This window comes from Ambystoma mexicanum, chromosome 6q, assembly GCF_040938575.1.
Source record: "Ambystoma mexicanum isolate Mex_15411 chromosome 6q, UKY_AmexF1_1, whole genome shotgun sequence".
In the NCBI taxonomy this organism is placed as follows: domain Eukaryota; kingdom Metazoa; phylum Chordata; class Amphibia; order Caudata; family Ambystomatidae; genus Ambystoma; species Ambystoma mexicanum.
The window spans coordinates 620,476,892-621,630,324 of NC_090937.1; the positions used below are offsets into that span (position 1 = coordinate 620,476,892).

Sequence of the window (1,153,433 nt, forward strand, 5' to 3'; positions counted from 1 at the left end):
TACATGTTGGCATATTCTAACTGTGCATAGTTTTGAAGTTGAAGTTGTGCTTATGTTCATACATAGATTACGTATAAAATTTTGGTTTTAAGAATATTAAGTAAGGATTTACAAGATTTGCTGGTAATCTCTGCTTTAGAGTAATGGTACTATCATTACATTCGAACCATCCACAATTCTTTTTTATATATGCAGTGTAGTGACCTGCATTGGTTGTGGCTCCTGCGTGGTAGATTATACCTATTGTTGTGAAAGTTTTCTTACCAAGTGATACTTGACCATGTGTGAATCCAGTCAGCTTACAGATGTTTTTGGTACCATCTGCATTGTAACGTAAAAACATTACTATTAGGTATTTACTATGTTTCTGTATTTGCAAGGTGGAGCGATTATCTGAATTGCAGGTAGTACATAGTCTGCCATGGTTTGCATTTTGTACAAGTTGCTGAAATGGAATGGATTCACAGTTAGGTATGGATACATATGCAAAGCGTTCATTAGGGACTTGCCCCTGTGCCACATGGCTGCAGAGAGTTCATGTATGTTTCCACATGTATGAAATCTGGAAGATTTCATTTATAGGTATGTTTTTGTTTTCCAGTACATGTAGTAAGTACATTAGAAATTCTTATGGATCTTCTTGTAATTTTATAGTGAATGTGACCATTCCAGCACAGTAGTCCAATTCTTATCTTATTCCATGAACACTGTAAGTGTTGTCAGGATTGTTGGTTGCATTTCTATGAAGGACTAACATTTGCAAACACAATTAGTCTGTACTCTGTAAGTAAATGTTGTCAATAATTGGTGGCAATTGGAATAGAATATGTATTGCTACATTTGCGTAGCAATTCACACCAGTTGTATTTGAACATTTGAATGGACCTGACAGTTCTATGTTGAAGTCATTTGTTCAGAGTGTGTGTTGCTTCTTTGAAGAAGTAGTTGAGTTACTTTGAGCAGTAGATTCTTCTTTGGTTGTGGTACTTGATGAAGTATTAGCTTCTTTTACTTTCTTTGGAGGAATTGCAGTGAGATCCTGTATCGTTTCAGTTTGAAGTAGTTTTCTTTTACAATGTTTTGCTTTTTGCAGAACAGGATGGGGTGTAGAGTGAACGCAGTCTATTGTATTCTAGAATGCAAGGAATATCAACATTTACTTTACTTGCATCAAAGTTGATTAGAAATAGCCCGTCAAGTGTACCTAAGCGTGATAGTGCTACATAACTCATGCCTTCTTTAACCCTTTAAGTGCCATGGGTATTTCTCCCCAGTGCCAGAGCCTTTTTTGGTGATTTTGGTATGTGGCCATTCAATGGCTTGTAACTTTTTTGTTACATGAGATATCTCGGCCAAATTTGGCTCCTTTTCTTCCCACATGTAGGCGGTCGTAACGCCACCCAGGAATCCCAGGTTGCTGTAGGGGGGTGAGAGAAAATAAGGAAAATGTGCGAAAATTTTGGGTTTTTTCAAAAAATGCCAATAAAATGATGCACAAAGAAGCCTGTGGTTTTTTCCTTGTAAGAGCTAGGAACAAATGGTTTGCTGTGCTGAGTTCCCCAATGTGTTGGCTTTCAGGAACAGGTTGAGTGGAAATGGAAAAAAATTATTTTGATGGGGATATCAACCGTTTTGTGAGAGGTAGGCGATTTTTGCCATTTTTGCCAATTGGACATGCATGGACGGAATGGAAGAAAAGGGCAGGAAAGCCAAATTGGAGGACAGAAAGGCATATATTTCTGAAAAGTAGACAAAATTCCAAGTTTAGGAAGGGGTGATTTGTATAGGTCAGGCAACAACTAGGTAGGGGAAACTGCCATCGAATGGGGGAAAAGCGGGAAAATGACTGAAAAAAAAGGTATGTGTTGGACATGGTTGGCTTGGTACGGCAATGGCTTCTATGAATTTTGAGAAAAGCAATGCTCCGCTACATTCCCCCGACTCTTGCAGTTAGGAGAGCATACCATTTTTGTAGTGTTTGTACAAAACAAGCAATACCACAAGCCAAACACTGAGCCATGGTACACAGGAGTTTTACGCTCACGGCCTGACCAGACGCACTTAGCATGTGTAAATTGGGAAAACCAATGTGGTGAGGAACGGCAGCCATACATTTTTTGAAAGAGCACAGGCAGACCTTTTCAAGGGTAGGTGACTTGTGCAGGTTACAAAAGTGTATGGTGGCTAAAGCAGCGACTAAATGTAGGTCACATTTGGGAAAAGAAAGGGTTGTGAGACAAAGGGCTCCAGCAAATGGGTCAAAACGTTATGAAAACCACACAAACACAACACATGGCCTACCGTCCCGCGTTCCCACAGGTGTCCCGATGAAAACGGTACCTCACATGTGTGGGTGCACCTACCTGGCCGCCAAGGGGAAAGCCCAAAACACAAGTAACCCCAAGTCTGTTTTCACACCGGAAATGTCACACTCTCCCATCATACAGATATGGGCCTCGGGTGTCCAAGCCACCGAGGAAAACAGGGAACCCCATGCATTTCTGAAAAGAGGACACCCGTGGGAATCCGCAGAGGTATGATATGCCCAAATTGCCCCAGAATTTATTACCCAGACACCCCTGCAAAGTCCGAAATGTGGGGAAAAAAACGCTTTTTCCGCACATTTCGCTCGACGCACCCATCGAAACACGCCCCCAACAACACATGGCCTACTGTCACGCGTTCCCACAGGTGTCCCGATGAAAACGGTACCTCACATGTGTGGGTGCACCTACCTGGCCGCCAAGGGGAAAGCATAAAACACAAGTAACCCCAAGTCTGTTTTCACACCGGAAATGTCACACTCTCACATCATACAGATATGGGCCTCGGGTGTCCAAGCCACCAAGGAAAACAGGGAACCCCATGCATTTCCGGAAAGAGGACACCCGTGGGAATCCGCAGAGGTATGATATGCCCAAATCGCCCCAGAATTTATTACCCAGACACCCCCGCAAAGTCCGAAATGTGGGAAAAAATACGCATTTTCCTCACATTTCGCTCGACTCACCCATCGAAACACGCCCCCAACAACACATGGCCTACCGTCCCGCGTTCCCACAGGTGTCCCGATGAAAACGGTACCTCACATGTGTGGGTGCACCTACCTGGCCGCCAAGGGGAAAGCCTAAAACACAAGTAACCCCAAGTCTGTTTTCAGAGGGAAAACTCAGACATTCTGCCGACCGGCACAATGTACAGATATGGGCCTCGGGTGTCCAAGCCACCGAGGAAAACAGGGAACCCCATGCATTTCCGAAAAGAGGACACCCGTGGGAATCCGCAGAGGTATGATATGCCCAAATTGCCCCAGAATTTATTACCCAGACACCCCTGCAAAGTCCGAAATGTGGGGAAAAAAACGCTTTTTCCGCACATTTCGCTCGACGCACCCATCGAAACACGCCCCCAACAACACATGGCCTACGGTCACGCGTTCCCACAGGTGTCCCGATGAAAACGGTACCTCACATGTGTGGGTGCACCTACCTGGCCGCCAAGGGGAAAGCCTAAAACACAAGTAACCCCAAGTCTGTTTTCACACCGGAAATGTCACACTCTCACATCATACAGATATGGGCCTCGGGTGTCCAAGCCACCAAGGAAAACAGGGAACCCCATGCATTTCCGGAAAGAGGACACCCGTGGGAATCCGCAGAGGTATGATATGCCCAAATCGCCCCAGAATTTATTACCCAGACACCCCCGCAAAGTCCGAAATGTGGGAAAAAATACGCATTTTCCTCACATTTCGCTCGACTCACCCATCGAAACACGCCCCCAACAACACATGGCCTACCGTCCCGCATTCCCACAGGTGTCCCGATGAAAACGGTACCTCACATGTGTGGGTGCACCTACCTGGCCGCCAAGGGGAAAGCCTAAAACACAAGTAACCCCAAGTCTGTTTTCAGAGGGAAAACTCAGACATTCTGCCGACCGGCACAATGTACAGATATGGGCCTCGGGTGTCCAAGCCACCGAGGAAAACAGGGAACCCCATGCATTTCCGAAAAAAGGACACCCGTGGGAATCCGCAGAGGTATGATATGCCCAAATTGCCCCAGAATTTATTACCCAGACACCCCTGCAAAATCCGAAATGTGGGGAAAAAAACGCTTTTTCCGCACATTTCGCTCGACGCACCCATCGAAACACGCCCCCCACAACACATGGCCTACCGTCACGCGTTCCCACAGGTGTCCCGATGAAAACGGTACCTCACATGTGTGGGTGCACCTACCTGGCCGCCAAGGGGAAAGCCTAAAACACAAGTAACCCCAAGTCTGTTTTCACACCGGAAATGTCACACTCTCACATCATACAGATATGGGCCTCGGGTGTCCAAGCCACCAAGGAAAACAGGGAACCCCATGCATTTCCGGAAAGAGGACACCCGTGGGAATCCGCAGAGGTATGATATGCCCAAATCGCCCCAGAATTTATTACCCAGACACCCCCGCAAAGTCCGAAATGTGGGAAAAAATACGCATTTTCCTCACATTTCGCTCGACTCACCCATCGAAACACGCCCCCAACAACACATGGCCTACCGTCCCGCGTTCCCACAGGTGTCCCGATGAAAACGGTACCTCACATGTGTGGGTGCACCTACCTGGCTGCCAAGGGGAAAGCCTAAAACACAAGTAACCCCAAGTCTGTTTTCAGAGGGAAAACTCAGACATTCTGCCGACCGGCACAATGTACAGATATGGGCCTCGGGTGTCCAAGCCACCGAGGAAAACAGGGAACCCCATGCATTTCCGAAAAGAGGACACCCGTGGGAATCCGCAGAGGTATGATATGCCCAAATTGCCCCAGAATTTATTACCCAGACACCCCTGCAAAGTCCGAAATGTGGGGAAAAAAATGCTTTTTCCGCACATTTCGCTCGACGCACCCATTGAAACACGCCCCCAACAACACATGGCCTACCGTCACGCGTTCCCACAGGTGTCCCGATGAAAACGGTACCTCACATGTGTGGGTGCACCTACCTGGCCGCCAAGGGGAAAGCCTAAAACACAAGTAACCCCAAGTCTGTTTTCACACCGGAAATGTCACACTCTCACATCATACAGATATGGGCCTCGGGTGTCCAAGCCACCAAGGAAAACAGGGAACCCCATGCATTTCCGGAAAGGTGACACCCGTGGGAATCCGCAGAGGTATGATATGCCCAAATCGCCCCAGAATTTATTACCCAGACACCCCCGCAAAGTCCGAAATGTGGGAAAAAATACGCATTTTCCTCACATTTCGCTCGACTCACCCATCGAAACACGCCCCCAACAACACATGGCCTACCGTCCCGCGTTCCCACAGGTGTCTCGATGAAAACGGTACCTCACATGTGTGGGTGCACCTACCTGGCCGCCAAGGGGAAAGCCTAAAACACAAGTAACCCCAAGTCTGTTTTCAGAGGGAAAACTCAGACATTCTGCCGACCGGCACAATGTACAGATATGGGCCTCGGGTGTCCAAGCCACCGAGGAAAACAGGGAACCCCATGCATTTCCGAAAAGAGGACACCCGTGGGAATCCGCAGAGGTATGATATGCCCAAATTGCCCCAGAATTTATTACCCAGACAACCCTGCAAAGTCCGAAATGTGGGGAAAAAAACGCTTTTTCCGCACATTTCACTCGACGCACCCATCGAAACACGCCCCCAACAACACATGGCCTACCGTCACGCGTTCCCACAGGTGTCCCGATGAAAACGGTACCTCACATGTGTGGGTGCACCTACCTGGCCGCCAAGGGGAAAGCCTAAAACACAAGTAACCCCAAGTCTGTTTTCACACCGGAAATGTCACACTCTCACATCATACAGATATGGGCCTCGGGTGTCCAAGCCACCAAGGAAAACAGGGAACCCCATGCATTTCCGGAAAGAGGACACCCGTGGGAATCCGCAGAGGTATGATATGCCCAAATCGCCCCAGAATTTATTACCCAGACACCCCCGCAAAGTCCGAAATGTGGGAAAAAATACGCATTTTCCTCACATTTCGCTCGACTCACCCATCGAAACACGCCCCCAACAACACATGGCCTACCGTCCCGCGTTCCCACAGGTGTCCCGATGAAAACGGTACCTCACATGTGTGGGTGCACCTACCTGGCCGCCAAGGGGAAAGCCTAAAACACAAGTAACCCCAAGTCTGTTTTCAGAGGGAAAACTCAGACATTCTGCTGACCGGCACAATGTATAGATATGGGCCTCGGGTGTCCAAGCCACCGAGGAAAACAGGGAACCCCATGCATTTCCGAAAAGAGGACACCCGTGGGAATCCGCAGAGGTATGATATGCCCAAATTGCCCCAGAATTTATTACCCAGACACCCCTGCAAAGTCCGAAATGTGGGGAAAAAAACGCTTTTTCCGCACATTTCGCTCGACGCACCCATCGAAACACGCCCCCAACAACACATGGCCTACCGTCACGCGTTCCCACAGGTGTCCCGATGAAAACGGTACCTCACATGTGTGGGTGCACCTACCTGGCCGCCAAGGGGAAAGCCTAAAACACAAGTAACCCCAAGTCTGTTTTCACACCGGAAATGTCACACTCTCACATCATACAGATATGGGCCTCGGGTGTCCAAGCCACCAAGGAAAACAGGGAACCCCATGCATTTCCGGAAAGAGGACACCCGTGGGAATCCGCAGAGGTATGATATGCCCAAATCGCCCCAGAATTTATTACCCAGACACCCCCGCAAAGTCCGAAATGTGGGAAAAAATATGCATTTTCCTCACATTTCGCTCGACTCACCCATCGAAACACGCCCCCAACAACACATGGCCTACCGTCCCGCGTTCCCACAGGTGTCCCGATGAAAACGGTACCTCACATGTGTGGGTGCACCTACCTGGCCGCCAAGGGGAAAGCCTAAAACACAAGTAACCCCAAGTCTGTTTTCTGAGGGAAAACTCAGACATTCTGCCGACCGGCACAATGTACAGATATGGGCCTCGGGTGTCCAAGCCACCGAGGAAAACAGGGAACCCCATGCATTTCCGAAAAGAGGACACCCGTGGGAATCCGCAGAGGTATGATATGCCCAAATTGCCCCAGAATTTATTACCCAGACACCCCTGCAAAGTCCGAAATGTGGGGAAAAAAACGCTTTTTCCGCACATTTCGCTCGACGCACCCATCGAAACACGCCCCCAACAACACATGGCCTACCGTCACGCGTTCCCACAGGTGTCCCGATGAAAACGGTACCTCACATGTGTGGGTGCACCTACCTGGCCGCCAAGGGGAAAGCCTAAAACACAAGTAACCCCAAGTCTGTTTTCACACCGGAAATGTCACACTCTCACATCATACAGATATGGGCCTCGGGTGTCCAAGCCACCAAGGAAAACAGGGAACCCCATGCATTTCCGGAAAGAGGACACCCGTGGGAATCCGCAGAGGTATGATATGCCCAAATCGCCCCAGAATTTATTACCCAGACACCCCCGCAAAGTCCGAAATGTGGGAAAAAATACGCATTTTCCTCACATTTCGCTCGACTCACCCATCGAAACACGCCCCCAACAACACATGGCCTACCGTCCCGCGTTCCCACAGGTGTCCCGATGAAAACGGTACCTCACATGTGTGGGTGCACCTACCTGGCCGCCAAGGGGAAAGCCTAAAACACAAGTAACCCCAAGTCTGTTTTCAGAGGGAAAACTCAGACATTCTGCCGACCGGCACAATGTACAGATATGGGCCTCGGGTGTCCAAGCCACCGAGGAAAACAGGGAACCCCATGCATTTCCGAAAAGAGGACACCCGTGGGAATCCGCAGAGGTATGATATGCCCAAATTGCCCCAGAATTTATTACCCAGACACCCCTGCAAAGTCCGAAATGTGGGGAAAAAAACGCTTTTTCCGCACATTTCGCTCGACGCACCCATCGAAACACGCCCCCAACAACACATGGCCTACCGTCACGCGTTCCAACAGGTGTCCCGATGAAAACGGTACCTCACATGTGTGGGTGCACCTACCTGGCCGCCAAGGGGAAAGCCTAAAACACAAGTAATCCCAAGTCTGTTTTCACACCCGAAATGTCACACTCTCACATCATACAGATATGGGCCTCGGGTGTCCAAGCCACCAAGGAAAACAGGGAACCCCATGCATTTCCGGAAAGAGGACACCCGTGGGAATCCGCAGAGGTATGATATGCCCAAATTGCCCCAGAATTTATTACCCAGACACCCCCGCAAAGTCCGAAATGTGGGAAAAACTACGCATTTTCCTCACATTTCGCTCGACTCACCCATCGAAACACGCCCCCAACAACACATGGCCTACCGTCCCGCGTTCCCACAGGTGTCCCGATGAAAATGGTACCTCACATGTGTGGGTGCACCTACCTGGCCGCCAAGGGGAAAGCCTAAAACACAAGTAACCCCAAGTCTGTTTTCAGAGGGAAAACTCAGACATTCTGCCGACCGGCACAATGTACAGATATGGGCCTCGGGTGTCCAAGCCACCGAGGAAAACAGGGAACCCCATGCATTTCCGGAAAGAGGACACCCGTGGGAATCCGCAGAGGTATGATATGCCCAAATCGCCCCAGAATTTATTACCCAGACACCCCTGCAAAGTCCGAAATGTGGGAAAAAATACGCATTTTCCTCACATTTCGCTCGACTCACCCATCGAAACACGCCCCCAACAACACATGGCCTACCGTCCCGCGTTCCCACAGGTGTCCCGATGAAAACGGTACCTCACATGTGTGGGTGCACCTACCTGGCCGCCAAGGGGAAAGCCTAAAACACAAGTAACCCCAAGTCTGTTTTCAGAGGGAAAACTCAGACATTCTGCCGACCGGCACAATGTACAGATATGGGCGTCGGGTGTCCAATCCACCGAGGAAAACAGGGAACCCCATGCATTTCCGAAAAGAGGACACCCGTGGGAATCCGCAGAGGTATGATATGCCCAAATTGCCCCAGAAATTATTACCCAGACACCCCTGCAAAGTCTGAAATGTGGGGAAAAAAACGCTTTTTCCGCACATTTCGCTCGACGCACCCATCGAAACACGCCCCCAACAACACATGGCCTACCGTCACGCGTTCCCACAGGTGTCCTGATGAAAACGGTACCTCACATGTGTGGGTGCACCTACCTGGCCGCCAAGGGGAAAGCCTAAAACACAAGTAACCCCAAGTCTGTTTTCACACCGGAAATGTCACACTCTCACATCATACAGATATGGGCCTCGGGTGTCCAAGCCACCAAGGAAAACAGGGAACCCCATGCATTTCCGGAAAGAGGACACCCGTGGGAATCCGCAGAGGTATAATATGCCCAAATCGCCCCAGAATTTATTACCCAGACACCCCCGCAAAGTCCGAAATGTGGGAAAAAATACGCATTTTCCTCACATTTCGCTCGACTCACCCATCGAAACACGCCCCCAACAACACATGGCCTACCGTCCCGCGTTCCCACAGGTGTCCCGATGAAAATGGTACCTCACATGTGTGGGTGCACCTACCTGGCCGCCAAGGGGAAAGCCTAAAACACAAGTAACCCCAAGTCTGTTTTCAGAGGGAAAACTCAGACATTCTGCCGACCGGCGCAACTTACAGATATGGGCCTCGGGTGTCCAAGCCACCGAGGAAAACAGGGAACCCCATGCATTTTCGAAAAGAGGACACCCGTGGGAATCCGCAGAGGTGTGATTTGCGCCCATCGCCCCAGATTTTTTTACCCAGACAGCCCTGCAAAGTCGGAAATGTGGGGAAAAAAACGCTTTTTCCGCACATTTCGCTCGCCGCACCCATCGAAACGCGCCCCCCACAACACATGGCCTACCGTCCCGCGTTCCCACAGGTGTCCCGATGAAAACGGTACCTCACATGTGTGGGTGCACCTACGTGGCCGCCAAGGGGAAAGCCTAAAACACAAGTAACCCCAAGTCTGTTGTCAGAGGGAAATCTCCGACATTCTGCCGACCGGCGCAACTTACAGATATGGGCCTCGGGTGTCCAAGCCACCGAGGAAAACAGGGAACCCCATGCATTTTCGAAAAGAGGACACCCGTGGGAATCCGCAGAGGTGTGATTTGCGCCCATCGCCCCAGATTTTTTTACCCAGACAGCCCTGCAAAGTCGGAAATGTGGGGAAAAAAACGCTTTTTCCGCACATTTCGCTCGCTGCACCCATCGAAACACGCCCCCCACAACACATGGCCTACCGTCCCGCGTTCCCACAGGTGTCCCGATGAAAACGGTACCTCACATGTGTGGGTGCACCTACCTGGCCGCCAAGGGGAAAGCCTAAAACACAAGTAACCCCAAGTCTGTTGTCCATTCTGCCGACCGGCGCAACTTACAGATATGGGCCTCGGGTGTCCAAGCCACCGAGGAAAACAGGGAACCCCATGCATTTTCGAAAAGAGGACACCCGTGGGAATCCGCAGAGGTGTGATTTGCGCCCATCGCCCCAGATTTTTTTACCCAGACAGCCCTGCAAAGTCGGAAATGTGGGGAAAAAAACGCTTTTTCCGCACATTTCGCTCGCCGCACCCATCGAAACGCGCCCCCCACAACACATGGCCTACCGTCCCGCGTTCCCACAGGTGTCCCGATGAAAACAGTACCTCACATGTGTGGGTGCACCTACCTGGCCGCCAAGGGGAAAGCCTAAAACACAAGTAACCCCAAGTCTGTTGTCAGAGGGAAATCTCCGACATTCTGCCGACCGGCGCAACTTACAGATATGGGCCTCGGGTGTCCAAGCCACCGAGGAAAACAGGGAACCCCATGCATTTTCGAAAAGAGGACACCCGTGGGAATCCGCAGAGGTGTGATTTGCGCCCATCGCCCCAGATTTTTTTACCCAGACAGCCCTGCAAAGTCGGAAATGCGGGGAAAAAAACGCTTTTTCCGCACATTTCGCTCGCCGCACCCATCGAAACACGCCCCCCACAACACATGGCCTACCGTCCCGCGTTCCCACAGGTGTCCCGATGAAAACGGTACCTCACATGTGTGGGTGCACCTACCTGGCCGCCAAGGGGAAAGCCTAAAACACAAGTAACCCCAAGTCTGTTGTCAGAGGGAAATCTCAGACATTCTGCCGACCGGCGCAACTTACAGATATGGGCCTCGGGTGTCCAAGCCACCGAGGAAAACAGGGAACCCCATGCATTTTCGAAAAGAGGACACCCGTGGGAATCCGCAGAGGTGTGATTTGCGCCCATCGCCCCAGATTTTTTTACCCAGACAGCCCTGCAAAGTCGGAAATGTGGGGAAAAAAACGCTTTTTCCGCACATTTCGCTCGCCGCACCCATCGAAACACGCCCCCCACAACACATGGCCTACCGTCCCGCGTTCCCACAGGTGTCCCGATGAAAATGGTACCTCACATGTGTGGGTACACCTACCTGGCCGCCAAGGGGAAAGCCTAAAACACAAGTAACCCCAAGTCTGTTGTCCATTCTGCCGACCGGCGCAACTTACAGATATGGGCCTCGGGTGTCCAAGCCACCGAGGAAAACAGGGAACCCCATGCATTTTCGAAAAGAGGACACCCGTGGGAATCCGCAGAGGTGTGATTTGCGCCCATCGCCCCAGATTTTTTTACCCAGACAGCCCTGCAAAGTCGGAAATGTGGGGAAAAAAACGCTTTTTCCGCACATTTCGCTCGCCGCACCCATCGAAACGCGCCCCCCACAACACATGGCCTACCGTCCCGCGTTCCCACAGGTGTCCCGATGAAAACGGTACCTCACATGTGTGGGTGCACCTACCTGGCCGCCAAGGGGAAAGCCTAAAACACAAGTAACCCCAAGTCTGTTGTCCATTCTGCCGACCGGCGCAACTTACAGATATGGGCCTCGGGTGTCCAAGCCACCGAGGAAAACAGGGAACCCCATGCATTTTCGAAAAGAGGACACCCGTGGGAATCCGCAGAGGTGTGATTTGCGCCCATCGCCCCAGATTTTTTTACCCAGACAGCCCTGCAAAGTCGGAAATGTGGGGAAAAAAACGCTTTTTCCGCACATTTCGCTCGCCGCACCCATCGAAACGCGCCCCCCACAACACATGGCCTACCGTCCCGCGTTCCCACAGGTGTCCCGATGAAAACGGTACCTCACATGTGTGGGTGCACCTACCTGGCCGCCAAGGGGAAAGCCTAAAACACAAGTAACCCCAAGTCTGTTGTCGGAGGGAAATCTCCGACATTCTGCCGACCGGCGCAACTTACAGATATGGGCCTCGGGTGTCCAAGCCACCGAGGAAAACAGGGAACCCCATGCATTTTCGAAAAGAGGACACCCGTGGGAATCCGCAGAGGTGTGATTTGCGCCCATCGCCCCAGATTTTTTTACCCAGACAGCCCTGCAAAGTCGGAAATGTGGGGAAAAAAATGCTTTTTCCGCACATTTCGCTCGCCGCACCCATCGAAACGCGCCCCCCACAACACATGGCCTACCGTCCCGCGTTCCCACAGGTGTCCCGATGAAAACGGTACCTCACATGTGTGGGTGCACCTACCTGGCCGCCAAGGGGAAAGCCTAAAACACAAGTAACCCCAAGTCTGTTGTCAGAGGGAAATCTCCGACATTCTGCCGACCGGCGCAACTTACAGATATGGGCCTCGGGTGTCCAAGCCACCGAGGAAAACAGGGAACCCCATGCATTTTCGAAAAGAGGACACCCGTGGGAATCCGCAGAGGTGTGATTTGCGCCCATCGCCCCAGATTTTTTTACCCAGACAGCCCTGCAAAGTCGGAAATGTGGGGGAAAAAACGCTTTTTCCGCACATTTCACTCGCCGCACCCATCGAAACACGCCCCCCACAACACATGGCCTACTGTCCCGCGTTCCCACAGGTGTCCCGATGAAAACGGTACCTCACATGTGTGGGTGCACCTACCTGGCCGCCAAGGGGAAAGCCTAAAACATAAGTAACCCCAAGTCTGTTGTCAGAGGGAAATCTCCGACATTCTGCCGACCGGCGCAACTTACAGATATGGGCCTCGGGTGTCCAAGCCAGCGAGGAAAACAGGGAACCCCATGCATTTTCGAAAAGAGGACACCCGTGGGAATCCGCAGAGGTGTGATTTGCGCCCATCGCCCCAGATTTTTTTACCCAGACAGCCCTGCAAAGTCGGAAATGTGGGGAAAAAACCGCTTTTTCCGCACATTTCGCTCGCCGCACCCATCGAAACACGCCCCCCACAACACATGGCCTACCGTCCCGCGTTCCCACAGGTGTCGCGATGAAAACGGTACCTCACATGTGTGGGTGCACCTACCTGGCCGCCAAGGGGAAAGCTTAAAACACAAGTAACCCCAAGTCTGTTGTCCATTCTGCCGACCGGCGCAACTTACAGATATGGGCCTCGGGTGTCCAAGCCACCGAGGAAAACAGGGAACCCCATGCATTTTCGAAAAGAGGACACCCGTGGGAATCCGCAGAGGTGTGATTTGCGCCCATCGCCCCAGATTTTTTTACCCAGACAGCCCTGCAAAGTCGGAAATGTGGGGAAAAAAACGCTTTTTCCGCACATTTCGCTCGCCGCACCCATCGAAACGCGCCCCCCACAACACATGGCCTACCGTCCCGCGTTCCCACAGGTGTCCCGATGAAAACGGTACCTCACATGTGTGGGTGCACCTACCTGGCCGCCAAGGGGAAAGCCTAAAACACAAGTAACCCCAAGTCTGTTGTCAGAGGGAAATCTCCAACATTCTGCCGACCGGCGCAACTTACAGATATGGGCCTCGGGTGTCCAAGCCACCGAGGAAAACAGGGAACCCCATGCATTTTCGAAAAGAGGACACCCGTGGGAATCCGCAGAGGTGTGATTTGCGCCCATCGCCCCAGATTTTTTTACCCAGACAGCCCTGCAAAGTCGGAAATGTGGGGGGAAAAACGCTTTTTCCGCACATTTCACTCGCCGCACCCATCGAAACACGCCCCCCACAACACATGGCCTACCGTCCCGCGTTCCCACAGGTGTCCCGATGAAAACGGTACCTCACATGTGTGGGTGCACCTACCTGGCCGCCAAGGGGAAAGCCTAAAACACAAGTAACCCCAAGTCTGTTGTCCATTCTGCCGACCGGCGCAACTTACAGATATGGGCCTCGGGTGTCCAAGCCACCGAGGAAAACAGGGAACCCCATGCATTTTCGAAAAGAGGACACCCGTGGGAATCCGCAGAGGTGTGATTTGCGCCCATCGCCCCAGATTTTTTTACCCAGACAGCCCTGCAGTCGGAAATGTGGGGAAAAAAACGCTTTTTCCGCACATTTCGCTCGCCGCACCCATCTAAACGCGCCCCCCACAACACATGGCCTACCGTCCCGCGTTCCCACAGGTGTCCCGATGAAAACGGTACCTCACATGTGTGGGTGCATCTACCTGGCCGCCAAGGGGAAAGCCTAAAACACAAGTAACCCCAAGTCTGTTGTCAGAGGGAAATCTCCGACATTCTGCCGACCGGCGCAACTTACAGATATGGGCCTCGGGTGTCCAAGCCACCGAGGAAAACAGGGAACCCCATGTATTTTCGAAAAGAGGACACCCGTGGGAATCCGCAGAGGTGTGATTTGCGCCCATCGCCCCAGATTTTTTTACCCAGACAGCCCTGCAAAGTCGGAAATGTGGGGGAAAAAACACTTTTTCCGCACATTTCACTCGCCGCACCCATCGAAACACGCCCCCCACAACACATGGCCTACCGTCCCGCGTTCCCACAGGTGTCCCGATGAAAACGGTACCTCACATGTGTGGGTGCACCTACCTGGCCGCCAAGGGGAAAGCCTAAAACACAAGTAACCCCAAGTCTGTTGTCCATTCTGCCGACCGGCGCAACTTACAGATATGGGCCTCGGGTGTCCAAGCCACCGAGGAAAACAGGGAACCCCATGCATTTTCGAAAAGAGGACACCCGTGGGAATCCGCAGAGGTGTGATTTGCGCCCATCGCCCCAGATTTTTTTACCCAGACAGCCCTGCAAAGTCGGAATTGTGGGGAAAAAAACGCTTTTTCCGCACATTTCGCTCGCCGCACCCATCGAAACACGCCCCCCACAACACATGGCCTACCATCCCGCGTTCCCACAGGTGTCCCGATGAAAACGGTACCTCACATGTGTGGGTGCACCTACCTGGCCGCCAAGGGGAAAGCCTAAAACACAAGTAACCCCAAGTCTGTTGTCAGAGGGAAATCTCCGACATTCTGCCGACCGGCGCAACTTACAGATATGGGCCTCGGGTGTCCAAGCCAGCGAGGAAAACAGGGAACCCCATGCATTTTCGAAAAGAGGACACCCGTGGGAATCCACAGAGGTGTGATTTGCGCCCATCGCCCCAGATTTTTTTACCCAGACAGCCCTGCAAAGTCGGAAATGTGGGGAAAAAACCGCTTTTTCCGCACATTTCGCTCGCCGCACCCATCGAAACACGCCCCCCACAACACATGGCCTACCGTCCCGCGTTCCCACAGGTGTCGCGATGAAAACGGTACCTCACATGTGTGGGTGCACCTACCTGGCCGCCAAGGGGAAAGCCTAAAACACAAGTAACCCCAAGTCTGTTGTCCATTCTGCCGACCGGCGCAACTTACAGATATGGGCCTCGGGTGTCCAAGCCACCGAGGAAAACAGGGAACCCCATGCATTTTCGAAAAGAGGACACCCGTGGGAATCCGCAGAGGTGTGATTTGCGCCCATCGCCCCAGATTTTTTTACCCAGACAGCCCTGCAAAGTCGGAAATGTGGGGAAAAAAACGCTTTTTCCGCACATTTTGCTCGCCGCACCCATCGAAACGCGCCCCCCACAACACATGGCCTACCGTCCCGCGTTCCCACAGGTGTCCCGATGAAAACGGTACCTCACATGTGTGGGTGCACCTACCTGGCCGCCAAGGGGAAAGCCTAAAACACAAGTAACCCCAAGTCTGTTGTCAGAGGGAAATCTCCGACATTCTGCCGACCGGCGCAACTTACAGATATGGGCCTCGGGTGTCCAAGCCACCGAGGAAAACAGGGAACCCCATGCATTTTCGAAAAGAGGACACCCGTGGGAATCCGCAGAGGTGTGATTTGCGCCCATCGCCCCAGATTTTTTTACCCAGACAGCCCTGCAAAGTCGGAAATGTGGGGAAAAAACACTTTTTCCGCACATTTCGCTCGCCGCACCCATCGAAACGCGTCCCCCACAACACATGGCCTACCGTCCCGCGTTCCCACAGGTGTCCCGATGAAAACGGTACCTCACATGTGTGGGTGCACCTACCTGGCCGCCAAGGGGAAAGCCTAAAACACAAGTAACCCCAAGTCTGTTGTCAGAGGGAAATCTCCGACATTCTGCCGACCGGCGCAACTTACAGATATGGGCCTCGGGTGTCCAAGCCACCGAGGAAAACAGGGAACCCCATGCATTTTCGAAAAGAGGACACCCGTGGGAATCCGCAGAGGTGTGATTTGCGCCCATCGCCCCAGATTTTTTTACCCAGACAGCCCTGCAAAGTCGGAAATGTGGGGAAAAAAACGCTTTTTCCGCACATTTCGCTCGCCGCACCCATCGAAACACGCCCCCCACAACACATGGCCTACCGTCCCGCGTTCCCACAGGTGTCCCCATAAAAACGGTACCTCACATGTGTGGGTGCACCTACCTGGCCGCCAAGGGGAAAGCCTAAAACACAAGTAACCCCAAGTCTGTTGTCAGATGGAAATCTCCGACATTCTGCCGACCGGCGCAACTTACAGATATGGGCCTCGGGTGTCCAAGCCACCGAGGAAAACAGGGAACCCCATGCATTTTCGAAAAGAGGACACCCGTGGGAATCCGCAGAGGTGTGATTTGCGCCCATCGCCCCAGATTTTTTTACCCAGACAGCCCTGCAAAGTCGGAAATGTGGGGAAAAAAACGCTTTTTCCGCACATTTCGCTCGCCGCACCCATCGAAACACGCCCCCCACAACACATGGCCTACCGTCCCGCGTTCCCACAGGTGTCCCGATGAAAACGGTACCTCACATGTGTGGGTGCACCTACCTGGCCGCCAAGGGGAAAGCCTAAAACACAAGTAACCCCAAGTCTGTTGTCCATTCTGCCGACCGGCGCAACTTACAGATATGGGCCTCGGGTGTCCAAGCCACCGAGGAAAACAGGGAACCCCATGCATTTTCGAAAAGAGGACACCCGTGGGAATCCGCAGAGGTGTGATTTGCGCCCATCGCCCCAGATTTTTTTACCCAGACAGCCCTGCAAAGTCGGAAATGTGGGGAAAAAAACGCTTTTTCCGCACATTTTGCTCGCCGCACCCATCGAAACGCGCCCCCCACAACACATGGCCTACCGTCCCGCGTTCCCACAGGTGTCCCGATGAAAACGGTACCTCACATGTGTGGGTGCACCTACCTGGCCGCCAAGGGGAAAGCCTAAAACACAAGTAACCCCAAGTCTGTTGTCAGAGGGAAATCTCCGACATTCTGCCGACCGGCGCAACTTACAGATATGGGCCTCGGGTGTCCAAGCCAACGAGGAAAACAGGGAACCCCATGCATTTTCGAAAAGAGGACACCCGTGGGAATCCGCAGAGGTGTGATTTGCGCCCATCGCCCCAGATTTTTTTACCCAGACAGCCCTGCAAAGTCGGAAATGTGGGGAAAAAACCGCTTTTTCCGCACATTTCGCTCGCTGCACCCATCGAAACACGCCCCCCACAACACATGGCCTACCGTCCCGCGTTCCCACAGGTGTCCCGATGAAAACGGTACCTCACATGTGTGGGTGCACCTACCTGGCCGCCAAGGGGAAAGCCTAAAACACAAGTAACCCCAAGTCTGTTGTCCATTCTGCCGACCGGCGCAACTTACAGATATGGGCCTCGGGTGTCCAAGCCACCGAGGAAAACAGGGAACCCCATGCATTTTCGAAAAGAGGACACCCGTGGGAATCCGCAGAGGTGTGATTTGCGCCCATCGCCCCAGATTTTTTTACCCAGACAGCCCTGCAAAGTCGGAAATGTGGGGAAAAAAACGCTTTTTCCGCACATTTCGCTCGCCGCACCCATCGAAACGCGCCCCCCACAACACATGGCCTACCGTCCCGCGTTCCCACAGGTGTCCCGATGAAAACGGTACCTCACATGTGTGGGTGCACCTACCTAGCCGCCAAGGGGAAAGCCTAAAACACAAGTAACCCCAAGTCTGTTGTCAGAGGGAAATCTCCGACATTCTGCCGACCGGCGCAACTTACAGATATGGGCCTCGGGTGTCCAAGCCACCGAGGAAAACAGGGAACCCCATGCATTTTCGAAAAGAGGACACCCGTGGGAATCCGCAGAGGTGTGATTTGCGCCCATCGCCCCAGATTTTTTTACCCAGACAGCCCTGCAAAGTCGGAAATGTGGGGAAAAAAACGCTTTTTCCGCACATTTCGCTCGCCGCACCCATCGAAACACGCCCCCCACAACACATGGCCTACCGTCCCGCGTTCCCACAGGTGTCCCGATGAAAACGGTACCTCATATGTGTGGGTGCACCTACCTGGCCGCCAAGGGGAAAGCCTAAAACACAAGTAACCCCAAGTCTGTTGTCAGAGGGAAATCTCAGACATTCTGCCGACCGGCGCAACTTACAGATATGGGCCTCGGGTGTCCAAGCCACCGAGGAAAACAGGGAACCCCATGCATTTTCGAAAAGAGGACACCCGTGGGAATCCGCAGAGGTGTGATTTGCGCCCATCGCCCCAGATTTTTTTACCCAGACAGCCCTGCAGTCGGAAATGTGGGGAAAAAAACGCTTTTTCCGCACATTTCGCTCGCCGCACCCATCTAAACGCGCCCCCCACAACACATGGCCTACCGTCCTGCGTTCCCACAGGTGTCCCGATGAAAACGGTACCTCACATGTGTGGGTGCACCTACCTGGCCGCCAAGGGGAAAGCCTAAAACACAAGTAACCCCAAGTCTGTTGTCAGAGGGAAATCTCAGACATTCTGCCGACCGGCGCAACTTACAGATATGGGCCTCGGGTGTCCAAGCCACCGAGGAAAACAGGGAACCCCATGCATTTTCGAAAAGAGGACACCCGTGGGAATCCGCAGAGGTGTGATTTGCGCCCATCGCCCCAGATTTTTTTACCCAGACAGCCCTGCAAAGTCGGAAATGTGGGGGAAAAAACGCTTTTTCCGCACATTTCACTCGCCGCACCCATCGAAACACGCCCCCCACAACACATGGCCTACCGTCCCGCGTTCCCACAGGTGTCCCGATGAAAACGGTACCTCACATGTGTGGGTGCACCTACCTGGCCGCCAAGGGGAAAGCCTAAAACACAAGTAACCTCAAGTCTGTTGTCCATTCTGCCGACCGGCGCAACTTACAGATATGGGCCTCGGGTGTCCAAGCCACCGAGGAAAACAGGGAACCCCATGCGTTTTCGAAAAGAGGACACCCGTGGGAATCCGCAGAGGTGTGATTTGCGCCCATCGCCCCAGATTTTTTTACCCAGACAGCCCTGCAAAGTCGGAAATGTGGGGAAAAAAATGCTTTTTCCGCACATTTCGCTCGCCGCACCCATCGAAACACGCCCCCCACAACACATGGCCTACCGTCCCGCGTTCCCACAGGTGTCCCGATGAAAACGGTACCTCACATGTGTGGGTGCACCTACCTGGCCGCCAAGGGGAAAGCCTAAAACACAAGTAACCCCAAGTCTGTTGTCAGAGGGAAATCTCCGACATTCTGCCGACCGGCGCAACTTACAGATATGGGCCTCGGGTGTCCAAGCCAGCGAGGAAAACAGGGAACCCCATGCATTTTCGAAAAGAGGACACCCGTGGGAATCCGCAGAGGTGTGATTTGCGCCCATCGCCCCAGATTTTTTTACCCAGACAGCCCTGCAAAGTCGGAAATGTGGGGAAAAAACCGCTTTTTCCGCACATTTCGCTCGCCGCACCCATCGAAACACGCCCCCCACAACACATGGCCTACCGTCCCGCGTTCCCACAGGTGTCGCGATGAAAACGGTACCTCACATGTGTGGGTGCACCTACCTGGCCGCCAAGGGGAAAGCCTAAAACACAAGTAACCCCAAGTCTGTTGTCCATTCTGCCGACCGGCGCAACTTACAGATATGGGCCTCGGGTGTCCAAGCCACCGAGGAAAACAGGGAACCCCATGCATTTTCGAAAAGAGGACACCCGTGGGAATCCGCAGAGGTGTGATTTGCGCCCATCGCCCCAGATTTTTTTACCCAGACAGCCCTGCAAAGTCGGAAATGTGGGGAAAAAAACGCTTTTTCCGCACATTTCGCTCGCCGCACCCATCGAAACGCGCCCCCCACAACACATGGCCTACCGTCCCGCGTTCCCACAGGTGTCCCGATGAAAACGGTACCTCACATGTGTGGGTGCACCTACCTGGCCGCCAAGGGGAAAGCCTAAAACACAAGTAACCCCAAGTCTGTTGTCAGAGGGAAATCTCCGACATTCTGCCGACCGGCGCAACTTACAGATATGGGCCTCGGGTGTCCAAGCCACCGAGGAAAACAGGGAACCCCATGCATTTTCGAAAAGAGGACACCCGTGGGAATCCGCAGAGGTGTGATTTGCGCCCATCGCCCCAGATTTTTTTACCCAGACAGCCCTGCAAAGTCGGAAATGTGGGGAAAAAAACGCTTTTTCCGCACATTTCGCTCGCCGCACCCATCGAAACACGCCCCCCACAACACATGGCCTACCGTCCCGCGTTCCCACAGGTGTCCCGATGAAAACGGTACCTCACATGTGTGGGTGCACCTACCTGGCCGCCAAGGGGAAAGCCTAAAACACAAGTAACCCCAAGTCTGTTGTCAGAGGGAAATCTCCGACATTCTGCCGACCGGCGCAACTTACAGATATGGGCCTCGGGTGTCCAAGCCACCGAGGAAAACAGGGAACCCCATGCATTTTCGAAAAGAGGACACCCGTGGGAATCCGCAGAGGTGTGATTTGCGCCCATCGCCCCAGATTTTTTTACCCAGACAGCCCTGCAAAGTCGGAAATGTGGGGAAAAAAACGCTTTTTCCACACATTTCGCTCGCCGCACCCATCGAAACACACCCCCCACAACACATGGCCTACCGTCCCGCGTTCCCACAGGTGTCCCGATGAAAACGGTACCTCACATGTGTGGGTGCACCTACCTGGCCGCCAAGGGGAAAGCCTAAAACACAAGTAACCCCAAGTCTGTTGTCCATTCTGCCGACCGGCGCAACTTACAGATATGGGCCTCGGGTGTCCAAGCCACCGAGGAAAACAGGGAACCCCATGCATTTTCGAAAAGAGGACACCGGTGGGAATCCGCAGAGGTGTGATTTGCGCCCATCGCCCCAGATTTTTTTACCCAGACAGCCCTGCAAAGTCGGAAATGTGGGGAAAAAAACGCTTTTGCCGCACATTTCGCTCGCCTCACCCATCGAAACGCGCCCCCCACAACACATGGCCTACCGTCCCGCGTTCCCACAGGTGTCCCGATGAAAACGGTACCTCACATGTGTGGGTGCACCTACCTGGCCGCCAAGGGGAAAGCCTAAAACACAAGTAACCCCAAGTCTGTTGTCAGAGGGAAATCTCCGACATTCTGCCGACCGGCGCAACTTACAGATATGGGCCTCGGGTGTCCAAGCCACCGAGGAAAACAGGGAACCCCATGCATTTTCGAAAAGAGGACACCCGTGGGAATCCGCAGAGGTGTGATTTGCGCCCATCGCCCCAGATTTTTTTACCCAGACAGCCCTGCAAAGTCGGAAATGTGGGGGAAAAAACGCTTTTTCCGCACATTTCACTCGCCGCACCCATCGAAACACGCCCCCCACAACACATGGCCTACCGTCCCGCGTTCCCACAGGTGTCCCGATGAAAACGGTACCTCACATGTGTGGGTGCACCTACCTGGCCGCCAAGGGGAAAGCCTAAAACACAAGTAACCCTAAGTCTGTTGTCCATTCTGCCGACCGGCGCAACTTACAGATATGGGCCTCGGGTGTCCAAGCCACCGAGGAAAACAGGGAACCCCATGCATTTTCGAAAAGAGGACACCCGTGGGAATCCGCAGAGGTGTGATTTGCGCCCATCGCCCCAGATTTTTTTACCCAGACAGCCCTGCAAAGTCGGAAATGTGGGGAAAAAAACGCTTTTTCCGCACATTTCGCTCGCCGCACCCATCGAAACACGCCCCCCACAACACATGGCCTACGGTCCCGCGTTCCCACAGCTGTCCCGATGAAAACGGTACCTCACATGTGTGGGTGCACCTACCTGGCCGCCAAGGGGAAAGCCTAAAACACAAGTAACCCCAAGTCTGTTGTCAGAGGGAAATCTCCGACATTCTGCCGACCGGCGCAACTTACAGATATGGGCCTCGGGTGTCCAAGCCAGCGAGGAAAACAGGGAACCCCATGCATTTTCGAAAAGAGGACACCCGTGGGAATCCGCTGAGGTGTGATTTGCGCCCATCGCCCCAGATTTTTTTACCCAGACAGCCCTGCAAAGTCGGAAATGTGGGGAAAAAAACGCTTTTTCCGCACATTTCGCTCGCCGCACCCATCGAAACGCGCCCCCCACAACACATGGCCTACCGTCCCGCGTTCCCACAGGTGTCCCGATGAAAACGGTACCTCACATGTGTGGGTGCACCTACCTGGCCGCCAAGGGGAAAGCCTAAAACACAAGTAACCCCAAGTCTGTTGTCAGAGGGAAATCTCCGACATTCTGCCGACCGGCGCAACTTACAGATATGGGCCTCGGGTGTCCAAGCCACCGAGGAAAACAGGGAACCCCATGCATTTTCGAAAAGAGGACACCCGTGGGAATCCGCAGAGGTGTGATTTGCGCCCATCGCCCCAGATTTTTTTACCCAGACAGCCCTGCAAAGTCGGAAATATGGGGGAAAAAACGCTTTTTCCGCACATTTCACTCACCGCACCCATCGAAAAACGCCCCCCACAACACATGGCCTACCGTCCCGCGTTCCCACAGGTGTCCCGATGAAAACGGTACCTCACATGTGTGGGTGCACCTACATGGCCGCCAAGGGGAAAGCCTAAAACACAAGTAACCCCAAGTCTGTTGTCCATTCTGCCGACCGGCGCAACTTACAGATATGGGCCTCGGGTGTCCAAGCCACCGAGGAAAACAGGGAACCCCATGCATTTTCGAAAAGAGGACACCCGTGGGAATCCGCAGAGGTGTGATTTGCGCCCATCGCCCCAGATTTTTTTACCCAGACAGCCCTGCAAAGTCGGAAATGTGGGGAAAAAAACGCTTTTTCCGCACATTTCGCTCGCCGCACCCATCGAAACACACCCCCCACAACACATGGCCTACCGTTCCGCGTTCCCACAGGTGTCCCGATGAAAACGGTACCTCACATGTGTGGGTGCACCTACCTGGCCGCCAAGGGGAAAGCCTAAAACACAAGTAACCCCAAGTCTGTTGTCAGAGGGAAATCTCCGACATTCTGCCGACCGGCGCAACTTACAGATATGGGCCTCGGGTGTCCAAGCCAGCGAGGAAAACAGGGAACCCCATGCATTTTCGAAAAGAGGACACACGTGGGAATCCGCAGAGGTGTGATTTGCGCCCATCGCCCCAGATTTTTTTACCCAGACAGCCCTGCAAAGTCGGAAATGTGGGGAAAAAAACGCTTTTTCCGCACATTTCGCTCGCCGCACCCATCGAAACACGCCCCCCACAACACATGGCCTACCGTCCCGTGTTTCCACAGGTGTTCCGATGAAAACGGTACCTCACATGTGTGGGTGCACCTACCTGGCCGCCAAGGGGAAAGCCTAAAACACAAGTAACCCCAAGTCTGTTGTCCATTCTGCCGACCGGCGCAACTTACAGATATGGGCCTCGGGTGTCCAAGCCACCGAGGAAAACAGGGAACCCCATGCATTTTCGAAAAGAGGACACCCGTGGGAATCCGCAGAGGTGTGATTTGCGCCCATCGCCCCAGATTTTTTTACCCAGACAGCCCTGCAAAGTCGGAAATGTGGGGAAAAAAACGCTTTTTCCGCACATTTTGCTCGCCGCACCCATCGAAACGCGCCCCCCACAACACATGGCCTACCGTCCCGTGTTCCCACAGGTGTTCCGATGAAAACGGTACCTCACATGTGTGGGTGCACCTACCTGGCAGCCAAGGGGAAAGCCTAAAACACAAGTAACCCCAAGTCTGTTGTCAGAGGGAAATCTCCGACATTCTGCCGACCGGCGCAACTTACAGATATGGGCCTCGGGTGTCCAAGCCACCGAGGAAAACAGGGAACCCCATGCATTTTCGAAAAGAGGACACCCGTGGGAATCCGCAGAGGTGTGATTTGCGCCCATCGCCCCAGATTTTTTTACCCAGACAGCCCTGCAAAGTCGGAAATGTGGGGGAAAAAACGCTTTTTCCGCACATTTCACTCGCCGCACCCATCGAAACACGCCCCCCACAACACATGGCCTACCGTCCCGCGTTCCCACAGGTGTCCCGATGAAAACGGTACCTCACATGTGTGGGTGCACCTACCTGGCCGCCAAGGGGAAAGCCTAAAACACAAGTAACCCCAAGTCTGTTGTCCATTCTGCCGACCGGCGCAACTTACAGATATGGGCCTCGGGTGTCCAAGCCACCGAGGAAAACAGGGAACCCCATGCATTTTCGAAAAGAGGACACCCGTGGGAATCCGCAGAGGTGTGATTTGCGCCCATCGCCCCAGATTTTTTTACCCAGACAGCCCTGCAAAGTCGGAAATGTGGGGAAAAAAACGCTTTTTCCGCACATTTCGCTCGCCGCACCCATCGAAACACGCCCCCCACAACACATGGCCTACCGTCCCGCGTTCCCACAGGTGTCCCGATGAAAACGGTACCTCACATGTGTGGGTGCACCTACCTGGCCGCCAAGGGGAAAGCCTAAAACACAAGTAACCCCAAGTCTGTTGTCAGAGGGAAATCTCCGACATTCTGCCGACCGGCGCAACTTACAGATATGGGCCTCGGGTGTCCAAGCCACCGAGGAAAACAGGGAACCCCATGCATTTTCGAAAAGAGGACACCCGTGGGAATCCGCAGAGGTGTGATTTGCGCCCATCGCCCCAGATTATTTTACCCAGACAGCCCTGCAAAGTCGGAAATGTGGGGAAAAAAACGCTTTTTCCGCACATTTCGCTCGCCGCACCCATCGAAACACGCCCCCCCACAACACATCGCCTACCGTCCCGCGTTCCCACAGGTGTCCCGATGAAAACGGTACCTCACATGTGTGGGTGCACCTACCTGGCCGCCAAGGGGAAAGCCTAAAACACAAGTAACCCCAAGTCTGTTGTCAGAGGGAAATCTCAGACATTCTGCCGACCGGCGCAACTTACAGATATGGGCCTCGGGTGTCCAAGCCAGCGAGGAAAACAGGGAACCCCATGCATTTTCGAAAAGAGGACACCCGTGGGAATCCGCAGAGGTGTGATTTGCGCCCATCGCCCCAGATTTTTTTACCCAGACAGCCCTGCAAAGTCGGAAATGTGGGGAAAAAAACGCTTTTTCCGCACATTTCGCTCGCCGCACCCATCGAAACGCGCCCCCCACAACACATGGCCTACCGTCCCGCGTTCCCACAGGTGTCCCGATGAAAACGGTACCTCACATGTGTGGGTGCACCTACCTGGCCGCCAAGGGGAAAGCCTAAAACACAAGTAACCCCAAGTCTGTTGTCAGAGGGAAATCTCAGACATTCTGCCGACCGGCGCAACTTACAGATATGGGCCTCGGGTGTCCAAGCCACCGAGGAAAACAGGGAACCCCATGCATTTTCGAAAAGAGGACACCCGTGGGAATCCGCAGAGGTGTGATTTGCGCCCATCGCCCCAGATTTTTTTACCCAGACAGCCCTGCAAAGTCGGAAATGTGGGGAAAAAAACGCTTTTTCCGCACATTTCGCTCGCCGCACCCATCGAAACACGCCCCCCACAACACATGGCCTACCGTCCCGCGTTCCCACAGGTGTCCCGATGAAAACGGTACCTCACATGTGTGGGTGCACCTACCTGGCCGCCAAGGGGAAAGCCTAAAACACAAGTAACCCCAAGTCTGTTGTCAGAGGGAAATCTCCGACATTCTGCTGACCGGCGCAACTTACAGATATGGGCCTCGGGTGTCCAAGCCACCGAGGAAAACAGGGAACCCCATGCATTTTCGAAAAGAGGACACCCGTGGGAATCCGCAGAGGTGTGATTTGCGCCCATCGCCCCAGATTTTTTTACCCAGACAGCCCTGCAAAGTCGGAAATGTGGGGAAAAAAACGCTTTTTCCGCACATTTCGCTCGCCGCACCCATCGAAACGCGCCCCCCACAACACATGGCCTACCGTCCCGCGTTCCCACAGGTGTCCCGATGAAAACGGTACCTCACATGTGTGGGTGCACCTACCTGGCCGCCAAGGGGAAAGCCTAAAACACAAGTAACCCCAAGTCTGTTGTCCATTCTGCCGACCGGCGCAACTTACAGATATGGGCCTCGGGTGTCCAAGCCACCGAGGAAAACAGGGAACCCCATGCATTTTCGAAAAGAGGACACCCGTGGGAATCCGCAGAGGTGTGATTTGCGCCCATCGCCCCAGATTTTTTTACCCAGACAGCCCTGCAAAGTCGGAAATGTGGGGAAAAAAACGCTTTTTCCGCACATTTCGCTCGCCGCACCCATCGAAACGCGCCCCCCACAACACATGGCCTACCGTCCCGTGTTCCCACAGGTGTTCCGATGAAAACGGTACCTCACATGTGTGGGTGCACCTACCTGGCAGCCAAGGGGAAAGCCTAAAACACAAGTAACCCCAAGTCTGTTGTCAGAGGGAAATCTCCGACATTCTGCCGACCGGCGCAACTTACAGATATGGGCCTCGGGTGTCCAAGCCACCGAGGAAAACAGGGAACCCCATGCATTTTCGAAAAGAGGACACCCGTGGGAATCCGCAGAGGTGTGATTTGCGCCCATCGCCCCAGATTTTTTTACCCAGACAGCCCTGCAAAGTCGGAAATGTGGGGGAAAAAACGCTTTTTCCGCACATTTCACTCGCCGCACCCATCGAAACACGCCCCCCACAACACATGGCCTACCGTCCCGCGTTCCCACAGGTGTCCCGATGAAAACGGTACCTCACATGTGTGGGTGCACCTACCTGGCCGCCAAGGGGAAAGCCTAAAACACAAGTAACCCCAAGTCTGTTGTCCATTCTGCCGACCGGCGCAACTTACAGATATGGGCCTCGGGTGTCCAAGCCACCGAGGAAAACAGGGAACCCCATGCATTTTCGAAAAGAGGACACCCGTGGGAATCCGCAGAGGTGTGATTTGCGCCCATCGCCCCAGATTTTTTTACCCAGACAGCCCTGCAAAGTCGGAAATGTGGGGAAAAAAACGCTTTTTCCGCACATTTCGCTCGCCGCACCCATCGAAACACGCCCCCCACAACACATGGCCTACCGTCCCGCGTTCCCACAGGTGTCCCGATGAAAACGGTACCTCACATGTGTGGGTGCACCTACCTGGCCGCCAAGGGGAAAGCCTAAAACACAAGTAACCCCAAGTCTGTTGTCAGAGGGAAATCTCCGACATTCTGCCGACCGGCGCAACTTACAGATATGGGCCTCGGGTGTCCAAGCCACCGAGGAAAACAGGGAACCCCATGCATTTTCGAAAAGAGGACACCCGTGGGAATCCGCAGAGGTGTGATTTGCGCCCATCGCCCCAGATTATTTTACCCAGACAGCCCTGCAAAGTCGGAAATGTGGGGAAAAAAACGCTTTTTCCGCACATTTCGCTCGCCGCACCCATCGAAACACGCCCCCCCACAACACATCGCCTACCGTTCCGCGTTCCCACAGGTGTCCCGATGAAAACGGTACCTCACATGTGTGGGTGCACCTACCTGGCCGCCAAGGGGAAAGCCTAAAACACAAGTAACCCCAAGTCTGTTGTCAGAGGGAAATCTCAGACATTCTGCCGACCGGCGCAACTTACAGATATGGGCCTCGGGTGTCCAAGCCAGCGAGGAAAACAGGGAACCCCATGCATTTTCGAAAAGAGGACACCCGTGGGAATCCGCAGAGGTGTGATTTGCGCCCATCGCCCCAGATTTTTTTACCCAGACAGCCCTGCAAAGTCGGAAATGTGGGGAAAAAAACGCTTTTTCCGCACATTTCGCTCGCCGCACCCATCGAAACGCGCCCCCCACAACACATGGCCTACCGTCCCGCGTTCCCACAGGTGTCCCGATGAAAACGGTACCTCACATGTGTGGGTGCACCTACCTGGCCGCCAAGGGGAAAGCCTAAAACACAAGTAACCCCAAGTCTGTTGTCAGAGGGAAATCTCAGACATTCTGCCGACCGGCGCAACTTACAGATATGGGCCTCGGGTGTCCAAGCCACCGAGGAAAACAGGGAACCCCATGCATTTTCGAAAAGAGGACACCCGTGGGAATCCGCAGAGGTGTGATTTGCGCCCATCGCCCCAGATTTTTTTACCCAGACAGCCCTGCAAAGTCGGAAATGTGGGGAAAAAAACGCTTTTTCCGCACATTTCGCTCGCCGCACCCATCGAAACACGCCCCCCACAACACATGGCCTACCGTCCCGCGTTCCCACAGGTGTCCCGATGAAAACGGTACCTCACATGTGTGGGTGCACCTACCTGGCCGCCAAGGGGAAAGCCTAAAACACAAGTAACCCCAAGTCTGTTGTCCATTCTGCCGACCGGCGCAACTTACAGATATGGGCCTCGGGTGTCCAAGCCACCGAGGAAAACAGGGAACCCCATGCATTTTCGAAAAGAGGACACCCGTGGGAATCCGCAGAGGTGTGATTTGCGCCCATCGCCCCAGATTTTTTTACCCAGACAGCCCTGCAAAGTCGGAAATGTGGGGAAAAAAACGCTTTTTCCGCACATTTCGCTCGCCGCACCCATCGAAACACGCCCCCCACAACACATGGCCTACCGTCCCGCGTTCCCACAGGTGTCGCGATGAAAACGGTACCTCACATGTGTGGGTGCACCTACCTGGCCGCCAAGGGGAAAGCCTAAAACACAAGTAACCCCAAGTCTGTTGTCCATTCTGCCGACCGGCGCAACTTACAGATATGGGCCTCGGGTGTCCAAGCCACCGAGGAAAACAGGGAACCCCATGCATTTTCGAAAAGAGGACACCCGTGGGAATCCGCAGAGGTGTGATTTGCGCCCATCGCCCCAGATTTTTTTACCCAGACAGCCCTGCAAAGTCGGAAATGTGGTGAAAAAAACGCTTTTTCCGCACATTTCGCTCGCCGCACCCATCGAAACACGCCCCCCACAACACATGGCCTACCGTCCCGCGTTCCCACAGGTGTCCCGATGAAAACGGTACCTCACATGTGTGGGTGCACCTACCTGGCCGCCAAGGGGAAAGCCTAAAACACAAGTAACCCCAAGTCTGTTGTCAGAGGGAAATCTCCGACATTCTGCCGACCGGCGCAACTTACAGATATGGGCCTCGGGTGTCCAAGCCACCGAGGAAAACAGGGAACCCCATGCATTTTCGAAAAGAGGACCCCCGTGGGAATCCGCAGAGGTGTGATTTGCGCCCATCGCCCCAGATTTTTTTACCCAGACAGCCCTGCAAAGTCGGAAATGTGGGGAAAAAAACGCTTTTTCCGCACATTTCGCTCGCCGCACCCATCGAAACACGCCCCCCACAACACATGGCCTACCGTCCCGCGTTCCCACAGGTGTCCCGATGAAAACGGTACCTCACATGTGTGGGTGCACCTACCTGGCCGCCAAGGGGAAAGCCTAAAACACAAGTAACCCCAAGTCTGTTGTCCATTCTGCCGACCGGCGCAACTTACAGATATGGGCCTCGGGTGTCCAAGCCACCGAGGAAAACAGGGAACCCCATGCATTTTCGAAAAGAGGACACCCGTGGGAATCCGCAGAGGTGTGATTTGCGCCCATCGCCCCAGATTTTTTTACCCAGACAGCCCTGCAAAGTCGGAAATGTGGGGAAAAAAACGCTTTTTCCGCACATTTCGCTCGCCGCACCCATCGAAACGCGCCCCCCACAACACATGGCCTACCGTCCCGCGTTCCCACAGGTGTCCCGATGAAAACGGTACCTCACATGTGTGGGTGCACCTACCTGGCCGCCAAGGGGAAAGCCTAAAACACAAGTAACCCCAAGTCTGTTGTCAGAGGGAAATCTCAGACATTCTGCCGACCGGCGCAACTTACAGATATGGGCCTCGGGTGTCCAAGCCACCGAGGAAAACAGGGAACCCCATGCATTTTCGAAAAGAGGACACCCGTGGGAATCCGCAGAGGTGTGATTTGCGCCCATCGCCCCAGATTTTTTTACCCAGACAGCCCTGCAAATTCGGAAATGTGGGGGAAAAAACGCTTTTTCCGCACATTTCACTCGCCGCACCCATCGAAACACGCCCCCCACAACACATGGCCTACCGTCCCGCGTTCCCACAGGTGTACCGATGAAAACGGTACCTCACATGTGTGGGTGCACCTACCTGGCCGCCAAGGGAAAAGCCTAAAACACAAGTAACCCCAAGTCTGTTGTCCATTCTGCCGACCGGCGCAACTTACAGATATGGGCCTCGGGTGTCCAAGCCACCGAGGAAAACAGGGAACCCCATGCATTTTCGAAAAGAGGACACCCGTGGGAATCCGCAGAGGTGTGATTTGCGCCCATCGCCCCAAATTTTTTTACCCAGACAGCCCTGCAAAGTCGGAAATGTGGGGGGAAAAACGCTTTTTCCGCACATTTCACTCGCCGCACCCATCGAAACACGCCCCCCACAACACATGGCCTACCGTCCCGCGTTCCCACAGGTGTCCCGATGAAAACGGTACCTCACATGTGTGGGTGCACCTACCTGGCCGCCAAGGGGAAAGCCTAAAACACAAGTAACCCCAAGTCTGTTGTCAGAGGGAAATCTCAGACATTCTGCCGACCGGCGCAACTTACAGATATGGGCCTCGGGTGTCCAAGCAACCGAGGAAAACAGGGAACCCCATGCATTTTCGAAAAGAGGACACCCGTGGGAATCCGCAGAGGTGTGATTTGCGCCCATCGCCCCAGATTTTTTTACCCAGACAGCCCTGCAAAGTCGGAAATGTGGGGAAAAAAACGCTTTTTCCGCACATTTCGCTCGCCGCACCCATCGAAACACGCCCCCCACAACACGTGGCCTACCTTCCCGTGTCCCCACACGTGTCCCGATGAAAACGGTACCTCACATGTGTGGGTGCACCTACCGGGGGCGCAAAAGGAAAAGGGTAACCGACTGGGAACCCCAAGCCATTCGCCACTGCCCATTTTGTTCATGTGGGCAACCTACAGATTTGGGCCTAGGGTGTCGCAGCCAGCAAGGGAAACAGGGAACCCCATGCATTTCCCAAAAGAGGACACCCGTGGGAATCCACAGAGGTCTGACTTACGCAAATCGGCCCAGAATGTAATACCCAGAACCACCAGCAAAGACCCACATGGGAGAAGGGTGCCCAAGGCCAGGGATATTACCGCCGACTTTGCTGGAGCCCTGGCTGCCCTGCGTTACAGCTTCTCCCCACCAAGGAGTCTCGGCAGTGTGCCAATACCTCCCCGAAGGGAAAAGCTGTAATGCAGCCAAGCCGCAACTCCAGGACAGTTGGAGGTGATCTGCCCAGACGGGCCATTCCCACCCACACCACCAACAATCCAGCCCCAGTCTCACCCACCCCACTGACAGTGGGCCCTAACCATAGAATAATAAAAAACAGTACTCACATAACGTTGCAGCTGCTCGGGTAGAAAAAGCTGTAAACAAAACAAAGAACATGTGTTACCTATGGTCACACCAGCAAAATGTAGCCCTCCCCGGGGGCAGATAGGGGGGGGGTTGTCCTGCACTCCTCCCTGGGCTGAGGCGTCCGTTCCTAGGAGCAGATATCTGGTCCCAGGAAGGGCTGCATGACTTGGCACCCACTCCATTGCGGGTGGGGGGGGGGGGTCAACGCCCCATCCCATTAGAAAATTCCCTGACCCATTGGGGTGCCCCACCGCCCCCCATAAAAAGCGTTCCACCATTTTCATTTTTTTCCTTTGGTAACCCAACTCCCCTTGGTGCAGAGGGTCACATTGGTGTGCCAATCTGGCGCCGGGGTGCCCAAACCTTACTGCCCCACCCACTGGGGGGGCCTGACCCACCATTTTTGGGGGCCCTCTCCCCCCTCACCCCAAATGGCTGGGGGACACACCTCATGCAGGCCTCCCTGGGCCTCCTCCAAACGGCTGCGTGAGGTACACCCCACCTCCATTTGGGGTGAGGGGGGAGAGGGCCACCCCAAAAGGTGGGGCAGGACCCCCAATAGATGGGGCAGTAGGGTTTGGGCACCCTGGGGGCAGATAGCCACACTAATGTGGCCATCTGCACCAAGCAAAGTTGGGTAAACAAAAAAAAATATACAAAACCACAGGCTGCTTTTTAGGGGGGGCTGAGGGCCACCCTAAATTGGCAGCGCATGATGTACCGCAACGGGGGGTGGCCCTCAACCCCCCCCCACCCCAAATGGAGGGCCCCACCTCATGCAACCCTCCCTGGGGGCAGATATCTGCTCCTAGGAAGGGGCATCTGACCCCAGGGAGGGATGCATGAGGTGAGGCCCCCCCTATCTGCGCCCAGGGAGGGTTGCATGAGGTGGGGCCCTCCATTTGGGGTGGGGGGGGTTGAGGGCCACCCCCCGTTGCGGTACATCATGCGCTGCCAATTCAGGGTGGCCCTCAGCCCCCCCTAAAAAGCAGCCTGTGATTTTGTATATTTTTTTTTGTTTACCCAACTTGGCTTGGTGCAGATGGGCCCATTAGTGTGGCTATCTGCCCCCAGGGTGCCCAAACCCTACTGCCCCATCTATTGGGGGTCCTGCCCCACCTTTTGGGGTGCCCCCCCCCACCCCCAATGGCTGGGGGACACACCTCATGCAGGCCTCCCTGGGCCTCCTCCAAACGGCTGCGTGAGGTACACCCCACCTCCATTTGGGGTGAGGGGGGAGAGGGCCACCCCAAAAGGTGGGGCAGGACCCCCAATAGATGGGGCAGTAGGGTTTGGGCACCCTGGGGGCAGATAGCCACACTAATGTGGCCATCTGCACCAAGCAAAGTTGGGTAAACAAAAAAAAATATACAAAACCACAGGCTGCTTTTTAGGGGGGGCTGAGGGCCACCCTAAATTGGCAGCGCATGATGTATCGCAACGGGGGGTGGCCCTCAACCCCCCCCACCCCAAATGGAGGGCCCCACCTCATGCAACCCTCCCTGGGGGCAGATATCTGCTCCTAGGAAGGGGCATCTGACCCCAGGGAGGGATGCATGAGGTGAGGCCCCCCTATCTGCGCCCAGGGAGGGTTGCATGAGGTGGGGCCCTCCATTTGGGGTGGGGGGGGGTTGAGGGCCACCCCCCGTTGCGGTACATCATGCGCTGCCAATTCAGGGTGGCCCTCAGCCCCCCCTAAAAAGCAGCCTGTGATTTTGTATATTTTTTTTTGTTTACCCAACTTGGCTTGGTGCAGATGGGCCCATTAGTGTGGCTATCTGCCCCCAGGGTGCCCAAACCCTACTGCCCCATCTATTGGGGGTCCTGCCCCACCTTTTGGGGTGCCCCCCCCCCACCCCACCCCCAATGGCTGGGGGACACACCTCATGCAGGCCTCCCTGGGCCTCCTCCAAACGGCTGCGTGAGGTACACCCCACCTCCATTTGGGGTGAGGGGGGAGAGGGCCACCCCAAAAGGTGGGGCAGGACCCCCAATAGATGGGGCAGTAGGGTTTGGGCACCCTGGGGGCAGATAGCCACACTAATGTGGCCATCTGCACCAAGCAAAGTTGGGTAAACAAAAAAAAATATACAAAACCACAGGCTGCTTTTTAGGGGGGGCTGAGGGCCACCCTAAATTGGCAGCGCATGATGTACCACAACGGGGGGTGGCCCTCAACCCCCCCCCCACCCCAAATGGAGGGCCCTACCTCATGCAACCCTCCCTGGGGGCAGATATCTGCTCCTAGGAAGGGGCATCTGACCCCAGGGAGGGATGCATGAGGTGAGGCCCCCCCTATCTGCGCCCAGGGAGGGTTGCATGAGGTGGGGCCCTCCATTTGGGGTGGGGGGGGTTGAGGGCCACCCCCCGTTGTGGTACATCATGCGCTGCCAATTCAGGGTGGCCCTCAGCCCCCCCTAAAAAGCAGCCTGTGATTTTGTATATTTTTTTTTGTTTACCCAACTTGGCTTGGTGCAGATGGGCCCATTAGTGTGGCTATCTGCCCCCAGGGTGCCCAAACCCTACTGCCCCATCTATTGGGGGTCCTGCCCCACCTTTTGGGGTGCCCCCCCCCACCCCACCCCCAATGGCTGGGGGACACACCTCATGCAGGCCTCCCTGGGCCTCCTCCAAACGGCTGCGTGAGGTACACCCCACCTCCATTTGGGGTGAGGGGGGAGAGGGCCACCCCAAAAGGTGGGGCAGGACCCCCAATAGATGGGGCAGTAGGGTTTGGGCACCCTGGGGGCAGATAGCCACACTAATGTGGCCATCTGCACCAAGCAAAGTTGGGTAAACAAAAAAAAATATACAAAACCACAGGCTGCTTTTTAGGGGGGGCTGAGGGCCACCCTAAATTGGCAGCGCATGATGTACCGCAACGGGGGGTGGCCCTCAACCCCCCCCCCCACCCCAAATGGAGGGCCCCACCTCATGCAACCCTCCCTGGGGGCAGATATCTGCTCCTAGGAAGGGGCATCTGACCCCAGGGAGGGATGCATGAGGTGAGGCCCCCCCTATCTGCGCCCAGGGAGGGTTGCATGAGGTGGGGCCCTCCATTTGGGGTGGGGGGGGGGTTGAGGGCCACCCCCCGTTACGGTACATCATGCGCTGCCAATTCAGGGTGGCCCTCAGCCCCCCCTAAAAAGCAGCCTGTGATTTTGTATATTTTTTTTTGTTTACCCAACTTGGCTTGGTGCAGATGGGCCCATTAGTGTGGCTATCTGCCCCCAGGGTGCCCAAACCCTACTGCCCCATCTATTGGGGGTCCTGCCCCACCTTTTGGGGTGCCCCCCCCACCCCACCCCCAATGGCTGGGGGACACACCTCATGCAGGCCTCCCTGGGCCTCCTCCAAACGGCTGCGTGAGGTACACCCCACCTCCATTTGGGGTGAGGGGGGAGAGGGCCACCCCAAAAGGTGGGGCAGGACCCCCAATAGATGGGGCAGTAGGGTTTGGGCACCCTGGGGGCAGATAGCCACACTAATGTGGCCATCTGCACCAAGCAAAGTTGGGTAAACAAAAAAAAATATACAAAACCACAGGCTGCTTTTTAGGGGGGGCTGAGGGCCACCCTAAATTGGCAGCGCATGATGTACCGCAACGGGGGGTGGCCCTCAACCCCCCCCCACCCCAAATGGAGGGCCCCACCTCATGCAACCCTCCCTGGGGGCAGATATCTGCTCCTAGGAAGGGGCATCTGACCCCAGGGAGGGATGCATGAGGTGAGGCCCCCCCTATCTGCGCCCAGGGAGGGTTGCATGAGGTGGGGCCCTCCATTTGGGGTGGGGGGGGTTGAGGGCCACCCCCCGTTGCGGTACATCATGCGCTGCCAATTCAGGGTGGCCCTCAGCCCCCCCTAAAAAGCAGCCTGTGATTTTGTATATTTTTTTTTGTTTACCCAACTTGGCTTGGTGCAGATGGGCCCATTAGTGTGGCTATCTGCCCCCAGGGTGCCCAAACCCTACTGCCCCATCTATTGGGGGTCCTGCCCCACCTTTTGGGGTGCCCCCCCCCACCCCCAATGGCTGGGGGACACACCTCATGCAGGCCTCCCTGGGCCTCCTCCAAACGGCTGCGTGAGGTACACCCCACCTCCATTTGGGGTGAGGGGGGAGAGGGCCACCCCAAAAGGTGGGGCAGGACCCCCAATAGATGGGGCAGTAGGGTTTGGGCACCCTGGGGGCAGATAGCCACACTAATGTGGCCATCTGCACCAAGCCAAGTTGGGTAAACAAAAAAAAATATACAAAACCACAGGCTGCTTTTTAGGGGGGGCTGAGGGCCACCCTAAATTGGCAGCGCATGATGTACCGCAACGGGGGGTGGCCCTCAACCCCCCCACCCCAAATGGAGGGCCCCACCTCATGCAACCCTCCCTGGGGCAGATATCTGCTCCTAGGAAGGGGCATCTGACCCCAGGGAGGGATGCATGAGGTGAGGCCCCCACTATCTGCGCCCAGGGAGGGTTGCATGAGGTGGGGCCCTCCATTTGGGGTGGGGGGGGGTTGAGGGCCACCCCCCGTTGCGGTACATCATGCGCTGCCAATTCAGGGTGGCCCTCAGCCCCCCCTAAAAAGCAGCCTGTGATTTTGTATATTTTTTTTTGTTTACCCAACTTGGCTTGGTGCAGATGGGCCCATTAATGTGGCTATCTGCCCCCAGGGTGCCCAAACCCTACTGCCCCATCTATTGGGGGTCCTGCCCCACCTTTTGGGGTGCCCCCCCCCACCCCACCCCCAATGGCTGGGGGACACACCTCATGCAGGCCTCCCTGGGCCTCCTCCAAACGGCTGCGTGAGGTACACCCCACCTCCATTTGGGGTGAGGGGGGAGAGGGCCACCCCAAAAGGTGGGTCTGGACCCCCAATAGATGGGGCAGTAGGGTTTGGGCACCCTGGGGGCAGATAGCCACACTAATGTGGCCATCTGCACCAAGCAAAGTTGGGTAAACAAAAAAAAATATACAAAACCACAGGCTGCTTTTTAGGGGGGGCTGAGGGCCACCCTAAATTGGCAGCGCATGATGTACCACAACGGGGGGTGGCCCTCAACCCCCCCCACCCCGAATGGAGGGCCCCACCTCATGCAACCCTCCCTGGGGGCAGATAGGGGGGGGCCCACCTCATGCATCCCTCCCTGGGGTCAGATGCCCCTTCCTAGGAGCAGATATCTGCCCCCAGGGAGGGTTGCATGAGGTGGGGCCCTCCATTTGGGGTGGGGGGGGGTTGAGGGCCACCCCCCGTTGCGGTACATCATGCGCTGCCAATTTAGGGTGCCCCTCAGCCCCCCCTAAAAAGCAGCCTGTTTTTTTGTATATTTTTTTTTGTTTACCCAACTTGGCTTGGTGCAGATGGGCCCATTAGTGTGGCTATCTGCCCCCAGGGTGCCCAAACCTTACTGCCTCATCTATTGGGGGTCCTGCCCCAGCTTTTGGGGTGCCCCCCCCCACCCCACCCCCAATGGCTGGGGGACACACCTCATGCAGGCCTCCCTGGGCCTCCTCCAAACGGCTGCGTGAGGTACACCCCACCTCCATTTGGGGTGAGGGGGGAGAGGGCCACCCCAAAAGGTGGGGCTGGACCCCCAATAGATGGGGCAGTAGGGTTTGGGCACCCTGGGGGCAGATAGCCACACTAATGTGGCCATCTGCACCAAGCTAAGTTGGGTAAACAAAAAAAAAATTACAAAACCACAGGCTGCTTTTTAGGGGGGGCTGAGGGCCACCCTAAATTGGCAGCGCCTGATGTACCGCAACGGGGGGTGGCCCTCAACCCCCCCCCACCCCAAATGGAGGGCCCCACCTCATGCAACCCTCCCTGGGGGCAGATAGGGGGGGCCCCACCTCATGCATCCCTCCCTGGGGTCAGATGGCCCTTCCTAGGAACAGATATCTGCCCCCAGGGAGGGTTACAAGGGGTGCCCCCTTTCTACTTTGGTTGGGGGGGCACCCGCCCCTATGGGGGGACACCCCCTCCCTTTCATTCAGTAAAAAATCCATGGTGGCTAGTGGCCCCCACCCCTTCCCCCAACCCTGTTTCCCATCATTTCATTTTTATTTTTTATTTTACATTCCCTTGGGGCAGATGGTCAGCCATCTGCCCCAGGGTTCACATACACGTGCCCCCATGCTTTGGGGTCGGGAGGGGGGAGAGGGCTGCTTACTTGAAGCAGCCCCCTTCCCACCCCCACCTCACAAAGAGATCCATGGTGGTCTAGTGGGTTGCTGGTCACGGATCGAGCGCTCTGCGCCGATCCGTGACCAGCAATGCCTCATATGTGGTGTCCTTGGAAAGGGGAGAAAGTCCCCTTTCCAGGGACACCACTTTCTGCTCAATCCCTGGTGGCCTAGTGGGCCCCAGGACCCCAAACCCCCTCCCACCTCCCCCCATCCCTCGGATTATTTTCACGTTTTCTTTTATACATTTCCCTGGGGGCAGATGGTCAGCCATCTGCCCCCAGGGTTCATTTTCATGTGTCCCCATGCTTTGGGGACCGGGGGGGGGAGAGGGCTGCTTACCTGAAGCAGCCCCCCTCCCCCCAACTCGCAAACAGATCCATGGTGGTTCAGTGGGTTGCTGGTCACGGATCGGCGCTCTGCGCTGATCCGTGACCAGCAATGCGGCATATGAGTGGTGTCCCTGGAAAGGGGAGAAAGTCCCCTTTCCAGGGACACCACTTTTAGGTCAATCGCTGGTGGCCCAGTGGGCCCCAGGGCCCAAAACCCCCTCCCACCTCCCTCCTTCCCTCGATTTTTTTTTTTTTTTTTTTTTCCCCCACCCCCGGGGGCAGTGATCATCTGCCCCCAGGGGTCCCTGGCGCTGTGGCCCCATGCTTTGGGGCCACGGGGGAAGGGGGCCGCTTACCTAGTAAGCAGCCCCCCCTCCCCCACGCGTCACAAAAGGATCTTCGTTTGATCCGTGACGTTGCTGCCCGCGGATCGAGGCGCCCTGCGCCCGATCCGCGGGCAGCAAAGTCACACAATGGGTACCGTTGGAAAGGGGAGAATCTCCCCTTTCCAACGATACCCGCCTCGATCTCCGGCTTGAAATACAGCCGGAGATCGAGGCGGAACAAGAAGGGCACTCACCTTCTCTCTCCAACGCAGCAGCCGAAAATGGCTGCTGCGGTGGAATTGCTTTCCGTTTCACGCCGACGTGCGTCACGCACGTCGGCGTGAAACTGAAGGAAATCCAACCCCCGGGCAGTGAGGGGGGACCTCCCCCTCACATAGCCCGGGGGTTGGATTACAGTTTTGAGCGATCCCTGCTTTGCAGGGATCGCTCAAAACAAGGTGCCGAAAAGGACGAGCTATCTCGTCCTTGGCACTGCGTGTGCACTTCCAAGGACGAGATACCTCGTCCTTGGCACTTAAAGGGTTAAAGACTGTGCTACCAATATCTATCAATGCTTTATCTGGGGTAAGACATTGTGATTGATTTGTGAATGGTAACTGTGTATGCTAGAGTTAGTGAAAATTGTTCTCTGCGTACATACATGTCTTTGAAAAGAAGGAAGCGGCCTGTTGATCATCCTATCCTTTTAACTTCTGATAGTTTGTCAAAGAGAATATTGACAAATTGAATGTTGTTGTCAAGTGGGTATGTTTGAAAGCCAACAACTGTACCAAGTGCTCCATTAACTGCTCCTTGCTCCACGTCAAGGTTACGTTTGAGCATTACTCTACAGTTTAAAGATAATTTTGATATTTTCTCCAAACCAGCTTTGTTGGAGATAGAGTTTTCTAAGGTATATAGTCTTGTTGTGGCTTGTTGACACATGGGTAGTGTCATACCATAAACGCCGAGTTTATCTGTGGAGCAAATTTCAATTATTGGTTGCATTTCTTTTTTCAACATTGTTTCATTAAATTATGAACAGCTTGCAAGAGCTGGCATCAAGGACATACAATTGACATTTTTGTGTGCTAATTTTTCCATGACATCAATAGCACATGATTTATGGCCATAGAGTGCATGGATGTGCCTGTTTTTTAATATTGATTGTGCTTCTTGAGATAGTACACCAACTCTAATACTTTTTAAAATGTTGGCGTATGCGAGGTCTGCAGCATGTTTTCTGTTAATTCTCTGTATTGGAAATGTTGCCAAAGGTTGACATTTCCTATGCTGTAAAGTGTTTTATGGCACAGTGTGTGCCCTAAGGTTTTAAAAATAGGTTCACATTTCACTGGTGTCAATTGAAGTAGATCTCCAAAAACAATAATGTGTTTTCCTCCAAAGAGCTCTTCGTAGTCTGTTTTGGGTCCCTCTTGTATTCTGAGGTGAATCAAAGCCAACATTAGGTTGGGGACCATGCTCACCACATCTATTAGTAGCATTTTCATTTGTTTCAAAACTCTGTGTAGTTCCATTGCAGCATCTGTAGAAAGTTTGTAATAGTCTAATTTTTTTTGGTGTTCTACTGGAAGGAGTAGTAATCAGTGTAAAGTGCCACCGCCTATGTTGCAGGCAGCTAAACCTGTGGGGGCAGTTACACTAGCTGACAGTTTGTTGTTTGTCAATTGTTGGAGGAACTTGCTGATGATTTTGATTAAGAATGTTTTTCCTGAACCAGCTTGACCACTCACATATAGCAGTATAGGTTTGTAGTCTTGGCAGGTTCAGTTTTTATTTTCATGTTGCACACCATGTTTAATTTGTTTTGTTAATTCTTGGAAAATGATAAGCTGTTCATTGTTCAGTTGTGATTTCGGTACAGCAAATCTTCTGTAGCTTATTCATACTGACACATGGTGTTTTCTACTTTTGTCATGGCTAATTCTGCCTCATTTGCTATTATTTGCCACCCAAGTGGTTCTTGGCTTCCCGTTAAAGAAGGTTGACTACTATTGGGAGTGTCCATTTCTAGTTGGGCCTGGAGTTCTTCTTAGTGTTGCTGTTCATTGGGCAACATTGTTTGGTACTGTGTAAAGTCCACGTCTGTTATAGTGCTTTCATTTTCTTTGAAAGCATCTTCATAGGAGGCATATGTATCCAGTAACTCTTCTTTTCTCCATGGTTTAAAAAGTTGTAGCAGGGACATGTAATACAGTTCTTTAAGCTGAGGAGTTTTTAATGACAATTTGATATGATTAATTAAGCTGCATTTGGTAAGTTTCACTAAGCTGCCTTCACAATGTACAACTCTGTATCTACCTTTCTATTCATCTGGTTTAATATTATTTTGTATGTGAAGTTTTGGGGTATGTGGTAGAGACACATGGTTTCCAGAGTGGTACTCCTGTTTGGGTAGTTTGTGTCTAGTAAATTGTTTTTCAAAATGTCTTGGCTGTTGGGATCATTTTTGGCTATTGTTTCCATGTCCTTATATAATTCGAGAACTCTTTTTCTAGATTTAGCAGGACCAAGACTAAGCCATAATTTGGTGTCAGATTTTCCATACAAGGCAGTACCAGTTAAATGGTCTGCAGCTTCATAGGAGCCACATTCTCTATGAGAAAGCATTTTTATGCCTAAGCTGTACAATTTCTGTGATAGTGTTTTGTCAGATGATATGTCATCCCAGAGTTCCTGAAGCTCTGTTTTCTCTGCTTTGGTTAAGTAGGCTGTGACATTTCGGGCAACTGCAGGGGAATTGACTGCAATGTACTGCAAATCTATGTTTGCATTCCATAGGAGGCGAATGATTGCATTGTAATCATTGATTTAGTTTGATTCTTCTGTTCTTTTTATGTAATATGTGTTCTTAGGTGATTTACCTTTGACACTATGTCTGACTGAAGACATAAAGTTGTTTACTTGACCCGTTGCTGAAACTGGTCTAGGGAAATCAAAGCAGCATTTGGTGTAGTATTTCCCTTTTTTTTTATATTTGTGACGACAATATTTCCCACATTTGTGTCTTTGAAATTGTAAAACTTGTGCATGAACGTCACTATGTGTTGTTTGTGAAGGGATTTCACAAGTGACATATTTTTGGATGAACTGCAAAACAGTGGCATCACTGTCCTGACCAAATTTAGGAGCATCTTTAATCCATAATAGCATGTGGATGTGTGGTGGCTCCTCTGGCTTGGTAATATTTTCTCCAAAAGAAGTGTTGAACTTCTCCGAGGGGAGGAACAGTCTTATTACAAATAAAGTGAAGCATAGCAATGAAGCGATGATGGAAATATCTTGATACATTTACAGGATCTAGAGAACAGAGTTCTCCTGGTGCTTTTATATCTATGTTTGTTTTATTTTTGTTTGCTATGCGTAGGAACTCATGTAAATCTTCCAATGTATATTCTGCACAACTTAATGTAACAAACCAAGTGGGTGTGCCAAGGTTTCCTATCATACAGCGTACAACTCTGTGACGCTGGAACCAGTATTCTTTTGTACACGCATGTTTGCTAAAAGATTTGTAATACTTGACTGTAAAACCTCATATTTTTCTTGCACTTTTTGTAATAATTGAGTAGCTGACATATTTTGGGTACCTGATTTTAATGTGTGTGGAACTCTGTAGCATAGAGTTGCTAGTTCGCTTTCAAAGAGAAGGTGGAATATGTATTCCTCGTTTTGTCTGAATCTGGGGTCATCAGAATACATTCGTAAAGAGCGATATTCTGATGCTGTTATCTGTGTGGGTCTATCATCGTACCTTCCTTCTTTTGCAGTAGTAAAGAGTAGAGGAAAGGCCTGTGCTTTTATACTTTTTTCCCATATGCCGATTGAAGATCCTTTGGCTTGTCACATTTGGTACGTTTCCAGCGCATCATCTATAGTGTCTTTAGAGTGTAAAGGATGAATTATATAATGGTCTACAATATTGGTTTCTGTAGCAGGATTTAGAAGTTGAAATTGACCAGTTTCTGGTGACTCTTGAATTATTTCAATGGTTTCTCTCAGGTTTTCTTTAATATTAATTTCTTTGTAGTATTCATTGTTGTCTTTTAGATATTGCAGGGCTTGTCTAACTTTATGTAAGTCCACGAGTTGTTGCCAATTTATTTTGTCTTTTGTAGGTATGCCATTTACTAAGACAATTAAAGATTGATCTATTGGCCGTTGCACTAATAGAGTGTGTACGTTTTCTTTGAGATCTAATGGTAAATAAACTACTTTGTCATGAATGCCTTTCACTAAATCAGAGGGAGGTAATTTTGCTGCTTTTGGTTTAAGGTGTATTATTGCTTGAAATGGGTGCACTGTATGATGTTCTCATATAAATTTAGTTGTTGCAGGGGTTTTGGTAGTGGGAATAATTCCAAGTTATTTGTGATAGCACGTGAAGGTGTTTGGTTGTTGTCAAGTTTTGCTTTTTGCAGAACAGGATGGGGTGTAGAGTGAACGCAGTCTATTGTATTCTAGAATGCAAGGAATATCAACATTTACTTTACTTGCATCAAAGTTGATTAGAAATAGCCCGTCAAGTGTACCTAAGCGTGATAGTGCTACATAGCTCATACCTTCTTTAAAGGCTGTGCTACCAATATCTATCAATGCTTTATCTGGGGTAAGACATTGTGATTGATTTGTGAATGGTAACTGTGTATGCTAGAGTTAGTGAAAATTGTTCTCTGTGTACATACATGTCTTTGAAAAGAAGGAAGCGGGCTGTTGATCATCCTATCCTTTTAACTTCTGATAGTTTGTCAAAGAGAATATTGACAAATTGAATGTTGTTGTCAAGTGGGTATGTTTGAAAGCCAACAACTGTACCAAGTGCTCCATTAACTGGTCCTTGCTCCACGTCAAGGTTACGTTTGAGCATTACTCTACAGTTTAAAGATAATTTTGATATTTTCTCCAAACCAGCTTTGTTGGAGATAGAGTTTTCTAAGGTATTTATTCTTGTTGTGGCTTGTTGACACATGGGTAGTGTCATACCATAAACGCCGAGTTTATCTGTGGAGCAAATTTCAAAAAAAAGAAAGTTTGGGCTGGGCTGTTGTGCAGTGTATGCATGCTTTGTGCACGAGTGTCTGAGTATGATGGTAAGGATGTTTGTGGAGGTGTGTGATTGTGCAATGGGCAGCTACAGCTTGGGAAAGCTATTCTTGTATTTGTGTGTTACTATACTGGGCTTCAGATGACAATATAAAGTATGCAGCTGGTAAGGGGAAGCACTAATACTACATCTAATAGTAGAGGGTTAATACACTTTTTTGTTCTACAATACTAAAATGTTAGTGTGTTTGAGTAACAGTTACAATATTATTTTAGTATTGAACTTACTTTTTTGTATGGAAAGAGTAGGTTTCTTCTAAATTCTTGTTCGTACTTCAGACGCTGCTGTTTTTCAGGAGAGTCGTCTTCACTGCAATTGGAAAAAAGAAAGAAGTTAGCGAATATGTGTCTTTATAGCACTTTTGTTAATGTAGACATTGATTTTTTTTTTTGTAGTAGTAGTGTTTTCTTATAACTGAGCATAGTATGCACATGCACTTTCCTTTGCCTATGTGCATCCTGTATACTGTACTTAGAATCTGTTAGTTAAATATGTTTTACATATGAGTATAATAGTAAATGTATAGAGCACACTTGTTTTTTTAAGGCTTTGTTATTGGATGTTAAGAGATAGAAGAAATATTCATATACATTTTTTGCTATTTTTACAGGGTAAATGGCAGAGATTGTACAGAAAAGCATCCAATGTATGCATTTTTGAAGGTGTGGGTAATAAAGCAGAAGGATTTGATATAGAAGCAGTGGTGTTGTTTCAGCTCGGAGCGTTTCTAATGATATTGTCTGTATGTGTGCATGAATGAAGATGCATGTACTCATCCTGGCTGCGTGTAATTTTATAACACACTAGACAGCCTTTTTCATAATTATACTTTTATTTCACCCATCTTTTAATGTGAAATAACTTTTCTTTAGATAGCTGTGTGTGTAAACAACAATTTGGAGAGCAGACAGGTTTGCAAGTGACACTTCATCATAGCAGATGGGAGAAATTACAGTAAGTTCATTTTACAGTTTATACAGGGTAAGTGGCAGTTACTCTGTTTATATTTATTCCTAGAAGAGCTGTACATGTGCTGGGTAGAAAATATTCATACCTGTAGTTTGTGTTCATGTGCATGAATCTGCAAGTAGAAAATCTTGGGGAGTTTTATAGAAGTTGTTGCTGTAGGTCCTTTGCAGTTATAGCCCAATTGTACTGAGAGTGATCAATGGTACATCTAAAGTGCTGATCAGTGATGATGGAGTTAGACGTAGAGTTCTTGGATGTGATTGGTGGATGATTGTGTGACTGCTCAACAGTAGCCAATGAGGAAATGGTGCAGAGAGTGAATTGGAATGGGTAGAAGGGCTGACCCAGTGTTAAGCATTCTGCGGATACCAGGGTTTCTCAGCAAATCCAGCATGGAAAGGGGACTGTAGGGATCAGCCAATCAGATGTTGGGGTTGTGGTTTGTGTTGAAAGAGGGTGTGTGTAGTGAAGATGGCAGAGGGGGAGAAAGTCAGGGTACTGGTGGTTGGAAATATGTTTGTGCATGGTTTTGAGCAGTATGCTAAATGCAGGAATGTGCAGACAATGTTGATGTCAAAGGAGTGGAGGTGGTGTGGAGCACTGCGCCTGGTTTCAATGTATAGGGAATTGTACAGGTTTGTGGAGATATGGGCTGTGTTTTAGAAAGCAGATTGGTTGGATTTTGGGAGATTTGTGGATACATTTTTTGGAGGTGCATGCAGATCGCTGTGGAGAGGCTGCACAGCTTGGATTCTCTCATGTGGATGTGAGTGGAATGAAGTGGCTGGATTTGGTACATCTCTGTGCTACTTTGGTGACAAAGCGTCATTCAGACATTATTATTATTCATTGTGGAGGGAACAGTTTAGGACATGTGTCCGGAATCTCTTTGCAATTTGCAATGAAAGAAGGACTTGGGAAAGTCATGGACTTGTATCCAAACTCCAGAGTAATTTTTTCCCGTATTGCGCAGAGACAAATGTGGCTGCGTTCTTTTTCATTTGTTCCACAAATGGAGAAAGCAAGGCGCAATGTTAACAAGGCTGTTTGTGCCTTTTTGAGAGATGTTGGCATGTCCTTTTTTCAGAATGAAAACATTATATTTTGTAGTACACACATTTTACGCAGAGTACATCTTACTTATGCCTGCAATCAGATTTTTCTGTGAAATATACAATATGCATTGCAACCTTTTTTGGAATTACAGCAATCAATTTTGCAGTAGATGTTGACCATTTGAAGTTTTTGAAACACAAAAAAAACACCACAAAAAGGCTCTTTTCAGAGCCACCACTTCCTCCCATAGAAAAGTGCAATGGTTCTGATACGGCAATACCCCAAAAAAATTAAATGTCGGTGGACTGTCCGCGGACTTCTAAAAAATGCACATGGCCCTGCACTATTTAATTGTCACTTCTATTTTTAAACTGTGAATGGCGGCTATAAAAAGAGCCTTTTTTTGGTTTTTGTTTTATATATTTTTAGTTTTTTTAAACACGACACACAAGGAAAGGAGCGGGAACGAGGGTAAGGAAGGGACACCAACCACGGGGATAACAAAGGGCAGGTGGAGAGAGGAAGATGTAGGGAGGGCCTTATTCGGGTAAGTAGCAGTCCTTCTCATTCTCCATGACCGCAGTCTCGAAAGCCCTCCAAAGGTTCTCCGCCCTGCAGAGTACTGCGTCGCATAAATGCACAATATTGTGACCCTCGAAAGGTAAGGGTCAACAGCATGGGTCTGCGAGGCAGCTGGAGGGATGCGCTGTCCCACAGGAGTGTCTCTTGTGGTGGCAGGAGCGGAAACGGAGGATGCTGCAGGGGAACTCAACCTACTATGTTTATCGCAAGGTACAACCTTATAAATAGCCCCACCGTGGAACGATCTTGGGTGTCGCTTCATTGATGTAGTGCCATAGCTATATGAACCAGGCTTGCCATGACTCAGCACCATGCGGCACTGAGTGCAGATCACCTTGTTCACACAAGCATTTGGCTTTGCATCAAGAGTGGTAAATAACCGCCACACCCAAGACTCACGATGAGTGCTAGTAGTAGGGACTTCCACTACCTCATCCTCTTCATCCTCTTCATCCTCCTCTGCATCCTCACACCTGTTCCCCTCTGCACGCCCTTGGGGAGGTGGTGGTGGTGGTGGAGGGGGTGGGGGTGGTGCTCAGACAGCAGTAGCACCAGCAGCACCATGGATGCCATCAGATTAGCTAAAGGAAAAACAGCAAGAGCAGCAAAAGCAGAAAAACCAGGCCAATCTTCAGTAGTTGAAATACAGAACGATGATGAGCTCTGGATATGTGGATATGTGAGAGCTGCGCAAACACCCATGCTGTCCGCTGACACATCGAACACCAAGAAAGGGCTCAAAAAGTTCCAAAAAGTATGTAGATCGGCAGGGACACTGTCACAGTTTTCGTGTTTTCTCACCTGTTTATGTTGCCTTGCAGGATCTTTCGCCAGGGTTTTCTTCCGTGCTGTTCGGGTCTTGTATAAGCCCGCTCGGCCGTCGTCGGATTCCAGGATTCGTTCAGCTTCTTCGTCCCGGATCAAGGAAACTCCAGGAAGACCAGGAAGGAAGAGTGCACACGGGGGAGGTGTGCGTGGACCGCAGAAATAACAGGTACATGGAAAGGGAAGGAGAAGGAGAGGGTCCGGGAATTAGAGCAGCAACTCAGTTCCAGGAGCACAACGCGACGCACGTCTAGCCTCAGCTAACGATAGCGTTGAGACACGCGGAGCCGCAGGGGCGTGGTTAATTTATGGAACATGCTGCATGGACGTAAAGGTCGATAGACCGCGTTCTGCGAATACGGCCATGTTGGGTGTACTACAGCGAGTAACCCCCGACGCGCCAGGGACCAGGAGGACCAAAAGGGGCGTGATCGATGGATCATGACAGACACTGTCAGGGACATGTGCAATGGTGAACGTTCACTGCAAAATACCTTGGAGTGCTCAAAAAAGCACTTTTTAAATGTTCGGGGTCCCGAACAGTGTCCACAAATAAGGATACTCGCTCAATGTGGATGCGGTCACATGATGACGTCGTGGACACGTTCGCGAATGGGACGGCTGTCTGCAGGACACCAAATGCGTGGGGACGGATGTGCGCATGCGCACGGGTGTTCTATAGACAGTGTTTGGGTCACCAAACTAATTAAAAGTGTGACAAACGTGCGGCGGACAGTTACAGACAGGCGCAATGTTCGTAGGACCCAAGGGTGTGATGCGTATGTGCTCGGGTGTTCTATGAACAGTGTTGAAATCCGTGAATAAGATAAATGTGCGTCCAAACTTTGCGGACAGGCGGACGTGATATGTGTTCTATGGATATATTCATTCTGGTTGCAGACATTACGAACATGGGGGAAGTTCTTACGACACCCTAATTTGAATAGTTACGGACATGAGGACGGAATTGGTGTCCTGCGGAGAACCTCATTTAACTACAGACAGTGCAAACAGGTATAGTGTTCTAACGACACCTCCATTTTGGTTGATTGCGGACAGGCGGACATCATGTGTGTTCTAAGGACACTGCCATTTTAATTACAAAGAGTACAAACAGGTATATTGTCCTTAGGACACCCCCATTTTGGTTAATTGCGGACAGGTGGACATCTTGTGTGTTCTAAGGACACCTCCATTTTAATTACAAACAGTACAAACAGGTATAGTGTCCTTAGGACACCCCCATTTTGGTTAATTGCAGACTTAACAGACACACACGCTGTCTGCTGACCCCTATCTGCCTTTAAAAAAACAAATAAGACACAGGCATATACTAAGAACACACTTAAAATGTTATTATTGTATAACAGTATAACAATTACGAAAGATAGGGAGAAGCAGAAACTGAAACAAATACAAGGGATTTAGGGGTTTGGACATGATGTATGGTAGGGGAGGAAGGGATGAAGTTTCATCGTAATGTTTTTCTTGCTGGGGGAGGTTTGAGGATAGTTGGCTGGGACATGGAGAGGGGGAACAGGTACATGTGGGACAGTGATATTTAATGTTTTCCTTAATGTGGTCCTCAACAAACTGTTTTAGAAGATTTCAATTTTTCATTAACATATCCATTTTTAGTTCCATTCATTTCAGAGGATCTTCAAATGTCTCTCATGGTATACTATATTTATTGTATGTATGGTCTCTTAAGAAAATGTGTTAAGTACACATAAAGTAATGGTTATTAATTGGCTTGTATAGAGAAATGTTGTGTCTACCATTAGTATCACTGTCTTCACTAATTTCATCGGGTGGGAAATTTTCTTCCAGTATCCAAAGTACTGGACATTTCGGTGTAAAAAATAAAAATAATATTATTTTTAGTGTACCTAATATGGAAAAATTATAAATATATGAAATAAATGTAGTGTACTTACTAGTTTCTTACAAACCTTTGGTGTTACTGCTGTGTAGGTATGCTCTTGCTTTTTGCTGTGCAGTTTCTGTGAGGTAATTCTGTTGGAGGCATATATTTTTTTGTTGGTATATTCTCTTATATTGCAAGCACTATTTCAGTCGATGGTTGGTGTCTTACATATACAGTTTGCACTTTTTATTTGTTATTAAATGCAATGTATTTATGTGGTGCTTTTTGAACATGTTCAGTGTTTTTATTGTATGATACAATAAAGTAAGATACCCCCTGAGTTTTTTCATATTGTTGATGGTGACCACGTCCATCTGCGGACATGCGCACGGTCGGCGGACATCAAAATCACTAGCGGGGGCAGGAGGTTCAGTATTTTCTATGTTATATGTATGTAAGCTAAGGGAATCCTAGTAAACATTTTTCAAATTTATATTATCTATATCTATATTCAGTGAGAAAACTTTGTTAAAGGGGTATTATGGTAAGGTTGAGCTACCAAAAACCTATGAAATTCAGTAAAAAAACTTGTTAAAGGGACGTTATGGTTAAGTTGACCTACTAAAAACCTATGGAATTCAGTGAAAAAATCTTTGTTAAAGGGACATTATGGTTAAGTTGCGCTATTAAAAACCTATTAAATTCAGTGAAAAAAACTTTGTTAAAGGGACGTTATGGTTAAGTTGCGCTACTAAAAACCTATAAAATTCAGTAAAAAAAACCTATTTAAAGGGACGTTATGGTTCCAAGTAAAACCAAAAAACCCTTGAAATTCGCCAGTTATGGTAAGCTAAGCAACCATAACTCGTACCACCACCGTGCACTGCTAAGACTAACACCCAGGACATCAAAGATGACATCACAAATGTGACCATAGCACAGGCGCAACATTTTCCCCTGTCCACCGGCCCCTCCATATTAGTGTTTGGTGCCTCTTCCCTCTTTTCCCTCCCCACCTTTCGTTCTAAGCTCTCTGCCAAAAATAATCCATCTAAAAACAAAATAAATGTTCCTTTAGGAACCACCATTCACAGTTAAAAAATAGAACTAAAAAAGAAAACGCATGGACTCCAACTACTTTATATTTCTCAGTAAAGTACATAGGGCCTCATTACGACCCTGGCGGAAAGTTACCGCCAGGGCCGTGACTTTACCGCCATGGTGCTAACTACGTTAACACCATGGCGGTAAGGGGATTTACCGCCCCATTCCGACCTTGGCGGGGCGGTAAATCCCCAATCCCCATTTACCCTTCCCCATTCCCATTTTTGCCCCATAGGGCATGATGGGAGTGGGGAAGGCGTTAATTACGCCACCGTAAATTACGGTGGCGTAATTAACACCAAGTTCCCTTACCGCCATGGATTTTTACACCCGCTAGAAGCAGGTGTAAAATCCGCCATGGCGGAAAGGGAACTCGTGATTGGCGGTAAGGGGTCGGCGCAGCTAACGATGGCGCTAACCCCTTACCGCCAGGGTCGTAATGAGGCCCATAGACTCAACAAGATTTTCCAACATTTCCTTTTCCATTTTGTGTTATGCTAATGGGGATATTGGGGCGGTCATCCTCCGTTCCACGGACTGGAACGGTGGATACCGGCCCAGCCGCCCAAGTTATCAGCCCAAGCGAAGCGAGGGAGGATAATGATGTTTCTGTACCATTACCCCCCATTCCAGCCCCTGAAATGGGGGATGAAGGCCATTAGCAGCCTAGGTTCCCAAAGCAGTAACCCGTTGTACTAAAAATGAGGATTTTTCGTCCTAGACCAGAACGCTTTTGGCGTCCTAGTATAGGAAAGAAAATCTTTTTCCAAGATGGCCACCAGGGAAAGGGAAGGCGGGGGTTCCATACAGGGCTCCTCTTCGCTTTCCATGGCAGCCTGCAAAAGGCAAAAAGAAAACCGTATGACCATATCACCACGAGCACATTGTTCTTCCCTTTCAAATCTATCCTAATTTCGAATAACTTTACCACAAAGCCAGTCCCAGGTGGACATGGCCACTTTAATCCTATGTTTTGGCCCTTCTGGTCATGGCCTGTAGCCACATTGTCCGGATCATGAGCTTATTCCATGACCCGAACATTCTGGCCACTGCCCACGGCTACAGCCTACACCCTAGTCACTAAAGCTATACCGCTTTTTAAAAAAACTACATTATGCCACTTGTCAAATAAGAAAACACTGCCACATTTGCAAAACCATGCTTTTTGATCCTTGCCAATGCGCCTTACGCAGGTTTGCTGGAAATTCACCCATGTTTTATTTTTTCAAAACTGTCAAATGAATGCACATACAATCGTCATATAACCTCTGCACAAAATCCCACCAAACTTTGTAGACTCATTCAAAATCACATCATAAATATCCCACCCATCATCATCACCCCTCACCTCCCCAAACATTAATTTCATAAGTTTCACAAGTGCAATGCTCAGAAAATATTATTATCCCGAGGGTTCGGCCATGTATTTTTATACATACGGTAATATATCACAAACATTTCCAATTCACCTTACCTCACTTTTCCTCTTTTAAAAACATACTATAGCTGGCAGCAGGGCGCGTCCATCTTGTGCTATTCTTATCCATTGCTGCATCTGCCTAAGGTAAACTGCCCTCATGTCACTATATCATATGCCCCGCCCCTGACCCTCACATCACCAACCCTCGTGATATTATACACCTTTCTCGGTGAAGTTCCTCTTCAGCATATCCAAACGCGCCCATAATTACCTACGTGATGTGATGCAGAACCCAAAAATCAACACACATCGACTAACAACACAGCACGTCACAATTTGGATTATTAAACTGTTCTTTAAAAGACAACAATAACACTGTACAATTTGTAAAGTACTTTTATTTCACAATAAACGCTCTGACAACTTCTGACTATTCCCATATTAAATCAAATTGCAAATTTGTTTCTTTGCTTGTGATCCAAAATGTTAATCGTGAGGCACACGTTGTTCTTTTTCCATACACAAAGTGTTCGTTTTCGATAAAAGAACCGCTTGGGTCGCACAGTGAATTCCTGGGCTTCTGCATCAACTTGGGCCTAGACCACCATAAAGGAAGTTATGTTACTCCTAATCGCTAGTACAGCGTACGGGCACATTGGCCCTAGGCGATCGTCCCAATAAACAGTCACTGTGATCCAGCCGTTGACAACTACGTGCAGCTGCCGATTGAAGAAGCAGTCAGTTGGCATCTGGAATCCATGACAATCACAGAAAGGCAGGATGTAGCTATTTGGAAAACATAACAGAAAATGTGTATCAATACCCAAACTTTATTACAATATATCTATTGACTTTTTAATTCGGCATAGAGTTTAAACTAACGATTAGCACACACATCAAAAAATCTCAACAAAGAGAAAACAATGTGGAAACTGATACACAATTCCATATGATCATACATGACATTTTAATGAAATATTAGTATTGAACCTGGGTGAACCTAGTGATAGTCTACATGCACCTAGATCTTGCACTCCCCATAACCACGTAAAAAAGACAACCACACAGAAAGATAGTACTTGTGTTATATTGCAATAAGAAACACAGAACAAACAAATAGAATATAACCGAAAATTAATCTTCAGATAATAATAAGTTAATGCTTGTTCCAGTATACAGTCGTCGAAATCAAACTTACATTCTATTCACCATTTCCATTCTCTTGGCGTAAATCAGACCGTAGCACTCACTGCGCTCGCACCAAATATTCTTCATGAACTGAATTTACATGTTCCTTACACACTTTTGGAATGCATAAACTTATCAAATGTTCATTATTACAAACCTAATCTCACTGCATTCCTTACGGATATTCCCTTTCTCTCAAGGTCAAAAAACAATTGACCTTATACTTTGTGTCCCATGCGTGGGCTTCCTTAGCTCGCAACCAAAAAATCAAAGCTGGTGACCTTCACTCGGAATCTAAATACATTCTCACTTTACAACAACGTGGCTCAACACATCCATGAGAACTCGATTTCTCATACACGTGCAGGGCCTCTCTTTCCATCAGACACTGCAAGTGGCTGCCTCAAATGCCAGAATCTAGGGGATGGCAGTCTGACTCCATAATTATTTTAAATACATTTGCACAAAGACACATTAGTCGTTCGCCTGTACTTTACGCACATTATATTGTGCAACACCTCCAAATGTGACAAAAAAACACCACTTTTTTTGCTTCTTGCTGCCATATCCCATCCTCATCAACCCTCACCTCCCCAGACAGTATTTGATAAATTTAACAAGTGTAATGTTGTGTTTTTTAATATGTTTTTGCGGCGATGTCTGCAGACACCAAAACACGAATCCAAGATGGTGGGCGCATCGGAACAATCTGACGCACTTCACGCTCCTCACCATCCAATCAGGGAACGCGTCACATGTCCGTGGACATGAAGAGACCGATTAGCCAATCGATATCTTGCCCGCGGAGGGAACAGGGAAGTGTGTCCGCGGAGTGGACATAGATATCAGTAATTTTTTTAGACCTACTTTTTGATTGTTTTAAAAAAAACTACTGGACAGATTTTCAAAAGCACGCTTTTGGGACCAAGCCGCTGCTCCTGCTGCAAATTGGGTTAAAATCCGTCCAGCGGTTTGAGCTTTAGGCATGCGCAAAGTATTTCCCCCATTCAGTCTATGGGAAAAAAATACATTTTGGGACCCCCCTATAACTTTTCCCCCCCTGGACCAAACCTCGCCAAACTCTGCAGTAAAAAACAAAGTGCACCATATGCTCTTTTTGCAAACTTTGGTGTGCATTCATCCAGGGGGAGCAAAGTTATAAGCCGCCCAAAAGTGCTCTTCCTATGGGATTAGCAACAACTTAACCATAACTACACAGCCATATATATATATATATATATATATTCAGTGAAAAAAACTTTGTTAAAGGGATGTTATGGTTAAGTTGCGCTACCATAACTGGTGAATTTCAGGGGTTTTTCAGTTTTACTTGGAACCATAACGTCCCTTTAACAAAGTTTTTTCACTGAATTTCATAGGTTTTTAGTAGCGCAACTTAACCATAACGACCCTTTAACAAAGTTTATTCACTGAATTTGATAGGTTTTTAGTAGCACAACTTAACCATAACGACCCTTTAACAAAGTTTTTTCACTGAATTTGATAGGTTTTTAGTAGCACAACTTAACCATAACGTCCCTTTAACAAAGTTTTTTCACTGAATTTCATAGGTTTTTAGTACCACAATTTAATAATAATAACTCTGACTTTATGTACATGTCAAATTGAACATACTGAACCTCCTCTACTGTGTTTGATGTCTGCAAACTCTTTTAATGTCCGTGGACATGTTCGGACAACAGCACCACTACCCAACAACTCTGGGAGGTATGTTTAATTGTTATATCATAACATATGAACATTTTACAAATTCACAAACCAGCACACATACACTTTATATGTAGTAATAAATAAGAAGTGTACCCCATATATGTAACGCACTAACCATTCATTTAAATACAATATGTTCGAAAATGGAATATGCCAAAAGAAGAAAGATAGGCTTCCAACATAATTACCTCACAGACACTCCACAACCAAGAACAATAGCAGATCTACAGACCACTCAGAACATACCTTACCTCAAATAGTAAGTGTACTGCATTTTACTCATATATTTATAAGCTTTCTGTATTAGATTAAAGAAAAATGATATTATGTTTTTTTTTTTTCTCACAGAAATGTCTAGTACTCTGGAGTGGCTAGAGGAGCATTTCCCACATGAGGGAATGTCAGAAGATAGTGAATCTAATGGTAGACACTTTACAATATAAACCATTTCATTATTATTATTTAAATACATTTAGCATATATATTTTTTTTGTACAGAGCATACCAACATAGAAAGTACTACCGAAAAAGCTGTAATGGATAAGACTCTTCACAGCATACAAGAAAATGGATCTATTGTTGGCTAATTTTTATAATTTAAAAACCTTTGTGGAAGATCATTTTAAACAAAAAAACACGTACCATTGTCCCACATGTGCCTGTCCCCCCTCACCATATCCCAGTCAATTATTCCCTAACCCTCTCCAAGAACCAAAATGTTTTGATGAGACTTGCATCCCTTCTTCACCTCATACAAATCCTGTTCAAACCCCTCATTCTCCTGTTTTTGTTTCAGTTTCTGCCTCACCTTCTCTGTCATAAATTAATCATACATGTTAAATAAAGTTAAATGTTGATATTGTGTTCTAATTCATTTCATGTTTTTTAAAAAAAAAAGCAATTTAGGTGTCCGCGGACAGCGCGGTTGTCCGGAATGTCCGTAAGGAAACGAAAATTGAGGTGTCCTGAAGAACACTATACCTGTCCGTACTGTTCGCTAGCAAGTTGAAACTGTTCTAAGAACACATGCGGTGTCCTGAAATGTTTGTAAATATACAAAATAGGGGTGTCCTGAGAACGGTATGCCTGTCTGTTTTGTCCGTAGGCAGGTTGAAACTGTTCTAAGAACACATCACACATGTGCTCTATAATGTTCGCAAATAAACGACATAGGGGTGTCCTTAGAACACTAAACCTCTCCGTAATGTTTGCATGCAAGTTGAAACTGTTCTAAGAACACACGCGGTGTCCTGAAATGTTTGTAAATAAACAAAATAGGTGTGTCCTTAGAACGGTATGCCTGTCCGTTTTGTTCGTAGGCAGGTTGAAACTGTTCTAAGAACACATCATGTGCCCTATAATGTTCGTTAACAAACGAAATAGGGGTGTCCTTAGAACACTATACCTCTCCGTAATATTTGCATGAAGTTGAAACTGTTCTAAGAACACACGCGGTGTCCTGAAATGTTCGTAAATAAACAAAATAGGGGTGTCCTGAGGATGCTATGGCCGTCCGTATTGTTCGCAACCAAGTTGAAACTGTTCTAAGAACACATGTGGTGTCCTCAAATGTGCGTAAATAAACAAAATGGAGGTGTCATGAGAACGCTATGTCTGTCCGTATTGTTCGCAAGCAAGTTGAAACTGTTCTAAGAACAAACGCCTGTCCGTAACTGTTCGTTTGACATGTGACGCACTTTTAATTACTTCAGGACCCGAACCGTGTCCGTAGAACATCAACGTGCATGCGCAAACGAATGTCCACGCATTTGGTGTCCTGCGGACAGCCGCTCCCTTCGCGGACATGTTCGCGAAGTGATCATGTGACCACGCTCAGGCTGATCGTGTGTTCTGAATGCGGACACTGTTTGTGTCTGTGAACAATTTAAAAGTACATTTTCAAGTAATCGACAATATTTTTCAATAAAAACTCACCATACAACAAGTCCCACAAATTAATCCTGAATTTCTACATACTTATTGAAACTTTGTGAACCTTTTTTTGTGTTCGATCTGTCCGCGGACAGCGCGCATGTCCGTGAACCGCGTACAAGCACCCCTATAAAAGACCACACCTAGAGCTTATTCTCATTGTGTTTCTGGCTATTCTACAGAGCACAGCAAATTTTATTGCCAGCTGCAGATTTCCATCTTGAACCTGATGGCATCCATGGCTGCACTGCTGCCACCTGGTGGTGCATCTGCCTCAGCACCACCCTTACCCCCTCCACCACCACTGCCTCCCCAAGGGCCTGAAGAGGGGAACAGGAGTGAGGATGCAGAGGAGGAAGAAGAGGATGACGAGGATGAGGTAGTTGAACTCCCTACTACCCGCATTCATTGTGAGTCTTGTGTGTGGCGGTTATTTACCATTCATGGGAATGGTCCTAAGGCTCGTGCGAACCAAGTCACCTGCAACGAGTGCAAAATGGTACTCAGTCGCGGGAGGCTTGGTCCGTACAGCTTTGGGAGCACTACCATGAAGCGACACCTAAGGTCATTTCACACTGGGGCCATTCGCAGGGTTGTACCTTGCGAGGAGCGTAGCAGGTTGACTTCCTCTACTTCATCCTCTGTTTCTGATCCTGTCACCACAAGGAACACACCTGTGGGGCAGCGTATTCCTCAAGCTGCCTCACAGGCCATACACAATGCTGATGGCCCTTACATTTCGAGGGTCACAGTTGTGTGCATGTACTGCGACGCAGTACTCTGCAGGGGGAGCGACTTCAAAGTGCTTTTGAGACTATCGTCTCAGAGCACGAGAAGATCTGCTCACTACCCAAATAAAACCCACTCTACATCTTTCTCTCTCAGCATGCCCTTTCTTATCCCCGTGGTTGGTGTCCCCCCTTTACCCTCCTTCCCCCTCCTCTCCTAGTGTGTCTTGTATAAAAAAAACAAAAAAAAATAAAACAACACAAATCAAAAAAATAAGGCTCTTTTCAGAGCCACCTTTCACAGTTAAAGAATAGAAGTGAAAACAAATGAAGCAGGGCCCTTAGTATTTTTTAGAAGTCTGCGGACAGTCCGTGGACATCTAAAATTTTGGGGTGCTGCCCTATTATAACCATTGCAATTTTCTCTGGGAGGATGTGGTGGCTCTGAAAAGAGCATTTTGGTGGTGTTTGTGTTTGAAAAATTATAAATACTCTACACCTACTACAAAATGGATGCTGTAATTCTAAAAAAGTTTGCAATGCATTTTGTATATTTCTCAGAAAAATCTGATTGCCAGCATAAATTAGATGGACTCAATCTGTGCGAAAAATGTATGTACTACGAAACATAATATTTTCATTGTGAAAAGAGGACATGCCAAAATCTCTTAGAAAGGCACAAACAGCCTTATTGACATTGCGCCTTGCTTTCTCCATTTGTGGACCAAATGAAGAAGAACGAAGCCACATTTGTCTCTGCGCAATCCATGAAAAAATTACTTGAGAATTTGGAAACATGCCCATGACCTTCCCAAGTCCTTCTTTCATTGCAAATTGCAAAGAATTCCAGACACATGTCCTAAACTGTTCCCTCCACAATTAATTATAATTATATTTGGATGTTACTCTGTCTCCAAAGTAGCACAGAGAGGTACCAAGTCCAACCACTTCATTCCACGTACTCCATGCCAGTGTACTTCCACATATGGAAATCCAAGATCTACAGCTACTCCACAGCTTTCTGCATGCACCTTCAACCAATGTATCCACGAGTCTCCCAAAATCCAAACAATTGTTTTCTGAAACACACAGCCATAGCTATCTGTTCTTCTCTCAGCAAAAAGAGTATCTGAGAAACTCTCTCCTGGCACAACACACCCACTAAACTTTCCTGACCAATCCCTTTCTATGCTCATTCTAATTTGCATGGCTTCCCAACTCAAAAACCCCCGGATGTAACACCCGATGTCCGTAAACTACCGCCATGTCCGCAGACATATCAGAACATGGACAGCCCTTCTACCATTTCCACTTCACTCTCTGTGCCATTCCCTCATTGGATGTAGCTAAGAAGTCACTTGACCATCTACCAATCACATAGAAGACCTCTACATCTAACTGCATCATCATAGATCAGCACTGCAAATGTACTGTGAATCTCTCTGAGTACAAGTGTCATTTCATTGGAAAGCACCTTTTACAAGAAATGCTGTACAAGTCTCCAAGATTTCTACTTGCAGCTCCATGCATATCCATATGCATGAACACAAACTACATGTATGCATATTTTCTGTAAAGTACATGTACAATTCTTCTAGTTTCATATAAACAGATTAACTGACTTTTAATTTGCATAATCTGTAAAATGAACTTACTGTCTTTTTTCCATCTCCTAAAATCAACTCTCACTTACAAACCTTTATACTATTTAATTTCTTTTTACACACACATATTCAAATCATGTTGATGTAACATTTTTAAATAAAATATATAGACTGCATATAGTCAAACAAAATTGCATGCACACACTATGTTCAAATCTCAAACAACAATACTTGTACAATAACGTAAACATTTTTTATGTATTTATTTACTTACTTATATTTATGTAGCGCAAGCAGCCCATGCAATTGAGGCACTATTACTTGCAAGAGCTTATTTACAGGAATAGTGGTATTCAGTGGTACATTATGAATTTTACAAGGCATAGTAAAGATATTTTGTTTGCTACAGTTAGTAATTGAAATACAGTTTATTCATTAAGAACATATGATATATATTCAACTGGTGCGACGTATCTTATGTGAATAAGATAGTTTTAATGGTTTTGAGGAAGGCGCTGAGGATGTCAATTAAAAAATCAATGTCTAAATTTAAAACAGTGCTATATACAAACAAAATTACTAATTTGTTTCTTTTACAATTGCAGTGAAGACCATTCTCCTGAAAAGAAGCAGCCGAATTTGAAGTACAAAGAATAACTAAGAAGTAACCTGCTCATTTTAGAAAAAAAGTAAGTTGAATACCACCATAATATTTGTATTATTACTCAAACACACTGTAAGGTTAATTCATGCTATTTCTGTGCCTAAAAATAGAGATTGTGCTCCATTCTGTCCAAAAATCCCCATTTCTTAAACAGCGATTTACAGCCAGAATGGCCCACAAATTCCTATTTTTCGACACACAAATTATCCAACTCAGCCGCCAGAATTTTGATGTTATAGAACAAACAACTGTTTTAATTGTATAGCATTAGATTTACTATGTGCACTTCTCCACACCACTAGTTTACTTTTTCTGTCATCTGAACCCCAGTTTAGTAACACATTAATTCAAGAATACACATCCCTACTAGTTGTAGTTGCCCAATGCACAAGCACACACCATTACATACATCTTTATCATCTTACTCAAACACTCATGCACACAGCACACATACACTGCAGAACACCCCAACCCATACCTTCTTTATTTTTTTCAACAGACCCTAAAGAATGCCTACCAAAAATCAAGTCCGTAGAAAACAACACAGAAGTAGAGCAAATGAAAATAAAAGTGTCCAACATAAGCATCCATAACTAGCAGAATTTGTGAAAAAAGTTGAAACAAAACAGCTAATACAGTTATTTAGTGAAACAAAAGAAGTTTCAAGTACAGAAACTTTGCCTCCTCTATCAAAATGTAAAACCAGAAAACAACTAACAAAAAATCAGCTATCACTACAGATAGAACTGCTTCTATAAATCTTGATATAGTGCAAAGTAAGCATACCAAGCCAAAATGTTCCATCACAGAGTCCTTCAAATCTTATAAAAACAGGAGAGAAACCAGGTTCAACCCTTAAAACCTATTGTAGGAAATTAATCTTAGAAGCGTTATTAGACAGTGCAATTCTTCTCAAAGGAAAGTTATTTATTTTAGTGTTAAACAAAATGAAACCACTAACAAAACTAATGACTAAATTACAAAAAAGACTTCTCAATAAACGAAATGTCAACAGAAATAACTTCTTAAATATCTGCGGAGGTGAATGGAGTCACACTACAAGCACAGAACCATACTTTAATGAAGAAGCAGACAAACAAAAGCAAACAAATACAATTGCCATACATAGCAGTGGTCAAGGTTATGAAAAAGTTAATAATACCATAATGGAACAAGAAGTACTGCTTACAGAAATATGCCCTGATAACTTAGAATTACCCCTCCATTCAACTGAATCAGAACGTCTATTGTACAAATGGCCATGCACATCAATGTGTAACATTCCCAAAACATGTTTCAAGTCTTTACGCCAATTCCTCAATCAATATGTGAAAGGCAAAGACAAAATCAAAATTAAACTACTGCAAAATATGGATACCTGTCCAGTGCGCAAGTACGCAGGACTACAAGGACATTCATTGGCCTGCATTACAGGACCTACTTGCAAAACCACCTTCCATGATATCAAAAGGATATCAACACATCATTAAACTAGAATAAATCTAGTCTATAAACTGTACTATGCTAAAAGTCCTGCTTTAGCACTAGCCAATTTAAATAGCATTCTTCTACATAGTACAGCAAAAGACCTACTTGAAGAAATCGACTATAACCAGAAAAAATATTTTGGAAGTGAAAGCCACTTACAGAATGAAATAGCTTTAAACCAAATTAGCAACAATTCTACGCATAACAACCTTTTACTACACACATACAAAAAAGAAATACTAAAATTTATAAGTACATCAGCTGAAGTACCAAACCATGTGTGTGTATGTTGCCGCAGAACTTTTTATAAAAGTAACACAAAAACTGTAGACCTATCATACAAAAAAGAAGACAATGAAGATTCTAAATGGTTTGAATTAGCTCTCTACCTTATAACAGAAAACAAATACGAAATAACTGACCCCTTAATACTTTGCAGTTACTGCACTACAAAACTTGACAACAACCAAACTCCTTCACGTGCTATCACAAATAATTTGGAATTATATCCACTACCAAAACCCCTACAACAACTTCATTTATATGAGAGCATCATAATTCAAACAGTGCTCCAATTTCAAGCAATAATACGCCTTCAACCAAAAACAGCAAAATTACCTCCCTCTGAATTAGTGAAAGGTATTTGTGGAAAAGTAGTGTATTTACCATTAAATCTAAAAGAAAATGTGCACACTCTAGGAGTGCAACGTCCAATGCAGCAATCTTTAATTATCTTAGTAAATGGAGTACCTACAAAAGACAAAAAAATGGCAACAGCTGGTAGATTTACATAAAGTTAGACAAGCCTGGCAAGATCTTAAAGAGAATAATGAATACTACAAATAAATTAATATTGAAGAAAACTTGAAGGACACAACTAAAATAATTCAAGAGACACAAGAAGCTGGTCAATTTGATTTCCTAGATCCTGCTTCAATGTCAAATACTTTAGACCATTATACAATTCATCCATTGCACTCTAATGACACCATAGAAGATGCACTAGAAACGTACCAAATGCGTCAAACAAAAGGATCATCAATCAGCATATGGGAAAAAAGTATACAAGCATGTGCTTTTCCTCTACTCTTTCCTACTGGCAAAGGAGGAAGGTACGATGATAGACCTATTCAAATATCAGCATCAGAATGCCGCTCATTACGGATGTATTCTGAAGATCCCAGATTTAGACAAAATGTGGAATACATATTCCACCTACTCTTTGAAAGTGAACTAGCAACTTTATGTTACAGAGTTGCACACACATTAAAATCAGGATCCCACTTTCAAAATATGTCAGCTACACAATTATTACAAAAAGTGCAACAAAAAGATGAGGTTTTACAATCAAATATTACAAATCTATTAGCAAATATGCGGGGTACTAAAGAGTACTGGTTTCAACGTCATGGAGATGTACGTTGTATGATCAGAAACCGTGGCCCACCCACTTGGTTTGTTACATTAAGTTGTGCAGAATATGCATGGGAAGATTTACATGATTTCCTACGCATATCAAACAAAAACAAAACAAACATAGATAAACTAATATCTGGAGAACTTTGTTCTTTGGATCCTGTTAATGTTTCAAGATATTTTCACCATCGCTTCATTGCTATGCTACACTTTATTTGTAATAAAACTGTTCCTCCCCTTGGAGAACTGCAACACTTCTTTTGGAGAAAAGAATACCAAGCCTGAGGAGCACCACATATCCACATGCTTTTATGGATTAAAGATGCTCCTAAATTTGGTCAAGACAGTGATGCCACTGTTTTACAGTTTATTGGAAAATATTTCACTTGTGAAATTCCATCAGAAGCCACAAACAGTGATCTTCATGCACAAATTTTACAATTTCAAAGACACAAATGTGGCAAATATTGTCGTCGCAAATACAAAAACAAAGGGAAATACTACACTAAATGCCGCTTTGGTTTCCCTAGACCGGTTATAAATACAGGTCAAGTGAACAACCTCATGTCTTCAGTTAGGCATAGTGTTAAAGGTAAGTCACCTAAAAATACATATTACATAAAAAGAACAGAAGAAGAAAAATATATCAATGATTACAATGCAATCATTGCCCACTTATGGAATGCAAACATAGATGTGCAGTACATTGAAGACAATTTCACTGCAGTTGCACGATATGTTACAGCACACTTAACCAAAGCAGAAAAAACAGAGCTCCAAGACCTCTGGAATGACCTGTCATCAGATAAAACAGTGTCTCAGAAATTATACAGCTTGGGCATAAAAATGCTCTCCCATAGAGAATGTGGATCCTATGAAGCAGCAGATTGTTTAACTGGTACTGCATTGTATGGTAAATCTGAAAATATAGTATGGCTAAGTCTTAGTCCTGCTAAATCTAGAAAAAGAGTTCTAAAATCATACAAAGATATAGAAACAATAGCCAAACATGATCCCAACAGCCAAGACATTTTAAAAAACAATTTATTGGACACATACTACCCAAACAGAAGTAATACTTTGGAAACCATGTGTCTATACCACTTAGCCCAAAACTTCACATACAAAAACAATATAAAACCTGATGAAAAAAAGGTAAATACAGAGTGACAAACTGTGAAGGCAGTTTAGTAAAACTCACCAAACCAAATTTAATTAATCACATCAAATTGTCATTAAAGACTCCTCAACATAAAGAACTATATTACATGTCCCTGCTACAACTCTTTCAACCATGGAGAAAAGAAGAAATACTAGATAACTATGACTCATATGAAGGCGCTTTCAAAGCAAATGATAGCACTATAACTGATGTAAACTTTACACAGTACTAAACAATGTTGCACAATGAACAGCAACACGAAGAAGAACTCCAGGCCCAACTAGATAAGGACACTCCTGACAGTAGTGAACCTTCTGTAACAGGAAGCCAAGAACCACTTGGAGAACCACTAATACCAAATGAGGCAAAATTAGCTATGACAGAAGTAGAAAACACCATGTGTCAGTATGAAGATAAAGAAGACTTAACTATACTACAATCAAAACTAAACAATGAGCAGCGTAGCATTTTTCAAGAAGTAACAAAAGAAATTGCACATGGTGTACAACATGAAAACAAAGAATGCACCTGCCAAAATTACAAACCTATACTACTGTACGTCAGTGCTGAAGCTGGTTCTGGCAAAACATTCCTAATCAAAATCATCAGTAAGTTCCTTCAACAATTGGCAAACTACAAACTGTCAGCTATTGTCACTGCCCCCACAGGTTTAGCTGCCTACAACATAGGCGGTGTCACTTTACACCGATTACTAATCCTGCCAGTAGAACACCAAAACAAATTAGAATATTACAAACTTTCTACAGAAGCTGCAAAGGAACTACGCAGAGTATTAAAACAAATGCAAATGCTACTAATAGATGAAGTGAGCATGGTGTTCAACCTAATGTTGGCTTTCATTCACCTCAGATTACAAGAAGTACTCAAAACAAACTACGAAGAGCACTTTGCAGGAAAACACATTATTGTTTTCGGAGATCTTCTTCAATTGACACCAGTAAAAGGTGAGCCTATTTTTAAAACATTAGGACATAAACTCTGCCGTAAAACTGTTGCCAGCATTGGAAATGTCAACCTTTGGCAACATTTCCAATACAGAGAATTAACAGAAAACATGCAGCAATCTGCAGATCTCACTTATGCCAACATCTTAAAAAGTATTAGAGTTGGTGTACTATCTAAAGAAGCACAAGCAATATTGAAAACCCGGCACATTCATGCACTTTATGGCGATAATGCATGTGCTACAGATGTTATGGAACAATTAGCCCATACAAATGTCAATTGAATGGCCTTAATGCCAACTCTTGCAAGCTGTTTCAAATTCAATTAAATAATGTTAAATAAAGAAATGCAACCAATAATGGAAATTAGCGCCACAGACAAACTAGATGTACATGGTATGACACTACCCATGTGTGAGCAAGCCACAACAAGACTAAATAGTTTAGAAAATTCAATCTCCAACACAGCTGGGTTGGAAAAGATATTAAAAGTATCCTTAAATTGCAGAGTAATGCTTAAACGTAACCTTGACGTGGACCAAGGACTAGTTAATGGAGCACTGGGTACAGTTGTTGGCTTTCAAACATACCCACGTGACAACAAAATTCAGTTTGTCAATATTCTCTTTGACAAACTTTCAGAAATAAAAAGGATAGGATGCTCAACAGCTCGATTCCTTCTCTTCAAAGACATGTATGTACGCAGAAAACAATTTTCTCTAACTCTTGCATACAGAGTCACCATTCATAAATCACAAGGTCTTACCCTAGACAAAGCATGATAGACATTACGTACACTTGATGGTCTATTTCTAATCAACTTTGATGCAAGTAAAGTAAATGCTGATATTCCTTGCATTTTAGAATACAATAGACTTCGCTCACTATACACCCCCATCTAAACACATATTCTGTTCCACAAAAAGTAAAACGTTGTAAAAGAAAACTAAATCAAACAGAAATGCAACAGGATGTCACTGCAAATCCTCCAAAGAGAGTAAAAGAAACTAAAACTTCATCAAGTAACAGAAACATAAAAGAACCAATTAGGGAAAGTAAACCAGGTACTTCGTCAAAGAAGGAAGATAAACTAAAAAAATAAATCAATCAGATACAGAACTACCTGGTCCATTTAAACTCTCAAATATAGTTGGAGTAAGTTGTTACGCAAATGTAGCAATGAATATTCTATTTGAATTGCCACCAATTGTTGACAACATTTACTTACACAGTACAGACCAATTGTGTTTGCAAATGTTAGTACTTTATAGAAACGCAACAAATAATCCTGACAACATGCATAGTGTTTATGGAATAAGACAACAATTGACTACTGTGCTATATTCACTATAAACTCACAGGAAGATCCACAAGAATTTCTAATGTACTTACTACAAGTACTGGAAAATAAAAACATACCTATAAATGAAATCTTCCAGATTTCATACATGTGGAAACATACACGCACTCTCTGCAAGAATGTGACACAAGAACAAATCACCAATGAGCGCTTTGTATATATATCAATGCCTAATTGTGAATCAATTCCATTTCAGCAACTTTTACAAAATGCAAACCTTGGTAGACATTGTACTACCTGCAATTCGGATAATCGCTCCACCTTATTAATACAAACACATAGTATATACGTAATACTAATGCTTCTACGTTACAATGCAGATGGTACCAAAAACAACTGCAAGCTGACTGGATACACACATGGTCAAGTATCATTTGGTAAGAAAACCTTCAGAACAATAGGTATAATCTACCATGCAGGAGCCACAACCAATTCAGGTCACTACACTCCATATATAAAAAATAAATGTGGATGGTTTGAATGTAATGATAGTACCATTACTCTAAAGCAGAGATTACCAGCAAATCTTTCAAATGCTTATTTAATGTTCTTGAAACCAAAATTTATTAACTAAACTGTACTTGAACCTTAACTAAACTTGTAGTAAAAAAATATAAACTGTTAGAATATTCCAACAGTTATCTAACTGCCCAAAGATTCTACAACAACTAATCAGATAAATGAATGCCACTAAATCAGAGCAATAAATAGATAGTTAGAATACACCAACTGGTATCTAACTAACCCAAATTTACAATATCCAAACTGATTAATGAATACCACTAAATTATATCAAAAAATAGACAGTTAGAATACGCCAATTGGTATCTAACTGCCCCAAAATTTTACAATATACAAACAGATAAATCAATACCACTAAAATATATCAAAATATAGACAGTTGGAATACGCCAACTGGTATCTAACTGCTACAAAATTTTACAATATCCAAACAAATAAATGATATGTAACTGCTCCAAAAATCTGCAACAAGCCAATATATAGAGCATCAGCCAGAAACAAGTGAACACTGAAAACAAACAAACAAATAGACTGTAGCATAACAAAAAAAGTTTTTTAAAAAAATCCAACATGGATTATTTTTTCTCCCACAGACCCAATGATTTTAGCAATAAACACAGAAACTGAGCAAATTGCACAGTACACTGGTTTGTAATCTACTAAATATGAGGGTAAAAAAAAAATGTTGATTATTCAATGTTATAAGTCGTTACAAAATACCAATACTAACATGATCTTTTCTTTTATTACAGAAATGAACAAGAAATACATGTACTCCAGTTACTAAACCAAACAGTTAGTATATTATTATAAGTGCAACCATTGCAGCATATCACACCCATAGTGGCTTATAATTTTGTTTCTTATAAATTTGTTTTTGGATCCCAAAGTTATAAGCCACTATGAGTGTGATATGCTGCGGTGCTGGTGGCCAGGGCATAGAGTCTTGGGAGCATGGCCATATGGCCATGCTCCCAAGACTCTATGCCCTGGCCACCAGCACCGCAGCATATCACACCCATAAAGTCAAACATTTTAACTATGCCTTATGGGAACTTTTAATGTCCGCGGACATAATGAGTGTTCTTAGAACACTTTCAACTTGGCAGCGAACAATACGGACAGCGTCCTCAGGACACCCCCATTTTGTGTATTTACGAACATTTCAGAACACAGCGAGTGTTCTTAGAACAGTTTCAGCTTGCTTGTGAACAACACGGACAGCGTCCTCAGGACACACCCTTTTAGTTTATTTACGGACATTTCAGGACACCGCAAGTATTCTTAGAACACTTTCAGCTTGCAAGCGAACAATACGGACAGCGTCCTCAGGACACCCCCATTTTGTTTATTTACGAACATTTAACGGACACCACGAGTGTTCTTAAAACACTTTCAACTTGCCAGCGAACAATACGGACAGCGTCCTCAGGACACCCCCATTTTGTTTATTTATGAACATTTCAGGACACCGCGAGTGTTCTTAGAACACTATCAACTTGCCAGCGAACAATACGGACAGCATCCTCAGGACACCCCCATTTTGTTTATTAATGAAAATTTCAGGACACCGCGAGTGTTCTTAGAACACTTTCAACTGGCCAGCGAACAATACGGACAGCATCCTCAGGTCACCCCCATTTTGTTTATTTACAAACATTTCAGAACACCACGAGTGTTCTTAGAACAGTTTCAGCTTGCTTGTGAACAACACAGACAGCGTCCTCAGGACACACCCTTTTGTTTATTTACAGACATTTCAGGACACCGCATTCTCAGGACACCCCCATTTTATTTATTTAACAACATTTCAGGACACTGTGAGTGTTCTTAGAACAATTTCAACTTACCAGCGAACAATAAGGACAGTGACTGTGTATGCAAGAGTTAGAGAAAATTGTTCTCTGCGTACATGCATGTCTTTGAAGAGAAGGAATCTAAGATGGCGGGTGCTACCGAAAATCTGATGCGCTTGACGCTCTATGTCGTCCAATCAGCGAACATGTGGCATGTCCACCGTCATGACGTAAGCCGATTGGCCAATCAGGACACTGTCCGCGGAGTGAACAGGGAAGTGTGTCTGCGGACCGAACACAGATATCACTATTTTTTTTACCTACTTTTTGGTCATTTTAAAAAAAGAAATACTCAACGGATTTTCACCAAATTTGCAAAAGCACGCTTTCGGGACCAAGCTGCTACTCCTGGTCCAAATTTTGTGAAAATCCGTCCAGCGGTTTGGGCTGTAGGCGCCAGCTAAATTTTTCCCCCATTCAGTCTATGGCAAAAAAAAAGTTTTGGGACCCCCCTTATAACTTTTCCCCCCCTGCATGAATCCTCACCAAACTTTGCAAACATATTAAGAGCAGGCCATATACTTATCTTGCAAAGTTTGGTGAGGATTCGTCCAGGGGGAGCGAAGTTATAAGCCGCCCAAAAAGTGCTCTTCCTATGGAAACAGCAACTTAACCATAACTACATGGCCACTACTGTGGCCATGTAATATATACATATATATATATATATGGGAGCACCACCTGCAATCTATTCACTATGTAGCCAGCCTCAAAATGACTTTGTCTACTTGCGTTACTGCGTATTTACATTTATAAAATGGCTTTGTATTTTCTTCAGTGCCTCTCCGCACGTGCAATCTTCATTTTGCTCCGGAAAATGTTGCTTAATTCTCTACTTCGCCATCAGATTCTATAAGGTCTATATACTTTCTTCATTGGCATCTTTTCTAGGTGCATTGTTTCTGCTTCGTATGACGTCACCAGTCTTCTCTTTCATTCATGTTCAAACTTCTTCCGGAACTTCCTTCAGAAGACTGTAATTTCTTTGTGGATACATATAGGGTTTTCTCAATGGATACCATGTTTCAAGGACTCGTCGCGGTATAGGCACTATTATTGGCTTTGCGCATGTCGCAATTTTCGGCTGCCAATGTATAGGCCGGGTGGTGTTGGACTTCCAGTAGAGGCACTTGGCTCCTTGTCTACACGTCCATTGAACTTTTCCTGATGTCATTTTGATCTTGTAAGTGTCAGATCATGAATGCACATTGATGTGTGCAGCTATCAAACCTATTCTACCCCCGTAGTGGCTTACTTTTCTTTTTTTAGAAAACAGAAAACTCTACCGACCCTCAACAGGGCACCTGCGTTCACTGGTTTTCATTGAAGGCAGACACTATTTATAATGTGAGGACATTTCTCTGTTTTTAAGGAAGATGACTCCACTGTGTGGGAAGGATAATTTGAAGCTTGTATTTTTACTGTCTGGGACAGTAGGCAGTACTTGCACCCACGTCTTATGGTGGGCTGTGCAGCCCCATCAGCGTGAAGGATCACTCTCCGACAGCTGGCTGGCACTTCACCAGTGCGCACTGTCACCAACATCTAGGCAAGTGCAGCACCACTCACCTTTCCTTCCCGCTGTACATGACCTCTTTTTACCTCACTCCTCTCATCGGTCCTCACACCCGATTTCCCTCTGCTGTCTTTATGTATTGGACAGACCACTGTTTGTGGGAACAGGAGTGATCCCTGCTCTCCCAATGATCCCTGAACATAATTCCTGGCAAAGCATGTTCCTGTGGCACAAATGCGAATTATTGACTTTACCTTGTGGCGAGGTGATATGACTGTTGAATATTGATTTGACTCTATGGCGACTTGGATCAGTTGCACAATGGACAGGATGGTTTGGCAGTCAAGTAGGTGCAATGTGAATATTTTCTCATCTATAACTGCCCATAGTATTGGCATTTGCCTTGCACACTCAGACATTTCTTTTACTCCCCTCCACTCCTACTTTCTCCATGTTTCTGTCTATCTGTAATTAGCGGGCATGTACCCCTTCACATAGCAGACCATGGAAACAGCACGGTGTTTTGCAGATCGTGGATGGCCATTGTTTTGACTTGTAAACTGTCAGCTAATTAATCTCGTTAACTCAGCCATCTTTTCACTTTCATTAGGAAGGTGGTCATTCTATAATTGCCCCTCCACAGCTCTTGGCATGCAGGCCTAATAATTAGCCCACAATGGCCCGTTTTGTTGAGTTTTTATCGACATTTATTTTGCTCTGTTTCGTTGCTTTTGTAAAAGAAGGCAATATGGGGTACACGTGTAATTTGCCAACAGTAGGAACAACAACAGAAATGCTAGCGTTCTTAAAGTGACACTTTCAGGGTAATTCATAGAATTTCGCTGAAAAGTGTCGCAAGCGGCTGGCGCAGAGTGTCCGCGTGCGATTGACTGCGCCAGGCACGTGCGCTAAAACCGATTTCCGCGCACAGCGTATTCATGGATTTCATGCTCCCAAACCAGCCGTGGCGCAGAGTATCGCAGCGACCCTGCAGCAGCACCAGTAACGCCCCCAAGAACGCCCTCGCGCAAGGAAAAGCCATCAAAATCGCTAAATCATCGCAAAGGGCTGCGCTAACCCTGGACCAGTTTACAGGGCTGCCAAACAAGGAACGCAAAGCGGGTAACGTGCATATCAGGGGTACACGTGAAGTCATACACGCGATTAGCCAGGGTACGTGTATTACAGGGGTACGCGGGAAGTTTAACACGCGATTGGCCAGGGTATGTGTATTACAGGGGTACGCGGGAAGTTTAACACGCGATTAGCCAGGGTAAGTGTATTACAGGGGTACGCGGGAAGTTTAACACGCGATTAGCCAGGATACGTGTATTACAGGGGTACGCGGGAAGTTTAACACGCGATTGGCCAGGGTACGTGTATTACAGGGGTACGCGGGAAGTTTAACACGCGATTGGCCAGGGTACGTGTATTACAGGGGTACGCGTGAAGTTATACACGCGATTAGCCAGGGTACGTGTATTACAGGGGTACGCGGGAAGATTAACACGCGATTGCCCAGGGTACGTGTATTACAGGGGTACGCGGGAAGTTTAACATGCGATTAGGCAGGGTACGTGTATTACAGGGGTACGCGGGAAGTTTAACACGCGATTAGCCAGGGTAAGTGTATTACAGGGGTACGCGGGAAGTTTAACACGCGATTAGCCAGGGTACGTGTATTACAGGGGTACGCGGGAAGTTTAACACGCGATTGCCCAGGGTACGTGTATTACAGGGGTGCGTGGGAAACATCACACGCAATTAGGCTGGGTGGGTCCTCACAGGTGGCCCCTGCAGGCAGCCTACAGAACAGGGGACTACCCTGCACACCTGCTCATGTCCCCCTGCACCCCCACCCCCCAGCAGTGCAGGGGCAGCCTCCACCAGGCCCCCACTCATGTCTCCCACCACCCCCACCCTCCCGCCACCAGGGGCAGCCTCCACCAGGCCCCCACCCATGTCTCCCACCACCCCCACCCCCCCGCCACCAGGGGCACTCTCCACCAAGCCCCCACCCATGTCTCCCACCACCCCCACCAGTGCAGGGGCACCCTCCACCAGGCCCCCACCCATGTCTCCCAACACCCCCACCCACCAGCACTGTGGGGAACGTGGCCAGCAGGCAGTCAGGCAGCAGCAGATGGCAGGTGGGAGCGTGCTCAGGGCTCTGGGGGGCAGTAATTTGGCCTCCTGGCCAGGAGCGTGGTCTCTCGTGTGTGAACGCGTGGACAGCCTGATAGGTAGTGAAATCCCACACGTCAGCAAAGGCCCTTAGCGCGTAAACCCGTCAACAGCATATGCGCGCCTATAGTCACCTGCACGTGCAGGAAATTGTTGCGTGACACGTCCCAGTGTCAAAGCGTGTGATTGGTGAAAATGGATGTACACGTAGAAGTGACAAAGCGTGTGATTGGTGAAAATGGATCTACACGCAGAAGTGACAAAGCGTGTGAATGGTGAAAATGGATCTACACGCAGAAGTGACAAAGCGTGTGATTGGTGAAAATGGATCTACACGCAGGAGTGACAAAGCGTGTGATTGGTGAACGTACACGCCGCGTAAGTGACGCTGTACGTGTGGGCCTGTATATAAGGTACATGTAGAACACCATTTCCTTGTACGTGCTTTTCGTGGAGAGCGAGTGGGTGAATTCTGTACTTCTTGTCGTTTCACACGCGATTTACTTCACGGCGTTTCCAGTTCGTATTCCCTGTTACCTCTGACAGCTTTTTCTCTTTTTTCTCTTTTACTGGTTTACCTGGGCCTGTTCCCTCAAACAGTGTCCCCTTCTACTGTTGTCCTGTCTTCTCAGACAGCGTACACATCTTCTTTTGGCGGGGGTTTAGCCAGCCAAACGCGCTCATTCTTCACGCTCTTTTACCTGGCAGACGGTGAGTCACGCACGTATCCAACTTCTGTGCTTGCCCCGTGTGTAGCCTACCCCTTCAGAGGTCATTCTAGGCTGCGTGTGACACGCATACGTTCATTCTTGTGTTACTGGGTGCCACAGCGTAGTGCAGGTTTTTCTTTCTGCACACGTGGTCTAGGAGGGGTTGCGTGCATGTCATCTCCCTTTTTTGGGCCTCCTGTGCGTTGCGTGACCCGTCATCTTTCCCCAGGGGTTACAATCAGCCGTGCTAGAGCACTAGGGTACAATTACCATCTGGTACCCAACCCCTTTGACCCCCAATTGCCCAGGACAATTGTCTACAGCCACTCCCATACGCACATTAATATCAGTGCCATGGCTGGGAGGCGAGGATTCCGTAAGGGTGGCAAAGGTGGAAGAGCCACAAGTGGTGGCCGTGGTGGATCCGGTAGGGGGCGTGGTCGTAACTTGCAGGGTGAGCCTGTCCCCCCATGTGTGGAGGACCAGTCAAGGGCACCCATCATCCCCCCCCTCCCCCCCCTCCCCCCCTCCCGTTGAGGCTGAAGTGGCTGACACCATCCATGCTCAGCCCTTGTTGGACCAGCCCATTGTGGCACCAGACCTGGCTGACTCCATGGCTGACTTCCAGGTCAGCAGGGCTACGACACGTGCGCTGGTGCACGTTGATGCCATCATGCCACGTGGATCTGGGGCAGCAAGGTCATCTGCTGCACCAAGGAGGCAGGGCGGAGTGGCTGCAGGGGCAGCTGCGGCTCCATCCACCCCAGCCCTCACACACCCAGCCAGGACAGTGTCGGTCCTAGTCCATGCTGCTGACATTCCCCCTGACACCATCACACTAGAGCCAATGCCTGCACCAACTCCCATGCTGAGTGTGCAATCCCACACTCCTGATACAGAGTCCACCAGGGCTCCTGCCCCTAGTGTCCAGAGCGGCGCAGGACACTCAGGATCACCACCACCTTCCAAGCGGAAGAGGAAGAGTGCTCGTCCGGCACAGGCTGATGCCCCAGACACGGCTACACAGTCCGGCCCGTCCAGGAAGCCCAGCTTCACGGATGACGAACTGAATGCACTTGTCGAGTATGTGTCCGGACATGACAACGAGATGGTCATTGTTGCAGGATCCAAGACCACACCTGCACAACGCCAGGCACACTGGCAGACCGTTGCGGACATCGTAAGTGCCCTTGGAATCGTGAGGCGCACAGCCAATGATTGCTATAAGCGCTGGAATGACCTAAAGCGCAGGGCAAAGAGTAAGCTGGCCTCAAGTCATGCCGCAACTCTAGTGACTGGAGGTGGGTCTCCAGTAGTAGACATGGAACTCACTCCACATGAGTCAGTCGCTGGGACCTACGTCACGGAGGAACAGATCCAAGGCGTGGGAGATCTGGCTGATTACGAGGCATTGTCCGGTGAGTGCACATGCATGTGTGTGTCATCCATGTGCATGGTGTGTGTGTGAGGGCTTCTGTTTGGGTGCCAGGTGAGAGTGTGTGCGCCTCAGTTGTATGGGTCAGCCATGTGCTTCATGCAATACTTCCTGCGCAGCTGCATTTGGCCATAGCAGTATCCCTTCTGCCAACAGTAGACATCTAGCACAACTGCACGCCAGTTGCCCTTGAAGTGTCACCTTGACACAACATATTTGCTTATTTTTCACTGTTCATTCAGTCAGTTTGTTTGCATTCCACCACTTTCACTAGGCATGTCGCTGTCCACTAGTCACATGTCTGACATGGGTATGGTAAAGTGGAGTGACTTTGTTACCTGGATATCATTTGTACACACATGTCCCTGTGCAATTTGACCATTTCAGACTGGCAGCTCCAGTTGAAAAATCTGACCTGTTAGAATCAGAAAAGCTATTACATGCGGGAACTGGACTGAATGAATAGGTGCTGCCCTCCTCTCCATCTTCACTCAATAGCAATGGTACATGCCATCTGTGTGATGGCATGTGTGTTTCACCTGCCAATCACAGGCCAATGTGTGATGCCACTGCCAGGCAGCATGCAGAAAATTTGTTCATCTTCCATCTTGGTGTCATCAGTGTGTGCCATTTGCCTGCACTTCATACGCAGTGAGGGTGCATGCATGGGAGGGTTTTAGTCATGTGGGACATGTGTCAATCAAGTACTGGTTCTCTTGCTTCTCAGCCCTCAATGTGTGCCATGGTGCTAATGCCTGTTTCCATTACTTTGTTTTCATGTCTTTGCAGGGGAAGACGCACCTGATACTGCTGGGGTTGTGGAGATGGTGCAGACCCAGGAGGTGTCCCAGGGCCGACCAACCACCAGTGAGGGACGTGGTGTGGTGGTGGGGGAGAACCCACAAGTGCTGCAGGTCGTGCTCTCAAGGGGTGTCTCTGGCTGAACCTCCCCCGAGCTGTACTCAGGTGTTGATTCGGATGAGACCTACGTGCCGTCGCTGGTGAGTCTTCCGGGGAGGGATTCTGTTCTGTCTCACCCACCTGCACCAGGGTCAGTACCCTCCATGGGGATGTCAGTGTTGGCAGCTACGCCTTCGGTGGTTACGGATGCAGGGTCACACTCCGCGACATCTGATCCTGTTCCTGGGCCAGCAGATCAGAGGGGGAATGCAGTCCTGCAGCCTCAGGCAGTGCCGGCACAGCAAGGCGCAGTTCGCCTTGCCCCAGACAGGTGTGGTGCCCGCCGACGTGGTGGCCGTACGCCACCCGGCAATACCGCATGGGAGCAATCCATTTACGGTATGGCTACCCAACAGGCTGCATCATCCGAGATGATGGCTCAGGCCATGGATAGGGTGGCCACTTCCATTGTCCCCCCAGAAAGGCTGATGGAGCGACTAGAGCAGGCAACCGACTCCATCTGCCAGTCACACAGGGAGGACATGTTGGGGTCCAACAGGGACAGGCGGGCGGCACTGGCGACTCTGCAGGAGGCCATCTCCATTGAGTCCCAGGGCCACAGGGAAGCCCTGAGGCAGGAGCTCCTACACCTCAGGACGACTCTTGTTGAGCTTGAGGCTTCAACACACCAAAGGACAGAACAGCAGCTGGAGCGTCTCACCCGTACGCTCTCAGCTGAGATGCAGGCAACGAGGGCGGAGGTCCGGGCATCCCGTGAGTTGTTGCATGGGGACCTCCGCACACTCATCCTCCAGAACCAGACCTACCACACCCGCATGCTTGCAGCCATGGAGGAGCAGACTAGGGCCTTGCGTGGGCTGCCTCCCATAGTGCAACCACCTCCGGATGCAGCTGCACAGGGTGATAATAGCGACAGCAGTGACACTCCCACAATAGGGTAGCCGTGTGGGCCATGAGCCCATGGAGGTGTTTTATCTTCCCAGGATCCACGCAGGTGGGTTCTGGTGTGCATCCTGTCCTCGGACCTCCTGGGTGGCCTCCCCAACCCCCCCGGGCCCATCAATGGCCATTTTTGATTGTTTCTTATTTTTATTTTTATTTTGATTTCTTTTATTCCCAATTTTTTTGGGACGATCTGTTGGCTCCGATCTGTTGGCTCCGATCTGTTGGCTCCGATGTGTTGGCTCCGATCTGTTGGCTCCGATCTGTTGGCTCCGATCTGTTGGCTCGGATCTGTTGGCTCCGATCTGTTGGCTCCGATCTGTTGGCTCCGATCTGTTGGCTCCGATGTGTTGGCTTCCGTGGTTCCTGTGGGCATACGCTGCATTGTGGCTGGGCACATGCAGGCTTGTAATGTATTTGGTTCAGATGCTTGGGTTTGAGTCACACACACCCCTCCTGCTTCCCGTTTCCATGGGCTTGCAAAGGGTGTGCCCAAGTGACAGTGAATTACACAGTGACGTTGGACTCCCATGAGCTGTGTGGCCAGTCTGTAGTCAATACTGTGTATACATTCATAGTGCATATTGCTGTTGTGTTGTACACTGCATGTTGCATTGATGTGTAACTCTTCTTCTGTGTCTACCTCCCAATTTGCAGGTCCCTTCCTCAAGTCCACACAAGGACCTCTAGTCTGGCGATGGGGACCATGTTGGCAGCAGTGCACCTACAACTCTACATGGCGCCAACACTGCACAGTTGGTAGTGGTGGGAGTGCAGGCATTTCCAGGTGGTGAGACTACTAATATGTAACATTTTTGATGTCATGTTAATGGTACTACGTGCTCAAGTATGTTGTTGGTCCGGCATTGCTGTGAGCATTTCAGGTGTTGCAGGTTTCTAATAGTGCCACTGTACATAGTGAGAGTGATGTCATGTTGTGGGGATTACTTTGTTTACCTGCAATTAGCATGACATGGCACGGTGTGTCGTGTGGCAGTGCTGGGGTTGGGTTGGCTGACATGGCACTGTCCTCTTGTTGCATTTTGCAAGTGGGTATTCATTTTAGCTGCTTCAATGTGTAACTTCACAAAACTGCATTGGTGGTGTCTGTGTGGGTAGGGATGCACACATTGTGACACTTCCAGGTGAACAATCTCAGGCTGACATGGAATTCCCGGTTCATTCTCCACACATTCAGGATCAGTGTCAGGTTGAGTCATCATTGATTGTCAGATGGAATGTGCCAGGGCAGTGTGCACTCCACAGGGGTGTGATTTCTATGTGAAGTAATTAGCCACTAGATGTGTACGGGCTGCCTCCCCCCGTGCCCTTTCCCCTCCCATGCGCAGCGGCTGTGCATGTGGTTGGGGATGTGGGGCCACCACCATGTCCACGGCCAGGCCCCGGCATGTTGCAACGTTGTGCAGGACACATGCTGCCACTATGATCCTGCACACTACTGGGGGAGCGTATAACAGCTGCCCGCCAGAACGGTCAAGGGAGCGAAAGCGTGACTTCAGCACTCCGAATGTGCGCTCCACTATGCCCCTGGTTGTAATGTGGGCTGTGTTAAATCTTACCTGGGGTGGCGTGGTGGGGTTCCGAATTGGCGTCATCATGTGGGGGCTGAGAGGGTAGGCACTGTCCCCTGTGGAGGTGGGGATTGGTATCATTGGTGAGGTTGTGACCTTGCTCAGTATCCAACAAGCATGCATGTGCAGTGGCATACATACTCACCAAGCAGCCATGTATCGCCATGCCGCCCAGCTTCTAGGTCCCGGCTTAGGGTGGACATTCGGTAAATGAAGCTGTCGTGGGTGGAGCCGGGATAGTTGGCATATACTGAGGTGATGATTCCCTTGGCATTACATGCTACCTGCACGTTGATGGAATGCCAGTGCTTGCGGTTCCTATAGATGTGCTCAGATGCCCTGGGGGGACGTAGAGCCACATGGGTGCAGTCGATGGCACCTAGCACTTTGGGGAATCGTGCCACTGCGTAAAAATCCAGGGCGGCAGCATGCCTTTCTGCAGGTGTTCTGGGCAGGTATATGTGCCTGTGGACTGATGGGCGTGCAGTCATGATGTTCAAGACCTGGTGTAGGCAGCGTGACTGGGTGGCCTGTGACACCCCACCCACTATGGCACTTGTCCGCTGAAATGATCCAGTGGCTAAGAAGTGCAGTACATTGAGGACCTTCTCCAGGGGGCTGAGTGCTTGGGAGCACAGGGTGGGTGATGTGAGGTCATCCTCCCACTCACTCACCAGGTCCAGTATGATGTGTGGTGGAAACCTGTACCTCCCATACACCTGGTCATCAGGCATCCCGAAAAGGCTGGTTCTGGGTGTGAATATTCTGGCCCTGACTATCCTCCTCCTCCTCCTTTGGTAGCCCACTGCCACTGCTGCTAGGAACGGTATGTTCATCCTGGCGTCTGAGCTTGTTATTGTTAAAGTCCGCAATTTATGCTTAGCGCGTGTTCTAGGCGAGCGTGTGACCCGCGCACCCCTGGAATCCAGTTCCCAGTCCAATAGCGTGTGGAAATTCACACGCACCACGGGATACAGCGTGTGACCCGCGCAGCCCTGGAATCCAGTTCCCAGTCCAATAGCGTGTGGAAATTCACACGCACCACGGGATACAGCGTGTGACCCGCGCAGCCCTGGAATCCAGTTCCCAGTCCAATAGCGTGTGGAAATTCACACGCACCACGGGATACAGCGTGTGACCCGCGCAGCCCTGAAATCCAGTTCCCAGTCCAATAGCGTGTGGAAATTCACACGCACCACGGGATACAGCGTGTGACCCGCGCACCCCTGGAATCCAGTTCCCAGTCCAATAGCGTGCGGAAATTCACACGCTCCACGTGATACGGGTTCGCTGACGTACTTGCGTGTGTAAGTGGCCGCGCACCCATTAAATACACGTACATAGGCCAATCGTGTGTACGCGCACTTTTGTCCAATTACACGCGATGACACTGACGTGCAGTATCTCCACGTGTGCCCCGTCATCACGTGCTGAGTGGGGAACACCCGTGCGGGTCACGTCACAGACGCGCTTACGCGCTGAGGGACTCTGGTCCAATAGAATCGTGTATGCGTGCTGACGCGCTTACGCGCTAAGGGCCTTTCCTCGGATTTCACGCTGACGTGCAGGATTTTCACGTGCCAAATCACTCCGTATCAAGCTGGCCACGCGAAAACACACGGAAGCCCACGCTCCTGCCCAGAAGGCCGAGTTACTGCCCCCCAGTGCCCCGAGCAGCCTCCCACGTGCCATCTGCTGCTGCCTGCCTGCCTGCCTGCTGCCACCGTGTCCTGCCATTTGGTGCCTGCACATCAGCCATCTGCAGGGGTCCAGTTGCTGTGTCCACCCCTGCTGGAACTGAAGACTCCCGACTGGTATTACATCGCTCCACAGCCCAGCCCCAGGACCCAGTTGCCCACCCACACCTGCCTCTGGGGTTGCCATGTCGGGCACTTCCACATCTGGCACCAGTGGCAACCCCAGGCCAGAGGGGCAGAGGGGCACCAGCTTCACTGTCACCGAAGTTGGTGTCCTGGTGGAGCATGTCCTGGGGCAGTATGATGCCCTCTTTGGATCGTCCCGCGCCAGCAAGGAAGGACGGCAGAGGATCTGGGCCGACTGTGTGGTTGCATCAACGCGGAGGGGGTGGCAACCCGCGACGTCCTGAAGATCAAGAAGCGCTGGGAGGACTTGAGGTCCAGGACCCTTGTGAAGGCCCGGCGCCTCGTGGAGGGGGGCCGGGGCCGCATGAGTTCCATCCAGATGAGGGTCCTGGAACGCGTACGCCCAGCGCTCCACGCCCAGATCCTTGAGAGGGAGGCCCGTCTGGAGTTGAGCGGTAAGTGTCCATGCATTACTGTGTGAGACAGGGCATGTTGCGGTGTGCTGGTTCTATGATACTTGCCTGTATGTGTGCCATAGGCCATGTATACATGTATGTGTGCAGGGACATCATGGTAATGCATGTGCGACCAGTGATGTGTGATGCACATGGTTGTTGCATGTGTTGAAATGCCGCATGGGGAGCCCTATTCAGATTTTGAACATGAGAGCATGCCAGTCTCTGTACGTGGACATGGGTGGGGGTGAGGGATGGGTGCTGATGCCAGGTACATATATGGTAGCCATGTCTGTGTGCCTGACCTGCGTGTCTGTGACTTGTGCATGCCATGGATGCATGACACATGTGTGTGACAATGCAGAGATTCAGTAAAGCAGCCAAATTACCCTTGTAACCGCTGTGTTTGGTGTGTTTGGGGCCAGATGGATGTGACTGAGGTGAAGTGTGTGCATGTGATGGGCATGAGGCATGATGCATGTGAGTTACATATCATTGAATGTTTCAAGAGTCCATTGGACATGCATGGAAATGTCCATGGCATGCACCATGCCTGTTACTGTGTGTGTTTTGCCTGGACTGACCCATGTGTTGTGGAGGGACATGATGGAAGTGTACTTTGACAGTGGTGCTCATCTGCTATTGCTTCCTGTCTAGGGGACCATTGTACAGTGCCCTGATGCTTGTGTTCTTTGTCTCCCTCTACGCAGCGGCTAGTGAAGAAGAGGGCGGAGACGGCGCTGTGGAGCAAGGCGGCGGGGATGCCCCCACGGCTGCAGCGGAAGGGGTGGGTGAGCCCCCACAGGGGCCTGCTACGGTGGGAGACGGTGAGGAGCCATCCAGGTTGGTGGTTTGCACAGAGGAGGAGGAGGCCGCCACTGGGGCACACATGGGGCCTGGTGGGGGCATCCCTGCTGGTGCAAGTGGTGCAGTCCAGGGCCAGGGGCAGGAGGCAGCACAGGTCACCGTGGAGGGGCCTGTGCATGTCGCTGTCCCTGACCCTGTGAGTGCACCACCATGCACCAGCAGGGATGCCCCGTCCCAGGCCTGTCCGCAGGTAGAGGGGATGTCCATGTCACCTGACTCCCCTCCACCTGCGGACGTGGGAACCCCTGGCCGTGCGGAGAAGGTCCTGATTGGGGTCGCGATGCGCACGGCTGTGATTCGTGATGCCGTGCGTGCTTCCCGGGAGGAGCACGCACGTCATCACGAAGTGCACCGTGCCGACGTGGCCCAATTGGGATCGGCCATGTTCGGGGGTTTCCTGCATGTGTTGGCCAATGTGGCGGCCCTCTCCTCCTCTGTGCAGGCTATCCACCAGTCGTTCTCCTTGCCGTCTTCCAGCCCAGATGCCACCAGGGCCCCCTGTGGACCTGCCCCGACCAATGCAGCCAGCTCGGTGGGGATCCCATCCCTGCCACAGTCGGGAGTCAGAGATCCAGCAGGGGTGGACACCAGAGCAACTGGACCCCAGCAGATGGAGGATGTGACGGCATCATCGGGCAGGGCACGTGCACGACGGCGTCGGTGGTTTCCATCAGCCTGGATGCCGTCGTGCTGGCACAGGCAGTTGCGTCGGAGGCAGCAGCAGGCTCAACGTGGGAGGCATCATGGCTCGGGGCCATCAACATCAGGGGTGCAGGCATCGGCCGGAGGGCAGGAGAACCCTGGAATGGGAGTGGCTTCCGTGTGGGAGAGGTTGTGCCAGCGGATAGGTGCGGAGCGGCAGCGGGCAGAGGAGGTACGGCTCACGATGGTCAGGGCGGAGGACTCCATGCGGAGGGCGCTGAGGCGGGCTGAGTGCCTCGAGGGTCTTCGCAGGGAGTTTGAGCTGGACACTGCGTTATCCCTGCGGGACCTCGGGGCCAGGGAACATGCCCGCCTCCAAGCCATTGACCAGGAGTTCGATGATGCCCTGGCCCATGACAACAACCAGTGAGCCGTCCGAATAGCCCGCTGCCTTTGTATATAGTTGTATAGTTAGAGTTAGGTTTCCTTTGTTTTTTTGATTTTTTTTTGGTTGCGATTGGACAATGCACCACTTTTTTGTATATAGTTCACTTTTTAGTTAGTAGTCAGTTAGGTTTAATTTGGTAGGGCTCATGGACCCAGGATGATCGTCTTAATTGGCTTATTTTAATTTTTCAGATTTTTTTCTTGGACATTCATCTTGTTTTGTTTGATTTGCTTTGTGTTTTTTCTTATTTGCTGTTCAATACATATTATTTTTTTATTCTTCAATGTGTCGTATCATCTCATTGCTTTCGAGCATGTCATGTTGGGTGTTTTGTCATTCACTTGCAGCCATTGTGTGTGACAGACATGTGTTAAATTGCATTATTTACATTGGGGGTGTAACATGTAATTGCCTTTGATATGTGGGTGGGTGTGATAGTTGGTTGGGCCTTTTGGCAGGGGAGGATGGGCATTACGGACATGATTGGGGAATGTTGGGACCCAGGTGCAGGGGGGCATGGATTGGACATGGGTGGGGGCCTGCTGGCAGGTGCCCCACAGTGCTGGGGGGTGGGGGTGGTGGGAGACATGAGTTGGACATGGGTGGGGGCCTGCTGGCAGGTGCCCCACAGTGCTGGGGGGTGGGGGTGGTGGGAGACATGAGTTGGACATGGGTGGGGGCCTGCTGGCAGGTGCCCCACAGTGCTGGGGGGTGGGGGTGGTGGGTGACATGAGTGGGGGCCTGGTGGAGGGTGACCCTGCACTGCTGGGGTGTGGGGGTGGTGGGTGACATGAGTGGGGGCCTGGTGGAGGGTGACCCTGCACTGCTGGGGTGTGGGGGTGGTGGGTGACATGAGTGGGGGCCTGGTGGAGGGTGACCCTGGTGGCTGGGGGGTGGGGGTGGTGGGAGACATGAGTGGGGGCCTGGTGGAGGGTGACCGTGGTGGCTGGGGGGTGGGGGTGGTGGGAGACATGAGTTGGACATGGGTGGGGGCCTGCTGGCAGGTGCCCCACAGTGCTGGGGGGTGGGGGTGGTGGGAGACATGAGTGGGGGCCTGGTGGAGGGTGACCCTGCACTGCTGGGGGGTGGGGGTGGTGGGTGACATGAGTGGGGGCCTGGTGGAGGGTGCCCCTGGTGGCTGGGGGGTGGGGGTGGTGGTAGACATGAGTGGGGGCCTGGTGGAGGGTGACCCTGCACTGCTGGGGGGTGGGGGTGGTGGGTGACATGAGTGGGGGCCTGGTGGAGGGTGACCCTGCACTGCTGGGGTGTGGGGGAGGTGGGTGACATGAGTGGGGGCCTGGTGGAGGGTGACCCTGCACTGCTGGGGTGTGGGGGTGGTGGGTGACATGAGTGGGGGCCTGGTGGAGGGTGACCCTGGTGGCTGGGGGGTGGGGGTGGTGGGAGACATGAGTGGGGGCCTGGTGGAGGGTGACCCTGGTGGCTGGGGGGTGGGGGTGGTGGGAGACATGAGTTGGACATGGGTGGGGGCCTGCTGGCAGGTGCCCCACAGTGCTGGGGGGTGGGGGTGGTGGGAGACATGAGTTGGACATGGGTGGGGGCCTGCTGGCAGGTGCCCCACAGTGCTGGGGTGTGGGGGGGGTGGGAGACATGAGTTGGACATGGGTGGGGGCCTGCTGGCAGGTGCCCCACAGTGCTGGGGGGTGGGAGGGGGTGGGGGACATGAGTTGGACATGGGTGGGGGCCTGCTGGCAGGTGCCCCACAGTGCTGGGGGGTGGGGGTGCAAGGGGACATGAGTTGATGTTCATTAGCTCAAGGAGACATGTGCCTTTGCTGGGGGGCATGCCCATGGTGGGTGGGCTGCCTGCGGGACATGACCAGGGATGCAGGGTAGTCCCCTGTGGTGTGGGCTGCCTGCAGGGGCCGTGGAGGGTGTACAGGGTACACCTGGGAGGACCCACACTGTGAAATCACATGTGGAACTTCCCGCGCACCCCTGAAATACACGCGCCCAGGCTGTTCGCGTGTGGAACTTCCCGCGCACCCCTGAAATACACGCGGCCAGGCTATTCGCGTGTGGAACTTCCCGCGCACCCCTGGAATACACGCGGCCAGGCTGTTCGCGTGTGGGACTTCCCGCGCACCCCTGAAATACACGCGCCCAGGCTGTTCGCGTGTGGGACTTCCCCCGCACCCCTGAAATACACGCGCCCAGGCTGTTCGCGTGTGGAACTTCCCGCGCACCCCTGAAATACACGCGCCCAGGCTGTTCGCGTGTGGAACTTCCCGCGCACCCCTGAAATACACGCGCCCAGCCTATTCGCGTGTGGAACTTCCCGCGCACCCCTGAAATACACGCGCCCAGGCTGTTCGCGTGTGGAACTTTCCGCGCACCCCTGGAATACACGCGCCCAGGCTGTTCGCGTGTGGAACTTCCCGCGCACCCCTGAAATACACGCGCCCAGGCTGTTCGCGTGTGGAACTTCCCCCGCACCCCTGAAATACACGCGCCCTGGCTGTTCGCGTGTGGAACTTCCCCCGCACCCCTGAAATACACGCGCCCAGGCTGTTCGCGTGTGGAACTTCCCCCGCACCCCTGAAATACACGCGCCCAGCCTGTTCGCGTGTGGAACTTCCCCCGCACCCCTGAAATACACGCGCCCAGGCTGTTCGCGTGTGGAACTTCCCGCGCACCCCTGAAATACACGCGCCCAGGCTGTTCGCGTGTGGAACTTCCCGCGCACCCCTGGAATACACGCGCCCAGGCTGTTCGCGTGTGGAACTTCCCGCGCACCCCTGAAATACACGCGCCCAGGCTGTTCGCGTGTGGAACTTCCCGCGCACCCCTGAAATACACACGCCCAGGCTGTTCGCGTGTGGAACTTCACGCGAACCCCTGATATACACGTAGCCCGCTCCCCCAGACCCGATCGCATGTGAAACTTCACGCGAACCCCTGTGATGCAAGTACCCTGCTGAAATCGCGTGTTAGACTTCCCGCGCACCCCGGTATACACGCACACGTATTTTTTGTCAGCGGGTGTCCGTGTTTGTGGGTACCCCTTTGCACGTCTTTTTTCCTGGAGGGCCACAGTATGGGACATTCATCATGGCAGTATATAGGTGCGATTTGTTGGCGCACCTTTTGGCGCACATTTCTTACAGCCGCAGAGACGCTACCGCCTGCTTTCTTGTGGCGGTCGTGTTTGTGCCTGTGCGCTGGTTTGAGCGTGCGCTTTTTTCCCCTATTCTATTCCATGAATACGTGTTGTAGGCGAGCGTGTGGGCGTTCCGCGCACTTGTGCCCTGTACTTCCCCCGTGACGCCCACGTTTTGGCAAGTTGTTCCCCATTCCGAGTGTTACGCCCGTGTTCCGCCTACTTTTGTTGCGTGCGCCGCGCTATGTGCGATTTTCGCTGTGGCCTGTGCGATTTTCGCAGTGACCTGGCGCACGCTGTTAGATGGCCTGTGCGCCAACGTGCGCCGCGCACTTTTTATCGCACATCCGCTGGTTTTCTCGCGCACGGCCTTCCATGAATCGACGTGCGCTGCTTTTCGTGCGATTTTCGCAATTGCACTGCGATTTTCGCTATTCCACTGCGATTCGCACGTTTTTGACCACTTGCGCCGCGCTATTTATTCCATGAATCGGCCTCTTTGTATCTACGCTGCAATATGTGTATAGTATCTTTTTCAATATGACCAATGATCTATGTGAATTTTATATTATATTGTGTTGCTTCTTTTGCTGTGTAGAAAAAGGCACTATGGGTTCAAAGCCTAATCAAATCCATCTCTCCATTCTAATGATGGGTTTAGGTTTCAGTGGGATGAGGGCATCCTACTGATATGACAATGCCATCCTCTGTCTGAGTGTCCTGTCCTGCTTCTGTCCGTGGTCATACCTTTTCATATGGGTGATATACATCTTCCCAGAATCGAAAACAATAAATCAATAGGCCATGGTTAAGGCACACTCTTTGATGGCTGACCCTAAAATGGTAGTCGATGAAAACGTACACTATAGACTTGTATGTGCCTTGTATACTCCTTGTTCTACTGCTATTTGAAGAAACACATTGTAGAGAAGGCCACACATGTAAATGCTGTGCATTACATCTCTTGAGCTACTTCACCTGCAATGCCTTCTATACCTGAAGTGACTACATGCATGACCCTAGAGAAGAGCATCAAGGCGAAGGAGTTTTACGGAACTGGTCATTCCATTATATAAATCCAGCAATGGCCCCTCACTTTTATATATCAGACCCTTCGGGACCTTCTTGTATGACACACCATGCACTGATACTCTTTTATAAACATGTCCTCAGGGTGGCACTTTGTTTTCATTTCAAACCTCAATGCATGAACTTCTCTGTCATTTCATTATGCAACTTATATGAACACCTCATTTGCTGATAAGCCATTTAAACCTTAATATTCTCCAGACTGGCACCTAAGGATGTCTTCTGCAAATCAATTGTTCTTTATAGTTATAGTTATGGGTTTTATGGGTCAATCCAGCCAAAGACATTTTGCAATGACTGGCAAGTTGATGCCCCCACTCGGAATAACTAGGAAGCATAATCTAACAGGTACCTTTGAACTTTTGATAGTCACTTGGAAGCCTACCATACAATGAGCAGAACAAAGGGCATGATCAGATTGCATCTTTGACATTCATCCACTACACCAAGCACATCCTACTTAGAAGCACTCTAGCCACAAAGTCTTCCACCCACAAACCTCGGTAGTGGTCTACAACATTCACAGATAAGCCCACTGCACTGTGAGAGCACACCATTGGCAGGTGTGTGCTGTGCAAATACCACGTACATCATTATAGCAATGCAATCTCCAGCTGTCATTCCAAACACATGCCTTACTTAAGTCATTTGTTGAGGCCTTTCCGGGGAAATCACGGAAGGGGATTAAATAGAAGACAAACTCTAATTCTATATTTGGTTGCAGGGATTAATTACACTGCAAACTTTAAGTGTATATTTGCCCTGCTGCCCACCTTTCCTTTGAAGGGGCAAGTCCACTGAGGTTCAGCATTCTACGACTGTAAATCGGTTAAGGAATTATCAAGCAGCATCTCCAGTCATACGGCTGCTCACTAGCTGGAGCTGGGACTTGGCCTTTTGCTTCTTGGAGTATTTCTAGTAGGTTATACTTTCTCTGCTTATTATGTCACTAGAACACAGGAGAAGCATGATGTTCCAGCATTCATTTATTCTTGCCTTATATTAGCATACCTTCTGACAGGACCCTATTGTTTATATAAGACTGATAGGATTCTGCCTCTCCATCTGCCCTATCAGAGTAGAGTTGCATTGCTGAGTGCTGTGTCCTCTTGGATTGGCTATTTGTGCAGAAATGGAGTTGTGATTATGTATGCAGGTCTACAAAAAATCTTAAATATGTATATGCTGGGGGACCTCTACTTTGTTGTGTTTCTTAGGTGTGTGTTTGAGGAAAATAATACTTTCAAACCTCTTCCTGGAACATGGATGCGTTATCTTCTTGCATCACTCATCTTCCTCACTGGCCATCTTGATGCTTCCCAACCAGACTTTGGCTGTGTTCTGCTGTCTTTGGGGGTCTGCCATCATAGAAGCAATTGGTTGCATTAAGTCGCTGGCTGGTTCCCATAGCCTTTTTCTTTACTGAAGTTTTGAGCCCTCGTTCCACTCCATTTGTTGCCTGAAGTCCAGCTCCTTATATCAACATGACACAGTACTTCAAACTTTTCTGAGATGAGTATATTTCATCTTCTATGAATCACAGTGTAGAATACGTAGGTTTTCCCGGTATACCATGGTTACATAGACTTTCTTTTTGAAGTCTGCAATTTGTATGTGGGGGTAGAGGAGCAGGGGTCTGGGCATTGTAGGTGGGTGGGCGTACAAAGTCTATGCCACAACACAGAACTGCTTTCCCAAACTCTCAAGAGAAACAAGTAAGGGTGCCAAAAAACAAAACACTATCTCAAGAGCTGGCCACAATTATACTGTACCCCACAGAACGTACGGTGCCTGATTTACAGAAGCATGGACATAATTTGGGGGCGGCAGGGGTAGCAGTTGCTACCACTGCCAATGCTCTGGAGACTGCTGCTATTTTCCTTGCGACCCCTTGTCACAACGGCAGTGCCATGCTACTGCTCACTTGTATATGTCCATCGGCGTCTTTTGCCCGTATGATGGACTCTAAACATACACCTTTAACATCCCATGCAGGCTAGCACCAGACTGGAAGGTAATATATATATTTGTATTCCTTTATTGAACCGCATATTTTCTAAAGTCATTCAGTCCGTCTACAGCATAGCATAAATTGGAAGCATTTTATGCTGGGGTGATTGCACTGTTTTCACTACAAAGCCAGGTACATCTAATGCGCATTTGTGCACATTCACAACACAGTCTTCAGGCAATGTGGCGCGGCCCAGTGCCCCTCCCCTCAGCCTTATCAGAATGAAAGCTCAGCAGAGGAGAAAGCAAGCAAGGTTCCTGCACCTGCAGTCTGGCAACAGCATTGTTCTGTGTGGAGTGGTATTATGTGCATGTGAGAGGAGTGCAAGGAGGGACAAAGTTGCCTGGGGGAGATACAAATGTGCAATGGGAAGGGTAGGAATAGAAAAAGCTGGATGGGGTGAGTGGTTTAGTGGGGTCGAGCGACATGGAGCAAGGTCAAAGAGGTGCATGGGACACAGAAGTTGAGAGAGGTGCCTGGGGAGAGACTGGTCATTGTGCATGTGAGTGGATTACCGGGGGGGGGGGGGGGGGGGGGGGGGGGTTCGTGAGAGAGAGATGAATGGGCAGAGAGTGGTTTATGGCAGAACCCGGGTTAAGAGATGCAGGAGTTCATTGGAGCCATGAGTGAAAGGTGCACAGGGACAGATTGGAGAATTCTGCATGTGAGGCTCGTTCTTAGAGGAAGGACGCATTCAGCATTGGGACAGATGTGGGTTGGGAATGGGTGGTGCACTTGACTGTGCTTGTGAGAGTAATGAGTAGGGGGGATGGATGCAGCCCAGTTGGAGAGAGGTGGATAGTGGAGAGAGTTGCAGCTAGAGTGGTGTAAAAGGAGAGTGAGGTTTAGGGAGAGAAGAGTGTACGACCAGGGAGAGAGGAAGGTATGAGACAGAAGTGCATGTGAAGATAGTGGTGAAGAAAGAGAGAGCTGTAGGGTAAGTGGGTAGAGCAATTCATGTGCACGGCCAGAAAGGGAAGTATGAGTAGTGCGAGAAAGAATGCTGCAGGTGTTTAAAATAAAAAAAACATTGTTTTGCACACATGTTACCTTTTATAAAATCCTCTCATTTTTGTCTGCTGACTTTCAAGTCCACAAGGGTCCCTTCGACGGGCAGTAATAGTTGTATTTATCATTATAAAATGCATAACCTTTGCAATATCATTTGTTTCTAGATGTTCTATTAAACAACAAGCTACAAAAGGATACTAAAGCAGACAAAATGTTATTCGATATAACACCCATACATTAACTAGGAGGCTGAGTAGTAAGCCAAGAGTAACGCCAGTAATATTGCTGCCAAGGAAGAAAGACTTGTGGTCTTGAAAGCTAGCAGATATATATGAGTTAGCCTAGTATGGGTATCATCTTTGAAAGATACTTTTTATTTTGTATTTAAAGCAAAAGGCACAGTCGTGTGCCATGTAGTAAACCGTGACAAAGTGGGAGCCTGGCTAACACGATCATGGTATTTGTCTTAATAACCATTTGTTTTTTTCTCGTTTTACTTTAGGTATGTCTCTTCTTGGTAATGGATGAGGGTGAAAGGTTATGTGCCGTACTGAACATGGTTGGAGTCAAAGGTCATGTGATGTCACTTCCTCTGATGTCATGTGACTTGTGATGTCACTTCCGCTAGACCTGACATTTTGGTGAATTGACGTCCCTGCAACTGGGCTGTTTTGCTCGGTTGTGTGTTCCTTGGTGCTCCCTCACACTGATGGAGGAAATTCTCTGCTGTTGGTTCTCCCAAAAACTGTTTTCCACTCATTAAAATCTGCAGTTCTTAATGAATTATATTTAGCACACAAAAATTCGATTACATTTCCCTCATTTCAAAGTCTTTTTCCTGGATAACCTTTAAACCCATGATTCAATTCAACATTTGTGTATTGCTTTTAAAGCCATGTGTCTTAAGTGAGAGGCGGCACCAAGGGGGGACCAAGGTAGACCACAGCTACCCTTATAAAATCGCCCCCACCGCACTGGTTCAATTGCCTGACTGTTTTGGTGTGCCACCCCAGTGACCTCATCAGGCCACCCCTATGAAAAATGTCTGGGGGCGCCACTGTTCGTACCTGTCTCAGAATTAGGTTATTCCTGGCACATAACACACAACTAGAAGAAAGTTTCATTTCCGGTTTGAAAATCCACATGTTAACTAGGACCTTGATTTAAGTCTTCTCAGCAACCTGTCATCGTACATGGAAAGCTTTGTCGGATTCCCTCACCATGTGCCATGCCTTCTCTGTTCCGTAAAAATGTAAAAAAATGTTTTTGTACTCCTAAGCACCTTTTGAGAAGAAATATGAAAGGTTATTTGTATTATCTTTTTAAAAAGTGCAGTGTTTCAAATGGCTTTGGCAAGATTTGCATTTGATCAAAAATCTGTAATAAATGAAAACACATGAAATAGATGTCAGGCACATGCACGACATGCCACCTCAAATTTTAATTTTCCCCAGTCCTACAAGCTTTTCAATGACGCTGGACTGACAGAATTCCTGAAATACATCCGGGCATTCTGGTGGCTCGTATAAGCAGGGATGTTCTCCCAGGCCGGAAGCTGGAGGAACCGTGCTTCGTTATTCTTAGCTGTCCAAAGGTATTAATTAGCCTGTGTGAAAACGAGTACATGTTTTAGCGATTCTTACTGAATGGCTGAAAGGATTTGTACAGAGTTATTCCTGGCAGATATGATTACCATGACTCTACCTCAGCCATTCTGTCCTTTCCAAAAAATTTCCTGTCGGGAAACTGTCCAATGTCTTCAATGAGCAGATCTCTTTTGCCTCTTCCCACTCTTTTAGCAGGTGTGACAGATAGTCCTGCACGTAAATGCAACATCTATCGAGTTCGTGAGGAAGCTTAAAGTCAGTCCCAGATGTGAGGCCAAAGCGAAAGGAACGAGACATGCATCGGCTGAGCAAAGCGCTCCAGCCGGAATATACGGTTGAAATGTTGCCTGCAGGTATTGGGCTCCAGTGCCATAAAACGCGCGGTAGACCAAACAGGGGGCTTTAAATTGGACGCGCTTGGCAACAGGAAGCCAGTGAAGGTGGCCAATTACCGGGGCAATATGGGTGCACCTAGAATCATAGAACTATCTCTGCTAAAGTGTTGGCATTTTGTACAAGCCAGTGCAACTTTGTAATTTGAGGTCAGAGTTGTTGATTGCTGTTTTTTTTTTTATTTTAATAATTTTTATTAAGGTATGTAGTATACAATCATAAAGTCATAACTTCATAAACATAATGCAGTGAAACCTTTACAATAGTATAGGTTAAACAATGGTAAAAGAAAGTGTTCCGAGAGGGCAGTTAATTGAGTACATTGTGTATAATTAGGAGTTAAGCATTTGAGGAACAAATTGTCAATACAATTGAAAACATACGCGAAACAACCATAGCACAGTGTTGTGCTAAAATTAGTGTAGAACGATTTCTGCATTATGATGTCTTAAGTGGGGGAAGACAAACACAAGACTGACATTTGACAAACACGAGATGTGAGGGGAGGGGGGGAAAAAGAGGGGAGGTAGATATTAATGAAGAGAGGCATATTGGCATATATTACAGTAAATATTCAGTTGAGTGATCGGATCAATATTCACATGAAAAGATCTTGGAAGCATCAAAGGAGTATGAGATATTTGAGGATGTCACATTCCGTGCGTGGTTACATTAAAGTGATTCAGATAGCGAATGAAAAATGACCATTTAGCATTAAACTTGGGTATAGAATTAAGATTGTTTGCCATGCACATTTCCATCTTTTGCGTGAGACATATATTGTTCCACCAGCTTCTTATACACAAGGAACGAGAATCTTTCCAATTTTCTCATGTCCCTATACCCTTAAGTTCTGGCAACAAGTGTGGAAATACCTTAACTCTATTTATTTCACTGACATACCACTTTCATTTATGAATATTGTTTTAGGTAGCCTGGCTATTACCACCCACTTGCCCTCTGGTGCATCCAAGCTCTATGATCTTTGTATTTGTTTGGCTAAGAAGTGTATAACTGCCAGTTGATTGCTGTTTTTAAGACAGTTTTGTTTCCATGCTATTTGATAACTTGTTATTTCACTTTTGTCTTACATTAGCGTGCGGTAAAGGATTATAATAATAAGGATCACAATTCGTAACAATCAGCTACTCCATGATGTCAAAGTGCATTTATTTTAATATTTATTTATATTTATTTTATACATGAGGAACAATGCTCTTTTGATCACAAAAGAATGTACAACAGATAAGAAAACAAATTTGACAGGTAGCAGTGAGCTTCTTACAATGGGATGAGTTGGAGGGGCATTCTGACCAGGTTGTGGAGGGCATTAAAAGGCACAGTCACCACAGACAATACACAAGTGGACACACATAGATTAAGGATTAACCAGCAACACTGGCCATTTTTAAGTGCAGGCAGGCGGTATGGCCAGCTGTGCTCGGGATCTGACAATGATGGGTGAAGTGCTAGAGTGGAGGCAGAGGAAGGGAGGGACAGATGCTGGTTAGAGGTGGGGGAGACATGTTAGCTAGCAGGCAGATGAGAGTTACATTAAGTGGGTAACTCAGAGGTGAGGAGGTAGGCTTTTAGTTTAGTTTTGAACAAATCCATGTGGACTGTTTCTCAGATGTCCATAGGAAAAGAATTCCATGCAAGTGGAGCAAGAAGTGAGAAAAATCAGAAGTGAGAGGAAGCACAGGGAGGGCAAGGAGCCACACAGGTAGTGGAGGAGGCATAGCAGGGATTTTGAGAAGGCTTGTAAAGTTGGATAGAGGAGGATAGATACAGTGGCACCTTAATGTGGATAGAGTTGTGAATGCGACCCTGTTTTTCATCATCCGTTATCCAGCCTAGTGATGGTACGAGGATGTTGGTGTGAAGTGAGGGAGTTCAAAGGGAGTCCTGATAGCGAAGTTAATGATATTGTCGAGAGGACAGAACATAGTTGGGAGACCAAAGATGATGCTGGCACAGTAGACAGGAGTGGTTAAGATATGTTTAGCCGTGTTAAAAAGGAAGGAGGTGCTTGATTTTCCTAATATTTAGTAGGTTGAGGTGAGCTGCTGTTCCAGTTTGAAGATGAAACTAGAGAAGGTGTGAGAAGGGCCATATATGATGCCAAGGTTTATAGATGAAGAAGAGTGGGAGAGAGTGTCAGGTGAGAACTGGATAAGCAGCGGAAGAGATTAGAGAGAGCTTTTGAGCTGAAAGAAGACCACCTCTGTTTGAGTTTCACATCAGAGAGTGCCAAGCCATACAAAGGCAGAGAGACAGACATTTTGATAGAGGGATCAGAGGAGAGTTCATGAAAAATGAAGATTTGAGTGTCATCCACACAGTATTGGTACAAAAACCCAAAGGAGGAGATTAGTGTCCCAAGAGAAGAGGTGTAGTGTGTAAAGAGGAGTGGACCCATGACAGAGCCTTGTGGAAAACCAATGGTGCAGAGTCACTGCAGTGTGTACTAGTGTGGACTTTGCTTTTTTGTGCAGCTCTTTGGGAAAATCAAGTCTCCTTTCCATTTCTACATGGAGGAGGAGGAGGTTCCAGGACTCAAAAGCACCTTGACCCGCGAAACGGAGTCGATGCAGAGTCACTGGAGTGTGGAGTAGTGTGGACTTTGCTTTTTTTGTGCATCTCTTTGGGAAAATCAAGCCTTTTTTCTGTTTCTACGTGGAGGAGGAGGAGGTTCCAGGACTCAAAAGCACCTTGACCGGCAGAGCGGAGCGGAGACGGTGCAGAGTCACTGGAGTCTCTGAAAGCTATGGAGACTGTGGAAGGTGCCGCCAATCTGAGCTGCATTAGAAGTTGAGTATTTGTAGAGAACAGCAAAAAAATAAAAATAAACAACAACCGAGGAGCTAACTCTTCCGTGCTCCTTGGTTACCATGGAAGGAGAGAAGGGGAGTACTGGAAAAAGTAAACCCCTTATAAGAAGCAAGGGGTTAACTATGCAGATGAGGCAGCAGCTCTGTGTTCAATCCAAGCTGTCTCATTGTGAATCCGCACCATCGCGGATTTCAAGGATGCCGTCTCCAAGTTCACAAGTAAGTGAAAATGAAAACAAGCCGATTGAGGTTTTAATGTCCGATGAAGGTGGGGGTGCAGGTGACGTGGTTACGAAAGGAAAGAACTGAACGGGCTGGAAGGCCTGTCAGAAAAACGAAAAAAACACTGTCTTTATGTGCTAGAGAACGGGGCAACTCACGTGTTTCACGTGTAAACTGTTTGAGCCCTGAATGCCTGCCCGCTCTTCTTCCTCGAGATGTGATTGCCCAGGGGAATCTTCCTCTCCCCCCACCCGACTTCCACCCGGCCTACCTACCTTGTCTGTGTCTGGAGATGTGTGTCCTGTGTCGGTATCAGGTTCCTCCATACTGGCGTGTGAGGTCGCTTTGAGTCAACTGCCTTTGTGTGCTGGAGACTCCGTTGATCCCCTCACCCTGGCCACAGGCTTGTTCCAGCCCCAGCTTCAGTCAGTTAATAACACTCAAGATGATGTCCAGAACGAGCAATACTATATTAGCCTGTCGCCGTCTGGTTTTCATCCTGCAGCCACCAATCAGCTGAGTGTTTCAAAAGGCTGTGACTGTGCTGCATTGCAACCAAATTTGCTGTCGAGTTCTGAGACTAACATACAAAAAGTGAACCCTTTATTTGTGCCTATTGGTGCTGAATCTCCATGCACTGTGTCAGGTACCTTGAATGGATTGGAAGAGAAATTTGACAAATATGATGAGATTCAACATGAACCGGTCGCAAAAAAGATCACCTCTAACCAATGAATGCACGTTGAATATACCTAATTTCACAAATAAAATCTGTGTAAGCAACATTGAAATGGGCGAGCTGCTCTTTAACCATCCTGAGCTGGACCCAGACACATGGCAAAAACAAGACCTCTTTAAGGAGAGGAGGAATTCACTGGCTGCTGTCGATCAACTGATCAAAGATTTGATGGAGATGAACGAAAAAGTGAACACACATAATGAAGAGTGGATTGCCTGAAATCAGTCAACGGAAAAAAGCAGCGGGATAGGCAAGTTAGTCCCATCAGAGATGTCCATCAAGCGTAAGCGCAAATGAAATTGGAGTCAATGTGCCTTTGAGAGATGAGGAATGTGAAACACTCTATGTGCCTCCAGAAAGAGCTTGTGTGGCCAAAAGAAGAATATTAGATTCTAATTCCCAGAAAGAATCGGGAAGTTCCCCAAAAAAGGCCTTGGGATGGCTGGCCAATGCCATAAGAGGTCTGCAGGCGCCATACCCTTGAGACAAGGAAAGAACTTGGAGAAACCTAACTCTGAATCATCATCAGATAACTCCTTCTTAGATGATACATCATTTGCTCTGTCTCACAACCAAGTTAAATATAACTCTGCAAGATCATCTTACAACTTAAATCAAAGAACCAACAAAAGAGGCACGATGCACGATGCAAAAGACATTTATACAAGATGTGACTGAAGCTGTAATGAACGAACTATGACCGAATTAGCTGGTTGCTACTGCTATTGCTATAACTCTGTTGGCAAACATTTATGATCAATTCAATGAGAACTATAGAGACCAAAATACACTCATTGCGCTTCTTTATACCGAAATGGTAAACCTTGAGATGATTCTGAACAAATTGAAAGTACATACATAAAGATGAGCTGACAGCTAATGTCCTGAAAGATGCGCTAAAAAGTACAGGAGAAGATAAAAAAATGTTAGCCGAAGTGGCAAAGGAAGCATTATCAATCCTGGAAAAATACTACAATGGAAGTGTAACTAATGTCGATCTTCAAAGGAACATGGTCAAAGCTCATAATCCACAACAGAGGATGGAAGAACTAAAAAAAACTCTTCCACCCTCTAAAGATAATGAAAAACTTGTTGAGAAGAGTCCGGAGAAGAGTCAAGAGCGAGTTAATAAAGTTACAAACAAGATACCACAACCAAGAGTCGCCCCAAAAATCATGGCTGACTCCGCTGTTCCCTCGACATCTAGAGATGCCGACGGAATTTCCTACGAACCTACGAAAGATAAAGACTTATCTGAGGCGGCCCCCAAAAATAATAAGGGCCAGGTGCCTGCCTGCCCCCAGATTGATATGGATCTGGAGTCATCGGACAGGTTATTGATTGAAAAAATTGCAGAATCTAAAGTGAATGAACCACCACAAAAAGCTCTAAAGGAAAGTTAAGCCATCTTTGGAAACGAAAATAAAATGCCTGATTCCACTAACAGTTTTGTGGGTATAAAAAAAAAAGAAGAATCTCTGAAAAATAAGTAAAAAACAAAGAACATGAGCAAACCAAAAAATCCTAATACGAAGAACTCTTGTAAATTCCTAAGAAACCTGAAAGGTCTGAGTGTCACTATCCAAACAACTAATTCTAACCTACCGGAAATAAATCTAAAGGTGGCCAACAGTGTTCCAATAACAGAAATGGCCAAGAAGGTCAGCTCGAATACCCAAGAGAATGTGTCTGTTGAAGACAAATCTGAGCCCACAATAATGGAGGAACTATTAAACATGTCTACATATGAAATAAATGGTGGCGATGATGAAAGCAACAAGGACATCATAAGTGATGGTGAGGCTAGAGCATCTACTTTTGACTCCGATGATGAAGAGGAATCTTCTCCTCAGAAAGAATGTCTATGAGGAGTCGAGAAAGAATGGAAAAGAACTGTTGCTAAATTTTCACCAGAAAGAAGGGAGTTAAAATATAACGATACCAAAGGTGGAAAGTCAAATATTTTTTACAATTTCTTGACTATGGAAGACAAAAGAGAGAGGACTATTGGAATACAGAAGCATGAAGAAATAAGATTAGTGCTTAACAAAGAAGGGGAGCTAAGAAACAAACATACTGAATCTAAAAAACATCAGTATCCGCTGATGGATCCAGCATACAACAGCAAAAGAGAGCAGGCTGCGAACCTGGAGAACGTTGAGTCTTGCAAGCAGGATAAAAGAGTAAATAATATGAATAAGGCTGGGAGCAATAAACCAGAACAACTGGAGACAGGGTTGAGGCTGCTGCTTGAGTGAACCATGCCAAATGAAGACGGTTTGATTTTAAATCGTTGTAATGTGCTGCAGCTTTTGAATCATTTACCTTCAATGAAGTCCAGCTCATCTATCACTATCAAGACCGTTGAATTTATTGCTGATCACATTTTGGATCGAGTAGTCTTACATATCCATTCAAGAATTGTTTATGATCTCATTTTACAGAACACTGAAACACTACTTTTTCTTGGGTTCATAATAAAAGAGATCAAAACGAAAGGCACTGCTGAAAGAAACTTGACAAATAAAGCAGACAAAGATGGCACCTCCCCAATACTGTCCTCCTGCTTCTCTGCATGTTTTGAAGCAGATTTCTGGAAACACAATTCAGCCAAAAGATGATTTAGATGAGTTAGGTTTTGATCACAAAAACATGATGGAGATTTTGATGGAAAAAAAACCTTTCAGAATCACCATTATGACCCAAGAGGGGAAAAAAAACATAACGAAAACCAATGTGAAGATCTTGTACGAAGACCAATGACTGATGACAATTGGGATTGGGTTGCGGGGGCTCTTCATGCAAAAAATGAAAGTTAACTCATTGAAGCGAGCCCCACAACAACTAACTCCTTAGGCTCGTGGAATAAGCAGGGCTTTTCTAATATCATTCTTAAGTCCAAATAAATCTTGCAATCTCTTGATATAATTTGTCTTCAAGACACATGGTTGGGTGAACTCCCCTTTGTAGATGGCTTTGAGATAGCCTTAAATCCAGCCATCTGTCATGCTCACAATGGTGAAAAGAAATAGTGGATGGCGAATAACTGACTTCTTCGATCCATCGGCCTATGTTCAAGTGACGACCATCTCTAAGAATGGGAACACGGAAATTTCAAACAGCTGGATGCATGTGATAAACATATATTGGCATCATAAAGCGGTTGGAGTTTTGGAGTTCGTTAACCTGCTATTTGTACTCGTGGACAGTATATCAGAAAAAGAAGATAATGCAACTATCATACTGTGTGGAGATTTCAATATGGACCTTCTAACGCAAGATAAGCTGCAGCAAAAGACCAAACGAAAGGATAACATAAAGAAAACGATTGAAGAAGAACTAGAAGTGAGAAGCATGGAAATACTTAATGGAAAGACGTTAGGAGACATACCTGCACGAGTGACTTGGGAACAAGGCAATCAAAAGTTCATTTTGGATTATCTAGTCATTTCGAAAAATATGATGTCAAACATCTGCAAAATGAAGGTCACTGAAACAGCTCTAAGTGATCATAATCTACTAACAATAACCTTTAAAAAGGAATCTAAAAAAGAAAGAACAAAATGGAACCAAGTGATTGAAGTGGACCAAGGTGGAAATCGCCTGAGAATAAATAGGACTAAAATAATTAATATGACAGCTTTATTGGCGTGGACAAGATCAGCCAATGATCACATGGTGATCAAATACGATGGACTACTTCAAATATATAAAACTCAAAAACAACAAAGCAAGAAAGATTTCGTGAACAAGCACGTATATGATCTGGAAGTGGTAAAAAAAAGGATCTTACGAAAAGAGCTGAGGACTCTGGAATTTTCTTCTATGATAAGAGTTGAGAAAGACAAGGAAAAAAGAAAAGAAAAATGCAGTATCAAAACTGGCTTAAGTGGTATAGATATATGATGTCATGCCTAGCACAGACAAACTCAAGAGATTTATGGGTGGCAGTTAAATAGCTAGAAAGACCACAGAATATGGGCTTGTGCAGCATAGTAACTGAGGACTTGTGGACTGCACATTATACTATGCTCTTTCAGAAATCTGAGCCCATTGTTGATCTGGTCAAGAAGGAAAACTTTCTGTGGAATATCACGATGGAGAGGTACGACATATACAGTACTGTCAGGAGGTTAAGTGCCTCCCGTTCTCCAGGACCCGATGATCTGACCAATTACATTCTTAAACAAAATCCAGAAGAATGGAGTGATTTCTGCTACAAGATCTTTGGGATGATACTTAAAGAAGGAAGAGTATCAACGACTTGGAAAAGAGCCATAATAGTCCCCATCTTCAAGAAGGGTTTGAGACTAGAACCTAACAACTATAGGCCCATTGCACTACTAGATGTAGTTGGTAAACTGTTCGCCACACAGCTGCTGAAGCAACTGACAGCTTGGATTCAAAATGCTGGTGTGGCGGACTCGAGGCAAATGTGCTTTAAAAAAGGCGAGGGATGTAGCCTTAATCTTTTTATCTTGAACATCTTGAAAATGGAGGCGATTAAGAAAAAAACATCTGTTTATGTGGCATTTATCGATTTGGCTCATGCCTTCAACGGAGTTGACCGGGAGCTGTTTTGGTCTACAATGATCAATAAGGGATGTCCTCCCAGCCTACTGGCAGCGATACAGGCTCTCTATTCCGGGGCATCCGTTCAAGTCTGTTTAGATCAGTGAGGACACACAACACAGTTGATAAGAACTTCACGTGGTGTTAAACAGGGGTGCCCTTTGGGTGCAACACTTTTCCATTTCTTTTTTTCGGACGTTGGTGAAGCTTTGGACAGTATGAATTCATATTCACCAAAAAATAATGGGGAGCCCATAAACATGATCATATATGCAGATGACATTGCAATATTAGATCAAACACCCATTGGCCTGCAGGGGAAGATCAATGCCCTCAAAGATTATATTGAAAAGAAAAAATTGGAGATCGATATAAAAAAACAGAGATCATGATCTTAAAAAACCTGCAGGGAGCCAGCAAGCCAAAAATGTGATTGGAAGCTGGGAAATGATGCTTTGAAAGTGGTTAGAGAGGCAAAATATTTGGGCATTACGATCAGTGCAAGTATTAATGATGAACCTATGACCAAGAAGTTGGTTTCGAAATGCAACCAATTTGCTGCACAAGCTGCCAAATTACATGAAAAATTTGGCAAATTCACAATGATCCCAGTTGTACGTTTTTATAGAAACAAAATCATTCCGGCGAAACTCTATTTGGGTGTAATCACGAATTGTGGTTAAGATGTGAAAATGTAATATGGTGAAGAATACTCCAACTGCCCAAAGACTTTCCAACTGCCTGAATGCAGTATGAAATGAGTCTGTCTTCTATCAATGTGACTGTAACATGGAATTCTCTAAGTCTATATAGAAAAATATCTGGAGCAGATAACATTGCCCAATTTAGCATATTGAAAGAAAAAAAGAGAGACCTTTTAGTGAAGACCTCTTAGCTTGTTGGAGATCTTTAAGCAGCTTAATGTAGACAAGGAAACACTACTACCATACCCAGTATGGGTTAAAAAAAATCTTGAACAGGACTGGATTGATACATTTGAAAGGACAAGACAACATACAAGAATAAAAAACAACCCACCTGAAGCAAGAACATTGAACGTCCTCCCAAAGTACATGTCTCAGTTCCCGTGCAAAAGGAGGGGAATTACTTTCCTTAAATTCAGATTAAACGCATGGGTAACGAAGGAAAGCTTGTACCAGAGAAAGCAGAGCTGCATACTTGACCAACTATGCAGTTTCTGTCAAGGTGCTGAAGAACCTTTGAAACACCTGATTCTGTATTGTCCGGACATGAGAGAAGCAAGAACGAGATGCACGATGGAAGAAATGGACAAATGTACCACCTACACTGCTGAGGAATGAGAAACTGATATTTGCCTTGACAATGTTTATAGAGACAATAGTGGAAAAACTTAAGATGGGACATGACTCTATAAACGAGGAAACTTGGCATCTGAAGTTTGATGCGAGAGATATTGAGGAGATAATCATTAAGTCATCTGCCTCTCAGCAGCAGGCCCTAATGGCCTGACGTATCAAATACTGAAAAAAGTACCATTACTATTGTTACAGCTTCTCTTCTGCTTATTCAATGAAATCCTTAAGAGGCGTCTATTTCAAATTTCTTGGAAAACGGCCATGGTCATCCCATTCTTCAAGGCAGGAGATCACAGAGCAGCAGCTAATTATCGACCTATAGCGCTGCTCGACATAGAGAGTAAAATCTTTATGAAGCTTTTGTTGAATGAGATGACACAGTGGGTAGAAGATCATGGTATACTATCCCGCTTCCAGACGGGTTTCAGGAAGGGCATGTCAACATCACTAAACGGCCTTTTAGGTCATTACCTCTTTTTGTCACCTGGGTAGACCTCTCGAAGGCCTTGACCAAGTGGATTGGGCCCTTCTTTGGAGCAAGTTAAGACAGTGGAGTTTGCCAGAAACACTTCTTGCGATGCTGGTAGAGTTGCATAAAGACACCAACATAAGAGTTCGGTTGGATGAGCTGGGGCATCTGTCAAAAATTATAGAGGTGGAAAGGGGAGTTAGGCAAGGATGCCTGGGGGCCCCACTTTTCTTTAACCTTTTTTGGGGAGATATGGGTATATCTTTGAGTTCATCTGCATTGGCCAGTCCGGTTTTGAATGGGAGAAAGATATTTTGGCTGGCCCATGCAGATGATAGAGTGCTGTTGGATCAGACGCCAATAGGTCTTCAGCGCCTGTTGACAAAATTGAGTATTTATGCAGAAACCAACAAGCTCTTCATAAATCCACCTAAATCAAACATTATGGTTTTTAAACACCCTACAAAGAAAATCAAATTTGCAAGTTGGGAACTAAGTGGTGAAACAATCCAAGGAGTGGAATCGGTTAAGTACTTGGGGTATGTTATTCACGCTTCTCCAGCACCTTATAAAGTTGAAGCAGAATTTGCAGCTAGAACAGTGCATGGAACTGCACAAATGCTAACACTTTACCAGAAATGTTCTAAGTTCTCGATCCTTCCTCTGATTAGGTATTATTTGGCAAAACTAATACCAGTTATCCTTTATGGGTTGGAGGCTAGACCACGATTATGGTCAGTCAACTGAGACACCCTCGAAGGATGGATCTGGAAAAAAGTACTAGGTCTTCCTGTCTGCACACCTAATTGGAGCCTAAGATATGAATTAGGCTTCAAATCCTTAAGATGTATGGCCAGTTGGAAGCTAATCTGCTTATATCGGGATATCGTGCTTGGATAGAATCGTCCCTATACAGTGACATTAGATATCGCATGTTGGAGAACAAGTCTCTTATTCTTCAACTATTGGAGACTAAGGTAGGAGATCTTCCTTCTAGTGCAGATCCCAAAATAGGTACTCCTTTTTCCAATCCATTAAAAGAAAAACAACAACTTGAGCTTATGGATTGGATATCAACCATCGGTAAAGTGTGCATGGGGTCTTCTGTTAATCTGTTTTTGGGTGGTGAAAAGAAACTAGGGTGTCTTGCAAATTATTTGATAAAATATCCAAATAGCACTCTGTGTAACAACTTTTTAAGAATAAGACTGAATTTGGTTCACTGCGGAGAAGTCCTGGCATGGCGACAACAGGGTCATCCCTCCAAACATCTGTGCAAAATTTGTGCAGATCCAGAACAACAATCCCTGAGGCACTTACTCATGGAATGTGAAGGGACATGGAACCTTTGTTTGGCGTATTTTAGGCATAATTCCGTGACGAAGAAAACATGATCTCAGAATTTTTCTGGGACAGAATCATCTCGGGCAGAAATGCCATACTTTCATCTGCTGTGATAGGTGTGCTGAAAAGTTGTGAGATTATGTTATAGAATGATGCGTGGTGTTGAAACCATAAGGAAGGCGAAGTAAAAGGGGGGTCCTCAAAAAATTGTTAATGTGGCCTGGATTTAGATAAACGCAGTTTTATATATTCTTGTCTTTAATTGTCTCCCCACATTAAGAATGTATCGTTTGATGATAGTTTTATGTTGTGTTGTTTAATGTTGTTGTTATCAATTGATGAAATATGTCATTTTATTAATTTTGTAAAGACTCGCGAGTCATAAACAAATAAAAACATAAAAAATAAATAAATAAACAAGGATAGTCTGGCTCTCATTCCACAGACTTTGTATGGAATATAAGCTATGATGTAGTAGTAGTATTATTTTTTAATTTCATGGATGATTTATATGATTTTAGTTTGTGTATTACTTCTGTCAATGGATATGGAAACATTGAAACTTGTTTTAAGATTTTTCAGTTTTTAAAGGTTTCTAATAAACCAAAGAAAAAGAAAATACAACTAACAATAAAAACAAAGAAAACCAACAGTTAGAGGAGTGAGTTGAGAGGTGGTGTTGCTCCAGGAGACAGAAAATTGGTGAGGCGCAAGGTAGGATTCAAACCAGGCAAGGGCTCGATAGTGAATCACAAGAAGAAAGAGAGTATACAAGATCATAGTGATCGACAGTGTCGAAGGCAGTAGACAGGTCAAGGAGAATTATGATAGAGGATAGGTTGGAGTGCTTAGCAGAGGCGGTGAAGTTGGGCACATTCATGAGAGTGCTTTCCGTGGAGTGACAGGAGTGGGCACCTGCTTGTGGGGTGGTCCTGAAGGTTGTGGATGTCTAAGAAATTGGCAAGACGGTTGAACACAACCCTTTCAATCGCTTTAGAGTAGTGCGGAATGAGAGATACAGGGTGAAAGTTAGCAGTAGGTTTCGGTCCACCCCATGCTATTTAGGAGAGCGATGGACATGGATGTTTTGAAAACAGATGTAAAGCAAGCAGAGTCAAACGGCAGGTTGAAGAGTTTGATGAGGTCAGAGGCCAGTAAAGGGGCAATAGGCTTGACTAGCTGAGGAGCAAGAGGGTCTGTTGGGGCAAAAGAGGGGTTGACCTTCATCAGTAGAGGTAGGACTTTGTCAGTATTAGTGTGACTGAAGTGGGAGCTAGAGGCAGAGGATGATGGTAGACTAGGCAGAGTGTAAAATGGAGGAGGGAGTGTGACAAAGTATTTAGCTAGGTGACTGGCTGTGAGAGTGGACTTGAAAGTCATAGACTTGGGAGGAGTGAGGAGTGAGTTTAGAGTGCCCTATTTCTTTTTGACGGTGCATTTTAACTAAAATTGTGTTTTTTATATACATAAGTGCCATCCTGGAATGATAGGATGCCTGACAATGTTCTTGTTTTTGTGTGTTTCAGTTCTGTCAGTTTCGAGTCAGTGTGCCCGTGTCTTGTGTGTATCAACACTGAGCTGCAGCATGTAATGATATGTTATAGTGACTCCAGTCACATCCCCAGAGCGACCCACAACCCCAAAGAGGGACTTGCTGGTAAAACTAAAATGACAATCTAAGTCTCAGTGAGCACAATGACAATGAAACCTATATTGAGTGTCAGGCAGGGTCTGGGAGCACATCAGTAGTAGGGCCCAGCACAAGGACCAGTGATCCTTGCCCACTATGTGGCTAATGCCTACTACAGTCCCTGCATAGATGCCTTTTGCAGCCCCCTGGTCATTTCAGTCCCAGTTCCACGACAAGCTAGACCCATAGCTGTGTTCACTCCAATGAGGGATTTGGAGCCCCAAAAGGAGGAAAGATTATAACAAACGTTCCATTGCCTACATTGCCTACTTTACAAGGGGAGACATTTAAGGGCTGCATACTTCCCTGTTTGCCCCTGTTCATACGTGTATGCACACAGTCCATTATCTTACTTTGCTTTGCTTTCTTTCCTATCCCATTCTGTATGTTACCAGCAACTCGCCCTGGTCATGGCAATTCTTACCCCTTCCTTTACCTTTCACGTTGTTCCTCTCTCTCCTCGCCTCTTCCTACTTCACTGCTCCCTCCCCTCTCTATTCCTCTTGCTCTAATTTCTCTCTCCCCCTGCCCTATTGGAAAAGGTGGAGACACTGGCATTCTATTCCATTCCTCCTGTTTCTTGCGCCCAGCTCTCCTATTGTTCCTGTATTGTCATCCTTTGAATATCAGCTGTGTCCCTTCTCTCATGTCTCCCTTTCCTTCTTTATTATTTTCCAACATCCTGGCCCTCTGCTTCTATCCTTCAATGATGATCTTGAGTTTCTTCTTTCTTCTCTTCTTCCCCTCTCTACCCCACTCTTTTTTCTTTAATCTACGCCTCGTTACTATCCATTGTGCCTCCTCCTTATCATCCCTTGTTGGTTCATTCCACTTACAACATTGTCCTTGCCCACCCTCCCATGCTTCTCTTTCCTCCCTTAATCGTATCTTTTCATTGTACCCCACTGACGCTTCTGTTCTTGCTGACACTATACATTCCTCTGATCACGTCCTTCTCTCTTTCTCTACTAGTCTTCCTACTATTCCTTACTTCTCTTCCTCGTGGATTCCATTAAACGGCATGGTCTACTTTCCTTCAATCGCTCCTCTTTCCTCTCTTCCCTCTCCCTATCTCGGCCCTCTGTTACAACCTTCTCTTTGTACTCCCCTGGTCTTGGTAATTCAACTATTCGCTCTTCTTTGACATCCACTCTTGATTCAATATCCCCTACCCACTCCCTTTCTCCCGGAGGCACACCTCCACAACCCTGGCTAACCCCTTCTCGTAAAACAACGCTGGAAATAATCGCTGACTCTCTCTGACCTCGCTACTCGCGCCGAAAGAACTGAAGGGAATAGGAGAAGGCATCAGCATAGATCTTTTACAAAATATCCAATTTCAGGTTTCACCTTTAGTTCAGAATGTGGTTAGATGGTTACATTAAATAACAGTGTAATTTCAGAAGTGATTACCTAACCTAACTGCTTTATGAATTATAAAAAAACACATAGTCTATATGATAAAGCCATGCAATAATAATTAAATGTTGAAAGATAGAATAAGTTTAAATGCAAGTGATAATTGCTTTTAAAGCCACTTTTCTAATGTTAGTGCTAAAAGTCATGCACCAGGGTTTGTATTATAAATGTCATGCCAGTTCGATTGTAAAATAACATTAATTCAAATTAATATTTTAAAAAGGGTCTGTGACAAGTATATGCGTCACCTTAATCCTGTTTACTTGTTAGCTATTCACACATGTTGTTACATTATCTCCAAACTATATGATTATATTGTCACATGCATAATTAACACCGTGATTGAGGATATATTGAAGATTACACAGTAAAACACATGTCATGGTCAAATACCAACGACTTGTGATAACTGTGATAGTCACTGTGATTGCACAATTTGATTTGATGTAATCCTAAATGAAATTATCAATAGCCACTCTAATTTTAACCTCGCAACCGTACGACAGCTTGTAAGCAAAATTCCTCAATTTCTCAGTTACGGTAGCCGCAATGGCCCTGACTGAAAAAGACATTTCAAAACAGGGGCAAGCTGTGACTGCTGCAGTGCGCCCCATACGTGTATTGCAAACACATAGTGATGCACAAAGAATCCCGTACATGAGCAAATCCCAGAGTGAGAATATGGCACTCACGTCAAAGTGCACTCAAAGTACTATTACGATTCACAAAGAAAGAACTTATCACAGGAAAGGGAAAAGATTTGTTTTTAAAAATCCAATTACAGGTGCAGTGGTACACGTGGTGTCAGACAGTGGCGGGAGTAATACAGTCTCACGAAATGTTGTCTACAAGAAAAGACCCCCACATTTCACCTCCTTTTCAACTCTGACTATATCTGGCAGGGTAAGTGGGACCCGAGAGAGATGATTTTTCCTTCTTTGTGAATCCCAAATTACTTTGTCAGCTTCTAGGTGTCTCCCCCACCTGAAATATGTGTCCATGGTTACTTTAGTGGCTGCTCCAATTTTCCATACCAAAATTGGGGAAAATTGACAGCCCATCCCATTCCTGCCCATCCATGCACCTATCAGTGTCTGTGTAGATTGTGCACATACAGTGGAATCTGCACACTTAAAATTATACTCAATTTGGATGCACTCAAAGTGCACTTTTCTAAGAGTGCACATGCATTTGCACTCACTGAAAGAGTGCCTTGCATCAAGCCTAATATCTTACACAAATGGATTCTTCTATGTTGTTTACATTCCTCTTGTGAGACTAGCTCGTTTATCTAACCATGCTTCCTAATTCTACCCCTCCACCAAAATAAGTCTATGGTGCATATATACACACATGGAAAGTACACTTTTCGGTTTTACCAAAGTAAAGAAATCACAGCATGCCTATATTTCATGAGATTCCCGTGAAATTGGTCACAGCCATTTCCTCTTTCCATTCAAGTGAAATGGGCAAATTAGAAGCATGTGTGACAGATCATCAGTCTGTTGCAAATTATGAGGTCAGATGAAGAGTTTATAGGGTTTCCCAGACTACTTTCGATAGCAGCATGCGTTCACATAGACAATAAAACCCAACTCAACGCGAGGCTGGAGAATTGAGTGATAACTGTTATATTCCTGTCTCTTTCCAGCTGATACAAATCTCTTCTTTTTTTTTATAGAAGCAGTAGTCACTAGGAATGTCTCACGTTCCTTCAACTTGATGTAAACTCTCTGCCACTCCCAAGTTTGCTCCTGTTTTATAATGTTGTCTTTTGTTTAAAATATAGTTTGCAGTCTTAGCATGTTAGTGCACCTATGTCTCATAAAGGTACCGCATTGCCAATCTTGCCATTATAAATGGGAGTCATTGTAATCCCCATTTTGAGGATAGAAAAGTCATAGATTAACTAGTGACTATATCAGTTTCGTTAGGTATTTCAAGTCTGTTATGTAAGCCTTATTTCCTGCAGCTGTGGCCTCTTATAAGGTTAGAAGCCCAACTAATGGGCCTGAGCAAAGCAAAGACGCATATAGAGGGCACAGGGATCATGAGAGGTGGTCATTCCCAGTAGTTCTAGACAGTAAGGCTATTAGAACCCAGGCACAGAGCCAAGTCTTAAGGGCACTCAGCATTGGGGTGAGAAAGGTTGTTGCTCAGCGGCTGGCTTGCATGAGTCAATTTTCAGTGTTGCTGGCCTAGTGCGAATGAAGTATCCTGTGGTTATGTGCTGTTGAGGGCAGACACAGGAACCAGAGAGCAGGGAGCCGGAGGTGGCAGAACTTGTGTCAGCATGCTGGTAGGTAATGGATTCCTGTGGGCCATCAGGATCCCTGCATACATTGGCTGAAATTCCCTCGAAGCCCAGGAGCCTGATTGGCTCCCAGTATTCCAATGTTCATGACATGGTTCTAATTGGGAGAACTGACCTTCTTTAAATTCTTCCTTCTAACTTAACTTCAATGAAATGAAAGCACTCGGTAAAGTGATTTGATTTCACATCAAATGTATTGAACGTAAACATTTCACTTTGATAAAAGATTAACTGAACATTCTTGACTCAAACAAAATGTAGGGTCCATATAATTTGACTGGATTTTACCACTATTGACAATTTAAAGAAAAGCTATTTCCAGTTTCAAAAACCAGCCTCGCTGCACAGACTGCATTGCCTTACATGCAGCTGTCATCTGGGCACCTTTTCTGCTTCTCACTAATATCCTAGAATATATGGTTTCCAAATCAGTGCTGGCAATTGTATTAGAACCCTAAACTTGGACAGCCTTTTGATTGAGTTAAAGGCCAAGGGACCGATATTAGTTGTGCAAAAAATAGGGAACTTGCACGCCAAACTCTGTGGGTATCGCGTACCTCAATTCATGGAATCATCTGTATAGGACTTTGCCGGGATTTCAGTGGAGTTTGCGCAGGCTATGACAGATCTGCGTGCGGCAGAGTGCCTTGCATGAGACTTCACGCAAGGGGTGAGTGTGGCCTGCGGATGGGCCAGAATAGGCGGCGGAACACGCAAAATGAGGAAGAACGGGCATGAAAGTGGGCATTACGGAGGATGGACCACAAGCAGTCCATGGCACGCCCACAAATGAGCATGACAAAGCGTATTCATGGATGTGACCGGTCAAACTCTCGCCTGCGAAATACCCACACAAAGGCCTTGATGTCTACGCCACCCGAAAGCAGACATACAGACTTGTGCGGAGGAATCGCAACTCTGGTTTGCATGTTGAATTTAAGGGTGTGTGCACACAGACAGGGTTCCGATCCTACTTAGGGCTGCACGTACACTGTGGTGGGGCGCAGGGACAGTTTATCAGGGTTTGCACGGAGTTTGACCTGGAAAATAAAGTTTTCTGGGAAACTGTACGCATGTACTCGGTGAACTGGTTAGAGTTACGAGGGACCCGCACAGTGGAGCTGAGGTGCAGGCTTGGTTAGGGGGGGGGCCCACACGGTTCATGGGATGCGTGTGCTTGCACCATGGAAACCCGCAAGTGTAAGTGAATGTGGCTATTTTGGCTTTGCGTGGGGGCATGTCAGGGGCGTTTCGTTTAGACTTGCGAATATGGTTACTTTGTGCTGTATATTCCATAAATACATGGGGTGCAAATTTTTAATTCTGCATGCAGGTTCCTGCATTGTCGTTGTCAGCGCGGTAAATGTGAGAGTAATGCACACTTTTCCATGAATTGGGCCATAAAACTTGAATTGGGAACATACACTTTGAACAAAATATTCCACAAACGTGCATGGAATTGCAATGTCATATTTCCATACACAAGTTTAGGCATGGGGTGCCACTGCTCAATGCCTTCCGGATCCATAACGGGATGGACTGCCACTGCTCAGTGGCTCAGTCTCCCCATTCCGAAGCCTTGGTGGACACGTAGGGTATGGCTACTAGCCTCCGGCTGTGTCTTTATTTTACTTTATTTGGATTTAATTAAGTTTCCCACACTTTTGGTTCCTTTTAGGTACCAGGTTTCTACCCAGGCAGTAGCCGATGACTGGGCGTCTCCTACCTCCATGCATAATAATTTTCATGGTTTTTTTTTGTTTTAATTAATATTTAAATTAAGTATTGGCACCTTTTATATTTTTTTCGTTGTATTGCCAGCCCCCCATGCCCCTCTGGTGGAAGGTGCCTGGCCTCACCGCAATCTGAGGCTCGGCTTGGTCATGGCCGTGCACTTTCATTTCTCACTGCAGTCACATATTCACTGCAGTCTGTCTTTGCTGCTCAGTCCCAGAGCAAGTGTATTGGTTACGGTTATACCATGTGCTTATATGAGGAGCAACCACATCGACAGCGCAGCGGTTGGGTGCAGGGGGGGTGCGCTCAGCGCGCCAATGTCAAGGCAAAGTCAAGCCCGTCTGTGCCCGTCCGGGCCAAGGATGGGCTTGGCCAGGTCCTATGCACAAAACTCTCATGGTGTAACACTTTAGCTTTGGCACCTACTGAAACTCAGTTTCCTGCTAGTTGGCTGGCTATGGCCTCACACTAGTCGTCTGGCACCGGTGAGGGACTCTGATTCCTCCCTTACAGCCATATTAATGAATCTACGATCACTAACTGCTCATGCAGCTTCTGTATATGATATTTTAGAGTGGTATTCCCTCGATCTCATGTGCTTACTGGAGACATGGCTCACTGATACATCTGCGCCTGCACTTGTGCAAGCACTCCCTGATGACTACAAAAGAATCCATCTGGATTGGATATCAATCCACCCAGGAGGTAGTGTGGTTATCATCTCAAAATCCAAATTTCTGATTTCTTCTATTCTACTTACCCATGAGGTAAGCATGGAAGCTCTTCTGGTATGACTGACCATATCTCCTTCCATCTCTCTTCACCTTCTGATTCTATATAGGCCACTAGGGACTCATGCTGGATTTATAAACCCCGTTTTTGAGTTAGTGGCAGAGCTCCAATTAAAATTCTCATTTTTGGTCTTTTTAGGTGACCTCAATATTAAATTCAACCTGCCACATGCCTCTATTCTTACTCAGTGTTTTGACAGCCTATTCGACCTGGGCCTGCACCAGTTTGTATCAGTATCCACTCATGTAGTGGGTAACTTGATCTCATCTTCACCAAGGAATCTCAAATACTTGTCTCCCCTGCTGAGCAAGTCCTGTGGTCATATCACTTCCTAGTACCTTTTGATAAAGCTTCCTGCCTTGCCCCATTCTATTCCCTCTACAGTAGCCATACAGCTGACCTGTCGATCTGTTGACCGTGACTTCCTGCTCTCTACAGTCAGACCAAGCAGACCTTTTTCACTCATAACATTGGAAACGTCCTGAGCCAGCCTAGAGAGCTGTCTTCAGTAGTCAAATTCCTTTCCTCAACCGCTAGTCTTATATCTACTATTGTCCTGACCCAAATGTTCTGCAACTTCTTGTCCAACTATTTTATAACTAAACTTGAAGACATTGGCGCTAGCATCCAGCTGTCAACCAGCATTCTACCAGTGTGGCTGCTGCTAAGGCTGAGCCCTCCAAAAATTGTCCTATTTTCCTATGTTCCCTACAGAAGCCATTAGTAAGGCTGTGACTCAGCTCAAATTAACGGTCCATATGACCCAGTACCTCTGAAGGTACTTAAAGACAATTTACCTGGCTTGACCTCCTGGGATAGTCAGGTAATTAACTTGTCGTGCCAGTCAGGGCACATTTCGACTGAACTTAAACAAGCTGTCATTATTCCCTTGCTAAAAAACCATCACTTGACTGATCTCTCCCTGCTAAATTCTACCTTTTTTCACTTTTACCTTTTCTCGTGAAACTGTTGGAATACCTAGTATCTCCTATTTATCCTCCTTCTTGGAAACATCTGTGTTCTTTAACCCCTTTCTGTCAGGAATTTGCCCAAGGTGGGGCACTGAGATTGTTCTGTTGTCTGTCATGGACGACATGGCCAGGCTGGTTCTCAGTGGCAGAGTGGGAGCCCTGATACTGTTAGATCTTCCTGCAGCATTTGACACTGTGGACCACTTTCTCCTGCTGTCCCGCCTAGCCCTGGCCAGTCTCTTTGGGCCCGTCCTGGCATGGTCCATCTCCTTCTGACTGACAGGGGCCAGTCACTTTCTCTGCCTCCCCTTTCGTCACATCCCTGTTCTTCAGGGCTCTACCTTGTCTCCTATTTTTCAACATCTAAATTCAGCCTCTTGTCAGTCTAGACCACTCCTTTGGCCTCCAGTGCTATTTATATGCTGCCGACATCCAAATACTGGTTTGGCTTGATGTTAGCCCGGCTAAGGGGTCTTTGCGCCTGTGTGAATGCCTGACGGCAGTGAGGGGGGTGGATGAACAGCAATAGGCTCAAACAGAAAGGAGACAAGATGGAGGTTCTGGTAGTTGGCTTTCCTAATGACCCGCTACCCAAGACTACTTCTTTAAGTCACCAGTCCTGCGTGATCTTCCCACACTGGTAACGGTAGTGAATAACCTGGGGGTGCTTTCCTCCTAATCTCCATCGATGGGCCCCCAGGTCAGCACAGTCTGCAAAGTTGGCCATTTCCCCTAAGGATACTGCGTAGGGTCTTACCTTTTCCGCCCGACCATCTACGCCTGCTGGTGGGGGCTTCCTTAGTTCCCAGCAGTATAGACTATTGCAATGACCTGTTTTTGACTCAACCCGTGAGCCTGGTCCACCGGCTGCAGATATTGCAAAATCTTGCTGCACCAGTAGCCACTAACTCCCCCTATGGAGCCCACATCACACTGGTCCTGCGCTCCCTGCACTGTCTTCTGGTGACAAAGCACATTTATTTAAAAGCACTGTGCCTCGTTCACCAGGCTTACTATGGCCAGGAAGCTGACTATCTCCAGAACACATTTGCTCTGTATCTCCCTGCTTGGGCACTCTGTTCTGGTAGTGCCTACCTAGTTCTAGTTCCTAGGTTCTGCGTGTCTAGGGTAGGGGGCAAGCCTTTTTGGTGGCTGCCGGTAAACTATGGAATGCTTTACATCCAGCCCTTAAGCTTACCCAAGACCATCTAAAATTCACATGCATATCTATTCTAGAATTCATTTCTGTTGGTGTGTCGGAGGCGGCCTCAGCTTCAGCGTGACTCTCTCGCATTGTTGCTGGAAATGGGCACGTTGTAGTGGGTCCTTTCCTTGTGCACTGTGAAGCTTTCGTGTGCAGCTCCCATGCGGATTCCAGGAGGCAGCGGCGGAGGCGGCGCCCAGCAGCTCTGTCTGCCTTGGCCCTCATTTTGCTGCATGCCGTGGTCCTGTCTGGGCCGAGGCCTGGGGCCCGTGTTCAACAAATTGTGCAGCTCACCGAGCGGATCCCAGCGGTGAGACTGCCCGATGACTGGGATTGCACAGTGAGTTTTCTGCCCCTGACCTGTCTGCACTGGCCCCCTCCTGGGCCTACTTTTAGATCACGCGCCTGAGGAGCCCACCACTGCCATGTTCTAGCCTCGGGGAGTGGGAGATAGCTTAGAGTTTGCTACGGCCGTACGTTGTTTGGCTTGCAGCCGGGAGACTGTGAGGTGTGTAAGAGACCACAGTTGCTTCCGCTGCTCGCCACTACTTGCTATACTTGATTGGACTAGCCATCTGGTCTCGGCCGAGGGTGCTTTGCTCCATCGTTTTGCTCCTGGCTATTGCCCCTGGCTGTTGCTCATTGCCAGTGGAGTCTCTGGGGAGTTGTTCCACCTGCTTGTGTTGGGCCTTGTCGTGTCCAGTGCCACACCTTTGGGGGTGGGTTGTGGCGGCATACTGTTGATCGGCCACGTGTCAGCCTGTCCGCTGATTGCCCCTCTGTGAGCAACATCAGCATTTTGGGGCAACTAACAAGCAAGCCCTTAACGTCATCACCCTTACCATCAAACCCAATTAAGTGCCTGCCGTTAAGATAATAAAATTAGTGGGCAATTCAGCGTGACTCCCTTGCGTGCATGACACATGCTGCCATCAAAGAAAGGCCAACAATCTGCCTATAACCTGCGAAAGCGCACTAGCAAGGTTGCGGCCAGTTCAAATAGAGACAAAATGACCAAATCTAAATCTAAAAAACAGTTGTCCCTTACCACTGGAGCTATAACTAAATATTTTCCATCCACTGAGCAAGTAGGAAAAGATTCTTCAACTACAGATGAAGCGGAACCAGCTATTGGCAACAATACTATCCACCAGGATGTTTCCAACAATGCCAACATAGACAATAACTCACTTCTTGAGTTGTGTCTTTCTATGCAGAGATCTATGATCCCGGCGTCTATAAATCTACCTGGGACACTTGCCCAAGGCACAAACTTAGAACTTCCACACTCCCCAAGGGAGCAATCAAGCAGATTATCAGCATCTCCTAACTTAGCCATACATCAGGAACCATCTGCTGTTAGTAGCTGCAACGAATCCAATGACGCGTCATTGCCTAATCCTACAGTTTTGGCTGTGTTACAATCATCTATGGCCTCCCTACAATTTGCTTTGAAAATTTGTTTAAAAATGTACGGCCGCATTCTTGAAAACACCTGAAGATCAGGGCCTGTGGCTTAAATAAACACCAAAAGCGAGTTAGCACCAGGCACACCAAAGCGTATCTTGACTTTTTAGTATGGTCTGGTATTATATTCTTGTAATTATTATCTGAGGTCAAGGTGCGGGGGAGAAAAAAAACAACCCTGGCATATGGGTTGTGGAAAACGAAAGAACAAGATAAGTTCCCTGTTAGGGAACTCCCGTCCCCTGCACACTGTCTGGGGCTATGTAGCCTAGTCTTTCAGAATATATAGTTAAACTTTCACTCTAATTCATAAGTAAACTCTTAGACATTGCATTACTTGAGTCAAATTTTAGGCTTAGCGTAGTTTGATCATTAGGTATAATAACAAAGACTTTTTCATTTTTCACTTGTGTACAAAAGACAATTTATAGCTTGATCTTTAGTTTGTTCAGGTTTTATTGGTCCAAACAAAAATTGCCCAACGCATTTCGAGAATGGTTCTCTTCTTCAGGGGCTGTGCTATGTAAATCAAACTTTAAATCTGGTATAGAAAATTAAACAATATTCTAGATTAGATCCAGGGTACAAACTTAATTGTTTTACATCATTTCAATATTTGTTGCTCAAACAAACAAACAATTGTAACTTAATTTTTGACATCATCAAAAGTTCAAATAAATTGTCATCATGTGAGAAGGTAAAGGACCAAGTGTTCAAATTATATACAATATATAATGAAGCAAATTGGTGTCAAAATCCAAGGGGATTGTGATCTTATCTATTTATACCTGATATTTCTTCATATCCATTATTTATGGCTATTTAACAATGGTAAAGGAGCTCAATGGCTAAGTGATGTTACTCCTAGTAGAGAGATGTAACACCTAGAAATGGTGATGATTAAAGAGTGCTTATGCTGTTTCTTATTCTTAAAAAATCGAGTAGAAGGGTGTTCTTCCTTCCATGATATTAGATCGGGAATGGTCATATTCTTTGGTTCTCCAGGAGTCTCTAGGGCATATTAATCTAATCTGTGCAGTTACATTGTAAGCCATTCAGAGTCTATTGTTATAGGATACAACTTGAAGGTCTGGTACGTAGAAATTGGGTGTTTCTCAAATAATCCCCCGAATATTTAATAATAATTCATACGTTTCCTAGTAATAGTGTAAACAAAGCTTACTAGGCAGTGAAAATAGTAATAGAGTCTAATGTTATATAAGCACAATGATGATATAAACGCAGTATTTGTTGGGTAGAGAGATAGTGTTCCCTAAGGATAATAAACCTAAAATTATTAGGTTCATAATGATCAAAAAACAGAGTCTAAAACACTTACTAGACGGTATTGTTCTAAAAAATAGAGGAGATTGTTGTGCCATAAACACAAGAGTAGTTCGCCGATATAGCGTGATGTAGTAAATGCCCCAGTTGTAGTCACAAGGGTGTGGCAGTTCGAGCTCCAACCACCCGGGAATCAAGAAACCCTGGGTTAGAGCGCATGAGTACTATTTAAATAAATAGAACAGAAGTAGGCTCAGAAAGAGAGCCGCTATGGAGTACTCACTGATCTCTTGTAGTGTTCCTTTGCTGGTGTAAGGTGTTGCTTGGCTGCGTGGGCTAGTGCAACCCTGGATAAGTATTAGACAAACAAAATGGCCGTATTTATAGCGTTGTAAATGTGACGTCATCACGGTGCGTACGTGCATGACGTCACAAATGTAAACAAATAAACGGATGACGGATTGCTAAAAGATTTTGATCTCCTAATCAAGCGAAATAAATAAGAGTGGATGACCTTATTTTTAAAGATAGTTCAGAATGAATCATGGGTGTTTAAAGTACTGAGATTGATTGGAATGTTTCTAGAAATGCCAATAATATGATATGTTTTATAAAAAAAACAACAAAATGGATCGTAATATTTGTAAAGAGGTATTCAATTGGAGAGGTCAGATCTTAAGCTTTTCTTTATAATTTAACCTTATTGGTCATATTGTGGGGGTTATTCACATACAACATTGATAAATAGTATCATATATTTGAAGGAATATCCTCCTTAGTCTAAAGGACTTGTGTTTTTCGCAAACTGCAATCATCCACTACAGGACTTTTTAGCATGATGAAAAGAGCGTTAGATAAAAGGCATCAGTCAAGATACATTTGAGGGAATATCCTCCTTAGTCTAAAGGACTTGTGTTTGTCATAAACTGCAATCATCCACTACGGGAATTTTTAGCATGATGAAAAGAGTGTCACATCCTATGCACCAGTCGAGATACACAATTTGAGCATAATTGTGGTAATTTCACTGTCGCATATGGAGTTTACAATCTAGTCAGTTGTGTTACGACTAGTGAATGTTGTCCTCAAAACACTTACTTTCCTTAGTTTGCAATGGTATTAATTCATTTTGTGATTAATTAACACTGTATTGATTTTCACCAATATAATATACACAATCAATTTGCTGAAACTCCTCAACATTAAAAGATCCTCAGTATAACATAATGTAGTTACTCCTATATGGTAAAGGCAAAAATGTAATGAGTATTGGAGTCTGATTTATAACAAAGGACCCAAATATTATTCCTCATTAAGACCATGTGGTGCTAGTGTGTCAAGTTTATGTATCCTGAACAGTTCTCTTCGGGATAATCTTTTGGCTAAATCTCCAACCCTTTTGAGGGGATGGATTACTTCCAGTATTGCCCATCTTAGTTGGGTGATGTTATGTCCAATCTCTTTAAAGTGTCTGTATACCGGTGACTTGTTATTGCATGTTCTGATGTTTGATTTGTGTTCCGTCCAGCGTTCCTTTGCTTTCTGGATTGTCTTGACCACGTAATATTTCCCACAGGGGCATCAGAGTGTGTAGATCACATTTTTACTGTCACAGGTAGCAAAGTCTTTCAGGGGTATTTTTCTTTACCACTGCTGGGGAGTCTTATGTGGTCCCCTTTTATGATGTTGACACAGTGTTGACAGTTCAAAGATGGGTAAGGTCCAACTTTTTGTTTCCTTAGTTTGGTTTGGGTGGGTTTTTAGATCTTTCAGCTCTGATAAGAGTGTCCCTGAAGTTTTTACCTCTCTTATACGCCAGCATTGGTAGTTCAGGAAACAGACAATTTAAATTGGGATCAGATTTGATGAAGTCCCAGTTGTTGGTGATAATTCTTTTTATCTGAAAGCTCTGGCTAGAGAATTTCAGAGTATGAATTAATCTTGTTGTTGTTTTTTTAGATTGTTCCTCCAGATGTTAAGTACAAGATAAGGGTTCTGTACGTTAGACAGCCTTGTCTAGTATTTCATCAGGAAATCCTCTTTTTTTAATCTTTGTTTCATGTCCTCATATTCGTTTTGAAGATTACTTGTATCAGTGGTGATTCTTTTCAGTCGTAGTAGTTGACTGTAAGGAAGGATATCCTATAGGTGTGTCGGATGAAAACACCCAAAATGGAGTGTGTTGTTGGTGTCTGTGGGTTTTCTGTAGATGCTGGTGACTAGATCAGTACCCACTTTCGTGATGTTGACATCTAAGAAATGTATATTTGGTCGACCAATTTCCAAGGTAAAGGTAATTCCTTTCTGGCATTTGTTTCAGTATTCGAAGAATTGTTGGAGTTCTTCTTCAGTCACTTGCCAGATTGCCAGATCCCAAAGATGTCATCAATGTAACGTTTCAAGCAAATAATTTTGTTTTTCCATGGGTCATTGTTCAGTTCATATGTTTGTTCAAAGTGGAACATAAAGATGTTAGCATAGGCTCGGGCTACTGAAATGAAAAGGTCATTGTTATTATACCAAATGATCAAACTACGCTAAGCCTAAAATTTTACTCAAGTAATGCAATGTCTAAGAGTTTACTTATGAATTAGTGAAAGTGTAACTACATATTCTGAAAAACTTGGCTACATAGCCCCAGACAGTGTGCAGTGGACGGTAGTTCCCTAACAGGGAACTTATCTTGAGCAAATAAACACCAACATTAGTGCTGGGGATGTTATAAACCCGACTCCTGTAGATGGTGGCCCCATAAAGCCGGTGCCAGTTCCTGAACCTAATTCTGCAGTGGCTAATAATTCAGACGTATTCTTTTCCCATAAGCAACGTAGGCTTGCAAGAAGGGCGGCAATACACAAGAAGCCCTGTGCAGTTGCCTCCCCCAAGCGCCAACTGTTTCTACATTGACTCTGTCTAAGAAGGCTAAAAAGAAAGCCATGAAGGCCAAAAAAAGCAATGGCAATGGCCAAGGAATGTTAACTAGCTGGCTTATCCCGGACAATAAGAATGTGTTTCCAAGAGATGTTGAGGTGTCTCTTGATCTCGGGTCCTCCAAATTAAAAAACGACTTGGACAAGATCTCGTCGACTCCTCACAAAAACCCTGAAATTGTTCCCCCAACCACAGCCATAATAACTACCTTGGCTACAACAGAGACCAACGCAACTGATCATTCGGGAAACCCAATTTGTATCATTAAGAATCTGTACTAACAAAGCGAACGCAATGGCTTACTAGATCCAAACTCATGACCAGACTATATTCTGTGCCTCAGCTACGTGTTCCTAGATCTTAAGACTTTTAATATGTGGAGCCTTACACTGGAAAAACTCTAATGTGTCCGCTATCCATTGCAAGTTTGTATCCTCCGCCCAAATGATGTGAAGCTATAAGGAGAGCCTACACATGGTGGACGTACAGTTTGATGCTGAGCCCAACATGGAAGATCCGTGCTGGCCTAAGACAGTGTCATGCCTGCTGGACATATCTCTGGACCAGGAACGACCTCTCCATACAAAATGAGTTACGCCCATAGAACCACAAGACCATTCAACTCGAAATGGAGGTTGTTCGATGCATTGCCCAGAAAACGACGTCTGCATTTTTCACGTCGTTAAAATTCACGTGATTTAGTTCCGTCACGTGTATCACAGCAGTGCGTACATAAGCAGCGTGGAAACGCCGATCGCTGCTTCTGATTAAGTCAATTTTGGCGTTTTGTAGCTGAACTCCAGACCTGCGTTCTCGCATTCCCTTCAGCAACTTCTTTGGCCTTTTTTGAGCGTGTTTTCCTCCACACGCTAATTCCTGGAGCCGTGTATCCTGTTTGCGTGCCAAATCTCCACGCGGACGCTGTCTGCAAGCGCGGATGTCCTGAGATGCGTGTATCCTGTTTGCGTGCCAAATCTCCACGCGGACGCTGTCTGCAAGCGCGGCTGTCCTGAGCTGCGTGTATCCTGTTCGTGTGCCAAATCTCCACGCGGACGCTGTCTGCAAGCGCGGCTGTCCTGAGCTGCGTGTATCCTGTTCGCGTGCCAAATCTCCACGTGGACGCTGTCTGCAAGCGTGGCTGTCCTGAGCTGCGTGTATCCTGTTCACGTGCCAAATCTCCACGCGGACGTTGTCTGCAAGCGCGGCTGTCCTGAGCTGCGTGTATCCTGTTCGCGTGCCAAATATCCACGCGAACCCTGTTTGCAAGCGCGGCTGCCTGAGCTGCGTGTATCCTGTTCGCGTACTAAATCTCTACACGCGGACGCTGTTTTCAAGCGTGGCTGTCCTGGGCTGCGTGTATCCTGTTCGCATGCCAAATCTCCACACGCGGACGCTGTTTTCAAGCGCGGCTGTCCTGAGCTGCGTGTATCCTGTTTGCTTGCTAAATCTTCACGCGGAAACGCTGTCTCCAAGCGCAGCTGGCCTGGCTGCGTGTACGCTGTCGCGTGCAATCCTGCACGTGGTTTTCTGAACTTCTTTGAACCTTGGTGCCTGTGACAGTTAACAGGTGAAAATCTAATTTTGTTCTTCGTGGGAATGAAAGTATTTCATGAACTATTGGAAGGTGATTGTGCACAGTACTTTGGACGCTATCCTCCTGTGGTGCACCAACCCGGTATCTAGCGTGAGCCTCGTGCCGTTCGGGATAAGTCTCCCTTACTAATCTTCCCCTCCTTTATCGTTGTTTCAACTCCTGGTTTTCTTCAAGAGACTTTCGTTGAATTCTTCAGTTTGGCCATAAGGTTAGTGTTTCGAATTAATGCTAATACTGTGCTATCATAGTGATTTGAGTTTGGGACAGTTTCTTATGATACTTTATCTATCCTAGGCATATCTTACGATACAATACCCACGCCCTTTCCAGTGATCCATCTCTCTGTCTTTTTTATCAGTCAGAGAGTTGTATCATTTGGAAGGTCTAATTTGACCTACCTACAATCAAGTCGTGTGAAAAAGGATCCGGAAGAGCCCTACCAATTGTATCCTTTTTTGGTTACCGTATCCTTTTTAATTGATACATTGGTGATTTATGACAGAATCAGAAGCCATGGAGGGTACGGATCCTTTAACTGTTTTGACTCAGTTAATCACTGACTTGAGAAATGAAATGATTACGGCACAGGACATGCTACGGCATAGAATGGATGTTATGCAAGATGGCATGCATGCCACTCCTCAGGGAGCACAGGTTCCAGTAGCCACTGCATCTGGATCTGGGACTACGACACCATCATTATCACAGGAAACTCGTAAAGTGGTTATGCCCACACAGTTTCCCTTGGCTCCCCCGGAAAGGTTCACAGGTGATCCTAAAACCTATATAACTTCTGTTAATCAGTGCCGACTTCATTTCCTTTGCCGGCCTAATTCGTTTCCCGATCTAACAACTAAAGCAGCATTCATGCTTTCCCATTTGGGGGGTACAGCTGCTGCTTGGGCAAATCCTTTATTGGAATGAAATAGCCCCTTGTTGTACGATTGCAATGATCTTCTGGCTGCTATAAACAAAGTCTTTGATATGCGCTACTCTACTCAAGCCACAGATCTGGAGTTGCTGAATCTACAACAAGGCACTCAACCTCTGTTGGCTTACATTGCACAATTCAACCAATCAACAGCTGAAACCCAATGGCCGGAAGACAAGAAGACGGCTGTTTTCTACAAGGGTCTTTCAGAAGAACTCAAAGATGCCTTGTCCACGGTCCCAGTGGTTCCTACAGGTTTTTCAGAATTTCTTGATTTGATTTTACAAATTGATGCCCGAAGAAATGCCCGCAAAGGAGAGAGAAAACCTTTCCTTCATGCACCGGTTCGTTCTGATACACCGGCAGCTTCTTCGAATGATCCTGAATCAATGCAAATTGGTGCGGTGAGAGGCTGGTTGTCTAGAGCAGAAAGAGAGAACCGAAGAAAAAATAATTTATGTATGTATTGCGGTTCATCTGAGCATTTACTGGCGGCATGTCCTAAAAACCAGTTAAGCCTTTGGGAAACGCCAAAACTCGACAGTAGCAGGAGTCCCTGTGTCGAGTGTTACATCGGACTCCATTACATTTCCAGCACATGCACCTATAGCTGTTGAGATGACTTTACGTTTTGATGATCAAGAATTGGTTTCCAAGGCTGTGGTTGATTCTGGAGCCATTAATAATTACATCGATATCACATATGCCAAGAAATGTTCTATACCCCTTGTAGACAAGAACAAACCTGAAACTGTTAATACTGTGGATGGATCAGTCTTGATTTCCGGTATGGTAACTCAGGAGACTGTACCTATTCAGATGACTTTATTAAATGGTCATTCGGAGTAAATAGTCTTCAATGTCATTGCGGCTCCTCAGTACAAAATATTACTTGGAATTAATTGGTTGACTCTTCATAATCCCGCCATTGACTGGGTTACGGGATTGATCCAATATCCTTCCGTTTTTTGCAATGAACATTGCTTTACCAGTCAGGTGGTGTCAAATAAATCACATATTTAGGCCTCTATGGAGGGAATTTCCACTATTAGTGTGGTACATCAGGGCGATACACATATACCAAGTGAATATGCAGATTTTGCTGATGTGTTTGACAAAGGTCAGGCAGAACAGCTGCCTCCACATAGGCAGTATGATTGTCCAATTGAACCAATTCCTGGAGCTAAAATCCCTACTGGTCGAGTTTATTCTTTAACTCCCAAAGAAGATGTTGTCTTGAAAGAATACATCGATAAAGCTCTTGATATGGGATTTATACGGCCATCTCAATCGCCTGCTGCCTCTCCTTTATTCTTTGTTCCAAAGAAGGAAGGAGATCTAAGGCCGTGCATTGATTACAGGGCTATTAATGACATCACCATAAAGAATCAGTACCCTTTACCACTGATTAATGTTCTGTTAGATCAATTAGGAACTTCCAAATACTTCTCTAAATTGGACTTACAATCTGGTTCGCATTCGCGAAGGAGACAAATGGAAGACCGCTTTTAAGACGCGGTACGGCCTTTATGAATATTTAGTGATGCCTTTTGGTCTTTGTAACGCTCCCGCCACATTTCAGTTCTTCATGAACAATATCTTCAGAGATATGATGGACCAATTCGTGGTGATTTACTTGGATGACATTTTGATATATTCATTGTCTTTTCCAGAACATGTTAAACACGTGTTAGCTGTCTTACAAAGACTGAGAGAGAACAAACATTTTGTTAAAGCCGAGAAATGTGTCTTTCATACACAAGAAGTGAAATTTCTGGGTTACGACATTACCAATCAAGGTGTTCGAATGAGTCGTTCCAAAGTGAAGGCCATATTGAATTGGCCTGTTCCACACAATGTCAAGTCATTACAGTCATTCCTAGGTTTTGCGAATTTTTATCGCAGATTTATTCGTTCTTTCTCCAAAACAGTGGCCCCATTGACAGCTTTAACTAGTTCCAAAGTTCCATTCTGTTGGAACCAGAATGCCCAAGCTTCTTTTGAGAGGTTAAAGGAAGCATTTACCACTGCAACTGTACTTTAACATCCTGATCCGGATTGTCCGTTTATCGTTGAAGCAGACACTTCCAGTGTCGCTACAGGAGCTGTACTTTCGCAAGTTTGTGCAGAAACCAAGGAGGAGCATCCAGTTGCTTTCTTCTCACGTAAGCTTACCTCATATGAACAAAACTATACTGTCACTGAGCGTGAATTACTTGCTATCAAGGATGCTTTCCAAGAATGGCGACATCATCTTCTTGGGGCCAAACATCAGGTGCTGGTGTATTCGGATCATAGAAATCTTCAGGCATTCAAAACTATGAAATGTCTTACAGCTAGACAGGCCAGATGGCATGTCTTTTTTGCTCAATACGATGTCGGATGCTTTGTCTCACATCGGTGAAGAGGTGAAGGAAGAACTATCGGTGCAAAATAAGTTGTTGGCAGATCACGTGATATGTAGTTGTAAAACGAGTTACAGGAGTGGGTGAAACTAAATCCACAATTGATTCAGGAATTGAATATTGATATATACAATGGTTTGCCTTTCAAACAAGGAGTACTCTATCTACCAACTGGTACCACTCGGAACAAGGCCCTCAGTTGGGGTCATGATTCCTTGATTGCCGCCCATCCTGGACAGAAGAAGACCCTAGAGTTGCTGAAAAGATGGTGTTGGTGGTCGTCTATAACACAAGATGTTATAAATTATGTTTCAACATGTTCTGTATGCAATCAATGCAAGAACACTCCTGGCAAACCAGTGGGTTTACTCCAGTCCCTACCTGTTCCTAAAAAAACATGCAACATGATATCAATGGATTTTGTGGTAGAACTTCCAAGAAATAAAGGCTACGATACCATATGGGTGGTGGTGGACTACTTTACAAAATTGGCGCTTTTTATTCCCTGTATTGGTGTACCAACAGCTGCTGGTCTGGCTGATCTATTCATCCGGCATGTATTCTGGTTTTTTGGCCTACCTTCAGTGATAATCACTGACAGGGGCTCACAATTTGCGTCACGTTTTTGGAGAGCACTAAATTCAGCATTACTAATTGATGACAGATTGTCTAGAGCTTATCACCCTCAAACAGATGGACAGACTGAGAGAGTCAATAGCACTATGGAACAATATCTGCGATGTTTGTGCCTGCAGTTTCAGTCAGATTGGCTCAATGTTCTGCCGGCAGCGGAGTTCGCCTATAATAATTCCTACCATAGTGCCATAGGTACTTCGCCTTTCTATGCTCTGTATGGGCAACACCCACGATCCATTCCTTTGGATTCCAGTTTGTCTTTGGATACTCCTGCAGCAGGACGTAATATTAGAGATCTAAAGAGTCTACAGACGAAAGTTAAGCATGAATTGGAGCAAGCTAAAAAACGAGATAAGACCTATGCAGATGCTCATAGAATCCCTACACTTGTCTACAAAGCAGGTATGAATGTATGGCTATCCACAAAAAACTTGAGGATACCCGGTAAAAAGAAATTGTTGGCTAAATACATCGGGCCATATGAAGTGCTCCACGTTATAAATCCGGCTGCTGTCCGACTGGCATTGCCACAACGGTGGCGAGTGCATCCTGTATTCCACGTGTCACTCATCAAACCGTGCTCGGATGCTACTAGATTGCCTATACGGCCTGTTGCTATTTCTGTGAAAGGGTCAGACGAATATGAAGTACAAGACATACTGGACATGAGGCTACGGTCTGGGAAACCGTATTATCTGGTGGATTGGAAAGGTTATGGTCCCGAGGATAGATCCTGGGAACCTCTATCTAACATTCATGCTCCTGCTTTATTAAGGCGATTCCACTCGAAAAGGGGAGAGGCTGCTCCTTTGGGGGGTGGCACTGTCATGCCTGCTGGACATAGCTCTGGACCAGGAATGACCTCTCCATACAAAATGAGTTATGCCCATAGAACCACTAGACCATTCTACTCGAAATGGAGGTTGTTCGATGCATTGCCCGGAAAACGACGTCTGCATTTTTCACGTCGTTGAAATTCACGTGATTTATTTCCGTCACGTGTATCACGGCAGTGCGTACATAAGCAGCGTGGAAACGCCGATCGCTGCTTCTGATTAAGTCAATTTTGGCGTTTTGTAGCTGAACTCCGGACCTGCGTTCTCGCATTCCCTTCAGCAACTTCTTTGGCCTTTTTTGAGCGTGTTTTCCTCCACACGCTAATTCCTGGAGCCGTGTATCCTGTTCGTGTGCCAAATCTCCACGCCGACGCTGTCTGCAAGCGCGGCTGTCCTGAGCTGCGTGTATCCTGTTCGCGTGCCAAATCTCCACGCGGACGCTGTCTGCAAGTGCGGCTGTCCTGAGCTGCGTGTATCCTGTTTGTGTGCCAAATCTCCACGCAGACGTTGTCTGCAAGCGCGGCTGTCCTGAGCTGCGTGTATCCTGTTTGCGTGCCAAATCTCCACGCGGACGCTGTCTGCAAGCGCGGCTGTCCTGAGCTGCGTGTATCCTGTTCGTGTGCCAAATCTCCATGCGGACGCTGTCTGCAAGCGCGGTTGTCCTGAGCTGCGTGTATCCTGTTTGCGTGCCAAATCTCCACGTGAAGGCTGTCCGTGAGCGCGGCTGTCCTGAGTTACGTGTATCCTGTTCGCGTACTAAATCTCTACACGCGGATGCTGTTTTCAAGCGCGGCTGTCCTGGGCTGCGTGTATCCTGTTCACGTGCCAAATCTCCACACGCGGACGCTGTTTTCAAGCGCGGCTGTCCTGAGCTGCGTGTATCCTGTTTGCTTGCTAAATCTTCACGCGGAAACGCTGTCTCCAAGCGTGGCTGGCCTGGCTGCGTGTACGCTGTCACGTGCAATCCTGCACGTGGTTTTCTGAACTTCTTTGAACCTTGGTGCCTGTGACAGTTAACAGGTGAAATCTAATTTTGTTCTTCATGGGAAAGAAAGTATTTCATGAACTATTGGAAGGTGATTGTGCACAGTACTTTGGACGCTATCCTGTGGTGCACCAACCCGGTATCTAGCGTGAGCCTCGTGCCGTTCGGGATAAGTCCCCCTTACTAATCTTCCCCTCCTTTATCCTTGTTTCAACTCCTGGTTTTCTTCAAGAGACTTTCGTTGAATTCTTCAGTTTGGCCATAAGGTTAGTGTTTCGAATTAATGCTGATACTGTGCTATCATAGTGATTTGAGTTTGGGACAGTTTCTTATGATACTTTATCTATCCTAGGCATATCTTACGATACAATACCCACGCCCTTTCCAGTGATCCATCTCTCTGCCGTTTTTATCAGTCAGCGAGTTGTATCATTTGGAAGGTCTAATTTGACCTACCTACAATCAAGTCGTGTGAAAAAGGATCCGGAAGAGCCCTACCAATTGTATCCTTTTTTGGTTACTGTATCCTTTTCAATTGATACATTGGTGATTTATGACAGACAGAGAGCAAAGGTCCTATCAAAACTTCTGCTGCTTCTTCCTTACCCATGGAAAGATCTGAACATATGCCCAAATACGTGGAGTGATCATAGCTCATTCACATTAACATTAATTGCTGAGGACAAGGCCGTCTTTGTCAGACCCATGGTCGATATGAAAGTTAACCAGGCAGGGACTCAAATCTGCTGGCATGCAAAGAACATTTACAACGCTGCCCATGCCGCGCAATTAGAGTTAACATATGTCACTCATCACTTTACCTCACTGTCTGTTAACGAGATTGAAAGGAGGATCACCTCTTTTGCTTCCTTCCACTCCACCACATCTACCAACATGATAGCCATGGTCAACAAACAGAATAAACCTTTTTGATATATTTATAAGAGATGCAAAACGAGAATTAAGAGCTGCGATTCGCAATGCAAAATCTACCTGCTCATCTCTGGCCTTATATAATTCGACACGCAGATCATTCAACAACAAATATAATGCCCAGATCAAGTAAAAAGCTGGCAGGAAATGGTCAAAGTGATGTGCTCAAAGAACACTCGAAACAACAGGAGCTTGTTGGGAGAAGCCAGGGGCGATGGGGCAATTCCGATGATCAATCCAATCAGCGCCGAACAGTGGACAGCCTTTCTTCTGACCCCTAATATCCTAGTCGGAGCGGAGGAGCAGAGCATCACCTTTACTGTTCCCCCAAAATACCTGTTTACTGTCACAATGGACCAACTAATTATTAAGATCAAACGTCTGAAAACGTTCAAGAGCGCCTGGCCTGAATGGCTTGGCAAATGTGGTTCTTAGGAGTAATACGTAACTCTGGGCACAGCTACAGGTGAAATCTCAGCCTCTTGGTAAACCTTCTTTCTAATTCCGATATTTAAGAGGGGACACAGGATGGCACCTGGAAATTACAGAGTACTTTCCATGCTCAACTGCACAGGTATACTGTTTGTGTCACTTCTACTGGAGAAGCCGGAGCAGTGGGCCGACGAAGCAGGCATACTGAATTGGTTTCAAAGCGGTTTCAGAAAAGGCTATAACACCACCCAAAATTTGACAATCCTAGATCTCCTATGTACTAGGGCCAAGCAGGACAGCAATCCCCCACTTTATGCCCTGTTTATTGACTTCCGAGCCACCTTCGACCTAGTACCCCGCGCCCTAGTATGGCAGAAACTGGAACTACTGGGCTTCCCTGCGGAACTCCACTACTACCTGAGGCTCCTACATCACAACACCACTGCTAGGCTTAAATTGGACTCCAGGGTACAATGACTGTTCTAATCGTCCAGAACAGGGGAGTGAAGCAGGGCTGCGTAATGGCTGCATTTTTGTATAATCTATTTACTCACGATATCCCAGCAGTTGTTTCAGCAGTGCATAACTGCCCCCCTAAAATTGGATCCGAGCACTGCCAGGTACTTGCTTATGCCGACAATCTCATTATAATGGATCACACATTTAGCGGGTTACACTGGTCGGCTAATGCATTGTGGGACTATGCAGAGTCTAATGGCCTTATTATCAATCAAGGAAAGACACAACTGATGGTATTTTCAGGAAGGAGGCTTGCCTGACGCAAATTAATTATTCAAGATCATGAAATAAAATATACTCCAACATATAAATATCTGGGAGTAGAAATTAATGCTACCGGAGATTATATCTTCTGTATTAAATCACGCACAACCAAAGCAGCACAAGTAACAGCCTTGATCCATCGATTCTCAACCAAGAACTGTGGATATACAATAATAGGTGTTTGTCAGATATATGCGCAGGTCCTTGCTCCCACGGTGGTCTATGGTTTGGATGCGCTGCTATCCATTGATTTGAAATGGCTCCAATTGGTGGAGGGAAAATTCTGGAGGAAAATACTGGGCCTCCCACAATGCATACCCATGGCCATTATTAGGCTCGAATTAGGCCTTGCATCTCTAAAGTCAAGATGTACCTTAAGATGTGCAAAAACCCAGTGAATTCTCTTATGGCCTCCATTTATCAAGAACTTTCCAAGGAGTCATGTAATTACCCCTTAAAAGCAAAAATGGAATCCTTCCATAAGGCTATATGTTGGATTCCCAGATGGAGAATGGAATCCGCAACTCTACGCAAATTGCCTTGTCCAAACGGGTCGATCTCTGGGACTGGCTGGAAAACTATGAGCACTTGAATGAACTCAAAAAATACCAGTTTGTACATTATATGCTATATTCATTCAAGAACACCCAGAACTATCTGAATTTGTGCCCTTCCAGTAGACTCAGATGTTTTCTTCTTCTATTGAGAATAGATCATCTAGTGGTCCTTGCCAACAAAGGATGGTATAACCAACTGACCCCAGGAGATAGATTCTGCCGGGTGTGTAAAAACACTCAAATCATTGAAACAGCTAAACATGTATTGTCTGTGTGTCCATTCATGCTAAAAGTATACTATCTGCACTATGGTAATCACGTTCACGATCTGGAATACATCAAGGAACCTATGTTTTGGTATTACTGTATGAATTCAAACAGTCTAAAAGTATAAATGGCAATGTATAATATATGGCTCAGGATTGAAACACTGTTGGGTATATCTATTTAAGATCTAAGTAACTGCCCACAGTAGTTTATCTGTATTCTTGTTTTCATTTTAATAACCTCTTGTCACTTACCATTTCCTAAACAATTGCTTTATACACTTTTGTCGTTACACCATACTAGCCAACTAAATTTATATTGCTTTATTTAACATGAGATCATTTATGGTATTTAGTCTTATGTGTTCCTAATTTTCCTAGAATTATGCTATCTATATATTTTTTTTTCCTTTCCTTCTGTTCTGATTTTATATAATCATGTGAAAAGTTTAAATATAAACTGTAACACATTATTAAATACATTAAATTAAACTATCTATTCTAGGGCTGGATACCATGTAGACTGGCTGTGTGTGACCTAGTACCAAGATGCCCCTGGGTGAAAGTGTGCTTTATACATTTAGTTAATAATAATAATAATATTGTCCTGGCTTGCCATGTGTTGATTAATAGGATTAAAACACAGCTTTATGCTACCTCATGGTCAGTTCACAGTAGGTAGTAGCCCATTTATTTTTAATCCGGTTCTGGGACTTGTCAGTGATTTTTGCAGGTCCTCCAAATCAATTGTCCTTTAAACCTCTTTCCAACATTGCAGGGAGGGTCACGATATTCCATCAAAAACAAGAGATTGCCAAAGGCTTGTGATATGCATTTGGATTGTGATACTTTAAAAGCCACAGAGGCTAATTTTCAAAAGTGTATCTTCAATGGCACACTCCAAAAAGCAATATAATATTCCAGAACCCCTGCATTCCCCAAAAACAAACCTCAAAGAGAGGCGGGCATGCAGAGAACCACAGGAACTGTGCCCATAAGTGAAATGCCCTGATTAGAACTAGCGAGAGAGATAAAGAGAGAGAGACAGAGAGAGAGAGAGAGAGAGAGAGAGAGAGAGAGAGAGAGATTGAAAAAATAAGACAGTAGCAGGCATCAAGGAGGCATAAAATGTACCTTTGTGTGTTTAATAAAGCCTTGATTTCCTTCAAATATTAAGGGGGATCTATGTGTTATGACAACTCACAAAGACTAAAATGATACGACTGTGAACCCTGGCAACAATCAACACATGAACGTGTTTAATTATGGAATCGAGTTACCAATCTAAAAACCTCAGATTTTCCAGCAGACTTCCCCCAACCAGAAATGCCTAAGTAGCCATTGCCACACAAACAAAGGCAATGAGTTGAACATAGATGTATTTTGAGGATGGGCCATTATTTGCTCTTGGATGACTCCTGGGGTAGGCAAGGTTTTGCACTTAAATGTATTTTGGGGTGGTAATTTGTTGTACCTAGAAGGAATTTGGGGGTGGGCAATGTATTGCACTTATTTGTATAGCCTGTTTATTACACTAGAGATTTTATGGGGATAGCCTGTGTATTGCACTTTTAAGATTAATGAGTTACCCAATGTATTGCACATAGAGGATATATGTCAGATAGCCTTGATACTGCACTTAGAGGATTTATGAGGGCAGCTTGTCTATTACACTTAGAAGATTTATTAGGTCAGCTTGTCTATTGCACTTAGCCCTGATATTGCACTTAGAAGATGTATGAGGGTAGCCTGTTTATTGTGTTTAGAAGTTATATTAGGATAGCTTGCCTATTGCATTTAGCCCTGATATTGCACCTAATCTCTACACTGGCTCCCAGTGGCTGCGAGTATTAAGTTCAAAACCCTCTGTATTGTCCACAAGGCCGTCTGGGGCCTGTGGCCTCAATACCTTCAACTTTCTCTTCTTAAATATCTTCCTTCTCAAGCTCGTCTCTCATTCGCCTCCAACTCCCTCAGGGTCAGTCGCTTTTCCAAGCAATGAGTTGGTGGTATATCTCTTTCTTCGGCTGTGGCCTCCCTCTGGAACAGCCTCCCTGCTTCCCTGAAACTTGAGGAGAACCATCTCTGGTTCCGGAAGCACCTCAAAACCTTCCTCTTTTCTTCAGCTTTCTCTCCTCCTCTCCCCTGCTGAACTCCTGGCTGAAACTGAAACTGCACTGGTCACCTGGCTACCCTCTGTTCTCGGGCCCAGGTCCCCTCCCTCGCCAGCTTCCCCCCGGCACTGCCTCACTGGCATCCCCCACACTTGGGGACAGTTTTTCTGTATCCCTACAGCCCCATAACAGCACTTGACACCTGATGTCTGCACTTACCCTTGCACTTTCCACCAGCTGACCTCACTTTACTCATTGCTTTTATTTATTCTATTTATTTTTTACTATCGTTCCCATGTACTCCACTGCCCCCTTCCCCCTAAACTTGTGCGATCTCAATGTCACCTAGCCTAATTAGATTGTTGTCTCTGTCTTCCCTCTGTTCCCCCTTCCTTGCCTTGTTGCGCCTTGAAACATTTGTCTATAGACGCGCTATAAATTTCATATCATGTCATATCATACCATATGAGGGTAGCCTGTCTATTGTGCTTAGAAGATGTATTAGGATAGCCTGTCTACTGAACTTAGCCTTGCACCTAGAAGATTCATGATGTTAGCCTTGCATTTGTGCTTAGAAGCTGTATGAGGATAGCCAATGAATTGCACATAGAAGATACATGCAGGCTGCCTTGAAATTTCACTTAGAATATTTTTTATGGTAACCTCTCTATTGTGCTTAGAGGATCTATGATGGTAGCCTGTTTATTATACAGAAGATCTGATCACATAGCTACATCAAAGAAAAAGCTCCATCTGAGCCTCAAGGTACATATTCACATGCCACTTTGGTGGACATCTGCCGCAGGCACGGCTACCCACCTGCTTGCATCAGAAAGCAGTGACGACCTACAACAACATTCAGTGTAGTTGGACCCATAATTTTTTGCCTCCTTACACCAGACTAAAACATAAAGCACAACACCTCTGCCATTAGAAATCAGTGATGACATATGACAAAAATTAAGTCTAGCTGGACACAGAATGAGTCTCTTGCACTTGCACACTCTCCTGACTACCTCAGCACCCATCCACATGCCTGATATTCATGGGTAGCTTACTGGAGCTCGGCCAGCCCACCTAACTCCCTATCGTGGGCAAATGCACACACACATTCTAATCATTCTGACAGTGTTCCCATAACTTGAACTTTGGTCCCCCAACGTCTTTACCACCACAAGCGCGTTGAGGCCATACTGATTGGATAAAGGCAATATATAAATGACAAACTACTACTATAACTACCTCTTCTGAAGTTGGCCAATGGGGTAGCACTGTATAAGACTTATAGCACCTTTTATTAGTGAGCTGAGGAGCAGGAGAACCCCAGCATAAAACACTGTACAAGAAGACAAAGTCATATTGAATAATACCCAGAATATATTTATACCCATTTGTTAAAACTCTAAGGAACCAATGCATTTTGTATAGTAGAATTATAGCACATGTTTTCTTCTTATATATACATATAACATTTGTAAAGAGGCTATCAGAGAGCAGACATACTGATTGAGTCTTTTTGAGGGGGCCAAAGATGCAAAGAACAAAGGTACTCTTATATTAAGTTGGGAAGCATGTATGATCCTCTTGAGTTCTTGTTAAACGGCATAGATACATTGGGCCTGATTCATGGAAGAGTTTCATAATGGTGCAATCTCATAGGAACACATTCCATGAATCAGGCCCTTTATGTTATACATTTGGACATGAGAATGTTTGTCCATACAACAGAGAATCTGTGAGTGTATCATTAGGTGTTGAAAGAATCAGACTTTAGAACATATCTAGGGGATTACATCAAGAACACTGCCCATATTGTGGCAACCCATTTGGAAGAGTGACACACAGGGTCATTCGCTGGTTTTAACTTATATGGCATCATCAGAATCAATCAAAGTGCACACTATGGGGGCAAAGGAGAGCTTCAACCTAGACAGCCAGAAAGTCGTTGGATGTTCAGACTCCTCAACAAGTGCCCAATAGGCTTTATGTGGATGAAGAATGTGCCTTTGTGACCTAGAATGAACAGACATTTCTGGATTATGGTGTGAATGTTCGTATGTAAAACGAGGCAGATGTACCTGCTATTTAATACTGTTTTAACTGAGCATTGCTTGTGGCCACACAGGAAGGCAATCTACACAACATTGGTTGGAGCCGTTTTAATCACTCTGCATAAGTACAAAGAATGGACCTTGATGCGATTTGCTTTGAAGTATGAGGGTAATTTTCTTATCTGGCTTTGCCCCAGGATGCAGTGTCCTTTTTGTGGAAGTGGACATTGATATACACTTACTGTCACAAAATAAGAAAAGCTTCACAAGCCATAATCATTGTATGAGTTGTCCTTATTGTATGAGCTTTTTGCATAGTATTATTAAAGGGGCATTCATTGGTATTGTCATATACAATGTTGTCAGGGCTGTCATTATTGGTGCCATTTCTGATAGCATGTGTAAGAGCAGCACATTGTGGGGCCAAAAGTTATGGTTATGTTGCCTACGGTCATTGAAAATATCTTAATATCAGAGATTGGTTTCTAAGCGCGAGATCAGGATTTGAACCTGTGTTGTGCTGCGTTGTCTTGCTTCCAAGACATACACGTTGCCCCTGAGCTATCCCCCCCAGATCATACATTGGAAAGCTTGAAGGAACCACTCAGAATACATTCTTTGCAAGGTGAATATATCACAAAATATCAAATTATCAAAAAGCACTGCAGCAGGCACTGTTGAAAATCATGTTCAAAAATAATTAGAGCCTCAATTCCTGCAACTTCCAAACACCAGCTCGTTTGAGTGTCATTCCCATGTCAAACACTAGGCAGTCACTGCGACCCTAAGGTACCGGCACCAATCATACCGGGCCGCCACATTACAAGTTTGCTCGCGGGTGGCGGTATGCATGTCTGGTCTGGTCACCCATGAGCAGACCGGGATGCTAAGAACGGACCCGTCATTAACGGGTCCATTGTTAGCATCCTCCCCATTCCCATGAGGGCTCAAATGGGAATGGGGACGTACCAGGTCCGGGTCCCGAAAATGGGAATTACTGGGCCCGCAAAAGTCAGAATGGCCCGCTAATTGACTTTTTTCGGGACCCGGACACGAGTTTGGAGGTAGCCATGCCGGTAATGACGGCATGGCTACCTCCAAACTCGTAATGAGGCCCACTGAATAGTTAATGCCATGGAGTATATTAATGGAAACATAAGGGATGCAAATATTGACTAGAGATACTTGTTTGGGCTACAGGTGATTTAGCCCCTTTGTAGGGTCTGTCACATGCTTTTGCCGTATGTCCCTTGTTGAGATTTCTGATCATTTTGCCCTTTGGGGCTCATTCTGAGCTTGTTGGGAGAGTAAATAAAGTGGCAGTAATGGAATTACTGTCTTATATAGTAAACCGCCAAATTATGAGTTTGGTAGTGATGTGGACTACAAACATCCAGTAATAGGCTGAAGGTTAGTCCTCCACATTGCCTTCAATAAATGGAGGATTTGAACTTGGCGGAATTACCACCCACGCTAACTGGTCCTAATCCAAATTTGAGTACTATTGGACTCCAAATGTATACTAACAGCATGATCCTGTTTGACACTCATAATTCAGCAGATTTATCCTCATAATGAGCAGCGGGAACAATAGGCAAGTATGGCTGTATTTCATCAGGACGTACCACTATAGTCTTAATGTTCCTAGCCTTAGGTTCCTAGTGGGGTGCGACCCTGGAGCACATATTGAAACGCTATTTAGGATGCTGACATTTCTTTTGCCTTTCACTACATTTTCCACTGAGAGGAAAATGCATCTGGATGCCAATGACTGGAATAGAAATCCAAGGATCAATGCAACAAAGACACCCTTCAAATTGTTAATAAAAGCATTCAATAGGAGGTCAAAATACCACGATATTAATCTTTACAAAGGGAAGTCGGAAGTCATTATTCATATCGCTGGGAGGAGATTGGCCCTTTAAATGAAAACAGATTATCTCTGCTGCTGGGCTGGGGATTTAAGAATGTATGTTTGAATGAACAGTGCATATTATATCAAGGTTGTGATAACATAGCCTTAAGCACAAACACACGTCGAACTAAAGCACTTCCTAAACAATTTTTCCTGCTCAAAGGTCGTTTTTTGTGCAAATTTAAAGTTGATAGTGTATCATTTTTACAGTCAATTATGAAAGCACGCTGAAAAGTAGTACACAAATGTAAAACACAATCAATGAAGCATGCAAGGAGATGTCATTTCACAGACATAGATTCAAGTGAAAAAAATGAATCAAATGTTAACCTGGCTTATAAAAATTAGAACTGTCCCCAAAATTAACAGATCAAAAAGTGACACATAAAAGTAAGTGAATGGGTGTCCCTTCCTGACAGCAGATTGGGGTTTATTTCATAATGGGTGGAGTGCTAACCGAAGGCATACAAGCAATGCGTAAAAAGCATTTAACACTTATTTTACTGCACTGGGCCATTTTCAATCCCTTTGAGGGCGGAGAGTGGGCACAAAATGGAATTCATGTTTCTGTTCGGCTTTCTTCCTCTGTCTTCCCAAGTGCCCTTCATTTTACACCTGCGTGAGGTTTAAAAGTAGGAGTAAAATGAATGGATTCCTACTGAATACACCCCTAATTAGCACCTAGTAAATCAATTGTAAGTGCTGTCTGCAAAGCGTGATTTGCAAGCAGAATTTACGTTGTTTACAAAACAGAGCATAAAAGGAAGGAGTAAAGTCAATTTTGCCTAGTTTAACTGTTGGGGAGTACGAGAATATGGGGGATTACAATAACATTGGAGAGTACCTCCAGCGCACTAAACCTGCACGAAAATACAAGCTGCAAAAGTCTTTCTAAAAATGAACAAAATACATGTAAACGAACAGCCGCACTCGCGCACACACACACACAATACAATGAAGGTCTAAAAGCTTGTAAGAGCAGAGCAATAACTAGTGGAAGATATGTCTGCAAAGACAGAGTGAATAGGGCACAACACTGCCCGCCACAGGATAAAGCACACAAATAAGGCTCCATTTGTTAATAAAGAAGTCATGCAGAATGCCATTACACATGAAGTAGGATTGATTAGGAATAATGTATTTGTTTTGCAGGAGCTCACACATAACCCTAACCACATGTACATAATAGAAATAAAAATACCTTTATGAAGTCACAAATGTTATAGATACACACATCTAAATACCTACACATATCCATGTCATTGTTAGAGAATGAAGATCACAAGCATCTGTGTCCCAGCGTGAGAGGTCAATGATAGGGGTGAGGTTGGCATCATCGAAGGAGACAAAGCCAACAGATTCAAAGTTTAACACCAATGTTTTATTAAGAAAATGTCAGGATGGAGTAATGCCTATATTGCTCTAAACTAAGGTGGGATTTCCCAACCTAAATAAACTAAGAAAAGTCTGTGTCAGAATGTTCAAATGAAAAGTCTCTGTGTCCAGAGCCTATGCTTGCCCTCACGACTAATACAAAACAATGTGTAGGGATGTCAACCATAAACTAAACACTGATTCAAACATAAAGTTCTGAGCTATTTCCAGCTCGCGCTTACTCTTCAGCTTCGTTTCCCCCAAAGTCAATAGGTTCATCACAATGTTCAATTTGCCTTCATTTGAAACTTGAAGAAACACATTTCAACACTTTTGCAAAGGTTATGGTGCCCTTCCCCAAATTCAATGCAATTCAGGGCAATATGTCATAGGGTTTCCTTCCCCAAGATGAATGTTCAGATATACCACAAAAATAAGTATCTTGATGCTTTGTCTGGTGTTTGGTTTTCCACAAAACCTTACAACTCAGGGCTCCCTTCCCCAAGTGTGATATTCACCATTTGTTGTTTTCCTTCTTTCACTACAGCAAACTTCCTTGTCAGCTTGTAGGGGTTCTCTGGTATTTGTGCCATTTCAGACGACACAATCCACCCATTACAGGTCACGCAATCCAGAACCTAGCATTCACTTTCAATACTTCTGGATTCACAATATAGTAGTTCTCTGGTCTTGGCGCAATTTCAGATCACACAGTCCACCCATTACAGGTCACGCAAACAGTAACTTCCATGCTTCCTTGAGAATTTCAATATTCAGCCAAACAAGTAGTTTCTCAAATGCAGCCATTTTAGTGGTTTCTCAATCTTGGTTTCACTTTGTACTCATAGTTGTTCAGTCAACTAAGCTGTTCATTAGTTTTCAGTTCGTTGTTCATGTTTCAATTAAATAAATGCACTTTTCTTTCTTTCTTCCTTTCATTTTTCTTTCTTTCTTTCTTTCTTTTTTTCTTTATTTCTTTCTTTCTTGTTCCTTTTACTCACTTCACTATTGAATAAAGGCAACTTTACATGTTTTACTCAATTCGGTATTCAATAAAGGCATCTTTGCTTGTTTTACTAAGTTCAGTATTCAATAAAGGCAACTTTGATTGTGTTACTCAGTTCAATATTCAATAAGGGCAACTTTGCTTATTTTACTCAGTTCGGTAGTCAATAAAAGCATCTCATTCATTTAGGTATTCAGAACAATGCCACTTCATTGATTTCCATTGACTGCTACTGCATTCACGTTCCTCTGGAGCACCCCGGTGATTAAAGTGTCCCTGACACTTACCTGGACTCAGCAGCTCCTTCACACAGCTTCTCCCTCCTTTCGGAAAGCTTCCTCGTCGGGCGCTTCTCTACGCTCATTCCGTGTGCAGCTTTGCCTTTGCTTTCTGACAGCTTGTGCTGCCCACCTTCCCCTCTGTGGGATCTGTTATCTGCACTTTCACTCCAGCAGGGCTCCAAGGGTTTCATTCATCGTCTTGGCGTTTCAACTTCTCTTCCTCCCATCAGCTCCTTCACCTTCTTCTTTCCTGACTCTCTCTTCCTCCTTCAATGTCCCACTTTTTATGCACCTGTGGTCCGGTAATGGGCTACAGGTGTATTCCATCAATTACTGTTACCTGGCTCTCATTACTAGGACATGCCTGACCTTCATGCATCTTCTTTGTCCCAGTACCAAAGTGGTGAGAGTAATTGGTGTTTATTACTCTCAGTTGCTTCTTACTCGTCTCAGTACTTGAACAGGGAAATGGTGTAATATCAGTAACTCGCAAGTGTTTCTTCCTCATCTTAGTACTGTTAGGTATTCCAATGATCAGCGGAAACTTGACCCTCATTACGAGTCCGGGGTAGCTGTGCCGGTAAATCCATCAGGCTGCTGCCGGACCAGTATACGGTTACCGGTGCCTGACTTGCTGGTAACAACAGGGTTTTACAACCCTGGCTGCCGGTAAGTCAGGCAACTGTAGCTATGTTGTTCCCCAGTCCCATAGAGTCCCATAGGACTCTATTGGAGTGGGGACCACTGAAACAACAGCACTGTCATTGACAGTGCCATTGTTTCGGTGAAAGTCTGCAGGCTCATGCCGTTCCACCCGCCAGGGCAGACCTGGCGGTCGGGACGGCAACCCACCCGCAGAACCCGTATTTTGCCAATCTTGAAACAACAGTGCTCGTAAGCTTACCGGCACCGTTGTTTCCAGACCGGCAAACTTGTAATGAGGGCCATTGTGTTTTATCCCAATTTACTTTACCCCCAATCTTTCTCCTTCTCTGTTTAACTCACTTGGAATGATAATATCTCCTGTCCTTTTCTGCAGCAAGGGAACAAGGTGAACAATTTCCCCATAATCACTTCTGGGATAGGGGTTCCTTTCTGAAAGGAAGTTGCAGAATACTGTGTCTCACCTAAGGAAATCCGATTTGCAATCCCCAAGGACTCTCTATCCAGGAGATCTTCCCTTACTTGTCCACCACCAGGGTTAGGATCCAAAAGTGTTGGCCATCCCTGGACATCTGCATAGAGGTCAGGTTTCTCACACAGGATAGATGAAATCATGAGAAACGGAAGACACGTCAGTAATGTTTCCATCAATGAGTTGCAAAGTGGACCAGAGATAAATGGTTCACAATGATGAGAACAGTAATATGGTGCCAAACAGCTTAGGTCAAAGGGAGAGGTTGTCAGGTAACCATCTCAATGCCACATTATTACACCTCACATAGGGATCGGTTGAAATGTACATAATCATTTACTCCACTCATACTTCTTGATAAGCAACCAATTGCAAGTTGTGTTTAACTGATACATGTTTTAAAGAGAGCCATCCAATTAGAAAGCGTGCAAATGGAGATGAGCTCAATGAAAACGAGTTAACCTTTTTGATCTAATTTAATCATGTGGTTAGATTAAACCAATAGAAACACCTATAGTGCAACACCCATCTTCTCAATCTTCTCAAAGGGCCCAATTGCGCCACTCTGCAGTCGGATATTTCAATAGATGGTACGGCAACCAGGCCGACAAAGATTCCATCAATTTAGAAAACTCGTTGAAAAACATAGACTATGTTGTTACAGTGAATCTACAACGAAAAAAGGACATGAGTTGGACTTGGTAATTACCAACAACACAGAGACACATGACTATCAAACAGAACCCTGTATATGGTCATACCACTTTAGTGTCACTTTTGAGGTCTCTCCACCCTCCCGAAAGGTAAAAAATCCCAACCTTCCTATAAAAATAACCCAAAGAAACTTCAAAAACATCAAAAGTGAACATCTGGAATCCTGTGTAAAGGATCTTACCTCCATTACCAAAGAGGAGGATTCCTGTGACATCTTAATGACCAATCTGTTAGACTATCTAAAAAAGTTAGTAGACCACAACGCTCCCCCCCAGACCAACATTTTTAGAACCAAAAGCAAACTGCAAGCATGGTTCTCCAAGGAACTATCCCAGCTAAAAGTAACAAAGAGAAAACTTGAAAATGCTTGGAAACCCCCACCCACAGCAGAAAATAAAGAAAAATGGAAGACTGCAGAAATCTGTTATAGGAAAGAGATAATTGAGGCCAAAAAGCAGTACTTCAACAACCAAATTACAGCAGCTGGCAATGCATCAAACAAACTATTTAATATCCTGAAGTCAATAGACAAAACAACGGCGATCTCGCCTCCCTTCACACCCTCGCAACAGGAATGTGATAACACCCAGAAAGCATTTTTTGAGAAAATTGAAAAAGACAGAGATACAATTACACAATCCCAATTAAATAAACCCAACAGCATAAAAATGCTTTTATAAAAAGCTCTGGAAAACATACAAACATTCAACTTCTCAAGAATCACCATAGAGGAGATGAAAAAACACTTGCTTCCATGAAACCGACATTGTGCGCTGAAAACATCCTACCAGCCAATTTAATACTTGACCACTCAGACATCTTCGCCCCCATACTGGCGAAAAATCGTCAATACCTCCTTTAGGGACCAGTCAGTTTCACAAGCCATAAAAAAGGTCACTGTAACCCCCCTGATAAAAAACCCAGGCTTGGATCCTAGAGATCCAAGCAACCTTAGACCAATCACAAACTGCAACTTCATATTAAAAATGATGGACAAGTTGCCACAGCGGAATTACAGGCACACACAGTTGCCCCAAATTCACTCAAGCCCACAACAGTCAGGGTTTAGACCAGCACACAGCAATGAATTAGCCATGCTAGATCTTCAGACCAAGATGCTCGGCATCATGGACAAGCGAAAGGCAGGCCTCCTTATCTTGTTGGACCTCAGTGCAGCATTTGATCTGCTAAATCACAATCTGCTTGAAGTAGCGCTAGGTAAAATGGCTAACTGTTCACCAGCAGCAAAGACATGGTTAATGTCCTTCCTAAAGAACGGGACCTTGCGAGTCCACTGGGGAGACAAATTCTCAATGAAAGGAGAGATACTTTGTGGGGTTCCCCAGGGAGCCAGCATGTCACTACTATTATTTAACCTCCACATCAGATTCCTGTGCTATGTGTTTTTCACCAACTACACGGACGATACGCTGCTGGTGTTAGAACTCAGTGGAGACCACAAAAAAGACAACGACAATCTACTCAGAATTTACAATATCATCAAAAAATGGATGGACTCTAACTGGATGTGCCTGAATGGCAAGAAAACTGAGCTGATGGTTTTTGGCTCCGCTCAAACCAGAAATTCTCTCTCCCCAGACTACACCCATTTTAAGATTGAAGACACCAATATCAAAGTCCTTGAGAAAGTGAAAACCTTGGGTATGATGATGGAAGCATCCCTAGGAGCAGACACTCAGACACAATACATACAAAAAAACGTGTAATTACTACTTAAGGCTTCTCAAATCCATCAGACCATACCTCTCAGAGAACAACTGCGCTACCGTGGCCAGGGCAACTATTCTATCCCGCCTAGACTACGGTAATGCATTAATGGTAGGAGCTAACAAAAAAGCTTGCCGGTGTATCAGATCATTCAAAACAATGTGGTCAGGATCATCAAATGCAAAACAAAATCCGACCACATTAGTAATTCTAGGAAGGAGCTACATTGGCTCAAAGTGGAAAGCAGAACCCACTTTAAGGCCCTCACAATAGCCCATAGATGTATTCAGGGGAAGGCCACTGGCTACCTAAAACCAAAATATACACCTACGTACCCAGCCGCAGCCTTAGATCAATGGACCAAAACAAGATTGCAGTAACCACACACAAACATAAGCTAGGGCTAGGTAAATCCTTCCCAGTCATCACAGTAGGTATTTGGAATAACCTACCGCCAAACATAAGGAAAGAACCAAACTACCTACATTTTCGTAAACTAGTGAAAACTCATCTCTTTGACTAAACCCACGCTCCTAGACTCAGCTGACATTTAGACCCCTCACAGTACTGTCCTGTCATTTTTATGTTCGTCTCTTGTGTACTTGTATCTGCGCCCCGAGACTTGCGGGTTACAGGCGCATTAGAAATTAATAAATAAATACAATAAATAAAGTGCAAATGATGCAGGTGAATCGGTAAAGCCTGGAAAATGTAAGATATTTGTAACATTTGTTGTCTTTTCCTTCCTGTAATACACTATAAAACCAGCCATTTTTCAGAATATGAACACATGTCTTTTGCAGATGTTTCCCTGCCCTGGCAGTTATAATACATTTTTGTTCTTCTCATATCTCGTGCATTCATTTCCTGTCTCTTTTGGATTGATTGTTGATATTTGGATCAGGTCTTGCCTTACATAACACTTTACTCTTCCACTCCACTTTGCAAAAGTATAAAATTACATGGAGAGAAGAGAGCTAACATTTGCAGTTTACTGCATACAATACCGTGCAGTATGTTGATGTTGATCAATAAGGGCATGGCTACCCCCAAACTCGGGTCTGGCTCCGGGTCCCGCAAAAGGGGACTTACCGGGCCATACCGACCTTGGAGGGCCCGGTAATTCCCATTCGCGGGACCCGGACCCGGGACGTCCCCATTCCCATTTAAGCCCCCATAGGGCTCAATGGGGAGGATGGTAGCAGCGGTACCATTAATAACTGTACCACTGCTACCATCCTGGTCTGCTCGCGGGTGCCGCTCTGGACGGCTGGTCTGACCAGGCGTCAAGAGCGGCACCCGCAAGCAAACTCAGAATGTTGCGGTGAGGTAACAACGGCGCCAGTAGCACTACCGGCACCGTTGTTGCCTTACCGCAACACTCCTAATGAGGCCGAGTGTCCCTGGGCAGCCTAAACAGTGCCTTGGCTAGAAGGACAAAATATTACCCCAAATGGAGGGATTTTGAGAAGTAGTCATTTATTGTTATGTGGAAAATACATAAATGAGTAGCAAACACTCGGAATGGAGGCAAAACTCATAATGCCATAGAAGAATACTGTCCAGTTAAGGTCTGAAGCAAATTACAACTAGCACTTTAATTGAAGTTGTAAACTAAACTCCTCATTCTGAATATAAGGCAAAGGGGCCAAATTGAAGCAAATATGCTAGTCCACATAAATACTGCATGAGTGGTAAATTATTGCTGGGCTAATGTTCTATGGTATCACCTCAACCATTCAGTATCAGTTCATGCCTACGCTGGAGGGCAAAAGGGGAGGGCAAAAGGTAGCCTTCACTTCTACAATGTCTTTTGCCCTTCCTTTTCGCACTCTGCCATGCAAATGACCAAAATTCTGTGGCGTGGACCCACCAACGTGTAAGTCTACGCTTAACTTGTCCCCACAGTCGATTTACATGGTGCACCCAAATGAGCCCCATAGTGTTTTGCAAATCAATTATATCGAAAACCGAATACAAGGTCAGCCCTTACAATGCAACTATGCAGAATGCATTTTACATTGGTGTAAAATTGAACATGGGACTTGAGAAGTTATAATCTGCTGCAAAACAGCAAACATTCGAACCAGAAAACAAATCTAAGCTTCCCCATTTTACCATATTGGATGTCACTGGTATCATCAGTTTACCTCACTGTGCCTTATTTACAAGATGCTGTAATTGTGTGCACCTAAAAGTAATTTTGTCAAGTGATCTTTATACATAGAGCCACAGATGTGCATGGTGTGATACATGACCGCTTTCAGATGACTCATGACAATTTCAGTTCTGAGCCATTAATCAGTATCCAGTAATAAAGTCGCCAGGGAAAAGGTCACCATGGGGCGACATCTCCCCAAAAGGTGCACTCCCACAAAAATCAACCACTTTTCCCAGATATTCCTGGACTGGAGTTAGAATAGTAAATAATATCCCTCCTAAGATATGGGTGGGAAGGCTTTTAGGTTTGCAGGTAAAGAAATTGCCACACATAAAACACATTTTTCTTCAACAGAAAAAAAACATCTTGTACATTGCTGAATATGGCGGGATTAAGTAGGGGGATTCTCTGGGGCCTAGACCTCCAACAGACAGCAAACAATCTGAAAGATACAGGGCTGATTCATGGAATCTTTTGCACGGTTCAAAGTGACTTTGCACTGCTGACACAAACCCTGATTCATGGAACTGTGCAAATTGTCTTTTTGCCGTGCAAGGTCAGTGCAAAGTCATTTTTGCAGTCCAAAATGACTTTGCACTCATGTTGCCATTAATGTTTTTAGCATATCTGAACATTATAAAACAGATTCAGGTCAGAATGGGATAATATTATGTGCTGGAAAAAATCAAATGTTCAACTTCGGCTGCAAAAGTGCTTGTCAACTGACAATTTTTATTGCAACTCATTATAGTGAGGGAACTGGAAGCAGTCTATAGGGGCCTCATTACACGGAAGGCGGTAATGGTTAACGGCCACCGTTAATGGTAACGGTGACCGTTAACCATTACCGCCTTACTACGAGGTCCCTTAGCGGGTTGGTGCTTTAACGCCTGCTTTTTGCAGGCGTTAAAAACCAACCCGCTAAGGGACCTCGGAGCTAATTACGGCACCGCAAAATTGCGGTGCCGTAATTAGCGCCTTCCCCATTCCCATAGAGCCCTAAGGGGCAGAAATGGGAATGGGGAAGGGCAATGGCGGAAGGGGGATTTACCGCCCCACCAACCTTGGAATGGGGCGGTAAATCCCCTTTCCGCCAAGGCGGTGCCGGTAATTTACCGGCATGGTCCAGGGTGCTAATAGCACCCTGGATCACCGCCTTCCGTGTAATGAGGCCCTAAGAGATTTTGGAGGGGACTTCTCCGACAGATTTTTTAACATAATGGGCCTCATTAGGACCCAGGCGGTAAGGGGTTTACGGCGGCGTAAACAGCGCCGACCCTTACCGCCTGATTCCGAGGTCCCTTAGCACCATGGAGGTTTTAACACCTGCTTTTAGCAGGTGTTAAAATCCATGGCGCTAAGGGACCTTGTTGTTAATTACGCCACCGTAATTTACGGTGACGTAATTAACGCCTTCCCCACTCCCATTATGCCCTATGGGGCAAAAATGGGAATGGGGAAGGGTAAATGGGTTAATGGGGACTTACCGCCCCACTCACCTTGGAATGGGGCGGTAAGTCCGCCAACCACCATGGCGTAAACGTAGTTTACGCCATGGTGGTAAAGGTACGACCCAGGCGGTAACTTACCGCCTGGGTCGTAATGAGGCCCAATGTGTGGTAGCGGCATCATTTACAGCTCTTTTCATTAGAAAAGCTGAGTGAAAAGCCATACCATTTACAATCTTGTTGGTCGGATACGACAGGAAAAACACATATGGATACTAGGTCGACAACACTATACAGGAACATAGTGCAATATTTTCCGAATGGTTTCAACCAACATATATGTAAGCATCCTTTTTTAAAGCTCATATTTATGATGCTTTGTCTACAATATATGCCGGTATACCCTTGTAAAAGCCTTTCACATGCTGGTTGTGCCCAATATATATGGCAGCAAACAAACATGACACTGCAAAGTGTGAACAATTTAGGCCAGCATGGCCCTGTTCAACATTTGTTCATGCTAGTTTTGCCCATAAATATGGCAGCATTCCACTGTAAATTACATGTTCATCATGCCTCTGCCCACAATACATGCCAGCATGACCCTGTAAATCACTTGTTCTTCCTGGCTGGGCAAACATATATGCCAGAATTATACTGTAAAGTTTATCTTCATTAGGCCTCTGTCCATAGTATATGCCAATGTGGTCCTATAAAAGCACTTGCTCATGCCGACTGTGCCCAAATGTATGCTACACGGTCACTCTTAGGTATATGTTCATATTGCCTATGTCCACAATGTATGCCATCATTGTCTTCTAAGACATGTGCTTATGATAGTTGTGCCAACATATATGTCACCATGCCACTGTAAATACAGACAAGCATGTACATGATGGCTCTGTTCACACTATATGCCTTCTTGATCTGAAAAAACCCCTTGGTGATGCTGCCACATCTGGAGCTCTCATCAGGGTTGCACTAATTCTTCATGACATTGCACTGCTTATGCAGGTAGCCTGTCCAACATGTGCAAAGTAGAGTTTTCATGAGTGGCAAGTGAGGTTTTAGGGTTTTGCAGTGGACACTTGTACACCTGACATTGGCACAGGTCACTTTTGCCATGCTAAGCCCTGCTGAAATTGGAAATAGTCTTCTGTGCAACAGCAACCATTTCTTTCACAGGCTGAACATGCTGATAAGGCATGGGACTACAGGGTGAAGGAAATACACACAGCAGGGAATGTGCATTGTTTTGCGAATTAGCAAGGCAGCAAATACATTTGATCCATTGTCTATTACAACAGAACCCAAATGCAAACTGTGAGGCCTTTGACTTCACCTGTTCCACCTTCTCCTAAATAGCTGCTCCCGTGTGGCTGCTGCCCTGAAACCTTTGGATGTACATTGTTGCCTAGTGTCAAACCGAATACTCCCGCTGCCCCCTTGATATATTCTGGGACCCTCTTAGTGGTTCAATAAAGGAAAGTACACCCTGAGTGTTGCAACAGCTATTTAGTCGATGCACTGACCACTGCCACACAGGTCAATGGTTAAGTGCACTCTTGTCTCATGCACTGCTGTAGTACCCACGCCACTATAGAAACAACCCCATTGTACAATTCTGATACTACACTGTGAAAGAAAGAAGAAGACTGGCATGGATCTTTAAAGCTGTGTTCAGCTTTTCCAGTAAGCTTCTCTACTCCAGGTTTTTTTTCCACTTAAGATTAGGGCAAGATGACTTTTGCCAATTGTAGCCAGGGTAGCATTGAGCAGTTGCTGTCTGAAATCAACTTGCACTATTTTTTGATACATTCAAATGCACTGGGCTAACACAGTGGGGAATCAGTGCTCTGTGCCACAGATGTACAGCCGTAGAACATTTTGTCCCACTCCCAAGCACTAACGCAGCTGCAATAATGTTGGGTATTGTTCTGAAGACTGGTGGATGAATGATGCTTACTTGATGTTATATGGAGATATTGAGAAACTTCAGATATTGTGAAACCTTCACATGTCTGTGATGGTACCGCAGAATATGGGCCCACATTGATGTGCTCTCTGACTTTCCTCAGCCCACTACCTTCCTGAGCGGTGTACAAGTGGCCGGAATTGGTTGCTGTTTAATGCACCAGGAAGGCTGTTTCTCAAATATACTGTACAGCGGTGGGGTGAGCTTCTATTAATATGACCACCTCTGCATCTGTGGTGTTATTATTATCATCCTCCCAGTGTAACTGCTCTCTAGCAGCAATGATCATCCCGGTATAGATTATGATGGATCATCATTTTTGTTATGCATATCATGCGTATTCTCATCATCATTACTGTCTGACGTATCCATGGATGGGAGCAGCAGAGATAGAGACATAAGATTTCCAATGTCCTACCATTTTTCAACTAGTTTGTGATTCTTTCGTGATCTTTGATAGATAAGATATGGACACCTCTCCATTCTTCTCATAAGGCACTAATGCATGCACCCCAGTGTGACCTCTGATTGGTGTGTGAAATGTAAGTTGGATAACATCTTCAATTGAGCACATAGAATTCTGGATTTCCCAGTGCACACAGCAAAAACTGCTGCAGAAATGATAAAATCAAATGCAGTGCGGTGTTGTTCCTAATATGTCCAGCACTCACTGACTGCTGTGCCACCCGCCTCCGATAATCACTGCTGCTCGCTCCGAGCAAAATCAGGCAAGTGTATCTCTCCAGTAGGCTGCCCTTAATAGTTCCATGCTCCTCTGCATCCTCCTCCCAGGTGTCGTCTGATGGCACATGTCTCCTCCACTCACTTCAAGCGACAGTCACTGCTGCTCTCTCCCTGCAAATTAAAGTGATCATGTCTCTCCCACAAACTGTTCTCAAGGATTCCTGGCCCCTCCCTCACCTCCTACCAGGTATCACCCAATGGTATGTATCACATCCACTTGCTTCAAAAGGTGGACACTAACTGGTGTGTCAACCATCTTACTGAGCCTCTTGTAAGGTATTTGTCTCGCTTTGCCACTTCATGGCACTAAAAACAACACACCGAAATGTGTATGCAAAACTAACCTTAAATCTAACTCTCTGACTCAGTCGCCAGTCACTCACTGACTCTTGCTGTCCTTCTTCAAACTCAACTACTCTAAATTAACTCAAGTTTATTGCCCAGTCCCAAAATGTCCAATACCTGCCTCCAGCAATGACTTGACCTCGTGGTTGAACTTCAGAAAAACCTTTCAAAAGGTTAGTCAAAGTTTGACAGGGTTGAATCACCTGACATACATATGGTTGATTCAAAGTTTGTAAGGAAAAGTGACACAGCATTTTTCAGTCTGGAAAAAAGAGTTGGTGTGCTTGTCTTCGCGTGGAGAGTCACAAAGACATCCTCCACTGTTCCAAGGAGTGCATTCCGTCTGCTTTTTGCCTGGTCTCATTGCAGATCAGAAACAGAGGTTTTTAAAAAAAATACATATATATATATAGTCATGTCATAAGTCCGTTTTAGCCTGCAAGATATTAAAATGTCCTGGAATGTATAGTATGTATTAAGTATGTAACAGGTTTGTGATATAAGAACTTAATGGAACATTTTCAACTATCATTGCTGGACACATGGATAATTAAGTGTTTCTTTTTATTAGTATGGACTTCTTATTCCTCAACTCAAAACACCTAATCTCGTTGCACATATGCATGTTTCATGTTTCATGCAGCAAGAGCCCTTTTCTGATACCGCTTAAAACGTGCAGGTAGAGAATTAGAAAGTACTAGGTGATGAAATGTGTTGAAAAAATTATTTATGGTACTGACACATTTGACACGCTGCCATTTCTAGCCCTTCCTGTTCTTCCAGTGACTTTTTCCAAAGCTTCAGAAGTGCTCAAAGATAATGCATGTGCACAGAATCATGTGTTATTCACTTGAAACTGACACTGAGTTTAAACATAGAAACACAGCTATGGGTGTGTCTGCAGCAAAATCACCACCGAAATGTGCCCCTACAGCCAACAAAGGGTAGCATTCATAATTTCAGTTTGCCGAGTGTGTAATGGGGTGAGGAGGGAGGATTGTTCCAGGCATAATTTCTTTTATTTTACTTTCTTTATTGTTTTACAATGAACAGGTGACCAACAAGGCCTTCAATATCCCCAACATGTATCTCCCTCCCTCGCTCCCTTCCCTCCAACTCACAAAGTTACAATCAACAATTTGCATACATCTGTTGTTGTTGTAGATATCACCACGAGAGGCGTGCACATGCATAGTATAGTGTTCCGTTAGGACCACAGCTCGTAATCGTGACATCATGCTATTGTCCCCTACATTGACAGCCTGGGGTGGGACCTGGAGATTATGTTACCTGGGCGTTGTATAATAGGTATTGTCTAAAGGGGGGCCAATAGTCAAACGGGCGGCTTGGGTGGAAGTGAGGAAACGTACCTGGTTTCCCTCTGTTCGCTTAGGCTCATATACTCCAACCACTTCGGAAATGTGGGGGTCTTAGATTTCTCCCATGATCTTGCCACCAAGTACCTGGCTAACACACAGGCCATACCTAGCAGTTTCTTTTCAGGTGCGTGCTCCTCCTTTGATTAGAGCCAGGAGCCAGAGTTCCAGTGAGTATACCTTGTTGAGGGCAGCATTTCGGACATCGCCACCTCTATGTTTCTCCAGAACATTTTAATACGAGGGCAGTTCCAACTAACGTGGTAGAAGTCTGCTAATTCTGTGTTGCATCTCTAACAGGTAGAGGGATTCTCAGGGAAGTACCTACTCAGGTTGAGGGGGGAATAATAAACCTGATGTATGAATTTGTAGTGTATCAGTCTCTATCGAGAGTTTAGCGATATAAAGCAGGTCAGCATGCAGATAGACTTCCACTGTTCTTCGTGCAGTGGTTTCCCTAATGATGCCGCCCATGTGGTTTTGAATGTGTGTTTCTTCACCCCCTCTCCCGCTTCTAACAAGTCTGTAAATGGTAGTGACAAGCTTGCTAGGGGTTAGAGGTTTGATCACGTAGCATTGTGCCGGGTGTGGGGATGGGGCTTGTAGGAAATCAGGCTATTTGTTCCTTAGAATGCCCCGTACTCTGTAGTAAAGAAGTAGGGTTACAGCATTATGTTCGCCCATGGGTCTTAGCTCCTCCCAAAGCACAAATCAGCCGTCCTGCACCCGGTCTCCAAGGGAGTGAACTCCCAGGGTCTGAAAGTTCTCTGAAAGTTATTTCATGTTTTCGGGATCCCTATTACATTGTGTATCAGGAGCTTGGGTAAGAAATGGGGCGAAATCTCCAGTAGTTAATTGATATGTTCCCAGGCTCTACAAGTTACAGCTATGGGTTGGACCTCACTCCTAGAGACTGCATCTCTGTTGCCCCAGATCATGCCCATCAGAGCGTCCGGGTTAGGGGACGGCTTTCGCTAATTGGGAGTGGGGGGAGTCAGGGCTAGGGGGATTCCATCTGGCAATATATTGTACTTGGGCTGGCAGGTAGTATAAAAATATATATCCGGGTAGCCCACACCAATCTTGTCATCAGTCTCCTAACGCGGGTCCAGTTGCGGGTAGGGGGCCATATTGGCACACTGTTGAAGATATACAGCAGTTTAGGGAGTATTACCATCTTAGCAAGTGCTACACATGCCGCTTGAGAGATGGGGAGTAGTATCCAGGCTTCTACTTTCTGTTCCAAGATCTCTAGGGGGGCTATATAGTTGTCTCTGTACAGGGCCTCCTGTGTAGTGGAAACTATCATTTCCAAGTAGCATATCCCCTGGGGGCACCAGTGAAGGTTGTCACTCACATCTGCGCATCCTACTACTCTGGTTAAGGGGAGGATCTCGCACTTGTTCCAGTTGATCCAGAGTCCAGAAAATTATTTGAATCTAACCACCTCTTGTGTTAATGTAGTTAGGTTCTGGTGAGGGTGCTTAACATAAAGAAGGATGTCATCGGCATATAAAGATACAATGGAGATATGCATGCAACTCCCGAACATGGCAAGCTAATGGTTCCATCGCGAGAGCGAATACGATCAGGGAGAAAGGACACCCCTGGCGGGTGCCGCACATGCGTTGAGATCATGCCATTCATATATACTGCCACTCTTGGGGCAGTATACAGCAGTTTAACCCATCAGATGTATGTCAGACCGAACCCGGATGGTCGGAGCACTTCAAAAATAAAGGGCTACTCAACAGAGGCGAAGGCCTTTTCGGCATTGAGTGCTGCTATTGCTATTGGTACCTCTAGGTCTACTTTGTGCATAAGGGTGAACAGGCGTCTCAGATTGTCTGAGTGGACCGGCCAGGGATGAATCCAGCCTGATCCGGGATACGATCTCTGAGGATCTTTGTAAGGATTATATTGTTCGTATTTATTAGCGATAGAGTTCTGTATGATGATAGGTGTCGAGATCTTTACCAGGCTTCAGAAGTACCGTCACCAAGGCAGATCTGGTAGATTCCAGAAGGATGCCTCTAGACATTGCACTGTCTTACATACCCATTAAGTAGGGACCACCAGGTCTGCGTATGCCTTATAAAATTCTGCAGTAATTCTATCCAGGCCAGGAGCCTTCCCGTTGGGCAGTGATTTTATTCCATTTTGTACCTCTTCTTCAGAGATAGGGTTTTTGAGAGCGCTCCCTTGGTCCGGATCCACCAACCCAATGCTATTTCGTCTAGTTATCGTATTAGCTTGTCATGTCCAGGGGTAGGGCGCATTGTGTATAGCCGATCATAATACTCCCTGAACTCACCATTGATCCCTTGCAGGTCTTTAATAAGAACCCTGTTCTGGTTTTCGATCTCTGCTATGCTGGTGGTTGGTTGTTCCCTCCTGATCGCCCAGGCTAAAGTCCTACTCGGCTGCCCCCAGCCCCCGTACATCTCGCTGCCAGTATGGGATCCCCTAGAAATCTCTCCTCGCTAGTTGCTAATTTTAGGAGCTCTTCCATGTGTGTCCGTAGCTCTTGGCAGAGTCCGGGTGTGTCTAAGGCCCCTTGTCTATTTTCCCATTCATGGAAGGTGTCTTCCAATACTCGCATGGACCTAAGTATGGCTTTTCGTACCCCACCTTATTTTGAGATACAGTACCCTCTTATAAAAACTTTAAAGGCTTCCCAGATTATGCTGTGGTCGGGGACTGACCCTTCATTGGCTTGGAAGTAGGTCTTAACGTCTTGGACTACCTCAGATCGGAAGGCGAAGTCCTCCAAGGTGGTGGCTCTTAATCACCATCTAAGCAGGCGGGGAGGCATAAGGCAGTACTAAAGCAGACTAATACCAGAGAATGGTCGGACAGGGATTATGGGAGGATGGACATCTTGATGACATTTTGAAGGATGGGAGTGGTGACCATTACATAATCAATCCTGGATGAGCTCACGTGCACCCCGGTGAAGAATGTGTACTCCCTGACATGTGGATGATCACATCACCATGTGTCATGCAGGTCGTGACTTTGGGAGATGGAGGACCATGCCCTGACCGCTTGATGTTGTGGAGTTGTCCAGCTTCAGCGTACGGACCAGATCAAAGTTGCCAGTCCATACTATCTCATAATCCGGGAACTTGCGGATATGTTTGGCACATTGATGGAAGAACTCAGGGTAATCAATATCGGGTGCATATATGTTTATAAGTAGGAGTTTAGTGCCGTACAGCTCTCCACAAGTATTATGTATCACTCGTCTTCGTCTTTAATCTGCTCATTGAGTCTATTTTGTAGAGTTCTGTGGAAATAGGTAGCGACTCCCTTGGAATGTGAGGAATAAGAGTCATATCTGTGAATACCGCTTCCCGCTAATCGAGGAAGAGGTGCCCCCTGGACCGGGTGTGTTTCCTGTAGACATAATATGTTTGCCTGTGGTTTCTACTATAGTTTGCAATCAGTCAAGATTTATTCTGATTAGTGAGCCCTCTTACATTCCAGGTCAAGATGGACAGGATCGCCCAGGTTTCCCGCTTGTTACGGGTGTAGCCATGGCACTGATGAGGTCTTGATAATGGGTGTCGAGGTTTTGTCGGTGTGGGTATGGGTCGTGATATCTATACCAGCTGGGTTTATTACTTAAGACATTAATAACCAATAACATGAAACATAACTGCCAATACTGTGGCTCATCCCCTTCCCAATCCCTCCCATGCCAGAAACAATAATCTACCGGCTTCCATAACCCCCTGTCATGAAATGAACCCATAGAGAAAACAACAGAACTGTCCTACTTTGACTGTGGGTAGTGGTGCACTAGGGGCGGCTAGGGGGCTCCTCTTGGGAGTGACCCTATTATGTCGCCTCTGGGCCCTGCTCAGAGGGCTTCGAAGCCGCCGCCATATCTATGTCAGGAATGTGCGTTATGGGGCATCTTAATATTGTAGTCGTTCAGGGATGGTGCAGCCAGTGTCCCGGAGGGCCCCCAGGGACCGGGAGGTTCAATGCGAAGCGTTGGGCTGCCTCTGGTGAGGTGAAGAAGACAGTTAACCCATTATGCTGCACTCAGATTTTTGCGGGATGTAACATGGCATATATTCCCTTCTTGCGGAGAGTGTTCTTGGCTGATTGAAACATTTACGTTGGTCTTGCACCCCTGGGCTAAAGTCTGGGAACAGACGGATCATGGAAGAGCCCTAGCAAAGCTCCCCTTTTCCTATAGCTGAAGATCCTGGCTATGATTGGGCATTCTGGGGCACCTGGAAGGGGTCTTGCAGTCAATGACCGGTGGGCTCTCTCTACCATGAACATAGGGGCAAACGTGGGGTTGCCCAAGATCTCCACTAGTAGGGTCTCTATACATTTCTCCATGCTGTTGATAGCAGTTAATTTGGGTATCCCTAGAATCCGGACATTATTGCTCCTGGAACGACCTTTCAAGTCTTCATTCTTGGCCACCATCTTCTTTACGGTCTGTTTTAGGTCTGCCATTTCCCGCTGTAGGGTAGTTACTTTATCTTCTTGCCCTATCCGCTGCTCAGCTTCCATCATGCATCTGCACAATTTGTTGATCTGTATAGCAGAGATGTCAACCTTGCAGGTCAAGGCATCTATTTTAGCCCCCAAGTTGTCTGTACTGCTCTTCAGGGCCAGTAGTGTTTGGTTCAGGGCTGCCGTGTCTAATTGAGACAGTGATTGGCCTGGGGAGGATGTCGGAGGTAGTTGAGGTTGGTTGAGGCACGCAAACTGGTGCAGCCTGACCTGTTTTTTGTGGTTCACCATGGTAGCATCGCTCAACGAGTGGCCCGACACAGTAGTGTCGCCATTCAAGTCCCGATGGGGGTGTCTCCGTAGCAGTGATGCAAAGCTGTGGTGTATCAGCAGGTACAATCTGATGTGAATGGCTCCCCCCAAGTAAACGCTCCAGACTGCAGACCAGACAGAACCATCTAGTTTACTCTGGTGGTTAGACCTCAGATTGCAGATTTCCTGTGGTGACTGTATCTGAGCGATGGGTTAAGAGCCGCAGGGCAATGATTATCTGGTTTCGTGCAATGGTATCAATTCTACCTGTCACCAGGGCGGTCCAGGACAGTCTGTACCGTACCTCATGCAGCCGCTCCGCCTCTGTGTCCGGTTCCCCGTATCAGTCATGTGATGCTCCCCAGTGATGAGGACAGGGGTGATGGGGTATATAGCTCCACTAGCAGCAACAGCGCATTTGCTGGGTGTGAGGTGTTTCCGATTGAGTGTTATTCACACCTGTGAGATACTGCCAGTGTCTCCCCGCCGACTTGGAGCTGCCAGATTAGCGGGGTGATGTAGCGGTCCCAGGATAGTTTGGTGCAGTTGAACTCATTAAATGTGAGGGCACTTCACATGTGTGGTGCAGCTCTATCCTGCTAATGTGACCTTCGGTGGGGTTGGTTTCTTTATCCCTCAGAGCGCAGCTGGGAAGGTGTCTTTCATCAGAAGGATCAGGGATATGGTAACCAGGTTCTAGGAATATTCCGCTTAGGAGAGCTTTATGACTTGCGGTTACCCCTGGGCAGTCCCGCTTACGGACAGGTTATGCAGCTGTGTGGGAGTCCACCCCAAGGAGCCTGCCTCTGTGTGCCGTGAGAACAGTGGGTGGGGGCCGACGTTGTTCACCAGACCTCGAGGATCCTTTATTTGAAATGTGTGGTAGCGCAGGGATATATCCTTGAATTGTCCCAGGTTGGGCAGAGGACGACGGTCACAATACCACTTGGTATGTGGAAGCCTGTGCGCAGGCTCACCCCAGGGCCAGTAATGTGGCGGGACACTCAGGATATAGTGGACTGGCCCTCCACAGTGGGGTCCAAGGAGAGGTATGGTGCAGTAGCAAGTCCCTCGCGGCAGAAGGCACTCACCTTCTGATCAGCCGTTCCAGGCTGACGCCGTAACGTTCCGCACTAGGATGACTCCCAGTGCCGTGTAGGGTGACTCGTGTGGTGCCCAGGCTCCTGTACCAGGATGGTCAGAGCCTGTCCAGATGGTTAGTCCGGTCCCCCCTGTGGGGTGCCCCACAGGATCTGGGAGCGGGGTCAGCACCCAGGTAAGGATATACTGAATGTAGCCTGTTATGAGCAGAATATGTCCAACTCTGTGATGGCTCGTCACAGCGGGCTCCCCTCTGCTACCGTCGGATCTGTTGTCGGAGATGGTTGATGGGCTCACTCCCAAAGCTGTGAGCCGAGTGTTCGCCCTGCTCCGGGCCAGGGGTTGGGGGCATAGTGCTTCACTCCTACAGTGGATCTGGGTGCAGGCGTGGCATCTCCAATAGACACCCCAGAGGGTCAGGGGTCATCACAGTGATGCGCCGCACCTGGGACCCGGGTGAGAGGAAGAGCCCCGAGTCACAATGCATCATAGGGGTGTGTGGTGGTGTGAGGGGAGTCTTCGCTGGTGATGGGACTCGTACAGCAGGGTCTCACAGAGGGCGCCAACAGAGCACTGTCGGCTGAGTCTCCATCTGCGGTGCGATACGGCCGCGTGGACCTCGCCAGCAGCTCCCACCCCAAGTTGGAGTATGGGGGGCCTCACCTGTATACTGGATCCTCTGTTGTCGCAGCGCAGGCACTGGTGGGCAAAAGGTGTGTTCGGGGTTGGTCTCGGGGTCCGCCTCGCCAATCTCTCTCTGCCCTGGAATGTCAAGCTCTGCATGCATGGGCCAGCTGCTCACTTGAGTTATAGTCGTCAGGCACCGTACACTGCCCAAAACGGCTAAGCCACCCCTCCCCTACTGCATCTCCAATGTCTGCGTCAGGGCTGTAGATGGCTGGCGTCTCGTACTGCACTTCTGATTTATGGCCAGGGGCGATTATAGGTAAAAACGATGCCCCAGAGTTTAGTGCTTATGCCAGTGAGTCTCCGGAGGGTGAGCAGGACCACAGGGTGTAGGATTTTCAGTAGGATATTGGTGCCGTAGCCTGAGCCTTTGAGGCAGCAGCCATCTTGCTAGCAACGCAACAGCGCTCCCCCACCCACGTTCTAGGCATTATTAAAATGCATATCACTCACTTCGTTTGTATTCAGCATTTTAATGACTGAAAGGCATGTTGGAGCAGATATTGATAGGTAAAAGTGACAATTACTGAAAGGTACAATGAAATGTAATGCTAAGTAGTAAATGCACATACGCTATGTTTTTTCGGCTTCAGATCATGCTGTGGCCTACCAGCAATGTAGGTTGTGTTGCAAACACTGACAGACCATCACAATTGAACAGATGTTATAATTTAGCATCAATTGCCTGTTCCGAGAGAAGAAGCCACAGATCACGAGTTTGCACAGAATCATGTGTTATTCACACTTGAAACTGACACTGGCCCTCATTACGACCCTGGCGGAGATCGTGGTGCAATATGCACCATGGAGCACGGCGGAAAGCTGCCGATACCGCCATGGGGGTTGGCGGATTTACCGCCCCATTCCGACCTTGGCGGGGCGGTAAATCCCCATTCCCCATTTTACCCTTCCCCATTCCCATTTTTGCCCCATAGGGTATAATGGGAGTGGGGAAGGCGTTAATTACGCCACCGTAAAATACGGTGGCGTAATTAACAACAAGGTCCCGTAGCGCCATGGATTTCTCCGCCCGGAAAAACCAGGCGGAAACCGCTCCATGGCGCTACGGGAACTCGTAGTAGGGCGGACGGGTCCGCCGCGAATACCGCTGGCGTAGACCCACTCCGCCAGGGTCGTAATGAGGGCCACTGAGTTTAAACACAGCAACGCTGCCATGGGTGGGTCTCCTGCAAAATCACCCGCAAACTGTGTAGCTATTTCAGCCACCCACAGCCACCAAAGAGTGGCATTCATAATTTCCAGGTTGGCAAGTGTGTAATAGCGTGAGGAGGGAGGATTGTGCCAGGCAGTATTAAAATGCATGTAACTCACTTTGTATTCAGAACTTTCATTTCTGGAAGGCATTTTGGAGGGGATATTGAAAAGTAATCGTGACAATTACTGAACGGTACAATGAAATGTAATACAAAGTAGTAAAGTACATAAGCTATGTTTTCTCGGCTTCAGATCACGCTGTGGACCAGGAGCAATATGTGTTGTGTCCCAAGCACTCACAGAGCATCACCATTGAATAGATGCTATAATTTAGCATATATTCAAAACACATCTACCTGTTCCGAGAAAGCAAGGCACTTGAATATTAACACGATGATTTACATGTTTACACATGCCAATGGCTGTTTGATATCACCATGTCTGCCACTTTCAATGAGAAGCTAAATATCGGATTCATCAAAATGCTGTTGTTAACGTGAGGTCTCTCACTTTGACTGAGATGTATTGGGTGACATTGTGTCTTCCAATGTTTAAGGCAAATATGAAGATCATTTTCCTAAACAATGTGCATTTGACTATCATGTTCCATTACTGAATAGTGCTTGTTTTAGTCAAAGTAGTGTACTAAACATCGGTAGTTTCCCTTGATTCGATTTGCTTTTTCATAGTTATGCCATTTGCAGCACCATTCCACAATCTGCCCACCCACATTACCATACATCTTGAGAAATGCTGTCTGGAGCTGTGCAAAGTAAGATGTTCAAAATACACAAAACACACAAGTACACTAGCATCCACCTACATGTTTCAGAACTAAATCAAGAGACCACTCGGCACAACTGGACTTTCTAATTGAATTAAGTAGGAAGCCCCACTGGGGTGTGTTACACGCCTTTCAAGATGGCACAACACTGTACTTTAAGCAGTCAATGGGCCTCATTACGAGGTTGGAGGTAGCCTTGCGGTTTTATTGGCAAGGCTACCTCCAAACTCGCATCCGGGTCCGGCACTCGGTAATTGCCCTTTTGCAGGTGCCGGACAAGGTACATCCCCATTCCCATTTGAGCCCCATTGGGCTCAATGGGAATCGGGAGGGTGGTAGCACCGGTACTGTTGATAATGGTACCGGTGCTACCATCATGTTCTGCTCGCGGGTGCCGGTATGGCCACCTGGTCAGACCTGGTGGCTGCAAGTGCACCCGCGAGCAGAACTCCTAGTATGGCGGTACGGTAGCAACGGTGCCGGTAGCGATACCGGCGCCGTTGTTGCCTTACCGCCATATTTGTAATGAGGCCCAATGTACTTCTCAAAGGGTTAGACGCTTCAATGACATGCAATAACCTGCCCCTACAGACATGCTGTGTCTTTCTGTTCAAAAGCAGATTTTACTTTTACTTTACTTTAAGCAATTTGTAATGCGCACCTTGGACCCTTGTGCATTAGGGCGTGGACAAGATCACAATAAACACAAACAAGCAACAAAAAAAGAAAGGTGGATCAGCGTCCCACTAAGATCATCATGGCAGATAGAATCAGGAGTCAAAGAGAGCCTAAGATTAAGAGAAAAGCAAGGTTTTTAGCTCTTTCTTAAGTGCTGTCAATGTGGGTTCACTTTGTAAAGTTGACGGTAGCTGATTCCAAAGCGTGGGTGCCACCAGAAAGAACGCCCCGTTCTCAGCTTTTTTTGTTCTGCTGCAAGGAAGAAACAAAAAATTCTGACCGCAGGACCTAAGAGCCCTGCCGTTAACTTTCTCAATAATGTGAGCCTGCAAGTATGACGGCATAAGGCCAAGTCTGCATTTGAATGTGATCACTAATCAACTAAACCTTGCACAAGCCGTTAAAGGGAGCCAGTGCAGGGAGCGTCTGGCCTCTGAAATATGGTTACGGTTGGATAAGCCAACCACCACTCTAACAGCTCAGTTTTGCACAATCTGAAGCCTGCTAGAATCCCCCTTGCAAAGACTGACCACCAAGCTACTTCAGTAGTCGATCTTTGCCCCAATGATGGCTCTAGCTATAGTTTCCACATCTGCTTGTGAGATAAAAGGTCTCAGATGTGACAGAAGTTTGACATGGGCCTCATTACACGGTAGGCGGTGGACCAAAGTGCTAACAGCACCTTGGTTCATGCCGGTAAAATACCGGCACCGCCTTGGTGGAAAGGGGAATTACCGCCCTATTCCAAGGTTGGCGGGGCGGTAATTCCCCCTTCCACCATTGCCCTTCCCCATTCCCATTTTTGCCCCATAGGGCATAATGGGAAAGGGGAAGGTGCTAATTACGGTACCGCAAATTTGCGGTGCCGTAATTAGCAGCAAGGTCCCTTAGCGAGTTGGTTTTTAACGCCCGCTAAAAGCAGGCGTTAAAGTACCAACCCGCTAAGGGACCTCGTAGTAAGGCGGTAAGGGTTAACGGTCACCGGTACCATTACCAGTGACCGTTAACCGTTACCGCCTTCCATGTAATGAGGCCCATAGTAAACAGTAGCAGAAACAACACTTGCCACATGAGACCTCATGGACAATGTCTGGTTGAGCGTAACTCCCAAAATGTTTAGTTTAGGTAAGGGGGTGATAGTATCATCCCCCAACCTGAAGGATATATAGGCGGGGTCCAGCTTGGCTATTGTCACAGGTTTCCCCCCTTCTCACCTGTCTATGTTGCCTGATGTCCTCCTTAGGTGGAGTCTTCTTTCCTATGGTTCGGGCTTAAATAAGCCCGCTCGGCCGTCCTCGGCTTCCAGATTACATTCAGCTTCGATGAAGGGAATCCAGGGGCCAGGGGATCGCAAGTAGCACTAGAGAAGGTTCGGAACACACGTCTGATCACAGCTAGTAGCAGCGTTGAGATGCACAGGGCCGTGGGGTGGGGCTTCTTTATAGAGGACGCTGCGTAGAACGTGAAGACTGGCGAGCAGCGTGCTGAGCTTGCCGGCATGTTGGTAGTATTATGGAGTGTAAGGCCCGACGTGACAGGGACAAGGAAGCCCAGAAGGGGCGAGTTCGATGGTTCATGACAACATGCCTCCTCTGGAAACTCGTTCCACCGGGTTTGCCAGGGTGTATGAGATGGAACCTTCTGAGTAACCTGGGGGTATTTAGATTTGAGATAGGTTCCTAAGTGCGTTCACTGGGGGGATATCCTTTCCACTCCACCAGGTACTGGAGTTTGCCACGTCTATATCTAGAATCGCAAATCCTGGAGACCTCATACTCCAGTTGGTCATTGATGATTACTGGTTTGGGCCGAAGGTTAGTTCAAGAGGTCTGAACATATGGCTTTATTAAGGACGTGTGAAAGACTGGGTGGATTTTCTTCCAGGAGTCTGGAAGCTTGAGTCGGTAGGCCACTGGGTTGATAATTTCCTTTATATTGAATGGCCCATAATATAGAGGAGCCAATTTATTTGGTCGCAAATGCCGTGGTAGCTGTTTCGAGGACAGCCAAACCTTATCCTCTATTGTGTAGGAGGGGCTTGATCTTCGTTTTGAATCCACATACAGTTTGGTCTGGGTCCTGGCCTTTTCTAATTGTTCTTTGGCTTCTCTTTGAACATTAATGAGCATTTCAATCCAGGAATCGACTGTTGGAACTGGTGTAGGATGAGGAAGGATGGAGGGTAGAACCGAAGGGTGGAATCCTTGGCTACAGAAAAAAGGACTGGTCTTAATAGCAGAGTGGTCGAATTATTATAGGCAAATTCTGCCACTGGTATTAAGAGGGGCCAATCGTCCTGGACCTTGGTAGCGAAGCAACACAGGTATTGTTCCAAGGTTTGGTTTACACGCTCTGTGGCTCCGTTGGTTTGAGGATGATATCCTGAGGAAAGAGCGTGTTGGATTCCTAGTATTTGGCAAAGATGTTTCCAGAACTGAGAAATGTATTGGGATTGGGGCCCTCTGTCTGATATGATCTTAGAAGGAAGTCCATGCAGTCGGAATTTGTGTTCCAGGAAAATTCCAGCAAGTTCTGACGAGGATGGCAGTTTAAACAGAGGTGTAAAATGGGCCACATGGGTTAACAAATCAATGGTGACCATGATGGTTGTGTATCCCCTGGAAGGTGGTACTTCCAAAATGAAGTCTGTTGCTATGAATTCCCAAGGCCTTGTTGGAAGTGGAGGTTGCTGCAATAGACCCGCTGGTCTCTTGTTGTCATGTTTGTTTTGATTACAGACAGAGCATGCCTGGATATACCTTTGTACATCAGTTTTCACTCCAGGCCACCAAAATTGCCTTTGTATTAATCGGAGGGTATTGGTAATACCACGATGCCCGGAGTAAAGAGTATTGTGACAGAGATGTATTATCCTTTGCTGTAGTTTTTGTGTTGGGATGACCAAGGCATTGTCTTTGAACAAGTATCCATCTTTGTTCTTCAGTTTCCACTGGTTCCTGTCGGAGATACCTTTCCAGAGTTCCGAGGATTGAGTCTGACAGCGGACTTCATCTAGGAGGCTGGTAGACTGGGCTACAATTATTGTGTGGGGAAACATATTGGGAAATGCTCGGTCATCAGGAGGTTCATAGTCAGGGCGCCGAGACAAGGTGTCAGCAATTACGTTTTGTGTTCCCGGAACATGGTGAATTTGGAACTGGTATTGAGCAAAGAAGAACGCCCAACGGGCCTGACGGCTGTTCCTGCATTCCAGGGCCTGTAACACTTGGATATTTCGATGGTCTGTCCGAACCTGGACAGGATGTTTAGCTCCTAGAAGTAAATGACGCCACTCGGTGAAGGCTTGACGGATGGCTAGAAGTTCCTTTTCTAAGACTGAGTAATGAGTTTCACTGGAGGTCAATGTCTGTGAAAGATAGGCAATAGGATGTTCCAGCCCGTCATCTAGTTCCTGTTTCAGAACTGCTCCGATGGCATGGTCAGAGGCATCTGTTTCCACTAGGAATGGTCGATTTATATCAGGTTGAACCAGGATGGGGGCTTGTGTAAATTCTGTTTTTAGGCGTTGGAAGGCCTTCTCCTGGGCTGGGGTCCAACGATAGGGAGTATCTTTCTTCAACAAGGAGATGATCGGTTGAACAATCTCAGAGAAGGATGGTATAAACTTCCGATAGAAATTGGCCAAGCTCAGGAAAGATTGGATCTGTTTTACGGAGGTCAGAGTTGGCCTCCGTAAAACAGGATAGTATGGCTTTAACCTGGGATTGATCCAAGCCTATACCATCTGGGCTAAGGAAAAATCCTAGATAGTGAACAGTGGAAACATGAAAAAGGCATTTCTCGTGTTTTGCTAGAAGCTTGTGTTTGCGTAGCCGATGTAACACTGATTTAACATGTTCTTCATGCTTGAGAAAATCCTTAGAGAATATCAAAATATCGTCCAAGTAGACGATGACGAAAAGAAATAGCATATCCGAAAATACCCGGTCCATGAAGCGTTGGAAGATTGCCGGAGCATTAGAGAGTCCAAAGGGCATGACCAAGTATTCGTAATGACCAAAGGGTGTTCTGAAGGCTGTCTTCCATTTGTCACCTTCTCTAATACGAATCAAGTGATAAGCACCCCTAAGATCCAATTTGGTGAATATTACGGCTCCTCTTACGGCTTCCAGGATATCCGAGATCAAGGGTAATGGATAACGATCCTTAAGGGTGCACTGATTAAGACCTCGATAATCAAGACAAGGTCTGAGTTCCTTGGTGTCTTTTTTAGGAACAAAAAATAATGAAGCTCCAGCCGGAGACTTGGATGGGCATATGGTGCCATTTTTTAGGTTAGTATCTAGGTATTCACGAAGGGCCTTTTTCTCTGGTTCAGACAGGATGAACATCCTTCCAAAGGGAATCAAGGCTGAAGGTTCAGTTTCAATAGCACAGTCCTCAGGCCTATGGGGTGGCAGGGCTTGGACAATAGCAGAAGAGAACACATCGGCGTATTCCTGGTAGGTTTTAGGAACCTGGATGATGTTGGAGACCATAAGAGGATCTTGCTGAGTTGTTGAATGTTCTTCTGATGTTGTCGGTGAAGTATCCTGGAGCAGACAATGGGACATGCGAAATTCGGAACCTAGGAACAGGGAACCAGCTGTCCAATTGATGTATGGGTTGTGTTTTTGTAGCCAGGGGATTCCCAAAACCATTGGGTAATGGGCAGATTTTATGATGTCAAACTTTATCCTTTCTCGGTGATGGTTTATAGCAAGCTCAATTTCCTTAAACTGAAGGGTTATGGGTCCAGAAGAAAGAGGTCTTCCATCAATTGTTTCTACAGGTTGCTGGACGTTCCGGGATTCGTAAGGAATATGGTGTTTAAGGACCCATTCCTGATCTATGAATATTCCATGGCCCCACAGTCCACTAGTGCCAGAATGGGGTAGGATTCCTTCTTATATGACGATAGAAAAGCCTGTAAGACTACCAGGGAGTTTTGTCCAGGAGAGTTCAAGGATGGTATAGATGTGGAGCCTGCATCTCTCTCCCGAAACTGAGCTCCATCTAGGATCGGGAGCTGGCGTTTCCCGAACGCCCTGGAGGGGCTAAGGGACATTCTCTGACTAAATGCTTGTCCGAGGCACAGTACATGCATGAGCCAGTATGGATCCTTCTCAGCCTTTCTTGGGAGGATATGGGTCCACGGAAGGACCCTGGCTGCATGGGTTCGGGTTCATTTGTAGGAGCAGGAGAATCTTCGGATTTTGAAGGGCTCACAAGAGGATTTTTTTGGATGGTTGACTTGGTCTTCCTTTTCTCTGCCTTTCTTTCCTGGATTCGGAAATCAATTTGTAGAGCAAGATCCATAAGTGCCTGGTAAGAACTAGGACGTGCTAACCTGGCTAATTCATCCTTAACATCTTCATTTAGCCCTCTTCGAAAGAGGGTGAAGCAAGCTTCAGAAGGCCAACCCGCTTCTTTAGCCAATTGCTTGAATCGAGTTACGTAGGTGAGCAGGGGTGGACTGGGAACTAAAAGAGGCCCTGGAAATAATTACTGGGGACCAAAAGAGGCCCTGGAAATAATGTTCAAAGTGGCCCCATATGACACATTTTCAGCAAGCCCAATACTTTTCCTATGAGAAAATAAGGAAATACCACACAAAAGAAGCCCAGGGTGCAGAGGCCCACCGGGAAATCTCCAGAGTTCCCTATAGGCCAGTCCACCCCTGTAGGTGAGCATGTCCTGAGAGCCTTGCTGGAAATCGAGTAAACGTTCTTGAGCACTAAAGACCTGTTCTGGGCGGTCAAACATAGTTTTTAGTGCTTGAATGAATCCATCATAATCATCCAAAAGAAAATCTCCGGTGTTAACTAATGGTGTGGCCCAGGCTAAGGAATTCCCGGAGAGGTGAGAAATAATAAAGCCCACTTTAGCCCTGGGGGTGGAAAAATAATAAGGTTTAAAGGTAAAGTGGACCAAACAAGAATCCAGAAATCCTCGGAGGGTTTTTGCACAGCCGTCATAATTGTCAACAATGCCGCCCAATAGCACGCTGTCCTTTGAGGCAGAGTCGCGTGAGAGTACCAATTGTTTCAGCGCGGCGTTCTCCGCTTTCAAGTTCTGTACTTCGGTGGATAGTTCTTGCATGCCACGCATAAGATCCTGGATGGCCGCCTCCATGTCTGTATCGACTTCGGTCAGGTGGCGTCTCAATCTGTCACAGGTTTCCCCTCTTCTCACCTGTCTATGTTGCCTGATGTCCTCCTTAGGTGGAGTCTTCCTTCGTATGGTTCAGGACTTAAATAAGCCCGCTCGGCCGTCCTCGGCTTCCAGATTACGTTTAGCTTCGATGTTCAGGATCACGGGAAACTCCAGGAGTATTCAAGAAGGTGTTGGGGGCGGGCAGAAGCGGCACAGGGATTCCGGGAAGTAGAAAAGAGGGAAGAAGTCGGAAGAAGGGAATCCAGGGGCCAGGGATAGCAAGTAACACTAGAGAAGGTTCGGAACACACGTCCGATCACAGCTAGTAGCAGCGTCGAGGCACGCAGGGCCGCGGGGGTGTGGCTTCTTTATAGAGGACGCTGCGTAGAACGTGAAGACTGGCGAGCAGCGTGCTGAGCTTGCCGCCATGTTGGTAGTATTATGGAGTGTAAGGCCCAACGTGACAGGGACCAGGAAGCCCAGAAGGGGCGAGTTTGATGGTTCATGACAGCTATAGTGACTTGGTTGCCCACAATCATCAGTTCCATCTTTCCCTTATTCAAGGAAAGATTATTGGAAATCATCCATTTCTCAATGAGTGAAAAGGCTCTTCAATTTCTGACCATCACGCAAGTGAGTACCAGATAGAGGGATGATACACTTGGTGTCGTCTGTATAGTTTGAAAACATGACCCCTTCCTGCTCCAAGAAGGAGAACAAGGGGGCCATGAAGATGTTGTAGAGGCAGGGAAATGTACTATCCCCCTACGGAACCCCATAAAGGACAGGAATTGGAGCGGCCCTGCCGCATCCGAACAAACCCTGCTATGCCTTTTCTCCAAAGATGATGCAATCCAGGACACAGCAGCAGTAGAGAAATTGGCGACCTTGGCCAATCTTGATACCAAGATAGCATGTTCAACCAAGTCGAAAGCCGCCGACTGGTCCAATGATATTAGTAGAGAGAGAGAGCCATCATCGAGCTGCCCCAATAATCTGGCCAAAATGTGAGCATATCATCCTAGCTCCACCTAAGGTTTTCCTGATTACATAAGGAGGCCACCGTAAATACTAAACAATTGCACTAGCTGATATAATTCTTTAGAAAATCTCCCATAGTATGGGACTGCTAGGGTGAACTACAACTCGTTGAATATTGCCCAACACTGCTCTTTTCAAACTCAATTTGCTCCAGCAAGAGTCACAAACTTTAATGACTTGTAAAAAGCCTGCAAACTCAGACAATGATGTGTTTTACTGGGCAAATGGAAATGAACAGACCATGCCGTCTCTGCCAAAAGCGATGTATGTTAAAAAATCGAGTACCAAAAGATCGAATGACAAAATTGTGAACACCACTTGTACGCATTTTGTAACTCAATCTTTTGGTGTTTTTTTTTTGTTTGTCCCCGCCACGCATGTAATGTATTCAGGGGCAACCCTGTGACCCCAAAAGCCCATAATACTGAACTACAGCAGCGGGGATACCCTCAAAACCCCCGCTCCCCTTGTTTGGTATTTTGGGATTCACTCTTTTCAACCAGACTGAATGCACACAGAGGGTCTGATTCATGGAATATTTGCCCGATTCAAAGTGAATTTGCACTGCTGAAAAGTGACTTTGCACTGCTGTCACAAACCCTGATTCATGGAACCATGCAAAGTGTATTTTTACAGTGCAAAGTCCGGGCAAAGTTTGAACTTTGCACGGTTCCATGAATCAGGGTTTGTGTCGGCAGTGCAAAGTCACTTTTCAGCAATGCAAATTCACTTTGAACCGGGCAAATATTCCATGAATCTGGCTCTAAGTGTGCATTCAGTCTTTTTTGTCAGGTCTTTTCATGCAAACCCTGCCAAAAGTTTACCTATATCCATCAACGTATGACTCAAAAGAATAACACTAACAGATTGAATTCTGTAGTATGACCCACAATGGTGTGATACTACCAGGGTGTGTTACAAGTATTTGACACATGCACATCACCCCTTTGGTTACAATGCACTCTTGACTATCTCATCGAACACTAGCTTCATTAGCTTCAACATTAACATTGAACATTAGCTTCAAAGACATTCCAAAATACCCCTAACTCACACCCAATGTCATCTTATCAGATAGTCTACCTGACAAATCGAAAGCTGACCAGGTAAATAAACATAAAACAAATGACTCCCTCATCAGGTGCCTTCCCACATTTCTCCTAAACATGTCCTGAGCTCTATGTATTAAACAGAGTTTGACTCAAAAAGTCCATTGTTACCGAAGAATCTTCTGGGTATACACCAGTAGCCATGCCAGCAATTTCCCATGACAACAGGTACCAAAGGTAAGCTTTTTGTGTACATTATGTATGTGTAAAAGATGGTTCCAATAGACCATGATTCCTTCTATATTGTCTTTCAAGTACATAGAAATACAATATACAATTCAGTGGTGCGTTTTTATGTGGATTCACAATTGTTTGTAATTGCAAATTTGACATTTGCGTGGATGTTTCTGTATGCAAATAGTTTGATATTTGGAGATTTTCTTTTGTTTAATAGCATTCTGTTTTGAAAAATAATTATTATTTTTCATTGCAGGTATTCATCTTGCATCATCCTTGCATGTGCCAACAGTACACATAGCAAGAAGAACAGACTGGTACATCTAATTTTTCCAAAATGTATTCCATTGATATGTCAATGGCTGCTCAACTCTGGTTTACAAAGGATCTAAGTGAGTATCTCGAAAATAAAATACTGAAGTCGAAAATACCAAATTCTTTTTTTCTTTTTTCACATTTCCATGCAAGTATATGCAGGGGGAGACCCCTGAATGCCCCATACATTATTTATTTGATGAAGTCGCCCACCCACCCACATACATAGATGTAGAAATGCAGGTGATTTATGATCTTTGTACATTAAACGGGGCCAGTGAGTATAATATGAATATGTTTTGATATCCTTCATGTGTAACTTTTATGTCTCTATTTCCCCTTTTCCTCTTGGAGCATTGCAGAAATGTAATGCTTTGCTCACACAGAGCAGTTCAGCTTGAAAAGGAACCATACAGGCTTCCCCCACACAACAAGAAAAGGTGAATCAGGGCAACCACAATGCACACTTTCATCATGTAGGAAGGGTGGAGTGAATCAGTTCAAGGTAAAGCAAGAGCAGAAGATTACCACACAGAGAACAGTTTAGGAATGTGTCTCTGCTGTAGCTGCTCCCCTTACATAAAACAGGTGTAACACACTCCACTCCTAATATAGAAAAGGATTGCCATGGATGTCAGAACATGCTTTCCTCACATAGAAGAGGAATGTTGTAAGTCTCAACAATGCAAACACTTAGAACAGATATATTGTGGGTCACAACAGTGTAGGTTCCACTTGCACAGAGAAGGAACTGCAGGGGATGGACCAGTGCAGATACCTCCACGCTGAAGATGTAACCAAAGAGCCTCACCACAGCAGTGCAAGTCACACTCACATATAACTGGAATGAACATCATACCCCCAGCAATCCTTATTCTTGTCACAAAGAACATGGCCAACATGGGCCTCACCGTTCCAGCAGTGCCATAACAGTGGGAGAAACACCCACATAGAACAGGAAAAGTTAATTGCCTCAGCAATTTAAGATCCTCAAAGATAGATCTAATGTAGAATTGATGGAGACTAGTCAAAATACATATGCTAACTCAAATCAGAAAAGCTTTGCATAGTAGGAATTCAGTAAACTATAATTCCAAGGAATTCAACCTTAGAAAACAAATTAATTCTACTCCAATTCTCAGCCACTCTATGGCTGGTTCAATTTAAATGTATTTTTGCAGATCGGGATATTAATATAATACAGGACAATAAGTCACTCAATACTCCTTTCAATATTTCTCTAAGGTCTAGCCATTTGATGTATTCTGAATATGTTTATTTTTCTTCATTTTTAAGACACATAACCCAAGCCTTTCACACAGTAAAGCAAATATGAATTGTATTGTCTGTTTCCAGGTTTGATATAGAATTGTCTTTCAATGTTTAATGAAGGTCCTCAGTTCCCAGAACTTGTACTACCCTCCTAAATGTAATCTGTAGCCATCTAGCACAGAGGCCACCTGGTAAGCCGTCTTGGCTGGTGCTATGTGAGTGCTTTGCTTTGATTCCAGTCAATTTTGTGGCTTGGTTTTGGATGACTTTTGGAGGGATTTGTGTGTATTTTGCAATCGTTTTTTGGGCTAGCTGTTGGTTTACTGAGGGGTTTATCTGGTGTTTTACTTTGACTCCCAATCAATTTTTTGAGCTGGTCTGCTTCTAGAGTGTCCTGCCTTTGTGCTGCAGTCCTTTAGGTTTTTTTATGGCTTTTTTCCTGTCCCCACTCAACCCCTTTGCAATTGGACCAGGTAGTCAAATGGAAATACGTGTAATAAGTCTGCCATAATAAAGGGAACACAAATATATTACACGGGCCACGGTACCGGCCGTGTAGTTATGGTTAATTTGCTAAATTCATAGGAAGAGCACTTTTTCGGTGGCTTATAACTTCGCTCCCCTTGGACGAATCCTCACCAAACCTTGCAAAAAAAAGTCTATTGCTGGCTCTGAATTCTTTCAGCAAGTTGGCTGAGGTTTCATGCAAGGGAGGCAAAGTTATAGGGGATCCCAATTTTGTTTCCCCATAGACTGAATGGGAAAAAATTTTGTGCACGGCTACAGCTCAAACGGCTGGATGGATTTTCACAAAATTTGTGCCAGAAGCAGAGTCTTGGGTGAGAAAGTGTGCTTTTGTGTGTTTGGTGGAAATCTGACCAGTACTTATCTTGCAAATTACTGAAATGTACGTCCCAGAAAATGTGTGATTTTCTGGGTCTGCTCCGTGGACCCATTTCCCGGTTTGCACCGCACACCGAAGTGTCATTGGCCTGCGGTGCGCTGTGATGTCAGCAAACAGTGGACGCAGCCGGTGTTTGGCTGGAGGGAAGCGTGCTCTGCGTTAACGTGTTTGGGTACGCCGCCATGGTGTATCAGAGGACAGTGCAGCAGAGGAAGTGTCTAGAAAATGTACCGAATGCCATGTGTTGGTGGCAAGAAGGGAGGGAACGGGCGGGGGAGTGAGAAGTGACATATGTAGGTAGGTAGATGGAGGAGTGCCTGTAGTTTTCGCGCGTACCGCGTAAAGTCGCAGCTAGCTAGACAGGCAAGTACTTTGTGTGGTGATTGGAGGCAGGTGTCGTAACGGCCAGATAGCTTCTGCCATGACCTGTTTGCAGTAACTTTTCCCATGGCGAGTGGTAGTAGATGGGAGCGCGGGTGGCTGTGCTATACAGATGGAATGCAGTAGTTGGGTACATGGTGGCATACATGAGTGTAGGAAGTTGTGTTGGGTCAGTGGAAGGATTAGACTATCGGGTGCATGGGCGAAGGCCGTACACCATAGGTCATGCACTCAAGAACATAGGGCTTTAGCATAACCACCACAGTAACACAAGTGTGACTGTGCATCCAGTACAGGGTGGTGCTTGCATAGTGCAGTGTGTGCACATTGGTTGCAGTAGGCCACTGTTGAGATCCAAATGTGGGTAGTTTGGCAGTGTTGAAGGCCTAGACTGTTTGGTGCACGGCTGAAGGCCGTAGGCCGTAGGCCATGAACTCAAGAGGCTAGGACTTTAGGACACACACAGCAGTAATGCATTTTGGATTCTGTAGCTGTTAGAGGGTGGTGACCTGTAAATAATGTGTGTGGAAAACATTTGAGAAGCAAGAGAGCAGGAGAAGTGAAATGCCATGTGTGCATGTTTTGTTTCACAGATGAGGACACTATTACAAGATGGTAAAGTTTTTGATGTGTACTTGGCGATGGTGCGGTGAAAAGGTTTGCAGTGGGTGCTGGGTTTACATACTGTCAGTATGGAAGAGGATATGGTAGAAGTGCACCTTAAATGTGCTTGGTTACTATGCTGAGTGCTGATTTGTTGAAGTCGGGCCAATGTTGTGAGGTAGGTAGGTAGTGACACAATACTTTGTGAATGGGTGTGGGTAGGGCTGGTGGAGGCTCTGGTATGTTAGTGGATTCTCCTGATAGCAACCTGTTTTCGTGAATGGATGCAATGCAGAGGTTCAGTATGTGATTGGTGGATGCGTGTGCAGGTTGGATAGGATTGCTGGTGGCACTGGTGTGCATGTGGATTGGCGTAGATGGTGATATGGTCACATGCATGGCGGCATTACGTTGCAGTGCCTGTGTTCAAGGCGTAGCCTATTGGGTGCATGGCCAAAGGCCGTAGGCTGTAGGCTATGCATTGAAGAGCGTAGGACTTGAGGAAACCCACACCACTAATGCAATTTTGACTGTGTATCTGGTAGAGGGTGATGACCTGGAAACAATGTTTGTAGAGTACATTTCAGATGCCATAGAGCAGCAGAAGTGAGCTAGCAGGTGTGTATGTTTGGTTCCGCAGTTGAGGTCACTGGTAGAGCATGGTACAGTTTTGAATGTGTGATTGGATATGGAGCAATACAAAGTCATGCAGTGTGGGTGCTGGGTGCTGTGTGTGCATACTGGCAGTATGGCAGAGGGTATGGTTGAAGTGTAGATTGTATGTGTTCTTTACTATGCTGTGTGAAGTAGGGCTAACATTGTGAAAATGTTGTGGTTAGGTTGGTAGTGACACAATACTTTGTGAATGGCAGTGGATAGGGTGAGGGGGCAGTGGTATGTTTGTGGATACTACTAATTCTGACCTGTTTTCGTGAATGGGTGTTTTATGGTGTGAGGGAGTTGGGTTGGAGTGCTGCTAAGTATGCTACGTTTGTGCACAATGTTAGCTGGTTGTGACACAATACTTTGTGAATGGGTGTGGGTAGGGGAGGTGGAGGCTCTGGTATGTTAGTGGATTCTCCTGATAGTGACCTGTTTTCATGAATGGGTGCAATGCAGAGGTTCAGTCTGTGATTGGTGGATGCATGTGCAGGTTGGGTAGGAGTGCTGGTGGAAATGGTGTGTATGTGGATTGGCGTAGTTGGTGATATGGTCACATGCATGGTGGCATTACACTGCAGTGCCTGTGATCAAGGCGTAGCCTTTTGGGTGCCTGGCCAAAGGCCGTAGGCTGTAGGCTATGTATTGAAGAGCGTAGGACTTGAGGAAACCCACGCCACTAATCCAATTTTGACTGTGTATCTGGTAGAGGGTGGTGACCTGTAAATAATTGTTGTAGAGTACATTTTTGACGCCATAGAGCAGCAGACGTGAGCTCGCAGGTGTGTATGTTTGGTTCTGCAGTTGAGGTCGCTGGTAGAACATGGTAACATTTTGGATGTGTGATTGGAGATGGTGCTATAAAAAGTCACGCAGTGTGGGCACTGGTTGCTGTGTGTGCATACTGGCAGTATGGAAGAGGGTATGGTTGAAGTGTAGCTGGTATGAGTGCTTTACTATGCTGTGTGAAGATTTGTTGAAGTAGGGCCAATATTGTGAAAATGTTATGGTTAGGTGGGTAGTGAAACAATACTTTGTAAATGGCAGTGGGTAGGTGTGATGGAGGCTGAGGTATGTTTGTGGATGCTGCTAATTGCAACCTGTATTCGTGAATGGGTGTTTTATGGTGTGAGGGAGTTGGGGTGGAGTGCTGCTGCGTGTGTTACGTGTGTGCACAATGTTAGCTGCCGACATGGTTGCATGCATGGATTCATAGTGTTGTGCTGGGTGTGGGCAAGGGTGGACTGTTGTGTGCATTGCGAAAAGTGTGCTAGGTGCACTGCAGGATTATTGTGGATGCTGAAATAGGGCATCCTGTAGGAAAAGGTTGTAGTGGAGTGGCTTTGCAAGCAAAGGGAACATGCTCTCAGAGTGTTTAACAGGAAATATGGAGTTGTGTAGAGAAATGATAGTGTGCAATGCCGAGGTTCAGTATGTGATTGGTGAAGGTGTTTTTGAAATGTTATACTTGCCATTAGGCGCCACTTAGGAAGTGTTGGAAAATTTGAGTGCAAAGGGAAGAAGTATTGTGTCTGCTTTACTGGGGCATGGCCCTAGCTGTAGTGGGGAAAGCACACATGCCTCATAATGGCCTTCTGTGTATGGAGCATTTGCAAATGGAACTGTGGGGATTCTCCAATGAAGATTCAAGGGTGGGGTTCACCGGAAGGGGCAGTGACATATTTACCCAAAGTTCGATGCAGTGAGGTTGGCAGAGATGGACAGACGGCGAGTGATTATAGTCAGTGATACCTTTGTGCACGATCTGCACATGTCTGCCGTGGAAAGAGGGTTCGATACTGACTTTCAGATGGAAGGAGTGCAGGCTTTTTTGGGCACAGTTTATGAGTGGGGTTTCGGATGCATGGATCTCCTTTGCAAATGTGCGGCCTCTGTTGGTACTGTGGATCTGGTGGTCGTGCATTTTGGTGGGCTACATTTGGGGCACATGTCATGCTCACGTTTGCTTGCTTACTTAAAGAAGTTGATGCAGATATTTCGTAGTGCAAAGGTGATTTTCTCTTTGATGACACCAAGAGGGCAATGGGAGCATGCGGGTTTAATTTGTCCACAGCAAGAGGTCGGGAGATGTTGCATAAACAGAAGCATGTGCAACTTTATGTGCAGTGCTGGGATGTTCTGCACTGACTAAGAAAACATTAATAACCAGCAAGATTTCCAGTGTTTTCAAGTAAATGGCATTTTTTTTACCTCTATTGGCAATGCCTTTGTGTTTGCCACTATGCATGAAGCGTTGCAGAGAATCTTGTAGAAATGTAAGATAAACGTTCATCTTCAGTCAAGAAAAATCTCAGGAGGAGAAGCAAATAGACAGTGAGCAAGAGAGAGAGAAAAAAAACAATGTATGAATGCACGTACATACATAACAAATACATGAAAAAAAGAAAGAAAATATAAGTGTTTTTAGAGACAATTCTTCTGAGGATTAGATGTGGCACATCCGGGTCTTTTTAGGATGGCAGCAATGGCATTGGCTCTGTGGAGGCTAAGCCATTGGGAGATGAATTTCATAATGTCCATTGAACAAAGTGTTTTGTTATATTCACTAACAAAAAACATTGTTAAAGGGACGTTATGGTTAAGTTGCACTAGCAAAAACCTATGAAATTTAATGGAAAAACGTTCTTATAGGGACGTTATGTTTATAGGGAAAACCAAAACCCACTGAAATTCGACAGTTATGGTAAGCTAAGCAACCACAACCTGCGCCAGCAGTGTGCACTGCAAGGACTTACACCCATGACATCAAAGATGACATGTGTTTTTTCGGTTTTACCTGTAACCATAACATCCCTGTAACAATGTTTTTCCATTGAATTTCCTAGAGTTTTGCTAGTGCAACTTAACCATAATTAACAATGTTTTTTGTTAGTGAATTTCATTGGATTTTAGTAGGGCACTGTAACCAGAATGCTGCTTTAGCATAGTGCTTTCAGTAAAGGTTATAGTTTTTTAGTAGCGTAACTTAACTACAACGTCCCTTTAACAACCCGTTTTCATAGAGTACAGACTGGAAAATACCAAGACCAGAACGTCACTGCAATGAAGTAAGCACACTGAAGTTTGTCTACTAATTGCATGGGTGGTGCAGTAAACAATAGTAGAAAAGCATAATGTCTCATTTATTACAGAGCAATGGCAAGCACCCTAGAGTGGCTGGAAGAAAATTCCCCTCATGACGCAATGATTTACACTACTAACCCCATTGGTATGCACAGTACTGTGAAGCGTACATTATGTAATATATTTTACTGTATGTACGGCAAACTCATTTTCTTTTCTGTGAGAGAATATATTGGAAAGGAAAGCAAGGCAGCACAAGCGGCAACCCTTCCACAACAGCATACAGCCATAGCAAAGGAAAGAAACTCTGTGCATAGCAAAAAGGACAGACTGGAAGCCAAAGTGGAAAAAATTGGTGAACGACTGTGCTGGCTGTAATGTTGCGTACCAGGGTGTATTATGAAACAGCTCTAGCAGACCTGCATGTGTACCCCTTCCCCATGTCAATTGGCACCATCCCCTCAAAATCTTTGTGATGGGAGATGTTAAGGTGATACCTCAATGTCTTCCTTCCATCACAACCAACTTGAGGAAATCCCCAATTCCCCACAATAAGTATCCACTTACGCTACCCCTTCCCTTTGCTAATCGTGTGTATGAATGTGTACAATTAAACGTTAATAAGTGAAAGGTTGTTGCGTGTATATGTAGTATGTTTTCTTTTGTTGCAGTGCAGTTCTCACTGAGCGGCACACAGTCCTCATTGGAATGACTGCAATTAAGGAAAAGGTAAGTGTCCTACTGACACCGCAGTTGCCCAGCCTATCCACAATGACAATGGAGGCATCCGTACGATGCCAGCATGCTCTGTATGTCCGCATGTTGTAATCCACCTACAATGACATGTGGGACGGGACATTTGGTCGTTGGGCAAGTACACGCATGTGTATCTGTTCCTCTGTGTCCTAGTAGCACTGCCACTGTGCAGCATATGCAAACGAACGTTAAATAGGTTGCGGCACACACCCACGACCAACAGGTACCTATTCAGATAAACATCCCACCTGCTATACCCTATAAAGAGCCAGCATCTCCCAAGATGCTCGGCACACGTATGGCGCCCTATTATTCAGTATGGAAGTGGCAACAGTATGCACATGCACACAAAGCATTCCACCCAAAACATGTGTATTTTATGTGTATTATTTCAAGTATATCTGTCATCTCAGCTCCACTGAAGCGACAAGGGTGAGGGGCAGCGCAGAACACAGAAGGAGATGTTACAACAGCCATAGATGCAGAACTTTGCGTTTCCAAACTTTTTCCCGAAATAAGATCATAGACTCACAAACCTTGTTGAAAAGGTGGCACAATTGTTTCAGCAACCCCTTCATAGTGAAAGACATTTTACCGTCAGCAGTCACGGTGTAAGACAGATGTGCTTGGACATTCCTTGATAAATGTAAAGGTCCAGGCTATAGAATGTACAGCACACCCACACCCATCGGAAGCAATCATTGGGGAAGAACCACAGCACGTGCAGGCTAAATCTATGGTGAGGAAGAAGGACGCAGAAGCAGTCAAGTAAAGACAAAGGGCCTCATTACGAGTTTGGAGGTAGCCTTGCCCTTAATAAGGGCATGGCACCCCCAAACTCGTGTCCGGGTCTGTGTTCCCTGAATGGGGAAATACCGGGACATTCTGACCTAGGAGGGCCCAGTATTTCCCCATTCAAAGAACCCGGACCCGTTACATCCCCATTCCCATTTGAGCCCCCATAGGGCTCAATGGGAATTGGGAGCATGCTAACAATGGGCCCGTTAAAGACGGGCCTGTTGTTAGTATGCTGGGCCGCTCGCGGGGCCCGCTAAGGACATCTGGTAAAACTAGGCTTCCTGAGTGGGTCCTGCGAGCGGACTTCGTAATGAGACGTTATGGAGTTTATGGCGCCGGCAGCTCTACCGGCGCCGTTAACCCCATACCTCCAGGGTCGTAATGAGGCTATTGAACTGTGGTTTATTTCGAGACACTCTTTTAGTTACTGAAAATAAGACAGTTAAGGGAAGATATTGGTTCTTGTGCCACAGGAGCTTGTTGACATTGGACTGAGGCACCCTTAAACCTTGAGTAAACAGAAGAGTATGCCAGATTTGGAATTCTTGTTTAACGATTGGAAAAGAGAGCAGCATCCCGATTCCTTTCTTACTGATTTTCTCTTTGGAGTGGGGAGAACTACTAGCATTCCCATTTTCCTGCAAGATCCTAAAAATGTCCAATTGTGAGAAGATTGCTTACAATTATCACTGAGCAAATCCTTCAGCTTCCTGAGTACAGTGGGGGAAACACAGATTCCCCTGTCACCGGATAATGCACATAGACTGGTCAGCCTAGTTTTCTATTACTTAATTGAAGAATGTCCACATCTTGTAGGGAGACAAACTGATGTCAGAAATTTCTTGAGAGACCTGAGAATAATGCAGAGCTCATTTGAATAATGAGAAACAAAATGCACCAAGTGAATGAGTTGTCAGAGAGAACCTTAAGGAATGAATGAGACTTTCGAGGAAGAAGATTTAAAGGTTCACGAATTGAGAAAACCTTTTGTTTCATGCTGAAAGAAAAATCTTCATGTCATCTGGTCTAAAGCAGATTTGTGTGAAAGGTTGGGAATTGGTGTATGTCATTGAAATAATCCTGCCAGCTTAAGTGGATTAAGGACATCCTGAAGGAGACTTTCTGAGGAAGAGATCCAGAGCCTACTTGCTGTAGTCTTCTACTTCTTGTTGGAGAGGCATCCACATTTTGTCTGGTGAAAGGACTACACTTTTCTATACATCAGGAACCCTGTTAATCGTCCTGAGATCAGCCAGCTGCTTGAAGAACTTATTGAGAAGATTAATATGTTAACAGAATATTGCATGATGTTGCCCCATTAAAAATACTTTTTCTTCCTTAAATGTAATATGGGCAGCATCAACAGGAACTTCATCATGACAGATCACGAGAGACGTCCACGTTGTGCACAAAGCTCATGGTGCAAGTTTTTGTATATGTGTTATCTATACCTGCATTATAGTCATAGTGGTATTGCTTTCACTTACAATATGCACTGCAATTTTTGTAGAGATGCATGAAGTAAAGATTCCTCTGTATCCTCCTGTGCACGAGAAGGGTACAAATGTGCTAACTACTAGACAGCCGAGACCTTAGGTTATCATGCCTACCTTAGAGATGCATGCAAAAGTACCTGGTCCTGTGATAATTGAATCAAGGTTAGTTTCTAAAGAGAAATCACACATGGAGATTTTGCGAGACATTTTTAAGCCCAACAATTATGTTGAGAGAATGAAAATCCTAGAACTTTCTCCTACTCAAATAGCACATGTGAACATGCCTAGTTCACTGATTAATGGTTCTATGATAGTCTAGTAAGAAGAAATGATGCTGATGCACTTCTTAAAGGAAGAATGAGATCCAAAAGAAATGCTTGGGAGAATGATCATGAGCTAAATGATTACCCAGAAAGTACAGTACATTTGGGGAATAAACTTTGGTATCAGCAGATGAAAGAAGTGGGTAGGAGGACATCGAAGGAGGAATGCTTTGTATGTGCACTCCTGCCTTATAGCATGGGAAAGTCTAAGATCTTCATAGCTATCGAAATACATGTCCAGACAGTACAGTGTCTATCACACGTAGCACTCTGCAGAACACGAGGCCAGTTCGTGGGTGGAGATGCATATCTCAAATGGGCAACTGAAAAGACAGATCCAGATGAAGATGATTGCATATAAGATATGAAGACAAGAATTAAGGTACAGATGAAGAACCTTGTGATCAGATATGGAAAATCTGGAGTGAAAGGAGCAGAAATCAGATGACAAGCAAACAGAAAACTTGAGGTTTCAGGGGGATCTGCAGAAGAAGGTCATAGATGGAAGAACAGAGGCCAAATGCAGATTTGGGATCAGTGCTATCACCAGATGGATGGGAAGAAGGAGTCGTGATCTTCAGAGCATGGGTGGTCATTGGTTGTTACAAGCCAACCATTGACATAATGCAGAATGGCTGCAAACTTCTATGGCCAAATCTTGCTGAACTATTGACCTGGGTCGAAGACAAAGGAGGACCCTTACAGATAGGGCCTTTGGAAAGTTCAAAGCTGTGTTTCAGGAACAATGGCACCGGAACAGCTGGAGAGAATCAGAAATGTGGGTGAATTTTTGATGTACCAGATATGAAACTTGGAACAGTAGTGATTGTGGATCACTACTGGGCTTGTGGATCCAGAGCATATATGAAGCTGCCCAAAGATTGGGGAGGAATATGGACCATGGTGAATTTTCATGTTCCTGCGTTGGTGATTCCTAGAAGTGACCTGAACGTTGACAGTTTCCAGAAAGCAGATGCTCATCTGATGAAGAGGAGATCTGTGGAGCTGATGCATCGAATAAAGAGAGAGAATAATTTCTCTGCCAAGTAAATAGAAGCTTTCAACTCTATTCTGTATGAACACAGACTGTTCAGCCAGACTTCATCAGTGTTCATGATAATTTTCATGCAGAGTATCCAGGTTGGAGCAAATACTAAATGGTTACAGATAACCAGATGGAAATTACTGCAGACAGTCAATACAATAATTAAGGGATACAATGCTATCAAGGGGAGCTGAGAGAAATAAGACTGATAACTCTTCAGAACAGGTACGTCTTGGACATGATCACATCTATGGAGGGAGGTGTTTGTGCAAAAATCTGAGAATCATTTTGCACATTCATACCTTATCACGATGACGAGAATGGCACCTTGATTGAGGCCATAGGGATGTTAACGAAGCTACACATCCAGATGATAGATGAAAAAGAAGACATTGCTGATGATAATTGGTTTGGATCACTTTTGTCTTGGGTTCCACAATGGATGGCAGATATGTTCAAGTTCCTTGGAGCCCTTATTGTGTTAGTGTTGCTAGGATTCTGTGTGATCAAGATAATAATCACACAGAAGACAGCAAAGAAAGCCATACGGATGAAGATCATGATTGATGTTCAATCACGATGGAAGGCCAGAGACCTAACAGAGGATGAGATCAGGGACTTTGTGAAGGTGGGTATCCATGCACCTGAGGGAAGGAAGTTTCTGTATCCAAAGAAACATAAGAAGTATGTGGGAACATGGATCTATTGGAGTGCAAGTGGACAGTGCACGCTGATGAATTGGAATAAATATGAGCATGTGAAATCTGCTGGATGCCTGAAGGTAGTCATAAAGATATGGGTCCCAAAGAAAGAGTTCTTCAGAAAAGGATGTCTAGACATGAAGACTGAGGGGAGAGTGGTCGATGAATCGGCCAGAGGGGGGAGTGTAGAGAAGGAGCTAAGTACCCCCACCTCAACCATCTAGCCCACAGCACCTGTTTGTCGGATGCCACAGTGTAAGACACGTGCAGTACCAGTGTAAATACCGATACCAAGGAGAATCTGGGAGGCAAGGTTCCCATTGAGGAAACCATACTTGCATACGAGACAATACAATGGTCATCTGAATGAAATCCCAGAAGAAACAGGACGGTTGGATGATGAAGAAGAATGGTGACATCACCGCCACTGTCATACAGAGCAAAGCGATGTATAGAGAAGAGATGCAGACATTTCTATAAGGCATCAAGAAAGTATTGAGATACATGACATCTTGGGATCAAGATGAAGAAATGTATGCTACAGAAGTAATGAAGATATTGAGTTATTTCACACGTGTACAAATGCTAAGAAACGCAAGCAGATGAAAAACTCTTAAAGCCAAGATTTATAGTGAATAGATTGTGGCATGTGCCAACAAGCATATATGTATATTGGAGTCAGTAAAGGATGGATGTTCCCACTATTTATGATAGCAAAGCTAAGCAAAAGAAGGAAGGCTGCTTTTCCCAGTTTTAAAGTGTGGCACAGTTAGAAAACAAGTGAATTATGGGCGAAACTCAGAAAGGCGAGGATGGATGAAGCAAGGCCATATCAGACTGGGGTGAGCTGACATTGGATACAAATCGTGTGAAAGAACAAAGCTCCTGTTCATAAGGCATGGACAAAACAAGAAGACATCAGAGATCTATTAAATAATAGTATTTTAATTCACTGAAAGCTCAATTTTGTGGTCTTTAGTCACGTGGTGTTACGCTCACCTGGCTCCCACAGAGGCGTCGATCTGGACTGGACTGATGCGGTCTCCACCAATGTGACGCGTAGGGCCGAGATGACGGACTGGACTGGCCCACCTAGCTACGTTTGCTTGGCCCGTAGGAATATTCTTCTGCAAATGGAGAAAGGGAATTAACCACCCATGGAGTTGAGCGTAAATCCCCACACCCCGTTGTTCTCCCCACTGATCACCTTGGATGTTCCCTCTTATAGTCTCACCTGATGATTTGAAAAGATGAGCTCTCCATCCTGCATTGAGCACAGGGGTGCGTAGATAACCAGTTGCTTCACTGGCTCGAAGGAATTGGTGAGTTCCAGGACAACATTGACTCCGATATTCCCGGCAAGACGCCGTAAGTATGCAGTTCGTAAGAGTTCAAATGCCTGACTTTCACTCTTGTCCGATTCCTTGCAGGTTGCAGCTTGAACCTACTGAAGAGTTCCTCGTGGCAACCGGTAATATTCTGGTAAGGATTTGTATTATCCAACACAGTTTGATAAATTAATGTCCATATGTAACCTGTTGCTTTCTCCCTTATTCAGGCGCTGAGAGAAAGTATGAAGTCTCGGAGAATAATGCCTCTGGCGGTAAAATCAGGTAAGTCTTTTGTGGTGAGGAGGGTTCCCCTTGTTAGTCCCTTTGTTTCACCTTGCTGTCCTTTTGTTTCCCCTTAGGGGCTGGGGTTCGGCTAGGATGCAGTGGAAGCTGCGCTGACCGGTGAAGAGGAATAGTACACCCAGTGGTAAAATCAGGTAAGTCTATGGGGGGTATTCCTCTGTGTATTCCCTTGGCTCAACTTGCTGTTCTTGTCTTCTCCTTAGGTGCCGGAGTGCGGCGGGAACATGCAGGAGGATGCAGTGAAATGTGAAGATGCTGTGAAGGCCGGTGAGTTCAGCGCGGTGCTGCAGCAGGCGAGGCGACGCGCATAAAATAATTTCTTTCTTCCAGCTCGAAGGCACGATGGATCGTGAATTCAGGAAAGGATCAAAGGTATTGTTCTTGTTCTAACCTTTTCTCCTTCTTTCTCTCTTTTTCTAGGAGCTCCAAACTCGAGGCGGGTGTGGCAGAAGACTGGATGCAGACTTGCAGGCACAGTGAGCATTACGCTGCTGGATGCAGAATAACGCGAAGCGTGTGCTGCTCTTCGGGCATGGTTTAAATAGCCTCCAAAGTAGTTCCAGGTAAGTATTCCTCCTCAGCCCCACCCAAGAAAAAATAGTCCCTAGGTAAAATAGTCCCTTCCAAGCCTCTTTTGGCTAGGAACTCTTGCAGCATGGTCTGCATCAGGTAAGTTTGCTGCATGGTCTGCATCAGGTAAGTTTTAATCTGTGAGCCTGGCACCTATGGCACCAGGACTGACTCTCCATATGAGCCTGGCGCAATAGGTGCCAGGACTGCACCCAAATAGCCCCAAGCAGGGGTTGTTGGGCTTGCTTGGGATAACTTGATGCCTGCTTCTGGGGTTGCTGGACTTGGTCTGGTTCCCCGGGGGTAGGCATCATGACACTTGGGGAGAAGAAGTTGGGCAAACCTGATGGTCACACCTACGCACGAAGGGAAAGCGTGCCTTCACTCCCCTGAATTTCCCAGAGCAGCGAACATGTTCAAGGCCGAGTTCAAATACCTAATTGACACTGGACCACTGAGGTGATGACGGATGGATATGCTAATTGGTGGGAAGCTATGGTTAAGACTAGCTCTTCCGCACTTCGACTTTCAGCCTGCGTGCTGCTAACGTAGGTTGGGCAGGTACTGATGGAGGTTAGAAAGTAACTGATGATAGAGGAATGCATGATCAAGGGTCCTATAGTTGTGTAGCCAATTAGACGTCATATATTTAGTGACGTTCATAGTGACTTATTTTTAGGGAAAAGCTTAATTCCCTGAGAGATGTCTGTTGATGTCCGTTGTACTCCCTGTTTTATATAATTGATATTAAAACAGTATCTTGTGCCAACTACCTGAGTTGTTTCTAGTTTTGATGTCTGAGTAAACTCTGCATTCACCGTCCATCTTTACAGTATTGATAACTCTTCTAAAAGGGCTGAGGGAACCCCCAGTTCAGCATTGTGGTAATTTGATTGGAGCTCATGTCACTGTGTAAACTACCTTTGTGAATACCTCAATGGGCACACAGACTGTGCTGTGCAGCATGTCATTGTACATCGGCAAACCAGACAATGGACTCCTTGATCTCTCATTTCCTTGATATTCACTCTCTGTGACACTCTCTCGCTCCCTCTCTCTGGTGTGGGACACTGTACTCCTGTACAAATCAAAGTCAATGGCCATTCACCCTGTGTCACCCTGTGTTGCTCCTGCACTCTGTGTTGTATGCATATTTTCTTTCTGGTGTCAACTGTGATCATGTATGTGCATGTATTTCATGCTGTTGCTCTGCATTGTATTTCATGTAGGTAGAGCGTCTCCCGATCGTGTGCATCGTATGCAAGGCAGGTGAGTTCCACAGACATGCGTGTGCATGGCATTTGCTGACACTTCAGTGGTGTTTGCTTGGGAACGGGGCACTGTGTGTGTGGCCCTCACCCCCTTTGCCCCCTGTGATGGCTGTGTGGGTGGCCCTCACCCCCTTGTTCCCCATGATGAATGTGTGTGTTGCCCTCACCCCCTTCGCCCCCGTGATGGCTGTGTTTGTGCCCCTTACCCCCCTTGCAGCCCGTGATGGCTGTGTGTGTGGCCCTCACCCCCCTTTGCCCCATGTGATGGCTGTGTGTGTGTGCCCACTCACCCCCTTGCCCCCTTTGATGGCTGTGTGTGTGGCCCTCATCCCCCTTGCACCCTGTGATGGCTGTGTATGTGGCCCTCACCCCCCTTTCCCCCAGTGATGGCTGTGTGTATGGCCTTCACCCCCTTTCCCCTGTGATGGCTGTGTGTGTGGTCCCTTGCCCCTCTTGCCCCCCTTGATTGCTGTGTGTGTGGCCCTCACCCCCATTGCCCCCGTGATGGCTGTGTGTGTGGCCCTCACCCCCCTTACCCCCTGTGATGGTTGTGTGTGTGGCCCTCACCCCCCTTACACCCTGTGATGCCTTTCTGTGGCTCTCCCCACACCCCTCCCTGCCTTCCTTATCATTCCTCACACTTGCACTATCTGAAATCTTGCCAGGCTGACTAATTGTTTCAAGGACTTGTAAGAATATAACTGTATTCTCCCATGTTCACTCCCTCATTAAATGTGCTTTGAAACACGTTGTGTATAGGTGCCATACAAATGAACAATCAATTAAATTAAATTCTCTCCCTCTTCCCTGCTAAGCAATCCCTCCGCAACTCACTCTCTCCATTCCTTTTGTCCTGGCTGCTTGATGACTGTCTATTTGATGTGCCTTAAGGTCTCACACACCCCTGTCAACCCCAGTTGCCTCAGTGACGTGCCTCATCATCACTGCACTTGGGAAATGACCAGGGAGAGTTGCATCTCTCTGCACTTAGCCAAGCATCCACTGACTGGTTGCACTTGAACCACCCCTGAACTTGTTACCACCCCCGAATACCACACCCCTCTGAACATCTGTGCGCTTGCTCCTTCCGATTGAACCATATTGATGCACTTGTGAAAATATGATGAATCACTGTCCGACAGATTCACTGTTACATGCACTGTTGATAGTGTAGTATAGTTCAGTATGCAATGACTGTTCCTGTTCAGAATATTATGGATCTCTAAGAGCGGGTGTTATTTTTGTACTTGTTCCATGTTTCTTTGAGCGCATTGCGACACCTGTATTATGTATTTGCCATTTATCTGTCTCCTTTGACATTAGATACCACAGCACAGCCTGATGAATATTTAACATGACATATGGGACGGTTTATTATTATCATTTTTTTTATTTAAATGATTTAGTTTGTGCACAAACCTTTCATTTATTGTTTACATTCAATCATGCTTTGATTTGAAAGAAGATACATTTGCATGCTCATTAAAATAAACATTTGCATTTTGATATTAATGTATGGAAGTCTTTCCTTAATCTGATGTCATAGATCCATTCATAATTGCTTTCCAAAATATCTGCATGTAATTAGATTATCATTTCCTGTTACAATCTGTGTCCATCGTTCATCCGAAGTAAGCGTTCTCGATGTCCGCTTAAACATATTCGTGTATATACCTCTTTAGTCATATAGTTCCTGGCATTCCATAAATATGTGGAAAAGAGATTCTTTCCGGTTTTGTTGTCTGCAGAATCTACATAATGCTTGTTCTGACGTTATTTGTTTTGTACTTCTAAAATATTCTCTTGTCGGAAGGATGTTTAGTCTTAGTCTCAGGAAGATGTCTCTGATCCGACGGTCAGGAAAGCGATATAAGTAGTGAGGTAGTTCATTCAGTTTTCTTATCTCCATTTCACAATGTATATTCATTTGGTATTTTGATTTCTTTGCCGATGTTTGTATCCAATCATTCATTTGGAGTTTTAGTTTCACTTTGTTTGGGCGATTGATCAAAAGTTCTGAGGTAATCTCTTAATTTCTCATAAATTGTCTGCAAGTATTTCCCCATACAGTTGTTGGAGCTTCATCTGTTGTTTGTGGAGTTATGCGTAATACATCCATTGCAGGGATCCTTTCTGTGATAATTGTCTTTCTATACATGTTTATGTTCTTCCATATTACTATAGATCGAAGTGATTGTAATGCTAACTCATCTCGTATCCTTGCATTTGGATATGTCGCTGGTAGTGAAAGGATTTTCCTCCAAAAGATGGCTTCTAATATTGACCAAGTTTGTACCGGGATGTTCAGGGTGCTTTCACTTCCATATGATATTATTGCTATGACTTTTTGTCGCTAGAAAGTGATCACGGGCTTCAATGAGAATTTCTCGTATTTTCTATGGATTATTAGTCCTTGACATACCAGGGATTACATTTTTATTGTCACATGTTTTACACAATTCGTTTCCATATCAGATTGGTTTATCCATACTCCCAGATATTTAACAGTAGTTATTGGGAGTATTTTTTCTCTTTTTATGAATATTGCTAATGCCTTTTTCCGCGGATTTGTTCTTTTTGTCAATGCCATCAGTTCTGTTTTTTTGTTGTCAATTAGAATATTATTTCTTTCTGTCTATTGGACCAGTGCTGCTAGTCTTTTCTGTAGTCCATTTTCTGTTTTATCTAGCAGCTCAATATCGTCTGCAAAAAGCATGTATGGAATTTTCACATTGTTCAGTTTTGGGGGGTCTCCAGTTATGGCAACATCAGTTGTTCTTAAGTCTGCTATATAGCGAATAAACAAGGTTGCTGCCAATGGGCAGCCTTGTTTTAGCCCCGATTTAGTTTTAATCTCTTTTGATATTGAACCTTGCTGAGATAATCACACTTTTATTGATATTTGCGGTTATAGCGCTATTATGGGCTCTAATGTTTCTTTAGGGCACTTCCATGATTTTAATTTTGGCCATAAATGTTGTCAATTCACAGAATGGAATGCTTGTTGTAGATCCACAAACATTGCATATAAATTTGTCTTTGTTGTATATGCTTCATGTTTTAGCATTTTCAATAATATAAGATGTGTGCTGGTACCAACATTGTTTGTGAATCCTGTCTGTCAGATATCAAGCAGATTGTTCTGAGTGGCCCAGACGGTGAGATTTTTCTGGATGGCTCCCGCATATTATTTCCCTAGTGGATCTAGCAGGGCAATAGGTCAGTAGTTGGCCGGAAGAGTTTTATTGCCCTGCTTGTGTATAGGAATTAGGACAGCAGTTTTCCACGTCAAAGGTATTTCTGCATAGAAGTTTATGATGTTAAATAAGTGATAGCATATATCTGCTCACTGTTCGGCATTCTCCTTCATTATTGAGTTGCTTAGTCCATCAGGCCCTGAAGCTCTTGAGCTGTTCATGTTCTGTATCTGATTTAGGATATCTAAACGATACTTGAGCTACACAGTTCTTTGAGGAGCCTGTGAACTTCCTCCATGTCTGGGTTGCTGACTATTTCCCCCCATAGTTGGTTCTGTAAGACGCTCTTTGCCTTAAACCGTAGTGTGTCTGGGTGGTGGGGGATACACACAATACTAACATAATAACTGTTATATTAATGCTGCAAGCTATCAAAATGTGGAGGAGGGAAGGTGAGTGGAGGGAAAGTAGATTTAGCTGAACACCTTGTGGAATCAGAAAAAATACAATATTAAGGCTGTTACACCAAGCAAAGGAAAATACACCAACACGGGCTTGTAAAGATTCCCAGAATCTTTATTATAAAACTGAACAGTATTGCACAGAGTACACAAATAGCTATTTGGCTGTCAATATATCTCAGAGATCACCAGCAGGGTTCAATGTGAGCAGTGAGCAGAATTTGCTAGCTGGGCATCGGTGTATTTATACAGTTTAATATAATGATGTCCAGCCTCTTACAAGTTAATAATACATTGGTCTAGGGTCGCGTCAGGTTCATTTTCCTAATTTACATATCTCGTGCATGCGGTTTACTTTTTGAATACATTTACTAACACACTCTATTATTCTTTAATTTAACGTTACACTCTTTACGTACCATTTTAATACAGGTCAAACAAATGTCTTGCATATCGTATTTGGATAGCATTATTGTTCTTGTATACTTGTAGTTTAACATTGCTAATTCAAGTAAACCCCTGCTCCCGAGGTCAACAAAGGACAATGTCTACATGACCCTAACATGTAGCCTGAAGGCAGGTTGGACATTAACCCTCCTACAGAGGTTGAAGAGGTTAAGGCAAGAACAAGAGCACACGAGACGGCCATTTTAGACTACTGGGTGACTTTGTACAAAAACTAAAATGGCGGTTCTAACCTAAAATGGAGGCTTGATTCACTTGAGGTCATGACCTTGTAATACGGGTTTCTTCACAAAGCGACTGGGCATAGGCCAACATATACAATGAGGACAAAACAATATTATATCAGTTCTAACAAACCCTCCTTTTGGCCAATGCCAAGCATTAAACTACCTTCAATCACTTTGCAACTAACTCCACATTTCAACATCTATACATCCCGAATCATTGTCTGACATATCTATTGCCATTAGATCTGACACCAGAGTTTCTTTCAACACATACTCTTTGGAAACCTTCTCTGGGGCGTATATTTCATGCCCTAATACACTTGTTGCTTGCGCGCAACATCCCCCTAATACTGAGCATATACCAGGGAGACACTGTATACAACAGCAAAGAAACAGAAAACTTCCCAAGATAATCAGCAGGGCCGAGAACAACTTCCATCCTCATGACCATAGGAGGTCCCAAAACCATGCACTAAGTTCCCAGTTCCCCTCGGGAACATGTACTTTTGAACTAAGAACATGTAGATTTTGGATAGCCCTAAAGATCATCGGAGAGGAATCTGGTACGTAAACGCAGCAAGCGGACCCCACTAATTTACATACTCCTCCACGCTCGGCCAGAATGACATCTAATGCCATCCAGTTCTGAAGAGCCACTAATCTTATTGCTTTCTGTTCTAACGTCATATTATAGAGTATGTCAGTGGTCCGATTGATGGTTGTCTCCAATACTCTCGCTAGTCCTCTGATATCTTCTGAATTTGTAATTTGTCCAAAAAATGGCACAAAGGATTTCATGATATCTCCTAGAGTCTGAGCTGGAGTATCCCCTTTCACACCTCGTTGTGGACTAGATTTCGAAACATCTGTGGTACTGGCAATAAAAACCCCAGGTTATAGAATCCCTAAATAGCAGGTTCCTTAGCAATCCCTGGGCCACCATGGAAATGCCACATTACTGCAAACAAAATAGACAGGTTTGCCTACGTACAGAGGTCTGTTCTCACTAGTCAAATTTTCAACGTTGGCGCACTTTCTAAAATGACCCATTGACCGTGTTCCATTCCTCTGTAAGCAGAAGGATACTGAATCGGGGCTATGGTTAACAGAATAAGATGGAGGCGTGGCATCCTTATTGCCTATAGGAGCCAATTTGAAAGAGATTAAAGACTGAAAAGGACGAGACAATCTATCAGAGGGCCTAACAGAAGCAACGTTTGGCTTACTTCTATTTGCAAAAAGCGAGCATCCCAGGGGCATCAGAACATGTTTTTCAAAGCTATTAAAATGTGTACCATCAAAGTTCCCTGAGATGCTGTCATTCCATCGTCCAGAAAATAGTGCTGTAAGAGAAGCGTAACAGGCAGTTGTCAAAGGTAAAGGATGAATATACCAACCCAGTCCCTTATCCCCATGTTGCGGTAGATGTGAACAGATCCAACAATTGGTCTTATTTAAAATTGCATGAGTGGCATTCATAATTAACAAAAGGGTATTATTCTGATAGTTTCATCTACGCAAAGAATCTCTGGGCGATAAAGTATGCAATTGCACAGAAGGAGTGGGGACAACAGATCAATTTCCAATAGGTAAAAAGTCCTCTAGCGGATATGCTTCCTCCAGATACCATAACACAAAACCAACAGTTACTAAAAATCCAGTAATTATCACAAAAAAGAAACAATAAACTTTGGGGGTCCCTTTACATGTTTGATTATTGTCTCTGCTAGTCACATTTTTATCTAAAAGTTCGGTACGAACGGTAGCGGGTGCAGGCATTGTAGTCTTCAACCGAAAAAACACCAATTGTTCGTTTGCTGGCGACTCCAGTCGCGCGTCTTCTTAATGTCTTTCCCACAACCCTTGGCCAACAGAATCTTCCCGTACAGTCGGGCCAAAAGACAAGCCCTCAAATGATGTTTTCCCAATCGCACAGTGAGACCATGCTGTACGTTTACTTCCTTGGACGCAAATTATGTTTCACAGTTTCTGATGAGGACAAAGTGTCGTCACTTCCTCCTGGAAGGGGCGAATGAACAGAAATGGGAACAGAAAAGGATTGATCCGGAAGTTCCCCTGTTGGGGAGTACGGAGACAAGATGGCTGTTTTGTCTGGCTTTGCGGATTCCGGAGCGGTCTCCGATTCTCCCTTGTTGGTTGTTGCTGTTTCAGGCATGCTAGTTACAGCAGTGGGAAGGGATTCTGTATCTTCTGTATCATATGGCACAGGCTGTGGGATCCGTTTGGTGTGCGTCGCATGGATCCAGTTCTTACGACCCGCTACCCGCACGGCAGTCTGAGTGACTAGCAGGACTTGATCGGGACCCCTCCACCGAGGTGCAAGGCAAGACAACCTCTCAAAAACCTTTGTGAGGATCTAGTCCCCCGGTCATAGACTGTGACCAGGACCCTCGTAGCGTACAGGTAATGCCTCTAGCACCTGGTGATAAATTGAAAACAGATTTTTAGTCAACTGGTTACAGTAATCTGAAAGAAGCACATTTTCTATTTCCCGCAGCGAACTGCTTTTTGGCAAACCCCAAATATTAGCAGGTCTCCCCATTACCACCTCAAAGGGAGGGAGCCCAGTCTTAGTTTATGGGGTTGTTCTCATCGACAATAACACGATCGGTAAGGCGTCCGGCCATTTTAGCTTGGTGCCAGCACACGTCTTAGCGAGTTTGTTTTTTATAATGCCGTTATGCCTTTCCACTTTTTGCCGTGGTTATGGCCATTGCATCTCTAACCGGCAAGGCCTCAACCCACTTACTAAAGGCACAAATGACAACCAATACATATTTAAGATTGTTACAATGTTCCATTTCAATAAAATCAAAGTGAATAACCTCAAACGGGACAGAAGGTGGTGCAAAACTTCCTCTAGGAGTCGAGGTACCTTTTCCTACATTATGCTGCAAGCTGATCATGCACCCTTGGACAAAACGCTCCATGGTTTTGAAAATCTTATCATTGGCCCATACACTGTGTAGCATTTTTGTCAATTTACGCGCACAAACATGTGTCGGACCATGAGCCATAATAACCATCATTGTAATGTAGGCGTCAGGGAGTAACCATTTTCCTTCAATATTATCCACCCAACACCCATCATCATCCAATCTCCCTGCACCCTCGATCCATCTCTTAGTTTCCTCTATGGTAGCATCTGCTTGAATGTCTTTTACTGCATCAATACTTTCACCCAAAGTCTCTCTTACAGCATACATTTCTGAACTAAAATCATTGGCAGTTTGTTTAGCTATCTGATCAGCGAAAGCATTTCCTTTTCCTATATCATCTATAACCTTTTGATGTGCTGAACATTTGATAATAGCTAACTGAACAGGGAGTGTGAGTGGTGAAAGTAATCGCACTATTAAAGTGCCATGCTGGATTTTTGTTCCGTGCGAGGTCAAGAAACCTCGTTCTTTCCAAAGTCTACCGAAATTGTGGACCACCCCAAAAGCATACTGACTATCAGTATATATATTTGCTGTAAGCCCTTCAGAAAGTTCACAAGCTCGAGTTAACGCTATAATTTCTGCGGCCTGCGCAGAATTATGCATAATTCTTCTGGTTTCCACAATCGTGTTTAAAGTAGTGACAGCATAAGCAGCCGTGGATGTACCGTCTGGAAGTTTAAAACAAGAGCCATCACAAAATAGCTCTCCTTGTGGGCTATCCAAAGGCGTGTCTTTCAGATCAATTCTGCCCTTAGTCTCTTGTTCTGTCACAAAAAGCCAATCGTGTGACTTTTCGTCACTATGAACAGTATCTTGCGAGACAGGTAATAGTTCAGCCGGATTTAATACACAACAACTCTGAATTTGAATGTGGGGGCAAACAAGATTAGTTCATGTCTTGTCAATCGTGCAGAAGTGAGGTGTTGCGTTTGAGTTCTATTCAATAAAATATATACAGAGTGAGGTACCATTAGGGTTAACGCATGACCCGGGACCATTCCCTCACTCTGTTTTACAGACGCAGCAGCAGCAGCAACAGCGTGCAAACATCTTGTCAAAGCATATGCTACAGGATCAAGGGCGGAGGAATAGTAGCCGCACGGCCTATTCTTCCCTCCATGCTCCTGCGTTAATACAGCCAAAGCACATCCATCACGTTCATGCACAAGCAATACAAAGGCCTTGTCATAATTCAGAGTTCCTAAAACCGGCACTGAGCACAGCGCTGATTTGAGCAAATCAAATGCTGTCTGGTGTTCCAAAGTCCATGGCAATGGCAAGGAAATGCCCTTCTTTGTCAAAGCCAGCATTGGTTTAATCGTTAACGAAAAGTTAGGGATCCACAATCTACAGTAAGAAGCCATACCTATCAGGGCTTAAACTTCCTTCTGAGTATTTGGCACAGACATGCCAGAAATAGTCTTTATTCGTTCAGGTGTCAACCGTCTTCCCTCCTTTGACAGGAGGTAGCCTAAATAGGCCACCTCCTGACAACAATATTGGAATTTTTTAAGTGAAGCTTTGTGGCCATGTTTCGCTAGATGATAAATCAACAACACGGTGCCTTCTTTACAGGCGCTCTCAGAATCAGCAGCCAAGAGGAGGTCATCTACATACTGTAGAAATGTGCAAGTAGTAGGCAACTCGAGAGTATCGAACTGCTCTTTCAATGCCCTACTATAAATACTTGGAATCTCAGTGTACCCTTGTGGTGCACGAGTGAACGAAAACGAGCGTCCACTTAGGGTAAACGCGAACAAATACCTGCTATCCGTATGTATGGGAATACTGAAAAACGCGTTTTTTAGATCAACAATGCTAAAATGAGTGGCAGAAGCCGGAATCATGGTCAGTATCGTTGTAACATCAGGTACAATAGGTAATTGAGGAGCCACAATTTTGTTAATAGCACGTAAATCAATTATAAAACGAAAGGGAATCGCATTATCACCTTTTTTGTATACTGGCAAAATGGGGCTGTTACATAGGCTACCCGTAATCTCCTCAATGACTCCACGATGTACAAAATCAGAAACTATACATTTCAAAGCCTGTTCGCCTTCAACTGAGATCTTATATTGCGGGATGCGAGGCAATTTTACTCCATGTTTCAAAATAATTTTAACAGGTTTAATTTGAAGAACGCCCACATCATTATCATCAATTGCCCATATGCATTCTAGAACATTACTGAATTCTGATGGTAAAGGTTGAGTCAAAAACTGAGAGGCGAGTGATTGCTGAGGTGTAATCGTCAACCGAACTCCGTCCGGAGAACAATATATTACTGCATGCAATGCCTTCAACAAATTTAGCCCCAGCAAGTTCTCCCCACAGTTTGTAGTAAGTAGAAATGGACACTGTTCCGTGAAGGGACCCAGTGTTATCGGTACCGGCAAAGAGACCGGACAAACTACAGGTGTTCCTGAAAACCCTAGGGAAACGTTGGACTGCCCTGACAGGGGAATATTTGGAACCCGTGAATGATCAATGGAACATTTCTGTGCTCCCGTATCTACTAAAAATAGATGCTTCCTATTTCCCACCGCCATCTCAACGTAAGGGCCTTTCTGATGAACGGGAATAGGCGTAGGTTCCAAATCCTGCTTTGGGCAATCATAGCAAAACAGAATATTATCAAAAGGAAGCTCTTCAGAGAGATACGCGGCAGAAGGGCGATCAAAAATGTTTCTATTATCCACATTCGAAACTTGCTTATCTTGTGAGGAAGGTTGCTGTGGTTCTGGTGCGAACTGACCTCTGCCAGGGCCCCCTGCACCTGGGCAACCTCTGGATCGTCTACCCATGTTCCCAAATGACCTTTGCTGCAAGTTCGGACATTGTGCGCGCCAGTGGCCTTCCTGCCGACAATAGGCACACTGGTTAATGGTTACCGCAGCCAAGGGCGCACTTCCCTGTGGAATGTACTGACCTCTAAATTGGTTACCCCCTCTAGGGCTTTTAACAATCTGTTGCAATAAAACTTTTGTCTTCAGGTCACCCTTTTTTTTCTCAAGTTTTTCCTTTTCAGTATTCACACGATTTTCATAGTATTGAGCCATATGCAGTACTTCTGATTGAGACTTCGCCTGCCAAGCGCTTTCAGAAGACTTAATCTGTAACTGGATGTCGGGCAGCAATCCACATACAAATTTGTCGACAAACAGCCCCTGACTCTGTGCCTAAGTTTTGTTGACTGAAATCTGAAAATACCTGCTCGAACCAATTGAAGAAATCGGTAGCACCCTCAGACTTTCCTTGGACACAGGCCGTAAGCTTGTCCCAAATGATTCTTTTTTCAGGAACTATAGTTTTCAATTTTACAATGATTCTATCAGGCAAAGATAATATCACTTGAGGCGGACGTTCGCCAGCTGGCCTTTCTCTGTCTAGCCTAACCATGTTATCCCATGTATCTCCCAACCCAGGTATGTCATCTATAGTCCTAATCCGTTCCAACAAATCGACTGGCAGGAGTACAGGAAATTATAGGTCAATATCACTTAAGGTGAATACCGACGACTGTAAGACCGACTCTATTTCTTTATAGAACCCGGTCGGATTCTTTCCTATATCGGGAATAGATTGCTTTATGGTGTTCACTTCCTGTCTTGAAAACGGGACGTGAACAAACTGTGACACATAATTTGCAGGAATATCTTGAGCAGCTGCACCCGTTGCAAGATTAGCCGGAATCTCAACCTTTGGGACAAATGTCGGAGGAACCTCTCTCATAGGCAACTGAGATGTAGGCAACTCCGAACGCTTACTAAGCAACAGAGCCAAGTCAAGCGCTAAAGCAGTCGAAGAATTATCAACCGAAAAAGCTCTCTTATAAACACTCAACAATTCTGCGGGACAACAAATCTTCCTATTTACGCACTCATTCTGCGGGTACTCTACCATCACCTGTATCACTTTCTTTTGCATTTCTAACGTATACTGACTATATGTGTCATATACTTCATCTGGAGTTATCGACATATCCGAAATCCATTTTATCGCATCCTTTATACAAATTCGCGCTTCCTCACCTTTTAATTCACGGCGAGGAGAAAACCGTTTCTGTAAGTACATAATACCTAAACAACCACCAACTGCTTCCTCATTCTGTAACCCTTCCAACTCCTTCCTATACTCAAAAATCCTCTCAACATGCTCATATACCTTCTCCGCAGTATCTATGGACAATGCTAAAGCGTTCAAATCCCGTAACTCTTGTGGGAAATCTACATCATTTAATCTATTCCACATTATACTCAAATGAGTCCCTAATCCTTCAATAAAAACATTTTTCTCAGGAATACCTTTTAAATTTTCGAGTGTGGAAAAAACATCAACTTCTTCACCCTTCTCCATACAATGTTTAGCCCAAGCAATCAATTCATTCTTTTTTTCTGGGGGCACAGTATTACGAGTCACAACCCTTGTTCTTGCTCCCTGGTCTGCTACAAGCGATGCAGAATCACTTGGAAGAAGAAGAGTAGGCACATTCTGAATATCAACAGGTGGAGGCAAGGGGGCAGGCAAAGGAGCAACAGCTGGAAGAACAAGAGGAACATCAGGGAGGACCGGAGGAACTATAGGAGGGGGAACAACAACGGGAATGGGCAAAGCGCCAGGAGGAGGGACATACGGGGGTGGCGCGAGGCATTGGGCCTTCGTTCATGCAAAAGTTTATTAATCAATTCATCTGACGTATGAAAATCTTTTGAAGGGTAGATTTTTTGAATGCCTAATTGAAACACCCTGTCCGTGTTCCTAACTGACTCCAATTGTTTATTTTGATCATATAACCGTGCCTTTTCGACACTTGTCATATGTCTATGCATATGTTTCTCTCTACTCTTTTGTTGCTGCAAAGCTTCTGTTTTCCTTCTGTGCAATGCGTCAAATGCTGCAGGTCTAGCCTTTTTCTTTACTAATGCAGACTCTAAATATTCTATACGAGGGATTTCAAAACTACCATTGGTTGGCCATCGAAGATTAGAATTATGTCTGGTCTGTCTGTGACAAATGTCATTAAATGCTATACTACCAAAGCCTTTCTTACAGTACATAGTACATGCCGGTGACCCCTCCTGTGTTGCGGGACGGCTATCTTCCAAAGATTGTCTGTCGCTGCGGAATAATGCCCTAAAGCAGGCAGACAATTTCCCAGGCATATCAAAGTTCTGGTGTTACCTGGTTAAATAATTGTGCTCGCGAGTACAATGCTCCAAATTCAAATTGTCAGGGTTAGATTAAGAATCAGGACACAATTCACCTGACCAAAGGACTGGGAGGCTCGATCGGCTTACTAAGGACAATGCTAAGGACCCACGTGTCTGGTGATTTTCAGCAAACTTACCCACCTCAAATGTATGGTACCTCGTCAAGACGTCGTCTCGGGCTACAGCTCACCGTTCAGGGATCGGATCGTGCAGTTTCGTCGAGGAATTCACTTATCGTCTAGAGTGGCCATTTCTGTTGGCACCGTCCGATCCCGGTCCGATAGCCGAGCCAACCTTCAACAAGACGAAGTCAATCTTGAGGGTCCCTATTCGGGCGTCATCTGTGGAATCAGAATTAATACAATATTAAGGCTGTTACACCAAGCAAAGGAAAATACACGGGACACGGGCTTGCAAAGATTCCCAGAATCTTTATTACAAAACTGAACAGTATTGCACAGAGTACACAAATAGCTATTTGGCTGTTAATATATCACAGAGACCACCACAGGGTTCAATGTGAGCAGTGAGCAGAATTTGCTAGCTCGACATTGGCGTATTTATTCAGTTTGTTATAATGATGTCCAGCCTCTTACAAGTTAATTATACATTGGGCTAGGGTCGCGCCAGGTTCACTTTCTTAATTTACATATCTCGTGCAGGCGGTTTACTTTTTGAATACATTTACTAACACACTCTATTATTCTTTAATTTAACGTTAATCAAACTCATCAAAAAACACGGCCTCACATGCTACAACTACACCGACGATACGCAAATAATCTTCAACATACAAGACACCCGAGAAGAAAGCACCCCACTAGAGAATTGCCTTCGAGACATATTCAACTGGATGAACCTCAACCATCTCAAAATCAACCCAGGTAAAACAGAGATAATGATTGTTTCAAAAAAGGGAGGAGACATCAGCTACAGCCCATGGCCAAGAGAGCTTGGCACCACACCAGAACCTTCATCTACGGTAAAAAACCTGGGGGTCCTGATGGATAACAACCTCACCCTGGAGCCACAAGTAAACTCAGTAATCAAGAAATGTTTCTTCCTCCTGCGAGCAGCAAAAAGGATCCTACCGTTCCTGTCGTTCGCAAACAAAACACTTACCATCATCGCTCTGATCATGTCCAGAGTAGACTATGCCAATAGCTTATACATGGGCATGCCGGAACAACTTCTAAAAAAACTGCAACGCATACAAAATGCAGCAGCCAGACTTCTCCTCAAGCTACCCAGAAGAGAACACATCACACCCGCGCTAAAAATACTACACTGGCTACCGCTGAAACAGCTAATAAAGTTCAAAGCCATGTGCATCACGCACAGAGCAATACACAAACAAGGCGCAGAATTCCTAAGCGCAAAACTGCGCCTACATCAACAGACAAGAACACTAAGATCAAGCACAGACATACGCCTGGAACCAAAACCCTACAACAGGAAAAAATTCGGAGGATCGTCTTTCTCTCACCAGGCACCCAAAACTTGGAACGACCTACCTAAGAATATACGGAATACAACAAACCACCTAGCATTCAGGAAACTCCTCAAATCATGGCTCTTCAAAGCGTAACCACCACGGAGACGCACCGGAATGCCCATACACTAAAACAATGATGAAAATAACCCCAACTTCGGCCACTCTCAAATTGAACAAACACTCAAGCCAAAGAACCAACCACTCGACAGAGCATAAGACATCATGGAAGAGAGCCGCAAAGGAAGGCTACAGAGACTGACCACCTAACTAGACCCAGACGAAACCTAGACTTACACTCTCCCGCTCTTACGCACCGGACGAACACAGCCAGACTGGCAGACGCATCTAGATAGACGTTGGCCTGCGTCGCATGTGGATAGGACTGTTCGAAGGATAACACGACCGCGCCTAGGAAACGTGAATGCCAGCTTATGCCGCAATCAAAGCCGTGAACACCAACCTGCGTAGCGTTCGGATGGAGTTGTGAACGCTAGCTTGCCCACTCCTGGACCGATCTCTAAACACTAGCCTGTGCCGCGACCAGATAAAAGTGTGAATGGTGGCATGATCACACCAGTATGGAGCCCCAATCATTGGCCTGCACCGCACCTAGATGGGAATGCGAGGGCCAACAAGTGCCACTCTCCTCAGAACCGCAAGTACTAGCATTGGTAAAGATCAGGTAACCCACTAACCAATAAGCTCAAACTCTGCATACTTATCTCACTCAAAAACTCACACAACCATCTCTCGCACAACAAACCGCACGCACTTCACAACACTGCAACAACACATAAACCGGAACAACAGCACACGTGGACTGACTCCAATCCGATACCTGCACCAAAGCTCAGCACCCGGTGTATACTGAGTTGAAGCTGCCAACAGCACCCCACTTCTCTCACTATCCTACTCCCTTCTTCAACCTACTAACCCATCCCACCTTTATCGTTTGCAGATCCGCCTGAGCGCCTGGGGACCAATTCCGTTGGTGACGGTGCGCGGTACAAATACCTTTAACATTTAACATTTAACTCTTTACATATCATTTTAATACAGGCCAAACAAATGTTTCGCATATTGTATTTGGATAGCATTACTGTTCTTGTATACTTGTAGTTTAACATTGCTAATTCAAGTAATCCCCTGCTCCCGAGGTCAACAAAGGACAAGGTCTACATGACCCTAACATGTAGCCTGAAGGCAGGTTGGACATTAACCCTCCTACAGAGGTTGAAGAGGTTAGGCCAACAACAAGAGCACACGAGACAGCCATTTTAGACTACAGGGTGACTTTGTACAAAAACTAAAATGGCGGTTCTAACCTAAAATGGAGGCTTGGTTCACTTGAGGTCACGACCTTGTAATACGAGTTTCTTCACAAAGCGACTGGGCATAGGCCAACATATACGATGAGGACGAAACAATATTATATCCGTTCTAACAACCTCTTTGTCACACTGCAGAGAGAGTGGAGAGATGTAGTTACTTTCTCTCTAGGCATATGGGCAACAGGATTAAAAAACAGCAGCCACTCGAGACAACAGATTTTGCAATTTATGACATGAAGACACATACTCTACTTACATTGCTTACATATTTGTTTGAAAGCTATGGTCAAGGTATTTCCATTTTTTGCTTGTGATTCATATGTAAAGCCCAATAAACTCATTTTTACAGAAAACACTGCACTCCTTCTGCTCCTTGATTTATCTGCTGCTTTCGACTTGGTTGATCACAACATTCCCTGCCACCATCTCGTACCTGCTGCCAACTTCTCCCCTAAAGTCTGCGACTGGATTACCTCCTTTCTCCAAGAAAGGGCCACAAAAGTTTTCTTCCACTCAGCCTGTGCCACCCCTAGCCACATCAAATGTGGAGTGCCACAAGGATCATGCATAGCCCCTACGCTATATAACTTCTTCACGAGGCCTCTGTTCAGCATCCTTGACTCCCTGGGCATCTTATATACCAATCATGCGGATGACACACAGGTGCTAATCCCACTCAACAGTGATTACAAGGCAGATGTGTCCAATCTCACCTTCATCTTCTCGACTAGTGGCTATGCCTCAATAGCGAAAAAACTGAACTCCTGCTTATCGGTTCACCCACCACCTTGGGTAACCTTGGTCACGAATACACCTCCTTCGCTATTGATAATACCCCCTTCAAGGTAGCAAACAACGTCAAAACACTTGGGGTCTACTTAGACTCAGATCTCACCATGGACAGACAAGTGAATGCCATTGCCACCTCGTCAGCCTATTACTCTAAAATTATCAAAGCAGCCAGACCCTTCCTATCACGCCAGAACTGCCTTACCATTGCTAGGGCTATAATTGGATCTAGACTTGACTATTGCAATGCCCTCCTAACAGGAACCTCGTGCAAAAACCTGGCCAAACTCCAATTGGCTCAAAACAACACCCTCAGGGCGGCTACTGGAACTTCTAGGAAATATCACATCTCCAAAATTAGAAGGCAGGATCACTGGTGCCCTGTCAAGGAGAGAATCATCTTCAAAACCCTTTCCCTCGCACATAAATGCCTTCATGATCTTTCACCCCCATACCTTGTCCAAAGAATTGTTAAACACACCGCCACAAGACCTCTCAGGAAGGGCTACTCCAACATGATTCTCATGCTGAAGACAAAAAAGAATCAGCGCTGGAGGATCTATCTAGCTTTCCCACAATGGCAGCCTCCCAGTGGAACCAATCAGGAGATCAGGTTAGAGAACGGTTCATAATTTCATGGCCATGAGTGGAGGAGGATCTATCTAGATGCCCTAGTCATCCACACCACCACATAAAACAGAAGTGGACAAATGCCAGAGGTAAAGCGGTCCATGACAACCATTGAAATGACATTGAAAATTGTGGCAGAAGACATGATATGATATGGCATTTATAACGCAGCTGTACACAATTGTTTCTAGGCGTGACAAGACAAGGAGGGGGAAACAAAGGAAGGACAGAACAACAATCTTACTAGGCCTTGTGTCATTCAGATCGCGCAAGTGTGGGGACATGGTATTCAGACTACACTGGTTCGTCAGGGAATATGCAGTGACACCTTATTTGTTCACATAAGGGTCATCTGCCAAAGGCTTAATTAGTGAAAAGTACAGTGTTGTATTCTGCCAAAAATAAATGTCAGATAGGCATGAGCGTCTTTTGAAAATGCTGTATTCTGATTGGCTTGCTTGCCTCTACATGGAGGGACGTGAACCTCCAGGAAACGAATGCACACATGCCTATTACATCAGAAGGTGTTTAAAAATAGGCATGCCTTGAGTTTGCTATCGTCCTGGCACTTTAGACCTGTGGCCTGAACCCGTCTATTGTACTAGGGAATCGCCTATAACAGTTGTTGTTTTATCTCCCAGTGTAGTAGTGCCTTTTGCCAGAAAACAACCAGTTGTGATCAACATGTTCTAATTCATTGAAGCATAAGCGTGCCAAACCTGATAGGGATCGAGAGCTGCCGGTTGCACTATTGGATACACAGCATGTGAGTGATCCTTTCAAGTCTCCCGCAAACAATTAGGGGCCCATTCTCTCGCTGAGAGCAAAAGCATGCGAAATTACAGGCTCCTCCTGCAAGGAATGTCCCTTTCAAATCTGCTCTCTGAACAATAGCTTATTTTCTTGGACCGGTTCTTTATCCCAAATACTGTGGCTTGGCAAAATGCGGGTCTCAGATTTCAACCACATGTATTTCGAAAAAATCAAACGATTCTTCTTTGGCACGTAAGTCACATATCTTTAAATGCAGTGTTTGTGCGTGAGATTCAAAAATAATTCAAACCAGGAGAGCGAGATGACTTCTACTCTCAGGATGTTTCGACTGCATTTGATTCCAAAAACCTTTTCAGTCGAGGGACTGAAAACCAAATAGAGGATAGGGTCTTATAGGGTCTTATATATAAATCATTTTCACGAGGACACATGTATGTCTGGTCACCCAAGGATATGTATTTTTAGTTCACTTACATAAAGTATAAATGTCATTATGCATATGTTGCAAAAGTCTGCAAGAAGTGGTTTCCCGTATACGCCGCTAGGGATGATATTTTAAAATAGCAATATGTAAACAGTAGGGTTAACCCTGCTGGCTATCAAAAGATAAATACATGTTGTCAATGACAGATGCAGAAATGTGTGAAAGAGCGAGATCCGCCCTCAGGCTGACAATCGGGGATTTGTCAGAAGGAATTAGCTTTTTAGACCACGAAGTCATTGGGATGTTGCTGAAACGTTCATGGGATGTTTCTGAAAGTCTCCATGTCAGTTACATACTACATGTATGTTAGTTCACTGTTGCTGTGTGCACAAGAGTATTTGCCACTGAAAATAAGATAAATGTATTTAATCAACCATTGCAGCCTATAATGGTAGAGACCAAGTAACTACCCAGATTATGTATCTGTAATCCTCATTATGCCTAGTCCTAATCTTCCTTGTCACAATAATTGCCTTTGAGGCCACACCTCTACTCATAGTCACCCTTTCCTAACTTTAATTACTCCACCCTTCCAAGGGAATAGAATCGCCTCATTAGCCAATTACCCACCAGTTAACCATTTCCGACCGAGGATCATGCACCCTACCATCCCCCAGAGGGTGGGAGATGGGGTGGTGCACACTATGGCAAAGAAGATTAGGACTGGGAGTAATCAGAATCACTGGCAAGTCATTTAGACATGTCCCTCTTCCCCGTCCCAGTAAGTACTTTGGAGGAATACCAAAGCTGAAGATGATAGGGCATGTGAAACAGATCCCATAACACACATGTGTGCTCCCTTCCGTGTGTTACTGGTGCCAAAACACCAGTCCCAAATGAACAGGCTTCCTGACGGCCACATTTAACCAGTAGTGTCGAATGAATGCGTCGAATGTATCTGTTAGGATCGGCCAAGGTGCCCACCTTACACGTGAGGATAGATCTGCAAAGGCTGCAGTACACATGCCACCTGATAGGCTATGCAAACAAGTGTGTGAATCCAACATCTGATGGACTCAGACTTTCCTTCCTGCCTCTCAAGCCCAATAAGTAACAAACAAATTGTCCACTCTCCGAACACCAGCGACCATTGCAATATATGTGAGCACTGCCCTTTGGACATCCATGGCATGCCATCTCTGTTCCTCTGGTGAAGATAGGTTTGGATGGAATGCCGAAAGCACAATCTCCTGAGACCTGTGATGCTTTTAAGCTACTTTTGGTAAAAACACAGAATCACAGCGCAGTGCTAATACCTCATACCTCAGGGAGCACTCTTAGAAATCGCTACTTTCAAAGCAGAGAGCTAAGCTCCCCCCAATCTACGGGCAGAGGTAATTGCCACTAGAAACACAATCTTGAGAGGTCATAGTCTCAAATCAATTTCCTCCACTGGCTCAAAACAGAAATCCTGAAGAAACCTCAGCACCAGATGTCAATTGAGAGTCCCTGAATAATCTTCAGGCCTGCAAAGGACAAAGTTCTTAAACCCACACCCCACTGGGGCAGGCATGACATTCGAAATGTCCACCCAAGGTTCACAAAATGCCTCCACTACCGGCCATTGCAAGGCCCTTCTCATACCCAGCAGACAAGAATAATAGTATCTCTGTCATGCCACAGGACATGGCCTAAACCACATTCCTCTGACTTGAGTGTTGCAGGCTATTTGCAGAGATTGTGCCAACGACAGAGTAGAACCTAGTTCCTGCCAGCCCCTCTTCTCAGTTTCCATACAGATAATCTTGCCAGAGACAGTTTGTACATGCCCCTCGATGTCCTCAGGTACTGTGGCAGCACCCACACTGGAGCCACTGCCAGAGACATCAGCAGAGGGAACACAAATGACGTGGCCAATATAGCACCACTAGGATCAGTTGCACCTTTTAGTTTTGAAGCCTGCCCACCACCCCAGAAGCACAGGAATGGGAAGAAAAGCATTGGCAGCCCCACAGCCACTGCAAGGACATTGCATCAACTCCCCAAATCCCTTACTTGGAAACCTGGAGGAAAAACAATGTACTCTGTACACTCTTTGGAGAAGCAAATATATCTGGGCTGGCAAACTCAAAACATGCTCCAATCCTCTGGAACAGACTAGCGCAGAGACGTATCCTGGGAGGAGGGGAACACCGACTGAGCTGGTCCACTGTGACATTGTCCACTCCTCTGATATGCACTGCTTTAACGGATTCCAAATGAGTCTCTGCTCACATACCCAGACCTCTGGCACGGTCCCTCATTGCCAGAGACTAAGAGCCCCCCTAATGATTCAATTATGCAACCTTTGATGTGTTTTTCATCTGTACCGACAGTCTCCTGGGAAGTGACATGACCCAGAGTCAACCCCCACCTACTCTACTTGTGTCTCTGGTAAGTGTGATTGGTACTGATCACAAAGAGAAACCCCTCTCCTGAGTGTGTTAACCTCCAATCAACCCAGACAACTGTCCTAAGATAGCAGCAGTGCTTTGAACTCCTGCAGAGCCGGGTGCTAAAGCCGATGGAGATGAACTACCAGAGGCCTGAAGTGCAACCATGCCAATAGAACCACAAACACAAAGGATGCCGTATGAACCAGAACTTTGAGCAACATCCTGGATGATACCACTTCCATCCGGCACTACTTCAGCAGCCACCCATGGAGACAAGTTGCACTATCATGTGGTTCATTCAAAACTGTGCTCCAATAAATGCCCAATCCTGAGAGGGATACGGATTGGATTTCTCTTCATTGATCTAGAAGCCCAGATCATTCAGACAGTAACAAGTGACCTGCACCCCTTTCTCCAACAGTTTCCTCAAGGAAGCCATCCATTCAGGTAGGGAAAGATGGGGATGATCCTTTGTAGAGTCTAAATTTTGAATGGGAGCTTGGACACAAATCTATTGAGCCACCACAAATCCATTATCAATGTGGAACTTCTTGGGACCCTTCAGAACCGTAAAATGAGGGGATAGAATCCTTACCTCCTGCAAGAGCTGGCCACACACTGCATGGCCCTCTTGGCCATCCCCTCCTGAAATGCCAGCCTCTTGTGTGCATGCTAGGCCAGTCAGTCAGCATAGCTTCAGAGTGTGGAGGATGCGATATAAAGTCTATTTCATACCCCAGTCTAATGACGGTCCCAGACAGTCACATACATTGGACAACCACAACTTCCACAAGTTTCAGAAATAATGCAGTCAACTTCCAACAGGTTACTGCTGACTGTCTGGACTACAGCCCTTCTTCCTGGGACAGAACTTGTAATCCTGGTGCTACACCATATCTTTTCTCACCACCACTATTCAGAGTGGATGGAAGGACCCGACTTGCCAGATTTCAGCAATCCAGTCCAAAGAGAATGCAGTTGCTTGGCTAGTGACTAAGTTTATCAGCAAGCTTGTCCGCTTTAATAGCCTTTTGCACTCAGTCCTCCAGCCAGTCCCCAAAAAGCTTGGCCCCCTTAAAAGTCAGTTTTAACACTGTTGCTTTCTGGAAACCCTCAGAGTGCCAGACACATAAATGTAGGTCCTTCCCGATGCCCCACAATCTTACTATGGTATGGCATTTTTACTGGCAATCAATAGTAAGGCAAACATGATACATTTTGTTTTATGGCTAGTTTGGCCTGCTTGGGTGCAGGCAGTATGGCTATATTTTCTTGCTGTAGCTTGCCATTTTTACTTGAAATCAATGGTAAAGAAAACACAGCAAGTGTAATTAATTAGCGAGACTGGCCTAATTTGGTGCAACCACTCTGTCTATATGTTCTTACTGTGGTATAGTTTACTGGACAATAATAATAAATAAGCAAACATGCTAAGTGTTACTGCTTGGCTAGACTAGCCAACTTTGGAGAAGCTCATCTGGCTGTTTTCATTTTTACTGTGCTGTGGTATTTTTTACTGGGCATCAAGAGTAAAGCAAACATAAGTGTTATTATGTGACTACACTGGCCTACTTTGGTGCAGTTAGTCTGGATCTATTTTCTTAATGTGGCATGTCATTGTTTACTAGGCATCAAGAGTAAAGCAAACATGGTAATTGTTTTTACGTGTCTGGACTGTCCTACATCAGTGCAACCAGTCTGGAAATATTTTCTTAATGTGGCATTGAATTCTTTCGTGCCATCAAGAGTAAAGGAGGCTACACCTTTTGATATTAGGCACTGCCCCATCTGCATCCTCTAAATAGCATTTAATTCCTTAAATTAAGGCACCTTTTAAGCGATGCACTTAGAATCTATTGTAGCCCCCCTCTGCTACCTGGAAACAAAAACAAAGTCCACTCCATCTAAATTCAAAAATGGCATTAACACAAGGTGTTTGCTACTCAAAGATGGCCGCCGCCGCTCATTCTGACTGAATCTACATTGCAGCTAAGGCCAGAAGCCCGCCCTGTCCTCTGATAGGCTGCCCGCATCCCCTTAGCATATCGGCGAGCACCGGCAGGCAAAGCCGGCCCCGACGAAGGCAACCGACAAAGGCTGCTACCTGACTGAGCCTGACCGAGCTTGGACGTGCCCGAGTGCTCCAGCCTTCATTATCTTACGGTGAGATCCATGATTTTCAGTTGCTACCGCGCTTTCTGCGCCTTCCTCACACACAACTGCGACTCCGTTTGACAATCCCATGAACACACCGCCTCCTTCTTACCTAAAGCTACCTGTTCGCTGTCCCCTGCCTACAACAATGTTTTTGCTGGAACCCTGTGTACTACTGCAGTTCTGTCCACGGCACTCAAACTGCCCGAACATTAACATTCAACCAATGCACCTTGCATACAAACACGTGCAAAGTTGTCACAGCTTTAAGCCTATCAACTACCGTCTTCGCTTGTTAACGCAATGTTTATGTAGTTGTTAGCGCTGGCTCAACGGTTCTCTGCTCACCACTAACTGTGCGACTTACAAGCAACCTGAGCACGCTAGTCATATGGTCGAATATATTGCATTCTTATCCCAGTTTTAAACGGCTGGCACCGCAATGTCTGTTGATTACTGCTTATTTATGCAATAATGCCCATTATGCTCGCCCGCCTAACCTGCTTCCCACCACTGTATGCCTACTCAGCCCTCCCCCTACCTGTTTAAGAATGCCATTCTCTTATTCCCGTTCGCCCACTCCCGCCTGCATAACCTGTCCCATAGTAACATAGTTAGCACTGCAGCGTATTCATGTCCTGATTGATTGCTCTCCCTGCCTGCCTACTATCTATCACCCACGACCAGCCTAACTGTTGTGAGCTGCCCAGGTCTTGTATTGTCTGCTCTTTACTTTTAATTGACTTCGTAACTTGTAAATTACATGCACTGGCCCGCTGCTCATTGCTTTTTCATTCTATATGTTGTTTACTTCATTTTAGCCTACTGTATCTATTTTGATTTAGCTCTTGTTCATGCATCATAGCCTATTGCTTTACTTCAATTTGATGTTACTCATGATGTTGCCCTATCTTGCCCCCGAGGTTCTCCACTTCTATTAGGCATCTGCTTCTAGCTTGACTGCAGGTGCTGCCCATGTGCATCTTCAATCAACTTGCCTCATCCTGAAACTGATGATATTCTCTCATACCATTACAGCACGGTTAACGTGTGGATAGGACCCTTATGTCAGCCTGCCCTTCCGCTATTGCTCGTGTATGTGGCCCATGCCATTAGGGTATTGAGGTTGAACCCCTACTTCTCTACCTAATTGAATAAGGCTAGTACCCCTATTGCCTGCCTCGCTATTGCCTGGTCCATATTTGCTTGCCACACAATTGCCTGGTGCTATACAGCCAGCACCACTCATTTCTATGTAGCCTGAGCCTTCTGTGCCTCACCCTGACCCATTTTGTCTAGGGGGAGCCCAATTCTGCATTGGCCTAGGCGCAAGCACCTTTCCCAAGCGCTAGGCCTACCATCCAAATATCCTAACACATCTGCTATAACTACTGAGCATGTTTCCCTTGGTCATTAGTCAGCTCGCCTGCCTCCTGCTCCTCATAAATAACATAGCATTGGCTAGCATGTCACCTCACTCACCTATTACTATGTACTCGACTACACCTAACATTAAGTCATCTAGTAGCACACCTCTAGATATACATGACTCACTTCCAACACTACCTACTAGCTTCCCCTGCCCTACCATTGACAGCAAATTAAGACTCAAAACTAGATTAGCTAAAATGGATTAGCCTCTCACCCACTCCATGCCTACTATACAAAGACTAAGAACCTCAACAGTCTGGCCTCGCCCAACTACCCTACAACCTAACTCAGCTCAGAAGTCCGACCCCAAACTTCCACATAGTCCATCCGACCAGAGCAAACCTGAAACAATACAAGACCACCCCCCTACTATAACTACTACAACCACCGCGAGTCCCCAAATCAAAGGAGCCCTAATCAATGCCAGATCGTTAGTAGCTCATGCAAAAGAAATTGCAGACCTGATCCTCAAAGAAGACCTCAACCTCCTTGTTATCACGGAGACATGGCTACATCCGGCAGCAGGCCCTATGCTCATGCTCGCAGTCCCAGATAATTATTCCATCTTGAGACAAGACAGACCCAACTCCAGAGGTGGGGGTGTTGCTATTATCCACAAATGCAGTCTCACCATGAGATTAGGAACCCCTATTAACGTCCTCTCATGCGAACTTCTCTCAGTTAAAGTTCCACTAACTAATGCCCAAACCCTCAACATCCACTTGATTTATCGCCGCCGAGGCCCAATAGGCACATTCGATGAGGACATTAACATCATCCTATCTAGCAACCTTAAAAGCTCCACTCAAGTACTCACCCTTGGAGACTTTAATATGGGTTTCAATGACCCGGAAGACCAGTCTGCCAGTACTACGCTCAATACCCTCTCCGAATTAGGATTTACCCAAAGAAGTATGGAACCCACACATGCCAAAGGCAGAATACTCGACTGGGTGGCTGACTACAACTGTCTAGCTAACATTCCCGACATTTCACCTTTCGCTTGGACTGACCACCATCTGGTATCGTTCATGCTCTCTACTATCCGACCCCCACCCCTGCCGATTAGCAGGGCTCCACTCACACTCACGAGAAATAAAAAGAGTATCACTGTGGAGAGACTGATCCCAAACTTACTCCCCACACTCAACTCACTCCCTGACAACTCGGATCCTGAGACTTGGTTGAAGAATACAACAAAGTCATGTCCACCTCGCTGGACCTAATCGCCCCCCTCAAACTCAGACCAAGTAAGCCCAAAACGCATTTGAACAAATGATATATACCTTTCCTCGAAGACTTAAGGCAGCAAAAAAGAAACTTTGAGGCCACCTGGAAAAAACAACCTTCAGCAGCTAATAAACTCAAATTTACTAAACTCGCTGCCCTGTACAAAAAAGAAATTTGCCTAGAAAAATGAACCTCCTTCGACTCCAGCATAGCCCATGCCAAATCAAACATGAATGGATTATTCTCCATCCTCAAAGAAGTAGAAACCCCTATAGCACCACCAGATACTTGTACCAAAGATAAAAATTGCTGTTATGAAATCCAAAATGCCTTAGCCAACAAGATTGCTACACTACAAAACAAAATCTCTTGCAAAAAAGCCTCCTTGAATGACCCCCGCCCTTCCAAACCATCTGCAAAGCCCACCTTAAGGGAAACCCCCCTCTTTAATTTCTCTAAAGTCACCACACTCGAAGTAGAAAAATTCATTTTGTCACTGAAACCCTGCAACTGTCATGGAGATTTGTGCCCTGTATAGCTCATTAAGGATGCTGCCCGTGACCTTTCCCCTTTCATCACAAAGTTAATCAACGCTTCCTTCTCCACCGGCTCTATCCCTACCAATTTAAAACAATCCTGGGTACTTCCACTACTAAAAAACCCCACACTTAACCCATCCACACCTACAAACTATAGACCTATAACGACCGTACCATTCCTTCTAAAAATTCTGGATAAGGTCGCCTGCATACAAATTCAGAAGTACTTGGAAGAACATCACGTACTAGGAGCCAGACAATCAGGCTTCCGTCCTCAACACGGGACTGAGACTGCTCTCATTGACCTTTAAACACAGATCGATAAGCTTAGAGACAATGGTCAAGCCGCCTTACTCCTCCTCCTAGACCTCTGTCCTGTGCACCCACCTCAACACATCAGCCCACTTCTCCGCTGAGGCCATCACATGGATTAGATCATTCCTTAACGGCAGAACCATGAGGGTCTTTTCACCTACATCAGCAGCAGACCCCATACCTATCACCTGTGGCGTGCCACAGGGCTCATGTGTCTCGCCCACATTGTACAATATATTTACCAAGCCCCTTTTCAATGATCTGGATCATCTCGGTATACCCTACACCTACTATGCTGATGATACCCAGATCCTCCTTCCGCTTTCTGGGGCTTATGGAAAGGATTTGGCCTTGGTGAATAGAGTGTACATCATCATCCAGGCATGGATGGCCACACATGGACTATGCCTGAATGATGATAAAACTGAATTTATCATCCTGGGTACCTCCTCCATTTTAAAGAAACTAGGCCCTGTCCATTCTTCTTTCATAATTGATGGCAATAGCATCAAAGTAGGACATGAGGTTAAAACATTAGGCTTTTATTTGGATTCTAACTTCTCTTTCAACAGACAGGTGAATGCCCTACCTTCTTCCATGGGTTACACGTGTAAAGTGATCCGTGCAGCCACACCGTTTCTGTCCGACACTAGCTGCTTGACCCTCGCTAGAGCCCTCATATTGTCCCGTCTGGACTACTGCCATGCCCTTTATCTTGGATCTTCCAAAGCCACCACTAGCAAATTACAAACTCTTCAGAATAACGCTCTTAGAGCGGCACTGGGCATCTCCAGAAGAGATCATATCACAGCATATAGTCAACAGAATAATTGGCTTTCCATCAAACACAAAATACTTCTAAAAACTGTGTCACTTACTCATAAATCCCTTAATAACGCTGCCCAATTTATTTGATCGACAGATTTCATAGACAGACCTCCCTGAGACCCACAAGAACACTCTACAAAGTCTGCCTTTCTGTCCCCAACTTCAAACGTTCCACCATAGGGGCAACAACTTCCCAGTGAAAGCAGGCAAACTGTGGAACTTCTTACCGCCAACTCTTAGAATGGATTTGCCTTATTAAAACTTCCGCTCTAAGGTTGTTTCATGGTGTTAGTCTCTCATACTCCTGCCATCAGCTCATATCGTACCTGCATGTGCCTATTTGTATTTATGTATATCATTTTGCAATTACTATTACTGCGTGTATGTATATATTATTATTGTTGTAACTAAGCTTTGCATATTCATGTAACTGCTGCGCCCTGTTACCTTAGGGCATGCTGGCGCATTACAAATAATAAAACAAACAAACATAAAGCAAACAAAGCCAACATGAAGAGTGTTCTTAAATTGCTAGACTTGCCCAAATTGGTGCACCCAATCTGAACAGGTTTTGGTAGTGTGGCATGGCATGTTTGGACATCAAGGGTAAAACCCATTTTATGAAAGTTATTGCATGGCCACACTGCCCAACATTGGTGCATCCAGTCTGGATGTTTCTTATTGCATTTTTACTGGCAAAGGCATTGGGAGTATATTCTTATATGGCATATATTGGGAGAGCCAGCATGGACAGGTTTTCTTACAGTATCATTACTGGCATTATGCACAAAGCAAACATGGTAATACTGGCATATATTGGTACAGCCAGGATGGTAATGTATAGACAAAGCCATTATGATTTTTTTTTCTTTTTACACTGGTATATCTTGTAGGAAAAGGAGTTATGAATATGTGTTTGGGAATCCTTCTGTGCACTGTTGGTGACTTGCATCTTTTGGAATTGATCATGAGTTCCATACAAAACTGAATGTAAACTGTGTGGATTTTCACCCAATTGTTCACATAAAGTATGCTGTAAAATCCACAATTTTTACCTATTATTTTGATCATTTTCTCAGACGGTTGGAGAATCCCCCGATCCCACTGTGGTGGTTTCATGCTCCCTCGCTTTTCTGGTCACTCCCACATATTTGTGGGAAACATTTACATCTCTTCAATTCAAAAAATATAAGAGCAGGTGGAATTGTACCCAATTTACTATTTAATCCAGCTTTGGGGCTATGAAGTATAAAACAAGAACTCACAGACTAAAATGGTATAGTTCCATTGATTCTGGTGTGTCAGAATCTGTGCTCTCTGACTGACAATCTGCTATTCCAGGCCTGTTTGCCCTGGGATTGCAAGGCATCCTTTTGAACCGTTAGACCAAGAAAGAGTGCTGATCGATCATAGCTGTGCATGCACCTTCCTACCCGTACATAGACGTGCATGATCTTCATCTTTACCCTTGCTATGTCAGTGCAGTTGCTATTCATTCAATGTACCCATAGTTAATTATTCTTTATTTTTTCGAGTACTCTTATGTTTGTCCAGTAGTATAGGATTTTTAGTGGCTATGCCAGAAACTAGTACTTAGAAAGCTTTGCACTTAGGTGCAAGGGAGATGGTGCGCACTGTACCACAAACATTTGTGGAAGATAAGCCTTTTGGCTTGAGTGACCTGAGAACATTTACAAAGCGTTTTGGCAGAGTGTACACTTGCTTAGACCTCAGTAGGATATAGGGCTTAGCCATCACCATCAAAACTCAAATATCGGGCATCAAGTATAATCACAGATTTCTATATCAGGTGCACAACACAGGGTGCTATATTCAAGGCAAACGACATGTTGCATCCTTTTACTCTGGTGCCAAAATTACTAAGCAATATTTTCTGCCATAGGCGCTAAAGGCTGTCCTATGCCTCCCGTTGTCCGCTCCTAATTCTTGCCTTGGCTGTCCTCCCCATAACACCCCAGAAATAATGTAACTCGTTGGTCCCATTTCTTGTGCAAGACTGATGGAAATAGAAACAAAGTTTAAAATGACAGAAAGGTAAGACAGAACCCGCATGCCCCATTGGGAATTGGGTTATTGTATTGGTCTCTGAAAGTGATGGCAGGAGAATGCCCACCCTCGCATGGTCCTCATTTATTACCCGGATGACTTCAACGTTTTCAGGAAGAATCGTCTGAAATGTTTGCAAAGTATATGGGACTTAAAGCACCCAAAATTCATGTGGTTCATGTTTTGACAGAACTAGTTTGCCCACCATTTCTGAGGTCAAATTACCGAGTGCAATTGCATTTGGTATTATTACCATCTTCCTTTAAAGTCAATACAAAACAGGGGACGAGCTCAGCTAACACTAATAGGGGGAATACATGCACTAACGTGATGCACATTTGATTACATATCTTAGAACGTCTATGCAACCATAATTCTTCAAAATATGTATAACGTGATTTTTGATTTTTTTAAACTATACTATATTCAAATTGTGGTACATGCAATGTTTATAATCACATATTGTGTACAAGAATTAAACTTCATGAAAAGTAAATAATTAAACTTTCCAAATTTACCATAGCCTATTAATTACAAAAACACAAACACCATGCTGTCATCTCACATCTATATCAAAGCCAACATTGATTACTTTGCTAAAGCTTGTTTCCCGAGCCACTGCGTTGGGTAATTCCTCTGTGTGTTTGTTTAAGACAGATGGATTGTTCCTTGGGTTTTTAACACATGGTGATACTGATTTTTGTAATGCAAAATGTGGATTGAGGATCCTGCCCCTTTCTCTATCTCTCCAAACAGGGGCGTTGCTAGGGGGGGGGGGCTAAGGGGGCTATAGCCCCGGATCTTTTGGTTGTAGCCCCGGATAGAATCTCAGGAGCTACAGCCAAAAGACTAGCTAGCCCCCAGTCCCAACAGTTCCAACATCAGTGTAGTCCCGGGTCTTTTCCAGACCTAGCAACTCCCCTGTCTCCAACATTGTCACATCCGCTGTTGCCCACAACTAAGCCTCCTGTATTTTGTGGCAACAATTTGGTGAAAAAGAACAGGTCAAATATCTGCTGGGAAATGTCTTTGGTAAAAAGGCTAAGTAAAATGTTGTCCCACTATTGCAGCATTACGCTTGCCACAAATCAACATAATATTGCAGCGAGTGTAAAAAGAGTCTTTGCAGATTTCTACAATTAAACAAGCTGCTATGGATATGTTTGTCAGACTGACAGCAGAGGAACCCAAACCAAACTGCACAGACACCGATAACTACATATTATTATCCGAGAAATGTGGAGGGGGTGGATCAACCCACCCCCCCTCTCTCTCTCTTTGTATTTCCCTCTAACACATACCATTCAATTTCGGGCACACGGTGTTGTCAAAGTGCTATCTATGACCGAAATCTAAGTACAAGACACAAACACGCACACAAACACGCACACACACAAACACTATGAAAGGCTTGAAACCTCCTATCTGAGATGTAAAAGCAGAATTAGCCGTTTCAGATACAGCAAGTATCGTAACCCACCATACATTTGCTCGTGTTTGCTCAACATGCCTCAATGCTCCGACTTCAAGGATTCGACTATTTCCTCCTTGAGCGTGGTCTGATTTGGGTTGAAAAATGCCACTGTAAAATAACACTGCTCTATAGACAAAACCATTTTCTTCGAGCAAACGCTATTTTGCACACCCACATCGCATTGCCCATCTGGCTGTGAACTGTATTTATTGATTTATATATACAGGAGGGGAAATGTTCTTTTGATCACAAAGGAACGTACAATAGACAAGAAATCAGATGTTACAGGTAGTGATGAGCTTCTTACAATGGGGTGTGTTTTAAGGAACGTTGTGACCAGGTTGTGGAGGGGGGCAAATGGAACAGTCAATGGAGGCAATACGTGAGTGGACCTACATAGATTAAGAACGGAACTGGAGGTGAACTTCCAGTGTTGACTTCTGGGTGGCACTGTGCTCTGTGTAACTTGGCTGGAATATCTAATTCTGCTATTACAACTCAGGTGGAAGGTTTTATCAAAGCAGTATTCTGCACAAAAAAGAAAACTATGTTTCACACTTTGCCTTCTGGCATTTAGATTGACCACCATTTATTTTTCACAGTGTGCCTAGCGTAATAGTGAAAAACAATCTTTTTTTTTCCCAGGACACCCCTGCACTGGGCCTTTGCTTACATCTACTCCATTATATAAGTATTTGTTGAACAAGGGTTTCTCTGCTGAAGGCATTTCAATGTTGAGATAAATTGCTCAAATTGGATGCATTGAATATACATTAAAAAAAACACATTTCTTAATGGCAGATATTCAGACGCAGAGACAAATTCATGAAGACGAAATTAATAGCAGCTGACTCAGGACATCATGAGAATCAGACCTAGTTTTTATAAGGCATACTTGTGTAGAACTTCAATGCAAATTTAAAATTAATCTTTTCCGACTTTGTGCTTTCTGTTCCCAGAATGGTGCTGATTAATCACAAAGATGCCTGGGAGCCAAGCGCACCTTTACAAAATGTGTGTAGCAGCCCTCCGCCCTTTGCCCCATGTGCATACGCTTTCATGACTAGCATCCTGCTTCCTCTCAACCAGTGTATACTTAGCAATTTTCGAATTTAAGTGAAAATATATATATTACATGGACGCGCTGGCGTCCATGTAGTTATGGTTAAGTTGGTGTTTCCATAGGAAGAGCATTTTTTGGGTGGCTTATAACTTCGCTCCCTCTGGACGAATCCTCACCAAACTTTGCAAAAAAGGTATATGGCCCACTCTGAATTGTTTTCCAAAGTTTAGAGGTTTGGTACAGGGGGGGCAAAGTTATAGGGGGGGTCCCAAAACTTTTGTTTTTTCCCATAGACATAATGGGAAAAAACTTTGTGCACACCTACAGCCCAAACCGCTGGACGGACTTACACCAAATTTGCGGCAGAAGTGGGGGCTTGGTCCCGAAAGCGTGCTTTTGCAAATTTGGTGTAAATCCGTCCAGTAGTTTTTTTTAAAATGACCAAAAAGTAAGGCAAAAAAAATAGTGATATCTCGGTTCGCTTGGCGGACGGACTTCCCGGTTTGCTCCGCGGACAGTGTCCTGATTGGCCGAGCGGCTTGCGCGATGTCTGCGGACATCTGACGTGTTCACTGATTGGACGGCGTGGTGCGTGAAGCGCGTCAGATTTTCTGTGGTGCCCGCCATCTTGCATTCGCGGACGACCGCGGACACCGCGATGAAACTTGGATTAAAAATTGTATTTAGTGGAGTGTGTTGGTGTGTAAGAGTGTTTGGGGAGGGTGGGGGAGTATGAGATAGGTTCAATGTTCTGTTTTTTTTATGTGCTAGACACTTTTGTTGTGTTTGATTTTTCTGCGGACAACACGGCTGTTCTGAAATGTTCGTAAATAAACAGAATGGATTCGGTGTCAAGTTGAAAGTGTTCTAAGAAGACTCGTGGGGTCCTGGAATGTTCGCAGGGCGTGTCCTGAAGACGTTGTCTGTATTGTTTGTTGTCAATCTGAAAGTGTTCTAAGAACACTCGCAGTGTCCTGAAATGTTAGTACATAAAGAAAATGGGGGTGTTCTGAGGACGTTGTCCGTATTGTGTGCCTGCTTAGCTGTATCCAATGAGGGAATGGCACAGAGAATGAAGTGGAAATGGTAGAAGGGCTGTCTAAGAGTTATGCAGTCTGCGGACAGGGCGTGCTACATCCGAGGTTTTCCAGCAAATCCAGCATGGAAAGAAGACTGTAGGGATCAGCCAATCAGATGTTGAGGTTGTGGATTTGTGTTCAAAGAGACTGTGTGTAGTGAAGATGGCAGAAGTGGAGAAAGTCAGGGTGTTGGTGCTCGGAGATATGTTTGTCCATGGTTTACAACAGTATGCTCAATGCAGGCATGTTGCAAAGAATTTTGATGTTAAAGGAGTGGAGGTTGTGTGGAGCACTGTGCCTGATTGCAATGTACAGGGAATTGTACAAGTTTGTGAAGATATGGGCAGGATCAACAGTCCCCATGTGGTAGTTTTACACTATGGTGCTTTCCGTTTCGGCTATGTCAGTGCCCCTACTTTGTTGGCAGATTTGGAACACTTGGTTCAAGCAGTAATGAGCATCCTTCCAAATGCCAAAGTAATTTTTTCTGGATTAGTACCTAGGGCAATATGGGACAATAGTTCTGTTTTTTGTCCTCAGCAAAACAATGGCAGGTGTGTAATCAACCGAGGCATGTGTGCCTTCATGCTTAGAGCTGGTATGTTCTTCTGTAATAATGAGAATATTTATTCCAGTAATGCTGTTTATTTTAAAGAAGATGGCATTTCCTTATCTTTCATGGGAAATGTCATTCTGTTTTGGAATGTAAGGGTTGCTTTGGAGAATGTTATGTGAAGATTTTAGGAGTAAAGTAAGAAAACAAAAATACAAAATAACCGGTGTCTGTCAAGCATCTGCAAAAAAAAAAAAAAAAAAGGCTCTTTTCAGAGCCAACCTCAAAGGGGAAATGGGGCACACTATTTAAATTTACATTCACCACGCTCAGATTTCCGATATGTCCGCGGACATGGCGGTAGTCCACGGGCATCAGAATCACTAGCTAGGGGTTCAGTATGTTCTATGTTACATGTATATAAAGTCAGGGATATTATGGTTAAGTTGTGCTACTAAAAACATGAAATTCAGTGAAAAAACTTTGTTAAAAGGGACGTTATGGTTAAGTTGCGCTACTAAAAACCTATGAAATTCAGTGAAAAAACTTTGTTAAAAGGGACGTTACTGTAAAGTTGCGCTACTAAAAACCTATGAAATTCAGTGAAAAAACGTTGTTAGTAGGGACGTTATAGTTAAGTTGCGCTACTAAAAACCTATCAAATTCAGTAAAAAAACTTTGTTAAAGGGACGTTATAGTTAAGTTGCGCTACTAAAAACCTATCAAATTCAGTAAAAAAACTTTGTTAAAGGGACGTTATGGTTCAAAGTAAAACCAGAAAACCCCGGAAAATCGGCAGTTATGGTAAGATAAGCAACCATAACTCGCGCCACTGTGCACTGCTAACACTAACACCCAGGACATCAAAGATGACATCACAAATGTCATTGATGACATCACTGATTACATCACATGTGCATTTACTTTTCATCAAAACTCTGTAGCAGGGATTCTTATAATGTTGACCAAAAAGTGTGAAGGATCATTTGAATAAATATCATGAGCTAATTATACTAAGTTCTATCCAGAATACTAAGCAACTCATGCAGAAACTTAGGCAGTGTGTGCAGTATACATGATGAAGGTGCAATAGTCATAATCTGGCCATGTAGAATAATGAAATGATAACTGCTTTCTTATTAGAGTTTTGCGTACTGTGAAACATGTAATAAGTAGCTAATAAAACCCACTTAATACATAATTACACTTAATACAGACAAAACACAAAGAGACAACAACACATACAAATATGAGTATATACAGAGACAGAGAATTAAGGAAAAACGCAGAAGTAGTAGCAGAAAGAGTTCATAACCTAACTGATTATCTTCATGCACAGAAAGGATTGCTCTCTTTCAAGCCTGTGTCTTCTGCTATATATATGTTTCATATGATATTACTTGACCCTCAGTCTACACATATAGTACCTTTTCAATTTTTACTTCCTGACTGTTACTGAAGAAAACTATGTGGCTTAGATATGTCAGTAAAGAAAAAAAGGGAGAGCCAGCCATGTGATGTCATCAGTGATGTCATCAATGACATTTGTGATGTCATCTTTGATGTCCTGGGTGTTATATATATATATATATATATATATATATATATATTCAGTGAAAAATGTTGTTAAAGGGACGTTATGATTAAGTTGCGCTACTAAAAACCTATGAAATTCAGTGAAAAAACGTTGTTAAAGGGACGTTATAGTTCCAAGAAAAACCCTTGAAATTCTCCAGTTATGGTAAGCTAAGCAACCATAACTCGCACCACCACCGCGCACTGCTAAGACTAACATCCAGGACATCAAAGATGACATCACAACGTCCCTTTAACAATGTTTTTTTACTGCATTTCATAGGTTTTTATTAGTGCAACTTTACCATAACGTCCCTTTAACAAAGTTTTTTCATTGAATTTCATAGGTTTTTATTAGTGCAACTTAACCATAGCGTCCCTTTAACAAAGTGTTTTAATTGAATTTCATAGTTTTTTATTAGTGCAACTTGTCCCTTTAACACATTTTTTTTTACTGAATTTCATAGGTTTTTATTAGTGCATCGTAACCATAACGTCCTTTTCAATGGATGAAGACTACTAGAATCCTAGGTTCTCAAAGTGGGAACCCGGGATGGTAAAAAAAGATTGGTAGGAAGGAAAATCTTTTACCAAGATGGACACCATGGAAAGGGAAGGCGGGGTGTATAAAGAGAACACAACAGGGCATCGGCGGAGGGTGGGGGGGACCAGGAGAGAGACACGGGGCATGAGCATGGGGTGGGGGGAACAGGAGAGAGACACGGGGCATGAGCAGGGTGTGGGGGGCAACAGGAGAGAGACAAGGGGCATGACCGGGGGTGGGGGGAACAGAAGAGAGACACAGGGCATGAGCAGGGGTGGGGGGGAACAGGAGGAAGATACGGGGTATGAGCGGGAGGTGGGGGAACAGGAGAGAGACACGGGGCATGAGCAGGGGGTGGGGGGAACAGGTGTCACGCTCACCTGATTCCCACGGAGGCGCAGGTCTGGCTTCGAGTGCTGATGCTTCTTCAATGGTGAAGCGCAGGACTCTGAAGATGGACTCTCTGGCTCGCAGGAATATTCCCCTGTGCGTGAAAAGGGAGTATTACCTACTGACGGAATAATGCTCACACCTCCCACTCCCTTCCAACCCTCCACGATACCCTTCCTCGATTCCCCGTGAAGTCTCACCTTAGGGTCTGGAAGGATGAGTTCTCCTTCCTGCTTCTGATGCAGGGGCGCGTTGAAACCCAGTTACTTCACTGGATTGAGGTTTGATGGGAGTTCAAATAAGCTTGACTATTCAGGTAAGGCGCTGTAAGAGTTCTGTAGCAAGTTCAAAAGTTCAAGCTTAATAGTAATGTTCATTGTCTTATTGCAGCAAGCGCTAACGCTTATGTCTTTTTCCCCTTAGGGGCCGGGGTTCGGAATGCCAGAGATATGGCGCCGACCTGAAGTGAAACGTGCAGTTCCAGTAAATGACAGGTAAGTTCTGGATGAGCGTTCGGGTAATGTCTTTGCATTCGCTCATTCAATGTCTTTGTCTTTTTTCCCCATAGGGGCCGGGGTCCGGAATGCCAGGAAGCGGCAGGACCCGAAATGAAATGGGAATGACCCAACAGGTAAGTCTTAGAAGGAAACTGAGCTTTTCCTATTCCCTTCCTTCTGTCACCTTGTGTTCTTGTCTTTTTCTCTCTAGGCTCTGGGAAGTGGCTGCAGATCCGGATGATCGCTGCTGAAGATGGAGGTGCCTAGGAAAGGTGAGTGAAATGCAGCGCTGCAGCGATCAAAGCGAAATGCTTTTTAAATGATGTCTTCCCTTTCAGGATTGTCGGTGTGATGTCTCCGTGATGCAGCTTTAGCAGGTAAGGTCTTCTTTCTCTCCAATTCTCTCTTAACAGGTGACCCAGGATGCTGACAGGCATGGCTGAAGTCCAGATGCAGGAGCTGACACGGTGAGCGTCCAGCTGCGAGGAGCAGAACAACGCGAAGCGTGAGTTGCTGATCGGGCGTGGATTAAATAGCTTTGGAAGAAGTTCCAGGTATGTATCCTTCCACCGATCAGGTATGTATCCTTCCCTGACCACACCCAGGGGAAAGTAGTCCCACAGCTAAAGTAGTTCCATTCAGGTCTCAAGAGGGCCTGGATGTAGCAGCATGGTCTGCATCAGGTAAGTGCACATTAAAACACTTGAACACATGTCTAGCTTTATGAACCTGGCGCCTAAGGTGCCAGGACAGGGGTCCAACATGAGCCTGGCGCCTAAGGCGCCAGGACTGTGTCCAAAGGGCCCCAGCTTGGGCCCACTGGCACTTCCCTGGGGGGAATGATGCCTGCCTCTGGGGTTGCTGGGTCGGACCTGGCTCCTTGGAGGTAGGCATCATGACAGTACCCCCCCTCAAGGCCCCTCCCAAGGTTGTTCCTTGCGGGCGATTTGGCTTGTTCGGAAATCTCTGGTGGAACCTTTGTATTAATCGAGGTGCGTGAACATGGTTACTAGGCTCCCACGATCTCTCCTGAGGTCCATATCCCTTCCAGTCAACAAGATAGAAGAGTTTGGACTTTAACACCTTGGAGTCTAAAATGTCTTTAACTTCGAATTCTAATTCCCCTTCAATTTGAACTGGGTCTGGAGGCTTGGACAGTCTGGTCCCTGGTTGTACTGGCTTCAAAAGTGATGCATGAAAAACTGGATGAATATGCATGTTAGACGGTAAATCCAGTTTAAAGGCCACGGGATTGATTATAGCCTTGATGGGATAAGGTCCTATGAATCTGGGATTGAAGGTTCGCGGGCCCTTGAGGGGTAAATGTTTCCTTGCTAGCCATACCTGGTCTCCTACTTTATAAGGAGGAGTTTTACTTCGGTGCAAATCAGCGTTTTCTTTATACTTTTTCTTGGCTTGCTGTAAATGAGTTGCAGCTTCTTTGAAGGCTCGGGTTATTGTGGAATGCAGATGATTTACTGCGGGCATTTCCAGGGTCAGAGGTGGATCTAGATCAGAAGTCCGAGGATGGTGACCATACAAAGTATAAAAAGGAGTTTGTCCGGTTCCAGAATGCACTGAATTGTTGTATGCATATTCTGCGATCCAAAGGATGTCTTTCCAATTTAACTCGGATTGGTGTAACATGCACCGAAGATATTGCTCGAGAGTCTGATTGGTTCTCTCGGTTTGTCTGTCGGTCTGGGGGTGGTGGCTGGTGGATAACCGCACATCTATTTGTGCTAGTTGGCAACACTTCTTCCAAATATGGGAGATAAATTGACTTCCACGATCCGAGACTAATATGGAAGGGAAACCATGTATGCGAACTATATTCTCCAGAAATTCCTTGGCCAAGGTGGAAGCTGAAGGCAAACCTTTTAAAGGGATAAAGTGGGCCATTTTGGAGAATATATCCACAATTACAAGGATAGTGTTGTAACCAGCACAAGGAGGCAGGTCAGTTATAAAGTCCATTGACAAGGTGTGCCATGGTGCCGGTGGAATATCCAAGGGATGAAGTAGGCCAACTGGCCTTTTCTTTTGACCCTTGTTTTGGGCGCAAATTCCGCAAGACAATACAAAAGACTTTATGTCTTTTCTCCAAGAAGGCCACCAGAAGTGGCGTTTGATTTTTTCCTCTGTTTTAGCGCTACCAGGGTGTCCTTCCATTAATGATTCATGATGATGGGCAATAACAAGTTCTTCCATTAATGATTCATGATGATGGGCAATAACAAGTTCTTGCAATTCTTTACTAGGCAGAAACAACCGCTCCTGGAAGTAGGGTAAGTCATCCTTAACGGTGTAATGTGGAACCTTTTGACTCCATTCCAGTAAGGCTGAAGAGTCTAGAAGTTGTTTTACTTGCGTTTGGATGTCCTCAATAGTTTGCAATGAAGTTAGGCCTAAGATTCTTTGTTCAGGTATGATTGGCACAGGTTCTAAACTCGAATTGGGTTCTTCCATGCCAATCCGGGATAAGGCGTCGCTTTACCATTCTTGCAGTCAGGGCGATAGGTAATTACAAAATCAAATTCCGCAAAGAATAGAGCCCATCGGAGTTGTCGTGAAGATTGAGCTTTGGCCGTCTTTAAATATTGTAAATTTCTGTGGTCCGTAATTACGGTGATGGTGTGCCTTGCCCCGAGAAGGTAGTTACGCCAAGCCTTGAAAGCAGATTTAATAGCCAGTAACTCTTTGTCGGTAATTGCGTAGTTGATTTCAGGAGGAGAACATTTCCTGGACCAAAAGGCCACAGGGTGTAGTTGGTTAGTTTCTGGGTCTCTTTGCGACAGGACAGCTCCCATGGCCGAACTGGATGCGTCGGTTTCGACAATGTAAGGGAGATCTGGGTGCGGGTGCTTCAATATAGGTGCAGAGGTGAATTTGGTTTTCAGGTCCTGAAAGGCTTGTTCCGCCTCAAGAGTCCATTCAAAGCGTTTGTTTTTCTTTAGGAGAGCTGTGATGGGTTGGACTGTTTGGCAAAATTCCGGGATGAATCTTCGATAGAAATTGGCAAAGCCGAGCATGCTCTGAACTCCCTTCACCGAGCTAGGAGATGGCCATTTGAGGATGGCGTCCACCTTTCGCGAGTCCATTCGGACTCCTTGAGGTGTCAGGATGAATCCTAGAAACTCCACTTCTGTGGTATGAAAAACGCATTTTCCGAGCTTTGCAGATAGTCTGTGCTGGCGCAATTTCTCAAGAACTGCCCTAACATGTTTTCTGTGATCGGATTCTGAAGAACAGTACACCAGGATGTCATCAATATAAACAATGACACAGACGTCGATAAGTTCCCGAAGAACATCATTCATAAAGTACTGAAAGGCGGCAGGTGCATTGCACAAACCGAAGGGCATCACCTGATATTCGAAGAGCCCAAATTTGGTGCGGAATGCAGTCTTCCATTCGTCGCCTTCTTTTATACGCACCAGGTGATAAGCTCCTCGGAGATCTAATTTGGTGTACACACAAGCGTCTTTCACCTGGTCGATAAGCTCAGGGATCAGGGGCAGAGGATAACGATTCTTAATCGTTATTTGATTTAGGGCGCGATAGTCTATACATGTTCTAAGGTCGCCCTCTTTTTTCGGCACGAAGAACAGAGCTGAGGAGACAGGAGACTTGGACGGGCGAATAAAACCATTGGCTAGGTACTGATCTAAATACTGACGCAAATGTAGCTTCTCAGGTTCCGTAAAAGCATAAATCCTACTACAAGGTAGTTGAGCATTGGGTACCAGATCGATTTGGCAATCATAAGACCGATGGGGAGGTAACGTGTTAGCCTGTTCTTTCTGAAAAACATCTTGGAATTCTTGGTATTCTGACGGTAGCTGTACAGGGGTGGAAGTTGCTGAGGCTAGACCCATAACTGGATTTCTTGGGTAACAAGTTGGTTCACAATCAGGAAAACTTATCTTCTTTGCTCGCCAGTCAATTCTGGGATTATGTGTTTCTAACCAAGGAATTCCAAGAATTACTTGAAATTGTGGGGCCTTGATCACATCAAACACGATTGCTTCCCGATGTCCATCCTGACCCACCAGTGTCATTTCAACAGTGGAATGCGTTACAGGCCCTGAGGCTATTTCGGTTCCATCTACTGTAGTAATGACATCTTGGGTTACTTTCGGGCGGAGAGGGAGCTTAATCCTGGAAGCCAATTCACGGTCTGTGTAATTTCCAATAGCTCCACTGTCAATGTATGCTTTTATAGCATGCAACAGCTGAGGCTGTATTGGGTCCACGAGCACCATTGGCATGACAAAATGCGAGGTCAAAGAGTTTGTTTTCAAGCTCGGCAAGCGGACCCCTACGCTTGTCGGGCTAGGTCGTTTCCTGAATCAGGTGTCAATAAATCGTTATCAGTTGCTCCAACCACCTTCTTAGGTGGTTTAACCGGACAATTTCAAAGAAAGTGACCGGAAGTCCCGCAATACAGACAAAGTTGCATTTGCCGCCTTCTCTCTCGTTCCTTCTGCGTTAATGGTCCTTTAACACCGCCGATTTGCATAGGTTCGGATACGTCGGTACTCTTGGAGTTAGCGTGGGTTTTGATCGGTACTCGGGTTTCGTACTTGAACCGATCTGCTTTTCTATTTTGAAGTCTGTGATCAAGTTGAACCACCAAGTCTATGAAGCCTGTGCAGACCTGGGGTGGATCTACTATCTGAGCTAGAACATCCTTAAGCTCTCCGCGCAGGCCTCGATGAAACAATGTGATCCTTTTGTTTTCTGGCCATCCAGTTTCCACAACCAGTCTATTAAAGGTGGCAACGTAGGACAGGAGATCCTGATTACCTTGTCGTAAGGATAGCAGTTCGTTATCAAGGGCCTGTCCTTGAGAGTGTCGAGCAAACAATATTTCCATGCTGGGCTGGAAACCGTGAAAATTCTGGAGAATGGGATCATCCTGATTTACCAATGGAATAGACCAATCGGCAGCACTGCCACTGAGGTAAGATAGTATAAAGGCTACCTTGGTCTGGTCGTTAGGGAAGGCCCCGGGTCTGCATAGAAAGTGTAAACGACATTGGTTCATAAAGACGGCATATTTCTTGGGATCCCCCGCAAAGCGTTCAGGCGGGGCCAAAGGCATGTGCCCAGGTAGATTGATTTGTACCGGGTTATTCAAACCCATTGATGTGGAAGTACCTCCGGAATTAGGTAAAGGAGTGTGCCCTGTCTGGGCCTGCAATAACCTTTTGGCCAGGTCATCTTTTCTTTCCTTGGATAGGATCAGTTTTCTTTTGAGAGCGTTAGTCTCCTGGTGGGCTGAGTGCACTTCTGCCTGTAATTCCCACAAAAGCTGGGCCAGCTGATCTGTCTCGGAAGTCTCCATAGCGCCCGGGTGGGATATTGTGGGTAGGCTTCGCGTTCTGTCACGCTCACCTGATTCCCACAGAGGCGCAGGTCTGGCTTCGAGTGCTGATGCTTCTTCAATGGTGAAGCACAGGACTCTGAAGATGGACTCTCTGGCTCGCGGGAATATTCCCCTGTGCGTGAAAAGGGAGTATTACCTACTGACGGAATAATGCTCACGCCTCCCACTCCCTTCCAACCCTCCACGATACCCTTCCTCGATTCCCAGTGAAGTCTCACCTTAGGTTCTGGAAGGATGAGTTCTCCTTCCTGCTTCTGATGCAGGGGCGCGTTGAAACCCAGTTACTTCACTGGATTGAGGTTTGATGGGAGTTCAAATAAGCTTGACTATTCAGGTAAGGCGCTGTAAGAGTTCTGTAGCAAGTTCAAAAGTTCAAGCTTAATAGTAATGTTCATTGTCTTATTGCAGCAAGCGCTAACGCTTATGTCTTTTTCCCCTTAGGGGCCGGGGTTCGGAATGCCGGAGATATGGCGCCGACCCGAAGTGAAACGTGCAGTTCCAGTAAATGACAGGTAAGTTCTGGATGAGCGTTCGGGTAATGTCTTTGCATTCGCTTATTCAATGTCTTTGTCTTTTTTCCCCATAGGGGCCGGGGTCCGGAATGCCAGGAAGCGGCAGGACCCGAAATGAAATGGGAATGTCCCAACAGGTAAGTCTTAGAAGGAAACTGAGCTTTTCCTATTCCCTTCCTTCTCTCACCTTGTGTTCTTGTCTTTTTCTCTCTAGGCTCTGGGAAGTGGCTGCGGATCCGGATGATCGCTGCTGAAGATGGAGGTGCCCAGGAAAGGTGAGTGAAATGCAGCGCTGCAGCGATCGAAGCGAAATGCTTTTTAAATGATGTTTTCCCTTTCAGGATTGTCGGTGTGATGTCTCCGTGATGCAGCTTTAGCAGGTAAGGTCTTCTTTCTCTCCAATTCTCTCTTAACAGGTGACCCAGGATGCTGACAGGCGCGGCTGAAGTCCAGATGCAGGAGCTGACACGGTGAGCGTCCAGCTGCGAGGAGCAGAACAACGCGAAGCGTGAGTTGCTGATCGGGCGTGGTTTAAATAGCTTTGGAAGAAGTTCCAGGTATGTATCCTTCCACCGATCAGGTATGTATCCTTCCCCGACCACACCCAGAGGAAAGTAGTCCCACAGGTAAAGTAGTTCCATTCAGGCCTCAAGAGGGCCTGGATGTAGCAGCATGGTCTGCATCAGGTAAGTGCACATTAAAACACTTGAACACATGTCTAGCTTTATGAGCCTGGCGCCTAAGGCGCCAGGACAGGGGTCCAACATGAGCCTCGCGCCTAAGGTGCCAGGACTGTGTCCAAAGGGCCCCAGCTTGGGACCGCTGGCACTTCCCTCGGGGGAATGATGCCTGCCTCTGGGGTTGCTGGGTCGGACCTGGCTCCTTGGAGGTAGGCATCATGACAACAGGAGAGAGACACAGGGCATGATCGGGGAGTGGGGGGAACAGGAGGAAGACATGGGGCATGAGCGAGGGGTGGGGGGAACAGGAGAGAGACACGGGGCATGAGCGGGGGGTGGGGGGAACAGGAGAGGGACACGGGGCATGAGCGGGGGTGGGGGGTACAGGAGGGAGACACTGGGCATGACCTGTGGGGGGGGAACAGGAGAGAGACACGGGCATGAGCGGTGGGTGGAGGGGAACAGAAGAAAGACACGGGCCATGAGCGGGGTTGGGGGAACAGGCGAGAGACACAGGGCATGAGCGGGGGGTGGGGGGAACAGGAGAGAGACGCGGAGCATGAGGAGGGGTGGGGGGAACAGGAGGAAGACACGGCACATGAGCGGGGGGTGGGGGAAAAGGAGGAAGACACTGGGCATGAGCAGGGGGTGGGGGGAACAGGAGAGAGACACGGGGCATGAGCGGAGACACGGGGCATGAGCAGGGGCTGGGGGGAATAGGAGGGAGACACTTACTGTGCAGGCGGCAGATCCCGCTCCTGTTGACAAAGCCTCTCGATGCGATAAACAAAGATGAAGGGCGTCTCTGAAAATACATAGCACTGCATGCTTCACCGCATGCAATGGGAGAGCACGTCACATGTCCGTGTACATCACACAAGCCGCTTGCCCAATCCTTGTCCTGTCCGCGGAGCGAACAAGCAAGTATGTCCGCGAAGCGGACACAGAAAGCACTCATTTTTTCACTTACATTTTTGTCATTTAAAAAAAAACTACTGGACGGATTTACACCAAATAAAGAAAAGCACGCTTTCAGGACCAAGCTGCCACTCCTGCCACAAATTTGGTGGAAATCTGTCCAGCGGTTTGGGCTGTAAGCGTGAGCAAAGTTTTTTCCCATTATGTCTATGTCTACCATGGCCATGTAACATAAATATATATATTCACTGAAAAAACTTTAGTTAAAATGTAGTTAAGTTGAGCAGATTTAACGTAACAAAGCCCTTGAAATTCTTTGGATAAGGGAATTCATGACCAACTTACCTCGGCACGTTCACGTTGATGTCCCCCACAATGCTATGTCCTCAATAATGGCATGTTGTGTGTGATTGTCAATCCCTTTGAACCCGTAGGCCCTATAAGCGAGGTAACACTATATGGGATGGATGGGGATGCAGAAGTTACTCTTCCACCAATAATAAGACCGGCTCGGGATGTTGGCAACACTCAGCTGTTTTATTTGCAATTGTCTAAAACAGGGAGTACAACGGACATCAACTTACATCTCACAGTATTTCTCTCAACGTGTCAAATGAAAAAACACACATTTATAGTAAAATCTCATCATCATTGACATCACACTATGTGACAAAGTAAGAAAACCTATGTTGGATTGTAGTTGGTCTACAGGGAACATCTAGTTATACTTTCTATGTGGGATAGGATTATGATTGTGTCTTTTTAATCAGGTGGTCAACTATGCCCACCCCTAGTGCAAGTCATCTTCAGTGTCATAAAATACACAAAGTTTAATTGGCTTTCAAATTATAGTGCTCTTTGCTACGTGTCCCTCTACAATTGGTTGGAATGCTTGTACCCTTCTGGAATATCCCACTCGCTAGCAGCATGCAAGCTGGTAGCCCAGGTGTTTGTGGGTGGACTTGACCATGCCTCCCCACCCAATTAGCCCATCATCTATCATCACTCCCTCTGTCTGCCATTCAAATTGTCTTTGAACTTGACCTTGCAAAGTATCACTGGGCCTAAGAATAGAAGGAAGTGTTAGCATGGTCTTATCTTCAGTCTTGATGTAGCTTGCACTAAGTCTATTTCTATCTACACCATGTGACAGGGGATCATGTTTTTATCTCCTTCTTCACCTTTAATACTATTAAATGAATAACACGTGGCACTCATAATGTTTTTCAATTGCACCTCAACAGGAGCTCACCTCGCTTCTCACGTTCATTGTATCTTCTTGAATAGATAACTAGTTTCGTGGCAGCCCCAACCTTTGACCCCTTGACACTGGGCCAGACAACCTGTCTCGATTCTTCCTTCATCGTCAGCTGTCTTTCTCTACTGCGCCACACTTTCTGCCATTTTGCAACTGAGCTCCTAGTTTGCTAAAATGTGACATGGAACATCCAGATTATATATATATATATATATATATATACATATATATATATATATATATATATATATATATATATATATATATATATATATATATATATATATATATAAATATATATATATATATATATATATATATATATTAAATGGATGCGGTAGCATCCATGTAGTTATGGTTAAGTTGGTGTTTCCATAGGAAGAACATTTTTTGGGTGGCTTATAACTTCGCTCCCTCTGGAAGAATCCTCACCAAACTTTGCAAAAAAAGTATATGACCCACTCTGAATATTGGTGCAAGGTTTCGTGAGGAATCGTCCAGGGGGGGAAAAGTTATAGGGGGGTCCCAAAACTTGTGTTTTTTCCTATAGACATAATGGGAAAAAACTTTGCGCACGGCCACAGGCCAAACCGCTGGACGGATTTACACCAAATATGCGGTGGGGGCTTGGTCCCGAAAGCGTGCTTTTGCAAATTTGGTGTAAATCCATCCAGTAGTTTTTTTACAAAATTACCAAAACATAAGGCAAAAAAATTAGTGATATCTGTGTTCGCTTTGCGGACGGACTTCCCTGTTCGCTCCGCGGACAGCACCCCGATTGGCCCATGGCCTTGTGTCATGTCCACGGACATGCGATGTGTTCGCTGATTGGACGGCGAGGGGCGTGGAGCGCATCAGATTTTGGCGCCCGCCATCTTGTATTCGCCGTCGACCGCGTACAGCGCAGTGAAACGTGGATAAAAAATTGTATTTAGTGCCGTTTGTTGGTGTGTAAGAGTGTTTGGGGAGGGTGGGGGAGTATGAGATAGGTTCAATGTTTTGTTTTTTTATGTGCTTGACGTTTTTGTTGCGTTCGGTTTGTCTGCGGAGAACACGGCTCTTCTGACATTTTGTAAATAAACTAAATGGTGGGGTGGTTAGAGGACGGAGTATGTGTCATTTTTGTTCGCAAGGAAGGTAAAAATGAGCTATGAACACTTGCGGTGTACTTAATTGTTCGTAAATACACAAACTGGGGGTGTCCTCAGGACGCTGTCCGTATTGTAATCTGTCTAGTTGAATGTGTTCTAAGAACACTCACGGTGTCCTGAAATGGTTGCAATTACACAAAATGGGGGTGTTCTGAGAACGTTGTTTGTATTGTTCGTTGTCAGGGTGAAAGTGTTTTAAGACCACTCCTTTTGTCCGCTAATAGTACAATTTCCTATGGGCGTCAACCGACTTTTTGTCCACTAAAGAAACAATAAATCCGGCTGGTGTGTGCCGACATTATGTGATAATCCTATGACTGGCGCTATTAACCTGGCTGACTTGCTTTTGCGACACTAAATCATATCTCCTGCCCCTAAGCCTGATATTATCAAAGCATTTGTATTCCCCGCCTCTCTGTGACGTTACAGGGTGCGTCATCAAACGCGCCCAGTCCTCTGCAGTCCTAAGTGACTTTACACAGAACCCGGAAGACAACACATATTATGTCACAACACAGCGTGCCACAATTCAGAATATGAAACAGTGATTTAAAAGCAAACAGCAAGATTTAAAATTTTGTAAAGTACATTTATTTGACATATGGGGGCTGATTCATGGAACAAACGTGCGCCAAAAATCTAGGCGCAAGCATGCGCAAGCATGCGCAAGCGGAAAAAAACAGGCGCACACGCACGCGTGCGATTCATGGAAGTCCCTGCGCGTGTTCACCGCGGGATGTGCGCCAAACCCGTGCATGGCGCACAAGTCACTGCAACATCGCGAAAGGCGTGCGCGACGGTGCGCGACGCGCACAGTGAAAGCGCACAACCTCAGCGCACACACCAGAAAGTGGGCGGGACATGGGGCGTAACGCGCGGAATGGGGAACAACACGTGAAAATAAGGGCGTAACTGGGGATGTACTGCACGGAAGCAGAGGGAACGCCCACACGCACTCGAACCACACGTATTCATGGAATGGAATAGGGCAAATCCACGCACAGCCAAAGCCACGCACAAGCTGAAACACGGCCGCCACACGAAAGCAGGCGGTAGAGTCCCAGCGCATCAAAAAAGTTGCGCCGCGGGAAGTAAAATACGCGATTGAGCGGGGTACGTGTATTCCGGGGGTGCGCGGGAAGTTCCACACGCGATTCGGCCGGGTACGTGGATTTCAGGGGTGCGCGGGAAGTTCCACACACGATTTGGCCGGGTACGTGGATTTCAGGGGTGCGCGGGAAGTTCCACACGCGATTGAGCGAGGTACGTGTATTCCGGGGGTGCGCGGGAAGTTACACACGGGATTGAGCGGGGTACGTGTATTTCGGGGGTGCGCGGGAAGTCAAATATGCGATTGAGCGAGGTACGTGTATTCCGGGGGTGCGCGGGAAGTTACACACGCGAATGAGCGGGTACGTGTATTACGGGGGTGCGCGGGAAGTTCCACACGCGATTCGGCCGGGTACGTGGATTTCAGGGGTGCGCGGGAAGTTCCACACGCGATTTGGCCGGGTACGTGGATTTCAGGGGTGCGTGGGAAGTTCCACACGCGATTGAGCGAGGTACGTGTATTCCGGGGGTGCGCGGGAAGTTACACACGGGATTGAGCGGGGTACGTGTATTTCGGGGGTGCGCGGGAAGTCAAATATGCGATTGAGCGAGGTACGTGTATTCCGGGGGTGCACGGGAAGTTACACGCGCGAATGAGCGGGTACGTGTATTACGGGGGTCCGCGGGAAGTTCCACACGCGATTTGGCCGGGTACGTGGATTTCAGGGGTGCGCGGGAAGTTCCACACGCGATTTGGCCGGGTACGTGGATTTCAGGGGTGCGCGGGAAGTTCCACACGCGATTGAGCGAGGTACGTGTATTCCGGGGGTGCGCGGGAAGTTACACACGGGATTGAGCGGGGTACGTGTATTTCGGGGGTGCGCGGGAAGTCAAATATGCGATTGAGCGAGGTACGTGTATTCCGGGGGTGCGCGGGAAGTTACACACGCGAATGAGCGGGTACGTGTATTACGGGGGTGCGCGGGAAGTTCCACACGCGATTCGGCCGGGTACGTGGATTTCAGGGGTGCGCGGGAAGTTCCACACGCGATTTGGCCGGGTACGTGGATTTCAGGGGTGCGCGGGAAGTTCCACACGCGATTGAGCGAGGTACGTGTATTCCGGGGGTGCGCGGGAAGTTACACACGGGATTGAGCGGGGTACGTGTATTTCGGGGGTGCGCGGGAAGTCAAATATGCGATTGAGCGAGGTACGTGTATTCCGGGGGTGCGCGGGAAGTTACACACGCGAATGAGCGGGGTGCGTGTATTTCGGGGGTGCGCGGGAAGTTCCACACGGGTACGTGGATTTCAGGGGTGCGCGGGAAGTTCCACACGCGATTTGGCCGGTACGTGGATTTCAGGGGTGCGCGGGAAGTTCCACACGCGATTGAGTGGGGTACGTGTATTCCGGGGGTGCGCGGGAAGTTCCACACGCGATTGAGCGGGGTATGTGTATTACAGGGGTACGCGGGGAGCAGCACACGTGAATTGCACGTGTGGGTCCTCCCAGGTGTACCCTCTACACCCTCCACGGCCCCTGCAGGTGGCTCACACCACAGGGGCCTACCCAGCACATGTCCTGCAGGCACCCCATCCACCATGCCCATGCCCACCAGCCAACCCACATATCAACTAGCACTACTGCCCACCAACGCATGTCCCCCTGCACCCCCAGCCACCAGGGGCAGCCTCCACCAGGCCCCCACCCATGTCTCCCACCACCCCCACCCACCAGCCACCAGGGGCAGCCTCCACCAGGCCCCCACCCATGTCTCCCACCACCCCCACCCACCAGCCACCAGGGGCAGCCTCCACCAGGCCCCCACCCATGTCTCCCACCACCCCCACCCACCAGCCACCAGGGGCAGCCTCCAGCAGGCCCCCACCCATGTCCGACTCATGTCTCCCACCACCCCCACCCCCCAGCCACCAGGGGCAGCCTCCACCAGGCCCCCACCCATGTCTCCCACCACCCCCACCCACCAGCCACCAGGGGCAGCCTCCACCAGGCCCCCACCCATGTCTCCCACCACCCCCACCCCCCAGCCACCAGGGGCACCCTCCAGCAGGCCCCCACCCATGTCTCCCAGCACCCCCACCCCCCAGCCACCAGGGGCACCCTCCACCAGGCCCCCACCCATGTCTCCCAGCACCCCCACCCCCCAGCCACCAGGGGCACCCTCCACCAGGCCCCCACCCATGTCTCACAGCACCCCCACCCCCCAGCCACCAGGGGCAGCCTCCACCAGGCCCCCACCCATGTCTCCCACCACCCCCACCCACCAGCCACCAGGGGCAGCCTCCAGCAGGCCCCCACCCATGTTTCCCACCACCCCCACCCACCAGCCACCAGGGGCAGCCTCCACCAGGCCCCCACCCATGTCTCCCACCACCCCCACCCACCAGCCACCAGGGGCAGCCTCCACCAGGCCCCCACCCATGTCCGACTCATGTCTCCCACCACCCCCACCCCCCAGCCACCAGGGGCAGCCTCCACCAGGCCCCCACCCATGTCTCCCACCACCCCCACCCACCAGCCACCAGGGGCAGCCTCCACCAGGCCCCCACCCATGTCTCCCACCACCCCCACCTCCCAGCCACCAGGGGCACCCTCCAGCAGGCCCCCACCCATGTCTCCCAGCACCCCCACCCCCCAGCCACCAGGGGCACCCTCCACCAGGCCCCCACCCATGTCTCCCAGCACCCCCACCCCCCAGCCACCAGGGGCACCCTCCACCAGGCCCCCACCCATGTCTCACAGCACCCCCACCCCCCAGCCACCAGGGGCAGCCTCCACCAGGCCCCCACCCATGTCTCCCAGCACCCCCACCCCCCCAGCCACCAGGGGCAGCCTCCACCAGGCCCCCACCCATGTCTCCCACCACCCCCACCCACCAGCCACCAGGGGCAGCCTCCACCAGGCCCCCACCCATGTCTCCCACCACCCCCACCCCCCAGCCACCAGGGGCACCCTCCACCAGGCCCCCACCCATGTCTCCCAGCACCCCCACCCACCAGCCACCAGGGGCAGCCTCCACCAGGCCCCCACCCATGTCTCCCAGCACCCCCACCCCCCAGCCACCAGGGGCAGCCTCCACCAGGCCCCCACCCATGTCTCCCAGCACCCCCACCCACCAGCCACCAGGGGCACCCTCCACCAGGCCCCCACCCATGTCTCTTACCACCCCCACCCCCCAGCCACCAGGGGCAGCCTCCACCAGGCCCCCACCCATGTCTCCCACCACCCCCACCCACCAGCCACCAGAGGCAGCCTCCACCAGGCCCCCACCCATGTCTCCCACCACCCCCACCCACCAGCCACCAGGGGCAGCCTCCACCAGGCCCCCACCCATGTCTCCCACCACCCCCACCCACCAGCCACCAGGGGCAGCCTCCACCAGGCCCCCACCCATGTCCGACTCATGTCTCCCACCACCCCCACCCCCCAGCCACCAGGGGCAGCCTCCACCAGGCCCCCACCCATGTCTCCCACCACCCCCACCCACCAGCCACCAGGGGCAGCCTCCACCAGGCCCCCACCCATGTCTCCCACCACCCCCACCCACCAGCCACCAGGGGCACCCTCCAGCAGGCCCCCACCCATGTCTCCCAGCACCCCCACCCCCCAGCCACCAGGGGCACCCTCCACCAGGCCCCCACCCATGTCTCCCAGCACCCCCACCCCCCAGCCACCAGGGGCAGCCTCCACCAGGCCCCCACCCATGTCTCCGAGCACCCCCACCCCCCAGCAGTGCAGGGGCAGCCTCCACCAGGCCCCCACCCATGTCTCCCAGCACCCCCACCCCCCAGCCACCAGGGGCACCCTCCACCAGGCCCCCACCCATGTCTCCCACCACCCCCACCCACCAGCCACCAGGGGCAGCCTCCACCAGGCCCCCACCCATGTCTCCCACCACCCCCACCCCCCAGCCACCAGGGGCACCCTCCAGCAGGCCCCCACCCATGTCTCCCAGCACCCCCACCCCCCAGCCACCAGGGGCACCCTCCACCAGGCCCCCACCCATGTCTCCCAGCACCCCCACCCCCCAGCCACCAGGGGCACCCTCCACCAGGCCCCCACCCATGTCTCCGAGCACCCCCACCCCCCAGCAGTGCAGGGGCAGCCTCCACCAGGCCCCCACCCATGTCTCCCAGCACCCCCACCCCCCAGCCACCAGGGGCACCCTCCACCAGGCCCCCACCCATGTCTCACAGCACCCCCACCCCCCAGCCACCAGGGGCAGCCTCCAGCAGGCCCCCACCCATGTCTCCCAGCACCCCCACCCCCCAGCAGTGCAGGGGCAGCCTCCACCAGGCCCCCACCCATGTCTCCCACCACCCCCACCCACCAGCCACCAGGGGCAGCCTCCACCAGGCCCCCACCCATGTCCGACTCATGTCTCCCACCACCCCCACCCACCAGCCACCAGGGGCACCCTCCACCAGGCCCCCACCCATGTCCAACTCATGTTCCCCACCACCCCCACCCCCCAGCACTGTGGGGCACCTGCCAGCAGGCCCCCACCCATGTCCAACTCATGTCTCCCACCCCCCAGCACTGTGGGGCACCTGCCAGCAGGCCCCCACCCATGTCCAACTCATGTCTCCCACCCCCCAGCACTGTGGGGCACCTGCCAGCAGGCCCCCACCCATGTCCAACTCATTTTCCCCACCCAACATGTCATCACAGTCCAGATCCCTGGTCTCTATGGTCAGCCCCCAAATGCAAAACACCCACCCGAGTTTTGCATCCACCCACTCATATTTTGCAATTACATCACAGAACACCAATTGCAAGTTCCAAAACAAACACATGTCCCTCACATACAACCAATGGGTGTCAGTGATTCTCAAAACACATAACATGAAATGCATGAAAACAATGAGATACCACACATTGAAGTTCAACAAAAAAATAATGTATTAAAGGAAAGATGAATAGAAACAAAAATGAAGAAACAGAAATGTGAATGGAAAAAAATGAAAAGAAGCATGTCCGTTCAAAAATTAAAAAAATAAAGAATATAGAAATCCAAAGTAATGTAGTATAAAGTCAATGTCCACCAAACAAAATCCAATGTGAAATAAAAATAATAAGCCATTGATCCATGGAGAATGTTAAAAAAGAAAGTATGTACAAGTCCACAACTATGTACAATGCAAGAAGCCAGGGTCCATTATCCCAACAAAATAAAGGAAACCTAACTAACTACACTAACTAATAAAAAATACTATATACAAAAATGTGGCCAATGTCCAAAAGGTCCAAATGAAATGAAAACAAAAATGAAACTTAACACTATCTACATAACTATGTACAAGGGCAGCGGGCTAGTTCCACGGCTCACTTCTGGATGTGCCAGGCCAGGGCATCATCGAACTCCTCCTCAATGTCCCGGAGGTGGTCCTCCTCCATGGCCCCGAGGGTCCGCAGGGCCGTCACGTGTCCACCTCCAAAGCCCTGCGGATTGCCTCGAGGCACTCGACCCGCCTCAGGGCCCTCTGCATGGAGTTCTCCGCCCTGACCATAGAGAGCCGTGCCTCTTCCGCCCGCTGCCGCTCCGCATCTATGGCGTGGCCCAACCGCTGCCACATGGAAGACACTTTTAGTCCTGGGTCCTCCTGCCCTCCGGCCGATGCCTGCCCCTCCGATGTCGAAGGCCCCGAGCCTTCATGGCTCCCACCATGGTGCTGCTGCTGCTGTGCCTCTGCCCCTGCACTGCCTCCTGCTGCCTGCACATCCTCCGGCGGCTGGGGTGCAGTCGTTGACGTGGCCACCCCTGCTGGATGTCCGACTCCCGACTGTGGCAGGGATGCCTCCTCCACCAGCCTGGCCGCACCGTCAGAGGCAGCTCCACAGGGCACCCAGGTGACTGATGGGTGGGAAGATGGCACAGAGTACGACTGGCGCGTAGGGGGTCCAGCTGAGGAGGGGGTCGTGGCAAGCCCCATCAGACGGAGGAATCCGGCCTGGGTGACCTGTCCCAGCAGGCTGACGTGGTCAACGAGCCATTCGAGATGACCTGCAGTCTCTTCATGAAAAGACTGCAGGTCACCTCGCATGGCCCGTTGACGCAACGCCACACCAGCCAGGACAGGCTCAACCCGGGCCTGGATAGCCACGTCCGCAGGCAGAGGAAGGCCAGTTGACGTCAGCTCATCCCCTGCCTGAAAACTGGTCTGGACATAGGCATCCCTGCTGGTGCAAGATGATGCAGGGACAGGATCAGGGACAGGATTGCACACAGGCACCTCCGCGGCGGCCTGTGCTGCCTCCTGTCCCTGGTCCTGCACTGCACCACTAGCACCAGTGGGATCCCCACCCCCAGACCCCGTCTCCGGTGCTTGCACGGCCTCCTCCTCCACCAAACCCCCCACCAACCTGGATGACTCTGTGCCATCTTCCCCCGTTGGGCCCTGTGGGGTCCCAGCTGCCCCTTCTGCTGCCGAGGAGTCCAATTGCAACCTCTGCCTCTTGGACCTCCCCCCGGCAGCTGCGGCCTGGGACGCGGCACCGGACTCCTCACTCCCCGACGAGATGACAACATGGGAGGGGAGCCGGGCCTTGCGTCTCCGGCTGGCGGTGGGATCCCCGCCGCTGTGCTCCACAGCACCTTCTCCGCCCTCTTCATCAGTTGACGCTGCAGACAGGGAGAAACAAAACACACGCATCAGGGCACTGTACAATGGACACATACACACATGACAGTTGTACATGAGTGGCATTGGCAAACCTCAGACATGTCATCACGATCACCAACACACATGTCATTACAACTCGCACACACGAGCCATACCACAGCCATTTCGCAACTGCCAACACCATCCATACACATACAACAGCATGAGCAGGCAAAGGTGAGCCAGACATCACATGCAACACAGGAAGTGCACCACACATGTACACACACCACCACACTTGCATGCATGTGTACACATCTGCCAAGTGTCGCAGTGTTCAGACGGGCATCCATGTCACATCTGCCCATCAGGCTTCCACTTAAAGCTGTCACATGCATCCATGTTGCATCACTGTTGCACCCTTGTCAAATACACACACATGCACATGTACACAGCGCTGATACATGCAGCTGAAAACAACATACATGCGTGACATCACGGACATGTCTACTCACATACACATTCATACAAACTTGTGTGCCCACACAACTGCATATGGCATGCAAGCCCACACACACAGGCACCATCCATGTCTCACACATTACAGCCCTCGCATGTGTCAGCCCCACGGCCCTGTACACCCGCACCCATACTCGACCCCATACAAACAGATGTGCAACCTGCACACTACTGAACAATCACCACACGCACTGCTCACAATCAGGATGCATGTACACTCACCGCTCGACTCCAGACGGGTCTGCCTCTCAAGGACCTGGACGTGGAGCGCTGGGGATATGCGTTCCAGGACCCTCATCTGTTCTTCCGACAAGTGGCCCCGGCGCCCCTTGGCATCCGCTGCCTTCAAGAGGCGCCGGGCCTTGTTCAGGGTCCTGGACCTGAAGTCCTCCCAGCGCTTCTTGACATGTTGGAAGTCGCGGACTGCCACCCCCTCCGCGTTGATGGCAGTCACGATGTCAGTCCAGATCCGAGTCCGTCCTTCCTTGTCGGCGCGGGAACTTCCGAAGAGGGCATCATACTGCCCCAGGACTTGCTCCACCAGGACACCAACTTCGGTGGCACTGAAGCTGGTGCCCCTCTGCCTCTCTGGCCGGGGGTTGTCAGTGGTCACAGATGGAGTTTGCCCCGACATGACAACCCCAGAGGCAGGAGTGGGTGGGCAACTGGGTCCTGGGGCTGGGCTGTGGAGCGATGGAATCCCAGTCGGGAGTCTTTGGTTCCAGCAGGGGTGGTCACACCAACAGCACCCCTGGCTGATGTGCAGGCAGCAAATGGCAGGGCACGTGGGCAGCAGGCAGTCAGGCAGCAGCAGATGGCAGGTGGGAGCGTGCTCGGGGCTCTGGGGGGCAGTAGTTCGGCCTTCTGGGCAGGAGCGTGGTCTTCCGTGTGCTTACGCGTGGCCAGCTTGATACGGAGTGATTTGGCACGTGAAAATTCTGCACGTCAGCGTGTAATTCGAGGAAAGGCCCTTAGCGCGTAAGCGCGTCTGCACGAATACGCATTTTCATTGGACCAAAGGCCCTCAGCGCGTGAGCGCGTCTGTGACGTGACGTGCGAGGGAGTATCCCTCATTGCACGTGATGACAGTACACACGTGGATTCCAACCAATCACGTGTGAAAGTTCACGGGACCCCGGAACACACGTACCCAGGCCAATGGCGTGTGGAAGTACCCGCGCACCCCGAAACACACGTACCCAGGCCAATGGCGTGTGGAAGTACCCGCGCACCCCGAAACACACGTACCCAGGCCAATGGCGTGTGGAAGTACCCGCGCACCCCGAAACACACGTACCCAGGCCAATCGCGTGTGGAACTACCCGCGCACCCCGAAACACACGTACCCAGGCCAATGGCGTGTGGAACTACCCGCGCACCCCGAAACACACGTACCCAGGCCAATGGCGTGTGGAACTACCCGCGCACCCCGAAACACACGTACCCAGGCCAATGGCGTGTGGAACTACCCGCGCACCCCGAAACACACGTACCCAGGCCAGGCCCCTCCGATCACACGCGATGACACCCGAATACGGGAAACCAACGAGTCCGCCCACACGGAGGCATCCCGTGCCCGCGCACAGCATAAAAGTGCGCGCAAACAACAAACGCGTATATACAGCGACGATGAATGCCCCATTTGTTGCTGCACTGATTGTGGGACACCGCAGGAGGAGGAGAATAGCCAGGGCACGCATTTTTGCACCACGGACAAGCCTTTTTGGGATGCCTGACGACCAGGTCTACGGCAGGTATAGGTTTCCACCCCATATCATCCTAGACCTGGTCAGGGAGTGGGAAGATGACCTCACATCCCCCACCCTTTGCTCCCAAGCATTGAGCCCCTTGGAGAAGCTGCTCAATGTCTTGCATTTTTTGGCCACTGGGTCGTTTCAGCGGACCACTGCCATAGTGGGGGGGTCTCACAGGCCACGCAGTCACGCTGCCTACACCAGGTACTGGCAATCATGACAGCGCGCCCCTCAGTCCGCAGGCACATATACATGCCCAGAACACCCGCAGAAAGGCAGGCCGTTGTCCTGGATTTTTTCAGGGTGGCACACTTCCCCAAAGTGCTCGGTGCCATAGATTGCACCCATGTGGCCCTACGTCCACCTAGGGCCACTGAGCACATCTACCGAAACCGCAAGCACTGGCATTCCATCAATGTACAGGTGGTATGCGATGCAAAGGGAATCATCACCTCTGTCTATGCAAACTACCCTGGCTCCACCCATGACAGTTTCATATACAGAATGTCCGCCCTGAGCCGGGCCCTGGAAGCTGGGCAGCATGGCGACACATGGCTCCTAGGTGAGTACAAATGCCCTTGCACATGCATGCAAGTCACACACAGACAAATATACCAACCCTAATAATCTCAACAATTATCACCTCCCCAGGGGACAGTGCCTACCCTCTGAGCAACCACATGATGACGCCAATCCGGAACCCCACCACACCACCCCAGGTAAGATACAACGCTGCCCATATTGCAACCAGGGCCATAGTGGAGCGCACATTCGGAGTGCTCAAGTCACGTTTCCGCTCCCTTGACCGCTCTGGTGGGCAACTACTCTATGCACCACCAGTTGTGTGCAGGATTATTGTGGCAGCATGTGTCCTGCACAATGTTGCAACACGGCAGGGTGTCCCGGTGGACATGGTGGTGCCCCCACATCCCCAACCACAGGCACAGGCGCTGCCCATGGGAAGGGACAGGGCACGTGGCGAGGTAGCCCGGACCCAGCTTGTGGCCACATTTTTCACCTAAACTCCCACCCCTGCGGAGTGCACACAGGCCTGGCACATACCAGGTGACAATCGATGATGACAAAGTGACAGTCAACTGTCACATCCCTACCACCCTGAGATAGTTGCCATGGAAGTGCCACATCGTCTGCATCCCTAGCTACTTAAACACAAGCTATCCTGTGCAACCAAAATGCACACATATGACATGTGACATGACATGAGCCATACACAAGTATTCAAAGGCACAATGAGGCAGTGGGGGGGGAACAAGGGAACACAGATAACGGTACTACTAGGCCAGGTGTCATTGAGATTGTGCAAGTGCAGGGGTAGGGGGAAGGGAAAAGTGCAAGGGGAAGGGTGGGGGGGAGTCCAGTACAGGGGAAGTAGGCCAAAAAAATAATACATAGGTCGCATGGTGGCAACTGCAAAGGTAAGTGCAGACAAGTGCTGTGAAGGGAGGGCTGTAGGGATAGAGAGACAGTCCCGCAGTGCAGGGGTTGCCAGGGTGGCAGTGCAAGTGGACAGTGGCTGGCCCAGGGACCGAGGTTGGTGAGAGTGTCCCAGTTGCAGCTCCTGTGCAGTTCCAGTGAATAATTCTGCAAGGGAGAGGCAGAGAGTAAGCAGAAGCAAAGAGGAAGGTCTTGAGGTGCTTCCAGAACTGGAGATGGTTCCCCTCAAGTTCAAGTCAGGCAGGAAGTCTGTTCGAGGGGGAGGGCCCTGCTGCGGAGAGAAACCTACCCCCAGCTAGTTGCTCTGAGAAGCGGATGACCTGGACATGCAAGGTGTGCATCACACACACCTGCAAAACAGGCCATGGCCATCACTGTCATGTCAGTCAAACCCTCCCAAACATCAACATGACATGGCAAGCAATACCCATACACCGACCCAGTAACGATAAGGTACACATTGCCATGTCCTAAATGTACAGTGGCATCGGACAATGATGCCTGACCCGGAATCCGATGAAATGACAGACCAACAAAAAGTCCCACCCAAAATACGTCGATTCCAAATGCATTACAACAGTCGTAGACGTAACATCACAATGAATGCCTGTCAATATGCACATTATGCATTGCAAAATCAACACTGCAGCTCATGTGTGCAGTGTCCTACTCCTGCATCACACTGCTCAGCGCACAGCACAGTGAACAGCCATTGCGTGTGATGCACACCCTGAGCATCACATCTAAGTGACAGACTAAATCAAACATCAAATTAGGCATGTCCTGGAACCATAACCGGTCACAGAACATGTGCTGCCGGGACACAGTGGGCACCAGAAGGCAAACAGTGTACACGTGGATATGCAAGGGGGGGGAGTACATGGAGTGCATCCGAGTGCAAGTGTGTGGTTCTGCAAGGACATGCACTCCACATATGCATGTGCACTCAAGTAACCATCAGTGTTCCCTACACATCACATGTGAACATCCACCATGTGTACACCCCAGCATGTCAAACCACTACTATCCCCTCGCACCTGAAAGGAAAACACAACACATGAACAGGCATTGATCAGCAGAACACAACATGTACATAGGACAACAACATTACAATGTCAGAGTTCCCATCACACTGCAGGGCAACGCAACTATCAACAACAACCCCCCCCCCCCTCGCAAATGACCATGCCCACTGAACAACTGCACCTGGGTCATGGAGCCTCCAACCCTCATTCCCACCTGGCCACAGGATCACCTTTACCCTTCGTGTCCATCTCCCACCATGTGTGTTAAAAGATGCCTGAACCCTCAGAATCCACACTCATTTCCAAAATCACATAATCCAAGGCATGAAAAGGAACCCAAACACCCTCCAGTAGATGACTTGACGTAGCAGTACGTCTCAAAGGCCAAGTACTACCACAATGATGCAACAACCAAGGTAGCACAGCAAAACAATGTCATGACAGGATGTGAGACATGTGTGGTACATGACATAGGATGATGCACCATGAATGGAAGTGTACTGTCACGGGTCCCCTGTACAGGCGCCGGAGTCTCATGAAACAACCACCCACACCATGTCCCGGGGGCCTGCAAGGTCAAACTCACACAGGCCCCTGAGATCCTGGTGGGGAATGAGGTTCAGGGATATGCAGTCGGGACAGGTGTAGACACACTGGATGACTGGAATGCGTGGCAGGTGAGGGGAGTAGGAATGAAACATGAAACCAGGGAATGCACGAAAATGTACAACCTGCATGAACACATGCACAATCCAAACAAACTTGGACATCATTGTCATGGCCTTCTGAAGTCCAGGCTCAGGAGTGGTACGAACCAACCACCCCCTCTAGGGTTTTGGCGCCTGCAAGTTCGGGGCTTACACAGGCATCCGCAACCCCAGTGGGGAAAGAGGGTCAGGGAACATTGCTTGGATAGGCATGGGAAGCAGGAACACCGGGTAGAGGGTACAGGTTTCAAAATTGCATAGGATCACGGGTGATTAGGGTAAATAACATACCAAATAGGACCACACATACATCCATGCATCAGTACACTCCCCAGCAAGCCTATGCAGGCCAGTTTGTAAGAAAATACAACAAGACACTTAGCTCTGGTTTTGAGTGCTGGCCTCCTGCCTGCGCACTCTCAGGTCCGGTTACAGGAGCACTGCAATGCTGCAAAGAGAGACACAGTCAGCAACCTGTACGGGCCAATTACACAAAAACACAACACAAAACATGCCCCATAACAACATACAACTCTACAAACAGACAATCTGTGCTCCATGCTTCGTACCCATATATAACATCACCCCTGTGACGGGTCATTCACAGTCAATGCAGTAAGTCAGCCGCTGGTGGGTGCGTGGCAAATGGAACACCAATGTGTCACAATTCACACAACATGCAATGTTCCCTGGGTAAGCAGACAGACCCATATGGCAAGCCATGACTACAGAGCAAGTTGCGTACCACCATGACCAAAACAAAGTTGCCAGTGCATTTATCATGAAGTACGTGGAATAGACATGCACTGCACCCGAGTATGTCCCTTGCTGTATGTCCCTGTGAGCTGCCCCTTTCCATGTCTTGGAAGGCTACATGGTTGATACAAGTGCCTCAATGAACCTTGGTGTACCGCAGGGTATGTGCCACTGCCCTCGCATGTGTCCCAGACAACCCTACTATCAACAGCCATCAGTCCACAAACACATCTGAGCTGCATTGTGTGCTTCAACACCAATATTTGTCTAAGCTCACCCTCAGTGCTGTGACTAAGCCTGCACGTGCAACTCGCCTGGTGCAAGCTTTGCTGTCTCGTGGCCCCCCTGTGATGCTCACCTTGCCTGGAGTTCCTTGGAACATGTCAGCAGTTCTAGGATGTGGGTCTGCAATCACTGTGGCTCTGCTTGTGCACACATGTGCATGTGGGCACCAACAAACGGGTCAGGAATTACGTCGTCCAATGGGCCATGTCTGCTGGCAAAGGTGCTCTGGTGCCTCATCCCCCTGCAGAAAGTGCATGAAACACATGATTAATGCATCAAAGTGATCTGTGTGTGTCTCATCAGGCATCTCATTACTTGACCATGTCAGAGAGTCACATCACAAATCACACCATCAGTCCGTCTTTCACCTCCAAAGTGTGGAACACTATCTACAGCATGATTTGCAACAAGCACGTGTACAGGAAAGATATGAAACATAATACACAATGCATAGCAATCAATGTCCACATTAATCATGACACGCCCCATCTAGCAAAAGCTGAACAGTGGACAATTACACCTAAATCATCCCCACTAGGGGTGTCAACACAAGTCAAAAAGCACCAGACATGCCACAGATATGACAGTCCAAAGCCCTTGTGTAAAATTCTGTTACACCGAACCATCCTTGCGAGCCCATGGATAAGGGAGGCAGGAGTGGCATATGTGAGTCAAGGAACCCAAGCAGCAAACACATACACAAGACAACCATGAAGGGCCCAGCTGGAACAGACAGTGGATGCCTTCAAAAACCACAAGGCACCGCACTGTCACATGTAAGCACAATAGACTACAAATTTTAAACTAACTCAACTATTAACTAATTACACTAACTATGGAAAACCTACATTACCTATTTAAACTAACTATCAAACAGAAACTTAACTAACTAAACTAAAAGAAAAATCAAAAATGGCCACATACGACCCGGGGGGGAGGGGAGGCACCCAGGAGGGGGGAGGTACAGGGTGCTGCTCAACATCCACATGCGATGATGCTGAGCCAAAAAAAAATACCTCCATGGGCTCACCGCCTTCACAGCACGACCTATGTGGGAGATAGATGGTCGTCCGAGTCTGGCTCATCCTGGTAAGGAGGACGTGGCACAGTAGCCTGGCCACGCCTAGCCGCAGCTTGCCCTTCGTCGGCAGCAAGTCTGCCGGACAGGTGAGCCTGGTTCTGTGTGGCGATGTTACATAGGTCTGCATGCAGGACCTCACGTGATACACGTGCTTCCTCTTGCAAGGTAGCACGTGTAACACGGAGTTCCTCCTGCAAGGCCTGGCTGGACAACCGCTGCACCTCCCGGCAAGCCTGTAGCTCAGCCGAGATGGTGCGCTCAAGCTGTGCAAACCTCTCCTCTGCCCGCTGCCTCTGGGACATCATAAGGACACCCAGAGTGGATCTGAGGGAGGCATACTCCTCCCTCAGGGCATCCATGTGCGCCTCTGCGTGAGCAGCAATTGCTTGACGCAGAGACGACATTTCAGCCTGGCGTGCCCTGTCTGAGGCCGCCATGCCCAGCCTGAGTGAGCGGGCCGTGGACCGTGCCGCCTGCTGCTGGAGAAGCACCTGCCTAGCAGGGGGGAGCACAGATCGGGCCACACGCTCCATGCTGTCAGCGATGTTCTCCATTGCTGCCCCCTGCCGTTCTGAATTGGCAGTCATGTCTTGCTCCCACTCAGTATACAGCGGTTGCGCGCGGCGACCGCGTTGCCGGGCTTGACCCCTGCGGGACCCAAGGACCGGGGGTCCTCGCTGTGTTGGCACCGCCTGCGGCTGCACGACTACATGCCCCCGTCGACGTGATGTCCCAGGCACATCAGTGACTGGTGTGGAGGGTGACCCTGCGTCCCGATCCACCACGGGCGGAGGAACCAAGACTGTCTGATCCCTCAGTGCAGGGGTCGCAGACAGAGGAGTGTCCACATCAGAATCACTCACCCCTGACACATGGACTTGATGCTCATCCAACTCAACATGGACGTCAGAGTCGTCATCAAGGCTGGACTCATAGGCAGCCAGAGACAGGATGGACTGCAGCACTTGGGGGTTTTCGTGGCCTACCACCCCACGACCCCCACTAGTGCCGGGTTGATGTGGTCTTACCAACCCTGTGTCTGGCATGACAACACCATCCTCTGCATCCATTGCGTCATCACCTGAAAAATAGAGAGGAAAAGGTCAGTACACATGTCAGAAGCACACAACACACACACACACACACCGACAGCAAAGGCATCCGGCAGACATGTGACACACAACATATGACCTTGCATGCATGCTGGGTCTACTTAGAATAGCTTCTGTGATCAGACCTGTTGAAAGGTGGCAGTTTGCATGGAAGTGGGTCTATGCAGTGCAGAAAATGTGTACGCCACTCACTACCTACATGTACAAGCACTCCATGGTGTGTGCCAGGAAATGTGAAGGCAGTGCAATGTCAAAATCAGACATCACGTGCATTGTGTATTCAATGTGTACCATGTCTAGAAGGCAAGCACCCCTCCACCCCAGTACCAAAGCAGGGATGCCTAGCATGGTATCAAAAGGCTGACCATACACCTGTGTATTGACAAGCAGTGTTGACTGGCATCAACAGCTTAATGTGATTGAAATTACAACACTGCAAATGATGCTGGGACAGTGGGCAGGACACATGATGGAAGATCCGGAGGCCGGCCACGTGTGAAGAAGACACGACAAGAGTTGGACAGAGTCATTGGCCATTGAACAGGCTGAGGCCTGTGAGCCACACAGATTGTCAGAGCCTAAACATGTGTGCAACGCAGGACTGAGCCACAGTTGACATGGGGAGGCCGATAATATGGCAGGCAATGTATGTAACCAAGGACTCATATTACAGTGATCATCCAGTCAAGGACACATAGGGGCATGCGTGCAATGCACATGGAGCATGAATGGGCACTCATGTCCCTGCGGGACATCTGACCCATGCACAGTACAAGTGGGATGCCCTGCATCGAGTACTAAGGCTGTACCACACGGCATATGTCTGGCACTTTCTAAGCTGGAAGTTAGCATCTACACAGGACACATGAACATGAAACTACACATTGGCAAGAATGTAGCAGACCAGTGCAAAGGTGGAACTGGGGTGCAGAGTGGCGGAGGAGGGGCAAGGGAGCATGGCCACATGGAGTCCCGCATGCAGGCAGAGGAGACATGCATGACGGTGGCATTGCATTACTTACACATCAGAACCATGTACACGTCACATGTAGCAGCAATCATGCACAACACATCCCACAAGTGAAACACACACGTCCTCAACAACTACGCATCAACACTCACTGGACTGGGCATCAAAGTCCAGCATCTCTCCCACACCTTCGACCAATTCTGGTGGTATGAACTCCGCAACGAGAGCCTCATGCGGAGTGAGTTCTTCCTCCTCTGGTGCAGGCCCACCGCCAGTCACCAGAGTCAAGTTGTAATTTGAGGCACGCTTGGCCTTAGTGCTGCGCTTGATGTCATTCCAGCGCTTTTTGCACTCCTGCGCCGTGCGCACCTCATGGCCGAATGAACTGACATGTTCCGCCACATGGTTCCAGTGGGTGTCACGTTGGGCAGCCGTAGTCTGACTATTGGCACCCACTAGCATGTCACGGCTGTGTTCCCGCACGTAGTCCACGAGGAAGTCCAGTTCCTGCTTACAGAAAGGCTTCTTCCTCGACGTGCAGGAGGTCGTGGCTGTGTGTGGGGTCCCAGCCTGTGCTGCAGATGCAACCTTCCTCCTCTTGGACTGTGGCGCAGACCCTGGCTGGCTAATGCCGCCCTGACCAGTATGGCCAGTGGGTTGGGTGGATTGAGCCGAGGGAGTGGCAGGTGGAGGGATGACCAAAGGCCTGACTTGTGTCAGTGGCAGCTGGGTGCCCACTAATGGACCCTGCGCAGCAACATCAGCTGTGGCAGGGTCATTGACCGCAACGGTCCTGGTTGGCAGACTCACAACCGGGGTGCTGTTCGGTGCATCTGCCCCTGCACTTGCCAACACCCGGCTGTTCGGGGCAGCAGATGACATGACTGCCCCAGGGACACGTGTCTTGGTCTGAGCAGCCCGGCCTGCCCCAATGGTTTCCCCCCTGGCCTGTTGGAGATCTACCAAGGGCTCTTCAAGTGCCAATGCAGCCTGCGCTGGCAGACCCTGAGCCTGGGTGGCGGTGTCCACAGCTGCACCTGCAGCTACCGCTACCCTTGGGCCCGTGGCAGTCGATGAAACGGACTGCCGGGTCATACGGGTGCCAGTGCCAGATGCAGGAGCTGCATCCCCCTGAACCACAGGGGGTGGTGGCATGGCTGCACCAACACATGGCACAACATTGTGCTCAAGTGGCGCACCCCTGCCTCTTCCCCCTCTGTGGCTGCCCTGGACACCCTGGAGTCCCCCTACTCCCTGGTCACCACGGCCACGTCCCCGACCACGCCCGCCACGAGGAGGACGCCCAGCTGAGGCGCCCCTCACCTTTGGTAGCCTCCCTACCATGGCACAGATGTTATAGTGCTGGCACAGATGGAGTGGTGCCAATGGGAGGTGTACAGCACAATTGACCTGGGCAATTGGGGTGAAGGGGGTGGGAAGCAAGATGTTAACAGCCCCCCTGCACCTGCAAGGCTGTATGTGACCCCGGTGATGTGTTGACGGGTCACGCAACGCTCAGGCACCCCAAAACTGCAGTAAAACCGTGCACGCAACCCTGCAGCCTACGTGCGTGGATTAAACCTCCCGCAGTACGCGGTGGCACCCAGTAACACGTATAACGCGTACGCGTGGGACACGCAGGCTACGATGACATCGAAAATGGGTGCGATACACAGGGGCACCCGCAGTGGGAAAAGGAGCGTTTGCGACTCACCGTCTGACTAGCGCGATGCAGAAAAACACGCATAGCCAATACCCCCGCCAAAAGAAGAGATACGTCCTTGAGAGCTGTGAAGTAGATGGCGCGCGAAACAACTGGAAGCAGCAACACACGTCGGTCTCCACGAAAGGCACGTACAGCGAACTGCTGGGCCCGCTCACCTTTAACCCGTGCTGAGGGAAACGCACGCGCGCGTCACGTCACATGCGGACGTGCACTTTTTCACGTTTGATTACGCGCATTACACGCGGACGTGCAGTTTTTCATGCGCGCACGCTTATGCATGGGCCCTTTCCTCCTATTACACGCGGACGTGCAGTTTTTCACGCGCGCTTACGCGCATTACACGCAGCGTGCAGATTTTTAACGTGCCTAATCACTCCGTATGAAGCTGGCCACGCGAAAACACACGGAAGACCACGCTCCTGCCCAGAAGGCCAATTCACTGGCCCCCAGTGCCCCAAGCAGCCTCCCACATGCCATCTGCTGCTGCCTGCCTGCCTGCCTGCCTGCTGCCACCGTGCCCTGCCATTTGGTGCCTGCACATCAGCCATCTGCAGGGGTCCAGTTGCTGTGTCCACCCCTGCTGGTACAGAAGAGTCCCGACTCAAATGACATCGCTCCACAGCGCAGCCCCAGGACCCAGTTGGTCACCCACTCCTGCCCCTGGGGTTGCCATGTCGAGCACATCCACATCTGACACCAGTGGCAACCCCCGGCCAGAGGGGCAGAGGGGCACCAGCTTCACTGCCACCGAAGTTGGTGTCCTGGTGGAGCATGTCCTGGGGCAGTATGATGCCCTCTTCGGATCGTCCCGCGCCAACAGGGAAGGACGGGAGAGGACGCGGAGGGGGTGGCAACCCGCACCATCCAGAAGGTCAAGAAGCGCTGGGAGGACTTGAGGTCCAGGACCCTCATGAAGGCCCGGCGCCTTGTGGAGGGGGGCCGGGGCCGCATGAGTTCCATCCAGTTGAGGGTCCTGGAACGCGCACACCCAGCGCTCCACAGCCAGGTCCTTGAGAGGGAGACCCGTCTGGAGTTGAGCGGTAAGTGGCCAAGCATTGCTGTGTGAGACAGGGCATGTTGCAGTGTGCTGGTTGTCTGATACTTGCCTGCATGTGTGACATAGGCCATGTACGCATGTATGTGTGCAGGGACATCATGGTAATGCATGTGCGACCTGTAATGTGTGAACCGCATGGTTGTTGCATGTGTTTGAATGTGACATGGGGAGCCCTGTGCAGATTGCACACATGACAGCATGGAAGTCTCTGTTCCTGGACATGGGTGGGGGCCTGGTGGAGGCTGCCCCTGGTGGCTGGTGGGTGGGGGTGCTGGGAGACATGGGTGGGGGCCTGGTGGAGGCTGCCCCTGGTGGCTGGGGGGGTGGGGGTGCTGGGAGACATGAGTCGGACATGGGTGGGGGCCTGGTGGAGGGTGCCCCTGGTGGCTGGGGGGTGGGGGTGCTGGGAGACATGGGTGGGGGCCTGGTGGAGGCTGCCCCTGCACTGCTGGGGGGTGGGGGTGCTGGGAGACATGGGTGGGGGCCTGGTTGAGGGTGCCCCTGGTGGCTGGGGGGGTGGTGGGAGACATGGGTGGGGGCCTGGTGGAGGCTGCCCCTGGTGGCTGGGGGGGGTGGTGGTGGGAGACATGGGTGGGGGCCTGGTGGAGGCTGCCCCTGGTGGCTGGGGGGTGGGGGTGCTGGGAGACATGGGTGGGGGCCTGGTGGAGGCTGCCCCTGGTGGCTGGGGGGGTGGGGGTGCTGGGAGACATGAGTCGGACATGGGTGGGGGCCTGGTGGAGGGTGCCCCTGGTGGCTGGGGGGTGGGGGTGCTGGGAGACATGGGTGGGGGCCTGGTGGAGGCTGCCCCTGGTGGCTGGTGGGTGGGGGTGCTGGGAGACATGGGTGGGGGCCTGGTGGAGGCTGCCCCTGGTGGCTGGGGGGTGGGGGTGCTGGGAGACATGAGTCGGACATGGGTGGGGGCCTGGTGGAGGGTGCCCCTGGTGGCTGGGGGGTGGGGGTGCTGGGAGACATGGGTGGGGGCCTGGTGGAGGCTGCCCCTGCACTGCTGGGGGGTGGGGGTGCTGGGAGACATGGGTGGGGGCCTGGTTGAGGCTGCCCCTGGTGGCTGTTGGGTGGGGGTGCTGGGAGACATGGGTGGGGGCCTGGTGGAGGGTGCCCCTGGTGGCTGGGGGGTGGGGGTGGTTGGAGACATGGGTGGGGGCCTGGTGGAGGGTGCCCCTGGTGGCTGGTGGGTGGGGGTGCTGGGAGACATGGGTGGGGGCCTGGTGGAGGCTGCCCCTGGTGGCTGGGGGGGTGGGGGTGCTGGGAGACATGAGTCGGACATGGGTGGGGGCCTGGTGGAGGGTGCCCCTGGTGGCTGGGGGGTGGGGGTGCTGGGAGACATGGGTGGGGGCCTGGTGGAGGCTGCCCCTGCACTGCTGGGGGGTGGGGGTGCTGGGAGACATGGGTGGGGGCCTGGTTGAGGGTGCCCCTGGTGGCTGGGGGGGGTGGTGGGAGACATGGGTGGGGGCCTGGTGGAGGCTGCCCCTGGTGGCTGGGGGGGGGTGGTGGTGGGAGACATGGGTGGGGGCCTGGTGGAGGCTGCCCCTGGTGGCTGGGGGGTGGGGGTGCTGGGAGACATGGGTGGGGGCCTGGTGGAGGCTGCCCCTGGTGGCTGGGGGGGTGGGGGTGCTGGGAGACATGAGTCGGACATGGGTGGGGGCCTGGTGGAGGGTGCCCCTGGTGGCTGGGGGGTGGGGGTGCTGGGAGACATGGGTGGGGGCCTGGTGGAGGCTGCCCCTGGTGGCTGGTGGGTGGGGGTGCTGGGAGACATGGGTGGGGGCCTGGTGGAGGCTGCCCCTGGTGGCTGGGGGGGTGGGGGTGCTGGGAGACATGAGTCGGACATGGGTGGGGGCCTGGTGGAGGGTGCCCCTGGTGGCTGGGGGGTGGGGGTGCTGGGAGACATGGGTGGGGGCCTGGTGGAGGCTGCCCCTGCACTGCTGGGGGGTGGGGGTGCTGGGAGACATGGGTGGGGGCCTGGTTGAGGCTGCCCCTGGTGGCTGGTGGGTGGGGGTGCTGGGAGACATGGGTGGGGGCCTGGTGGAGGGTGCCCCTGGTGGCTGGGGGGTGGGGGTGGTGGGAGACATGGGTGGGGGCCTGGTGGAGGGTGCCCCTGGTGGCTGGGGGGTGGGGGTGCTGGGAGACATGGGTGGGGGCCTGGTGGAGGGTGCCCCACAGTGCTGGGGGGTGGGGGGGTGGGGAACAGGAGTTGGACATGGGTGGGGGCCTGCTGGCAGGTGCCCCACAGTGCTGGGGGGTGGGGGTGCAAGGGGACATGTGGCTTGGCTGGGGGGCATGGCCATGGTGGATGGGCTGCCTGTGGGACATGCCATGGGGTGCAGGGTAGTCCCCTGTGGTGTGGGATGCCTGCAGAGGTCGTGGAGGGGGTAGAGGGGAGACCTGGGAGGACCCACACTGCCAATTCACGTCTTGAACTTCCCGCACACCCACCACCCGCGCACCCCTGAAATCCACGTACCCAGGCCAATCGCGTGTAGACTTTCTCGCGCACCCCTGAAATCCACGTACCCAGGCCAATCGCGTGTAGACTTTCTCGCGCACCCCTGAAATCCACGTACCCAGGCCAATCGTGTGTAGACTTTCTCGCGCACCCCTGAAATCCACGTACCCAGGCCAATCGCGTGTAGACTTTCTCGCGCACCCCTGAAATCCACGTACCCAGGCCAATCGCGTGTAGACTTTCTCGCTCACCCCTGAAATCCACGTACCCAGGCCAATCGCGTGTAGTCTTTCTCGCGCACCCCTGAAATCCACGTACCCAGGCCAATCACGTGTAGACTTTCTCGCGCACCCCTGAAATCCACGTACCCAGGCCAATCGTGTGTAGACTTTCTCGCGCACCCCTGAAATCCACGTACCCAGGCCAATCGCGTGTAGACTTTCTCGCGCACCCCTGAAATCCACGTACCCAGGCCAATCGCGTGTAGTCTTTCTCGCGCACCCCTGAAATCCACGTACCCAGGCCAATCGCGTGTAGACTTTCTCGCGCACCCCTGAAATCCACGTACCCAGGCCAATCGCGTGTAGACTTTCTCGCGCACCCCTGAAATCCACTTACCCAGGCCAATCGCGTGTAGACTTTCTTGCGCACCCCTGAAATCCACGTACCCAGGCCAATCGCGTGTAGTCTTTCTCGCGCACCCCTGAAATCCACGTACCCAGGCCAATCGCGTGTAGACTTTCTCGCGCACCCCTGAAATCCACGTACCCAGGCCAATCGCGTGTAGACTTTCTCGCGCACCCCTGAAATCCACGTACCCAGGCCAATCGCGTGTAGACTTTCTCGCGCACCCCTGAAATCCACGTACCCAGGCCAATCGCGTGTAGTCTTTCTCGCGCACCCCTGAAATACACGTACCCAGCCCAGTCGCGTATGGAAACACCCGCACACCCCTGGAATACACGCTCCCAGCTCTGCGTTTGCTGCTGCCCTTTGCGCTGGGTTGGGGATTTTGATGGCTTTTCCCTGCGCGAGAGGCGTTCTTGGAGGCGTAACTGGCGCTGCTGCAGGGTCGCCGCGCAACTGTGCGCCACGGCTGGTTTTGGTGGCTGGAATCCATGAATACGCTGTGCGTGGAAATGGATTTTAGCGCACGCGGCTGGCGCAGGGATTCGCACGCGCACACTGTGCGCCAGCCGCGTGCGCCACTTGTGCGCTGAATTCTATGAATCGGCCCCCAAACGTTTAGAGAATATTCAGCAATTTGCATTTGTCTTTGTTGTCGATCCGCAAAAGTTCATGTTGAGGCACGCGATGTTCCTTTGCGGTACAGAGGGTGTTAGATCAGCTTACAACTCAGTGCTCCACAATTCGGAATATGAAACTGTGGTTTAAAAGTAAACAGCAGGATTGTACATTTGGTAAAGTACATTTATTTCACATGAAATGTTTAGTGAATATTCAGCGATTTGCTATTGTCTCTGCTGTCGATCAGCAAAAGTTTATTTTGAGCCACGCGTTGTTCCTTTGCGGTAGATAGGCTGTTGGTTTATGATGAAAGCAGTAAATGGTCGCTCTGATAATCGGAAGGTTGCTCCAACAACGAGCCATTAGACCACCCTATTGGTTGGTATGTTGTTTGTAGCCGCTAGTACTGCGTAAGGGCATATTGGTCCTTGACGATTGTCCCATAAAATGGTGAGGGTCATGAAGTTGCATATTTGGACCTGCACATGGCAGTTGAAGACCCCATCCGCTGGAGTCTGTAAATCGTGACATAGGCAAAATGAGGCCACATACCTGTTTTAAAAAACATAAATTAGTCTCACCAGCCGGTCTTCATTATAAATCATCATTTTATTTATTAGGGTGTGAAACTATTTGCTATCGAAGATAGTGCAACGGAGTATGTTAATAATAAAATAATAATATTTTCCCATTCATATAGCGCTAAGAACCGTGAGGTATCTAAGCGGTGCTTATTATTAACGACGGTGTGTGGTGCTCATTTATCGACCACAGAAGGATGAAAGGCTGAGTTTGGCCTTGCCGGGATTCGAACTTGCGTTAGCAAGCTGTGCACGGATGTCAAAGCGAGCGTTGTACTCGCTGTGCCACTTGACAGGCTACAGTGAAGTGGCACAGCGAGTAGAGCGCTTGACCGCCTATAGACCGGTTAAATTATTTCTATTAACCCACCCTGTGTCGTCTGCCTTTTTCAGAACCTTCTAAACGACAGGGAATCAATTCGGCGGTGATAGTGCGCGGTAGAAAACATTATGCCACTTTCAACCAACAAGTTCAACTTGAGCGGTCTTTAATGCTACGCTATTGTAATTATATTTGGTATAAAATAATCTAAAGGGTTACTTACAGTACAATTGCAATTTCCATTGTCTACGAGTAGTGCAGTCCCAAAATACGACTCCGCGTGAGCGAACGATCTTTCGCATAGTGATATAATATATAAAAGTGGTTTTGATTGAGTAATTTCATCCTTATCTTCTCTTACATTTTAGCAACACTCCTTCAAGAGAAGTCTTTCATCACAATCTCTGTCTGTCAAGGTCAAAACACAATACAACCTTATAGTCCGCTTCGTGAGCATCTCCGGGGCCCGAGAAAAAAATGGAAGCAGCTGACCTTCACTGTGAACGAGCATACATTCTTACTTTGCAACATTCTGTGTAAAGCCATCTGTGAGAAGTTGGTTTTTGCACGCCATGTTTGTATATTGTTTGCGTGATATTAAAAAAAGTTTGTTTAAGGGACGTTATGGTTCAGCCGAAAGACCCCTGAAAATCGCAAGTTATGGTAAGCTATGAAAAATAACTCGCGCCACCACCGTGCACTGCTAAGACTAACACCCAGGACATCAAAGATGACATCGCAAATGTCATTGATGAAATCACTGATGATATCACATGTGTATGTACTTTTCATGGAATTTGTGTACTAGGGATTTTTATTATAATGTTGCGAAAAAAGTGTCAAGGATATTGCAATAAATATCATACCGTTATTAGTGCTTTGAACAATGCATTTATATAAATAGCATTGTATTGTGGGATTCTATCTAGTATACTGAGCTACTAATGGAGAAACGTAGCATTGTGTGCAGAGTACAAGATGAAAGTATAATATTTGTAATGTTAATATGTTGAATAATGAAATGATAATTGTCCTGAAATGTTCGAAAATTCACAAAATGGTGGTGTTCTGAGGACGTTATTCGTATTGTGTTATTGCTTAGCTGTATGCAATGAGGGAATGGCACAGAGAGTATAGTGGACGCCGTCCGCGGACACCACGGCTGTTCGTGGACAGGGCGTGCTACATCCGGGTTTTTCCAGGAAATCCAACATGGAAAGAAGACTGTACGGATCAGCCAATCAGATGTCGAGTTTGTGGATTTGTGTTGGAAGAGACTGTGTGTGGTGAAGATGGCAGAAGTAGAGAAAGTCATGGTGTTGGTGCTTGGAGATATGTTTGTGTATAGTTTACAACAGTACGCTCAATGCAGGCATGTTCCAAAGAACTTTGATGTGAAAGGAGTGGAGGTGGTGTGGAGCACTGTGCCTGATTGCAATGTACAGGGAATTGTACGAGTTTGTGAGGATATGGCCACGATGAACAGTCCGCATGTGGTAGTTTTGCACTATGGTGCTTTCCATTTGGGCAACGTCAGTGCCCCTACTTTGTTGGCTGATTTGGAATGCTTGGTTCAAGCCGTAATAAAGATCCTTCCAAATGCGAAAGTCATTTTTTCTGGATTACTACCTAGGGCAATATGGGACAATTTCCTCAGCAAAACATTGCTAGGTGTGTCATCAACCGAGGCATGTGTGCCTTCATGCTTAGAGCTGGTATATTCTTCTGTAATAATGAGAATATTGATGCCAGTAATGCTGTTAATTTTAAAGAAGATGGCATTTCTTTATCTTTTATAGGAAATGCCTTTCTATTTTGGAATGTAAGGGTTGCTTTGGAGAAGGTTATGTGAAGATTTTAGGAGTAAAGTAAGAAAAAAAAACAAGAAAAAAAATACAAAATAACAGGTGTCTGTCAAGCATCTGTAAAAAAAACAAAAAAAAACGGCTCTTTTCAGAGCCAACTTCAAAAGGGAAATGGGGTACACTATTTAAATTTACATTCACCACGCTCAGATTTTCGATATGTCCGCGGACATGGCGGTAGTCCGCGGACATGAAAATCACTACGAGGGGGTTAGTATGTTCTATGTTACATGTATATGAAGTCAGGGATATTATGGTTAAGTTGTGCGACTAAAAACCTACGAAATTCAGTGAAAAAACTTTGTTAAAGGGACGTTATGGTTAAGTTGCACTACTAAAAACCTATGAAATTCAGTAAAAAACTTTGTTAAAGGGACGTTATGGTTAAGTTGCGCTACTAAAAACCTATGAAATTCAGTGAAAAAACTTTGTTAAAGGGACGTTATGGTTCAAAGTAAAACCGAAAAACCCCAGAAATTTGGCAGTTATGGTAACATAAGCAACCATAACTCGCGCCACCGTGCACTGCTAACACTAACACCCAGAACATCAAAGATGATGGTTTTTTAATAAGGGGGATGACCAAGACGTCCTTAGGGTTATCAGGGACCAACCTTGATTTGAAGGAAGCATTAATAAATGAGGTAATGAAGGGAACTAGTTTGTGGGCGGCCTCTTTAATGATAGGTGCTGAGCATGCATCACCTTGGTAGTTGGTGGGTTTAATCTTTCTGATTATGTTTTCAACTTCCCATGTGAAAAGTGGAGAGAAATTGAAAGGTTTGATTGTGTGAGCATGAACGGTGAGATTGTTAGTGAAAGGGTTGGAAGGGTGGTCAGTAGGAAGTCTGCATATTTTGGTGTTGATTTTAGTTTCCAAAGTGGAGATTTTCTCAAGAAGCGCTTTTTGGATGTTGGAACACTATGTGGTATCAGCAATGCAGTTGTTGATTGGGGCTATCCGAGATTCAAGTTCTTTGAGGATCTTGAAGAGCTTTTTAGTGTTGGAATCAGCTTGAGAGAAGCATTTATTGTATATATCTTTTTTTAGCTATGAATATAGCATCTTTATAGTGTCTCACTCTTGCAAGTTGAGTGCTAACATAATACTCAAGAAGTATATCAGTAATGGTCCTTCCTACAGGGCGAATCATAGGAACAGTTATTATAGAAATGGGCAACCTCACACCAGCCACTAGTGTGGGGAAAATCACAAATGGTCGTGATCTTTCAGTAACAGACAATTCTGTGAAAGTCACTGAAGTGGGAAGAATCAAAGGGACTTCTACCTTGCTTGGACCAAGGAAGTAGACAGTATGTATTAGCAAAATCAGGAAAACAATGATAAATGCTGAGCACGCATATATTACACACCATCCATGATTTTCCACACGTCGATGAGTTTGCTCACTTTCCAAAACTGTACCATTCTCGGCAGTCCTCATTGTGCCTGTATTCTACTTTAAGGAAGGTTACACCTTTTTAATCAGGCAACTCTGTTAAACGGTCGGTCACTGTAGGATCTGTTCAACTATTTCCGCAAGTAGCCTCCTGATCACAGGGAAATTGTTAGGATCATGCAGGAAAGTGTAAACAGCAGTACTGCACCCAACAAGAGCAGGATAAGCTTTATGTATAAAAATGAAAACTCAGTGAGCAACAAGTCTGGAAATTGCTCACATTTCCAGTCGTCATTTTCGAACTCCAGGTTTGGCATTTTTAGTACGTCAATACTTTCTAAAGTCCAATTCAAAAGTTTCCTGTCACTCAAGAACTGAGTTTGCACTCCTGCTATAATATCTATAAAGAGTGTCTGGGGTGACCCACAGTCCAAATGCACACTTGCATTTATTTAATCAGCAACCTTAGTGTCCTTCTTCTTCGTAATCGATTGGATCTGCACATGCTGAACTTCTTCTCCTTGTCTTGCTTCCAAATCGATAGTTGGGGATGTGTCTCGGTCTCACCAGCATATGGCTTTATGTCACTCAAATGGATCCAGGCATGTCTCTCTTCGACTTTGGTGCTGAGGGAGTAATGTTTTCTATAATATAGGGACCACTAAAGCGTGGCTTGTGCCACTTCCTGGTGAAATTACGTGCGAGGACTGGATCTCCAATAAAAAGTCTAGGTATAGGTAAATAATTCCACAGCTCTGGTTGCTGAATGGTCTTCATCTGTGCCCTGAGACCGACCCCCCTTGCATTTGAGAACATCTGAAATGATAGAGATACTAGCGTTCATATTTAAAAAAGCACGTAACTAGTATGTGATGTGCATTTTACTATTGCAATGGCTACTGAAAGTTGTACTGCTTTAATAAGCCTGTCCAATAATGCTGCATGTTGCACTGGAGTGCCAGCCGCTCGGAGATAGCCCCTTCTTTTCCAATGTGCTAGCTCTAGCCCTACGTGCACGGTTGACGTCACATAGGCACAGTCACTGTACACCGTTACTTCCTGCCGTGCATAATTTTCGAGTGCAACAATAACCACCACTAATTCTGCTGCTTGCACTGAAAAGTGAGATGGTAGTCTACCACCTCAAAATCACCATTTGCTCTGTGCCTCACCACAGCTGAACCACAATGCCTTTCCCCACTAGTTTGATCAATTATTGAAGAACCATCAGTAAAGAGAATCTCCCCCATTTCTAACACATTTTTCTTTACGCGTGGGATGTCATCATAGAATTCCTCGTAGTTTGCACAATCATGCATATGCTCACCATCTACCACAAGTTTGGCTACAAATGTGGCAGGGTTCACTATTTTACACCAGATTCTTTTGATTGCGGGATTCGATATAACCACCTCATATGCAGAAGCTCTCTGAGATGTCAATGTACCCTCAGGTTTTTCCAAAATGGCAAACAAAGCATGCCCAACAAACAATGTCAGAGAACACACCATCACAATACTGGTAGACTTCTCGATTGCAAACATGGCCGCTGCCAGTGACTGTTCACGAGGAAAGGGCCCTTTCATGACTGGATCCAGAATACCACTATAGTATGCCAGAGGTTTATACCCTAAGATAGTCCTCTGTGTAAGCACTGCTGTCATGACTGTCCCATTTGCATGTGAAAATAAAAATAACGTCTCGCCCTAATTGGGAATTTCTAAAACTGGAGCTGTACAAATTGCTTTCTTCAGTTCTTTAAACCCTCCCTCTATTTCCTCAGTTCATTATATTTTTTCCTTATTCACTTGGGCTTTCTGCAGAGCCTGCAAAAGGGGTCTGGTATATAAACTATGATCAAACACCCACACTCTAACATAGTTGCATTATCCCACAAACTGTTGCATGTGTTTACCGTGTGCAGTTTTGCTGTTTTCATAATCGCCTCAGCTCTTTCAGGTGTGACCCTCTTCCCCTCATGTGAAATCAACTGGCCTATATATAATAACACTTCTTCTTGACAATGTTGCAAAATCTCTTTATATCCCTTATCTGCTAGGATTGTCAATAACTGAATTAAGTCTTGTCTACACTCACCTTCTGTTGTGCTACAACCCAAAATATCATCTACTGTAAAGTATCACAATGCTTTTCAAATCAATATTGCCTAAGTCCATCTGTCGGACCCTATTAAAGATCAATGGAGACTCACAGTATCCTTGGGGTAAACAAGTGCTTTTCAGTCTGGTTTGGCGAAAAGTAAATTACGTAAGGTCTTGGGAGTCCTAATGCAACGGGATTGAGAAAAATGCCTTTTTCAAGTCAATCACTGTAAAATGTTGTGTTTCTGCTGGGATACTACACAATATTGTCACCAGATTCAAAACTAAGGGAAACTCTGCCACTACAATCTGGTTAATCGGTCTCACATCTTGTATGAATCTCCACAACCCTCCGTTCAATTTTTTAATCAGATACACTGCAGTTTTACAAGGTGACTCTGAAGTCACTAAGATACCTTGTTCCATCAGGGCTAAAAATACCCTCATCCACCTCTCGAGACATGGGGTACTGTCTTGCTCTTGGTAAAATTGCTCCTGGCTTCTGCTTAATCTTAACCTCTCTTGCCCCCTTCAATAGGCCTCCATTATAGGGGCCTGTAGTCCATAAAGAGTTTGGTACCTTTTCCAAGTCTTCATTGAAAAATGCTGTACGCTGCTACACTATCACTGTTCGCTATGGGATCGCTCTTTTTTCTATTCTGATCCAATATGTAATACTTATCTCGAATATTACTTCATCATCTGATGGATCATTTCTAAGCATATCTTTGTCAGTAACGTCAGTGAATTTATACCCTTTCCCCAATGGAAATCACTGCCCTCCATGGCCTGCCCTCATCATAAGTTCCTTCTAGCATGGCCATATCCCCTCACACTATGGCTGCATTTAACTGTAGTGGAATAGTCTGTCCCCCCTCTTTGTCTATAGGGATCTGTGGCCTGAACAAAATTTCATCAGGTATTCTCATAATCTTTCCCACTAAACCTGGTAGCCATGTCAACAAAATGTGTACCCCATAAAGAAAAACGTATCGCTCTAGCGGCATTTCTCACAGAGCCATTTGCCCTGTAATTGCCGATATAAATTCACCCACATTCATATAATGTATTCCTGGAGTAGAACACACTATGCCTTCATCAGTTAAGGAAATCGTCATATTAGGCTTCATCATTAAATCTCGTCCTAGGATGTTAACTGGTGTCTGTCTTGAATACAACAATGGAACAGACATGTCACACACTCCTATGGAGACTGGTAATTCATCAATAAAAAGAACTCGACTTGTAGCTCCAGAGAAACCTTGAGCATTCATGGCATTTCCCGAAATTGAGTATTTGACCTCTCGTATACATGAACGAGTAGCCCTAGTGTCTACTAAAAAAGAAAAAGAATTGCCTCCGTTCACATCAACCCTTGGATCCTCCTGGGGGTATGGTGTCACTGATATTACTGAACACACCAAATTGGCCGGCGGGCTGTCCTATTGTGGGTACATGCATATCCCTGTACCTGTAAAAGGATTTACCCCCACCATAGTGACACCCCCTAGTATAGGTGTCAATAACTGTCCCGTGTTTGCATTCTGCTGCATTTGCATGGGTGCTTGTAGCGACTGTCCTTGTGGTGGATTCAATGGTACTTGCTGTGGATGCAATGCATGTTGTATTTGCGGTGCTTGTGCTTGATACACTGTCTCACCTTGGTCAAACCCATCCCTAGCTTGTGAGCTATATACTGGAGGATAAGCTGTGCCCCCTCTTGAGAATTGCCCATTCTGTACATACCCTTGGCTTGCACACATGCAATGTGCCTTGTAATCCCACACGCCCAAAATACATGAGGATCTCTTCTGATTTGTCCCCCTGGTACATTCTGATTATCATTCTGCATATTCTGAAAAGTGCCTTGATTATTCTGAAAACTACCCCTTCCTCTACAGCTCATTTTTCTGCTTCGCAGCATAAACCCATTCCGTCCTTGATCCATTTGGCACAGATCATTCACCTGTGATACACCCACTGCTTGCTGCATTCCCAATCCTTTTCTGCCTGTCAACACCGCCCCTTCTCTGGCATATTTTGGCAATTTCTTCTGAACTAACTTCCTCAAGTATTCTAGCATCTTCCTTCTTCTTATTTTTCTCTTGCAACAACCAACAGTGATGCACTATGGTCAACTATATTTCTGCCCTTGGCTTCCCTTCCATTCCCACTAGTTTCTTGAGCTGTCTCTCTACCTGTTTGGGCAATCCTTGACATAAAATGTGGTAGAATACTACCACTGTCTTCCCCCAAAAGTCCAGTGTCCCTGAATACTTTGAATGTAAGAAAGCAGATCTTCATGTTCTCTCATCCTATGTGCCATAATTGCACCCATATCTGACGTATCAGGATACTGCACCCTAAGTCCTTTCCAGACATCTGCTCTACAATTGTTAAATGGTGCTACATCGTGTGCTGTGTTCTGTGCCATGACAATTGAGTATCCTTCTCTCGTTCAAATGTCATCAGCCCTTTCCCCAAGAATGGCTGCTAGGAGACCCTTAATGTCCCCTATTGCTAAAGAATTTCCCCCTGTCATTTTCTCTAATCATAGATCCATTTTGCTACACCCGCCGTTAAACTGGGAAGTTTACACCTTAAATTATCTTTATCCATTTGTGGCCAAGGAATATACTGCGGTCTGGCCCCTCCTTTCTCCAATAAAGGGAACTGTGTGAACACAAATCCACAATCGGCTCCCATTATCTGCCTAGCCATAGTGGGGAAAATGGTTCCTGATCACCTTCTACCTGGCAATGACCTCAGCCTGCTCACATATGATGGTGACTCTCCCTTTTCACTACGTGATAGTGCTTTATGATGCTCTGGATACGCTATAGGACCTGGCATCCTATCTTTGGCTGCTCTAGATCAGACCATCTCACTTCCTTGTCTGTCTTCAGACATCCCTCGGGCCACATGCACTTCCTCCCTCTTCTCCACAGAAGGTTTCTCTCTCTTCGTATGACATATCTAGCCCCCAGCTTTATTTCAAATCAGCCTGTCTAAAGATAGTGCTCTGTTCTCAAGACTAAATAGGTCTCTCTCCCCACTCTGTGGGTGGAAGACCGTAGATTGATCTCCCTTGCCTTGGCCTCCCAATTTACTGATTTCCCTTAAGTCTTGATAGGCTTTATCGATTCTATCCCTGATACTCTCTATGTCAAAATTCTCTTCAGGGGCTACCCTTGATGGCCCTGACCGTGCTCCCTGTGACGGGAGGAACTCCTCTATTATTGCATCATGACATTAATGCACTCGGTTCCATCAATTCTTTCTGAATGAGATCAATATCGCGCTGCCTCTGTCTGCTTTTTTGCTCCACTTCTTCATCTAATTCTCTATGCTTTCTCACTTCCCATCTAACTCTTTCCTCTTCATGTCTTTCCTCTTATCGTCTTTTGTTTGCTCTAAGCTCCTCTTCTTGCCTTTGTCTCTGTATTCTTTTATCCCTCAATTTTTGTGCTTCCTCCTGTTCTCTCTTCCTTTCTTGCCTATTTTGTTCTTCGATTGCTCTCTGTCTGTTGTCATACTTCCTTTGCTCCTCCACCCGTTCCTCTTTCTTTTGCTGTTCTTCCTGATACATCTGTTCTCGTCTCTGCCTACTCTTTCTCTTAGGCTCATCCTCTTTCAGTCGCTTTTCTCGTTCTTTGTCTTTTCTGTACTGCTCATCTTGATCTTCCCTTTGCCTAACTTCCTCTATATTTTTCCCATCAAGCTTGAGCAATATCTGTCCTCCAATCCATTTGTTCTGTACCAATGTTACCTCATCAGCTTTCTCCTTTTCTCCTTTCCATCTCTTAATCTCTCGCTCTATGTCTGTGGTTACATTTAATCATTTGCTTCTCTCCTCCTTGTTCTCAAAGATCTCCTTCTTTCTTCTAGTCTCTTCTGGACTACCATCACTGCTGTAAGCAGGCGGCTCATATATCGGATTACTATACCCTGTCGCCGTTTTTAGTTCCTTTGCCGGGTACAATCCTATATCTTCTGTACTGCCATCATTCACTTTGTGTGAGGTAAAGGGAGCAGAAGGTTCAACACCTTCCTCCCTACACTGACTAAGCAACCACTGCTCAGGCGGCGGGTCCTCCTGCTCCTCCTGATTTTTCAGAGCTCTAAAATGGCAAAAATGTTGTCCAATTTCTTCCCACTTTACCCACTACGCACTGTACTGTTTGAGCTTAGGCATATGTTTTGGCCGAGTTTTACACAGATGCATCAGTGGAGCAATATCCCCCATTGTGACAAGTCTCAATTGACTGTCAATATTTACCATTGGTTACACAAACATGAGTGTACTCAAAGCCTCTTTTTCTCAATTATCTCAGCCTACTTTTTGAGAGGCGCCAACAATGACCTAAAATAGGGAGTTACATAACACACTACACACAGACAGACAGACTAGTCGACTTTTCACATATATACCATGGTACTCCTTTTCATCTAGCCCCTAAAATACTCCAATTGGCGTTTGAGTCATTCCCTATCATAAACTTGTTTATGTGCTGCCTAGTTATACCGTGATTGGGGTTTGAAATGATTCCTTCTAGACCTGCCTTGAGGTAGGAAACCGGGCTCTCTAAAGGCTCCTAATTTTACTATAATGCTCCTAATTATATTTTAAACAACCCCTGTTACTTTTTTATGTTACCACAATTCCATTCCCTTATTTTGCCAGTCTCTACAGTCTACGCACCATTCTCTCTTCAGCTCAAGGCCTTCGGTATTATCGTCTCCCCGCCTCCAATCGACCACCATTGCCTTCTGTCTGCTAAGCACCTGTGGAAACCAGGAGGGATTTTGTCAAAAAGGGACCCTTCGACCTATATCGCTCTTCTTGCAAGTATTCTATATCGGCTGCTCTCCACAGGAAACCTTGCGATCTTCCGGCTAGATGGAGAAGAGTGTCTGATCGCCCGAAACACTGGAAACCTAATAGTCGACAGATCTTCTCAAACCATCCTCCCTCTGCTACCACGTGAACCCGTTGGCCCTTTAAGTGTGGTAACACTATATGGGATGGATGGGGATGCAGAAGTTACTCATACACCAATAATAAGACCGACTCAGGAAGTTGGCAAAACATAGCTGTTTTATTTGCAATTGTCTAAAACAGAGAGTACAGCGGACATCAGCGGACATCTCACAGTACTTCTCTTAACGTGTTACATGAAAAAACACACATTTATAGTAAATACGTGCCAAAGTAAGAAAACCTAAGAAAACCTAAGTTGGATTGTGGTTAGTCTACAGGGAACATCTAGATATGCTTTCTATGGGGGATAGAATTGTGATTGGGTCATTCTAATCAGGTGGACAACTATACCCACTCCTAGTGCAAGTCATCGTCAGTGTCATCAAATAGACACCATTTTATTGGTTTTCAAACTATAGGGCTCTTTGCTAGGTGGCCCTCGACAATTGATTAGCATGGTTGGACCCTTCTGCTAGCAGCACGCAAGCTGATACCCCAGGTGTTTGTGGGAGGACATGCCTCCCCACCCACATAGCCCATCATCCATCATCACTCCTGCTGTCTGCCATTCAAATTGTCATTGAACTCGACCTTCCAAAGTATCACTGCGCCTGAGAATAGAAGGGAGTGCTAGCATGGTCTAATATTCACTCTTGATGTAGCTTGCCCTAAGTCTATTTCTATCTACCCCATGTGACAGGGGATCATGTTTTTAGCCCCTTCTTCACCCCTTCTTCACCTTTAATACTATTAAATGAGTAAAACGTGGCACTCTTTTGTTTTCAAATTGCACCTCAACAGGAGCTCACCTCACTTCTCACGTTCATTGGATCTTCTCAAATGGATAACCAGTTTCTTGGTTGCCCCAACCCTTGACACTGGGCCAGACAACCTTTCTCGATTCATCCTTCATCGTCAGCTGTCTTTCTCTACTGTGCCACACTTTAGCCTTTTTGCAACTGAGGTCCTAGTTTGCTAAATAAAATATATATATTTTATTTAGTATATATATATATAAATATATATATTATGACGGCACCGCCTCCAGTCTATGCACTACGTATAGCCAGCCTTTATGGTTACTTAGTCTACTTGCGTTTCAGCATCTGTACAATTATAAAATGGCTTGCATTGTCTTCAGTGCTTCTTAGCACTTGCAATCTTCATTCCGCACATGAAATGTTACTCAATTCTTTACTTCGTCATCAGATTCTATAAAGTTTATGTACTTTCTTCCTTGGCATCTCTTCTTGGAGTGTCACCTCTACTTCAAGCAACGTCACCAGTCTCTTGCCTTCACTGCTTCACACTTCTTCAGGAACCTCCTTTAATAGACTGCCATTTCTCCGTGGGTACATCATATAGGGCTTTCTCAATGTATACCTTGTTTCGAGAATTCATCGTGGGATAGGTAACATTATTGGCGTTGTGCATGTCACAACTTCCGGTTTCCAACATATAGGCAAAATAGGGGCAGGACTTTCTGTAGAGGTATTTGGCTCCTCCTCTACACCATCACTCATACTATGTATGTGCTTGTGAGCTTTGCAACAGGACCATGCTGAGTTAAGCTGGTTTCCACATCCACAGAATTTCAAGGGTTTTATTGTGTTAAATCTGCTCAACTTAACTACACTTTAACTAAAGTGTTTTCAGTGAATTTTAAGGGTTTTCTTATACCACAATTTCCTTCGGCGGTGTCCACTGTACATCGTTTCCCAATATGTTTTGGCCACACCACTAGGTTTCCTTTGGGAGTCTAGCCATGGCCTGTTACCATGGCCATTCACCACAACCATTGTCTGTGCCCCCATGACATTTTGCCCACTAGGTCCTGTGCCAACTGTAAATGTTCCCACAATATCTTTCTTCCAGACCCACTAGGTTGTCACAGTCAAATATAGATGGCTTTCGTGCCCCCTAGCTAGGACCTATCTTTTAAAACATTACATTTTCTTCCCCCTCACCAGCCATGGTCTTCACCCATGACCATTGAACCTAGCCTTCAGATTTGGGTCCTTTACATGTTGCCCCAGTAGCTTTCTCATGGTCACACTAGCCATGGGCTTCGACCATGCTCAGTGCTCATGGCACTGACATGTTGCCCATGAACCTTGACATGTTGCTCACTAGGTTTTGTTGGGCCCACTATTCATGGACTTCGCTGTGGCCACTTACCATATTGCACCATTCAGTTCCTTAAAGTAACCCAGTAGCCATAGCCTTTCTCCACACCCATTACCAACCACCTCACTGTAGCTGTAAAATTCCCCCTTTTTTAATCTTAATCTCGTTTTTTTAACTCTCTCATTTTAAAAAAAAAAACATGTTCCCCATAACTGCGGTTATCAATGTACTACAGATAAGCACATTTACCTGTAAACACACACAAATAACTGTGGTTATCTGTCAAAAGTGCTCAAAATCCCAAAATACCAAACTCTTCCCTGCCCTCTGAGGCAGGCGCCAAGTGCCCCCCTCTTCATGCCATGTTCCCTCACTTCCATTATGTTCTTTTTCCCTCCCTAGCCCTCTCTCATCCCCCAAAATGCAACCTTTTGTCTGACTCACTTTCATTCCCGAAATAGTTCAATGCGGAAACGTTTGAGCCCTCAACATGGTCGCCAGCCCCCCACAACTTCTCAATTTCACATGATGTCCTCTTTCCCCTCCCCAACTCTAACCTGGTACCATTTCATCCTTTTCCTCCTCCCATTATAACTATGGTTATCTCTGGCATCGAGCAAAAAAAGACATAATTATAGCCTTTTCATTTCTGGAAAGCCTCGCTGATGCATTGTGAAATACAAATAAACCTATCATTTTGGGAGAAGGGCGCACCCTCTTCTCTGTGAAATATTTGAACAACTACAGGATGGAATAACCCCAGGCCCCACACGGAAATTGTATTAGCCTCTATCAGCCTCTCTGGTGCAAAGCACCAAGAGAGATATAAAGGTTTTGAGGAGCAGGGGCAACTTGTTCTCTGACGAATATTTTAAAACCTACTGGATGAATCTGCCCCAAACTAATCAAGGAAATGAAGTCAATGTTTTGTGCCCAAATTGTTTCTTATTTGACCAAATCTGTCAGGCGTTTTTCATGGTATGGCTGTTCAGAAACTTCACTTTATGTCTATGGGAAAGTAAATGAAAGTTACTGTAAACCGCATTTTTAGTGTTTTCTAAATAACATTTTCATTTTCTAACAAATATTCCCAAAATGTCCAGTTTAGTGGGGCTCTTGACAAACTGTTTGTTTGGAAAATGTCACCATTCCATCCAGCAAGTCAAAATATATTCGCCTTGCTCAGTCTCTTTGCTGTAAAAATCAAGGCAGATACAAAGGTTTTAAGGAGCCTTTGCACTCCCTTGTCTGTCAAATATTAAATATTTAAAAAACTACTGATTGGATTTACTCCAAACCAGTCAAGAAATGTAAGTCAATGTTTTGTGGCCAAGTTGTTTCTAATTTGGTCCGAATCTGTCTTTGGGCCTCATTACGAGCATGGAGGTAATGAAAAAAGGAAGGCGGAATGGTATTACCGGCATCGTTAATGGGTCCAGGACATTACGAGCTGACAACCTGACAATACCGCCACCGCCGGTACCGCGCCCCTTCTTACCGGCATGCGCGCATACACGTGCCCCTTTGCGGCGGAAATACCGGGAACGCCGCTAACAGGAGGACATCACAAGTTACGTGGGCAAGCACTTACCGGCATCCCAAAGGCAGTAAATAGGGCCTGCACGATGGCGGCAATACAGGCATCGTAGACCACCCGTAAATAGCAACCTGCAGTGTAGCCAACTGACACAGGTGCACACAATCACCACAGGTGGAATCAATGGAGCCTGTCCCAGTACAAAAGGAGCACACCCACACACCACACCCCTTCCTACACCAAAATGATCCCACTAGCTGTTGCAATCCTGGGGCTGGAGGACATGCCTGTACTGCTACACCAGCAACAACAACTACAACTACAACAGCAACAGGCAGCACAGAGGAGACGCACGAGGAGAAGGAGGGTGAGACAGGCCAACCAAGTCCCAACAGTGCAGCCAGTGGTACCACGTAGGCAGTCACCAATCCCTCGCATCAGACCCAGTTCATTCAATCTAACCCCTGAGCAGATCCACACCCTGTACCGGTTGGACCGGGACACCATCACCAACATAGTGGACATGATACACGACAACATCGTCAGCCTGATAGAAATCCGCACTGCCATCCCTCCTCTACTGAAGGTGGTGTCTGTGCTCCACTTACTGGCCACAGGCATCTACCAGCACACAGTGGGCCAGCTGCAAGGCATATCAAAACCACTCTTTTCTCGCATGCTGACTCAAGTGCTTGATGCCCTCCTGAAGCATTCAGGCATCAACATATCCCTCCCACGGGCTGGCCAGGAGCTCGCAGACACTAAAGTAGGCTTCCATGCACTGGCAGGCATGCCAAATTGCATTGATGCCCTCGACTGCACCCATGTAGAATTGGTGGTCCATCATGCCAATGAGGTGGTGTACCGCAATCGTAAGCAATTCCACTCCATCAATGTGCAGATGGTATGTGACTCCAGTAAGATCATCACACATTGTTGCACCCGATATCCCGGATCTACTCATGATGCCATGGTGCTGCGTAACTCCACGCTACCCCGCTACATGGAGCGACATGCTGGACGATGTGCCTGGCTGCTAAGTAAGTTGCCTGACTGGGCCATGGCAGTGCACTGAGGTTGTGAGATGGGGGGGATGCATACTCCACCTGGGTGAGATTGGGGGGATGCATACTCCACGTGGGTGTGATTGGGGGGGATGCATACTCCACCTGGGTGAGATTGGGGGGATGCATACTCCACCTGGTGAGATTGGGTGGTGAATGGACAATGTACTTACAGCTAAACACTGTTGCCCTGAACATCCCAACCTGAACATGACACATCAATGGCATACATAAGACCAATGCTGCAGATTAATGACAACATGCCAGATGCACAAGCAGGCCACCATGCATATGTCAAGAGATGGATGACTAAACATGATTACACCTGTGGCAATGCCGCTAGTGGGAATAGGTATAGAGTACCATACACCACAAATATGGGTGCCAAGACATAGTTCTGCATCCACAGTACATCTGCATCAGCATGCAAGTGATCACCCTCCATCATCTGTACAACACAATACACGCCACCAGACCATAGTTCAGTACACAATGCATCAAAAGAACCTGTGTGCATACATCCAGGGACATGTGCATGTCAACACCAAATGGCTGCAGCCATGGCAGTGATTCCTAAAGGTGACAGGTTAGATATTGACTCACGCATACCTCATTGTGCTCCCATGCAGGTGATGGTGGTTATCCCTTGAAGCCGTGGCTACTTTCCCCTGTACAGAACCTGCAGAACAGGAATGAAGAGGAGTACATTCGGGTTTATACCCGTACCCGTGTTGTGATTGAGCAGACCTTTGGCCTGTTGAAGGCACGGTTCTGCTGCTTCAGCTGGTCTGGTGGAGCACTCCTTTATGGGCCTGAGAAGGTGGCAAAGATCACCATGGTCTGTGTCATGCTGCACAACATGTGCATCTGGAGAAACATACCACTGCCACCTGACATTGACCTGCATGCACTGGGTGAGGATGATGAGGATGATGATGGAGGAGAAGCAGCACCCCTGGCAGTTTGTGATGCACAAGATGGCCGTGCTGTGCGCCAATCACTAATTGACGATTACTTCGGAACCACAGGTGCATTGATGGTTATGTGTTAGTACTACACTGAGCACTGGGATTGTGTGGACATGGACACAGGGTGTGTGGGGAGTTGGGCACTTTGCAATGTCATGAATTGTATAAACACACACGAAATGAACAATGTCCAGTCATAAAATGAATTTGAACACAACGGGTGTATTATGAAAATTAACAATATAGTGCTTCATCCCTCCACCTCTCACATGCCCTCCCCCATACCTCCAAAACCCCCAAATGCCCCATACCCCCCACAAACACTCCATACCACCCAAAAAATACCCCATACCCCCCAAACACCCCATACTGCCCAAACACCCCATAGCCCCAATAAACACCCCCAACACCCCCAAACACCACCAATGCCGCCTCCCCCTCACCCATTGTCATCCCACACACGATGTGGTTGGACCGGCTATTTCCAGCCTCTTTTCGGGTCTGAGGGCAGCATTTCCGTGTGCCTTGCGCTGAGCCTCATCATTCGCACAGGGCTTGAGGGAGTCGAGCTTGAAGGTGTGGTCGATGGGGTGGAAGTGGATGGATTTGGCACTGCCGGTGCAGGTTGTTGCTGCTGCATATGTTCCAGCATCCGGCTAAGGACCTGTGTCACCACCCCTAAACTGTCACAAATTACTATGGCACTTGAGTTGATGGCCATTATGGTTGCAGCATTTGCCTCCCCTATTTCACGGCGTGTCTGTTCCTCCTCGGGCACATACTGGCAGACCAGTTCTATCATTGAGTCCTGGCGGCCCTCTACCCTCGACAGGCGGGCCTCCATGTCAGTGGGGGCTGTGGAGGTGGACGGTGCTGTGGCTTGGTGGACCATTGCAGGACTGTCCTCTGACGTGGTGGTCAGACGCGGACTTCCCAGTATAACCTCATGTACCTGCATGGGGCATGCTGGTGTGCCCTGTGTGGTGTGCTGGGGGTTGGACTGGGGGCTTGGAGTATGGGGACCTTCTAAAAGGATGCCATCGTCCATGTCCTGGTGTTCCTCGGCGTGGACATCCATGTCACTGAGGGGGGCTGTGGCTGCTGCCTCACCTACAGAACTGGTGGCAGCGGACTGTGTACCATCAGCCTCTGGCTCTGCAATTGTTGCTGACTCTGTGTTGGCAGTCTGGTCGGCTGCTGTATTATCCTCCTCAGCTGGCCTGGGCTGTACTGGTGCCTTGGGTTGCACTCTGGGCATTGGTGCTGCCCTGGAGGTGGAAGGCCTAGGGCCTTCTGGTTTGTACCTGGATGCCTTGGAGTGTGCCGATGCCCTTGGGGCAATGTCCTGCCCTTCACTTTCTGCGTCAGTGCCTGTGGGGGAACAAGAGATGCAGGGCATAAGTGATGGTGTTACATGCAAGATGCATGATTTGGTGCTGTACAGTATTTCATTTTTCATGCATTGCATTCTTGTTGGTGTGACACACAGGGTACTTTCAAGGGGGGGGGGCATATTGGCATACACTGTGGCATCTCCAATCTGTACTGATGTGTACCAGGTGGCATACCATTGTATTGTGGTTTGCGTGATGTGTCACATGTGAATGATCCCTGTGTGTTGGGTGTCTGTTGGTAATGGGATTGCCACGTAGCATGCATTTTATTGTGCCAGGGTTTGCGCCACCATCAAGACATGGATCTGTATGTGTATGATGGGCCATGCATGGGCTTGGTTCACTTTCACATCTGTTGTACTACATCATGCTTTGGTTTACTGGGGTTTGCGGGGTCACTCACCTCCATCTCCCGATGTCGCTGCACCTGTCTCCAATTCCCCGAAGCCCTCAACCGACTCCATATTTACGGTGGTGCTGCAAGTCTCCTCCCATCGCATCAGTTTGATGGGTGAGTGGGTCCCCCCGCATGTAGCCATGGCTTCCCTGCGATTTGATTATAGGATGTTTCGCACCTGGAGACGTAAGTCATCCCATCTCTTCTTGCAGTCTTTCACAGTGCGGGGGGTGGTGCCTACCACTGTCACTTTCCGCGCAGCCTCCTCCCATATTTGTTTTTTTTGGAGTTGCACTTCCCTTTTCAGGTTGTTCGCGAACACATCATCCGCATGGGCTGCCAGCGTATACGCAAGCATGTTGAGCTCCTCGTCGAAGAAGCGCTTCTTGCGCAAGCGGGGGCTGGTCTTGCGGGTTTCCTTAGACATGATGGATAGTATGTCCCTGCTCTCAACTCTGTAGCACTGCTGTGTTGAGAGGATTGCAATGGATTGTGTTTTTAAAGATGGCCGCCGGTGCATTTCCCATTCCGGCACGATGATGTTACTTCCGGGTCCGGTATTACGGACTCGGTATTTGCATGATGTTATTGCCGGGTTCGTTATTAAGGGGTTGCTCCTAGGCTGAGGCTGTATTGGCTGGTCCCGTGATGGTCCTTTAGAGGCATGGCGGTGCGGCCATTACCAGCATGGTGCTACACACATGCTCGCACTCTTGTAATCATCCGCTATTAGGGAGAATGAATGGGCTGAAAACTGTGATACTTAGTTGTTTTGTTTTTTTTGATAACCTTTTCAGTTTACAATGCTTTCTACCCAAATTTGCATTTTGAGGAGGCCCCTGACAGACTCTTTGGTTTGTAAATGTCATCCAAATTAATCGAGCAATTCAAAAGTTATTAGCAGTAGAATTTTGGGAATACATGGCCACTTATCCATTTCTGAAAAGCCTGACAGCCTCTCTGCTGCAAAACACCATGAGAGGTATAACTATCATCCTGGGAGAAGGGGGCACTGCCTTATCTGTCAAATACTTAGAAAACTACTGGATATAACAACCCCAGATCAACCCGCCACCCCTGAAATGTCCAGTCTGGGGGGGCCTGTGACAACAATTTGATTTGCAAAACGTCAGCCAAATACATAATACGAGTCAAATGTTATTAACAATAAGATTTTTGGGGTTCCTTCGGAACTTGATACACAACTTAACTATAGTGCAGTGACCACCACACTGTAATAAATTACAGCCCTGTAGTTATGGTTAAGTTGGTCAACTCGTAGAAGGAACAGTTTGTGGGTGGCTTATAACTTTGGTGCCGTTCACAAATCCTCACCAAACTTTGCAAAAAACATATGTGGCCACCTCTGAATGATTTTGTGAAGTTCGGTGTGCTTTCGTCATGAGGAGAAAAAGTTATAGGGTGGGTCTAAAAAAAAATTGAAATCAGGATAGACATACATTGAAAAAAATGCTGCTCATGCCTATAGCCCAAACCGTTGGATGGATATGCAAATTTGGTGTAGATACTTGCAGTAGATTATTTTTAAATGGCCAAAAAGTAGGTCCAAAAAAGATATCTGCATCCAGTACATAGACTCATTTCCTGATTCTGTATCTGTGGACACCTTTGGAACAATCAGGTGGCAGCACCAAACGTGCACTCTGATTGGTTATTGTAAAATGTGAGCTGCGTCAAACTTTTTGAAACATTTGCCATATTGGATCTGTGGACCACAGCATTTGTCCACAGACAGCCTGACAGAACAAACCTCTGGAAACTACAATTGGGTTATTTTGTGGATGAAAGAGTGTTTGAGAAGGGCGGGGTAGTTGATAAAAGTTAAGATGGGGCCGTTGTTGTATGTGAAAAATGGTCATGTGGGTGTCACCGAGTCTGTGGTTGTTTCTACTGTTTCTGACATCCACTGATGCAGACAGTGTTCCGCAGCCATATTCCAATCTGTGAACATGCAAATCTGTCTGTGGACATCATTTGAACTGGAAAAATATAATGCAGTCTTGAAGACAGCAAGAGAGCTTAATTTGTGTTAGCTCTAGTTGCAGAAAAAGTTAGCTGCTAATTGGAACTGTTTCCTGAGACTGACCAGGATGTGAAGACTACTTTTAGGGGACGATGAGGTGATTATACAATAATTTCTATTAACTGTGCAGGTCAATTGGAGAATTGAAAAGATTCAAAATGAAGATCATGTTTTAAGGAATGCCTGCAAAATCAAGATAGAACAATGTTGTGGGACTTGTAAATACGTTTTATAAATCAAATGTCACTAAAGAAAAATATACTCACTAGTTTTCAAATGAAGGCCAGTACCAGGGTTAGACCAATATATTCACAAATTAATTTCCCTGTGTCAAAAGACAAGTTATAATAATTTTAGGTGGTCCAGGAAATGCCCTATTTAATTTAAGCAATATAATTATATACTATTGGACATGGTGAGAAATTTTCAATCGTGTGCTTACCTTGAAAGCAAGATGCTGTTTTCAGTATGGAACGCGATGGTACGATTGCCATGTTTTTCGCAGCAATCAACATTATTTATGCGATGCAATGATGTCATCGCGTAAACGTGTGTGATGATGCGATGACGTCATTTGAATACGAGTGGACGCCATTTTGCATAGGGACACAGATCCTTGTTGAAATTATAAACGTTTTTTTTAATTTCTTTTTTGTGATTCAAGTTGTGCCAATAATTAAAAGAATTGTAAATGAGTATGTGTCTCAGAAGATTGCTATGCCTTTAGTTTTTTGTGCAAGCTTGATGTCAGATAAATGCACAATATTCTGCAGTAATGCAATACCGAAGACCCTGATGGTTTTCCTGAAGGTAAACTGAACATCCTTGAACTGCGAGGTATTCTGTTTCTTGTTATGGTTATACAGATTTTATGAAAGTAGAGAGTGTGAGTAATATATTTGTGTTTGGGATAACATTACAAATGTGTAAATGTGTTAGTGAAGTGTGTAAAGTGGTAATATCATGGGTAAAGAGTATCATTGTGGCTATGGCTAGGTTATATCGTGGCTAAAGTCTATATAGTTGTGGCCATAGCTTATGTCAAGATTCTTGGGCTAATGCATACAGTGATTATGTATAGAGTATATAGTTGTGGCCATGGCCAATATCCAGATTATTGGAGGCATGGCTGTAGGCCATGCCCCCAAAAATAAGGAAACTGGCTATCTCCCAGTAACATGTGTAAAGTGTTTATGTAAAGAGCAGTGTCTAGATTCTTTCGGGGTATGGCATACAGCATATCACAAGCAGAAAACACAAGTATCTGTCAGCAGACAACATTTGGACTGGGAGGTGTTCTGTGTCTGGGTATATTTATACATGTTTCAGGAAAGTAGAGGGTGTGAGTAATAAATATGTGTTTGGAATAAAATACATGTGGAAAGGTAAAGTGGTTATACCATGAGTAAAGAGAATAGTTGTGGAGAATCTGGATGCTTGCCATGGGCTCAGTAATATGTGCATAGTGATTATGTAATTAATATGAATATTGTAAATTGAATAATGTGGTCATTGGGATTACAACTTGTAATAAACCTCATATTAGGTATGGACAGTTAGTTGGATAATATGTGTTTGGAAAACAAATGCATATACATATGTCAGTTGTTACTGAAGTGTGTAAAGTGGTTAAACTCTGGACACTGGCCATGGCAGAAATAATATGTGCATAGTGATTATGTAAATAATATGCATATTGTAAATTGAATAATGTGGTTATTGGGATAACAAATTGCAATAAACCTCATATTAGGTATGAACACTTAGTTGGATATAGTGAGAAGGGTATAATTTGCACTACTGTGTCTGTAAAGAAAAGAAAATATAATTAGTTGTCAGACATATGTTACAAAATATAATTAGTTAGAGTTGTACATGTTTATTTAATTTGACCTTTGTAAGTAGTACTTTATATGTACTAAGTTTGGTACAACATTTGTGTGTGGCACACTGTTGTAGTCACATGTAGTAAGAATTGGGTAATAGGGAAAAAATTCAAAGCTGGATTAAAAAAAAAAACATTGGGTACATTTACAGTTTGCACATCCACTTATAACAACTCTCCTAAAATAAAACTTACTCTGTCTATACAGTTTGCACCTCCACTAATGCAAACAATCGTACCCTAATAATATCTATTTCTTTCTCTGTATATGCACTTATAATGTTCTTGAAAGTTAAATCTAACTACTATATATTGTGTGGACAGTGCCAAGGTGATAAGTGGCCTTTTTACCAAAGAAACAACAGTAACGTTTGGTTTTCCCAGAAATAAAATGACTCAATACCAGGTTATTTCTATTGCCGACAGCAGATCTTCCAGGTCATGGAGTGGTGGGTCCTGGGAACGAGGGAAGGCCAGGAGAGATCCTATTTTCAAGCTTGGATAAGATCCAAACAACTGCTTCCTCTCTGCTGGTCTGCCAGAGTGAGAATGTCTAAAATATGTGGGTGGGTCCCTTTGGAGTATTCATGCGCATACTATTATCCTGTCTGCATACTTCGGAGTCTGAAAAATGGCTGAAAAAGTTGTAAACAGTATGGAGATCAACTAAGAATGATCATAGCAGCTGTAGAAGGTCAACGTTTTAACTTGAGAGTCCCTAGAATGGTATACAATTCGATTTTAGTATGTCCCCAGAGTCCGGAAGCCAATAGTTGACATGCCATTTCGCTGCACGGGTGTGGTCACGCAGTGATGTCCGGGATGTCTGTGATGCTGTAATGAGAACGCAGACTTCCAATGCATAGAAAGTGATCATAAAGTTTTAAACAAGTTTATAGAAGCACTAAGAATGGTAGTAGGAGGTGTGGAAGGGCACAGTTTCAACTTGAAAGATTCTACAGTGGCTGAAACTTGGATTTAAACATGTCAGTGAAGGACGAATACTAATCTCAAACACATCATCATGCCACACAGGTACGGTCAAATCACGAAGTCCGGGGACATTCGCGACTGTGTCACGACGTTCACAAACTGCCAGGTGACAATGCATATGATGTAGCGTCCGGGTGCAGGCAACGACGTTTAGCAAACTAATTAAAATAGTATGGTTTGCTCTACAGACTAGGCGGTTGTTCGCAGACAACAAACCATCTGAAATGCAGACCTGGACATAATTATATTCAGCAGACGTCATAATGGCATTTTGGGGAAAAATAATGAATTTTCACATATGTGAACTTGTTTTGTAGACAGACATGATAACACTCCTTTCAATTGTTGACAATCACGGAGCAGACATGGAGGGGAGCTCAGAATTGGTATGCTGCAGCATAATCAGGATTTCTGTGTGCTTTACTCTCCTGATGCCTCACTCTGGTGCGGTGCAGAATGTTGCAGTGCATTGCGGTGCAGATATCTCGGAAACGGTGCCTTTGTGGACTTTCACTTTTTGTTCCTGGGGTTGAGACAGTTAAAATGAGCTTTGTTTGGTTCTTCTATAACCACATTCATCTTTTGGATGTTGCAGTGCAAATATCTTGTAAATCCTCGGGCCTTGAAATGTGTTTTTCAAGGTCTCATAAGGACCTTGATGTTCTGTTCCTCGTGTCCAGATGCTTGAAATTAGCTCTGTCCGGTCCTTCTATGACCATCTTGCAGTTTTGACACTTCCAGGCAACCGTCTCATCTGTGCAGGGACAGAAATCCAGAGAACAGGGTGGAGTGTCCAAATGTGATGTAACCAGTGACATCTGGGAGGTCCTAACAGGTAACTTCTCAAAGTTTGGTGGTGATTGGTGGAACAGTGTGGAATTGCATGAGGAACAAACAAACTGATTTTCTGTTTTATATATATAGATAGATAGATTGATATGAAATATTTCGGAAAAAAATAGATTTGTGGGATTTACATTTGTAGATTACATTTATATTTATTCATTTTAAGAGAGGGATTGCGGACCAGAGTGTGAAACAAAAATAGGGAAATTTGAAGGATCTACAAGTTCATGATTGGCAGAATTGGGGTTCAAAATTTCATCAACACGCTTATAATAATATTCTGAGAAAAATTGGGGTGATTGTTTAGGAAAAAGGGTCACAAGTACATGCAGGGAATGAAAATTAATATTACAGATTACAATTTACTAAATAATTAAATAATCCAGCAACTTGATTGTTTAATTCAGTCATTTGAATACATCATTTATTAATTTTGGTTTGAACACTACATTTGTCCCTCGTCAGTATTTACAATTGGGGTCTTAAAATGCGTGTCCTGAATGTTTTCTTGTTGGACTTTGTGGAGAATAATATATATGAGAAATATGTAATTTAATAAGTGATTGTCAACTTGCATTATTTCAGCGCATTTTAATATATATGTATTTACCATTCATACATTGTTCATTACTCATCTCATATTTGGGGAAGTACTCCTGCAGGCACTCAAATGTGCTTGCCATTTCTATACAAAGATATAATGACTATTTTCAGTTACTGAAAAAATATTGTTAATGGATTAAATTCCTATGGGAAACATTTTGAATAAAAGAGAAGGTAATGATGACATACTAAGTCCAGAGAGGTTGTTTTCCTGTGCTGCCTTGTTGTGCTTCAGTTCAAAAGAGGTGTTGAAGTGCATTGTTTACATACGGTGTACTGTTATGTTCAGTACTTGGTATAATCCATAATATTGTGTAATGTGTAAAACAAATATTTTTTAGATTTGGAAAGATAGAAGTGTTTATAAATGTACATTTGGGTTGTATTAATGGATTATAAGGTTGGTTTCTGTTAATGTTTTCTGTTAAAAGGGTAACATGAAAATTGTGTTGACGCCTGTGTTTTTGGGTTGGGTTCATGCCACCTGCTCCCAGATCGTCTGTGGATGGGCAATACTGTCCATGAAGGTTTGAATGGCTGTATAGTGGGTAGGATGATTTTTTGATGTAAGGTTTGAACAAACATGTGCTAAGTTGGTAGAAATGAGAGTGCACCGGTATAATCCTATGAAGTTCACTGAAAAAAAGTTGTTAAAGGGGCATTATGGTTAAGTTACACTAGTAAAAGCCTACACAATTCACAGAAGAAATGTTATTAAAGGGACGCTACGGTTGAAAGGTAAAATTGAAAAACCAAAGAAATGTACCAGTTATGGTAAACTATGCAACCATAACTTGTGCCACCACCATGCAATGCTAAGACTAACACCCAGGACATCAAAGATGATATCGTATATCAATTCTGATGAACATTCCCAACAAGGGGTTCTGTTTAGAATGTTGCTAGCAACATATCGAGGGTGATCGGGAGACCTCTCATGAACTACTCATGTATCGAAAAATGTTCCTATTTAAACCGAAAAGTTATATTGAAGTGTTGTTGTTAAAACAGCAATCTAATAATACACACACACACATAGGCAATGACTGCAGCATGGACCATTGAAGTGCAGTCTTTTTTATATGGTAATATTGGCCAGTAGAATCATAAATCCAAGCCTGTCAGAATCTTGACGAATGTTAAACTTGGAATTAACAGGTAACAGTACAAGAATTAATACACTCATGTGTTAGAATAAAAATACATATGAAGAGCATCAATGCATACAAATCTGAGGCACATACAGAGAAACTCTAGTAAGGAGGAAAGAAACACCATGACCAGCAAACGACAATACAATTACAGTTAACCTTTGGGGCTTGTTATTGTCCCATGTATGTGCACCATTAGCTCACGCTAAACCCTAAGGAAATTGCCTTAAGAATATATGACAAGGTTAATGTCTAGATATACAGCACCTTTAGAATTTTAACATCCAGCCCAGATTTGTGATGTCATTAGCAATGTCGTCATCAATGATGCCATTTGTGAGGGCATCTTTGATGACTTCAAGGGTGTTAGTCTTAGCAGTGCATTGTGGTGGCATGAGTTATGGTTGCACAGCTTACCATAACTGGCAAATTTCTTTGGTTTTTCGATTTTACCTTGCAACCATAACGTCCCTTTATCAAAGAGTTTTCAGTGAATTTTAAAGGTTTTTATTAGTGCAATATATATTCAGTAAAAACACTTTGTTAAAGGGATGTTATGGTTCAAAGTAAAACCGAAAAACCACTGAAATTCGCTAGTTATGGTAAGCTAAGCAACCATAACTCACGCCACCAACGTGCATTGCTAAGACTAACACCCAGGACATCAAAGATTACATTCACAAATGTCATTGATGACAGGGAACATCCCTGTCATTTCCGTCCAGTAGTTTTTTTTTAAATGACCAAAAAGTAGGTCACAAAAAATTAGTGATATCTATGTCCGCTGCGCGGACACACTTCCCTGTTCGGTCCGCGGACAGGACACCGATTCGTTAATCGGCTTGCGTCATGTCCGCGGAGATGCGACGTGTTTGCTGATTGGATGGTGAAGAGCGTCAAGTGCGTCAGATTTTTGGAAACGCCCACCAACTTGGATTTGCGGACAATGGCCGGTGTCCGCGGACATCGCAGTAAAAACATATTAAAAAAACACAACATTGCACTTATCAAACTTATCAAATAATCTCTGGGGAGGTGAGGGGTGATGAGGATTGGATGGGATATGGCTTCAAGAAGCAAAAAAGCCAAGCCAAGTCCGCAAACAGTTCGGATGTTCGTGAACAGTCCTGAAAAGTTTGCTGACACCTCAGCATTACAGGCTTAGTGAAATGCAGTTCTTGGATGGCTTATAACTTTGGCACCACTTAATGGAACTGCAAATTTTGCATGTATATTCCTGACCTGATTCTGAGTGAGTATACAAAGTTTGGTGGGATTCTGTCGTGAGGGGGCAAAATTAGAGGGGGGTCCCAAAATAATGTAAAGGCTTATAAATGAGTTGCCATTTGACGAATCTACAATTAATTTGGGAAACTGATAATATATTTAGATATGAATGTTTTTGTAAACTTTGGTGGGATTTTGTGAAGAGGGGGCAAAATTAGAGGGGGGTCCCAAAATAATGTATAGGCTTATAAATGAGATGCCATTGACGAATCTACACTTAATTTGGCAAACTGATAATAGATCTAGACATACATGTTTTTGTGAAGTTTGGTGGTATTCTGTCAAGAGGGAGCAAAATTAGAGGGGGGGGTCCCAAAATATTGTAAAGGCTTATAAATGTGGTGCCATTTGACAAATCTACACAGAGGTTTGCAAAAAGATTATAGATCTAGATATAGATGTTTTCGTGAAGTCTGAATGGATTTTGTCAAGTGGGGGATAGGTTATATGATGATTTTATGTGGATACATTTGACACATTTGAAAAAATAAAACATGTATGGATTTCCAGCAAACTTGCGTAAGGAGCATTGTCAAGGATTTTCAAGCATGGTTTTGCAAATGTGCCAGTGTTTTATTATTTGACAAGTGTCAAAATGTAGCTACAAAAATAGAGGTATACCTTTAGTGATTGAGGGGTAGCCTGTGGCCATGGGCAGTGGCAAGATTGTTTGGGTCATGGAATAAGGTCATGGTCCGGACAATCAGGCTACTGGCCATGACCACAAGGGACAAACCATAGGATTAAAGTGGCCATGTCCACCTGGGACTGGCTTTGTGGTAAAGTTATTCCAAATTAGGATAGATCTGAAAGGGAAGAAAAATGTGCTCATGGTAATATGGTCATAGGGTTCTCTTTTTGCCTTCTGCAGGCTGCCATTGAAAGTGAAGAGGGGCCCTGTATATGGAACCCTTGCCTTCCCTTTCCATGGTGGCCCTCTTGGAAAAGGAAAAGGAAAAGGAAAAGGATATTCCTTCCAACACGGGATGCCGCAGGCATCCAGGTGTAGGAAGAAAAATCCTCTTTTTTAGCAACCCGGGTTTCTGCTTTGGGAACCTAGGGTGCCAATGGCCTTCATCCCCCATTTCAGGGGCTGGAATGGGGGGGATAATGCTCCAGAGACCTTGTTATCCACCCTGACTTCGCTTGGGCTGATGGGGCTGCTGGGCCGGTATCCACCGTTCCAGTCCCTGGAGCTAAGGATGAACGCCACAATATTTCCATTAGCATAACACAAAATGCAAATGGAAATTCTGGAAAATCTTATTGAGTCTATGTACTTTACTGAGAAATATAAAGTAGATGGAGTCTATACATTTTTTTTAGTTCTGTTTTTTAACTGTGAAAGGTGGTTCCCAAAGGAATATGTCTTTTGTTGTTTTTTGATGGTTTTTTTTGGCAGGAGAGCTGAGAACGAAAGGTGGGGAGGGAAATGAGGGAAGAGGAACCAAACACTAATATGGAGGGGTAGGTGGACAAGGGAAAATGTTGTACGTGTGTTATTTCTAAGGCAGAGGGTGATATTTCTCATGCTCCTTGATTACAGCAGTGGTGGTGGCTCTTGGGGAGGATGGATGGCATTAGCTGATGCCATTTTAAGATAAATAGCAGTTTTGCTAAAGGTATGTACTGTGTACTAGATTGTTAATCGATAATGAGTAGGATTAGGTGTTGGAGCAGTGCAATGAACATTTTAAAGTTGAAAGTTCCTAGATCAGTATAAAATGCAGTTCTGAACTGTCTGCGAAGCAGAGATCTTATTGTGAAGTACGGACGGGTTCTCAGACATGTCATCATGCCGGGCGCCAGCATATGGTCATGTGGCACTGTCCGGAGGGTTCGCTATGAAGTCAGATGTTCGTAGACATCTACGGATGCAAAACTAGTTGAAATAGTTGTGAAAAAGTGTATGGAAGTGTTATAAATGATTCCAGAGGGTGGATGGGAAATGGCAGAGTTTTAAGGTGACACTTTGTAAATTGGACATAAACATTGCTATATTGGGTAAGTATGATATTAGTACGTTGTAGGAAAATAGCATGCACTTGTAAAAACCTATGGAATTCACTGAGAAAACTTTGTTAAGGAGACGTTATGGTTAAGTTGCACTGATAAACACCTTTGAAATTCACTGAAAAAACTCAGCTAAGGGGACGTTATGGTTATGTTGAACTAATAAAAACCTATGAAATTCAAAGAAAAAACTTTGTTAAAGGGACGTTATGGTTTCAAGTAAAATCAGAAAACCCCAGAAATTCGGCAGTTATGGTAAGCTAAACAACCATAACTCGCGCCACCACCGTGCACTGCTAAGACTAACACCCAGGACATCAAAGATGACATCACAAATGTCAACAGTAGGTTTTTAGTAGAGCATTGATTGTAATTAATATCCCCTATAAGCAGCCCACATACCACAGTCAAAATATTTGGTAGCATAGGTGTGTTTTGCTGTGGTGGTTGTGGCCAGGGCCTAGAGTCTTGGGTGCATGGGTGTTAGTCTTAGCAGTGCCCATTGGTGGCGGGTGTTATGACAGTAAGTTCCTTTTACAGTTTGTACAGGGTAAGTGACAGTTACTCTCTTCATATGGTTCCATGTGTTAAAATCGCAGCAAAAATGGCCATGAACACAAAATATTGCGGCAAAAATGCAGTGGTTTTCATGTCGCAATCCATGTAAAGGATACAGGGGACACCCCCGCAACCCCTGGACCCATTATACCATTTAAGAGGAGCAGGAGACACCACCACAACCCCCACTCCCTTTAAATGGTGTAATGGCGTACACCTTTAACGGGTCAACCACAGCATTCTTGCCGCAATTTATTTTACAGGCGATATTTTTGCCACAATTTTATCACTGCATATCATTTATACATATTCCTAGAAGAGCTGTACATGTACTGTGTAGAAAATATTCATACCTGTAGTCTGAGTTCATGCATGTGGATGTGCATGAATCTGCAAGTAGAAATCTTAGGGAGTTTTATAGTAGTTGTTGCTGTAGGTCCGTTGCAGTTACAGTGCTGATCTGCGATGATAGAGTTAGATGTACAGTTCTTGGATGTGATTGGTGGATGATTGTGTGACTGCTTAACAGAAGCTAATAAGGAAATGGTGCAGAGAGTGAAGTGGAAAGGGTAGAAGGGCTGCCCCAGTGTTACGCGCTCCGCGGACACCGCGGCTGTTCGCGGACAGGGCGTACCACATCTGGGGTTTCTCAGCATATGCAGCATGGAAAGGGGACTGTAGCGATCAGCCAATCAGATGTTGAGGTTGTGGTTTGTGTTGAAAGAGGCTGTGTGTAGTGAAGATGGCAGAGGTGGAGAAAGTCAGCGTGTTGGTGGTTGGAGATATGTTTGTGCTTGGTTTGGAGCAGTGTGCTAAAGGTAGGAATGTGGCAAACGATTTTGATGTTAAAGGAATGGAGGTGGTGTGGAGCACTGTGCCTGGTTTCAATGTGCAGGGAATTGTACAGGTTTGTGGTGATATGGGCAGGGTAAACATTCCACATGTAGTTGTTTTGCACTGTGGTGGTTTGCATTTGGGGTATGTCAGTGTCCCTACTTTGTTGGTAGATTTGGAACACTTGGTTCAGGCAGAAATGAAAATACTTCCAAATGCCAGTTTTTTCTGGTTTAGTACCTAGGCAATATGGGACAATAGTTTTGTTTTTTGCCCTCAGCAGGTGGAGAGAGCAAGATGGAGAGTGGGCTTTATTGAGGTAGGCCACCAAACTTCTCATTCTCTGTTTTACAGTAATGTTGCCATCATTATATTTGACCCATCCACACTTCTTATTTATATATGCTGTGTGGTGACCTGCATTGGTTGTGGCTCCTGCGTGGTAGATTATACCTACTGTTGTGAAGGTTTTCTTACCAAGTGATAGTTTACCATGTGTGAATCCAGTTAGCTTGCAGTTGTTTTTGGTACCATCTGCATTATAACGTACAAGTATTACTATTACATATTTAATATTTGTAAGGTGGGAAGACCCCCACACTGTTCATCTTGCTAGTGACCGAAAGTGGGGTAGTACAAACACAAGTGTGCAAATGATAGGCTTCTAATATATAACTGCAGTCATTGGGGTCAGTGGACCGCAGCCTGGCCGGAGGGGGTTGCAGCAGGGTTTGCTCAGACATTCTCATACGAGCACATTTTGTCAGTGCTCGACACTTGCTCCTTTGAAAAATGTTTACATGATTTGCCATCTGAAGAGGAGATGGGCTGAGCTGACAGGTGGTGTGGCCTGGCTGTGGCAGTCACTGGGAAAGTGCGAAGTTCTCCAGAGGAACAAAATAAATCAGTAGAAATATTGCCCTCATTGGTGAATGGTAGCAAACAATTCATATGTTTTTCAAAAATATTTGAAATGCCACTATGGTCTGAAGGGCTATTGGCTCCCATTCTGAGTGAAGGCCAGCTGCGTAGAATTTTTGTTTCCGAGCTGAGCAAACCCATGCATCATAAACAGTATAAGGTTCAATAGTTTTTTGACCTTGAAACAAAGTGAGGATTCCAAAAGGAATGCATGAAGGGAGGGATGTAACACTTTCAAATATGATAAGGTTTACCATTCCAAAACTGGACAAAGGAACATGTAATTTGATTTATGAAAATTCGTTGACCTGAATGGAGTGTCTGCGTTACGCCGATAGAATGGAAATGCCGAAAAATATGTAAGTTTTACTTTCGACGTTTTTATAGACGAACTAGTCAATTTATCAGTCGCCGACCATTATTGGTGGGTTACATTGTACTCGGTTGTTGTTTGTTGCATATTGCAATGACACACAATTACAACTTGTGTGTGTACTTGGCTTTGTCCTGGGCACATGGGCAGTCCAGCATTGAGATGTGTATAGTCCACTAGCGGTTCCCCCAGCTTCCACAACCGCATAATTCAACACTAATATTTAATAAAAATTCTGTCTATGTGTTTTTCTTGGCCTTAGCTTGCTCCCTGATTGTAGCATCAGTTTCCGCATCCCATTTCGAGTTGACAATACTCTGTAACACTAACTTCTGAAGCAAATTGAAGAGTACTTTCCACAATGTTTTCTCTGTGTTCCCATTGTTTCACGTCTGTGTTTATCAATAGTTGTAACACAAGGCCAAATTAATGGTTAAAATGATAAACTGTAATAAAGATCGTCTACTGAGACACATTTCTGTTATCGTTTTTAAACAGCTACATCCCACCTTTTTGCGATTGTCATCGATTCCATATACCAACCGATGGTTTTTTTAACTGTCAGCTGCAGATACACGTTAATGGGTGGATCACAGTGACTCTTTTTTGGGACGATCCCACGGGTCGATATGCCCTTATGTGGTACCAGCGATAAGGAGCAACCTGACATCATTTACGGTGGCCTAGCGCCAAGCTGATGCCAAAGCCTTGCGATCCATAGTGCGTCCAATGTGCTTCTTATACCCAAAAGGAACACTGCGTGACTCACGATAAACATTTGTGGATCGAGAACGAAGAAAAACATTACCTATTTGCTTGAATATGGCAATCGCCGGATGTTCTCAGATCGTTTATTGTGAAATAAAAGTATTGTACAGTTTTGCTATTTCCTTTAAAAATATGGTTTTATATTCAAAATTGGGACGAGCTGCATTGTGAGATGATGTGTGTTGATATTTCGGGTTCTGCGTCAAGTAACGTTATCACGTAGGTGATGACTGGTGCATTTGGCTACGCTGTCCAGTAATGTCCTGGAGATAGGTGGAGAATATCACTAGGTTTGGTGATGTCAGCCTCAGGGGCGGGGCATATGAATTAGTGCCGCCAGGGCAGTCCACCTTGGGCGATGCGGCAACGGATAAGATTATCACAAGATGGCCGCGCCCTGGTGCCTGATTTTGCGTGTGTAAAAGAGGAAAACTACGGTAAGGTGTATAGGAAATGTTTGTACGATCGATCAACATATGTTTAGAAGCACATGCCCGAGCACTTGGGATAATAATATTTTTTAACGCACTATTCTTTTAATAGATCCATTTTTGCTGCTTTCGCTGCAGATGATTTTATAAGGTCTCTTTTTCTGTATTATTTTTAATGTCTGTATGGTGTGTTTAAAAAAAATTTGGTAAGCACACATAAAGTAATGGGTAATAATGGGTGTATATAGAGAAGTGTAGTGTCTACCATTAGTATCACTGTTTTCACTCATTTCATCACAAGCAACATTTTCTTCCAGGCATTCCAAAGTGCTAGACATTTTTGTGTCTTACATATACAGTTTCCACTTCTTATTTATTATTGAATGTAATGTATTTATGTGCTGCCTTTTGAACATGTTTAGTGGTTTTTATTGGATGATATAACAGTGTAAGATACCCCCTGAGTTTTGGATAGTGTTGATGTTGTACGAGTCCATCCGCGAACAGCCGCATGGTCCGCGGATATCAGACCCACTAGCGCAGGTAGGGGGTTCAGTATGTTCTATGTTATATGTATATAAACTAAGGGCATGCTAGTAAACATTTATCAAATTTAGATTATCTATATATGTATATTCAGTGAAAATAACTTTGTTACAGGAACGTTATGGTTAAGTTGCGCTACTAATAACCTATGAAATTCAGTAAACAAACATTGTTAAAGGAACGTTATGGTTAAGTTGCGCTACTAAAAACCGCTGAAATTCAGTAAAAAAACATTGTTAAAGGAACGTTATGGTTAAGTTGCGCTACTAAAAACCTCTGAAATTCGGTGAAAATGTTTTTGTTACAGGGACGTTATGGTTGCAAGTAAAACCAAAAACCCCAGGAAATTAGCCAGTTATGGTAAGCTAAGCAACCATAACTTGATCCACAACTGTGCACTGCTAAGACTAACACACAGGACATCAAAGATGTCATCACAAATGTCATTGATGACAACACTGATGACATCACATGTGCATTTACTTTTCATGAAAAGTCTGTACAAGGGATTTTTATTGAAAATAACAAGGGGGGTCCTGGTAGACTGTCTGCCAGACATTAGTCCTGGTTACAAGAGCCTTACCCAGAATCTTCAGCTCACTATCTTTCACAGAGAAGAAATATCCCAAACATATCCGTCTTTGTCCTGCCCTGGGGGCAGTATAGCATCGAAATGCTAGGGAATTCTCCTCTGAACAAGAGTACCAACAGCAACCCCAGACATTTGTTTGGGTCTGGTTGAACCTCATCAGTAGGGTGTGGCTGTGCCTCTCTAAGAATAGTGAGCAAGGGGTCCACGTCTGGATTCCCCTACTAACTTAGGGTGAGCCCCAAAGTTACTTGAAATATGCAAATAACAAGGAGGGTTCTGGGAGACTCTCTGCCGGACATTAGTCCTGGTTCCAAGAGCCTTACCCAGAATCTTTAGCTCACTATCTTTCACAGAGAAGAAATATCCCAAACATGGCAGTCTTTGTCCTGCCCTGAATCCAGACGTGGACCTCTTGCTCACTATTCTTAGAGAGGCACAGCTACACCCTACTGATGAGGTTCAACCAGACCGAAACACGTGTCTGGGGTTGCTGTTGGTACTCTTGTTCAGAGGAGAACTGCTTATCATTTCGGTGCTGACTGCCCCAGGGCAGGACAAAGACTGATATGTTTGGGATATTTCTTCTCTGTGAAAGATAGTGAGCTAAAGACTCTGGGTAAGGCTCTTGTAACCAGGACTCATGTCTGGCAGAGAGTCTCCCAGGACCCCCTTTTTATTTGCAAGGGATTTTTATTGTAATGTTGATAAAAAGTGTCAAGGATCATTGGAATATATGTCATGAGGTACGTAGTGCCTTAAGCAATGCATTGATACAAATAGCATTCTAGTATGAAGTTATTTCCAGAATACTAAGCTGCTCATGTAGAAACATAGGCAATGTTTGCAGATTACATGACGGAGGTGCAATATTAATAATCTTGCCATGTTGAATAGTAAAATGATAAATGCTTTCTTATTACAGTTTTGCCTACTGTGAAACATTTAATAAGTAGATAATAAAACCCACTTACTACATAATTGCATTATTGCAAACAAAACCCAGACAACACATACAAATATGAGCATATACAGGGAAAATGAAATAAACAAAAAAACAGCAGTATTACCAGACAATCTTCATAATCTCACTGATTATCTTCATGCACAGAAATGATTGCTCTGCCTCAAAGCTACTACTTCGCTATGTATAACTATCACATAATGTGACTGGACCATAAGGAAAGTAGTGTGAGTACAATGTATACAAATATGAGCATATCCAGGCAAAGTACAGTAATAAAAAAACAACAGAACTATAAGAAAATGTTGATAACCTTACTGATCATCTTCATACATAGAATGCACTGCTGTATTCCAAGTCGGTGTTTTCCCCTATGTATATGTTTCATATGCTGTGAGTGAACCTGAAGTGAATTACTGTAAGAACATATTTGAAGTATAAGTCTAGAAATATAATACTTTTTGAATGTTTAGTTCCTGGCTGACAAATATACTATTTTTTGAATTTTTAATTCCTGACTGTTACTGGCCTAGATATGTCAATAAAGGAAAAAAGAGGGAGCCAGACATGTGATGTCATCAGTGATGTCATCAATGACATTTTTGATGTCATCTTTGATGTCTTGGTTGTTGGTCTTAGCAGTGCACAGTGTTGGCGCGAGTTTTGGTTGCTTAGTTTACCATAACTGGTAAATTTCAGGGATTTTTCAGCTTTACTTGGAACCATAACGTCCCTGTAACAAAGTTCTTTTCACTGAATTTCATATGTTTTTAGTATCTCGCAACTGAACCATAACATCCCTATAACAAAGTTTTTTTACTGAATGTATATATATATATATATATATATATATATATATATATATATATATATATATATATGTTACTAGCTTTTTGCTTCTCTCAGTTTTCCCTCTTTTTAGTAATGTGACTTAAAGGTCATTCACAGTATCCACATCTTGCTAACAGTTTTGAATTGAACTTTATTAAATATCTTAATATATTCTGCAAGTGCAAACTTCCCTACAGGGAAATTACATCATAGTGATATGGGATGATGTATTGGAGGACATAACTAACAGCTGCTTTTTCCTATTGTTATATTTTAACAATACAGAAAACGTTCGTTTATGGTATGTTGCTATGCAGTCAATGGTTCTTTATAAACTTGCCACATTTGTTCTTCATTATAGCATTCTAAAGTGCCAGAAGAACAGTCCATAGTGATAAAACTCTCTTGAATAGTCTTCGTTCCCTTAACCACTTCGGACTGGATTCATAGACATTGACACTGGAGCTACTAAGGAGATTACCTGAGCAGCTCACATTTGCTCCAGCTGCCTCATATCTGATTCACAAAGCCTAAAATCAGCACATCTCTGCAAATCCCATTTGTGCATGCATATCCCAGAAGATACTCCAGGCAATGCCAGATTTGTTCCAGTTTCAGGCTTTGTGAATTAGGTTTGAGGTAGCAGGAACACATCTGGGGGCTTTCCCTGGTTTGCCACAGTGCAACTCTGTGTGAATTGTCCCCTTTGTCCAGAGTCACAAGGGACTTCATTTCAGGTTTCACTTTAGTGTCCAGAATAGGGACACAAGAGAATCAACGCATGGGACCATTAGTTTTAGGGGCACAGTTGGTATATTTGAATGTAGCTGACCTGGCTTCTAACCACATGCTCCCCACATATCTGTGTATCTCTGTCCCTTATCTATGATAAGTGTGAGAGCTTTTAAACAGGTTGAACAGCATTATTATTCAGTGTACGAACATTTAGAGCATACGTTTCATCCTGAAAGTGCCCCAGGGAGATTATGTTTGTGATGTGGCACAGTTACCTCTCCCATACAGTGAACATATGTCTTAATGGGAACCATTGTGTTATCAAAGACCATGAGAAACAGCATGTTTTTCACAGAGGTTAGTAAGTGGCAGAAGAAGCCCCTTGTGATCAAGTTTTTTTTTTCCTGCTGTGATCTCCTCTAAACTGCTGATGCAACTTCAGAATTTGTAATGCATGGTTTCATAAATTGCAATAGTGTGCAGAATGAGCCATCCCATTCTGAATAAGGTGTCACTACTGTTTAATAAATTCATGGAATTAGCACTTTGAAACTACTACTGTTGTGATTTTCATGGTACAAAGGCATAGCAACATAGCATAACATAATAACAGCTGCAATAATGGAATTACTTGATTTAATTTGTTAATTTGAGCGAGGTGACTAGAATGAACCTGCCAGTGGGTGTGCTCAAATTCCCTTATCGAGGTTCAGAGAGATTTGCAGGCACCTTCAGACCATTTGGCTCCTTGAGCTGGAACTGTGACCTTGCCAACCAGATACCTAATACCTCAGAGAGAGAGAGTGGAGGATCTGTTCCAAGTTCTACTGACTCCCTAGCTCTTTGTGGGGTTCACTAGAATGATGAACGTAGGAACAGGGTAAATGCACAATTGAAGAGCGTAAGCAAGAGCGAAATGAAGAGTTGAAGAGACAGAGAGAGAGAGAGAGAGAGAGAGAGAGAGAGAGAGAGAGAGAGAGAGGGATAGAGGGAGGAGAGAGAGATCTGTAACTATCTGGTTGTGATTTTACTTTTGTGTTTTTTTTAGTGTAACCCTTTGACTGCAAGTGTGTTCATGGCAGTGACATATTTTGCACATTTTGTACATTCTAATTAAGTAATGAAAATCATTGTATTCCTGGCAGTGTGGGCCACTAGGATGCCAACAGTTTAATGAGTCGTTTAATCTTTATCCAATATGTATTTGATATCTTTACATTGCCAGACAAATACACCACTCCCTGTTAGGTTTAGGCTCTTGACTGTCTGGTTGGAAGCAAGTGGTTCTCTTAGACCTCCAGAGTTGATATTATCAGATCCTCATGTTACCTGAAGACAGGGAGAAGACTGCATTCATCTGCCCACTAGGATTTTACCAGTTTACTCAAATGCCACAGAGGATATCGGGAGCGCCAGCCACGTTTCAATGCTTGATGAAAAGAACCATGGGGGGCATGAATTTGCTTGATGTACTGATTTACTTAGATGATGTGATCGTGTTTGGGAGGACCCTGGAGGAACACCATCAAAGGTTGCTGAAAGTCTTGGATTGTCTACAACAGCAGGGACTGAATGTATCTTTGGAAAAGTGCCAGTTTTGCCGCACCAGTGTGAAGTATATTGGCCATGTGGTGTCTGTTGAAGGAGTGCATGTGTATCCATCAAAGATGGATGCCCTCGCAACTTGGCCTTGTCCGCAGAATCTGCGAGAGATGAGAAGTTTCCTGGGGTTCCGCAATTATTACCGAAGGTTTGTGCCAGGGTTCGCCAACACAGCCCGACCACTCACTCATTTCACCAAGGGTTATCCAGCCCCACAGAAGACGGCGGCTAGCCACGGGACTCAATTCAAGACACAGTACCATCCCAACAAGAACTTTGATCTTCAATGGAGTGTGAAGTGTGAGCAGGCCTTTGCACATCTAAAAAACACTCTTACAGAAGTGCCTGTCCTGGCAAATGCTGATCCACAACTACCTTATGTCTTAGATGTGGATGCCAGCTTGAATGGGTTGGGCGACATACTCTACCAAGAACAGCAGGGAACCATCAGAGCTGTGGCTTTCGCCAGCTATTGGCTGAGCCCCTCCGAAATGAACTACCCCACCCACAAGCTGGAGTTCTTGGCACTGAAGTGGGCAGTGTCTGACAAACTGCATGTCTATCTATACAGAGCTACATTCACCTTGAGGACAGAAAACAATCCACTGGCATACGTCCTCAAACCAGCCAAATTGGATGCTACCGGCCACAGATGGTTAGCAGCTTTGTCTGTGTACAACTTCCAATTAGAATACCACCCTGGAGTTAATAATATAAATGCAGATGCACTGTCCCGTAGACCCCCCACTGACGACAGCTCCAAGGCTGTGATAAAAAGCCATATGCAGGAAAGGAATCGGTCAGCCAGCGGAACCAGCTCAGTTTATTGACTGCCTAGGGGGGACACAAAAAGGGATCCCTATGAACTATTATGAAACAACCAGTCTAATGGCTCCTCAACTGCCGCACCTGAACCAGGCGGACTTGAAACAAAAACAGTTGCAAGACTTGGAACTACGCAAACTTCTGCGATGCAAATAGAACGGCTCAAGAGGGCCACCAGACAGCTGAAACTTGCCCAATCACCATATCTATCGCATATAATGGAAATCGCTAGTGATGAAGGGATGAGTGCTGTATAAGAAGAGCCAAATCCAAGGGTGACTTATATACTGACTGGTGCTACGACACTCATTACGTCCACTGGCCTTGCATGCCGTTCATGACGAACATGGACACCTGGGGAGTGAACGGACATTAGAGTTAGTACAAAGCTGATTTTACTGGCTGCACCTAGGCCCAGAAGTAGAAGAGTACTGCCACACCTGTGCCTGATGCATCACCAGAAAAACTCTCAGCCATCCAGCCACAGCCCTTCAACACCTTCAGAGCTCTGGACACAAGGACTTAGTTTGTGTGGACTTCCTGAGCTTTGAAAAAGACAACAGTGGGATTCAGAATATCTTGGTAGTAACAGATCACTTTACCCAAAATGCCATATCCCACCAGAGATCAGAAAGTGGCTACTATTTCAAAAGTACTCTGAGACAAATTATTTGTGCACTATGGTTGGCCTGCTCACCTACATTCCATTCAAGGGCAAGACTTTGAATCCAAACTCTTCAAAGAATTAATGCAGTGCCGTTGATCGGGGTAAATAAAACCAGGACATCCCTCTACCACCCACAAGGGGATGCACTAGCTGAAAGTTTCAATGAGACACTCTTGGGTATGCTGGGGACACTGAGTGCCAAAGAGAAACTGAAGTGGTGCCAACATGTGTCTGCTCTAGTACACACCTACAACGGCACAAAGAATGACAGAACTGGGTTCACCCCGTATCAGCTGATGTTTGGGAGGGTGGTCGGTCAAAAAACCGAAAATAAAATATCGAATTACAAAAATCTATGTATTTGTGGGTTCAGGTAAGTATAAAAAAAGGGTAAAATAAAAAGAAAAATGAAAAAAAGGGGGTTGGGGGGGGGTTGGGGTGGGTCCCTCGGGGGGCTCCCTCCCCATTTCGAAATAAAAACGTATTAAAAAAAAATTCGAGATTTTTTTTTTCGAGATTTTCAATTCGATATTTTTTTTTCGAGATTTTTTTATTCCGTTTTTTACTATAAACCGTTTGGGAGAGATGCTAGGCTACACTTAGACCTGAGCTTTGAGGTCTAATCGGATGGAACTGGGGTAGAGAATTACCAGAAGTATGTGAGAGACCTTCAAGAGAAATTGTCCCATGCCTTTCTACTAGCGCAAGCCACTGCCAAACTGAATGTGCAACAAAATAAGAAGAGGTATGATGATAAGGTCAGGTTCCACAGCCTGCAACACAGTGATAGGGTACTCATCAGGAGTTTAGGAAAGAAAGGATGAAACAAGTTGGGAGATGGCTAGGGATCCCAGCCATAACTTATTGAGCGACAGTTGACAGGTTTGCCTGTGTTCACAGTGAGAAGGGAAGGCCCCCTGCGGGATGAGAAAACCCTCCACAGTAATCACCACTTACCTAGAGGGAATGGTGTGGAAATGGACCCAATGGTTGCCGAAGTTCCACTTTACCCCAGTAAGAGGACCACCAGAACTCATCAACAGGAAACCCTCCACAAGGAAGTCCTACACCGGAAGGCCACAGTAGTGTACCGTCTGTAGCCTATAACTCCAGAGAGAAGAATAATGTGGAGTATAGGAAGCCTCCTGCCCCAGAAGTAGCCCAAAGGCCCTCAGACATTCAGGTCTGTCAAGAAGAAGAGGAAAGAGATGACACTACGGAGAGCCTAGGCATAGCATACTGGAATGCAAGTGACAATACAACTCCAGGTCCATCAGGACGGACTGAAAACAGGAGAGAGGCAACGACTTTTGAGTACGCTGACATTTTCTTCCCAATTCAGGAGGAACCCAGAACAAAACCAGACTCTGTGACTATAGACAGGTCTCCTGCAGCAGTAGACCATCAAGAAGCAGCATCTGGAGATCATCCAGAGGTGTATGGGTAGCTCTGGAGATCTCAACGAGAGATCAAACATGTCAGAATGTTGAGCTCCGATGCTCCTGGCTCCCAAACTGAGCCTATCCGAAGGGGAATCCCTGCTCACGCTACGACATGTACAGATTCACCGGCTACCAAGTCAATCTGTTATGATCTACCCTGGTGGAAGGTACTGTCGATGTAGAATGATGATTGTCATGTTGTGTTAACTGTGCCCATTGAATGAACTAAACCCTTAGGGACAAGGGTTTTGCAGGACAGGGGGGTGAGTGTAAACCCATATTTAAATTGAGGGTTTTATTCAGATCTGTTGCAATCAATAAAAGGAGTATGTAGGTAGTGTTGGGCAAGTACGTCTTAATAATAAAAACAGCGAAAATAAACCAAAACCAATACATGTGGTCACATTTCTGGTGAGGTAGAGTGGTGCGTGGCGAGTTTATGTATGTTATGCCCTTTGTATGTTGCAGTAACTGCGTGCGCAAAATAGGCGTTTTGTTTTCCACCTGTTTATTGTTATTTCAGACACCGGTAGGCATCTGTAGCTTTGATGTGGCAATCAAGGCCATACTTTAGACTAGTGGTTTCTCAAGACCCGCAGGGGGAAGCGGGACGTCACTGAGGAGATATGGTAACTCTCTCTGTCTGCGCGCCCCCGTGGAGTCTGACGTGGGAGCGTCCAGGGAATCAGATAAAGGAAAGCTTGGTGCAGAGAGGAAGGAGACGTGGGAGGAACAGGGATCAGGGTAGGCTGACTTGCCTGTCTGTTAGGCCCTTGGTTCCTAGTATCACAGGCCTCTCTGGGCTGTGTGTGTAGAAGGTCTCCCGCCCAGTTGAGCAGCCTGAGGTGGAAGGTGTGAGGTGTTTTGCAGCAGGCTGTGTTTGGGCTCAGACCGGCTCCTGTCATGCCCGTACCGATGGTCGTAAACTTGCCCAGCCCCCATGTTCGGTGGGGGTGAGTTTAATATAGGAGGGTGATACTCCCTTCTCAAAACAAAAGGAGAGTTGGCCCATACACTCTTTGCCTTAATCATACATGAAAGCAATGTTAAGAGGTTACATTCTCTTCCCACTCTGTCTCTCCGGGCGGTACCGCCGGCGAGCATACCATTTGGGGTGTTGGTTCGTGTTTATTTGGCACTGGCGAACATAGCCTCTAAGGGGCACGATTTAGGACTCTATCTCAAGCTGCTGTTGGAGTGGGTGACTGCAGAAAACTAAGAGAAAGAGAGAGAATTGGAAAATTAAAGAAACCCAAAGCTGCCTTGCAGCGGTGCTCCACCTGTGTGTCAGCTCCAGTAGGCCTCCGAGGCCCTGAGGGCTTCAGGGTATGTGGAAGTGGACACATTACATACCTCATTTAACTGGAGGGTAGACATCCAGAGAGTTGGACGGACGGCAAAAGGTTCAGGCCGCAGGTGCCACTTTGGGTAACTGGTCCTATGGGCACCGTCCCGATCAGGCCACGCTGTGTTCGTTTGAGTAAGGCAGGGACGCTGAGGAGGCATGAAGTAAAGTCCTGCGCATATATTGCTGCTTTTTCCGGATGACTTTCGGTCAATGGGTTTCTAGCTGTGTGTGTGTGTAATCGTTGTCCTGTTTTAAGTTAGTTCTGTCCATGGAAAACTGCTGGTATCTTTAGAGCAGGGAAGTGCTAGAGAGAATCAAACCATTCTCAAAAGTAAAGCGACCTAAGGGAAATCACCTAAGCACGCAGCATTGCTAGTTCTGAAATCCCAGAGTTGTGTCCTCCAGTCAGCAAAGGTAAAGGGGGGCTACATTATTTGAGGTCAAGGAACTCAGGTGGCCTAGCCCAGTTATTTATCCAGTTATGAAAATCCACATCCAAACACCCCTCTGTCTGAGTGGCCGTATTGAGGGAATTTATTTATTTATTTACCAAATGTGAATGGACTTGTTACCAGATGCCTCACTTGATGCTATTTAATTATTTGTTTAGCAAATGTGAATGGACTTGTCCCCAGGGTGCCCCAAGTGAAGCTATGGTAATTTTTAATTAACACATGAGAACTTTGTAGCACAGGAGGTAAAGTAAGAACAACCTGTACTTATTCACTTATTATATATACTTATCTAGGGTGCCTCAGTTAGGGGCATACAGGTGTTATATTACTTGTCTAAACTGAGTGTATGGTTTTACATATTCTGTTCATAAAGAAGGCTGTCATGCTTGTCAAATGAAATAAGACTGTGACTGTTCTTTCACTATGTGCACTCTAATTACTTTTAGCCACCAGGGCTGACCTGCTTATAAGAGGAGGCCAAACCTCACCCCGGGCAGCCCACCCAGTATTGAGGTCTGCCATAAGCCCTCTGTGAGGGTCTGTCCATTATCCCCCTTGGTGTTCTCATTCGCACATGTGTGCAGTAAGGTGTAAGTATCCCATGTTCAGGACTCCTATAGGTTGCTACTTACCCCTTCTTTCCGAATTATAGGGAGAAACACCTTACATATACAAGTGTGGATGTAAAAGAAGAACTGTTACTTATGGAAATAAGAAGTCCTGGATGACAAGTAAGCCAGGCAGAAACAAGTACATGAGAAGATGTGGCAGGGGAGTATACTAGGCATTTGCAAATCTACAGGATTGGTTGTTGAACAAAGAAATATCTTTTGAATGAAAGAATTCCACAGCTAAGTAGCGTTGTAACTAACTGGATTGCTGTGCCTCAAGAAAGACACCCAGAATCATTGACATTGCATTGAAGAATCAATCCAGGGGAAGTGTGTCACCCTCTGGAACCAAGGGTTTGTTACATTGGAGAACCTTTATGTTGAATCTGTTTGATTTTTCATTTAAGAACACTTTTTGCAATCACCAGGTTAAAGACATTTCCATTGTTTTACCTTATCATTTGGTATGTAGTGTGAGGGTCAGGAGAGAATGTTTGGAGCTAAGCACAGTTTTGATTTTGACATCCTGACACATACAGATCCTTAGTTTTTGGTTTTAGGTAGGGAAATTCCTCGTAGATCAGGGTCAAAGATGCATTTTCGCAACCCGTTTATGTTAATTAAAGTCTTTAATCAAAACCATGGCAACTTTGTGTCCGACTTTTATTTCTGACTTCCAACATATGTTGTACTGGAAAGGTATAAACCGCGTGCCGATTAAAGGAATGGTTCGCCCAAAAAATGTTATTGCAAAAAAAGATGGGCAATAATAAAAAAAATCGATTGGCACTTTCTTTTTTTTTAAGTCCCTATGTAAAATTGAAGCTCAAAATTTTAAAGAGGAAGCACATGGGGGCATCCATTTTGTGAAATGGATGCCCGCCTGTGCTTACTTTTGCGGCACTAATGTAGGAAAAGCCAGCCAGGCTGGAGTAAACAAAAGCTACCAATGGGTGGCTTTTCTTTCATTGGTGCCGGGACTCGGAGGACACAGACCGGAGACTACAGGCAGAAAAGCTGCAGCTGCATCTCGGTAAGTGCTATTTTTTTTTTTTTAAATAAGCACTAGCTGGGTTTTTTTTCTACGTTTTCCAGGCTGGAGGAGCCCGGAAAACTTAGAAATAAAACCACAGCTTTAAAAACGTTGTATTTATGTTTGCGGTAGCTTTTAAAGCTACCGCAAACATAAATACAACGTTATTGTGTTTGAAAACGCTGCGGTTTTTCTTTCCAAGTTTCTCAGGCTCCTCCGGCTCGGAGGTTTGCCCTGGTCTCTGTACCCCCACTAAGCTGTGCATCAACACCCTACATTATGACTGAACCCACAAATACATCCATGTACCAGTACCCCCACTAATCTGCGTGTCAACACCCTACATTAATGCTGAACCCACAAGTCTGCCCTGGTCCCGGTACTCCCACTAACCTGCTCATCCGCCTCCCACATTAAGGCTGAACTGACAAGTCCACTCTCATCCCAGTACCCCCACTAATCTGTGCATCAGCACTCTACATTAAGGCTGAACCAACAAGTCTGCCCTCGTCCCAGTACCTCCACTTATCTGCGCATCAACATCCCACATTAGAGCTGACCTCATAAGTGTGCCCTTGTCCCAGTACCCCCAGTATTCTGAGCATCAAGACCTACATTAAGGCTGAACCTACAAGTCCTCCCTCATCCCAGTGAGCCCACTAATCTGAGCATCAACACTCATGGCCCATTTCACTGTGGTGCACTTACATTTGTCAACTCCCCTGGCATGTGTCTTCCATGAAGCGCGCCTGACAGACATCCTTCGCCAACGTCATCATTTGGAAGCTGTGAGGAATTTGAGCATTTACACGGTGGGTATGTGCTCCCCTGGCCTTTTTAAAAAATGTATTTAAATGAAATTGAATGATGGAAGAGGAACCGCTGCACAATGTGAGGGGTTAATCTGCACACTTTTTCCTATGCTCATCGCACAACATGCACATATACCTTTGTACTCTGGGTGGACACAGCCTACAGGAGCAGTCCTCCCTGTCATATTTAGTTGGGAACTGACAGGTAAAGAACATGATGCATTTCAGAAGGGGGAGTGCAAAAGCCCTCCTCCTGCCATGGCAAGCTTAATTAATTGTCAAAGCCTCCATGGATCCGCCCTGTCCGTTTGTTTACCCTCTGCAGATGATGGCAGCAATTAACATAATTAACCCACTAATAGAGTATACTTCAAACAGGCCCACATGGGGCATGGCTGCAGAGGTTAACAAAAGACATGAAAACCCCAACAACCTTTGGTATGCACTGTGTTAACCTGAGTCCAGCTCCCGCCTCTCAGTATCAAGGGCAGCGACCTGTCATGTCTGGGACTATGTATTTACAGTAGTCACCCCTGCAGGGGACCCTATTCAGTAAGTACAAGTATGTGGTTTGGGGTGACCAACAGTCTGGTCTGGTCACAGCTTCAAGGGAGACCTGCCGCTTTCTTCAGGAACCACAGAGAGCTCAATAAACCAGACAGACTCTTTCATCCACAACAGACAGAAAGATGGGAGGGACCTAGTATTACATGTTTTGGCCCTTTATCTTTTCTGCTGCAAAACACTCTGGTTATGACCTCATCCATACAGGAGATGGTTGGTGGGAGCCGCAGGATTGGTTCATTTAGGTAGGCCTAGCCTACACCAATCAATGTGGCCCATTTGGCTTTAAAATAGTGCTGGACCCCTCTTTTGGGCAGATCATCTGAAGACTTTGAAAGGAGTAACAAGAAGAAGTAATTTGGACCCTGGTTGAAGGTACAGTCTGCCTTACAGCTTCTGCCAGTGAAGGAAGGACAGTATTTACAAAGAGGGAAGCACACTCCCTCCACTAAACATCTCCCCAGAAACAGAGGAAGATAATCCAGAGGACCCTCCAGCAGCACCAGAACCAGTACCCAGCCTGCACACTACATGCCCTGCTAGGCCCTGCAAGCAAGCTTCCTAGATGGGAAGTCCAAGAGAGTCTCTGAATCAAACCAAGGCCAAGGTTGTTGCCTGCAACACTTTCCTCAGCTTTGGTCTGTCTGCCTTAAAGCGCGACAAAGGCCCAGTGAAAAAGCTAGGAGGAGTCAATCGACAAGCATTTACAGACGTCTGCCTTAAAGGACATTTTCGAGGCAGTGGAGCCCCTCAAGCTGCAACCGACTGCACTGCTGACTGTTGAAGCGCCTTGACCAGTGCTTCAGACCCGCCAGCCAGCACTAATACAGCGATTCCTGAACCCCAGCTGCGATGAGGTCAGCCTGCAGACGCCAGTCCAGCCTCGCTCGCCGAACTCCCTGCCACCTGATACCTGCAGCTGTCTCCCATCTTGAACTCTGTTGAAGGAGCACCCTGAAACTGACTCGACCCTGTCGAGCACCAAGAACTCCTACAAGCACAAGGTACATTGTGGTTCTGTCCGCCTGTTGTTTCTTTGAAGGCCCCTAGTGACATTTTATGACCCATTGCTCCCTTTTGCTGAAACCAAGTATCCTTGAACTATTGTGACTGATTACTTTACCGACTACCCTCCTGTCAACATCCATTTCCTTCTTAAAACTGTTTGTCCTCTGAATTTCTTTACAGTGTGGGTGGTATTTTGTAGTGCGCTAGAACTGTCTGTTGTGATAATAATTAGATATTTGTATGCAACCTCGACTGGACAGTCCCTTTTATCACAGGGTAATAAGTATTTTTGCTGTGTTGCAATTAACCGAGATCCACGACCTTGCAGAGATACCCCCGCCGTTCTGTCCATGTTACCAAAAATGGACAAAGAGATTTATAATTTGCTTGTATCCAATCTGTTTGGCTCCCTTCTGGTGTACTAGAGGTGTTGGGCTGATTGATGGTTTAGAAACTGATATTCATCCCTGGACCACTGATGCCCCGGAAGTAGATTCATCACAGAAGCAGTGCCGGTGTATCCAGGACAGTGTCTTCCAGGGTGTCCCCTTGGATGACAGTCAGCTGCACAACACCAGTCAACCATATTATTGCTAGAGCTACACTTTGGACGTTTGATGTACAGGTGACATAGTCCACATGTGAGGTGTGACAGAGCAGTGAATCAGAGTGAGACCACGTACCTCCTCGGCATCCCCAATGCCAATAAACCACACCTGTCATAGAAGTTTGAGCACATCTACATAGATAAGCACATGAAAAAGGGCCACCTAAACCATGGTGGTAGCATAAAGGAACACTACATAGATGAATTGGCAATCTGGAGAAATGAATGGCCAGAGGTGAATGAGCTGTCTCCAGATTCCTCAAATATCCCTGCACTGGTGAGAATCTGACCAGACACCTAAACAAATGTATACCCATCGACAATAAGAGACTCAAAACATCTTCAGAAGAATACCTCCCCTCAGAAAATGTCTAACCACAGTGCCACCAGTAGAGCATCAATTCAAATCATGCTCTTCCACCACTGATACACTGACAGCAAACATGCAATGGCCATGCACCATAAATGGCATCAGTCAACCATAGTTTGCTACCAACACCCTTGTGATTCTCTCTTCTCAACAGGCAAAACACCTGTCCATATTGGCAAATGGGCAAGTCAGTCACAGTAATGCCACCATGCCTACCTCAAAGAGCCCCCATCATGAATCAACACCCATGAAAACATTTACAAAGGAAGGCCATGCCAACCACAGCATACATGTTTGACGCACCCACGCACACTATATACAGAAATGGCCAACAATACTGTATTGCCAAATACGGAAGTAGCTAAGCAACAGATGTGCATGACAAAGACGTCAAACATGTGCACCACCAAACATGGTATTTTCCCACATATACCATCGTCGACACATGTAAATTGACCTTGAAAGCATCATACTAAACATCACAATCACATGAAGCATGAACACATGTCCCCCAGCAAATAGGCCAGTACAAATATGACCCCAAAAGTGTGCCCTAAACCTACATGGAAGCCATAGGGCATACTCAGTTGGATGATCATGTTTAAACAAAAGGCGCACATGGAAAAAGAAGCACTGAAGCACAAAGAGACAGCAAACAGTGGTAATGAATGTTACAATCTAAATGTATTAATCAACAACTATGTACACAAAGGCCAAAAAAATGACTGCATGGACAATATCAAATAAACAAAAGTAAACCTACAATTAGTGAACTATATACATCAGGCAGTAGGCTTTTCCAAAGAAATGTCTGGCAATGCCTGTGCCACAGGCCGACTGTCCATAAACATCCGCCTTCTGCAGGTCGGCCTCCATTGCTTCTTGGAGGGCTTGCAGGGCCTCCCTCATTCGACACTCAATCACCTCGCTGTCCTCCAAGATGACAATCTGCATCTGTGCCAACCACTCCTCAACATCGGTCCTGGCACTTGCCACCTTGGGTGCCTGCTGCCTCTCCTTCTGCTGCCTCACAAAGCACACCTGGGAGGACACCAGTGCTTGAACATGCTTTTGTGCCTCCTGTCTCACTTGCAACATGCGTGCATCCCCTTGCCTCCACCTGCTTGCAATGCCAGCAAGGATTTGCCTCCTCATCAACAACATATCATTCTGCCTGGCGATGTGTCTGCGGTGCAGGGACTCCTTCCGACTGGATGACAGTATGCATCGGGGGAGTACACCACCTGGACTTCCATCAGGTTTCTGCTGTTCCTCCACAACCTGTTCCCCTGTATGTTCCTGTGCAGGCTCAGGGACCTCCTCATCTGCCATGGAATGGACTTGCAACTCCACCAAGGACACCAGCACATCGAGTCTGGCCAATGGTGGGACAGGGGCACAGGGGGCCATGGTGGTAGCTGGCATGGAGGCCTCAGTTAAGGTTGTCTGGGGCACAGACTCGGAGGAGGTGAAGGGTGCCAGTGCAGTGGTCTGTTCAAAGTAGCCACCGGAAAGCAGTGCGGCTGCCCGTTGGGACAAGAGACAGTCCATCTGTTAGTGATGCTCTATAACCAACTCATGAGATGCTTGCACAGCATCATGCATATATTCTGGCCAACTCAAGCCATACATCAGCAGTGGCAGCACTGCATCCTAGATCGCCACATTGGCTTGAAGTGCAGGCTCTGTCTGTGTGGAGGCATCGCTGAAGGTGGGCGTGCTGCAATAGATGGCCCTGGGAAAGGAGGATGTGCTGACTCTCCACTGTGAACTGCACAGCCTCCTGTCTCAGTGCTAGGTCTGCAGCCTGCACATCCCCCTCAGCTCCCCCACCTTACACCGTGGGCAGGCCTGCAATGGCCTCTTTCACCGTCTCCTCCTCCAATGAGGTATCCATGGCTAGGGGTCCGTGTGTAGCAACATCACCATCACCTTGCCCCACTGCTCAACAGAAATGCAAGATGTATGCGATGCTGAGCCAGGTACATCACACTCAGAAGAGTTGGAAACAACAGTGCCTGCCTGGGGTCTGAATTTACATCTGGAGGCCTTATCCCTGGTTGCAGCGCCACACTGCTAATGCACTCTTCTCTAGCTGCTGCAACTGTGGAAAAGGGAACAGAGAACATAGGAATCAATCATAAGTGCCAATACATGTGTGCTCTCCTCAATAGTATCAGTAGCATGCTGTCAGCATCAGTCAACAAGCAACTGTCTCACACACACAGTCCAAACTTGGAAATCCGACAGATTCCAGTCTTAAAACAGAATGCACAAGGACAAGTCACAATAATGAGACATGCACATGTGAACACTACATATTTATGTCTGGCCGCATACACAGGAAAACAACTAATTTCGCATCACAAACACAATGAAGCAGTGACCTAAGTATACCCTGCAAGAAGGGCCATGGGAAGGTCACCTGGCCATATGTGTACATAGAACCATATGCACATCTCCACCCAACCACATCTACTGACATGCAGCCCCGACAGTCCAATATTAAAGGAAGCAACATGTACATGCACCCATTGATGATGATCAAACAGCAATGCTCTTGCTCCCAACACAAACAAATATCATGATGACATACCATGGATGCCTCCTTATTCAGTGGCCTGACAGTACCGAATGTAGACCTGGATAGTCAAAAGTATTAACTTGCTCATTTCATGCATACCCATGCAGGACATACTAAATCTGTGGAAAGGTTACCCTGTGAGTACTCACTAGCAGCTTGGATGCATTCCTGCAGGACAATGACCTAGGCATGGACCTCTGAATGAATCCTCTCCAGGATCTGGAGGTGAAGGGGTGACACCCGATGGCGGTTTGCACTGTTGACCTCCACGGATGCACCTACCTCAATGGCCTCATTCACCTTCACCTGGTTCCAGATCCTTAGATCATTCCAGATCCTTAGATCATTCCAGTTCATTGAATGGACTGCCACCCCCTCTATGTTGATAGTAGCCATCATGTCCACAGAGATCTGTTGACGCCCATGCGTTCCAAGCTGCTTCTGCAGCACGAAGAGGGCACCATAACTCACCAGGAACTGGTCATCCAATATGCCAACTTCTCCAGCTGAGATGTTGACATCCCTCAGCCTCTCCTTGGGGGTGCTGGTCAATGGTGCAGAGATGGTGCACCTGAGGCTGGTGGGGTGAAGCTGTGCCCTGATTATGTGTACTGTGGAGCTGTGGTGGTGGTATAGGGAGGTGAAAGTCCCTAGATGGCAGATGAGGTGGTGACAGAGGCTGACAGGACTGGTACAAAGGAAGAGGCTGTGGGAGACTAGCAGGCACTCCAAGGCAGTGCTAGTGGCAAGAGGCAAGCATCCAGTGACACACGACCAGGTAGCAGGAGATGTTGAGCTTTGCAGTCAAGGTGAGGTTGGAAGAGGCAAGATATGGGACAAGGCAGAAGCTACAGCAAGATACAGGTGTCTCCACTCCATGCATGAATCAGCATTGACAAAATCAGAGGAAGGGACCCATACATATAAATTATGCACTTTATGCTGTAAAGAGCGTGCCTTTCCTTGCGTGCGCAGAGGCCAGGATATTTTGGGGGTACGACACAGACTTCCCTTGCGTGCATGGAGGCTGTAATATTTTGGGAAGTACAGCACACACCTACCTTGCATGCACGAAGGACACAATATATTGGGGATCATGCACATTGTGCGCCTGAATTTGTGGGTACATTGTCGTGAATGCTGCTTGCCCCATAAGTGTGATGGCACAACAGAGAGGACGTGGACAGAGAAGAGCAGAAGAAGGGTACTTCAGCTGAATGTAGTGTTGAGTCTACAGGTGCCTCTGTACCACCAAATCCCACTAGGGCTGACAGGGGCCAGCCTGCAGAGCAGGAACAAGCAGCACCCCACAAAGAGGCACAGGTGAAGGAGAAAGGGCCACTAAGAATGAAGCGCTTTTTTGGGGCTAACAATCCTCACTGATTACATTGATGAACACCATTGATGAACACCATTGATGAACACCAGGTAGACCAGTACCCTACCCTTCCTGTGACCCAGTGGTAGAGGATGTCACAGAGGTCGCAGACTTGATAAATGCCTGTTGGCCTGAGAGGCACACTGCAGCAGATGTCCACAAGAGAATGGGGGACCTTGTGCAAAGGACCAATGAGAGGATTGGCACCAATGTGGCCTCTGCCCAGTCTATTAGAGGTGGATCCCCACATGCTGAGGAGCTGACTGCATTTGAAGAGGTCACCAGTGAATTCATAAGCAGTGAGCATGTGGTTGGTGTGGGAGGCATGGACACCTATGCAGCCACATCAGCCACACTGGCAGGCCTAGGGTCTCCTGGCTCTCCTCCACAAACTCAGCAGCCTCAAGGAACTCAGGCATCCAGATTACATAGTGGTGTACCCTCCACTATGTCCCTCAGTTTGCATTTCACATTTGATTCGGCAGCATCATTGGAAGAGTCGGCAGACCTGCTGATGATGACTTGCAACAAGAGGGGATACTCACCAAGTACAGTACCCCAGGCTGTTGTAGTTGTAGTACAGTTGGTCGGGGTCTTTCTTACCCATCCATGAGTAGTACAGTAATGCGTCCATGGTCATCTCCATTACATGATGTGCATCCAAGAAGGTGGATGCTTGGACTCTGTTTGCAGGATGGCCTTCACCAATCATAGAGGCAGTAGCAAAGGCTGGTGTCAGTCAAAGGGTTGTAGACGGGCAGCCAATGACAGTTCTCTCACTGCGACATGCCCGGGCCTCAGCATCCAGGCTTAGTAGGCCCTGCACACGTGGGGGAGGTGCGCCTTCCGGACACTCTGACATGCAACAACTGAGGCAGATGATTCGCAATGAGGGTTTGGCTCTGAGACAATCCCTGCATGATGTGTTCTTGGCCTCAAGGGGCTCTTGACAACATGGGATGGGCATCTTGAAGCAAACACTGCATGAGGAGATGTTGACCTTTGAGGAATCCCACCGTACAGACACGGATTGCTTGAAGCCATCACTGCATGAAATGTTTACCACAAGGGTCCTCCACCACCAAGTGATGTCTACCTGACAGAAGAGTCTTGACATGCAGTTGGTGATGTCAAGTGTCATTACAAAAGCTGAGTCTATGGCCACTTGCAACAGCCTTCATCAGGACTTTATATCAATTGGGTCATAATGCATGCACATGGACCAGGCTTTGCCCAATCATAGCTAGTGTGCACCATCCCAGTGTCCACCACAAGATGGGAGTACTAACTGAACCTCACAGTTTATGCCATTGGCCATGTACCCACACAGCCCTAGCCTCTTGCCACCACCACCCCTCTTCATGTGCCCTGTTGTCCATGAGCCTGTGGAGGGAGCATGGTTTTTAATTGTTCTATTCTTTTTTACCCCCATACTGCGCCTCCAGGTTGGTTTATATATATTTATTTTATCCCCATGAAAGGTGAGCTATATTTTCATCATTTAGGGTGGACTATTTTCCTATCTTTCTGTCTTCATCCAGGGTGAATTGTATACATTTTCTTTTTTGTCTGCATGTCAGAGCTGTTGTGCTCTAAAGGGCATTGAATACATTTGAGCTGGGGGACTGGCCGTGTGGTCATGCTCAGTGACATTAACTGATATGCAGTTGTGGACTGCTACAGCCTCCCACGTACAGGTGAACATTCCATTCCACATTGTTGTGTATATGTGGAGGTCTGTCAGACATACTCCTTTAGCTGGTCCAAACAAATGTCCAGTGTAATTTCAGGTATTTTGCCTGATCCAGTGCCCATACACCCTAAGAGGATGGCCATGTACCCTATTTCCACCCAAGTCCCCAATGCCTCTCCTGGAGACTGACCCTTCTTGCAGCAATTAAGTGCCTCCATTTTAGGTGAAGTTGGTGAGGGATTCACAGCACAAAAGCAGTACCAGCAGGGAAGGTTGTGCATTCATTTTCATGGCTGCTGACATATGCATCCTAACAGTGGCGTGATGTGGCGCACAGGGTTGAGCATGTATAACTAATTCTGGTGATGATTGAGTGATGGTCATTGACAGTGAAGATATCGGTTGTCCTACATATTTGTGTGTGTGCATGTCTCCTTGATCAGCAATGCATGTGCTTTGTGTTACTGGTTACACCTCTACAACTTGCCGTTCCTTTTTCCTATTGCAGGAACAAGTACATGGTGCTGTGGTGAGTGGTGGTGAGCAGGCCCAGCAGCTTTAGGTCAGATATACCCAGCATGAAGATGGCAGACAGGTGAGCCAATTTTGTTGGACTCGATGCATGGGCACAGGGGCACACATGTGATTGAGCCATTATGCCAGGAGCTAGCTTTGCAATATCAGGTATTTTTTCCATGATACATGGACAATTTTCTTCCAACTTGACTAGAGTGGTAATGGGTTGTGCACTTTATATGCAGGATATCTATGAGGTTGTTCTGTACTTCGAATGGTATGGCTCACGCACAGTTAGCCAGTCAGATACTTGTATTCTCAGGGTGTTGTTGTGGGCATGCTATATTAGCCTGATTGCATCATTGAAGGCAATCAGAAATGTGGCTTTACTTCATGTATTCCACAGTGGTTGTTATTCATGTACAGTAGGATTGTACTAGCTGGTTGCGTGTATCCTGTCCCTGTACCCTTTGGCCTGCTAAGCGAGTGGGTGGTGCCCGTGGATGAGGGTGGAAGCCCTCCTGCTCTACTGCTATGTCACAATGTGTGGTAATATTATGCAGGACACACCATGCTACAATGAGTTTGCATACTACAGAGGGTGCATACACCAATTATATATATATATATATATATATAAATATATATATATATTTTTATTTTTTTATTTTGTTTCTTTAGGAGAAAACCTAAGAAGCTTTATCAAAATGCTTGGATTCCCTTGGTGCCAAGCCCTTCATGCTGTTAAGTATCCGAAAGTTCCTGGTTGATGATGAGTCATCTATGGAAATAGCAAGATTGCTGACCCATGTATGTCTCTGGGTGTGTCCTTAGGTCGGTTTTCTTCTTTAATTTGTCGAAAGATTGCCTCTAATTGGTTCACCAGCGTTATTGTCCATCTTGTAGTTTCTCCAGATATCAATCGATTCCATAGGTTGTTTTCATCTGTCATCCAGGGCTTTTCGATCAGCGGTAGTAGGTGCACCAATCTGTGTTTCTTAGTTTTTGGGCAGTTTATTATGAGATGTTTCAGGGTTTCCATCACCTCCGTCGATTTGCACAGACGGCATCCTTTATTCTCGGAGAGACCTCTGATGAACAGAATTTCTTGGGTCTGAAGCAGATTTAGTCTAGCTTTCATAAACAAAGTTCTTTTCCTTTTGTCAGGAAATTTGGTGCAATATTTTATCGGCGATTTGACTTTATTGAAAGTTGTCGGGAGATGTGATAGCAGTTTATTTTCTGCAGCAGCCTCAAGTGTATTAATCCAGTCCATAGTAATCATCTTTTGCTTTATTCGAACTGGAATGTCACTCAGTTCTTTTTCTGTACAGGTTATTTCCTCCAATTTCTCCTGTCTCTTATCAACCCATCTTTTTAATGCTTTACATTTGCCGCTTTCTATTTCGACCTTTATGAATTTGAGGGCTGGTAGTGAATCAGGAAGAATGATTTTTATGAAAAAGCTCATGGCGCTTTGCTCTATCATGGATGCCAGGGATACCAAACCTAGCTCTCTTCGAATCGCCGACATCGCCGTAGATTTAGGGAGACCCAGGACTGCCTTCCATATTAGTCCTTCTAATTTGGTCCAGATTGCTGCCGGAATACACAGTGAGACTTCTGTTCCATATGTTAGAACGGGAACTGCTTTTCCTTTATAGAAGTTAATGGCCAGTGTTAGAGAAAACTTGCCATATTTTCTATCAATCGCTTTCATTTGGGATTTTCTTTTTGCATGTTCCCATAGCGCCTTTTGCATAGTTATGTCTGTTTTTGAACTGTCTATGTCGACCCCTAGGTATTTGATGTTTTCAACCGTTTCTATTTTCTCTTTTTCGAGGTACCAAACCAATTTTTTGTTTTTCTTATTCGATGCTTTTGCGATTGTCAAGACTTTAGATTTGTTTTTGTTAATTTCTAGGTTGTTTTCTTTGATGTAATTTGCTAGGTTTGCCAGTTTGCGTTGGAGTCCAACTTTAGTTTGATCTATCAGGATCACATCGTCTGCGTATAGCAATCTGGGTATGACGGTTTTACCCAGTTTTGGCGGGAAGCTCCTTATTTCTTCTTCTGAGGATTGTAGGTCACTCAAGAAGGCTATGAACAAGGCTGGCGCCAGCGGACAACCCTGTTTGACCCCTCTATAAATCTTGATCTCTTCAGATAGAGTTCCATCTTGGCTAAGTTTCACTCTTATGGTGTTACTCGTGTGTAAAGCTTTAATCGGGTCAAGTATCGATTGCGGGCAGTTCCAGAGTTGGAGTTTCTCCCAGAGCCTTTTTCTATCAACTTTGTCAAAGGCTTTGGACAAGTCAACAAAGGCTAGGTGTATCTTTGGCGCCCCTTCTTTCACTTTTGCTTTTAAGATATTGAGAATCATTATGTTTATCGTGGTACTTCCCTCTTTCTGAAAACCTGTTTGTAGGTTATCCTTTTCAGGTCTGTTTTTCTCCCATTTTCTAAGATGGTCCAACAGTAGGGTCGCGTATAGTTTGCCTATAATGTCCATCAGGGCGATAGGTCTATAATTTTCTGGGAGGTCACGCCCTCCTTTTTTGTATATTGGTGCAACCACCACTTTCAGCCATGTCTCGGGGATCTGTTGTTTAGCTTCACATTCTGCAAAGATTCCACTAATGACGCTCGCCCACTCAGTTGGAAATTGCTTAAGTTCCATATTAGTCAGGCCATCGGGTCCGGGTGCTCTAGATGTTTTTAATTTCTTAATTTTATCTGCGATATCTTCGGGGTTGGATAGCTTTACCCAAGGTACGGTCCGGTTTTCCTCCTTTTTGCTCTTTGTTGTTTTCAGGTCTTCAAATTCTTTCGATAGATATTCTATCCAGTTTTCTTCTGCAACTGCGTTGATGACAGGGACGGTCTGGTTTTTTATTAGTGACCAGAATTCGCTAGACTTTTTGGACAATAGTCTCTTCATCATCTCTTCTGCGTCTAGTTGGTATTGTGTTGCTTTTTGTCCTTTTAGCCAGTTGCGGTACCTTTTTGTCTCCTGGTGCCATTTCTCCCAGTCAGCGATGGTGTTTGTTTTTTTGGCTATTCTTTTCAGGCATCGTCCCAGTTTTCTTTGTTCTACCACCTCTTTACTAAAGGCGTGTTTGGGATAGTCTCCAGGAGGATCCGTTCTTTTCCGTGGTTTTTTGAACGGGTCTAAAAGCGGTATGTAATCCGGTCTTTCATTTATTTTGTTTATCTTGTTGCTCTGTATTTTTTGATCCCAATCGTTTTTTAGTTTCAGGATATTCGTTTCCGTTAATCTTAGACGTGTTTGCTGGGTGTTTAACTCCGTAGATGAAGAATACCTAGATTTAGTAGGTTTCCAACCCTGCCACTCGCATGATAACAAATTGTGATCACTGTTCAGGGTTCTCTCGACTTTAAAGCTCTTAATCGCTTGTGTTAAGCTTGTGGAGATGCTTATATAGTCTAAGGTGGCGCTTGAGCTTCCTCGTTCCCATGTCGGTACATTAATTTGGTTGGGGAAAAGTGTGTCTATGTTCTGTATATTTCTTGTCACGATAAAATCGTTCCAGGCCTTCCCACGCTTTCTCGTTTGATCATCTGTTGGCGATCGGTGGTTGCCGACTGAGTTCGCCTGTTTCTGATTACCACAATTTGCGTTCAGGTCTCCACATATTATGATTTCGATGTCTTCGAACTCTTCATAAAGTTGGTCAATCGCGGAGCTCATGTTGTTACAAAAAGTTTCAGTCGACATCCTCTGAGGATTCCAATAGCAGGTAAGTATGGCTAGGATTTTTGAGTTTAGACCTTTTTTCGGAGCCTGTTGGGCCCATGTTGAGACCACTACAAGAAGTTCGTAGGCTTCTTTCCACTTTATTGGCTCTCCTAGACTGCACCCTGTTTTTATCACGATCAGTAGGCCAGATGACGGTCTTCCAAAAAGGCCTTTAACTGCTGGGGAGATTACCACTGTGAAGCCGTCAATTGCGGGTTTAGCTGTCAGCCACGTTTCTTGTAGGCATAGGATGTCGAAAGTGCCCAGGTTAGAGTCTCCTGCTTGTGTTAGGTGCACGTGGACCCGGGTGTTCCAGGATCCTAAGATAAAATGTTTTAGTTTGGGCCGTACCTCACTGAGTTTCGTCGTTGTGTTAGGGTCGGTACCTGGCCCTGGTCGTTATTTGTCGGCTTTTTTATTCCATGTCGATGTCAACCAGTTCCAGGGGCCCTTTATCTGCCTCCGGTCGGATGTCGTCTTCATTTGGTAAGAGTTCTCCACAGGCAGTGCCATATCATATCCTGATTTTTCTTGGTCTGGTCTCCTGAAAAAGGTCTCTTTCTTTGTGGTATCCACTGCTCGATGTCTTTCTGGGACTTCAGGTTTCAATAGTTCTGTCAGGCGCATGTTCATCCGATCCAGCTCATCGAAAGCTGCTTGCTCGATTCCTTCTGTACCCTTTATGCTGATATGGATGTACGCTTTCGCTACATTTCCATCGTGATAAGGTTCCACTAGTTTGAGGTCTTCCGATCTCAAATGTCTCAGATGTTTATCATATTATATTATTATAAGTGTTCTTTTATAACACACTTATTACCAGAGATTGGTTTCTAAGCACAGGGTCAGGATTCGAACCAGCGTTGCGCTGCGTTATTTTGCTTCCAAGACACACGTGTTTCCCCAGAGCTAGCCCCTTCCCCAATGCACAACCTCAGTGGTCAAGGGACCGGAAGCGTGACTTAAGCACTCCTAATGTGCACTCCATTATGCTCCTATTGGCTATGTGTGCTGCATTGTAGGGTGGTTAGATTCCTGATGAGTGTCAACAGGAATGGTGATAGTGGGTAGGCACTGTCCCTTGCAAAGGAGAAAATTATTATTATATGCATGCATTGTAATTTCTTGTGGTTCTGTGTGTCATGTGACTGCTTGTGTGTTTGCATGATAATAGACACTCCCTTATGAGCCAGCTGTTCCCAAAGGTTCTCGATGCCATGGCCCAGTATATGGGTGAATGGTGCAAAATGTAGCTGTCATGCATGCATCCTGGAAAATTGGCATTGACATGCATGATGTATCCCTTGCCATCACAAATCACCTGTGCATTGATGGAGTGCCAAAGTTTCCTGCTGCTATAGATGTGCACCATCTGTCGTTGGAGTGAGGGGGTTTGCAGTGGCCCAGAGAAGGTGTGCAACTGCATAGAATTCCTGGCATACAATGCCGGCAGTGTGCAAGGCATATCAATGTACCTATGCACACATGCTAGGATGCAGCGCAAACCCTGGTGGAGGCACCTTGATTTTGTGGGCTGCTGGAAAGATCCAGTGGGCAGGAATTGTAAAGCTGCTAGCACTTTCACCAGAGGTTTCACTGTCTGTGAGCATATGGTGGGTGATACCAGGTCATTCTCCCACTCTCTGACCATGTCTGGGATGACATGGGGAGGGAAGCAGTATTTTACATGCACCTTCTAATGTGACATCCCAAATTGGTTGTTCATGGTGGGAACATTCTGGCCCTCCTCCTCCTTCTCCTTTCATGTAGTAGGATCAGTGCTAGCAATGCAGGACCCGAAAATCCTAAATTCTTTGGGGTTGCATAGCACTTTTTATACGTGGCCTTTCCTTGCGCTTTGTGCTTTGCGATGGGTGAATGATGATGGTAAGATTGTTTTCCCTTGGAGTTGGAAAGATTGTGAGATGGCTCCTTTGACTAGGGTTTACTTAGCGCTTGATTGGGGTGTGTTGGTTGTGATTATGATGCCTTCCTCTCCATGCCTATGTTCTTCCTCACTTTTCTCCTTGAATGCAGATTTTGCATGTTCTGTCCCCTAATTGGTTCTTTGAACCGGCACTTCCTGTGCGTTGTGCTCTGTTTCGTGCAAAGAAGGGCCAGTGCAGGGTTTGCAAAACTCATTTAGCATGACACAAAGTGTACGTTTGCGCAGCTCGAAACATTTTGTGAATGAAGTTCATTATTTCTATGCATTTGCACATTTGGGGCAACATATGCCCTAGAGTTAATTGCATGTTCACTAGTGCAAAGTTTCTGTAATATGGACCATAACAATAAATAAGTTGTACACCCATTTCCATTTACCTCTCTAATAAGAATGGAAGTATTTACCTGAAAAGATCCTCAGCCAGTATCCATTGGTATAATGCTGAGTACAGCACATTGATGTTCCTCAAATAGAGCAAGTAGTGATTGTAGTCCGAAAAAATTAAATGATCCAAAAAAAAACAATATTCAAAACCTTTAGCACAGATCCTTCTGTATTGATAAAGAACTCTGAGATGACATAGCATAAAATTCATGCATTAAATACATTTTATGCATGAACTTTACTCGATGCTATATTTTCATTTACTTGTTAGGTGGAGATTGTTAGGGAGAATTCTCAATATGTGTTAATTTCCCTTACCTTTTGAGATCCCCAGCAACTTTGCTGGGTTTCTAGGATTTGATTTTAAAGCTGGGAAGAGAGTGAGCCTTTTTTCCCACTCTTTCATGTATTTTGATGTGTGTTTTACTTGTGTGTTATTTGGTTATGGAGTTTTTACACAACTCCAAAGGCATCATCTTTTTCTGTGTGCCACACAGCACCTTCAGTGCAGTGGCACAGGGTTGTCTTTCAGACTTCCCAAGGTTTAAATACCTTCTCTGGGACTGACTATTGTCTCACAGAGCATGTAAAGTTAAATTGACTTTACTAGTCTTTTTAAATTTACTGACCCAGCACACACTATCTTCCCATAAAATGCTGGAGGGGTTGCCTAGCTTCCCCTGAGTCAAAACAATCATGTACCAGTAAAATGTTACCCTTTCCTACTTTAAATGGCTGGTGGCAGTGGTTTAGATCAAACTACCATGGTTTTTCCCGACCGCTAACAACGGTAGCTGAAAATCGGGTCAGCCATGTTTTTCAATATGGCACCCAAGGACCTAGCTGTAAAAACAGAATCCGGTCATCTTTTTTCACCATTTCTTTTAGGAAAGGTCCTTCTTGTCTTTGTCTCTGTCCTCCAAACCAGGTTTGGTCCCTTTGTTCGTTGGCCTTTGGTGGGCTTCAGTGCTGAAGCTCTCCTCTGGTGCCTGAGTGTCTGGAGTGGACAGGATGTGATGGAGGTGCCCGAAGCTCCCTGTGCTTAGCCTCCTGGGAGACCTGAATGCACTATGGCCTGATTGGCTGGCTGGCTGTCCGGCAAGGACAGCCACCCTGCAGTGTGAGTGACAGCCAGGCTGGAATGAATGGGGGGAAAACTGTTTAAAAGCATGTCTCTGGGACTTGGAAAGAAGAGTCGACCAGTGGAAGGAAAGAACCGAAGACGAGCTGAAGGAACAGGACTGCTGCAACTCCTGGACGACCAGTGAAGCCCTGCTGCATGTCCGAATTGCCTGATACTCCATCAACAGAGAAGCCCTTCAAGGTTAACTTCTTCCCTTGAGTTTGGTGGAAACAACCAACAAGCAAGCCACCTGAACACCGTCCCCATCTGGTCGAATTTTCATCAGAGTGCTGTTGAAAACCGGATAGCCAGAGGGAAGGAAACCAGCTTCTGGACTTTAAAGCACTCACACCTGAAACCGACGTCTTGCTATAGATTTTGGCCTCATCCCTGGGCAGTACAGGAACCTCCCGATGTCTACCTTCTTGTCACCACGACTAAAGCTCAGGAACAGTGAGATCTGCTCGAACAGCCAGGAACAAATCTCTCAGCTACAGCTTTCTTCATTAACAAGTTACTGTTCCAACATGGGCCAGAAATCTTTTCAGCCATCGAGAAAGTGTGTGAACCCTTTCTCAACTACGAAGGCTTCCCTTAACATTCGTCAAACTTTTCGATATACCAAATTCTTTTAATCTCCATGGCAAAGACTTAACCATTACGTATCAGAACTGTGCTATCCTATACAAAAGACTCTGAACCATTGACTTTGGCCCAGGCCTATTGAGAAGAATTGCTGGTTGTACTTAACTGAAAGCCTTTGCCCTGCCTATCAACGTATTTGGGCTGTCTATTCTTATATCTTTGTCTTTTTTCCTCTTGATTAAGTATTTGAAATGCCATTTGGCTCCCACTTCATTTGGAGCTACACTTGTTCATTTACTTACCGGTTGTATTTTTGTGGTTTATTAGTGTGTGATATTGAGATGCTTATGCTAGTGTAATGTTTTCTAACTGACTGAGTAAATAAATGTATATTCTTTTACCAAGAAACCTTAAACCTTGAGTGTTTAGTTGAATCACTGTATTAGTTGGTCTTTTGTGTAACTTGTTCTACTACTCACTTAAACTCTTGAGATAAGTCTGGCTGCTCAGCCATCGCAATCACTTTACTGTTTAGTACAGGCTTGTACCAAAGGTGAAATTGTGTTTACATGTGTAGTCCTAATTGCCTGTAGTGTTCCCAAATGATACTGCAGGTGATTCTGTCTAACACTGGTGTACAGCGGTGAGGATAAAGTATACGTGTAACATTTAGAGTGCTACTTTTACTTTTGTTCAAATAATCCTCCCAAGGCAAAGCAACACTAGTAAAGCAATTGTTTTATCATGACTGATATGGAAAGCTACAGACAGGAGACCCTAGTGACTTTAACTGTTGATCAATTGAGAGATATGTGTAAAGCTAGGAATGTCACTGTAAAAGGCAAAAAGGTTGAATTGATAGAAAAGTTGCTAGAATACCAAACAAAATCTAAGGAGTGGGTCTGAAATCCCCACACCTGCAGCAAATGTGGAAAATGTTGATGAGGATGATAATATGTCAGAGCCCAGCTCTAATATTGTGGATGAGTTAGATGAGGCAGAAGAGTCTCAGAATGTAGGCCCGGTCTTACTTCTACCTGCTCATTGGCCTCAACCTTTCACCACAAGGACCCCATCAGGTCCAAATCTATGGGCCTCATTATGACTCAGGTGTTAAGGGGTTTACGGCGCCGTAAACGGCGCCGACCCTTAACGCCTGATTACAAGGTTCCCTTTGCGGGATGGCTGTTTAACGCCTGCTTTTTGCAGGCGTTAAAAGCCATGCCGCAAAGGGACCTTGGCGATAATTACAGCACCGTAATTTACGGTTCCGTAATTATCACCTTTCCCCATTCCCATTATGCCCTATGGGGCAAAAATGGGAATGGGGAAGGGGCCATTGGTGAATGGGGAATTACCGCCCCACTCACCTTGGAATGGGGCGGTAATTCCGCCATCCACCATGGCGGAATTGCAACCTTAGCAGCATGGACCATGGTGCTAATAGCACCATGGTCCTCCGCCAAGGTTGTAATGAGGCCCTATGTCCTGAATTTGTCTCTTTAAAAAATTGAGACTTGAGTTAGAATTTAAAAGAATCCAACCTCAAACTGAAAGCAAGCATCAAGAGCTTAGACTCCGAGAAATTGAATTGAATCATGCACTTGAAATGAAAAAGTTGTCTCTTGAAACTGGTTCTCTCACAGAGTACTCTAGGTCTTCCGGTCCTAAGAGGCCTTGCATGCCCAAAGATACAGAAAGCATGTATGAAGTTAAGCTTGATATTTTAGATTGGTTGGCTGCTTTTGAATATAACCATGGGATTCAAGACATTACAGGGAATCAGTTGATTCCTTCGCTTTTTTCTAGGCTACCCCCTGTTGCACCTGATGTGGTAATGTAATTGGGGGATATAGACAGAAAGGAGTATGAAACTGTGAAGCTAGCTTTGATAGCTAGATTTGGGAAGACCCCTTCTCATTATCTTAAGAGGTTTAGAACCCTCAAAAAGTATGATGGTACCCCTTGGGCTACCTGGGTGACTGAATGTTTGAAAAACTTAGATGGATGGGTTAAGGGTTACAGAGTGAACACTTATAAAGGTATGAGAAATCTGTTTTTGTTGGAATCTATTTGTGATGCCTGCTCCCCTGAGCTGAGACAGCACTTGGCTGACTCTAAGGAAATTGATCCTAAGAAGTTAGCAAGGGCTGCTTTGTTTGTTTGTTTGTTTGTTTGTTTGTTTGTTTGTTTGTTTGTTTGTTTGTTTTATTCACTTTTTATGCGTGCCAGACCCTTGGCCAACAGGGCTACTCACAAGGATTCTGGGGTAACTCGGAAGAAGGATGCGAGGAAGCAGCACAAGAAAGATACCAATGAGAATTCTGATACTTCCACTCCAAAAGAGGGCCCCAAACATAACAAGGGTAAGCCCCAAGGGAAACCGAATCAGGCTAGTGTACCTCCAGGTGACAAACCAGAAGGAGGTCAGAACAAACACCCATTCATAAAGGCAGTTGGTAAATGTTATGCTTGTGGGTCAAATGACCATGTGAAAGGGGATTCCAGATGTAAGGGTAAACCTTCAGGGGTCCACACTGTCTCCTTAGCCTTCTCCCCAGTGGATGAAGTACCAATAGCAAGTGGAAACTTTCACTTACTGGCTGAGGAACCCATGAAAGTCTCAGCTAGTGTTTCTTTAGTATCCCTGGGTCTGTGGGAACATCAGAACTTAGATGTGTATAACTCTATTTGAGACAATACTAAAGAGTATTACAAAGACAGTGTTCTTGTGAATGGGCAGGAGACCCTTGCCATCAGAGACACTGGGGCCAGCATAACTGTAGTTGATGAATAATTTTTCAAGGACGAGGATGTTGCCAAGGCACCCAAATTCTTAACTAAGCTTTCTGGAGGCCCTGTCCAAATGCTTCCACAGTTGCCATCTCTCATCCAGTGCAATGACATGGCTGTCAAGATACCTGTAAGTGTGCAGAGTGAAGTACCTGGGAGAGTTCTTTTGGGGAATGACTTAAAAACTCTTTGAGTTGTATCAAGCACCCCCAGGCCTCCTAGCAAAAGGAAACAGGAACAGACTAGGAAGACCAGAGAGAGAGTACCTTAAGGGGCTCTCCAGAGGAGATTATAGAGAAAACTATAACTCCCAGTCCACAGGACTTACTGACTGCAATTTCTAAGAAGAAGGAGGAAAAGGGGCAACCTAAAACGTCCAGGAACAAACCAGCCAGCACTCCTGTGCTACCAACAAGGTCATCCCTGTGAGGACTGTCCAAAGTCACACCTGTGACCCCTCCAACAGCTGAGGCTGAGTGTGTGGAACAACCTTGTGTGGTTGAATCAGCTGCTGAGGAATCAGAGCTGGAAGAGGACCTTGCTCCTGTTGGAGATCTGGATCCCACAGACTACCTTGAGCTGCATTATTTACTGGCAGAAGGTTGACCCTGTTTGGCAGACTTTAGCAGAGGTCAAAGAGAGTGTCCTACTCGTGAAGGTCTTCGACAACAGGCAGCTTCCCAGCTGGATGGGCAAGAGCCAGGGAAGCAAAGGTTGTACTGGGAATATGGCCTCTTTTACAGTGAACCGACTGAGTCTTTCCCAGGGGACTACAGAAGACTTGTAGTGCCTCTTGAAAGCAGACTCCAGTTCCTTTAGTTAGCCCATGAGATACCTTTGGCTGGTCACTTAAGTTTTAAGAAGACCAAGGAAAGGCTCTCTCTATACGTCTACTGGCCTAAGTTGGGGTCTGATGTAGACAAGTTCTTTAGGAGCTGTCACACTTGCCAAACCTCTGGCAAGAGTGAAGCCAAGAATGTGTCACCCCTGGGGCCTCTCCCCGTGGTGGGAGTTCATTTTGAGAGCGTAGGAATCAACATTGTTGGTCCCTTAGACCCTCCCACATCTTCAAGAAACATGTTTATCCTGGTTGTAGTAGACCATGCTACTAGGTATCCTGAATCAATACCTATGAGAACTGTTACAGCTCAGGCTGTTGCTACAGCCCTACTTGGTATTTTTATTAGGGTAGGTTTTCCTAAGGAGGTTATCTCTGACAGGGGATCCAATTTTATGTCCCACTACATGCAGACCATGTGGAAAAACTGTGGAGTAACTTACAAGTTCTCAACTGCCTACCATCCTCAGACAGATGGATTGGTAGAGAGGTACAACCATACAATGAAGAGTGAAGAGCATGATATGTGCTTTAGAGGAACCCCTTAGAAGAAAATGGGACCTTCTACTTCCATGCCTTCTCTTTGCTTATAGAGAAGTCCCTCAGGAGGGAGTTGGATTTAGTCCCTTCAAACTTCTTTATGGCCATGCCGTTAGAGGCCCCTTGGCCTTAATTAAGGAGGGGTTGGAGAGTGCTCCTTCCCCCAAGCCAGTGAGAGTCACTGACTATTTGATAGGTATCCGGAGGAGAATGTCACACATGGTGGCAGAAGCATCAGACAACTTGAAAGCAAGTCAGGCTCTGGTGAAGCATTGGCATGACCAGAAGGCCAACATGGTTGAGTTTACTCAAGACCAGCTACTTCTAGTTATGATACCTACAAGGCAGAGGACCTTATAGGACAAGTGGATAGGACCCTTCAAGGTTGTGGGTAAACATGGAGAGATCAACTATCTGGTGGATTTAGGCAATCTTAAGGAGGCTCCCAGAGTCTTTCACACCAACCTTTTAAAAGCTTATATCTCAAGACCAGAAGTGGGAGCTTTGCTTCAAGCTTCAGCTCAAGAGGAGGATGAGAGTGAACCTCTACTTAACTTACTCAGAGGCCACCCTTTAGATGAGAAAATAGAAGGAGTTAACCTCTCTTCTAATCTGACACCTGAACACCAGGAGGAGTGCTAGTTTCTGTTATATCAGTTTGCCTCCCTATTTTCACTATCACCAGGCTTTACTCCTTGGAGCCAGCATGATATTCAAACTGGTGACTGTTTACCGGTCAAAAACAGAGGTTACATGATGTCAGATCATGTAAGATCCCACATAAAGGAGGAGATCAACAAGATGCTTGATTTCGGGGTATTAGAGCCCTCTACCAGTCCATGGTCTAGTCCAGTTGTTCTAGTACCAAAGGCAGGATCCAAGGAGTTGATATTCTGTGTGGACTATAGAGCTCTTAATGCAGTCACCAAGACTGATGCCCACCCTTTACCAAGGACAGATGAACTGGTGGATAAACTTAGTTCAGTCAAGTACCTCAGTACATTTGATCTCACTTCAGGCTATTGGCAAATAGCACTGACTGACCATGCCAAGGAGAAAACTGCATTCTCCACCCCAGCAGGCCTATACCAGTTTAAAATAATGCCTTTTGGACTAAAGAATGCACCTGCTACATTTCAAAGGATGGTTAATCAGGTTCTGAATGGGATGGAGGACTTCTGCATGGCATACTTGAATGACATTGCAGTGTTCAGCCCTACTTGGAAAGAACGTGTTGACCACTTAGGATAGGTTTTGCAGGCTCTTGAGCAGGCCCATCTGACTATAAAGGCTAGTAAATGTGAAATTGGTCAGAGTAAAGTGGTCTACCTTGGACATGAGGTAGGAGGAGGTGAAATCAGGCCATTGCCTTGCAAAGTACAAACTGTATGAAACTGGGCGCCCCATAATACTCAAACCTAAGTGAGAGCCTTCCTATGCCCCACTGGGTACTACAGTAACTTCATTGAGAACTATGGGACCATGGCTCCTCCCTTGAATGTGATCTCCTCTCCCAAATTCCCCTGAAAGGTCAGGTGGAATGAGGAGTGCACTCAAGCATTTGAAGGCCTAAAGAAAGCCCATTGTAAAGCTCCAGTCCTAAGAGCTCCTGACTATAACCAAACCTTCATTGTGCAGACAGATGCTTCAAATAAAGGTATAGGTGCAGTCATTAGTCAACTGGATGAGAAAGGTAGGGTGCACCCCATTTGCTTCATCAGCAGGAAGCTGAAGGAACCAGAAACAAGGTGGCCAACCATAGAGCGTGAGAGCTTTGCTATTGTGTGGTCACCGAAGAAGTTTAGGCGATACTTGTATGGATCTACTTTTGTGATTCAAACTGACCACCAACCCTTGAGATGGTTGATGCAAATGAAAGGGGAAAACCCCAAACTACTGAGTTGGTCAATCAGCCTGCAAGGGTTTAATTTTACCATTGAACACAGGTCTGGGTGTCACCACCAAAATGCTGATAGTCTCTCCAGGATGTTTGACCGACAGAAGTAAGGAGATTCATCCAGGAGTGGATTAAACCCTCCTGTCCCTTTGTCTGGGGGGGACGAGTGTTAGGGAGAATTCTCAATATGTGCTAATTTCCCTTACATTTTGAGACACCCAGCAACTTTGCTGGATTTCAAGGATTCGATGTTTTACGTGGGAAGAGCGTGAGCCTTTTTTCCCACTCTTTCATGTATTTTGATGTGTGTTTTACTTTTGGCTATGGAGTTTTTACACAACTCCAAAGGCATCATCTTTTTCTGTGTGTCACACAGCACCTTCAGTGCAGTGGCACATGGTTGTCTTTTAGACTTCCCAAGGTTTAAATACCTTCTCTGGGACTGACTACCATCCCAGAGCATGTAAAGTTAAATTGACTTTACTAGTCTCTTTAAACTTACTGACCCATCACACACTATCTTCCCATAGAGTGCTGGAGGGGTTGCCTAGCTTCCCCTGAGTCAACACACTCATGTAACAGTCAAAGGTTACCCTTTCCTACTTTAAATGACTGGTGGCAGTGGTTTAGATCAAACTACCATGATTTGCCCCGACCGCTAACATAAAAATCGGGTCAGCCATGTTTTTCAATATGGCGCTCAAGACCTATCTGTAAAAACGGACTCCGGTCATCTTTTTTCACCATTTCTTTTGGGAAAGGTCCATCTTGTGTTTGTTTCTGAGAGCCAAACCAGGTTTGGTCCCTTTGTTTGTTGGCCTTTGGTGGGCTTCAGTGTCGTAGCCCTCCTATGGCACCTGAGTGACTGGGGTGGAGAGGATGTGAGGGAGGTGAGGTGCCCGAAACTCCCTATGCTTAGTCTCCTAGGAGACCTGAATGCACTCTGGCGTGATTGGCCGGCTGGCTGTCCGGCAAGGACAGCCACCTGGATACCGTCCCCATCTGGTTGAATTTTCATCAGAGTGCTGTTGAAAACTGGATAGACAGAGTGAAGGAAACCAGCTGTCCGGCAAGGACAGCCACCCTGCTCTGTGAGTGACTGCCAGGCTGGAATGAATGGGGAAAACTGTTTAAAAGCAGGTTTCTGGGACTTAGAAAGCAGAGTCGGCCACTGGAACGAAAGAACCAAAGACGAGCTGAAGGAAGAGGACTGCTACAACTCCTGGATGACCGGTGAAGTCCTGCTGCAGGTCCAAATTGTCTGAAACTCCATCGACAAAGAAGCCCTTCAAGATTAACTTCTTCCCTTGAGTTTGGTGGGATCAACCAACTCGCAAGCCACCTGGACACCGTCCCCATCTGGTTGAATTTTCATCAGAGTGCTGTTGAAAACTGGATAGACAGAGTGAAGGAAACCAGCTTGTGGACTATAAGGCACTCACACCTTAAACCGACATCTTGCTAAAGCTTTTGACCTCATCCCTGGGCAGTGCAGGAACCTCTTGATGTCCTCCTTCTTGTCCCCATGACTGAAGCTCAGGAACGGCAAGATATGCTCGAACTGCCAGGAACAACTGCCTCAGCTACAGCTTTCTTCATTGACAAGGTACTGTGCAAACGTGGTCCGGAAATGTTTTCGAACATCGAGAAAGTGTGTGAAACTTTTCTCAACTATGAAGGCTTGTCCTTCCCTTAACATTCGTGAAACTTTTCATCTAGCCACATTCTTCTAATCTCTGTGGCAAAGAGGTAACTGTTACGTAACAGAAAAAAACGAGAAAAAATAACTGTGCTATCCTATACAAAAGACTCTGAACCATTGACTTTAGCCCAGGCCTATTGAGAAGAATTGCTGGTTGTACTTAACTGAAACCCTTTGCCCTGCCTGTGAACGTATTTGTGCTGTCTATTCTTATAACCTTGTCTTTTTTCCCCTTTATTAGGTATCTGAAGCGCCATTTTGCTCCCACTTCAGTTGGAGTTAAACTTGTTCATTTACTTACTGGTTGTATTTTTGTGGTTTATTAGTGTGTGATATTGAGCTGCTTATGCTAGTGTAATATGTTCTAACTGAAAAAGTAAATAAATGTTTATTCTTTTACCAAGAAACCTTGAGTAAGTGTTTACTTGAATCACTGTATTAGTTGGTCCTTTGTGTAACTTGTTCTACTGCTCACTTAAACTCTTGATATAAATCTGGCTGCTCAGCCATCGCTACCACTTTACTGTGTAGTACAGGCTTGTACCACAGGTGAAATTGTGCTTACACTGGAGTCCTAATTGCCTGTAGTGTTCCCAAATGGTACTGAAGGTGATTCTGACTAACAGAGATGGGGCACAGATTTAACGCTTCTGCATCCCTCTTCCTGTATGCCATAAAAATACTCCAGCCTGTACACCAACATTCCATATTCATGCTGGCATATTTGCAGTGGACCCCTATGTCTTTTTGTTTGTGCTATCCATGTTGATACTACCATATCAAAAACAAGTTTCTAGTAGCAGGATAGTGCCTTAGGACATAAGGAATGTACACATCTCTGCAGCAAATATTTCAAATGTGTTGCAGTGTCATTGGGCCTTATTACGACTTCGGCGGTAGCTGTGCCGGTAAAACCAGCACAACTGCCGCCAGAGTTGTTCATTTACCGGCACACGGGAATGGGCAATTATCAGGTCATTACAGCCCTGCCGGACCCGGTATTTGCCCATTCCCGGGCGCCACTAAAAAATGCTCCCTATTCCCATTCAAACCCCATAGGGCTCAATGGGAATGGGGAGGCCGGATGCACCGGCATCATTTTGAATGGTGCCAGTGCATGCTGCATGGACTGCTCGCTCGCTGGTGCTGGTCCACCCGGCAGGTCAGTCCGGGCGGGCAGGACGGCACACAGGAGCAGAACCCGTAGTTGGCTGGTACCGTTGTTACTGTACTGGCAAACACGTAATGAGTCCCATTGTTTATTCAACAAGATGAACTAGAGCCTAACTCTGGGCAGTGAGCCTGCAATTTAGTATCTGGAAATGCAGTGGCTAGTCTCATACATGTTATCAAAATCGTGACTCAAGGTCAGATACAATTGGAGAGAATGTATTCAGCACCAAGATGTTAACCACAAGCTTCCATAATACATGTAAAAAATGTTTTAAAAAACGTAGACTACCAGCATGCCTACTGGAATTTCTGCTGTATTTGCATATTTACATCTATTTTTCAAGAAATGTGAAGGCAGTTTTCCAAAACATTGAGCTTAAAGAAATGCAAACCACTGGTTATGTGTTCATATTTCTACAATTCTGAAGCTCCATCGAAATAGCAATCATAGCATTTCATGTATATGTCTGGTGAGAGAGAGACATGACTTTGCCCGTCTATTGCAGGTCCAATTTTAAAGGGAGGACAGCTGATCAATCAAGCATGATCCGTGAATCATACTCAAAACTCATTTCCAACAGCAGCTGTTCTTAAAGGGAGCTTTCGAAGTAGGGAAGAGTTTGGGAAAATATGATTTTAATACCATGTGATGTTCCCTGCTCCATTACATTAACCTATCTACCACTTCAGCGCTGCATTATACTTTCCTGTTGTTAAGGTTGCTTCTGTTCCTGTTGTTAAACTACATTACATTAAAAGCAGATTACCCATCCATCGTGGCTGAGTACATTCTGCATTCCTTTCTTCATCTCTATAGCTGGGGTACTTCAGCTTACTGAGACCAACCCACAATTCTCACCAATGGCCAAACACATTCTCCAGTCCCTCCTTCATCTCGAGGCAGCAATGGCCATTTTGAAAAGTTGCTTTAAAGGGATTTTGTTTTGTTTTTATGCTGCCTGGTAATGTATAATTTTATGTTCATGCTGCTATTGTAACTATTTGCATAGGGGATATATTTCAATTTGCTACATGGTGCTTTTAAGTGCATGGTATGTTTCCATGCTCCTTGTACAGTGTATAAGGATGCCCCCTACCTGTTTACAGTTCATACCTAACCTTTTTTTGCTATACCCTCATCAGCGCCTGGAGGGTTGTGGGATCCAGCAGGGGAGCAGGTGGACAGCGACATTCCCTTTGCATAGGGACTGCCATGATGGAACCTCTGCTCTGCATTAGAGCGGGGCACGTCTGTCGGAGCTCCTCACTGGCCCAATGCTCTGAGCAAGTTTGTTTGCCAAGGCAGTCATCAGAGACAAGCCTTGTTGTCATTAGAAGACCTCAGTAAATCGAACAGCCAAGGTCCCCATGTTGTGTCACAATTTCTCCCACCTACCCGATAAGCTGTTGAAATTGGTGCTGTGTCCTGTCTTGTTCCCCTTTCTGTCCCCACCAGTTCCTCAATCTCATTTCTCTCACCTACAGTCCTTCCCCTCTCTCCTGCCTCTTACCTGGAAGTCCTTTGTCCTTCCACAGTCTACCTGTTCTCTGCAATATGATACTTTTCCCAGAACCTTGCCCTCCATTTTAGTTCGTGCCCTTGTAATTTCAGCTCCTGCTAAGTGCCTGCACTGTCGAACCACCACAATAATCGTGGTGGCTGGAGAGCCGCTCCAGCTGGGTGCTGGATTGCTTTGGATGGTCCAGTACAGGGCGAGGTGGGCCTCCTGCACTGCTGGCCCCTCTTACAAGACAGCACCCACACATCGTTGTGGACCTTGCTGGGAATTGCAAACAATGCAAAGCAGATACACAATCACCCTGTGAAACACTGCTTGACAGAGTCCAATGCCACATGTGGTTAGTAGGTGGAGCTGTGAAGTGTGGCAAAAGTCATGAATGGCTAATCACTGACAAATAGTTGTGTGACCACAATACCAATGCAATATCGCCTTCCCTCTAATAAATAATAAAGTAGCCGACTAAGTGGAAGAGTTAGACATGCAATACAAAGAAGATTGAAACTTCCTGAAGAATGATCAACATTTTATCTGTGTACATTGAGTCGGTCATTTTGTAAAAGCCTAAATGATGCCTTCAGGAAACATTGCACAGTGCAATGATATGTGTTCCACCTATTTGCTGCATTTATCTTTATTCTTATTCTTTAATAAAGCAGCAGGATGCTCCATGATGCATAGCTAAACTCTGACAAATATTGGGTGAGGGGGGATTTCTGAGGGACATGGGTATACCACTATTTGAAATCCATGTACTCTGGCATTGCACAATATTGTGGAGCCTGGCACCATCACTTGGTGTACACACGTGTATTGCACACGATTTAAACATTGGATGCACTAGGTTGCCATTCAATAGGACGTGGATGTTGGTGTTGTGCAATCTGTCACTAGCACTTGACCTGTACAGCCCATTGCCACATATGATTAACAGGTGTCACTGTGTAGTCTGACACAAGTAATGTAACTGCAGCAGCGCTACCCTTTTGTCGCGTTTTTCCACATGAAACACAATTCTATGAAACCGTGTGCCATCATTTTTCCAAGGCATTTGCAGTGCATTGATATTGTTTCCATCTATGTGCTGCATTCATATTTAGTCTATGTATTGTTTTGTAAAGAGAGTAGGCCACTGCACAATGCATGGCTTAACACTGAAAAACCTTTGGTGATATTGCCTGGGTAAGATGTGTGACATGGCATTGTGCAGTGTGTGGTACCAGGAATCAGCAATAGGTGTACAGTGGTGCGTTATCCCAGGCTATAATAAGCAGCCTTGTGCAGTTGGGCACCGACATGGGAGGCTGTAGTACTGTAGGTTGCGATATAGTGGTGTTATGAAATCAGGAACTAACTGATTCCTGAAGCAGTTCAGTACCAGCCATGGTGAATAGGTGGCACTGAGGACTCTTGTGCAAATAAGATACTTCCACACAAGTACTAACTTCTAACTAAAACATTTCTCATGTAGCGCACACACACCCAAAAGCCTCAGTGCGCTTACATGACAGACAACAATGAAAAAAGATAGGCTGCAACGGCAGTTTAAAAGTGGGTCCTAGGGTACATCGGAAATAATCAACATTGTTAGTTCGATTTTATATAAAAAAGGAATGTTTTAAGATGCTTCCTAAATTGCTGAGTGGAAGCATAGCCCTTGATATCCAGTGGAAGCGATTTCCAGAGTGATGGGGCCCAGGCATTGAAGCTTGAACCACCAAGTTATTTCAAAGTAACACGTGGTTGTTCCAGTAGCAATTTATTATTCGAACGTAACGTCCAATGAGGAGTGACTTTTTTCACTCTGGCAGAGAGATAGCCTGCGCTTCAACCATCATGTATTTAAATACCAAGACAGCACCTTTGAAGTGTAAGCGCTGTTTGATTGGAAGCCAGTGAAGATTCCTTCGGTGTTCTGACACATGAGTTTGGCATGCAAGATCGCAGACTACTCAGACTGAACCATTTTCAGTACTTGAAGTTTCTTGGTGTTTCCATTTGACGTCCCAATGAGGAGACTGTTACAGTAGTCTAGTTTAGTATTTTCTATAGCCACCACAATCACGGCCCTGTTAGGTTCAGATAGATATGGACGAATCTGCCATAACAGGTGTACATAGTAAGAGCACGTGGACTTCAGATGGGAGACATGCTTTTGGAATGACAGACGGGAATCAATGAAGACACCCAGTGTCTTTACTGAGTCTGACAGGGGAATATAATTCCCATTAATCATAAAGGTTTATAGCATGTGAATCCAGATTCATTAATCTGCGAGGGGTTCCCACAATGAGCAGCTCTGTTTTTTGGCATTTAGCACCAGGGAATGTAGGGTCATCCACTTCTGGATTGCCCTAAAAACCCTGTTAACATTTGCTATGTCCTCGTTGCAGGTCCCAGATAGTTTAAAAGCTATCTGGGTATCATCTGCATAGCTAGCAAATTTAACACCCAAGGATTGCAAAAGGTTGCATAAGCACTTGACGTAAGTGTCGAACAGCAAAGGAGACAAACAAGATCCCTGAAGGACACCCAAGGTTACAGGTATCTTCTGTACAAGCTACCCTTTAATCCAGTTGAAAGATAATACTAATAATCTGTGCTTCTTTCAATTTCAGAAGCCTTTGAACCAGTCACGTTAGTCGATTACTCAAGGTCTCTAATAGGCAACATTGGGTTTATGAGAATGCACTACCACAAGCTCTTAATAAGTGGTAATGTGCAGTATCACATACGTATGGGGAGTGAATCCAAACTAAACTTGTGCCTCATTTTTGTTCAACCTGCTGAAACATTGGTTTGTGAATCTTTGCTTCCTTATTTGTCCCATGACTGTTCACCTGCCAGGTTGCATTTTCTTTTATTGTACCAGTTGCATGTTTTATATTTGCAATGATATATTGGGAGACCACACTCGACATAGGGAGTTCCCCCAGTTAAACAGGACTACAATACACTATTAATTTAGATTGAAATACGCTGGACTTATGACTCATATAGAGCCCCTAGATCCCTCCCCATGTGCCAACAAGGAGCTGAGAACCAGGCTGGTGTACAGAAAGAATTTATATTTATTTAAAGTATAGGTTCAATGAGGTTCTGTTTATGTTATGAGGGCCACCTTCGTTGTGGCTTAAAACAAAGATTCACCCACAATGAAATTCTTTTTCGTAATAAATATGACTTAAGAAGATTTAGATTGCAAAAAAGCACAGGTTTGATTTGAAAAACAAATTACACATTTTACAATGCCATGCTGGAGACACAAGGTTTCCCTTTGCAAAGCACTTCTCTCCCCAACACCAAAAACCCAATCCCTTTGTTTAAAGGCCAGGTCTGGGGACTGGGGACAGTTTGGGAATTTCGTTTGGGGGTCAAGAGTGCCCCTCTGTTTAAATATAATGTTGAAGGAGGGGTAACAATTGGGAATTTTATTTGGTGGCAAACAGCATTTTGTTTAGGTGGCAAGGACACCCCAATTACTTTAGGTGGCTATAACATTATTCCCACTAAGCGAGAGTGTGACATTATTTAACTCTTCCAAGCTCTCCCTCCGTCAATCTATTTGGAGTTGATTAAATTAATATACAGTCAAATATGCTAAGGGTCTACACAATTTCCCCGTCACCCAGCAATTGAAGGGAACCCACTAATGAAAGGGAATAGGTTAATACAATAGACTCCCACACTAAAATGTTGTTGGACAATCTACCTACTTTTGGAAAGCTCTGGGCTTGGCACTCATGGAGACTGAGCAGGGCTTTGCTTTTGGGGAAAAACATGATTCTGGCCAGCACTTCAGTCAATGGTATCCCACAGCAATCATCCCTCTATGCCTCTAGGTAAGTATCACATTCTCTGTTTTCTGGTCTCCCCAGCAATGGGAATCTATAGCCCTTTGGCAATATTTCCACCCAGATGATTTTCCAGCAGATCTCCTTTGTTGATTTTTAGGCAGCTCTTCCCTCTTCCATAGTGCAAAAGCTTTTCACTCTCTAAGCACCTCCCATAGAAAATGTTCATTAGGTGGTGCTAACATATGATCTCACAACCAGGTTTGGAAATGTACATTTCTATCCACCCCTAAGTCCAGCCCCACATTAAGGATTGTTGCAGGAGTCGAGAACAGAAATATTGCAACTCCCCTTTTTCCATGTCCAGTTTTACCCAAAAGTATCTACATGCCAACAATTTGTAATTTACCAATAAATGCAATGATATTTAAATATTAATATGCCCCTCCTCATGATGGATCAGGAGAGGTCACTCTCATTTCGGTAAGTGATTGCACGGGTGCACTATGCATTTCTGCCCTTTATTTGAAAACGAACATAGTTAGGAATGTGAATCTTCATAACCAGATCTCCAATTTAATACGTCATTAGCTCCCCAAATTTCAGATTTCTACAATTATCTTTGCAGCTAGAAACATCTTTTCACTTATAACTTGAATTCCAGAAATTGCATGTGTATGAAATGTGTGTCAACACAGTTGCCTTTAAATTATCTTTAAAATGAAACCAGCCCCAAGTTTACTATTATGATCTCAAATGTATTGAATTAATAGACATGTTCAATGAAAGTCAATGAGCATATATTTTTACATATAAACAACAGTACATGTTTGGTCCTTGGTCTCCTACTCTGAACCTATGTGGTCCAGGCATGTGCATTAAGCTGTTGGTTCAAGCTTGCAATAAAATGATCAATAACTCTCGTGTGGCCCAAAAGCTGTACTAAGGGAGACAACACATATTATATCTTTCTTTATGGCATACCACCCCCACCGTGAAGTCAGGATTTTAGTCCACAAATTCTCTTCAATTTAGGGTATGTTTCATAGTTCAGCTTCACTTGATTGCAACCTCTGTTTATACAGCCCACCAATACATTCCTGTGACGCTCTGGCCACATCCTTCTGCTTCGGCTTTTAAAGTTCAAAGCAATTGTTTATCAACTAGGAAGGACCGAGCAAAGCTTGTTGTTTTGAATCTCTGTGTTGCAGTCAGCCCCACTGTCCACTAGAAATGTCATTTTGGCTACTCCAAACTCCTTCCTTTTCTTTGCAAACAGCAGTCTATTTTAATGTGCCAACTTCAAGTGAAGGGATGCTGTTCATTTTGGTCACTCACAAATATATTTGTATTTACCCCCTGTCTCTTTTGTTTTTGTTGCTGTGAAGTGGATTTTAGTCAAGATATTCAGATGGCTGTGAATTCTGCCTGCAAGGCCCACTTATTTAGGGTGCAGTTTGATGTTTGACAGTTTCAATGAAATCCCTGCATGTGTTTCTCATGCAACACCTTGCTTTTAATTTTCAAATCTTTATGTCATCTGCAGAAGTACATATCTTTGGATTTTGCTAGGCATATTTAGCAGGATTGCAGTATTAAGATTAGATGTTCACTCTGCCCGTGTGCCCTTCCTTCAGGTGCATGCATTTTACATGGGATGCCTAACTTGGCCTTGCCTTTCATGTGCTGGGGCTGTCATTAAACCTGACAATATCCCTTTTGGTTTGATTTTTAAAACATGTTTGGAAAGCACTCAAACATGTGTTCATACATGTGCATATTCTAATCCGCACACACTTCTTATTTTTGTTAATATTTACATAGCTGCCATGGTATTCAAGTGTTTCTCCATATGCAATGGTTACTACACACGTATTTATATCATAGGGGCTTGGAGGATAGCTCAGGGGCAACGTGTTTGTCTTGGAAGCAAGACAGCACAGAGCAATACAGTTTTGAATCCCAGTATCATGCTTAGAGACTGGTCTCTGGTATTAAGCTCATACTAAAAGATGAATACATTGATTAATAGAACATAAAGGTCCACTACTTGAACACTTTGTTAGGGAGAATTCTCCAGAATGGCTAATTTCCCTTACCTACTGAGTCCCTCAGCAGGCTTTGCTGGATTTCTAGGATTTATTTGTTTCACCTGGTAAGAGTGTGAAACTTTTTTCCCACTCTTACATGTGTTCATAGACTGTGGAGCCTCACCTTCTCCATAGGCATCATCTTTTTACTGTATGTTACACAGCACCTTCAGTGCAGTGACACAGGGTTGTCTTTTTGACTTCCCAACCCCAACTCTATTTTCTGGGACTGACTACTGTCTCCCAGAACATGTAAAGTTGCCATTAACTTTAATAGTCTCTTTTAAAAATAACAGACCCAGTACAAACTATCTTAAATAGAGTTATGGAAAGGGTTTATACGTATCCCTTATTGTCTGTTTCTCTTGGAGCATTGTTTCGCTCCCTTTTCATTAAGACTTGGCTGGTGGCAGTGGTAACTACCCTATTTTTTTGACCATGGTTAACTTAAATAGCCTTGGTATTGTTTTAGGCTTGGTAGCCTCGAACCTAAACCTGCTAGACCATATACGTTTTTATACGGTTCTGGCTGGGTTTAGTCGCCATTTCTTTTTGTAAAAGTCTTTCTCGTGTTTTACTCTGTGTGACAAACCAGCTTTGGTTCCTTTGTTTGCCGTCCTTACGTGGGCTTCTGCACAGAAACCCTCCTTAGGCACCTATATGTCTGGGGGGGACAGGATGTGAGGGAGGGGTTTAGGACTCCCTGCACAGGGTCTCCTTGGAGACCCAAGTCACACTCTGATCTGATTGGCTGTGGTGACTGTCCTGACGGGACAGCCAACCTGCTGTGTGATTGACAGCCAGGCTGTGGGAATGGGGGAAAACTGCATAAAAAGCAGGTCCCTGGGGCTGGAAAGGCAGAGTCACCAGTGGAACGAGAGAACCGAAAAGGAGCTGACAGAAGAGGACCCCTACCACGACTGAACCTCCCAGTGAAGCCTTGCTGCAGGTCCAAATCTTCATACTCCAACGACAGGGAAGATCTACAAAGAATCTTCTCCCCTTGAGCTGGTGGGAACAACCAGTTTACCAAACTGCTTGCCAGGCCTCCCTTCTCTGGTCGGATTTGCTGTACAGAGCTACAGTGAACCGGATAGCTAGGAGGAACGGACCCAGCTTGCGTTTTAAGGAGCGCACCTTTTATTCGCTACTTTGCTCTGCTGCTGGTTTCTTCCCTCTGCAATGCAGGACCCTCCAGTCTTCCTACTTTGTGTCAGTCGACAGTCGCTTCAGGAACCGTGAGCCTGCAGGACCTGCCAGGAACGTCCGCCTCAGCTACAGCCTTCTTCTCCATTTAAGGTACTGTTCAAATCCGGTTGTTCGTTTTGTCCAGCCGCTGTGAAAGTGTGTGAAACCTTTTGCCAATCCGAGGGCTTGTCCTTCTCCATTCTTTAAGATAACTTTTCTGCCGACCAACTTCGTTCTGAACTCTTGGCAAAGACGTAACCGCAAACTACCCTGAACTGTGTGATCTTGAGCAACAAACTTTGACCCATTAAAATTGGCCCAGGCCTATTTAATTGATTTCGTCACTGCAGTTCCTTTTTCTAGATTGCCCTGCCTATTACCTGTTGGTACTGCTACATTTTTGATAACTTTGTCTTTCCCTCTCTTTTTGAATTACTTGAGTGCCATTTTGCTCACACTTCATTTTGAGTCTAACTTGTCCAGAATCTATTGGGTGTGGTGTAGTGTATTAAGAATGTGATTTTTCAACTGCTTTACTTTAGTGAAATATTTTACAACTGATGTGTAAATAAATGTATATTCTTTTACTCAGAAGCGCCGAGTCAGTGTTTGTTTGAATCATAGTAATTGCTGTCCTTTGTGCAACTATTGATACTGCTCACTTACTCTTGAGATAAGTCTGGCTGCTCAGCCATCGCTACCACTTTACTGTGTAGCACAGGCTTGTACCAAAGGTGAATTTGTACTGTCACTTGTAGTCCTAATTGTGTGTGGTGTTCCCAAAGGGTACTGCATATAATTCTGCCTAACACACTTCAATTTCCATAAACATTCTTCCAAGGGACTCTAGCAATGATCATCACTAAGCTGGAGCCTAGGAGACACCAACTTTCTGAGTAAATGCCAGCGAGGGGATTTGTAACTGACGCATTCTATCTTAACACAAACCAAATGGTGTGCCTTTCATGCCTATTTCTATGACAACTTTTATTGTAGACAAAATGAAGCATGGAAACATTACAAATGTGTTTACTCTTATTTCCACATTGTGCAGTAAGTAATGACAGTTTTAGACAAAGGTTTGTTGCCAGCTGGTACTTGCGATAGCACAGACCATAATAACACAATATTACCACCCTGTTTACCCAAGCACAAAGTAAGCAGCATCCGGTTCAATGCAGAGAAATATTCTTATATGATATATTTGTTGAATACAAAAACTTAAATAAACATTCTGGGCAGGACAATTTGAAAACTCTAAAGATCCCTCCTTTGTATGCCTCAGTGAACATATGACATCATGGTGGCAATTTGCATTTAAAAGGCTAAAGGAGCGCATTTAATTGTCTGCAGTTTATCCTGGCCTTTTGAAAAGGAGTTTATTTAACCCTGTGAGGCCTTTTCCCTACATCATCTGCTCAGAAAAGTGAAGGGTTAAGTCCTGGTCAACACCCCGCCCCATCTTTAAATTGGGGAATATGTTATTCCAATCCACTCTGATTCCAAAGCCCTACTTCAATGTCATTTGAAAATAGCAGAAAGGAACTATATGAACTTGATATAAATTAATGCTTGGTACAGATAGGATGTATGCTGTAGCCATTTCAAATGTTCTATAGTGTAGTACCATATTAGTTGATCTTGTTACAAACTCCCTTTAACTGAAGGAAGTCCTTGAAGTCATAGCTGTACAATAATGCTGTGCCTATTCTAAAGATATGCATTGGCACAGTCAATATGCAAAGCCAGAACATTTGCTTTTGCCAATATTTGTGGTCATTCTCTTTAATTTTCTTTTTTTATTGGTATAGTCCAGCCAATTAAGGGTTTGTATAGATAAATTAAACCAAAACACAAATTATGAGAATATATAACAAGAAAAAAGATAAACAGTGTTTCATAATCCCACATAGCACACCTGTAAGCACTAGTCAGCTCAACAATCTTTCACCAAATTATCAAGTTTGACGAACATATTTGGGATGTTAAGTTATGTTATTGTGATTTAAACCGTGCAGCGCTGCCATTTTCATGGTCTCCAGGCGCTCATGTTAATCAGTCTGTGCTTTTAACTTTTTTAATACTAAGCCGGTCAGGTGATACATTATTACAAAATCGTTTCCTTGATAATATGTACTCCATAATTGTTCGCGATCAAGAGAAATGGCTGCAAGGCCGATCGGCCTCAGTGTACTCCTACGCATCATGTCCAGACTTCTACATCAGATGGTTGGTGGTTTCCAGGACCCCTTTCCCCCATAGACGACAACCTCGAGTATTAGTTTCAGAGCCCAGTACTTGTAGAGTGTTGACCAAGGTAAAACTTCAGGTCGAGGTATTCAATCACTATCCGATTATTTGGATATGCAGTTAGATACGCAGGGTAGACATACATCCTAGAACTCAGTAGTAGGTATTCGCCACTTTTCTATTTAGTTACAAGGTCGATCACAAGATGTTCCCAGCCTAGGGCCGATATGAGCCTCTTATGTAACTTATGTAGCTGCAAATAGTGTGTGGGAATACATGGACTAATCGAATGTTTGAGGCACCTATATTCTAACTCTATGGTTATGTACCTTAAAACGGTGCTATCTGAGCCTAGCTAAGCTGTTTGACTTGCATGAATTCTCTTTTATGCAGATTCTTGAATCTTCAAGAAGCAGTTATATTTTTCCTCATGAATGTGAAGTAGGGACTTTGTGTGTCGGAAATGATGTCATTGAATCATGATGTACGGAACACAATTTATTTATTTTAACACACGAGAGGTTATACAGGCTTGTGTTTCATACGACACATTTCTGAATGCACATTCATAAAAGCTAATATTGCATGCACATGAAACTAATTGTGCCTCTTTGAAAGGTGTATATTTTGAAATAGCTTCCTCCTTTCTAATTACTTGAAAGTTTACAAATGTATAGAACTATCACCATTCAGTAGAAATGTGATAAACAGATAGCCACCATGATTTGAATATGACATCTTAAGAAGTGTATATAGATAATATTAGCAACAGGAACTTTTTTCCACCAGCTGTAACCAGTGTATCATATACTAATCCAGCACTCTATCTCTCCTTCACGCTCTCGTTGTCTCTTTATATGTGGTTATGGGTCATATTATCAGGTGCACCTTTTCTAGAGCTACCCAGACATTGCTGACAGCTACACAACAGGTGAGGCTTAATTTTTTGTCACAGGCAGCTATTAACATTTTTAAAAACAATTGATTTCATTGCACTCACATTGTAAAAGGTCTCGTTTTAAAATATGTCAGTCACAATAATCCCTGGTTGCTTTCTGGTGTTGGAAGCGATTACCAGTTGTTGGTCTCGTGTAGTGTGACTCGATGCTGCATGGTTCTTTCATCTAGGCTTGAGTTCAATAAGCTTGTGGAAGGTGAAGAAGACATCCAGAAGTCGCACGGAAGCTGAAGCCATTTGAGCCGTTGGAGCCGCAGAAGTTACAGCCGCATAGAGCCACAGCTGCTTTCACTGATGTGGGTGTTTTCTGAAGGCATAGCCAGTGGATGATAAGTTGTACAAAGATGTACGCAGTAACTGCAATGAGGCTGCAGCTCAAAATAAATAAATAGTTGAACTCCGCCTGGTCCACAATTACCGGATAATCCTGGTTCTTCGCCTTAGGACTTTTGGCATCCTGTTTGTTATCTATGTCTTATTGCTCTCCCCTATCTATGTTAATCAATGGAAGATACTAAATGCAGTAAAATGATCAACAGATAGTTGCTCGATACATTGATTGTGTACAAAAATTACAATGTGCTTTTTACCCTTTACACCATTCGTGATTTATTATCTGGTACATTGATAAGAAATTCTTTCATGTGTGTTTGTTTATTTAATATACCAATTAGCCTTTCGGCTTTGTGTATACAATAGGTACAAACACAAAGGGTACACACATTTTCATAATTCATCAACATCAAATCACAAATCATCACAATCACATAAGCACTAAAAATTGAACATCATAATTTTAAATTGGCTCAAACAATTTAAAATCCCAGCCACTCGTAGATAAAATGCATACAATTACAATCAACGCCTTCCATGAACCTTTGCCATAGCATTGAAACATTTCTAACCTCAACCCGGTTATTATATGATTTAAAAAATGTGGTATGCAATGCATATAAACTTTCAAAATCCATCATTAAAAAATAAAGTGACTCAGTGACTTCACAACCACACAAACGGCACAGCCTGCTATAGGGGCTGAGGCCAAGGCGAGCACCTTTAGTTTCCAGTGCCTCCGAGTTATTCAATTTCATCAAGAGATAAAAACGAAATGTCAAGGGACACGGGTACGCCTTGATATATTTGGGAACAGTCTTGCGATTCATATAGTATAGACAATAGTGAACACTATGTACTCGGGTTTCTGACTCCACTAAGTGGGTTTCGTTCCAGAGCACAGCCAATTTCCTTTTAAGCCAACCCTTTACCAAAACTCGAGATATGATAGGTGAGGGTTGCATATACCCATCTAACCTTTTTCCATGTATGCCCTTGATAGTGCCAATCGTACCCATCTCTAAGCATTTTATACATTTTCCGGAAAGCCTGAATATGTGATACAACAATAGTACCAGTCATTAACTTGATCAAATTCTCATGAAACATAACTGATCCATTTATATACTCTGCACTTATGCATTTCATATTGAATTCTAAATACAAATATTCCACTGATGTAGTCATAGGAATACGCATGAGCTTACGAAGTATCATCGCCTCGGGTTTTAAGAAGTGCAATATATATTTATGTCCCCAGATCTCAATTGCATATAAGAGCATAGCTCTAATATTTGCTGTAAGCATCAGTAGAATAGCATGTGTAGAGTACCCAACATTCCTGCCTATAAAGGCACTGATTGCATTGGCTGATATAAGACACCGTGATTTCATATAAAACCATTGGTTTTCCCTGGTTAACTTATTGTCTAATTCGACTCCTAGATAGTTGTAGCTGAAGACCTGTTCTAGTTTAGCACCATTCATAGACAACACATGTTTTTTATTTAAATGGTCTTTACCGGGCCCACCATTATTTTACTCTTGTCAACATTTATTTTTAGCCCATTATCATTAGAATAAACAACCAGTGCATCAAGCAACCTCTGTAGGCCAGCAGGAGTGTAATCAAGCAATATAAGTTTGTCCGCGTGCGTCTAACATCCCACGGATGATGAACCAACTTTTACAGGATATGTAGTGAGATCATCAAAGGCCTGTCCCATATCAGCCAGGTATATGTTAAAAAGGGTTGCTGCCACTATACAACCCTGTTTCACTCCACAACTTGTTGATATACTCGCAGACAATTTCCCATTCGCATCCATGCGTATCTGCACTGATGTATCAGAGTAGAGCAGCATTAACATTTTAAGGAGACCTTTGGGTACATTCCATGAGCTAAGCTTACGCCATAAAAGATTCCTAAAAACTGAATCGAAGGCAGCTGAAAAGTGAACATTCTAAAGTTCCTGGGGTCGTTGCATGCACCCTTTTATACAATGTTAGAATGTGGCTAACACTCCAAGATTTAGGGATACTACCTAGAATGCAAATTTGGACAAACAGTAGACGCAATGCTACAGCCCCAAATCGGGATCAAGTTTTAAAAATGTATTGCAAGACCCATGTGGGCCTGCAGCTCAGGAGTTGTTAAACTGTCAGAACAGATGCTTTGCATATCTATGTTTCTTCAGGAAGGTGATGCGGTTCACTGATGTTTTCTATTTGACCTAACGTTGCTTTGATATGAGCACACCAAGCTTCTTCCGAGAGGCTGTTTATAGTTATATCTTTTTTTGGATATCTCTTTTTTTGGTGGAACGGATTACATCCCATATCATGGTTGAATTATTGGATTGGGCCAGAGAGGCAATTTGTTGCCAGTGCTCTATTACACAGCACTTCTGATGTTGTCTTACAACAGTAATTAGTTTTAATAAATTTCACTCTGGCAGTAACTGATGTGTCATCAATCCCCAACCCATTACAACAGAAAACATGTACAATTTCATTACGCATAGTCTTTTTGGCGGCACTAATAACCTTATCCACATACCTTTCCTTGGGCAAATTTCTATTTGATCTTTCAATAGTGGACTTATAAGCCCGACTATCCAACACACAATGCGGAATTTACCCCATCATATCAGCAAACCTCGTCATTAACATTATGCTAGCAACAGACTCTAGAGAAAGATTTTCCTCAATACATTTTATGAGTAACGGCTTGGCCACTTCATTTGCCAGTTGTAGATCATGACTATGCCAATGAATACGATTGTTTCCTTCATTCACATATATTTGACCATTACGATCATAATCATGTGCGGCACTAGGACTAGTTGATAGTGACAGGAGCATGCAGAGAGGCAAATGATCACTCTCCTCGCTGCAAGTAATTCCCATATCACTAGAATAAGCCATTCCTTTGCAGTTGTAAAACACACAGTCTAAAATTGATGCAGATCTACCATCTACTCTTGTGGCACATATATTTGCATCACTAAGAGTTTTCCCATTTAACATTGTTAAACCGTGGGATGTCAAGGTTGAATACCACTGCTTCCCTTGCTTATTATTACCTTGACTCTTACACTACACTACCGCAATAACATGTAGGTCCCTCAGAGATAAGGGACAGATCATAGCATTAAAATCACCACATATGAATGTCAGATATTTATGGTTGAACTGTTGAAGAATGTTGCTAACCACAATTGCATTATTTTTTGTGCTCACCATATTTGGGGGATCATATTTATTAAGAAGTATTATTGTTTCATGCCAGTACGACAACTTTGCTTCTAAAACATTTAAAGTTGAATCCTTTAACATAAGGACATTCCATGGATGTTTAACTGTTATTAGTAGCCCTCGCTTGGGTCGACCTTTAGGATCTTGAGTAACGGGTTGCTGGAGCGAGATGGAGTATAGGCATCCCGAGAATGGCTGCATTTTGTTTTCTCATGTGAACCCAAAGAGAAGGATTCCAAGACAGAATGGCTCAGCGCTGCTGTGCTGCCAGCTCAAAACTTCCAATTTAAAAAGAAAATGTTCTGTGTTTGAAATGACTTTGCACTGGTACTATTTCCATCTTTCAACACTACACAGTTTGGTTCCAGTAAAACACAGCCACGCCCATCTATGTTCAGGATGAACACCATCAAATGAGAGCCATTGCTCCCTGAAAGGCATTGTTGTGTCAAGTAAATTCTGAGAAGAGCAGAGAAATTAATTTCCGGCCATGCGGCAAGCATTTACTTTTGCAACAAATTAACACAGGCAAAGCTCTTCAAAATAAGCTCTCTCTCTCCCTTTGCTTGGTGTCAGTTTCAAAGAATCCATTTCTTGAACATGTCCCTGTGTACGGAAATTGACCAGAGCTCTGAAAACTTTCAGACAGCAAATTGCAAGGAAAACCACATTTTGTTAAATGGATATAAAAATAAAATGAAGCTGTGTTCTTTGCCTGGCAGCGAAATTAAATGACATGGTGGAAGTAAATGGGAAAGAATACTGTAAAATGCCCAGAAACACAACTGTACATTTGGGGAAGGAAAGCTGCAAATATATAGGTATATTTAACTCTGTGTATTTTATTTTTTTCACAAAATGAACTTAACAGCCTAGTAGAGGCAGGCATTCCTGTTAGACCAGTTTGGCTTAAAGGCCAAATTTCACACCTACCCGTGATTTTGATACTGCCAGGGAAGGGGCCCTGTTCTATGGACTGTTAGGTGTGATAATTACAGGGTGTCCCAGACTGCATGGGAGAGATGCTCCTAAGAACACAGGAGGAAGCCAACCCATGTGTTTGCCTCAGAAGTGTGAAAGACCTTCCATTCAAACTGAAAAACTTCAAAGGAGAATCCAAGGCAACCTCTGTGCAAGGTTGACTAGGGAAAGACATTTGACTGGGGGGTTGCAAAGACTGCCCACTGTTGGGAACAAAGACAGCCCATTTGATTTAACCCTTTAAGTGCCATGGGTATTTACTCCCCAGTGCAAGGGCCTTTTTTGGTGATTTCGGTATGTGGCCATTCAATGTCTTGTAACTTTTTGTTACATAAGATATCTCAGCCAAATGTGGCTCCTTTTTTCCCCACATATAGGCAGTCGTAACGTCACCCAGGAATCCTAGGTTGCTGTAGGGGTGTGAGAGAAAATAAGCAAAAAGGGCAAAAATGTTGGTTTTTTTCAAAAAATGCCAATAGAATGATGTGCAAAGAAGACTTTGTTTTATTTTCCTTGTAAGAGCTAGGAGCAAATGGTTTGCTGTGCGGAGTTCCCCAATTTCCTGGCTTTCAAGAACAGGTTGAGTGGAAACTAAAAGAAATATGTTGATGTGGTTATCAACTGTTTTGGGAGAGGTAGGCGATTTTGGCAATTTTTGCCAATTGGACATGCATGGACGGAATGGAAGAAAAGGGTAGGTAAGCCAAATTGGAGGACAGAAAGGCATATATTTCTGAAAAGTAGACAAACATCCAAGTTTAGGAAGTGGTGATTTGCGTAGGTCAGGCAACAACTACGTAGGGGAAAATATGCCATAGTTTGGGGGAAAAGCGGGAAAATGACCGACAAAAGATGTATGTGTTGGACATGGTTGGCTTGGTACGGCAATGGCTTCTATGAATTTTGAGAAAAGCAATGCTCCGCTACATTCCCCCGACTCTTGCAGTTAGGAAAGCACACATTTTTTGTAGTGTTTTACAAAACAAGCAATACCACAAGCCAAACACTGAGCCATGGTACACAGGAGTTTTATGCTCATGGCCTGAACAGACGCACTTACCATGTGGAAATCGGGAAAACCAATGTGGTGAGGAATGGCAAGCATCCATTTTTTGAAAGAGCTCAGGAAAACCTTTTCAAGGGTAGGTGACTTGTGCAGGTTACAAAAGTGTATGGTGCCTAAAGCAGCGACTAAATGCAGGTCACATTTGGGAAATGAAAGGGTTGTGTGACAAAGGGCACCAGCAAATGGGTCAAAACGTTATGAAAACCACACAAACACAACAAATGTTAGGAAAGCCTAAGACACAAGTAACCCCAAGTCTGTTTTCACACCTGAATTTCACACTTTCTCCAGACAAGCGCAACATACAGATATGGGCCTCGGGTGTCCAAGCCACCAAGGAAAACAGGGCACTCCATGCATTTCCGAAAAGAGGACACCCGTGGGAATCCGCAGAAGTATGATTTGCGCATATCGGCCCAGAATTTATTACCCAGACAAACCTGCAAAGTCCGAAAAGTGGGAAAAAAACACATTTTCCGCACATTTCACTCGGCACACCCATCAAAACACGCCGTCAACAACACACGGCCTACTGTCCCGTGTTCCCACAGGTGTCCCGATGAAAACGGTACCTCACATGTGTGGGTGCACCTACCTGGGCGCCAAGGGGAAAGCCTAAAACATAGGTAACCCCAAGTTTGTTTCGACACCTGAATTGGACACTTTCTCCAGACAAGCACAACATACAGATATGGGCCTCGGGTGTCCAAGCCACCAAGGAAAACAGGGAACCCCATGCATTTTTGAAAAGAGGGCACCCGTGGATATCCGCAGAGGTATGATTTGTGCAAATCGGCCCAGAACTTATTACCCAGACACCCCTGCAACGCAAAGTCAGAAATGTGGGAAAAAAACACATTTTCCGAACATTTCACTCGATGCACCCATCGAAACACGCCGCCACAACACATGGCCTACCATCCCGCGTTCCCACAGGTGTCCCAATGAAAACGGTCATGTGTGGGTGCACCTACATGGGCGCCAAAGGGACAGCCTAAAACACAGGTAACCCCAAGTCTGTTTCGACACCTGAATTTGACACTTTCTCCAGACAAGCACAACATACAGATAGGGGCCTCGGGTGTCGAAGCCACCAAAGAAAACAGGGAACCCCATGCATTTCCGAAAAGAGGACACCTGTGGGAATCCGCAGACGTATGATTTGCGCAAATCGGCCCAGAATGTATTACCCAGACACCCCCGCAAAGTCAGAAATGTAGGAAAAAAAACACAATTTCCGCACATTCCACTCGGCGTACCTATCGAAACATGCCGCCAACAACACATGGCCTACCGTCCCGCATTCCCACAGGTGTCCCAATGAAAACGGTACCTCACATGTGTGGGTGCACCTACCGGGGGTGCAAAAGGAAAAGGGTAACCCACTGGTAACCCCAAGCCTTTCGCCACTGACCATTTTGTTCATGTGGGCAACCTACAGATTTGGGCCTAGGGTGTCGAAGCCAGCAAGGAAAACAGGGAACCCCATGCATTTTCCAAAAGATGACACCTGTGGGAATCCACACATGGCCAAATTGGAGGGGCGGCCCATCTCATGATCTCATGTAGCCCCCCCAGGTGGATATAAGGGGGGGGCTGTCCTGCACTCCTCCCTGGGGTCAGGTGTCCGTTCCTAGGAGCAGATATCTGGTCCCAGGGAGGGCTGCATGACGTGGCACCTACTCCATTGTGGCTGGGGGGGTCAACGCCGCATCCCATTAGAAAATTCCCAGACCCTTTGAGGTGCCCCACAGCCCCCCCTAAAAAGCGTTCCACCATTTTCACTTTTTTCCTTTGGTAACCCAACTCCCTTTGGTGCAGATAGGCACATTGATGTGCCAATCTGGCCCTGGGGTGCCCACATCTTACTGCCCCACCCACTGGGGGGCCTGCCCCACCTTTTGTGGGGGCCCTCGCCCCCCTCACCCCAAATGGGTGACAGGGGCACCTCATGCAGGCCTCCCTGGCCTCCTACAAACAACTGCATGAGGTACACCCACCCTCCATTTGGGGTGGGTGGAAGAGGGACCCCAAAAATGGTGGGACAGGCCTTCCAGTGGGTGGGAAAGTATGGTTTGGGCACCCCAGCACCAGATTGGCACACCAATGTGCCCCTCTGCGCCAAGGCAGGTATAGTAAATAAAAAAAAATAATTCAAAATGGCAGGCTGCCCTTTAGCGGGGGCTGAGGGGTCCCCTACACCGCTGTAGAATTTTCTAATGTGAAGGGGGCTGCATCTCTCCACCCCCACCCCAATTGAAGGGGCGGCGCATCTCATGCAGCCCTCCCCAGGTGCAGATAAGTTGGGGGGCTGTCCTGCACTCCTCCCTGGGCTCAGGCGTCCCTTCCTAGGAGCAGATATCTGGTCCCAGGGAGGGATGCATGACATAGCACCCACTCCATTGCCGGTGGGAGAGACGGGGTCACTACCCCGTCCCATTAGAAAATTCCCAGTCCCTTTGGGGTGCTCCACAGCCCCACCCAAAAATACGTTCCACCATTTTTCATTTTTTTCTTTGTTTACAAAACTTGACTTGGCGCAGAGGGGCACATTGGTGTGCCAATCTGGCTCTGGGATGCCCAAACCTTACTGCCCTACCCACAGAGGGGCCTGTCCCACAATTTTTGGGGCCCTCTCCCCCCTCACCCTAATTGGGTGGCGGGGGCATCTCATGCAGGCCTCCCTGGGCCTCCTACAAACGGCTGCGTGAGGTACACCCCCCCTCCATTTGGTGGGACAGGCCCCCCAGTGGATGGAGCAATAAGGTTTGGGCACCCCGGGGCCAGATTGGCACACCAATGTGCCCCTCTGCGCCAAGGCAAGTTTAGTAAACAAAGAAAATAATTCAAAATGGCTGGCTGCCCTTAAGCGGGGGCAGAGGGGCCCCATACACCGCCAGGTAATTTTCTATTGTGAACGGGGGTGCACCTCTCCACCCCGACCCCAGTTGGAGGGGTGGCACATCTCATTCAGCCCTCCCCGGGGGCAGATACATGGGGGGGCTGTCCTGCACTCCTCCCTGGGCTCGGGCATCCCTTCCTGGGAGCAGATATCTGGTCCAAGGGAGGGCTGCATGACATGACACCTACTCCATTGCGGGTAGGGCAGAGGGGGTCAGCGCCCCATCCAATTTCAAAATTCCCTGACCCTTTGGGGTGCTCCACACCCCCCCTAAAAAGCGTTCCACCATTTTCTCTTTTTTTCCTTTGGTAACCCAACTCCCCTTGGTGCAGAGAGGCACATTGATGTGGAAATCTGGCCCTGGGGTGCCCAAACCTCACTGCCCCACCCACTGGGGGGCCTGTCCCACCATTTTTAGGTGCCCTCGCCCACCTCACCCTAAATGGGTGGCGGGGCACCTCATGCAGGCCTCCCTGGGCCTCTTACAAATGACTGCGTGAGGTACACCCCCCTCCATTTGGGGCAGAGGGGAGACGGTCCCCAAAAATGGTGGAACAGGCCACCCAGTGGGTGGGGCAGTAAAGTTTGGTCACCCCAGCGCCAAATTGGCACACCAATGTGCCCCTCTGCGCCAAGGCAGGTATAGTAAACAAAGACAATTCAAAATGGCAGGCTGCCCTTCAGCGTGGGCAGAGGGGCCCCCTACACCGCTGTGGAATTTTCTAATGTGAAGTAGGGTGCGCCTCTCCACCCCCACCCCAAATGGAGGGGCGGCCCATCTCATGTAGCCCTCCCCAGGGGCAGATAAGGGGGGGCTGTCCTGCACTCCTCCCTGGGCTCAGGCGCCCGTTCCTAGGAGTAGATATCTGGTCCCAGGGAGGCCTGCATGACATGGAACCCACCCCATTGCGGGTGAGGGGGAGGGGGTCAATGCTCCATCCCATTAGAAAATTCCCTGACCCTTTGGGGTGCCCCACAGCCCCCCTAAAAAGCGTTCCACCATTTTCTCTTTTTTCCTTTGGTAACCCAAATCCCCTTGGTGCAGAGAGGCACATTGATGTGCCAATCTGGCCCTGGGGTGCAAAACCTTACTGCCCCACCCACTGGGGGGCCTGTCCCACAATTTTTGGGGGCCCTCTCCACCCTCACCCCAAATGGGTGGTGGGGGCACCTCATGCAGGCCTCCCTGGGCCTCCTACAAACGGCTGCGTGAGTTACACCCCCTCCAATGTGCCCCTCTTCACCAAGGCAAGTTTTGTAAACAAAAAAAAAATGAAAAAGGTACAATACACTTCAGGGCATGCTGAGGGGCACCCTAAACCGCCAGGTAATTTTCTAATGTAATGGGGGGTGACCCTCTACCCCCCCACACACCAAATGCAAGGGGGCATCTCATGCAGCCCTCCCTGGGGTCAGATGCCCCTTCCTAGGAGCAGATATCTGCCCCAAGGAGGGCTACAAGGGGTGACCCCATTTCCCCTTGGGATGAGGGGAGAGGGCCACCCCCCTTTTCTGTAAAATATATCCCTGGTGGCTAGTGGCTCCCCCAATCCCACCCAACATTTCCTTTCGTTATTTTAATTTTATTTTTTTATTTTTTTGCTTTGCTACCTTCCCTGGGGGCAGATTATCAGCCGTCTGCCCCCAGGGGGGCCTAATCTGCAGGCCCCATACTTTGGGAGGCCTGCACACTAATTCCTGGTGGCCCTCCCCCCAGTCCCCAATTGAATGGGGGCCACCTCATGTACTCCTGCCTGGGGGCATAAATCTGCCCCCAGGGAGGGCTACAAGGGGTGGCCTCCCTTTCCACTTGGTGTGGAAGGGGGAGGGTCACCACCATTTCATGGGGGCAAAAAAATCCCAGGCTCCCACCCCCCATGCCCGTTCTATTTTCTTTTTTTTTTTCTTTTTGTCCCCTTCCCTGGGGGCGGATGATCAGCCATCTGCCCCCAGGGTTGTGCACATATGTGCCCCCATGCTTTGGAGACCAGGGGAGGAGAAGTAAGCAGCCCCCCTACCCTCCACGTCACAAATGAATCCATGGTGGTCCAGTGGGCTGCTGGTCGCGGATCGAGCGCTCTGCGCTGATCCGTGACCAGCAATGCGTCATATATGTGGTGTCCTTGGAAAGGGTAGAACCTCCCCTTTCCAAGGATACCACTTTTTCCTATATCCCTGGTGGCCTAGTGGGCCCCAGGGCCCCAAACCCTCTCCCACCTCCCCCATCCCATTTTGTTTACATTTTTTTTTATTATTTTCACCCCTGGGGCAGTGATCATCTGCCCCAGGGGTCTCCAGTGCTGTGGCCCCATGCTTGGAGGCCATGGGGGGAGGGGGGCTGCTTATCTAGTAAGCAGCCCCCCTCACCCCCACGTCACAAACTGATCTCTATTGATCCGGTGACATTGCTGCCAACGTATTGCGCGCCCTGCGCCCGATCCGCGGGAAGCAATGCCACACAATGGGTATCGTTGGAAAGGGGAGAATCGCCCCTTTCCAACGATACCCGCCTCGATCTCCGGCTTGAAATACAGCCGGAGATCGAGGGTGACAAAGAAGGGCACTCACCTTCTTTCTTCACTGCTTTGCTCAAAACAAGGTGCCAAAAAGGACAAGCTATCTCATCCTTGGCACTGCACATGCAATTCCAATGACGAGATATCTTGTCCTTGGCACTTAAGGGGTTAAGAGACTTTTTATATTAAGACATTTATTTCCGCAATCAGAAAATGCAGTAATGGGAAATTATGATGGTTTTTTAATGTAATTTTTGCACAATTAAAATGAGATGATGTGGGTCTGCATATCATGTGGGGGACGTGAATGGCATTAAAGGGGCATTTCTGAAGAAAGCGTACATGGCAGAGTTATGCAAATTGATGCAAATATGCCTGACATTGATAGGCTTCTGTGTATCCATTTTAGAATCTTAGAGGAAATATTTTCTATAGAAATTGCAAAAGATTGCCAGAAGGACAAAACAGCGTCACACAAACCTGGTATTTGCAATGACAATATCTAATTGTCATGATGATCACAATTGTAAATATAAGCGTTTTGTTTCGTAACTGATTTTGGCAAAAGGAAGTGTGGTGTAACAAAGCACATCATAAAACACAAACCCTAAAACTGATGTCACTTCCCTGGGTCCAATCTGTTTACAGGGAGGCAGCGACATCCACAGCCCGACCTATCCTATCTTAGAGGTATGTCCTGGTTATTTCCTCCCACACAGTAAAAATACTCTGCCGTCATCCGGCCTATATGAGGAGGATGCATGGGGAGATGTAGGACATTAAAAAATCCAAGATTCAAAAATCCAACCTTCAACATCCAGAGATCCAGACAAAATCACTTTGCTAACAAAACCGAGTTTGCCTGCGAAATTGTTTCCCTTTTAAAAACCGACTTTCCTTCCTACAAAGAATCCCATACTATCACCCATCAAGAGTCACCCTTTCACTTTAGTATCATACCTGCTATGTGCCTTCGTACCCCATCAGTATAACCGATTTTCGATTCTGTCTGTTTAGCTCATTTTCTAAGCTGTTTTGCTGTTTTAAACCCGTGAAAACTAAGAAATTGCAATTTTGCCACGTGTGATTCTTGCTGCACTATTTTTCCTTCCCAAAGTCGATTTATGTAACCTGTATGCATTTTGGTTAGTTCCTTGCCTTGTATCTTGTAGGTTTTCTTGCTTCTTTAGTACAGCCATACCAATTCTTGTCTTATTCATTCAACCACACATGTAAAATAATTGCTCAGTGAATTCTGAGTGCCATTTTGCTCATTTTTCAAGGGTACAATCTGATTTTGGCCTCCCATTCAGGGGTGGTAGGTCGGATTGTCAATCCGATTCTTGCCTAGTATACCTGACTCCTTGCTTCTCCTCTTCACCCACACAAAACTTGGTGTTTGGGGGAGTGTTGCAGGGGGAACACCTAACTGTTGTGCTATATAAAACTGGTTGAGTACCGCTTACCCGCGCTGTATGCTGTTTGTGCTCCTGTGCTCCTGCTTCTTCCGTGCTGACTTCGCCTTGGTCCCTGTCACTGGACGTCGGACGCTCAACTTGGGAAGTTAACTTTGGCGTTATCGGCGCCGACTTCAGTTCGAGCACTTTGGCTCCTCCCCACACTGTGGCGATTGGCTGCGTGGTGACACAGCCTTTTCAACAAATATCCAGCGCACGCGCACAGCGCGCGCGCACTCGGGCGAGTACCGGATTGAGTACCGCTTACCCGCGCTGTATGCTGTTTGTGCTCCTGTGCTCCTGCTTCTTCCGTGCTGACTTCGCCTTGGTCCCTGTCACTGGACGTCGGACGCTCAACTTGGGAAGGTGAAGCAAAGACTTTCCATCCAAAATAACTTTATTGACACTTTACATACACAGGGGAAGTGACACTGTGTTTGTTTGTTTGTTTTTTAGTTAACTTTGGCGTTATCGGCGCCGACTTCAGTTCGAGCACTTTGGCTCCTCCCCACACTGTGGCGATTGGCTGCGTGGTGACACAGCCTTTTCAACAAATATCCAGCGCACGCGCACAGCGCGCGCGCACTCGGGCGAGTACCGGATTGAGTACCGCTTACCCGCGCTGTATGCTGTTTGTGCTCCTGTGCTCCTGCTTCTTCCGTGCTGACTTCGCCTTGGTCCCTGTCACTGGACGTCGGACGCTCAACTTGGGAAGGTGAAGCAAAGACTTTCCATCCAAAATAACTTTATTGACACTTTACATACACAGGGGAAGTGACACTGTGTTTGTTTGTTTGTTTTTTAGTTAACTTTGGCGTTATCGGCGCCGACTTCAGTTCGAGCACTTTGGCTCCTCCCCACACTGTGGCGATTGGCTGCGTGGTGACACAGCCTTTTCAACAAATATCCAGCGCACGCGCACAGCGCGCGCGCACTCGGGCGAGTACCGGATTGAGTACCGCTTACCCGCGCTGTATGCTGTTTGTGCTCCTGTGCTCCTGCTTCTTCCGTGCTGACTTCGCCTTGGTCCCTGTCACTGGACGTCGGACGCTCAACTTGGGAAGGTGAAGCAAAGACTTTCCATCCAAAATAACTTTATTGACACTTTACATACACAGGGGAAGTGACACTGTGTTTGTTTGTTTGTTTTTTAGTTAACTTTGGCGTTATCGGCGCCGACTTCAGTTCGAGCACTTTGGCTCCTCCCCACACTGTGGCGATTGGCTGCGTGGTGACACAGCCTTTTCAACAAATATCCAGCGCACGCGCACAGCGCGCGCGCACTCGGGCGAGTACCGGATTGAGTACCGCTTACCCGCTTTGCCGCGTTGTCGGTAGACGGTTGGGGTGAGTTAAACTATATCTCGATCCATTAGTAAGTGCCCTTATATAGCTTCCCCTTGGATTTAGCTTATAAATTGCTCTGAGCACTTTGTTCTGTCTTAGCGCCACCCAGTTGTATTATTTGGAATTCTATTTAGCCATATTGCAATGTCGACGCGCGGACGGCTTTATACATTAAAAACCAACATGCCAACAATTGTAAATGTTGGTAATAGTTTTAATGGTCACCAACACAATCCGCAAAAAAAAATGACTTCACATAAGTCTATTGTTTTAACCCCTAGCCCTATGACCCCGAAGGGCTCCAGTACCACCGTGTTTCGCCCTGAGTGCCTGTCAACCCCTAATCAAAGTGCCCAACCATCAATTCAATCCCTATGGGCTCATAAGTCACTCAAGTCTACCAATAACCACGATCTCCCACCGCAGCGACCCGCTATTAAATCTATAGCTGAACTTAAGACCCCATGTGAACTCTCAGACAACACCATGTTAAATTCTCCTTGTCAAGCCCAACCGGTTGTAATAGACCGAACTATTCAATCCTCTACGTCTTTCGAGTCCAGCTCAGATCTAAATGACCTTAACCAGACCCAAGAGGTATCTCTCCATGCGAGCCAGTGCGAATCCCCAATTTCGATTAATAACTCGCAGAATTCTCATCAAAACTCTGTGTCTCGATCAGCGTCCATCCACTCACTGTCTGCAATATCATATGTGCACCCTACACCGCGTCGCCCAAGTACCCTTCCTCAAGGTGACCCTGTTGTGGCTCATCCCCCGCTGTTACAAACCACACTGACAGCTATCAATACTACACTAATGTCTTTGTTTAAACTCTTTGAGGTATTGAACTCAAAAATAACAAACCAAGAATCTAAATTAGATGATCTGTTGCGATGGTCACAGCAAGTGAAATTGGCGCCTACATCCCTCCCATGTTCAACAGAAGGGCTACAAAGCGGCGTTTCCTCTGACATGCAGATGGCAGCTGCCTCAGTCCCTCTAACTCCTAAATCCACGCCTTATTTGGCGTTACCTTGTATACCACAGATTATCACAGTAAGTCCCCCAACAGTGGATGCTCCTGCAGCCATGTTAAATCAGTCCTGGGTGAGTGTACAAGACTCTCCAATTTCTGATCCTAGGTCAGAAAATGTTCTACCTGCTATGAACTCTACAATCCCAGATGAGTGCCACTCTGCAGTCCACCTGATCCCTAGGAAGATTCCTAAAATCACTGCTAAAAAGAAAAAGATTAAGAGCATGCCTGCTGCACGAATGACAAAAGCTTCCATGCATGCCTTTTTCAAAAAAATCTCCATGGATCGACCTGTGACTGCAAAAATAGTTAAACCTCTCTCAGCCTGTCCTATACTTACTAACCTTGATGAACATGCTCCTTCTGTAATACCTGTGGCTCATGACCCATTGGACGCCCTAGTTGAAGCCCTTGACTGTGATGATACTGATAATACTGGCGTTCGGACCCGGACTGATACTCGGCCTAGATCATCTGCTCAACCGTTACCAGTTTCTATCGGTCTAGAACCTGAAACACAACGGACAGCTATTATGAGTGAAATGCGTCACGCCCTGGACGCTTATATAGATGAGCGTTGCTCGCTAGCGAGCCAACTCCGTTCAAATCCGGCAGTGGATTCTCGGACCAAATCAGTTTCTTGGACCTCTCCGGTAGTTCAACCTAAAATCCTCCCACATCGACCACATAATAAAGGTCAGCCAGTATTGAAACAAGTATCATCCTTGCCTCCCGAACATCAACAATATACTGTGGAAAAAAATAACATTCCATACCATAATTTTGAGATGAAAAATGGCAACAATAAGCAATCTCACAAATCTACTACTAATGTGCCTGCTTACCATACACTCATCTTAAAATGCCGTGATGGACCCTATCCTAAATACAATCTAAATAGGCAAAGTGTCTTGAACATTTTTGGTGATATATTTGAACTGGAAGATCTAACTTCACATGATATAGCCCAGGTTGAATACATTTCAGATACCACCACAGCAATTGTAAGACTATGGATCCCTTCAGGACTAGTCTTAAATACTATATGGCTTGCTAAAATGTCTTTATTTGAAATGGGTTTTTTGCTGACACAAGACCCGGAGCGAATCACTAAACATGTAGATGCTCCATTAATCCCTCAACCACAAATTTATTTGAGTTCCCGGGATGATACGCAGACAACTTGGTCATAACCACTAGTGACTTCACAGTCCCATATAATTAAAATAGCTTCCTGGAATACTCGTGGCCATTCACACTTACATATTTCACTAAAAGCACTGACAGATTATGCTATAATCGCTTTACAAGAGACTTGGTTTCTGGAATCCCCAACATGGGACAATTTCGATGTTATTTTACTACCTGCAAAGTTGGGAACACGTGGTCGGCCCTCGTCAGGGCTCTTGGTGGCTGTTAATAAGAAATTGGGTTTTAAAATCAATGCCTGGAAGCATGTTAGCAATTATATGCAGTTGGTGAAAATTGCCTGTCAAAATCATACAATAGCCCTTGTCAACATCTATCGTAACCCGGTAGGGCTATCAGATGTGACTTTCTTTGAGGGCTTGATAGCTTTCATTGATTTAATTTCAGTCACACCTGGCATTACTGACTTCTTTATCATGGGTGATCTAAACATGGATTGTTTATCCCTAGCTAATAGAAATCAGACGAGGGCGATTACCATGTGGTCACGCATTATGTCTAATTGCAACATGTGTATGATGAACGGCTCTATAGAAGGTGACATTCCACCGAACCCGACCTGGCAGCGAGGCACTAGTCAAAGCACAATTGATTATATGTATGTTGAGCGAACCATGCTTACTCACATTCTTTTGTTTGAGATAATAAAGGGAACCGTAAGTGATCATCATCTTCTCTCCCTCCAATTAACCTGGACACCTATGAATTCTCCTAGACAATGGCTTGACCAACATGTCATGGTTAATAATACTAAGAATCGGCTGAGATGGACGCATGGAAATCTTATGAAGTTTACGCAGGCAGTTCATCAGTATTATAAATCACCTAAATTGATTGAATATATTGATTTCCTCGATCCTTTTCGGCAAACAATTGTCCCAAGCCCCAAAGCAAAAACTCACAAGCATACATTTGACTACGTAATTAAAGCTCGCAAGTCTGAATACCGCAAAGAAAAAAGAGCAATTCTTATGTCAAATAATGCTAATACTAGCGCAATGTTAAAAACAGTTAAATGTAAATATTTGAATTGGATTCGAGGACATCGAGCCAAGCTTTACCAACAAGATGGTGAAGCAATGCTATCTGCTATCTGGTCTAAAAACTCAGCAGAAATATGGCGATACCTCAATCAAAAACCAATTGTGGCCCAGGCCTATGCTCAATCAAATCCTGTAACTGAGGCCGTTTGGATATCCCATTTCTCTGAACTTTATAGCGATTCAGAATTTGACGCAAATAGTTATCAGATTCAGTCCTCGAAACCTTGGGACATTCACTGCTCCCCTGACCTCTTAGAAGCAATGATCAAAAATTTAAGCTCATCCCGAGCTGCAGGTCCCGATGGCCTCCACAATGTCACTTTAAAGGACAATCCAAGACTGTGGGCATTAAATCTTCATGCAATCTTTATACAAGTGATGATTAATCGCAGACTCCCAGCCTCTTGGCTAAGTTCTGTGATAGTCCCGATTTACAAGAAGGGTGATCGCTTAGATCCTTGTAATTATCGACCAATTGCCTTGTTAGACGCCCCAGGTAAATTGTTTGCAAAACTAGTTTTGTCAGAATTCAACCAGTGGACAGAAACCTGTGGTAAACGTGATCCTTACCAAACAGGCTTTGTTGCGGGCATGGGTACCTGTATTAATCTTCTTACATTGAACACAATTAAAGCCCTATGTCAGTCCCATAAGCAGTCAGTCTACTTTGCATTTATCGACCTGCATGCTGCATTTGACTCTGTCTCTCGACCATTATTACTGGCGAAATTAATAAGAGACAATTGCCCATCAGATCTTTTTGATATCATACTTGCATTTCATGGCATAACCTCTATTCGTGTAAGACTTACTTTGGAGGGACTGCTATCTGCTCCTATCCAGACCGCACGAGGTTTAAAACAAGGCTGCATATTAGCGGCAGCAATTTTTAATTATTTTATACATGATTTGAGTATTTCATTTTCACAGATATGTTCTGATGCCCCTGTACTAAAAGGAGTCAAAATTACTAATTTGAACTATGCTGACGATATTGTTCTAATTTCTAAGACGCCGAAGGGCTTGCAGAATCTTATAGATGTGTTTGACCAATATATATGTATGAATCAACTGGTGGTCAATACTAAAAAAACCCAGATTGTAGTATATCAAGCTAACAAATTTAGTAGGACTGGGTTGGTATGGTCAATAAATAACACACCACTAGATACTGTACCAACTTACATCTATTTGGGTGTTAAATTTGATGGCCTAACCAACTCATGTAACCAGATCGAGCGCATGGAGGCAAAGTTGACTGCGGCTATTTCGCAGACCAAAATAATACTGCATAAATTTGGAAAATTTACCATTCAACCGGCAATAGTTTTTTGGACTGTCAAAGCAATCCCTTCAATTATATATGGAGCAGAATCCATTTTGAATTGTAATAATCTCAGAAAATTTGTCTTTGATAAATTCGAGGGGAAATATTGGCGAGCAGTGTTATCTTTGCCGAACGGTGTTCCAGGTCCTTGGCTGCGTTATGAATTGGGCCTCATTTCAATGCATGCTACTTATACATGGCGCTGTTGTATGTTGTTGCGTAAATGTATAGTGGCATCTCGAAAAGTAACCATATTGTCGATTATTTCTGATTATATGTTAACATCGGATAAATCATTTGTGAAAGTATGGATTGATTTCTGTCTAGAGGCTCTTGCGGTTGCAAGCATACCGATAACCCTCTTAATCTCTAATCCAACAAAGGCAAAAAATCTTTTATACCAACTGGACTGGATTAGGACCTTAGAGAAATGCCAAAAATACCATCAACCATGTAAATACCGATTCTGGCCTAAAATGGTAAGAAGCCCCGAATCTTATCTATTAAAATTTCCATCAGTTGTACTGAGATCAGGAATAATGAGGGCCCGTTTTGACCTATGGCCTACTCATCAAGTTCAAATGAGACGAAATTTGAGAGCTCGATCACTTTTTTCATGTAGATTTTGTAATGATTCAACTACGATCGAAACTCTTGAACATTTGGTCTGTAACTGCCCTCAACTATCCTTATTAAGAACAAAACATTTTTCAAAGGTGATGAGTATGCTAACATCTATTGCCTATGATATGCGCTGGTCTTTTCTATTATGTTCCAACAAACATTCTGTCCAGGTAGCCTTAGTTAATTTTTTGATGGCTATAAATTGGAATACTTCAATCGGAGAAGATGCCATAAGCTCAAACAGTGATCGGATTGAGGAGGAGTAAATGATTACCATGACACCTACCAGATAATTCGTGTATTATGATTATTCTGGCTGTGATGTAATAATTAGACTGACTGAATTGTTGTTAATTTATCTATATGTCTTCTGTGATGATAAAAAAAAAAATAATAATAGCTCTGGCGCTGTTTGAGTCGGCATAACCAACATGAATTTTAAATGCTTACATGAATATGATTGCTTTTAAAAAAAAAAAAAAAATGTTAATGTTTGTTGTCTAAATTTTGTATATTTTGTATATTGAAAAGTTGTTTTTAACAGCTAAATCAATAAAAAAAAAAAAAAATAAAAAAAATAAAACTGGTACCAAAAACTAATCTTGCTTTCATTCAAGTCTGCATTGATGTGTCTAATGTTACAAAGTAAATTAAGTGCCCTCTATCATTTTGCTGTGTAAATTATCACCACATTGGTGATTGCTGCCCGATATTAAGTCTGTTTGAATTTCATTTGAATCTAAAAATAAATAAATATTCTATTATTACACAATGGCCTGGTTCATGGTCCATTACGACACAGGGTGTACGTTAAGGGGGGTGTGAGACGGGTTGGCTGCCTTGTCAAAGCTGAATCCAAATTCATAAATTTAAAAGCGTGTTTATTGTGTGCCACATCCCTGACCAGTAGAAAGAGTCCTGGTCTGGAGTGTGTCATGTCTTTAAATCCGCAACACATTCCATGATAACATTAAACTATCTCAGACTGTCCCGTCGTGAAATACTGTTTGAAGGCTACGGGGAGCCACTGCCAGTATCCTTGGTCGATACCTCTTTATCTTTAACCTCTTGGCTCGGCAGAGCTGAATTATTACAAGGTGTTCATGAATTATTCAGACACCCAGTACATGTCACATCCCCCAAGGCTGAACGCTTGGATAACTGGCTACAGGGTGTTAAATGTACATTCGATTTCACACCCCCTGTATTCATCAGTTCCCTACCATTGGAACATTTTGACAATTGAACACTGCTCACATGAGGAGTGACTATCAAACTCTCAGCATGAGGGGGTTTCTTCAACATAGCACGTGATTGGGCCACAAGTCGCAGAGGTTTAATCATTGGTATTGAAACAACATTACAGGTATACCCTAGACACAGAAGATCAACGCCATTACTCATTACATAGTTTAAAATTGCATCAGAACTAAAACGTATGTTTGAGATGTAAACGCCCACTTGTTCCACTTGATCTACTAATACAATATCTCTCATTGTTATTGTCCTTAATGGAACAATCGAGTGAAGGATGTTTAAAACAGCAGATCTAGTTAAGGGCAATTGGACGTTCTCCTGACAAACTTGTTTTAACTGTAGAGCTTTCATGAATTTAGATGATATTACAGGTTCTTTGTTGACATCACAGGGGAAGCCCTTGCCTACAATCTCGGTGTTATTATGACCATTGACCTGCCGTAGCTCTGTCAAGGTACATTGTGTCCGAGGATGTGCTACCGGTTGAAAGTGTCTCTCATCAACGTCGACCAGTACTTTAACCAACCAGGGAGTTTCCTGTGTGAATGGCAAAGATGGCACGGCATTTTGCACACCATTACTAGTGACACCTTTGTTTCATTATTTAAAGGCGCTAGTATCTCCTCTTCCACCAAATTATCTAGCTGGGTGGTGGCCCTAGGCACCACTTTGACTGGCTCAGATAAAAAATCAACCTTTTTTTAAACCTTTTTGTATTTTCGCAATATGGGTTTATTACTATACATAAATGCATGATTCACGGAGGTGGACATTTTCTTTTTTACAATACCTGTCTACCTTTCTTGATGGCAGACTTGCCATATATTGGACATGTCTGTTCTAAGGGTTTCAAACTCGCCAATATATCAATGGTGGTCAACAGATCATCATTAGAGAGCAGCACACTAGTTCCACGCTCAAATACAGTTTTGGAACTACCTTTCAGGTTTTTATGCAGAAGCAAAGCTTGGATGTCTAATTTGACTTCTAAACGTTTGCATTTAGCTACTAACACTGTGAGAAGATTCTCAAAAGCACTAAACATTTCGCTTGATGACATGCTATTGTCTTCAATATTTATGCTGTTTTCATTAGGATCACATACTACTTCTGTCTGAATATCTTCACAGTTAGCTTGTTTTTTTCTGATTAGGGGCTATTCCCAGAGACATCACATCATGAGTTAGAGGAGATGGTGGGAACCATAGCCCAAGCTAGGTCATTATTAAGAGAAAAGGGAAACACTCCAACACTGTGTGGTCGATCAGGAGTGGGGGACATTTTAATCATTATTGTTTTTGGCATAGGAACAAGGTTGTCATATTATTGCCTAGAAACTCTACCTTGTAATCTTCTAGGTCTTTACTAGGGAGGTCAATGCATGTCAGTGCTGGCTGACCACTATCAGCTTTGTTATGAAATATTGCTTGAATGTTCAGTGAGTTCAGTGAGTTGCCACCGGGCACAATCACTGTATCAACATATTCCACAACATTACTGCTACCACTATACTTGACGCTTTTAATGGAACCTTCCTGCCCAGGATTCGACAGTGGTAATGCTATTAAATCACCTTCTGTGCTGTTTGTAACATTTACGCCAGACCTTGCACTTGAGCTTGAAAACATTTAGCTTGAAAACAGTTAAGATGAACAATACATTTCAACAAAGCCTTTCAAATTCACTGAAGAAACCTTAGTTAAAGAGATGTTAAGGTTAAAACTTAACCTAGCAAAACCCTTGAATTTAGGCAGACAATTCGGGCAAAGCCAGCTTTGATACTCAGCTCCTGTTGTGCAGCATATGACCACAATGACCACATCACAGATGACATAACAGATTACATAATTGATAGCATCACTGATTACATCAAAAATGGCATAACTGATTACATCACTCGCTACCTGCACTTGCGGAAAATAAATATTCCTACTATGTGTTAGGATACAATAAACCCTAACCAGAGGACCTGCGTGCAAATGTAATATCTCTCACGTTTCAGAGTTTTTTTAACAAAGATAGGTTAAAATGAAAAATAGCAATTATGTAAGCTGTTATGCATGCTGATTGACTCAACCTCTGCTGAGCTCTTTATGTCAAAGGCACACAATCAATCACCTTGTAACTCCAATTACAAATGCTTTTATGGTGTTTATAATATTGCCAATGCTATGAGTACGTGGCCCTCCCATTGCCTTCTTAATAAACACTCCCTCAAATTCATGAGTTGCTACTTCTAGGTATCTTTCACTTCCATCGACTAGTTGCAATGGGAAAGACCTTTTGATGCAATTCTTCCCAATAGCCACTTGTAATCGTGCATAATTTCTTAATTCGACAGATGTGTCTCTAAAGATCATTTGGATTTTGGGCATGTGTGTTCTAGCTGTGTGGTCTACCTTTCAGTGATGTCATTGATGATGTAATATGTGATGCCATCATTGGTGTCATGTGTGATGGAACTCATAATCACTTCACTTGTCCCAAATACTTATTCAACTATCACTAAACACCCATGACTGGAGGAAGATGCAGAAACACCTATGTAAAAATCACCCAAGATTAATTGTTATCAGAGGAAACCACATCCTCCTTCACTTACTGTAACCTTCCAGAGATTGCAATGGCTCTTCAAATCCGAATTGGTAGAGCAAGGCGAATCGTATCACTCCTCTGTGTGACATTCTAGATGATGAGGTAGCACTGAGCACTGCTGCAAAAACATCTTCCGTATTGAAATGTAAAATCAAATGTTCGACAGGGTGCAATTGTAGTCGTAAAGTGGGTCTTGAATATTCACCTCAGTTTCAAAATATGTTAATTCAGTTTCTCAAGCAATTCACACATTTTCTTAATCAGATCTCTGCAAATGTAATTCCTCCTTTCCATGTTAGCACAGACCCTCCATACAATCACCCAACTTTAAAATGAAAAGAAGAATGCGATCTGCATAGATTTGTGCCTGAAAAAGTGATTAATCTTCCATAGGTTACTGTATGTTGGATTATTTTTTATTGAATAGGATAGAAGAGATCAAAACATCGTCTGCTACATGTTTTCTCTTATCAGTGGTCGAAACAATAACTTTGGGAACCTCCCTCAATGAAGTGACACACACATGTTGACAATATTGAGAAGGAATGTTTCTAACCGTCAGATAATGAAATATTCAAAATGTATAGTCCAGCACACAATTGTTGATAATAACGTGTATTTCCCAATAGCAAAGATGACACTCCTTTGGACTTCCAGATCGCACAAGGGTGTACTAGAATTATATCTACCCTTGATACATTACCCTTTATTGTCTCACAATGTGCCTGCATTAACACACCTTTTTACAAGCTGGCTCCCTTCTTTGGAACAGCCTCCTCCTCCCTCTTTGTCCTGAGCAGGACTTTCTTAAATTCCATAACATTCTCAAGACTGTCCTCTTTACCTCCTCCTTCCCTCCCTCTCTCCTGTGATAGTCTCACAGTTGCTTGTTTGGTGTCCTGGGCCCTTATGCATCCTCAGGGCACTGACCTCCCACACCAAATCGCCCCAGCTTCTGTCTATCCTCAGCACTTGTCTCAGCTTGCCCTCCACCCTGAAGGATAGTACTTACCTCATGTTGCACTTCACATGTTGTTCACCTTGGAGCATCCCAGCACCTATCCCATTCCCTCTCCCTTCTGCACTTGAACGTTTTGAATACTCCCAAGGCATAGTAGGTGTGTTCTTCCCCTCCATCACTGTATTTAATTTCTTAATGTATTTTAATGTTTTCTCGTCCCTTGTCCCCTCCCTGTTGCCCTGTGGGCACTTTGAAACAGTATTTACTTCCTGAATAAGCGCAGAACAAGTCAACAAAAAATACAACATACAAATACAAAATAGAAGTTGCTGTGAATTACATTGGCATCATGCATTCAAGACCTTCCAGTAAATACCTAATCGATAACAATGGGTTTTGTCTGAGATTTTGCCAGGGCTCAAGTCGAGGGTACATGCAGGTGGATGGAGTCCCGCCACATTCAATTGGTATGTTAATGAGTCCCCGCACTTTTCATTTTTAGGACTTAACCCCTGGACCTTGCGATAGCAGCTTGATTGTTCAGAGCAGCTGAAAATAGGGGCTGTACCTCTGATGGGTCTAAAATGTGTAAAGAATATAACAATATCCAAGGAGCATTGTACTCTTGAGAATGTCTCATCACATTAACTACTCAAAAGTGCAGCAACTCCAAACCCCAAACAAAAAGGATTTCTACGTGGAGGTGTGGCCCAGAGTAAAAAGACGATAAACTTACTGAGGCTGTATTCATGGTAATGACGTGTGTTTAAAACATATGTTTGGAGCTTGACATTCCATGTAATCACATACTTTTGCATGCTAACTTAGTTTTGAACTGGGGCAGGGTAATAAAACAAATCCACACTTTCTACTTTCTCTTGCAAAATATGAGGGTAATACAGCGAAACAAAATGTAAAAGATTACCTTGTCAATTATTTAAGCTCATTACATAAATATTAATTGCTTTCACATAGTACATGTTATAAAATCGACTATAGGAAATACAGTGGGCAAAAGTGATGCAAGAAAATATCAAAAAAGATTCAATGTGTGCCAATGTCTAAAACAACACAAGCACGGCTCCAAAACACACACCAGGTTACAACACCCTAAGCTCCCAAATCTTAAACAAGGCCAATGGTTTGGATTTGAGATGCAGTGTTTCGTGGTGGGTATTTTAAATAAATGTGGTCTCACGTTCAAACGCTTGATTGCCAACTCACTCATGGTGAAAATAGTATTGTTCCAACTGGATTGGATTGAAACCATTTACATTATGTGTGGCTACATCCGATATAGCTCTCTGTATTTTCCTGACAAACTTTTGGGTTCCCTCCCAAGATATCTAACTAGGTTTCCTAATCATTATTTGCGCGAGCAATTTTTACGATTCAGACTGAACCTCTTGCACATTAATGAGATTTTAGCATCACACACCAAAGAAAAAACAGTTTCTAAAAACGGTAACTTTTGTATGTGGGGAGATGAGTCTCAAACCGTACAGCACCTTATAGTCCAATGTCCATCCTTAAAAGATCTTAGAGTAAGACTGTTGGGGCGTTTTGTTGATCTGGGAGGCAGGTTGAATACGGATGAATTTTGCCACAGAGTGATTTCTGGCAATAAATCTCTGTTGACTTATAAGTCCTTCAATTTTTAAAGCAACTTCATTTGTTAGACACACTAAGAAGATCTTCCTCCTTTGCTATTTATTCTTGCAGTAGGGGTTGATTTATCTTTTTATGGAGAAAGGATTGTAGGTTTTATGTCTGATGTGTGAAATTGTTTGAAGGAATTATCTGAATATATGTATTGCAGTGTATTAAGAACTTTTAACATGTTTTATTCTGTATTCTATATTGTATTTTATACTGATGGTGGTTTGTTTTATATTTTGTATGTGAAAGGTTCATGTATTTAACCATAACACATTGATAAAAAAATAAAAAATAAACAATCTCATGAATGCAAAGCAGTTGATATAATACTTTGTCCCAAGAAAAAGGCTCCTAACAATGCCCCACTAGGTTCTCAATATTTTTTCTTACTGTCCTTTATAAGGGAATCATTAAAACACAGTTAAACAAAATACTCTCGAAAAGATAATACGAATAATAGTGTTACTTGTAAATAATTAGAGGTATTTCTTATAACATGAAACATTACAAGAGGCTCCAAGGCTAAATACTCCACCCTCGATTGTCTCCACCAAAGGATAGGTCTTCCAAGTTCCGTCAAATTTCTTAAGCTTTCAAGTTCACTTTGCAAGTTCCAACATCCTCCAAAATGACTCCAAGGAAGGCCCACTTGATTTATCACTGCGTGACCACATCCCTAGCTGTCAAAGCATTGAGGTTCAATATACCGCAGTTGCCTTAAAACAAATGCATGTTAATCTCATAAGGGTCTTCACATGTGTTTTTCTTCTTGCCCGACTTATCTTACATGTGTCAAACTCATCAGCCAAAAAATCTGTCAAAAGAAATAAAATAAAACAACATGTGTAAGTCTGTGGACACACCACAATCAAAGTTCAACCAAAAAATTAAATGACAAGCACATTATGTGCACCAACCAAAGGAAGAACCAAAGAAGCTGTGAGACTCTGGATGCCTCAAGAAGAGGACTAGAAACACCATGCTATACAAAGGCTGTAGAAGGTATTTTTAGAGTAATTTGAGGGAGCTGTATTGGGGAATGGCATTGTAGTGGTCGGAAAGTGAAAGAGAGAAAGCAGAGAGCAAGTAACCAATGACTTGTCACTGGTTACAGGTGACACCATTAGGGAAGGAAAACAAGTCACACCTATGATTGGAAGAAACACATGTTCCATTTTACATGCACATTATCTCCTTCTTACTCTAGTAAGTTTACAATGGTTATCAGCGTTTCAGGTTTCAGACACATTTCAAGTGTTCCCAATCCTACATATACAAAATGGTTGCAACTGGCACACCATGTGTGTAGACATTGTGAGCAGAGACACTGTGTTAAGCAATGCTGTTCAGCTCTGCACATTCATCAAAGCACACATCAAATGTACCTACAAGTTACACATAATTGCATCTCCCCTCTTGTATGGCATAATGCCCTTCTACAGCTGCATAGAAATACTGCATTGCTGCCACGACAGTGACTGCCCAGCCAGCTGCTCCAAAGTGTGCCAGAAAATTGAGGAAGTATGTTGTCAATCTGTGAGCTGCAGATTATGAGGTCATGAGGTACCAATTCCTCTCTTGTAGTTATATGTCAAAAGCTGACACATAGGGGAGTGAGCAAAAACAAAGAGATGATGAGAAGACCATATGCAAATAAGGTTTGGTCCCACTGCCAAGGGGGCAGTCCAGCCCAAACTGCTAGATCACATCCCTTCTGCAAGAGACCACAAGCATCCCCAGACATGTTTCGGCCTCATTGGGCATCATCAGTGAGCCGTAGCTTGGGTCTCTAGGTCCAGCAGGCAAAGGACCCACATCTGGGCATACCCATCCAACTCGGGGTGACAAAGCAAAAACAAAGAGGTGATGGCTGGAAGGTTAATAATTTATCTTAAATATCTGGAAATTGCTTTGGGCAACCCTCTAGACCATTGTTCTTCACCTGCCAAGCTATTACAGAAAGGCAAAATACCATATGCAAATCAGGCTTGGTCCAGCCAGGACTGCTAGGTCACAGCCCTTCTGCACGAGACCACAAGCATCCCCAGACATGATAGACCTCATTAGGCGTCATCAGTGAGGAGTAGCCTGGGTCTCTAGTGTCAGCAGCCATGCGACCCACGCCTGGGCATACTCATCCTACTTGGGGTGACAAAGCAAAAACAAAGAGATGATGGCTGTAAGGTTTAGAATCCATCTTAAATATCTGGAAATTGCTTTGGGCAACCCTCTAAACCATCGTTCTTCACCTGCCAAGCCATTACAGAAAGGGGAAAGACCATATGCAAATCAGGCTTGGTCCAGCCTGAACTGCTAGGTCAAATCCCTTCTGCACGAGACCACAAGCATCCCCAGACATGATCGGCCTCATTAGGCGTCATCAGTGAGGAGTAGCTTGGGTCTCTAGGGTTAGCAGCCATGCGACCCATGCCTGGGCATACCCATCCCACTTTGGGTGACAAAGCAAAAACAAAGAGGTGACGGCTGTAAGATTTGGGGGAGTGAGGCATGTCTGCACATACCATGCAAGCACATGCCATACAGCTGCTAGAAGAGCTGGTGGAAGCCTTGCATTTCTTTTTCATCAGTTCATTTCAAGGGAACAGTGCAATCATATTGGAGATAGTACATGTCTCACAGTCACCAGCACTGGACAAGGTCATGAGGTTTTATAGCATAGCAGGGTTGTCTGTATTGTGCAGGGCTTTTGATTGCACCCATATAGAATTAGGTCGACTGCTTTTCACAGAACACCTTTACAGATAAACAGTGCTGAAAATCAGTAAACATCCAGATGGTGTGTGATACCAGCAACATCATTGTGTCTGTAAATGCCAACTACCTTGGATCCACACACAACAGTTATTTACATCCCCTGAGCAACTGCATGCCAATTTGAGTATGGCTAAACCTGGATGCTTAGTAAGGGACACATATTTAGCCAATACATTGTGTTACACCTTTGACAAAATACCTTAGTCCACAACAGGTGACAGTGGGTCACCTCCATCTGAGGGGGCATTTGCATATCCCTTTGCTGGGCACAGTAATCAAAGGACAAGACATGTACAACGTAACACAAACACACACCTGTTATCCCATCAAGAAGACATTTGAGATCCTCGAGTCCCATTACAAATTCCTCAACCATTCTGGCTGGGTGTGATCCTTTGCAACCCTGTGACAACGTGTGATATCACAATTTCTTTCAGTGTGTTGCATAACATTGTGCTCTTGAGTGGCCTGCAAATGGAACTGTACCATGATGTGCACACACAGTCACCCATCCCACTTGATGTTACTGATGCACCCAAGCATGTGTGAAGTCATGGAAAAACACATTTGGGAATCATTACAAGTCTGGTGGTAACCCACCGGGAAACCTGGCGGTATACCACCAGACAGAATTATTGTTCCCACACTTGGTCTGCTGGAATTACAGGCAGATTACACGTGGAGGGAAGGGTGGCAATTCCCCATTCCATGCAGCCGATAAGACTCCGTGGGGGGAATGCCAGTATTATCGTCACCAATAATAACGTTGCTGGTAATACGGGCAATTTGTTGATGGTAAGGCAACTAACTTACCTCCAGCTCTTAGCTGGAGGCAAATCAAGCGCCCCACCGGCTAACATGGAATATGCCGGTGCAGAAACGTGCAGAATTCCCAGCACGTTAATTTCACACTGCCATTTTAGTAATGTGGCCCATTTTACAGTCTATACGATTTTTTTTTTTTTAAATGGCCTTAGGACTGGTATTGTGTGATGACATGCCATTGCATTGCAGTGTGCAGTACCTGCATATGACATCATCAAACTCATCTGCATTCCATGTATGAGTGAATTAACATAAATGTTGGACCTCATGGTGTTCAAATATAAATAACATCTTACTAAAAACAACTAAACACAATTTAGTCACAACAATGGCTAGCAATGCCCATACAATATAAACCTCCTTTTTCACAAAAGCCTATACAGTTCATGAGTGCTACTGTCCTCAAGCACATTGCAGCTTTAATTTCCATTTATGTCTCTGGCTTGTCCATACAACAGGCACCAGCATGGCAGCACCTTGTTGGCCCACTACTGTATATGCAGGAGTTGATGGGGGGCTCCAGACTTAATTTTTGATGAACAACCTCCCACTTCAGAGCCCATATTTTTTGTGATGCTGCTGCTTGGCTTTATATACGATCTGAATGATACCTGGCCTAGTAGGATCGTTGTCCCTCCTCCCTTTGTTCCCCCGCCCTGCCTCGTTGCACCTTGAAACACTTGTGTATAGGCGCTTTATAAATGCCATATCATATCATAGCATATCATATCATAGTGACATCCAAATATGCTTTGAGGTTTAAGGCATTCTGATAAGCCATCCCAATGGCCAGCTCATGGTTTTAGATGATCAAGCAGATGTGCATGCAGGACAAAGGCTGATGCTCGAGTCTGTGTTTTGCTATCGCAGCAGCGATAGCCCACTTTGTTTCTGCCATCTCAACAGTGAAGGCTGCCTGTTTTTTGCCATTTCAACAGCAATGGCCTACCTGGATCCCAAATGTTCTGTACTCAAGGACCACCTGGTACAGGCAACATTGTTTCCAAGGCCCAGGAACCCGTCATGAAGTGTGGACTTTTGTGATGCCCACTGAGGTCCCAATGACTCCTGGTGTTGGCAAATTTCACATTCCATGATCGTAACCCATCCAGGCTGAAGTGTGTCTGGTAGTGGTTCCACGGCTTATTGCATGGCATGGTGTATCTCTAACTCCTGTAGTGTCTCACCACCCTTTGTTGCTTCTAAGGTAGCCTTTCTAGAGTGTGTTCCTGCATATCAACCATGTGTTCTTTCAACCAAAATTAAAGGGTTGTGCCACCTCCCACTACCTGAGTCCTCTCTTTCTAAAATGGGGGCCTGTCCGCATAGGTCTCACCTTCAATTTCCTGTGGAGCAGCTTTTGTGAACTAAGAAGGTTTATGAGTGGCACTCATTAATCCACTGATGTTTTGGTCATAGACAGGTGAGAGGTCTACATATCGTCTCAACACCCAAACAATATGGTGATTGTACTTTTAGCGGAAACAGGATACTACTGTCACATAGGAGTTAGTCGCCTTCCACCTACTTCCACCCAAACAGCATCAAATATGTGCTTGATTCCGTGGTACAGAAAGAGCAGGGGAACAGAAAGGTGGTCCACCCTTGTAACTGCCTGATGTCGAGATGAAGTTCGAGGTTGAAAGCAATTGTTTTGTGTGCCTGATTTACAGGTGCAATGTAGAGCTAATACAAATATATCTGTTTACAAATGGACGTTTTCAAAACTGGGAATTTGCTTTGGTTGTATACTTACACATGCTTCTGCAGTGCCCCATTTACAAGAAACAGTGAGTTCCATGCTAATATTCAGTTTTTCTATTCCACATGTCTTTGGCATGGTAACATTTCACCTGCAAACACCGACTAGAGATCGTCATGCCTTGTTAACTGTTGCCTGATCATGTTGCATGTACCAACTTCTGCTAACTGTTCCCACCAGTTAACTGCACAAAACACACACAGCACTACCCAAGCGTGTTTGCACATATTTGTATTTGTATTTATTTTAATTTACAGTGCGCTTTTGCCAAAGCGCCATTACAATACAAAAAGAACAAACAACAGTACAATAAATCAATGAGGGTATGAGATGCAAATAACGATTGATTGATCATGAGGCAGAGGACATGGTTAAAAGATGAGATTTTAAGCGAGTGCGAGAAAGACAGTTGGTAGGGGAAGAACGAATTAAAAGAGGGAGAGAATTCCAGTGGGATGGAGCAAGAAAAGAAAAAGAGAGAAAACGAGAATATGCACAAGGAGGTTTGGGGGCAGCTAGATGATAAGTGGACTGGGAACAGATGGTACATGCTGGGGAATAAAAATAAATAAGATAAGCAAGGTAAGGTGGAGCGAGAACATGGAGACATTTGAAAACAAGAGAAAGAAAATGAAACAAAAGACGGCACTCAAAGGAGAGAATAGCAGCTGTCGAAAGAGCAGATGAAATAGAGGATTGGGGGTCCAAAAAGTAAACGGATGGCAGAATTATAGAAAGAACAGAGGGGGTCAAGATGAGTAGCAGGCAGACCAATCAAGAGATAAATACAGTCATCAATAGGAGAAATGATTAGAGCAAAGATTAGGAGTTTGGTAGTATGAAAGGGAAGAAAAGGAAGAGCACAACGAAGATTAAAGAGGAGAACGCTCATTTACGAGCAGTAAGAGAGAAATGAGGAGAGTAAGAAAGAGAAGAATCAAAGAGCACCCCTCGATTCGGAGCTTTAGGGGAAAAGGGGAGCTGAAAAGGGCAAAACAGAAGAAAAGGAGGAGGGGGCAGAGGAGATGAGCATGAAAATAACTTACGTTTTTGATGGATTTAGATGAAGAAAGTGAGAGGCCATCCATGAATGGACAGAAGAGAGACACACATCAATTTTAGAGTGGAGAGACTCAGAAAACACTGAAAAAGAGAAGAAAATGTGTGAGCTATTTGCATAGAGACGACAGGAGAGATTGAACAAAGAGATCAGAGAGGATAGAGGGATAGTATATAATGAAAATAAGAGGGTGCCTTGTGGAACCCCTTAAAGAAGAGTGTGCAGTGGAGAGAGCTGACTCACTCCAGACACAGAGCAATAGCGACCAGAAAGAAAGGATTTAAACTAAGCAAGAGAAGAAACAGAAATACCCAAGGAGGAAGGAGTAGATATCAAAGTAGGGTGGTTGACAGTATGGAAAGCCGCAGATAAGTCAAGCAAAATTAAGATGGAAGAAAGTTTATTGCGTCGAGCAGAAAGAAGAAAATCAGAAATGTGCAAAAGAGCATTTTTTGTCAAGTGAGTGGGCCTGAAGCTGGATTGAAGTGGAGGAAGGAAAGAATGAAGATGGGGATAAGACGGAATTTGCGAGTAAACAATTTGCTCCAGAAGATTAGAAAGGAAATGAAGCAGTGAAATACGTCTGAAGTTAGCTTGGGCGGATGTATACTGTGAGGATTGTTTTAGGATAGCAATGACAGTTGCATGTTTAAAGAAATCAGGAAAGATAGAAGAAGGAGAAAGTTTAATTAGAATGGTAAGGAAAGCGAGAATCTAAAGATATGCTAGAGGGATTAATGTGGATGGAATAGGGTTAGAAGGAGAAGCAGTAGGGTGAGCACGAGTAAGGAAGTGAGGAATATGAGACTCAAATGGAGACAAAACAGAAAAGGAGGGAGAAGGTGACCTAGAAAGAGAGCAGAGGGAGTGCAAGGAGAAGATGGAGATGGAAAAGAAGCACAAGGATTTGAGACTTTAGTAGAGAAGTAGTCAGCAAGCTCTGAGGCTGAGAGAGAGTAAGAATGTGAAGGGTCCAGCAGACAAGGACAAATAATGTTATTAAGAAACTGATATACATGACAGGAATGGTGGGACAGAGAAAGAGTGAAAGGGCCTCATTACGAATGAGGCAGAACGGGTTAACGGGTCTGCTAAAGGAGGCAGACCCATTAAACCTATTCCACCTCATTACAAGCTCCCCTCGCGGGACCCGGTAAGTAATGCCTGGTCAAACCAGGCGTCCTTACCGGGTCCCGCGAGGGAAAGAGGGAGTAAACAACCGGCCGCTCTTAATCGGCCCATTGTTTGCACCCTCTCCCATTCCTATTGAGCCCTATGGGGGCTCAGATGGGAATGGGGAAGGTCCGGGCCCGGATTCCTGGAGGGAGGAATTACCGGGCCCTCCAAACTCGGAATGGCCAGGTAATTCCCCATTCTGGGAACCCAGACCCGATTTCGGCGGCAGCCATGCTGCCAATAGTGGCATGGCTAACGCCAAAGTCGTAATGAGGCCCAATGACTAGAAATATTGCGTTTTGCTCGCATGAAGAAGGGAGTCATAAGAAGAGTGAGTGGTAGACATACTCAACTGATTGAGGGTCAACTGTGCCATGTCCTTCATTCCCAATGATTGCAAGGTTCTATCACTGACTATTCAGTTTATATGAGGTTTGAAAGTCAGGTGGATCCACGGCCCTTGCCAATGGTCCACCTTCTCCTTTGCACAGCACTTGATATCCACACAGTCCATGTAGATGTGATGCTGTTGCACAGCCAGGGCATTTATATTAGTGGACAAATCGTGCAGTAGGAGAATGTGCACTTTATTGCTTCATATCTGTTCATGAAGGTGAACATCACGTCCTCATGCTCCTGCGTGAATGCGATTTTGACATCTACCTATGTCTCTAAAATTCCTGTCCCAATATTCCCCATTCTTGCCATCTGTATCCTCCATACCTGTCATTGTTGTTGTCAGTGGTACACAGAGGGCCAGGTTCCGGCTCCATTGTTAAGCCCGTGCTGGGGATCTGCACACTTCTTTCAATAATCTGTCAGATGCACATTTTACTGGAGCAAATGTATACATATGACGCCGTTTGAATGAGAAACACGTGCGCCTGCCGGCGACCAGTGCATTTGATCAGACGCATTTTTTCACACATCGCCTCAGATGAGACGTTGCTTTTACGGTTTATTTCAGCATGTTTAGGAGCGAACAGATGAATATTTAAAATGTAATGTGTTCTTTCATAAATCACACATTGTGAGGTGCGATTTTGCAGGAATTTTACCCGCGTAATCACGCATGTGTATTCTTGCGGGCAAGTGCAGCTCACGGCAAGCACAATTATTCAACACATGAGGCATATTTTTGTATCTGTTTTAAAGTGCTCGGTTGAAGACTTCAAAGTACATTCAATGACAGGATTTTGATTTTTGAAAAGAAAATGCTTAACTTCCTGGGTGGACTTCATCCCTAGAACAAAAAACAAGCAATATTCTGTGTCTGCTTATGCGTTATTATATAACGTTTATTGGCACAGCATTTTGAATTGTAGTAACCTCAGATGCCCGGGCAAAATAGTTGGTCCACGTGTGGGGAAGAGAGTTACTCTTCACCCCTTACCTCGCAATCTGGGTCAACAACATACTTCAGTCCACACCTTACAATGAACGTCTAATCAATACAGGCTGCTCCTACCAGTTCTAACTCGTGTTTATATGGTAACCAAAACAACTGGAAGTCTCTCTCCAGAATTCGCGCTGATGTCATTCGCCAGATATCTGCTTGGAAAAGAATGAAAGGTCCCCAAAAGCGAGGAACAGACAGCATGTGGCGTTGGCAGGGCAGACTCCATTAATTGGGCTATCTGAATGTTATAAAAATGTGTACGTTCACTCAGTCAAAGTAAGTGTGCTCCTTACCTGCCAAAGCATTTTCAAGACAAGTGATGCAGTAAGGAGTAATTGGCACTCAATGTCCAAGTGCAGGGCCAACGCAAAGCAAGCAACTCCCCCTAACCGAAAACACACTGTCAACGTTCAGGCCGAGCTGTGATCAGCGTCCTCTCAACCGATACCATTGCTCTAGGCATCAACCAGTGGTCCTTGCAGAGGTGCATTCTTGGGATCATGTTGCTTAAGCCCAATTTCAGGCACTAATATTGAAATAAAATGTATTGTTTTAAATAGAATATTAGGAAATATAATCCATTGGGTAGTGCATAATTCAGACCATGTTGTACTGTGTTACTCGTTAAAATAGCGGATTTAATTCAAAATAAAGGATATTATTAACTAAAGGCCAAATTTAGTTTCGTTTTGATAAGTGAAGGGTTCATGGTGCTACTGTGGGGCACACGCCGAGAGTGGTAGAAAAGATGCACGCATTTACTTTACCAGATATGCGCTGGCTGTTCCTTCATTTATGCAGGCTAATGAGGACCTCCATTGGGAGTCTTTGTAGGAATTAGTAGGATTCTGTGCCATTGTCCCATATCCTCGGATTCAAAATTAACCTTATAGTGGTGTTCTGCATAATTTATAGTAGTGCAATAACTTTGATGGGATGGATAAATGAGCGCACATATTGAGGAAGACTCCCAAAAATTCAATCCACCTATTCAAAATCATGTTCTCACTGTCTTCGAGAAAACGGTGTTGGAAGACTTCAAGAAAATGCCTTTCAATACAACGAGACACAGTTATTTCACCTGCAGAGAAAGACAGACGCCAAAGAATCTGCTTGACAACGCAGATATTATCTTGCCGATAAGCGGGTCCTGATGAATAAGCTTGACTATCCCGAGGAGGTAGAATGACAACTTATGGATGCAGAGACAAACAAGAAAATCCAAATTAACCTGATCGAGAGAGTGAGGGTGTTGATCCAGGAGGTATTGGGTGATGCAGGAAGCAGAAGAGTTATCTCAGACAAAACCCGTAAAGTTCTTGAGAATACACACCCTATCACCCCGCTGTTCTACATCCTCCCCAAGACACATAAGAGATTCATAAAACATCCAGGACGTCCCATCATTGCAGCCACAGATAGTCTACTGGAACACCTGGCCAAATACTTGGACAGGATATTACAGCCATTGATACAAGACACTGCCACATATATTAAGGATACTATGCATTTTTTGAGAAGCCTCAAGGAGACCCAATTTGTGAATGGTAGAGACACGCTGTTCACCATGGACACGATCTCCCTCTACACAAATATCGTGCATGAAGCAGGTCTAGAAGCGGTCAAATGACTACTGTTAAGATCCGACAATTGCCAAGGAAACAGACTGTTTGTGTTGACATTATTGAAGCTTGTCCTGATACACAATATCTTTAAATTCCAAGATAGATATTTCTTCCAACTCTCAGGCACAAGCATGGGTGCGGCCATGGCACCGACGTATGCCAACACATACATGTTCTTCTTGGAGACTGAACATGTACTTACTTCAATGAGATGGATGCATTATCTATCCATCTCTGTACGTTATATTGATGACGTTATTGGCATTTGCACAAGTCCCCAAGAGGAAGTACAGGAATTCTTTGGGATGATGAATGGGATGCACCCGAGAATCAAATTTACGACTCAAACCAGCATATCAGTTATCAATTTCTTGGACGTGGAGATTTACAGTGAGGGCCATAATCTGGTGACCTGGATTTTCATGAAACCCATGGGTAGGAATAGCCTGCTGTTGGCTACTAGCTTTCATCCACAACAGACCATCCACAGTGTGCCTTGAGTCAATTTCTCAGATATAGATGGAATATCTCTGAGACTGAGGAATACAAAATACAATCCATGTCTCTACAAAATAGATTTGGGGAGAGGGGTTACAGCCCCACCCTCATCTCTAACATTGCAGAAAAAGTTGAAGCAATTGACAGGAAAACTCTACTAATGCCCAAGCCTTCCCAGAGGAGTGAACCACTTGTCAACGTGACAACACATTCCACTCAAAGTCACAAAATCAAAAAGATCATACAAGGAAATTGGCCTATGCTCCAAATGGACCCCCAATTACAGCCACAGTTTCAACAGTTAACAACGTTTTCCTATAGGAACAGCAAGGCACTAAGCAACAGTCTATTGAGAGCAAAGATACCCACTGTCCAAACACCTAAGATTCAATACAAGGGCACACAGCCCTGCCACAATTGTCAAAATTGTGGCAATATAATACTGGGCAACTCCATTACACATCCACTTTCAGGGAAGGCCATCTGGCTTAAGCATTCTTGTACATGCGATTCATCAAATGTAGTATATGGACTGTAGTGTCCCTATGGTCTCTACTACATAGGCATGACGATGAGGAAAGCTAATACAAGGTGGAATGAATACAAGTCAAGCATTCATACAAAGAATTTGAAATCTCCTGTAGCCATGCATTTAATCGAGGCAAGACACACAGTAGCACAGTTGAAATGTATGATTTCAGAACAAATTAGGCAACAGAGGTAGAGACGTACATATAAGACTGTTACAAAGGGACATTTTGTGGATCGATCCCTGTAAGATTTATGCAGTGTTGGAATAACAATCTGAAACATTAGACTGTGAGTAGGTGGCTAGCTAAGAGGCTGTGCCATGGAGTAACTCAACGGAAGGCATTAGACCACACGTGAGTGGAATAGATTGTGAGCAGGCTTGTACCTGAGAGATCTTGTGGATCTGTGTACATGATATTGGCAGAATATGGTCATAGGACCCCGTTAGTCAATGACAGCAAACAAATACAGAGGTCCTTTCTTCTACCCTGCTTAAGTCAAATGTCTATCTGTTTATCTGCAGGCTTACACTACCTTATGGCCTTTACCTTTAGTGTCTTCCTTTTATCAAAAGCAGGAATAGGGCACCCAGCAGGATTCACTTTCTGCTTTCCGGCCCTATGTCTTGCTTTTCTTGACCTTTCCCCATGGTTTTGCTGTTTAGTAATTCCAAATCTAATTAATTTTATTTAAAGCAGGAGTAGGGCACCCAGCCACATTTTTTTCTGCTTGCTGGCACTATGCCCTGTTTGCACTATTTTTTTTCCTCGATTTACCTGAAAGTACTGCTATCCACATACCATCTTTTACCATTAGTAGATGAATGGCTCCCAGTCAAATGGTTCTAGACTGCGTTGCCACATCCACAGAGCACCTGATTGGGTATCACTGTATGCGCTCATGGAGCAAGACTCACAGCGAAGCCGGCTGATATGCCCGGCGTCCTTATTTTTATATTCATTTTTACAATGACTTATAAATGATAGATAGATCATTTTTCTATCTACAACTTATACCCTGGTAATCCACTCAAATAAAGGTGCTACATTCATGAATCTTCCTGAATGCCTAATGACAGTTATCTTGAACCACTCCCCCAGGCCCACACCAAGATGGAGACACATGCCGAATGGCACCAACACGCATGCCAGTGACATGGTTACTATATACACAATGGGGGGATCAGGCCACATGTCGTGTAGACAGTCGGCTCTGATCCCTCACAGATTCTCTGCAGGTAAATGCATTGCCTGCTTACACGAGAGTATGCTTCAGAGGAATGTTAGACGTATTAAGGCAATAACCAAGCCGATACACATAGGAATTGGGTATAGATGCCGTATGCTCACGGCACATGCCAGAATTTGTGTACAATCCGTGGGATCATGCAGAGCGTACATATTAATGTTGCATAAACTATTGCAGAGCATTAGGCTCACTTTTGTTGAAAATACTGCACATTTAAAAATTCTGCGCATTTACACTAAGGTTTCCTTCTCGAACTCTCATTAGAGAATACAGTTACCCACACAGCGACTGGACCACATTGTCCGGAGCATTAGGCTCTCTATTTTTTTAAACTTCCACGCATTTGCACTATGGTTTCCCTCAGGACATCGTTACCCCCTTGTTTCTCTTTGAATTTTTATTCGAGAACACAGCCACCTACACAGCTGCCAAACTACGTACCACTGACCTGCCAGTACTACTTCCACTACAGCCGGGTGAGTAGCTTGTTGGTTCTCACTGTATACCTCAAGTTACAATTGCAGTCATAATTAAGGTTTTATATGTACTGTGATACATGGTTCCTTAACATGCAGCACTCTACAACATCCTTTGCCCCTAATCCAGAGGGAACTAAGGGCGGTACTTCAGGTTATTGGCTTTACATGACCTTTAATTTCACCATCTAGAGTTTATTGGACTAAGCAAGTCTACTTATTGCCCTTTAGGTGAATACAAGAATAGAAGGCAACATTTGTTTAGAATTATTATTATTTTTTCTTTTGTTTGATTTAATTGTAATACAATTTTACAATTTTTACAAACAAAATGTCGCCCCTCCAGTTTAAATTGAATTGTTCTTTTTTTTTTCCTTTGTCACTTTTAAGTGTTTGAGCACCGGCTGTTCCCGGCGTCCATAGTTATCCTTTTGTCTCCTGAACTCGTTTTGTGCTCCTGTGTTAGGCCAATTTATTTAAAAGATAGGGTCACTGCCACTGTCGATTCCGTTTTTTCCCCTCCCAACAGACCGTTCCACCAGTCTTCATCGTCAGCTGTAGTTGAGCTGCTCAGGAATTTCATCAGGTAGATTTCTCTTGCTTCTTGGGTTCCTTTACACCTTAACAACAGGTGTTGGATTGTTTCCACCTGCTGGGTATTACAGTATCGACACATGTCTGAAGATGACTTGCCTCTTCTTGCCAAGATCTCATTTGTCTTTAGAAGGTTGAGTCTAATTCTAAGAAAGGTGTTGCGCAGGTGTTTATCACTGAATTTTTTTAAGTAGCCTCTCACCTCGTTTATTCTCATTGGGACTGTGGGAAAGTTTTTGATTGATTTGTATGAGGTAGCGTTATCCTGAGTTCTGATCCAGTCCAGTTCGGTCAGTTTTTTCACTACCTTTGTTGGATTTTGTATTAAGGTGGCTCTGGTCAGGGCCACCTCTTCCAGCAGGTTTACACAGTATTCCGCTCATGATGCTAAGATTTTGTTTTTCCCGCTGGATAATTCGTTATTCAAGATCTCAAAAACGGGCGCTGAAGAGTCTGTGATCACTTTCCTAAAAAGCATCAGGGTGTTGCTACAATCCCCTTCAGAGAAGGTAGGTATAGTTCCTGTCTAATGTGACATATAGGAACTGACATTGGCAGCCCCAGCACCTTCTTCCAAAACTGCCCTTCCAGTCTGTCCCAGAACTGCCTCTGGATTTGTGGCATGGCTTCAACTCTGTACGTTATACACGGGACGACCTTGGCTTTGAAGAAAGACAGCACCGGGATCAGAGAGAAATTTCCGTATTTCCTGCCGATCATCCTTGCTTGGCATGACAAGGTCTTTGTTTTTGCTAGTAGCGACTCCTGCATTTGTCTTTCTGTAATACTGTTACTTAGCGTCACTCCCAAGTATTTAAAGCTCTTCACGATTTCGATTTTCTTGTTCTCCACGCTCCATTTCTCTTTGCCTGCTGTTCGAGTTGTTGTTTCGAAGGCCATGTTCTTAGTTTTGATTTTGTTTAGTTCAGGATGGTTATTTCCCAAGTATGAGAGCAAGCTGCTCAGCTGTCTTTGGAGCCCTACCGCTGTCTGCTCTAACAGGATGATGTCATCCGCATAAAGGAGTCTCTGTATTTTCTCTCCTCCTAGCGATGGGGGAAAGCACCTAGTTGTAACAAACTCGTCTTCCAGGTCTGCTATGTAAGCCTTGTACAGGGCTGGAGCTAGTGGACAGCCCTGCTTTACTCCTCGGGCAGTACGAATGACCTTCGATAGGGTCCCTGCACCGTTCAGACGGACTCTCATAGTGGTGTCTTCATAAAGGGCCCTGATTGGCGCTAAGATTTTTCCCGGGCAGTTCCTGCCAGTTAGTTTAGCTCATAGGCGTTCTCGGCTCACTCGGTCGAAAGCCTGCACAAGGTCGACAAAGGCCATGAATATTCACGGAGCTCCTTGTTGAACTCTTGCTTTCAGGGAGCATAGTAGAAGAATGTTCGCTGTGGTGCCGATGTTTCTGACAAACCCGTCTGGAATTGGTCCCTGTAATTGGATTCTTTTAGCCAGGTGTTCAGGCCATCCAAGGCACAAGATCCAAAAACCTTCCAGATGACATCCAGGAGCGCTATGGGGCGGTAATTTCTTGGTTCTTCTTTAGCTCCTTTTTTAAAAATCAGGACCACGTTTGAAGTCTTCCAGGAGGGGGCACAATTTTGCTGATGTTACAATTCTGAAAGATCTGACCGACAAGTGGGGCCCAGGTATCAACATTGTTCTTCAGATCTATGTTAGAGATGCCTTCCGGCCATGCTGCTCTGGAGTTTTTTAGATTATTGATTTTTGATGTGATTGATTCACAATCGCAAGGCATTTCCCAGTTTGTCGCTTGGTGCCCACGGATGTTCGGTGTCTGGCTCTCCTCCTTTTTATGCAGTAACTCAAAAAAATCCACCCATTTATCTTTGCTAACGTTGTTCTGTAAATTGGTCTGTGTGTTTGATGTTTTCGAATGAATTAGCGACCAAAATTCTTTGCTGCTTTTCTTCGTGAGTGTTCACAGCATTTGTTCTGCGTCATGTTGAAGAAGATTTGCGCGATAATGTCTCACCCAGTTTTTATACTGGTGCTGAGCTAGGTGGTATTTTGTTTGCGACTTAGTTGAGTTGGTATTTTTTGCCATTCGTTGGATTTTTCTCAAGGACGCTCTTTGCTTTACTATTTCCTTGTTATAGCTGTGTTTATGAGCTAAATGCATAGGGCCCCCTTGTTGCATTGGTCTGCAGTATTTTTCTAGCAGCGGCACATAGGCAACCGTTGCAGCCTCGTTGGCTTATCCAAGAAGTTATTGCTGATGTTTTTGTAGGCCTTCATCATTTTGCTGATGGCTTTCGCCGTTAGCCTTAGGCGGTTGACACTCGGGCATGCTTCCATGCCTTGAAACATTTGTTCTTGCACTGGCCTATGAAGGTGCCCGGTCGTTATTAAGATCTTGTTGTCACTGTTGTCTATTTTGACCACGTTAAAAGACTTGGTCATACTCAGCAGTTCCCTCAATGCGATTGTATGGTCAATGGTCCCCTTTTGATCACTTCTTTGCCACGTTGGGATCTCCTTGTTCTTTTTAGAGCGTAACCAGTGCAAATTGTGCAGGTCCCATTTATCCATCAGGTTTTCCCATCATTTTGCTCTGTCATCATCTGTTGTAGATCTCGTGCCCATGCGGGTCACATCAACTTCCATCGTACAATTTAGGTCTCCATTTATTATGATGTGATTGAGTTGTTGACTTTCGCTTTCCTCCTCGAGAAGGTTGTCGATAACCTCTAGGTAGTGATCAGTGGCAGTCTCTGCTGGATTTCAGTATGTGTTGATGACTAGAAGTTTTTGTTGAGTGTTTTCCTTCCCCATTTCACCACTGTCGGGATGCCACCCTAGTCTAGTAGCCTGAATGAGTTGACCTCTTCCTCCACTTTCTCTTCCTCCGAGAATTTTCTTTTTCTCGGCTCTCTATTTCCCGGTGGTGTTGCCTTGGAGGTGTCACTGACCCCAGTTCTTTCGTCTCGCTGTTGCAATGCGCCTTGCCAATTTTGGTGGGGTCAGTATCTTTAAGACAACTTTCTTGGCTTCTACTTTGTAAGAGCTAGGTGCTGCTTTTGGATTTGGTTGTCCGCTGGTTTAGGATTCTTATTAAAGAAGTTTTCAAGTTTTTTCTGTTTTGTGTTTAGGGATTTGGTTTGGGGTTTGGTCCCTGTCACCTTTTCCGCTACAATCAGAGTTATTCCCGAGCAGTCCATGTTGATGCAGCCTTTGTCCTGCGTGTTCGCCACCTTCTTTCGACCGGTTGTCAGGTCAGTGGTTTTGTTCCGGCAGTTGTCACTTATTTGGGTTCCTTGTGTTTTTCCCTCCAGGTCCAGTGTCAGATCTCTGTTTTTGTTCCAGCATTTGTCACTGGTCTGGGTTCCTTGTGTTTTCGTCTCCAAGTTAAGTGAGCACGATGAACCTTGCTCTCAGGTATTCTCTTGTCTCACTTCTTTAATCATTATGTGCTTTTCTAAGTATAGTAACTTAGTGTGCATTAGGGCAGTGATTGCTGCTTGGTCTCTCACAGAATCGTTCAGGGTTTCATACAGTTTGCTAAAGGGCGCAAGTGCGATCGTCACTGTGGACATTATTCCCATTAGATCTATTTTCTTTTGTTGTGTTTCCTTTGCGCCCCCCTGTAGTGAATCTCTTCCCACCCTCGGTCTGCTTGGAGTGAGGCACGCCTCGAGTGCCAATGTTGGTTTGCCAAGGGTACCACAAGGCGATGTCTTTGTCAAGCTTTCTTTGGGTAAATGTGCGGCCTCATTACACCTTGGGGGGCTTCCTAGTTCCTTCTGATGGTCATGGTGAATATGGACTGAGGCTTCCCCTTGCGGGTGTCCACATGGAAGCCCCTCATTCAGATCCTCCGTCTAGTCCAGGGGCTGGGGGGGTACTCTTTGGTTTTTCAATAGTCAGGTTAAGCTCTGGTGGCACCAAGCCTGCCGTCAGTGCGGGTAGGTGGAGAATAGGCGAGGCAGGAGGGGGTTTCCCAAAATGACATCTTAATGGCGTTTCCAGTTGTAGTGGTTTATCCACAGTCCTCAGTTTAACAGCTCCCCTCTCCTTATGGCTGTTTGGTGTTTGTTCTATCATAATAGACTCCTCGACCCCCACCCACCCCTCCAGAAGCTCTCCATCAGAGATTTCTTTTTGTGGTATGGGGGTACTTACTCCATTTTTCTTAAAGAAGTTTGCAACCAAATTATGGGAGAGAGCTTTGAATGTTTTACTTTTTTGACTTGATCCTCTGTAATGTGGATTTGTTGTGTGTTTCACCCCATTCAATTTCTTTTGTTTCAATGATGTTGTAGCCCGCTCCTTTCTTTTTACTTGTCTGACCCCTTCAGTGCCTTCGGGCCGCCAGCAGGGGCCAGTGGCCTCACTTGCTGTGAGTTGAGCTGCAGGCTCCTCCCCCTTCTCTGCCATGGCTTTGCGGGCTTGGCTTCTCTCCCCCACCTTCACGGGGGCTTCCGCATACGCCACCGGCCGGGGTGACTGGGGAACCCCCCTCCTCCGGGGCCCTGCAGCCCAAACCAGCGGCAGCAGCAGCCCTCAAGAGCACAGCTCCATCTGAAGCTGCAGCGCTGAGAGCACAGTTAGCGGCACCGTCTCCCTGCAGGGGCTCCTCCTCACCCCCGCGGTGACAGTCCAAGTCCACTCCCGCCCCCGCCCTACACCCCCAACACAGCCCGGGCCTCTCCCTTCCCGGGCGCGTGGACGTCCACTGCTACCGCCACCCTCCCCCCCCCAAAATGGGGGGGCACCACCGCGGCCGGCAGAGACTCGCCCAAGGGCTCCAACACTGCATGATCAAGCATAGTGTCTTCTTCAGATGGCACGATGGTGTCGTTATGGTCAATGGTGAGATCATTGCTTCCAATTTTTGAATCCTGCACAGTATCTACATCCGGAAATTCATTGAGTGTTACTCCCACCGCCTCCTTATCCCCCCTCTGCACTGGGATCCCTACGGCTTGCCTGAAGTCAAGTACAGGCCGAGCCAGGGATTCAGTGTTCCAGGTGTTGAAAAGAACCGTGGGGGCACTAGCAGGTGGGCTATTTGAGTTATTTGGAGAGTACACCAATTCAGTAGGGGTGTTGGTAATATTAGAAATGATGAGAGGGGCCTTTAGGACAGGGATGCGCGATAGTCTTGATCTTAATGTTGTGGAAGGCGGGACAAAACTTGTGCCCATCTTCCTTTTACCTCTTGTCTCTGTGAGTTCTTCAGGACCAGCCAGGTCCTCATTCTCCTTGTCTTGTGAAGGTGCGCCGTCTTGTCTGAGTCTGGTGCTTCTGAGGTGACGCTCCTCAAACTCCTCTGTCGCCATCGCCGTTGCCGTCTTGCCTGTCATGAATGCAGGACTGCACCACTCAGCAACCACTCCGCGGCCACTCCGCGGTTAAACTGGACTTTTATCAGCAGCTCCTCCCACTCAACCAGCAGGGGTAGACAAAGCAGAAAGACTCTGTTCAGAACAGGATTGAATAGAGTGACTGCAGGTATGCACCACTCAGCAACCACTTCGCGGCCACTCAGCGGTCAAACTGGACTTTTATCAGCAGCTCCTCCCAGTCAACCAGCAGGGGTAGACAAAGCAGAAAGACTCTGTTCAGAACAGGATTGAATAGAGTGACTGCAGGACTGCACGGCTCAGCAACCACTCTGCGGCCGCTCCGCGGTCAAACTGGGCTTTTATCAGCAGCTCCTCCCAGTCAACCAGCAGGGGTAGACAGAGCAGAGTTCGGAATTAAACTATGAGCTCCTAAACCCTGAAGATGTATTGTTTATAATCCAAAAAGTTGGCAATTTTGTTTGTAAGAGGAGCCTATTGGACAATTATAACTATCTAATGGTTACATGTTGCAAAACCAAATTGTGTGATGACTGAAAAACAATCCCACTCGAAGAGGGTCTTTGATTTGTTTTGCTCTGTATATGCTTTACATGTATGAACATGAACTTCTATGTATCAATACTGTTCTAATTGGATTATATTTTTGGAACACAATGAAGATTGATGGTATTCTTTAGAAGATAACCTCTTAACACATATTGTTTTTGCATTGACATTATTAGAAACTTATGCTTACATAATCTGGTTTTTATTTGAACATTATTTGCAAATTGTAAATTGAGAAAATGGGGTCAGTATGACTGGCCGAAGTTCCTAGTTCTGAAACCACTTACAGAACTGGTCTACTATGTGATACCTAGTATATGGTGATCATCAATTTAGATCTCAAAGATACTTGGGACTATATGTCCCCTAAGGAGTGCAAAATTGTGTTACCGATTGGCAACAACCAGTTGTGTTTTGAGTACTTTTTCCTAGTCTTGGGTGGCCTTGGGACTTCTCCATATTGCACCTGAAATAACTCTCTACATTAGTAAGTTTCCTAACTTTGCTTAAAGTCTTACTATAGACCTGAAGCACACTGTTGTGCCCCTCAAACCCACTTGCATATCTCTGTGGCATTGTCCCATATCCTGGGATTCAAAATTAACCTAATGGCAGTGTTCTGCATACTTTATAGTAGTGCAATAACTGGGATTGGATGGAAAAATGAAAACACATTTTAAGTTCATTGTTGCTGTTAGAGGATCAGTATACCCATAACCATAGCCTTATATTATTGGCAAAGAACTTATAAGAACTTATTTGAAGGTGACATGCCAATTTGAGAAGTTTCGGTGGCTGCACATTTGCATCATCAGATTGATGAAAGGATAACAAAATACAGATTCCTGAATGGAGAAAATATCTCAAAGAAACTTCCAGTAGATTTATTAAGTGATGTCACCAAGCAAAGTATTAACAGCATACGGAAGGCTAATTTTAAGTGAGCAGTAATTACTTACATGTCTGTGGTTCTCTCCATTCAATTATGGATGTATTTTTTACATAGGGGTGTGTTAAAGGTACGGATCTTTGGGCGGTCCTGGGTTCCTGTGCCTTATTACACCCATGTACAAGAACAAGCACTAATGCTGACCAGCAAGTATGAGCATGGCACACAGCATTACTTTGAATCCCTATGGACTCGCCCTCATTTTTACAGGTGTAAAAAACAAGCCGAATCCATAGGGTACCAATCATTAAGATCGCTCAGGGGCAACATGCTCGCCTTGGAAGCAAGAACAAAGAGCAACACAGGTTCGATCACTGGGTCCGCGCTTAGAAACCTCTGGGTATTAAGCGAATTATAAATAACCAATTCTAATTATAATCTATGGTTTCATTAAGATTATATGTTTGGAGAAGCCGACACATTTCCACCATATTGCATGTTCTGGAGTCGCTAAACTCTGCAGAAAATACTTTCAAAATTGTAAGTTACGTTCTGACTGTTTTTGCACCAATAGCAACCTGAGTCTGTCTGGTATGCAAGAGTTAAACCTTGCGTAATTTATCCTCATTTGAAGCCTGGAGGAGGCAAGAAATCCCTTGCGCCCATTTACAGCATGGGGTACCTGCAAATATGTAGAACCCTGACACAGGTGCATTGATAGCCCTCATTGTGATGCAGTGTGTTGGAAGAAATCTCTGCTGTACCCAAGGAACGGTCTCACCAATCTAACTGGGATTGTGTTGTGGGGTACATTTACCAGCCCAGGAGAACTCCCACACATCACTAAATTGCACTTCAGAAGTTACCAGCAGAATGGCTGTACTGGCTCTATGGAACACTATTGCCTTGCATCAAAACTGCGTTTTGCAGTCACCAAAATAATGGCTGCACTGTCTTTACCTTGCACATATGGGGTGAGATGAAACATAGAACACCCCGAGAATTGCTGCAAGTTATTTTCTACATTTACATCAAAAAGAAGAATTCAAAAGGAGCCTCGTGGAGCGCTGCTATGCTGCAGGCTTGAAAACTTTCAATTAAAGAATAGGAAATGTTCTGCGTTATGATGGCTTTGCACTGAGGCCATTTCCATTGTTTCAACATTACACAGTTGGTTCGAGTAAGACACATTCATACCCATTTCTTCAGGCTATACACCAGAATAAGAGAGCAGTCCTCCCTGAAAGGCATTATATGTCAAGGAAAATCTGTGCAATAGCAGAGGAATTCACTCCAGGCCCCACGGCAAATGTTTCACTTTGTAACAATCTAATGCAGTGCTAACTCTTCAGAAAAAGCTTGCTCTCTCATTTTGCTTGATGTCAGTTTCAAAGAACCCTTGTGTTGGACAGGTTTCTGTGTATTAGAAATTGACTAGGGCTATAAATAATGTTCAGAATATAGCAGCATTTGTAAAGTGACATCCACGAATTAACCCACGTGTAAACGGGTGCTTTTGCACAACAAGAAAATGCCTTTTAAAAAGTGAAATGTTAAACTAAGGCCCTGTGCTGAAACATAAAAATGATGGGGGTTTACTTTAAATATATACATGATATTTATTTTCAAAAGACTTGCTTTCTGGTTAAAGAAAGACAATAAATAAATAAATAAATAATTAAATACATAAAAGTACTTTGAGGCCTGCAGAACAGGTTTGGCAGGCCTTGGCTTCAAACGGCCCTGCCCCCCCGTGAACAGAATCACCTTCCCCAAGTGCACAAGCCTCCTGGAAACAATGAATGGGCCAAGGTGGAGAATCTAGCATCCTCGTCAGACAAAGCTGCATTGCTCCAGCATGAGACAATGGACTGCCATGGCACACAGGTGTGAATTCCTGGTGACACATCCCCTCAACTGAAACTGAAGGACTTCCCTCCTAACTTCCCTTAGGAGGGCAGTAATTCCAGGTTAAGTTTCTTTCCCGGGTATCTCCAAAACCCCACCCTGCAGGAAATCCCTCCTTTCTTTCACCGCTTTCAGGAGTCCAGACCACCCAATCCGGAAGAGGGGAGGCCAAGGATGGAGGGTTACCAAGGAAATCCCCAATACCCAGGTACTCAGGGAGAAAGGATAGTTACCCTTCCCGAGAACAACTTAGGTTTGAGCAAAGACCCCCCCGTACCAGCCGGAACGTGTGTCCCAACTGGAGCGCCAGGTCCAGAACCTCACAAAGGATCTGAGTCGCATGTTGAGCGCTCAACAAAACCCTGAGATGAACAAAGTGGCTCAGAACCCCTCAAACCCAGGGTCTGGCAACCCAGAACAATGACGGGGATAGAACCCCGACAACCCACCGGTTCCAGAGGAGGAGGCACGGGAGGAAGGGGGTACAAAGCCCTAGAGGCAGCTTCCTTCCTCACCAGTGAAAAGCCCCAGGACACCCTAGAACTGGAACTAAAATCGCTTGACCCCAAAAACCTGCAAACCAGGGAACAGAGGGTGGGTAGAGAAATCAAGAAATTAAAAAGACCCATTTTGTGGAGGAAGTCAGTGTCCTCCTGCTGGAAGGGGAAGAATCCTTGGAGAATTCAAGGAAGAAAATCTTCTCCTTCAGGGTTGGGGGCATTCATCCCAAAGAAAAAAGTATCTCAAGAGACCTGAATGAAGACTGGGTGGGTGTAGGGACTGATTCAGAGTCACCCATCCCTGAACCCCAGAATTGTCATCCTGAGAACAAAATATTAATGGAGGGATCCCCCTCACAAACCAATTCTGGTGACTGCCTCCAAGAAGGGGGGGCTGCCCAGAATCAGAGCAAGAGAATTCCCAAACAGCCCAAACCAATTCTGTTGACTGTCTCTGAGAAGGGGGGGACAACACAGAATCCAGAAAGAAAGGGGAGCCTGGAACTCCCCAAATATCAGAATGCCAAATTTTTATTTCAGATTGCCAAACTCCGACACAGAATACTGTCCAAAATCCCACAGTGTCGGAGTCCAAAATAAAGAAGTTAACCACCCAGCTGGCTCAGAATGCCCATTACCTTTGCCCATTGGAGGAGAAAGCAGGTAGATTCTATGCCCCCGTCCGAGTGCAAGGACAATGTGTATTTTTAGCATTGGAAGACCCCGGATCCAAAGCCACTCTTCCTTCCAAAAAGACCTTTGAGCAGCTAAATTCAGGAAGGGGAAGAGACACCAGGTCCCTCTCAACCCTCTTGAATGAAATTCCCGTTGAGGGGACTGCGGATCTGGAAATTAAAATTGGTCGACATAAGGTGAAGCACCCGGTTATAGTCGTGACCCCAGAGGGGACCCCCTGTCTATTAGGGAATTACATTCTTCAGAGGTTGTCACCCCCTGATAGATTGTGTAAATAAGGTCCTCTATACTCAGACTAACCGGCCAATAAAATGTTTAAAAAGGGTCAACCAAGACAGTTTAAATATCACATGCCACACGGTTGAATAAAAATCGGATCAAATTGAGTTTCATCTTCAAAATAATCAAACAATTGACATTACGATAAGTACTGTAGGACAACAAACTGGTGATGGGCACGCCTCTCCATTCCTGAAAATCAACCTTCCTTCCAGTTTCAAGTGGCATTCCACACTGGAAGGAAATACTTTGAAATTTTATACCGATTCACAATCTGAAAATCCAAATTCTATAGTCAAAAGTGATGAAAAACCAGTCCAAAGCCTGACTGAAATTCAGAAGAAGGGGGAACAGCTCTTCCTCCCAATTCAGTTAAATGATGGGAGGGAGTCTGTTCTCACCAGGGTTGGCTTGAATAGCGAAGAAAACTTCATCAGCGAGGCATTATTCAGGAAACTCCCAAAAGACCAGACCCTTCCCGCTGTTGGGTGAGTTTATCAGTGGGTATGGGGTCTGAAAATTCCCCGTTCCAAACATCTTCTGCTTAGCAGTTGCATGTTACAAATATCTATACCTGGTAAAAGCATAGAGCATACTTGTTGGGTCGTGCAAGGTGTTCCTTCCGCCTTTTACATGGGCAGTCATATCCTCAACCGACTCAAAATTAATTTGGATCCCAGTAATTGCCAAGCCCAGTCCCAACTGGAGAGTAACCCCCAGAGCCCTGGCAATCATAAAGAAAGCCTTCCGGTTGGCCCCATTGCTACCATAGGCAATTTAAGATAAAAAATGGAGAGGAGGTCTCCATTCCAGGCTGGCCCTACAAGATCTGCATCCCCAAAGGAGAGCTTTCAGAAGAGAAATGGGTCCACATTAATAAGTTAAAGAGTTGTCACCCAAGGCACACTTTGCAGCTGATCGAGGAGCCCAAGTAAAGCTAAATAGAGGAGACACCTGGAGAATGAGAAGCAAGAAAAAGAAAAAGCAGAAGGGAATAGGCTGGTCCTTAGGTTTATCTATCTAACAGGGAGTACTTTTCTTCATTATCATTGCAAAAATGTATCACAAAACCATGGTGTAAACGTTCAATAACTATCATTGGCTTGTTAAGTCATTTGTCTGATGCTAATTGTAAATGTGTGTCTTGATCTACTGATGTCAACCTTCCTGGAAGACAGTTAGTGAACAAATTCTAAAACCTGTCTTTATCTATCTCCTATTTAGTAGTAATTCCATTCTTTCATAGACCGATGAGTACATCCCCGGGGACCTGGAAAGGAAAGGAAGGAAATAGGGTGTCGCTCCCCCCTCTCCAACAAAAGACAGAAGAAAGATCTGGGTGTGTCGCTCCATATTCTCAAACTGAAAGATGGAAGGAGATCTGGGCATGCCGCTCCCCGATGAAAGGACTACACTTGATGAACCAGACTTTGCCCTAATTTCCCTCAACAAGAAGTCTCGGTAAAAGCAGGGTGGGGAAACTGTGGGGTACATTTAGCAGCCCAGCAGAACTCCTCCACAGCACGTCAGCAGTTACCAGCAGAATGGCTGCACTGGCTCTATGGAGCACTATTGCCTTGCATCAAAACTGCATTTTGCAGTCACGGAAATAATGGCTGCGCTGTCTTTACCTTGATGAAACATAGAACACCCCAAGAATTGTTGCAAGTTATTTTCTACATTTGCATTAAAAAGAAGAATTCAAAAGCAGCATAGTGCAGCGGTGCTATGCTGCCAGCTTGAAAACTTCCAATCAAAGAAAAGGAAATGTTCTGCGTTAAAATGGCTTGGCACTGATACCATTTCCGTTGCTTCAACATTACACAGTTGGTTCCAGTAAGACACATTCATGCCCATTTCTTCAGGCCATACACCGGAAAAGGAGGGCAGACCTGCCTGAAAGGCATTATGTGTCAAGGAAAAACTATGAAATAGCAGAGGAATTCACACCAGGCCGCACAGCAAATATATTACTTTGCAACAATCTAACGCAGTCCTAACTCTTCAGAAAAAGCTCTCTCTCATTTTGCTTGATGTCAGTTTCAGAGAACCCTTGTGTTGGACTGGTTTCTGTGTATTAGAAATTGGCTAGGGCTATTAATAATGTTCAGAATATAGATGTGAGAAAAAGCTGCATTTGTAAAGTGACATGCAAGAATCAACCCACGTGTAAAAGGGTGCTTTTGCCGAACAAGAAAATGCCTTTTAAAAAAGTGAAATGTTAAACTAAGGCCCTGTGCATGCACAGAAAAGTGATGGAGCTTTGCTTTAAATATATACATGATATTTATTTAAAAGACTTGCTTTCTGGTTAATGAAAGAAAAATACATAAATAAAAGTACTTTGAGGCCAGCTGAACAGGTTTGGCAGGCCCTGGCTTCAAAGGGCCCTGCCTCCCCTGGGAAGAGAATCACCTTCCCCAAGTGGACCAGCCCCCTGGAAACTATGAATGGGCCAATGTGGAAAATCTAGAATCCTCGTCAGACGAAGTTGCATTGCTCCAGCATGAGACAATGGACTGCCATGGCACACAGGTGTGAATTCCTGGTGACACCTCCCCTCAACTGAAACTAAAAGACTACAAAGGAAAATCCATGGCAAACCTGGGCTAAGCTGACCAGAGCCTGACATTTAACTGCGGGTTGGAAGGAATATCCATATTTGGAAAACAAAGACAACCCTTTTGATTTCAGAGACTGTTCAGATCTTGTCATTTATTTCAGCAATCAAAAGACATATTAATGTGAAATTATGACCATTTGAATGTCATGTGTGCACCATTAAAATAAGATGTTGTAGGTTTTCCTAGCATGTTGGGGACGCAAACGCCAGGAAAATGTCATTTCTGCGGAAAGCATACACGGTACAGCTTTGAGAATTAATGAAATCATGCCCTGTGATAATTTGTATACATGTACACAATTGTAGAATTTTAGGTGAAACATTTTCCATGGAAATGGCGAAAGATTGCCAGAATGACTAAACAGCATTCCACTATCTTGGGAGTTGAATGAGCATGCTTCTTCTGAAATATGGAATCTGCCTATGTGATTTTCAAAAACGTAACAATTGTAAAAAAGTTCATTTTTGTGTCATAACTCATTTTGGCAAAAGTAACTTTGGGATGGCCATGTACATCATAAAACACCCACCCTAAAAATGAGTCACCTGCTTCAGTCCAATGTGCTTACAGGAGGAGGCGACTTGCATAGGCTGACCTATCCGATTTAGAGGTATGTCTAGCTTAGTTCTGCCCACATAGTAAAAATACTCTGATGTCATCCTGCCTATAAAGGTGGAGACATTCAAAATTCAGGACACACTGTGATTCCTGAGACACGGACCTTCCAGAAAATCCAGCATTCATAATTCAACTTCCAGAGATCCAGATATTCCCCACTCACCCTGCAAGATTCCAGATTCCAGAGGCCAGGCCAGAGCTAACTGACTCTACCATTGCTGGACCTCTGATCCAGAATTAAAACCCTATTAAAATCCCAATAATTAAGGGAGAAAGGGGGAAAGCTGTGGTACCCTTTTTGGGAGTATCCTGTGACCAGAATGGCTTTTGCCCAGCTTCCTGCTTGTCCAGCTGATGCACCTTGCTGTCTCCAGTGACCAGACCGGGCCTAGCTGTCCCCTTCCAGAAGTGCCTGCTCCGCAGTGACCAGCTCTTGCCTTGCTGTCCAGATACCCGGTTCACTGTCCAAGCTACCCCATTCAAGTGCTTGTTGTATTTCCCTTCCCCAGTAACCACAAACTGCATCCCTTGCTTTGTTCCCTTGTATTATGTCCAATCCCATAGAGATCCCATAGCTCCCCTAGCAAAATCCTTAACATTGTCAGAATTCTCTGTGTACCCTCTTGTTAGGATAATCTGTAGCAATCTCCATGTGTTAGCACTGTTCCTTCCCTATCATTTCAGTCTGTTGTTTATGTCCTTAACACTATTTGGAATACATTAATTAAATTCCCCTCTAAAGAGACACGGCGTGAAGGGGTTGCAGTTGCAAAGTAACCTGTTTCGCGGGCGGCATTCCTCTTTTCTAGCCACTAAAATATAGTTTCAGTAAAACTTGTCATTTCCTTTTCAAACCGATTTTCTCCATGCAACTGCTGTAATTTTAAAAGCCGATTTTTCCTTCCCCTTTAAGAATCTCATACTGCCATTTATTCAGAGTTACCCTTTCCCTTTCATATTATACCTGTGAGGTGTCTTTGTACTTTAGGATCAAAATCAAATTCCGATTTTTCCTGTTTAGCCCAAATTCCAAACCATTTTGGTATTTTTTACCCGTGAAATGAATCAATTGTAATTTCTCCATGTGTGATTTTGCTGCAATGTGTTTTTCCTTCCAACGTTGATTCTCTGAACTGTATGCCGTTTTTAGTACATTGCCTTGTAGTTTGCTAGTTTTCTGACTTCTTTGATACTGCTACACTCTTTTTTCCATCATTCATTCATTCAACAACACATGTCAAACAAATATTTAGTAATTCCAAGTGCTATTTTCCTCAATTTCAAGGGTTTTCAATCCGATTTTGCCTCCCATTCAGAGGTGGAAGGTCAGATTTTCATTCTGTTTGTTGCCTAATATACCTGACTCCTTGCTACTCCTTTCTACCCCCTGCAAAATTCGGCCAACAGGGGTTTGAGGGAGTGTTGCAGGGGGAAATATTAACTGTGGTGCTATCAGAAAATACCACCCGAAAAGTAATCTTGCCTTTATTCAATTGTGCATTGTATATCTTATGTAAGAAGGTCAAACTAAGTATATTCTATCAATTTACAGTGTCATTATCACCACACTGGTGATTGCTGCTCTATATTAAATTTGTATGATTTTCATTGGAACATAAAAATAAATAAATATTGTATTATAACACATCAGCCTGGTTCATGGTCCATGGCATCCCGGGGTATTTATAAAGGGGTTTGTGAGATGGGCTGGGTGCCTTCTCAAACTGAATTTGTAATACATAAAATAAAAGTGTTTTAAATGTGCGCTGAATCTCCGGCCAGTAGAAAGAGTCCTGGTCTGGAGTGTACCGTGCCTTTAAAATCCTTAGGAGTGTCACCCTTGATTCCTCTACTCAAGATGGGTAGCTGTGGTCGAACAGGCAAGGCCCAACTCAAAGGATTGAAAAATCAGTACAATATGTTATTATCTTGAACAAAATGAAGACCACAGAGATAGATTTGGTGAAAAAGCTTTACTTAAAAGGCAGTTAAGCTGGCATATTCAATGCAAGGGTAAGGTGCCAGTTCAATGCAAATATGAAATTTGGCAGATGTTGGAAGCTACTCCAAATTGACACTCAGCACCCATGAGCAATTCATGAACACATTGATGACATCACATATGCTATCACTGATGGCAATACAAAAGCCCTCACTTATGGCATCATCAATGACATTTCTGGATCTCTCTTATTCTGTTTCAGGGGAGATTCACTCTGCTACTTCTCCCTTCCGGTATGCAGTTTCCCATGCTACTGCAATTGATATGTGTGGTGTTGGCATGGAGGGTGAAAACCAATGGTTAATTATGACACTGTTGGCCTGATTCATGGGACTTTTAGATTGTTGCAAAGTACAAACACCCTGATTCACAGAGAAGTGCAAAATGTATTTTTGCAGTGTAAAGGGACTTTAAATTGAGAAAAATATGAGAACCCTTCTTGAAGCAGCTCTGATTTTACAGAGAGCCGTACTAACTTGTGGAAAATGGAAATTCACTGGAGGTTTTGTAGACGTGAATATGGCAGATGTTATTCGAAAGGAACTTGTTCATTTTTACAAGTGGTGCTGTCGAGGACAGATGGATATGAAAAGTAATTCAGAAAAGCGGGATACCATTGTAATGAACAGGGCTCATAAATTGTCACAGGTGTTTATATGTGAAATGATACCAGCGTGACAAACTTCCTATGCAGGCACATCTACCACCCGGCATTCCAGCAAAATGCCCTTGCTAGTGGCAGTTGGGCTCACAATGCACACAGCTACCTGCAGCAAATTCCTCATTCAATTTCCGCACAGCATGGGAGCTTCTAGCGATTACGCCAGAGTCTTTCATTTGGAAACACAGATTGTTATTGTTATTGTTATTGTTATTTTGCATTTATATAGCGCCTTATATACCATTGGTATGGTCTGAAGGTGCTGGTAGGTTGAACGCCCTTGGGAACCGAAGTTCATATCAGTAGAGAGAGTAGAGATAGTCAAAAGGTGCGTGTGAGCACCGGGTATGTGTACAGCTCGTTCGGCATCGGTGTGATAGCTGTTTTCTAGCGGTGGGTGTGGTGGTTGAGAGGTCAGGAGTATGTGTTCGTTCTGGCCGGATTTATCCAGATCGGATGTGGCTGCGTTAGGCCTGAGGAGAACGCCTCGCTGGGGGGTGTGTAACCAGCAGTGATTACTTATAATGATGTGGAGTAAGCGGCGAATGTTGATATGAGAACAGTTATACCGAATGGTGTCATAGTATCTCTGTGTTCTAGTTGAGTGGTGATGTAAGGAGAGAGTAAGCGTGTTTGTGAGATATGATGGGTTACATGCCCTTTCGGAGACTTCTAATTCATAGAGAGGCTATTGGGCATGCTTCTAAAATTCACAGAGAGTACATTTCTGAATTCAACTTTCACCGAGAGGCTAATGGGCACATTTCTGAGTTCAGCTTTTCACAGAGAGGCTATGGGGCACACTTTTAATCTCGGCTTTCACAGAGATGTTTTTGGGCGCACTTCTAAGTGCAACTTTCCACAGAGAAGCTATTGGGCACACTTCTTAATGCAGCTTTCCAATTGTACTTCTGAATTCAACTTTCCACAGAGATGCTATTGGGCATACATTTAATTCAGTTTCACAGGGAGGCTATTGGGTGGACATCAGAATTCAAATTTCACAGGAAGGCCATTGGCCACACTTCTAAATTCAACTTTCCACAGGGAGGCTATTGGGCATACATTTAATTCTGTTTCATCGGGAGGCTATTGGGTATACTTCTAAATGCATCTTCTAATTGTACTTCTGAATTCAACTTTCACAGGGAGGCTATTGGGCACATTTCTGAGTGCAACTTCTAAATGTACCTCTAAATTCAACTTTCATACTCTTCAAAAATTCACCATCTAACTGCACTTCTGAATTCAACTTTCCACAGAGAGGCTATTGGGCATACATTTAGATTCAACTTTCACAGAGAAGCTATTGGGTGTACTTCTAAATGCAACTTTCTAATTGTACTTCTGAATTCAACTTTCACAGGGAGGTTATTGGGCACATTTCTAAAATCAACTTTCCACAGAGAGGCTATTGGGTACACTTCTGAATTCACTTCTAAGTGCACTCCAAATCAACTTTCACAGAGAGGTACACTTCAAATGCAGCTTTTCACAGAGAGGCTGTTAACAGTCACCTTTCTGTCTAGATGCGACGCAAGCTAGGGTTCAGAGTCCCGAGTGAGGGGCATGCTAACAGTCACAGTTCCATTTCGATGCGACGCGAGCTACAGTTCAGATTTAAGTGCTAGTGTGGCACAAGCTAACAGTCACATTTCTATCTAGTTGCGACACAGGCTAGGTTCGGAATTCTATGTGCGGTGTATGCTAAGAATCATATATGCTAACAATCACATTCTGTCTAGATTTGGCGCAGACTCAACTTGAGAGATGATAAAATGCCAAAGAGATGATAAAATGCATGGATGAGGATCTTATGTTTCCTTAGAGTTGGTCAGAGGCGGATTTGTCTGTTGTGCTGCTGACAACATTGACTTCCTGGAGGACATTCTGTATGGTAAAGGAACTTTGCATGGTACCGTTATGGTGGTCTATCAGGACAAGGAGGAGCCAGATGTCCTAAACCCATATGAAATATCAAGACCATCATCATTACAAGCAATGCAGAAGATTCCTCAGCCCTTGTCTGGGGTCATTTCTTTCAACATTCGCAAATGATGTAGACCACAGAACCTGGTAAGAAGTCAAATCAGTGATTATCCAGAGAGGGATATGGCTATTTTAGATTCCAACAGGCTTGATGGCCTACTTTGAAAAATAGTGGAAGTCTTGCCGTTGAGTGATTTCCAAGTATGTTTCAATTAAGATTTGCTGGATACATATTGTAATCTCACTAAAGAAACTGAGACTGATGAATGTGAGACAGAGTCAAAACAACTCATTACAGTTCTGCTTACAATTCCATTATAAGTGATCCTCCAACTAAAGAGACTAGCGTCTGATCACTCCTACTCTTAGATGCCAACCCAACAAACTAACAAACACAGCTCACATTCATCAAGAAGTTGGAGAAAACAACATCTTTAGTGACAGCAGAATAAAAAAATAGTTGTGACATTGGATTTTGGCCTTTAAAAACCTGTTTTAAAATTATTCATGGCTAAAAAAGACGTGTCCTATAACTGGATGCTTTGACCAGTTGAGCTACATATAATAATGGTGATGCTATTGGTTCTTTCTTGGATGGAACAGCGCATTGAAGTCAATTTAACTGTACTTTATGATGCAAGTCTTGTGTCAAAAATTCTATCAGGGAAGTACGTAAGGAGAGCAGTTGAAGCACGCACGCCACCAAGGCTTGCACTTTTCAAATGCAGCATCAATGAATTCCACAAGGAACATTTTAAAATCAAGGAAAGAATGTATCCTGGGCTTAAAAAGTTACTTAAATCAGTCCATAATTACGTTGTAACAGTTCTGCCAAATTTGAATGTGATGGCCAAAATGGAAGCATTTAGGCTAAAGAATCTCAAGAAAAACAAACACGCAGGGTTGCTCTTCAGTACATTCATATGGTGGACACAATCCGAACTGCAAACTGGGATTTACATCTTGCATCAGTTGAAGAGTTTGTTAAGTACTTTTTTGCCCACAATTTGATAAACTATGCAAGTATGATAGCGTGGCAATTAGCAGAAATTAAAGAGCTTGAAAGCAAACACCTGGACATGTGGAGTGAGTTTCAGAAAGGTAATTGCGTAATAAGCAAGACAAAAATCACCCCTGTATGCTATAGGTTCACATGAAGCTCAGGAACGTCAAATCAGGGTAATGAAAGTACTTGATGGTGTGGTTAATATTGCTAAAAAGAAACAGGCTCTAGCACAATACTTTTAGCCTCTCCTGAGCTGTCAAGGCTGTTGACAGAAGCAAAGAAATTGTAGGAATCACAGATTACAAAGAGTTAAAACATCACCGCCTAAGAGCGTCCAAAACAACACACCAACAAGAAGATGTTTAACAGATCTACAACTCGATTATGACATTGACTAACCCTGTGAATTATGATGGAAAAGAACTGATCAACATCCCCAAAGAGGTATTTTATGATGAAATAATTCAGAAGGACACACCAAGAATGACAGTAAAAGGTTGCCAAATGTAGAACAGCTTTAAAAAGCCCAGATTGAATCAGGCAGTTGCTTGTAGGCACAAATGAAGACAGAGAACCTTCAGCTGTGTAAAAGTGCATGCAAAGTTATTAAGACAAAAGCATCAGACACCAGAGTGTAGTTGAAGGCAGATCGTTTTTGTCGACATATTTGCTGATCACTTCACAGAGTTAAACTGACATTGATCTGCAGGAAGGCTTTAGTAATTATAAATTATCTTCAATGAAGTATCAATAATTTACGAGGCTATACCTCGGAAACTGTAAAAGATATCAAAATATTCCTTATATGAACTTTTCTATTCCTTTGATAATGTGTAACAAAAAACCTACTTAGCAAATGTTTCATAGAACCACCCTAAAAGCTGTTACAGCTCAAAAATGAAATTAGTATCCGTAACTGTGGCCATCTTGGATTAATTACATCACACAGGGCCTCTGCCACAAAGTTAGAAAAAACACCTTGTAGTATATGATTTTATGCTTCATTAGCTATGCATCCCCAGTAGGCATATCTTTCCTTCATTCAAAATCCCTTGGACTAGGTTATTGTAACAGATGCCCCTCAACTAAATCCAGCAGGTGGATCACCTCATATAGAGATGTAAATAAATCCTCCAGCAGCAACAAGACATTTTACTTATGTACGATGTAGATAAATCATTTGAATGGATACTGATATGTTTCTGGCTGACACCACTAACTCACACAACCTAAGCTTCATAAAAGTCTTGAAATTGAGGCTTTCTAGCCATAGTAGGTTGAAAATATGCATAGAGGCTAATTATGTTGCATTTGTTTAATATGTGTTATTGTTGTTACTTGGGTATGTATGCGTCTGTCTGTTTGTGCTGGCTATGCATGAATGTTGGTAGAATTTGAATTGATGCTGAATGAATGGCAGCTCAAGAGAATGTTGTGTGCATGGGTTGGCATGTGATGAAGCAGATGAGGGTGGCAGTGGCTGGTGCCAGTGTAAACTACATGAGTGCAAGAGGACGTTTGTGAATTGTGGAAATAAAATAACCTGAGTGTTTCTTAATTGAGGCTTGAGGCTGGTCTGTGACTTGGGAACTATCACACCTCTGTTAGATAAGAGCAGTGGTGATGGGCAGCAATGAACCAAAGTAAGAACCCATAATACCTCTTGTGGCTCGGGAGTGCAACCAAGGAGAGAATACTGTCTGCCTCACCAAAGGTAACATCCTTCCTCAATTGTGCAGTGCAGCGATAAAGGTCACTGGCATAAGGTGATATAACCAAAGCAAAGCCGAAGCATTAAGAGAAGCTACCATGGGAGAAGCTCCGTTCTCCCAAGGCACTGTTTCAGTGCCAACCTGGAGCATAGCTTGTGTTTGGGATGCTTGTTCTCCAAAGGATCAGACATTGCATTACAGCCAGGCGTTCTGGAAGCAGTTACCTTTCCCCAGGGTAAAGGGATCATAGTGGGTACCCACATCCTATGGGCGCATGTTTTGGACTGTGGTCATGTGACAGTGCTAGAGCACCTCCATATGCAGCAACACAGCAACACCCTTATAGATCTGTGTGTTCGAGCGGTATTCATGTGAATGTTGTCGAGAAAGCTGCACATCTGGCACCACAGCACACCCAGACACGCACTGGACATTGCATTTACCTGCAGTCTATCCCCTCTGCCCAGCTCACGGTGGCAACCCCCTACAGTAATGCTGAAACATTTTGGGTCCAGTTGTGGAGTGCTTGAGAGCACCCATGTTTGTGGCACCTTACAGAAAATGGCGATGCTTTGGAACATCAGGGTGCTGAATTAAAGGGCTCTTATTGTCATCATGTTGAAATTAAACTGGTGCTTCTCCACAACCTTTCCTCAACCTGTTGATGACACGTCTTAACACAATTACCTGCAATCCAAGTGCCATATGGTTTGGGCAATGCATTCCTAGGATTTGGTGGGCCATTGTAAGGCATTGTTAATAACTTGTTTTTATGCACAGTGCTGCTTTTAGGTTTATTGTCTGCTGCAGTAGTGCACATGGTTTGGTCCTTGAAATGCCCTTACCACGGAGGATGTGTAAACCTTTTCCCATTGCCCATCCCAAGATGTTTTACCTGGATTCATGTGTTGCGGCAAGTATGAAACATTTCATGACTGATTTGGTGCATGTACTGGTGAGACCCTTTGCCAGCTAGGAAGAATTTGGAGTGACTACCCTCAGTGAACTCTATGGACTGTGTTCAAGTTTTCAGAAACATCATGTATTGTTTGGCTGAGTGAATGTGTGTTGTGCATTATGTGAATGTGTGCCATGGCTCCATGTTCTAGTATGTGCTGGGGTTAGGACATTTACTGTGTAGTTAGGTTAGATGTGTAACTGGATGAGTGCAGCTTTTCATTCTTTAATGACATGTTCTATTTGTTTGAGTCCACCACCCTATGCTATGAGTGAGTATATGTTGGTGGATGTTTACTATTGAATAGAACAGTACAGCCTCAGTATTTTAGGATTCTGCTCTTAGTTTCACTATGTTAGTTAGTTACTTTTGGATTATTCATTCGGTACTTGGTTAATTTATTAGACATCACACAATGTTTTGTACTGCAATATGTGGGACTATGAACCTGGTTGGCATATACTTTGTGTGAGTGGTAGGGTGCATCTGGGGGTTTATGTATGTATGTATTTGTGTCTGGTCACCCGGGCGCATGCAGAATCTAGTGGATGCATGCGTAAATGAGGCCCGCTCATTTTGGTGAACATATGGGTCTTTCGTAAGTTTAAAGATCAGTGCATGCAAAACTTAAAACACTAGAAGTCCAAAGTGTTGGATCAGGTCATCAAAGTTTAAGGGCTTTCTCTAAAGCTCAAGAAAATCGATTCTACTGTGTTTGACAATGCATCTATGGAAAGGAAGGCCAGTAGAAACTCACGACATATGATGATTGGCATTCAAGGGTGCAGGACACTTATATGGGAAGGGAATTGTGGCTAAAATAGGGCAGATTATAGTAGAAATACATCAATAAAAGGACCTTAATAGAGTTAGGGAATTAAATTAGAAGTATTTCTGGAGGGGAGATTTGGGGGCACATGATTTGTGGGTGTGGTTGTGTATTATGGGAGCAGGGTTGTACACATAACACGCATTTAGTAGGCCAGAACACTTAGAATTGTGTCTGTATTTAGTATGTATAGGAGGAGGACACTCAGGGGAGCACCCATAGCAATTTGGTAAGTGAAGAACCCCAAATCACTGAGAAACCCTCCCCCCTTTAGTAGGCAGAAGATAGGACTACTTCACTTAGAAACCAACATCCACTTATTAGCCATTCTGTTCGTCTTATGGTCATGCCAGTCAACAGTAGCTCCAGATCACTTTTTCTTCAAGAACAAGGGTAATCTGTCATAAGTGAATCAGGTGCATTAGGAAGACATGTAATTGAGCATGCACTACAGATTATATGAGATTAGCAGCAGCTAGAGAAATCTACAGATGAGGAACAAGAGGTGACTCCTGCAAATACTCCTCTTTCCATTTGCTTCCAAGCAGACAACAATGAATAATATGACTGATGTCATTCTCCATTCCCTGAGTCAAGATGGAGACTCAGACACTTTTATGATACCACTGAGTGCAAGGTGGACCAAGAGACAGAAAAACAGATGCTGGTGTTAACAAATTGATCCAATTATCCATTGCAAGCCTTGCACACAGGGAGCAAGCTTCAGACACTCCACGAATCAGTGTACAGTCTTTACCAAAAGCAGTCATAAACACATCCAAAATCACCTGTCTGTAATAGTACAACTTTAAAGTCAGTCCCAACAACGAAAACCAGCTCTTCAGCCAACAGCCCAGACACACATCATCTATTGCAAAGTATACTTTGTACACCTCAAAAAGGAGAAATGGTTAGGGCTCCTCTCACCCATCGCATACATTAGGAGTATGGAGTTATTGTATGACCCTATTAAACAGTAACACGTTGTGTACCTCTTCCCTATAGCTGCATGTGAGATTGAATCATCCACAAGCTGTTAAAAAAGGACAGCCTCCCAACTACATGAAATTTGCACTCTTACACCACCATTATGCACAATTACATCAAATAATGTTGCTTATTCTTTGATTTTCACAAGATCTGTAAAGACACCATTTGCACCTGCAGTTCCCACAGCTTGCAGATAACTTTTTTACCCCTTAATGCTCCAGCCCACCTTTGCTGAGGCTTTTGATTGTATTACAGAATCAAAATACAGAAAAAACTCTTTCCAATGACAACTTTGGTGCATGATTGGCAACAGATGTACTGCTCTACTTGTTTGTGTAAATCTATGAATTCTGACAGCTCCTTGGATTTGTTTGCACTACTTCACACACATTTTTGTACCATGCCTCTACAACCATGTTATGAAAGCAGTCGGAATGGCACTGGATGTCTCTGAGCAAACAAAAGTCAACCTCGTAGAGTCAACGAGTTTACTTTCTCACCCTGTTCTGAGGTTGATATCTCTCAAATCATATGATCCTTGAAACCAACCACCTGCCAAGGAGACATCTATCCCTCAAGGGTGTTTAAGGACTGCTTGGTTATTCTAGATCCCTGGGTTAACAAGCTTGTGAATGTATCCCTTCCGAAGGCCTGGTACCCCGATTTCTGAAGGAGGCCTGGATCACGCCCCTTCTAAATGAAAAACAGCCTTGATCCCTTTAAAGCTGTGAACTGTCACCCCATCACAAGCGTCCTCTTTCTGTAGAAAGTGTTGGATCACGCAGCAGGACTACTATTCCAGAGCTACATCAAGGAATATAACATCCTTGGTACTCACCAGTCTGGCTTTCGAGACAGACACTGTATGGAGACTGCCCTAGTCGATCTGCAATCCAACCTCTCTCTTATAGAAGACGGTGGGCATCCCGACCTGTTGATGCTCCTCAAACTCTCTGCAGCCTTTGACCTTGTGGATCACTCCCATCTGATCAACCAGCTGTGTGGGGTAGCAGGCTGCTCATGGGCGGTGGCTCGGTGGGTCACTTCCTTCTTGGCACCCCGCAACGCCAGAGTTGCTGTGAACAATGTAGCTTCAATTCCTGAGGCCATCTCTTGTGGGGTACCACAGGGGTCCAGCATCTCGCTGACTCTCTTTAATATTTACATCCTTTCCTTCCTGACATGGTTTATAGTCAATTGTTCAACAGTCATAGTATTGAAATACAAACGTTTTCACACAAAAGGATTGAATTTTTTTTTCAAATGCAGATTTTTTTTTTTTGGGTGGGGGGGTTCCCCCCCAAACACTCAGGAAAAACCACTAATTTTACTCTACGAACCAAAAAAAAACATTTATATTAAAAAAAAATGCATTCAAACATTTTTTTTTGATCCTTTTGTTTCGAAATTATTGTATTTCGAAACTATGTTTTCGAAACTTTGACGGGACACTCCTGACACTTCTTGACAACCTGGGTGTGCAATATGCCAACTAGGCTGATGACACCCAGGTGTTCTTGAAGCTCTCCGGTATCTACATGCAAGACACAGCAACCATCAATATGGTCTATGGCGCCATCTAGGCCTCGTTGGCAACTAAAGCATTAGTTTTGAACAAAGACAAAACAGAGCTCCTGATTGTCGCCACAGGGCATCGGCTGAAAACTTCAACATAGCTGGATCCATCATCCCAGTTGCAAAAAGACCTTAGGGGTTATATTTGACTCTGAACTTGACGAGAACATGGCCTTCCTTGCTTCAGCACTTGTTAACTCACGTTCCAGGTGATTCAAAATGGGGCAGACCTGGCTACTAAACATCTAGCCAGACAAGAGGAGGGAGCTTCACAGGCTCCCAGTGAAACATCGGGTTACCAACAAGGCCCTGACGCTGAGCCATAAATGCCTGAACCTACGCCCCTGCAAATCTCTACAAATGCACCAAGGTGCACTAAATTGGCCGCTCACTTCGATCGGTCAATAAGGACAGCCTCCAGCAACTAAAATTCAAACTGCAAGTGTTTGGTGGTACCTCGTTTGATGTTCAGGCCCCCTTGGCATGGAATGCACTCCCTCCTTATCTGAGAAAGATTACTTCCCTTACAGATTTTGAGAAAAAAATCAAGATGTACCTTTTTAACATGGCATAACGGAACCTCCTCCATCTGATCCTTCTGACCTAATCTTCTGTTTGTCTCCTTTATGTGCGCCCTGAGACCCACGGGTAAGTGGCGCTTTATAAAAGTTAAAATAAATAAAGAAATAATCATATTAATGAACATTTGATCCAGGATTCAAGGCACAGATTTCATGCCATCACTGAAACTCGGACATCTTTCCTCATAGACATAGATCAGTATAGGAAAGCCCTAGACAGCATCCTTCTAAAGTCATTTTTATATGGAAGGATTTTACAACATGTCTCACAGGGGAGTTTATTTCTAAGAGACAGTAAAGGATGTTGTGGTGCATTGGCTAATGCTCCATGCATCACAAGTGGGATTTGGGGTAGCAGACAATGAGTCAAATGTTTTAGATGCCCCGATAACAGGTGAAAGCACATGCATGAGTCACTTTCCCATGTCCTCAATATTGGGGTGATACATTTCATAAGCAAAATCTCCCACTAGATGGTAAGCATATTTTCAGAAGAATTACACCCACTTTATCGGATGCTACAGCTACCAGATTAATTCATAGAAAGATGGTTTGATACCAGCAGCTCCTATCAGAACAGTGCAACGCAGTGAACGATTTCTGCAGTAGCCAGAGCCAGCAAGCTGCTTAACATCTACAAAGTGGCATATGTTGGACAATGTTGGTTCTTTTCTGCAGCCTTCTGAAGTGGCCACCAAGCAGGTAAGCCGGTATGGTATATTACTAAGAAAGGTGCTGCCACTGGCATACCTGTGGAATTAGAACTATCCATCATACTATATGAACATGAGCTGTTTCGCTATATGCAGAAGCAGGTAACTGGTGATGAAGTTATTCTTGAGCTTCCGCAGCATCCATGCATTGTTGGGATGAATTGACATATGGATTTCTCCAGGCATCTTTTTTGGATCCAGGGTTTAAAGTCAAGGTGGCCACCTTGAAACAGACTGTGCATGAGCATGAGGAAAACAAGGTGATTGTCATTCATGAAGATGGTGGGGCATTTGTGAAAGTGGTGGAGACCTTGACTCTGAAATTCGTGATTGAGTACCAGTGTAGCCACTCACTGAGTCCTAGTACCACATGCATAAACTGCATGTCCTGCCTCTTTTTATCTGACTCTATGATTCCGCAGAGCAACTCCCAGAGTCCTAGAATCACACACATGTACTAGAGGTCCTTCATCAATGTATATGGCTTTACTTATAGTTTTCTATGTCTTAGTTTGTACTATCATCTTGCTTGACGCCCAGTACGTGGCAGTGTTGTGTTCTAGCTCATGCTTCTCCAGGCATCTGTCACTACCATGGAAACCAGCTTCCCAAGACGGGCAAATGGCAGGTAATACAGGTGGTATGTGCATGACTCTCTCATCATTCATATTGCCTGATTTGCGCAAATGAAACCACACCGCAAACCTGCCCGCCACCAACAAGAGGCTGCACCACTAGCGGTGGTAAAGTGTCCTTGCTAGTCATTTGTGTCCTGGGTTCAGGTTGTGCTGTGCAAAGCAGAAAACAAGCAACAAAGGCTAAGAAAGGTATTCACTCAAGACTTACATGATGGTAATTGGTTGTGAGAACACACAAATAGTAGGGAAGGCGATTGAGCAAACGGCAGTAAGATTTACTGAGTTCACTGACAGAGGCTTTTCTACAAACATAGGAAAGCAATGGTGTTGGGCTATGTCTCAAAGCTTTGCAATATTTGGGATGACAGAAAGGAAAAAAAGGAACAGGAGAAAGTACATGAGGGCATTTTGTTTTTTTTGGGAATGTTTCTTTCAAGATACAACAGCACCATTGACTCACAATGTCTTGCAAAATGCCACTGAACACTCGATACATGCTTTGCAAAGCTCCACCCAAATCCAGCAGTTCCTGAGCCTAGCCCGTCAACTCCTTCATCCTCAAACATACAAAACACACAAAGGAAGCAGATAGCATGATGGGTATTAAACCTGTTTAGGATTGATTGAGGGTCTCCGATTTCATGGTGAAAATCCCATTTCAAGCCTCAAGACCTTGCACTGAACCATGGACCTCAAAACCTTCCTTGAGAACCAAGTTGGGGTTCAGCCCTTGGGAAATCCAGCAGGAATCTAGCGGGACAGGGGGAAACCATCTGGAAAAGCCTAACCTTCCAACAGGGCCCAGTTTGGGAAGTTCAATCAAACCTAGTCTCTCATGTGGCACAATGTGCTTAGTGGTATGGTTGGTTGTGTCTGTTGGAACAGTGGGCTTGGTGGGTTTTAATGGTGCATATGTTACCAGATAGAGGCATTACACAGGTTTAGATCATAGCGTGTGTCTTATTGGAAGTCTGCCTAGGTCAAAATGTCTTGTGTGGCACCCCAAGGGTGGGCGTAAAGCCTTTCTGTGCTCATGTTGTTGGGGGCAGACCTCTGCTTGGGTCGGCTATCTGATGTATGGAACACATAGGGCTGGTGCAGCATAGCTCTGTGGGCCGAGTGCTGTGCCTCCCTGAGCCCTTGCTGTCATTTATTTGGTTTGTGCTTAGTCGAGTCACTTCCGTGCTTTCTCTGGTGCCTAGTGTGCTATCTTTCAATCTGGATTGTAGACTGGCACTTGGATCATGTGTTCAGTCGAGTTTGGAATTCATGAGACTGGGTTCTGGTATACCTCAGTATGAATGTCTGTGTGTGGCAAGGATGTTGTGTTTCTGTTTGATGCTGTTTCTTTGCTTTGTATGTCTTTGCCTGTTTCTGCTGATGGATGCTGAATGATTGGCAGCACGGGAGACTGTTTGCTTTGGTGCATGGGGTGAGTGAATGTCCCAAGGTTATCAGACAGCCCGGAGCTGGAGAGATGTTGAGGATGGCGGGTGGTGTCTCTTGGCTCATCTGTATCCTGAGAATTATCATCATGGCTATGATAGATTACAGAAGAGAGATCCCAGAGCACTCAGTGAGAATATTTGGCTCATGTATGATGCTTCCTTAGCCACTTGAAGCTGTTCACAACACATTTAACTTGGCAACATGATGCAAGTTGTTCCCCTGGTTCCAGGTAAAAGCGCCAGAAACTAATAAAATACGTATTTTATTCTTGAAGGAAAATAGTACACGGATGGCGGTAAGGATTTACCGGTACCGGTAAAATACCGGTACCGGTAAATCCTTACCGCCTTACTACGAGGTCCCTTTGCGGGTTGGTTTTTAACGCCTGCAAAAAGCAGGCGTTAAATCCCCCAACCCGCAATTTGCGGTACCGTAATTAGCGCCTTCCCCATTCCCATTATGCCCTATGGGGCAAAAATGGGAATGGGGAAGGGCAATGGTGGAAGGGGGAATTACCGCCCCGCCAACCTTGGAATGGGGCGGTAATTCCCCTTTCCGCCAAGGCGGTGACGGTATTTTACCGGCATGACCCATGGCGCTAATAGCGCCATGGTTCTCCGCCATCCGTGTAATGAGGATTGTCTTTTGTTTAAAGTACCATTTTAGAAAGAATAAGCGTGGTCGTGTACCCTTTACAATATTCACAATACAGCATTTTATTTTAAAAATAATTTGCTGCAACGTTTGTTTTCATCTGATCTCCATCTGAGATCAGATGAAGACTAATTGTTTTACTCCAATCGTAGGATGTTATGCAGCAGTTTCCTTATTAGAAGGCAGAATCACCTTGCTCATCTTGTTGTATGGATGGTCTAGGTGCAGGAGTGTACGTATACTCAGGGTTATTATTCATATGCTATGATGGAACAAAATAACACACAGTCCTCTAAACGGTCCTACAATAGCTGAACCATGCACAGGCTCGCCCTATAACCTTCACATGCACATTATTCTATTAACACGTGATAGGGTTCCATGACTGAAAGCGCAAGGCAGGCCTGACCCCTGACAAAAACAGACACACGTAATACTATTCCTAAACATCTCCTTCCTTTACTGACATGACAGAAATACAAACAGTTAACTTCTAAGAACTAAACATTGTAGCGTTAAGCCCCACATGCTGGTGTGGGGTCGGGCAGTAAAGGCCCGCAAGCCAAGCCAGGGTCGCTCCATGCGCTGCAAGGGGCACAGTAAGGACTTGTGACTATTACCGCCCAAGCCCAGCACCAACCGCTGGGCCTAACGCCATAAGCAAGTCAATGGAGGCATTGACTTTATTGTCAGGTAAATGTTGTAATGTCTTTTATGTGATTTATTTAAGACTACATCAACCATAATGTGTTTGACAGAGAAATAGAAGGAAAAATGGGAATAAGGATAAATAAAATGAAACAACATTGGTCGTTTAGAGGGTCATGACCTCGGGACTATGGCCCATGGCAGGATTACCCGCAGCTATCCCATTGGCAGATCACCTTGCCTATCCAAGTCATCAGCTACAAAAGCCACAGTCATTTACATTATCAATCCTGTTTCACACAATAGAATCCATACAACTTACACACATCACAATACAACTGCAATACGTCATAAAACTGCTGAGTAGAATTCATAACTATTGGAAATATATTAGCACCCAAGCAAAAGTGCAGTGCAAATGTGCCAAAATAAATAAGAACAACATTCACAACACACGATGTCAATAGTGCAATAAAATATCAAGTAAGTTGTAACATACAGTCAAGTGAAATACTGAGTTTACTGATGATGGACATATCGGACAGTGCAATATTATTTTGAGAACGGGAAACATTTTCTCTGATGCTCCTGGCAGTAGTAAGATACAATTGCAGAGCAAATGCAGTTGCACGATCAGGGACCAGCTGCAAATAAAGTGACACTGCCCTGCATTGAGAAGAAAAGAGAAAAAAAGAAATCTTGATTTTAAGATTGGTAAAATAGTGCGAGAACGGATTTAAGGCAATCTGGGTCAAAATAAGAGAAAGTGCATACGTTTCTCCTCATATTGAGTACAAAATGGCCAAATATGGATAGTCTCATGGCAATCCATACATTTCATATACATTACAAAATACCAGTTGGCAAACAAACCCAAAGCTGGTCAGTAATGTTGTCTTCAACGGTTTTTGGATTTAAAAGAGATGATTGACTATCTGGCTAAACGTATTTACCCGATAGTGGATCCTATTGAACTTTGTAAAAAGCCACACTTTTGTTGTGTGGCGATATCATGTCACACAACATATTTTTTCATTGGTGTGATTGATTCTTCAGAGGTACAATACTGAAGGAAATGTGTTCTGACAATTCCTCTTCAGGATGGACCCCACCAGAGAAACCTCTCACCGCAGTCACGTCTAAGAACATCTTAAAGGATATTTTTAGAGAGGCCTGTCCTTGGATTACTCCAATTGTAGCCCAGGCCATCACTTGCATCATTCACATTTATTTGCGCCGAAAAAAACGGGATTTGAGCGCCATTCTGCCCTCAAATCCCTGTTTAACAAATGGGGATTTGCGGGCAGAATGGCGCACAAATCCCGTTTTTTTCGGCGCAAATAATCCATGAATCAGGGCCAAATTTGTGTGAGATGAAAACCAAGTTATACTTGGTATGGGTTGGGAAAGCTGGCGCTGAAGGCAGAAGATTTAGTACTCATTTTAAAAAAGAGTTTTCCATTTTCTAAAGGCAGTCACTGTGCTCATAACTCCCTAGAACAGCCCCACATAAAGCAATCACCCATGATTTTTCCAACTATATGCACAGAACATCGTCGACCACAAAAATGTAAGGTATTGGGCTATATAACGATTCACTTGTGATGTTACACTGTATTGTTGCTTGGAGTGGGCAAGCCCTTTAAGGTTCTCCAAAAAGGAGATAGGCAAATAGAAAAATGATGGGACATTCTATAGTTTTATGTTATTGAGGTGAAAATGGGAGGAGAGGTTATTTTTGCGCAACACTATCAGGCTCCTTGATTTTACAGTTCATGGAGAGATCCTCGCCTGCCATGTATGTGGCATATTTATCGAGCACTTGTTGGAGAACGTAAGGCATTCGTGCCAGAATTCCGCCCAGTCTAGTAACCTCAGATAGATAGATTCACCAAAGATATGAAGGGGCATCAAGGAAAGAAATTGGGCAGTAGGATGTTGACGCATTTCTATCACCCTTGTATACATTGCTTATTTAGTGCCAGAGGCCATTTGGAATGAATCAAACCACTTACACAGATGGCCTTACCTTTTCTAATGAGAAATGGATCTGTAGATAAATGTGTCAGGCGTTCATATTTATGTGAAGTGTCAGATGTAAGTATGTTAGTCACCTACGTCAAAGTGGAAACCAGTAAACGGGCAAGTGCAGTTAAAAAAGTAGTATCCTGTGGACTCGGAGGAGGGGCATAGATGGTGGTGAATCGATGGACCCAAAAGATGGAGCAATGCTCATCCTTCCCTTGCCCATCTGAGCAATGCCTCCTTTGCCCATCGCGTCGACAGACACTAGACCAAGTTTTGAAAAAACTTGTTCATAAACTGTTTATAAACATCATGTTTATAAACTCAATAAATTTAAACATAAACGTGATTAGAGTTGGATGTTGTACCTTGAAAGATGCCACTCACATATGCATTGTAACAAACTCCTTTTGGACCGAATGTCTGCAAACTAGAAACCTAATTTAAGGGGTTTCTCCTCAATGTGTTTGTTAGGAAGGGGGGAAGCAGCAACCTGTCGGAGACCTGAGTATGGGGACATATACAACTTACTGCAAGCATGTGCAAATGAAAACCCAGGGGGATGATTGTGGACCCTCCTATGAAGGCCTATGCCAGACCCCCGTGTTTGTGGGCTCCCCTGAGGGGGAATTGGCCCACCCTATGGCAGATCAGCCCTAAATGCAGACAGATGTACTGGTGCACCTGGTTAAATAAACAGACACAGTTTTAACTCATTTGATGAGCTTGCCAGCCTTTATATATAACTGACATTTGTAAAACAGATCCTCATTATATAAGAGTAATATTACACCACTGGGCTTCTAGCTGAGGCACTCTCGGTTAGTACATGAAATAAATAGACACTTAAATGTCTGCATTCTATTACCTCCCGTAGAATTAAATAGCATCAGTAGGGTCACATGGGAGCAAGTCCATTCACATTTGGTAAATAAATAATTCAATAGCATCAATCGGGTCACCTGGGAGCAAGATCATTCACATTTGGTAAATAAATAATTAAATAAAATCAATTGGGTCACCTGGGTGCATGTTCATTCACATTTGGTAAATAAATAACTTAATAGCATCAATTGGGTCACCTGGAAGCAAGCCCATTCACATTTGTTAAATACATAATTAAATAGCATCAATTGGGTCACCTGGGATCAAGTTCATTCACATGTGGTAAATAAATAATTAACTAGCATCAATTGGGTCACCTGGGAGCATGTTCATTCACATTTGGTAAATAAATAATTATATAGCATCACTACAGTATTTGTAAGAGTACTGGCCTCCTGTGTGTTCGCACTTTGTTTACTCTGAGCTCACCCCAGTACTCCTAAACTCCTGGTAGCTGCTCACTACCACATGACACACAGCACCCAACACAAAGACTGCCATATGCACAATACAACTAATGCAGGAAATTTCCCACCATCATGACTCAGTGCCCAGTGCGGGGTGTATTATCCACCCTGTGGCATACCATCCCCCCCTGAATTCGCCTATGTATAATGACACAAGACGGATAGGTCAATGGCACCCTGCCTGTATTAACATGCGACCACCCCAGGGTTAGGTTATATAATGGCACTGGAATTTTCTCTGGAAAACCGTTCTTCTGCCTCGATTGATATCCTTGATTGGTTATTTATAACACGCTTAATACCCAGAGGTTTCTAAGCGCGGACCCGGAGGTCGAACCTGTGTTGCTCTGTGTCGTCATGCTTCCATCTTTTATGATGACATTGATGAGTAAAATAAGAAAATAAAATAGATTTATACATGTCTTTGTCTAGAATTACATCCTTTTAAGAAACTGTTTTTAGTGGAAGGGATTGTGGTTCCTGTCTTTGGATGTTTTTACACCATAAATGCTGAGATGGCTGGTATTTGTCAACTGACATTTATACCTTTTTGTATGATGCTTCCAAGGTGAGCACGTTGCTGCTGAGCTATCCTCCCCCCACTTCACGGTCTCTCTGAGTGGCTACTCACCACATGAGTAAGGTGTGGTGGTGTGAGCGGGCCAGGATGACAGCATGGGTTAGCTACTACCCCGTTCTCCGAGATCATTCGCAACACACTTTCCATTGAACAGGGGAAAGCAAACACAACAACCGTGGAGGGATCAAGCCAACCAACCCTTCACTGGACGGAGGTAAACTGCTTCCTCCACGGGTAATGAGGGACTGAAAACACAATCAGGCCGCTCTAAACCTCATACTGACAGAACCTTTACAAATAACCGAGCCTGTCTATGAAACCACTAGAACGAAGGTAAAGCAATGCAGTAAAGGGATGCTTTTCCTCTCCCTCACTTTCCCACTCCTACCTCGAAGCCAATCGCAAACAGTAGTGTGCAAGAGCGACCCTGCTCTGTCTCTCACAGAGTGGCACTGGCAATATGGAATGCAGAGGCCGACTATCTCCCTCAGCTCTGGACACAAGCACACCCTCTCAACCCTCGGTAGGGGAGAGAGAAAGGCCGGACCGGAAAGTGGACAGCCGCACGTGACGACACCTTCATCTTAGAGGGCCTGGCTGCCCGCTCTCATTCCCTGGAGCTTCTCCCCTTTGCGCCACACCGGCGCACCCTTTATCTATTACTCGGTCCTGGCCACCTGTTGCTAACTCGAGGGGCACTAAGGACAGGAACTGAGGTGTAATCACCTCAGCCACAGGCCCGCTCCCCTGCTGGCGGTGCATCCCAGGTGCCCCGGGACTTCTCGCGCTGGACACACGATAAGGAAAGAGAAAGAGCCCGCCAAACAAACGTGACAAAAGAGCCCATGTAACACACAGCACAATTTGCACGACCACTCTGTGTTGTTGCCTGAAAGTAACAATGGTGCAAAACGTGAATTAGTTCCTTTGTTTGATTTGCAAAAACCACAAGAATGAAGGTAATGTGAAATGCATCTGCTAGAAGGCTGTGGGGGAATTAAGAGCAGACACAGAATCAATGCCAAGGGAAGACTCATGGTTGGTGGCCGCCTGCAAAGGGAGATATGCCACTCAAATTAATTAAATATTCAGGTGGTGTAAACTTAAAAAGCAAGAACAATCATCTGCTCCATGGTAATTAAAACTGGAGCGCGCGTTTGACTTCCTGTTGTAGCTTCTCTGTCTGTTTCTGCTTCTCATTTCCCCGTTTCCATTGTCTGGAAACAAGGCAGTTCTCTGCTGAACGCTTAGCATTGTCTGCATTAGCCAATGGCGTGCTAATGTTTTCCATATGTTAATACCATTTGCATGAAATAATTTTGTCTAAACTGATTTTGCTCCTCGTTTCCTTCGTTTGTTGATGAAATCCTCTGTTTACTGTGCTCTTTGCCAATTTTTGTCTGAACCCGTTTAACCACCTCTTTGTAATTAGTTTAGGACTAATGCGATCACTGTTCAGCCTCCACTCTTTAATTGAAACAAGATTGCATTTCCTAATGCAATTCCTCAGTTTCCCATTGGGATTTCATTTATTCATATTGCATCAGGGGATGCTTGAGCGAGAAAATCACCTTAAATCAGGCATCCTTTTTTTGTGAGCAGAGGTGCCAGCTAACTGTAGGAAAAGGCCAAAGGAGGTGTTCAACCCCTGCTAGGAAGCAATGCATGGTCCTGAGTTCAGATTTTATTTCCACATAGGAATGTAATTGTGTTAGAAGTCCAGCATCCAGCCAGGACTGATGCCTTTTTCGCCTTTGTGCGCTTTTGTTAGTTGGGCCCTTTGTTCGGCATTTTTGTGTTTCTTTGCTCTCTGTAGAAACATACGACATATATAGAACACGCTGGATTCTTTTCTCCATTGCCTTGGCTGAATACCCTTAATTTCTATAGCAAAATGTGAAAACGTGTGGAATGTTGGGTAGTCTAAAAGATTATTGTATTGCCTGAGCCCGCTCCAAACCTAGAGTTTGTGTGGTATATTGCGCACAGTAAGAGAGAACATTTAGCTTGATGCCGCAGAGGTGAGATTCCAGCATTTAATTACTTGATTACTTGAATACGGAAGCATTATTGTCTCATAATGACCAGCCATAGGACAAGGATGGCTAGCTGAAGATCCTCGTGTGCAGCATTACGTGTACCCCCTCGTCCGCAAGATATCGAAGTAGTAAAGGCTGCGAAAAGAAATGAAAGTAATTATAATGAAGGAAACTGGATGATGGTACAGGATGCCATGAAGGTCGGCCAAAAGGTGAGTGAGAGACGATACCCAACACAGCCATTCGCCTCCCATAAGCTGCAAGAATTCTGGTGCCTAAAATAGAATGTTCCTGTGTTTTCAAAGATCCATTAGTGGGTTTTCCATACCTATGCATGATTTATTTTCCCAAGATTAATTAGAAAAGGGTTTAGACCTTCATGACATCTAGTACCCTCATCCAGTTTTCTTAATTTCAATTACTTTTATTTCTTGTAGCTGTCCTTACTCCTTCAGATTGACCTCCTTCTGTCTAGGCTTTCCATGTTGAAATGTGCGCCTCGGGGCAAAGAAGGGCATGTTCCCCACACCCTCTCCACTCTTATCACTAGGAGTCAGAACAGGAACTTCAATTCCCCAAAATGCCTGGGGTAGTGGAAGTGACATCATGTACCCAAAGGCCTCACTGGAAGTGACATATGACCTTTGACCCAAACAATGAACTTTGGCCTCGTGCCTTCACAGAAAGTGACATTGCAAAAGTAAAATAAAACTATATGTTTTTGAGCAATACAATAACAAATGGTAATAAAGGCTATTTAAATGTTCAAGCCTGTATTAACTACTATGTTGTTCCAATATGTAATGGAGGCAGTCATGATATGCCAGGAGTACACCGTACAGAACGATTGCAGACCAAGAGCATTGCTTTCTCATACTAGCACCGCCTAACATGGACAGTCACTGCAATCTGCAAGGCCTCACATGCCAGGCATAGCCATAATATGCAAAATAGGGCCTCATATGCCAGGCACTGCTATACATGCAAATTACAGCTTCATACACACTCTTGTGCCATTTTATAGCAGTTTAAGCCTTGTATGTCATGTACAGTCATCATACAGAAGTGACTGCCTCACAAGCCCAAATGCTGCGATCACTGCCAAGCGATGATTCAATCACCCAAGTACTCTCATCTTATGCCAGGCAACGCCTGAAAAGACAGATACATGATACAGCTTGTTTGTTTTTGTATAGTGCAAACCTAACTACATTGCTCTTGGAGATCTCAGTTTGAGAAGTTAGGAAAAAATAGTGTTCTTTGAGGGTAAAGTAATTTGCCCAAGATCACATATGTTTGTCAAGTGGCTATTTCACGGTCTCCTGTTTACCCAGTAGACTACATCTCCTACGACCCCATCTTTAATTTTACACTGAAGTACTTGGATGTTTGCATTGTGTTTTTTCATGAGCAGACACAGTTGTTTGTGTTTAATACACTGTATATATGCAACACCAAGCCTCTTTATAAATGAATCTGATTATATGAAAAATAATCTTTATAGAAATCTATCCTGTAAACGAAGTCTGGTGTATTGTGATGAGATTCTGGATGAACACAACAAGTAGTAGTAATCAAGTAAATCACTGAGTGATCGTTGTCCACTTGTATGCACTGCATACAAATATTAACTTCCTAAATGCACACAGTTCACAATGACTTGCCACACATGCGACATAACACATCACACTTAAGCAAACTGCAAACACAGCAATGCCACAAACGCATGCAGAGATGCATACACAGAAAACGTATGCATTGGAATGCGGATTGGTATGATTTGACTCTGGCATAATTGTTTGCAGCTGAATTGATCGTAGTCAATTTCACTGCGATCCCAATTTTGCTGTGGGAAAAATCATACCAAACCATACCCCCCACCGATCCCACCAATACATCCCACCCTCCCCCCACTTACCTTTCAGCGTCCGCTCTCCATTTGACCCTGCAGCATCAGTTCCATCCCTGCAATGCAGGTCAGAACTGACACCGCAGGGGCCCTTACTCTGTTTTCTTTTTTTTAAGTCCCCCGCATCCAATGTCCCAGAAGCGGGGGACACCCCTGCAACTCCTGTTCCCATTATAGTGAGCAAGGGTGCAGGGAACACCCCGACAACTCCCGTTCCCCTTATTCACTATAATGGAACTGTATGGCCCAGTTGACCAAATTCTTGGCATGTTCGATCATTTCTTACACCCTTAATTCAGTCAACTGGGCCATACGGTAAAAAATGTTTGGTCAAATTGGCCAATTCCTGGACTACAGCTACTCACTCAATAATAATTATGAAGATGCCTTTGCAGGTGCTATTGCAGAACATGTTTGCATTACTTATGCAAATGGCAAAGCACAGAGTCCTTAGCAATTACTTGTGGCCGTGGGCTCCCTGCTCACTGTGCTCAGAGAGGCATAGCTCCACCTCAATGATGAGACCCAACAAGGCTGAAACACGTGTATGGGGTTGCTGTTGGTACTCTTATTCAGAAGGGAATTTCAATAGCATTTTGGTGCTGCACGGCCCATGTGGGCAGGACAAAGACTGATATATTTCACATCTGTGAAAGGTACAGTGAGCAAAAAGCGATGGCTGCAAACTCTCAATGCGGGCAAAATAAAAAACAAAATAGGTTATCATGCCATGTTCTTTCTGGAGCGGGCGCCTGCTACCTTTTTTGAAAAATGGTTGCAAGGAACTTGGGGTTGGTCACCCTGAGTTACGTGGCGGAACCCAGACGTCTAGTGCCGGCTCAATGTGCTCATAGAGGGGCACAGCTCCACCTCACTGATGAGCCACAACAAGGCTTACACACGTGTATCGGGTTGCTGTTGGTACTCTTGTTCAGAAGGGAATTGCCATAGCATTTCGGTGCTGGACTGGGAGGGACAAAGACTGATATGCAAATGGATATTTCCCATCTGTGAAAGGTACAGTGAGCAAAAAGCGATGGCTCCAAACTCTCAAAGTGGGAAAAACCACAGAACAGGTTATCATGCCATGTTCTTTCTGGAGAGGGGCGCCTGCTACCTTTTTTGAGGAATTTCCAACAGGTGAATGCAAAGAAACAGACACAGTGCAGGTGTCGAAGTTATTTATTTCAGGCCAGCTCTGTTTTCTTTTTTTTACTGAGCAATTCATCACTGTGACATCTAAGTGTGAGGGCCCTGAGGCCCGAGATTTCAGTGATGCCACTGCTTTCGGGTGCACACCCTGTGGAATAGCAAACAGATTTTCTGATAGATTGGATGAGAAATGGAAATATCGATGTAGATTGCAAATAAACAACGTATATTGTTTTTGGGAATACATGTAACAAAAGAGGGAGGTGATAGGCTACCAAAGAACTTTTAAACATTACTAAAATTCCAAAGAAACCATTCATTTGATGAATCTGCAAATCTCCTTTGTAGAGGGAATATATTTAATAAAAACGGTGCTATTGCCAAGTTTACATGTTTTTGTTAATGTGAAACATCGATATTTACCAAAAGACAACATACATTTATAGGTTAGTTTGAATGGGCTTTCAAAAGCACAGTTGATCCCATGGGAGATGCTAAACAAGTGCGTAGGTAAGGGAGTTTGAACCTTGCCGGTCTGAGCGCACCGCAGATGGTTTTTGTCATGACTCACCCACAGACCTGGTGCTAGCCGCAGATACAGCCAAGAATTTCACATGGCACTTGACCGAAGGACTATTGCAGGCCACTAAAGCACTTTTTGTGACTGACCCAGAGACGTCATGTGAGTTGCAGACACATGCAGAGTATGGGCTCGGGGAGTTTGCAGACTGAAAAATCTGTGCATCGCAATGGTAACATTTGCGAATCAAGTAAAAGCAACAGCAGCCTCCCATGGACAATAGTCAAACACTGGTAGAAGTCATTCTTAGATAAAAGCCCTGGCCCTTAAAGGTTTGGGTGAGCTGAAAAGAGCTAAATACTATTCAAGGGAAGCCATCATCCCTAACCTATCACAGAACCTCCCTGATTATAAAGCACAGGCTTAGACCCTCACATGGAGTCCAGCCCAAGGGCTGGGATAACAGCTCTATAAATTCCCAAATAGTCAGTCGATGTGGGCGTTTGGAGTCGGTGAGTATGGCAGTTGGCTAGGGGAAGGTGGAGGATATGCAAGGAGTGGCTGGAGGAATTTGGAGAGGATGTTGAAAATTAGAGGGTAGAGAAGGAGTTGGTTAGAGAGATTGTGATGGGGGGAGTAACATCTGCTAGAGTCAGGAGAGAGTGAGGAGGAGGTGGTAATATCAGGACGTCACAGAGAGACTGAGGAGGATCTAGTAACAACAGGAGAAGAAGGCATAGTGATTGTAAAGGAAGTGGTAACATCAGGAGGAGGTGGCATAGTGACAAACAATGTGTTGGTACATTTAAGCAGTCATGGAGAGATATGAGAATTAGGGGTATGATTAAAAACAGTGGTGGAGGTGGGGTTCAGAATTGAGTTGGAGGTTGGACTCCAAACTTTGGAGGAGGTTGTAGAATGGGGTAAGAAGAAAGTGTAGGTAGTCGAATATCAGGAGGTAGTTTGAGAGAAAACTAGAGAGATTAACGAGGAGGGCGGAGATTGATGTCAGAGGTAGAGAGAGGAACCTTACCATCCAGAGAGCTCAAGAAATTTCCAGCGGACATGGTTATTCCTAGGCTCATCTTAGAGGCAGGATAAGAAACAAGTACTTAATGTAAAGCCTACTGATTGCAGAGAGGTGAGTGGTGACCCGGAACCAAAATCTGTAGAATACATTACAAACAATGCACTATAAGAGACAAGTGCTCCATTATAATAATTGGTATACAGTATGTCACCTACTAACAACCACATGAGTGATTGAGTGAAAAGGAGTACTTGATGGTATTTTATAAATGTAATACACTGACTCCAAAATAACGTATCTATAATGTATTTCTGCTCGGAGCGTCTGCACACAGGTTTACTGGCATTGCTTTTATTTGGCAGTAGGGATAGTCAGGGCCAGAGAAGTCAGCCTCGAGACAACCAGGAAATTGTTCTTTGTAACTCTGTTGGACACAGGAGGTCACTCCTCAAGCGACCTGGGAACTGGCAGCTAGTACACGCCCATGGAGAACAGGGGCTTTGAGGAAACTGGGTTAATGAAACCCATTAAATCCACATCAAATGATGCAGAGCTGAGGTCCAAGATACACACACCTCTTTAAAACCTGCACCAGTTCTGCAGATCCCTATAAAAGCTGCAACAGGCCTTACGGAAGACACGCGAGTTTGAGAATACATCCAAAGCTTGCAATGGACATTAGGGAGATTCAAGAATGCCTCTATAGAAAGAAGGGCAAGATATCGGGCAGGAAACGTTAAAACCCGAGAGGGATTAGCCTCAAGGACCCATTTATTATGTTGGTCCACTCTCTATAATTTTACCCACAGAAGCCACCTTGGCACCTGTGACAGAGATTAACATTTCTAAAAACCGAGCACTCTGGGAAAATCCAGATGTTTCAATAGTATTTGACTATATTTGAGACACAACATATAAATGGATAAGTATTGAACATTGGGAGCTTTTTACATTGGTAAAAAGACTAATATGTCGTAGGTCCACCCAGTCTTTAACTCTGTTTTTCATCTGATATTTCTTCTTTCACCCAGTTCTAGATCTCCCCTTCACTAGATTCTCTTCATTGGTTCTCCTTTGCAGTCCATCTCTACTTTTGAATCTTTTGTACTACCCTTACCTGTGTCTACTGCTTTGCCCCTGCGTATGGCCCCTCTCTTTCTTCTACAGAACTTCTTCTTGTTGGGCTGCATCTTTTTTTTTTTTTTTTTTTTAATAGTTCCTTGCCCTCTTTGTGCCTAGTCACATTTTCATTCATTCTTTCTTTTGCTCCCAAACTATGGAATGTCCTCTCCTACTCATTATGCCGGCTCTGCAACCTTGATTCTTTCAGAGAATCTCTTAACTCTCACCATCTCCTCTCTCTTCAATCACTACAAATGTAACAATATGTTGTTTGCCACCCTTTTTTGATCATGTACTTGTGTTACTGTTGCTTTTAAAATGATGAACAGTGCCTTACATAAATGAACACATTGAGAATCATCATGAGATGGGCGGTATTGCAGTGGTAATTGCGCCGGGATACCGCACAATGCAATTAGCATTACGACAACTCGGTTCGGCGTAATTTGCGCCAGATCCTGAGTTTCAATGACACTGTTAGTCCCCATATGTCCATAGGACTCTATTGGGTTTTTCATGCTATCACCACCAGCAGTAATAGCGCCTGCAGTAATAGCACATACAATGGGCAGAAATATCCAGCTTTCCCCCCAAACGTGGGATTGGGCGGAGCTGTAATGCAGCATTTATATCTTCACTGACACTTTTTTTCCACTCCGTCCAACCCCTAATGAGGCCCATTGACTTGTATTGCACCTTGGAACCTAAGACAATTAAACTCACTTAAAATCACTCAATCAATCAATTAAATTGAAATTACAGTTGGTAAGATATGGGTTTTATACTTCTCTTTGACTGCTGATAGGAGTCCATTAGTAGTGTAGTGTGCTATTCACTGTACACTGCACCAGTCCCTTTCCTGTCTGTACATCAAGATACTATCTTTCACTTCCTCTTCCCCCTCTCTTGCACACTATTGACCACCTCTTTTTTACTCACCTTTCATAAAGCAGCAACTAGCGACTGTGTTGGGTGTGATATAACGTGCTCTTTTATAGTACCATCATTCATAATGTTAATACATGAATGCAAGATCAAAAAACACACTCAAATAGTTGTGAGGTCATTTGGTAATAAGGAACTATGTTACTTCCTCTGGCTTCCCGGAGTAAAATGTAATAGATTATATTGAGGTCCAGGTGGGTAGCTCACACATTAAGTAATTGCTTCTGGCATGGGATAAGACTGCATGCCACACAATTGAATCAATCCATTTTGGTTTGCATGCACAGTCATTAGACAACAGCTAAAAGTAACATCATGACACCACTCCCTTGGCCAATATAACACCTCCTTGCATGTAGTCTTAAAAATACAAAAAGGTTACTTGTTACATGTATGAAAAATGTATCCCATATTCCATGTTGTCCCATGACCATGAATACTGACTGCAAGCTAACCCTTATGAACATTATGGCCTCTGTCAACTGTACAGTAAGGTTGATATATCAGAGTTGGGGAGAAAAGGTAAGGGAAGGAAAGATGTTGTCCATCATCTATCAACTACCATTCCTGGTAAAACACAAGAGAGGTTGGAAAAGTCATTACTGTCATGTTCCAGAAAAATACATTTCTCACCCCTGGTAATGTTCTTTCAGATGGATGTTCCTCACTCAGAGTCTTCATTTTAGATATATTTGTATCCTGATTTTCTTTATTGAAAGGTCATTTGACAGTAGGGGGAACAGTTCAGCATAGTCATGGATGTCCCTAGATGGTTGCCATTGCTGCATCAGGGCTTGACATTGATGATAATATAAATAGCACTCTCCACTCACGTTGCCTCAGTTGCTAGTTTTTCCCTCTTTCTGCTGAGCCGTCTTGAGGAAGAGGTAACTTGCATGGGCATTGAAAGAGAGAAGTAATACAAAATGCACCCACAGTCAGAGGGGTGGGCTAGGAGGACAAAGAGGAATCTAAGGAAGGAACATCCATCAGGAAGAATTTTACCACAGGTAATGAATTTGACCTCCCGCGGATTGCTCATCTTAGATAGACTCCCAAAGCAGTTTTCTAGGTGGAGATGGGATAAGTGGAGATTAGTACAATTTTGATAAGCATGTTGTTGGGTGTCCTGACCCACGTTTAAGCTACCCTGCTACAACATTTGGTGCTGTGGGCTTAGAAAATTCAAGATGGCGGAAAACCCACATGTGCGCTGAAATCCAGGAAAGCTGCGCAGTTTGTGCGCCCACCAAAATGGTTGCCTCACTTGCCACCCACCAGTGCGAGAATGAAAGGCCGGGTTGCCATGAGGGAAATGGGTTGCCAAAGGAAAAACAGTAGCGCCGGTTAGCTTCAAAGCGCTTTAAAACCACCATTGGACTACCCGCACAGTAGTCTGAAACCATTGGGAATGGCAATGCTGATTGCCAAATGCAACCTAGAATTGTGGGGAATTCATTTCTTAAATCCCAAAAATGGGTGCAGTACCAGTACTCACCACTATCCAAAAGCCGGCGTTTTAAAACCACTCTGTGTGTTTTTCTGAAGGCAAGCAAAATGCCTATTTCAAACCTTGCAACATGTGCAAAATATTCACTGAACACCAGCAGACATTTGGCAGAATGGAGTTTTGTGTGCCTACAAAATCTGGGAAATGAAGAGCCCAAAAACAATGCTTATAACAAAAATGCTATGGAGTCAGCAGCTTAAGCCTAACTACAACTGGATTTAAAACCACCAAAATCGAAAATGTTAAATTAAATGAGTGACCTATGTTTGGTGTCACATGCCTTTGTAACTGTTGAAATGTCATAGTTTTGCACTTAGAATCAGCATTCTAGCTGCATGTGTAAAATTACAAGTTATTTTAAAAGCAACAAAAAGTTAGCTGAAGGTCTGGCTTAAGGAACTTGATTTTGCCTAGCAACTACCCATCAGCAGTGAAACTTGAGTCACCACTGTGTTCCCAGGCCAACCTTCCTTTTGCTGCCCAGGCTAAGGATATGCCATCTATCTGATAATTGAATTTCCTGTGCTCTGCCAGAGAGTGAACAAAGCCCTCTCCACTCAGGCAAAGGTTTTTTATTACAGACGTCGTAAAAAGTGGCTTCCTCCTGGAGAAGCTGGGAGGAGCACTGCCTGTGAGAAGCAAGCTGGCTTGGCAGAAACTGGAAAGACTGGTTTCTGTACCATGTGACCTGAAAAGACACACCCCTGCAGCAAGGATATGGTTTTATAAAAAGGGGGATAATTCATAGAGCGGACATGTGAAAATTTTATAAATGATACCATAATTCTTGTGATTTTTCTGCCCACAGTTTAAGACGTGGTAGGAACCGGTGGTATGTTCAGGGGGGTTTTAGCGGAAAAGTGGATATTACTCTAAATGTGTGCATGTTAAAAATCTGAAACTTCATCAGTTAATGTCCCTACCCCCTGCACACATGTATGTAAAGTTGGGTCCATGTCGGAAATTGGAAAAGCAGTTAAAAAGTCAATTATGTACACTCTTTGAATGCAAGCTCCGAGAATGAGCAGATTTGGACATAGACATGGCTAAATTCAGCCACACCATGTATATGTAATTTTAAACAAATGTGTACCTGTGCAAATATGTTTTTAGGTCAGATATAGATTGTGTGTAAAGTTGACAGGGGTGGGTTCTCTGTATCATAAACAGACCTCATCATGATGACACTTCATTTCATTCCCCCAATCAAGTAAGAAATGGAAGTTTGACCAATTAGAAGCTGAGAGAGAGGTAGGGTCAGTGATGCTAGAACACACCCACATTCTAAACACATAAAAGCAGACAGACAGGACAGATAGGGACCTTCAAAATCCATCTGCCGCTGAAAGCTCTGCCGGAAAAATCCATACTTACCTCCATCAAACTCCAGAAAGCCAAACTAGAGACTTCAATCTATCCAGAGCAGAGAGACCCAAAGAACCGGTGCCTAGCAGAGACCAGACCCCTGTGAGCAGTTCCAGAGGCCAGGCGCTGTGAGCAGAACCCGGAAAGACCTGACCAGACTGAAGTCCGTGACCAAGTCGCTTTCCTGTTCAAAATCTCTTGTGAGTACTTAGCAAAACTCAGAACACATCTCTTAGTTTAAATTCATCTAATTCAATCTATTTAACCTAAGTAGAACTGCCTCCTAGCTGTCACCTGTCATTCTAGCTGCAAAAATTTGTCACTTGTCATTTTGAAAAAGTGTGCGTTTAAAATTTACAAAACCAAAAACGACCTTTACTAAATTACTCATATCTCCGCAACCGTTTGGGCTAGAGACTTGCAATAACTTTCATTTGGAAGCTGAGATCCCAGGCTTTTCTAGGACCCCAAAACGGTAGAGATAGTCCTTGCGGTTCCTTTGTAATAGCGCTCGGCGCATCCGCGAATTTTACCGCGATTTGCAATTTCTTCACATGTAAAAACTGCTGCTGTTTGCTTTCCATTGGCCAGAAATTCGTTTAACCTGCTAACTATCCCTGCCTCATTGCTAGTGTGAGCCTGGACTAATATTAACTAGATACCACTCACCCTGAACCTCTATAAGGGAATTAAAAGCAAATTTAGCATATTTCTCATTCATTGCCAGCACATATCCAAGCATTGCCTGTGTTTTCAAAACTCCTATCTGTTTTCTGTAAGCTTGCTGGGATTGAACTGAATTACAGTTGATTGCATTTCTGAGGACTGTGTGTTTTCCTTCCATTTCCTTGCATTGCATAAAGAGGGGGGGAGTGAATAGCCAGAGAAAAGTGATTACATTGTTTGGTTGAAATCATATTGCGTATTTTCTGTACTGCATTCATTGAATATTGCATCCACCTGAGCTACATAAAGCATCCTCTACCACATTATACTTTTGTTCCTATTTACCAGTGTGCTACCTTATCCATTTCAGGTCAACTCATTAGTCATTATAAAGAAGTGTGCTAGTGCCAGATTCTCCGTTGGTAATATTTACCATATCAGATTAAGTGTGCTATTCAATTATTAATTTATTATAAAGCGTGATATATATATCTATTTTAAATTATCAAATAAACCTTTTAAACTTGCAAAACAGAACTACTTCTTGGCTCAGTGGGGTCAGGGGGATTCCAAGAGAGGGGTGTTATATAGGGGTAGTCATCCAGGACGCATGAACTGGACCTAAAGATATATCAATAAGGGTTTTCATTCAGTATTCTAGACTAGGCGTTAACTTGGCTGTAGTGCTGAATTGAATCCTCTTACAAAGTGGGGGCTCGAGCCGAGACGTTGGGTTAGATTTACCACTTGTGCAGCTTAATACAGTGTGCTAACTGACGGGATACATACATCCGGTCGGATCACCACGCTGCATTACGCTGTGAAGCATTCCTCAAAAGGGACACTCCAAGAAAAGTTCTGTTCTGCAAAAATAAAATACAAACTTCTGTAAGTCAGGACAGAGACCAATCTCTAGAATGACGACCTTAGTAGACATGAAAATAGCCAGAGAGCACCTCTTGCATAAGCTATTTGTGAGAGGTGAATGGACCGAACAGGGCCAGGATGCGTGGTTGCAGGCCATCACACAACAGGTCACTGAAACAGGGTCAGATATATATAGAGATCAGGGTCCCTTACATGTGGCCCTGAGTGAACTATATATGGCTCCTAAAGCCAAAGATGAACACAATAAGATTGCCAGGATAGCAGCATACCTGTACCTATACGTTGGAGACATGCAGGATAGATGTGCGGAAAGCCAAAATCTGGCAAATAGGCAACAGATGGCATTACAGAAGGCCCAATCTGATCTGGACTCTTCTGAGCAGAGGCTGCAGAGGAGCCAGGAGTCAGAAAATGACAGCAGACGGTACATCACTAAAATAAAGGAGGATATGGATGTGCTGCAAAAGGAAAAGTCAGAACAGGATACCAGATTTCTGGCCCTACAGAAGGAGCACCAAGACAGTTTGGACTCCTTACTGCAGAGCCAGAAAAAGCTGGAGCAACAATTAGACTTTAACAGGGCATGCACGGAGCAGGTAGCCACCCTGCAAAGTCATCTAGATAGAGTGAAGGTAGAGAGCAACAAGCTGATCTTGAAAGACCTGGATACCCAGGCAGAGTTTGATGAAGAACGCCAGAAAGCTGGTGCCTTTCAAAGGCAGAGGGACGACCTGGCGGCACAAATGCAGGCTCTTAGTCAGGAAAGAGACGCCTTAGGCCAGGAAGTCTGCCATTTAAAAAGGAAAATGGAAGAAAATCACCTGGCCCACCAGGGGCTGGGTGACCTCCAAAAAGAAAACCAGAACTTGGTAGAGCACACCAGAAGGGTGGAGGATGCTCTAGCAAGAAAGGAGCAGGCCAATAGGGACACAGCTCAGGAGGTAACCCTCCTGCAGCAAAGACTGGCCCAGTTCTCCAGGACCAACCAGGAAGCACAGAGGGAAAATGAGGCCCTCTGTCAACACAATGATAGGCTCCAACAGCAGGTAGCGATGCAGGAGAAACTGATAGAGTCGAGTAAGGCCTTAACAGAGGAACTGAAAGCACAAATGCAGGCTCTTGCATTGCAACAGGGAGCAGGGGCGGATAGAGATGAGGTCCGCTGGGAAAGAGAGACTCCTGACCATAACCGCAGGAGCCCTAACACCAGGGGCCTTCATCTTCCCCAGTCCCTGGACTCTACCACCCCCGTGTCCCCTGGCGCACATGAGCACAGGGCCACAGGGATGGCAGATTACTATCCAGCTAAGAGTATGGGGCTCATAGGCCAGTACCATCCAGGAATGGAGGGGTGGGCATCCGGGTATGGGCACCCAAGTACAATACAGTTCAGTGGGGAACCCCAGGAGAGTAGGCCCATTAAGGGCATCCTGAAAACCTCTGCCCAGTTAGGTCAGTGGAGGGGGTACCCATCAAATCCTGACAGCAAGGAGGAATCTGAAGACTCCTCTGAACTGCGCAGGACACAGGAGACCAGGTCCCCACATTCTGCCAGCCATTCCCAGGCTCGCAGAATCCGGGAAAACCTGGAAGAACAGACGGGAACCTCTGGGAGCAGTGCCTCTGAGTCCGACGAAGAATGGACAAGGGTTACCCGAACCAAAAAGGCCAATAAGGCAAAAAGGGCCTTGCTCAAGGACCCCTTAAAGCAGATTAAGGCGATCAGGAGCGTCATCACGCCTTACCATAAGAACGCTAAGTATTCTGTTTGGGAGCACTTAGAGTTGTTTGAACAAATGATGGAGACTTTCCATTTGAAGGACAGCCAAAGCTGCATTCAATATGTAAAGTGGACCTTCTCCCCGGAATACTCCAGTTTCTTTGCGGGGCTGGAGGACCAAAATCATTTAAGATGGTCCACCTATAAGGCGGCCATCCTGAAACATTTTTCTGTTCACAGAAATCCTCAAGAGGCTCGCAAGGCAGCCTACAATTTGCAATGTGGGGAGGATCAGGCCCCACAAGAATTTGTGCAGGAGTTAAAGCGGGCTTTTGCACAGACCACAAGAAGGGTGCGCACGGATAGCCGTGAATTTATAAACACGCTTTTCCATGCCTTGCCCAAATATATCATGACCCAGCTCGTGAGGGATTTTCACGAGAAAAGATCTTTAGACTGGGTCATTGAACAGGCTACCCGCATCTATGAGGTGCAGAAGCCCATAGAAAATAAAAGCAATGCCCAGAAAAACCCCAAAGCCAACAGCACCCCTGCTGCTGCCAAGGTGGCAGAGGTAAAGGTCACCCCCGTTTTGGATTTGGAGATGGGGGGGCCTAAAAACCTACCTGCACCTAATAATGCTAGGCCCAGAAGGTCCTCGGGCCAGTCGCAGACAGGGAGCCAGGGAGGCAGCCCCACAAATGGGGTCCCTCGCTCTCCTGATTATGTAAGTCCACGTTACAAGGGAAATCGACCCATCCTGGGTTATGTGTGGACTCCTCCAGCCCAAGGGGGGGGATCCAGCCAAGCACCTAACCCAGGGAACTTCCCTCCAAACTTCCCACAGGAGGGCAGAAATTTACCAAACCCTGGGCAGAACTTTTTCCCCAGATATCCACCCGACTTCCAACCCCAAAATCATCCATCCTTCTTTCCCCAATTCCCTGAGCCCAGACCACTGAATCCGGGAGAGGGGAGGCCAAGGGTGGAGGGGTACCCAAATCTTCCCAACCCGGGGTATTACCAGAGGAGGGACAGCTACCCTTCCCGGGATCAGCCCAGGGGAGAAAACAGGGCCCCGTATCAGCCTGAGCGGGTTTCCCAGTTAGAGCGCCAGGTTCAAAACATGGCGCGGGATCTGGGTCACATACTGAGGGCTCAGCAGAACCCTCAGATGGGCGTGCCGGCGCAGAACGCACCCAACTCTGGACCTGGTGCTCCAGAACAATGACGGGGGCAGCACCCCGATAACACACCGGTTCCCAGGGAGGAGGCACAAAGGGAAGGGGGGTGTAAAGCCTTGGAGGAAGCTTCCTTCCTCACTTGTAAACAGCCCCTGGAAACCCCGGAACCGGAAACAAAATCTCTTGCCCCTGAAAGTCTGCCTCCTAAGGAGCAGAGGGGGGGTCGGAGAAACAAAAGACCCAAACAGACTCAATTTGAGGAGGAGGTACAGATCTTCCAATTTGAGGGAGAGGGATCCTCAGAGGATCCTGGAAAAAGGATCTTCTCCTTCAGAGAGGGGGGAACTCCTCCCAAAGAAAAATGGGTCCCTAGGGTTGCAAATCCAGACTGGGGAGATGTGGAGACTGAGCTACCGCCGCCCACCATCTCATCCCAGAACCAACAGCAAGAAAATCCCCTGGTTCAAACCCATCCTGGCGACTGCCTCCAAAAAAGGGGGGGCGGCCCAGAAACGGAGCCAGGGGAACCCACAATGGCTCTGATCTCCAGTTGCAAATTTTTTCTTTCAGATTCCCAAGACTCTCCACAGAATTCTGCCCAAATCTCCTCGCTAGCGATGTCCAAAACCAGAAAATTAGCCCACCAGTTGTCCAAAAATGTACATTATCTGTGCCCCCTTGAGGAGAAGGAGGGAAGATATTATGCCCCGGTACAAGTACAGGGGCAGGGTACAATCTCAGCACTGGTGGACACTGGATCTCAAGCTACCCTTCTGTCAAGAAGGGCCTTTGACGAACTGAATGCAGGAAGGGGAGGGAATTACCAAATTCCTCTCACCTCTCTTCCTGGACAACTGCAGAACTTTGACGGGAAGGAAATTCCCGTTGAGGGGACTGCAGACTTGGACTTTAAGATCGGGCGACACAAGTTGAAACACCCGGTCATAGTTGTGACCCCAGAGGGCACCCCTTGTTTACTAGGGAATGACCTCCTGAGAAGGTTGTCACCCCTAATAGATTGCGTAAACAAGGTCCTCTGGACCCAGACTAGCCGACCAATAAAATTAAAACAGAGTGCCAACCATGTTAGTTTAAACGGCACATGCCACATGGTTGAACAAAAATCTGACCAAGTAGAATTTCACTTCCAGAATAGCCAAATTCCAGACGTGACAGTAATAGCAGTAGGACAACAGACCGGTGATGGGGGGTCCTCTCTATTTCTGAAAATCAACCTTCCTTCCAGTTTAAGGTGGTATTCCACGCTGGAAGGAAACACTCTGAAATTCTATACCAATCCACAATCTGAAACTCCCACTCCTATAGTCCAGAAAGATGTGAAATCAGCTCAGAGCCTGGCTGATATTCAGCAAATTGGAGAGCAGTTGTTCATCCCTGTTCAGTTAAATGATGGGAAGGACTCTGTTCTCGCTCGAGTGTGTGTGAGCAACGGTAAGAGCTTCATCAGCGAAGCCATGTTTCGCCAACTCCCAAAAGAACCAGCCATTCCCACCTTCAAACTGATAGACAAATGGGAAATGGACCTGGAAGTACCTAATTCCAAACATCTCCTGCCAAGCAGGTGTATGCTCAAAATCTCCATTGGCAACAAGAGCATAGTCCATAATTGTTGGGTCGTGCGAGACGTCCCTGCCGCCTTTTACTTAGGCAGTGACATTCTCAATCGCTTTGCCATTAGTTTGGACCTAATAAACTTCAAAGCTTGGTCCCGATTAGCGGATAATCCCATGGGCTTTGATGATCCAGAAAAAGCATTTAGGTCAGCTCAATTGCTACCTTATGCAGTTGAAATTCAGGTTAAAGAGGAAGTCACCATCCCAGAAAGGACCCGACAATTCTCCCTGGAAGTGAAAGTTAAAAGGGGACAAGAGTTGAAAAACCCTGATGCTTACATACATCTAAATGCTTCTCTCCAACAGCAAGGGTTGGGGGTAAACCCGACTCCATTAGTCAACATAGAACATGACCCCATTCTAATAGAGGTGGATAACAGCGACTTAAAGAGTATTACTCTAGCCGCAGGCACCATTATTGGAATGGCGGTTGATGACCGACATTTCTCCATTGATCTTGTAAATGAACTGTTAGGACCCATCCCCAAGGACTGTTTTGACAGTGACAGTGATGACAACGCAACACCAGACAGGATTTTTACCCGGCATGGGGGGAACTTCCTGGTGTACACTTCCTGCCCCTATGGTAAGGAAGATGTGACCTGTGACTTCAGGAGGGATGAGGTGATTTTCCAGGTCCATGAGGGCTGCCTTTCCCACCTGAAGCCTCCGGTCCAAATCAGCACTCTGACCAGGGACTTCTCCACCCAGCTGGAGGAGGCCGCGGAGATAGCCAAACCAGAAGTCTTTCCAGGCTTCAGGCAGATGGTGGAAGAGAGAGTCAACCTAGCTGATGCCTGTGTGACTCTGGAACAAAAGCAAAAGTTGAAACAAGTTTTCTTGGATTTCCAAGATCTCTTTGCGGTAGACTCATATGACTGTGGTCGCACCGACATCCACACCACAACAATCCCCACGGACCCTGGCATGACTCCAGTGTTTGTGAAGCAATATCGCTTGCCTCTCGCATCAATGGAGTCCCTTACTGAAATAATTAAGAACCTTGAGTCCCGGGGAATAATCCGTCCAGTCCACAGCACCTTCAATAATCCGGTGCTGGGAATATTGAAGCCAAACGGCCAGTGGAGACTCTGCGCTGACCTCAGGGAGCTCAACAAACGGGTCCACACTTCCCGATGGCCTCTTCCCTACATTGACCAAGGGCTGGCCCAGATTCAGGGGTCACAGGTATTCACTGCAATAGACCTGACCAATGGATACTGGACCGTGCCTGTCAGTAGGGAGGACCAATACAAGCTGGCTTTTACCTTTGGGGGCCAGCAGTACACCTGGACCCGGACTCCCTTCGGATACCTTAACTCCGGTAATGAGTTCAATATTTTCCTACATAAGGCCATGCCCGACCTGGGTACGAGGGGTAACCTGGCTTATGTAGATGATGTCCTCATCAAAAGTTCATCTGTGGAGGAACACATAGCGGAGATCCGTTATGTTCTGACACAGTTGAGGGCCGCCGGAGCAAAACTTTCCTTTCAGAAAGCACAGTGGTGTAAAACCCGTGTTAACTTCTTGGGGCATGAGATTACTCCAGTGTTTGTGAAGCAATATCGCTTGCCTCTCGCATCAATGGAGTCCCTTACTGAAATAATTAAGAACCTTGAGTCCCGGGGAATAATCCGTCCAGTCCACAGCACCTTCAATAATCCGGTGCTGGGAATATTGAAGCCAAACGGCCAGTGGAGACTCTGCGCTGACCTCAGGGAGCTCAACAAACGGGTCCACACTTCCCGATGGCCTCTTCCCTACATTGACCAAGGGCTGGCCCAGATTCAGGGGTCACAGGTATTCACTGCAATAGACCTGACCAATGGATACTGGACCGTGCCTGTCAGTAGGGAGGACCAATACAAGCTGGCTTTTACCTTTGGGGGCCAGCAGTACACCTGGACCCGGACTCCCTTCGGATACCTTAACTCCGGTAATGAGTTCAATATTTTCCTACATAAGGCCATGCCCGACCTGGGTACGAGGGGTAACCTGGCTTATGTAGATGATGTCCTCATCAAAAGTTCATCTGTGGAGGAACACATAGCGGAGATCCGTTATGTTCTGACACAGTTGAGGGCCGCCGGAGCAAAACTTTCCTTTCAGAAAGCACAGTGGTGTAAAACCCGTGTTAACTTCTTGGGGCATGAGATTACTCCTCAGGGTCTTTGTCCCCAGGAAAAGAAAGTGGAAGCACTTCAGAAACTGAAAGACCCCACAACTCTGCGGGAACTAAGGAGCCTCCTTGGACTGACTAATTACAGCAGAAAGTTCATTGAGGGCTACGCAGAGATCACCAGACCCCTGATTCATCTCCTGAAGGGGGGGGTCAAGTGGGAATGGGGTCCAGAACAAGCCGAGGCAGTAAAACAACTCAAAAGAAGCCTCTCACAAGCGCCTTGCCTAGCTTACCCTGTCAGAAACAAGGAGTTCTTCCTGGAGACAGGGTTCTCTAATACGTGCTTGACGGCAGTATTATACCAAAAGCATGACAAGGTCAATAAAGTAATCTCCTATGCGAGCAAAACTTTATCCTCTGTGGAGGAAAAATTCAACGATTGTGAGAAGGCACTCCTGGCAACGGTGTGGGCATTGAAGAATTACCGCCCGTTTATCCAGGGGGAACACATCATAGTGGAGACTCCACACCAGCCTCTGCAATATCTCCAAAGTGACAGAATCCGGGCCGGAAATGTGAGTAATTCCCGAATTACTTCCTGGATTCTGTCAATGCAAGGCTTTCCTGTGGAGGTCAGATATGGCCAAAACAAGAAGAGTCCCCTCGCGCAAGGTCTGGCTGACTTGCATGATTGTGCCAGAGAAAACTGTCTCGAGGACGAAAGTCTAAAAATAAAGGACAACATGGAGGCATACCTTAATTCCCCCCACAAAGCCTTTGAAGAGGACAAGTGTGAGGGAATGCCCACTGTCTATGTGGATGGATGCTCTTACCATGTTGACAACGACGGGGAGAAAGAACTGGTGGCTGGCGTAGGGAATGCATGGGTGAATGAGTCCCCAGAACCCTCCGCTGGATACAAAATTGGTCCCCGAAGTAGTCAGGTGGCAGAATTGATGGCTGTGCATCAGGCCATCCTCACTGCTGTCCAACATCAACTCCACGAACTGGTCATAATCACAGATTCGGATTATGTACGGAACGGGTTCGTGGAGCACCTGGTTAATTGGAAAACCAGAGGCATGTTATGTGCTAACAACAAACCCTTGAAACATGGGAAGTTGATCCAAAACATTGATGATCTGGTCACCTCGAATGGGATGACCATCTATTGGAAGAAGATCAAGGGTCATTCCAAAGTAGAGGGACCAGACAAAACTGGAAATGACTTAGCTGATCAGCTGGCCAAAACCGGGGCCATCCAAGGGGATCTAATTGAGATTGAGTCCCTGTTGGGGGAAATCCAGGTCACTGCCATCACTAGGTCCCAGACAAATGCTCACAACGACCTCTCAATTGCACAATGGAGTAAGGAGACCCCTGATGCTGATTTGATTACTGCTCAGAAGGGGGATCCAATAATTGGTAAATTTTACCAGCACCTTGAGGACCCTGAGAACTTTCCCCTGACGGATACCGATTACATTGGGAAAGAGGACCTAAGAGTGTTGATGAAATGTCCCAAAATGTTCCGGATCCAAGACGGTTTGTTGGTAAGGAAATCCAAAGCTGGCCACGATCAGTGGGTGGTTCCTACCTCATTCCGAAGCCTGATGTTAAGTCACGCCCATGATGCGGCCACTGCCGGTCATAGGGGGTTTCACACAACATTGGAAATCTTAAGAGAGGTTGCATACTGGCCACACATGGGGCAGGACCTCGACCAATACTTGAAGGGGTGTCTTGTTTGTGCACAGTTTCAGCCATCATCCCTCACGCACCGTGCGCCTCTCCAAAAGAGGGGAATGACACTGCCATGGTCAGATTTACAAATCGACTTTGTAGGCCCTGTGATTCGCTCGGCTAGGGGGAATAAGTACATGTTGACTGTGACATGCTTGTTTACCAAGTGGGTGGAATGTCTCCCAGCCCCAAATTGCAAGGCAGAAACTGCAGCTGCCTTGATGATTAACCACATCTTTTCCCGTTTTGGTCTACCTCAAAGGATTGAGTCAGACAGAGGTAGCCACTTCACCAGTGAAGTAATGACAAAGATGTGGGAGATACTGGGGGTCAAGAGAAAGCTGCATATTGCTTATAGACCAGCTTCTTCTGGGGCAGTAGAGAGATATAACCGGACAATTGTGAGCATATTAAAGAAGTTTGTGGCAGATTCTGGGCCAAGTTGGGATATCCGATTACCTCTGGTCCTAATGGCCATCAGATCTACCCCTTCATCTGCAACCAAAATGTCACCATTTGAGTTGATGACTGGGCGCAAGATGGTGCTTCCGCAGCATTTGCTCTACAGGACCCAAGAGCAGACACTGATAAATGCCTCCACTACTCATGAGTATGTAGAGAATTTAAGGAAACACCTCCAACATGCTTTTGCTTATGCTCAGCGGAATCTAGAAAGATCGACTGATAGCATGAAGACCCATTATGACCTGAAAACTTCCAGGAAGGAATATCAGGTGGGAGACCGGGTCTATCTATACAACTTCCAAAGGAACCAGGCCAAGCAGCGAAAATTTTTGCCTACATGGAAGGGACCCTTTGAGATCGTCGACAAGATCTCCCCTGTGGCCTACAAAATCCACATCCCCAAAGGTCCTTCGGCAGAGGGGGAAGACAAGTGGGTCCACATAAACCAGTTGAAATGTTGCCATCCCAGGCACACTCTGCAACAACTGGAGGAATCCTCTGGAATCCTAGCGGGTACTGTATCAGACTAATTCAGTTCCAATCATAAAACCTACCACATCTAGTCTCTAAAATATTGTGATTTACATGAAACTGTCTCTAGTGATGCTGTTTTCTTTTTTTCAAAATAAGAATGTAATGTTTTGGTATGATGAAATGCATATGCTGCCCCACTATCTCAACAGTGGTGGAAAAACGTCTATGAGTAGATATTGCCGCTTTTGCTTTATCATCCTAGGAGAGATGAAACCATGAAGGATGACCAAGAAGAACGATCCGGAGACCGGGAGCAGAGACGCAACGGGCCCGGGGTACCGCCCAATCTTCCCATCAGGACCGGCGAGGAGAACCGATCGATCAGTACCGGATGGAGAAGAAGATGCTGAACTGTGCCATCTACAGAAGAGGAAGAAGATTATGCGGACAGACCGGTGCATGGGTCAAAACCCTTGTGCACGCGACTCCCCATCGACTCAAATTCAAAGTGCAGTCGCGTGGGGGGGACTTGTTGGGTGTCCTGACCCACGTTTAAGCTACCCTGCTACAACATTTGGTGCTGTGGGCTTAGAAAATTCAAGATGGCGGAAAACCCACATGTGCGCTGAAATCCAGGAAAGCTGCGCAGTTTGTGCGCCCACCAAAATGGTTGCCTCACTTGCCACCCACCAGTGCGAGAATGAAAGGCCGGGTTGCCATGAGGGAAATGGGTTGCCAAAGGAAAAACAGTAGCGCCGGTTAGCTTCAAAGCGCTTTAAAACCACCATTGGACTACCCGCACAGTAGTCTGAAACCATTGGGAATGGCAATGCTGATTGCCAAATGCAACCTAGAATTGTGGGGAATTCATTTCTTAAATCCCAAAAATGGGTGCAGTACCAGTACTCACCACTATCCAAAAGCCGGCGTTTTAAAACCACTCTGTGTGTTTTTCTGAAGGCAAGCAAAATGCCTATTTCAAACCTTGCAACATGTGCAAAATATTCACTGAACACCAGCAGACATTTGGCAGAATGGAGTTTTGTGTGCCTACAAAATCTGGGAAATGAAGAGCCCAAAAACAATGCTTATAACAAAAATGCTATGGAGTCAGCAGCTTAAGCCTAACTACAACTGGATTTAAAACCACCAAAATCGAAAATGTTAAATTAAATGAGTGACCTATGTTTGGTGTCACATGCCTTTGTAACTGTTGAAATGTCATAGTTTTGCACTTAGAATCAGCATTCTAGCTGCATGTGTAAAATTACAAGTTATTTTAAAAGCAACAAAAAGTTAGCTGAAGGTCTGGCTTAAGGAACTTGATTTTGCCTAGCAACTACCCATCAGCAGTGAAACTTGAGTCACCACTGTGTTCCCAGGCCAACCTTCCTTTTGCTGCCCAGGCTAAGGATATGCCATCTATCTGATAATTGAATTTCCTGTGCTCTGCCAGAGAGTGAACAAAGCCCTCTCCACTCAGGCAAAGGTTTTTTATTACAGACGTCGTAAAAAGTGGCTTCCTCCTGGAGAAGCTGGGAGGAGCACTGCCTGTGAGAAGCAAGCTGGCTTGGCAGAAACTGGAAAGACTGGTTTCTGTACCATGTGACCTGAAAAGACACACCCCTGCAGCAAGGATATGGTTTTATAAAAAGGGGGATAATTCATAGAGCGGACATGTGAAAATTTTATAAATGATACCATAATTCTTGTGATTTTTCTGCCCACAGTTTAAGACGTGGTAGGAACCGGTGGTATGTTCAGGGGGGTTTTAGCGGAAAAGTGGATATTACTCTAAATGTGTGCATGTTAAAAATCTGAAACTTCATCAGTTAATGTCCCTACCCCCTGCACACATGTATGTAAAGTTGGGTCCATGTCGGAAATTGGAAAAGCAGTTAAAAAGTCAATTATGTACACTCTTTGAATGCAAGCTCCGAGAATGAGCAGATTTGGACATAGACATGGCTAAATTCAGCCACACCATGTATATGTAATTTTAAACAAATGTGTACCTGTGCAAATATGTTTTTAGGTCAGATATAGATTGTGTGTAAAGTTGACAGGGGTGGGTTCTCTGTATCATAAACAGACCTCATCATGATGACACTTCATTTCATTCCCCCAATCAAGTAAGAAATGGAAGTTTGACCAATTAGAAGCTGAGAGAGAGGTAGGGTCAGTGATGCTAGAACACACCCACATTCTAAACACATAAAAGCAGACAGACAGGACAGATAGGGACCTTCAAAATCCATCTGCCGCTGAAAGCTCTGCCGGAAAAATCCATACTTACCTCCATCAAACTCCAGAAAGCCAAACTAGAGACTTCAATCTATCCAGAGCAGAGAGACCCAAAGAACCGGTGCCTAGCAGAGACCAGACCCCTGTGAGCAGTTCCAGAGGCCAGGCGCTGTGAGCAGAACCCGGAAAGACCTGACCAGACTGAAGTCCGTGACCAAGTCGCTTTCCTGTTCAAAATCTCTTGTGAGTACTTAGCAAAACTCAGAACACATCTCTTAGTTTAAATTCATCTAATTCAATCTATTTAACCTAAGTAGAACTGCCTCCTAGCTGTCACCTGTCATTCTAGCTGCAAAAATTTGTCACTTGTCATTTTGAAAAAGTGTGCGTTTAAAATTTACAAAACCAAAAACGACCTTTACTAAATTACTCATATCTCCGCAACCGTTTGGGCTAGAGACTTGCAATAACTTTCATTTGGAAGCTGAGATCCCAGGCTTTTCTAGGACCCCAAAACGGTAGAGATAGTCCTTGCGGTTCCTTTGTAATAGCGCTCGGCGCATCCGCGAATTTTACCGCGATTTGCAATTTCTTCACATGTAAAAACTGCTGCTGTTTGCTTTCCATTGGCCAGAAATTCGTTTAACCTGCTAACTATCCCTGCCTCATTGCTAGTGTGAGCCTGGACTAATATTAACTAGATACCACTCACCCTGAACCTCTATAAGGGAATTAAAAGCAAATTTAGCATATTTCTCATTCATTGCCAGCACATATCCAAGCATTGCCTGTGTTTTCAAAACTCCTATCTGTTTTCTGTAAGCTTGCTGGGATTGAACTGAATTACAGTTGATTGCATTTCTGAGGACTGTGTGTTTTCCTTCCATTTCCTTGCATTGCATAAAGAGGGGGGGAGTGAATAGCCAGAGAAAAGTGATTACATTGTTTGGTTGAAATCATATTGCGTATTTTCTGTACTGCATTCATTGAATATTGCATCCACCTGAGCTACATAAAGCATCCTCTACCACATTATACTTTTGTTCCTATTTACCAGTGTGCTACCTTATCCATTTCAGGTCAACTCATTAGTCATTATAAAGAAGTGTGCTAGTGCCAGATTCTCCGTTGGTAATATTTACCATATCAGATTAAGTGTGCTATTCAATTATTAATTTATTATAAAGCGTGATATATATATCTATTTTAAATTATCAAATAAACCTTTTAAACTTGCAAAACAGAACTACTTCTTGGCTCAGTGGGGTCAGGGGGATTCCAAGAGAGGGGTGTTATATAGGGGTAGTCATCCAGGACGCATGAACTGGACCTAAAGATATATCAATAAGGGTTTTCATTCAGTATTCTAGACTAGGCGTTAACTGGGCTGTAGTGCTGAATTGAATCCTCTTACAATGTAATATTGTGCAGAGACGCTCTGCCAAGGAGAGCATGTTGGCGTGTGTCTAAGCAGTAATTTGCAGCATTGCAAATGGCCTGAACTGGTACACCTCTTTGGAGAGCAAAGTGTTTGCTACTCCCCTGGTGAAATAGGCTCTTAGATTTTCAGGGACATCGTTTCCAGCAATAGATTAGCACTTGGAAATGCATTGGGCCTCATTCCGAGATTGGAGGTAGCCATGGTGCTATTTGCACCATGGCTGCCTCCATTACCGGGTCCGGCACCGGTCTGGTTCAATGGGGACTTACCGGTGCATTCCAACCCTGGAGGGACCGGTAAGTCCCCATTGAACCAACCATTCCCCATTTCCATTTGAGCCTCCATAGGGCTCAATGGGAATGGGGAAGCCGCTAATCACGGGCCTGCTAATAGCAGGCACGTAATTAACGGCATAGTCCCCTAACAGGACCTGTAAGGGACTTGTGGTCCAACCACACGTCCCTTGCGGTTCCCGCTAAGGGATATCATAATTGGGCGGTAAGGGATTACCGGCACCGGTCTCCTTACCGGTGCCCGGTATCCCTTACCGCCCACCTCGGAATGGGGCCCATAGTATGATCCAACGTGATAGAGTTTGTTTGGTGATGGCTTGGCCTAACTTGTGGCCAGTGTATCCAATAAATAGTTGATCATCCTATCTGTCATTTGCCATTCTAGAAATGTAGAAGCTAAGAAAACTTTTCAAGTTAAGTCTGTGTAACCTCTCTTCATCATTTGAAGGATGAGGAGGGGATAACAAGCTGGTAGTTTTATCTTTTGTGTCAGATGAAATTCAGAGAATACCTTGGAAATGAAGGAGGGACACACCCTCAGAACTATCTTATCCTTGAACAATATAGTAAATGGTGGTTTGCATGACAGGGCTTGTAGCTCATTTACTTAGCTTGCAGAAGTGATGGCTACTAAACATACTCTTTTCAATGTTAATAACACAGCTTCTTTATATAAACTAAGCTTTGCTACTGTTACTAACAGAATATACGTATGTATAATAACACTTTTTGTACATGGAATGCTTATTCAGAGAATGGTAAATGTATACACTCTATGGGGTACCACACTGAATTCTTAAATAAGGTGTAACTTGCATAGAATAGGAAAGAAAGGCAGATTAATTATCAACAGTTGCACAATGCTCTCTTTAAACTAGTCAAGTAATTTTGAGTGAGGATCCCCCCACCTAGGCAACCTATAATTGAAAAGTTAGGAGTAACTTATGTTGTATTTTGCAGCCCAGTCCAATATTGTTCAATAACATGGTGCTTTCTTTTAAAAGGTTCTACCATCACAAAGTACAGGAGGGGCAACAGAAGAACAGGATCCAAGACGAATCTTGGACCCCTGGATGACTTGTGAGGCTAGAAAATGGTCTTCATTATCACAGTACCTTTGGTGCCTTGGCAGGCGAAGTGGCAGAGTTTCTCGGCTTTAATCAACGATTCCCTCTGAGGATGGACCCCTTTTGGGAGAAGGAGCCACTGGGATGCTGGGTCCAAGAATAAAAAGGAACCAAAGTCTTTCAGAATTGCAGCAGTTTGGCTCTTCGATGTGCTCTCCTTTGGCTGATGATTTCTCTGACTGTAGAAGTCCTATGATAAACCTGGTCTCCTTAAAGGCTTTGTGGATGAAGATAAGACCCCTGGGGCCCTTTGATAACTTTCAGTTCTTTGGTGTTGCAGCTCCAACATAGACATCTGGACGGCTTGTGGCAACCTCCACTCAACCACTGGAGTAGACCGCAGACCCTCACCAAGTCTGGACTCTCAGGAAAACTTTGCTAGCTTCTGGAGGTGGGAAACCCACCGTTGGACCTTCCACGTCACCCAACAACTCTGGGCTCTCCCTTCCAGTGGGAAAAAGTGGTCAGCGGTGACTGCAAGGATGTCCTTTCAAATTTTCTTAGGCAGTTTGGAACTTTGCAGCTCCGGGTGTCCATCACACTATTCCAGGGTATCCCCTCTTTTGGTCACTAGACAGCAACGGATTCCATCAGTCACGAAATGCACCTCCGGACCCTGGCCGACACCAATGGATTTCTCTGGCTCGAGTTGTCTGGTACTCATCTTCTGGACTTTGAAGACCCCTTCTCCAGATGGCAGGCACACCGTACTGGCTTCCAGGATACTTCGATGAAGAGTAGCAGCGTTGCACGATGGTCCCTTGTAGCTAGGGGAGAGGACTCCTTTGCAGGTCCTCTCTGTATCAGTTGTTGGGAGACACAACAGCTTTCGGATTGTTGAAGAAATGCAGCAGCAGACTTCTCTTCCAGCTCGGCTTCAAGGAGCATCTTCTTCTTGCTAAGCTTCGACTTCTGCTACTGAACAAATTGGTAAGTGAGAGGTCTCCATATATACACACATGTCCCTCATTCACTCTGCCTGAGCCAGGCTCAGTCAGCCAATCACACAGTAGGGCATTCATACAGGCAGGCAGTCAATCAGGCTCACAGGCATTCATGCCATTCACTCCACCCAGACACCCATAACAAAAGATGTGGATTGGGGCAAGTGCCCAGCCTTTCAGCACACTATACTGCATTCATTTTCATTCAGTGTCTGGCAGGTTGTCTCACTCATTGTGTCACACACCGAAACCAGGCACCCCCAAGAGAGTTCACTTCAGACTGCATTCACACCGGTCCCACCTCTAGGGTGTACCCACAATACACAACATTTGGGAAGGCTCCAGTCAGTCTGACAGGAGGCAGCACTAGAGCTATATATGGTATTTCCACCCAACGGCCATTCAGGAGGAAGGGACATAGTCAGGGCTTCCCATGATTTTGGGAAACAGGGTAAAAGACAATATAAACCAAGAGGCCACAGGGGTCATCTTGCCTTCTGTCAGTAATCCATTGATTCCCTAGGGAGGGCCTGGGTGTCCCAAAAATGGAAGACACTCAGAGCCACTGCCAAGCCAGTATGTAGCTGCCAGCTGCCCACACCCTGCTCTGTGGGCAAAACGCAGGAGCCCAAAAACACACATAAGGGCTACAAGTGTGTACCCCCACACATGGGTGCCATAAGGGTACACAGCTGTACCCTTATGGCACCCATAAGGGAAAAGAATGAAGAGATGCACTGCCAGAGGTCCAGGCTGGACCTCAGTGCAGAAAACATAGAGAACACACACGCAGAGATGGATGTGGTAGGACAGGGAAAGGAGGCCCTCTCCATACATAAGGCATTTCCAGCATCACATAAACATTCACAAATAATTGAACCTTGCTGTAAGACAAGATCTGGGAAACAATGCGGTGAAGCACATAAATTAATTACAGGCTGGGCTCAAATCCCAGCTTTACATCTGAATCAAAGTGTGTGATCCGGGGAAACTGATTTAGTGCCATAGTCTCCACCATGTCAAAATCCAACTTCCACATATTGAAAAATTGTCAGAACCTTAGACTGATTTAGTTCTCAGGATACACTCTTCAAAACTCACCTATAATTGGCCTCATCACATGTTTGACAGTAGAATTCTCATGGGGTTCACAGTGTGTTGGACTTTTATTGTTTAAAAATATTGATTTTTTGATGTCATAGTAAGTTAAAAAAAAATATCTGCGTTCATGAATTTGTTTAATACATTTAAGTACACTATGGTTTAATCTGATGTATTTCTAAGTGGTAACAAACAAAAATCTCTAAGGTCCAAAAGTAGTGATAAATACAAAGAGGATTTTAAATTAAAATCATATGTTATGCTATGTGATGTTATGTTATTTGGCATTTATATAGGACTCTATAAATCATTGATATGACCTCAAAGGGCTGGTAGGTAGAACGCCCTCAGGGACCACAGTCCAGGTCAGTCGAGACAGTAAGGTGTCATAGGGTGCTTGGGTGCACCGTTCATGTGTGCAGCTGATGCGATTGCTTGATGGTAGCTGCATCCTAGCATTAGGTATGGTGGTATTTTGATATCAATTGAATGTGTGCAGTCTGGAGGATGGACACCAATAGTGGGTTCTGGCTACGTTAGGCCTGTGTAGTATGCTTATGTGTGCAGCTAGGCCGATTTTCGTGGGGTATAGCTGCTTTCTGAACATATCAGAATGTTGGGTGTTGAAGTATTGCTCGTATGTGAGCAGCTAGGCCGAATTGATTGAGCGGTGTAGCTGCGCTCTAATCGCATGTTAGTGTAGAGTAGAGAGTGAGTATAGTGATATGAGAGGTTAGTGTCTGAGTGGAGGTTTTGATTGAACGCTCTCACATTTCCGGATTCCAAGTGGGCGTTTGCGAGTGCTGTGTTCAGAGTAAACTTATTTGTGACTAAATGGGCGCATTCAGTGTCGTTATTGCTCGGGAACTCTGAGCATTTGTCATTTGGTTGGAAGGTCTCAGCAGCCTTAGATGGTCTTAGTTGGTATTATGGAAAGAGCCAAGTTTTTATAGATTAAAAGATACATTTTATTCATTTTAATTGAAATTATGTTGCAAAAAAGCATATGCATTGTGAGTATAGTCAGTCCCTAAAGTTTACTTTTCCTTTGGTAACTTCACTTGCAAGTTTATATATACTGAGCCAGCATGAAAATAAATGCTTTACAGTTGCAATATTGGCTTGTGTGAGGTCTAAAAGCATAGTGCTTTACAGGCCGATGCTGGATAAACAATTGCGGAGACCCGCTTCACTGCTTTTATTGGACATAGCCAGAAAGAAAATGGGATACAAAATGGTTATATGTTGGCGTCATAATTGACCATATACAGCATGAACCCCCCATTGCAGTATTTTGTTCTAGCTCACCTTCTTTCTGAGCTGAGTAGAGCTCCTCATTTTGTGTGTGAGCTAGACAACAGTGTAGCATGTATGAGTATCAGAATATAGCAAGTGACCCATTTTTAATGCGGCATGTCTGTAACTCTAGGAATAATGCAACATCTATCCTTATTAAGATCACAGATAGGGAAGATAAGGATTAATATAATTGAAAAAAATAATTCACCTTGTATAACACACTTAATACGAGAGACTAGTCCCCAAGCATTGGACTAGGATTGAAACCTGTGTTGCTCTTTGTTGTCTTGCTTCCATGAAAAACACGCTGCCCTTGAGCTATCCTCCCGGCTCAGCTATGAAAATGCTTTCCATTGAAAGTCATGTTGAAGTACACCATGCTGCTTTGCAGGCCCTTCCACATGATTTTAAAGTGTATAATCCAGAAGAGATGTCCTTTTAGAGCTCTCCAGAATGTATGGGAATCAAATTCACATAAAAAGTGTATGCATGTATATGTGAGATTTATAAAATAAAAACCTAGCTTTGAAGCAACGGAGCTCTGTACAGGGGGTTACATGGTGAGTGGGGTGGGAAGTAGAGGTCGCTGGAATGGCTCGAGGGGAGATTTGAGTGGCGTGGCGTTTGAGTGTGGTGTGAGAATATTACAGAGGAACACACCCTGCGCATGGATCTGCAGCAGATACCTCAAATCTAATTTAATGTGCGAACAGTAGTTTAAGGTTTGCTGAGATCCGCTTCTTCCAAGATTTATTGGGAACAATGACCTTTACAGGGCATCATAGAGCTCACTCGAGCCATGCTTTATGGGTAGGACACAAGATGTTAAGCTGAATATGATCCATTTTCAGTAACCCATGAACTGACTTCAGTGCAGGTGTAATACTGCTTTATCCACTTGGGTCAAAGAGAAGCAGACATGCATCATGTTCAGCTCTGGAGAGCTACACATGTCTTTGCAGGGAAACCTGTGGCAATTCTAGAGCAGTAACCCTTGTAGGGTCTGACCATAGCAAGGAAACACTTGTTTGGCAGCAGCTGAAAGTGCGAATGAGAGGCGTTGGTCAAACAGTGAAATGCATCTGTACATTTGCTACAGGTATGGGGTGGCCACTGAATCTGAACAAGTAGAAGAGAAAGTATTTGAGGGCACATGTCCAAGCAGTAGGATCCCTTCTTGCTTTTCTTGCAGGGACAGTTTTGTTCCATCCACCGTTGGACCTTTATCAGGCAGGTTCCAATCATGAGGTGTGCCCCAGTTCCTTCTTACAGTCAGTGATGTCTTTATGGGAGGGCAAACGAGGAACATACCTCCACCTTGGAAGTTGGCCCCACTTGGGTTCCTGATAAAAAAATATCATTGATAGCATTTTCACCTTACTATGGGGCATATATTGATAAAGTCGAAAAGCACAATGATGAATTTAAATGTCGAGATTAATCAGAAGATAACTCAGTGTGTAAAGCACACTGTGTGTAAAGATGAATCAGATGATAGCTCAGTGTGTAAAGAGATATCTGTTCATATGCCATATTGTGTTACCAAATTCCAGAAAGTCAACATAGTGGAGATTGATAAACTTCAGAATATATTTTAGTGACAGCATCACCTACTGTGCGACAAAACAACATACCTCCACCAGATAGCACTCATTATAAAAACTAACATGCCGTCAGTATGCTGCAGGTTTAGTGCTGTGTTCCTCTAGATATTTGTTGCAAGGACTCAGCAGTCACCACCAACGCAACATTATTTTTTGTACATTTTTAAATGTTGTTTTGCGCATCATAAATCACAATCAACATGTCTATGTTTTGGATGTATTTTAAGTTTCAAAATGCAGGAATAATAAGCAGATGCTGTATGTTTAGGCTCACATCAATGAATATTCTGTTCCTACTATACTTCCAAGGGTGATGGACAAGGGAAGCCAGGTTCATTCTCATCCTCCTGAACATGCTGCTATGCGTTTTTTTATTTATTTTTATATGTTGTAATATTGGGGTATTATGTCGTTTCTGCACGTCTCAAGTGAGGCAGAACAAACAGGGAATTATTTTAATTCATAAAAGTCAAACATTCCCAAATAATTGAACCTTGCTGTGAGGCAAGAACCAGGAAATCACGTGGTAAAGTGCAGAAGTTACAGGCTGGTCTGAAATCCCAACTTTATATCTGAATCGTAGTGCGTGACCCGGGGAAACTCATTTAGTGCTATAGTGCCCAACCTGTCCAAATCCAGCCTCTAAAAGCCTAGCTCAACTACAACTGGATGTAGTGATGCTTCTACATTGCAACGCACAAAGGGCCTCATCACGAGTTTGACAGTAAACGGGCAGTACATCTACAGAATTACCACCAAACTCCATTACCGGTACCACCACTTGATCCTTTTGCATTAGCAATAGATCACGAGTGGCGGTAAGGGAGTGATAATCCCAATCTTTGGAGTCCATAGGATCCAAGGGTATTTTAGTGGATTTACTTTGGCCGGTATTACTGCGAGGTAATTGTGCTACGTGTTGGAGGTAAACTGCGGGATTTACCTCCAGCGAAATGCTGGCGATACATCATCCACTTTACCACCAAACTTGTAGTACAGCGCTGTGGAAATGCAGGGGTAAAGTGGTGGCAACATAATTACTGCCACTTTAATGCTGTTGTTACCACAGAGGCATACTAGTGCTTCACCCGAATTCATTTGTTTCTTTGCGCATTAATGGTAACACTCCTTGAAAACCATAGCCATATTTCAATTTCAGTGTTTGTTTCAGTTTGTGCAGCTTCCTGATAGCTTCTGTACCATATCCACCATCTGTGCCTTGGCTCAGATGCCTGTCTCCTGTATCCATTCTTGAGCTCATGTACAATCTGTGAGGAAGCTAATCTGAGTGGTAAATCTATGCTGGGGAAAGTGTACCTTTTCCATACAGCTACTGATCTGTACCGAACATCTTCGCTACAGCCTCTATGTCTTCCTCATGGCTGTAATTCTTAACAAGTGTTGGGAAAACCAACAGTTTTCGATTGTGTTTAGACATAGGATAGGCATTTGCCAGGCACTGCCATAATGGTACTACCTGGCCATAACATGGCAACAGATGGTAAAATGATGTGAATGCATGGCCATATGGTAGCAGTCAGTGCACGACAAATACCTGTCTAATAATGCCTAACTGTTGATTTTGCCACTGCTTGTTGTAACAGGAATGCACTGCAAGCTCAGATGCAAGGACTTATATTCCACTAATAACTGACGGCACACTCGGTTAAGACAATCTTTGTTACACCAGTAGCACATTGCAGTTGCAGTTAAGCCATTGACTCTCAGTAGGTTGCTCAGAAATAACATGTGCAGGCCTTTGCATCACACATTTTGATATTACTGCTGATAGAGCTACCTCAAAGAGATCCCAGGAGTATGTGATTTGGGCAGGGAGGGACAGGCAGTTGATGGGAATGAGCCTTGATACTCTCTAGGATTGACTACTGCAACTCTCTATTTGGGTAACTAGTAGCAGAAACATGAAAACATTTCAAATTGTTCCAAATAACGCCATGAGAGCAGCCTTAAATATCCCCCTCAATGAACACATTTCTGCCACCAGGAGGAACATCCACTGGCTCTCAGTCCATGATAGGATAAAATTAAAAATATTGACACTCACTCATAAATGTATCTCAAACAAAGCAACTGACTACCTTAACAACTTGATTAGAAAAACCCAGTCCAATAGGCCTACTCGCTCCCACTACACTAACCTGCTCATCACTCCTAGATTCAAAAGACAGAAAGCGGGAGGTGCAAGCTTCCCAGTAATTGCTCCCAAACTCTGGAACGCACACCCCACACCTTTAAGAAATGATTCCTCATTCTGGTCATTTAGGAAAAACTTGAAAACCCTACTATTTAGGATAGACGCCACACCATAGACAATCAGCCCCTAACCCGGTACAGATGTGGCTGTGACTCGGAATGCATTAGACCCTGCTTGAATATCACTTCATTTGTATGGAACAGAACTCTCCTATTTCTCTTACTGCTTCGTGATTGCTTTTGCCATGTAAATTTGAAAATACTTGTAACCATTTGCTTAAGCCTTAGCGTTGAGATGCCTTGGGCTTTGCACGCTTTACATATGTACAAATAAATAAATAAATTAACAATATGGATTAGAGTGGCCATGGGCAGTAAATGGGTGGTTAAATAACCAAACCACACCCCAAAGCTGTGTAACCCTCCTGGTCCATTCTATTTTTATTTCAATGCAATAGTGTTGGCTTCTAGGTGGCGCTATAGCACTAATAGCCAACACTAAAAGCATCATGTACCTATGCTAGAAATAAGTAGTATCATGAACCAATGGATCCCTCACTAATTCCCTGCCTAATGTCTCCTCCCCAGTGGCCAGGGAAAGGCAGACAGGAGAACTATGTAATGCCAAAGTATGTAATGGTTTGCTGTAACAACCATTTTTCAGCACCTCAAAATCCACATGTAGACACGGGTAAAAACCCTAACGAAACCCGTGGCCTTAGGGGAAATAAAAGCCTTTTAAAAACCCCACAGATGTGTACTACTCAGGACCTCCATTACACCTAAAGGTATAGAGAGAAGGAATTCATAGATAATGACAACCTAAAAGAATTGCCTTTTCCTTTTCGATCAAGTTTAGCTACTAATCGTGAGGATATTTCTTTAAAACATGCTATGAAGAACAAAGTAAGATATGGAAGTGAAAATGAAATAAGACATCCTAATTGTGTTATTAGGGCCCCAAGTCCCATAATACTCTAATTACTGGGACGAGGAACGTGGCTGAAGAGGTGCAGTACTATAGGAGTGGTCAGTTAATAAATGCAGAGTGTCCACACCAGAGGGAGACTAAGAGGCTTAAAAGGCCCCCTCAGGTGTAGGCAAGTAGTTGTGGTGGGAGAGAAGGAACAAGCAGCAGCAGGAAGCAGAAGCAGTATTGTGTATGCAGACCGTCCAAACTGCTGAAGAAGAAAGAAGACACCAGGACCATTGTGTGGCAGAGAGCAACTGTTGGTTGGTCCTGAGAGGGTTTGTGCCTCTCAAATACTAGATTGCAGAGATCGCTCAGCAGGAGGTGTACAAGAGGGAAGATTACCCTCTGGTGATCAGGTCTGTAGAGGCTGCACAGCAGGAAGCGATGATGAAGGAAGTTTTCCCTTCCCGTAGGTTGTCTCAGGTAGCTGGCGTGGACCACAGAAACTCAGGAGTCACAAGGGCTCCATTACCAAGTGGCGCGGGCAGCGATGAGCTAGAAAGAGAGGTTTGCTACATCAAGAGAAGCCAAAAGAAGACAAATCCTGCCAGTGGCGAGAGGAAGAGAAGAGCACCTCTTACACCTTGAATTCACAGTCTATCGGTGACCCCAGAGGGCACCTTCCCGGTCCACGTTTGCAACGAAAGTATACAGCAAGTGAAAGACGCTTGCATGTGACTGAAAGTGACTGGAAAATCACTTTTGAAACTCGCGATACCAACCAAAACAGAAGCAGCATTCACGAGCGAGGAAGACTTACAAGATACCTTTGCATACCTAAATTCTTGAAAGCAGGACAAATATATTTTAGAAAAGCCAACAGACTGTAATGTTGTGAATGTGAGAATATAGAAACACCAACAATGTGAAAGGGCAACATGGTTAAAAGAGAATATATGCAAGCGTTCGCCAAGCCAAAAGAAAGCTAAACCAATGCAGTTACAAAATAACAGATATTGCCAACCACGACAATGGGCCAGTGAAAGATCAATAGACAGTGGCAATTGTGGCTCATATGTTTTACAACCTGTGGCAAACATTGGTATAAACTCACATTATGCAAGTCAAAGGAAAATAATTAAATGACCCCTTGCATAGCAGGCATTGGTTACTTGTCTAGTGGGGAAACATGAGTGTCACACAGGCTGACCTTCTCGGAAAGAGGGATCCAGAGGGAGAGGAGCATTATTGGGAAAAGAGTGTAACAGAGCACTAATATAAATCTGGTGTTCCCTGAAGAGTTGTTGGAAGCAGCAATTTGTTGAACAATTTGAAGTTGTGGTGAAACATACATCAAATAATATGTAAGCACCCAAAGCACTTGTGAGTGTGTATTGCTCTTCGGGCAGGGGAGTATACCTGAACTACAAGCTAGTGAAAAAGTGATCCTGGTATGAGATCATACCAGGTGGAAATTGAAGAAGTGCTTAAAAGGGGTACTGATTAATGCAATTTATGTTTAAGGTGATAACAAAGCTAGTTGTGGCAAAATTAATCCTGTCCAAGACAATTATTGTTGTTATTGATGAATTGAAGTAGAACAAGAAAGGAAATAAACCTTCTATTTTCTAAGTTTGAACGTTATGTTAACAAGTTGAAGTTACATCAAACTGTGTCAAGTTTTTCCAAGTAGAGTTGGAACTTTTGTTGACAAAGTGAAACTGCATCAAACTAAGTTGCAACTTGGCATTTCACTAATAGAAGTGGAAACAAACTGTGTTTGAACATTATTGCAAATGAGGATTTCCTTTTTTTCTTTTCTTGAACTGTGAAACAGAATCACGTTTACACTTGGTGAGGGGGAATTCACCCAAGTTACAAAGAGAGACTGGTGACATTACAAATCCAATCATTATTGTTTGTTGAGAATTGCTATACATTTCCTTGTTAGGTTTCTGCTTGTATAAGCGTGAGGGACAGATATCTTTTGTTAGAGTGTTTCCTTTAATTGATTTTAGGCAGGGAAATCCTCGTTAGTTTAGGGATAGTGAGGCATTCATCCAACCGTATCTTATAAAAAAAATGGCACTGGCTTACAAAAGTTTACAAAGCTGTCTGCCTCACATTTCTGAACCCTCACAGTACCCTCATCGTGGTTTGCTAATGTTGCCTTCAAAATGCCACTTGTGTATTATTCTTATTTCAGCAAGGACAACGCTAGTAAGGGGACTTTAAGGAGGTACCCATGATTACTTTGATTGCTGCCGGGGCTGCCCATCAAACTCAGGGTTGTGGTCAATACAAGGGAGGTGACCAAAGATACAGGATCCCTAATGATTTAGGTTGTTGGGAGAGGTGATGAAGATGGATCTCCCTCAAGTAAGTGGTGGTATATGCATCAAGCACATGCGTTCGATAGCCCATGTTATTGTTATCCACGAAAAAAGGGCACGCCCATACTGCCCACATTTTACACCTATAGTTATTTCTGTGCGCATACAAATCTATTTAGATGTTCAACTTACCTAACAGTGGCAATGCAAGTCCGAATTCAGAATAAGAAGGTAAGGCACATTTTTACATGTATTCATTGCTTCAGTTTCAGAATATTACTTTTAGTTTGAAAATAAGTATCAAAGAAGGCACTGCTAAACGTGTAAGCAACTTCTGAAAGCAATTATCATCGCCTGTCTATGTGTGCTCATTACCACTGGGATCAATGAAGGACACAGGTCAAAGGCAACATGCACTGCGTTCCTAGTGATAGTGTAGGACACATGTAAACCACTGGCTCACACCCCAGGAATGGCCATCCAGAAGAAGAAGAAGCTGGATTACATCATGGATTCTTTCAGGTCAAGATTCAAAGCATGTCTTTTTGGATGCCTTTCACTTTTAGGTAGTTATTGTTAATTGCGTTTGTGTGATTGTGTTGTTATGAGTGGTTTTGCATTTTTTTTCTAAGAGTTACTGACCCGTCCTGCTCCTGGCTGTTTTGTTTCACTGCCCAGACATGTATCAGCATTCAATATTAGGAGATAGACTCTTTGAATAAGAGCATGTGTTGGCTTAAGGCGTCTTTGGCAGTAATGCTTAAGAAATGCAATAAAACAAATGAAATAAAGCTGGACGTCTCGCACTTAGACCTGATTTTAATTCAGTGGCATTTCAGCAAAGGTTCAGCCATTTGAGTAGGTCCAAAAACCCATAAAACACTTGCGCCATCGGTGAATCTTTGCGAGCAGAGACACTTCTCTCCTTAATGGGCGTACCACAAGACCTCAGCAAAAACAAAAGTCTGAGTGGGAAAGACACCTGGTCTCCCTTTCTCAAAAGACTGAGCTCATGTAATGACATTGGGCCTGCAATCAATCTTCTTCGTTTTCCGATTCAGCCAAGATTCCGAAAAAGAGCATTTTCTGAAACTGGCAAATGATGATAACGTGCGGCCTTCCTCTTTACAGAAGGAGAGAACAGACAGACTACCGAAAACGCACACGAAATTGCTATTACACATTGGAACAAAGGTTAAGCAGTAACGTAAGCTTTCAAGCCTCCAATGTAAATGTGCCAAAAAATGACATGGGAGATTTTACTAGTTAAGGATATTCGCTTTAATGTATATAGGTGCCTCCTATTATAGTGGAGGGAGTGAGCAATAACAAATCAAGAGAGAATTATTGTGTCTTTGGGCCTCATTACACGGTAGGGGTTAGGGGTTTACCGGTAAAGGTAAGGGCACCGGTACCGGTAAACCCCTACCGCCTTACTACGAGTTCCCTTTGCGGGACCCGGCTTTAACAGCTGGTTTTACCAGCCGTTAGAGTAGGGTGCCACAAAGGGACCTCGGAGCTAATTACGGTACCGCAATTTGCGGTACCGTAATTAGCACCTTCCCCATTCCCATTATGCCCTACGGGGGCAAAAATGGGAATGGGGAAGAGCCTTGGTGAATGGGGAATTACCGCCCCCGCTCACCTTGGAATAGGGCGGTAATTCCGCCATCCACCAAGGCGGACACGGTAAAATACCGGCGGCAACCATGGCGCTAATAGCGCCATGGTTACCGCCTACCGTGTAATGAGGCCCTATATCTTTACAGTCACCTAGCTGACTAGCTATTCTTTGAAAACTACTTTGTTAAACTAAAGTTATTTTTGCAGCACAAGCGAACAAAACTCGCAGAATTCATTATTTACGGGCACTAAAGTAATCATAACTGCACCAACAGCATCGTAAAACAACCATAAAATGGCCATCCCCTTGCATTGCTCATGACATATCTCTGTATGGTAATTATCCTGGAAAAATCAGCACCTTTTATACTTCTCCTTTTCTTTTTTGATGTTCCTCGCACGGAATGTCAACACAACTTAAAAGTTTAAGTATATTGCTCTATTTGCCCACAAATTAAATATAAACACATCTTTATCCTTTTGCACCATGTCTTTCTCGTTGTGCAAACCCAGTTCAAAGATTGGTTTGTATGTGCCATTTGTTTTGGCATTTGCGATATCATGCGGTAACTAACATATGGATGTTTTAAAATGGATGTAGCACAGCTATGGTTGCTTAAGAAGTCATAGAAGAAAAAAGATTGCTTGGTTTCGTTTTGTTGCACTGCAAGCATAAGGTTCAATTAAGAACGTTTTCATTGAACTTCATGGCCCTCATTACGACCCAGGCGGTAAGTATCGAACATTACCGCCATGGCGTAATTTACGTTTACGCCCTGGCCCCATGTCGTAAAGTGCGGCACATTCCGACCCATCGTGCACGAGCATTACGCCATGGTGGTAATGTAAAGTACGCAATGCCGTAAATGACCCCAAAACGGCCCCTACCGGCATTGTACGCCGCGCAAGGCGCACTTCCGCCACCCATCATAGCGGTCACTGCAATTAGCGGTGACCGTAATTAGCGGTGACCGTAAATAAGCGGAACCGAAAGTAGCGTCATCGCGGCGGAACGGGAAAGAGCACGGCGGCCATCTTTAAAAACACAATCCATTGCCATCCTCCCCAACCACTCCACATCCGACCCTGAGACCTGTCATAACCCATTACCCACCCATTTACCAACTTGAAAATGCCAAAAGCAGTCAAAAAAGCCTGCGATCGGCAGCGCCAGGACCGCTTCTCCCATGAGGAACTCACCATGCTTGCGGAGACCCTCCAGGACAATGCTGCGGTGGTCTTCTCCACGCAAATGACCAGGCCGGCAATTGCCAAGAAGAAGGCCATATGGGCCCTGGTGGCAGAGCATGTCAGTGTGGTGGGAACCGTACCCCGCAACGCACAGCAGTGTAGAAAGCGGTGGGACGACCTGAGGCTCTGCGTCAGGAGCATCCTGTCGGCGAATAGGAACCTGGCCACGGCAACCGGGGGAGGATCTGATTCACCCATCAAATTGCAAGCATGGGAGGAAATCTCTGCCTCCACTATTGGAATGGAGAGTATAGAAGGAGTAGAAGGGATGGAGAGAGGAGCCCTGACATCAGGAGATGCAGGTGGTAGGTGGCTCAAATCAAGCCATGCAAAATTCACCAAAGTCCAATCATGTGAAGTACAATGTTGCCCCATAGTGCAAATGCAACACAGCAGCAGGAGACTGCCCACAGACACATCCGATCTCCACCCTATACACATGCAGCATGCACACACTAACTGCCGGCACCCACATACCTCCATGCTACTTCCACTCAAAAGGCAGACAACCTGTATGCCCCGGCCTCAAATGTGCTGCATGTACTAACTGATAAGATGCCATTCGTCACAATGCAGGCCCAATGTCTGCTGACCCATCAATAACACTATCCCTCCTTTGCTCCACCACAGGCTCAGATTCAGACCCTCAGGATGAGGACACCACTGCCTCCACAGCCGCCAAGAGGGCCAGGACAACTGTGCCAAGACTGCAAGCATCCACCTCTGCCGTCCCGATGAAAACACCACAGCAGCCACAATCCCTGCCAGGGAAAGAGGACAGGGCACTGACAGCCACCACAACTGTCTCCACAGAATCAGCAGCAGCAGCGCACATTACACAAATCGTGCCCACCGAAGGGACAGGCTCTGCTGCAAGCAGCACTCTTGGCGAAATCGCAGCCATTGCAGCCTCCTCCGATAGTGAAGCTGGGATCATTGAGGAGATTGAGGATGCAAGCCCCACTGTCCACCTACATTCCCCCTACATATCCCCAAGCAGCCTGCATGCGGATGCCACACAGGTGCAGTTAGGGGACGAGGATTGGCCAGCCACCCCATCCCCGCTGCCGGAGGTGAGCAGCCCAATGGGTATGCCAATGCCATCAGTCATGAGCCAGAGGAATGAACAGACCCTGGATGAGATAGTCACCCGGCAGCAGCAACTATCCTCGCTCCTCAATGAGCACGTTGCAGAGTGTGGGGGTGGCAAAGGATGCAATGGAGAGATGTGCAGACAGAGTCACGGCTGCCATTGAGTCCTCCACGAAGGACATCTGCACAGAACTCGCCGCTGTGCGGCACGTAATCTCAGAACTGGTGCAGACCATTCGGGACATGCGTCCAAATGTGCATGCAGGAACCTCCTCGTCAACCAGCTCGGCACAGAGCAGCCCCATCCAAGATCAGGGAGGAACCTGCGCAGCACGGGCAGGGGTGCCCTGGGGGCCAGGTGAGGGGACTGTAATTAGTGGCTGGACAGTGGAGAATTACTGCATCACACACTGCTGCACAGATTCACTCACACCTTCGTAGAGATTCCAGGGGGCAGGGGGGAGTGGGTGTGTTTGGGTGTTCAGGGGGGAGGGGGGAGTGGGTGTGTTGGGGTGTTCAGGGGGGAGGGGGGAGTGGGTGTGTTTGGGTGTTCAGGGGGGAGGTGGGAGGGAGGAGTGGGTGTGTTTGGGTGTTCAGGGGGAGGGGGAAGGGGGGAGTGGGTGTGTTGGGGTGTTCAGGGGGGAGGGGGGAGGGGGTAGTGGGTGTGTTGGCGTGTTCAGGTGGGAGGGGGGAGTGGGTGTGTCATACCTTTTCACATTCATAATACACTTTTTCGTTTAGCACAAATCAAATGTGTGGACATTGCTCATTGCGTATGTGTGCTTTATTGTTGTACAGTCCACAGTGTGCATGTCCCAGACACACACAGTGCCCCAAGTGCCGTCTCCATGTTATACGCACACGCCATGTGTGCTAGAAGCATTGGTCAATGAGATTCTGACGCATTTCACGCCCCTCCTGTGCATCGCTGCCTCCTTGAGGTGCTGCCCCATCCCCACCCTCATCATCCTCATCGTCAGGTGGTTGCAGTTCGGAGTCAGGGGGCAGGGGCACATTCGTCTGACGCACATATTGTGTAGAATGACACATGCATGACGATCTTCGCAACCTTCTCATGGCGGTACAGGAGTGCCCCGCCAGACCTGCTGAGGCAGCGGAAACGTGCCTTCAGTAGGCCGAATGCCTGCTCAATCACCACACGGGTACGTGCATGGGCACGGTTGAAGTCCTCCTCATGCTGGTTCTGTGGGTTCCGGACTGGTGTAAGGAGCCACCTCTTCAGGGGATAGCCTGCATCACCTGTAAGTGGGCAACAATGTATGTGTCAGGGTTGAGATTGATTTCTGTACATGACGTGCCACCATGCCTTGCATTCAACTGTTACTTTGCACCACTTTTAGTTGCGCTAATGGATTCACACTATGCAACAGGTATATGTTCATGGCTCTCATGTACAGTTTTGCATGCCAAGACACAATGCAGGGGGGACAAGTGCCTTGTGAGTGCCCGTCCACTGTGTCCGTTCAGGCCGTTTCTTTAGGTGACCTGGCACGTGTCCTGTGAGGTCAACGCTCACATGATTGCAACATTGCTGTCTGCCTCATTATGACCCCAGTGAACAATATTGATGTCAATAGGGACAGTTTGTGGGCCTTGCTGTCTGTGTTGTGGTGTATTGATGTTCCTGTCCGTCATGTGCCTCCTTTGTGCGCAGTTATGGGGGACAGGCCTTTCAGTTGATGGTGTTTGGTGACGTGCATGTAGTTGCTTTTCGTTGAAGTCACTGTGGTCACATTTTGTACAATGCACTTGCAGATGGTTGTGTCATGGTTGGGAGACACCTTCATTCCCATGTTAGGGCTGCTTAGGTCAGGCATCATGTATACAGTTGTCAGATGACGTAAGTGCTGCCTCAGGGTATGATCTGGCTAGTGCTAGTCGCAGCCAGGTGAAGTATGCATCATCCCCTCCCCCCTTTCTGCCAGGTGAAGTATGCATCATCCCCCCCTTTCTGCCAGGTGAAGTATGCATCATCCCCCCCTTTCTGCCAGGTGAAGTATGCATTATCCCCCCTCTTTCTGCCAGGTGAAGTATGCATCACCCCCCCTTTCTGCCAGGTGAAGTATGCATCATCCCCCCCTTTCTGCCAGGTGAAGTATGCATCACCCCCCCCCCCTTTCTGCCAGGTGAAGTATGCATCACCCCCCCCTTTCTGCCAGGTGAAGTATGCATCACCCCCCCCTTTCTGCCAGGTGAAGTATGCATCACCCCCCCTTTCTGCCAGGTGAAGTATGCATTGGTATGTCGATCACCTACCCACTTCACATTTCCATGCTCATGACATTAGACTCACCAAGTAGCCAGGATCTTGGGCCTGCATGTCGCACCATGTTGCGTGGTATTGTGGAGTTCCTCAGGACCATTGAATCATGGGTTGATCCGGGGAATCGGGCACAACAATGTGTGAAGATCCTGTTGGAGTCACAGACCATTTGCATGCTGATTGAGTGAAATAGTTTACGGTTGCGGTACGCTACCTCCATGGCATGTGGGACCACCAATTCCACATGGGTGCAGTCGATGGCACCAATGCAACCAGGTATGCCAGCTAGTGCATGGAAACCCACTTTGGTGTTAGCAATCTCCTGGGCAGACCGTGGCAATAAGATGTGGTCGTCTGTGTGCTTGAGGAGGGCATCGAGCACTTGGATCAGTGTACGTGAGAATAATGGTTGTGATATGCCATGCAAGTGCCCCACTGTGTGCTGGTAGGTGCCTGTGGCCAGGAAGTGGAGCACGGACACTACCTTCAGTAGGGGTGGGGATGGCGGTGGGTGTTTCAATCATGCTGACGATGTCGTTGTGTATCATGTCCACAATGGTGGTGATGGTGTCCCGGTCCAGTCGGTACAGGGTGTGGATCTGCTCAGCAGTGAGGTTGAATGGACTGGCTCTGATGCGTGGGATTGGGGGCTGCCTGCGTGGTGCCACTGGCTGTGCTGGTGGGGCTTGCTGGCCCCGCCTTGCCCTCCTTCTCCTCCTGCGTCTCCTCTGTGCAGCCTGTTGTTGTTGTTGTTGTTGTTGTTGTTGTTGTAGTTGAAGTTATAGCACTTGCATTGCTATCAGGTCCTCCAGCCCCAACATTGCTAGTCCTATTGGTATCATTGTGGAGTGTGACTGGGTCTGGGAAGGGGTTGGGTGTGCTCTTTTTCTACTTCCTGAGTCTGTATTGCCTCCACCTGTGCTGATTCTGTGCACCTGTGGCAGCTGGATTCACTGCACAAGGCCCTTTACGGTTGGTTCGTGATGGCGTAATTAGCACCATGGCGGTGAGGTACTTAACTGGCTGGGTGATGGCGTTAGGTGCATATCTGCTTGGGTCGGCATTCGCATACCTTTGCGCCATGCCGGTAATTACGGTGTGGGAGGGTGCGTGCGCGCGTCCTTGGTGCAGTTAGCGGCAGCGTTAACTATGATGCCGCAAATGGCATCGTAGTTAACCGTCACGGGTCATGATCGGACCTAGCGGAAAACGATGGCGGTAACAATTTACCGCCATCGTTTTTCACTTAGTGCCAGGGTCGTATGTGTTTTATTAGGGTGTACCCCAAAATTTTGAAAAAAAGGTCGAAAGAACGTTTACTGTGCATTCAACATGGTATTAAAAAAACTGGAAGCCCTTAATACCTAAGGCACGCAGGGGTGTCAACCGCTCCCCTAGATTGGTAGTATGGGCTGTGGGAGTTGCGGGGCTGTCCCCTGCATATATCACATGCCCAGCGGGGGAAAAAAACAAAATCCCCAAAACTCAAATAATAAATGCAAACATATAACATAGAACCTTTAATTAGGCCACCTTGACCACCCATTTAACCAAAGTTGTTTTCAGTGAATTTCAATGATTTTTAAATAATGTACAATCATCTCCAAAATACCCACTGGGAATGGTCCCCTTTGGCCCTGTCCAAAAGCCCTTCTGCAACCCAAAGTAGCCACCGTGCCTGGCCAGGGCAGGTTCAAAGACCCAGACTCGGTCTCAGAGACCTGCAAAAAACAACCTTTTGTCTCTGAATTTGGGGCATATTCCACAGTTCTGTAAACCTTCATCTCCTTCAAATAATTAGAGGGACACCAGGATTAGAAACACTGTGGTCGGTCCTGGTTAAACTAACTGCAAAATAATGAATAGAGACTGAGTGTTATACATCTTTCATACAATCTACATTCCAAGGAGAGAAAGAATTCAATTCGCTCTTTATTATTAAATTAAATTCAATTAGAAAATGTATTAAGAATCAAGCACATAGAAAATAAGTAGAACAAATTAAGTGGAAAAAATTAAGCAGAAAAAGTTGTAGATGAAAAGTAGAAGAAATAATTAGTTACTCTCAATTAAAAATACACGTAAGTAAGTGAAGTAGACCTTGTAGAAAATCGTGTGAAACCATACACATAAACAAAAAATATACAGAAAAAGTGTTACATTCACAATACAATTACTAATACATAAAAGACAATTCATGTAATGTGCAATTTGCTTATTCAATCAGAAACTATTAAAAACACTTAGGCGAGAAAGTTCAGGCTAATAATAACCCAACATGTTTCTTTCCTATTATATCATTCTATTTTAATTTAGGAAATTCTTCAGGATAATTTTCTGTGGCTATTATTCTGTTCACATGGTAAAGAGACTTGCACAAATGATGGTGTTCGCTCCTTTTCATTTATATGGTGACCTTTGTCCAGAAATACATATGAAGTTCTTTTAATTAATTGGTTACTTTCATCCCAAATGTCCATTGCCCCACTTGAACCCAAAGTATAAATCAAAGGATGGATTGGCCATCAGCAAACTTATTGGATGAACCTAGTCATGAGCAATTCAGTTTTGCCAACTTTTGCGAGAAAGCATGGATTTGTATTACATTTGTGAAAACAGGATTTCTAGACTCCCATCAGATTTCCACAAGGTTTTATGCAAATTCAACTTGTGGTTCAGGCTGCAGATGAAACCACACAACTGTCTACGGAAGACACACATTTTGGGACCTTGCCATAATTACGTTCAATGTTGGGTCTAAATGTTTTTGCAAAACTTGCTTTGATGTTGCTTTGTTCAGTGGCATTTAAGTTATAAGCGGCCCAAAATTGTTCTTCCCATGGGGAGTCAACTTCAGGTTAACGAGAGGGTCACTTGTGTGTGTGTGTGTGTGTGTGTGTGTGTGCATTGTGTGGTGGAGTTAATGCACTAAAAAACCTTTAAAATACGAGAGAGTTAAGATGAAACAATTCATCACAAAAATCCTATGAAATTTGGCGGGTGAGGGAAGTGACAAAAAGCTTCACTCAGAATTACCCCAGTTGATGTCACACATGATGTTACTTTTTATGTCATTGTTGATCCCTGGTCTGATCTCATGCATGTTCTCTTGGGCTCAGCAATGGGTTTGACTCCAGTTAAGCTTTTTATTATTTCCCAAACACTTTGAATTTTAAGGGTTTGTTGTGATTAGTCGGTTCATCTTGAAACACATTGGGCCTCATTACACGGTAGGCGGTGGACCAAGGTGCAATTAGTTAACTCCTAGATGGATTTAAGACAATGCAACAAGGGATTTCAGTCAAGAGATTTGTAGCCAACTTGCTTCTTCTTTGGCAAAAATGCATCTAACGGATTGGGCACTTGAGCAAAACAAATGACATTTGCCTAATATGAAAAGCAATGTAAACAGTGAAAAACACAACCCTTGTTTAACCCTTTTTATCTTTTGAACCGTAGCAATGATTTGTAAACCGTAGCAATGATTTGTACAAAATGTTCCCGTTTTTGGGGCCCAGAACAGATATCCTGTTTGGAGAATATCCTGCTCATCAGTGGCATGGTTCAAAGGTTTTTAGATACAGAACTGTTTTGCATTTCCTCTAGATGATAAGTTTTATATGAACTATAGGTTGTTGTGGCATATGTAACTAGGCTCAAATGGAATATTCACATTTCAGATGAAAGGTTTCTTTTAAGCCTTTTTAAACCCACCATAACATTGCTAGTGGTTGTTCAACATGGCCCAATGGTCCAACCAAAAGACTGTCACACTATACTACACTGATGACCGCTAATAATAGTAACCTCAGGTATTTAGTTGTCCGTAGTTTTGAGAAATTTCGGTTTTGGGTTGATTAAGCTATATATAAAGTACTACTGCACTGTAAAACAAAGGCAATTGTCTGAAGCATAAACTTCATTTGAGCTACTTTGCATACCCTCTGCCACCTGTTGATGTGGCTTTGAATTTGCAGTGAATTGCCCGTTTTTGTCATTTCCATGATAGTTCTCCTAGTGATGTTCTGCGGTTTTATACCCATGATCACCATAATGGCACCTTGCGTTGCTGCTATAATCAATTCCACAGTAAAGCAGGATGTTCTCATTACCTCAGTAATGCACAAATGCTCACAAATTCAAAGGTCTTCCACTTCTCCACTGCCTTTTTTAATGTGCACACCTTCACCTTTAGGGTTTTAGGTCCCACAGACCTCCCCCCACTGTCTATATTCCTCCTAACCCTTTCCTAATATCCAATTCCTCCTGCTCTTTCAATGTGAGATGGAATATTCCATCTGAGCCTAGTCACCCATTCCATAATGCTACCTAGAAACCTTGGTCCATGCTGGTAAAATACCGGCACTGCCTTGGAGGAAAGGGGAATTACCGCCCTATTCCAAGGTTGGTGGGGCGGTAATTCCCCCTTCCCCCATTGCCCTTCCCCATTCCCATTTGTGCCCCATAGGGCATAATGGGAATGGGGAAGGTGCTAATTACGGTACCATAAATTGCGGTACCATAATTAGCACCCTGGTCCCTTTGCGGGTTGCTATTTAACGCCTGCTAAAAAGCAGGCATTAAAGTACCAACCCGCAAAGGGACCTCGTAGTAAGGCGGTAGGGGTTTACCGGTACCAGTGCCCTTACCGGTACCGGTAAACCCCTACCACCTACCGTGTAATGAGGCCCATTGTGTATAGGCACATTATAAATAAACAAAAAATAAAAATAAACGCCCTCTTAATTAAAGATTTGTACTGAATGTTACATTTTCTCCATGGTCTACTTGCCATTGACTTAAGCTTTGGGCAGTGGCAAGGGCATATGGCTGTGGCAACTGTCCACTCTGCAACGATTAGTAACAACACTGTGTTGCACTGGATGTGGCCTTTGGCCTTGGCCAGTGGCTATGACCTACGCCTGTGGCCCCTTTCCTCCTTATGAGTAAATAACCTGATCCCATCGTCCACATTGAAACAATTGCCGGATGCCATTGGCCATGGACTTCGGCTGTGGATACTGTTCACATTGCACCAATTAGACTGAAGGACATGGCTACGGTCATGCCCATTATTCCCTCACTAGTACATTGGCCAATAGCCCTAACCACTGGCCGTGGCCAAATATCATGGCAGCTGGGATCCGATTATTTACTTGGCCGTGGCCATTGTTCATATTCTGACAATTATACTAAAGTACCAAAGTACCATAGACCACTGGCTTTGGCCCTTGGTTATGACCAGTGGCCCGTTTACCGCACCATTGCCCGTTTTTGTCATTTCCATGATAGTTCTCCTAGGGATTTTCTGCGGTTTTATACCCATGATCACCATAATGGCACCTTGCGTTGCTGCTATGATCAATTCCACAGTAAAGCAGGATGTTCTGATTACCTCATTAATGCACAAATGCTCACAATTTCAAAGGTCTTCCACTTCTCCACTGCCTTTTTTAATGTGCACACCTTCACCTTTAGGGTTTTAGGTCCCACAGACCTCCCCCCACTGTCTATATTCCTCCTAACCCTTTCCTAATATCCAATTCCTCCTGCTCTTTCAATGTGAAATGGAATATTCCATCTGAGCCTAGTCACCCATTCCATAATGCTACCTAGAAACCCTCACTGGAAGTTCACCGCAAATTCAAAGCCACATCAACAGGTGGCAGTGGGTATGCAAAGTAGCTCAAATGAAGCTTATGCTTCAGACAATTGCCTTTGTCTTACAGTGCAGTAGTACTTTATATATAGCTTAATCAACCCAAAACCGAAATTTCTCAAAACTACAGACAGCTAAATACCTGAGGTTACTATTATTAGCGGTCATCAGTGTAGTATAGTGTGACAGTCTTTTGGTTGGACCATTGGGCCATGTTGAACAACCACTAGCAATGTTATGGTGGGTTTAAAAAGGCTTAAAAGAAACCTTTCATCTGAAATGTGAATATTCCATTTGAGCCTAGTTATATATGCCACAACAACCTATAGTTCATATAAAACTTATCATCTAGAGGAAATGCAAAACAGTTCTGTATCTAAAAACCTTTGAACCATGCCACTGATGAGCAGGAAATTCTCCAAACAGGATATTTGTTCTGGGCCCCAAAAACGGGAACATTTTGTACAAATCATTGCTACGGTTTACAAATCATTGCTACGGTTCAAAAGATAAAAAGGGTTAAACAAGGGTTGTGTTTTTCACTGTTTACATTGCTTTTCATATTAGGCAAATGTCATTTGTTTTGCTCAAGTGCCCAATCCGTTAGATGCATTTTTGCCAAAGAAGAAGCAAGTTGGCTACAAATCTCTTGACTGAAATCCCTTGTTGCATTGTCTTAAATCCATCTAGGAGTTTTACTAAACATTGGCGGACATTGGGGTGCCCCATGCACACAAAAAAACAATTGTATCTCCTATAATGCAGTGCTTGACCCAAGGATTTTCATTTTCGAGTATCCACGATATTGAAAACTAAGAATTCCCAGAGCAATGACTCAAGATGTTTCAATTTTAAAGTGGAGGCAGTAGGGTAGCTTTGTGACTGTAGTCACGTGGGCAGGGTAAGAGAGGAGGGTTAAGGTTTGTAAAGTTTTGGGATCTGGGGATAGTGTAGTTTTGTTTTGTTTTTCAAGTATTTCCCGGCAATCTCGTTCTAGCATCTCGATTCTTATCAAGCAGCAAAAGAAAAGAGTAAATAAACACACATTTAAAATAATAAGATGTATAAAGCACAGTATATGCATGTATGGGGACTTGGAGTATCCCTTCCATGCCCCTCTGTATCCTACCCCCGCTGTATTGTTACCTAGAAAACCACTGTGTTTTGCATCTGTACTGTTGTGTACCTCTGTAAAGTGCTTTGTTATGTATATGTATTGTTGTATACCTCTGTAAAGCGCTCTGTTGTTTCTTGTAGATAGGTTCCTCTCACTAAATACCCTAACAATAATTATAATGAAGTATTGTATGTGAATTAAGGAATCATCCTTGTTTTTTATTATGAAAAGAGCATTATGGGATTGCTTCCTAACTTAACTTCAAATGTCTAGGTGGGTACTACTAGGGGTATTTTATGGTTTGAGGATGTGGGATTTTCTGTGAAAGCTTTAATTTCTTGCTGGAAGCATGAGCGGTGCTGATACATCTTTTCAAGAGACGTTGTTTTTAGGGGACAAGCTTTTCACGTGATTGAACAATGCACATCTCGATTTTTTTTATTTAAGGACATTAAACAGAGATAGGGGTAGAGTCACTTTGGAAATTGATGAATCAAGAAGTTCAAAGCCACAGAATCTCAATTCGAACTGACATCTCAATTATTTTCCTGGGGTAGAAGAATTTCACAAATATAAGATAATAAGAAGTAGTAAGCACATCATATGCTGTTTGATAAAGTGTTTTAGGTGTTTTAGAATAAATAATTAAGATCCCATTTGTTTAAGGCAGTCTTGATTCTATTCGAGCGGACACAGAACATATTAAATACTCATTAAATCCCATTTTTCGTACCATCAGAGCGCACATTGAAAACAAAGGATATGGCATCAGTTATGATATCAAATTTAGAAACGGTAGAATTGCAGGTGTTGGGAGGTATAGCATAACAAAACCCTTGAAATGCTATGAAAAATCTTCAGTTAAAACACAGTCAAGGTGAACGAGTTCAATGCAAGAAAATTAAACCCTGTTTTCAAGATAACTCTGACATGCAGCTCTGGAGCAAGCCTGGAGGTTTCTACCTTGTTTGATTGGGCAGGAGCAGGTTACCTGTGCCTTATTTCTTTTGGTCAGTCTTGAGGTGATATTCCCAACATCCATTTTTCTGGCATTCTGTTTGTTACTTTCATCAACACGTCTTTTTTAATCATGCAAACAGTACAATTCAAACCACAATCAGGGGCTTTCATATGTAATTTTACCAGTATCTGTGTGTCATTATCATAGTTAAAATACTGCAAATGTGATGTTATTCTATGTTATGTTATGTTATGGTATGATCTCAAAGCGCTGTGGGTTGAACGCCGTTGGGGACCGTGGTCCATGTCAGTGGAGGGAGTAGAATAGCATATTAGGGGTTGGGTGCACTTGGTATGTGTGCGACCAGAGTGGTTTGCACAGGTTATCTGCATTCTATCGCTAGGTGCAGTGCCGTGGATGTGAGCGGTCAGTGTAAATGTGTGCAGCATGGAGGGTGGACTCTGAGTCTGTTTTCTGGCTGACGTGGGGTTTGTGTAGAAGATGTGTGCAGCTGAGCCCTTTTTCACAGGGCATAGCTGCGTTTTACTAGGCTTTTGAGGTGTTTTCGGAAGTAATGTAGGTATGTGTGAAGCTAGGCCTAATTGATCGAGGGATGTAGCTGTGTTCATTTGTTTGTTGATGTAAAGTGAAGAATGATTATATTGGTAGGAGTGAGTGTCTCTGGTTACTGGTCAAAGGCCCCCATTCCTGAGTTGCTTTTGGAACTAAATGTGACGGCCTTGTCGGTTCTGGTGGTTCGTAGTAGTGGATTTCTGAGAGATACAGTCTGGCTGGTGAGGGTATAAAGTGTTAGGTCGGTTGGGCGGATTATTTCCAGACGCTGTGTAGTAGGACTCAGAGGGCCCATATTTTGGGTCCCGGTGGTAGTTTACGGTGGGGGGGTGGGAGTTTCCTGGGTTATTGCATTATTCTCAAGAGAGTCCAGCACAGCATAGTCAATTCTGTGCCTCAGGTGGGCAGGGTTTGGCACTTATTTCTAAGTCGGCCAAGGATCCTCTATTTTGATCATGTAACACCTGCTATGTCATGGTGGTTGAGCCAGGCGTACAGTCTGCCGCTGCCTATGCTGGGATGCCTTTGGACTATAGGCCAACTTCCGTGCTGTGGCTGTTCATGTATTCAGTTGTCACTTAGATTAGTTAGCTGGCTTAGGTGGCCTTAGCTGTTGCTGTATTTCGAGTAATGCTGATTTCTTCCAAGATTTGGCCAATAGTGGAAGGATTTGTGGCCTTAGATGGTCCCTCTCATGGATTCAGGAAAAACATGTTTTTAGCGCTTTGCAGAAGACCATGTAGCCCTGATTGTGTATAATATGGGGAGGCAATGGGCCTCATTACGACCCAGGCGGTAATCTTCCATCATTACCGCCATGGCGTAATGAGCGTTTACGCCGTGGGCCGATGGCATAAAGAGCACCACATTACGACCCATCGCGCACAAGCATTACGCCATGGCGGTAATGCAATTAACGCCATGGCGGAAAAGGCCCCTACCGGCATCGTAAAGCGAGCAAGGTGCACTTCCGCCACCGTAAGTAGCGGCCACCGTAATTAGCGCCCACCGTAATTAGCAGCCACCGTAATTTGCGGTGGCCGTAAAAAGCAGGACCGGAAATAGCGTCATCGCGCCGGAACGGGAAACAGCACGTCGGCCATCTTTAAAAACACAATCCATTGCCATCATACTGAACAACACCAGATCCAACCCTGACACCTGTCCCAACCAATCACCCACCCATCCAACTACCCAAAAATGCCTAAAGCTGTTAAGAAGGCATGTGACCGCCAGCGCCAGGAAAGATTCAGCCGGGAGGAACTCTGCATGCTTGCGGAGACCCTGCAAGACAACGCAGCTGTCGTTTTCTCCCCTGAAATGACCAGGACAGCGATAGGGAAAAAGAAGGCCATCTGGGCCCTGGTGGCCGAGCGCGTCAGCGCGGTGGGGACCGTACCCCGCACCCCATAGCAGTGCAGGAAGCGCTGGGACGACCTCCGCATACGGGTCAGAGCGGTCATCTCTGCGAACCGCAACCTTGCAATGGGTACCGGTGGAGGGTCGGAATCCCCACTAAAACTCCAACCGTGGGAGGAGATTTGTGCAACCACGATTGGCATGGAAGCCATTGAAGGTGTCGGAGGGATGGAAAGGGGAGCTCCGACATCAGGCGATGAAGGTAGGTGCCTCAAACAAGACATACCATAGTCACTGCAGTCCATTCATGTGTAGCACAAGGTTGCCCTAGAGTGTAAATGCAACACATTTCCACACTGCCCATAGCAACATGCGAGCACCACCCTGTATACACTGCTGGCACCCGCATACCTGCATCCACATTCCACACTAAAAGGAGACAACCTGCATGGCCCTGCCTGAAATCTGCCTCATCTACTGACCAGAATAATGTCTATCATTGTCATCCCAAAGTCCGCAGACCCATCAATAACACCCTCCCTCCTTTGCTCCACCACAGGCACAGATTCACACCCCGAGGACCAGGACACCCCTGCGACGAAGAGAGCCAAGAAGGCCAATTATACCGTCCCTGCACCCTCGACCTCAGCTGCAGTGAGGCAGACCCCACAACAAGCAGGACCCACTGCAAGCATACCGGACGTCCCACCGGCAAGCACCCCTGTAGTCAGCAGGCCAGCAGCAGCTGCTCCACCTCTACCAAAATTGCCTGCCACAGAAGGCACCGGGTCAGCGGCCAGCAGCAACATGGGTGAGACAGTTGCAATAGCTGCATGTTCAGACTCAGACATTGAGGAGCACGAAGTCAGAAGCCCCACTGACCTACTACATTCCCCCTGTTTGTCAGACGCCAGCCCCCATGAGGATCACACACAGGGGCACACAGAGGTAGAGGAGTGGCCTTCTACCCCATGCCCAGTCCTCAGTCCACAGGAGGGGAGCAGCCCCTCCATCACACCACCAGCACTGGCCATGGGCCAGCAGGGGCAGCAGTCCCTCGAGGACATCACAGAACGGCAGCAACAGCTGTCAACGATGCTGGCTGAGCATGCCGCGGAATGTGTGGGGGCTAGGGCAACCATTGAAAAGGCCACGGAGACCCTAAGGGCCGAAGTTGCGCAGAGCACTGCCACCCTGAGGGATGCCATGCAGGCCATGTCCAGGGACATCTGTGCTGAACTTGCCGGCTTGCGTCGTGCGCTCACTGAGCTCACCCACACCCTACAGGACGTGCATGCACGGGGGCAGGCAGGGACATCCTCCACTGCCAGTTCTGCACAGAGCAGCCCCGTCCGACGTTACGGACGTAACCTGCGCTCCACAGCAAGGGGTGCACCGGGGCCGGGAGAGGGGGCTTGTAACAGCCTGTGCCCACTGTCACAGGCATCTGTTGACACCTACATGGGGTGTGTTGGGCTGTGAAGGGGGGAGGGGGGAGGGGGTGTGTTGGGGTGTGCAGGGGGAGGGGGGAGGGGGTGTGTTGGGGTGTGCAGGGGGAGGGGGGAGGGGGTGTGTTGGGGTGTGCAGGGGGGAGGGGGTGTGTTGGGGTGTGCAGGGGGGAGGGAGGAGGGGGTGTGTTGGGGTGTGCAGGGGGGAGGGGGGAGGGGGTGTGTTGGGGTGTGCAGGGGGAGGGGGGAGGGGGTGTGTCACGACGTTTCATAGTTTAAATACACTTTTTTCTTTCCCAAAATGAAATGTGTGGACATTTTCATTGCGTATGTGTGCTTTATTGGTGTACAGTCCACAGTGTGCATGTCCCAGAGACACACAGTGCCCCAAGTGCAGTCTCCATGTGATTCACACCAGCCGTGTGTGCTAGAAGCAGTGGTCGATGATACTTTGGCGCATTGCACGCCCCTCCTGTGCGTCGCCTCCTCCATGGGGTGCCGCCCCATCTGCACCCTCCTCATCCTCATCGTCAGGTGGTTGCAGTTCTGCGTCAGGGGGCAGGGGCACATTCCGTCTGATGCACATATTGTGTAGCATGACACATGCCATGACGATCTTTGCCACCTTCTCATGGTGGTACAGGAGTGCCCCACCAGACCTGCTGAGGCTTCGGAACTGTGCCTTCAATAGGCCGAATGTCTGCTCTATGACCACACGAGTACGTGTATGTGGACGGTTGAAGTCCTCCTCGTGCTGGTTCTGCGGGTTACGGACTGGTGTAAGGAGCCACCTCTTCAGGGGATAGCCTGCATCACCTGTATGTAGGCGAGAATGTATGTGTCAGTCATGTCGTCTGATCAAGAACATGATGTGCCAACATGGCTTGCATCCAACTGTTACTTTGGCTCACTTCTACATGCACTAATTGATTCACACAATGCAACCAGTATATGCTCATGGCTCCCATGGCCTGTTTTGCATGCCATCACCCAATGTATGCAGAGGGGTTGAGTGCATTGTGAGTGCCCATCCTCTGTCTCCGTTCTCTGTGTTACTCACAGCCAGGTGGAGTATGCATCATTCCCCCCCCTTTCAGCCAGGTGGAGTATGCATCACCCCCCCCCTTTCAGCCAGGTGGAGTATGCATCATCCCCCCCCCTATCAGCCAGGTGGAGTATGCATCATCCCCCCCCTTTCAGCCAGGTGGAGTATGCATCATCCCCCCCCTTTCAGCCAGGTGGAGTATGCATCATCCCCCCCCCTATCAGCCAGGTGGAGTATGCATCACCCACCCCCCCCCCTTTCAGCCAGGTGGAGTATGCATCGGTACGTCATTCACCTGCCCACTTCCATGACATTGGACTTACCGAGTAGCCAGGATCTTGGGCCTGCATGTTGCTCCATGTAGCGTGGTATTGTGGAGTTCCTCAGGACCATAGAATCATGGGTTGATCCGGGGAATCGGGCACAAAAATGTGTGATGATCTTGTTGGAGTCACAGACCATTTGCACGTTGATTGAGTGGAACTGTTTCCGGTTGCGGTACGGTACCTCCATGGCACGTGGAACCACCAATTCCACATGGGTGCAGTCGATGGCACCAATGCAACCGGGTATGCCGGCTAGTGCATGGAAACCCACTTTGGTGTTTGCAATGTCCTGGGCAGTCCGTGGTAATGAGATGTGGTCGTCTGTGTGCTTGAGGAGGGCATCGAGCACTTGGATGAGTGTTCGTGAGAATAATGGTTGTGAAATGCCATGCAAGTGCCCCACTGTGTGCTGGTAGGTGCTTGTGGCCAGGAAGTGGAGTATAGACACTACCTTCAGTAGGGGGGGATGGCGGTTGGAGTTTCTATCATGCTGACGATGTCGTTGTGTATCATGTCTATGATGGCGGTGATGGTGTCCCGGTCCAAACGGTACAGGGTGTGGATCTGCTCAGCAGTGAGGTTGAATGGATTGGCTCTGATGCGTGGGATTGGGGGCTGCCTGCGTGGTGGCACTGGCTGTGCTGGTGGGGCTTGCTGGGCCTGCCTTGCCCTCCTTCTCCTCCTGCGTCTCCTCTGTGCTGCCTGTTGTTGTTGTTGCTGTTGTAGCACATGCATTGCTATCAGGTCCTCCAGCCCCAACATTGCTACTCGTATTGGTATCATTGTGGAGTGTGACTGGGTGTGGGAAGGGGTGGGGTGTGCTCTTTTTGTACTTCCTGAGTCTGTATTGCCTTCACCTGTGCTGTTTCTGTGCACCTGTGGCAGCTGCATTCACTTTACATGGCCCTTTACGGTTGGTTCGCGATGGCGTAATTAGCACCATGGCGGTAAGGTACTTAACGGGCTGGGTGATGGCGTTATGTGCATGTCCGCTTGGGTCGGCATTTGCGTACCTTTCCGCCATGGCATTAAGTACGGTGTGGCCGGTCGCGTGCGTGCACCCTTAGCGCAGTTAGCGGCAGCGTTAACTACGATGCCGCTAATGGCATCGTAGTTAACGGTCACGGGTCATGATCGGACCTGGCGGAAAACGATGGCGGTAACCATTTACCGCCATCGTTTTTCACTTAGCGCCAGGATCGTAATGAGGCCCAATGAATTTAACAGAGTTGGTGCCAGGGTGGAGTAGGCTGACTCTCCAAAACTGGCTGAACTCAAGGCTGGGATCACTAGTAGGAGGGCCGTGCTTGACCTTAGGGAGCGTGTTCGCGGTATGTCGAGCCAGCCTTGTACACTGCTTGGTGGGTGATGCATATGATTTTGAAAGTGGCCCTACGTCGAATAGGCAGCTAGTGGAGAGTGCGGAGAGCAGGCGAGATGTGGTCCCTTCTTCCCAGTGCAAGAAGGAGTCTAGCAGCCGTGTTTTGGGCTCTTTGGAGTGTGTTAAATTGGTAGGCGCGTGCATGCAGTTGCATGGAATTTGAATAGTCTAGTCTGGACATAACAATGAACATAATGGAGGCCAGACTGTTGGGGGAGGTAAGATAAGGGAAAATGCATTTCAGAAGCCTATGGTAGTAGTGACAGGATTTTGATACATTATTGATCTGGTGGGACAGGGTTAGGCCCGAGACCATTCTGCAACCAAGGTTTTTTTTCTGTGATGCAGGTAGCAGTGGATTTCCAAGGGAGGGGGCCAAGGGAGTGTTTGTGGGTGTAGAGTTGTGTTGCCGTACACCATGATCTCTGTTTTCCATGGTTGGGATGGAGGTGGTTTCTTGTCAAACATAGGTCTATATCATTGAGGCAAGCTGCTAGTTTGGGGCATTGATACAAACTCATTTTGGGAGATACTCAGGGTAATTTGGGTGTCAGCAGCATAATTGTAGCAGGGTAGGTTGTGCGAGCAGATGATCCTGGAAGCAGGTCATGTAGAGGTTTAAACGGAGAGCAGAGATGCAGGTACCTTGGGGTATTCCTGTGTGCACTGGCCGAGTGGAGGAGGAGAAAGGGGGAGGATAGTGATTAGTTTCCTGTTGTTAGGGAATGAGGAAATCCAGTTGAGTGCTGAGTCTCGAATTCCTAGGGAGTGGAGTCAGTCAGGGTGGATAGAGTAGTTAATGGTGTCAAAGGCAGCTGAGAGATCAAGGAGAACCAGAGCGGCGCACCCTTCAGAGGCTGCCGTGACTTTGAGATCGTTCCAGATGTGTCAGTTCTGTGGCAAAGCCAACCCAGACTGAGCGGGATCTAGTAGGTTGTTGAATTCTGAAAATAGGTGGAGTTGGGAGTAGGCAGAGTGGTCAGTTTGTTTTGCCAGGAATCTGGTGTTGGAGATGGGTCTGTAATTGCTTTGGCTGGAGGCGATTGAGGCCAGATTTTTTCAGCAGGGGTTTGACATGCATTACTTTGAAGTGGTTTGGGAAGGTGTCCGAGGTGAAAGGGGTCATTAATTATGGACCTGGCCTCTTCTTCTGCACAGGTGGAGAAGATTTCTTTGAGGCGAGAGGCGGGGCAAGGGTCAAGTGGGGATCCGCAGGGTCTGCTGCTGGACAACATTTTAAGGAATTCCTCACTTGAGATGGGTTTGAAGGAGGTGAAAGTCAGCTCTTCTGGGGGGTGGGGAGATCTGGAGGGGCTGGTGTTGGACGGGGAGAGGTTGGAGAGTTTAGTATTAATGGTGGCCGTCCTGTTCATTATTGTATTGTGGAAGTGGTGGGAGAAGGAGTTGCAGATCACTTTCGTGGGTGTGGTTGGGGTGTTGGTGTATGCGGGCTTCATGAATTCCGAGATGATCCTGAGGAGCTCTTTGCTACTGCTGCAGTCGTTCAGGATTATTTAATTGTAGAAAAATGTTTTTGGCCTTTCGGATCTCGGATTTGTAGTTACAGTGGTGGTGGCCAAACAGGGATTTGCTGTGTTATTTTTATGCCCACCATTTGCGCTCGAGGGAGCGGCTATGGTTTTTGACAGTCTTCAGTTGGGGAGTGAACCATTTGAGGGTAGGTCCTTTGTGGGTGGTGGCCGGGCAGGTGAGAGTCAGGGGGAGGGGTGAATCACTGAGCCAAGAGTAAAAGGATTTGATGGGCTGAGGTCTGTCTATGGTGGGGAGTGAGTGCAGCAAGGCCTCAGCCAGGTCAGGCAGTACCTTGACCATGTTCCAGCATTTTCAGTTCTGAAGTGGGACCGTGCAGCATTTGATGGTGGGGTTGGTGGGTGGACAGAGCAAGGGTCAGCAAAATGGTCTGTCCAGATGATGGGTTTGGGGCTGGAGACCGAGACAAGGTAGGGGAGCTGAAGATTGCATCAAGGGTGTGACCTCTAGAGTGGGTGGGACCTGTGGTATGCTGGAAGCATGTTAGTGCCTCAAGGCTGTCTATCCGGGGTTGTGTCATGGAGTTATCGGAAACATCAAACCAGATGTGGAAATCCCCCAGGAGGGTGAGTGAAGGATGGTTGACAGAGTGTTCGCTATTGAGTCACAGAGATTGGTGGCAAAATTTCTATCATATCCTGGAGGCCCGTAGATGAGTGGGAAACTGGGTGAGTTAGTGGGTAAAAGGAATAGTCTGACCAGCAGGGATTTGCAGTTAGCTGTGCATGGCTGGCTTTCGGTGAGTGAGACGGATATGTGAGGTTGATGGAGGATGGCTACTCTACCACCTCTGGAGGGTCTGTTGTGGGGAAGCAGTGCATAGTCAGGAGTGCATAGTCAGGAGGGAAAGCCTTGTGTGCGACTGGTTTAACCATGTTTCAGTGATGAAGATGAGATCAGGGTTTCCAGAGGATAGTAGGTCAAAGATGCTGTGGCTGTTTCTGGCCACAGAGCAGGCATTGAATAAAAGGCAGATGAGAGGGGGTGTTTCCTCTGGTATTAGTTGCTGGAGGGATCGTGCAGGTCTGGGTGGCTGGTGGGGAGGTGTCGGTATTGGCAGGAGGGGGTATGGGTGGAGAGTCCAGGGCAGTTGGTTGTCAGGGTTAATGATTGAGGGGGGAGGAGGAATGAGGTTGGGTGGGAGTAGGAAAAGTGATCGAGCAGCAGTGGTCATTCTGCATGAGATGGATGTAGGAGGGAGAGAGAGGGGGTGGGCAGCAGGTGGTGCCATTGTGGTGTGCTGGTATGGGCTGGCTGATTGGTGGGCTGCAAGTCTGGAGTGAGTTGGAGTGAGGTGGAGGTGTAGAGATGGAAGAGGGAAAAATGAGGAGTGGATAATGGGGAGTTCCTGACAGCCGGGCTGTAGGTGGTGGTGAGGTAGGACTGATGCAGGTGAGGTGAGGTGAGGCATGCAATGGCGAGTTTGAGGGCTGGTAATTATTTCTGAGTTTTGTGTGTTTGTGCTCCGGAGATGTGTGGGAGGGGTTTGTGGGTCGGACGTGGAACGGGATGAGGCGATAGTTCTGGAGAGAGCAAAGTGTGTCCTGCTGAGAGAGAGTAAAGGGGTCAAAATGGGTGGTCTGGGGTGGCGGTTGAGGGGATGCCAAGGAAGGGGTGTGTGTGAGTGGGTGGGGGTTGGCATAGTAGGTGGAAAGTACAGGAGGTTAGACAGAGGGGAGTTTGCAGTGGGAGGCAATGAAAATGAGTTGTGGTTGCTAAGAGGGTACCAGGCAATGGTGGGAGCAGTGGAAGTGGTGGGGTCATTTGAGGTGGGGGTGGGTGGGTAGGAGTGTCAGTGAGATGGTGGGGTTATTTGAGGCAGGATTAGAGGGAGGCAATGAAAGTGAGTTGGGGTCGCTAAGTAGGTGTCGGGCAATGGTGGGAGCAGTGGAATTGGTGCGGTGATTTGAGGCAGGGGTGTTGTGTCAGCGGGATGGTGGGGTGAGTAAGATGGCATAGAGCTCCCCACAAAAGAGTGCTTGGTATGGTTTGAGGTGATCGGGGCCCAATGGGTTCTGGATAGAGCAGGAGGGAATGAAGTCAGTGGAAAACGTCCAAGGGGCGACAATCTGTGGGGAGGAACAGATGTTCTGGAGATTACTTGGAGGTTGTCTTTGGAGCGCCTGAGTGCTCACCTGGATTGGGAGTTGGATGTAGCATGGAAGGGGGTTCTTTCTGATTTGGATAGTGAAGAGGGAAGAGGATCTGGGACGGCTGATGAAGTGGGGGTGGAGTTTATGCAGGGAGGTGCAGATGATGCTGAAGTGGCTGGGAGGTTGTGTTTGGAGCACCAGAGTGATCCTCTAGCTTGGGAGTTGTAGGTAGCACAGTGAGTAAAGGAGTGGGGTGAGGGTCATTCTTCACCAATGACCAAGGGAGGAGCGGGTGTGAAAGTGTGGGGTTGGGTGGGTAGGGGAGATTGTTTTGTGGTGAGCCAGATTGCTCCACTGTTCTGAGAGACAGAAGTGGCATGGCGAGTGTGCAAGGGACAGGGGGCATCAGACTGTGGGGTGGTTTTGGAGCAAGGCAAGGGGATGGAGAGGTGTGGTAGAGTGTAGAAGGAGTTTGAGACTGAAGGTGCTAGGTTGTAGGTGGTGGGCCGTGCATGGTTCTTGCTTGCTTCTCGGCGCATTTCTGTCGATTGCTGGTTCGGGAGGATGGGGGGAGTGGCCCTGTGTGGGATTGATGTTCTGAGTGAGTGCATAGTTGCTGGGTAAGTGTTGAGGGGGTGGAAAGGAGGCTGTGGTTATCACTCCATGTTATCAGAATGGGATTTGTCAGTCATGGTAGTTTGAAATGGTGCAGCAGGAGTAACTGCAACAACACCAAGATTCGAGAGGGCTAGATAGAGGGAGAGAGCACCCAAAATGGAGGTACAGCAGCAAAGTGCACCAAAACACAGGTTTAGGACACCTGAAAAAGCTGGAACATTAGTAAATACAACAACAACCAGACTTAGGTGTTAAAACCTAGAATTGACAATTAAAATGGGGACACAGTAGAAAATGCAACTACACCTATATTGTGGCCACCTGAAGTGGGGGAACATTGGTGAATGCAACAGCACCTAGATTTGGGACAACGAGACATAGGGAGAGAGCACTGAGAAATGTGGGTACAGCTAAGAATTTCGACACCTGAAGTGTGGGAACAGTAGTAAATGCAACAACGCTAGATTTGAGACAGCTAGAGGGAGAGAGCACCTAAAATGGGGGCATAGTGGTGAATGCGACAACACCGATATAGAGGGAGAAAGCGCCTAAAATGTGGGCACAATAGTAAATGCAACAAAACCCAGACTTAGGTGTTAACACATGAAATTAGGAATTAAGATGGGGACACAATAGAAGATGTACCAACACTTAGATTTGAGACATCTAGTTACAGGGAGAGAGCACATAAAATGGGAGCACAGTAGTAAATGCAACAATACCTAGAGGGAGAAACTGCCAAAAATGGGGCACAGTAGTAATTGCAACAATACCTAGACAGATGGAAAAAGTGCCTAAAATGGGGCACAGTAGTAAATGCAACAATGCCTGGATTTGAGAAGCTAGATAGAGGGAGTCAGTGCCTAAAATGGGGGCACAGTAGTAAATGGAACAACACTTAGATTTTAGATAGCTAGATAAAGGGAGAAAGAGCCTAAAATGGAGGTACACTAGTAAATGCAACAACACCTAAATAGAGGGTGAACGCGCCTAAAATGGGGGCACAGTTGGGAAAAGCACAGAAGTCAGATGAGAAACACTAGCAACAGATGAGATTCGATACACAGTTTAAGATAGTGAGAAAGAATGGGTAATTAGATGGGCTGGGCAGTCTAAATGGGTGACATTATTTGCTGGCCTCCCTGTTCCCTCGCCTACCTTGTCAGTCGCTGCTGGTTGAAGGCTGCAGGCTTCACAGGCTAACACAGGCCAACACGGACTGGAGCTGCTTCTTCTGTAGCTGCCCTTTGCCTTGGGGCCCTTCGAGTGAGGCTGCCCTGGTACTGACGCGAATTTGGTGTTCCAGGTCATGGGCTGGGGGGCTGCAGAACCACCAATCAGCTGGGAAAAGGGTGGGAGGAAGGCGTGCTGGGAGAGAGGGAAGCAGCAAGGAGGAGGGGATTGGAGGGGAGCAGGCGCAGGGTGCGCAGGAGGGCTAACTAGGACCAGAGAAGTGCGAGCAGAAAAATAAATATAAAATGGAGCCTATGGATGAACGAATTTCGTTTTGAAAGAAATGAAAATGGGTGCACTGAGGATTGCCGCTCCTGCTCGCCTTGGTCTGTGATCCGAGAGAGGCCTTTTAGACTCAGCTTCTGAGGCCTTTTGCATAACGCAACTTCCAGTGTTGGGATGCTGTAGAACCACCAATCAGCCGGCATTTATGCTAGGTGCTTGAGGGAAGCAGTGAGGGGGGTTCGAGGGTAGCGGGCCCTGAGTGTGCAGGAGGGATAACTAAGACCAGAGGAGAGCGGGCAGAAACATAAATCTAAAATGGAGCCTAAGGATGAACATATTTCGTTTTGAAATAAAAATATAATAGGAGCGCTGAGGATTGCAGATGCTGCTCACTTTCGTCTGCGATCTGAGAGAGGCCTTTGGGACTCAGTTGCTGAGGCCTTTTGGCTAGTGCAGCTTCCAGTATTGGGTGGCTGCAGAACCACCAAGCAGCCGGCAGAGGGCAGGCACGGAGTGAGAGGGAACCAGCAAGGAGGGGGGTTGAGAGGAGCAGGCACTGAGTGTGCAGGAGGGCCAACTAAGACCAGAGGAGAGCAGGCAGAAAATAAATCTAAAATGGAGCCTAAAGATGAATGAATTTCGTTTTGAAACGAAAATGAAAGCACTGAGGATTGCAGATGCTGCTCACCTTGGTCTGTGATCTGAGAGAGGCCTTTGGGACTCAGCTGCTGCTTTCACAAATGAATGTAAACACTTCATAAGTGGCAGTATGTATCTGTTAAAAAGGGTAACAAACACGACTGAGCAGTGTGGCATCCCATAGGTGGATTGGCTAGAGTTTATTGGAATGGTGGAAATGCAAACGCCTGAATCCAAATCTCTAGGAGAGAGTATATCCAGGTCAGAGACAATCCTGTGACTCGAATATCCTCTCACAGTTTAACAGGATGCCATTGTTGACATTGTCAACTACTGCCAGGAGGTCTAACAGATGGCACCCAACCCTCCACAATTAACAAAACCCCCCATCTCACCTTGCATAGTAGTGATCACTGATACAGTGCTGGGGTTGAGGTTAAACTGGCCTGGTTATGACAGAGGATTTTGTTGGTCTCAGCATGCTAGATTAACAGATTCAACACTATTTTCTCTAATAATTTGGCCATATATAGGATATTAAAGATGTGTCAGGGATGTTTTAAATAATGGGATTTAAGAGTCTTTAAGTCTTTAAAATGCAATCCACGTTCAGCAGAACTGTATTTTCTTAAAGATTCCTGCCAGGTGCAGGTCTAGAGAGAACCCCTCTTCCTATTGTTCAAGGTAAAGGATTGGAGATCAACTATGTTAATTGCATTAAAAGATTCCAAGGTGGATATAGGTATAGGATCAGTCAATTTTTGGGAATAAACTTTATTCTGAGGGTTATTCATGGCAATTGCTTTGGAGATTTGTGGAATTCTCTTAGTAGAACTGTCCTCGATAGCATGAGAGATGTGCTGGGAAGGGAGGTTGTCGGTTTGAGTTTTTGATTTCGTAATTCACTTAGAGTTTTATATAATTTATGTGGGGGATAGATGAGGCATCACTTCTCTCATTATAATGATTTGTTCACTTTTTTCATGCTTCTGTATGTTTTCTACAATATAATATCGATACATTTGAGAGCAGAGCCAAATGTCATTCACCATTGGAAATCTGTGGGTTTTTGGCAGTTTTTGTTAGTCCCATGTCAATATGAAATCATTGTTTATTCCTCCCTTGGTTCTCATTTCTAGGGTTTGCTTTTTGTAGTTGAATATAACCTTGTAGCGTATTAGTAAAAATAGCATAGCTTACTTCATTGTCTAAGTCCATTGTCCCAAAAGTAAAAGCGCCAAAATGCAAGTTCGCTTCTGCTGTTATTGCTGATGTCAATGAGTCTAGTTAATGTTTATTCCCTTTCTTCCTTGCTTGTACTCGGGCAATGTGGAGGATTTGTAAGAATTACTGTCTTGGTTTAAAAGTAATCAAATGTAACATGGACCATGCAGTTTGACATAGATGGACTCTGCTCTAAAAATATGATCTAGCATGTGTTCTTTGTCATGTATATTTTATTTTATTTTAATTTGTTTTCAGTAGAGACCCTACCCAGAAAGTCTCTGAATGCCTTAAAAGTTCAAAGGTCAAAAAGGTAGAAGATGAAACAGAAGTTACAAAATGTTTTCAGGATAGGATAAAAATATTAGGATAGACAAGTGGTATCATGGGAAATGGAGGGTCAGGGTTATGTGTGGGGAAACTGGTGTGATTTAATGCTCTTTCTGAAAGTGGAGATGGTGGATGCAGTGCAGATGTGAAGACTTACCGTTTTCCACGTCCTGTTGGAATATGCTTGCTTTTGTGTGCATGTTATTTTGCAGAGTGGGATTTGTAGCAGGGCCTGTCTTGCTTGTTTATTTGTTTGTTTGTTTATTTTATTTGTATGGCGCTCCAAACCCAGAGGTAGAAGGGCGCTTAAGAATTTGGTTACAGAGTTGAGAAGTATCTGTGTGTTGCATACTTCGTACAGGTTTATAATATATACATATATATACAGTGGTCAATAAACAGAACATATGCAGTACGTACAATATACAATTTTCAGAATAAATACAGTGTCTAAACCAGTATCCGTACGGGTCTAGAGTTAGTGGTGTTATTCTTTGTTTAGCAGCCAGCTGATGACCTGCTTCCTAAAGATCTGGAAGGATTCGACAGTTTTGATGTTAAGCGGTAGGGAGTTCCAGAGTTGGGGGGCAAGCACTGTGAAGCTTACCCCTCCAGCTCTTTTTAGGTGGAACCTGGGCACTAGTAGGCAAAGAGTGTTGGAGGATCTGGTGAATCTGGTGGCAGGTTTCAGGGTGAGTTTATTAGCTAGATAAGGTGGTGCTAGGTGATTGAGGGCTTTGTACGTGAGGCAGATGATTTTTAGATCAATTTTTTGGCGTATGGATAGCCATTTGCAGGCTTTCCTAGTGGCAGAGATATGCTCTTGTCTGGGAATGTTGAGGGCTGCGCGCAAGGCGTTATTTTGTATTACCTGCAATTTGTTGAGTACGGATTGATTAGCGCCTAGGTACAGGCTGTTACAGTAATCCAGTTTGGATTGTATTAGGGCCCTGGCAAGGGTGAGGCAGCTGTTGGGTGATAGGAAGGGTCTGCTGGCCCTAATGAGCTTGCCGTTATAGGCAGCGGCTGAGGCGGTCATATTGGTGTGTTTGCTAAGGTTGGTGTTGGCATCTAGATAGAAGCCAAGGGTTTTTACGCTTTTGGCTATGGGAATGGAATGACCATCGATGGTGATGTTATTATAGCTAGGGTCAAGCTTAGTTAGAGTGTTGGGGGAACCGACAATTAGGAACTCTGTCTTCTCATCATTCAGGCAGAGACCATGGGAGGCCATCCATGCCTGAATGATGGAGAATATTTTGTTGATCCGGGCGGAATCTTCTTGGTAATTACCAGAGATAGTGAGGAGTATCTGGGTGTCATCTGCGTAGTTTGTGTAGGTGACACCTAGATGGTCCAGTTGGTCAAATAGAGGCTTTGTAAATATGTTGTACAAAGTGGGGGATACACAGGAACCTTGTGGGACCCCGCATGTGATGGGGATGGGGTCTGCTGCAGCTGTAGTGGAAAAGACTCGTATGGTTCTGTTTGCCAGGAAGGATTGTATCCATGTGATGGCAGGGGAGGAGAAGTGGGCTGCGGTGGCAAGGTGATTACAGAGGACATCATGGCTGACCAGGTCAAAGGCCGCTGAGAGGTCTAGGAGGAGTAGGATTGCGGCATTGCCTTTGTCTTTAATTTCATCAATCTGGCTTTTGAGATCAACAAGGGCGGTTTCAGTTCCGTGTTGAGGTCTGAAGCCAGATTGACGTATTCCTAGCAGTTGGTTGGATTCTAGGTATTCCTGAATTTGGATGTAGGCGACTCTGTTCAGGATTTTCAGTAGGAAGGGGACTGTGGTGATGGGCCTGTAGTTTGTGGGTGTGGCCGGGTCGAGGGATTGTTTTTTCAGGAGAGGGAGAACCCATGATTGTTTTAAGTTGCTGGGGATGGAGCTGTTGGTGAAGGATAGGTTGATGAGTTTGGTGATGAAGGGGGAGAGCTCTCTGGCTGCGTCTTTTATGATTTGAGCCGGGCAGCTGTCTCCTTTACAGTTAGAGGGTTTCAGGGAGGTGATGATTTTTTGAACTTCCGGGATGGTGACTTTTTTGAACGAGAAGCCTGCGCTAGTGTGGTTAGGTGTGGGTAGGCTAAGGTTGGTGACATTGTTGTTGAAGAGTTGTTGCCGTTTGTTTTCGATTTTAGTTTGGAGTCCTAAAATTTTATTGTTGAGGGCGTTCTGGATGTTGGTGCACCAGGATTTGTCTTTCAGGCAGCGTGTCTAGTGTTTGTATAGGTGATGGTTTCTTCGTTTTTTTGTGAAGTCAAGATGGGGTTTTGTGGTGTATGGCTTTGCAAGCCATGGCACGTCCTTTAAAAGAAATTCTGTGAGGTACGGGGAGCCAGTGGAGCTGGTAAAGAGCGGGGAGATGTGTCAATATTTTGGTAGGTAGAGGATAAGTTTGACTGCTGCGTTTTGTTTGGCTTGCAGTGGGGATGCTGCAAAGGTGTTGCTGTGGAGTTCAGTGAGGAGAGCATTGCCCTAGTCCAGCTTCGACACAACCCATGTTTGGACTATGGTGCAGAAGTCATGTTGTTGGAGATTGCATGTTTTGATGACAACAGCTCTCTGTTGTGTGAAGCAAAGGTGGGCAAAATTGCCAAAGGAACAGACAAAAGACCTTTGTGGCATGGCCATGATAAACACTAGCCAGAGTCAGGAGACAGACGCGTTAAACCCGGTAAGGCTTAGTAAAAAGTCATACATATACAAAAATTAGCTCCTGCTGCCACCAGTCTGTTCCAAGGCACATTGTATAATCACCCAAAAGTCCTTTGAGGGTTTATAGGGCCATAAAACACAAAGACCCCATTGTGCGGTAGTGCACAATAACATTTTTTATTTTATTGAGCATTTGTTATGCGCTTACACAAATGAACAGTGTTTCAAGGCATCAAAAGGCTAAATGGGAAGGGAACAGGGAAAAATAATGTAAACAAGAGTAAAATACATTCATGGTCCTACGAGGCCTTGTGGCAATCGGATGTGCAAGTGCAGTGAGGAGAAGTGCAGGCGATAGGGGTCAGGGGGAAGTGGAGGAGTGCTTGTGGAGTGCCTGGGAGGGAAGTGCTGATGGGAGCCAAGGAGGAGATGCTCAAGCTAAGTGTTAGTGCAGGTGCCTTCCAAGGGTGGGATGCAGAGCCGCCAAGTAGGGGCTCGAAAGGGCAATGATATTGGGGGGGGGTATTGACTGGGAAGAAGGGCCTGGAATCTTGTGAGATACATGAGGATCAGGCCACTAGTCACAGCAGCAGTGGTAGTAATTAGCAGGGAAGGGAAAGAGGTGGAGACCAGCAGAATTGTGAGCAGTTTCCAGAACATGAGGAGGTTCGACTGAAGTCTAAGAGGGGCAGGGAGGCTGTTCCAAAGGGAGGCGCCAGTCGAGGCGAGAGACCTGCCCCCCACTCTCTGCTTGGAGAAGCGTTTGGCAGTCAACGAGTTGTAGTTAGAGGAGCATAGGACTCTAGCACGGGAGTAGATAGGGAGGTAACGTTGGACATAGTGTGGTTCCAGGCCCCAAAAGGCCTTGTGAATGATGCAGAGGGTCTTGAATTTGATACTTGCAGCCACTGGGAGCTAATGGAGGGATTTTAGGGCTGGAGATATATAGTCTTTTGGCTTGAGGTCAAAGATACTTCTTGCAGCCATATTCTGGAATAGCTGGAGGGGGCATAAGGCGGAACAAGGGATATTAAGAAAGAGGCTGATACAGTAGTCCAGCCTGGGGAGGACCAGAGCTCTGAAGACATTGAGCTTCTGGGTTAAGGTGAGGAAAGGGAGAATTCCACTAAGGAGCTGGAGCTGGAAATGGGATTTCTTAGTAAGATCTATGATGTGAGGGATGAAGGAGAAAGCGGAAATGCAGATGACCCCAAGGTTTTTGGCATGACAAGATGGTAGGGGTAGAGGGCCCAAAGAGGGTGGCTATAGGGTAGGAGGAAAAGAGGATGCAGGTGTCCCGATTAGAAGGATATCCATCTTAATGACATTCAGGCAAAGATTGTTAGCTGCACACCATGCTTGAATGGCGGACAGGCAGTCAGGGATCAGAGAGGAGGGAGAGAAGCTAGTAGAGGGAGGTTTGAAGGAAAGCTGTATGTCATCGCCATAACACTGGAAATGAGGAGAGAAGGTGATGAAGAGGGGCAAGATAGATATTGAAGAGCCAAGGTGATATGATAGAGTCCTGGGGGACACCACAGGTAGAGAGTGAGGTGTTGGAGGAGAAAGGGCCCAATTGCAACTGGGAGAGGCACTTAGTGAGAAAAGAGGTCAGCCAATCCAGTGCCTGGTCAGTGATGCCGAGGGTGTCAAAGAGTTGTTTTATGAGGATGGAATTTTTGACTGTGTCAAAAGCAGAGGAGTGATCAAGGAGAATGAAAACCATCCTCACAAATCTCGATTCCATCCCTCCCGCTGGGATGGAATCGAGTTTTGTGAGCATGGTTTCACAGGTGTGCAGCAGAGCAATTTCCGTGCCTCTGGATACCCGGAATCCAGATTGATTGTCATGAAGGCAACCAACAAGATCACTGTGGAGGTTCATTTTTTGGAGGACCATCTTCTCCAAGAGTTTACCCAGGAATGGAGTAGTGGAAATAGGGCGATAGTTAGCCGGGCAGTTGGGGGTCAGCAAATGGCTTTTTTAAGAGATGGTGCACAAGCGTGGATTGAGGGAAAGAGCCAGTGGCGAAGGAGGGGTTGCAGAAGTCAGTAAGAGCTGAGGCGAGAGATGCGATATTGTCCTTGATAAATGATAAAAGGTTACCAACAAGTGGCAACACAGTCGAAAGAGTAAGAAAAACAGTGTTTTTCAGTACTGAAAGCCAGAAGGACATATCAGTTTCCACATAACAATGAGCGAAAGCCCAGTGAAGTGCAGCTGAAGGATGTACTCCACTGTAAAATGTCAGGTCAGGATACAAAAACAAATGCAAAAATGTTGGGGGTTCATGGACTATGAAGGAAATGTTGATTTTAGAGAAATATTTTCTAACTGTCCCTAGTTTCTCTGTTCAGATGTTAAAGTCTCTTAGATTAATGAAAAACAGAAAGTGACTCATCTTGGCCATGATGTTATCCATTTATTTTGTTCATGGACATCGTCCCTGCTTTTCGTGGTCGATAACTGAATACAAATATTCTGTTTGATAGGGAACATAATGTATTGTGCCAGAAACATTTCCAAGACTTCAGAGACAATGTAATGTAGAATTGTAATTTGTAAAGTGTTTATATTCCATACGACACCCCTTTTTCATTTTTCAATGCCGAGTTGTTATCTTATTTTGGCAGGGGGTAAGGTTAGGAAAATTAGCGTTGCAGTATTTTTGAGTCACAAATTAGTCACTAACAGAATTCCAAGACTGCTTGTTTTTGACGTATTGTCACAAATTATGTCCATTGTTCACTGATGAACCTGTATTGATCAAGGCCATATTCACTTAATTTACTCTATAAAAGCTGGTTTATTTATGTTTAGTATGCCATGTTTAGTATGCCTAGCTCTGTAGGAGGTGGCCAAAAGTGGTGTTCCTAGGTGGCAAATCCAGACTGAGGGTGTGGGCATTGCTAAGAAAGCTGGGAGGTTGTAGGATTATCTTATCATGTTAGTCAAGGGATGCTCTGTCGGAGAATGCGAAGAGAGGAGAGTATTTGCGGTACCTCTGTTTTCATAGGGGAGATCGCCACCCATCGATTGAGGCAGTCTTCTGAGGAATATCATGTGCTTGTCATATTCGTATTCAGTCCTGTCCTAGACCAGATGGGTTCTGGTGGACCACAAACTCAACCACAGCACTTGGCGATTGCTGGGGTGTGTCATGCCCTTAAATAGCCTGTAATGGAGCTGTAAGAAAGACTTCAGTAAACAGTAGTTGATTTCACAACAACACTCAATGCCTAACACATTTTAAGATAATATGTTCACTAAAATACATATAAAAGCTATATCTGGCCTTTTAAAAATGTAATCTCTTTGGTTCCCTCTGCAGTATGGCTAGATACACTAGATAAACTAAAATGCTCTGCTTCTTTGCCTGTTTCCTTGAGGGTCAGCACACATGATTCACCTTGTTATTTTGTTCTGTGTTTCAACTACTGCAAGCATTTCATGATCGTAAATAGCCTTTAGTTAAGCTAGAAAAAGACTTCTGGGAATGGCAGTTGAATTATTTTTCATAACAACATTCAATGTGTAACAAATATTCAAATAAAATGCTGACTAAAATTAAACATAGATAAATCAAACAAAATGTATGTGGCCCTTTAAGAAATGTATCCCTGCGGTTGCCTCTAAAGTTTGGCTAGTTATATTTCTTTTGATGATTGTTTCATTTCCTATACTCTATCCCTCTCTTTTGTTTTTTGTCCATTACTTTGTTTGCGCTTCCTTTCTTCTCTAGCTACCTATTTCACTCCTTTCGTATTAGTTAAAATCATCTTTTGTTCATTATTTTCTTAATTGCTTTGAATAATCTTTCCATCTTCCATTTCTTCATTCATCCTCTTTTTCATTCCCTCTCTTCCCTCCCCCGTTCTTTCTTTTCTTTGTTCCTTATTTTCGTCATCCCTTCTTTCTTTCCTTCTATCACTCTGCTTTCCTTCTTTACATCAATAATTTCAGTTTCCCTCTTTCCTTATGTTCCTATTTCTTTGTATCCATTTTCCAATCCATCTTTCCTTTTGCTTCCTTTATTTCCTTCATTTGTTAATTCCATTATTATTATTATTATTATTATTATTATTATTATTATTATTATTATTATTATTATTATTATTATTATTATTATGGTATTCATAGAACACAGACCTAGCTTCGGGAAAAAAACAGGCGCTTTACAGTCATAGGGTGAAGAACACAAAAAGGGAAGCAGAGAATAAGAAAATGTTGAGCTAACTGGGAGGGCGAGTATGGGAAATTGGCAGTAAAGGATCTACAAGCAACCAGGGGAGGACACAGTGGGTAGAAGATCACAGAGTCTCAGGTAGGGTGAGGAGTGTAGGGTGTGTGGACCAAGGTGTTAGGGAGGAGTCTTCCTTGAAGAGGAAGGTGTTGGGCTCTTTCCTGAACTGTAGAAGCAATGGGGCAAGTCTGATGTTGATGAGAAGGAGGTTCCATAGTCTTGTAGCATAGTCTGATTTCTAGTTCTTACCTTCCTGCATTGTCATTCTTCAGGTCTGCATATTTCTCTACTTCTGGTGGATTTCAGGCCTCCGGAGATGCTGAGCTTCTCGGAGTGGTAGCTTAGGAACTTCTAGGTGAGACCCTTGTAGATGATGCAACAGGATTTGAAGATGATACATGCGTGCAGTGGGAGCCAGTACATTTCCATGAGGGTTGCAGTGATTTGGTCAAATGTGTGGAGTTTTTTAATGATCATCGAGGTGAGAGAGGACCAAGGCTTAGTCAGCAGATCTGAAGTTGTGTTCTGGGATGAAGGGCTTGATATTCCACCGGAGAGAAAGTTGGTTCCAAGGTGTTTGTGTCTTCCGCACTATGTGATATTTCATTTGAGGCGTTTGTCAATTTTGAACTCAAGGAGCTTGGCACGGCGGCCAGCTGGTTGTGAAGTCCTCAAGGTTCATAACACAGAGCCAGGTCGGGATATTAGGGTGTTTGGTGTTGCATGTCAGCAGTAGGAATTCAGTCTTGGGGGGGGTTGAACTTGAGGTAAGCACTGGACTTCCAGTATCGGATCAATGTGCGGCATGCATTAAGCCAGTGGATATCTTGTGGTCGATCAGCATGTCATCTGCATTTTGGTGGATGTGAATGTTGTGTGGGTCGAGGAGGGTTCAGAGCGGTTCCATGTTAAGATTGAAGATCACGAGGGACAGGGTGGATCCTTGCAGGACTCCAAATGGGATGGGTAGAGTTGGAGATCTGGAGGAATCTATTTGTGTGAACTGCTGGTAACTAGCAAGGTAGGATAAGAACCAGCTGAGGATGATCTTGACGGTCCCCATGCAGCTATGTTGATTGTCCGTGAGTGTTTGATGGTCTACTGTGTTGAATCCAGCTGAGAGGTCAGGGGGGCTAGAAGGCAAGGTGGGCCATCATCGAAGATTTTAAGGGCATCGTCAATCACCTTGATGGTAGGCGTTTCTGTGCTGCATCTGGGCCTGAAGCCAGATTGGTAGGACTGAAGGAGGTTATGGGCTTCAATGTGTTGGAGGAGTTGTGTGGCTACTGCTTTCTCAAGGATCTTACCTGGGAAGGGAGGATGGGTGATGGAGCAGTGGTTGTTGAGATATTCAGTGTCCAGTGTTGGTATCTCAAGAGGCTCATTTGGGCTCAGGATCAATACTTAAAAAGAGCTTGGTGGGTCAGACAAAGATTTCTAAGACCACAACTAGAACATTATCCAACCGATTTAAGGATTTACCCTGGATGGTTACTCAAAGAACATGAAATCTTATCAATTTTAAATGTTTTATTCATGATCGATCAATCCTTTCAACATCAAACAAAATGTAAATTAACTTCTTTATTTTTATAATTTAAACTATGTAATGTATTACGATTTTGTTGAAATGATTTTGGGGTTCTCTACCGAAGGAAATCTTTTGACTGACTGACAAAATGACTATTGCTCTGCAGAAATATAGGGATGAGTACTGGCTAAACTGCCTACTCAGCCCCACTACTAAACTAACAGCTTCCGAATCATAAAGGTGAAATAGGCACATCCCAGCAATATAGTTCCTTCTCTTTGTGTGACAACAAAGGCCAAGCCAAAGGTAAGTTATGTCTTCAGCAGGGGTGTGAACAGAAGGCAAAAGCAATCCAAGCAATTTGGGTTTAATGGTTTAAATAAAATGAATGTCCAATTCAGTTTCTATTAATATATAGACATTTACACATACAATAACATTCAAACAACTAAATAAAAACAATAGCAACTAAAAACAATTTGCAACAATAGCAAAACAATAAATGTATTTAGAACACAAGGTTAGAGAAGGAGAGTTTAAAAGTCACTCTAGTTCCAAAAGTGGACCAGGGGTACAGGGCCTCTTCACATTACCTTATTCACGTCTTTGATGGCTTGACAACCTCAATCCAGGCTTCAAGGAGCTTCCATAGGCATTGATTGGGAGTTGGGTTGGTGAGATGGTAGACTGGGTCCAACACACAGTGCGGTCCAAGCAGCAACAGTGTGTGGCAGGATGAAAGGCATGCAATGTCCAGGTTGATGTAGATCACAAGCAGTTCAATGAGGGAATCAGAGCTGTTCCTTGACCTATGGGTTTTTATAAGGCTCAATCCATTGAAGAGAGGGTGACAGGAATGTCCCTCCTCACGCCCATGAGCATGACAGGCTGAAGAGCCAGGAACACTTGAAGTCATTCATCCTTTTTTGGAAAAACCCACGTGTCCCGGCTGGCAGGTATGCAGAAACCTATCCCCTAAAACAGCCATTCCAACCATATCCAGTGCATATTCTTGCAGATCCAGGGAACCCAACAGCGATTGTGGATCTGAACACTATAATGGACTATAATGGACTGCATCTATTACTTAGACAGAACATAATGACATTTTGCTAGTAATTGAATAAGGGTGTACTCCTCAATTCCATCACTGCTCCAAAAATCCCTCCTTATACTTCCATGCCTCACATTCCCTACCCCTGGAGCCATATCAAAGCAAGACAGATACTCAATGTCCCATTTATATTTTCATTAAGAAAGCATGGTTATCTATTCTCTCATCATGGATGGTCATGTATGCTTATGGTTTTTTCAAGCTATTGGCCATGGTTTTGCTTAGGGCTGGTGCACACGTTTAACAGATTTGCAATGTGTGCAACTTGTAAAATAGTGACCTAGCCTCCAGCCAAAACTGTTAAACATTTCTCGGAATACACATGCTGACTTCACAATATCATCCGAAATGAGTCATTGCGAACATTTTGCTTGGATTCGCTCTGAACCAAAATAGATGCACAGCTTGAACAATGGAGATTTTAAGAATAACGCACCCCATTTGTTCCAAGTTTTTTATGAACAAATATTTACTAAACTCTACGCATTCTTTGGAACTGTCAATATGCTTTGCAACACAATTTAAAAGTTTAAATATGGAAACAGATGTCGGGCGACAAACAGTGGTATTGGAAAACCAATAAAGATGCAGAAGCTAGGATTAAAGTCTGTTTTCCACTTGTTGAATAGATTGTGTAATACAGTTTCACATGAAGAATATATCGTCATATTTGTTACGGTGGTTATGGAAACAATGATCAGTCCTGAGGTTTAACATTAAATACATGTGAGCCTCTGCGGTTCAAGTTCCCAAGATTGCTGGATTTCTAATGATAAACATGCCACCACGAGATACACATTAATTATCTTGCAGTAATCCTTCTCTAACTTCACCAAAATATGATGGCCACCTGTATAACACCTTGTTGAGACCGACTGCTGAGTTTCCCCCTTGAGATTTTGGAGGACTGCTGCTGAAAAAGGCAGGCGAGGGCCCAAGCCTGAGCTGTGCAGATGTGCAAGCTGTCAAGTGACAGGTTAGTGATGGGTTTTTCCAGGTAGTTGTGCGGTGTCATAGTCAGTTCGAGTGGACTGGTGCGTTGATCTAATGTAAGGGGCTCCTTTAGGCATTTGGAGGCTATGGTGAGACTAGGGTCCATGCCTGCTGGTGTTAAGGTGTAAGTGGAGCAAACTTGCTGATTGTGCTTTGGGAGAAGTGATGAGAGTGAATGTCTAACCTACAGTTAATCTGGAGTGTGTGGATGTGAGCAACCAGGGTCAATGGCATTTAGAGGAGGACTGTGGCAACCTCTCCATCCTTTCTTCAGCTCTGCAAGCCCATAGCGGATGTGTGTGCTGTGGTTGCCCGGAATATATGTCAGTCATTTTGGCATAATTTAATAGGCCATTTCACAGGTCAGGGCCAAGCGAGAGTGTCATCAGGGGTTGATCATGAGGAGGCCAGATTGCTCCTCTCTTAACGTCAACTCTCAGGGTGCAACTATGGAAGGTTACACCAGTTTGCCTGTGACAAGATCTGTGCCGCAGGATAATACAGTGAATCTTGGGTTTGGCCGTATAACAGTGCACTTGACGCAAGCAAGACGTTTTATCAGCCACTCTGTGGTGAAACCTTAACAATAACTGTCAACTTGGGAAAAGACAACATTAACTGTGATCCATGTGGCAAAACATATTGGAATCCCCATGTTGCAGAACCCGCTCCTGCGGCATAGGGTTCTGGGGGATAGGGTCAGGCAGTGTGGTCTGCCAAGAATTAAAAAGTGAAGGAGATGTTTTTCCAGCTTGAACGCAGTATAGGGAAGACAGATAATGGATTCCCTTTCCACTAAATTTAAGCATATTCACGCCAAACTAAATGGTCAGGGCAATAGACATACTGAAGTGGGTCTGAGGGTTTCAGTGCTTGAAAATGGCTTGCAAGTGGCCACCATGACTATCAGCAGGCTGAAAGGTCTGATGACAGTTCTGCAGTTGAAGACCAAGGATCTGCATGGGTGCTGCAGCAAAATAACATCATGATGATGGGGGTTCCAGAGTTGAGCTCTGCTGATGGTTTGGAGCAATTCATTCAACAGCCTTTTTCCAGCCTACTTCTTCAAAACCCATTACTCACAGATATTCCTAGACAGACAGGCTCATATATCACTAGTACAGTGCCCTGTCCCTTATAATCCTATGGCAAGTTAGGTCCTTGAGCTCTGGTGCAGATTACCATCTTCCCCGACTACACAACAGCAGTTCAGCAGGCAAGAAAACAACTCCTCTGCAACTAACAATGTTGCATGAATGGAACATGAATTATTCATTGATGTTCACTGCCAAGCTGTGTGTGGAATAAAAAAAATGCCATATTTCCTGATGCCTAAAACGACAGATTGGTTTGTTACAAAATGTGTTGTATTGTGCCTCCCACCTCCCCAAAAGTCTGTTGTGGCTGCACTACGGTCCAATTCACTTAAGGACAATCAATGGCATTGATATTTTCTAACATTACTGTTCTGTGCATTAACTGGAGCCCAGATGGTAGAAGAAGTCGATTCCAGCTTAGTCAATGGGCCTAAGTGCCATTGAGACCAATGAGTATAAGTTTTCCGGTCTGGGAACTACAGTACCATTAAGCATGCCGGTACTGTAGTTCCCGGACCGGCAAACTATGAGTTGTGCTTGCGGGTGCCTTTGTGCCCGCCGTTATAAACGGTGCTGGTGCATCCAACCTCCCCATTACCATTCAGCCCTATGGGGCTGAATGGGAATGAGGAGCATCATTTTTCCGGCACCTGCAAATGGGCAATTACCGGGTATGGCAGGGCCATAATGACCCAGTAATTGCCCATTTGCGGGCGCCAAAATGTTTGGCAGCAGCCTGCCGGTTTTACCTGCAGGGCAACCGCCAAACTTCTGATTAGGCCCAATGTCTGAATATCCTCCATGGTGCATAACAATGTTTTCTTGGTAGCATGGAAGGGGCTAAGCCCAGGGCAACAGCATGTACCTCAGTTGTTCAACTATAGTGTTAGAAGTGGGTTAGGGGCCTGACTTTGAAAGCACATCCATGGATGTGATATGGTATCAATGATATGTGTTATCAGTGTGTACAAGGTTCTGTGAAGGCTTTCTTAACAGATCCTGAAGATCAGAGAACGGTATTCAGGGGTTCTGTTTGGGGGAGGATTCTGGTATTGATTTCCCTATCTGTAAGAGGGGGTGTGGTGACACTAGAGTGACCGGCCCCCACCCAGAGAGTTTTATTTTATTGGACATGTAATGGTGCCTATACACATGTGTTTCTAGGCACCACAAAACAAGATGTGGGGGGCGGGAGGAATCATGGGATATAATACGAAACAACAAGAAAACAAGAAAGTTACTTTGGCCTTGTGTCAATCCTACCATGCAGGTGCTTGAGCATAAGTGCCAGGGGGAGGGGGAAGAGGGAATAGTGCAGTAGTGGGGGAGTCCATGAAAGGGGGGGGCAAGTGCTGTATAGGCCAGATTGGCAAGTGCCAGGGGGAGAGAGGGGCAGGGGAGACAAAGTGCAGTGGGCAGGTGAACTGGGTAGGGATAGTCCAGGAAAGGGAGCACAAGGGCAAGGGGTGGCGGAGGATGCTGGTAGGGACTGATAGGGAGGTGGTCTGGTCTCTGTAAGGCTCAGAAAGGGACCTGGCCACAGTTGCAGCAGCAGATGGAGATCTTAGCATGGAGGGGAGAAAAGGAGGGTCTTAAGAAGTTTCTGGAACTTAAGAAAATCTGGCTCAAGTCTGATGGGGAGAGGGAGACTGATCCAGAGGGATGTGCCAGCCGAGGAGAGGGATCTACCTCCCACTCTCTGCTTGGAGAAACTTCTGACCTGTAGAGAGTTGGAGCCAGAGGACTGAAGGATTCTGACTGGGCGGTATTTAGGGATGGAAAGCTGGATGTAGAGGGGTCCCAGGCCCCAGACAGCTTTGTGGATGATGCAGAGGGTTTTTATTTTGATCCTTGCAGTCACCAGGAGACAGTGGAGAGACTTTAGGCCTGCAGAGATGTGGTCCCTGGGCTTGAGGCCAAGGATAAGTCTTGGAGCCCAATTCCTGATTAGTTGGAGGGGCGAACAGAGGAAAGAGGAAGGTTGAAAAAGAGGCTGTTGCAGTAGTAAAGTTTAATGAGATCCAGGCCTCTGCAGACATTGAGCTTCTGGGGGAAGGTGAGGAAAGGTAGGATGTCCCTAAGGAAATGTAACTGAAGGTTGGACTTCTTGGCAATGTCCGTGACGTGTGAAAAGAAAGAGAGTAGTTAAAGATGATCCCGAGGTTTTTTGCCTCATATGTGGATGAGGGGATGGGACCCAAGAAATGAGGCCAGAGAGTGATTTCCAGTGATTCAGGGAATCCCCCAGAGCAGCTCCCTTAACTGGTCCTGACCACGCAGGAAACTTCGTCACAGTGTCACAGAGGGCAGCCATGGCACATGGATATCTGATGCAAGCCCCAAGAGACATCAGAAACAGAATAGAAAACAACTGAGCAGGTACACTGAGGCAGTCATATCGCATATTCATTTAATTATTTATTTAATTACTTATTTATTGATTTATTCAGGGTCTTATTATGCATCACAAGTATCCTGGCTACATCATAGTGCACAGAAAAATTAGGGTTTAGAGGGTGTGCGGGAGGTGTGAACATGATATTCTCAACTTCATACTAAATATCATTCAAAAAATTAATGATACAACATAAGTGCAGCATGAAGATCTTAGGATTTACAAAGATATTAGGTGATAATATACAGATTTTAGAATTCTTCCTTAGTAAAAGTGTGTTTCATTATTTCCTGAATTTCAGTTGGTTAGGTTGTGACTTAAAATCTGGTGGGAGAGAATGTGAGAGGTTGGGTCCTGCAGGTTACTGGTGGAGGACATACTGTTTGTCATGCTAGGCCATAACAGACTTTGTGAAAAGTATTTGGTGAGGTGGTTGGAGAGGTATTTGAGTCCAATTTTCCAAACTGTTTGTCCATTGATTCCTAGAATCTTAAGGTCAATCTGTTATTATATTGGTAGCCAGTGTAGATCTCTTAAGGATGACATGGTTGTGTTTCATGTGCCAAGAAACCATTTTTTAATGGCATGTGGACATGCAATTTCTTTTTTAGTTAGTCCTAGTTGACGACTATTACAGTAATCCAGTCTATTAGTGAATAGTGTGTGTATTACTTGTACTTGATTTAAAATATAAGTGGCTATCAGACAGCGAGGCTTGGTTGGTGGAAATCCTGGTGGTGTCATTTCATGCACTAGTAGAGGAGTCAGAGTATGGGTGAATATTCAGTTGAGTATCCTCTTTATAAATATTGAAAGCTATGATGAACTGGTCAAGTATGTCTGTACGGCCATCAAGTATGTCTGTTAGAGTATCAGTGTAGCCACTGAATAGAAATGCAGAGGGAGCAAACTCCTGAAGAATGCTGCACAAAACGGTGATTGGCTTGGCTTTACAGCTACCCAATCACTGAGCACGGCCCTGCAAGATAAAGACATTGGGCCTCATTACAACCCAGGCGTTAAGGGTTTAACGGCGCCGTCGGCGCCGTTAACCCTTAACGCCTGATTACCATTTTAACGCCTGCTTTTAGCAGGCGTTAAAATGCAAGGCGCTAACCCGCCTTGGTGCTAATTACGGCACCGTAATTTACGGTGCCGTAATTAGCGCCTTCCCCACTCCCATTATGCCCTATGGGGCAAAAATGGGAATGGGGAAGGGTAAATGGGGAATGGGGATTTACCGCCCCACTCACCTTGGAATGGGGCGGGAAATCCGCCATCCACCATGGTGGTAAAGTAGAGAACTTACCGCCTGGGTTGGAATGAGGCCCATTGTTTCTGGTACTAAAGAATTGCATTTTTGCTAATTTGCATGCTCATAATGATTTGCTCATGTGGCTCTAAACTGGCGATACACTTCCAATATGGCTACTGGATGGCACTGTGGCATGTGTGGATTTGCCCAAATGACTAATTCTTCTCGCCCATCACTGAAGAAAGAGTAGATCCATCTCAGCGTAATGTCCTGATGCCAATAAATGTTTCCAAATATGGAGTGCCGACCTAGAATAGCTAACGAGTTTGCATCAGCATCATGTTTCTTTATGAGAGGAGTGACTTCATCATGTTTAAGGGTAGATGGGAGGAATCCTGTGGGTAGGGATGCACTGCATAGGGAAATCCTGAGAGGCTTAGTCAATTGTGTGGAGAAATAATTTGCTTGGTTTTTTCATGGTTTAATATTTGTATGTATCTTTCAAGGCCAGCAGTAGTAAAGCTGAGATGAATGTGCTTCATTGATAGACTTGATCACTAGGGGTGCTCAGATGGTGCAATGGTAAAGTAGAGCGTTTGACCTTGATTCATTGCTGACATGTTTGTTGATATGTCTATAGTTTCTGGCATTTACCATACATTTTCTTTTGCCCACCAGGTTTTGGGATTTCAAACATGATCATTCTAGTTTCTGAACTTTCCATTTCATGAGAGCTAGCAGTCAGTCAAACCATTTGTTCTTGACCTTTTCAGAAAATGTCTGCTGTGCCTATAGACAACCTCCGACAAAATCCAAGGTGAGTGGAGCTTGGTTAACAAGCTTCCAGATCATTTTAGTAGAGAGGATCATCTGAATTACAAGGAGAAAAAGTTGGCGATGGTCTCAGGTGTGACTTTGTTTTCCAGTCTGAATGCAACCAAATGCCACAAAGTTATGCTTCTAGTTGGTGGTATTTGGAGGAACTTTGTATTTGGTAGTAACTCTTCCAAAACAGAGGTACAACCTTCATGTTGGGAGGTGCAACCTTCATGTTGGAGATTAAGCAATTGATAATTACCATTGTGCTCAGTGCGTGGTCATGGGGATTGGTTGAGCTTTGACAAGCTGTGGGAAGCTTAGAATTCCATGGTGCATAGTAGATCTTTTGCATGGATTTTTCCTTTTTTGTGAATCCAGATATTTAGTTCCCACATCATCATCAAGATCTTGTCTTACATGTTTACTGGCACAGCTATCAATTTCCTCCATTCTGGATGGAATGTGGGTCTGGTCCGCGGGTGATAGACTTTGAACATTAGTAAACAGGTTTACAGTGGAATTAGGAGAGCCTTTTAGAGGTATGCATTCAAAGGACTGTGTGGAATTTGAGTAGCAGTAAATTCATTTATTCGGATATAAAATCCATTAAAAACACACGTAAACCAATTATATTAAAAACATTACACTTGTAACAATTAACTTTTACCACCATCAAAAAGCAAAACAGTTTAATTAAAAATCTCTAAAACCTTAATCTATTGACGACTTCTAGGGGAGCCTTTGTAAAGTGGGCTAAGTCATATGAAAACCCCCCACACAATTTCCCCAAGTGTTTGCAAGCAGTTCGCTATCAAATGTGGTCTGATCCATTGCCTTCTGAGCTGTATTAAGAATCTGCAGTCCAGCAGAAAATGTACTAAATCCTACCCACGTCCCAGTCCACAGGGAAGATCGCTTCCACTTCAAACCATGGTGTCAATGGTATCACGTTTAACTTGATACGTAAGATGGTCGATCATCATCCTGTCATTTTTATTTTGGTAATTGCTGGCATATTACCATTATGAGTTTGCCTGTGTCAGTAAAGGTTTAGGGAGGATAGATTTGCTCTTCTCATCCGGAGAGCCTTTAGTTCATGTTCTCCTGCTTCATCCTTTAGAACAGTGTTGCGCTGCCTGCGCATCAATTCGCCCAGCACTGTTGCATCATTCAACCCCCATCTGTTCAACAAATTGAGTCCAGTTACACCAGAGCCCCAAAGGCTTGCTGCTTATTTTTATGGACTATTAACTGCAATCCCAATATTTGGGTTCACTAGAATGTCCAACTGAGCAATCAAATAAAATTCCAGGAAGCTCTGCTGGGCTTGTAGGGCAATACTAACCATACCCAGCTCATGCCTTAATACATCACCTGGGGCTCTATCCGGGATACCTGTACAACCTCGCAGCCCAGAGTTCAGCAAAGTATGCAGGTGTCCACATTCAGCTAACCCCTAGATCTTGACACCATAAAGAATGGCTGTATTCATTTCTGACCTGTGGACCTCTTAAGCTTACCATCGCCTGTTTGGCTACCATGTCTATGTGGCAGCTCCATCCTCCCCCTCCTGAGAATATCAAGCCCAAATATTTATATTCCTCTACCACGTCTATTATTTCATTATCTTATGCCGAAGTAAATGAGGATTTCTTTTTGCCGAACACCAGTACCTTGGTTTTTAGGGTATTCAGCTTGAGGCCATGCTCAAAGAAATATTTCTTGGAGTATTCCAAGCTCCTTTGGAGACCCCTTTGTGTCAAATCCAAAAGCACTGCGTCGCTAGTGTATAATAGCTACTGAACGTTGAGTTATTTAAAACTAGCTAAACCAGGCCTTGGGGTACCTAATGTGGATCGAAATCTCTAAGGAACAGCAAAAAAAGTAATGGAGTTAATGGGCATTCCTGCTTATTGTAAAACCAGAGTCAAAAGCCTTCTTAAGATCTAAGAAGCCCCATAAACAGGTTAATCTCCCTCTTCTTAGTGTATTTTTCCAAAATCAGGATTAATATAAAACATTGATCAATCGTGGAGAAGCCCTTTCGAAAACCTTGCATGTCCGGAAGGGCAGAGTTGTCTGATACCCATTCCTCCAACTGCTCTGCCAGAAATCCTGTGAAGATTTTACTTGAGACATCTAAAAGTGCGATTGGGTGGTGACAATCTGGGTCGAGGACATTACCTTTTTTGAACAATGGAACAATTAAACTTGTGTTCCATGATTCTGGGAGGGATACGCTCTCAGCGATGGACTTAACCTGTTACAGGGGTGAAGACCACCATTCCATCGAAGCGCTAAATACCTCAGGCCTCATTCCATCAGGTCCTGCTGCCTTGCCGTTCTTTAGTATTTGTATTTGTAGTTCTATATCTCTCTGTGTAAAAATGACCCCACTGTGGGGTTCCCTTCAGTTGTCTACAGTTACTGGCGGATGGGCTACTGTGTCATGAATGATCTTGCTAAAATGGGAGATCACCTGTGATTCATTCTCCGTGGCCTATACTTGCTCTCGCGAAACCCCTTTTCACCATTTTCCAAAAATGTTTTGAATTGTTTTCACTGATAGTCCTATCCAGGTAATCCCACTGTTTTACTGTGAAAAGATTTTTCTTTTGTATTAGTAACAAACAGTAGGCTTTTTTAAGCTCATGGAGTTTACCAGTGTGAAGGCAACTGTCCAAAGAAGCACAATCAAGTTCCCCTTTCGCTCCTCTGCATTTTACATGAAATCATGGTGAATTTCTTCTGCTGTTATTTGGCATAGGGGATTCATTGCCTGATACACAGGAGGCAATTTTAGGGATTTGTGACTGCAAATGCATGAAATGGGTTAACATTTTGGTGTGTTGTTGCTCCCTCAACAGGTTATCCTGTAAGAGTTGAGATTCTATATCATTGAGTAAAGACAGAATCTCAACTTTCTCTAACCTATGCATTGGGCTGAACTAGGTCAGGGAGTCTGGTCTCCTGGGTTCTCTACGATTAGTGTAATTTAGTGACCAGTTCAATAACAGCGGGTGATGGTAGCTCTCATGACGATGTTGGACTTCAAATCCCTTCACCCGTGAGATTGAAAGCTAATCAATCAAACAGTAATCTGTTACAGAGCTCCTCAGCCTCACTTTGAAAGATGGTTTAGGGGGATATCCCCTGCGCACCTTCCATTCAATTCAATATCTAAGTATTTATTCATAAATGTATCCATTTGTTGACCCAGCTCTGATGTCCTGCCCATAACACTTCTTTTGGGAATCCCACATACCTCTTCAACAAACTGTTTTTCTGTGGCTTTATTCTTATTTTGACACAGCTTTGCATTAAAATCCAATATTAATATTAAGACACTATTATCACTTTTCAACAAATTCTTAGGGGAAAAGTAAAATCCCTGTGTCTACTTGATTGCTTCATTTTGGGGACATACATATATATGATTGTTACATTCTTAGCTTGAGAGGGGGGTAGGACGTGAATCGTCACCGCTAGTAAACCGGATTGTACAGACACAATCCTAGTGCTCGACCTGAGTGTTGATTTGTTACCATAGTCAACAGGCCTCTTTCACAGACTGCACTGCTTTTACCTTGAAAACATCAACATTATGGAAATGATTTTCCAAACATTGTGTGTCGTGCATCCAAGTTTCCTGCAGGCAAACTACATCATAGGAACCAAGCCACTGAATCCAATCATCATCGACCAGTTTGCTTTTCACACCTGCGATGTTTCAGCATATAATTTGCAAATAAGATTCCTCAGTGGCCCGGATCCATGAAGTATTTTTTTGCCGGCTTAGTCATTGTTAAACTTCCATTGGGTGGGGGCGTATACAATATTGCAGTAAACGCTTTCTTTTGCCTGGTGCAAGATACTAATATGGCCTAATCCAATGTGGTTTGCGTTGTTCTGTGGCACCTTTAGGGCATCAGATAATGCAGGCACCCTGGTGCTACTGTGTGCAAGGTTTGTCTCTAACCACAATTCATGTATAGGACAGATATTTGTTACAGTTCAATATGAATTATCTTATGAACTCATTTGACAAACCAAAATGCACTCTACAACCCCCACAGAACATACAATCCGACAACAATCGGCAAGTGGTGAACATTCTGTGCGATAAATCATCTAGTCCCAATATTTCAGTTAATGTTTCTGTCAGATGCTTCTCATGCAAAATACTGCATTCATCTTTTGAAGTTGCCTAGCACGTTGATCACCACAGCATCTCCTGTTTTCACAACCACAGATGTTGTGGGTCTTCCGCTACTATCGCTAATAAATTCATTACATGTGGGTTTTTTAACCTGATGGCTGGAGTCAATTGACGGTCTGAGCACTTCCTTTTCCCTGATGTGAATCTCTGCCAGCCCTCTGTCACGTATGCCTAGTGCAGTGGTTTGGCTGGCTTTATCCAACATTCTACAGTGGTTATTTTTTTTGACATTTTGGCCCATTACCGCAAAGAGGTGGTAAGATTTCATTATCCGTTCAATTATCTTAATACACTTATCCAAACTGGTTAGGTCTTTGTTCCTTGCAGTTGACTGTTCCCTTAGTGACGTGATCACCCCTTCTATACTCCTAGGGGGATCTGTGTATACTGTAACAGGGGCGAGCATAATTGCCTCAGATTCCTCCATTCGCTGATGTGGTTGCTGTAAAATGCTCAAATCCTCCTGCTCCTCTGCATTTTCCAGAGTATGTAGTGTTGCTGGCTTCTGGGGGCTAATGGGAATAGTTTGTTGTAGGCTTATGGAGATCAGATCTAACTCAGGTTCCATATCGGGCGTGATTTAGCAGATTACCACAGGTACTAAAGGTGATAAAATCACCATCTGAGTTTGGGAGAAAACAGTTACTCTCTCATTCAAGTGAGCCGTTGATGATAATTTAGCTTGGGCTGAGCTTTCAGAGAGCGTGTTTACAGGTGAGTTTACCATGGCCTTTAGGCGAGCGCTCCTGCCAGTTTCACGGCCAGGACCCTTATCATTCGTAGGGGTTACTCCGGCACCTTCCACTCCTTGTGCCTTCCAGGGTGTCAAATAATTGTCATCATATAGACAGACGGTCAATAGAGAGCTCCATTGTTTCTAATACAGATCATCTGATGGAGTACCTACACTGCCAGTTCCTGATCCATCTCTGTTGCCTTTTCCTTCCACTATGCATTCACTGCTAAAACCCTTGACTTCTGTACATAAAAGTACAGTAGGGTGTTGTACTCCATTATCCGTATCCAGCTGCAGCATTTGAAGTTGCTAGGGTAGACCCGGCAAGCCTTGTGGAGTTGATTTTTCACCAGGATTTTCAAGTTGCTATGGATGAGTATGTACAGGAATGCGGTATAGTCTTCAGAGGACCCATTTTCTCTTTTAGCCAAAGCATCCCTGGGTTTCTGATTAAGTAGTATTGTTTCATTCTATTTAGCTGTACAAATGAAAGTTAAGTGCTATGTCCTCTTTTGTTGTATCCAGTGGGAAGGTATGTAATGAATGCATATGTGAGGCATAGGAGAGAGTTTGAGGGCGAACCTGTATTTTGAAAGGGACGGGGACTAGGTAAAAGATAATTCAAGGATAGTTATGGAAGGAGCATGCTTCTTGTGTAAGGGTATATTTAGTTCCATGAAGTGTGGGTTATTGCCAGAGAAGAGGTCAGGTTTGTTCACTTTGGTGCTGGTATAACTAGTGGAACTGGTGATGTGGCTCATAGGGTTCAGTTGGGACTTTGGAACAACCTCAGTGGGTTGTCAAATAATTATTAACTGGTCAGTGAAGATTCTGAGAGCAGAAGACTTTGTTTGGCAAATTCCAGCCCCTTGTCATTGCATCGGAATGTATGGGCAAGTGTGTTGGTTGCTGGGTCATTCATGTAGCAACTGTGCCCACTATTGATTGTGTTGCTTGACAGGATAATGAACAATGTGTGCATTACGTGCACAAATGTATTTTTAAAGACGTTTGTTTTATTCCCTGTTTTGACACAAAGATAGAAGTCCACATAAAATGTATGTTGTTCTTTTTGAAGGGTGTGCGTTTGAAATGTATTGTGTACTGTTCTTGACAGGTGCTGAATTGATCCATTGATTCTGGCTGGTTGCTCCCACTTCTTTCTTCCCTCTGCACAGTCAGCTGCTCTTCTGTTGGTGGTCCTCTGCTGCTGTCCGTGCTATGTTTGTTAATTGTCAGTGGGTTCCTCCCATGCAAAATAAATGGTAAGCAGTAACTAGGCACACACACATGCTGCAACCTCTAATGCTACTCATCATTCTAAGTTCCAGTGTTTAGGAGCAAGTAGGTGCAAACACAAGATTGGGCAAAAAAGGGTTGGGAACTACAAGAAGGAATTGGGTTTGGCAAAATAATGTTTGAGCAGCAACTTAATAGAAACTTAGGAAGAAATACAAGAAGGAGCCGGGCCATGAATATTTTTAAAGACAGTATACATAATGTGAAAGAGAAGGTGAGAATTGAAAGACAGTCAAGAAAGAGTGTGAACTAAAGATGAAAAAGAGGTATGAAAAGAGAGACGAAAGAGAGTATGAATAGATGAAATGAAGGTAAATTGTACAAGAGCCAACTGGTATTCAGGAAGGCCAACTAACAAAGCAGAATAAAGAACAAGAGTGGAGATTAGTAGTTTAACAGCATGAAGGAAAAGAACAGACTTTACCAATATTGAAAAACTGATAGTGACATGAATGTGAAATTCATTCATTCATCTATAACACTGGAGAACTGTAGCCACACGATAAGAAGAAACTGGACATTTTTCTGTATGCCTTCCTGACATAATTACCAGTTGAAATGAGAGAATCCGTATTTTTGTGCAGATAAACCCCAAGTCCCCACAGCTGTGTTCCCATACCCCTTCCAAGTTGAGAGTCAACACGCAGCTGTCCACTATATCCCTGAGACTGTTTACATTTAGAGAAACAGTATCCCCACCAAAGGCATATATGGGACACTTTATTTTTTCATCTCACTTGATAATGGTATGTTAGGCCAGTTGAAAGAGGACATCCCTCATTCACTGTATACAACCTTTACAGCCCCTTCAACATTCATTCCCAACCTTATCACAGTGTTAAATGCCAAATATCTGAACGTTTCGTTGTTGTGTCATGAGGTATGTCCACCTGCCATAGTGGTTACGTGTGTACCTGACTTGCAGGTTCCCTTTCAACCACACACTGTTGGATCCATGTCATTATCCGAGTTCTAAGTCTGTTGGCACTTATTTCATTGATACAAAAGTGATCGTTTTAAGATGACTTTTTTTTCTAAATGTGAAATATTCCAGTTTTTTGTGTTATTTAATTAATTGAAAAACAAATATTTAAAACTGCTAGTTCTGTATGTTTATTCATCTGTGCTTGCATTTATCAGAGACAGCAGAAATAATGTATTTTGATGATGATGGTCGCACTCCCATTTAGGGGTACTTCACAAGATCAAGAAATGTTCCTAAGAGGAGGTACAGAGTGGGGAGTAGGTAAGTAGAGAAATGGCGGCAACTCAAGAATAATAGAATGAGAGTATTTGGGGCAACCAGGAGCAGCTAGGGGATGGGTGGCTGGAGGGGGTCAAATAATAACAGCCAGGGAATGGGGAACAGGAGAAGGAAGGGGAGACCCATTGTGTGAGGTGGTTGAAAGAAACATGAAGAAATGCTCTGGAGGAGGAGGTACAGAAACCAGTGGTGGAGAGGGTGGGATGTATTGACCCACTCTGCTATACTATGTGGCATTGCTCTGCTATCTATGGTGCAAGAAACAGCAAAAATGGCAGTAAAACTCGTGTGCGTGCCAAAACCTCCAAAACCACATTTCAACACACAAAAAGATGGCTGCACAACCTGCCACCCATGGTGCATGTGTGATGGAATAGAGCACACGCTGCAGAAAAAGTGCGAGTGGGCTCCATGACAAGCAAACATAGAGTGCAGAGGGAAAAACAGCGAGTTGCAAGTGAAACTCCAAAATTCGCTTGTAAATGACATTTACTTTGCTGCTAAAACTCCAAAATGCCTGTACACAACACTTCTCAACACTCAAAATTGTGCTTGGAGCTAAAATACATTTAACCTAAGGAAACACTGTGAATGTACTAAGTCCTGAAATATTAAGAGAAAAACAACCTCAACAAAACTGGATTGGCCGTGAATGACAGTTCCTGTCAAAAATCTGAGTGCAGCACACTGGGCCACCTGTGAATGAAAGTTCCTGTGAAATGGGCTCTCCTGATTAAGCTTTAAAGTTATTTAAACTAAAAGTCTGGCAGATTAGCAAATACAAAAGGATTGTTGCTGAAAGAAACAAAGATTTCAGTTGTCTTTGATCCCAAAGTTTTAAATCTAAGAAAGTAATTTATCTATGTCATTTGATGCAACCCGCTTGTTTTCTGCTGATTTTAAGTCAAAAAATCAAGAATAAATTAGTCTGGCTGTGCCTGCTAGAAGTTGAAAACAGTTTTTCCCACCCAAGGGGAGGGCATTCCTCTCAGCAGATACTCACTGACATATGATAATCGTGGGGTAGGACAGACTTTTGTCTGCAGCCAGAGACTGAACAATGGCAGATTCTCCAGGCCAAGAAATGAACGTGTGAAGAGGTTATAAAATTGGCTTGCAGAAGGTTCCCAAAGGTGGGGGCTACTCCTTGAGCTCCAGGGAGAGACAAAAGGCAGACCATTTGCTGCTAAGAACATGTAATGAACAATGTTTTAGAGACTCATAACTTGTTATCAGAAATGGTGAAAAATATCAAAAGGGCAGATTTGTTAGTCTAGTTTTAGCACTACATTTCAAAATGTGGTGGAACTGTGTAGCATATTCTGAACAGGAATGGCTATATATGTGATTTTATGGGAACTGTATTTATGCTAGAATTGTTAAACTTTACACACACATCCCTCTGGTAAGCACACATATTTGTGGAAATTTGAAGAAATCGACAAAATGCTGCAAAAAGGTGAAACAAGATCTCACAGCTGCAGGATTTTGATGATCAGATACTACATAAAATATGGAATCATTGTATGTAATTTTCATAGATGTTACAAATGTATAACTATGTATTTAGGACAAAATCCGATTTTGATACTAGTGGCAAAGGGAGGTTTCTTAGGACTGGAAAAGCCAAACCATGAATGTGACATCATCCATCCTTAATCCAATCACTCAGATGCAAGGCAGAGATGAGGCTCTGATCCAATACCAGTCCACAGGGGCGAGTTTAGTTAAGCCGGCCCATACACCGATTTGTGTGATGTCATTTGAAAGGATAAATAGAGACAGCTGACAACACATATACACTCACTCTTCTGATTCCAGCGAAGCACTCATCTGCAGTCAACATCCAGCATTCAACATCCTTCCAGATCCAGATGCCAAGGACCAGTTAGGACTCAATCTTCAACTTACCCTCACAACCCAGTGTAGCGCTGTTGTGTGGGAAAGCATCCTGAAACTAGCATCCTGAAACTATCTGGCTTGCTGCCCTAAATGCTTGCCTGATGAACTCGCCATCCCGCTGATTTGAAATACCCAGAAACAAGAAGTGCAGATCCTGTGCAGTTCCGGTGACCGGCCTATCTGATCCAGTCCCGCGCCTGATGTGCTGTCTTTCCTTGATATATCCAATCCATTGACCAACACCGCGACTGTCCAAAATCTTAAAATCCCAGTGGATTGTGAATATTAATAGGACACTAGAGAACTATTGTATTCCTTGCATTATCTTGTTCCATTCTGATCTCTGAACTATCCCTACTTTCCCAGTAACAGTGTAAAAATCTTTAGTGCTATCTTTGGCACAGTACACACTCCCAAACCTCTGGAGCTTATCGGCCTACCACAGTACCTGGCACCCTTAGGGGCTTATCAAGCCCCAAAGGTGTGTCCTAGGATTTCCCGGACTCAGTCCTGGTGCCGCTGGTGCCAGGCTCATAACATTTGCTAATTGCATGGGACTACATTCACAGCCTAATAGGGCTGAGCCTGTCTGTATACCCTGGTTGTGGCTGAGGGACTACTTTACCTGAGATTGCAGGGTGTGGCTGAGGGACTATTTTACCTGGAACTACTTACAAGGCTATTTAAGCCACACCCTACAGGCAGAACACGCTTCGTGTTATTCTGCACTCCTGCAGCGTAACGCTCACTGTGTCTGCTCAGTACTCGAACTTCTACAGGCATGCCCGTCCTGAGATCCCGATCCAGTGCTACCTGAGAGAAGGAAAAGAAGAGAACAGAAGTTAGTACAGCAACGAAGGCCTTACCTGCAGTATTCCATCCAATCGGCCGTGCCTTCAGCTGCTCTCCGGGCCGCCGCACCTGCAGAGAAAAAGGTATCTGCATGGACACCCAATAATCACCCGAGGTCTGCATTCTTCAAGAATTTCGTTGAAGCGGTTCTTCCCATCGCCGTCCTGGAGCCGCGCCTGCAGAAAAGGAAAAGAAACAGCAGGTTAGTCGCGCACGGAAAAGAAACCGCTATACAGACATTCAGCGCCACTCACCCGCGCTAACATTCACCTGCAGAAAATCTGCTCAGCATTTTAGGAAGAGTCTAATCTTCATCCGAAAACCGCTCAAGACCGCGCCTGAAAGAAAAGAGAAACACAGGTTAAAACTTGGGCAATAAGGACATTAAGCACCTATACCAAGCATCCATTGGCATAGAGACTTACCTGCTTAATCCAGCTATTCAAAAACTATGCAATAGCCATGCAGGATCAGTGAAGTAACTTGGTCCTGGGAAAGACTGTGCATACCGCACCCCTGCTAGAGATTGCAGGATGGAGAGCCTACCATTAACAACTCCAAGGTGAGACAGAAGAGGAGAAGGGGCATCGGAGAAGGGGCATCAGAAGGTTAAAGGAGGTGGAACCAATCCGGTTCCACTCAGTTAGCTAATATCTTGTTTCGACATTGCAGGCAAATGCCACCTGGGGTGATATCGAGGGAGAAGACACGGGCAGGCATCATCACTCAAGCTGTGCAATGCCAGTGCAGACATCATTTGTGCGGCTACATGCTACGCCCCCGTGGAGAGCAGAAGCATTTGTGTAACTCTGATCCATGAATCCCACTTTGAGTGTTTGGACTGGTGCCGCCGGGGAAGGTGATGGGGATCTGTTACTGAAGACATGAATCAGTCTCAGAGCATACTTCGTCCCGACTTTCATTGCCTAGCCTGAACGCTCTAGCCTTGAATTACAGCATAAGCCATATTTTCTTATTCTAAACTGAAGTCCGTTTCCAAATTTGTGTCTTTATTTTCGAAAAAACACCTCTCACTAAAACCTCTATAACTCCCTCCATTTTTAATATAGAAGCGAAATTTCAACTCCCACGTGTACCTAACATCCTTAACAGTGCGAAACAGTGTGATTGACCAGTTATATCAAAAACCGCATAAGTAAAAGTTTGCCACGAATTGACCTGTGGAAAAGTTTTACACATGTGAATTACCTTTAAATTATATCCCACTTGGCCTTTGACATCCCAACTGTTTCCTTTTCATTAAATCATTGCTTGTGTTTTCTTGCATCAGGTCAAAGCGGCTCCCTTAGGAATTTATAATCATTTATGCATTTTGAACATATTCTGTGTTTTTGCTCAGCCAATTTCAAATCCATCCTGACAGTTGCAAAGTCAAATCCGTTTTCCTCTTGTGTTTAAGAGGGGAAGGTGGGCGTGATATTCTGTTTGGTCTGCATTATTCCTGAATACCTGCTCTCTCCTCACATCCATTTAAATTGCCTATTGGTGGGTTGAGGGGTGTTGCAGAGGGAACCCCTAACCATAGTGCTTTCTGTTCCAAACCAACTCAGAAGTATTCTTTTCTTTGCTGCATTCTGTTTGTGTTCATTATTTCATTCCTAGTGCATTAAATATAGTATTCATTGTTCCTGTCACCCCATTGGTGATTGCTGTTACCTATTAAAAATATATTGGGATTTTAAATTCTAAATAAATAAACAAATAATTACCTTTACAGCTAGCCTGATTCCGGGTTCAGTGTAACCTGGGGGGTATTTTGAGGAGGGTGTGATATGAGTGGTATATCATTCAGAATATTGAACTTATAGATAAAAATAAATACGGGTTTCATTTGCGCACTACATGCTGCGCGAAACTTGGGTGTGTGCCTGATTGAAATTACTTACAGCTTGGGGGCTTGGGTCGGGATCCTGAATTTGACATACCACTCGTGACAGTCTAACACACCATAATCGCCGGCAGGTACATACACCTGGTTGGGTTGGCATACTGTGCTACACTGTACAAGCACCCCTCAAAAGAAATACTCAAAAGAATTGGGCCTGTTTGCAAATGTAAATTAACCCTGAGATAAGTCAGAAGGAAATTAATATTTCTGGAATGGCAACCCCAGTGGAAATTAATATTGCTAGGGAACACTTCCTGCACAAACTGTTTGTCAGGGGTGAGTGGCCACAATAGGATGAACAGGTATGGTTGCAGGAAATAAAACATGTCACTGCAATCGACCTTGATACCTGGCAGGACATACGTCCATTAAATCAAGCACTTAGCGAGCTGTACATGGTCCCAAAAATAAAAGAGGAGCAATGTAAAATTGCCAAAATAGCATCCTACCTGTACCTCCACATAGGAATTATACAGGGAAAGCATGCAGACAATATAGATTTGGCAAATAGGCAAAGGGGGTGCACTGCAGAAAATCCAGACCAGTCTGGACTTTGCAGAGAAAAGGCTCCAGGAAAGCAAAGAATCGGAAACAGAGGCTAGGCAGTATATCACCAAACTCCAAGAAGATCTGGCTCTCTTACTGCAAAAGAATGCAGAGCAAGATACCCAGGTACAGACACTGCAAAAGGAGCGTCAAGAAAGGTTTGACTCTTTACAACAGAGTCAACAGAAGTTGGAGCAGCAATTAACCTTTAATTGAGTCTGAGCAAAGCAGGTAGTCACCCTACAAAACCACCTAAAATCCTTGAAAGAGGAAAATAATACATTAATTATTAAAGACATCCACTCTCAAGAGGAATTTGATGAGGAGCGCCAGAAATCTAGCGCATTTAAAAAACAGAGGGATGACCTGTCTGCACAGAGGGGCACTCTAACTCAGGAGAGGGATGCCTTAGGCCAGGAAGTCAACCATTTTAAAACTAAGTTTGAGGAAAGAAAGCTGGCCCTTCAGGAGTTTAGTGAAATCCAGACCAATTATGAAAAGCTACAAGAGTACACCAGGCGGGTGGAGGATGCTCTGGCAAAGAACAATCATACCAATAAGGAACAAACTCAGGAGGTGAGCCTCCTGCAGCATAAATTGTCCCAGTATTTTCAATCTAGGCAAGAAAGCACAGAGAGACAATGAGGCTCTCTGTGAAAAGAATGAAAGGCTCCACAAGCAGATAGTTGTGCAGGAACAAATCATAGAGACCAGTAAGGCCTTAATTGAGGAGCAACAGGGTCAGATTTTGGCATGTCATCAGGGAATAGGGGCTGAAAGAGATGAGGTAAGATGGGAAAGAGAAACCCCTCAGCATAACCTCAGGACCCCTGTCATCAGGGACTTTAATCCCTTCAGGTCCATGGACTCTGCCACCCTCATGTCCACTGGCTCATATGAGCCAAGGGCCACGGGATGGTAGACTTCAGCACAATGGGAAATGTGGGACTGACAGATCAGCGCCTCCCAGAAATGGATGGGTGGGCATCACTGTACTGATTCCCAAATGTGAGGGCTAGCATCTCTGATCAGGTAGACTCCAGTGAAGGGAGAATCAGAGAATTGGGTCTTCGAAAATATCGCCTACCAAGCCATCAATCTGTCAAATTTGGTGGGGACCTTCATGAAACTAAACCCACAAAGAGCATCTTAAAAACCTCTTCCCAGCTAGGGCGGGTGGTACTCAGCCAATCCTGGGAGCAAGGGAGAGTCAGAAGACTCTTCTGAGTGCCACAGGTTTCAAGAGACTAGGCCCTCACATTCTGCAAGCCATTCCCAAGCTCGCAGAATCAGGGAGAACCTATAGGATCGGATAACCACCTCCTGTAGTAGTGCCTCTGAGTCAGAAGATGAGTGGACATGGGTGACCAAAACTAAAAAGGCCAACAAAATTAAGAGGGCCCTACTGAAAGATCACCTGAAACAAATAAAGGCCATTAGGAGTGTCATAACTCCCTATCATAAAAATGCCAAATATTCAGTGTGGGAGCACCTCGAGCTGTTTGAGCAAATGATGGATACTTTCCACCTGAAGGATAGCCAAAGTTGCATTCAATATGTCAAGTGCACATTTTCCAATGAATGCTCCAGCTTCTTTGCGGGTCTGGAGGATCAGAACCACTCAAGATGGTCCACCTATAGGGTGGCCATCTTAAAGCACTTATCTATACATAGACACCCTCAGGAGGCCTGCAGGGCGGCCTACAATCTGCAATGTGGGGAAGACCAGGCCCCACAATAATTTGTTCAAGAGTTGGAACGTGCCTTTGCGCAGACCACCAGGAGGGTGCGCACAGACAGTAAGGAGTTCATCAATACCGTCTTTCATGCACTCCCTAAATACATCATGACCCAGCTGGTGAGGGACTTTCATGAGAATAGATCACTAGACTGGGTCATTGAACAGGCAACTCGCATTTATGATGTGCAGAAACCGGTAAAAAACAAAAACCAATAAAAACCCCAAACCAACCACACCCCTGCTGCTGCTAAGGTGGCAGAGGTGAAGGTTACCCCCATTTTAGATCTGGAGATGGGGGGCCTAAAAACATTTCTGCGCAAAAACCTCCTAACCAAAGACCCAGAAGGCCTTCGGGCAATCCCAAACAGGTAGTCAGGGAGGTAACCCCACAAATGGGACCCCTATCTCCCCTGACTACATCAGCTCCTGTTACAAGGGCAGCAAACCCATCCTGGGCTATGTGAGGACTCCCCCAGCACAAGGGGGTGGTCAAACCAGGCAGCTGCCAACCCAGGGAACTTCCCTCCTACTTCCCCCAGGAGGGCAGTAATCCCCCAAATGCCGGTTGAGTTTATTTCCCCGGTACCGGCCAAACAGCAACCCCCAAAACAACCCTTCTTTCTTTCCCCACTTTCTTGAGCCCAGACAGCCCAATCCGGGAGAGGGAAGGCCAAGGGTGGAGGGGTACCAGAACTATCCCAACCAAGGGTATTATGGGAGAAGGGAGAGTTACCCTTCCCGTGATCAACCTAGGATGGACCAGAGAACCCCGTACCAGCCAGACCGGGTGTCCCAACTGGAGTGCCAGGTCCAGAACTTGGAACAGGATCTGGGTTGCATGTTGAGGGCTCAACAGAACCCTGGCATGAACATGGCAGCCCAGAACCCCACAAATCAAGGGTCTCGTACTCCAAAGCAATGATGCGGAGAGTGTCAGGAACCAGGATTGGAAATGCTGGAGTCGCTGGAAGTTCCGACCCCGAGGATCTTTCTAGTCCTCATCCAACATGGCGCGGTGCCTTTAAAGGCAGGCTCTGCCCCCCTGCTTGGCGCGTTGTTTCTGTTGCTGTTTCATTCAACGCTCCGAGTGCTGCTTACTCGTTTCTCCGTCCCGTGATTCTGCTCCCTCTACAGCCCTCCCGTAGCGAGCCTGAACTACGCTCGTTTCCTTTTCTCTTATACCTGTCTATCCTTTTTCTGTGTAACCGTCTTCTTACTTTTGCCTTCCTTGTTCCCAGTCTACTTTCACCCTATTCTAACTTATTTTTCCGTGCTCGCTGTCGCTCTGTACAGTCGACACTACTTCCGTTTGCTTAGAGCGCCTTCCTATCCGCTCGACTTCTAAACCAACCGTTTTGGTTCGACTTCCTGCCTTTTGAACGCGGTGTCCCTTCTCCGCACCGGGTTCCGCTACTTCTTTTCTGCTGTATTTCGCCTGCTGCCAGCTCGGCAGCACCCTTCTTACTTGATTCTGTCTCCTCAGTCATTTCTGTGCTACTGCTTCGCTCGTCTCCGCGGAGTTTATCAAGTTTTTGCCTTGGATTGTATTTTCACATCTCTGGATCCCACGACAAGAGTTGCAGAACATCTGTGCCATCTCTTTGACACATCATCAAGACCATCTATGAACTAGGGTTTTTTCTGCCTTCATGCTTTTTCCCTAGATTGGAGGCTGGCCCCCTGGTGTTCCCCTAGGACAGGTCTTTGCCTCTGTCAAGGTGGCCTCCGGAGGGGCCAGACCTTACCTACACGAAAAGAAGGTTCGAGCACCCAAGGGCAAGGGTGCAAGGATTAAAAAGAAACCCCAGAAGACCGAAACCGACCGTCAAGGATCTACCTCCGGAGAGTCAGGTGAGGAGAAAGGGGAGGTACACTCAGATCTTGACAGAATACAACGCCCGTGCAATACCATGGCCTCCTTGGAACAATACCAAGAACTAGTGGCAGCCATGCAGAACCTAACTGCAGAAGTCCAAGCGCTGAGAACTGAGAACATCGCCCTCAGACAACAGGTGGTCTTACACCGTGATGACCGCGGGGATCTACCCGCTATGCCCCTTTCTTTTGGCAAGTACGATGGTCACCCGGGGGGATTAAAGGACTTCCTAGATGCCTGCAATGTTTATTTTGCCTTTCGCACCCATGCCTATGAATCCGCCAAGTCCAGAGTCGGATTTATTATTGCCAACCTCATTGGCAACGCACTGGCTTGGGCCACCCCCCTGGTAGCCAGAAATGACCTCTCCCTGAACGATTATGACCGTTTTGTGGAAGCCTTTAAGGATAAGTTTGACAGACCAGAAGTATTCTACTCTTCACTGGAAGCTATATTGGACATACGTCCAAACCTACATATCCCGCTTCCAGAGATTGGTGGCTAAGGCAGACTGGCCGGACTCTGCTCAACAAACTATATTCAGAAGAGGGCTACATGATGAAATCAAGGATGAGTTAGCTTGTGTAGCTCGACCTGTGTCCTGCCAAGGATTGATGACTCTATCTCTACAGATCGAATTCCATCTATCAGAAGGGCGACAAGAAAGAAGGCGAATCAGAGGCACCCCTCAAACCGTCGGTCTACCTGCTCCTTCTCCCACATCCAGGTCAAACCTCACTCCTGAAGAACCTATGCAAATAGGGGCCACCTGAGGGCCTCTCACACCTGAGGAACGCAAACGAAGAAGAGAAGCCGGATTGTGCATGTATTGCGGTTCCTCTAAACATTTACTAAGAAACTGTCCGGAAGTTCCTCCTAGGCGGAAGGAAAACTACAGCCCCCGATCTGCCGCAAGGGAAGTCTCGGGGGAAGTGCCAAGGACCCTTGCAACTACTCAAGAACCAGAAATAACCCCGAGGAGAACAGTCTGATGGTGTTCCGAGTCAAATTGTGGCTATCCGACTCGAGTCCCACCGAAGTTCTTGCCATGTTAGATTGCGGAGCAGCCGGAAACTTTATCGACTCCAACTGGGCTAAGGAACATCAGGTGTCCACTAGACCAAAGACAACTCCTATACCTGTAGAAGGTGTGGATGGGAGGCCTTTGTCCTCCGGACCTATTACTAACGAGACTATACCCTTGAAGATCGAATTGAGTCACCATTCTGAATACTTGGTGTTCGATCAGATCCGAGCTGCGCACTTTCCATTGGTCATTGGTATCCCTTGGTTAAGACGACACAATCCTCAGATCAACTGGAAGGCCAATTAAATGAGTTTTAATTCGCACTTTTGTAAGTCCACTTGTATGAACCAGTCTGTCTGCTTAACTCACCATGAAGGGAGGTCGGGTCCTGCTCTAAGTCCGGCTATCATCGCTTTGATTCCAACACATTACCAAGAGTATTCAGAGGTGTTTTTAGACATCCAACCACGTGAGTTACCTCCTCACAGGGCAGAAGACTGTGGTATCGACTTAGTTCCGGATGCTGTGGTTCCGTTTGGATGGATGTATCCCTTGTCTCTCCCTGAAAGGAAGGCCCTACGGAATTACCTGGACTCCAATCTTCAAAATGGGCTTGTCCAAATCCGCTTGTGGTGCCTCCTTATTCTTTATTCCGAAGAAGGATAGTGCAGAATTACGTCCATGCATAGACTATAGAGGTTTGAACAAGGTGACGATTCGGGACAGGTATCCCATGCCTTTGATCCGAGATATTCTGGAGGCGTCACAGGGGGCTATTTACTTCACCAAACTGGATTTAAGGGGCGCTTACCACCTCCTAAGGATAAGAAGAGGGGACGAATGGAAGACGGCATTCCGCACCCCATTTGGACTTTTCGAATACAGGGTGATGCCGTTTGGCCTTGTCAATGTCCCAGCCATTTTTCAAAGATACATGGACAAGGTATTTGTGGACATGTTGTTCGTATCGGTTGTAGTGTACTTGGACGACATTCTGGTATTCTCCCAGACATTGCCCGAGCATAGGGTACTGGTTAAGAGAGTACTGCAACGTCTTCAAGATCACAAGCTATTAGTTAAACCGGAGAAGTGCCAATTCGAAACCACCTCAGTATCCTACCTAGGATTCCTTTTGTCAGGAAGGGGCATAGAGATGGATCCAGTTAAGGTTAAGGCCATCAGGGAATGGAGAGAACCCAACACTGTCAAGGAGCTACAAAGCTTCTTAGGGTTAGCCAATTTTTACAGGAGGTTCATTCCCAACTTTTCCAACCTAGTGCTTCCTCTTACTTCCCTGCTAAAGAAGGGTGTCAAGTTCGCCTTCGGGGAGGAACAACAGAGGGCTATTCTAACTCTTAAGGAGTGTTTTTCTTCTGCTCCTGTTCTGGTACAACCGGATCAGTCTAAACCTTTCATTCTGGAGACTGATGCGTCGATAGGAGCGATAGGTGCCATCCTATTGCAGAAGGCAGTGGATGACTACGAACACCCAGTGGCATACTTTTCTAAGACCCTCACCAGCAGCGAACGCAATTACTCTGTCCTGGAAAGAGAGCTGTTGGCCATCAAATTAGCCTGTCAAGAATGGCGACATCTCCTACAGGGCGCTGCCCATTGTTTTGTGATCAGAACTGACCATCATAACCTTCAGGTTCTCCAACAAATGGAGTGTACAAATACCCGTCATTCCCGGTGGGCTTATTTTTTTTTGCAATTCGATTTTGTAATAACCTACATCCCCGGCTCTGAAAATAAGAAGGCAGATGCCTTGTCACGAAGCATCGGGGACAGCTCAGGGAATTACGAAGGACATGACCGTATTTTCCCCAATCTTAAGGTTTTAGCAACTACTGTCTCCTTCCTCCAAGACCTGATACCTCAATATCAGGCTTGCACAGAACTTCCTTCTTCGGTCCGCCTAGGTAGTGATGGTTTGTACTACCATGAAGACACACTTTTCATTCCCACTAAAGGTCTTCAGAAACTCATCCTTTCCTGGTGTCATGATTCTCCCTTGACAGGACATCCCGGCATCCGAAAGACCTATGAATTGCTGCAACAAGGTTTCTGGTGGCCAAGGGTAAGAAAGGATGTGCACCAGTATATCACTTCATGCTCTATTTGTGCTTCTAATAAATACCGAACTGGCAAACCGCTCGGTCTCTTACAGCAGCATTCCTTACCATCACGACCATGGGAACATGTGTCTACAGACTTCATTGTCGATCTCCCTCCTTCTAACGACATGACAGTAATCATGGTCACAATAGACTCCTTCAGCAAGCTGGCCCACTTTTCTGCATTCAGGCAGATACCATCCGCTTCTGAGACCGCTGATGTCTTTCTTCGAGACATAGTCCGACTGCATGGATTACCCCGGACTATAGTATCAGACAGGGGACCTCAGTTTACGTCCAAATTCTGGACCTCACTTTGTCAGACTTTGGGAATCCACCGCGCTCTTTCCTCGGGTTACCACCCTCAGAGTAACTGGCAGACAGAAAGGCTGAATGCCAGTCTGGAACAATACTTGAGCTGTTTCTGCAGTCCACAGCAGGAGAGGTGGTACCATTTCCTCTCGCAAGCAGAGTTTGCATACAATAACACTCTGCATACCTCTATCCAAATGAGCCCTTTTTTGTGCACATATGGGTATCATCCCCAACATCTACCGGGTCTTAGTTCTCCAGCCACAAGGATCCCTGCTTTGGATGGTATCTTGCAGGAAATACATGAAGTACATGGTCTTGCCAAGAAGGCACACCAGGCCAGTCTACAGACTCAAAAGAGATGGGCAGATAATAACCGGGGATCTAATCCCAACTGGGGTGTGGGACAACTGGTCTGGTTGTCAACCAGATTCCTACCTAGATGGGTTCATGCTGGGAAGTTTTCCCCTCGATTTCTTGGGCCATTTTCTATCCTTCAACAAATCAATCCGGTAGCCTACAGGCTCAGACTTCCGGACTACCTCAAGAGAGTTCATCCGGTTTTTCACGTATCCTTGCTTAAGGAGTATAAGGAAGACCCGTTCCCTAGACCCATTCACAAGGGTCGCGCCCAAGTAAGATGTATTCCGGAGGAATACGAAGTGGCATACCTGGTAGATTCCAGATACCGCAAGGGCAGACTCCAATACCTGGTACACTGGAAGGGCTATCCAGTGGAAGAAAGGTCCTGGGAACCTGTTAGCCACATCCACACACCCAGACTTCTCAGGAGGTTCCATCGTCTCCACCCGGGCAAGCCTGGGGGTCCCCCGAGAGGAAGGAGGTATACTGTCAGGAACCAGGATTGGAAATGCTGGAGTCGCTGGAAGTTCCGACCCCGAGGATCTTTCTAGTCCTCATCCAACATGGCGCGGTGCCTTTAAAGGCAGGCTCCGCCCCCCTGCTCGGCGCGTTGTATCTGTTGCTGTTTCATTCAACGCTCCGAGTGCTGCTTACTCGTTTCTCCGTCCCGTGATTCTGCTCCCTCTACAGCCCTCCCGTAGCGAGCCTGAACTACGCTCGTTTCCTTTTCTCTTATACCTGTCTATCCTTTTTCTGTGTAACCGTCTTCTTACTTTTGCCTTCCTTGTTCCCAGTCTACTTTCACCCTATTCTAACTTATTTTTCCGTGCTCGCTGTAGCTCTGTACAGTCGACACTACTTCCGTTTGCTTAGAGCACCTTCCTATCCGCTCGACTTCTAAACCAACCATTTTGGTTCGACTTCCTGCCTTTTGAACGCGGTGCCACTTCTCTGCACCGGGTTCCGCTACTTCTTTTCTGCTGTATTTCGCCTGCTGCCAGCTCGGCAGCACCCTTCTTACTTGATTCTGTCTCCTCAGTCATTTCTGTGCTACTGCTTCGCTCGTCTCCGCGGAGTTTATCAAGTTTTTGCCTTGGATTGTATTTTCACATCTCTGGATCCCACAACAAGAGTTGCAGAACATCTGTGCCATCTCTTTGACTCATCATCAAGACCATCTATGAACTAGGGCTTTTTCTGCCTTTGTGCTTTTTCCCTAGATTGGAGGCTGGCCCCCTGGGGTTCCCCTAGGACAGGTCTTTGCCTCTGTCAAGGTGGCCTCCGGAGGAGCCAGACCTTACCTACACGAAAAGAAGGTTCGAGCACACAAGGGCAAGGGTGCAAGGATTAAAAAGAAACCCCAGAAGACCGAAACCGACCGTCAAGGATCTACCTCAGGAGAGTCAGGTGAGAAGAAAGGGGAGGTAGACTCAGATCTTGACAGAGAGAATCCACCGGTTCCCAGGCAGGAGGCACAGGGAGAAGGGTGGTGTGAAGCCTTAGAGGAAGCTTCCTTCCCCACTTGTGGAAAGCCCCTGGAAACCCAGGAACCGGAACCAAAATCTCCTGCCCCCAAAAATCTGCAACCTAAGGAACAGAGGGCGGGTAGGAGAAATAAAGGGCCTAAAAAGACCCATTTTGTGGAGGAGGTTAGAATCTTCCAATTTGAAGGAGAGTGGTCCTCAGAGGATTTTGGGAAAAGGATCACTCCCCTTCTCTTTCTTCCCTCCTCTGCCACCTGCTCTCCCATCACCCCTTATCCCTCCTTCCTCTCTCCCCCCTCGATTATGCGCTTGACCAAATCTCCCCATCCGTCCTCATTTCCCCCTCCCCATCCCTCTCCACCCCCCTTTTCCTCTCCTGTTCTACTTTTCCCTTTACCTCTTATCCTTTCCCATCTTTAACTCCCCCTTCCTCTACTATGCCCTCCCTCTCCCACCACCCTAACCTTCTCTACCTCCCCATTATCCAACCCTCCTCCCTCATTAACATTGCTCTCTGGAATGCTAGATCCCTCTGCAACAAGACCACAGCTGTTCTTGACATGTTCCTCCATCTCAACCTTCATTTCCTCTATCTTACTGAAACCTGGATTACTCCTCACAACACTTCAGTCCCTGCTTCCCTAACCACCTCTTGATCCTCCTTCTCTCACATCCCTCGCACCTCTGGCCATGGTGGAGGTATTGGCTTCCTCTTCAACCTCAAATACCTCTCCTCTCCCTCCTCTCCTCCCCTTCCTGCTTTCCCCTCTTTCGAGTTTCTTTACAAATCCTTCTCCTCACCTCACGCCATCTCCTTTCTAATTATATATCGCCCTCCTGGCCCTCTCTCTAACTTCTATGATGACCTTGATCACCTCCTTTCTCTCATCTCTCCCTCCTCCTCCTGCCTTACTGTTCTCGGCAACTTTAATCTTCACTTCCCTTCTTCCCCTCACCCCTATCCCATATCGTCCATCCTCGACTCCTACCTCCTTTCCTTTCTCTCCTACTCATTCCTCTGGCTCCAGTCTTGACCTTATCTTTTACTCTTCCTTTCCCCCTTCTTCTGTCTCTACACTTCCTCTCCACCTCTCTGATCATGCTTTACTCTCCTTCTCTCTTACCCCCCTCCCTCTTCCTTCTTCCCCTAAACCTTCCCCTTCTATTTTCTCACGTCATGACCTTCGTAACTTTGATCCCTCCCTCTTTCTTGAAACTTGCTCTTCTTCTGTCCCCTCTCTCCGTGACTTTTCCTCTCTATCAGCCAATGATGCACTTTCTGCTCTTTCCTCTTCTATCTCCTCCTCTCTTGATCTCCTCCACCCCATTTTCTTCTTCCGTCCAACCCGGAAACCCTCTCAACCTTGGCTCTCCCCTCAATTCCTCTCCATGTGTCGTCTCCTCCAACATCTTGAGAGACTCTGGCTCAAATCTCTATCACTTTCCAACCAATCCTCCTACTTCTCTTATCACTCCATGTATCCTGTCTCACCTCAGAAAAATGATCCTACTACTCAAATCCTCTTCATTCCCAAGCTTCCTACCCCATCGTATCTTCCAAACTCTCTCTCATCTTCTCTCTCCCCAACCCCTGATCCCTCCAACTCCTCCACCCTCTCCCCCTCTGACTTCGCAAACTTCTTCTCCTCTAAGATTCTTGCCCTTCGACAGAAAAAAAATTCCTCCTCCCTCTCCCCCAATACCCCTTCTCCTTCATCACCCTCTACTTGCATGACTGAATTCTCCCCAGTCTCCCCCTCTGATGTTTCTATCCTCCTCTCCAAAGCCTATCCCTCGTCTGCCCCATTTGACCCTGTCCTCTTCCTTCTTATTCCTAAGATCTTCCCTCTACTTATTCCCTACCTAACCTCCTTCTTCAATATCTGCCTTTACTCGGCCTCCTTCCCCTCTGCTTTCAAACATGCCACTATCATTCTGATTCTGAAGAAACCTACCGCTGATCCCCTGCTCACCTCGAATTTCTGCCCTATCTCACTTCTCCCTTTCCTTTCGAAACTTCTTGAGCGCCTTGCCTACTCACAACTCTCATCCTTTGTCACTAATCTCTCTCTCCTTCCCCCTCTCAATCTGGATTTCACCCTAAACACTCTCCTGAAACTGCCCTCACTTACATCCTTAACTCCCTCCTCTCTGCCCAACACTCTAAGCAATCTTCTGTCCTTAGTCTTCTTGATCTCTCGGCTGCCTTACACACTGTTGATCACCCCCTTCTTCTCAACACTCTCTCCTCCTTTGGTTTCAAAGGCTCTGTACTCAATTGGCTTTCCTCTTACCTCTACTCCCACTCTTTTACTGTTTCCTGGGGAGGCCGCTCCTCTCCCTCCAATCCTCTTGAATACAGAGTTCCCCAAGGCTCTGTGCTTGGTCCCTTCCTATTCTCACTCTACACCTCCCTCCTTGCCCCTGTGATCTCCTCTTTTGGCATCTCTCACCATTTCTATACCGATGACACACAGCTCTTTCTTTCCTTCTCTTCCTTCTCTCCTGACCTCCACCTTAAACTTTCCTCCTGTCTCACTGCTATTAAAAACTGGATTGCTTCTCGCTTTCTTTCCCTTAACTCTGACAAAACAGAAGTAGTTTTCTTCCCTTCCAACTCCCTTCCCCCTCCCTCTCCTCCCGCTTTCATGCATTTTCCTCCCTCTAATCTCATTTTCTCCCCCCACGCTCGTAACCTGGGATTTCCCTTTGACTCTTCCTTCACTTTTTCCCATCATATCTCACTCACCTCTCGTGCTTGTCGCTACCACCTCTACAATATTCGCAAAGTTTGCCCCTCTCTTACTTTTCATGCTACTAAACTCTTATTCTCCTCCCTTATCTTTTCTCGCCTCTTCTACTGCTCCTCCTTACTTTTTGGCCTTCCCACTTCACATCTTGCCCCCCTCAGATCCATTTGTCACTCTGCCACCCATACCCTCTGTCTCCTCTCCCCCCGTGACTCCATCTCTGCTTCCCTTTCCTCCATTGGCTGGCTCCCCTTTCATTCTCAACTTAAATTTCACTTCCTCTATCTGGTCTTCAAATGTCTCCATGATCTTGCTCCCCCTTATCTTGCTTCCCTTCTCTCATTCTACACGCCCTCTTGTCCCCTTCGTTCATCTGACCACTTCCTCCTCACTGTTCCTCCCTCTCCCTGTGCCTCCTTCCGTTTCCGCTCCTTCCAACTCCTGGCCCCCCTCCACTGGAACTCCTTGCCTCTCTCTAGCTGCTCTTCTCCTACTTTTTCCTTTTTCCGCACCTCCCTCAAATCTCTCCTTCTCCATTCCCCACCATGACACCGCCCTCCTCTCACTCCCCTCTCCTAACCCTTTCCCCTCTTCCCCCTTAACCTCTCCCCACCCCCTCCTTTCCATCCTCCTCCTACCTTCCCTCCCTCTTCCTCCTAGCCCACCCCATCCTCTCCCCTTCGCCCTCTGAATAATTGCTCAATATACTGTTTTTGGGACTGATTCATGTTTGTAATTCACTTCTGTTGTTAAATTTTTTGTTATGTTAAATGTACCCTGTTGTTGTAACTGTACAGCGCTCTGGTATATAGCTTTATGGTATTTAATTGCTGGTAGAAGAGAAAAACAGTTAGAAGTATTATTCAAATAACAGATTCTTAAGAATGGTGACAGTATGGCAAAAGTAACTCTTAAGAATGGTATAAATGTCTCTTTCAAGCGAGAGTTCCTTAAGGGTGGAAAAATGTCTCTTTCAAATAATAATTCCTTAAAGATGGTAAACGTATCTCTGATACACTTCTTTACCATATACCTTACAAAACAAATAGGTTTTCTTTTACAACTTTAATTGACCTCCTTGTGTACTCCTCTGCAAGGAATCGTTATCCCCTTGAATACTCTCCTGCCAGGCATCTTTCCAATCTCTGTTCAACTTCACTGGACCTCCTGGTATACTCTTCTGCCAGAAAACCCTTTCTGGGTCTTACAGATCCCCTGGTGTACTCCCCTGCCAGGTATCCTGTCTCCCAATGTTCACTATCTGGTGTGTTCCTTTCACCATGACCTTTTGTTGTGTTATGTTGATTTGTATCATGCACCGTAACCACCCAGGGGCAATCTCCAGGTGCTTGCGTGGCTCTGCTATAGAGGAGGCTAGGGGGGCTGTGGGGAAAAGGGTGAGAGGATAGGTTCAGAAGCAGGAGAAACTGGCATCTGTGAGTTTTGTTTTGCATGTGGTCGTTTTGTGAGAGGGCTCATGCATTGTAAGCGTATGGGTAAGATTCTGTGCCTCAGGTGTGTGGTAGTGTTTTATGTTGGTATTAGTGTGTTGTGTGGTTATGATGGGTTGCCGTGTGCACTGATTAGATAGTGGCCATAAGGGATCCAGAGTCACAGGTGGTTGAAACGGGATAGTAATCTGGCATCTTGGTGAGTAGTTGCATTGTAGATGGTTTTTGGACTATCTGTGTTGTTCACTCTCGGTGTGGACATAGTCATGGTTCTGTTTGTTTATGTGGAGTGTGACTAGTCCAAGATCTAGTCTAGTGGTGTCAGTTGTGTAGGAGGACCAGGAAGGGAAAAAGGGTTAGTAAAGTCGGTTTGTTTGTTTGCTGGGGCCTCTGGCACGGCCCTTTGGATGCCGCTTGACGATATCTAGCCAGGTTCTTGTTTCTGGTTCATTTGGACCATCTTCTCTGTAGTTATTTATCTGCTGTGTTGTTGTTGCCGGCTTCCCATCAGAGATTGTTATTGTCTGCTGAATAGCCAGGTTTTGAATAGTTCCTGAAGGTGATGTGGTTTTCTGTGGTTCTAATTACTTTGGGCATGTTGTTCCAGATGTTAGCAATTAGACATGAGAACGCTGTTCCTCCAAATTCCCTTTTTTGTAGTGTTTTTCCTCTATTTGTAGGTCATTGCTGGATCTTAATTCCCTTACTGGACGATACTGGCTGATCTTGTCTTGGAGAAATTCCACACCTTGTCTGTGTGAGGCTTTATGGGCGATGCAGAGTGCTTTGAATTTGATGCACCTTTTTTACTGGTAACCACTGTAGGCTTTTCAGTGCTGAAGTGATGTGGTCTTTCTTGTTTAGTCTTAATAGGCTCCTGGCTGCTGTAATGTGCACACTTTGGAGTTTCTTGTTAAGTCTTTTTGGCATTTCTAGGTAGTGGCTGTTTGCATAGCCAATTCTTGTGAGTATCAGGGATATGATTGTGAGGGTTTTGTGGGGGAAGTAGAAGTAGGGGAGCAATCCTCTGAGTAGTCTTAGGAGGAAGAAACATTTTTTGGCTATTGCATTGACTTGCGGTTCCAGTGATACTCCTTTGTCAATGAGTATTCCTAGGCTATTTACTACATCAGTAGTCTCTGGTTTTGTTTCCATGCCAATTGGCCAGTCCAGTTTTGGGTTCCCTCTGCCGAATCCTGCGGGTGAGAGCATTATTTCCATTCTTGTCGGGTTCAGTGTGAGGTTGTTCGTTGTCATCCAGTTGTAGATGTCTGTGAGACAATTGTTGAGGTTGTTATTTTGTTCCTGTATTCTGTTTCATTTCACTATCATTTGTGCGTCATCTGTGTAGTTGTAGGTGGTAGGTCCATGGAATCAAATGATTTTCATCGGTGGGAAAATGCAGATGTTGAAAAGTAGAGGGGAGAGGCTGGAACCCTGTGGGACTCTGCAGGATATATTTTTGGTGTTTGAGGTGAACGGTAGTAGGTAGGTTCTTTCGGTTCAGTTTGTTAGGAATGAGGTAAGCCCATTTATTGTGGATTCCTGTATGCCACTTTCCCTCAATCTTTTTATTAGTGTTGCGTGGCTGATTATGTCAAAGGCCGCTGATATGTCCAATAGTATGAGAGCTGATCAGGCATCGTCATTTGCGTTTATATTCCGGTTGTCTCATATCGATAGAAGTGCTGATTCTGTTCCTCTCATAGGTCTGAAGCCAAATTGTGAGTGGTCGATTATTCTGTTTGTTTCAATGTGTTTAGGAAGGATTTTGAACACGTGTTCTCCAGGATCTTTGTTGGGTAGGGCAGGTTGGATGTGGGTCTGTAGTTTCTTGGGTCTTCTGCACTTTCTGATTCCTTTTTTTATCACTGGTTAGAAGTATGCTGATTTGAAGGAGGATGGTACTATTCCTCTTTTGAGTGATAGATTCATTAGGTTCCGGAAGTGTGTTGCCGGGGTTCTGTGGTTTAGGATTCCTTTGAAGATGTCCGGGGCACAGGGGTCATTTGGAGATCCTGCAAGGTTGGTGTCCTTGATCAGCATGGCAAAGGTTTTCTCTGTGATTGGTTCTAGGCAGATGAGTTTTGCTGTAATCTGTGTTTCATCCGGTGTCTGTGGTCTGCCCGTCGTGGTTGTATATGCCCGAGCTAGGTCGATGGTCTCCTGGATTGTTTCTATGTTTGCTCTCAGGTGCTGGTGATGTTGTCACAAAGTGTTTGTGTCAGGGTGATGGAATTTTTATAGAAGGATTTTTTTTTTCTCTTTGATGATTTTGAAGAGTTGTTTCTTTGGATTGTTTGCCGATACTGTTATTTTTGCTTTGAGGACTTTTGTTTTGTATAGTTTGAGTTGTCTTTGGTATTTTATTTTGTCTCATCGGGTGTATTGTTCTCTCCATTTATTTTCTATTTTGAGGTTGTTTTTTTTTTAGTTCTTTCAGTTCTTCTGTGAACCATTTTGCTGCCAGTTTTTTTGGTGTTGCTTTGAATGTTTTAGCTCGTGCTAATTGGCCTTGGTTATCCAATTGTTGAGTGTGTCTTCTGCTGCGTGTATGCTTGTTTTGGTGGCTTCTCTTTCGCTTGGGATGGTTGAGTGTAGAAGGTCGCTAGGGTCTCTAAGTCCAGGTTCTTCCAGTTTCTTTTCTTGCTGGTATGGAGAATGGTCTTCCCGGCCGGTAGGCAGGTTTAGGATGTGATGTAGATTGGCATTAAGTAGTGGTGGCTCCACACCATTGGTGTCAGTGGCGTGGATGCACATAGCCCTTCCCTGCAGAAAATTGCACCCAGGATGTGTCCGGCATCATGGGTGGATCCATTTACTATTTGCTTGAAATGCAAAGTTTCCAGGAGTGCGCAGAGTGAGTTTGCTTTTGACTCATTTTCTTTTTCAAACCATATGCTGACGTCTCCCAGTATGACTAGGTTGTTGTGGTGGGTTGATGGCATAGCTGCCTCATCCACTAGTTTTGTTGCAAAGTTGGGGTTGTAAGAAAGTAGTCTGTAGATCAGGAGGAGTACTATGTTGGATTGGTCGTTCAATTCTATCTTGATAAGGAGGGATTCATAGTCTTCTTCATTGGTAGTGATGGTTTCAGATGCTCAGGCGTGTTCTTCATGTATAATTGCGATTCCATCTCCTCTGTGGTTTTCTCTGATGGCGTGTATTAATTTATAATTGTCCGGTATTGCTTTGTTCGCAATGGCTTTATAGTTGTCTGAAAGGCAGGTTTCTGTGAGGAAGAGCACGTCTGTGTCTCCTTCGCCTAAGAGGTCATGGATATCTAATTAGTGTTTCACATTGGATCTAACGTTGAGGAGGCTACAGTGTAGTTTGTTTGATTTTCCATTTAGGTTGTTGTTTGTATTGTTTGTTCTGCTCGGTGTGTTGTTGGTTGCGTTTCCATTCCAGGTAGGTTTTTCCTAGTTGAACCTGTTGGTAGGAGTGGTTCTTTGTTGGTTAGTCTCTTCGTCAAGTAGACCGATAAGGTTTATGCAGGGTTGGTTGGTTTCAGTTCATTCTGGGTTGTAAATTGGGTAGCTACCCATCCGTTGTTCCAGTCTTTAGTGATATAGGGGGTGTAGGATGTGATTGATTCCAACGTGTCCCTTATTCTGGTTGGGGTATTGTCCATGGTGGAGACCTGGAATGGATGGTTTATTAGTTGATGTGTTGTGTTTGGTGTCCAGGTGTCTGTATTTGTGACACACTTTTTGGTTGTCAGTTTGTTGTGGCTGTGCCATTTCTGCTTGCCCCATTGTCGTATGTGGAGTGGTAGCATGCAATGTAGTCTGTCGATGTCTCCCCGGCCTGTCTGGGATGTTTGTTGTTGAGTTTTAATGAGTTGTGGGATCTTGCTGGTCAGTGCCTTCCTAAGTGGTGTTGGTGTTCTTAATATTTCTGTTGTCTGTTCTGGCTTCTTTGTCTTTCTTGTGGCGAGGCATGATGTGTGGGTTGTATTCCTTTGAGTGGGCGTCCTCTTTCGATTAGTGGTTTTCCTGGTCTTTCAGGTTTAGTCTTTGCTCTTTGTGGTTTGTTGTTGCTTATATTTGGTAGGTTATTGATAGCTGAGACCTTGTTTGATGGAACTTTGTTGTTCCATTTGCTTATTGCTTCTTCCTTTTTGGATCATATGTGGTTTTGTCATTAATCCGGGAAGACCTTTTGGCTATGGTTGTTGATTGTTGAACCGGGGGTGGTAAACCCTCATGGTTCTTTCCTTTTTGTGGTTGTTCCCTTCTGGTTCCGATGTGCGTACCTGGGTGGGTGGAGATGTCTTGATTAGCCAGTGGGGTAGAGCAGTTTGTGCATTAACACCCAGACTATGGACACCTAGAGTAGGAAGGGCTTAATGAGGGGCACAACAGTCCATGCAGTCACACCTAGGATGGGATACCTAGACCGAGGGAGTGGGGCCTAAAGAGGGGCTCAACAGTCAATGCAGTCACATCTGGACCTGGGACATCTGGACAGAGGGAAAGTGCTTAAATAGGAGCACAAACGTCAGTGCACCAGTACTTCTGTCTGGGACATCTGAATAGAGGGATAAGGGCATGATGAGGGGCACGACAATCAATGCAGTGACACCTAGGTTGGGATACCTGGAAAGGGGGAGTGGGACCTAAAGAGGGGCACAACCATCAACACAGTCACACCTAGAATTGGGACACCTGGACAGAGGTAGAGTGATTTAATAGGGGCACAACAGTCAACGGAACAGTGCTTTGATCTGGGACAAATGGAAAGAAGGCGCAGGGCCTATAGAGGACACACCAATCAATGTAATAGCTTTTTGATCGGGACACCTGAATAGAGGGAGTAGGGCCTACAGAGAGCAAAACACTCAATGCAATAGCCTTTCGATCTGGGACACCTGGATAGAGGAAGAAAGACCTTAAGAGGGTTGTGATACTTGGACAGTGTCGGAGTGGGCCTAAAGTGGGCACGTTAGACAATGCATTAACTCTTTGATCTGGGACAACCGGGTAGAGAGCCACAAAAGTAAAGGCAGCAACATTAGACCTGGGACACCTGGTACAGGGAGAAAGACATAACGTGACATGAAGTGGTCAATGCAATAGTTCTTTGATTTGGGACACCTGGAAAGAGGGAGAAAAGGCCAGAGTTGGAGCAGGCCTAAATTGGGCATAATAGATAATGCAATTATTCTTTGATCTGGGACAACTGAGTAGAGGGCCACAACAGTAAATGCAGCAACATAATCAGTCTGAATGCAAGATATGGCTAACTTACACAATCAGGCTAAAAGGGGGGTGAGTTAGTAGGACTGAGAGGGAAAAGTGCAAGAGAGCAGTGATGTGCTGTTGGCAGCTTCAGTTCGGTTAACCCCGTTCACTGAGCTTAGGTGTGCTTTCAGTTTGCAGCTGTCGTGTTCTGTTGTGCAAGGTTATGTGTGAGTTGTTTTGTTGTTGCAGTGTAGTGAAGTATGTGCAGTTTGGTTTGCCTTAGGGGTGTGGTTGTGTTTGGTTGGAGTTTGTGAGGTGTATGCAGAAGGGTGAGATTTTCTGTGGGTTAGTTAGTGGACAAGGGAGATAAATCACTGTCTTGGTATAATGCATACTAATTTCCCAATTTTTGCTAGGTGTGGTGCATGAGCATATCCATGTTTCTGTCCAGATGTGGTGCAAGCTAATATTCACAATCCTGTCTATGTGTGACACAAGCTAATATCCACAATTCTATCTCAATGTGGCAGTTGCTAGTATTCACAATCCTGTCTAGATGTGTTGTAAGCTAATATTCACAATCCTGCCTAGATGTCACGCAAGCTAATAGTCACAATTCTATCTAAGTGTGGCACTGGTTAGTATTCACAATCCTGTCAAGATGTTATGCAAGCTAGTATTCACAATTCTATCTATGTGTTGCACTGGCTAGAACTTGCAATCCTGTCTAGATGTGACGCAAGGTAATATTCACAATCCTGCCTAGATGTGGCACTGGCTAGTATTTACAATCCTGTCTAGATGTGATGCAAGCTAAGATTCACAATCCTCCTAGATGTGACACAAGCTAATATTCACAATTATATCCAAGTGTGGCACTGGCTAATATTCACAATCCTGTCTAGATGTGGTGCAAGCTAATATTCACAATTCTATCGAAGTATGGCACTGGCTGGTATTCACAATCTTGTCTAGATGTGGAACAAGCAAATATTCACAATCCTGCCTAGATGTGACGAAAGCTAATATTCACAATCCTGCTTAGATGTGATGCAAGCTAATATTCATAATCCTGTCTATAGTTGGCAAAAGCTAATATTCACAATCCTGCCTAGATGTGACACAATCTAATATTCACAATTCTATCTAAGTGTACCACTTTTCTCACCATTTTTTGGGAGTGGCTAGCAGAGTTAGGGTACAGTTCATCTAGGTGTGAGAGATGGCTAGACAACACAGCTGACACATTAGTGGATATATATATATATATATATATGGTTAATAGTTGCCAATAGGAAATTGGTGCATCATGCAGGCTTCAAGCTAATGGGTGGTGGGGAAGATAAGATCGTAGAAAAGTGGGCCAGTATAGGGGAGTGCAGTGATTTATATGGTCTTTGCCTCCACCACGCCTAATTCATCTGTCACAGCTGGTTGATGGCTGCTTGCTTCCTGCTTCTCGTGCTGACACCTGCAGACACCATTTGAAGCTGCCTCGGCAGGAGCTGGCCTTTGCCTCAGGGTCCTTCACCGCAGGGCTGCAACGGGCAGACAGCTGCCCTAACAAAATAACTCAATGGGCCAATCAGTGTCTGGGGTGGGATTATGCCTAGACAACCACAAGAGCTGGCTTGGAGGAGGAGTAAGCCCGAGGGGGACAAGGGAGATAAGTGGAGCGGAAAGGCTGCCTGAAAATGGAAATAGAGCGCCTAGGGCACTTCACTCACCTGCACCAGGGACCAAAATGGTGCGTTGGGTGTCGGGATACCGGCAAAGACCCTCAGTGTTACTAAACACAGGGCCAGCCAATCAGCGTAGGGGGGGGCGGGAGGTCGGAGGAAAGGGAAGAAACAGACAGGAAGCATAGAGAACGAAAGGGTGAGCATGAGAGGACAAGGGATATAAATGGAGCAGTGAGGCTGCCGACAAATAGAAACAGAGCACCTAAGGCACCTCACTCACCTGCACCAAGGACCAAAATGGTGTGTTGGGTGTCAGGATACGGGCAAAGCCCTGCAGTGTTACCAAACCTGGGGCTAGCCATTCAGAAAAGGGTGGAGGGATGAGAGGGTGGAGGAAAGGGAACAAACACATGGGAAGCAAGGCAGATGAAGAGGTGAGTACAAGGGGACAAGGGAGATAAATGAAGCAGAAAGGCTGCCTAAAAATGGAAACAGAGCATCTAAGGCACCCCACTCACCTAAACCAGGGACTGAAAATCTTTTCTTGAATTCACTGTTTTAATTTCAACACAGTTTTGTTACCTAATGCACTTTCTACTTCATTGACTTGAGGCTCTACTTGTTCCAACTTTCCCCACACTGACATCTCATGTATGGGGATTTGTTCAGGTTCTGCCTTTTTTATGTCTTGACCACTATTCCTTTGCTAAGCATACTACTTGCTCCAATTTTCTCCATACTGACTTCTCACCTAGAAGGATTTCTTTAGCTTGTGTCTTTGTATTTCACTTGTGCATTATTCAAATATCTTTGTTCATGTGCCCGTCGGTACACCCTGGGGTCCCCCAATGGCTCTGGGTAGTTTCACTGGTGTATTGAATTATCTCCTACCCATGGCACACTGCTACAGTGAAGCTCCTGCTCTGTGACGACCTCCCCTGTAGTGCGGACTTCCTTCCAGCTCTCCGGGCAGCTCTGCTTTCACCCACCAGCATGACCGCTTCTCCCCTGCACAACCGCGCTCCCGGTAGCTCTGTTGTGGCTGCCAGCTCTTCGATGGTTCTCTCTCAGTGCCTGAACTGTCCCTTCTGGCCTTCAGCCACAAAGGTATTTGATGTTTGCCAGCCGCAAACTGGAAGTACCTGCTTCCTTCAGCCCCGTTCTTACCCGTATCACTGTCTGCTTCGGCTCTGCTTCTCTCGTCCACGGCTTTGCTTCCTTCTTCTTCTGGTCTTTTGATTTTAAAGCAGACACCCTTTTAACATGTCTAACTCACCTGGACCTCCCCAAAGCAACTAGACTGCATGCTTAACTGCGAACGGAGGATAGCACAGGGGCAACATGCTGGTCTTGTAAGAAAGAGCATGCAGAACAACAAAGGTTTGAATACCGGGTCTGTGCTTAGAAACCAAACTCAGGTATTCAGTGCATTACAAAAACACAATTACAAAAATTTAAAAAAACATTCTCTTGATCTGCATTAACTCCTTCTTCTTCTTCCTCTTCCTTGTCTCAATACCTCAGGCTTTCTGGGAGTTGGAGTTCATAGAGTTTCTATGACTGCCAAAGCAATATTATTCAGAATTTCGGTTTAAACTATTATTATTGACAAGAAATGTTAAATAAGTGTTATGTTTGTATGGGGTATGAATGATGTTTTGCCTAGAGTGTTTTTAAATAAGTGGTTTGGGGGTTTTAAACAGGGATTGCTTGTATAGTGACAACAAACCATCAAAACTTTAGGAATGTAAAGTGGAAATGGCTTTCTTTTAAATACCTTTTTATGATACCACCAGCCTTCTACACGTCACTCATTATGAGATCCTGAGCAAACCACTGTTCATCTCTATGCCTTCTTTTCCTTAACTATCTACAGGGACATTCTCAATCATATGTCTTTATGATGTATGGTGTTACTCCATATATAATTGCAATAATAATCATGTATGTAATGAATGTATGTGTATGCTAGTGAAGAAGCAGGATGCCAGGTGTGAGGGTCTTATGTATTAGGAGTGGGCAGATAGAGTGCCAGAATTGGGCTTCTATGTTGTGTGATGGGGAGGCAGGAGGCTGGTGATGAGGCTTTTGCTGAGCTTGCACATGTTTGCTTCTTAGAGCAAAGCCAACCCCTCTAACTCGAATCTACCAATGACTTCTCTATCTTCCCCACCTCTTTACTTTAGTCTGAAACTAAACATGTAATGAAATGGAATGACAGCAGTTGTAGCCTGTTGTTAAATTTCAAACTGTGAGATAAGAAAATCTAGTCTCAAATCCTAGCTTTCACATTTCAGCAAATTATACAGTCCTAGTGAAATTATTTTACTACATTTGGTAAGTAAGAGAGGTATCCTAGGCCCTGGGTCTCTAGGAACCAGAAAGACAATGGAAAGATATGTTGCACTAAAGGACAGTAATGTCAACAATAGCTACAAAATCACTTGAGAATATGTAGGTGGGGACGAGATTTGTATTGAGTTTAGTTGTTCTGGAAGTTGGGGTGGAACGATCGATATATTTAGAGACTACCCTTAATATGGGGAATTCAAAAAAAGGACTCGATATAGAAAGCATATATTTATTAAATAATCGGTTCAAAGAATATTTGCACCAAATGATTTATCACACAACCTTCTCTGTGGCACAGAATAAAGCTTGGATACAAAAAACTCACTGTATTGGATTTCACTTTTGGGTCTCAAGTACATGGAATATGGGCCAAATAAGGAAGCACATCCCTCTATGCCTCCCCCATTTAAGTTAATGGGCAAAACGTGATTCAGGATATAAACCTGTAGCCACTATTTACAAATACATGATTGTGACCATCAGACAGCCCCCCAAGTTTAATTTCTTGCTTGAGGTTTTGTTTCCCCTCTGAACAGGTCAACTGCTCCCATTATTGACATTTGCCTGGTGTAAAGTGATCACCCTTTCTTCTCCCAAGCCTAATGGGTGATCTATTGCTTAACTCACAGGATGGGCTCCAATAAATTTCCTTCCTGGTCACTTGAGCTTTTTTAATAGAAACTGAGCCCTTCTCAGAAAATAGAAACTTAAAGGCATGCCTCTAAAAACAGACACTTATAGTTGTGAAGGTTATTCTGTGTTTGCAAATGCCATGCTTTCCATGTAGAATAAGCCTTTAATTTGTCTTGGCTTTATCAATCGTATTTCAAGGCACAATCATTACGTGGTTTGATATGCAGCAGCTGTGAATCAAATACTGCCTTTTCAGTTTAGCATTCGCAGTGTGCCTTTCCAATTCCCTACTACAGCCTGGTTTATTTTTCACATAGTTCTTGCTTCAACTGCAGAAGTACATACATTTGAATTCACTAGGCACATTAGCAGAGTTGACATTTTTTATGCAGGCTTTTCAGTCTGCCAGTGTGCCTTCCCATAACAAGATGGTATTTCTGCACATTTGGGGTCTAACATGGCCTTTGACTTAATTTGATCCTGGGGCTGCCATTGAACCCCACAGGGGCCTCTACACCGTGGAATTTGGCCACTGCATGATGGGCTAGAAATGTGCCAGTCCTCCAATGCTTCTAAATCAGATAATTAAAGATATAAGAGTGTCTGAGCCAGATCTCCTTCTTGTTGCAACCCCCACTTGGTCATCACTGGTGTGGACATATGGCCATGCCCATTTTAGCTTCCCCTAACCTTTGTATCTGTATGTATGGAGATGAGTATATCCAGGATAGATGCAGGTACACCACAGTTCCCCATTTTTTCTTAAAGGTAGGCTCGACTCACACTGTCGAAGTCCGAGGAGAGATCCATATAGGCCATTTAAACGTTATCTTTCTCTGCGCTCTTTATCCTAAGTAACAATGACAGAAGGAAGCCATTCATCTGTGTACCAAGTCCATACAACACCCTGATTGTTTGGTGTCCCAACAATTGGAGTCTTCAGCCCATTTATTAAGTTCTACTAGTAATATGTAGGAGAAAGTCTTGCTTCCGACACCCAAGAGGGCAACAGAACCATAGTTTTAGGATCATCCCTGTTCCCCTTCTTGAATAATGTGATCAGATGTGACATCCTCCAAGATTCTGGGATAGTTTAAGAAGAGACAATACGCTAGAACAAGAAATAAAGAATGGAGAGCCAAATATATATATCTCCTCTGAGGACATAATTTGAAAGTCCATCTGGCCTGGGTGCTCTAGGCGTATTCACCTTTTTTTCTTACAGGCTATATCATCAAGCTCAAACTTTAGGTCCCATTTTTCGCACGTCAAAATGGGCCAATATTGTTTTTCTCCTGATGGAACTGCATATAGATGTTGGATATACTTGCCTCAAATATTCTCAGGAATACGATCAATTTGTTTACTCTCCTGATAAAGTCTAACCTCATTCAAAAGAGACCAAAAGAAATTGGTGTTATTTGGTAGTAAAGCTTTCAGTATCGTTTCTCCATCTAGATGGCCCTGCTTATTTTGTGGCCTTTAAGACAATTTGTATAGGTCTCTTCCAATTCTCAGGATCACAATTATTCACAATTATTTTCCCAAGAACATGCATCATAACTCTTTTTTTTCCTGTACCAGCACATCAAAATTATATTTATGTATTTTTCCCCTGGAGAAACCGTTAATAGTCTGAATGCTTACACCTGTAGACACTCGAAAAGTGCAGGAATAGATAGTTCCAATTGTTCCTCTTCCTCAATGGACTCATAACCTAAAGTCCTGCCACTCATTTGTTAAATATTTCCACAGTCTTGGGTCTTCAACTTGAAGTGGGAGAATGGAAGACCAGGCTCCCGCCCTTCCCCTCTCGCGCTTGGCCTAGAGGATCACGGCCTAGACACCCGCCACGAGAGGAGTTTGCCTATCTACCAGACGACCAAATACCCTGGTACAGGAACATACGGATGTGCCCATCTACCTGCCCAGCAGCCCGCCCTGTCCATGCTGACACCTGCGGCACGGATCAACTCGATTAAACCTACACGTCGTTAGAGATGCCATGACGACCTAGCCAACGGTCAGCACACCTGTGCAAATATACACACTGGACACTCCCACACCAATCCACACGCAGAATATACTCAGTGCTATGACGTAGGCGACAGACATACTCAGGGACGTGCATCTTTATTATTTTCCACATAGACTCTCAAAATGCAGAAACGCAAGACGCATCATGAACTTATCTAAAAAGGCTTGCTCACGCTTCTTCTAAGAGCCATGTACCATAATGAAGAATATAACGGGGACACGATACTGAGGATAAAGCAATATGATACCGCAACCTAAAGCGCTCTGCATCAAATGGTTCCACCTATGCACCAGGCCCAAGTGGCCGCAAGCAAAAGCTTCCATGAACATTGAATGAGCAAGAACTGGGTTGCTGACCCTGCAAAATGAGCCCGGCGAAAGCACAATGCCAAGGGCACGATGTTGCAATCTCGCACGCTGCAAGCCAACGCCAAGGTCGCACCTGCAAGATAAACCAGGCACACAGTAGGAAAAACAATATTAATTGTGCTGAATTTTGCCTCAAACACGGTCTCACCTCACGTGACAAAGCCAAACCTGACAAGATGCCAAGCCCAGGAGGAAGGAGACGCCTGAATCACACGTTTCAGGACACAGGCAGATACAATTAAAAAGACTCATTGGACATCTGCAGCAGTGGGAGTAGTCGACCTCCCAACATATGAATAAATCCTCACATTGTTTACACCTGCCCATATTAAAACATTGTTGCAAATAACAGGTGCACCACGAGCTGGGAACAGCGATAGTCCCAGACTGGGAGGCTCGCGAGCGGACCAATTAGAACATGGGGTTCTTATCACTGACGCCATTAACATTGACCAATCCTCAGAGGTCTTCATGTAACAATTTTCATGTATCAAATTGAAGGGACAGCCCAGGTATACCACCTGACTAACCCTCAGCCACTAACACCGTTCTCTATATGTGCGCTATACTAACCCTACCACTCGAGTAACCAATCCAGAGTGGAGATAGGTTTTTTACTAAACTTTGTAAGATGACGCAAGTAGCGCGTCATACTAAGGTAAAAAGGGCATGCGAGCGCCACGATTGTGTGTGTGTCAGGACGGACGCGTACGCTCCTTGACCCATCCCTGCCGTTTTGTCTAATAAACAGCAGAGTCACCTTGCTTCTTGTGTGTGTCTCATACTCTATCTCTTTTGGGATATACGGGAGGAGTTGGGGCCTCCCTGCCCGGAGGTCTGCGGACGGTCTGGCTGACCCCGGCAGAATTTCCCCCCGACAAACTAATGTGATTACCTGCATTATTCACCAACATATCTTGAGCCAACGTTCTAACCTTACAATAAACATTAGCCTCAAATGATCCCCTGAGGAGTAAATGATCGCTATGGTGAGGAGAGACTAAGCTGAAACTCTGACAATCTTCTAATAGTGACTGGGATACAAACATATACTTGATCATAGTGGTCAAAATACATATTTTCCAAATATAATTAAAATTACTTTTGCTTGCAAATTATGTATTTAGACAACACAGATTCCATTAATTCATATGATTTGCCCATTTACTTCCATTGTCATGTATGTGGTTTTCTTCCAGATATCCCCAATTGAGTGGTAATTCAGAAATTTGCAACAGTTGCAATTGATGTCTCCAAAAATAATCACCTCCACAGGGTTTTCCCTGGTAAACCAATCCTCCAATAACATTGCTATATGATCCACCAGGTTACAGTTATAGGAGGCAAAAGGATTCCAGTATACATTGATTAAAAGGAGGTCCTCCCTTCTAAAAATTGAGTCTGAGTTTTTGTATAGGCCCACAGCAAGATTGACAGAATGTAATGTATCCCAAAGACAGCAATCTGCCCCAATCTCATTTCTAATGGCTGTAATGAGCCCCCAAAATGGCCTCCCCGTCTTGCTTGTCCAGCAGATTGTAAAAACATTGAATATCCATCTAAAAAATGGGCCTGGTTCAGCCAAACCTCCTATAAAAAATAATATGAAATTCCCTTAAATGGTATGCCTCCCGTCTCACCCTGAACAGATGTTTTTGACGATGTGTGTTCCAAGAGGCTATATGATGCTGGAATCCTATGAGCTAATCGGTATCCTCTTGTGGTTTACCCACTCACCAAAATAATTGGTACCCATGACCAATCCATATCATCCAACTGTGTATTGCTGCCATTCCCTTTCAGTAGAGATTAATTTCTAAAATCCATGTTCCCTCTTCTTTGCGCCCCACCTTGATTTTCCTCTCACTAACAACATGTTTAGTAAAATTAGGAATACTGTAAAGATCATGCCCATGGAAAGTAGGGCCTCCCTTTCGGACAATAGTAAATTGTATAAACATGTTGAGCGTATATGCAAACATACAGAGTTTGTACATTCCAAATCCTTAAATTCCACTTGCACCAGGTCCCTAGAATAAATATTTTGCAACATTGAAATATGGTGCAATGATGTTTTTATGATATTAACACAGAAATTCAAGGCCCTACACATTATAACGTCCTATGAAATTATAAACAGCATTGGTTGTAGGTACTTCCCAAACACTTTTGACATAAATCTTAGGCCTCTGTTTCAGGAGTTCAGAAATAATCTGCCAAAGTATAGTATGCTCGAAGACTATGTGAATAATAAGGGGTTTAGACCAAATTGTTGCTAGATCTAGTCCTACATCTAATAATTCAAGATTTCCAAAGGGTGTTTTTTGAGGCGAGGTCAATGCACCGGGTGAGTCATCGTCATCATCATCATCATCATCATGAATAGTAAGATTACCCAACTCCTGAATAACATCCTGTGTAGTGGCCCTCTGCAAGAAAGGAATAGTATCCCCCTCTGAGGATTTACTAGATGTTTCATTGTCCTTTTGTACCTTTGGTGTTTAGTTTTCACCTCTTTTTTCTTTATTTTTATAGCTTTGACCTGTTCAATTGCTTCCCCATCAGTGTTATTAATCTGCAGTGACAGAAGTTGTTTCCTGAGATTGCACAGGAATGTTCTTGATTCTCTATTCTTAATTCAATCGACTTTGGGCATGTTGAAAGAACCTACTCACTGGGGGCTGTGTTCACTGTAACCGCATTATCAGTGTCAGAGTCAACCTCTCCATTACATTGCACTATCTCCACATGCGATCCAATGTTCAAATGAATGCTCTGCGCAGGTCTTATTACTAGACCTAAATTGGCTTTGTGAAAAGTGGTCTGGTTCAAAGTATTTTTTGACCTGGTATTCTTGTTACCTTCTACCGTAAACTGGCTATCCTTATTGGAAATACAATTGTGTGTAATCCGAATGACAACTCAATCATGCCCCAGATGCTTCGGAGTCGTGATGAACCTTTCCAGGAAGCATATTTTAGAATGTAATGTTTTTTATTGGTCCTTCATCTCTTGCATATCATAACTAATGTCCTCATAAACTCGGACCAATGAGTTCAATGCAAAGTTCAAGGCTGAGATCAAAGAACCAATTAGGATCTCTGGAGGTGTCTGGTAATGTGTATTTCTTTGATCAGTTTCGTCCTCATTATTAGAAAACACCAAACGTTCTTCCAGATCTTCAAAAGGGAAAGTAGCTCTAAACAAATCAGGAGATTTATCAAGTGAATTAAAAGTGGGAGGCAAATTAGCCCTGATTACTCCAGGATTGTTATCGCTCGCAGTGGGAGGTCGACTAACTCTATTACTTCCCTTTTTCACCATGTCCAATATTACCCCAGTCTCCCTCATCAATGGTGGAGTTAGGTGAATAATTGTAAGGTCCAACTGTGAGTTTGTTTTACTCACTGGGCCAAAATCCATTTCAGCAGGTAGACAAAGGTCTACCTGCTGAAATGCGGTACTGGCTGAACCCAACCTGTGCCCCTTAGGCATAGATATATTTGCGTTATGCGTTTCCATGGAACTCCAAACTCCTTTGGAAAGTAAGCTAGTTATCCCTCTGAAGAGTGGTAAGGGATTTACTGCCGCCCGTCCGTGTAGCAGGTGGGGCAGAAGTGCTTGTCTCTCCCTCATACAGAAGATCATCATTTGGGGCCACTCCTACTTGTAGCATAAATTCGATTCAAAGTGCGTATGTTGACATATTGCAACAGGCACTTACCAGGTGGATTTCGTTCCTTTGCCCTTGCTGCAATTGCCTCAACTGGACTTATATGTGCACTGCATTGGCACTTTGCGCCACAAACAAGGTATTATAGTTCCTCCCCTTCCTCTTAGTCATCTGATCCGGGGTGCAAATCAAAAGTAGGACTGCAGGTAGACCTTTCTGCCATCCGTCCGAGCAGTTTGCACATGATCACAATGATATCTACTTAAACCAAATTATGGAACAAAAACCCACAAACACCATCAAAAGATATACATACACCTGTCAAGACTTTGCTACGCTAGGACACATAAGACTTAACATTACCTAACAGGCATTGGTAAAGCACCGAACACGTGTCCACTATGTCAAAGTGAAAAGTAAATCACCTCGAAAAGCACCATCACTGTAACCTACCGAAATGTTGTACCTTTCTAAAATGTCAAAATAGTCTAATGCCTAAGGGCCTCATCACGACTTTGGCGGTAACCCTTAAATCTGCCGAAAACTTGCGCTATTACCGCCGGCCGGAAATCCGCCGGCGGTAAGAGCGCGAAAATTCCCCATTGAGCCCAATGGGGAATGGGGCATTCCCGAATGGGCTCAATGGGGAATGGGGATTAACATTACTCGCTATTAGCGCCGAGGAGTTCGGCGGTAGGGCTAATACTGCCGGCGGTAACGCCCAAGTCGTGATGAGGCCATAACCATAAATGTGCTTTATTTGTTGATGTGTGATGAGCACAATCAAACTGTACAGTGAGTTGTGCAGCATTCTCCGAGAGGCCCTTGAATAAAAAGCGCACTTTAAAAAATGAGGGCCTGCAACTGGTGTTATGTTTGTTGCTATGCCAATCTGTGAATTTAATAAAGAGAAGAAAAGTCTCCTTGGTGAGTACCAACCACGGTCTCTTTGTTCATAGAAAAAGTCATTTGCCAATAGCAAGCCCTGGCAGTGAATGTGCTTGACATGTTCCAGGACCATGCAATTATGTCCTTACGTTGAAACATATCTGGGATTATAGTCTTAGAAAACTGGTGCATCCTTATGAATCAATATATAGCTTGCAATTTGTGCCATTACCTTTTTTATAATATGCATAACAATATGTGTATATACCACGGTGCCTTATGTGTGTGCATACGTGCGCGATCGTATGTGTAGCAGAGGTTTGGAAAACTCGATTCGAAATGACAAATGCCTGTACATTTGGAAATCTCCTTTAGTTGGGATCGTCTACTTGTGCCACATCTTGTTCCAGTTGCAGACATGGTCACAGCGTTCTGTTCATATGTTGTTGGGGTACCTCTAGCCTGGAGCACTCGGCCATAGCATCCTGTGCCCACCTACATCATAGAGCGTAAACCCACATGTGTTTTTATTTTCCTGGAACCGAACAGATCTTAGTACACGGACCATATGAATCTCTTCATGAAAACAAAGTATGTTTTTCCTGATAAATGTTTTCCAGGCTGCAGCGCTCCAACTATTAATGTTTTCTCCTTGCTCTGGGAAATTATCACAGTTCATTCAAAGTGATGAATTTCCACATGTTTACAACAGACATATTTTTTCATTGAGTGTTTGCCTCACGTTATAATGGGTACGCATTTGCAGAATGTCAGTGAAAACTCCAGACACAAATGTACTGCAATTAGGAAACATAATGATAGCTCCTCTGCGTACAATAAAACACGTTATACGTTGAAAGGAAACAAAAACCAATCACTGAATGCTGTACGTGCTACCTCTTAGGCACATTGGCGTAATTGCGTCATCACAAGTCAAGAGTTCAAATCGACGTCTCGACCGCTTAGCGTCATTGAAATTCTTAACACGGCATCATAACTGCACGCAGAATCATAGCCGTGCACATCATGTTTGCCAGGGGAAGCCAATTCGCTCAGAATCTGAGACTTCATGGTCTGGGTTTCCGGATATCATTTACAATTCAAATAAACGACCTACTACTGCTATTGTTGCCATTTATCATTTACTAAAAGCCATTCCTTGACATATTTATTGAGAATTGTCTGACTGTCAATTAGTTGTGAATAGACTCCACAGTTCACCAAGAGGCCTATAAGGCTTTATTACTGAAGTGTGATATTACAGAGCCAGCAATGGAGACTCTGGGCCTGATTTACAAAAAGACAGCGTTTTTCAATGGTATTGTGCCATTGTGAAACACTCTTGAAAATCAGTCTCGCTGTATTTATGATTAAGATGGGAAGAACACTTTTTGAGATGTGTCAAATGAAATGTGCTTATGAATTTGTTTTGCAACTATAAAATGCTGCTTAGTAGTGACAAAGTTGTAGGCAAGTGCTCTGGAAGGTTGCATTGCTCATTAGAAACACCCGTTAGAATCACTGCTCCCACCTGCAGCAATACAAACTTCACGGTTTTACACCGAACGTGCGTGAGAATCTGTCACCTGAGGCAACTCACAATATTCACTTGATCTAATTCCATTTAGTGGTTGCCATTAAAAAATCAGAAAAAGATGCAAAAAACAAGTGAGAGATAAATCATGTCAGTGGACCAAGATGGCAACAAATCTGGGAATCTGATTGGATAAAACAAATGGATCAGTTTTAATTGGGGAAGATTAGAATGAGTATTTTGTTTAGATGACCACAATCATGGACCTCAAACACTAAAAAGATTTGGAAAAGGGGTACACGGTACCCTATTAAATTCATGTCAAGTACATAAGAGGGTTGGGGTATTCCTAAGAGGGGTAGAGTAGGGTGCTTATACACATAACACTAATTCGATTTAACAATGCAGTAAATATACTCAGCATACAGGCCACAAACCTTATGTTTAAATACAATGAATCAAAAAGAAGAACAGTGATACTAGCAAGACAATAAGTCGTGTTCTCACCCAACAAACAGGCAAGACAATTGCCCTCATTACAACCCTGGCGCTACACCATGGCGCTATTAGCACCATGGTTGGTGCCGGTGTTGTAACTTGTCCGCCATGGTGAAATGGGGAAATACCGCCCCATTCCAAGGTTGGCGGGGTGGTATTTCCCCATTTCACAATGGCCCTTCCCCATTCCGATTTTCGCCCCATAGGGCTCAATGGGACTGGGGAAGGCGCTAAGTACGGTACCGCAGATTGCGGTACCGTAGTTAGCACCGAGGTCCCTTTGTGGCACCCTACTTTAACGGCTGGTAAAGGTCGGGTCCCGCAAAGGGACCTCGTAATCAGCATGAACAAATGATATGCACTGCAGACACTGTGGTGCATGGGGAATGTCTTGAGGTTACACCCAATGGACATTGTGGCTATTCCCACCATGATCAAGGTCATTGGCATAGTGCCAGTTGGACATGCACTGTGGCAATGCTTTGATCCTAAAAGCTAAAAGCAGGCGTTAAACACCAACCCGCAAAGGGACACTTGTAATCAGGCGTTACGGGTTGATCTATCACAAAAATTGTGAATGCCTCCTTTAAATCCTTTAAAGAAGGATGGGTTGTTACGCTCACCTGGTTCCCACAGGGGCGTAGATTGAACCCGGACAGCTGCGGCCTCCACCAGCGTGAAGCGTAGGGCAAAGATGACCGTCTGGACGGACCCCCTCAGCCTAGTAAGCTTGACTCGTAGAAATATTCTCCTGTAGATGGAGAAAGGTATTTAGCCCGTGGGTGTGAATGCAGACCCCCCTCCCTGCTCCCGGTCTCCCCACTTGCCACCTCCGATATTCCTGGTCAGTGTTCTCACCTTATATTTTTGGTTGGTGAGCTCTCCATGCTGCGTGGCATGCTGCGTGGCATGCAGGGGCGCGTAGATACCAGTTACTTCACTGGTTTTAGGTGTTGGGTTTCTGGACGATTATTGAGTCCTGAGTTTGCCAAGTTTTTAAAGAGTTCAAAATGTCCAAAGTTCACTCTTGCACTCCCCTTTTGATTTGCGGTGGCAAATTCTGTCTGGAGGTTGCTGCCGGCGTTCAGGTAAGAGTCTGTATTACCCAAACTGTCCTGTAAAGGTGCGTGAGAATTGCTCACTGTCTTTTCCTTTTTCCTAGATGCAGCGTATTGAAGGATAAAGCCTCTGGTGATAATCAGGTAAGTCTTGTAATATAAGTGATTGTCTTTTTAGTCTCTTTAGGCTCACCTTGCTTTTTCCTGTCTTTTCCCCAGGAGTTGAAAATCACTGATAAAGTGACGGAGGCAGCGCCGAGTCGGAGATGCTGCGAGCTGGTGAAAATGGAGCGGCGCTGTAGCTGGGATGCGACGCGTGCCGGAAGAATGTCCCTTCAGGCTCGGAGTGATGCAGAATCCGAAATCAGGTGAGAAATCAGATTAAAGTCTGTAATCTAACCTCTTCTTCTATTTTCCTTTCTCTCCTAGGGGCTCCGTGTTCGAGGCGGGCGTGGCAGAAAGCTGGATGTAGGTTTGCTGACACGGTGAGCATTACGCTGCTAAATGCAGAATAATGCGAAGCGTGTGTTGAAGATCGGGCGTGGTTTAAATAGCTTTGAAAGTAGTCCCAGGTAAGAAGTCCCTAGAACCACACCCGAGTGAAAAGTAGTCCTTGTGGAAAAATAGTCCCTCCAGGTCTCACGTTGGCCTGGATGCATGTGCAGCATGGTCTGCCTGAGGTAAGTGATGACTATGAGCCTGGCGCCTTAGGCGCCAGAACTGATTTCTACTATGAGCCTGGCGCCTAAGGCGCCAGGACTGAACCCAGATAGCCCCTAGCCAGGGCTTCTGAGGTTTAAACAGATGTCCGGATGCGTGCTTCCGGGGCGAATGGGCTTGGTCCAGCTGCCAGGGGGTAGGCATCATGACAGCACTCCCCCCCAAGGACCCCCCTAAGGTTGTTCTTCCTCTGGGCCCTGGTTTGTCTGGGAAGTTCCGATGGAATTTCTTCACTAATCAAGGTGTATGGACGTGGTCACAGGGTTCCCATGACCTTTCCTGTGGTCCGTAACCTTTCCAATCGATTAAATAAAAAAGTTTAGACTTAACCATCTTATAGTCCAGAATATCTTTTACCTCGAATTCAGGTTCTCCATCTATTAGGATGGGGTCAGGTGGCTTGGCTAATTTTGTTCTGGGTTGAACTGGTTTTAGAAGTGAAACATGGAAGACGGGATGGATCCGCATACTAGAGGGCAATTCTAATTTAACTGCTACCGGGTTCATAATTTTTTTAATAGTGTAAGGCCCCAAATATCTAGGATTAAAAGTTTGAGTCCCTTTTAGGGGTATGTGTCTGGTTGCCAGCCAAACTTGATCTCCAATCTGATAATGGGGAGTGTCACTCCTATGCTGATCAGCATTCTTCTTGTATTTCTCCTTTGCTTTTTTCAAATGTTCAGTTGCTTCCTTAAAGGCTTGAGTAATAGTAGAATGCAGATGGGTCACTGCTGGCATTTCCAAGTGTTGGGGTGAATCAAGTTCTGAGGTTTGAGGATGATGACCATAAATGGTATAAAAGGGGCTTTGTCCGGTTCCAGAATGTACTGATTTATATTATGCGTATTCGGCAATCCATAATATATCCTTCCAATTGCCCTCGGTCTGATGTAACATGCAACGTAGGTATTGTTCCAGAGTCTGGTTGGTCCTTTTCCGTCTGACCATCGGTCTGGGGATGGTGACTAGTAGATAACCTCACGTCGATTTGCGCTAGTTGGCAACATTTCTTCCAGAATTGCGAAATGAATTGACTACCTCGATCTGACACCAATACAGAAGGAAATCCATGTACTCGAACAATGTTTTCAAGGAATTCCTTGGCCAAAACTGAAGCAGAAGGTAATCCCTTTAAAGGAATACAGTGAGACATCTTGGAAAAAAGGTCAACAACTACTAGAATTGTGTTAAACCCATTACATGGAGGTAGGTCTGTAATAAAGTCTAGGGACAAAGTGTGCCAAGGTGTAGGCGGAATATCCAAAGGCTGTAAAGACCGGCTGGCTTCTTCTTCTGGCTTTTGTTTTGGGCGCAGATCCCACAAGACAACACAAGTGACTTTATGTCCTTTCACCAGGTGGGCCACCAGAATTGTGTTTAAATTTTAGCTTTAGTCTTGGCAATACCTGGGTGTCCTTCCATCAAAGCATCATGGTAATTGGAGATTACCAGTTCTTGCAGTTCCTTGTGTGGTAAAAACAGACGCCCTTGATAGTAGGGTAACTCATTAATGACTGAATAATCTGGGCCACTTTTGTTCCAGTCCTGCAGGGCTGTTGAATCGAAAAGTTGTTGAATCTTTAAATGAATATCTTCCAAAGTCTGTAAAGTAGTTACGCCGAGGATTATTTGTCCTGGAATTATGGGTACTGGTTCTGGGTTCGAAAATGCTTCTCCCATTCCTATTCGGGATAAGGCATCTGCCTTACCATTCTTGCAACCAGGTCGATAAGTAATCACGAAATCGAATTCGGCGAAGAATAGTGCCCATCGGAGTTGACAGGAGGATTGGGCCTTGGCTGTTTTTAAATACTGCAGGTTCCTGTGGTCAGTGATTACTGTGATGGTGTGCCTAGCACCAAGAAGGTAATGTCTCCAAGCGGATTTGATGGCTAACAATTCTTTATAGGTAACCGCATAGTTTAATTCGGGGGCCGAAAACTTTCTGGACCAAAAGCCTACAGGATGAAGTTGACAGGTTTCGGGATCCTCCTGTGACAGGACAGCCCCCATGGCTAAACTGGACGCATCTTTTTCGACTATGTATGGAAGTTCGGGACGTGGATGCTTCAAGACAGGTGCTGATGTGAATTTCGACTTCAACTCTTGGAAGGCTCTTTCAGCCTCTTCGGTCCACAAGAAGCGTTTGTTTTTTTGCAAAAGTGCTGTGATGGGGTGTACAACCTGTGAGAAGTATGGAATAAATCTGCGGTAGTAATTAGCAAATCCGAGCATGCTTTGTACTCCTTTAACTGAATTGGGTGATGGCCATTTGAGGATTGCATCCACTTTTCGAGAGTCCATTCGGACTCCTTTTGGAGTCAAGATAAATCCCAGGAACTCTACTTCCGTGGTATGAAAAACGCATTTTTCCAGTTTTGCAAATAACTTGTGCTGACGTAGTTTCTGAAGGACTGCTCGAACATGCTCAACATGATCTGATTCTGAGGAAGAGTACACTAGAATGTCATCAATGTAAACACAACACAAACATCGATGAGTTCACGAAGGACATCGTTCATAAAATACTGGAAGGCTGCTGGTGCATTGCACAACCCGAAGGGCATCACCTGATATTCAAACAATCCGTATTTGGTGCGGAAGTCAGTTTTCCATTCGTCGCCCTTCTTTACACGTACCAAATGATATGCCCCTCTGAGATCTAGTAACTCGGGGATCAAAGGTAATGGGTATCGGTTCTTTACAGTAATCTGGATTAATGCACAGTAGTCTATACATCTTCTAAGGTCACCTTCCTTTTTCGGTACGAAGAACAAAGCTGAGGAAACAGGGGACTTGGATGGACGAATGAAACCATTAGCAAGGTATTGGTCTAGATAGATATTGTCGTAAGTGCAGATTTTCGGGTTCCGTGAGGGTGTAGATTCTGCTGCATGGGGGTTGTGCACCGGGGATGAGGTTGATTTGACAATCGTATGATCTGTGTGGCGGTAAGGTATTTGCCTGTTCTTTTTGGAAAACATCCTGGAATTCTTGGTATTCCTGAGGAAACTGCACGACTGGAGTAGTGACTGTGGCCAGGCCTTTGTTCAAGGGTTTTTCTGGGTAGCAGGTGTGTGCACAATCCGGGAAGGTTATTCTCTTCTCTCGCCAATCAATACAAGGATTATGTGTTTCTAACCAAGGTATCCCCAGTATTATTTGGAACTGTGGGGCTTTGATTAAGTCAAACACAATAGTCTCTCGATGCCCATCCTGACCCAGCAATGTCATCTCTGTAGTGGAATGAGTTACAGGCCCTGAGGCAATTTCAGTTCCATCGACTGTGGTGACGACATCCGGAGCAGTCTTTTTGCAGAGAGATAGATTCATCCTAGAATCCAGTTTATGGTCCATATAGTTTCCTACGGCCCCACTATCAATATATGGCCTTGCTGCGTGCATACGTGATGGGAGTCTAGGATCAATGAGGACCATTGGTATGATTAGATGCGAGGTCTGAGTGTCCTTCTTCAAGCTTGGCAAGAGGACCTCTACGCTTGTCGGGCGTGGTCCTTTCCCGATTCAGGCTCTGTTTGATTTCTAACAGCGACTGCGGCTACCTTCTTAACAGTTGGGCTAGTTGGTCAGTTTCAGAAGTTTCCATAACGCCCGGCTGGGGTTTTTGAGGTAGGCTTCGCATTCTGTTACGCTCACCTGGTTCCCACACGGGCGTAGATCGAACCCGGACCGCTGCGGCCTCCACCAGCGTGAAGCGTAGGGCAAAGATGAACGTCTGGACGGACCCCCTCAGCCTTGTAAGCTTGACTCATAGAAATATTTTCCTGTAGATGGAGAAAGGTATTTAGTCCCATGGGTGTGAATGCAGACCCCCCTCCCTGCTCCCGTTCTCCCCACTTGCCACCTCCGATATTCCTGGTCAGTGTTCTCACCTTATATTTTTGGTTGGTGAGCTCTCCATCCTGCGTGGCATGCAGGGGCGCGTAGATACCAGTTACTTCACTGGTTTTAGGTGTTGGGGATCTGGACGATTATTGAGTCCTGAGTTTGCCAAGTTTTTAAAGAGTTCAAAATGTCCAAAGTTCACTCTTGCACTCCCCTGTTGATTTGCGGCGGCAAATTCTGTCTGGAGGTTGCTGGCGGCGTTCAGGTAAGAGTCTGTATTACCCAAACTGTCCTGTAAAGGTGCGTGAGAATTGCTCACTGTCTTTTCCTTTTTTCCTAGATGCGGCGTATTGAAGGATAAAGCCTCCGGTGATAATCAGGTAAGTCTTGTAATATAAGTGATTGTCTTTTTAGTCTCTTTAGGCTCACCGTGCTTTTTCTTGTCTTTTCCCCAGGTGTTGAAAATCACTGAAAAAGTGACAGAGGCAGCGCCGAGTCGGAGATGCTGTGAGGTGGTGAAAATGGAGCGGCGCTGTAGCTGGGATGCGACGCGTGCTGGAAGAATGTCCCTTCAGGCTCAGAGTGATGCAGGATCCGAAATCAGGTGAGAAATCAGATTAAAGTCTGTAATCTAACCTCTTCTTCTATTTTCCTTTCTCTCCTAGGGGCTCAGTGTTCGAGGCGGGCGTGGCAGAAGGCTGGATGCAGGTTTGCTGACACGGTGAGCGTTACGCTGCTAAATGCAGAATAACGCGAAGTGTGTGTTGAAGATCGGGCGTGGTTTAAATAGCTTTGAAAGTAGTCCCAGGTAAGAAGTCCCTAGAACCACACCCGAGTGAAAAGTAGTCCTTATGGAAAAATAGTCCCTCCAGGTCTCACGTTGGCCTGGATGCATGTGCAGCATGGTCTGCCACAGGTAAGTGATGACTATGTGCCTGGCGCCTTAGCGCCAGGACTGATTTCTACTTTGAGCCTGGCGCCTAAGGCGCCAGGACTGAACCCAGATAGCCCCTAGCCGGAGCTTCTGAGGTTTAAACAGATGTCCGAATACCTGCTTTCGGGGTGAATAGCCTTGGTCCAGCTGCCCGGGGCTAGGCATCATGACATGGGTGCCTACTAGATTGAAGGGTTTATGGATCACCTGTTTGTTAAAAAAAAACCTGGCCAGGAGCCCAAAGTGGTTTCCAACTATCGCCCTATTTCGAACTCCCCTTTTATATTGAAGATAATGGATAGACTGGCCTATGAACAACTATTGTGCCACATAAAAGATAACTCGATTTTGAACAAGAATCAGTCAGGTTTCAGACCCGGCTGCAGCCCAGAATCAGTCTTATTGGAATTAAAGTCCAATATGATAGCAAATATTTACAACGGGACAATTATGCTGCTGTTGTCCTTAGACTTGCCTGCCGCTTTTGATTTAGTGGACCACCCTCTCTTGTTGACCAGACAACAGGAGGTGGCAAACTTTAGTGACCAAGCAAGGGACTGGATGCAGTCCTTTCTAGGCAACAGGACCATGAAGGTTTGTAGCAAGCTAGCAGAAGCTGACCCAGTACCCCTTAACTATGGTGTTCCCCAAGGAGCATCTCTATCTCTGGTTCTCTACAAAATGTTCACAGCCCCCCTTTTGCAATTACTGGAGGAGAAAAAATATGCTTCTCAACCTAGCAGATGATTCACAATGCCTTATTCCGCTATAAGGTTTTTATGAGAGAGTCTCCAAAATGATCTGATTCATGAATGGATGGACAGGAGTGGGCTGGCTTTGAACCATAGTAAGACTGAACTTATGCTCGTGGGTTCTAGGACCAGACTCTCAAAGTTAAACTCAGACTATGTCTCCTTTCGCATTGCGAATCACGATATCCCCAGCAAACAATTTTGGGTGGGATTTTTACCAGTCACTTACCATGTCAGCCCACGGTCGACAGGCTGGTCTCAGCCTCGGCTTATTATATATGGCTCCTTTTCGCATATTTGCCCATTTCTTTCCCAAAAGGGCTGCGACACAAAAGCCAGAGCCATTATCCCATCAAAAATGCACTACTGCAGCTCCCTTTTGGTGGGGGTTGGAAATAGAGAACTCCCCAAACTTCAAGTAGTTCAAAACAGCACAATCAGAGCGATCATGAGAATGCAGAGGTTTGCACACATGTCGGAGGTGCACAGAAATCTGCACTGGCTTCCCATCATCTCTAGGATTGATTTTAGGCTTCTCACTATCACTTACATATCTCTGGCGGCAGGACTCTACCGTACTTACATAGCCTGTAGACTCAAAAATAAAGTTGAAGTTCGATCTCTCTGGTCTAATCCGGATCAAATCCTTTCTATCCAATCAAACCACCAGAGTCTTCTCACCCTCAGATTCTGCTGACCCGATCCCTATACACTGTGGAGTCCCTCAAGGCTCCTGCGTATCTCCAATGCTTTACAACATATTCATGACACTCCTCTTTGATCGCTTGAAACACATGGGTGTCATCTACACTAACTACGCAGATGACACCAAGGGCCTCATCCCACTCAATGGCAACTACGATGAGGATTCCAAGTTAATTAATGAAACTTACCTTGAAATCCAGGCTTGGATGGACACCAATAGTCGGTGCCTTAATGATGAGAAGACTGACCTTCTGATTGTTGGCATTTTGGCATGCCTAAATAAACTGGACCAAAGGTACATATCCTTCAATATAGAAGGGAATTTGATCAAAGTTGTCAGGGAAATAAAAACCTTGGAAGTCTATCTTGATTCCAGCCTGTCCCTAAAGAAACAAGTCAATTCCATGGTATCCTCTACCACCTACCCAAACAAGCTAATCTATAGCTGCAAATCATACGTGTTCACTAGCAGCTGCATAACCCTTGCCAGAGCCTTAGCGTTGTCAAAGATTGACTATTGCAACACACTTTTCCTAAAATCCTCTGATCAGAACTTAAATAGGCTACAAGTCCTACAAAATAATTCACTGAGAGCAGCACTTAACCTTCCCAGGTCTAGCCTCATCTAAACTATCAGACGGGAAGCCAACTGGCTGGCTATTTACGATAGAATCACTCTCCGCACTCTGGCAATTACACACAAATGTCTGTCATACTCAGCGCCTGAATATCTGTGAGATAAAGTCAGCATGCACCAACCTCCCCGACCCACTAGATCCGCCCAATCAAATCATCTTGTAGTACCAAGGTTCAACCTAAAAACTGCAGGAGGTGCCAGTTTCCGAGTTCAAGCAGCCAAATGCTGGAATTTTCTACCTCTCCCTCGCAGACTAGAACCTTCCTTCTTGACCTTCAAAAATTGAGTAAAAAGCTAGCTTAGCAACAAGCCTGTCCGGTGAGGCTTCTCTCGTCCACCGTTTATCGTGGCGCTCTCACTTGTAACTGATCGTCATCTGACCCAACTGTAACCACTAGTCTTCCTACCTCTGTCAACGCTTTATTTATGCCTGTAACATTCAATTGTAACTTGTTGTCCTCAGACCTAACTGTAACCACTGGTCTTCGTATCTGTTGTTAACGTTATTTATGCCTGTAACACACAGGTTTTCCAGCGCCCAGTTACCTCAGGGTTCGGAGCGTGATACAAATAATAAACAAATACAAAAATACAAAAAAATTATAATGCTAAAATGCTGGAGATACTGAAAGTCTCCCTCGAATTGGTAAAAAAGGGGACGTTCTGTATGGCTGCACCTCTCAAATGGAATGCCTCGCCTATTGAATCAAGAAAATGTCCCTCCCTGAAGTGCTTTAAGAAACATCTTAAAACACATCTTTTTAGATAGTGCCCAGTTCAGTCTCCCCCTCTCTCACTCCAATTTCCACTGCTTTGTCGGCGCCCGTATGCATCTGGGCCACTTTGGATGCACCTTAGAAATAATATAAAGTGAAGTAAAAATAATAAATAAAACTAGTACAATATATAAAAGAAAACAATGTGGCTGCCATTTACTGAAGGGTAGCAGAGAGATCATCTTGGAAGCAGACAACATTAGTTTAGTCTTTATAGTTTAGTCTAAAACAATATGGAGAAACGTTTGCGCATACTATTGATTTTTAAGGAAAAAGACTGTTGGATAAAAGTGTGTATTCTCAACATCCACAGTTTAGAAACTGAAGTAAGTGCTGTTGGGTATATCTTCACCTTTTACAGATCAAAACATGTACAATTAATGCATATGTGGTTCTGCAAAATAGAACAGCCAGTGAAATCTCGCTTTGATGGAGATATATTTAGAATTGAAAAATAAACTGTATCTTTCAATTAGAATCCGTAGAGGACCTTTTGTGATATTCACAACATATACAAAATACTACAGAAAATAAATCTATATTTGTCCATTGATACGTGCTAGTATATTGTATTGCAGGATGCCAGAATTGTAAGGATTCCTTTTGAAGGAGCATAGGAAACTCAGGGTGATGTTATGAGTGTTCACTGACTGTGGTCTTTTTAGGCAAACCCATGATTTAGTGTGCAAACACGGAAATCTGTATTAATGCACCATTTACTGTGGATTCATATATATATGGTGATCTTAGTTTTATGAATATGATAAATGCATCTTTAATATGCACTGTTAACATCTGCTCATAAATTATGAAATTATTATTACAGTGAACCATGTCAAAGTGTTATATCCAGCATGGTAAACCATTCTACAATAGTAAATGTTTTTTCAACCAATTGAACTTTACCATGTTTGACGTTAGTTGCTTTATATTACAATTATTATTCAAACCAACCTGTAAATTAAATGACACTTTGAAAATGGCTATGCACTTTTAAAGTTAATAGAACTTCTAAGTTGTAAACAGAATCTTCACATAGAATTTGTGGTAATGGTACATTCACACTTTGGTAAGGACATATACACAATTTGCTGACCTGTTTGCAATGACAGTATGCACATTTCCATATAAAAGCTATCTCCTGAAGTTTGTTAACTGGCATGGGTTCCCTTGCGATAACTACCTGCAAAAAACAGAGGAATTCTTGAGAATATTCTGATTTGTGTCTGGACGGCTTTGCACATTTCTGTTCAGTACAGCTAGTGCACCCCAGAGCTGTTCAACATTATGTTTGTTTGTCTAAATGTGGTGCAATTGAAAGAGCATATTAACAGTGACATTTGTAAATCAGTTTCATCAAGTAATTTTATTTTAATGTGAAGGTTTGCCACGTGAATAATATCAGAGTAAATTTGGTGTTTTTTTTATCGCTTGTGTCCATTTTATCTGTCATAAATGAAATGTTATGTTTTGCTCTTTTATTTTGCACATCTATCTTAAAAGGGACTACGTATCTATTTTCATCTGTGCCTTTCATGTGCTAGATATACATCTAAAAGTGGGGTGTACAGATATGAATTTCTATTCTACTCTATATAGCACGGAATATCTTCTTTGACTATGTTTGCATCACAATTTAGGACATAGACATCAGAGAGAATACAAAGATGTGATAGAATATCTAATACATTTGTTTGATTTGTTTAGTCTACATCCTCAACAACCACATCAAGATGTATTACTTTCAACTTGTGCATTGTAACTCTATATGTATGACAGTGTAAGAAATGTTCTCTTCTCACATAAACATTTTTTGAGAAACGTAACCCTGCACTAGATCATTCATGATTTTGTGTCTCAATGTCCGGCGGGCACATAGGAAATGGTATCCCATCTATTCTTAACTGATCCATACATTTTATTAGGTCAAGAGGGGGGTGCTCACTTTCCAGCATGCTGGCATTGCATTTTCTGAAGCCTGCACATGTTTGAATGAACCAGACTGACTACTGTTTATGTTTATTCAACTGGCCCATTCATTGTGGACTTGATTTTCCCTCAGATGTTTCAAAAGCTCTCTAAAGTACACCAGCTATTAGTGCTTATGTAACGAAATCGTCATTATTCCCCACACAGAGGTGTTTGAAGAAGTGGTCTGAGAATTATCCACATGTTTTGGTATCTTTTTATCACAATAGCATGCAGAAATTGTGTGTTGCTCATGACTGATATTATTTCTTCTTTCAGAGGTAGAAACCTTTTTGTAAAATAGTTTGGAAGAAATGATGGATGTATGAGAAAACAACTGCCACAAACAATCAAATTCATCAGGTCTTTTAAATCAAAGCCCTACTTGTTGTAGTTTTTTTTTCTCAGCACAGTTATTCATGTAAGTCATCTCACACAACTGAGCACACAACCAAGTAAAATGGTTGAGTGTTCTCAGCATATCAAATACGACATGACATTAGAACCACTGGTCTTTAATTATTCCGCATATTAGTCCAATAGTCACTCCAACACATCATCTTTTACCTTAACCTTTTAAACTAGTTCACTCACTGCCATATTGGCAAAACATCTGCAAGTCTTTGATGTGCACTCAACTCCATAACATAAAGAGGCTGATACATTTTAAACAGTTGATGTCAAATATATCCATGTAGCTGTACAGAGTATCAAATGAATGCAGATCTAGCAATCTCTCTTAAGGTATCTTTCTCGCTTAAACTGACTGTCTCTTTTTCTTTTTGTCTCACTCTATGGGGCTTATTTGGCAAGTACTACAGGTCATTATAGAAGGTATAAAGTACACTGTACACCTGTCTCAACACATTAAACTATCAATGCCATTTTGCATACTGCTTTATTGCAGAGTGAGGGCACTGAACAGGCAAACCATGTCTATCACGATTCCCTGCTCAGATGGAAACCATCAGATGGTTTACCACCAGCATTTCTATTCACGTGGAATCTGCTTATCATTTACACCAAGTAAAAGCATGCAGATGCAAATAGTCAATTTTAAATACCTCGCATAATCATTATCTATGGGAGGGATTTCCACATGTTCACATACATAGTGGAAATCTAAGGTGTAAAAGTGATTGAACCTGTGCTTAATACTTTACGTTTACACTTTTGGCAGACAGGTTGAACATTTGATGGAGAAGACATGTTGCACAGAAGTGCAAATAGATATGTTTGCACCCAATGCAGTTGACTTTTATTTTTCAATGACACTGTATTTCTCTGTCTCTTTCTATGTGGGGGAGAGTTGTGTTGTCAGATGTGCATTTTATAGAACATACCCAGCCATTACTGACACCTCTGTGACAAGAGGAGAAAAGAAAACAAATGGGGTGGGCGGGTGGGTTCACTGATGTGAAAAAGCAACAATGAAAAAATAACAAAGAAAACATTATTAAATAGTGCTAACTTTGTGATCTGGCACGTATCAAAATGTTGCAATGTTTATTTCTAAGGAACTTTTGCAGTATACATTTTTGTCATAATAATAATATCACACTTTTCTTTCTCAGCAAAGCATATTGCCAAAACCAAGAATAACCATATAAATTATCTGATAAAGGGGTATCATTCCAAAATCGGTATTAAGGTACACTCCAATGTCACCAATTTTTAAACACGCTCCAATGTTATTCTTTCAAAATATCTCTATGAGTGTAGGGAAAGGGACAACTAAAAGCAATGAGGACTCCTGGTTGCTTTCACAAATCCAAAGATCATTTTGGGAACATAAGAATAACCACAGATCTTTATATTTGACAAATATGACTTTGATAAAAAAAAAAGAGTGTTGTGCTTGAATTACTAAATCTAAATACATAAAGTACACTGGGCTCGATGGTGATTTAATGTTTCACAGCACTCACCTTAATCTTAACATATTTGTAACATTCAATCATATACTGAAACATTCCAACATTCCAACATATATGTTCATTTTAATAGCCAATGAACTTCAATCAGAAGATAAAATGGCTGTGACATCCAGTGCTCCAATGGGTTCCAACTGCTGTCCGGATGGAGTTTCCTTACTATGTGCATCATTTTCAATGGGTCTCATGGTAAGGATTGCTCTCCACATGCTAATTTTCCATTGCACAAACATCAAAACAGAATTAAATATATAGTATGGGCTACTGAAAACGTCTCTATTCAGAGTACATTGTAAAGAAGAAATAACCTGTGCACTTGTTCAGAATGGCCTGCTGCATAATAGCTTCCATTCCATGTGGGAAACAAAGGAAATCAACAAATATGTCATCTCTTTTCACAAACACTTATTACACACGTTTTTGATTTGTTCTCCTTTCATTTTTTAAAACACTCACCCTAAAATTAAAATGTTTTAACATTCAATGATTTGAACAGCCTCTAAATTTCGATGAGAGGATGAAATGGCTGCAACATCAACCACCCCAGTGGAGTCCAAGTAACATGGCCTTGTGCAGACTATCACCTCAGTCACATGGTAAGGATGGCTTGCACATGACCAGCTCCTAATGCAAAAACATCCTATCCAAAGATCGATATAGGATTTTGTTCCAAGCACAATTTCCTCACATGTATTCATTTTTTTTATTTATTGTCTCTAAAGTCTTTTTAGTCTGTTCTGGACATAAGACATGTTGTTCAAATGGTTTGAGGTTTAGATGACTATATTTTCGCATATCGGCAAGGGGTTCACAACATGTCAGATAATGCACTATAAAATGTTTATACAGTCTCTGGAGTGGGACACACCCCAAAGAGCAGATTATTTGAACGATGTGCATTCTCACTAGAGGCGCTCCCACACTTTTGTACACCATAACATATATTAGATTACATGAACATATGTCCTTGCATTGGTGCCTCTTTTTCTGTGCACTAGTTGGCATATTCTTCTTGCTGTTAGAATAAACAGAAGCATGTTGTCGGAAATGTTTTTTTTATTATCACCTCAAAGGGAATAGTTGTGAAGTTGATAATCGTTTGTACTGCTAATGTAATAACTCAGCATGTTTTGTATTTTGTTAGATGTATAACTAATAAGGGTATGTCATAGGGTATGGATCAGAAAAGGACCCACATGAGTGTTTGGCCCACATTTATATTGGGCTCAAAATTAAATTGGTGTTCATTACATACATGAGACTTTAGGTGGGATTGCTTATTCTAGCATGGACAAACCTTGGAGCATGATGGATGTTTGCCTGGTATCTTTTTCCTTGTTTCCTTTCCCCATTGTGTCAACGCCAAAAACTATAAAAACATAAACATATTTCCCAATACATTTCATTTTCTATCCCCAAAAGTTCAATAGAAAGCAAAAAGAAGCCTGTTTCCCATTTGAATATGTATTTTTCTTACTAATTAATCAAGGACGTGGGAGCCACTCTACTGAGAACAAACCCTGTTCTATGGCATTTCTTCCACCCAGTAGGGTCTAAAACCACGTTTTATCTCTCTGCCCCCTTCACAGAGGATAACTATCCATTTGCATATTAATCTGGTCCCACACAAATGGTAGTCCAGCACCGAAATGCTAGGCAATACAAGTGTAGCATCAGCAACCCCAGACACCTGTTTCAGCCTTGTTGGGCCTCCTCGGAGAGGTGAAGCTAAGCCTCTCTAAGGCACAGTGAGCAAGGGGCCGATGTCTGGGCTCCCCAGGGTTGTTTAGGGTGAAACCCAATGTTTTACAAATTAAGCATGGCTTTGGAGGTCCCTGTAATGGTGATTAGGCCAGTGTCATATCTAATGTTACATAGGTGTGCTATTGGTGGTGAGAGGCTTGTTCTGTTATCTTTGATGAAGGTGAATGGGCATGGGTAGGTATGGCTGCAGGAAGTGATGATGTTTGCAATGATGGGTTGAATTTATCGGGGGTTAGGGGGTGCTGGTTTTGGTAGGTATTGTCTTTTTATTGTAGCAGGTTAGTGGTTCTAAAGAGTCTGGGGTGTTGGGTTTAGGAATTATGAGGTTGCCATTGTTGTTGAAGGGGAGGGGTGGTGGTAAGATCTGGGTACTGCCCTTTGGTAATGTTTCTTTTTGTTTGAATGGTCAGTATTTTTGTTTGGAAAGATGTGGATATTTCTTTAGTCGATGTTGGTGATGGTGCTGGGTGATTATTCATGGAATCAGGGTTTGAGAGTCCTCTGGATACTTTGAAAAGTTTGCAGTTTTGTGAATTAGGTAGTTGCATGCATAATTAGAAACAGTGTTTTTTGTCTTGGATTGTATGTTGTGATACTCTAGGTGGAATTCTAAGAGCTAGTTTGTTGTTGTCTGATTTTTTAGGATCTCAATTTGTGTTCTGCTTTCCAGAGATCTATTCTGGATCAAGGATGAACCAGGACAGTCCCACACAGAATCAACTCAGAAATCACCATAACCCTTGGAACCCTAGAACCTATCATCAAAAAAGTACCAAAACCCTCCAACAAAATACAAAACAAAGGGTTTATCCTCAAAGAACAAGTGATAGATAGGATTGTTTGTAATTATTTTGTTGTGTCGAACTTTGTGGTGAAGGCAGCAGGGATACTTTCTTTAAGTGTCTATTAGATATTGTTTGTTGTTAGGATGAGTGGATAGGGAACCTTTTTTAATGGTGGTAGTGAGTAGAGCAATGTCTATCCACAGGAAGGGGGTAATATTGGTAGGGTTGACCGTGAGGTTCCATTATAGGATAATGTCTAAAGTGTGACCTTTTTGGTTGTTAGGGCCGGTGCTGAGAGAGTTTAGAGAGTGGGCAAATAAGTTATTTGTCAATGCAAAGAACATTGTGGCATTAGGATTGTCTAGTTGGATGTTGTTATCACCTAGGATGGTAAGGTTTTTTGAGGTGGCAATCAGATTGGTGATGAGAGTGTCTGAGTCAGAGGTGAAATATGGGTTGTATCCTGGGGGGTCGGTAAATTTTTATCATATTGTAGCTTGAGGATGAGTTTTTTCAATTATGTTGCTTCTATGGTTTCAATTGAGTGCACAGTCTAGGTGGTAGTATATATAAGAGCTATCCTACTGCCTCTTGTATGGATCTGTTAGCAACTTCCACACAGTAGTTACAGGGAAAGGTTTGGCCAATATGATTGAGTTTTTTTGATCGTATGGAAGTTTTGACATGCTTTTACATGTACCAGTCATTCTGAGCTAATTACATATAAATATAGAGTTGTAATATTATATTTGTCCACTGGGTGTCACTAGCGTCTATGGTTTTTTTAATTGTGACATAAACAGAAGTTCTTAGCCATTTTCTTCAGTTCATTTGGATGTGATCGGTTGTGTTGGAGGACTTTTGTGAATTTTCAATATTTTTCCATTTTCGGATGCCAATGGATTATTTTTGGGGGATTTTTTGGGAGTCTCTCATGGATTTGTGTTCCTGGACTTCAATGGATTTGACATATTGTTCTGTTTTTGGATGCCAAAGGATCATTCTTTTGGGATTCTTTGGTTGTCTCTCGTGGATTTGTGTCAGGGTACGTTCATGCCTTGTGGATCATTGTTGGGGATTTATTTGTATTTGTTCTGCTACTCTACTGGAATTTTGACAATTTTTGGCAATCATTTATGGTTTCTTGGACTTTACTGGATTCATTTGGATTACCGAACTGTTTACACTCGATTTGTACAGCCATGAAGTCTAAATTGGTAAGTTATATCCATTTAGTTATTTTTTCCTTTCCTTATTTTATTTTAGATTTATGCACATGTAATTATAATTGTAGAGACTTACCGTCAAATGACAAAATATGGTCCTTATTTAGTCACTTTGACAAATAAACAATTGATTTCCATTCCCAAGTCTGTTAAATTATGAAACAAACAATTTGTTTGCATTTTTTACCAAAAAGTTAATCAGTTAATTGCAAATATTTGTTCCAGGTTATGGTAAGTTTTGTCTCTAATAACTATATACATGGCAAAGGTTTTAGTATTTCTTATAATGTTACAAAGTTCACATTGATCGACATGCTCATCAAGTAATCATTTAATCTAAGGGAATCAAATTCTTCAGCAATTTCTTTTAGCTTTCTATGGTTTAGTACACTTTTTGTTGTTTTTTTAAAGTAAATTCTTCCGACCTATTTGCTGAATTATAGAACTCTCCTGCATTCCCTGCTCCTTTTGTATTACACTTATGAACTTCACAGAGAGGCCTTTGAATGGCTCATTGCTACTTTCAGCCCATGATGCCAACCCTCCAACTTGTTGTTTGTCTTGCGTGAGCCAGTTAATATTGCGCTGTAACAATTCCACAGTTCAATTTTAATTTTTGGAACCTTACAACCAAAACGCGTTTGCGGTCCAAGCCATGTTTCGTCATGATAGTTCAGGAAATTGGCCATTTGCATCTCGTTTTGTTGATAGTAACTACTGTTTAAAATTGTTACGTATGCTGTAACCACATGTTCCCTAGGAATGAATGCTAGTGAGCCCAGATTCCGTATGTGATGTTGGAATTCGCTGTCCATGCTATCTTTCATTTGCAATCTACATTTTTGCATGTTACGCCACAATGCTTGTGAATAATGGAAATAACACCGCTTTATTTATGTAGGGAAGACATGGTTTATCGCCTTTATTGCATCCTGTTCAAAGTCCATCCTGCAAGTTTTCGTTGTATTGCATGTTTCCGGCAAGCCTTCCTTTAATTTTGTGAATATTTCCTGATACATATTTTTTCATTTTTTCACTAATTAATATGTATACCAATGGGAAGAATTCATCATCTACCTCGCTGTGTGCAATGTATAGCTGTTTGAACGGCTCGGGACAACAACGGAATGTTCCATCCAACATCCAGTTCTTACTCAATGCTAATCTTGATATATTTTGCTCTGTTGCATACATAATATATCTGTTTTCTTCAGTCTCACTATCAAAATACATACATTTTTCACCTTGCAATGTTACCTTTAATCTCTCTGTAATTTCAATTTCTCCAACCCTTTGGGGAATTTTTGGTACCTTCCGTTCTTTATTTCTTTGATACATTGCTTGCCTTTTGAGTAATTTACAGCAAGGCATCTCACCGGCCAAATGTGATGGCAGTTCTCCTAGAATTTGCCTTACCATTTCTCCAATCGTACCTGCTTCTGTGCCCACTTTTCTTTTCAAATTATGTATCTTTTCTTTCACCACTATTTTTGTTATATTGTTAATGATTATGCTCTCTAGTGTAACCCACATACTCCCCCGTTGTGCTTGCTCATCATCTACAGTATTTTTTTATACTCTACAAATTTCCACCATTTTGTTTCACTTCTCATTCTTTCCAAATTGTAAATCTATCCATTGTGTTTCAGCTGTTCCTTCCCCTTTGTTGACAATATATAAATTGCCTTTTCCATTTTTCACAGTTTTCAACTATCCTATACAAACAAAATATGAAATCCACCAGTTAGTCTCTTAAAACAAATTATGAAGTCCCTGGCCCTCATTACGACCCTGGCGGTGGACCATGGTGCTAATAGCACCATGGTTCATGCCGGTAACTTACCGACTCCGCCATGGCTGAATGGGGAATTACCGCCCCATTCCGAGGTTGGCGGGGCGGTAATTCCCCATGCCGCCTTGGCCCTTCCACATTCCCATTTTTGCCCCATAGGGCTCAATGGGAATGGGGAAGGCGCTAAGTATGGTGCTGCAAATTGCAAAGTCTCCAACCCGCAAAGGGACCTCGTAATCAGGCGTTAAGGGTTTAATGGTGCCGCCACCTTTTACGGCGCCGTTAACCCCTTAACGCCTGGGTTGTAATGAGGGCCCCTATCTGTGCATTTTGTCATCCTTTCCATTAACCCATACAAATCTTACCTCAGGAAAGTAAATTCAGTTTTAATCACACTGATATATCTAGAGGTTCCGTGGCTCGCATGCCACACTTTTGTCCCAATTCACCTATGAAAAATCAACATGTCAGCTCTACTTCTTTCACTATTAGATATGACCGTTACTGGATGTTTTCTTCGTTTCAGTCAGTACAACCCTTTTCTCATAGGCTGTGTTTCTGTTATACGTGCATTGCATGATTACTTTCCATAATATTGTCACTTCCTGAATCAGGTTTTCTCTGAGAGTCTGAGAAGGACTTCTGTTTATTTCATCTATCCCAGTATTCTTTTTTTACATGGGTAGAGGCTGAAGGTATTTTAGTGTGGTGGGTGCAGGTTTTTGTATGGAGTGTGAAGGTGAAGATAGGTTGCTGGATTGTGATGGGCTGTCTATTGAGTTTTATGTATGGTTATAGTGTGATTTTCAGATTAGGGCCTCGGAGTAGGAGTTTTTTTAGAAGCTTTGATTGTGGAAGGGGATTGGGATTGCTGAGTGGTTGTTCTGGCAGGGGAGAGTTTTGAGGTGCTGACTTTATACGCTGGGAATTTTAGGATGATATGTTCATGCTGTTTTTTGGGATATTGTGGATGAGGCATAGTAGGGTGGGGATTAGGATTCCACATGATTGGTGATCTTTGTTTCACTTGAAGGAGAATTTGAGAAGGTTCTCGGTTTTTGGTGAAGGAGTATTCAGCAGCCAAGAGGGTTGTGACAGTGATGCTGCTAGAGGTTGACATTATTGTGTGGGTGGTGAGGGAGAAGGTGGGGGTCTTTACCCAGTTATTGAGGGCCATGATGTTAGTTATTAGTTCTCTGATATGCGGGGATATCTAGGTGTCAGTGAAAAAGGTGGCAGAGTTGAGTTGGAGGAGGTGTTTGTGTTGTTTTCTTCTGGTGTTTTTTGGGAGGTTGTTTACATGGTTAGTTATTGGTATGTAGCTGACGAATGACATTATTATTATTATTATTATTATTATTATTATTATTATTATTATTATTATTTTATTATTATGAAGGTATGTTACGCTCACCTGCTATCCACGGGGATGCCACCCAGCCCTGGTTGGATAACTTGCACTCTCAAACCCTCTCCCGGTCCCTTGGTAAGGCCTCTGGTTAAAGATGGGTCTGCAATATAGGGGAGCTGGATTCAATACCAGATTGTCTTTATGTTTTCCACCTCCCTTGCCCTCAACTCCTTCCTCCCCCTTGGGCCCTCTCCTCACCTTAATATTGTGAAAGGTGGATTCTCCGACCTGCTCCTCGTGGCAGGGGCACGTAGATGTGGGGGGCGAGCAGCGACCAAGTTGCTTCACTGGTGCAAGCCCCCCCTGTGGGAATCCAGGCCTGCTGCGACTCCGTAGGTTTGCTGCTTTACAGTCTTTATATGCAGTTCTTATGTTCCTCTTAGTTCGAATAATAATGTCTTGCTTCTTTCATTTTAGGTATGGAAAGGTATTTTGGTATTGTCATGCAGTTTGAAGATTTGCATGGCCTGGCGGCGAAAGCGCGGTGTGCGCGATGCTGTCCGGTGAGTAATGCGCATTGTGCGGCGCTGTTTCGCCTTTTATATTACTAACCTGTGTCATTTCTTTCCTTGCAGGTTGCGATGTTCCTCGCCGAGCGCCGTAATGTTCCAGCAATGATACTGACAAGGAGATGACTACCCGGGTAAGAATTGTGTGCCTTTCTTCATTCGGGAGGAAAAGTGAGTAAACGCTTACTAATGCTGTATTTCTTTCTCCTCTTTCCAGGTTATGGTATTCCAGGATGCATGCGGTGCCGGATGATGGAGTTCCTACCTTCAGGTGAGTGGAACTGAAGTCGGCGATGGATTGTAGACAGGATACTGTTCTAGGAATGTTTTGTAGTGTTCTTTCTCTCTCTGCAGGTCCTTGGTTTCAAGTAAACTGGCATCAAAGAACTGTCATGATGCCTGCCTCCAAGGAGCCAAACCAGACCCGGCACCCTTAGAGACAGACACCATGCATTCAAGGGAAGTCCCAGCAGCCCCAAATGGGGGCCCTTTGGACTCAGTCCTGGCGCCGTTGGCGTCAGGCTCATAGGGGACATCGGTCCTGGCGCCATCGGCGCCAGGCTCATACAGAAGTAGGTTGGGAGTAGTGCTTGGTGTAAACTTACCTGTGCAGACCATGCTGCAACTTCCAAGACTGGAAGGAACTATTTTTCTAGGGACTACTTGATCTCTAGGGTGTGACCGGTGGAGGAATACATATTTCTGGGGGAAGAATACATACCTGGAACTACTTGAAAGGTTATTTAAGCCACACCCAAGCAGCAGACCACGCTTCGCGTTGTTCTGCACTTAGCAGCTGGACGCTCACCGTGCCTGCTCCTGCCTTGGTCCTCCATCACGCCTGCCAGCATCCTGGAAACACCTAAAGAAGAAAAGGGAAGAGAACAGGTGAAAACAAGAACCTTACCTGATACATCTGCACTCCGGATTCTGCACGCCGACGATCATGCAAAGAAGGCAAACATTTTAAACGCGCATCACGTTGCGCGCAGCACGCTGCATTTCACTCACCTGCATGTGGTGTTTTCGAGTCCTGCGACGTCCATCCGGAGCTTCCACCGCCATCCAGCACCTATTGGAAGGAAGGAGAAAGAGAGATGAGAAGGGAAACACGAATCTAAGTAGAAGTTACCTGTGGTTCAATTCCCTCACCGCCTTCGGGTTTGTGCCATACCTTCGGCATCTCAGCACCCCGGCCCCTAAGGGGAAAAGAAACAGACATTGTATTAGTGAGAGCATGTGAGAACATTAGCAATACGCTCACTCAAGACTTACCCATTTGCAAGAGAGACACAGCAGCTCTTTTCGGGTCGGCGCCTTACCTCCGGCATTGCCGTACCCCGGGCCCTATGGGGAAAAAGACATTGGAAATTAAAGGAGATACTTAAAACTGCAAAGGAATCTCTCATCGGAATTCTTACCAGAATTTGGCTTCATCCAAATTGCCTGCAGCCCGGAATCTTCTCCAGCACCTGCGAAAGAAAAGAACAGATGAGTGAATATAAACCCAAACTTGTTTCGGGAATGGACAAACTAGTTTAAACTCAACAATCCAGTGAAGTAACTGGAATCACAACGTGCCCCTGCATCAGAAGCAGGATGGAGAGCTCGTCATTTTGGTCCCTAAGGTGAGTCGTCGCAGGGAATCCCAAAAGGGTTTCACGGAGGGAGAGAAGGGAAGTGGGAGGTCGGAACATCACCCGCAGACTATTAACCCTTCCTTTTTACACACAGTGGGATATTCCTCCGAGCCAGAAAAGCCAAGTTGGGGAATCCAGTCCAGTCCATCTTCCGGGTCTTACGCATCTCTGCAGAAGAGGTCACAGCAGTCCCAGCCACGCCCGCGCCTCCGTGGGAGCCAGGTGAGCGTTACAAGAACTAGACACGGTGAGCGTTACGCTGCCCACAGCAGAAAAACGCAAAGCATGTTCTGCTGTTTGGGTGTGGTTTAAATAGTCTCAGGTAAAGAAGTCCAGGTAAAATAGTCCCAGGCCTGCCACACCCAAAGTAGTCCAGGTAAAGTAGTCCCAGGGCTACCACACCCAAAAGACTAGACCGCATAGCTCAGTTCCTTGTAACTGAGCTATGTGTGTGCCCCCATGTTGGCTGAAGCCCACCAAATTAAATAGTCCCAAGTAAATAGTCCCATTCTAATGTTGGTCTTCATGATGGTTATGAGCATGGCGCCAAAGGTGCCAGGACTGACTCCAAGAGAGTTTTGGATGAGGTTTTAAGGTCTTTGACCTGGCCCTAACTGGAAGGCTGACTTGCCAGTGAGGGCCAGGGGCAAGGGTCATGACAGCACATCCCCCCCAAGGCCCCTCTCATGGTGGCACTTCTGCCTGGTCCTGGTTTGGCTGGGTAATTCTGATGGAACTTTTTAATCAAGCGAGGTGCATGGATGTATTCACTAGGTTGCCATGATCTGTCTTGAGGGCTGTATCCCTTCCAATCAACTAAGTAGTATAGTTTGGATCTGATGTATTTTGAGTCTAGGATATCCTTTATTTCAAACTCTGGTTCTCTGTCAACTAATACTGGTTTCGGTGGTGTTGTAACCCGAGTACCGCTTTGTACCGGTTTCAGGAGTGATACGTGAAACACAGGATGAATCTGCATAGTGAGTGGTAGGGCTAATTTAACTGCCACTGGATTTATTATGGATCCAATAGAATAAGGTCCCAGATATCAGGGACGAAAGGTCTGAGTCCCTTTTATGGGCACATATTTTGATGCTAACCAGACCTTGTCTCCAATTTGATAGTCGGGGGCTTTACTACAATGTTGGTCAGTGAATTTCTTTTGTCTGTTCTTGGCTTGGAGTAAATGTTCTGTTGCCGCTTTGAAGTCCTGGGAAATAGTCATATGTAGGATTTTAACCACTGGCATTTCCAAAGGGGTTGGGAGATCCAATTCTGAAGTACGTGGATGTCTACCATATATAGTGTAGAAAGGGGTTTGTCCAGTGCTGGTGTGTAATGAATTATTACAGGCATATTCAGCTATCCATAACAAGTCCTTCCAATTTCTTTCCACTTGATGTAACATGCAACGTAAGTATTGCTCAAGGGTTTGGTTTGTTCTTTCTGTTTGGCCATCTGTTTGAGGATGGTGACTTGTGGATAGTCAAATGTCAATTTGGGCCATTGAACAGCATTTCCTCCAGAAGTTGGATACATACTGACCACCTAGATCTGAGATCAAGACCGATGGAAAGCCATGTAGCCATACGATTTCTTCCAGGAATACTTTTGCTAAATTGGATGCATTTGGAAGTCTCTTAAAAGGAATAAAGTTTGCTATTTTAGAAAACAAGTCTACAACTACTAAGATGGTGTTGAATCCTTGACTGGGAGGTAGATCTGTAATGAAATCAAGGGACAGTGTGTGCCATGGTGCGGGAGGAATTTCCAATGGTTGAAGAAGACCAGCTGGTTTCTGCTTTTGGGACTTGTTTTGTGCACATACACCGCAAGATTGGATACATTGTATGATGTCTTTACGCCATGTGGGCCACCAATAGTTAGAGACTGGTCTCAAGAATTAAGCTTGTTACTATAAGATATCAATTAATTAATAGTTAATTAATTGTTTGCAATTTCTGGTGTAAGCGGCAAAGAGATTGGTTGCAAGGTCGGCCAATGGCTTTTACTGTTCACCCTTAACTGAGACACCCAGGGGAAAGATGCCCCTCAAGTGTACACTTGAATAGAGGATCAGCTGCTTCCTACAGTATCAAGTACGTTCAAAGATAGCCACTGGTGCTTTGTCACAGGTCACGTGACTTCCTTCGGGGTCCCAATAAGTGGATGGAAGGGAGGTTCGCATTCCATGAAATGGTGTTCCAGCCTGGGAGTGAGTTGGGGAGATGCCAGTCTTCTCCAGTTGTTTTCTCAGGCATCTAATCCAACCTAAGATGGCTGCTACTGTGTTTTGTCACTTGACACATGCCATGCTTTGGCATCCCAATGGGTGTATGCAAGAGAGGCTCACCTTCCAGGAAATGGTGTTTGAGGTTGGGAGGAAGTTAAGGAGCATCCAGTCTTCTCAAGCTGCTTTCTACAGTATCAAGTATGACAGAAGATGGCCGTGTGTGTGTTTTGTCATGGGTCATGTGATTTCTTTTGGAGTCCCAATAGGTGGATGGGTGGGGGTTAACCTTCCAGGAAATGGTCATTTAGCTTGGGAATGAGTTGGGAGCTACTGATCTTCTCCAGCTGCTTTCTCTGGTGTCAAGACATATAACACAAAACTCTTATATGACATGTATATTTAAGAATTTGGCAGTATCTGATATGATCAACGCCAAATAACTGATTTTATCATTAAATATTAAATTTGAAAGGCACAAATGCTGCTCTCTGTTACACAACACAAAGGACAATGTCGAGAAAGATACAGCAGAAAGAGAATATAAGCAAGAGTGCTATTAGTCTATACATTAAGTAGAAATCTGAAAAAGTAAACACAAATAAATTATATATTATTTGATAAAGTTAATTTATACAAATAGTCACTAAATTCTAATATGCTTCATGTAGTGCATACTAAGATAAAACATATGTTGAATAGTTAGTGTTAAATGCCTTCATTTGTATATATAAAACTCCATTCTCATTATTTATATAATATGATCCAAAAGTTGAATAATGTATAATATGATGTTTGCTTAGTTGAAAGGTCTGTATTAAAATTCAGCCAGCCAACACGTGTTTCAACCATCTGTCTTTCTTAAGGCAATGTGGGTAATTTGCAATGATGGATCATTAATTTGTGTTCAATATTCAAAATCAGTTAAATTACCAGTTGCTTGCCAATATATCATTCAGTGCTGGAAAAGATAGAGCAGTACAATAACAAATTAGGGTTGTGATGTGAGGGGACATGTATTATCATTAAAAGTATATATCTACTTGATCATCTCTGAAGAGGTTCTCTTACCATTAATGTAATGCAATGTAATATAATTGTCCTTGGATAGCGCCTTTTCCCATCGGTATCGTCACAAAGTGCTTAGGTGAATGTCCTTAGGGTACCAAAGTCCATATATGGGAAATTTGTCCGAGGAGTTTAGAATGTGTGTGCTCATTTTAGCCAATATGAAGGTAGGTAGGGATGGCCAAGTTCCTGGTAGCTACCCATGTCAAGCTGGCCTGTGGATGGGTGCTGTGAGGTAGTCTGGAGAGTATGCAAGAGTACGGAGACTCATGTGTATAGCTAGACCGAATTATTGTTGTGGGGATAGCTGCATTCTTATGGCAGAGGTATTGTGCTATGTGTCTTAGAGTAGTGTTTGATAGCAGATGTGTGCAGGTGCGTGGCCATGCCCTCAGCTATCTTCAATAGTATTGTTGAAATAGAAAGTATATCGTGCCTCCTATTGTAATAAATATATTAATATTGGCCTACGCCAAGCTGCTCGAAAGTCGCTTTCGAAAGAAATCTGTGTTGCAAGGTCTTGACCTTAAATCCATGTAAGCCGCCATTTTAGGTCAAAAGGCCGTTTTAGGATTCGTTGTGTAAAAGTCACCCTGTGAGCTAAAATGGCGGACGATGTCATTCCAGAATACAACATGGCCGTCTTGACCTCTGTACATAGCTAATGTGTAATTTGCCTGCAGGCCACTTGTTGAGGTCATGAACTGAGACCTTGTCCTTCATTGTCCTATTTGTAGAAGGATTACTTGTGCAATGAAACTAATCCACAAGCATATGTTGAGACAATGTATTCTAATACTGAACGAAGAAAATCTGTTAAACTACATTGCATTAATGTTTAAGAAGGCCTGCATGGAAAACTTTAAAATACACAGTTATTGCATACGCTTGTTGGTACATGCATTAAAGGCAAACCAGTTATATGCGGTTATTTGAGACTTGGCACAAACCCTAGATCGGTGATGTATTAAAAGGAATATTAACCCGAAGTGGGGATGGACATCGCGCCCACTAAATGTATAAAAAGCGAATGCATTCTAATGTACAGCGTCTCTCACTGAACACACTGAACCACGCTGGAGTTCGTTGTGTTGTACTGAGGGCCGATAGCTATCTGATTTCGCTCTGTTTTTGTAACTGGATTCAGTATAAAATAAAGTACTTTGTATGTTCCTTTGTAACCCGTGTTTGGTGTATTTCCTTTTGGGGTACTCACCCTCGATATTCTTCTTCTGTTTTCACAGTTGGTGCCCGAATAGGGACCCTCAAGATTGATGCCGCATTGTTGAAGGTTGACGCACGCTATCGGACCGGGATCGGACGGTGTGACATAAGGGGCCCCTTGAACGAGACGCATCACCTCAACAGCGCTGCACGACCCGATCCTTGGACGATAAGCATGTGGTCCGAGACGGCATCTTGACGAGGGTCCACTTATCGAGGCGGGGAGATTTTCCGAAATCACCATACACCGTAAGATTAGTTAGGTAAGATACTTAGAAGTACCGATCGGTCCTCCTTAGGTTTGGTCAGGTGAGTCGTGACCCGATTCTTAATTTAACCCTGACAATTTGAATTTTGGCACACTGTATCTGCAGACATAATTATTGACCAACTAACACCAAGAATTTGAGATATGCCTGGGAAATTGTCTACCTGCTTTAGGGTATTATTCCGCAGTGATAGACAATCTTTGGAATTTAGCCGTCCCGCACCACAGGAGGGGTCGCCGGCATGTACTATGTACTGTAAGCATGGCATTGGAAGAATAGTATTTAATGATATTTGGCACAGACAAACCAGACATGCCTCCGAACTTCAGTGGCCAATCAATGGTAGTTTTGAGATCCCTCGTATTGAATATTTGGAGTCAGTCTTGTTAAAGAAAAAGGCTAGACCTGCAGCATTTGATGTTTTGCAGAATTGGAAAAAAGAAGCGTTGCAACAACTTAAAGGTAGAGAGAAACATGCACGTCATCATAAAACGAATGCTGAAAAAGTATTGTTATATGACCAAAACAAACAGTCTGAGGTGACTAAAAATATGGATAGGGCTTTCTCACTTGGAATTCAGAAAATCTATCCTTCTAAAGATCTTCATATTTCTGATGAGTTTATTGACAAAATATTAAATGAACGAAGACCTGGTGCCTCTGCGTCACCTCTGTATGTTCCTCTTCCCACTGCTGTACCTCTTCCTGCTGTTATTCCTGCTCTTCCTGCTCAACCTGTTGTTCCTATTCCTCTGGTTTTTGTCCCTCCACCTGCTCCTCAACCTCTTTTTATCACACCAGTTATAATACCTCCATCGAATTTGCCTGCTCCCTCTCTTCCAAGTGGTCCTGAGCCGCTTGTAATCGATCGAGGTACAGGAACAAAAGTTCTCACTCGCAATACTGTACCGCCGGAGAAGAAACGTGAGTTAATTGCATGGGCTAAGCATTGTATGGAGAAGGATGATCAAGCTAGTGTTTTTGCCACACTTTGTAATACGGATAATTTTCCTGAGAAAAATGTTTTTATTGAAGGTTTAGGGATTCAGTTATGTATAATGTGGGGAAGATTAAATAATGCGGATGTTCCGCAAGGGTTAAGGGATCTAAATACTCTAGTGCTTTCTAGAGACACTGTGTAGAAGGTAAATGAGCATGTCGAGAGGTTATTTGGGTATAGAAAGGAGTTAGAAAAGTTACAGAATGAGGATGATGAAGAGGAGAATATGTATGTACAGAAACGGTTCCTTCCATGTCGTAAACCGATATCGTAGGAAATGCGAATTTGTTAGAAAGACGCGATTAGATGGATTTCAGACATAACGATAGCTCCAGTTGAGGTATATGACACATATAGTCCATATACATTAGAAATGCAGAGGAAAGTGATACAGGTAATGGTAGAATACCTGCAGGATGAATGTGTAAAAAGGAAGATTAGTTGTCCCACAGAGTTATTGAGCATTTATAAGAGAGTTTTTTCACTTGACACTTCTTTGACTGCCTTAGCGCTCGACTTGGATCTGTTGCTTAGTAAGCGTTCCGAGTCACCTATTTCTCAGTTGCCTATGAGAGAGGTTCCTCCGACATTTGTCCCGAAGGTTGAGGTTACGGCCGATGCTGTAAATAATATAGTTGCTGTGAACATTCCTGCACATTATGTATCACAGTTTGTTCACGTCCCGTTATCAAGACAGGAAGTGAATACTATTAGGCAATCTATCCCCGATATTAGGAAAAATCCGACAGGGTTCTATAAAGAGATATAATCCGTTTTGCAGTCCTCAGTGTTCACCTTAGGTGACATTGATTTGTTGTTTCCTGTACTCCTGCCCGTAGATTTATGGAAACAAGTTAGAACTATTGACGATGCACCCGGGTTGGGAGATACATGGGTGAATATAACCAGACTCTATGGGGAAAGGCCAGCTGGCGAAAGACCGCGACAGGTGATATTAACTCTGCCTGATAGAATCATTGCTAAATTAAAACCATAATTCCCGAAAAGAGAATTATTTGGGACAAGTTTACGGCCTGTGTCCAAGGAAAGTCTGAAGGTGCTACTGAGTTCTTTAATCGGTTCAAACAGGTATTCTCGGATTTCAGTGGACAAGACTTAGGCACAGAGTCTGGGAAAAGATTATTTGTGGACAAATTTGTACGTGGATTGCTGCTTGACATCCAGTCAAAAATTATGTCTTCTGAGAGTGCTTGGCAGGCGAAATCACAATCAGAAGTACTGCACATGGCTCAGTACTATGAGAACCGTGTCAATAAGGAAAAAGATAGGATTAAAAAACGGAAAGGCGATTTAAAAACTAAAGTGCTATTGCAGCAAATTGTTAGGGGCCCCAGAGGGGGTAGTTCTTAGGTTAGAGGTCAGTATGTCCCGCAGGGGAATGTGCCCTTGGGTCCTGTGAATATTAACCAGTGTACCTATTGTCGTCGAGAGGGTCATTGGCGAGCACAATGCCCTGTCCTTCAACAAAGGTCGAATAATACATTTGGTAATATGGGTAGGCGATCCAGAGGTCGCCTGGGCATAGGGGGCCCTGGTAGAGGTCAGTTTACACAGGACCCTCAGCAACCTTTTTCGCAGGACAATCAGACTCCGAGTGCAGACACCAGGAATATATTTGATCATCCTTCCGCTGCATATTTATCTGAAGAGCTTCCTTTTGATGATATTCTGTTTCGTTAGGATTGCCCGAAGCAGGGTTTGGAACCTACACCTATTCCCGTCAATCAGAAAGGTCCCTACGTTGAAATGGTGGTGGGAAATAGGAAACATCAGTTTTTGATAGACACTGGAGCACAGAAGTGTTGCATTGATCATTCGTGGATTCCAAACATTCCACTGTGAGGGCAAACCAATGTTTCTGTAGGGTTTTCTGGTACACCAGTTGTTTGTCCGGTTTCTATGCCGGTACCTACTTCTTTGGGTCCCTTTGCGGACCAGTGTCCATTTCTGTTGACTTTGGATTGCGGAGAGAACTTGCTGGGGTTGAATTTGTTAAAAGAATTAAATGCAGTGATTTATTGTTCTTCTGATGGAGTGCGCTATACGATTTGACCACAGCAATTTTCTGCCTCGCAATTTTCGACTAGACCTTTGCCTCCAGAATTCATTGATGTACCAGAGAGCTTGTGGGCTGTCGACGACAATGATGTCAGTGTTTTACAGATTGAGCCTGTTAAGATAGTTTTGAAACATGGAATTGAGCTACCACGCATTCCCCAGTATAAGATTTCGGTTGAGGGCGAGCGAGCTTTGAAATGTATTGTTTCCGATTTTGTGCATCGCGGTGTGATTGAAGACAGTTCAGGAAGTTTGTGTAATAATCCGATTTTACCTGTGTACAAGAAAGGCAATAATGTAATTCCATTCCGTTTTATAATTGATTTACGTGCCATTAATAAAGTTGTGTCACCACAATTTCCAACTGTGCCTGATGTAACGACAATCCTAACCATGATTCCAGCTACAGCTACTTACTTTAGTGTTGTGGACTTAAAGAATGCGTTCTTTAGTATTCCTATACACAAGGATAGTAGATATTTGTTCACGTTCACCTTAGGGGGACGCTCGTTCACATTTACTCATGTACCTCAAGGGTACACAGAGAGTGCTAGTATTTATAGTAGCGCTTTGAAAGAACAACTTGATACCCTTGAATTGCCCTCTACCTGTACTTTGCTTCAGTACGTTCACAATTTGCTTCTAGCTGCTGACTCTGAGAGTGCCTGTAAGGAGGGCACTGTGTTATTACTTATTCATCTAGCTAATTATGGTCACAAAGCTTTGCTTAAAAAATTTCAATATTGTTGTCAGGAGGTCGCCTATTTAGGCTAAAGCAGTAAGCAGCACTGAGAGTGTGTCAGAGAATATCTCTGAGCCCGGGAGGCTTGGGGAAGCTGCCATTTTGTCTCCACACTCTCCACAAATGTTGCACCCGGAAACGGCTGTTTTAAATTCAGCCCCTTCACTTTCCTCCGACACGTTGCTTCCAGCAGGAAGTGACGACATATTGTTTCCGGATCAATCAGTACCAGGAAAAGTACGATATAACCTGCGACCACGAAGATAGACTTACGGCACGGTTCGGCAGTGCATTCGGAGAAGGACAAGTTTCATCGAGGGCTTGCTTTTTGCCCAAATTTGAGAAAGGGGATTCTGTTGGCTGGGGTGGTGTAAGGACTAAGAAGCCGCTCGACCGGGAGGTTGCCAGCAACAAACTTTGGAGTTTTCGTTTGAAGACTACGATGCCCGCCACCACTACCGCTCGTATGGGACTTGTAAATAAGGGGGTGACCAACCGGGACAATGGACAAAATGTCTGGGCTCCGAAAACGTATTGCTGTATTCTTATAATGATATTTGGTTTTTTAATAGTCGCTGCCTTAGGATTATGGTACCTCGAGGAAACTCACTCTTGAGAACTTTTGTTGCCTACTGCAAGTACACCCATTGTTCCTACTCCCTTTGTACATTTGCACACTTTATCCCCTCGGGATTCCCAGCACAGACAAAGGTACCACAGTAACACTCTAGTACTTATCATGAATGCTACACATGCCATTTTTAATAAATCCAACTGCTGGGTCTGCTCACATTTACCACAACACGGGGATAAGGGGCTAGGTTGGTATATTCATCCTTTACTGTTGACAACTGCCTGCTATGCTTCTCTTAGAGCACTGTTCTTTGGCCGATGGAATGATAGCATCTCAGGGAACTTTGATGGCACCAATTTGAATAGCTTTGAGAAATGTGTTTTGACTCCCCTGGGATGCTCGGTTTTTGCAAATATGAGTAAACCAAATGTTGCTTCTATTAGGCCTTCTGACAAACTATCTCGTCCTTTCCAATATTTGATTTCCTTTAAAATGGCTCCGATAGGCAATAAGGATGCCATGCCTCCTTCTTACACTGTTAACCATAGCCCCGATTCAGTTTCTTTTTGCATACAGAGGAATGGAACTCAGTCAATGGGACATTTTTTAGGTTGTGCCAATGTTGCAAATTTGACTGGGGAGAACAGACCTTTGTATGTAGGCGAACCTATCTACTTTGTCTCCGGTAATGTAGCATTCCCGTGGTTGCCCCGGGATTGGCATGGAACTTGTTATCTAGGGATCTTGTTACCTGGGGTGTTTATAGCTAGTACAAAAGAAGTTTCGAAGAATCGTCCACGGCGGGATGGGAAAGGTGACACCCCAGCACTAGTCTTGGGAGATATAGCTAAATCAGTTGTGCCATTTTGGGGGCAGATAGCGAATTCAGAAGATATCAGAAAACTAGCGAGAGTACTGGAGAGAACCATCAACCGGACCACGGACATACTCTATAATATGACGTTAGAACAAAAGGCGATAAGATTAGTAGCACTTCAAAATCGAATGCCATTAGATGTCATTCTAGCTGAGCGTGGTGGAGTATGCAAATTAGTGGGGTCCGCTTGCTGGGTTTTCGTACCAGGTTCCTCCCCAACTATCTTCAAGGCAATACAGAATCTGCACGTCCTTAGTTCCGAAGTGCATGTTCCCGAGGGATGTTCCTGAGCGCTTGGTTTTGGGACTTCTTGCGATCTTGGGGTTGGAAAGTGCTTTCGGTTTTATTGATTATTTTGGGAATACTGTTGTTTCTTTGTTGCTGTATTCAGTGTCTGCTGGTATGTGTTCGATACTAGGGGGATGTTGCGCACAAGCGATAGGTTTGATAGGACATAAAGTGTATGCCCCAGATAAGACTTCCAAAGAATACGTATTGAAGGATATTTTAGCAAAAGACCTAATGGCAATAGATATGTCTGATAGTGATTCAGGGTGCATGGACAATGATGCATGGAGTTATTTGCAAGGAGATCCAAAGTAGTTTTTAGCAATTGGCATAGGCCAAAAGGAGCATTTGTTGAAATAGAAAGTATATCGTGCCTCCTATTGTAATAAATATATTAATATTGGCCTACGCCAAGCTGCTCGAAAGTTGCTTGTGAAAGAAATCTGTGTTGCAAGGTCTTGACCTTAAATCCATGTAAGCCGCCATTTTAGGTCAAACCGCCATTTTAGGATTTGTTGTGTAAAAGTCACCCTGTGAGCTAAAATGGCGGACAATGTCATTCCAGAATACAACATGGCCGTCTTGACCTCTGTACCTAGCTAATGTGTAATTTGCCTGCAGGCCTAGTCCTTCGTTGACCTATGTGTAGAAGGATTACTCGTGCAATGAAACTAATCCACGAGCATATGTTGAGACAATGTATTCAAATACTGAACGAAGAACATCTGTTTAACTACATTGTATTAATGTTTAAGAAGGCCTGCATTGAAAACTTTAAAATACACAGTTATTGCATACGCTTGTTGATACATGTATTAAAGGCAAACCAGTTATATGCGGTTATTTGAGACTTGGCACGAACCCTAGATCGGTGATGTATTAAAAGGAATATTAACCCGAAGTGGGGCTGGACATCGCGCCCACTAAATGTATAAAAAACGAATGCATTCTAATGTACAGCGTCTCTCACTGAACACACTGAAGCACGCTGGAGTTCGATGTGTTGTACTGAGGGCCGATAGCTATCTGATTTTGCTCTGTTTTTGTAACTGGATTCAGTATAAAATAAATTACTTTGTATGTTCCTTTGTAACCCGTGTTCGGTGTATTTCCTTTTGGGGTACTCAGCCTCGATATTCTTCTTCTGTTTTCACAGTATGGAGTATGATATGTAGCTGTGTGACCTGGCTGGTTTCTTGGTTTCGTAGATTCAGCTGAATAGTGCAGGGGTGAATTCAGAGTGCAGCAACAGTGGCTATATTCAAAATGTAGCTGAATTAACTTGTTGCCTAAACATGCAGCTAAGTTTCACAATGGCTATACTCAGGAATGCTGCCAAATATAACTCAGTGGCTATACTCAAAAAGCAACTAAATGTAACAGTGGCTACACTAAAAAATGCAGCTAGATATGAACAAGTGGATGTACTCAAAACAAAGCTAAATAAAACAGTGGCTATACTAAAACATGCAGCTACATATGACACAGTGGCTACACTAAAAAATGCAGCTAAATATGAAACAGTGGCTATGCTAAAAATGCAGCTAAATATGACACAGTGGATGTACTCACAATACGACTAAATATAACACAGTGGCTATTCTAAAAAAAATCCAGATAATCCAGACACAGAGGCACTCACACTGTGGCTAAATATAACACATTGGCTATTCTAAAAAAAATCCAGATAATCCAGACACAGAGGCACTCACACTGTGGCTAAATATAACACAGTGACTATACTCAAAAATGCAGCTAAATATGACACAGTGGATGTGCACAGAAATGCAGCTAAATATGACACTGGATGTACTCAAAACACACCTAAATATAACAGCGGCTATACTAAAATGTGCAGCTTAATATGACACAGAGTCTACACTAAAACGTGCAGCTGAATATGACAACATGGTTGTACTCAGAATAAAGCTAAGTTTGACACAGAGGTGATGCTCAGAATTCAGCTAAATATGGCACAAAAGCTATGCTAAAAAAATCAACTAAATATGGCACAGTGGCTGTACTCGAAATGCAGCTAAACCAGACACAGAGGATATGCTAAAAATTTAGCTAAATATAACAGTGGATGTACTCGAAATGCAGCTAAATATGACACAGTGGCTATACTCAAAATGCAGCTAGATATTGCACCTTGGATACATTAAAAATGCAGCTAAATATGACACAGGAACATACTTAAAAGCAGCTAAATTTAACTCAAATGGCACAAGATAATACACAGTGGCTATGCTAAGAAAATGAACCTTGATTTGGTGCAGAGGCTATAAGTCAGGAAGTAGCTGAATTTAAATTGGTGGCAAAATTCAAGCACAGCTACATTTAACACCATGGCTAAATTCCAAAAAGTATCTGCTGAAGTCAACACAGTGGCTTCAATGAAATGTGGCTAGATATTACACAGTGGCTAAACTCAAAAACAGCTAGATTAAAAACTGTGGCTATCCTCGAAAAGTGGCTGAATTCAACAAGAATGTTGTACTTAAAAATGCAACTAGAAGTAACACATCAAGAGATAACAAATACAGCACTGGCTATGCAATCATGTCTCTTACCTAGAGGTTGCTTCAGTCAGTGTTAAAGAATTAAAGGCCTGGCTGTGGTGCACATGGGAAACAGGCGATAGAGGTTTCCAGGAGGTGCCCTTTTCCGTGGCCCGTACATTCAATGTGTTAATACAAAAAATGCATACGAATCAAGGCTCATAAGAGGAAACTCTAGTAAAGAGAAAGGAACACCATGACCAGAAAATGATTAAAGTTCATCATGTATAAAAATGAATTTTCTGTTTGGGCCCTATTTATTGTTCTATGCATGTGCACCATGAGCTCAGGCCAAACCCTACGGAAAATACCTTAAGAACATATGAAAAGGTTAACGTCTAGATATAGAGCAGCTTTAGCATTTTAAAATTCACAACGTCACTGAACAAAAACAACCCGCCTGGATATTTGATGTCATCAGTGATGTCATCAATTGTGCCATTTGTGATGTCATCTTTGATGTCCTGGGTGTTAGTCTTAGCACTGCACAGTGGTGGTGCGAGTTATGGTTGTGTCGCTTACCATAACTGGCAAATTTCTTGGGTTTTGTCGATTTAACTTGTAACCATAACGTCCCTTATGTATATATTATAGGGTGTCGATAGCCGCTCTATAGTTAAGATGAGTTGGTCTCCGATAGGAACCTCGAAAAATTCATAACTTTTTATTTGAGTAACAGATTTGGCCAAAATCTTGAAGTTGGTTAGGGCAGCATAGGCCCTCCTAGACTGCAACATTTTGTACAGATTTGTTAAAAAAAAAAAAAAAGCTATTAAGATGACAAAAATATGTTTTATCCAAAGTTCTGGCCTGCTTCTAATTCATTTTCCCGATAGACAAACAGAGTCAATTTGTGCTGGACCGCACAGCCCAAACTGCTGGATGGTTTTGGACAAGGTCCAAAACAACTTGGGCACAAAGCGTTTAAAAGAGACCTTTTTGTGGTTTGGGGTTATTCTGTGCAGTACTTTTTAAAAATTATTTGAGGGTGAAGGGGGTACACCCTTCTCAAAAACAGATAGCTATTCCTCAGGTAAATTGACAAAACTGGACGGTTTTAGAAATGAAACAGCCACCATCTCTTTTTTTTTAATGCCATGGCTACAGCCTGGTTTATGGGAAAATGAAACAGAGGAAGAAAGCCATTTGCAGGTTAAAAAAATGCATATGCCTTCAGTCTAGAGGTGAGGGAGTGGCTGGGGGACACCAAGTGAAATGTGGGAGTTGGAGGGGGTCAAGGGACTGAGTTTGTAACAAACCGCTTTTCTGTAATCTCGGCTACATCTGAGAATAGCCGACATCTCAAAGCAAACTGCGTCACAGAAAGAGCTTGTGTTGTGGGAGGAAAGGGAGAGGGCAGAGGAGGTGAGGAGGTGAGGAGGCAATCTGGAGAGCAGAGGGAGCTGGCACAGGTGATGGGGGGCACTTGGTTAGGGGCTGGGGACAAGAAAGCATAATGTTTCTGGTTGTTTTTCCAATATTCACTGCTATGGGAAACTACATACCTGCGGTTATATATTTTTTAAAGATTCTTTTACATCTATAGTGATGTTAGCGGTGACAAATCACTGGCCACGGACACAATAGCAATCCAGGTCTTCCATCCATGCAGTAACCAGAACAGACCCAGCTTAGCTTCAAAGTGGTGAATGGGCCAGCCCCCTCAGGCCATGTTACTTAATAAATGAGCCGAAGTTACAAGACCACTTAGGGATACATGGCTTGAGCGGAGTGATCCTTTCCTCACTTTGAAGCTAAGCAGGGCCAGTTCTGCTTTAAAGCTAAGCAGGGTCAGTCCCACTTACTGCATGGATGGGAGACTGTCCCAAATGTGTTCATATAGTTTTAAATATCTCATAACACATGGCATATCCACTATTTTTTAAAACCGTTCTACTGTAAGTTCTTGAAAGTGTTGCACTCAGAGACCTTTTATTTGCCTTTTGCTGAATTGCTTTCTGGTATTTAAAGTCTCCCAGTCAAGATGGGGGGAATAATGCCAAAAATGTATACTTTTTGCCAAACCTAGTTCTATAATGATTTATATATTTGAGTGAGACTATGGTATGTGTACTTTTCAAGTTATGCTTATAAAGCAGACTATTGATGAAAGCCAGACATGGGGGTGAGTAGGGGAAATGAAGAGAGGGCAAGTAAGTCATGAGTATTTGCGCATGATTTGCGAAAATCCTGGACACTGGTGCAGTTATTTCCCCCTGATTGTGGCTGCTTTTCAGGGCACAAGCAAAGGACACATATGGCTGGACTGCAAAGCTTTTTTTCAGAGGGTGGAGGCAACCCCTTGTTTTTTTTTTAGGTTGGCAAGCTTGCTTATGTATTTGGCTACCAGGATTTCATTTGGGATGTCGTGTACGCAGGGCAAGCTCTTACCCACAAGACCATAAGCATTATTTTTGTGTTGGGATTTTGTTTTCCAGGGAATATTTCAGGACAGATTGCTGGGTTTAAAATGTGAGCACCATTTATAATTTGCCAGCATATTTATTGGAAGATTTCCTGTCTCCGGTAATTATTCCGGTGTTCCTTACTTTTTTTTAAAGTCCAGTGCTATTTTGTCTTTCACACTTTCTAATGAAGGTCTATATTTGTATATTTCACTTTAGAATATATGTTTACTTACTGTGTGTAAATTAGTGGGTGCCAACTTTTGAATTTCTCTGTGGGGCAAACGTACTTGTATATTTTGTTCTTGCAGCAAGCCATTTTTTTAACCTTTTCAGTGCTGCTTAAATGTGGTTAGTTGGGGTTGTGCGATGTATCACAACAGTCGCGAAGAGACCGGCCATAAAACCCAGGGCTTGTAGCATACTGCTTAACAAAAGTGAGTGATCCTCAGCAAATCATTTTATCTCACTGCGCTTTGCCTAAAAAACATGGTGAGTTCTCAAGACCAGATAATAAAGGGGGTCCTGGGAGACTCTCTGCAAGACATGAGTGCAGGACAAAAACTGATATGTTGGGATATTTCTTCTCTGTGAAAGATAGTGAGCTAAAGACTCTGGGTAAGTCTCTCGTAACCAGGACTAATGTCTGGCATAGGGACTCCCAGGACCCCCTTGTTAATTTGCATTTTTAAGTAACCTTAGGTCTCACTCTAAATTACTAGGGGAATCCAGACGTGGACCCCTTGCTCACTATTCTTAGAGAGGCACAGATCCACCCTACTTATGAGGTCCAACCAGACCGAAACACGTGTCTGGGGTTTCTGTTGGTACTCTTGTTCAGAGGAGAATTGCCTAGCATTTCGGTGCTGGACTGCCCCAGGTCAGGACAAAAACTGAGATGTTTGGGATATTTCTTCTCTGTGAAAGATAGTGAGCTAAAGACTCTGGGTAAGTCTCTCGTAACCAGGACTAATGTCTGGCAGAGGGACTCCCAGGACCCCCTTGTTAATTTGCATTTTTCAGTAACTTTGGGTCTCACCCTAAGTTACTAGGGGAATCCAGACGTGGACCCCTTGCTCACTATTCTTAGAGAGGCACAGATCCACCCTACTGATGAGGTCCAACCAGACCGAAACACGTGTCTGGGGTTTCTGTTGGTACTCTTGTTCAGAGGAGAATTGCCTAGCATTTCGGTGCTGGACTGCCCCAGGGCAGGACAAAAACTGATACGTTTGGGATATTTCTTCTCTGTGAAAGATAGTGAGCTAAAGACTCTGGGTAAGTCTCTCATAACCAGGACTAATGTCTGGCAAATGGACTCCCAGGACCCCCTTGCTAATTTGCATGTTTAAGTAACTTTGGGTCTCACCCTAAGTTACTAGGGGAATCCAGATGTGGACCCCTTGCTCACTATTCTTAGAGAGGCACAGATCTGCCCTACTGATGAGGTCCAACCAGACCGAAACACGTGTCTGGGGTTTCTGTTGGTACCCTTGTTCAGAGGAGAATTGCCTAGCATTTCGGTGCTGGACTGCCCCAGGGCAGGACAAAAACTGATATGTTTGGGATATTTCTTCTCTGTGAAAGATAGTGAGCTAAATTCTCTGGGTAAGTTTCTCGTAACCAGGACTAATGTCTGGCAGAGGGACTCCCAGGACCCCCTTGTTAATTTGAGTTCTCAAGACCTGCAACATGTTATACAAATATCACTGTCAAAAAAAGGTCAAAATCTGTTTGTGATTGTGGAACAACTTTGAGCGATGGGTTGCAAGTGTTTTAAAATATAGAGTGGCCGTGTCCATGGTTAGTGGTCTGGTAGTGTTCTAAAATATACAGTGGGCAAACCCGTAGGCAGTGGCCACTGGCCATGTTTGGAAAAAATCGATGGAATATCCAAACCCTTGGAATTCAAGGTACAGGGGTTAACAGCACCGGTAAGGATGCCAGTGCTGTTAACCCCTTAGCGCCGCATTCCGAGGTCTCTTAGCCGGTCCGACTAAGGCCGGCTGATTTTACCAGCCGCCCTTAGCGGGAGCCGCTAAGGGACCAGGGAGCTAATAAAGGGCCTTCTAAGGGGGCTCGAATGGGAATGGGGAATGGTTTTCAGAATGGGGACTTACCGGGTCCTCCAAGGTTGGAATGACCCGGTAAGTCCCCATTCTGAGAACCCGGACACGAGTTTGGAGGCAGCCATGGTGCTAATAGTGCCATGGCTACCTCTAAACTCGTAATGATCCCCAATATGTAAACTTTTCACAAAACACATTCATTTCTTTATCCATTTTCAAACTAATAGAGGTCTTTCTGAACCTACATATCAATTTGGCATCTTCCTGTCTTAGACGTTGTTCCCTATTGCCTTCTATAATATTAGGTTTGACATGAATTACGCCCATAAATCTAATCTTCTTTTTGGTGTCCATTTGGTACTCTGTATTCCAATGTTGAGCCTGGGGTAGTCTGTCATCTTGACTACCCATCATAGCAATGTGCTCTCAAATTCTGATTCTCAATTCTCCTTTTGTGCAGCCCATGCAGATTTTCTAACACATACATTAGATTGCATACACTACGAATTTGGTTCTGCAGTTAATAAGGTGTCCAATCTGAATTAATTGCCTTCTTGTGATTGTTACATTTTTAACATTGCTGTTGTGCAAACTACACATTTTACAGGTACCACTTTTTGAAAAGCCTTGAACATTCAACAAATTTGGTTTCATTGATTCAAACTGCATACAACTGGGACATAATGTATTATGTAATGTTTGGGCTTTGGTGTGTGTAATTACTGGTTTGGTCTTAACAAATGGACCTGCTTCCTCGTCTATTAGTAAATTATGCCAATGTTTTGCTAGTATGTTGGATAGGATTGAACTCTCATTTGACAATGCAGTAATTCATCTTTTTGTTTCTTTGCTTTGAGGTTGTCTATCCTGTTTCTTGGTTAACAATGAGGCCCTGTATTTCTTTATAGTCTTCCGATAAGCTTGTTTAATAATCTGAAAGTTATCATTGGAGATTCAGCTTCCAACTCTGCTCTCTTGCCACAGTATCTGAATGCTCTAATAAATTCTCCTTGAGGTATGTCAGTTGATTTTCTGAAGGTTTTTGTTTTTTAGCAATATAAATATGATGCAAAAAGCATATTTCTTTCTTACTATGACTGCTCCTAATCTCTATTCCAAAATCATTATGATTGAGGTAGTGTAAGAAATCATTCAACTCAATCATGGACCCAGACCATATAATATAGATGTCATCAATATATCCATGCCAAATTCTAACATGATTAAATATTTGGTTGTCTTGCACATGTTTCTTTTTAAATATACATATGAATAAGTTAGTATTGGGGGTGCACCACTTGAACCCATCACTATTCCTTTTGTTTGTTGATAAAGTGTATATTAAACAAGAAAATGTTTTTCTTCAAAATGGAAGAAAAGGCATTATTTCAACAAGTCATAGTGTAATAAGTATGATGCAGAGGTTTCATCAAAAGTGTTATCTGATTTGTTTAGTGTTTGTTCATTTGCAATAGATATGTACAATGCTTTAATATCAGTTGTTACCAGTGTGTCATCTTGTTGCCATTTAGGGGGTAATTCATAGAATTTAGCGCACAAGTGGTGCATGCAGCTGCCGCACAGTGTGCGCGTGCGAATCTCTGCGCCAGCCGCGTGCGCTAAAATCCATTTCCGCGCACAGCGGATTCATGGATTTTAGCTACCAAAACCAGTCGTGGAGCACAGTGGCGCAGCGACCCTGCAGCAGCGCCAGTTAAGCCCCCAAGAACGCCCCTTGCGCAGGGAAAAGCCATCAAAATCCCCAATCCAGCGCAAAGGGCTGCGCTAACCCTGTACCAGCACGGCAAGCGGGGTACGTGTATTACTGGGGTTTGCGGGAAGTTTCACACGCAATTTCAGCAGGGTATGTGTATTTCAGGGGTGCGCAGCAAGTTTTACACGCAATTTCAGCAGGGTACGTGTATTTCAAGGGTGCGCAGGAAGGTTTACACGCGATTGGCCTGGGTACCTGTATTTCAGGGGTGCGCGGGAAGTTTCACACGCGATTTCAGCAGGGTACGTGTATTACAGGGGTGCGCGGGAAGTTTTACACGCGATTACAGCAGGGTACGTGTATTTCAGGGGTGCGCAGGAAGTTTTACACGCGATTGGCCTGGGTACGTGTATTTCAGGGGTGCGCGGGAAGTTTCACACGCAATTTCAGCAGGGTACGTGTATTTTAGGGGTGCGCGGGAAGTTTTACACTCAATTTCAGCAGGGTACGTGTATTTCAGGGGTGCGCGGGAAGTTTTACACGCGATTGGCCTGGGTACGTGTATTTCAGGGGTGCGCGGGAAGTTTTACATGCGATTACAGCAGGGTACGTGTATTTCAGTGGTGCGTGGGAAGTTTTACACGCGATTGGCCTGGGTACGTGTATTTCAGGGGTGCGTGGGAAGTTTTACACGCGATTGGCCTGGGTACGTGTATTTCAAGGGTGCGCTGGAAGTTTCAAACGCGATTTCAGCATGGTACATGTATTTCAGGGGTGCGCGGGAAGATTTACACGTGATTGGCCTGGGTACGTGTATTTCAGGGGTGAGCGGGAAGTTTTTCACGCTATTTTGCTGTCAGAGCAGGGAACACATACTTCGGGGGTGCGCGGGGAGTCCTACACATGAATTGGCAGTGTGGGTCCTCCCAGGTGTCCCCTCTACCCCCTCCATGGCCCCTGCAGGTAGCCCACACCACAGGGGACTACCCTGCACCCCTGGTCATGTCCCCCAGCACCCCCACCCCCCCAGCAGTGAGGGGCACCTGCCAGCAGGCCCCCACTCATGTCCCCCAGCCCCCCACCCCACCATTATTGACAGGCACCTGCCAGCAGGCCCCGAAACATGTCCCCCAGCACCCCCACGCCCCAGCAGTGAGGGGCACCTGCCAGCAGGCCCCCACTCATTTCCCCCTGCACCCCCACCCCCCTAGCATTGACAGGCACCTGCCAGCAGGCCCTGACACATGTCCCCCAGCACCCCCACCCCCCATCAGTGAGGGGCACCTGCCAGCAGGCCCCCACTCATGGCCCCCTGCACCCCCAGTCCCCAGCATTGACAGGCACCTGCCAGCAGGCCCCGACACATGTCCCCCAGCCCCCCCGCACCCCCATCATTGACAGGCACCTGCCAGCAGGCCCAGACACATGTCCCCCAGCCAACACGTCATCAAAATCTACATCCCTGGCTCTTATGGCCACCCAAATCCCACCCCACACCACCCCAGTCCAAACACCCAACCAAGCTTTACATCCACTCCAAATTGAAATCCCCATTACATGATAGATCACAAATAAGCAGTATGCGCATGAGTACAAGTCTGTCAGACCCACACAATGGCAACACATGACTGAGAAAACCCACATTGTGACATGCATGAAACCAATTAGAGAAGACCACACATTGAAGTAAGAAACAAAAATGTATTCAACTCAGAATGAAGGGAATGAAATCAAAACACACAATAATGTCAATAATAATCAAAATGCAGCATGTCCCAAAAAATAATAACTAAATAAAATGAGAATCCAAATTAATCCAAATGAAAATGTGTACAAAGTCACCGTCCAACAAAGCAAATCCAAAGGGAAAGAAAAGCGTAATATCCATTGCTCCATGGTGAAGAAAAAAAAGATGAAGGAGAAAAATCCACTGTAAAACTATGTACAAATAGCAAATCCAGGGTCCATGAGCCCAACGACATAAATGAAACCTACAATGAAACCTACCTAATTACTAACTATATACAAAAATGTGGGGCATAGTCCATGCGCCCCAAATGAAAGAAAAAAAATGAAACTTAACACTAATGAACTATATACAATGGCGGCGGGCAAGTCCAACGGCTCACTTGTTGATGTCATGGGCCAGGGCATCATCGAACTCCTGTTCAATGTCTTGGAGGCGGGACTGTTCTCTGGCCCCGAGGTCTCGCAGGGATAACGCCATGTTCACCTCCAACTCCCTGCAAATTCCCTCGAGGCACTCAGCCCGCCTCAGCGCCCTGCGCATGGAGTACTCCGCCCTGACCATTGTGAGCCATGCCTCCTCTGCCCACCGCCGCTCCGCACCTATCTGCTGGCACAACCGCTGCCACATGGAAGACACTCCCATTCCAGGGTCCTCCTGCCCTCCGGCCGATGCCTGCCCCTCTGATGTAGATGGCCCCGAGCCATGATGCCTCCCACATTGAGCCTTGTGCTGCCTCCAACGCAACTGCCTCAGCCAGCACGACGGCATCCAGGCTGATGGAATCCACCGACGCCGTCGTGCACGTGCCCTGCCCGATGATGCTGGCAAATCCTCCATCTCCTGGGGTCCAGTTGCTGTGGTGTCCACCCCTGCTGGACCTCCGACTCCCGACTGTGGCAGGGATGGGATCCCCACCGAGCTGGCTGACTTTGGTCAGGGCAGGTCCACAGGGGGCCCGGGTGGCATCTGGGCTGGAAGACGGCATGGAGAACGACTGGCGCATAGTCTCCACAGAGGAGGAGAGGGCCGCCAGAGTGGCCGACACATGTACAAAACCTCCGACCATGGACACTCCCAACTGAGCCACGTTGGCTGGCTGCTCTTCGTGATGACGTGCGTGCTCCCCCTGCAACACCAATCAGGACCTTCTCCATACGGCCAGGGGTCCCCTTGTCCGCAGGTAGAGGAGTGTCAGATGACATGGACATCCCCCCTACCTGCGGACGGGCCTGGGATGGGGCATCCCTGCTGGTGCATGGTGGTGGAGTCACAGTGTCAGGGACAGTGACATGCAAAGGCCCCTCCACGGCGACCTGTGCTGCCTCCTGCCCTGCCCCTGGACTGCACCACTTGCACCAGTGGTACCACCCCCACCAGGCCCCATGTGTAGCTCAGTAGTGGCCTCCTCCTCCTCCTCTGTGGAAACCACCAACCTGGATGGCTCCACACCGTCTTCCGCCGTTGCAAGCCCCTGTGGGGGTTCACCCACCCCTTCCGCTGCAGCCGTAGTGGCAGACGCAGCACCAGTCCCCTCACTCCCGGACGATGGTAAATTCTGGGAGGGTGACTGGGCCTTGCGTCGTCGGCCAGTGGGGGCATCCCCGCCGCTTTGCTCCACAGCACCATCTCCACCCTCTTCATCACTTGCCGCTGTGTAGAGGGAGACATAGAACACAAGCGTCAGGGTACTGTACAATGGTCCCCTAGACAGGAAGCAATAGCAGATGAGTGGCACTGTCAATCACTTCCATCATGTCCCTCCACAACACATGGGTCAGTGGAGGCAAAACACATGCAGTAACAGGAATGGCGCATGCAATGAACATTAGCATACATGTCCAAGGGACTCTTGAAACATACAATGCTGGTTTGAAACTCACATGCATCATGGGTCATGCCTATCACATGCACAAACTTCACCGTAGTTTCATCCATCTGGCCTCGTACACCCCAGACACAGTGGATACAAGGATGAGTAGGCTGCATCAGTGAATCTGAACATTGTCACAGACATGTGTCATGCATCCATGGCATTTACAAGTCACAGACACGCAAGTCAGACACACAGACATGGACACCATACATGTCCATGACCGCATCACCCATCTCTCACACCCCATCCATGTCCAATAACAAAGACAGGTATGCATTAATGTGTGCATTCCGCATGCTGCTCCGCATGTTGCATTGTAACACATGCACCTACCATGTGGTTTACACATTACTGGTCTCACATGCATGACCATGATGTCTCTGCACACACACATACGTACATGGCCTATGTCACATATACAGGCAAGTAATAGACAACCAGCACCCTGCAACATGCCCTGTCTCACACAGCAATGCTTGGCCACTTACCGCTCAACTCCAGGCGGATCTGCCTCTGAAGGATCTGGGCATGGAGCGCTGGGCCTACGCTTTCGAGGACCCTCATCTGTATGTTACTCATGCTGCCCCAGCCCCCCTCCATGAGGCGCTGGGCCTTTTTGAGGGTCCTGGACCTCAAGTCTTCCTAGCGCTTCTTGACTTGCTTGATGTTGCGGGTTGCCAGCCCCTCCGCGTTGATGGCAACCACAAAGTCGTCCCAGATCCTATCCCGTCCTTCCTTGTTGGCGCGTGATGTTCCGAAGAGGGCATCATAATGCCACAGGACATGCTCCACCAGGACACCAACTTCCTTCTGACTGAAGCTGGTGGCCCTCTGCCCCTCTGGCTGGGGGTCGCCAGTGGTCTCAAATGGTGTTTGCCCCGACATGGCGACCCCTGAGGCAGGCGTGGGTGGGCAACTGGGTCCTGGGGCTGGGCTGTGGAGGGATGGTATCCCAGTCGGGAGTCTTCTGTTCCAGCAGGGATGGACACAGCAATTGGACCCCTGCAGATGGCTGATGTGCAGGCACCAAATAGCAGGGCACGTGGGCAGCAGGCAGTCAGGCAGCAGCAGATGGCAGGTGGAAGTGTGCTCTGCGGGGCAGGAAAATGGCCTTCAGGGCAGGAGCGTGGTCTTCCGTGTGTTTTCGCGTGGCCAGCTTGATACGGAGTGATTTGGCACGTGAGAAAATTGCACGTCAGCGTGCAATTTGCGGAAAGGCCCTTAGCGCGTAAGCGCGTCAGTGATTTCATTGGACAAAAGGCCCTTCGCGCGTAAGCGCTTCTGCGACGTAGCCCTCAGCATGGGTTAAAGGTGAGCAGGGCCAGCAGTTCGCTGTACGTGCCTTTCGTGGAGACCAACGTGTGTTGCTGCTTCGTGTTGTTTCGCGCGCCATCACAACTTCACAGCTATCAAGGACGTATCTCTTCTTTTGGCAGGGGTATTGGCTACGCGTGTTTTTCTGCATCGCGCTAGTCAGACGGTGAGTCGCACACGCTATTTTTCCCACTGCGGGTGCCCCTGTGTATCGCAACGTTTTTGATGTCATAGTAGCCTGCATGTCCCACGCGTACGCGTTTTTCGTGTTACTGGGTGCCAGTGCGTACTGCGGGAGGTTGATTCCACGCACGTAGGCTGCAGGGTTGTGTGCACGGTTTTCCAGCAGTTTTGGGGTGCCTGAGCGTTGCGTGCCCCGTCACTACATCACCGGGGTCACATACAGCCTTGCAGATGCAGGGGGGCTGTTAACATCTTGCTTCCCACCCCCTTCACCCCAATTGCCCATGTCAATTGTGGTGTACACCTCCCATTGGCACTACTCCATCTGTGCCGGCACTACTACATCTGTGCCATGGTTGGGAGGACACCAAAGGTGAGGGGCGCCTCAGCTGGGCGTCCTCCTCGTGGCGGGCATGGTCAGGGACGTGGCCGGGGTGACCAGGGAGTAGGGGGTCTCCAGGGTGTCCAGGGCAGCCGCAGAGGGGGAAGAGGCAGGGGTGCGCCACTTGAGCACGATGTCGTGCCATGTGTCAGTGCAGTCATGACACCACCCCCTGTGGTTCCGGGAGATGCAGCTTCTGCATCTGGCACTGGCGCCCGTGTGACCCGGCAGTCTGTTCCATCGACTGCCACGGGCCCAAGGGTAGTGGTAGCTGCAGTTGCAGCTGTGGACACCGCCACCCAGGCTCAGGGTCTGCCAGCGCAGCCTGCGTTGGCACCTGAGGAGCCCTTGGAAGATTTCCAACAGGCCAGGAGGGAAACCGTAGGGGCACGCAGGGCTGCCCTGACCAAGACACGTGTCCCTGGGGCAGTTATGTCATCTGCTGCCCCAAACAGCCGGGTGTTGGCAAGTTCAGGGGCAGATGCACCCAACAACACCCCGGTTGTGAGTCTGCCAACCAGGACAGTTGCGGTCAATGACCCTGCCACAGTGGATGTTGCTGCGCAGGGTCCATTAGAGGGCACCCAGCTGCCACTGACAGAAGTCAGGCCTTTGGTCATCCCTCCACCTGCCACTCCCTTGGCTCCATCCACCGAACCCACTGGCCATACCGGTCAGGGCGGCATTAGCCAGCCAGGGTCTGAGCCACAAGCCAAGAGGAGGAAGGTTGCACCTGCAGCACAGGCTGGGACGCCACACACAAACACTACCTCCTGCACGTCGAGGAAGAAGCCTTTCTTCAACCAGGAACTGGACTTCCTCGTGGGCTACGTGCGGGGCCACAGCCGTGACATGCTAGTGGGTGCCAATAGTCAGACTACGGCTGCCCAACGTGATACCCACTGGAAGCATGTTGCGGAACATGTCAGTGCATTGGACCATGAGGTGTGCACAGCGCAAGAGTGCAAAAAGCGTTGGAATGACATCAAACGCAGCACTAAGGCTAAGCGTGCCTCAAATTACAACTTGACTCTGGTGAATGGTGGTGGGCCTGCACCAGAGGAGGAAGTCCTCACTCCGCATGAGTCACTCGTTGCAGAGCTCATACCATCTGAATCGGTTGAAGGAGTGGGAGAGATGCCGGACTTTGATGCCCAGTCCAGTGAGTGTTGATGCGTGTTTGTTGAGGACGTGTGTGTTTTACTTGTGGGATGTGTTGTGCATGATTGCCACTACATGTGACGTGTACATGGTTCTGATGTGCAAGTAATGCAATGCTTCCGTGATGCATGTCTGCTCTGCTTGATGGTGGACATGTGGAGCTGATGGGGACTGTCTGCATCAACACTATTGCACCCTACTCACATGCTGGTTACCAGTATGCCCCTCCGGTCCATGTTCCAGCTCACTGGCCCTTCTGCATGTAGTGTGGGGTGACCTTCCTCTCAGCCCAGGCACGATGTCATAGCATGACTGACGTGCATGTGTCCTCTGCATGCATGCGGGTACTCCATGTAGGCATGCTCCCTTGCCCCTCCACCCCCCGCTCTGCACCCCAATTTCACCTTTGCACTGGTCTGCTTCAATATTGCCGTTGGGTACTTCCCTGTTAATGCGTCCTGTGTACATGCTAACTTCCCGCAACCAATCTGCCAGACATATGCTGTGTGGTACAGCCTTAGTACTTGATGCAGGGTATCTCACTTGTACTATGCAGAGGTCAGATGCCCTGCAGGGATATGAGTGCCCATTCATGCTCCATGTGCATGGCACGCATGCCCCTATGTGTCCTTGACTGGATGATCACTGTAATACCAGTCCTGGGTGACATACATTGCATGGCATTTCATCAGCCTTCCCATGTCAACTGTGGCTCAGTACTGCGTTGCACACATGTTTAGGGTCTGACAATCTGGGTGGGTCACAGGCCTCAGCCTGTTTAATGGCCAATGACTCTGTCCAACTGGTGTAGTGTCTTCTTCACACGTGGGTGGCCTCCAGACGTTTCATCATGTGTCCTGTTTACTGTCCCATCATCATTTGCAGTGTTGTCACTTGACTCACATGAAGCTGTTGATGCTAGTCAACACTGCCTGTCAATACCCAGGTCTATGGTCAGCCTTTTGATACCATGCTAGGCATCCATGCTTTTGCACTTGGGTGGAGGGGTGCTTTGCTTGTAGATATGCTACCTATTGAATGCACATTGCACGTGATGCCTGAAGTTGACCTTGCACTGCCTTCACATTTTCTGACACACACCATGAAGTACTTGTACCTGTAGGTAGTGAGTAACATACACATTGGCTGCACTGCATAGACCCACTTCAATGCAAACTTCCACCTTTCAACAGGTCTGATCACAGAAGCAATTCCAAGTTGACCCAGCATGCATGCCAGGTTCTATTTTGTGTGTCACATGTCTGCCTGATGTTGTCGGTGTGTATGTGTGTTGTGTGCTTCTGACATTTGTAGTGACCTTTTTTCTCTCTATTATTCAGATGATGATGCAATGGAGCCGGAGAATGGTGTTGTCATGCAGGCACAGGGTTGGTATTACTACATCAACCCGGCACAAGTGGGGGTCGTGGGGTGGCAGGCCACGAAAACCCCCAAGTGCTACAGGCCATCTTGTCTCTGGCTGCCTATGAGTCCAGCCCTGATGACGACTCTGAAGTCCATGTCGAGTTGGATAAGCATCAGGTCCATGTGTCAGGGGTGAGTGATTCTGATGTGGACACTCCTCTGTCCGCGACACCTGCACTGAGGGGTCAGACAGACTTGGAACCTCCGCCCGTGGTGGATCGGGACGCAGGGTCATCCTCCACACCAGTCACTGATGTGCCTGGGACATCACGTAGACGGGGGCATGTAGTCGTGCAGCCGCGGGCGGTGCCAATACGACGAGAACACCCGGTCCTTGGGTCCCGCAGGGGTCAAGCCCAGCAATGCGGTCGCCGCGCGCAACCGGTGTATACTGAGTGGGAGCAAGACATGACTGCCAATTCAGAATGGCAGGGGGCAGCAATGGAGAACATAGCTGAGAGCATGGAGCGTGTGGTCCGATCCGTGCTCCCCCCTGCTAGGCAGGTGCTTCTCCAGCAGCAGGCGGCACGGTCCACGGCCCGCTCGCTCAGGCTGGGCATGGTGGCCTCAGACAGGGCACACCAGGCTGAAATGTCGTCTCTGCGTCAAGCAATTGCTGCTCACGCAGAGGCACACATGGAGGCCCTGAGGGAGGAGTATGCTTCCCTCAAATCCACTCTAGGTGTCCTTCTGATGTCCCAGAGGGAGCAGTCAGAGGAGAGGTTTGCACAGCTTAAGCGTACCATCTCGGCTGAGGTACAGGCTTGCCGGGAGGTGCAGCGGTTGTCCAGCCAGGCCTTGCAGGTGGAACTCCGTGTTACACGTGCTACCTTGCAAGAGGAAGCACGTGTATCACGGGCAGTTCTGCATGCAGACCTACAAGTCATCACCACACAGAACCAGGCTCATCCGTCTGGCAGACTTGCTGCCGACGAGGGGCAAGCTGCGGCTAGGCGTGGCCAGGCTACTGTGCCACGTCCTCTTTTCCAGGATGAGCCAGACTCAGACGGCAATCTATCTCCCACAGAGGTCGGGCTGTGCAGGCGTTGAGCCCATGGAGGTTTTATTTTGGTTCAGCATCATTGCATGTGGGTGTTGAGCAGCACCCTGTACCTCCCCCGTCCTGGGTGGCCATTTTTGATTTTTCTTTTAGTTTAGCTAGTTAAGTTTCTGTATGATAGTTAGTTTAATTAGGTAATGTAGGTTTTTCATAGTTAGTGTAATTAGTTAATATAGTTTAAAATTGCTTGTCTATTGTGCTTTCATGTGACAGTGTGGTGCTTTGTAGCTTTTGAAAGCATCCACTATCTGTTCCAGCTGAGCCCTTCAGGCTTGTCTTGTGCATGTGTTTGCTGCTTGGGGTCCTTGACTCACATATGCCACTCCTGCTTCCCTTATCCATGGGCTCGCAAGGATTGTTCGGTGTAACAGCCTATTACACAAGGGCTTTGGACTGTCATATCTGTGGCATGCCTGCTGCTGTGGAACTTGTGTTAACACCCCTAGTGGGGATGATTGGGGTGTTATTGACCACTGTTCTGCTTTTGCTAGATGGGGTGTTTCATGATTCATGTGTACATTCATTGCTATGCATTGTGTAGTATGTTTCTTATCTCTACTGTACATGTGCTTGTTGCAATTCATGCCGTAGATAGTGTGTTCCACACTTTGCCTGTGAAAGACGGACTGATGGTGTGATTTCCAATGTACGTCTCTGACATGGTCCAGTGATGTGATGCCTGAAGAGACACACACAGATGAATCCAATGCATTAATCATGTGTTTCATGCCCTTTCTGCAGGGGGATGAGCCTCCAGACATCCTTTGCCAGCAGACATGGGCCATTGTACGTCTGGAATCTGGACACGTTTGGTGGTTCCCACATGCACATGTGTGCGCAAGCAGAGGCACAGGGATTGCAATCATACATCCTAAAACTGTTGACGTGTTTCAAGGGACTCCAGGCAAGGTGAGCAGCACAGGGGGGGCACAACACAGCAAACCTTCCACCAGGCCAGTTGCACATGCATGCTTAGTAGCAGCACTGAGGGTGAGCTTGGACGAATATTGGTGTTGAAGCGCACAATACAGCTCAGATGTGTTGGTGGACTCATGGCTAGTTGATTGTAAGGTTGTCTGGGGCACCTGCAGGGGCAGTGGCACATACCCTCCGGTCCACCATGGTCCATTGAGGCACTTGTATCACCCATACAGCGTTCCGAGACATGGAAAGAAGCAGCTCACAGGAACAGACAGCAAGGGACAGACTCGGGTGCAGTGCATTTCATTTCCATGTAGAAGTTGAAACATGCACTGCCTACTTTATTTCGGTCATGGTGGAACACGACTTGTTCTGAAGTCACACCCTGCTATATGCGTCTGTCTGCTAAACCAGGGAACATTGCATGTTGTGTGAATCGTGACACATTGGTGTTCCATTTGCCACACACCCACCGGCGCCTGACTTACTGCATTGACTGTGTATGAACCATCACAGGGGTAATGTTACGTATGGGTACAAAGCATCCACACCAGATTGTCTGTTTGTAGAGTAGTTTGTTACTTTGGGGCATATTTGGTGGTGTGATTGTGTGTTATGGGCACACACAGATTTTTAACTGTGGCTCTCTTTGCAGCATTAAAGTACTCCTGTTACCGGACCTGAGAGTGCGCAGGCAGGAGGCTAGCACTCAACCCAGAGATAAGATTCTCTTTGACTTCCATTTCGGTGAATTGCTGCTATGTGCATGATGAACAAGTTTGGTATGATTGTGTATGTGTTAATGTGAGTACTACATTTTTGGGCATTCTCTACTTTCCCCTGTCAATCCTACTCCCCTCTCCTGCCCCTCATTCCGGTTATCCACTATGCCAACGCCTGTCCCGACTGCATATACCTGACCCTCCTTCCCCACCAGGGTCTCAGAGGCCTGTGTGAGTTTGACCTTGCAGCCACCCAGACCACGGTGGGGGTGGTTGGTTCATGCCACTCCTGCGCATGTACACGGGAGCAGTGACAGTACACATCCATTTGTGGTGCATCATTCTATGTTATGTACCACACATGGTACACATCCTGTTGTGACATTGTTTTACTGTGCTACCTTGGTTGTTACATCATTGTGGTAGTACTTGGCCTTTGTGAGGTACTGCTACTTCAAGTCATCTACTGGAGGCTGTTCTGGTTAGTTTTTCTGCCTGCAGGCTTTTTGCTTGGCTTCTGTGTTGGCCTGCTTTGAGTTCTCTTGGATGTAGTGTTTTTGCAACTCAAGGTGGACTCTGAGGGTGCAGGCAACTTTTTACACACAAGGTGGGAGATGGTGACAAAGTGGAAGGGTGATCCTGTGGCCAGGTGAAATTCAAGGATGAAGGCTCCATAACCCCGGTGCAGTTGTTCAGTGGGTCATGGTGATTTGTGAGGGAGAGGGGTGCTTTGTTGGTGATAGTTGCCTTGCCCTGCAGTGTGATGGGCACCCTGACATTGTAATTGTGGTATCCTATGTACATGATGTGTTCTGCTGGGCAATGCCTGTTCATGTGTTGTGTTTACCTTTCAGGTGTGAGGGGATAGTTGTGGTTTGACATGCTGGGGTATACACATGGTGAATGTTCACATGTGATGTGTAGAGGACACTGATGGTCACTTGATTGCACATGCATATGTTGAGTGCATGTCCCTACTGACCCACACACTCGCACTATAATGCACTACATGTACAACCACCCTTCCATGTCCACGTGTACACTCTGTTTTCCTTCTGGTGCCCACTGTGTCCCTGCAGCACATGTCCTATGACCAATTGTGGATCCTGTACATGCCTAATTTGCTTTTTGATGTGGTTTGTCACTTAGATGTGATGATCAGGGTGTGCATCACACGCAATGGCTGTTAACTGTGCTGTGCATTGAGCAGTGTATTGCAGGAGGTGGACACGGCACACAGAAGCTGCAGTGTTGATTTTGCAATGCACAATGTGCATGTAGACAGGCATTCATTGTTATGTTACAACTACGACTTTGGAATGCATTTGGCTATGACTTATTTTGGGTGGGAGGTTGTTGGTCAGTCATTTCATCTGATTCCATGTCAGTCATCATTGCCTGATGCCAATTTACATTTTTCACATGGCAATGTGTACCTTATTGGTACTGTGTTGGAGTATGGCTATTGCTTGTCATGTCATGTTGTGGTTTGGGAGGGTTTGAGTGACATACCAGTGATTGGCACGGCCTGTTTTGCAGGTGTGTGTGAATCACACCTTGCATGTGTGCCTTTTGGTCACATAGGATTGCTTGTTTTTAAGTAGCTAGGGATGCACACAATGTGGCACTTCTATGGCAACAATCTCAGGGTGGTAAGGTTGTGACAGTTGACTGTCTCTTTGTCATCATTGATTGTCACCTGGTATGTGCCAGGCCTGTGTGCACTCCGCAGGGGTGGGAGTTTAGGTGAAAAATGTGTCCACAAGCTGAGTCTGGGCTTCCTCGCCACATGCCCTATCCCCACCCATGGGCAGCGCCTGTGCCTGTGGTTGGGGATGTGGGGGCACCACCATGTCCACCGGTACGCCCTGCCGTGTTGCAACATTGTGCAGGACACATGCTGCCACAATGATCCTGCACACTACTGGGGGTGCATAGAGTAGGTGCCCTCCAGAGCGGTCAAGGGAGCGGAAGCGTGACTTGAGCACTCTGAATGTGTGCTCCACTATGGCCCTGGTTGCAATATGGGCCGCGTTGTATCTTACCTGGGGTGGTGTGGTGTGGTGGAGTTCCGGATTGGCGTCATCATGTGGTTGCTCAGAGGGTAGGCACTGTCCCCTGGAGAGGTGATAATGGTTGTGATTATCGGGGTTTGTGTATTTGTGTGTGTGTGTGTGTGTGTGACATGCATGCATGTGCAAGGGCATTTGTACTCACCTAGGAGCCATGTGTCGCCATGCTGCCCAGCTTCCAGGGCCCGGCTCAGGGTGGACATTCTGTATATGAAACTGTCTTGGGTGCAGCCAGGGTAGTTTGCATAGACAGAGGTGATGATTCCCTTTGCATCGCATACCACCTGTACATTGATGGAATGCCAGTGCTTGCAGTTTCGGTAGATGTGCTCAGTGGCCCTAGGTGGACGTAGGGCCACATGGGTGCAATCTATGGCACCAAGCACTTTGGGGAAGTGTGCCACCCTGTAAAAGTCCAGGACAACGGCCTGCCTTTCTGCGGGTGTTCTGGGCTTGTATATGTGCCTGCGGACTGAGGGGCATGCTGTCATGATTGCCAAGACCTGGTGTAGGCAGCGTGACTGCGTGGCCTGTGAGACCCACTCCACTTTGGCAGTAGTCCGCTGAAATGACCCAGTGGCCAAAAAATGCAGGACATTGAGCACCTTCTCCAAGGGGCTCAATGGTTGGGGAGCAAAGGGTGGGGGATGTAAGGTCATCTTCCCACTCCCTGACAAGGTCTAGGATGATACGGGGTGGAAACCTATACCTGCCATAGACCTGGTCATCAGGCCTCCCAAAAAGGCTTGTCCGTGGTGAAAAAATGTGTGCCCTGGCTATTCTCCTCCTCCTGCGGTGTCCCACGATCAGTGCTGCGACAAATGGGGCATTCATGGTTGCTGTATATACGTGTTTGTTGTTTGCGCGCACTTTTGTACTGTGCGCAGGGACGCTTCCACCTGCCTTCGTGTGGCGGACGCATTCACGCCTGTGTGCGTCTTTTGCCGTGCGCGGGTTTTCCGTATTCAAATCCATGAATACGGGTTGTTCCCGTGCGTGTGGGCGTTCCGTGTAGTTCCCTGCAGTACTTCCCGAGTTACACCTTCTTTTTCACGCGTTATTCCCCATTCTGCGTGTTACATCCACTGTTCCGCCTACTTTTGTTGTGTGCGCTGCGCTATGTGCGCTTTTGCTGTGCGCGTAGCACACGCCGTTTGATGGAGTGTGTGCCCGCATGAGACATGCACCGATTTGGCGCACAACCAGTGGGAAACAAGCGCAGTGCCTTCCTTGAATCGCACGTGTGCGCGTGCGCTTGCTTTCTCATGGTTGCGCCACCTTGCGCCTGCTTGCGCTGGGATTTTCAGCACACGTTTGTTCCATAAATCGGCCCCTTAAAGTTCGATAATATCAAGAGGATATGATGGGAGACTCTCACATGTGAGTCCAACACATATAAATCGGTCTGATTGCTTGGTCAATATATTTAGAGAATTACAGTTATCTCACCCATGCCTCTGACTATGGGCCTCATCTCAGGTAATTCCCCAAATTATTTGTGTACCTAAAAGTAAATAGTTGTATGATATACAGTAGAGAACAAAAGGGAGGAAATCACAGACTTCCTCCTGATCGTGTACAACAATGACTTTCAATTGTCATACTCAAAAAACGAATATCCAAGAGTGAACATTTCTTTTACCTCTTGTGCACCAAGAAATCTACTATTTTTGCATTGTCGGAACACAGAACCATATTTTATTCTATTCTGTATAACGGTTTCCTGTGTTACACACAAGCATTTCTCTTTCAATAAAAAACACATGTAGCACATAACAAATAACAAAATCACATAACACATTGGCTTATATACACATCAAATCTGGGTTACAAAAGCACAGAAATAGAACAGTGTGCTTTTGAGTACTTGCTCCTCCATTCTTCGTAGTTATATAAACTTGTGTAGTATTAACAAATCTCTAAGGCACAGTAATGTTAGAGTGGTGTATCGTCAAGGTAGAACAACCATCATGTAAACAGTTCGTCATATACTTTGGGTTTGGGGGCTTAACAATATCTAATTTGAAACCTCTCAATTGATGTCACAAATTGTCTATTAACAGCTTTGTATATTCATGTCTTAGGGTTTTCTACTCTGACCCCTTTATTATCTCTGGGAGATGCTAACTCCCTGTCACCTCTAATGTATCTTTAATTCACAATGGATATCTTTGCAGATTTATAATGCCGATGCAGTGCATTTCGGCCCCTAGTGGTGGAGATAGACCACATCCAAACTTGATCTTCTTAATATTGATACCAGGCCTTTGTCAGGACAATGGTAAATAATCTTGTGAAATCTTTAATCTTCTAAACCCAGGAAGGTATGGAATCTACAACTTAAAAACAAGGAAATGGATATCTTGGTCACTACATACTCTTACAATGTAGACCATGTATAGATACTAGCTTGGGTCTGTCCACTACCTTATAATATGACAGTGCAAGGGCAGGGTACAAGTTTGAGGCATTGCATAAATCACACTGAGGCATCAGTACCTGTTGGATCAGATCACATGGGATCCTAGTTATACCCCATACCATATGTAAATCATACATGGTCATAGACCGAGTTGTTCAGTCATTGCTGATTATAAGAGCAAATCCTACCTTTACTAGATGGTTGGCTAATGTATTACAGTGGATCTTCATCTGTTGGCATTGTGTTCCCCAAAGCGGTGAATAATTCCAGCTTACTTGCAAACACCTCTTGTGGTGTATGCATACATATATAGGAGCATGCACCAAAACAGAGTCTCCATCAAGGAACCATTCAAGGTTATACTTAATATTTCTGGATCCTGTAAATAGCAAACACCACAAATTAATGGCTATGCTCTTTATATACAACTGGTTATTTATACTTCAGGACCAATAAGTTGGTTAGCATCAAAAACATGGTGCTTAAACAGTGATGCTGCAACATTTAGATGTGTTGTTTTATATTATATTAAGCCAGTAATGTGCAGGCAAAGGGTGACTGGCCCATATATCATGCAGGCTGGCGACAATGTGCTTCTGTTTACAGCCACGCTGGGATCCTAGTGACATGCAGGTCAAGAACCTCCCATCACACATGGTCGTGCATTCAAACGCTGCAAAAAGTGTTGACTAGATATGCATCGAAAAAGTCTTACCTTTCATTAGCCAGCACTACATCCTGCATTACTGGTAGGAGACGGCTTTGATGACGATGCGCGTTATCAAGTACCAAACCCAGTCTGGAAAACGGAACGCCTTGTATACTGAGTTTAAATACTCGTTCCTAAAAAGATTGGATGTGTCCGGTCAGCTGATCAGGAATCATGCTCATAGAAAGGGGATTCACAGGTTTCCTCTCGTGTCACCATACGGCAGACAAAAAAACCTACAGGGTAATTCATAGAATTTCGCAGAAAAGTGTCGCAAGCGGCTGGCGCAGAGTGTCCGCGTGCGATTGTCTGCGCCAGGCACGTGCGCTAAAACCGATTTCCGCGCACAGCGTATTCATGGATTTTAGGCTCCCAAACCAGCCGTGGCGCAGAGTATCGCAGCGACCCTGCAGCAGCGCCAGTAACGCCCCCAAGAACGCCCTCGCGCAAGGAAAAGCCATCAAAATCGCGAAATCATCGCAAAGGGCTGCGCTAACCCTGGACCAGTTTACAGGGCTGCCAAACAAGGAACGCAAAGCGGGTAACGTGCATATCAGGGGTACGCGTGAAGTTATACACGCGATTAGCCAGGGTGCCAGGGTACGTGTTTTTCAGGGGTGCGCGGGAAGTTCAACACGCGATAGTCCAGGGAACGTGTATTACAGGGGTACGCGGGAAGTTCAACACGCGATAGTCCAGGGAACGTGAATTACAGGGGTACGCGGAAAGTTCAACACGCGAGTGTCCAGGGAACGTGTATTACAGGGGTACGCGGGAAGTTCAACACGCGATTGTCCAGGGAACGTGTATTACAGGGGTACGCGGGAAGTTCAACACGCGATTGTCCAGGGAACGTGTATTACAGGGGTACGCGGGAAGTCTTACATGCGATTAGCCAGGGCACGTGTAATACAGGGGTACGCGGGAATTATCACACGCGATTTGGCAGGGTACGTGAATTACAGGGGTGCGTGGGAATTATCACACGCCATTTTGCTGGGTACGTGTATTACAGGGGTGCGTGGGAATTATCACACGCGATTAGGCTGGGTGGGTCCTCACAGGTGTTCCCTGTACACCCTCCACGGCCCCTGCAGGCAGCCCACAAAACAGGGGACTACCCTGCACACCTGCTCATGTCCCCCTGCACCCCCACCCCCCAGCCACCAGGGGCACCCACCACCAGGCCCCCACCCATGTCTCCTACCACCCCCACCCCCCAGCAGTGCAGGGGCAGCCTCCACCAGGCCCCCACTCATGCCCGACTCATGTCTCCCACCACCCCCACCCCCCAGCACTGTGGGGCACCTGCCAGCAGGCCCCAACCCATGTCACCCACCACCCCCACCCCCCAGCAGTGCAGGGGCATCCTCCACCAGGCCCACACTCATGTCCCCTATCACCCCCACACCCCCCGCCACCAGGGGCACCCTCCACCAGGCCCCCACTCATGTCTCCCAGCGTGCTACGTGTATTTCAGGGGTGCGCGGGAAGTCCCACTCGCGAATAGCCTGGGCGCGTGTATTTCAGGGGTGCGCGGGAAGTTCCACACGCGAATAGCCTGGGCGCATGCATTTCAGGGGTGCGTGGGAAGTTACACACGCGATTAGGCTGGGTGGGTCCTCACAGGTGTTCCCTGTACACCCTCCACGGCCCCTGCAGGCAGCCCACAAAACAGGGGACTACCCTGCACACCTGATCATGTCACCCACCACCCCCACCCCCCACCATCCAGGGGCACCCTCCACCAGGCCCCCACTCATGTCTCCCACCACCCCCACCCCCCAGCAGTGCAGGGGCAGCCTCCACCAGGCCCCCACTCATGCCCGACTCATGTCTCCCACCACCCCCACCCCCCAGCACTGTGGGGCACCTGCCAGCAGGCCCCAACCCATGTCACCCACCACCCCCACCCCCCAGCAGTGCAGGGGCAGCCTCCACCAGGCCCCCACCCATGTCTCCCACCACCCCCACCCCCCAGCAGTGCAGGGGCAGCCCCCACCAGGCCCCCACTCATGTCCCCTATCACCCCCACCCCCCCAGTCACCAGGGGCAGCCCCCACCAGGCCCCCACTCATGTCCCCTATCACCCCCACCCCCCCAGTCACCAGGGGCAGCCCCCACCAGGCCCCCACTCATGTCCCCTATCACCCCCACCCCCCCAGTCACCAGGGGCAGCCCCCACCAGGCCCCCACTCATGTCCCCTATCACCCCCACCCCCCCAGTCACCAGGGGCAGCCCCCACCATGCCCCCACTCATGTCCCCTATCACCCCCACCCCCCAGCAGTGCAGGGGCAGCAGGCAGTCAGGCAGCAGCAGGTGGGAGCGTGCTCGGGCTCTGGGGGGCAGTAGTTCGGCCTTCCGGGCAGGAGCGTGGTATTCCATGTGCGTACGCGTGGCCAGCTTGGTACGGAGTGATTTTGCACGTGAAAATCCTGCACGTCAGCGTGAAAACTGAGGAAAGGCCCTCAGCGCGTAAGCGCGTCTGTGACGTGACCCGCACAGGTGTTTCCCACACAGCACGTGATGACAGAGCACACGTGGAAAGACTGCACGTCAGAGTGTAATCGCGTGTGATTGGTGGAAATGGCCCTACACGCAGAAGTGACAAAGCGTGTGATTGGTGGAAATGGCCCTACACGCAGAAGTGACAAAGCGTGTGATTGGTGGAAATGGCCCTACACGCAGAAGTGACAAAGCGTGTAATTGGTGGAAATGGCCCTACACGCAGAAGTGACAAAGCATGTAATAGGTGGAAATGGCCCTAGCGCGTACACGCCACGTAAGTGACGCTGGACGTGTGGGCCTGTATAAAAGGTACGTGTAGAACACGTTTTCCTTGTACGTGCTTTTCGTGGAGAGCGAGTGGGTGAATTCTGTACTTCTTGTCGTTTCACACGCGATTTACTTCACGGCGTTTCAAGTTCGTATTCCCTGTTACCTCTGACAGCTTTTTCTCTTTTTTCTCTTTTACTGGTTTACCTGGGCCTGTTCCCTCAAACAGTGTTCCCTTCTACTGTTGTCCTGTCTCCTCAGACAGCGTACAAATCTTCTTTTGGCGGGGGTGTTGCCAACCAAACATGCTCCTTTTACACGCTCGTTTACCAGGCAGACGGTGAGTCACGCACGTATCTAACATCTGTGCTTGCCCCGTGTGTAGCCTACCCCTTCAGAGGTCATTCTAGGCTGCGTGTGACACGCATACGTTCATTCTTGTGTTTCTGGGTGCCACAGCGTAGTGCAGGTTTTTCTTTCTGCACACGTGGTCTAGGAGGGGTTGCGTGCACGTCATCTCCCTTTTTTGGGCCTCCTGTGCGTTGCGTGACCCGTCATCTTTCCCCAGGGGTTACATTCAGCCTTGCTAGAGCACTAGGGTACAATTACCATCTGGTACCCAACCCCTTTGACCCCCAATTGCCCAGGACAATAGTCTACATCCACTCCCATACGCACATTAACATCAGTGCCATGGCTGGGAGGCGAGGATTCCGTAAGGGTGGCAAAGGTGGAAGAGCCACAAGTGGTGGCCGTGGTGGATCCGGTAGGGGACGTGGTCGTAACTTGCAGGGTGAGCCTGTCCCCCCATGTGTGGAGGACCAGTCACGGGCACCCATAATCCCCCCCCCTCCCCCCCTCCCATTGAGGCTGATGTGGCTGACACCATCCATGCTCAGCCCTTGTTGGACCAGCCCATTGTGGCACCAGACCTGGCTGACTCCATGGCTGACTTCCAGGTCAGCAGGGCTACGACACGTGCGCTGGTGCACGTTGATGCCATCATGCCACGTGGATCTGGGGCAGCAAGGTCATCTGCTGCACCAAGGAGGCAGGGCGGAGAGGCTGCAGGGGCAGCTGCGGCTCCATCCACCCCAGCCCTCACACACCCAGCCAGGACAGTGTCGGTCCTAGTCCATGCTGCTGACATTCCCTCTGACACCATCACACTAGAGCCAATGCCTGCACCAACTCCCATGCTGAGTGTGCAATCCCACACTCCTGATACAGAGTCCACCAGGGCTCCTGCCCCTAGTGTCCAGAGCGGCGCAGGACACTCAGGATCACCACCACCTTCCAAGCGGAAGAGGAAGAGTGCTCGTCCGGCACAGGCTGATGCCCCAGACACGGCTACACAGTCCGGCCCGTCCAGGAAGCCCAGCTTCACGGATGACGAACTGAATGCACTTGTCGAGTATGTGTCTGGACATGACAACGAGATAGTCATTGTTGCAGGATCCAAGACCACACCTGCACAACGCCAGGCACACTGGCAGACCGTTGCGGACATCGTAAGTGCCCTTGGAATCGTGAGGCGCACAGCCAATGATTGCTATAAGCGCTGGAATGACCTAAAGCGCAGGGCAAAGAGTAAGCTGGCCTCAAGTCATGCCGCAACTCTAGTGACTGGAGGTGGGTCTCCAGTAGTAGACATGGAACTCACTCCACATGAGTCAGTCGCTGGGACCTACGTCACGGAGGAACAGATCCAAGGCGTGGGAGATCTGGCTGATTACGAGGCATTGTCCGGTGAGTGCACATGCATGTGTGTGTCATCCATGTGCATGGTGTGTGTGTGAGGGCTTCTGTTCGGGTGCCAGGTGAGAGTGTGTGCGCCTGAGTCGTATGGGTCAGCCATGTGCTTCATGCAATCCTTCCTGCGCAGCTGCATTTGGCCATAGCAGTATCCCTTCTGCCAACAGTAGACATCTAGCCCAACTGCACGCCAGTTGCCCTTGAAGTGTCACCTTGCCACAACATATTTGCTTATTTTTCACTGTTCATTCAGTCAGTTTGTTTGCATTCCACCACTTTCACTAGGCATGTCGCTGTCCACTAGTCACATGTCTGACATGGGTATGGTAAAGTGGAGTGACTTTGTTACCTGGATATCATTTGTACACACATGTCCCTGTGCAATTGGACCATTTCAGTCTGGCAGCTCCAGGTGAAAAATCTGACCTGTTAGAATTAGAAAAGCAATTACATGCGGGAACTGGACTGAATGAACAGGTGCTGCCCTCCTCTCCATCTTCACTCAATAGCAATGGTACATGCCATCTGTGTGATGGCATGTGTGTTTCACCTGCCAATCACAGGCCAATGTGTGATGCCACTGCCAGGCAGCATGCAGAAAATGTGTTCATCTTCCATCTTGGTGTCATCAGTGTGTGCCATTTGCCTGCACTTCATACGCAGTGAGGGTGCATGCATGGGAGGGTTTTAGTCATGTGGGACATGTGTCAATCAAGTACTGGTTCTCTTGCTTCTCAGCCCTCAATGTGTGCCATGGTGCTAATGCCTGTTTCCATTTCTTTGTTTTCATGTCTTTGCAGGGGAAGACGCACCTGATACTGCTGGGGTTGTGGAGATGGTGCAGACCCAGTAGGGGTCCGAGGGCCGACCAACCACCAGTGAGGGACGTGGTGTGGTGGTGGGGGAGAACCCACAAGTGCTGCAGGTCGTGCTCTCAAGGGGTGTCTCTGGCTGCACCTCCCCCGAGCTGTACTCAGGTGTTGATTCGGATGAGACCTACATGCCGTCGCAGGTGAGTGTTCCAGGGAGGGATTCTGTTCTGTCTCACCCACCTGCACCAGGGTCAGAACCCTCCATGGGGATGTCAGTGTTGGCAGCTACGCCTTCGGTGGTTACGGATGCAGGGTCACACTCCGCGACATCTGATCCTGTTCCTGGGCCAGCAGATCAGAGGGGGAATGCAGTCCTGCAGCCTCAGGCAGTGCCGGCACAGCAAGGCGCAGTTCGCCTTGCCCCAGACAGGTGTGGTGCCCGCCGACGTGGTGGCCGTACGCCACCCGGCAATACCGCATGGGAGCAATCCATTTACGGTATGGCAACCCAACAGGCTGCATCATCCGAGATGATGGCTCAGGCCATGGATAGGGTGGCCACTTCCATTGTCCCCCCAGAAAGGCTGATGGAGCGACTAGAGCAGGCAACCGACTCCATCTGCCAGTCACACAGGGAGGACATGTTGGGGTCCAACAGGGACAGGCGGGCGGCACTGGCGACTCTGCAGGAGGCCATCTCCATTGAGTCCCAGGGCCACAGGGAAGCCCTGAGGCAGGAGCTCCTTCACCTCAGGACGACTCTTGTTGAGCTTGAGGCTTCAACACACCAAAGGACAGAACAGCAGCTGGAGCGTCTCACCCGTACGCTCTCAGCTGAGATGCAGGCAACGAGGGCGGAGGTCCGGGCATCCCGTGAGTTGTTGCATGGGGACCTCTGCACACTCATCCTCCAGAACCAGACCTACCACACCCGCATGCTTGCAGCCATGGAGGAGCAGACTAGGGCCTTGCGTGGGCTGCCTCCCATAGTGCAACCACCTCCGGATGCAGCTGCACAGGGTGATAATAGCGACAGCAGTGATACTCCCACAATAGGGTAGCCGTGTGGGCCATGAGCCCATGGAGGTGTTTTATCTTCCCAGGATCCACGCAGGTGGGTTCTAGTGTGCATCCTGTCCTCGGACCTCCTGGGTGGCCTCCCCAACCCCCCCGGGCCCATCAATGGCCATTTTTGATTGTTTCTTATTTTTATTTTTATTTTTATTTCTTTTATTCCCAATTTTTTTGGGACGATCTGTTGGCTTCCGTGGTTCCTGTGGGCATACGCTGCATTGTGGCTGGGCACATGCAGGCTTGTAATGTATTTGGTTCAGATGCTTGGGTTTGAGTCACACACACCCCTCCTGCTTCCCGTTTCCATGGGCTTGCAAAGGGTGTGCCCAAGTGACAGTGAATTACACAGTGACGTTGGACTCCCATGAGCTGTGTGGGCAGTCTGTAGTCAATACTGTGTATACATTCCTAGTGCATATTGCTGTTGTGTTGTACACTGCATGTTGCATTGATGTGTAACTCTTCTTCTGTGTCTACCTCCCAATTTGCAGGTCCCTTCCTCATGTCCACACAAGGACCTCTAGTCTGGAGATGGGGTCCATGTTGGCAGCAGTGCACCTACAACTCTACATGGCGACAACACTGCACAGTTGGTAGTGGTGGGAGTGCAGGCATTTCCAGGTGGTGAGACTACTAATATGTAACATTTGTGATGTCATGTTAATGGTAGTACGTGCTCAAGTATGTTGTTGGTCCGGCATTGCTGTGAGCATTTCAGGTGTTGCAGGTTTCTAATAGTGCCACTGTACATAGTGAGACTGATGTCATGTTGTGGGGATTACTTTGTTTACCTGCAATTAGCATGACATGGCACGGTGTGTCGTGTGGCGGTGCTGGGGTTGGGTTGGCTGACATGGCACTGTCCTCTTGTTGCATTTTGCAAGTGGGTATTCATTTTAGCTGCTTCAATGTGTAACTTCACAAAACTGCATTGGTGGTGTCTGTGTGGGTAGGGATGCACACATTGTGACACTTCCAGGTGAACAATCTCAGGCTGACATGGTATTCCCGGTTCATTCTCCAGACATTCAGGATCAGTGTCAGGTTGAGTCATCATTGATTGTCAGATGCAATGTGCCAGGGCAGTGTGCACTCCACAGGGGTGTGATTTCTATGTGAAGTAATTAGCCACTAGCTGTGTACGGGCTGCCTCCCCCCGTGCCCTTTCCCCTCCCATGCGCAGCGGCTGTGCATGTGGTTGGGGATGTGGGGCCACCACCATGTCCACGGCCAGGCCCCGGCGTGTTGCAACGTTGTGCAGGACACATGCTGCCACTATGATCCTGCACACTACTGGGGGAGCGTATAACAGCTGCCCGCCAGAACGGTCAAGGGAGCGAAAGCGTGACTTTAGCACTCCGAATGTGCGCTCCACTATGCCCCTGGTTGTAATGTGGGCTGTGTTATATCTTACCTGGGGTGGCGTGGTGGGGCTCCGAATTGGCGTCATCATGTGGGGGCTGAGAGGGTAGGCACTGTCCCCTGTGGAGGTGGTGATTGGTATCATTGGTGGGGTTGTGACCACCCCCACCCATGTCCAGGTACAGAGACTATGTACGTGTATTTAATGGGTGCCCGCGCACCCATTAAATACACGTACATAGGCCAATCGCGTGTACGCGCACTTTTGTCCAATTACACGCGATGACACTCTGACGTGCAGTATCTCCACGTGTGCCCCGTGATCACGTGCTGAGTGGGGAACACCCGTGCGGGTCACGTCACAGACGCGCTTACGCGCTGAGGGACTCTGGTCCAATAGAATCGCGTATGCGTGCTGACGCGCTTACGCGCTAAGGGCCTTTCCTCGGATTTCACGCTGACGTGCAGGATTTTCACGTGCCAAATCACTCCGTATCAAGCTGACCACGCGAAAACACACGGAAGACCACGCTCCTGCCCAGAAGGCCGAGTTACAGCCCCCCAGTGCCCCGAGCAGCCTCCCACGTGCCATCTGCTGCTGCCTGCCTGCCTGCCTGCCTGCTGCCACCGTGCCCTGCCATTTGGTGCCTGCACATCAGCCATCTGCAGGGGTCCAGTTGCTGTGTCCACCCCTGCTGGAACTGAAGACTCCCGACTGGGATTACATCGCTCCACAGCCCAGCCCCAGGACCCAGTTGCCCACCCACACCTGCCTCTGGGGTTGCCATGTCGGGCACTTCCACATCTGGCACCAGTGGCAACCCCAGGCCAGAGGGGCAGAGGGGCACCAGCTTCACTGTCACCGAAGTTGGTGTCCTGGTGGAGCATGTCCTGGGGCAGTATGATGCCCTCTTTGGATCGTCCCGCGCCAGCAAGGAAGGACGGCAGAGGATCTGGGCCGACTGTGTGGTTGCCATCAACGCGGAGGGGGTGGCAACCCGCGACGTCCTGAAGATCAAGAAGCGCTGGGAGGACTTGAGGTCCAGGACCCTTGTGAAGGCCCGGCGCCTCGTGGAGGGGGGCCGGGGCCGCATGAGTTCCATCCAGATGAGGGTCCTGGAACGCGTACGCCCAGCGCTCCACGCCCAGATCCTTGAGAGGGAGGCCCGTCTGGAGTTGAGCGGTAAGTGTCCATGCATTACTGTGTGAGACAGGGCATGTTGCGGTGTGCTGGTTCTATGATACTTGCCTGTATGTGTGCCATAGGCCATGTATGCATGTATGTGTGCAGGGACATCATGGTAATGCATGTGCGACCAGTGATGTGTGATGCACATGGTTGTTGCATGTGTTGAAATGCCGCATGGGGAGCCCTATGCAGATTTTGAACATGAGAGCATGCCAGTCTCTGTACCTGGACATGGGTGGGGGTGAGGGATGGGTGCTGATGCCAGGTACATATATGGTAGCCATGTCTGTGTGCCTGACCTGCGTGTCTGTGACTTGTGCATGCCATGGATGCATGACACATGTGTGTGACAATGCACAGATTCAGTAAAGCAGCCAAATTACCCTTGTATCCGCTGTGTTTGGTGTGTTTGGGGCCAGATGGATGTGACTGAGGTGAAGTGTGTGCATGTGATAGGCATGAGCCATGATGCATGTGAGTTACATATCATTGAATGTTTCAAGAGTCCATTGGACATGCATGGAAATGTCCATGGCATGCACCATGCCTGTTACTGTGTGTGTTTTGCCTGGACTGACCCATGTGTTGTGGAGGGACATGATGGAAGTGTACTTTGACAGTGGTGCTCATCTGCTATTGCTTCCTGTCTAGGGGACCATTGTACAGTGCCCTGATGCTTGTGTTCTTTGTCTCCCTCTACGCAGCGGCTAGTGAAGAAGAGGGCGGAGACGGCGCTGTGGAGCAAGGCGGCGGGGATGCCCCACGGCTGCAGCGGAAGGGGTGGGTGAGCCCCCACAGGGGCCTGCTACGGTGGGAGACGGTGAGGAGCCATCCAGGTTGGTGGTTTGCACAGAGGAGGAGGAGGCCGCCACTGGGGCACACATGGGGCCTGGTGGGGGCATCCCTGCTGGTGCAAGTGGTGCAGTCCAGGGCCAGGGGCAGGAGGCAGCACAGGTCACCGTGGAGGGGCCTGTGCATGTCGCTGTCCCTGACCCTGTGAGTGCACCACCATGCACCAGCAGGGATGCCCCGTCCCAGGCCTGTCCGCAGGTAGAGGGGATGTCCATGTCACCTGACTCCCCTCCACCTGCGGACGTGGGAACCCCTGGCCGTGCGGAGAAGGTCCTGATTGGGGTCGCGATGCGCACGGCTGTGATTCGTGATGCCGTGCGTGCTTCCCGGGAGGAGCACGCACGTCATCACGAAGTGCACCGTGCCGACGTGGCCCAATTGGGATCGGCCATGTTCGGGGGTTTCCTGCATGTGTTGGCCAATGTGGCGGCCCTCTCCTCCTCTGTGCAGGCTATCCACCAGTCGTTCTCCTTGCCGTCTTCCAGCCCAGATGCCACCAGGGCCCCCTGTGGACCTGCCCCGACCAATGCAGCCAGCTCGGTGGGGATCCCATCCCTGCCACAGTTGGGAGTCGGAGGTCCAGCAGGGGTGGACAACACAGCAACTGGACCCCAGCAGATGGAAGATGTGACAGCATCATCAGGCAGGGCACGTGCACGACGGCGTTGGTGGTTTCCATCAGCCTGGATGCCGTCGTGCTGGCAGAGGCAGTGGCGTCGGAGGCAGCAGCGGGCTCGACGTGGGAGGCATCATGGCTCGGGGCCATCAAGATCAGAGGGGCAGGCATCGGCCGGAGGGCAGGGCAACCCTGGGATGGTGGTGTCTTCCGTGTGGGAGCAGTTGGTCCAGCGGATAGGTGCGGAGCGGCAGCGGGCGGAAGAGGAGCGGCTCGCCATGGTCAGGGCGGAGTTCTCCATGCGTCGGGCGTTGAGGCGGGCTGACTGCCTCGAGGAAGCTCGCAGGGAGTTTGAGCTGAACATGGGGTTATCCCTGCGAGACCTCGGGGCCAGGACAGAGTCCCGCCTCCAGGACATCGACATGGAGTTCGATGATGCCCTTGCCAGCAACATCAACAAGTGAGCCGCAGGACTTGCCCGCTGCCTTTGTATATAGTTATATAGTTAGTTAGTGTTAGGTTTCCTTTATTTGTTTTTATTATTTTGGACCGCTCGGACAATGGCCACTTTTTTGTATATATTTTTTTCATTAGGTAGTAGTAGGTTTCTTTTATGGTGTTGGGCTCATGGACCCTGGTACATTCCTGTATTTAGTTTGTTTTTTGAAGGAACATTTTCTTTTTTTCATTATTGTGTTCACCATGTGGAAATGGTTTTTCATTCTTTTGCTTCTACTTGATATTGCTTTGGTCAACATTTGTTTTTGTATTCCTTTTTCGTTTTTTGATTTTTACTTTTGTTCTCCAACATGGACCATTTATTTTATTATCCACATAGTTGTATGTTTGATTTGTTTACTTATTTTTGATCTTTAATACATTTTTTATTTTTACTTCCACTTGTCTTATTTTGTCTTTGGTTTCATACATGTCATGATATGGGTTTTGACATTCACTTGCAGCCATTGTGTATGTGTGTGTGACGGACATGTGTTCATTTACATACTTGCCATTGGGGTTGTGTCATGTAATTGCATTCACTATGTGGGTGGATGCAATCCTTGCCTGGGTGTTTGTGCTGGGTATGCTGCCCATTACTGCCATGATTGTGTATCGTCAGGACCTGGGGGCAGGGGGACATGGGTGGGGGCCTGGTGGAGGGTGCCCCTGGTGGCTGGGGGGTGGGGGTGGTGGGTGACATGAGTGGGGGCCTGGTGGAGGCTGCCCCTGGTGGCTGGGGGGTGGGGGTGGTGGGTGACATGAGTGGGGGCCTGGTGGAGGCTGCCCCTGGTGGCTGGGGGGTGGGGGTGGTGGGTGACATGAGTGGGGGCCTGGTGGAGGCTGCCCCTGGTGGCTGGGGGGTGGGGGTGGTGGGTGACATGAGTGGGGGCCTGGTGGAGGCTGCCCCTGCATTGCTGGGGTTTGGGGGTGGTGGGAGACATGAGTGGGGGCCTGGTGGAGGGTGCCCCTGGTGGCTGGGGGGTGGGGGTGGTGGGAGACATGAGTGGGGGCCTGGTGGAGGGTGACCCTGCACTGCTGGGGTTTGGGGGTGGTGGGAGACATGAGTGGGGGCCTGGTTGAGGGTGCCCCTGGTGGCTGGGGGGTGGGGGTGGTGGGTGACATGAGTGGGGGCCTGGTGGAGGCTGTCCCTGCACTGCTGGGGTGTGGGGGTGGTGGGTGACATGAGTGGGGGCCTGGTGGAGGGTGCCCCTGGTGGCTGGGGGGTGGGGGTGGTGGGAGACATGAGTGGGGGCCTGGTGGAGGGTGCCCCTGGTGGCTGGGGGGTGGGGGTGGTGGGTGACATGAGTGGGGGCCTGGTGGAGGCTGCCCCTGGTGGCTGGGGGGTGGGGGTGGTGGGTGACATGAGTGGGGGCCTGGTGGAGGGTGACCCTGCACTGCTGGGGTTTGGGGGTGGTGGGAGACATGAGTGGGGGCCTGGTGGAGGGTGCCCCTGGTGGCTGGGGGGTGGGGGTGGTGGGTGACATGAGTGGGGGCCTGGTGGAGGCTGCCCCTGCACTGCTGGGGTGTGGGGGTGGTGGGTGACATGAGTGGGGGCCTGGTGGAGGGTGCCCCTGGTGGCTGGGGGGTGGGGGTGGTGGGAGACATGAGTGGGGGCCTGGTGGAGGGTGCCCCTGGTGGCTGGGGGGTGGGGGTGGTGGGAGACATGAGTGGGGGCCTGGTGGAGGGTGCCCCTGGTGGCTGGGGGGTGGGGGTGGTGGGTGACATGAGTGGGGGCCTGGTGGAGGCTGCCCCTGCACTGCTGGGGTGTGGGGGTGGTGGGTGACATGAGTGGGGGCCTGGTGGAGGGTGCCCCTGGTGGCTGGGGTGTGGGGGTGGTGGGAGACATGAGTGGGGGCCTGGTGGAGGGTGCCCCTGGTGGCTGGGGGGTGGGGGTGGTGGGAGACATGAGTGGGGGCCTGGTGGAGGGTGCCCCTGCACTGCTGGGGTGTGGGGGTGGTGGGAGACATGAGTGGGGGCCTGGTGGAGGGTGCCCCTGGTGGCTGGGGGGTGGGGGTGGTGGGAGACATGAGTGGGGGCCTGGTGGAGGGTGCCCCTGGTGGCTGGGGGGTGGGGGTGGTGGGAGACATGAGTGGGGGCCTGGTGGAGGGTGCCCCTGGTGGCTGGGGGGTGGGGGTGGTGGGTGACATGAGTTGGACATGGGTGGGGGCCTGCTGGCAGGTGCCCCACAGTGCTGGGGGGTGGGGGTGCAAGGGGACATGAGTTGGTGTTCATTAGTTCAAGGAGACATGTGCCTTTGCTGGGGGGCATGCCCATGGTGGGTGGGCTGCCTGCGGGACATGACCAGGTATGCAGGGTAGTCCCCTGTGGTGTGGGCTGCCTGCAGGGGCCGTGGAGGGTGTACAGGGTACACCTGGGAGGACCCACACTGTCAAATCACATGTGGAACTTCCCGCGCACCCCTGAAATACACGCGCCCAGGCTATTCGCGTGTGGAACTTCACGCGCACCCCTGAAATACACGCGCCCAGGCTATTCGCGTGTGGAACTTCACGCGCACCCCTGAAATACACGCGCCCAGGCTATTCGCGTGTGGAACTTCATGCGCACCCCTGGAATACACGCGCCCCCAGGCTATTCGCGTGTGGAACTTCCCGCGCACCCCTGAAATACACGCGCCCAGGCTATTCGCGTGTGGAACTTCACGCGCACCCCTGAAATACACGCGTCCAGGCTATTCGCGTGTGGAACTTCCCGCGCACCCCTGAAATACACGCGCCCAGGCTATTCGCGTGTGGAACTTCACGCGCACCCCTGAAATACACGCGCCCAGGCTATTCGCGTGTGGAACTTCACGCGCACCCCTGGAATACACGTAGCCCGCTCCCCCAGGCCCGATCGCGTGAGGAACTTCACGCGAACCCCTGTAATACACGTAGCCCGCTACCCCAGGCCCGATCGCGTGAGGAACTTCACGCGAACCCCTGTAATACACGTAGCCCGCTCCCCCAGGCCCGATCGCGTGTGAAACTTCACGCGAACCCCTGAAATACACGTAGCACGCTCCCCCAGGCCCGATCGCGTGAGGAACTTCACGCGAACCCCTGTAATACACGTAGCCCGCTCCCCCAGACCCGATCGCGTGTGAAACTTCACGCGAACCCCTGAAATACACGAAGCACGCTCCCCCAGGCCCGATCGCGTGAGAAACTTCACGCGAACCCCTGAAATACACGTAGCCCGCTCCCCCAGGCCCGATCGCGTGAATAACTTCACGCGAACCCCTGTGATGCACGTACCCTGCTGAAATCGCGTGTTAGACTTCCCGCGCACCCCGGTATACACGCACACGTATTTTTTGTCAGCGGGTATCCGTGTTTGTGGGTACCCCTTTGCACGTCATTTTTCCTGGAGCGCCACAGTATGGGACATTCATCATGGCAGTATATAGGTGCTATTTGTTGGCGCACCTTTTGGCGCACATTTCTTACAGCCGCAGAGACGCTACCGCCTGCTTTCTTGTGGCGGTCGTGTTTGTGCCTGTGCGCTGGTTTGAGCGTGCGCTTTTTTCCCCTATTCTATTCCATGAATACGTGTTGTAGGCGAGCGTGTGGGCGTTCCGCGCACTTGTGCCCTGTACTTCCCCCGTGACGCCCACGTTTTGGCAAGTTGTTCCCCATTCCGAGTGTTACGCCCGTGTTCCGCCTACTTTTGTTGCGTGCGCCGCGCTATGTGCGAATTTCGCTGTGGCCTGTGCGATTTTCGCTGTGACCTGGCGCACGCTGTTAGATGGCCTGTGCGCCAACGTGCGCCGCGCACTTTTTTATCGCACATCCGCTGGTTTTCTCGCGCACGGCCTTCCATGAATCGACGTGCGCTGCTTTTCGTGCGATTTTCGCAATTGCACTGCGATTTTCGCTATTCCACTGCGATTCGCACGTTTTTGCCCACTTGCGCCGCGCTAATTATTCCATGAATCGGCCTGCTAATCTGTAGTTCGTTTGTTGTTGTTACATACAGGTGTATGCACTGCAGTTTAACTACTGACATGACCCTAAATAGTGAGGGAACTCTACGAGTGGGATGTTAACAGGCCCTCATGGATGTTGGTATCGTGGTCACATTAGTGCACTATAAGCATGTTGACATAAGCCCATAATCACAAACACTTGGAGGAGTGCCTAGGTACATGCAAAGTTACACAAAGTGAACATATACTACAAAACATGGCAGTCATTCCCATTTGCTGAATGCGGTATACTTCACATATCAAAGTTTACAATACACATTTCAATGTTTGCAACATTAACATTTCATTTGCTAGGACAGTTGTAGTTGTTTAATGTTTTTTTATGCATTTCCTCGACTAACCCCGGACAATGGTTCTGGGGAGGTATGCAGCATGTAGCTGTAGCAAGGCACAAGACACAATATTCATAATTTTGATACTGCACAATCTCATAGCATCATCCAAGGTGCTATTTGTGTTATTACATACTCCTTCTCTACAGCACTATATAATCCATTTCCTTACAGATTAAACTAAAGTATCCTTATATGCCGATGGTTCGGGGGCCCTGATACAAAAAGATGTGAAACTGTCACATTCGCTAGATCTATGTGGAAACATCTTCAACATTGTCACACAAATGTGTCATCTAACGCTCTGTATGGAGCTAATAATGTTTGTTATGGTAATTTTAAACTCCATTCGATACTTGTATTTAGACAGTTCTTTACACTGTCTAATTTCTGAATCCATTTTTGCTCCAAGCGTCTCAAGGTTAGATCTCTATCGCCTTCTTGTTTCTTAGCCGGTACAGTTTGAATGACAAACCAGTTATTGTCTGCCTGAATGTGTTGTAGGGCCTGGAAGTGCTCAACCAAAGGTGTGTCTGCTACTTTGTTCTTAACACAAGAGCGATGTTCGCAAATGCGTTGACGCACTGCTCTTTTTGTTTTACCAATGTACAGCATATCGCAGGGGCATCGTGTTGCGTATATAGCCCACATTGGTTTGCAATTAGTAAACTCAGTGTACACCCATTTGATGTGCTTGAGAGTTACAGTTTTCATGTTTTGTGTGAGGGTACATACGGAACACTGTTCGCATTTGTAGTGCCCTACAACAGGGGGAAGGCCCCATAATGTTATTTGGGTGTCATTAGCTCTTTTGTCCTCAAACGTGTGTACCAGCATTTGTTTTAGGCTTCTTATTTTTTTTAATGCGAGCCTGGGTATCTGTGGATGAAAATCTAGCGTCGTTATTAAGGACCAGTGTTTCAGGATGGTCTTTTTTATGGCATTGCTAACAGGACTGTAAGTCATCAGAGATGTGATTTTGTCTTCTTTAGTTCTTGTGTGTTTGGTTAAACACACTTCTCGTGGGGTATTTTTTGTCCTTTCCTTAGCTGTCTTAATATATTTTTGTGGGTATCCTTGTTGCGTTAGCCTTTCGACTATGTCGTTGGCATGTTCTTCAAACTGTAGAATGTTGGTAGAGTTCCTTCTGATACGTAAAAATTGTCTGTATGGCAAATTTGTTTTCAGATTGATGGGGTGATAAATGCCATAGTGAAGTAAGGTATTTTGTATTGGTGGGTTTTCGATACAAAGTTGTTTCCAGCTATCCTTGTGCATTTTTCTGAATCATGAGGTCCAGGAATGGCAAAACCGGCTTGTTGGATGTCATGCTGAAGTTTAAATATAGATCTTGTGCGTTAAGCCAGACTTTAAATGCTACTAAATCCACTCGTGAGCCCGTCCAGACAGCAAACACATTGGCCCTCATTACGACCCAGGCGGTAAGTTACCGCCTGGGTCGTACCCTTACCACCATGGCGTAAACTACGTGTACGCCATGGTGGTTGGCGGATTTACCGCCCCATTCCAAGGTGAGTGGGGCGGTAAATTCCCATTTCCCATTTTACCCTTCCCCATTCCCATTTTTGCCCCATAGGGCATAATGGGAATGGGGAAAGGCGCTAATTACGCCACCGTAAATTACGGTGGCGTAATTAGCACCAAGGTCCCTTTGCGGCATGGGTTTTAACGCCTGCAAAAAGCAGGCGTTAAAATCACCATCCCGCAAAGGGACCTTGGAATCAGGCGTTAAGGGTCGGCGCCGTTTACGGCGCCGTAAACCCCTTAACGCCTGGGTCCTAATGAGGGCCATTGTCTATGTATCAATGCCAATTTCTTAAATAATGCTGAAAAAGATTAGCATCATTGTAGATGTGTTTCATTTCAAAAGCATCCATGTACAAGTTAGCGATATCCGGTGCAAGTGTTGCACCCATGCTGGCGCCATGTATTTGTTGGAAAATAGTATCTTCAAAAATGAAGACATTTTCGGTAAGGGCTAGTCTTATACATTCAAGTATAAATGGCGTATATACTTGGAGTACTTCAATGCTGGCTGTCTGCGGGATACTTGTGTAAAAAGCTTCTACGTCGAAGCTCAGCAAGATTTCATCAGGTCCTGTCTTTAAGTTATTTAGAACATTAATCATCTCGGTCGAGTCACATACGAACAAGGTCATTTCCTTGACAAAAGGCCTCAGAAAGAAATCAGCATACTGCAACAGTGGTTCTAAGATGGAGCTGATGGCAGACACAATAGGTCTGCCTGGTGGAGTCTCACTATTCTTATGCATGTTGGGCAGTATATAGAAAGCTGCTGTCGTTGGATGTGGTGTATTCAAGAATTGTTTCTCATTTTCGTTAATACAACCCTCTCTAGCAACATGAGTGGTAAGGCTGCTTATCTCTTCTTATAATCAAGTTGTTGGATCATTAACCAATACCCCCGCCTTTGTCGGCAGGTTTTATGAGAAAGTCTGGGTGGTCATAAAGAAGTTTGATGGCTTGCCACTCTTCCATAGTTAAGTTGTATAATTCTTCATTTTCATGATGTTTTTTCACTTCATGGAGAACCTTATTTTCAAAGGCATGGATCTCTGGGCTGATAGACACCAGCGGAGGAGTAAAAGAGGAAGGGGGTTTTAGTCCCGTTACACTTTCTGCTTTGTTTCTGTTGTTCTCATTTCGTTCTGATATACAGTAGGAAATATCTTTTCATTATCTGTGATCAATCAAAGTATGTACCATTTGGAAATTTGCAATTTGCCTTCCATAATAATCATGGCTATATGATGGTGATTTGTCTTGCAGCAACATCCAGGTGTTCTAAGTGAGCAATACCTTGTTCAACATAATCCTCCTTATTTATGATCACAATGTTCCCACCCTTATCAGCTTCCCCAATGATGATAATAGTGTCATGCATAGTATCATTCAAATCTGCTTCATAAGAAAGTGTTAGGTTCTGCCTGTAGCAAGTCTTTTTTTCTACTGCCAATGTGTTTATGTATTTCAATAATCACTGCCTTGTGGAACATGTCAATTGCATTCTCCTTAGGCAAATGGGGCATATATTTAGATTTTCCTTGAGTTCAGACATTCTCAAAGTGTCTGGTTTAATATTCAGATATTTAAGTGTTAGTGTGCCAGAAATGTCTGTCTGTTCATTAATGTATTGTATTGTATTGTAGTAGTAATTTATATAGTGCCTTTTCCCATTTGTATGGCCTCAAAGCACCTTATGGTATTAACAGCCTCAGGGAAAGTTCTAAGAGGAGGTTTAAGATGTGTTTGTGCATTTGGACACGATTAGGACTTACGAGGGCTGGTTAGGCTCCAATAAGCAACCCAAGAGGTCATGCACATGGGCGGGTGCTGAGGGAGTTCACGAAGAGACTCGATATATACCCAGCTAGACCAAATTTGTTGTAGGTGTCACTGTATTCCATTGGCAGAGGTGTTTTGTCAAGTCTGGTGTTTAAGTGCAAAGCAGTAATGTGACCAGCTAGACCAAAAGTGTCATAGTCGTAGCTGCATTCTAGAGTGTGTTGATGGATAGCCATGCCTGCAGCAGATGTCCAATGAAGTGGTGTGTTTATACATATCTTAAGCTCAGATGGAGCTTAACTTTGATGCCGCTGTATCATCCAATCTTCCGTGGGGAAGAGAAAAGCCAGCTAGCTTTGTAGACTTTTCTAGACACTGTGGACAGACTACCCGTAAGTCTACCAAATGGAATAGACTGGTTTTCCTAGAACATCTTCTAGTTGAGATCATAGGCTAACATAAAAAATATGTTAATGGGATTCTCTGAGCGCAATAGCCAGGTAACCTTTATAGTCTTATTACATATATTCCACATTCTGCAAACTCTAACCAAAGCAGTCTAATAAGTGCAACATCAAGGATACTGGCATGTAACCACTGTGCATTACAATGGCTAAGTAAAGCAGTTATAATTGCAATGGATGGGTACCAACACATAACCCGGCACATCAGCACATGGGATTTTGCAATGTCCCGAAAACCACATTTAAGCTCAGCGAATGGTGCAAACCGAAGTGAAGCTGCCAACAGAGCATTGCAACTCTCACTTTCCTATTCCCACTACACCCTACTACCCCACCAATCCCCTCCTTTTTCACATCCTCCTTTTCAGATCTGCCAGAGCACCTGGGGACTACTGCAGTGGTGATGGTGTTTGGTACAAATACCTTTAATATTACCATTAACATTAACATATATCTTCGAGCGTAATGGGTGGTCTAAACATTGTAGCCATAAATGCTCCAAGTACACCACATGTGTTAACCTGCATGTGCTTTCTTCTAGTTGCAATGTGAGGCTACTCACATATCAAGGTACAAGCCCATCGCTGTCCTTACAGGTATTGTAAGGTAGGCTAATATCCAACTGGCAGGTCCAGTACCAAGGCCCCGAAGCAGTGGCAAGCTATCCTGATGGATTTTAAGCGCAGAAGGGGCAATCCTAATACATCTTCTTCATGCAATTAACAGTCTGTTCTCAAAGGGCTTTAGGCACATTGGGCTGGTTCTCCCTATGATCTTCACAGTGCAGGTGACAGGACATCATCCTACATTTCTGTGTGAAAAGACAGGCTATGAAAGAGTGCAACACCATTCCCACCCTCCTTTAAAAATCCATCTAAGTGCAACACCCTTCCCTGGCCCCAACTATCCATCTAAGTGCAACTCATTTCCTACCCCCAATCCATCTATGTGTAATTCATTTCCTACCCCCAAAATCCATCTAAGTGCAAGTCAATACCTACCCCCTAAATTCCATCTAAGCGCAACACATTTCCTAGTCCCAAAATTAATTTCAGTGCAGTACAACACACCTAACTGATCGTCCTATAGACTGCAATGGAAGAACCATCAAGATTCAACTTTGGCAGAGTAGTTAAAAAACAGTTACACATATACTCTAGATGGGAAAATGCACCCAGGCTTCAGATACACAGCAGTGGGAAAATGCACCTATATTTCAAATTAACAGTAAAGGTCCACTTAGATTAAACTTTGACAGTGCAATGAGAAACAGTTATACAATTAGGCAAGGTGCATGTAGGTATAAGATAATTAGGTCATAATAGTGGTGGAGTATTACTGGAGAGCAGGAATGGCTGGAATCCCTGCCCACAACCCACTTACCTTATCAGTCGCTGATTAAGAATTGTGTGTTGTGGATGCTTTGTTTTGTCAAATCGCTAATAATGACGTATGTGAGATATGTCCCTCCTGATGCGTATTCTGGAGATTTATTTTTTAAGTTTCAACTTACTGACAAATATAAAAGTATTGATGTTGTATATTTATGTTGTTGTTACTGGCACATGGAGCCAAGGATAGGCTTTTATTTAGTACATTCCCTTCTGGTTTAGTTAATTTTTGTTTTAAGACATTCAAAATTTCTTGCCTCCTTTGTTACTTCCACATTACTGATCTTGTTCTTATTCTTGGTATTTCTTTTATTTCTTCATTTGTTTCAGCCTCCTCTCTGGTCCTGTATTCTCTTGTATTCATCGAAATATTGCCTTGTATATTTTTTTGGGAATCTGACATGTTTTAGAACTGCTCTTCTGTTCCCTCTTTTGAACCTTTGTATTTGATCTAAAAAATGCCCCTTTTTCAGATTTGGTCATTATTACTAGCTGTGCCTTCAGCTGAATCTATTTTGGGTGTTGATGTCCTCGTTTCCAAGAAGACTCTTATTTGACACGCCTGGTTTCACATTTGAGTCCCAAAGGCAGATATTTTCAAGCCTGGCACCCTACCTGAGGGAATGGAAACAACATTAGCAATGATCCCTCCTATCACCAAACTCCCCCTGTTCTTCTGACTGGTCTATGCAATCCAGTAATATGCACCACCCTGGATGCCCACAATGTTTGCTTGGCCATATCTGTGCCAAAAAGTGGAAGATTCCAGATAAACTCTCCTCAGCGTGAGGATAGAGCTTGATTTCAGCACGGTGGTGGGTGCCCAGGAATACAGATCCTTGTGACTTTGGGGATGCCATAGAGAAACTGAGCCTATTGAGCCGGCATATGAATCAAGGTGTGCCAGCCAGTGACACACGGTAACAAGGTGTGCTGGCACATGACACAAGGTACAGTGAGTGCTGGGGGTGAGCCACACCAGAGAGCTTTGCATAAGGGAGCGATTGTGAGAGCATGCATACTATAGGAGAACTACTGAGTGTGGGAAGTGACTGTGGACTCATCTTGATTCAGCATCCAAGCTCAGGGAAGAATCTCCATCTGAGTACAGTGGAAGAAGTCATCTGGACTCTCATTGATATGGAGTAGGGAGCACAGTTAAGGACCTTGGGTCAGAGTGGGGTAACAATGCCCTTCCTCCAGTAAATCAGTGTCTGCAGGTCAAGAACATGACACATGTGCACTGAGACATGATGTTAGCATTGTACCAGTTGATAAGGTAGTGTGTCCACATAGCGGTCTAATATAACATACGGAATGCAGAACCTAAATCCCTCTCCCAAATTCCTGGCCACCCCTAGTGAGCACCTCGCATATCGTGGGGCACAAATTCTGCACAGTAACGTTCTGTTTAGGGACAGAAGTTCTACATATCATCAAGACACTACCAGATGTGGATGTCAGATATGAGGGTTTGTAAAGGCAGGAGATGAGAGCAAAGGGCTTTACAACACATGTATGCAAAAAACGGATGCCCATTTTGGTAGAGAGATTAAGATTGTTTTGAATGGATATACATTTTCCACCAGGTTCCAGGTCTTTAGAGAAAATGTTGACATGTTTATGGCTCATTTTCATTACTTAATAGTCAGGTGCCACTTGACAGGCATGGAGATCAAGTAAATCCATGATCTATTTGTGCTGCATGTATCCAAACCCAAAATATATGGCAAGACAATAACCCTCCTCTGAGGGATGCCGAGACACTTGCCAGGGATGTTGAACTAACATCAACATGTGTAAGGAAAATTCACGCCAAAGTGGGGGTGTGTGTACATGGTGCGTGACCTGAGTGTAACAGCACATGATGGTATGGAGGTTACAGAGATGGTATGCTTTTGCATTACCAGCAAGCTAGGGTCGAGTACATCGGCAAAGAGCATATGGTCCTCTTGTGGGTTTCAGAACCATGTCCCCAATGTTAAGGTATGTTTTGCGATGAGGGCAATGTGCCATGTATATAACAGGATAGGACAATGTGCAAGAATGTGCATGACACCCAGACAAATGGGGGGTGGGGGGTAGCAACACTAAGCGCATGAGTTGGGTGGATGAATACAAGCTGAAGGGAGGATTTTGCAACATGGTAATGTGTGTCAGTTGTGTGGACACTAAGGGTGACAATGAGTTTTAAGGATCATTGGCAGATGTGATGGTGACAGGAGCACCATTACAAATGTTGATGGACTCCACATCCATGTGCACTTTAGTGCCATAGGTAGTGTATAGGTGGATATGGCCTCAAACACGACATGCATTACACACTAGTGACATAAGACCCATATCATATGCAGGGGAAACAATTGAAGTGCTGAGATATGTGGAAGGCACCACTGCACACCATGATACACAAATGCCTCCTGGGGTAGTGAGACTAAGGACAATTGTGCATAAAATTCCACTCAGGGCAGAATGTATATATCCACTGAGACATCATGGACATGAACCTTGCATTCACCAGAAGGTCACCAATATATTTTTTAAGGTCTTCTAGCCAAAAATTGGTAAGATAAGGGGGTTTGTCAAAGGATTACATTGAAATCTGGGGCTAGACCAGCAGTATGCAAACTGAAGTCGGTACCTTTGGGTGCTCATGAAACGTTACTCATAGAACTTGAAACCTGAGTCAATCTCTGTGTTATCAAACGTTTTGAGCACAGTTGTTGTGACACAGCACTGAGATGGTTGTATATGTTTGAAGATTTGCGCAATCTCAAATATATCGATGGATGGCACCCGCTTCTTAGAATTAATGAAAAGATGAGGACACTCGGTAAGGCAGGTTAGTTTACCACTCTAAAAATCGTATCCACAAATCACCAAATTGATCTGCATCACAAATCACAATGACTGACATCATTCAACATGCCTCTGGGAGTGTATCGGTGTCACCGAATCCCGTTTGGTCTGGCATCAGCATCAGCCATGTTCCAGCATGCTATGGAGGACCTGTATAGAGGTGTACCTGTTGTAAGGTGTCTCCAGAATGACTTCTTGATTAGTGCGGCTACGAAGGAAAAGCCTGTCATTCTTTTTTACTAAGTGTTAAATAGACTAGAAGCACTAGGCATAACCATGTAAAGGTAAATGTGTCAAATTAAGGTATGCCAAGTCTCTTACATGTGTCACACGATAACCTAGGAAGTGATTTGGATTTTCTCCTGAAATTGAACCATCAAATTGTAAGGACACATTGGCCCTCATTACGACCCTGGCGCTAAGGGGTCTGCGCCAGCGTTAGCTGCGCGGACCCCTTACCGCCAACTACGAGTTTCTGGAGCGCCATGGTCATTTTTCCGCCCGCTTTTTGCGGGCGGAAAAATCCATGGCGCTCTGGGACCTTGGTGTTAATTACGCCACCGTATTTTACGGTGGCGTAATTAACTCCTTCCCCACTCCCATTGAGCCCTATGGGGCCGAAATGGGAATGGGGAAGGGTAAATGGGTCAATGGGGACTTACCGCCCCGCCAACCTCGGAATGGGGCGGTAAGTCCGCCATCCGCCATGGCGTAAAGGGACTTTGCGCCATGGCCGGAAAGTCCGTCGATGGCGGAAAAAATCCGCCAGGGTCGTAATGAGGGCCATTGAGTTATTTTCTTGGCTTGTTGGAATATTACTCCCGATTTATGAAAGATGTTGCCAGATGGCTAGTCTTCACAATGTACTCAAACAAAAAGTGGAGTTGCAGTGGCATAAGGAGGCGGATGAGACTTTCTCTGGTCAAAAGACACAGATTGCAAAAATGTATTTTCAACTGCGATCAGGGTCCTGGCACAGTTCTGATTCTGAGTCATAGAGGTGGGGCAGTGTCCAGTGCTTTTACATTGTTGTAGAAACCAGGCTCATGTATCCATTTTGGGTGATGTCAAACAAAAGTGATTTATTCATTGGCTTTCAAGTTAAGAAAAATGCCATCCTGCCTCCAACAGGACCCCACCAAAGTGACCTGATCCACCCTCCAGACCCCTTATTATTTTTTTTGGTCACTGAATACCTGGCAGGGGAAGATTGAAGAACCTTATTGCTAGGCCTTCCGGTACACTCATCCAAACCCCCAGTAAAACCATTCCGCAATTCATAAATATGTTAGTCAAGCGGATCCCAGGCAACGGGTGTAACTCTCTACCCCGAATTTATGGTTTCCAGTCTTACCTTCTTAGCCAAGGTACTTTGTACCTCCGCCCCTGTGATGTGTTCCTGTATCTATGAACAAGTCATTCATTATCCTATCATTAAGCCTTGTCTCAGTAACACAGGCTGGTCAGAGAGCTGTAGTCCTGCATTCTTATGCACATGCATGAATCAGTCTATAGTTCAAACACATGTTGCCAAAGGCAAAGATGGGCTGGGGTGCCCTAATAAAGTCTGCTAAAAGAACCATGGTAAAATAACATCACTGCCAGAGGTGTGGGGCATGCTCATCATATTCAATTTGATATAGGTACTCCTAGGAAGAAATACATTCTGCCCCTCCTCCGTAACTTGAACCTGATTTATTTATTTATCAAACAATCTGCTCTCACAGTATCCCGCGCTCTGGGGTTGAATTAATAGAATTATTCCACAATTGAGAAAGAGACATGATGTGTTATTGGGCGTCCACATATTTCAGAAGGGACATATGAAGTTTTTTAATATGCCATTAGGAGTGACCATAAACCACTACAACACTTAATCTCTGCAACAAGATTGGGATTCACCACTCATCACATGGTGACCACAAAAGTGATGGGTGGAAGGTTTTGAATGAATCTGAACCACTGGCCTCGCTCTGGGCAACCTTCCACACCATCGTTTTTTAGCCCATCTGTGCCATTGCAAAAGGGATCCAGCCATACGCAAATCAGTCAGGTACTGCCACCACGTGTAAGGGGTTGCTGTTGGTACTCTTGTTCAGAGGATAATTGCCTAGCATTTCGGTGCTGGACTGCCCCAGGGCAGGACAAAGACTGATATGTTTTGGATATTTCTCCTCTGTGAAAGATAGTAAGGCTCTCTTAACCAAGACTAATGTATGGCAGAGAGACTCCCAGGACCCCCCTTGTTATTTCCACTCCTCAAATAGCCAGATGGTTGGTTGCCATGCTGGAGTGGAATTTCTCTGTTACTAAGGTTCCATGGAGGGAGAATCTTGTGGCGATTGCTTATCTAGATCACCTATTAGGGATGTCCAGATAATGGAAGAGGTGTAAGAAGAGTTGGTGGTGAGAGTGTGTGGGACCGTATCGGCAATAGGTACGAGATCTGTGTGGATTGAGGCAGTACAGAGAGCAGAGATACAATGTGTTGCCGAAAGTCATCAATACTATTGGGTTCAAGTGATTTAATGCATCCTCTTCTTTCTTTAAGGTCAAGGATGAGCTTGTTTCCACCTCAGGACATATGGCAGAAATGGGTGGACCTGGCCTAAAAGGGTTGCTTAGGTAGATGTCTAATGAAAAGGTGGTTGGGGTTTGGTGGCCAGGCATGGGTAGTATGGGAGAGGACTGTGTGGGGGTTTGCCCTGCTTGTGCTTATAGCACCAAATTCCTCAATATACATGATCAAGAGCTGACCCCTGTAGAGATTCCAGATTGGGTATGGTAGAAGCAGGCAATCAATGTCATTGGTCCAATTTCAATCCTGGGCAGGGACAGCAGATTTGCCTTGGTACTTGTGGACTATGGGCCTCATTACGAGGTATGCCGGTAAGGCAAAAACGATGCCGGTGTGGTAATACTGGCATCGTTTTCCGTCCCATTGTATTCCGACCCGCAAACCCGATATTAGCGGCACACTAAACAACGGTGCCGCTAATAGCGGCATAGGCGCGTACACGCGCACCTTCAGGGAGCAAATACCGGCATGCCGGTAATAGGGGGTAATTCCAACCCACGCATACATGCAAATACCGGCATCGCGAAGCTGGTAATCACGGCCTGCACGATGCCGGCCATACAGGCATCTCAGACCACCCGCAAACAGCAAGGATACAAGGCAGCTGCCACAGGTGCACACAATCCCCACAGGTGGAGTCAATGGAGGCTGTGCCAGTATAAACTGAGCACACCCACACACTACAACCCCCCCCCCACATGTGTAGGCAATGTAGAGTGTCCCAGTACAAAAGGAGCACACCTATACACCACACCCCTTCCTACACCAAAATGCTAAGACTAGCAGTTGCAATCATGGCACTGGAGGACATGCCTAGACTGCTACAACTACAGCAACAACAGCAACAACAACAACAACTACATCAGCAACAACAACAACAACTACAGAAACAACAACAGGCAGCACAGAGGAGATGCAGGAGGAGAAGGAGGGTGAGACAGGGCCAGCAATTACCACCAGCGCAGCCACCAGTGCCTCATAGGCAGCCACCAATCCCTCGTTCCAGACCCAGCCCATTCAACCTAACCCTTGAGCAGATCCACACCTTGTACCGGTTGGACCGTGACACCATCACCACCATAGTGGACATGATAAAGAACGACATTGCTAGCCGCATAAGATTGCGCACTGCCATCCCCCACTACTAAAGGTGGTGTCTGTGCTACACTTCCTGGCCACAGGCACCTACCAACACACAGTGAGCCAGCTGCATGGCATTTCACAACCACAATTTTCCCCCATGCTGAACCAAGTGATGGATGCCCTCCTGAAGCACGCAAGCACCCACATATCCCTACCACGGACTGCCCAAGAGATAGCCGAAACCAAAGTAGGCTTCCATGCACTGGCAGGCATGCCCAATTGTGTCGGTGCCATCGACTGCACCCATGTGGAATTGGTAGTCCCCCATGCCATAGAGGCGGTGTACCGCAATCGCAAGCAATACCACTCCATCAATGTGCAGATGGTATGTGACTCTAAGAAGATCATCACCTATTGCTGCGCCCGATTTCCTGGATCAACACATGATGCCATGTTACTGGGTAATTCCACGCTACCCCATCACATGAAGCGACATGCCGGACCACGTGCCTGGCTGCTTGGTGAGTTGCACAACCGTCCCATGGCAGTGCTTTTGGGTACTGATGTGTGGGGATGCATAAGGGGGGGAGGGAATACTGCACCTGGGTGGGAATAGCCGGTGATTGGAGAATGCATGCAGAGCCAAAGACTCCTGACCTGAACAAGTCAAACGGTGCATGAGACTTCACTGGGCCACATATCACAAATAATGCATATCGATGAGAACAAGTAAGAGGCACAACCAGGCCACCATGATGATGGCAAGCAATGCATGAATGAACAGGGTGGCAAGTGTGGCAATGTGGGCAGTGTGACCATGCATAGCAAATAATGAACAGCATGAATTGGAGTCAAAACATTGTTGCACTACCACAGCATATCTGCCTCAGCATGCATGATTACACCCTGAATTACACCCTATTGAATGCCAACCAGACTACCACACCTCATGACAGTATAGATTTCACCTAGATAACATTTTTTCATGCTTACAGGGACATGTGCATGGCCACACCAAATAGCTGCCGCCATGACTGGGCTCCCTGAATGTGGCAGTTCAGAGTAACACACACCTATTTGAATCGGCTTTCAGGTGATGGAGGATATCCCTTCAGGCTGTGGCTACTCACCCCTGTGCGTAACCATGAGGAGGAGTACAATCGTGTGCACACTCGTACCCGTGTTGTGATTGAGCAGACCTTTGGCCTGCTGAGGGGGCGGTTCCGCTGCCTCAGCAGGTCTGGTGGGGCACTCCTATATAGGCCTGAGAAGGTGGCAAAGATCACCATGGCCTGTGTCATGCTGCACAACATGTTCATCCGGAGAAATGTACCACTGCCACCTGACATTGACATGCATGGGCCGGGTGAGGATGATGAGGATGGAGACGGAGGTGAAGTAGCCCTCCTGCCAGTACGTGATGCACGGGAATTCACAAATACTTCTGAAACACAGGGACTATGAAAGACTTATGTCAGTCAGACACTGGGCCAATGTGGACATGCACACAGGGAATGTTTGGAGTTGGCCACTGAACACCGTACCACATTAAATGGATGCACACAAAAATAACAATGTGCAGCCATGGATTTTTCTTATCAGAACGTGTGTATTATTTACAACAGCAATAATGTGCCCACTCCCCCCTCCCAGACTCCCCCAACAAACTCCCTGACCCCCTTCAACAAACTCCCTGACCCCCCCAACAAACACCAACACCCCCAATAGACTCCACAAGATGCAGCCCTTCACCCCCAACCTTGTGTCCCACTACCATTGTCCCCCCACACTACTTCCGGGACTTCTTCCTGTCCAGAGGCGGCATTTCAGTGTGCCTTGCACTCCTCGTGTGTGGCGCACTGGGCTGGTGGGGACAGATGAAGCTGATGTGGAGGTAGTAGGTGATTCGCTGGCAGGTTCCATACCTCCTGCAAGCCGTGGCCACTGCATATGAAGCAGCATTGAGGTCAGCACCTGTATCACCGCCCCAGGCAGTCCCTCATTAGCCGAGCCAATGCATTGACAGCGGCTGTGTTTGCTTCGATGGCCGATGAGGTGGATGCCCTGCAATTGCTGTGGCAATACCCCGCCTGGTTTCCTCCCCGTCCGCTATGTACTGGCGGAGTAGGTCTAACATGGCCTCCTGTTGGGCCTCCACCATCGACAATCGTGTCTCCAGGGTTCTGGAGGGGGCTGGAGTGGTGGGTTGTGCAGTCACGTGGATGGCATTTTTGGGACTGGACTCCTCAGAGGTGGGTAGGTCACAGTCACGGAGGCAGGGATCAACTTCACTGCAGGTGGGTGACTGCAGGTGTTGGGGCAATGGGTGGGCACGGGGCTCGGGGTGGCCGGGCATGTCACCTCGTTGTCTCCCTCAGGCTCCAGACTGGCATCAAGTTCTTCCCTAGTGGAGGCGGGTGCTTCCAGGGACTCTCCTTGGACAGGTGTGGGTGTGGCCTGCTTGTCTCCTCGGAGGTGGTGGTGGTGGTTGCCCTCTTCTTACGGTGTGAGGTGGATGCCCTCGCAGTTGTCTTCTGGGTTGCTTCTTCCTCAGCAGTGCCCGGGGGGGTACAAGAGATGCAGGGCATCAGTGATGGTGTGACATGGCAGTGGCGGTGCTGTTCATTATTCATTTGATCATGCTTTGAAGTCTTACAGGTGTGTCATGCAGGGTATTCAGAGAGGGCATGTAAGCATTCACTGCATGGCAGGTGGCATGCTGTTGATTTTGGGTTTGTGTGAAGTATCGCATGGGCAAGCTCCAGGTGTGTTGGCTGTGTGTTGGTTAAGGGATGGGCACTCAGCATGCATTTCAGTGTGGCAGCGTTTGGCCCGCCATCTGTATTTGGGTATGGTCATGTGGGTGTTGGGACATGCATTGCCTTGCCTAGACTCTCTACCACTTCACTTGTGCTACTTCATGGTCTCCCCTACAGGGATCTGCAGGGTCACTCACCTCCTTCCGCGGTTGATGCCGCACCCGTCTCCATCTCGCATAATCCCTCGATGAACTCAGGACTGATGAATCTGCTGGCCGTCTCCTCCCAGGGCATCAATTTGGCAGGGTGGTGGGCATCACCGCCTGTGGCAATGGCCTCCCTCCGATTGGTGGCCATGATATTCCGTACCCTCAACCGGAGGTCATCCCACTGCTTCCTGCAGTCCCTCACACTGCGCGGGGTGGGACATACGGTTGATACCCTGCGGGCTACCTCCTGCCAGATTTGCCTCTTTTGTTGCTGCACCTCCCGCTTCTTGTCGTGGGATTGTATTGTGTCTGCATGTGCAGCTAGAGTGTCCGCTAATATGGTGAGCTCTGCGTCTGAGTAACGCTGTTTACGCAGCCGGGGGGTGGTCTTCCTGGTAGCCTTTGACATCCTCTATGGATTTCCACTGTGCTCTCCGAGTATCGGCTGGTGGTTATGGAGCATGGCAATGGATTGTGTTTTTAATGATGGCTGCCGGCCCATTTCCTGTTCCTGCGCGATGACGTAATTTCCGGGTCCGTTTTTTGACGAACACGGTATTACCATGCCGGTATTACCATGCCGGTATTTAGGGGTTGGTATGAGGCGGTACCGCTATGGGCAGGTCCCGCGATGCCGGTATAGGGGAGTTGGAGGCCCTTTAGCGGCATGGCGGTATTGCCACTACCGGCATGGGGGGGACGCGTGTGCTCGCGCACTCGTAATCACCCGCTATTAGCGGGTTCATACGAGGACGGACCCGCTCATTCCGGAATACCGGTAATGAACCCAGTTTTACCGGGCAACTCGTAATGAGGCCCTATGTGTCAAAGTGGTTTGAAATCAGTTTTGCTGACTACATACCACAATTAGGGTCATTCAGTTCCTGGAGGAGTTATTTTCAAGGGAGGGATGCCTAGGGAGAACAGCATCAGATAATGGGGTTCAATTATTGTCCAGGGATATGCAGGCTTATTTGAAGGAGAATGGTATCACAAACTGTAGAAAAATATAGCACCTTCCCAGAGCTCACTGGCTAGTATTTTATTTTAACAATGTCTTAATTTTAATTTGCTATACACATAAAACAAAACAACAGGTGCTATGTTTCAGCGACTTGTACAAATCATCAAAAAGAATAGTGTATTAGGGCGGGCATCCCCTCATCATGTACAGGCACATCAAGTCATCATATGTCGGTGAACCCTGTATATTTGTTTTATTTTTGTTTATTACATTTATTACATTTATTACACGCCCTTGCCATGGGGTATCACGGCGTAGTTACAGACATCTTTAGTATTGACAATAGTAATAGTTACAAGCATCATAAAAAAATAGCACTTTACAACAAGTATTTCTTAGGGCATAATTGATAATTTACATATTATGGAGGAAGCAGCAAGTAGATTTATTAGCAAAAACAGCTTAGTCCTCTACAGGGTGAAAGTTGTATTACTGTTGGAGGGATGACAAAGCCTAGTCAACTTTCTAGAGTTGCCTCGTATTGCTTAAATAACCCTGTTTTTAAGGATGTTTTGAATCCTAAGAAGGATTCCTCCTGTTTGATATTGAGATGGAGGGAGTTTGAATGTTTGGGGGCAAGGACTTGGAAGCTACTGCCTCCTGCTATCGAGTATTTGAACCACAGGATCGCGAGGAGTGCATTGTTGTTGGATTTAAGAGTCCTATTGGAAGTTTTTTTCTTAGTGATGTTGTTCATATAGATGGGGGCTTTTTTTAGTGAGGCATTTGTGTGTGACACATAATGTTTCGAAGATGATTCTAGCCTTGATGGGGAGCCAGTGTGTCTCCCTCCTGGTGTTAGAAATATGGTCAGATTTTTGTAATCCTAATGCAGCCCGTAAAGCTTTGTTCTGCATTAGTTGTAGTTTGCAGAAGTTTGTGTTGGAAGTTCCTAGTAGTAGGGCATTACAGTAATCTAATTTTGATAAAATCATAGCTCTGGCCAGGGTGATACAGTTTGTGGGTGTGAGGAATTTGCGGCTTAGTGAGATTAATTTGGAGGTGTAGGATGTGGAAGAAGCAAGAGCCGAGATATGTTTAACCATAGTGAGGTTGGCATCTAGGTAAACTCCTAACGTTTTGACTTGCTTAAGTACTGGAATCATTGTGCCTTCAATGTTGATTGCTGTGTAATCTGGGTGAAGGTTGCTTATTTTTGATTGGGTACCAACAATGAGAATCCCTGTCTTCTCATTGTTGAGGCAGAGGCTATTCAGCACCATCCAATTTTGGATAATGGCGTAGACATTGTTGATGGTTATGGTATCTTGGTCATAATTCCCAGTGATGGGTATGAGGACCTGGGTGTCATCTGCAAACTTGGTGTAGATGACACCCATATCTATCGTCTAATGCTGAGAAAAGGAGCTTTGTATAGGCATTGTATAGGGTAGGAGAGAGGCAGGAGCCTGGGGGTAAACCAATGGGGACTGCTATGCAATAGGATACATAGTTTCCCATAGTCTCTAATAGTGTCCGTCTGGATTTTCAAGTCGATGAGTGCCGTTTCTGTGGTATGGTTTGGCATAAATCCAGATTGTCTGGCACCCAAGAGATTGTTTTGCTTAAGGTGGGTTTGAATTTGTGTATATGCTATTTCGTCTATGATTTTAAGTAAGAATGGGACTGTAGTTATTGGTCAGTAATTGGTGGCCAAAGAAGGGTCAAGGGTGTTTTTTTATAGAAAAGTAGAGACACCGGTTTCTTTGACTGCTGGCTGGGACCAGATTGGTATTGAACGACGCATTGACAAAATTAGTAATAATAGGGGTGAGGGAGGAGGCACATGTTTTAACTAAGTGGGAAAGGAAGTTATGCCCTTTGCAGTTGGACGGTTTTAGTTTGGCAATTGTGTTATTAACTAGTTCTTGGGATACTGGAGTATAATGGAATAATGGAGTATTATGGTCATTGGAGGAGGTAGGAGTGTTGCAATGGGTATTTATTTCTGGTAGTATTTTTTTTTGTTAGTTATTTTCTTTTGTAACAGCTCAGTTATTGAGGCTAGTGCATCTTAGCTGATAGTGCACCATTCTTTGTTTGTGTTAGCAGAGGTGAGTGCTGGTGTAGGATTTTCCAGCTCTCTGAGGATGGAGAACAATACTTTAGAGTCGGAGGAAGCATTATTAATATGGGTGTTATAAGCGTCAGCTTTGTGGGTAATGATAGCTGCTTTGTAAGATTTATTTGCTGAATTGAATGCATTAGTGGAATCTATAGTGGGAGATTTCTTATGTTTGTGTTTAAGAGCATGTTTAGTTCGCCTTATCGAGACTAACTCGCCATTGAACCAGAAAGAGTTTTTTTTGTCGGCACGTCTTGTTTAGATGAAAGAGGGGCTAAGGAATTTATTGTGGTGGTGAGGCAGTTGTGGTAAATATCTGCCAAGAGGCTTGGATTATCACTAATGATATGGTTGGCTGCTAAAGCTTTACTTAGGATGAGGTTTAGGTTTTCAGCTGAGAGCTTACGAATGTTTCTTGTTTCGTAAGTGTCCATTATCATGGTCTTGGGAGGGCACATTTCATTACATAATAGGGAAAAGTTCACACTGTAATGGTCCATCCAGACTAGCGGTATAATTGACTCAATATCTAGGGTGGAATTGAGTGACAGTATCCACTCCAATGTCCTGCCCTTGATATGGGTAGGGGCATTCACAAGTTGTGTGAAGTGCATATCTTGGAGGGCACTGTGGAGGGCTTCGGCTTTATGGTCTTGGCTGTCTTTGAGTCCTAGGTTGAGGTCACCAAGAATAATACATTTCGTGTTAGGTTTGATGAGTGGGGATAGTTGAAGAGGTATGTCTACTTCTGGCTGGGAGTTAATATTGGGTGATCTGTAAATCACTACTCGGTTGAAATTAGTTTTATGATTAGTAGCAACTTTGGTAAGTAGGATTTCGTAGCCAACTAGTTTTCAGTGTGACAAGATCTTAATTGGAGGTTGGTTTTAGCTATGATAGCTACCCCCCCTCCTACTGAATTAGATCTATCAGTCCTAAAGATGATGTAGTCTGTTGGGATGGCAATGGCGAGTAAAGGTCCAGACACTTAGTGGAGCCAAGATTCTGTGACTATTAATAGGTCCAATTGTTGATCGAATAATAGGTCGTGTATTTCCGAGGCATGGGCTCCTAAAGATCGTGCATAGATGAGGCTGCCTTTAAGATGGACAGGAAGCTCAGTTTTGGGTTTAGTAGTCGTAATTGGCATTAAGGCGTTTGAGGGTTTGGCAGATTGTTTAATGGTGACTGTAACATAAGTCTTGTGAGATTTAGTTTGGTGATCAGGTGTGGGCTTGGGTTGAGTGGGGTTAGTTCTGGCAGGTTCATTATGGGGTTGCTTATTTTGGTGCGTGACCTAAGGCAGAAGAGTCTAGTGGAACCCTGAATGGGAGTTTTTGTGATCTGAGTGGGTCTAGTGCTGTTCAGATTATGGTGGGGTGTGTTCTTTGTCGTGCGTGATCTAAGTCTTAGGAGTCTGGTGATGCCCTGAATAGGGTGAGAGGCTGATTTGGGCATAGTCTCTGGTGAGAGAGTATGGTACAGCCTACATGGATTGGTGATGTTGCTTCATTATTGATGATTTTATTAACAATAGGGGTATTGGTGTGGTCCTGTGATGGTAGGAATGGTGCAGTGGGTGGTAGGAATGGGCTGGTGCAAGGGATGGATTGATGTCGGAAGCAGGCTAATCTGGTCAGACCATTTGGAAAGGTGGTCAAGGGGCTTCCTGTGCATGGTATGCAGTTCAATACCAGACAAAATAGGAACATAGTGGACAGGATCCAACCAGACATAACTGATGTCTTGGTTGATAGTAACAAAGAAATAATGAAGATTGTAAGACACCTATAGTCATTCAGGTGAGAGGGCGCCTATACAGTACAATACAATACAGGTGTGAGAGCACCTATGCAGTACAATACATTTAACAGTTTGGTGGGAGCATTTTTAGGCTCAACATGGTTTTTATGTAAGCAAATAGGCAGAGGGGCAGCGTAGGATTTGAAAGCAAAGATAGTGTAGAGGGGGGCCTAACAGTGTCACAATGGTGCTGGTTTATGAATAGCAATTAAAAGCACCAAACACCCAAGTGAATAACTATTTTGAATTGCACACACTAACTATGGAGGAATAGAAAGATGAGCATTTGGTACGTTGGAAGGTTAGCGAGACAGTACTATCAGGATGCAATGGGTTAGGCCCAACACATCATGAACCATGGACAATAACAGTTACGTTTTGGCAGGAGGTAGGCATCTGGCTTCAGTCAGTAGGTATAGTGTACGAGCGTTAATGTGATAGCCGCAAACATTGGCTTGCGCTGTAATATTGCAGTTCAGTACAGCAGATTATATTATAGATATGTTGAGTTATACAGCAATTGTCATGGGGTATGAGTAACCATGCTGGAATCAAGCAAAACATATGGGGTGTGACGTAATGGTGTCTAATGATCTCATTTACACGCGGTGGTCACAACGTGCACAGTACACGAACGTGTGTACAACGCTTACCCACTAATGGAGTCCACGAGGAAGTGGCGGGGCTCGTGGTTGTGAACGAGGTTTTGGGGCGGATCATGAACTAAGATGTAAAATGGGCAGTGTTCCCGGCCTTGACCTCTGGCAGTTCTCGGGACAGGCTCTGGACAGGCAGGAAGCCTTGTAATCGTGGGCCTTCCAGTGAGTGGGCCGGCTCTCGCCTCCCGGCAGTGGATTAGCCAGTATATTTGTTGAATGAGCCAATCAGCGTTAAACAATGCCGGATGGCAAAGCTGGGCTGCAGATGCAGCCTCAAGGAGTCGGGTGGCCAACTTGAAATGGTCCGGGTTTCGTGGTATAGATTGGAATCAGATTAGAATCAGGGAGCACAGAGCTTATCCTGGCTGGATGTGGTTAACGTGAAGGGAACAGCCAAGCAGCAAGGAAGGGCATGCACCAGGCAAGAATAGCTCACGATTCACACTAAAAGTAGTCTTCCAAGGGTGCAATCATCTGGGGTGAGGTGGAGCTCTCAGGCTTACCTCAAAATTACGAATGGAGCTGCTGGGTGAGGAAACACTGCTGGAGCAGTGTGGGGGAGCTCCTGCTCCTCCATTAGCCGCTCGATCTGAATGCAGGCCTCTGGACAGTATAGAACTCCCTTTGCTAGCTGTACTGGAGTAGGCTCCCATCAGCATCTGTAGGTCTCCGTGAGCCGTACATTTAATCTCCTAGTCGTAAGTCGAGGTTCGGAAATATGTTCTGTCCTTGGTAATCATGGAGGTTTCTCATCAGCTGTACGGCTAACAGCCAGGAGAACGGTTCCCCATTGCATCCTGTTTGCCTGCTGGTTTTGGGTGGGTTCCCACTGCATGTGATACAGTGTGTTTAGTTTCACTCTCCCCCATCTGCTCAGATCATGAAGTCACTGTCAGGGAACCAGGGCCTGCTTTGACTTCCATGCCATTGCTATTCTTCTCATAGCAAGAATCAGGGCTAAGCTAAGGATAGTGCCCGCTGGGTTCCCTAACAAGCTGTGCAAAGGCATAGACAGGGTAGGGCCTGAGTGGGCAAGACCCACCCAAAATCTGCAAATGCCCACTCAACAGCCCTGTGTGGGAATTTACATATGTTAATGTCATTGCGGTCGACCCAAATAAATCAGCTTCAGGTCCCACTTGTAAGACGATCCTAGCTGAGCCTCTGGAGCTGTGTGAGCTGAGGCCCAGGAAGAATGCTGCAGGACCCAGTCAAGACTGGGGTTGTCCAAAGTGTGTCAGACAGGCACTGATTTCTTCCCAATAGTGGGAAATCTGTGGACAAGTCCACAGCATGTGTAGTATTTCGGCGTCTACTGTCTAACACTTGGGACAACTGTGTGAGGAGCTGGAAACATTACAGCATGCCTGCCTTGGGTCAGGTAAACCCTGTAAAGCATAATCAGTTGTATTCCATCTGTGAGGCTTTGTCAATCAGGGCCTCGGATATAAGTAAGATCCTGTTAGTGCTGTCACTCCATCCATATAGCACCCCCAATATGGCATTCCAGGGCATTTCTGTCAGCACATTTACCCATAGTTTTTTGGCCCTTTCGATCAGTTTGAGATAAGTTAAAAACTGTACCGTATGAATTCCCTGGGTGTTACAGTGTTTTGAATGTCATAAAACTACCATCCACTTATATATCCACCCAACTTGCTACTCTGTTTGTTTTCCAGTGAGATTCTAAGTGTTTAAGTAATGACCGGGGTAGATCATTTCAGTGGGATATCTTTGCAGTAGGGGTTTCCCAGTCATAGATTGTTACACTTCCTTTTCAGACATGAATGCCCGTCTTGATTAGGTTGGCACATCATGATCTGGACTCATGCAGCCACAGGGTCTGCTTCAACATGTGTGGTTCAAGTGAGTCCCCCAAGATTTTAATTTCAGGGTTTGTGTTGTCAGAAACCACATGGCCACATATTGTAGTTGAGCAGCCATCTCAAACATCTCAAAGTAAGGGGCTCTAGTGGAGGGCCTGCACAGCATCTGCAAGGCCATCTGACATCACCAATGTCCCCAAAATAGCTTTAATAGTTTTGTATGCAGGGTGGTAAAAACCGTGTAGGGATCAAAAAGGGAACAAACATTAGCAAAGTGATATAGGAATCATGGCAAGAAAGCGGATTTAATTATGGTCGCCTTACACATCAGGGAAAGCGTAATTTATTCCTGAACTCTATAGGTCCATCCACTGAATTTAGCGCCCTGTGTGTGTTATCTATTTGTGAGTCTCGAGTGTCTCAATGTCTATTGACACAAATATACCGGAATGTGTCTGAACACCATTTTAGTCTGTGGGTAACTTGATTTCCAGGTGTGGTGTTATTAATACAAAACATCAGGGTAATTTTCAAATGAAACAGGAAAAACTTTCATTCCTCAACCGTTAGTTCAACAAGTGATATCACAATACAAACGGTTCATAGGAGAAAAAACTGCAAACTGGTGTCTAGAAGAGCAAGTAAGGACTGGCTGCAGGAGGGGGGAGTCGGGAAACAACGTTATGTAGCTATGTAGCCCTTATGAGAAGAACACCCTGTCCCTACTCAGGGGTGCCTATCCCTAGGCAGTGAGTGGTGCGACGCCTATCTAATAGGGATAGGGTAGGAAGAAAAGTATCCCGCAATCTAACAGAAATGTGGGTGCTCCGACCTACATTAAGGAATTCTGGACACGGGATGTAGCAATGAAGAGCAACCATAAAAACACCACACCACTCCAACATTTCTTAGTGCGGCAGAGCTGCTGATTAGATCACTGCCCAGCACAGCTAAATAGCTTACATGAGTGTTCCAATGACCATGGGATTTTCTTTGTATGTTTTATTTACCCTAGTGAAATTTAAGCCTCATGTAGGAGTGGTAAATGTTGTAAACATCTAAAAGGGTAATTGGTGCGGGTACATCAATGCCTGTAAGTGTAAAAAACGTTAAAACGCTCACTGATTCACTGAAGGAAAGGGGCAATAGAGGCAAACAATATGGTTACCGTACTTAAAGGATTGCCAATTCTTGCCACTGAATCCATCCGCTTAGGCCTTGATGGCAAGTGTCTAGTTTAAAAATCAATTTTTGTTCAAGTCTAAACAAGAGGTCATGATAGTTCCCCCCTCTTGCTGGTGGTCTTACTTTTTCTAAGAGGGTCCATTCAAAACTGTCCTCTGTATGCGCCTCAGCTAGAAAATGGGAGACCAGGGGAGCTGTTGCTTTACCTGTTCTTATACAGGACCAGTGTTCGATCCTCCTGGTTTTTACTGCTCGGGCTGTCATTCCAATGTATCTAAGCCCGCACGGGCACATGATCATGTATATAACTCCTTTAGTGTTACAGTTGGTGAATGCCTTCTGCACCCAAGGGGTGTGCCAGCCTATCTCGATCCTGGTAGTTCTTCTGGTCTGTTGGTGGGTTGGAGTGCCATAGAGTAGCCTGTGTGGGTGGAACCGGATTGGATGAGGGAAGGCTTCTAACAAGTTTGGCCCTCACATTTGATCGTCTTTTGAGGGCAAATCGAGGTTCCTGTAGGGTACCTGTCCCAGTGTTCAGAATGGGCCATAGTTTTTTGATTTCTCTTTTGATTTTATTCAGTAGAGGTGAGTAGCTGTATATAGCTGTGATACACGTCTCATCATCCTCTTTGCTGTGCTGTTCCAAGGTGACCGATCTGGGAATGTTCTTGGCCCTTTTGTATGTTTGTTGCACAATCTTATGTGGATAACCCCGTTCTGTAAGTTGTTTCTGTAGGGCTTTGGCCTGGGATGTGTAGTCAGTGGTGTTGTTACACAGCCTCTGGTAGCGGAAGAACTGACCGAACGGAAATTTGTCTTTTAGGGCCCTTGGGTGGTAGCTGGAATAGCTCTCAATAGTGAGTTCCTGTCTGTATTTCTTTTTTATAGACCTTGGAAATCAGACTCCCGTTGGATGCAGAAATTGCTAAATCAAGAAAATGGGTCTGTCTTTTATCCATCTCTAGTGTGAATTTGAGATTGGGGTTTAAATTATTAAGTCAAAGGTGGAAAGCAAGCAAATCATCTCTACTGCCTCTAAAGATCACAAAAATGTCATCAATGTAGCAGCGCCAGGTTAATAGATGGTCATGAAATGGATTGGTAAGCAGATAGAAGTTAGTGTGTTCAAAGAAGTCAATGTATAGATTGGCTTTTGCTCCCATTGCCGTCCCCAAAATTTGTTGGTAAAAGTGTTGGTTGAACAGGAAGACATTTCTAGTCAGAGCTAGTTCTGCTAGCTCTGCTATAAACTCGGCCGGGACACCATAGAGTTCTATACCTGGAGTTAGTAAATTGCGCAGCATCTGCAAAGTGTCTTGCTGCGGGATCTTGGTGTAGAGAGATTCTATGTCCAGTGTTACCAACCAATCTTGTTCTGGATCAAAGGACAGACCATTCAACAGGATGCACATGGCTGTTGAATCTTTAATGAACAACTTCATTTTGGGAATCTCGTGTTTGATAAAGAAATCCACGTATTGTGACAAGGGCTCAAGAATAAAGATTACCCCTGCTAACTGCGCAGGGAGTATTAATTCTATTAAAGACTAAGAGGTGAGCATTATGCTTCAACTTCTTTATTTACTACCCTTCAGCAGTTTCAACAAACTATAACAAAACAATCAACAAGAAATGTCCCCATGACTTTCATCTTCAAAACTACAAATCCCAGAGTCTCTGTAGTCCTTCTCTCTCCAGATCAGGTATGACCACATCCTGTCCCTGAGCTCCTCCTCTCTTTTACGTGCTCTGAATGTGTCTGTAACCAAACTTTCTTATCCCGCCAACTGAGCAAGGACTTCTTGAACTCCAATAGATAAACTTCACCGTGACTGCACTTTCGCCTTCCCTTCTAGACGATACTCGCAATTGTTCCTCTGCTCTTCGCCTAGGGAAACATAACATAATAATATCAGGGTGGAATCTAGTTTGTCATCATATTCTCACAAAAATCACATACAATATGATTATCAAATAAGTGTGGATGGGAACTAATGCTCGCCTCCTAGTCTTTCATAGAATTAATATTCCCTGCGCAGTTAGCAGGGGTAATCTTTATTCTATGACAAGACTGGAGGCACGCATTATGCTTGTTCAAAGCTGCCCCAACACTTCACTTGCTATACTCTCAGTCGGTTTAAAATAAAATTCTATGAAGGTACGATCATTCGACCAGTCTACTGCTGAAATAATATCTTGCAATGGCACCCCTGCCCTATATGCTTTGGCCGCCATGGCCCCTCTCACTGAATGCGCACCATATTGCTGCAAATCAATACCTGCCGCTAGCATTACTTCTCAGACCCATCTCGCTATGGTAGCTGTCTTCACTGCCTGAAAAGGCTTCCTGCACGCTATCAACAACTGATTCGTACTTGTTGCTCCATACTCTGCCGTCCTGGCTTCGTATTCTTTAATGCAACTAGCTATGCACCATTTGGCATTATTCGGTAAATAGGGATAGTGCACAGTAGATGTGTCCGATTTAGTCCTCTGTACTACCACAAAGGTCACTCCTTCTGGTCCAAATGTCCTCCTGTTAATTTCTAATGCTTTAATATCCGCTACTCTCTTACAGGATATGAGACATAACAGCATTGCAAGTTTGCCCGAAAGCTGCTTGAGAGACAAATATCTATTACTCGGCCAGCTTTCTAATAGTCTTAATACTCTCGTCATGTCCCATAATACAGTGTATTTAGGAACTGGAGGCGCTTTAAACTTAGCCCCTTTAATGAGCCTACACACTGCTAGGTGTTCACATGCTGGCACTCCTTCAATCGGAACATGACCTGCCGAGATCGCAGATCTGTACACTCCTATAGCGCGAAATGCTTTCCCACCTTGCAGCAGCTGCGCTGCAAAGTTTAGTATGGCTACTTCAGGTGCAAAAATGGGATGAAAACCTCTCCCTCTACACCAACACGTCCACCTGGCCCAAGCCGCGTCGTAGCTCCTCCTAGTTGACGGAGCCCAGGATTCGGCAAATGAGTTCTGCTCCCTGCATCGAAATGCCTGGCAGTTCCCATCGTCTCCTGATTTCCTGCAAGCGATGAGCGGGAGTGTCCCTCTCACTCTCAAAGGATGACACTGTCCAGCTGGGTCCGTGAGCAGTCGCTCTCCTTCCGGGAGGACTCTCGGCAGATCTATCAAGCATTCTATCAGCGTCGGGAACCACACCTGGGCTTTCCACAAAGGTGCCACTAGTACCAGCTCCGCTCTCTCCCTCCGACACTTCGCCAGCACTCTGCTCAGCATCATGAACGGAGGGAACGCGTAATGCGTGCTGCCTGCCCAATCCTGCAGGAATGCGTCTGTACCTCTTGCATCTGGATATAGCCTCCAGCTGAAATAGCTGGGTATATGTGTGTTGAGATGCGACGCAAATAGGTCAGTGTGTAACGGACCCCATCTCCGATCCAACATCTGAAACACCGCCGGATCTAGCCTCCAATCGCTGGAGTCCGTGAGGTATCGAGAATTCCAATCTGCTATTACATTCATCGCTCCGGGCAAGTATTCCGCTGTCACTGATGTCCCTGTCTGCAGGTAGTAGTGCCAGAAGTCCTTCGCTAGCTCGGCTAGCATCCTGGACTTCGTCCCTCCTAAGTGGTTTATGTAACGCACTGCTGAGATGTTGTCCAACTTCAGCAAGACGCAAGACTTCACTTTGTCTCTCGTGAACGTCTTTATCGTGAAAGAGCATGCTAGAAGCTCAAGACAGTTTATGTGCAGGCTCAATTCCTCTGCGCTCCATTTCCCTCCGGTCTGCAATTCTCCACATCGAGCTCCCCATCCTAGACGACTGGCGTCCGACCCTATCACGAGGTCCGGCCGGTCTCTGAATATGGCACGCCCATTCCAGGCGCCCATATTCTGCAACCACCATTCCAGTTCCGTGATAGATTCTTGATCTAGCGGTATCAATTGATGATATTTCAACCCTTGCTGCAGGTGCCTTATCTTCAACCTTTGCAAGGCTTGATAGTGTAAAGGGCCTGGAAAAATGGCTTGTATGGAGGCTGCAAGGAGTCCCACTATTCTCGCTAGAATTCTCCGAGAAATCACATTCTTCCCCAAGCAAGCTCTGATCTCTCTCTTGATATCTCGTATCTTCCTTGCTGGTAGTTCCAGGGTGGATTTCCTTGTATCTAGAATGAAGCCAAGGAAATCCAACCTCCGTGCTGGCTTTGTATCAGACTTCTCCGTGTTTACTAGAAACCCCAGTGATTGCAACAGTTCTAGCACCCACTTCGTCTGATAACCCAGCGCTTCTCAATCTTCTACAAGAAGCAGCAGATTGTCCAAGTATATGATCAGCCGAATCCCTTTCTCTCGGATGGCTGCGGCTACTGGTTTCATCAATTTCGTGAATGCCCAAGGCGCTGACGCAAGCCTGAATGGCATTGTCCTGAATTGCCAGTACTGTCCCTTCCAGCGAAAAAAGCCAGGAATCCCTGAATTGCTCTTGCACTGGGACCGTAAGGTAGGCATCCTTCAGATCTAACCTGGTCAGCCAGTCTCCCTCTCTCAGAGAGTCTCTGAGCTGATGGATACCTTCCATCTTGAAATGATGGTAAAATATCCATCCGTTCAACTCCTTCATATTTATTACTGGGCATACTTTCTCCTTCCTGTGAACGAGAAACATGTTGCTGAGGAAACTCGGGGCCCGGACGCAACTTTCTGTGGCTTTTTTCTACACTAATTGGTCTAGTTCGGCATTGAGGGCCGCTTGTTCCGCTTTTGCTAGGCGAGGGCGCTGGGGTATTCTGGTCTGCACTGGGTCCTGAATAAACTAGACCTCTGACGGTTTGCAAAATCCAGGCATCACTGGAAAGCACGTGCCAGTTTTCCCAGAACATACATGTCCTCCCTCCCTAGGATATTGCTCTTACCTGGTGTAAACCCTTGGCCTCGTCCGAAGCCTCTTGGTCCGTTGGCCTCTGGTATTGCGACCTCTGGCTGGGAAGAACAAGTCTTGCTGCCTGTTCTCCCAGTATTGGGCTCTGTGATTCGGCGGTCTTCTACCTCCTTGTTGGCGACCGGTCGAGCGACCCCTGTAACGACGGTCCCGGCAAAAGCTCTCTGTGGGAAGATCTTCCAGATGGATGCTTCCACCTTCTCCAGAGAGGTGTATGTCCCTACAACTCGGCCCATCTCCTTCCCAAAAGTCTCGCCAAATAAGAGACATTGGGCTGCCTCGCCAGCTTCGTAGGACTCTAGGTCACTGAGCTTTGTGTCTATTTTCAGAATTGGCCCCTTCTCCTTTCTGAGGCAATAGCGCAATTCGCGTTCCCTAGAAGGCAAACAACCCTCTGCGCCCATCCTGCTAGGGCCTCAGGGTCCACCTCTTCGCCTGTGTCCCTTGCCCTTTCTGCCAGGTCCATAATCTTAGCGAGAGGACTGGCTAAATCCAGGATCTTCTCCTGGCAACTCTTCCACGATCTATCTATCCCTTTACGGGGATCCTTATTGGTCTTCTAGACAAAGGTGGTCCAATTCGGGAGCTTCTGCCACCTTCCCCGGCAGGTCTGGGCGGGGGCATTCCGCTCGGAGGCGCTGTCTCACTTCCTTATCTGAAGATTTCCTCAGCCTTGCTGTCATATACTGAGCCACTCTCGGAGAAGGCTGCCAGTCGGAAGATCTCGGATTCCTAATAGCATCCGGATCAAACATATCGTCCTGCTCCTCATCGAGGTGCTTTTCTTTGCGGGCCCTTTTGCCCCCGCTGGGCTTTGCCCATTCTTCCTCGACTGGCTCTTGGGGGTTTAGGTCCCCTTCCTCTGGCTCCTCTTCCGAGCCTGGGTCTTCATCTCCTTCATTTTCTTCCCCAGGAGAGGGGGTCATGAGGTCCAGCACGGCCTGACGCTGCAAATATGCTTCCTTAAGCTTTGCGAAGGCGTCGGCAACCTCCGGGGCATTATCTTTCGCCCCATCCTTAGGGCCCTGGGGGTCTGCAGAGGCTTTTCTCTTGCGGGCCTGAATACTCCCCTTAGACCCTGATCCAGAGGGTTCAATGGGCAAGCTGCGTGTCCTCTTAGTGCTTTCTTTAGGCTGATGAAGCATTGCTTCTAGTGTCTCCAGCCTTTCCTGTAAGGGTTTCACCCCTTGCACCACAGCATCTACTAGGGAATTCCCCAGCACCTCCTTGAAACTGGCAGCCAAGTCTAGGGACTGCTCCTCCTCACTCCATTCGAACTCCGACATGATAAGGGGTGCTGCGTGCCTTAATACCTGTGTGAAGGTGTCTTCGCTGCCCACTTCCTAGCAGATGCTTTCCAGAATTCAATTCTATTCTTTATTATTTTTATTTTTTTTGTTTTATTTATTTATTTGTTTCGTTTTCTTTTTCGCTTGTGATGTATCCGTTTATAGTGCCTGTGGTGGCTTAATGTCTCACACTGTCTGTTGAGAGGTCACAGCCTTGTGTGCGTGTGCCTGCTGCTGGCATAACTTTGTGCGTGAGCTGCTGCTGCTCACTTCCTCCTTCTGGCTCTCTCCTGAGGCTGATTATCCCCACATGAGGGACGCATTCAGCGTAGTGCGGGATTAGCTATTATAAACTGTAAACTCTTGTTGTAAACCGCTCGTATGTGTTTTCCGTACCGATGCCCCGGGCCGCGTCGCAGACTGAATGTGACGCAGTGCGGGCATCCACTAAGCTCTGCCCTCGCAAAGGAGGGGGCCGGAGTGTTCTGCGACAGCTTCTGTGCGGCAGTACGTGCTTGTGCCTGGCCCCGCCTCCGCGAGGGAGGGGGCCTGCGTCTAAGCGAGTCCGGTCTGCTCACCAACTGCAGGCAGATCCAGGGAGCTCTGCAGCTCGCCGGCGCATTCCTGACATGCCGAGTATCTGGCACGGGGCCAAGGCAGTCACGGAGCTCCTGTTACCCAGTATATACAATAAATATATAGCGATCGGCTAGCTGAGAATCCTCGGCAAATCTGAACGTCGGCTGACGCACTCGACACGGACACACAAGTCCTCACATGTATAACCTCCTTCCACACGCATACCCCGTCTTCACGGCTAACTAAGACTACGCTCGCTTAGCCTCTAAAAATTACTGCATAAACCTTGCTATAGGGGTATTCTAAGTCAAAACATCACTAAACTCTAAGTCACTGCAATAGAAATACACATTATCTAGGAGGTAAAGAGAATGTGACTTATCTGCTTGAAGAGCAGTAAAAGAACAGGAGGAGCTCAGGGACAGGATGTGGTCATAGCTGAGCGGGAGAAAGAAGGACTATTGAGACTGGGATTTGTAGTTTTGAAGATGAAAGTCTTGTTGATTGTTTTGTTATAGTTTGTTGAAACTGCTGAAGGGTAGTAAATAAAGAAGTTGAAGCATAATGCTCGCCTTCACTCTTGTCATAGAATGGAGTTGATCCCAGACACAATTGGGCGGCCTGGAGGTGGCAGAGGACCCTTATGGATTTTGGGTAAAGCGTACATCACTGGTGTACGTGGGTGTAACAGTGTCAAAAATGCTGCTTCCCTCGAGCTAATGTAGCCTTCAGACTTGGCCTCCTCAATGATGGAAGCAATGAGGTGCTGTATCGGTGGAGTGGGGTGGGTGGTGAGGGCTCCTCTTGCTGGTTTCATCATTGAGCAATAGTTGTACCATCTTGTTGTATTCCATGGTGTCTTGGATCACAATTGCCCCCCCTTTTAATAAGGGCTAGATAGCTACCTAACGTTGGTTCCCGACTCCCCCCTCCTTCAGCTAGTCCTTACTTGCTCTTCTAGACACCAGTTTACAGTTTTTTCTCCTAAGAACCGTTTGTATTGTGGTGTTATTACTATCATGCAGGGGGAATATACATGATTAATCCCAATTGATATGTCCAGAGAGTCTGCCAAAGTTCTCAAATATCTCTAGGATACACAGGATTGATTCATCAGCGTCACAAAGGTACAACAATACATCAGCTGCCTATAAGGAAATTAGGTGGCATTCCGTCCAATTAGTATACACAAATCTTTGTACTGTTCTCTGAGTAAACATGCTAATGGCTCCATCACCAAAGCAAACCATATTGCGGAGAGAGGAAAGCCCTGTCTCGTCCCTTGCGGGATATCCCAAGCTTCCGTTATTTATTTAACAGTTCTAATTCTAGCCTTTGCATCATATGTAATAACCTAAACCGTCTTAAAAAGGAATGCCAAATTCCAAATCGTTTGAATGTCTAGGGATATTATTATATTATTATTTAGATTTTTTGATTTTCCGCTATGACGTGATGACTCCTGCACAAGTTTTGTGAAGTGTTCCTTTCGGGTATGAAGCCTGGTTGTTCTGGTTGGATAATGACCCGCAGGTGTGGTCTTAATCTGTTGACTAGAAGTGTGCTGAAGCTCTTTGCGTCAGTGTTAATCGTAGACAATGAGCGATAAGATCCCTTATTCTGTGGGTTCTTTCCCGGTTGTATGTATACATTGACATAATACTGTCTGAAAGAGTCATTAATCTCTTTTTGTGTGTATCCTATCTCAACTGAATCTATCAGTATAGAGTCTATCATGGTCTTACGTTTTTCTTTATTTAGTAGCCTTGAGAAAACGTTTCCTGATTTTTACCACAGTTTTATGCAGGTTTCGGAATATACCTTGCAGTAATGTTTCCCCAAACTTTTCCATGTGTCAAGGCATCGTATTCTAATCTTGCCAAGTTCTTTTTCAATTCTGTCTCCCTTAGTTGGGCAGTTTTCCTTTGCATAGATTTGATTTTCTATTTACGTCAGTTGAGCATATAATGTTTTGTGGAAATGCATATTCCTCTCACCACTATTTTTATTGTTTCCCAAAGTATGTGAGGATCCAAGGCCATTTTGTAGTTTTCAGTGAGGAAATTCCCAATGTGTTTTGGAAATAATAGAACTATAGTCAGTATTTGTCAATGTTGTGGGGTCAAGACACCCTGTGGTTATAGGGTGTCTGAGTTGAGAGATTCCCAGTGTTGTCCCCTGCAGCGAGTAATCTGACAGTATCCTACTCAGGTAAGGGCTTTTCCCCAATAGGTATGTGTGTTCTCTTCCAGTGAATTTGTAATCAAGTTGAGAATAAACTCTCTGTAAGTGAGAGCGCGAGTATGTGTTATCATGTGGGTGGTCTCTATGCCATATGTCTAACAGTGTCACATTAGTATCAAGCACAGTGCTATCGTGGCAGGGGATGGATTACAGTTTGTCAAAAGGGTTCTGTCGAGTTAAAGATCAAGCACACAGTTAAAATCTCCTCCCCACGCCCGAATTGCATGGCTGTCTACCTCATATTTAGAAAGCATCTGAGTTATAAAAGGTGCTGATAGGACAAATCCGTCTCGATTCCAGTCGTCCAGAGACTATCACCAGCCTGCCTTCCCTATCTTTCTGAATGCAGTCTGCAGTGGGAGGAACCACCTTGTCTATCCAGATAAGTACCCTTGTGGATTATGTGGAGTATGTGGACCCAAATCCTTGGCCACCCCAACTCTTAAGCAATTTTGCTTGATGTGTGGAGTCTAGGTGTGTCTCTTGAAGAATAACCATTGAGAGTTGTTTCCTGGAAATGTATTGATTGACTAAACAACCCTTTATGCCCACACATCCCAGTTTGCCAATTGGCAAGGCATAGTCATTGCTTCTGGTATAGGTGGGTCAGATCAACAGAACTTTGCCCACACCTCTTGGTGTACTCCTCCCCTCGACTCTGGTAGCTGCACTTCTCCTACTTGTGCAGTCTCCTGATTCAGTGCTGTAATGAATCGAGAGATTCAGTCACTTCCCCAAGGGAGGAACCCCTTCCTATGAGGGTAGGGAGATGAGTCTGCTCCACACAATTCCCTCTAGGGTTTGCAGTAGTGGGACCTCTCATGGAGAGACTCCTCTCTTGGGGATAATGACTCCCTTTCCCGTAAGCCACTCCCTTCTCATTATCCTGCAAAAACCAGTACAACTTTGTTAACTGACAGAAAACTAAACTCTTATTACATATATTATTGTAATATAAAACCAGAAGACCAATGGCAAGCTGATAATGTGAAAAGCATGAGTGTAATGAAGAGTGCCTGTCTGTTAAATAATAACATAAAGAAGCCAACTGGAGGCATAGTGAATATGAAAGGAAGGAATTTCTTTGGAAACTGGGGAAGCCCCATCAGCGTGTCATAAAAAGAGGAGGGTCAAGAGAACAAGGAAGTGATACCTGGGAGTTTCAAACAGGCCGGAATAAGGAAGCTGGGAAAACGATGGAGATGCTGCATTGCCTGTTCAAAAGCAGCTACAGAGAAGAAGGGACAGCAGCATGCTGCCCGACCAGCAGAGCGGAGTAAAATTCATACTAGTACCAGGGGAACGCTCGAGAAGGGCCAGTGATGAGCTCCATAGGTGGCCTGCTGATTAGGCAATACGCCAATAACAGATCTAAGGATGTTTGTTCATGAGTGGGCGACTCAACCAACAAACCAAAGGAAGAAGGTGGTGGCAAGGAACGGAAACGAAGGAGAAACCTTTTCATCACTGAAACCGCCAAGGAAAAGCAAAGCATGTAGGAAGAGTGACACGGAAGGAACCAGAGAACCATTCTGCCGACCACGGAGGGGAGAAAGAGAACGCTGACCCGGTGACGCATAACCCCTTCAATAGAGATACAGCGGAGAGCGGGAAACCCGGGGAGTGAGGAGGTAAGGGTGAAGATCACTGAGGGACCTTGCATCCTCGTCCCAGTGATTGCCAAAGTATATAAAGAGTGAACATCACTGAGGGACCCTACATCCTCGTCCCAATGATTGGAAAAAGTATATAAAGAGTGAAGATCATTTGGGGGAACCTGTATACTCATTCCACTGACTGGCTAAAATATATGAAGTGTGAAGGCCATCCAGGGAACCAAACTGCTCGTCCCAGTGACTGGCAAAAGTATTAGAAGTGTTCAGGAGAATATGATACAGGCAATTTCTTTATTATTTAATATAAAGCCAATTGAATGTGACAATTTATAGTCTGTTTCCTCCTTCGGACCTACCACATCACCCAGTGGTTGAGTACTTAACAGTGAGAACTTAATATATGTCTACAATAAAACTGTGAATAAACCAAAAACTCAGTGGTGCAGGCCATAAGAGGAGCTTGCTTTTGCAATGTCTGGGAAGCTATCAACTCTGGCTCACCTAAAGTTAGGGTTTTTGACCTGGGTACAGCTTCCTATGGTGTCCACTGTTGAAAAGGAAAGTAAAAAAAGGGATAAAGGTATAGATGGTTCACAGGGACCAGGGTTCATCACATAGCTTTCCATGTGTAATCATGTCCGAAGGATCACAAACCCGAGTTGCTAGTCCTCCTATGTTTTCCTTTGGTAAATCACCTCTTTGTTTCAAATTTCTCTATGTATGGTGCTCCTAGGTCATCCAGGTCCAACCTTGATGTACATTTTGGATCATGTCTGTAGGTCCGTAGGTGATTTAAAGTAATCATCTGGGTTTCTTGTGGTGCTTCAGTGCTGTTAACAGTGGTAGTCCCTGTTTACTTGTTTGAATCACAAAGTGATCTATACAAGAGCAAATGCCTTCTTATTTTCAGAAAAAAAAATGTCATAGTAAAAACGTAAGAGAACAAATAAAAGACTGATGAAAACACAACCAAGAAGTGTCATGGTGGGTTCTCAAATTTCAAATTTCCTGGAAGTTCTCACATTTTTCTCCCTGTTCGTTTCTTTGTTCTGTATTCTGCAGTATTTGTACAAGGATCTTCGCTGTTGCTATTGTCCATGAAATATTTTCCCCACTGATAAGACCACGCCATAAAGAGTCTTCTTCGTTCAGAGGAAATTGAGAACATAAATGTTTCAGATAATGGGCCTCATTACGATATGGGTGGTAACCAAGGAGCTATTAGCTCCGTGGCTGCCTCCCATACCGTGCCCATGTCCGGTGTTGTTCAATGGGGACTTACCGGTGTAGTCCGACCCTGGCGGGACCGGTAAATCTCCATTGAACAAACCATTCCCCATTCCCATTGAGTCCCAGTAGGGCTCAATGGGAATGGGGAGGGCCCTAATAACTGGTTTGTGACTTGCAAGCCCGTTATTAGCGCCCTTAGCGGGACCCGTAAGGGACGTGTGGTCAGACCACACGTTCCTTACTGTCCCCGCCAAGGAATAGGGCGGTAAGGGATTACCGGCACCGGTCTCCTTACCGGTGCCCGGTATCCCTTACCGCCCACCTTGTAATGACCCCCAATGTCTTCTAATTTTCTGTGTTTCCAAACATCCAATAAGAAGGTGTCTTATTGTTTTGATCTGAGTCGCATCCTTATAGAATCTATAGCCCGTATTTCATTCATATCTAATACATTTAGTCGAGCCCTGAGGAACACGTTTCTTAAAGTTTTGTTTGGGAATTTAGTCGAGCCCTGAGGAACACGTTTCTTTAAAGTTTTGTTTGGGAATTTTTTCTGGAATTCCTGTGTCTTATTTAGCTTTTTCTGGAACGGCGGCAAGTGAGCTGTCAGATTTCTATATCTATATTCTCAATCCAGTCCAGAGCCTCTTGTGAAGTGTCAAAGAAGAGGACTGGATTATTGTATATAACTTTTAGGTTTTACAGGAAATAGGAACATATACTTCAGGTGATGTACCCGCAGTTTTTGTATGATGGTTTTAAACGATTGGTGCTGTTTCTGAACCTGCAGGGTGTAGTCTGAATATATTGCTAATGACATGCCATCTCTGCGTATCGTGCCCTCTCAATGTGAGTATCGTAGAACCACATCCCTATCCTTGTAGTTTAGGATCTTGGCAATGAGCGGTCTCAGGGGGGCTCCCGACGGTGGTCTCCTTACCAGGGATCTGTGCACTCTTTCAACTGCAAATCTTTGGGATAGTTTTCCCTGTCCTATTTCCTTCAATAAAATATGCTCTATATTTTCAGTTGGGTTTGGGCCTTCCAAATTTTCGGGTAGTCCAACAACCCTAATATTACTTCTGTTGCCCTGCCCCATGTCATCTATCTATTGTTGCATGGATTTAGTGTAGGTTTGCAGAGCAGCCACCTGTTGACGCAGCATAGCAATCTCCTTTGCATTCTCCGTTAGTCCTTTTTCCATGAAGCCTACTCTTTCTGATAAGATATCTCAGGTCTTGCCTCAGCAGAGTCACTTCAATCCTGACTTCTCTGATCTTATCTTCCAGTGAAGTATGCAGTGCAACTATTGCTTCCAGGATTTGGTCATCTTTTACGGCTATCTGTTCATGTAGTTTTCTGGCATTCCAAGGGATTTGGTGGAGGGTTTCTGGGTATATGCCTCCATGGTGGATTGTTTTGAGCACTGTTTTGTCACTCTGCATTGATTGGTGGTTCTCCAGTATGTAGGTGAGGAATGTAGAATATTGTGACCATTTGCCCTTTGATGGGTTGTTGTCAATAGAGGGGCAAATGACCTTTGACTCCTCAGTTCGATAAAGGGCCATAGCGGAGGCACATGATGATACGATGCAGGCGGGATCCTCGCCTGTCGTGTGAGTGCATTTTCACATTTGTGTGGGGGAGTGGGGAAGAGGTCTGTCCATGTGAGTGTGGTTGCAGCAAGCTCTCTTTGAGTCGGCTGCAGCTGGTTTTGACAAGAGGCCTCTGCCTTCCCCTCTGCAGCACCCTGTCCTTCATCCCAATTCCACCCATTTGCCCCTAGTACTCCTTAACTTATTATTGGAGTCTCTGGGTCCTCTTAATTTGATCCTCTGGCCTCGATAGCCTTGACGCGATGCACCCCCATCTAGGACCTCTCCGTCTTGCCTGGTCCACACATGCGTTTCGCTCAGGCAATATGACTCACGGTGTTTCTCTGGGGGTGTCTCAATCTATGTAGTTTCCCCGCTCTCCTGCTCCATACCGCTGCACAGATCTCAGATGTGCATTGGTGGGTTTGTCAATTACAGTGCCCAGTGCTCACAGAGCATCAATTGCATTTTAGTTCAGGGTGCTGGCATGCCTTTTCCATCAACAATTCCTCGGCGGGTCCTTGTGCTGGGGCACCCAGTTTTTGTCCCGCTCTCGCTTTAGGCCAATCTCTGCCTCATTCGAATTCCTTCTTAGCCGCCATATTATGTTGCAATGGGTCTTCGATTGAGGCAGCGATTCATCATCCATTCTTGCTGTATTACTCTCAAGGGTTGGATCTCGAACCTTCAGCAAAATTCCCGGTCCAGTGAGGAATTTCAGAGTATTTTTAATCTTTTTATTTCCACATAACTGATTCAGATCAGTTGTTCACTGCAGGAGACGTTTAGGTTTAAGATAGCTGTTCATCTCTGCAGCTCAGGCTTCACCCCCAAGCTCATGGGCTAGTATATGTGTTAACCTCCAGGTTTAAAGAAAGGTTACAGCTGACACATGCCAGTGTATCTTACTGGGCAAAGATGTGGTGAGACATGATGGTGGCAACAGAGGTGGCACAATTTTCCAGTATGAGGAAAGACCACCACCCTCTGAGATCTACTCACATTATACGCCCAATGTGTCCTGGGTGAAGTGGGCATAGCTAAGGTTCATGATGGGATCAACACCACCAGAATAAGTATCGGAAAATACATGAGATGCCTGCATCTGGCATGTCAGCAGGGCAGAACGGAATCTGTGTGGGCGACGTGGTGACAGTGTGAAAGCCATTTTGAATGCCAAAGGGAAGTTCAGCCTTTTCCCCATGCGTTCCATCGGTGTGGGGAGGAAGCGTGTAATGTTTGAGGGTGGCAGGTGATGGAGGAGGGACAAGGTGGTTATGCCCAGGTGTTACAGTGGACACATACACAAGTGTTGCGAATGGCTGTAGAGGGGAAGTGCCACATAGGGTTACCCATGAGGAACCAAATTTGTTTCCTCAGGATGTACGGTGGAAATGGGATAAGGCAACATCAGAACATCAGAGTGGTGAGGTTGAGTGTGGTGGAGATGCGGAAATGGTCAACGATGCTGGAGTGGTGGAAGTGTGGTAGGGTTGCCCCCTCTGCTGCTCTCCCCTTTACTGTGGCACATCCACTAGGGCATCCAGAAGGTACGTCTCCAACGTGGGCCGCTGGGGGAGAACATGGTGCATTTGGATGCAGAATTGTGTCTGTAGATGCGTGTTGAACTTTGCCTATGAAATGATGCTGTAGCAAACCGGACGAGCATCTTCAGGAAGCCATCTTACTGCGGGAAGCCATCTTACTTCAATGAGATTATCAAGTTATGTTTAGTGTTGTATTGTCACTGTTGTCCATTGTGACCAGGTTACGTCTACTGCGCTTGCCAGCACTTAGGGGCTGCTTGGCCACTTTCTCCCCTTCTCCTCCTGCCATTCCATTTTTTCCTGTTTTGTCTCTCATTGCTCCTTAAGGGGAGGATTGTCCTGTTCTATTTCTCAAGGTTCCTTAAGGGGAGTTTGGCTCTTCTGGTGTATATGCAGTAGGTTGTTATAAGGGATGGGCAGGCTCATCGGGGAATGCGTGTGGCCATTGTTTATTATCAAAGGGGGCATATTATGTTGTAACCTGTGCCCATCTGAACCTGTGTTCACACACCATGCAGCACGCTCGTCTTTATGGTTCCATTTTTAGCGTTGAGGGGAGACGGTTGATGGTCAACAACAGGTAAAGATGGATGATAACAGGGTGTCTGTGGATGTTCTTTATTAAATAGTGTCTAAAAACAATGCACCTATTGCTTAGACAGTCATTGCTATTATCGTAGCAAAAATATTCATAATAAATTATGTTGCTTTGTTCATAGTACACATGTCCTTAAAATTTAATCTGACAACCTTGGAATAGCTGAAATATCAGCACACACAATGCAAGAATCTAACAGGTCACAGTCAGTATAAAGGTTTACAACTTATCAATGCACCCAACAAATTATCAAAGCATAAAACATCTATCAGAAAATAAAGAAACATTGCCAATGCCGACAGTTTGGGCCAGGCACTGCCGTAGTGGCATTAACTGGGTAGTAATTCTAGCAGGCGGAAAGTGGGGTGAGCACCTGGGCATCTAATAGCAGTGCCTAGTGAATGCCTAATACTTATGCACAAGCCAAAAATGTTGCCTTTGACAATGCTTTTTTTTAAAATATATTTTTATTTTATTTTTTAAGGTCAAACAAACACACTACAACTGTTTCAAAACATGGAAAGCAGCATATTTCAACACTTTTTCAAACTTCCCAACTCCCCCCTCCCCCTTTAAACTAGAGCCGGTTCTCACATATCGTTTACGGGAACATCATTGGGTGGCACACTACCCAGACAGCCATCAACCGGGTCCTCTGTTTCATTGTCACCCGGGTGAGGGTTTGCCAACAAGGCCACCAATAGCAGCCAGGCCAGCAAGGGCCCTACTTCTTCTTCACCCCCCTGGTGACCGCTTCAAACCAGACTACGGATTCAGCTTCCGCCCACCTCAAGAGGTCTGTCCACCATAACTCCACCCTAGGTATGTGGGCCGCCTTCCAGCCCATGGCGATCCTACGTTTGGCCAAGACATAGGCCAGGTCCTTCATCTTGCTTATGTGTTTCAAATGCCGGGGTCTAGGGAATAGTCCAAGCAAGCATGACCAGGCCGATTCCACATCCAGCACCACCCCCCCGCCAGCCAGTTTCGTCTTGACCTCGTTCCAAAATATGCACCTCCGGGCAAGCCCAAAACATGTGTAGCAGCCCCGCGTTCACCTCCTCACACCTGGGGCATTGCTGTATAGCTGATCCCCCAAACTTTGCAATCTTCCCGGGGGTTAAGTAAGCCCTGTGGGTAACATACAATTGAAGCTGTTGGAATCTCGCGTTATGGGACACCTTTTTATGGTACCTCTGGGCCCGTACCCACTGCCCATCCGTCATGGGTCCTCCCACCTCCTCCTCCCAATTTTGTCTCAATTGGAGCAACTCCTTCCCTGCCCTTGCTCGCAGGAGCTCATATATCCTCGATATTTCGTGCCCGCCCTCCGATACATCATACATGATTTCCAGGGAGGCATCTGGATCCTCCGCGAGCACTGTCTCCGGCCATCTTTCTCTAGTCTTTTTCACCAGCCTAGTGTAGGTTATATATTGGCCACCATGTGCTCCGTCTCTTCCTGCAGCCGCTGAAAGTCCACCGCCTCCCCGTCCTGCCATATGTCCCCGAGGGTGGCTAGGCCTACCTGTTCCCAGTATCTGCGGACCGATTCAAGTAGTTGAGAGTCGCTCCCACACAGAGCTGCCAAAGGGGCCTGCTGGGAGTATGGTTCTGAGTCCCCCCCAATCTTCCATGTCCTGTGCCAGATCTCCCAGCCCAACCTCAGTAACCGCCCCTTGCCCACCAGTTTATCTCTGCCCAACCACACCACTTCCATCAGAAAGTATGGGGCTGTATCTTCGCGCAGGAGCCTGGCTTCCGCCGAATCCTCAGTCGAGAGCCACCTGGCCACGTACTGCAGCTGCCCCGCCAGGTAATAGAGTTCGAAGTTAGGCAGGCCTATCCCCTACCTGTCGCACGGGTTCTGGAGCTTCCACAGAGCTACCCTATTCCTAGAGCTGCCCCACACAAAACCCCTGCACACGCTGTGAAGTTTCACGAATAGGCTCCTGGGTATCAGAAACGGGACGTTTATAAAAAAGTGCAAGAGTCTAGGCAGGACCACCATCTTGAGCAAGGCCGCCCTCCCCATCATGGTCAGGGGCAGTCTAGACCAAAATACCATACTGTTCTTAATCCCCTCTATCGCCTTTTCCGTGTTGTGCTTGTGTTCTGTCTCGATCCTGTGGTAAATGTTTATTCCCAAATACCTAAATGTTACGGGCTGCCATGGTATTGGCAGAACAGGCAGCCTCTGCACTGGGACATTCCTATATCTACCCAAAGGGAACAGGCTGGACTTTCCAGGGTTCACCGATATACCGGAGAGGATGGCGTACCGTTCTATCACCTCTAGGACGTACTGTAGGTTTTCTTCTGGGTAGCGTAAATAAAGGAGCATATCATCCGCATATAATGATATCAGATGCTCTCCACTGGCTGTGTTTATGCCCACTTCCCGATATTGTTGACGCAGGCATATTGCCAGCGGCTCCAATGCCAGTATATATAGCATAGGTGACCAGGGACATCCCTGTCTGGTCCCCCGGCCCAGTTGCCAAGAATCTGAGACCGTGGACCCTGTCTTGACCCTCACCATCGGGGTGCTGTAAAACAACTGTACCCATCTGAAGTATCCAGGTCCTACTCCATACCCCTTCAGGACCGCTTTCAGCCAGGGCCATCGTACCGAGTTGAAGGCCTTGACCGCGTCTAACGATACTATAGCCAGCTCGCCCGTGTCCTCCTCAGTTTGGTCTATGACATGGTGTAGCCTCCGGTGGTTATCGGTGATGTTCCTGCCCGGAACATATCCCGTCTGATCTGGGTGTATTAGTTTCTTAATCACCCTCTTCAGTCTATTAGCCAGCACCGCCGTGAGTATTTTGCTGTCCTGGTTGAGCATGGACAACGGTCTGTAAGACCCGCACTCCACGGCCGGCTTGCCTGGTTTCAGGAGTGGGATGATTACAGCCTCACGGAGGGACAACAGGAGTTCTCCCTTCTCATAGGCCTCGTTGAAAGTGGCAAGCAGTGGCTGGAGCAACTCTTGCTGGTATGTTTTGTAGAACTCGCTGGGCAGCCCATCCGAACCCGGCTCCTTGCAAGTGGGCAAGTTCCGAATCACTACCTCCAGCTCATCCGAGGTGACGGGTGCGTCCAACTCAGAACGTTCTAGATCATCTAAGGTGGGCAGCTCAATGTCCCCCAATGTGTCTAGTATGTCTTGGCCCATATCCTCCCCCGTGTCCTCATACAAGTGTCTGTAAAACTTAAGGAATTCTTCATTTACCTCTTTCTGGATGTTGCATATACTACCTCCTTCGCCCTGAATCTCACTAATCACCGAGCGGGGGGTCTCACTCTTGTACAGCCAAGCCAGAAATCTGCCTGGCTTATCGCCCCCTGCGTGTATCCTCTCCGTATATTTCCTGTAGCTGAGTCTGCACAGTCTATCCCAGAGTGCACTGCAGGATAACTGTAGCTCCTCTACTTTGGTTCTGTTATCATGAGCAGTGCTCACGCAACGCGTGAGCTCCTCTAGCTCCCTTTCCGCCTCCCAGAGCTCCCTTTCGACACCCCCCTGTAGCCCCTTAACTTGGGAAATAGCTACCCCACGCACCACCACCTTAAACGCTTCCCACAGTGTGCCCACAGAGTTTACGCTTCCCGTGTTTGTATCAAAATATTCTGCAATGGCGTCCCTCAGGCCCTCCCGAAACCCCTCATCCTGCAGAGCCTCGGTCTTAAGTCTCCATGTAGGGATCTGCGGGCATGGGGGCTGGTGTCTCCAGTCTACCACCAAGGGCGAGTGGTCCGACAGTACTCGGGCTTTGTATTCTGCTCCTTCTATTTCTCTCACTATCCTGGCTGTTACAAACATGTAGTCTAACCTTGTGTACAAATCAAGTGGCGCTGTGTAGTGTGAGTACTGTCTATCCGTGGGATGCAGCCTTCTCCACGCATCCTCTAGGCCTAGGTCTTTCAGTAGGGTACTCAGCGCTTTAGCCGCCGGTGCTGTTTTTCCTGCCCTGTCCTTGGACTATCCATACTGGGGTCTACGGTACAGTTAAAGTCCCCCCCACACTACCGTACCCCCCGCCAGGGGGCCAAGTTTACCATAGAGGGTCCTAAAGTAAGCCGCTGTATCGTTATTAGGGGCGTACAAATTTATGATGTGTATTTCTCTGTTTTCCAGGAGACCCGTTACCACCACCATTCTACCCTCCGGGTCCACCGTAGAATCAAGCACTCGAAACGGCACGTGGAGCGCCACCCAAGTAATAACCCCTCTAGCATACGCCGAGTACGCCGCCCCCACAACAGTGCCCTTCCATTTCCTCCTGACCACCTCCAGCCTTTCCCTAGTGAGGTGGGTCTCTTGCAGCAGGGCTATGTCTACGCGCATCCTCTTTAAATACAACATCACTTTGTTATGTTTAAGGTAGCTGTTGAGGCCCCGTACATTCCAGGTCACAATTACCCGATGCCATCTAGTCGGTCTGTCTCCGTCCCATCCCTCCCCATAATGTTCCCCATGTAGGGTCGTTTCCTGGCTCTTCCCCTTCCCCAACCTCATACCACTGCACACAACTCCCCCCCCTCCCCACCAACCCCCAACAATAGCCCAGCTCCATCCCTGGATCTCAGGCCTACCCACGTCTGGACCCGTCTTGTGACCAAGAACAAGAACCCTGCGGGGTGTCACCAATCTAACAGTGACCTAACTAAGTGTACTACTATCGGGTGCAGAGGTTGCTCCCCAGGAGCTCCCAGTCATCTAATTTAGGAGAAGTGAATTCAACGGGGCCCGCCGGCAGATGCCGTGACTTCCCCCACACAAGCGCAATATCAAACTATATTCTAGTCCCAATGTCATAGCTATGGCCTCACGGGTGCCTCTGCAGCGTGCTACTTATCTCCATCCGCTTCTGTCTGGGCATCCGATTCCTGTGGTCGACCTTGCATATCCAGCCATTCCATTGCGTCGCTCGGCGTCTCAAAGAAGAGGGATCTGTTCTTATGAATCACCTTTAACCTAGCGGGGTAAAGCAACATGTAGCGGTGGCCTGCCTCTCTGAGCCTCCTCTTCACCGTTCCAAAGTTCATTCGACTCCGTTGTACAAGCAGCGTGTAATCCGGATACGCTGTTATATCGCTGACCCCTTTTCTATCGTGCTCCCTTTCCGGAAAAATTCAAGAATCTTCTTGCGGTCACGATAGTTCAAGATCTTTGCAATCAACGGCCGCGGGTGGGCTCCTGGGGCCGGTCTCCTGGTCAGGCCCCTGTGCGCCCTTTCGACTGCGAACCCCTGGGTCAGCTCTCTGCCTGTAATCTCCTGCAAAAGCATGGTTTCAACGAAATGTGTGGGGTTCGATCCTTCCATTCCCTCCGGTACCCCCGCTATGCGAATGTTATTGCGCCTGGCGCGCCCCTCCGCCTGCTCTGCTCTGCTCTGTCCTCCAAATTGCCCACTCGCTGCACGAGGGCATGAAGTTCCTTGGCGTGTGTATTGCACGCCTCCACAGTCGGGGCCAACTCCTTCTCCAGTTCCCCAGTGCGCTCCGCGACCGTTCGCACATCCTGGCGCAACAGGTTCACTTCTTCTCGGACCGCTCCTATCTTGAGGTTCAGGCCCTCTTGCAACTCTTTCATGGCCAGGCCCAGCTTCGTCTCCCAGGCCACCTTCAGGTCAGCAATTGCTGCCAGCACCTCCTGGATGGTACCCGGTGAGTCCGTCGCCGCCGCAGGGGTTTCTTTGTTCTTGCCCCCTTCGGCGCCCAAGGGCGACCTAGCATAGGTCTCCATCGTAGGCTGCTTGATCCGGGGTCGCACCACCTTGGAAGACATCCTGTTGCGTCGATTGCTGTATCCTCGCGGGGTTCGCTCGCCGGCCCCTTCTCAGCGAGGTTTCGCTGAACCTGGGTTCACTCTGCTAGCCCGCCACGACCCATGGCTTATGCAGCGGGGGCTCGCCCTTATGTTCTTGCTTTCAGCCCAAGGCGCATGCCTTGTCTTCCTCAGCTCGTCGGACCTTTTATGGCCCTTTGTCCACAGGCGGCCATCTTGGGTGCTCCCCTTCCTTTGCGCGACCGCCACCTTCTTCGGGGTCTAGTTACGTGAATATGCAGTCTCGCCATTGGGGGGGGCACGCACCGTATGCCCCCCACTTTCATACGCCTTTAGATGCACCGTGGGCTCGAAAGTCTGCCAAAAACCATCACTTTTTTCCAGGATCAGGATCGGATCATCGGGAGCTCCTCCAAGGAACGTCCTCTCACGTAGACATCAGGCCACGCCCCCCCGCCTTTGACAATGCCTATGTTTAAAAGAGCTTCAGTGAAGGACAGGCATAGAGATTATAAATCGAGTTGCTGAAGGCATACCTGGGCAAGACTTTTATATTATACCAGTCACATGTTAACAGCTCCAATTAAGTCAGTATAAGTCATTATAAGTTTGTCGGTCTTGGAAATGTTCTGGTAAGAGTGCCGGTAATTCCATGACCAGCACTTTTCCTGGACCGGCAGGGGATTCACTGATTTACCTCCAGCCAAGAGCTAGAGGTAAACCAGGCCCCAACTGGCAAAAAACAGCGGGTATTTCTTGCGCCGGGATTACCGGTGCCGGAAATACAAGCAATCCCCTCCATGGAGTCCATGGAATGGGGATGTACTGCCCTTTCTAATTCCCAGGTGACTGTTTCTGACCAAATAAAACATTCAAGGAATTATTTATAGTGGAGCATCAACTACTGGTGGTCACTTATTGACAAACATTTTGAAAACACCATCTAGTACGAATCAATGGTAATAGCATGACTGATGAAGAAAGACATACCTTCTTACACATGTGTGCTACTGTTCATTAAAGGAAAATAGTGTGTGTAATTTTACATCCTAGACCATGTTAAGGTAAACATACTCATTAGACACTGGATAAACCAAATACGTTGTTGACAACCCCAACTAACCCTCTGAAGTAAAAACTCTATACATAAAAATGCTAACATTTAAAAGTGAGGTTTCTCTAAACAACCGCCACCCGGTGCAAAATGTGAACATATAATAACCCTCTGGGTGTTGGGAAAACATTAAAAAACAATTTAGTCATCTTCTTCGTGGTTCATCATATGAACTTCAGCGCTTGATGCCATTATTAAATTATACATCTATTTATATGAGCACCTAAATTCCACTGGGCATTTTCGGATGAGTCACATTTTTCCACAACACTATCTCCTAGTGTACCCATTGTGTTGTTATGCACTCTGGACACCTCTGATGTGTTCTACTTACTCACTTTCAGTAAATCCGTCTGAAAACAATACCAATAAATATTTGTCCTAAAACCTTGCACACTATGTATGGTTCAGCCTTATAGGGTTGCATTCTTTCAAGAACGCCCTACTTCTTTTTTGCTTTTAAAAACACACGAGAGCATAACAGAGCCCAGGTTGCCAGAATTCATTGATTTGGCCCCACCCTGTGATGTAACTGGGAAAGGAACCGTAAACCTGAACACTTCTCGTGCAGGATGTTTAACTCCACCAGCTGGTGCAACGGAAAGTCCATTGGGGGTAGGCTTCCTGATCGAAAGTGAAACTGGAGTGCTTCCCACACTTCAATTGCTGTCAAAGTGGATAAGATGAGTTGCCACACCAATCCCGAATCCACTGTGGTTCATGACCAGGACAGAGAACATCTGCCTGAGCAAATCCTGCACTTGCTATTTCATTGTATCAGACAGTGCTGTAGAGACATGTGTTACCCATAATACATCAGTGCAGGCTGCAAGAAGAAAAATGCTTCCTCTGCTTGAATTACTTTTGATGCAATTAAGCTAAGACCACAGGGTGCTACAGGATCCCTTGAGACAGGGTACTAAAAAACACTGATTGGCCTTATACCTCCTTCATACTTTATCAGAGTGTCCAGCTGGTATGGTGGCCATGCAAAAAGAAACGGCAAAGGATCTGACTTGTTTGCCTGTGCATGTAACTCACCATCCTCCACCTTGGTCACACAATGATTGATATAATCACTATGCAAGTATTATTAATGCCATATTCTTAAAGTTTCCAACCACCGAATCTCTCACATCGGATGTGGCTCAGCCTCTTCCGGTGATACTAAGAAGAGGCTTATGGACGTGAGCTTGTATTGATGTGACAATATCCTCCAAATACCCAGATCGTATCGTCCACTGCTGAATGTGTAACAGTTCTGGGGTGTCCAGTAGGCAAAGGGTAGTTTGGTAAGTAGCACAGCACACAATCAGTGTCTCGGATGAGGTGAGATTCCAGCTTTGATAAAGCCCCAAAGTTAAATGACTCAGTTATTTCAAGCACTCAGTAGGGTGCTAAATTCATACACGTAGGTGCTTGCTACAGTTCTCATCATTACCTCACACAAGTGACCTCCCTGGAATATAGATATATTTAGATGGAGGATGCAAGCAGTGTAAGTTTAAAATACTTGCTTGGCGAATGTCTTGTAAAGGGGTTTGAATAGTTCCCTTGTTTTGTGATTCCTTTCATGTGAAATGGTGTTGCCCTTTGGGTGGAGCGGTGAAGGAGAGTTGGAATCTGTAGTTTTTGAGTGAACCCGATGAGGAACATGAGCTGCGTTGTCTAGCAACGTTAGGCTTCTGGAATATCTGACACAGTCATTAGGGAAGCAGTCCTTTAAATATCTGTGGATTTTAATTCCTGTGTGATTTCTCAATGCTTTGCGTAACATCTGTGAAATCCTGTGAGAGTTCCAAAGAGAACAGGATTTCAGCAGAAGACTTTACAAGATGGTTCCTTCTTGTGTGTTCAGCACAGGGATGTGTGATCACTGAATTGACTCTTGCTGTTTTCCTGGGCTGCATATTATGCAGCCTTGGCTTACTCTTCCGCTGGTTTCATGCTCCCTCTAGGATTTAGGATTTCACTCTTTGGATGCATTGCCTGAATGTGTGGAAGAAAGGTCCTAGCAAAGCAGCTTCTTGGTCATGGACATGTGTGTGTTCAAGGGTCATGATACAATTGAATTTTCACATGCTCTCACTAGCACACCCGATTGCCCTTGTTAGCACTACAGAAAACTATATTATTTGCTACTTGCTGGGTTTATAACTGCTGTTCATCAATCCTAGCCTATTAATGAAAAAAGGTCAATATTTACCTCACAGCTGTTTTTGTTGACTACTTATGCATTGCCTAAATATAGATTGCATTGGGCATTACATGCCTATTTATTGCATTCTTAATCTTTACTGGCTTACTAGTGACCCTACCTCACCGGCCCCTCCCACCTGATACCTATGATTGATCCCCACCAAATTCATGCCTCTGCCTACCATCATCCACTTCCTAGTAAATGTATTTCTACCCTTCACCCAGGGGGGTTCAGCCTCAAACATGTATCACACCCCCTCCTCACCAATATCCACTACTATCTTAGTACTGCTCACTGCTGCCAAAGGACCCTTGAATGGCACTGCCATTCTCACTCTAGCCTTGTCTGTCCATGTCATCTCCATATTACAGCCACCACTCCCCTCTCTGGTGACCATCCACTCCCCACAAAGTTAACATAGGCCTCTGAAATACCCAACCCCCCTGTAGTAATAACTATTTTCCTGCTACTCACTTTGACTCTACCCCTCACAGTGAAACCAATCACAGAAACCTGTGCTACCCCAAGACACAGACACACTGTCAGCCCTCCAAAGTGAGGGTTCTACCTTCTCTGCTCTATTTGTCTACAAAGGAAAGGCAGTGGACTGGGTCTACAGTTCAGTAAGACACAAACCTACTAGACGTAATGCCCTTGACCTTTGAATACATTGTAGCCAACTGCTTGCTCTAACTCCCTTTGACATAACTCTGATCTTTCAACCCTTGGTGCTTCCAAACGTTCTCATCACCTATGACTTAATACTCTTACCTCAAACTCTGGTCGCTGTTGTCCTACTGATACTCATGGAAGACTTCACCATCCTAAACACGATGAATGCCGGCTGACTTCACTATGACTCCATCCCTTCCAGCCACGCTCACAATATGTCTACTCTCATTCATGTATACTTATTGGATCTGGTCTTTCTCTACTCTTTTCTCTAACCCCAATCCCTCTAGCTAACCCCTGACAACACCATATTGCACTTCAATGTATCTGCCTCTCCCTCTCTACTCCTGCTCAAATTTCAAACTGACTCCATTGCTTACCACTAGAACAAGATAGAGTTTCCCTCTAGGTGCTTTCTCCAACACTTGTTGATAGCATTCAGAAAAACCCTGACGAATTCGCCCCTAAGGTTCCTTTACACACTGTTATCCCATCCTCTCTTTCAGTACCTGTAGTATGATGATTTGTTCTAGAATTCAAGGAGAATGAGTGTGGCAGGGTCACAGTGGTTGGGAAGATGGAGAGAGAAGGAGTGAAGGGGTATCTCCTTAAACCCTATTCCTTATGAAATAAATAGCTGTAAACCACTTACCTGCTTTCGACTCAACTTACACCGACACTACAAATTGGTGACAAGTACAGAAGCCAACGGACGAGGAAGAAGGCGCTCTACCCATCAGTCGTCGCACCCGGTGATGTAAGCCACAGGATACCAAAACTGACTCCTGGCGGTGTGCAGCGGCACACAGAGGTACTTGCTGCAATTTAGGAGGAGCAGCCAACACCACGATGTGAGCTCCTTTAATGATGGAGAGGGAGCCTTTGGCTACGTGCATCCTATTGCCAGGAAACATTGTTTGTAGGACACACCTTGTTTTACAGAGCAGCCATCTTTGAACCAGGCAGATTGAGTGTACCATCATGCATAATCTATCAAGCCCAGGTTGTAGGGGCCATTGTAGAGACAGGCTTAACCACCACTATAATCATAACCATTTCTAAAGAAGGATTGCATAATCTTCTTCCTCCTACTACCCACCCTTGCCTATCAAGTGGTACTAGCATTTACCAAATCATGAAGAAAAATAAATAAATGGCATTTTACCACAAACCCAGAAAGGGGAGCGGGTGACACCACCGCAGTCATGCAGAGTGTTCTGCCTCCCACAATGTTCCTTCTAGAAGTGGGAGTGCCAAATTGGCCATGGAAAAGGTGTCTCAAGTCCATCGAGCACTATGCAAATATTGTGTGTGGAGCCAATTACAGCGTGGACAGGATAAAATCACTTATGTTACACTGCTTATGATCAGCAGACTATGTTCAGGCACTTTCGGCAGAGGAGTGCCTTAACATAAATGAATATCAAAAGTGCATCAAAACAATGAACAAGCACTATGAGAAATAACCAGTGCTATTTTAGAACAGTATAAATTTGGGAAGGGAGTGCAGAAAGAGGGTGAGAATGTGGAACAATACATAACAGTGCTAAGGAAGCTAGCACAGACATGCAACTTCCACCAGAAACTGGATGAGAGATTGAGAGATCAATTTATGCTAGAGTGCAGGAATAGCAAGGTCAGAGAGAGACTGTTGACAGAAGATGATCCACCATTATTGTGCTGAGCATAGTGAAAGAGGTGGAACACACAGAGTCATGTGTCAAACTCTTAGAGTGCAGAGTTAAGGAAACACAAGTTAAAGCAAAGGTTGAGAAAGTCTCACAGGCTCTGTAAAAAAAACAACGGAAACAGTATCAGCTGTGTATAGTGGCACAGCAGGGATGCCTTGGGGCACAGAGGACAAAATCAGCTTTAATCTCCCGAGGGGTAGCAGAAGACCTTCTATTAGGGGTCAATCGAAGAGACGTTATTAGGGGTCAATCGAAGAGATGCGATAGGTGCAACAGTTTATCACAACTGGCCAATAATCTGACATACCCAGCCCATATAATCTGCAGGATATGCAAAGGTAAGTGACACCTTGCAAGAACTCAACAATGAAATGAGTCAATGAGATACATGGTGACAATGAGGAGGGATATGAGTGCATTTCCATGGTAAAGGATGATGAAGAAGATCTGGAGAGCCCCAAGGCAACAGTTGTCATGAATGGTGCATATATTGTCATGATGATTGATTTCAGAGCCAAATATAAATTGCTCCCAGAGGTTATCAAGAGAGATGCTTTCGGAGAAGAATATCTACATGAAGTTGACATAAACCATCAAAACATATGGTGGCACACAATTTGAACTAGTTGCATGGGTTGTGGCCATGTTGGCCATGTTGTGGCCATGTTGTGGCCATGTTACAATTCAAGTTGGGCTCACCAACATAAACTAGAAGTTATGCTGGACCCAAATGCTGAAGATTCCATAATGGCAACCTAGAGTAGTTCACTAGACACACTGCAGAGGCATGAATACATATTCACTGAAAACATAGGCTGTTTGAAGGGTTTCAGCCATCGGATAAGGATGAAGTAGGGGTCCACGCCAGTTGCACAAAAGATTTGCAATATTTTAACCACCATGAGGGATGAGGTAAAGGCAGAGCTGAAGAAGTTAAAAGCACAAGGCCTGATAGAGCACATAGATACTTCAGAGTGGGTTTCACTACTGGTGGTGGTGCAGAAAAGCATTGGGAAAGTGAGCGTTTGCATGAACATGAGAGAAATGAACAAGTGTGTCATTCCAGAAAGACAATCTCTGCAGAACATACAAGAATTGCTGTCTCTCATGGCCCAGCAAAGATATTCTCTACCTTTGATTTAACCTCTGCCTATTATCAGCTAATATTTCACAGGGATTCTAGGCACCAGGTAGCAGTCATAATTCCAGAAGGGTTATATGAGTACCGAAAGATGTCCCTTGGCATTATTTCTGCATCGTCAATGTTTCTGAAAATCATGTACACATCTTTAATGGTAGTGAGGGCATCTTTTTTTCTCCAAGATGGCATCCTGGTGTGTGCAAATTCTATAGAGGAACATGACGGGATGCTTTATGGAGCATTGAAGAAACTACATGTGCCAGGAATGACCCTACGCAAGGAGAAGTGCAAGCTAAACAGGAAAGAGATTGAGTATTTGGGCCATTTCAGAGAAGGGGATATCACTGAAGAAAGACTCACTTGATGCAATTGAAATAACAGTTATGCTGAGTAGCAAGGATCAGGCTCAGACTTTTCTAGGAATGGCTGAGTATTATTCAAAGTCATAAAGAATTTTGCTAAGCACACAGCTACAATGAGGGATCAAGTAAGGATGGGTGTTCCATTTGAGTTGGATGAACAGTGTGAAGAAGGGTTCAAATACATTAAACATATGCTAATGAGCGCCATTATGTACAACTACAATAGGGGCAGATCTACAGTTATCACTATGGATGCAAGCAATGTGGGTCTTGGTGCAGTCCTAACAAAGACAGAAGGAAATAAAGAGTACCTGATAGCTTTGCTCCAAGACTCTTTAAGGGACCAGAAAAGGCTTATGTCACCATTGAGAAGGAGGCTCTGGCAATAAAGTGGGTGAAAGAGAAATTTTGGAGCTTTTAGTGGGGAACAGTATTTGAAGTACAAATGGCTCATAAACCGCTGGTAGAAATTATAACAAACCATAAAGTCTCAGCAAGAATACAGAGATGGGTCTCCACACTACAAGAATATGATTTGGTTGTGACATACATTCCTGGAGGGAAGAATCATGCCGCTGATTGACTGTCCAGGATGACAATGCAGGAAGAATCACTAGGAGATGAAGAACAACAAGAAGCAGTGCTGGAAGTAATGGGAATACCAGTACAAGAAAGTGAGTGGACAGAGGTGTTGGAGAATGTTTATTTTTTTATTTTATTGGGCATTTGTAAGGCACTTATTCATCAAGTAAATTGTGTTTCAAAACAAAAAGGATAGGAAGATGGAAGCAATAATGAAGCACCTGACTGAGTGGACCCTGACCAGACAAATTCTCAAAGAATGGGGCATGGAAGCTTTCTGGAATGTGAGGGATGAACTGTATGTTCAGAATAATGTACTTAAAAGTGGTGACAAGGTCATACCTCCTGAAGGAGTAAGACACTGGACGATCTGTGGCATTAAGGCCATCAAGCGATAGTGAAGATGAAGAGAAGTATAAGGAACGACTCTTGGAGGACTGCATGCAGCAAGCAAATAGAGAGAACAGTTAGGAAATGTATCCTTTGTGAGAATAGTGAAAGTGTGTGTAAGTGCGAAGCAACCAATGAGTGCAACAAATATTCCAGGGAAACCTGGGGAGAACTTGGCCATGGATGAAGTTGGTTCGATATGAACAAAAGTGCTTAAACATGCTATTTGGTGGCCATAGACCTCTTGACCAGATGAACAGAGATCTTATTTAATCCACATGTGAATGCAAAAAGAGTGATTCATTTCTTGGAGGAGCTGTCTGGTCGAGAAGGGTATCCCAGTGAAATAGTTACTGATAACGGATCTCAATCTAAGTCATGGGAGTTAAAGAAGTACAACATGACATCACACATCAAACTAGTGCCATATATCACCCACAAACAAATGGGTCATGTAGAGCAATTCAAAGAGTTATTAAGGAATGGATAAAGTGGGCCTGGGAAAATGGAAATGGTTTGGAAGAAAAGGGTTAGAGAGACTGTGTTAGCAAACAGGTTCGCACTACACAGCAACACTGGCAATTCGCTGTTCGAGTTCAGCACAGGCAGGTAGGCCAACACCAGGATGTTTCGAGGATGGTTGGGGAAGTTTGATACTACAGAGATAAAATAGAATGATGTGGAAAGCGGTATAAGGAAGCAACAGATTATAAACAAAGTGTTACATGAGAAGACTGGAGTAAGGGAGAGCGATTGTTGAGGATTAACTTGAGTGAGGCACTTAGGAGAGATGGGTTCAGGTGGTTGGCACCCATCAGAATACAACAGGTGTTGGATATTATGGCCATCAAGATGGTGGATGGCAGGGTGTGGAATATGGAGAGAGTGATGTTTCTGAAAGAAAAGGGAGTGGTGTGTGCAGATTAAGATAAGGGGAGGATGAGCATGGACAAAAGTTTTCCCTTGCCATGCAATTCAGATGAAGGGTCACAGAGGCGAATGAGAAGTAGAAGGGTTTGCAGGAGACCGAGTTGCTTGAAGGACTACACACAGTGATGAGAAAAGGATGTTTTGTGGAGAAGAGAGGATGTGTAGTCTGATGATTCTTCTAGAATTCTTGGAGAAGGAACGCGGCACAATGAAGGTGGTTGGGAAGACAGCAAGAGAAGGAGTGAAGAGGAGAGCTCTATATTACGTATAACTTAAGAAATAAATTGTTGTAAATGGCTTACCTATGTCTAGCTCCACTTACCCTCATTCTCAATTTTTGATTGTCCATGCCATCCAGCAATTAAGACAAAATATGTACCTCCATCTATTGAGCAAAACCTGTTACCCATCTCTCTATACAGCATACATAGCACATCTCTACAAACTGCTTTCTGCCTTCATCTCTGTCAAATTGTTACACCAACCTGTTATCTCTGTCCTTGTGCCACCCTTGCATGTTAGCTAGGATTCTCCAATTTATGCTTGTTCTGATGTTGCTGACTTTTCCTCCCATACTTAAGCTAAGAGGCATACATCCTCAGTCTGACAACATTTACACTGCTCTCCCAAAAGTCTTTGTACCTCAGTCTGTCAAGGAAGTGGCACATATTTCCTGCACTTTCATCTCCCTTCTCTTCAATCTCTCCTTGTCATCTGGTATCTTCCCAACCGGTTATCAGGTCGACACCTTCCTACCCTGTTTTAAAATAACGCTAAAGCTCACCCCAAAAAGACTAATATTGACTGTTAAAACTCTATTCTCCCCCACTATTCAAAATTCCTAACACACATGGTGTTCAACTGAATCACATCTTGACTGGAGATGCATGAACTCATCAACCCCTTTCAGTCTCGGGTATAACTCCACAAAACAGTGATCAACCATGTCTCCAACTTCTTTTACACTGGCCACTACTACCATCTTGACTCTATTCATGCCTTCCTTGATCTCTCTTCTGCCTTCAAAACTGTTGACCACAAACTGCTCATCCAGACTGTCACACACTTCCACTTCCACGGTACTGCACTTTCTTGGACTAGCGTTTACCTATCTGGTCTCTCATTTCACATCTTCTGGAATCTTAGAGCATCCTCTGGAACCCTTCTAGCAGCTGGGGTCCCTCTAGAGCATGGTTAATCAATATGTAGTCCTCCGGATATTATGAACTTCTCTTCCCATGCTCCTTAGCCAGCATAGTTGAAGGATCATGGGAGTTGCAGTCCAAATCATGTGGATGAATAATCAATGAGTAGCCACGATCCAGGCTCTTGTTTGGTTATCTGATATTGATTGTCTGCTCCTTTGGGTTCACTGATCAAATCTTTGCTAGTGCCACATACCATATTGTTCTCTTTCCATTCCTTTACCCTACAGCTTTATTCATGCATCAGTAGCTTTGTGATGCTCGTTCTTCAATGAAGGGTACTTTGCTCTCTGATGCTTAATTGCACCAAAACCGATGTAATCTATATCCTGGCCGACAGTGGTTCACTTCTCCAACCCTCTCTAATTTTCTTGCCCTTGATAACCTCACCTGATCTCCCATGGTTTCCAACTCGAGGTTCTCTTTAACATTAATTTTAAACTAGAGAAATGCATTACTTATACTTTATGGTGGCATGTTTAACCTCCTAAACATTCAGAGAATGTGTTCTTATCCCAACTTTAACTGTGTCATGACGTTCACCTCCATCCATGTCCTTGGTAAAATGGATGACTGCACCATCTGCCTTATGGATTCCATTTTCCCTATTCCCCCACTCAACAAGTTACTTAACTACTTACTACCTACCCTTCCATCAACTTCTCAAGATTCTCACTGAACCCTGTGTGATGCCTTTGTGTAGATTGGCTGTCAATGTATGATCACTCATAATGCCAATGAATTCTTCTGGTATAGACATGTATCCATGTATTTCTCCCTCTCCACTTGGCTATTTCAAATTCTCACTAGTCACTCCTTCAAACTCTACTCACATTCTGAAATTACTAGTTCTCCTGCAACTCTCTGCTGCTGCCCTTTCTGTGCTACATCTCACTTTCATTACTTTACCATGCTTGTCGCCCCTCCATTGGAACTCTGTATCCCCTTATATAAAGTCCAGTCCCAATTGCTCGCATTTCAAAATGGACACAACATTTCATATCTTCTTACATGGATGGACACACAAGCTGTCAATTGTCACCCACTTCCCTGAGATTCTCTATCTTCTGCAACCTGTGGTACATAGATTTATATGCTACAAATAATAAAGCACTATTATATGGGAATGCACTATCCTTTCACTCTTGTTCTCTGTATATTTTGTCTTGTCGTTGCTCTCTCCTCTCACTGCTACATTTCCTCCCTACTGCATCCATTTAATATATTGGCCACTTCTTCTAATTTAAGTCACCCAGACATAAGACTGCCCAGTCAGTCATAGGTGCTCATGTATAGAGCTATTTTCTAAACACTCCCCGCTATCCTAATAAATACAAGCTAACAACACTGTTTAATTTGGTCTCTTTACTAGCACCAGCACATTTCATTATGTGGGATTTCAGGGATTTTAGGAGAGACAATGCTCTTTCACTCTGTACAAAGTATTACTGTTCCCCACACAGAGCTGTGCAAGAGAAGAAACATTAAAGTAGGCAGAGTTTCTTCTTAACATATGAATCCTGCAATTGTCTGATCCAGTGTCTTGCTGTTTTGTGGGATGTTATGGTATTTGGACATCTGAATTTGGAGGTGGATCAGGATTTGGAGAGATCCTTGGAAAACAATCTCAGCCACATTGGGTTCCATACAAGGGAAAATGTACATGAATCTATGAATCATTAATCATATTACCTGCTTTCCCAATTCTCAGTTCAGATTAAAAACAACATATCACACTATCACACTATGTTTTCCATAAAGGTTCATTCATCAAAACAGAAGTATAGCTGCACCAAATTCGATAAGAACGAGAATATTCGGTTCTCTCCACAGTGCTGGAAAATTCAATATAGATTAAAGTCTACTTATTCATTGTAAGATGGAACAATGCAAAACATATGACCCCAATTTCAAACCCTGCATCTGTTGTCCATTCCATTGACTGATCCAATTCACAAATCAGTGTGAAAAACGAATATCAAATTATATTGTCATATCAACACATGACTGTTCGTCCTAACTGTATGATCTATGTGTCTTTCTTGCTAATGACATAATGACAAGATCACAAGTAACAAGTGTAATTCCAATTACAATTCTTTGCTCCTATCCCCATGTAGGCCTGCATTCTTTGCTTGGCCTATAACATGGGTCTTCAGAGGTAATGAACCCTTCACAATGCATTTGTTGACCACAGGCAACAAATAAGAGACCCACATCCGATACAAATCAATATGGGGACATCTATGATGCAATGATTTATTGTGTTCAAATACCACATTAAACAACAGTGGTATCTAATATATATATATATTAACTTTTACATTACAGCTAGAGCATGTTAAATAATGGTTTCCTCTTGATATCCGTATGTTGTCTATGCAAAAGATGCCAACCATTCAAATGTATGAAACCTGTACACATATTTCCTTCAATTGACAAGCAACCCCTTTCTTCATCTGTTCATAAGTGTTTTATGGCAGGTTCATTTCTTGATATGTGTAGGTTCCATATATTGTTCAGTTGAGGTTTTCCACCTTAAGATGTTTTATAGAGTCCCCATTGGCAACAGCAGATGTGATGGTCTCTTGCATGACATGCACTTACAATTACAACTCCATCATTCCTGGTTCCTCCAGGAACATGAATTAGTATAAATGGCTCCTATAAATTACAGGAATATTTTCTTGAGTTGCATCAATTGATTTAACAATCACTTCTGAGTCAGTGACATTTAATGCTTCAGATTCCCATTATTTGTGTTTTACCTGATGTGTGTCTTGTTTGTGTGGATTAAACGTGTATCGTTTTAGATGCAAAGTAACAATAATGGCTGCCATATAGATTTCCTGGGATACATGTGATTTTAATGAATCCAAAATAACTAATCCCATCATAACTAATACCATAATAACGAATTCCAAAATAACTAATTACATTTTTCGTTGTTTTTGGAGGTATTCCCCCCTAGGCCCCCCTTTTTTGTTCCTTATACTTTACCCTCACCCCAAAACCACTATCCCCACTCCCAAACCCCCTTTTATTTTATTACCAAATTAGAATTTGTTATTTTCCATTCGTTGTAATGGGATTCGTTATTTTGTTATTCGTTATAATCACTGCATACCGATGTCCAAGTATTGTCTGGAGAGGGCGGAGGTTTTGTTTGATCTTTTTGGCTAAAGTAATGGAAGTAGCACGGTGCCACAGCAGTATAACACAGTATTAACCTTTGATGTACGGTGCCACAGTGGTATAACACAGTATTAACATTTGATGTACGGTGCCACAGTGGTATAACACAGTATTAACATTTGATGTACTGGGTTGTTGTGTTCGTTGTACACCTAAGATGTTTGTACTTACTCACATTTAGTTAGATCTCCTGAAAACAGAAACTATTGTGCTGGCAGTAACAAACATAATACTGTTACCTGCATGAAAAAAAACCCATTTTGCCCCAGAGAATTTGCAAACCAACAATGCATCGGCCTAGTATGGTACAAACCTTTCACACTCTTATAATATTTAAAAAATAAAACATGCACTACTAATCATGTAAACATCCTTAGTTTTACCTCTTTGCTAGCACCTGCTCTTGAACCTCGATTCCAACACTCCGTGTGTTCTCATTCTGCTCGATCTCTCCTCTGCCTTTGACACTGTCAACCATGCCATCCTGCTCAACTGTCTCCGGGAAAACCTGGGTATCACTGGTCAGGCTCTGGCGTGGTTGACCTCTTTCCTTTCAAATCGACCCTCCCAGGTCCAACTGGGGTCCTTCCTCTCCGACATCTTTTTCTCCACCTGTGGTGTCCCCCAGGGATCTAATCTCTCTCCCTGGCTGTTCAACCAGTATCTGGCACTCCTTGCCCACCGCATCGCCGCTCTCTGCCCTAATTTCCAGTGCTATGCGGATGATACCCAACTCATCTTCAGGCTACCCTCAGCCTCCCCCTCTCCTTCCCTCATCTCTGACTGTCTGTCTGCTATCCAAGAATGGTGTGCCGCCAATGACCTCTGCCTTAATGCCAGTAAGACTGAGATCCTACTCATCGTTACTCCCACTCCCTCCTTCCCTGTAGCTCTCTGGCCTGCCTCCCTTGGCCCCCTCCCTGCTCCTACCTGCAAGGCAAAAAACCTTGGGGTCATCTTCGACTCCACACTCTCCTTCTCTCCTCATATTTCTGACGTCGCCAAGAGGTCACACTACCAGCTGCACCTCCTCAGAGGTATTCTTCCCTTCCTCTCCTTCCCCCAGAAGCTCACTGTCTCCCGAGCCCTGGTTCTCTCGAAGCTGGACTACTGTAACAGCCTCTATCTTAATCTGCCTGCCTCCACTCTCCGCCCTCTGCAACTCATCCAGAACAGAACTGCGAGACTTGTCCTTGGCCTCAAGCCCAGGGACCGTATCTCTCCAGGACTGAAATCTCTACATTGGCTCCCAGTGGCTGCGAGGATAAAGTTCAAAACCCTCTGCATTGTCCACAAGGCCTTCTGGGGCCTGGGTCCTAAATACCTTCAACTCTCTTTTCCCAAATATCTTCCTTCCCGAGCCCTTCGCTCATCCGCCTCCAATTCCCTCAGGGTTAGCCGCTTCTCGAAGCAACGAGCTGGGGGTAGATCTCTCTCCGCGGCAGGGGCCTCCCTCTGGAACAGCCTTCCTGCCTCCCTGAAACTTGAGGAGAACCATCTCCGGTTCCGGAAGCACCTCAAAACCTTCCTCTTTGCTTCTGCTTTCTCTCTCCCTCTCCCCTGCTGAACAGCTAATTTAATTCCTCACTGAAACTGCACTGATCCTGCAACTGGACCACTCTAAACGGCCTCGGCCCTGGGCCCTGCCACTCTCCACTTGCACTGATGCCCTGGAACCCCTTTGCTCTGCGGGACTGTCTCTGTATCCCTACAGCCCCCCCCCCCCAGCACTTGTTCTGCACTTACCTCACACTTGCTACCAGCTGGCCCTATTTATTTATTTATTACGTTACGCCACTTACCTTGTACTGCACTTCCCCCCCTCCCCTTCCCCTTGCACTTTTCCCCCTCCCCCACCCCTGCACTTGCGCGATCTGAATGACACCTGGCCTAGTAAGATCGTTGTCTGTCTCCCCTTGTCCCCCCCTCCCTGCCTCGTCGCGCCTTGAAACACATGTGTATAGGCGCGTTACAAATACCATATCATATCATATCATATCATACCAGCAAAAATATAAAATATTTTAGTTTTTGGGCTTTCAGAGGTTTTAGGCGATGTACTACACTTTGAAAAAGAGTGCTAAAGTGCAACATTCTTCCAGGAAAATGTGTTGATTCAATTGTCTGCCAATATATGGTTCTGCCCAAAAGATACTCAATCTTCAAGTTAGCCAGAAGCCAAGGTCATATATGGCAACATTAATGTGCTTATTACTCTTGTGCATAAAAGTAGAATGCTTATGACTGCTCTGGATTTTACACAGAGGCTCTACTAGTAGAACAGCAGCTTTAGCCCACCACAAATATATACAAAACAAGCACTATCCAGTAATATACAAACAACCAGTAAGGGAAGACGTCTGTCACAAGGGTATGAGGCCTTTTTGGTATACTAACCTGAGGAGGCATATAGTGTTTCAGGGCAGCATACAGAATTTGCATCCCTGAGATGGAATTGGATTTGAGCTAATTGGGGAATGTCTGGGTTAATCAATCAGGAACAATGCAAATATTTAGGGTCCTATCCCCAAATGTGCAGTTTGAAACGTTTGATCTTGCAGCATTGTTCCCCCTGCATTCCAAAACAGGGGCTAATTCCCACCTGCATTAGGCTCAGTTTATAACTGTCTGAGCTTTATAGAAAGTGCATTCCCAGGATGGGTTGCATCCCTACCCCTAACTCTGGGGTCTAGCCATTGCAGGCTAATAAACCACACGAGCAAGATGGTACAGAGGCCCTTCATTGTCGTAAGCCACCTTAAGGGCTTACGACCAATCTAAATCTTCAAAGTAGACCATCTAATGTGTAAGAAAGGCCAAACCATTAGTTTTTCACTTTTTCCAACAGTTACCCCACAGATGTGTTGCCTGCATTTACATATCAAGGAGGCATGAGTTGATCAGCAGACTTTAAAAACTCAGTACGAGCAGGTAAGTTCTCTTTGCATTCACTTGCCGAGGTGGGGACAACAATGCCTCTAACACACGTCTCCTTGTCTTTATACATGTGTCCAAGAGACTGGGACTGTATGCCTTCCCTCAACACAGATGCTCTCCATGTTATCTTATTTTAGCCAGCAGGGCTGAGCCAGTTGATTGAAGATACGAATAAAGGATTCTAGGTGAGTATGAATGATGTGGAGTTTGGTTCTTGGAGGCACTATTTTGAGTGGGACAATATTGGGGTTAAAAGTTATTAATGAGCAATATATCACTAGACAAGAGGTATCTACTACATGCTGTGTATATGTGTATATTGAAGCAGGGACAAAGAGACCCAGTATAATCGGAAGGCAATCATTAGTGAGCATTCGAGAATATTCCCGGTTGTGGCCCTCCAACACAACCAATGCTGGTTAAGTACTCATACCTAGAGGTGTGATATTTTTCTGTTTGGCCAACCAACAGAAATTGCATTTGAGATGTGTAGTATCGCCTGATGACCGATTGTGCTTTTGCCTGTTTTCAAGACTAGTTGACTTCTTGACTGACCTCTGGTTGATTTATCTCAGTTTTTCGACCATTAATATGCCAAAAAGAAACCAACTGTGAATCTCTAATTTCTCTGTTGTGCGTCTCTAGACAGAAACTGTGCTGCCCATGCACAAGGTTTTTGCTTAGCTGAGCACAAGGTGATGTATGAGGGTGTATTAATGCTTATCTATGTTTCTATTTGCCTCTTCAGTATGGCAAATATTTGCGAAGGATACAACATGGGCCTCTGAATGAAATGGCAGTTTTCGGTGAGGTAGGTTCAGATAACACCTTGGCCGATGCATTTCTTAATTGACCTTGTGCTTATTTTATTGCAATTGATTTAGTTTCTTTTGTTTCTCCCTCAACAAATGAAACGAATGAAAACATATTGTATACAATATGAACTTGAAGCATATGTATGCTTAGAGCAGTTTCTCTTGATATGCTATTCTCCACAAGCAGTCCCAGAGCTACCATGCGATGTATGAGGATGTTACTGTACATCTATGCTGGAGCTGCAAAATACACTTGTATGTGTACTAGAGCCAAGGCTGGGGTCTGCTGTGTCATCCGGACTGGCACATATTAGAAGCCTCGTGACATCCAAATTTGCTGTTTACTTCCTGGTACACAGTCACACTTTACATCTACCTTGTAGCATATTGCTACTGATCTGTGCTTACTTTGCATGGAAACAGCTGCGAAACAATTTTGTGCATGTCTCACTTTAGATATCTGGGCAAAATAATACTAGAATGGCTGCAAAAAGATGAAAAAAGATGACAAGGGATCGGGATAGCGCCATTACCACCCCGGATTGCCAAAGCGGTAACCCGTGGTGCTAAAAAAAGGATTTTTCTTCCTACACCTGGACAAGAGTGCCGTCCCGCTGTAGGAAAGAAAATCCTTTTCCAAAATGCCCACCATACAAAGGGAAGGTGTGGCTCCATACAGAGTCCTCTTCCCTTTCCATGGCAGCCTGCAGAAGGCGGAGAAAGAACACTATGACCATATTACCATGAGCACATTTGTTTTCCCTTTCAAATCTATCCCAATTTCAAAAACGTTACCACATAGCTGGTCCCTGGTGGACATGGCCACTTTTCCACATTGGTCATCCCTCATGGTCACAGCCAGTAGCCAGATTGTCTGGGTCATGACTTTGTGCCATGACCCGGACAATCTGGCCACTGCCCATGGCCACAAGCTATACCTCAGTCACCAAAGGTATATCGCTATTTTTTGCACATACATTATGACACTTGTCAAAAAATAAAACACGGACACATTTGCAAAACCATGCTTTCAGGTCCATGCCAATGCTCCTTACACAAATTTGCTGGACATCCGCCCATGTTTTATTTTTTCAAAAGTGTAAAAATGTATGTACATACAATAGTCATATAACGTAGCCCCCACTTGACAAACTCCATTCAGACTTTGCACAGACATTCAAGGCTGGGTCTCTAATCCTTCTGAAAACCTTTGGCTATATTCGTCAAACAGAAACAAAGTTGTAAGCCATCTAAAATGTTGAGACCCCCCCCTATAATTTAGCCAGCTCTTGTCAAAACTCCATCAAACTTTGTGTACACATGTATGTCTAGCTCTGTTAGGGAGAATTCTCATAAATGTGCTAATTCCCTTCACCTTAGAGACCCCCAGCAACTTTGCTGGATTTTGAGGCCCTGATTTTTTTTTTACCTGGAGAGAGTGTGAGCCTTTTTTCCCACTCTCTCGTGTGTTTTGAATGTGTTTTACTCTTGTGTTCTTTGATTATGGAGTTTTAGACAACTCCATAGGCATCATATTTTCATGTATGTCACACAGCACCATGAGGGCAGTGACACACAGGAAGCCTTTTAGGCTGTCCCAAGGTTTAAATACATCCTCTGGGATAAACTACTGTTGCCCAGAGAAAGTAAAGTGAAATTGACTTTGCTTGTCTTTTCAAATTCCTAGATCCAGCACACCCTATCTTACAATAGAGTGCTGGAAGGGTTACTTAGTATCCTCTATGTCTAGAAACTCATGTACCAGTCAAATGCTACCCTTTCCTCTCCAAATGACTGGTGGCAGTGGTTTTACAACAAACTACCATGATTTTTCCCGACCGCGAACACTGGTAGCGTTAAATTGCGGGAGGCATGTTTTTGAAGATGGCGTCTGAGCCTCCTTTGTTTAAACAGGACACAGTCTTCTTTTTTCGCCATATCATTTTGAAAAGGTCCTCCTAGAGTTTGTCGCTGCGTGCCAAACCAGGTTTGGTCCCTTTATTTCTCGCCTTTGGCGGGCTTCAGGACTGAAGACCGCATCTGGCGCCCGAGTGTCTGGGGTGGGCAGGAAGTGAGGGAGGTGCCTGAAACTCCCTGTGCTTAGTCTCCTAGGAGACCCAAATGTACTCTGGCGTGATTGGCTGGCTGACTGTCCCGCAAGGACAGCCACCCTGCCAGGTAAGTGGCAGGTAGGCTGGAATGAATGAGAGGAAACTGGATAAAAGGTGAGTCTCTTGGCTTGGAAGGCAGAGTCGACCACTGGAACAAAAGAACCGAAGACGAGCTGGAAGAGAACGGCTGCTGAAACTCATGGACCGTTGGTTTGCCTGTTGAAGTCCTGCTGCAGGTCCGAATCGCCAAGTTCATCTCGACAGAGAAGCCCTTCAAGGACGACTTCTCCCTTTGAGTTGGTGGGACCAATCATCTCGTAAGCCACCTGGATACCATTCACGGAGCTGGCTGTATTTTCCTCCGAGTGCTGCAGATAACCAAATAACCAGGGAGAAGGACACCAGATTGTGTGCTTGACTACAGCTACCGGAATCGAAGATTTGATTTTGCCAGCTTTTTGACCAATGCCCATGTAGTGCAGGAGTCCCTCGACGTCCTCCCTCTTGCCCCCACGACTGAGGCCCAGGTACAGCGAGATCTGCAGGAACTGCCAGGAACAGACTTCTTCAGCTGCATCTTTTTCTTCATTGTAATGTACTGTGAAAACCCGACCGAGAAAACTTACCTCTCACTGCGAAAGTGCTTGAAACTTTGGCAACTTGCAGGCCTAGTCAGCTTGTGACCCAACATATAATCATTCTTTTACTAACTACTTCTGAGAACTTTGGCAAAGACTTTTCTGTTTAACTTCCAGAACTGCTTTATACTATACAAGACTTTAGCCCATTGACTTTGGCCTAACCTATTGCATTGAATCAGCTCCTCTGGCGAACTCAAACTATTTGCACTGTTTAAGAGTAACTGTATTATCCGTTTTATTAACTTACTCCTTTTTGCTCCTATTTCAAATGCTCTGAATGCCAGTTTGCTCCTTCTTCAATGTAGTTTAAATGCCTCAGAACCGGATATTGTGAAGTACTGAAGTATATTTTTGTGTGATATAGATTGCCTTCCTCTAGTGAATGTGTTATAAATTACTGTGAAATAAATTAATATGTGTTTTACCAAGAAACCTTGAGTATAAGAGTCTATTTGAATACTTGTAATTATAGACCTCCGTGTAACATCCTTACAGCTCACATTCCCTCTTGAGATAAGCTTGGCTGCTCAGTGATGCTACCACAAAACTGTGTAGTACAGACTTATACCAAAGGTTGGTTTTGCTTACACCTGTAGTCATCGTTGTGTGTAGTGGTCCCAAAGGGTACTGCATACAAGCTCTAAAATCTGTTTGCAGTTTGTTGTGCAGAGTTGTCAAATGGTACCACATTTATAGCCTTTACAATATTTTTAGACCCCCCTCTAATGTTTCCCCTCCTGACAAAATCCGACCAAACTTTGCAAAAACATTTATATCTAGATCTAAAATCTTTTTGCAAACCTTTGTGCACATTTGTCAAATGGCACCACATATATAAGCCTTTACAATAGTGTGTTACACCTCCTCTAATTTTGTTCCATCTTGACAAAACAGCAAAACCAATGAGAATCAGGTCTAGTATGATATCCCAAAATTGCATGCAGTTGCATTGAGTGGTGCTAAAGTTATAAGGCATAAACTGATTTTCACCAACCATGTAATGCACAAACAAGCATAGATGCCCCCGAACATCTAATATGTTCACAGACATCACAGGACTGCCCCAGAATGTTTGCGGGCATCGGAGAAGAAACATGCTATTTTTTGGATTTTTAGGCCATATTCCATCCCATCTCCCTCACCCTTCACCTCCCCAGAGATTGTTTCATTAGTTTGATAAGTGCAATGTTGTGTTTTTTTAATAGGGTTTTACTGCGATGTCCGTGGACGACACCTGTCCGCGAATCCAACATGGCGGGCATTTTCAAAAATCTGACGCACCTCATGTTTTTTATTGACCAATCAGCAGACTGAATAGGGAAGTGAGTCAGCGGACTGAACCCAGATATCACAATTGTTTTGTACCTACTTTTTGTGTGTTTTAAAACAATCTACTGGACGGATTTACACCAAATTTACATTAGCACGCTTTCGGGACCAAGCTGCTGCCCCTGCCCTGAATTTGGTGAAAATCCATCCAGTAGTTTGGGCTGTGGGCATGATCATTTTTTTCCATTGCATCTATGGGGAAAACCACACATTTTGGGACCCTCCCTATACATTTTCACACCTTTGACAAAACCTCGCCAAACTTTGCAGGATCGATCTGACGGCGCCATACAGTTGTTTTGCAAAGTTTTGTGAGGATTGGTCGAGGGGGGAGGAAAGTTATAAGCTGCCCAAAAAGTGCTCTTCCTATGGGTTGAGCAACTTAACCATAACTACAGGGCCGCTACCACAGGCCCTGTAATATTATATGGTTAGCGATAGCCACCCTAAAGTTAAGGTGAATCGGAACCTAAACAAGCCACGCATTGGCCTTACCTAAGAAGTGAGAGCCGCTGTGGCCAATTAGATGATAGCAATCGCTGCATGCTGTATTAACTTCATCCAGTAGGCAGTGCCACGGGTGTGCCGCGTGTGCTGGAGTGTGCTGTTGCCTTCGGAGCATTGGTAAACACAGAAAGGGACCTCGGACCTGCGTGCAACTTGTGTCGCCGCATGCCGAGACTGATTGTCGACCCAACAGTCCCTGCTGCAGAGAGGAACGACTGGTGAATGTGTGCCGGCACCTTGGGGTGAACACACGTGAGCCTAGTCCGAGTCTGCCAGAGAAAGGCACTTAGTGAGTGGATGCAATATTGATACACATTCCAACATAGTACGATATATAACGGTTACTGACAATAATTTTAGGTGCATAGTTATTCCAGCATTTGAACAATCTCAGTATGGACATTCTTGTCAACCCCTCCCTGATAGCTCTCGAGCTAACACAGGAGTTAGATGGGGAAGAGTCCAAATTGAAGAGGCGTGGCAGACGTGTCTGTCCATCGAAAATAATCTTTCAGTTTTTGAGACATTTGTCTACACGGAAAATGACTAGCTACTACCAAAACGTTTTAGAACCAAATGCTGAGGAAGTGGTGATTGCTGCCCAAGAAGTGACCAATGATTTACAGATAGCGTTAAGCTGTTTGGTTACCAAATTAATTAACACTCTAGTACGGCCAGTGCACGAGAGTGATCCAGCAGTGGAGAACAGAAAAGATAGCACTTAGTAATACAGCTATAGGAACATGCCCGTTGTCAAGCATTGGTGCACCGATGCCATGTTTTCCTAACACAACCACACCAATAATAGACGTGGAAACTGAACATACTTTGCCATTAGTGAACCAAGTAACCACGAGTGTCCAGTTTCATGCCAAAGTTGACAAGTAATATATCTCACCACCCTCTACTTCGCCTCTACTTGACCTTAGCACAACTACTAGTGAGACAGACATTTTATTTTTGGGGCCAGTTCTGGAAAACTCGTTCCCAGTCCTAACGCAACCAGATATTCAACCAGATAATGAGATGTTATTACCATATAAAGTCGAAATCAACCCCGACCATATCACTAAAAAAGTGATATTCCCACAGATTCAAATGGAGATTCTCTTGAACAATCTTTACATCTGCCTGCACACTTTAGTGACCTTTTTTTAGACCTCTATGCCAAGCAAAGGACACCAGCGGACCGTCCGGCCACCCGGTATGTCCATTTCCTCTTCAGACATCTTGCCCCCCTATAAGTTCCCCTCATCCTGAATAAATAGCTCAGTGAGTACGAGTAGTATGTCATCTGATGAAATGTTTCAAGCTTTTGAGTGTCTACTTGTTACATTAATAGATAAAAGTGAAAAGATAGAAAATAAGTTAGATCTGCAATCACTTTTGTTGCACAAAAGTATTAATCATGGCAGGAGACATGTTCAAGACCAGGCAACAAACACTGAACCAGTTAGTTTGCTACAATTTGCAGCAACAAATCCTAACACCTCGACTTTTCCTGCTACAACAAAGAGTCAAGATGAAACTAGTAAGATTAACAAATCAAGGGGGTCATTACGACCCTGGTGTTAAGGGTTTAACGGCGCCGTAAAAGGTGTTGGTGCCGTTAAACCCTTAACACCTGATTACGAGGTCCCTTTGCGGGACCCGACCTTAACGTCTGGTTTTACCAGCCGTTAAAGTAGAGTGCCGCAAAGGGACCTCAGTGCTAATTACGGTACCGCAGTTTGCGGTACCGTACTTAGCGCCTTCCCCAGTCCCATTGAGCCCTATGGGGCGAAAATGGGAATGGGGAAGGGCCATGGTGAAATGGGGAAATACCGCCCCGCCAACCTTGGAATGGGGCGGTAATTCCCCATTCCACCATGGCGGACTCGTTACAACACCGGCACCAACCATGGTGTTAATAGCGCCATGGTTTAGTGCCAGGGTTGTAATGAGGGCACAAGTGTAAACATAGCACATTGTCCATCTAATAAGGCAGTAAAGCGAAAAAAGAAAGTGGTATTTCAAGCAATAATGTATGCTAAAAACCCATGAACCCAGCAGACAGGTATAGTTTCATCTGCCACGACTAATGCAGTCCATAATACTTTGGGGTGTGATAGCCCCCAAATGACCGTCTCTGGTACTCAGTCGACTATCACATCTAAATGTATATGATGATGTGATTTCCTTGAGTCCTCAGAGTAAATCTTCCAACACTGGAAACCCAGATAAAACGTGTGAACCGCAAAAATTCCAACAGAATATAGCAAAATTGTGAGAAGCAGCAAAAAACAGTGAGATTGCACCAGTGGACACAAATAGTAAGAAGAATGTGCAAATAACAGACACATACAAGTTTAAAGCCCTTCAACTTAAGGTGACAGTAATTTAGGGATTTGCTCCTCCTTTAAACGGTGCAGTGATACTCAGACTGTTCCACACTATTCCTCCCCTTCGTCTTATCAGTACTAATGATATTCTACTGGTTGATCAAGTAGACCATAGTGCAATAAACATTTCTAACATCCGTTTTAAAGACAATTTGTTATTGGAATGTGTCCTTTGGGGAAACAAATACTAAAATGGGATATCATAGTTCACTCACTGAGCTATCTCAAAATAAGCTTAGATATCTAGATGAAAGAACACCCAATTTAAACGACAAATTGCATGCGATGCAACCAACTAAGAACACGGATAATAGAGCGTTAGAAGTACAAGGTACTATGCATCCATCTTGCTGCCAATGGCTAAATTGTGGGAGCTGTAAAAAGCACCCAAATTCACAAGAGAAAGCACCAGCAACAAAGATGAAGTCATTGGAAGCTAAGGCTGTGGGAAATGTCAATGGCATCTATCCTCTGAATCGCAACAATGGAAGTGAGAGAGATGACACAGGATACTGGCAATGGCTCCCAGTGATCTTCAAATCTCACTCTTCCAAGATATCACAATGACATTAAGCTGGTAATGTCTTGGAATACACAAGGGCACACGCTTATTTTTAGCGATGATGGACTTATCACCTATCTAAAAACGTTCTCAATTATTGCGTTACCGGAGATATGGTTGTCCCGCCCTGTCGATTTTGACAGCTGTTTTACCATTACTAAGGCAGCAACTAAAGGGATGAAGGGCTGGCCAAAAGGTGGCTTGCTCATCTTGGCTTCCTCACCATGGACCATGAAAGAAATTGCTAGCCCTGTTCCAAATATATTGCCAGCATTATTGAGTCATAGTACCAGTTGTCTTGTATTGATAAACATATATGATCCACCTAATAACATAACTACTAAAGAGAATGTGGCAGCAGTGAGAGCCATAATGCGATCATATAATTTGAAGGCACCAATACAACCAGCTGGTGACTTCAACGCATATATTGAACTTGCCAGGACAGCTAATATGGTGAATTCTGGGTCTCAGCCATGCACCTTTAAAAATGCTGACTACCGAAGAGGAAAGAAATGGATGGCCTTATTTGATGAATGTGTGATCACATGACTGAATGGCTACTGTCCTGGGGACACTCATATAGCGTACACACGAGTCAGTAGTAAATCAGCTTCCACCTTAGATTTTATATGTGTGAATGCCTTGGCTCTAAAAATGGTAAAATACATGGCAATAGCCATTCGGATGAAAGGGAAAACCTACCCCTATGCCTGTTGTTGGAAAGCATCGACAATCCCCACTCTCAAGTAATCAAAGCCCAAAATGGGAATATCATGATTAACGATCAAGGCAATCGAATCTGTTGGAATGATACTAAGATTGAAAAAAAGCTATTATAGTGTCAAGAAACATTGTAACTGAGTTTAATGATAGCTTTGCAACCTTTCAGAGTGCAGATTGGGTAATAGTCTTTGCTGCACTTTCTAAGATGACTCTCCTGATTAAAGAATCTGTAGCTGATCACCGTGCATATAGATGTATCGCAGAATGGACAAACTGGGTAATAGACAAGCATATGACCTATGATCTGGAGATTGCTACAGCAAAACGGGATCTACGGAAAAATATTAATCATTTCTGCCATCATATATTTCCCCTTTTAGCGAATGAAGTAGGCTGTCAAATTAGAACTGTGAAACAGGAGTATCGCAAATGGCTCAGAGAATATAGTGCCAATGTGAACCTAGAAAAATTGAAAGAAATAGCTTTATTAGCAACCCAAAGGGGTACCACACATTTGTGGGCAGTTGTGCATGATTCCTGTCTCTGCAACCTACCTTCCATTGCTGTAACAGAACCAGATTGGAAAACTCATATTGAAAAGACGCTGGGGTTAGACAAGTTTAAAGGTCATCCCGTACCACTTCCAGCAGCTGAATGGCAATGCAAGACATCTAGTAATGAAATTGCCAACATTATCAAGCACCTAAATAAATCAAGAGCGGCAGGGCCCAATGGCATCTGTAAAGCCTTAGGTAAAGCTGAACCAGAGAAATGCGCTCTATGTCTCCACCAATTATTTTTGGTAATGGGCAGAACTGGTATGATGCCTGAGTCTTGGCGAGAGAGCCACATATTGCCAGCATATGAAAAGGGCTCTTAGAATTTACTGGCAAACTACTGTCTACTAGCAATGCTAGAAGTCCCTTCAAAAATACTTACAAATGTGTTGTTGATGGAACTTAATGATTGGATTGGTACGAACAAGATATTACCACCTAACTAAATGGGATTTATAAAGAAATCCAATACCATCCACAACCTTTTAATAATGGTAACCTCAATAGAGTATGCATGGAATAGGCGAACTTAAAAATATATGCAGCATTCATAGATTTTTCTGCCGCGTTTCACACAGTAATTAGAGGCTAGTTATGAAGGAAACTATTGTCCTTGAAAATCCCCTTGGGTTTCCTTACAATGTTGATGCTACTTCATACTGAAACATCAGTAATAATAAGGTTAGAAGCAGAGGGCAGGTTGTCTGCCGCCTTTCCAACTAGTTGGGGTGTAAAGCAGGGATGTTTAGTCACTGCAATACATTTTTAATCTTTACCTTTCAGATCTGGGCCTCGAGTTTGATAGTCCCCTATTATGTCCAGGAAAGCTAGGCTGCCAATCCACAAGTTGGCTAGCAGAAGCTGATGACCAGGTTTCATTGGACCATTCTCCCACAGCCTACAATCTTTGATAAATGCATTGGGTAAGTTCTCCGAAGCTAATGGGCTACGTATAATCATTGATAAAAGCAAAACCATAATTTTCTCCCCGACAGCTGGCAAGAAGAGGAAGGCCATCTGCTCTCTGAAGGTTCTGACATTGGAAAATGTAACCTGCTACATGTATTTAGGCATATGTGTACAATATAACCTAAAGTGGGATACTCATTGGGCAGAGACTAAATTAAAATGTAATATAGCTGTAAGAGCTATCAAGCAATTCACTGGTAAACAGAGTGGAATGTCGTTGGAAACTATATTGTTGTTCTACCACACCAAAGTACGCTGGATAACGCTGTATGGAGTCGAAATATGGGGTGGCAAGCTCAGGAATCTGCTCCGGCGATATTAGGCAGTTATCCTGCGGCGAATCTTGTGCCTCCCACCATCACTTCCAGTTGAATATATATACTTGGAATTCGAAATGGCAGGAATAGTTACGGATGTAACAGTGAAAACAATCCTATTTTGTGACAGAGTGATGAAATCTGACCCAGGAAACATGATAGGATCCTTTGTAGCTGCATTCTGTTTAATAGATAACTATTATAAAATGGGCTCCTTCGGAAACATGTTAAATTTATATGTAAAATGGCAAGAAGACTGTTGTGGCCTTTCTCCGAATGGTGCAGTGTATGTGATTAAGCCACGCTTGGAAGGTAAAATGCTAGAGCTCAGCAAAGGACAGCATTGTGTTAACTTACTCTCTGGTAATTACGGCCTTGATTTCTGCCATATATAAATCGGGATCATAAACCATCCTATATAATGGCATATCCTAAAAGTGCAATTGCTATTCAATATCTCAGATTAAAGTTTAACATAAGTGTGGCACTGATGACCCAGGGTTCCCAACTAGGAATAGCACGTTGCAATTGTAAATTGTAGGCTTTGTGGAAAAAACGAAATAGAGACCATTGAGCATTGAGCATCTATCAATATGTGTGAAAGTCTGGGTGGTTTGCGTGCCAGTTACTTGAAAGCATACAACAACAACGTTAACATGGACACACAAATAACGATCTGGGCTAGGTTCTTAAATGGTGGTGATATCAATTTGATATTTTAAATTGTTTTATTCTATTGGAAACTGTTAGCCTGATACAGGGTTTTACTCATGAAATGTATTAAGATAGAGATTTTATTTAATGTTTAGTGTTCCACATTTTGAAATTGTATTTTTCCTTGTGAGCCAATGAAACTATTTTAAGAATCAAAATTGACTATGATATGTATTGGACATTTTGTACTAATATTATGTCTAATTGTTTTGTATTGTTGCTTGTATATACAAAGCCATGTGGCTGCTGGTATATTAAATTAAAAAAATAAGGTGAATCGGACTCCCTTAGCAACCCCTCAAAATTCTAACGTTAATAACTTTTGATTGAAGTAACAGATTCAACCGAATTTTCAAAAGTGATTAAAAACTGACCCCCGACTGCAAAGTTTCATAAAGATTTGTTAAAAGTCAAAAACATTTTTTTTCTGAAAGTACAGCCTACATTCCATTCATTTTCTCATAGATAAATAGGGTACATTTTTGCCAAAGCGCACAGCCCAAACTGATGGACAGATTTGGACCAGGTCCAAAACAACTTGGGAAAGAAGCGTGATTTGGGGTTATTCGGTGCAGTAGTTTTAAAAATATGTTCTCAGCTCGCGTGCTACAAGAGTTCAGTGCTCCTCAGTGCTCCTGAATATAAACAAGCGGATCTTCATCCTCCTTAAAAGGGAAATCTAACTTCTTTCACATGATATTTTTAGCAAAACATAATGGCCCTCATTACGACCCTGGCGGAGGACCATGGTGCAATTTGCACCATGGTCCATGGCGCAGAGCTGCCAACTCCGCCATGGGGGTTGGCGGACTTACCGCCCCATTCCGAGGTTGGCGGGGCGGTAAGTCCCCAATCCCCATTTACCCTTCCCCATTCCCATTTTTGCCCCATAGGGTATAATGGGAGTGGGGAAGGCGTTAATTGCGCCACCGTAAATTACGGTGGCGTAATTAACAACAAGTCCCGTAGCGCCATGGATTTTTCCGCCTGCGAAAAGCAGGCGAAAAAATCACCATGGCGCTACGGGAACTCGTAGTAAGGCGGAAAGGTACGCCATGCATTACGCTGGCGTAAACCCCTTTCCGCCAGGGTCGTAATGAGGGCCAATATCCCTAACTGGTGTCCCTAATGTAGAGCAAAAGCATCCTGCATATATGTGTGTATTTCCTTATTACAATATTGAATTCCTTCTTGTGTACATTGATCCTGCAATCCATTGATTGCCTGTACTTCCACAATATGATGTAGGCATGTGCATATGTGTGCCTTCTTGTCTGTGTGTGCATGTGTGTGTGTGCATGCTTGTGTGCATGTGTGTGTGCATGCATGTGTGTATGCATGTGTGTGTGCATGCATATGTGTATGCATGTGTGTGTGCATGCATGTGAGTGTGTGCATCTGTGTGAATGGGTATGTGTGCATGGGTGTGGGAATGTGTATGTGTGCATGCATGTGTGTATGCATGTGTGTGTGCATGCAAGTTTGTATGCATGTGTGTGTGTGTGTGTGTCCATACAAGGGCATATGCATGTGTGTGTGTGTGTGTGCATGTGTGTGGGTGTGTGTGCATGTGCGTGTGTGCATGTGTGTGTGTGATGCATGTGTGTAGGTGCATGTGTGCGTGTGTACATGTGCGTGTGTGCATGTGTGTGTGTGAATGTATATGTGTGCATGTGTATGCATGTGTCACTCCCTCTCTTCTTGTAAGCTTATCATGACAGAAATTCTAACTTTAATCATCTCTATTTCTTTCCCCAATAATTGTGACAAGACTCCCTTATTTTTCCTTTTATCAGTGCTCAGCCTGCTTGTACCTATTCATAAACTACATTTTCATTTAACAAAACCCCATAAAAACCCCTAAATAATGGATTCCTTTTCTTAGAAGTAAGACCATCAGGGTGTGTGCTTCGATAAAAAATACTTTTTTAACCTAATGTTTTTTTAATACAACTGTTTAATATATTGTGTGTGACCTTAGCCCCAATGCGCTTTGCGAGTGCGTACCATCATTGCCCACTGCTTCCTCATTCTCAATACACATTTATTCATTAATACATGTCTTTCTAATATTTTTCACCAAAAAGGTGGTTTTGTTTCATTTATTCTCCCTATTCCCCATAATATTAACTGTGCTTAGTTAATATCATCCAACATCAGCCTATTTCTTCATGTAATTTGCAATCATAATTGCATTTTTACTCTTGGCACCATGCTTCTCAAGTTTGTGTGATTTTAGACAAATGTTTCCTTTTCTTCTTCAAATGCCATAATATTGCAGAGTTATACTGTATGGTGAGGGGAGCACTGTCCCCCTTCTTGACACCTCTCCAATCTGCTCTGTCATGATGTACAGGCTTAAACCTTCATGTATGACACCCCATGACTCTAAATTGTATTGTAGAGCATATCCCATGCCTTCTCTCTGTTTCCAACTACCAGTATTCTCACTATTGTGATCACCCACAACCCTCTTCTGTGCTTTCATTTTTGCAATCTGTCTTTCTTCTCAAGGCACACTGAAAACCTCTTTAGCAAACATTTCCCCTTGGTTCCTCACATGTGCAATTGGCCCATACATGTCTTATAATCTATACTCTTTCCAAATGTCTCATCCTTCATCAACAAGGAATGGCTACTTGTCCAACATAAAATCAACAAATCAGTGTTGCTCTAGTGTGTGCCCAACAAAGATGGCATCCAACACCACCCCACTAAATGACCAACCAACCACCTAAAAATAGGAAGTCATTTCTGTGACCCTAAAAAGTAACTGAATGGGGTCTGCCCAGCTCACACATAGGGCCTCATTACGACCCAGGCGGTAAGTTACCGCCTGGGCCGTGACTTTACCACCATGGCGTAAACTACGTTTACGCCATGGTGGTTGGCGGACTTACCGCCCCATTCCGACCTTGGCGGGGTAAGTCCCCAATCCCCATTTACCCTTCCCCATTCCCATTTTTGCCCCATAGGGCATAATGGGAGTGGGGAAGGCGTTAATTACGCCACCGTAAATTACGGTGGCGTAATTAACTCCATGGTCCCTTAGCGCCATGGATTTTAACACCTGCTAAAAGCAGGTGTTAAGTCCGCCATGGCGCTAAGGGACCTCGTACTCAGGCGGTAAGGGTCGGTGCTGTTTACGCCGCCGTAAAACCCTTACCGCCTGGGTAAGGGGTTTACGCCGCCGTAAAACCCTTACCGCCTGGGTCGTAATGAGGCCCATATACAATAACTGGGACAGTTTCCTATTAAAAAACAGTATATTGAAAAATAAAGTTCAACCACATATAATGTTACTGTCAAAAATAAATGCAGTTTTGTTTTTCAAAACATATTAATTTGTCAATTACTCAGCGGGTGTCAATTATACTAATCCCTAATTAAGCATCCCTACTCCAGAACACATACTATATACCGTGGCCATGTAGTTATGGTTAAGTTGCTGTTTCCATAGGAAGAGCACTTTTTGGGTGGCTTATAACGTCGCTCTCCCTGGACGGATCCTCACCAAACTTTGCAAAAAAAAGTATTTGGGTCACTCTGAATTTTTTTGCAAAGTTTGGTGAGGATTCGTCCAGGGGGGGCAAAGTTATAGGGGGCGTTCCAAAACCTTTTTTTTTCCCATAGACTGAATGGGAAAAAAATTTTGCTCGCGCCTACAGCCCAAACGGCTGGATGGATTTCCACCAAATTTGGACCAGGAGCAGCGGCTTGGTCCCGAAAGCGTGCTTTTGCAAATTTGGTGAAAATCCATACAGTAGTTTTTTTTTTTAAAATGACCAAAACGTGGTTCAGAAAAAATTAGTGATATCTGTGTTCGGTTCGCGGACACACTTCCCTGTTCACTCCACGGACAGTGTCCTGATTGGCCAATCGTCTTGTGTGATGTTCGCGGACATGCAACGTGTTCGCTGATTGGACGGCGTGGAGCGTGAAGCGCGTCAGATTTTTCGGTAGCGCCCGCCATCTTGGATTCGCGGACGTCCGCGGACAGCGCGGTGAAACTTTGTTCAAAATGTGTATTTTGTAGAGTGTGTTGGTGTGTAGGAGTGTTTGGGGAGGGTGGGAGTGTATGAGATGAAAGTTGTGTTTTTTATGTGTTAGACGTTCTTTTTGTGTTTGATTTGTTTGCAGACATCACGGGTGTTCTGAAATGTTCTAAATAAACTGACTGGGGGTGTTCTAAGGACTCAATATGTGTCCGTTTTGTTCGCAAGCAAAGTGAAACTGTTCTAAGAACACTCGAGGTGTCCGGGGAGTGTTCGTAGGGGGTGTCCTGAGGACGCTGTCCGTATTGTTCTCTGTCAAGTTGAATGTGTTCTAAGAACACCCGCGGTGTCCTGAAATGTTCGCAAATAAACAAAATGGGGGTGTTCTGAAGACGTTTTTGAGAACACTTCCGGTGTCCTGAAATGTTCGTAGGGGGTGTCCTGACGACACTGTCCGTATTGTTCTCTGTCAAGTTGAATGTGTTCTAAGAACACCCGCGGTGTCCTGAAATGTTCGCAAATAAACAAAATGGGGGGGTTCTGAAGACGCTTCCAAGAACACTCGCGGTGTCCGGGGAGTGTTCGTAGGGGGTGTCCTGAGGTCGCTGTCCGTATTGTTCTCTGTCAAGTTGAATGTGTCCTAAGAACACTCGCGGTGTCCTGAAATGTTTGCAAATAAACAAGATGGTGGTGTTCTGAAGACGCTTCTAAGAACACTCCCGGTGTCCTGGAATGTTCGTAGGGGGTGTCCTGAGGACGCTGTCCGTATTGTTCTCTGTCAAGTTGAATGTGTTCTAAGAACACCCGCGGTGTCCTGAAATGTTCGCAAATAAACAAAATGGGGGTGTTCTGAAGACGCTTCTAAGAACACTCGCGGTGTCCGGGGAGTGTTCGTAGGGGGTGTCCTGAGGACGCTGTCCGTATTGTTCTCTGTCAAGTTGAATGTGTCCTAAGAACACTCGCGGTGTCCTGAAATGTTCGCAAATAAACAAGATGGTGGTGTTCTGAAGACGCTTCTAAGAACACTCCCGGTGTCCTGGAATGTTCGTAGGGGGTGTCCTGAGGACGCTGTCCGTATTGTTCTCTGTCAAGTTGAATGTGTCCTAAGAACACTCGCGGTGTCCTGAAATGTTCGCAAATAAACAAGATGCTGGTGTTCTGAAGACGCTTCTAAGAACACTCGCGGTGTCCGGGGAGTGTTCGTAGGGGGTGTCCTGAGGACGCTGTCCGTATTGTTCTCTGTCAAGTTGAATGTGTTCTAAGAACACCCGCGGTGTCCTGAAATGTTCGCAAATAAACAAAATGGGGGTGTTCTGAAGACGTTTTTGAGAACACTCCCGGTGTCCTGGAATGTTCGTAGGGGGTGTCCTTAGGACGCTGTCCGTATTGTTCGTTGTTAAGTTGAAAGTGTTCTAAGAACTATCGCGTTGTTCTGAAATGTTCGTAGGGGGTGTCCTGAAAACGGTGTCCGTATTGTTCGCTGGCAAGTTCAAAGTGTTCTAAGAACACTCACATTGTTCGCGGACATTAAAAGTTTCCCATAGATCATAGTTGAAATGTTTGACTCTATGGATGTGATATGCTGCGGTGGTTGTTGACAGGTCATAGAGTCTTGGGTGCATGGCCATTTGGCCATGCACCCAAGACTCTATGCCCTGGCAACAACCACCACAGCATATCACATTCATATTTGCTTATAACTTTGGGTGAAAAACAAATGTATAAGGAACAAAGGTATTAGATACTATGGATGTGATATGCTGCTATGGTTGTCCTTATTATTGTATACTTACTGTTTGGTCTAGTAATGGGAGTCCATGTTTTTCTTCTTCATTTCTGTGATAAAAGAAAATAGCATGTTAGTATTAGTATTTTGTAACAACTTATTACATTGTATAAGCAATATACTTTTATTTTTTTTTTGACCCTCATATTTAGTAGAGTACAAATCAGAGTACTGTGCAATTTGCTCAGTTTCTGTATTTGTTGCTAAAATCATTGGGTCCGTGGGAGAAAAAAAAATCCATGTTGGATTAAAAAAAAAACCTTTTTCTGTTATGCTACAGTTTATTTGTTTGTTTGTTTTCAGTGTTCACTTGTTGTTTCTGGCTAATACTTTATACTTTGCTTTGTTGTATTTTTTTTGGAGCAGTAACAGATTCTTCATTTGTTTTGATATTATAAAATTTTGGAGCAGTTAGATACCAATTGGCGTATTCTAACTGTCTATTTTTTTAATATATTTTAGTGGTTTTGATTTATCTATTTGGATATTGTTAAATTTTGGGACAGTTAGATACCAATTGGCGTATTCTAACTGTGTATTTTTTGGCCTAATTTAGTGGTATTCATTTATCTGATTAGTTGTTGTAGAATCTTTGAGCTGTTAGATAGCTTTTGGAGTATTCTAACAGTTTATATTATTTTAACACAAATTAATAATTTTGGGACAGTTAGATACCAATTGGCGTATTCTAACTGTGTATTTTTTGGTCTAAATTAGTGGTATTCATTTATCTGATTAGTTGTTGTAGAATCTTTGAGCAGTTTGATAGCTTTTGGAGTATTCCAACAGTTTATATTTTTTTAACACAAATTTACTTAAAGGTTTAAATACAGTTTATTTATCAAATTTTGGTTTTAAGAACATCAAATAAGCGTTTGTAAGATTTGCTGGTAATCTCTGCTTTAGAGTAATGGTACTATCATTACATTCAAACCATCCACATTTCTTTTTTATATATGCCGTGTAGTTCCCTGAATTGGTTGTGGCTCCTGCGTGGTAGATTATACCTATTGTTGTGAAGGTTTTCTTACCAAGTGATATTTGACTATGTGTGAATCCAGTCAGCTTGCAGTTGTTTTTGGTACCATCTGCATTGTAACGTAGAAGCATTAGTATTACGTATTTACTATGTGTTTGTATTACTAACGTGGAGCGATTATCTGAATTGCAGGTAGAACATAATCTACCATGGTTTGCATTTTGTACAAGTTGCTGAAATGGAATGGATTCACAATTTGGTATTGATATATATATGAAGCGTTCATTGGGAATTTCTTCTTGTGTCACATTGTTGCACAGAATGCATGTATGTTTCCACATGTATGAAATCTGGAAGATTTCATTTATAGGTATGTTTTTGTTTTCCAGTACTAATAGTAAGTACATTAGAAATTCTTGTGGATCTTGCTGTGAGATTATAGTGAATTTCACCATTCCAGCACAGTAGTCCAATTGTCGTCTTATTCCAAAAACACTATCAGGGTAATTCATAGAATTTCGCAGAAAAGTGTCGCAAGCGGCTGGCGCAGAGTGTCCGCGTGCGATTGACTGCGCCAGGCACGTGCGCTAAAACCGATTTCCGCGCACAGCGTATTCATGGATTTTAGGCTCCCAAACCAGCCGTGGCGCAGAGTATCGCAGCGACCCTGCAGCAGCGCCAGTAACGCCCCCAAGAACGCCCTCGCGCAAGGAAAAGCCATCAAAATCGCTAAATCATCGCAAAGGGCTGCGCTAACCCTGGACCAGTTTACAGGGCTGCCAAACAAGGAACGCAAAGCGGGTAACGTGCATATCAGGGGTACGCGTGAAGTTATACACGCGATTAGCCAGGGTACGTGTATTACAGGGGTACGCGGGAAGTTTAACACGCGATTGGCCAGGGTACGTGTATTACAGGGGTACGCGGGAAGTGTAACACGCGATTAGCCAGGGTACGTGTATTACAGGGGTACGCGGGAAGTTTAACACGCGATTGGCCAGGGAACGTGTATTACAGGGGTATGCGGGAAGTTTAACACGCGATTAGCCAGGGTACGTGTATTACAGGGGTACGCGGGAAGTTTAACACGCGATTGGCCAGGGTACGTGTATTACAGGGGTATGCGGGAAGTTTAACATGCGATTAGCCAGGGTACGTGTATTACAGGGGTACGCGGGAAGTTTAACACGCGATTAGCCAGGGTACGTGTATTACAGGGGTACACGGGAAGTTTAACACGCGATTGGCCAGGGTACGTGTATTACAGGGGTATGCGGGAAGTTTAACATGCGATTAGCCAGGGTACGTGTATTACAGGGGTACGCGGGAAGTTTAACACGCGATTAGCCAGGGTACGTGTATTACAGGGGTACGCGGGAAGTTTAACACGCGATTGGCCAGGGTACGTGTATTACAGGGGTATGCGGGAAGTTTTACATGCGATCAGCCAGGGTACGTGTATTACAGGGGTACGCGGGAAGTTTCACACGAGATTGGCCAGGGTACGTGTATTACAGGGGTAGGCGGGAAGTTTCACACGCGATTAGCCAGGGCACGTGTATCACAGGGGTACGCGGGAATTATCACATGCGATTTGGCTGAGTACGTGTATTACAGGGGTACACGGGAAGTTTTACACGCGATTCGGCTGGGTATGTGTATTACAGGGATGCGATTTGGCCAGGTACGTGTATTACAGGGGTGCGCAGGAATTATCACACGCGATTTGGCTGGGTACGTGTATTACAGGGGTGCGTGGGAATCATCACACGCGATTTTGCTGGGTACGTGTATTACAGGGGTGCGTGGGAAGTCACACGCGATTAGGCTGGGTGGGTCCTCACAGGTGTTCCCTGTACACCCTCCACGGCCCCTGCAGGCAGCCTACAAAACAGGGGACTACCCTGCACACCTGCTCATGTCCCCCTGCACCCCCACCCCCCAGCAGTGCAGGGGCAGCCTCCACCAGGCCCCCACCCATGTCTCCCACCACCCCCACCCCCCCGCCACCAGGGGCAGCCTCCACCAGGCCCCCACCCATGCCTCCCACCACCCCCAACCCCCAGCAGTGCAGGGGCAGCCTCCACCAGGCCCCCACCCATGCCTCCCACCACCCCCAACCCCCAGCAGTGCAGGGGCAGCCTCCACCAGGCCCCCACCCATGTCTCCCACCACCCCCACCCCCCCGCCACCAGGGGCACCCTCCACCAGGCCCCCACCCATGTCTCCCACCACCCCCAACCCCCAGCAGTGCAGGGGCAGCCTCCACCAGGCCCCCACCCATGCCTCCCACCACCCCCAACCCCCAGCAGTGCAGGGGCAGCCTCCACCAGGCCCCCACCCATGTCTCCCACCACCCCCACCCCCCCGCCACCAGGGGCACCCTCCACCAGGCCCCCACCCATGTCTCCCACCACCCCCAACCCCCAGCAGTGCAGGGGCAGCCTCCACCAGGCCCCCACCCATGCCTCCCACCACCCCCAACCCCCAGCAGTGCAGGGGCAGCCTCCACCAGGCCCCCACCCATGTCTCCCACCACCCCCACCCCCCCGCCACCAGGGGCAGCCTCCACCAGGCCCCCACCCATGCCTCCCACCACCCCCAGCAGTGCAGGGGCAGCCTCCACCAGGCCCCCACCCATGCCTCCCACCACCCCCAACCCCCAGCAGTGCAGGGGCAGCCTCCACCAGGCCCCCACCCATGTCTCCCACCACCCCCACCCCCCCGCCACCAGGGGCACCCTCCACCAGGCCCCCACCCATGTCTCCCACCACCCCCACCCCCACGCCACCAGGGGCAGCCTCCACCAGGCCCCCACCCATGCCTCCCACCACCCCCAACCCCCAGCAGTGCAGGGGCAGCCTCCACCAGGCCCCCACCCATGCCTCCCACCACCCCCAACCCCCAGCAGTGCAGGGGCAGCCTCCACCAGGCCCCCACCCATGTCTCCCACCACCCCCACCCCCCGCCACCAGGGGCACCCTCCACCAGGCCCCCACCCATGTCTCCCACCACCCCCACCCTCCCGCCACCAGGGGCAGCCTCCACCAGGCCCCCACCCATGCCTCCCACCACCCCCAACCCCCAGCAGTGCAGGGGCAGCCTCCACCAGGCCCCCACCCATGTCTCCCACCACCCCCACCCCCCCGCCACCAGGGGCACCCTCCACCAGGCCCCCACCCATGTCTCCCACCACCCCCAACCCCCAGCAGTGCAGGGGCAGCCTCCACCAGGCCCCCACCCATGCCTCCCACCACCCCCAACCCCCAGCAGTGCAGGGGCAGCCTCCACCAGGCCCCCACCCATGTCTCCCACCACCCCCACCCCCCCGCCACCAGGGGCACCCTCCACCAGGCCCCCACCCATGTCTCCCACCACCCCCAACCCCCAGCAGTGCAGGGGCAGCCTCCACCAGGCCCCCACCCATGCCTCCCACCACCCCCAACCCCCAGCAGTGCAGGGGCAGCCTCCACCAGGCCCCCACCCATGTCTCCCACCACCCCCACCCCCCCGCCACCAGGGGCAGCCTCCACCAGGCCCCCACCCATGCCTCCCACCACCCCCAGCAGTGCGGGGCAGCCTCCACCAGGCCCCCACCCATGCCTCCCACCACCCCCAACCCCCAGCAGTGCAGGGGCAGCCTCCACCAGGCCCCCACCCATGTCTCCCACCACCCCCACCCCCCCGCCACCAGGGGCACCCTCCACCAGGCCCCCACCCATGTCTCCCACCACCCCCACCCCCCCGCCACCAGGGGCAGCGTCCACCAGGCCCCCACCCATGCCTCCCACCACCCCCAGCAGTGCAGGGGCAGCCTCCACCAGGCCCCCACCCATGCCTCCCACCACCCCCAACCCCCAGCAGTGCAGGGGCAGCCTCCACCAGGCCCCCACCCATGTCTCCCACCACCCCCACCCCCCCGCCACCAGGGGCAGCCTCCACCAGGCCCCCACCCATGTCTCCCACCACCCCCACCCCCCCGCCACCAGGGGCACCCTCCACCAGGCCCCCACTCATGTCTCCCACCACCCCCACCAGTGCAGGGGCACCCTCCACCAGGCCCCCACCCATGTCTCCCAACACCCCCACCCACCAGCACTGTGGGGCACGTGGCCAGCAGGCAGTCAGGCAGCAGCAGATGGCAGGTGGGAGCGTGCTCAGGGCTCTGGGGGGCAGTAATTTGGCCTCCTGGCCAGGAGCGTGGTCTCTCGTGTGTGAACGCGTGGACAGCCTGATAGGGAGTGAAATCCCACACGTCAGCAAAGGCCCTTAGCGCGTAAACCCGTCAACAGCATATGCGCGCCTATAGTCAACTGCACGTGCAGGAAATTGTTGCGTGACACGTCCCAGTGTCAAAGCGTGTGATTGGTGAAAATGGATCTACACGTAGAAGTGACAAAGCGTGTGATTGGTGAAAATGGATCTACACGCAGAAGTGACAAAGCGTGTGATTGGTGAAAATGTATCTACACGCAGGAGTGACAAAGCGTGTGATTGGTGAACGTACCCGCCGCGTAAGTGACGCTGTACGTGTGGGCCTGTATATAAGGTACATGTAGAACACCATTTCCTTGTACGTGCTTTTCGTGGAGAGCGAGTGGGTGAATTCTGTACTTCTTGTCGTTTCACACGCGATTTACTTCACGGCGTTTCCAGTTCGTATTCCCTGTTACCTCTGACAGCTTTTTCTCTTTTTTCTCTTTTACTGGTTTACCTGGGCCTGTTCCCTCAAACAGTGTCCCCTTCTACTGTTGTCCTGTCTTCTCAGACAGCGTACACATCTTCTTTTGGCGGGGGTTTAGCCAGCCAAACGCGCTCATTTTTCACGCTCTTTTACCTGGCAGACGGTGAGTCACGCACGTATCCAACTTCTGTGCTTGCCCCGTGTGTAGCCTACCCCTTCAGAGGTCATTCTAGGCTGCGTGTGACACGCATACGTTCATTCTTGTGTTACTGGGTGCCACAGCGTAGTGCAGGTTTTTCTTTCTGCACACGTGGTCTAGGAGGGGTTGCGTGCACGTCATCTCCCTTTTTTGGGCTTCCTGTGCGTTGCGTGACCCGTCATCTTTCCCCAGGGGTTACAATCAGCCGTGCTAGAGCACTAGGGTACAATTACCATCTGGTACCCAACCCCTTTGACCCCCAATTGCCCAGGACAATTGTCTACAGCCACTCCCATACGCACATTAATATCAGTGCCATGGCTGGGAGGCGAGGATTCCGTAAGGGTGGCAAAGGTGGAAGAGCCACAAGTGGTGGCCGTGGTGGATCCGGTAGGGGACGTGGTCGTAACTTGCAGGGTGAGCCTGTCCCCCCATGTGTGGAGGACCAGTCAAGGGCACCCATCATCCCCCCCCCCCTCCCGTTGAGGCTGAAGTGGCTGACACCATCCATGCTCAGCCCTTGTTGGACCAGCCCATTGTGGCACCAGACCTGGCTGACTCCATGGCTGACTTCCAGGTCAGCAGGGCTACGACACGTGCGCTGGTGCACGTTGATGCCATCATGCCACGTGGATCTGGGGCAGCAAAGTCATCTGCTGCACCAAGGAGGCAGGGCGGAGAGGCTGCAGGGGCAGCTGCGGCTCCATCCACCCCAGCCCTCACACACCCAGCCAGGACAGTGTCGGTCCTAGTCCATGCTGCTGACATTCCCCCTGACACCATCACACTAGAGCCAATGCCTGCACCAACTCCCATGCTGAGTGTGCAATCCCACACTCCTGATACAGAGTCCACCAGGGCTCCTGCCCCTAGTGTCCAGAGCGGCGCAGGACACTCAGGATCACCACCACCTTCCAAGCGGAAGAGGAAGAGTGCTCGTCCGGCACAGGCTGATGCCCCAGACACGGCTACACAGTCCGGCCCGTCCAGGAAGCCCAGCTTCACGGATGACGAACTGAATGCACTTGTCGAGTATGTGTCCGGACATGACAACGAGATGGTCATTGTTGCAGGATCCAAGACCACACCTGCACAACGCCAGGCACACTGGCAGACCGTTGCGGACATCGTAAGTGCCCTTGGAATCGTGAGGCGCACAGCCAATGATTGCTATAAGCGCTGGAATGACCTAAAGCGCAGGGCAAAGAGTAAGCTGGCCTCAAGTCATGCCGCAACTCTAGTGACTGGAGGTGGGTCTCCAGTAGTAGACATGGAACTCACTCCACATGAGTCAGTCGCTGGGACCTACGTCACGGAGGAACAGATCCAAGGCGTGGGAGATCTGGCTGATTACGAGGCATTGTCCGGTGAGTGCACATGCATGTGTGTGTCATCCATGTGCATGGTGTGTGTGTGAGGGCTTCTGTTCGGGTGCCAGGTGAGAGTGTGTGCGCCTGAGTCGTATGGGTCAGCCATGTGCTTCATGCAATCCTTCCTGCGCAGCTGCATTTGGCCATAGCAGTATCCCTTCTGCCAACAGTAGACATCTAGCACAACTGCACGCCAGTTGCCCTTGAAGTGTCACCTTGACACAACATATTTGCTTCTTTTTCACTGTTCATTCAGTCTGTTTGTTTGCATTCCAAAACTTTCACTAGGCATGTCGCTGTCCACTAGTCACATGTCTGACATGGGTATGGTAAAGTGGAGTGACTTTGTTACCTGGATATCATTTGTACACACATGTCCCTGTGCAATTTGACCATTTCAGACTGGCAGCTCCAGGTGAAAAATCTGACCTGTTAGAATTAGAAAAGCTATTACATGCGGGAACTGGACTGAATGAATAGGTGCTGCCCTCCTCTCCATCTTCACTCAATAGCAATGGTACATGCCATCTGTGTGATGGCATGTGTGTTTCACCTGCCAATCACAGGCCAATGTGTGATGCCACTGCCAGGCAGCATGCAGAAAATGTGTTCATCTTCCATCTTGGTGTCATCAGTGTGTGCCATTTGCCTGCACTTCATACGCAGTGAGGGTGCATGCATGGGAGGGTTTTAGTCATGTGGGACATGTGTCAATCAAGTACTGGTTCTCTTGCTTCTCAGCCCTCAATGTGTGCCATGGTGCTAATGCCTGTTTCCATTTCTTTGTTTTCATGTCTTTGCAGGGGAAGACGCACCTGATACTGCTGGGGTTGTGGAGATGGTGCAGACCCAGGAGGTGTCCCAGGGCCGACCAACCACCAGTGAGGGACGTGGTGTGGTGGTGGGGGAGAACCCACAAGTGCTGCAGGTCGTGCTCTCAAGGGGTGTCTCTGGCTGCACCTCCCCCGAGCTGTACTCAGGTGTTGATTCGGATGAGACCTACGTGCCGTCGCAGGTGAGTGTTCCAGGGAGGGATTCTGTTCTGTCTCACCCACCTGCACCAGGGTCAGTACCCTCCATGGGGATGTCAGTGTTGGCAGCTACGCCTTCGGTGGTTACGGATGCAGGGTCACACTCCGCGACATCTGATCCTGTTCCTGGGCCAGCAGATCAGAGGGGGAATGCAGTCCTGCAGCCTCAGGCAGTGCCGGCACAGCAAGGCGCAGTTCGCCTTGCCCCAGACAGGTGTGGTGCCCGCCGACGTGGTGGCCGTACGCCACCCGGCAATACCGCATGGGAGCAATCCATTTACGGTATGGCTACCCAACAGGCTGCATCATCCGAGATGATGGCTCAGGCCATGGATAGGGTGGCCACTTCCATTGTCCCCCCAGAAAGGCTGATGGAGCGACTAGAGCAGGCAACCGACTCCATCTGCCAGTCACACAGGGAGGACATGTTGGGGTCCAACAGGGACAGGCGGGCGGCACTGGCGACTCTGCAGGAGGCCATCTCCATTGAGTCCCAGGGCCACAGGGAAGCCCTGAGGCAGGAGCTCCTACACCTCAGGACGACTCTTGTTGAGCTTGAGGCTTCAACACACCAAAGGACAGAACAGCAGCTGGAGCGTCTCACCCGTACGCTCTCAGCTGAGATGCAGGCAACGAGGGCGGAGGTCCGGGCATCCCGTGAGTTGTTGCATGGGGACCTCGGAACACTCATCCTCCAGAACCAGACCTACCACACCCGCATGCTTGCAGCAATGGAGGAGCAGACTAGGGCCTTGCGTGGGCTGCCTCCCATAGTGCAACCACCTCCGGATGCAGCTGCACAGGGTGATAATAGCGACAGCAGTGATACTCCCACAATAGGGTAGCCGTGTGGGCCATGAGCCCATGGAGGTGTTTTATCTTCCCAGGATCCACGCAGGTGGGTTCTGGTGTGCATCCTGTCCTCGGACCTCCTGGGTGGCCTCCCCAACCCCCCCGGGCCCATCAATGGCCATTTTTGATTGTTTCTTATTTTTATTTTTATTTTGATTTCTTTTATTCCCAATTTTTTTGGGACGATCTGTTGGCTTCGATCTGTTGGCTTCGATCTGTTGGCTTCGATCTGTTGGCTCCGATCTGTTGGCTCCGATCTGTTGGCTTCGATGTGTTGGCTTCGATGTGTTGGCTTCGATGTGTTGGCTTCGATGTGTTGGCTTCGATCTGTTGGCTTCGATCTGTTGGCTTCGATCTGTTGGCTCCGATCTGTTGGCTTCGATGTGTTGGCTTCGATGTGTTGGCTTCGATGTGTTGGCTTCGATGTGTTGGCTCCGATCTGTTGGCTCCGATCTGTTGGCTCCGATGTGTTGGCTCCGATGTGTTGGCTTCGATCTGTTGGCTTCGATCTGTTGGCTTCGATCTGTTGGCTTCCGTGGTTCCTGTGGGCATACGCTGCATTGTGGCTGGGCACATGCAGGCTTGTAATGTATTTGGTTCAGATGCTTGTGTTTGAGTCACACACACCCCTCCTGCTTCCCGTTTCCATGGGCTTGCAAAGGGTGTGCCCAAGTGACAGTGAATTACACAGTGACGTTGGACTCCCATGAGCTGTGTGGCCAGTCTGTAGTCAATACTGTGTATACATTCATAGTGCATATTGCTGTTGTGTTGTACACTGCATGTTGCATTGATGTGTAACTCTTCTTCTGTGTCTACCTCCCAATTTGCAGGTCCCTTCCTCAAGTCCACACAAGGACCTCTAGTCTGGAGATGGGGACCATGTTGGCAGCAGTGCACCTACAACTCTACATGGCGCCAACACTGCACAGTTGGTAGTGGTGGGAGTGCAGGCATTTCCAGGTGGTGAGACTACTAATATGTAACATTTGTGATGTCATGTTAATGGTACTACGTGCTCAAGTATGTTGTTGGTCCGGCATTGCTGTGAGCATATCAGGTGTTGCAGGTTTCTAATAGTGCCACTGTACATAGTGAGAGTGATGTCATGTTGTGGGGATTACTTTGTTTACCTGCAATTAGCATGACATGGCACGGTGTGACGTGTGGCAGTGCTGGGGTTGGGTTGGCTGACATGGCACTGTCCTCTTGTTGCATTTTGCAAGTGGGTATTCATTTTAGCTGCTTCAATGTGTAACTTCACAAAACTGCATTGGTGGTGTCTGTGTGGGTAGGGATGCACACATTGTGACACTTCCAGGTGAACAATCTCAGGCTGACATGGTATTCCCGGTTCATTCTCCAGACATTCATGATCAGTGTCAGGTTGAGTCTTCATTGATTGTCAGATGGAATGTGCCAGGGCAGTGTGCACTCCACAGGGGTGTGATTTCTATGTGAAGTAATTAGCCACTAGCTGTGTACGGGCTGCCTCCCCCCGTGCCCTTTCCCCTCCCATGCGCAGCGGCTGTGCATGTGGTTGGGGATGTGGGGCCACCACCATGTCCACGGCCAGGCCCCGGCGTGTTGCAACGTTGTGCAGGACACATGCTGCCACTATGATCCTGCACACTACTGGGGGAGCGTATAACAGCTGCCCGCCAGAACGGTCAAGGGAGCGAAAGCGTGACTTTAGCACTCCGAATGTGCGCTCCACTATGCCCCTGGTTGTAGTGTGGGCTGTGTTATATCTTACCTGGGGTGGCGTGGTGGGGTTCCGAATTGGCGTCATCATGTGGGGGCTGAGAGGGTAGGCACTGTCCCCTGTGGAGGTGGGGATTGGTATCATTGGTGAGGTTGTGACCTTGCTCAGTATCCAACATGCATGCATGTGCAGTGGCATACATACTCACCAAGCAGCCATGTATCGCCATGCCGCCCAGCTTCTAGGTCCCGGCTTAGGGTGGACATTCGGTAAATGAAGCTGTCGTGGGTGGAGCCGGGATAGTTGGCATATACTGAGGTGATGATTCCCTTGGCATTACATGCTACCTGCACGTTGATGGAATGCCAGTGCTTGCGGTTCCTATAGATGTGCTCAGATGCCCTGGGGGGACGTAGAGCCACATGGGTGCAGTCTGTGGCACCTAGCACTTTGGGGAATCGTGCCACTGCGTAAAAATCCAGGGCGGCAGCATGCCTTTCTGCAGGTGTTCTGGGCAAGTATATGTGCCTGCGGACTGATGGGCGTGCAGTCATGATGTTCAAGACCTGGTGTAGGCAGCGTGACTGGGTGGCCTGTGACACCCCACCCACTATGGCACTTGTCCGCTGAAATGATCCAGTGGCTAAGAAGTGCAGTACATTGAGGACCTTCTCCAGGGGGCTGAGTGCTTGGGAGCACAGGGTGGGTGATGTGAGGTCATCCTCCCACTCACTCACCAGGTCCAGTATGATGTGTGGTGGAAACCTGTACCTCCCATACACCTGGTCATCAGGCATCCCGAAAAGGCTGGTTCTGGGTGTGAATATTCTGGCCCTGACTATCCTCCTCCTCCTCCTTTGGTAGCCCACTGCCACTGCTGCTAGGAACGGTATGTTCATCCTGGCGTCTGAGCTTGTTATTGTTAAAGTCCGCAATTTTATGCTTTGCGCGTGTTCTAGGCGAGCGTGTGACCCGCGCACCCCTGGAATCCAGTTCCCAGTCCAATAGCGTGTGGAAATTCACACGCACCACGGGATACAGCGTGTGACCCGCGCACCCCTGGAATCCAGTTCCCAGTCCAATAGCGTGTGGAAATTCACACGCACCACGGGATACAGCGTGTGACCCGCGCACCCCTGGAATCCAGTTCCCAGTCCAATAGCGTGTGGAAATTCACACGCACCACGGGATACAGCGTGTGACCCGCGCACCCCTGGAATCCAGTTCCCAGTCCAATAGCGTGTGGAAATTCACACACACCACGGGATACAGCGTGTGACCCGCGCACCCCTGGAATCCAGTTCCCAGTCCAATAGCGTGTGGAAATTCACACGCACCACGGGATACAGCGTGTGACCCGCGCACCCCTGGAATCCAGTTCCCAGTCCAATAGCGTGTGGAAATTCACACGCACCACGGGATACAGGTTCGCTGACGTACTTGCGTGTGTAAGTGGCCGCGCACCCATTAAATACACGTACATAGGCCAATCGCGTGTACGCGCACTTTTGTCCAATTACACGCGATGACACTCTGACGTGCAGTATCTCCACGTGTGCCCCGTCATCACGTGCTGAGTGGGGAACACCCGTGCGGGTCACGTCACAGACGCGCTTACGCGCTGAGGGACTCTGGTCCAATAGAATCGCGTATGCGTGCTGACGCGCTTACGCGCTAAGGGCCTTTCCTCGGATTTCACGCTGACGTGCAGGATATTCACGTGCCAAATCACTCCGTATCAAGCTGGCCACGCGAAAACACACGGAAGCCCACGCTCCTGCCCAGAAGGCCGAGTTACTGCCCCCCAGTGCCCCGAGCAGCCTCCCACGTGCCATCTGCTGCTGCCTGCCTGCCTGCCTGCCTGCTGCCACCGTGCCCTGCCATTTGGTGCCTGCACATCAGCCATCTGCAGGGGTCCAGTTGCTGTGTCCACCCCTGCTGGAACTGAAGACTCCCGACTGGGATTACATCGCTCCACAGCCCAGCCCCAGGACCCAGTTGCCCACCCACACCTGCCTCTGGGGTTGCCATGTCGGGCACTTCCACATCTGGCACCAGTGGCAACCCCAGGCCAGAGGGGCAGAGGGGCACCAGCTTCACTGTCACCGAAGTTGGTGTCCTGGTGGAGCATGTCCTGGGGCAGTATGATGCCCTCTTTGGATCGTCCCGCGCCAGCAAGGAAGGACGGCAGAGGATCTGGGCCGACTGTGTGGTTGCCATCAACGCGGAGGGGGTGGCAACCCGCGACGTCCTGAAGATCAAGAAGTGCTGGGAGGACTTGAGGTCCAGGACCCTTGTGAAGGCCCGGCGCCTCGTGGAGGGGGGCCGGGGCCGCATGAGTTCCATCCAGATGAGGGTCCTGGAACGCGTACGCCCAGCGCTCCACGCCCAGATCCTTGAGAGGGAGGCCCGTCTGGAGTTGAGCGGTAAGTGTCCATGCATTACTGTGTGAGACAGGGCATGTTGCGGTGTGCTGGTTCTATGATACTTGCCTGTATGTGTGCCATAGGCCATGTATGCATGTATGTGTGCAGGGACATCATGGTAATGCATGTGCGACCAGTGATGTGTGATGCACATGGTTGTTGCATGTGTTGAAATGCCGCATGGGGAGCCCTATTCAGATTTTGAACATGAGAGCATGCCAGTCTCTGTACCTGGACATGGGTGGGGGTGAGGGATGGGTGCTGATGCCAGGTACATATATGGTAGCCATGTCTGTGTGCCTGACCTGCGTGTCTGTGACTTGTGCATGCCATGGATGCATGACACATGTGTGTGACAATGCAGAGATTCAGTAAAGCAGCCAAATTACCCTTGTATCCGCTGTGTTTGGTGTGTTTGGGGCCAGATGGATGTGACTGAGGTGAAGTGTGTGCATGTGATGGGCATGAGCCATGATGCATGTGAGTTACATATCATTGAATGTTTCAAGAGTCCATTGGACATGCATGGAAATGTCCATGGCATGCACCATGCCTGTTACTGTGTGTGTTTTGCCTGGACTGACCCATGTGTTGTGGAGGGACATGATGGAAGTGTACTTTGACAGTGGTACTCATCTGCTATTGCTTCCTGTCTAGGGGACCATTGTACAGTGCCCTGATGCTTGTGTTCTTTGTCTCCCTCTACGCAGCGGCTAGTGAAGAAGAGGGCGGAGACGGCGCTGTGGAGCAAGGCGGCGGGGATGCCCCCACGGCTGCAGCGGAAGGGGTGGGTGAGCCCCCACAGGGGCCTGCTACGGTGGGAGACGGTGAGGAGCCATCCAGGTTGGTGGTTTGCACAGAGGAGGAGGAGGCCGCCACTGGGGCACACATGGGGCCTGGTGGGGGAATCCCTGCTGGTGCAAGTGGTGCAGTCCAGGGCCAGGGGCAGGAGGCAGCACAGGTCACCGTGGAGGGGCCTGTGCATGTCGCTGTCCCTGACCCTGTGAGTGCACCACCATGCACCAGCAGGGATGCCCCGTCCCAGGCCTGTCCGCTGGTAGAGGGGATGTCCATGTCACCTGACTCCCCTCCACCTGCGGACGTGGGAACCCCTGGCCGTGCGGAGAAGGTCCTGATTGGGGTCGCGATGCGCACGGCTGTGATTCGTGATGCCGTGCGTGCTTCCCGGGAGGAGCACGCACGTCATCACGAAGTGCACCGTGCCGACGTGGCCCAATTGGGATCGGCCATGTTCGGGGGTTTCCTGCATGTGTTGGCCAATGTGGCGGCCCTCTCCTCCTCTGTGCAGGCTATCCACCAGTCGTTCTCCTTGCCGTCTTCCAGCCCAGATGCCACCAGGGCCCCCTGTGGACCTGCCCCGACCAATGCAGCCAGCTCGGTGGGGATCCCATCCCTGCCACAGTCGGGAGTCAGAGATCCAGCAGGGGTGGACACCAGAGCAACTGGACCCCAGCAGATGGAGGATGTGACGGCATCATCGGGCAGGGCACGTGCACGACGGCGTCGGTGGTTTCCATCAGCCTGGATGCCGTCGTGCTGGCACAGGCAGTTGCGTCGGAGGCAGCAGCAGGCTCAACGTGGGAGGCATCATGGCTCGGGCCATCAACATCAGGGGTGCAGGCATCGGCCGGAGGGCAGGAGAACCCTGGAATGGGAGTGGCTTCCGTGTGGGAGAGGTTGTGCCAGCGGATAGGTGCGGAGCGGCAGCGGGCAGAGGAGGAACGGCTCACGATGGTCAGGGCGGAGGACTCCATGCGGAGGGCGCTGAGGCGGGCTGAGTGCCTCGAGGGTCTTCGCAGGGAGTTTGAGCTTGACACTGCGTTATCCCTGCGGGACCTCGGGGCCAGGGAACATGCCCGCCTCCAAGCCATTGACCAGGAGTTCGATGATGCCCTGGCCCATGACAACAACCAGTGAGCCGTCCGAATAGCCCGCTGCCTTTGTATATAGTTGTATAGTTAGGGTTAGGTTTCCTTTGTTTTTTTTATTTTTTTTTGGTTGCGATTGGACAATGCACCACTTTTTTGTATATAGTTCACTTTTTAGTTAGTAGTCAGTTAGGTTTAATTTGGTAGGGCTCATGGACCCAGGATGATCTTCTTCATTGGCTTATTTTAATTTTTCAGATTATTTTCTTGGACATTCATCTTGTTTTGTTTGATTTGCTTTGTGTTTTTTCTTATTTCATTTCCATTCTACTTGCTGTTAAATACATATTATTTTTTTAATCTTCAATGTGTCGTATCATCTCATTGCTTTCAGGCATGTCATGTTGGGTGTTTTGTCATTCACTTGCAGCCATTGTGTGTGACAGACATGTGTTAAATTGCATTATTTAAATTGGGGGTGTAACATGTAATTGCCTTTGATATGTGGGTGGGTGTGATAGTTGGTTGGGCCTTTTGGCAGGGGAGGATGGGCATTACGGACATGATTGGGGAATGTTGGGACCCAGGTGCAGGGGGGCATGGATTGGACATGGGTGGGGGCCTGCTGGCAGGTGCCCCACAGTGCTGGCGGGTGGGGGTGGTGGTAGACATGAGTGGGGGCCTGGTGGAGGATGACCCTGCACTGCTGGGGTGTGGGGGTGGTGGGTGACATGAGTGGGGGCCTGGTGGAGGGTGCCCCTGGTGGCTGGGGTTTGGGGGTGGTGGTAGACATGAGTGGGGGCCTGGTGGAGGTTGACCCTGCACTGCTGGGGTGTGGGGGTGGTGGGTGACATGAGTGGGGGCCTGGTGGAGGGTGCCCCTGGTGGCTGGGGGGTGGGGGTGGTGGTAGACATGAGTGGGGGCCTGGTGGAGGGTGACCCTGCACTGCTGGGGTGTGGGGGTGGTGGGTGACATGAGTGGGGGCCTGGTGGAGGGTGACCCTGCACTGCTGGGGGGTGGGGGTGGTGGGTGACATGAGTGGGGGCCTGGTGGAGGGTGACCCTGCACTGCTGGGGTGTGGGGGTGGTGGTAGACATGAGTGGGGGCCTGGTGGAGGGTGACCCTGCACTGCTGGGGTGTGGGGGTGGTGGGAGACATGAGTGGGGGCCTGGTGGAGGCTGACCCTGGTGGCTGGGGGGTGGGGGTGGTGGTAGACATGAGTGGGGGCCTGGTGGAGGGTGCCCCTGGTGGCTGGGGGGTGGGGGTGGTGGGAGACATGAGTGGGGGCCTGGTGGAGGCTGACCCTGGTGGCTGGGGGGTGGGGGTGGTGGGAGACATGAGTGGGGGCCTGGTGGAGGGTGCCCCTGGTGGCTGGGGGGTGGGGGTGGTGGGAGACATGAGTGGGGGCCTGGTGGAGGCTGACCCTGGTGGCTGGGGGGTGGGGGTGGTGGGAGACATGAGTTGGACATGGGTGGGGGCCTGCTGGCAGGTGCCCCACAGTGCTGGGGGGTGGGGGTGGTGGGGGACATGAGTTGGACATGGGTGGGGGCCTGCTGGCAGGTGCCCCACAGTGCTGGGGGGTGGGGGTGGTGGGGGACATGAGTTGGACATGGGTGGGGGCCTGCTGGCAGGTGCCCCACAGTGCTGGGGGGTGGGGGTGGTGGGAGACATGAGTGGGGGCCTGGTGGAGGGTGCCCCTGGGGGGTGGGGGTGGTGGGTGACATGAGTCGGGGCCTGGTGGAGGGTGACCCTGCACTGCTGGGGTGTGGGGGTGGTGGGTGACATGAGTGGGGGCCTGGTGGAGGGTGCCCCTGGTGGCTGGGGGGTGGGGGTGGTGGGAGACATGAGTGGGGGCCTGGTGGAGGCTGACCCTGGTGGCTGGGGGGTGGGGGTGGTGGTAGACATGAGTGGGGGCCTGGTGGAGGGTGACCCTGCACTGTTGGGGTGTGGGGGTGGTGGGTGACATGAGTGGGGGCCTGGTGGAGGGTGACCCTGCACTGCTGGGGTGTGGGGGTGGTGGGTGACATGAGTGGGGGCCTGGTGGAGGGTGCCCCTGGTGGCTGGGGTTTGGGGGTGGTGGTAGACATGAGTGGGGGCCTGGTGGAGGGTGACCCTGCACTGCTGGGGTGTGGGGGTGGTGGGTGACATGAGTGGGGGCCTGGTGGAGGGTGCCCCTGGTGGCTGGGGGGTGGGGGTGGTGGTAGACATGAGTGGGGGCCTGGTGGAGGGTGACCCTGCACTGCTGGGGTGTGGGGGTGGTGGGTGACATGAGTGGGGGCCTGGTGGAGGGTGACCCTGCACTGCTGGGGGGTGGGGGTGGTGGTAGACATGAGTGGGGGCCTGGTGGAGGGTGACCCTGCACTGCTGGGGTGTGGGGGTGGTGGGTGACATGAGTGGGGGCCTGGTGGAGGGTGACCCTGCACTGCTGGGGGGTGGGGGTGGTGGGGGACATGAGTTGGACATGGGTGGGGGCCTGCTGGCAGGTGCCCCACAGTGCTGGGGGGTGGGGGTGGTGGGGGACATGAGTTGGACATGGGTGGGGGCCTGCTGGCAGGTGCCCCACAGTGCTGGGGGGTGGGGGTGGTGGGGGACATGAGTTGGACATGGGTGGGGGCCTGCTGGCAGGTGCCCCACAGTGCTGGGGGGTGGGGGTGGTGGGAGACATGAGTGGGGGCCTGGTGGAGGGTGCCCCTGGGGGGTGGGGGTGGTGGGTGACATGAGTCGGGGCCTGGTGGAGGGTGACCCTGCACTGCTGGGGTGTGGGGGTGGTGGGTGACATGAGTGGGGGCCTGGTGGAGGGTGCCCCTGGTGGCTGGGGGGTGGGGGTGGTGGTAGACATGAGTGGGGGCCTGGTGGAGGGTGACCCTGCACTGCTGGGGTGTGGGGGTGGTGGGTGACATGAGTGGGGGCCTGGTGGAGGGTGACCCTGCACTGCTGGGGTGTGGGGGTGGTGGGTGACATGAGTGGGGGCCTGGTGGAGGGTGCCCCTGGTGGCTGGGGTTTGGGGGTGGTGGTAGACATGAGTGGGGGCCTGGTGGAGGGTGACCCTGCACTGCTGGGGTGTGGGGGTGGTGGGTGACATGAGTGGGGGCCTGGTGGAGGGTGCCCCTGGTGGCTGGGGGGTGGGGGTGGTGGTAGACATGAGTGGGGGCCTGGTGGAGGGTGACCCTGCACTGCTGGGGTGTGGGGGTGGTGGGTGACATGAGTGGGGGCCTGGTGGAGGGTGACCCTGCACTGCTGGGGGGTGGGGGTGGTGGTAGACATGAGTGGGGGCCTGGTGGAGGGTGACCCTGCACTGCTGGGGTGTGGGGGTGGTGGGTGACATGAGTGGGGGCCTGGTGGAGGGTGACCCTGCACTGCTGGGGGGTGGGGGTGATGGGGGACATGAGTTGGACATGGGTGGGGGCCTGCTGGCAGGTGCCCCACAGTGCTGGGGGGTGGGGGTGCAAGGGGACATGAGTTGGTGTTCATTAGTTCAAGGAGACATGTGCCTTTTCTGGGGGGCATGCCCATGGTGGGTGGGCTGCCTGCGGGACATGACCAGGGATGCAGGGTAGTCCCCTGTGGTGTGGGCTGCCTGCAGGGGCCGTGGAGGGTGTACAGGGTACACCTGGGAGGACCCACACTGTCAAATCACATGTGGAACTTCCCGCGCAACCCTGATATACACGCGCCCAGGCTATTCGCGTGTGGAACTTCCCGCGCACCCCTGGAATACACGCGCCCAGGCTATTCGCGTGTGGAACTTCCCGCGCACCCCTGAAATACACGCGCCCAGGCTATTCGCGTGTGGAACTTCCCGCGCACCCCTGAAATACACGCGCCCAGGCTATTCGCGTGTGGAACTTCCCGCGCACCCCTGAAATACACGCGCCCCCAGCCTATTCGCGTGTGGAACTTCCCCCGCACCCTTGAAATACACGCGCCTAGGCTATTCGCGTGTGGAACTTCCCGCGCACCCCTGAAATACACGCGCCCAGGCTATTCGCGTGTGGAACTTCCCGCGCACCCCTGAAATACACGCGCCCAGGCTATTCGCGTGTGGAACTTCCCGCGCACCCCTGAAATACACGCGCCCAGGCTATTCGCGTGTGGAACTTCCCGCGCACCCCTGAAATACACGCGCCCCCAGGCTATTCGCGTGTGGAACTTCCCGCGCACCCCTGAAATACACGCGCCCAGGCTATTCGCGTGTGGAACTTCCCGTGCACCCCTGAAATACACGCGCCCAGGCTATTCGCGTGTGGAACTTCCCGCGCACCCCTGAAATACACGCGCCCCCAGGCTATTCGCGTGTGGAACTTCCCGCGCACCCCTGAAATACACGCGCCTAGGCTATTCGCGTGTGGAACTTCCCGCGCACCCCTGAAATACACGCGCCCAGGCTATTCGCGTGTGGAACTTCCCGCGCACCCCTGAAATACACGCGCCCAGGCTATTCGCGTGTGGAACTTCCCGCGCACCCCTGAAATACACGCGCCCAGGCTGTTCGCGTGTGGAACTTCCCGCGCACCCCTGAAATACACGCGCCTAGGCTATTCGCGTGTGGAACTTCCCGCGCACCCCTGAAATACACGCGCCCAGGCTATTCGCGTGTGGAACTTCCCGCGCACCCCTGGAATACACGCGCCCCCAGGCTATTCGCGTGTGGAACTTCCCGCGCACCCCTGGATCTTCCCGCGCACCCCTGTAATACACATAGCCCGCTCCCCCAGGCCCGATCGCGTGAGGAACTTCACGCGAACCCCTGTAATACACCTAGCCCGCTCCCCCAGGCCCGATCGCGTGAGGAACTTCACGCGAACCCCTGTAATACACGTAGCCCGCTCCCCTAGGCCCGATCGCGTGAGGAACTTCACGCGAACCCCTGATATACACGTAGCCCGCTCCCCCAGGCTCGATCGCGTGTGAAACTTCACGCGAACCCCTGTGATGCACGTACCCTGCTGAAATCGCGTGTTAGACTTCCCGCGCACCCCGGTATACACGCACACGTATTTTTTGTCAGCGGGTGTCCGTGTTTGTGGGTACCCCTTTGCACGTCATTTTTCCTGGAGGGCCACAGTATGGGACATTCATCATGGCAGTATATAGGTGCGATTTGTTGGCGCACCTTTTGGCGCACATTTCTTACAGCCGCAGAGACGCTACCGCCTGCTTTCTTGTGGCGGTCGTGTTTGTGCCTGTGCGCTGGTTTGAGCGTGCGCTTTTTTCCCCTATTCTATTCCATGAATACGTGTTGTAGGCGAGCGTGTGGGCGTTCCGCGCACTTGTGCCCTGTACTTCCCCCGTGACGCCCACGTTTTGGCAAGTTGTTCCCCATTCCGAGTGTTACGCCCGTGTTCCGCCTACTTTTGTTGCGTGCGCCGCGCTATGTGCGAATTTCGCTGTGGCCTGTGCGATTTTCGCTGTGACCTGGCGCACGCTGTTAGATGGCCTGTGCGCCAACGTGCGCCGCGCACTTTTTTATCGCACATCCGCTGGTTTTCTCGCGCACGGCCTTCCATGAATCGGCGTGCGCTGCTTTTCGTGCGATTTTCGCAATTGCACTGCGATATTCGCTATTCCACTGCGAATCGCACGTTTTTGCCCACTTGCGCCGCGCTAATTATTCCATGAATCGGCTTCTATATGTGTTGTCAGGATTGTTTGCTGCATTTCTGTGAAGTACTAACATTTGCAAACACAAAGGGTCTGTACTGTGTAAGTAAATGTTGTCAACAATTGGTGGTAATTGAAATAGAATATTCATTGCTACATTTGCATAGCAACTTACACCAACTATATTTGAGAATTTAAATGGTCCAGGTAGTTCTGTATCTAACTGCTTTTTTTGGAGTTTGTCTTCCTTCTTTAAAGAAGTACCTGGTTTACTTTCTCTAATTGATTCTTTTTTGTTTGTGGTACTTGATGAAGTATTAGTTTCTTTTACTCTCTTTGGAGGATTTGCAGTGACGTCCTGTTGCATTTCTGTTTGATTAGTTTTCTTTTACAACGTTTTCATTTTTGTGGAACACAATATGTGTTTAGATGGGGAGTGTATGGTGAGCGAAGTCTATTATATTCTAAAATGCAAGGAATATCAGCGTTTACTTTACTTGCATCAAAGTTGATTAGAAATAGACCGTCAAGTGTACGTAAGCGTGATAGTGCTACGTAGCTCATGCCTTCTTTAAAGACTGTGTTACCAATATCTATCATTGCTTTGTCTAGGGTAAGACCTTGTGATTTAAGAATCGTGACTGTGTATGCAAGAGTTAGAGAAAATTGTTCACTGCGTACATACATATCTTTGAAGAGAAGGAATCTAGCTGTTGAGCGTCCTATCCATTTTACTTCTGAAAGTTTGTCAAAGAGTATATTGACAAACTGAATTTTGTTGTCACGTGGGTATGTTTGAAAGCCAACAACTGTACCCAGTGCTCCATTAACTAGTCCTTGGTCCGTCCACGTCAAGGTTACGTTTAAGCATTACTCTGCAATTTAAGGATAATTTTAACATCTTTTCTAAGCCTGCTGTGTTTGAGATTGATTTTTCTAAATTATTTAGTCTTGTTGTGGCTTGGTCACACATGGGTAGTGTCATACCATGTACATCTAGTTTGTCTGTGGCGCTAATTTCCATTATTGGTTGCATTTCTTTACTTAACATTATTTCATTGAATTTGAGACAGCTTGCAAGAGTTGGCATTAAGGCCATACAATTGACATTTTTGTGGGCTAATTGTTCCATAACATCTGTAGCACATGCATTATCGCCATAAAGTGCATTAATGTGCCGGGTTTTCAATGTTGCTTCTGCTTCTTTAGAAAGTATACCAACTCTCAAACTTTTTAAAATGTTGGCATAAGTTAGATCTGCTGATTGGCGCATGTTTTCTGTTAATTCTCTGTATTGGAAATGTTGCCAAAGGTTGACATTTCCAATGCTGCCAACAGTTTTACGGCAGAGTTTGTGCCCTAATGTTTTAAAAATAGGTTCACCTTTTACTGGTGTTAATTGAAGCAGATCTCCAAAAACAATAATGTGTTTTCCTGCAAAGAGCTCTTCATAGTCTGTTTTGAGTACTTCTTGTAATCTGAGGTGAATCAAAGCTAACATCAGGTTGGAGACCATGCTCACTTCATCTATTAGTAGCATTTTCATTTGTTTCAATACTCTGCATAATTCCATTGCAGCTTCTGCAGAAAGTTTGTGATAGTCTAATTTGTTCTGGTGTTCTACTGGTAATAGTAGTAATCAGTGTAATGTAACACCACCTATGTTGTAGGCAGATAAACCTGTGGGGGCAGTGACAACAGCTGACAGTTTGTTGTTTGTCAATTGTTGAAGGAACTTACTAATGATTTTGATTAGGAATGTTTTGCCAGAACCAGCTTCACCACTGACGTACAGTAGTATAGGTTTATAATTATGGCAGGAACATTCTTTATTTTCATGTTGTACACCATGTGCAATTTGTTTTGTTACTTCTTGAAAAATGCTACTTTGCTCATTGTTTAGTTTTGATTGTAGTATAGTTAAGTCTTCCTTATCTTCATACTGACACATGGTGTTTTCTACTTCTATCATAGCTAATTCTGCCTCATTTGTTATTAGTGGTTCTCCCAGTGGTTCTTGGCTTCCTGTTACAGAAGGTTGACTACTGTCAGGAGTATGCTTATCTAGTTGGGCTTGGAGTTCTTCTTCATGTTGCTGTTCATTGTGCAACATTGTTTTGTACTGTGTAAAGTTTACATCAGTTATAGTGCTTTCATTTGCTTTGAAAGCATCCTCATATGAGTCATAGTTATCTAGTAATTGTTCTTCTTTTCTCCATGGTTTGAAGAGTTGTAACAGGGACATGTAATATACTTCTTTATGTTGAGGAGTCTTCAATGACAATTTGATATGATTAATTAAATTTGGTTTAGTGAGTTTAACTAAGCTGCCTTCACAGTCTGTCACTCTATATTTACCTTTTTTTTCATCAGGTTTCATATTATTTTTGTATGTGTAGTTTTGGGCTATTTGGTATAGACACATGTTTTCCAAAGTATTACTTCTGTTTGGGTAGTATGTGTCCAATAAATTGTTTTTTAAAATGTCTTGGCTGTTGGGATCATGTTTGGCTATTGTTTCTATATCTTCATATGATTTTAGAACTCTTTTTCTAGATTTAGCTGGACCAAGACTTAGCCATACTATATTTTCAGATTTACAATACAATGAAGTACCAGTTAAACGATCAGCTGCTTCATAAGATCCACATTCTCTATGGGTGAGCATTTTTATGCCCAAGCTGTATAATTTCTGAGATACTGTTTTATCTGATGACAGGTCATTCCAGAGGTCTTGGAGCTCTGTCTTTTCTGCTTTAGTTAAGTATGCTGTGACATATCATGCAACTGCAGTAGAATTGTCTGCAATGTACTGCACATCTATGTTTGCATTCCATAAGTGGGCAATGATTGCATTATAATCATTGATATATTTTTCTTCTTCTTTTCTTTTTATGTAATATGTATTTTTAGGTGACTTACCTTTAACACTATGTCTAACTGAAGACATGAGGTTGTTTACTTGACCTGTATTTGTAACTGGTCTAGGGAAACCAAATCGGCATTTGGTGTAATATTTGCCTTTGTTTTTGTATTTGCGACGACAATATTTTCCACATTTGTGTCTTTGAAATTGTAAAATTTGTGCATGAAGATCACTATTTGTGGCTTCTGATGGAATTTCACAAGTGACATATTTTTCAATAAACTGTAAAACAGTGGCATCACTGTCTTGACCAAATTTAGGAGCATCTTTCATCCATAAAAGCATGTGGATATGTGGTGCTCCTCTGGCTTGGTATTCTTTTCTCCAAAAGAAGTGTTGCACTTCTCCAAGGGGAGGAACAGTTTTATTACAAATAAAATGTAGCATAGCAATGAAGCGATGGTGAAAATATCTTGAAACATTAACAGGATCCAAAGAACCAAGTTCTCCAGGTGTTAGAATATCTATGTTTGTTTTGTTTTTATTTGATATGCGTAGGAAATCATGTAAATCTTCCCATGCATATTCTGCACAACTTAATGTAACAAACCAAGTGGGTGGACCAAGGTTTCTGATCATACAACCTACATCTCCATGGCGTTGAAACCAGTACTCTTTAGTACCACGCACATTTGCTAATAGATTTGTAATATTTGATTATAAAACCTCATCCTTTTGTTGCACTTTCTCTAATAATTGTGTAGCTGTCATATTTTGAAAGTGTGATCCTGATTTTAATATGTGTGCAACTCCGTAACATAAAGTTGCTAGTTCACTTTCAAAGAGTAGGTGGAATATGTAGTCCACATTTTGTCTAAATCTGGGATCTTCAGAATACATCCGTAATGAGCGGTATTCTGAAGCTGATATTTGAATAGGTCTATCATCATACCTTCCTCCTTTGTCAGTAGGAAAGAGTAGAGGAAAAGCATGTGCTTCTATACTTTTTTCCCATATACTGATTGGCTATCCTTTTGTTTAACGCATTTGGTAAGTTTCCAGTACATCTTGTACGGTGTCATTACAGTGCAAAGGATGAATTGTATAATGGTCTAAAGTATTTGATATTGTAGCAGGATCTAGTAGCTCAAATTGACCAGCTTCTTGTGTTTCTTGAATTATTTCAGTTGTATCTTTCAAGTTTTCTTCAATATTAATTTCTTTGTAATATTCATTATTCTCTTTAAGATATTGGAAGGCTTGTCTAACTTTAAATAAATCTACCAGCTGTTGCCATATTTTTTTGTTTTTTGTAGGTACTCCATTTACTAATATAATTAAAGATTGCTGCATTGGACGTTGCACTCCTAGAGTATGCAGATTTTCTTTTAGATTTAATGGTAAATAAACTACTTTTCCACGAATGCCTTTTACCAATTCAGAGGGAGGTAATTTTGCTGTTTTTTGTTGAAGGCGTATTATTGCTTGAAATGGGTGTACTGTTTGAATTGTGATGCTCTCATATAAATTAAGTTGTTGTAGAGGTTTTGGTACTCGGTATAATTCCAAATTATTTGTGATAGAACGTGAAGGAGTTTGGTTGTTGTCAAGTTTTGTAGTGCAATAACTGCAAAGTATTAAGGGCTCAGTTATTTCATATTTGTTTTCTGCTACAAGGTAGAGAGCTAATTCATACCATTTAGAATCTTCATTGTCTTCTATTTTGTATGATAGGTCCACAGTTTTTGTGTTACTTTTATAAAAAATTCTACGGCAACATACACATACATGGTTTGGTGCTTCAGCTGATGTACTTTGAAATTTTAGTATTTCTTTTTTGTATGTGTTTAGCAAAAGGTTGCCATGTGTAGAATTGTTGCTTAATTGGTTTAAAGCTATTTCATTCTGTAAATGGCTTTCACTTCCAAAATATTTTTTCTGGATATAGTGAATTTCTTCAAGTAGGTCTTTTGCTGTACCATGTAGAAGGATGTTATTTAACTTTGCTAGTGCTAAAGCAGGACTTTTAGCATAGTACAGTTTATAGACTCGATTTCTTATAGTTGAATGATGTGTTGATATCCTTTTGATATCATGGAAAGTGGTTTTACAAGTAGGTCCTGTAATGCAGGCCAATGAATGTCCTTGTAGTCCTGTGTACTTGCGCACTGGACAGGTATCTATATTTTGCAGTAATTTAATTTTGATTTTGTCTTTGCTTTTTACATATTTATTGAGGAATTGGCGTAAAGATTTGAAACATTGTTTGGGAATGTTACACATTGACGTGCATGGCCATTTGTACTCTAGACGTTCTGATTCAGTTGGATGGAGGGGTAATTCTAAGTTTTCAGGGCATATTTTTGTAAGAAGTACTTCTTGTTCCATTATGGTATTATTCACTTTTTCATAACCTCGACCACTGCTATGTATGGCAATTGTATTTGTTTGCTTTTGTTTGTACGCTTCTTCATTAAAATATGGTTCTGTGCTTGTAATGTGATTCCATTCACCTCTGCTGATACTTAAGAAGTTCTTTCTGTTGATATTTCGCTTATTGAGAAGTATTTTTTGTAATTTAGTTATTAGTTTTGTTAGTGGTTTCATTTTGTTTAACAGTAAAATAAATACATTTCTTTTGAGAAGAATTGCACTGTCCATCAATGCTTCTAAGATTAATTTCCTACGATAGGTTTTAAGCTTTGAACCTGATTTCTCTCCTGTTTTTATAAGATTTTGAAGGACTTTGTGACGGTATATTTTGGCTAAAATACTTTTCTTGGTATGCTTACTTTGCACTATATTAAAATTTGAAGAAGTAGCTTTATCTGTACTGATAGCTGATTTTCTGTTAATTGTTTGTTGGTTTGTTTTACATTTTGATAGAGGAAGCGAAGTTGTTGTACTTGAAACTTCTTGTGTTTCACTAAATGATTGTATTAGCTGTTTTGTTTCAACTTTTTTTACAAATTATGCTAGAGATGGATGCTTATGTTGGACACCTTTATTTTCATTTGCTCTACTTTTGCGTTGCTTTCTACGGACTTGACTTTTGGTAGGCATTCTTTAGGGTCTGTTGAAAAAATAAAGAAGATATGGGTTGGGGTGTTCTGGAATGTATGTGTGCTGTGTGCATGAGTGTTTGAGTAAGATGATAAAGATGTATGTAATGGTGTGTGATTGTGCATTGGGAACTAAAACTAGTAGGGATAGGTATTCTTGAATTTATGTGTTACTAAACTGGGGTTCAGATGACAAAAAAATAGTAAGCTAGTGGTGTGGAAAAGTACAAATAGTAAATCTAATGTATACAATTAAAACAGTTGTTTGTTCTATAATATGAAAATTGTAGTGGTTCAGTTGGGTAATTTGTGTGTCCAAAAATAGAAATTTGTGGGCCATTCTGGCTGTAAATCGCTGTTTAAGACATGGACATTTTTGGACAAAATGGTACAAAATCTCTATTTTTAGAAACCGAAATAGCTTGTATTAACGTTATAGTATATTTGATTAATAATACAAATATTATGGTGATATTTTACTTACTTGTTTTTTAAATTAACAGGTAACTTCTTCGTTTTTCTTTCTTCTTCGAATCCGGCTGCTTCTTTTCAGGAAACTGGTCTTCACTGCAATTGTAAAAGCTTCAAATTAGTAACTTTGTTTGTATATAGCACTGTTTTTAATTTAGATATTGATTTTTTTAATTGAAATCCTCAGTGCCTTCTGTAAAACCATTAAACTAATTTATTTACATAAGATACATTGCATCAGTTCAGTACATATGATATGTTCTTAATGAACAAATTGTATTGAATGACTAACTGTAGCAAAAAAAATATCTTTACTATGTCTTGTGAAATTTATAATATATTAGTGAATACCACTATTTCTGTAAGTAAACTGTTCTAGGTAATAGCGCCTTAATGTCATGTCTAATTTAAAGTAATTAAGTAAATAAATAAATAAAAATAAAAAATATGAAATTGTATAAGTATTTTTATAAAGGTTTAAACATAGATTGTGTTTGGATGGAATTTTGTTTGAATATATGTAGTCTATATATTTCATTTAAAAAATGTTAGTTTAACATGATTTGAGTGTGTGTGTATAAAGAAAGTAAATAGTATAAAGGTTTATAAGTGATAGTTGATTTTAGGAAATTGAAAAAAGTACAGTAAATTAATTTTACAGATTTTACAAGGTAAAAGTCTGTTTGAAAATGTGTTCATCTACTATACAGAAAATATGCATACCTGAAGTTTGTGTTCATGCATATGGATATGCATGGAGCTGCAAGTAGAAATCTTGAAGACTTGTACAGTATTTCTGGTAGATGCTGCTTGCCAATGATATGACACTTGTACTCATAGAGATTCAGAGTACATTTGCAGTGCTGATCTATGATGATGCAGTTAGATGTAGAGGTCTTGAATGTGATCGGTACATGGTCATGTGATTTTTGAGGTACATCCAATGAGGGAATGGCAGAGAGAGTGTAGTGGAAATGGTAGAAGGGCTGTTCATGTTACGATATGTCCGCGGACATGGCGGTAGTTCGCGGACATCGGGAGTTACATCCGGGGATTTTTGGGTTCAGAAGTCATGCAAATGAGAATAAGCACTGAAAGGGATTGATCAGGAAAGTTTGGTGGGTGTGTTGTGCCAGGTTAGGTTTTCTCAGATACTCTTTTTGCTGATAGAACAAAAGATTGCTATGGCTGTGTGTTTCAGAAAACAGATTGTTTGGATTTTAGGAGATTCGTGGATACATTGGTTGAAGGTGCATGCAGAAAGCTGTGGAGTAGCTGTAGATCTTGGATTCCCACATGTGGAAGTACACTGGCATGGAGTACGTGGAATGAAGTGGTTGGACTTGCTACCTCTCTGCGCTACTTTGGAGACAGAGCAACATCCAGACATAATTGTAATTCATTGTGGAGGGAACAGTTTAGGACATGTGACTGGAATTTTTTTGCAATTTGCTATGAAAGAAGGACTTAGGAAGGTTATGGACAGGTTTCCTAATTCTCAAGTGATATTTTCACGGATTGCGCAGAGACAAATGTGGCTGCGTTCTTCTTCATTTGGTCCACAAATGGAAAAAGCCAGGCGCAATGTTAATAAGGCTGTTTGTGCCTTTCTAAGAGATTTTGGCATGTCTTCTTTTCACAATGAAAATATTATGTTTTGTAATACATACATTTTTCGCAGAGATGGAGTCCATCTTACTTATGCTGGCAATCAGATTTTTCTGAGAAATGTACAAAATGCATTGCGACCTTTTTTGGAATTACAACAACGATTTTGAAGTAGATGTTAAGCATTTACAATTTTTGACTTACAAACACCACCCAAAGGCTCTTTTCAGAGCCACCACTTCTTTCCAGAGAAAATTACAATGTTTGTGATGGAGTAGCAACCCAATTTTTTTAATGTTCGCTAACTGTCCGCGGACTTCTAAAAAATACAAAGAGCCCTGCTTCATTTATTTTCACTTCTATTTTTTAACTGGGAAAGGCGGCTCTTAAAAGAGCCTTATTTTTTTTTGATTTTTGTAATTTTGTATTTTTTTGGGTTTTTCAGACACGACACACTAGGAGGGGAGGGTAAAGGAGGGTAAAGGGGGGACACCAACCACAGGGATAAGAAAGGGCGAGCTGAGAGAGGAAGATGTAGAGTGGGTTTTATTTGGGTAGTGAGCAGGTCTTCTCGTGCTCTGAGACGATAGTCTCAAAAGCACTCCGAAGTCGCTCCCCCCTGCAGAGTACTGTGTCACAGTACATACATACAACTGTGACCCTCGAAAGGTAAGGGTCATCAGCATTCTGTATGGCCTGTGAGGCAGCTTGAGGAAGACGCTGTCCCACAGAGGTGGTCCTTGTGGTGACAGGATCAGAAACAGAGGATGAAGTAGAGGAAATCAACCTGCTATGTTCTTCGCAAGGTACAACCCTGCGAATAGCCCCAGAGTGAAATGACCTCAGGTGTCGCTTCATAGTAGTGGTCCCAAAGCTGTACTTACCGTGCTTCCCGCGACTGAGTATCATTTTGCACTCATTGCAGGTAACACGGTTCGCACGAGCCTTAGGAACATTACCATGAATGGTAAATAACCGCCACACCCAAGACTCACGCCTAGTGCGGGTAGTAGGGTTTTCCTCTACCTCATTCTCATCATCCTCTTCTTCCTCCTCCGCATCCTCACTCCTGTTCCCCTCTTCAGGCCCTTGGGGAGGTGGTGGTGGTGGAAGGGGTGGGGGTGGTGCTGAAGCAGGTGCAGCACCAAGTGGCAGTTCAGCAGCCAAGGATGCCATCTCGATGATGGTGTAGTCTGCATGTGGCAGCAAAAATCAATGTGTTCTGAAGAATAGCCAGAAACACAATGGGAATAAGCTCTTGGGCGTGGTCTTTTATAGGGGTGCTTGTGCGCGGTTCGCGGACATGCGCACTGTCCGCGGACAGATCGAACACAAAAAAAGGATCGGAAAGTTTCAAAAGGTATACAGAAACTCAAGATTGCTATGTGGGACTTGTGCCACGGTGAGATTTTATTGAAAAATATTATGGATTAACTGAAAATGTACTTTTAAATTGTTCGGGGACACGAACAGTGTCCGCATTTCAGGACACACGATGAGCGTGGGCGCGGTCATATGATCCGTTTGCGAACTAGTCTGCGAAGGAAGCGCCTGTCCGCAGGACACCAAGTGCACGGAGATTGGTTAGCGCATGCGAAGTGATGTCCTACGGACACTGTTCGGGTTCTGAAGTAATTAAAAGTGCGTCACACGTGAAACGAACATTTCAGGACACCGCGTGTGTTCTTAGAACAGTTTAAACTTGGTATTCGAACAGTAAGGACAGATATAGTGTTCTTCAGGACACGTGTAATTTCGTTTATGTACGAACATTTCAGGACACCAATTGTGTTCTTAGAACAGTTTCAATTGGGTAGCGAACACTACGTACAGGTATAGTGTTCTTCAGGACACCTCCATTTTCGTTTACGTACGAACATTTCAGGACACCAATAGCGTTCTTAGAACAGTTTGAACTTGCTAGTGAACAGTACCGGACAGGTATAGTGTTCTTTAGGACACTTTAATTTTTGTTTGTTTACGAACAATTCAGGACACCGCGTGTGTTCTTAGTACAGTTTCATGTTGCTAGCGAACACTACGAACAGTTGTACTATTGTTCAGGACACATCATTTTCGTTTATTTACGAACATTTCAGGACACCAATTGTGTTCTTAGGACAGTTTTAAGTTGATAGCGAACATTACGGACAGATATAGTGTTCTTTAGAACACTTTAATTTTTGTTTCTTTACGAACATTTCAGGACACCACGTGTGTTCTGAGAACAGTTTCAACTTGCTAGCGAACAGTACGAACAGGTGTGGTGTTCTTCAGGACACCTCCATTTTCGTTTATGTACGAACATTTCAGAACACTCGCACTGTCCGCGGACACTTTTATTGTTTTTTTAAAAAAAAACGGAAACTATTCACAATACAATATAAAAATTCAACTTTATTTAACATATATTAATAATTTATGACAGAGAAGGTGAGGCAGAAACAGAAACAAAAACAGGAGAATTTGGGGTTTCAACATGATTGATATTAGGTGAAGAAGGCATGGAAGTCTCATCAAAACGTTTTGGATTATGGAGAGGGTTTGGGGATAATTGACTGGGATATGGTGAGGAGGGACAAGTACATGTGGGGCAATGGTACAAGGTTTTTGGTTTGAAATGATTTTCTACAAAAGTTTTTAAATTATTAAAATTAGCCAACAATACATCCATTTTTTCTTCTATATTGTGAAAACTGTTATCCATAACAGGGTTTTCTGAAGTGTTTTCTATTTTGGTATGCTCTGTACAAAAAAATAATATATATGTTAAATGTATATAAAAAAATAATAAATAAATGGTTTATATTATAAAGTGTTTACCATTAGTTTCACTATCTTGTGACATTTCTTCATGTGGGAAATTGTCCTCTAGCCATTCCAGAGTACTAGACATATCTGTGAGAAAAAAAAAAAGATAATATATTTTTTAATCTAATACAGAAAGTTTATAAATATATGAGTAAAATGAAGTACACTTACTATTTCTGGTAAGATAAGTTCTATGTATTCGGTGGGTCTGGTCTTGTTCTCAGTTCTGTTGTGTCTGTGAGGTAATTATGTTGGAAGCCAATTTATCTTCTTGTGGTATATTCCATTTCAGAACATATTGTATTTAAATGAATGGTTAGTGTGTTACATATATGGGTTACATTCCTTATGTATTACTATATATAATGTGTTTGTGTGCTGCTTTTTGAATTTGTTAAATGTTCCTATATTATGATATAACAATCAAACATACCCCACCACCCTCCCCCACAGTTTTTAGGTAGTGGTACTGTTCTCCGAACATGTCCGCGAACATTAAATAAGTTTGCGGACATCAAGTTCATAAGAAGAGATCTAGTCAGTTCCATATGACATGTATATAAAGTCAAAGTCATTATTGTTAAGTTGTGCTACTAAAAAACTATGAAATTCAGTGAAAAAACGTTGTTAAAGGGACTTTATGGTTAAGTTGCGCTACTAAAAACCTATGAAATTCAGTGAAAAAAACTTTGTTAAAGGGACGTTATGGTTAAGTTGCGCTACTAAAAACCTATGAAATTCAGTGAAAAAACTTTGTTAAAGGGACGTTATGGTTCCAAGTAAAACCGAAAAACCCTTGAAATTCGCCAGTTATGGTAAGCTAAGCAACCATAACTCGCGCCACCACCGTGCACTGCTAAGACTAACACCCAGGACATCAAAGATGACATCACAAATGTCATTGATGACATCGCTGATGACATCACATGTCTGGCTCACTATTTTTTCTTTTTCTGACATAACGGAAAACGGAAAAATAACGGCGTCAACCAAGGCGCTAATAGCGCCTTGGTTAACGCCAGGGTCGGAATGAGGCCCATAGACTGATAAGCCCATTGCAAACTCAGCTAAGCATAATTATGCATCCTTTAATGCCTTACAAGAACCAGCTCTTTTCTACTTCACGAGACCCTGCCAAATTTACTTGGCAGCTCCCCTGTGGGAAACCTCATGAGCTCGTCTTATTTGTTGCAGCTGATCTGTCTAAATGGTAGCTTTCCCATGCTCTTATCTGATTTGCTATCAATCATGTCTACTTTTCTTGCCAAGATATTCAAAATATACCATACCAGATGTGCATATCTCACATTGAAATGCTGCCAAAGAATATTCAACATCAGAATGATTCAGGGCTTTGCACACCTGCTTTCAAGGCATCATTTTTTATTTGGCATCCATCTTAGAAAATATCTCAGCCTGTTCAGCCTAGATGTTTTCCTGCCAAAAGGCAAACCAATTTACTTTTGAACATAACTCATTTTCTATTTGGTTTTCAGATTACATTTTCACATATTCATGATATGTGAGTAATACCGGAGACACCCTTTACTTTCGTAGTCATTCAGACCCCAAATATATATGTCACCCTATATGCACTCTTTATCTTTAAAAAACACTATAATTCTGATTTTTGAAATACTGGAACCATTGATCAGCCTATCATGCTATCTGTAATAAGTTTGAGGGGTGGGGGGTCTAGTACTCTTATACACTACTCTTGTGCAATTTCAGAAGTAAACTAAATGGTGGCGATCCGGAGACCGATGTTTTGTTGGGATACCAACTATTTTTGATCAGTTCAATCAAGTGATAATCAAAGCATGAATCCACCACTTTAAAAAATATTATGGAATTTTTTCCCAAGAGACGTGGACAATGACATCCTAAATAAATGTCCTAGGAGAGTGATTGGCCAGACCCAATCTTTATCTTAAGTCCTAAAATCAATACCGCCCAGCCTCATCTCGCCTCAGAGTCGCTTAGCTTCAAAACTGGCAGAATCAACTCAGCTTCAGGGCACTTGTTAGTATGGAAATAAAAGAGAAGTGTGTGGCAAAGACCCTCAAATTACCATAATAACCTAAAGCGAGAAGTCTTTTGCCACAAAACTGGTGGATGCTGGGCTATACTCAAATTGGCATATCCAGTAAGGCATGATTCAGGAACATCTGGTAGACCTGAACATGTTTGTGCCTTGAGGTATTAGGCTTAACATCTCCCCATATTTAGACACTATTTAGAACTCAGAAAGGACCTTATTTGGATGCCTTTGGAGCTACGTTGATTTACAAGTTAAATGTGGTCCTTGAATCGCTTATAAGGTTATACAGCAATATAAACCATGATGTGTGGGAGAATTCCTCAAAGATAGAAATCATTCTGAACAAGCTGAATGAGCGAGTTCAAGATCACTTGAGCTCTGAAGAGCAGCCTCAACAGAGTAATCTTCCACTGGATGAAGGAACTAAACCAGAGAATGAAAATATTTCTGAAAGTAAAAGAAACAGTATTGATTGGTGGTATGTGTGGTGGTATGTGTGGCAGACCTGTTTGTGGAGCCTGAAGACATAGCAGGAGTAGAAACTCAGCCTCTTTCGGGGGATAAGGAGGAAAATCATGAAGTGCAAATTCCTAAAACAAGAAAAAGAAGAAGGGGACAAATGTGTGAAATTGCTAGTCAGCACCAAAAAAATACAAAAAAGCAACTAAAATTCAAAGATGAACTACATTTTTGCAGACCCTATTTAGGGCCTTCTATGGAAAAGGGAAAGACAGTGGATGTTGGTGAAGAAGAGAAGTCTTTTGTGAGCAACCGAGCTCAAAAAGCAAGGAAATACTCACTTAAAAAGAAAATCAAATGCAATTAAAATCACTATAGAATGCTGGCCAAATGCCTAATGCATGCTTTTACAATGAACCAAACGCTTCTTTCAGAAGAATCTGTTATAAAGTCGTACCCACATCAACAGAGAGAAAATATGTGAGAGAAAACACAAATCAGTCAATAGGTGTTGATCAAGATGAAACAATTTCAGATTCACAGAGGTTTACAGCTCAAGAAATAGGCCTGAAGCACCTTCTATCATCTACAAACAGTTGGAATTGTTTCCAGAAAACAGGGATGGTTTTGCAGTTGTCAAATAAGGAATATGGCTCATTGAATTATTCAGAAATCCTATCACTTTTCTGAGATATCCGCCAATTGAGAGTGACAGTATCATCTGATATTGCCCAAAATCTCTGATGATACAAATGGTAATCTGGCTATTCTTATTGTTCTATCTAAATTGATTTCAACCTAATATAGAAGAAGGTTTCATCATTAATAGAAAAAATGCTTTTATGTGTTCTCATATTTACCAAGTTGGGGAAGATACCAGTGAGACAGAGGACTGAAGAAACAGTTGATAGGGGTTCTATAATAGTGTGTCCGTCAATGACTATGGTGGCAATTTAAAAATAAACATTCACTGAAGGTGAGGAGCATCAATAATAGTTGTTGCAAAGAATGATAAGGAGTTAGACACCAGTGATGACTAGCTGTGGCTACCAGGAGTGTTGTCCCTCTCTACAAACTCAAACAGAGAGCAAAAGTGTCTTCAGAGTGAACGTGTTGCCTCTTTTATTCTGAACACTAGAGTTCTTGGTGTGTTTCAAAGCTGGCAGCTTCTACCAGAGATTTAGATCATTTTAAAATAATTTGGTTCCAAGAGGTGTGGTTATCAGAAAGTGCAATAATTGATGGGTTCTCTGCATTCATACAAAGAATGAGCAAAAGCCAAATGGGATGTACTTATGGTGGCCTTCTGGTTGCCATAAAAAATATGTTTAAGGCAAAAAAGAATGTGGGTAACAATTTTGCGGAATTTTTGGCTGTAGCACTAATGGATTATAACAAGGTAGGCCTGGGTAGTCCTCTAGTGTTAAATGTGTATAGATACACACTGGTGGAGAAAGAGCTCAGTTTTTGGAAGACATAGATATCAATATGACGACATAGTATGAAAGAGAAAATATAAGGCCAGTTATTTTGGTGAGTGATTTGAACTGTATATGATTGGAAAATCAGTGTGACTTTAAGAATGGGGTTGCAGGTAGGTTACAAATCAAGATGGAAAAATCCCATTGCTGAAGGAAATGGAAAACCTACGAAACTAGATGGAATGAATGAATGGGATATGTGCTGAGTTAATGAGAATATTCAAGGTGATAAAACTCTGGGTCCAACATGGTTTGGAATAAATTCAGGGTGAATGATTGACTACATATTTGTAACTAGACAGTTATTTATATTCTGTGGACAGTTTAAAATAATAAGAACAGACTTAATTGATCATGAGCTGCTAATATTATACACAACTAAAGAGTGTGATTGGTTAGTTAATAAGGGTGGCCCAAACAATATTGGAGTAAATACCAAGAGAATAGAATTTTCAGTAAACCAAGATGACAAAGAAACATAAATGGGAATTTGAGATTCAAATGGGCTGCTTTTGAAAAGCATGGCAGGGAGAATGATAGTGATCCAGACTCCTTTTTAGCGTACTTAAAATCCCTTTGAGGAAATCCAAAAAGTCGATTCTTATTTGAGGGAGTCTGGTTCATAGGAAAAATAATCATGTATTTGATTCCGAGGAGAAAAAACGGTGAACTTAGAAAGGGATGCAAACAATCATGGGAAGATGTTTTGAAAAATCACTGTCACAGATTAAAAAGCTCACTTTTTTTCTTTGATTGACTGCAATACCATAAAACTATATGTTGATAAGGGGCAGCCAACATATGCTGGCAGTGTTAAAAACTAAAAATGCTGCAATATTCTGGCGCGTTCTAAATTCTGACAGGAGAGTTTAAAGCCACGTGCAAATAAATCCAATATCTGTTATAGCATGGGAAAAATATTTTGAAAACAAATGTACGTGCATCAAAGAAAGGGATTTGCATCTTGAACTAGAGATGCACGCAAACTGGCAATTAGTTATTACCAAGGAGGATATTGTGGAGCAAATTCTCATTTTAAAGAATTGTCAGGCAGCTGGGCCTGATGGGATCTTGACATTGGTCTACAATAGAAGTCCGAATTTGTGATTGAAAACTTTGGTGATCTTATTTAATAAAATAAATCATTCATACAAGATGCCAGGATCCTGTCATTATTATTATATTGTTCCTATTTTTAACTATAGATCTATACACTCTTAGACATTTGCTGTAAGATCTACTTTTCCCTGAATCAAAAAGAACTCCATGAATGATCTATAGGAACAAATCAACTCTCAATATTTTAATATTTTAGAACATCCCTTAATGGTCCAATTATGACTTTACTTCTAACTAAGCTGTGGAGTTGGGCAGAAAAATGTACTATGCCAACATAGACTTAGCAGGGGAATAGGAAACAATAAATCACCATACATTTTGGAAAATAATTAAACACATTGAAGATCCCAATAGCATTATTAAAACTACTAAAAATGCTATAAACAGAGACACATATACAAATAAGGTTAAACACTAAGGGGTGCATTGCTTGGAAACTCCCAACTGGGTGTGGTTTTACGCCAGGCCCCCAGTCTGTTTAATTTATATCTATCAGATCTGGGGGAGGTCTAGGCGGGAAAAATAATGTTTTCCGACTGGCCTTGGGAAGACAATGAGCCAATGGCAAGCATTTGCTGATGATATGATATTTGATCAGACATCAATGGGACTATAGCGAAGCTTATAGGGGCCAGTGAAACATAAAAAAAAGAACCACCTAATAATAAATCATAAAAAGCAATTATTTCTTACTTAGGTGGCACAACAAAAAGGAATTTCGAGGGGGCCCAACTAAAAGTGGTAAAAGGAGCAAAGTCCTTGGGTTGTCTCGTAATGAACAAACCCAATAAGCCAAATACAAGTAACCACTTCTGAATATGAATATGAAATCCATGAATATCCCAGAAGAAAAAAATAAAAAATGGATATTGTATATTTTCATTAAACCCAGCATTACATTTTTATAAGCAGAACGTAGTTCCAGGACTGATTTATGGGCTGGCATTTAACCATTTAACCCACGTGTTAATATCTATTTTCTTGACAAAGTGGAGGGCCTCAAATGGAGAGCAGTCTTAATGCTACCCCAATGTTTAGCATGACCTGTGATTAGACATGAATTACGATCGTCATCCTGAAACATGATGGTTATGTGGAGAATCTTACAACTATATACTAAGATTTTAGAACCACACAGAAAATTACTATATAAGGATATTGTAGAGAGATACACACGTGTGGCACCAGGACCCTTACTGGAATCAGTGGTGAGATGTGAGAATATCCTCTGAGAATGAATATGAAGGAAAACCTCTTCGTAACTAATCAGAACAAAGTAAAAAATAAAACAACGATTGGGGAAAGATAAGGATTAATAGCAAGATATTTGAGCTTGCTCCTGTGCCCACAAATAAGACAGCAATACCTAATATTCCAGCTATAATTATATCCGACCCAACAAATTATAGAAATAAGATTGGATCAACAATGGAAAGTATGTCATGTAGGTGTTTTGAGTCAGACAAATAAGTGAAAACACTAAAGCACTTACAATAAAGTAGCACAAATTGTTTGGTCTATAACAGAAACATTTTAGCCATTTTGTAAATAACGTAAATGTGTTCATAACTTATTCTAGTTCCTTGTGAAATTGTCACCTGAAAAAATGTTGCCAGGTAGGTGATTTTTTCCCTGCACCCCTAAAAGCATTAACCCACATATTCTAGGATGGGTATTAATTACTATTATATACTCCAGTCCTATAATATTTGGGGAAGTGCTTGATTTTCTTGGGAGTGCAATGTGGGTAAATGTCAACCCATGGCAACTTTTTCCTAGTTGACTTTATCAGTGGATACTCTGATTCTCTCTCTGTAGTATCAAATGCGGGATGGAAATTCTGTCCCACTGATTGTTGCTACAATTAGATTTTTGGAAGAAGTTTTATGAAACAGAATTGTTCAAACTTTAGATGTAAATTGAATTTGAATGATATTCTTGATTTATAGTGGTATCACTTTTTATAGAATGTTAATATGAAATGTATTATAAACTGATGTTCACACAGTGATACATTAGAAATAAACCAAACACGCTAATTAAATAAAGCATACATATGGCCCATATACAATGAATTATGATTTCTATAGTATTTCAAATCACATTGCATTGCCAAATCATTATGGGACATAATTCCATTAATGAAATGCTCCATCAATTTGGTATGCAAACAGAAGCAGTGAGTTTTCATTGCATTGGACCACATTGAAACCCTGGCTCCAGCTCTGACGGATTTCTGCAAAAACTCCTTTGCCCCTGGAGTCTTCTGCTCCCCCTGAAGCACTCCCTTGTGCACCCTCTTCTTAAGAAACCCTCTGTCGACCCGTCCAAACTCCATCACTCCTTTCCTGGGAAAACTCCTGGAAAAGCTGGCCATCTCCCAGCTTAATCTTCACTCTGAATCTGTTGGTTGTCTCCATGACCATCAGTCTGGCTTCATAGCTGCCGGAAGCATGGAAACTACTCTCCTGAACATCCATGAAGACCTGTTCTCCAACCTTGATTCCAACACCCCCTGTGTCCTCATCTTACTTGATCTTTCTTCTGCTTTTGACATAGTAAACCACGCCTTCCTGCTCAACCGTCTCTGTGATAACCTGGGTATCTCCAATCAGGCCTTTGCTTGGCCTCTCTGATAGACCCTCCCAGGTCCAACTTGGGTCCTTCCTCTCCTCTATCTCTGCCTCTACATGTGGTGTTCCCCAGGGATCTAACCTCTCTCCCTGGCTGTTCAACCAATACCTGGCACTTCTTGCCCACCGCATTGCCGCTCTCTGTCCGATCTTTCAGTGATATGTGGATGACACACAACTCATTTTCAGGCTCCCCATCTGCCATCTCTTGTCCTTCTCTCATTTCTGACTGTCCGCCATCCAGGAGTGTTGTCGCGCCAATGATCTCTGCCTTAATGCAGTAAGACCGAGACTCTCCTCATTGGCACACCAAACCACTCCTTTCCCGTAACTCTCTGGCCGGCCTCTCTTGGCCGTCTTCCTGCTCACACGTATGAGACTAAAAACCTTGGGGTCATCTTCGACTCCACACTTTCCTTCTCTCCACACATCTCTGATGTCTCTAAGAAGTCACACTTCCAGCTGCACCTCCTCAGAGTTATTCTTCCTTGCTTCTGCTTCCCCCAGAATCTTACAGTCTCCAGAGCTCTCTAGAGCTCTTGTTCTCTCCAGGCTTGACCCTCTACATTGTCCACAAGGCCTTCTGGGGCCTGGGACCTCAATACCTCCAACTCTTTCTTTCAAAATATCTTTCTTCTCAGGCTCTTCGCTCATCCACCTCCAACTCCCTCAGAGTTAGTTGCTTCTCCAAGCAGAGAGTTGGCGGTACATCTCTTTCTTCTGCTATGGCCTCCCACTGTAACAGCCTCCCTGCCTCTCTAAAACTTGAGGAGAACTATCTCTGGTTCTGGAAGAACCTCAAGACCTTCCACTTTGTTTCTACTTTCTCTCCCCCTCTCCCCTGCTGATCTCCTGGCTGAATCTGAAACTGCACTGGTTACTTGGCTACCCTCTGATCTCGGGCCGAGGTCCCCGCACTGCCAATTGCACACCTGCACTGCCTCCCTGGCAAACCTTGCACTCAGGGACTGTTCAGTATCCGTACAGCCCCTACTAGCACTTGACGCCTGATGTCTGCACTTACCCGTGCACTTGCCACCAGCTGGCCGCACTTTTATTTATTTTCTTTATTTATTTTACTGTTAGCCTATGTACCGCACTGCCCCCTTCCCTTTCCCCTGCACTTTTCCCCTTTCACCCTCCTAGTAGGATCGTTGTCTCTGTCTTCCCCCTGTTTCCCCTCCCTTGCCTCATCGCGCCTTGAAACATTTGTGTATAGGCACGTTATAAATGCTATATCATATCATATAATTGTACCAAAGAATGACAGTAATTAAAAAGCAAATAGTCGAGTACTGTTTAAGTCAGACAATTTCACATTGTACAACTGAAAGTATTATTATAACTATTATTATTATTATTATTATTATTATTATTATTATTATTATTATTATTATTATTATTATTATTATTATTATTATTATTATTATTATTATTTCATTTCAGGGTTTAAAATGTCTACAAATGCTGCTCCCTTTTTTCGAATTGAATGTTAAACCCTCTACACTACCAATGTCATGTTCATGACATGCATACAAGTGCATAGAAGCTCCAGTCTTCGGAAGGGCATTGAGTGACTAGTCTGCAGGACCCTAGATAATGCAATGTGTTCAGCAATTAAAACACCTTGCACCTGGTCAGTGTGGTTTGGTTTTCATCTAATCTCACACCCTGGAAAAAGTGAAGAGGTGCATTTAGTTTGCCTTTATATCCATTGGTGAAGTGAGGTAGGCTGATCGCAAAGACCCAGTGTCTTTGTCTTGAAGACAGTTGCTGAATTGCTTGTTGGCCAATGAAAAAGCATTCTAAGAGCGTATGCTTTGTGATGTATTGCAAAAAGAAATGTTTTGCATGGCTTCATTTAGTTTTCATTTTGGAATGTGATATTCAGATGCTTTTGATTTGGACACCAGTTTGGTGTGTGATCAGGGACGTCATTTTTGGGTCGCCCCCTGCTACCTCTAAAAAAAATAAAAATGTTAGCTCCTGGGCTGTGGCGAGTGCCATGTGACCCTTTGTTTCTGGAGTGGCTGGCTTTCTTTCTCAGGCCTCTTAAAAAGACATAGGGTTCCAAAGCTGTGACTCTAAATAAGAAAGAATGTGTCTTTCTGGAATTCTAAACAATAATTGCTAGACTCATTAAAGGTTTGTTTCAGGCACACTTCAGCGGGTGATTCACTGATTTAGTCTGTTCTTAAACACCTCAACTTAGCCTTTCATTCTTCTGAGGTCGCTAAATGAGTACCAACATAGGTTGGGTGATATTGTATGTATCGTTCGGGGAGAGGTGGTATATCCCACCCCCTGCACCATTCCCGCACTAGGTAAATGTTGGGTGAGCTGAGGGGTGCATATTTCCACCCCTCCTGTACGTATTCACATCTCCTATTATTGATCAAAGTTCATAAACGCCATGCTAAGGCTTGTAGTCTGTACTCCATTTTGTATCTTTCTAAATGCCAATTTTTTTCTAGGCCCTCTGCCGAAATGTCCACTCTACCTCTCCCAGTTCCGCACACAGCCAGCCCCCGCCACCTCCACCCTCGGTGCCAGCTCAGCGTGACTTCTGTTCTCACGGAAATGCAGTAATTCATTGTTGCCATTAGCAAGTATCGAGTACCGACAAAATGCGCTCATCCTAGAACGTGAGACCAAGGCCTGCTCCAGCCCCAGCCCCAGCCCCAGCGCCCTATCCATCTCTGCTGACCGACGCATGCCCTCTTCACCCCCTCCCTTCCAAGCCACGGTCCACTGAACCCATGCCCCCTATTCCCTTTGAATGCATCTGGTCCCCAGACCCTTCCCCTGGACCACCTTCAAATCACCCACCATATATCTAATCTAGAGGAGTCATATATTCTGGTAACACTAACATCTATCCCCAATATATTTCAAAACGTGAGGCCCAAGAGACCACAAATCAGAGATCGCCCCTTCTGATAAGGCACCTGAAGATCGAGCCCTAACCTATGCTCCCATAAAAGACACGGGTTAGAATGTACCTATTTCACACCAACAGCCCTTTTTCATGTGATAGTTTATAGAAGTCATTATTTCTTGCATGCCAAGTTCTGCTATTTAGTTTAGTCAGACAGCTCTACATCATCTCTGTGAACTTCGCCCGATCTCCACCCTGCAAGGAGGAGCCCAGCTGACCATGTGTACTGTGACTCATGAAGGGACAGCAACCAATGGAGCCCATGCATCCCCTATGGAGCTGGGAGTAGTATATGTGTCTAGCCAATCATGTTTGTTAGACTGTCCCATATGTATGATGTCATCTAAGACGATTGGTGCCCGTTTAATGTGCTGCCCATGTATCTGTTGGCAGAGCGCTCTTGGGCAGCAGAGTTCTTTGCTTGCATTTATTTTACTTATATACATTTTGGTTCCTTTGCAACTAATCTTCTGGTATCATTCCCTAGTGGGGTGTGTACTTTATTCTGTCTATTGGGACACGTGTATGCTAAGGTGCCAGCCTTCATTTGGTGACCCCTTATGCGTGAAAGTCCTTGAGATACTTCTGTACCTGTGGCGAGATCCGGGGCTACCTGGGGAGGGCCATTATTACCTACGATTGGCAGACGTTCTACTAAAGCGTGGGTTCATGAGTCGGGTCTGTGGGTCCCTGCTTTGCAAAAACCCAACTGCTCGCCGGAACTGGGCAGGGCCCGCCACGGGGAGGCCCCCTCGGGATTTACCGCAAATGGAGGCTCTTGGAAGAACACTGGCACGTGAGTACTAATTGCAAGGGAGAAACAAATAAGGGAAGAGTGGGGATATAGTAATACTTCAAAATAACATGCATAGGTAAAGTGTGAGTGATTGAGATGAGTGGATGAGAATTTGTATTTGTCTTTTATGACCATTGTTTTTTAAATGGAAACATAAGTTGAAAAGAATAAGAGATAAGGCAACCTAGCTCTGAAAAGAGATAGAAGCTGATGGCGGGTAGCACTGTCCCGACCAGTGCAGAGATTAAAGAGAAAACAGAACAAAGTAGGAGCCTCATATAAGGAGTAGGCTCCATAGTAAATAATAGTTGTTGTTTTAGGTTTTATCTTTATCTTAGTGTTTCGTATCATGGAGGAAGGCCCAGGAGGGGCATAGGTAGTGTGCATGGAGAATATGTGAAAGGGGGGTCAAGGGAGTGTTGGGCAAGGTAAAAAAGGGTGAACTTAGTGTTTAAATGTTTCGTATTGTTTAAATATTGTGTTTATGTGTACAACAGATACAGAGTATACTAAAGGGGGGTGGTGGAGTGAAAATAAATATATTCCTGTGTTACACCCGGATTCAAACAGATTAACAAGTGGGAGGGAAAGGATAGGAAGCATTTTGACTAAAAATGGGAATGGATACCCCATTGTCCCACATTTGTAAAAACCTCCCCTTATATCAAGAAAAGATTAAAAAGTATCATAACAAGTGGTCAGCAGAACTGAATGGGGAGGGAGTGACTTGTGTTTGGCCAGAAGAGGGGTCCTTTGATAAGAGAATAACAGACCATGTTGCCACCCATTTAATGACTAAATGTAAGGGGAAGAAACTCTAAAATAGAAGAGAGGTTTTAGACCTGTGGAAGATGTTTGAGGAAGCACAGGTCGTACAAAGTAAAGATAAAGACGGGAGTGCGACCGAGAAGGAGGATGATAAGGGAGAAGGGGGAAAAGAGAATAACGATCCTAAACAATTATACCTGCTATTAATGCGACCCGCAGAGGGGTACGCAGACCCAGTATATGTACCGTGGGTAGTGTGCCCACGACTCCAGCAGTGGCCCAGCCCCCTCCTTATGCCCAACTAACAATACCCTCTGCCCACACGGCCCTACAAATAGAGATCTAGAGAGGGTACTAATTCCACTCAAGCGGGCCCGCTTGCAAGCATTATGTGAAACACCTCTGTCAGTACCAGGGGAAGCGTAACCACCAGAACCACCGCTGGTAGAAAGCCTGCCCCTATTAACAGAAGACAAGTGGAAATCTGGGGATTTTCTCTTTAGGATAGACAGTACACCAATTAAAATGGTGCAAATAGAAAGAGAAGGCGAAGCAGACGGCGTGAGTTATGATACTGTGGCTTCAGAGAGGGATGAAGAATGTTGCAGAGATTTTGATGAGGACGAAGGTGGGGCTGCTGGAGGGATGCCACTATGGCAAGTACACTGTGATACCCCACGGGTAGCAGAAGAAGCAGCCTGGGAGGGGAGGTTAAGGAATAAACTTGGGAGGATGGTGTTGTCTAAAAAGAAAGCAGTGAAAGTAAATAGAGGAAAAAGTAAGGTCGAAATTACAGATGCTACTCATTCATAAGGGAGCGGGAAGACCCCATTATGTACCCTGGGCACTGATGGATAAAAACAATCTGTTCAAGGCCCTCCTGGCACTTTCTGGGGGCGCGGGGAAATGGATCTATGAGTTCGAAATGAATACAGCAGGAGTCCCACTAGCAATTGTAGATGTTAAAAGTCTTTTGGTAACAGCAGTAGGTGATCACGCAGACAGTGTGGGTGGAAGCGGGTTCCCGGGAGTATCCTTGGGGAATGACATGCATGACGGTGCATCCTTTAACAATGTACGAGCGCAGGTATGGGATGCATTGCGGAGAACCTTCCCTGGTACCCCCGATTTACATTCAATAATGCAATGAACTATGGGGGACGAGGAAGATTCTGCACAGTACATTCTTCGGATGGAGGAGATGTGGCGGGCGGGGACGGGCACAGCTTGGGACCAATCCACCTCCCTGTTTTACTTTATTATAAAAAGAGGCCTCCCTAAGGAAGTACAGAAGGCGCTTGATAAATAGCTGGGATAAAAGTCAAGGGCTGGCCAGAAATACAAAGCATCATAGTACATCATTGCAGGAGGATCAAAAAAAGGGAAAAATAAATGACACAACAAAGATTGTCAGATAAGGCAAAGTTAGTACAGAGCAAGCTAGTGAAAGTTGCTGCAGCTACAGCAAACCTGCCCCCGAGCAGCCAGGAGAAGAAAGGGAGGTGTCTGTAGTGATACAAGCTAGGATGGCTGTAGCATGGTCAGATAATGGACAGGAAGAACATTACAAGTGACCTCCAGGCAAGAAAGGCTTAGTAGAGGAAGAGGTGGGTACAGAGGACAGCGGGGAGGAGGAGGAGGATGAGGATATGGCAGATCAGGACAAAGGTGGGGTGCCCAGGACAGTGTCGGTCTTGTGGGAGGTGGGGGCATTTTGTAAGAGAATGTCAGAGTAGGCCTATGGGGAATTACCAGAACAATGCAAGATATGGAAATGAAGAACAGTACAGACACCACCACCTGGGCAGTCCTTATGTTCTAGCCATGGGGAATAATGAAAGGGATGGGCAGTCAGAAAGCAGGCCCCTACCAGGCTATAGCATGTTCATACATCACCTGCACTGTATGCAAAGCAAGCCATCCCACCAAAACCAAATAACACACATGCATTCAAAAAGATTTGCTACTTGTGCTAAAGGCGCACCAACTCCATTCCAGCGGACATGTGTGCTCAGTGATCAATTTTTCACATGCCCCGGGGCAGACAGCCACCCCAACTAGAACAGCCCACAGAGAGCACTTGCGTGTCCCAATCTATCAATTACCTTATGACCAGAAGAGGAACCGCTGGTGTGGGCAGAGATAGGGAATAAACATTCATCTTTATGGTGAACTCAGGGTGGAAAAATCTGGTTTCTTTAAAAGCAATTTTCCGCTATCTGTAAAAAATCTCGAGACTCAAGGTTTTTCTGGGGCAGTGGTCACGGTTTCATACAGAGAAGAATTGGATGTCAGAATAGGGGGTAAAACAGTGCGAGCTCCCCTATTATGTCATGAATAGTCTCCCATAAACTTGTTAGGTTGAAATCTTTTGAGTAAATTGAATATGACTATTGCATTCTCTGATAGAGGCATATTATCTTCCACCCCGGGGATGTGCACACTTTAAGCAAGGCTAATGATAAAGACATTAGCAAATGAGACAACAGTGCGAGGAATACCCACAAATGCTGATATGTTAATTTATGGGATACAAGTATTGGCTCGAGCAATACCTGAAATAACACAAAAAGAGTGGAAAGTACCTTCCAATTTAGTTTTTCACCCTGTAGCTACACCTGAAATAATGCCAGTGACAGTGTTCCCTCGATTTGCAGGGGGTGCAAGTGCCAGCAAGACATATTGCAGCAAATGGCCTGGCATCACAGGGGTGCAAATGGAGGATAGTATTGTGTATTGATCCAAGCATTCCACTTAGGACATTGACAGATGAAGATCTGTTCACTGACAATGACACTGATGGATAGATTATACTAGAAATATGTATGCCTTGTGATATAATGATTCAGAGAAAAGAAGAGGCAAACCCCCTCATGGCCGCTGTCAGTGCACCACCATCTTTTTGTGACACAGACTTGCAACACGTGCCGCCATACTTGTGGACCACAAACCCACATGACGTAGGTTTATTGAGAGAAGTGACCCCAGTGAAAATTAAATTGAAAACAGGTGCTGTCCTCCATGAGTAAAACAGTACCCCTGTCCCGAGAAGCAGAGGAAGGAGTGCAAACAACCATAAATGTATTACTACAACAGGGTAGCATTGTCCCCTCCAACTCCCCCTGCCACACTGCAATTTATCTGATTAAAAAAGCGATGGGAGGGATGTGGCATATGATCCAGGACCTTCGACCCCTTAGTGATATTGTCCAAAAAGAGTTCTCCCTTGTCCCAAATCTGGCATTGATTTTGTGCAGTATCCCAAGAGAGGCCACCCATTTTACAGTGGTGGATCTAAAAAATGCTTTTTTCTCTGTACCCCTTCGACCCAGAGTCCCAATACCTCACTGCCTTCACGATATGGGGGAGAAGATATGAACACTGCAGATTGCCCGAGGGATACTGTGAGAGTTCAAGTATCTTTAACAGAATACTCCATGAAGATCTTGGCAATATCATGGTAAAGAGCACAATCATTGTTCTACATAAAGCGCTTAAGGGTGAGTGCTATATAATAACACATCATTATCAATTGGCCTTGGACGGCTGCTTGCATTCACAGTAATTTAGTAACATGGGCCTATAGACACTGATATTAACGATACATACATATGTTTATTCAGTCTTGTATGAAATGTATATTACATGGCCTGCGGTAGCGGCCATGTAGTTATTGTTAAGTTGCTAAACCCATAGGAAGAGCACTTTTTGGACGGCTTATAACTTCGCTCCCCCTGGATGAATCCTCACCAAACCTTGCAAATGAAGTATATGGCCCACTCTGGATTCTTTTGCAAAGTTTGGTGAGGTTTGGTCAAGGGGGGGCAAAGTTATAGGGGCGTCCCAAAATGTATTGTTTCCCCGTAGACATAATGGGAAAAAACTTTGTTCACACCTACAGGCCAAACCGCTGGACGGATTTTCACCAAATTTGCAGCAGGAGCGGTGGCTTGGTCCCAAAAGCGTGTTTTTGTGAAAATCTGTCCAGTAGTTTTTTCTTAAAATGACCTAAATGTACATCCAAAAAATTAGTGATATCTATGTCTGCTCCACGGACACACTTACCTGTTCGCGGACCAATTGGTTAATCGGCTTGAGTTATGTCCACGGACATGCAACGTGTTAGCTGATTGGTTAGATTGAAACGTGAGGTGCATCATACTTTTGGAAAAGCCTGCTATCTTGGATTCGCGGACCTCGGCCGGTGTCCGCGGACATCGCGGTAAGAACATAAAAACACACCATTGCACTTGTCAAATTTATGAAATAATCTCTGGGGAGGTGAGGGGGGAGGAGGATGGGATGGAATATTGCTGCAAGAAGCAAAAAACAGGTGTTTTTCACCACAAAAGTCTGCGAACAGTTCGGATGTTCACGGATAGTCCTGTGAAGTTTGGGGACACGTCAGATGTTTGGGGGAAGTTTTTGGATGCTTATAACTTTGGCTCTTCTTAATGAAAATGCATGGATGCAAATGTTTTTGCAAATTTTGGTGGGATTCTGTCAAGAGGGGGCAAAACTAGAGGGGGGGTCCCAAAATGATGTAAAGGTTTATAAATGAGGTGCCATTTGACGAATCTATACTTAATTTGGCAAACTGATAATACATATAGATATAAATGTTTTTGCGAAGTTTGGTAGGATTTTGTCAAGAGGGAGCAGAATTAGAGGGGGTCCCAAAATATTGTAAAGGCTTATAAATGTGGTGCCATTTGACAAATCTACACAAAGGTTTGCAATAAGATTATATATCTAGATATACATTTTTTCATAAAGTCTGAATGGATTTTGTCAAGTGGGGGATTGGTTATATGACGATTGTATGGGCATACATTTGACACTTTTGAAAAAATAAAACATGGGTGTATTTCCAGCAAACTTTTGTAAGGAACATTGGCAAGGACCTAAAATCATGGTTTTGCAAATATGCCTGTGTTTTATTTTTTGACAAGTGTCATAATGTAGGTACAAAAATTAGTGATATATCTTTGGTGACTGAGGTGTACCCTGTGGCCATTGGCAGTGGCCAGATTGTCCAGGTCATGGAATAAGGTCATGACCCGGACAATCTGGCTACTGGCCATGATCACGAGGGACAACACATGGGGTTAAAGTGGCCATGTCCACCTGGGGGTGGCTTTGTGGTGAAGTTATTCAAAATTGGGATAGATTTGAAAGGGAAGAAAAATGTGTTTGTGGTAATAAGGTCATAGGGTTCTCTTTTCGCCTTCAGCAGGGTTCCATGGAAAGCGAAGAGGGGTCCTGTATGGAACCCCGCCTTCCCTTTCCATGGTGGCCATCTTGGAAACAGGCTTCCATGGAAGGAGAAGAGGGTTCCTGTATGGAACCCCGCCTTCCCTTTCCATGGTGGCCATCTTGGAAAAGGATTCTTCTTCCTACACCGGGACACCGCAGGCATCCCGGTGTAGGAAGAAAAATCCTTTTTTTCAGCACCCCGGGTTCCCGCTTTGGGAACCAAGGGTGCTAATGGCCTTCATCCCCCATTACAGGGGCTGGAATGGGGGGATAATGGTCCAAAGACCTTGTTATCCACCCTCGCTTCTCTTGGGCTGATAACTTGGGCTGCCGGGCCGGTATCCACTGTTCCAGTCCCTGGAACGGAGGATGAACGCCACAATATTTCCATTAGCATAACACAAATTGCAAATGGTAATTTTGGAAAATCTTAATGAGTCTATGGGCCTGATCACGACTTTGGCGGTAACGCTGGCGGTATAACCGCCGGCGGTATTAGCCCTACCGCCGAACTCCCTGGCTCTAATAGCGCCGGATCACGAGTTTGGTGGTAATGTAATTCCCCATTGAGCCCATTCGGGAATGCCCCATTCCCCATTGGGCTCAATGGGGAAAATTTGCGCTCTTATCGCTGGCGGATTTCCCGCAGGTGGTATTAGCGTGAATATTCAGCGGATTTCCCCACAGCCAAGAGCTGGGGCAAAATCCGCCGAAGTCCTGATTTGGCGGACCCTTAAATCCAGCGGTAATAGCGCGAACGCCGGATTTAAGGGTTACCGCCAAAGTCGTGATGAGGCCCTATGTATTTTACTGAGAAATCTAAAGTAGATGGAGTCTTATTTTTTTTAGTTCTATTTTTTAACTGTGAAAGGTGGTTCCTAAAAGAACATTTCTGTTATTTTTTGTGTATTTCTTTTTTTGGCAGAACGAAATGTGGGGAGGAAATGAGGGAAGAGGCACCAAACACTAATATGGAGGGGTAGGTGGACAGGGCAAAATGTTGCGCGTGTGTTATTTCTAAGGTAGGGGGCAGTGGTTCTCATGCTCCTTGATTACAGCAGTGGTGGTGGTTCTTGGGGAGGAGGGATGACATTAGCTGATGCCATTTTAAGATAAATAGCAGTTTTGCTAAAAGTACGTATTGTGTACTAAATTGTTAATAGATAATGAGTAGGAATGGGTGTTGGAGCTGTGCAAGGAAAATTTTGAAGTTGAAAGTTCCTAGATCAGTAGAAAATGCAGTTCCGAACTGTCCGCGAAGCACGGATCTTATTGTGAAGTCTGGACAGATTCTCAGACACGTCATCATGCCGCACGCCAGCGTATGGTCATCTGGCACTGTCTGGAAGGTCCACAATGAAGTCAGATGTTCGTAGATGTCCACGGATGCAAAACCAGTTGAAATAGTTGCAAAAAGTGTATAGAAGTGTTAAAAATGATTCTAGAAGTTGAGAAATGGCAGAGTTTTAAGGGACACTCTGTAAATTGGACACAGATATTGCTATATTCGCTAAATATGATATTAGTAAGTTGTAGGAAAATAGCACACACTGGTAAAAACCCATGAAATTCAATGAAAATATATTGTTAAAGGGATGTTATGGTTAAGTTGCACTAATAAAAACCTATGAAATTCAATGAAAAAACTTTCTTAAAGGGACGTTATGGTTAAGTTGCACTCATAAAAACCTATGAAGTTCAATGAAAAAACTTTGTTAAGGGGACGTTATGGTTAAGTTGCACTAATAAAAACCTTTGAATTTGACTGAAAGAACTTTGTTAAAGGGTTGTTATGATTAAGTTGGACTAATAAAAACCTATGAAATTCAATGAAAAAACTTTGTTAAAAGGATGTTATGGTTAAGGTCCACTAATAAAAACCTATGAAATTCAATCAAAAACCTTTGTTAAAGGGTCGTTATGGTTACAAGTAAAACCAAATAAAATCCTGAAATTTGCCAGTTATGGTAAACTAAGCAAACATAACTCACGGCACCACCGTGCACTGCTAAGACTAACACCCAGGACATCAAAGATGACAACACTGATGACATCACATGTGAAATACATTTTTATGAAAAGTCCCTACAAGGAGTTGTGTTTATATTGTTGGTAACAAGATGTCAGGGGTGATCGGGAGACCTATTGTGAAGTACTTAATCTATCAAAGAATGTACTCATCTAAAATCATTGTATTGGAGTGTTGTTGTTAATACAGAAACCTAATCATATATAAACATAGACAATGACTGCAGCATGCACCATAGAAGTACACTATTTATAATCTTGTAATTTTGGATAGTACAATAATGAATGCTACCTTATCAGAATGTTGAGTAATGTTAAACATGTAATTATTAGCTAACAAGTCAAGACTTACAAATCTTGTGCTGGTACAAACAATACATAGAAATAACCACAATGCATACAAATCGGAGGTACATACAGGGAAACCAAAGTAAGGAAGAAAGTCAGAGCATCATCAAAAAATGTTAATGACATTAAAGTTTATCTTCATGTATACAAATGAATTGTGTGTTTGAGGCCTGCTCATTTCCCCATGTATGTGCACCATGAGCTGAGACCAAACCCTAAGGAAATTACTTAAAGAACATATGACAAGGTTAACGTCTAGATATATAGCACATTTTTCAATTTGAATATTCTGACTCTCAGTGAACAAAACCACCTGGCCTATATATGTCAGTGAGCAAAAACTAGTGGGCCAGATATGTGATGTCGTCAGTAATGTCATCAATGACATTTGTGATGTCATCTTTGATGTCCTGGGTGTTAGTCTTAGCAGTGCACTGTGGTGGCATGAGTTATGGTTGCTTAGCTTACCATAACTGCCGAATTTCAGGTTTTTTTTGGTTTTACTTGTAACCATAACAACCCTTTAACAAAGGGTTTTGATTGAATTCATTGGTTTTCATTAGTGCAACTTAACCATGACGTTCCCTTAACAAAGTTTTTTCATTAAATTTCATAGGTTTTTATTAGTGCAACTTAACCATAACGTCCCATTAGCAAAGTTTTGTCATTGATCACATTATAGTTATAGTGTAACCATATTTTTTGTAGCCCACTTAGGAACAATGCTATGTGATGACAATTCCTGTTTTGTCAAGGGGTGAAAAGTTGTGTTCCATTATTTCCCGTGATGTCACTTCAGGGTGGGGTCAAATGTCATCACTTCTTGTGATGTCATTGGAGGTCATGGGTCGTGTGATGTCACTTCCGCTACGCTTGGCGTTTTGGTGAAATGACGTCCTAGTGTGTGATGACCTGTGTGGGGACCGCTGTAATGTTCAACACAATCTGCTGCGGTGTTGGATGCTCATTGGAGTCTTTTACAGTCTCTCCAGCATTTTATGGAGCCGTTATACAATGAGTCACATACTTTCAACCCATAGAACTGTCTGTAAAAGCATTCCGTAAGTATGTGATCTCGTTTACACTGCATGCACTTTGCTCGACGCACATTTTTGTTTGTTAGTTTTAACAGCACATTTACTGGAATAACTTTAATCAGGATTTTTTGCTTTACGGGTTACTTAGACTTAAATGCATAATGTCAAGCTAGTGTTGTACTGCACATTACTGATTACAACCACACAATGAAAAGGTCCAAGAGATTTACAGTGATATGTTTACACAATGTAAACTTGACATTTTTACATATCTTTTTTCTGTTATCATGTGTTATGTATGAAATGAGATTCAGCATTAAATAGTCAAAACCCAGTCAGCTCCCAATTTTAACCTCCCTGTAGCGTAAGATATTTCGCTTTTAATATGTATATCTTATTTGACTGTGGAAAATGCAATTGTATGTGTTTGATCACTCAGAATATTAGGACTGCATGCTTTGGGATTTGAGATGAAGCAGGGATTGATAGCATTACTGGCCTCAAAAGCAGCTGTGTGAGTGTGTGAGGATAATGGGTTGAGCCATTGACACTCTGCTGTCATGAATGTGCAGATCGAGATCTTCATGGCCTGATGTGGAACAGGTAAAGATGGGGCGCCTCTCATGTATTGACGAGGTTTGATTCCTGTGTGCTGAGCTATAGGACGCGTGAGGGTAATGCAGGATAAAGGAAAGAGAAGCGTGCGCTTGCTGTGCCTACTGTTGTAAAAGCAAGGAAATATCGAGGCTGAGTACCACAAAAGGAAATACACCAAACATGGGCTTATAAAGATTCACAGATCTTTATTCTATTACTGCACAGTTACAAAGAAATAAAACAGATAGCTATCTGGCCCTCAGTACATCACAGCGAATACCAGCCCTTCAGTGTGAGAAGTGAGAGGTACTGGACATCTAGACATTCGTGCATTTTATACATTTCAGAAATAATGTCCAGCCCCTCTGCAGGTTAATAATCCATGGTCTAGAGTTTGTGCCGAGTTCACTTATGGCTTATACAATAATATGCACACGGATTATCTTCGGTTTATATACAAACAGGTTACAATGGAACAGTGTATTCTTGGATTTAGCAGTAAGTTTTAGCACATGTCCCTCACAATGCAGTTCAGCCAGTGTCCACGTTTGACATTTACTCTTCATTGCTTTGATGTATGTTCATGGATGAAACTTATTGGTGCAGACAGCCCTAATACCACAAGTCAGGCATGGGTCAAGGTCTCTTTACTCATCCTAAACATTTGGCCAACGGACAGTCTAAACATTAACTATGGTGCAAGATTCAGGACAGCTCGGTTACACATTGGAAACACAATCCACCATTTTAGAGTACAGAGTTACATTTGAACAGAAATCAAAATGGTGGATGAACCTAAAATGGCGGCGAAGGCGATCTAAAATCGAAACTTTGCAACGTGGTTTTCTTCGCAGAGCGACTGGGCTTAGGCCAATATACACGAGAAAAGAGGCACGATATGATTTCCCGTTTAACACTATGAGCAAGCTGTGAGGCAAATGGTGGCCAGAGTTTGATATCGGGATTGTTTTTAGCTTCTTGAAAAAAATAGGCTATTTTGATGGTAACTCCTTTTTACTTTTTACCTCTTGCCTGCTTTTTGCTCGTTCATTGACCCCAGTGCAGTTGCATTTGAGTTTATTTTGTTGTATTCTGAAGCTTTTCAAGTCTCAACGCTCATTCAAGTGAGCTAATCTCGCCATTACAATAAAACTTTAATGTAGTTATTAAAAATCTGGGAAGTATCCTTTGACCACTGCCACTTCTGAACATATTTGCAAAATGGTTACCAAAGCTCAAAACTACAGCATTTCTCTTCATATTGTATCTAACTACTCCAAGTACTCTTTGTGTCCTGGCAGGTGTAGGAAGAATGTATGAGTGAGTGTGATGTATCATTTTCATTCCCGGACTCAGTCTCAGTTTTAATATGTGGTGCTTATTCTGGTATTTCCACCTCTGTAAATGTCCTTAAACATGAAAATGGATTACAACTTATCAGAACTTGGGTATATCCACATCTTAGACAGAGCTTCAGGGCTGGCCCAAGATATGTAGGACATAGATGAAAAATCCTTCCCCATACATTCTTTTCCTCTCACCCCTCTAGAAAGACCAAAGACGTCCATGGATGACACTTCCCTAAAGGAGTTTGACTACATTTTTATTTGTTCAGGATAGCCCTGCTGGGCCTTGCAAAGAATCTTGCCAGGAGACTGCTTGAGTGGTTTCTATGCCGATGGAAGGGAATATGAGCATCTTCATGGATGCATCAGTCCTGAATGTTGCATCACATCCACCTCCAATAGTATTCTCTATGATTTCTATCCTTATGCTAATCCTTATGCTTATGGGGAAAGCTATGCTGCACCCTGAGAATGATTCTGCTCTTCTTACTCAGGTTTTAAATATGCAAGTCGGGTTGATTACACCATAGTCTTCTAGAAACTCTGCTATCTATCACCAAAGAAGACGCTGATTTACTAACAGATCCATAAAAACAAGGCTAGCCAGTAGATAATACCTAGTACGGCTCTACCTGAACTCCGCTCGGAGGAATTACAGAGGAGTTATTTTCTTCTACTAAAACCCAGTGATCTAAAGGTCACTGACTCTTTAAACGACTATTTGGAGGTGAGCAGAACAAGGTCATCCAGGAGTCTGTGTCATTGCATCCAGCCTTAGATAAGTCCAAACCATGAAGCCACGGGGCCATACACAAATGACATGAAAACGCCAACATGGGAGATCTTCAGAAATATCTTCTACAGGAAAATGTTCCCATACTTAATGTTTTCTGGTTTACATGATATCACCAGAAAATCCAAGCTGGTGGCTCGAAGAGGAATAAGCAAGGGTATAGCCTGTACTTAAAGCTTTGCCCCACTTAACATTCCTCCAAAGGTCATATCCCCAGTTTCTCCGTCTAGGGGTGCATCCTTGAGTGTCACTTCTCGTTTTTATAATGCCACACTTACTGCTTTGTATTCACATAATCAAAATTGGTCCAAATGCCCTTTTATGGAGTCCAATTATTAGCAAATCAACTTGTGAACAAACATTAGGTGAAGTTGATATTACATGTATTGGTAGTCCATTTATTGCACTGCTAAAATGTTACTTTTTTCAATAGTCCTCTGATGTCACATGCAGCTTATGCCCTATGAATTAATCATGTGTTCCGGGAATAATTCAGACCGTCCTTAACCTGCATGTTCTGTCATCAATGACCATATAACTTATTACCTTTATGCACCTGATCAATGGTAAAAATAGATTATGATACATCCATATTGTTGGGTAATTTCCCATTAATAAGAACACTAGTTCCAGACTAAAGTACCAGCGAACTTGAACAACTACAGTAACAGTTCCATACTAGGTAATATAAACATGATGGACTCCCATATACAAATAGCAAAATGCGGCCAATCTGTGAACTGTGCCATTTATAGTGGCGGCCTTGCTGTTTAATTTTACAGAACGATCCACAAAGTTTCTTCAGTAATTTGCATGAGTGCTCTCCATTTATGTGCCCCCAAATTGTCAGAGGGGTGTTCCCTCATTTGCAATTTGACACAGTTTTGAAATAAACAAAACTCAATTTATTTACACATTTGCCCATTGCACAACGCAAAAAAGGGTACAAATCCTTCCACAGTGCAGCACAGAATACAAAAATAAGGTTGTCTATCTTTTTTACCCAGTCCCTTTGAGGATGGATCTTTGGAAATAGCTAAAAAGGGTTCCACTGAACCTGTGTGAGCCCAACCCAGGGGTCTACCATGATGCAAGACATATTTCCAGGTGGCTCGTCACCCCTCCCAAGATCGAGCCAATTGTGCAGAACCCTTGTGGTCTGGCTCTGCTGCAGGAAAACATGCACACTTTATTTTAGGTTGGTTCAGAGGGTCCGGATCATAGTTGTGACCTGCCCATCATAGTGGGCAGGTCACAATTCAATTTAACCAATCTCTAATTAATCTGCAGATGCTTCACTAGAACCTGCATGAAATCAAGGGAGACTGCAGTACGCAGCATTAATCAGTGATCTTATATTGGTTCAATGTTGGAAATAACAGCCTATAAATGGGAAGGTGGAACATCACATGAGTTGTGCCATATTTGGTGACCAATGTCAGAGAACTTATACCCATACCTCATAATGTTTATTTCTTGGTGACCTGAAAAGCCAACGGTCATACGTAGTTCCAGTACCTCGTAGTCAGAAACTATGCTGGTGCATTTTTAAAAGAAATAGCTTTAATTTAACAAGCATTCTTCTGAAAATATTCCTTTTTAAATACAATGAGGTATCTTCAAACTTAGCCAGAGATATGCGACCATTAAATAGCCACGCCCCCAGCTATTGCCATAGTCCTAAAATGTGTGTGTTGATTAATTTTAAACAAAGACATTGGAAATGTGTTAGATTTGTATGGTAAATCACATTTAAAAAAGATGCATATTTTGGGGATTGACTCAATAAAACCAGTTTTCAACTCATGTGGCTGGCCACATTTTATAATCTTGTTAATCAGAAACAAATGTTCTCTCAAATTGTTTTCTTTTTTAGAATAAGAGCATGCTATGGAGCTCATCATAAAGGTGTGGATTAACACGCTCAAGGGCAGCCATTCCTGTCTACTTCGGTGCAACACAATTTCAAAGTTTTCTAGGCCGCTGCTGTGAGGGATATCAGATAAACAGTATTTGAAAATGCAACTTCTAGGCAGCACTGAATAGCATGTGCAGAAGATAAAGGAAGACGTTCAACTAAGAAATTGGAAAAGTTACTCAATGGGTGCTAGCGGAACTGAACTCCCGTCTCTTTACAATTCACAATCACAAGCCCAGTAACATGTCCCATTCTATCCTGGAGAGCTTGTCCAGTAACATATACTTGTGTAGTTCTCATCTCCACATTATCAATGCAGCACTACAAGATCCAGAATGCAATTAATATTCTTGGTCAATCATCACCTGAAAGATATTTGGGGCATACGGAAAAAGCAAACTCTGCTTACATGTATGAGTATGTGTTTTAGAAATAATTAATAATGGATGAGGGAATTAATAACAGTAGATTATTGTTGTGGGGATTGAAAGCACAGCTCCTGTGACTTCTAATTTCACATGTTGTAACCTATGGCCCAGTGCTCCCACAATGATCCATTTCTGAGCACATATGCATCCACGTTTATCCTAGGATGCCCTCATGCTGAATTGACCTTGCTGAGTGAAGAGGTGAAGAGGAGACAGCTTGATTGAGCTTAATGCAGGAATATTGTGTGGCCAATGTAGTGGTGCTATGTCTTTTTTAGGTGAAAATAAGACATACATCAGACTGCAGTACAACTTCACAGTGAAACCCAGCTGTATATCTGGTGCCAATATGCTTAGACTTCAGCAACACTCATTTTTTTGCACTTAATAAAACAACTCCACAAAATGCAGAACAGCCATGGAACACATTCCATTATTCATAGCCTGGAAACAATCCATATTGTTACACTACGTACTGCTAACCCACACATTTCAAGCTGGTTTTGGAACTCCTGACATTATTCGCAGCATTTAGAATAATCATGTTTGTAACACCTCACACTACAATGTTACAAAGTGAAACTAGCTATGCAATTATTCAAAACCCGCAAAGCTTATTTTCCCTTTCGTTGATCCACCATTCAACTTTCTTAGCCGAGAGAGAGAGGTCCTCTGGGCATTATAAAGTATGCGTAATAACCAGTTGTAAACTTGGCATGCATGCTTTGATTTTCTCTAAGCAGTGCATTGCACATGCCTTATGTAGAGATCTTAAATACATGTAGTGTGATCTTAATACATGTTGCTGAATGTGTTGAAGCAGCTCAGAGTGTGAGGTCATCGGGGTAGAATGTTCCGTGAGGCATAGAATGTGAGGTGCGAGGGAGTTCTAGCAGTGATGGTTGGGATGAGCTGATATGGGGGCTGGTAGATGTCTTAAACTCTGTATGTAATCTATATTTTGTCATCTTGAACTTATACGATTTGGTAATAAACTTACCTAAATCAAACTAAGACTCAGGCTCGTTTTTGTGGTACAGCATTACATTACATTGGCGAGGAGGATACAAGGAACATTTATTCTGTGAAGAGAGTCGGTGCGCCAGCGGCGGTCACACAGGAGAGCAGGAGATAACCGCAGCTGCAGGCTGACAGCATAGTGCCATGCAGGACCGCCGCTTGTGACACACAGAGCAGCCCAGAGGGAGAGAGCACTAAGGAGAAGACATCTACCAGCCCCCTCCCCGGGTCTCCAAGGTGAGAGATCCAATCGGTGTATCTAGGGTGTGTGGGGGGCATGTTTACACACACAAAGTCTCTTCGGCGGGTGTGTTAGCTGTCGTAGGGGAATCATCAGTCAGTCTGAAGCAGGCTGCTCTCATCATGGATGAAGGGACTCAGTGCTGGAGAGTGAGTTACACATGCGTAGTTCTTCCAGCGCGTGTGTTAGCGGCCGTACAACGTCAGAAGCAGGTTGCTCTCATCGCTGCCATGGAGTAGCATGAATGAAAGGGCTCAGTGCTGAAGGAGAGTTAACCTGGGCAGACAGCTTTCTAATATGGTGGCATGGAGAGTCACCAAGTGAATGCGGTACTGTTGAGAATTACAAAGTAAGCAGTGCTGCAGAGAATATTCATGATAATGCTCATTGGTCTGCATGGCGCGATCTACGAGCTTGACAGTAATCCACTTACTTGGTGAACTGCAGCGCATTGGGGGCCGGTTTGTGAACCGGATAGGAAGCTCTGGGCGTTGGGAGCTCTGGGTGTGGGGAAGCCTAGACATAAATGATGACGACAAGGGCGTGTCAGGAAGTACAGTGGGTTAGGCGTGCACTAGAAAGGTTCCTTTTTCTAACATGGAGTCGGGTACGGTTCTCGGGAAGCGCAAGGGCGATGAAGGCATCACAGCTTTGGATTTTGACAATCAACAAATAAGGTTTGCCGGCAACTGAGAGAGACAAGACTATGGGTGTACAGCAGTTACGTGAAGATTTACAACATGGCAAGATGATCAAAAAGGCATGCGGTGAGGTGCATGCTGAAGGGACTCAGCATTGTGATGTCAAGTTTTCAATTCCAGAAGAGTTTTTAATCCAAGAGACCTTGCCTCAGATGGAGATTGGGAGTGCTCACAGCCAGGCTGGAAAGGGGTTTTCCAGTGGTTGTTGGGACTACCGTGTAGCGCTGTGCAACTGCTGCTTAGGTGCTCTAAAGGAGATTGTTGCCCATTGGGAAGAACTGTGGGTGCACTGCAGGTCTTGTGGGGATTTAATTGGGAAACAGGCAGATACCGCAATGTTAGTTTTACAAAAACGTGTTCCGAACTTCCTACAGTTTTTTAAGGAATTGTCTTGTTACAATAGAGAGTGTTAGGTCCTGGATAGGAGGTGATGTGTGGCCTTTGGTATGAACGTTTTGAGATGGTGTGTGGAGTATGATTTGACGAGTGGTTATTTGTCGTGGCCTCTGTAGGTTGTAATAGTTCTTTTGGGTTAATCTTAAGCATCCGCCCTAAATGCATTTATTGCAAGGTTATTTTAACGTTTTTCTTACAGGTCTTTGGGAAATTAATGGACGCTATCCAGTTTTTTGTCAGATGCTAAATTGTGCTTATGGGATACAGACTTTAGTAAGTCTAAGATGTTAATGCACATGTTGCAAGCAGTGGGGTAATGCATAAGTGTTGCAAGGGACTGTAAGGGACTCTTGGTTGAATGCAGACATTTTTGGCAAATGTGATGTGCCTTAAGGTGAGTATGTTTGGAGTGGGTGCAAAGGTGTTTTGGAGAAACATGTTGGTTGTGTTATTAGAATAAATAATGTAGCTTTTGGGAGTTTTAGTTAAGTATTGTAAGGGTGTGTCTGGTATTGCCAAGTTAGACTGGGATTTCTGGAACAAGGTGTTTGCTAGTGCAACTTGAATGTGGAATTTGGGAAAACCGGTTGCCAAGTTTTGTGGGATTTTGGGAAATCCGGCCTTGCCATGTTTTGTGGGATTTTGGGAAAATCCGGCTTTGCCAAGTTTTGTGGGATTTTTGGAAATCCGGTTTTGTGATTTTGTTTGAGATTATTCAAATCTCTATGGGGATGTGGGACATCCAGGGGGCATTCGGGTGAGTTTCTCGGAGCACAGGGTGGGTGTTTGGAAACTGTGCTGTGGTCTGCACACCGTTTGTTGCATTTAGGGATCTCATTATGCCCCATTGGGAGTTATAGGTTTAGTTTTCTCTTATTGGGGAGTTTTCTGACTTATATAAGGTTATCACTTGTGGTACAGTGGTTATTGTGTGTATTGATCAGTGACAGTGGTTAGGAGGAAAGAGATTGGTTTGGATGTGTTGATGAGGGTTTGGGGCTGTTCTCCTTTGTTGTGGTTAACTGTAGGGCCCGCAGTTATTGATGAGTTTGGCCAGTGTTAAGTACATATGTATGTATCAGTTGAGGGGAAGGTTTGGGCTCTAACTTTAGGTTGTTAAAAATGTTGGTTGATTAATTGAGTTGTCATTACTGCATGGGAAGGAGGTATGTAGTGATCTTCAATACATGTAGTGTGATCTTAATACATATTGCTGAATGTGTTGAAGCAGCTCAGAGTGTGAGGTCATCAGGGTAGAATGTTCCATGAGGCATAGAATGTGAGGTGCGAGGGAGTTCTAGCACTGACGGTTGGGATGACTAGTAAACTTACCTAAATCAACCTAAGACTCAGGCTCGTTTTTGTCTTACAGCATAACCTTACACCTTACTTCGCTTTACAGATAGGAATCCTTTCATGTGTGTACTTACTGTCTTACACAGGGTTTTTACCCACACATTTCATGAATTCCATGTACTGCTATGTGCATTTTTATTGCTCATTGTGCGTGTTTCAGCTCCAAGGTTGTCTCTATGCACCTGCTCAGAGAAGGATTAAACAGTGAGACTGGAGGGTAAAATTAGAAGAAAAAGCTATTTCATGACATGTAAAAAGCCACAAATGGAGCAACTACCTGTTAAGGGGTGGGGACAGAACAGAAATCACAGATGCTCTGCACAGTGCAACTTTTCAAGGATCATGGAAGAGGCAGAACATGTATGGCTCCATCTAGGTCAGCCGTAGGGAATCCTGGCTTGAACGCAGTAGGAATAGCGCCAGCAACAATACCCCTATCCGCACGCCCTTGATCCTGCCCTGCAGCCTGTCCCAGACATCATTCGACAGTCCCATCTGGCGGCATCCCAGCCCCGAGAAGATCGCTAGAGCATGCACACAAACTCCTGGCTAGCCCATCAGCGTGAACACCGCACCCCAAAGATGCCCAAAAGACCACACCCAGACCCTCAAGGAAGCCAATCATGCGATACCAGACCCCAACGGATGCCCAGCACCACCGGGCAGTCCAACAGCCTTCAACCCAACACCCCAGCCTGCGCATCAACCTGCAGCCCTGTCCCCAGGCTGTCCAGTCTATACCCATGCACCCCATGCGCATGCATAGCAACACTGGGCATTGCTGATGGGTGTGTACTTGAAAAACCCACCAGCTTAAAAATGCATGCTATCATACACTTACCGTACATGTTACCTTCGCCTATCCCACAGTTCACACACCTGAGTGACAGCAAGCAGAGAGGATGGACACATCGTCCATGTATAATGGTGGCTAATGTAAATCCATTTCTCCACATTTGGCTGAGCAGGCATGTGTGCTCACACCATGCGTGGGTAGGCCAGTCAGTCTTGATCCTGTCCCTTCCAATCTGAGACTTGCATTTCCTCATAGCCTTTAGGAAGTCTATAACTCTAGTGACAGAATTCAAGGCAAAGCACATGACTTGATGTCCCACTTAAGCATATCACAGCTAGACCTTAGACAAGCATGGGATGCTTAGACACTATACCAATCTTATACACTTGAAATTTTGATGTGGCTTATCAGACCGCCTCAAGTTACCCCTAAAATAACAAAATGTATGTCCCTGTGAGCTACAGAGAAATCCCCTGTCTCTCGCCTTGACACGTACATAAGCCTCAAATCTCTGTAGTGCACTGAAGGGGCAGAGTCTCAATGCATGACCACAATCACTTAAATGTATGTTACATATAAAATATCCATTACCCGAGTTTCAGACATTGGAGTGTGTTATTTACCATCACAGTCCCCATCTCACTTTCCCAAGTAATGTTGGATGCCTGTATACACTTGACTCATGACACCACTGAAGAATACAGTCAACAAGAGAGAGCACCCCTGCAATGTTGCTCACACCTGGACTTCAAACCCTATCTAGAGGGGATTAGGTGTCCTGAAGACCTGCATCTGTTGTCTTCACAGGACTGCTGATGTGTTGTCTCATTTTGGCCACGCACTACATGTTGCGATCCAACGTAGTGTACCCATGCCACAGGAGGGCTGTGATGATAAAGACTCAGACAATTGTGGCCATTGGCACGGCAGGCAGGCAGACGATGGGCCTGGGAAGCAACAAGGCAGAATGAATGGGCATGTTCTGCAGGAATAAACCGCATCAAACACATTCTTCCACCAGGGGTGAGAGCATCACAAGAAAGAACATGGCCGCCCTTCCTACTTCCCCCAGATCCTCAGTGAAACTCGATCAAATAACACGATCATGCCAGCTCTGCAACCAACAGAAATGTATTAAATAGGGAAGGGGTGGGGATCTTGCTGATGACCCATTTGGGGTGCAGTCAAATGTTCAAGAAATATAAAGCTCTGGGCAGTTTCCACAAAGAAATGTCCAAATAAAAGTGGTTTCTAAAATGGAAAAGGGAAGCAATAAATGTCTATGGAGTGTTATGGGGTGAGGGTCTTCTATTCCGCCATGCCCGCTTGACTTCCAGGAGCTACTTGGTGATTGTGCTGGAGTGCTCAAGTAGCCAACTCTGGGAGCAGTGGTGATGGGGGCTAGGACAGGGGACTAGTGTGCTGAAGATTGTGCACGGGGGGGTGCAGGAAGGGATAGCATTGCCATATGCCATTCCTTAGGACCCTGAAAGGAAGTGGATGGCTTGGCACATGCTGCATTTGAACAAGACTTTTGACATTGGCAAAATGCCACCTTCACTGATCTGGTGTCTATAAGCAGCATTATTTGGAACTCAGCCAGCTAAAAGGTCACCCCCCCACCCCGCCCCCAAAACCCCAAAGCAATTCAATGTACTTTTAGTACAATTCGAATTGTGCATGTGATTTAGAAAGCTATATATCACACACAGCTAAAATAAGAATACGGTATAAAAAAGACGCAATCATAATATTTGGATTGAACTAGGAAGCATTAGGTATCTGGTGGAAGAGCAACCTGTCTGCACAGTGGGTGAATTAGGCATATTTACAGGCCATTAAATTACTCACATGTCGCGAATAAATCACTCCTACATGTCACCATATTGGAAAACCTGCTGATAAGCTTATTCTACAGTGGGCCAAATCGAGTTTGTAAAAAAAGAGTTTTATATTGTTATTTCCCGTTTTGTCTTTTTACAGTTTTTGGAGGTAAAGGCGGCAGAGTTGGGGGGCGGGCAAGAGGGGGCCACCCACCCCTCCCGCTCCCCTATCGTGACCGCTGGGAACCCATTATCACCCCCCCCCCGTCCCCACGCGCCTCCCCCCAACCTCCACCAAAAGCTGACTCCACTCCTGGGAGATAATTGTAGTTTTTGGAGGTGAGGCAGGAAACACCACAGTGGTAGGTTTGGGGTTCAGATTGCCACCTTAGTTATGACAAGATGAACATTTGAAATTGGGCACGTTTTGAAAACGTATCGAGCTGATTATTAAAATCCACACAACCTTCCGAGAAATGTGCGAACAATGACATTATGATTAGTCTGCCATAGCATTTTAGTAGTAACATTGTGCTGCGGTTTACCAGGCCCTAAAAGTGTTTCAGGCGCAGAAAACGCCAGCAAACGTCTCGCTGCCGCACAGCAACACACAACTATAACACAGGCGCACTCAAAACAGCGCATTTTGTCAGAGAACCCATGTCAACGTTCAATGCAAATGGTGCACAGGAAGTGGACCAGAATGTACCAAGTGAGAAAACATGAGCATGAACACATTGTGCCGCCTCAGATATATTTCTTCGGTTTGTATGCCAACGTACACAGCAATGAGGAAATCACTAGCACCAGTCATTCTTCTGGAGAACAAGCAGGCAACGCGCATGCCTTCTTGGTTTCAGACTTTTTTTTTTGCAAACTCCCGTTTATAGTCGTCAACACATCCTAACTCAGTCGTCAGCTGAAATACCGGACTGCAGCATGGCATTCAGGCAGCGAGGGTCCCAGTCCAAGAGAAACAAACACGCAGAGGAGAGAAGGTCCCGTTACAGGAGCTCGGGCTGAAAAACAAGTCCGAACAGGAGTGCTCTTTCAACAGCTCCGAGGCAGGCTGCTGAGTTCCCCTGCTGCTCCAAGATTAACGCCCACTTCATTTGGTGCATTAAGATCTGTCCTCGGGAAAGAAATGGATCTTGCCAAATTCCACTCATCTGTAGGTGACACCCTCGGTGTGCAGCTGTTCACCTCGTTTTCTGCACCGTTAGGCTCTGTCCCGGCACCCTGTGCACCCTCCACATCTTGCTGGAGTTGTCTATTCTGCAATTCTTTCACTTGGTCTGAACATTGCAAACTTTCATGGCGACTTGGTGACAAAGTTTTCACATGGAAACTGCTAAAAGTTACTTACAATCGCAGGTCATGCATGACAAAAGGATGGACAGCATGTTTGGGTTAAATATCGGAAAACATGGTGTGTGCGTGTGTATGTGTGTGTTTATGATATTATACAGTTCAACTCGCCTTCGAAAAATCGGTTGTCATTTATCCACTCAGATAAAAAAAAAATGGTGTAGACGTATAGAGGGAAAAGTAACCTTCCAAATCCCAATGTAGGTTTTATTCTTCTAATCATGGTTTTCTGAAACAAATAGAAATGCATGTGCAATAACTGTACGAATTAATTGAGAGAAGCATTTTCAGAACAACCACGCTGATGGATCTCCCGTTTTCTATTGTATGTTAGGAGTTGAAATTGAAAAAGTAGACGTTAAAAATGTATTGGGCAAGGTTTCCAGGAATCGCTACCAAACTCGTTCGCTGCCTATTGACCTGCTATTGCCATCTTGGAATGCCCAGGAGTTCGGAATTTTGGGGGAGAAAGCGGCTGTTAGATCATTTGTGCTATAAGTACATTGGGCATTGTCTGATGACTGGTCTCTGTCTGATTGCCCCCAGTTAGAACACGAGCCTCTTGGTACAGATCGCTGTCAGCAGATTAACAGGCATTTGCATGAGATGAGAAAACACACGTGGAAGGAAATTAGGAATTTTAATAGCTTAGTATCACATTTCAGGGTTATGCCCAAGCTTTAACTAGTAACACAATGAACGGGAGGGGATTTGGGGGGGGGGGTGCAGACAAAGCGCCAACGAGCATCTATAATGTTCGTAGCTGAAGCTCCATTTCTCAAGGGGAGGTGAGAGAGTGAGGTCAACATGCACCTGTTCTACTGTAGAAGGATGTCCTGGACAACTAGTGTAGTTTACAGATGACGACGACAACCTAAGGTCTGGGCCTAACAGGAAGGCTGGGTCAGAGTGGTGGTTATCAAAGGAGGGACAGAGAAGGTTCTAACTGTCCCTACCTCTGAGGAGTCTTTTCCCCTAGACAGCACTGGTGGTCCTCCTATATATGTTGCGTATACAGCTGTCCACAGAATGAACATAACAGGAAGATTGATCGAACAACCCTTGCTTCTGAACAATTAAAAAATATAGGGTACAATTCAAATACCAACCAGTATTAGGGCAAGCAAATTAGTTTAATGGCCGTTACTGGAGGTAAGTAGACCCTGATTAACATGGTATTGTATTGGTTTGCAAGACGGAAATATAATACTTTTTTGAAGAGTATGATGGGCGAGTAAGTACTCAAGTTTCTTACTCTGCCCTTCAGATAGAGTGGTATGCGGCAGCAGATGTCAGTCCCATCATTATTGACAGACACTCGCACATTTTATGATAGAGTAATGCTTGGAAACATCTCGACATTGTGCATGTGGGAATAGGTGAAAGAAGGCTAATGTTACCTTGCTGGTGACTGTTTCGGCGATAAAAACGCTGCGCCTCTACCGGTAATCCTATACTGCAATACAGTAGATAAGACAACATCCATTTAGTATTCTAGTTCACCGCTAGGTGTTAGGAATGTATTGCTAGTGATATATACTGGCGTACATACTGGTGGTTGTAAGACTAGCATGAGAAAAATACATTTCACATTGATTTCTGCAGCGCTATGAATTGCAATAAAATAAAATACCACTGGAGAAAACACATTTTATTTTCTCGTGTTAGCGTAGGCCCAGCTGCAATAAACCCTTCCTTATGATAACAGGAAGGTGTGATAATGACACAACCACATAATTTACATTGTGGCACCTGCTTAGTGATACGAATATGTTTAAGACCAGCACAGATCTGATCTTATTTTCAGTGGTAAATTCTGCAGTTTAAAAAAAAAAAAAAAGATTATTTTGTAATGGAGATTCTTAGATCTCCGGCTTTACTGTTATTGGTAAACTACATTCAGCAAATTCTATAATCTAGTGTTATTTGGCCTTTGTTGAATTGGGGGTAGTTACTGATTGCCACTGTGGTAGAATTACCACCCATTTAGCCCTAAGCCACTCCTCCACCCTAAAATGAGGAATCTGACCTAGAAATCCATACAGCAAAATGGGACAAACGTATCAAATTCATCCCACAGGTTAGACAATGGGCCTGATCACGACCTTGGCGGTAACGCTAACGCTATTAGCGTGGGGGCTATTAGCGCGACCGCCATAGCCTCCGGCGCTAATAGCGCGGGATCACGAGTTGGGTGGACTTGGAAATCCCCATTCCCCATTGCGCCCATTCGGGAATGCCCCATTCCCCATTGGGCTCAATGGGGAAAATTTGCGTTCTTACCGCCGGCAGATTTCCCGCCAGCGGTAATAGCGCGAATTTTCAGCAGATTCCCCCCAGCCAAGAGCTGGGGCGAAATCTGCCAAAGCCCTGATTTGGCGGACCCTTAAATCCAGCGGTAATAGCGCTACCGCCGGATTTAAGGGTTACCGCCGAGGTCGTGATCAGGCCCAATAACTGTTTGTTAAATAAAGAAAGCTGAAGATGTTGATTACATTTCAACAATAAAAAAAATAACTTTGTTAAATAATTGGTATTCAATTATATGAGGGAGGTTCCATGTACATATACCACAACTTGACATATCCACAATTGAAGAAGAGCATTTGCCCCAGGCTACAACAACTATGGTTTTTGCTTTGCTATTTAAAAATATAGCTTACAATTATAGAGCCTCAGACGTTTTCTTAAACATGCTAATTTAGTTTTTAATGTTGGAGTATTATGGCGTTCCCCAAAAATTAACTGAATGACTGCATCTGTCCCCCACACCCTCCACATCACCATCACTACGTATGTATGCATTTATTTATTTATTTATTTATTTATTTATTTATTTATATGGCGCATAAACAAGGCCCGCAGGCATGGAAAGTGCTAACAAACAACAAAGAACATAACAATAAACCTGGCCAAAAGAAGGAAGCAGAATACTGGAGGAGATCAGTAAAACAGAACTGCCTTCAAACCACGTTCAAAGCCGACAAAGGTGCGACAGGCCCTCAAATTAGGTGGGAGGCCATTCCAGCATTAAGGTGCAATATAAGGGAAAGATCGCTGAGAGACCATGGTCAACTCTCAGCACAAGCAGGAGGCACGAGTTATTAGATCTAAAGAATCTCTCTACGGGTTGCCAGGACATTCTACTTGATAAAATCCCTGGACTTACACCATATAAATACCTATGTGTGATGGAAAGCAGGTGAAAGGTGATTCTGGCAGCCACCGACAGCCAGTGCAACACTTTTTGTGCTTCAGACACATGATCGCTCTTGCAAAGGACCTGAACAGCCCTAAGAGCCCTAACCAAATTATTTTCCACTGTCTGTAATCAAGCAATTTCTTCTTTGCCAATGCCTTGCAACACTCTAGAAAAGAAGTCCAATTCGGAGCCAATTATAGCACTGGTAATAGTGGTACAATTGTTGTGGTTTAGAAAGGGTCTTAACTTAGCTAGCAGTTTCAGATAATAGGACGAGGAAGATATAAGTCTATACACATGCACTTTCATGGTGAGTTCTTAGTCCAGATTTATATCCAACGTTTTTACTTGCAGGAATGCGGCAATGGTACAGCCAGATATTTGGAATTCATGGAATTCACTGCTGAGTTTTCTCAACTGGGTTGCCGTGGCAGTTATCATCAGCTCAGTTTTTGTGTCGTTAAACACAAGGCCATTTTCAACCATCCATATCTGAATGAGAGAATAGATGGAATTGATGGTGTCTGTGTCTCTTGTGGGATCGATCGCCTGAGAGAGGTACAAGGCAATGAGTGTCATCAGCATAGTTAGTAAATATCACCGCTTTGGCATCAGGCAATCCAAATAGGGGCTTAGTGAAAATGTTGTATAAAGTTGGCGATAGGCAGGATCCCTGAGGGACCCCACATGTAACAAGACAATCATCAGCCTTGGCATCACTACTAAACACTCTCGCTGAGGGTTCTGATAAAAGGATTTGACCCAGTTGGCAGCAGATGGAGAAAAGGAGACAGTATATAATAACCTCATAGCCAGCAGCTCATGATCAACTAGGTCAAAGACTGCCAACAGGTCCATAAACATTAAGAGAGACCTACTGCCTTTCTTAAAAACCTGAAGAATACCGATTTTTCAAATCCAGCAAAGCTTATTTTGTGCTATCTGCACCTCAAAAGCCTGATTGCTGTTGGCCTAAGATGTTAGTCTTACCCAAAAAGTCCTGTACTTGAATATAGGTGGCCCTAATCCAAGATCTTAAGCAGGAACGGGACATTGGTAATAGGCCTATAATTCAAGGGAATATTAGGGTCCAGAGATGGTTTCTTGATTAGAGGCGAGATCCAAGCCTGCTTGATGCATAGTCGGACACAGCTTTCCCTAAAATATGTAATAATACATCTAGTCATTAAAGGAATAAGCTGTGGCGCACAAACCATCAAACAACTGCAGGGCATACATCCCCTTTGCAATAATTGGGTTTTAGTTGTTGCAAGATGTCAGAGACTTTGGATTCTGTGACCATGCTAAATCCAAAAGAAGGGATAGTGCTCTCAGATCGAGGCAAATCTAAATTCAGCCCTTTCCTATCCACAGCTGTGTGTCTGTTCACAATATTCGTTTGGATTTTCCTGATCTTATTCAAAATGGTATCTTGGATAGCTATACACAACTCTTTATCCTTGTTAATAGACAGCTCAGATGGACAAGGATTGTCGAACTTTCTAAGAATTTTAAAGAGTTGTTTAGTATTACAACTGGCATTTTCAATCCTCTGAGCAGGAATATGTTTTATTGCTAGAATAATAGCAGGTGCATGCGTCTTGGCTGCAAGATTATATTTGCTTTTATTTTCCTTTGAGCTGGGTTTCTTCCATGTTTCAAAGGCCTTGCGTTTGATCATCTTTAAAGCATGGACATATACTACATTTTAAATGTTTTCTTTGTCATCCTCTGACTTTTTTTATTGGGGCCAATATGTTGACTACATTAACCAACATTTTTTGATATGCCTCAGTAAGTTCTGTTGCTGAGGTACAGTTGGTCAAATTATTCAATGTTGCCAGTGAGGTGCAATAGATTCAGCAGTGAGCCCACAACTATTTCCGGATGTAACATAGGTCCTCTCAGATTGACGTTTTTTATATTGGGAGATACACACAATGCTAAAGTGGATCAATGTGTGATCTGACCAAGGACAAGGAATCAATTTTACATTATTGATTGGAACGTTTTGGCTCATAACCCCACCAAGAATCCTTCATAAAGCATGGGTGGCATCTGAGACATGATGAATAAACTCGAGGTCAGTCAGTGTGGACACAAACAGCAGCAGTGGAATCAGAACTATCCGAGAGCCCAAGGTTAAAGTCTCCCAGAATAACATATTTGGACAATGGCTTAAGCAAGGGCACCGCCATGTCGCAGAATAGAAGATGAAAATCTGGCATTGAAGATAGCAGGCGATGAATAAGGATAAGGTTCAAGGTGGTATTATGATCTGATGACACCTTAACAAGCAACGTATCACAACCCAGTGACCTGAAATAACGACTTCATGTATCCACAAATATGTCTCATATATGATGGCCACTCCTCCACTACCAACTAGTTTATAATATGCTCTAAATATGTTATAGTCTGGAGGAATGGCAAATTCAGGCGACACACCCTCAGCATCATGTAAACATGATTCCCTCGGTTCCCAAATATCAATATGCCGAGCTGTTAAATAGTCTGAAACATCAGTAACATGTTTAATCAAAGATTGAGGGCCTGATTCATGGATGTGTTTTATAATGGCGCAATCCCATAGGAAAGGTTTAGCAAAAGTCAGCCAAGGGTCCTAATAGAGCCCTGCCTGCCCAGCAATTCATTTTGGATGTCAGCAGAGGATATGTTAATGTTAGCGGCACCTAAAATTGTGATTCAATTGACCTCTAAATCAGTAGTTATTGTGGTATTTGGAGCGACATTTAGTCAGGTTTTTCACCATGAAGTGCATTTAGTGAAGGTTTAATGCCCACCTCTTTGAAGCCTGACTAGTTATCCCGCTTCTGCAAAAATATCATCTCACTCCCACATATTCTGTGAACTATAGGCCTATTTCACTTCTCCCCCTGTTAATGAAGTTGATGGAAATGATTGTCACTCCACAAAAGTAATCAGGGTTCTAATTCTCTCTTGCTCCCTTTGCAACCACGCTTCAGCCCCCTTAGAGGTACAGATCGAATGGTGAAGACAAAAATATTTAAAGAACCATCTCAAATGAAAAGAACGTGAACGTTCCCTTATCTGCACTGTGCAAACTGCTGGTTGGTAACAAAGAGTAATGTTGTACATTGCCCAAGATCGGGAGAAAAAATAAAGATACAGGCCCTCATTAGGACCCTGGCGCTAAGGGGTTTGCGCCAGCGTTAGCTGCGCCGACCCCTTACCGCCAACTACGAGTTTCCATAGCGCCATGGTCATTTTTCCGCCCGCTTTTTGCGGGCGTAAAAATCCATGGCGCTATGGGACCTCGGTGTTAATTACGCCACCGTAGTGTACGGTGGCGTAATTAACACCTTCCCCACTCCCATTGAGCCCTATGGGGCCGAAATGGGAATGGGGAAGGGTAAATGGGTCAATGGGGACTTACCGCCCCGCCGACCTCGGAATGGGGCGGTAAGTCCGCCATCCGCCATGGCGTAAAGGGACTTTGCGCCATGGCGGAAAAGTCCGCCGATGGCGGAAAAAATCCGCCAGGGTCGTAATGAGGGCCACAGTGTTTTGCCACTTGTGATACTAAAAATGTGGTTTATACAATAAGATGCCCTTGTGGCATGTACTAAGTCGGCCAATCATCAAGACAATGCAAAGTCAGATGGAATGAGCATAGATCGTGTTTTCGAACACACAACATGAATTCGGCAGTTGCAAGAAACTGGATTGGGAAAAGGTATGATGTTAGGACTGATTTTGCATACTCTGGCCTGGTGGACAGATGTATAGAAGGACAACCTAAATTGTGACAGGGACAACTATGGGGAGCTGTAGCCAAACCAGTTCAGGTAGCAGTGAACAGTGGTCTACGCTAAGTTCTTCAGAGGTGGTGAGCTTGTAAAGGGTCCACAATGAGTACACACAATGGTATCACAAATTACACGTAGACAGGATGTACACAAATACCGTTATTATTTATTGGCCAAAACACACTATGGAAAAATGACTACTAACAAGTACAGTTATCACACAACCCTTATACAAATAGATACATGTATACACTCACTTCTTATAGGGCACAATACATATCACAAACTCCTTAAATGGAAAGGTAAGATTAGTATTATGCACTCGAGGTCCATCCCTAAATTGTCTGGGGCCTTTTGTGATTTCCCCTTCACAGAACTTTTGTGGGCTTTCATGGACATAGTGATATCTGTACCTCCGCCCTTTCTCTTTCTGTTTCTTTCCCTCCTGGCCTCAGGACAAGCCACATGGGACACTCTATGTGAAACTCATATGTCAGCAGCAATGGCTAGCCTCTTTGGAGTCAGCCATATGTTGCTTAAGCTCTGGGGAACAAGGAAAAAAAATATGGGCAAGCATGACCAAATTGATCATGCCCTCAAAGGTGGTTACTTGATAGTCCTCTACCCAGCCACACATGTCTTACAGGGAATCTGCAACAAAAGTTGTATAAGTGATACATTATTTTCTTGTATATTCTCTAAATCTCCTCAAGTATTGGGCAGGAGCCTTCCCAAACCTGAGGATAAGATTGAGTTTGCTTAAGTTTCACAAATCTAATCTATCAGCCTAAGACATTACCATAATAGCACTGCAGCCAGAATGGGACAGTCTGCTGATTAACCATGCAATTCTATCAGCATCACTCACTCCTTGTACCTCACATGCATACCTAAAAGATACAAGACAATCAATTATATCATTCATATTTTCATACATACTGAGAAGATCTTTTAGAAATCTAGTATGTGAAGAGTACCCAGAACTCAATCCAGATCCTCTGGAAGAAAATTGTGAAGCCTGAATCTTGACAAACTCCAGCTGGCGATCCCTGTCCTTCTGTCTTTCAACCGTGTAAAATTCTAATTCGGCCACATTAAAATCAATCTCTTTTTCTTTAAGCCTGAGTTTCTCCTTTTTCAAATCAAAAATTGCCTCAGCATCTGAGGTGGTGACAGACAGAACTCCAGAGGATGCACTTTCTTCCTCCTCATCCTCAACATTAGCCACTGCAGTGGCAGCAAATACATAACTGGTGCTGGGTCGAGCCACATCTACACTTGCACGACCATTTGCTGGGATAGGCACAACCTTATTCTTTTCAAAATCAATCATTTTCACACTTAATTCTGCTTTAGTGCCAGAGACTGTCAAGCCCCTGTCAATACATAACTGTTTTAACTGATCCACATTGGAGGAACTTAAAGTGGTGAAAGTGATTGCTTCCATGATATCTATTACAGTAGGTGACTGTCACTACACAGCAATCAACAAATATAGTGTTCTGTTTAAGTATTATCTGGACACACAACCAGTACTCTACACTCTGGTACCCAATACAGATCCTTTTCACAAAACAAACAGATGTTATGTGGAGAGGGTCATCCACTGCTGCCACAAATTTGTTAGGACTATTTTGTATACTCTGGCCTGGTGGACAGATGTATAGAAGATCAACCTATATTGTGACAGGGAGCTGTAGCCAAACCAGTTTCGATAGCAGTGACTGGCATCCTATGCCAAGTTCTTTCAGAGGTGGTGAGCTTGTAAAGGGTGCACAATGAGTTTGCACAATGGTTATCACAAATTACACTGAGACAGGATGTGTAAAAATAGAATTATTATTTATTGTCCAAAACACATTATGGAAAAATGACTACTAGCAATTAGAGTTATCATAAAACACTTACATAGATACATATATACATTCACTTCTTATAGGGCATAATATATAACTACAATGGAATGATAAGATTAGTATTGTGCACTCAAGGTCCACAGAGACTGATCCCTAACAAAAACTGTCCAGCCTATGTTGTCTGGGGCCTTTTGCCCAACAGTTCAGGTAAACGTTGCACAGAATCCTCAAAGCAGGAAAAAATGCAGGTAGGGCCTCTAAGGTCCAGTGAAGGCCTCTAATTGTTATAGAACAAGTTAACTAGCTAACTGAAGTTGCCCCAACCTTCAGAAGTCTTGCACAAGCAAGCAATGGCAAATCCACTATTGGTAGAATGAAGGTTCATTCTAAGCCCGTTTACTTATAATGGGATTATAGGGGTAGGTAAGAAGCTCTGTAACTTACCCCCATACTCTGATTCTTCCTCAGACTTGGCAGGACAAAGGAACAATGGTCCGAGGTTGATTTTTCCCACTGAAAGTCGCAGTCCTCGATTTGCAGCGGTTGCAGGTTCTAGCTGATCTCCGGTTGGTGTCTTTTACTGTTGCAAGGGCTCTTGATGGAATAATGCAGCAGAACCCGATGCAGAACCCCTCTCAGGACTGGACTCGGGTCAGGTAAGAGATTTCGGATGGTGGTCACTGCAGCATGTCAACGTGAAAGGATTCAACAGCCGCAGTCAGACTTTCTCTCCTATCTCGGGTCCCCTTGGTGCTAGGACACTGACATTTCGCAGAGGTTAGTCTTGTAAGGTCTGCTGAGGATCCCTCAGGTTCCAGGCCAAAGTTCAGTACGGTGACACCGGCATCACAGTAGCCAAAATTCAGAGCTGGCCAGCCACAGGATTATCCCATGATATTCCAAAAGGCTCTTAGTTGCAGGGCACCAAGCAGACGTCAGGAATGGATGGTCCCTACACTCCAAGGGTTGCAGCTCCTTCGCAGGACTGCTAAAGATCAAGAGCAAGGCAGGGCTCTTCCAGGACAGCAGCAGAAGTTGGTAGCCAAGCTTTCTTCCGACGGGTCTCTGGTTTCTTCGCAGGTCTCACAGCGGGATAGGATACTTGGCACTTTAAGGTTTCTCTGGGAATTCTGAGGAATGTTGGCAGGGGTCCTCTTCTTATCCCAAACGCCAGGTAAGAGCTCCTGCCCTCACTAGCCAATGACAGGACTATCCCACACACACACCCCAGCAGTGGTCCAATCAGGACCACTGGTGTGAACATTCACACACTGAAACAAGTTTCTGGATTGGGACCAGACAGACCCAGCCCACATCCTGCCAGCAAACCCACACAGTCCTCTAGAAGCCTGCCAAAAGCTTCTGCTTTCCTCAGCACTTAAAAGTCCTTATAAGGTTTTCTCAGGCCAGGAAGAAGGCTGAAGAACAAGATGGCAAAAGGACAGGCAAAAAACCATGTGCTAAAGCCATGTTTGGACACTAGCCACCATTAGAATGCAAACGCGGTAAACACATTAATGCTAAAAGGAAAAGTCCCTAAAAGTGGCAAAAAGTCACTGCTGCCACGAGCTTATACTTTTAGCAAACCTAGAGTAATCAAAAATCCTCTGAGTTTTACTCTAGTGCAAAACAAAAATGTACCCCGTTGTACTGTAGTGTAAGCTGCATTGTACAATGATAAAAAGTTACCACAAGTGGAACAAAAGTAACCAAAAGTAGTAACACAGTAACAAGACTAAGGGAAACAATGTTTCCCAGTACTGATATCTTGAAAGATATGTCAGTTTCACCATGACATATAAGCAAAAGCCAGTGCAGTGAAGCATAAGGCTTCACTTTACTGCAAAAGGAGCAGGTCAGAATCAAAAAGAAAAGCAAAAGGTTTGGGGGTTCCATAAAGACAGAAGGAAAGTTACAGTAAAGAGAAATCTTTCCCAACACACAACATCTCCCAGATTCACTTTCAAGTGGTTGAGGTTGTGACAAAAAGAGGACAGCATGAAGATGTATCACTGAGACAGGACCAAAGAGAGACTTTTTTTGCCATCGAACAATTGTACTCTATGGCCCCAAATGGGATCAATGCAGAAGTGAATTCCCAATGCTTTCTGTGAAAAATGACAGATTCAGGATGTTGTTCAGGTACCTAAATAGAATGTGTCTATAATACCTCTTGTGTGTGGACTGTGAATACCACATATATGTATAATGTACAACCTAAATAACTCAATGCTTTTGAAATCGAATATGTGTCACACAAAACCTATATAATCCAAGAGTTGTATACTATTATTTGCTCATATCTATTCTGATGTACAAAGTTGAGATTTTATTTATGCAAGAAGAGGCTGAAATGCTAAATATGAAAGTTGGGAATGACTGCTCATGTTTATTTACATATATATATATATATATATATATATATATATATATATATATATATATATATATATATATATATATATATGTATCACACGGCCCGCGGTTATGGTTAAGTTGCTAAACCCATAGGAAGACCACTTTTTCAGCGGTTTATAACTTTGCTACCTCTTGACGAATCTGCACCAAACTTTGATTAAAAAAGTATATGGCTCCCTCTGATTTTTTTCACCAAGGTTGGTGTGGTTTCGTGCAGTGGGGGAGCGTTATATGGGGGGGGGGCAACATATACATTTTTTTCCATATACCGAATGGGCAAAAACTTTGCGCCCAGCTACAGCCCGAATCGATGGATGAATTTGCACCAAATGTGTGGCAGGAACGGGGGCTTGGGTCAGAAAGAGTGCTTTTGTGAGTTTGGTGGGAATCCGATCAGTACTTTTGTCGCAAACAACTGAAATGTACGTCTCTAAAAATGTGTGATATCTGGGTTCGCTCCGCGAACCCATTTCCCTGTTCGCTCTGCGGACAGAAGTGGCATTGGCTTGCGATACGGCATGCTGTTGGAGAACTTTGGACGCGGCCAGTGGTTGGCTGGAGGGAAGCATGCTGTGCATCAACATTTTTTTGGATAACGCCGCCATGGTGTATTGTAGGACAGTGCACCCGCGGAAGGCTCTGGAAAATGTGTTGGCGGCAAGAAGGGAGGGAAACAGTGGGGGAGTGAGAAGTGGTTCATGTGACATATGTAAATTGGTGGAAGAAGATGGAGGAGTGCCTGCAGTATTCATGCGTATTGCGCTATTTCACGGGCACCTAGACAGGTGACTACTTTGTGTGGTGATTGGAGGCAGCTGTCGTAATGGCCCGATAGCTTGTGCTGCAACCTGTTTGCGGCAACCTCTTTCCGTGGTGAGTGGTGGCAGGTGAATTTCAGAAGGGGAGTGAATTACACATGACATTGGTTGAATGGGAGCGTGGGTGGCTGTGCTCTGTGGATGGATTGCGGTAGTTGGGCACATGGTGGCATACATGGGTGCATGAAGTAGCAGTGGGTCTGTTGAAGGATTAGACTATCGGGTGCATGGCTGAAGGCCGCAGGCCGTTGGGCATGCTCTCAATAGCGTAGAGCTTCAGCACACCCACTGCAGCAATGCATGTCTGACTCTGCATCCAGTGTAGCGTGGTGCTTGCATAGTGTGGTGTTGGCAGATTGGTTGGAGTAGGGCCAAAGTTGCGAACAGTATGTGGGTATGTTGGCAGTGACACAGTACTTTGTGAATGGAAGTGGGTACGCCCATAGTATGTGAATGAAATTGCACAGGGGTGCAGGAGACAGTGTTTTCTGTCTACATTATGGTAACTGTTGCATTTCTTTGCTGCATAGCTCCATGGCGGTGCAGAGGTTGGATACGAGTGCTGGTGCCAGTGGTGCGTATGTGCATAGTGGTAGTTGGTGACATGCTGAATGCATGGTTGCATTACGGTGCAGGGAATGTGTGCAAGGAGCACCCCCACTGCAGCAATGCAGTTTTGACATTGTATCAGGCACAGGGTGGTGATCTTTGGAGAATGGGTGTGGAGCACATTGTAGACGTGCTACAGCAGCAGACGTGAGTTGAAAAGCGTGTATTGTGCATTCCATGGTTGTGCTGATAGTTGCTACAGTATTTGGTGTACAGTATGAGATGGTGCAGTGAGAAGTTGTGCAGTGTGGCCACAGGGTGCAGTGCTTACATAATGTGAGTATGGAAGAGGGTATAGTTGAAGTGCAGCTTATATGTGTTTGGTTACTCTGCTGTGTGCAGATTTATTGAAGTAGGCCCAATGTTGTGAAGGTGTTGTGCTTAGGTTGCCAGTGACACAATACTTTGTGAATGGCAGTGGGTAGAGGTGGTGCAGGCTGTGGTATGTTTGTGGATTCTGCTAATTGTGACAAGTTTTCGTAAATGGGTGTTTTATGGTGTGGGGCAGTTGGGTAGAAGTGCAGCTACTTATGTTACATTTGTGCATGATGTTAGCTGCCCACATGGTCTCATGCATGGATCCATAGAGTTGTGGTGGGTGTGGCCAAGGTCTGCACTGTTGGGTGCATGGCCAAAGGTGTGCGGGGTGTGCCTCAGGATCATTGTGAATGCTGCAACTGTGCATTTTTTAGCATACGTTTCTGGTGGAGGGGCTTTGGAATCAAACGGAACGTGCACTGAGAGTGTTTAACTGTAAATTTGGAGTGGTGTACAGAAATGATAGGGTGCAATGCAGAGCATTTGTATGTGATTGCTGCATGCGTGTTTGAAAATTTGATAGCACCCAATAAGGGAGTGCTGAAAAAATGCCCGTACAAAGGAGAGAATAATTGTCTGCTTTACTGGGCCGTGGCCCTCAGTGTGGATGGGAAAGCGCACGTGCCACATCCGGCCATTATGAGCATGGTAGTCATGGAAATGGAATTGTGGGAAATAGGCTATTAGGTGTTTTTGGGTGTGGTTGACAGGAAGGGGCGGTACCATTTCTTCCCAATACTGGTTGGTCGAGATGGAGAGACGCACAGTGCTTATCATCGGTGATACCTTTGTGCGCCATCTGCACAGGTGTTGTGTGCAAAGAGGCCTTGCTGGTTTTTTCAGGTTGGAAGGAGTGGAAGCTTTCTGGGTCTGTCAGGGTGACTGCAGTTTCAGTGGGATTGTCCGCCTTTGCAGATAAGTGGCTTCCGTCACGAACGTTGACTTTGTTGTAGTGCATTACGGAAGTCTACATTTGGGTTACATGTTGTGTGGACATTTAATCCGTCACCTGAAGAGGTTTCTGAACGCAGTGATGCAGATTTTTCCTATCGCCAAGGTCGCTTTCTCATGCATAACACCAAAAGGAGTTTGTGCCCATGCCGGTTTAATTTGTCCCCAGCCAGAGGTCGGAAGGTGTGTTATAAACAGAAGCATGTATGAATGTATGCAGACTGCTGGCATGTTCTCCACCCACTATGAGATCATGAGGTCGCAAAATATGCAGTTGTTCTGTAGAAATGGCATTTATTTGAGTGTGATTGGCAACGCCATTTTCTTTTACACTGTGCAAGAAGCATTTACCAGAATGTGGTAAAAATGTGAGGAGAGGCAAACAGAAACACAGATAAAGAGAAAAAACAAAAAGGTTGCTAGCAAGCACTTAAAAAAAAAACCTTTACACATCTACGATGGAAGACCTACCCAGCCTGATATTGCTTCCCCTGCCACCCCCCTTTGCTATCAAAAAAAGTTAGCAGATTATGCAGTGCTTTCAGGATTACACGTGCCACATCCTGGGTGGCCATGTGGATGTATGTGGATGGAGAAATCGTGGATACTTTTACTGAACTTTTTTGTGGACATGCTTTGGAATGGCACAACACTTGTACTGTAAATGTTTAACGGTACATTTGCAGTGTTGTGCAGGAGTGACAGTGTTGGATGATGGCGGATTCGATGCGATTGGTGGATGCGTCTGTGCCTATTTAAGCGTAACCCAATGAGTTAGTGCTGAAGAGAAGGTAGTGCAAAGGGAAGAAGGACGTTCCAGCTTTACAGGGGTGCAGCCCTCGCAGTACTTTGGGAAGCGCAAGTGCCACAATCTGCCCTTTGCACCATGTTGCCCTATTGACATGGCACTGTGGGGATTATCCAATCAGGTACTGTGGGTGTGGTTCACAGGAAGGGACGGTCAAACTGTTGTACATTATACTCTGCGTACTGAGGGTGGCTGATATGGCAAAACGCATTGAGTTGACTGTAGGTGATCACTTTGTCATAGATCTGCACAACTATGCCATGGAAAGACACTTTGAAAGCAATTTTGGTTTGGAAGGTGTTGACGCATTGTGGAACGCTGTGTATGAGCGTGTTTTCGCCGATATGCATGCTGTTTGCGAAGACCTGGCCACTTTAGCTACTGTCGATGATATCGTTATCCACTATGATGGTATGCATATGGGTAACGTGGCTTGCTTAGATTTGTTCCATCGACTGAGGAGATTACTGGATTTCGTGAAGACGCTTATTCCCACTGCCATTCTCATCCATAATACCACAAAGAGTATGGGTCACTGCTCATGGATGTTCTTCCAAGCCAGATGCAGGAAGGTGTCTTATCAACAGAAGCCTGTATACTTTTTTTTCCGCTCGTGGAATGTGCTTCTGCAACAATGACCTAATTAGTTGTGGAAATGCAGAGTTTTTCCAAGAAAATGGCATTTTGTTGTGACCCATTGGCTATGCAGTTTTGTTTTCCCATTTACAGGATGCAGTGAAGCGTTTACTGTAATAATGTGAGCACAAAAAATACAAAATCAAATAAAAACTGAAAAAAGGTGATTCTCTAGAAGCATCTACAAAAAAAACTATTTTAAGAGCTGTCCCTTACAACGAATTCCCCCTACCCTGGTTGCAATTTATTCCCCCACACCCGTACGCAGCACGAAAGCCACATCTGGGGATTTTCAGGATGATGCTAATGGAAATGGGACTGTGTAGGCAGAGGGATTTCACAATAACGTTTCTGGGCGTGGTGTGTATGCAGAGGATTGTTGTACAGAACTGATACTGTTACATGGGGAGCTCTTCAAAGTTATTGGTGGATGCGTGTGGAACTTTTTAACAGTACACAATGGGCCTCATTACACGGAAGGCGGTGAGCCATGGCGCTATTAGCGCCATGGCTCATGCCGGTAAAATACCGGCACCGCCTTGGCGGAAAAGGGATTTACCGCCCCATTCCAAGGTTGGTGGGGCGGTAAATCCCCCTTCCGCCATTGCCCTTCCCCATTCCCATTTCTGCCCCATAGGGCTCTATGGGAATGGGGAAGGCGCTAATTACGGCACCGCAATTTTGCGGTGCCGTAATTAGCCCCGAGGTCCTTTAGCGGGTTGGTTTTTAACGCCTGCAAAAAGCAGGCGTTAAAGCACCAACCCGCTAAGGGACCTCGTAGTAAGGCGGTAATGGTTAATGGTCACCGTTACCATTAACGGTGGCCGTTAACCATTACCGCCTTCCATGTAATGAGGCCCAATGACAGTGTGCTGGAAAGAAGACAGTAGAAATGGAAGAAGGAATATTTCTGCTTTATTGGGGCAAGGCTTTCGCCGTCCTTGGGGAACACACATGCACATACTCCTGGTTTCAGCTTGCTAACCATGACATCGGGACAGTGGGGACTATCACACCTGCGGGTGTGGGTCACAGGAAGGGCTGTTCTTACTTTTCTACATTACTGTGCACACTGAGCCGGACTGACATGGTTGCAATTACTTGCAAACGCAATGTAGCACAGCCCATTTGTTCCAACATCACTTACACGCCAAACCTATGTGGCCTGCTACTGTGTTCTGAAAAGCTGCAAACAGATTGCGGATCAGCTCTGGGGTGTGGCCTCTTGTAGGGCTGCTGTGGAGAACTTGCACCCAAAGATCAGGCCTACATTGTTCAAAAACCTACATACATGTACAACAGCCCATTGTGGTGTGTTTGTAAGTGTGTACTTTCCAAAAAACACTCCCTACGTTCCTCAACACTGTACTTTGCTGCTGTCCATGGGTCTGGATCGTGTCTCAGAAATAAGGGACCACGCGTGGGTCAGGTCGTATGGTGACGTCGCCACTACTCTCCTTTGGAACTGATGTCCGCAGGATGTGTTTTGGGTGGAATACGTTGTGTGCATGTGCATACCGTTGCCACTTCTATACTGAATAGGGCGCCATATGTGTGCCAAGCATTTTGGGAGACACTGGCTTTTTATAGGGTATAGCTGGTGGGATGTTTATCTGTATAGGTACCTGTAGGCCGTGGGTGGACCCCACAACCTAATTAAGGTTCTTTCGCATATGCTGCACACTGGCAGTGTTACCATGACACAGCAACAGATACACATGCGTGTACTTGCACAATGACTAAATGTACCCTCCCACACATCATCGTAGGTGAAGGACAACATGCAGACATGCCGAGCATGCTGGCATCGTACGGATGCCTCCATTGTCATTGTGGATAGGCCGGGCAACTACTGTGTCCGTAGGACACCTACCTTTTCCTTAATTGCCGTCATTCCAACAAGGACTGTGTGCCGCTGAGTGAGAACGGCATTTCAACAAAAAAAAAGATCACATATACACTCAACAACCTTTCACTTATTAACGTTTACTTTACACATTCATACACACCATTAGGGAAGGGAAGGAGTAGCATAGGTGGATACTTATTGTGGGGAATTAGGGATTTCCTCAAGTTGGTTGTGAGGGGAGGAAGACATTGATTTATCACCTTAACATCTCCTATCACACAGATTTTGAGGGGATGGCGCCCTTTGACATGGGGAAGGGGTACACATGCAGTCCTGCTAGAGCTGTTTCATTTTGTCAATAATACACCCTTGTACGCAACCTTTCAGCTGGTACAATTGTTTACCAATTTTTCTACTTTGGCTTACAGCCTCTCCTTTTTGCTATGCACAGAGTTTCATTCCTTTGCTATGGCCATATGCTGTTGTGGAAAGGTTGCCGATTGTGCTGCCTTGCTTTACTTTCCTATATGTTCTATCCTTAGAAAAGAAAATGTGTTTGGTGTACATATAGCAATATATATTACATAATGTACGCTACACAGTACTGTGCGTACCAATGGGGTTAGTAGTGTAAATCATTGCGTCATGAGGGGAATTTTCTTCCAGGCACTCTAAGATGCATGCCATTGCTTCGTAATAAATGAGACATTGGGCCTCATTGCAAGTTTGGCGGTAGCCTTGTCGGTAAAACCGGCAGGCTGCCACCAAACTTGCAAAATGTTCTGGTTCCTGCGAATGGGCAATTACTAGGTCATTATGACTCGGCCGGACCTGGTAATTGCCCATTTGTGGGATACGGAAAAAAGATGCTCCCCATTCCCATTCAGCCCTAATGGGCTGAATGGGAATGGGGAGGTCGGATTCACCAGCACTGTTATTAACAGTGCCGGTGCATCTGACATGCTGTGCTCGCTGGTGCCTTTCTGCCCACCAAGTCCGACCTGGCAGGCATAAAGGCGCCCGCGAGCACAACTCGTAGTTTGCCGCTCTGGGAACTACGGTACAGGCAAGCATACCGGTACCATAGTTCCCGGACCGGCAAACTCATAATGAGGCCCATTATGCTTCTCTAATATTGTTTACTGCAACACCTATGCAGTTAGTAGAAAAATGTCAGTCTGCTTACTACTTGCAGTGATGTTCTGGTCTTGGTGCTACCCAGTCCGTACTCTCTGAAAACACGTTGTTAAAGGGACATTATGGTTAAGTTACGCTACAAGAAAACTGTAGCATTTACTGAAAACACTATGCTAAAGCAACATTCTGGTTACAGTGCACTACTAAAAAACCTATGAAATTCAATGGAAAAACATTGTTACAGGGAAGTCATGGTTACAGGTAAAACCGAAAATCCCCAGCAATTCGCTAGTTATGGTAAGGTACGCAACCATAACTCGTGCTACCTTTGTGCACTGCAAGGACTAACACCCATGACCTCAAAGATGACTTCACAAATGCCATTGATGACATCACTATGACTTTTTCCACCGACCTCTGGTTGCTCCTCCCTTTCCTCTCCCCTGTTAATTTGATCACACGTGATCTACGCAATTTCAACTCCACACTGTTTAATACTGTTTGTACATCTGCTGTTTGCTCTTCCTCTACTTTTTCAGTTCTTAGTGCTGATGAGGCTGCATTCTCTATTTCCTCATCTCTCACCTCTTCTCTTGATCAATTTTATCCTCTATCCTCCTTCTATCCCACTTGTAAACCTTCTCAACCGTGGCTCTCTTCTCATCTGTGCTCTATCCGCCGCCTTCTCTGTTGCTTTGAAAGGCGGTGGCTCAAGACTAAATCAACATCCAATCATTCTTCCAATTTTTCTTATAACATCACACTCTTTATGATGACTGTTTACTTTCTGCTAAGCGTCTTTATTTCTCTGATCTTTTACAATCTCAGTCTACTCACTCTAGGTACACTTTTCAAACTCTTGCACATCTTCTTTACCCTCCCACTGTGGATCATTCTGCTAATTCTACTCTATCTGCCTCTGACATTGCTCATTTCTTTTCTTCTAAAGTTCTCTCTCTCCGTTATGACATTGAAGTTTCTAAATCACCTGAAGTGTTCTCCCCTCCCATCATTCCTATTCCTCTAGCTTCTATTGCTCACTTTGCCCCGGTTTCGAATTCTGAGGTCCTTCTTTTGCTAGCTAAATCTCATCTTACTGCCTCCCCTTTGAACCTATACCCTCTGCATTCATTCCCAATGTCTATCCGTTTCATGTACCTTATCTTGCTTGCTTCTTTAACACGTGCCTTTCTACTTCCACTTTTCCTGCATCATTTAAGCATGCATCCGTTATTCCAATTCTAAAGAAACCTCAGATTGTTTATAATTTTTATCCTATCTCTCTACTGCCTTATCTTTCTAAACTTTTGTTTCTAATTCTTCTGTTCTTCCTCAGTTCCAGTCTGGCTTTCGTCCTCTTCAGTCTACAGAAACAGCTCTTCTCTCTGTGCTGAACTCCATTCTTTCGGCATGTTATTCTAAGCATTATTCTTTTGTTATTCTTGTCAGCTGCTGTTGACACTGTCGATCACTCTCTACTTTTGGCTTCCTTTCATCTTTTGGTCTCACAGGCCCTCTGTTATCCTGGTTTCACTCTTACCTCTCTAATAGAACATGTTCTGTCTCCTGGACGGCTAAGTCCTCTGAGTCGTTCTCGTTGGCTCACGGGGTCCCTCAAGGGTTGCTACTGGGCGCTTTCCTATTCTCCCTCTCTACATATTACCTTGCCGCTATCATTTCTTCTTTTGGGCTATCTCACCATTTATATGCTGATGACACCCAACTATTTCTTTATTTCTCTTCTTTTTCTCCCGAAATTCATCACAATCTTTCTGCTTGTCTGGTTGCAATTAAATCTTGGATGTCTTCTCACTACCTTGTCCTCAATGCTTGGAAGACCGAAGTACTGTTTATTCCCACCAACACTCTCCTCCCCATATTCCACCCTCTTTTATTTCCTTTCCCCCATGTAAGCTTAAAATCTCACCTATGGGCAGTAATCTTGGTCTTTATTTTGACACAAATCTTTCCTTCTCCAATCACATTTCATTGACCTCCCATTCCTGCCGCTTTCATCTTTATAATATTCACAAATCTCATCCATTTGGTAATTTTCAAGCATCTAAGCTCTTAATTTCTTCTCTAATTTATTCTCGAGTCTTTTACTGTTCGTCTGCCCTCTTTGGACTTCCTAACTTCCGCCTTGCTCCCCTTAAAGCAGTTTTTAATTCCTCTATTCGTCTCTTGTGTCTTCTCTCGTGCTGGGTTCTAGGACAACTGCAAATGAAACGCCAAAATATAATGTGAAACACACACTCAAACCCTTTTGTCACTGCCACAAATGGAACACAAACACTGTTTCAAGGAACAGCAGTAGTGAAGGAAAGCCTTTTCTCATTTCCAGGTACAAACACACATCCGATTAGGACAGCTCGCAGAGAACACTTTTGTGTCCAGTACTATCAACTACCCTACGTCCAGACGAGTAACCACTGGTGGGGGCACAGATAGGAAAGAAGCAGTTCATCTTTATGGTGCACTCGGGCGCGGAAGAATCGTGCCTCATGGAAGGCCGGTTTCCGCTGTCAGGCAAGATTTTGGAAATGCAGGGATTCTCTGGGGCAATTTTAAAGTTTCCCTACACAAAATATTTGGATGTGACAGTGGGAGGAAAGACAGTGCGAGCACCCCTACTGTACCACAAAGACTCGCCAATTAATCTGCTACCTTAGTAAGCTTAATATGATCATTTCTTTTACCGAGAGGGGTGTGATATGTTCATCTCCAGGGGTATGCCCACTTCGGGCAATGCTTATGATTCACACCCTGACAAACAAAGTAGCAGTGATCAGTGGCAGCCCAGAGATTGTGCCCGGATCCGTCTTCTCTTTAGATTTACAGGGAGTGCAAGTGTCAGCTGGACACGCATGAATGGAGAAGAGTTTTGTGCATAGACCTAAATATAGCACTGCAAGATTTAACTGATGAGGAGCTGTTCACTGACGATGTCAATGATGGGGAGATTATAGTGGAAATTTGTATGCCATGAGAAATAATGATCCAAAACAGACGAATAACCAACCCCCTCATGGCCACCGTCAATGCACCACTGTCAATATTTGATGAAGATATGCAAAAGGTACCCATGAATTTGTGGACCACAGGCCCCCATGATGTAGGGCTCCTAAAAGAGGTGACACCAGTAAAAATAAAACTCAAACCAGGAGCAGTACTGCCCTGGGTTAAACAGTACCTCCTGTCCAGGGAAGCAGACGAGGGAATAAAAGAAACCATACATGCACTGCTGCAGCAAGGTATCATTCTACCATCAAATTCACCTTGTAATTTGGTGATTTATCCAATCAAAAAAGCAAGGGGCAGGGCTTGGAGGATGATACAGGACCTACGCCCACTTAATGGCATCATATTTTATTTATTTATTTATTTGAAATTTGTACAGCTCATTTGCAGCCCGGGGACATCGAGGCACTGTATCATACAGAAGGAGTTCCACCTTGTCCCAAACCCTGCGTCCATCTTGTGCAGTATTCCAACAGAAGCTACGTGTTTCACAGTGGTAGACTTGAAAAATGTGTTTTTCTCGATACCACTTGACCCCAGTTCCCAATATATGACAGCATTTACCCCAGGTGGGAAAAGATATGAACATTGCAGACTACCCAGGGCTACTGTGAGTGCCCAAGCATAATCAACAGGGTATTGCATGACGATCTTGGTAACATTGATGTTAAATGTGCCATTATTCAGTACGTAGATTACCTCCTAGTCTGCAGTGAAAGTGAAGAACAGTGCAGGGCAGACTCTATAGCCTTGATGAGCTTGTTGACACAGAAGGGGTACAAGGTAGATAAAGGAAAACTGCAGTATTGTCTAGCTGAGGTATTATATCTGGGACAGCTAATATCTAAAGATGGGAAAAGAATAATCCCAGACAGAGCCGCAACAATTCGCGCAACAATGAGGCCCAAAAATGTAAATGACATGCAAAAGTTTCTCGGCATATGTAACTATTGCCGTGCCTGGATACTCGATTATGCAGCATACACCCGCCCCCTACTTCAGGCACTCAAAGAATCACAGAAGGAAAGCGCAGCATTAAAATGGACACAAGAGATGATCTCAGCATTTTTCCATTGAAAGATCTCATTTCAACAGCACCCATTTTGGCAACTCCGATTATGAATGGGAATTGTACTTGTTCTCACACTGTAATGGCACACTTATGACGACAGTACTTAGGCCACAAACCATTGGCCTAATACAGCGGCACTGAATGTTCTGTGATGCAAGGGTGTTTCGCGTGCGAACAAGCTCTCGCAGCCGCCGCCTTTGCAATTGAGAAAAGCGCTACAATAGTGATGGGGTGCTCAGTGACACTATTTGTTGAACACTCTTTTTTGCATTACTTGAGCAATCGAAATCCACACTCACAACACAGCGGGCTACAGCATAGAAGATAATAATCTCAAGCTGAAATATACATATTTTTTTTATTTGTTTTCATTATACTTGATTTAACTGAGTTATCAGTTTTTACAAGTGTTGCGTCGTCAGAACAGAGTTTGAAAGCTGGTGTGCAGTGCTCCTGTTTGAAGTTTGATCGTTTGGATAAATGGGTAAGTAGGTCCTTGCCCAGATTATGGTCTAGCATTTGTTATCCAGCTTAAAACTTTCCACAAAATTTCCTACAGCGATTACTGATTTGGTTGTTGTACCATTCATCAGAAAACTCCACCAGTAATCTTCATTTTGTAGTCTAAATTCTCTGAACAGATGTCCAATATATTTTCTTCTCCTTCCACCAAACTCTGACACTGGATATGTAGGTGTCTTATAGTTTCTGTTGTTTTATCTCTTTCACAAAATCTACATTTGTCTTCTGTCGAGATTCTCCTGATTTTCTGAATTTTGTTGGTTTTCAGCAGATCTAACTGAGCTCTTAAGAAGGTCGAATGAAGTCTCTTATTGGGAAATTTGATGAGATATGGCATAGTTTGTTTTATCTTCCGGATGTCCATTGGCAGATGTTTAGTGAGTTTGTAGTTCTCCGCCTTTCCCAACGTCTGACACCAATCCCATTCTTTTAGATTTTTTGCCGTTTTTTATTCAGAGCTGCCGATTTCTTCTAAGAGGCAGATGTTTCTGGTCTTCCATTCTCGCAGCATCACATTTGAGCCTTTGTTCATTTCTTCCCTCATAAATTCAAATAGTGTTTGGTTTGACGTTTGGATTTTTCTAAAAAGCATAAAACCATTTAACTTCACTGTGCCTTTCAGTGAGGTAAGGCTGAGCTCTTTTCTCACTACTGAAATTGCAGTAGGAGATGGCAAAATCAAGAGTTTCCTCCAACAGTACCCTTCGAGTTTTTGACAAATTTGCAGTGGGATCATTGGCATGGATTCAGCTCTGTAAACTATAGCCGGCACAACGTTTGCTTTATAGAAATGTATTGAAGCTTGGAGGGAAAAGCGTCCAAATTGTTTGTCCATTCTCATTGCTTGAGCCGTAAGCGTCTTGATTTACGTGAACAGAAAGTCCTGCATTGGGAGTTCTTTTTGATGCAGATTAAATATCACTCTGAGGTACCTAAACCTCTTTACTGTTTCCAGGGAGCATCCTTCTAGAAAGAGAGATTTTGTAGTTTTTTTTAGCTGTTTTCTCGAGAAACATCACTTTTGTTTTCATGGTGTTGATCTCGAGATCATTTTGTTGGAGGTATTTCTGTAGGCTCAGTAATTTCCTTTGTAATACAACTCCTGTTTGGTCTATGAGAATGATGTTGTCTGAATAGACCAATCTATATATTGTGTATGCATTATAGAGTGCCAGTGCCAGGGGACAGCCTTGCTTCACTCCTCTAAAGGTCAAGATTTTTCCAGACAAAAGACCTGTACCACTCAAGTGCACCCTCATTGACGTGTCAGTATGTAATTCCCTGATCGGGTTCAATATTGAGTCTGGGTATTGCCATTTGGATAATTTCTCACAGAGTTTTTCCCGATTTATCTTTTCAGAGGCCTGGGAGAGGTCTATGAAGGCCAGGGCAATTATTAGGGCTCCTTTCAAACTTTTGCTTTTAAGATACTCATGATAAAGATGTTAGCCGCCGTCCCCATATTTTTTTTAAAGCCTGCTTGGAAAGGATCATGCCCCTTTGCAGTGATTACCCATGCTTTAAACTTGTCAAGGAGGAAGGTCCCACAGATTTTGCCAATTGGGTCCAGTAAGACGATGGGGCGATAGTTGGTAGGATCGCCCCTATCACATTTTTTGTGAATAGGTTCCATGTTGGCGGTTTTCCAAGATTGGGGAATCGATCATGAAATAGCGCAGTTTTTGAAGATTTCGCTGATCAAGATAGGCCAATCTTCAGTATTTGATTTTAGGTCTACATTGGAGATTCCATCAGGGCCTGAAGCTTGCGATGTTTTCAGTTTGGCGATCTTATCACATGTTGCCTCAGTGTTTTGTTCGACATCCCACATTTTAGGTTTCCTTGGTTGGGCATTGGACGTGGCCGATGGCAACTCAAACAACTTTGAATAGTACGTAATCCATCTTTTTTCGGGCACATTATTTGATATGGCCTCTTTCGTTTATCTTCCCTTTGTGTTGATCAGTGACCAAAGGCTCTAGCCTGTTTCCCGCTTAGGGTCGATAGCATTTCTTCTGAATCCTGTTGGTATAGAGCAAGTTGGTGGAATTTTAGCCAATGCTTGTACTTATTTCTTTCTTGTCTTGCTGCTTCTATTTTAGCCACTGTTGGAATTTGTTTAGCTTTTCTTGTTGCCATCCTCACTTTTCTTCTTTTTTAGTTTTAGTAGTTGATCATTTATGTGGCTGTGGGCTATGTTGGGTTTGTTACCTGTCCTTGAAGGTACGGGACAAGCAAGGGTCGGTAGTCTGGGATCCGCTCTCGCTGCAAATCTTTTTCTGCTAAACCCTGCTTGGTATCTTCTTGTGATTTCTTTTATTGTCATTAAGCTTAGCCTCAGTCTTGTTCCTCACTTGTTGACTTCTAAGTTATAGTTCATTTTTTTCTGGAAGGGGGATTTAAAGATATCTCCGAATCCCATTCAGTTTGCAAGAGATTGTAGTTACTATGTAGCGTTCTCACCACTTCAAATGCTGTTATCTTTGGCAACAGGTCTCTAGAGGTATAAACATGGTCTAGATTCGCTTTGCAATTTTCGAATTCCCAAGTCGGTGGATGCTTTTGAGGTTTTGATATTACATTATGTAAGTTATGTAGGTGTCTTGCATCCAGGCTTTGAGCCCACTGTGCATCTCTATGATTTGGACTTTTTGTGTCATTCTTAAGGTCTTTACAGTCGAATGTTGTGTTGAAGTCGCCACATATTATTGCATGATCGATCATGAACTCTTGAGAAGTGTTGTCTAATATTTTTTCGATCTTAGCTGTGAAGGAGGTATTCACTTCTTCTTTTGGGTTCCAATAGAGGTTAAGCAACAGGTACCGTTTGTTTCTCCTTTCTTTGACTCTGATTGAATATACATATAGTACGCTGCAAAACTGTGAACTCAGCCGCCTTCATCACAGAACCATGCACAGTATAAGATATGCAGGAACATGATTGTGCCAACTATGTAGGGCAGGGTGACGACATTCCCAAAGCTAGTGAAAATGCTCTGGGGGAAGGTGAAGTGTACTTTGTGGATGGGCAAGCGTCTATCGACCCAGACACAGGTGAAAAACATGTAGGTGCGGCAGTAGTGAAGATAGGAACGAAGGATACAACACGTTGCCCATATCATAGATCATTGATTTACAAAAATGTGTACCACATGAAGAACAAGATATGTGGGTAAAAAGAGGTTGCAAACAGTCACCAACGGACCTCATTTGGTGGCAAGAGATAACTGGGAAAGTAGTAATGCCTGTGGAATTATTACACATAGCGTTCCATCAGCTCCATTTCCCGGCACACACCTCTAAGCAACACATAGCTGCAGATATCCAAGAACAATGGTTTGTTCCAAACCTTCAGGAACACCTAACAAAAATGACAATAGAATGCATCACTTTCAAAACATATAACTCAGGAATGACACTCATAACACTGCAAGGAACACTGCCCCGCTCTGTTGGACCCTTCAGAGAGCTGCACATAGATTACGCAGACATGGATGAACAATGCAGTGGAGTGAGATACCTTATAGTTGTAGTGTGCCTCTTTTCTCGCTAGGTGGAAGCAGGTTCTTGTGCACACCCAGATGCGAAATGTGCTGCCAAATGTTTGGTAAGAGAGGTGTTCCCACAGTGGGCATTTGTGACATCATAAGGTCAGATAACAGGGCCCACTTTGTAAACAACTTTTTAGAGACGTAACATCACTGTTAGGAATAAAACACAAATTATGTTCGATTTACCACCCTCAAGTGAATGGAGTGGTCAAGAAAATAAGGGCCTCCTTAAAAGCAGACTGTCCAAACTATGCCACACCCTAAAAAAGAATTGGGTGTATTGCTTGCCCCTAGCACTGTTCAATCAAGGACCACCATTTGTCCCTGCACTAAATAGTGACAAGAAGATGTATTCAGACACCACTGTCTCCAATGAGAAGAGCATCAGACACTCATAGAGCTGACACAGTGCTGGGGACGAGTTTAATGAATATCTGACACAATTTACAAGGCTAGTACAAAGCATAGCCAGACAGATAGCACCTCCATTCACAAGGGAGGAAAAAACAGACACAAACACCCCAGTAGCAGACAGCACCAACTCTCAGTAAATGCCCGGGGAATGGGTGTACGCACGCAGCTTTGTACGAAGATGGAACTCTCCAAGATTTCATGCCCTTATGAAGTAATATATTGCACATCTTTCTCAGTGAAGGTTAAGGGCCCGAAATATTGGATACATCTGTCTGATGTAAGGAAAGCACATGGCAGCACAGTACCAAAAGGGGGACACCAATAAGAATAAGAAGGAGCTGTACCTTGATATGGGAAATGATATGAAGGTAAACTCAGATGTATATAACAGCATAGAATAAAAGTGTAAATAGTACTATTATAAGTGGTTTCTAAAAGTATGTTATGTTAAACAGTGATCTAAAATGTACAATATTTATCTCTCCTTCTCTCCTTCTCTCCTTCCCTCCTTCTCTCGTTCTCTCCTTCTCTTTCCTTCATAGTTAAAATATGCGGTTTTATGGTGATTGTGTGTGTACTTAACCCATTGTATCACCATCTTCAGGTTCAAACATGCCGGAAATGAGGGCCCTCACTGACAACGCCACAGATGTAGATAGCAATAGGGGAAGTGTTAGTGCTACCGGAGCATATTCATACTAATGCAGGCTTTATTGTGTGGCTATTGTATTCTCTACAATGTTATTTTGCTTGGGGCTCTACTGGAGTATAAGCTTTGTATTGTGTGATATAAAGCAAGGGAGGGTGGGGCCACTCTTGTACAAGAAGGAACCCAATTGATATGAGATGGGCTAAAGCTAATGTGGGATCACAAAGCCCCTATCAACTTGACTTCTTTACACAAGAAGCGCACATTTAAAGCACCATGGTCTGAAATGTCGAAAGTAACCAATTTGACAAATCCATTTTTTGTTTATTATGATGATAATGCAATTGTCAATGTATCAGTACTGTCATATGTGTACACGCCAGCAACTGATGAAACTACCTCAAATGACAAGTACATGCACTTTATGTCCCAAACTCCTGCCCCACAAATGTATTCTATTGCACCCTGGCAGAGCAATATTGAACACAATGATGAGATATGGTGAGGTATTTTTCCCATTAAGTACCAAACATTAGTGAAGTTACACAATGGTCTAGGGGGAACAGAAGGTGGAGAATGGGGGCGGAACGCAAAAGGTATGACGCATATCATGGCCTGGGATTAAACGCATGATCAATTCAATAAATGGTATTCCAATATGAGTGCCATGGCTAAACAGAAAACAAACGAAAGTTATGTCTGTTCCTTGATACTCCATGCCTTCGGGACGCCGAAGGTCCTAATACCCCAAGAAGCCCCTTTAACAGATGCCCAGTGTCTAGTTCATCTAACCCTCTGTAGAATTCGGAGTACCTTCCAAGCACACACAGTAATGTTACAGCTGCTACAAAATGAGAAGACCTGCCACAGCAAACCTCAAAGAGTACTCTGCATAAAGGAGCCATTTTTCATTATGAAGGGGACAATGTTTGCAGAAATTCCAATGGGTCGAAAGAAAATGCACTCCAGCTTGGTCTCAACACATTGCCAAACTGACATGGGTAACAGCCCTTGAAAAACCCATCAAGATCCAACGTGAGCTCCAATATGAACTTTGCTTTCATGGAGAAGGAAAAGTGCCCATGGGATCAAAAAAACACCGCAACAAGACCCTCATCCTCCCTGACATGAAGAAGGGCACAGCAGCACTAATGGACACTTACTGGGTATGCAGCAAACAAGCTTACATGCCCCAGCGACCATCATGGAGAGGCACCTGTGCCCTGGCCACGCTGCATTCAGCCCTAATGGTAATTCCAGAGAGCCATGTCCAGGGGGAGAGGGTGCCTGTCAGACCATCCCCGGCACCCCAGTCAACAACCGAAGAACCCCCCACATATGACATCATATCAGAAGAGGAGCTGCTGGATAGAGTGTCTTTCAAAAGGAGAGCATTGAATTACCTCTCCAAAGAATCCTCAGAACTCTTGGAACAGATACCCGACTAATATAATCTTTTTAACACAGCAGAGACATTTTTTGCATCACTCGTACCAAGCATTCCGGCTCGAGCAAACCTCAAGTGGCTCCAGATCGTCCGGTGGGAGCTGATCCAGTTGGCCAATGACACTGAAGAACGGTTCAACATCATCAAAGTGGAACTTAGAGCCCTGCGGTTGATGACCATGCAAAACCGCTACATCCTGGATCTCTTCACAGCAATGGACGGCAGTGTTTGCCGAAAAATCGTGAGTGCATGTTGCACATTCGTGCCTTCTGCTGACACCGACAATGAGACCCTCTCACACATGACAATGGCAGTCCACAGCCTCGGGGAAAGGATGAAGAAAGAAGGGGGAATACAGCAAAGTGATTGGTTCGACATAATTTTTGACTGGGTCCCTTCCTGGTTCTGAACTGCCATGAAAATACTTGTGCCAACTACAGTATTTGTGTTGCTGATTTTTTGTGTGTTCCAGGTAGGGGTTCGATGCTGTGCAAAATCTTAAACTAGTAGTTCAATGATGATGGTGACAATGGGCAGTCGAGTAAAGGTGCAGGCAATGAAAGATGTGCAAATATAGACCAGAGACACTGCAGACCCCAAGTATCGCATGACAGCAGTGTACCACAACCCTGGGGATACGGTGGACAACCTATATAACACTACTATCAAAGAACCCCAGGAACAGCAATGGTATAAGGAGGTGTGGGTGGAACTGGATGGGAGTATATACATGGCCTGCACCGCGGATGAGTATGCCAGACGGGGTCAGAGTTTAAGGACTGTATGCAGCGCCTGAATGCCCATAAAAGTAACCTCTGCCTGGGACAAAGCGGTGGACGAGGCGGAACACTGTAGGAGTATTAATATTAATAAAAGTAATTTGTTACTTTAGATGTAACGAAAGAGGGGAATGTAAGAGAGGAATGGCCGTTTCGGCCCTCTGTATGTTCAGCACAAAGGAGAACTACTGCTCATTCAATAGTGGGGAGATGTCCTCCATTGCCCTTCCCTGGGGACAGTGGAAGCAGGGCTATTGCACTACACATTTGGACTCCATTTTGTGTCTCTCCCAACTCCTTGTTTTGGACTAGGCCACACTCTGATTGTTGCAAAGCCTCCTCCCCCGGTCCAGCACCTCGCACAGATAACACTGACAGCCCCCACCTCCTCCTCCTGTGCCTGCTTTTTCCAAGCTCATTTCTCACAGATGCTCTGGCGCAAATTGTTACAAGTATAGATTGTATTCTTTTTCCTTTCCTCTGAGCTCATTGCCTTGTGTGTGACCGGGTGAATCTTGCCCTGTGGCCCATTCATCTCCACAAATCTGCTCTTGCTCCTCTCACCCCAACCTTTGGAAGTTATTGTCTGCAGAATCTTTTGCCCCTCCATTCTCTCTTTGATGTAACAGTAGTGTGACCCTTCCCCACTGACCACTCCTGAGTGCCCCCATATAACTGGTCTTGTGTCATCATATATTGCACTCAAAACCAACACCTATCAATCCGCCCTTCCGAGATCTGTGGCGCCTTGACCAATAAATCCCAGATCAATCCCTCTGATAACACACCTGGAGGGCAAGACCCTCACACCCATTACTTCTACAAAGGCCTGGAGCACAAAAATGTTTATAGATGGCTACAATGTATGTGTCCACATATTCTAAGCGTTGTTTTGTGTTTTCATTATTCTTATATGTCAGGAGATCTTATGTAGCCTAGATTCGGCATAGTGGCCCCCTCTCGTGGAGCCGACCTGACCTTCACACCGCCCAGATGAGCCCAGCCGACCCACGTGCCACACAAAGCAACAGTTCCAAACCAACCTATCCTGTCAAGCCAGCCACTATATTTGATATACTGTATTGTAACTTCCACCAATCCCGATGTAGTCTGATACACCTATAGGGAAACATCACTAGTGACGTTTCCAAAGCTTAGAATGTATCATGCTTTTACTGTTGGGCAGAGCACTCTCGGACAGCAGAGTCCTCTGCATGCAATTATCATTATAAAGAACTTTATTTTACTCAAAACCTTTCTCTTGGCCTCATTCCCTACTGGGGTGTGTCCTTTATTATGATTTTATAATTGTGTTTGGGAAGTGAGCACCTTCCCCTTTCTTCAAGAAGATTTGGCACACATACCAAGCTCACTATGGACCAGCAGTCCATATGATTTTAGTCCATAAAAAACTGAAAAAGGTAGCCATTTTACCATGAGTAAAACAGTATCCTATGTCAAAGGAAGCTGTTGAGGGTATCTACGAGACTATTGCCACCAAAGTGTGACAGGGGATATTGGTACCTTCAGAATTGCCATGCAATACAGCGGTGTACCCGTTTAAAAAGACGACAGGGGGAGTCGTGGAGATGTATCCAGTATTTACACCACCTGAATAATATTGTTGAGGCAAAATTTCCATTAGTGCCACATCCAGCCATGAGATTATGTAATACAAGTGGAAAAGTTCAAAGGTAATAGGCTAATGTGCGTAAAGGAAGACATGTTCAGAGTGTAAATATATTATGTGGTGTATTCTAACATAATTTATAGAACGCATTGAAAGTTCAACATAGTATATACAGTCAGTTGTAACTGCGTCTCATTGTCTTGGATTCTACTTACAGGTTTTAGACTCAAATATATAATGTTGAGGGATGTCAGAGTGATACAATTCATGTGCAGCATGATTTCAAGTAGACATGAGATCATAAAATAAATAACATTTAAAATGTACATGAAGAATATTATTGGTATAATAATACATACCAAGAAATATCACAATGAATAGTGACATAATACATACATACATTCTTACCAAATCAACTGACAAAACCTTTATATTTATTTGTAGTTTATTTCTTTGAAAACAATGTTTTTTGTGAAAGGTTTCATATATACATTGTTGCTCTATCTCATACAGCATCTTACATGCTTCAACACAAGGGTAATACTGAGACATGTATGAACATAACTCCCTCAATAGATCAACGTGACACACCAAATTTTCATGTATCATGGCTCTTTTGTTCCCAGCCTCATCAGGATCCATAATGTACAGTTTTGCACATTTTCATCGATCACCATTTTCAGGATGCACGCTCCAGATCGGTGGTAGATTTTGAATTTCTTTCCAAAGCAGTATTGTCCGTATCCAGGAGGTGGTTCAATGTTTGCTCCCATTGATGCAAAAGTGTGAGGGGTCAGAAATGTGAGGTGGCCAACTTTGTAAAGAGATTTCAACTTCTACCATTTTTTTAAATAAAGCAGGTTGAATGAATGCTTCACTAGCCCTACCCTAACAAGGATTTCCCTGCCTATGATATGATATTTTATTTGTATTGCGCTCGTACACAAGTGTTTCAGAGCGCGACAAGGCAAGGGAGGGGAAAAGGGGAGAACAAAACAACGATCTTACTAGGCCCAGTGACATTGAGAATGTGAAAATTAATTGGAAAGGGAAAGGGGGAAAAGTGCATTGAAGGGGGAGAGTGGAAAGTGCAGAGCAGAGGAGAAACAGATAAATAATAATAAATAAAATAGATAATGGACCAATAAACAGGAGTAGTGCAGCCAGCAAGTGGCATGTTCTGTGATTACGGCAGCAGAGCTGGCGAAGTCTGGTAAGTGCATAAAAAGAAGACAATGTGGGGTGGGGAACTGTAGAGATACATATACAGTCCCCAATGCAAGGAATGGCCAGGAGGCAGTGCAGAAGGATGCATGGTGAGCAGATGCCTGGGCCCAGGGGACAGAGGGTGGTCAGGTGCACAGTGCCAAGAGAGAGCAGATCAGCAAGGGAAAGGGGGAGCAAAGGCAGATGCAAAGAGGAAGGTCTTAAGGTGCTTCCAGAACTGGAGATGGTTCTCCTCAAGTTTTAGAGTGGCAGGGAGGCTGTTCCAGAAGGAGACCTCAGCCGAAGACAGAGATCTACCCCCAGCTATTTTCTTTGAAAAACGACTGACCCTGAGGGAGTTAGAGATAGAGGAGCGAAGAGCTTGAGAGGGGAGGTATTTGCGGAGGGATAGCTGAAGGTATTTTGGACTCAGGTCCCAGAAAGCCTTGTGGACAATGCAGAGGGTTTTAAAATGAATTCTTTCATCCACTGGGAGCCAATGGAGAGATTTCAGAGCTGAAGAGATAAGATCCCAAGGCTTGAGGCCAAGGACAAGTCTTGCAGTCCTGTTCTGGATTAGTTGCAGAGGGCGAAGAGTAGAGGCGGGTAGATTTAGAAAGAGGCTGTTACAATAGTCCAACCTCGAGGGAACCAGAGCTTGGGAAACCGTAAGCTTCTGGGGGAAGGAGAGGAAAGGAAGAGTACCTCTGAGGAGGTGCAGTAGGAAGTTTGACTTTTTAGAGACCTCGGAGATGTGGGCGGAAAAATGAAAGTGTGGAGTCAAAGCCTAACGTAAACTAAAGGGAACACTTTAACCAAGGGATATCTAACCCTCAAACGTATACAACAATCAAAGTAAAAAGGTATTATATGGCACTCAATTCAACAAATATATCCAACATATAACCTGGTTCATAGTATGATCAATGTCTCTTGTCGTGGACTGGGCAAACTTCGCTTCCCCAGATCCATACACAGGGTTCCTTAACAGCTCAAAGGAAAAACAAGGAAATCTGATTAAACACAAAGTTCAGTTGCTTCAATGAAATAACATGACAAAGTTAGAGGATCTCGATCCTCCCAGAATAAGAACACTCTCAAAAGTATTTTGAAACAGTCATAAACTCTCACTCATCCTGGAATAATAACTCTCCCAAAGTAGTTTGAAACAGTCATAAGCTCTCACTCCTCCTGGAATGAGAATGCTTTAACATTATTGGCAACAACACATAGTTTGGTCAGGGTGGTTTGCTACAATAATAACAACAGACACAATTGTAACTTTTCTTCAATCAGTATTCACAATTCTTCCCAAATGTCACAACTCAACATGTTGTTTTCCCTTAGTACCACGCTTCAGCACTTGTAGCTTCTACTGCCTGGCTTACTCTTTCACCAGGATTCTTCGGGGCAATCACTTCTGGCCCTATGGGTATACTCGCTTGCACGTCTACTTCTTCAGAACCAAAACAGATAAGTGCTTCAATGGTGCTTTCACAGTAGAATAGCGAAATGATAGCAGCTTTTAGGGAATAGGACATTCATATTGATCCATATTAGAACTTGTCTACATACAGTGCTCATCTCCTTCTGGATAACTTCTCCAGTAGGGCAGCCTGTTTGCCACCTTTCTTTCACTTCTGCATCAACAATGAGATAATAGTCATGATAAAGTATTTTCCTGCTTCCGCTTTGGCTGTAGCACTGTGAGTTTATATCAACTACAATGACAGGTGTGCTAGAACCTGAGTTACAACCTTGACAACCCTAGGGCTTTCCAACATTCCCCTCATGTGTTTGGCTACCTTTGCTAGACTGATATTGCCTGTTATTTCAGTTCTCTTGGCTTGGGTATTGGTGCACTGTGTGAGATTATGACAAAGCCTCCCCACCTGGTTTTTGGTGTTTGCCCAAATTCACATACTCAGTTCTTGACTCTGTTTAATTTAACATCATCAATTCTTTAATGTTTGTAGTAGTTCAATATTCATAGTGCTTTTTAGCTTGCTTTTGTAAATGAACAATAGGTTTTTATTCGTAATGCTTATTAGCTTGTTTTTGTAAGTTTACAGCAGTCTGGTATTTGTACTGCTTATTATCTTGTTTTCGTAAGGTTGCAGTATCTCAGAATTCATAATGCTTATTAGATTGCTTTTGTAAGTTAACAACTGTTCGGTATTCGTAATGCTTTTCGGTCTGCCCTTCACTCACTCGCGAGTGATCCTGTCTGCGCTGTACACGCGGCCGGCACTGGAGCACCCTGTAGTTACTCGTGTGTCTCAGACTTACTGGGTAAGTCGCTTCCAGGTGCTCTTCTTCATGTTCGCAGGACTGCTGGACCCATGGATTCTCCGAACCAGGCATACCCTCTCTCTTCGGTCACTGATTCTTCTGCAACACTGCTTTAGAGTCGTCCTGACTCCCAAGAGTTTCTGTTGCAACCCTGCCACCTGAGACCTCGCGACTAATCACACCACACCTGCTTCCTGCTGTTTAATTTCTGCACAATGCAATCTTCTAGGGTAAGTTTTCTTTGACCACGCTTCCCTCTGTGTGACCTCTGCAGTTAGGGATTGTAGAGGCACAATCCCTCTCTCCCAAGAATCACAACGGTCATGGCTTATTCTTGCTTGTCTAGGTCTTCCTCCCACAGCATGCACACCTGCAATGACTTCTGCAGTTCATCTTCTTCTTTCTCATTACCTGCATTTGAGGGGGCCCTTTAAGCCACTCAGTCTGCTTCAGGTGTTGGTCATTTTACTAATTAGCTGACCTATCCTGCACCTTTGGTCCTCTGCATTCCTCTTCCTCGTCCCAGTACTGAGAGAATTAAGGGACTTGACGCCCCTAAGGATAACGTTTGTTTTCTTAACTCCTTCTGTATTACAAACTTGAGTTACACTTTCTATAACATTTCATGAAGGGATATTACGAGAATTAGTCATAAGGCAGGTTTGAGAAGAGGAATATGGATCTTTGGTTTTAAGACCTCCATTACTATATACCATCCTCTTATCAGTTTATTTTGAAGCAAAGGGAAGTCATTACCTCATGCATTTCTTGGGTTATAACAGGATGTTTGTTACTTGTAACACCACAGGATTTATGGCTGAATCTCTACCCATTTAGATTGTCTACTTGAGGAACAATGGAATTATGATGGGAACAATCCATTACATTCTGTGGTATTGGTAGGGTGTCCTCTTGATAAGAGGTTAAATACTGTGTCTCATCCCAAAAGTATCCCTCAGTCCGCTGACCCTTTTCTCCTCCCGGGTTATCCTTCCACAGCACACCACCCCCAGGGTCAGGATCTTGAAGCATCTGCCTTTCCCTAGATACTTGGGAGGATACTTTAGGCAGGTTTCAGTTAGGAATCCATGGGATTCTTCACAAAAAGCCAATGCACAATTGATAGAACAGATATTATCCATAAAGCTATTTGAACGTGTGTAATGTCCCGTCATTAGTTGTTGGATCAGTGGTGAAACTCGTATGTCTTCCAGTTGGATTCTGCCTTTATTGCAACATGTATTAAAGAGCTTATCTCTTGGTTGTTCCTGTGGAAAATGCTTTGCCATGCAGAAGTTGCACAAAATGTTAAGTTGCCCAAGGACTCTTTCTGCATCTGTCATATTTATTCTATAGGCTGAAGAACATGATTGTTGCAAGTCCAGTTGTAGAGCTTTTTCCTGAGCTGTCATATTGGCCCTATTTTTTTATTTGCTAACAATATTGTTCTCAAGTTCAATTGCCCTTGGTTGCTCAGTCTTGTTTGTCACATTGGGCCTCATTTCTTCGGCATTTAATATTTCATGCATTTACATGTGTTAACATTCTCTTTGGAGGCATTGTGGAGGACTGATAAGCTGACATTACTTGTATTTATAGAACATCCTCTGTATGGGGAAAAAAGTAATTTATTTTGTTAGTGAAATAGTGCTTAATCAAATGGAGTTCTGATAATATTTTTTTTAAATGTATATATTTACTTAGTGTATGCAACTTAAAGTATGCTGTTAAAGTGGTATCCCTGCCTTGGGCCTTTTCTGCAGCTAATTATATGTCATCATTGTTGTAATACACATTTTGTTTGCCTGGAAGATGAACTGGAAGTCTTATTATTGTATGTGTAAGGCAATAGCTCCCTCTAGCACTGATAACAGGTAAAGTGGGCAGTCTCTACTGCGCAACGTGAAGTCTTTTTGTTTTATGCGTAAGGCAACAGCTTCCTCTAGTGGTAGTAACAGGCAAAGCAGGCGCATGACGGCTTCATACAAACATAAATCTGGTGTTTTATTATATAGTATGATAGAGTCTACAGCCAAATACTATGCAGTGATTGATTTAAATAATGTCTTCTTTTCAATTCCCGTGCATGAGGAGTCTCAATATTTGACAGCGTTCACTTATCGCAGACTCCAATTGCAACATTCCCATCTACCTCAGGGGTACTGTGAATCGCCCTTGGTCTTTAACAGGGTGCTACAGATGGACTTGGGGAATGTGCAACTTGACTGTGTGGTCATCCAATATGTGGTTGATATCTTAGTCTGCAGAACAATGGAGGAAGAGTGCAGGAAAGACTCAGTAAAACTATTGACAGCACTGGCAGAAAAAGGATACAAAATGTAAGTGAAACTACAATATCATCAGGAGGAGGCCCTATGCATAAGCCAGCTAATATCAAAAGAAGGGAGGAATTTGACACCTGAAAGAGCAGAAGCAAACACTAAAACACGTAGGCCGGGACAGTGAAAGAATTACATTAATTTCTAGGCTTTTGGAATTTTTGTAGGGCATGGGTCTTTGACTACAGCAAGGACTGAAAGAAGCACAGAAAGAAAAGTGACGTAGCCTGGACAGGCGAGATAATAAATGCCGTTGATGAGTTGAAGCTAGCAATTAGCACAGCTCCAGTGTTAGGAATTCCTGATTACAATACAGACTATTTTCTGTTTTCCCATTCAAATGAAGTAGTGATGACGTCTGTCCTCACACAGACAACTTCAATGGGATACAAACCATTAGCCTTCTACAGTGGGATCTTTGATCCAGTTATGAGAGGTCATTACCCATGTGAGCAAACAATGGCTGCAGCAGTTTTTACAATCGAGAAATCTGCAATCATAACTATGGGTTGTTCATTTACATTAAAATGTTGAACATGCTCTTTTCGCCATCCTTGAAAAGCCCAAAAGTACATTGACGACACAGAGAGCCTCAGGTTATGAAGTGATTAAATCAAGTCCATCAATCAAAATTGTCAGGTGCCGAATAGTGAAACCAGCCAGATTCGTAGCAGAAGAAGTGAAGGAGATATACCATATACATGATTGTACTACCAATAGTGAATATTATGATGATGTACATCAAGTCAAGGAAAATTCCCTATGAGGGGTGATCATTCTCTTCGTTGATGGGTCATCGATCATAGATCAGAGCTCTGGTGAAAGGCACAGTGGAACAGCAGTAGTAAAGGTTGGAGAGAATGGCACTTTTTGAAATAGTAACCAGTGCAAGATTGCCAGTGCAGTTTTCAGCACAGAGTTGGTAGCTTTGATTTTGGTGCTTGAAATGCAGGAGGATGTTGCGGGAACAGTGTGTTTTGACTCCAACTACATGACATCAACAGTACACACAGGATTGTCACGTTAGAAAAGGGGGGCTTACCTGTGCACAGGTGGCACATCAGTACAGCATGCACCATTACTAGAAAAGCTCATGGATGCATTTGAATTTCCATCAGTTATCACAGTGGTGAAGTGTGCAGCACACACCACAGGTTCTGATATGATTTCTCACTGCAATTAGGCTGCTGATTTAGAAGCAATAGGGGTAGCATGTTTTGCAGAAGTATCTGATATTGCAACGGCTCCAAACAAATGCAAATGTACCTGCAAGATAGTGATGAAGGAGGGTTTGAATACACTACCCGTTGAGCAAATTATCGAGTTGCAGGGAAGAGCAACACAAGAAGAGTATGAATTGTGGAAGAGGAGGGGTGCTCATTGTCTCCCAAAGAAGCAATATTTTGGCAGGAAAGCACCGGCAAGCCTGTTATGCCCCTAGGGTGACTTACAATAGCGATAGAACAGTTGCATGATACAGCTCGCATAACAAGAGAATGTCTTCTAATACTGATTTCGGATGAGTGCTTTGTCCCCAATCTAAATGAGCACATTGCAAATGTTGTTATCAATTGTTGTCTAGTATGTCAAAAGTTCATTGCTGGCCATACTTTGAGAATGAAGAGAGGACCGATACCCCGTCCTACTGGGCCCTTTCAGCATTTGAATATCAACAATGTGGATACGCTCCAAATTTGTAATGGCTATAAGTATTTGATAGTAGTTATATGCCCTTTTTCCATTGGATCGAAGCCAGTTCATGTACACATCCAGTTGCCACATCCGCCGCAAAGTTCCTCGTACGTGAGGTATTTATCTCTCCCTTTAAAATGCATGACAGTACTTGTTAAACGGAAATCATATAGTGCCTCATTTTGATTTATATTGGCCTAAGCCTAGTCGCTCTATGATTAAAACCACGTTGCAAAGTTCCGATTTTGAATCGACTTCACTGCCATTTTAGTGTCATCCGCCATTTTGATTTCTGTTTGTATATTCTCTGTTCTAAAATGGTGGACTGTGTTTCCAACTTGCAACCAAGCCTCTCGACCTTTGAGTTCTGTTAATGTTTAGACTGTCCAAGGGCCGACTGTTTAGACTAGGTAATGAGGCCTTGTACTACACATGAACTGTTGTCTTAGCATTGTCTACGCTAACAAAACTCATCCGTGAATACACATCTGGAACAATGTAAAGTAAACTTCGAGTGTTGACATAGGTGGAACTCAATTGAATGCTTGTTGTAGGATTTGGGAACATACGTTGTCATTGTATCACTGTGGAAATACAAACATGTATAATCCTTTGTAAAATATTATGTAAACCGAATGTGAACTAGGCACAAACTCTAGACCGCTGATTATTAACGCGAAGAGGGGCTGGACAATATTACTCAAAACTGTATAAAAGCACGAATGTTTAGATGTACAGCACTCTCTCGCCTCTCTCTGACGGGCTGGTACTGATTGCAGGGTGTTGAGAGCCAGATAGCTATCTGTGTTTCTTTGTAAACTTTTTCAGAATAAAAATCTGTGAATCTTTCTAGCCCGGTGTATTTCATTTTGTGGTACTCAGCCTCGTTATTTTCTCGTTCTTACATATGGCTCCCAAATAGGGACCCTCAAGATTGATGCCATAACATTGAAGTTTTGATACAGCTATCGGACCGGGATCAGACAGTGAGAAAGGGGGCCCCTGGATGAGATGTGACACCTCAACAGTACTGCACGACCCGATCCCTGGACGGTGAGCATGCGGTCCGAGACGGAATCTTGACAAGGATCCATACATCGAGGCGGGCACTTTTGCCAAAATCACCAACCACGAGGGTCCTTTGTTGTCCTTAGTAATCTGATCAGACCTCCTTTGTCTTTTGATCTGGTGAGTCTTGCCCCAATTCCTAATTATCCTGATATTTGATTTGGAGTATTGTTCTCGCGAGTACAATTATTGCCAGGTAACACCAGAAATCTGACATGCCTGAAAAATTGTCTGCCTGTTTCAGGCCATTATTCAGCAGAGACAGACAATCTTTGGAATTTGGCCATCCGGCACCAGAGGAGGGGTCGCCGGCATGTACTATGTACTGCAAGTAAGGCATTGGTAGTATAGTGTTCAACGATATTTGGCACAGACAAACTAGACATGCTTCCGAACTTCAGTGGCCATTCAATGGTAGCTTTGAGATTTCTCGTATAGAATATTTAGAATCTATATTGTTAAAGAAAAAAGGTAGACCTGCAGCATTTGATTTATTACAAAATTGGAAAAAATAAGCTATGCAGCAGCTTAAAAGTAGAGAGAAACATGCGCGCCGACATATGTCAAACGCAGAGAAAGCGTTATTATATGATCAACAAAAACAGTCACAGTCAGTTAGAAACATGGATAGGGCTTTTCAACTTGGTATACAGAAAATATATCCGTCTAAAAATGTTCATGCATCAGATGAAATGATTTATAAGCTTTTAAATGAACGTAGGCTTGGTGCCACTGCGCCACCTCCTTATGTACCTATTCCTTTTACCTTACCTCTTCCTGCTGTTGTTCCTCCTCCCGTAGCAATTCCTACTCCTCCTATTGTTCCTCCTATTGCTCCTCCACCTTCATTTATTGCTCCATTTCCCATTGTTGCTCATCCACCTGTACCTCCAGCTTTGCCTGCTGTCACGGGTCCGGTAGATTTATCTTTGACACCAGTAATAGCACCTTTGTTACCTATTGTACAAGATTTTTCTACTCTTTCTCTTCCAAGTGGTCCTACTCCCCTTGTAGTTGATAAGGGAGCGGAATCGAAAATTGTAACTCGTAATACAGTTTCTAAAGAAAGAAAGCAAGATCTGAATGCAATTGGCTAGACAGTGCATGGAAAAATGTGAACAATCTAATGTTTTCGCTACACTCTCTAATCTAGAAAGTTTTCCTGAGAAAAATGTCTTTATGGAAGGGATGAGAATCCATTTATCTGTAATGTGGAACAGACTGAATGATGAAGATATCCCACAAGGGTTGAGGGATCTGAATGTTTTAGCATATTCAAGAGATACTGCGGAGATAGAATATGAGCATGTCGAGAGGGTTTTTGAGTTAAGGAGGGAGTTAGAAACGTTGCAGAATGATGAAATAGATGGTGATAGTTTGGATGCTATTTTTGTACAGAAACGGTTCCTTCCTCTTTGTAAGTCGATGAGTGAAGAAATGCGAATTTGCACAAGAGATGCACTTAGGTGGATTTTAGAAATGTCGATATCTCCCATAGAAGTATATGACACGTATAGCCAGTAAACGCCAGAAATGCAGAGGAAAGTGATACAGGTGATGGTAGAATAACTGCAGGATGATTGTATAAAAAGAAAGATTTGTTGTCCCACAGAATTATTGAATAACTATAAGAGAGCTTTTCCATCTGACACTGCTTCCACCGCTTTAGTGCTCGATTTAGCTTTGTTGCTTAGTAAGCGTTCAGAGTTGCCTTCTTCTCAGTTATCTATGAGAGAGGTTCCTCCAACATTTGTCTAAAGTTGAGGTTCCGGCTAATGCTGCGATGGGTGTAGCCGCCTATCATATAGATGCACATTTTGTATCACAGTTTGTTCACGTCCCGTTCTCAAGACAGGAAGTGAATACCATTAGACAATCCATCCCAGATATTAGGAAGAATCCGACAGGGTCTTATAATGAAATAGAATCTGTCTTGTAATCGTCATTTTTCACTTTGGGTGATATAGACTTGCTATTTACCATGCTCCTACCTTCTGATTTGTGGAAACAGATTAGGACTGTAGACGATGTAGCAGGGTTAGGTGACAAATGGGATAACTTGGTTAGACAATATAGAGAAAGGAAAGCCGGTGAGAGACCACCACAGATGATACTGCCTTTGCCTGATAGAATAGTGACAACATTGAAAGCCTTAATTCCTAAGAGAAGGATTGTTTGGGACAAACTTACTGCTTGCATCCAAGGAAAATCTGAGGGTGCTACCGAATTATTTAATCGATTTGAACAAGTCTTCTCAGATTTTAGCGGCCAGGATTTAAGCACTGAGTCAGGGAAAAGATTATTCGTGGACAAATTTGTGCGTGGATTGTTGCCTGATATCCAGTCACAAATTATGACTTCCGACAGTGCTTGGCAAGCTAAGTCACAGTCTGAAGTATTCCATATGGCTCAGTATTATGAAAACCGAGTCAATAATGAGAAGGAAAGGATTGAAAAGAAAAAGGGAGATTTGAAAACGAAGGTGTTGTTGCAACAGATTGTTAGAGGACCTGGAGGGGGTAGTACACAGTTTCGGGGACAATATGTTCCACAAGGTAATGTTCCGTTGGGTCCTGCACACGTGAACCAATGTGCTTATTGCAGACAAGAGGGTCATTGGCGAGCACAATGCCCGATCCTCCAGCAGAGGTCAAATAACACTTATGGTGTCATTGGTCGACGATCCAGAGGCCCCCTGGGGCAGGGGGTCCTGGTAGAAGTCAGTTTTCTCAGAATTCTAAGTCCTTTTCACAAGACAATCAGCCACTGAGTGTGGATAGTAGAAATATTTTTGATCATACTTCTACTGCTTATCTCTCTGAAGACCTTCCCTTTGACGATATATTGTTTCGCTAGGATTGCCCGAAGCAGGGTTTGGAACCAATGCCTATTTCCGTTAATCAGAAAGGTATCTACGGTGAAATGATGGTGGAAAATAGGAAACATCTATTTTTGATAGACATAGGTGCACAGAAGTGTAACATTGACCATTCACTGGTTCCAGACATTCCACTGTCAGGGCAAACCAATGTTTCTGTAGTGTTTTCTGGTACGCCAGTGGTTAGTCCGGTTTCTCTGCCGGTACTGATCTCACTGGGTCCATTCACGGATCACTGTCTGTTTCTTTTGACAACGAACTGTGTAGAGAATTTGTTGGGGTTGAATCTGTTGAAGGAATTAAATGTGGTAATTCATTGTTCTTCGGATGGAGTGCGTTTGACGATTTCACCACGGCAATTTTCTGCCTCACAGTTTCTGACTAGACCTTTGCTGCCAGAATTTAGTGACGTTCCGGAGTGTTTATGGGCGATTGATGACAATTATGTCAGTGTTTTACAGATTGAGCCTGTTAAAATCATTTTGAAACCAGGAGTAAAGTTGCCACATATTCCACAGTATAAGATTTCGGTTAATTGTGAGCAAGCTTTGAAGTGTATAGTTTCCGATTTTGTACACTGTGGGGTAATTTAAGAAATTGCTGGTAGTTTGTGCAATAGTCCGATTTTACCGGTGTATAAGAAAGGGGATAATGCAATTCCTTTTTGTTTCATTATCGATTAATGTGCTATCAACAAGATTGTTGCTCCACAATTTCCTATTGTGCCTGATGTAACAACGCTATTGACTTTGATCCCAGCTTCTGCTACTCATTTTAGTGTCGGAGTTCTTAAGAATGCCTTCTTTAGCATTCCTATACACGAAGATAGCAGATACCTGTTCACGTTCACCCTAGGGGGACACTCGTTTACATTCACCCTTGCACCACAAGAGTATACGGAGAGTCTGAGCATTTACAGTAGGGCTTTGAAAGAACAGCTCAACACAATTGAGTTGCCTGCTAGTTGTACATTGCATCAATTTGTCGACAATCTTCTTTTGCCTGCAAATTCGGAAAGTGCTTGTAAGGAAGGCACTGTGTTATTGCTTATTCATCTAGCAAAACATGGACATAAAGCTTCACTGAAAAAGTTTCAATATTGTCAACAGGAGTTCGCCTATTTAGGCTATCTCCTGTCAAAGGAGGGAAGAAGATTGACACCTGAACGAATTAAAATAATTTCTAGCATATCCGTCCCAAATACACGGAAGGAAGTCAGAGCCTTGATAGGAATGGCTTCTTACTGTAGGCAGTGGATCCCAAACTTTGTACTAGTGATCAAACCAATGTTGGCGTTGACATAGAAGGGCATTTCTTTGTCATTTCCGTGGAACTTGGAACACCAGAAAGCTTTTTATATGCACAAGACTGCACTGTGTTTAGCACCAGATTTGGGCACACCAAATTACGAAAAGGCCTATGAGTTGTATGTGTATGAACGTGATGGATGTGCTTTGGCTGTGTTAACGCAGGAACATGGGGGGAAGAATAGGCTGTGCGGTTACTTTTCCTCCACCCTTGATCCTGTTGCATGCACTTTGCCGAGATGTCTGTAAGCTGTCGATGCTGCTGCTGCGTCTGTAAAACAGAGTGAGGGTATGGTCCTAGGCCATGCTCTAACCTTGTTGGTACCTCACTCTGTAGACTTTCTATTAAATAGAACGCAAACACAACACCTCACTTCTGCATGATTAACGAGATACGAATTGATCTTGTTTGCACCGCATATCCAAATTAAGAGATGTTGTGTACTGAATTTGGCTGAATTATTACCTCTTCCGCAAGGTATTGCTTGCACTGACGAAATGTCACATGACTGCCTTCATGCCACAGAACAAGAAACTAAAGGCAGGATTGATTTGAAAGATGCACCTCTGAATGATCTTCAAGGGGAGCTGTTTTGCAATGGCTCCTGCTTCAAACTTCCGGATGGTACATCCACTGTTGCTTATGCCATCACTACACTAAACACGATTGTGGAGACCAAAAGAATTTCGCATAGCTCCACGCAGGCCACAGAGATTATTGCACTAACTTGAGCTTGTGAACTTTCCGAAGGGCTTACAGTGAATATATATACTGATAGCCAGTATGCTTTTTGGGTAGTTCACAACTTCGGTAGACTATGAGCAGAATTGGGTTTCTTGACCTCACATGGAACGAAGATTCAATAAGGCACCGTGATAGTTCAGCTACTCTCAGCGCTTGCACTTCCCACTCAGCTAGCAATTATGAAGTGCGCGGCACATCAGAAAATCATAGATGATGTAGGAAAAGGCAACGTTTTTGCTGACCAGATAGCCAAACAGACTGCTACTGATCTCTATTCAGATATGTACACTACAAGGGAAGCCATAAACGTCTGTACTATAGATGAAGGAATTGATTCCATAAAGAAAATCCAAGCAGATACCACCCTAGAGGAAACCAAATGATGGGCTGAGGGCTTGGCGAGGTTGGATGATGATGGCTGCTGGGTAGATAACTCTGAGGGAAAATGGATGTTGCCAGACGCGTACATCACTTTGATGGTTTCAATGGCTCATGGTCCCACTCACATATGCGCTAGGAAAATGTGCAAAATATTAGCAACTGTCTGGGTAAATGTTAACATCCCAAGAACTGCTGAGCATTTTGTCTAGATTAGTATGGTCTGTCTACAGCACAATGTGGGGAAGGGTACATCAACACCAAGGGGTAGTTTTAGTCCACCTTCTGTCCCTTTTGAGGTAATCCACTTTGACTTTATCGAAATGGAGCATTGTAATAACCTCAGATATGTTCTGGTAGTTATTTGTGCTTTTTGTAAATGGGTCGAAGCCTTCCCTGTAAAAGATGCCACAGCAATGACAACAGCAAAAACCATGCTTAAGGAATATTTTCCTAGGTTTGGTTTACCAAGGGTGATCTGGTCAGACAATGGTCCACATTTTATTGCTGCTGTTATTCTGCAAATATGTGCAGGATTACAGATCAATAAATGGTTCCATTCGGCCAGACATGCTCAGAGAGCTGGATTGGTAGAACGTCACAATGGTATTTTGATAAAGTTGTGAAGCTGCGCTTTAAGAAACTGTTTGGTGAATCACTTCTTGAACACTGGAAGCTCCTGGTTGCGTGACCTGTAATTGGTGGACTGTGTGGTCTAAAACTGCACCAAGACAAGAGAGACACTAATTGTGGACCTAAGGTTGATGGCAAAGTGAATGCTAAATTCCTGCTTGTGTGACCTATAAAGGGTTGACTGTGTGGTCTGAAACTGCACTTTGACCAGGGAACTTCTCAATGTTAACAAGGAAGCTTGCTGTGGTTAAATTAAGAAAACTAATGGTGATATATATCAGACTTGGGGAAGTGACCCTGAGTTATACAAGGTCATCTAAAAAACAACAACCTCAGGAATACTTTCTTTTTATATGAACATTGAGCTTGGGGAAGGAAACCCTAGGTTTTGGTGCCCTGGAATTGAATTATCCTTGAACTGTGTTGAACTTGGGGAAGGGCACCTTAACCTTTAAAAACAGTATTTCATCTGATGTTCACAGGAATAGAAATTGAACTTTCTGGAGAACATTGACATTTTGGAGAGAAAACTGACAAACAAGCCAGAGCTTGAAGTAGCTCAGAAATGACAACATGTTCGGAACACTATTTTGAGTTATAGTTGATGTCCCTACACATATTTTGGTGTTAGTTGTGAGGGCAAGTATAGGATTTGGACACAAACAGATTTATATGAGGAACTTACTGATATTGACGTTCCTTAGTTTGTCAAGTAGGGAAATCACACCTTAGTAGAGTGCAATTTAGGCCTTACTCCATCCTTATATTTGTCTTAATAAAATATTGGTCCACTTTGAATATTTTGTCTGTGTCTACTTCCATGACACCAACCTCACAGTACCCTAAAGAGCCCTATCTGGGGGAGAGCAGAAACATTAGTATGGTCGATAACCCGACCAGAGGGGGGAGGGTTGGGAGGCAGATGAATGCATCATCCATAGCTTCTGCCGCACCTCACACCAAGACCAAAAAGGCGAGAGACGTTACTCACTGAGACAGCCATTTCACCCATATCCCCCACTGGTGCAGCAGGTTTGGAGACAATATAAACCAAAGACGGTAAGAGCATTCAAACTAATGTTGTAACAGTAAAAGTACATGCATTAGACACAAAACAATCCTGTATGCCACATAAAGAAAATACACAATAGCTAATACATGCATTTAGACATGAAGAATACTAGCATAGCATCCATAGGCATGAAGAACACTACAAGAACCAATGTATAAGGTGAATACAACATGAATGACATGCAAATATAGCTCATCAACCACAGAAGCAAGAGTGTAATTGGGCAGACATCTTCTTATAAATGGAAGGCACTGCATGTCCTCGAATGAAAATAGACATGAAGACCTCCAGAAAACTCAAAAGGCTGACTCCACAGAAATGCATATCTGTGCAGAGCTCAGACAGTAGCTGGCAACTGGTGCCAAGGTTACAGTGAAATAGGGGAGGATCAGGATGAGGGAACAAAGGCATGAGATTGCAAATCCCAAGATGCAAACAGTATCCTCCCTGATTCCATTTTCATAAGAGCACAACAAGACTTTGTTAGCAAGGTGCAAATCAACAGTAAGCCAAATGACTCAAAGAAGAATAACTCAAGAGTGTCCCTGGTGGCAACAGAAAACATGACACACACATTAATAATAGCTAAAATCTCAATAAATAGGAGGTAAATCTTTTCCAAAAACAGTCCCACTGCACGTGCAACGTAATTGGAGAACACTGGCCACTCATTAGAAATAAACACATATATTGCACCTACGATACTCCCTAAAATCAGACATACACTTTGGGTGCTACTCAAGGCAAAGTACAAAGGGAGTCTCATGGCCTGAGAATGAGGGATGGTAACATTTAATTGAAGGAAAAGTTCTCCATGGGCTTCTCTCCCCCTACATTACGTCTGGCTCAAACCTTGATGCTCTTTCAAGTGTCCAAGGTTGTTTAGCATTTGCCAACCTATCAAAATCCTTAGGGTCATACCACCCATCAAGTATTAACCAATCCAGTGTTGTAGAGATATGTTTTAACATCTATCAATATGGGGGTATTACCAGGCAGAGCCATTAGATACTTGTAACCCAAACCTCTACGTTATCTATATGTAGCCAAACCCACTAACCAATCACCAGTCCCTATACGTTGTGTATGCTGATATGATGATGTGATGTAATTAATGAAACATTTGTAGTGTGTAAGCAACTTGTTTTGATAACGTGTCAAGAGAGATGAGATTTCAATGCCTGTATGCTGTCCTGACTCTGTCTTGATGTGAATAAAGCTGATTTTTGCAATGCACTTTGTCATAATGCATTGACAGATACATATGAAAGTGTTTGGATTTTGAAGTTGCAAATAACTGAAATAGAGTTTCAAATGGTTTTGTTTTATTTTCAAAAAGAGAAGAATGTATGAAATGAACCAATTTGAATACAAGGTTTCTAAATGTGAATTCCCTATCAAAAGTATTTCTCCCTATTTTGTATTCTTGGGAAGATATTTGACTTTATATCATTTAATTATACAAGAACAGTTACTATCTGTCAGCTCTTTTATTCCTTTGCCAAATCAGTGACATTGGGAAAACAAGTCATTGTTTCCAAGAGGTAGGAAACAGTAGTGAAAAACAGTTAGGTAAGTTGCTTTGTTAGAGCTCTAAATAGGACTGGCTCATACCACCTACGATTTAATTTAAAACCTTGAATAAATAGCTAATCAGTATATATCTGAACCGTATTTATTGTCTTAATTCCTAGTGAAGCAACTTACCTAACTGTTTTTTCACTACTGTGTCCTACCTCCTGATTGACTAAAAGTGAATATCAGTCCGAGTTAGACCACTGCAGCAAGAAACCATCTAATTTTCACATACCAACCTATCTGATATAGCATAGTACACAGGAGCTATATTCGCTCCATATACTGTTTCCTAGACACCTTTTTTATAATTCATTTTTTTTAAAAAATGTACACGGTTTATTACAAACATTTAAAAAGAAAGAAACAACATTTCCACTTTAAATTCCCAATTCAACCTGATATATAAAACATAATAACATTACACTCTCTCATGCCCTCCCCACAATAGGTAAACTTGTAACTGTTTTTACAGGTTCTATTCATATCACCATTTCAGATTAGTTGCATCTTTTATGCGTTCAAAGTCTATTGCATCATTGCGTCAGTTATACTGTGTTCTGACCTGTCACTAGCTAACTCCTCAGTCTCCTCCGACAGGCGGTTAATCATTCTTTCTAAAAAAAAGCATCAATTACATTGTTAACATTCTGTCTGTTTCATCAAACATCAATTGCCACCAATCTTCTGCACTTAATGATGGTCTCTTCAACGTACATTGGCCAAGATATTTCATTCTCTCAATTTGTAATGCTGTGCAGAATAAAGTTAAATGTTTCAATGATTCATCCTCTATTTTACACAGACGACAGCAGTCAGTGATTTTATCAGCCTTTACCCACTGACCACTTCTTTCTTTTGTTTTGAACAGATTCATTTGAAACTTCATATGTAGAGATCTACGGTATGGATCAGGGCATTTTTTCCAGAATTTTTGTATCTCATTCACTGCTCTTTTTTTGCTGGGGGGCGTTTGTCATGATGGTATGACTATGCCTTTGTTCACAGGTCCCATTCCAATCCCGTCTCCACAATGTTTTTTTTAACATGATCCGGTTTGGTTTGTAAGATGTCCATTCCAATATCAAGATCAGCAAGTATCATGTTGCATCGCCGTACCCACATGGAGATTACAGAGTATTCCTCTCCAATTCCAGCATTTTGCAGAATTTTAAACTGCGGAAGCATGTCTGTCGTAGTCATATTCCGATACAAATTGAGCATGTCACACGATACTCGAGCATTAATGGATGTCAAACTAAGTTTGTGCTGTATACAAGCTGTAGGGGTTCCTCTAGGTAAACATAAGACTCTGGACCAAAAGGTTTTTTCAAGGGTCGCCCATAGTTCGTGAGAACACCCAAGTGCGCATTCCGCACCATGAATTAGTGCGGGAACAGCTTTTTGTTTAAAAAAGGAAAGTACCGGCAGCAACGAGAATTTACCATACTTTTTATTCAGGAACGCCGCTTCAATTTTCAATTGGTGACATTTCCTTTTTATGCTCTCAACCCACTGAGCATCGTTTATGATAGTGTTAACCTGCATGCCCAGATATTGTATATTTGGAGTGCTTTTCAGGGTCGCTTTACCTATTTGCCATCAAAATGTTGTAGGCTGCCGTCAGTTCTGTCGCCTTAGGTCCTCCATGACTAGTATTTCAGATTTTGATGTGTTAATGCAGAGATCATTCATGGTGGCATATTTTTCCAGTTCATTCAATTTTCATTGAAGACCAATCAGCGTGGAATCAAACAGAATTAAATCATCTTCATACAGAAGTCGATTGATATGGACTCCATTCATCTTAGGTGGAAAGGACTCAACATCATCAGTGCTTTTGGCGATATCAGACAGAAATACATTGAAACTTATGGCAGCCAATGGACAACCTTGTTTTACTCCACAATGTGTTTGGATTGGAGTTGAGAGTCGGCCAAAACGATCCAATCTGATTCTGTTCTCTGTATTAGTATGGAGCTCTTTAATGGCCATTAAGAGACTTGGGGGGCAGTTCCACTTGATCAGCTTAGTCCACAGAACCTCTCTATCTATACTATCAAACGCATGTGACAGATCTATAAATGCGAGATAGATCTTCCCGCCAGTTTATGGCTTCCATTTTTATGATGTTTATGTTCAGGAGGTTCAAGCTGCAGCCAAAACCCTTCATAAACCCAGTCTGTCTATGATCGAAATGATTAGTTGCACCACTCCACTCTAATAACTGGTGCTGAAGGAGTGTAGCATATACTTTTCCCAACACATCCAGAAGTGCAATGGGCCGATAATCTTTCGGATTTGCCCCATTGCACTTTTTGAACACAGGAATAATGATAGAACTTTTTCAGGAAGCAGGCGTTGCTTATTTAAAGAAATTCTTTATATACAGCAGATGGCAAAAATCCACCCATTCCTCTGGATTTTCATTCAGGGTAGCATTAGTCAAACCGTCAGGGCCCGGAGCACGTGACAAACTTATTTGTTTTATGATGTCTAAAATGTAATTTCTCTCAAACAGCAGATCCCAACGGTCGACAATGGGCAATATAGGTTCTTCAATAGTTCCTTTCTTCCTATATAGTTGACTATAATACATTGTCCATTCTTCCTCAGATACCACATTAGCTTGCAGTACCAGCTGGGAGTCACTTTGTTCGTTAATAAGACTCTAAAATTCTCGGGTGTTATTATTTCTTAGTTTAGACATCATTAATTCTGCATCACATTGGAACATAATATTTTTGTGTGATTTCAGCCAGTTCTTGTAAATCTGTTTTATAAATTTTTTTCTCAGAAGTATATTGCAATTTGTTTCCATTGGCGCACAGTCTAATTTCTGCCCTCATTTTTAGTTTCTGTTTTAGGATAGCCAAATCAAAAACATGTTTGCAGGAATGCAGGATTACCCAACCCCTGTTTTTTTTCTGCAAAAGTTTTTAACAAGTGTAAGTATTCCACGTGATCAGGTTCACTTTGATAATTCTCACTGAGAATCTTCACCTCAGCTACATTTAACCTCAGTCTGATCCTGCTAGCTTCAACCTTAATTTCATGTCTCCATTGACATGCATTGTTTCTGATGTCAGCACTGATGTTCTATTGCTAAGGGATTTGTATATAAATGCAATGAAACATATATTGATATAAATGTGCTGTGTTGTCAAATTCAGTCTTGTGAGCAGCAAAAAGCCACTGGTTGAGAATGAGAAGTCACTGGACAACCAGATAATCTGGTTCTACCCACGCTTTTGTCTCCAAGCTCTGGTCCAAACTGTGGCTCAATTTGGAGATTTTTTCTGGGCCCAGTCATCTTTCTTTTCTGAAAGTATCATCATTTGACATCACATTTTGAATTGAACAGATCATATTGATTGGTTTTACTCATTGCCTAACACCCACAAGTTCCATCCTTCTTGCTTCCATTTGACCTATTAAACCTGGTGTGTTGTAAGATGAATGCATCATTGGAAAACTAGCCGTCCAAGGACTGAGAACAGATACTGCTCAGAAATATTATTGTTTAATATAATTCCTAAATAAACATGTGATAGTTGGCAAAATTACATATTTCAATCTGTGAAGGTATGAGGAGTTTAAAGATGTGATCTTCATTTATGAATCTACTAGGGCAGTGTTGTTATTATTATATGTAAATTATGCAAACAATGTGCATTTTAATATTTCGTTTTACATGTGATCTAGTTACCTAATCATGCTTAATTCATTTCTTTATTCTGTGTGACAAAAGACTCAAAAGGTACAGCTGAAAGTGTATTATCAATTATAATTTTCTTTTGTGCACATTTCAGCATGAGTTTCTGTTGTATATTTGAGCATTAACAATCTGAGGGCCTCATCACGAGTCTGGCGGTAACCCTTAAATGCGGCAGTAGCGCTATTACCGCCGCATTTAATGGTCCGCCAGATCATGGCTTTGGCAGATTTCCCCCAGCTCTCAGCTGGGGGAAATCCGCAGGCAAATTGCCGATTTTCGGTGCGATATCCGCCGGCGGTAATAGCGCAATTTTTCCTATTGGGCCCAATGGGGAATGAGGAATTCCCAAATGGGCCCAATGGGGAATGGGCAATAACCCTTCTGCCAAACCCGTTATTCGGCGCTAATAGCGCTGGGGGTTTGGCGGTAGGGCTATTAGCACTGGCGCTAATAGCGCCGGCGTTACCACCCAACTCGTGATGAGGCCCTAAGTGTCATTAGGAGAAAGCTGATCACTTCATCAGTCGCTGACCATTTGATTACAATTTTATTCTACTTGACAAAAGAATGATTTAATCAATGTAATAGTCTATTTTCCATTTGCCAAAGCCTAATGGAAGAGGTAGACATTCTTTCTTGAAAACAATACTGTGCTTGTTAGTGAAATTATCTTTTATAATGAAATGTTTGTCTGGAGCTTGACCTAACATTACATTGAATGGGGCTTTCAAGCAATTATTTTGAATTTTCATGTACGTTCTGGTTTGGAACTGAGGACCTTAGTACGAGTGTGGCGGTCCGGAATTATGGGTTCCGGTTGCACTGTCCTGGCACCCATTTCAGGACCGCCACACTACACCACTACGGGCGAGGACCATTGTGCCCGGCAGTTCAGACCTGACGGACGCAACAGCATCCGCCCCCAGGGTTTTCACAGAAGCATCAGCACCATTTACAATGGTGCCGGTGCTTCCGTCTCCCCACTCCTATGGAGTCCTACGGGCTCCATGGGAATGGGGATTAGCATTTACCAGCGCCTGACCTCCTGATCCACCGGGACCTTTAATGTCCCGGTGGCACCACGATGTGAGGTGCCGGTAAAGTGTTGCGAGTGCGGCAGCAACCCACCGAAAGCAACGGCAGAGTTACCGCTGGACTTCTAATGAAGCCTCAAAACATATTAACTTAAACAAACACAGCTGTTCAATTTGGAGGAATCTGTAAGGAAAGCTGTGAAGAATCCAAGGACACCCCTCTTCCACTAGGAACTTATAATAGAAACCAACCATTTTTGCTGAGGTATACTGCCAATTTGCAGATATTTGACATGGTCGAGTGCTTCCTAATCAGGATTGCAATTCACTCACCAAAAAATTACTGGCAGAACCTGAACACTATCTGTGACCATCAGGGTCCTTCTAAGACACCAGCATTGCCTTGACAAAGACCCTGTGTCGAAACACGTGTTAGCTGAACTGTTTCATCAAGTTTACAACAATAAACCAAGCATTATGTTGATCAAATATATGATTAATGTAATCATAATTTTCACTGAGGCTAACGTGAATAACTAGAACCAACCTGCCATTGCTCAATACTTTTTTGAGGTTGCGAGAAGAACCTCAAGGTTCCAATTACTCTGCACGCCTAGATACCTGCCAGGACTATAGCGCACCATAAGTCGGTCTTTCTCACTCACATTAATTGACTTTCTTAATTTGGCATGACATTTTTTACTTGACATCAAGGGTAAAGGAAACAGGATAAATGGTGTTATTTGGCTAGACTGGTCTACATTACTAGTTCCTGTCTGTATTTCCTTTCCTCATGTGTTATGACATAGTTTGCTTGGCATCAATGGTAAAGAAAACATCATACTTATCACTACATAACTAGTGTCAGTGTGCCTTTATCCTTTTTACTGTGGCATGGCGCTTGTTACTTTGTACTTGGTGTCAAGTGTAAGATGCTTTGTAGGTCATGGCATTTTTGTACTTTGCATTAAGGTTAAAAACAAACATATGTATTAAAAACCACGCAGTCTTTGCTCGCAGAATGGCAGCTCTGCAGAAAGTTCATTTCCTGAACACACACACACCCACACACACACACACAGTTCTTTATTCAGACTTATCAGAAGGAATGTGCCCTGCAAGGCCTAGACAGGGCCAAATTAGCTTTCTGAAGAGCTATCCCACAAGGACGGAGATGAGGCTTTCACCAGTTCAGATCTATACATTACAGCCGCCCGAGACACCCAAGCCCCTGACAGACATTCCAGTAACCCAACCAGCCCGAGAGCCCTGGCCCTGGACAGTGAAGTGATCAATCGATCAAGGAGATCAGAGATCAGGGGCAGACAGCCCCCACTGGTGGCCTGTATGATTTGTGCTACGAGGTGCCAGGAGGAAAGGTCACAAATGTATGCCATGGGTCGAAAGGCCATGGAGACACCGCCATGCCTTAGAATGCCCGGGGGTACACATGGTTCTGACAGAGTTATCATCACCTCTAAAGTAACCACCTAGCTCATGTCCTTTGTACCAGAGGCACTGTAGAGCTAGGAACTAATGATTTGTATGACCCAAATGCCAATTACAGTTTTTGCATCCGATGACGACAGAAGAAGAACCCCCACGTGGAAGAAGATGGGCAGACGATGCTGGGACCAATCGCCTGAGCCCTGTATGAAGCAGGCTATATGTATATAGGGTTGTACCAACCAGCTCCCCGGATTTGTGACCTATGTGATAGACATCATTTGTGACGCTGTGTAACTTTAAAACCCCTTGCTCATGCTGTTTTTGCCAGAATGCTTTATGCTATCAGAATTCTTTGCTGGCATGTACTTTTTTTTTTGTTTTAGAATAAACCTTGTTTTCCTTGCAAGACATGTGCTGAGCCTTTTTCACCAGTCGGTTGTATTTTTCCTGGTGTGAGTGTTGTGGGGTTTCTCTACATTTTTGGTGACCCTGATGTGATCCCACATTTTCTGCAAAGACGTAGGCTTCCAGACCGCACATCTGGAGGGCCAGCGCCCACCTGCAGTAACCATTCTCAAGCACCCAACCCATAGTGGTGTACAGGAGCTATATTGACAGAATTCCTGTCTGCTCTTTGGAGCGGGGTGCTGCTCCTAGGAAGGTTCAGGCCGTTATTGGTACCGTGTGACCGGTGTATGGGTTTGTGTGTATTGAAGAAGAGGGAGCAAGAGTGTATGGTAAATTGGTGTGCAATTGAGTTAGGTAGTGTGTAAAGACCACGTGGCAGTTGCTGTTATATTACTATTATTATAAGTGCATGAGAAGAGAACTAGAGAAGTGGGATCCTTTCCGAGGTCGGAAAGAAGATGGAGCCATGTTTTGAAATGTGATAACAGAATACAGAAGCAGGGGCTTCGTATAATTAGAGAGCTCGGATTCCTGTGCCTAATATATTACGGATGGGGGAATATGGCAAAGTAGTGGTTGTTATTTTACTCTATTATTTTTGCTTGATGTTTTGGTGTTTTTACTTTTAGTTTTGTAGCGAGCGGGGAACAAGGGGGCCTGTAGGAGAAGTAGTGTGGGTGTTGGATGTGAAGAGTGTGAATGTGGAGTGAGTGGGACTGAAGGGCATGTGGGCAGGGGTAACAGGGAAATGAGAGAGAAGGACTGGTAGGAACATTTACGACAAATTGCATCTTATATATGGTCGGATATATATTTTTTAAATACTTTTGTTAACATGGAGGTAGTCACTCTATTGGAGTATATGTGTAGCGCATTGCCATTGTACAAGGAGAAGATTGATAAATCAACAATCAGTGGGTGGTGGGGACAAAAGGGGAAATGTTCCGCCCATGGCCAGAACAGGATATGCATAATAGAGGGATATCGGTACACATGTACTCATTTTTAGCTGCTAACTACAAAGGTAAAATGCTTCAAAGGAGAAAAGAGATCTTAGAATTATGGAAAATGGTACAAGACATAGAGGATAATGATGAGGACAAACTGTAGTACCTGAGGGAACACCGCCACCTCCGCCCTCAGTAGGATGTTATCCAACTCTTCCTGCCACCGGATATACTAACTCAACGTATGTGCCCACACATGACAAAGCAATGCCTCCATCAATGTTACCACCCCCATACCAAACCAACACTGCAGTACCACTGGAAGCGGAACCCTGGAGGGAGTTAGAAGAGGCTTTAAAGTCAGCGTGTTAGGGAGAATTATCAGAAATGTGCTAATTACCTTCTACCTTAGAGACCCCCAGCTCTTTTGCTGGACTTTAGGACTTTTTATCTCTCATATAATTTTAATGTGATTCATTTTCTGTGTTTCGTTTTACTTTGGAGTCTGACAAACTCCATAGGCATTATCTTTACCTTGTGTCATATAACACCTTCAGTGCAGTGACACAGGGAAGTCACTTAGGTTTTCCAAAGGTTTAAATACCTTCTTTTGGATAAACTACTGTTTTCCAGCAGTAAAGTGAAATAAACTTTACTTACATTTTGTAACATTCTAGACCCAGCACACACTGTCCTATAATAGGGTGCTGGAGGGGTTACTTAGTATCACCTTTGTCTAGTTTATCATGTAACATGATTTATGTTACCCTGTATAGAATTAATGGCTGGTGGCAGTGGTTTACTGTTTACTACCATTATGGGTTTTTACTGTGAGCTGCGTTCGCTGCTTCGGTAAGACACCCATGGGTGCCCATTTTGTCAAAATGGCCACTGTCTTCTTTTTTCACCATTTCCTGTTGGAAAGTTCCTTCCTGAGTTTTACTCTGCAAGCCAAACCAGGTTTGATCACTTTGTTCATTTTGTCTTTGGCAGGATTCACAAGTGAAGCCTGTCTCTGGCTCGAGTATGTCTGGCAGTGACAGAAAGTAAGGGAGGTGCCCAAAACTCCCTGTGCTTAATCCCCTTGGTTACAGGAATGCACCCAAAGGTGATTGGCAGGCTGTCTGTCCGGCAAGGACAGCCACCCTGCTGTGTGTTTGACAACTAGGCTGGAATAAATGGGAGAACCCTCCATAAAAGGCAAGGCTTTTTGTCTTGGAAGGCAGAGTCGACCACTGGATGAAGGAATCCAAAGAAGAACGTGAAAGAGATGCCTGCTGCAAATCCTGGACCATTGCCCTGCCCAGTGAAGCCCTCCTGATGTGGACATCCTCTCGAAGCTGGTTGCATTTTCCACTGCAGTTGCTGCTGGAACCGAAGAGCTAGGGAGAGGAACACCAAATTGTGTGCATTGCTTTTAAGTCAGACCTGAGCACTAGGAAGATGCTCCAGACTTCCCCATTGCATGACTGACCAAGCCTGAGCCACCTCAACAGAGTGCTGGACCCCAGAAGCAAGGGAAGTCTGAAATGGCATCCGAGAACCGGGGTGTTGCTATTTGCTGTTAGATGCGAGGAGCTGAAACACTGAAGGACCGCTACATTGAAGTTTGCCCATTGCTGCCGCTGACCAACCCATTACAGAGCAGCAGTCCCCAGACATACTCCCTCTTGTCCCCATGACTGAGGCCCAGGAACAAAAGGATCTGCAGAGCTGCACAGGAACAGAAGCCAGCTGGAACCATTTTTTTCTAACCAGAGGTACTGTACAGTCTAAGAGAACGTACCTCTTGTTGTGTAGCCTTGCTTGCTCTCAGTTGAGACCTGTCTTGGTTACCTTGCAGAGTTGCTAAAGCTTTGCCCTTTCACAAGCCTCCTAGCTTGTAGCCCTTCAAATGTTCTTATTCTCTACAAACATTTCTACAAACATTGTGTAAAGACTTTCTACCTGCCTGCAAAGAAGATCTTCAGTCTCCGTTGACATTGTGCAATGAACATTGGCTGTCCTGGCTCCCTGAGTGACTCTTCCCATACCTGACTATGTGCTTTCTCTTTACCAGGGAAAGGGTTAATTTACTCTGCATTGGAAGGTTTCAAGAAGTACTCACCTGTTTCTGAATTATTAGTCTCTCTTTTGCACAAACTCCATAGTGCTCTAAATATACCAGCGATAAATCAATGTCCACAGTGTCCTAACTATTTAAGTCACCTGAGGGTGTAGGAAGTGTCTGTATGCCATCCCCAATGGGTATAATCTGATTAGAGAACCAGAGTGTGATTTAAAGTATATATTTTTGTGTTACATGTGTTTGCTCCCTTTCTAAATAAGGCTTATATAACTGACTGTGAAATAAATTAATCATTGTTTTATCAATAAACCTTGAGTATAAGTGTTTATTTGGATAACTGTACTGTGAAACTCTGTGTCACAACCTTACTGCTCACATTGACCCCTCTTGAGATAAGCCTGGCTGCTCAACCACACTACCAACCTGTGTAGGTCAGACGTATACCAAAGGCTGGGTCCCTATTGCCAGGAGCTCAAGGTTATTGTAGTGCACCCAAAGGGTACTGCATACAATCTTGCCTAACACAGCGCAAGCAGAATTGGCAAAGTTGAGGGCCCTCAGGGAAGAAGGAAGTAAATCGGTGTGTGGACTGGACGAATGGAGGGCCTGAGACATTTTGTTTAGGTTAGACAGCACCGCAATCAAGATGTACATATTGAGAAGGGGAAGAGTGATGAACGCGGAACAGGAGTGTAGGCTACAGGACAGTGAGGTTGGTTGGAGATACAGAGTGTTGTCAGACGGTGAGTAGGACACAATGGATGAATTAGAGGATGAGAAGAGGCCGTGGCAGTTACTCTACGGGTAGAGAGCTTATGGGGCCTGCAGCTGAGAAACAGATTTGGGCGGGCAGCAGTAGCCAGGAAGAAGGAAAGTGATGGAAGGATGGAAAGACAGTGTTATGGGCATGCAATTATCATAATTGCATGAAGGCTCTGGGAGGGCACAGTATGTACCCTGGGCCCAAAGGGACAGAAAACAATCTGATTAAAGTGCTACCGCCCCTCGCTGTGGGGGCTAGGAAATGGAGATATACTTTTGAAAAACAAACAACTGCAATCCCTTTAGCGGTTGGAGACATAACAAGTTTACTTGTAGCAATTGTGGGAGATCAGGCGGGGGATGCTTGGTTTAAGGATGGATACCCGGGAGTGAAAAGAGTTGATGACTCACATGATGGGGAATATTTTAATGATATCAGAGCACAGGTGTGGGATGCACTGTGGCAGGCATACACCGATACGCCGGACTTTCAATTCATAATGCAATATGCGATGGGGGATGATGAAGAAAGACCCCGCTCAGTACATTTTGAAAGTACAGGAGATGTGAAGGGCAGAGATGGGAGAACAGCGGGACCAATCAGTTTAGCTATTATATTTTGTTTTCAAAAGGGGATTGCCCAGGAAGTACAGAAAGCACTCGAGAAGATTGTGGCCATAAAAGTAAAAGGGTGTTCTGAAATACAGACTATAATTATACACCTCTATAAGAGGAACCAAGAAAGAGAAAAGTAAACGGAACAAAGGTTGCATGCTGTGGAAGTGAAACTGCTACAGAAAAAATCTGCAAAAATGGCAGTTGATGGGGCGGTAAGGACAGTTACTCAAATGGAGTCAGTTAAGCAGGCAGCAGTGTGAATGAATGTGAGAATAGCAGCGTTTTGGCCAGGCAGAGGGCAGTGGAATGGCATGCCATAGCCACAGTACCATGGGTGGTACCAAGGCAGTCAGCAATTGAGAAGAGGAGGGTTTCCAGGAAGGGAAGGCAGAGGTGGATTCCTGGGGAGGGGATACAGAGGGGGAGTGGGACCAGATAAGTGTTGGGGATGCAGGAAGGGGAGTTGTTTTGCAAGAGAATTCAGAAGCAGGATGGGAGCAGGATAGAATGCATACATCCCTGCAGGTCTACTACAACAGCAGCAACCCTTCCCTGCATCCCAGATGACCACGTACATACCATATGAAATCTACCAAGCATGTACACAGTCACCAGCACATCCCCTCAGTCGCTGTTGCCTGACCCATCTGGCACTCCAACGCAAGTTGCACCGCCAAACCAATCATACAGTGCTCCAATGCTCGGAAGCAATACCGTCCCAAATGGGACAGTGACATCTTATCGGGGGTGAGCCTCCTGGTGGAACTCTCTTCCTCCCACCCTGAGAGCAGAACCCTCTTACTGGGTATTCCAGAGATCCCTCAAAACGTGGTTGTTCGCCTAATCCAGTCATCACCCCATGATATTCTACACATTGCTTTGCTTTGCACTGCTCACCTTATCACCTGTATATTACCTCCTTGCAAGTAACTGGTACACTGTAACAGTGCCTTGATGCCTATGGGTTGCTGTGTGGTTTATTTATTTATTTTATATATTCACATTTGTTAAGCGCACAGCAGCCCGTGGGCATTGTGGCGCTGGTTACAGTGGATATTCATATCTTAGTTACAGTGGTCACGTAAATACATACATACAGCATAAGATGGCATTGTGGCTTGTAGCGCATAGGAGCAGATATCATAGTAGTGCGCAAGTATGTACAGTGAGTTAGCATCTAGTTGAAGAGTGTAGTTTTTAGCTTTTTTCGGAAGGCCTGAAGAAAGGTTTCTGCTCTGAGGCCTGTGGGCAACGTGTTACAGAGTTTAGGTGCCAGATAGGGGAATCCTAGGCCTCCTGCCTTGGCCCTGGTGATTCGTGGCACTGTGAGTTGGTTGGTGTACTCGAGTCTAGTGGGTCTCGAGGACTGTGTTCTGACTAGAGATTCAGATAAGTCGGAGGGTGCTGTTAGGTTGATGCATTTGTGTGCGGTGGAGAGAATCTTGAAGGAGATTCGGTCTTTAACTGGTAGCCAGTGAGCGTTTTTTCTTGCTTGGGAGATGTGCTCTCTTTTGGGAATACTTAGGGATGCTCTAAGAGAGTTGTTTTGAGTGGTTTGGAGTCTGGCTAAGTTTTTTTTTGATGTCCCCGCTAGGAGGGAATTGCAGTAATCCAATTTAGCTCCTATTGTAGCTCTTGCAATGGAGAGGCAGTTGTCTTTTGTTAGAAACGGCTTTATGGCATTGATTAGTTTGGTACTCAGAGCGGAGGCTGATACAATGGCGCTAACTTGCTTATCCATAGATAGTGTAGGATCAATGTGGACTCCGAGCGTTTTAACTGAGGAAAGGACTGGGATGATACAGTTGTCAATGCAGAAGTTTTGATAGGTTGGACTCAGTTTGGTTAGGGTGGATTTTTGTCCGAGAATGAGGATTTCAGTTCTATCCCCGTTGAGGCATAATCCATTGGTGGCCATCCAAGCTTGGATTGTGGAGTAAATTTGTTGAAGGGTAGAGACGTCTTTGATATAGCTCCCTGTGAGAGGAAGGAACACCTGGGTATCATCAGCATAGTTTGTGTTTGTGATCCCAAGTGCATCCAGTTGATCAAAGAGTGGCTTTGCAAATAGATTGTAAAGCGTAGGGGCACTACAGGATCCCTGGGGCACACCCCAGTGTATGATAGTGGGTTCAGCATTTGCTAAATTGGAGAACACTTTCATGGCTCTGCCTTGTAGGAAGGACCTGATCCAAGTCGCTGCGTGGTTGGAGAAGTGCGCAGCATGTGTGAGGTGGTTGGTGAGGGTGTTATGGTCAACGAGATCAAACGCTGCTGAGAGGTCTAGGAGCAGGAGTAATGCAGGCTTACCCATGCCAAGGATGGAAGTGATTTGGTTTTTCAGATCTAGTAATGCGGTTTCCGTTACGTGTCCTTTGCGGAACCCTGATTGTCTCTTACCAAGGATAGAGTTGGTTTCGAGGTACAGTTGGATTTGCCTGTGGGCAGCCTTATCTAATATTTTAAGAAGAAATGGGACGGTTGTAATTGGTCTATAATTATTTGGTTGGGAGGGGTCTAATGTAGGTTTTTTTAGGAGCTTTATACATGAAATAAATAAATACAAATACAATTATGGGGTACAGTGGCCTATTTTGGTATAGCCAGTCTGGATATACTTTCTTTCTCTGGCATGGTATTTTGTTACTGTCTGGGAGTCCATATATGGTAATACTGGCATATAGTGGTGTAGTCTGCATGGAAATGTATGGGCACAGCCAGTATAACATTTATTTTATATACTGGCATATGGTTTGGGCAAAGTCATCATAAAAATGCCTTGAAAAATGTTTGTGTGAAGTGTTGGTGACTTGCATCTACTGTTTTTTCCATGTGTTACCATGCACAACTAAATGAAAGCTGTGTGGCTTTTTACCAAATAATTTACAGCAAGTGCTGATAAATGTACTATTTTAACGCATTATTTTAATCATTTTCTCTTTGTTTGGTTCAGCCTCCCTCACTCCACTCGGTAACTCCTGCATGTTAGGTGCACACATGTATGCCCCTCATGTGCACAAATGCTCCATCAGTCACTGCAGTAACATGGTACTTGCCCAGAGACCCCTTCTGCTATATGCATGCTGCATAAATGTCTTTAATACATAAACTAATCAGCTGAGGATTCATCAGTCAATCAATCACTGGCACAAGTTGGTGAGTATTACAGAAGTGTCCCTGACGATGACCAGAACTCAGGCTGACACAATCTTCTAAATCTCACAACACATCCTGGCTCTAAAGCACTCTATTGGCTTTCCCTGAAAGATTGTAATCAGTTAAAACTAAGATGTATGCCCCATAAGGCTCTGTATCTTGCTAGCTCTACTTACCTAGCAAATCTCCTCAACATTGTTAGGGAGAATTCTCTGTTTAGGCTGAATTTCCTAACCTAGTGAGTCCCCCAGCAGCTTTGCTGGATTTCTGGAGTTTGTTTTTTTCATCCTGCCAAGAGTGAGACTCTTTTCCTCCCACTCTTGGATATGAATGTGGTTGATTCCTTTGAATGTCAATGTGTTCTATGGGCTATGGGGTCTTTTACTCCATAGGGCCTCATGTGTTTTGCTATGTGTGTTACACCGCACCCTCTGTGCCGTAACACTGGGGTGTCCTAGAGGATCCCCACCATAGACTCCATACCCTGGGACTGACCACTGTCTCCCAGGGCATGTAAAGTCACCATTGGCTTTACTAGACCTAAATTTAGTAACAGAACTAGTACAAACCATCCTATTGTGGACGTACTGGTAGGGGTAATTCGATTACCCCTGGGTCTGTTATTGGAGGGGGAACTGTCCCGTCCCCCCTCATCGAGTTTTGGCTGGTGGCAGTGGAAACTACTTTTCATATTCAACCGCAAATATATTCCTATGGGATCCTTCCCATTGTTGGAGGCTAATACTTTTTCACATTGGTCTCTAACATACCACCGGTTTATTTATCTTAAATAAATCCACCGGTTGGTATTTTCTGCCAGAACTCGGTTTTTAAAATGGCGTATGTGTTCGCCTCTGTAACTCTGAACCAAAGGTTGAGCCCTTTGTTCCACTTTTGGCGGGCTTCTACACAGAAGCCCTCCACAGTGGTGCCATTCTGTCTGGGTTCCACAGTGAGTGTGGGAGGGGGTTTAGGCACCCTGGACTGAGTTGCCTTGCCAACTCAAGTCGCACTCTGGTGTGATTGGCCCAAGTGGTGAGCCGCCCCGCTCACCACTTAGCATGTTTGAGTGACAGCTAGTCTGAATGAATGGGGGTTTTCTGCATAAAAGCAGGGCATTTGGGACTGGAATTTCAGACGTCGTCACAGGACCTAAGAATACGACGAGGGTAAAGCTGAGCCAACCTGCAACGACGACACCTCCGGTGGTGCCCTGCTGAACCGACTCACCACTTCCTAATGACAGAGGAGATCTCCCTGCTGGAGAGTCTTCTTCCCTTGACTGGTGGGAACAACCGGTCCCTTGCTTTTTCCTCGCTTCCAGGACGTAGTGGTCGAATTGCCCGTGCTGAGCACCGTGGCAACCAGATAGCCACTAACCACTGTATCGTGACCAAAGGGTTGTGCCTTGTGACGGAGCACTCCGTGGCTGGTCTCTTCCCTGGTGGTGCAACGATCTTCGCTTTCCTCGACGACGAGAGCATCTCTTCTTCTGGCAAAGTCCCGACTTGCATCCACCAACAGGAACATCTGCCCCTGCCAGAGCTGTCTCTTCACTTTCAAGGTACCGTGTCCGCCTGGCTTCCCTTGTGATGGTTAGCGTGAGGTGTCTTAAATCCTTACCTTTCCACTGGGTCACCTCTAGACCTTCTTACTTTTGTTCTAAACTGGTCCAACCTTTCTGTGACAATTTGCTACCAAGACTCGAAGTGCATTTCCACTGTGATACTTTTGGGACATACCACCTTGCCTCTCTCCGAGTGGGCCTGGCCTCTGAACTTTGTGATCTACAGTATACCCTGCCTTGCTTGTCTTGCATTTGCTTCGTAAAAGTGTTGGTACAGAGTTGGTTTCATACCCTGCCTTTTTCTCTCCCGTCCTAACGAATATTAGAGTGCCATCTAGGTTAAAACATTCACCTCTGTCTGCAAATAAGTGGTGCCGGGGAACCTAGACTTGTTGAAGTATTGTTAGGGGATTGATATACTTATAGTAATTGTGATTGAAGTTGTTTGCCGTATTAGTGCCAGCGTGTTTTTCATAGATGTGTTCTTAAATAAATAATTATATATCTTTACACCCAAGCTCTGATCAGTGTCTGCTTGTTCTACTGTGTAAATTGCCCTATCTTGTATACTCCAAATACTCCATAACTCATCTTGAGAGAAGTCTGACTGCTCAGCCACAGCTACCAGGTAAATCTGGGAGGTACAGACTGCTACCAATTGGGTTTACTGCTAACTCCTGTAGTCTAAAACTTTTTGCAGTGGTCTCAGAGGGAACTGCACATGTTTCTGCCTAATACACATCCTGCTGGTTCAATTATCCCAAGAAAGCATTAGCATGCCACCCCAGAAATGCCCAAATTCAGAACAAAACAAGTGATTTCTAGGGTGTGTGCTTTCATTCCTTAACTACCTTACAATCAATTCAAGAACGAACCCATTTTTCTCACTTTCCTCATTCTTCACTAGAGCTTAACTGCTATCCTCTCCTGCAGTTTTTTACTGGGCCCGGGAGTAGACTACTGTGCTATCCCCTAAATTGCACGTACTGTGTCTTACATGGTTAGGCCTTAGACATGAGAGTTATCACCTACATTGTACATACTGAACATGGTCAGGATAGATAGCTAGATAGCAGAGCTATCCCTAAAATGCAAACTCCCAAGTCACTCAAATCCCAATTGAAGAAGAAGGCAGAACATGAACAGACATAAAGAAGACATGATATTGAAAATGCAAGGGTAAAGCTGGAGACCACATAAGGCCTGTGTGTGAAAGTAGGACATATGCAGATATGATGGGCTGCCCAGCAAAAGGTAGACACGGACAAAGAGAGCAACCATGACGGGCCTACTTGTCACTAGAGGGCTGCACCTGTACAGACAGAAGGTAGCAAAGGTACTGAAGAGGGAAGGGCAAAGCTGGTGGCCAAGTAAGGCATTTGTGTCAAGAGAAGGCAGATGACCAGGCATTCATAAGGAACATACATGACCAAAACACGTGCATTGCTTTAAGCATTAATTTCAAAACTATGCAAACACATGTTTTTGACACACCCGAGTAATCATACCATAAGCTGCAAACATGTACATATTGGGGTACAAATATAAGGAGAACCCCTGTGGAGACAGTGCACACCTTGTGCATATGATAAGCCCTTACAGACCCTCCTTGTAGCTGAAAAGGTACCACGTAAAATTGGATAAATATGGCATACTTGTGTTTAACATCGTTCATTAGCTAGCTCTTGCACAACACATTCAAAGGTGCTTTAGCAGACATCAGTAACTCTTACATGGATGGATATAGGGCACTTTCAGTATCTCCTTCTCTTATGGGCAACCGAGTAATAATTGCAGTGTTATTGGGCTGCCCCTCCTATCCCCTCACCACAACGCTACTTTTTCACTGTTGGTATGCTTCTTCTCATCTTCCTGAATGTGTTGCCCAAATCCCTACTCCTTTGTTTACCTTTCCTGATCCTTATCTCATCGAGAATAATCTCCTATAGTTTTTTAACATCATTCTAAAAAAGACGTTATGAAGATGCATCAACAACACGTGAAGGTTGGCAGGGGCAACATCATTTTAACCTGTGGCTGTGTGCAATGTGTGAAAGTTTGAGGTTTGTGAGAGACACTGGGGTACTTTTTCGGAGAAATAACCAGTGATTGTGGCACCTGCCATGATTCCCTGATGAACGCCAGACAAATGCTGTTCATTACCAAGACAGGCAAACGTCCCAGCTAGCCACTTATCACAGGACCTGAGGTTTGAAACAGCTTTAATCCTATCAACAACATACTAAGGTAGGTGAAATGGTCAACTTAGATGGTCAGATTGTAGTCATATAATTTTCTGAACCATACGTTTATGCCTTTCACATTGCTTCAATTACGGTAATCAGTGGAGTGTACTCACCTCTCCCTTCCCTCATCTTCCAATGTTCCAGATTCCTGTTGCACATCGGATGCAATGCATCTTTGAGACAATGGGCCTAATTACAAGTGTGGCGGTAAGGGGTTACCGGTGCCGGTAAAGGTGCCGGAGCCGTCAACCCCTTACCGCCGCATTACGAGGTCCTTTAGCGGGTCCCGCTAAGGGCGCCTGGTTTTACCAAAAGGACCAGCATGCTAACAACAGGCCTGTTATTAACGGGCCCGGTGTTAGCAAGGTCCCCATCCCCATTGAGCCCTATGGGAGCTCGAATGTGAATGGGGATAGGTTCCCTGAATGGGTAAATACCAGGTCCTCCAAGGTTGGAATGGCCCGGTGTTTCCCCATTCAGCGAACCGGGACCCAGTATGCGGTATGGGAGTAGCCATGGCGCTAATACCGCCATGGCTACCTCCAACCTCGTAATGACCTCCAATGGGTTAGAGAGGGATAAAGAAAGTTAGCATGAGGGAAAGAGAGCGAGAAAGAGAGCGAGAAAGAAAGAAAGAAAGAAAGAAAGAAAGAAAGAAAGAAAGAAAGAAAGAAAGAAAGAAAGAAAGAAAGAAAGAAAGAAAGAAAGAAAGAAAGAAAGAAAGAAAGAAAGAAAGAAAGGGGGTTGACAGTTGCAAAGTGATAAAGGGAATGGGTTATGACTTCTAATGAATTTTGATCACTATCATGCCGTTTTCATCCCTTCCTATGTCATGTTTTGATTTTCTATATGTAGATTCAGGGCTGTCTTAACCCATCACCAATATGCCACGCAAGGTCTCTGATCAGTCCCATGCTCAAGTTATATTCCAACACATAATACCCATACCAACCACTATCCATCAACACATGGCTCTCAACCGCCCTTCTCCCTACCCACTTCCTCTCCAGTCAATTGAACACATATACTTCGTTATTTTTGAAACTCCTATGCTGCTCTAATACATATAAAGGACATTGTGCTCTTCTTGTTTCCCCATTGTGGTTCCTATATAAGGCTGGCATAGCCCTTCATTGCGGATAAGCTTCCTAAATTTGATGGATTAATACAGCGACTTTAATCTTGTTATTTTAATTTTATTTGAATGTGTTTTAGTTCTTACACACTTTTCACATATTACTGTAAGAATTATTTACAGTGTTTACAAGATTACAAATACAAATTACTAATTATTATTATTTCAATACATTAACATATCAATGAAGATCTTAAAATTGTACAAAATCATTCATTTAAAAGAGCATAATACAATCAGATACATAATATATGAATAAAAACACAGTAAAAAGACACACTATAATACAATCAATCACTTTATTGAGCAAACTACCAATAAATGTTTCCATTTACTGGATCCAATTAATAAAGCTTCCTCCTTTAACCACACATGATAAAGTGATATGTGCAAGGATTTGTTATCTGTATTCAAGCAGTAGCCCCGGAATGCATCATTCATAATACCTTCATAATTCCTCACAAAAGGCCCCAGCAAAGTGATGTAAAGTGGGCCATTTTCCCAACATTCTGTGAGAACATGACGAATTGTTTCTTCTCTACCTCTAATACCACACATACAACATATCCTGTCCTCTTTATCCATCGCATAGATCATTCTTGAGTTTGACAACATTAGTAACTTGTTTAATCTTAACAATAAGATAAACCTGCATAGCGCCAGCATTAGGTAACCTTGGGGAATCTTATAGGTATGAATTTGTTTTTTTAATTTCAGAATAACATTTCCATTTTTCCAGGTGTATATCATTTTGTGCCCAACCCCATCTTTCCAGTTTTGTCACCAATTTTTTTGTAATGTATAATAATCAGATTCCCAATCTGGTCTCCATGCGATATCCCTAAATGCTGTGTTCATCATTTGCTCGTATTTACCTCCCGGCCTGGTGTCTTCTCCAAACAATTTCAGCAACTGACACGTGGGTCCAGTCCTAGATTTAATAAATAGAAGAAATCTTCTTTTCAGGACTTGGGAGGGTAATGAGGTGAGCCCCAGTTTCAGTCTTGTCAGGCCCAAAATACACCTCCAAAACGTTCCCTCTATAACCTTCAACCAAGTTAAGTCTTGCATACACATGGCCTCTAGTCCATACAGCATAGTGGCACAAAAACACATTTTATATAACAATAGAACACCCTTTAGGTGTAACCTTAACATTCTCTAGCACATTTTGCTATCACTGCTGTTAGTACCACTGCTTTTCTGCGTGTGTTGGCAACAATGCCTGAATAATCACCATTTGTCAGGATTTCTATTTCTAGATACCTTAACTTTTTGATCTTTTCGATATGATTCCCTTCAATCATGACTTCAGGGATTATCATTTCTCTGTATGCAAAGTGCATCAACTTTGTTTTTTCGTAGGTTATCTTTAGACCATTCAGCTTCACATACCTCTGCAATTTTGATAAAGAACCTTTAATGCCTGAACATTTTTGGTCACATAGAAGCAGGTCATCAGCACATGAGATGCAGAGTAGCCTTTAACCCAAGGTTATAGGTCGGCAATTGCACTCTCCCCATTACAATTGGGCGATCAGCTAAATATGTGTTGAACAGCAGAGACGCCAGCATGCAGCCCTGCTTGAGAGCTCTAGAGGTTTTAATGGGCTGCATGATGGCACCGCTGCTGTCCAGACCTGTACAGTAGTGTTCTCATGAAGTCATCAAACTGCTCTTAAGATGCTATCCAGGCATCCATAACTTAAAATGTTTGCCCATACTCAATCTCTTTCGGCGTTATCGAATGCTGCTCGAAATCGATCATGGCAGCGTGGAGATATGGGGAACCGTTAACTTTTGTTTGCAATATTAGTTTGTCCTTGAGTCAGAGACAATGAGGTGTACTTCAGGCCGCTCTGAATCCCATTTGAAATATATCTACCAGGTTTATTGAGGTTGCCCATTTATTCAGTTCATCCACGATTATCGATGCAAACATTTTCCCTGTGATGTCTAACATCGCCAATAGCCTAAAATGTTCCTGGCTCAGGGTGTTTACCCTTTTACGCTTTCTACAGATTGGCAAGAGCAAATTGGGTATGTTACCTTCAAAGTTCTGGGGCCTTCTTTAATACAGCATTAGCAAGTCCATTTGGATCTGGGGCTCCTGAGTCTTTCAATTTGGCTATTTATTCCTGAATGACCTCTTCGTTAAGATGTATCTCAAAGCTGCTCATGATAATATCTGGCTCTTTTTGTACTTTAGCCATACAATCAAAATGACTACTGATATATGTCGCCCACTCGTGTGCACCAATGGTGAGAATAACAAATGTTTACTTGTTGATTGTTAGCCCTCCTAGGAGTTGCCACACCTTTCTTGTGTTTTTAATTTGGGCAATAGCTATCATGTTCTGCCACTGAGCATTTTTGCCAGAGAATCGCCACCATTTCACCCATCTCCTATGGTTATTCTTTATTGCTGGAAATGCCCTATAAGTATTTGGGCTAAGGGTCGGGTCCTTTTTAATTTTTCATATTACATTTCTCATATCTCTTTTTGCATCTCGGATATTTACATCATAGAGGTGTTTGTTGATTTTCCTAGAAGTATATATGTGAATTCTCTTTTGGGTGTCCGAAACCTGACATTGTCTTCTGTATCCATGCTTCGATCTCATCCGTGGTCAAGACTCTTAGATAGCTTAGCTTGGTCTCAGTGTTTGTGGCTATGTAACTTCCGGCAATTTCAATGCTCTTTTGGTGTCCTGGTTCTCCTGTTACCACCAGAGTTCACTATCAGACCTCTCATTCCTGTGAGTTCATCACTCACGTCCTCGCTCTCCAAAGTAAGGGCTAGAACTGCATGATGACTGAAATCGTTTTCCATAATTTTTAGTTTTTGTATAAATGGTATCACTGTGCCGTTTGTGAATAAAAAGTCTAATGTTGCCATTTTAGAGCCATCCCTACAGGTTTCGTTTCCCAGGTTCTTCACCAGTTACTCTGCCATTCAACATGTAGCAACCCTACACAGTCTATGCACATTTTCTGTTTCCAAAATGTCACTTTTACATTTACAACGTGCATTCAGATCTCCACCTATAATCACCCCTTCTCTATCTTCTGATGTGTTGACACAACAATTATCTCTGAAATGGTTTCCATAATTTTCTCTGTCTGAGAACACCCTGGAGGGTCATAGATGTTAATTATCATGGCACATATTTCAATATTAGGAAAGCTGACTTTCACTGCACATGGTACAAATGGATCATCACAATTTGTTTTTATTCTGTCAGCTTTTATGTTGCATCTGACTCCAATTACCAGGCCCCCAAAAGGGCAACCCCCTTCCCCTTTTTCAGCCAGAATTAGGAATAGTTGATATCTGTCTATAAGTACCTCAGTAGGAAGTCAGCTTTCCTGCAGTAGGAAGATATCATTGTCCATAACCTCCCCAAGGATCCTTCAACACTCATTAGATGCACAAGTACCTGGTGTTCCAGGTGCACATGGACCAAGTTCAGTTTGTTGTTACACCCTTCTGGGTGGCCGATTCAATAAGACACTTTAGTAAGCCCACAATGTTCTCCTGTAATGTGCTGGAATCCCCGTTATTTCCTGTAATGCCTCCAAACTGCTTTATAAATTCCATAAGGCTTCCTGCTTCATTTATGTTAGTATTTATGGTTTCGAAAACTTCTATTGTATCCAACTCATATCCAGTTCTATAAATCTATTGCTATATACTTTGATCATGTGCACCGTTTCCAGAGTGCTACAGTGCACCCTACTAAACTGGTGATTTGGACATTTCAGTGGTTCAATGCTTTCAACGTCCTTAGTGTCCAAGATGCGTAATGGCAATATTGATATCAGAATACCCAACCGACCTGCTCTGTTTATATGTGTGTTTCCTTTAGTTAATCCTTGTGCCATCCTCTTGATGGTGAACGTTGGTTCTGCACTTTTGTTCACTGTGAATGTGTCTGTCTTGTTTGCTATCAGGCTTACCATTTCCATTTTTACTTGTGCTACAGGTTTCATATTTTGTCTATTGCTCCCAGTGTGGTCTAGTTCAGACTGATGTAGCGTATTCATTGATGACTCTTTGATTGCTTTGTCTGATTGTTTCCCATTTATTAACAAGCTTGTCAAAATTCCATTAGGACTTTTACCTCTCTTCTTTTCCTTATTTGCCTTTTTTTAATCCCATTTTAAGCAATATTAGCACCTCAGATGTATTATTTGTGTCATTAGTTGCTTAACTGTGGTTTTATTTGCAAGGTGCTGCTTTTCCATTGTATCTGTTGTCTTTTCCGTCTTCTGGAGGTATATTGTAGAGGCGTCATTGGACACCACGTTGGGATCATCCATTTCAAGTTCCACCTCAAGAGGAGTTATTTCTGGCATTGTATAAGAGACTATCCCTGCCATAGCCGGAGAAGCCTGCAATTTGTCTTCAGCAATTAATTTATCGAGTTCTTCATCTTTTTCATGTGCAATGACTTTGTAAGTGCTTGTACGGGTAACCCCTTCCAAGATTTTCCTGCACAACCTAAGCAGCACTTTCATTGTGAACTGGACTGATGCCAGCTCAGCATGCACTTCATTTTAAATATCAATTTTGATTCTGCTGTGTCGTTTGTCTCTCTTGAAACTTCTCTGTCAACACACAGATTTGGTGAAGCAGAGAGTAGTTGGGTCTTAATGGTAATTGCATTGGAGCTTGACTTTTGTGTTGTCATTTTGCTTGTGTTCGCATTGGTTTCCAGTCTTGTTGTTTGTGTGCCAGCAGTATTTCTTGTTTGCCTTTCATCTCTGCTTGTTTTTTCAGTGTATAACATAACTCTAACAATGGGCCTCATTACGAGGTGGGTGGTAAGGGATTACTGGCACCGGTAAGGGCACCGGTGCCGGTAATCCCTTACCGCTCTACTACGAGTTCCCTTTGTGGGTTAAAACCTGGTTTTACCAGGCGTTAAGGACGGGACCCGCAAAGGGACTTTGGAGCTAATAACGGTACCACAATTTGCGGTACCGTTATTAGCGCCTTGCACATTCCCATGAGCCCTATGAGGCTCAAATGGGAATGGGGAAGGGCCCTGATGAATGGGGAATTACCGTCCCCGCCAACCTTGGAATGGGGTGGTAATAGCTCCATTCACCTGGGCGGAGTCGGTAAGAATTTGGAGGCAACCATGGCACTAATAGCGCCATGGTTACCTCCAGACTCGTAATGAGGCCCATTGAGTTATTATTATCAATGGCGACCAGAGATGCGTCCAGATTAGCTTCTGAATTATTGCTCTCTAAACATATTTTTCACTGTTCAATATGAACATCAACTCTTGTGGTTTCCTTTACTGGTATTGCAGGCTCAACTGGAAAAAAAGCAATTAACCATTAACTGCATCTACTGCTTTGCTTTTCTTATATGGACAGACACCCCCAGAGGGCACCCATTACAAGATAAGAGGATAGACCTCATTAATAACCAAACGCAAGGCCGGACAGGTGGACTACTGGCCGGGTGAAATCAATGTCCAAACCAACACTACTACCAAGGACACAACATGCCCAAACACAGAACTGGATGCCACCAAAGAGGATTGGAAAAAGAAACAACCCCAACGGTTCCACATCTTCCCCCACCTCCAGTAGAAGCCGTCACAAATACAGAATGCATGCCAGCACACCATTCAACCAGCAGAACAAACATCGTAAGAGAAAAATGCCTATACCTTAAACCGGTCCTCACTACAACCGCAGAACCTGAAGACTTTAACGCAACTGACATTTCCTCACAAGCTAAGAACCTTCTGGAACCCCAGAAAAAACAAAGAAAGGACCCAAGAAGAGAACGATACAATACCAACGCCCTTACTCCATATATCACAAGGACACTGCCGACGACCACATCAAAACATGAAAGATGATTAAACTGTAGAATTCATTGACCCAACTATCAATCTAACAGACCGACTGAACAATGTAGCAACCTTTACGGAACCCTGATCGATCAACACAGAAGCAATCCAACTTAACATCCACAAGTCAAAACAGGAATCCATAAACAAACATATTGACACCAAAAAGATCCACTGCAATCTAATCAATGCTAGGCCAAAGTCCAAACATGCCACCAAGATCTATGACTTCCTATGCGAAGAGGTATCGACATCCTATTCATAACTGAAAAATGGCTAGACGAAAATTACTAAATCACACTCCAAAAGGGCCTTACTGACAACTTCAAGTGTGCAAAAGCAAACAGGAAAAACAAAAGAAGAGGAGTACAGGCAATAGCTTACAAGGAACAGCTAAAAATGAAAATAGAAGACCCATTAAGCATAGCAAACTGTGAATCTCTAATCCTCCGCCTATCAACAAACCCCAAAACAAACCTCAAATTCATTCTGGTGTACAGACCACTGATTTACGATGCAACCTTTGTGTACGCCTTCACTGAAGTAATCATCAACCTAGCCATCGAAAAAACATCTGATAATCCTTGGTGACTTCAACGTCCGGTTTGACAAAGAAACCACAATCACACAAAAACCACAAGCAAATAATCCAAAAGGCCAAAAGGAAATACTTTGACAACAGAATCTCCAAAGCCCCTAACAACCAAAATGAAATGTCTAATATAATAACCAAAATAAGAAACCTGCAACAACACAACTATACCCTCACTGAAACTATGCAACAACCTTGTGGAGCACTTCAAAAACAAAATCAGCACCATCCAACAGATCATACAAAGCAGACCAAGCAACCTAAACATGCAAACCACCCACCCACCCATTCGAGGACTGTCCAAAAAAACTTGGAACCTTCCCTCAAATATCAGTGGAGACATTTGTAAAGCTGGTAAACAATAGCAAACAAAGCAGACTCCCCCATGGATCCCTGCCCGCCCAGACATACACAAATCCATCCTCACACAAGGAACTCCCATGGAATACTACAGAAACCTATTCAACCAATACATTTCAACGAGGAGGACTGCTCTAACTACAGACACATTTCCAACATCCCATGCCCAGCAAAACGGCAAACCTACTCAGAACATACATCTATAGAATAACACAAGAATTCATAGAATAACACCTACTGTTGGATTAGGCACAGCAGGTTTCGAACCAATGAGAGGAATGGAAACAGCACTGCTTTCAATCTTGGACGATCTAAAGGCAAATGCGGACTCAGGCAAAAGCACAGCTCTGATTCTCTTGGATCCCTCCACAGCATTTGACACCGTCAACCATAACATCCTCATCAGGAGATTGAAAGAAATGGGAATCACTGACCTAGCTCTATGATGGATTAAATTCTTCCTAACAAAGAGAACAGAAACCATATGGATGGAAACTTTTATCAAATCCATCTCAAGAGAATCCACATGCCGAGTAACACACAGATCCTCCTTCTCCCCATTGCTCTTAAACATGTACCTGGCTCCACTACTCAAGCTCATTAAAAGACACAGCCTCTCATGCTACAACTAAGCTGACAACACAAAAATAGTCTACAAAATACAAAACACACAGGAAGAAAATGCAACACTGGAGGGCTGCCTCAAAGAACTCTACGACTGTATGAACTCAAATAACCTCAAACTCAACCCAGGCAAAACAGAAATAATGATCATATCCAAAAGCAGAGAAAACAATCACTACATCCCATGGCCGATGGAACTTGGTACGGCAACAGCTCCATCGAAGATATTAAAGAACCTGGGAGTTTTGATAGACACTAGAGCCACAAGTAAACGCTATAATCAAGAAATGCTTCTTCCTCCTACGCGCAGCAAAAAGGATCCTACTATTCCTCTCTTTCATCTTCAAAATGCTCACCCTCATCGCTCTCATCATGTCCAGAGTAGACTATGCCAACAGCATATAAGTAGGATTGCCAGAACAACTCTTAAAAAAACAAACTGCAACACTTCCAAAACGCTGTGGCCAGACTCCTGCTCAAACTACCACGAAGAGAACACATTACACAAGCACTGAAAATGCTACACCGTCTACCAATAAACTAATGAATACAGTTCAAATCAATGTGTATAACACACAGATCAAAACACAGCCAAGGAGCAGAGTTCTTAAGAGAGAAAATAAACATCTACCACCCAAAAAGACCACTCAGATCAAGCAACAACACCATCCAACAAAAGAAAATTTGGAGGATCGTCTTTCTCTCACCTGGCACCAATAACATCTAATGAGCTACCGAAAGAAATACGTAACACAAGAGATCATCTTCAATTCAGAAAACAACTCAAAACCACCAGGCTCCCTAACCCATAAGAAGAAGGAAACGATGAGAAAGCACATACACACCAGGAAACAAGAAGCCCATGGAGGGAACCCATTGTCCGTAACTTCCTAACTTATCTTCCCTAACTGGAGGGCGGGTGGAGGATGCCACTAACGCATACCATTATGCCAAAGTGGAAACATAGGTAGGCTAGGATCTCTCTTGGGAAGAGGCAAGGAGGGACCTGAGGGCAGAGAGAGTATGGCATATCCATATACCGCTAGTCTACAGAAGAATCATAGGTAGGTAAGAACCACCAACATGAAAATGGGCAGGAAGTGAGCTGAATCCTGTAAAATATACATCCCAACACCAGAGTGGAGGAACACGTCTACTTCAACCAAGTACACAAAGCAATGAAGCAACACAGAGGAAAACTACCACCCACCATACCTTGGATGTGGTACAAAGAACAGAAACACAAAGATTAAAAAGGTAATACATGTTTTTTTTTTTTTAGACATCCGTAATCCAAAACTAGAAAAATCTCAACTTTCTCCATACTCTTCTCACACGGAAACCCACACAACCACGTCTCTGCACAGCAATCCACCTGTACTTCACCATGCTGCAACAACAGACAAACAACACATAACCCATTTCAACATCACATGGGAACCATCACTGATCCGATAACCGCACTCAAACTCAGCGCACAGTGAAAACCGAACTGAAGCTGCTAAAAGGACATCCCAGCTATTCCTATACTACTCCCGCTACATCGTACTAACCCCCACCCATCCTTTTTCAGATCCGCCAGAGCACCAGGGGACCACTTCCGGTGGTGATGGTGTATGGTGCCAATACCTTTAACATAACATAACGGGCACTGTTCAGCAGGTTATAGTTATTCTGCTGGTTCTCAGTTTATCTGCCATAATTGCTCCACTCATTTGGTCACGCCCTTTTTGTTTTACTAATATTAGTGTGCCCTGAACAATCACTAACAGGAAGGCAAATTAAGGATCAGACGTCTGCCGCCTAGGCAGATTAGTCAATCTATTCAATGGGCCAGGACTGGTTATTTTGCCCTATGTTAGCAGTGTTTTTATCTTCACCCTAGTGCTGCGCAATGTTCTATAGTTTGCTCCAACTCAGTGTATAACAATAGGCGCGAGTCCAATACTGTCATGCTAATATGATATGATATATTCATAAGTCATGAATTGTGTGGGGTGCTGAGTGTACACAAGCTGGACAAGCCCATGGCTTTGCATCCCAATATAAAGTAAAGGAGCAGTGCAGCATGTTTTCAATGGTGCTGCCAGCTCTGACTCTCACTCATGGGGGGCTTGGTGTGGTTCCTAATGCCCAGGCAGCCTTAGCAAGGGCCACATTTGTGTGCCGAACGCACCGGGTGCTGCCTGTAATGTACCCCCCCCAGGAGGATCTCTGAGATGTTCGATTCCTACCTGTTATGTTCATTGCTGGAGTGCAGAGTGTGTGTGTGTGTGCTACCCCCTTGCAGGAGCACATACACAGGGCCCAATTGTCCGTGCACATAATTTGATCATATAAAGCATGCACAGTCTGCAGAGGCAAACACATTCCTTCATTTGCAGTGAGTACCCATTAAAATGAGCGGGCACTCACTCCAAAATGTGCACCCTCAAGGTAGTGGAAGCGTGTTTGCTATCACAGAAGGGGCCTAATGGCCTCCTCCTGGCATACAGGTTTGCACGCCATGTAGCACAAATGCCCTATAACACCATTTGTGCAGTTGAGCATATTTTAATAAATAGTACACAGGGAAATGTGCGCCGAAGTGAAGTGCAAATATGTTCTGTTTCAGTGAATTTTTGCACTGTGTCATTTTTGCATGTTGGTAAAAATTGCAGTAGATTGGCACAACATGTGCAAAACAACATGTGCAAAACAGACCTGACTGTGAGTAAATCCTGGTCAATGCTGCTCACTGCCTTGCTGGTTTTTGTTAAGGCACCTGTATAGCAAAGCAAATAGGCAAACACATCAATACATACATAACATAATCTTGAGTTCTAATTGCAAAAGGAGTGGCATAAAAAAAGAAAAACATTTTCTTGGCCCTTAATATCTTACTTGAACCATGCTGCTTTATATTTCCGTTGTTTATCTGTTCTTTCTAATCCCCTTGTTCCAAATTCTGAACATATTTAAGCGTGTCATTCATCTAGAAAATTACTGTTAAATGGAGCAGAAAAATAAACTTGCAGCGGAATTGCAATAGACCGCACACATAGGCCCTCACGCAGACGTGTGCAAATCCGTTTTAGGTTTGTGTTCACTTAGGACAACTGCACTCCAAACAATCTGGAAGGATGTCAATCACTGGGTAACCATTAAAAAAAGCATGCATGGTAATTGAGTAAAACAAACATGAATTGGCGGCGATCTCTATCACAGGAAAGTGAAAACAGTTGTTCTGTGAGATGGTCTTACTGCACATGCGCTTCTTGCAGATAAAGACACAGTGGCAGATCTTGAAACCATTTACACATTTCTATATTGCTACTGCACAAGCCGGTGCTAGCGAATCTATGCCACGGCACAGAGGCATACTCGTACACAGTGCAATATTTGTCTTTATTTTACTATCAGTAAGAAACTGTACACACTGAACAAAAAACAAAGCTATCCGACTTTCAACCCCAACTCCCATAGGTCCATTGCCTAATGCAATTCCAAGCCTTCAGGTAAATCACTCTGCTTCCTTTACCATATAACAGATGTCATCCTGAAACTCCTCCTCCTCTCTTACTGCCGGAAGTGTATAGAGATAAGTACCTTTGATTGCTCTGCTCTTATATGCTAGGAGTTTGTTTCCAGATAATGAGCTATATGCAGGTGGGTGTTCAGGGATGTCATTCCACCAAAATGCCTGGGGTAGTGGAAGGGACATCACACGACGCTTGACCCCTGATGACATCAAAGGAAGTGATGGCATTTGACCCCACCCCGAAGTGAAATCGCGGGAAACGACAGAACACAACATTCACCCATTAACAAAACAGTAAGTGGCATCACATAGCATTGGTTACAATATCACTATAATGTGATGTACATTTCATACAAGAATGGATCGCCATATGTATCGTTAAGATCAGTGTGTATAGGCCTATATTACCAAATTACTGTGAATGCAAGCGGACTTCCATGATACAATGATAATGATGTGTTATTATATAGCACTTACGCTTAAGCGTTTTATATAGAAAAAATATACACCCAATATCACCCAACCTGTGTTGGTACTCATTTATCGACCTCAGAAGGATGAAAGGCTGAGTTGAGGCATTTGAGAACAGACTAAATCAGTGACCCCCTGAAGTGTGCCTGAAAGAAACCTTTAATAAGTCTAGCAATTATTGTATAGAATTCCAGAAAAACACATTATTTGGCATTCCTATTCTTTCTTATTTAGGGTCAGTGCTGAAAGTGCTAGACTTGTGGCACTCCTGTTCTTATGTTTCTTATTTTTTCTAAGGGGCCTGAACAAGAAAGCCATCACTCCAGAAGTAAAGAGCCACATGGTGCTGGCCACAGCCCAGAAACTTGCATTACCACAAAAAAAAAACTTTTTTGGGGAGTTTTTATTTTTTTAGAGGTCGCAAGGGAGACCTCAGAGGTCGCAGGTGCGACCTCTCGCGGTCCCTAAATGACGTCCCTGTGCATGTTTAGGGGAGCACAGTGTTTGTACACGCTAGTTTACAAGATGGATCCATGTGGGTAGATGAAATTTTAGCCTAGGTTGGCAACGCATGCTGGAGCATGAAGCTCTGTTTTTTAGTACTGTTTGCAGTCATATTGTGGAACAGCTTTCACCAAAGGACCCCAGGATGTTATTTTTCTGGTTTTGATGGATGTTTGATGGTTGTAACCAGAATGGAGACCAGGTCCAGGGACCAAGTAATTCATGGGTGAAAGGCAATGAAGCTGATATAGACAAGGATATTGGGCCTTATCTGGATGAGTGGCACAATTCATTAATGGACAGGGCATAAGAAACTGGAGGCCCTGCCCATGATTAATTCTTCAGTGATAAAGCCATTGTGATAATCTATCAGGAAGCTCCGAATATCAGCTGGCAGCGGTGTCTTCAGCCAGGGACAAGAGCCCCATGGTTTCCTTCCCATGCCTGCTTAGAAAATACATTTTAAAACAACCCTGTGCCTGCCTCTTTGCAATGCAGGGTCACCTTCAGTCTGCTTCAACACCATGCATCATGAGAAAATGACTGCAGCTACTTCTTTTTCAAGTGTTTGGTAGACTGGATTTGAGATCCAGCTATACAGTTATGTTTCCGAGGGTGATGAATGGGCAGTCTGTCTCTGCAGTATACCCTCACCTGAAAGAATGCATTCAGATTTGAAAGTAAGTATGTAAGTGTCCATTTAGAGATACATTGAACATTTGGAAGGGAACTTCTGTTTAATAGAAAAAAGGGATTCCGCACTGCTGACAAGCGTCTCTGCAATAGAAGTATTAAATAAGAATTCACATTTTGATAGAAAATCAAAGATGAAGTATAGATTATGAAATTGCCTCGAAAAGCATTTTTGACATGTGCTTCGACTTTCATTTGGGGGAGGGCAAAAATGATGATCATGTAATGTTAAGTGCAAGTCTTCGGTTAGACGGGGATCCAGATGCAGTGTTCTGTGACCAAGTGCTAACTTTGAATGGAGCGGGTAATGCTGTAAGAAGATTTCAAAGGGGGGGGCAAAGTGCTAAACTGTGAATTCAGGATTTTGGCACAGCAGCTCTCTGACCACCAACTTTCAAGCTTTTGTAACCCATCTGATTTCTCTCTCTTTTTATCTAATGGGGTCCCAAAAGATTCACACATCCAGAAATCACATAGGATTTTCAAGCATTCTTTTAATCTTGATATAATGGTGAAAAAGAAACAACTTAGAATTCAAAGAGGTTGGTCAAAGAGACACTGCCAGGACATGGAATATCTCAAGGAGGGTCTGAGAGTGCTGAATAACTCTTGCAGAAACTGGGTTAGAGCTCATAGGGGTCTTATGTTCCAGCAAGATGGGGAAAAATGCTAGCTGCCCTAGCCTGGGGAAACTCAAGAAACTTTTGGGCTTTGGTCGGAATGAATGGAATAAGTTGTGAGCAAAAGCAGGATGTGGTTATCCAAGAACAGGTGTGGTGTGATCATTTTGCAAGGGTCTTTGATTGCCCGAATACAGCTCCGGGGGAGAGAATAAAACCAGGTAATTGGTTCTTGGACTTTTCGGCCGCAGATCTAGAAATGCTGATACGGAACTCTTCAGCATCAAGGGCTGCGGAGCCGAATGGCCTGAGTAACTCAATTCTAAAAATGGATGCTCCTCTGTGGGCAAGGGTCTTAAAAAAATTGTTCTATAATATAATGATGTGGAAGACTTTTCCTGAATCTTGGAAAAACTCTATAGTTATTCCTATTTACAAAAAATGGGGACCGACTACTAGCAACCAACTATCGGCGAATCTCCCTTTTGGATGCTGACAGCAATATTTTTGCTGGTCTAATCCTAGGGGAAGTGGAGGCTTGGGCAAAAAAAGTGGGTATTATACCAAGGTAGCAATCAGGCTTTAGAAAGGGCTTTTCAACCTCTCTTAATGTGTTGGCTTTGACTTGTATGACAGCGCCGTCCTTTCTAAAAGGGGGTCCACCATTATATGGGGCATGGTTGGACCTCTCATAAGCATTTGACACTATTGATAGGAAACTGTGATGGAAAAAACTAGATGCCTGGGGTATTCCTCTGAACCTACTAGCTATCCTGATAGAACTCAATTCTAACAACTGTATGCGGGTAAGACTAAGTAGAGCAGGCCTTCTCACAAAACCGACCAGAATACAGAGAGGGGTCCGCCAGCAATGCCTACTAGCTCCTCTTTTGTTTATCCTGTTTATGGCAGACCTAGTGGGGTGCCTGGAAGATATAGGATAAATATCACCCATAATTGGAAATTCAAGAATTAATTCGTTGGCGTATGCAGATTACGTTGTAGTCCTGGATCACTCTCAGGTAGGGCTGCAACGTCTTCTGTCTGCCATAGAAGATTATGCACGAAATAATAGTCTCATCATTAATCCTCTAAAATCTAAGATTCTAAGATTTCAACAACCACGGAGGTTGGTGAAGCACTATTTTTGGAGCTAAGACCAATTACCGATTGAGGTGGTTGCGGAATTAACATACTTGGGAGCAACAATAAGCTCCTTTCCAACAAAAAGCAATCTGTTCCGATCTATTGAACTGCAAATAGTAATGTTGGGAGCCCAAATGAAAAAAATCAAGACTCAATTCTGTAAATTCTCGATTCTACCTCTAGTGAGATTCTATATAGGCAAGGTCGTTCCTATAGTTCTATTTGGTGGCGACTATAATTGTTTAGCTCTGGATATTGAATGGGACACAATAGAAGCGAAACTGTGGAAATGCACACTGGGGTTACCGGACCCTGTCCCAATAGTTGCCCTTAGGTATGAATTAGGCCTTGCCTCACTTAGATCATGGCTTCAATGGAAATGGCTGAACCTATATAGAGTGATCCTAGACTCTCCTAAAAACTCCTTATTTGAGGAAGTAGAGCAAGAGCTGAAACTGGGCAAAAATGGCTTCTTGAATAAATTCCACCAAAGATGCTCAGAAATGCTAGCGAAAGCAGGTTGTGATGTTGAGCTTCTGCTGGGAAATCCAGACAGGTTGAAGGATAAGATAAAACAGTGGGACTGGATTGATACCATAGAGAGTATGAGGACGGCTAAGAGATCTGTCTCCTTTACAGTGATTGATAAACGATTATCAATGCTCCCTGCCTATTTAAAAAATCTCCAGATCTGCGGCTGGGTTTAGCTATACTTAGATTCGCCTAAATCTTCTCCCGACCCTTGAGATATAGGCTACAAGGGACATTGAAGGGAAAATACTACAGAATTGTGACAAATGTCATAGTACCGTAATCAGACATCTAAACACTTACTATCGGATTGTCCAGGCACTTGGAGTATGAGGTTAAGAAGATTTGGTAGGTTTGTCCATCATCCGTTATGGTTAAATACCATTGATTTTTGGGGGAGACTATCTTCATGTCATGAGTCTGCTCTCTCAAAGGAACTTGTTAGAGCTCTGAGGGAACTTAATTTGATTAAGGATTGAGTGGAGAGGAGGTGAGAAAAAGGTGAAGGGCCATTGGATGCCACAGAGGGAACGGATTAGTTGTTTCCACTTTTTAGTCTTTTTTTGATGTTCTGTTCCAATGAATAATGTATTTTAATTTAGTCTCTGTGAGACCAAAGACTTCAATTGTGGATAAATGTGTTCTCCGGTCGGCGTACGCTCCTTTCTTTGCTCTTTCTTTTTTCTTTTTTTTAGTTTTTCCCTTATTTGCTGTTTTTTTACAATCTCTATAGCATGTGTTGAAATTTCTTGTTTATCAAAGATAATAATTGGGGAATTGAAATGTTTTTTTTAAATTGTTTTTAATGTTGTAATTTTATTTTGTTGTATGTTTGATTGTGAAAAGTGTTTTAGGTCAATTGTTAGCTATGGCATGATAAATAAATACAAAAAAAATAAAAAAACTATGAAATTACGTTATTAACTTCTTATGTGTGTAGGTGGCCAAAACAAGGACACATGCAGATGTTACAAGAAATATTGAAATGCCATTTCTAAGATTCTTATATTATCATCATACTTCTTTTGCAAATAAGATGTACAAATGTTTCTTTTGAGGTTCACAGACCATTCTCTTTGTGGGGAATTCCATTTAGAATTGGCTGATGCAAAACCAGGTTTGCAGTTACCTAAGCGATTAGTTTGGCTGTTGTACCCACGCAATGTTGTTTATCATGTTTTATTAACTGTTGTCCCTAAAGCAGCCTCTGCACACTCCCCCTTTTTCAAGTGTAACTCTCTGAATCTCCTCTATTATTAAATATAGGGTACATGGTTTTCTTGTTCATTGCTTGACAAATAGAACTGAAGGTGTTATGAAATGTTTGTTTCTATTTCCATAGCTACCCTCACTCTTGTAACAACCTTTTTAAGAGTTTGATGTGGGATGGCAATATTAATAATTATACATTCTATGTGCAACATTGATGCTGAAAAATTAGAAGAATCTCAAGGTAGGATTTTCCCCTGCATTAGACTTGCAGTTTGCAGATCATGTTGATCATGGGCAATGTGCCCATATGATGTGCATTCAGTAAGTCTGTCATGTAGAGATGTGTGTACAAAGTGAAATAGAATTTAATGTGTGTGTAAATATTTATTTTTAGATATTTAGGTAAGTGAATAGAGATTTTTCTTCTCTCCAATGAGAAGTTTTTTCCTCTACAAAATAATTAATTTGGACAACCTTGATTGGTTGAGCACTGGAAATACATTCATTATTCATGCAATACTATTATGAAAAAGAAAACATTGCTACTCTTTATATTTATATTATTGCATTGTCTTTCAGAGACGTTATTGTGACTGAATAGAGAAGATGAGATATTCATGAAAGAAATAAGGTAAGCCATTGTGTATACAATATGTTTGTTTGTATATTGTATTGTTTAGAATTATTATGGCTAGTGGTCAGATAGTGTTCTAAAATATATAGTGGGCACGGCCGAAAGCCTTGACTACTGGCCATGGCTGAAGGTGCAGAAAAAATCTATGGAATAACACAACTCTGGAATTCAAGAAAAAATCTTTAGTTGCAGTGTCATTAAGGTGAACAATACATTGTTTCAAAACCCTTGACATTAAGATGAGAACTTAATGCAACAAAATCCCTGAAATTCAGGTACAGCCACCTTAACTTTCATCTAAATCCATCCAGCAAAAATTATTAGCCCCTCAGCCTCCCTGCTGCAAAGCACCAATACCGATATAAAGGATTTATGGTACAGGGGACACTCCCTTCTCTGTCAAATATTTTAAAATCTACCTGATGGATCTACCCCAAACCAGTCAAAGAAATTAAGTCAACGCATAGTGCCTACATTGTTTCTTATTTAGTCCAAATCTGCCAGCCGGATTTCACACTATTGCTATTAAAAAACTGCACCTTTCCTCTATGGAAAAATGAATGCACATCGGCTGAAAACAGTGTTTTCTTTTCTTAAACACTTTTTTAATTTTCTACCAAATCATTCCCAAAATGTCCAGTTCAGTTGGGCTCATGATAAACTGTTGTTTGGAACATTTCATTCAAATCCATCCAGCAAGTCAGCTTCTCTGCTGTAAAAAAGCACCAAGGCCGATATAAAGATTTTAAGGAGCATAGTGCACTTCCTTCTCTGTCAAATATTTAAAGAGTACTGGATAGATGTACCCCAAACCAGTCAATACATTTAGGGCAAGCCTTTGTGCCAAAGTTGTTTCTTATTTTGTCCAAACGTGCACCGCTGTTTTCATGCTACAGCTGTTTAAATACTGTACTTTTTCTTTTTTTATTATTCTTGGTTTAATTGGAAATTCCAATTTTTGCAAGATTTTATTTGCTTTGTCCTTCTTCTTGTAATGGGTAAAACAATTCTAATTTAGTCCATATAGCAAAATCCTGGTTCCACTTCCAGACTATTGTCCTGCTTCGTTATATCTAAAATCAGTGGCCACAGTCTCTAGGCCTAGGCTCTGGAGAAAATGTGCAACTGCGATTACTGTTTTTGTAGATTTGCCACTCATCAGGTGATTCCACAAGTGTATTTCGTCAAGTGTATTTGCACTTTTAAATAAGTGGCCCATGTGGGTCTGTCTCTTTGAAGTTGTTCCTTTACATGACAAGAGTAAGTGTTTTACAGCTTCCACTGAGTCTTCTGTCCTGCAAAAACGGCATGAGTTTGTAGGTGAAATTCCTCTAATTGCTTGAATCTCATTGGTTTTTAGCAGGTTTAACCTGGCTGTTAAGAAGGTTGATCTAGTACCTTTGTTAGGGAACTTTGTCAAGTATTCTATTGTTATATTGACCTTTTGTAGGTTCACAGGCAGGTGTTGAGTTAGTTTGTTCTTTAACGCTTCCTGAAGTGTTAATATCCATTCCCAAGTTTTTAGTCAGGATTTCACTTTGCCCGGGTTTTCCTCGAGCTCTTCTTCATTGCTTCCAATGTCTTCAAGCAAATCTCGGTTTCTCAGCGTCCACCCTTTCAGCATCTCATTGGATTCTTTTTTATTTTGTCTCGGATAATCTCAAACAGTTTAAGTTTGGAGGTTTGAATTTTGCGAAAAAGCATCAGCCCATTGAGCAGCACAGTTTCTTTTAAGGATACCAAGCTCAGTTCCCTCCTCACTGAGGTCATTGGTGTGGATGTTGGTAAGTTCAGGATTTTCCTCCAGAAACATCCCTCTAGCCTTGGCTATATGCTGTCTGTGATGGCCGGCATTGATTCCGTGCCGTAGGTGATTGCTGGAGTCACTTTCGCTTTGTATAAATTGATGGCCGGAAGGAGGGTCAAGCGTCCATATTTTCTATCAATTTTTTTCATTTGCAAAGTTAAACATTTTGTTTTTGCCCAGAGTGTATCTTGCATTGCTCTTTCTTTCGGGTTACAGTTCACATTTGTTCCCAAATAGGTGAAAGATGTTACCTTTTCACGTTTACGAACCAACGTCTGATATCCTTCTGTTTGCAGGATTTCTCTATGATCATAATTTTAGTTTTTCTGATGTTAATTTCTAGATCATTTTCTCTTGTGTAGGCTTCGAGGGCATTGAGTCTGTGTTGGAGGCCAATAGCTGTTTGAACTAGCAGGATGATGTCATCTGCATAGAGTAAGGAGCTAATCTTGTTGTTGCCCAAGTTGGGAGGAAATGCTCTTATGTCGTTTTCGTGGTCTCTGATATCCCCTGTATAGGCGTTGTATAAGGCTGGTGCCAGCGGCAAGCCCTGTTTGATGCCTCGTGAGGTCGGTATTTCTTTAGATAGTTGACCCGCACAATTGAGGCGCACTTGCATAGATGTGTAAGAGTAGAGGCTTTTTATCGGTTCTAGTATTGAGTCTGGAAAACTCCAATTTGATAACTTATCCCATAGCTTTTCCCTGTTCACACAATCAAAAGCTTGGCTTAGGTCTTCAAATGCCAGGTATATTCTGGGTCCACCCTCCATGATCTTTGCCTTCGTAATGCTCAGCACGAAGATGTTTTTCTGAGTTCCTGAATTTTTATCGAACCCCGACTGATATGAGTCCATACGCCCTGATGATCTCACCCATGAGTGAAATACCATCAGAAGAAGGCTTCCAAACAGTTTGCCTAGCACATCTACCAGTGCTATGGGGCGATAGTTTTCCGGATTCTCCTTTTCGTTCTTCTTGTAGATTGGTACTACGTGTGTGGTTTTCCACGATGGTGGTATGGACTGCGTTTTGACACAAGTGTCGAAAAAATGTCGGATATCAGTGGGGCCCATAGTTCAGGGTTTGTTTTTAGGTCTTGATTAGCTATCCCATCATGACCGGGGGTCCGCAATGATTTTAGTTTCTTGATTTTGTCTTCTTTTATTGTTGGATCGTAATCAAGGTTCCATTTTATGTTTGGCAGAGAGAATTTTGGAGTGATTTCACTTGGAGGTTTCTTGAACAGCTCTGCAAAGTGTGCTATTCATCTAGATTCTCCTACATTGTTTAGGAGTTCATCTTGGGTGGCTTTTCCTGCGAGATCGATTATGGACCAGAAGTCACTTGTTTTCTTTCCACACAATGTTCTAAGCATGGCCTTAGAGTCTTCTTGATATAATGTTTCCTCCAAGAATTGTAGGTGTAGATCGCTGCTTTTGCAGTGGCCTTATTTATTTCTGTTGGTTGAGTTTTTGCAATCCTTTTTTTTTGTCTCATGGTTCTTCGTTTTTCCACCAGCATTTGGTTCCTGTTATGTAAGTGCAGGTTATTTTTGTGATTTTTCTTCCGCCAAGCTTGCTGGTAGGATTGAAGTAGTGGGCAATAGTTGGTTAATGTTAAAATTTGGTTGTTTATCATCTTGCATTTATTTTATGAAATTCCGCTGTAATTTTCATTATTGCCGTGCTGGTTAGTTTTAGTCTCAAACCCTGGCTAGCTAGTTCAATCTGGTGTTCCATGTGTTGACTTGGGTTTTTTGTTGGTACAGCCCAAACTGTGATGAGTAGGTTATGGTCACTGTGTGTTGTTCACCTGACCTCGAGGTTAGTGGTTACGGCTAGTAGGTTTCGAGAGACATATATATGGTCGATGTCCACTTTCATGCCATCCTGTTCCCAAGTCGGGATATTTTGATTCTCTTTGGGCCTTGTGTTATGCAGGATATGGAGGTCTCTCAAACACAGAAGCTGGTTCCATAGTATACCTCTTCTAACTCCTGTTGAGGGAATGTTTGCCCTGTGATAATCATTGGTCACATTATCCATTGCCTCCGATTCCATTCCACTTCTTAGTCTTGTGCAGATTGCATTCAGGTCACCACAAATCAGGATTTGAGAGATGTTGTGCTGTGCAGTGGCTTTGGCGATGGTTAGCTCAATTTCTTTCAAGAAGGACTTGTCTGCCTGTGCCTTGGGGTTCGAGTAGATGTTAATCAGCAGCAGGAGGGCTTCCTCCTTTCTTCCTCCTGCACTTTATATCTGGTTTCTCAAGACGGTCAAGGCTAGGATGAAGGTATCAGTCCTCAGGATTGTGTCCAACTGAAAACCACCGCCTGAACATATGGCTGTGAGTAACCCTGCTGACGGTCTACCCTTAATACCTTTTATAGCTGGCGAGGTTATGACTTCAAATCCATCCAAAGTCAGGGGATCTACAAGCCATGTCTCTTGCAAACATAACAAATCAAAGGCTCCTATGTTTACGCCCCCTTGTTGGGTTAGGTGCGAAAAACCTTGGGTGTTCCAGTATCCCAGGTTCACCATACTATGTTTTGTTTCGTTTGTAGCCTTCTTTAGTTCACTTTGGTCATTTCCTGGTTTTGGTTTTTGTGGCTAGGATCGATTGGTGTTCGATAAGGACTCCGGAATCCATGCCCATGTTTTAAGCTCAGTGTCCTTTGTACTCACTGCGTTATTCTGGCTGGTTTATTTGGTTCTTAATTTCTGTTGGTCCTAAATAATGGTGATGTTCCAATTTGGAAGCGGTTGCGAGGGAGGCGAGTTTCGTCCTTAACGGAATACTGATGGTTATTTTCTGTTTTTTCCCTAAGTGGTTGCTGTTGGCATGTGTGTTCCGTTCTTACAGGGTATTTATGTTCCCTTTTTCTGAATGGAAGGTTATCCTCGGAATTTGTATATTTGTTAAATTCATGTTGTCTATCGTAGCTCTTCACGGAGCGCAGTTTGTCCTCTTTTTCTCGGGCAAGGTTGTCACTAATAGATGCATATATTTGTTTTGTACTCGGGTGATTGTTGTAGTGTGTGCAGGCATGCCCTTTTGTTGTTAGAGTAGTGCCGCTCTCTGCCACTTCTTGGTTTATGTTGTCTTAAGTGTTGCAGGGGCTTACTTTCTTTCTCAATTTCCAAATTCTGTTTTAATTTAGGCAATGGGCTCAGATCATAGCCCTGCAATCTCAGTCTGTCTATTGCCTCAAACAACATTTGTCTCACCTTTGGTGAGGAGATGTGGCAGTAGACGCTGTCCATATGATTGTGTAAGTGATTTCAATCCGGCACACACCCAAGTCAACGCCTAGCGTGTAATGCACAACTGAAATCCTTATTTATTTTTGTCTAAAAGTTCTTTTTTTTTTCCGAACGATATACCACGCATATCACACCCCTCTCCTGGAACCCCCCAGGTCACACTGAACTAGGAATCAGGCTGGTTTGCAAAGTTAAAATATTTATTTAGGTATTTACAATTTAATCACACTATGTTTTAATGGATACACAATATTCACCAATGGGGTGATGTAACACTGAATTATCTCTGTAATGCACAAGGAGTAATAGTGAGCAAAACGATTCAGCACAGAAATAATACTTTTGTGTGTGTGTTCAGATCAAATAGCACTGTGGTTATCGGTTCCCCCTGCACACCCCTCAACCCACCCTTTACAGGCACTGTAAAGTGATAGGAGGAGAGAACAGGTTTTCAGGAATGGCAGACTTCAAACAGAATATCAATCCTACTTTCCCCCAGAAAACACAAGAGAAAAACGGAATTGACTGTCAAGCTGTCAGAATGGCTTTTAAAGTTATCTTAGAATGAACTGGACAAAACACTAATATGGTCCAAATTGCTGAAATTGCTATAAATTCTTATGGGAGCTGCTTTTGATAGTTGCACACAAACGCAAGCGATGATTTAATACTAAGAAACAATTTGGAATCTTAAAATTCAAGTCGCAAGCAATCAAAAGCTGTTTTACACGTGTCAGAATTTCCCAAAACTAAATTTGCGGCAACATTTTCACTGCGCGATAATCGCGATAACGGGAGAAACTTATGGATTTTGCAATTTAAAGCTGTGGATGTTAGCTACAGACAGAAGTTGAAATTTTGTTTCTAGCACAAAAGCAGAGAAAGTTATGGACGTTTAAGTGGAGGTTATTTTTTCGAGATAGGTGCAAGAATGGAAAACAGGAATGCACTTTTAAAATTACAAATGGATTTCTTAGACAAGAGGATGACTATGAACAAAACGAATACCCCACTGGAACACAGCCAGTTCCAGAATGACTGCCTGCAGAGGAACTCGCCTTCTTCAGATGAGAAAAGATCAGCGCAAAGATAGTTTTAGCAATACTAGTACAGGAGGAAAATAGGAGGGATTGGATAAAGAGTTCAGACAATTCAAAAATACTCCTAACATACAGATTCTGAGTACTAGATAGAATGGGTTTAAGAAAGGGATTAACTAAGCAAGTTACATATGTTTGTGACACAGTTCTATCTATAGATACTCACTAGATATGTTTTGAAACGGAACCGTCAGGACTCTGGTCCATCAAGATTCTGGTCTGGGAATGGTATCTGGTTCTAGGACAGACACCTTGGCACATCGGATTGGATCTGCAATCAGCAAGGCGCTCTGGTCGCAGCACGGCACAGGACTGGACTGGATCTGCAATGGTTCTAATCAGAGCACAGCACAGGACTGGATTGGATCTGCTCTTCTTGCTTCTGATGATAATTATTTCAGCAGGCAAGCAGTACAGTGCAGCCCGGCTGTATTTTGATGCTTCCCCTTAGGGAAATGGTTCAGCTATGCAAGGGGTTTCTGCTTTGCCATGTTTCTGGAGTCTGGAGCAAGGAAAATGTAGAGTTCAGCAGAAGGGTGTTTTGCCAGGATCAGGATAGTGGATGAATCTGTCTGTCTTTATGAGTGGTGAGCTGTCTCTATTTATTCTTTGATAAAGGGGTGTGTGGGCTCGTTTATACTAAGCTCGCCCCTTTGACAGGTGATTATGTCAGAGTCTCCTCTCTGCCTTGATAGGAGGAGAGAAACAGTGTATCACCTTTATGGTGTGATTTTATGAGGCTGAGAATCCACCCATAGCCCCTTGAACACAAAATCTACTTTTGGCACCATGCATATTTACACATGTGCAACCTCTATAAGAATCACATATACAGATTACATATTTTATATAGCAGCTGTCCCTCAAAACCCCGTAGCTGTGGGATCTTGTCTCGGCTTTTCACAGGATTTTGCCCTTTTCATCAGTAACACAATGTCCAATTATTAAGCAAATTTCTACAAGTGTACGCATTTAACATGGACATAAATGTATAAAGTTTCATACTTCTAGCAGCAATACATTGTGTGTAAAATCACATTTTCTGCTGTTTCTTTCCAGAACATGTCACACTATTTTTTCGCCTCTTGAAACGTGTAGGCAAAATTTAGATTCACAAATCTGTTACTTTTATATTTTTCACAATTGTAACTGGCAAATCATCAAAAAAGTGTCCATGGTTAATGTTCAGCCACAGATGGTTGTTCGAGTCCGCCTCTTTCTGTCTCCCTGCAGTTCAGGAGCAATCTCCTCCCTGTTTGCTCTTGGTAGAGGCCATTTACGACTGTCCTCACACCTTGCATTTCCTCAGTAGCAGCTGTTCATTGTTCCTCATGCCTCTGTGGACAAGGTTCTTTCCAAACCCTATAATTATCGCTTTGGTGTGATTTCCTGCTGGAGGGAAAGGCCTCTGTGAGGAAACCTGTTATTCCAGTTTGGTTAGCTTTAGCCAGGCTTGATTTAATTGTTAATTTTGTTGCATTTTTCCTTAGCTTAAACAAACTTGTGATTTCAAATTGCAGCTATAATTCTCATTCAAGATTTTAAACCATGGGATCAAACAATTACAACATAGGTTACTCTCAGTAACAGGCCACCTAGATTGCAAACATTTGATTTTCAGTTTATACATGTTTAAAGTTTAATCAGGTAGGCTCATGAAAGCTGTCATCCCAGCAGCCCTCTGCTGCACAGATATGTTTTTACATCCACAGACAGGCCACTTTTGCTGTGGAAGTCCCTTTATGCTTTCAGCTTTTCAGGACCTTGCAAGTTCACAGTGATTTCTCAAACAAAGTAAATTGTAGCACCCAGCAAGAATGTTGGATGTTTGAGGGTGTTTTGTACTAGCATTCTGCAGTTTCAGCAACAAAGAAAAGGGGATTTAAAGCACGATTTTGTGGTTTCATTAGCAAAACACTGTTTTTTCCTTCTGTACTCCATTTTCACTTGTTGTGGAGCCCATTGACATATTCCAGGAGTGCGATCTCTGTCCCACCAATGACAACATGCGTGGCAGACTGGGCAGCCATGTTTTTGTGCTTTGCAAACCCCGATTTTTAGAGGTTTTGGTGCGCACAAGGGTTTTGCAGCTATTTTGATGTTTCTGGCAGCATAGCAGAGCCGAAGTGCGTTAAAACATCCCACAATTGTTGTCCATGAATTCAATAATATCGAGGTTGTCCGAGTTCAGAGATTTTAAGCTCCTTATATGAGATAAGAGCTTCATTGTCATTTTCCTGTTAAGTGTGACGTGGTCCCCTTCTACTAGGAGTTTTTCCAATTTGAAGGAGCGTGTACTTGTTGTCCTGACGTCTCTGGACAATTGATCTTTTTTAGATTCCCTATTTTTACTAGACCTTTGTCTGCTCTGGTCTTTAATTGGATACCTCTGTATCCAGTTATGTTTTTCCTGGATAGGGTGGTTTATAACTTTTTTTGTGTTAATCCGAGATTGCAAATTATTTCTACTTTCTGACATTTTTGATTTCCAATGTGAGGTTGCTTTGTGTTCATATCTGGCACATGAATATCGAATGCTTTCTTCTTGATTTCTTTTTGCTTCAGGTTGAACTGAGTTCTTATAACCCAAGGCTCTTTTAAGCTTCTCCTCAAGAGTTAAGAAGGATGGAGATTCGGGTTCTAAGTTTTTCAGTGTATTTTCCTGAATACCCCTCAAAGGTTTTTGTTTTATATTAGCCGTCTCTTTATTTTCTTCTTTGGTCTCATGTCGGTCGTTTACAGACGATTCGAGGGAGTTTTGGCTAATTTCCAGTAAGTCAATGACCGACCCTTCATTGACATTCTGAGGTGTGTCACTTTCTTCCAATGAATTGGGTTGTTTAGGGTTTTCTTCCAGGTCTCCAAGTTTCTGATTGGATTTTTGAAAAGATCTAGTTCCTCTTTGTGGATGTGTACTATGAACTACTTCGTTACTGACTGTTTTTTTCAGCCATTGAATTGTCTGTTGTTTGGCCAGTCGGAGGGTTTTGGGACCCTGTTTTGTCTTGTTTTGATTTGCGTCTTTAGCTAGTTTCAGGACCGGTATTGGATTAGGTGACGGGTTTGGGAGTGTAACTTCCAGGTCGTTTTGCAACCCTTGCACACTGTTGTCTTTGTTATGTGTTGTATCATTTGTCTCTTTAAGCTGAACCTGCTCCTGAATAGTCGACCTAGCCTTTCGTGGCTGTGCCTTTTTCTGAAGTTTGTCCACTTTTCTTTGGTTTTTCAATTTAGTTGTGTTTTCTTGGGTTAGGTCTACGTATGCGTCAGTACCATGCAATTCTGGTATTTCCACCTCCTGCAGCCTAGAGTTGTTGCTAGGGTGCAGGTCTGTTTGTAGGGCCACAGTCACACCAGGTTTACTGTTATCCTCATATGTTTGCGTCCCGCAATCTCTTGTGTTTTGTTTATAAGCCTTGAGTGACATTAAGTAGTCTTCCAAGTAAGTTAGTTTGGTTTGCATGTAGGCTACCATTGTAGTATGGTCCTTCAGAGAGTCGTTAATTGATTTGTATAATTTGCTGAAGGGTGCCAACGCTATCATCACCGTAGACATCACCCCCATGAGATCTAACTTCTTATTAGGGGATTCTTTGGCAGCTGAGAGGTATATTTCACTCAGTCTTTTGGATTTCAAAGGCATACTGGTAATGTATGAGAGTATTTTAGTGGTTTCTTTTGGCCCAGTCTGATAATCTATTGCAGTCCTTTCGAGCTGACCTAATTTATCTGTGTCAAAATCTCTAGGCTTTGTTAGAGTATTTTTAGTGGGTTTGTTCGTAGTTAAGTTTGGATGGTTCGTTCCTTGAGTTTGAGCTATAACTTTGGTGGTTTTGAGATCATTGGAGGTGTTATCCTGTTTTTCCTCCTTGTTTTTTTCTTGACTTGTTGTATTAGGATCTCTCCCTGGTTTCCTTCGTTCGTCGTCAGAAGCGGGAGGTTGGATATTGTCCAACAGATCGGCGTTGGCGGCGGTTGTCGTCTCATGGGGTTTCCCAAAGTGCCATCTGACAGGGGTAGAAGTATATGTCTGTTTTATGCCGTCTGGATGGGGTATGATCTTCAGCTTTTGCTCCAACTCGGTGGTATAATGAGCAGCTAGTTTCATTGGTGAGACCGTCGCGCCTTCAAGAATTTCTGCGTCTGACAGCTCATGTAAGGACATTGGCGGCTGCTTCATGTGTTTATAAAAGAAGTTGTCAAGAGGCCCTAGTATTCTTCCCGTGGGACGTGTCTTTACACATTGAAAGCAACAGTTCCTGGTTGGGCCCCGGGGCGTCCTTAGCCTTACTCAATTTCATTCGTTTTCGTAGAATCTTGAGCGGTAAGGAGTTTGTTCTTCTCTTTCTTTTGAGAGCCTTCCCATTCTTTGGGCCCCTGTGAATTTTTTATATCTGCTGCAAATTGTTTTGGCTGTGGTCACTAGGGAGATGGATTTTTTCGCTACAGGCGCTTTCAATTCCACCTGTTGAGTGGGACAGGCCATTCCTCTTCAGTTGAATAAGACGGGCATAGTCAGCTCTGCCATTGCCAAAACAGGGTGTATTTCAATTGATTTTATTGTTGGTTTAAGCAGTGCAATTGCTGAGCCCTTGGCTCTTTCAAGCTTTGCCTCTGGAGAGAGTTCGCTGTCAGCACCTCAGTGAAGTTCCCTATCCAGTTGCTGTGTCAGCAGGAAACCTGAGTTGTCTGTCTCTGTGGGCAGGTTGGCTTCTCCCAGGCTGACCTTTCCTGAAGGAGTCTGCCCAATCTGTCCTGACGACAGGGACATATGCGGCTCTGCTATTGGAAAGGTGAATATTTCCTCTTCATCAGAGCCCTGAGCGGATGGCGCGGTGGGAGTGTTGTGAGGAGCATACTTAAGCCCTTCTCTGTTTATATTGGTTGTGGGCGTTCTATTCTCCCCCTGTTTCCCCCCTCCTTCTCTTCTTACGTTTTTGTCCCGTCACACGGTTTTGATGGGACTCTTTGAGCCGCTGATTGGTTTCGCAACGTTCCTGCTCGTATCCCCAGGATGGGTGTCGCTGAAGCAGGCGCTAAAGCAGGCTCCTCCCTCGTCGAAGATTGCAAGTTAGATGTGAGCAACGGTGTATCAGCTTCGCAAGTTGTGTGCCGTTTGTCGGGTTTCTTGCTTTGAAGATTCCGGACAGCGATTACAGAGGGGCTGGGCTCTGTACTTACAGCTGTGAGTGGGGATCCGTTTAGGGGGCGGTCAAGGTCAAGGTCCAACTTCATTATGGGTGAGGTGCCCGGCATCTCCTTCCTCAGACGCCTGGTCTGTAGGCATCTCAGGTTTTCTTCCTCCAGGAGTGAGTCCGGAATCAAGGCCGGGGCCGCCGTCCTCACCGACATTGCTGCAGTGACTGCAGAACTTTGCAGCAACTCTGCGGCCAACTGGGTTTTTGTAGTATCTGCCCACAGTAACAGCACTAGTGAAAAAACTCTCGTCCTTAGAGTCTGTCAGCACCAGCACACTGCAATGACTGAAGAACTCTGCAGCAACTCCACAGCCACTCCGCGGCCTTGTGGGGTTTTTGTAGTATCCACCCACAGTAACAGCACTAGTGAAAAGACTCTCGTCCTTAGAGTCTGTCAGCACCAGCACATTGCAATTGATTGTTTGTTTGTTTGTTTTATTCATTTTTAGTGCGCGCCGGACCCAGGGGTAGCATGGCGCAATGGCAAGAAAATGTGAAACTTACAAGGTTACATCATAGCAAAATGTACATTAGAAAATACAATAAGGTCACACAATTAATTACAGAATATACAGGTTCAAGTAGGTCAATCAGAATTACAGTTGTATAGAGTGAAGGTCTAGTGATTAATATCAGTAGGAGGTAGGTAACACCGGTCAACTGAGGTCAGTCGAGGTAAGGAATTGAATGACTTTTTTCCTGAAACAAAGGTAGGGCAGGTCCGCTCTGAGGTCATGTGGTAGTGAGTTCCAAGTTTTAGCAGTCTTTACCGGGAAGCTATTTCCTCCAGAAGTACTGAGTCTAAAGTTCGGTATTGTCAAGCAATCAGAATTGACAGCTCTGGTTGGTCTAAGAGATGTTCTCCTGTGGAATTTGTCAGTCAGGTAACTAGGGGCAGAGTTATTAAGGGCTTTGTGGGTCAGGGATAGCATCTTGAGTTTTATTTTGCTCTCCGTGGTCAACCAGTTGTGGTGGCGTCTGGCGGAGGAGATATGGGATCTTTTGTTAATGCCTAGTGCTGCTCTCAGGGCATTATTTTGTAATGTTTGTAGTCTTTGGGTTATGTTTCTATTAGCTCCAGAGTAAAGAGCATTACAATAGTCAATTCTGGAGAGAATTAAGGCTCTGGCCAAGATTAGGCAACTCTTATTGGAAAGGAATGGTTTACCGGCTCTTATCAGTTTGCACGTGTAGGCCGTGGAGGAGGCAAGGGATTTGAGCTGTTTATCAAGTGATAGGGTAGAATCAAGATAGAATCCCAGGGTTTGTACATCCTTGGATACTTGGATGATGTTCCCATCTATGTTGAATTAGGAGAATAGTTTTTTGATATTGGCTTGGGTACCCGGGATAATCAACTCTGTCTTATCATCGTTTAGACAAAGGCAGTGAGTGGCCATCCATGCCTGGATGATAAGGTATACCTTGTTCACCAATTCCGTGTCTTTTACATGATCCCCAGAAAACGGGAGGAGGATCTGTGTGTCATCTGCATAATTAGTGTAAGTGATACCAAGAAGGTCCAGATCATCAAACAGGGGCTTGGTGAAGATATTGTATAGAGTCGGGATAGACAAGAGCCCTGGGGAACACCACATGAGATAGGGGTGGGGTCTGCGGCTGCTGAGGGGGAGAAGTCTCTCATCGTTCTCTCGCTCAAGAATGACTTGATCCATCCAATGGCTTCCGGGGAGAAATGGGCGGCGGGGAGTCCAGGTGACTGCAGAGGACTTTGTGATCCACCAAATCAAAGGCAGCTGAGAGGTCCAGGAGTAGTAGGAGTACTGTTCTCCCTTTGTCTCTCAGCTCATCAATTTGAGATTTCAAGTCAATGAGGGCAGTTTCTGTTCCGTGTAGGGGACGGAAGCCCGATTGTATTTCGCCTAATAGGTTATGTAATTCTAGGTGCTTTTGAATTTGATTGTATGCGGCTTTGTCCAGAATCTTAAGAAGAAATGGTACCGTAGTAATAGGGTGGTAATTAGTAGGGACGAGGGGATCTAATGTCTGTTTTTTAAGGAGGGAGAGTACCAAGGACTGTTTAAGGTTGGCAGGGATGGTGCCTGAGGCGAAGGAGGCGTTAATCAATTTAGTGATAAAGGGAGATTCTCTGGCAGCGTCTTTTATTAGCTGTGCTGGGCAAATGTCACCTTTACAATTTGATGGTTTAAGCGACAGGACAACTTTTTCTACTTCCAAGGTGTTCATTTTGGAGAAGTGGAAGGTATTGCTGTGCGCCAGTGGGTTATTGGTGTGAGGCATTTTAGGCGAATCCTGAATTTTGAGTACTTCTTTTTTTGCTGGATTTTGTTTTTGGAGTGTGATAATTTTATTTGCTAAGGCTTGCTGGATATCCGTGCACCAAGGTTTGTCCTTGGTACAGGTATCCTGAATGGCAATGGGAGACTCAAGTTCCTTCAGAATGGAAAAAAGCTCTTTCATGCCGGAATTAGATTTAGCTATACGGTCATCATATGAGTTCCGTTTTGCCTGGCAAACTTCTTTTTTGTAAAGTGAGGAGAGAGTGGATAGTTTAGCTTTGTTATCGACTGATCAGCAGAGCCTCCAGGTAGTTTTGCTCTTTCTTTTCAGAATGCATACATCTCTTAGCTGTGGGGTAAACCAATGACTGCAGAACTCTTCAGCAACTCTGCGGCTGCTCCACGGCCTCGTGGGGTTTTTGTAGTATCCTCCCACAGTAACAGCACTAGTGAAAAGACTCTCATCCTTGGAGTCTGTCAGCACCAGCATAATGCAATGACTGCAGAACTCTGAAGCAACTCTGTGGCCGTTCCCCAGCCTCGTGGGGTTTTTGTAGTATCCACCCACAGTAACAGCACTAGTGAAAAGACTCTTGTCCTTAGAGTCTGTCAGCACCGGCACACTGCAATGAATGCAGAACTCTGCAGCAACTCTGCCTGTAACTGTACTTTTTGTCTATGGGTACATGAATGGGCTGCAAACTGTGAAACTGTGTTGTATTCTCTCAATAACGTTTTCATTTTTATAACTTATTATTCCCAGATTTTGCAGTTCCGTTCCGTTACATTCATGAAAATTCTGTCAGCCTCTCTGCTTCAAAGCACCATGGGAGATTTCACTATTATGTTGGGAGAAGGGGGCATCCCCTTATGCGTCAAATATTTAAAACACTACTGGACGCAATAACCCCAGAACCCTGTCACCCGCTCACCCCCCTCTCACCTCCAACCTGGAAACGAAATCAGCGTTTTGTGCCCAAGTTGTTTCATACCTGGTCCAATTTGATTTTTTTCTTCTGTGGGAAAATGAAGGAGGAGTAGGCTGAAACTGTGTATTTTTTTGTTTTCTTAATTTCTTTATTTTTTAACAGATATTTCTCAAAATATCTATTCTATCGGGGTCGGGTGGGGGCATAAGTAGAATTGTGTTTGGAAAATTTCAGCCAAATCCGTCGTATGAGTAAAAAGTAGCAATTCATTCATTTTTTGGGTTTCCCAAGGTACTTGATGCTGTACTTAACTATAGTGTGGCGGCCACGACAGTATTATTAAGTACAGGGCCTGCGGTAAAGTTGTATAAACTCATTGGAAAGAGCCCTTTTGGGTGGCTTATAACTGTGCCTCATCCTGGACGAATCTTCATCAAATGGAACAAAACAAACATATGGTCTGCTCAGAATTATTCTGCAAAATTTGGTGTGCTTTCGTACAGGGGAGCAAATTGATAGGGGGGTCCCAACATTTTTGAAATCCTCATACACAAAGTGGAAAAATATCAACCCAAATCACTTCATGGATTTTCACCAAACCTGCACCAGGAGTGGCGGTTTGGTCCCAAAAGCACACTTTTGTAAATTTGATGTAAAATCGTCCAGTATTTTTTGTTTTTAATTGCCAAAAAGTAGTTCCAAAAAAATGTGTGATATGTGGGTCCAGTCCACTGACTCATTTCGTGATTCGGGGTTTACTGACACCGGTGGACCAATCAGGGTCGGCGTGAAATCCGCAGACATCATATGCACCCGCTGATTGGATGCTGAAACACGTGAGATGCAACATATTTTTTTAAACGGTCACCAAGTTGGCTCTGCAGATAGTGGCATGTGTCGCCGGATAGCGCAGTGAGGAAAAAGTGTGGAAAACACATTTGCCGTTATTTGGTGGCCGATAGAGGGCCTTGAAAGGGTGGGGAGTGGAATACATTTTATATGGCGCTGTTTTTATAGGTGATACAAAAGGTGTCCGCGTCCCCCGTGGTAGTCTGCAGATGTGCACGTGCCATCCGGCTCTTTTAAGGATTCCTGGCATTGAAAGAGGGCATTGGGGGACTAGCCAATTGAGTTTTGTAGTTGTGGAGAAGGAGTTAAAGTATACAGGAGTACAGGATAACAAGTATTTTCTTTGTTGTGTGTAGTGAAGATGGCTGTGGCTACGACTATGAAGAAGCAGAGTGGGGGGATGATGAGAGATTCTTGGATCCATTCATTAAAGGTTTAAACTGAATCTCTTGGCATCTCTGCTACTATAGGGTTGGAAGAAGTGGAATTTTCGTGGTATGCAGATTGTGGATTAAAGTGGGCGACTTTATTACCGTTCTATGAGAGCATGTCTTACTTTAAACGGCCAGATATTATTATTGTGCATTGTGGAGGCAGTAGTTTGGGCTGTAGGTTCTTTGCAGTTTGCCATGAAGGACACGTTGAAAAGCTTAATGGAACTCTTTCCAGCTCCAAAGATTATATTTTCTGCAATCCATGAAAGTCAAATATGGAGATGCCCAAACTTGTTTTGTTCTTAAATGGAAGAAACTAGACAGCATGTTAATAAAGGTGTATGTACTTTTTATTTGGTTCAGGAATGGCATTTTATGACAACGCAAATATGAAGTTGGATGTTATAAATATTTTTAGAGGAGATACAATGCATTTGACTATTGTCAGAAATCTGACTTTTTTTGGGGGGAATATCCAAAATGCACTGACTTTTTTTGTGAACTCGTCAAATATGTTGTGAAGTATTTATTTTTAGTAGTAGTAGTAAATAAAAAACAAAAACAAACAAAAAAGTAGAAGCAGTTATTGTTCAATAGAAAATTTGTTTGTGCAGAATAAACCTTTAAAAAAGTTTCTTTTACGAGCCACCATTTCTGAATGATAAACAAGTTAATTGATTTTAATTCCCCCGCTCCACTGCTGGAATTTTCTAGATGTCCGTGGACTTTCGTGCTGTCTGCAGACCATGCAGACTGAAGAAGATCCTTTGATTTTTATTTTTAGTTCTATTTTTTAACTGTGAAAGGTGGGTCCTAAAGTAACCTTTTTTTTGTCTTTCTGGATTTTATATATTAAAAAAAAATGTAGGACAGGCAAGGAGGTAAGGTGGTGGAGGGAGAGGAGAGAAGGGGCACCAACCACAGGTACAGAGGGTCAGGTGGACAGGGTAAGATTTTGGGCATAATTTTGGGCATGTCTTAAATCTAAGGTAGGTTGCAGTGTTTCTTGTGCTCCTTAACGGGAGCCTCGAAAGAACTCTGGAACTGCTCCCCCCTGGAGAGTGGTGTGTCACAATACAAACAGAGTACTGTGACTTTCGAAATGTAAGGGTCGACAGCATTCTGTATTGCATGCAAGGCAGCCGGTTGAATCCTCTGCCCCACAGGAGTAGCCTGTGTGGTGGTAGGAGCGGTTGAGAAAGATGGGGTAGAGTAAGATAACCTATTTCTCCTTGAGAAAGGAATAGCCTTTCGTAGAGCACCCGTGGTGTCACATGGAAGTGGTCATAAAAGAGTTCTGCCCAGGTTGTCCATGACTGAGTATGATCCTGCACTCATTGCATTCAACCTTGGCAGCCTAAGCTTTTGGTACACTCCCAACAGTCTTAAAGAACCACCACAGCCATGGTTCTCTCTGGGTGCTATAGGTAGGAACTTCCTCTACCTCATCCTTGTCAATCCTTGTCATCCTCCTCCACATCATCACGCTTGTTCCCCGGTCCAGGTCCTCGACATGCTGATGGCAGTGGTGGCCCCTGGGAAGGTGGGACGGTCATGACAGATTCCATTCTTGAACTCCTGGAAGTCTCCTGGAAGTAGCTCTCAAAAGATGCTCTCTCCTGGTCTGCCAGACTGACAATAACTAAAAGTAATAGGTGGGTGCCTTAAGAGGAATCATTGTGGACCTCATGACGGTCCGCGGACTACCGAGTTGAAAAATGACCTTGACAAAAGTTGACAGATTAACTAAGAATAAGTGTAGGAGCTCTGGAAAGGGAAACTTTCAACTTGAAACATTCTAGATTGGCTGAAAATGCAGTTTCAAACCATCTGCGGTCACGGACACTGTCCGTGGACACGAGTGCAGTGACATGATGACATCCATGGAGAGTCTGTGGCGCCGGCGGTGTCCATGGACATCGGTGGGTGGGAGATGCTGGGTGCATGTGTGGGGATGTTCGCAAATGGGCATGTTGTCTGTGGACTAATTTAAAATGAGTCCTGCGAGACCAGACATGCATGGAAATGGCTCGATGTCTACGGAATGCCCCATTCCACAAACTGACCCTCCGAGTGGTTGAGATGTTTGGTGACTATTGATTGGGGTTTTAAAAAAGAAATCAGAATTCATTACACAATAATATACAAGACATTTATTGTAGGAAAATAACTGTATTTATGAAAGGGATGAACATAAATGGGAGAGTTTGAAATTTCAATAAATTCATCATCTAGGTAGGGAGGGAGAGAAGTTTTATCAAACTGTCTTTGATTTATGTTTTGTGAATTTGATTGGGATGAGTGATCGTGGCAAAGGGGACAGGTACACATAGGGGGGTGATAATAAACATTTTGGAATAACATGATCTTTATCATAATTTAAAAGTTCTTTAAAGTCATTGCTAAGTTCAGCGAATTTTGAAGACAAGATCAGTATTTCATTCTGTATAGATGGGGTTTGGGATTGTATTTGTGATTGTTGAGATTCTGTACAATTAACCTGTGGTGAAGTTTCCTCATTTAAACTATGCACTATAAGAAAACAAGACATTATTATTTCAATGATCCCTTCATAAATTAAAGTATTTGTTTATATCATATCTTTGTGAAAGTTTTCTTCTAGCCACTCAAGTGTGTTTGCCATTTCTGTCAAAATAAGAAATGGTCATATTTGTTTATGAGAAATCTTTATATAATGAATGGTAATAATATCTTTGGTTAAATTTCTCAAATTAGAGAAAGAGTACTTTTTTGGCAGCTTATAAATTTGTTGATGAATGGTCACCAGAGTTTGCAGAGAGGTGCATGCTGATTGGATGTTTTACAATATGAGGTGTGCCATAATTCTTGTAGGCCACATACTGTATAGTCATATGTGTATAGTTATTATAGGTAAAATAGGTGGAGTATACCGTATTTGTAATATGGTGGAATAATATAATTGAAGAGTATTCGACAGTAGGACACTTGAGGATAGTGCTCTTAGATGTCTCCTCGGCCTTTGACATGGTCAACCATTCTGTCCTCATTAAATGGTTACCTTTGGCATCATGGCCTGGGCACTGGACCGGCTGACCTGTTTTCCTCACTATCTGCCCTTCCCAGCTGCAACAGGGCCATTTCTACTCCACCGCCTCACTCTCTGCATTCATTGTACCCCAGGGTTCTATCCTATCATTGTGTAACGCTCACCTGATTCCCGTAGAGGCGCCGGTCTTGACTGGGCGTATACCGTATCTTCAAAGGTGATGTGTAACACACGGCTGGCTCTTTGGGCTGGACCTCTGTGCACTGTATGTCTGACTCGAAGGGTAAGATGTCTGCAGACAGAAAATATGGGAATTATGAACTGGGTTATTGAATGTCTCTCTCTTCTTCCCTTTCTCTTCTCCTGTAGAACCCCGAAGGTTAACGCTCTCACCTTAGGTAAGTGAACGCCGTGCTCTCCATCTGCCTTGGGGCAGGGTGCTGTAACCAGTTTCTTCACTGGATAAGGGGAGCAGGCCTCTTGACTTCGGAGGACTGCTGTCCGTCGTTTACTGCATGAACGGTAAGTTTCGAGTAATTCCAATGTCTTTAAAGTCTTTAGTAATGATGTCTCTTATTTTGCAGGGTTCCGGCGATGGTGGATGACGGGCTGAAGTGAGTTGAAGATGGAGCCCGTGTAATGAATAGAAGCGCCTGGAAGCACGTAAGTAAGCGCTTGTTGCCTGCTTCACGATGCGCTCTAACTGTCGTTTTATTTTGCAGGTACAAGTTCGGAGCGGCTGCAGGGTGCCGGAATACCCACTGGGTTAGATGTGGAAAGGAGTAATGGCACGTGAGTTTTAAAGTTCCCCAATGTCTTTAAACGCACCTTGTTTTGTCTTTCAGATGCGGGATGCAGCACCGAAGGCCTCCGGAGCGTGCGAAGAGTTGGTAAGCCTTTGTCTTTCAGATGCCGGAATGCAGTGTGAAGACCTCCGGAGCGCACGAAGAGTAGGTAAGCCTTTGTCTTTCAGATGTCGGAATGCAGCGCGAGGCGTTGGTGACAGCCGATGGACCAGGTAAGTGAAGAGCTGTCACTGAAGATCGTAATGCTAACCTGTTCTTTCTTGTCTTTATAGGTGTTGCTGAAGACTGGATTCAGGATGGTAAGCCTTTTTCCTTAGGCCCAGGATCAGATGCAGAAGACACGATGAGCGTTCTGCTGCAGAGGATGCAGAATAACGCAAAGCAAGATTCATCCATCGGGTGTGGTTTAAATAGCCTCCTGTAGTGCTTAGGGGTCTCCTTCCACAGCCATGCCTAGGTAAGAAAAGAGTTCCTGCTTTCCAGAAGAGTTCCAGTGTTCTGAACCTAGGGAGTGGCTCCTGCCCCACCCAACAGGAAAAGTAGTTCCAAACAGAAGAGGATCAGAGGCTCAACTGGCAGGCAAGTAAGCAGCATGGTCTGCTGCAGGTAAGTCCACCCAAGCATTATGAGCCCGGCGCTTCCAGCGCTGGGACTGGGCATATTTATGAGCCTGGTGCCACTGGCGCCAGGACTGGGTCCAAAAGGTCCCAATTGGGACTGGTTGGCACTCGGAACCTGGGTTATGGATCTGCTTCCAAGGGAGTTGGGAAAACCCTGACCTTTTGGAAGCAGAGATCATGACAGTACCCCCCCTCAAGGCCCCTCCCAAACCGGGCTTCTCCGGGGGTTTTGGCTTGTCAGGAAATGTTCGGTGAAATCTTTTGATTAGGCGAGGAGCATGGACATATTCAGCAGGTTCCCAGGATCTCTCTTGGGGGCTGTAGCCTTTCCAGTCAATTAGGTAAAATAGTTTAGATTTGGAGATCTTGGAGTCCAGAATGCTTTTGACTTCAAACTCGAGTTCTCCATCAACTAGGATAGGTTTTGGAGATTTAGTTAGTCGGGTTTGAGGTTGCACGGGTTTTAATAGAGAGACGTGGAAGACCGGATGTATCTTCATGTGCGGGGGCAAGTCCAACTTGACCGCTACTGGGTTTACTATGGTAGTGATGGAATAGGGACCAAGGTATCTTGGGTTGAATGTGCTTGGCCCTTTTAAAGGTAGATATTTGGTGGATAACCAGACTTGATCCCCTACTTGATATTGAGGGGCTTCCTTCCGATGTTGATCTGCTCCTTTCTTGTATTGTTCTTTAGCCCTCTGAAGGTGAGAAACAGCTTCCTTAAAGGCTTGGGTGATTGTAGAATGCAGGTAGTCTACTGCTGGTGTTTCAAGATCTTGGAGGGGATCCAACTCCGAGGTTCGAGGGTGACTGCCGTACAAAAGAAAAAACGGGGTTTTCCCAGTTCCCGAATGGACAGAGTTATTGTAGGCATATTCGGCTATCCAAAGGATGTCTTTCCAAGTTTTTTCAGTTTGTTGCAGCATGCAGCGTAAATACTGTTCCAGCGTTTGATTGGTCCTCTCGGTTTGTCCGTCGATTTGAGGGTGGTGACTGGTCGATAGCCTCACATCAATTTGAGCCGACCGACAGCAACTTCGGCAAAAATGAGAAATAAATTGACTACCTCGATCCGAAATTAGAACCGAAGGAAAACCGTGCAGTCGGACGATGTTTTCAAGAAATTCTCGGGCCAGAGTTGCTGCTGTTGGCAAGCCTTTGAGCGGAATGAAATGTGCCATCTTGGAGAATAAGTCCACGATTACTAGAATCGTATTGTATCCGGAGCAAGGAGGTAGATCGGTGATGAAGTCCATAGAAAGCGTATGCCAAGGGCGAGGTGGGATGTCAATAGGGCGTAAGAGGCCTGCTGGTCTTTCCTTTTGACTCTTGTTTTGGGCGCATACTCCACAGGATATTATAAAGTCTCTGATATCTTTTTTCCAAGACGGCCACCAGAAGTAGCGCTTGATCTTTTCTGAGGTCTTGGCTATACCGGGATGTCCTTCCATTAAAGAATCGTGATAACAAGTGATTACTTTTTTCTGTAAATCTGTGCTGGGTAGGTATAATCGTTCTTGGAAATACAATAAGTTGTCCTTTACTGCAAAGTCCTTTCCCTGCAGATGCCAATTCTGTATGTCTGCTGGAGTTACAAGTTGCCTGGCTTTATCCTTAACTTCCTCTATTGATTGTGTGGTGATTACACCCAGAATTCTTTGTTCGAGAATGATTGGTACAGGTTTAGGGTTGATCAAGTGTTCTTCCACTCCCATCCGAGAAAGGGCATCAGCTTTACCGTTTTTTGTACCAGGTCGATAGGTAATTATGAAGTCAAACTCGGCAAAGAATAATGCCCAACGGAGTTGTCTAGAGGATTGGGCTTTTGCGGTTTTCAAATATTGCAGGTTTCGGTGATCCGTAATCACAGTACCGGTGTGTCGGGCCCCCAGCAGATAATGCCACCAAGCCTTAAAGGCAGACTTGATAGCCAGAAGTTCCTTGTCAGTAATCGTGTAATTGATTTCAGGAGGCGAGAATTTGCGGGACCAAAATGCGACGGGATGCAACTGATTGGTTAGCGGGTCCTTTTGTGATAGAACTGCCCCAATGGCAAGGCTTGAAGCATCAGTTTCCACGATGTAGGGGAGTTCGGGGCGAGGGTGTTTTAAGATTGGTGCAGAGATAAATTTAGTCTTCAAATCCTGGAAAGCTTGTTCCGCCTCGGTAGACCATTCAAAACGTTTGTTCTTCTTTAACAAGGCAGTGATGGGCTGGACTATTCGAGAGAATTCGGGGATAAACCTGCGGTAAAAGTTAGCGAAGCCTAACATGCTTTGCACACCTTTTACGGAGGATGGTGATGGCCATTTGAGAACTGCATCGACCTTCTTTGAATCCATACGCACTCCGCCAGGTGATAATATGAATCCCAAGAATTCAACTTCAGTCACGTTGAAAACACATTTTTCCAACTTAGCGAAAAGTTTGTGTTGACGCAATCTTTCGAGGACCATTTTCACGTGTTTCCGATGTTCGGATTCCGATGAAGAATAAACGAGGATGTCGTCAATGTAAACAACAACACACACATTATGAGCTCTCTGAGGACATCGTTCATAAAATATTGAAAGGCGGCCGGGGCATTGCAAATCCGAAGGGCATGACCTGATATTCAAATAGCCCATACTTGGTGCGGAAGGCCGTCTTCCATTCATCGCCCTCTTTTACTCGTACCAAGTGGTAAGCTCCTCTAAGATCCAGCTTTGTATATATGCATGCTTTTCTGACTTGGTCCAGGAGTTCAGGGATCAAAGGTAACGGATATCTATTCTTAACGGTGATCTGGTTCAGGGAGCGATAATCTATACAAGTTCTAAGGTCTCCTTCCTTTTTTGGAACGAAGAACAAAGCTGAAGAAGCAGGGGACTTGGAAGGACGAATAAACCCATTTGCCAGGTATTGATCCAGGTATTGTCGAACGTGAAGGTTCTCAGGCTCGGTGAGGGCATAAATTCTACTACAAGGAGGAGTAGATCCAGGTATCAGGTCTATCTGGCAGTCATAAGACCTATGAGGAGGTAGAGAGTTAGCCTGATCCTTCCGGAAAACATATTGGTATTCTAGGTATTCGGGAGGTAACTGGGGAGTCTCTGACGAAATTGCTGCCAGTGCAACACCAGGTGGAGGGTGACAAGTAGAGACACATTCTGGAAACTGGACCGTTCTTGCTCGCCAATCGATCAGAGGATTGTGTTTCTCTAACCAAGGTATTCCTAGAATAATCTGAAACTGAGGGGCCTTGATCACATCGAACACGATCTTCTCATGGTGTCCATCTTGACTTACTAGCATCACTTCTTGAGTGGTATGCGTTACTGGCCCGGAGGCTATCTCCGTACCATCCACCGTAGTAATGACGTCCTTTACAGCCTTGGGACAAAGAGTTAGATTCATCCTCAAAACCATTTCATGATCCACATAATTGCCGATGGCACCGCTGTCGACGTAAGCTTCAATTGCATGTAATCGATCCGGATTATCAGGGCTAATGAGGACCATAGGTATCACGAAATGCGAGGTCACGGAACTGGTTTTCACGCTCGGCAAGAGGACCTCTATTCTTGTCGGGCGAGGTCGTTTCCCTGCTCAGAGTTTGTAACTTTGGTAACTGCAGCTCCGACTGCCTTCTTGGCAGGTTTCACCGGACAGTCTCGAAGAAAGTGCCCTGAGTTTCCGCAATAGAGGCATAATTGCAACTGTTTTCTCCTTTCCCGCTCCTTTTGTGTTAGAGGACCTTTCAGACCCCCTATTTGCATGGGTTCCCCGGAGTCTACTCCTTTGGAAGGAGTTGGCGGTTTGGAAAATACTCGAGCCTCAAACTTGGAACGATCGGCCTTCCTGTTCTGCAGTCTGTGATCTATTTGAACGACTAAGTCTATATAGTCCGAACAATCTTGTGGGGGATTCACTACTTGGGCTAACACATATTTGAGCTCTCCACGTAGACCTCTATAAAACAGCGTAATCCTTTTGTCCTCAGGCCATTGAGTTTCCACTATCAGTCTGTTGAAAGACGCAATATAAGCCAAAAGGTCTTGATTACCTTGTCGCAACGAAAGAAGTTCATTGTCCAAGGCCTGCCCCTGTGAATGTCTTGCGAACAGTTTTTCCATACTGAGCTGAAAAGCTTGAAAATCATGGAGGACCGGATCATCTTGATTTACTAGAGGGATCGACCAGTCTGCCGCATTGCCACTAAGGTACGAAAGCACGAAAGCTACTTTAGCTTGATCAGTTGGAAAGGCTGCTGGCCGGCATAAGAAATGCAACCGGCACTGATTGATAAATACTGCAAACCTCTTTGGGTCACCAGAAAATCGTTCGGGCGGAGCCAGAGGTACATTCCCAGGTAGGTTGATCTGCACTGGATTCATAGAGGATGTAGAAGGAAGATTTCCCCCAGATGCGGGTAACGGGGTCTGTCCGGCTTGTGACTGTAGCAATTGTCTAGCGAGATCATCTGTTCGCTCCTTGGAAATAATCAGTTCCCTTCTTAGAGCGTTTGTTTCCTGACGGGCTGCATGCACTTCTGCCCTTAGTTCCCCAAGTAACTGGGCTAGTTGGTCGGTATCCGAGGTTTCCATAGCGCCTGGACGGGAGTTTTGTGGTAGGCTTTGCGTTCTGTAACGCTCACCTGATTCCCGTAGAGGCGCCGGTCTTGACTGGGCGTATACCGTATCTTCAAAGGTGATGTGTAACACACGGCTGGCTCTTTGGGCTGGACCTCTGTGCACTGTATGTCTGACTCGAAGGGTAAGATGTCTGCAGATAGAAAATATGGGATTAATGAACTGGGTTATTGAATGTCTCTCTCTTCTTCCCTTTCTCTTCTCCTGTAGAACCCCGAAGGTTAACGCTCTCACCTTAGGTAAGTGAACGCCGTGCTCTCCATCTGCCTCGGGGCAGGGTGCTGTAACCAGTTTCTTCACTGGATAAGGGGAGCAGGCCTCTTGACTTCAGAGGACTGCTGTCCATCGTTTACTGCACGAACGGTAAGTTTCGAGTAATTCCAATGTCTTTAAAGTCTTTAGTAATGATGTCTCTTATTTTGCAGGGTTCCGGCGATGGTGGATGACGGGCTGAAGTGAGTTGAAGATGGAGCCCGTGTGATGAATAGAAGCGCCTGGAAGCACGTAAGTAAGCGCTTGTTGCCTGCTTCACGATGCGCTCTAACTGTCGTTTTATTTTGCAGGTACAAGTTCGGAGCGGCTGCAGGGTGCCGGAATACCCACTGGGTTAGATGTGGAAAGGAGTAATGGCACGTGAGTATTAAAGTTCCCCAATGTCTTTAAACGCACCTTGTTTTGTCTTTCAGATGCGGGATGCAGCGCCGAAGGCCTCCGGAGCGTGCGAAGAGTTGGTAAGCCTTTGTCTTTCAGATGCCGGAATGCAGTGTGAAGACCTGCGGAGCGCACGAAGAGTAGGTAAGCCTTTGTCTTTCAGATGTCGGAATGCAGCGCGAGGCGTTGGTGACAGCCGATGGACCAGGTAAGTGAAGAGCTGTCACTGAAGACCGTAATGCTAACCTGTTCTTTCTTGTCTTTATAGGTGTTGCTGAAGACTGGATTCAGGATGGTAAGCCTTTTTCCTTAGGCCCAGGATCAGATGCAGAAGACACGATGAGCGTTCTGCTGCAGAGGATGCAGAATAACGCAAAGCAAGATTCATCCATCGGGTGTGGTTTAAATAGCCTCCTGTAGTGCTTAGGTGTCTCCTTCCACAGCCACGCCTAGGTAAGAAAAGAGTTCCTGCTTTCCAGAAGAGTTCCAGTGTTCTGAACCTAGGGAGTGGCTCCTGCCCCACCCAACAGGAAAAGTAGTTCCAAACAGAAGAGGATCAGAGGCTCAACTGGCAGGCAAGTAAGCAGCATGGTCTGCTGCAGGTAAGTCCACCCAAGCATTATGAGCCCGGCGCTTCCAGCGCTGGGACTGGCCATATTTATGAGCCTGGTGCCACTGGCTACAGGACTGGGTCCAAAAGGTCCCAATTGGGACTGGTTGGCACTCGGAACCTGGGTTATGGATCTGCTTCCAAGGGAGTTGGGAAAACCCTGACCTTTTGGAAGCAGAGATCATGACACATTGTGGCTCTTCAATATCTATCTTGTCCCTCCGGCTCACTTGATCTCCTTCTTCTTTTCTCATTTCCAGTGTTCTGTTGATGACACATAGCTTTCCTTGAAACTTCCTTCTAATAATGTCTTCTACCCGTTTTTTTATCCCTGATTGTCTGACCATCATCCTGGCATTGTGTGTGGCTAACAATCTCTGTCTCAATGCCAGTAAGACAGAGATCCTTCTTTTTGGGATACCTGTGCCCTGTTCTTCCCCTACACTCTGGCTGCCCTTTTTGGACCCTCTACTCTCACCATCCTGTAAGGCCAAAAAACTCGAGTCATCTTTGAGTCCTCTCTCTCCTTTACTCCTTACATTTTGGAGCTGGTAAAGAAGGCCCACCTTCAGCTTCACCTCCTTACATGTATTCTACTATTCCTCATCTTCCCCCAGAAGCTCAACACTCTAGAGCCCTGGTCCTCTCTCTGCTGGACTACTGTAACAGCTCCTTCCTCAACCTCCCCCTTTGTTGTATACACCCCCTTTCAGGTAATCCAGAATAGGACTGCAAGACACATCCTTGGTCTCAAACCCAAGGGATCAAATCACTGCAGTCCTAGAATGTGTACATTGGCTCCTGGCAGCTGCAAGGATAAAAATCAAGATCCTCTGTATCATTGACAAGACTTCCTGGACCTGGGACAATGCTATCTCCAACTTTGTCTCCATAAAGACTCCCCGCTAGAGACCTCTTATCCACTAACTCCAATTCTCTGCTTTTCAAACACTTTTTAAAACAGAGAAATGGGAGGTATGACTCTCTCTTCAGCTGTATGTCTCTTTAGAACAGCCCTCCTGCTCCTCTTAGACTTGTGCTGGACTTACTTATGTTCCAGAAACCTCTCAAAACTCTGCTTTTCTCTTCCTGGTTCCCTGCTAACTCATACCACTGCCACTGGGACTGGTAGCCTGGTCCCTATATCTAGTCAACACCAGTTAACCTCACCCATTCAGCACTGCCCTTGCAGGTCTACCGCCTAGTAGTTGTGTACCCCACCCTTTGGGATTCCTCTGCCCCAGCATTTAGCCATTGGCCTACCACCTTGGTATCCCTTGCCAACATTGATTCTGTTTTTTTTTTCTTTTTCACTAGTATACCATTGTCGATTATTTCCTTTAGCATAGTACAAAATGCTAATGGAAATGTTGAAGAATGTCATTGAATCTAACTACTTTATGGACAAATATAAAGTAGATGGAGTCTATAAGATTAATTTGTTTTAGTTCTATTTTTCAACTGTGAAAGGAGGTTCCTAGAGGCAGCTTTTTTTTTTACGTCCGGGCATCTGCTCTTTTCCAGATCCTGAGGGAGTGGCGTTCTGGTCCGCACTTCACTCTTTTCAGAATTTGGGTTTTGGTCCTGTGGACCCCTCCCTTTCCGGCGGCTCCATCTCAGGCCTGTAGAGGCAAGGAGTTATTTAATCTGCCAAGAAAAAAAGAGAGGTAAGTATTTTATACAGTACCATTTTCCCCGGTATTGATGTGCAAATTGACAACAAAACAACGAGATACACATGACATGAACTTGCATAGCATCACAGTCTCGGATAATGAAACTTACATTTAATAACTTCATAATCAGTATAATTTGTTCTACTCCCTGTAAATGTGCGATTTTCTCCACTCGGTTCCCGTTCTTATCCTTTATTCATCAGATGGTTCCTGGGCTCTACCCTCACTTCTTTTGATCAGTTGCAAGTTCTGTCTGCAGGGGAGGAACTTCCACTCTTTGGTCTGGGTCCTTAGGAAATTGTACAGGTAGAGCCTGTTTCCTACTTGGTACTCTTTCTTAGTGGTCTTTAAGTCGTAGTGGGTTTTCATCCCCAACATTTACAGATTTCGCTGAGCGTAAGCAAAATTCTGCTGAAGGCGTTTTGTGAATTCTCAATGTACTCTGGGGTGATGGACGCGTTGATCAGGGTCTATTCTTGGGTTCTGTAGAGCAGATGCTGATGTAGCACCATTTTGCATCCAGCCATGAGCTTGAACTGTGACATGTATGTTGCAGAAGATGGTGTAGACCTTATGGCCATCAGGACAAGTGGTAATTGGATGTCCCAACTAGGTCCAGAGTCCACCATGAACTTCTTCAAGATGCCCAATCGTTTTATCATACCTCTCAACTCTACCACTCGAGGATGGGTGGTAGGGAATGTGAAGTTTTCTCTTTACCCCCGAGTATCTCCCTCATCTTTGTCATCACCTCACTGGTAAAATGACTTCCTTGGTCTGACTCAATCCTATGGGGAAGGCTGAAACGCGAGAATATGTGATTGATCATAAGGGCAGCAGCTGTGTCTGCCTTGCCTTTTGGGTCCGAGAGACATTCCACCCATTTGGTAAACAAGCATGTCATAGTCAACATGTACTTGTTACCCCTAGAAGAGCAAATCACAGGCCCGATGAAATCGACTTGCAAGTCCAACCAAGGCAGTCTCATTCCCCTTTTTCTGTAGGGGAGCTTGGTGTGTGAGGGAACTTGTCTGAAACTAAGCACAAACAAGACACCCCTTCAAGTATAGGTCGAGGTCCTGACCCATGTGTGGCCAGTTTGCGACATCTCGCAAGATTTCTTAAGTTGTGTGAAACCCCCTATGACCAGCAGTGGATGCGTCATGGGTGTGACTTAACATCAGCATTCGGAATGAGGTAGGTACCACCCACTGGTCACATCCAGAGATGGATCTCTGTACCAACAAACCGTCTTAACATAATCGGATTCAGTCAGAGGAAAATTCACGGGGGTCTTCAATATGTTATTAAAATTTCCCAATAATCGGTTCCCCATTTTGTGCTGTAATCAAATCAACATCTTGGGTTTCTTTACTCCACTGGGCAGTTGAGAGTTAATTTTGGGCATGTGTTTGGGACCTGGTGACAGCGGCGAAATGGATTTCCCCCAACAGGACTCAATTTCTATGAGTTCCCTGTGAATCGCTCTGGTTTTCCAGTTTTGTCTGGTCCCTCTATTCTGGAGTGACCTTTGATATTTTTCCAGTAGATAGTCATCCGATTAGAGGTGACCAGATCATCAATGGCTTGGATTAATTTCCCATGCTTGAGCGATTTGTTATTCGCACACAGCATGTCTTGATTTTTCCAATTAATCTGTTGCTCCATAAACCCATTCCTGACATCTCTGAATTAGTGATTATGACCAGTTCTTTGAGTTGGTGTTGCATGGCAGTGAGGATGGCTTGATGAACCGCCATCAACTCTGCCACCTAACTACTTCAGGGACCTATTTTTTACCCAGCAGAGGGCTCCAGGGCATCATTCACCCAGACATTCCCTACGCAAGCCACTAGTTATTTTTCCCCATGATTTTCAACATGGTAGGAGCACCCATCCACATAAACTGCGGGAATCCCCAGGCAGGTGTCTTCCTCATAGACTTTGTGCAGGGAAATAAGGTACGCCTCCATGTTGTCTTGGAGCTTTAGACTTTCGTCCTCTTGACAGTTTTCTTGAGTACAGTTATGCAAGTCCGCCAAAACTTGTCCTAGGGGACTGTTCTTGTTTTGGCCATATCTGACCTCCACATGAAAGTCTTGCATGGACAGAATCCAGGATATAATTCTGGAATTGCTCACGTTCCCTGTTCAGATTCTGTCACTTTGGCCCAACCCCTTCAATTTCGGTCTTTATTCTACAACTATACAAATGCATATCTAACTGACCACTGTTATTATGTTCATTAATGTGATGTGTTTATTGCAAATGTATATAAGGTGGACAATGTTTGAATTATTTGTAGTCAGGTTCTGAAGAAGGCCAATGGCCGAAACACGTGTCACATACTGGACACCTGCTATGACTAAACAATAATTAGATAAACCAGTGAATTAAACTATGCATGTAAACTGGCACAGACAGTGTGGTGGCATCTTTTTACACTGAATTGAATGTGAGTGCAGTGGGTTAATTCTTTTTTCCCGCACGCGCTGTGACAGGTTGCAATAACCAGACCATTGAATCTCATGCCAACACATGGATGTTGTCGCACCAATATCCTTTTCAACCATCCCACAAAAAGTCTCATCACTTTGGAGATATTGCAAGGGTTGTTGAGGAGTCTCAACAATTATGTGCTCCCCCTGGATGAACTGTCGGTAATTCTTCAATGCCCACACTGTTGCCAGGAGTGCCTTTTCACAATCGTTGAATTTTTCCTCCACAGAGTACAAAGTCTTGCTCACATATGCGATTATATTGTTGACCTTGTCATGCTTTTGGTATAATACTGCTGTCAAGCAAGTATTTGAGAACCCCGTTTCCAAGAAGAACTCTTTGTTTTTTATGGGGTAAACTAAACAAGATGCTTGAAAACGGCTTTTCTTTAGTTGTTTTACTGCCTCGGCTTGCTCTGGACCCAACGCCCACTTGACCCCAGCCCTTAATAAATGTACAAAGGGTCGTGTGACCTCTGCGTAGTCCTCTATGAACTTTCTACTATAATTAGTAAGTCCAATAAGGCTTCTTAATTCACGCAGAGCAGAATCGACCAAGGAGTCCTCATCGTTGGAACCCCAAACAAAATAGCGACCCCCCACTCAGATTACTCCTCTATCAACATTGACGGCACCATGATCCCTGTCCTCAAACAGGTGAAAACACTTGGAGTATACCTGGATGCCAACCTTACGATGACCAAAAAACATCAGTACGCTTGCATCATCCACAGCATATACATCAAAACCTATAGCATTAAGTTGACAATTCCTGACCCCGACTAACTGCCTCACCCTGGCCAGAGCCCTGGTTTTATCCAGATTAGACTACTGTAATGTACTTCTTGCAGGGATTTCCACCACTAACCTTAAAAAATTACAGCTTTTGCAAAATAAAGCATTAAGAGCTGCACTAGGGATAAAAAATACATGACCATATATCCAAGGCTAGGAAGGAAACCCACTGGCTGCCCATCAAATCAAGAATAATCTTCATAACACTGTGCATCACGCATAAATGCATAACCAACAAAGCACCACTCTACCTGAACAATGTTCTGCAAAAAAAAGTAAATGCCAGATCCGTAAGATCTAATGACAGCAAAAACTTAGTGGCTTCTCGGTATAACAACAACAAAGCAGGGGGTAGCAGCTTCTATGTCCTAGCCTCAAAACATTGGAACTCCCTTGCCATCTACATCAAAAAAGAGACCTCCTTCCCCATTTTCAAAAAACAACTGAAAACATGGATGTTCAACCTATACTAGCACAACACCGAACCTTGACAATCGTATTGATTCTAAATGACCATGTAATACCAATGTTTTTGCAATGTTTTTGTATCCTATTCATAACCAATGCCTGTGTATACCAATCAATATTTTTAAGATGTCTGCAACCACGCTGTGATACCCCAGGGTCTGGGTGTGAACCAAATGAAAAAATAAAATAAAATAAAAATAAATAAGTATGGTCTTTTAATTTCAATAAGGCTTTCACCTTTTTCACCTGGGTACTGAGACCCTCAGGGTTGATTTCATGCCCTAAGAATTTCACGTGGGTCTAAAACCACTTTGCCTTCGAATAGGACAGTGTTGCTCCGTCCTTCTGCAACTGGGTCTGAATATAGAGTATTTAAGCTATGTCTTCCTCCACAGTTGAGCTCTTGATTAAAACATTGTCTACATAGGCTAGGTTTCCCCTTTCATCCAAGTCGGGCATGGCCTTATGCAGGAAGATTTTACATTTGTTGCCAGAGTTTATGTATCCAAATGGGGTTGGGGTCCACGTGTATTGCTGCCCCCGTAGGTAAAGGCAAGTTTGTACTAGTCTTCTCTACTCATGAACACTGTCCAATAACCATTGGCCAGGCCAATGGTGGTATACACCTTTGACCCAAGGATCTGGGCCAGTCCCTGATCGATGTAGGGAAGGGGCCACCTTGACATGTGGACCCATTTATTTAACTCCCTATGGTCTGCATAAAGTCTCCATTGGTCATTGGGTTTGAGTATCCCCAGTACCGGTTTGTTTAAGGTACTGTGGACTGGACAAATTATCCCACGGGATTCTATGTTTTTTATAATCTCCATGAGTGATTTCATAGATGTTAGAAGCAACCAGTATTGCTTCACAAATACAGGAGCCATCCCAGGGTCCATTGGTATGGAGGTTGAATGTATCTCGGTGTGATCACAGTCGTACAAGTCCACGGCGAAGATATCCTGAAAATCCAAAAACACCTGTTTCAGCTTTTGCTCGTCGGTCTCACAGGCATCAGCGAGATTGATTCATTCCTCAACCATCTGCTTAAAGCTTGGAAAGACCTGGGGTTTTGTAATTTTGGCAGTATCCTCCAATTGGGTGGAGAGATCACTTGTTATGGTGTTGGCGTGGACATGAGGTTTCAAGGATGGGAGGTAGTCACTATTGACTTGAAATACCACCTTATCCTTCCTGATGTCACAGGTTACCTCCTCCCACCATAAGGGAAGGAGGAGTACAGCAAGAAATTCCCCCCTTGATGGGTGAAAATCTTTTCCAGAGGGATATTGTAGTCACAATTGTAACAGTCATTTGGAATTGGTCCCATGATCTCACTCCCTAAGTCAATTCAATAATGTTGGGCATCAACCGCCATTACAATAAAGGTGTCTGCGCCCAAAGTCATGAGTGAAAATAAAGCACTTTTGATTTTTTTCAAAGAGTTCAATGTGGTAAGGCCTTCAACCCATTTCGCACCCAACCCCAACAAATACCTGTTGCCTGAATAGACTAGGAACCAGGCCGGTGTGTATTAAGAATATATTTATTATTTAATTTATTTTGCCAAATATCACAACTAAATTACATCAGCCACCAATGTTGTGGCAACACATGAACAAAAGGACTTCCATAATGACACTAACATAGAGATATGCTGTCACAATTAATTCCTTCTAAATCACCCACCAATACAAGAAAATACCATTCAACACACTCAATGATAGCAGATTTGGTTAAGCTTCCTCCCACCAACTCCAAACATTAATTAGGCTTGATTACTTTGAATGGAAGGCAGTGGCAAGGTGTGGGAACGGTATCACGTAATATTATCCCCAACAAAAATATCACCGTATATATGGTCGTCAGAAACAGCCATAGGCGATATTTTTATTGGCGATAATATTTGGGGGTTTTGGGCGCCGGGGTTGCAGGGTGCGGGGGTGTCCCCGCTCCCTTTAAAATGATACAGGGATTGTGGGGGTGCCCCCGGCAGGTTCCATGCCTTAATATCGCCGCGAAAATATGGCGATATTTTTGCGGGATTATTAACACATGGAACAGTGGGAACACAATGGGAAAATCGGATGTGTGGTCCTACTCACAGAAATTATATGAAAGTAAGAAAAGCAATGGAAATTTGTTTTGCCACACTTAAAAACTGGCAGGGCTTTGGGATGTTATCAGAACAGAAGGGGAAAACGGTTTTGGGTTGGAATCACAGAATCAAGGTAAGAGAGAAAATGCAAATGGGAAATGTGTTTTTCCAAGCACAATTGTAAAATCGATTTTGGGATGTTGAGCACAGTTACAATGTGAGAAAGAAAAGGCAAATATGAATTTTTTTTGCAGAGCACAATGGGAACGCAGGGGCAATTTTGTTTTGCAGAGCACAATGGGAACTCAGGGGCTATTTCGTTTTGCACCTTGGATATGCACTGTGCTTCTCACTTCTGATTTAACATAAAGGGGATCAATGGGGAATTTCGTGTTTATACCCGGCACCCACACATGGAAGCAGGGTTTGGAATTAAGTCTTTTGGCAGTTCTTTATGTCTACATAGGTTCAAAACACACTGGGAACGGATTGTTGTTTTTGAATACCAACAATACAGATCCTGTGAATTCAATAGGGGAATTTATTGATTTACTTTGATAAATATGCTAGGAATCTACACAAACACACAGGATACTTCAATTGGGAACTAACTAACACAATGCTGGAAGACTATGGTGCCTATACAATCTTGGCTCTGGGATAGTTCTACTTACAGGAGAGGTCTGGACTTGGCATCAGGGAGCATCAGAACACACTGCTGGGACAGCCAAGGGGGTCAGTCAAGGGTCTCCTCTCTTTCCTCCACGGGGTCCCATTCAGATCTATGTCTCCTGACTCCTGTCTCCAATGCAAGCCTTAGGCCTCTCTGCAGCTGGGATGTTTCTCGCCACCCTTCGGAAATGATTGTGAGAACTCCAGCTCTCATGTAAACTGGCTTATTTATAGGGAAAATGACATAACACATGTGTCATTATTCTCACAAAAGGGATTGGTTGATTATCATTACCTCCCTCCCACCTGCGTGCTGATAGGACAAGGGGATGGGGGAGTGCTTTGGGATAGCTTTGGGAGGAGAGAGCTTCATCATATCACCTTGACAGCTGGGCTTGGTCTGCTTTAAAACACAAAAATCTCACCACATGGCTAGTACCCTTCATTTTCAAATCTTTACATGTATGAATATATTTACAAAAACTACCTTTCAAAGCAAATCAGATTAGACTAGTTGGGATTCTGTACATCCTTTCTGTGCAGAGATACAATTTTTCTTGATTTACTTCAGGGACCATGGGCCTCATTACGAGGTGGGTGGTAAGGGATTACCGACACCGGTAAGGGCACCAGTGCCGGTAATCCCTTACTGCTCTACTACGAGTTCCCTTTGTGGGTCCTCCCTTAACGCCTGGTTTTTCCAGGAGTTAAGGACGGGACCCGCAAAGGGACTCTGGAGCTAATAACGGTACCGCAATGCGTGGTATCGTTATTAGCGCCTTCCCCATTCCCATTGAGCCCTATGGGGGCTCAAATGGGAATGGGGAATGGCCCTGGTGAATGGGGAATTACCGGTCCCGCCAACCTTGGAATGGACCAGTAATTGCTCCATTCACCAGGGCGGAGTCGGAACGAGTTTGGAGGCAGCCATGGCGCTAATAGCGCCATGGCTGCCTCCAACCTCGTAATGAGTCCCCACATCAGTGAAAAATATGGCACTTTTACGGGTGTCATATTAATTATTTATTGGCATGCTTTTATCAACTTTTCACATTGCTGGGAATCACGGACAGCCCAAATCACATTTTCATTATTAACTTTTTGTTTTTGCATGGTTAGAAGAGGTTAACTGTCACCTTTAATAAAAGCCTGGAATGACTGAGGTGCGATATACACTGTCCATTTTATGCAATAAAATGTGTTTCTCCCATTTAAATCAATGTGCGATTTCACTCCTCATTTGCTGAGACCCTAACTTTTTTAAAGTTTTGCTTCTCCTCTTTAAGCACAGCAGAGTGATCTGTGTTTAGATTTTGCCTCCCCCTTCAATGTCTAATGCCCATACTAATGCCCTTTTTATGGGAAGTGCTGCAGGCCAGACCTGACTTTATCTGGCCTTCACTGCATTTTTGATCTCAAAAGTATTCCTGCTTGTATTTTTAAGGAAGGGCACTTGATGGCTTGAAGACAACCAGCAAAAACAAAGAGGTGATGGCTGGAAGGTTTAGAATTAATCTTAACCACTGGCAATGCTCTGGGCAACCCTCCAGACCACCGTTCTTCACCTGCCAAGCCATTACAGAAGGGAAAGACCATATGCAAATCAGGCTTGGCCCCACCCCAAAAGGGGCGGTCCAGCCCGAACTGCTAGGCCACATCCCTTCTGCACGAGACCACAAGCATCCCCAAACATGTTTCGTCCTTGTTGGGGCTCATCAGTGAGGAGTAGCTTGGGTCTCTAGGCCCAGCAGGCACGGGACCCACGTCTGGGCATACCCGTCCCACTCGGGGTGACATAGCAAAAACAAAGAGGTGATGGCTGGAAGGTTTAGAATTAATCTTAACCACTGGCAATGCTCTGGGCAACCCTCCAGACCACCGTTCTTCACCTGCCAAGCCATTACAGAAGGGAAAGACCATATGCAAATCAGGCTTGGCCCCACCCCAAAAGGGGCGGTCCAGCCCGAACTGCTAGGCCACATCCCTTCTGCACGAGACCACAAGCATCCCCAAACATGTTTCGCCCTTGTTGGGGCTCATCAGTGAGGAGTAGCTTGGGTCTCTAGGCCCAGCAGGCACGGGACCCACGTCTGGGCATACCCGTCCCACTCGGGGTGACATAGCAAAAACAAAGAGGTGATGGCTGGAAGGTTTAGAATTAATCTTAACCACTGGCAATGCTCTGGGCAACCCTCCAGACCACCGTTCTTCACCTGCCAAGCCATTACAGAAGGGAAAGACCATATGCAAATCAGGCTTGGCCCCACCCCAAAAGGGGCGGTCCAGCCCGAACTGCTAGGCCACATCCCTTCTGCACGAGACCACAAGCATCCCCAAACATGTTTCGCCCTTGTTGGGGCTCATCAGTGAGGGGTAGCTTGGGTCTCTAGGCCCAGCAGGCACGGGACCCACGTCTGGGCATACCCGTCCCACTCGGGGTGACATAGCAAAAACAAAGAGGTGATGGCTGGAAGGTTTAGAATTAATCTTAACCACTGGCAATGCTCTGGGCAACCCTCCAGACCACCGTTCTTCACCTGCCAAGCCATTACAGAAGGGAAAGACCATATGCAAATCAGGCTTGGCCCCCATCACCTCTTTTGTTTTGCTTGAAGACAACCAGGCCTGAATCTCCAGGGCAAAAGAGGGAGATACTGGAATTTGGTTTCACATCTGAAGAATTGACCGCCCATGTATCCTGCAGCAAACAGCCTGTAAACTAGTACATAAATGCATTTTAAATGACCTCTTATACGGCCCACAGTTTCAAATGTGTGCATATTATTTCTGATAGGTACATGTACTTGAGAACACCATGCCCAAGCTTGAAAATCTAGTGGGAATTTCGCTGAGCATATTATTAATCTAGAATAGGGAAAAACGAAATGACATTCTTTTATTTACTTTACATGTAAAATGCTACGTTTCACTGCAGCTGCTGGGAGCACAATCTGGTATTTCATTTAAGATACTGTGCATTGCGGTTTCTTGAGATATCAGTGAAACTCCCGATGGATCTGTCAAAACATCATGGCCACATGCCTTTCTTTTGCTTCATGAACTCCATTGCGCACATTTTAGCATCTTCTTATTTTTAGGCCCACTTTCTTTCCTTTTGATTTGTGTTCCATAGGCCTTATGTCAGACATCATTTCTGCACTGCCCTTTTATTTCGGGGCATGCACACCAATGACTCTGGCCTCTTGATTTCTGGCATCCAGGAGTTTTATTTCACCCCACATTTTTATTAGTGCAACTTAACCATAAGGTTCCATTAACACAGTTTGTTCACTTAATATATATACATATATATTTTACCAAGAACGTGATCCATCACTTATTCTTTTTCGCCTTCTCAAGAGTGGTAGAAAGAAAGTTTGGGCACTCATTCTATTAGGTGCAAAAGGGCAGATTTTATTTACATCTTGTGAAAAGTAAGCAAGACATGGGGCTTTATAATAATAATAATAATAATACTAATAATAATAATAATAATAATAATAATAATAATAATAATAATATAGCATTTATATAGCGCTATGAACCCTCAGGCATCTGAGCACTGCTTACCCACACCCACAGTGTGTACTGCTCATTTATCGATCTCCGAAGGATGAAAAGCTGAGTTTGGCTCTGCCGGGATTCGAACCTGCATTAGCAGGCTCTGCACAGATGTCAAAACGAGCGCTCAACTCGTTCTGCTAGCGGACCGGACAAAAATGATTTTTACATTCCGGAAATAAGGATGCCAGTAGCTGCGTACCAGCACCCTTTCTGGACCACCAAACTAAGAGGCTGTCGGTACGGGCACGGAACTCGCAGCAGGGCTGACCTGCCGAGAGTTCAGGCCACTACTAGCATGCTTTTCCCTGAAACACTGGCACCGTTGATATCGGTTCCCGTGCTTCAGGTATCCCATTCCCATGAAGTCCTGTCGGACTCCATCAGAATGGGAAATAACCGTTCCGCTGCCACTCATGATATTCCTGTGTAACTCGGATAGAAGGCGGCAGAAACAGTGTTGTGGAGTCGGCGGTAGCCTGCCACCTGCAGGCAGGCTTTAAAGCCAACCCGGCAATGAAGTTCTTAAAAAAAGCTATTGTTCCTCTGGCAGAACACTATTTGCCACATGTTCCATCCCTCTGCAGGGACTTCAGCAGGCTATTTCCATTCCCTCTGTAATGGCTCTGTTAAATAAAACTGAAGTTGTTCATGAATACATGACGTAACTTCTCTTTGCCGCTGCTTTTCCTTGGCTGCTGTTTAAATCCCAGCTTCTAGGTCCTTCTCCCCTTAGTGTTCAGGTGCTGCACGCTCCCTCAGCAACAGATGATGTAGACCAAAGTTTGATGTTGAGACTCATTATGACTTTCCTGGTATAGAAACACATAGATTTTGGTTACCAAACACAATAATGGTAATTTATCATAGCATTTACTGTTTGAGTTGTTCCCCATCTTGGAGTTCCATTGGAATCCTTTGGGGGTAAGTGGAAATACGTCTGCAGTAATTCCACAAGAGTCAATACTGTCACTGGGGTTGTAGATACTATCTCCGTTCGAACCTGTCGTTTTTTAATTTTGGATGAGTTCCAAAACCAAACGGTGGATCGGTAAAACAGGCAGTCTTGACAAACTCGAAATAAGACCTTTTGTATTTGTGAACTGTAGCGCTGAGAGCTGGAAGAAAGTTCTGGTTCACTGTATTCCCTTTGATTTGTGTACATCAGAAAATACACACTGTGGTGACGTCTAGGCTTGCTCGAGAAGTCTCTGAGTTGTAAAAGGATTGATTATGCCTGCAAGCTATATTTATGCAAATGCAATTATATTCGGCGAATCTGCTTTAGGAGACGCTTCACAAGCAGCCTATTGAGCATAACCTTTTGAAGTCATTTGCATTTTAGCTGATTCCAACAAAATGCAGGGCTAGAGGCTGTTTCGTACCACAATCGCTTGCATCTTTTGTTTATACATTAAAGAGCATTTACTTTATTGCAGCTTGTGTCAGCTTAATGCATACACCTATTTTTGTTTGTGAACACAATTTAAAAAGGCACCTTTGTGAAGTGCAATTGACTTCATTATTCAGTCCCAATCTTCTCATAATGCATGTATTTGTAATACAGGCAAGTGAAACATTTCAAAACGTTTATCAATATTGTTCGATTGGATACAAACTTACAATTTAATTTCTGTGACCTGTTTCTGTTAATTTAAGAGCATTCCACGTCCTTACCTCTAATGCATTTACATTTTTACGGATTGATGTGCTTGCATCTACTGCACGTTTTGCATTTGCCTCTGTACAGTTGGATCTTTTTTTTAAAAAGCTACTATCAGCCTTGGGCCCTTCACGTAGTCTACTTCTGGCCACTAGGAACTGCCTCATCTTAGAAAACTGCAAAACACGTATTGACAGAGTGCAAGGACCTAGGAACAGTTTATACTCGCTACACGGGAGAATGTTTACACAATTTGGACTCTATCAAGGAGCTGACTTTTTGGCATACTTATCTCAATGCTAAAAAGAGCAAACTGCTTACTGCTGACACAATTTGGGCCTAAAACCAGCATTGTGTAAACCAAATATGATCAAATCCTAAATACTGTATTGATGTTTATAGCAACAACGTCTTAACTGTCTTAGTACAAGAAAAAGAACATGCGTAGGGATGTATATTATGCAATATGGATTTTATACTCTATGTCTTATATTTCATTATTACATATTTTTGAGATTGTAATATATTCATATTGTGTTATATTCGTTTTATATGTGAAAGGTTTTATAGAACTAAATCACATTAAATAAAATAAAAAAATAGAAGGCAGCTTTAGTACATATCTTTAGGTTGCTTAAGGTGGACTTTAAGGATGATAGTAGGCCCATTCCAAAAACAACCCAAAGGGCAGAAGGGGCGTATGGCCGGGCTGAGAAGGACACGCTCACAGCTAAGGTGGAAGGAGACAGACGTCAGGTTGCAGGAAGCAGTTTCAGGGTATCATTTCACATTGACGTAGCCTTGCCACAAGCCTGGTTAGTATATTCAAATCCAGAAATGTTTAACTAAAGCAGGTGACTAGCAATACAGTAGCTATTCCAAATATAAGATGAACTTCTCAAAACACTTGCTGTTCAAAGTCTACTTTTTATATGTTAATGTTAAAGGTATTTGTACCGCGCACTGTCACCACCGGAGTGGTGCCCAGGCACTTTATATGATAAATTGTGCAACCTGTCCAATTGCTTTGTTATTCTGATCATTACTAGGACCTTAACGTTGGGACATCCATAGGCCTGACTGTTTGTGACGTCACCATGTATTTGGAATTTGAGACTCACTGCCGACCGGCACAACATACAGATATGGGCCGCGGGTGTCCAAGCCACCGGGGAAAACTGGGAACCCCATGCATTTCTGAAAAGAGGACACCCGTGGGACTCCGCAGAGGTATGATATGCCCAAATCGCCCCAGAATGTATTACCCAGACACCCCCGCAAAGTCCGAAATGTGGGAAAAAAAACACATTTTCCGCACATTTCGCTCAGCTCACCCATCGAAACAAGCCCCCAACAGCACATGGCCTACCGTCCCGCATTCCCACATATGTCCCGATGAAAACAGTACCTCACATGTGTGGGTGCACCTACCTGGCCGCCAAGGGGAAAGCCTAAAACACAAGTAACTCCAAGTCAGTTTTCTGACTGGAATTTGAGACGCTCTGCCGACCGGCGCAACATACAGATATGTGCCTCGGGTGTCCAAGCCACCAGGGAAAACAGGGAACCCCATGCATTTCCAAAAAGAGGACACGCGTGGGAATCCGCAGAGGTATGATATGCCCAAATCGCCCCAGAATTTATTACCCAGACACCCCCGCAAAGTCCGAAATGTGGGGGAAAAAACGCAATTTCCGCACATTTCTCTCGGCTCACCCATCGAAACACGCCCCCAACAACACATGGCCTACCATCCCATGTTCCCACAGGTGTCCCGATGAAAACGGTACCTCACATGTGTGGGCACACCTACCTGGCCGCCAAGGGGAAAGCCTAAAACACAAGTAACTCTAAGTCAGTTTTCTGACTGGAATTTGAGACGCTCTGCCGACAAGAGCAACATATAGATATGGGCCTCGGGTGTCCAAGCCACCAGGGAAAACAGGGACCCCCATGCATTTCCAAAAAGAGGACACCCGTGGGAATCCACAGAGGTATGATATGCCCAAATCGCCCCAGAATGTATTACCAAGACACCCCGCAAATTCCGAAATGGGGGAAAAAAATGCATTTTCAGCACATTTCGCTCGGCTCACCCATCGAAACACACCCCCAACAACACATGGCCTACCGTCCCGCATTCCCACAGGTGTCCCGATGAAAACGGAACCTCACATGTGTGGGTGTACCTACCTGGTCGCCAAGGGGAAAGCCTAAAACACAAGTAACCCCAAGTCTGTTTTCTGACTGGAATTTGAGACGCTCTGCCAACCGGCACAACATACAGATATGGGCCTCGGGTGTCGAAGCCATCTGGGAAAACAGGGAACCCCCTGCATTTCTGAAAAGAGGACACCTGTGGGAATCCGCAGAGGTATGATATGCCCAAATTGCCCCAGAATTTATCACCCAGACACCCTCCCGCAAAGTTCGAAATGTTGGGAAAAAAACGCATTTTCCGCACATTTTGCTCAGCTCACCCATCGAAACACGCCCCCAACAGCAAATGACCTACCGTCCCGTGTTTCCATAGGTGTCCCAATGAAAACGGTACCTCACATGTGAGGGTGCACCTACCTGGCCGCCAAGGGGAAAGCCTAAAACACAAGTAACCCCAAGTCTGTTTCTGACCGGAATTTGAGACGCTCTGCCGACCGGCACAACATACAGATATGAGCCTCGGGTGTCCAATCCACCAGAGAAAACAGGGAACCCCATGCATTTCCGAAAAGAGGACACCCGTGGGAATCCGCAGAGGTATGACATGCCCAAATCGCGCCAGAATGTATTACCCAGACACCCCCGCAAATTCCAAAATGTGGGAAAAAATGCATTTTCCGCACATTTCGCTCGACTCAACCATCGAAACACGCCCCCAACATCACATGGCCCACCGTCCCACGTTCCCACAGGTGTCCCGATGAAAACGGGACCTCACATGTGTGGGTGCACCTACCTGGCCTCCAAGGGGAAAGCCTAAAACACAAGTAACCCCAAGTCTGTTTTCACACCGAAATTTGAGACGCTCTGCCGACCGGCACAACATACAGATATGGGCCTCGGGTGTCCAAGCCACCGGGGAAAACAGGGAACCCCATGCATTTCTGAAAAGAGGACACCCGTGGGAATCCGCAGAGGTATGACATGCCCAAATTGCGCCAGAATGTATTACCCAGACACCCCCGCAAATTCCAAAATGTGGGAAAAAAATGCATTTTCCGCACATTTCGCTCGACTCAACCATCGAAACACGCCCCCAACAGCACATGGCCCACCGTCCCACGTTCCCACAGGTGTCCCGATGAAAACAGGACCTCACATGTGTGGGTGCACCTACCTGGCCGCCAAGGGGAAAGCCTAAAACACAAGTAACCCCAAGTCTGTTTTCTGACCGGAATTTGAGACGCTCTGCCGACCATAACAACATACATATATGGGCCTCGGGTGTCCAAGCCACCGGGGAAAACAGGGAACCCCATGCATTTCCAAAAAGAGGACACCCGTGGGAATCCGCAGAGGTATGATATGCCCAAATCGCCCCAGAATTTATTACCCAGAAAACCCCGTAAAGTCCTAAATGTGGGAAAAAAAACGCATTTTCCGCACATTTCGCTCAGCTCACCCATCGAAACACGCCCCCAACAGCACATGGCCTACCGTCCCGCGTTCCCACACGGGTCCCGATGAAAACAGTACCTCACATGTGTGGGTACACCTACCTGGCCTCCCAGGGGAACGCCTAAAACACAAGTAACCCCAAGTCTGTTTTCACACCGAAATTTGAGACGCTCTTCCGACCAGCACAACATACAGATATGGGCCTCGGGTGTCCAAGCCACCGGGGAAAACAGGGAACCCCATGCATTTCTGAAAAGAGGTTACCTGTGGGAATCCGCAGAGGTATGATATGCCCAAATCGCCCCAGAATTTATTACCCAGACACCCCCCCGCAAAGTCCAAAATGTGGGGGAAAAAACGCAATTTCCGCACATTTCTCTCGGCTCACCCATCGAAACACGCCCCCAACAAAACATGGCCTACCGTCCCATGTTCCCACAGGTGTCCCGATGAAAACGGTACCTCACATGTGTGGGCGCACCTACCTGGCCGCCAAAGGGAAAGTCTAAAACACAAGTAACTCCAAGTCAGTTTTCTGACTGGAATTTGAGACGCTCTGCCGACCGGCGCAACATACAGATATGTGCCTCGGGTGTCCAAGCCACCAGGGAAAACAGGGAACCCCATGCATTTCCAAAAAGAGGACACCCGTGGGAATCCGCAGAGGTATGATATCCTAAATCGCCCCAGAATTTATTACCCAGACACCCCCGCAAATTCCGAAATAAGGGGAAAAAAACGCATTTTCCGCACATTTCGCTCGGCTCACCCATCGAAACACGCCCCCAACACCACATGGCCTACCGTCCCGCGTTCCCACAGGGGTCCCGATGAAAACAGTACCTCACATGTGTGGGTGCACCTACCTGGCCTCCAAGGGGAAAGCCTAAAACACAAATAACCCCAAGTCTGTTTTCACACCGAAATTTGAGACGCTCTGCCGACCGGCACAACATACAGATATGAGCCTCGGGTGTCCAATCCACCAGGCAAAACAGGGGACCCCATGCATTTCCGAAAAGAGGACACCCGTGGGAATCTGCAGAGGTATGATATGCCCAAATCGCCCCAGAATTTATTACCCAGACACCCCCGCAAATTCCGAAATGGGGGAAAAAATGCATTTTCAGCACATTTCGCTCGGCTCACCCATCGAAACACGCCCCCAACAACACATGGCCTACCGTCCCGCATTCCCACAGGTGTCCCGATGAAAACGGTACCTCACATGTGTGGGTGTACCTACCTGGTCGCCAAGGGGAAAGCCTAAAACACAAGTAACCCCAAGTCTGTTTTCTGATCGGAATTTGAGGCGCTCTGCCAACCGGCACAACATACAGATATGGGCCTCGGGTGTCGAAGCCATCTGGGAAAACAGGGAACCCCATGCATTTCTGAAAAGAGGACACCCGTGGGAATCCGCAGAGGTATGCTATGCCCAAATCGCCCCAGAATTTATCACCCAGACACCCCCGCAAACTCCAAAATGTGGGGAAAAAAACGCAATTTCCGCACATTTCTCTCGGCTCACCCATCGAAACACGCCCCCAACAACACATGGCCTACCGTCCCATGTTCCCACAGGTGTCCCGATGAAAACGGTACCTCACATGTGTGGGCGCACCTACCTGGCCGCCAAGGGGAAAGTCTAAAACACAAGTAACCCCAAGTCTGTTTTCTGACCGGAATTTGAGACGCTCTGCCAACCGGCACAACATACAGATATGGGCCTCGGGTGTCGAAGCCATCTGGGAAAACAGGGAACCCCATGCATTTCTGAAAAGAGGACACCCGTGGGAATCTGCAGAGTTATGATATGCCCAAATCGCCCCAGAATTTATTACCCAGACACCCCCGCAAATTCCGAAATGGGGGAAAAAAATGCATTTTCAGTACATTTCGCTCGGCTCACCCATCGAAACACGCCCCCAACAACACATGGCCTACCGTCCCGCATTCCCACAGGTGTCCCGATGAAAATGGTACCTCACATGTGTGGGTGGACCTACCTGGTCGCCAAGGGGAAAGCCTAAAACACAAGTAACCCCAAGTCTGTTTTCTGACCGGAATTTGAGACGCTCTGCCAACCGGCACAACATACAGATATGGGCCTCGGGTGTCGAAGCCATCTGGGAAAACAGGGAACCCCATGCATTTCTGAAAAGAGGACACCTGTGGGAATCCGCAGAGGTATGCTTTGCCCAAATCGCCCCAGAATTTATCACCCAGACACCCTCCCGCAAAGTTCGGAATGTTGGGAAAAAAACGCATTTTCCGCACATTTTGCTCAGCTCACCCATCGAAACACGCCCCCAACAGCAAATGACCTACCGTCCCGTGTTCCCATAGGTGTCCCAATGAAAACGGTACCTCACATGTGTGGGTGCACCTACCTGGCCGCCAAGGGGAAAGCCTAAAACACAAGTAACCCCAAGTCTGTTTCTGACCGGAATTTGAGACGCTCTGCCGACCGGCACAACATACAGATATGAGCCTCGGGTGTCCAATCCACCAGGGAAAACAGGGAAACCCATGCATTTCCGAAAAGAGGACACCCGTGGGAATCCGCAGAGGTATGACATGCCCAAATCGCGCCAGAATGTATTACCCAGACACCCCCGCAAATTCCAAAATGTTGGAAAAAAATACATTTTCCGCACATTTTGCCTGACTCAACCATCGAAACACGCCCCCAACATCACATGGCCCACCGTTCCACGTTCCCACAGGTGTCCCGATGAAAACGGGACCTCACATGTGTGGGTGCACCTACCTGGCCGCCAAGGGGAAAGCCTAAAACACAAGTAACCCCAAGTCTGTTTTCTGACCGGAATTTTAGACGCTCTGCCGACCATAACAACATACATATATGGGCCTCGGGTGTCCAAGCCACCGGGGAAAACAGGGAACCCCATGCATTTCCAAAAAGAGGACACCCGTGGGAATCCGCAGAGGTATTATATGCCCAAATCGCCCCAGAATTTATTACCCAGACACCCCCGCAAAGTCCGAAATGTTGGAAAAAAAACACATTTTCCGCACATTTCGCTCGGCTCACCCATCGAAACACGCCCCCAACAGCACATGGCCTACCGTCCCGCGTTCCCACAGGTGTCCTGATGAAAACGGGACCTCACATGTGTGGGTGCACCTACCTGGCCTCCAAGGGGAAAGCCTAAAACACAAGTAACCCCAAGTCTGTTTTCACACCGAAATTTGAGACGCTCTGCCGACCGGCACAACATACAGATATGGGCCTCGGGTGTCCAAGCCACCGGGGAAAACAGGGAACCCCATGCATTTCTGAAAAGAGGACACCCGTGGGAATCCGCAGAGGTATGACATGCCCAAATTGCGCCAGAATGTATTACCCAGACACCCCCGCAAATTCCAAAATGTGGGAAAAAAATGCATTTTCCGCACATTTCGCTCGACTCAACCATCGAAACACGCCCCCAACAGCACATGGCCCACCGTCCCACGTTCCCACAGGTGTCCCGATGAAAACAGGACCTCACATGTGTGGGTGCACCTACCTGGCCGCCAAGGGGAAAGCCTAAAACACAAGTAACCCCAAGTCTGTTTTCTGACCGGATTTTGAGACGCTCTGCCGACCATAACAACATACATATATGGGCCTCGGGTGTCCAAGCCACCGGGGAAAACAGGGAACCCCATGCATTTCCAAAAAGAGGACACCCGTGGGAATCCGCAGAGGTATGATATGCCCAAATCGCCCCAGAATTTATTACCCAGAAAACCCCGCAAAGTCCGAAATGTGGGAAAAAAAACGCATTTTCCGCACATTTCGCTCAGCTCACCCATCGAAACACGCCCCCAACAGCACATGGCCTACCGTCCCGCGTTCCCACACGGGTCCCGATGAAAACAGTACCTCACATGTGTGGGTACACCTACCTGGCCTCCAAGGGGAACGCCTAAAACACAAGTAACCCCAAGTCTGTTTTCACACCGAAATTTGAGACGCTCTGCCGACCAGCACAACATACAGATATGGGCCTCGGGTGTCCAAGCCACCGGGGAAAACAGGGAACCCCATGCATTTCTGAAAAGAGGTTACCCGTGGGAATCCGCAGAGGTATGATATGCCCAAATCGCCCCAGAATTTATTACCCAGACACCCCCCCGCAAAGTCCAAAATGTGGGGGAAAAAACGCAATTTCCGCACATTTCTCTCGGCTCACCCATCGAAACACGCCCCCAACAACACATGGCCTACCGTCCCATGTTCCCACAGGTGTCCCGATGAAAACGGTACCTCACATGTGTGGGCGCACCTACCTGGCCGCCAAAGGGAAAGTCTAAAACACAAGTAACTCCAATTCAGTTTTCTGACTGGAATTTGAGACGCTCTGCCGACCGGCGCAACATACAGATATGTGCCTCGGGTGTCCAAGCCACCAGAGAAAACAGGGAACCCCATGCATTTCCAAAAAGAGGACACCCGTGGGAATCCGCAGAGGTATGATATGCCCAAATCGCCCCAGAGTTTATTACCCAGACACCCCCGCAAATTCCGAAATAAGGGGAAAAAAACGCATTTTCCGCACATTTCGCTCGGCTCACCCATCGAAACACGCCCCCAACAGCACATGGCCTACCGTCCCGCGTTCCCACAGGGGTCCCGATGAAAACAGTACCTCACATGTGTGGGTGCACCTACCTGGCCTCCAAGGGGAAAGCCTAAAACACAAATAACCCCAAGTCTGTTTTCACACCGAAATTTGAGACGCTCTGCCGACCGGCACAACATACAGATATGAGCCTCGGGTGTCCAATCCACCAGGCAAAACAGGGGACCCCATGCATTTCCGAAAAGAGGACACCCGTGGGAATCTGCAGAGGTATGATATGCCCAAATCGCCCCAGAATTTATTACCCAGACACCCCCGCAAATTCCGAAATGGGGGAAAAAATGCATTTTCAGCACATTTCGCTCGGCTCACCCATCGAAACACGCCCCCAACAACACATGGCCTACCGTCCCGCATTCCCACAGGTGTCGCGATGAAAACGGTACCTCACATGTGTGGGTGTACCTACCTGGTCGCCAAGGGGAAAGCCTAAAACACAAGTAACCCCAAGTCTGTTTTCTGACCGGAATTTGAGGCGCTCTGCCAACCGGCACAACATACAGATATGGGCCTCGGGTGTCGAAGCCATCTGGGAAAACAGGGAACCCCATGCATTTCTGAAAAGAGGACACCCGTGGGAATCCGCAGAGGTATGCTATGCCCAAATCGCCCCAGAATTTATCACCCAGACACCCCCGCAAACTCCAAAATGTGGGGAAAAAAACGCAATTTCCGCACATTTCTCTCGGCTCACCCATCGAAACACGCCCCCAACAACACATGGCCTACCGTCCCATGTTCCCACAGGTGTCCCGATGAAAACGGTACCTCACATGTGTGGGCGCACCTACCTGGCCGCCAAGGGGAAAGTCTAAAACACAAGTAACCCCAAGTCTGTTTTCACACCGAAATTTGAGACGCTCTGCCGACCAGCACAACATACAGATATGGGCCTCGGCTGTCCAAGCCACCGGGGAAAACAGGGAACCCCATGCATTTCTGAAAAGAGGTTACCCGTGGGAATACGCAGAGGTATGAAATGCCCAAATCGCCCCAGAATTTATTACCCAGACACCCCCCCGCAAAGTCCAAAATGTGGGGAAAAAAACACAATTTCCGCACATTTCTCTCGGCTCACCCATAGAAACACGCCCCCAACAACACATGGCCTACCGTCCCATGTTCCCACAGGTGTCCCGATGAAAACGGTACCTCACATGTGTGGGTGGACCTACCTGGTCGCCAAGGGGAAAGCCTAAAACACAAGTAACCCCAAGTCTGTTTTCTGACCGGAATTTGAGACGCTGTGCCAACCGGCACAACATACAGATATGGGCCTCGGGTGTCGAAGCCATCTGGGAAAACAGGGAACCCCATGCATTTCTGAAAAGAGGACACCTGTGGGAATCTGCAGAGGTATGCTATGCCCAAATTGCCCCAGAATTTATCACCCAGACACCCTCCCGCAAAGTTCGGAATGTTGGGAAAAAAACGCATTTTCCGCACATTTTGCTCAGCTCACCCATCGAAACACGCCCCCAACAGCAAATGACCTACCGTCCCGTGTTCCCATAGGTGTCCCAATGAAAACGGTACCTCACATGTGTGGGTGCACCTACCTGGCCGCCAAGGGGAAAGCCTAAAACACAAGTAACCCCAAGTCTGTTTCTCACCGGAATTTGAGACGCTCTGCCGACCGGCACAAGATACAGATATGAGCCTCGGGTGTCCAATCCACCAGGGAAAACAGGGAAACCCATGCATTTATGAAAAGAGGACACCCGTGGGAATCCGCAGAGGTATGACATGCCCAAATCGCGCCAGAATGTATTACCCAGGCACCCCCGCAAATTCCAAAATGTGGGAAAAAAATACATTTTCCGCACATTTTGCCTGACTCAACCATCGAAACACGCCCCCAACATCACATGGCCCACCGTCCCACGTTCCCACAGGTGTCCCGATGAAAACGGGACCTCACATGTGTGGGTGCACCTACCTGGCCGCCAAGGGGAAAGCCTAAAACACAAGTAACCCCAAGTCTGTTTTCTGACCGGAATTTTAGACGCTCTGCCGACCATAACAACATACATATATGGGCCTCGGGTGTCCAAGCCACCGGGGAAAACAGGGAACCCCATGCATTTCCAAAAAGAGGACACCCGTGGGAATCCGCAGAGGTATTATATGCCCAAATCGCCCCAGAATTTATTACCCAGACACCCCCGCAAAGTCCGAAATGTTGGAAAAAAAACACATTTTCCGCACATTTCGCTCGGCTCACCCATCGAAACACGCCCCCAACAGCACATGGCCTACCGTCCCGCGTTCCCACAGGTGTCCTGATGAAAACGGGACCTCACATGTGTGGGTGCACCTACCTGGCCTCCAAGGGGAAAGCCTAAAACACAAGTAACCCCAAGTCTGTTTTCACACCGAAATTTGAGACGCTCTGCCGACCGGCACAACATACAGATATGGGCCTCGGGTGTCCAAGCCACCGGGGAAAACAGGGAACCCCATGCATTTCCGAAAAGAGGACACCCGTGGGAATCCGCAGAGGTATGACATGCCCAAATCACGCCAGAATGTATTACCCAGACACCCCGCAAATTCCAAAATGTGGGAAAAAAATGCATTTTCCGCACATTTCGCTCGACTCAACCATCGAAACACGCCCCCAACAGCACATGGCCCACCGTCCCAAGTTCCCACAGGTGTCCCGATGAAAACGGGACCTCACATGTGTGGGTGCACCTACCTGGCCGCCAAGGGGAAAGCCTAAAACACAAGTAACCCCAAGTCTGTTTTCACATCGAAATTTGAGACGCTCTGCCGACCAGCACAACATACAGATATGGGCCTCGGGTGTCCAAGCCACCGGGGAAAACAGGGAACCCCATGCATTTCTGAAAAGAGGTTACCCGTGGGAATCCGCAGAGGTATGATATGCCCAAATCGCCCCAGAATTTATTACCCAGACACCCCCCCGCAATGTCCAAAATGTGGGGAAAAAAACGCAATTTCCGCACATTTCTCTCGGCTCACCCATCGAAACACGCCCCCAACAACACATGGCCTACGGTCCCATGTTCCCACAGGTGTCCCGATGAAAACGGTTCCTCACATGTGTGGGCGCACCTACCTGGCCGCCAAGGGGAAAGCCTAAAACACAAGTAACTCCAAGTCAGTTTTCTGACTGGAATTTGAGACGCTCTGCCGACCGGCGCAACATACAGATATGGGCCTCGGGTGTCCAAGCCACCAGGGAAAACAGGGACCCCCATGCATTTCCAAAAAGAGGACACCCCTGGGAATCCACAGAGGTATGATATGCCCAAATCGCCCCAGAATTTATTACCCAGACACCCCCGCAAATTCCGAAATGTGGGAAAAAATGCATTTTCAGCACATTTCGCTCGGCTCACCCATCGAAACACGCCCCCAACAACACATGGCCTACCGTCCCACGTTCCCACAGGTGTCCCGATGAAAACGGGACCTCACATGTGTGGGTGCACCTACCTGGCCTCCAAGGGGAAAGCCTAAAACACAAGTAACTCCAAGTCAGTTTTCTGACTGGAATTTGAGACGCTCTGCCGACCGGCGCAACATACAGATATGGGCCTCGGGTGTCCAATCCACCAGGGAAAACAGGGACCCCCATGCATTTCCAAAAAGAGGACACCCGTGGTAATCCACAGAGGTATGATATGCTCAAATCGCCCCAGAATTTATTACCCAGACACCCCCGCAAATTCCGAAATGGGGGAAAAAAATGCATTTTCAGCACATTTCGCTCGGCTCACCCATCGAAACACGCCCCCAACAACACATGGCCTACCGTCCCGCATTCCCACAGGTGTCCCGATGAAAACGGTACCTCACATGTGTGGGTGTACCTACCTGGTCGCCAAGGGGAAAGCCTAAAACACAAGTAACCCCAAGTCTGTTTTCTGACCGGAATTTGAGACGCTCTGCCAACCGGCACAACATACAGATATGGGCCTCGGGTGTCGAAGCCATCTGGGAAAACAGGGAACCCCATGCATTTCTGAAAAGAGGACACCTGTGGGAATCCGCAGAGGTATGATATGCCCAAATCGCCCCAGAAATTATCACCCAGACACCCTCCCGCAAAGTTCGAAATGTTGGGAAAAAAATCATTTTCCGCACATTTTACTCAGCTCACCCATCGAAACACGCCCCCAACAGCAAATGAACTACCGTCACGTGTTCCCATAGGTGTCCCAATGAAAACGGTACCTCATATGTGTGGGTGCAACTACCTGGCCGCCAAGGGGAAAGCCTAAAACACAAGTAACCCCAAGTCTGTTTTCTGACCGGAATTTAAGACGCTCTGCCGACCGGCACAACATACAGATATGAGCCTCGGGTGTCCAATCCACCAGGGAAAACAGGGAACCCCATGCATTTCCGAAAAGAGGACACCCGTGGGAATCCGCAGAGGTATGACATGCCCAAATCGCGTCAGAATGTATTACCCAGACACCCCCGCAAATTCCAAAATGTGGTAAAAAATGCATTTTCCGCACATTTCGCTCGACTCAACCATCGAAACACGCCCCCAACAGCACATGGCCCACCGTCCCAAGTTCCCACAGGTGTCCCGATGAAAATGGGACCTCAAATGTGTGGGTGCACCTACCTGGCCGCCAAGGGGAAAGCCTAAAACACAAGTAACCCAAAGTCTGTTTTCTGACCGGAATTTTAGACACTCTGCCGACCATAACAACATACAGATATGGGCCTCGGGTGTCCAAGCCACCGGGGAAAACAGGGAACCCCATGCATTTCTGAAAAGAGGTTACCCGTGGGAATCCGCAGAGGTATGATATGCCCAAATCGCCCCAGAATTTATTACCCAGACACCCCCCCGCAAAGTCCAAAATGTGGGGAAAAAAACGCAATTTCCGCACATTTCTCTCGGCTCACCCATCGAAACATGCCCCCAACAACACATGGCCTACCGTCCCATGTTTCCACAGGTGTCCCGATGAAAACGGTACCTCACATGTGTGGGCGCACCTACCTGGCCGCCAAGGGGAAAGCCTAAAACACAAGTAACTCCAAGTCAGTTTTCTGACTGGAATTTGAGACGCTCTGCCGACCGGCGCAACATACAGATATGTGCCTTGGGTGTCCAATCCACCAGGGAAAACAGGGAACCTCATGCATTTCCAAAAAGAGGACACCTGTGGGAATCCGCAGAGGTATGATATGCCCAAATCGCCCCAGAATTTATTACCAAGACACCCCCGCAAAGTCCGAAATGTGGGAAAAAAACCGCATTTTCCGCACATTTCGCTCAGCTCACCCATCGAAACACGCTCCCAACAGCACATGGCCTACCGTCCCGCGTTCCCACACGGGTCCCAATGAAAACAGTACCTCACATGTGTGGGTACACCTACCTGGCCTCCAAGGGGAAAGCCTAAAACACAAGTAACCCCAAGTCTGTTTTCACACCGAAATTTGAGACGCTCTGCCGACCGGCACAACATACAGATATGAGCCCCGGGTGTCCAATCCACCAGGCAAAACAGGGAACCCCATGCATTTCCGAAAAGAGGACACCCGTGGGAACCTGCAGAGGTATGATATGCCCAAATCGCGCCAGAATGTATTACCCAGACACCCCCGCAAAGTCCAAAATGTGTGGAAAAAACGCATTTTCCGCACATTTCGCTCAACTCAACCATCGAAACACACCCCGAACAGCACATGGCCTACCGTCCCACATTCCCACCGGTGTCCCGATGAAAACGGGACCTCACATGTGTGGGTGCACCTACCTGGCCGCCAAGGGGAAAGCCTAAAACACAAGTAACCCCAAGTCTGTTTTCTGACCGGAATTTGAGACGCTCTGCCGACCGGCACAACATACAGATATGGGCCTCGGGTGTCCAAGCCACCAGAGAAAACAGGGATACCCATGCATTTCCAAAAAGAGGACACCCGTGGGAATCCACAGAGGTATGATATGCCCAAATCGCCCCAGAATTTATTACCCAGACACCCCCGCAAATTCCGAAATGGGGGAAAAAAATGCATTTTCAGCACATTTCGCTCGGCTCACCCATCGAAACACGCCCCCAACAACACATGGCCTACCGTCCCACGTTCCCACCGGTGTCCCGATGAAAACGGTACCTCACATGTGTGGGCGCACCTACCTGGCCGCCAAGGGGAAAGCCTAAAACACAAGTAACTCCAAGTCAGTTTTCTGACTGGAATTTGAGACGCTCTGCCGACCGGCGCAACATACAGATATGTGCCTCGGGTGTCCAAGCCACCAGGGAAAACAGGGAACCCCATGCATTTCCAAAAAGAGGACACCCGTGGGAATCCGCAGAGGTATGATATACCCAAATCGCCCTAGAATTTATTACCCAGACACCCCCGCAAATTCCGAAATAAGTGGAAAAAACGAATTTTCCGCACTTTTCGCTCGGCTCACCCATCGAAACACGCCCCAACAACAGCACATGGCCTACCGTCCCACATTCCCACAAGGGTTCCCGATGAAAATAGTACCTCACATGTGTGGGTGCACCTACCTGGCCTCCAAGGGGAAAGCCTAAAACACAAATAACCCCAAGTCTGTTTTCACACCGAAATTTGAGACGCTCTGCCGACCGGCACAACATACAGATATGAGCCTCGGGTGTCCAATCCACCAGGCAAAACAGGGAACCCCATGCATTTCCGAAAAGAGGACACCCGTGGGAACCTGCAGAGGTATGATATGCCCAAATCGCGCCAGAATGTATTACCCAGACACCCCCGCAAAGTCCAAAATGTGGGGAAAAAACGCATTTTCCGCACATTTCGCTCAACTCAACCATCGAAACACACCCCGAACAGCACATGGCCTACCGTCCCACATTCCCACCGGTGTCCCGATGAAAACGGGACCTCACATGTGTGGGTGCACTTACCTGGCCGCCAAGGGGAAAGCCTAAAACACAAGTAACCCCAAGTCTGTTTTCTGACCGGAATTTGAGACGCTCTGCCGACCGGCACAACATACAGATATGGGCCTCGGATGTCCAAGCCACCAGGGAAAACAGGGACCCCCATGCATTTCCGAAAGGAGGACACCCCTGGGAGTCCGCAGAGGTGTGATATGCCCAAATCGCCCCCGAATTTATTACCCAGACACCCCCGCAAAGTCCGAAATGTGGGGGAAAAAACGCAATTTCTGCACATTTCTCTCGGCTCACCCATCGAAACACGCCCCCAACAACACCTGGCCTACCGTCCCATGTTCCCACAGGTGTCCCGATGAAAACGGTACCTCACATGTGTGGGCGCACCTACCTGGCCGCCAAGGGGAAAGCCTAAAACACAAGTAACTCCAAGTCAGTTTTCTGACTGGAATTTGAGACGTTCTGCCGACCGGCGCAACATACAGATATGGGCCTCGGGTGTCCAAGCCACCAGGGAAAACAGGGACCCCTATGCATTTCCAAAAAGAGGACACCCGTGGGAATCCATAGAGGTATGACATGCCCAAATCGCCCCAGAATTTATTACCCAGACACCCCCGCAAATTCCGAAATGGGGGAAAAAAATGCATTTTCAGCACATTTCGCTCGGCTCACCCATCGAAACACGCCCCCAACAACACATGGCCTAACGTCCTGCATTCCCACAGGTGTCCCGATGAAAACGGTACCTCACATGTGTGGGTGTACCTACCTGGTCGCCAAGGGGAAAGCCTAAAACACAAGTAACCCCAAGTCTGTTTTCTGACCGGAATTTGAGACGCTCTGCCAACCGGCACAACATACAGATATGGGCCTCGGGTGTCGAAGCCATCTGGGAAAACAGGGAACCCCATGCATTTCTGAAAAGAGGACACCTGTGGGAATCCGCAGAGGTATGACATGCCCAAATCGCCCCAGAATTTATCACCCAGACACCCTCCCGCAAAGTTCGAAATGTTGGGAAAAAAACGCATTTTCCGCACATTTTGCTCAGCTCACCCATCGAAACACGCCCCCAACAGCAAATGACCTACCGTCCCGTGTTCCCATAGGTCTCCCAATGAAAATGGTACCTCACACGTGTGGGTGCACCTACCTGGCCGCCAAGAGGAAAGCCTAAAACACAAGTAACCCCAAGTCTGTTTCTGACCTTAATTTGAGACGCTCTGCCGACCGGCACAACATACAGATATGAGCCTCGGGTGTCCAATCCACCAGGGAAAACAGGGAACCCCATGCATTTCCGAAAAGAGGACACCCGTGGGATTCCGCAGAGGTATGACATGCCCAAATCGCGCCAGAATGTATTACCCAGACACCCCCGCAAATTCCAAAATGTGGGAAAAAAATGCATTTTCCGAACATTTCGCTCGACTCAACAATCGAAACACGCCCCCAACATCACATGGCCCACCGTCCCACGTTCCCACAGGTGTCCCGATGAAAATGGGACCTCACATGTGTGGGTGCACCTACCTGGCCGCCAAGGGGAAAGCCTAAAACACAAGTAACCCCAAGTCTGTTTTCTGACCGGAATTTGAGACGCTCTGCCGACCATAACAACATACATATATGGGCCTCGGGTGTCCAAGCCACTGGGGAAAACAGGGAACCCCATGAATTTCCAAAAAGAGGACACCCGTGGGAATACGCAGAGGTATGATATGCCCAAATCGCCCCAGAATTTATTACCCAGACACCCCCGCAAAGTCTGAAATGTGGGAAAAAAAATGCATTTTCTGCACATTTCGCTCGGCTCACCCATCGAAACACGCCCCCAACAGCACATGGCCTACCGTCCCGCGTTCCCACACGGGTCCCGATGAAAGCAATACCTCACATGTGTGGGTACACCTACCTGGCCTCCAAGGGGAAAGCCTAAAACACAAGTAACCCCAAGTCTGTTTTCACACCAAAATTTGAGACGCTCTGCCGACCAGCACAACATACAGATATGGGCCTCGTGTGTCCAAGCCACCGGGGGAAACAGGGAACCCCATGCATTTCTGAAAAGAGGACACCTGTGGGAATCCGCAGAGGTATGATATGCCCAAATCGCCCCAGAATTTATTACCCAGACACCCCCGCAAATTCCGAAATAAGGGGAAAAAAACGCATTTTCCGCACATTTCGCTCGGCTCACCCATCGAAACACGCCCCCAACAGCACATGGCCTACCGTCCCATGTTCCCACAGGTGTCCCGATGAAAACGGTACCTCACATGTGTGGGCGCACCTACCTGGCCGCCAAGGGGAAAGCCTAAAACACAAGTAACTCCAAGTCAGTTTTCTGACTGGAATTTGAGACGCTCTGCCGACCGGCGCAACATACAGATATGTGCCTCGGGTGTCCAAGCCACCGGGGAAAACAGGGAACCCCATGCATTTCCAAAAAGAGGACACCCGTGGGAATCCGCAGAGGTATGATATGCCCAAATCGCCCCAGAATTTATTACCCAGACACCCCCGCAAAGTCCGAAATGTGGGAAAAAAAACGCATTTTCCGCACATTTCGCTCGACTCAACCATCGAAACACGCCCACAACAGCACATGGCCTACCGTCCCACGTTCCCACCGGTGTCCCGATGAAAACGGGACCTCACATGTGTGGGTGCACCTACCTGGCCGCCAAGGGCAAAGCCTAAAACACATGTAACTCCAAGTCAGTTTTCTGACTGGAATTTGAGACGCTCTGCCGACCGGCGCAACATACAGATATGGGCCTCGGGTGTCCAAGCCACCAGGGAAAACAGGGACCCCCATGCATTTCCAAAAAGAGGACACCCGTGGGAATCCACAGAGGTATGATATGTCCAAATCGCCCCAGAATTTATTACCCAGACACCCCCGCAAATTCCGAAATGGGGGAAAAAAATGCATTTTCAGCACATTTCGCTCGGCTCACCGATCGAAACACGCCCCCAACAGCACATGGCCTACCGCCCCACGTTCCCACAGGTGTCCCGATGAAAACAGGACCTCACATGTGTGGGTGCACCTACCTGGCCGCCAAGGGGAAAGCCTAAAACACAAGTAACCCCAAGTCTTTTTTCTGACCGGAATTTGAGACGCTCTGCCGACTGGCGCAACATACAGATATGGGCCTCGGGTGTCCAAGCCACCAGGGAAAACAGGGAACCCCATGCATTTCCAAAAAGAGGACACCCGTGGGAATCCGCAGAGGTATGATATGCCCAAATCGCCCCAGAATTTATTACCCAGAAACCCCCGCAAAGTCCGAAATGTGGGAAAAAAAACATATTTTCCGCACATTTCGCTCGGCTCACCCATCGTAACACGCCCCCAACAGCACATGGCCTACCGTCCCGCGTTCCCACAGGGGTCCCGATGAAAACAGTACCTCACATGTGTGGGTGCACCTACCTGGCCTCCAAGGGGAAAGCCTAAAACACAAGTAACCCCAAGTCTGTTTTCACACCGAAATTTGAGACGCTCTGCCGACCGGCACAACATACAGATATGGGCCTCGGGTGTCCAAGCCACCGGGGAAAACAGGGAACCCCATGCATTTCTGAAAAGAGGTTACCTGTGGGAATCTGCAGAGGTATGATATGCCCAAATCGCCCCAGAATGTATTACCCAGACACCCCCGCAAAGTCCAAAATGTGGGAAAAAAAACACATTTTCCGCACATTTCGCTCGACTCAACCATCGAAACACGCCCCCAACAGCACATGGCCTACCGTCCCACGTTCCCACCGGTGTCCCGATGAAAACGGGACCTCACATGTGTGGGTGCACCTACCTGGCCGCCAAGGGGAAAGCCTAAAACACAAGTAACTCCAAGTCAGTTTTCTGACTGGAATTTGAGACGCTCTGCCGACCGGCGCAACATACAGATATGGGCCTCGGGTGTCCAAGCCACCAGGGAAAACAGGGACCCCCATGCATTTCCAAAAAGAGGACACCCGTGGGAATCCACAGAGGTATGATATGCCCAAATCGCCCCAGAATTTATTACCCAGACACCCCCGCAAATTCCGAAATGGGGGAAAAACATGCATTTTCAGCACATTTCGCTCGGCTCACCGATCGAAACACGCCCCCAACAACACATGGCCTACTGTCCCGCATTCCCACAGGTGTCCCGATGAAAACGGTACCTCACATGTGTGGGTGTAAATACCTGGTCGCCAAGGGGAAAGCCTAAAACACAAGTAACCCCAAGTCTGTTTTCTGACCGGAATTTGAGACGCTCTGCCAACCGGCACAACATACAGATCTGGGCCTCGGGTGTCGAAGCCATCTGGGAAAACAGGGAACCCCATGCATTTCTGAAAAGAGGACACCTGTGGGAATCCGCAGAGGTATGATATGCCCAAATCGCCCCAGAATTTATCATCCAGACACCCTCCCGCAAAGTTCGAAATGTTGGGAAAAAAACGCATTTTCCGCACATTTTACTCAGCTCACCCATCGAAACACGCCCCCAACAGCAAATGACCTACCGTCCCGTGTTCCCATAGGTGTTCCAATGAAAACGGTACCTCACATGTGTGGGTGCACCTACCTGGCCGCCAAGGGGAAAGCCTAAAACACAAGTAACCCCAAGTCTGTTTTCTGACCGGAATTTTAGACGCTCTGCCGACCATAACAACATACATATATGGGCCTCGGGTGTCCAAGCCACCGGGGAAAACAGGGAACCCCATGCATTTCCAAAAAGAGGACACCCGTGGGAATCCGCAGAGGTATGATATGCCCAAATCGCCCCAGAATTTATTACCCAGACACCCCCGCAAAGTCTGAAATGTGGGAAAAAAAACGCATTTTCCGCACATTTCGCTCAGCTCACCCATCGAAACACGCCCCCAACAGCACATGGCCTACCGTCCAGCGTTCCCACACGGGTCCCAATGAAAACAGTACCTCACATGTGTGGGTTCACCTACCTGGCCTCCAAGGGGAAAGCCTAAAACACAAGTAACCCCAAGTCTGTTTTCACACCGAAATTTGAGACGCTCTGCCGACCGGCACAACATACAGATATGGGCTTCGGGTGTCCAAGCCACCGGGGAAAACAGGGAACCCCATGCATTTCTGAAAAGAGGTTACCCGTGGGAATCCGCAGAGGTATGATATGCGCAAATCGCCCCAGAATTTATTACCCAGACACCCCCCGCAAAATCCAAAATGTGGGGAAAAAAACGCAATTTCCGCACATTTCTCTCGGCTCACCCATCGAAACACGCCCCCAACAACACATGGCCTACCGTCCCATGTTCCCACAGGTGTCCCGATGAAAACGGTACCTCACATGTGTGGGCGCACCTACCTGGCCGCCAAGGGGAAAGCCTAAAACACAAGTAACTCCAAGTCAGTTTTCTGACTGGAATTTGAGACGCTCTGACGACCGGCGCAACATACAGATATGTGCCTCGGGTGTCCAAGCCACCAGGGAAAACAGGGAACCCCATGTATTTCCAAAAAGAGGACACCCATGGGAATCCGCAGAGGTGTGATATGCCCAAATCGCCCCAGAATTTATTACCCAGACACCCCCGCAAATTCCGAAATAAGGGGAAAAAAATGCATTTTCCGCACATTTCGCTCGGCTCACCCATCGAAAAACGCCCCCAACAGCACATGGCCTACCGTCCCGCATTCCCACAGGGGTCCCGATGAAAACAGTACCTCACATGTGTGGGTGCACCTACCTGGCCTCCAAGGGGAAAGCCTAAAACACAAATAACCCCAAGTCTGTTTTCACGCCGAAATTTGAGACGCTCTGCCGACCGGCACAACATACAGATATGAGCCTCGGGTGTCCAATCCACCAGGCAAAACAGGGGACCCCATGCATTTCCGAAAAGAGGACACCCGTGGGAATCTGCAGAGGTATGATATGCCCAAATCGCGCCAGAATGTATTACCCAGACACCCCCGCAAAGTCCGAAATGTGGGGAAAAAAACGCATTTTCCGCACATTTCGCTCGACTCAACCATCGAAACACGCCCCCAACAGCACATGGCCTACCGCCCCACGTTCCCACAGGTGTCCCGATGAAATCAGGACCTCACATGTGTGGGTGCACCTACCTGGCCGCCAAGGGGAAAGCCTAAAACACAAGTAACCCCAAGTCTTTTTTCTGACCGGAATTTGAGACGCTCTGCCGACCGGCGCAACATACAGATATGGGCCTCGGGTGTCCAAGCCACCATTGAAAACAGGGAACCCCATGCATTTCCAAAAAGAGGACACCCGTGGGAATCCGCAGAGGTATGATATGCCCAAATCGCCCCAGAATTTATTACCCAGAAACCCCCGCAAAGTCCGAAATGTGGGAAAAAAAACATATTTTCCGCACATTTCGCTCGGCTCACCCATCGTAACACGCCCCCAACAGCACATGGCCTACCGTCCCGCGTTCCCACAGGGGTCCCGATGAAAACAGTACCTCACATGTGTGGGTGCACCTACCTGGCCTCCAAGGGGAAAGCCTAAAACACAAGTAACCCCAAGTCTGTTTTCTGACCGGAATTTGATACGCTCTGCCGACTGGCACAACATACAGATATGGGCCTCGGGTGTCCAAGCCACCAGGGAAAACAGGGAAACCCATGCATTTCCGAAAGGAGGACACCCCTGGGAATCCGCAGAGGTATGATATGCCCAAATCGCCCCAGAATTTATTACCCAGACACCCCCGCAAATTCCGAAATGGGGGAAAAAAATGCATTTTCAGCACATTTCGCTCGGCTCACTCATCGAAACACGCCCCCAACAACACATGGCCTACCGTCCCGCATTCCCACAGGTGTCCCGATGAAAACGGTACCTCACATGTGTGGGTGTACCTACCTGGTCGCCAAGGGGAAAGCCTAAAACACAAGTAACCCCAAGTCTGTTTTCTGACCGGAATTTGAGACGCTCTGCCAACCGGCACAACATACAGATCTGGGCCTCGGGTGTCGAAGCCATCTGGGAAAACAGGGAACCCCATGCATTTCTGAAAAGAGGACACCTGTGGGAATCCGCAGAGGTATGATATGCCCAAATCGCCCCAGAATTTATCACCCAGACACCCTCCCGCAAAGTTCGAAATGTTGGGAAAAAAACGCATTTTCCGCACATTTTACTCAGCTCACCCATCGAAACACGCCCCCAACAGCAAATGACCTACCGTCCCGTGTTCCCATAGGTGTTCCAATGAAAACGGTACCTCACATGTGTGGGTGCACCTACCTGGCCGCCAAGGGGAAAGCCTAAAACACAAGTAACCCCAAGTCTGTTTTCTGACCGGAATTTTAGACGCTCTGCCGACCATAACAACATACATATATGGGCCTCGGGTGTCCAAGCCACCGGGGAAAACAGGGAACCCCATGCATTTCCAAAAAGAGGACACCCGTGGGAATCCGCAGAGGTATGATATGCCCAAATCGCCCCAGAATTTATTACCCAGACACCCCCGCAAAGTCTGAAATGTGGGAAAAAAAACGCATTTTCCGCACATTTCGCTCAGCTCACCCATCGAAACACGCCCCCAACAGCACATGGCCTACCGTCCAGCGTTCCCACACGGGTCCCAATGAAAACAGTACCTCACATGTGTGGGTTCACCTACCTGGCCTCCAAGGGGAAAGCCTAAAACACAAGTAACCCCAAGTCTGTTTTCACACCGAAATTTGAGACGCTCTGCCGACCGGCACAACATACAGATATGGGCTTCGGGTGTCCAAGCCACCGGGGAAAACAGGGAACCCCATGCATTTCTGAAAAGAGGTTACCCGTGGGAATCCGCAGAGGTATGATATGCGCAAATCGCCCCAGAATTTATTACCCAGACACCCCCCGCAAAGTCCAAAATGTGGGGAAAAAAACGCAATTTCCGCACATTTCTCTCGGCTCACCCATCGAAACACGCCCCCAACAACACATGGCCTACCGTCCCATGTTCCCACAGGTGTCCCGATGAAAACGGTACCTCACATGTGTGGGCGCACCTACCTGGCCGCCAAGGGGAAAGCCTAAAACACAAGTAACTCCAAGTCAGTTTTCTGACTGGAATTTGAGACGCTCTGCCGACCGGCGCAACATACAGATATGTGCCTCGGGTGTCCAAGCCACCAGGGAAAACAGGGAACCCCATGTATTTCCAAAAAGAGGACACCCATGGGAATCCGCAGAGGTGTGATATGCCCAAATCGCCCCAGAATTTATTACCCAGACACCCCCGCAAATTCCGAATAAGGGGAAAAAAATGCATTTTCCGCACATTTCGCTCGGCTCACTCATCGAAACACGCCCCCAACAACACATGGCCTACCGTCCCGCATTCCCACAGGTGTCCCGATGAAAACGGTACCTCACATGTGTGGGTGTACCTACCTGGTCGCCAAGGGGAAAGCCTAAAACACAAGTAACCCCAAGTCTGTTTTCTGACCGGAATTTGAGACGCTCTGCCAACCGGCACAACATACAGATCTGGGCCTCGGGTGTCGAAGCCATCTGGGAAAACAGGGAACCCCATGCATTTCTGAAAAGAGGTTACCCGTGGGAATCCGCAGAGGTATGATATGCGCAAATCGCCCCAGAATTTATTACCCAGACACCCCCCGCAAAGTCCAAAATGTGGGGAAAAAAACGCAATTTCCGCACATTTCTCTCGGCTCACCCATCGAAACACGCCCCCAACAGCACATGGCCTACCGTCCCGCATTCCCACAGGGGTCCCGATGAAAACAGTACCTCACATGTGTGGGTGCACCTACCTGGCCTCCAAGGGGAAAGCCTAAAACACAAATAACCCCAAGTCTGTTTTCACGCCGAAATTTGAGACGCTCTGCCGACCGGCACAACATACAGATATGAGCCTCGGGTGTCCAATCCACCAGGCAAAACAGGGGACCCCATGCATTTCCGAAAAGAGGACACCCGTGGGAATCTGCAGAGGTATGATATGCCCAAATCGCGCCAGAATGTATTACCCAGACACCCCCGCAAAGTCCGAAATGTGGGGAAAAAAACGCATTTTCCGCACATTTCGCTCGACTCAACCATCGAAACACGCCCCCAACAGCACATGGCCTACCGCCCCACGTTCCCACAGGTGTCCCGATGAAAACAGGACCTCACATGTGTGGGTGCACCTACCTGGCCGCCAAGGGGAAAGCCTAAAACACAAGTAACCCCAAGTCTTTTTTCTGACCGGAATTTGAGACGCTCTGCCGACCGGCGCAACATACAGATATGGGCCTCGGGTGTCCAAGCCACCATTGAAAACAGGGAACCCCATGCATTTCCAAAAAGAGGACACCCGTGGGAATCCGCAGAGGTATGATATGCCCAAATCGCCCCAGAATTTATTACCCAGAAACCCCCGCAAAGTCCGAAATGTGGGAAAAAAAACGTATTTTCCGCACATTTCGCTCGGCTCACCCATCGTAACACGCCCCCAACAGCACATGGCCTACCGTCCCGCGTTCCCACAGGGGTCCCGATGAAAACAGTACCTCACATGTGTGGGTGCACCTACCTGGCCTCCAAGGGGAAAGCCTAAAACACAAGTAACCCCAAGTCTGTTTTCTGACCGGAATTTGATACGCTCTGCCGACTGGCACAACATACAGATATGGGCCTCGGGTGTCCAAGCCACCAGGGAAAACAGGGAAACCCATGCATTTCCGAAAGGAGGACACCCCTGGGAATCCGCAGAGGTATGATATGCCCAAATCGCCCCAGAATTTATTACCCAGACACCCCCGCAAAGTCCGAAATGTGGGGGAAAAAACGCAATTTCCGCATATTTCTCTCGGCTCATCCATCGAAACACGCCCCCAACAACACATGGCCTACCGTCCCATGTTCCCCTGTCCCGATGAAAACGGTACCTCACATGTGTGGGCGCACCTACCTGGCTGCCAAGGGGAAAGCCTAAAACACAAGTAACTCCAAGTCAGTTTTCTGACTGGAATTTGAGACGTTCTGCCGACCGGCGCAACATACAGATATGTGCCTCGGGTGTCCAAGCCACCAGGGAAAACAGGGAACCCCATGCATTTCCAAAAAGAGGACACCCGTGGGAATCCGCAGAGGTATGATATGCCCAAATCGCCCCAGAATTTATTACCCAGACACCCCCGCAAATTCCAAAATAAGGGGAAAAAAACGAATTTTCCGCACATTTCGCTCGGCTCACCCATCGAAACACGCCCCCAACAGCACATGGCCTACCGTCCCGCATTCCCACAAGGGTTCCCGATGATAATAATACCTCACATGTGTGGGTGCACCTACCTGGCCTCCAAGGGGAAAGCCTAAATCACAAATAACCCCAAGTCTGTTTTCACACCGAAATTTGAGACGCTCTGCCGACCGGCACAACATACAGATATGGGCCTCGGGTGTCCAAGCCACCAGAGAAAACAGGGAAACCCATGCATTTCCGAAAGGAGGACACCCCTGTGAATCCGCAGAGGTATGATATGCCCAAATCGCCCCAGAATTTATTACCCAGACACCCCCGCAAAATCTGAAATGTGGGGGAAAAAACGCAATTTCCGCACATTTCTCTCAGCTCACCCATCGAAACACGCCCCCAACAACACATGGCCTACCGTCCCTTGTTCCCACAGGTGTCCCGATGAAAACAGTACCTCACATGTGTGGGCCCACCTACCTGGCCGCCAAGGGGAAAGCCTAAAACACAAGTAACTCCAAGTCAGTTTTCTGACTGGAATTTGAGACGCTCTGCCGACCGGCGCAACATACAGATATGGGCCTCGGGTGTACAAGCCACCAGGGAAAACAGGGAACCCCATGCATTTCCGAAAAGAGGACACCCGTGGGAATCTGCAGAGGTATGATATGCCCAAATCGCGCCAGAATGTATTACCCAGACACCCCCGCAAAGTCCAAAATGTGGGGGAAAAAACGCATTTTCCGCACATTTCGCTCGGCTCACCCATTGAAACACGCCCCCAACAGCACATGGCCTACCGTCCCGCGTTCCCACAGGGGTCCCGATGAAAACAGTACCTCACATGTGTGGGTGCACCTACCTGGCCGCCAAGGGGAAAGCCTAAAACACAAATAACCCCAAGTCTGTTTTCACACCGAAATTTGAGACGCTCTGCCGACCGGCACAACATACAGATATGAGCCTCGGGTGTCCAAGCCACCGGGGAAAACAGGGAACCCCATGCATTTCTGAAAAGAGGACACCTGCGGGAATCCGCAGAGGTATGATATGCCCAAATCGCCCCAGAATTGATTACCCAGACACCCCCGCAAAGTCCGAAATGTGGGAAAAAAAACACATTTTCCGCACATTTCGCTCGACTCAACCATCGAAACACGCCCCCAACAGCACATGGCCTACCGTCCCACGTTCCCACCGGTGTCCCGATGAAAACGGGACCTCACATGTGTGGGTGCACCTACCTGGCCGCCAAGGGGAAAGCCTAAAACACAAGTAACCCCAAGTCTGTTTTCTGACCGGAATTTTAGACGCTCTTCCGACCATAACAACATACATATATGGGCCTCGGGTGTCCAAGCCACCGGGGAAAACAGGGAACCCCATGCATTTCCAAAAAGAGGACACCCGTGGGAATCCGCAGAGGTATGATATGCCCAAATCGCCCCAGAATTTATTACCCAGACACCCCCGCAAAGTCTGAAATGTGGGAAAAAAAACGCATTTTCCGCACATTTCGCTCAGCTCACCCATCGAAACACGCCCCCAACAGCACATGGCCTACCGTCCAGCGTTCCCACACGGGTCCCAATGAAAACAGTACCTCACATGTGTGGGTTCACCTACCTGGCCTCCAAGGGGAAAGCCTAAAACACAAGTAACCCCAAGTCTGTTTTCACACCGAAATTTGAGACGCTCTGCCGACCGGCACAACATACAGATATGGGCTTCGGGTGTCCAAGCCACCGGGGAAAACAGGGAACCCAATGCATTTCTGAAAAGAGGTTACCCGTGGGAATCCGCAGAGGTATGATATGCCCAAATCGCCCCAGAATTTATTACCCAGACACCCCCCGCAAAGTCCAAAATGTGGGGAAAAAAACGCAATTTCCGCACATTTCTCTCAGCTCACCCATCGAAACACGCCCCCAACAACACATGGCCTACCGTCCCGCATTCCCACAGGGGTCCCGATGAAAACAGTACCTCACATGTGTGGGTGCACCTACCTGGCCTCCAAGGGGAAAGCCTAAAACACAAATAACCCCAAGTCTGTTTTCACACCGAAATTTGAGACGCTCTGCCGACCGGCACAACATACAGATATGGGCTTCGGGTGTCCAAGCCACCAGAGAAAACAGGGAAACCCATGCATTTCCGAAAGGAGGACACCCCTGTGAATCCGCAGAGGTATGATATGCCCAAATCGCCCCAGAATTTATTACCCAGACACCCCCGCAAAATCTGAAATGTGGGGGAAAAAACGCAATTTCCGCACATTTCTCTCAGCTCACCCATCGAAACACGCCCCCAACAACACATGGCCTACCGTCCCTTGTTCCCACAGGTGTCCCGATGAAAACGGTACCTCACATGTGTGGGCCCACCTACCTGGCCGCCAAGGGGAAAGCCTAAAACACAAGTAACTCCAAGTCAGTTTTCTGACTGGAATTTGAGACGCTCTGCCGACCGGCGCAACATACAGATATGGGCCTCGGGTGTCCAAGCCACCAGGGAAAACAGGGACCCCCATGCATTTCCAAAAAGAGGACACCCGTGGGAATCCACAGAGGTATGATATGCCCAAATCGCCCCAGAATTTATTACCCAGACACCCCCGCAAATTCCGAAATGGGGGAAAAAAATGCATTTTCAGCACATTTCGCTCGGCTCACCCATCGAAACACGCCCCCAACAACACATGGCCTACCGTCCCGCATTCCCACAGGTGTCCCGATGAAAACGGTACCTCACATGTGTGGGTGTACCTACCTGGTCGCCAAGGGGAAAGCCTAAAACACAAGTAACCCCAACTCTGTTTTCTGACCGGAATTTGAGACGCTCTGCCAACCGGCACAACATACAGATCTGGGCCTCGGGTGTCGAAGCCATCTGGGAAAACAGGGAACCCCATGCATTTCTGAAAAGAGGACACCTGTGGGAATCCGCAGAGGTATGATATGCCCAAATCGCCCCAGAATGTATCACCCAGACACCCTCCCGCAAAGTTCGAAATGTTGGGAAAAAAACGCATTTTCCGCACATTTTACTCAGCTCACGCATCGAAACACGCCCCCAACAGCAAATGACCTACCGTCCCGTGTTCCCATAGGTGTTCCAATGAAAACGGTACCTCACATGTGTGGGTGCACCTACCTGGCCGCCAAGGGGAAAGCCTAAAACACAAGTAACCCCAAGTCTGTTTTCTGACCGGAATTTTAGACGCTCTTCCGACCATAACAACATACATATATGGGCCTCGGGTGTCCAAGCCACCGGGGAAAACAGGGAACCCCATGCATTTCCAAAAAGAGGACACCCGTGGGAATCCGCAGAGGTATGATATGCCCAAATCGCCCCAGAATTTATTACCCAGACACCCCCGCAAAGTCTGAAATGTGGGAAAAAATACGCATTTTCCGCACATTTCGCTCAGCTCACCCATCGAAACACGCCCCCAACAGCACATGGCCTACCGTCCAGCGTTCCCACACGGGTCCCAATGAAAACAGTACCTCACATGTGTGGGTTCACCTACCTGGCCTCCAAGGGGAAAGCCTAAAACACAAGTAACCCCAAGTCTGTTTTCACACCGAAATTTGAGACGCTCTGCCGACCGGCACAACATACAGATATGGGCTTCGGGTGTCCAAGCCACCGGGGAAAACAGGGAACCCAATGCATTTCTGAAAAGAGGTTACCCGTGGGAATCCGCAGAGGTATGATATGCCCAAATCGCCCCAGAATTTATTACCCAGACACCCCCCGCAAAGTCCAAAATGTGGGGAAAAAAACGCAATTTCCGCACATTTCTCTCGGCTCACCCATCGAAACACGCCCCCAACAACACATGGCCTACCGTCCCATGTTCCCACAGGTGTCCCAATGAAAACGGTACCTCACATGTGTGGGCGCACCTACCTGGCCGCCAAGGGGAAAGCCTAAAACACAAGTAACTCCAAGTCAGTTTTCTGACTGGAATTTGAGACGCTCTGCCGACCGGCGCAACATACAGATATGTGCCTCGGGTGTCCAAGCCACCAGGGAAAACAGGGAACCCCATGTATTTCCAAAAAGAGGACACCCATGGGAATCCGTAGAGGTGTGATATGCCCAAATCGCCCCAGAATGTATTACCCAGACACCCCCGCAAATTCCGAAATAAGGGGAAAAAAATGCATTTTCCGCACATTTCGCTCGGCTCACCCATTTAAAAACGCCCCCAACAGCACATGGCCTACCGTCCCGCATTCCCACAGGGGTCCCGATGAAAACAGTACCTCACATGTGTGGGTGCACCTACCTGGCCTCCAAGGGGAAAGCCTAAAACACAAATAACCCCAAGTCTGTTTTCACGCCGAAATTTGAGACGCTCTGCCGACCGGCACAACATACAGATATGAGCCTCGGGTGTCCAATCCACCAGGCAAAACAGGGGACCCCATGCATTTCCGAAAAGAGGACACCCGTGGGAATATGCAGAGGTATGATATGCCCAAATCGCGCCAGAATGTATTACCCAGACACCCCCGCAAAGTCCGAAATGTGGGGAAAAAACGCATTTTCCGCACATTTCGCTCGACTCAACCATCGAAACACGCCCCCAACAGCACATGGCCTACTGCCCCACGTTCCCACAGGTGTCCCGATGAAAACAGGACCTCACATGTGTGGGTGCACCTACCTGGCCGCCAAGGGAAAAGCCTAAAACACAAGTAACCCCAAGTCTTTTTTCTGACCGGAATTTGAGACGCTCTGCCGACCGGCGCAACATACAGATATGGGCCTCGGGTGTCCAAGCCACCATTGAAAACAGGGAACCCCATGCATTTCCAAAAAGAGGACACCCGTGGGAATCCGCAGAGGTATGATATGCCCAAATCGCCCCAGAATTTATTACACAGAAACCCCCGCAAAGTCCGAAATGTGGGAAAAAAACGTATTTTCCGCACATTTCGCTCGGCTCACCCATCGTATCACGCCCCCAACAGCACATGGCTTACCGTCCCGCGTTCCCACATGGGTCCCGATGAAAACAGTACCTCACATGTGTGGGTGCACCTACCTGGCCTCCAAGGGGAAAGCCTAAAACACAAGTAACCCCAAGTCTGTTTTCTGACCGGAATTTGATACGCTCTGCCGACTGGCACAACATACAGATATGGGCCTCGGGTGTCCAAGCCACCAGGGAAAACAGGGAAACCCATGCATTTCCGAAAGTAGGACACCCCTGGGAATCTGCAGAGGTATGATATGCCCAAATCGCCCCAGAATTTATTACCCAGACACCCCCGCAAAGTCCGAAATGTGGGGGAAAAAACGCAATTTCCGCATATTTCTCTCGGCTCATCCATCGAAACACGCCCCCAACAACACATGGCCTACCGTCCCATGTTCCCCTGTCCCGATGAAAACGGTACCTCACATGTGTGGGCGCACCTACCTGGCTGCCAAGGGGAAAGCCTAAAACACAAGTAACTCCAAGTCAGTTTTCTGACTGGAATTTGAGACGTTCTGCCGACCGGCGCAACATACAGATATGTGCCTCGGGTGTCCAAGCCACCAGGGAAAACAGGGAACCCCATGCATTTCCAAAAAGAGGACACCCGTGGGAATCCGCAGAGGTATGATATGCCCAAATTGCCCCAGAATTTATTACCCAGACACCCCCGCAAATTCCAAAATAAGGGGAAAAAAACGAATTTTCCGCACATTTCGCTCGGCTCACCCATCGAAACACGCCCCCAACAGCACATGGCCTACCGTCCCGCATTCCCACAAGGGTTCCCGATGATAATAATACCTCACATGTGTGGGTGCACCTACCTGGCCTCCAAGGGGAAAGCCTAAATCACAAATAACCCCAAGTCTGTTTTCACACCGAAATTTGAGACGCTCTGCCGACCGGCACAACATACAGATATGGGCCTCGGGTGTCCAAGCCACCAGAGAAAACAGGGAAACCCATGCATTTCCGAAAGGAGGACACCCCTGGGAATCCGCAGAGGTATGATATGCCCAAATCGCCCCAGAATTTATTACCCAGACACCCCCGCAAAGTCTGAAATGTGGGGGAAAAAACGCAATTTCCGCACATTTCTCTCAGCTCACCCATCGAAACACGCCCCCAACAACACATGGCCTACCGTCCCTTGTTCCCACAGGTGTCCCGATGAAAACGGTACCTCACATGTGTGGGCCCACCTACCTGGCCGCCAAGGGGAAAGCCTAAAACACAAGTAACTCCAAGTCAGTTTTCTGACTGGAATTTGAGACGCTCTGCCGACCGGCGCAACATACAGATATGGGCCTCGGGTGTCCAAGCCACCAGGGAAAACAGGGAACCCCATGCATTTCCGAAAAGAGGACACCCGTGGGAATCTGCAGAGGTATGATATGCCCAAATCGCGCCAGAATGTATTACCCAGACACCCCCGCAAAGTCCAAAATGTGGGGGAAAAAACGCATTTTCCGCACATTTCGCTCGGCTCACCCATCGAAACACGCCCCCAACAGCACATGGCCTACCGTCCCGCGTTCCCACAGGGGTCCCGATGAAAACAGTACCTCACATGTGTGGGTGCACCTACCTGGCCGCCAAGGGGAAAGCCTAAATCACAAATAACCCCAAGTCTGTTTTCACACCGAAATTTGAGACGCTCTGCCGACCGGCACAACATACAGATATGGGCCTCGGGTGTCCAAGCCACCAGAGAAAACAGGGAAACCCATGCATTTCCGAAAGGAGGACACCCCTGGGAATCCGCAGAGGTATGATATGCCCAAATCGCCCCAGAATTTATTACCCAGACACCCCCGCAAAGTCTGAAATGTGGGGGAAAAAACGCAATTTCCGCACATTTCTCTCAGCTCACCCATCGAAACACGCCCCCAACAACACATGGCCTACCGTCCCTTGTTCCCACAGGTGTCCCGATGAAAACGGTACCTCACATGTGTGGGCCCACCTACCTGGCCGCCAAGGGGAAAGCCTAAAACACAAGTAACTCCAAGTCAGTTTTCTGACTGGAATTTGAGACGCTCTGCCGACCGGCGCAACATACAGATATGGGCCTCGGGTGTCCAAGCCACCAGGGAAAACAGGGAACCCCATGCATTTCCGAAAAGAGGACACCCGTGGGAATCTGCAGAGGTATGATATGCCCAAATCGCGCCAGAATGTATTACCCAGACACCCCCGCAAAGTCCAAAATGTGGGGGAAAAAACGCATTTTCCGCACATTTCGCTCGGCTCACCCATCGAAACACGCCCCCAACAGCACATGGCCTACCGTCCCGCGTTCCCACAGGGGTCCCGATGAAAACAGTACCTCACATGTGTGGGTGCACCTACCTGGCCGCCAAGGGGAAAGCCTAAAACACAAATAACCCCAAGTCTGTTTTCACACCGAAATTTGAGACGCTCTGCCGACCGGCACAACATACAGATATGAGCCTCGGGTGTCCAAGCCACCGGGGAAAACAGGGAACCCCATGCATTTCTGAAAAGAGGACACCTGCGGGAATCCGCAGAGGTATGATATGCCCAAATCGCCCCAGAATTGATTACCCAGACACCCCCGCAAAGTCTGAAATGTGGGAAAAAAAACACATTTTCCGCACATTTCGCTCGACTCAACCATCGAAACACGCCCCCAACAGCACATGGCCTACCGTCCCACGTTCCCACAGGTGTCCCGATGAAAACAGGACCTCACATGTGTGGGTGCACCTACCTGGCCGCCGGGGGGAAAGCCTAAAACACAAGTAACCCCAAGTCTGTTTTCTGACCGGAATTTGAGACGCTCTGCCGACCGGCGCAACATACAGATATGGGCCTCGGGTGTCCAAGCCACCAGGGAAAACAGGGAACCCCATGTATTTCCAAAAAGAGGACACCCGTGGGAATCCGCAGAGGTATGATATGGCCAAATCGCCCCAGAATTTATTACCCAGACACGCCCGCAAATTCCGAAATAAGGGGAAAAAACGCATTTTCCGCACATTTCGCTCGGCTCACCCATTGAAACGGGCCCCCAACAGCACATGGCCTACCGTCCCGCGTTCCCACACGGGTCCTGATGAAAACAGTACCTCACATGTGTGGACGCACCTACCTGGTCTCCAAGAGGAAAGCCTAAAACACAAGTAACCCCAAGTCTGTTTTCTGACTGGAATTTGAGAGGCTCTGCCGACCGGCACAACATACAGATATGGGCCTCGGGTGTCCAAGCCACCGGGGAAAACAGGGAACCCCATGCATTTCCAAAAAGAGGCAGAGGTAAGATATGCCCAAATCGCCCCAGAATTTATTACCCAGAGACCCCCGCAAAATCCGAAATGGGGGAAACAAATGCATTTTCTGCACATTTCGCTCGGCTCACCCATCGAAACACTCCCCCAACAGCACATGGCCTATCGTCCCGTGTTCCCACAAGTGTCCTGATGAAAACAGTACCTCACATGTGTGGGTGCACCTACCTGGCTGCCAAGGGGAAAGCCTAAAACACATGTAACCGCAAGTCTGTTTTCTGACTAGAATTTGAGTGGCTCTGCCGACCGGCACAACATACAGATATGGGCCTCGAGTGTCCAAGCCACCGGGGAAAACAGGAAACCCCATGCATTTCCGAAAAGAGGACACCCGTGGGAATCCGCAGAGGCATGATATGCCCAAATCGCCCCAGAATTTATTACCCAGACACCCCCGCAAAGTCCGAAATGTGGGAAAAAAACACATTTTCCGCTCATTTCGCTTGGCTCACCCATGGAAACACGCCCCCAACAGCACATGGCCTACCGTCCCGCGTTCCCACTGGTGTCCCGATGAAAATGGTACCTTACATGTGTGGGTGCACCTACCTGGCTGCCAAGGGGAAAGCCTAAAACACAACTAACCCCAAGTCTGTTTTCTGACCGGAATTTGAGCCGCTCTGCCGACCGGCACAACATACAGATATGGGCCTCGGGTGTCCAAGCCACTGGGGAAAACAGGGAACCCTGTGCATTTCTGAAAAGAGGACACCCGTGGGAATCTGCCGAAGTATGATATGCCCAAATCGCCCCAGAATGTATTACCCATAAACCCCCGCAAAGTCCAAAATGTGGGAAAAAAAATGCATTTTCCAACATTTCGCTGGGCTCACCCATCGAAACACACCCCCAAAAGCACATGGCCAACCGTCCCGCGTTCCCACCGGTGTCCCGATGAAAACGGTACCTCACATGTGTGGGTGCACCTACCTGGCCGCCAGGGGGAAAGCCTAAAACACAAGTAACCCCAAGTCTGTTTTGTTTTCTGACTGGAATTTGAGACTGTCTGCCGACCAACACAACATACCGATATGGGCCTCGGGTGTCCAGGCCACCGGGAAAAACAGGGAACCCCATGCATTGCCGAAAGGAGGACTCCTGTGGGAATCCGCAGAGGTATATTATGCCCAAATCGCCCCAGATTTTATTACCCAGACACCCCCGCAAATTCCGAAATGTGGGGAAAAAAAATGCATTTTCCGCACATTTCGCTCGGCTCACCCATCGAAACATGCCCCCAACAGCACATGGCCTATGTCCCGCGTTCCCACATGTGTCCCAATGAAAACGGTACCTAACATGTGTGGGTGCACCTACCTGGCTGCCAAGGGGAAAGCCTAAAACACATTTAACCGCAAGTCTGTTTTCTGACTGGAACTTGAGAGGCTCTGCCGACCGGCGCAACATACAGATATGGGCCTCGGGTGTCCAAGCCACCGGGGAAAACAGGAAACCCCATGCATTTCCGAAAAGAGGACACCCGTGGGAATCCGCAGAGGCATGATATGCCCAAATCGCCCCAGAATTTATTACCCAGACACCCCCGCAAAGTCCGAAATGTGGGGAAAAAACACATTTTCCGCTCATTTCGCTTGGCTCACCCATCGAAACACGCCCCCAACAGCACATGGCCTACCGTCCCGCGTTCCCACTGGTGTCCCGATGAAAATGGTACCTTACATGTGTGGGTGCACCTACCTGGCTGCCAAGGGGAAAGCCTAAAACACAACTAACCCCAAGTCTGTTTTCTGACCGGAATTTGAGCCGCTCTGCCGACCGGCACAACATACAGATATGGGCCTCGGGTGTCCAAGCCACTGGGGAAAACAGGGAACCCTGTGCATTTCTGAAAATAGGACACCCGTGGGAATCTGCAGAAGTATGATATGCCCAAATCGCCCCAGAATGTATTACCCATACACTCCCGCAAAGTCCGAAATGTGGGAAAAAAAATGCATTTTCCAACATTTCGCTGGGCTCACCCATCGAAACACACCCCCAACAGCACATGGCCAACCGTCCCACGTTCCCACCGGTGTCCCGATGAAAACGGTACCTCACATGTGTGGGTGCACCTACCTGGCCGCCAGAGGGAAAGCCTAAAACACAAGTAACCCCAAGTCTGTTTTGTTTTCTGACTGGAATTTGAGACTGTCTGCCGACCAACACAACATACCGATATGGGCCTCGGGTGTCCAGGCCACCGGGAAAAACAGGGAACCCCATGCATTGCCGAAAAGAGGACTCCTGTGGGAATCCGCAGAGGTATATTATGCCCAAATCGCCCCAGATTTTATTACCCAGACACCCCCGCAAATTCCGAAATGTGGGGAAAAAAAATGCATTTTCCGCACATTTCGCTCGGCTCACCCATCGAAACATGCCCCCAACAGCACATGGCCTATGTCCCGCGTTCCCACATGTGTCCCAATGAAAACGGTACCTAACATGTGTGGGTGCACCTACCTGGCTGCCAAGGGGAAAGCCTAAAACACATTTAACCGCAAGTCTGTTTTCTGACTGGAACTTGAGAGGCTCTGCCGACCGGCGCAACATACAGATATGGGCCTCGGGTGTCCAAGCCACCGGGGAAAACAGGGAACCCCATACATTTCCAAAAAGAGGCAGAGGTATGATATGCCCAAATCGCCCCAGAATGTATTAACCAGACACCCCCGCAAAGCCCGAAATGTAGGGAAAAAAATGCATTTCCCGCACATTTCGCACGGCTCACACATCGAAACACGCCCCTAACAGCACATGGCCTACCGTCCCGCGTTCCCACAGGTGTCCCTATGAAAACGATACCTCACATGTGTGGGTGCACGTACTTGGCTGCCAAGGGGAAAACCTAAAACACAAGTAACCCCAAGTCTGTTTTCTGATTGGAATTTGAGAAGCTTTGCCGACCGGCGCAACATACAGATATGGGCCTCGGGTGTCCAAGCCACTGGGGAAAACAGGAAACCCCATGCTAACCGAAAAGAGGGCACCCGTGGGAATCCGCAGAGGCATGATATGCCCAAATCGCCCCAGAATTTATTACCCAGACACTCCCGCAAAGTCCGAAATGTGGGAAAAAAACACATTTTCCGCTCATTTCGCTCGACTCACCCATCGAAACACGCCCCCAACAGCACATGGTCTACTGTCCCGCATTCCCACTGGTGTCCTGATGAAAACGGTACCTCACATGTGTGGGTGCACCTAACTGGCCGCCAAGGAGAATGCCTAAAACACAAGTAACCCCAAGTCTGTTTTCTGACCGGAATTTGAGACGCTCAGCCGACCGGCGCAACATACAGATATGGGCCTTGGGTGTCCAAGCCACCTTGGAAAACAGGAAACCCCATGCATTACCGAAAAGAGGACACCCGTGGGAATCCGCAGAGGTATGATATGCCCAAATCGCCAAAGAATGTATTACCCAGACACACCCGCAAAGTCCGAAATGTGGGGAAAAAAATGCATTTTCCGCACATGTCGCTCGGCTCACCCATCGAAACACACCCCCAACAACACATGGCCTACTGTCCCGCGTTCCCACAGGTGTCCCGATGAAAACGTACCTCACATGTCTGGGTGCACCTACCTGAATGCCAAGGGGAAAGCCTAAAACACAAGTAACCCAAGTCTGTTTTCTGACCGGAATTTGAGACGCTCTGCCGACCGGCACAACCTACAGATATGAGCCTCGGGTGTCCAAGCCACCGGGGAAACAGGGAACCCCATGCATTACCGAAAAGAGGATACCCGTGGGAATCCGCAGAGGTATGATATGCCCAAATTGCCAAAGAATGTATTACCCAGACACACCCGCAAAGTCCTAAATGTGGGGAAAGAACCGCATTTTCCGCACATTTTGCTCGGCTCACCCATCGAAACACACCCCAACAGCACATGGTTTACCGTCCCACATTCCCACAGGTGTCCCGATGAAAACTGTACCTCACATGTGTGGGTGCACCTACCTGGCCGCCAAGGGGAAAGCCTAAAACACAAGTAACCCCAAGTCTGTTTTCTGACTGGAATTTGAGACGCTCAGCCGACCGGCGCAACATACAGATATGGGCCTTGGGTGTCCAAGCCACCTTGGAAAACAGGAAACCCCATGCATTACCGAAAAGAGGACACCCGTGGGAATCCGCAGAGGTATGATATGCCCAAATCGCCAAAGAATGTATTACCCAGACACACCCGCAAAGTCCGAAATGTGGGGAAAAAAATGCATTTTCCGCACATGTCGCTCGGCTCACCCATCGAAACACACCCCCAACAACACATGGCCTACTGTCCCGCGTTCCCACAGGTGTCCCGATGAAAACGTACCTCACATGTCTGGGTGCACCTACCTGAATGCCAAGGGGAAAGCCTAAAACACAAGTAACCCAAGTCTGTTTTCTGACCGGAATTTGAGACGCTCTGCCGACCGGCACAACCTACAGATATGAGCCTCGGGTGTCCAAGCCACCGGGGAAACAGGGAACCCCATGCATTACCGAAAAGAGGATACCCGTGGGAATCCGCAGAGGTATGATATGCCCAAATTGCCAAAGAATGTATTACCCAGACACACCCGCAAAGTCCTAAATGTGGGGAAAGAACCGCATTTTCCGCACATTTTGCTCGGCTCACCCATCGAAACACACCCCAACAGCACATGGTTTACCGTCCCACATTCCCACAGGTGTCCCGATGAAAACTGTACCTCACATGTGTGGGTGCACCTACCTGGCCGCCAAGGGGAAAGCCTAAAACACAAGTAACCCCAAGTCTGTTTTCTGACTGGAATTTGAGACGCTCTGCCGACCGGCGCAACATACAGATATGGGTCTCAGGTGTCAAAGCCAGCAAGGAAAACAGGGAACCCCATGCATTTCCGAAAAGAGGACACCCGTGGGAATCCGCAGAGGTATGATATGCCCAAATCACCCCAGAATGTATTACCCAGACACCCCTGCAAATTCCGAAATGTGTGGAACAAAACGCATTTTCCGCACATTTTGCTCGGCTCACCCATCGAAACACGTCCCCAACAGCACATGGCCTACGGTCCCGCGTTCCCACAGGTGTCCCTATGAAAACGATACCTCACATGTGTGGGTGCACGTACTTGGCTGCCAAGGGGAAAGCCTAAAACACAAGTAACCCCAAGTCTGTTTTCTGACTGGAATCTGAGACGCTCTGCCGACCGGCACAACATACAGATATGGGCCTCGGGTGTCCAAGCCACCGTCGAAAACAGGGAACCCCATGCATTTCCGAAAAGAGGACACACGTGGGAATCCGCAGAGGTATGATATGCCCAAATCGCCCCAGAATGTATTACCCAGACACCCCCTCAAAGTCCGAAATGTGGGGGAAAAAACGCATTTTGCGCACATTTCGCTCGGCTCACCCATCGAAACACGCCCCCAACAACACATGGCCTACTGTCCCGCGTTCCCACTGGTGTCCCGATGAAAACGGTACCTCACATGTGTGGGTGCACCTACCTGGCCGTCAAGGGGAAAGCCTAAAACACAAGCAACCCCAAGTCTGTTTTCTGACCGGAATTTGAGACGGTCAGCCGACCGGCGCAACATTCAGATATGGGCCTTGGGTGTCCAAGCCACCGGGGAAAACAGGGAACCCCATGCATTTCCGAAAAGAGGACACCCTGGGAATCCACAGAGGTATGATATGCCCAAATCACCCCATATTTTATTACCCAATCACCCACTCAAAGTCTGAAATATGGGGAAAAAAATGCATTTTCCACTCATTTCGCTCGGCTCACCCATCGAAACACGCCCCCAACAACACATGGCCTACAGTCCTGCGTTCCCACTGATGTCCCGATGAAAACGGTACCTCACATGTGTGGGTGCACCTACCTGGCTGCCAAGGGGAAAGCCTAAAACACAAGTAACCCCAAGTCTGTTTTCTGACCGGAATTTGAGAAGCTCAGCCGACCGGCGCAACATACAGATATGGGCCTTGTGTGTCCAAGCCACCAGGGAAAACAGGGAACCCCATGCATTTCCGAAAAGAGGACACCTGTGGGAATCCGCAGAGGTATGATATGCCCAAATCGCCCCAGAATTTATTACCCAGAAACCCCCGCAAAATCTGAAATGTGGGAAAAAAATGCATTTAAAATGCATTTTCCGGACATGTCACTCGGCTCACCCATCGAAACACGCCCCCAACAACACATGGCCTAGTGTCCCGCTATCCCACAGGTGTCCCGATGAAAACGGTACCTCACATTTGTGGGTGCACCTACCTGGCTGCCAAGGGGAAAGCCTAAAACACAAGTAACCCCAAGTCTGTTTTCTGACCGGAATTTGAGACGCTCTGCCGACCGGCGCAACATACAGATATGGGCCTCGGGTGTCCAAGCCACTGGGGAAAACAGGAAACCCCATGCATTTCCGAAAAGAGGACACCCGTGGGAATCCGCAGAGGCATGATATGCCCAAATCGCCCCAGAATTTATTACCCAGACACCCCCGCAAAGTCCGAAATGTGGGGGAAAAAACGCATTTTGCGCACATTTCGCTCGGCTCACCCATCGAAACACGCCCCCAACAACACATGGCCTACTGTCCCGCGTTCCCACTGGTGTCCCGATGAAAACGGTACCTCACATGTGTGGGTGCACCTACCTGGCCGTCAAGGGGAAAGCCTAAAACACAAGCAACCCCAAGTCTGTTTTCTGACCGGAATTTGAGACGGTCAGCCGACCGGCGCAACATTCAGATATGGGCCTTGGGTGTCCAAGCCACCGGGGAAAACAGGGAACCCCATGCATTTCCGAAAAGAGGACACCCTGGGAATCCACAGAGGTATGATATGCCCAAATCACCCCATATTTTATTACCCAATCACCCACTCAAAGTCTGAAATATGGGGAAAAAAATGCATTTTCCACTCATTTCGCTCGGCTCACCCATCGAAACACGCCCCCAACAACACATGGCCTACGGTCCTGCGTTCCCACTGATGTCCCGATGAAAACGGTACCTCACATGTGTGGGTGCACCTACCTGGCTGCCAAAGGGAAAGCCTAAAACACAAGTAACCCCAAGTCTGTTTTCTGACCGGAATTTGAGAAGCTCAGCCGACCGGCGCAACATACAGATATGGGCCTTGTGTGTCCAAGCCACCAGGGAAAACAGGGAACCCCATGCATTTCCGAAAAGAGGACACCTGTGGGAATCCGCAGAGGTATGATATGCCCAAATCGCCCCAGAATTTATTACCCAGAAACCCCCGCAAAATCTGAAATGTGGGAAAAAAATGCATTTAAAATGCATTTTCCGGACATGTCACTCGGCTCACCCATCGAAACACGCCCCCAACAACACATGGCCTAGTGTCCCGCTATCCCACAGGTGTCCCGATGAAAACGGTACCTCACATTTGTGGGTGCACCTACCTGGCTGCCAAGGGGAAAGCCTAAAACACAAGTAACCCCAAGTCTGTTTTCTGACCGGAATTTGAGACGCTCTGCCGACCGGCGCAACATACAGATATGGGCCTCGGGTGTCCAAGCCACTGGGGAAAACAGGAAACCCCATGCATTTCCGAAAAGAGGACACCCGTGGGAATCCGCAGAGGCATGATATGCCCAAATCGCCCCAGAATTTATTACCCAGACACCCCCGCAAAGTCCGAAATGTGGGGAAAAAACACATTTTCCGCTCATTTCGCTTGGCTCACCCATCGAAACACGCCCCCAACAGCACATGGCCTACCGTCCCGCATTCCCACTGGTGTCCTGATGAAAACGGTACCTCACATGTGTGGGTGCACCTAACTGGCCGCCAAGGAGAATGCCTAAAACACAAGTAACCCCAAGTCTGTTTTCTGACCGGAATTTGAGACGCTCTGCCGACCGGCACAACATACAGATATGGGCCTCGGGTGTCCATGCCACTGCGGAAAACAGGGAACCCCGTGCATTTCTGAAAAGAGGACACCCGTGGGAATCTGCAGAGGTATGATATGCCCAAATCGCCCCAGAATGTATTACCCATACACCCCCGCAAAGTCCGAAATGTGGGGAAAAAAATGCATTTTCCGCACATTTCGCTGGGCTCACCCATCGAAACACGCCCCCAACAGCACATGGCTGACCGTCCTGCGTTCCCACCGGTTTCCCGATGAAAACGGTACCTCACATGTGTGGGTGCACCTACCTGGCCGCCAAGGGGAAAGCCTAAAACACAAGTAACCCCAAGTCTGTTTTGTTTTCTGACTGGAATTTGAGACTGTCTGCCGACCAACACAACATACCGATATGGGCCGCGGTGTCCAGGCCACTGGGAAAAACAGGGAACCCCATGCATTGCCGAAAAGAGGACTTCTGTGGGAATCCGCAGAGGTATATTATGCCCAAATCGCCCCAGATTTTATTACCCAGACAACCCCGCAAATTCCGAAATGTGGGGAAAAAAACACATTTTCCGCTCATTTCGCTCGGCTCACCCATCGAAACACACCCTCAACAACACATGGCCTACCGTCCCGGGTTCCCACAGGTGTCCCGATGAAAACGGTACCTCACATGTGTGGGTGCACCTACCTGGCCACCAAGGAGAAAGCCTAAAACACAAGTAACCCCAAGTCTGTTTTCTGACTGGAATTTGAGACGCTCTGCCGACCGGCACAACATACAGATATGGGCCTCGGGTGTCCAAGCCACTGGGGAAAACAGGGAACCCCGTGCATTTCTCAAAAGAGGACACCCGTGGGAATCTGCAGAGGTATGATATGCCCAAATCGCCCCAGAATGTATTACCCAGACACCCCCGCAAAGTCCGAAATGTGGGAAAAAAAATGCATTTTCCGCACATTTTGCTGGGCTCACCCATCGAAACACGCCCCCAACAGCACATGGCCTACCGTCCCGCGTTCCCACCGGTGTCCCGATGAAAACGGTACCTCACATGTGTGGGTGCACCTACCTGGCCGCAAAGGGGAAAGCCTAAAACACACGTAACCCCAAGTCTGTTTTGTTTTCTGACTGGAATTTGAGACTGTCTGCCGACCAACACAACATACCGATATGGGCCTCGGGTGTCCAAGCCACCGGGAAAAACAGGGAACCCCATGCATTGCCGAAAAGAGGACTCCTGTGGGAATCCGCAGAGGTATATTATGCCCAAATCGCCCCAGATTTTATTACCCAGACACCCCCGCAAATTCCGAAATGTGGGGAAAAAAATGCATTTTCCGCACATTTCGCTCGGCTCACCCATCGCAACATGCCCCCAACAGCACATGGCCTACCGTCCCGCGTTTCCACATGTGTCCCAATGAAAACGGTACCTCACATGTGTGGGTGCACCTACCTGGCTGCCAAGGGGAAAGCCTAAAACACATGTAACCGCAAGTCTGTTTTCTGACTGGAATTTTAGAGGCTCTGCCGACCGGCGCAACATACAGATATGGGCCTCGGGTGTCCAAACCACCGGGGAAAACAGGGAACCCCATGCATTTCCAAAAAGAGACAGAGGTATGTTATGCCCAAATCGCCCCAGAATGTATTAACCAGACACCCCCGCAAAGTCCGAAATGTAGGGAAAAAAACGCATTTCCCGCATATTTCGCTCGGCTCACTCATCGAAACACGCCCCTAACAGCACATGGCCTACCGTCCCGCGTTCCCACAGGTGTCCCGATGAAATTGGTACCTCACATGTGTGGGTGCACCTACCTGAGTGCCAAGGGGAAAGCCTAAAACACAAGTAACCCCAAGTCTGTTTTCTGACTGGAATTTGGGAAGCTTTGCCGACCGGCGCAACATACAGATATGGGCCTCGGGTGTCCAAGCCACTGGGGAAAACAGGAAACCCCATGTATTTCCGAAATGAGGACACCCGTGGGAATCCGCAGAGGCATGATATGCCCAAATCGCTGCAGAATTTATTACCCAGACACCCCCGCAAAATCCGAAATGTGGGGAGAAAACCGCATTTTCCGCACATTTTGCTCGGCTCACCCATCGAAACACGCCCCCAACAGCACATGGCTTACTGTCCCGCATTCCCACTGGTGTCCCGATGAAAACGGTACCTCACATGTGTGGGTGCACCTAACTGGCCGCCAAGGAGAATGCCTAAAACACAAGTAACCCCAAGTCTGTTTTCTGACCGGAATTTGAGACGCTCAGCCGACCGGCGCAACCTACAGATATGGCCCTTGGGTGTCCAAGCAACCTTGGAAAACAGGGAACCCCAGGCATTACCGAAAAGAGGACAGCCGTGGGAATCCGCAGAGGTATGATATGCCCAAATCGCCAAAGAATGTATTACCCAGACACACCCGCAAAGTCCGAAATGTGGGGAGAAAACCGCATTTTCCGCACATTTTGCTCGGCTCACCCATCGAAACACGCCCCCAACAGCACATGGCTTACCGTCCCACATTCCCACAGGTGTCCCGATGAAAACGATACCTCACATGTGTTGGTGCACCTACTTGGCTGCCAACGGGAAAACCTAAAACACAAGTAACCCCAAGTCTGTTTTCTGACTGGAATCTGAGACGCTCTGCCGACCGGCACAACATACTGATATGGGCCTCGGGTGTCCAAGCCACTGGGGAAAACAGGGAACCCCATGCATTTCCGAAAAGAGGACACACATGGGAATCCGCTGAGGTATGATATGCCCAAATCGCCCCAGAATGTATTACCCAGACACCCCCGCAAAGTCCGAAATGTGGGGGAAAAAATGCATTTTCCGCACATTTCGCTCGGCTCACCCATCGAAACACGCCCCCAACAACACATGGCCTACTGTCCCGCGTTCCCACTGGTGTCCCGATGAAAATGGTACCTCACATGTGTGGGTGCACCTACCTGGCCACCAAGGGGAAAGCCTAAAACACAAGCACCCCAAGTCTGTTTTCTGACCGGAATTTGAGATGCTCTGCCGACCGAAACAACATACAGATATGGGCCTCAGTTGTCCAAGCCACCAGGGAAAACAGGGAACCCCATGCATTTCCGAAAAGAGGACACCCCTGGGAATACACAGAGGTATGATATGCCCAAATCGCCCCAGAATTTATTACCCAGACACCCCCGCAAAGTCTGAAATGGGGGGGAAAAAAACGCATTTTCTGCACATTTCGCTCGGCTCACCCATTGAAACACGCCTCCAAGAGCACATGGCCTACCGTCATGCGTTCCCACAGGTGTCCCAATGAAAATGGTACCTCACATGTGTGGGTGCACCTACCTGACCACCAAGGGGAAAGCCTAAAACACAAGTAACCCCAAATCTGTTTTCACACCGAAATTGGAGACACTCTGCCTACCGGCACAACATACAGATAAGGTCCTCGGGTGTCCAAGCCACCGGGGAAAACAGGGAACCCCATGCATTTCCGAAAAGAGGACTCCCATGGGAATTTCGCAGAGGTATGAAATTCCCAAATCGCCCCAGAAATTATTACACAGACACCCCCGCAAATTCCGAATTGTGGGAAAAAAATGCATTTTCCGCACATTTCGCTCGGCTCACCCATCGAAACACGCCCCCAACAGCACATGGCCTACCATCTTGCGTTCCCACAGGAGTCCCGATGAAAACGGTACCTCACATGTGTGGGTGAACCTACCTGGCCGCCAAGGGGAAAGCCTAAAACACAAGCAACCCCAAGTCTGTTTTGTTTTCTGACTGGAATCTGAGACGCTCTGCCGACCGGCACAACATACAGATATGGGCCTCGGGTGTCCAAGCCACCAGGGAAAAAAGGGAAACCCATGCATTTCCGAAAAAAGGACACCCGTGGGAATCTGCAGAGCTATGAGATTCCCAAATCGCCCAAGAATGTATTACCCTGATTCGCCCGCAAAGTCCGAAATGTGGGGAAAAAAACGCATTTTCTGCACATTTTGCTCGGCTCACCCATCGAAACACGCCCCCAACAGCACATGGGTTACCGTCCCACATTCCCACAGGTGTCCCGATGAAAACTGTACCTCACATGTGTGGGTGCACCTACCTGGCCGCCAAGGGGAAAGCCTAAAACACAAGTCTGTTTTCTGACCGGAATTTGAGATGCTCTGCCGACCGAAACAACATACAGATATGGGCCTCGGGTGTCCAAACCACCGGGGAAAAAAGGGAAACCCATGCATTTACGAAAAGAGGACACCCGTGGGAATCTGCAGAGGTATGATATGCCCAAATCGCCAAAGAATGTATTACCCAGACACACCCGCAAAGTCTGAAATGTGGGGGAAAAAACGCATTTTCCGCACATGTCGCACGGCTCACCCATCGAAACACACCCCCAACAACACATGGCCTACTGTCCCGCCTTCCCACAGGTGTCCCGATGAAAACATACCTCACATGTGTGGGTGCACCTACCTGGCTGCCAAGGGGAAAGCCTAAAACACAAGTAACCCAAGTCTGTTTTCTGACCGGAATTTGAGACGCTCTGCCGACCGGCACAACATACAGATATGAGCCTCGGGTGTCCAATCCACTGGGGAAAACAGGGAACCCCATGCATTACCAAAAAGAGGACACCCGTGGGAATCTGCAGGGTTATGATATGCCCAAATCGCCAAATAATGTATTACCCAGACACACCCGCAAAGTCTGAAATGTGGGGAAAAAAACGCATTTTCCACACATGTCGCACGGCTCACCCATCGAAACACACCCCCAACCACACATGGCCTACTGTCCCGCGTTCCCACAGGTGTCCCGATGAAAGCATACCTCACATGTGTGGGTGCACCTACCTGGCTGCCAAGGGGAAAGCCTAAAACACAAGTAACCCAAGTCTGTTTTCTGACCGGAATTTGAGACGCTCTGCCGACCGGCACAACATACTGATATGAGCCTCGGTTGTCCGAACAACCGGGGAAAACAGGGAACCCCATGCATTATCGAAAAGAGGACACCCGTGGGAATCCGCAGAGGTATGATATGCCCAAATCGCCAAAGAATGTATTACCCAGACACACCTGCAAAGTCTGAAATGTGGGGAAAAAAACGCATTTTCCGCACATTTTGCTCGGCTCACCCATCGAAACACGACTCCAACAGCACATGGCTTACCGTCCCACATTCCCACAGGTGTCCCGACGAAAACTGTACCTCACATGTGTGGGTGCACCTACCTGGCCGCCAAGGGGAAAGCCTAAAACACAAGTAACCCCAAGTCTGTTTTCTGACCGGAATTTGAGATGCTCTGCTGACCGAAACAACATATAGATATGGGCCTTGGGTGTCCAAGCCACCGGGGAAAAAAGGGAAACCCATGCCTTTCCGAAAAAAGGACACCCGTGGGAATCTGCAGAGGTATGAGATTCCCAAATCGCCCAAGAATGTATTACCCTGATTCCCCCGCAAAGTCCGAAATGTGGGGAAAAAAACGCATTTTCCGCATATTTCGCTTTGCTCACCCATCAAAACACACCCCCAACAACACATGGCCTACTGTCCCGCGTTCCCACAGGTGTCCCGATGAAAACGGTACCTCACATGTGTGGGTGCACCTACCTGGCCGCCAAGGGGAAAGCCTAAAACACAAGTAACCCCAGGTCTGTTTTCTGACTGGAATTTGAGACGCTCTGCCAACCGGCGCAACATACGGATATGGGTCTCAGGTGTCGAAGCCAGCAAGGAAAACAGGTAACCCCATGCATTTCCGAAAAGAGGACACCCGTGGGAATCCGCAGAGGTATGATATGCCCAAATCGCCCCAGCATTTATTACCCAGACACCCCTGCAAATTCCGAAATGTGTGGAAAAAAACCCATTTTCCGCACATTTTGCTCGGCTCACCCATCGAAACACGCCCCCAACAGCACATGGCTTACCGTCCCACATTCCCACAGGTGTCCCAATGAAAACGATACCTCACATGTGTTGGTGCACCCACTTGGCTGCCAAGGGGAAAGCCTAAAACACAAGTAACCCCAAGTCTGTTTTCTGACTGGAATCTGAGACGCTCTGCCGACCGGCACAACATACTGATATGGGCCTCGGGTGTCCAAGCCACTGGGGAAAACAGGGAACCCCATGCATTTCCGAAAAGAGGACACACATGGGAATCCGCAGAGGTATGATATGCCCAAATCGCCCCAGAATGTATTACCCAGACACCCCCGCAAAGTCCGAAATGTGGGGGAAAAAATGCATTTTCCGCACATTTCGCTCGGCTCACCCATCGAAACACGCCCCCAACAACACATGGCCTACTGTCCCGCGTTCCCACTGGTGTCCCGATGAAAATGGTACCTCACATGTGTGGGTGCACCTACCTGGCCACCAAGGGGAAAGCCTAAAACACAAGCACCCCAAGTCTGTTTTCTGACCGGAATTTGAGATGCTCTGCCGACCGAAACAACATACAGATATGGGCCTCAGTTGTCCAAGCCACCAGGGAAAACAGGGAACCCCATGCATTTCCGAAAAGGGGACACCCCTGGGAATACACAGAGGTATGATATGCCCAAATCGCCCCAGAATTTATTACCCAGACACCCCCGCAAAGTCTGAAATGGGGGGGGAAAAAACGCATTTTCTGCACATTTCGCTTGGCTCACCCATTGAAACACGCCTCCAAGAGCACATGGCCTACCGTCACGCGTTCCCACAGGTGTCCCAATGAAAACGGTACCTCACATGTGTGGGTGCACCTACCTGACCGCCAAGGGGAAAGCCTAAAACACAAGTAACCCCAAATCTGTCTTCACACCGAAATTGGAGACACTCTGCCGACCGGCACAACATACAGATATGGTCCTCGGGTGTCCAAGTCACCGGGGAAAACAGGGAACCCCATGCATTTCCGAAAAGAGGACTCCCATGGGAATTCGCAGAGGTATGAAATGCCCAAATCGCCCCAGAAATGATTACCCAGACACCCCTGCAAATTCCGAATTGTGGGAAAAAAATGCATTTTCCGCACATTTCGCTTAGCTCACCCATCGAAACACGCCCCGAACAGCACATGGCCTACCATCTTGCGTTCCCACAGGAGTCCCGATGAAAACGATACCTCACATGTGTGGGTGAACCTACCTGGCCGCCAAGGGGAAAGCCTAAAACACAAGCAACCCCAAGTCTGTTTTGTTTTCTGACTGGAATCTGAGACGCTCTGCCGACCGGCACAACATACAGATATGGGCCCCGGGTGTCCAAGTCACCGGGAAAAACAGGGAACCCCATGCATTTCCGAAAAGAGGACACCCGTGGAAATCCGCAGAGGTATGATATGCCCAAATCGCCACAGATTTTATTACCCAGACACCCCCGCAAAATCCAAAATGTGGGGAAAAAAACACATTTTCCGCTCATTTCGCTCGGCTCACTCATCGAAACACACCCTCAACAACACATGGCCTACCGTCCCGCGTTTCCACAGGTGTCCCGATGAAAACGGCACCTCACATGTGTGGGTGCACCTACCTGGCCGCCAAGGAGAAAGCCTAAAACACAAGTAACCCCAAGTCGGTTTTCTGACTGGAATTTGAGACGCTCAGCCGACCGGCACAACATACAGATATGGGCCTCGGGTGTCCAAGCCACTGGGGAAGACAGGGAACCCCGTGCATTTCTGAAAAGAGGACACCCGTGGGAATCTGCAGAGGTATGATATTCCCAAATCGCCCCAGAATGTATTACCCAGAAACCCCCGCAAAGTCCGAAATGTGGGAAAAAAATGCATTTTCCGCACATTTTGCTGGGCTCACCCATCGAAACACGCCCCCAACAGCACATGGCCTACCGTCCCGCGTTCCCACCGTTGTCCCGATGAAAACGGTACCTCACATGTGTGGGTGCACCTACCTGGCTGCCAAGGGGAAACCTAAAACACATTTAACCGCAAGTCTGTTTTCTGACTGGAATTTGAGACGCTCTGCCGAACGGCACAACATACAGATATGAGCCTCGGGTGTCCAAGCCACAGGGGAAAACAGGGAACCCCATGCATTTCCGACATGAGGACACCCGTGGGAATCTGCAGAGGTATGATATGCCCAAATCGCCCCAGAATGTATTACCCAGAGAGCTTGCAAAGTCCGAAATTTGGGAAAAAAACACATTTACCGCGCATTTTGCTCGGCTCACCCATCGAAACATGCCCCCAACAGCACATGGCTTACCGTCCCACATTCCCACATGTGTCCCGATGAAAACTGTACCTCACATGTCTGGGTGCACCTACCTGGCCGCCAAGGGGAAAGCCTAAAACACAAGTAACCCCAAGTCTGTTTTCTGACCGGAATTTGAGATGCTCTGCCGACCGACAAAACATACAGATATGGGCCTCGGGTGTCCAAGCCACCGGGGAAAACAGGGAAACCCATACATTTCCGAAAAAAGGACACGGGTGGGAATCTGCAGAGGTATGATATGCCCAAATCGCCCCAGATTTTATTACCCAGACACCCCTGCAAAATCCAAAATGTGGGGGAAAAAACACATTTTCCGCTCATTTCGCTCGGCTCACCCATCAAAACACACCCTCAACAACACATGGCCTACCGTCCCGCGTTTCCACAGGTGTCCCGATGAAAACGGTACCTCACATGTGTGGGTGCACCTACCTGGCCGCCAAGGAGAAAGCCTAAAACACAAGTAACCCCAAGTCGGTTTTCTGACTGGAATTTGAGACGCTCTGCCGACCGGCACAACATACAGATATGGGCCTCGGGTGTCCAAGCCACTTGGGAAAACAGGGAACCCCATGCATTTCTGAAAAGAGGACACCCGTGGGAATCTGCAGAGGTATGATATTCCCAAATCGCCCCAGAAAGTATTACCCAGACACCCCCGCAAAGTCCGAAATGTGGGAAAAAAAATGCATTTTCCGCACATTTCGCTGGGCTCACCCATCGAAACACGCCCCCAACAGCACATGGCCTACCGTCCCGCGTTCCCACCGGTGTCCCGATGAAAACGGTACCTCACATGTGTGGGTGCACCTACCTGGCCGCCAAGGGGAAAGCCTAAAACACAAGTAACCCCAAGTCTGTTTTGTTTTCTGACTGGAATTTGAGACTGTCTGCCGACCAACACAACATACCGATATGGGCCTCGGGTGTCCAAGCCACCGGGAAAAACAGGGAACCCCATGGATTGCCGAAAAAAGGACTCCTGTGGGAATCCGCAGAGGTATATTATGCCCAAATCGCCCCAGATTTCATTACCCAGACACCCCTGCAAATTCCGAAATGTGGGAAAAGAAAATACATTTTCCGCACATTTCGCTTGGCTCACCGATCGAAACATGCCCCCAACAGCACATGGCCTACCGTCCCGCGTTCCGACATGTGTCCCGATGAAAACGGTACCTCACATGTGTGGGTGCACCTACCTGGCTGCCAAGGGGAAACCTAAAACACATTTAACCGCAAGTCTGTTTTCTGACTGGAATTTGAGAGGCTCTGCCGACCGGCGCAACATACAGATATGGGCCTCGGGTGTCCAAGCCACCAGGGAAAAAAGGGAAACCCATGCATTTCCGAAAAAAGGACACCTGTGGGAATCTGCTGAGCTATGAGATTCCCAAATCGCCCAAGAATGTATTACCCTGATTCCCCCGCAAAGTCCGAAATGTGGGGAAAAAAACGCATTTTCTGCACATTTTGCTCGGCTCACCCATCGAAACACGCCCCCAGCAGCACATGGGTTACCGTCCCACATTCCCACAGGTGTCCCGATGAAAACTGTACCTCACATGTGTGGGTGCACCTACCTGGCCGCCAAGGGGAAAGCCTAAAACACAAGTCTGTTTTCTGACCGGAATTTGAGATGCTCTGCCGACCGAAACAACATACAGATATGGGCCTCGGGTGTCCAAACCACCGGGGAAAAAAGGGAAACCCATGCATTTACGAAAAGAGGACACCCGTGGGAATCTGCAGAGGTATGATATGCCCAAATCGCCAAAGAATGTATTACCCAGACACACCCGCAAAGTCTGAAATGTGGGGAAAAAAACGCATTTTCCGCACATGTCGCACGGCTCACCCATCGAAACACACCCCCAACAACACATGGCCTACTGTCCCGCCTTCCCACAGGTGTCCCGATGAAAACATACCTCACATGTGTGGGTGCACCTACCTGGCTGCCAAGGGGAAAGCCTAAAACACAAGTAACCCAAGTCTGTTTTCTGACCGGAATTTGAGACGCTCTGCCGACCGGCACAACATACAGATATGAGCCTCGGGTGTCCAATCCACTGGGGAAAACAGGGAACCCCATGCATTACCAAAAAGAGGACACCCGTGGGAATCTGCAGGGTTATGATATGCCCAAATCGCCAAATAATGTATTACCCAGACACACCCGCAAAGTCTGAAATGTGGGGAAAAAAACGCATTTTCCACACATGTCGCACGGCTCACCCATCGAAACACACCCCCAACCACACATGGCCTACTGTCCCGCGTTCCCACAGGTGTCCCGATGAAAACATACCTCACATGTGTGGGTGCACCTACCTGGCTGCCAAGGGGAAAGCCTAAAACACAAGTAACCCAAGTCTGTTTTCTGACCGGAATTTGAGACGCTCTGCCGACCGGCACAACATACTGATATGAGCCTCGGTTGTCCGAACAACCGGGGAAAACAGGGAACCCCATGCATTATCGAAAAGAGGACACCCGTGGGAATCCGCAGAGGTATGATATGCCCAAATCGCCAAAGAATGTATTACCCAGACACACCTGCAAAGTCTGAAATGTGGGGAAAAAAACGCATTTTCCGCACATTTTGCTCGGCTCACCCATCGAAACACGACTCCAACAGCACATGGCTTACCGTCCCACATTCCCACAGGTGTCCCGACGAAAACTGTACCTCACATGTGTGGGTGCACCTACCTGGCCGCCAAGGGGAAAGCCTAAAACACAAGTAACCCCAAGTCTGTTTTCTGACCAGAATTTGAGATGCTCTGCTGACCGAAACAACATATAGATATGGGCCTTGGGTGTCCAAGCCACCGGGGAAAAAAGGGAAACCCATGCCTTTCCGAATAAAGGACACCCGTGGGAATCTGCAGAGGTATGAGATTCCCAAATCGCCCAAGAATGTATTACCCTGATTCCCCCGCAAAGTCCGAAATGTGGGGAAAAAAACGCATTTTCCGCATATTTCGCTTTGCTCACCCATCAAAACACACCCCCAACAACACATGGCCTACTGTCCCGCGTTCCCACAGGTGTCCCGATGAAAACGGTACCTCACATGTGTGGGTGCACCTACCTGGCCGCCAAGAGGAAAGCCTAAAACACAAGTAACCCCAGGTCTGTTTTCTGACTGGAATTTGAGACGCTCTGCCAACCGGCGCAACATACGGATATGGGTCTCAGGTGTCGAAGCCAGCAAGGAAAACAGGTAACCCCATGCATTTCCGAAAAGAGGACACCCGTGGGAATCCGCAGAGGTATGATATGCCCAAATCGCCCCAGCATTTATTACCCAGACACCCCTGCAAATTCCGAAATGTGTGGAAAAAAACCCATTTTCCGCACATTTTGCTCGGCTCACCCATCGAAACACGCCCCCAACAGCACATGGCTTACCGTCCCACATTCCCACAGGTGTCCCAATGAAAACGATACCTCACATGTGTTGGTGCACCCACTTGGCTGCCAAGGGGAAAGCCTAAAACACAAGTAACCCCAAGTCTGTTTTCTGACTGGAATCTGAGACGCTCTGCCGACCGGCACAACATACTGATATGGGCCTCGGGTGTCCAAGCCACTGGGGAAAACAGGGAACCCCATGCATTTCCGAAAAGAGGACACACATGGGAATCCGCAGAGGTATGATATGCCCAAATCGCCCCAGAATGTATTACCCAGACACCCCCGCAAAGTCCGAAATGTGGGGGAAAAAATGCATTTTCCGCACATTTCGCTCGGCTCACCCATCGAAACACGCCCCCAACAACACATGGCCTACTGTCCCGCGTTCCCACTGGTGTCCCGATGAAAATGGTACCTCACATGTGTGGGTGCACCTACCTGGCCACCAAGGGGAAAGCCTAAAACACAAGCACCCCAAGTCTGTTTTCTGACCGGAATTTGAGATGCTCTGCCGACCGAAACAACATACAGATATGGGCCTCAGTTGTCCAAGCCACCAGGGAAAACAGGGAACCCCATGCATTTCCGAAAAGAGGACACCCGTGGGAATACACAGAGGTATGATATGCCCAAATCGCCCCAGAATTTATTACCCAGACACCCCCGCAAAGTCTGAAATGGGGGGGAAAAAAACGCATTTTCTGCACATTTCGCTTGGCTCACCCATTAAAACACGCCTCCAAGAGCACATGGCCTACCGTCACGCGTTCCCACAGGTGTCCCAATGAAAACGGTACCTCACATGTGTGGGTGCACCTACCTGACCGCCAAGGGGAAAGCCTAAAACACAAGTAACCCCAAATCTGTTTTCACACCGAAATTGGAGACACTCTGCCGACCGGCACAACATACAGAAATGGTCCTCGGGTGTCCAAGTCACCGGGGAAAACAGGGAACCCCATGCATTTCCGAAAAGAGGACTCCCATGGGAATTCGCAGAGGTATGAAATGCCCAAATCGCCCCAGAAATTATTACCCAGACACCCCCGCAAATTCCGAATTGTGGGAAAAAAATGCATTTTCCGCACATTTCGCTCAGCTCACCCATCGAAACACGCCCCCAACAGCACATGGCCTACCATCTTGTGTTCCCACAGGAGTCCCGATGAAAACAATACCTCACATGTGTGGGTGAACCTACCTGGCCGCCAAGGGGAAAGCCTAAAACACAAGCAACCCCAAGTCTGTTTTGTTTTCTGACTGGAATCTGAGACGCTCTGCCGACCGGCACAACATACAGATATGGGCCCCGGGTGTCCAAGTCACCGGGAAAAACAGGGAACCCCATGCATTTCCGAAAAGAGGACACCCGTGGAAATCCGCAGAGGTATGATATGCCCAAATCGCCACAGATTTTATTACCCAGACACCCCCGCAAAATCCAAAATGTGGGGAAAAAAACACATTTTCCGCTCATTTCGCTCGGCTCACTCATCGAAACACACCCTCAACAACACATGGCCTACCGTCCCGCGTTTCCACAGGTGTCCCGATGAAAACGGCACCTCACATGTGTGGGTGCACCTACCTGGCCGCCAAGGAGAAAGCCTAAAACACAAGTAACCCCAAGTCGGTTTTCTGACTGGAATTTGAGACGCTCAGCCGACCGGCACAACATACAGATATGGGCCTCGGGTGTCCAAGCCACTGGGGAAGACAGGGAACCCCGTGCATTTCTGAAAAGAGGACACCCGTGGGAATCTGCAGAGGTATGATATTCCCAAATCTCCCCAGAATGTATTACCCAGAAACCCCCGCAAAGTCCGAAATGTGGGAAAAAAATGCATTTTCCGCACATTTCGCTGGGCTCACCCATCGAAACACGCCCCCAACAGCACATGGCCTACCGTCCCGCGTTCCCACCATTGTCCCGATGAAAACGGTACCTCACATGTGTGGGTGCACCTACCTGGCTGCCAAGGGGAAACCTAAAACACATTTAACCGCAAGTCTGTTTTCTGACTGGAATTTGAGACGCTCTGCCGAACGGCACAACATACAGATATGAGCCTCGGGTGTCCAAGCCACAGGGGAAAACAGGGAACCCCATGCATTTCCAACATGAGGACACCCGTGGGAATCTGCAGAGGTATGATATGCCCAAATCGCCCCAGAATGTATTACCCAGAGAGCTTGCAAAGTCCGAAATTTGGGAAAAAAATGCATTTTCCGCACATTTCGCTGGGCTCACCCATCGAAACACGCCCCCAACAGCACATGGCTTACCGTCCCACATTCCCACATGTGTCCCGATGAAAACTGTACCTCACATGTCTGGGTGCACCTACCTGGCCGCCAAGGAGAAAGCCTAAAACACAAGTAACCCCAAGTCGGTTTTCTGACTGGAATTTGAGACGCTCAGCCGACCGACAAAACATACAGATATGGGCCTCGGGTGTCCAAGCCACCGGGGAAAACAGGGAAACCCATACATTTCCGAAAAAAGGACACGGGTGGGAATCTGCAGAGGTATGATATGCCCAAATCGCCCCAGATTTTATTACCCAGACACCCCTGCAAAATCCAAAATGTGGGGAAAAAACACATTTTCCGCTCATTTCGCTCGGCTCACCCATCAAAACACACCCCGAACAACACATGGCCTACTGTCCCGCGTTCCCACAGGTGTCCCGATGAAAATGGTACCTCACATGTGTGGGTGCACCTACCTGGCCGCCAAGGGGAAAGCCTAAAACACAAGTAACCCCAAGTCTGTTTTCTGACTGGAATTTGAGAGGCTCTGCCGACCGGCGCAACATACAGATATGGGTCTCAGGTGTCGAAGCCAGCAAGGGAAACAGGGAACCCCATGCATTTCTGAAAAGAGGACACCCATGGGAATCCGCAGAGGTATGATATGCCCAAATCGCCCCAGAATTTATTACCCAGACACCCCTGCAAATTCCGAAATGTGTGGAAAAAAACGCATTTTCCGCACATTTTGCTCGGCTCACCCATCGAAACACGCCCCCAACAGCACATGGCTTACCGTCCCACGTTCCCACAGGTGTCCCGATGAAAACAATACCTCACATGTGTGGGTGCACCTACCTGGCTGCCAAGGGGAAAGCATTAAACACAAGTAACCCCAAGTCTGTTTTCTGACTGGAATTTGAGACGCTCTGCCGACCGGCCCAACATACAGATATGGGCCTTGGGTGTCCAAGCCACCGGGGAAAACAGGGAACCCCATGCATTTCCGAAAAGAGGACACCCTGGGAATCCGCAGAGGTATGATATGCCCAAATCGCCACAGATTTTATTACCCAATCACCCACTCAAAGTCTGAAATATGGGGAAAAAAATGCATTTTCCACTCATTTCGCTCGGCTCACCCATCGAAACACACCCTCAACAACACATGGCCTACCGTCCCGCGTTTCCACAGGTGTCCCGATGAAAACGGCACCTCAACTGTGTGGGTGAACCTACCTGGCCGCCAAGGAGAAAGCCTAAAACACAAGTAACCCCAAGTCGGTTTTCTGACTGGAATTTGAGACGCTCAGCCGACCGGCACAACATACAGTTATGGGCCTCGGGTGTCCAAGCCACTGGGGAAGACAGGGAACCCCGTGCATTTCTGAAAAGAGGACACCCGTGGGAATCTGCAGAGGTATGATATTCCCAAATCGCCCGAGAATGTATTACCCAGAAACCCCGCAAAGTCCGAAATGTGGGAAAAAAATGCATTTTCCGCACATTTCGCTGGGCTCACCCATCGAAACACGCCCCCAACAGCACATGGCCTACCGTCCCGCGTTCCCACCGTTGTCCCGATGAAAACGGTACCTCACATGTGTGGGTGCACCTACCTGGCTGCCAAGGGGAAACCTAAAACACATTTAACCGCAAGTCTGTTTTCTGACTGGAATTTGAGACGCTATGCCGAACGGCACAACATACAGATATGAGCCTCGGGTGTCCAAGCCACAGGGGAAAACAGGGAACCCCATTCATTTCCAACATGAGGACACCCGTGGGAATCTGCAGAGGTATGATATGCCCAAATCGCCCCAGAATGTATTACCCAGAGAGCTTGCAAAGTCCGAAATTTGGGAAAAAAACACATTTACCGCGCATTTTGCTCGGCTCACCCATCGAAACATGCCCCCAACAGCACATGGCTTACCGTCCCACATTCCCACATGTGTCCCGATGAAAACTGTACCTCACATGTCTGGGTGCACCTACCTGGCCGCCAAGGAGAAAGCCTAAAACACAAGTAACCCCAAGTCGGTTTTCTGACTGGAATTTGAGACGCTCAGCCGACCGGCACAACATACAGATATGGGCCTCGGGTGTCCAAGCCACTGGGGAAGACAGGGAACCCCGTGCATTTCTGAAAAGAGGACACCCGTGGGAATCTGCAGAGGTATGATATTCCCAAATCGCCCGAGAATGCATTACCCAGAAACCCCGCAAAGTCCGAAATGTGGGGGAAAAAACGCATTTTCCGCACATTTCGCTCGGCTCACCCATCGAAACACGCCCCCAACAACATATGGCCTACTGTCCCGCATTCCCACTGGTGTCCCGATGAAAATGGTACCTCACATGTGTGGGTGCACCTACCTGGCTGCCAAGGGGAAAGCCTAAAACAAGAGCAAACCCAAGTCTGTTTTCTGACCGGAATTTGAGACGGTCAGCTGACCGGCCCAACATACAGATATGGGCCTTGGGTGTCCAAGCCACCGGGGAAAACAGGGATCCCCATGCATTTCCGAAAAGAGGACACCCTGGGAATCCGCAGAGGTATGATATGCCCAAATCACCCCAGATTTTATTACCCAATCACCCACTCAAAGTCTGAAATATGGGGAAAAAAATGCATTTTCCACTCATTTCGCTCGGCTCACCCATCGAAACACACCCCCAACAACACATGGCCTACCGTCCTTTGTTCCCACTGGTGTCCCGATGAAAACGGTACCTCACATGTGTGGGTGCACCTACCTGGCTGCCAAGGGGAAAGCCTAAAACACAAGTTACCCTAAGTCTGTTTTCTGACCGGAATTTGAGACGCTCTGCCGACCGGCGCAACATACAGATATGGGCCTCGGGTGTCCAGCCACCTGGGAAACCAGGCAACCCCAGGCATTTCCGAAATGAGGACACCCGTGGGAATCCGCAGAGGTATGATATGCCCAAATCGTCCCAGAATGTATTACCCAGAGACCCTGCAAAGTCCGAAATGTGGGAAAAAAAACACATTTTCTGCACATTTTGCTCGGCTCAAACATCGAAACACGCCCCCAACAGCACATGGCTTACCGTCCCGCATTCCCACAGGTGTCCGATGAAAACGGTACCTCACATGTGTGGGTGCACCTACCTGGCCGCCAAGGGGAAAGCCTAAAACACAAGCACCCCAAGTCTGTTTTCTGACCGGAATTTGAGACGCTCTGCCGACCGACACAACATACAGATATGGGCCTCGGTTGTCCAAGCCACCAGGGAAAACAAGGAACCCCATGCATTTCCGAAAAGAGGACACCCCTGGGAATACAAAGAGGTATGATATGCCCAAATCGCCCCAGAATTTATTACCCAGACACCCCCGCAAAGTCTGAAATGGGGTGGAAAAAAACGCATTTTCTGCACATTTCGCTCGGCTCACCCATTGAAACACGCCTCCAAGAGCACATGGCCTACCGTCACGTGTTCCCACAGGCGTCCCAATGAAAACGGTACCTCACATAGATGGGTGCACCTACCTGGCCGCCAAGGGGAAAGCCTAAAACACAAGTAACCCCAAGTCTGTTTTCACACCGAAATTGGAGACACTCTGCCAACCGGCACAACATACAGATATGGTCCTCGGGTGTCCAAGCCACCGGGGAAAACAGGGAACCCCATGCATTTCCGAAAAGAGGACTCCCATGGGAATTCGCAGAGGTATGAAATGCCCAAATCGCCCCAGAATTTATTACCCAGACACCCCCGCAAAGTCCGAATTGTGGGAAAAAAAATGCATTTTCCGCACATTTCGCTCGGCTCACCCATTGAAACACACCCCAAACAGCACATGGCCTACCGTCCTGCGTTCCCACAGGAGTCCCGATGAAAACGGTACCTCACATGTGTGGGTGAACCTACCTGGCTGCCAAGGGGAAAGCCTAAAACACAAGCAACCCCAAGTCTGTTTTGTTTTCTGACTGGAATCTGAGACGCTCTGCCGACCGGCACAACATACAGATATGGGCCCCGGGTGTCCAAGTCACCGGGAAAAACAGGAAACCCCATGCATTTCCGAAAAGAGGACACCCGTGGAAATCCGCAGAGGTCTGATCTGCCCAAATCGCCACAGATTTTATTACCCAGACACCCCCGCAAAATCCAAAATGTGGGGAAAAAAACACATTTTCCGCTCATTTCGCTCGGCTCACCCATCGAAACACACCCTCAACAACACATGGCCTACCGTCCCGCGTTTCCACAGGTGTCCCAATGAAAACGGCACCTCACATGTGTGGGTGCACCTACCTGGCCGCCAAGGAGAAAGCCTAAAACACAAGTAACCACAAGTCGGTTTTCTGACTGGAATTTGAGACGCTCTGCCGACCGGCGCAACATACAGATATGGGCCTCGGGTGTCCAAGCCACTGGGGAAAACAGGGAACCCCGTGCATTTCTGAAAAGAGGACACCCGTGGGAATCTGCAGAGGTATGATATGCCCAAATCGCCCCAGAATGTATTACCCAGAAGCCCCCGCAAAATCCGAAATGTGGGAAAAAAATGCATTTTCCGCACATTTCGCTGGGCTCACCCATCGAAACACGCCCCCAACAGCACATGGCCTACCGTCCCATGTTCCCACCATTGTCCCAATGAAAACGGTACCTCACATGTGTGGGTGCACCTACCTGGCCGCCAAGGGGAAAGCCTAAAACACAAGTTACCCCAAGTCTGTTGTGTTTTCTGACTGGAATTTGAGACTGTCTGCCGACCAACACAACATACAGATATGAGCCTCGGGTGTCAAAGCCACAGGGGAAAACAGGGAACCCCATGCATTTCCGACATGAGGACACTCGTGGGAATCTGCAGAGGTATGATATGCCCAAATCGCCCCAGAATGTATTACCCAGAGACCTTGCAAAGTCTGAAATTTGGGAAAAAAACACATTTACCGCGCATTTTGCTCGGCTCACCCATCGAAACATGCCCCCAACAGCACATGGCTTACCGTCCCACATTCCCACATGTGTCCCGATGAAAACTGTACCTCACATGTCTGGGTGCACCTACCTGGCCGCCAAGGGGAAAGCCTAAAACACAAGTAACCCCAAGTCTGTTTTCTGACCGGAATTTAAGATGCTCTGCCGACCGACAAAACATACAGATATGGGCCTGGGGTGTCCAAGCCACCGGGGAAAACAGGGAAACCCATACATTTCCGAAAAAAGGACACGGGTGGGAATCTTCAGAGGTATGATATGCCCAAATCGCCCCAGATTTTATTACCCAGACACCCCTGCAAAATCCGAAATGTGGGGAAAAAAACACATTTTCCGCTCATTTCGCTCGGCTCACCCATCGAAACACACCCTCAACAACACATGGCCTACCGTCCCGCGTTCCCACAGGTGTCCCTATGAAAACGGTACCTCACTTGTGTGGGTGCACCTACCTGGCCGCCAAGGGGAAAGCCTAAAACACAAGTAACCCCAAGTCTGTTTTCTGACCGGAATTTGAGAAGCTCAGCCGACCTGCGCAACATACATATATGGGCCTTGGGTGTCCAAGCAACCGGGGAAAACAGGGAACCCCATGCATTTCCGAAAAGAGGACACCCGTGGGAATCCACAGAGGTATGATATGCCCAAATCGCCCCAGAATTTATTACCCAGAAACCCCCGCAAAATCCAAAATGTGGGAAAAAAATGCATTTTCCGCACATGTCACTCGGCTCACCCATCGAAACACGCCCCCACAACACATGGCCTACTGTCCCGCTTTCCCACAGGTGTCCCGATGAAAATGGTACCTCACATGTGTGGGTGCACCTACCTGGCTGCCAAGGGGAAAGCCTAAAACACAAGTAACCCCAAGTCTGTTTTCTGACCGGAATTTGAGACGCTCTGCCGACCGGCGCAACATACAGATATGCGCCTCGGGTGTCCAGACACCTGGGAAAACAGGCAACCCCATGCATTTCCGAAATGAGGACACCCTTGGGAATCCGCAGAGGTATGATATGCCCAAATCGCCCCAGAATGTATTACCCAGACACCCCCGCAAAGTCTGAAATGTGGGAAAAAAAACGCATTTTCCGCATATTTCGCTCGGCTCACCCATCGAAACACGCCCCCAATAACACATGGCTGACCGTCCCACGTTCCCACAGGTGTCCCGATGAAAACGGTACCTCACATGTGTGGGTGCACCTACCTGGCCGCCAAGGGGAAAGCCTAAAACACAAGTAACCCCAAGTCTGTTTTCTGACCGGAATTTGAGACGCTCCGCCTACCGGCACAACATACAGATATGGGTCTCGGGTGTCCAAGCCACCTGGGAAAACAGGGAACCCCATGCATTTCTGAAAAGAGGACACCCGTGGGAATCCGCAGAGGTATGATATGCCCAAATCGCCCCAGAGTTTAATACTCAGACACCCCCCCAAAGTCCGAAATGTGGGGAAAAAAACACATTCTCCGCACATGTCGCTCGGCTCACCCATCGAAACATGCCCCCAATAACACATGGCCTACCGTCCCACGTTCCCACAGGTGTCCTGATGAAAACGGTACCTCACATGTGTGGGTGCACCTACCTGGCCGCCAAGGGTAAAGCCTAAAACACAAGTAACCCCAAGTCTGTTTTCTGACCGGAATTTGAGACGCTCCGCCTACCGGCACAACATACAGATATGGGTCTCGGGTGTCCAAGCCATCTGGGAAAACAGGGAACCCCATGCATTTCCGAAATGAGGACACCCGTGGGAATCCGCAGAGGTATGATATGCCCAAATCGCCCCAGAATGTATTACCCAGAGACCCCGCAAAGTCCGAAATGTGGGAAAAAAACACATTTTCTGCACATTTTGCTCAGCTCACCCATCGAAACACGCCCCCAACAGCACATGGCTTACCGTTCCGCATTCCCACAGGTGTCCCGATGAAAACGGTACCTCTCATGTGTGGGTGCACCTACCTGGCCACCAAGGGGAAAGCCTAAAACACAAGCACCCCAAGTCTGTTTTCTGACCGGAATTTGAGACGCTCTGCCGACCGACACAACATACAGATATGGGCCTCGGTTGTCCAAGCCACCAGGGAAAACAGGGAACCCCATGCATTTCTGAAAAGAGGACACCCCTGGGAATACACAGAGGTATGATATGCCCAAATCGCCCCAGAATTTATTACCCAGACACCCCCGCAAAGTCTGAAATGGGGGGGAAAAAAATGCATTTTCTGCACATTTCGCTCGGCTCACCCATTGAAACACGCCTCCAAGAGCACATGGCCTACCGTCACGTGTTCCCACAGGCGTCCCAATGAAAACGGTACCTCACATAGATGGGTGCACCTACCTGGCCGCCAAGGGGAAAGCCTAAAACACAAGTAACCCCAAGTCTGTTTTCACACCGAAATTGGAGACACTCTGTCAACCGGCACAACATACAGATATGGTCCTCGGGTGTCCAAGCCACCGGGGAAAACAGGGAACCCCATGCATTTCCGAAAAGAGGACTCCCATGGGAATTCGCAGAGGTATGAAATGCCCAAATCGCCCCAGAATTTATTACCCAGACACCCCCGCAAAGTCCGAATTGTGGGAAAAAAAATGCATTTTCCGCACATTTCGCTCGGCTCACCCATTGAAACACGCCCCCAACAGCACATGGCCTACCGTCATGCGTTCCCACAGGAGTCCCGATGAAAACGGTACCTCACATGTGTGGGTGAACCTACCTGGCCGCCAAGGGGAAAGCCTAAAACACAAGCAACCCCAAGTCTGTTTTGTTTTCTGACTGGAATCTGAGACGCTCTGCCGACCGGCACAACATACAGATATGGGCCCCGGGTGTCCAAGTCACCGGGAAAAACAGGGAACCCCATGCATTTCCGAAAAGAGGACACCCGTGGAAATCCGCAGAGGTATGATATGCCCAAATCGCCACAGATTTTATTACCCAGACACCCCCGCAAAATCCAAAATGTGGGGAAAAAAACACATTTTCCGCTCATTTCGCTCGGCTCACCCATCGAAACACACCCTCAACAACACATGGCCTACCGTCCCGCGTTTCCACAGGTGTCCCAATGAAAACGGCACCTCACATGTGTGGGTGCACCTACCTGGCCGCCAAGGAGAAAGCCTAAAACACAAGTAACCACAAGTCGGTTTTCTGACTGGAATTTGAGACGCTCTGCCGACCGGCACAACATACAGATATGGGCCTCGGGTGTCCAAGCCACTGGGGAAAACAGGGAACCCCATGCATTTCTGAAAAGAGGACACCCGTGGGAATCTGCAGAGGTATGATATGCCCAAATCGCCCCAGAATGTATTACCCAGAAGCCCCCGCAAAATCCGAAATGTGGGAAAAAAAATGCATTTTCCGCACATTTCGCTGGGCTCACCCATCGAAACACGCCCCCAACAGCACATGGCCTACCGTCCCATGTTCCCACCATTGTCCCAATGAAAACGGTACCTCACATGTGTGGGTGCACCTACCTGGCCGCCAAGGGGAAAGCCTAAAACACAAGTTACCCCAAGTCTGTTTTGTTTTCTGACTGGAATTTGAGACTGTCTGCCGACCAACACAACATACAGATATGAGCCTCGGGTGTCAAAGCCACAGGGGAAAACAGGGAACCCCATGCATTTCCGACATGAGGACACTCGTGGGAATCTGCAGAGGTATGATATGCCCAAATCGCCCCAGAATGTATTACCCAGAGACCTTGCAAAGTCCGAAATTTGGGAAAAAAACACATTTACCACGCATTTTGCTCGGCTCACCCATCGAAACATGCCCCCAACAGCACATGGCTTACCGTCCCACATTCCCACATGTGTCCCGATGAAAACTGTACCTCACATGTCTGGGTGCACCTACCTGGCCGCCAAGGGGAAAGCCTAAAACACAAGTAACCCCAAGTCTGTTTTCTGACCGGAATTTGAGATGCTCTGCCGACCGACAAAACATACAGATATGGGCCTGGGGTGTCCAAGCCACCGGGGAAAACAGGGAAACCCATACATTTCCGAAAAAAGGACACGGGTGGGAATCTGCAGAGGTATGATATGCCCAAATCGCCCCAGATTTTATTACCCAGACACCCCTGCAAAATCCGAAATGTGGGGAAGAAAACACATTTTCCGCTCATTTCGCTCGGCTCACCCATCGAAACACACCCTCAACAACACATGGCCTACCGTCCCGCGTTCCCACAGGTGTCCCTATGAAAACGGTACCTCACATGTGTGGGTGCACCTACCTGGCCGCCAAGGGGAAAGCCTAAAACACAAGTAACCCCAAGTCTGTTTTCTGACCGGAATTTGAGAAGCTCAGCCGACCTGCGCAACATACAGATATGGGCCTTGGGTGTCCAAGCAACCGGGGAAAACAGGGAACCCCATGCATTTCCGAAAAGAGGACACCCGTGGGAATCCACAGAGGTATGATATGCCCAAATCGCCCCAGAATTTATTACCCAGAAACCCCCGCAAAATCCAAAATGTGGAAAAAAAACACATTTTCAGCACATTTTGCTCGGCTCAAACATCGAAACACGCCCCCAACAGCACATGGCTTACCGTCCCGCATTCCCACAGGTGTCCGATGAAAACGGTACCTCACATGTGTGGGTGCACCTACCTGGCCGCCAAGGGGAAAGCCTAAAACACAAGTAACCCCAAGTCTGTTTTCTGACCGGAATTTGAGACGCTCCGCCTACCGGCACAACATACAGATATGGGTCTCGGGTGTCCAAACCACCTTGGAAAACAGGGAACCCCATGCATTTCCGAAATGAGGACACCCGTGGGAATCCGCAGAGGTATGATATGCCCAAATCGCCCCAGAATGTATTACCCAGAGACCCCGCAAAGTCCGAAATGTGGGAAAAAAACACATTTTCTGCACATTTTGCTCAGCTCACCCATCGAAACACGCCCCCAACAGCACATGGCTTACCGTTCCGCATTCCCACAGGTGTCCCGATGAAAACGGTACCTCTCATGTGTGGGTGCACCTACCTGGCCACCAAGGGGAAAGCCTAAAACACAAGCACCCCAAGTCTGTTTTCTGACCGGAATTTGAGACGCTCTGCCGACCGACACAACATACAGATATGGGCCTCGGTTGTCCAAGCCACCAGGGAAAACAGGGAACCCCATGCATTTCCGAAAAGAGGACACCCCTGGGAATACACAGAGGTATGATATGCCCAAATCTCCCCAGAATTTATTACCCAGACACCCCCGCAAAGTCTGAAATGGGGGGGAAAAAAACGCATTTTCTGCACATTTCGCTCGGCTCACCCATTGAAACACGCCTCCAAGAGCACATGGCCTACCGTCACGTGTTCCCACAGGTGTCCCAATGAAAACGGTACCTCACATGTGTGGGTGCACCTACCTGGCCGCCAAGGGGAAAGCCTAAAACACAAGTAACACCAAGTCTGTTTTCTGACCGGAATTTGAGATGCTCTGCCGACCGACAAAACATACAGATATGGGCCTGGGGTGTCCAAGCCACCGGGGAAAACAGGGAAACCCATACATTTCCGAAAAAAGGACACGGGTGGGAATCTGCAGAGGTATGATATGCCCAAATCGCCCCAGATTTTATTACCCAGACACCCCTGCAAAATCTGAAATGTGGGGAAAAAAACACATTTTCCGCTCATTTCGCTCGGCTCACCCATCGAAACACACCCTCAACAACACATGGCCTACCGTCCCGCGTTCCCACAGGTGTCCCTATGAAAACGGTACCTCACATGTGTGGGTGCACCTACCTGGCCGCCAAGGGGAAAGCCTAAAACACAAGTAACCCCAAGTCTGTTTTCTGACCGGAATTTGAGAAGCTCAGCCGACCTGCGCAACATACAGATATGGGCCTTGGGTGTCCAAGCAACCGGGGAAAACAGGGAACCCCATGCATTTCCGAAAAGAGGACACCCGTGGGAATCCACAGAGGTATGATATGCCCAAATCGCCCCAGAATTTATTACCCAGAAACCCCCGCAAAATCCAAAATGTGGAAAAAAAACACATTTTCAGCACATTTTGCTCGGCTCAAACATCGAAACACGCCCCCAACAGCACATGGCTTACCGTCCCGCATTCCCACAGGTGTCCGATGAAAACGGTACCTCACATGTGTGGGTGCACCTACCTGGCCGCCAAGGGGAAAGCCTAAAACACAAGTAACCCCAAGTCTGTTTTCTGACCGGAATTTGAGACGCTCCGCCTACCGGCACAACATACAGATATGGGTCTCGGGTGTCCAAGCCACCTGGGAAAACAGGGAACCCCATGCATTTCCGAAATGAGGACACCCGTGGGAATCCGCAGAGGTATGATATGCCCAAATCGCCCCAGAATGTATTACCCAGAGACCCCGCAAAGTCCGAAATGTGGGAAAAAAACACATTTTCTGCACATTTTGCTCAGCTCACCCATCGAAACACGCCCCCAACAGCACATGGCTTACCGTTCCGCATTCCCACAGGTGTCCCGATGAAAACGGTACCTCTCATGTGTGGGTGCACCTACCTGGCCACCAAGGGGAAAGCCTAAAACACAAGCACCCCAAGTCTGTTTTCTGACCGGAATTTGAGACGCTCTGCCGACCGACACAACATACAGATATGGGCCTCGGTTGTCCAAGCCACCAGGGAAAACAGGGAACCCCATGCATTTCCGAAAAGAGGACACCCCTGGGAATACACAGAGGTATGATATGCCCAAATCGCCCCAGAATTTATTACCCAGACACCCCCGCAAAGTCTGAAATGGGGGGGAAAAAAACGCATTTTCTGCACATTTCGCTCGGCTCACCCATTGAAACACGCCTCCAAGAGCACATGGCCTACCGTCACGTGTTCCCACAGGTGTCCCAATGAAAACGGTACCTCACATGTGTGGGTGCACCTACCTGGCCGCCAAGGGGAAAGCCTAAAACACAAGTAACACCAAGTCTGTTTTCACACCGAAATTGGAGACACTCTGCCAACCGGCACAGCATACAGATATGGTCCTCGGGTGTCCAAGCCACCGGGGAAAACAGGGAACCCCATGGATTTCCGAAAAGAGGACTCCCATGGGAATTCGCAGAGGTATGAAATGCCCAAATCGCCCCAGAAATTATTACCCAGACACCCCCGCAAAATCCGAATTGTGGGAAAAAAAATGCATTTTCCACACATTTCGCTCGGCTCACCCATCGAAACACGCCCCCAACAGCACATGGCCTACCGTCCTGCGTTCCCACAGGAGTCCCGATGAAAACGGTACCTCACATGTGTGGGTGAACCTACCTGGCCGTCAAGGGGAAAGCCTAAAACACAAGCAACCCCAAGTCTGTTTTGTTTTCTGACTGGAATCTGAGACGCTCTGCCGACCGGCACAACATACAGATATGGGCCCCGGGTGTCCAAGTCACCGGGAAAAACAAGGAACCCCATGCATTTCCAAAAAGAGGACACCCGTGGAAATCCGCAGAGGTATGATATGCCCAAATCGCCACCGATTTTATAACCCAGACACCCCCGCAAAATCCAAAATGTGGGGAAAAAAACACATTTTCCGCTCATTTCGCTCGGCTCACCCATCGAAACACACCCTCAACAACACATGGCCTACCGTCCCGCGTTTCCACAGGTGTCCCGATGAAAACGGCACCTCACATGTGTGGGTGCACCTACCTGGCCGCCAAGGAGAAAGCCTAAAACACAAGTAACCCCAAGTCGGTTTTCTGACTGGAATTTGAGACGCTCTGCCGACCGGCACAACATACAGATATGGGCCTCGGGTGTCCAAGCCACTGGGGAAAACAGGGAACCCTGTGCATTTATGAAAAGAGGACACCCGTGGGAATCTGCAGAGGTATGATATGCCCAAATCGCCCCAGAATGTATTACCCAGAAACCCCAGCAAAATCCGAAATGTGGGAAAAAAATGCATTTTCCGCACATTTCGCTGGGCTCACCCATCGAAACACGCCCCCAACAGCACATGGCCTACCGTACCGTGTTCCCACCGTTGTCCCGATGAAAATGGTACCTCACATGTGTGGGTGACCTACCTGGCCGCCAAGGGGAAAGCCTAAAACACAAGTTACCCCAAGTCTGTTTTGTTTTCTGACTGGAATTTGAGACTGTGTGCCGACCAACACAACATACAGATATGAGCCTCAGGTGTCCAAGCCACAGGGGAAAACAGGGAACCCCATGCATTTCTGACATGAGGACACCCGTGGGAATCTGCAGAGGTATGATATGCCCAAATCGCCCCAGAATGTATTACCCAGAGACCTTGCAAAGTCCGAAATTTGGGAAAAAAACACATTTACCGCACATTTTGCTCGGCTCACCCATCGAAACATGCCCCCAACAGCACATGGCTTACCGTCCCACATTCCCACATGTGTCCCGATGAAAACTGTACCTCACATGTCTGGGTGCACCTACCTGGCCGCCAAGGGGAAAGCCTAATACACAAGTAACCCCAAGTCTGTTTTCTGACCAGAATTTGAGATGCTCTGCCGACCGACAAAACATACAGATATGGGCCTCGGGTGTCCACGCCACCGGGGAAAACAGGGAAACCCATACATTTCCGAAAAAAGGACACGGGTGGGAATCTGCAGAGGTATGATATGCCCAAATCGCCCCAGATTTTATTACCCAGACACCCCTGCAAAATCCGAAATGTGGGGAAAAAAACACATTTTCCGCTCATTTCGCTCGGCTCACCCATCGAAACACACCCTCAACAACACATGGCCTACCGTCCCGCGTTCCCACAGGTGTCCCTATAAAAACGGTACCTCACATGTGTGGGTGCACCTACCTGGCCGCCAAGGAGAAAGCCTAAAACACAAGTAACCCCAAGTCGGTTTTCTGACTGGAATTTGAAACGCTCTGCCGACCGGCACAACATACAGATTTGGGCCTCGGGTGTCCAAGCCACTTGGGAAAACAGGGAATTTCGGAAAAGAGGACACCCGTGGGAATCTGCAGAGGTATGATATGCCCAAATCGTCCCAGAAAGTATTACCCAGACACCCCCGCAAAGTCCGAAATGTGTGAAAAAAAATGCATTTTCCGCACATTTCGCTGGGCTCACCATCGAAACACGCCCCCAACAGCACATGGCCTACCGTCCTGCGTTCCCACCGGTGTCCCGATGAAAACGGTACCTCACATGTGTGGGTGCACCTACCTGGCTGCCAAGGGGAAAGCCTAAAACACAAGTAACCCCAAGTCTGTTTTGTTTTCTGACTGGAATTTGAGACTGTCTGCCGACCAACACAACATACCGATACGGGCCTCGGGTGTCCAAGCCACCGGGAAAAACAGGGAACCCCATGCATTGCCGAAAAAAGGACTCCTATGGGAATCCGCAGAGGTATATTATGCCGAAATCGCCCCAGATTTTATTACCCAGACACCCCTGCAAATTCCGAAATGTGGGAAAAGAAAATGCATTTTCCGCACATTTCGTTTGGCTCACCCATCGAAACATGCCCCCAACAGCACCTGGCCTACCGTCCCACGTTCTGACGTGTGTCCCGATGAAAACGGTACCTCACATGTGTGGGTGCACCAACCTGGCTGCCAAGGGGAAACCTAAAACACATTTAACCGCAAGTCTGTTTTATGACTGGATTTTGAGAGGCTCTGCCGACCGGCGCAACATACAGATATGGGCCTTGCGTGTATAAGCCACCGGGGAAAACAGGGAACCCCATGCATTTTCAAAAAGAGGCAGAGGTATGATATGCCCAAATCGCCCCAGAATGTATTAACCAGACACCCCCGCAAAGTCTGAAATGTAGGAAAAAAACACATTATCCGCTTATTTCGCTCAGCTCACCCATCGAAGCACGCCCCCAACAGCACATGGCCTACCGTCCCGCATTCCAACTGGTGTCCCGATGAAAACGGTACCTCACATGTGTGGGTGCACCTAACTGGCTGCCAAGGAGAATGCCTAAAACACAAGTAACCCCAAGTCTGTTTTCTGACCGGAATTTGAGACACTCAGCCGACCGGCGCAACATACAGATATGGGCCTTGGGTGTCCAAGCCACCTTGGAAAACAGGGAACCCCATGCATTACCAAAAAGAGGACACCCGTGGGAATCCGCAGAGGTATGATAAGCCCAAATCGCCAAAGAATGTATTACCCAGACACACCCGCAAAGTCCGAAATGTGGGGAAAAAAACGCATTTTCCGCACATGTCGCTCGGCTCACCCATCGAAACACACCCCCAACAACACATGGCCTACTGTCCCGCTTTTCCACAGGTGTCCCGATGGAAAAGTACCTCACATGTGTGGGTGCACCTACCTGGCTGCCAAGGGGAAAGCCTAAAACACAAGTAACCCCAAGTCTGTTTTCTGACCGGAATTTGAGACGCTCTGCCGACGAAAACAACATACAGATATGAGCCTCGGGTGTCAAAGCCACCAGGGAAAACAGGGAACCCCATGCATTACCGAAAAGAGGACACCCGTGGGACTCCGCAGAGGTATGATATGCCCAAATCGCCAAAGAATGTATTACCCAGTCACACCCGCAAAGTCCGAAATGTGGGGAAAAAAACGCATTTTCCGCACATTTTGCTCGGCTCACCCATCGAAACACGCCCCCAACAGCACATGGGTTACCGTCCCACATTCCCACAGGTGTCCCGATGAAAACTGTACCTCACATGTGTGGGTGCACTTACCTGGCCGCCAAGGGGAAAGCCTAAAACACAAGTCTGTTTTCTGACCGGAATTTGAGATGCTCTGCCGACCGAAACAACATACAGATATGGGCCTCGGCTGTCCAAACCACCGGGGAAAAAAGGGAAACCCATGCATTTCCGAAAAGAGGACACCCGTGGGAATCCGCAGAGGTATGATATGCCCAAATCGCCAAAGAATGTATTACCCAGACACACCCGCAAAGTCTGAAATGTGGGGAAAAAAACGCATTTTCCGCACATGTCGCACGGCTCACCCATCGAAACACACCCCCAACAACACATGGCCTACTGTCCCGCGTTCCCACAGGTGTCCCGATGAAAACATACCTCACATGTGTGGGTGCACCTACCTGGCTGCCAAGGGGAAAGCCTAAAACACAAGTAACCCAAGTCTGTTTTCTGACCGGAATTTGAGACGCTCTGCCGACCGGCACAACATACAGATATGAGCCTCGGTTGTCCAATCCACTGGGGAAAACAGGGAACCCCATGCATTACCAAAAAGAGGACACCCGTGGGAATCCGCAGAGGTATGATATGCCCAAATCGCCAAAGAATGTATTACCCAGACACACCCGCAAAGTCTGAAATGTGGGGAAAAAAACGCATTTTCCGCACATGTCGCACGGCTCACCCATCGAAACACACCCCCAACCACACATGGCCTACTGTCCCGCGTTCCCACAGGTGTCCCGATGAAAACATACCTCACATGTGTGGGTGCACCTACCTGGCTGCCAAGGGGAAAGCCTAAAACACAAGTAACCCAAGTCTGTTTTCTGACCGGAATTTGAGACGCTCTGCCGACCGGCACAACATACAGATATGAGCCTCGGTTGTCCAATCCACTGGGGAAAACAGGGAACCCCATGCATTACCAAAAAGAGGACACCCGTGGGAATCCGCAGAGGTATGATATGCCCAAATCGCCAAAGAATGTATTACCCAGACACACCCGCAAAGTCCGAAATGTGGGGAAAAAAACGCATTTTCAGCACATTTTGGTCGGCTCACCCATCGAAACACGACTCCAACAGCACATGGCTTACCGTCCCACATTCCCACAGGTGTCCCGACGAAAACTGTACCTCACATGTGGGTGCACCTACCTGGCTGCCAAGGGGAAAGCCTAAAACACAAGTAACCCCAAGTCTGTTTTCTGACCGGAATTTGAGATGCTCTGCCGACCGAAACAACATATAGATATGGGCCTCGGGTGTCCAAGCCACCGGGGAAAAAAGGGAAACCCATGCATTTCCGAAAAAAGGACACACGTGGGAATCCGCAGAGGTATGATATGCCCAAATCGCCCCAGAATGTATTACCCAGACACCCCCGCAAAATCCGAAATGTGGGGGAAAAAATGCATTTTCTGCACATTTCGCTCGGCTCACCCATCGAAACACGCCCCCAACAAAACATGGCCTACTGTCCCGCGTTCCCACTGGTGTCCAGATGAAAATGGTATCTCACATGTGTGGGTGCACCTACCTGGCCACCAAGGGGAAAGCCTAAAACACAAGCACCCCAAGTCTGTTTTCTGACCGGAATTTGAGACGCTCTGCTGACCGAAACAACATACAGATATGGGCCTCGGTTGTCCAAGCCACCAGGGAAAACAGGGAACCCCATGCATTTCCGAAAAGAGGACACCCCTGGGAATACACAGAGGTATGATATGCCCAAATCGCCCCAGAATTTATTACCCAGACACCCCCGCAAAGTCTGAAATGGGGGGGAAAAAACACATTTTCTGCACATTTTGCTCGGCTCACCCATTGAAACACACCTCCAAGAGCACATGGCCTACCGTCACGCGTTCCCACAGGTGTCCCAATGAAAACGGTACCTCACATGTGTGGGTGCACCTACCTGACCGCCAAGGGGAAAGCCTATAACACAAGTAACCCCAAATCTGTTTTCACACCGAAATTGGAGACACTCTGCCGACCGGCACAACATACAGATATGGTCCTCGGGTGTCCAAGCCACCGGGGAAAACAGGGAACCCCATGCATTTCCGAAAAGAGGACTCCCATGGGAATTTGCAGAGGTATGAAATGCCCAAATCGCCCCAGAAATTATTACACAGACACCCCCGCAAATTCCGAATTGTGGGAAAGAAAAAAGCATTTTCCGCACATTTCGCTCGGCTCACCCATCGAAACACGCCCCCAACAGCACATGGCCTACCGTCCTGCGTTCCCTTAGGAGTCCCGATGAAAACGGTACCTCACATGTGTGGGTGAACCTACCTGGCCGCCAAGGGGAAAGCCTAAAACACAAGCAACCCCAAGTCTGTTTTGTTTTCTGACTGGAATCTGAGACGCTCTGCCGACCGGCACAACATACAGATATGGGCCCCGGGTGTCCAACTCACCGGGAAAAACAGGGAACCCCATGCATTTCCGAAAAGAGGGCACCCGTGGAAATCCGCAGAGGTATGATATGCCCAAATCGCCACAGATTTTATTACCCAGACACCCCCGCAAAATCCAAAATGTGGGGAAAAAATTACATTTTCCGCTCATTTCGCTCGGCTCACCCATCGAAACACACGCTCAACAACACATGGCCTACCGTCCCGCGTTTCCACAGGTGTCCCGATGAAAATGGCACCTCACATGTGTGGGTGCACCTACCTGGCCGCCAAGGAGAAAGCCTAAAACACAAGTAACCCCAAGTCGGTTTTCTGACTGGAATTTGAGACGCTCAGCTGACCGGCACAACATACAGATATGGGCCTCAGGTGTCCAAGCCACTGGGGAAGACAGGGAACCCCATGCATTTCTGAAAAGAGGACACCCGTGGGAATCTGCAGAGGTATGATATTCCCAAATCGCCCCAGAATGTATTACCCAGAAACCCCCGCAAAGTCCGAAATGTGGGAAAAAAATGCATTTTCCGCACATTTCGCTGGGCTCACCCATCGAAACACGCCCCCAACAGCACATGGCCTACCGTCCCGCGTTCCCACCATTGTCCCGATGAAAACGGTACCTCACATGTGTGGGTGCACCTACCTGGCTGCCAAGGGGAAACCTAAAACACATTTAACCGCAAGTCTGTTTTCTGACTGGAATTTGAGACTGTCTGCCGAACAGCACAACATACAGATATGAGCCTCGGGTGTCCAAGCCACAGGGGAAAACAGGGAACCCCATGCATTTCCGACATGAGGACACCCGTGGGAATCTGCAGAGGTATGATATGCCCAAATCGCCCCAGAATGTATTACCCAGAGACCTTGCAAAGTCCGAAATTTGGGAAAAAAACACATTTACCGCACATTTTGCTCGGCTCACCCATCAAAACATGCCCCCAACAGCACATGGCTTACCGTCCCACATTCCCACATGTGTCCCGATGAAAACTGTACCTCACATGTCTGGGTGCACCTACCTGGCCGCCAAGGGGAAAGCCTAAAACACAAGTAACCCCAAGTCTGTTTTCTGACCGGAATTTGAGATGCTCTGCCGACCGACAAAACATACAGATATGGGTCTCGGGTCCAAGCCACCGGGGAAAACAGGGAAACCCATACATTTCCGAAAAAAGGACACGGGTGGGAATCTGCAGAGGTATGATATGCCCAAATCGCCCCAGATTTTTTTACCCAGACACCCCTCCAAAATCCAAAATGTGGGGAAAAAAACACATTTTCCGCTCATTTCGCTCGGCTCACCCATCAAAACACACCCTCAACAACACATGGCCTACCGTCCCGCGTTCCCACAGGTGTCCCGATGAAAACGGTACCTCACATGTGTGGGTGAACCTACCTGGCCGCCAAGGGGAAAGCCTAAAACACAAGCAACCCCAAGTCTGTTTTGTTTTCTGACTGGAATCTGAGACGCTCTGCCGACCGGCACAACATACAGATATGGGCCCCGGGTGTCCAAGTCACCGGGAAAAACAGGGAACCCTATGCATTTCCGAAAAGAGGACACCCGTGGAAATCCGCAGAGGTATGATATGCCCAAATCGCCACAGATTTTATTACCCAGACACCCCCGCAAAATCCAAAATGTGGGGAAAAAAACACATTTTCCGCTCATTTCGCTCGGCTCACCCATCGAAACACACGCTCAACAACACATGGCCTACCGTCCCGCGTTTCCACAGGTGTCCCGATGAAAATGGCACCTCACATGTGTGGGTGCACCTACCTGGCCGCCAAGGAGAAAGCCTAAAACACAAGTAACCCCAAGTCGGTTTTCTGACTGGAATTTGAGACGCTCAGCCGACCGGTACAACATACAGATATGGGCCTCGGGTGTCCAAGCCACTGGGGAAGACAGGGAACCCCATGCATTTCTGAAAAGAGGACACCCGTGGGAATCTGCAGAGGTATGATATTCCCAAATCGCCCCAGAATGTATTACCCAGAAACCCCCGCAAAGTCTGAAATGTGGGAAAAAAATGCATTTTCCGCACATTTCGCTGGGCTCACCCTTCAAAACACGCCCCCAACAGCACATGGCCTACCGTCCCGCGTTCCCACCGTTGTCCCGATGAAAACGGTACCTCACATGTGTGGGTGCACCTACCTGGCTGCCAAGGGGAAACCTAAAACACATTTAACCGCAAGTCTGTTTTCTGACTGGAATTTGAGACGCTCTGCCGACCGGCGCAACATAGAGATATGGGTCTCAGGTGTCGAAGCCAGCAAGGGAAACAGGGAACCCCATGCATTTCCGAAAAGAGGACACCCGTGGGAATCCGCAGAGGTATGATATGCCCAAATCGCCCCAGAATTTATTACCCAGACACCCCTGCAAATTCCGAAATGTGTGGAAAAAAACGCATTTTCCGTACATTTTGCTCGGCTCACCCATCGAAACACGCCCCCAACAGCACATGGCCTATTGTCCCGCGTTCCTACAGGTGTCCCGATGAAAACGGTACCTCACATGTGAATGTGCATCTACCTGGCGCCAAGGGGAAAGCCTAAAACACAAGCAACCCCAAGTCTGTTTTCTGACCGGAATTTGAGACGGTCAGCCGACCGGCACAACATACAGATATGGGCCTTGGGTGTCCAAGCCACCAGGGAAAACAGGGAACCCCATGCATTTCTGAAAAGAGGACACCCGTGGGAATCCGCAGAGGTATGATATGCCCAAATCACCCCAGATTTTATTACCCAATCACCCACTCAAAGTCTGAAATATGGGGAAAAAAATGCATTTTCCACTCATTTCGCTCGGCTCACCCATCGAAACACGCCCCCAACAACACATGGCCTACTGTCCTGTGTTCCCAATGGTGTCCCGATGAAAACGGTACCTCACATGTGTGGGTGCACCTACCTGGCCGCCAAGGGGAAAGCCTAAAACACAAGTAACCCCAAGTCTGTTTTCTGACCAGAATTTGAGGGGTTCAGCCGACCTGCGCAACATACAGATATGGGCCTTGGGTGTCCAAGCCACTGGGGAAAACAGGGAACCCCATGCATTTCCGAAAAGAGGACACCCGTGGGAATCCGCAGAGGTATGATATGCCCAAATCGGCCAAGAATGTATTACCCAGATTCCCCTGCAAAGTCTGAAATGTGGGGAAAAAAACACATTTTCCGCACATTTCGCTCGGCTCACCCATCGAAACACGCCCCTAACAGCACATGGCCTACCGTCCCACATTCTCACAGGTGTCGCAATGAAAATCGTACCTCACATGTGTGGGTGCACCTACCTGGCCGCCAAGGGGAAAGCCTAAAACACAATTAACGCCAAGTCTGTTTTCACACCGAAATTGGAGACACTGTGCCGACCGGCACAACATACAGATATGGGCCTCGGGTGTCCAAGACACCGGGGAAAACAGGGAACCCCATGCATTTCCGAAAAGAGGACACCCCTGGGAATCCGCAGAGGTATGATATGCCCAAATCACCCCAGAATTTATTACCCAGACACCCCCGCAAAGTCTGAAATGGGGGGAAAAACGCATTTTCCGCTCATTTCGCTCGGCTCACCCATGGAAACACGCCCCCAACAACACATGGCCTACCGTCCCGTGTACCCACAGGTTTCCCGATGAAAATGGTACCTCACATGTGTGGGTGCACCTACCTGGCCGCCAAGGAGAAAGCCTAAAACACAAGTAACCCCAAGTCTGTTTTCTGACTGGAATTTGAGACGCTCTGCCGACCGGCACAACATACAGCTATGGGCCTCGGTTGACAAAGCACCGTGGAAAACAGGGAACCCCATGCATTTCCGAAAAGAGAACACCCGTGGGAATCCGCAGAGGTATGATATGCCCAAATCGCCACAGAATTTATTACCCAGAGACCCCACAAAGTCCGAAATGTGGGGAAATAAACACATTTTCCGCACATTTTGCTCGGCTCACCCATCGAAACACGCCCCCAACAGCACATGGCTTACCATCCCGCATTCCCACAGGTGTCCCGATGAAAACGGTACCTCACATGTGTGGGTGCACCTACCTGGCTGCCAAGGGGAAACCCTAAAACACAAGTAACCCCAAGTCTGTTTTCTGACCGGATTTTGAGACGCTCTGCCGATCAACACAACATACAGATATGGGCCTCGGGTGTCCAAGCCACCGGGGAAAACAGGGAACCCCATGAATTTCCGAAATTAGGACACCCGTGGGAATCTGTAGAGGTATGATATGTCCAAATCGCTCAAGAATGTATTACCCAGATTCCAACGGCAAAGTCTGAAATGTGGGGAAAAAAATGCATTTTCCGCACATTTTGCTCGGCTCACCCATCGAAACACGCCCCCAACAGCACATGGCTTACCATCCCGCATTCCCACAGGTGTCCCGATGAAAACGGTACCTCACATGTGTGGGTGCACCTACCTGGCTGCCAAGGGGAAACCCTAAAATACAAGTAACCCCAAGTCTGTTTTCTGACCGGAATCTGAGACGCTCTGCCGACCAACACAACATACAGATAAGGGCCTCGGGTGTCCAAGCCACCGGGGAAAACAGGAAACCCCATGCATTTCCGAAATTAGGACACCCGTGGGAATCTGCAGAGGTATGATATGCCTAAATCGCTCAAGAATGTATTGCCCAGATTCCCCCGCCAAGTCTGAAATGTGGGGAAAAAAGTGCATTTTCCGCATATTTCGCTCGGCTCACCCATCGAAACACACCCCCAATAACACATGGCCTACTGTCCCGCGTTCCCACAGGAGTCCCGATGAAAACGGTACCTCACATGTATGGGTGCGCCTACCTGGCCACCAAGGGGAAAGCCTAAAACACGAGTAACCCCAAGTCTGTTTTGTTTTCTGACTTGAATTTGAGACGCTCTGCCGACCGGCACAACATACAGATATGGGCCCCGCGTGTCCAAGCCACCGGGGAAAACAGGGAACCCCATGCATTTCCGAAAAGAGGACTCCCGTGGGAATCCGCAGAGGTATGATATGCCCAAATCGCCCCAGATTTTATTACCCAGACACCCCCGCAAATCCGAAATGTGAGGGAAAAATGCGTTTTCCGCTCATTTCGCTCGGCTCACCCATAGAAACACGCCCCCAACAACACATGGCCTACCGTCCCGCGTTCCCACAGGTGTCCCGATGATAACGTACCTCACATGTGTGGGTGCACCTACCTAGCTGCAATGGGGAAAGCCTAAAACACAAGTAAGCCCAAGTCTGTTTTCTGACCAGAATTTGAGACGCTCTGCCGACGGTGCAACATACAGATATGGGCCTCGGGTGTCCAAACCACTGGGGAAAACAGGGAACCCCATGCATTTCCGAAAAGAGGACACCCGTGGGAATCCGCAGAGGTATGATATACCCAAATCGGCCAAGAATGTATTACCCAGTTTCCCCCGCAAAGTCTGAAATGTGGGGAAAAAAATGCATTTTCTGCACATTTCGCTCGGCTCACCCATCGAAACACGCCCCTAACAGCACATGGCCTACCGTCCCGCGTTCTCACAGGTGTCGCAATGAAAATGGTACCTCAAATGTGTGGGTGCACCTACCTGGCCGCCAAGGGGAAAGCCTAAAACAAAAGTAACGCCAAGTCTGATTTCACACCGAAATTGGCGACACTGTGCCGACCGGCACAACATACAGATATGGGCCTCGGGTGTCCAAGACACCGGGGAAAACAGAGAATCCCATGCATTTCCGAAAAGAGGACACCCCTGGGAATCCGCAGAGGTATGATATGCCCAAATCAACCCAGAATTTATTACCCAGACACCCCCGCAAAATCTGAAATGGGGGGAAAAACGCATTTTCCGCTCATTTCGCTCGGCTCACCCATCGAAACACGCCCCCAACAACACATGGCCTACCGTCCCGTGTACCCACCGGTTTCCCGATGAAAATGGTACCTCACATGTGTGGGTGCACCTACCTGGCCGCCAAGGGGAAAGCCTAAAACACAAGTAACCCCAAGTCTGTTTTCTGACTGGAATTTGAGACGCTCTGCCGACCGGCACAACATACAGCTATGGGCCTCGGTTGTCCAAGCACCGGGGAAAACAGGGAACCCCATGCATTTCCGAGAAGAGAACACCCGTGGGAATCCGCAGAGGTATGATATGCCCAAATCGCCACAAAATGTATAACCCAGAGACCCCACAAAGTCCGAAATGTGGGGAAAAAACACATTTTCCGCACATTTTGCTCGGCTCACCCATCGAAACACGCCCCCAACAGCACATTGCTTACCATCCCGCATTCCCACAGGTTTCCCAATGAAAATGGTACCTCACATGTGTGGGTGCACCTACCTGGCCGCCAAGGGGAAACCCTAAAACACAAGTAACCCCAAGTCTGTTTTCTGACCGGAATTTGAGACGCTCTGCCGACCAACACAACATACAGATATGGGCCTCGGGTGTCCAAGCCACCGGGGAAAACAGGGAACCCCATGCATTTCCAAAATTAGGACACCCGTGGGAATTTGCAGAGGTATGATATGCCCAAATCGCTCAAGAATGTATTACCCAGATTCCCCCGCCAAGTCTGAAATGTGGAGAAAGAAATGCATTTTCCGCACATTTTGCTCGGCTCACACATCGAAACACACCCCCAACAGCACATGGCTTACCATCCCGCATTCCCACAGGTGTCCCGATGAAAACGGTACCTCACATGTCTGGGTGCACCTACCTGGCCGCCAAGGGGAAACCCTAAAACACAAGTAACCCCAAGTCTGTTTTCTGACCGGAATTTGAGACGCTCTGCCGACCAACACAACATACAGATATGGGCTTCGGGTGTCCAAGCCACCGGGGAAAACAGGGAACCCCATGCATTTCCGAAATTAGGACACCTGTGGGAATCTGCAGAGGTATGATATGCCCAAATCGCTCAAGAATGTATCACCCAGATTCCCCCGCCAAGTCTGAAATGTGTGGAAAAAAATGCATTTTCCGCACATTTTGCACGGCTCACCCATCGAAACACGCCCCCAACAGCACATGGCTTACCATCCCGCATTCCCACAGGTGTCCCGATGAAAACGGTACCTCACATGTGTGGGTGCACCTACCTGGCGCCAAGGGGAAACCCTAAAACACAAGTAACCCCAAGTCTGTTTTCTTACCGGAATTTGAGACGCTCTGCCGACCAACACAACATACAGATATGGGCCTCGGGTGTCCAAGCCACCGGGGAAAACAGGGAACCCCATGCATTTCCGAAATTAGGACACCCGTGGGAATCTGCAGAGGTATGATATGCCCAAATCGCTCAAGAATGTATTACCCAGATTGGCCCGCCAAGTCTGAAATGTGGGGAAAGAAATGCATTTTCCGCACATTTTGCTCGGCTCACCCATCGAAACACACCCCCAACAGCACATGGCTTACCATCCCGCATTTCCACAGGTGTCCCGATGAAAACGGTACCTCACATGTGTGGGTGCACCTACCTGGCCGCCAAGGGGAAACCCTAAAACACAAGTAACCCCAAGTCTGTTTTCTGACTGGAATTTGAGACGCTCTGCCGACCGGCGCAACATACAGATATGGGCCTCGGGTGTCGAAGCAAGCAAGGAAAACAGGGAACCCCATGCATTTCCAAAAAGAGGACCCCCGTGGGAATCCGCAGAGGTATGATATGCCCAAATCGCCCCAGAATGTATTACCCAGACACCCCTGCAAAGTCAGAAATGTTGGGAAAAAAACGCATTTTCCCCACATTTCGCTCGGCTCACCCATTGAAACACGCCCCTAACAGCACATGGCCTACCGTCCCGCGTTCTCACAGGTGTTGCAATGAAAATGGTACCTCACATGTGTGGGTGCACCTACCTGGCCGCCAAGGGAAAAGCCTAAAACACAAGTAACACCAAGTCTTTTTTCACACCGAAATTGGAGACACTGTGGCGACCGGCACAACATACAGATATGGGCTTCGGGTGCCAACACACCGGGGAAAACAGGGAACCCCATGCATTTCCAAAAAGAGGACACCCCTGGGAATCCGCAGAGGTATGATATGCCCAAATCACCCCAGAATTTATTACCCAGACACCCCCGCAAAGTCTGAAATGGGGGGGAAAAACGCATTTTCTGCTCATTTCGCTTGGCTCACCCATCGAAACCCGCCCCCAACAACACATGGCCTACTGTCCCGTGTACCCACAGGTTTCCCAATGAAAATGGTACCTCACATGTGTGGGTGCACCTACCTGGCCGCCAAGGGGAAAGCCTAAAACACAAGTAACCCCAAGTCTGTTTTCTGACCGGAATTTGAGACGCTCTGCCGACCAACACAACATACAGATATGGGCCTCGGGTGTCCAAGCCACCGGGGAAAACAGGGAACCCCATGCATTTCCAAAATTAGGACACCCGTGGGAATTTGCAGAGGTATGATATGCCCAAATCGCTCAAGAATGTATTACCCAGATTCCCCCGCCAAGTCTGAAATGTGGAGAAAGAAATGCATTTTCCGCACATTTTGCTCGGCTCACACATCGAAACACACCCCCAACAGCACATGGCTTACCATCCCGCATTCCCACAGGTGTCCCGATGAAAACGGTACCTCACATGTGTGGGTGCACCTACCTGGCCGCCAAGGGGAAACCCTAAAACACAAGTAACCCCAAGTCTGTTTTCTGACCGGAATTTGAGACGCTCTGCCGACCAACACAACATACAGATATGGGCTTCGGGTGTCCAAGCCACCGGGGAAAACAGGGAACCCCATGCCTTTCCGAAATTAGGACACCTGTGGGAATCTGCAGAGGTATGATATGCCCAAATCGCTCAAGAATGTATCACCCAGATTCCCCCGCCAAGTCTGAAATGTGTGGAAAAAAATGCATTTTCCGCACATTTTGCACGGCTCACCCATCGAAACACGCCCCCAACAGCACATGGCTTACCATCCCGCATTCCCACAGGTGTCCCGATGAAAACGGTACCTCACATGTGTGGGTGCACCTACCTGGCGCCAAGGGGAAACCCTAAAACACAAGTAACCCCAAGTCTGTTTTCTTACCGGAATTTGAGACGCTCTGCCGACCAACACAACATACAGATATGGGCCTCGGGTGTCCAAGCCACCGGGGAAAACAGGGAACCCCATGCATTTCCGAAATTAGGACACCCGTGGGAATCTGCAGAGGTATGATATGCCCAAATCGCTCAAGAATGTATTACCCAGATTGGCCCGCCAAGTCTGAAATGTGGGGAAAGAAATGCATTTTCCGCACATTTTGCTCGGCTCACCCATCGAAACACACCCCCAACAGCACATGGCTTACCATCCCGCATTTCCACAGGTGTCCCGATGAAAACGGTACCTCACATGTGTGGGTGCACCTACCTGGCCGCCAAGGGGAAACCCTAAAACACAAGTAACCCCAAGTCTGTTTTCTGACCGGAATTTGAGACGCTCTGCCGACCAACACAACGTACAGATATGGGCCTCGGGTGTCCAAGCCACCAGGGAAAACAGGGAACCCCATGCATTTCCGAAATTAGGACACCCTTGGGAATCTGCAGATGTATGATATGCCTAAATCACTCAAGAATGTATTGCCCAGATTCCCCCGCCAAGTCTTAAATGTGGGGAAAAAAATGCATTTTCCGCATATTTTGCTCGGCTCACCCATCGAAACACACCCCCAACAACACAAGGCCTACCATCCCGCATTTCCACAGGTGTCCCGATGAAAACGGTACCTCACATGTGTGGGTGCACCTACCTGGCCGCCAAGGGGAAACCCTAAAACACAAGTAACCCCAAGTCTGTTTTCTGACCGGAATTTGAGACGCTCTGCCGACCAACACAACATACAGATGTGGGCCTCGGGTGTCCAAGCCACCGGGGAAAACAGGGAACCCCATGCATTTCGGAAATTAGGACACCCGTGGGAATCTGCAGAGGTATGATATGTCCAAATCGCTCAAGAATGTATCACCCAGATTCCCCCGCCAAGTCTGAAATGTGGGGAAAAAAATGCATTTTCCGCACATTTTGCTCGGCTCACCCATCGAAACACGCCCCCAATAGCACATGGCTTACCATCCCACATTTCCACAGGTGTCCCGATGAAAACGGTACCTCACATGTGTGGGTGCACCTACCTGGCCACCAAGGGGAAACCCTAAAACACAAGTAACCCCAAGTCTGTTTTCTGACCGGAATTTCAGACGCTCTGCCGACCAACACAACATACAGATATGGGCCTCGGGTGTCCAAGCCACCGTGGAAAACAGGGAACCACATGCATTTCCGAAATTAGGACACCCGTGGGAATCTGCAGAGGTATGATATGCCTAAATCACTCAAGAATGTATTGCCCAGATTCCCCGCCAAGTCTGAAATGTGGGGAAAAAAATGCATTTTCCGCACATTTCTCTCGGCTCACCCATCGAAACACGCCCCAACAGCACATGGCCTACCGTCCCGTGTTCCCACAGGTGTCCCGATGAAAACGGTACCTCACATGTGTGGGTGCACCTACCTGGCCGCCAAGGGGAAAGCCTAAAACACAAGTAACCTCAAGTCTGTTTTCTGACTGGAATTTGAGACGCTCTGCCGACGGTGCAACATACAGATATGGGCCTCGGGTGTCCAAACCACTGGGGAAAACAGGGAACCCCATGCATTTCCGAAATGAGGACACCCGTGGGAATCCGCAGAGGTATGATATACTCAAATCGGCCAAGAATGTATTACCCAGATTCCCCCGCAAAGTCTGAAATGTGGGGAAAAAAACGCATTTTCCGCACATTTCGCTCGGCTCAACCATCGAAACACACCCCCAACAACACATGGCCTACCGTCTCATGTTCCCACAGGTGTCCCGATGAAAACGGTACCTCACATGTGTGGGTGCACCTACCTGGCCACCAAGGGGAAACCCTAAAACACAAGTAACCCCAAGTCTGTTTTCTGACCGGAATTTCAGACGCTCTGCCGACCAACACAACATACAGATATGGGCCTCGGGTGTCCAAGCCACCGTGGAAAACAGGGAACCGCATTTCCGAAATTAGGACACCCGTGGGAATCTGCAGAGGTATGATATGCCTAAATCACTCAAGAATGTATTGCCCAGATTCCCCGCCAAGTCTGAAATGTGGGGAAAAAAATGCATTTTCCGCACATTTCTCTCGGCTCACCCATCGAAACACGCCCCAAATGCACATGGCCTACCGTCCCGTGTTCCCACAGGTGTCCCGATGAAAACGGTATCTCACATGTGTGGGTGCACCTACCTGGCCGCCAAGGGGAAAGCCTAAAACACAAGTAACCTCAAGTCTGTTTTCTGACTGGAATTTGAGACGCTCTGCCGACGGTGCAACATACAGATATGGGCCTCGGGTGTCCAAACCACTGGGGAAAACAGGGAACCCCATGCATTTCCGAAATGAGGACACCCGTGGGAATCCGCAGAGGTATGATATACCCAAATCGGCCAAGAATGTATTACCCAGATTCCCCCGCAAAGTCTGAAATGTGGGGAAAAAAACGCATTTTCCGCACATTTCGCTCGGCTCAACCATCGAAACACACCCCCAACAACACATGGCCTACCGTCTCATGTTCCCACAGGTGTCCGGATGAAAACGGTACCTCACATGTGTGGGTGCACCTACCTGGCCGCCAAGGGGAAAGCCTAAAACACAAGTAACCTCAAGTCTGTTTTCTGACTGGAATTTGAGACGCTCTGCCGACCGGCGCAACATACAGATATGGGCCTCGGGTGTCGAAGCAAGCAAGGAAAACAGGGAACCCCATGCATTTCCAAAAAGAGGACCCCCGTGGGAATCCGCAGAGGTATGATATGCCCAAATCGCCCCAGAATGTATTACCCAGACACCCCTGCAAAGTCAGAAATGTTGGGAAAAAAACGCATTTTCCCCACATTTCGCTCGGCTCACCCATTGAAACACGCCCCTAACAGCACATGGCCTACCGTCCCGCGTTCTCACAGGTGTTGCAATGAAAATGGTACCTCACATGTGTGGGTGCACCTACCTGGCCGCCAAGGGAAAAGCCTAAAACACAAGTAACACCAAGTCTTTTTTCACACCGAAATTGGAGACACTGTGGCGACCGGCGCAACATACAGATATGGGCTTCGGGTGCCAACACACCGGGGAAAACAGGGAACCCCATGCATTTCCAAAAAGAGGACACCCCTGGGAATCCGCAGAGGTATGATATGCCCAAATCACCCCAGAATTTATTACCCAGACACCCCCGCAAAGTCTGAAATGGGGGGGAAAAACGCATTTTCTGCTCATTTCGCTTGGCTCACCCATCGAAACCCGCCCCCAACAAGACATGGCCTACTGTCCCGTGTACCCACAGGTTTCCCAATGAAAATGGTACCTCACATGTGTGGGTGCACCTACCTGGCCGCCAAGGGGAAAGCCTAAAACACAAGTAACCCCAAGTCTGTTTTCTGACTGGAATTTGAGACGCTCTGCAGACCGGCACAACATACAGCTATGGGCCTCGGTTCTCCAAGCACCGGGGAAAACAGGGAACCCCATGCATTTCCGAAAAGAGAACACCCGTGGGAATCCGCAGAAGTATGATATGCCCAAATCGCCACAGAATTTATTACCCAGAGACCCCACAAAGTCCGAAATGTGGGGAAAAAAACACATTTTCCGCACATGTTGCTCGGCTCACCCATCGAAACACGCCCCCAACAGCACATGGATTACCATCCCGCATTCCCACAGGTGTCCCGATGAAAACGGTACCTCACATGTGTGGGTGCACCTACCTGGCCGCCAAGGGGAAACCCTAAAACACAAGTAACCCCAAGTCTGTTTTCTGACCTGAATTTGAGACGCTCTGCCGACCAACACAACATACAGATATGGGCCTCGGGTGTCCAAGCCACCGGGGAAAACAGGGAACCCCATGCATTTCTGAAATTAGGATACCCGTGGGAATCTGCAGGGGTATGATATGCCCAAATCGTTCAAGAATGTATTACCCAGATTCCCCCGCCAAGTCTGAAATGTGGGGAAAAAAATGCATTTTCCGCACATTTTGCTCGGCTCACCCATCGAAACACGCCCCCAACAGCACATGGTTTACCATCCCGCATTCCCACACGTGTCCCGATGAAAACGGTACCTCACATGTGTGGGTGCACCTACCTGGCGCCAAGGGGAATCCCTAAAACACAAGTTACCCCAAGTCTGTTTTCTGACCGGAATTTGAGACGCTCTGCCGACCAACACAACATACAGATATGGGCCTCGGGTGTCCAAGCCACCGGGGAAAACAGGGAACCCCTTGCATTTCCGAAATTAGCACACCCGTGGGAATCTGCAGAGGTATGATATGCCCAAATCGCTCAAGAATGTATTACCCAGATTCCCCCGCCAAGTCTGAAATGTGGGGAAAAAAAATCATTTTCCGCACATTTTGCTATGCTCACCCATCGAAACACGCCCCCAACAGCACATGGCTTACCATCCCGCATTCCCACAGGTGTCCCGATGAAAACGGTACCTCACATGTGTGGGTGCACTTACCTGGCCGCCAAGGGGAAAGCCTAAAACACAAGTAACCCCAAGTCTGTTTTCTGACTGGAATTTGAGACGCTCTGCCGACCGGCGCAACATACAGATATGGGCCTCGGGTGTCGAAGCCAGCAAGGAAAACAGGGAACCCCATGCATTTCCGAAAAGAGGACACCCGTGGGAATCCGCAGAGGTATGATAAGCCCAAATCGTCCCAGAATTTATTACCCAGACACCCCTGCAAACTCAGAAATGTGGGGAAAAAACGCATTTTCCGTACATTTTACTCGACTCACCCATCGAAACACGCCGCAACAGCACATGGCCTACCGTCCCGCCTTACCACAGGTGTCCCAATGAAAATGGTACCTCACATGTGTGGGTGCACCTACCTGGCCTCCAAGGGTAAACCCTAAAACACAAGTAACCCCAAGTCTGTTTTCACAACGAAATTGGAGACACTCTGCTGAACGGCACAACATACAGATATGGGCCTCGGGAGTCCAAGCCACCTGTGAAAACAGGGAACCTCATGCATTTCCGAAAAGAGGACACCCCTGGGAATCCGCAGAGGTATGATATGCCCAAATCGCCCCAGAATTTATTACCCAGACACCCCCGCAAATTCTGAAATGGAGGTGGAAAAACACATTTTCCGCTCATTTCGCTCGGCTCACCCATCGAAACACACCCCCAACAACACATGGCCTACCGTCCCGTGTTCCCACAGGTGTCCCGATGAAAACAGTACCTCACATGTGTGGGTGCACCTACCTAGCTGCCAAGGGGAAAGCCTAAAACACAAGTAACCCCAAGTCTGTTTTCTGACCGGAATTTGAAACGCTCTGCCGACGTTGCAACATACAGATATGGGCCTCGGGTGTCCAAACCACTGGGGAAAACAGGGAACCCCATGCATTTCCGAAATGAGGACACCCGTGGGAATCCGCAGAGGTATGATATACCCAAATCGCTCAAGAATGTATTACCCAGATTCCCCCGCAAAGTCTGAAATGTGGGGAAAAAAACGCATTTTCCGCACATTTCGCTCGGCTCACCCATCGAAACACACCCCCAACAACACATGGCCTACCGTCTCACATTCCCACAGGTGTCCTGATGAAAACGGTACCTCACATGTGTGGGTGCACCTACCTGGCCGCCAAGGGGAAAGCCTAAAACACAAGTAACCCCAAGTCTGTTTTCTGACTGGAATTTGAGACGCTCTGCCGACCGGCGCAACATACAGATATGGGCCTCGGGTGTCGAAGCCAGTAAGGAAAACAGGGAACCCCATGCATTTCCGAAAAGAGGACCCCCGTGGGAATCCGCAGAGGTATGATATGCCCAAATCGCCCCAGAATTTATTACCCAGACACCCCTGCAAAGTCAGAAATGTGGGGAAAAAAACGCATTTTCTGCACATTTCGCTCGGCTTACCCATCGAAACACGCCCCTAACAGCACATGGCCTACCGTCCCGCGTTCTCACAGGTGTCGCAATGAAAATGGTACCTCACATGTGTGGGTGCACCTACCTGGCCGCCAAGGGGAAAGCCTAAAACACAAGTAACGCCAAGTCTTTTTTCACACCGAAATTGGAGACACTGTGCCGAACGGCACAACATACAGATATGGGCCTCGGGTGTCCAAGCACCGGGGAAAACAGGGAACCCCATACATTTCTGCAAAGAGAACACCAGTGGGAATCCGCAGAGGTATGATATGCCCAAATCGCCACAGAATTTATTGCCCAGACACCCGCGCAAAGTCCGAAATGTGGGAAAGAAAATGCATTTTCCGCACATTTCGCTCGGCTCACCCATCGAAACACACCCCCAACAACACATGGCCTACTGTCCCGCGTTCCCACAGGTGTCCCGATGAAAACGGTACATCACATGTGTGGGTGACCCACCTGCCGGCCAAGGGGAAAGCCTAAAACACAAGTAACCCCAAGTCTTTTTTCACACCGAAATTGGAGACACTGTGCCGACCGGCACAACATACAGATATAGGCCTCAGGTGTCCAAGACACCAGGGAAAACAGCAAACCCCATGCATTTCCGAAAAGAGGACACCCCTGGGAATCCGCAGAGGTATGATATGCTCAAATCGCCCCAGAATTTATTACCCAGACACCCCCGCAAAGTCTGAAATGGGGGGGAAAAAACGCATTTTCCGCTCATTTCTCACGGCTCACCCATCGAAACACGCCCCCAACAACACATGGCCTACCGTCCCGTGTACCCACAGGTGTCCCGATGAAAACAGTACCTCACATGTGTGGGTGCACCTACCTGGCCGCCATGGGGAAAGCCTAAAACACAAGTAACCCCAAGTCTGTTTTCTGACTGGAATTTGAGACGCTCTGCCGAACGGCACAACATACAGATATGGGCCTCGGGTGTCCAAGCACCGGGGAAAACAGGGAACCCCATACATTTCTGCAAAGAGAACACCAGTGGGAATCCGCAGAGGTATGATATGCCCAAATCGCCACAGAATTTATTACCCAGACACCCCCGCAAAGTCCGAAATGTGGGAAAGAAAATGCATTTTCCGCACATTTCGCTCGGCTCACCCATCGAAACACACCCCCAACAACACATGGCCTACTGTCCCGCGTTCCCACAGGTGTCCCGATGAAAACGGTACATCACATGTGTGGGTGCACCCACCTGCTGGCCAAGGGGAATGCCTAAAACACAAGTAACCCCAAGTCTGTTTTCTGACTGGAATTTGAGACGCTCTGCCGACCGGTGCAACATACAGATATGGGCCTCGGGTGTCGAAGCCAGCAAGGAAAACAGGGAACCCTATGCATTTCCGAAAAAGAGGACACCCGTGGGAATCCACAGAGGTATGATATGCCCAAATTGCGCCAAAATGTATTACCCAGACACCCCTGCAAAGTCAGAAATGTGGGGAAAAAAATGCATTTTCCGCACATTTCGCTCGGCTCACCCATCGAAACACGCCCCCAACAGCACATGGCCTACCGTCCCGTGTTCCCACACGTGTCCCAATGAAAATGGTACCTCACATGTGTGGGTTCACCTACCTGGCCGCCAAGGGGAAAGCCTAAAACACAAGTAACCCCAAGTCTGTTTTCACACCGAAATTGGCGACACTCTGCCGAACGGCACAACATACAGATATGGGCCTCGGGTGTCAAAGCTACCGGGGAAAACAGGGCACCTCATGCATTTCCGAAAAGAGGACACCCCTGGGAATCCTCAGAGGTATGATATGCCCAAATCTCCCCAGAATTTATTACCCAGACACCCCTGCAAAGTCTGAAATGGAGGGGGAAAAAACGCATTTTCCGATCAGTTCGCTCGGCTCACCCATCGAAACACACCCCCAACAACACATGGCCTACCGTCCCGTGTTCCCACAGGTGTCCCGATGAAAACAGTACCTCACATGTGTGGGTGCACCTACCTAGCTGCCAAGGGGAAAGCCTAAAACACAAGTAACCCCAAGTCTGTTTTCTGACCGGAATTTGAAACGCTCTGCCGACGTTGCAACATACAGATATGGGCCTCGGGTGTCCAAACCACTGGGGAAAACAGGGAACCCCATGCATTTCCGAAATGAGGACACCCGTGGGAATCCGCAGAGGTATGATATACCCAAATCGCTCAAGAATGTATTACCCAGATTCCCCCGCAAAGTCTGAAATGTGGGGAAAAAAACGCATTTTCCGCACATTTCGCTCGGCTCACCCATCGAAACACACCCCCAACAACACATGGCCTACCGTCTCACATTCCCACAGGTGTCCTGATGAAAACGGTACCTCACATGTGTGGGTGCACCTACCTGGCCGCCAAGGGGAAAGCCTAAAACACAAGTAACCCCAAGTCTGTTTTCTGACTGGAATTTGAGACGCTCTGCCGACCGGCGCAACATACAGATATGGGCCTCGGGTGTCGAAGCCAGTAAGGAAAACAGGGAACCCCATGCATTTCCGAAAAGAGGACCCCCGTGGGAATCCGCAGAGGTATGATATGCCCAAATCGCCCCAGAATTTATTACCCAGACACCCCTGCAAAGTCAGAAATGTGGGGAAAAAAACGCATTTTCTGCACATTTCGCTCGGCTTACCCATCGAAACACGCCCCTAACAGCACATGGCCTACCGTCCCGCGTTCTCACAGGTGTCGCAATGAAAATGGTACCTCACATGTGTGGGTGCACCTACCTGACCGCCAAGGGGAAAGCCTAAAACACAAGTAACGCCAAGTCTTTTTTCACACCGAAATTGGAGACACTGTGCCGACCGGCACAACATACAGATATGGGCCTCGGGTATCCAAGACACCAGGCAAAACAGCGAACCCCATGCATTTCCGAAAAGAGGACACCCCTGGGAATCCGCAGAGGTATGATATGCCCAAATCGCCCCAGAATGTATTACCCAGACACCCCTGCAAAGTCAGAAATGTGGGGGAAAAAACGCATTTTCCGCTCATTTCTCACGGCTCACCCATCGAAACACGCCCCCAACAACACATGGCCTACCGTCCCGTGTACCCACAGGTGTCCCGATGAAAACAGTACCTCACATGTGTGGGTGCACCTACCTGGCCGCCATGGGGAAAGCCTAAAACACAAGTAACCCCAAGTCTGTTTTCTGACTGGAATTTGAGACGCTCTGCCGAACGGCACAACATACAGATATGGGCCTCGGGTGTCCAAGCACCGGGGAAAACAGGGAACCCCATACATTTCTGCAAAGAGAACACCAGTGGGAATCCGCAGAGGTATGATATGCCCAAATCGCCACAGAATTTATTGCCCAGACACCCGCGCAAAGTCCGAAATGTGGGAAAGAAAATGCATTTTCCGCACATTTTGCTCGGCTCACCCATCGAAACACACCCCCAACAACACATGGCCTACTGTCCCGCGTTCCCACAGGTGTCCCGATGAAAACGGTACATCACATGTGTGGGTGCACCCACCTGTCGGCCAAGGGGAAAGCCTAAAACACAAGTAACCCCAAGTCTTTTTTCACACCGAAATTGGAGACACTGTGCCGACCGGCACAACATACAGATATAGGCCTCAGGTGTCCAAGACACCAGGGAAAACAGCAAACCCCATGCATTTCCGAAAAGAGGACACCCCTGGGAATCCGCAGAGGTATGATATGCTCAAATCGCCCCAGAATTTATTACCCAGACACCCCCGCAAAGTCTGAAATGGGGGGGAAAAAACGCATTTTCCGCTCATTTCTCACGGCTCACCCATCGAAACACGCCCCCAACAACACATGGCCTACCGTCCCGTGTACCCACAGGTGTCCCGATGAAAACAGTACCTCACATGTGTGGGTGCACCTACCTGGCCGCCATGGGGAAAGCCTAAAACACAAGTAACCCCAAGTCTGTTTTCTGACTGGAATTTGAGACGCTCTGCCGAACGGCACAACATACAGATATGGGCCTCGGGTGTCCAAGCACCGGGGAAAACAGGGAACCCCATACATTTCTGCAAAGAGAACACCAGTGGGAATCCGCAGAGGTATGATATGCCCAAATCGCCACAGAATTTATTACCCAGACACCCCCGCAAAGTCCGAAATGTGGGAAAGAAAATGCATTTTCCGCACATTTCGCTCGGCTCACCCATCGAAACACACCCCCAACAACACATGGCCTACTGTCCCGCGTTCCCACAGGTGTCCCGATGAAAATGGTACATCACATGTGTGGGTGCACCCACCTGCTGGCCAAGGGGAATGCCTAAAACACAAGTAACCCCAAGTCTGTTTTCTGACTGGAATTTGAGACTCTCTGCCGACCGGCGCAACATACAGATATGGGCCTCGGGTGTCGAAGCCAGCAAGGAAAACAGGGAACCCTATGCATTTCCGAAAAAGAGGACACCCGTGGGAATCCACAGAGGTATGATATGCCCAAATTGCGCCAAAATGTATTACCCAGACACCCCTGCAAAGTCAGAAATGTGGGGAAAAAAATGCATTTTCCGAACATTTCGCTCGGCTCACCCATCGAAACACGCCCCCAACAGCACATGGCCTACCGTCCCGTGTTCCCACACGTGTCCCAATGAAAATGGTACCTCACATGTGTGGGTTCACCTACCTGGCCGCCAAGGGGAAAGCCTAAAACACAAGTAACCCCAAGTCTGTTTTCACACCGAAATTGGCGACACTCTGCCGAACGGCACACCATACAGATATGGGCCTCGGGTGTCAAAGCCACCGGGGAAAACAGGGCACCTCATGCATTTCCGAAAAGAGGACACCCCTGGGAATCCGCAGAGGTATGATATGCCCAAATCTCCCCAGAATTTATTACCCAGACACCCCTGCAAAGTCTGAAATGGAGGGGGAAAAAACGCATTTTCCGATCAGTTCGCTCGGCTCACCCATCGAAACACACCCCCAACAACACATGACCTACTGTCCCGTGTTCCCACAGGTGTCCCGATGAAAACGGTACCTCACATGTGTGGGTGCACCTACCTGGCCACCATGGGGAAAGCCTAAAACACAGGTAACCCCAAGTCTGTTTTCTGACTGGAATTTGAGACGCTCTGCCGACCAACACAACATACAGATATGGGCCTCGGGTGTCCAAGCCACCGGGGAAAACAGGGAACCCCATACATCTCCGCAAAGAGAACACCAGTGGGAATCCGCAGAGGTATGATATGCCCAAATCGCCACAGAATTTATTACCCAGACACCCCCGCAAAGTCCGAAATGTGGGAAAAAAATACATTTTCCGCACATTTTGCTCGACTTACCCATCGAAAAATGCCCCCAACAGCACATGACCTACCGTCCCACGTTTCCACAGGTGTCCCGATGAAAACGGTACCTCACATGTGTGGGTGCACCTACCTGGCCACCATGGGGAAAGCCTAAAACACAGGTAACCCCAAGTCTGTTTTCTGACTGGAATTTGAGACGCTCTGCCGACCGGCACAACATACAGATATGGGCCTCGGATGTCCAAGCACCGGGGAAAACAGGGAACCCCATACATTTCCGCAAAGAGAACACCAGTGGGAATCCGCAGAGGTATGATATGCCCAAATCGCCACAGAATTTATTACCCAGACACCCCCGCAAAGTCCGAAATGTGGGGAAAAAAATGCATTTTCCGCACATTTCGCTCGACTTTCCCATCGAAAAATGCCCCCAACAGCACATGACCTACCGTCCCACGTTTCCACAGGTGTCCCGATGAAAACGGTACCTCACATGTGTGGGTGCACCTACCTGGCCGCCAAGGGGAAACCCTAAAAAACAAGTAACCCCAAGTCTGTTTTCTGACCGGAATTTGAGACGCTCTGCCGACCAACCCAACATACAGATATGCGCCTCGGGTGTCCAAGCCACCGGGGAAAATAGGGAACCCCATGCATTTCCGAAATTAGGACACCCGTGGGAATCTGCAGAGGTATGGTATGCCCAAATCGCTCAAGAATGTATTGCCCAGATTCCCCCGCCAAGTCTGAAATGTGGGGAAAAAATGCATTTTCCGCACATTTCGCTCGGCTCACCCATCGAAACACACGCCCAACAACACATGGCCTACTGTCCTGTGTTCCCACAGGTGTCCCGATAAAAATGGTACCTCACATGTGTGGGTGCACCTACCTGGCCGCCAAGGGGAAAGCCTAAAACAGAAGTAACCCCAAGTCTGTTTTCTGACTGGAATTTGAGACGCTCTGCCGACCGGCGCAACATACAGATATGGGCCTCGGCTGTCGAAGCCAGCAAGGAAAACAGGGAACCCCATGCATTTCCGAAAAGAGGACACCCGTGGGAATCCGCAGAGGTATGATATGCCCAAATCGCCACAGAATTTATTACCCAGACACCCCTGCAAACTCAGAAATGTGGGGAAAAAACGCATTTTCCGTACATTTTACTCGACTCACCCATCGAAACACGCCCCAACAGCACATGGCCTACCGTCCCGCCTTACCACAGATGTCCCAATGAAAATGGTACCTCACATGTGTGGGTGCATCTACTGGCCGCCAAGGGGAAACCCTAAAACACAAGTAAAACCAAGTCTGTTTTCACACCGAAATTGGAGACACTCTGCCGAACGGCACAACATACAGATATGGGCCTCGGGAATCCAAGCCACCTGGGAAAACAGGGAACCTCATGCATTTCCGAAAAGAGGACACCCCTGGGAATCCGCAGAGGTATGATATGCCCAAATCGCCCCAGTATTTATTACCCAGACACCCCCGCAAAGTGTGAAATGGAGGCGGAAAAACATATTTTCTGCTCATTTCGCTCGGCTCACCCATCGAAACACACCCCCAACAACACATGGCCTACCGTCCCGTGTTCCCACAGGTGTCCGAATGAAAACAGTACCTCACATGTGTGGGTGCACCTACCTAGATGCCAAGGGGAAAGCCTAAAACACAAGTAACCCCAAGTCTGTTTTCTGACCGGAATTTGAGACGCTCTGCCGACGGTGCAACATACAGATATGGGCCTCGGGTGTCCAAACCACTGGGGAAAACAGGGAACCCCATGCATTTCCGAAATGAAGACACCCGTGGGAATCCGCAGAGGTATGATATACCCAAATCGTCCAAGAATGTATTACCCAGATTCCCCCGCAAAGTCTGAAATGTTCGGAAAAAAACGCATTTTCCGCACATTTTGCTCGGCTCACCCTTCGAAACACGCCCCCAACAGCACATGGCTTACCATCCCGCATTCCCACACGTGTCCCAATGAAAACGGTACCTCACATGTGTGGGTGCACCTACCTGGCCGCCAAGGGGAAACCCTAAAACACAAGTAACCCCAAGTCTGTTTTCTGACTGGAATTTGAGACGCTCTGCCGACCGGCGCAACATACAGATATGGGCCTCGGGTGTCGAAGCCAGCAAGGAAAACAGGGAACCCCATGCATTTCCGAAAAGAGGACCCCCGTGGGAATCCGCAGAAGTATGATATGCCCAAATCGCCCCAGAATTTATTACCCAGACACCCCTGCAAAGTCAGAAATGTGGGGAAAAAAACGCATTTTCCGCACATTTCGCTCGGCTCACACATCGAAACACGCCCCTAACAGCACATGGCCTACCTTACCGCGTTCTCACAGGTGTCGCAATGAAAATGGTACCTCACATATGTGGGTGCACCTACCTGGCCGCCAAGGGGAAAGCCTAAAACACAAGTAACCCCAAGTCTGTTTTCACACCGAAATTGGAGACACTCTGCCGAACGGCACAACATACAGATATGGGCCCCGGGAGTCCAAGCCACCTGTGAAAACAGGGAACCTCATGCATTTACGAAAAGAGGACACCCGTCGGAATCTGCAGAGGTATGATATGCCCAAATCGCCCCAGAATTTATTACCCAGACACCCCCGCAATGTCTGAAATGGAAGTGGAAAAACACATTTTCCGCTCATTTTGCTCGGCTCACCCATCGAAACACACCCCCAACAACACATGGCCTACCGTCCCGTGTTCCCACAGGTGTCCCGATGAAAACAGTACCTCACATGTGTGGGTGCACCTACCTAGCTGCCAAGGAGAAAGCCTAAAACACAAGTAATCCCAAGTCTGTTTTCTGACCCGGAATTTGAGACGCTCTGCCGACGGTGCAAAATACAGATATGGGCATCGGGTGTCCAAACCACTGGGGAAAACAGGGAACCCCATGCATTTCCAAAATGAGGACACCCGTGGGAATCCGCAGAGGTTTGATATACCCAAATCGGCCAAGAATGTATTACCCAGATTCCCCCGCAAAGTCTGAAATGTGGGGAAAAAAACGCATTTTCCGCACATTTCGCTCGGCTCACCCATCGAAACACACCCCCAACAACACATGGCCTACCGTCTCACATTCCCACAGGTGTCCTGATGAAAACGGTACCTCACATGTGTGGGTGCACCTACCTGGCCGCCAAGGGGAAAGTCTAAAACACAAGTAACCCCAAGTCTGTTTTCTGACTGGAATTTGAGACGCTCTGCCGACCGGCGCAACATACAGATATGGGCCTCGGGTGTCGAAGCCAGCAAGGAAAACAGGGAACCCCATGCATTTCCGAAAAGAGGACCCCCGTGGGAATCCGCAGAGGTATGATATGCCCAAATCGCCCCAGAATTTATTACCCAGACACCCCTGCAAAGTCAGAAATGTGGGGAAAAAAACGCATTTTCCGCACATTTCGCTCGGCTTACCCATCGAAACACGCACCTAACAGCACATGGCCTACCGTCCCGCGTTCTCACAGGTGTCGCAATGAAAATGGTACCTCACATGTGTGGGTGCACCTACCTGGCCGCCAAGGGGAAAGCCTAAAACACAAGTAACCCCAAGTCTGTTTTCTGACTGGAATTTGAGACGCTCTGCCGACCGGCACAACATACAGATATGGGCCTCGGGTGTCCAAGCACCGGGGAAAACAGGGAACCCGATACATTTCTGCAAAGAGAACACCAGTGGGAATCCGCAGAGGTATGATATGCCCAAATCGCCACAGAATGTATTACCCAGACACCCCTGCAAAGTCCGAAATGTGGGAAAAAAAATGCATTTTCCGCACATTTCGCTCGACTTACCCATCGAAAAACGCCCCCAACAGCACATGACCTACCGTCCCACGTTTCCACAGGTGTCCCGATGAAAACGGTACCTCACATGTGTGGGTGCACCTACCTGGCCGCCAAGGGGAAACCCTAAAACACAAGTAACCCCAAGTCTGTTTTCTGACCGGAATTTGAGACGCTCTGCCGACCAACACAACATACAGATATGGGCCTCGGGTGTCCAAGCCACCGGGGAAAACAGGGAACCCCATACATCTCCGCAAAGAGAACACCAGTGGGAATCCGCAGAGGTATGATATGCCCAAATCGCCACAGAATTTATTACCCAGACACCCCCGCAAAGTCCGAAATGTGGGGAAAAAATGCATTTTCCGCACATTTCGCTCGACTTACCCATCGAAAAATGCCCCCAACAGCACATGACCTACCGTCCCACGTTTCCACAGGTGTCCCGATGAAAACTGTACCTCACATGTGTTGGTGCACCTACCTGGCCGCCAAGGGGAAAGCCTAAAACATATGTAACCCCAAGTCTGTTTTCTGACTGGAATTTGAGACGCTCTGCCGACCAACACAACATACAGATATGGGCCTCGGGTGTCCAACCACCGGGAAAAACAGGGAACCCCATGCATTTCCGAAAATAGGACACCCGTGGGAATCTGCAGAGGTATGATATGCCCAAATAGCCCAAGAATGTATTACCCAGATTCCCCCGCCAAGTCTGAAATGTGGGGGAAAAAAATGCATTTTCTGCACATTTCGCTCGGCTCACCCATCGAAACACACCCTCAACAACACATGGCCTACTGTCCCGCATTCCCACAGGTGTCCCGATGAAAACGGTACATCACATGTGTGGGTGCACCCACCTGGCCGCCAAGGGGAAAGCCTAAAACACAAGTAACCCCAAGTCTGTTTTCACACCGAATTTGGCGAAACTCTGCTGAACGGCACAACATACAGATATGGGCCTCGGGTGTCCAAGCCACCGGAGAAAACAGGGCACCTCATGCCCAAGTCATACCTCTGCGGATTCCCAGGGGTGTCCGCAGAGGTATGATATGCCCAAATCTCCCCAGAATTTATTACCAAAGTCTGAAATGGAGGGGGAAAAAACGCATTTTCCGATCAGTTCGCTCGGCTCACCCATCGAAACACACCCCCAACAACACATGGCCTACTGTCCCGTGTTCCCACAGGTGTCCCGATGAAAACGGTACCTCACATGTGTTGGTGCACCTACCTGGCCGCCAAGGGGAAAGCCTAAAACATATGTAACCCCAAGTCTGTTTTCTGACTGGAATTTGAGACGCTCTGCCGACCAACACAACATACAGATATGGGCCTCGGGTGTCCAACCACCGGGGAAAACAGGGAACCCCATGCATTTCCGAAAATAGGACACCCGTGGGAATCTGCAGAGGTATGATATGCCCAAATAGCCCAAGAATGTATTACCCAGATTCCCCCGCCAAGTCTGAAATGTGGGGGAAAAAAATGCATTTTCCGCACATTTCGCTCGGCTCACCCATCGAAACACACCCTCAACAACATATGGCCTACTGTCCCGCGTTCCGACAGGTGTCCCGATGAAAACGGTACATCACATGTGTGGGTGCACCCACCTGGCGGCCAAGGGGAAAGCCTAAAACACAAGTAACCCCAAGTCTGTTTTCTGACTGGAATTTGAGACGCTCTGCCGACCGACGCAACATACAGATATGGGCCTCGGGTGTCGAAGCCAGCAAGGAAAACAGGGAACACCATGCATTTCCGAAAAGGGGACACCCGTGGGAATCCACAGAGGTATGATATGCCCAAATCGCCCCAGAATGTATTACCCAGACACCCTTGCAAAGTCAGAAATGTGGGGAAAAAAACGCATTTTCCGCACATTTCGCTCGGCTCACCCATCGAAACACGCCCCCAACAGCACATGGCCTACCGTCCCGTGTTCCCAAAGTTGTCCCAATGAAAATGGTACCTCACATGTGTGGGTTCACCTACCTGGCCACCAAGGGCAAAGCCTAAAACACAAGTAACCCCAAGTCTGTTTTCACACCGAAATTGGCGAAACTCTGCCGAACGGCACAACATACAGATATGGGCCTCGGGTGTCCAAGCCACCGGAGAAAACAGGGCACCTCATGCATTTCCGAAAAGAGGACACCCCTGGGAATCCGCAGAGGTATGATATGCCCAAATCTCCCCAGAATTTATTACCAAAGTCTGAAATGGAGGGGGAAAAACGCATTTTCCGATCAGTTCGCTCGGCTCACCCATCGAAACACACCCCCAACAACACATGGCCTATTGTCCCGTGTTCCCACAGGTGTCCCGATGAAACCAGTACCTCACATGTGTGGGTGCACCTACCTAGCTGCCAAGGGGAAAGCCTAAAACACAAGTAACCCGAAGTCTGTTTTCTGACCGTAATTTGAGACGCTCTGCCGACGGCGCAACATACAGATATGGGCCTCGGGTGTCCAAACCACCGGGGAAAACAGGGAACCCCATGCATTTCCGAAATGAGGACACCCGTGGGAATCCGCAGAGGTATGATATGCCCAAATTGTCCCAGAATGTATTACCCAGAGACCCCAAAAATTCCGAAATGTGGTGAAAAAAACACATATTCCGCACATTTTGCTCGACTCACCCATCGAAACACGCCCCCAACAGCACATGGCTTACTGTCCCGCATTCCCACAGTTGTCCCGATGAAAACGGTACCTCACATGTGTGGGTGCACCTACCTGGCCGCCAAGGGGAAAGCCTAAAACACAAGTAACCCCATGTCTGTTTTCTGACTGGAATTTGAGACGCTCTGCCGACCGGCGCAACATACAGATATGGGCCTCGGGTGTCGAAGCCAGCAAGGAAAACAGGGAACCCCATGCATTTCCGAAAAGAGGACCCCCGTGGGAATCCGCAGAGGTATGATATTCCCAAATTGCCCCAGAATGTCTTTCCCAGACACCCCTGCAAAGTCCGAAATGTGGGGAAAAAAATGCATGTTCCGCACATTTTGCTCGGCTCACCCATCGAAGCACGCCCCCAACAGCACATGGCCTACCGTCCCGCGTTCCCACTGGAGTCCCGATGAACAGGGAACCTCACATGTGTGGGTGCACCTACCTGGCTGCCAAGGGGAAAGCCTAAAACACAAGTAACCCCAAGTCTGTTTTCACACCAAAATTGGAGACACTCTGCCAACTGGCACAACATACAGATATGGGCCTCGGGTGTCCAAGCCACCGGGGAAAACAGGGAACACCATGCATTTCCGAAAAGAGAGAAATGGGGGGAAAAAAACACATTTTCGGCACATTTCACTCGGCTCACACACCGAAACACGCCCCCAACAACACATGGCCTACCGTCCCACGTTCCCACAGGTGTCCCGATGAAAACGGTACCTCACATGTGTGGGTGCACCTACCTGGCTGCTAAGGGGAAAGCCTAAAACACAAGTAACCCCAAGTCTGTTTTCTGACCGGAATTTGAGACGCTCTGCCGACGGCGCAACATACAGATATGGGCCTCGGGTGTCCAAACCACCGGGGAAAACAGGGAACCCCATGCATTTCCGAAAATAGGACACCCGTGGGAATCCGCAGAGGTATGATATGCCCAAATCGCCACAGAATTTATTACCCAGACACCCCCGCAAAGTCCGAAATGTGGGGAAAAAAATGCATTTTCCGCACATTTCGCTCGACTTACCCATCAAAAAATGCCCCCAACAGCACATGACCTACCGTCCCACGTTTCCACAGGTGTCCCGATGAAAACGGTACCTCACATGTGTGGGTGCACCTACCTGGCCGCCAAGGGGAAACCCTAAAACACAAGTAACCCCAAGTCTGTTTTCTGACCGGAATTTGAGACGCTCTGCCGACCAACCCAACATACAGATATGCGCCTCGGGTGTCCAAGCCACCGGGGAAAATAGGGAACCCCATGCATTTCCGAAATCAGGACACCCGTGGGAATCTGCAGAGGTATGGTATGCCCAAATCGCTCAAGAATGTATTGCCCAGATTCCCCCGCCAAGTCTGAAATGTGGGGAAAAAATGCATTTTCCGCACATTTCGCTCGGCTCACCCATCGAAACACACGCCCAACAACACATGGCCTACTGTCCTGTGTTCCCACAGGTGTCCCGATAAAAACGGTACCTCACATGTGTGGGTGCACCTACCTGGCCGCCAAGGGGAAAGCCTAAAACAGAAGTAACCCCAAGTCTGTTTTCTGACTGGAATTTGAGACGCTCTGCCGACCGGCGCAACATACAGATATGGGCCTCGGGTGTCGAAGCCAGCAAGGAAAACAGGGAACCCCATGCATTTCCGAAAAGAGGACACCCGTGGGAATCCGCAGAGGTAAGATATGCCCAAATCTCCCCAGAATTTAATACCCAGACACCCCTGCAAACTCAGAAATGTGGGGAAAAACGCATTTTCCGTACATTTTACTCGACTCACCCATCGAAACACGCCCCAACAGCACATGGCCTACCGTCCCGCCTTACCACAGATGTCCCAATGAAAATGTTACCTCACATGTGTGGGTGCATCTACTGGCCGCCAAGGGGAAACCCTAAAACACAAGTAAAACCAAGTCTGTTTTCACACCGAAATTGGAGACACTCTGCCGAACGGCACAACATACAGATATGGGCCTCGGGAGTCCAAGCCACCTGGGAAAACAGGGAACCTCATGCATTTCTGAAAAGAGGACACCCCTGGGAATCCGCAGAGGTATGATATGCCCAAATCGCCCCAGTATTTATTACCCAGACACCCCCGCAAAGTGTGAAATGGAGGCGGAAAAACATATTTTCTGCTCATTTCGCTCGGCTCACCCATCGAAACACACCCCCAACAACACATGGCCTACCGTCCCGTGTTCCCACAGGTGTCCGAATGAAAACAGTACCTCACATGTGTGGGTGCACCTACCTAGATGCCAAGGGGAAAGCCTAAAACACAAGTAACCCCAAGTCTGTTTTCTGACCGGAATTTGAGACGCTCTGCCGACGGTGCAACATACAGATATGGGCCTCGGGTGTCCAAACCACTGGGGAAAACAGGGAACCCCATGCATTTCCGAAATGAGGACACCCGTGAGAATCCGCAGAGGTATGATATACCCAAATCGTCCAAGAATGTATTACCCAGATTCCCCCGCAAAGTCTGAAATGTGGGGAAAAAAACGCATTTTCCGCACATTTTGCTCGGCTCACCCTTCGAAACACGCCCCCAACAGCACATGGCTTACCATCCCGCATTCCCACACGTGTCCCAATGAAAACGGTACCTCACATGTGTGGGTGCACCTACCTGGCCGCCAAGGGGAAACCCTAAAACACAAGTAACCCCAAGTCTGTTTTCTGACTGGAATTTGAGACGCTCTGCCGACCGGCGCAACATACAGATATGGGCCTCGGGTGTCGAAGCCAGCAAGGAAAACAGGGAACCCCATGCATTTCCGAAAAGAGGACCCCCGTGGGAATCCGCAGAGGTATGATATGCCCAAATCGCCCCAGAATTTATTACCCAGACACCCCTGCAAAGTCAGAAATGTGGGGAAAAAAACGCATTTTCCGCACATTTCGCTCGGCTCACACATCGAAACACGCCCCTAACAGCACATGGCCTACCTTACCGCGTTCTCACAGGTGTCGCAATGAAAATGGTACCTCACATGTGTGGGTGCACCTACCTGGCCGCCAAGGGGAAAGCCTAAAACACAAGTAACCCCAAGTCTGTTTTCACACCGAAATTGGAGACACTCTGCCGAACGGCACAACATACAGATATGGGCCCCGGGAGTCCAAGCCACCTGTGAAAACAGGGAACCTCATGCATTTACGAAAAGAGGACACCCGTCGGAATCTGCAGAGGTATGATATGCCCAAATCGCCCCAGAATTTATTACCCAGACACCCCCGCAAAGTCTGAAATGGAAGTGGAAAAACACATTTTCCGCTCATTTCGCTCGGCTCACCCATCGAAACACACCCCCAACAACACATGGCCTACCGTCCCGTGTTCCCACAGGTGTCCCGATGAAAACAGTACCTCACATGTGTGGGTGCACCTACCTAGCTGCCAAGGGGAAAGCCTAAAACACAAGTAATCCCAAGTCTGTTTTCTGACCCGGAATTTGAGACGCTCTGCCGACGGTGCAAAATACAGATATGGGCATCGGGTGTCCAAACCACTGGGGAAAACAGGGAACCCCATGCATTTCCAAAATGAGGACACCCGTGGGAATCCGCAGAGGTTTGATATACCCAAATCGGCCAAGAATGTATTACCCAGATTCCCCCGCAAAGTCTGAAATGTGGGGAAAAAAACGCATTTTCCGCACATTTCGCTCGGCTCACCCATCGAAACACACCCCCAACAACACATGGCCTACCGTCTCACATTCCCACAGGTGTCCTGATGAAAACGGTACCTCACATGTGTGGGTGCACCTACCTGGCCGCCAAGGGGAAAGTCTAAAACACAAGTAACCCCAAGTCTGTTTTCTGACTGGAATTTGAGACGCTCTGCCGACCGGCGCAACATACAGATATGGGCCTCAGGTGTCGAAGCCAGCAAGGAAAACAGGGAACCCCATGCATTTCCGAAAAGAGGACCCCTGTGGGAATCCGCAGAGGTATGATATGCCCAAATCGCCCCAGAATTTATTACCCAGACACCCCTGCAAAGTCAGAAATGTGGGGAAAAAAGACGCATTTTCCGCACATTTCGCTCGGTTTACCCATCGAAACACGCCCCTAACAGCACATGGCCTACCTTCCCGCGTTCTCACAGGTGTCGCAATGAAAATGGTACCTCACATGTGTGGGTGCACCTACCTGGCCGCCAAGGGGAAAGCCTAAAACACAAGTAACCCCAAGTCTGTTTTCTGACTGGAATTTGAGACGCTCTGCCGACCGGCACAACATACAGATATGGGCCTCGGGTGTCCAAGCACCGGGGAAAACAGGGAACCCCATACATTTCTGCAAAGAGAACACCAGTGGGAATCCGCAGAGGTATGATATGCCCAAATCGCCACAGAATTTATTACCCAGACACCCCTGCAAAGTCCGAAATGTGGGAAAAAAAATGCATTTTCCGCACATTTCGCTCGACTTACCCATCGAAAAACGCCCCCAACAGCACATGACCTACCGTCCCACGTTTCCACAGGTGTCCCGATGAAAACGGTACCTCACATGTGTGGGTGCACCTACCTGGCCGCCAAGGGGAAACCCTAAAACACAAGTAACCCCAAGTCTGTTTTCTGACCGGAATTTGAGACGCTCTGCCGACCAACACAACATACAGATATGGGCCTCAGGTGTCCAAGCCACCTGGGAAAACAGGGAACCCCATACATTTCCGCAAAGAGAACACCAGTGGGAATCCGCAGAGGTATGATATGCCCAAATCGCCACAGAATTTATTACCCAGACACCCCCGCAAAGTCCGAAATGTGGGAAAAAAATGCATTTTCCGCACATTTCGCTCGATTTACCCATCGAAAAATGCCCCCAACAGCACATGACCTACCGTCCCACGTTTCCACAGGTGTCCCGATGAAAACGGTACCTCACATGTGTTGGTGCACCTACCTGGCCGCCAAGGGGAAAGCCTAAAACATATGTAACCCCAAGTCTGTTTTCTGACTGGAATTTGAGACGCTCTGCCGACCAACACAACATACAGATATGGGCCTCGGGTGTCCAACCACCGGGGAAAACAGGGAACCCTATGCATTTCCGAAAATAGGACACCCGTGGGAATCTGCAGAGGTATGATATGCCCAAATAGCCCAAGAATGTATTACCCAGATTCACCCGCCAAGTCTGAAATGTGGGGGAAAAAAATGCATTTTCTGCACATTTCGCTCGGCTCACCCATCGAAACACACCCTCAACAACACATGGCCTACTGTCCCGCATTCCCACAGGTGTCCCGATGAAAACGGTACATCACATGTGTGGGTGCACCCACCTGGCCGCCAAGGGGAAAGCCTAAAACACAAGTAACCCCAAGTCTGTTTTCACACCGAATTTGGCGAAACTCTGCCGAACGGCACAACATACAGATATGGGCCTCGGGTGTCCAAGCCACCGGAGAAAACAGGGCACCTCATGCATTTACGAAAAGAGGACACCCCTGGGAATCCGCAGAGGTATGATATGCCCAAATCTCCCCAGAATTTATTACCAAAGTCTGAAATGGAGGGGGAAAAAACGCATTTTCCGATCAGTTCGCTCGGCTCACCCATCGAAACACACCCCCAACAACACATGGCCTACTGTCCCGTGTTCCCACAGGTGTCCCGATGAAAACGGTACCTCACATGTGTTGGTGCACCTACCTGGCCGCCAAGGGGAAATCCTAAAACATATGTAACCCCAAGTCTGTTTTCTGACTGGAATTTGAGACGCTCTGCCGACCAACACCACATACAGATATGGGCCTCGGGTGTCCAACCACCGGGGAAAACAGGGAACCCCATGCATTTCCGAAAATAGGACACCCGTGGGAATCCGCAGAGGTATGATATGCCCAAATCGCCACAGAATTTATTACCCAGACACCCCTGCAAAGTCCGAAATGTGGGAAAAAAAATGCATTTTCCGCACATTTCGCTCGACTTACCCATCGAAAAACGCCCCCAACAGCACATGACCTACCATCCCACGTTTCCACAGGTGTCCCGATGAAAACGGTACCTCACATGTGTGGGTGCACCTACCTGGCCGCCAAGGGGAAACCCTAAAACACAAGTAACCCCAAGTCTGTTTTCTGACCGGAATTTGAGACGCTCTGCCGACCAACACAACATACAGATATGGGCCTCAGGTGTCCAAGCCACCGGGGAAAACAGGGAACCCCATACATTTCCGCAAAGAGAACACCAGTGGGAATCCGCAGAGGTATGATATGCCCAAATCGCCACAGAATTTATTACCCAGACACCCCCGCAAAGTCCGAAATGTGGGAAAAAAATGCATTTTCCGCACATTTCGCTCGATTTACCCATCGAAAAATGCCCCCAACAGCACATGACCTACCGTCCCACGTTTCCACAGGTGTCCCGATGAAAACGGTACCTCACATGTGTTGGTGCACCTACCTGGCCGCCAAGGGGAAAGCCTAAAACATATGTAACCCCAAGTCTGTTTTCTGACTGGAATTTGAGACGCTCTGCCGACCAACACAACATACAGATATGGGCCTCGGGTGTCCAACCACCGGGAAAACAGGGAACACCATGCATTTCCGAAAAGAGGACACCCGTGGGAATCCACAGAGGTATGATATGCCCAAATCGCCCCAGAATGTATTACCCAGACACCCTTGCAAAGTCAGAAATGTGGGGAAAAAAACGCATTTTCCGCACATTTCGCTCGGCTCACCCATCGAAACACGCCCCCAACAGCACATGGCCTACCGTCCCGTGTTCCCAAAGGTGTCCCAATGAAAATGGTACCTCACATGTGTGGGTTCATCTACCTGGCCGCCAAGGGGAAAGCCTAAAACACAAGTAACCCCAAGTCTGTTTTCACACCGAAATTGGCGAAACTCTGCCGAACGGCACAACATACAGATATGGGCCACGGGTGTCCAAGCCACCGGAGAAAACAGGGCACCTCATGCATTTCCGAAAAGAGTACACCCCTGGGAATCCGCAGAGGTATGATATGCCCAAATCTCCCCAGAATTTATAACCAAAGTCTGAAATGGAGGGGGAAAAAACGCATTTTCCGATCAGTTCGCTCGGCTCACCCATCGAAACACACCCCCAACAACACATGGCCTATTGTCCCGTGTTCCCACAGGTGTCCCGATGAAACCAGTACCTCACATGTGTGGGTGCACCTACCTAGCTGCCAAGGGGAAAGCCTAAAACACAAGTAACCCGAAGTCTGTTTTCTGACCGTAATTTGAGACGCTCTGCCGACGGCGCAACATACAGATATGGGCCTCGGGTGTCCAAACCACCGGGGAAAACAGGGAACCCCATGCATTTCCGAAATGAGGACACCCGTGGGAATCCGCAGAGGTATGATATGCCCAAATCGTCCCAGAATGTATTACCCAGAGACCCCAAAAAGTCCGAAATGTGGTGAAAAAAACACATATTCCGCACATTTTGCTCGACTCACCCATCGAAACACGCCCCCAACAGCACATGGCTTACTGTCCCGCATTCCCACAGTTGTCCCGATGAAAACGGTACCTCACATGTGTGGGTGCACCTACCTGGCCGCCAAGGGGAAAGCCTAAAACACAAGTAACCCAAAGTCTGTTTTCTGACTGGAATTTGAGACGCTCTGCCGACCGGCGCAACATACAGATATGGGCCTCGGGTGTCGAAGCCAGCAAGGAAAACAGGGAACCCCATGCATTTCCGAAAAGAGGACCCCCGTGGGAATCCGCAGAGGTATGATATTCCCAAATTGCCCCAGAATGTCTTACCCAGACACCCCTGCAAAGTCCGAAATGTGGGGAAAAAAATGCATTTTCCGCACATTTTGCTCGGCTCACCCATCGAAGCACGCCCCCAACAGCACATGGCCTACCGTCCCACGTTCCCACTGGTGTCCCGATGAACACGGAACCTCACATGTGTGGGTGCACCTACCTGGCTGCCAAGGGGAAAGCCTAAAACACAAGTAACCCCAAGTCTGTTTTCACACCAAAATTGGAGACACTCTGCCAACTGGCACAACATACAGATATGGGCCTCGGGTGTCCAAGCCACCGGGGAAAACAGGGAACACCATGCATTTCCGAAAAGAGAGAAATGGGGGGAAAAAAACACATTTTCGGCACATTTCACTCGGCTCACCCACCGAAACACGCCCCCAACAACACATGGCCTACCGTCCCACGTTCCCACAGGTGTCCCGATGAAAACGGTACCTCACATGTGTGGGTGCACCTACCTGGCTGCTAAGGGGAAAGCCTAAAACACAAGTAACCCCAAGTCTGTTTTCTGACCGGAATTTGAGACGCTCTGCCGACGGCGCAACATACAGATATGGGCCTCGGGTGTCCAAACCACCGGGGAAAACAGGGAACCCCATGCATTTCCGAAATGAGGACACCCGTGGGAATCTGCAGAGGTATGACATGCCCAAATCGCCCCAGAATGTATTACACAGATTCCCCCGCAAAATCTGAAATGTTGGGAAAAAAACACATTTTCCGCATATTTCGCTCGGCTCACCCATCGAAACACACCCCCAACAACACATGGCCTACCGTCCCGCGTTCCCACAGGTGTCCTGATGAAAACAGTACCTCATATGTGTGGGTGCACCTACCTGGCCGCCAAGGGGAAAGAGTAACCCCAAGTCTGTTTTCTGACTGGAATTTGAGACGCTCTGCCGACCGGCGCAATATACAGATATGGGCCTCGGGTGTCAAAGCCAGCAAGGAAAACAGGGAACCCCATGCATTTCCGAAAAGAGGACACCCGTGGGAATCCACAGAGTTTTGATATGCCCAAATCGCCCCAGAATTTATTACCCAGACACCCCTTCAAGGTCAGAAATGTGGGGAAAAAAATGCATTTTCCGCACATTTCGCTCGGCTTACCCATCGAAACACACCCCCAACAGCACATGGCCTACCTCCCCGCGTTCTCACAGGTGTTGCAATGAAAATGGTACCTCACATGTGTGGGTGCACCTTCCTGGCCGCCAAGGGGAAATCCTAAAACACAGTAACCCCAAGTCTGCTTTCTGACTGGAATTTGAGACGCTCTGCCGACCGGCACAACATACAGATATGGGCCTCGGGTGTCCAAGCACCGGGGAAAACAGGGAATCCCATGCATTTCCGAAAAGAGAACACCCATGGGAATCCGCAGAGGTATGATATGCCCAAATCGCCCAAGAATTTATTACCCAGACACCCCCGCAAAGTCCGAAATGTGGGAAAAAAAACGCATTTTCCACAAATTTTGCTCGGCTCACCCATCGAAACACGCCCCCAACAGAACATGGCTTACCGTCCCGCATTCCCACAGGTGTCCCGATGAAAACGGTACCTCACATGTGTGGGTGCACCTACCTGGCTGCCAAGGGGAAAGCCTAAAACACAAGTAACCCCAAGTCTGTTTTCTGACTGGAATTTGAGACGCTCTGCCGACCGGCGCAAAATACAGATATGGGCCTCGGGTGTCGAAGCCAGCAAGGAAAACAGGGAACCCCATGCATTTCCCAAAAGAGGACACCCGTGGGAATCCGCAGAAGTATGATATGCCCAAATTGCCGCAGAATTTATTACCCAGACACCCCTGCTAAGTCCGAAATGTGGGGAAAAAACGCATTTTCTGCGCATTTTGCTCGGCTCACCCATCGAAGCACGCCCCAACAGCACATGGCCTACCGTCCCGCATTCCCACTGGTGTCCCGATGAAAACGGAACCTCACATGTGTGGGTGCACCTACCTGGCCGCCAAGGGGAAAGCCTAAAACACAAGTAACCCCAAGTCAATTTTCACACCGAAATTGGAGACACTCTGCTACCGGCACAACATACAGATATGGGCCTCGGGTGTCCAAGCCACTGGGGAAAACAGGGAACCCCATGCATTTCCGAAAAGAGGACTTCCCTGGGAATCCGCAGAGGCATGATATGCCCAAATCGCCCCAGAATGTATTACCCAGACACCCCCGCCAAGTCTGAAATGGGGAGAAATACACATTTTCAGTACATTTCGCTCGGCTCACCCATCGGAACACGCCCCCAACAGCACATGGCCTACAGTCCCGCGTTCCCACCGGTGTCCCGATGAAAACAGTACCTCACATGTTTGGGTGCACCTACCTGGCCGCCAAGGGGAAAGAGTAACCCCAAGTCTGTTTTCTGACTGAAATTTGAGACGCTCTGCCGACCGGAGCAACATACAGATATGGGCCTCGGGTGTCGAAGCCAGCAAGGAAAACACAGAACCCCATGCATTTCCAAAAAGAGGACACCCGTGGGAATCCGCAGAGGTATGATATTGCCAAATTGCCCCAGAATGTATTACCCAGACACCCCTGCAAAGTCAGAAATGTGGGGAAAAAACGCATTTTCCGCACATTTCGCTCAACTCACCCATCGAACACACCCCCAACAGCACATGGCCTACCGTCCCGCGTTCTCACAGGTGTCGCAATGAAAATGGTACCTCACATGTGTGGGTGCACCTACCTAGCCGCCAAGGGGAAAGCCTAAAACACAAGTAACCCCAAGTCTGTTTTCACACCGAAATTGGAGACACTGTGCCGACCGGCACAACATACAGATATGGGCCTCGGGTGTCCAAGCCACCGGGGAAAACAGGGAACCCCATGCATTTCCGAAAAGAGGACACCCCTGGGAATCCGCAGAGGTATGATATGCCCAAATCGCCCCAGAATTTATGACCCATACACCCCCGCAAAGTCTAAATGGTGGGGAAAAACGCATTTTCCGCTCATTTCGCTCGGCTCACCCATCGAACCACGGCCCCAACAACACATGGCCTACCGTCCCGTGTTCCCACAGGTGTCCCGATGAAAACGGTACCTCACATGTGTGTGCACCTACCTGGCTGCCAAGGGGAAAGCCTAAAACACAAGTAACCCCAAGTCTGTTTTCTGACCGGAATTTGAGACGCTCAGCCGACCAGCGCAACATACAGTTATGGGCCTTGGGTGTCCAAGCCACCATTGAAAACAAGGAACCCCATGCATTTCCGAAAAGAGGATAACGTGGGAATCCGCAGAGGTATGATATGCCCAAATCGCCCCAGAAAGTATTACCCAGAGACCCCGCAAAGTCCGAAATGTGGGGAAAAAAACACATTTTCCGCACATTTTGCTCGGCTCACCCATCGAAACACGCCCTCAACAGCACATGGCTTACCGTCCCGCATTCCCACAGGTATCTCAATGAAAACAGTACCTCACATGTGTGGGTGCACCTACCTGGCCGCCAAGGGGAAAGCCTAAAACGCAAGTAACCCCAAGTCTGTTTTCTGACCGGAATTTGAGACCCTCTGCCGACCGGCGCAACATACAGATATGGGCCTCGGGTGTCGAAGCCAGCAAGGAAAACAGGGAACCACATGCATTTCCGAAAAGAGGACACCCGTGGGAATCCGCAGAGGTATGATATGCGCAAATTGCCCCAGAATTTATTACCCAGACACCCCTGCAAAGTCCGAAATGTGGGGAAAAAAACGCATTTTCCGCGCATTTCGCTCGGCTCACCCATCGAAGCACGCCCCCAACGGCACATGGCCTACCGTACCGCGTTCACACAGGTGTCGCAATGAAAATGGTACCTCACATGTGTGGGTGCACCTACCTGGCCGCCAAGGGGAAAGCCTAAAACACAAGTAACCCCAAGTCTGTTTTCTGACCGGAATTTGAGACGCTCTGCCGACCGACACAACATACAGATATGGGCCTCGGGTGTCCAAGCCACCGGGGAAAACAGGGAACCCCATGCATTTCCGAAAATAGGACACCCGTGGGAATCTGCAGAGGTATGATATGCCCAAATCGCCCAAGAATGTATTACCCAGATTCCCCCCGCAAAGTCTGAAATGTGGGGAAAAAAACGCAATTTCCGCATATTTCGCTCAACTCACCCATCAAAACACGCCCCCAACAACACATGGCCTACTGTCCTGTGTTCCCACCGGTGTCCCGATGAAAACGGTACCCCACATGTGTGGTTACACCTACCTGGCCACCAAGGGGAAAGCCTAAAACACAATTAACCCCAAGTCTGTTTTCTGACTGGAATTTGAGACGCTCTGCCGACCGGCGCAACATACAGATATGGGCCTCGGGTGTCGAAGCCAGCAAGGAAAACAGGGAACCACATGCATTTCCGAAAAGAGGACACCCGTGGGAATCCGCAGAGGTATGATATGCGCAAATTGCCCCAGAATTTATTACCCAGACACCCCTGCAAAGTCCGAAATGTGGGGAAAAAAATGCATTTTCCGCGCATTTCGCTCGGCTCACCCATCGAAGCACGCCCCCAACAGCACATGGCCTACCGTACCGCGTTCCCACTGGTGTCCCGATGAAAACGGAACCTCACATGTGTGGGTGCACCTACCTGGCCGCCAAAGGGAAAGCCTAAAACACAAGTAACCCCAAGTCTGTTTTCTGACCTGAATTTGAGACACTCTGCCGACCGACACAACATACAGATATGGGCATCGGGTGTCCAAGCCACCGGGGAAAACAGGGAACCCCATGCATTTCCGAAAAGAGGATAACCGTGGAAATCCGCAGAGGTATGATATGCCCAAATCGCCCCAGAATGTATTACCCAGAGACCCCGCAAAGTCCGAAATATGGGGAAAAAAACACATTTTCCGCACATTTTGCTTGGCTCACAAATCGAAACACGCCCCCAACAGCACATGGCTTAGCGTCCCGCATTCCCACTGGTGTCCCGATAAAAACGGTACCTCACATGTGTGGGTGCACCTACCTGGCCGCCAAGGGGAAAGCCTAAAACACAAGTAACCCCAAGTCTGTTTTCTGACCGGAATTTGAGACGCTATGCCGACCGACACAACATACAGATATGGGCCTTGGGTGTCCAAGCTACCGGGGAAAACAGGGAACCCCATGCATTTCCGAAAATAGGACACCCGTGGGAATCTGCAGAGGTATGATATGCCCAAATCGCCCAAGAATGTATCACCCTGATTCCCCCGCAAAGTCTGAAATGTGGGGAAAAAAACGCATTTTCTGCACATTTCACTCGGCTCACCCATCGAAACACGCCCCCAACAACATATGGCCTACCGTCCTGTGTTCCCACAGGTGTCCCGATGAAAACGGTACCCCACATGTGTGGGTACACCTACCTGGCCGCCAAGGGGAAAGCCTAAAACACAATTAACCCCAAGTCTGTTTTCTGACTGGAATTTGAGACGCTCTGCCGACCGGAGCAACATACAGATATGGGCCTCGGGTGTCGAAGCCAGCAAGGAAAACAGGGAACCCCATGCATTTCCGAAAAGAGGACACCCGTGGGAATCCGCAGAGGTATAATATGCGCAAATTGCCCCAGAATTTATTACCCAGACACCCCTGCAAAGTCCGAAATGTGGGGAAAAAAACGCATTTTCCGCGCATTTCGCTCGGCTCACCCATCGAAGGACGGCCCCAACAGCACATGTCCTACTCTCCCACGTTCCCACTGGTGTCCCGATGAAAATGGAACCTCACATGTGTGGGTGCACCTACCTGGCCGGCAAGGGGAAAGCCTAAAACACAAGTAACCCCAAGTCAATTTTCACACCGAAATTGGAGACACTCTGCTACCGGCACAACATACAGATATGGGCCTCGGGTGTCCAAGCCACTGGGGAAAACAGGGAACCCCATGCATTTCCGAAAAGAGGACTTCCCTGGGAATCCGCAGAGGCATGATATGCCCAAATCGCCCCAGAATGTATTACCCAGACACCCCCGCCAAGTCTGAAATGGGGAGAAATACACATTTTCAGTACATTTCGCTCGGCTCACCCATCGGAACACGCCCCCAACAGCACATGGCCTACAGTCCCGCGTTCCCACCGGTGTCCCGATGAAAACAGTACCTCACATGTTTGGGTGCACCTACCTGGCCGCCAAGGGGAAAGAGTAACCCCAAGTCTGTTTTCTGACTGAAATTTGAGACGCTCTGCCGACCGGAGCAACATACAGATATGGGCCTCGGGTGTCGAAGCCAGCAAGGAAAACACAGAACCCCATGCATTTCCAAAAAGAGGACACCCGTGGGAATCCGCAGAGGTATGATATTGCCAAATTGCCCCAGAATGTATTACCCAGACACCCCTGCAAAGTCAGAAATGTGGGGAAAAAACGCATTTTCCGCACATTTCGCTCAACTCACCCATCGAACACACCCCCAACAGCACATGGCCTACCGTCCCGCGTTCTCACAGGTGTCGCAATGAAAATGGTACCTCACATGTGTGGGTGCACCTACCTAGCCGCCAAGGGGAAAGCCTAAAACACAAGTAACCCCAAGTCTGTTTTCACACCGAAATTGGAGACACTGTGCCGACCGGCACAACATACAGATATGGGCCTCGGGTGTCCAAGCCACCGGGGAAAACAGGGAACCCCATGCATTTCCGAAAAGAGGACACCCCTGGGAATCCGCAGAGGTATGATATGCCCAAATCGCCCCAGAATTTATGACCCATACACCCCCGCAAAGTCTAAATGGTGGGGAAAAACGCATTTTCCGCTCATTTCGCTCGGCTCACCCATCGAACCACGGCCCCAACAACACATGGCCTACCGTCCCGTGTTCCCACAGGTGTCCCGATGAAAACGGTACCTCACATGTGTGTGCACCTACCTGGCTGCCAAGGGGAAAGCCTAAAACACAAGTAACCCCAAGTCTGTTTTCTGACCGGAATTTGAGACGCTCAGCCGACCAGCGCAACATACAGTTATGGGCCTTGGGTGTCCAAGCCACCATTGAAAACAAGGAACCCCATGCATTTCCGAAAAGAGGATAACGTGGGAATCCGCAGAGGTATGATATGCCCAAATCGCCCCAGAAAGTATTACCCAGAGACCCCGCAAAGTCCGAAATGTGGGGAAAAAAACACATTTTCCGCACATTTTGCTCGGCTCACCCATCGAAACACGCCCTCAACAGCACATGGCTTACCGTCCCGCATTCCCACAGGTATCTCAATGAAAACAGTACCTCACATGTGTGGGTGCACCTACCTGGCCGCCAAGGGGAAAGCCTAAAACGCAAGTAACCCCAAGTCTGTTTTCTGACCGGAATTTGAGACCCTCTGCCGACCGGCGCAACATACAGATATGGGCCTCGGGTGTCGAAGCCAGCAAGGAAAACAGGGAACCACATGCATTTCCGAAAAGAGGACACCCGTGGGAATCCGCAGAGGTATGATATGCGCAAATTGCCCCAGAATTTATTACCCAGACACCCCTGCAAAGTCCGAAATGTGGGGAAAAAAACGCATTTTCCGCGCATTTCGCTCGGCTCACCCATCGAAGCACGCCCCCAACGGCACATGGCCTACCGTACCGCGTTCACACAGGTGTCGCAATGAAAATGGTACCTCACATGTGTGGGTGCACCTACCTGGCCGCCAAGGGGAAAGCCTAAAACACAAGTAACCCCAAGTCTGTTTTCTGACCGGAATTTGAGACGCTCTGCCGACCGACACAACATACAGATATGGGCCTCGGGTGTCCAAGCCACCGGGGAAAACAGGGAACCCCATGCATTTCCGAAAATAGGACACCCGTGGGAATCTGCAGAGGTATGATATGCCCAAATCGCCCAAGAATGTATTACCCAGATTCCCCCCGCAAAGTCTGAAATGTGGGGAAAAAAACGCAATTTCCGCATATTTCGCTCAACTCACCCATCAAAACACGCCCCCAACAACACATGGCCTACTGTCCTGTGTTCCCACCGGTGTCCCGATGAAAACGGTACCCCACATGTGTGGTTACACCTACCTGGCCACCAAGGGGAAAGCCTAAAACACAATTAACCCCAAGTCTGTTTTCTGACTGGAATTTGAGACGCTCTGCCGACCGGCGCAACATACAGATATGGGCCTCGGGTGTCGAAGCCAGCAAGGAAAACAGGGAACCACATGCATTTCCGAAAAGAGGACACCCGTGGGAATCCGCAGAGGTATGATATGCGCAAATTGCCCCAGAATTTATTACCCAGACACCCCTGCAAAGTCCGAAATGTGGGGAAAAAAATGCATTTTCCGCGCATTTCGCTCGGCTCACCCATCGAAGCACGCCCCCAACAGCACATGGCCTACCGTACCGCGTTCCCACTGGTGTCCCGATGAAAACGGAACCTCACATGTGTGGGTGCACCTACCTGGCCGCCAAAGGGAAAGCCTAAAACACAAGTAACCCCAAGTCTGTTTTCTGACCTGAATTTGAGACACTCTGCCGACCGACACAACATACAGATATGGGCATCGGGTGTCCAAGCCACCGGGGAAAACAGGGAACCCCATGCATTTCCGAAAAGAGGATAACCGTGGAAATCCGCAGAGGTATGATATGCCCAAATCGCCCCAGAATGTATTACCCAGAGACCCCGCAAAGTCCGAAATATGGGGAAAAAAACACATTTTCCGCACATTTTGCTTGGCTCACAAATCGAAACACGCCCCCAACAGCACATGGCTTAGCGTCCCGCATTCCCACTGGTGTCCCGATAAAAACGGTACCTCACATGTGTGGGTGCACCTACCTGGCCGCCAAGGGGAAAGCCTAAAACACAAGTAACCCCAAGTCTGTTTTCTGACCGGAATTTGAGACGCTATGCCGACCGACACAACATACAGATATGGGCCTTGGGTGTCCAAGCTACCGGGGAAAACAGGGAACCCCATGCATTTCCGAAAATAGGACACCCGTGGGAATCTGCAGAGGTATGATATGCCCAAATCGCCCAAGAATGTATCACCCTGATTCCCCCGCAAAGTCTGAAATGTGGGGAAAAAAACGCATTTTCTGCACATTTCACTCGGCTCACCCATCGAAACACGCCCCCAACAACATATGGCCTACCGTCCTGTGTTCCCACAGGTGTCCCGATGAAAACGGTACCCCACATGTGTGGGTACACCTACCTGGCCGCCAAGGGGAAAGCCTAAAACACAATTAACCCCAAGTCTGTTTTCTGACTGGAATTTGAGACGCTCTGCCGACCGGAGCAACATACAGATATGGGCCTCGGGTGTCGAAGCCAGCAAGGAAAACAGGGAACCCCATGCATTTCCGAAAAGAGGACACCCGTGGGAATCCGCAGAGGTATAATATGCGCAAATTGCCCCAGAATTTATTACCCAGACACCCCTGCAAAGTCCGAAATGTGGGGAAAAAAACGCATTTTCCGCGCATTTCGCTCGGCTCACCCATCGAAGGACGGCCCCAACAGCACATGTCCTACTCTCCCACGTTCCCACTGGTGTCCCGATGAAAATGGAACCTCACATGTGTGGGTGCACCTACCTGGCCGGCAAGGGGAAAGCCTAAAACACAATTAACCCCAAGTCTGTTTTCTGACTGGAATTTGAGACGCTCTGCCGACCGGAGCAACATACAGATATGGGCCTCGGGTGTCGAAGCCAGCAAGGAAAACAGGGAACCCCATGCATTTCCGAAAAGAGGACACCCGTGGGAATCTGCAGAGGTATGATATGCCCAAATCGCCCAAGAATGTATTACCCAGATTCCCCCGCAAAGTCTGAAATGTGGGGAAAAAAACGCATTTTCCGCATATTTCGCTCAACTCACCCATCAAAACACGCCCCCAACAACACATGGCCTACTGTCCTGTGTTCCCACCGGTGTCCCGATGAAAACGGTACCCCACATGTGTGGTTACACCTACCTGGCCACCAAGGGGAAAGCCTAAAACACAATTAACCCCAAGTCTGTTTTCTGACTGGAATTTGAGACGCTCTGCCGACCGGCGCAACATACAGATATGGGCCTCGGGTGTCGAAGCCAGCAAGGAAAACAGGGAACCACATGCATTTCCGAAAAGAGGACACCCGTGGGAATCCGCAGAGGTATGTTATGCCCAAATTGCCTCAGAATGTATTACCCAGACACCCCTGCAAAGTCCGAAATGTGGGGAAAAAAACGCATTTTCCGCACATTTCGCTCGGCTCACCCATCGGAACACGCTCCCAACAGCACATGGCCTACCGTCCCGCGTTCCCACTGGTGTCCTGATGAAAACGGAACCTCACTTGTGTGGGTGCACCTACCTGGCCGCCAAGGGGAAAGCCTAAAACACAAGTAACCCCAAGTCTGTTTTCACACCGAAATTGGAGACACTCTGCCGACCGGCACAACATACAGATATGGGCCTCGGGTGTCCAAGCCACCGGGGAAAACAGGGAACCCCATGCATTTCCGAAAAGAGGACACCCCTGGGAATCCGCAGAGGCATGATATGCCCAAATCCCCCCAGAATGTATTACCCAGACAGCCCCGCAAAGTCTGAAATGGGGGGAAAAACGCATTTTCAGCACATTTCGCTCGGCTCACCCATCGGAACACGCTCCCAACAGCACATGGCCTACCGTCCCGCGTTCCCACCGGTGTCCCGATGAAAACAGTACCTCACATGTGTGGGTGCACCTACCTGGTCGCCAAGGGAAAAGCCTAAAACACAAGTAACCCCAAGTCTGTTTTCACACTGAAATTGGAGACACTCTGCCGACCAGCACAACATACAGATATGGGCCTCGGGTGTCCAAGCCACCGGGGAAAACAGGGAACCCCATGCATTTCCGAAAAGAGGACTCCCATGGGAATCCGCAGAGGTATGATATGCCCAAATCACCCCAGAATTTATTACCCAGACACCCCCGCAAAGTCTGAAATGGGGGAAAAAACACATTTTCGGCACATTTCACTCGGCTCACCCATTGAAACACGCCCCCAACAACACATGGCCCACCGTCCCACGTTCCCACCGGTGTCCCGATGAAAACGGTACCTCACATGTGTGGGTACACCTACCTGGCCGCCAAGGGGAAAGCCTAAAACACAAGTAACCCCAAGTCTGTTTTGTGACTGGAATTTGAGACGCTCTGCCGACCGGCACAACATACAGATATGGACATCGGGTGTCCAAGCCACCGGGGAAAACAGGAAACCCCATGCATTTCTGAAAAGAGGACACATGTGGGAATCCGCAGAGGTATGATATGCCCAAATCGCCCCAGAATGTATTACCCAGACACCCCCGCAAAGTTCAAAATGAGGGAAAAAAACACATTTTCCGCACATTTCACTCGGCTCACCCATCGAAACACGCCCCCGACAACACATGGCCTACTGTCCCGCGTTCCCACAGGTGTCCCGATGAAAACAGTACCTCACACGTGTGGGTGCACCTACCTGGCCGCCAAGGGGAAAGCCTAAAACACAAGTCACCCCAAGTCTGTTTTCTGACTGGAATTTGAGACGCTCTGCCGACCGGCACAACATACAGATATGGGCATCGGGTGTCCAAGCCACCGGGGAAAACAGGCAACCCCATGCATTTCTGAAAAGAGGACACACGTGGGAATCCGCAGAGGTATGATATGCCCAAATCGCCCCAGAATTTGTTACCCAGACACCCCCGCAAAGTCCAAAATGAGGGAAAAAAATGCATTTTACGCACATTTCACTCGGCTCACCCATCGAAACACGCCCCCAACAACACATGGCCTACCATCCCGCGTTTCCACAGGTGTTCCGATGAAAACAGTACCTCACACGTGTGGGTGCACCTACCTGGCCGCCAAGGGGAAAGCCTAAAACACAAGTAACCCCAAGTCTGTTTTCTGACTGGAATTTGAGACGCTCTGCCGACCGGCACAACCCCATGCATTTCCGAAAAGAGGACACCCGTTGAAATCCACAGAGGTATGATATGCCCAAATCGCCCCAGATTTTATTACCCAGACACCCCCACAAACTCTGAAATGTGGGGAACAAAACGCATTTTCCGCTCATTTCGCTCGGCTCACCCATCGAAACACGCCCCCAACAATACATGGCCTACCGTCCCCTCCCCCAAATGGAGGGCCCCACCTCATGCAAACCTCCCTGGGGGCAGATATCCGCTCCTACGAAGGGGCATCTGACCCCGGGGAGGGATGCATGAGGTGGGCCCCCCCTATCTGGCCCCAGGGATGGTTGCATGAGGTGGGTCCCTCCATTTGGGGTGAGGGCGGGTGAGACCACCCCCCATTGCAGTACATCATTAGCTGCAAATTTAGGGTGCCCCTCAGCCCCCCCTAAAATGCAGCCTACCATTTTGTATTTTTTTTTTGTTTACCCAAGTTCGCTTGGTGCAGATGGCCACATTAGTGTGCCACTCTGCCCCCAGGGTGCCCGAACCCTACTGCCCCATCTATTGGGGGGCCTGACCCACCATTTGTGGTGGCTCTCTCCTCACCCACACCGAACGGAGGGGGGCACATCATGCAGCCCTTCCTCGGAGGCTCAGGGAGGGCTGCATGAGGTGTCCCCCCAGCCATTTGAGGTGGGGGGGAGGGCCACCACAAAAGGGGGGGCAGGACCCCAATAGATGGGGCAGTAGGGTTTGGGCACCCTGGGGGCAGATTGGCACACTAATGTGGCTATCTGCACCAAGCAAACTTGGGTAAACTAAAAAAATAATACAAAATTGTAGGCTGCATTTTAGGGGGCTGAAGGGCACCCTAAATTGGCAGTGAATGATGTACTGCAACGGGGGGTGGCCCTCACCCCTCCACCCCAAATGGAGAGCCCCACCTCATGCAACCCTCCCTGCGGGGGGGCAGATAGGGGTGAGCCCACCTCATGCATCCCTCTCTGGGGTCAGATGCCCCTTCCTAGGAGCAGATATCAGCCCCCAGGGAGGGTTGCATGAGGTGGGGCCCTCCATTTGGGGTGAGGGGGGGTGAGGGCCACTCTCCATTGCAGTACATCATTCCCTGTCAATTTAGGGTGCCCTTCAGCCCCCCCTAAATGCAGCCTACGGTTTTGTTTTTTTTTCGTTTACCCAAGTTCGCTTGGCGCAGATGGCCACATTAGTGTGCCAATCTGCCCCCAGGGTGCCCAAACCCTACTGCCCCATCTATTGGGGAGCCTGTCCCACCATTTGCGGTGGCCCTCTTCTCACCCACACCGAACGGAGGGGGGGGGCATCATGCAGCCCTTCCTAGGGGGCTCGGGAGGGCTGCATGAGGTGTCCCCCCCAGCCATTTGGGGTGGGGGGAGGGCCACCACAAAAGGTGGGGCAGGACCCCCAATAGATGGGGCAGTAGGGTTTGCGCACCCTGGGAGCAGATTGCCACACTAATGTGGCCATCTGCACCAAGCAAAGTTGGGTAACAAAAAAAAGAATACAAATTCATAGGCTGCTTTTTAGGGGGGTCTGAAGGGCACCCTAAATTGGCAGCGAATGATGTACTGCAACGGGGGGTGGCCCTCACCCCCCACCCCAAATGGAGGGCCCCACCTCATGCAACCCTCCCTGGGGGCAGATAGGAGGGGCCCACCTCATGCATCCCTCCCTGGGGTCAGATGCCCCTTCCTAGGAGCAGATATCTGCCCCCAGGGAGGGTTACAAGGGGTGCCCCCCTTTCATTCAGTAAAAAATTCATGGTGGCTAGTGGCTCTCCACCCCGACCCCTACCCCCACCCCCTTTTCCCATCATTTCATTTTATTTTTGTACATTCCCTTGGGGCGGATGGTCAGCCATCTGCTCCAGGGTTCACATGCATGTGCCCCCATGCTTTGGGGGCTGGGAGGGGGGAGAGGGCTGCTTACTTGAAGCAGCCCCCTTCCCCCCAACTCACAAACAGATCCATGGTGGTCTAGTGGGTTGCTGGTCACTGATCGAGCGCTCTGTGCCGATCCGTGACCCGCAATGTCTCATATATGTGGTGTCCTTGGAAAGGGGAGAACCTCCCCTTTCCAAGGACACCCCTTTTTGCCATATCCCTGGTGGTCTAGTGGGCCCCAGGGCCCCAAACCCCCTCCCACCTCCCCCCTTCCCTCGATATATTTCTTTTTTCCCTTTTCACCCCTGGGGGCAGTGATCATCTGCCCCCAGGGGTCTTTGGTGCTGTGGCCCCATGTTATCACCCCCTCCCCCCGCATCACAAATGGATCTGTATTGATCCGGTGGCATTGCTGCCCGCGGATCGCGCGCCTTGCGCCCGATCCGCGGGCAGCAATGCCACACAATGGGTATCGTTGTAAAGGGGAGAATCTCCCCTTTCCAACGATACCCGCCTCGATCGCCGGCTTGAAATACAGACGGAGATCGAGGCGGAACAAGAGCTCTCTTACCTTCTCTCTTCCCCGCAGCACTCGAAAATGGCTGCTGCGGGGAATTTACTTTCAGTTTCACGCCGACATGCGTTACACACGCCGACGTGAAACTGAAGGTAATCCAGTCCCCTGGCAGTGAGGGGGGACCTCCCCCTCACATAGCCCTGGGGTTGGATTACAGTTTTGAGCGATCCCTGCTTTGCAGGGATCGCTCAAAACAAGGTGCCGAAAAGGATGAGCTATCTCGTCCTTGGCACTGTGTGTGCACTGCCAAGGATGAGATACCTCACCCTTGGCACTTAACGGGTTAAATATGTTATGCACTTTTTTAACGTAAACATTAATAAAATATGATTTTCCAAAACAAAAACTATAAAGTGCCCACAGGACGAAGGGAGGGAACAATGTAGGTGAAACACATTACAAAACACAATATTTAAGAGTAGTGGGAGGAAAAAAAGGAAACATGACAAACCTACTAAGCCTTGTGAGTATTCAGAATGTGCAACAAGTGCAGCACGACTGAGGACTGAGGGGGTAAGTGCTGGGTGTCCGAGCTCATGGGTGAGTCACAGATGAAGTGCTAGGATTGTTGAGTGCTACGTGGCCTGCAGTCACTATAGGTGTAAGTATGGGCGGATTGGGTGTGGGAGGTCAGGGGCCCCGAGGATGCATAAGGGTCCAGACACCAATGACAGCAACTTTGGGATTAGCTGAGTTGAGAAGAAGGGAAGGAGGAGGTAAAGAGGAAAGTCTTAAGGTGCTTCTGGAATTTAAGAGAGTCCTGCTCAAGGCACAGAGGGAGGGGGAGGCTGTTTCATAGAGGGGAGCAAGCTGAGGAAATAGAACAACCACCTTCCCTCTGTTTAGCAAAACACTTTACACACAGAGCGTTGGTGCCAGAGGAACGTAGTGCTCGAGAGGGAGAGAATTTAGGAAGATAATTTGAAGATAGTGTGATCCCTGGGCCCAGACAGCCTTGTGGATGATGCAGAGGGATTTGCATTTAATCTGTTCAGCAACCGGGGGGCAGTGAAGACCTATTAGGGCAGGAGAGATGCGGTCCCTGGGCTTAAGGCTAAGGATAAGTCTTGCTGCCATATTATGGATTAGCTGGAGAGGTCGTATAGTGGAAGATGGTAGATTCAGGAGGAGGCTATTGCAATAGTCAAGCATAGATAGAACCAGGGCTCGGGTAACATTGAACCTCTGGGGGAAAGTGAGAAAAGGGAGAATTCCTTTGAGATGGAAGAGCTGAAAGTGGGATTCTTGGCAATGTCCTGAGTGTGAGGGAGGAAGGAGAGAGAGGAGTCGAAGATGACTCTAGTTTTTTGGCTTCAGAAGAAGGAGCAGGTGGAGAGCCCAAGGGTGAATGACAGAGTGAAGGAAAGAAGGAGAGAGCAGGATCCAAATGGAAGGATCTCAGTTTTACAGGAATTGAGGCAGAGATCATTGGAGGTGCACCAGGACTGGATGGCAGATAGGTAGTCAGGGATGATGGAGGGTGCAAGAGGGTCAGCAGAAAGTTTGAAAAAGAGCTGTGTGTCATCTGCATACCACAGGAAGTTTGAGTAGAAGGAGATGAGGTGTGCAAGCAGAGCAAGTTAGATGTTGAAGAGCCCAGGGGAGAGGATAGAACCCTTGGGGACACCACAGTTGGAGAAGGAAGCAAGAGAGTAGAAGGTGGCCAGGGTGACTTGGGAATAGCTTTGGGAAGGATGTCAGCCAATCCAGTGCCCGTTCTGAGATACCAAGTGTATCATGGATCCTTTGTACGAGGATGGAATGGGTGACTGTGTCAAAAGCAGAGGAGAGATCGAGAAGGATGAGGACAGCTGGGGAGTTGGAGTCCAGAGATGCGAGCAGTTCTTCATGGGTGTTCAGAAGAGCAGTTTGCAAAACTTGGAGCATTTACTTTGAGACTGTGAAGGGACTTGGGACACTAGAACAATTTATTTTTCTAAGTGTGCAGACAAAATAGAATATCTACTATCAGCAAATTTCTGGAGCCTTTTGATATCGGGGTATAGCACTGCCCTAACAATTGTGGTAGGTCAAGTATTATCAAAGATCGGTCTGTTCTCTACGGAAGCCTGGCAGAAAGAGGATGCCTGCACAAAAGATTGACAGGTGCAGATGGGGGGGCAGTGCTTGTTGGTTCTCATGGTCCTCAGGTTCCTTCCAGTTTTCATGAGTCTGTAATAACTTTGTCTTCAGGAGAATTTTTTCATCAAAGAAGCTGAAAAATGATTGTGTTCTATTTTACTAATTTTATCTTTATGATTGGTATACAGTTTTTCTTTCTTTTTTTGTAAAGGTCAACTTTGATCGAAAAAAAAGAGCAGTTTCCATGCCTCTGGATCCAGATTGATGATCATGGAGACCACCAACAAGTTTGGTGTGGGAGTTGAGTTGGGCCAATGCCAGCATCTGCAGCAGATTCCCCAGGAAGGGGGTGATTGAAATAGGTCGATATTTGGCAGGGAAGGTAGGGTATGCTGAAGGTTTTTTCAGGAGAGGGCTCACAGGGGAGTGCTTAAGAGTAGAGGCAAAATATCCAATGTCAAAAGAGTGATTGCAGAAATCAGTGAGTGCAGGGGCAAGAGAGCTAATGTTATCCTTCATTAGGTGTGACAGGGGAGAAGGAGGAGAATGAGGAAGGAGGAGGTTGAGGGTCCAAGGGAGGTAAGTGGGTATGGGATGGGTTGTGAGAGTGTTTAGCAAGGCTGAACATGATGTCCTGAGTTGTGGTGGTGAAGTCTGTAGCCAGTGCATTGCAGAGGGCCTAGGAAGGATTGTTAAACCGTAATCATATGGAGCCTCCTTATTATGATTATTGGCCTAAGCCTGTTTGCGTTACGCAGAAAACCGCATTCGCAAAGTTCTGATTTTGGGTTAACTTTGCTGCCATTTTAAGACTCATCCGCCATTTTGATTTCAACTCACGTTCCATGTTCTAAAATGGTGGACTGTGTTTTCGACTTGCAGTTGAGTCTAACGACCTTTGAGTTTCGTTAATGTTTAGGTTGACCAAGAGCCGACTGTTTAACCTATGTAAAGAAACCTTGTGCTTCATATGAACTGTCATTCAAGTGTTGCCTGCGCTCACAAGCCTCATCCTCGTATAAACACCGAAACAATGAAGAGCAAACTTCGATCGTATGCTTTAGCTGAACTGCACTGTAGTGATTCTTGGAATAAGGCTTACTGGGGATCCGAGAACCTACAGCATCATTGTATTTTCATGAACATGTAAACTTGTTTAATCCTTTGTATAATATTGTAACATCTGTCATGTGAACTAGGCACAAACTCTAGCCCGCAAAATTATTAACTTGAAGAGAGGCTGGATAATATTGCTAAAATGGTATAAATATGTCTGTGTTTAGATGTCCAGCACTCTCACTCCTCACTGTGTCTGCCGGTAAACACTGCGAGGTGTTGGGAGCCAGATAGCTATCTGTTTTGCTTTGTAAACTGTACAGTAATAAAAGATACTTGTATCTTTTCAGCCCGTGATTGGTGTATTTCATGTGTGGTACTAAGCCTCAATATCCCTTTGGTCTTTCAGGAGAAGGGAAGGAGGAGACTGCGGAAGGGTTGGCTAGTTCCCTGCAGATATTAAAAAGTTCAGTTGTATTGTTGGATGCACCAGAAACCCATGCCCGTATGTGGGCTCTTTTCCGGACACAGATGGAGAGTCTGTAGTGCCTTTGGAGCAGGTGGTAGGACAGTTTGTCAGAGGATGAGCCTGAGGTTTGCCACTTCCGGTCTTCCCCCCTGCACTTTCGTTTACGGGCAGCAAGCTCTGAAGTCGTACCAGGTGTTACGGTTATAGACAGGTTGCAGATGGATCCTGAAGAATGGGGCAAGAATGTCAAGAGTATTGGTGATGGAAATGTGGTGGTTGCTGATGGCAGAGTCAGAGGTAGAATCAGAGGTGGGAGGTTAGAGGGGATGAAGATGGAAGAGAAGGCAGCAGCTGACACTCGTTTAATCGGGCGGATGTTAGCGAACAAGTTTGGCATGGCTTTTGGGGGACCGTCAGAGGGCCAAATGGACCCAGGTGTGAAGAGAGGAGAGAATGGGCTGACCAGGAAAGAGGGGTGATTAGTGGGGGGGAGAGGTCAGAGTGTATGAAGGCATCCAGAGTTGGTTGGCCCAGAAGGGAGAATGGGGAGGGAAATCGAGGTGCCTAGGTCAGTGAAGAGGATTGATGCAGAGCCAGGGGAGTGCAGTTGGATGTTGAAAGCACTCTGGAGGAGGAGGTTGGAGGTGGATGAAAATAAGGAGAGCAGAAATCTGCCCATTAATGGAGGAACAGGATGGTGGTGCCTGGAAGCTGGTAAATGGTAGCAATGGTCAGGTTGGAGAATGGAGAGATGACAAATTTGCAAACCGGCTTTCAAAGGAAGAGTAGAGCTGGGTGGGTAAGATGGAAGCAGAAACCCGCTTTGGGAAGATTAAGGTAACCCCCCAGCCAGTGCGGGGAGGTCGATGCTTAGAGAAGATCTTGAATCCGTCATGGAGGAGGGAGTCAAAAGCAGTGACTGAGCTGGCATTGAACCATGTCTCCAAAATATCAAAGTCAATGTCTTCAAGAAGGAGGCAGATTTCAGTGGAGTGTTTGTTGGCTGAGCGGGCATTAAGAGTTGCCAGATGGAGGAGGTCTGTGTCTTTGAAGGTCTTCTGAGGTAGTGTACAGGGGTGTGGTACACCAGTCAGAGGAGGGAGAGAAAGAACAGAAGGGGGGGATGCAGAAGAAGGAAGGAAGTTAATGAGATAAGGCAGGATCCGGTCATAGAGAAGGAGGTTGGTTTGTGGATTCTGAACTAGGATAATGCCTAGTGCTTGTGTGATAGACAATAACGAAGCACTGTGAGGATCAGAAGCCGGCCAAGAGGATAACAATTGGTACCACTGTTAATGGTAGAGGATGTGGAAAGAGACAGAGTGGAGATGAGATTTGGGGGTCAGAGAAGAGGACATCGTTGAAAACCTCGCTAGAGGAAATGCAACATAGCTGTCTGCGAATGGAAGTCCAGGGTTTGCACTCAAGATGTCTTTTATGCACTTTTTCCTACCGCACATCGAGAGAGAGAGAGGGGGGATAGGTGATAGTGTAGCAGTTAGAGGAAATAGGAAAGATGGAGAGAGCCATAGGGGCATCATATGTAAGTTGAGGTATGAAAGAAGAGTGGCTGCAAAGCACAGTTTTAGCTAACTCAACAGGCAGCCTAGTAGAAGTAGTAACAAAGTCATAAAGGCAAACCAGAAAGAAATAGAATTTCAACAAACAAGTGGTTCACAGATGAAAGAAGTAAACACCTAAAATCATGTTTTAAAATGGAGGCACAATGCAATGTAGGATGTACACAGATGTAAAAAGTAAACACACCTAAAATATTTTTTTAAAGGAGGCACAATGCAAAGATATAGGTTAGTTGTGACAAGGAAGGCAGAATGCCAAGGCAAAGTAAAAGGTGCAGAAGAGGTTAGTGGAGGAGTTCACCCATACCTCACTTGCCGATCTGCAGGGAGCATAGATGTCGAAGGATGCAACAACATGGGAAGCAGTAATTAGTCTGGAGGCAGAGTCATAGTTTGAGGAGGGGTGCAGGGCCCTCCAGGCCCTCCTTGGCCTGGGCAGGCACTGACAGGGGCCTTAGAATCGGGCCTTGGGAGGCAGACTGGCTTCATCTACCGGCTCACCAGATTGGGCCTTTGATAGAAGAGGGGCCCACTCACAGCCGGACTTTGCACCCCAAGATAGTCACTCCAGTGCCTATAAAACCAGCTGCGGCCATTATGGAGAGGATGGCCCTTCAAATGAAGCTAATGGATCATAGAATGCACACAGGCAAACATCAGCAGTGCACTGCAGCAAAGCATGTTTCTTTTAATTTAAAGTCGTACATAAACATTTTATTTAGTTTTTCTGGTATTTAGGCAAAAACACATGTGCGCCCAGAGCAGCAGTGGTTAGGGCTCCACAAAAACCCAACATGGCTTACCTTTCATCTTATTCTTTGCAAGATAAATGATATCATGATTGTTGTTTTATGGGTGGTGCATACATGTATTCATATATTAGTAAGATTACAATGGTGTGAGTATTTCCTCTAATTCTGTAAAAGCAATGACCCAAAAACAATGGGCAATGAGACATATTTCTTTCTGAAATCCTGCTAGTCAGCCAATAGTATATCTGTTGAACTACTATTAGGTAAAGTTCATGTGAAGATTCTGTCTCTTATTTTGTAGTGACAAAGTACTGTACCTTCTCATGGGTGGGCTTTACCTCCCTCACTCAGGAATGGGAGGCCTACATGGGTTAATGCCAATGCCAGTCAAAACCCTCAGTTGGACAATGGCTGTAGAGAGCCCCAATTCCTGCACACCATTTTGTTCCTAATCTGTATCTATGCAGAACCAAGTTTCCAGCCTTGCCTCGAAGCATGTAAACTGTCCAGTGTTCACATTCCATCGCAGATGCAACCACAGAAGCAGAAGAGGAGCCAAGAAGTCTTAGAAACATCAACAGCTCGAACAGAGCTCATATGCTGCAGAAACCCAATCACAGGTTTGAAGCAGTTGATGAGAAAGCAATGTCACCTGCAGCCACACAGTAAATGTGACCAGCAAAGCTCACTGTCAATTGCACTACTAGGGACAATCCACTAGACCACATTGGACTTTAATGGAGAAGTTTTGTCAAACTTAACACATGTGCCCCTCGCCAATGGGCCTCAGAAAACAAATGTCCATACTATTTGTTCATCACTGCCAAATCTCCTGAGTGAGCAACACACCCTTGCCATGAGAGTAGACAGAGCTAAAACCCCCTTATTACCGATTATACAAACATAGAAGCCTGGAGTGGTGTTAAAAGTCAGACGATTGGATGGTGACACATGACCAACTCTCACAAAATCAAGGTATATATTAAATAAGCGACAAAGGAGGAGGAGGACTGTGATCAGGAACTGTGATTAAGAGACAAGCAGGAGGAATGAGGGAGCAGAAGCTTATGGAGAAACATTTTGGATCAGGTGTGGCATTGTCTTTCGAAAGATATTGGTTCTGTGGTGTGAATGTGCATGATTGCAAGATGTGTTTGTGTGTGTGTGTGTGTGTGTGTGCAGAGGCTAGTGTAAAGTATGAATGTGAAAAGACTGGTACAGGGTGCAAGGAGATTGGCTGAGTCGTACTGTGGGAGGAGTGGTATTGTGGGTGGAGTGGTAGTTTGCAAGAAGTGGTAGTGTAGGAGGAGTGGTATTGCGGGAAATATTAGTGTGGAAAGGAGGAGATGTAATGTGGAAGAAAGAGGAGTAGTAGTGGGGGGAAGTGAAGTGGTAGGGTGTGAGGAGGACGAGTAGTAGTGTGGTAAGAGGAGAAGTAGAGGTGGAGAAAGAGGGATAGTAGGGTGGGAGGAGGACTAGTAGTGTCGGAGGAGGAATAGCAGAGAGATAGTAGTGGGAGGATACTTAACATCAAAGGGTAGTGACAGGAGCAAGAAGGAGTGAAACCTCAGAGGGACAGAAGGTTGGTGGGGAAGAGACAGGGGAGATAACAGGTAGAGTAGAAGGTTTAGGATGTGAGTGAAACCAGCTTATTACTACAGAGCAACTGCAAGGCACAACCTCATTCTCTATTTGAACACTAAACTATGGTGAGAGTAGGGAGAGTTAGGAAGTGCCTGAGGGAGTAAAAGAGCATGGTTTTTGGGTGAACATCATTGGTAAGAAATTAGACAGATGGGGTCAACAATTGATAGCACTAATCAGAGTTACGGTTGTCAAGGTTAGGGATGTGGTTTGTGGGAAGGTGAGAGACGTACGGCCATAGGACCCATAAAGAGTTTAATAAAGTCCATTGAACTGTCCTTGATACTCAGTGTTTTCTGTGTTACACTAGGAAACATTGACATGTCTCTAGACACTGAACACATAAGTGTCTTTTATAGTTAGTAGTTGAACCTTTCTTGTTGTCACCATGCTTTAGGTGTATAGTAGAATAGTTGCTGAGTAGGTTTCAGTATTTTATTTGATGTCTTGCTACTGAGACATGTAGCATTTCAAGGGGCACAATAGTTAACATTCATAATGAAATGATGTATTTGGATGGTGTACGAGTGAGAAGAGTGGTGGGTCTGAGGATTTTCTATTTTTCAGATAAACAATAGGCCCAAGTGAGGTATGTCTTGACAAATGTACTGTTAATCGGCCAATATGCTGTGCAATTGTGAACAATCCTTTTTAAAATTGCACCATTTATGAATTTAACTAATTTGAGTATTTGTTTTATCTGTTGAAGTTTTAAGTACAAGATGTATGTGTACATTAGGTTAAATGGTGACCTGGTTCATTGTCGCTGACTGCCTCCTGGATCTCTTCAGGAATGCCCGACATCCTGCCAAATAAGCAGAGAATGCCTTATGTTTTTTATGTTTGATTTGTGAGTGTCACATGGAGAATTGTGTGTGTTTTTGTACAAGTACTATTTTTGTCTGAAGGTGAAACTTGTGTTGTATTTTGTTTTTTCTTTAATTTTGGCTGTACTACTGATTGTAGTGTTGGACCTCATCACTCACCTCACAGTGGCATGAACTAGTTTATTGGATTATATTTCTATGTAGCCTGGTTATGTGGGGACAGGTTTATGTGACAGCATGAATGTGCAGATGGTCCTTATAATGCTCATCTCATCCCAAACATCTTATTGTTTCTTTGATTACTTGCTTGCACATTGTTATGCATGTAACGTGTTGCTCCAATAAGATTTTCAAGGTGAACAAGATAGGTATATTTGTGGAAACAGGATGTGTGTGTGTGGGTGTGTGTGTGTGCACGTGAAAGATTATTTGACTACATGTTACATTTTAATTTAATAATATGCATTTTGAATGACTAGCTTTAAACATCATGTAAACTAATGTTAAACACAACGAGAGTTAGTGTTGCCTTTGAAAAAAGATTTTAACAAAAAAAAAAGTGTGAGTATTTGTGCATCCATGTTTCATGAAGAACATTCAGATTTGAACACATTTTCTGCAAGCAGATGATACACAGAATGTACTTTTAAGCTATCTAATAGATTAAGTTACATTTGTTGATAGGTCTGTATTGTGTTAAATTGTGATTACCTTAAAAAATTACACAGAGAGCATTTTTCCATCTTACAGGTAATCATAAAATGGTCACCATAGTTTGAACCGTTGTAAAACCTAAGATATGCGTTTCTGAGGGGCTCAGCTCTCTGAGGCACAGCATGCAAGTGTCAACATTCTGTAAAACAGACTTTACAATTAATCAGTGAATAAACCATTAAAATAGATTAAGAGACACCGATGTAATACCTAGAACAAAGGCCATTTTGTTAAAATACCAAGATTATGGAGCTAAATGTTACCTACATATTCCATTCAGCTCAATTTGGTAGACTTATATTTTAAAGCAGAGAGCAAGGTCAAAATATTCAAATGCTTAGTGAGCCAGTAAATGCAACTTCAGAGGAACAGAAGTCTGCACAATACTTGAACCGTGACACGGCAGAACAAAACACTTTCTTGTTAAGGAGCATATCAAAAAAGGTATCTTATTTTTAAGGACGCCCATGTCATTGTGGATACTAAGACCTTAGCAACACAACTAAGTCAATCTGAATTGTTCAGTAAAATGTGCATCAAAGAACTGCTTTAAAAGTAATATATAATGGCATTCTTTTTTGGCTATAATGCTTTAACCCTTGCTTCAATTTGAAAACCACAAATAAATTGAACTCAGCAGAGGTATGCACAGCCCTCTCCCAACCACATACGTATGTGGGGAATATATTAACATGTGTGAAGTATTAATACATTTTTATACTTGAGTGATTCTGTTATGCCTGCAGCTAAAGAAACATGAAGAATGTCTCTGAATTAAAAAAGGTCGTGAAATTCTGAATATATAGGTTGTATTAATCACAGAGGCCATACAAGTCATTATAACGGAAATACATATCTAAGTCCACTTTTATCATATATTTTGTGATGGGAAGGATAAGTCACAGCTAAATGCATCCCGTTTATGACATGGTAAAATAATGTAGGCAAATCAAAGCAAAGATGAAGATCATTGTGGGTGTGAATGAAGGAGCATATCATGTGCACTGTCCAATCCAAAATTGAACATCGAACAATGCTGCATAGGTTCTGGATTCTGGGCATATAAAGTTAAACACAGAAAAAGAAGGGAGTACTTGGGAAAGCATCAAAGAAAGCGAATGTGGTCGACAGGAGAACAATTGACTGTCGTTCCACCGGGATATAGCTAATGGAAATCTTTTTAAGAAGGCCTTTCTAGAAGAAGCTGAACGCATAAGCCTTTCATAAGACAGAAATAGATTGTCTAAGAGGGATTTGGGACCAGGGGACCATGGGACAGTCTGGAAAGAGCTGTTGATGTCTTTATATGTCCTGGGCCTTTGAAAGAAAAAACTAAAAGTGAATATATTAACCAAAGAGTATTTAGCTACATGTGCCAAGAATTAATTTAATCCCACATAGCAATTGAAAGTACTTTGGGGCAAATATGTTGCCAAACTAGGTCTCTAGATGGGGACTGGGCCTTTAAATGAACCTTTGTGTATGTATATTAGTAATCATTTGTACTGGAAACCAAAATTGCCCAAGACATGTTCGTTTCTGGCAGTAGTCAATTATTTATTAATTCCTTGAGTTTCTAAATTAGTAATTTATGTCTGGGTTTGTTATCATGGTGCACAATGTGAATCACAGACTTTCAGGGATTCATACACTTCTTGACCAGTGAAAACCATCACACTGTATAATAAAAGGCCAGATATATGTTTGTTTGCATCCGTCATGCCCCTGCATCAGCAGTTATCACCACTAGAGGGAGCGGTTGCCTTACGCATACAACAATAAGAATTCAAGTTGCACAGTAGATGCTGCCCTCTTCACCTATTATCACTGCTAGAGGGGGCTGTTGCCTTATGCATACAATAATAAGATTTTAAGTTCAACTTCCAGGCGCACAAAATGATTATTTCAAAAATAATGACATTAAAGTAGCTGCAGAAAAGGCCCAAGTTGCATACACTAAGTAAATATATACATTTCAAAAGAAAACAGATAAAGATAAATTCATTTGATTAAGCACCATTTCACTAACAAAATAAATTACTTGTCGTTTTCCCCATACAGTGGGCTTTCTGTAAAACAAGTATTTTCAGCATATCACACTGCCACAATGACTTCGAAGAGAATTTTAACACATACAGATGCAGAAAATGTTAAACGCCGAAGAAATGAGGCTCAACATATATGTTGAACAAATATGACTGAGCAAAAAATGGCATGTCAATGTGAAAACAATGCTGCAAGAAAATGAATAGATAGGCCAATATGATACCTTGGGAACCAGCACTGCAAAGGGACACGCAACAGTCATGTTCTGCAGCGCGTAATATAAATCTGACAGATATAAAATGAGCCCTTGAAAGGGAAAACAATCTTGAATGCAACCAAAATGTTCACTCCAACATCACTGATAAAGAACATGTCACTCAACTAAAAATGTAATAAACACAATGGTGGGAAACCTCCATCCAACACAACCTAAAACCTTTTGGAATTTAATGAAGATATGCCCACAAGCACACCTGTGTTCAACTTAATATTTGCATGGCAAAGTACTTTCCACAGGAACAACCAAGCAATAAGCTCTCTAATAAATGTTGCAATAAAGGTAAAATCCAACTAGATGACATACGAGTTTCACCACTTATCCATCAACTAATGACTGGACATCACAAACATTCAAAAATGTTTATGGATAATAACGATTCTATCAAAAGTGCATTGACTGATATTGATATTTTATTTCTATCGCACTCGTACACAAGTGTTTCAGAGCACAACAAGGCACGGGAGGGGAACAGGGGAGAACAAAACAGCGATCTTACTAGGCCCATGACATTTAGAACGCGCAAGTGCATGGGAGAGGGGGAGGGGAAAAGTGCATGGCTTTTGCTTCGATGGGAGTAAACAATGAACCACTTCCAGCATACAGAACTATACTGCTTTAGAATAAATGGCCAAATCTAGCACTGATCTAGTGCCTTCAATACTGAAAACGGTGATCCCTGCAAATTTGCACAGCTGTACATTTTTAATCCTTAGGAAGCTGGGAACCAAACAGCCATGCTACATGAAATTGTGGGGTGTCACAGCGATCTTTTGAGGAAGTTAAGTTTATTTATGTCTCAATATAACCCTTTCGCTGAAGCATGTAAGATGATGTATGAGGTAGAGCAACAATGCATCCATGAAAATGTTCACAAAAAACATTATTTACAAGGAAATATACTTCAAATGAATATATAGTTTTTTTTCAGTTCATTTAGGTATGATGTACTTATGAATTATGTAATTATTCATTGTAATATTTCTTGTATGTATTAGAATAGCAACAATATTTTTATGTACATTTGAAACTTTATTTTACTTCAATTTACTTTATTTTATGATCTCATGGGCCTCATTCCGAGTAGGGCGCAAAGGGATACCGGGCACCGTTAAGGACATCGCTGCTAGTAAACCCTTTGCGCCCTACTACGAGGTCCCTTTGCGGCCCCGTCCTTAATGCCTGCTTTTACCAGGCATTATGGACGGGATCCACAAAGGGACTTCAGAGCTAATAACGGTACCGTAATTTACGGTACCGTTATTAGCACCCTCCCCATTCCCATTGAGCCCTATGGGGGCTCAAATGGGAATGGGGATTGACATTTTCAATGGGGACTTACTGCTCCCGCAAAGGTTGGACTAGACCGGTAAGTCCCCATTGAACGAGGGCGGACACGGTACCGGTAATGGTGCTAGTCATGGCGCTAACAGCGCCATGACTAGCACCAACGTCGGAATGAGGCCGCATGTCTACTTCGAATCATGCTGCATTTGAATTGTATCACTCTGACAAACATCAAAATTATATATTTGAGTCCAAAACCCATAGTTGGAACCCAAGACAATGAGGATCAGATACAATGATTGGCCAAATGTACTATGTTGAACTTCCAACGGATTATGTGAAATTCTTTTTGAAGTTACTTCTCCTCTACGTAAAAGGAGCAAGATTGTTTACACATGTTTTTTTTATATTAACATAAATAACATTCAAATACACCACATAATATATTTACACTCTGAAAATGTCTTCCTGTATGCACATTAGCTCGTGTACACAGGTTTTTCCACTAGTCGTTCATATAAAAGAATAATCCTGAATAGAGTTTTCTACCACTCAAAGTGGAATAGGAAGGAGGTTATTTTGTATCTGCTTCATTCCCAAGAAAATATAGTTAATGTAAGTAACCATCATAATTTTTCCAAACAACATTTTTCAGAAATAGAAGGATTCTGCCCTAAGTGGACACATGTTGCCAAATAAAGTAGTCGCTGATTACTTTTGTATTGCAGTTTTATTGACTGTTGCTTGTGTGACTATTTAATGCATCAAGATAATTAGCACTACAAAATAAATGTTTCTACCCTGAATCCTATCCTTTACCTTTACAATAAGTGTGACCAAGTTGACCCTACCAAACATTCTTGTATATAGGTCCAAGCTACACAACAGTGGTGTCCAATATGTGAATAAGCCTGAGAAAAGGTAGCAAATATATTTTTTTCTGATGCCACACCTGTCTTTGGTTTCAGAGAAAACAAAGTGAAGTGCATTGTTAGGAAATGAATGATAGGAATGTTTTTTTGTTACTCCAATGACTATTTGTAAGTATATATTGGAGAGAGATGATGTTACTCTTTTGCCCAGAATATTTGTTCAGATTTACTTTTATACATATCGATATGTATGTTTATGGGGAATATACAAATAAGCAAGATAACAGTAGTAAGGTTGCGTTTCTTTTTGTAGACAATCTGCATGTATTTACGTTGAAAATTGCACGTGACTTGAAAGTTAATGGAGCATCTTTAATTTCTTGATTTATTTCAAATAAAACTGAATAATCTGAATTATAACGCCTTTTTTTGTCTTAGATTATCCCCAATTGTGGGAATGTCGTTTTTGGCATATTGGACCAGTGATAGGTTTCTGTAAAAAGATTCAAACACTATAAATGTAGTTGGATTCCATAGAAAGAAGGCATTACAGTCTGTGCTTGTGTGTGCACATGTGTGTCTGTATGTGTAGTTGTGTTTTTGTCCTGGCTGGAGCTTCTTAAGTGTAAGTGTGTCTTGAGTTTGGAGTTATGGATCATTGTAGTCATTAGGCAGCATATACCTGTATTCTTTCGGTGCCTCCTGCCTTACTGCACACTTATTTCATGACAATTGTGGTGCTTATGCGTGTTTCAGCATATTCGGTGGGGCTAACATATTTTTGCATGGCTCTCAATCATTACAGTATAAACTATTTTGTTTTGGCCCTTGGTGCTTACTTCAAATCTGTTACATGCTGCTTGTGCCGTTTGACAATTTGTTTTTCTTCAGTGGTATACACCTCATTTCATTTGTTCAACTACACCTACAGCACATGTTTAAAATCTCAAACAGTTATTTGAGTTTGCCCGAGTTTGGCTGACGTGAATTTTTTAATTTTCTGTGACATACACTACTTCAATTTAGGGTCTAGGTTTTTGCCAAGTGTTTGAATGTTCATTGACCTTCCACATGCATACATATATTACAGTCACACGTACAACCCTGGAGTTAAAGTTAAGATGATGTTTCCAGCGGAGGAGGCAATTTTGTTATGCTTATAACTTTGGAACCGTTTGATTGATCTGCACTTAACAAGGCAATATGTATACACATACCCATCTCTGAATTATTTTCAAATGCTTTATGTTGAAACCCAGGCAATAAAAGTGATGGGGAGGAAGTTCCCAAAGGTTGCATTTACCATTTGTTGTCCCATTTAGAACACTTGATCTCACCTAGAAAACACAATACCAGGTGAATTTGCACTAAACATTTTCAAGGTGTACCTATATCTCCCCAAAAGTATGCTTATCGAATTTGAGACAAAGTCTAGCCACTAACCTACCTTCCAATGATGGGGAGTACTAACCCTGGGAAAAGCCTTTCAGCTTGTAAACAATCTGAGTGTTGTTTTAAGTGCTTGGCAAGCCATTCATCCACATTTTCTGTGGCATCCATTCCTCTTAGTCAAAGGGCTTGACAATGCAATCTTTCTGGGGAAAGACCTTGTATTGTACCCCTCTTGCTGCAATGATTCTTCCATGTGCTCTTTGGTAGGCATTCTCTCCCTTACCTTTGGGACTAGAGTTTGATTTTATTCTTAGAAGGATACATAATAAATCATCCTTATCAGCTTTCAGAGACACAAAGAACCCCAGATGTTTAATACAGCACATTATACACATACTTGCAGCTAGAAACTCCAATTATACCTTGAAAGACACAACCTACTAGGTACCCACCAATCAGGCTTCAGGTCTAGACACAGGAAAGAATCCGCCCTCCTTGATGGAAAGATGCAGGTTGACCACATTAGAGAGTACGATGAGCTTGCAATCCTCCTCTTATTAGATCTCACAGCAGCCTTTGATTTGGTGGATCATGCAATTCTCTGCAATTCTCTGCCAACACCTCACTACAACCTTGAACCTCTCCCCTGAAGCTACTTTATGGATCCAATCTTTTCTATCTGGCTGATCAACAAGGGTATTTGTGGGCATCAAAGCAGTTGACCCCGTCTCTGTCTCCCACGACGTCCCCCAAGGTTCCTGCCTCTCTTCCACCCATTACAATATGTACATCAAGCCCCTCTCTGACCACCTGGATAGCCTCAACATACCGTACAGCAAGTTCGCTGATGATACACAGGTCCTACTCAAAATCACCGGGAACCATGAGCTAGACTCTACCAACATTACCCCATCTTCAGCATCATCCAGACATGGATGGCCACCCACCATCTTTGTCTGAACGACAATAAAACAGAATTCCTCATCATGGGCTCCCTGAACCACCTCAAAGAACTCAGTCCTGCTTTCACCTCCTTCTGCATCGACGGAAACACTATCCCTGTTTCCGCTCACATCAACACCCTAGGCGTTTATCTTGACGCAGAACAAAACATGCAGAAACATGTTAAAGCAATCAACTCCATTGCGGCTTACTCCACCAAACGTATCAACCTCTCCAGGAAATTCCTTACCCCTGAGAAATGCCTCATCCTAGCTAGGGCCATCATAGGTAGTAAACTGGATTACTGCAATGCCATCCAAGCAGGAACTTCAACCAAAAGCATCAACACACAAACAAACATCAACAAACTCAAATTGCTACAAGATAACACACTCAGAGCAGTTTGGAGCCTGAAACGCTCTGATCATATCTCACAAATTCAACTGAAGGCACATTGACTCCCCATCAAAGCACATATCGAATTCAAACTCCTTCCTATCACATACCACTGTTTACACAACACCCACCCCCCACTACCTCATGAACCATATCGCTAAGAAACACACCACTTGGAATATCTGTTCCTCCTCTATATCGGCCTTGGACACACCCAGATTTTCCAGAAAGAAAGCTGGCTTCTCTAGTTTCACTACCATCACTCCTGCATTCTAGATCGCCCTCCCCCAGCATATCCAAGGTGAACCGGCCTACTTGCTCTTCGGAAAGAAAGTAAAAATCACACTGTTTAACGAATATGTGTAACCCATGTCAGAACTGTAACTTGCCTGTCTTGTACTAACTACTTACCTACTCTGTACTGTTTTCTTATCGCCATTATACCTCCGGGTCTGGGTGCTACTTAAAAATGCAATAAATAAATACAATAAATGAATAAAGTTGTCCAATAGGCAAGCAATTCCCAAATAAAGAACATGGTGGTGAAGACAAGATCTTATAGAATAATTGAATTTGTTTCCAATTAACTAATGATTGGATTGAAATGAGACCCAGTTTGGTAAACTTAAGCATTGTTTCCATAATTGTTTCTCCTCCTCCGGATTTCACTGCCTGCTGTACGAGTAATCCCCCCTCCCCTCTGAGAGAGAAGCACAAGTAACCTGGACCATTTACATGCTAAACATAAATTACATAACATATGCAGCTAAGCACATCCCTATGTGTGGTACTATTTTGCAGGAGATGCAACTGTCCGTCTGCAGGTATCCCAACTATTTAGATATGTATTAGCTGCCCTCTTATAACCCGGGCGCCACATAGTATATTATTTTAAACTCTTATATTTCTTCATTTGAGTGTTCCTACAGAGCTTTTGGAATCCCACACCCTTATCATATATGTTTCAAGGGAGAACTGCTCGTCTCCACACTGGTCAAAGATGGCCATATTCACAGATGCAGTTCTAGACACAATCTGTGGATGTGTGTACCAAATGTATGAGTGATTACCATAGCTACGACTTCCTGGCTTCAGTTGCATGTTACTTAGCAAGCACTAGCATCGGGCTACACTACCCTCCATTGAGGCACGGGCTGACACTCGCGGCTCAGGTAAGCCGCTTTCTCTTCCTTTTTGGTGGCAATCTTTAACACCAACCTTCCCACCAGCTTTACAGATGCTACCTTTTCCCTTTTTCTACTTTCGCTCTGGCAGCAATGAATGTTCATATATGTGAGCGCTGTATTTTTTGTAATTGTAATTGGTTATTTATACCGTGCTTAATACCCAGAGGTTTCAAAGCTTGGATGCGGGGATCAAACCTGTGTTGTTCCGCATCGGCTTGATTCCAAGACGAGCGTGTTTCCCCTGGGTTATACACTCGAGACATTTGAAAGCCACAACGTGTACCTACTAACCAGTTCTGCTTACCAGTATTCTTATCAGATAAACTTCCAATACGTAAACCCAAGTATTTCAGCATTATATGTGGGTTGACTATGGCATTGACACCCTCTGGCCCTCTATTTACAGAAGTAGCTATGCTAGATGTATCCATGCACCACCTCAATGAAGCATGTGTTCCAGATCCCGGCAGACTAACCTCTGAAACATAAGGCTTCACATATTTCATTTCCTTACATTTAAAATATACACCTCCTATTTGCGAGGACAAAAATGTTTTTTTCACACTTGTTTTAACTTGCCTTTCCTCGTCCTCACAGAATGTTGACTCCTACTGAAGTGATACACAATAATCCTTGTGTACCCCAATAGACCACCAGTGAAGAGTTCTTTGGATTCCAAGGTTAGTCATCTATGGGTGCAGTAGAAGCCCCTGTTTTTAGGAATGTTTGATGTATGTATATTTTGTTTTATATATAACCAGCAACCATGCTGCCAAGTAATTGTACTGTTTGGTGTTCTCACCCTAGGAGTCCAACAGTTAAGGTGCAGAAGAAGGCACACTACATGGCCACTTGCCAAAACATGTAAACAAAGGACAGGATCACAGTTATTAAACCCTGCCTAAGTTACTGACTAATAGTTAGTAATGTCGACCAGTACCAAGTCTGGTGACCGGCGTAACCGCTAAAAAACAGAAAATGGACAAACTGATCTGAAACAACGCCTAAAAGAAATATATCAAGAATATAGAGCCATATGAACAATTAGATTTAATTTGTATAGGTAAAAGTATGGACGTAAGGACCAAACACATGCACATGCTTACAACATTGTATATGCAATGTATTACTGTTTTGTTAATGTTCTTCACACACATTCACAGTTACAAACAATTTTGTTGAATACATCTATGTGTCTCACCATGCGTTCTATATGCACTTCATAGTTCACTATATTTCCTTATACATTACAACATTTTGAATGCTAAAGTATGTGATTGGTTACAGGAGCAAGAGACACCAAATGCTCCTTTGATGATTTTTTATTATTATTGTTGATTTATGTGTTGAAAGATGTTGAGACAAACAATGATTCTCAAATCTAAACAATATAAAATAAAGAAAATGAAAAAGGCGTGAAAATTATAAACCCACCATAAAATCAAAAAGTGTAAATGTCTATGAAAGTTGTTGCTGCTGGAAAATTGGGAACCAATAGACATTTACTGTTAATGTTTGTCAGCAAAGAAATTGGATCATTAAGACACCCCATGTTATCTAGTACTTTCCGACCCAATGTCCTTATATCGAGGGGCTCGTCCTTCTGTTAAAATAATCCATTGTAAAGAAACCAGCTTTGTCCCATTACTATTAAACAGTTTAGACTCAGCCCCAAAGATTACACATGGGACAACCTTAGGTGTGTAAAGCCTTAGAAGCAGTAGCATCTCAAAACAGCCAAATATCATCAATTTTCTACATCAGCACCGCCAGAGCAGTAATCTATGGCTAGTAATTTTATAGTGAATCTTATTGTGTATTTTAGATGATATCCTTACAATCAAATATTTAAAATCTTCCACACACTCAGTCCATCCAATTGCCAATTAAAGAGGGTTTCACTTTTTGTCTTTGATGCCTTTATTTCTAAGTTAAGGACCTTTAAATAGTTGACCAAAGCATAAAGTGATCTCTGAAGGTCTATTTAAATAAAATTAAACAAAACAACTTTATCTGCATGAGCTATATAATGTATAGATAATTTTCACAACCGAGGAGGGAAGACATTTACAGAGGATAGAGTTTCTGCTCAGTCTGATATATAGAAATTAAATTGAAAAGAGTCTAAAACACAGCCCTTGTGAAGACCAATGGAAATATTTATATAAGAACAATTGGCATCTTGATCAAGTCACATTTTTATTTTTGTGTTTGTGTGCAAATCTATTACTATTTTGAATGTGTTATTTGGGCAACCTTTCTCATTTAGTTTTGACAATAGTTTATTACGATTAACCCGATCAAATGCCATCATTAAATCTATAAAGGCAACATAAATGGGTTGTTTCCGTCACTGAACTTGTTGATAAAGTACAAGGTTTCCAAATTGATTTTCTAAGCTTGCTTTAAATACTTCACATTCTTATTATATGATTCAGAATCTTGACAAGATAACTGTCTGATTTTAAAACTCAGTTCTTTTTCCTCATTTGAATCACCTAGTCAAAACAATGATTATGGTTGTTTTGATACTATCCCCGAACATTTGACATGTCAATAAGCAGTCCTGTCAGAAGAGTTTGACAATTTTTTGCAAAATACACCATTCTGCCTCTCCATCCTTCTTAATCATGATTTCACTCAAACGATTACTCAGAGTGTAACCTATGAAATTTCTCCATATCACCTTAGATTTCACAGGATTAATCTTCATGTAAAATAGCATTTCTTCTGTAACTGTTTGAGCCATCAAAATCTTAGCTGACAAGCTCAGTAGGAGGTGATCATTTTCCTCCGTCTCCAATATATCTAAATCTGAACAACTATCAAATAAAGAATATGGTACAAGGTTATTATCCAAAGTAGATTGATATTTATGATTGTGCCAAGTATAATGCACCGGTATATCACATGTAACGCAATCATTTAAAAGGGAAAGTCCCCACAAATCCATGACATTTTGAATGGCACCGCCACGGCAAAGAGAATGTTAAAATGTAATAGAGGCAGGAAGGCTGGAATAGAACTTGCTGTACAAAACAGTAAAATTAAAATCCCCTAAACAATTACATGTCTTAAATACCACTCTTCAAAAATATTAGTGAGTAAGGTTAGAAATGAAGATATCCTTTTAGGATTCCAATACACATTTAGTAACCAACAATAATGTTTTATATTAGTGCTATAATTGAACCAATTTACGTGATGGCCAAAATGTCTTTTAAGTCTGTTTTCCAGATCTTGGCATCCAAACCTATATTGTTATGTATTGCATTAATAAGGCCCACGAAGTGCATACCTATCACACCCTTCTCCGTAGCAATATGGAAAATAGTAAAACCATCAATAGTTGGTTCATCTAATAGCCACGTTTCTTTGAGGCAGATAATTGAGCGGGCAATGGAATAACAAGTAGAAGGAATATTCATCAAAACATGTGAATGCCCAGAAATAATACTTGACTGAGAAATAACTTGATCACATTTGGACCAATATTAGACCCCTTAGCGTGCAAGAAATATAATACAGTCAACCAGGCAGTTATTACTTTTGACAAATGTTCAACATTCTTGGTATTCAATATCTGTCGTTTAATGACCCATCTTGGTTAAGTCAAATTTTCTGCATATCCTTGCTAGAATGTAAGCCACTTTCTTTAAATAAGCAAGGCAAATGTGCTGCTTTAATAACAGCAGCGTTATAATTCGAATGTTTGTACATGCCATAAACTAGAAGTGAAAAAGAGGGAGCTTCTTCCAGTGAAATGTAAATAAACAAATTGGATCTAAAATGTAAAATCAACAAATCAATGTGGGGACCTATTGTAAATTTAACTTGTAGCAAATCAGATGACATAATTGATCTGAAACAAGGGATTTTGTATAAAAGGGATAAAACATTTTTTTACCTTATTAAGGGCACCTGATTTTCCTGAGAAAAGAGTCTCTCTAAACAAACACAAAATGAACTTGATGCATGCGCCTCCCGACATCTTTCTTGAAGATAATTATTTTTCAACAACTGATCTTCTCTAAGAGGTAACTGGATGGTGTTACTTGATGCAAGTGTTGAATCAAACCTTTTACTTGGATATCTACTGAGTCTTGTAATACTAGCAACTCACCAAACATGTTAATAAACAGGGGGTTACTTGAAATTGAAGGGTTACTAATAGATGAGATAATTTAATTCTTACAACTGGAAGCACAGAATGAACATCCCTGTTCTCAGATTGAATCCAGGATTCAGAAACAGCAATCTGATTATTTTTCAACATAGACAATCTTTTCTATTCCAGGGTCTGGGAGAGAGGTGAAGATGACGGATGTTTAGAACTACTTCATCTCATTTGATTAGGAGTTGGAATAGTGAAAGCAGAGTTAGAGGTTATTGGATTAGTAGAGATCTAATTGGGAGTAGACACCATAACCTCTTTAATAACTTGAACTTGGTCATCTTCACAATAATGTTCCATTAAAATACTTGGATTAAAATCCAATTCCTCTTGAATGGGAAGGGATACCGCCAGTTTAAAAACAAAAAGATATCAAATCTTTCCCTTCCACAGGTTTCTGAGCAATATTATTTGATTTGCAACATTTCTTCTTCTTTCTAGATATTACCCAATTCTAATTTTTCACACAGCTTGACTGTTTATTCTGATAGTCGGTAAAGGAGTGAAGTTCAGTTGAACATGAATCTTCATTTAACAATAGACAAATCATTAATCTTCTAAGAAATTTGCGTGATCCTTTATTTTTTAATTTTGGAGGGTTATTCTGTTTTTTTGTTTTGTTCTAGTTAAGGTGTCAGATTTAAGATGCTCTATATCACTAATGACCAAGGTATTTTGTAATTCAGGATTAACCGCAGGGTCTTCTGGAACAATTATCAGTATAGAAAGTTCTATTCCCTCAAGGTTTATTACAGAGACCTCCTGATTCATAGTGGTTATATAATGTATGCCCATTTTATCTGCTCCAGAAACTGGAGGAAAGTGATCTTTGGAATTTTGTGAATCACATGTCTTGGCATTAATATAGCCTTCTAAGAAAGTGAATTTAACAGAAATTGAAGCAAGCAAGTGCTTTTGATTGTTACAATTTTGGTTTCTATTTTCACACAGTTCACAGAAGAATGAAAAACAAAATTTAGAGTGAATAATGCAGAGGGACTTTCTTGCATTGAGACATGTAGATTGGGAATACATTTGGGTGAATTCAAAGGGGGTGGTTGGTAGGAAAAGGTGGTGGGTTAAAAAATGTTTGAACTGTCAGCAGCATATAAAGAGGGAGATCTTGATAATCAATGTTTTGAGCCTCCTCCTGAGACAAGTATTAGAATCTATATTAAGCAAGTCCCTCTTGACTTCCTCTGCAAAAGAAACCCCAGGAAATCAACAACCTCTAATATCGATGTCTCCAATTTGAAGAGATTTATCATAGCTCAGTTTTTGGAACAAATGAGGTTTATGGGACAATTTACTTTGTTTAGAAGTCACTTTGACCATTGAGGAAGGTTCAAATTCATCTTCCGCTGGAATCATAATGTTTGTCAATATCTCTCCCAATTGAGAACTTAAATAAGCATCATTAGTGTGCCCATGGTTGATGTTGATTTACTTCGTAGAATATACATATCTGCAGACAGGGAGGCAAATTCCCCACTTTTTAGCAGTCGACAGGAAAACTGAATAGAACTCATGAGGACTACAGCAGACTACACTCTGCTCAGCGCTCCACACCAGAGAGCAACATTTGAAGTACTCGTGTGGCAGTGGAAAAGTAAGAGGCTGCACACCAACTGTTCTGTTCCAGCCCCTCAGCACATACAGCAACCACAGCAAACTACACCCTCCTCAATGTTCTGCACCTGGGAGCAATGTTTGAAGTACCTTTGTAGCAGTTAAAATGCTTCTTCCCATGTAAGAGGCTGCACACATACCACCCTGCTGCAGCCTGTCAAAACATACAGCAACCACAGCAGACTACACTCTGCTCAAAGCTGCAAGCCAGGAAGCAGCTTTTGAAGTACCAGTGTAGTAGTGGAAAAACATCCTCCCAGGTAAGAGACAGTGCACTGAACGCTCCACTCCAGCCAGTCAGGACATACAGCAATCACAACAGACTACACTCTGCTGAACACTGCACTATATTTTGGTTAAAGTGACAGTGACCGTTGCCATTTAGAATTTCTTCAGCTTTCTTCGGAGTGGCCTTTTTCTCATGTTCAACTCTAGCTTATCCAGCTTCTTTTGGTGAGGCCTGCTTGGCTTGGCTGTCCTTTATTCTCCACCTTTTTCTGCTTTGTCTTTCTAGTCTTGGCCACCTTTGGTCCTCCACATTAATTCATATACCATTTGGTCACAAGGTTCTAGGAACACTGTCCTTACTCTATTAATGTCTGGAGGTTTCTTTCCCCTGTTATAATTTTGCTTGGCTGTGATTGTTCCAAAAATATTTCTAATTGGTGATTTTCTTTCTCCATCAGTGTATATGTGCGTGGTTCAACTTCTTGCCATACACTTCATTTCTTCTGAACATCAAGTCAAAGAGTAATCACTTTCTGGGCTGCAGTTTTGCTCTGCCTATGATTGGCAGAAACTTCAAAAAAGCCAGGTACCATTTTTAAGTCAGGCAACCTTTTGAGGTTAGGTGCTCAATTTCAACCTTGCACTGCTCCTCCAGCTCCCTTGATTCTCCCATGGGACCATTCTTCCCTCTGCCTTTGGGTAACCTCTGATTATAGTCTACATGCCATTTAGTGTTGTTAGTGGCTGGGTCCTCTTCACTGCATACTGTGCATGTTGTGCGGTGTTAGGGCACTGTGTCTAGGATTCCTATGGTTTCTGATATGGTTAGGACTGTGTCTGGTCCATTGCCACCTGGTCTTTGGTAGGGTACACTCCCTTTTGCTCTTGTACATTTCCTGAGTAGATGGGCTTGGTTTTTCAAGTTCTTTATTCTCCACCCCCTCTTAGGCAATGCCCACACATGTTCATAGTAAGAGGATTCTGAGGTTACATGTGGTCTCCCCACACTTTTCGAAAAGAAGGATGGTCTGACTTTCAGGCTCTTTCTCTTCTCTGATGTTACTCATCAACTATCCATATTTGAGTTTCAATACAATTTGAGTGACAGAATTTGAGATCTGGGTTATTTATTATGAGATATTCCTCATTGGAGATTGCAACAAATGAAGGTGAGAGGTCATCAGTGATGGTGTTGGATGCACTATTAGTAGCATAAGTCTACAAGAAACAAACGAAAGGTGATTGAGTGAAAGCTGTGAGGTAAATGCCATTACTAGAAATGGAGCTCACATAGCAATAGGTTATATTTATATACGATTTGTGAAAATATATAGTAATTAATATTAGTCATGAGCCTTATTACTGTACTTGTGGTTGCTATTATCCTAACATCAATGACTTGGTTCATTGTTGTTTCATCACCATTGTTTTTTCTTTCTTTTCTTTCGATTCTTTTTTTGCCAAACCATTTTAGCAAAAGAAAACTAATTGAAATGATTGTTTTATATTTGAGTGGTTCCCCCAAGCCTCCCCTCCCCTCTTATATACCCCATATTCCCCACGCCCCATCCTCTAAATCCCATTACACACTCCCACCTATATTTTTCTATGAGTTTTTCGTTGAAACATTTTCAGCAAAATACTCATCTATTCTGGCAATGAAACAACTGAATATCATTTGACCTGCCACAAACACGCTCCTGCACACTTTCATCCCAGCCACACTTTCCCTACAACTCACTTGGGAACTCCTGGCCTACCCCTCTGTGTTTACACCACATCCCCTCCCTTCAAACCAATACTTGTCTTCACAAACCTCACATGAACACAAATTTGGCTGACCCACAAACACCAATTCCTACCAAATTCCCCACCTTATCTCCTTTTGAGAATTGCCCCACTTCCCTAAATGTCCTCATGCTCCAGCCAGCAAAGGAACTCTGAGATTGACCACTTTTCCTCACACTAATCTCATCCCTCCATGCTGGCTGTCAGACAAACAAGAATTCTCCCACAAGACTTGGCCACTCCAGTAGCAAAGCACACTGACTCAACCACATTTTTTCCTCACTATTAAAGGCAAACAGCTTATTCTGCCAACCCATAAACTTCAATTTTGGATCCATTTACATCATATAACGGTCACCCTTAACCGGTTCTGATCTTACTCCTCCATTCAAACAGTTGCCCGCTTCAATTATTTTCCTATCCTGTGTGACAAGGCCAGCGTTGTGGCCCTGTCGTGGGATGCAGGGATGGGTAGGGGTAACTCTGGTGCCTGAGTGTAGGCAGGCCTCCTCCCCACCCCTCCTTACCAGCACTGGCAGCTTCCAGGTCACAGCCAGAGTGGAGAGCCACCCCAGGAAGTAGCGTATGCCCATGATGGGGCCAGGGAGAGCCCCGCCACGCCCAGAGAGATGCCCCAGACCGTGCAGCAGTGGACAACTTCCCTGTTAACACCGGCTGCAGGATGCAGAAATGATGGACCGGGTGCCAATGAGTGCCATGTCAGTTACAACACAGGTAGACACAAGCATACAGTATCTGCTGGAGTCCGCACACACAGGAAAACCACCACTTGCCCACCAGGGAAATTGTATATATTGAAGAAAGGGCACCTGACGACCTTAACTCACTGGGAAATCAGGGATTATTCAAAATATTAGCAGACCTACGGGGGCCTTCACTTACAACATCTTTAGAACCCAGTAGGGTCAATGTTGGAAAGGGTGTTGGGGTGTGCCTGTGTGTTTTATGTGTACGTTGCTGGTGTTTAGGGTTGTGCACACTGACTTGTTGTATCCATACAGGTAAGGTCCAATGCCTGGGATTTTTCTATGTGAAGGTTTGTTATGTTGGAGTGTGTATGTGTGTTTTATGTGTAGATTGGCAGGTGTTTAAGGTTTTGTGCACTGGCTTGGTGTGTCCATACGGGTAAGGTCCAGTGTCTGGGTTTGTTTGCTGTAAGTCTGTGTTTCTTGAGTTGGGTGTGTGTTAGGGTATAGGTTGGCTAGCCCAGTGGACGTTTATAGTGTTTGGGTGGTGTGTTTGATGAAGTAGAAATGGGGTGCTTAGTGCTTTGGCACTCAGTAAGTTCTTCTATGTGGGTAACCTGCCCAGTCCTATCTGTTGTGACAAATGACTAATCCCCATATTTCTAAATGTGACCCATGGCTAAACTTTACAATTCTATCTAAGTGTAATGCATGGATACTCTTCTCAATTGTAATTGTTTGGACGTGTGACTAATCTTCACAATTCTTTCTAAGTCTGACACATGGCTAAACTTCACAAATTTCTCTGAGTGTGATGCATGGTTAATCTTCACAGTTCTATCTAAAAGTGGTGCATGGTTAAACTTCACAATTCTATCTAATTGTGACACATGTTTAAACTTGACCTGGACAGAGGGTGAACTCCGAAATTAGGCAAAACAGTAAATGCAATGCACCTAGATTTGAGATATCTGGATGGAGGGAGAACACCAAAGTATGGGACACAACAGTAAAATAAAACCACCTAAAGTTTGGTACACAGTAGTGATAGAAATACTATTTGCTAGCTGGCTAATTTTGGGATGCTATGTTATGTTGGTAAGAAGAGTGGCAGGGCTTTTTGGAATACAGTGATTGCTTTACTCCCCAGCAAGACCAGACTTACCTTTTCTGTCACTGCTGATTGGCTGCTGGCTACTGGTTTCGCAGGCAAACACGGACTGGAGCTGCTTATTCGGGAATGTAGATTGTCCTACTTTCAAACTATTTGAAGGATGTTGGTAGGGTCCCTTAGTACTACTTACATAGGATCAGCATCTGGCAATACTGTTTTCTCCAGTGCTAGAGATGCTATTGAATATCATGTTATGAGGAAGGATAATACTTTTAGAAAGTATGACTTCGAAAAGCTTCAGTAAGGGAAAAAATGCCCACCAAGCGCATCCTCTCCAAAAGCAGAAGGTGGCATTAATTAGAAGATGAATATGGGAATATACCCACTGACTTCAAGAAAATTAAATCTGTGATGATCAACCAAACGTGGCAGCCCTCAGTCAATTCACTCTTACTTTCAAGTTATTTGAAAAAAATGTGATTTACTTCTCTAAACGTCTTGTCTCTTAAAGGCGAAGTGTCCATGAACTTCCTTTTAACAGGATTACAAAAGTGCTCCTTTCTGGGCAGAGTAGAAGCTTCTATTACTCGTTCCATATTGTTCAGATTCTCAGAGTTGGGAGGTGTTACCCTGAAAGGGACAAGGCCATTTATTGGTGAATGACTCTTCAAAGGGACATATTCTTTGTTAGAAGGTTTACATGGTTGGGAGTAAGATCCAGCTTGGCCCTAGAGCACCCTACAGGAAGTCAAGATTGGAGCTGAATTTGATTGACCCCCGGCCAGTGATGAGCACTAAGGAATGGAGACTAGCGGAACCTCCCCATACCACCCAATGATCCTTATTTATTCCACTAGCTCAGAGCAGCACATGGCCCCCTATGGTCACACCATTAAATGTACAGAGAGTCAGGACGGGGCATTTGGCACAGACTGTACCACTGTGTGCAGTTTGAAACTATATTGGGCCTCATTACACGGTAGGCGGTAACCATGGCGCTATTAGCGCCATGGTTGCGGTCGGTATTTTACTGTGTCTGCCTTGGTGGATGGCGGAATAACCGCCCTACTCCAAGGTGAGCGGGGGTGGTAATTCCCCATTCACCAAGGCACTTCCCCATTCCCATTTTTGCCCCCATAGGGCATAATGGGAATGGGGAAGGCGCTAATTACGGTACCGTAAATTGCGATACCGTAATTAGCTCCAAGGTCCCTTTGCGGCACCCTACTTTAACAGCTGGTAAAACCAGCCGTTAAGGTCGGGTCCCGCAAAGGGAACTCGTAGTAAGGCGGTAAGGGTTTACCTTACCGGTACCAGTAAACCCTTACCGCCTAACGTGTAATGAGGCCCATTGTCCCTAATTGTATCCATTCATTGCAAGTTTGCAATTTTCTATTAAACAGATATTTTATTGTAACAGTTACATGTGACACATTTTATGACGTGATCGAAAATAATTAACATATGAATTAAGTAATCTTTTATGGCATTATAAAGTCATATTGCAACAGGCCTATTATATCCGCATGTGACTTATAGAAATGAGCAACACATTTAAAAGACAAACTTCACAAAAATCTCTCTCATCTTTAATAACAATGTGCAAGAGCGTAGCATTTTCCACTGCAATGGTTCCAGCCATGATACTGTAACTGAGTAATAATTGATCCCAGGATTCCAACAGAAAGGCCAGGTTTTATAAAACTATAATTTCCAAATTGACTGCAGTCGTGACAGACCTAGTGTCTCATTGGGCAGAATATTAGCAATAAGAACTAACTTCCATTCGTTTTTGTGTTCCCTTTGTCTGGCAAGCGGTTTGGAAAACGTTTTGGAAAGGTTGCCTTCCTGGTTAATCATTTTAATTCCTGCAACTGCAATCCTGTTATCAGCATATAAACATCGTATAGCAGCCAGTCAAGGCAAGCTCCATAAAAACAATCAGCAGGCTACATTATAAACCAAAGAATGTTAATAATAGAGGAAACATGTGTCTTTCCTTTTGTAATGGTAATTTTGTTTTGTGCTGTATTTGTACCTTATGGAACACATATTGTACGGTTTTCAATTTAGCGGATTTGGGGAATAAACACTTAAATATGTGATATATTTCAACGTGAAAGGTAGAATTGGAGACATATTCAAATGGTTTAGAAGTACAAAAGCCCATCCCTTTTTTCTTTTAGTCTGGCAGATGTTCAACATGCAGACCTTGTTTAGAAAAAAAATCAGCTGCGGTTATCAAGAAAATGAAACCACCGCCTTCTGACAGCCGGGTCAGACTCTACTGGAACTTGCTCTTCACGGGTGACATTGAGACTAACGCCAAGACCTACTCCATGTAGAGAACTCCATAGCAAGGCTTGATGCCTCTATCAGATACTGTGATCCTATATCCCCAATATTTGCCCTCATTAAATGTTTGCTGGTCAGGAAAAAGTGCCAGTTTCAACGGTTAGTGGCAGCTTTTCTGGACTAGAAAACTACACGTCTGCCGGTAAGGGTTACTGAACTACCGCCAGGCCTGTCTGCCGGTAGTTGAGGCCCCTACCAGCAGATTTTTCACTGTATCACTGGCACCATTACTAACAGTGCCAGTGCTTCAGTGTTTCTTGTGGATTCCTATAGGAGTCCACGGGAATGGGAACTTACCGTTCCTCCGCCGCCTGTAATATCGCGGTATTACCAGGATATTGGGTGTCCGAAACGGTAAGGTGAGTCTGCCGGTAACCCGCCGTGCTACCGGCGGGTTACAGGCAGAGTCATAATGAGGGGCATTGTCTCAAATGCAGTAGCTTCCAATTAAATATGAGTTCTCATCAGCCTTTCACGATGGGGCTCATACCGGCCGATAGCTCAGTAGGCACAGGGTTCTGAGGGAAACTCCTAGCAGGACCTGGACCATCTTGCTTCCAAACCAGCTAGCAGAATCACTCGTTCCACCGATTTTTTTGGTGTTTGCTAAAGCATTGGAATTTGGAGCAGGATCAATTTGTGGTGAAACAAAGCCATGTGTTGGAAGTAAGTTGTTTACTATTGATGTTTTGTTCTGTTCACAATGTGAAAACAGAGTCAGAAAAACTCTGCAATGACATTTTGCACAGACATCAAGTTGTATCTTTGAGTACTAAAGGTTAAGGATCAGGGCAAGGATTAAGTCTTTGACATATAATGGATCACATCTAGAAAGGGATACAGGAGACAGGCAGGAAGAGGATATGCATAAGAGATGTAAAGGATTAGAAGCCATGTTGTTGGTTAAAGGACTCAGTGCAGGTTGGAGTAAGAGAGCCAGTGTGTCCGTTATGGAAGGGCTGTCCTATAGAGATTTGGGGTTATTACGACTCGGGCGCAAAGGGATACCGGGCACCAGTAATGACACCTTTGCGCCCTATTCCGAGGTCCCCTTGCGGGTCCTTCCTTAACGCCTGGTTTTAGCAGGCGTTAAGGATGAGACCCGCAAAGGGATACCGGGGTCAATAACGGTACCGCAATTGCAGTACCGTTATTGCCGCCTTCCCCCTTCCTATTGAGCCCTATGGGGGCTCAAATGGGAATGGGGAATGGCATTTCAAATGGGGACTTACCGTTCCCACAAAGGGCGGAATGGACCGGTAAGTCCCCATACCACCACGTTGGTGGTGGTACCGGTATTGGTGCTAGTCATGGCGCTAATAGAGCCATGACTAGCACCAACCTCGGAATGAGGGTGATAGACAGAGATAGACTGAAGCATTACATTACTTCATGCATGTTTTCATATTTTATGGCAAAGATTAGTTTAGACATTAGACTTGTGATGTAGTAATGTAAGACCTACCTGGAATTTCAATAAAGCGAAGCGTTTCACTGCTCTCCATAACGCCTGTCATGGGCTGCACATGTGTGATCACAAGGAGGCTGACACGATTCTGAAAGGTTTTATTTACACAAAGCAAAATAATGTCACACTAATTGTTCTCTATGCAAATTATGATAAAAAGAAAGAGTCTCTCAGACACTATTAGGTTGGGATGATCCTTGCGTAAGTTCCAAAGTGCAAGAGATTATTGTTGTCTTTGTCTTTGTGTTGTGGACATTTGGGGTTCCCAAACGTTCTTCTGATGAGCCTGGGAAATGGACCTACCAGTCCCACAGTTCTTGCAGAGGGAGAAGTCTGAAGATTTCCTCTAAGAGACTGATGCATTGGTGTGGCATCTCCCACAGATATCTGCCTCTCTAAGATCTGGCCCTGAGCATGGGGTCTCTAATGTCTTCTTGCGACTTCTGCGCTCTGGGGTTCTAGATTTGGAACAATCCCAGCCTGAAAGTCCATGCACTAAGGTCCCAGAGTCTTGGCCAGGTCCCACCATCTCATACGCCCTCCCTGCATTTGAAGTCTACCAGAACCTCCCTTAATTCTTAGTAGTTGGCATACCTGCTCTGCCCAAAATTCTCAAACGTTCTTACTGCATCTCCCCTCTAGCTTTCCTTCATCCTCCAATCCAGATGGCATTGGGGTTACTTTTCTACCGTACTTTCTGTAGGTGTTCCTTCTCTTCTGACCTCCACAATAGCTCTAACTCCAGATGATACCATTTTTACTCCAACCTCTTCACTGTTCTCCTTCCAAACCGCAATTTCTCTTGGTCAGATGGTACCCTATCCCTCTTCAATCTCCTTATTCCTCTCTCTTCACCTTCCAAGTCTCTCTTCCAGCATCTCTCCCAATACACCTCTAGCTCACAAACCTTCTTCAAACTCCTTCCTGCAGCTCACTCTCAAATGCCCTATACTATCAAACTGAAAAGACTGCTTTTGATAGGGTTGTCTTCCCTCCCTTTCGATGATACTTAGGAGTATTGCTTGCACCAAAGCACTGTGGGCTAGCCGATTTGTACCTGGTAATGTGGTTAGCATCATGTGAACTAAATGGGGGTTAGTTTAAACTTATTTGAAGCCCAGCTGCTGTTTCCGACTTTAGAACTGACCTAGGTATGTCTGAAGACTCCTTCCCTGACCCATGAAACTCTGTTTCCATTGCCCATTTTAACCTGAGCCATTCTACTTGCTTACCATGAGAATTACAAGTCAGAAGCACCTCTGGTAACCATGTTAATCTGTTTGGAAAATGTACAACTTCTTTGTCACAGGACAGTTACACCTGAGTAGTAATGTGCAAAATTCAACTCAGCAGAAAACTTTACTTTATTTGCATGTAATTTTGTGTCCACAGGGCCTCTCTACTCCGTGTGAATATTGCTCATAATGGGAAATGTTTCCTTCGGCATTGTTGCCAAAGGAAAAATGGAACCCCTGCATGTTGATGGAATTGGACATAAGTTTATTTTCTGAAAGGGGAGCACCTTGTACCTCCCTTCTATACCTTTGAGCCATGCATGTCTGTATGGGGGCGTGAGCGTAAGACTTCCTGTGCCGTCCCTACCCCTTAGTATTGAGCACCAGTTGAGGCTGTCTGGGGATCCCCCGGGTATCCTCTCTGGGTTCAGCATGCACTAATCCAGGGTGTAAATTAACCCCTTTGAAACCTATAATGTTAGTCCCATGCCAGGCAGGCACGGGCCTCATTAGGAGTAGGGCAGTAAGGGATACTGGGCACCGGTAAGGAGACCGGTGCCGGTAATCCCCTACTGCCCTATTCCGAGGTCCCTTGGCGGGGACCGTAAGGAACGTGTGGTCAGACCACATGTCCCTTACGGGTCCCGTTAAGGGACCAGGGCGCTAATAACGGGCTTGCACGTAACAAGCTCGTTATTAGCACCCTCCCCATTCCCATTGAGCCCTATTGGGGCTCAAATGGCAATGGGGAATGGTTGGTGCAATGGGGACTTACCAGTCCCACCAGAGTCGGACTAGACCGGTAAGTCCCCATTGCACCAAATCGGACATGGTCACGGTATGGGAGGCAGCCATGGAGCTAATTGCTCCATGGCTACCACCATACTCGTAATAACCCCCATAGGGCCTCATTACAAGGTAAGCGGAATGGGTTTATTAGCATCGGTAATGGTGCGGGTGCCAGTAAACCCATTCTGCCCTATTACGAGGTTCCCTTGCGGGACCCACTCAGAGCATCTGGTCAGACCAGGGGCCTCATTCCAAGGCTGACGCAAAGGGATTACCGGCACCGGTAAGGACAACGGTGCCGGTATTCCCTTTGTGCCCTATTCCGAGGTCCTTTGCGGGTCCTGCTAAGGCTGCCTGGTTTTACCAGGCGGCCTTAGCGGGAGCCGTAAAGGGTCCAAGGAGAAAATAACGGTACCGCAAATTGCGGTACCGTTCTTTGCACCTTCCCCATTCCCATTGAGCCCTATGGGGGCTCAAATGGGAATGGGGAATGGTATTTTCAATGGGGACTTACCGGTCCCACAAAGGTCCGACTAGACCGGTAAATCCCCATTGAATGAGGGCATACTCGGTACCGTTATTGGAGGCAGCCATGGTGCTATTAGCGCCATGGCTACCTCCAATCTCGGAATGAGGCCCCAGATGTCCTTTACGGGTCCCGCAAGGGGACCAGGAAGGTAATAATGGGCCCGTTATTAAAGGGCCCATTATTAGCTCCATCCCCATTCCCATTGAGCCCTATTGGGGCTCAATGGGGATGGGTTTTTTGAATGAGGAATTACCGGGTCCTCCAAGGTTGGAATGACCCGGTAATTACTCATTCAAGGAACCCGGACACAATTTTGGAGGCAGCCATGGCACTAATAGCACCATGGCTACCTCCAAACTCGTAATGAGGCCCTATGTCTTTTTAAGAAAAGGAGCAAAAGGGGCCTTAGAAGTCACTAGGGTCCCACAAAGGAGACCAGGGGACAGGGTCTCTCAAACGTTCCTTGTTCTTGAGTGATTTGACAGAGTGAAACAGGGGTTCTCTGTGCTGTCCTTGTGGTAAAACTGGGTTTGAGATGTGGCGAGTCACGTTGTTTCAGGCTGTGATTCAGCATTGAGTCGATTTCAAAATAGGGCTCTATGCAGTTCAATGTGGTGTACGAAACAGTGCAATCCAAAGGGTGCAGTAGGCTCTAGTCATCAGTCAAATCAGTTTAAACAATGTTACTGCTGGGGCAGGGTTCTGCAGTGGCTAGCCAGTGTTCAAATGAAGGCTGATGAAGGCTGTAATGAATGCTTCTGCTGCTAGTCAGTGTCAAGGTGGTTTGAAGATGCAAGAGTGGCAAACGCAGCAATCAAAAGATTCTGAAAGCCCCAAGTGGCTCAACCATGGTTTGAAGGCAGTTCAAAGGTAGGCAAACAGGATTCCTTGGGCTTCTGTTTGCTGCAAGTCCCAAACCAAATGCACCAGGACAAGGATGAGTCCTTCTTATGCTGCTCTTCCCAGTCCAGATACTGGCAGATTGGCATGCTTTGGCCCAAAGAGCAGTCACCCGCAATGTGCCCTGGGGATGGTTAGGGATTTAATTGCTCACATGCTTTGGATAGCACCTGTTTTCACCTCTATGGACAAGGAAGAGATGTACTCTTCTTGGAGCCCATGAAAAAATCAAGGAAGGAGTGGGAGACACCTTCTGTTAAAAGGTTAAATGTCACAGGGCTTTGGACGGATGCAAGTCTAAGGGGTCTAATCCATGGTGCTGTTTCTGCTCCTCGTGTTAGACATATTTATACTGTCTCTTTAAAACATGCAATGGGTTGATTCTGTCCTTTGATTTTTTTTTATATTCACCAACAGTATACTCATCCTTGAAGTGCAGCAGTTTGATCGCATTTCAAAATAGATGTTCTTAAAAAAAAAGTAAAGGTTGAAGTGACGAACTGAGATTTCTCTCCTGAAGAAAGTTCTGTACGAAATATGAAGAACTGACACATGTCGAGGCAATACACTAGTGACTTATTGTACTAGTTTGTTTCTGTGCATAGCGATCCGGTTATGGATCATTTTCCATCCCTACATGTCAATGTAAACTGATGGGTGGAAAATTCCGAAGCCAATTTGACATCAGGTTTGAATTGTTGCAATTGAGAGTGTGAAGGTTTGTTTATGTAACAAGCCCTTTGTTTTTTTAGTAATGTTTGACTATTATGCTATTTTATGAATATGAATAAAATTTGATATCTATTTTTTGTAAACCCTGTAGGCTTGTGGGTTTGACTTGTTGGTGTTTCACCTACCTTGTTGCTCTATATATTTAGATTTAGATATCCCTCGATTCACAAGGTAGAAAGACCACTACCTTAAGGAGTGGTTGTTGGGGATTTCCCTTTCTATATGTGGGGATAGAAATGTAACAGAGCCCCATACAAAGCTAAGATTGTGAACCCCTTTCTCAAGTGTAGTTTTCCCTCTATGGCAAGTACAAGTACACCCCCTTCCCATGACTGCAACTCCATAGGCACTTTGGTGGGCAGCACCCTGGTGTGAGGCTAGCCTTTGTAACATGAGTTCCCCTTTGAATCAGAGCTCCGAGGAGATCTGCTTGGAGAATCTCCAGTGACCTAAAGAGAGTTGTTTTCCTTCCTCCTGAAGGGCAGCATCCTGCGTATTGTCTCACTGGGAGCAGTGTAGAGCTGCAGGCTTCCATGAGAACACATGGGCCTCACATAGCTAGTCTGGGATCACAGAGCTCCCACAAGTATGATGCCAGATTAGCGTGGCCTTCATAATTTTGTGCTCTTATCAGCCACCACGCAATAACTAGATATAGTTTATTCTTATCATTGAATACATCACCTGACTGATGAGGGAACAGTTATTACATTTTGAATCAGAGGTACAGAAGTAAAAATGTCACTGCTTGATGCAGTGCCTTTGGGTCACATCAGCTGTCAAAAATGCAGACGCAACCTTACATCCTACCCTGTGTCAATGGAAATCAGGTGCTGCAGAATTATGAAAGCGTGGTCTGAGTAAAGGGTTTGCACACCATTACCAGCTGGCGTTCTGTCACACTACACCATCTCTCTTTTGCAAGAGTACTGCTCCCAACCCAACTACTCCAAAGGAATCTGTTGTATGAGGTGTTCATTGAAGTCAAGTATTATAAGTAGGGGTAGTTTGCATAGTTGACACTTTAATTCTCTAAAGTCCGTCTCCATATAATCAATCCACTGTATCCTGATATACTTTGTGCCTTTCAGCTGGCCTTTAATGTGTCTATTGACGGATGGGAAAGTGTGAATAAAGCTGCATTTACATCTGAACAGTCCCAAGAATTCTCTTTCAGAGTGCCTTCTTTTTTGAGAATAGGGTTATAATAGATACCATAGAATAATGTGGTTCTCGGTTGTATAATCCCTCTTCCCACATGAAAACCCAAGAAATGGTCTGGATGTAAGCCCAGATGGCATTTGGCTGTATTGGGAGTGAACTCTGTGTTCCACAGGGTTTGGACTACCACCAGGAGATGTGTCATGGGTTCTTCCGAGCTTACTACAGTGCCGTCCCAATATGCAGATCTGGGTCTCTGGTGGGACTGCAGAAAAGTGTCCAACACCCTTTGAAAAGTGGTTGGTGCTCCGTTAAGGTAAAAAGGCAGCAACATACATTGGTATAGGCATATTCCTCCAATGCCAGTGGATTCAGCCAATACCTCTGGGTTAAATCAAGCATGAACATGAACTCGGCATGCCTCAATCAGTCCATCTATACTTAACTTTGTGTAACCAAGCAGGAGACGTTTTTGACATTGTGAAGTCTGATTTTGTTTGTATACTAGTACTATCATGGAGGGGCAGTGACTCTGTGAAGGAATGATGGCACCCACATTTAACATCTTGCACACTTTTGTTTCTACAACTTCCATTCTTGCTTCTGAAGGCAATAGGGTTGGAGGCGACTCTTGAGCTTGTCCTGTAGTTTTGATGTTTGATGAAGGAAATTGGTGGAGAAAATCTTCCAATTCTTGAGTTTGCTGGAGTAACTTTGTTTTTTAAATTATGGGTCCGTTTTCGACTGGAGGGAGTGTAACTGTGGTTAATCCTCCATCAATAGGTGGCAACATTATTTCCAGAACATTCTTCTTACTCCAGGCTTTCATACAATTATCATAGTAACCTTGGTTATTCATCCACCTTCCACCTTGATGGATATTATAGTTATAGATGCTAAGAACTTGTATCACTTTGAATGGTCGACGATGTATGGCTTTAAGCTAATTTGTGATTTCGGGAGTAAGACCAAGATAACATTACCCATCATGGATGTCATCAATTATGTGGCCCGATTATATATTCTCTTCTGTTTTTTTTAGCTGATGTTCAGGTGTTGTTGGGCGAGCGACTGGATCAGACTTAACCTCTTGAAAGTAGCTTCAACAAACTTTCTAGTATTTTTTTCGTATCCCTCTTCTTCTTCTCACCTCTCCCTCAGCATATGAAAAGTGTCTCAAAGCTTCCTTCTGTGTATGAGCTCAAACAGTTAATACATGATAAAGGCTTGGGGGTATGGTCCAGTTAGAAATCAATGCCTATTGCAGCATCTCCCAGTTTTGTCTGTCTTCATGGATCAACTTCAAAAGGTTGATCTTTAGAGTCAGATTAAACCACTCAACAAACCTGCCTGTTTCTGGAGTGATAGATGAGTGTGTGTATGGTAAAGATTCTTAGGTTGTTCCTAAGGTCTACCGCAATTCGGGACATCAAGGGCGTCCCTTTCTCTTAAAGGATCTCTTTGGCCACATATTTTTAGAACAAGTAGGAAATGATATTCAAGGGATTATCTGGACTGTGTTAGATCTCATTGGGAATGCTACAGCATATTGTGTCTACTCAAGACGATAAGGAGCAAAGTAGAAAAAGCAGTAGAAATGCAGTTATTTAGCAAGCAAGAGAGTGAGTACGTGATAAGAGGAAAAGCTAGAATACCTGCATTCTTTGTACTGCCAATAATTCACAAGGATCTTGTAAAACCTCTGGGCAGACCATTTGTGTCGGGTGTTAACTCTTTACTCAATCCACTATCCAAATGTGTTGATTAATACTTAAGACCCTTCATCTCGAAAATGAAATGTTTTATACAAGATACTCGAGATACCATTTAAAAAACAGAGGGCCTAGACTTCAATCCAGCACATGATCTACTCATGTGCCTAGACATACAATCACTGTACACAAACAATCCCCAAGCTACTTTAGAAGTAATAGAATAAATCTTACTGATCGAGACAATGACCATCCAGTAAGTAATTATTGTATACTGTAGTGTGCAGGGGTGTCGTTAACAAATTAAAAAAAATTCTATTCATAGGGCAATACTATGTTCAGGTGGAAGGTACTGCCATGGGAGCAGCCATGGTTCCTAATCTGGCAAACTTGTATATTGACATGTTTGAACAAACTGTTGTGGATACTGATCTCAATCCCCATAAAGAGAAACTAATCAGATGGCTAAGATATATAGACAATGTCTTTGTGGTATGGCACGGGAGCATAGATGAAACCAACAATTTTCTAGTATGGCTGAATATCCAAAATAGGTATTTGAAATTCACTGCTTCCATGAGTACCTTTGAAATCAACTCTCTTGATTTGACCATTTATCATGAACTAGGACACTTTTTAGTGAGACATTATATTAAAATAACAGATACAAATGCTTTCTTGCACTATAACAGCCACCTCACATGTCATGTGCGAGACAACCTGAGCTTTGGACAATTCCTGCATTTAAAAAGAAATAGAAATACCAAGGAAGCCTATGAGGAGGGAGCTACTATTGGTAAATTAATCTCCAGGGGCTCCCCGGCCAAAGTGGTCAAACAAAACAGCTAACAAGTTTTCAATAACAACAGACAGGCTCTACTGGGGGAAAACAGAGTTGGATGGCAGGAATGACAACAAAAACACCCCATTAGTGTTCGTTAGCACTTTTAGCAACCTGTCATATAAGGTTAAGAGTATCATCACTATAAATTGGAGGAAGGTCAGGCGTACACCAACCCCCTTATAGCATTCAAAAAGTGCACAAATATTCGTAATATCATTATGAAAAATGATATACAGACAGAAAAAAGAAAGGATTAAGTCTGCTATTTCTGTAGCATGAGCTACTAGCGACCTGGCATTGATCAAGGCTCCCTTAATTTTGGGGCTATCTGTGTTTTTAGGAGTAGTAGTATGATGTTTGTCCTGTGTTGATTCAGGAGTGGCGTAAATGGGTGAGTTGTGATGTGGTCTATGGTTGAAGTTTTGAGGTGAATTGGAGGTTTTTGTAGAGGAATTAGGTTTAGGCGGCGGCGCTCTGGAATTCTGTATGGTGGGCAGTGAGCAGGCAAGGGGCTCATAAATTTTGGCTAGTCTGGCTCTGAGTCCTAGGTTCCTCTCTATGTTAGCATGAGGGAGACTAGTGGGTGGCAGTGGCTAAAGGATGTTTATGTCTATGTGTGGTTCCTGGTTGTTAGGTCCAGTTAGGTATGGTGTGTTGGGTAAGTGTGGAGTCATCTTGAGCTGTGTTGCAGTGTTTAAACGGATCAAGAGGCATGCAAGCAGGTTGGTAGTGAATGGACACATACTAAGTAGCAGTGCCAGGGGTGTTGGGAGGCCGGGGTATAGGCTTGGTTAACCCCAATTAGCTACAATGTAGCTACAAATGCAATGAGTGACACCTAAGTTAAAGGTAGAGCAGTGTGGCTGGGAGGAGATGCGTTACACCTAGTTTTGAAATAAGGAAAAATGGCTACAGTGCATATAGCAGCAGCTAGATTCAAGGTATAGAAATCTGGCTAATATGCATTGAGTAACAGCTAAATTACATTTATACATCTAAAAGCGAAGTAGGCAAAAGTGGCTAAGGTGCGTGTAGCAGCAGCTAGTTTCAGGTACAACAGTTTGGCTGATATAGGTTGAGGTGAAGCTGATAATTGTTGCACAGCTACAGCAACATTTAGGGTTGCATTCCCTGGCTGAAAGCATAGAAAAGCAGTTACAATATTCTGGTAGCTCACTTACAGTCTATCTTGTTACCCTTGTGGTGTCAAGGAGGAAAGCTAGGTCTAGTAGTAGACCGATGAAGCACATATACTTACATATGTTTTTAATTTGTGTGCCCATCTTCATAGGGACCCTCTGAAAAAACATATGGGAGAGAACAGTGTAATCCATCCCAAGCCACTTCTAAGATACACACATTCTGCCCCTGAGGAATGTCCGGCATTGTTTAGCCACAAAGGACAGCAACTTATATAAGTCGGGCGAAGACAATCATAGTGTGAGAATTGGGTGTAAATAACCAACACTATGAACACTCAGATCATAGGGATTTGATTTTCCATGTGCCAACCATGTATACAGTGTATCACCATTCTACTAATTGGCGCATTAATGTTCATAACATCAGATGCTGAACACTGGTGAATACATGCTTTTAAATATTTTGTTTCATTTGTAATATTAGATGGCTATATCGCTGATTTGATGTATTGTTAAATAGAATTGACAAACATTTTTGTAAGTGACATCAGCTCGATACTTTGATATTGACCTATATTTGTTTTAACGGCTTTTCTCAGAGTGTCATGAGGACTGGATAAGGTACACTTGTTTTAATTGTGATTGAGACCTTCATTTCGTTTATTATATACAGACTATTGTGTAACATAGTCCATGATGATCAAGATGTGCTGACTCCCCGCGACAGAGGAACACAGCAACTCCATCACATCCATCCTATTGTACGAGAAAGACACATTAGTGATGGGTAGAGGGATTAATGGAGCCTTCCCAACATCCAATCAGGAGGTCTGTTTGCATATGTTGCACCACAGGCAGTATTGCTGGATCTCTTGATGTACCTGTGGCAAGAAAAAACTGCTGAGAATGAGCACTTTTGTCATGATTGCCCCAGATGTCCAGCTGAAAGCTGAGGGTGTGCTAAGTCTAGGACAGCCTTCTTGTACTTTACTGGGACCAATAGTTAGTACTGTGAGTGTTCCTCCTCAGGAACATCATTTGTGTCTCGATGGAGGAAACACCTTTTTCCACACAGTAAGGACCTATGGTAAAGAGACCTTCTTCCTAGGAAACAGCATTATCAAAAGGGACTTGCATCACTGGGGCCTGTTGTTGAGCATGCCCTATCTCTTCCCTTTGCATGGTCCTATGGCACCTGTGGGCCCAGCACACTGCAACCAGGAAGCAGGGGATGTGTCAATCAAACACCCCCCCTTCCTGGTTCTTGGCATTTGTGGTGGAGCTTCTGAAACACATCCAACTTGTGCTACAGGCCCTACCAGGGATGTTTAGGAGCCCCCAATACAAAGTGTTGGACTGCCTGTCCAATGAGCCATGCAAGGCTGGAGAAGCAGAACATCTTTGGAGTAGCATGGCTCATTGGGCCAAAAATGTCAGCCAAGGAGCACACCCTCGGCTACTTGCTGCAGCTGATGGAGCACTCACTGTTTTTACTGGTATGGCAACTATTACCACAAGAATGATTATGGCTCCTCCATAAAGGGTCTATGTTGGTGCCCTATCATTCATTATGGACTAGTCGTCTCTACTTTCAGACTACATGCATTTGTATGGCCCCTGGCTAGATCCCATCACCAATTTCCAGCTGTGACCTCTTTGCTTAGAACGACAAGAAAGACAGCTCTTCTACACACCTCCAATAAAGAAAGGGACTTGAGTATGGACAGAGAGGACACATCATTCACCATTTACAAAAAAGCAACAACAATTGACAGTGACACTAGACGTTAGTTTACACTAACTGTGTTTACTACTAAATCAGTTTGAATGCTGTCAGTCTTCAAAATCCCACGTATTCGGCCAATTTAAGAAACTGAACAGGAAGTACAGGATGGAAAGAGGGGCTTAAGGGTAGCCATGTTTTTATGAGCTATCCCTAAATCCTATTAGCATCTTGCATGAATAGGCAGGGTAACACCCTGTGATGTACCGCTTGAATCACTTTGGTAATCTGGGATAAGCTGAAAGGCTAAACTGTAACACATTGTATGGGATCATGCCCGAAACAGCGGCATTATGTTAATTTTATAATTTAGTTTAAAAAAAAATGACTAAGGAAAGCCATAAGAAAGAAGGAGAGGAACATGGATACAAATGGACTTAATAATTTTCCATAAAATGCCATTGGGGTCCATTGATACTCTTAACAGCCCTATTGGTGGAGATCAATGATGGTCTAACTTTCTTCTACGAGCCTATGTAATCCATTTTAGAGTAACTAATTCCCAAGAGCAGGGCACGCTGCAAGTAGACTATGCCTACCTGAGGTAGGTGTAGGGCATGCAGGTAAGAGCTATCTTCACACTAAGAAAGAACTCTGAAGCTCACAGAAGAATAGCAACAATGCTAGTGGGTTGGTGAATGGCAGCTGGTTGGGGACAGCCACTGAATGAAATTCCAAATAATTATGTATTTTACCACACATTCCTCCCAGACCACTCAGGTTCATTTGCTCACCATAGCCTCACCTCTTTGCATCATCACATGAAAGCCCGTTAGTGCCCTTGGCTGCAGACATGTTACTGGAATCAGACTGGAATGTAGTTATAAGCAAAGGAATTCCTACCTTCTATATAATTGGCAGTAAATCTTTCTCTGAAGTGGTTGAAACAAAAAAAGAAAGCTGGAAATACCAAAAGAGCCAATTGGGGATTATTGTACGGATGGCTTGGATATCCCATATCGATTACAACATTAAAATGCTGCTACAAGGGAGGGGGGGCACTTTTTGAATTGGGCCTCAGACTTCATCACTACAATATTTCAAAGAAGCAAGCTTAAAAAGGACCCACCTGCTACATCAAAGCAGGTAAGACTGTCAGGAGAGGATACTATTGATAAGGTGAATGGAATAGAATTCTGTTGTATTCTGTTCCATGCTGTATTGGCATGGGCTGGCAACACTCAAGACACCCACAACAGAGTCACACACAACACCCCAAATGCACACAGTCGGGCCCACCTTTGGAACCCAGGTTGCCATCCTTGGTTCAGAGGTGATGAAGGCCCAGGCCAAGAAAGACTTTAGGGATCACAAAATCCAATTCTCCGGAAATCCTGCAAGATTTTGTGATCTTGTGTATTCAAGAAACCTTGGACCCCATCTTGCTGGGTGAGGCTATATACGCACCACCTAGCCTCAAGCATGTGCTTAGCATTCATTTTAACTAACACTGCACCACGAAGGGCCTTTCTTGAGGTCTTTGTCTGGGACCCCTGTAAAAACAGCCTGAACAAGAATACTAGCCTTACCTGCCTGGTCATCCTCCAGCTCCCGGCACCTCTGGAACCAGCTCAGAATTCCGCCCTACAACAAAGAAAAATGATGATTAGGAGGGACATCTGCCCACGAGTGTGACACATTATAAGGACTAATATAGGGAATGACTACACATACTTACCTGATTGCACCCTGTTCCGTACAGCACTTCTCCTGGAACTCGAGTACTGGACTTGAATTCCGGATATCAACCTGGAAGAAAGAAAAAAGAAAAGAAGACATCTGACACTGGTCACATCATGACCAGAGATTTCAAGGATAAGACATTGGGATATTGAAACCTGTGAAACCATGGGCCGCAACAAAGCCGACGCTAGCAGTAGTTCTCTTTGGGTACCTGTGATGTGACTGGGCCAAGTTAGCTTCCTGGCAACCTTCTACTACTACTAGGTAGGTACGCTCACATCAAGGGGAAAACAATGGAGGATGGAGGGTGGACGTAGACCAGCCATTAATGCTCTTATTTGCCTTATAGCGTATCACACTCAATATCACACTCAACATCAGTGGGCAGAAGTGGAAGAGGGCTCGGGACTACCTCACACCCCCTGCACTGATCCCACAAGTGGCCTAGAAAATGCAATTGGGATTGATGAGGGAGTGGTTTGGACCACCGCAAGACTCCATGGCACCCCCACAAGAACCGGAACACAGCTGAGTGTTACACATAACTACAAGAGCAACCAGACAAGGCAGATAAGGAATTACAAAACAGTCCAAACAACCAATGGCCCATGAACATGTTAAAGCAGAGAGGAAAGCCAGTGAACCACAAACTGTTGCTGTTAACCAGGACTTTAGCTTACAGGCAAACGAGAGAAAGATGAATGTAATTTCATACATAAGCAGCTTGGGTACATTAATGCCTCCTCTGGTCGCAACAAGGCCTAGATCAGACTTAAATCCCATCATACGCCCCAGGAAAATGTATTTGTTGTCAGAAGACATTTAGAGGGGGCATCTCCGAGGAGTTACAGGAAGAAGTAGGGATTCAAAGAACTAAGGACGCTCTAAGCAAAGTTGTATGAAGGGAGTATACATAGAGCACTAAAAAGAAGTGGACCATTACCCATTTTTCAGAAACGATCCTAACTGTACTCATCATGAATACAGAAGAGAAATCAAAACAAATAAGATCTTGGTCTGTCTAAAGAGAAGGCCAATGATCTGGAAGAATTACTTGACGAGGGTGCATTTAGCAGAATGAGCAATGAAGAATGACATGTAATGGTGGGGTGTGAAAAAGGAAACCTTCCAGCGACATTTCAGAAAAGTTTGGTACAGAGTATAAAAATCAAGACTATTCATGGAGCCATATTCTTAATAGGTAATAAAGACAAGGCTCCAAAGAGTCATTTCTGTGGATGTGCAATCAATTAGTTCCCTTATGATCACTGAATAATTTCACATCGTACATGCTGCACTTCCTTCATACATCAATATGTCTCAATGTGAACTTTTTATTGCCAGCGCTATTTTTGTTTCACTAAACTACCTCTTGGATTCACTCTCCTGAGTCAAAGCCTTAAGCCAAGCCACCGACTTCTCCACTGAGCAGGTCATATGATTGAGTTGTGGGTCCTTTTGAAACAATGGCCAGTACTTGCATATCAGTTTACACAATACATCAGCCGACTTCTATTGTAGCCTCATAGCCAAGCAAATGGGTAAATAACATGGAATAATGACCAGACCAAATGTTATGGCCCGAGGTCAGAGGGCCACAAGTTGGGTAATGGTCATTGCAAACAATTGTGAGCCCACCCCACCTCACCAAGTCAAATTTGTGGCTGTAAAGATGTAATTTGTGAGTAAGATAAATAGTTAAAACATGGTAATCTTCATAGGTTTAGCATTTTTATTGCAAAGTTGTTTTGTACAGGAAAGGTTTTTACGTGAACATGTGTTGGGGAGAATGTGAAAGTAAACAGTTCCACAAGCGAATGAAAGCATTTGCACATGTTTTAGCTTTAGCTTTGATGCATTCAATTGGATTTTGCAGTGAAAAGAAAAAGACCATAACAGAAAGGAAGTCGTTTGCTAAAATAAATCTTGCCTGGAAATTAGTTTGTTGTTTACATATATGCCTTTGAATTCATAATATTCAGTAGTTATTGACTGCACTTTGATCATTAATAATGACGGAGAGGTCCATAATGACTTCCATTTGCTAACAGGAAAAATGTCCTTCAAACCATATAGATATCAATCACTCGCTCTCATTGATATGTGTTTGCCAGTGGCTGAAGAACAAGTACCATGTATCTGTCTCATAGTAGGTTCTGTAAGAGATGGTTAAGGTGCTGTTTTTGTTTTCTTATTGCTTTGCAGTTAATGGACTTTATCATAGAGGACCCATGAGAACCATGTCATCACACAGTGGGATATTGCATAAACCAATGCCTAGGGCAGGGTTTTATGTTAAAGCTGGTCCTGCAGCTTGAATTCCTACTGAAATAGAGTAGCTTGGACCTAGGCAGTTACCTGCTGTCCACTTAGGAGAGTGAGCAGACGGTGGAAGTTGTTGCCTGCCAACCTAACGCTCTAAATGAAAATTGGGTCTCTAGGACCTTATCATGTGATCGTGCATTTAATAGGACGCACATGTGCTTCCTGCTCTGACTGCCAAGGCAATTTCGACCAAACTCCTGCTGTTATCTTGCTCTGTGATATTCCTGCCTCCACCAAACTGTAATCCAGCCAGTGGTACCCCTCCGTGACTGGAAAAGAGATACATGCAATCATCTACTAGCACAGGTTGCCATACATTTCATGTTGGTGCAAAAATTAAGATACAAGGGGAACATGTGTTCTCTGAAACCTGAAAAATGACAAATTGTACAACCAGAGAACCTGCTTTCTACTGTTGAACAATCTATGGAATCCTGGATACACCACTCTCCTTAAGTAGGTCATGTTTCTTTTGGCTGCCACAAATGGACGCTCTTAGAAATGATCATGTTAAATGTGAGCTACATAAAAAGGGCCACTTCTATATAATAACTTATACATGGTATATTACATAATATATTAAACTACACTGTTTGCTCCAAAGATAAAAGAAATGTTGATCATTCATAATGTGAACACCACAGGCATACCTAATCCTTCAATCGCTCATTGTTCTGTCACTTATGTGCCATGTTTCTCTCCTAATAAGAAAGTGAAATAGAGGATGCCCTACACTGTTTGGAGTGTTTGCCTGGGGCATTTTCCATTATTGTGTAAGAAGTCTCCAAGCACAATGTATTTTATACTTCCCCCTTGGCTACAGGAAGAGTCCATGGATTCTCCATGTAATCCCCAGTTTATGAAGGAGGCAGTGAGAATTCACAATGGTTTTGGGCAAGTGGGAAGCTTTCCTAGACATGATACATTAAACTTGCTGAACAATCCCTTTAGTTGTCCTCAATCTCCCACCACATTGGAAATGTGGGGGCTGCCTGTCTCTCCCATTATCACACATTTATTCAGCTGGAGATGATAAGATATGCGGTCAAGAATCTAAAGTGCAGACTAGGACCAAATACCATTTTACAGAAAGTGTGTGATAGTTGACAAATTATTTAATTTCATTTTGTAAATCTTCCGAAATTATATGTAGCTTTCTTTTTATGGGGTAGGGAGACAGATCATCATGTGTAGGTTTTTGTTGTGTGGGGTGCGAGGATGTCAGGTATTGGGTTTTTGTTGTGGGGGTGCAGAAGGCAAGATCATAGGCGTGGGTTTTGTGTTTGATACTGTGGTGGCAAATGGCATGCCATGCATCTGCTGCCATCTCGGCTCACTTTTGGGTTCTAGAGTCAAGTCAGGCTGCATGGCGTGGCTCTATTCATGAATTCTTTGGCTCCCCCACCTGCACGTGATTTATGCATTTTCATTCAAAGGAAAGAACACCACCTGTTGCATTGGTGGTCCACAGCACAGTGCCCTTTAAGAGCATGTAACGAGACTGAGGGGAAGAGGAGGAGTTAAGCGTGGAAGCAGCAGTTAATTAAAGGGAAAGTAAAAGTGCAGCACATCCCCTGTGTTCTTATTCCAAACTCCTATGGGTGTTAACAACTGTTATCCATGTCATCCATGTTATCCAACATCATCCATGTCCTGCGGCATGTGTTGCAGCATCCTCCAGAGCTACGAGGTAGTGTGTTATTAGAGCGTGCACCAACATGTCCTGCTGGTGCACCCAGCTTTCCTGCATCCCGCGACGCGTCCAAGAGTCTTGCTGCATCCGCTGCTCCATAAACATATATCTTTGGCTAGGCCGTGATCCTCGCTGGGATCCGACCTGGAGCACCACGATGTGCCATGGGTGCACGGCAGAGAGGCCCTTTCCTCCTAAAGAATTGCTGAGCCCAACCACCGGCTCGAGGTGACTGCGCCTACGTGAGGTCAGCATGAGCCCTACTCGATGGTTGTGGCTGAGTGTAGTGAGCCACATACTGAACAGCATTCTCCAACGTTATGGAAATATATCCCTTCAGTTTCTGAACATTCCCTGAGCCACCTGTTACACACGCTGCAGGACTTGTTGGGATGTGCATCAAGCAGGGAGTGCACTGCCATTATCTGCCATTAAGTGCACTGGCTGGCCAGGATAACTCATAGTGTCTGTCCATTGTACACCAAACGGTCAGATATGATATGATATTTTATTAGTATCACGCTCGTACACAAGTGTTTCAGATGCAGTCATCCACCTAATCCCAGGGTGAACACCCAGAGAAGGCCAGTACGCCAATCCCAGCGGCATGCTAATTTGTACCGGGGGCAGCGCAATGGAGGTCTGCATGTGGACAAAGGTATCACCTGTGCCTGCTGACGAGGGCAGTTACACACAACGATGCCACCATCCACGTGCTCAGGAGCCCCATCAGTAGGAAGTGTTTACTCAGCTACCAGATGGCAAATGCGTTGGGGCTGATTGATGACCTTTACCGGGACGATTAAGTGGTCCGGTGTAGTGCAAAGCCAGCCAGAAGGCAGAACATTGCTTACAGGTCTGTAGAAATAATGGGGAAGGAGGTGATTAAGCAAACATTCCCTGAGTTATTTCAAGTGCTGGGCAAGTTAAAAGACACTTTTATATGACTGCACAATGAGAACATCAGACCTGTCTCACAGTACCCCAGAAGAGTAGGTTTTCACCTGCAGGAGGCAGTATCCCAGGAACTACAGCAGCTGATGGGCATTGAGATAATTGAGAGGGCAGCAGGGCACACAATGTGGATTAAATCCTTGGTTGTTGTGCCAAAGGAAGGTCATAAAATAAGGCTATCCATTGACATGAGAGTGGCCAACACTTGATAGAGATAGAGAGACAGCCAGGACCCACAACAGAAGACATGAGTGTCCAACTAAATCGTGCCACCAAATTCTCCAAACTAGACCTCAACCAGGCTATCATCAGTTGGTATTATACCCCAAATCCAGGATAATTATGACGTTCGCCACCCACTAAGGACTATTTTATTACAAACATCTCAACTTTGGGATCTCATCGACCACAGATCAGTGTTCAATTACTCTGATGACATTTTCTATATATGAGACATCACATGGAGAGCATGATCAAGCCCTTTTGGCTGTCTGTTTCCGCCTGAGCCGAGCAGAGCCTACATTGAACTATGATAAATGCAACATCAATAACGACAATTGCAGTTCTATGGTCACATATTCTCCGGCCAGGAAATTCAACCCCCCGCGGAAAAGGTACACACCATTAGAGAACTCCTGGCACCAACACAAGTGGCTGACATCAGGTCTTTCCTAGGTATGGCAAGATTCTGTTCCAGATACCTCCCAAGATACACCATTGCCACAAAACCACTACAGAGACTATTGTGGAAAGAAGTTCCATTCCACTGGATGCAAGAATGCCAGAGTGCGTTTGACACCATCAAAGCAGAGCTGGCGGCGATGAACCACCTGGCACATGGGAATTGTGCTTGACACAAGCCAGCCCTGTAGGACTGGAGGCCATCCTCACCCAAAGTGAACTGCCCAAGGCACTGGCAAGCTTTGTTGTGCCTTATGCTATTTGCCTACACAAGGACAAAGATGCCACCCCGGACAGAAAAGTGGGTCATCCGCCTCCAAGAATACAACTATATCATCGTCCACAGACTGGGGGGAGACAACAACCCTGTCAACTACATCTCACGGCACACACGCTCTGGAATACAGCCCCCGAGAGTGGGGGGTGTGGAATACCTCTGCTTTGTCACAGAGCAGGCCATGCCACCAGCGCTGATGATAGTAGAGCTAGCACAGGCATCACAAGCAGACCATCCCTTGCCATGCCCATTGACCTGACTAGCACCAATAAGATCTATACGCGGCAGCTACTACGTCATAGTCTTGCCAACAATCGAGAGATGGAAAGGATGGCAAAAGTCAACACAGAACTAGCCATGTCCAAAAAAGGGATACTATTCAGAGGATGTTGCCTCGTCATTCCATCTTCCCTTCGAAGGAGCCTGGTGCTAATGGCACATGAGGGACACTGGCGGGTGGTGTGGACCAAGAAGATGCTAAGGCAGACTGTACAGTTCCCATTTATGGATCACATGGTGGAGGAAGTGGGCAGGACATGTTTTCTGTGTCAATGTACGGCCAAGAGCTATCTGCCACTCCCACTCCATGTGTCTGAATTCCTAAAAGGAAATGGCGCAGGGTCACAATGGACTTTTACAGGCCGTTGGAGACAGGTAACTACCTACTGGTCATCATGGATGAGTTCTCGATGTTCCTGTTTGTAAAGGGGGGCACGACCACAGCATTCACCCAAGTTTTCGGCGTAATTGTCGAGGTCTTCAGTGAATGGGGAATTCCCCACACCGTGAAAAAAGACAATGGGCGTTTAACTGCCACGAATTTCAGAAATTTGCAAAGCACTTAGCCTTTGTACACTAGAAGAAAATGCCCCTGTGGCCTCAGGCCAATGGCATGGCAGAGCGGTTCATGTCATCCATAAAAGAGACAATCCAAAAAGCCTCAATTGAAGGGATGTCGAAGCAACAGGCCATGTGTCGTTTGGTCCGACAACACAGTAATACGCCCCACAACACGACGGGAGTGCCACCCAGTGACTTGATGATTGCCTACAATGCAAAGGCAAGACTATCCCAGGCAGATGGAGCAAAGTGGGTACAAGAGGGAGACGAGGAGATCACATAAGCAGATATAAATGAGAGGGACACCAGAGGGAAAGAACTAGCCAAAGAAATGACTGATTGAAAGAGAAGGGTGACGATGAAGGTTTTTGGTGAAGGAGATGAAGTTCTGGTTGAACAAAAGATACAAAGACTGACCCCGCAGTACGAGAGCACACCCTTGCGGGTGACCGATGTGAAGGGGACAATGGTTACTGCTGGCAACGGACAGAGGGAAGTGACCAGGAATGGGTCTTTCTTCAAGCACTTCATATCCGGCAGGCAGAGAGTGTCGGACCAAGAACTGCCAGGATACAGGACACACAGGAGCTGACAAGCAGTGAAGAAGGAACGAAATGGCTGGAGGGGCTAGGTCCTCCAGGAGGTGAGAGGGAGAGAGATGACCGGCTGAGACGGACCATCAAGGGGCCCAGCAGACTCATTGAAGAATTATGAGATGGACGTAAGGAGATATGTGTTGGGGAGGTGTTGTTGCATGGGTGATCCGCAGTACAAATGCCCTTTAACAGCATGTAACCCGACTAAGGCGAAGAGGAGGAGTTAAGCGCAGAGGTGGCAGTTGATTAAAGAGAAAGTAAAAGTGAAACATGCCTCCCATGTCGTTATTCCAAACTCCTGTGCGAGTTAACACAACCCTGCAATGGAAAGTCCAGGTAATCCAATAAAACCAAGGGCAAGAATACAGAATCTATAATAATGTATAAAATTGGCATTAATCCAAAGTGTGCCCTGGTGTAAAAATGATTTCTTCAAACATTTTTCCAACTGGAGAAAGTATGCAGTAAACGTTGTCCTGGTGCAAAAATACATTAAAAGCAAAAGTGTTTCGTACCGGGCCAATTTGTGCCCTTATGATAATACCGTGCAAAATTGCACTTCAGCCAATGGAAAGTTTGCATAATACGACCCTATGCCATTTGAGAGGGTTCAAAAGGAAACTGAAATGTATTTAAAAATATTACATTTAAAAGTTTAAAAAATAAAGTTATGATTAGGCGTTCTGAGTAGATGTTGGAGCATATTTATTTGTTGGCAAAGTTTTGGTAATTTAAGGTGAAATCAGTTTAGCTACTATAATTAAAAAGGCTATAGTTTGAGCCATGCAAAGGTTTGATCTGAACTCATTAAGTTGTGAAATTGACTTTTTAGGAACCCATTGAAAGGTAACTTTTTCCAGTGAATTACTGATGTCTCCATGCATCACTTCATACAAGCCGAAGCCATTCACTGCATCACACATCAGTTATAACATCTGCTATACTGACGGTAATGACATAGAGGTGACATCACACATCAATACCTATATTAGCCAAGCTAATCTGATATTGACAGGGCTGGTCAGTTTAAGAGTCTGGTTCCATAACTCCATTCTGAATTCCATCTGGAGCTCGGATGGAATATAGATTTCTATCTGGTCGTAGTCCTTATTTTCCACCTAGGACTGAGAGGGGAGACCTGAGGACAGGGTGCGTCCAAATTAAATCTACATCAGCTCAACTGTTTTTACAGGACGCACATTCCTACACGTCACCCTTTCTGTCTGGCTTGAGTTTCATTTATTAAACACGCATATGTTAAAAATACAAAGTCACCGATGATTTATGAAGGAATAACACAATGCCATCAGACAACAAGAAATCCAACTTCCAATTTCACATATTACATTCAATGCTTAATGCCAAAATAAATATCCACGAAGGCGTGGTATCACAATTAAAAGGGGAGAAGAAAAAAACACTTTGCATCTGAAGACATTGTTAATGAGCGTGAAGTCATTTAAATATAGTTTCTGCCGTTTTTAAGCCAACCATCCTGGAAATTAATCTATCTAAGACTCAAAGGGGGGAAATACTTCCCTAAAGTTCAACCGGTGGCTTCGTTTTTTCTCCATATGCTCTTCTTCTCTGCCAACTTCTTGTGTATTGTTTTTCAAGGGTTTTTTTTTTAAACATCGCATGCAAAAGGAATACAATCAGTTGCACATGGACAATTCAAATAGTATAGTATATCTTCTCCAAATGCAATAAGAAGCTCTTAAATCTGAGTAAAGAAATCTCATTTCCAGTTGACAGGTTGCGTGCTGCGTAACTTTCCTTTATTCCATTAGCCAGCAATGTCGACAGGATTGGCCAAATAATATAGAATCATGAAAGTATGATACTATGATTCGCAACGCATCAATTCAATGCCACTATTTATTTTCCATCACCTGAGTTTTGGACGCAACCAGTGGGTAGAGGCACTTAACGGAGCTAAATATATCTCAAGGCCAAACATGCTATGAAAGTACTAATATGTCATCTCACCACTATCTCTTTTACTCCCACTGCCAGATATGCTAGCTGGTCTGATTCATGGAATATTTTCCCGGTTGAAAGTGAATTTGCACTACAGAAAAGTGACTTTGCACCGAAGTGTATGTTTGCACTGCAAAAATACCCATTTCACCGTTCCATGGTGTGTCGGCATTGTTAAGTTTCTTTCTTTTCAGCAGTGCAAATTCACTTTCAACCGGTCAAATATTCCATGAATCGGGCCCATAATAGGGTTTTTGAATTAATTTATGTTGTGTTGTTATTTTTACGAGTCAGATGCTTTGCCTCTAGAGAAGGGAAGAACAGAAAGTTCCCATACACACATGATTTAACATAACGCATGAGTTCTTTTCTTTAGCTGTTCAGCACTCCCTTACCAATCCCGGGATTGGGCATGTTTTGGTGGTGAAACTATATGGACGCAACATGCTTCCCTATCTGGAATGCCACAATTCCAGACACAATTAACATGTCCAAGATGTGATCCCTTTTACTTTACTTTCTGAAGAAAACAAAAAAACGTAAAGCCCCATAAACTTTGGACACTACCAGGGCGCGGGGCCGACCTTGGCACCCGCAGCGCCCTGGGCGAAACAAAATTTGCGCCCCCCGAAAAAAAAAAAAGAAAAATACACACGCCAATCTTGAAACACCTAGGCAACACAAACAACACACATCCACACACATTAAAAGAAAAGGCCACTACACAACATGCGCACACCATCCACATGCATGCAGTCACCATCCACACACATTAAAAGCAAAGGCCCCTACACAACATGCGCCCACCATCCACATGCATGCAGTCACCATCCACACACATTAAAAGCAAAGGCCCCTACACAACATGCGCACACTATCCACATGCATGCAGTCACCATCCACACACATTAAAAGCAAAGGCTCCTACACAACATGCGCACACCATCAACATGCATGCAGTCCCCATCCACACACATTAAAAGCAAAGGCCCCTACACAACATGCGCACACCATCCACATGCATACAGTCACCATCCACACACATTAAAAGTAAAGCCCCCTACACAACATGCGCCCACCATCCACATGCATACAGTCACCATCCACACACATTAAAAGTAAAGCCCCCTACACAACATGCGCCCACCATCCACATGCATGCAGTCACCATCCACACACATTAAAAGCAAAGGCTCCTACACAACATGCGCCCACCATCCACATGCATGCAGTCACCATCCACACACATTAAAAGCAAAGGCTCCTACACAACATGCGCCCACCATCCACATGCATGCAGTCACCATCCACACACATTAAAAGTAAAGCCCCCTACACAACATGCGTCCACCATCCACATGCATGCAGTCACCATCCACACACATTAAAAGTAAAGCCCCCTACACAACATGCGCCCACCACCCACATGCATGCAGTCACCATCCACACACATTAAAAGTAAAGCCCCCTACACAACATGCGCCCACCATCCACATGCATGCAGTCACCATCCACACACATTAAAAGTAAAGCCCCCTACACAACATGCGCCCACCATCCACATACATACATTAAAAGAAAAGCCCCCTAACAACACACGCACATCATCCACACACATACATTAAAAGAAAAGCCCCCTACACAATGCACGCACATCATCCACACACATACATTAAAAGAAAAGCCCCCTACACAACGCACGCACATCATCCACGCACACACATTAAAAGCAGCACTTACTTTAACGTGGGTGGCGAGTCGGAAGGCAGAAGGATTGCACGCAGGCCAGGCACGGCACCAACAGGATTCACCTGAGTAACTGGGGCAGTCTGGCAGAGGCTAAAGGCAGCATGCCATTGTCAGGCCCTGGGATTTAAGAAAGCCTCATTGTACCAATTAAAAAGCCCCCTCTCCAAAGGGCAGGGGGCTTTTTAATTAGTCCAATGTCCGTCGGCCACCTGAGAGGCGACAACCCGACACGTCACCAAGGTGCACCTCGAGATCCCAGGTGCTCCTTGGTGACGAAAAGGGCGCCCAGCGCCTCTTGATGATGGGAGGGGCGCCCAGCGCCTCTTGATGACGGAAGGGGCGCTGGGCGCCCCAAAAAAATGTAAAAAAAAAATAAAATAAATCCAAAGCGACGCAACACCGAGTGCTCTCGGTGCCGGGGCGCCCTACCTTTGAGACGGTGAGTAGGGCGCCCCAGGCGGTCGCCCGGCTCGCCCTGGCCTAAGGCCGCCCTGCTAGTGCGCAGTATACGAGTACTTAATGGCAACAACCTCATGGCGTGGATTGAACATTACACTCCACTCCTACGTGCAGGTAAATCAGATACATCTTCGTGAATGCAGCCTGACATTCTTCCTATCTGGTGGGAGGCAAGCGCACACGTGGAAAACACACCTACCCGACTCTGCATCCAAAGAATATATTAGCTATTGCAGAAGGACAAAGCTCAGAGTAAGAATGAGCTGGCATCATTTAAGAGCCCATGAACATGTACCATTACATAGGTATGTGCAGGGGCAGGAGCGTAAAGGTTTGCCTCCAATAAATGGGAGCGGTCGAGTGCCTGGACCTTGCGAGGAGTTGGGATCCCCGGGATCCCCCCCCCCCCCTGCACACCCCCTGCATACCCCTTTTCATGCCCCCATAACATAATGGATTTAAATGGTGCGTTTTACAGCACACATTCTATTAATTATTGGGTAAAAAGCCACACAGTTGGAAATCTTTTATTGTATCGTAGCACATGAAAAAGCCAACAACAGTGCACCCCAGAATTTCCCAGCCCATTTACAGGATGCTTTTGCCAACAATATATGCCACAAGAAAACAATCATTTTGATGCAGGTTGTTGAAGTAAAGGACATCCAGGCATCGAAGTAAGATTTTCTTAAGTATTTATTTCCAATAATGATGGCCCTCAAGTCTCAGATTAATCTCACGCTGTACAGGTGAACAGCTATATATATATATGTATATATATATATATATATATATATAATGAAAAAACTTTGTTAAAAGGGACGTTATGGTTAAGTTGTGCTATTAAAAACCTATCAAATTCAGTAAAAAAAACTTTGTTAAAGGGACGTTATGGTTCAAAGTAAAACAGAAAAAACCCCTGAAATTCCGCCGTTATGGTAAGATAAGCAACCATAACTCGCGCCACCGTGCACTGCTAACACTAACACCCAGGACATCAAAGATGACATCACAAATGTCATTGATGACATCACTGATGACATCACATGGCTGGCTCTCCCTTTTTTTCCTTTAGTGACATATCTAAGCCACATAGTTTTCTTCAGTAACAGTCAGGAAGTAAAAATTGAAAAGGTGCTATATTTGTAGACTTAGGGTCAAGTCATATCATATGAAACATATATATAGTGGAAGACACAGGCTTGAAAGAGAGCAATCCTTTCTGTGCATGAAGATAATCATTAGAGTTATCAGCACTTTCTCATAGTTTTATTTTTATTACTATACCTTCCCTGTATATGCTCATATTTGTATACATTGTACTCACACTCCTTTCCTTAGGGTTCACTGACATCATTTGATACACATACATACAGTAAGTAGCAGCTTTGAAACAGAGCAATCATTTCTCTGCATAAAGATAATCAGTTAGGTTATGAACTCTTTCTGCTACTACTTCTGATTTTTCGCTAACTTCTCTGTCCCTGTATATACTCATATTTGTATGTGTTGTTGTCTCTTTGGGGCCGATTCATGGAACAAACGTGTGCCGAAAATCTTCGCGCAAGCAGGCACAAGCAGGCGCAAGCAGGTGCAAGCGGAAAAAAACAGGCGCACGCGCACGCGTGCGATTCATGGAAGTCCCTGCGCGTGTTTACCTCGGGATGTGCGCCAAACCCGTGCATGGCGCACACGTCACTGCAACATCCCGAAAGACGTGCGCGACGCGCACAGTGAAAGCGCACAACCTCGGCGCATACACTAGAAAGTGGGCGGAACATGGGGCATAACGCGCGGAATGGGGAACAACTTGCGAAAACAAGGGCGTAACTGGGGATGTACTGCAGGGAAGCAGACGGAACGCCCACACGCACCCGAACCACAGGTATTCATGGAATCGAATAGGGCAAAGCCACGCACAGCGAAAGACACGCACAAGCCGAAACACGTCCGCCACACGAAGGCAGGCGGTAGCGTCCCTGCGCATTACAAAAGTGGCAACATACAGCAATTGGGCCTGTGCGAGCGGGGCACGTGTATATCGGGGGTTCGCGTGAAGTTTTTCACGCGATCGGGCCTGGGGGAGCGGGCTACGTGTATTTCAGGGGTTCGCGTGAAGTTTTTCACGCGATCGGGCCTGGGGGAGCGGGCTATGTGTATTTCAGGGGTTCGCGTGAAGTTTTTCACGCGATCGGGCCTGGGGGAGCGGGCTACGTGTATTTCAGGGGTTTGCGTGAAGTTTTTCACGCGATCGGGCCTGGGGGAGCGGGCTACGTGTATTTCAGGGGTTCGCGTGAAGTTTTTCACGCAATCGGGCCTGGGGGAGCGGGGCACGTGTATATCGGGGGTTCGCTGAAGTTTTTCACGCGATCGGGCCTGGGGGAGCGGGCTATGTGTATTTCAGGGGTTCGCGTGAAGTTTTTCAGGCGATCGGGCCTGGGGGTGCGGGGTACCACTCACCGTCTGCCTTGCGTGTAGAAGAACGCGTAGCCAACACCCGCTGTGAAGTAATAGCGTGTGAACCCCAACGGATGGAAAACACACGCACAGCACGAAAAGCACGTACAGAACATAAAGGCACGCGGGATCTCCAAGCCCTGCCAGGGCAACGCCCGTGCGCAAAACGTCACAGACGCGCTTACGCTGTAAGGGCCTTTGGTCCAATGAAATCGCGTACGCGTGCTGACGCGCTTACGCGCTAAGGGCCTTTCCTCGATTTTCACGCTGACGTGCAGGATTTTCACGTGCCAAATCACTCCGTATCAAGCTGGCCACGCGAAAACACACAGAAGACCACGCTCCTGCCCAGAAGGCCGAATTACTGCCCCCCAGTGCCCCGAGCAGCCTCCCACGTGCCATCTGCTGCTGCCTGCCTGCTGCCACCGTGCCCTGCCATTTGGTGCCTGCACATCAGCCATCTGAAGGGTCCAGTTGCTGTGCCCACCCCTGCTGGAACAGAAGACTCCCGACTCGGATAACATCGCTCCACAGCCCAGCCCCAGGACCCAGTTGCCCACCCACTCCTGCCCCTGGGGTTGCCATGTCGGGCACATCCACATCTGGCACCAGTGGCAACCCCCGGCCAGAGGGGCAGAGGGGCACCAGCTTCACTGCCACCGAAGTTGGTGTCCTGGTGGAGCAAGTCCTGGGGCAGTATGATGCCCTCTTCGGATCGTCCCGCGCCAACAAGGAAGGACGGGAGAGGATCTGGGCCGACTGTGTGGTTGCCATCAACGCGGAGGGGGTGGCAACCCGCACCATCCAGAAGGTCAAGAAGCGCTGGGAAGACTTGAGGTCCAGGACCCTCATAAAGGCCCGGCGCCTCGTGGAGGGGGGCCGGGGCCGCATGAGTTCCATCCAGGTGAGGGTCCTGGAACGCGTACACCCAGCGCTCCACGCCCAGGTCCTTGAGAAGGAGACCTGTCTGGAGTTGAGCTGTAAGTAGCCAAGCATTGCTGTGTGAGACAGGGCATGTTGCAGTGTGCTGGTTGTCTGATACTTGCCTGTATGTGTGACATAGGCCATGTACGCATGTATGTGTGCAGGGACATCATGGTAATGCATGTGCGATCAGCAATGTGTGAGCCGCACGGTCGTTGCATGTGTTTAAATGCGACATGGGGAGCCCTATGCAGATTGTACACATGAGAGCATGGCAGTCTCTGTTCCTGGACATGGGTGGGGGTGAGGGATGGGTGCTGATGCCAGGTACATATATGGTATCCATGTCTGTGTGCCTGACCTGCGTGTCTGTGACTTGTGAATGCCATGGATCCATGACACATGTCTGTGACAATGTACAGATTCACTGATGCAGCCTAGTCATCCTTGTATCCACTGTGATTGGGGTGTACGGGGCCAGATGGATGTGACTGAGGTGAAGTGTGTGCATGTGATAGGCATGACCCATGATGCATGTGAGTACCATTACATTGTATGTTTCGAGAGTCCATTGGACATGTATGGAAATGTCCATGGCATGCACCATGACTGTCACTGTGTGTGTTTTGCCTGGACTGACACATGTGTTGTGGAGGGACATGATGGAAGTGTACTTTGACAGTGGCACTCATCTGCTATTGCTTCCTGTCTAGGGGACCATTGTACAGTACCCTGATGCTTGTGTTCTATGTCTCCCTCTACGCAGCGGCTAGTGAAGAATAGGGCGGAGACGGCGCTGTGGAGCAAGGCGGCGGGGATGCCCCCACAGCTGCAGCGGAAGGGGTGGGTGAGCCCCCACAGGGGCCGGCTACGGCGGAAGACGGTGAGGAGCCATCCAGGTTGGTGGTTTCCACAGAGAAGGAGGAGGCCGCCACTGAGGCGCACATGGGGCCTGGTGGGGGCATCCCTGCTGGTTCAAGTGGTGCAGTCCAGGGGCAGGGCAGGAGGCAGCACAGGTCACCGTGGAGGGGCCTGTGCATGTCGCTGTCCCTGACCCTGTGGGTGCACCACCATGCACCAGCAGGGATGCCCCGTCCCAGGCCCGTCGGCAGGTAGAGGGGATGTCCATGTCATCTGACTCCCCTCCACCTGCGGACGAGGGGACCCCTGGCCGTATGGAGAAGGTCCTGATTGGGGTCGCGATGCGCACGGCTGTGATTCGTGATGCCGTGCGTGCTTCTCAGGAGGAGCACGCACGTCATCACGAAGAACACCGTGCCGACGTGGCCCAATTGGGATCGTCCATGTTGGGGGGTTTCCTACATGTGTCGGCCAATCTGGCGGCCCTCTCCTCCTCTGTGGAGACTATACGCCAGTCGTTCTCCTTGCTGTCTTCCGGCCCAGATGCCACCAGGGCCCCCTGTGGACCTGCCCTGACCAATGCAGCCAGCTCGGTGGGGATCCCATCCCTGCCACAATCGGGAGTCAGAGGTCCAGCAGGGCTGTGCCCACCCCTGCTGGAACAGAAGACTCCCGACTCGGATAACATCGCTCCACAGCCCAGCCCCAGGACCCAGTTGCCCACCCACTCCTGCCCCTGGGGTTGCCATGTCGGGCACATCCACATCTGGCACCAGTGGCAACCCCCGGCCAGAGGGGCAGAGGGGCACCAGCTTCACTGCCACCGAAGTTGGTGTTCTGGTAGAGCAAGTCCTGGGGCAGTATGATGCCCTCTTCGGATCGTCCCGCGCCAACAAGGAAGGACGGGAGAGGATCTGGGCCGACTGTGTGGTTGCCATCAACGCGGAGGGGGTGGCAACCCGCACCATCCAGAAGGTCAAGAAGCGCTGGGAAGACTTGAGGTCCAGGACCCTCATAAAGGCCCGGCGCCTCGTGGAGGGGGGCCGGGGCCGCATGAGTTCCATCCAGATGAGGGTCCTGGAACGCGTACACCCAGCGCTCCACGCCCAGGTCCTTGAGAAGGAGACCTGTCTGGAGTTGAGCGGTAAGTAGCCAAGCATTGCTGTGTGAGACAGGGCATGTTGCAGTGTGCTGGTTGTCTGATACTTGCCTGTATGTGTGACATAGGCCATGTACGCATGTATGTGTGCAGGGACATCATGGTAATGCATGTGCGATCAGCAATGTGTGAACCGCACGGTCGTTGCATGTGTTTAAATGCGACATGGGGAGCCCTATGCAGATTGTACACTTGAGAGCATGGCAGTCTCTGTTCCTGGACATGGGTGGGGGTGAGGGATGGGTGCTGATGCCAGGTACATATATGGTATCCATGTCTGTGTGCCTGACCTGCGTGTCTGTGACATGTGAATGCCATGGATGCATGACACATGTCTGTGACAATGTACAGATTCACTGATGCAGCCTAGTCATCCTTGTATCCACTGTGATTGGGGTGTACGGGGCCAGATGGATGTGACTGAGGTGAAGTTTGTGCATGTGATAGGCATGACCCATGATGCATGTGAGTACCATTACATTGTATGTTTCGAGAGTCCATTGGACATGTATGGAAATGTCCATGGCATGCACCATGACTGTCACTGTGTGTGTTTTGCCTGGACTGACACATGTGTTGTGGAGGGACATGATGGAAGTGTACTTTGACAGTGGCACTCATCTGCTATTGCTTCCTGTCTAGGGGACCATTGTACAGTACCCTGATGCTTGTGTTCTATGTCTCCCTCTACGCAGCGGCTAGTGAAGAAGAGGGCGGAGACGGCGCTGTGGAGCAAGGCGGCGGGGATGCCCCCACGGCTGCAGCGGAAGGGGTGGGTGAGCCCCCACAGGGGCCTGCTACGGCGGAAGACGGTGAGGAGCCATCCAGGTTGGTGGTTTCCACAGAGGAGGAGGAGGCCGCCACTGAGGCGCACATGGGGCCTGGTGGGGGCATCCCTGCTGGTGCAAGTGGTGCAGTCCAGGGGCAGGGCAGGAGGCAGCACAGGTCACCGTGGAGGGGCCTGTGCATGTCGCTGTCCCTGACCCTGTGGGTGCACCACCATGCACCAGCAGGGATGCCCCGTCCCAGGCCCGTCGGCAGGTAGAGGGGATGTCCATGTCATCTGACTCCCCTCCACCTGCGGACGAGGGGACCCCTGGCCGTATGGAGAAGGTCCTGATTGGGGTCGCGATGCGCACGGCTGTGATTCGTGATGCCGTGCGTGCTTCTCAGGAGGAGCACGCACGTCATCACGAAGAGCACCGTGCCGACGTGGCCCAATTGGGATCGTCCATGTTGGGGGGTTTCCTGCATGTGTCGGCCAATCTGGCGGCCCTCTCCTCCTCTGTGGAGACTATACGCCAGTCGTTCTCCTTGCCGTCTTCCGGCCCAGATGCCACCAGGGCCCCCTGTGGACCTGCCCTGACCAATGCAGCCAGCTCGGTGGGGATCCCATCCCTGCCACAGTCGGGAGTCAGAGGTCCAGCAGGGGTGGACACACCAGCAACTGGACCCCAGCAGATGGAGGATGTGACGGCATCATCGGGCAGGGCACGTGCACGACGGCGTCGGTGGTTTCCATCAGCCTGGATGCCGTCGTGCTGGCACAGGCAGTTGCGTCGGAGGCAGCAGCAGGCTCAACGTGGGAGGCATCATGGCTCGGGGCCATCAACATCAGGGGTGCAGGAATCGGCCGGAGGGCAGAAGAACCCTGGAATGGGAGTGGCTTCCGTGTGGGAGCGTTTGTGCCAGCAGATAGGTGCGGAGCGGCAGCGGGCAGAGGAGGAACGGCTCACAATGGTCAGGGCGGAGGACTCCATGCGGAGGGCGCTGAGGCGGGCTGAGTGCCTCGAGGGTCTTCGCAGGGAGTTGGAGCTGGACACTGCATTATCCCTGCGGGACCTCGGGGCCAGGGAACATGCCCGCCTCCAAGCCATTGAACGGGAGTTCGATGATGCCCTGGCCCATGACAACAACCAGTGAGCCGTCGGACTAGCCCGCTGCCTTTGTATATAGTTATATAGTTAGTGGTAGGTTTCCTTTAAATTATTTATTTTTATTTGGTTGCGATTGGACAATGCGCCACTTTTTTGTATATAGTTCAGTTTTTAGTTAGTTGACATAGTTTGGTTTCATTTGGTTGGGCTCATGGACCCGGGATTGTCTTGTAAATAGTTCTTCTATGGATTTTTTGATTTTTTGGATTTTTTTCATGTACATTCATCTTCTTTTTGTTGTTTTGCTTTGTGGTTTTTCTCATTTCATTTCCATTCTAGTTGATTTTCAATACAATTTTATTTTCATCCTTCAATGTGTCGTATCATCTCATTACTTTCATGCATGTCATGTTGGGTGTTTTAACATTCACTTGCAGCCATTGTGTGTGACAGACATGTGTTCATTTGCATTATTTACATTGGGTGTGTAACAGGTAATTGCCTTTGATATGTGGGTGGATGTGATAGTTGGTTGGGCCTTTTGGCAGGGGAGGATGGCCATTACGGACATGATTGGGGATTGTTGGGACCCAGGTGCAGGGGGGCATGGATGGGACATGGGCGAGGGCCTGGTGGAGGGTGCCCCGCAATGCTGGGGGTGGGGGTGCAAGGGGACATGAGTTGGACATGGGTGGGGGCCTGCTGGCAGGTGCCCCACAGTGCTGGGGGGTGGGGGTGCAAGGGGACATGAGTTGGACATGGGTGGGGGCCTGCTGGCAGGTGCCCCACAGTGCTGGGGGTGGGGGTGCAAGGGGACATGAGTTGGACATGGGTGGGGGCCTGCTGGCAGATGCCCCACAGTGCTGGGGGGTGGGGGTGCAAGGGGACATGAGTTGGACATGGGTGGGGGCCTGCTGGCAGGTGCCCCACAGTGCTGGGGGGTGGGGGTGCAGGGGACATGAGTTGGTGTTCATTAGTTCAAGGAGACATGTGCCTTTGCTGGGGGGCATGCCCATGTTGGGTGGGCTGCCTGCGGGACATGACCAGGGATGCAGGGTAGTCCCCTGTGGTGTGGGCTGCCTGCAGGGGCCGTGGAGGGTGGACAGGGAACACCTGGGAGGACCCACACTGTCAAATCACATGTAGGACTCCCCGGCACCCCTGAAATACACGTACCCTGCTGAAATCGCGTGTAAAACTTTCCGCGCACCCCTGGTATACACGCACACGCTCCCCCAGGCCAATCGCGTGTGGAACTTCCCGCGCACCCCTGAAATACACGCGCCCAGGCCAATCGCGTGTGGAACTTCCCGCGCACCCCTGAAATACACGCGCCCAGGCCATTCGCGTGTGGAACTTCCCGCGCACCCTTGAAATACACGCGCCCAGGCCAATCACGTGTGGAACTTCCCGCGCACCCCTGAAATACACGCGCCCAGGCCATTCGCGTGTGGAACTTCCCGCGCATCCCTGAAATACACGCGCCCAGGCCATTCGCGTGTGGAACTTCCCGCGCACCCCTGAAATACACGCGCCCAGGCCAATCGCGTGTGGAACTTCCTGCGCACCCCTGAAATACACGCGCCCAGGCCAATCGCGTGTGGAACTTCCCGCGCACCCCTGAAATACACGCGCCCAGGCCAATCGCGTGTGGAACTTCCCGCGCACCCCTGAAATACACGCGCCCAGGCCATTCGCGTGTGGAACTTCCCGCGCACCCCTGAAATACACGCGCCCAGGCCAATCGCGTGTGGAACTTCCCGCGCACCCCTGAAATACACGCGCCCAGGCCATTCGCGTGTGGAACTTCCCGCGCACCCCTGAAATACACGCGCCCAGGCCAATCGCGTGTGGAACTTCCTGTGCACCCCTGAAATACACGCGCCCAGGCCAATCGCGTGTGGAACTTCCCGCGCACCCCTGAAATACACGCGTGCCAGGCCAATCGCATGTGGAACTTCCCGCGCAGCCCTGAAATACACGCGCCGAGGCCAATCGCGTGTGGAACTTCCCGCGCACCCCTGAAATACACGCGCCCAGGCCAATCGCGTGTGGAACTTCCCGCGCACCCCTGAAATACACGCGCCCAGGCCAATCGTGTGTGGAACTTCCCGCGCACCCCTGAAATACACGCGCCCAGGCCAATCGCGTGTGGAACTTCCCGCGCACCCCTGAAATACACGCGCCCAGGCCATTCGCGTGTGGAACTTCCCGCGCACCCCTGAAATACACGCGCCCAGGCCAATCGCGTGTGGAACTTCCCGTGCACCCCTGAAATACACGCGCCCAGGCCAATCGCGTGTGGAACTTCCCGCGCACCCCTGAAATACACGCGTGCCAGGCCAATCGCATGCGGAACTTCCCGCGCAGCCCTGAAATACACGCGCCCAGGCCAATCGCGTGTGGAACTTCCCGCGCACCCCTGAAATACACGCACCCAGGCCATTCGCGTGTGGAACTTCCCGCGCACCCCTGAAATACACGCGCCCAGGCCAATCGCGTGTGGAACTTCCCGCGCACCCCTGAAATACACGCGCCCAGGCCAATCGCGTGTGGAACTTCCCGCGCACCCCTGAAATACACGCGCCCAGGCCATTCGCGTGTGGAACTTCCCGCGCACCCCTGAAATACACGCTCCCAGGCCAATCGCGTGTGGAACTTCCCGTGCACCCCTGAAATACACGCGCCCAGGCCATTCGCGTGTGGAACTTCCCGCGCACCCCTGAAATACACGCGCCCAGGCCAATCGCGTGTGGAACTTCCCGCGCACCCCTGAAACACACGCGCCCAGGCCATTCGCGTGTGGAACTTCCCGCGCACCCCTGAAATACACGTACCCTGCTGATAGCACCCCGAAATACACGTACCCTGATGGAATCGCGTGAGGTACTTCCCGCGCACCCCAGTGATACACGTAGCCCGCTTGCTGTGCTGGTACAGGGTTAGCGCAGCCCTTTGCGCTGGATTGGGTATATTGATGGCTTTTCCCTGCGCGAGAGGCGTTCTTGGGGGCGTAACTGGCGCTGCTGCAGGGTCGCTGCGCCACTGTGCGCCACGGCTGGTTTTGGTGGCTGGAATCCATGAATACGCTGTGCGCGGAAATGGATTTTAGCGCACGCGGGTGGCGCAGGGATTCGCACGCGTACACTGTGCGCCAGCCGCATGCGCCACTTGTGCGCTGAATTCTATGAATTACCCCCTTTGTGTTTTGTCTGTATTAAGTGTAATTATGTATTAAGTGGGTTTTATTAGCTACTTATTACATGTTAGATTATGAATATTGCACCTTCATCATGTATACTGCACACACTGCCTAAGTTTCTGCATGAGTTGCTTAGTATACTGGATAGAACTTCATAATAGAATGCTATTTATATCAATGCATTGCTTAATGCACTAATTAGCTCATGATATTTATTCAAATGATCCTTGACACTTTTTGGTCAACATTATAAGAATCCCTCCTACAGAGTTTTCATGAAAAGTAAATGCACATGTGATGTCATCAGTGATGTCATCAATGACATTTGTGATGTCATCTTTGATGTCCTGGGTGTTAGTGTTAGCAGTGCACGGTGGCGCGAGTTATGGTTGCTTATCTTACCATAACTGCCGAATTTCAGAGGTTTTTCGGTTTTACTTTGAACCATAACGTCCCTTGAACAAAGTTTTTTTTACTGAATTTGATAGGTTTTTAGTAGCGCAACTTAACCATAACGTCCCTTTTAACAATGTTTTTTCATTGAATTTCATAGGTTTTTATTAGCGCAACTTAACAAAACGTCCCGTTAACAACGTTTTTTTACTGAATTTCATAGGTTTTTAGTAGCGCAAGTTAACCATAAACTCCCTTTAACAAACTTTTTTCATTAGCATGCAGACAATATACAAAGATGGAGTGTAAAAAGCAATTTCTCAGGGATGGCTTTACACAGAATGTTGCAAAGTAAGAATTTATGCTCGTTCACAGTGAAGGTCAGCTGCTTCCATTTTTTGCTCGCGGGCCGCAGTGGCCCAGGACTCGCACTATAAGGTTCTATTGTTTTTTGACCTTGACAGACAGGGATCGTGCCAAAAGACTTCTTTTGAAGGAGGGGTGCAAAAACGTAAGAGACGATAAGGATGAAATTTCTGAAACGAAACCGCTTTTATATATTATAACACTATGAGAAAGATCGTTGGCACAGACGGAGTCGTATTTAGGGACTGCATTACGCATCGACAATGGAAAAAGCCAATATAATATAAGTAACCCTTTAAATTATTTTATACCGGAATATAATAACAATAGTAGCGTGGCGTTAAAGCCTGGTTAAGTTGTACTTGTTCGTTCAATGTGGCATATTGTTTTGTACCGCACAATATCACCGCCAAAGTGGTCCGCTGGCACTCAGACGGCTCTGAAAAAGGCAGAGGAGAGAGGGTGGGTTAGTGGGAATAAGTTAACATAATCCGTTGCACTATCCTCACTAGAAAATAGTTTCACGCCCTAATAAATAAAATGAATATTTTTAATGAAGATCGGATCGTGAGACTAATTTATGTTTTTAAAACAGATACATCCTTCCCTACTGTCAATGCCACGATTTTCAGACCCCGGCCGATGCATTTTTTAACTGCCAGGTGCAGCTCCGAGTAAACAACTTCATGACCCTCACCATTTTATGGGACAATCGCCAAGGACCAATATGCCCTTACGCGGTACTAGCGGCTAGAAGCAACATACCAACCGTTATGGTGGTCTAATGCCTCGTTGTTGAAACAGCCTTCCGATTATCAGTGCGACCACAGTCCTTCTTTTATCATAAACCAACACCCTGTGTAACGCAAAGGAACAGCGCGTGACTCAAGATGAACTTTTGCAGATCGACAGCAAAGACAAATGCAAATCGCTGAATATTCTCTAAACATTTGATGTCAAATAAATGTACTTTACGAAATGTACAATCTTGCTGTTTGCTTTTAAATCACAGTTTCATATTCTGAATTGTGGCGCGCTGTGTTGTGAGATGATCTGTGTTGTTTTCCAGATTCTGTATGAAGTCGCGTAGGAGCAGTGTTGGCAACTCCTTAGTAAGAAAAGTAGCTATTGGCCGTCATAAAAGTAGATAGAAGTAGCTAAATGATGTCATAACCTAATTTGCATAATTCACCAGGTGCATGATGGGTGATTGCCGAGGGTATGGTGTTTATAGCCTCTCATTGATCTCACCCCTTTTTTGTAATGAAAGTCGCAAATGCACAGATGCAAACTCATTACATCCATATGCATAGATTCACATGCAAATGCACTAGTATTTAAATAAACCCCACAATGATTAGGTTGTTCTGTGTCGCTTCTTAAACGTGTACTGCCATTTTTAATATGCTAGTATTTTATAATCCATAATGTCTCGTTGTTGGAACAGCCTTCCGATTATCAGTGCGACCATAGTGCTTCTTTTATCATAAACCAACACCATGTGTAGCGCAAAGGAACAGCGCGTGAGTCAAGATGAACTTTTGCGGATCAACAGCAAAGACAAATGCAAATCGCTGAATATTCTCTAAACATTTGATGTCAAATAAATGTACTTTACGAAATGTACAATCTTGCTGTTTGCTTTTAAATCACAGTTTCATATTCCGAATTGTGGCGCGCTGTGTTGTGAGATGATGTGTGTTGTTTTCCGGGTTCTGTGTAAAGTCGCGTAGGACTGAAGACAACTGGGCGCATTTGGCTACGCACCCTGTAACGTCACGGAGAGAGACGGGGAATATGAATGCTTTGATAATGTCAGGCTTAGGGGCGGGAGATATGATTTAGTGTCGCAAAAACAGGTCAGCCAGGTTGATGGGGCAAGTCATAGGATTATCACATAATGTTGGCGCACAGCAGCCTGATTTATCATTTGTTTAGTGGACAAAAAGTCAGGTAAGGCCCATAGGAATTTGTAATGTCAGCAGACATAAGGAGGGTTCTTAGAACACTTTCAACCTGACAACGAACAATACGAACAGCGTTCTCAGAACACCCCCATTTTCTTTATGTACCAACATTTAAGGACACCGCGAGTGTTCTTAGCTCAATTTTAGCTTGCTTACGAACAAAACGGACACATAATCCGTCCTCGCAACACCCAGCCATTTAGTTTATATAAAAAATTTCAGAACAGCCGTGTTGTCCGCAGACAAATCGAACACAACAAAAGTGTCTAGCACATAAAAAAAACAGAACATTGAACCTATCTCATACTCCCCCACCCTCCCCAAACACTCTTACACACCAACACACTCCACTAAACACAATTTTTAATCCAAGTTTCACAGCGCTGTCCGCGGTCGTCTGCAAATGCAAGATGGCGGGCGCCACAGAAAATCTGACGCACTTCACGCACCACGCCGTCCAATCAGCGAACACGTCGGATGTCCGCAGACATCGCGCAACCCGCTCGGCCAATCAGGGCACTGTCCGCGGAGCGAACCGGGAAGTCCGTCCATGGAGCAAACGGAGATAACACTAATTTTTTTGCCTTACATTTTGGTAATTTAAAAAAAAAACTACTGGACGGATTTACATAAAATATGCAAAAGCACGCTTTCGGGACCAAGCCCCCGGTCCTGCCGCAAATTTGGTGTAAATCCATCCAGCGGTTTGGGCTGTAGGCATGCGCAAAGTTGTTTCCCATTATGTATATGGGAAAAAACAAAAGTTTTGGGACCCACACTATATCTTTGCCCCCCCTGGACCAAACCTCTCCAAACTTTGTAAAAACATTCAGAGTGGGCCATATACTTTTTTTGCAAAGGTTGGTGAGGATTCGTCCAGAGGGAGCGAAGTTATAAGCCACCCAAAAAATGCTCTTCCTATGGAAACACCAACTTAACCATAACTACATTAGCAACAAGTTAAACAAAACATGCAGGGCAATGGGCGCAGTTGCCAATAACCAGACATGAATATGTTGGAAACACCATCAAAAACTGCCAAACAAAAACTTGCCAACGGGAAAGGAAACATGGCAGGTAGCAATTTTCATAGTGTGGTGAGGATTTTACCTCAATGATGTCCACCTGACAAAGTGCTTACTGGAAGCATGTGTGGTTGCTTGTAGGGGAGTGTACTCATGGTACATATTGGGTCACAATGGCCTGAGGCAGGTTCTCAGTTGCACCATTGCTTTATGGTGCCTGTCCTCAGCACATATGTCTTTCTGAACAGTGCCCTCGTGTATCTGTTGCAGATGGGAGCACACATTGTTTATTTCCTTGTCAATAGTCGCCATATTCTTTTGGATGGAACGCATGACTTCCTACATTTGGCCAAAGCAAGGTTTGGCAGACTGTGTAGAGGATTACAGACTGCCCTTCCTGATTGACTCTTCTGCATAGACGCATGCTTCCTTCATCCACTATTTCAGTTGGGTTTTCTATATATGTTGCTGTGATTGTTTCCAGTGGCTCAGATGCCTCATGGCCGTCCCTTCTCTAGACTGGTGGGGACGGTGGTGTGCCTGAGGACTGTGGGGGGATAGTGGCTGTGGGAGACTGTTGTGTAGTCTGATCTCATCTGTAAATGAGGTAGAACTTTGCCATCAATGTTCGCCTGTGCTTCCTGCCCGACCAGGGATCTTTTCCACTAGTTGCTTTGCAGTCATCCTGAGTTGGCTGCATCTTGTGACCTATGGAATGGATAAGGGAATGGATGATGTGTGACTGGATATCAATGCTCCACACATCATTCCTCGCATGGGCATGACTGGTGATGTGGACTGCAGTTACCCTGAATAGGCCTGTGCCTAATGACTTTGTGTACATATGTCCGGTGGTGGTGCTATGCTACTTTGTCACCTAATTACTTGGACAATGATTCGATGACAGAGTGCCAGTACATGCAACTCTGATGGCATTTTGCTTTCTCTTTAACAGTGCACCACCATTAGACAATGGGCCTCATTACGACCTAGGCGGTAACCATGGCGCTATTAGCACCATGGTTGCCGCCGGAACCTTACCGATTCCGCCATGGTGAATGGAGCAATTACCGCCCCATTCAGAGGTTGGCGGGGGCGGTAATTCCCCATTCACCATGGCCCTTCCCCATTCCCATTTTTGCCCCCATAGGGCTCAATGGTAATGGGGAAGGTGGTAATAACGGTACCGCAAATTGTGGTACCGTTATTACCTCCAAAGTCCCTTTGCGGGTCCTGTCCTTAACGCCTGGTAAAGCCAGGCGTTAAGGGAGGACCCACAAAGGGACCTCGGAATAGGGTGGTAAGGGATTACCGGCACCAGTGCCCTTACCGGTACCGGTAATCCCTTACCGCCCGGGTCGTATTGATCCTCATATAATATCATGGACATGTGAATAGTGATGCAACTTAGACAGGTGGGAACTGGCAGCAGATTCAATGTGAAGGCCTTGTGGATCCTCTTCCATGAGTCATGTGGGTGATTGTTTACAACGTACAGTTCATACCATATGTTTCCTTTGGCCTATTGTGTGATATACGCTGTGAAGCTGCACTCATCGGTGCTGGGGTCCTGTCTGCCACTACAATACCCTTTTATTCCTTACCCTTGATCGGGCCACTTACCTTAACTGACTGTGTGTCCTCCCCCATGTAAGCCACCTCACTTTGCAATCCTCCCCACTTGATGATACAAAAGAGCGAAAGTGACTGGGAATATGGAGATAAGCATTTTTTGCGGGGTGGGAGGATCCCGGGGCATGTGTCACTTGATGTACAGGTGATGAAGGAGCAATCATAATTAGAATGCGCCATGGGTCTTATATGCCGCCTCTGGTGCTTGAATAGTTTCTCGTGATTCTGTTTCGTCACTCTTCCGCCATCTGCGAGTATACCCTTTGCTGGGCCAATGTGTGTCTTCGGCTTCTGTCAGCACTGGCTCTGCAGGTCCTCCCATCTTTTATCTACACACTCAGGTCTACTAACATAGATGTTCTGATGCTTTCCATCATCATGTGTCTAATGCTAGATTGTAACCTAATCTAGGTTGTCATCCCAGACTTCTTCAGGCCATACAGTTGGCATTCTGCTCTCTCTATTTTTGTCTCCCCTCCCCTGCTGAAGTTGGGGGCCCTGACCCCCCACCCCCACCCCCTAAATCAATAACTTTATGCATGGATAGCACTGTAAGGGATGTATGGCCGTATGGTTGGAAAGATTGATAACCACACCCTGGCTTGAGTTTTGTTGAGTTTGCTCTGGAGGAACTTGAGTTACACACTGCATTATACATCACGCAACATGCATTGGTGTACAGTTGACATATGCGTGTGCAATGGAGGTCGCAGTGATGGACTTGCAGGTACACACTGAACATACAGGTGGCGTTTGGCATAGAATTGCCCTGCATGTTTTGGAAGTATGTGTGACACCAAAATCTTAAATGCATATGTAATACATTGCCTGTATATGTTTTCGCGTATTTGTATGTGTGGAGTTGTTTTAGCAGGTGTGTTGAACTCATTTGTTGGGACAATACTGTATAATACTGCGTGTGTGCATATTGTAATGTGGGCCATGCGTTATTGTGTGTTTTACCCTTTGTATTCCTCGTGTGTCTGTCCAGATGTATGCCTTGTGTAGCAAACACATGTTCACTTAGAGCCGGTACTGGTGCCAGGTGTCTCATTTTATGGAATACTGTCCATTGCAGTGCACATGTGGCATTGTGTGGCTGCTGGCACGGGCATATGCACGTTTCAGGCTGTTAGCCATGCCATTGTTAAGCCACATCTCTTCTTTGATAAACATTGTGCTCCTCCCCAGGCCATTTTGATGTGTGTGCACAATCTGAAACGAGTGAGGAGCAAGCATTGCCTAATTGTTCTTGACTCATCCCTCTCGCATGCTGCTCGTAAAGAGAGGGGGTGAGGGTCCGGATCAGGTTGCATGTTCAAAATCCACCGCGCACTGCCACGTTGTGCAAGATGCAGCAAGCCAGTATTATCTGAAATACCTTTTGGTTTTGGTACAACAGCACCCCATTATTGTGGACTAAACGCAACCCATTTTTCAGAATTCCAAAAGTGCCCTCAAGTGCGCACTGGATTTGTTTGTGTGTGTGAAGAGTTGTACCTCCTCTCAGAAGGTGTTGTTGGACTTTGGATGGGTGCCATCAGTTGGCATCCGGCATCACCTATAGGACTGAAGATTTATGGCTTTTTGTTGTTTGCATCCTATTTTATGCCACTGTGTGCTGAGTGTGTACTTGTGCATTGTTCAAGTAGGTTTTGTGTTGCTGAGTGATACAGTCCAGTATGAGCATGCCTTAGAAATGGAATTTCTGACTACAGTGTACTTACTTGTGTGTAGTAGGCAGCATGTGTAACTTACGGAAACGTACATGCTGTGCAATGTTCCTGCCTCACGTCTTGCTGCCATAGCTGACTGGCCACATACATGGCTGTCGTGGGTTGAACCTGGGGTAGTTTATAAAGGAATTCATAAACAATGCATTGGCTTTGCAGATGGCTTGCATGGTCATTGAGTGCCAATTATGTCTTTGGTAATGCACATGTTCCGTTTGATGGAGGGGTTGTGGGACCACTTGAGTGCAGTGTATAGAACCCAACACTCAGGGGAAATGTGCCCAGTGGTACAAGTATGCAGCTCTCTGTTGCGTTTCAGCCTGAGTCTTCAGCACGTGTATCTGCTGCTGCAGGGTCGTGAGCACCTTTCCATGCACAGCGAGGGGTTCCTCATGTTTTGTGGAGGTCTGTAAGTCCAGACCCCACTCCTCTAACATGTGCAGTATGATGTGTGGTGGGAAGTAGTATATGCATAGTTCTGTATATGCAGGGCCTATTGTCCCTGTGATGTTGTTAGGCAATGTTTGTATGCGGTACCCTCTGGGAACACTACAAACAACTCTGACTACAATTATAGGAAAACCGACCTGTGGTATAAGCTTTTACTACACAGTTTTGGTAGCGTGTTGAGCAGCCAGGCTTACCTCAAGAGGGGTCATTGTGAGCTGTAGTGGAGTTACACGGAGGTTTACAGTTACAAGTATTCAAATAAACTCTTACACTCAAGTTTCCTTGAATAAACAATTATTAATGTATCAGTCAGATAGTAAAAGCCTTCTTCAGAAGGAAGAAATATAATAGTAACACTCAAATACACTTCATGAAATACAAACTCTTAATATCTCTAAATCAGTAGATACCCTTTTGGGATAGCCCACATACACTACCTACACCCTCAGGTGACTTCACTTGCTAGGGTGTTGGGGACAATAATATATCACCATTGCATTTAGGATCATATAGAAATAAGTCAAAGGAAAAGATTATTTAGAACAAACAAGAGACCACAAATATTCTTAAGCAGGCAAATACTTGCAGATCCCCCCAAAAAGAGTCTTTCAGTGGAAGAGGCTAAGCCAAAGTCAATAGGCAAAAGTCTATATAAGCTGAAGCACTTCTTTGTCGGTAAGTAGAAAGTCTTTGCACAATGTTTTTAGAAGTCTTTGAAGAAAAGAAGAATCAAATGTAGGGCCACAAGCTGATTAGACCTGTGAGCAGTAGAAGATGCAAGCAACTCTACAATGAGTTAAGTTCTCTCAGACTTTACAGTCCCTTTAAAATGAAGAAAAGATGCAGCTGATGACTCCTGTTCCTGTGCAGCTTTGCAGATCTCCCTGTTCCTGGGCCTCAATAGTGGGGACACGGGGGAGGACGTGAAGGTGACGTGTTACACAATATAAAAGATGATGCCTATGTAGTTTGTCAGACTCCATAACCAAAAGAAACACCGTTTACAAAATCACATTAAGATACATGAGAGAGGGAAAAAAGGGTCTCACTCTCTCCAGGTTAAAAAAATCAAGTCCTCAAAATCCAGCAAAGTTGCTGGGGGGTCTCTAAGGTGGAGGCAATTAGCACATTTCTGAGAATTCTCCCTAAGAGATGTCGGTTTCCAAACATAAGGAGGGCCACAGCCACACGTGGTGGCAGGGCTAGTGGTTGAAGCTGGAATAAGCCTTTATGCAATGATTTTCTAGGAATATTCCTGCTATGAGAAGGTGTACTGTACAGTATACTTGACCGAAGGGTTGGTTCAAATTGTACTGAGGCTTCCATAATTCCGTTTTTCAGGTTGCAGACTACTGTTTTAGGCGTTTGTTCGATGGCTTTGTGGTATATGTGTTGCACGCCCAATTCTGCAGTGGTAGTACCCATTTTATATGGTTCCAGGGTTATTTAGCATGGTTCTTCTCAGTGCTCTGCACACTCTTTCACAATGCCCCTTTTGGCATTCTGGCAAACAGAGGTTTACATGCACTTTTCAGGCACTGTTATATCAAGAATACACAGGCTGTATGACAAGTGTGTGCAATGTACACACTGTCATAAGCAATGGATGAAGTGATTGTAATGGACATATCTTATGTCCAATGGTGTACACATCTCTGTCTACTGGTTCCACTTGCCAGGAGCTGGCCCACAGTCTTTTGCTGCTATGTGATGAAAAAAAAACAGGACTTACTAAATTCATGCATTTGCATTCTGTAGCCTTGTCTGATTTTCTCCCCAATGATCTGCTGCCACAAGTGGAGGGACGCCCAGTCCGTCATGTATCTATTTATGTGTATATATTGCTAATGTATTAGGTGCCTGCTGCAAAAATAATCATGGAAACACAATGGGAACACTAACATTAATCGGGGACAAGGACATTGCCATAAACAATAGGGCAGGAACTGCAAGGTAGTACTAAAGTCCATACTACAGGACTTAAAAGGGAAAAGGAGAAAACAGGGACTCTCTGAATGAAGAACAGCGTCCATGGATTCTCAGGCATCTTTCAGAAAAGTGAACAGAATTCTAGTGGAGAAAAGCAGGAGGGAGGTGGAGGAAGGAAGAGACTCAAGGGGTTGGGAGTCCACTCTAAACCTCTTACTTGAAGGCCACTTATTGCCTGCAATCCTTAATTCAGTCCAGCCAGCCAGACAAAACAGTCCTATGTAGACACAGAAGGTGTACTACGCATTCACAGGAGCCCATAATTGAATCAGTTAATGCGCTGAATGGCGTTTCCAGTACGTACTCATAACGCCTTTGATTAAATAATACTTCCCAGGAAGGCAGGTCAGAATACCAGAAAGAGATGCTCTGCTGATTTGAAAAATCCACCAAAGGAAATTGCGAGACTATGGAGGGGACTAGTCAAAATATCCTACGCAAGAACTATGCACATGAAGGGGAAAACTCAAACAGTTCACTCTTCCCAAACCATTCTGGTGCAACGTAGGTCACACACTAAAGCCAAGTCGTCCTACATAGCTGTGGGACAATTGGTTTAAACATTGTGGCTGAGCAGCTTGAAGTCCCTAGATTTAAAAGCGAAATCCCAACATGAATGTGTGCAAACAAAGCCATACTCCTGAAAGGTCAACTGTGGGTCAATTCCAGGCAGCATTACAGTGAGGAGGGGTCCTCAGGACCGGAGTGCGCCAATTGCTCTCCCAGATCCATCCCAGAGCAATGGCAAAATAGTCCAACTGAAATGGGTAATGTCATACATTTGGGCTAAAAGCAATGGCGCAAGCAGAAGATAGGAGAAAGATCATTATTACCAACATTCCGAAAAACAAGACAGGGGCTATGGGGGTGGGGCAGAAAGGTGAAGTAACACTGAAGCCTTGAGTTAAAAAAAGAAAAAAGTTTTGCTGAAAGTGTTAGACTTAGTGACTGCAAAAGTATTACACTAATACACATACCTCTATGGAATCCGTTGATTGTGCATTATCTGAGGCTGTGGGGAGAGCAACCTGCCAGCTAACCATAGAGAGACCACAAAGTGGCAGGGAAAGTCTCTGCTCTTAAGCTCGACCTCGACTTTCCTGATCTTGCAACATTTAGTAAAGACCCTCTGCGCTACAAGATGCACATTGATCCCATTTACCTCATCCATATTCCTGTGCATTCGAAAGGCTTTGCTTGCTTGGCTGTCATTTCTGGAGGCCTTCATTTGCAGGATATTGCATCTGTTTCTTTAGTGACACTTTTTCTTCCTGTTTTTCTTCACCTTTGTGCAATCTTCACAAAACTTATTTTGTTGTTGTTCTGTTATGTCTGTATTTTAGTGTCCAATCCACTAAAGCAAGAGGTCTGAAGTGTATTTTATAAAAAATATCAAGCCTCACACATTGCAGCATCGGAACATTCGGCCTCATTACAGGTTTGGTGGTATTTTGGTGGTTAATTTGCTGAAATAGCACCTAACCTATTTATCGTTGATGCCACTTGGTCCGGCAGAATTACAGCCAGATTACAATTGGTGGTATGGTGATGTTAGTCCCCATTTATGTAGTCCGCAGGACTCCATGGGGATTTCGGCAGAATTACCAGAAGCAGTAATTTTGCTGGGGGTAATTCGTTGAAATGACCTCACTTTGTCAGTAAGGCAGTGGAATTTCCACGAGTGTTTTGTTGGAGGTTTTTCCTCCACCCCGCCACCAAAAGTTGAGCAGTGCAGTAATGCGTCAGTGATGCTGCAGTAACTCCATTACTGCCGACTTTAGCCGCACCGCCCAACTTGTAATCAGGCCTGTTTTCAGTTAGTCAAAAAGAATGTATCAAAGTAGGATCCGTTTAACTCTAAGACTGGACTAGCACTGCGTCAAGGCTTTCTTTGCCAAACGCAGATCACAGGAACCAGACGTCTGCTCATTAATTTGGTAAAATGTGGCGTTCCTTGAAAAATGTGCAATTTCAGTCAATTGGTTTAGGCCTTTTCTTCCGCAAATATGTCTTGGAAGGAGCAAATCCCAGATACAACTGGCAGCAAATAGATGGCCATTGCTCATTCAGGAGAACACAATGCTGCAGCAATTAAGTAAGGACATGTGTGCAGCACTTAAGAAAACCTTCAGGCAACGTGTCACATGTATTTTCATTTATGCAAATATGCGCCACCACATGAGTGTCTGCATTGCTGTCAGCTCCCCTGCTCATTGCTCAAATGATTCCAAGACCAGGGACTCAAAAAACATGTTTCAGCTGATAGGCATTATGGGTTCATTATGTTCTGACTGAAAAGTCTGTCTAATGCAACTCAGTATGTTTTCTCATTAACTACAAGAAATGATGATCGCTCTTGTTAGTTTGTAGCAGACCTTTCTGTTGCCCCACTTATGCCCAACTCTAATTGTGACCTAACAGTTTGGAACAGCATTGGGATTGCACAATACATTTAGAGTGATTTACAAAAAACGGGCCATGGGCAAAAATATCAATTATTGAACACATTTGTTGCAAAAAAAAGTGTGTGCATGACTGGAAATGGGTATTACATTTATATCTAGGGCCTGATTCACAGAAGTGTTGCATAATGGCGCAATCCCATAGGAAACTGCTCTGTGAATCAGGTGCCTAGTGTTTTCAGTGTCCCCGATTACTAATAAAGAGAGCACTTTAGGAAGAATCTCACCACCTAAAAATCGGGCCAAATAACGAAAGAAACGACTTGTTCAAACGGTACTAGTTGTGGCATTTCCCAGCAATATGGAACCTTTAATTCAGTTTTCTACTATATCAGTTTGTATTGCTGTTTTCTTATGAGCACTGAGTTACAAATTGACTTCATTATTGCCAGCACATGTCCTTCGTGGTGCCTCTCTAGTGCAACTGTTTAACTCAATATGAGAGAGAGAGAGAGAGAGAGAGGGGGAGAGAGAGAGAGAGAGAGAGAGAGAGAGAGAGGGGGGGGGATAGACAGAGTTGGGAACGTCACTGCTAATCATTAGGACTGATTGTTCGTTGCACTCCTTTAAACTGTGGTTGTGGTCACATTTTGATCTGCCAGAAGACAAACGGAGGGGTGATACATATCTGGTCCTGTCTCCTAACAACGTCACTCAAGGGTAAATTACGTTAGCTGGGCAGGAGTGTGGGAGATTATTTCAGTATTTCACTTTGTTATCAATTGTTATAACCAGTAAATTGATTGTTCATCCTGCCTCAAAATAAAATGGTGTTATTTCAAAAATTGGAAGGAACAATACTAGGTATGGTTGGCCTACGTGGCGACAAGGAACCTGGCACTCCAGGGGGGTCTCACAACATCATCTTCTGTGCTGCAGCAAACTTCTACCAAAGAGCATTTAATAGGGATGTGCAGCGATAAACAACATCTCAGACAATGTACCCAGCCCGATTAGTGTGACTTCACACACTGGCCTTGCAAACACACATTTAGCACATAATTTCCATCTGAATAGTACAGGAGGATTGCTGTAGAGATCAATGAGCAATGGATATTTGGAGTAAATAATGAATATTCCACATCCTCCTAGTTAATGTGAGATGTATGTGCATCCAAGCTCGGACTGGTCTTTAGGGCAATGCCAAAACAAAAAAGAAAATGCTAGTGTTTTGGGGGTTAAAGTGGGCCACTTTTTTGGCCCATGTGGGCCAGTTTGTTAAGTTACTTCACCATGTGGCTAGTAGTTTTGAACAGTGTTACTGAATGAATACTCTTTCAAATGCACAATTTGCATCACATTTAATCAACACCTCCCTCTTGGGTACTACTCAAACAGTCTGTCACACAAGGAATTCATTTCCATTTGCAACTGTGGGCCTTGTTTTCATTGGTGCTCGGGACAATTGTATGCTCTAGTCTGACACTGTACTATGCATCTCAAAATCCCCACACACCTTGGCCTAGCTATTCAATCACAGAGCCAACAAAGAAAATTACAAAATGATCCACGTTTTAAAACTATATAATATATTTCCCTGTGATCTTCTTGTTAGGCAAGGAAAATAGGTTTTCATTTGTTGTGGCTATCCTGCACACTAGCATGTTGCATGGCCATGTCCAACAATGACTACACGGTTCATTATTTCATATCCCTAGACCAGAAACATGTCGAGACTTTAAACCCTCTGTATTTCAACAGGGAGAAACACCAACTATATATGTCTACATAGTGACGAATGTATGCACAAATAATATGTTCTGCTATATCCATTTTGTTGGCAACAAGATTCATTCATTGGTGTTGATATATTCCTATAGATTTTATTGTACCTTGTTATTAGCACACAGGTGCAATTCAATGTATAGTGATTTAATACTCTTTTTAAAATTTGTTTATACTTAATAAAATTGTTGTTTTTTTATGAATGTTTGTTGCTTATTGCCACCTTAAAAAGTATAAACTGTTACTCCTGGCTTTATCTCATTTATAATTATTATTCCTCGTCCTTCCCACACAGAATGCAAAGCCTTTGTTTTTTCCTTGCGGCATGAAACAAATGGCTTCATATATTTTCTGCCTCCACTGAACAAATCTGGTCAAATCTGGTGAATTCTATGTGAATCCATTGTAAATTGTGTCTACAAAGCATTATTAACTGGTGGCAATTTCGCCTGTCTTTAAGCTTTAATTTTGCACATCACTTCAAAAAAGTGGAACATTGAGCCTCATTACAAGGGTGGCGGTAGCCGTGCTGGTAAATACCGGCACGGCTGCCACCGGAGTCTGTTTTTTCATGAGCTAACTTATAAAATATCTTATGTCTAATTCCATTATTGATGTAATCAGTAGTTATTGTTGTCACCAGTGATGGAATCAGTGATGTGATTTGTAATGTCATCAGTGTTCCCATACAACCTGAAATTAATGATGTCATCAGTGATGTCATCTGTGATGTCATCACTGTGGTCATAGGCTGCACAACAGGGGACATAAAGTTAAGGTGGCTTTAGCTAAATTTCAGGGGTTTTGTGGCATTGAGTTCTCACCTTAATGTCTGTGCAACTAAAGTTTTTTCCTTGAATTTGAAATGTTTTGTTAACATGCATTGCTCACCTTAACGTCCCTGCAACTATAGTTTTTTCCTAGAATTTCAAGGGCTTTGTTATTCCCTACACAAAGTCGCATATTTTTAAATATTATTATTTGTAGCCGCAGCTACAGCTTCAGCCAATGAATTGCAGGATTTTATGTGCAAAGCTAACACGAGCAGCGACTGGAGTACTTTTATTCACAGCTAAACTACTGCCCATGTTAACAGTGTAAAGGCTTAATTGACTAGTAGAGTGCAAGAGTGAGGATGACTGCCAGGGCCAAATTGGTGGGAAGCTATGGTATGACCAGCGCACCAGCACCTGTGTGCCAACCTATGTGCGGCTTGCACAGGTGGAATATCACAAAGGGGTACAAGGGTGCAAGCCAATTATAGAGGGACACGTAATACAGAGCCCCATAGTTTGTATAACCAATGGGACGTTGTGTATTTGATGACGTTCATAGAAACCTGCACTAGAGGAGGGCTTAGTTGCCCCACCTGATGTTAGACACCCGACAAGTATGGAAGGTATACCTAGATGTTCCCTGTATGCCTATCACCATCCAACATAGGTTTTTGCAGTTTGCAACGTAGATTGACCTCAATAATGACAAGTTTTTTGTATATAACCTGCTTGTGTATGTGTTGCATGTAGTGTGTAGATCGAGTGATCACGTTGATGTTCGTTGTAACTCCCTGTTTTAGATAATTGATATTAAAACAGTCGCTCTTTGCCAACTTCCTCAGTCAGTTTTGATTATTGATGTTTGAGTAATCTTCTGCATCTCCAATTGTCTCTAGGTATTGCAGCCTTGCCTTCAAGGGCTGGGTTGGACACCCCAGTTCAATAGTCAACGTCCATAGCTAAATGCAAAGCTAATGTCCATTAATATGGTAGAATATACAGTCGGAACACCCAAAGGCCGTAGCCACTTACTAGTATTATGTTCAAAACGATGGCTAGTGGCTGGTTAGTGTACATAATATACAGTGGGCACAGTCGAAGGCCATCACTTATTGCATTTTATTATCTCAAAGCAAACAGTGGACATGGCCAAAACGTGTACAAACAGCTGAAGGTCAAAGGCCATGCTAGTGACCCATTTATATCTTAGAATATATATTGGGCACAGCCAAAGACCGTAGCAACTGGCCTGTACTGTGCTAAATTCCATGCCTAGTATCTGATCACTCTATATAATATACAATAAACAAAGTTAAAAGCTGTATCCACTTGTGAAGGCCAAGATCTATGCATGGTAGCCTCTTATTGATTTAAAATATTCATTACAATGCTACACATATTGAAATAGCAAATTGTTGACAAAAATATAAAATAACAAAAATGACAACTCTAACAACACAATGCTAAAATAAATGAAGCCTCCTCTCTGAACCTCTCCCGCATTTCCAATAACTCTTCCAACAGAGTGTTCCAGTGCTGACACTATTTCAAGACACTAGCTTTTGCTAGCAGGACCTTTAATCATGAGTACATTTATGCACAGCCACTGCTTACAACTACAACAAAAATATAAGACCACACCTAAGCCATTTTGCTGCCCACTATGTCCCAGACCATCTCATCCAATCTCCAATACACATCATCGACATTATCCCAGGAGACTTGCACCAGAAAATGTATCATAATTCATGTTTGCGATTTTTGTGACGAAACATTAAAATAGCTGCATCTTCATGTTTTCTAACTCAATGTCATTTTTATTGTCCATAATTTCTCTTAAATGTTCAATATCCTTTTTAATTGATTGTACTTCTATTCCAACATTAATTAATAGTCGTTTTAATTGTTTTATTTAATACAGGATTAGTTTCATGTGTAGTTGTTGTGGTGCTTCTTCTTTGATTCTTCATCATACTACAATAACTTCTGGCTATAACTGGCTCATCACGCGAAGTCTAATAATAGAGGGATCTGGAATACCACATTTGACTGTCTTTACGAAATGGAAATGCACAGCCACTTTTTCTGATATCACCAAGATGATTAGATAATTACCTTCAGCCTGTGTAGTTGGTCCAGTTGGCACATGCAACGGGCTCTTGTGATTGTCGCCTAAGCTATGGGACATCTCTCTCCATACCCTTCCCTTTTCACACATATTGGGAAATGTGGGCTGGTCCCCCTTAGTTGGAAAAAGAGTATAATTTTGCCAATACATAAAAAAGGGTGGTGGAATGATCCCTTGAATCATCGCATGCTGCCAATGCTAGACATTCCAGGGAAAATGTTCACTAAAGGAACTTAATAAGTGGATCTATGAAAACGCGATATTACCTCCAAACCCTAGAGCTAAATCAAGCACTACCCAAAATCTACAGATTTTGGTTAACTTAATTGAGTATGCTTGGGCTTGACGCCAACTCACTGTTTATGGTGCATTCATAGACTTTAGTGCAGCCTTCAATACCATCCTGCGAAATCTCTTCTGGAACAAAGTTATATCATGGAAGTTTCCCCCTGGTCTGCTGTCGATGATTACATTTTTATACTCTGACACGTCGGTGCATGTGAGGTTGTATGGAGAGGGGAGTATGAGTGGACAGTTTTGCACCGTACATGGGGTGAAATAAGAATGAATACTTGCTGCAACATATTTTAATCTATACTTAGCAGATCTTGGTAGTGCCCTTAAATCAAGCAAATCTTTCCCCTGCAAGATAGGCAGTCCGCGGATTGACTGGTTCTGATATGCAGACGACCTTCTTCTGCTTCATTATACCCCATTTGGTCTCCAAGGGAAATTGATGATCGTGTGTAGCTATGCAAAAGAAAACGGTCTGTGAATCAACATAGCCAAAACCAGGATTATCACATTCTTCGGTAAAATCAAAAGTCATAAACTAAATCAAATGACGTGGAAACTTGACACAAATGTTGTTGAAGTAGTTCCTTACTATGAATAAGTAGGGGTCTACCTTGACAACAAACTAAATTGGGAAACTCTATGGTACAAACCAAAACCAAATGTGTGCAGATGTGCCACGCTTGGAGCCACTTCATTAGCACTCAAGGAGGATATTCTATTAAAACAATACTATTGTTATACTCGGCTAAGGTTATCCCTTGTATGACTTATGGAATCGAAGAATTGGGTTCCAGATTGATCTCTGATCTAGTAAAATTTGAGGCTAAGATATTGCACATTTTATTCTGAATGCCTAAAACTATGCCAATAGAATACCTGCTATTGGAATTGAATATAATGAAGAATACAGCCAGGGTACAATATAAATTAACTTTGAATTTGGAGACCTAGGTAACCAGACAATAATGGAAGATGTGATGACTGCCTACAAAAATATGGACATTGGATCGTTTGGCAGAATTCGTCAAAGGTGGATACAGGGTTACGCAACTGTAAATTCTTCTATATCTGCTATGTCACTAAAATGATGGCTCAAAGCAAAGATCAATACCCACAGTACTGAATGTGCGAGCGTGCAACTGTCCACTCATTCTAACAGTGGTAAATTAATTCAAACAGTTTGTACATTACCTGAGCCTCCGAGGTACAATAGTACCTTTCCACATAGTGCTACAATCAGAGAATACCTTATCCTAAAGTTTAATGCCTCTGAAGTATTAGCCATCAAGGGTGCTGAGTTAGGGAAACCTTGTGTCAATCGTCTATGTATACTATGTGGCAAGATGGAAATAGAAACTTTCGTACATATCATGACTGAGTCTAGGGGGGTAATTCATAGAATTCAGCGCACAAGTGGCACACGCGGCTGGCGCACAGTGTGCGCGTGCGAATCCCTGCGCAAGCCGCGTGCGCAAGAATCCATTTCCGCGCACAGCGTATTCATGGATTCCAGCCACCAAAAACAGCCGTGGCGCACAGTGGCGCAGCGACCCTGCAGCAACGCCAGTTACGCCCCCAAGAACGCCTCTCGCGCAGGGAAAAGCCATCAATATACCCAATCCAACGCAAAGGGCTGCGCTAACCCTGTACCAGCACAGCAAGCGGGCTACGTGTATCACTGGGGTGCGCGGGAAGTACCTCACGCGATTGGCCCCCTGCGAGCAGGGTACGCGTATTTCAGGGGTGCGCGGGAAGTTCCACACGCGATTGGGCCCGTGCGAGCAGGGTACGCGTATCTCAGGGGTGCGCGGGAAGTTCCACATGCGATTCCATCAGGGTACGTGTATTTTGGGGTGCGTGTGAAGTTCCACACGCGATTCCAACAGGGTACGTGTATTTCAGGGTGCGCGTGAAGTACCACACGCGATATCAGCAGGGTACGTGTATTACAGGGTGCGCGTGAAGTTCCACATGCGATATCAGCAGTGTACGTGTATTCCAGGGGTGCGCGGGAAGTACCACACGCGATTCCATCAGGGTACGTGTATTTCAGGGTGCAGGTGGAGTTACATACGCGATTTCATCATGGTACGTGTATTTCAGGGGTGCGCGGGAATTTACACACATGATTGGGCCCGTGCGAGCAAGGTACGCGTATCTCAGGGGTGCGCGGGAAGTTCCACACGCGATTCCATCAGGGTACGTGTATTTCGGGGTGCGCGTGAAGTTCCACACGTGATATCAGCAGGGTACGTGTATTTCAGGGTGCAGGGGAAGTTACACACGAGATTCCATCAGGGTACGTGTATTTTAGGGGTGCACGGGAAGTTCCACACGCGATTCCATCAGGGTACGTGTATTTCGGGGTGCGCGTGAAGTTCCACATGCGATATCTGCAGGGTACGTGTATTTCAGGGTGCAGGGGAAGTTACACACGAGATTCCATCAGGGTACGTGTATTTCGGGGTGAGCGTGAAGTTCCACACGTGATATCAGCAGGGTACGTGTATTTCAGGGTGCAGGGGAAGTTACACACGCGATTCCAGCAGGGTACGCGTATCTCAGGGGTGCGCGGGAAGTTCCACACGCGATTCCATCAGGGTACGTGTATTTCGGGGGGCGGGGGAAGTTCGACACGTGATTCCATCAGGGTACGTGTATTACAGGGGTGCTTGGGGAGCACCACACGTGAATTGCACGTGTGAGCCCTCCCAGGTGTTCCCTCTACACCCTCCACGGCACCTGCAGGTGGCTCACACCACAGGGGCCTACCCTGCACAGGTCCTGCAGGCACCCCATCCACCATGGCCATGCCCCCCAGCCAACCCACATGTCAACTTGCACTACTTCCCACCAACGCATGTCCCCCTGTACCCCCAGCCACCAGGGGCACCTGCCAGCAGGCCCCCACCCATGTCCAACTCGTGTTCCCCACCACCCCCACCCCCAGCACTGTGGGGCACCTGCCAGCAGGCCCCAACCCATGTCCAACTCATGTTCCCCGCCACCCCCACCCCCCAGCACTGTGGGGCACCTGACAGCAGGCCCCCACCCATGTCCAACTCATGTTCCCCACCACCCCCACCCCCCAGCAGTGCAGGGGCAGCGTCCACCAGGCCCCCACTCATGTCTCCCACCACCCCCACCCCCCAACCACCAGGGGCACCCTCCACCAGGCCCCCACTCATGTCTCCCACCACCCCCACCCCCAGCAGTGCAGGGGCAGCCTCCACCAGGCCCCCACTCATGTCTCCCACCACCCCCACCCCCCAGCATTGCAGGGGCAGCCTACACCAGGCCCCCACTCATGTCCAACTCATGTCTCCCACCACCCCCACTCCCCCAGTCACCAGGAGCACCCTCCACCAGGCCCCCCCCATGTCTCCCACCACCCCCACCCCCCCAGTCACCAGGGGCACCAACCAACAGGCCCCCACCCATGTCTCCCACCACCCCCACCCCCCAGCCACCAGGGGCACCAACCAACAGGCCCCCACCCATGTCTCCCACCACCCTCACCCCCCAGCCACCAGGGGCACCCTCCACCAGGCCCCCACTCATGTCTCCCACCACCCCCACCCCCCAGCCACCAGGGGCACCCTCCACCAGGCCCCCACCCATGTCCAACTCATGTTCCCCACCACCCCCAGCCCCTAGCACTGTGGGGCACCTGCCAACAGGCCCCCACCCATGTCCAACTCATGTTCCCCACCACCCACACCCCCCAGCAATGTAGGGCACCTGCCAGCAGGCCCCCACCCATGTCCAACTCATGTTCCCCACCACCCCCACCCCCCAGCACTGTGGGGCACCTGCCACCAGGCCCCCACCCATGTCCAACTCATGTTCCCCACCACCCCCACCCCCCAGCACTGTGGGGCACCTGCCACCAGGCCCCCACCCATGTCCAACTCATGTTCCCCACCACCCCCACCCCCCTGCACTGTGGGGCACCTGCCAGCAGGCCCCACCCATGTCTCCCACCACCCCCACCCCCCAGCAGTGCAGGGGCAGCCTCCACCAGGCCCCCACCCATGTCTCCCACCACCCCCACCTCCCAGCCACCAGGGGCACCCTCCACCAGGCCCCCACCCATGTCTCCCAGCACCCCCACCCCCCAGCCACCATGGGCAGCCTCCACCAGGTCCTCACAATCCCCAATCATGTGCGTAATGGTCAGCCTCCACAGCCAAAAAGCCCTACCAAGTAACCCATTCACCCACATGGAAATGGAAATTACATGTTACACCCCCAATGTTCATAAAGCAAATGAACCCATGTCCGTCACACACAATGGTTGCAATTGAATGGGAAAACACCCAACATGACATGCATGAAACCAATGAGATGATACCACACAGTGAAGTATGAAAACAAAATTGTATTAAAAAAAAAAGTATGCAAAATAAATGAAACAAACTACAATGGCAATTAAAAAAAGATAAGCTGCATGTCCGTTTAAAGAAAAAAAACACCAAGTCCTAATCCAAAAAAAATGTTGTCCAAAGTCAAATGAAAAATAAAATCAATCCAATGAAGAACTATGTACAAAACTTCCAAGGGTCCATGAGCCCAACTGAACAGAGGAAACCTACAAAAAACCCTAACTAAAAAGCAACTATATACAAAAAGTGGAGCAGTGTCCGTCGACTCCAAATCATAAGAACAAACAAAGGAAACCTAAAACTAAAGAACTATATACAAAGGCGGCGGGCAAGTCCAGCGGCTCACTCCGTGGTGTTCCGGGCCAGGGCATCATCGAACTCCTGTTCGATGTCCCGGAGGCGGTCCTGTTCCATGGCCCCGAGGGTCCGCAGGGATGACGCCGTGTCCTCCTCCAACCCCCTGCGGATTGCCTCGAGGCACTCGGCCCGCCTCAGGGCCCTCCGCATGGAGTTCTCCGCCCTGACCATTGTGAGCCGCGCCTCTTCTGCCCGCCGCCGCTCCGCACCTATCTGCTGGCCCAACCGCTGCCACACAGAAGACACACCCCGTCCTGGGTCAACCTGCCCTCCGGCCGATGCCTGCCCCTCCGATGTTGAAGGCCCCGAGCCTTCATGGCTCCCACCACGTTGCTGCTGCTGCTCTGCCTCTGCCCGTGCACTGCCTCCTGCTGCCTGCACATCCTCCGCCGGCTGGTCTGCAGTCGTAGATGTGGCCACCCCTGCTGGACGTCCGACTCCCAACTGTGGCAGGGATGCCTCCTCCACCAGCCTGGCAGCACCGTCAGAGGCAGCTCCACAGGGTACCCAGGTGACTGATGGGTGGGAAGATGGCACAGAGGACGACTGGCGCGTAGTGGGTCCAGTTGAGCAGGGGGTCGGAGCAAGCCTCATCAGACGGAGGAATCCGGCCTGGGTGACCTGTCCCAGCAGGCTGACGTGATCAACGAGCCATTCGAGATGACGTGCAGTCGCTCCATGAAAAGACTGCAGGTCACCTCGCATGGCCCGTTGACGCAACGCCACACCAGCCAGGACAGGCTCAACCCGGACCTGGATAGCCACGTCCGCAGGCAGAGGAAGGCCAGTTGACGTCAGCTCATCCCCTGCCTGAAAACGGGTCTGGACGGAGGCATCCCTGCTGGTGCAAGATGATGCAGGGACAGGATCGGGGACAGGATTGCACACAGGCACCTCCGCGGCGGCCTGTGCTGCCTCCTGTCCCTGGTCCTGCACTGCACCACTAGCACCAGTGGGATCCCCACCTCCAGACCCCGTCTCTGGTGCTTGCACGGCCTCCTCCTCCACCAAACCCCCCACCAACCTGGATGACTCCGTGCCATCTTCCCCTGTTGGGCCCTGTGGGGTCCCAGCTGCCCCTTCTGCTGCCGAGGAGTCCAACTCCAACCTCTGCCTCTTGGACCTCCCCCCCGCATGGGCCCTTTCCTCGAATTACACGCTGACGTGCAGATTTTTCACATGCCAAATCACTCCGCATCAAGCTGGCCACGCGTAAGCACACGGAAGACCACGCTCCTGCCCAGAAGGCCGAACTACTGCCCCCCAGAGCCCCGAGCACGCTCCCACCTGCCATCTGCTGCTGCCTGACTGCCTGCTGCCCACGTGCACTGCCATTTGCTGCCTGCACATCAGCCAGGGGTGCTGTTGCTGTGACCACCCCTGCTGGAACCGAAGACTCCCGACTGGGATTCCATCGCTCCACAGCCCAGCCCCAGGACCCAGTTGCCCACCCACTCCTGCCTCTGGGGTTGTCATGTCGGGGCAAACACCATCTGTGACCGCTGACAACCCCCGGCCAGAGAGGCAGAGGGGCACCAGCTTCAGTGCCACCGAAGTTGGTGTCCTGGTGGAGCAAGTCCTGGGGCAGTATGATGCCCTCTTCGGAAGTTTCCACGCCGAAAAGGAAGGACGGACTCGGATCTGGACTGACATCGTGACTGCCATCAACGCGGAGGGGGTGGCAGTCCGCGACTTACAACATGTCAGGAAGCGCTGGGAGGACTTCAGGTCCAGGACCCTGAACAAGGCAGCGGATGCCAAGGGGCGCCGGGGCCACTTGTCGGAAGAACAGATGAGGGTCCTGGAACGCATATCCCCAGTGCTCTACGTCCAGGTCCTAGAGAAGCAGACCCGTCTGGAGTCGAGCGGTGAGTGTACATGCATCCTGATTGTGAGCAGTGCGTGTGGTGATTATTCGGTAGTGTGCAGGTTGCCCATCAGTTTGTATGGGGTCGAGTATGAGTGGGGGTGTACAGGGCAGTGGGGCTGACACATGCGAGGGCTGTAATGTGTGAGACATGGATGGTGCTTGTGTGTGTAGGCTTGCATGCCAAATGCAGTTGTGTGGGCACACATGTTTGGATGAATGTGTATGTAAGTAGACATGTCCGTGATGTCACGCATGTATGTTGTTTTCGGCTGCATGTATCAGCACTGTGTACATGTGCATGTGTGTGTATTTGACAAGGGTGCAACAGTGATGCAACATGGATGCATGTGACAGCGGTATGTGGAAGCCTGATTGGCAGATGTGACATGGATGCCCGTCTGAACAGTGCGACACTTGGCAGAGGTGTACACATGCATGCAAGTGTGGTGGTGTGTGTACATGTGTGGTGCACTTCCTGTGTTGCATGTGATGTCTGGCTCACCTTTGGCTGCTCATGCTGTTGTATGTGTATGGATGGTGGTGGCAGTTGCGATATGGCTGTGGTATGGCTCATGTGTGCGAGTTGTAATGACATGTGTGTTGGGGATTGTGATGACATGTCTGAGGTTTGCCAATGCCACTCATGTGCAACTGTCATGTGTGTATGTGTCCATTGTACAGTGCCCTGATGCCTGTGTTTTATTTCTCCCTGTCTGCAGCGTCAACTGATGAAGAGGGCGGAGAAGGTGCTGTGGAGCACAGCGGCGGGGATCCCACCGCCAGCCGGAGACGCAAGGCACGGCTCCCCTCCCGTGTTGTCATCTCGTCGGGGAGTGAGGAGTCCGGTGCCGCGTCCCAGGCCGCAGCTGCCGGGGGGGGGGTCCAAGAGGCAGAGGTTGGAGTTGGACTCCTCGGCAGCAGAAGGGGCAGCTGGGACCCCATAGGGCCCAACAGGGGAAGATGGCACGGAGTCATCCAGGTTGGTGTGGGGTTTGGTGGAGGAGGAGGCCGTGCAAGCACCAGAGCCGGGGTCTGGAGGTGGGGATCCCACTGGTGCTAGTGGTGCAGTGCAGGACCAGGGACAGGAGGCAGCACAGGCCGCCGCGGAGGTGCCTGTGTGCAATCCTGTCCCCGATCCTGTCCCTGCATCATCTTGCACCAGCAGGGATGCCTACGTCCAGACCCGTTTTCAGGCAGGGGATGAGCTGACGTCAACTGGCCTTCCTCTGCCTGCGGACGTGGCTATCCAGGTCCGGGTTGAGCCTGTCCTGGCTGGTGTGGCGTTGCGTCAACGGGCCATGCGAGGTGACCTGCAGTCTTTTCATGGAGAGACTGCACGTCATCTCGAATGGCTCGTTGACCACGTCAGCCTGCTGGGACAGGTCACCCAGGCCGGATTCCTCCGTCTGATGGGGCTTGCTCCGACCCCCTCCTCAACTGGACCCCCTACGCGCCAGTCGTCCTCTGTGCCATCTTCCCACCCACCATCAGTCACCTGGGTGCCCTGTGGAGCTGCCTCTGACGGTGCTGCCAGGCTGGTGGAGGAGGCATCCCTGCCACAGTTGGGAGTCGGACGTCCAGCAGGGGTGGCCACATCTACGACTGCACACCAGCCGGCGGAGGATGTGCAGGCAGCAGGAGGCAGTGCACGGGCAGAGGCAGAGAAGCAGCAGCAACGTGGTGGGAGCCATGAAGGCTCGGGGCCTTCAACATCGGAGGGGCAGGCATCGGCCGGAGGGCAGGTTGACCCAGGACTGGGTGTGTCTTCTGTGTGGCAGCGGTTGGGCCAGCAGATAGGTGCGGAGCGGCGGCGGGCAGAAGAGGCGCGGCTCACAATGGTCAGGGCGGAGAACTCCATGCAGAGGGCCCTGAGGCGGGCCGAGTGCCTCGAGGCAATCCGCAGGGGGTTGGAGGAGGATACGGCGTCGTCCCTGCGGACCCTCGGGGCCATGGAACAGGACTGCCTCCGGGACATCGAACAGGAGTTCGATGATGCTCTGGCCCGGAACACCACGGAGTGAGCCGCTGGACTTGCCCGCCGCCTTTGTATATAGTTCTTTAGTTTTAAGTTTCCTTTGTTTGTTCTTATGATTTGGAGTCGATGGACACTGCTCCACTTTTTGTATATAGTTGCTTTTTAGTTAGGGTTTTTTGTAGGTTTCCTTTGTTCAGTTGGGCTCATGGACCCTTGGAAGTTTTGTACATAGTTCTTCATTGGATTGATTTTATTTTTCATTTGACTTTGGACAACATTTTTTTGGATTAGGACTTGGTGTTTTTTTTCTTTAAACGGACATGCAGCTTATCTTTTTTTAATTGCCATTGTAGTTTGTTTCATTTATTTTGCATTCTTTTTTTTTTAATACAATTTTGTTTTCATACTTCACTGTGTGGTATCATCTCATTGGTTTCATGCATGTCATGTTGGGTGTTTTCCCATTCAATTGCAACCATTGTGTGTGACGGACATGGGTTCATTTGCTTTATGAACATTGGGGGTGTAACATGTAATTTCCATTTCCATGTGGGTGAATGGGTTACTTGGTAGGGCTTTTTGGCTGTGGAGGCTGACCATTACGCACATGATTGGGGATTGTGAGGACCTGGTGGAGGCTGCCCATGGTGGTTGGGGGGTGGGGGTGATAGGGGACATGAGTGGGGGCCTGGTGGGGGCTGGCCATGGTGGCTGGGGGGTGGGGGTGGTGGGAGACATGGGTGGGGGCCTGGTGGAGGCTGCCCCTGCACTGCTGGGGGGTGGGGGTGGTGGGAGAAATGGGTGGGGCCTGCTGGCAGGTGCCCCACAGTGCAGGGGGGTGGGGGTGGTGGGGAACATGAGTTGGACATGGGTTGGGGCCTGCTGGCAGGTGCCCCACATTGCTGGGGGTGGGGGTGGTGTTGAACATGAGTTGGACATGGGTGGGGGCCTGCTGGCAGGTGCCCCACAGTGCAGGGGGGTGGGGGTGGTGAGGAACATGAGTTGGACATGGGTGGGGGCCTGCTGGCAGGTGCCCCACAGTTCTGGGGGGTGGTGGGGAACATGAGTTGGACATGGGTGGGGGCCTGGTGGAGGCTGCCCCTGCACTGCTGGGGGGTGGGGGTGCTGGGAGACATGGGTGGGGCCTGGTCGAGGGTGCCCCTGGTGACTGGGGGGTGGGGGTGGTGGGAGACATGGGTGGGGGCCTGGTGGAGGGTGCCCCTGGTGACTGGGGGGGTGGGGGTGGTGGTAGACATGGGTGGGGGCCTGGTGGAGGGTGCCCCTGGTGGCTGGGGGGTGGGGGTGGTGGGAGACATGAGTGGGGGCCTGGTGGAGGCTGCCCCTGGTGGCTGGGGGGTGGGGGTGGTGGGAGACATGAGTTGGACATGGGTGGGAGCCTGCTGGCAGGTGCCCCACAGGGCTGGGGGGTGGGGGTGCAGGGGTACATGCGTTGCACATGGGTGGGGGCCTGCTGGCAGGTGCCCCACAGTGCTGGGGGGTGGGGGTGCAGGGGTACATGAGTTGCACATGGGTGGGGGCCTGCTGGCAGGTGCCCCTGGTGACTGGGGGGTGGGGGTGGTGGGAGACATGGGTGGGGGCCTGGTGGAGGCTGCCCCTGGTGGCTGGGGGTGCAGGGAGACATGCGTTGGGGGGGAGTAGTGAAAGTTGACATGTGGGTTGGCTGGTGGGCATGGGCATGGTGGGTGGGGTGCCTGCATGACATGTGCTGGGTAGGCCCCTGTGGTGTGAGCCACCTGCAGGGGCCGTGGAGGGTGTAGAGGGAACACCTGGGAGGACCCACACGTGCAATTCACGTGTGCTGCTCCCCGCGCACCCCTGTAATACACGTACCCTGTTGATATCGCGCACACCTGTTATACACGTACCCTGATGGAATTGCGTGTGTAACTTCCTGCGCACCCGCGAAATACACGTACCCCGCTCAATCGCGTGTGTAACTTCCCGCGCACCCCCGAAATACACGTACCCCGCTCAATCGTGTGTGTCACTTCCCGCGCGCCCCCGAAATACGCGTAGCCCGCTCCCCCAGGCCCGATCGCGTGTAAATGTTCACCCGAACCCCTGAAATACACGTAGCCCGCTCCCCCAGGCCCGATCGCGTGAAGAAGTTCACGCGAACCCCTGAAATACACATAGCCCGCTCCCCCAGGCCCGATCGCGTGTAGAAGTTCACGCGAACCCCTGTAATACACGTAGCCCGCTCCCCCAGGCCCGATCGCGTGAAAATGTTCACGCGAACCCCTGAAATACACGTAGCCCGCTCCCCCAGGCCAGATCGCGTATGTGACTTCCCGCGAACCCCCGGAATACACGTACCCCGCTCAATTGCGTGTGTAACTTCCCCCGCACCCCCGAAATACACGTACCCCGCTCAATCGCGTGTGTCACTTCCCACGTGCCCCCGAAATACGCGTAGCCCGCTCCCCCAGGCCCGATCGCGTGTAGAAGTTCACGCGAACCCCTGAAATACACGTAGCCTGCTCCCCCAGGCCCGATCGCGTGAAAATGTTCACGCGAACCCCTGAAATACACGTAGCCCGCTCCCCCAGGCCAGATCGCGTGTGTGACTTCCCGCGAACCCCCGGAATACACGTACCCCGCTCAATCGCGTGTGTAACTTCCCACGCAACCCCGAAATACACGTGCCCCGCTCGCACAATTGCTGTATGTTGCCACTTTTGTAATGCGCAGGGACGCTACCGCCTGCCTTCGTGTGGCGGACGTGTATCGGCTTGTGCGTGTCTTTCGCTGTGCGTGGCTTTGCTCTATTCGATTCCATGAATACGTGTGGTTCGGGTGCGTGTGGGCGTTCCGTCTGCTTCCCTGCAGTACATCCCCAGTTACGCTCTTGTTTTCGCGAGTTGTTCCCCATTACGCGCATTACGCCCCGTGTTCCGCCCACTTTCTAGTGTATGCGCCGAGGTTGTGCGCTTTCACTGTGCGCGTCGCGCACGTCTTTCGGGATGTTGCATTGACGTGTGCGCCATGCACGGGTTTGGCGCACATCCCGAGGTAAACATGCGCAGGGACTTCCATGAATCGCACGCGTGCACGTGCGCCTGTTTTTTTCCGCTTACGCTTGCTTGCGCCTGCTTGCGCCTGCTTGCGCGAAGATTTTCAGCGCACATTTGTTCCATGAATCGGCCCCTAAATACCATCAGAAATGAGCAAATGAATGTGTATTGTAATCTGAACTGGGAGGAAGGTGCATTTATAAAGTGGCACTGATTAGTGGAAGGCAATGATATTAATTTGATGTTCTACATGATGACATAGTTTGTATTATGTTTAGAAATTTTAAACAATGTATCCGTTGGGACATTTTAATGCGCCTATGTTTGATTTTTAAGGAGATTATCTCTTTTAGCTATGAACTGTTTTTATTATATCTTATGTATGTATGTTGTTATGTGCAAAGTTATTTCAAGCTATGAGCATATTATGTAAATAAAAAAAAAATGACTCCTTCATCTGATTGAAAATATTTCAAATATTTTGAAACAATTGAAGATATAATTCACTGTAAAAATTATTGTTTTGGTTGAATAAACAATTTATAGACAGACAAACTATATGTGTTTGGTGACTAATATTTCTTCCTTAAAATATTATTGTTAGTCTCATTTTACATATACATAAAGAATGGATTTACAAAATGCTGCATGTGGTGTATTTTGCGCTGCTATTCAGCACCTTCTTTTGTATTTATTTTGCCTGTAGGATGATTGTCCTCCAGCCATTGCATGTAGTTTTTTGCTTTAGTGTGGTAGATAGAAATACAGCTTGTCACTTTAAATATTGGAATTAGAAATAGAAAAACAGTACATGAGAACAGATAATCGAATATTTATATTAACATTCTGATTCATTGTTCATTGTCTATGTCGTGGGTAGCTACCAATAGCATGTCAAGTATATTAGATGCTGTTGAACTTTTGATCCTATCGGAGAAGTTGATGTTTATATATGTCAATAAAACTATAGATTATATTATGTCATTCTATTAAGACTTTTTCTACATAGTGCATATTTATTACATGAGAGTGACGTGTAGTTTTAGGAGATTGTGCTATTTTAGGGTACATTTATTCTTGGATTAGATATTGGAAACATGTAGCCCATTTTTGAATGAGAGGATTTTTATTGTTCAGAATACTTAGACATTGGCAGATGGAAAAACTGGAACATCTGAAGTGGACAATATAGTCAAAGTCAACGGTTCATAAACTATTGGTGGCATCGCATTGGTGGAATCACCTACTCGACATGCAGCCAATTTCCATACATATAACACATTGTGAAAACAGAAACAAAATATCCAGGCTGAGTACCCCAAAAGGAAATACACCGAACACGGGTTACAAAGGAACATACAAAGTACTTCATTCTCTACTGAATTCAATTATAAAAACAGTACAAAGTCAGATAGCTATCGGCCCTCAGTACAACACAACAAACTCCAGCGTGGTTCAGTGTGTTCAGTGAGAGACACTGTACATTAGAATGCTTTTGCCTTTTATACATTTTGTGGGCATTATGTCCAGCCCCACTTCGGGTTAATGTTCCACTTTATACATCACCAATTGTAGGGTTTGTTGCCGAATCCCAAGTAACCGCATCTAACTCGTTTGTTTTTATTACATGTAACAATAAACGTATGCATTAACTGTGTATTCTAAAGTTTCGCATTGCAAGTCTTCTTAAACATTAAAACAATGTAGTAAAACAGTTGTTCTTTGTTCAATATGTAAATACATTATCATAATATATACTCATGTATTGGTTTCATTGCGCGAGTAGTCTTTTTACACATAGGTCAACGTAGGACGAGGTCTCAGTTCATGACCTCAGCAACTAGCCTGCAGGCAAATTACACATTAGCGTTGTACAGAGGTCAAGACAGCCATGTTGTATTTTGCAATGACATCGTCCACCATTTTAGCTCACAGGGTGACTTTTCCACACAAATCCTAAAATGGCGGTTTGACCTAAAATGGCGACCTACGTGGATTAAAGGTCAGGACCTTGCAACACAGATTTCTCTCACAAGCGACTTTTGAGCAGCTTGGCGTAGGCCAATATTAAATACATTTTCCACAATAGGAGGCATGATATACTTTATATTACGACAACATGAGCCCCACACATTTTTTTATGTTGTGATGCTCATGCATTTTCCAATACACATCATCCACATCATCTCAGGAACCTTGCACCACATAATATATCATAAATAACATTCCCAAGTTGTAAAACAGAACATTAGAATGGCCACGTCTTAGTGTTTTCTTACACAATGTACACTGGACATGATCCACCTCAATTTTAAAGCACTATTCATTCACCTTAAATATCTCCAACTCTCTACACACATTTTTATGCTTATGACTTTCTACTACTGTTCATGGATTTGGGACCCAGAGGGTATTATCATTGCTCTGGCTGCTGCTAATTCCATGAATCGACATGTTGACAAATGGCACAGCAACCATTTCTCGGCTCAAAAAAAGAAAAAAAAATGGCCACCCTTTCCATAGCAACCATTCAAATCATTGTAAAAAAAAAATAAACAAACAGGCATTAAGTGCTAGTTTGAGACATAATCCTCCTGTATTAAATAGCAACCATTGGAAGAGTGAACACCATTTCTATCTCATTCCATGGCAGAAATCTTTCTCAGTTGCAGCATTCCAGTCTGGCTTCCGAACAAATAAAGACACTATTACTACTCCACTTTAATGGAACACAATCCTAACAACAATAAATCCACAGCCAGGGGGGGCATTCCTGCGTCACATAGTGCCCCAGCTTGTCACTTCAAAATTGGAATTAGAAATAGAAAAACATTCCAACAGAACAGATAATCGAATATTTATATTAACTTTCTGATTCATTGTTCATTGTCTATGTCGTGAGTAGCTACCAATAGGATGTTAAGTACGTCAGATGCTGTTGAATTTTTGAACCTATCAGAGATTGTATTTTATTGAGTGATGTTTATATATGCCAATAAAACAATAGATTATATTATATCAATCTATTAAGATTTTTTCTACATAGTATATATTTATTACATGAGAGCGATGTGTAGTTTTAGGTGATTGTGCTATTTTCTGGGTACATTTATTCTTGGATTAAATATTTCAAACATGCCGTCCATTTTTGAAAGAGTGGATTTTTCAACCATACCATAGGCAGACAGACCCGCTGACCAGTTCCAAACAGGTGTTAACCAGGCAGGGTACCCCACAAATGTCTCACCTGACTCTGCCACCTACATCAGTCAGAGGTACAAGGGGAATAGACCCATCTTGGGGTATGTATGGACTCCCCCGGCTCAGGGGGGGATCCAATCAGGTGAGTACAAACCCAGGGAACTTACCCTCAAACTTCCCTCCAAACCTCCCTCAGAAGGGCAGTAATCCTCCACCCTCTAGTTTAAGTTTCTTCCCCAGGTACTCTCAAAACCCCAACATTCATAACAACCCTCCTTTCTCTCCGCGCTCACAGGAGTCTAGACTACCAAATCAGGAAGAAGGGAGACCAAGAATGGAGGGCAACCAGGGAAACCTTCCATATCAAAGTTACTCTGGGAGAATGGACAGTTACCCTTCCTGAGAGCAGCAAAGATTTGGCTCAAGACCCCCATATCAGCCAGAGAGGTTGTCACAACTGGAGCGCCAGTTCCAGAGTTTGAACCAAGACCTGAGTCGCATGTTGAGGACTCAGCAGAACCCTCAGATGAACATGGCTGTTCAGAACAACTCAAACCCAGGGTCTAGCACGCCGGAACAATGATGGTGAAAGAACCCCGACAATGAGGAGGTTCCAGAGGAGGAGGCTCGGGGGGAAGGGTGATGCCAAGCCCTAGAGGAAGCTTCCTTCCTCACCTGTGAAAAGCCCCTAGAAACTTCTGAACCTGAATCCAAATCGCCTACCCCCGAAAAGCTGCAACATAGGGAACAGAGGGTAAGTAGGAGAAATCAAGGGACAAAGAACACCCATTTTATGGAGGAAGTCTGCGTCCTCCAGTTTGAAGGAGAAGAATCCCTAGTGGATTCTGTGAATAAAGTCTTCTCTTTCAAGGATGGGGGATTCCTCCCAAATAAAAATGGGTCCCAAAAGACCATAACTCAGACTGGGTAGGTATGGGGACTGACCGGGAAGTGCGTATCCCTGAACACCAGAAATGTCAACCTGAGAACTCAGAAGTGAATGAGGGATACTCCCCCAAACCCGTTCAAGTGACTGTCTCCAGGAAAAGGGGGATAGCACAGATCAAGAGAAAAATGGGATTCCAAAATCCCACAAATTTCCGAATGCAAACTTTTATTTACATATTCCTGAACTCCAACACAGAAAATTGCCCAAGATCCCACGGTGTCGGAGTGGAAAATAAAGAATTTAACTGCCCAACTGGCCCAAAATGCCCATTTCCTTTGCACACTGGAGGAGAAAGAAGGTAGGTTTTATGCCCGCGACTGGGTGCAAGGGCAGTGTGCATTTCCAGCGCTGGTGGATACCGGATCCCATGCCACCCTCCTGTCTAAAAAGGCACTTGAGCAAATCAATTCAGGGAGAGGAGAGAGTCACCAAATTCCCCTCACACCTCCAGAACTTTGACGGGATTGACATTCCCGTCGAGGGGACTGCTGATCTGGAGACCAAAATTGGCTGACACAAGGTAAAACACCTGGTCATAGTCATTTCTCCAGAGGGAACCCTGTGTCTCTTAGGGAATTACCTCCTTTCAGAGGTTGTCACCACTAATACACTGTGTGAACAAGGTCCTCTGGACACAGTCTAACTGGCCAATAAAATTAAAACAGAGCACCAATTATGTAAGCCTAAAGGGCACATGCCACATGGTTGAACAGTGGTCTGACAAAATTGAGTTCTATTTTAGGAACAATCAAGTCCCCGACATCATGCTAATTGCTGTAGGACAACAAATTGGTGATGGGAGCCCTTCTCAATTCCTGCAAATCATCCTTCCTTCCAGTTCTAAGTGGCATTCCACACTGTAAGGAAATACCCTGAAATGTTATACTGATCCACAATTTGAAAACCCAAATCCCATGATAAAAGGTGATGAAAAACCAGCTCAAAGCCTGGCCGATATTCAGAAAAAGGGTGAACAGCTGTTCCTCCCCATTCAGGTAAATGAGGGGGGGGCCTGTTCTCGCCAGAATAGGCCTGAATACTGAGAAAAGCTTCATCAGTGAAGCATTATTCAGGAAACTCCCAAAAGATCCTACCATTCCCACAGCTGAGTTGTTTAGTCAGTGGGTATGGGGTCTGGAGACTCCCGGTTCCAAACATCTCCTACCTAGCAGGTGCATGCTAAACATTTCTATTGGTGACAAAAGCATAGAGCATAAGTGTTGGGTCGTGCAAGATGTCCCCTCTGCCTTCCACTTAGGCAGTGGCATTCTCAATCGATTCACAATTCATTTGGAGCTCATCATTTGCAGAGTCTGGTCCCAACTGGAGGGTAACCACAGGGGCTTTGACAATCCTGAAAAAGCATTTTGGTCAGCTCCATTGCTACCGTAGGCAGTAGGAGTTTAAAATGGAGAAGTAGTCACCATCACAGGACTGGCCCAACAATCCACCATCCCCCTTAAAATTAAGAGAGCAGGACTTGTGGCTGATTAAAGAACCCAGTGAGGGTAGAGCCCAGGAATCCTCCGAAGAATACAGGTAAGGAACTGGAACCCAGACGAAGAAAATATATATATATATATATATATATATATATATATATATATTACAGGGAGTAATTTACTTGGTGTTATTGTAAAAATGAGAAAAAAAAGAAAAGTTGATGTCGTATAAAAATTGCAAGTTGTTGTCGTTGTAAATTCCTTGTAAATCCTCTGGGAAAAATGTCTATAAAAAGTACAAAACTTGTTTTTTTTATCTTCTATTAGAGAACTAACATCCCTAAATTCCAGCCTGGAGAGGAAAACCCCCAAGACTTGGAAGGGAAGGAAGAGAGGGGGTGCTGTGCCAGACTCTCCAACCCAAAGAAGGAAGGGGAGACTGAAGTGCCCACTCCCAAAAGAAGGAAGGAAAGGGGTGTCATGCTATATGCCCCAACTCAGAGATGGAAGGGGATATTGGGGCTCCCACTCCCTGATGATGGAAAATTATGCCAAATGAAACCCCACTCTGCACTACACTTCCCCAACAAAATGTCATAGAAGAGCAGCAGGGAATTATGGGGTGCATTTAAAGGCCCTAAACAGAAATCCCCTTCACCTGAAACACCGCATTTAAACACTGCCACCAACAACGGCTGTGCTTTGCTTTCCCTGTCACATGAGTAGTAAGCATTTGAACACTGCATCCGAAAACAGCCCTGCTTTGCTTTTGGTGCATCTGAATGACAAGAAGTTATGCACTGCATCCAAAATCAGCCCTGGTTGCTTTTATTTCACCTGAATGACATGAAGTTATGCATTGCAACTAAAATCGTCCTTGCTTTACTTTTAAGTCACATAAAGGGCAAGAATTTCACCACTACAATCAGGAACAGATTTTGCTTTCCCTTTCACTTGAACAGCAAAGCTTTCAACAATGCAAACGAAAAACAGTGTGGCTTTTTCTTCTGTTCAAGTTCAATCAAAGAACCATGTGGAAGGGGTCCTACCCCTCATTGTCAATGGACTAACAGCAAATGCAAACTCACTCAAAAAGGAGAAATTAAAGAATCCTTTGACCTACAAGAGAGGATTTCAAACATTAAATGCAAAAACAGCTTGCACACATGTGAAAAAGAAAAATTACTTTAAAAAGCCACAGTGAAAAGATAGCACTGCTCGCACAAGAAAAATGTCCAGGAAATATGCTGTGGTGGTTGACTAAAGTAATGTACATTATGTTTCCACCCACAAGACTTCAGTCAACTTTGAAGAGGCCCACAATACCGGAAAAAACTGTGTGGGGCTAAGGCAGGAAACTTCACAATTAAAAGCCCCGCTCCCACTGGAAGTCACACCTACCAGTGAACCATTCTGAAGTCAAATGTGAGGTTACTCACAGTGTCATAATTCCCTGCTCTGCCAGACTTGAAGCCAGGGGCTCAGGAATTTCAAAGAAAGCAAGTGTGGCTAAAGTTTGACTGGGGGTGTGAGATAATTCCTGCACCCACTACAAAGACCAAACTGACAACTTCAACGGGGGTCATAAAAATCTTTGGTCACCGGCTGAGCCAGGGAAAACAGTTGGCTGTGAGGAAAGAAGTGCCCCTCCCACAGGTGGAACAAGATCCTCCCAATTGACATTAAAAAACTGATGTCATTTTGGCCATTTTTCGCAGCACTCAGAATAAGAATGAAGTTTGTTTTAGGATATTTCTTCATGTAATTTCCAGCCGGTTTTAAAGAGACTAATAGCATTTCGCTAGGACTTTGGGGACTGAAATGGGCAGTTAAGACTAGTTTCTGGCTGCTCGGAACATGTGACAAATATGATAATTGGTTTTAAGATGGAAAATGAAATTATGAACATGCTTGATCATTTTCAGAGTTATAACTGTTATACATTTTGTGAAAAGGACTAAAATGTGTCACCGGGCCATGCTACGTCGTACAGAGTTGCCAATGGGCTTACCTACTTCCTGATGACCCACTAAAACCACATATGTAGTTCATATGTCAGGGGCTAGTTGAATTATAAAGTTAGGAGACATAAGTGTTTTTGTCAAAACGTGGCAAGGGGGACAAAGGATAGTAATAAATGCAAACAGACAGATGGTGCTCTCTTCCCTTGAACCAATCATGCTAGGCTGCAGAGAGAAGAATAGTAAACTGTCCTATCCAAGCAATAGGGGTAATTAAAGAGTTCTCCCCCTAGACTGTAAAGTTAGTGATGTCATTGTACTATATAAGGGGGAGTGCACTAGGTCAGAGTGCACACTAAAAAATCCAGGGAGATAGGAGATGGGGGACGGAGAGGAGGCGGCTGAACCATACCATCTTTGAGAGTGCAGAGGCCAGGACCCCTTGCTTAGCTGTCCAGAGTGTCCTGAGATCCACCTGGCTTCCCAGATTCCCAAACCCAGGCTTACTTTATAAGTAGCAAATAACCCCAGCCCTAAATTGCATAAGCCCTTCCTTTTTGTAGCATTGCACCCAATATTTCCCCCATTGAAGACCCCATTGAAAACCTCATGGAAAACCCCACATTGCCAGTGTAATTCAGTCACCTTCCCATCGAAGAATCTGTGTTTAACCTGTGTATGTTTGCACATTCCCTTTGGCAAACCTCTCAGTGTCTGTCTAAATCCTTAGCATATTTTAAGTAAATCAATTAATTCCCCCATTGAAATTCACGGTACAAGTTGGTTGAAATTCGAAATTAACCACCTTGTCCCTGGTTCCTTTCTTTAATTATTATAGTCATTAAAGTGTTGCCTCAAAAGAATGAGTCTCCTTGTAACTGAAAACCATGCTTGTCCATGTATTGTGTGCATCACCCCAGGAATTCCTATTTGCATCTGTCCTAGTAAAAACCCAAACCGTAGTCCCATTGAGAGCAATCCCCTTTTGCCTAAAAGTCTATCTATTATGTGTCTCGGTCCTTGTCAGTGGAAACCAATTTTCCAATTCTGAGCTAAACCCCTCCCTTGCGCTGCCTGTCATTGTAAATCCTGTGTAAACTGAATTTCCATTTGCCCTGGTATCTTTCCTTTTGCATTTGCTGCCTTCGAAAACCGATTTTTCTACTTTATTTCTATTGTTGCCCTGGTGTGCTGAATAGTTTTCTCTAAGCTTCCCTATCTCCTCAAGTGTAAGCAACACACATTTCTTTTCATTCTGTCCCCTAGCCGTTGTGAGTAATAATCAAAATCCAATTCTGCAATTTTGCTCTAAAACAGGTTTTCACTTTCTTTGCTGGCTTCCCATCTTGGGGTGGTGGGCTTTACTTCAAATTTGATTTTCTCTCTCTATCCCTACTCCTTGCCACTTCCTTCCATTCAAAGGAATCAAGTTAGCTGATGTTTGAGGATGGCTGTTGTGGGGGGGTGGTAAACTGTTGGTGTTATCTCTTTCTAAAATTGTTTTTTTTCGGTGTTGACATTAAGGGGGTAATTCATAGATTTCAGCGCAGAGGCAGCGCACGCAAGCAGAACAGAGAGGGAGCGTGTGCCAGCATGGGCCAGCAGTGTGTGCTAAACAGCATTCTGACGCACCGCCTATTCATGGAATTCCCAAGCCATTTTGAGCGCTGGCGCAGAGAACATCCCGCAGCACCAGTTACGCCCCCAAGAATGCCCCTTTCGCAAGGAAAAGGCATTGAAATCCCCAATGCAGCGCAAAGGGCCACGCTAACCCTGCACCAGCTTAGAGGGCTGGTACACTGTAATCGTGTGAAAATACTGCGTGCACGCCGCTCACGGCACCCAAAAGCGTGAAAATGTACTGGCGCACCCCTCGGAATATGTGTACCCCACTCGCGCCAGGTAAATTGTGTAGAAAAAGCACCCCCTCTGGAGTGGGCTGCCTATGGGGCATGACCAGGGTGGATGGGCTGCTTGCCGGGCATGGGGAGGGTGAGTGGGCTGCCTGTGGGGCATGGCCAGGGTGGATGGGGGGCCTGCATGTATTTCGGGGGTGCGCGGGGAGTTTTACGCGTTATAGGCCTTGGGCGAGAGCAGGCTACATGTATTTCAGGGGTGCGCAGGGAGTATCACACGCGATAGGCCTCGTGCGAGTGGGGTACATGTATTTGGGGGATACGCTGGAAGTTTCACACGCGATACTCCAGGCGAGAGCCTGGTATGTGTATTTGGGGAGTACGCGGGGAGTTTCACACGCGATAGGCCTTGTGCGAGTGGGGTACATGTATTTTGGGGGGGCACGGGAAGTTTCACACGCGATAGGCCTTGTGCAAGCAGGGTATGTGTATTTTGGGGGTGCGCGGGAAGTTTCACATGCGATACTCCAGGCGAGAGCCGGGAACGTGTATCTTGGGGGTGCGCGGCAAGTTTCACATGCGATACTCCAGGTGAGAGAGGGGTACATGTATTTTGGGGGTGCGCGGGAAGTTTCACACACGATACTCCATGCAAGAGCGGGTACGTGTATTTGGAGGGTAAGCGGGGAGTTTCACATGGGATAGGCCTTGTGCGAGTGGGGTACGTGTATTTTGGTGGTGCGCAGGAAGTTTCACATGCAATAGGCCTTGTGCGAACGGGGTACATGTATTTTGGGGGTGCGCGGCAAGTTTCACACGTGATGCTCCAGGCGAGAGCGGGGTACAGGTATTTGGGGGGTACGCAGGGAGTGTCACACGTGATAGGCCTTGTGCGAGCGGGGTACGTGTATTTTGGGGGTGCGTGGGAAGCTGCACACGCAATACTCCAGGCGACAGCGAGGTACGTGTATTTTAGGGGTGCGTGGGAAGTTTCACACGCGATACTCCAGGCGAGAGTGGGGTACGTGTATTTGGGGGGTAAGCAGGGAGTTTCACATGCGATAGGCCTTGTGCGAGCGGGGTACGTGTATTTGGGGGGTTCACGGGAAGTTTCACACACGATACTCCCGGGTGTGCGATGCCCTGCAGGCAGCCCACACCACAGTGGACTACCCTACAACCCTCACTATGCCCTGCAGGCAGCCCACATGGCACCATGCACTTGTGAGCACTCTCGTGAGCCCCGACTCATGTCACCCCACCCCCAGTGACGGGCACCTGCCAGCAGGCCCCGACTCATGTCCCCCCACCCATCCACCCACCCCCAGTGACAGGCCCCTGCCAGCAGGCCCGACTCATGTCCCCCTGCACCCCCACCCACCGAGCAGTGACAGGCACCTGCCAGAAGGCCCCAACTCATGACCCCCTGCACCCTCACCCGCCCAGCTGTGACGGGCACCTGCCAGCAGGGCCCACTCATATCCCCCTGCACCCCCACCCACCCAGCATTGACGGGCACCTGCCAGCAGGCCCCGACTCATGTCTCCCTGCACCCCTACCCACCCAGCAGTGAGGGGCACCTGCCAGCAGGCCCCTACTCATGTCCCCCCACACCCCCACCCCATCATGCTGGTCAAGTGGCACAGCGAGTAGAGCGCTCGCTTTGACATCTGTGCAGAGCCTGCTAACGCAGGTTCGAATCCCGGCGGGGCCAAACTCAGCCTTTCATCCTTCCGAGGTCGATAAATGAGCACCACACACCGTGGGTAATAATAAGCAGCGCTCAGATACCTGAGGGTTTGTAGCGCTATATAAGTGCCAAATTATTATTATTTATTATTATTATCATCACGATCCACACTCATCACCCTTATGGCCACCCAAATCCCACTCCATGCCACCCCAGTCCAAACACCCAAACAAGTATTCCATCCACTCCACGTTGAAATCCCCATGTCATGATAGATCCCAAATGACAAGTATGCACATCAATGCATGTCCGTCAGACACACAAAATGGGGGCAAGTGAATGAGAAAACCCAGAGTGTGACATGCACGAAACCAATGAGAGAATACCACTCAAATGAAGTATGAAATCAAAATGTATTAAAAACAAAATCAACGCAATGAAAGAAAATCACACAAGAAAAAAAATAATAAACTAAAGGCTGGATGTCCAAAATGAATGAAAAATATATGAATGATGAATCCAAATAAATCCAAATGAAAATGGCTCCAAAGGGTTTGTCCATCAAACCAAATCCAAAGGTAAAAAAAATTGAAAACCATTGCTCCATGGAAAAAACAAAATCAATGAAGTCAAATCCAGTCCTGAACTATATACAATGTACAAATCCAGGGTCCATGAGCCCAACAATCCAAAGGAAACCTACAAAAAACCCTACCTAATAAATAACTATATACAAAAAGGTGGGGCATAGTGCATGCGCACCAAATGAAAGAAAAATAGAAAGGATACCTAACACTAATGAACTATATATAATGGTGGCGGGCAAGTCCTATGGCTCACTTGTTGATTTTGCGGGCCAGGGCATCATCGAACTCCAGTTCAACGTCCTGGAGGCGGGCCTGTTCCCTGGCCCGAGGTCTTGCAGGGATAATGCCATGTCCACCTCCAACTCCTTGTGAATTTCCTCGAGGCACTCAGCAAGCCTCAGCGCCCTGCGCGTGGAGTTCTCCACCCTGACCATTGTGAGCCGTGCCTCTTCCGCCCGCTGCCGCTCCGCATCTCTTTGCTGGCCCAACTGCTGCCATACAGAAGACACTCCCAATCCAGGGTCCTCCTGCCCACCGGCCGATGCCTGCCCCTCTGATGTTGATGGCCCCGAGCCATCATCGCTCCCACCTTGAGCCTGCTGCTGCCGTGCATGTGCCCTGCCTGTTGATGCCTGCACTTCCTCCTCCTGCTGGGGTCCAGTTGTTGGGGTGGCCACCCCTGCTGGACCTGGCCGCCTGGTCAGAGGCAGCTCAACAGGTGATACTTGGCCCGGAAGATGGCACAGAGGACAACTGGCGCATAGGGGGTTCCTTTGAGGAGGGGGTCGGCACAAGGCCCAGCACACGGAGGAACCCAGCACCGGTGATCCCTCCTAGCCAGTCGATGCGGTCAACGAGGCATCTGAAGTAACGTGCAGTGTCCTCACGAGAACCCTGCACGTTATCCCAATGCCAAGTTGATGCAACGCCACCCCAGCCAGGACAGGCTCAACACGGTCCCGGATTGCCACGTTCGCAGGGAGAGGAAGGCCAGTTGTTGTTAGCGGATCCCCTCCCTGAAAATGGGTCTGGACGAAGGCATCCCTGCTGGTACGTGATGACGCAGTCACATGATCGGGGACAGGATTACACACAGGCACCTACGCGGCCACCTGTGCTGCCTCCTGTCCCTTCCCCTGGACTGCACCACTAGCACCAGTGGAATCCCCCCTCCAAACCCTGTGTGTGGCCCTTCCATGGCCTCCTCCTCAACCAAACCCTCCACCAACCTGGATGACTCGGTGCCATTTTCCTCCATAGGCCCCTGTGGGGTCTCAGCTGCCCTTTCTGCTGCCGAGGAGTCCACCTCCGACCTCCACCGCTTGGATCTACCGTTGGCAGCAGCAGCCACGGACGCGTCACCAGACCCCTCACTCCCCGATGAGATGACAACCTGGGAGGGGAGCTGGGCCTTGCGTCTCCGGCTGGCATTGGGATCCCTGCCGCTTTGCTCCACAGCACTGTCTCCGCCCTCTTCATCAGTTGACGCTGCAGATAGGGAGAGATAGAAGAGAGCCATCAGGGCATTGTACAATTGTCTGATACACACATGACAGTTGCACATGAGTGGCAGTGTCAAACTTCACACATGTCATCACAATCCCCAACACACCTATCATTTGAACCCACACACGTGCGCAAATTAACAGGAATGTTGCAGCAGGCAGCAGCATCTATACACATACAACAGGATGAGCATCCGAAGGTTAGCCTGACATCACTTGCAACCCAGGGAGTGCCAAACACATGCACACATGCCACCAGACATACATGCATCTGTTTATCTCCTCCACCTGTCGCAGTTAAATCATCGGCATCCATGTCACATCTACCAATCAGCCTCCTACTTGTCGGTGTCACATACATCCATGGTGTATCACAGTGGAACACATGTCAAATACACACACATGCACATGTACATTGTGCACATACCTGAAGATGGAACCAGCATCCATGTGTCACAGCACAACCATGCCACAGTACATACACATAATTATACACATGTGTGCACCGGCACATGCATTTGGGCACGATGAATTTGAACACATACACCATTGATGTGCCTCATACATGAGTGGACTCGCATGCGGCAGGCTCATGTCCCTGTACATACACATCCATACATAGCCCTTCCAAGACATATGTGCAACCTGTACACTCCTGCAAGACATAAACATGCACAGCGCCCAATCAGTACGCATAGACACTTACCGCTTGACTGCGGACGGGTCTGCCTCTGAAGGATCTGGAGCGCTGGGTGTATGCGTTCCAGGACCCTCATCTGAATGTTGGTAAGGCAGACCCGGCACCCCTCTGCATGCTTTGCCTTCAAGAGGCGCTGGGCCTTGCTGAGGGTCCTGGACCTGAAGTCCTCCCAGCGCTTCCGGACGTGTTCCATGTTGCGGGCTGCCACCCCCTCCACATTTATGGCAGCCACGATGTCCTTCCAGATCCTCTTCCATCCTTCATTGTCGGCGCGTGAACTTCCAAAGAGGGCATCATAATGCGCCAGGACTTGCTCCACCAGGATGCCAACTTCATTGGCACTGAATCTGACAGCCTCTGCCTCTCTGCTGGGGGGTTGCCACTGGTGCCAGATGGTGTTGTGTCAGACATGGCAACCCCCGAGGCAGGTGTGGGTGGGCAACCGGGTTCTGGGGCTGGGCTGTGGAGCGATGGAAGCCAGTCGGGAGTCTTCTGTTCCAGCAGGGGTGGTCACAGCAACTGGACCCCTGCAGATGGTTGTCGTGCAGGCACCAAACAGCAGGGCACGTGGCTAGAAGGCAGGCAGCAGCTGGCAGGTGGGAGTGTGCTCGGGGCTCTGGGGGGCAGGAACATGGCCTTCTGGGCAGGAGCGTGGTCTTCCGTGTGTTGTTGCGTGGCCAGCTTGATACGAAGTGATTTGGCACATGAAAAAACTGCACGTAAGCGTGTAATTCGAGGAAAGGACCTTAGCGTGTAAGCGCATCTGTGACGTAACGCACGCTGGCATTTCCCTCCACATGGGTGCATGTTGATTGTAAACATGCAAATAACTGCACGTCCGGGTGTCACTGCGTGTAATTGGAGGAAAGGCCCTTAGCGCGTACACGCGTAAGTGACGTTGCACAAGTGGGCTGGGTTAAAAGGTACACGTAGGACGCCATTTTCTTGTACGTGCTTTTTGTGGAGAGCGAGCAGGTGATTCTTGTAATTCTTTTCGGTTCACACGTGATTACTTCACAACAGTTCCAGTTCATACTCAGACAGCGTTCAATTGTTCTTTTGGCGGGGGTGTTGCCAATGCGCACACGCGCATCTTTTTCACATTCTTTTTCCAGGCAGATGGTGAGTCGCACACTTTTTTTCAACTGTGGTTGCCCCCTGTGTGTCGCATACCCATTCAGAGGTCATTGTAGCCAGCGTGTACCATGCGTACGCTTCTTTTTGTGTTTATGGGTGCCACAGCATAGTGCAGGTTCCTTATTCCATACACGTGGGCTACCAGGGGTTGCGTGCACGTTAAATTTTGTTTTCAGGTTGCCTGAGCATTGCGTGACTCGTCATCTTCCCCCAGGTGTCACAGACAGCCTTGCTAGAGCACTAGGGTCTTATTCCATCTATTACCCTGCCCCTTTCACCCCAATTGCCCAGGACAATTGTTAACTGCACCTCCCATTCGCACAAGAACATCAGTGCCATGGTTGGGAGGCAACCAAGCGGTAAGAGAGGCAAAGGTGGCCGACCTCCAAGAGGTGGGTGCGGTAGGGGACGTGGCCAGGATGTGCAGGGTGGCCCAAGAGGCCAGTGTGTGGAGGACCAATCAGGGACACCTATGCCCCCCCAATGGGTTGGGGAGATGCAGCTGACACCATCCCAGTTTAGGCCTTGTTAACCCGGCCCATATTGTCAACTGAAACAGCACAGGATGAGTCCCAGGCTGACTTCCGTGTCATCAAGTCAAAGCCACGTGTGGCGTTGAAAGTTTCTGTCACCAGGCCCCGTGTATCTGGGGCAGCAATGTCATCTGCTGCCCAAGTAGGCAGGGTGAGGAGGCTGCAGGGTCAGATGCAGCTCAATCCACACCAGCTCTGAGTCTCCCAGCCGGGATAGTGTTAGTCCAAGTCCATAACACTGAGGTTGGTCCTGCCAACATCACCTAGCAGCCAATGCCTGCAGTGAGACCTTTGGTCATCATGCCTTTGGCTACTTCCAGTGCCCTGTTCACCTGCGCTTCAGCCCCTACCAACCAGAGCGGCGTAAGCCACTCAGGGTCCACACCACCTCCCAAGAGGAAGAAGGATGCTCTTGCGGTACAGGCTGGGACCCCAGACACAGCTCCACCCTCCGGCACATCAAGGAAGCGTAGTTTCAATGATGTGGAACTAGACGCACTTGTGGGCTACGTGTCGGCCAATGGCCGTGAAGTGCTGGTGACTGCAGGGTCCAAGACTATGACTGCTCAATGTAGCGCCCACTGGTAGTGCATCACAGACCAGGTTAGTGCCATTGGTTTTGTCAGGCGCACAGCTGATGATTGCTCTAAGAGGTGGAATTACCTCAAACGCAGAGCAAAGAAAAAGCTGGCATCCAATCATGCTTCTACTCTGGTGACTGGCAGTGGGTCCCCACCAGAGGAGGAAGTACTCACAGAACATGAGTCTATCACTGGAAGCTTCATCACAGAGGATCAGATCCAAGGCGTGGGAGACCTACCAGATCTTGAGGCAATGTCCGGTGAGTGGCCATGCATGTGTGTGCAAACCATGTGTATGTTGCTTGGGTGATGTGTTCTGATTGAGTGCCAGGTGAGGCTATGTAGTTATGACTGCTATGGGTCACTCATGTGGTGCCTCCAAACCATGGCCCGGCCTTGGGTTTGGGTTCTCAAGTATCCCTTCTGACTGCAGTTGACAATTTGCACCTGATTACTGCACTTGCCCTTCAACTACCATCTTGCCACAACATTGTTCATACTGTTTTCCTGTTCATTCTGCCTCAATGATGAAATGCTTTGCATGTTTACCACACATATTTGTGCCCTTCTGCCCCAAATGTAACACACTTCAGGCATAGATTACACCCACAATGGCCCACATATGTTTCCTTATTATGGAAATTATTTCATCAATCAGGCTGACTGAGTAATGTGCATCTACACATGGCCTGCACACAATCACTTTGGGGCCCTGTTTGAATGTTGAACATGACAATTGTCTTCTGTCATGTCGAAGTGACCAACCATTGATGTATCCATGTGCCTGCCATCACTGCATTAGTGAACACTGGCTTTGTTGAAGCGTGTGGCACATGCATGTTTTGTCACACTATTTTGCATGTCCTATTTCATGATGTCCATCTCACATGGATGGGTGACAGTACTGATTTGCTACCATCTGGGTGTCCTTGTCAAATCTGCCATGGCTATGCTACGTGCCTTCTGTGTGCTGGCATGTGTCATGTATGTGGATTGTCCATGCCACTCACAGGCTAATGTGTGATACCAGTGCTATCCAGCATGCAGCACATGTGTTGCTTTTCCATCTTGGAGTCCTCAGTGTCTGCCTTTTGCCTCCCCTTCCAACTCATTGCCAGTGCATGCATACCAGAGTTATTGTCATGTGTGACATGTGTCATTTATGTACTGGATGTCTGCCTCATCATGTCTATGTGTGTGGGCTATGATGCTCATGCCTGTTTTGATTACTTTTCTTTTATGTTTTTGCAGTTGATGAGGTACTAGATGCTGTTGAGGAGGAGGAGATGGCACAGAGGCAGGAGTACTCACAGCCACAACCTGGCACCAGTGGGGGATGTGGGGTGGTGGTGGGTGAAATCTCATTACTCCTACAGACCATACTGTCCACGGGAGTCTCTGGGTACACCTCTGGAGACCTCTATGAATCAGGTGCTGAATCTGATATTGAGACATATATCCCGTCGCAGGTGAGTGTTTCTGGCAAGGATGCTGTTCTGTCCAACCCACCAGCACCTGGGGTAGACCCCTCTATGGGGCATTCAGTGTTGGAAAGTCCGCCTGTGGCAGTTACGGATGTAGGGTCACACTCCACAACATTTGTTCCTGTTCCTGGGCAGCAGATCAAAGGAGGAATGCAGTCCTGCAGCCTCAGGCAGTGCCAGCACAGCAAGGTGCATAATCACATTGTGCCACCAGGCAATACTGTGTGGAAGAACTCCATGTACACCAGTGGTCTTCAAACTTTTTTGGCCAGGGCCCCCCTGAGCAAAATTTGGGCAGGTCGGGACCCCCCAGAAATGCCAAATGGACAGTATATATTGCGCGCCGTCACCTGCTCCCATCAAAGTCGCTGGGCTCCCTCATCCCACTCCTACCCAGTCGCTGGTCTCTCCCCACCCCATCACACACCCAGGGCTCTCCCCACTCTGCTCCCATCACTATCCCATGGTTCCCGCCCATTGTGCTCCCACCATAGTCCCTCGGTTCCCCCATCCCGTTCCCAACACAGTCTGAGGGCCAGTGGCGGCTGGTGAATCTTTTTTAAGTGGAGGGGCATTAAGGGGAGGTTCGGGGGGGTTTCCCCCTGTGAATTTTTTTTAAAATAATATGTTAAAATGTTGCATTGTAGAGCATACTTTTAACAAAAAATGGGTAAATAGCCAAACAGTTTGCAATTGTTGCTGGGAGTCCAGGGGGCAGGCATTGATATTTTATTTCTATCGCGCTCGTACACAAGTGTTTCATAGCGTGACAAGGCAAGGGAGGGGAACAGAGGAGAATAAAACAGCGATCTTACTAGGCCCAGTGACATTGAGAATGCGCAAGTGTGAGGGGAAAAGTGCATGGAAGGGGGGAGAAGTGGAAAGTGCGAAGCAGAGGAGAAACAGATAAATAACAATAAATAAATAATAAAGGCAACAAACAGTGGTAGTGCAGCCAGCAATTTGCAAGTGCTACGTTTAAGGCAGCAGACAGGGTAGGTCTGATAAGTGCAGGAAGAAAGATGGTTCTCCTCAAGTTTTAGAGTGGCAGGGCGCTGTTCCAGAGGGAGGCCCCAGCCGAAGACGGAGATCTACCCCCAGCTCGTTTCTTTGATAAACGACTGACCCTGAGGGAGTTGGAGGTAGAGGAGTGAAGAGCTCGAGAGGGGAGGTATTTGCGGAGGAATAGCTGAAGGTATTTTGGACCCAGGCCCCAGAAAGCCTTGTGGACAAGGCAGAGGGTTTTGAATGATAGATGTCCGGTAAAAAGATACCATCCCTGTCCCCTGGGCCCCACTGGTCCTAACACAATGAACATGATTATGTGTATATGCAAGGCGCTGCACATTCATACAACAATCACTCTATCATTCACATGAGCATCCATCACCATACACTCACTCATAACGCATCCATACACATGTTTAAATAAAAACAATGAACATAAACGTACCTTCTGCATTGGCCTGTGTGTGGGTGCTAAAACGGCCTGCTCCAGCTGCTCTGTCCGTATGTGCGAGGAGGCGCAGGAGCTCCCCCTCGGACATACAGACATGCAGTGCCCCAGCCAGCATTTCCAATGAGCTATGCAATGCTGGCGAAGCAAAACGCCCCAGCACTTGCATGGCTCAGTGAGCATGTGCGGCTGGGGAACTAAACTGAACTGTCAAAGGGAAACAGTGTTTCCCTTTGACAGTTCAGCCAGCCCAGGAGCACTCCATTAGCTGGATAAAGCAGCTGAGGGAGTGCTCACTGTTTCACTGGGCTGGCTCCTTAGCTCCTCCATAATGGGTGAGGGGCCACTGGGTGGGCGCCTCTTGCCATTATGGATGAGCCGCCAGGCTCGGACAGGCCTATAGGGCAATGCCTGTACCAAAAATGTAAAATGCTAGTTTGGGCCAATCAAAATGGGCCACCATTTTGGCCAATGTGGACCATTTTGATGAGTTACTTAACTATGCAGTTAGTAATGTTGACCATTGTTGCTGAATATATCACAATTTACTTACATTTTAACACAAAGCACCCCTTTGGGTACTATTGAAACAGTGGGCTTCATAACTACTCTGGCGGTAGCTGTGCCGGTAAAACCGGAACGGCTGCCACTGGAGTTGCATCCGGGTCTGGCACCCGCGAATGGGCAATTACTAGGTCATGCCGAGTTAGGCGGACATGATAATTGCCCTTTCGAAGGTGCCGGTAGATCCCCATTCCCATTTGAGCCCCATATGGCTCAAATGGGAATGGGGAGCTCGGATGCACCGGCACCGTTAATAACGGTGCTGGTGCATCCGACGAGCTGAGGTCAGACCTGGCGGGGGCTGTCAAGCACCCACGAGCACAACTCTTACTATGGCGGAACGGTAGCAACGGTGCCGGTAGCTTACCAGCACCGTTGTTACTGGTCCGCCATAGTAGTAATGAGGCCCAGTCTGTGACTAAAGGAATGAATATCCATTTACAACTGTGGGCCACTTTTTCATTGTTGCCTGAGACAGTTTCATGCTTCAGCCCGCCCATGTGGGCCACCCCTGCCCATTTCTTCCAATCTAAAAATAAAAAAAAAAAAAAAAAAGATCTTTTTTCATGCTGAGCTCTCAGGGCCCCCCTGGGATGCACCCGCGGACCCCTAGGGGGTCGCGACCCACAGTTTGAATACCACTGATGTACACTATAGCAGCACAACAGGGGTGATCGTGTGAGATGATGGCTCAGGCCGTGGATAGGGTGGCCACCTCCATTCTCCCCCCTGAAAGGCAGGTAGAGCTCCAGCAGCAGGCAACAGTCCATTTGCCACTCACACAGGGAGGACATGTTGGCGTCCAACAGGGACTGACGGGCTGGACTGGAGACTCTGCACACAGCCATATCTGCAGAGTCACAGGCCCACAGGGATACCCTGAGGTTAGAAGACAGGTCCCTCAGAGATACTCTGGGTGAACTTGAGGTGTCTAGGAGTACAAGGTCTGACCAGCAGCTGGAGCAGCTGCCGTGCACACTCTCAGCTGAGCTCCAGGCAACCTGTGAGGAGATCCGGGCATCACATGAGGCCTTGCAGGCAGAAATGCATGCTACCCGTGAGGTGCTGCATGGGGATCTCTGACCCATCATCCTGCAGAACCAAACCTTTCAGACCCGCATGCTTGCTGCAATGGAGGAGCATGCCGGGGCTTTGTGTGGTCTGCCTCCCATATCACGCCCACCTTCTGATGTACCACCAGAGGGTGATGACAGCGACGGCAGTTCTCCCACTGTAGGGTAGCCGTGCAGGCCATGAGCCCATGGAGGTTTTTTTTTTCTCAACATCCACGCATGTGGGTGTTGGGGTGCACCCTGTACCTCGTCCCTCTTGGGTGGACTCCCTCCCCCCTGGTCCAAACATGGCCATTTTTGATTTTTTTTTAATTCTTTTTATTTTTGGGTTTTTTTCACATTTCATTCCGATTCGCTAAATGGAAATAGTATTTACTTCATTTGTTATCTTTATTTCTTCTTCTTTTTACTATTTATTATTTTCTTTTTATTTTAAATCTTGATTTCTTATTTTGATTTTCATACATTTATTTTTATTTGGTTATGCTTCTGATTTTTACTTTATTATTTAATTTGTTTCTTTTACTTTACATTTACTTTTGCTTTTTCTATATTTCATTTGCATTTACATTTGTGTTCATAACCATTTTCTTTCAGATTGTGAATTAATGTTACAGTGTGTTGCTTTGTGTGGCTCCCGTAGGCATCAACTGTGTATTCCAGCTGGGCACATGCAGGCTTGTCCTTCGTTTGGGTTAGAAACATGGGTTCCTGACACACACACCCCTCCTGCTTCCCCTTTCCATGGGCTCGCAAAGGGTGTGACCAAGTGACAGTAACTTACACAGAGGCATTGAGCTCCCATAAGTTGTGTGGGCAGTCTGTAGTCCAAACTGTGTATACATCCCTAGTGGGGATTGTTGTTCATTTCTCCACTGCATGGTTGATTTGTATATGGTTTTACATACATGAATTTTGCATATATACATGTACCTTCTTCATGTCTTAACGAGCCCGTCTCCTTTGCAGATGCAGTTCATGTTGTATGCAGTACACTGCCACATTTGCCTACCAGCAGCACCCTGCAGTTGGAAGGGGTCGATGTGCTGCCTTAGTCAGGTTGTGACACTTGCACTACTTTAATTTATTACTGTCATATGTTGCCACGGTTGGATCCTGTACTGATGTTTTGCCTTGCTGGTATTTGTTAATGTGTGCTGTTTTCTTTCATTGGTGAGAGGCAATTGTCTGTGGCCTGTTTCCATTTGGGATGGTGCACTTTGTGACACTTGTGTCATGTGATGTGCATTCATTTGGTTGCTTTCACATCCCATGCCATGCCATGGTGTGTTGGGTAGCTGAGATGGGGTTAGGGAGGGGTTGGGTGACATGCCACTATTTGTTTGTAGTGTTTTGCAAGGGGGTAGTTCTTCATGCTGCATGAATGTGGGCCCTTTACTGACACAGCATTGGGTGTGTTTAAGTAGCTAGGGATGCACACAATGTAGCACATACAGGTAAACAACGTCAGGGTGGTATGGTTGTGACAGTTGACTGTCCCTTTGTCATCATCATAAATTGTCAGCTGGTATGTGCCAGGCATGTGTGCCCTCTGCAGGGGTGGGATTTTAGGTGAAGAAATTTGCCACAAGCTGGGTACAGGCTGCCTCACCACGTGCCCTTTCACCTCCCATGTGCAGCAGCCATGCATGTGGTTGGGGAGCAACATTGTGCAGGACACATGCTGCCACTATGATCCTGCACACTACTGGGGGCGCATATAGCAACTGCCCACCATAGCGGTCAAGGGAGCAAAAGCGTGACTTCAGAATGTGCACTCCACTATGCCCCTGGTTGCAATATGGGCTGTGTTGTATCCTACCTCGGGTGGTGTGGTGCGGTTCCGTATTGGGGTCATCATGTAGGTGCTCAGAGGGTAGGCACAGTCCCCTGGGGAGGTGATAATGGTTGTCATTAGTGGGGTTTTCACATTTCTCAGTGTCTGACATGCATGCATGTGCAGAGGCATTTATACTCACCAATTAGCCATGTGTCGCCATGCCGCCCAGCTTCCAGGTCCCGGTTTAGGGGTGACATTCTGAATATGAAAATATCATGGCTGGACCCCGGATGGTCGGCATATACTGAGGTGATGATTCCCTTGGCATCACATACAACCTGCACGTTTCGGAACACCAGTGCTTGCGGTTTTAATAGATGTGCTCAGTGGCCCTGGGAGGACGTAGAGCCACATGGGTGCAATCAATGGCACCTAGCACTTTGGGGAAGTGTGCCACCCCATAAAAGTCCTGGACGACAGGCTGCCTTTCTGCAGAAGTACAGTACATTGAGCACCTTTTCCAAGGGGCTCAGTGCTTGGGTGCACAGGTTGGGTAATGTGAGTTCATCCTCCCACTCCCTGACCAGTTCGAGGATTATTAGTGGTGGAAACCTGTACCTCCCATACACCTGGTCATCAGGCATCCCAAAAAAGCTGGTCCTGGGTAGAAAAATGCAGGGTCTGGCTATCCTCCTCCTCGTGCGGTGTCCCATGACCACTGCTGCGAGGAACGGTATATTCATCATAGCGTATGAGCTTGTTTGTTGTTTGCGCGCACTTTTATGCTGCGTGGGGCCGCTTACGCCTGCTTCCTGCTGGCATACGTGTTTCTGGATTAGCACGTCTTTTTGGCGCACAGGTTTCCCCTGTTTGATTCCATGAATACGTGTTGTTAGCGCGCGTGTGGGTGTTACAAGCATTTACCTCCGTACTTTCCCCGTAACGCCCACATTTTCATGCGTTGTTCCCCATTCCGCGTGTTACGCCCCGTGTTACGCCCACTTTTCTTATGTGCGCTACACGATGTGCGCTGACCCTGTGTGCGTTGCGCACGCCGTTTAGTGACGTGTGAGCCTGCGTGCGCTAACCACGGATTTGGCGCACATCCCAGGTTTTACACGCGCAGCACATTCCATGAATCGATGAACGGTTGTGTGCGCGGCTTTAGCACGCGTGCGCTGCGATTTTTACGCTTGCGCTCTTCTTTTCTGCACCCATTTATTCCATGAATTACCCTGTTAAGATTGTGGGAATTATAATAGGATGTCTTAATCTAATTGTTTTGTAGAGATTAGTGCAATTGTGTCACCACAACATTAGTGGTTGTGAATTTGTGTGATTGTCCTTTCCCATTAAAAAATAAATTAATAAATATCTTATTGATACACACCGCCCTGATCCCTGGTCCATTGTGACACAGGGTATTTGTGGAGGTTTGGTGCGAGACGGATTGGAGGCCTACCCAAACATAAAATAACCTCTGGTTTATTAAGAATGAAAAACACTTTATTGTACGCCACATTAATAGTCGGGAAAAGAGTCCCTGACTGGAGTGTTCCATGTAATAAAACTGTGACATTGCACACCTGCTCGAAAGGCCCTGACCAGAGACAGTGTGTGACTTAACAATACCGGAGCTGGCCTTGGATGAAATCGGGCTCTGTTTTTCCAATGTGATGTCAATTAGGATGTGTCTTAGTCATAATCTTAAAGATGGACATTTTTGGTCCACGGTGAACAGGCTGTTGGGGAGCGTCAAAGGGAGCAGGGATTGCCCCATAGACTCCTCTTCTTGGGTATCCTTTTATACTAAGAAATATGCTCTGCCTGATGCTTTTGGAGCTTTCGATGACTATGATTTGGGCTCTCCTGTGAATGGACTTTGTAATTGGAATAAGGAGGATATAGCTTGGGCGATTGCCAGACTTAAACCATCTAGGGCCCTGGTCCTGATGGCATTCCCCCCTTTGTTCTTAAAGAAGATCCTGAAACCTGGGTCGAGCTTTAAAATCTATGTTCGACCAAATTGTTCTGTCTCATACGGTGCCTGCTTCCTGCCTATTTTTAAAAGGGGCGATAAACTTGATTTGTCCAACTATCGTCCTATAGCTTTAACGGATGCCACTAGTAAGGTTTTTTTCTATTCTCCTATTAAGGGACCTTAACTGTGTTATTATGGAACTTAACCTTCTAAGTAGGTTTCAGGTCGGGTTCTGTGCTGAGCTTGGCACTTCCTTGAATGCATCTATTCATTCTCACTTTAGGCATTATGTTCATCATTCCAATGTTGGGGATGTTTATCTGGCCTCGTTGGACATGACTAGTGCCTTTGATGGGGTGATAAGATCTAGGCTCTGGCATAAAATGCTTTCCTTGGGCATTTCTCGTAACTTGGTCCAGTTCATTGCTCCACTTCACTCTAAAACATCTGTCTGTGTACGATTAACTGAGTATGGTGTTCTTTTTTCTGAAATACCTACCTATACAGGTGTTAAGCAAAGATCTACTCTGGCCCCTACGCTCTTCAACCTCTATACGTGTGATGCTGATGGACTGTGGCAGGGTCCCTCCATCGCACCTGCAAGGTTGGAGAGTGTTAGGTTGTAGTGGATGGCCTATGCAGATGATTTTATATTGTTCGATAGAACGCTGCGAGGTCTTAGAGCTAAGATGCAGCTCTTCTATGAATATGCAGTGAAAAATTATCTGTTCCCTAATGCTTCAAAATCTAAAGTCCTGGTTCTATCAAGAAGAATCAAAGAGATTCAATATTCTTGGAAGATGGGAACTGATACTGTGGAGCAGGTCAAGATGGTAACCTATCTGGGATATCATTTGGCCAACAGGGTTAGTATAGATCAATGGAAATTTCTCTTGAATGATAAAGTTAAGAAACTTACTGCTCATATGAAGTTTTTTTATTTTAAATTATCTTTATTATTTTCAACACGTCTACATGTGTTCAACATTACAGTAACTTCTCCCCCCCCAACACCCCGCCACCCCTCCCTCCCCCCCTGGGGACGTGCATTTTTTACTTCAGGGATCACATTAAGCATTGAAAATGTCTGAGATCTTAATGTTATGTGGGCACCACTGTTCCATAAAGTCCGATTGGAGATACTCCAGGATTACTCCCCATTCCTTTACGAATCTGTCTTTCGTTCCCTGGATGGTGTGTGTGACTTTTTCCATCGCCATCTGGGCCCAGACTCTATGGAGCCAAGAGTATATCATTGGGGTGTCTTTCTTCTTCCAATTGTGGGCTATTGTTGTCCATGCTGCTATGAGGAGGCCCATAAAGCTTCTCCATTGTGCTTTTTTGAGTCTGTTGGCTCTGTCGTCTCTCATCCCACACAGCCAGACGCCCTCCCCCATTTGTTCTACCTCTGGAAATATTTTGCCCATTTCTCCCTTGACCTCTTCCCAGAAGGGCGTTATTCCCTTGCATGTCCACCAGATGTGTTTCCACGTCCCCACCTCTCCGCATTCCCTCCAGCATAGGTTCGACGAATTGGGGAACATTGTATCTAGTCTTTCTGGGGTGTAGTGCCATTGGGTGATGATTTTTGTCCACATTTCTCTTGTTTGTGCGGATCTTGTCATCTTTAGGATCAGCGTCCAGAGGTCCTCCCATTGTTTTCTTGTCGGTTCTTCGCCCAATGTTTTGTTCCATTTATTCATATATGGCCACTTGATTTTTTTGTCCTGCGAGTTGATAAAGGAGTATAGGATCGATACCCATTTCCTTGCCCCTGAATTAGTTGTGATATATGTCTCGAATGGGGTAAGAGTTCTTGTTGCCGCCTTGGCTACATCTGGGGATTTGAGCCAATGTTTCAGCTGCTCGTATCTAAATTTCTCCTTTGTGTTGCGTGCTGAGGGTATGAGGCACTCTTCGTATGATCTTATTTCATTGTTGAAGAACATTTCCCCTATTTTTGTTATTCCTGCCTCCTCCCAGCATTCATATGCCCCCTGCTCCATCCCCGGTGGGAATTGTGGATTTCTGCTGATTGGGGTGAACGGGCCAAGCGTGGTGGTCATTACGCCCTTTCTCGTTTGTATATCCCACGCCTCCATTGTTGTTTTCATGATTTGACTTATTTCTATGTTGGGGTGTCTATGTTGTTTCTGTTTCCAGAGGAGTTCCACTAATGGGGTTCTAGCCACTGCTCTGTCCTGTGCGGCCCAGATCGGTTGTGGGTCATCTCCTAACCATTCCCGTAGTACTTTTAACTGTGCCGCCTGGTAATATTTCTGAAAATGAGGAAGCGCCAGCCCCCCTTCCCTAATCGGAGTGGACATGATAGCCCTGGCGAGTCTTGGCGTCTTCCCTTTCCATACGAAAGTTTTGATAGCCTTTGAAAGTGTTTTAAAGAATGATCTGGGTACCCCTATCGGGAGAGCCTGGAAGAAGTATAATATTTTTGGGAGGATGGTCATTTTTACCGCTTGGATCCTGCCCCACCACGTGATCATGAGGGGGTTCCATCTCTCCAGGTCCCTACGGAGTTTTGTTAGTAGTTGCGGGTAATTATTCCCATAAAGTTGATCCACCCTTCGTGTGAGCGTTATACCCAGGTATTTAATGCCAGAGTCTGCTATCTTCAGGTTCAGTGATTTGGCTTCCCTCCCTATCTCCCCCCTGTCGCCTGCCAGTATTAGAATTTCCGATTTGCTCCTATTGATCTTTAGGCCTAAGATAGCCCCAAATTCTTCTAGTTCCCCTACCGCTGCCCCCAGTGTTCTACTCGGCTCTTCCAGTGCTAGCAGCATGTCATCTGCATATGCGGATACCTTGTGTTGTGTGCCTGCCATATCTATCCCTTTAATGTGTATGGATTCTCTTAGTTTCCGAAGTAGGGGTTCTAGAAAGATAGCGTATAGCAGTGGGGAAAGCGGACATCCCTGTTTTGTTCCCCGGGATATGCGAATCTTTTCAGTAACCTCCCCGTTGATTGCCACTCTGCAGGTAGGGACATTATAATTCGCTTTTATTCTTGCAATGAAGTTCTCCCCGAATCCCATGGAGTGCAGGGTCTTAAACAGCATGGACCATTCCACCCGGTCGAACGCTTTCTCTGCGTCTACTGCAAGGAGGATAGCCGGGGTCTGTTTTATGCCTATTTTTTCCACTAGGTGGATAATCCTTCTAAGGTTGTCATGGGTTTGTCTTCCCGGGATAAAGCCTGATTGGTCTAGATGTATTAGATTCGGGAGAAGCGGGGAAAGTCTAGCAGCTAGAATCTTAGTGTATATTTTGGCATCTATATTGATCAGTGAGATTGGTCTATATGAAGCCGGGTTTGAGGGGTCTTTCCCTGGTTTGTGGAATACTAGGACCTTCGCTTCATTCATTGTGGGGGTCACGTTACCACTTTCTTTAAATGAGTTTAGGAGCCTTGTTAGGACAGGGGTTAGCAGATCCGCATATTTTTTATAAAATGGGGCCGTGAAGCCATCGGGGCCTGGAGCTTTATTTATCGGGAGATCATTTATTGCCTTTTTAACCTCTTCCTCTTTGATGGGGCCCTCTAGGGCCTGCCTGTCTGGTTCTGAGATCTGTGGGAGGGTGAGGGCTTCCAAATATGTGTCCTGTGCGTCTGCGTCCGGGTGGTCTGTAGAGTATAGTTTCTGGTAGTATTCTCTGAAAACTTCCCCTATGTCTTGTGTGCGCGTGAGGAGTTCTCCTGTTGTGTCCGTGATGTTTTTGATCGTAGTGTCTGTTTGTTTTGTGCGGAGTTGACTCGCTAGAAGCCTATCCGCCTTGTTTGCTTTGATATAATACCTTTGTTTTAGGTATGTCAGACTCCTTTCCGCCCCCTTCGTGCGTAGCATCTCTAGTTGGCCTTGTGTATGTCTCAATGCCCTCTTCAGATCTCTAGAAGGCTGTGCCACAATTTTCCCTTGCAGTTCTGTGATAGACCTTTCCAGTTCCCTTTCCCACATGTGCCTCTGTTTCTCTTTCGTGATTTTCAGTGTCATTATCCTTCCGCAGATCACCGCTTTAAACGCCTCCCAGGCCGTGCTCATAGAAGTTTCCCCATTGTCGTTTTGTGTGAAATAATCTACTATCATTTCCCGTACTGTTTCCCCCGTGACCGGGTCTCGGATTATGTCCTCCGGCAATCTCCACCTCCATAGACCATTCGGCTTCCCCGGGATTTTCACATCTAACCACAGTGGTGCGTGGTCGGAGAGTGCGATTGCCCCCTTTTCCAGCCCCTGGATCTTGCCCATCAGGGTAACTGAGGCCCAGAAGTAGTCGATTCTTGACATGGAGTTATGCACATGCGAGAAGTATGTGTACCCTCTTTGCTCCCCCTTCATTTCCCTCCACACATCATTTAAGGCTAGTTGGACCATTTGTTGCTTAAGGCTTTTCGACGGTGCCCCTTGCCCTTGTATGTTACCCGTGCTTCTGTCGATTTTAGGGTCCCACGCCATATTCAGGTCGCCCCCCAGGATCACCTCCCCTCTTGCAAAGGATTCCAGTTTACCCAGAGTATCTCTCATAAAGCCATCCTGTCCCACATTGGGTGCGTATACGGACGCAAGAGTGATCCGCAGTCCCGCCAATACCACATTAGCGAACACATATCTTCCCTCCTTATCTGCGGTAGCGTCCTCCAATTTACCGTCCCATCCTTCCCTCACTGCTATCAAGACCCCCGATCTTTTTTCTGTGGAGTTCGACTGGGCCCATATTTTGAAGCCCTTAAGTCTGGTTTTCTGCTTGTCCTTGGCTCTGACATGTGTTTCTTGGAGAAGCAGGAGATCCGCCCTTTCCCTTTTGAGTAGTCTCTCCAGCTTTACCCTTTTCGTGGGATGATTCATCCCCCTTATGTTATATGTTACAATGCGTACCTTCCCCATCCCACAGTGTTCATAGTCTTTGCAGTTGGGATCCCTTGCTTTGGTTTCACCTTTATATTCATGTCCCCAGTTCCGTGTGCTTTCCCCGTTAACTCCCCCCCCAACCAATAACCATGAACCAAACAACTTGCCCCCTAGTTGTGCGAGGGTTCCTACTGTTGCCCGGGCGTTGCACCCAGAGCTCCCTGCCCATCTTACCCTCGGGGGACTTTTTCGTGGGGGATACTAAACCCCACCTTCCCATTTGTCCTTACCGGATTCCAAGCCAATTGGGCCCTCCCGGCCGCCGACTCTGCCTTTGATGTGCCGTTTCATATTCTCAGCTTCCCCCTCACTGAAGCGTAGTATGGTTGCCTCACTGGTGCCCACGTCGTTCCCTTTCCGTTTTTTGGTCATGACATCTACCTGCGATCTTCTCTTCCCTTGTTTGATCTTTTTTGTCTGATAGTGTCCCATCCTTTGGGTTTTCTCCTTTGCTCCGCTCTAGTCTTTGCCTGATCTTCTTCTTCCCCATCTTCTTGGAGCCCCATCATATTAAAGCCCTCTACGCAGGTGGTCACTCTTCTCTGTTTTCCTTCCCAAGTGAAGGTCAACCCAAAGGGGAAGGTCCACTTGTAACGGATTTCTTTTGCCACCAAAGCCTTGATAAGAGGGCCCATTGCTCTCCTTTTCTGCAGTGTGATCAGGGCCAAGTCTTGGTATAGTTGAATTTCATGTCCATTCATCTTTATATGGTCCATATCTCTGGCTTTCCTCAGAATCTGCTCTTTTTGTGGGTAGGAGGAAAGCGCCACCAGCACATCTCGTGGTCTTTCTCCTGGCGCTCCGGATCTCTTTGGTCCCACCTTGTGGACCCTGTCCACTCCGATTGTATCTGCCTCTAGTTCTCCCAGAATGTCTCTAAACACCTCCTTCACAGCTGTCTTAAGCTCTTTGTCCAGTATTGTTTCTGCCATGTTTTTTATGCGTATGTTTGAGCGCATGGAGCGATTTTCCAAGTCCTCACATTGGATCTCCAGGTTATGAGTGAGTCTCACCAGATGTTCCTGGGTTTCGCTCGTCTGGCGCGTCTCCTCCTCAACCCCCTGCATCGTTCTTTCCAATATGTCCGTTCTCTCCTCCAATTTGGCCACGTCCATCCTGAGGTCCTGGACCGCCTGCTTCATGTCGTCTTTCATTGTCGTGAACTGCTCCTGGACTGTTGACATGAATTTTTCTTGTAACTCCTGAAACCATGCTTGCATGTCATCTCTCGAAGGTGGATGGTGAGGGTTTGTCTGCGCCATGTCTTCGCCCTGTTGTATGTCCTGTTGCTTCCCTTTTGCTTGCGCTGTATTGTCCGTTGACCACAGCTGTAGTATGTTTGTTTCTTGCCTTGTGGCTTGTGGGGTCTGCTGTGGAGTGGTAATCTTATTTTTCGCCCTTGACATGGTCCGTCAGAGTTCCCAAGGGATTTGATCGGGTTACGTTGTCCAGCTGATCTATATGGTATCCCCGCCAGGGAGCACCTGTTGCTGTCTTCCTGGGTTACACCTCGTCTTCCCCGTGCGCGGTACCCTCCACAGTTGGTGCTGCCTGATTGGGCTCTTACGCTCCGGGTTGTGTATCCCTTCCAGGCGTGGGTTACCAGCCTGGGCAGCACCTGGGTAGCCCGGTGTGTCCGTCTGTTCCGTGGGGTCTCACAGTTCCCTGCTGGTATGTTCTAAGTCGCCCTCTGGGGTGCCGGTTGGCGCTCTCCACCTCGCCCCTGCGGGTAGATGCCCAATGCTGGGTCCTTGCTGTGGACTGCGGGGGGTCACTGGGTTGCTCTCTGTTCCTGGGTCTGCCACCCTTCCTTGGCTTGCCCCTCCTCTGCCTTGGGGTTTCCTCCTCTGGGTCCCAGACACCCACGCCAGTACTGACCATGGGGGGGACTCACCCTGTGCCGTTGCCGCTAACGTGCCTCACTCCTTGGGCCTTCGTGCTCTTCCGCCCCTCGAGTCCGGTGCCTGGTATCCGCACCGGAGTGTGTCACAGGACTCTCCGCGTCGGCCTCAGGTGCCGCCGACTTCCTGATCCGTGGCCGCCCCCTCGAATTGTCTGGCTAGGGAGGTGAGGTTGCTTCAGGGGCCTGGGTCCGTCCCCCTTCCTACGCAGGGTGAGCCTTCCCGCAGCTCCCCCTGTCGTCTTGCCTGGAGCTCCCGATGGGGGAGGGGCGGTCGCCGTCTCGCTCGGTGATCGAGTGTTCCCCGCCCGTCGAGACTTGGTGGCCGGATTGGCCGCTTCTGAGGGTGCAGGGGGGACGAAACGCTTGCTTTGCGGCACAAAACGCTGCTTATGTGGTGCTTTTTCGGTGGCCCGGGGAGAGCGCGGGTCAGACGCGACTCGTTACCCCGGCGGCCATCTTGGAATCCACATGTGGATTTTTCCATATGAAGTTTTTAAAGCAAAAAGTATGTAAGATTTCTTTACTTCCCCTGAGATGACATTATCTGGCCAATTTTTGAGACAATTATCCTTTACGGACTGAACCTTTTATCCCAGAATATGGGTGACCTCTTGAATACCATTCAGGGAACTCTATGGAAGAATGTACTTAGTCTCTCCATGGCTATCCCTAATGCCATCATTAAACACAAGTTGTGTCTGGTGTCATTGAACGCAAGGTATGTCTGGAGAAGCTTTCTCTCTTCAGAAGCATTATTGCTCTGCCTAAAAATCCCCTTTATTAGAATCTTAAGGTTGCTATGACAGCAGGATCTGTACCATCATTGAATGAGCTTAATAAACGGATGTGCTCCGTGTTGGTGTATATTTGTGCATCCAAAGAGGATTTGATTCTTAGACCGGGGCATGTTAAAAATATTCTGTTCAAGTCTGACTGGGCTGAGACCATGGATTGTATTCATTCATATACAAACTTTGTGGAATATTCGAGGTTTACCCATGCTAGGGAATGTCTGCCTTTATATATTCAAATGTTTCCCTGCTCTGTTGTACGCATGAACGTCATGCGTTTTAGGTTTAATCAACTACCTGTCTATGAGAAAGTTAAGAGTTTGCGAAGCATGAAATTGCTGGATGAGTCCAATGGACTAAATAATGAATGTAGGTTCTGTGGGGTAAGCAAAACCTATGAAACCCTGAAACACCTGGTAGTTGAGTGTACCTTCTTTGATAAAGAACGATGTGGGTTTTTCATGGATAACACCATTGAATGTTCAGAGGTATCGAGAAATTTGTTTTGGTGTCGTTGTATGTGGAGCACTGCTATTTCCTTAGTTTTATCTCTAAATCGCTTTCTTATATTTTTAATGTCTGAAGTGAATAAGAAAAACTTGTCTTTGGAAGTATAATATTTTGTAAATTGAAGTCATTTTTGTAAACTGAAGTTATTTTGTACTCTAATGTTTTCTTCTTCTTTTGATTTTAGAAGATGTCTCTTGTTGAATGGTATTTTATTCTTTTTATTATCTCAATCAAGGCGCTGTTACAGAGCACACTACAGTAGTAGTAGGACAGCAATAGCCATGTGGAAATAGTCTCTGCATATGCTCTCAGAGAAGAGCCTGATTTTCAGCAGCTTGCCAAATGCAAAGATAATGGTAAAGTTAACATAGTGGAGCATATACCCTCATCAGTTGTGACAATGTCTCAGCATAAACAGTCAGTGCTGAGCTGTAAAATGACAAAAATCAGTTTGTGCAAGAAACACGGGAAAGTGGTACTCCGGAAGTGGTAGTCCGATGAACTAGGAAGTAAAGAAAATGTGAGATATCTTACTCAGATTACAAAAGGAATGGTTACTGATGCGGGCATGCTGTGCCAAATGTGTACACTATGGTATCAGTGAGGGATTGCACATTGGGAATAAGGCCGAGTTTATTTAGGCATTGTCATGATAATGGAGCCATGGGCTACCATATGATCCTGTTATAGAACCTCTGTGCAGGACAAACCTAGGCCTATGTCATTTTTTAATAGGCTTAAATGTGTGCCACTACACCACACTAAACATGTTGACACTGCACCTAATCATTACATCAGATAAATTACTCTGTTTCGGATACCTTTTTTTTACAATCTGTGGCATCAAAGAGCAGTAACCTAGTTTTGAAGCGGGCTATGGGGTAGGAATACACCCGGTGGTTTCATACTGGTTGCTTGAGTCATCTTTGGGCTATACTACCCCTTTGTATCAAGGCATAAAAAGGTCATGGAGAATGTGGAAATATTTGATATAATACAGTGCAGCCAGAGACGTTTTTATGGGAGGGCAAAAGGGGTACTTGCCCAGGGCCCCCACCTTGGAGGGGTCCCCACAAGGCTGCCTTATCTAAAGAAGTAAGATTCCTTTGTTCACCAGACTCAAATAGCACACATCAGGTTATTATATTACATGGTGCTGAGGCTATAAACCTATTGCCTGTCTGTTTTGGCAAGTATATTCTGCCTCGATGAATTCATCATGTAATGCTTTCTGTGTTCACTGTGGTATATATAGTTTGTGTGTTCCTTGCGGCACACCTCCTGTAGCATTCTTTCCTTCTGCTGGGAAATATGTTGATCATGTGCAATAGCCAAATGTGAGATGCATACCGGTAAATTGAGTGGCACAATGGTTCAGAAGTTAGCTCAGTAGCAGTCATTGCAGTGATATGTGTTCCTATGCAAGATTCGAATAGCACATTCCTGTAAGGCTGGCTTAGCCTTTCCTATATCTGAAGTTTATAAACCTGCCTGCATAGGTACATGGTCTTGCAGCACAACAGGTTCTATTATCAGCAATATACCTGCACCAGTTAGGGGTTGCTATAAAAACGAACATGTCATCCTTATGGTGAAGGTCTAGAAATTGGTTTGTTCAGGTGGGGTGTTGTAAAACCTAGGCATTCACCTCCAACGATGACCATAAACTGTTAGTCCAAGAGATGAATAAGTATCAGAATGAGGAACCAAAGCATTCATGTCTGTATCCTGGCTTTGCCAGCAGACAATACAGTGATCCTGATCAATCATCTTATATCTTCAGCATTATTGTACTGTCTTCTGTGAAGTTTGCCTCCTTGCATGCTGGCGACATCGCATAGCCCATTACTTGATCTTTTTTCTTATGTAGGCCATTTGAGTGGAAGGGGTGGTAGACATAAGGGAGCGGACCAGAAGGTGAATGACTCGGGCAAGCATATTTTAAAGTCTGCTCGTTTGACACAAAAAACGCTTTGCATTTTTGTAAAAGTCAAAGGCTTTTCTGCAGATTTTTAAATGACAATTTCACAAGCCAGTGTTTTGGAAGTATGTAAAGCTTTAAAATACACAAGACCAACCCAGATAAAATCTATTAAATCACACTGATTGATATGCTGGTACTTATATATGTCTCTTGATGATGGAGAGAATTAAACTAGAATCATTCTGGGTTAAACCCTTCTATAATATATTTTTTTTAAAGAATTGCCATGTTTGCTAATGTGTTGTGTGTACTTTCCAAGTCACTTTCACAAAATTAGATTGTTTTAGTTCATGGTAAGACCTGGTAATGAAAGTGTTCAAATGCAGTAAAATGTAGAGTTGGCACAAATCCCAGATTCACCCCTTAAGCAGATTGTGTAATGCTAGGCATCTAATTTAATCTTGTATTGCCTAGCCTCTCGAAATTGCCAGTCCCTAAACATTTCAAAATGTTCAGCCCTTCAGAGAGATTGCCTTCTCAGGGTATGATCTTCAAAACAGCCTCACTCATGGTTTCACTGGCTATAGTGTTGCTTCCACTATAATAGTGAGCATTGATATATTGCACACCACAGGCACTTTATCTTTTTTGATTTCTAATGGCAACACTATTTAAAAACCATGTCCCATTTATAAGCTCAGCCTGTCTGCATACTGACACCTTCCTGGTAGCTTCTAATCTGCATCCACTATCCATGCTATGGTATGTTTAGCTTTCTCCTTCCTACCAATTGGTCTGCTCTTTCCATGCTTGAGCATGTTTGCATTCTGTGAGGCAACAAATGTGAGCTCTGTCTATTCTGTGGTACATGCACCTTTTACAAACAGTCCTGCATTAATACTTCAGGCTGCATATCTTCTGTTGATAAAAAGTCTCCTGTATCTATGCTAGAACAGAAGTAACCTCTTCATAGACTGATAAAGGTGGCCTTCAAATGGTACTTGCTTATCAGTCTGATTAGAGCAAGAATGAAGAGGGTAAGGGGACTTAAAGGGAGTAAACATCCTTATTTTTAATGCTGGGAGGCAGCATATCAACCTATGGGTTGTGATTGTGGCAGGGGGGATGGGGAAGATATTCTTGATCACTTACTTCCTTTGGTTTGGTGGAGGAGGGCCCCAAAGATGTCTGTGCCCAGGGACCCAAAAGTGCTTAAAATGGCCCCAAGTACAGCAAATATAAATATTACATCTACTTTACCGCAGGGATATCAAACTCAGAGGACTGGCTTGGATGTAAATGCTCCTTTTGTGGGCTGCACTCTGAGGCCTACTTATACACAGCAGTGATTGAGACATTTTTTATAGTGTTGGTCCAGAAATGGTGTCGCAAGATTAAGAATTACAGAAACTTTGCACCTTTGAAAATGAAATGGTGCACGGAATCAGCACAATGGCAAAGTTTTCCCTAATGCAAAAAATATTGGAACCATATTAGAAAACGTTTACACCATGACAAATGCAATTTTGCATGGTATTAGCACTAGTGCATAGTTTACACTTGGGAAGAGAAGTATTCCATCAATGCATTTTTGCACCAAGGCAAATTCTTCCCTAGTGCTAATACGGAATGGTATTAGCACTCGGGGAAAATGTGCCCCTGTTCAAAAATGCATTGACAGTATATGTTTTTGAGAGTAGAGGAATTTGGGTTCCAGTGTTAACCATGCACAATAATGGAATTTGTCACGGTGCAAAGGTTTTCTATTATGGACCCAATGATTTTGGCACAAGGGCACACTTTGCACTAGTGTTAATAACGTGCAATTTTGCACTTGAACCGGTGCAACGTTCCTTTAACCTGGCCCCTAGTGGGGATGGAATTGTTCTTTCTGCAGCACAAATTGAAGGCACACTGTTTAATAGAGGATGTTCAACAGTTCGATAGAGGAACACATGAAACAATCCAAATCCTCCTGCCAGGTCACCAATATTACAAAGGCCAATTTCACTGCAGCCTGTCATGGATGTGTCCATCATAAAACTGGCGGCTGCATGGAGGCACAGGACCCAATAGTCGTGTGCATGTGTGCCACATCATCACTGAAGCAGTACCTGCCGCATTTGCCACTTCCACACTGGAAATGCTAGACTCTTTGCTATGCTTGCTCTCCTTTAACTGTTGCGCACTATCAAAATAAAGGGGGAAAAAAGCAAATGAACACTTTCTGTAAAAATGTACCCAAAAATAAATATGACACTCTTCACATGTAGATATGGAGACTAACGGTGGCACACACACAATGTACAAACAGAAAAAACACCGAGCCACAGAGATGCCTAGAGAAACACCGAACACTATAAACACGAGATACCATTAAAACGCAGAACTGGCACAGCACAGCCACCAAATGAACGCAAGTATAGCATTGCCTATTACACACGTATAGTGTGTGTGTTGTGTGCATACAGGTGTGATGCGTGTTACATTGTACGTGTCACTTTGCCTTCAGCAGTAGCTCTGCTTACTGAAAAGCAGAAACATTCGACTTTCTGCCTCTCGCCCCAAACAGAAAAGGATCTGCTGTGTTTTCCTTTCGCATTGCTGGCAGGTTTGAAGGCAGCCTTGAATTGTTCAGCACGCGCTTTACATGTTATAAAAGGGAGAGTCCCACAGCCAAAATCCTGCAAGGTCTTCATTTTCCTTAAATGGTGGCATTAGAACGGCAGGCCGAAGGAAGTGGCTTCAGTGCCCGGATCTGTCCGAGCTGTACAGCAACCCAATAAAAGAGAGAACACTAGGCATGTACATGACTAAAACGTATGACTTTAGTTTGCTATTGACATTAATCATAATACCATGTGCGTTGTCTGTTGAATTCACTAACATGAGTGGGATTCTTTAAACCCATGAAAAAATACAACAATTGATACGCACCTAAATTATGAAATGGATCATGTTGGCAAGTATGCATGCATTGCCAACATATTAAACTTCCACACACCAAATGCCATTTAGAAATATTCTACACATCCTTTCCATCTGCTTTTCTTTTACAAAATAGTTACACACAATGCTGCTATAAATGCACAAATGCATGTTTTACCTTTTATGAAAATGCTCCTAAAACAAACAAGTTTAAACTCTCAGCATTTTCAATTTTTCATTTTATATAAATGCAACACTTTCTAACCTCACTCATTGCATCCCTTACACTGCCACCATTCTCCACCTGCTCACACATATTTGTATAAAGTCTAAGTATCTATATACAGCACTTCACCTTACATATTAAGGACTCATCTTTCCCAACCTGTACTATGAGACATCAAACACTGCTGCAACAACAATCCACCATTCTACTAGTCCATGGTTTACCTATTGTTTTGAAACACTGCATCACATTACAAATCCCTTGCACAACAAAAACAGCACTACTTATTTAGCAGCACAAAAATAACCCAGACATGCACCTTTTTCTCACACCCATTTTTGCCCTTCGCTTTCTAATGTCCCAAACAGAACTACTCATGCTACAATTGTTCTAGTTGGCTCTAGATTTGGAAATGACCTTGCTGAGCTCTGTATTCTTGGTGCATCGGGGTAGAAAAGCAGGTTGCAAGATCACAGGTAACTTGTTTGAGGTTTAGCCAAACACCTCATTTGTTCAGTAGGAGAAGGTGGTTTTTTGTTCCTGGCTATCTTGCTTTTGGGTTTCAAAGAATTGCTCTCGCACGTTGTTGACTGTGATTTGATTTCACTTTTATTTGTGCAACTGGTTGTTTTTTGTTGTAATATACATCTAGTACATTTGGGGGGTTCTTGAGTCCCCTTGTTGTCAGCCGACACGTGTTTCGACCCTAAGGTCTTTATCAAGGCTGATTCGTTATTCAAAACCATTCACAAACATTTAAAGTTGAGTCTATAATATGTTTGCAAATTTTGTGGAGATTCATCTAACAGCACCAGAGTTATAAGCCATCTAAAAGTGTTGGGCCCCCTCCTTTAATTGTGCCTCCTCTTGACAAAATCCCACCAAACTTTGGAAAAACATTCAAAGATGGGTCTAAAGTAATTTTGCAAATTTTTATGGAGATTCATCAAATGGCACCAACTTTATAATCCTTTGAACTTCAAAAGCATTTGAAGTTGGGTCTAACATTAGATTGCAAAATATCATCCAGTTTCATTGAATGACGCCAAAGTTATAAGCCAGCCAAAACTTGATCTTCATCGACCCTATAATGCAGAAATATGCTGGATGTCCTCAAACTTTTATGACGTTCGTGAACATCGCTGAAATGTCCCCGAACATCTGAGATGTTCATGGATTTTGGAGTAGAAACAAAAAAATGTGGCTTTTTCAGACCCTATGCCAACCCATCCTCATCACCCATCCGCTCCCCAGAGAGTGTTTCTTTAGTTTGACAAGTGTAATGTTGTATTTTTTTATTTGTGTATATCGCAATGTCCGCAGATTACCGGCGCAGAAAGCAAATCCAATATGGTGACCATTTCAAAATTTTTGACACACCTCACGTTTTTCATTGAACAATCAGTGGCTGTGTACGATGTTCACAAATGTTATGTGGCTACCTGATTGGCCCATGGGGTCTGCGGACCCTGAACCAGGAAGTGAGTCAGAGTACCAGATGGAGATATCACTAATTTTTGTTGACTCACATTTTGTGCATTTTTCAAAAATCTACTGGACTGATAAGCATCACATTTGCAAAAGTATGCTTAGGGGACTAGGCTGCATTCCTCATGCAAGTTTGGTGCAACTCCATCCAATGGTTTGGGCTGTAGCCACTAGCAAATCATGTTTCCATTTATGTCTATCTGGATTTCAAATGTTCGGAAGCCCCCTATAACTTTGCCTCCCCCCCTGACGAAACCGCACACACAAATTTGCAAAATCATTCAGAGGTGGCCATATACTTTTTTTGCAAAGTTTCTCGAGGATTCAACAACACCGACGTTATAAGCCCCCCAAAAACTGAGCTTCCTATGGGTTGAGCAACTTAACACAATAACTAGAGGGCCTCTACTACAGGTCCTGTAATATATATCACAGGGCCTGTGGTAACGGCCCTGTAGTTATGGTTAAGTTGCTGAACCCATAGGAAGAGAACCTTTTGGGCGGCTTATAACTTCGCCCCCTAGACAAATCCTCACAAAACTTTACAAAAAAGTATATGGTCCCGTCAGATTGATTCTTTGAAGTTTGGGGAGGTTTCATTAAGGGGGGCAAAGTTATGGGGGTCCCAAAATGTGTGGATTTTCCCATAGACGCAATGGAAAGAAAATGGGCTCATGTGTACAGCCCAAACTACTGGATGGATTCTTAAAAGATTTGTGGCAGGACCGGCGGGTTGGTCCAAAAAGCAGGCTTTTGTAAATTTGGTGTAAATCCATCCCATATATATATTTTTTTTAAATGACCAAATAGTAGGTAAAACGAAATAGTGATATCTGGGTTTCGTTCCGTGGACTCACTTCCCTGTTAGGTTCGCGGACCGGCATCCGATTGGTCTAGACGGTGACGTGAGGTCCATGGACATCGGACGCACCTGCGGATTGGTCAATACAAAACGTGAGGTGTGTCAGATTTTTGGAAACCCCCGCCATGTTAGATCCATGGACAGCCGCAGCTGACCATGGATAGGTTGGTGGGATAAAAGAATGGAAAACACATTTTGGGTTATTTGGTGGTGGAAAGAGGGGCTGGAAAGGGTGGGGGAGTGGAAAAATATGATATGGGCTGTTTTTGTAGGATGAAAAAGGCTGGGCAGGTGCTGTAGCTGTCCGAGGACACCTCAGTAGTTCACAGACAGCGCTGTGAACAGACAGCTTGGGAAAGACGTTTAGGGTTATTTGATGGCTGAAAAAGGGCATAGAAATGTTAGGGAATTGAATGAAGGTAATATAGAGCTGTTTTTATAGGTTAAAAGGGGTTTTGAAATGCCACCGGGTTGGTGGGTAATTTCGGTGTCTGCGGATATCATTTTGATTGCAGGAGGGTGGGGGTGAGTTTTATTAGTTTACCATGTACGATACTTACTTGTTACACAGTTAAATGTGTTGTGGTCAGTGGCACTGGGCACAATCACCACAGTAGTAATATGTTTATTTTAATTATAGGTAATTTAGTAGCAGTATGGCCAGAATCACCATAGTAGCAATATGTGTAAAGTAATTGTACGTACTGTAGTGGGAGTACAAAGTGTTTGTAGTAAGGAGGAATTATGACATTGAATTGTAAACAGTACTTATGATTGTAGTACAATTAAGGACAGTGCTCACAGACGATGTAGTTGATTAAGATTGCTGTGGCTATCTTGTTATCTTTCATATGAATTATTGATATTAGGAAGTGTTTTATATCATGTTTAACTGTTTTGTGCCTTGGGGTTTTTTTGTATTGAATTTTTATTGTTTTTCATTATTTTTATTCCATATGTATGTAACATTGCTTTGCATTGTGTTTGTGTATTTAAAATGATTTATGATAGTAAGTATGGTGTAAGTGTATGAGTGGAGTATGGTCTGAATGTGTTTTGAGGTGTTGGGCATTCCTTTTTCGTGAGTTTGATGCATATATAAATTCTAGCTATTTTTGATTGTTATCATATTTGTTTCATTAGGTTTATTGTCGGGTTTGTTTTCTTTGGACATTTTTCTATATTTGATGACTTGTTCCAAATTTTACAATCCTGTTCTGGATTTTTTAAGAACTTAACAAATTTGCAATAATGTATTTCATTGTTCGAGGTGAATTGAATTCTTTCACTTCTTCAGGCCATTGTCCTTTAGGACAGTAATGCTGTGTATTTACAATGCAGTGCTATATCGTTACTTTGGAGACTCACCCACCGAAGCACATGTATTCCAGTCTTATTTTTCCCCTAAATATACAGGTTGCACCGGAATACAGATAAACCTTGTATCCCTGTTATTTTGTTCTTACTATTGTAATTATAGTTAATTTAGTAGCAGTATGGCCAGAATCACCATAGTAGGAATATGTGTAAAGTAATTGTTTGTAATTTAGTGGAAGTACAAAGTGTTTGTAATTATGTAATTGAATTGTAAACAGTACTTATGATTGTAGTACAATTGAGAATATGTAGTTGATTAAGATTGTTGTGGTTACTTAGTGTTGTAGCGTTATGAAGCTACAATCTCTGGGTTGTTTTCTGTGGAAAAAACAGTACAATTGGTTAGGCATCATAGTTCAAAAACTGTAGTGGTATACAGTTTTCAATATACATTTTCTTTTTTACTATGTTTGTTACAACATTAGTGTATGACACACTGTTGTTGTTTTACCATTACATAATCATTGGGTCATTGAAAAAGAAAATCCGTACCAGATCAAACAAAAACGTGATTACAGTTATGTCAGTGTAAAGGTGATAGGATGTTTGTTTGAATTATGTTGTAATTAAGGGAATGCTTGAAATAGTTAGATACCCCTTGGTGTATTCTAACTACATAGAGGTTAGAAGATATTTTGTCATATAAGAATTGAGATGGCGTATTTGAAGTGCTTTGCAATGAACAGTGTTTTTGAAGTAGTTAGATACCTGTTGTCGTATTATAATTAGATTGACTTTCAAAAGTGTTCTTGTAGTATTATGGATGTAGATACCTGCTGGCATATTCTAACTGTTAATTGTGCTATAGTTTAGTGACTACATTTGGGTTGAAGTAATATAAAGTACGCATTTGTTAAATGTGCCGGTAACCTATGCTTTGGTGTAATGGAGGTGTCATTACATTCAAACCAACATTTCTTTCACATATGCAGTGTAGTTCCCTGAAGTAGTTGCAGCACTAGCGTGGTATATTATACCTACTGTTGTGAAGGTTTTATTTCCAAGATATACTTGGCCATGTGTGAAGCCTGTAAGCTTAGAGTTATTTTTGGTGCATTGCACCTTAGAAGCATTACTATGACATATTGGCTATGTGAGTTTATTTGTCTGATGGAACGATTTTTCTGAATTGCAAAAAGCGCATAATATGCCATGATTTGCATTCTACAGAAGATGGTGAAATGGAATGGATTCACAATTTGGTATGGATACAAATAAAAATTGTTCATTAGGGATGTGGTCTTGTGAAACATGGTTGCAGAGAGTGCATGCATGCTTCCACGTGCATGAAGACTGGAATATTTCATTCATAGGGGTGTTTTTTGTTTCAAGTACTTATAGTAAGTACATTAGGAATTCTTGTGGATCTTCTTGTGTGTTTACAGTAAATTTTACCATTCCTGCACAGTACACTAATTCTAGCCTTATACCTGAGACAATGTAAGTGCTGTCAGGATTATTAGTGGAATTTCTGTGAAGGGCGAGCATTTGCAAACACAACTGGTCTGAGCCGTTTAAGTAAATGTTGCAAACAATTGGTGGCAAGTGAAAGAGAAGATTCATTGCAACATTAGCATAATAATTTCCTCCAGTTATGTTTCTGAATTTAAATGGACCAGAGAGTTCTGTTTGTGGATTGTTAGATGGGCCTGAAGATCTTTCTGAAGAAGAGACAATTGTGTCTTTCTCTTCTGATGGATGTGAAGTAGACTTTGTACTAGGCAGTTTTGTAGTTGTATTGTTTGATGCAGGAGTTGGTCATTACTTTTTTAGTAGTATTGTTGGGAAATCTGCTATAGCTTCTGTTTCTCTTATTTGTCTTTTAAAATGTTTCTTTTTTATGTACAGGGTACATATCTAGATGGGGGGTGTATAGTGCATGTAGCCTGTGGTATTCTAGGATGCAGGGAATGTCAGCATTGACTTTGTTTGCATCAAAGTTAGGAAGGAATAGACCATTGAGTTTATGTAGACCTGAATGTGCTATGTAACTCATACCTTCTTTGAAGACTGTGCTGCCAATGTCAATCAATGCTTGATCTAGGGTTAGACCTTGTGATTTGTGAATAATGACAGCATATGCAAGTGACAGAGAAGATTGATCTCTGTGTACCTACATGTCTTTGAAAAGGACACATCCTATTGTTCGGGCAATTTTTTTTACTTCTTCAAGCTTTTTAAAGTGGGTCTTGATAAATTGAATGTTGTTTATGTGCACATATGTTTGGAAGCCAACATCTGTACCAATTGCTCCATTGATTAAGACTTGTTCTACGTCAATGTTATGTTTTAGAATTACCCTGCAGTTCAGACACAAAGTTAATTTTTTCTTCAATCTGGCCGTGTTGGAGATACATTTTTCTTAGGTATTTAGTCATGCTGTTCCTTTTTGACACATAGGAAGTGTCATGACATGCACTTCTAGTTTGTTTGTGGAGTTGATATGCAGTATAGGTTGCATTTCTTTTTTCAAAATTGTATCGTTGTATTGACTACAGCTTGCAAGGGTTGGCAATAAGGACATACATTTTAGATTTTGTTGAGTGAATTGTTCCATGACATCAGGAGCAGATGTGTTTCGCCACTATAGCTCATGGATTAGTCAACTATTTAATATGGAATTTGCATCTTTAGTAAAAATACCAGTCTAATGCTTTTAAAAATGTTAGCATATGTGAGGTCTGCAGACTGGCGGATGTTTTAGTTAGTTCTCTGTGTGAAAATGTTGCCAGAGATCTACAATTCCAATGCTGCCGAGAGTATTACGGCATTCTTTGTGTCCTAATGTTTTGAAAATAGGTTGCCTTTTCACTGGTGTTAACTGTAGGAGGTCTCCGAAAACAATAATATGTTTTCCTCCAAACAATTCCTCGTAGTTGGTTTTTAGGACTTCTTGCATTCTGGGATGAATTAAATCCAACACGAGGTTAGACAACATGCTTACTTCATCTATTAGGAGCACTTTCAATTGTTTTAGAATTCTGCATAACTCAGTAGCCGCTTCTGCTGACAATTTGTAGCATTCTATTCTATTTTGGTGTTATATGGGGAGGAGTAGTACTCATTATAAGGTGACACCACCTATGTTATAGGCAGCAAAACCTGTGGGGGCTGTTACTAAAACCGAAAGGTTGTTGTTTGTTAAGTTTTGTCGAAATGTTCTGATTATTTTAATTAAGAATGTTTTGCTAAAACCAGCTTCACCACTTACATACAGGAACAGAGGATTATAATTTGTACAGGTACAGGTTTTAAGGTCATGTTTAAAACTATGCTCAATTTCTTGAGTGACTTCTAGATAAATGGTGAGCTGTTCATCATTTAGCCGAGATTCCAAAAATGCCAAGTCTTCTTCGTATTGTTTATATTGATACATGGTATAAGTGGGTCTTGGCTTCCTGTAAGGGAAGGTTGACTGCCCTCAGGAGTGTCTTTGTCTAGTTGAGCTTCATTTTCTTCCTCTTGTTGGTGTTCATTGTCTAACATTTGTTTGTATTGTTTGAACTTGTCATTTGTTATACTGCGTTGATTTGCTTTAAATACACCTTCAAATGAGTCAGTCACATAATAATTCGTTCTCTTTTCTCCAAGGTTTAAAAAGTTGGAGTAGGGCCATGTAATAGAGTTATCTATGTTGTGGAGTTTTAAATGATAACTTAACATGATTAATTAGACTACGTTTGGTTAGTTTCACTAGACTTCCTTAGCAATTTGAAACTGAATATTTGCCAGTTGTCTCATTTGGTGTGACAATATTTTGTAGGTGTAGTTTTGGGCAATATCATACAGACACATGCTTTCCAAAGCAATACTTTTGGTTGGGTAGTATGTGTCAAGGACATTGTTTTTCTTTTAAATGTCCTGGCTGTTGGGATCATTTGTGGCTATGTTTTCTATCCCTTTGTAGGATTTTAGTACTCCTTTTTGGAATGAGGCTGGTCCAAGGTTCAGCCAGACAATGTGCTCAGATTTGCCATATAAGGCTATAATGGTCTGCAGCTTTGTAGGACCCGCATTCTCTATGGAAGAGTATTTTTATACCAAAGCTGTACATACTTCTTCTATTACCATCTACACACCATCATTGCAACACCCACTCTGTTCCACAAAACAGCACAATCACCTTAAAGATTCCATGACACTTCCAATTCCTTCCTCACTAACTCAACACCATCACACCTCTGTGCACTCATATTCTCACGACCTTTCCAACCACATATAATATACCAACTCACAATCAAACAGCACTCTATTAATCTCTACAATCACACCCACACACTTATGCACATACAAACATATACATTGCACAACCTTCCAATTCAACCTTTCTTTTTTCCCAACAGACACAACAAAATGCCTATTAAACAGCAACTCCATAGAAAAGAAAGAAAAACTAGAGCAGATAAGACTAAAAAGCACACCACATAGTCATCCACCTCTAAAACAATATGTAGAAAACATTTAAACAAAAGAGCAGGTAACCTCACTCAACAAAACTAAACCAACCACAACTAAAGAAGGTATGTTCCTTCTTGCAAAAAAGTAAAAAAGGATGTACAAAGAAAAGCAGACCTACCAACAAGCCCATTCCTCTATCTACCAGTATTAACGTAGTCACGGTAAAGCAATCCCAAAAAATTATGCTACAAAAAATTTTCCACCGTAGAGTTCTTCACAATCTTAGAAAAACATCTGAAAAGTCACGATCTTCCCTTAAAAACCACTGCAGCAGAGTAATCGTTGAAGCTCTAATTGACAGCGCGTTTCTAATAAAGAGAACATTGTGCATAATGATTTTAAACAGAATGAAACAACTAACTAAATTAATCATTACATTACAAGTACTTCTAAACATGCGCAGTTTCAATATAGTGACCATTTCAAACTTCTGTAATGGTGAATGGATTCACACAAGCTAATATATAAATATAATATCGAAAAGCACACAAATATCACAAAAGGAAAATGCATGGGGCCCATTCCTTGCATAGAAGGTTATCAGCACCACCTGCAAGCCTCAAACAACCAGTGCATCAACAAAAGCAACTGGATATCAGGCCTCTACATCAGCAGTGGTACTACACAAACTCCTCTCTTATTACCTGATCTAACCATGATAAAAGTCATGCATAGAAAATGCTGCTAATGGGTAGTCAAGGAAGATGCCACATTTAACAAATTGCATAAGTTAATCACACAAAACCAGATTACCTGCCATCGTTAGTTTACTTTTTTAAGTGGCAATATTTTGTCCCCCTTTAAAAAAAAATACAAATAAAATACCTAAAAATCTATGTCCCTTGTTATTTTAATTCCCTTTGTTATATATTTCATCATTATGTGTTTTCCTCCCATATTGCACCCCCCTCTTTCCATCCTCCAAAACGGCAACCTTTTACGTTACAAGAATAGAAAAAAAATTAACACAGATTGCAAAAATATATAACAATATCTATTGTAATTTATTTTATGCAGTGTCAGTACGTGAAATTCCCAATTGTTGTCTGTAGCTACGATTAAAAGGGTAAACTGTTTAGCCACGAATGAACGTACTCTAGTCGTTGCTCACTTTAGCCATGCAAGAAAAATCCTGCGATTCATTGTCTACTACTGTAGCTACGGCTAGCAATAATATTATAAAAACAAATATACAACAGTTTGTATGTATATATATGCATTAAACATATATATATATATATATATATATATATATATATATATATATATATATATATATATATAGTTATATATATATATATATATATATATATATTTCTCAAATGTCTTACCAAATACCTTAATACGTGTTTGCCTTTTTCTACCAAATTACCAACTCTGAAAGAAACGTAAATGTACTTAATATTAATGTTAAAGGCCATTTATACCAAAACTATTACCACCAGAGTAGTTCTCTGGCGTTCATCATACCAAAATAAATACACAATTATTTATGTATTTATTTCATAATGATACTAAAAGAATACTGATTGTATTTCAAGTTCACAAACATTAACATGTTGTTTTAATTAATCATGCAATAGACAAAAAAAATTCTTGTTCAAGAAAAAAAAGCTTCTCTTCTGTTATTTTGAATATTTAACATTTAGGTCATTACGAACTAGTTTTTGCATTAGCAAATTGAAAAAGAATTGCCCACAACATCCAAAGTTCATACACGGATGAAGGTATTTCACTACAATGCACAGATGTTACAATACTGTACAAACATTACTTTAAACTAAATTATGGCAAATTTACAGATTACTTTATGCAACCTTCACCAGGAAACAAAGATATATAACCTAACTATGTCTTCAGTTTTAAAAATAAATAAATGAAAACATGCCAACACTGTAACATTAATTTTGAGTATGAATCTTTTTAAAGTATAGTCATACCAATATATCAAATAATAGGTACACAATACAAACTGTTCTGTGTAAACATATTAACACCTGACAAAAACAACACTAATAACCTAACACATGCCATTTCCATAATACTTATAAAATATGTCTGCGTCCTTTTTTTGGCCACATGCACACATGAGAAGTTCATAATGACCGTTCATATTGTACACATCATATTTAAAAAAATGTAAAACTGCTACACATTTTCACATTTAAAAACATCTAACACCAGTTAGCACTGATACTTCCACGCAGTGTGGAATACCTTTTTTTGCTATATCAAAAATTCAATATAAATTACATAAATTATATCTACATTGCCATTTCATTACTTCTTTCATAATTTGGTGTCCGTCCATTTTCTGGCCACCTACACACATAAGATGATAATGACAATTTTATTAAACCTACCATACAAAATAAAAAATATGCACAGATTATCCAACTTTTCTGAAAACTTCACACTGCACATAGAATATATGTATACATTTAACAAACTAACCTTTTGAGTAAGGTATTTTAATCATTTATTTTAATTGCAATACTGTTTTGAAAACATTGTGTGCATACTTATTTTCAGCACCCATACACATAAGTAAACACAGTATATCTACTTTCTTCCCAAAATCTCATATTAATAGTTAAATCTAATTTATTTTTCAAACATTGCACTATATTGTTTTTAGATCTACAAACTACTGTTTACTTGTTTCATATGTAAACAGTCATGACCTTCTACACTCTCTCATACTCAAAATAATGTACATGGAACCATGTATTTAACCTAGCACTTATAGGGTACACTTGTACATATTCAAATATTTAGGGCCTAATTCATGGAATGATTTGCAAAGAAAATAGTGGGTTTGTGCGTGAAACAAGCACAAGCGCCAGTTTGTGCATTCATGGAACAAAATACGAGGGGCTTACCAGGGACTTGCGAGGAATCTGCACCGGTCCAAAACGTCACTGCGACACTACGAACACCTAGCGCGAGAACCATAGCGAAGTGGCATTGGGTTCTGCGCAGTCACCTAAAAAGGGGGCGGAATACATTGAATGGGGTACAACACGTGAAAATATGGGCGTAACGGGGGATCCTCGCGACGTCCATGTGTGCGATAAAAACCTGTATTCATTGAATTGAACAGGGCTCGTCGGCGTGCAGTAAAATACGTGCAAATCCTGAAACGCATACGCCACGTGATAACTGGCGGATACGTCAATGTGCACAAAAACAAATGCATAAAAAGCCTGCGCAGTCAACAAACGCGCGTATACAGCTATGATGAATGTACCATTTGTCGCAGCAGTGATCGCGGGACACTGCAGGAGGAGGAGGATGGCTAGACCCTGGATTTTTTTACCTAGGACCAGCCTTTTTGGGATGCCTGATAACCAGGTCTATGGCAGGTACAGGTTTCCACCTCATATCATATTTGATCTGGTCACGGAGTGGGAGGATGACCTTACATCACCCACCCTGTGCTCCCAAGCACTAAGCCCCTTGGAAAAGGTGCACAATGTTCTGCATTTTCTGGCCACTGGGTCATTTCAGCGAACAACTGCCATAGTTGGGGGCATTTCACAGCCCTCGCAGTCACGTTGCCTACACGAGGTGTTGGCAATAATGACTGCACGCCCCTCCGACCACAATCACATCTACATGCCCAGATCACCTGAAGAAAGGCAGGCCGTGGTCCAATATTTTTATAGGGTGGCACACTTCCCTAGTGTGCTTGGTGCCATCAATTGCACCCATGTGGCTCCTAGGGCAACAGAGCACATGTATCGCAATCGCAAGCACCGGCATTCCATCAATGTGCAGTTTGTATGTGATGCCAAGGGTATCATTACTTCTGTATATGCAAACTATCCAGGGTCCACCCATGATAGTTTCATATTCAGAATGTCACCCCTACACCGGGCCCTGGAAGCTTGGAGGCATGGCAACACATGGCTCATTGGTGAGTATAAATGCCTGTGCACATGCATTCATGTCACACACACACAAATACACACCAATGACAAACTTTTCACCTGTACAGGGGACAGTGCCTACCCTCTGAGCACCTTCATGATGTCGCTAATACGCACATTCCAGGTGCCATTCACTGGTAACAAAGGGACAATCATCCCGGGAGGATAGCTCAGCAGCAAAGTGCTCGCCTTGGAAACAAGATGATACGAAGCAACAAAGGTTCGATCCCCGGGTCAGCGCTTAGAAACTTCTGGGTATTAAGCGTGTTATAAATATGCAACTAAGACATATTCCTGTAACTGCGGCTTGATGGCCCCGGGCTGTGTGAGTGCTTTAACAATGCAAATAAATGAAAAATAAATAAATAAATCATCTGTGCCCACCAAACCACCCTGAGAATATGTCCTTGGAAGTGCAACATTGTGTGCATCCCTTAGAACTAAAACTATTTATTTTTTGTGTTTCCAAAAGAAACACATACAAGTGGGACTATGCCACTACCACCATGTGAAACTAGACATCCAATCACCTGTGTGTCACTTAAACCGTCCCATATGTCATGTTGAATAATCACCAGACTGTGCTATGCTATGTAATGTCAAAGGAGACAGATAAATGGCCAATTTTTAATACAGGTGTCTCAATGTTCTCAACAATGCATGGAACAAGTACAAAAATAACACCCGCTCATAGAGATCCATAATATCCTGGACAGGAACAGTAATTGAATAGTAAACTATACTACACTATCAACAGTGCATGTAACAGTGAACCTGTCGGACAGTGATTCATCATATTTTCATAAGTGTATCAATATGCCATCATGCAGGGACCGCGGACAGAGTGGAACAGACAGACACGGCAACTGCATGGTGCAATCGGAAGGAGCAAGTGCAGAGGGGTGTGGTATTCGGAGGGGGGTTACAAGTTCAGGGGTGCTTCAAGTGCAACCAGTCCGTGGATGCTTGTGTAAGTGCAGAGAGATGCAACTCTCTCTGGTCATTCTCCAAGTGCAGAGATAATGACACTAGTCCACGTCATGGAGGCAACTGCCCCACAAATTGCCGGGGTTGACAGAGGCGTGTGAGACCTTGAGGCACATCAAGCAGACAGTCATCAAGCAGCCAGGACAAAAGGAATTGAGATAGTGAGAGAGCAGAGGGATTGCTTAGCAGCGAAGAGGGAGGGAATTGAATTGAATTGATTGTTTATTTGTAAAGTGCCTATACACTGTGGGATGTTTTTACCCATGCATACAAGCCCTACCATAAAACTGTGCAGTACTGGCATGGAAAACATCATGATGGCCAGAACTTCCCAGAGAGTGCACAGGGAAAACATGAAGAATAGGATGCCACCCATTTTTGCCTATGTTGTGAGCACAGGAGGGCACTGCCTAAAACCACCATTGGGCTACACACACACAGTAGCCTGAAACCATTGGGAATGGCAATGCTGATTGCCAAAAAAGCAACTCAGAACTGTGGGGAATTCATTTTCTTAATCCCAAAAATGATTGCATTAACAGTACTCACCACTATCAGAAAGCCAGCGTTTTAAAACCACCAGACTTTTGTGTAAAACTGAACAAATGAAACAAAACCAGACCAAGGAAAGACTTGCTAAGAGGTGGATACAATGTAAAACTATATTCTGAAATGACTTGAAGGAAGTAATTATTTAATGTATATGTAAACATTGTAAGTGATTTAAACTGGGAACAAAAAGTGACATTTAGCTGAAACCTGGCTTAATGAAACTGGATTCTGCCTGACAACTACCCCCAACAGGAGTTGAAACCTGCTCAGCCACTCTTCCCCTTGCCAAAAGGAGTTGTCACCTCTCTGATTAGATTAGGGGTGGAGCAGCTGGGGACTACAGGGAGTTGAACAAAGACCTGTCCTGGACTCAGGCAAATGTTATATTGGGGGGGCCGTAAAGTGGCTTCCTCTTAGGGGAAACTGGGAGGGGCAGTGCCTCTGCAAGCCAGCTGAGATTGGGGTAAGTGGATAAACCAGTTATTCCACCCTGTTATGTGGAAAGCCACACCCCTTTATGACCAGAGCATAATTTTAAAAAGATAGATAACTCATAGTCCGGACTTGTCAGAATTATATAAGTAATATCATTATTTTTGTGATTTTTCTGTGAACATTTTAAGAGGCGTTAGGACCCTGTGGTGTATTCTGGGGGGTTGCTAGCAGAAAATAGGGTCTCACTCCAAATGTATGCTTGTTAAAAATCTGACACTTTATCATCTGTAACCCATATCCCTGGTGCACATTTGTGTAAAATCTAGAAAGGTTTAGAGGTCGTTATCTGGATGAAAAGGGGAGAATTCTGTCATCAGTGGACACAACATCGTACAAAGACAGGGATCGGATGGTTTGGTGCTACAGAAAATATGTTAACTGGACCTATAATATTAGAAAAATGGTACATAGATAAATATGTATTTGGGTCAGAAATAGATTTGTGTGCAATCTGACAAGGGGAGGTTCCTCTGACCATAAAACCTACAGCATCACTCTGACTCACATTTCCTTCCCCCAATCAAGGGAGAGAGGAGGAATTGGCCAATGATAAGTGAGAGGGGCAGGTTTAGTTATGACCAGGCACACACCCATTTTCAAAACACATAAAAAGAGACTGCTGGGACAGGTAGAGACATTGAATTCCATTTGCTGCGGAGCATGCTGACCGATGACTTCACATCCAGAGATCCAGACTTCAAATCTATGAATCTCCAGAACCTGTAGCAGAAATTAACTCCAGAATTTGTAGCAGAGAGGCCTGAATCCACCAGCTGAATCCTCTTCAGCAGGCCTCAAAACTAACCAAACTATTCAACAGCCGGGCGAGCTGTTTGAAGTTTTGCCGAGAATTTTTGCAAGAACCTGTAGCAGTACCCAGAAAGCAGTGTTACATCCAGAATCCAGAGAGGCTAGACCAGCAGAGCAGAGCTGACCCAGATCGCTGTGAGCAGAACCGGTGCCTGATTGACCCGCCGAGCAGACAGAACCACAGCTGGACGTGTTGACCAGATCCGTGACGAGGCCTAGTTCAAATTTATATTGTGAGTACCTAGCAGAACTGTGCAGAACCAATCTCTTAGTTAAAATAATCTAATCCAAACTATTTTAACCTAAGTAGAAATGCCTCCTATAAATCGTGTCATCTGTCATTTTTAAAGCTGCACAACTGTCACCTGTCAATTCTGTCACCTGTCATTTTGAGTTTTACTTTAAATCCGAAAAACTACCTTTATTTAATCGTCCGTATCTCTGGAACCGTTTGGGCTAGGAACAAAATTTAACTTTCCTCTGAAAGCTTAGAATCTACGCTTCCCGACCTCCTATACTTTTTCTGCAATCACGATTTACGCACTCGCGAAATTTACAGCGATTTGCGATTTTGGCTCAATTTCTCCACTTGTCAAAATAGCAGCTCCATTCTTTCTTTTGTTAAAATCCGTTGCAACTTGGTAATAACTCATAGCGCATTGCTAAAGTGAGCCTGAACTAATACCAACACGCATCTCCCACTCACCCTGAATCTCTAGAGGGAATTAAAATCAGTTGGCACATTTTCCCATCCATTGCCATCACATTTAAAAAGCATTTTGGGCCTGTGTTTCAAACTCCTACCTGTTTCCTCTAAGCTTGCTGGGGGGGAACTGAATTTCGTATTGTATTTGATTGCATTCCTGAGAACTGTGTGCTCCTCTTTCCATCTCCTTCCATTTCTTACATTGCTTAGAGGAGGGGGGTGAATTGCAAGAGAAAAAGTGATTATTTTAGCTTTTGCTAAAATCATATCAAGTATTTCTGTACTGCATTTTATTCCTCATTGCTTTTACCTTGAAATCATAAAAGTATTTTTGCTACTTTATCCATCCTATACTAACTCCTCATTGATTGTAAAGAAGTGTGCTAGTGCCCCAGATTACCCATTGTTGATCAACATCTTATGTCTAAGTGTACTATCAGATATTAATTTATTATAAAGTGTGATATATGTATTGTTTAAATTCTCAAATAAACCTTTTAATTTGCAAAACAAACCTACTTCTTGGCTCAGTGGGGTCAGGGGGATTCTAAGAGGGGGGTGTTATACAAGGGTGGTCATCCAGAGTACTGAACTAGACATAAAAATACATTAATAAGGGTTTTCCTCAGCATCCCAGACTAGGCATTGACTTGGCTGTAGTGTCGATTGAATATCGCTTACAACACAATGTGTTTCAAATCGTATTCAAGGAGGGGGGAACATGGGAGAATACAGTTACATTCTTACAAGTGCTTGAAACAATTCAGAATGTGAAGAAAAAAACTATCTTAATCAGCCTGGCAATATTTCAGAGGAGGGAGGCAGGTTGGGGAATGAGACAAAACAAGCAATTACATTACTATGCCTGACGACAATTGATGTAGTGCCGGAATTTTAACAAGAGGAGGGGGGTAAGGCTTGAGGGAGAAGAAGAGGAACAACACAAGCGACTAACATACTAGGTCTGACGACGATTCAGAATAGTGTTGGAAGGAGAAGTGGGAGGAGAAGACAAGGAGGAAAGGGGGGGAGATAAACAAGCTGCTATCACAAAGGTCACAAGACAATGATAGAGTAAGTGCTAATGAACAGTAATAGGGAGGAGAGTAGGAGAGGGCAGGTGGATGAGAAAGACAGGTGGCTACTATGACTATGCCTGATGGCAATTGAGGTAGTGCCAGAAATTGACAAGAGGAGGGGAGGGGTGGGGAGGAGGAGAGGGCAGGTGGATGCGAAAGACAGGCGGCTACAATTACTATGCATGACGACGATTGAGGTAGTGCCCGAATTTAACAGAAGAGGGGAAGATGGATAAGGGGTGAGGGAGGAGGAGGAGGAACAACAAGCGACCAACATACTAGGCCAGATGAACTTTCAGAGTAGTGCTGGAGGGGAGGGGTAGGAGAAGAACAAAGGAGGGGGGGCCACAGACAGCCAACTATCATACAAGTCAGGAAGCAGGTATGAATAGCAAAGTGCTAGAGAACAGAGAGGGGGAGAAAAGGGGGGTAACAACACACCATCAAGGGAAACCAGAGGGGGGTTGGTCACAAACAACCATCACGGGGGGAGGATGGGCGGGGGGCACACACACAGCCATCACGGGGTCAAGGGGGAGTGAGGGGAACACACATAGCCATCACGGGGGGCAAGGCTGGTGAGGGGCACAGACACAGCCATCACGGGGCCAAGGGGGTGAGGGGCACATACACAGCCATCATGGGGGCAAGGGGGTTGAGGGGCACACAGAGTCATCATGGGCAGGGAGGGGCAACACACACAGCCATCACGAGGGGCATGAGGGATAAGCGGCACACACACATCCATCATGGGGGGCAAGGGAGGTGAGAGGCACACGCACACAGCCATCATGGGGGAAAGGTGGTGAGGGGCACACACACACAGCCATCGTGGGGGTCAAGAGGAACACACACAGCCATCACGGGTGGCAAGGCGGGGTGAGGGGTACACACAAAGCCATCACGGGGGTATGGGGGATGGGCCCACACACAGCCATCACGGGGGAAAAGAGGGGAACACACACATCCATCACGGGGGTCAAGGGGTGAGGGGCTCATACACAGCCATCATGGGAGGAATGGCGGGAAGGGGCACATACACATCCATCACAGGGGCAAGGGGAGGTGAGGGGCACACACACACAGCCATCACGGAGGGCAAGCGAGTCAGGGGCACACACACATCCATCACGGGGGGCAAGGGCGTTGAGGGACACACACACAGCCATCACGAGGGATGAGAGGGGTGAGGGGCACACACACATGCATCACGGAGGGCAATGGGGATGAGGGTTACACATGCGGGGCACACACACAGCCATAGCGTACCATGGCGGACAGGGGCAGACGGCACTGTTGTAGTGGGCCTTAGTTGACCTTGGCTGGCACACGCCTCCCGGTTGCTCTGATTGGCCTATCAAGGCCTGGCAACCAATGGGAGGGGTGGAGTGAGCCCAGGCAATTCAGGTCAAACAAAGAAGAAAGCAGTGTGGTCATCTTGGAAAGGCCAGGAGACATTAAGAATCCAGTTTGAAAGTCAGAAGAAATGAAGTTTCAGCAGTTAGTGAAAAAGCAGGGTAGGGATGAAAACATCCTGCAATCATCAGGCAGCCTACTTTAGTGCAGGGATTCCCAACATGATTAGGGAAAGAAGTGCGTGACAGGTGTGAGACATGGCAAAAATACAAGGGCTTGCCCATGTAAAACCGCGTGCTCTGCAACAATGATGGTAGTCAGGGAATGGATTTGCAGGAGCCCTGGAAACGTGGCTTCATACATGCAGCAGAGGAAAGGCAGAAACAGAAGGAAGAGTAGAAGATGAAACACATGGGTAGGTAATGGAAAGCAAAGAAATGAGTCCCCAAACCGAGCGCGGCAAGATGTGTATCCCAAAAGTCAGAGAAACATGATGAAATGGCTCTGGAGGGACAGCATTGATATATGGAGTAAGCACAGACTAATAGTTGAACCATAAATTCGACCCAGCAAATCTGTGAAACATTCCTAATCACACAAACCCTGATAGGGATAAGATGTGTCACTCATTATACCTGATAAAAGTTGAATGACGCACACCTCAGCTCAAACATCTGCCCCTGCCACAGTCCACAAACAGTTGACCATGGTATACACTCACAACCAACCATGACAGGTGGACACACAGTCAGAAGGCACAGTCATCACAATCAGTAAACAGTGTCCCCAGCCATCCATCAGATTAACAAGACCATAACCATCATTGGCATCACCCTTGGGTGAGTAAAACAACCCTCAAGCAATAGTGACAGAGGAAAAGGTCAGTAAAGCCAGAGTGAACACACACAGGGCCCCATTCCTATGCAAACACCACCAAAGTGTCAGCAAATGCTGTGCACTCACCTGTCCGTGGAACTCACCTGCCTTGCATACGATGCACACCATTGGGAGACGATCTACCTACATGGAATGCAATGCAGAGTAACAGCACAAAGTACATGCACATAAATGATCACAGTTGACACCAGAAAGAAAATATACATACAACACAGAGTGCAGGAGCAACACAGGGTGACACAGGGTGAATGGCCATTGACATTGATGTGTACAGGAGTACAGTGTACCACACCAGAGAGAGGGAGAGAGAGAGTGGCACCGAGTGTGAATAACAATGAAATGACAGATCAAGGTGTCCGTGGCCTGGTTCACCGATGTACAATGACATGCTGCACAGCACAGTCAGTGCGCCCTTTGATGTATCCACATAGGTAGCTTACACAGTGACATGAGCTCCAATCAAATTACCTCAATGCCATGTGAGCATGTAAAGGACATATAAGAGAACCGACATATGCAGCAAAGGTGACCAACAATGAAGCATGCCCAACATGCACGACAGTGCAAATGCTTACCAAATAACTGTGTCTGCATGTTGTAAATCCCACATGCCCCTTACCACGGTGTACTGGAACAACATGGACAAACATATTAAAACACCCATTGTGCAGTATAATTGACACAGCACACACGTGTCATAGAAAAACAAAGCTATGATTACCTGCACATGACATCGGTGCACCCCCATGCAAACATGCTGTATGGCTTCACTAGGCATGCCTGCACGTACACCACTGCAAATATTAGTCCCTGAGGAGTTAATGGCACACCTCCAGGGCAATCAATGCAAAAATCCACAACCGGTAAAGGTGAAAACTAAATATGACATGCCAACATCTGGCCAGGGGGAGTGAAAAAAAGAAAACAAATGTCCATCTTTGTCCAGGGTAAGAGGAGGTGTCCCCCCAGGAGGGGACAGGGGTAGGATGCACCTCAACACCCACATGTGTGGATGTTGAAAAAAAACAATTCCCTCCATGGGTACATGGACCGCACAGCTATCATGGATTGGGAGGTCTGTCGCTGCTGTCACCACCTTCCTGTGAAGAATGCGAAGGTGGTAGTGGTAAGGGAGGTTGACCACATATAGCCCTGGCCTCGTCCTCCATGGCAGCATCCAGACGGGACCCAGATGAATGCATCTGCAACATGGAGCCTCAGGGTATGCATGCAACACCTCACAGGATGCATGTAGTTCCTCCAAGATGGTATGAGTCAACAATTGCATCTGCTGTTCGTACTGTGTACTGCAGGCTGCCACTAGCACTTCCATTGAAGCTCTGAGTGCCAGTAACTCTTGCCTCAGGGCTTCCCTGTGGGCCCAACCCTCTGCAAGCAGAGAGGCCTACAGAGACCTCAATATGGCCTGTCGGCTCCTGTTGCTGGCCTCCATGTGCCGCCTGTGTGAGTGGCATGTGGACTGCAATGCCTGCAGCTGGTTCTCTACCTGTGTTTGTCTGGAGAACATGGAATTGGCCACCCTAGCCAAGCCCTGAGCCAATATCTCATAGGAAGCACCCTGTTGCTGTGCAACACGCAACATTGACTGCTCCCACACTGTCTTCCAAGCCACAACATGTCCACCATGTGTGCATCCCCCATGCCTGCCAGGCCCAAGGGAGAAGGGCCCTTGATGTGAAGCCGCTGTGTGTGGCTGTAGGACTGCATCCCTCCCTTGGTCATCCATCCCAGGACTGGAAGCCAATTGAGTGGAGCATGGCCTTGCAGCTGAAACCACCACAGACGGACATGGCAACACTGACTGGCCCTGTGAGGGGGCGTGACCCCCTGCAGATGCACAGGCTACAACTGTTCCAACACTTGATGCACTCACCTCCGACAGCTGAGAGGAATGGACATCCGGTTCACCACCAGAGCTATCATTGGAGTCAGACTCATACAGAGTCATGGCCCAGATGGACTGTAGCACCAGTGGATTCTCATGGGCTGCCACAACACATCCTCCACTGGTGCTCTATCGGGGCTTGGGCTCCAGTTCCTCATCAACCTCCTCCCCTGAATCTGGTGGCTCATCACCTGCACATGGACACATAAAGACATGAAGAATCATGTTGATTGCATCTACTACATGCATGGTCATCACAATGCTGTCCTGCAGCACATTGCCATGCATGTTAACATGCCATAATTTGCATACACACACTATGCATAGAAATCCATCCCTGAGATCATGGTGTATACAGACTTGCCACCACATCCCATGTCCCTAACCATGCAAGCACTTCACACATTGCCAATACGCATGTATCTGTGTAAGCACATCCTGCCCCATGGCAAAGCAACCAGTAGACTGAAATATGATAATTTTGACAAAAAAAGGATGTTCTACATGCCATTAGGGTACATGAGAACATGTCCACACACACTCACAGCCAAGTCTACTACCACTGGCACAGGGAGTGCACACAATGTGGAAATGGACAGAGTGTGGTGTCCCCGGTGTGTGATGTGGAGAGAGTGATGACATGTGTTGGGAGATCGGAAGAGGGGACAGTGGCACACATGAGGGACAGGGCCATGCACCCATAGGGTGTGTGTTGAGTATAGCAGGTCAACATGGACGACTCCAGACACATATCTACAAGGGGCTCAGTGCCATAGCTGCGGCAGGGATTTGCACAGTGTAGTAAAATGCTATTTCACTCATAGCACAATGTCCCGCCCTCTGACAGTGTTCATGGAAGGTATGGGTAGCATGAAACCACCTATGGACATGTGTGAATGGAATTTCTACTACATGCAGTGCATGTTGTGTAGCACGTGCTTCAGACAGAAGCACTTGACTGGCATAGCTGAGTCACTAACATCACTGATGTGCATAGCCAGATGCCACGTTATGTTGGCATGCCGGAAATGTCTTTTAGTATCTGACGGTTGTGGATGACTACTGGCCCAAAGCCATGTTCAACCAATGTGCAGCATATGGGTTGTACGCACTCTGCAGTACACTAAGCACGGGTCAGTATACCATGACATGGTACACTCATGGCAGTCAAACAAATGCAGGCGGAAGTGCTACACAAGCTAAACAATCATACACATTTATTTAATCTACATACACATATTCAGGATGCACAAGCTTCATCACTCACTGGATGTTTCCTCGTAATCTGGCAGGCCTCCCACGCCTTGCAACTGACCCACATGAATAAACTCGCTCATGGCCTCTTCATGTGGCGTGAGATTCTGCTCCTGTGATGACTCACCTCCATTCACCAGAGCAGAAGCAAGTTTGGCACCCAGCTTCGATTTGGTTTGATGGTGGAGGTCATTCCACTGCTTCATGACCTCACGAGTGGTG

General features: G+C 46.1%; 1 protein-coding gene across 1 annotated transcript; it reads left to right on the forward strand.

Moving 5' to 3' along the window:
- Positions 1 to 507,498: 507,498 nt before the first annotated feature.
- On the forward strand, positions 507,499 to 507,969 carry LOC138515256 (protein LDOC1-like). The gene has a single exon (XM_069630191.1). The coding sequence runs from the start codon at positions 507,499 to 507,501 to the stop codon at positions 507,967 to 507,969; it is 471 nt and encodes a 156-aa protein (XP_069486292.1).
- Positions 507,970 to 1,153,433: the final 645,464 nt, after the last annotated feature.

Excerpts from the sequence above, each read along its gene's own strand:
- LOC138515256 (XM_069630191.1), top strand. The coding sequence starts at position 507,499 with ATGGCCTCCTTGGAACAATACCAAGAACTAGTGGCAGCCATGCAGAAC.